Source organism: Dendrobates tinctorius, unplaced genomic scaffold (genome assembly GCF_039654945.1).
Source record: "Dendrobates tinctorius isolate UK_male_01 unplaced genomic scaffold, ASM3965494v1 ptg000013l, whole genome shotgun sequence".
Lineage (NCBI taxonomy): Eukaryota > Metazoa > Chordata > Amphibia > Anura > Dendrobatidae > Dendrobates > Dendrobates tinctorius.
Genome location: NW_027361681.1, coordinates 11,354,315 through 12,444,571, shown reverse-complemented (window position 1 = coordinate 12,444,571; position 1,090,257 = coordinate 11,354,315). Strand labels below are relative to the sequence as shown.

Genomic DNA, 1,090,257 nt, shown 5'->3' with positions numbered 1-1,090,257 from the left:
ACAGATCCCTGATCTCACATCATCCTGTCTGGGATCACATGTAGAATCTGAAGGATCTGGGGTAACTTCTACAAGATGTTTCAAGTAACCTTTTACTGCAGTTCCTTCAAAAAACTATGTGCAGGTGACCGAGAAGAAGTGATGAAAGTGACAGGCGGTTACCAAATACTGATGATGGAGGTGACGGACAGTCACCAGATGCTGATGATGGAGGTGACGGACAGTCACCAGATGCTGATGATGGAGGTGACGGACAGTCACCAGATGCTGATGATGGAGGTGATGGACAGTCACCAGATGTTGATGATGGAGGTGACTGACAGTCACCAGATGCTGATGATGGAGGTGACGGACAGTCACCAGATGCTGATGATGGAGGTGACGGACAGTCACCAGATGCTGATGATGGAGGTGACGGACAGTCACCAGATGCTGATGATGGAGGTGATGGACAGTCACCAGATGTTGATGATGGAGGTGACTGACAGTCACCAGATGCTGATGATGGAGGTGACGGACAGTCACCAGATGCTGATGATGGAGGTGACGGACAGTCACCAGATGCTGATGATGGAGGTGACGGACAGTCACCAGATGCTGATGATGGAGGTGACGGACAGTCACCAGATGCTGATGATGGAGGTGACGGACAGTCACCAGATGTTGATGATGGAGGTGACTGACAGTCACCAGATGCTGATGATGGAGGTGACGGACAGTCACCAGATGCTGATGATGGAGGTGACGGACAGTCACCAGATGCTGATGGAGGTGATGGACAGTCACCAGATGTTGATGATGGAGGTGACTGACAGTCACCAGATGCTGATGATGGAGGTGACGGACAGTCACCAGATGTGGATGAGATTTACATTTCTGTTTTGTTCATTCACTTTTTTTAATCAAACAAAATGCAAACTATTAACACTTCCAATTTGGAAGCTTCTTACTTTGCAGCATTTTTTTCAACACCTGTCTAGAACTTTTACTCAGAACTGTATAATCTTAAAAAGCTCATTAATATTAACCAGAAATTCTTCCATCTGCCCCCAAATTCTTACTAACCTACCAAATGTGTTCTACTGAGAAGTGGGGGACACAAAGGCTGGTGACCTCAGGATCAGACCCCGCCATCCACCCGTGCACTCACCGCTTTCTGTCTTGATGCAGAATCTTTGCTTGAATCCCTTGTGCGAGGGCGAGCAGGCGACGACTTCAGGGCTTGTGCAGCCTTTGTCTATGTATCGGGCCCCGGAGATGATGTTACAGCCGTAGCATTGCAGGCCCGAGGCTGCATGAGAAAGACAGAGAATGTATCAGTAAACATGCCCTAGTTGTGAAACCAATACACTTTCCTCCATCATCACAATGCAGTCTGTTGAACACCAATGTCAATGCACATCGCGCACAAGGGTGGCAGATTTAGTTAGATAATTGTAATATCTAAACAAGTCTCACCTAAAAGTGAACAAAAGCAATAAGCACTGGTCACAAACCAGAAAAAAAGTGTAAGACAAAAAATCAAAATATACAGAAGGAAAAAGATAATCTTGCAGTACTCAGTATGGCCAAAAGATGGCAGAACAGGACATTAGCTGCCATAATACACCGTGTAAGGGCTCCTACTCATCTACGTATAAATCGGACAAGCCCAATCCGATAAATCAGATTGTTCACTGACTCACTGCTCATGCTGCAATTGACCGTACATCGGACGAGACTCACCGGTGTAAGTCAATGGGTATAAGGAAAAAAATGGACGGCACTCGGACCATCCGTATGCAGTTTGATTTTTATGGATACATTACCATTTTGTAGCATAGAACACTGCAAATGATTGTAGAATAATAGCTGCAGAGAGAAAAAAAGCATTACATACAAATGTCATACAGATGCTATGTGAGAAAAAATAACATTGTACCTGCATGACACCTAGAAAAGGACGAGTGCTGCGGATCAATATCAGAGCTTTTTAAACGCAGATGGGTGCAAGCTCTTCGGGAGACAATTTGCCATCTTGTGGCTACAAATAGTACTGCAACAATGCACACTTTGTTTAACCCCATCCCGACATGTGCCGTCTATGTAAGGTGCTGCGGGAGCTGTGTACCCGTGAACCGCCATACACATCATCTCGAGCACGCAGGCTCATGCTGTGCGCCGCTGCGATTGAGTATGGGTGTCGGCTCTATATGAGAGTTGACACCTTGCAACAACATCTACGATCGGTGCTAACACAGTTCGTGGATGTTTAACCCCTCTGATGCCATTCTCAGTAGTGACAGTGACATCGAGGAGCATTGCAGAGGGAGTGAGCTCCCTGCTCTCAACGGCACAATGAGATGCCATCACATTGTGCTGATGGTCTCCATGGTGACTCCGGGCTGCAAGATGGCCACAGAGTCCTGCAGGGAAGGTGACTTGTGAGCGCCTGCTCAGAGCGACACCACGCCTCCTCCCCTGCCTGTCAGACACTGATCTTATGCTCTGCAGTGCAGAAGCATTATAGAGTATCAGAACAGTGTAAAGAGGATATCCTAACAAAATTTATTAAAAATTGTACAAATATTATTTGTATAATCATATGAACAAAAATAAAAAAAATACACATTCGGTATTGCCGCGTTCATAACGACCTGACCAATAACTGTCTCACTACTTACCTCTTATTATGATGTTCACTGAAGAAGTTAACAAACTATGCTTTATCATCATACCGCCGAACAAAAAGTGCTATCAAAAAGACCAATGTACACAAAAATTGTACAGCTGAAAAACAAGTCGCCATACAGCTTCGTCAGCAGAAAAAAAAAAAGTGGTAGGTCTCAGAATAAAGCGATGCAAAAATAATTGTTTCTATAAACTAGTTTTTGTGTAAAAGCACCAACATATACCCCCTTTATATAATTTTTGTATCTGTGGCGCCCCTGAGGCTCAGTCGCCACAGAGGTACTGCACCTTCTCCTAAGGTGTAGTGCCCCACCATCCAGGTAAGGTGGGAACTCCTTTCCACGCTCCAACACTCGCACCCCACACAATTGAATAATTCTGCACAACCACATTGCGGCTCAGTGCTTAGAGAGTAGCAGAGCACCTCTGGTGGTTCCCTGCTTGGAACACTGGATGTGCTGGGAGGTGGGTGGAGTTGAGATATATAAAAGAGTGGGAAAGTGTAGGATTAGGGGTTCAGTCTGACAGAAGGTCGGTGAGGAAGGAAGCCACTCGGGAGGAGTGGGGATCCCTGGAAGAAGGGATGGAGGAAGGAGTGCTGCAGCTGCCTCAGTGATCTGAGCCAGCTGGCAAGTGAAAGGAGAAAGACGTGGAACTGCAACCTAAGCTTCCATAAGAGAGAGAAGGATCAGTACGGAACGAAGAAGTAGGAGAACAGAGAGGAGACGTGGGTTGGAAGAGGAACCCTGCCTATAGGTTCTCAGCGCAAGGCCGGGGCCCCGTCCCCGAGGTTGTATGGACACTTATGGTTCTGCAGCAGACACCGGTGGAGTAGTTGGCTGTAAATGCGCTACTCCCATCTAAGACTTGGGGCACAACAGCAACACGGATAGAGAGCCAGGACCCAGGAGAAGGGAGTCCCCGAAGCAGGCTACAGCTGTCTGCCATACAAGTAGAGTTCTTGGGAACATCTGACAAGAGGAACTCCAGAGTACCACGGTACTGGAGATCTTCACACTTTAAGGCGCAATAGAGGAGTCGTTCAGGAAAGGTACATGTTGGCGGAGTGTTGGAGAGGAGATTTCCATCTGGCCTGGAGGTTGGCTGAGTCTCTGACCCGGAGGACACGGCCCGGAGGCAGGCACCCTTGTGTACAGCAGACTGTGAGTAAAGCTTAAGAACTGCAAGCCTCGGTGTCCTCCATTCATTCTTGCGCCAACCCACTCAGCACCGCTACATCTGGGTACCATCTTTTACACTGCCTGCGCCTTTCCACAACCATTACAACTACACTGCCCTAGGACATCAGCCCTGCCTGTGGAGGGCTGTACCATCACTGCTGCACCACACCATCTGTCCCAGAGGATCTGTCTGCAGCGTCAGCTTAACACTTCCCTTGCCGAGCACCACAGGTGGTGTCACAAACTATTCCATTCCATTAAATATATTTCCCCCATTACTTGGGCGCCCAGGGCCATGGACCGGGTCACCGCTGCTGTGACACACTCCCCTGACACCGGCCCGGTACCGAGTACCCCACAGCCCTGGGAAGGCGACCCATATCTCTGTAATCTTACTGACCCAAAGAATAAAGCTACCTTATCAAATTTACCACACGAGGAACGGATTATTAAATAAAAAATTCTGAATTGCTGGTTTTTGTTCATTCTGCCTCCCAAAAATCAGAAAAGAAAACAATAAAAAAATGTCCTGTGCCCGAAAATAAAAACGTCAACTTGTTCCGCAAAAAAGCAGCTGTCACATGACTGTCTGCCGAAATATGAAAAAATGATAGATGTCTAAATATGAGGATGCAAAAAGTAGGTTTTGCAATAAAAAGTGTCAGTGTGTGACAGCAGCCAAACATAAAAACACGATTTAAATCTGGTATTGCTGTAATTGCACCGACCAGAAGAATAAAGTAGTCTAATTACTTATACCGCACGAGGAACGGCGTAAAAAATAAAGCCAATTCTTCACCTGCTTTTGATTTGTTCATTCTGCCTCCCAAAGATCGCATTTATCCTGTGTTCTACGCTGAGCGCTTACACTGGGGTTTCTGTATAATTCCCTGAAATACATAATTCAGATGGAACCCCCAGAGAAAGATTCCCTATAATGAGGCAGATGGTGAACGCTATCTGACTTATGATCAGCTGGTGCCAGTTTTTTTTAGGCGTGCATAAAAGTGCCAACGGTCACGGTTTTGTGCACTTCTGAAAAGGACACCGCTGAACAGAGACCACAAGGAGTCCACAGTAACTGCTGCCTCATTATAGTGAATGGATCCATCAGGGGTTTCATATGATGTGTCACTTAGAGATTTAGGTGGAAACCCCAGAGTAAGTGGTCAGCGTAGAGCGCCAGATAATTGTGATCCCAAACGTTATGTAAAATGTTCCCAATAAAAGCTTCAACTCAATCCACAAAAAGTCCCCGCTCAGATCTGTCATCGCTCAATGGAAAGATAAGGGCTTCCAGATTACTGGTAGCACAAAGACTCTGGAAAAGCAAAATGGTTCCTCACCCTCAAAAATTCAGCAAATTCTGCGCTCCCAAATCCAAATGCCCCCCTCCCTTCTGAGACCCACAGTGTACCTAAACCACATATAACATCCTCATGTTTGGTATTTCTGTGGAGATGAGAGCCCGCCTAATTTACAGGTATGTGCCTCCAGAAGCACTGGCTTGTGACAACAGCGGACTGGTCACAACAGCAGTTTGCAATTTTCACTCAGAAACATCCACTGCTGCTTGTTTCTGGAAAACACCTATGGAGTCAAAATTGTCACCACATGTAGACGAATTCCACTAGAAGGAGGATTTGGCTTTTCTAGCACTTAGGGGCTCTGTATATGGAGTCCGCAAACTATTCCTGGAAAATCTGTGCTTGTGGAGGTAAATAGAGCTTTGTCCCTTGAGAGTCTTGATGTGTGGTTAAGCAGTACTGTACAGCCACATATGGGGTACTTCTACATTCAGCAGAAATTGTGGGACAAATTTTGGTGCCATTTTTACCCATTTCACATCATGAAAATATAAAATCTGGGGCTAACAAAATCTTTGTGGTAAAAACCAAATTTCTTCTTCACTGCCCAATGATATAAAATTCTGTGCCACACCCGTGGTGTCAGTATGATCACTACACCCCAAGATGAATTCATTGAGAGGTGTAGTTTGTAAAATGGGGTCACTTATAGGGAGGGTTCTACTGTTCTGGCACCTCATGTGACATGGCACCCTCAAACCAGTCCTACGAAATCTGAATTTCAATATGGCGCTTCTTTCCTTCTGAGCTTTACACTGTGCCTCAAAAGTAGTTTTCGTCCACATATGGGGTATCTGTACTCAAGAGAAATTGCACAACACATTTTGGGATCAATTTTCTCCTGTTTACCCTTGTGAAAATGCAAAATTTGGGGTAAAACATTTTTACTCTGTCGCCTCATTGGGGGACACAGAACCATGGGTGTTATGCTGCTGTCCACTAGGAGGCGACACTATGCATAATCTGAAAAAGATTAACTATGGCTCCTCCTCTGCAGTATACACCCCTGGACGGCGTCAGCCTTCTCATGTTTTTGCTTATTGCCGCTTAGGAGGCACACCTAAAGATTTTTTTCTCTTTTTATTTTTTTCCGTTTTTTTTTCCTGAAGGACTACAGATCAAGAAAAGTGGGTCTCCTGCGAGACCCCCGGCATGGCTCCTTCCTCGGCCCCTATTATAGGGTGCCCGGTTGAAGTTGAGGTGGCTATTCCCCATGTCGCTCCTTCCCCATTCCCTCGGGCACTGGTTCGAAGTCGAGACCCCCCTCCTTCCCCAATTCCCTTGGGTTCTGTGTTGAGGTCGAGGCAAGGATGAAGCCCCCTGATGGTGACAGCAGCACCCTCCCTTATCCCCCTCGGGGGGCATTAGGTTGAGACCCCTCAGGTAGGGCCTGTACAAGGCAGCATTCTGCGGCTCCAAAGCCAGGGACCTCCAGCCCAGCTGCGGGCTCCTGTAGGGGCCGAGGGAGAGTGCACGCAGGCATAACAGACACAGGGCTCCTGCCCCCCTGTCTCTGCGGCAGCGCCAGCTCCATAGCGCCTCAGGGGGACCCCTCACAGGGCCCCACTCCTGTTACTAGCCCCATCGCTATCCTGCCTTTAGATCCGGGGGGTCTGGTTCAGATCCGACCCCCTCCCAGATATCCGCGCCGCCTCCTCCCCGCCCCCCGGATGACAAATATGACACCTTACAGTGTCATAGAAGGGGCGGATCGAGACAGAAAGGGCGCGTTTTTACATAGCTCTGCGCGCCCTTTTCAGCTCTCCGCCCCCTTCCTCTTCCTCCTCGTCCTCTCAGCGGCCATTTCTGGGTCAGAATTGCTGCAGGAGAAGGCATTGTGACATCAGCAGCACGTCAGCCAGTCTCCGAGGGGCACAGCACTGTGAATCTACGGCGCTGGACCTAGGGGCACACTGGTGGGGTAAGATTACAGCTGGGTTTTCTTACTCTGCTGTGAATCCATATTCCCTATAAGGCTCCCCGATAGGTTTCCTCTGCATAGCCACCCCTGTAGGGCCCTCTGCATAGCCAGCCCTTCTGCACTCGGTGAACTATGCCGGGCTCAAGGTACAAGAGAACCAGGCAGGACTGCTTTTATGCATTCTGCACAACCTGCAAAACCACTCTCCCCAGTGGCAGCACGTACCCGCACTGCTGGGATTGTATCCAAAACACTGGGTCAGAACCCCAAGAGGCTCCTACCAATGCTTCAGCGTCTGCTACCACGCCGGAATGGGCTACTCAAATGTCGCAGTCTATGACGCAGTCCATAGATAACCTGACCTCCACATTACTTCAGGCTCTGCAGGGTCATGTCTCGGCTATGAGCATTACCCAGCAAAGGGACAGCTCCACTCAGGGACAGGCCGTTTCTGGCTCTCCCAGACGTAAGCGGACCCACAGGTTGCGTTCATCTGTGTCATCCCATAGCACACGGTCATCCCCCTCTAGGGAGAGACACCGTAGTTCCAGGTCACCTAGACCGTCCCCTACTAGGGACAGACAACGCAGATCTCCACAGCGACCCCCGACCACAGTAGTCCTCCGCCCCAGTTGGCCCCCCCCCCCAGTGAACGCCTCAGCGATACGCAGGATTCGGAAGGCATCTGTAACTCCGACTCAGACAACGAAGTGGAGAGGTCTCTGGTCCCCGGTACCCCTAGCAATGCAGCGCTAGTTGAGGACATTATCTCGTCCATCCATCGGGTGCAGGACATTTCTGATCCACCCCCGGAAGCCCCAGAACACAAGATTTGCTTTGAAGGTGTTCTGAAACCGCCTAAGGTCTTCTCTAATCACCCGGAATTTCAGGCAATACTTACTAAGCAGTTTTCGCAGCCCGAAAAGAAATTCACCAATCGCAAATATTTGGAGGCAAAGTACCCTTTCCCACAGAAGGACACCAAGGAGTGGACAGATCCGCCCTTAGTGGACCCTCCAGTCTCTAGGCTAGCAGCACAAACCCTCCTGTCACTGCCAGATAGCTCAACCCTTAGAGACGCAGCAGACCGGCAGGTAGAACGCATGGCTCGTTCAATTTTCGAAGCGGCAGGGGCCTCCCTGGCTCCCGCGTTCGCTTCAGTCTGGGCGGCCAAAGCCATTCTGGCTTGGGCCAGAAATTTGCAGGATGGCCTCCAAGCTTCCAATCCTGAGCTGTTGGACCAAGCGGTTCAAATAGCAGTGGTAGCAGATTACATGCTTCATGCAGCTCTGGATCCCGCAAGAGGTGTAGCGGGAATAGCATCAAACGCCATCACAATCCGGCGTATCCTTTGGCTACGGGAATGGAAAGTGGACGCAGCCTCGAAAAGGTCCCTCACACACCTCTCGTACCTCAGTGGGCGACTTTTCGGTGAAAAGTTGGACACAATGATATCCAATGCCACTGGGGGGAAGAGTACCTCTCTCCTTCACCTAAAACCTAAACGCACATTCAAAAGGCGTAACCAAACAAGATTCCAATCCTTTTGGAATTCTTCAGGCTAGTCTGTCTCGTGTCCAGCACAAAATCGTAACCGCTCTCCACGCAGGGACAACCCACGGGCGGCGCAGAGGCAAGACAGGACCTGGCAGCCGAAAACAGTCCAGGCAAAGCCCAAAGGAGGAAAACCTCAGACTTTCTCCTCATCATGACTCACGAACTCCAGAAGACACCCCACCCGTAGGCGGACGACTTTTACTGTTTCAGCAAGTCTGGCTGCCTATTACAGAAGACAGGTGGGTCAGGGAAATAGTGTCTTCCGGATACAAGATAGAGTTCACTTCCAGCCCACCGAACCAGTTCTTCCTCTCTGTTCCCCCAAAGCCGCCAGACAAGGCTCGTGCCTTCCGCCACGCGTTTTCCTCCCTCCTTCAAGCAGGAGTCATAGTACCGGTTCCCGCAACCCAGCGCTTCCCAGGGTTCTACTCCAATCTATTTGTAGTACCCAAAAAAGGAGGCAGCGTACGGCCCATACTGGACCTGAAACAACTCAACAAATATGTACGGGTTTGTCATTTCCGCATGGAGTCCCTTCGGTCCATCATTGCGTCCATGGAGCAGGAAGAATTTCTCGCCTCCATAGACATACAGGATGCATACCTGCACATACCGATTGCTCCCGCCCATCAGAGATTTCTCAGGTTCGCTATCGACCACGATCACTACCAGTTCGTGGCTCTCCCGTTCTGACTCGCCACGGCTCCCAGGACGTTTACAAAAATCATGGCAGCCACCATGGACGTTCTACACTCCAGAGGCATAGTAATCGTTCCATACCTGGACGACCTTCTTATCAAGGCTCCCACCTTCAAGGACTGCGAGGTCAGCGTCTCAATCACAATCAACACTCTGAGTCGCCTGGGTTGGTTAGTCAACTTGCAAAAGTCATCGACTACCCCGAGTCAGTCTCTGACATTCTTGGGGATGCTATTCGACACCTCCAGGGGTCTGGTGCTCCTTCCCAGGGACAAGGCACTGGCTCTCCGTCTCGGAGTTCGCATACTCCTCCGCAATTCCCCCCGATCTCTCCGGTTTGCCATGAGAGTCCTCGGCAGGATGGCAGCAGCAATGGAGGCGGTACCATTTGCCCAGTTTCACCTCAGACCCTTCCAACTAGCCATCCTCAAGTCCTGGGACAGGAATCCTTTTTCCCTCGACACAGAGTTTCGGCTAACATCGAAAACCAGGAGGTCACTGCACTGGTGGCTCAAGCCAACCTCGCTTGCAAGGGGGAGATCCTTTCTCTCAGGTCAATGGAAGGTTCTGACTACCGACTCAAGCCTGACAGGTTGGGGTGCGGTGCACCTACATCACAGGGCACAAGGCAAGTGGTCAACACTGGAAGCGACCATGCCCATCAACGTTCTGGAGATTCGGGCCATCTTCCTGGCACTGAGAGCCTTTCATCACTTGCTGGCAGCCTCTCATATCAGAATACAGTCGGACAATGCCATGGCGGTGGCATATGTGAATCACCAAGGCGGAACCCGCAGTACCCAGGCGATGAGGGAAGTGGCACATATCCTCCACTGGGCGGAAGACACGAGGTCGGTACTCTCTGTAGTCCACATTCCGGGTGTGGACAACTGGGAAGCCGACTTCCTCAGCAGACAAGGAATGGACTCGGGGGAGTGGTCTCTCCATCCCGAAATTTTTCACCAGATCTGCCGTCGCTGGGGGACCCCGGACGTGGACGTAATGGCATCCCATCTCAATGCCAAGGTCTCCAACTTCATGGCCAGGACACGTGATCAGCGGTCGCTCAGAGCAGATGCCCTGGTTCAGGATTGGACCCAGTTCCAGCTTCTGTACATTTTTCCACCCCTCCCTCTGATCTCCAGAGTCGTGAGGAAGATCAAACAAGAGGGAGGTCCAACCATCCTGATCGCGTCAGACTGGCCCAGACGTACATGGTACGCCGACATCGTACAACTTACAGCAGACGCTCCCTGGCGTCTCCCCGACCGTCCCGATCTTGTCACAAGGCCTGTTCTACCACCAGAACTCAGGGGCTCTCAATTTGACGGTGTGGCCCTTGAGACCTGGGTTCTAACCCAAGCAGGGCTCTCACAGGACGTCATTAAGACCATGATCAGTGCACGGAAGCCAGCCTCCGCCAAGATTAATTACCGTACCTGGAGAACTTTCTTCATCTGGTGCGAATCTCGCGGACAGATTCCATTCCCTTATTCCCTCCCGAAAGTACTTGGTTTTCTCCAATCGGGTCTGGACGCCAGGCTATCCCTGGGCTCGCTCAAGAGCCAGGTGTCGGCACTCTCGGTGCTTTTTCAGAAGCGCATTGCTAAGGCTAGTTTCACACTAGCGTTTAAACGACGCGCGCACGGCGCCGCTAAGCCACGCCCCCTGCCGGCTCCCTGCCCGCCCCTTCCTGTCAGCGCCTCCTCCGAGCGCACAGGGCTGCATGCGTTATGCGCACCCTATCTTTAACATAGGGTGCTCAGGCCGTGCGCAACTATGAATGTAGCGTGCGCTGCGCATTTTTGAATGTGCGCCGTGCGTGCCAAAATGCAACATGCTGCGTTCGGCGCGCACGGCGCACATTCAAAAATGCGCAGCGCACGCTACATTCATAGTTGCGCACGGCCTGCGCACCCTATGCTAAAGATAGGGTGCGCATAACGCATGCAGCCCTGTGCGCTCGGAGGAGGCGCTGACAGGAAGGGGCGGGCAGGGAGCCGGCAGGGGGCGTGGCTTTGCGGCGCCGTGCGCGCGTCGTTTAAACGCTAGTGTGAAACTAGCCTAACAAGCCGCAAGTAAGGACTTTTCTCCAGGGAGTTTCCCGATTGGTTCCTCCTTACAGACGTCCACTGCAAACGTGGGACCTCAACTTGGTTCTGACAGCATTGCAAGGACCACCTTTCGAACCTCTTAAGGAAGTCCCACTCCGCATTCTATCACAGAAGGTGGTATTTCTGGTGGCAATCACTTCGCTATGCAGGGTGGCGGAACTGTCAGCACTCTCCTGCAGACGGCCCTTCCTGGCTTTTCACCAGGACAAGGTGGTTCTCCATACAGTCCCATCCTTCCTTCCGAAGGTTGTGTCCAACTTCCACCTCAATGAGGAAATTTCACTGCCATCCCTTTGCCCGGTTCCAGTTCATAGAGTGGAGAAGGCTCTGCATACGCTTGACCTCGTTAGGGCATTGCGTATATACATTTCCAGGACTGCACCCTTCCGGAAGTCTGATTCGCTTTTCCTTCTTCCGGAAGGCGTTCGCAAGGGTCTGCTGGCTTCCAAAGCTACCTTTGCCAGGTAGATCAAGTCCACCATACAAGAGGCTTACCGCCTTAACAATTCTCCTCTACTGGCCGGTATCACGGCACACTCTACGAGGGTAGTATGGGCCTCCTGGGCCATTCGGCACCAGGCTTCGGCACAACAAGTGTGTACGGCGGCCACTTGGACTAGCCTACACATGTTTACGAAACACTACAGAGTTCATACCCAGTCCTCAGCAGACGCGAGCCTGGGTAGACGGGTTCTGCAGGCGGCAGTGCCACAAGTTTAGGTACCTGTCTGCACAATATTCGTCCATTGCTTCCCACCCAATGACTGCTTTGGGACGTCCTATGGTTCTGTGTCCCCCAATGAGGCGACAGAGTAAAGATTTTTGTGTACTCACCGTAAAATCTCTTTCTCTTAGCCTCTAATTGGGGGACACAGCTCCCACCCTGTTGCCCTTACGGGCCGTTGTTATGGTTGAGTTCTCATATTGTTCTTTGAGCTCGTACATAGTGGCCTTCTTACAGGCATGGTTATGTTGTTTCTGTTATGTTCCTCCTAATGCTTTTGTACAAAACTGGAGAAGGCTGAAGCCGCCCAGGGGTGTATACTGAAGAGGAGGAGCCATAGTTAATCTTTTTCAGATTATGCATAGTGTCGCCTCCTAGTGGACAGCAGCATAAAACCCATGGTTCTGTGTCCCCCAATTAGAGGCTAAGAGAAAGAGATTTTACGGTGAGTACACATAAATCTCCTTTTTTGTATGAAAAATTTGATTTTTTTATTTTCACAACTCAATGTTATAAACTTATGTGAAGCACCTGGCGATTTAAGGTGCTCAATACACGTCTAGATAAGTTCCCTGAGGGGTCTAGTTTCCCAAATGGTGTCACTTGGGGATATCCACTGTTTAGGCATACAGGGGCTCTCCAAATGCGACATGGCATCCGCTAATCCAGCAAATTTTACACTCGAAAAGTCGAATGGCGCTCCTTCCCTTCCGAGCCCTGCCGTGCGCCCAAACAGTGGTTTTCCCCCGCATATGAGGTATCGGTGTGCTCAGGAGAAATTGCACAACAAATTTTGGGGTCCATTTTCTCCTGTTACCCTTGTGAAATAAAAAAAAATTGGGTCTAAATGAAAATTTTTGTGAAAAAAAAGAAAGTTAAGTTTATTTTTTCCTTCCACATGCCATTAATTCCTGTGAAGCACCTTAAGGGTTGATAAACTTCTTGAATGTTGTTTTGAGCACCTTCAGGGGTGCAGTTTTTAGAATGGTGTCACTTTTGGATATTTTCTATCATATAGACCCCTCAAAGTGACTTCAAATGTGATGTCCCTAAAAAAGTGGTGTAAAAATTGCTGGTCAACTTTTAACCCTTCTAACTTCCTAACAAAACAAAAAAGTTATGTTTCAAAAATTGTGCTGACGTAAAGTAGACATTTTGGATATGTTATTTATTAACCATTTTCTGTGACATAACGCTCTGATTTAAGAGCATAAAAATAAAAAAAATTGAAAATTGCAAAATTTTCCGCCAAATTTCGATTTTTTTCATAAATAAATAAGTCATATGAAAGAAATGTTACCACTATCATGAAGTACAATATGTCACAACAAAACAGTCTCAATCACCGGGATCCGTGGAAGTGTTCTAGAGTTATGACCCCATAAAGTGACAGTGGTCAGAAGGGTTAAGTATTGTAAAAGATATTGTGCGTCATCTTGTGGCAATAGTGTGCATTTATAATTATACATTTTTATATAACCGGCCAACATATCCTGCAGTGCTTAAAATTTGTGCATTACATTTGGGGAAGTAAAAAATAAAGGGACAGAGGTCTCTAATGTAAACGGTTACGATCTTAAAAACCCTGTCATTTACAAAAACAGTTGTATAGAACTGAAGGTCCCACCAAGGGGCAGTACAGTCAAACAGGGCAGAAAATAAAATAGCTGAAATTGAATGTTCTAGTACCAGCTACAGCCATTAGATGGGGAGTCTCATATAGCGCTTTTTTGCCATCTTATGGTCAAAATTAGTAGTACTATGTTACATGCTTTTTTCTTGCCCAGTTGAGAAGACAAAATATTGCCTGGATACATATACAGTGGGGCAAAAAAGTATTTAGTCAGTCAGCAATAGTGCAAGTTCCACCACTTAAAAAGATGAGAGGCGTCTGTAATTTACATCATAGGTAGACCTCAACTATGGGAGACAAACTGAGAAAAAAAAATCCAGAAAATCACATTGTCTGTTTTTTTTCATTTTATTTGCATATTATGGTGGAAAATAAGTATTTGGTCAGAAACAAAATTTCATCTCAATACTTTGTGATATATCCTTTGTTGGCAATGACAGAGGTCAAACGTTTTCTGTAAGTTTTCACAAGGTTGCCACACACTGTTGTTGGTATGTTGGCCCATTCCTCCATGCAGATCTCCTCTAGAGCAGTGATGTTTTTGGCTTTTCGCTTGGCAACACGGACTTTCAACTCCCTCCAAAGGTTTTCTATAGGGTTGAGATCTGGAGACTGGCTAGGCTGCTCCAGGACCTTGAAATGCTTCTTACGAAGCCACTCCTTCGTTGCCCTGGCAGTGTGCTTTGGATCATTGTCATGTTGAAAGACCCAGCCACGTTTCATCATCAATGCCCTTGCTGATGGAAGGAGGTTTGCACTCAAAATCTCACGATACATGGCCCCATTCATTCTTTCATGTACCCGGATCAGTCGTCCTGGCCCCTTTGCAGAGAAACAGCCCCAAAGCATGATGTTTCCACCACCATGCTTTACAGTAGGTATGGTGTTTGATGGATGCAACTCAGTATTCTTTTTCCTCCAAACACGACAAGTTGTGTTTCTACCAAACAGTTCCAGTTTGGTTTCATCAGACCATAGGACATTCTCCCAAAACTCCTCAGGATCATCCAAATGCTCTCTAGCAAACTTCAGACGGGCCCGGACATGTACAGGCTTAAGCAGTGGGACACGTCTGGCACTGCAGGATCTGAGTCCATGGTGGCGTAGTGTGTTACTTATGGTAGGCCTTGTTACATTGGTCCCAGCTCTCTGCAGTTCATTCACTAGGTCCCCCCGCGTGGTTCTGGGATTTTTGCTCACCGTTCTTGTGATCATTCTGACCCCACGGGGTGGGATTTTGCGTGGAGCACCAGATCGAGGGAGATTATCAGTGGTCTTGTATGTCTTCCATTTTCTAATTATTGCTCCCACAGTTGATTTCTTCACTCCAAGCTGGTTGGCTATTGCAGATTCAGTCTTCCCAGCCTGGTGCAGGGCTACAATTTTGTTTCTGGTGTCCTTTGACAGCTCTTTGGTCTTCACCATAGTGGAGTTTGGAGTCAGACTGTTTGAGGGTGTGCACAGGTGTCTTTTTATACTGATAACAAGTTTAAACAGGTGCCATTACTACAGGTAATGAGTGGAGGAAAGAGGAGACTCCTAAAGAAGAAGTTACAGGTCTGTGAGAGCCAGAAATCTTGATTGCTTGTTTCTGACCAAATACTTATTTTCCACCATAATATGCAAATAAAATGGAAAAAAAACAGACAATGTGATTTTCTGGATTTTTTTTCTCAGTTTGTCTCCCATAGTTGAGGTCTACCTATGATGTAAATTACAGACGCCTCTCATCTTTTTAAGTGGTGGAACTTGCACTATTGCTGACTGACTAAATACTTTTTTGCCCCACTGTATATATATACTCCATTATATTTGTACATTTTTTATAACGCTTTTCCGTTCCAATTCTGGCCACAAGGTGGCAGAGCAGTTAAGTCATATATATACTATAACATGGTCAATCCTTCTATGAATGTACTCCGCCACCCTGTCTCCATCACTTGTGCTACAACCTTTTATTTTTACTCTTTGGTTTATGTGTTTTCAGAAACCTTCTTTGCCCTTCATTTGTCTTCAGATTTTTCCTGGTCATTTAACTGTGATTGGCGTTTTCACAATAGGGACTATTGTATGTCAAAAAGTAAAATCTTCAGTGTGGTCATAAACATGCACACAGACACGAGGTAGAAACATGGCATATGTCAGAGGTCTTGGACCTTGTATCTTTTATTATGATTAAATTATGGTCAGAATATGGCGCACAAAACTCGGTACCATTGCAATACTAATTATCGCCACTAGATGACAACAAATCCATTTCATGATATACGGCACGTCAATAACATATTCTATGTATTTGCCATCTTGTGGCCATAACTGGTGATATAAAGTTGTATTCTGCATGTTATATATTTTTTGGTTTATGGTACCATTTTGTATGTTGGCATTTTCTGTATGATTTTCTTTCATTATCAGACATGCAGGCCAAGTTCTAAAGAGCTCAGAATTTATAAAATGGTAGATCATGTTTTTTATTCAAGTATCTAAATAACTTTTCCGAGGAAATATATTTTATTCACTTGTTTTTTTTCTTCAAAACATTCACAATTTGCTTAAACTTTGACTAGCGAAGATAAATTACCAAAAAATCTGCAATTAAAAATATAAAACATTGCAGTAACTGTTCTAGCCACAAGATGGCAGTGAATGATCGTTTATAGTATGTCATTCCATATTATTTTAATCTTCCAGTCTGGAGTCTACATTATTAATAGCACCTGTGACATCTTTTTACATGTTAAACTGTCCAGATCATGATACAAGGGCCGGGAGGAGAAAAAAGCTGTGCATCATTACATATACCACTCAGCATCTATCACAGATATAGGCAGGGTCGGACTGGCCCGGCGGGACACCGGACAATGTTTCGGTGGGCCCCCAAGCAGAACGTACAAGGGGTCTACCAGTGACTGGACTGTGATAGTTAAAATGGCCGCTGGCCTATCGGAGGCTTGCAGCTGAGGTCTCTTTGTTGATGTGGGACATATTGGCCCAGGATGGAAAGCATTATTACAAGAAGGGGCCCAGGTCGAAGGACATTTAATGTCTCCCATTCTGTAATAAAGGGGCCCTGGGTCATGGATATAATTAAATAAAGCAGCCAGGATGAGGGATATTATTAACATTTTGCAGGCTAAGGGACATTATTAAATAAAAAAAAGACTACAGAGAGTGGGAGACATTATTGCCGGATGTGTCCACAATAGGGACATTATTACAGGATGGGTGACAATTACTGTATGGGATCAGAATGAGGAACTTACATTATTAGTTTGTGGTGGCAAGTGGGTGACAATTAATGTAGGGGCCAAATAGGGGACATTATTATGGCTGTAATATATTTTACTTTTGAGGATATAGTTTTCCATGGGGGGGCAAGAGGAAGGTCCTGTTACTCTGGAGGGTGGCAATATGTTGCTTTTATTCTTCATCTCCCTCAGTCAGAGGACGAGGAGGTGTGTTAGTAAGGAACGTGCTCATGAAGCAATCAGCTATAGATGATGTTATTTTATGTGGAGACTAGTCCTAGCTGGAAGAAGTGATGGCGGTCTGTGCCGGATGAAGAAAAAAAAGCAAAGATGAATTACTTCACCTAGAGATGTCACTGGTGATAACTGTATTACCTGTACACTGACACTATATACAAAGCTCCTGTGTATAATATCACTGGTGATCACTGTATTACCTATACACTGTATATTATATACAGAGCTCTTATGTATAATATCACTGGTGATCACTGTATTACCGGTACGCTGACACTATATACAGAGCTCCTGTGTATAATGTCACCAGTGGTCACTGTATACCTTGTACACTATACTACTACTTGTACACTATACAATTAACATTGCAATACAATTTAATTACAGGCCATCAAAGCATTGTAAATGTCCCAAACAATATCAATAAAAACATCTGCTCAATGTGCAAATAAAATAAGCCTTCACCCTGCCCCAGATCCCATAAAATTGAGACACTACAGGTCTCGGAAAATGGTAACATCAACAAATTATTTTCTCTTACAGATTTGGATTCTATTTTTACCACCTAAATAATAAAAAAAGAACCGATACATGATTGGTATCTGCGCAATCATACTGACCTGAGAAATCATAATGGCAGGCGAACTTTACCATTTAGTAAATGTGGAAAATAACCCATACACCCCCTCCCCCCCCAAAAAAAAAAAAATTGTGGACTTTTTTTTTTCCATTTTTCTATCACATTATACGGTAAAATCAATGGTGTTGATCAAAAGTACTTGTCCCGAAAAAAGAAGCTCTCACATCGCTATATTGATACAAAAGTTATGGCTCTGGGAAGAAAAAAAGGAAGGTGCAAAACAAAGGAAAATTGTTAAGTCATGAAGAGGTTAATGCAAACTGCCTTAATAGTACATCACAGTTATGGTATGTACACAGTAGATGTGCAGGAACCACCTGTATTATACAGTAGACGCTCCACTATAACGGGGATGACAGCTAACCGGTATTTGTATATAGCTGTAATGCAGGCCCCAAGGGTCAATTCCGCCTGTGGGCCCCAGACACCCCAGTTCAACCCTGGATATCGGGGAATATTGCCCCAGTACTTGGAATAGATGCAGAGCGGTGTATGTAACACTCTGCAGCTCTGATCTCACAGCACTGACAATGTTTGGGGAGGAGAGCAGAGCTGTGCATTATTACAAACACCGCTCTGCATCCATCACAGACATAGCTCTGCTCTCCACCCGGCACTTGCAATCACAGATACCGGCAGTGAGATGTGTATGACCTTGTTTGACACATCAATCTTACCATATCACACAGAGTACTGGGTCTGAGCTCTGGGGGCATTTCTTTTCCCACTGCTTGGTGCCTCCTGCCTGTGATTGGGCAGAGTCATGTATGGAGAAAAAGTAGCCACCATCTCCCTACAGAGAAATCTCTGCGTAACGCCCCCTTGGAAATCAGTGTATAATCTTACAAGCTGACAGAGATTTCATATAAAAACTCAGATTTAATCAGTTTTTCGGCCACGTCATTTTGATCTGGACAGTTTCATGTAAAAAATCCTGCAAGCTCCGTGCATTACATAGATAAGATACCATTGTCACAAACCTTCAGCTGCGAGCAGGAATAGCATTCTACAGAGGGAAAGTAAGTGTTCTCAATGAGTTACAGCAATCAAATATCTGGAAACACGGCAGAATACATGGCGGTGGCGACATCCCAAACCCGGATTTATCGTTCTCGTCCTGACATTTTTAGAGAGAAGAGCGTGCAGGTAATTACCGCAGTGCTGATCAGCGCAGTTATAGCACGAAGCACCACCACCGCAAACCCAACTTTACCCATTACTCACCCGCCGAGGAGAAGAGCAGGACCAGGAGCAGCAGTCGCGGCGGCCCCATGGGCTCCTCAGTGGGTGCAGCTCATGTGGTGTGCGGGCTCCAGCATCACACTGATCCGGCTCCGCTGGAAGGTCACATAAACCTTCTTAGAAAGACGCCCAGATTAGGTCGCAGTGAGCAGTAATCTGTAATAACCTCATTTCCCTCCCGGTTTTGTCGATTTGTGGAAATTTCTCCAATTCCGTAATGACAGGTGGTCACCGCACAGAAACGCGACAGTACAAAAAAAACACCAAACAGATAAACAAATTCCCCCATGAGGCTGCAGCACCACTCCCCCACCCCAGATCTCCTCCGTATACATTGCTGCGTATACAGAAAACTGCAGCTTCACAGCGGAAATCCAACAGATATCACTGCTTATTCAGTATCTGCACTGGGCAAAATCCCTGAGACATACGCAGCCATTGCTCCCGGTTATCAGCCATATTACTGCTCAACCACACACATAACTCAGCACAGATAACAGATGGGATATATACAGTGATGGCCGAAAGTGTTAGCACCCTTGAAATTGTTCCAGAAAGTGAAGTATTTCTCCCAGAAAATTATTGCCACTACACGTTTAGTTATACACGTTTATTTCCTTTGTGTGCATTAGAACACAACAAAATATTTTACACAAAAACCCAAAAACGGAAAGGACAAAATTGTTGGCATACTCAATATTTGAATTAAAAAAAATAGATCCAAAAATAGCTTGTGCTATATAGAAATCTAAAGCCAATTACTGCCACTCCACACTCTACTACAAGAGAAGGAGTGAACTTCCCGAGGAAGTGTGACGAAACGCGCGTCGGGGAAAGGAACACGGCTGGGACATCACACGCTAGGTGAGACATCCTTTGTTAAGGGCCCGTTACACATAGCGATATTGCTAGCAATATCGCTGAAACGTCACTGGTTTTGTGACAGCGATATTGCTAGCGATATCGCTGTGTGTTATACTTACCTCCGACCGGCTCCCCCGCTGGTTATCGCTGATCGCGTGAGAACGTCCTGGGCCGTTTCTCGTCGGGCGCTTCCTGCTGGGCTTCCTGTGGTGCCGACGAGCGACGTGTGGACGCGGGCAGGAGGACGCAGGATCGCCTAGTGTGACAGGTAAGTAGCGACCCCCGACCCTGCGATGTCGCTGGTGAGATCTGCCTATGTGGCAGGTCACTAACGACCACTTAGCGATGCACCAGCGATCCATATCGTTGTCGGGATCGCTGGTGCATCGCTTAGTGTAACGGTGCCCTTACATTGTGTCAGTGAAGCGATTGCATTAGCGACTGAATTAGCCGCATGGTTCGGGTTAATAGAGACCTGTTTATTGAATACTAAAAAAAAAGTGTGATTTTTTTTTTACTGGCGCTTTGTATTAGAGTTTTCAAAAGAGCTTTCAGGTATATTATGGGCATATTAATTGATATGAAAAGGTGCGTTTAAAATGTCCTATAGCCATTAGTGATCCGTTTAATTATTATGGCATTGTAGAAATATATATATTTTTATTGTTATATATTAATAAAATTGCAATTTATTATTATAATTTTTTGGTTCTTGTGCTTTATCTGTTCACTCCTCTTGTAGTAGAGTGTGGGGTGGCAGTAATTGGTTTTATACTCAATATTTGGTTGCACATCCTATGCAATAAACAACTGCAATCAATCACTTAATCAATGGGCAGCACGGTGGCTCAGTGGTTAGCTGCAGCCTTGCAGCGCTGGATTCCTGGGTTCGAATCCCACCTAGGACAACATCTGCAAGGAGTTTGTATGTTCTCCCCGTGTTTGCGTGGGTTTCCTCCGGGCACTCCGGTTTCCTCCCACATTCTAAAAACATACTGATAGGGAATTTAGATTGTGAGCCCCATCGGGGACAGTGATGAAAATGTGTGCAAACTGTAAAGCGCTGCGGAATATGTTAGCGCTATATAAAAATAAAGATTATTATTATTATTAATCACTTACTATAACCATCAACAAGCTTCTCACACCTCCGCCACATGGACATAATAAACCTGTGAAGAATTAAAGAGACCGTGTCACTGCCCCGACCTCTGGGCACAGCTGATTGAGCCAATCTACCAAAACACAAAGGAAATATAATGTGTACAACAAAATGCAGAACTGCAATCATTTTCTGGAACAATTTCAACAGTGCCAACACTTTCGGCCATGACTGCTACCGTGAACCAGACTTAAGGCCCTGTTACAATTAGCGATGCACCAGCGATGCCGACAACGATACAACCCGGTCAGGATCGCTAAATGGTCGCTAGTGAGCTGCCAAACAGGCAAATCTCACCAGCGATGCAGCAGCGGTCATTACTTACCTTTCAGACGCAGCGAGGGTGACCGTCTTTCGCTCGCGTCCATGGAGTCGCTCGTCGGCACCAGCAGGAAGCCTACGACGAGAAATGGACCATCCCATTCTCGCGCGATCAGCGATATCCAGCGGGGAGCCGGGTCGGAGATAAATGTTACATCTAGTGAGATCGCTATGTGTGAAGGGGGATTTAGACTAGTAGCTATAATGGTCGCCGACAATTCGCACTGTGACCCCAAAATACAGATATCACAGCCTCCCAACCTCAGGTCTCCATAGATCAGTAGATGAGATTTATATTATCCAGAAATGACATCAGCGTGATATTACACAGCAGTGACATCACCGCTCTCCAGATATCAGTGATATTATACAGGAGTGACATCATCGCTCTCCAGATATCAGTTATATTATACAGGAGTGACATCACCGCTCTCCAGATATCAGTGATATTATACAGCAGTGACATCACCGCTCTCCAGATATTAGTGATATTACACAGCAGTGACATCACCGCTCTCCAGATATCAGTGATATTATACAGCAGTGACATCACCGCTCTCCAGATATCAGTGATATTATACAGGAGTGACACCACCGCTCTCCAGATATCAGTGATATTATACAGCAGTGACATCACCGCTCTCCAGATATCAGTGATATTATATAGGAGTGACATCATCGCTCTCCAGATATCAGTTATATTATACAGGAGTGACATCACCGCTCTCCAGATATCAGTGATATTATACAGCAGAGACATCACCGCTCTCCAGATATCAGTGATATTATACAGGAGTGACATCATCGCTCTCCAGATATCAGTGATATTATACAGGAGTGACATCACCGCTCTCCAGATATCAGTGATATTATACAGCAGAGACATCACCGCTCTCCAGATATCAGTGATATTATACAGGAGTGACATCATCGCTCTCCAGATATCAGTGATATTATACAGGAGTGACATCACCGCTCTCCAGATATCAGTGATATTATACAGCAGTGACATCACCGCTCTCTAGATATCAGTGATATTATACAGGAGTGACATCACCGCTCTCCAGATATCAGTGATATTATACAGCAGTGACATCATCGCTCTCCAGATATCAGTTATATTATACAGGAGTGACATCACCGCTCTCCAGATATCAGTGATATTATACAGCAGAGACATCACCGCTCTCCAGATATCAGTGATATTATACAGGAGTGACATCATCGCTCTCCAGATATCAGTGATATTATACAGGAGTGACATCACCGCTCTCCAGATATCAGTGATATTATACAGCAGTGACATCACCGCTCTCCAGATATCAGTGATATTATACAGGAGTGACATCATCGCTCTCCAGATATCAGTGATATTATACAGGAGTGACATCACCGCTCTCCAGATATCAGTGATATTATACAGCAGTGACATCACCGCTCTCCAGATATCAGTGATATTATACAGCAGTGACATCACCGCTCTCCAGATATCAGTGATATTATACAGCAGTGACATCACCGCTCTCCAGATATCAGTGATATTATACAGCAGTGACATCACCGCTCTCCAGATATCAGTGACATTATACAGCAGTGACATCACCGCTCTCCAGATATCAGTGATATTATACAGCAGTGACATCACCGCTCTCCAGATATCAGTGATATTATACAGCAGTGACATCACCGCTCTCCAGATATCAGTGATATTATACAGGAGTGACATCATCGCTCTCCAGATATCAGTTATATTATACAGGAGTGACATCACCGCTCTCCAGATATCAGTGATATTATACAGCAGAGACATCACCGCTCTCCAGATATCAGTGATATTATACAGGAGTGACATCACCGCTCTCCAGATATCAGTGATATTATACAGCAGAGACATCACCGCTCTCCAGATATCAGTGATATTATACAGGAGTGACATCATCGCTCTCCAGATATCAGTGATATTATACAGGAGTGACATCACCGCTCTCCAGATATCAGTGATATTATACAGCAGTGACATCACCGCTCTCCAGATATCAGTGATATTATACAGCAGTGACATCACCGCTCTCCAGATATCAGTGATATTATACAGCAGTGACATCACCGCTCTCGATATCAGTGGTATTACACAGCAGTAACATCACCACTCTCCAGATATCAGTGATATTATACAGCAGTGACATCACCGCTCTCCAGATATCAGTGATATTATACAGGAGTGACATCATCGCTCTCCAGATATCAGTGATATTATACAGGAGTGACATCACCGCTCTCCAGATATCAGTGATATTATACAGCAGTGACATCACCGCTCTCCAGATATCAGTGATATTATACAGCAGTGACATCACCGCTCTCCAGATATCAGTGATATTATACAGCAGTGACATCACCGCTCTCCAGATATCAGTGATATTATACAGCAGAGACATCACCGCTCTCCAGATATCAGTGATATTATACAGGAGTGACATCACCGCTCTCCAGATATCAGTGATATTATACAGCAGAGACATCACCGCTCTCCAGATATCAGTGATATTATACAGGAGTGACATCATCGCTCTCCAGATATCAGTGATATTATACAGGAGTGACATCACCGCTCTCCAGATATCAGTGATATTATACAGCAGTGACATCACCGCTCTCCAGATATCAGTGATATTATACAGCAGTGACATCACCGCTCTCCAGATATCAGTGATATTATACAGCAGTGACATCACCGCTCTCGATATCAGTGGTATTACACAGCAGTAACATCACCACTCTCCAGATATCAGTGATATTATACAGCAGTGACATCACCGCTCTCCAGATATCAGTGATATTATACAGGAGTGACATCATCGCTCTCCAGATATCAGTGATATTATACAGGAGTGACATCACCGCTCTCCAGATATCAGTGATATTATACAGCAGTGACATCACCGCTCTCCAGATATCAGTGATATTATACAGCAGTGACATCACCGCTCTCCAGATATCAGTGATATTATACAGCAGTGACATCACCGCTCTCCAGATATCAGTGACATTATACAGCAGTGACATCACCGCTCTCCAGATATCAGTGATATTATACAGCAGTGACATCACCGCTCTCCAGATATCAGTGATATTATACAGCAGTGACATCACCGCTCTCCAGATATCAGTGATATTATACAGCAGTGACATTACCGCTCTCCAGATATCAGTGATATTATACAGCAGTGACATCACCGCTCTCCAGATATCAGTGATATTATACAGCAGTGACATGACCGCTCTCCAGATATCAGTGATATTATACAGCAGTGACATCACCGCTCTCCAGATATCAGTGATATTACACAGCAGTGACATCACCGCTCTCCAGATATCAGTGATATTATACAGCAGTGACATTACCGCTCTCCAGATATCAGTGATATTATACAGCAGTGACATCACCGCTCTCCAGATATCAGTGATATTACACAGCAGTGACATCACCGCTCTCCAGATATCAGTGATATTATACAGCAGTGACATCACTACTCTCCAGATATCAGTGATAATATACAGCAGTGACATCACCGCTCTCCAGATATCAGTGACATTATACAGCAGTGACACCACCGCTCTCCAGATATCAGTGATGATATACAGCAGTGACATCACCGCTCTCCAGATATCAGTGACATTATACAGCAGTGACATCACCGCTCTCCAGATATAAGTGATATTATACAGCAGTGTCATCACCGCTCTCCAGATATCAATGATATTATACAGCGGTGACATCACCGCTCTCCAGATATCAGTGACATTATACAGCAGTGACACCACCGCTCTCCAGATATCAGTGATATTATACAGCAGTGACATCACCGCTCTCCAGATATCAGTGATATTATACAGCAGTGACATCACCGCTCTCCAGATATCAGTGATATTATACAGGAGTGACATCATCGCTCTCCAGATATCAGTGATATTATACAGCAGTGACATCACCGCTCTCCAGATATCAGTGATATTACACAGCAGTGACATCACCGCTCTCCATATATCAGTGATATTATACAGCAGTGACATCACCGCTCTCCAGATATCAGTGATATTATACAGCAGTAACATCACCGCTCTCCAGATATCAGTGACATTATACAGCAGTGACATCACCACTCTCCAGATATCAGTGATATTATACAGCAGTGACATCACCGCTCTCCAGATATCAGTGATATTATACAGCAGTGACATCACCGCTCTCCAGATATCAGTGACATTATACAGCAGTGACATCATCACTCTCCAGATATCAGTGATATTATACAGCAGTGACATCACCGCTCTCCATATATCAGTGATATTATACAGCAGTGACACCACCGCTCTCCAGATATCAGTGATATTATACAGCAGTGACATCACCACTCTCCATATATCAGTGATATTATACAGCAGTGACATCATCGCTCTCCAGATATCAGTGATATTATACAGCAGTGACATCACCACTCTCCAGATATCAGTGATATTACACAGCAGTGACATCACCGCTCTCCAGATATCAGTGATATTATACAGCAGTCACATCACCACTCTCCAGATATCAGTGATATTACACAGCAGTGACATCACCGCTCTCCAGATATCAGTGACATTATATAGCAGTGACATCACCGCTCTCCAGATATCAGTGATATTATACAGCAGTGACATCACCGCTCTCCAGATATCAGTGATATTACACAGCAGTGACATCACCGCTCTCCAGATATCAGTGATATTATACAGCAGTGACACCACCGCTCTCCAGATATCAGTGATATTATACAGCAGTGACATCACCGCTCTCCAGATATCAGTGATATTATACAGAAGTGACATCACCGCTCTCCAGATATCAGTGACATTATACAGCAGTGACATCACCGCTCTCCAGATATCAGTGATATTATACAGCACTGACACCACCGCTCCCCAGATATCAGTTATATTATACAGCAGTGACATCACCCCTCTCCAGATATCAGTGATATTATACAGAAGTGACATCACCGCTCTCCAGATATCAGTGACATTATACAGCAGTGACATCATCGCTCTCCAGATATCAGTGATATTATACAGGAGTGACATCACCGCTCTCCAGATATCAGTGATATTATACAGCAGTGACATCACCGCTCTCCAGATATCAGTGATATTATACAGCAGTGACATCACCGCTCTCCAGATATCAGTGATATTATACAGCAGTGACATCACCGCTCTCCAGATATCAGTGATATTATACAGCAGTGACATCACCGCTCTCCAGATATCAGTGACATTATACAGCAGTGACATCACCGCTCTCCAGATATCAGTGATATTATACAGCAGTGACATCACCGCTCTCCAGATATCAGTGATATTATACAGCAGTGACATCACCGCTCTCCAGATATCAGTGATATTATACAGCAGTGACATTACCGCTCTCCAGATATCAGTGATATTATACAGCAGTGACATCACCGCTCTCCAGATATCAGTGATATTATACAGCAGTGACATGACCGCTCTCCAGATATCAGTGATATTATACAGCAGTGACATCACCGCTCTCCAGATATCAGTGATATTACACAGCAGTGACATCACCGCTCTCCAGATATCAGTGATATTATACAGCAGTGACATTACCGCTCTCCAGATATCAGTGATATTATACAGCAGTGACATCACCGCTCTCCAGATATCAGTGATATTATATAGCAGTGACATCACCGCTCTCCAGATATCAGTGATATTATACAGCAGTGACATCACTACTCTCCAGATATCAGTGATAATATACAGCAGTGACATCACCGCTCTCCAGATATCAGTGACATTATACAGCAGTGACACCACCGCTCTCCAGATATCAGTGATGATATACAGCAGTGACATCACCGCTCTCCAGATATCAGTGACATTATACAGCAGTGACATCACCGCTCTCCAGATATAAGTGATATTATACAGCAGTGTCATCACCGCTCTCCAGATATCAATGATATTATACAGCGGTGACATCACCGCTCTCCAGATATCAGTGACATTATACAGCAGTGACACCACCGCTCTCCAGATATCAGTGATATTATACAGCAGTGACATCACCGCTCTCCAGATATCAGTGATATTATACAGGAGTGACATCATCGCTCTCCAGATATCAGTGATATTATACAGCAGTGACATCACCGCTCTCCAGATATCAGTGATATTACACAGCAGTGACATCACCGCTCTCCATATATCAGTGATATTATACAGCAGTGACATCACCGCTCTCCAGATATCAGTGATATTATACAGCAGTAACATCACCACTCTCCAGATATCAGTGACATTATACAGCAGTGACATCACCACTCTCCAGATATCAGTGATATTATACAGCAGTGACATCACCGCTCTCCAGATATCAGTGATATTATACAGCAGTGACATCACCGCTCTCCAGATATCAGTGACATTATACAGCAGTGACATCATCACTCTCCAGATATCAGTGATATTATACAGCAGTGACATCACCACTCTCCAGATATCAGTGATATTACACAGCAGTGACATCACCGCTCTCCAGATATCAGTGATATTATACAGCAGTCACATCACCACTCTCCAGATATCAGTGATATTACACAGCAGTGACATCACCGCTCTCCAGATATCAGTGACATTATATAGCAGTGACATCACCGCTCTCCAGATATCAGTGATATTATACAGCAGTGACATCACCGCTCTCCAGATATCAGTGATATTACACAGCAGTGACATCACCGCTCTCCAGATATCAGTGATATTATACAGCAGTGACACCACCGCTCTCCAGATATCAGTGATATTATACAGCAGTGACATCACCGCTCTCCAGATATCAGTGATATTATACAGAAGTGACATCACCGCTCTCCAGATATCAGTGACATTATACAGCAGTGACATCACCGCTCTCCAGATATCAGTGATATTATACAGCACTGACACCACCGCTCCCCAGATATCAGTTATATTATACAGCAGTGACATCACCCCTCTCCAGATATCAGTGATATTATACAGAAGTGACATCACCGCTCTCCAGATATCAGTGACATTATACAGCAGTGACATCACCGCTCTCCAGATATCAGTGATATTATACAGCACTGACACCACCGCTCCCCAGATATCAGTTATATTATACAGCAGTGACATCACCCCTCTCCAGATATCAGTGATATTATACAGTACTGACACCACCGCTCTCCAGATATCAGTGATATTATACAGCAGTGACATCACCGCTCTCCAGATATCAGTGATATTACACAGCAGTGACATCACCGCTCTCCAGATATCAGTGATATTATACAGCAGTGACATCACCGCTCTCCAGATATCAGTGATATTATACAGCAGTAACATCACCACTCTCCAGATATCAGTGACATTATACAGCAGTGACATCACCACTCTCCAGATATCAGTGATATTATACAGCAGTGACATCACCGCTCTCCAGATATCAGTGATATTATACAGCAGTGACATCACCACTCTCCAGATATCAGTGACATTATACAGCAGTGACATCATCACTCTCCAGATATCAGTGATATTATACAGCAGTGACATCACCACTCTCCAGATATCAGTGATATTACACAGCAGTGACATCACCGCTCTCCAGATATCAGTGATATTATACAGCAGTCACATCACCACTCTCCAGATATCAGTGATATTACACAGCAGTGACATCACCGCTCTCCAGATATCAGTGACATTATATAGCAGTGACATCACCGCTCTCCAGATATCAGTGATATTATACAGCAGTGACATCACCGCTCTCCAGATATCAGTGATATTACACAGCAGTGACATCACCGCTCTCCAGATATCAGTGATATTATACAGCAGTGACACCACCGCTCTCCAGATATCAGTGATATTATACAGCAGTGACATCACCGCTCTCCAGATATCAGTGATATTATACAGAAGTGACATCACCGCTCTCCAGATATCAGTGACATTATACAGCAGTGACATCACCGCTCTCCAGATATCAGTGATATTATACAGCACTGACACCACCGCTCCCCAGATATCAGTTATATTATACAGCAGTGACATCACCCCTCTCCAGATATCAGTGATATTATACAGAAGTGACATCACCGCTCTCCAGATATCAGTGACATTATACAGCAGTGACATCACCGCTCTCCAGATATCAGTGATATTATACAGGAGTGACATCACCACTCTCCAGATATCAGTGATATTATACAGCAGTGACATCACCGCTCTCCAGATAGCAGTGATATTATACAGCAGTGACATCACCACTCTCCAGATATCAGTGATATTATACAGCAGTGACATCACCGCTCTCCAGATATCAGTTATATTATACAGCAGTGACATCACCCCTCTCCAGATATCAGTGATATTATACAGCAGTGACATCACCGCTCTCCAGATATCAGTGATATTATACAGCAGAGACATCACCGCTCTCCAGATATCAGTGATATTATACAGCACTGACACCACCGCTCCCCAGATATCAGTTATATTATACAGCAGTGACATCACCCCTCTCCAGATATCAGTGATATTATACAGCAGTGACATCACCGCTCTCCAGATATCAGTGATATTATACAGCAGAGACATCACCGCTCTCCAGATATCAGTGATATTATACAGCACTGACACCACCGCTCCCCAGATATCAGTGATATTATACAGCAGTCACATCACCACTCTCCAGATATCAGTGATATTACACAGCAGTGACATCACCGCTCTCCAGATATCAGTGATATTATACAGCAGTCACATCACCACTCTCCAGATATCAGTGATATTACACAGCAGTGACATCACCGCTCTCCAGATATCAGTGATATTATACAGCAGTGACATCACCGCTCCCCAGATATCAGTTATATTATACAGCAGTGACATCACCCCTCTCCAGATATCAGTGATATTATACAGCAGTGACATCACCGCTCTCCAGATATCAGTGATATTATACAGCAGAGACATCACCGCTCTCCAGATATCAGTGATATTATACAGCAGTGACATCACCGCTCTCCAGATATCAGTGATATTATACAGCAGTCACATCACCACTCTCCAGATATCAGTGATATTACACAGCAGAGACATCACCGCTCTCCAGATATCAGTGATATTATACAGCAGTGACATCACCGCTCTCCAGATATCAGTGATATTATACAGCAGTGACATCACCGCTCTCCAGATATCAGTGATATTATACAGCAGTGACATCACCACTCTCCAGATATCAGTGATATTACACAGCAGTGACATCACCGCTCTCCATATATCAGTGATATTATACAGCAGTGACATCACCGCTCTCCAGATATCAGTGATATTATACAGCAGTGACATCACCGCTCTCCAGATATCAGTGATATTATACAGCAGTGACATCACCGCTCTCCATATATCAGTGATATTATACAGCAGTGACATCATCGCTCTCCAGATATCAGTGATATTATACAGCAGTGACATCACCGCTCTCCATATATCAGTGATATTATACAGCAGTGACACCACCGCTCTCCAGATATCAGTGATATTATACAGCAGTGACATCACCACTCTCCATATATCAGTGATATTATACAGCAGTGACATCATCGCTCTCCAGATATCAGTGATATTATACAGCAGTGACATCACCACTCTCCAGATATCAGTGATATTACACAGCAGTGACATCACCGCTCTCCAGATATCAGTGATATTATACAGCAGTGACATCACCGCTCTCCAGATATCAGTGATATTATACAGCAGTGACATCACCGCTCTCCAGATATCAGTGATATTACACAGCAGTGACATCACCGCTCTCCAGATATCAGTGATATTATACAGCAGTGACATCACCGCTCTCCAGATATCAGTGATATTACACAGCAGTGACATCACCGCTCTCCAGATATCAGTGATATTATACAGCAGTGACATCACCGCTCTCCAGATATCAGTGATATTATACAGCAGTGACATCACCACTCTCCAGATATCAGTGATATTACACAGCAGTGACATCACCGCTCTCCAGATATCAGTGACATTATATAGCAGTGACATCACCGCTCTCCAGATATCAGTGATATTATACAGCAGTGACATCACCGCTCTCCAGATATCAGTGATATTACACAGCAGTGACATCACCGCTCTCCAGATATCAGTGATATTATACAGCAGTGACACCACCGCTCTCCAGATATCAGTGATATTATACAGCCGTGACATCACCGCTCTCCAGATATCAGTGATATTATACAGAAGTGACATCACCGCTCTCCAGATATCAGTGACATTATACAGCAGTGACATCACCGCTCTCCAGATATCAGTGATATTATACAGCACTGACACCACCGCTCCCCAGATATCAGTTATATTATACAGCAGTGACATCACCCCTCTCCAGATATCAGTGATATTATACAGAAGTGACATCACCGCTCTCCAGATATCAGTGACATTATACAGCAGTGACATCACCGCTCTCCAGATATCAGTGATATTATACAGCACTGACACCACCGCTCCCCAGATATCAGTTATATTATACAGCAGTGACATCACCCCTCTCCAGATATCAGTGATATTATACAGCACTGACACCACCGCTCTCCAGATATCAGTGATATTATACAGCAGTGACATTACCGCTCTCCAGATATCAGTGATATTATACAGCAGTGACATCACCGCTCTCCAGATATCAGTGATATTATACAGCAGTGACATCACCGCTCTCCAGATATCAGTGATAATATACAGCAGTGACATCACCGCTCTCCAGATATCAGTGACATTATACAGCAGTGACACCACCGCTCTCCAGATATCAGTGATGATATACAGCAGTGACATCACCGCTCTCCAGATATCAGTGACATTATACAGCAGTGACATCACCGCTCTCCAGATATAAGTGATATTATACAGCAGTGTCATCACCGCTCTCCAGATATCAATGATATTATACAGCGGTGACATCACCGCCCTCCAGATATCAGTGACATTATACAGCAGTGACACCACCGCTCTCCAGATATCAGTGATATTATACAGCAGTGACATCACCGCTCTCCAGATATCAGTGATATTATACAGGAGTGACATCATCGCTCTCCAGATATCAGTGATATTATACAGCAGTGACATCACCGCTCTCCAGATATCAGTGATATTACACAGCAGTGACATCACCACTCTCCAGATATCAGTGATATTACACAGCAGTGACATCACCGCTCTCCAGATATCAGTGACATTATACAGCAGTGACATCACCGCTCTCCAGATATCAGTGATATTATACAGCACTGACACCACCGCTCCCCAGATATCAGTTATATTATACAGCAGTGACATCACCCCTCTCCAGATATCAGTGATATTATACAGCACTGACACCACCGCTCTCCAGATATCAGTGATATTATACAGCAGTGACATTACCGCTCTCCAGATATCAGTGATATTATACAGCAGTGACATCACCGCTCTCCAGATATCAGTGATATTATACAGCAGTGACATCACCGCTCTCCAGATATCAGTGATATTATACAGCAGTGACATCACCACTCTCCAGATATCAGTGATATTACACAGCAGTGACATCACCGCTCTCCAGATATCAGTGATATTATACAGCAGTGACATCACCGCTCTCCAGATATCAGTGATATTATACAGCAGTGACATCACTACTCTCCAGATATCAGTGATAATATACAGCAGTGACATCACCGCTCTCCAGATATCAGTGACATTATACAGCAGTGACACAACCGCTCTCCAGATATCAGTGATGATATACAGCAGTGACATCACCGCTCTCCAGATATCAGTGACATTATACAGCAGTGACATCACCGCTCTCCAGATATAAGTGATATTATACAGCAGTGTCATCACCGCTCTCCAGATATCAATGATATTATACAGCGGTGACATCACCGCTCTCCAGATATCAGTGACATTATACAGCAGTGACACCACCGCTCTCCAGATATCAGTGATATTATACAGCAGTGACATCACCGCTCTCCAGATATCAGTGATATTATACAGGAGTGACATCATCGCTCTCCAGATATCAGTGATATTATACAGCAGTGACATCACCGCTCTCCAGATATCAGTGATATTACACAGCAGTGACATCACCGCTCTCCATATATCAGTGATATTATAAAGCAGTGACATCACCGCTCTCCAGATATCAGTGATATTATACAGCAGTAACATCACCGCTCTCCAGATATCAGTGACATTATACAGCAGTGACATCACCACTCTCCAGATATCAGTGATATTATACAGCAGTGACATCACCGCTCTCCAGATATCAGTGATATTATACAGCAGTGACATCACCGCTCTCCAGATATCAGTGACATTATACAGCAGTGACATCACCGCTCTCCATATATCAGTGACATTATACAGCAGTGACATCATCACTCTCCAGATATCAGTGATATTATACAGCAGTGACATCACCACTCTCCAGATATCAGTGATATTACACAGCAGTGACATCACCGCTCTCCAGATATCAGTGATATTATACAGCAGTCACATCACCACTCTCCAGATATCAGTGATATTACACAGCAGTGACATCACCGCTCTCCAGATATCAGTGACATTATACAGCAGTGACATCACCGCTCTCCAGATATCAGTGATATTATACAGCAGTGACATCACCGCTCTCCAGATATCAGTGATATTACACAGCAGTGACATCACCGCTCTCCAGATATCAGTGATATTATACAGCAGTGACACCACCGCTCTCCAGATATCAGTGATATTATACAGCAGTGACATCACCACTCTCCAGATATCAGTGATATTATACAGAAGTGACATCACCGCTCTCCAGATATCAGTGACATTATACAGCAGTGACATCACCGCTCTCCAGATATCAGTGATATTATACAGCACTGACACCACCGCTCCCCAGATATCAGTTATATTATACAGCAGTGACATCACCCCTCTCCAGATATCAGTGATATTATACAGCACTGACACCACCGCTCTCCAGATATCAGTGATATTATACAGCAGTGACATTACTACTCTCTAGATATCAGTGATATTATACAGCAGTGACATCACCACTCTCCAGATATCAGTGATATTATACAGAAGTGACATCACCGCTCTCCAGATATCAGTGATATTATACAGCAGTGACATCACCACTCTCCAGATATCAGTGATATTATACAGGTGTGACATCACTGCTCTCCAGATATCAGTTATATTATGCAGCAGTGACATCACCACTCTCCAATATATTGTTGAGGGAGCTATTAAGGGAGGATCAAGTGACCCTTCACGGTTGACCAAGTGATTTCCAAATTAATCCACAAGGCATTGCTAGCAACTGAGAATGACCAGATGGAGACGTGTGTCTCTGTATGGGAGGATCAATGCAGATCGCTAACCCCGTTTTTTATGTCACCTCTTTTATAGTATTTTGCCTAATTATGCAAAGTACACAGCTACCAATAGCATCGTCGTACCACATTTACTTTATAAGCCAATAGTATTGCAAGAAAACCGGAAACTACATATATGTCCCTAGTTACGTGACGTAGAAAGGAGTACAATAGCACATTCTTCAGCTCATATCTGGCTGGAACAATCTGGTTTCATAACAACCGCGAACTTTACCCTAGTTAAGTTACAGAATTTATCTCAAAACAACAAAATGGAGGTCTGGAGAACAAGATGTCCCGTACATCTGAATACTGTACTTCACAATCCTCCCAGATAAATTTTGTTAACTAATATACAGCATCAGAGGTGCTATCCCAAGCCATTAGCTTGAGGGGTACTGGTCTTCACATAGCTGATGCCGTGCTATCAGTCATGGCTGTTGCGGCGCACTCATCCCCCCTGTATACTACAATTTACAAATAACAATTTTTGATAACAGTGGTGAAGACCTTTTGAAGGTAGCCATGCGCTTGGCTTCAACATCTTCATCGAATAACCTTTTGAGATTGGTGTAGAGAACAGCAGGGGTTACGACGCCTTTGGTATCATCATTAGCCGTCCTAGCGCAGAATTTCCTAATACATACAGAAATACACCAAAGAACAAGTTTTAGTATCACATATACAACAAGGGGATACAGGCAGCATTATGCCACAAGCTTTGTAAGATCCCAGCTATCCAGCCCCCAATTCCCTTAAACCAATTGGCTGGATTGAGAAAGGGGAAGGTGTCTGACCACCAACTGTCCTTAGTACGATCATTGTCTTTATCATATTGATCTCTGAGTCTTTAACCCCTTTCTGACATCAGACATACTATCCCCATCCATGGGACCCGGGCCCCTATGCCCATGCAAGGGATAGTACGTCTAGCGCGATCAGCTGCGCTCACGGGGGGAGCGCAGCTGATCGCGGCCGGGTGTCAGCTGATTATCACAGCTGACACCCGGCACTATGTGTCAGGGCCCCGACACATTAACCCCTGGCACACTGCGATCAAACACAATTGCAGTGTACCAGGGGTTTAGGGAAGCATCGGGAGGGAGGGGGCTCCCTCCGTGCTTCCCTGAGCCCCCCGCAGCAGCGCAATGTGCAGCGCTGCTGCGGGGGCCTCCTTCCTTGTAGGTCCCCGGATCCAATATGGCATCGGGGACCTTCGGGGGCTTGCAAGGGAGGCGTCTTCCTCATGCCTGCTGAGTGCAGGCATGAGGAAGTCTGCTGCAGTGCCTGTGACAGATCGCTGATCTGTCACAGTGATCTGTGATGTGACAGATCAGCGATCTGTCACATGACAGTGATGTTCCCCCCTGGGACATTGTAATAAAATTTAAAAAAAAAGTGTAAAAATAATTTATAAAAAATCGCTAAATAAATTAAAAGAAAAAAAAAATTCCCTAATAAAGTCATTTTTTTTGAAATAATAAAAAAAAAACCAATAAAAGTACACATATTTGGTATCGCTGCGTCTGTAACGACCTGCCCTATAAAACTGTCCCACTAGTTAACCCCTTTAGTGAACCCCTTAAAAAATAAAAAAAAGCAAAAAATAATGATTTATTTATCATACCGCCGAACAAAAAGTGCAATAACGCGCGATCATAAAGACGGATATAAATATTCATGGTACCGCTGAAAACGTCATCTTGTCCCGCAAAAAACGAGCTGCCATACAGCATCATCAGCGAAAAAATAAAAAAAGTTATAGCTCGCAGAATAAAGCGATGCAAAAATAATAATTTTTTATATAAAATTGTTTTCATTGCATAAAAGCGCCAAAACATTAAAAAACGACATAAATAAGGTATCGCTGTAATCGTACTGACACGAAGAATAAAACCGCTTTATCAATTTTACTGCACGCGGAACGGTGTAAACGCACCCGCCAAAAGAAATTCTTGAAATGCTGGCTTTTGTTCATTCTGCGTATCAAAAATCGGAATAAAAAGCGAACAAAAAATGTCACGCTCCCGAAAATGGTACCAGTAAAAACGTCAACTCGTCCCGCAAAAAATAAGACCTCACATGACTCTGTGGGTCAAAATATGGAAAAATTATAGCTCTCAAAATGTGGTGATGCAAAAACTATTTTTACAATAAAAAGTGTCTTTTAGCGTGCGACAGCTGCCAAACATAAAAACCGCCATAGATAGTAAATCAAACCCCCCGTTATCACCCCCTTAGTTAGGGAAAAATAATAACATTAAAAAAATGTATTTATTTCCATTTTCCCATTAGGGTTAGGGTTAGGGCTAGAGTTAGGGCTGAGATTAGGGTTAGGGGTGTGTTGGGGTTAGGGCTAGGGTTAGGGCTGAGATTAGGGTTAGGGGTGTGTTGGGGTTAGGGTTGGAGTAAGAATTGGGGGTTTACACTGTTTGGGCACATCAGGTGCTCTCCAAATGCAACATGGCGTCTGATCTCAATTCCAGCCAATTCTGCATTGAAAAAGACAAATGGTGCTCCTTCCCTTCCAAGCTCTGCCATGCGCCCACACAGTGGTTTACCCCCACATATGGGGTATCAGCCTACTCAGGACAAATTGCAAAACAACTTTTGGGGTCCAATTTCTCCTGATACCCTTAGGAAAATAAAAAATTGGGGGCAAAACTATCATTTTTGTGGAAAAAAAATATTTTTTTATTTTCACGCCCGGACGTTATAAACTTCTGTGAAGCACTTGGGGGTTCAAAGTGCTCATCACACATCTAGATAAGTTCCGTGGGGGGGTCTAGTTTCCAAAATGGGGTCACTTGTGGGGAGTTTCAACAGTTTAGGCACATCAGAGGCTCTCCAAACGCGACATGACACCCACAAACCATTCCATCAAAGTCTGCATTCCAAAATGTCACTACTTCCCTTCCGAGCCCCAACGTGTGCCCATACAGTAGTTTTCTCCCACATATGGGGTATCAGCGTACTCAGGACAAATTGGACAACAACTCTTGGGGTCCAATTTCTCCTGTTACCCTTGGGAAAATAAAAAAATTGGGAACTAAAAGATCATGTTTGTGGAAAAAATGTTTTTTTTATTTTCACGCCCAGGCGTTATAAACTTATGTGAAGCACTGGGGGGTTCAAAGTGCTCACCACACATCTAGATAAGTTCCTTAGGTGGTCTAGTTTCCAAAATGGGGTACTTGTGGGGGGTTTCCACTGTTTAGGTACATCAGGAGCTCTCCAAAGGCAACATGACACCAGCAGACCATTCCATCAAAGTCTGCATTCCAAAACGTCACTACTTCCCTTCCGAGCCCCTACGTGTGCCCATACAGTGGTTTTCTCCCACATATGGGGTATCAGGGTACTCAGGACAAATTGGACAACAACTTTTGGAGTCCAATTTCTCCTGTTACCCTTGGGAAAATAAAAAAATTGGGGACTAAAAGATCATGTTTGTGGAAAAACTATGATTTTTTTATTTTCATGCCTGGGCGTTATAAGCTTCTATGAAGCACTGGGGGGTTCAAAGTACTCACCACACATCTAGATAAGTTCCTTAGGGGGTCTAGTTTCCAAAATGGTGTCACTTGTGGGGGGTTTCCACTGTTTAGGCACATCAGGGGCTTTCCAAACGCGGCATGGCGTCCAACCCAATTCCAGCCAAAAAAGTCAAATGGCGCTGCTTCCCTTCCGAGCTCTTCCATGCGCCCAAATAGTCGTTTACACCCACATGTGGGGTATCAGCGTACTCAGGAAAAATTGCACAATAACTTTTAGGGTCCTGTTACCCTTGGGAAAATAAAACTTGGGGGTGAAAAGATCATTTTTGTGGAAAAAATATGATTTTTCAATTGTACGGCTGTATGTTATAATCTTCTGTGAAGCCCTTGTGGGTTCAAAGTTCTCACCACATATCTAGATAAGTTCCTTGGGGGGTCTAGTTTCCAAAATGTGGTCACTTGTGGAGGGTTTCCACTGTTTAGGTACATCAGGGGCTCTCCAAACGTGACATGGCGTCCGATCTCAATTCCAGCCATTGAAAAAGTGCATTGAAAAAGTTAAACGGCGCTCCTTCCATTCTGAGCTCTGCCATGCGCCGAAACAGTCGTTCATCCCAACATATCAGGTATCAGCGTACTCAGGACAAATTGCACAATAACTTTTGCAGTCTAATTTCTCCTGTTACCCTTGGTAAAATAAAAAAAATTGGACGTGAAGTAATTTTTTTTGTGAAAAAAAGTTAAATGTTCACTTTTTTTAAACATTAAAAAAATTCCTGTGAAGCACCTGAAGGGTTAATAAACGTCTTGAATGTGGTTTTGAGCACCGTAAGGGGTGCAGTTTTTAGAATGGTGTCACTTTTGGGGATTTTCTATCATATAGACCCCTCAAAGTGACTTCAAATGTGATGTGGTCCGTAAAAATAAAATGGTGTTGCAAAGATGAGAAATCACTGGTCAACTTTTAACCCTTATAATTTCCTAACAAAAAAAAATTTTGGTTCCAAAATTGTGCTGATGTAAAGTAAACATGTGGGAAATGTTACTTATTAAGTATTTTGTGTGCCATATCTCTGTGATTTAAGGGCATAAAAATTAAAATTTACGTTTTTTTCACAAATAAATGCAAGTTATTTGAATGAAATTTTACCACTAACATGAAGTACAATATGTCACGAGAAAACAATGTCAGAATCACCGGGATCCATGGAAGCGTTCCAGAGTTATGATCTCATAAAGGGACAGTGGTCAGAATTTTAAAAACTGGCCTGGTCATTAACGTGCAAACCACCCTTGGGGGTGAAGGGGTTAAATGTCTTCTAACTTTAACTTCTACCAATAATAATATGGAAAATGTGGAAAACCAAAACATTATGCCCCTTTATTTGCTATTGGCTTGTTGGGTGATGAGGAGAACTTCATAGGGACCGTCATACAAGGGTTCTAGTCCGTTCCTCCTGACATGCCTCTTCACGACTACCAAATCACCAGGCTTCAGGTTATGACAGGTGTCGGTTTCTGCTGAATCTGGAAAAGAAGAAGAAACTAGAGCATGGGTGTTAGCAAGATTTTTACTAAGCTGAATAGCATATTGAACAGCACGGTCAGTTTCTTCTGATAATTGCTGGGGCTGGAAATTTGCAACTGGGGGCTAGCACCAAACAATATCTCGTATGGGGACAGGCCATGCTTTGCAATAGGGGTAGTACAGATATGGTATAGTACAATGGGTAGGAGCTCTGGCCATGGAGCCATAGTCTTCTGCATCATTTTGGTCAATTGTCCCTTCATTGATGTTATACAGCAGTGACATCACCGCTCTCCAGATATCAGTGATATTATACAGCAGTGACATCACCGCTCTCCATATATCAGTGACATTATACAGCAGTGACATCACCGCTCTCCAGATATCAGTGACATTATACAGCAGTGACATCACCGCTCTCCAGATATCAGTGACATTATACAGCAGTGACATCACCGCTCTCCAGATATCAGTGACATTATACAGCAGTGACATCACCGCTCTCCAGATATCAGTGACATTATACAGCAGTGACATCACCGCTCTCCAGATATCAGTGATATTATACAGCAGTGACATCACCGCTCTCCAGATATCAGTGATATTATACAGCAGTGACATCACCGCTCTCCAGATATCAGTGACATTATACAGCAGTGACATCACTGCTCTCCAGATATCAGTGACATTATACAGCAGTGAGATCACCGCTCTCCAGATATCAGTGACATTATACAGCAGTGACATCACCGCTCTCCAGATATCAGTGATATTATACAGCAGTGACATCACCGCTCTCCAGATATCAGTGACATTATACAGCAGTGACATCACCGCTCTCCAAATATCAGTGACATTATACAGCAGTGACATCACCGCTCTCCAGATATCAGTGACATTATACAGCAGTGACATCACCGCTCTCCAGATATCAGTGACATTATACAGCAGTGACATCACCCCTCTCCAGATATCAATGATATTATACAGCAGTGACATCACCACTCTCCAGATATCAATGATATTATACAGCAGTGACATCACCACTCTCCAGATATCAGTGATATTATACAGCAGTAACATCACCACTCTCCAGATATCAGTGATATTATACAGCAGCGACATCACCGCTCTCGATATCAGTGGTATTACACAGCAGTGACATCACCGCTCTCCAGATATCAGTGATATTATAGAGCTGTGACATCACCGCTCTCCAGTTATCAGTGATATTATACAGGAGTGACATCACCGCTCTCCAGATATCAGTGATATTATAGAGCTGTGACATCACCGCTCTCCAGATATCAGTGATATTATACAGGAGTGACATCACCGCTCTCCAGATATCAGTGATATTATACAGCAGTGACATCACCACTCTCCAGATATCAGTGATATTATACAGCAGTGACATCACCACTCTCCAGATATCAGTGATATTACACAGCAGTGACATCACCGCTCTCCAGATATCAATGATATTATACAGCAGTGGCATCACCGCTCCAGATATCTGTGATATTATACAGCAGTGACATCACCGCTCTACAGATATCAGTGATATTACAGCAGTGACATCACCGCTCTACAGATATCAGTGATATTACACAGCAGTGACATCACCACTCTCCAGATATCAGTGATATTACACAGCAGTGACATCACCGCTCTCCAGATATCAGTGATATTATACAGCAGTGGCATCACCGCTCCAGATATCTGTGATATTATACAGCAGTGACATCACCGCTCTACAGATATCAGTGATATTACAGCAGTGACATCACCACTCTCCAGATATCAGTGATATTATACAGCAGTGACATCACCGCTCTCCAGATATCAGTGATATTACAGCAGTGACATCACCGCTCTCCAGATATCAGTGATATTACACAGCAGTGACATCACCGCTCTCCAGATATCAGTGATATTACACAGCAGTGACATCACTACTCTCCAGATATCAGTGATATTATACAGCAGTGACATCACCGCTCTCCAGATATCAGTGATATTATACAGCAGTAACATCACTACTCTCCAGATATCAGTGATATTATACAGCAGTGACATCAACGCTCTCCAGATATCAGTGATATTACACAGCAGTGACATCACTACTCTCCAGATATCAGTGATATTATACAGCAGTGACATCACCGCTCTCCAGATATCAGTGATATTATACAGGAGTGACATCACCTCTCTCCAGATATCAGTGATATTATAGAGCTGTGACATCACCGCTCTCCAGATATCAGTGATATTATACAGCAGTGACATCACCGCTCTTCAGATATCAGTGATATTATACAGCAGTGGCATCACCGCTCCAGATATCTGTGATATTATACAGCAATGACATCACCACTCTCCAGATATCAGTGATATTACACAGCAGTGACATCACCGCTCTCCAGATATCAGTGATATTATACAGCAGTGGCATCACCGCTCCAGATATCTGTGATATTATACAGCAGTGACATCACCGCTCTACAGATATCAGTGATATTACAGCAGTGACATCACCGCTCTCCAGATATCAGTGATATTATACAGCAGTGACATCACCACTCTCCAGATATCAGTGATATTACACAGCAGTGACATCACCGCTCTCCAGATATCAGTGATATTATACAGCAGTGACATCACCGCTCTCGATATCAGTGATATTATACAGCAGTGATATCACCGCTCTCCAGATATCAGTGATATTATACAGGAGCGACATCACCACTCTCCAGATATCAGTGGTATTACACAGCAGTGACATCACCGCTCTCCAAATATCAGTGATATTATAGAGCTGTGACATCACCGCTCTCCAGATATCAGTGATATTATAGAGCTGTGACATCACCGCTCTCCAGTTATCAGTGATATTATACAGGAGTGACATCACCGCTCTCCAGATATCAGTGATATTATACAGCAGTGACATCACCACTCTCCAGATATCAGTGATATTATACAGCAGTGACATCACCACTCTCCAGATATCAGTGATATTACACAGCAGTGACATCACCGCTCTCCAGATATCAATGATATTATACAGCAGTGGCATCACCGCTCCAGATATCTGTGATATTATACAGCAGTGACATCACCGCTCTACAGATATCAGTGATATTACAGCAGTGACATCACCGCTCTCCAGATATCAGTGATATTACACAGCAGTGACATCACCACTCTCCAGATATCAGTGATATTACACAGCAGTGACATCACCGCTCTCCAGATATCAGTGATATTATACAGCAGTGGCATCACCGCTCCAGATATCTGTGATATTATACAGCAGTGACATCACCGCTCTACAGATATCAGTGATATTACAGCAGTGACATCACCACTCTCCAGATATCAGTGATATTATACAGCAGTGACATCACCGCTCTCCAGATATCAGTGATATTACAGCAGTGACATCACCGCTCTCCAGATATCAGTGATATTACACAGCAGTGACATCACCGCTCTCCAGATATCAGTGATATTACACAGCAGTGACATCACTACTCTCCAGATATCAGTGATATTATACAGCAGTGACATCACCGCTCTCCAGATATCAGTGATATTATACAGCAGTAACATCACTACTCTCCAGATATCAGTGATATTATACAGCAGTGACATCACCGCTCTCCAGATATCAGTGATATTACACAGCAGTGACATCACTACTCTCCAGATATCAGTGATATTATACAGCAGTGACATCACCGCCCTCCAGATATCAGTGATATTATACAGGAGTGACATCACCTCTCTCCAGATATCAGTGATATTATAGAGCTGTGACATCACCGCTCTCCAGATATCAGTGATATTATACAGCAGTGACATCACCGCTCTTCAGATATCAGTGATATTATACAGCAGTGGCATCACCGCTCCAGATATCTGTGATATTATACAGCAATGACATCACCACTCTCCAGATATCAGTGATATTACACAGCAGTGACATCACCGCTCTCCAGATATCAGTGATATTATACAGCAGTGACATCACCGCTCTACAGATATCAGTGATATTACAGCAGTGACATCACCGCTCTCCAGATATCAGTGATATTATACAGCAGTGACATCACCACTCTCCAGATATCAGTGATATTACACAGCAGTGACATCACCGCTCTCCAGATATCAGTGATATTATACAGCAGTGGCATCACCGCTCCAGATATCTGTGATATTATACAGCAGTGACATCACCACTCTCCAGATATCAGTGATATTACACAGCAGTGACATCACCGCTCTCCAGATATCAGTGATATTATACAGCAGTGGCATCACCGCTCCAGATATCTGTGATATTATACAGCAGTGACATCACCGCTCTACAGATATCAGTGATATTACAGCAGTGACATCACCACTCTCCAGATATCAGTGATATTACACAGCAGTGACATCACTACTCTCCAGATATCAGTGATATTATACAGCAGTGACATCACCGCTCTCCAGATATCAGTGATATTACACAGCAGTAACATCACTACTCTCCAGATATCAGTGATATTACACAGCAGTGACATCACCACTCTCCAGATATCAGTGATATTATACAGCAGTGACATCACCGCTCTCCAGGTATCAGTGATATTACACAGCAGTGACATCACCGCTCTCCAGATATCAGTGATATTATACAGCAGTGGCATCACCGCTCCAGATATCTGTGATATTATACAGCAGTGACATCACCACTCTCCAGATATCAGTGATATTACACAGCAGTGACATCACCGCTCTCCAGATATCAGTGATATTATACAGCAGTGGCATCACCGCTCCAGATATCTGTGATATTATACAGCAGTGACATCACCGCTCTACAGATATCAGTGATATTACAGCAGTGACATCACCACTCTCCAGATATCAGTGATATTACACAGCAGTGACATCACTACTCTCCAGATATCAGTGATATTATACAGCAGTGACATCACCGCTCTCCAGATATCAGTGATATTACACAGCAGTAACATCACTACTCTCCAGATATCAGTGATATTACACAGCAGTGACATCACCACTCTCCAGATATCAGTGATATTATACAGCAGTGACATCACCGCTCTCCAGGTATCAGTGATATTACACAGCAGTGACATCACCGCTATCGATATCAGAGATATTATACAGCAGTAACATCACCGCTCTCCAGATATCAGTGATATTATACAGCAGTAACATCACTACTCTCCAGATATCAGTGATATTACACAGCAGTGACATCACCGCTCTCCAGATATCAGTGATATTATACAGCAGTGACATCACCGCTCTCGATATCAGTGATATTATAGAGCTGTGACATCACCGCTCTCCAGATATCAGTGATATTATACAGCAGTGACATCACCGCTCTCCAGATATCAGTGATATTATACAGCAGTGAGATAACCGCTCTCCAGATATCAGTGATATTATAGAGCTGTGACATCACCGCTCTCCAGATATCAGTGATATTATACAGCAGTGACATCACCGCTCTCCAGATATCTGTGATATTATACAGCAGTGACATCACCGCTCTCCAGATATCAGTGATATTATACAGCAGTGACATCACCGCTCTCCAGATATCAGTTATATTATACAGCAGTAACATCACCGCTCTCCAGATATCAGTGATATTATACAGCAGTGACATCACCGCTCTCCAGATATCAGTGATATTATACAGGAGTGACATCACCACTCTCCAGACATCAGTGATATTATACAGCAGTGACATCACCGCTCTCCAGATATCAGTGATATTATACAGGAGTGACATCACCACTCTCCAGATATCAGTGATATTATACAGCAGTGACATCACCACTCTCCAGATAGCAGTGATATTATACAGCAGTGACATCACCACTCTCCAGATATCAGTGATATTATACAGCAGTGACATCACCGCTCTCCAGATATCAGTGATATTATACAGCAGTGACATCACCGCTCTCCAGATATCAGTGATATTATACAGGAGTGACATCACCGCTCTCCAGATATCAGTGATATTATACAGGAGTGACATCACCGCTCTCCAGATATCAGTGATATTATAGAGCTGTGACATCACCGCTCTCCAGATATCAGTGATATTATAGAGCTGTGACATCACCGCTCTCCAGATATCAGTGATATTATAGAGCTGTGACATCACCGCTCTCCAGATATACATATATAAATGTTCTTCCACTCATTCTGGGATCTTCACACAAGGTTTGCATACATTTTGCCTCCCAGTGCCCAGTGGAGGTTGCAGAGGATGAAGCCTCTTCTGGCCAGGTCTGATCCTGTAAATCCCTCTTACTGTTCTGCACAAGTCTCAGCCGCAGCTGTAAGCCAATTTTTAATCTGCTTCTCTGCTCAGTGATCCCTGCAAAGATTTCTGTGAGCCTCTAATTCGTCTGAACCCAGATATGCTGCGCATCTAATCTGCAGAGATGTCACAGCCCAGAGGATCAGGGGTGCCAGGCACTGCTTATTAACCAGCTCAATGCCCACTGTCCGGTGGACAGGATTTTATGAGGGCTCTGAAATCACACAGCTCTGATGACATTACACTTACAGGTCTGATGACATCACACTTACGGCTCACTCTTCACCACTTTATGGAAGCTGTAGCTCAAAACTGGATTTCAGCTTCAAATTGTAACCCAGATATATTCACGGACAGCAAGCAGAGATTAAGATGATACACTTTGTAAGGAACAGAAGATTTATAGAACGTTTAAAGCTGCACCGAACATTATCGAACGCCATTCAGCTCAAGGATAGGTAAAAACTCATGCACAAGACCTTATAATGGCCTCAAATGCAGCCATAATACATCAAATGAGTGACAGACACCAGGAAAGTGGCCTCAATTCACCCACAGTACAAATTGTAGCATAGCACTGCAGCAATGAGCCAGACATGAGGTATCAGGGTCTGGGACAGCATTTACAGCTTTCAATTGAACGTCACAGTAAGATGAGGTGGGTGAAGGATCGGTGTAGGCCTCCTTGCTAGGAGCCCTGATACCACATGCAACACCTCTATCTGCTTTCATGCTGAGCCACACTCAGGTGGCACAAATATCAGTTTTCTAGACTACCATTGTCAGAAAAATATAAGGATAGTAACACGAGTAGTTGAGTCCAAGGAAGTGGAGGCCTGATGGTTTCAGAGGCCTACTGCTACAGGCAACACGCATGAAGGAGACCGAACCAGGAGTGTTCACATTTCCAAAAATTATTGGTAGACACCAACAAAGTGTCATCAATTTCACCACAGTAGAAATAGTATAATAGGGACCAACAAGTCTTCCACTACACCCAATCCAGTAGATGGACACCCAACAAGGAGTGTTCACATCTAAACAAATGAGGGCCTTAGGACAAAAATAATTCCTCATAATCAAATATATATTTATACCTTCGCAACAAGACAAGTATATACCAACAGCAAAACAACGAAGAAGCAATCAATAACCAAATTAGGATAATAATAAATGTTATTATAACAATAGTCTAAAAACAATTGACAAAACAGTCATAAACCACAGGACTATGTATAAAGTGGGACACATGAACAGATAGCTAAAAGCAGACACCGCACTTATAAAGACAAATCTGTATAGCTTCTACAATATATCAAGGTAAAATACCAAAATACACGACAGATAGGTCCCAAAATTAAACCCCAATGCCCAGTAGAAAATAGTAAAGTGAAAAATTGGAACACCTCACTCATGCATAATATATCTAAATCAACTAGAAAAAACAACCTAAAAGAAATATCCTATTTAATTGATATGCATATATTTAATTATCATGACGTGTGTTCTGCCCTCTGAATAGGGCAAAGAATGTTTGTATTATATCCTGGGTTAGTTATAGCACCATCTATTGGTGGCTGAATTTATAGCAGTGTCTTTGATAGAATTTACAGTCTGTGACTTTAACAGAAGCAATGCACATGGGATTGAAGCAATGCTTTGTGGGAAGGAAGCAATGTATTCTGGGACAAAGAAGGGCCATTTTGATTCTGCGTGTATCATAGGATGCATGTGTTTACCTGTCCTCCATCATAAAGGTACTGTCACACTTAGCGATGCACCAGCGATCCTGACAACGATATGGATCGCTGGTGCATCGCTAAGTGGTCGCTAGTGAGCTGCCACACAGGCAGATCTCACCAGTGACATAGCAGCGGTCGGGGGTCGCTTCTTACCTGTCAGACGAGGCGATCCTGACGTCCTCCCGCCCGCATCCACGCGTCGCTCGTCGGCGCCATAGGAAGCCCAGCAGGAAGCTGACGACGAGAAACGGCCCAGGCCGTTCTCGCGCGATCAGCGATAATCAGCGGGGGAGCCGGTTGGAGGTAAGTATCACACACAGCGATATCGCTAGCAATATCGCTGCTACATAACAAAGCAAGTGACATTACAGCGATTTTGCTAGCGATATCGCTTAGTGTGACGGGGCCTTTACTCTCCAACTTGAGTTCATTATCCGGGTAAAGCATATCTGGTAAGCTTAATCTTTCTTACAATGCAGTGTGTGCAGAGAGTTTATCAGAGATGTAATTAGACACCTGTGTTTTCTATGTAGGTTGCATCACACTGAATGCTTCTGCATTTGTGTTAGCTGTGATCATCTGCCCAATACTTATGCATGTCATTTGTATTCTTTACAGTTTTACCGCATGTTCTATACTCTTCACGAATAAACAAGTTAGACTACAGAGAACAGTCTGCTTATTTTGGAAGACAGAGCTGTGGTTTATGCTGTATGCTGGAGTGCACAACGTGTCAACGTGCCTGAAGGCAGAACAGTAAAACTGCGATAGTGAATTCAGGCTGTAAGGGACCGCTATTACCCAGACTGCTCCGCATACGGGTACTACAGCAGCCGCCATACAGCCGCAGGAGACAAGTCCAGGGCCCAGTAAAACAGATGCTAGACGCCTGCGATAATGAATAAGACTTAAGGAGCCGCTGGTCGCAAGCGGTTGTTACCCAGGCTATACGGCACCGCTATCACCCAGACTGCTTCACATACGAGTACTACAGCAGCCGCCACACAGCCACAGAGACAAGAGCCCAGGGCTCAGTAAAAGACCGCCGATCGTACGTGGTGATTGCATAGACTGTACACTCACACTGCTCCGCATACGGGTATCACAGCAGCCGCCAAACAGCCGCAGAATGCTACTGCAGCCGCCAAGATGTGCTACATCTTTCCCGCCACGCAGAAGCCCACGATACATAGACTGTTTCCCGCCAATATACTAAGCAGTACTCAGCTAAACGCACAATGTCTCAGAAAAGTACATCCTCACTCAAAACAAGGTCACGAGCAAGCTCCAGCAGGTCGTCCTTAGCAGAGTTATCTGCTGTCGCTCGTGCCGAGGCTGAGGCAGCCAAAGCGAGATCCTCCTTCGCCGAATGAGAGATGCATCTAACGCTGAGACAAGCAGATCAAGAGGTGGAAGCTGCACGTCTGCAGGCAGAGAGAGAGGCGGAAGCTGCACGCCTGCAAGCTGAAGTTGTATGTTTGCGGGCAGAGAGAGAAGTGGAAACTGCATGTTTGCAAGCAGAGCTAGAAAGACTTGCTGCAGACAAAGAGACAGCAGCTGCAATAGCTAAAGCAGAGTATTTGGAAGCTATGAATGAAAGATCCTGATTATGAAAGGCGCAGCAACATTCTCGGACCAGATCTAGAGCATCAAGATCCAGCGCAACGCGTCGCAGAGTACGTCCGTCAACATTCCGGTGTAGATGACAGCCCTGGACCATCATATCGATCAGCCCATGCCAATTACCAGCGATCCAACCCCGAGCTTCACTATCATAAGTGAGGAGACGTCCAGCACAAAGATGTCGACTACAGCTACCGTTCCACTGAAAAGAAGGTTCAGCTCCCATCCCGCCTTAAAGAGACACCTTCTTCTCCAACTAGGTACCGCACAGACTATCCAGAGTCACAAGCGTCTTACAGGTATGGTGATGCCCCACACACACTAGACATGACTATTACACACCGGCTCGTGCCAGTACTGACGGAGCCATCAAGGACCTTGCAAAGTTCCTTGCCCGCCAAGAACTGGTTACAGAGGGACTTGTAAAGTTCATTGACAAACCCGAGAACTATCGGTCATGGCGAGCCTCGTTCCGGAATGCCATTCATGTGTAGTGAGGAGTTAGATCTCCTGGTAAAGTGGCTCAGTAGTGAGTCAGTCGAGCATGCCAAAAGACTGAGAGACATTAATGTAAAGCATCAACGCACAGCCCTACATAAACTGTGGGAAAGACTCGATGAATGCTATGGGTCAGTAGAAGTCATAGAGAATGCTTTATATAAAAGAATTGAGGATTTTCCTAAGATAGGACCTAAAGGTTATCTAAAGCTTAGAGAACTGAGAGATTTAGTGAATGAGTTGCAGGTTGCTCAGCAGGAAGGAGACTTGCCCGGATTGGCATTCTTAGACACCGCTAGGGGTGTCAATCCGATAGTACAGAAACTTCCTTACAACCTACAAGAAAAGTGGATTACATGTGGTTCAGAGTATAAACACAATCATAATGTATAATTTCCTCCTTTCACTGTATTTGTTAATTTTGTCACCATACAATCTAGGATTAGAAATGACCCTAGTTTTGATTTTACTCTGTCGTGTTCCACTGCCACTGGTGTCAAATCTGGTAAGACACCCGTGGCAGTCCCCAAAACTAACATTGATTTCACAGGCCCTCCTCACAAGGTGAATAAACCCCCTCCAGACGACAGCAAACCTCAGGATGTCAGTAAATATCGTCCGCTACACAAGAAACCACATCCTCAACTAAAATGCAGAGCCTTCAGGGAGAAGTCTTTAGAGGATCGCAAAAGTTTCCTCAAGGAGAACAACATCTGCTTCAAATGTTGTGCCGCAACCTCTAACTTCGCCAGGAACTGTGAAGCTAGCGTGAAATGTGCAGAATGCAGCAGCACGGATCACAATACAGCCTTGCACCCTGGATCACCTCCACGAGTGTTGTCGCAAGCAGAGGAGCATAATGGGAAGCAGAAGGACACTGATAAAGACACCCCTGAGGTCAGCTCTAAATGTACTGAGTGAGATCTGTAGAGGACTCACAGGAGGAAGGTCCTGTTCAAAAATCTGCCTTGTCCGAGTCTATCCTGCAGGCCGCAAGGACAAAGCCTTCAAGATTTATGCAATCCTGGATGACCAAATTAACAGGTCTCTAGCTAGGTCCATCTTCTTTGACAACTTCAGCACTGTAGGCCCTGGTTCTCCCTACATCCTGAGGACGTGTTCAGGTACTGTTGAGATGGCGGGGAGAAAAGCAACCGGATACAAAGTGGAGTCCATAGATGGCCAGATCTGCCTATCATTACCGACCATCCTGGAGTGCATCCAGATTCCTGACAACAGGTCAGAAATACCTTCATGGAAGGTGTCGAGACATCACCCCCATCTAAAGCGTATAGCCACCTGATACCTGAGATGGATCCAGGAACCCCAATAGCTCTACTTCTGGGAAGAGATATACTACAAGTCCACAAGGCTAGAGAATGTATAAACGGCTCCAGGAACGCTCCGTACGCACAGAGGCACGACCTTGGATGGGTCATTGTAGGAGATGTCTGCCTAGGAGGAGCACACAAGCCGGCCTTAGTCGACAGCATGCTTACCAATACTCTTGAAAATAGATGTCCGTCTCTCTTCCAGCCATGTAAGAGTAGTTTCCTGGTAAAAGAGTTGCCACACAATGCTCCTCTACCTTGTCCATTAGCTGATCCTTCCTGTGAAGACCACACATGTAACGGCGACCAAGATCACATAGGGTGCACAGTTTTCCACAAAACAAGAGAGGACAACAAGTTAGCAATGTCCATAGAAGACAGACTGTTTTTGGACATCATGGATCAAGAGATGGTAAGAGATGACTCAAAGAGTTGGATGGCCCCTCTACCATTTAAACCCCAGAGGCAACACTTACCCAACAACACAGAACCTGCCTACGGTCGATTTGTCTCTCTCAAACGCAAATTTCAGAAGGAACCTGAAATGAGAGAGCATTTCTTTGCCTTCATGGAGAAAATACCTCAGAATTACCATGCAGAAATTGCACCTGTACTTCAAGATTCCAAGGAATATTGGTATCTACCCATTTTTGGCGTGTATCATCCTAAGAAACCTGGTCAGATAAGAGTAGTATCTGACTCAAGCGCCAGATATGAAGGTGTCTCAATAAACAACGATGTCTTTTTGTCTTGCCCAGACCTCAATAACAGACTTCTAGGAGTACTTCTTCGCTTCCGCAAAGATGCAGTGGCATTCATGGCTGACATACAACAGATGTTTCATTGCTTCCTTGTCAAAAAAGAACATAGAAACTATTTGAGGTTTTTCTGGTACCGCGATAATGACCCCTACAAAGATATCGTGGAATATCGGATGAAAGTACACATTTTCGGGAATGGCCCTTACCCTGCTGTCGCCATCTATGGTCTTAGACATTCAGCCAGAGAGGGCGAGGCAAATTACGGATCGGATGTTAGATCGTTTGTGGAAAAGGATTTCTACGTGGACGACTGCTTGAAATCCACACCCACAGATGAATCGGCGGTCAGTCTCCTAAAGAGGACACAGGAAATGCTCACTTTGTCTAACTTGAGGCTGCACAAAATTGCTTCCAACAGCCAAAGAATGATGGCAGCTTTTCCCTCTCAAGATTACTCAACTGATTTAAAAGACTTGGATTTGGACACGGACTCCCTTCCCATGCAACGGAGCCTTGGTTTGCTCTGGGATTTGAAGAGAGATGCATTTACCTTTCGGATTAACGAAGAAGAAAAACCTTTCACACGCAGAGGCATCCTATCCATGATAAACAGCCTGTATGATCCTCTAGGATTTGTAACCCCTGTAACTATCCAAGGTAAAATTATGTTGAGAGACTTCACCCAAGAAATGTCTGAATGGGATGATCCACTTCCCATGGAGAAGAGAGATCTTTGGGTAAGATGGAAGAAATCTTTAGAAGCTTTGTCAGATCTTTACATGGCACGACCATACGCTTCAGTGCCATCAACAGAAGTCAAGAATCAAAAGCTCTGTATCTATCTTCTGCGATGCCTCAACCAAAGCGATTGCAGCAGTAGCATATCTGAAAGCTACTGACATCAGGGATAAATGCCATGTAAGGCTTGTTATGAGCCGGACAAAACTAGCGCCAGTCCAGGAGCACACAATACCCAGACTAGAACTCTGTGCGGCTGTGCTAGCAGAAGAGTTAGCTGAACTTATCTCGATAGAAATTGAACTGGAAATCAAGGATGTTGAGTTCTACTCAGACAGCAAGGTAGTTCCCATAGAACACCTGTGGAGAGATCTAAAAATGGCAGTTTGGAGAAGGCACCCTTCAAATATCAGGGACCTGGAGCAGTTTGCCAAAGAAGAATGGTCTAAAATTCCAGCAGAGCATTGTAAGAAACTCATTGATGGTTACCGGAAGCGGATGGTCGCAGTTATTTTGGCTAAAGGTTGTGCAACCAAGTATTAGGCTGAGGGTGCCAATACTTTTGTCTGGCCCATTTTTGGAGTTTTGTGTGAAATGATCAATGTTTTGCTTTTTGCTTCATTCTCTTTTGTGTTTTTTCATTTAAGACAAATTAAATGAAGATAATAATACCAAAGAATTTGTGTTTGTAATCATTTTCAGGAAGAAACTGAGTATTATCTGACAGAATTGCAGGGGTGTCAATACTTTTGGCCACAACTGTATGCCGTTAAATGTCTTACAGTGACGAATCAGACACCTTTGAACTGGTAGATCCAGATGCAGAAATCCGCCCTCAGGTATCCAGTCTAAGTACGGTGACTTCAGACAATCACCTTAAATCCCACTATTTCAGCAGGTTTTCAACCTGGACCTCGCTTGTTCGTGCCATTGCTTGTTTAATTCATGTGGCTCAGTCTTACAAGTCAACATCACCCACCAGTCAGAAGTCTTGTAAAGGTTGGCACCACTGCAAGCACGCCTTTACCGCTCCAAACCAGGAAAATGAAGTGGCATTAGTTAATGCCAAGCGGGGAGTGTTCTGCCCTCTGAATAGGGCAAAGAATATTTGTATTATATGCTGGGTTAGTTATAGCACCATCTAGTGGTGGCTGAATTTATAGCAGTGTCTTTGATAGAATTTACAGTTTGTGGCTTTAACAGAAGCAATGCACATGGGATTGAAGCAATGCATTGTGGGAAGGAAGCAATGTATTCTGGGACAAAGAAGGGCCATTTTGCTACTGTGTATATCATAGGATGCATGTGTTTACCTGTCCTCCAACTTAACTCTCCAACTTGAGTTCATTATCCGGGTAAAGCATATCTGGTAAGCTTAATCTTTCTTACAATGAAAACGAAAATAAGTCAGAACAAGCATAAATTAACTAAAATAAGTGCTGAAGAAATAACTTCACTCCAAAGAATGAGGCATAATGCCTAACAACAAATGAAAAAAATGGAAATGCTCCCATTAGAATGATATACATAGACGAAACGGAGCAGAGAAACACAATCCAATAAAAAAATTATATTTTATTAATTCAAATTGTTTTGAAAATATACAAAATGTACATACCAATATTAAGGCTTTTACAATAAAAAGGAAAGAAGGAGTACTACGGCCAATACAGGGGTACACATGGTGATACAGCGACCAAGAGTTATACAATATGCATATCAGTAATACAGTACAACAGGATAAATCCCAAGCAAAGTATCCATACAGAAACATGAGCAAATATAAACAACATTGTCCGGAACAACTGACAAATCAATGTGCCCATCTGTATCAAAATAAATATCACTTACCCATAATCACCAGTACACCAATGTGCCCTCCTGTGACCCCGACGCGCGTTTCGCGTTGATGCTTTTTCAAAAGGGGTGCAAAGAGATGCCATATCTCTGTAGTTATATAATGGTGCCAATCAATGCCGGTGTGCTGGGCGCACGCGCCGATGACATCACACGCCAGGAATGTTTCCTCCCACCTCCGTGGCCGTCAGTAAGCGGCGCGCATGTAGGTGGAAATCCACCTGCTGACGTCATAAACATGCGCGCCAGGCTAATATAGATAGCCACAGAGGAAAGTAGGAGGGGCGTGGAGCAAAGTGCGCGTGCGCACCTCAACCGTCATTGCAAAGAAGACCATAGCGGCAGCCATCTTGAAGAGGATGAAAATCGGCCGATATAAAATACATATAGTGTTAATGCAGCCCGAATTATAAGAGGGTTGCAGTGATCAAGTGCTCAATTAAACACAAAAAGAACAACAAGACATTAATAATATCTAAGATAGCGATATATGACATACTGCGTCACGGCTTGTTGCTGCCGCCATAGTCGCTGCAACATGTGCAGAGTGGAATTCTACCGTGTCAGCACATCGCATATCTGGCATGGACAAAGACTTCTTTATCGATGCAAGTTGATGACCACAGGGGTGCGAACAGCGGAAATGAGCATACAGCTTTTTGGAGCAGCTAACCCAGGTCAGGATAGTGACATTAAAGGGAATCTGTCACCCCCCAGGGCGTTTTTCAGTTAAAAAGCCACCTTCAGCAGCACTAAGGCTGCATTCTGACCCCCAGTAATGCCAAAATATTGACTTTTATAATTAGCTCCTCATACCGGTAATGTGTCCCATGGGTATGTTGTGTCCCCCAGATCCCGCCCTGCAGTGTGTTATGATGTATTCACACTGCGGGGCTAGGGCCTCCGCAACACGCAGGCGCAATAGCCTGATGGTTCTCGGGCAGCGCGCACTGCGCATGCCCGAGAACACTTGTTACAGCGCCGGCCCCCTTATTCATATCAAGAGGAGGCAGCGACGCACAGGGCATCATGATGGACAGATCGTGGGCGGTGCCAAGGCACCGGACAGGTATGATTGACGGATGGTAGGCGGCTGATACTGGGGGACACAACATACCCGTGGGGCATATTACAGGTATGAGGAGCTAATTATAAAAGTCAATATTTTGGCATTACTAGGGGTCAGAAAAAGGTGAGCCACCTTCACAGAATGCAGCCTTAGTGCTGCTGAAGGTGGCTCTTTAACTGAAAACCGCCCTGGGGGGGTGACAGGTTCCCTTTAATGCATCACAGAAGTGTCATAAATTTTCTCACAGTAGACAGGTCTTCCACTACACCGAATCCAGCAGATGGACACCCAACCAGGAGTGTTCACATTTTAAAAAATGAGAGTCTGGCACCACTGAATAGGAATAACTGTCACGAGAATAGAAATAGTATAATTGGGACCAACACGTCTTTCACTACTGCTAACCCAGTAGATGTAGACCAACCATGACTGTTCACATTTCCAAAAATTTGTGATAACAGCAGCAGCAGCCGCCACAGCAGGCACAGAAGCCACACTAACTATCACAGAGTGCTGTTACGTGACATTAATGCATCACAGAAAAAAATGCAATATCACCTAGTCTGTACAGTCTGCAATTGGGGTGGGGGTGCAAAAGTCCAGGAGATCCATGACTTGTTCATCTTAATGAAAGTTAGGCGGTCTACACTTTCAGGGGACAGTCGGCTGCGCTTATCCATCAGAACACCACCAGCAGCGCTGAACACATGTTCTGAGAGAACGCTGACTGCAGGGTATGACAAAACCCCAAGGTGTGTGAGGCGAGATCAGGCCACTCATCCATTTTGGAAGACCAAAATGTCAAAGGGTCCAAACCCTCCCTGATAGTATTTATATTCAGTTCTAGATACTCCTGCACCATCCTCTCCATTTGTTCACCAAATGTAAGACTTGGACTCTTGTGCTGGTGCACGAGTTGGTCTAAAAAAGTGTCAAGGAACTCACAGAAGCTGCTTCTTCCACTTCCACCGCTGCTGCTGCTGCTAATATTTAGGCATTGAGGAATTGACGTGCTGGAGGTTGGAAGTGTAGAGATGCGATGCGAACTATGTGCTTCACAGCTGTCTTAGGGAAAAACGTGTCTTGATACGCCAGCATTTGTGGGTCCCTTTCTAGGGAGGGAATCATCTGGCAAAACTTGATTTATAACGTGGATCTAACAGAGTGGCGACCCAGTAGTCAGCATTATTCCTAATCATAACTATACGGGGATCATGTTGCAGATAATGCAGCAAGAAGACACTCATATGTTGGGCTCTACCATGAGGTTCAAGCTGTGTTGGTGGCTGGGTAACAATGAGGCTCATTTCCTCCATCCCCTCCGCCAACCATGAACAACAGAGAGGGTAGGATTATCCTCTTCATCTGCCAGTTGCTCGCCCATCACCTCTTCCTCCTCCATTTGTTCCTCGGATCTTGCACCTTCGATAACAGTTTGCCTATTATCACCAGCCCCCCTCGATCACAGTAATCCTTGGCACCCGCCTGTGTGACAACAGTCTTGAACATAGAGACAATGTTATCCCTTCCGCATCCTCCTCTGCTTCTGGGACCACCATCTCCTCCCGCAGGCTAGTCAAAGTCTGCTCCAGCATATAGATGACCGGAATAGTGATGCTGATGATGGCTTTGTCAGTGCTAACCATCTTAGTAGCCATTTTGAATCTGTGCAGAAGGGTGCAGAGGTCCTTAATCTGTGCCTACTCTGTAAACGTGATGTGCATCACGTAAGTACTGCGTTGGCACAGAGTATATGACATGACATACTGCATCAGGGCTCGTTGCTGCTGCCACAGTCACTGCAACATGTGCAGAGTGGAATTCTACCATGTCGGCACATCGCATAGGTTCAACCTGTTAAACTGGCATGGACAAAGACCTCTGTATCGATGCAAGTTGATGACCACAGGGCTGCGAACAGCGGAAATAAGCACACAGCTTTCTGGAGCATCTCACCCAGGTCAGGATAGTGGTGGAGAAAACACTGTACCATCAGGTTGAGAACGTGAGCCATGCAAAGCACGTGTGTGAGCTTGCCTCCCCGTAGTGCCGCCACCAGCGTCGCACCGTTATCGAACACAGCCTTCCCTAGATGCAGGTTCAGCGGACACAGCTATTGACCAAACTCATCCTGGAGAGCTGTCCACAACTCTTCATCTGTATGACTGCGATATCCAAGGCATATCAATTTTAATACTGCCTGATTGCGGTGAGCCCTAGCTGGGCAGTATGGAGGTGGTGGGGATTCACTCTGCACTGTTGGAACATGTGTCTCGTTAAGGCAGAGATTCAGGGTGCAGGTGGAGGCCCTAGAGGAGATAGAGGAGGCAGAAGCAATGAAGGAAGTGATAAATGTAGAGGATTGTCCTGCAAGCCTTGGGGATTCCCAGATTTGTGGAGCAGCGCCTGTCCCCACAGCCAACAGAGTCACCCAGTGCCCAGTCAGGGAGATGTAACGCCCTTGGCCATGCTTACTCGTCCAAGTGTCTGTGGAGAAATACATCCTGGCAGACAGAGATTTTGTCAAGGAACGGGTGATGTCTGCGACATGCAGGTGTAGCGCAGGCACAGCTTTCTTAGAAAATTAATGACAACTGGGTAATTGGTACTGGGGGACTGCGACGGCCATCAGCTTTCGGAAACCGTCTGTATCTACCAGTCGGAAAGGCAGCATTTCCGTGGCCAACAGATTGGAGATGGTGGAGTTCAACCTCTTAGCTTTGTCATGCATAGGAGGAAACAACTTTTTACGTGACCACAACTGCGGAACCATGGACTGGCTGCAGTGCTGAGAGGGGGCGGAGTACGGAGATGTTATGGTGGATCGAGAAACTTGTGGTGTGCTCGTTCTCTGAGATCGGTCAAAAACAGCATGCCTGCTTCCTTTACAGCTTTAGACGGGCTCTTAGTCAGCGTGACTTGAGTGGGTAAAAAACCCAAGGCTTTCTGTCGAAGACCTGCGTTTCAATAGTTGGCACGGTAGCAGAGGAGGTAGAAGAAGCAGTAGATGCGATTGATGGGGCGGATAATGGTTATTGTGGTTTGCTGGTCTGCATTTTTGAGCACTGGGATTCCCACATTAAAGCATGTTGATTGCGCATGTGAAGGTTCATACATGTAGTAGTCAAATTATTGCACTTTTTTGCAAAGATTGCAGATTATGTGAGTTGGCTCATCCTTTGCGGTGTCAAAAAAGGCCCAGGCTAGGTAACCCTTGCCACCCCTGCGAGCTGCAGACCCGCGGACGCTGCTGGTCACAGGCACAGTTGAGGCTGAGAATGCATTGCTCGCTGTGGCTGCATCAATACGTGTCTGCGACGTACAATACCGTTCAAAAGTTTGGGGTCACCCAGACAATTTTGTGTTTTCCATGAAACTCATACTTTTATTAATCAAATGAGCTGCCAAATGCATTTAAAATCTAGTCCAGACATTCACAAGGTTCGAAAAAAAGATTTTTATTTCAAATAATAATTTTCTCCTTCAAACTTTGTGTTCGTCAAAGAATGCTCCCTTTGCAGAAATTACAGCATTGCACGCCTTTGGCATTCTAGCAGTTAATTTGCTGAGGTAATCTGGAGAAATTTTACCCCAAGCTTCCAGAAGCCCCTCCCACAAGTTGGTTTGGCTTGATGGGCACTTTTTGCATACCACACGGTCAAGCTGCTCCCACAACAGCTCAATGGGGTTGAGATCTGGTGACTGTGCTGGCCACTCTACTACAGATAGAATACCAGCTGCCTGCTTCTTCCCTAAATAGTTCTTGCATAATTTGGTGGTGTGCTTTTGGGTCATTGACCTGTTGTAGGATGAAATTGGCTCCAATCAAGCGCTGTCAACAGGGTATAGCATGGTGTTGCAAAATGGAGTGCTAGCCTTCCTTATTCAAAATCCGTTTTACCTTGTACAAATCTCCCACTTTACCAGCACCAAGGCAACCCCAGACCATCACATTACCTCCACCATGCTTGACAGATGGCGTCAGGCACTCTTCCAGCATCTTTTCAGTTGTTCTGCGTCTCACAAATGTTCTTCTGTGTGATCCAAACACCTCAAACTTGGATTAGTCTGTCCATAACACTTTTTTCCAATCTTCCTCTGTCCAATGTCTGTGTTCTTTTGCCCATATTAAACTTTTCCTTTTATTAGCCAGTCTCAAATATGGCTTTATCTTTGCCACTCAGCCCTTAAAGCCAGCATCCCGGAGTCGTCTCTTCACTGTAGTTGTTGACACTGGAGTTTTGCGTGTACTATTTAATGAAGCTGCCAGTTGAGGACCTATGAGGTGTCGATTTCTCAAACTACAGACTCTAATGTATTTGTCTTGTTGCTCAGTTGTGCAGCGGGGCCTCCCACTTCTCTTTCTACTGTGGTTAGAGCCTGTTTTTGCTCTCCTCTGAAGGGAGTAGTACAAACTTCAGTTTCTTGGCAATTTCTCGTATGGCATAGCCTTCATTTCTAAGAAAAAGAATAGACTGTTGAGTTTCACATGAAAGTTATTTTTCTCTGGCCATTTTGAGAGTTTAATGGAACCAACAAATGTAATGCTCCAGATTCTCAACTAGCTCAAAGGAAGGTCAGGTTTATAGCTTCTCTAATCAGTCAAACTGTTTTCAGCTGTGATGACATACTTGCACAAGGGTTTTCAAGGGTATTCTAACCATCCATTAGCCTTATTACACAGTTAGCAAACACAAAGTACCATAAGAACACTGGAGTGATAGTTGTTGGAAATGGGCCTCTATACACCTATGAAGATATTACATTACAAACCAGACGTTTGCAGCTAGAATAGTCATTTACAACATTAACACTGTATAGAGTGTATTTCTGAATCATTTAATATTAGCTTAATTGGAAAAAACTGTGCTTTTCTTTCAAAAATAAGGACATTTCTAAGTGACCCTAAACTTTTGAAAGATAGAGTACAGCACAACGTAACCTCCTTGTCTTCCTACTCTGATGACCTACTCAGCTGTGTGCCTTTATGTTCATGCCAACTAGGATCTTACACCTCATTATGATCATGCTCTGTGTTATCACATTCCTTGCCCTTGGAGTCACCCTCTTCCTCTTCTTGCCCTGACAGCACAGTATAGACCACGTGAGCCACAGATATCTGAGTCTCATAAGGATCACATCCGGCCCAGGAGTTAACGTCTGATGACGAGGGTCAGGATGCTGTTTGGACTGTACTTCGTCCTGCCCCGGATCCAAGCAAAAAAAATTTGGTGCATCGGTGCAGATTTCCTCCTCTTGACTCGGCGAAGCTTTTGAGTACACTTCTGATGAACATGACATACAATGTGTGAACAGCTCTTCAGAATCATCCATCTGTGGTTCCGTACAGTCAGCTCAACGGTTGGATAGTTGGGACGAGGGGGAGAAACGAGGGGGAGAAGCAAGAGGAATTTGGGTGCCACCTCTGTGGACTGAACTGAGTGTGATAGTGAGGTGGAGGAAGAGGAGGAGAGGCTTCTTGAAGCTGCGCTTGCCATCCACTCGAGTACATGCTCTTGCTGGGCATCATCGACAAGGCGTACCGCTGTGCATCTGCCAAAGAAAGGTAGTGGTGTAGCCTGTCCAGTAAAATAAGTTGTCAGTTGTCTTTGCATAGGACATGACGTTGCTTCACTAGTGCTTTCACAAACATTACCACCTACGTCATGTACACCTTGAACACCAAGCCTAACTCCCCTTCCACCACAGCCTCGCTTTTTCCCAGTCATGTTGCTCAGATAGTGTGGTAGGAGCACAGTATTGGCAACAAAAAATTAGATTTTAAACTCTGCACCACCTCTACAAACAGATGAATTTCAGCGACAGTAAATTCCAAGTTGAAATATGGCATGCTGTATCGTGTTAGTCACAGAAAAAAGGTTTGTTTGAGTGTGAATAAGGCCTGAATGACAAAGAAGTTATGCCACAAACAATTTGAAAGTCAGGTCCCCTAATGTATGACACTAGGAACAGAAGAATTTTTGTGGTCTATGGATCAGGCCTCTATAACACATTAAATGCTACAAACTATTTTAAAGTCAGGTCCCTTACTGTATGACACTAGGAGCAGAAGAATTTTTTGTGGCCTATGGATTAGGCCTCTACAGCTTAATTTCATCCCAACCAAATGACAAACTGTGATACGGTGGGTTGTCTAACTTTTTGCAACTGAAAAATTATATTTTTTTTAAATGTGCCTTAGGTCTGCAGACAGGTTCATATCACCACCACAAAATGACGTGTGCTACAGCAGATTGTTTCAGATTTAGCAGCATAAGAAAATTATTACTTTTTTTTAACCACTTCACGACCCAGCCTATTTTGACCTTAATGACCTGACCATTTTTTGCAATTCTGACCAGTGTCCCTTTATGAGGTAATAACTCAGGAATGCTTCAACGCATCCTAGCGATTCTGAGATTGTTTTTTCGTGACATATTGGGCTTCATGTCAGTGGTAAATTTAGGTCGATAATTTTTGCGTTTATTTGTGAAAAAAACGGAAATTTGGCGAAAATTTAGAAAATTTCGCAATTTTCAAATTTTGAATTTTTATTCTGTTAAACCAGAGAGTTATGTGACACAAAATAGTTAATAAATAACATTTCCCACATGTCTACTTTACATCAGCACAAGTTTTGAATCAAATTCTTTTTTTGTTAGGAAGTTATAAGGGTTAAAACTTGACCATCGATTTCTCATTTTTACAACAAAATTTACCAAACCATTTTTTTAGGGACCATCTCACATTTTAAGTCTCTTTGAGGGGTCTATATGGCAGAAAATACCCAAAAGTGACACCATTCTAAAAACTTCACCCCTCAAGCTACTCAAAACTACATTCAAGAAGACTATTAACCCTTCAGGTGCTTCACAGGGACATTTTTATTTTTCCAACAAAAAAATTTTTTTAGCATCAATTTTTTCATTTTCACATGGGTAACAGGATAAAATGGATCCTAAAATTTGTTGGGCAATTTCTCCTGAGTATACCGATACCTCATATGTGGTCATAAACCACTGTTTGGGCACATGGCAGGGCTCAGAAGGGAAGGAGCGCCATTTGACTTTTTGAATGGAAAATATGCTGGAATATTTAGCGGTTGCCATGTCGCGTTTGAAGAGTCCCTGTGTGCCTAAACATTGGAGCTCCCCCACAAGTGACCCCATTTTGGAAACTAGACCCTCCAAGGAACTTATCTAGATGCATAGTGATCACTTTGAACCCTCATGTGCTTCACAAATTGATCCATAAAAAAAAAAAGTATTTTTTTTTCACAAAAATTTCCTTTTAGCCTCAGTTTTTTCATTTTCACATTGACAACAGGGTAAATGGATCCTAAAATTTGATGGGTAATTTCTCCTGAGTACACCGATACCTAATATGTGGTCATAAACCACTGTTATGGCAAGGCTCAGAAGGGAAGGAACGCCATTTGACTTTTTGAATGGAAAATATGCTGGAATATTTAGCGGTTGCCATGTCGCGTTTGGAGAGTCCCTGTGTGCCTAAACATTGGAGCTCCCCCACAAGTGACCCCATTTTGTAAATTAGACCCTCCAAGGAACTTATCTAGATGCATAGTGAGCACTTTGAACCCCCGATGCTTCACAAATTGATCTGTGAAAAAAAAAGTACTTTTTTTTCACAAAAATTTTCTTTTAGCCTCAGTTTTTGATTTTCACATGGGCAACAGGGTAAAATGGATCCTAAAATTTGTTGGGCAATTTCTCCTGAGTACACCGATACCTCATATGTGGTCATAAACCACTGTTTGGGCGCACGGCAGGGCCCAGAAGTGAAGGAGCGCCATTTGACTTTTTGAATGGAAAATTAGCTCCAATCGTTAGCGGACATCATGTCGCGTATGGAGAGCCCCGGTGTGCCTAAACATTGGAGCTCCCCCACAAGTGACCCCATTTTGGAAACTAGACCCCCGAAGGAACTTATCTAAATGCATAGTGAGCACTTTGAACCCCCAGGTGCTTCACAGAAGTATATAACGGAGAGCCGTAAAAATAAAAATATTTTTTTTTCCTCAAAAAATGATTTTTTAGCCCACTAATTTTTATTTTCACAATGGTAACAGGAGAAATTGGACCCCTAAAGTTGTCCAGTTTCTCCTGAGTACGCTGGTACCCCAGATGTGGGGGAACCAATGTTTGGGCACACGTCGGGGCTCGGAAGGGAAGTAGTGACGTTTTGAAATGCCGACTTGATGGAATGGTCTGGGGGCGTCATGTTACATTTGCAGTGCCCCTGATGTGCCTAAACAGTAGAAACCCCCCACAAGTGACCCCATTTTGGAAAATAGACCCCCCAAGGAACTTTTCTAGATGAATAGTGAGCTCTTTGAACCTCCAAGTGCTTCACAGAAGTTTATAACGCTGAGCCGTGAAAATAAAAAATCATTTTTTTCCTCAAGAAATTATTTTTTAGCCCACAATTTTTTATTTTCACAAGAGTAACAGGAGAAATTGGACCCCAAAAGTTGTTGTCCAGTTTGTCCTGAGTACGCTGGTACCCCATATGTGGGGGGGAACCACTGTTTGGGCACACTTCGGGGAAGGGAAGTAGTGACATTTTGAAATGCCGACTTGAGGGAATGGTCTGCGGGCGTCATGTTACGTTTGTAGTGCCCCTGATGCGCCTACAGTGGAAACCCCCCACAAGTGACCCCATTTTGGAAACTAGACCACCCAAGGTACTAATATAGATGTGTGGTGAGCACTTTGAACCCCCAAGTGCTTCACAAATGTTTATAACGCAGAGCCGTGAAAATAAAAAAATAATTTTTTTCCCACAAAAATAATTATTTTAGCCCCCAATTTTTTATTTTCCCAAGGGTAACAGGAGAAATTAGACCCCAAAAGTTGTTGTGCAATTTTTCCTGAGTACGCTGATACCCCATATGTGGGGGTAAACCACAGTTTGGGCACACGTTGGGGCTCGGAATGGAGGGACTACTGTTTGACTTTTTGAACGCAAAATTGGCTGGAATAAATGGTGGCGCCATGTCGCGTTTGGAGACCCCCTGATGTACCGAAACAGTGGAAGCCCCTAAATTCTAACTCCAACCCTAACCCCAACACACCTCTAACCCTAATTCCAACCCTAATCATAACCCTAACCACAACCCTCACCCCAACACACCCCTAACCCTAATTCCAACTCTAACCCTAACCACAAGCCTAACCGTAATCTTAACCCTAATTCCAACCCTATCCCTAATTCCAACCCCAACCCTAATTCCAACCCTAACCCTAATTCTAAACCTAACCCTATTTCTAACCTTAACCCTATTTCTACCCCTAACCCTAACCCTAATGGAAAAATAAAAATATTTTATTTTATTATTTGTGCCTGCCTATGGGGGTGATAAAGGGAGGATGTATTTACTTTTTTTTATTTTGATCACTGTGAGAGTTTATCACAGTGATCAAAATAAATGAATGAATCTGCCGGTCGGCATATTCCGGCAGGCGCACTGCGCATGCGCCTGCCATTTTCCAAGATGGCGGCACCCATGAACCGGGACACCGGGACGGCCAGAGGGACAGGAGGTACCGGGGAGGGTGAGGGGATCGGAAGGGTGGAGGGAGCGGAGGGAAGGGGGAAGGGAGGTGATGATGCCATCGGCGACCAATCGCTGCCGTCAGTCGGTGGCGGCAGCCGATCGGCACCGTCAGCCGGTGGGGGGTGTCTGATCGGTGTTTCCAGCCATGGCCGATGCAATTGCAGCATCGGCCATGGCTGAATTGTAATATTTCATCAAATTCATTGGTGAAATATTACAATCGCACTGCGCATGCGCCCGCCATTTTCTAAGATGGCAGCGCCCATGATCCGGGACGGCGGGACACCGGGAGCCAGAGTGGGACTCGGAGGCACCGTGGAGGGTGAGTGGGAGGTGATCGGACTGCGGGGGGGAGCGGAGGGAAGGGGAGGGGGGAGCATATTGTGACGTGGCGTGCAATCGCTGCTGTTAGTCCGTGGCGGGGGCCGATCGCCCCTGCCAGCCGGTGTGGGGGGGGCAGATCAGTGTCTCCAGCCATGTCCGATGCCACTGCAGCATTGGCCATGGCTGGATTGCAATATTTCATCAAATTTCATTCATGAAATATTACTATCGCTCTGATTGGCTGTTGAAAGTGAAACTGCCTATCAGAGAGATCGCAGCCACGTGGGGGCTAAGCCACCCCCCCCCCGTGGGGAAGCACAAAGGGTCCTGTGTGTGCGCGCGCGCGCGGGTCGGGTGACCTTTCATTGACCCTGGTCACCCGACCCACAGGAGAATGATTTATAGCATGACGCCTACGGGGGCGTCATGGGTCGTTTGGGCACGACTTTTCATGACGCCTACATAGGCGTCATGGGTCGGGATGGGGGTAATGTGCCTTAGGTTTGCAGACAGTTTTATATCACCACAGCACTAAATGACAAGGTGGGATACAGCAGGCAGTTTCACACTTAGCTAGTGAAAAATATTATTTAGAATGCTATACTCGTGCATGGAGCACAACAGAAGCAGTGCACAACACACTTGTAGGACACGTGCCCTTCTGACTTTCCTTGTGGACCTCAGTAATGTCAAAAAAAGAAAAAAAGGGCTGGAAGGTAAACTGAACATCCACAGTGGACAGTAGCTAGCTGCACTATCTGACTGATAGGAGCAGCCTCTCTGTGCTGTTACAGTGTCAAAATGGCGCTAAAACAAGATGTCCGCTATGTATATGGAGAGACATGTGATTTCAGCAGCCAATGACACAAGCTGTTGTGTCAGGATATTGTGAATGTTTCCTGCGTCCTGATTGGCTAGCCGCAATGTGCACACATAAAGATAGGGGAAAAAATGACTGTCTACAAGAACGCTGCGCCTCTGAGCTCTGCAAACCCCCTCCCCTCATCAAACACGTGCCAAACGCTCATGATGCACCGCCATTATCGTTGTTAAAGTGCTGATTATAAAATTTTGCTCGTGTTTCCAATCACGAATCCGAATGTGCCATATTCGTGCTGAATTTATGTTTGGCAATCGTTTTCCAAACAAATTCGCTCATCACTAGTTATGATGAGTCATCACTGGGGAAGGTGACTGTAGGACAATATATAACTGCATGAACTACTACAGATGACCACCAGAGGGCAGACGTAATACAACGGTACTACCAGCCAAAAGTTTCCTAACCGCCTGCACTGCTACACATGACCACCTCATGGCAGACGTGTCTCGTCTCGTAGTAGTACTTGTGTACTGCTAGACATCTTACTGCGCAAACTACTACAGATGGCCACTATAGGGCAGAAGAAATACACGTGTACTTTGTTTTTATTTTTTTTACAGCCTTTGACTCAATCTTGAGCCATGATGATCTGTAGGAAGATTGATCCTGTAGAAACTTAGATGGGTCCAGCAGGTCTGTGCCATTATATTCATAGTATCAAGCCATCAGGTTGCTGGTCTTCCTCTTCGTCTCATTTCGTCTATTCTTCTGACCATGGTGTCCTTCTCCAGTGATTGCTCTCTCTGTATGATGAGGTAAGTCGTAGCTTGGTGAACCTTGCGTCGAATGACATGTCAGGTTTGATTTGTCCTTCTTGCCGTCCATGATATTGATAACATCCTTCTCCATCACCACATTTCGAAGGCGTCAATTCTTCTTCTGTCTTGCTTCTTTATCATCTAGGTTCTGCATACATATGTTACTACAGAAAAGACCAGACTATGTACAAGCCGTGTTTTCATCGTCAGTAAAATGTTCTTCGATTTGAAGACCTCATCCAGTGACTTCATTGTTGATTTGTCCATAGCTAATCTCATATTAACTTCCAGTGTTGTTGCTGCATTTTGGGTGATCACTGATCCAAGTAGCTTGAAGTCCTTCACAATCTTCAGTTCATCACCGTCCTTCTCAAATGTGTCCCGGTCATACCTGGCGGTAGTCAATATCTTTATAGAAAGGAGAAAAGAGTCAGCTCGCCACTTCAGTAGTCCAGCGCACGGAAGCCTGCAGTGCCCCAGGGAGGAGAAGAAAGAAATAATCCAGCGGCCGAATCTTCCATTAAAATAAAAAACTTTATTGTAAAAGTTTAAGATCCATAAATAATAAAAATCACAGCCATGTATGTGAGGTTAGATATATATTGCCCATACATCTAACCCCATGCACATGGCTGCGACTTTTATTATCTATGGATCTTTCACTTTTACAATAAAATTTTTTATTTTATGGAAGATTCGGCCGCTGGATTATTTCTATTTCTTTCTAGTCATTATCTTTGTCTGCTTTGTGTTGAGTAGCTGTCCCATGTTCGAATTTCCCATTCTGACGCTCCATAATAAGTCCTTCATCCCATCTACACATGTTGGTATCAATGTTGTATTGTCTGCGTATTTAAAGGGGACCTGTCAACCGAGAAAAAAAAACGCTATTAACCCGAAGATATGGGCTTAATCTGCAGGTAAACAACGTTACTAACCTGCACGGGGCTGAACACTGTGGGAAGAAAATCAACTTTGCTCCCCCGGGCAGCATTTGGGTTGTCATTAATAGCGGTTTTGTCTGGTGACAGGTTCCTCTTAAGATTGTTGAGGCTTTGCCCGGTGATTTTGGTTTCTTTTTCGGCAAGTCCAATTCTCCTGAAAATAGCTTCTGCATATAGACTGAAGAGAAATGATGACAGGATGCAGCCTTGGCTGACACTTCGCTATACTTTGAACCCTGTTGTGTCATCAGGTTCCGTTCGGACTGTTGCTTCTGGGTCAATGTAAAGGTTGCTGATGAGGATAATCAGATGGTTCGGCACAGCCATATCCTTCATGGTATTCCAAAGTTGCTGGTATCAGCACTGCTGAAGGCTTTGCTGTAGCTGATGAAGCAAAACTAGATCTCTTTTGTTGTATTCTTTGGCCTTTTCTATAATCCATCTACAATTACATCTCTCCAGTAGTATTTTGCTGCCATGATGTATGAGTTCAGTAGTCCGATAGTTTCCACAGTCGGTAGCATCTCCCTTTTTCGGAGTAGGAATAAACACCGATCTTGTCCAGTCCTTGCGCCATTTATCAGTTGCCTAAATCTGTTGACACAGGTGGGTGTTGACATCCACTGCTGTTTCCTGATTATTAGCTCCGTTGGAGAAATTAATCTAATAAATTTAATAAATCGAAGAATGTATTAGTTCTATTGGAATATTGTCACATCCAGGCTCTTTTTTGTTTGACAGGGGCTTTATTGCAGCAACGACTTCGGCTCTCTATCATTTCCAGTCGTTCTCGGAGAGGTACTCCGTGTATTCTTTCCATCTTTCCTTGAACTTTTCTGGCCAGTTAGTTTCTTCCAGTTGGTTTCTTTCAATATTTCGTTCAAATCTTGATTGAAACTTTCATTGTATCTCTTTGATCTTTTGCTATGCCTTCCTGGTCTTGCCCCTCCGATGTTCGCTTCGATCTATGTACTTATATTTTGGTAATAAAGTTCTTTGTCTGCTGGAGTGACTGTCTTTAGACTTTTACTAATGTTGTCTGTGTCCTACTAGCTACCTTTTGCTATTAGTCTTTCTTCATGATCTTTAGGGTCTCTTCTGCTAACCATAGGTTCTCCTGTGCTTTTGTTTATTGCCACAAGTCTCATTACTGCCTGCACTACTATGAATGACCACCAGAAGCTAGATGTGCTAGACTGGTACTACCACTATGTGATACACCAGAATTACCACCAGCCAATTATCTTTACTACATGCATTACTAGAGAGGACCACCAGAGGGCAGACATCAGTACCACTACCAGCCACAAGTATGCACTACTACTGATGGCCACCAGAGGATACTAGCAACAAGTCACCTTAGGCCAGGTGCATATTGCGTTAATCTGCCCGTTCAACACATAGCATTGATGGGCTGCGTTAACGGTATAGCATAACACGATCGCGTTATGCTATACCCTCAGTGACGGAGCCTCAGACGCTGTATCCCGCGTCCAAGGCTCCGTCATTGAATTACAGCACATCGCGAACGCATGCCGCTTTACGACATGCGTCGTGATGCGCCCAGTAAGGGGGTCAATAGCAGCGTTAACGGACTGCCATAACGTAATGTGACCCCAGCCTACTACGTGCATTACTACAGATGACCATGAGAGGGCAGATGTGATACATCAGTACAAGTACTATCAGCTAAAAGTCTCTTTAATGCATGCAGTTCTACATTTGGCCACCAGAAGACAGACATTATTCATGAGTACTGCTACGGGTATGTGTACACGCCGCGGATCCGCTGCGGATTTGGCCCTGTGGATCCGCAGCAGTTCCGCAGGCATTGTACAGTACAATGTTAGGCAATGGGATTTCAAATTTTCCATGCGGATTTGCTGCGGTTTTAAATCCGCAGCATGTCAATTCTTTCTGCGGATTCCGCAACGGTTTGCCACCTGTTCCATTGTCCAGGCGTCAATCCGCAGGGGAAAATCGCTGGCAAATCTGCAGGAAAACCGCAGGTCACTTTACCTGGGGATCCGCACGGAAAAATCCGCAGGTGAATCCGCAGCGTGTGCACATACCCTACCAGTCACAAGTCTCCGTACTACCTGCACTACTAGAAACCAAAACACAGTCCTATATAGCAAAGTCTACTAAGATTACTCCCTTAAACAAAACTTCTGTGAAAAACAATCTTATTTATGTGTATATATTATGTGATAACACCTTAACTTTTGAATGTGTACGTATGCACTGTCACTTTATTTGTTAATATTGAATATAATAGTTATAATCTAATATTTACTAGTATGTGCCTTCCTAACCAGTTTTATATCATCTGTTGTATTTGGGGATAATTAGCATTACTTGCCACTAGGTGGAGACCTTGCACTATATAAAAGTCCTCTATGACATAGGAATGTGATTTTTATACTTTTTCCATATGGGCTTACCAGGTGTTATGATTGAGATATATATACAGTATATACGCTGCTGGCCTAAAGAGGAGATGGAGGATGCAGATGTGAAGACATGACAGTTCCTCGCAATGCATGGAGGTCTTCTCCCTAAGTCTAAGAAAGCAACATCAGAAAGAAGGAATATGAGAAGCTGGAGAAATACCATGGCCTCAAAGGAGAAGATGTAGAAGGTGAAGGCAACAGTGATTCCAGTGGTGATAGGAGCAGTGACCCCTAAGTTGGAAGAATGGCTACAACAGATCCCAGGAGCAACATCTGAACTCTCTGTCCAGAAAAGCGCAATGCTGGGAACAACTAGGATCCTGCGCAGAACCCTCACACTCCCAGGCCTCTGGTAGAGGACCCGAGAATGAGAAAGGACAACAAAAACCACCCCCAGTGGGGAGTGAGAAGGAAGTTATATATATAATAATTACTCGAAACTATGCTGTGAGAGAGAGTGTAATATATTTTGTAAAGTTACCCGATTTTTGTTCTCTGCATGACTTCATTTAATGTTTTTGCGCGTCCGTTGATTGCTGTTTCAATATAGTTTTTTTTACTGAATTTTTGTTTATAGGAGTAATCTTTGTAGGCTTACCTGCACTACTACCAATGGCCACCAGAAGCCAAATGTGATAAACCAGTACTACTACCACCTGCCACAAGGTTTTGATATAGAATTTTCCTGCACTACTACAGATGGCCACAGGAGGGCAGATGTGATACACCGGTACTATTGTACTAAAATCCAGTCTTACTGCCGGCACTACTACAGATGGCCACAAGAGGGCAGATGTGAGCCACTAGAATTACAGCTAGCCAATTATTTACGACGTGCATTACTAAAGATGGCCACCAGAGAGCAGACATCAAGAACTATCAACCACAAGTCTGCACTACTAAAGATGACCGCCAGAGGGCAGGAATGACATAATTCCCAACCACAATGTGGCGGAGACGCTTCCAGGCTATATACCGTTTTCCTGGTCAAATGCGCGAGTTCTCATCTTTTCTTTCTCGTTGTACAGTCACTGCTCCGTCTAATCACGTGATCTACAACGCACCATGAGGTCAGAGATAGGACATTCACTTCCGGGTACGGCGCAGACACGCCCCTCGTAGCTATTGGTTGGAATTTTGCATATGTAATTCGCGCACTCCTGAGTCAGTTTGGTGATAGTTTAGAGCTGAATGAGCGGAGATTTCTCTCTGAGGATGATGAAGGTGATGATCCACAGCGGTATGAGCCGGAATATACCGAGGTCTGAGGGTCGCCATAATATGGCAGTACTGGGGCCAGGCGTGCTATATATACCGCGCAGGAGGCCGTGTCTGTTGTGTTGTATGAAAGGAGAGAAGGTTAGCACTCCCCTAGACAAGGATGGAAGAGGCCGCACGGCCTTCAACACATGTACGGTTACGGCATCGCCACCTCTGTGGCATCTATAACCAATGTTTTCCTTCCGCCATGATGGACTGTGGGGATGGAGTTCTTTTGTTCAATATTTAATACGCTATGAATCTTACATTTACACGTAATGTACCAGTAAAAGAAACTGCTTTTCTAGCTGTCACCCTTCTCGCCTTCCTGGTGGCACTAATATTTCAATATGACCTTATCCACTAATTCTACCCTTTCGGCAACCTCGTGTCCTTCCAAACACGTAATAAAACCCATCCTGTAGGAGAATTTATTTGCACATAAAGGAATATTACATTAGAGTGTAAACGAGAAGCGTTAATAACAAGTAATAGCGAGAACGCAAATGTCCTAAATGGCTGCGAGCAAATGATGTCGCTGATGACAGGCCAAGGTCACAAAATGTATTACAGAAAACAAAAGGAAGGCAAAAGTCTAATCAGCTCACTGTCACTCCTCACTACAGCCCACAGCTTCCGATCAGAAAAAGAACAGGATAAAAAACCCTTATCGAGGCAGCAACCACCACAGGGAACCACCTAACCGAAAAACACCATCTAATAAATCCTTACAGATCAATTTCCTATCCCTACCATTGCTTACTAGGTTTTGAAAGTTTTTTTCATACAACTTTTCAGCTGGATTTTATTATGTACTAGCTGAAGAGCCCGGCGCTGCCCGGGCATAGTAACTAACTGTGGTTAGTTATAGCAAATTATAATTATCCTCCATCCCATAGCCCCGTGCCCATATACCCATCACACATCCTCCATCCCATAGTCCCATGCCCATATACTCATCATACATATCCTCCTTCCCATAGTCCCGTGCCCATATACCCATCATACATAACCACGATCCCATAGGTCCGTGCCCATATACCCATCGTACATCCTCCATCCCATAGTCCCATGCCCATATACCCATCATACATATCCTCCATCCCATAGTCCCGTGCCCTTATACCCTTCATACATATCCTCCATCCCAGAGGCCCGTGCCCATATACCCATCATACATATCCTCCATCCCATAGTCCCATGCCCATATACCCATCATACATATCCTCCATCCCATAGTCCCGTGCCCATATACCCATCACACATCCTCCATCCCATAGTCCCATGCCCATATACCCATCATACATATCCTCCATCCCAGAGGCCCGTGCCCATATACCCATCATACATATTCGCCATCCCATAGTCCGTGCCCATATACCCATCATACATATCCTCCAATCCCTTAGTCCCGTGCCCATATACCCATCATACATATCCTCCATCCCATAGTCCCGTGCCCATATACCCATCACACATCCTCCATCCCATAGTCCCATGCCCATATACCCATCATACATATTCTCCATCCCATAGTCCAGTGCCCATATACCCATCACACATCCTCCATCCCATAGTTCCATGCCCATATACCCGTCATACATATCCTCCATCCCATAGTCCAGTGCCCATATACCCATCATACATCCTTCATCTCATAGTCCCGTGCCCATATACCTATCATACATATCCGCCATTCCATAGTCCCGTGCCCATATACCCGTCATACATATCCTCCATCCCATAGTCCAGTGCCCATATACCCATCACACATCCTCCATTCCATAGTCAACCATTATGACATCATAATGAACGGCGGGGCTTGCAACCTATGATGAATCAGTGTCACCATGGCAACCATTATGACTGTTACAGAACCACTCAGCACCCAGAATATGTTGTGCAGTTATATGTATATATAATAGGTTCCATGTGAGATGCATGTCCTTAATGTATCAGCAGTGTCCGCCCTCCCCCTACCTTTGTAATTCCCACAGTAAACATACGCAGGCTCCGGCCACCTGCTGCTTTTGTAATGCATGTCTTGCCTGCCGCTTTTCTATTGGCCTGCCCTCTGTATCTGTGTGATATATTCTGTGTCCTGTGAGTAAAGTGTTGTCAGACTGGAAATACATGGAGAAGTAGTGATCTTTTATATGTGCCCATGCACTCAGAGGAATTCCAGCCAGCGTCCTTCATTCAGACTCCAGCCAACGCAGAGCGGACCTCCGAAAACACGGGGTGGTACTGAAAGAGGTACCCCAGCTTGGAAGACCCTGTTACACTGGTGGCAGCAGAGGGATTTGATACCCCTTCTACAGGAGGAAAGGAATGAATGGAAAATAATTACCAGAAGTTAAGGAGGACTACATTAAAAGACCTGGTGGAAGCCCGAGGGTTGATCGCCAGCAACAAAACAAAAGCGGATTTGATAGCAGCCATCATGGAACACGACAGTGCAGCGCCCCCCAATGTGAATGTGGAGGAGACCGAATTCCAGAGGGAGGTAAAGAACAGACTGGCGTTCTATGGCCCAAACCCTGCAGTAGAGATCATACTAGAGGTGATGGCTGATGTGCGTACTGATCTGAAGGAAAAGATGGCCGAGCAGACCAGAATAGAGCTAGCCAAGATGGAGATGGCAGAGCGGACCAAAATGGAGCTGGCCAAGATGGAGATGGCAAGGCGGAGAGAGGAGAGTCAGCGAGCAGGGGGAGCTCTGGCCTTCGACCAGGTACCTTCAACAGTAAGGCTGAGTTCACACGTGGCGTTTTTTTCGCGTTTCCGCGGCGGTTTTAACCGCGCGATTTTGCCGCGAAAACGCGAAAAATAAGCATCCCATGCATTCCTATGGGATTCCGCAATGCTGTGCTAATGCTGCGGTTTTTACCGCGGCGGAATCGCTTTGCGGTAAAAAACGCAGCATGCTCGTTATTTTGCGGAATCGCGGCGATCCCGCACCCATAGGAATGCATTGTTCCGCTTACTTCCCGCATGAGGCTGTGCACACCATGCGGAAAGTAAGCAGAACAATTGCGGATGGTACCCACGGTCCGGAGGAGAGGAGACTGTCCTCCGGGCTTTGGGTACCATATCCCTGTAAAAAATAGAATTATAAAATAAAAAATATTGTTATTCTCACCCTCCGGCGTCCCGCGCAGCATTCTCGCTTCTCTCCACGCTCCGGTCCCAGTAATCCTTTGCGAAAATGCCCGCGATGGCGTCCGATCTCGCGGGATCGCGAAGTCTCGCGGTCATTCGCGCGACGTCATCGCGAATTACCGCGAGACGTCGCGATCCCGCGAGAACGGACGTCATCGCGGGCATTTTCGCAAAGGATTACTGGGAACGGCTGCGCGGGACGTCGGAAGGTAAGAATAACAGTATTTTTTATTTTTTTTTTACATTCTGTCTTTTACTATTGATGCCGCGTAGGCGGCCTCAGTAGTAAAAAGTTGGTCACACTTGTCAAACACTATGTTAGACGAGTGTGACCAACCTGTCAATCAGTTCTCCAAGCGATGCTACAGATCGCTTGGAAAACGCTAGCATTTTGCAAGCTAAATACGCTTGCAAAATGGTAGTTTTTCCGCGGGAAAATCGCGGGAATTTAAAATGCGATTTTCCCGCGGACTGGAATTCCGGAATTCTCGCGGTAATTTCCGCGAGAGTTCCGGTACGTGTGCACTTAGCCTAAGCCACAAAAAGATCCAGTACAATGCCTTCCGACAGTTGGGGGAGGCAGAGGAAGACATTGATTGCTTTCTGCAGGACTTTGAGCGGCAGTGTGCTCTTCATCAAGTAAAGCCGGAGGAACGGGTACAGATTCTGGCCAGCAAGCTGACAGGCCGGGCAGCGGACGCCTAGCGCACGGTACCTGATGAGGACTGTATGGACTATGAGCGGATCAAAGAAGTGATCTTGGCCCGGTATGCGCTGACACCAGAGGCCTACCGCCAAAAGTTCCGCGGACTTATAAAACGCGTAACCGATACCCACGCTGAATGGGCCTGTAAATTACAGCGGTCACTGCTACAGTGGGTACAAGGGAGCCAAGCAACCACTAAGGAGGACGTCCTCCAGCTCTTCCTGTTAGAATGATTCTTTAATGGACTATACCCCGAGACACAGGAATGGCTTCGGGACAGGCGGCCAACGACTCTTGAGGAAGCCGCTCGTCTGGCCGATTAACATCATGATGCCAGGAGGCCGCAGTTGTCCGGATCAAAGGTGGTCACTAGGGGCCCGCCCATGAACCTGGAGGGCCCCAAACCACCGAAGATTGTAGGGGGACCAGCTAGAAACCCGGCCTACAACAGTCCCCCTGGGGCGCGATGCCACACCTGTCGTCAGCTGGGCCACCTGCAAAGACAATGCCCCAACCGGACTCAGCATACCCAGTGGCCAAAGGCGGGAACAGCTACCTTCAGCCGAGCTGCTGTACACTGCTACCAAGGTAAAGCTGACCCGGCATTGGGGGCTACGATTAACCAAGGGGTGGAAGAGATGGAGGAAGTGCTGCATGAAGTAGACCCCTTGCAGGCAGCCCGGGCTGATAATCGACAACAGCATCGACAAGTCGTGTGGGTTAATGGGAAACGTATGCAGGGACTAAGAGATTCCAGGGCAACTTTGACCCTTGTGAAGCCTTATCTCGTCCGGGACCAAGAGAAGACGGACCGGACAGTGGCAGTCCGTGTAGCAGGGGGAGCCATACATCGACTACCCACTGCCAGGATTCACCTGAACTGGGGAGTCGGGGATGGCCTTGTTGAGGTCGGCTTGATGGAGGATTTGCCTGCAGACGTCTTGCTGGGAAATGACTTGGGGCCCATGTTGTCTGCATTCTCGGTGGCCCCTCTGGCTGAGACATGTCCTGTGACCACCCGGAGACAAGCTCGAGCTGCGGAGGCGGAATCACACTCGAGGCCCAGGTAAGACATTCCAGCCCTACACGTATTCCCATAGCCAGACACATTTCTTGGGCCACCCCAGATGAATTTAAGAGGGAGTTACTTGAGGATCCTTCATTAGAGGGATATCGTGGGAAGGCACAGGAGGGGAGAGGGGTACTGGAAGGGGAACAGTTTGTATGGAAGCAGGGACTCCTCTACCGGATCACAGAGCAGCACCACACAGGGACGAGCCCCACTATAAAACAACAGCTGGTAGTTCCCAAGAAGTATAGGCAGGAGTTACTGCGAATCTCTCATGATATACCCTTGGCCGGGCACTTCGGCGTCAGTCGCACCAGGCATCGTCTGACACAAAACTTCTTTTGGCCGGGGGTAACCTATGATGTTCGTCAGTACTGCCAGACCTGTGACAGTTGTCAGCGCATTGGCAAGAGGTTGGATCGATGCAAGGCCAGATTACGCCCCCTCCCCATTGTGGAGGAACCATTTAGCCGAGTAGCGGTCGATCTGATAGGGCCGTTAGCCAAACCCAGTCCGTCCGGGAAAAAATATATATTGACAGTGGTAGATTATGCCACACGGTATCCAGAGGCGGTTGCGTTACCTAACATACTGGCAGAGACGGTGGCGGCCGCCCTGCTCCAGGTTTTCTCACGGGTTGGATTTCCCCGGGAGATTATCTCGGACCAGGGTACCCAGTTTACAGCAGAGGTGACCAACCAACTGTGGAAGCTGTGCGGCGTAAAGTCCTTTAGAAGCGCCCCATACCACCCGCAAACCAATGGGTTGTGTGAACGCTTTAATGGGACATTAAAACAGCTCATTGGGTCTTTTACCAGGACCTACAGGGACTGGGAGAAATTCTTGCCACACCTCCTGTTTGCCTATCGGGAGGTGCCCCAAGAATCCACGGGGTTCTCCCCGTTCGAGCTTGTATACGGGAGACGGGTAAGGGGACCCCTAGACTTAGTGCTGGAACACTGTGAAGGGGAGGGCCTCATAGAAGGGGTACCTATTGTACCCTATGTGCTGGAATTCCGGGACCGCCTACAGGAGCTGACCCAGGTTGTACGTGAGAACCTGCAGGCGACACAGCGGCGCCAGTGCTTATGGTACGATCGGAGGGCCAGAGAGCGCACTTTGGAAATAGGACAGAAGGTCCTGGTGTTAGAGCCTACTATGCAGAATAAGTTTCAAGCTGCATGGCAGGGGCCCTACCAGGTAGTGTGGAAAATAGCCGACACAACCTATAATGTCGCCGATTGTAACGACCCCAGGGTTATCCGCATGTTCCACGTGAATATGCTGAAGCCCTACCGGGAGCACCCTGAAGAGGTAGTGGCCATCTGTGCACCTGAATCAGAGGATTTAGCCGGACTTCCCTTGCCAGATGTCTTAGGGGAAAGGACTCAGTCTAAAACATGGGACCAGGTACACTTGGGCGAAGACCTAGGCCCCTGGGAGAGACAGCAGGCGGAGGCGTTGTTGAGGCTGTGACAGAGGATGTTTTCAGAGAGGCCGGGGTACACTCGCCTGGCACAACGCAAGGTTGAGACCCAGGATCAGACCCCCCTGCGACAAAACCCCTTCCGCGTCCCTGAGTCTGTACGAGAGGGGATGCGACAAGAGATTCAAGAGATGCTGCGTTTAGGGGTCATTGAAGAGTCAGATAGTCCCTGGGCATCCCCCGTAGTGTTAGTGCCCAAGAAGGATGGGACTACACGGTTTTGTGTAGACTATCGTAAGCTCAATGAGAAAACAGTGACGGATGCATTTCCCATGCCGCGTGTGGATGAGTTGTTAGACCGGCTGGCGGGGGCAAAGTATTTGACCACCATCGATCTATGCAAAGGCTACTGGCAGATTCCCCTTAGTCCTGACGCTATTCCCAAGTCGGCATTTGTCACCCCGTTCGGCTTATTCCAGTTTCGAGTTATGCCATTCGGGATGAAGAATGCCCTGGCGACCTTCCAAAGGCTGGCTGACCGGCTTCAGGATGGTCTCTAGGACTATGCTTGTGCCTATCTGGACGACATCGCCATCTACAGTGCGACATGGGAAGAGCATCTAAATCACCTAGAGACAGTATTGGACAGGATCCACCAGGCCGGAATCACCCTGAACCCAAACAAGTGTCACGTGGGCAAAGCAGAGGTTCAGTATTTAAGGCATTGGGTGGGAAGTGGGAAACAGGGACCAGAACCAGCCAAGATTGAGGCCATAGCCAAATGGCCCATCCCACGCACTAAAACCTAGGTCATGGCGTTTCTAGGGGTATTACAGGAAATTCGTTCCCAATTACAGCAGTGTAGCCAAGCCCCTCACTGATCTGACCCGTAATAACCAACCCCGCCAGGTAACCTGGACCTCAGAGTGTGAGGAAGCCTTCCGCCAACTAAAGGACGCCCTCACCAATACCCCTGTATTGGCCGCACCCGTTCCAACTAAAAGTTTCCTGGTTCACACAGACGCTTCTATGTTTGGATTGGGGGCAGTACTGAGCCAAGTCGGGCCGGACGGCCAAGAACACCCGGTAGCTTACCTGAGTCGGAAACTACTGCCCCGTGAAGTAAGCTATGCGACCATCGAGAAGGAGTGCCTGGCGGTAGTATGGGCACTCAAGAAGTTGCAACCATATTTGTATGGACGACAGTTTTCCCTCCTAACGGACCATAATCCCCTAGTCTGGCTTAATCGGGTCTCCGGAGACGCCAGATTGCTGCGGTGGAGTTTAGCCCTACAACCTCTGGACTTCACCATCCACTACAGACCCGGCAAACAAAACGGTAACGCCGATGGACTAAGTCGACAAGCGGAACTTGTACCAACCCCATAAACTTCGGTCATCCCCAAACCGATCCGTTGAGGATCAGACTGTGTATACCGATCGCATCGCTGAAAAGGGGGAGCCGTGTTACAGAACAACTCAGCACCCAGAATATGTTGTGCAGTTATATGTATATAGGTTCCATGTGAGATGCATGTCCGTAATGTATCAGCAGTGTCCGCCCTCCCCCTACCTTTGTAATTCCCACAGTAAACATACGCAGGCTCCGGCCACCTGCTGCTTTTGTAATGCATTTCTGGCCTGACGCTTGTCTATTGGCCGGCCCTCTGTATCTGTGTGATATATTCTGTGTCCTGCGAGTAAAGTGTTGTCAGACTGGAAATACATGGAGAAGCAGTGATCTTTTATATGCGCCCATGCACTCAGAGGAATTCCAGCCAGCGTCCTTCATTCAGACTCCAGCCAACGCAGAGCGGACCTCCGAAAGCACGGGGTGGTACTGAAAGAGGTACCCCAGCTTGGAAGACCCCGTTACAATGACATCATAATGAGGGGCGAGGCTTGATACGCACACACTTTTTCCCCATTATGTAGATAGGGGCAAAATTGTTTGGTGAATTGGAACGCGCGGGGTTAAAATTTCGCCTCACAACATAGCCTATGACGCTCTCGGGGTCCAGACGTGTGACTGTGCCAAATTTTGTGGCTGTAGCTGCGACGGTGCAGATGCCAATCCTGGACATACACACCTACATACATACACACATACATACATACATACACACATTGAGCTTTACATATTAGACTAGATGAAGAGCCCGGCGTTGCCCGGGCATAGTAACTAACTGTGGCTAGCTATAACAAATTATAATGATTATCCTCAATCACATAGTCCCGTGCCCATATACCCATCATACATATCCTCCATCCCATAGTCCAGTGCCCATATACCCATCACACATCCTCCATCCCATAATTCAGTGCCCATATACCCATCACACATCCTCCATCTCATAGTCCAGTGCCCATATACCCATCATACTTATCCTCCATTCTATAGTCCCGTGCCCATATACCCATCATACTTATCCTCCATTCTATAGTCCCGTGCCCATATACCCATCATACATATCGTCCATCCAATAGTCCAGTGCCCATATACCCATCACACATCCTCCATCCCATAGTCCAGTGCCCATATACACATCATACTTATCCTCCATTCTATAGTCCCGTGCCCATATACCCATCATACTTATCCTCCATTCTATAGTCCCGTGCCCATATACCCATCATACTTATCCTCCATCTCATAGTCCCATGCCCATATACCCATCATACATATCCTCCATCCCATAGTCCCGTACCCATATGCCCATCATACATATTCTCCATCCCATAGTCCCGTGCCCATATACCCATCACACATCCTCCATCCCATAGTCCCGTGCCCATATACCCATCATACATATCCTCTATCCCATAGTCCTGTGCCCATATACTCATCATACATATCCACCATCCCATAGTCCCATGACCATATACCCATCACACATCCTCCATCCCATAGTCTAGTGCCCATATACCCATCACACATCCTCTATCCCATAGTCCAGTGCCCATATACCCATCATACATATCCTCCATCCCATAGTCCCGTACCCATATGCCCATCATACATATTCTCCATCCCATAGTCCCGTGCCCATACACCCAAAACACATCCTCTATCCCATAGTCCCGTGCCCATATACCCATCATACAAATCCTCTATCCCATAGTCCTGTGCCCATATACTCATCATACATATCCACCATCCCATAGTCCCATGACCATATACCCATCACACATCCTCCATCCCATAGTCTAGTGCCCATATACCCATCACACATCCTCTATCCCATAGTCCAGTGCCCATATACCCATCATACATATCCTCCATACCATAGTCCAGTGCCCATATAGCTATCATACATATCCTCCATCCCATAGTCCAGTGCCCATATAGCTATCATACATATCCTCCATCCCATAGTCCCGTGCCAATATACCCATCATACATATCCTCCATCCCAGTCCCATGACCATATACCCATCACACACATCCTCTATCCCATAGTCCAGTACCCATGTACCCATCATACATATCCTCCATCCCATAGTCCAGTGCCCATATACCCATCATACATATCCTCCATCCCATAGTCCCGTGCCCATATACCCATCATACATATCGTCCATCCAATAGTCCAGTGCCCATATACCCATCACACATCCTCCATCCCATAGTCCAGTGCCCATATACGCATCATACTTATCCTCCATTCTATAGTCCCGTGCCCATATACCCATCATATTTATCCTCCATTCTATAGTCCCGTGCCCATATACCCATCATACTTATCCTCCATCTCATAGTCCCATGCCCATATACCCATCATACATATCATCCATCCCATAGTCCCGTACCCATATGCCCATCATACATATTCTCCATCCCATAGTCCCGTGCCCATATACCCATCACACATCCTCCATCCCATAGTCCCGTGCCCATATACCCATCATACATATCTTCTATCCCATAGTCCTGTGCCCATATACTCATCATACATATCCACCATCCCATAGTCCCATGACCATATACCCATCACTCATCCTCCATCCCATAGTCTAGTGCCCATATACCCATCACACATCCGCTATCCCATAGTCCAGTGCCCATATACCCATCATACATATCCTCCATCCCATAGTCCCGTACCCATATGCCCATCATACATATTCTCCATCCCATAGTCCCGTGCCCATACACCCAAAACACATCCTCTATCCCATAGTCCCGTGCCCATATACCCATCATACAAATCCTCTATCCCATAGTCCTGTGCCCATTTACTCATCATACATATCCACCATCCCATAGTCCCATGACCATATACCCATCACACATCCTCCATCCCATAGTCTAGTGCCCATATACCCATCACACATCCTCTATCCCATAGTCCAGTGCCCATATACCCATCATACATATCCTCCATCCCATAGTCCAGTGCCCATATACCCATCATACATATTCTCCATCCCATAGTCCCGTGCCCATATAGCTATCATACATATCCTCCATCCCATAGTCCAGTGCCCATATAGCTATCATACATATCCTCCATCCCATAGTCCTGTGCCAATATACCCATCATACATATCCTCCATCCCAGTCCCATGACCATATACCCATCACACACATCCTCTATCCCATAGTCCAGTACCCATGTACCCATCATACATATCCTCCATCCCATAGTCCAGTGCCCATATACCCATCATACATATCCTCCATCCCATAGTCCCGTGCCCATATACCCATCATACATATCCTCCATCCCATAGTCCCGTGCCCATAGACTCAAAATACATCCTCTATCCCATAGTCCCATGCCCATATACCCATCATACAAATCCTCTATCCCATAGGCCTGTGCCCATATACTCATCATACATATCCACCATCCCATATTCCCATGACCATATACCCATCACACATCCTCCATCCCATAGTCCAGTGCCCATATACCCATCATACATATCCTCCATCCCATAGTCCCCTGCCCATACACCCAAAACACATCTTCCATCCCATAGTCCAGTGCCCATATACCCATCATACATATCATCCATCCCATAGTCGAGTGCCCATATACCCATCGGACATCCTGCATCCCATAGTCCCGTTCCCATACACCCAAAACACATCCTCCATCCTGTAGTCCAGTGCACATATACCCATCATACATATCCTCCATCCCAGAGTCCTATGCCAGTATACCCATCACATATCCTCCATCCCAGTCCCATGACCATATACACATCATACATATCCGCCATCCCATAGTCTCGTGCCCATATACCCATCATACATATCCTCCATCCCATAGTCCCGCGCCCATGTACCCATCACACATATCCTCCATCCCATAGTCCCGTGCCCATATACTCATCATACATATCCACCATCCCATAGTCCCATGCCCATGTACCCATCACAAATCCTCTATCCCATAGTCCCGTGCCCATGTACCCATCACACATATCCTCCATCCCATAGTCCCATGCGCATGTACCCATCACACATATCCTCCATCCCATAGTCCCGTGCCCATATACCCATCATACATATCCTCCTTCCTATAGTCCCGTGCCCATGTACCCATCACACATCCTCTATCCCATAGTCCCCTGCCCATATACCCATCACACAAATCCTCCATCCCATAGTCCCGTGCCCATATACTCATCATACATATCCACCATCCCATAGTCCCGTGCCCATACACCCAAAACACATCCTCCATCCCATAGTCCAGTGCCCATATACCCATCATACATATCCTCCATCCCATAGTCCACTGCCCATATAGCCATCATACATATCCTTCATCCCATAGTCCCGTGCCAATATACCCATCACATATCCTCCATCCCAGTCCCATGACCATATACCCATCATACATATTCTCCATCCCATAGTCCTGTGCTAATATACCCATCACATATCCTCCATCCCATAGTCCAGTGCCCATATACCCATCATACATATCCTCCATCCCATAGTCCCGTGCCCATATACCCATCATACAAATCCTCCATCCCATAGTCCCGTGCCCATATACTCATCATACATATCCACCATCCCATAGTCCCATGACTATATACCCATCATAGAATCATAGAGTAGGAAGGGACCTCCTGGGCCATCTGGTCCAACCCCCTGCTCAAAGCAGGATTCGCTAAATCATCCCAGACAGATGTCTGTTCAGCCTCTGTTTGAAGACTTCTATTGAAGGAGAACTCACCACCTCTCGTGGCAGCCTATTCCACTCATTGATCACTCTAACTGTGAAAAAGTTTTTTCTAATATCTAATCTGTGTCTCCTCCCATTCAGTTTCATCCCATTGCTTCAAGTCTTTCCTTGTGCAAATGAGACTAAAGATGATCCTTCTACAATGTGACAGCCCTTGAGATATTTGTAGACAGCTATTAAGTCTCCTCTCAGTCTTCTCTTCTGCAAGCTAAACATTCCCAAATCCTGCAACCTTTCCTCATAAGACAGGGTTTGCAGACCGGTCACCATTCTGGACGCTCTTCTCTGAACTTGCTCCAGTTTGTTGAGGTCTTTTTTAAAATGTGGCGCCCAAAACTGGACACAGTATTCCAGATGAGGTCTGACCAAAGAGGAGTAGAGGGCAATAATGACTTCACGTGATCTAGACTGTATGCTTCTGTTAATACATCCTAGAATTGCATTTGCCTTTTTTGCTGCTGCATCACACTGTTGACTCATATTCAGTCTGTGATCTATTAGTATACCCAAGTCTTTTTCACATGTGCTGTTGCATAGCCCTATTCCTCCCTTTCTGTATATGCTTTTTTCATTTTTATTGCCCACATGTAGTATTTTGCATTTTTCCCTGTTAAAAACCATTCTGTTAGTTGCTGCCCACTGTTCCAGTTTATTTATATCTTTTTGAATCCTCTCTCTCTCTCCTCTAGTATTAGCTATCCCTCCTAGCTTTGTGTCATCAGCAAATTTAATCAGTTTACCCTCAATTCCTTCATCTAAATCATTGATAAAGATGTTGAACAATACAGGGCCCAGGACAGAGCCCTGTGGTACCCCACTTGAGACATTCTTCCAACTGGATGTGCAGCCATTTACGACCACTCTTTGGGTCCAATCACTAAGCCAGTTATGAATACACCTAACAGTTGCCTTGTCCATTCCATACTTAGCCATTTTTTCAATAAGGATTGTGTGAGATACTTTGTCAAATACTTTGCTGAAGTCAAGATATACTATATCTACAGCATTTCCCTGGTCCACCCAATCAGTGATTCTGTCATAGAAGGAAATTAAGTTAGTCTGACATGACTTATCGTTTACAAACCCATGCTGACTCTGTTTAATCACTTCATTCTTATCGAGGTACTTACATACAGTTGTGGCCAAAAGTATTGACACCCCTGCAATTCTGTCAGATAATACTCAGTTTCTTCCTGAAAATGATTGCAAACACAAATTCTTTGGTATTATTATCTTCATTTAATTTGCCTTAAATGAAAAAACACAAAAGAGAATGACGCAAAAAGCAAAACATTGATCATTTCACACAAAACTCCAAAAATGGGCCAGACAAAAGTATTAGCACCCTCAGCCTAATACTTGGTTGCACAACCTTTAGCCAAAATAACTGCGACCAACCGCTTCCGGTAACCATCAATGAGTTTCTTACACTGCTCTGCTGGAATTTTTGACCATTCTTCTTTGGCAAACTGCTCCAGGTCCCTGATATTTGAAGGGTGCCTTCTCCAAACTGCCATTTTTAGATCTCTCCACAGGTGTTCTATGGGATTCAGGTCTGGACTCATTGCTGGCCACCTTAGAAGTCTCCAGTGCTTTCTCTCAAACCATTTTCTAGTGCTTTTTGAAGTGTGTTTTGGGTCATTGTCCTGCTGGAAGACCCATGACCTCTGAGGGAGACCCAGCTTTCTCACACTGGGCCCTACATTATGCTGCAAAATTTGTTGGTAGTCTTCAGACTTCATAATGCCATGCACACAGTCAAGCAGTCCAGTGCCAGAGGCAGCAAAGCAACCCTAAAACATCAGGGAACCTCTGCTGTTATGATGAGTCACCGAAGGAGGAAAAAACAAAATACCAGCTAAGTCCAGAAAAACCAGAGAGGTTGGCAGCTATCGGATTGCAGACCCCTGGACCTATCCACAACAACTAGCAGTAGCCGTGGGGGGTTCCTACGGTGCCCTAGACCCCTCGATCACAGCCGGAGAACTACATAGCCTAAAGACAGAAAGGGGAAAAACTAAACTGCCCCAGAGCAGACCCCAAAGCAATAGGCAGCCCCCAACATATAATGACGGTGAAGCAAGATGAAAACACTAACACAGATAGAAAGATAGGTTGAGCAATTGATGGGGCCCAAGCTAACTACATAGGTCAGGATAGGAAAGCTGCTGTCTGCCATCCGCAAAAACCCTATCAAAATGAGCCAACCGACTGATAGGAAAAACAGGCCCTGAAGTCGCTAGGCTTCAAAAGACTATATCAGCATTCAGGTATATTCTGAAGACAGAGCAAAAGATCAACAGATCAGAGACAAAAATGGAATTCAGCTCACCCCCGGCCGGGGATGGCAGAACTCCCAAAAAACAAGGCAAAACAAAAACAAAACTGAAGAGTACAAAGCAGAGCAGAAAAACTTAGCTTTGAGATGCAGGAATCAGACTGGTCTCCAAGAATCCAGCAGGAAAATCACCAGCCAGGAAGAAGGGCGTCGGCAGCCTTATATCCAGTCCTCAATTCCAGCCACCCAGTCATCATCTAGCTGCCCAGGTGTTTGGCAATCAGCCTCACTACCTTCCTTCACCAGAGGAGGAAGTTCATCAGACCTCAATGGTGAAGGGAAAAATGAACTCACAACAGTACCTCCCCCTTGAGGAGGGGTCACCGAACCCTCATCCATGCCACCAGGGCGAACCGGGTGAGCCCGATGAAAGGCACGCACCAATCTTTCGGCATGAATATCAGAGGCAGAGACCCAGGAATTATCCTCCTGACCATAACCCTTCCACTTAACCAAATACTGGAGTCTCCGTCTAGCCAGACGGGAATCCAGTATCTTCTCTACCTCATATTCCATGTTACCTTCAACCAATATAGGGTCAGGAGGTGCCACCACAGGAACTACTGGTTCAACAAATCTCTTCAACAAGGACTTATGAAACACATTATGAACTTTAAATGTGACAGGAAGAGCCAACCGAAAAGAGACCGGATTAATAATCTCCAAAATCTTGTAAGGTCCAATAAATCTAGGCTTAAACTTAGGAGAAGCCACCTTCATAGCGATATTTTTTGATGACAACCAAACCATATCACCCACCTTAAACTGGGGACCAACGGTCCTACGCCGGTTGGAAAACCGCTGGGCCTTTTCCTGGGAGAGAGACAACTTATCCACTACTTGGTCCCAGATCTGGTGCATTCTCTCCACCACAGTGTCAACACCTGGGCAGGCAGAAGGCTCCACCTGCCCTGAAGAAAATCGAGGGTGAAAACCAAAGTTAAAAAAAAAGGTGACATCAAAGTGGCAGAACTAGCTCTATTATTTAAAGCAAATTCGGCCAAGGGCAAAAATGAAACCCAATCATCCTGATCGGCAGAAATAAAACATCTCAAATACGACTCCAAAGTCTGGTTTGTTCTCTCCGTCTGCCCATTGGTCTGAGGGTGAAACGCAGAGAAGGACAACTGAATTCCCAGCTTAGAACAGAAAGTCCTCCAAAATCTAGAAACAAACTGAACTCCTCTGTCAGATACAATGTTCTCAGGAATCCTGTGCAAGCGAACCACCTGTTGCAAAAACAAGGGCACCAACTCAGAGGAAGATGGCAACTTAGGGAGTGGTACAAGATGGACCATCTTAGAGAATCTATCACAAATCACCCAAATAACAGTCATTCTCTGAGAGACAGGCATATCAGAGATAAAATCCATTGAAATATGGGTCCATGGCCTCCTGGGCACCGGCAAAGGCATCAACAAGCCACTAGAGCGAGAACAAGGTTTAGACTGGGAGCAAGTCCCACAGGACTGCACAAAATTCCAGCCACCCAGTCATCATCTAGCTGCCCAGGTGTTTGGCAATCAGCCTCACTACCTTCCTTCACCAGAGGAGGAAGTTCATCAGACCTCAATGGTGAAGGGAAAAATGAACTCACAACAGTAGGAAAGCTGCTGTCTGCCATCCGCAAAAACTATCAAAATGAGGCAACCGACTGATAGGAAAAACAGGCCCTGAAGTCGCTTGGCTTCAAAAGACTATATCAGCACTCAGGTATATTCTGAAGACAGAGCAAAAGATCAACAGATCAGAGACAAAAATGGAATTCAGCTCACCCCCGGCCGGGGATGGCAGAACTCCCAAAAAACAAGGCAAAACAAAAACAAAACTGAAGAGTACAAAGCAGAGCAGAAAAACTTAGCTTTGAGATGCAGGAATCAGACTGGTCTCCAAGAATCCAGCAGGAAAATCACCAGCCAGGAAGAAGGGCGTTGGCAGCCTTATATCCAGTCCTCAATTCCAGCCACCCAGTCATCATCTAGCTGCCCAGGTGTTTGGCAATCAGCCTCACTACCTTCCTTCACCAGAGGAGGAAGTTCATCAGACCTCAATGGTGAAGGGAAAAATGAACTCACAACACTCTGCCTTGTTTGACTGTAGGGACCGTGTTCTTTTCTTTGAATGCCTCTTTTTTTCTCCTGTAAACTCTATGTTGATGCCTTTGCCCAAAAAGCTCTACTTTTGTCTCATCTGACCAGAGAACATTCTTCCAAAACGTTTTAGGCTTTTTCAGGTAAGTTTTGGCAAACTCCAGCCTGGCTTTTTTATGTCTCGGGGTAAGAAGTGGGGTCTTCCTGGGTCTCCTACCGTACAGTCCCTTTTCATTCAGACGCCGACGGATAGTATGGGTTGACACTGTTGTACCCTCGGACTGCAGGGCAGCTTGAACTTGTTTGGATGTTAGTCGAGGTTCTTTATCCAACATCCGCACAATACTGCGTTGAAATCTCTTGTCAATTTTTCTTTTCCGTCCACATCTAGGGAGGTTAGCCACAGTCCCATGGGCTTTAAACTTCTTGATGACACGGCGCACGGTAGACACAGGAACATTCAGGTCTTTGGAGATGGACTTGTAGCCTTGAGATTGCTCATGCTTCCTCACAATTTGGTTTCTCAAGTCTTCAGACAGTTCTTTGGTCTTCTTTCTTTTCTCCATGCTCAATGTGGTACCCACAAGGACACAGGTTGAGTCAACTTTAATCCATGTCAACTGGCTGCAAGTGTGATTTAGTTATTGCCAACACCTGTTAGGTGCCACAGGTAAGTTACAGGTGCTGTTAATTACACAAATTAGAGAAGCATCACATGATTTTTCGAACAGTGCCAATACTTTTGTCCACCCTCTTTTTTATGTTTGGTGTGGAATTATATCCAATTTGGCTTTAGGACAATTCTTTTTGTGTTTTTTTCATTTAAGACAAATTAAATGAAGATAATAATACCAAAGAATTTGTGTTTGCAATCATTTTCAGGAAGAAACTGAGTATTATCTGACAGAATTGCAGGAGTGTCAATACTTTTGGCCACAACTGTACTTCCTCTATCCCATAGTCCCGTGCCCATATACCCATCATACATATCCTCATCCCACAGTCCTGTGCGCATAGACCCTTCATACATACCCTTCACTCCATTCAATGTTAGCAAGCAGTGTGAATGGTAATCATGTTATTCAACTTCTTTGCTATAATTCAACTCTTACATTGTTCTCAGGACTTAGGGCCCCGTCACACATAGCGACTCACCAGCGATCCCGATAACGATATCAACGTGTCAGAATCGCTGGTGTGTCGCTACATGATCGCTGGTGAGCTGCCAAACAGGCAGCTTCACCAGCGATCAGCACCAGTGACAGGAGGGTAACAAGCGACGCACGTCGCTTAGTTACCCACTGTGTACCTTAGTTACCAGCGCGCTGGTGCAGGGAGCTGGTAACCAAGGTGCACATCGGGTTTCTAAGCAGCGCGCGGCACTTAGAAACCCGATGTGTCCCTTGGTTACCAGCTCCCTGCACCAGTGCGCTGGTAACTAAGGTACACATCGGGCTTCTAAGCGCTGCGCGCCGCTTAGAAACCCGTTTACTTTAGTTACCAGCGCGCTGATCATCGCTGGTCTCCCGCCTGCCACACGCAGCGATGCATGCTGGCCAGCGGGAGACTAGCGATCAAAAAAATGTCCTGGCCATTCCAGGACGATCAGCGATACCCGGCAGGGGGGCTGGTCGCTGGTCAGTGTCACACACAGCGATCTCGCTGGTGAGATCGCTGTTGCGTCACAAAACTTGTGACTCAGCAGCAATCTCGCTAGCAAGATCGCTATGTATGACCGGGGGGAGGGGGGGGGCTTTACTGTTGTATATCCAAGTGGAGGAATCACTGGAGATGTTATCTCTAGAGAGGTGTTTTAGCATAGAGATGGAATCAGGACTGTCTCTTTGATCATCTTTTGCACACCATGAGGTGTTGAACAGCTGTTGCTAATTTATAACTAAGCAGCTCCCACAATCCCTCCCTCCTGGCCCTGTATTGAGGTGTATAAATGTAGACTAACTCTAAGGGGCACGCAAGTGAGGGGTCAGCACTCATTAAGCAAAGCATCGCATTAGGTAAGCATCCAACAAAAGACAGTTACTCCATGACAGTTAGTCAGAACAGGAGTCAGGTAAATCACACTTTGCTGTATTTTTAGCCATGTGCTTTATTTCTATCCTCCTGTGTTCCCTTGCCATCCACATTCACCGCCCCATCCCTCCCCCATCAGCACTCATACACATCAGCCCCTCTATACTTTCCTCTCCCATGTACAGCTCCCATGCACTTCTCACCTTCCTGAAAAACCTCAGCCCATCTTGCCCAAACACATTCAACAAAAAAACTGCTAAAACTTCAAATAACTACTTGCTCTTTATGTTCTTACTCCTACTGATTGCAGGGGACATCTCCCCCAACTCTGGTCCACCATCCTCCAACCTCAACCCCTACCCTACTCCATATCAAAACCAAAATAATCTAATTAATATTACTTGCACTCCTTCAACTCCTTCTTTCAATTGTGCCCTCTGGAATCCACTGTCTGTATGTAACAACCTTCCTTTCCTGCATAACTACTTTCTGAACAACTCTCTTAATCTGTTGGCCCTCACTGAAACCTGGATTCAGGATTCGAACACTGTCTCTCCTGCTGCCATTTCCTATGGTGGCTTACAATTCACTCATTCCCTGAGACCCACAAACAGACCTGGTGGTGGAGTCGGCATACTCCTGTCCACACAATGCACTTTCCAGGTCACCCCCCCCAGTTCCATCACTCTCATTCCCCTCTTTTGAGGTCCACACCATCAGGCTCTTCCGTCCCCTCTCCCTCAGAGTAGAGGTCATATACTGGCCCCCAGGCTCACCCACCCACTTCCTTGACCACTTCTCTGCCTGGCTTCCGCACTTCATGTCCTCAGAACTACCAACTCTTATCCTGGGAGACTTCAACATCCCCATTAACAGCCCTACTACCACATCTGCATACCAGCTTCTATCACTAACCACTTCTCTCGGCCTCTCACAGCTCTCAACCTCTGAGACACACAAAGACCGTAACACCCTTGACCTGGTCTTTGTCCGGCTTTGCTCAATCTCCTACCTAAATAACTCGCTGCTTCCCCTCTCTGACCACAACATTCTCTCCTTCACGCTCACAAATCCTCGCCCACCCCAGCACACTCCTACCTATCACACATTCAGAAATCTGCAATCCATTAACCCTCAGACACTTTCAGATTCCCTACAATCTTCCCTGTCCCCAATCTCCTCTTTTTCCTGTCCTAATCTGGCTGTTCATCACTACAACAACACTCTTAGAAGCACCCTTGACCAGGTAGCGCCCCTCACCCCTCACACTCAGAACCTCCAAACACAGAGTAAAACAGCCCTGGCTCACATTGCAAACTCAATTTCTCCAGCGATGCTCTAGGAGTGCTGAACGCCGATGGAGAAAAACCCGCACACCAGAAGACTTCATCTCCTCACTAGCCAACAACCCCAAGAAACTTTCACTCCCTCCTCAGGCCAAAAGCACAAGCTCTTATCTCAGACATTTGTGCAGATGACCTAGCCTCCCATTTTATAGAGAAAATAGATAATATCTGTCAGGAAATCCACTCCCAACCACCAAGTGCTGTTACTCCCATACCTACCTGCATTTCCCCTTGCTCACTTTCCACATTTGATCCCATCACAGAAGTCTCCAGACTCCTTTCTTCTTCTCGTCCGACTACATGCACTACCGACCCCATTCCCTCACAACTCCTCCAGTCTCTCTCTCCAGTCGTCACAACTCACCTAACTACAATCCTTAATCTTTCCCTCTCCTGGGGCATTTTCCCATCCTCCTTCAAACACTCTATCATTACTCCATTATTAAAGAAACCTGCTCTCGACCTATCCTGCACAAACAACTACAGACCAGTCTCCAATCCCCCCTTCATCTCTAAACTCTTGGAGCACCTAGTCTACTGCCACCTTACCCGTTACCTCTCCACTCACTCCCTCCTAGACCCTTCACAGTCTGGCTTCCGACCCCTACATTCGACTGAAACTGCACTCATCAAAGATACCAATGACCTTCTGACAGCAAAATGTAACCCTTCTGACAGCAAACTGTAATGGTGAACACTCTCTGCTCATTCTTCTCGACCTTTCTGCAGCTTTCGACACTGTTGACCACCATCTCCTACTCCATAGGCTCCAGTCACTAGGCATTAAGGACATCGCTCTCTCCTGGTTCTCTTCCTATCTCTCTGACCGCTCCTTCAGTGTTTTGTTCTCTGGCTCCACGTCATCTCCTCTTCCTCTCGCTGTCGGGGTACCGCAGGGCTCAGTCCTTGGGCCCCTTCTCTTCTCTCTCTACACGGCCCCAATTAGACAGACCATCAGCAGATTTGGCTTTCATTACCATCTTTATGCTGATGACACAACTATGCACGTCTTCCCCCGACCTTACCCCTGCTATACTACAGAACGCCAGTGACTGTCTGTCCGCAGTCTCCAACGTCATGTCCGCTCTCTATCTGAAACTTAACCTCTCAAAAACTGAACTTCTTCTGCTCCCGCCGTCTACTAACCTCCCTAAATCTGACATTTCCCTTTCCGTGGGTGGCACCATAATAACACCCCGGCAGCAGGCGCGCTGTCTGGGTGTTATGTTTGACACCAAGCTCTCCTTCACATCCCATATACAATGTCTTGCCCGCTCTTGCCGCTTACACCTAAAGAACATCTTCAGAATTCGCCCTTTTCTCACCATGGAAACAACAAAAACCCTCACTGTCGCATTGATCCACTCCCGCCTGGATTACTGCAACGCTCTATTAATTGGCCTCCCCGTTACTCGACTTTCCCCTCTCCAGTCCATACTTAATGCAGCAGCCAGGGTCATCCATATGGCTAATCGGTACTCGGACGCGTCTGCTCTTCGCCAGTCCTTACATTGGCTGCCCATTCATTATAGGATCCAATTCAAAGTACTTGTTCTCACCCAGAAAGTTCTCCACAGTGCGGCACCCCCCTACATCTCCTCCCTCATTTCTGTCTATCAGCCTAGCCGACCGCTGCGCTCTGCAAAAGGCTTTCGACTAACCTCTGCACTAATCCGCACCTCCCACTCCCGACTGCAAGACTTCTCCCGCCCTGCGCCAATCCTCTGGAATGCTCTACCCCAAGAAATTAGGACTATCCACAATTTGCACAGTTTTAGGCGCTCTCTCAAAACACATCTGTTCAGAGCGGCCTATCACGTTCACTAATCAAAGTCATTTTATGTGTAAGTGTGCGTATGTAGCCCATTCACTATCTCTATCCCTCACCTTCTCAAGATGGCTGGACCATCATTGTAAATACATCACTGTAAATACACACCTGTACTTTGTATCTCCCTCACCTCATTGTAGATTGTAAGCTCTCACGAGCAGGGTCGTCTTATTTTACTTTAATTACTGTATTGTTAACGTTGTTACTTATGACTTGTGTTTTGAAAGTGTTAAACTGTAAAGCCCTGCAGAATATGTTGGCGCTATATAAATAAAGATAATTATTATTATTACATATTCGCCTTTCCTTATTTCCGTGCCCATATACCGATAATGACATCATCTTCGCTATGGCAACCTATTATGACATAATCGTCACCATGGCAACCATTATGACATCACTGTCACCATTACAACCTATTATGACCATTATCGCCACGACAACCATTATGACATCATAATGAGGGACGGGGATTGATACACACATACACTCGTCTTTATATCTAACTAGCTGAAGAGCCCGGCGCTGCCCGGGCATAGTAACTAACTGTGGTTATAGTAAATTATAATTATCCTCATCCCATAGACCCATGCCCATATACCCATCATTCATATCCACGATCCCATAGGCCCGTGCCCATATACCCATCATACATATCCTCCATCCCATAGTCGAGTGCCAATATCCCCATCACACATCCTCCATCCCATAGTCCCATGCCCATATCCCCATCATACATATTCAACATCCCATAGTCCCATGCCCATATACCCATCATACATATTTGCCATCCCATAGTCGAGTGCCCATATACCATCACACATCCTTCATCTCACAGTCCCATACCCATATACCCATCATACATATCCTCCATCCCATAGTCCCGTGCCCATATACCCATCATACATATCCTTCATCCCATAGTCCCATGCCCATATACCCATCATACATATCCTCCATCCCATAGTCCCGTGCCCATATACCCATCATACATGTCCTCCATCCCATAGTCCCATGCCCTTATACCCGTCATACATATCGTCCATCCCATAGTCCAGTGCCGATATACTCATCACACATCCTCCATCCGATAGTCCTGTGCCCATATACCCATTATGACATCATCATCACCATGGCAACCGTTATGACATAACCATCACCATTGCAACTTATGATGAATCAGCGTCACCCATATACCCATCATACATATCCTCCATCCCATAGTCCCGTGCCCGTATACCCATCATACATATCCTCCATCCCATAGTCCCGTGTCCATATACCCATCATACATATCCGCCATCCCATAGCCCCGTGCCCATATACCCGTCATACATATCCTCCATCCCATAGTCCCGTGCCATGTACCCATCATACATATCCTCCATCCCATAGTCCAGTGCCCATATACCCATCATACATATCCGCCATCCCATAGTTCCATGCCCATATACTCGTCATACATATCCTCCATCCCATAGTCCAGTGCCCATATACCCATCACACATCCTCCATCCCATGGTCAACCATTATGACATAATGAGCGGCGGGGCTTGCCACCTATGACATCAGCGTTGCCATGGCAAACATTGTGACATCATAATGAGGGGCGGGGCTTAATACGCACACACTGCTTCCCCAGTATGCAAATAGGGGCATTATGACATCATAATGAGGGGCGGGGCTTGACGCGCAGACACTTTTTCCCCAGTATGTAGATAGGGGCAAAATTGTTTGGTGAATTGGAACGCGCGGGGGTTAAAATTTCGCCTCACAACATAGCCTAGGACGCTCTCGGGGTCCAGACGTGTGACTGTGCAAAATTTTGTGGCTGTAGCTGCGACGGTGCGGATGCCAATCGCGGACATACACACACACATACACACACACTTTGAGCTTTATATATTAGATTTATAAAGCTCAAGTGTGTGTATGTATGTATTATGTGTGTGTGTATGTCCGCGATTGGCATCCGCACCGTCGCAGCTACAGCCACAAAATTTTGCACAGTCACACGTCTGGACCCCGAGAGCGTCCTAGGCTATGTTGTGAGGCGAAATTTTAACCCCGCACGTTCCAATTCACCAATTTTGCCCCTATCTACATAATGGGGAAAAAGTGTGTGTGTGTATCAAACCCCCCTCATTATGATGTCATAATGGTTGCCATGGCGACGCTGATGTCATCATAGGTTGCAAGCCCCGCCACTTACTATGATGTCATAATGATTGACTATGGGATGGAGGATATGTGATGGGTATATGAGCACTGGACTATGGGATGGAGGATATGTATGACGGGTATATGGGTACGGGACTATGGGATGGAGGATGGGTATATGGGCACGGGACTATGGGATGGAGGATATGTATGACGGGTATATGGGCATGGGACTATGAGATGAAGGATGTGTGATGGGTATATGGGCACTCGACTATGGGATGGCGAATATGTACAGTATGATGGGTATATGGGCATGGGACTATGGGATGGAGGATGTGTGATGGGTATATGGGCACTCAACTATGGGATGGAGGCTGTGTGATGGGTATATGGGCATGGGACTATGGGATGGAGGATATGTATGACGGGTATATGGGCACGGGACTATGGGATGGAGGATGGGTATATGGGCACGGGACTATGGGATGGCGGATATCTATGATGGGTATATGGGCATGGGACTATGAGATGAAGGATGTGTGATGGGTATATGGGCACTCGACTATGGGATGGCGAATATGTACAGTATGATGGGTATATGGGCATGGGACTATGGGATGGAGGATGTGTGATGGGTATATGGGCATGGGACTATGGGATGGAGGATGTGTGATGGGTATATGAGCACTCGACTATGGGATGGAGGATATGTATGATGGGTATATGGGCACGGGCCTATGGGATCGTGGATATATATGATGGGTATATGGGCACAGGACTATGGGATGGAGGATAATTATAATTTGCTATAACTAACCATAGTTAGTTACTATGCCCACGCAGCGCCGGGCTCTTCAGCTAGTGTGTGTGTGTGTGTGTATATATACATATATATATATATATATATACATATATATATATATATATATACTGTATAAAGCTCAAGTGTGTGTATGTCCGGGATTGACATCTGCACCGTCGCAGCTACAGCCACAAAATTTGGCACAGTCACACGTCTGGACCCCGAGAGTGTCCTACACTATGTTGTGAGGCGAAATTTTAACCCCGCGCATTCCAATTCACCAAACAATTTTGCCCCTATCTACATAATGGGGAAAGAGTGTGTATCAAGCCCCGCCGCTCATTATGATGTCATAATGGTTGCCATGGCAACGCTGATGTCATCATAGGTTGCAAGCCCCGACACTCACTCTGATGTCATAATGATTGACTATGGGATGGAGGATGTGTGATAGGTATATGGGCACTTGACTATGGGATGGAGGATATGTATGACGGGTATATGGGCACGGGACTATGGGATGGAGGATGTGTGACGGGTATATGGGCACTGGACTATGGGATGGAGGATATGTATGACGGGTATATGGGCACGGGACTATGGGATGGCGGATATGTATGATGGGTATATGGGCACGGGACTATGGGATGGAGGATATGTATGATGGGTATATGGGCATGGGACTATGTGATGAAGGATGTGTGATGGGTATATGGGCACTCGACTATGGGATGGCGAATATGTATGATGGGTATATGGGCATGGGACTATGGGATGGAGGATGTGTGATGGGTATATGAGCACTCGACTATGGGATGGAGGATATGTATGATGGGTATTATGGGCATGGGCCTATGGGATTGTGGATATATATGATGGGTATATGGGCACAGGACTATGGGATGGAGGATATGTATGATGGGTATATGGGCATGGGACTATGTGATGAAGGATGTGTGATGGGTATATGGGCACGGGCCTATGGGATCGTGGATATATATGATGGGTATATGGTCACGGGACCATGGGATGGAGGATATGTATGATGGGTATATGGGCATGGGACTATGTGATGAAGGATGTGTGATGGGTATATGGGCACTCGACTATGGGATGGCGAATATGTATGATGGGTATATGGGCATGGGACTATGGGATGGAGGATGTGTGATGGGTATATGAGCACTCGACTATGGGATGGAGGATATGTATGATGGGTATATGGGCATGGGACTATGTGATGAAGGATGTGTGATGGGTATATGGGCACTCGACTATGGGATGGCGAATATGTATGATGGGTATATGGGCATGGGACTATGGGATGGAGGATGTGTGATGGGTATATGAGCACTCGACTATGGGATGGGGGATATGTATGATGGGTATATGGGCATGGGCCTATGGGATCGTGGATATATATGATGGGTATATGGGCACAGGACTATGGGATGGAGGATATGTATGATGGGTATATGGGCATGGGACTATGTGATGAAGGATGTGTGATGGGTATATGGGCACGGGCCTATGGGATCGTGGATATATATGATGGGTATATGGTCACGGGACCATGGGATGGAGGATATGTATGATGGGTATATGGGCATGGGACTATGTGATGAAGGATGTGTGATGGGTATATGGGCACTCGACTATGGGATGGCGAATATGTATGATGGGTATATGGGCATGGGACGAAGGATGTGTGATGGGTATATGGGCACTCGACTATGGGATGGAGGATATTTATGATGGGTATATGGGCACGGGCCTATGGGATGGAGGATAATTATAATTTGCTATAACTAACCACAGTTCGTTATTATGCTCGGGCAGCGCCGGGCTCTTCAGCTAGTGTGTGTGTGTGTGTGTGTATATATATATATATATAGAGAGAGAGAGAGAGAGAGAGAGAGAAAAAAAAAAAAATTGGGGAATCTCGTCATGTGCCTAACATGGTGCAACAGAGAACGCCATAGTATTTGCATTTTTGGCAAGCAATGAATAAGGCTCTCTGTCCGAAACACATTTGCCCGTAAGTCCCCGCTGCGGTTGTGACATTGGATTCTCCATTTTCTGCTTCTCTACTAGTAAAAGTTTCCATTTTACTGACGGCCACTACAGCGGATTGCTCCTCCTTCCTGAACATGTTTCCACATGGCACTACTGGTATCCGTGCCATGGTCTCCAGATGGGCGAGTGACTTTTCCCCTTTTTTTTTCCATAGAATAACATTGGGCCGAGTGCTGTCCTATAAAACCTCATGTTATACGGCAGTGTGAGCGTGGCCTCACGTATAATGGATGGTGGCGTAATCTAGGGACACCACTACTCTGACCGCAGTTTTATCTCATCACCAGTAATACTACTGCTAGTTATACTGATGACTCCTAGTGCCGAGGATGACACCGCTCTGCAGTGTAAAGATGGAGGATACTGGGTATAATACTAATGACATCTATAGGGGGATATCTGTCACAGGCAGCAGCGGACCCCGGGACCAGCCTATCCTCGCATGTAGCTTGGTCCCCACTGGCTTCTATGGTCAGTTTTTCTCTGAGTCGGACAGCAAACGAACACATCAGCTGTCAAGGTCCCTTTAAATGCTGATGGTTTCATACATATTTTTCACGGCCTGAGCACTTACTGTGATGTCCAGACCGACCACCATCTCTTACTATTAGGGCTCGTACTCGCTTGCGAGAAATAGAAAAATTGGAGTGCACTCTGACCAACGTTATTCAATAGGTGACATCTCATTTGCGAGTTTTTCCTCAGCCAAAATCGGACTAAAAAAAATTGCAGCATGCTGAGACTCGCCAATGCAAGTCAATGGGTGCAAGAAAAAAAATCACACAGTACTCGCACCATGCGAGTGCTATCAGACCAATAGTATGAAAGGGTTAAAAAAAAAAACAACAGACATTAACAATAGTCTTTTAATGAAATAAAAACCACACAGGTTTGCCATCTTTATTAATCTCCCTATACAAACGAATCCCTCGTTCACCTATAAAAAATAAAAAACAATATCCCATACCTGTCTGCCGTACAGTCATGTACCACGCTGCAATCCATCTCAAGGGGTTAAATAGTTTACAACTGGGAGCGGTGCTAATGCTACCGGCCTGGCTGTAAACCACTGCGGAATGAATGAAAACATGCCTGCACAGTCTCCCCACCTGACTGGACATGAACTCTGTAGCGTGGGAAAGTTTCTGAACATTTTCCCACGCTGCCGAGTTCACCTCAGGTCCGGCGGGGAGGCTGTGCAACCTCAGTGATGTCAGCGCTAGTCACTGAGAATGTCCAGAGGCCCTGCCTGACCGGATTCCACAGCTCCTCTTCTACCAGGACCCTGACGGTCTCTGTACATCCTATATTGACATGTGAAGTATTGGCAGAGACTGGCAGGAGCCAAGCAATGTTAGAGGAAAGGGCCTGGACACTGGCGGGAGCTGGTCGGCAGATTGAGTGAATATTTCTTTTCTTAAGGCAAAATAAGACACCAGGAGGTACCAAAATAACAGCATATTGGTGTAATGTGAACAGGCGCCAGCTTCATTGCAGATGGCGCCTTCAAACTTGTATGGGAGAAAGCTGAACCGTCCCACTCAAGTGTAAAAATTGTAGATTCTGCAAGTCCATTACAATTGTGAATACAGCCAGGTCATGGTCAGTGTCTGCAGCCACAAATGTTCCGCATTTGTAGAATCTACGTTTTAATGCACTTGGAAGGGTCATTTTTTTCATCACAGAGTCAGATTATAAAGTACATTTATCAGCAGAGATTACAACAGGAGAAACGACAACTGAGTTTATATTGTACAGAGCCGAAAAAAAAAAAGCTTGCACACCTTTAGTATTAATGTCCAGGTGCACAAAACCGCTATGTGGCCGATATATATACACAGTGCGTCCACACACTGGGACTGATACATGACCTCCAATATTACTGTAAATGTGAGGCAAGACCTGGTTTGGCACCTGGAGAAGTATGATATTAGTGACAGGGACCGTCCATATTTAGATGCACCTTGATGTGGTTGGAGGCTTTTGCGCTCTTTGACCAAAAAATGCTAAGTACCTTACGTTTTCATGGTTTTCAGCAGTATTGGAGTTCACATATTCATTAGTCGCAGTGTGCGGCTACCTCGTGTAGGTACAGAGATCAGTCATCATTTTGCTTCAGTGCATTACGTGGCATTAAATGTGGAATCAGTTTCAATAAACCCCTTTTTCAGGCAGTTTTTTTTTATCTTTATAAAAAAATAACCCTCCCAACCTGCATGTCTCTTCCTTTCCCCAGGTCCAGCCCGGAGTCTCTACTACCGCTCCTGGTGTTGGTAACTGCAGCGCTGATTATTGTGCTGCAGACAATGGCTTGAGCCCAAATAGAGCTGCCACATTGATCAGATGAACTTACCAATTGGATACAGCGATACCAATGTGACATCAGCGCTGTAGACACATTGCTAGACCCAGGGAGAGCACGTAAAGAAGTTTGCTAAAAAATAAAAAAAATCTGCAGCTGGGGACAAAGGTTTTTAAAAACTGGAAAACCCCCCCCATAATTTTCTGCAAGTTTTGCCCAATTCTTGGCTGGGTCCATGATGGAATAGAGTGGCCATAGTCTGATACTAGTGGTGACCGTAGGCCGGATATCTGCACCGGAGGTTGGGGGTGATTGTCCGGTCTAGTGCAGGCACACGAGGGATAGGTTGCTTAGCTTTTGTCTGTTGGGACCACTCGCTTCCCCAGAGGGTTGCACACAGCAGACGGCAGCAGGAAGGACACAGCACGCCGCGTTCACGTAAAAACCCACCTCTTTATTACAGCTTATGGTTCTGTATGCGATCAGGAAAAAAATTAAACGAAAAAAAAAAACTGACAAAAATATATATATATATAAAAAAAAAAAAAAAATCTGAAGTAAAAACAGACTGATGCCATAAGCAATACAATTCCATGAATTTCCAAAATACAAAAACTGCAACTGTTTTATTATTTTTTCTTTTTTACAGTTGATGGTTGCCCTATCGCCCGACCGTTCTCATCTTCAATCCAGCAAAAGTGGATAAAGGAAAAGGGAAGAGCCGCAGAGACTGAAGGGATAAAGGTCGGCCTGATGTGATGGTAGCGTAATCGGCCGCTCATTTAATTCTTCAGGAAAGATCTCTGCTTGCTGCTTTCAATACTTGGAAACATTCTTGCTAAACGCAGAGGCAGACAAGCACTCAGACCTAGTCCTGATAAACAGCTGAGGGATTGTTACAGTGTGCATGGAGCAAATAGCTAAGCTGATACACTGTAACAAACCCTCAGCTGTGCGCAGGAATAAATCAGGGCTGGTATAAGAATACTGTGATGACCGCTGGGGACTGGAGAGAGCTGCAGATTTTCCCAGTGGTCGGATCCTACAGAACACAGGTAAACACAGAACTATACAGCCATAAGCAGGAGGGGAATCTGCGATGGCGAGGAGGAGATCTGGGCGTTCGCCCCTCGTTTTGGTCACAAATGAAATGATCATAAAACTGATATAAAAAAAGCGTAAACTGAGGAGGAAAACGGCAAGATGCTCACAGCCTCAATCGTCGCAGAGTGGAGGGGACGTGACCCCCAATAACAGCTGAGGATTACAGGTGATGACTAGGCGCAGCTGCACAGCACACAATGGTAATCTGTCGTATAATGCCCAGAAACTGCGCTAACGACAATATTCTAACTTATACTCTATTCACATCCAAAGCTGCAGTCACAAAGCGATAGCTGGGGGAGCACACTGAGGTCCCCTGCTGGGTCAGTGTCTGCACTGCTGTAGTGTTAATACCTGGGCCTGTCCAGACATCTCACTGCTCCTAGGAGGATCTGATCCAGTAAGCGCTACGGCTGGTACGACCATGGCGATGGCTGGGAGCGCAGCTGTGGCTGGTGCAGAAGACAAGTTAGGCCTTGGGGGCATTATACAGATTGTACCTCGGTGTACACAAGAGCTGCATGCACAGATGTGAGCCAATACAGGAAAACAACCAAGAAAATGATATTTTTGGGCAGGGTGGGGGCCTTCACATTGCATCTTCATTGTTTTTAATGTGACACGAAACTGGGGGGAAAAAAAAAAAAAAACATCCGGTGAATTACCACCAAGGGGGGCAAGAAGAAAAAAAAAAACAAAACACAGATCTGAGGCTGTGAAGTCTGTAAGATCATCATCATTGTTCGTGGTGCTGAAGGATAAAACGTTCTCCCTCCGGTGAACCCCCTAATGACACAGTCTAACAACATGGGGGGCTTAGCAGTCGCTCTTCCACAGTTTGATAGTCTTGTCGTTCTCTAGCGCTGCAGACGCGATGATGTTTTCTGTTGGGTGGCAGGCGGTGGAAATGACGACATCTGAAAGACAGAAGGAAAAGTAATTACTGAGCTAACTGCCATCACCAGAACAAAACCTGTGCACAGAGGATAACTCCCATCATTCCTGACCATTGGAACCCAGTCAATACCCAACACAATCAAAATCTGATCCTAGGGGCTGACAATCTAATATCATTATTACATTGGTCCCCAAGGTTAGGATGAGTCTAGTAATAAAATTGCTTCTATTCGTTTACACCAAGCAGAGGTGAGGAAAGACATGGCCGGTATTACCACAGCGCAGGTATTTACCACCAGTCTAAGAAAGATACTTGGATCAATCAGCACCAAATTAAGAGGTTCACAGCTTTAATAACTCTGCATCTTTAACAGCGGGGCAGGCGGACATTTGAGCCAAACTCTGCTAGTTTCAGGCTTTTTTTCCCCCCCATTAAAGGGAATCTGTCATCTATTTTTTGGTATATAAGCTGCGGCCACCGCCATCAGGGGCTTATCTACAGCATTACAGAATGCTGTAGATAAGCCCCCAATGTAACCTGAGTGAGAAGAAAAACGAGTTAGGTTATACTCACCCAGGGGCGGTCTGGGTCCGGAGGGTGTCGCGGTCCGGCGCCTCCCATCTTGCAGTGCGCAGGCGCCGGAAGAGGTCCAGCGCCTGCACACTGCAGTACTCTGCTCTGCCCTCAACAGGGCAGAGCAGTGCGCCTGTGCCAGAGCAGCGACAAGAAGCAAAGAAGAGGACGTCATTGCTACAAGATGGGAGGCGCCGGACCGCGACACCCTCCGGACCCAGACCGCCCCTGGGTGAGTATAACCTAACTCGTTTTTCTTCTTTCAGGTTACATTGGGGGCTTATCTACAGCATTCTGTAATGCTGTAGATAAGCCCCTGATGGCGGTGGCAGATTCCCTTTAATGTCAATAAAACTGGAAGACCACAACCATAATTATTTTTTTTTTTTTAATACTGTCAACATTTAATTAGAAAAGTTACAATTTTCTTTGTGCACAGCGTAAATCCATTATTTTGTTACAATTTACGCCACAGTCAAGTATCCCAGCTTAATAAATGTGGGAGGTCTGATACAAAGTTTTAGCTTTTTGTCCCGGCGCGGGGTCAATGACATTGTCATCTTTCCCTCCCACATTGTGGCACCCCTTACCCGTGTGTCCCTGTAATTTCTGCACAATCTCCTTGGTTTGAAGGTTCCAGATATACACCAGATTATCTTCTGACCCAGACACAATCCACTGGAACACAAAACAGCAAAGTAAATATAAATGTACAAGCAGTCGTCTGAAATCACAATAAAACGTCGATTTGGTTAGTGCCGGACATACCTTGCCGCCGGTCACGGAGAAATTGGCGAAGATGCAGTACTTCTCGTTCTTGTGACACGTGTACGTTTTCAGGCACTGAGGGTGATAAGGACATTGCAGTTAGTGACACTGAATGGAAAACAGTTCCAGATGGCAGCAGTGACAAATAGGGAAAACACGTAGATGGGAAGAGAGGCACAAGCCGGGTCAGGTAATTCAGCTAGTACTTGGGCCACAAAAAGCAGTGGCTAAACGTGACTTCACACAACCACCCAGGGCTGTGGAGTCGGTAAGCCAAACCTGCGACTCCGACTCCTCAATTTCCCATCCACCGACTCCAACATATATTGCTTATATTTAAGTGAAAAATTTATTGTAGTACAATGTGAACATCAGACATTTAATCATGTTTATGATACAATAATCAAGACATTTAGATAGAACATAATATATATTTATTGGAATACAACTTTAGAACACAAAACTAATAAATTGTAAATATGTAATACACTATGTAATATCGAATATATATATATATATATATATATATATATATATATATATATATACACACACTCACTGGCCACTTTATTAGGTACACCTGTCCAACTGTGTGTTAAGACTTAATTTCTAATCAGCCAATCACATGGCGGCAACTCAGTGCATTTAGGCATGTAGACATGGTCAAGACAATCTCCTGCAGTTCAAACCGAGCATCAGTATGGGGAAGAAAGGTGATTTGAGTGCCTTTGAACGTGGCATGATTGTTGGTGCCAGAAGGGCTGGTCTGAGAATTTCAGAAACTGCTGATCTACTGGGATTTTCACGCACAACCATCTCTAGGGTTTACAGAGAATGGTCCGAAAAAGAAAAAAAATCCAGTGAGCGGCAGTTCTGTGGCCGGAAATGCCATGTTGATGCCAGAGGTCAGAGGAGAATGGGCAGACTGGTTCGAGCTGATAGAAAGGCAACAGTGACTCAAATTGCCACCCGTTACAACCAAGGTAGGCAGAAGAGCATCTCTGAACGCACAGTGCGTCGAACTTTGAGGCAGATGGGCTACAGCAGCAGAAGACCACACTGGGTACCACTCCTCTCAGCTAAGAACAGGAAACTGAGGCTAAAATTTGCACAAGCTCATCGAAATTGGACAGTAGAAGATTGGAAAAACGTTGCCTGGTCTGATGAGTCTCGATTTCTGCTGCGACATTCGGATGGTAGGGTCAGAATTTGGCGTAAACAACATGAAAGCATGGATCCATCCTGCCTTGTATCAACGGTTCAGGCTGGTGGTGGTGGTGTCATGGTGTGGGGAATTTTTTCTGGGCACTCTTTGGGCCCCTTGGTACCAATTGAGCATCGTTGCAACGCCACAGCCTACCTGAGTATTGTTGCTGACCATGTCCATCCCTTTATGACCACAATGTACCCAACATCTGATGGCTACTTTCAGCAGGATAATGCGCCATGTCATAAAGCTCGAATCATCTCAGATTGGTTTCTTGAACATGACAATGAGTTTACTGTACTCAAATGGCCTCCTCAGTCACCAGATCTCAATCCAATAGAGCATCTTTGGGATGTGGTGGAACGGGAGATTCGCATCAGGGATGTGCAGCCGACAAATCTGCGCCAACTGTGTGATGCCATCATGTCAATATGGTCCAAAATCTCTGAGGAATGCTTCCAGCACCTTGTTGAATCTCTGCCACGAAGAATTGAGGCAGTTCTGAAGGCAAAAGGGGGTCCAACCCCTTACTAGCATGGTGTACCTAATAAAGTGGCCAGTGAGTGTATATATACATACATACACACACATATATGCACAGTGTATATATGTGTGTGTGTGTATATATATATATATATATATATATATATATATATATATATATATATATATATACACATCACTATGTAGGTGGCAAAAAACAGTTCAACAAAAACGTACTAAAACAGGATTTTTGGGTTGCTTACCGTAAAATCTGTTTCTCGGAGCCTTCATTGGGGGACACAGAGACCATGGGTGTATGCTGCTGCCACTAGGAGGCTGACACTATGCACAGAAAAAGGTTAGCTCCTCCTCCGCAGTATACACCCCACCGACCGGCACTAATTTCTTCAGTTAGTGAGAAAGCAGTAGAAGTAACAAAAAAGATTGCAACAGAACAGACAACTCAACTGTAAGTAACAAACATAAGAACAGGAGTTGCAGAACATGGGAGGGTGCTGTGTCCCCCAATGAAGGCTCCGAGAAACAGATTTTACGGTAAGCAACCCAAAAATCATGTTTTCTCGTTCGCCTTATTGGGGGACACAGAGACCATGGGATGTCCCAAAGCAGTCCCTGGGGAGGGAAAGCAAACTTCCATCAGGCCAGCAGACTCACCACCGCTGTCTGCAGGATCCTTCTTCCTAGGCTGGCATCCGCCGAAGCGTAGGTGTGGACCCTGTAGAATTTCACAAACGTGTGAACAGATGACCAGGTTGCAGCTTTGCAAAGCTGCAGCGCGGAAGCTCTGTGGTGCACTGTCCAGGAGGCACCCACTGCCCGGGTAGAGTGAGCTCTAATTCCAGGAGGGGGCCACTCGATGCTTGACCCAGTAGGGTTCTAAAATTGCTGATCTGATCCAGCGAGGAATAGTAGCCTTGGAGGCCGGCTGACCTTTCCGCGCACCATCTGGAATGATGAAGAGAGAGTCTGTCTTCTGCAAGGAAGTCATCCTAGCCAGGTAGACCTTCATCGCCCTGACCAGGTCTAACTTGTTCAAGGAGCGCTCAAGAGGGCGAGTTGGACCCGGACAAAAGGACGGGAGAACAATATCCTCATTCAAGTGGAAAGTGGACACCACCTTAGGAAGGAAAGAGGGCGGAGGCCGCAGGACCACCTTATCCTGGTGGAGCACCAAGAAAGGGGAGCGACAGGAAAAGGCCGCCAATTCTGACACGCGCCGGATGGAGGTGATGGCCACCAGGAAGGCTACGTTCCAGGAGAGAAGGGATAGGGAAACTTCCGAGAGGTTCGAAGGGTGGACCTTGTAGAACATCGAGAACCAGATTAAGATCCCATGGATCCACCGGCGCACGGTACGGAAGTGCAGCATGAGCCACTCCCTGAAGAAAGGTCTTGACCTGCGGACGGGAGGCCAACGTCTTCTGGAACAAAATGGAAAGCGCCAAGACTTGCCCCTTTAAAGAGCTGAGGGCAAGGCCGCATCAAGGCCTGTCTGGAGGAACGCCAGGACAGAAGGGAGTCAAAAAAGGACATGGGCGGAATGTTATTGGCCTCGCACTAAGCGAAATAGGCCTTCCACGCACGACAATAAATTTTGGAAGACGAAGGCTTTCTAGCCCGGATCATGGTGCGAATAACCCGATCCGAAAAACCTCACCGTTGCAGAATCGCGGTCTCAACAGCCACGCCGTTAAATTGAGTGGCCGAGAATTGGGGTGGCAAATCGGACCCTGAGACAGCAGATCCGCTCTGTCTGGAAGCTTCCAGGGGGCGTCCGCGAACAGGTTGACGACGTCCGCGAACCAAGATCTTCTGGGCCAATCCGTAGCGATGTGGATCACCGGAACCCCTTCCCCTTGATTTTCTTCAACAGCTTGGGAAGAGGAGGAAGGGGAGGGAACAGGTAGGGGAGCTTGAACTGAGACCAGGGAATGGTCAGAGAATCGGTGCCCACTGCGAGAGGATCTCGGGCTCTGGACACTTACTGTGGGACCTTCCTGTTCATGCGAGACGCCAGCAGATCTACGTCCGGAGTCACCCAACGACGGCAAAGCTGATGGAAGACGTCCAGATGTAAGGACCACTCTCCCGCCGCGAGACCCTCGCGGCTGAGAAAATTGGCAGCCCAGTTGTCCACTCCGGGAATGTGCACCACGGATATCGCTGGGACTGAGACCACTGCCCAGTGAAGAATCTTGGACACCTCCGCTAGAGCTGAGGAACTCAGAGTCCCCCCTTGGTGGTTGACATATGCCACCGCTGTGGCATTGTCTGTCTGAATCCGGATTGGCAGACCCCTGAGAAGCCTTTCCCAGTGAATGAGACACAGATAAATCGCCCGTATCTCGAGGACAGTGATAGGCAGAGTTGTCTTGAGTCGACCACCGACCCTGAACAGTCTGATTGCGAAACACTGCACCCCAGCCGAGAAGGCTGGCATCCGTTGTCACAATCTGCCAGTGAATCGGAAGGAATGACCGGCCTAGAGAAATAAAAGGAGACGTCAGCCACCAATTGAGGGACTGTTTGACCCGGGGCGAAAGGCGAGTTGGACGGTCCAGGGAAAGGACAGACTTGTTCCACCGAGACAGGATGGCCTGTTGAAGTGGTCTTGAGTGAAATTGGGCAAAGGGACCGTTTCGGCCGTCGCCACCATCTTTCCCAAGACTTTCATGGCTGACCGGAGAGATGAGAGCCGTGTGGTCTGCTGTGATCGTACATCTCGCCGCAGAGAGATCAACTTCTCTTCCGGGAGAAAGACCCTCGATCGGTGGGTGTCAAACAATAGGACTAGAAACACAAGACATTGTGTCGGAACAAGGCAGGACTTTTGTGTTGACGGACGACCCGAAATTGGACAGGGTATCGAGAACAATTGAAAGACATTGGCGAGTCTGGTGAAAAGACGGAGCTTTGATTAGAATGTCGTCGAGGTACGGAAAAAGGACGAGACCTCTGATCCTCAACAAGGCCATCAACGCAGCCATGATCTTTGTAAATACTCTGGGTGCGGTGGCGAGACCGAACGGCAGGGCGACAAACTGGTAGTGGTTCTGGTGAATCGCGAAACGCAGGAATTTCTGATGTCCGTTAAAGATAGGAACATGCAAATAGGCATCTTGAATGTCTATTGAGCGCCTGAATTCCTGCGCCTCCATGGAAGCGATTACTGAACGAAGAGACTCCATCCTGAAATGCCGTAGGCGGACTCTCCTGTTCAGTAACTTGAGGTCCAGGATGGGCCGGACCGCGCCGCCTTTTTTCGGTACTACAAACAGGTTTGAATAAAACCCTGTGAAACATTCTGACTCGGGAACGGGCACGATCACCCTGGAACTGAGGAGGGAGGCGATGGATGCAAAGAAACCGGGAACTAAGGCAGGGTCTTTGAAGGTCGGGACTCGAAGAAACGATCCCGGGGCCGAGAAGCGAACTCTATCTTGTATCCTAAGGATACAACCTCCCTGACCCATGCGTCCTCCACTGAGGCAAGCCAGACGTCTCTGAAGAAAAGGAGTCGACCGACCAGTTGGGAAGGCGCCTCGGGGTTTCGTTGATAGTCATGCTGATGTGGACCGTCCAAGATCTGGATGATCTGCCCTGGGAGGAGTGAGACCTCCAGGAGGGAGTGGGCTTAAAGGAGACCTTCTCCCTATCCTGGCGTGCTTGCAGCCTTTGTTGGTTGGAAAAGATTTCTGCCATCGCGAAGCGGTGGAAGACCGAAAGGGCCGAAACTGACGCCTTGGAGGAGGTCTACGAGACTTGGACTGGGGGAGAAGAGAGCTTGTACCTCCAGTGGCGTCTTTAATAATCTCATCCAGCTGGGTTCCGAAAAGACGCGCTCCCTGAAAAGGCAGATTGGTAAGGGACTTTCTTGAAGACCAATCCGCCTGCCAAGCCTTGAGCCAAATTGTACGCCGGATTGCAACAACGTTGCTAGACGCTTGAGCTGCGCAAGACGCGGCATCCAAGGAGGCCGAGACCAGATAATCCCCTGCATGGGAGATCTCGTTGGCTAGCTCGGCCAATCGCTCTGGTTGGGCCCTATCCAGAATGCCCTGGCGGAGATCCTTCGCCCAAGTAGCTATGGCCTTTGCTACCCAAGTGGAAGCGAAGGCTGGGCTTAGCACCGTCGCAGCCGCTTCGAATGCTGACTTTGCTAAAGATTCTATGATCCTGCCGTTAGAATCTATCAGAGACGCCACACCTGAAATTGGGAGGACCGTGTGGTTAGATAGTCTGGACACGGGAGCGTCAACACAGGGGGAAGCTGACGTGGTCGGTGAGCTCTTGAGAAAATGGATACAGTACGCCGAGGCGCTTCCCTCTTTGAAAGCGCCTGGTCGGATTTTCTCTTTCCCTGGTAAGAAGCTTGCCAAACTCAGAGTGCGAAGCGAAGACTCTGGAAGGTGTTTCTGCCCGTCTGAACGAAACCTCCTGATCTGAGGATTTCGCAGTGGAGTCTGTGATTTCGAGGTGTGGTTAATCGCTGCAATGAGGTTCTGAACTGTAACCTTCATGTCCGCGTCATGGTCCGAATCCAGCTATAAAATGTCTTCGGATGGCGCATCCGAGAACGCTTCGCCTGACTTGGGTGAGGAGGCACGGGAAGGAGACTTTTGGGAAGGACTATGTGTTGAGATAGGACAAGGGGAGGATTCCGGCTGGAGATCCTGCCTGGGTCTTTTGCGGCTCATGCTGGCTGGCTCAGAAGGAGCCTCTTGCAACCTGCTGGATACTGAAGAAGTGTCCAGGGGCAACGTATCAAGAACGGCCACTAGGGACTGAGACACTTTAGTAAGATCCGCCACTGACTGTGATAGCAGGGGATCGAACAAGATCAGGCTTAGAGGTACACATAATGAGGGACAGCCACTGAAGGAGTGTCGGAAGGTTGGGGGACAGAGAGGAGGGTGTCAGTCTGCAGAAGCAGAGCTACTCACGGTCTGTTGTCCTGTGGATAACCCCAGTACGCGATGCTGCACAGCTCGTCTGGATTTGCAGGGCCGCAGCAGAGTGCAGTGTCCAGACAGGAGAGAAAATGGCGGCCGCCTGAGGAGCACGAGAAAGAAGCGCGCTTTTCCTGAGAGGATGGGCGGAGCTAACCACCGACGCTGAACATGACACCGCCCGCTGACAATGGTGGGCTGATCGCCGCCTCAGGGCGCCTGGGAGCAGGAGGGGAGGCGGTGGGCGGGCTTAGAATGGGCGTGAGGAAAAGCCGCCTGAGAATGAAGGCGGGGGGCGTGGCCGCCACGCTTGACTAGGCCAAAACTGAAGCCGGGGCCTAAATTAACTGCGGCGGCCGCCTGTCAGCGCGGGGCGGCGCGGCGGTATCGCAGCCCAAACGCTGCTGTCTGAAGCCTGGTCGAGGTGAAGATACGGGCTGTGGGGCACATGCGGCGGCAGCCTGGGAGCGCGGGGCGGCCGCGGGGGCCTCGCAGCACCGCCGCAGCGACCGCTCCTGAAGGATGTCTGCTGATGGAGGATGCGACTGGGGGCCCTATACTTACCCTGTCGTCGGACCGTTCTGTGGAAAACTTGTTGGAAAAAAGGTACCTTGAACGTCCTGTAGAAGTATGTCCGCGCCTCATCCAAACCGACAGGCTCTGGTAGGCGAGTGGGTGGGAGACGAGGACCATCTGGATCGCTGACACGTACCCGTGCTGGCGGCCGCCTGAGAAGGCTGTTGGTCCTGCATCGGAGAGCTGTGAGGATACGGGGTGGCAGTACACGCCGTACTCACAGTCTCATAGTGGGACTACAGATGTGACTGTTCACTCTGTATCCCTCCGAAAGATCTGAAAAGAATACGACGCACACTGAGGTAGATATGGGTCTATGAAAGACCCGTGTCCACCTCCTACTGACACTAAGCTAAACAAAAGAAATTAGTGCCGGTCGGTGGGGTGTATACTGCGGAGGAGGAGCTAACCTTTTTCTGTGCATAGTGTCAGCCTCCTAATGGCAGCAGCATACACCCATGGTCTCTGTGTCCCCCAATAAGGCGAACGAGAAATAACATTTGTGCAGTCTATGAATTTGTTCTAAGAAATAGAATTGCCTCCATCAGATCCTCCTTCATAGATGACTTAAAATCTGACCTAATAATTTTAAGGCCAGAGAACAACCTCTCTACACTAACTTGGGTTGGAGGCAAAGCCGTAACCACATGGGCAACATCTCTAACAATTTCCGGGTATAAAGGAATTGCCTCATGCACAGTCAGTTTTGATGAACAGTTGAATTTTTCTATTTCTTTGAGAGCAAGTGAAACATTTTGCTGGAATATGGTCAGCTTGCTTGCTATAGGAGACGGAGTGAAATCTTTTTCCTTGCAGCAACGCTTTGCCTGCTCCATGTCATACAAATACTTGTCAAAGTCAAACTCCTCATCTGATGAGGATGAAGATATGGCAGCAGTAGCACTGTCAGGACCCGAGTCCTCTTGCGCCTGGCAGTCCTCCTGTAGGCCACTCATCCTAACTGCTACCTCAGTCAGAGCTTCTTTTCCTTTAGTAAGCTGTTGATCATCAAGCAATATACGATGACTTGGGTCCACATAAACAGCTGCCAGAAAAATTTTATTTTCCATTAGCTGTGTCTCTCTCCGTTTCATTGAAGCAGAAATGCCATCTGTGATTAAATCTCCTCTTTGGGGCAGGCAAAATAGCAAGTTCTTCCATCCTTATGAAAATGCCAGGAGTGAAATGCTCAGCTTGTAAGTTTTTTAGTCACGGTAAATAGGTGATTAAGCAATTCCTTCAATTCAGCCACCTGTGTCCATTGACCTTCATTCAGGGTTACCTCAGGGTTCGCCATATCTATAAGAAACTATAAGAACCTCATACTGTTCCGCAGAATCTCATACTGCACACCTCAGCTGCTGCAGAACCTTATACTGCACATCCCTACACTTGAAAATAAAGCCTGCACCTTAAGATGTGGTGAATGCAGTCTATTTATTCCAACTATCAATTGATGTTGATGTGTTACTGAAGACGAGCAATGCCTGTCCTGGGCGTCCTTTTGGGCAGCTATGAGGTTACCTGACTGGTGCTAAAAAAAAGGAGTGTTAGTCTGTGTGCTACCCGGCTTTCATTCTTTTTGGTACAGATAAGATATGGATAGACAGATATAGATAAATGGATAGAGCAGATTTCTAATCTGCTTTTGCTATTGAAAAACATTATCTATGAGCTCAAAAACCTTTCAGGTGATGCGGTTTTTTAAAAAGCTGATCTGCTTTTGCAGCTGAAAAACGTATCCTCAAAAAACGTAGCAAAAACGCTGTGTGTGAATGTAGCCTTAGATCAGGAATAGAACAGCAATTTATAGGACATTTCATAACTTTCCCAAATTCCTATGAAAACGTATTCAGCACATTCTGCATTGAACTACTGTACCCAATTTATTATATATTTTAGGAGTCGGACCATTTTATACCGACTCCACAGCCCTGCAACCACCCCCATTATCCACATACAGGGGTGGTAGACCAACATTGCCATAGACTTTGCTGGCAATAATGTATCAGTCTTGGTAAAAGAGGACGCTCACAAGAGGCCACACTGCAGACAATCATCCTGCGCTTTTACTATAACAGGCTGGCTTATTACGGAGTCTACAAGAAAGGTCCGCTCTGCTAATTAGCGTGTAATTAGGGGTGCAAGACTGATGAACGGTATCAATAGCTGCTCCGCAGAGGAAAGGAGATACCTGGAGAATAGCAGATTAATCAGTGCGTGTGTTAATCAGCACAGGTTACAATACAAGGACGTTAATTGATGGTGCACTAAGCAGACGGGGAAGCGGTGTAGTTAAACAAAGCAGATGAGGCCGAATAAACAGCAAAGACAGCTTATATGTGACGTGAAATTATGGAGAACCTACCTTCCCTTTACTGTAATCCCACAACTTCAGCGTGCTGCAAACAAGAAAACACAAAGCGTCAGAGCAGCGCTGGGAATAGTCCTGAGACATTCATGTGACAAATGGAGGGGCACCGGCCAGGAATCAAGAGGCGACTGTACAGCAGCACAGAAATGGTTGGACCCCAAAATGCATCTATGTGCACAAGATAGATTATTCCCGAATTCACAGTTGAGGGTTTGTCACAGTGAATCAGTGCAGACAAGGCAGAACAATTTTCTTTCCTGTCCAGATTTCCTCCACTAAAATCAGTTGTTCCATTCACAGATAGCAAACAGATCTTGTGAAGAAAAAAAAAAAAACTGTAGAAAAACTATTACATGTCTGTACTCACTTGTCTAAAGTGGCCGCTAGGATGTATTTGCCGTTTGGAGAAAACTTCACGAAAGACACAGGAGGGTTATCATCATCTGCAGGATGACAGAAGACACGAGCTGTGACCACCCTGTCCACATTACACAATGCTCCACAATGTGACCAGGAGCAACCACTGAATGAGCAGGCAGGCGTGCCCGAGTGCAGAGGAGCAATTGATAGAGCGGTAAATGCCAGCAATGTCTAAGGCTAGTTTCACACTAGCATATGGACGAGCTGCAGACGTCTGCGGGCTTCCTCCGTGAAGCTCCGCCCCCGGCCGAACCTTCTCCGGTCAGCGCACCAAAATACAACATGCTGTGTTTGGCGCAGGTCGCCGCACCGTCAAAAAGACACACGCGGAGGCATTTGCATTCATCGGCACGGCCTGCGTACCCAATGCTAAAGATAGGGTAAGCAGGCCGCATACCGACCAAGGCGGAGCTGACCGGAGGAGGGCGGCCAGAGTTGGAGCTTCACGGAGGAAGCCCGCAGCTGTCTGCAGTTCCTCCATGCGCTAGTGTGAAACTAGCCTAAGGAAGATTCACTAGGACTTACCAATCAGTGTTTTTAGGCACTGGCCTGATGCAGTATCCCAAATGCGGCTAAAAGAAAAAAAAAAAAAAGTGTAAAAATGATTAATGACAGCTCTTAGAATTAGCCCTGTGTTATCCCCTGGGGTGGGGTTCTTGATACTTAGCAATGTCAGAGTTCAGTTTTTAGGAACGCTTTATTACACCGTTCAGCTCTTTCCCAGACTCCAGAGAAATCTCATATAGGCCAGGCTGTCTGGCTATAGTCGCATGGAGGGTTGTTTGCATCCCTTAGATTGGAGCAGATTCCACCAGGATCAGTCTCTTAGGGGTAACATGCACTTTTTTCCACAACCAACAATTTTTCTTAACTTTTTTTTTTTTTTATTAGGAGTAAAAAAAAAAGTTCTCCATATAAAAAGGTGGAATTCATATAAGAATAAATTGGGAGTATTATCAAGGTGTTTGAGTATTTTGGAGCAGATTAGCTCAAAAGAAGCCATGAGAACAAAGCCTTACGTTATTCACTCAGCAGATTTAGGCTGTGTGCACACGATGCAGAATTCCTGCGGATCCGCAGCGGATTTTACAGTGCAGAAATGCTGCGGATCCGCAGTGTGATTTACAGTAGCATGTAATTCAATGTAAAAAACAAAAACAAACTGTTGTGCAGACGCTGCGGGTTTTTCCGCGTGGTTTTCCTGCGGTACAAAATCCGCAGCATGTCACTTCTTTTGTGCGGTTTTCCATCTCCCCTGTCTCCAAATCCGCAGAGGGAAAACCACAGTGGAAAACCGCACAAAAACCGCAAGAAAACCGCATTAAAAATGGAAGAAATCCGCAGGAAAAATGCAGGTCATTTGACCTGCGGATTTCTTCAATTCTGCGCGGAAAAATCCGCAGGGCAAAAAAGTACGTGTGCAATTAGCCTTATGCTTCAGGAATCTGTGACATCCGAGTTACCCGAATCATAGAATCATAAACCTGCCCTGTAATAGGTGGGATGTATCACTACAGAACCAAGCAGACGAACACTGCAGGAGCCTGGGAAAGCTACAGCTGCATTCACACACATCCACCGCCCTGGCATTAACTCTCTACACTCCATCCACATTGGCCCCTCGCTTCTTTCCTCTCCTATGTATAGCACTCATGCTCTTTTCACGTTGTTAAACTGCACAGATCCAGTCAGTCCCACCATTCAACACCAGAGACGCTCTCACAAATCACTTAACCATCTGCTCACTCTTTCTATCCTCCTTCTCCTAGTCGCAGGAGACATTGCTCCCAACCCTGGTCCCCCATGTTATAGAAAGTCAAACCTCCCGACTGCTACACTCAGAAACCCCTCTAATCTTATTAATATTCCCTGCATGCCATCTGTCTCTCTTAATTGTGCACTTTGGAATTCTCGCTCAGTGTGTAACAAACTCTCCTTCATTCATGACTTTTTCCATTCTAATTCTCTTAACCTCCTGGCTCTTACTGAAACCTGGATCCAGCAGTCAGACACTACCGCTGCTGCTGCTCTTTCATACGGGGGGCTTCACTTCTCTCATACCCCAAGATCAGACAATAGAGCTGGTGGAGGCGTTGGTCTGCTCCTATCACCAAAATGTACCTTTCAGGTTATCCCTCAAGTACCCTCACTTGTCTTCCCTTCTTTTGAGGTCCATGCCGTCAGACTCTACACCCCCTTCTCCATGCAAGTGGCGGTGGTGTATCGTCCTCCCGGCCCCTCCCATCAGTTCCTGGATCATTTTGCCACTTGGCTTCCACATTTTCTCTCCTGTGACATCCCTACCCTCATCATGGGTGATTTCAACATCCCCATTGCTCTTCCCCTCTCACCATCTGCTACTCACCTTTTATCTCTAACCTCCTCATTTGGCCTTTCGCAGCTTACTAATTCTCCAACGCATGAAGACGGAAACTCCCTCGACTTGGTCTTCTCTCGGCTTTGTGCAGTGGATGATTTTGCAAACTCCCCTCTCCCGCTCTCTGACCACAATCTTCTTTCATTCTCTATCAAGAACTGCCATGCTGCTCAGGTCACCCCCACTGTCCATACTTATAGAAACATACAGGCCATTAACACCCAGAAACTTATGAAGAACTTGCAGTCTTCATTGGCCCCTATCTCCTCCCTCTCCTGTCCTGATTCTGCATTGAAGCATTACAATGAAACACTTCAAAGTGCCCTGGATGAATTTGCACCCCCTATAAATAGAACACCACAACGCAGACGGCGACAACCCTGGCACACGGTGCAAACACGTTTCCTGCAGCGGTGCTCCAGGTGCGCCGAACGTCTGTGGAGAAAATCCAATCTACCCGAAGATTTCATCCGTTTTAAGTTTATGCTTAGAACATACAACACTGCCCTTCACCTCTCCAAACAAACCTATTTCAACACCCTCATCACCTCACTGTCCAATAACCCGAAACGTCTCTGACACTTTTCATTCTCTACTCAATCCAAGAGTACAGGCCCCAACCACGGAGCTCCGAGCTGACGATCTGGCCAATTACTTCAAAGAAAAAATTGACCAGATCCGACAGGAAATTATCTCCCAATCACCTCATACCATGCACTGTCCTCCCTCCCCCACTGCATCGAACTCACTCTCTGATTTTGAACCAGTCACAGAAGAAGAAGTAAGCAGGCTCCTTGCATCTTCTCGCCCAACTACTTGCACCAGTGACCCATTTCCGTCACAGCTCCTTCAGTCCCTTTCCCCTGCTGTCACCCCTCACCTAACTAAAATATTTAACCTCTCTCTCTATTCTGGTATTTTTCCCTTCTCATTTAAGCATGCCATCATACATCCACTACTTAAAAAACCATCCCTCGACCAAAACTGTGCCGCTAACTATAGACCTGTCTCTAATCTTCCCTTCATCTCTAAACTCCTGGAACGCCTGGTCCACTCCAGTCTTATCCGCTATCTCTCAGAAAACTCTCTTCTCGACCCTCTCCAATCCGGTTTCCGCTCTTTACACTCCACTGAAACTGCCCTCACTAAAGTCTCTAATGATCTGCTAACAGCTAAATCAAATGGTCACTACTCCATGCTAATTCTCTTGGATCTCTCTGCAGCATTTGACACTGTGGATCATCAGCTCCTCCTCACTATGCTCCGTTCCATTGGCCTCAAGGATACCGTTCTCTCCTGGTTCTCCTCCTATCTCTCCGACCGCTCCTTTACTGTATCTTTTGCCAGTTCCTCCTCTCATCTTCCCCTTACTGTTGGGGTCCCCCAAGGATCGGTTCTAGGTCCCCTCCTCTTCTCCTTGTACACTGCCCCTATTGGTCAAACAATCAGATTTGATTTCCAGTACCATCTCTATGCTGATGACACCCAATTATACGCTTCTTCTCCTGACATCACGCCAGCCTTTCTAGAAAACACCGGCGATTGTCTAAACGCTGTGTCTAATATGTCCTCACTATATCTGAAACTGAACCTGTCAAAGACTGAACTCCTGGTGTTTCCTCCCTCTACTAATGTACCTATACCCGACATTGCCATTTCTGTGTGTGGTTCCACTATTACTCCCCAGCAACAGGCCCGCTGTCTTGGGGTCATACTTGATTCCAAGCTTTCCTTTGCCCCCCACAATCGATCACTGGCTCGCTCTTGTCATCTGCACCTCAAAAACATTTCTAGAATTCGACCTTTTCTTACCTTTGACTCTGCAAAAACTCTTACTGTTTCTCTTATTCATTCTCGTCTCGACTATTGTAACTCTCTTCTAATCGGTCTCCCTCTTACCAAACTCTCCCCCCTCCAGTCTGTCTTGAATGCTGCAGCCAGGATCATATTCCTCACCAATCGTTACACCGATGCCTCTACCTTGTGCCAGTCATTACACTGGCTACCCATCCACTCCAGAATTCAGTATAAACTTATTACCCTCACTCACAAAGCCCTCCATGGCTCAGCACCACCCTACATCTCCTCCCTTGTTTCAGTATACCACCCTACCCGCGCCCTCCGTTCGGCTGATGACCTGAGATTAGCATCCTCAATAGTCAGAACCTCCCACTCCCGTCTCCAAGACTTTACACGTGCCGCGCCAATTCTTTGGAATGCACTTCCCAGGTCAATACGATTAGTCCCCAATCCCCACAATTTTAAGCGTGTCCTGAAAACGCATTTATTCAGACTGGCCTACCACCCCAACACATTAACCTAATCTATCCCTGTGTGGCAGAGCCAAAAGTTTTACCATAACCAGGTTCCCCGCATCATGTTCCCACATGCTTTATGCCTCCATTAGCCCTCTGTGTCTCTACTGTTACACACTTAACATTATGACTGGTCCATACAATCAGGGTAACTGTTACCACCCACCTTTCGTGTCTCCCTCTTTCCTCATAGACTGTAAGCTTGCGAGCAGGGCCCTCTTTCCTCTTGGTATTTGTTATAATCTACTGTATGTGATTATTGTTATGCTGTAATGTCTATTGTCTGTACAAATCCCCTCTGAAATGTAAAGTGCTGCGGAATATGTCGGCGCTATAAAAATAAAATTTATTATTATTATTATTACAGTTGTGGCCAAAAGTATTAACACCCCTGCAATTTTGTCAGATAATACTCAGTTTCTTCCTGAAAATGATTGCAAACACATTCTTTGGTATTATCTTCATTTAATTTGTCTTAAATGAAAAAACACAAAGAATTGTCCTAAAGCCAAATTGGATATAATTCCACACCAAACATAAAAAAGAGGGTGGACAAAAGTATTGGCACTGTTCGAAAAATCATGTGATGCTTCTCTAATTTGTGTAATTAACAGCACCTGTAACTTACTTGTGGCACCTAACAGGTGTTGGCAATAACTAAATCACACTTGCAGCCAGTTGACATGGATTAAAGTTGACTCAACCTCTGTCCTGTGTCCTTGTGTGTACCACATTGAGCATGGAGAAAAGAAAGAAGACCAAAGAACTATCTGAGGACTTGAGAAACCAAATTGTGAGGAAGCATGAGCAATCTCAAGGCTACAAGTCCATCTCCAAAGACCTGAATGTTCCTGTGTCTACCGTGCGCAGTGTCATCAAGAAGTTTAAAGCCCATGGCACTGTGGCTAACCTCCCTAGATGTGGACGGAAAAGAAAAATTGACAAGAGATTTCAACGCAAGATTGTGCGGATGTTGGATAAAGAACCTCGACTAACATCCAAACAAGTTCAAGCTTCCCTGCAGTCCGAGGGTACAACAGTGTCAACCCATACTATCCGTCGGCGTCTGAATGAAAAGGGACTGTACGGTAGGAGACCCAGGAAGACCCCACTTCTTACCCCGAGACATAAAAAAGCCAGGCTGGAGTTTGCCAAAACTTGCCTGAAAAAGCCTAAAATGTTTTGGAAGAATGTTCTCTGGTCAGATGAGACAAAAGTAGAGCTTTTTGGGCAAAGGCATCAACATAGAGTTTACAGGAGAAAAAAAAAAGGCATTCAAAGAAAAGGAGATTTTTATGTACTCACCGTAAATTCTCTCTCTCTTAGCCTTTAATTGGGGGGACACAGAACCGTGGGTGTTATGCTGCTGTCCATTAGGAGGCGACACTATGCATAATCTAAAAAAGATTAACTTTGGCTCCCCCTCTGCAGTATACACCCCTGGACGGCGTCAGCCTTCTCCAGTTTTGTGCAAAAGCATTAGGATGAATATACCAGAAACATAACCATGCCTGTAAAAAAGGTTACTATAAACAGGCTCAAACAACAATATGACAACCCAACCGTAACAACGGCCCGCAAGGGCAACAGGGTTGGAGCTGTGTCCCCCAATTAAAGGCTAAGAGAAAGAGATTTTACGGTGAGTACACAAAAATCTCCTTTACTCTGTCGCCTTATTGAGGGACACAGAACCGTGGGACGTCCCAAAGCAGTTCCTGGGTGGGAAGCAGTGGACGAATCTTGTGCTGACAGTCCCCTAGACTTGGGGTACTGCCGCCTGCAGGACCCGTCTACCCAGGCTCGCATCAGCTGAGGACTGGGTATGCACTCTGTAGTGTTTTGTAAATGTGTGCAGGCTAGTCCAAGTGGCTGCCTTACACACTTGATGTGCCGAGGCTTGATGCCGAATGGCCCAAGAGGCCCCTACCGCCCGCGTAGAGTCTGCCGTGATACCGGCCGGAAGGGGAGAATTGTTGAGGCGGTAAGCCTCTTGAATGGTGGACTTGATCCACTTAGCAAGGGTGGCTTTGGAAGCCGGTAGGCCCTTGCGAACGCCTTCTGGAAGAAGGAAAAGTGAATCAGACTTCCGGAAGGGAGCAGTCCTAGACACGTAAATACGCAATGCCCTGACAAGGTCAAGCGTATGCAGAGCCTTCTCTACCCTATGAACGGGAGTCGGGAAAAGAGGCGGTAGTGATATTTCCTCTTTAAGGTGGAAGCTGGACACGACCTTCTGAAGGAAGGATGGTACTGTACGGAGAACCACCTTGTCCTGATGAAAAACCAGGAAGGGATGTCTGCAGGAAAGAGCTGAAAGTTCAGACACCCTGTGTAGCGAGGTGATTGCCACCAGGAAAACCACTTTCTGTGATAGAAAGCGGAGTGAGATCACCCTAAAGGGTTCAAAAGGAGGTGACTGTAGTGCTGTCAAGACCAGGTTGAGGTCCCACGTGTCCAACGGACGTTTGTAGGGGGGAACCAATCGGGAAACCCCTTGGAGAAAAGTCTTCACTTGCGGCTTGTTAGCAATACACCTCTGAAAGAGCACTGAACGCGCTGACACCTGGCTCTTCAGCGAGCCCAGGGATAGCCCGGCGTCCAGGCCTGACTGAAGGAAACCGAGGACCTTTGGAAGAGAATAGGGAAGTGGGATCTGCCCACGGGATTCGCACCATGTGAAGAAAGCCTTCCAGGTACGATAGTAAATCCTGGCTGAAGTTGGCTTTCGAGCCCTGATCATGGTTTTAACAACGTCCAGTGAAAAACCTGCTTGGGTCAAAACCCAGGTCTCAATGGCCACGCCGTCAAATTTAGAGCCCCTGAGTTCTGGTGGAAGAACGGGCCTTGTGACAGGAGGTCGGGACGTGTGGGGAGACGCCAGGGAGCGTCTGCTGTGAGTTGCACGACGTCGGCGTACCATGTACGCCTGGGCCAGTCTGGAGCGATCAGAATGGTGGGAACACCCTCTTGTTTGATCTTCCTCAGGACTCTGGAGATCAGGGGGAGGAGTGGAAAAATGTACAGAAGCTGGAACTGGGTCCAGTCCTGAACCAGGGCATCTGCTCCGAGCGACCGAGGATCGCACGTCCTGGCCATGAAGTTGGGAACCTTGGCATTGAGATGAGATGCCATCAGATCCACGTACGGGGTCCCCCAACGATGACAGATCTAACAGAAGACTTCGGGATGGAGAGACCATTCCCCCGAGTCCATTCCTTGTCAGCTGAGATAGTCGGCTTCCTAGTTGTCCACACCCGGAATGTGGACCGCAGAGAGTACCGACCTTGCAGCCTCCGCCCATTGTAGGATACGTGTTACTTCGGTCATCGCCTGGATGCTGCAGGTGCCGCCTTGATGGTTCACGTATGCCACTGCCGTGGCATTGTCCGACTGTACTCTGATATGAGAGTCTGCTAGCAAGTGATGGAAGGCTTTCAACGCCAGGAAGATGGCCCGAATTTCCAGGATGTTGATAGGCATGGTCGATTCCCTTGGTGACCACCTGCCTTGCGTTCTGTGATGCAGGTGCACCGCGCCCCAACCCATAAGGCTTGCGTCGGTGGTCAAAACCTTCCATTGACTGGAGAGAAAGGATTTTCCCCTTGCAAGCGAGGTTGGTTTGAGCCACCAGTGCAGGGACCTCCTGGTGTTTGCTGATAACCGGAACTCCCTGTTGAGGGAGAACGGATTCCTGTCCCAGGAATTGAGGATGGCCAGTTGAAGGGGTCTGAGGTGAAACTGGGCAAATGGTACCGCCTCCATTGCTGCTGCCATCCTGCCAAGTACTCTCATGGCATACCGGAGAGATCTGGGGGACTTGCGGAGGAGTGTGTGAACTCCCAGACGGAGAGCCAGTGCCTTGTCCCTGGGGAGGATCACCAGACCCTTGGAGGTGTCAAATAGCATCCCCAGGAAGGTCAGAGACTGACTCGGGGTAGTCGAGGACTTCTGTAAATTGACTAACCATCCCAGGCGCCTCAGAGTGTCGATCGTGATCGAGATGTTGACCTTGCAGTCCTTGAGGGTGTGGGCCTTGATGAGGTCGTCCAGGTATGGAACGACTACTATGCCTCTGGAGTGCAGAACGTCAATGGTAGCTGCCATGACCTTTGTAAATGTTCTGGGAGCCGTGGCGAGACGAACGGGAGGGCCACAAACTGGTAATGGTCTTGGTTGATTGCGAATCTGAGAAACCTCTGATGGGCGGGAGCAATCGGTATATGCAGGTATGCGTCCTGTATGTCTATGGAGGCAAGATATTCTCCTTTTTCCATAGACGCAACGATTGACCGGAGGGATTCCATGCGGAAGTGACGAACTTGAACGTACTTGTTGAGTTGCTTGAGGTCTAGTATGGGTCGGACGCTGCCTCCCTTCTTGGGCACCACGAACAGGTTGGAGTAGAACCCTCGGAAGCGCTCTTCTGCTGGGACTGGCACTATGACTCCTGCTCGCAGGAGGGAAGAAACCGCTTGACGGAAGGCCTGAGCTTTGAGCGGGGATTTTGGAGGGACAGAGGGAAAAAAACCTGTGCGGTGGGCTGGTAGTAAACTCTATTTTGTATCCTGAAGACACTATTTCCTTGTCCCACTTGTCTTCTGTAATAGGCAGCCAGACCTGCTGAAAGAGTAGCAGTTGTCCGCCTACAAGTGGGGTGTCTTCCAGAGGGCATGAGTCAGGATGAGGGAAAAGTCTGAGGTTTTCCTCCTTTAGGTTTTGCCTGGCTTGCCTTTGATTGCCAGTTCCTGTCCGGCCTCTGTGCCGCATGTGTGTTGTCCCTGCGGGGGGAACGATTACGGTTTTGTGCTGGGCGTGAGACGGACCCGCCTGAAGAACTCTGAAAGGATCGGAAACTAGATTGATTACGCCTTTTAAACGTGCGTTTTAAACGGTCTTAGTTGAGGGAGGGAAGTACTTTTGCCCCCGGTAGCATTGGATATCATTGTATCCAGCTTTTCACCGAAAAGACGGCCACTGAAGTACGGGAGATTTGTTAGGGACTTTTTTGAGGCCGCATCCGCTTTCCATTCTCTTAGCCAGAGAATACACCGGATTGTGATGGCGTTTGATGCTATTACCGCTATCCCTCTTGCAGAGTACAACGCTGCATGGACCATGTAATCTGCCACTACTGCAATTTGCACCGCCTGGTCCGCCAGCTGAGGATTTGAAGCTTGAAGGCCCTTTTGCAATAGATCAGCCCAAGCCATGATGGCCTTGGCATACCAAACTGAAACAAATGCGGGAGCCAGAGAGGCACCTGCCGCTTCAAAGATTGAACGAGCCATGCGTTCTACTTGTCTGTCTGCAGTGTCCTTGAGGGTTAAACTGTCCGGCAGCGAGAGAAGCATTTGTGCTGCTAGTCTAGAGACTGGAGGGTCCACTTCAGGCGGATCTGTCCAATCCTTGGTGTCTTTCTGTGGAAAGGGGTATTTTGCTTCCAAATACTTGCGATTGGCAAATTTTTTCTCAGGCTGCGAAAAATGCTTAGAAAGGATTTTTTGAAATTCCGGGTGATTAGGGAAGACCTTCGATGGTTTCTGAACACTTTCAAAGGAAATCTTGTGTTCTGGTGCTTCCGGGGTTGGATCTGAAATGTCCAGCACCCGAAGGATGGAAGAGACGATATCCTCAACTATCGCAGTATTGCTAGGGAGACAAAGGAGCAAAGCCTTCTCTGTTTCGTTATCCGAATTGGAGTCACATATGCCCTCTGAGTCTTGCGCATCGCTAAGGAGCTCCCTAGCGGACGAACTAGAGCGGAGGTTTCCCATGGTCTGGGATCGTTGTGGAGATCCGCATTGTCCTTCTCTATCAGGGGACGGCCCCGGTGACCTGAGGCCACTGTGTCTTTCCCTGGAGGGGGAAGACCTATTGCTATGTGAGGACGCAGATGAACGCGACCTGTGGGTCCGCTTACGCCTCGAACTGTCGGAAGCACCCTGATCATGAGACCGGACGTCCCTTTGCTGGGTAACGTTCATAGCAGAGACATGACCCTGCAGAGCCTGCAGTAATGTGGAGGTCAGGTTATCTATAGACTGTGTCATAGACTGCGACATCTGAGTCGCCCATTCCGGCGCAGTAGCGGTCGCAGAAGCGTTGGTAGGGACTTCTTGGGGTTCTGATCCTGTTTTTTTGGGTACAATCCCGGCAGTGCGGGTACGTGCTGCCGCTGGGGAGAGTGGCCTTGCAGGCTGTGCAGACTGCATAAAATCAGTCTTGCCTGGTTCTTTTCCTTGAGCCCGACATAGTACCTAGGCTGATTAGTGGAGGCCCTACAGGGGTATCTACGCAGAGGAAAGGAGTAGGAGAGCGCTATAGGTTATAGCAATTCACAGCTAAGTACCAAGGACCCAGCTGTGATCTTACCCCGCCGGTACTCCCCCTTAGGTCCAGCGCTGATAAGTCCCACGTCCTGTGCCCCCGGAGACTGCTGTGCTGCTTTCCTCCAGGTGCAGCAAGATGGCCACCGGATTCTGAGGTGGAGAGGGCAGGGGGCGGAGAGCTGAAAAAGGGCGCGCTGGGCCATGTAAAAGCGCTCCCTTCCTGCCTCGATCCGCCCCTTCTATGACACTACAGTGTCATTTTCGCCATCCGGGGGGCGGGAATGGGGCGGCGACTTTGGCTAGGCCGAAGCCGCGGCCTAAATTTGAGGTCTCCTGCCCAGCAGGGCTCCAGGACGGCGCGGTCGTCTGGGGGGGGGGGGGGGGGGGTCGGGTCGGAATTAAACCAGACTCCCCCAGAATGAAAGGAGGGCTGGCGGTGGAGCCATGCGTGCGACTGGGGCCCTGTGGAGGGTCCCTTGGGGCGCCATTGCTGCAGAGCCCGGTCTCTGATAAGTGCCGTGCCTCTCTGCACCTCCCCCGGTCCCAAAAGGAGCCCACAGGTGGACTGGGGTCCCTGGTACAGCCCCTACCTGCGGTGTCTTAACCTAATACACCCAGAGGGGGATTAGGGAGGGTGCTGCTGTCACCGTCAGGGGGCTTCCTCGTCGCCTCGACCTCGACCCAGACGGAACTGAGGAAGGAGGGGGGTCTCGACCTCAAACCAGTACCCGAGGGACTGGTGAGGGAGCGACATGGGGAATAGCCACCTCGACCTCAACCGGGTACCCCTAATGGGGGACCGAGGAGGGAGCCATGCCGGGAGTCTCGCTGGAGACCCTCTTTTCTTCATCTGTAGTCCTTTGGAAAAAAAATCCAGGAAAAAGACGGAGTAAAAAAAAAAAATCTTAGGTGTGCCTCCTGCGACACTAAGCAAAAACTGGAGAAGGCTGACGCCGTCCAGGGGTGTATACTGCAGAGGAGGAGCCAAAGTTAATCTTTTTTAGATTATGCATAGTGTCGCCTCCTAGTGGACAGCAGCATAACACCCACGGTTCTGTGTCCCCCAATAAGGCGACAGAGTAAAAAACACGGTCCCTACAGTCAAACATGGCGGAGGTTCCCTGACATTTTGGGGTTGCTTTACTGCCTCTTGCACTGGACTGCTTGACCTTGTGCATGGCATTATGAAGTCTGAAGACTACCAACAAATTTTGCAGCATAATGTAGGGCCCAGTGTGAGAAAGCTGGGTCTCCCTCAGAGGTCATTGGTCTTCCAGCAGGACAATGACCCAAAACACACTTCAAAAAGCACTAGAAAATGGTTTGAGAGAAAGCACTGGAGACTTCTAAGGTGGCCAGCAATGAGTCCAGACCTGAATCCCATAAAACACCTGTGGAGAGATCTAAAAATGGCAGTTTGGAGAAGGCACCCTTCAAATATCAGGGACCTGGAGCAGTTTGCCAAAGAAGAATGGTCAAAAATTCCAGCTGAGCATTGTAAGAAACTCATTGACGGCTACCGGAAGCGGTTGGTCGCAGTTATTTTGGCTAAAGGTTGTGTAACCATTAGGCTGAGGGTGCCAATACTTTTGTCTGGCCCATTTTTGGAGTTTTGTGTGAAATGATCAATGTTTTGCCTTTTGCTTCATTCTCTTTTGTGTTTTTTCATTTAAGACAAATTAAATGAAGATAATAATACCAAAGAATTTGTGTTTGCAATCATTTTCAGGAAGAAACTGAGTATTATCTGACAAAATTGCAGGGGTGTCAATACTTTTGGCCACAACTGTAGGTCACCGTCCCTAGGGGGAGTATGTAGCCACTGCTAAGTAACTATACCTTATGCCCACAGAATGCAGAACGTTCACTCACCAAAGGCCGTCATAACTACTGGAGACGATCAGGGAACCGTCACGATTGAAATGTACCTGAAGAGGTAAAAATAAAAACGTGACAGATGTCAATTGTTACCTGGGTATTCTCAGCGGACAACTACCCCCCCAGAGAGAAGGAAATCTGATACCTGCTATTATAATGGAGTGCAAAATAACCAGAAACCAGGAGAGGCGCTCATTACCTGACACTTACTACTGCTCCAATAAGGAGGTCATCACTATCAGGGGCAGGGATGATAGGAGTGATATATTATAGATGGAGAGTGTCCTTGAGGGTAGATTAGATGTATTTCCTGAGGCTGATGGGAGTGACATTGTTTAAGGGGGTTTCCAGCAGTGAAAGATGCCGGTGGTTTCCTTAAGATCATCTCTGAGAATCATGGTAACACAATTTATTAAATCTTACAGCAGACACAGGGTCAGAGTGCGCAGGCAACGTCTTGAGACATTTCCCGGTCTTTACGTCCCATATTCTGACACTTTCATCAAACTGGAGGAAAATAAAATAAAAGATCACATGATCAGAAGATGCAGACAATGTGGATTCCTCACCTCCATCTACTGAAAAACTACAGTAGAACAAAACAAAGACCCTCAAAACGCATTTCAATTCATACTGTGCAAGTGCACAAAAATGCCCCAAACAAAGTAAAAGGGATAGGAACGACTCACAAAGACTGAGGAAAAAAAAGGAGAGAAACTGAGTCCAGAGCTACATGAAAAATGACAGCTTTAATTTTTCAGCAAGACAATACAGGGAGCAGAACAAGTGAAGGCACTAATAAAATCTGATGAACAATGTCATTTATAACCGGATACAAAAAAGGAACCTGAGCAGTGTAGTCAATGGCACATAAGGGTAAGTTACATGAAAGTCACCCATTTAAGGCTGGCAAAAATAGTGTGAGAGAAAAAAACATCCAGGGAGACCCCAACGCACGTTTTGCGGTACACCCGCTTCTTCGGGGGGATCCCCCGGATAGCGGTGTTTTCAGTGGCTGACATGCTGGGTATGTCTTAACCTTATTTATGATTATTACATCAGGCTATGTGTATTAGGTGATTAGACAGTTTTTTTTCTCTCTATCACTCCGCTCTGACTATTCAGGCGTACTATATCGCCATATGGTTTTATTAATTGGAGTCTAGAGAGTTTTGTTATTATACTATACACTATTTTTGCCAGCCTTAAATGGGTGACTTTCATGTAACTTACCCTTATGTGCCATTGACTACACTGCTCAGGTTCCTTTTTTGTATCCGGTTATAAATGACATTGTTCTTCTTCATCAGATTTTATTAGTGCCTTCACTTGTTCTGCTCCCTGTCTTGTCTTGCTGAAAAAAATAAAGCTGTCATTTTTCATGTAGCTCTGGACTCAGTTTCTCTCCTTTTTTTCTCTGAAAAACTAGTGTCCAGCAGTCACTGGGAGAGTTGGAGAAATCTCATCTAAGTAATCTTCAATATCTGACTGCAGACACAGAGATCCATCCTCAGACAACAGGCGATGTGTCCGACCTCTGCAGCAAAAACATCCCTGAACACTGACATCTGTATATTATAGGGCTTGCCCACAACTTGCACAGCACCTCAGATGCAATTGGTGAATATGGAAAATATAAACCATCACCCTCGCACCGTCCCAGTAACGTAGATACTGGGCCTCCACAAGCATTATGACCAGCGGCTGCAGATGGGACGATTTGCTGAAACTTTCAGGTTTCTTCTGAGGGAGGTGTGAACACTACTGCAACTCATCACTGTGACGCCATGTAAGCGCAGCAGCCAATGTCACATGAGAGCCGTGAGACCCAGCACCATCATCAATGGAACAGCAACAATGCAGGAGGCCAGAAGGTTTTATTTTTTTTTTTACATATTGTGCAAATCATGGACCGGACCTTTAACCCCTTCACCCCCAAGGGTGGTTTGCACGTTCATGACCGGGCCAATTTTTACAATTCTGACCACTGTACCTTTATGAGGTCATAACTCTCGAACGCTTCCATGGATCCCGGTGATTCTGACATTGTTTTCTCGTGACATATTGTACTTCATGTTAGTGGTAAAATTTCATTCAAATAACTTGCGTTTATTTGTGAGAAAAACGGAAATTTGGCGAAAATTTTGAAAATTTCGCAATTTTCCAACTTTGAATTTTTATGCCCTTAAATCACAGAGATAAGGCACACAAAAAACTTGATAACTAACATTTCCCACATGTTTACTTTACATCAGCACAATTTTGGAACCAAAATTTTTTTTTGTTAGGAAGTTATAAGGGTTAAAAGTTGACCAGCGATTTCTCATTTTTACAACACCATTTTATTTTTAGGACCACATCACATTTGAAGCCACTTTGAGGGGTCTATATGATAGAAAATACACAAAAGTGACACCATTCTAAAAACTGCACCCCTTAAGGTGCTCAAAACCACATTCAAGAAGTTTATTAACCCTTTAGGTGCGTCACAGGAATTTTTTTGAATATTTAAAAAAAAATGAACATCTAACTTTTTTTCATAAAAAAAATACTTCAGGTTCAATTTTTTTTATTTTACCAAGGGTAACAGGAGAAATTGAACTGCAAAAGTTATTGTGCAATTTGTCCTGAGTACGCAGATACCTGATATGTGGGGGGGAACGACTGTTTCGGCGCATGGCAGAGCTCAGAATGGAAGGAGCGCCGTTTGACTTTTTCAATGCAAAATTGGCTGGAATTCAGATTGGACGCCATGTCACGTTTGGAGAGTCCCTGATGTACCTAAACAGTGGAAACCCCCTACAAGTGACCCCATTTTGGAAACTAGACCCCCCAAGGAACTTATCTAGATATGTGGTGAGAACTTTGAACCCACAAGGGCTTTACAGAAGTTTATAACGTACAGCGGTACAATTAAAAAATCATATTTTTTCCACAAAAACGATCTTTTCACCCCAATTTTTATTTTCCCAAGGGTAACAGGACCCTAAAAGTTATTGTGCAATTTGTCCTGAGTACGCTGATACCCCACATGTGGGGGTAAACCACTATTTGGGCGCATGGCAGAGCTCGGAAGGGAAGCAGCGCCATTTGACGTTTTTGGCTGGAATTGAGATCGGACACCATGTCGCGTTTGGAAAACCCCTGATGTACCAAAACAGTGGAAACCCCCCACAAATGACACCATTTTGGAAACTAGACCCCCTAAGGAACTTATCTAGATGTGTGGTGAGAACTTTGAACCCCCATGGGCTTCACAGAAGTTTATAACATAAAGCCATACAATTAAAAAATCATATTTTTTAAACAAAAATGATCTTTTCACCCTCAATTCTTATTTTTCCAAGGGTAACAGGACCCTAAAAGTTATTGTGCAATTTGTCCTGAGTACGCTGATACCCCACATGTGGGGGTAAACCACTATTTGGGCGCATGGCAGAGCTCGGAAGGGAAGCAGCGCCATTTGACGTTTTTGGCTGGAATTGAGATCGGACACCATGTCGCGTTTGGAAAACCCCTGATGTACCAAAACAGTGGAAACCCCCCACAAATGACACCATTTTGGAAACTAGACACCCTAAGGAACTTATCTAGATGTGTGGTGAGAACTTTGAACCCCCATGGGCTTCACAGAAGTTTATAACATAAAGCCATACAATTAAAAAATCATATTTTTTCCACAAAAATGATCTTTTCACCCTCAATTCTTATTTTTCCAAGGGTAACAGGACCCTAAAAGTTATTGTGCAATTTGTCCTGAGTACGCTGATACCCCACATGTGGGGGTAAACCACTATTTGGGGGCATGGCAGAGCTCGGAAGGGAAGCAGCGCCATTTGACGTTTTTGGCTGGAATTGAGATCGGACACCATGTCGCGTTTGGAAAACTCCTGATGTACCAAAACAGTGGAACCCCCCACAAATGACACCATTTTGGAAACTAGACCCCCTAAGGAACTTATCTAGATGTGTGGTGAGCACTTTGACCCCCCCAGTGCTTCACAGAAGTTTACAACGCCCGGGCGTGAAAATAAAAAATTCGTATTTTTTCCACAAACATGATCTTTTAGTCACCATTTTTTTATTTTCCCAAGGGTACCAGGAGAAATTGGACCCCAAAAGTTGTTGTCCAATTTGTCCTGAGTATGCTGATACCCCATATGTGGGAGAAAACTACTGTATGGGCACACGTCGGGGCTCGGAAGGGAAGTAGTGACGTTTTGGAATGCAGACTTTGATGGAATGGTCTGCGGGTGTGATATTGCCTTTGGAGAGCCCCTAATGTACCTAAACAGTGGAAACCCCCCACAAATGACACCATTTTGTAAACTAGACCCCCCAAGGAACTTATCTAGATGTGTGGTGAGCACTTTGACCCCCCCAGTGCTTCACAGAAGTTTACAACGCCCGGGCGTGAAAATAAAAAATTCGTATTTTTTCCACAAACATGATCTTTTAGTCACCATTTTTTTATTTTCCCAAGGGTACCAGGAGAAATTGGACCCCAAAAGTTGTTTTCCAATTTGTCCTGAGTACGCTGCTACCCCATATGTGGGAGAAAACTACTGTATGGGCACACGTCAGGGCTCGGAAGGGAAGTAGTGACGTTTTGGAATGCAGACTTTGATGGAATGGTCTGCGGGTGTCATGTTGCCTTTGGAGAGCCCCTAATGTACCTAAACAGTGGAAACCCCCCACAAATGACACCATTTTGTAAACTAGACCCCCCAAGGAACTTATCTAGATGTGTGGTGAGCACTTTGACCCCCCCAGTGCTTCACAGAAGTTTACAACGCCCGGGCGTGAAAATAAAAAATTCGTATTTTTTCCACAAACATGATCTTTTAGTCACCATTTTTTTTATTTTCCCAAGGGTACCAGGAGAAATTGGACCCCAAAAGTTGTTTTCCAATTTGTCCTGAGTACGCTGCTACCCCATATGTGGGAGAAAACTACTGTATGTGCACACGTCAGGGCTCGGAAGGGAAGTAGTGACGTTTTGGAATGCAGACTTTGATGGAATGGTCTGCGGGTGTCATGTTGCCTTTGGAGAGCCCCTAATGTACCTAAACAGTGGAAACCCCCCACAAATGACACCATTTTGTAAACTAGACCCCCCAAGGAACTTATCTAGATGTGTGGTGAGCACTTTGACCCCCCCAGTGCTTCACAGAAGTTTACAACGCCCGGGCGTGAAAATAAAAAATTCGTATTTTTTCCACAAACATGATCTTTTAGTCACCATTTTTTTTATTTTCCCAAGTGTACCAGGAGAAATTGGACCCCAAAAGTTGTTGTCCAATTTGTCCTGAGTACGCTGACACCCCATATGTGGGAGAAAACTACTGTATGGACACACGTCGGGGCTCGGAAGGGAAGCAGTGACGTTTTGGAACGCAGACTTTGATGGAATGGTCTGCGGTTGTCATGTGCGTTTGGAGAGCCCCTGATGTACCTAAACTATTGAAACTCCCCACAAGTGACCCCATTTTGGACACTAGACCCCCCACGGAACTTATCTAGATGTGTGGTGAGCACTTTGAACCCCCAAGTGCTTCACAGAAGTTTATAACACTCGGACGTGAAAATAGAAAAATCATTTTTTTTCCACAAAAATGATATTTTTGCCCCCAATTTTTTATTTTCCTAAGGGTAACAGGAGAAATTGGACCCCAAAAATTGTTTTGCAATTTGTCCTGAGTAGGCTGATACCCTACATGAGGGGGTAAAACACTGTTTGGGCGCATAGCAGAGCTTGGAAGGGAAGGAGCACCATTTGACTTTTTCAACTCAGAATTGGCTGGAATTGAGATCAGACGCCATGTTGCATTTGGAGAGCCCCTGATGTGCCCAAACAGTGGAAACCCCCAATTCTAACTCCAACCCGAACCCCAACACGCCCCTAACCCTAGCCCTAACCCTAGCCCTAACCCTAGCCCTAACCCTAGCCCTAACCCTAGCCCTAGCCCTAACCCTAACCCTAGCCCTAACCCTAACCTAACCCTACCCCAACACACCCCTAGCCCTAACCCTAGCCCTAACCCTAATGGAAAAATGGAAATAAATACATTTTTTTTATTTTATTATTTTTCCCTAACTAAAGGGGTGATAACGGGGGGTTTGATTTACTATTTATGGCGGTTTTTATGTTTGGCGGCTGTCGCACGCTAAAAGACGCTTTTTATTGTAAAAATAGTTTTTGCATCACCACATATTGAGAGCTATAATTTTTCCGTATTTTGACCCACCGAGTCATGTGAGGTCTTATTTTTTGCGGGACGAGTTGACGTTTTTATTGGTACCATTTTCGGGCACGTGAAATTTTTTGATCGCTTTTTATTCCGATTTTTGGGACGCAGAATGAACAAAAACCAGCGTTTCATGAATTTCTTTTGGGGGGGGTGCGTTTACACCGTTCCGCGTACGGTAAAATTGATAAAGCGCTTTTATTCTTCGGGTCAGTACGGTTACAGCGATACCTCATTTAGGTCTTTTTTTATGTTTTTGTCGGTTTTATGCAATGAAAACTATTTTATATAAAAAATAATTATTTTTGCATCGCTTTATTCTGCGAGTTATAACTTTTTTATTTTTTTGCTGATGATGCTGTGTGGCGGCTTGTTTTTTGCGGGACAAGATGACGTTTTCAGCGGTACCATGGATATTTATATGCGTCTTTTTGATCTCGCGTTATTGCACTTTTTGTTTGGCGGTATGATAATAAATCATTATTTTTTGCTTCGTTTTTTATTTTTATTTTTTAAGGGGTTCGCTAAAGGGGTTAACTAATGGGACAGTTTTATAGGGCAGGTCGTTACGGACGCGGCGATACCTAATATGTGTACATTTATTGTTTTTTTTTTTTATTATTTTAAAAAAATGAATTTATTGGGGAATATTTTTTTTTTTTTTTACTAATTTATTTGGCGATTTTTTTTAATTTATTTTTACACTTTTTTTTTAATTTTTTTTTACTTTATTACATAGTCCCAGGTGGGACATCACTGTCCTGTGACAGATCGCTGATCTGTCACATCACAGATCACTGTGACAGATCAGCAATCTGTCACAGGCAGTGCACAAGGCTTCCTCATGCCTGCGCTTTGCAGGCACTGAGGAAGCCAGCTTCCCCAGGCCCCCGAAGGCCCCCGTCGCCATCTTGGATTCGGGGGCCTGGAGGATAGGAGTCCCCCGCAGCAGCGCTGCACATTGCGCTGCCGTGGGGGGCTCAGGGAAGCACGGAGGGAGCCCCCTCCCTGCCGATGCTTCCCTTTAACTCCCGGTACACCGCGATCGCGTTTGATCGCGTGTGCAAGGGGTTAATGTGTCGGGGGCGGTCCGTGACCGCCCCTGACACATTGTGCCGGGTGTCAGCTGTGATAATCAGCTGACACCCGGCCGCGATCAGCGGCGCTCACCACGTGGGCGCCGCTGATCGCGGTAGACGTACTATCCCGTCCCCGGTCATACGGGCCCGGGTACCGTGGACGGGATAGTACGTCTCATGTCAGGAAGGGGTTAAAGGAAAACAATGACATGCACAATCCTTTGTAGTAACACCAGGATGACAGGAGCACCTGAGAGTAATTGCTGGAAAGCACCATGTTGTACTGACCACAGCCATACATATTGCAGTCTCAAACGGAGGGATCCAAACATCGTAGCGACAATGCACCAACATAATAAATCAATGGTAGCACTTACTGATCCAGACACTATGAGGTTGGACTGTGGGTTAAAATTGCAGCAGAACACGTAGTTACTGTGACCCTTTAACGTCTTCAGACATTTACCCTAAAAAAAAGAAGGGGATGAATTAACGTGGTGCGGAAAATCATAGAAAACGGATCCCACATAAATAGGAATGTGGCAAAGAAAAATGTACTGACAGCACAGAAAGGAAACAATCGTGCAGCCACCAGAACGTAGCCCAACTGAGCGCAATGACCCGGACACAACTTACGGCGGATCCATCTATTTTACTATACAAGTGTTAAATGTCACCTGCTGGGATTAAACCCCAGTGCAGGTTGTAATGGCGGAACGTTTTGTAGTCTACCAGCAACCTCTTAAAGGATTGTCCGGTTCCAAAAAAAAGCTTTAGATTTATTATAATGAAGAACACATTACATAAATTTATTCCAACGATTTCTTTACCTAAAGATCTCAGGATCAGTCACTCCTGGCACTGTGCTGTGAGAAGTTCCTGTGACGGCATATCACCAGAGTTGCTTGTGAAAGGGATCGGCTGAACGCTTATTTCAATAGCCAAGCCAGCCCCCTATCAGCCATCAGGATAGATGAAGGATGCTTGCTAAGCAACTGAAATGACCCAGTCAGCCAGCCCCCTGTACATACAGCTCAAATGACGTGCTAACGCTGGGAACGCTTTTCTGTGTTAAGCACAAACTGACAGGGGAGCTGATAGTACCCAAGATCAGATCGGAAATCTTCAGATCAGGAGGGGGTTGTTTAGTGGGGATAAGTTAACGCATATTGACAACATAGGCGAGAACCTGAGGTAGTGCAAATCAATCTGAACACCCCAGTACATTAGCCACGACAGTGGTCGCTGTGCAGGAGCAGGAAAACCGCCTTTTACCTGACGGCATCCGCGGCTCTACTTTTAATTTGCTGGCATGGCACGATGTCATCATTGCAGAGTGACGCACGTGATGTTGCTTTCAGGCCTGATAATCAATAGATGAGCCGCAGATAATGTCAGGTGATAAGCTCGCTTCTGTTCAGCAATCACTCACCACTATTGAGCCCAATGGACTGAGATGAGTAAATCAATTTGCACCAACTCTTGTGACAATTCAGATTGGGGGTATGACCACTGGGACTTAGACCAGATCAGTAAAGGGGCCCACTTTTGTCCCATTAGAATAGAACAGTAGATGTCAGACCGCTGCTATATTCATTATATACAAGGTTGCTGGGGAAAAGCAAGCCAATTGCAACGCTCGGCAGCCGCATAGGTAATGAACAGAGGGAGCGACATATGTATGAGCCGCTGGTGATAACTAGGAAACAAATACATATCCTTCATTGCCCAGAATACAAAGCAGGAACGCACCGAGCTGACATCCCAAATCTTCAGAGTTTTGTCATCCGAGGCAGAGACTAGGAGATTGGAGTCGGAGGACCAAGCAACATCTGAGATTCCCTGCAAGAGACACAGACATGTCAGATGGGATAATGGCACAAGTCAGTCTCATGAAAAAGCTAAGTCATGGAGTCCCCCGTGAAATGGAGCCTGTAATTGTGTGTCTGGAAAAAAAACAAGAGGCCAATCACATGATGTCTGAGTATATGAAAGGGGCCCTTGGGACACCGGATTCTAGAAACCTATGTAAAATGGTAAGTGATGTGATCACAGGAATAGACGAGAAGGAAGGACACCTACCAGCTTGTGTCCGGATATCGTCTTCTCAAATTTGCCGTCATACGCACCCCAGATCTTAATCAATTTATCAGCCGCTAAATGGGAGAAATAAACAGAAAATCAGGGAAGATCGGAGTCCCAGAGGATCAGATCACAAGATAGTGATATGCCCTCATTACTATATCGTGTGCTACCCCTGCTCTATGGTTTCAGTGGGATCGGGCAGGGACACGTAAAACCTCTGGGACTCCTCCACCTGTCGATCTATAGGCCAAACAACATTCAATGAGAAATCCTGCTTCTCCATTGTGAGCAACAGCTTTACTGTGCTTTCACTTTCCAAAATGCTTCTGAAAAATGGAATCTGATTGTTCCTCTGACAAAGGGATAAGTCCAGCTGTACCGAGCCTCCACACCACATCCTTACATGAACTCGCCAGCCACTCTCCATTGGGACTGAACTTCACAGACGACACGGCCTTGGTGTGACCTGCGAGCGTGAACTTCAGAGTATAATTCGGCTTCACAGGAGCGGGCTGAAACAACAACAAAAAAAAAAGTTAAGATGTGAGATTACAAGAATCAAGCGAGAGTAAAATCATGGGATTTGGTAATGTTTACACACACGACTCCAATCTAATGTGTACATTGCACAAAATTATGACGTACATATGAAAACAAAGAGGGATAAAACATGTGTTTCACCTCAGATTCACCACAGTATTCCACACCCTCCTCCCGGTTATTCTAATGGCCACTGTACCCTCCCTCGTCATTCTCTCTGGCAGCTTCAAGTCATCATCTAGAATGGCTCTAGCTGTCCTGCAGGATTTCCAGGAGATGCTGAGCGATTGTTGGCAGCTTTGTCGTCACTCTGTGTCCAGCTCATCCCAGACCAGCTCTATTGGTCTGAGGATGATGATTGTGGAGGCTGTGTCATCTGACGCAGGCTCCATTCTCTTTCTCTTGGTCATATCACCTGGTGGGGCTTGGTGGTCTTAGTCCTGTTACATAAATATGATGGACCCACTAAATGCAGAGCACATGAGTGTCGGTCGCTGCAAAACGCTGTGGTCGCCATGCTGGGTAATGTTCCATAAATTTGTAATAAATCACCACCAGTATCACTGGCCAACCCCTACCATCATTCTTTTTCTTATCTAACAAAGACATGACTGCTGGTACTAAAAAAAAAATCTCACATTCTGACTCCTGAGAGCACAATGCAGATTTCCACTTATCTAATGTCCAGTCCTTGTGTTCCTTAGTCCATAAAATCTTGGTCACTGTTGAGGAGCTAGTTATCAAACCAAACACCAAATGGCATGTTAGCTAAAAATTAATTTTTATTAAACTTTAAAAAACAAAAATTACACAAAGAAAAAGTATTGGAAAAAATAATGAATGAGGGACATACACCACAGGAATCCACCAAATACAATAACCAGATAATAGTCTACAATGGGCTGATAAGGAACTGGATTTACTGCTGAGTAAGGGAACCGTTAGGCTGTGTTCACACACAGCATTTTTTTTAGCGGTTTTTACCACGGTTTTCACTATAAAACCGCTAAAAATAAGCTTCCCAGTCATTTCTATGCATTGTGCACATTGATGCGTTTTTTACCGCGAAAAAAACGCATCGCGGTTAAAAACGCAGCATGCTCATTAATTTTGCGGATTTTTCCGCGGTTTTGGCTTCTTCCATGCGGTTTGAAACCGCTGCGGAAAAAAACGCATCAAAACCGCGCAAAAACCACCGTGGAAGAATCGTTGCAGTTTCTGGGAAGGGATTCAGGTTTTTGAGCAGAAATTTTCTGCAACGTGTGCACTTAGCCTTACACGTAGCAATGCACCAGCGATCCCGACAACGATATGGATCGCTGGTACATCGCTAAGTGGTCGCTAGTGAGCTGCCACACAGGCAGATCTCACCAGCGACATCGCTGGGGTCGCTACTTACCTGTCAGACGTAGCGATCCTGACGTCCTCCCGCGTCCACGCGTCGCTCGTCGGCGCCACAGGAAGCCCAGCAGGAAACGCCCGACGAGAAATGATCCAGGACCTTCTCGCGCGACCAGTGATAATCAGCGGGGGAGCCGGTCGGAGGTATCACATGTAGCGGTATCGCTAGCAATATCGCTGCTACGTCACAAAATCGGTGACGCTACAGCGATATCGCAGTGTGTAACGGGGGCTTTACGATTAGTATACCTGCAACCCTGAATATTAATAAGTTGCTGCTTAAGTGCTCCATTATGTTCAGGATATATTGCAGCTTAATCCCCTTAATGAGACAACAGCATAATTGATGTAAATACATACAGTTCAGATAATAAAGCCAAAATCAGCATACCAAAGATCAGGTTGGTGGAGTTCCCCAGACGTCCCTCTGCCCCGACGCGCGTTTCGCATTGCTTCTTCGGGAGGCGTGTCAGGGAAGGGGGAGATCCGGTTTAAATAAAGCAGCCACCAATATCATTTGATATCGCTAACGAACTTCAGCTGTTACAATGAGAAGACGCTAACCTGCAAGCCTATTACAGCTTCTGCACAAGGCAGGAAGTGCCGCCTGGATATAAACAACTCTCCGAACATGTGAGAGCATAAGTCATCCTCCACGTGGGTAATGTAAACACAGCACCGGTGCTCAGCAAATGGCAATCCTCATATAAGGTCACATGACCACCCCTTCACAAGGTCCTACTCGGATCAAGTTTTATTTATATTCCAGAGCCAATAGGAAACTAGGACTATGGTCACATGACCACTTACTCAAGGTCCTAAATCCAGCATGATTCTTAATAAATATCTATGCTAGTTTACAAATACCTCGTTTAAGATCATAATAGAAGTTATTAACAAAGAATTTCTTATAAAATAGTTATTCATACCATAAAGGCACTTAAAAAAGGGGAAAAATATTTAATAAGCATTTTCGGCGCATACATAACATGAAGGGCCGCAATAAATAGGAAAGGCATCATGCGATCACACAACCTAAACAGTCTCCGGATTAATAAAGTCCGGAAACCGCAGGTGGCTCTAGATCACGTTTTGCCAACCCGCAGACCCTCATGGAACGTACAGTGGGGCAAAAAAGTATTTAGTCAGTCAGCAATAGTGCAAGTTCCACCACTTAAAAAGATGAGAGGCGTCTGTAATTTACATCATAGGTAGACCTCAACTATGGGAGACAAACTGAGAAAAAAAAATCCAGAAAATCACATTGTCTGTTTTTTTTTTCATTTTATTTGCATATTATGGTGGAAAATAAGTATTTGGTCAGAAACAAGCAATCAAGATTTCTGCCTCTCACAGACCTGTAACTTCTTCTTTAAGAGTCTCCTCTTTCCTCCACTCATTACCTGTAGTAATGGCACCTGTTTAAACTTGTTATCAGTATAAAGAGACACCTGTGCACACCCTCAAACAGTCTGACTCCAAACTCCACTATGGTGAAGACCAAAGCTGTCAAAGGACACCAGAAACAAAATTGTAGCCCTGCACCAGGCTGGGAAGACTGAATCTGCAATAGCCAACCAGCTTGGAGTGAAGAAATCAACTGTGGGAGCAATAATTAGAAAATGGAAGACATACAAGACCACTGATAATCTCCCTCGATCTGGTGCTCCACGCAAAATCCCACCCCGTGGGGTCAGAATGATCACAAGAACGGGGAGCAAAAATCCCAGAACCACGCGGGGGGACCTAGTGAATGAACTGCAGAGAGCTGGGACCAATGTAACAAGGCCTACCATAAGTAACACACTACGCCACCATGGACTCAGATCCTGCAGTGCCAGACGTGTCCCACTGCTTAAGCCTGTACATGTCCGGGCCCGTCTGAAGTTTGCTAGAGAGCATTTGGATGATCCAGAGGAGTTTTGGGAGAATGTCCTATGGTCTGATGAAACCAAACTGGAACTGTTTGGTAGAAACACAACTTGTCGTGTTTGGAGGAAAAAGAATACTGAGTTGCATCCATCAAACACCATACCTACTGTAAAGCATGGTGATGGAAACATCATGCTTTGGGGCTGTTTCTCTGCAAAGGGGCCAGGACGACGGATCCGGGTACATGAAAGAATGAATGGGGCCATGTATCGTGAGATTTTGAGTGCAAACCTCCTTCCAACAGCAAGGGCATTGAAGATGAAACGTGGCTGGGTCTTTCAACATGACAATGATCCAAAGCACACCGCCAGGGCAACGAAGGAGTGGCTTCGTAAGAAGCATTTCAAGGTCCTGGAGTGGCCTAGCCAGTCTCCAGATCTCAACCCTATAGAAAACTTTGGAGGGAGTTGAAAGTCCGTGTTGCCAAGCGAAAAGCCAAAAACATCACTGCTCTAGAGGAGATCGGCATGGAGGAATGGGCCAACATACCAACAACAGTGTGTGGCAACCTTGTGAAGACTTACAGAAAACGTTTTACCTCTGTCATTGCCAACAAAGGATATATCACAAAGTATTGAGATGAAATTTTGTTTCTGACCAAATACTTATTTGCCACCATAATATGCAAATAAAATGAAAAAAAAAACCAGACAATGTGATTTTCTGGATTTTTTTTTTCTCAGTTTGTCTCCCATAGTTGAGGTCTACCTATGATGTAAATTACAGACGCCTCTCATCTTTTTAAGTGGTGGAACTTGCACTATTGCTGACTGACTAAATACTTTTTTGCCCCACTGTATGTGCACTGCCCTCAAACCCTAGTAATAATGCAATTTATGCAAAGTATGCTGGATTTAGGACCTTGAGTAAGTGGTCATGTGACCATAGTCCTCGTTTCCTATTGGCTCTGGAATATAAATAAAACTTGATCCGAGTAGGACCTTGTGAAGGGGTGGTTATGTGACCTTATATGAGGATTGCCATTTGCTGAGCACCGGTGCTGTGTTTACATTGCCCACGTGGAGGATGACTTATGCTCTCACATGGAGGGTTGTTTATATCCAGGCGGCACTTCCTGCCTTGTGCAGAAGCTGTAATAGGCTTGCGGGTTAGCGTCTTCTCATTGTAACAGCTGAAGTTCGTTAGCGATATCAAATGATATCGGTGGCTGCTTTATTTAAACCGGATCTCCCCCTTCCCTGACACGCCTCCCGAAGAAGCAGTGCGAAACGCGCGTCGGGGCAGAGGGACGTCTGGGGAACTCCACCAACCTGATCTTTGGTATGCTGATTTTGGCTTTATTATCTGAACTGTATGTATTTACATCAATTATGCTGTTGTCTCATTAAGGGGATTAAGCTGCAATATATCCTGAACATAGTGGAGCACTTTAGCAGCAACTTATTAATATTCAGGGTTGCAGGTATACTAATTGTTACTCAGCAGTAAATCCAGTTCCTTATCAGCCCATTGTAGACTATTATCTGGTTATTGTATTTGGTGGATTCCTATGGTGTATGTCCCTCATTCATTATTTTTTCCAGTACTTTTTCTGTGTAATTTTTGTTTTTTAATGTTTTTAATAAAAATTAATTTTTAGCTAACATGACATTTGGTGGTGTTTGGTTTGATAACTAGCTCCACAACAGTGACCAAATTATAGCTGTGGCATGATTTCTCATGGTATACATGATGGCATGATTCTTTTTGGGGCAATGTTCTTGTGACTTAAGTCCATAAAATCTTATTGTTTCTGGTCCTTGGTAGCAGCTTCTTTGCACCAATTTGACCATAAAGGTCACTTCTTGCAGACTCCTCTGGACAGTTGGTGATGAAATGTGTCTGCGACTTGATATCTCTGCATCATTTATTAGCTGTTATCCAAGGTGCTGTCAGTGGTTTCTGAAGCTGGTACCTGATGAACCTATCCTCTGCAGCAGAGATAATTCTTGGTCTTTCTTACCTGGGGCAGTTCTCATGAGAGCCGGCTTTACCACAGTGACTTGATGGTTTTCATGACTGCACTTGAAGATATCTTCAAGGTTCTAGCAGTGTCCCAGACCAGATTACTGACCTTCAGATCTTAACATAATTATGTAATCTGGTTCCTCTTAGTTGCTTGCTTCTTGCCATATTCTGACTTAGATCAATTGTGGAATATGACTGTATGGATCTGTACACCATCACTGCCTCTCTGAAACACCTGATGGTCACACTTTCAAATGAACTCTTGATGAGACCTGTTCATCGGAGCAGTTCCAGGTGACAAACTGATGAAGCTGCTGCACAGAATGACGAGTGGAAAGGTGACATTGGTAATAGGAGGTACGGGAGGAATCTGAGTTATCACATGTGTTTCTTTACTCTTCGTTTCCATATGTTCTCTTTTGTGGTTTTGCTGCCTTCAGTTTGAATCTACTGTGTGCACATTCCATTAAGAACAAGGAAAAGCACTGCATTAACAGGTGTTCCAGACTTCACTGGTACAGTATTTGTGTAAATCACATGTACACCGAGTATAGCTTTATTCTGCACACACACATTCGTCATGTCACTTCTCATTTCCACTGATAACCAAAGGTTAATAAAGCAACTGTACACTATTTGGAAAACCCTGAAATGCCACAGCCTCCATGTAATATAAAACAGGATTTACAGGATTTTTAGTTGCTTATCGTAAAATGTGTTTCTCTGAGCCTTCATTGGGGGACATAGGAAACCATGGGGTGTATGCTGCTGCCACTAGGAGGCTGACACTACGCAAAAAAAAGTTAGCTCCTCCTCCACAGTGTACACCCTACCGACAGGAAGTAGGATGTTCAGTTAGTGAGAAAGCAGTAGAAGTAATCTGTAGATGAGAAAAAAAACACAGAAAACACAAATCCACACTGTAACAATATTATGCAGTAACCGAGAGCTGTTCAACTTGGGAGGGTGTTGTGTCCCCCAATGAAGGCTCAGAGAAACAGATTTTACGGTAAGCAACTAAAAATCCTGTTATCTCCATCGCTTCATTGGGGGACACAGGAAACCATGGGACGTCCCAAAGCAGTCCCCAAGGGGAGGGAACAGCAAACAACTCCAATCAGGATGAGGAAGTCACCCTCGTCACCTGCAAGGTCACCTGCGAGGTCTTTTACCCCAACCGGCACTTGCCGAAGCTAGGCATGGGCTCTGAAGAAAACCTCATGGACCTGTGGAGGACATATCATCGCACTGCAGAGGTGCCAGTCGAAGGCCCAAAGAGTACCGCTAGGAGGATACACTGCCCGGGCAGAGTGCATCATACTCAAAAGAACGCAGTCCTTTCTGAGCCGGCAACCCTACTAATGCCGACCAGATTCCGCAAGCAGACGCTGACCTGGAGGCCAGAGGACCTGTACACTTCAAGCTGGAGCTTGATAAGTACTGTTGCGATGGCAAGGTAGCCTGATGCGAGAGCGTCACGAAGTAAAATTTCGAGGTTGACGAAAGAAAGGGAATTCAGAATAATGGAGAGTGGACCCTTGATCCACAGGAAGTGCACCATGGCTGCTACAGGCTCTGTGAGACCCCAAGGGTGGTTGAGAGTCTGAAAGGACAGGCTACCAACTGGAAGGAAAAGGAACCCGTCCATTGCAAGCGCAGATATCGCCAAAGTCCTGAAGAAATCAGGACCTGGATAAGAGCTTCATGGAACAAGGGAAAATCATGCGATTAACAGGAGGCAAATGCTGAACGAAGAAAATTTCTTCCTGAGAAAACCAAGTATGGACTCAAACCTAGATCTCCAAAGTCACGCTGAGGAAAAAAGCGCTGAAGAATGACGAGGTTAGCCTGAGGAAGGAAAGCGCTTGTCCTTCCGGTGACCTCATCAATGATTTGGCCTATTGGAGCCACATGGAAAGATCGGAAAGTTGGTGAGGGACTTCTTTGGGGATAATTTCGCTCGTGAAACCGAAAGCCAAATGGAACCTTAGATAGGAACGATAGGCGAAAACCCATGTCTCCATGCAAGAAAAAATTATTGAACAGTGAGGACGGTCAAATCTTTCGACTGGTGTCCAGAAAGAATGCTCTGATAAGCAAGCTAGGCCACGCGGCAATAGAATTTTGCCAACTACTGTGTGAATTTGCCGCTGGCATCTCTGAGGGATGCACTTCTGGGAGAGGAAGGACCATAGTGGTGGAAAACTTGGAACCGGAGGGTTTGCAGCCACAGAAGTAGTCCAATTTTGCGAAGCACTTGGGAGAAAAGAGATATACAGAGGCACCCCCTTGTTTGGAAACGGCTGAAGTCCGTTCTGTGAGAAAATGACAGGACCTGAGAGCAGGCCACTGGGAACCTGCTGAAGAGTCGAACACTGGAAACGTACTGAATGGCACCTGGGAATAACCTGGATCTTATCGTCGCGATGTAGGCTCAGGATGGCTATGAAGAGACAACAGATTGCTCGACTAGGCAGGTAGAACGAACGCTACTGGATTACTTTGAGATCAAAGGGAAGATAAACCCATCATTCAGGGATGAGGGTGGATATGAAAAAAATAGTCCAGCCGGACTTAGACAAGAGATTAGTCCATCAAGGAAGTCCAACTATGTCAACTGTAAGGAAAGTTGGTTCTAGGTAGATAAAATAGACCCCAGAGGACAACTAGGCTGACGAAAGGCAGGTCAATCCGTATGACGATGTAAACGACCAAATCCATCCTGGACCCTCTGGAGCAGGGAGGGGATTGCGGTGAGTAGACCCGCTTACCTAAGTCTAAGACAACACGCCCGAGGGTAACAGGCAAAAGATACAATTCTAGCTGAAGGAAGAAACGCATTATCACCAGACTCATCCTTTGATCCCAGACTGGAGCAGCATTCTACCCTGGTCGATGCTTGCGCAGAGTCAGATTCCACTCTTGTCTGAGGTGGGATACATTTTCTAGTCACGGTCAGAAGTTACCTGTCTGAGCTGCTGGAGGATTTACCCGGTGTCTGTTAAGAAAGAATAAGGCTGGAGTCACACATAGCGACTCACCAGCGATCCTGACAACGATATCAATGTGTCAGGATCGCTGGTGAGCTGTCAAACAGACAGCTTCACCAGCGTCGCTGTGCACGTTAGTAACCAGCGCGTTGATGCAGGAAGCTGGTAACTAACATACACATCGGGTATCCAAGGGACACACGTCCCTTGGATACCCGATGTGTACATTAGTTACCAGCAGATCGCTGGTCTCCCGCCTGTCACACGCAGCAATGCGTGGTGGCCAGCGGGAGACCAGCGACCAAAAAAAAGTCCTGGCCTTCCCTGCAGCGATCAGCGATACCGGCGGGGGGGGCGGTCGCTGACACACAGCGCGATCTCGCTGGTGAGATCGCTGTTGTGTCACAAAAATTGTGACTCAGCAGCGATCTCGCTAGCGAGATCACTATGTGTGACGGGGCCTTAAGTTCCGAAAGATAAGGAGCTTAGGCATTGTGGTAGCTCGAAGGCCCTTAGGACAAACTAGAACTTATAAACTACTATTGGCCAAACATTAAAGATAGAAGTAACACCTGCAGTAAAGATAGCCTGTGGACAGTACTGTAAACTGATCAGAAGGTGTGGCAAAAACTCCTGTGGGGCAACTCGCACATAGGGTCCAGAGCATGCCGCAGTAAAACCGCGACCATCCGTACCTGACACAAGAGTGTCTGACCCACCTGAGGGTGGAGAATCAAGTTATGTTGCTACCGAGATCCGCTCTGTGGTACAGAGATCCACTCCGTTTGGACATGGTAGTGCTTACGTTTAACTGTTAAACCACAGATGTTATTAACAATGAAATATGCATCTGAAAGGTGTGTTTGACTCACCTGGACGCGGCCTGTAACCGCAGCTGCAGTCCGTCAGGAGCAATAAATGCCAGCACTTCACCACGAGTGGTGATTAGACGGGAGCTTAGGAAAAGCTGCAAAAGACCCAGATGAACGCAAAAGAGGACGCTCCTGACTCACCTGAAATGGGACAGTAGAGCCGGATCGGTGTAGTAGATGGACCTCGGGAACGTTTGAGTCACCAGAAAGACGGCATGTATTGACTAAACATGTCTGGTAGAGGTCTATCCAAGTGCTCGATAAGAGATATAATAATGCTGCAATAGAGCGCGAGGAATCTGAAGGCGAGAGCATCTAACTCACCTGGATACGGTACAGAACACCAGTACCACTGAAGCAGTCAACCCCAGACACGTCTCCACAGTAATACAGACGTTTGAACTACTGTACCTGGAATGTGGTGCTTCCGAAGCCTGTATAGCGGATATAGCACAGCTGCCATCAGCTCTAAGTATCCTGTGAACAAATCAGCGTGGAGAGAACCCGGAGAAGGGAATAGGAGACAGCCATTTCTGTGTTGCAGTGCAGTCTGGGTCTGGAAACCTGATGACATTAGGTAGAATAACGGCTTCTGTGTAGCGGTCAAGGTCTGATTACCTGACGGCATTAGGCCGAATAACGGCTTCTGTGTAGCGGTCTAGGTCTGAATACCTGACGGTATTAGGCAGAATAATGGCTTCTGTGTTGCGGTCAAGGACTGGGTACCTGACGGCATTAGACCGAATAACAGCTTCTGTGTAGCAGTCTAGGTCTGGACACCTGACGACATTAGGTAGAATAACGGCTTCACGTGTAGTAAGCCGTACTACGAAGACTGTAGTAAAGTAGATTCTGACCAGTAACTTCTTCTGACGGTAGAACATTAGGCCTGGGATCAGAAAGAGACTAACTGCACTCTCTGTTGTGTGCTATGGTTCCAACCTCTGGACCAGCGAGTTGTGGTCAGCTTCTTTATCCACTGAACCACAGTAGACAATTGCCAGGTAGCACGAACTTCTATCCAGCTGGAAGACCGGCCCAAACACTGCAGACGTGAAGAGATAGAAGCCGCACATTATTCTACTTAGAGCAGTATGAAGCTGGCGTCCGGAGGGGGCTGCAGAAAAAAGGAAGGGCGAGTGCCTGTGAGCAGTAGATATGGGAGCAGATGCTATGCCAGGGATCAAGCACCTTTATGTGTGAAGCAATGGTTGAGTGTTGCTCTGCTGAAATCAAGGCACATATCTGCAATGGCCGAAAACACAACAGCCGTGTGACAAAATCAGATCTCCGATGAAAAAAATGTGCGAGTGAAACCCCCTACCAGGCCAATGACATGCGGCGAATACAGAAGACAGCAGCGTGGCTCTCCAAGCCTCAGTGTGCTATGCCAGACATACTGATGCACTAGAGACTGTGCAGCAGAAGATTACATTTATGCCAGGAAAATACACGATTCTAGAGTACTATTACGTCAGTGACTGTACAGTTCAAGAGTACAATTACTTCAGAGACTGTACGGTTCCAGAAAACCATTACGTTAGTGACTGTACAACTATAGCGCATTTCACATGAGACGCAATAGCCAAGATGGATCCTCTATCCATCACTGGACCTGTGGAAAGTGTGGCCCTGCTTAATTTTACTATGAGGGGCTTATACTCCGCATTGTATCTGATTCGGCTGAGGGGAGATAGGCAGGGAACAGCTGATCCTGTCCGGTGAAGGCACCAACCGTGTCCCACGCTGGCAGAATACGACCGCTGTGGTGGATGCCGACGCAGGGAGGATGTCGAGGTCCAGGAAGACATATCTCATTTTGCAAGTGAGAGAAGAGGAGCAAAACTGAGCGGTGACTAGGACCGCGCTGCCCGCAGGCAGGACAGAGTCATTACCGGTGTGCTCACACCAATATGACCGCTCAGGGCCCCCACCTACCAGCCTTAGACAAGGGCGCGCTGTGCACAACTCCACTCTGCAGAGCCTGAACAGGGAGGCTGGAGCTTGTGCTGGGTGCAGGGAGCGGCTGAGGGAAGACGGGCGGGAAAAAAGCCCGCCCGAAACGAGAGGACGGGGGGGGCGGGACTGCCGAGGACTAGGCCGCAATAGAATCCGGGGCCTAGATTAGACCCAGGAGACCTTATCACCTGGATCCTACCAGAAAGGTAGTCATGTGCGGGGGGAAGCAGTGGGGCGGAGACCCGCGCTGAGGAGAGCAGGCTGCTGCCGACCTTCGCCTATTCTGCTGAATAGGGTACCAGCTGGGGGAAACCTGAAACACACAGCACTCGGCGAGCGGTGGTGAGGGCTTTGCCGACCTCGGCAGGGAATGAGCTCCCCACATGTGTGGCAGGAGAGCGGCTAGGGAGAAGGGAGGACTCGGCCCGATATAAGCCGGGCCTAGACTACTGGAACCTAGGGGATTTCCTCTTCTTTACCCATCTTCTTATGCGGTGTTTACCTCTACTCCCTGTTGTGTTAGACGTTCGGAAACATGTTGCAGGACGTCACATCTCATCCAACTAACAGGCTCTGGTGGGCGAGTAGTTGGGAGACGAAGGGCCAAGACCAGGTCTGGATCACCTAAGCACGCTTCTGTGCTAGGGGTCTGGGTCCTGCCAGCTACACGTATGAGGATACGGGGTGGCAGTACACACCGTACTCAGTCTCCTTGTGGGAGTACAGTTGTGACCTTTCACACTGTATCCCTCCTGGTACATGAAAAGGAACGACGCACATTGAGGTAGATAAGGGTCTAATGAAAGACCCGTGTCCACCTCCTACTGACACTAAGCTAAACTGAACATACTACTTCCTGTCGGTAGGGTGTACACTGCGGAGGAGCTAACTTTTTTTGCATAGTGTCAGCAGCATACACCCCATGGTTTCCTGTGTCCCCCAATGAAGCGATAGAGAAAAGCAACATTCTCACCTCCCATAAGGGTGCGGTGTCTCCCGACATTATGTTATGCCTTCCCTGAAGTGACTGCTGATCATTCTGTCATGCCGTCAGACAGAGGAGACAGCAGCAGGCCGGGAAGAGAGCACATGCCACTTAATTTTGATGGGGCCAAGTTGCACTTAAGCAGGTGATGTCAAAACAGCAAGAATCCTTTTACAAATTGACCAAAGTTGCAAGCAAGATATCAGCAGATCCAGCTGTCACTAATGCTTTAAAAGGGCAGGGGACTGGAAACATATTACATATTTTAATCATATTCTAAACTTCCTTTATTTTTTTTAAAGTCAGGAGTTGGACAATCTCTATTTTTTTACCCCTCACATTGGTTTATGGTCATCACCTCAGACGTCACACTGAGGAAAACCTGAATACAACAAATGTCACTGCAAGGAAAGTAAGAAACATGGTGCCCTGCAGTGTAAGTTCTAGCGACTGACTGCTGGGAAGAGACAGGAGGCGGGTGACGATTTCCCATATAAGCTGCACCTGAGTGCCATCATTAGTCACCCAAAACATCTGCGCCATCTGTATCCCCCATATATAGCTAGTGTGGGTCTGATGTACAAAAAAGGGGCAGCTGACCTTGCTCTGGTTGCTGGAGGATGATGGAGTAGATTGTGTCTTAGACGCTTCAGTCTCTGGCTTCTTCTCCTCTGTGGCCATGATGGATTTTCTGGACGTGGGTCACGTGATGCAGACGTCGGCCCTGTCCGTGCAGACTGCTGTGATACAGAAGGACAATAAGCCATCAGCAGCACAAACCCCAGAAAATGTTTGTATACACTTCCCCCTGAAGACCCAGAACAGTAGAAAGGTGACAAAGGCAGGATAGAGTCTTAGGGCTTGTTCACAACCTTCATTTTTGCGGAGATTTTTTTTTCCAGCATAAAAACACATTTTGCTGTCCCAGCAAAATGAATGAGCTGTCTCAGATCTTAGGCACAGTCCGCTTATTTTTTATTTGCAGATTTTAAACTATAAAGCGCTTTTTTAAGACTGTAGCCCGGAGGTCAGAGTACATGACACCCCCCCGCCGGAGGGCCACAGTACAGGACACACCCCACACCAACGAGAGGGGCACGGTGCAGGACACCCACACGCCCGACCGGGGGGCACGGTGCAGGACACCCACCAACGGGGGGTTTGCATGGTACAGGACACACCCACACAGCCAAACGGGGGGGCACGGTACAGGACACACACCAACCGGGGACAGGGGGCACAGTACAGAATACGCACAGAACACACGGACACCAACGGGGGGGGGGGGGCACGGTACAGGACACACACCCCGAACAGGGGGGGGCACGGTACAGGACACACACCAACCGGGGACAGGGGGCACCGTACAGAATACGCACAGAACACACGGACACCAGCCCCAAACAGGGGGGGCACGGTACAGGACACACACCAACTGGGGACAGGGGGCACAGTACAGAATACGCACAGGACACACGGACACCAACGGGGGGGGGCCACGGTACAGGACATACCCCAAACAGGGGGGGGCACGGTACAGGACACACACAACAACCGGGGGGGGGGGGCCGGGCACGGTACAGGACACACACAACAACCGGGGGGCACGGGGCAGGACACACACACACCAACCGGGGGGGCACGGTACAGGACACACACAACAATCGTGGGGGGCCAGGCACGGTACAGGACACACACCAACCGGGGGGGGCGGGCACGGTACAGGACACACACCAACCGGGGGGGGCGGGGCAGGACACACACAACCCAGGTGACACAGTACAGGACACACACAACCCAGGTGACACAGTACAGGACACACACAACCCAGGTGACACAGTACAGGACACACACACACCAACCGGGGGGGGGGGCCGGGCACGGTACAGGACACACACAACAACCGGGGGGGGGGGCCGGGCACGGTACAGGACACACACAACAACCGGGGGGCACGGGGCAGGACACACACACACACCAACCGGGGGGCACGGTGCAGGACACACACACACACCAACCGGGGGGCACGGTACAGGACACACACACACACCAACCGGGGGGCACGGTACAGGACACACACACACACCAACCGGGGGGCACGGTACAGGACACACACACACCAACCGGGGGGCACGGTACAGGACACACACACACCAACCGGGGGGCACGGTACAGGACACACACACACCAACCGGGGGGCACGGTACAGGACACACACACACCAACCGGGGGGCACGGTACAGGACACACACACACCAACCGGGGGGCACGGTACAGGACACACACACACCAACCGGGGGGCACGGTACAGGACACACACAACAATCGGGGGGGGGCGGGCACGGTACAGGACACACACCAACCGGGGGGCGGGCACGGGGCAGGACACACACCAACCGGGGGGCACGGGGCAGGACACACACAACAATCGGGGGGGGCCGGGCACGGTACAGGACACACACAACAATCGGGGGGGGGGCGGGCACGGTACAGGACACACACCAACCGGGGGGCACGGGGCAGGACACACACACACCAACCGGGGGGCACGGTACAGGACACACACAACCCAGGTGACACAGTACAGGACACACACAACCCAGGTGACACAGTACAGGACACACACACCTAGGCCCGGGGCTACAGCTCTGGACCTTTGTGCCATTACACCGGCAGAGGACGACGAAGATTTCAGCTTTACTACTCGAGGCCGCAGGATACATGGGAAGGACCTGTCCTGGCTTACAGCGGTACACAGAGCTGTAACCGGGCTCACCCCATGGCAGACCTCCCACGTTTCTCGCTCCGTTTTCCCCGTTTACCTGGTTATTCGCCCTCAGCTCATTGACGCCGTGCACGCTGAAAACGAGGAGGCTGCGCGCCAGGCCAGGAACGGAGCACCAGACACGCATGCGCAGTACGACACTCAGCCACAAAGCGCAGGCGTGAGATCTGTCGTAATGCCCCCATGCGCAGACGCAGAGCGCAGGCGGAAGATCAACGCATGAGCGGGATGAACTTCGACGAGCGCGACAGAAGATACTGCGCCTGCTCTTCGTTCAGGTGAGGAGTTCGTGTGAATGGGTAACGGTTTCTGCGCATGCGTCCTTTCAGTTGCTCATTATTTTCGGAGACTGCGTTGGGCGGGTAAAATATGTTAATAAGGTCCTTGGAAGACACGCCCCATAGGCGTCAGTTTACCCAATTCTGCTTGTGGTTCTCTCATATCAACCAATCACAGCGCAGCTACCACTTCTAAATCTGCTTTGGCACGTGAAAGCTACTTTGTGATTCGTTGTTATGGGACAATTAGAGGAATGGTCCTGTCAGGAAAATAGCAGCACAGAGCCTCAGAGATGCTGCTGCCTCCAATAAAGGAGCGTCGATTCTCCAAAGTGCTGACTACCTGTGGAAGTACAGCGGTAAGTATTAATCCCCTGCAGCAGGAAATGGCCATTACTGATTTTGTGATGTGGCGATCGGTTTCCCAGGCAGCTGCAGACCTTTGATAGGTCGCTGTGGGACAGAGGCAGCAGATACGTGTTTGCTGCCTGGCAAGAAGGGGTATAATGAACCTCAGACAATGACTGCTGGCGCTCACTGGGCTTTCTGCGGATTTAAGCGCTTTTTCATAAATTTCTGTATGAAAAAAAGTCTGAAAATAAAACCACCACCAAAAAAAAACCAAGTATGTAAAAGAAAAAAACCTGAAGTAACAGTGTGTAAAAAAGCCGATCCACAGAATTAGTGACACCTCCATGACGGCCAGACTGTGAAGTGTGAGACCAACTGAAAAAGCCACAGAGAAAAAGTTCCGCAATGTTTCCTGTTCGCTGGTAGCCCAGAACTGAGGTCCAAGGAGCAAAAAGTAATACACCAACCAGACGAACAAGGTAATACGTACAGGGATAAAAGAAAATACCAGTCATACAAATATACACACACAACTAACAGAGGTAAACACCGGGGAGTGGAGGATGGGGTTAAACCAAAAGTAGGAGAAGTAAGGAAATCACACCCTCAAAACTTAGCAACAGTCACAGATAAATCCACCAAATGTCTTTCTCCAATAACCTCCAGCCACACAGCATAAGCTAACTCTGACAATGAGTCTTAGCTAGGGTACAGTTTATATAGGCGATCGGAATGGCTAACAGTGAACAGCTGAGCCTTAAAGGGAACCTGTCACCTCGTTTTTCCACAATAAGCTGCAGCCACTGCCTTTCGGAGCTTATCTACAGCATTCTTTAATGCTGTAGATAAGCCCCCGATCTAACCTGAAAAAGAAGAAAAACAAGTTTTATTATACTCACCCAGAGGCGGTCTGGTCCGATGGGCGTCTCAGGTCCGGGTTCGGCACCTCCAATCTTCTTTCGTCGCCGCCTTGCTGCTTGCTTCATCACTCCGGGGCCATAGCCAAATCAGATGCTACGGTCTTCTGGATTCTCTCTGTCTCAGTAACCCCGTGACAGTACCACTTTTCTACGATGGACCTCAGAACCAGGTTTATCAGGGTGTACCACATTAAAAAACTGGATTAGCTTGGCCGCAAGGACATCAGATGCTGGTACCCACATCCTTTCTTCAGTACCGTATCCCTTCCAGTGTACCAGATACTGAATCGACCAATGAACTAAGCGGGAATCAACGATCTAGACTATTTAAAATTCCAAATTTCCATCCACAATGACTGGAGATGGTGGTAGTGGTGATGGTACAGAGGATGCAACATATTTTTTGAGTAGAGATCGATGAAACACATTATGGGTCCTAAAAGCGGGTGTCAAGGCGGAATGCTACGGGATTGATGACGGTCACAATCTTATAAGGACCGATGAATCTGTGACCCAGTTTCCAAGAGGGAACCTTCAACTTAATGTTCTTTGACGACAACCACACCAAGTCACCAACACACAGGTCCGGACCCACCAAACGTCTCCAATCAGCCACGCGCTTATATATGGACCCCATCTTCCTCAAATTATCAATAACCCCCTGCCACACAGACGTATTTGATGATGAAAATTGTTCTTCTTCAGGTGTTCCAGAAGAACGATTCCTATTAAATGAGCTGAACTGAGGATGAAACCTGTATGCCCCAAAAAATGGGGACTTACCTTTAGACTTATGATGATTATTTACCACAAATTCAGCTAGTGGTAAGTAGGTAACCCAATCCTCCTGATTCTCAGACAAAAAAACACCTAAGGTAAGTCTCAAGATTCTAGTTAACTCGTTCAGTTTGTCCATTAGAATGCTTGTGAAATGCTGAAGAGAATGACAAGTGGATCCCCAAATGAGTGCAAAACGCCCTCCAAAATTTGGAAATAAACTGCACCCCCCAGTCAGAAACAGTATTGGTAGGGACCCCATGTAATTTTACAATCTCACTGATGAAAATTTGTGCCAAGGTCTTGGCTTTACGTAAAGCAGGTGGCGCAAAAAAAATGGGACATTACTGAATCTGTCCACCATCACCAAAATTACAGTATTACCTCCCAACACAGGTAGATCAGTGATAAAATCGACCGATGAATGAGTCCAAGGTCTAGTGGGAATCATCAATGGTTGGCGAGACTCAGATGGACGAATATGAGAGGGTTTAGAACGCGCACTCACACAGCAGGCGGCTACATACTCCCAGACATCCTGATGTACCCCTGACCACCAAAAACGCAGAGTAAGGAGATCTGTGGTGGCTGTATTACTGGGATGTCTGACCAAGGCCGAATCATGATGTGCACTAAGAACTCTTAGATGGAGATTCACAGGTATAAACAGTTTCCCTAACTGACAGGCATCAGAGGACTTCCCCTGAGCCTCAACAACCTCTTTCTCAAGATTAGAGCATATAGATGCAATAACCATCCCTATTTCTAGTATAGAAACTGGTTCACTATTATCTCCACCTCACGATAGCAATGAGATAAGGCATCCGCTTTAATGTTCTTGCTCCACGGTCTATATGCAACGAAAAAAAGTTAAACCTGGTGAAGAACAGTGTCCATATTGTCTGTTGAGGCATTAGATGTTTCACAGACTCAAATCCTAGCAATAAATCCATCCACCAAACTCAATCTCCAATACCAACACCCTACAGCCATGCAGCATAAGCTACTCTGACAATGACTGCTAGCCAGGACCCAGTTTATAGAGGAGATGGGAGTATCTAACAGTGCACAGCTGAGAGCCATAATGCAAGAAACCTTCCAGGAGCTCTCATCGGAGCAGATTAATCCCTGCACTGCTAAAAAAAATTTACACTGTTTAATATGAAGGTGAAGTGCTTCTAATCAGTGCAGATGTAGGAGAAATCAGACGCTGCGGTCTTCTGGCTCCTCTCTGTCACGGTAACCCTGTGACAGCAACTCGAGCAGCTGAGCCATGCTCCAAGACATGGAAGCAAAAGTGACATTTTGAGGAGAATTTTCCTAATTTCAATGAGACCGTTAGGGGGTTAATAACAATACTTCATCAGCTGATAACTCAGATGTATTAAAGGGGTTGTCCGGGCTTTTCACAATCTCAGTACATATCTGGGCTGCAGAATATTGACAATAAGTAATTTACTTTCTGTCACTAGTTTGCACGGTTTTCTAGATATTCTGAACAGAATGTCCAAGGGGGGGGTGTGTTATGGCATTGAAATGAGAACTAGTCGTAACCTCCTATTCTACTCCAAACATGCCCTCTATAGCAACAACCCCACCCTCCATAGCTACAGGCCCTCCCCGTCCACATGAAGCAGCCCTCATCACACAGTAACAAATCCTCCCCCTCTAGCAGCCTCAGTGCAGAGAGCTGCTCCTCCCCCAGACACACACTGAACAGTGTTCTATGGAAAGTGAAACTAGTGAGGAGTGAGGAGGGAAAATCGTCCTGTATTCTGGGCCACTCCATGATTACAATACATAACTCATTATCAGTAATTCCTTCCCTTCACAAATTGTATTCACAAATACAGGATCACTGCTGTGTTCTTTCCAATGCTGGAATGATGATAAAGATGAGTGCTGGTGCAGTTTACTGCCAGCCAATGAGTGGGCAGTGGGTGGTGCTGGTCACTGGCGCTTGCTGGGAGTTTGGTGGAGCTTCGCACATACACTGCACCAAATCTGCTGCTGTGTGAAGACATCAGTGACACAGAGCTGTCTCATTCACACAGCAGAGGCTTTGTCACACAACAGATTACATCAGTGACTGCCATTCCCTGTGCAGATTAGAAGCTGCAGACCCCCATCACTGGCCATCACACAGTCTGTTCTCACTGCTGCCAGCAGCCTGGGACAGTGAGGGAAGGAATTACTGATAATGAGTTATGTATTGTAGTAATCATTTCACTTTCCATAGATAACTGTTCAGTGTGTGTCTGGGGGAGGAGCAGCTCTCTGCTCTCTGCACTGAGGCTGCTAGACGGGGAGGATTTGTTACGGTGTGATGAGGGCTTCTTTATGTGGACGGGGAGGGCCTGTAGCTATGGAGGGTGGGGTTGTTGCTAAAGAGGGCATGCTTGGAGTAGAGTAGAAGGTTACGACTCGTTCTCATTTCAAAGCCATAACACCCCCCCCTTGGACGTTCTGTTCAGAATATCTAGAAAACCGTGTAAGGCTGGTTTCACATTCGCGTTAAAACAACGCTGCGTACTGCGTCGTTAAGCCCCGCCCCTGATCCGGCTCCCTGCCCGCCCCACCTGGGATCACCGCCTACTTTCGCATTTGCACGCATGCGATCGGCGCACCCTATCTTTAGCATAGGGTGCGCAGATCATGCGCTGCCAGTGTGAAAGTAGCGTGCTGCGCACTTTTGACGGTGCGCCGTGCGCGCCGAAATGCAGCATGTTGCATTTCGGCGCGCACGGCGCACCGTCAAAAGTGCGCAGCACGCTACTTTCACACTGGCAGCGCATGATCTGCGCACCCTATGCTAAAGATAGGGTGCGCCGATCGCATGCTTGCAAATGCGAAAGTAGGCGGTGATCCCGGATGGGGCGGGCAGGGAGCCGGATCGGGGCGGGGCTTAACGACGCAGTGCGCAGCGTTGTTTTAACGCGAATGTGAAACCAGCCTAAACTAGTGACAGAAAGTAAATTACTCATTGTCATAATTCTGCAGCCCAGATATGTACTGAGATTATGTGAAAAGCTCGGACAACCCCTTTAACCCTTAATGCATGGAGAAAGTGGCAGGTGTAAGATTAATCCACTCATACAATCCACCGCCCCATGCAGTCCAATCCTCATATAGTCCATCCCTCATACAACCCACCGTTAATACAGTGCATCCCTCGTACAACCCACCACTCATACAGTATGTCCCCCATACAGTTTATCCTATAGGTCCCTCCTCATACAGCCCATCCTATAGTAGACAGTCCATTCCTCATACAGGCCACTAATATACAGTGGTGTGAAAAAGTTTTTGCCCCCCCTCCTGATTTCCTGGTATTTTGCATGTTTGTCACACTAAGGTTATGTGCACACGTATGCAGAAAATTTCTGCATAAAAACAGGACTCCTTCCCAGAAAACGTGTTTTTTTTCCCGCGTGTTTTCTGCGTTTTTTTCCACACGTACCCAGACACATAGAACATAGCAAGAAATGCGGAATTTTCCGCGAAATTAATGAGCATGCTGCATTTTTTTCGCGGAAAAAAACGCATCAATATGCACAGAAATTGCGGAATTCATTAAAATGAATGGGAAGCTTCTTTTAAGCGTTTTATTTGGTAAAAATGCAACGTGTGAACACAGCCTTAAATGTTTCAGATCACCAAACAAATGTAAATATTAGACAAAGATAACACAAGTAAACACAAAATGCAGTTTTTAAATGAAGGTCTTTATTATTAAATAGGTTGTCCACTACAATGTGTAGTGGGCAGATCGATTAAAACGTTGGAACAAATACTTTCTTTAACTACTTTGCGATTTAAATTCCCTGTGAGCGGCACATTTGCTGTCTGTTCATCCCCATCACATGACCTTCGGCTGCAGCTGCCCCTGATGTCGGGCGATGTCACGTCAACTCCCGGAACTGGAAGCTGACCCGGCATCACTGAGGCGGGACCCAATCTCCCTGAGTGACTGGGCTGTGTGCGGAGTTTCACCACACCTTCTCTCTTTAGGGGTACTTCACACTAAGGCCTGTTTCACATTTCCGTTGTCAGCGGTCAGCTGAAATCCGCCAAAGGTAAAAAAAACACCTGATCCGCCTCCGTTTAGTGACATACGGATGTCAGCGGACCACTTTTTAGGACGGATCCGTGGAAGATGTAAAGTGCCATAATTTAAAGCGACCGCGGCCAGGAAGGGGGAGAGAGACAAAGCATCCGGGCATGCGCACTTAAAAAATAGCGGACCGTCAATCCCAAAAACGCTAAAATTTTCACGGATCCGTCAAAAACAGTCAGTCAACATCCGCCACTAATGCAAGTCTATGGGGGAAAAAAGAGGATCTGCCAAAAAGGGGCAGATCCGTTTTTTTCACAAACTGGCGGATTTTGACTGACGTCAAAAAACGGAAATGTGAAAAAGGCCTAAGCGACATCGCTAGGGAGATCGCTGAAGCGTCACCGATTTTGTGACACAACAGCGACCTCGCCAGCGATCTCGTTACGTGTGGCACTTAGCAGCGATGTCAGTGATCGTGCTCGAATGTCCTAGGCCATTTTTTGATCGCTAGTGTCCCACTGGCCAACATGCATTGCTGTGTATGACGCTGACGAGCGACCTCGTTAGCGACTCAGAAATCATGGACGCAGGCGGGAGTCGTCAGAATAGCTGCTGTGTGACAAGGTCCCAACGACCGCCGAGATCGTTGCTCCGTCGTTGGGTAAATCTGACTGTTTGACAGTTACTAGCGATCATTTAGCTACGTACCAGCGATCCTTACCAGGTCATATCGTTGTCGGGATCGCTGGTGCTTCGCTTAGTGTAACGGGACCCTTACAGTGCACCCCTCATACAGCAGTCCATCCCTAATACAGTTCATCCTTTCTCTTCCAGTCCATCTTATAGACAGCCCACTCCTCTTAAAGTCCACTCTTTTTAGACAATCAACCCTTTAAAGAGTCCATCCCTCATACAGTCAACCCAATACAGTCCACCCCCATATAGTTCATCCTATAGACCGCCCATGCCTCAGGTCACTTCTCATATAGTCTATCTTATAGACCAGTGGTGGGGAACCTCCATTTACGGCCCTCGACGACCTTTTCTCTGGTCCCCAGGCAGAATCCTAGTGCTTGTGCCGGCAGTTGTGTTTTGATGGCCTCTTGTCTTTTAATTTCTTCTTGCTCTGTGAGCACACGCATGCAGCGTGCACTACTGATCACTGAGGTGCATGCAATGAAAGATTACATCCTGACTCAGTACCAGTGTCAAGACTTACTTTGTGTACTGAGTTAGTGTACAATTTGTATGGCCCCCGAAGGATGGCTTAAGTATCCAAATGGCCATTGGCAGAAAGAAGGTTCCTCACCCCTGATATAGACAGTCCACCCCTCACATAGGCCATAATAATAATAATAAATTTTATTTTTATAGCGCCGACATATTCCGCAGCACTTTACATTTCAGAGGGGATTTGTACAGACAATAGACATTACAGCATAACAATAATCACATACAGTAGATTATAGCAAATACCAAGAGGAATGAGGGCCCTGCTCGCAAGCTTACAGTCTATGAGGAAAGAGGTAGACACGAAAGGTGGGTGGTAACAGTTGCCCTGATTGTATGGACCAGCCATAATGTTAGGTGTGTGACAGTACGGACACAGAGGGCTAATGGATGCATAAAGCATGTGGGAGAATGATGCGGGGAACCTGGTTATGGTAAAACTTTTGGCTCTGCCACACAGGGATAGATTAGGTTAATGTGTTGAGGCGATAGGCCAGTCTGAATAAATGCGTTTTCAGGACACGCTTAAAATTGTGGGGATTGGGGACTAATCGTATTGACCTGGGAAGTGCATTCCAAAGAATTGGCGCAGCACGTGTAAAGTCTTGGAGACGGGAGTGGGAGGTTCTGACTATTGAGGATGCTAACCTCAGGTCATCAGCAGAACGGAGGGCGCGGGTAGGGTGGTATACTGAAACAAGGGAGGAGATGTAGGGTGGTGCTGAGCCATGGAGGGCTTTGTGAGTGAGGGTAATAAGTTTATACTGAATTCTGGAGTGGATGTGTAGCCAGTGTAATGACTGGCACAAGGTAGAGGCATCGGTGTAACGATTGGTGAGGAATATGATCCTGGCTGCAGCATTCAAGACAGATTGGAGAGGGGAGAGTTTGGTAAGAGGGAGACCGATTAGAAGAGACTTACAATAGTCGAGACGAGAATGAATAAGAGAAACAGTAAGAGTTTTTGCAGAGTCAAAGGTAAGAAAAGGTTGAATTCTAGAAATGTTTTTGAGGTGCAGATGACAAGAGCGAGCCAGTGATCGAATGTGGGGGGCAAAGGAAAGCTCGGAATCAAGTATGACCCCAAGACAGCGGGCATGTTGCTGGGGAGTAATAGTGGAACCACACACAGAAATGGCAATGTCGGGTATAGGTACATTAGTAGAGGGAGGAAACACCAGGAGTTCAGTCTTTGACAGGTTCAGTTTCAGATATAGTGAGGACATGATATTAGACACAGCGTTTAGACAATCGCCGGTGTTTTCTAAAAAGGCTGGCGTGATGTCAGGAGAAGAAGCGTATAATTGGGTGTCATCAGCATAGAGATGGTACTGGAAACCAAATCTACTGATTGTTTGACCAATAGGGGCAGTGTACAAGGAGAAGAGGAGGGGGCCTAGAACCGATCCTTCATACAGCACACTCCTCATATATTCCACCACTCATACAATACATCCCTCATACAGCCCACCACTAACACAGTATATCCCTCATACTGCCCACTCCCCTCATACAGTCCATTCCTCATTCATCCCATCCAACATACAGAAAATCCCTCATAAAGTTCACTCCTCATACAGCCAGTCCCTCAGACATGCCATCCCTCAGTACATCCTTCATAAACCCACCACTCACACAGTCCACCCCCCCCATAAAGTCCATTCTATAGGTTACTCATCATACAGTCCATCCTACAGACAGACCACTTTCATACAGCCCATCCCTTTGACAAACTCACTCCAAATTTTGTACTATTAAAATATAACCTTTACTTAATATAAAAAGATAAACATATACAAAATACTAACACCAATTACATATAAAAACCTAAGGGGACAATGTCTATCCCTGTTTAAACTCTGACTCTTTTCCTGCCATGCCTCGGAGGTTGGCACACTAGACCTGCGCAGTTAGCTCCCCCGCTAACCGATGGCTGGCCTTTCTTGCCCTGTTGTAACCCTGTATGTGGGGTGGGGGGGGGGATACCAAGAGGATAATTCAAAAAGTGCTAGTGAAGTTCATTTGAGAAAAAATGCATTCTGTTTCCATACAAATAGTATCAAAGAACCACAAATACACTGTGTAGCATCTTAGTGGAAAGAGCGATGCTTTTCTGCTATTTTGAAACTTTTAAAGAAGGGAGCTAATGGAAGGCTTGCTCTGTTTGTGTAGCAAAAACATAGTTTTGGTACCGTATTGGGCTACATCAAAATCACATTCCCCCCCATGCAGAATGAAATCTACACAGGTCAAAGAGGATGCCTGCAACACTCCCCTATAAAAAAACCCCAAAACAATAGGTGATGTTCACAGCTCACATCCTTATCTTCCCTGCACAAATTATAGAGCATGCCCACAACACTCCCCCATAGAAGTAAATTGGTGATGTTCACAGCGCACCACCTCCTCCCTGCACAGATTACAGAGCATGTTCACAACACTCTTCCATAGAAGTAAATTGGTGATGTTCACAGCACACCGCCTCCTCCCTGCACAGATTACAGAGCATGTTCACAACACTCTCCCATAGAAGTAAATCGGTGATGTTCACAGCGCACTGCCTCCTCCCTGCACAGATTACAGAGCATGTTCACAACACTCTCCCATAGAAGTAAATCGGTGATGTTCACAGCACACCGCCTCCTCCCTGCATAGATTACAGAGCATGTTCACAACACTCTCCCGTAGAAGTAAATTGGTGATGTTCACAGCTCACCTCATCATCCATCCTGCACAACACTCTTCTACAAATGCCAATGGACATCTCCAGGTTATCCCTATCTCTGATTTATGTGCCTGCTGCAAAGCATAGCAGAAGTCTAGGCAAAATTTCTGCCCCATAATCATACATTGAAATTAAAATTTTAAAAAATCTACCATGAAATTAAAACAGATTAGGAAAAATACCAATATGTTTATATTTCCTTTAAGTGGAACAGTCTATAAGACTACAGCAATTCTGGTCAGTGCTGTGTCCTAGTAGAACTCTGAAGGGGGAAGAATGTGCCACTGAAAGAATGAATAGAAATGTCATATGGTTTCTGCTCTGTGTCAGTGAATGGAAACATTTCAGAAAATGCTTATAAAGTCCCCAGTACAGACAATGAGTGGCTCAGTCCTGGAGAGGAATGATGCAGATGCCCAGTGGTTGTCACTTCGGCTCTCGTTATATACTGTAATATATATTAGTAATATGGGCTGGATGTTGCCTTTGCGCTCTGATATACAGTACTATGCCCATATACAGACTGTTCAGCTTGGCAGTTACCACCATGCTGGTATTACTAGGGTGAGTATTATGTGACTGTGTTTAGTTCAAGTGTGGTGTGAACGTAGCCTTAGTTACAATATTATGCATGCTGTGTGTTCTGTTTGAGCGCTGTATTGTGGTATAGCACTAATTATTGCTTTTGGATGCCTGTATTATACAGTTTGAGTCTATAGCACTCTTGTTGCTATAGTATAGGTAGCATTATATGTGTATTGAAAGGCCTTGTTACGTAGGCTGTGTGTGATGCTATTACGTTGGTTTTGCTAGCACATTAGAACAATTTTTTTATGTTTATTTTACATTTTTTGTAAGGCTAGGTTCACAATGCGATAGGTCAATCTGTTTAACGGATCCATTAACCCCTTCACTACCAAGGGTGGTTTGCACGTTAACTACCGGGCCAATTTTTACAATTCTGACCACTGTCCCTTTATGAGGTAATAACTCTGAAACGCTTCCATGGATCCCGGTGATTCTGACATTGTTTTCTCGTGACATATTGTACTTCATGTTAGTGGTAAAATTTCATTCATATAACTTGCGTTTATTTGTGAGAAAAATGGAAATTTGGCGAAAATTTTGAAAATTCCGCAATTTTCCAACTTTGAATTTTTATGCCCTTAAATCACAGAGATATGGCACACAAAAAAGTTAATAAGTAATATTTGCCACATGTTTACTTTACATCAGCACAATTTTGGAACCAAAATTTTTATTTGTTAGTAAGATATAAGGGTTAAAAGTTGACCAGCGATCTCTCATTTTTGCAACACCATTTTATTTTTACGGACCACATCACATTTGAAGCCACTTTGAGGGGTCTATATGATAGAAAATACCCAAAAGTGACACCATTCTAAAAACTTCACCCCTTAAGGTGCTTAAAACCACATTCAAGGAGTTTATTAACCCTTCAGGTGCGTCACAGGAATTTTTTGAATATTTAAAAAAAATTAACATTTAACTTTTTTTTCACAAAAAAAATTACTTCAGGTTCAATTTTTTTTATTTTACCAAGTGTAACAGGAGAAATTGGACTGCAAAAATTATTGTGCAATTTGTCCTGAGCACGCTGATACCTGATATGTGGGGGGGAACCACTGTTTCGGCGCATGGCAGAGCTCAGAAGGGAAGGAGCGCCGTTTGACTTTTTCAATGCAAAATTGGCTGGAATTCTGATCGGACGCCATGTCGCGTTTGGAGAGCCCCTGATGTACCTAAACAGTGGAAACCCCCCACAAGTGACCCCATTTTTGAAACTAGACCCCCTAAGGAACTTATCTAGATATGTGGTGAGAACTTTGAACCCACAAGGGCTTCACAGAAGTTTATAATGTACAGCGGTACAATTAAAAAATCATATTTTTTCCACAAAATGATCTTTTCACCCCCAATTTTTATTTTCCCAAGGGTAACAGGACCCTAAAAGTTATTGTGCCATTTGTCCTGAGTACGCTGATACCCCATATGTGGGTGTAAATGACTATTTGGGCACATGGCAGAGCTCGGAAGGCAAGCAGCGCCATTTGACTTTTTTGGCTGGAATTGAGATCGGACACCATGTCGCGTTTGGAAAGCCCCTGATGTACCAAAACAGTGGAAACCCCCCACAAATGACCCCATTTTGGAAACTAGACCCCCCAACGAACTTATCTAGATGTGTGGTGAGAACTTTGAACCCCCAAGTGCTTCACAGAGGTTTATAACGCCCAGGCGTGAAAATAACAAAAAATTTTTTTTCCACAAAAATGATATTTTTGCCCCAAAATTTTTATTTTCCTAAGGGCAACAGGAGAAATAGGACCCCAAAAGTTGTTTTGCAAATTGTCCTGAGTAGGCTGATACCCCATATGAGGGGGTAAAACACTGTTTGGGTGCATGGCAGAGCTTGGAAGGGAAGGAGCACCATTTGACTTTTTCAACGCAGAATTGGCTGGAATTGAGATCAGACGCCATGTTGCGTTTGGAGAGCACCTGATGTGCGCAAATAGTGGAAACCCCCAATTCTAACTCCAACCCTAACCCCAACACACCCCTAACCCTAATCTCAGCCCTAACCCTAACCCTAGCCCTAACCGTAGCCCTAGCCCTAACCCTAATGGGAAAATGGAAATAAATACATTTTTTTAGTTTTATTATTTTTCCCTAACTAAGGGGGTTTGATTTACTATTTTAGCGGGTTTTTATGTTTGTCAGCTGTCATACGCTAAAAGACGCTTTTTATTGTAAAAATAGTTTTTGCATCACCACATATTGAGAGCTATAATTTTTCCATATTTTGACCCACCGAGTCATGTGAGGTCTTATTTTTTGCGGGACGAGTTGACGCTTTTATTGGTATCATGTTCGGGCATGTGACATTTTTTGATCGCTTTTTATTTTGTTTTTTGGGATGCAAAATGAACAAAAACCAGCGTTTCATGAATCTCTCTTGGGTGGTGCGTTTACGCTGTTCCGGGTGCGGTAAAATTTATAAGGCGGTTTTATTCTTCGGGTCAGTACGGTTACAGCGATACCTCATTTAGGTCGTTTTTTTATGTTTTGGCGCTTTTATGCAATGAAAACAATTTTATATAAAAAATAATTATTTTTGCATCACTTTATTCTGCGAGCTATAACTTTTTTATTTTTTCGCTGATGATGGTGTATGTCGGCTCGTTTTTTGCGGAACAAGATGACGTTTTCAGCAGTACCATGGATATTTATATGCGTCTTTTTGATCGCGCGTTATTGCACTTTTTGTTCGGCGGTATGATAATAAATCATTATTTTTTGCTTCGTTTTTTATTTTTATTTTTTATAGGGCGGGTCGTTACGGACGCGGCGATACCAAATATGTGTACCTTTTTTTTGTTTTTTTTTATTTCCAAAAAATGAATTTATTGGGGAATATTTTTTTTTTTTTTTTTTTAATTATTTTTACACTTTTTTATTTTTTTTTAACTTTATTACAATGTCCCAGGGGGGACATAACTGTCCTGTGACAGATCGCTGATCTGTCACATCACAGATCACTGTGACAGATCAGCAATCTGTCACAGGCACTGCACAGGCTTCCTCATGCCTGCACTTTGCAGGCACTGAGGAAGCCAGCTTCCTGCAGGCCCCCGGAGGTCCCCGTCGCCATATTGGATCCGGGGACCTGCAGGAAAGGAGCCCCCGGCAGCAGCGCTGCACATTGCGCTGCCGTGGGGGGCTTAGGGAAGCACGGAGGGAGCCCCCTCCCTGCCGATGCTTCCCTTTAACCCCCTGTACACCGCGATCGTGTTTGATCGCGGTGTGCAAGGGGTTAACGTGTCGGGGGCGGTCCGTGACCGCCCCTGACACATTGTGCCGGGTGTCAGCTATGATAATTAGCTGACACTCGGCCATGATCAGCGGCGCTCACCACGACGTAATATTCCGTCCATGGTAATTAGGTCCATGGTCACATGGACGGAATATTACGTCAATTGTAGGTAAGGGGTTAATTGGATACGCTAAAAATGAGCCAAAATTGTCTTTTTGTGGTGTATTTTTTGCCATCGCGTTAACGCATGTGGCTGCGTTAGGTCATTATGCGTCTGCCTGCGTTTGCAATAGAGTTCTATGGCAGAACGAACGCTTCCATTCACTGTGCGTTCGTCGTTCCGGACTCGAAAATGTGGTAGTCCGCGTTGCAAGGTGCGTCACAAACTAACGGACCATTGCAAACGCATGCCGATTTTGACATGCGTTAGGATCCGTCACACTAATGGAAGTCTATGGGTGCGTTAACATGTCTGTTACGTTGCGTTAGTGCTGCTTACAAACACATCCGTTAAACGGATTGCCCTAACGCAATGTGAACCCAGCCTAAGACTTCTACACCACATGTATCTATGCCAGCAAAACCAGTACACCAAGGGCACTGATCTAACTGGGTATTTTCTGTATATGATTTTGCAACGTGTTCAACTCTTTATATGACAATATTATTGGATTCCGGTATGCTATATGATTTAGGTCCATTATGGTACTACTTTTTCATGCACAGTCTAGCAACATCATGTATAAAAGTTTTAATCATGTGCAATGTTTTCCATTTTTAAGTTAAGCTCCCATGATGAGTTTTTGGTGAGTTTCATAAAAAAGGATGGGATTTGCCCACTGGGCTTTTTTAATGCTGCGTAAACTGACCTGCAGTGTGTTTTTCAATTTCTCTTGCAGGTACTTTGGTTTTATGTGCAGATTTTACCCATAGAATTGCACTAGATGAAAAATTTCTGCAGGTGAGAAATGACTATGCTCTCAAATTGCACTAAAAATGTATGTAATCCACACACATTAATAAGATTTTGTTCCAGCCAAATGTCAAGAAATGTCAAAGAAAAAGCAGCTTCATTTAAATCATGACAAACCAAAAACATGATAAAAAAAAATGCAATAAAAAAAAAAACGAAGTAACCTAATGTAGCGAATAGGTGGGGAAATAACGCAGAAAGTCTGCAACACGTAAAAAACACCACGCAACGGCCAAATCGGCTACAAAGCAGCACCCAGAACAGAATATACACTAATCTACTGCTCAAAAAAATAAAGGGAACACTATTCCATTTGCAACAGGCTGTTTGTGTTCCCTTTATTTCTTTGAGCGGGATATATACACTACTCACAAAAAGTTAATGTTTGACTTTCGGGTCAAATTTCCAGATGATCCTAAAATGCTCTCTAAAGGCCCCTTTACATTTAGAGATACACCAGCGATCCCGACCACGATATGACCTGGTAAGGATCGCTGGTGCATTGCTAAATGATCGCTAGTAAGCTGCGACACAGGCAGATCTCAGCAGTGATGTAGCGATGCTCGGCGGTCGTACTTACCTTTCAGACGAAGCGATGACCGCCGTCTTCCGCCCGCGTACATAGCTTGCTCGTCGGCGCCAGAAGGAAGCAGACGACGAGAAGTGGACGATCTCGCGCGATTAGCAATAGCCAGCGGGGGAGCCGGTCGGAGGTAAGTATCACATGTAGCAATATCGCTGCTGCGTCACAAAATCGATATTGCTATGTGTAAATCCCCCTTAAAGGGAATCTGTCACCCCTTTTTTGCAATATCATATAATGATATCATTCAATTGTGTCTCACATAAGGATTCTCTTAGTACTTTTGCTTCCCCCTGACCACACACTTTTTATGCATAAATGCCTTTTATATATCGATTCAGATGTATGTAAACTGCCACGGTCCGGTCCAATGGGCGTGGCTTATTCAACTGCTCCCCCCCGTCTTGCTCTACGCAAGAAGAAATGCGTAGAGCAAGACAGGAAGGGGGGAGCAGTTGAATAAGCCCCGCCCAGCGGACAGCGGCAGTTTACATACATCTGAATCGATATAAAAAAGGTATTTATGCAAGGTGCGGGGTCAGGGGGAAGCAAAAGTACTAAGAGAATCCTTATGTGACACACAATTGAATGATATCATTATATGATCTAAAAAAAAAAGGGGGTGACTGATTCCGTTTAACCGTTTCTAGTGAACTTAATGTGAGGCCTCTAAGCTTTTGAATACACAGGTCCAACTGTTCAATGTTTCAGTACGTTTTGCACAACCTGCTGTTCTCTAGCAAGGAGCTTAATGACAAAATTCACAACAAGTGTTTGATCCATGAATCGGCCAATACATTTCATGGTTCAGTTAGAATTGGTATTAAACAGTCCTCCTCATCACGCTGTTCACATCATGAGACCAAGATGACACCTAACAATTGATTAGCAGGACATGGCCATTGAGAGGCTTCAAGCAGGATGTTCTCAGATGGAAGAGGCCACTGAGCCTAGAGAGTCACAGAGTCATCAGCAGGTTGTAGCAGATACAGAGGGACTAGAAGAATCACAGAGAGCCAGAGAGGTGGAAGTCCTTTGGCCACATCCTACAATGATGACCACTTCTTCGTGAACAATGCCATTTGGAGCTGGATGATGAATGGCACACAACTCCAGGCACATTTAAAGGGAGTCTGTCACCCTTTTTAGCCCCTATTAGCTGCTGGCATACATATCGGGGGCTTATCTACAGCATTCTGTAATGCTGTAGATAAGCCCCCGATGTAACCTGAAAGGGAAGAAAAAACACGTTATATTATACTCACCGAGGTGGGCGGTCCGGTCCGATGGGTGTCGCCATCCCGTCCGGCGCCTCCCTTCTTCATGCGGTGACGTCCTCTTCTCCCGTCCTGAAATGGCTCTGGCGCATTGCTCTGCCCTGTTGAGGGCAGAGCAGAATTCTGCAGTGCGCAGGCGCCAGACCTCTCCCGACGCCTGCGCACTGCAGGACTCTGCTCTGCCCTCAACAGGGTAGAGCAGTGTGCTTGCGCCGGAGCCATTTCAGGACATTTCAGAATGCTGTAGATAAGCCCCCGATGTTTATGCCGGCAGCTGCAAGGCCAAAAAAGGGTGACAGATTCCCTTTAAGGGATGTGAGAGGCACCCAAAAGTCACTTCAGACCATTCAAATCCGTTTACATCAGCGTGGTATGCGTGCTGGACGACCTGCAAGGGTACAGGGTATCTGACCCCACCACCAGGCACAGGCGTCATTGTTTTGCATGGGCCAGTGAGCATCTAGGCTGGACGAGGGACCTGTGCACCTCAGTGGTGTTCACCAAGTATACACAGTAAATGGAGGGCACCACCAGAAAAATTTATATTTATGTGTAAGAGCAAGAGGTCTCACCAGGGTATGCAAGTAGACATGTAATAGAGCAAGAAAAAGTCAAACCCATAAAAGGGAGCACCTCAATTGCATGAGATAGAGAGAGATAGAGAGATACAGTGGGGAAAAAAAGTATTTAGTCAGTCAGCAATAGTGCAAGTTCCACCACTTAAAAAGATGAGAGGCGTCTGTAATTTACATCATAGGTAGACCTCAACTATGGTAGACAAACTGAGAAAAAAAAATCCAGAAAATCACATTGTCTGTTTTTTTTTTTCATTTTATTTGCATATTATGGTGGAAAATAAGTATTTGGTCAGAAACAAGCAATCAAGATTTCTGGCTCTCACAGACCTGTAACTTCTTCTTTAAGAGTCTCCTCTTTCCTCCACTCATTACCTGTAGTAATGGCACCTGTTTAAACTTGTTATCAGTACAAAAAAACACCTGTGGACACCCTCAAACAGTCTGACTCCAAACTCCACTATGGTGAAGACCAAAGAGCTGTCAAAGGACACCAGAAACAAAATTGTAGCCCTGCACCAGGCTGGGAAGACTGAATCTGCAATAGCCAACCAGCTTGGAGTGAAGAAATCAACTGTGGGAGCAATAATTAGAAAATGGAAGACATACAAGACCACTGATAATCTCCCTCGATCTGGTGCTCCACGCAAAATCCCACCCCGTGGGGTCAGAATGATCACAAGAACGGTGAACAAAAATCCCAGAACCACGCGGGGGGACCTAGTGAATGAACTGCAGAGAGCTGGGACCAATGTAACAAGGCCAACCATAAGTAACACACTACGCCACCATGGACTCAGATCCTGCAGTGCCAGACGTGTCCCACTGCTTAAGCCTGTACATGTCCGGGCCCGTCTGAAGTTTGCTAGAGAGCATTTGGATGATCCAGAGGAGTTTTGGGAGAATGTCCTATGGTCTGATGAAACCAAACTGGAACTGTTTGGTAGAAACACAACTTGTCGTGTTTGGAGGAAAAAGAATACTGAGTTGCATCCATCAAACACCATACCTACTGTAAAGAATGGTGGTGGAAACATCATGCTTTGGGGCTGTTTCACTGCAAAGGGGCCAGGACGACTGATCCGGGTACATGAAAGAATGAATGGGGCCATGTATCGTGAGATTTTGAGTGCAAACCTCCTTCCATCAGCAAGGGCATTGAAGATGAAACGTGGCTGGGTCTTTCAACATGACAATGATCCAAAGCACACTGCCAGGGCAACGAAGGAGTGGCTTCGTAAGAAGCATTTCAAGGTCCTGGAGTGGCCTAGCCAGTCTCCAGATCTCAACCCTATAGAAAACCTTTGGAGGGAGTTGAAAGTCCGTGTTGCCAAGCGAAAAGCCAAAAACATCACTGCTCTAGTGGAGATCTGCATGGAGGAATGGGCCAACATACCAACAACAGTGTGTGGCAACCTTGTGAAGACTTACAGAAAACGTTTGACCTCTGTCATTGCCAACAAAGGATATATCACAAAGTATTGAGATGAAATTTTGTTTCTGACCAAATACTTATTTTCCACCATAATATGCAAATAAAATGAAAAAAAAACAGACAATGTGATTTTCTGGATTTTTTTTTCTCAGTTTATCTCCCATAGTTGAGGTCTACCTATGATGTAAATTACAGACGCCTCTCATCTTTTTAAGTGGTGGAACTTGCACTATTGCTGACTGACTAAATACTTTTTTTCCCCACTGTATATATATACACACACCCCCCAAATATGTGTAATACAAAATTTGAATTTTTATTCACCAAAAAAAAAAAACAGAGACAGAACAAAACACATAGTATAAAAACAATTAAAATTGTATCTGTGTGCAAAGGAGGCTCAAGACCTAATGCCACACCTCAGTATAAAGGCAATGGCAAACCACAGCAGGCTCCCATAAAAGGTGCTGAATGAATAAATATATCTGGCTTTAGAAATGTATGCCTACAAATGTACAAGCATGTATCACAGAAAACTTATATAAATATAATATGTGCAAAGAAAATTGCATATATAGAGAGCGACAAATGACAAAATGTAGCAATGAGTATACAATACCAAAAGAGGGTCCAACAGCATTTGTGATCAAAAATTGGTTTGAAAAAATATCCAGTTGCTAATATGAAACAATGGTAACCCATCAAAAGGGGGGAATTTTATCACTGACTCAAATGTGAAGGACATATAACAAAGACAAATGTCCAAGAGATGGTAAGACTGAATAAGGCTGGTTTCACATTAGCGCATTTTCAGCGCGCGCACGGCCGGGGGTAGCTCCGCCCCCGATCCGGCTCTCTGCCCGGCGTGCCCGCCCCTTCCTTGTAGCGCCGCCTCCTAGCGGACAGCGGCGCCTGCGATCGGCGCACCCTATCTTTAGCATAGGGTGCGCCGATCGTGCGCAGGCCGTGCGCTAGTTGCGCTTTGACCTGCGCTGCGCACTTTTGACGGTGCGCCGTGCGCGCCAAAATCCGAAAAGTTTGATTTTGGCGCGCACGGCGCACCGTCAAAAGTGCGCAACGCAGGTCAAAGCGCAACTAGCGCACGGCCTGCGCACGATCGGCGCACCCTATGCTAAAGATAGGGTGCGCCGATCGCAGGCGCCGCTGTCCGCTAGGAGGCGGCGCTACAAGGAAGGGGCGGGCACGCCGGGCAGAGAGCCGGATCGGGGGCGGAGCTACCCCCGGCCGTGCGCGCGCTGAAAATGCGCTAATGTGAAACCAGCCTAAGTGTGTAAAAACACATTAAAGGCTCATTCACATGTCAGTATTTGGTCAGTATTTTGCATCAGTGTTGTATGCCAAAGCCAGGAATGGAACTTACCAAAAAAAAAAATATAATTGAAAGACTGACTCCTGGTTTTGGCATACAAATACTGATGAAATACTGATCAAAAATACTGATGTGTGAAAGAGGCCTAAGGTGCAGAGAAGCTGAGAATCGGGGCAATGGTATGTCCCAGAAACATGAAAAGTGGCATTTAACATTCAACGCATGTACTTCCTAAACAAAATCTATGTGTGGAGCAATCCCTTTAACACCTTTGCCTGCCTTTGATTGAACAAAATGGTGACCTACATTGTAATCTTTCATATATGGCAAAATTTGCACATATACTGCACTGTTTGTTTGTGTCCTTAGAGCTCTACATTTTAGGCAGTAATATATTTCCATCAAGATGTGGCTTGTATGATCTCATAAAGCTCTATGGGGATTTTTTAGAGGAAATTTTTTTTTGAAAAAAAGTTTTCAGAGGGTTTTTAAAAAAAAAAAAAAAAAAATTTCAGGAAATTCTTAAGTTTCTCCCTTGCGCTTATGTGGTATTTAACATTCAATACATGTACTTCCTAAACAAAATCTATGTGTGGAGTAATCCCTTTAACACCTTTACCTGCCTTTGATTGAACACAATTCCGCCGGATATATATAAGACCACGTTTATGGACGTTAGCGCCTTTGTGCACACATTGCAAAACAGCACTATGCGATAATATATGACTGAACAATTGACACATGCGCAGCGATAAATGTCTCTGTTGTTTTGCGGCCATTATCATTTTTTGATGTCTGTATCTCTATGTACACATTGCAACTTTATTTCAATCATCTCCCTATGCACCAGATGGCTGCGGTCATTCTCCTGCATATGTGCTATTGTGCACCTTGAACGCCGACTCTCTCCAACTCCTCACTGGTGAGCCATGTGCTAATTATACAGAAGAAAGTATATATGGCCTCAGAACGTTAAACACACCATGCGATTTTTCCCTGAGGAAGCCACCTCTTGTGTGGCGATACGTGTGGGCTCTCCTCCCACACACTGGCTCCCCTTATCCCTGGTGGCGCTGCTGGCTTTTTTCATGTTTCTGGGACATACCATTGCCCTGATTCTCAGCTTCTCTGCACCTTAGGCCTCTTTCACACATCAGTATTTTTGATCAGTATTTCATCAGTATTTGTATGCCAAAACCAGGAGTGTCTCCAAAATAAGTAACAGGAGTCAGTCTTTCAATTATATTTTTTTTTTCTTGGTAAGTTCTATTCCTGCTTTTGGCATACAACACTGATGCAAAATACTGACCAAATACTGACATGTGAATGTGTTTTTACACACTTATTCAGTCTTACCATCTCTTGGACATTTGTCTTTGTTATATGTCCTTCACATTTGAGTCAGTAATAAAATTCCCCCCTTTTGATGGGTTACCATTGTTTCATATTAGCAACTGGATATTTTTTCAAACCAATTTTTGATCACAAATGCTGTTGGACCCTCTTTTGGTATTGTATACTCATTGCTACATTTTGTCATTTGTCGCTCTCTATATATGCAATTTTCTTTGCACATATTATATTTATATAAGTTTTCTGTGATACATGCTTGTACATTTGTAGGCATACATTTCTAAAGCCAGATATATTTATTCATTCAGCACCTTTTATGGGAGCCTGCTGTGGTTTGCCATTGCCTTTATACTGAGGTGTGGCATTAGGTCTTGAGTCTCCTTTGCACACAGATACAATTTTAATTGTTTTTATACTATGTGTTTTTTTTCTGTCTCTGTATTTTTTTTGTTGAATAATAAAAATTCAAGTTTTGTATTACACATATTTGGTGTGTGTGTGTATGTGTGTATATATATATATATATATATATATATATATATATATATATATATATTATAAATAATTTCTTATGCAATTGAGGTGCTCCCTTTTATGGGTTTGACTTTTTCTTGCTCTATTTCAGTGGTGTTCACTGATGAAAGTGGCCGCCAACAATGTTGGAGATATCAAGGTGAGCGCCATGCATTAGCCACTGTTGTCACCAGATGAGTCTTTGGTGGTGGTGGGGTTACAGTGTGGGCAGGTGGTCTAGTCAATACTGAACTGCCCTACTTTTTGTGAATGGTACCGTCACAAGCACCTACTACTTGAATAGCATCACTAATCCAGTCATTGTGCCTCTGCGCGAACAACACAGGCTTAATTACTACTTCATTGGCGATATTGCTCCAGCTCATCAAGGTGGCATCATTAGGGAATGGCTGCTGGAGACTGGGTAACTTCTAATGGAGTGTCCTGCACTTTCTCCAGACCTGAATCCCATAGAAAACCTATGGGATCAGCTGAGTTGCCATGTAGAGGCTTGTGATGCTGTAACACAGACCCTCAATGACCTGAGAGCTGTCCTTCAAGAAGATTGGGATTCCATGCCTAAGCAGACAAGGCCACTTATGAACAGCATGAGATGACGTTGTCAACTTGTATTTGATGCTCAAGGCAGCATGACAAGTTATTGACACATTGACATTTTTGGGGGGTATACCCCCAGTGTCGTTGACTTTTGTTTCAAAAATTGTTTGAGATTAGGAAATCACTATTGCATGCTTCTACTTAAATGTCCGACTTTCATGATAAAATATCACTGTAGCGTGAACATTTTATATTTTCCATAAATTTCACCCGAAATCCAAATATCCCTAACTTTTTGAGAGTAGTGTAGATAAATGCGGGCTCCTAAAATAATGACGTATGTGACATATAAAAAGGGATAGAGAAATCCAGGTACAAGGAGCAGAAAAATCAGCAAAAGACTAGTGCGTCTGGAGAAACAGCAGAGCTCCACATAGAAGAAATAAACAAAAAAACATACAGGATCATAAAAAAGTAAAAAACAAACAGATGAACTGCTAATGTGATAAAATACTGGGCCTAGAGGGGACGTGCTATCACAGGGTGACTGCTGGTTGGCAGATTTAGCACATCTTTGCTGCATTTTAAGACTCATTTTTATACCACCTCTTAGGCATATTAGGAAGATTATCTGGTGGAAAAAAGGTTATCAGTTATTCACAAGATAACTTATTGATTATGCAGGTCTGACCAATGGGACATGTACTGATCGGTGGAATGGGTGAGCGCTGCACATGCCCGCCAGCCACTCCATTCATTCTCTGTGGGGCTGCCAAAAAAAGCTGAGTGTAGTGCCATAGAGAGTGAGTGGAGCAGTGTTCACATGTACACTGCTGCTCCATTCTAACAGGGAGGGAGAGAAGTGTCTTACTTTCCTGATTGGTGCAGGTCCCAGTTGTCAGACCCCCACCATCAGTAACAGACTGCACTGATCAATTAGGTCTCACCTATCAAGTGGGTACATGATAACTTGTTTTCACCAGACAGCCCTATTAAACAAAAGGTACAACTCAGTAATAAATCTAGGGCATTTTGCGACTTGTCAGATCTAGTCCCACTTTTCTAGACACTTGAAGACCTAAGCCCCCGTTACACACTGCGATATCGCTAGCAATATCGCTGTAAAGTCACCGATTTTGTGACGTTGCAGCGATATTGCTAGCGATATCGCTGTGTCTGATACTTACCTCCGACCGGCTCCCCCGCTGATTATTGCTGATCGCGCGAGAAGCTGCTGGACCATTCCTCGTCGGTCACTTCCTGTGGCACCGACGAGCAACGCGTGCACGCGGGCGTGAGGACGTCAGGATCGCCACGTCTGACAGGTAAGTAGCGATCCCCGTCCCCAGCGATGTCGCTAGTGAGATCTGCATGAGTGGCAGCTCACTAGCGACGCACCAGCGATCCTGACCGCGTCATATCGCTGGTCGGGATCGCTGGTGAGTCGCTAGGTGTAACGGTACCCCTAGTTGCAAACATCTTTTTTGGTATTTATCATTTAGATTGTTTAAAGTTGTTTTTATTTATTTTAATAAAATTTGCAAATAATATAGTTTCAATAAATAGAAATGGGAGAATATATCAAGATCAAATGAGTTACACATTAAAGGGAATCTGTCACCTCGTTTTTCAGCTATAAGATGCGGCCACTGCCTTTCGGGGCTTTTCAACAGCATTCTAGAATGCTGTAGATAAGCCCCCGGTCCAACCTGAAAGATAAGAAAAATAAGTTTTATTATACTCACCCGGGGGCGGTCCGATGGGTGTTGCCAGGGCTGGTTTTATGCAAAGTGTGGTCCTAGGCAAAGTTTAAAATGGGGTCCCAAATGCTAACATATTGCACATCACACAGACGCATTTCGGTTGTAGTTACATGCGCTGAGTTCAGGCCGAGTGTGATCAACATTATTTAAATCGTACTTGTTTCCCGGCCTCTTTCCACCGTCTGAGAAAGAATGATGGGGACAGAACAATCACTAATGGATCAATCTGTCCCCATACCGTATCATGTTATCAGCACATCTGCAGTTTACAACGGAGATGTGCTGCTGATCCAATCACTCGATGAATATGCAGCATTTTCCTGTTTAGTATAATACACCCCATAGCTCTCCATATATTATAATGTGCACCACAGTCCTCCATATTGTAAAATGCACAAACCATAGTCCTCCATGTAATAAAATGTGCCACATAGTCCTCCATATAGTATAATACACTCTTCAGTCCTCCATATAGTATAATACAGCCCTCATAGTCATCCATATATTAACATACACTGCTCAGTCCTCCACATAGTATAATACACTCCTCATAGTGCTCCATTTAGTATAATGCACCACCATTGTCATCCATGTAGTACAATTCACTTCCCATAGTTCTTCATATAGTATAATGTATTCCCCATAGTCCTCGATACAGTATAATGCAGCCCACATATAGTATAATGCTGCCACCCCACAGAGTATAATGCAACCACCCCAGAGTATAATGTAACCCCCTCATAAAGTATGATGCAATCATCCCGCATAGAATATAATAAATATAATACAGCTCCCCATAGAATATAATGTAGCCCCGAATAGAATATAATACAGCCCACCTCCCTATAGAATATAATGTCCCATCAAAGAGTATGATGCAATCCTCCCTCATAAAATCTAATACAGCCCCCTATAGAATATAATGTAGCCATCCATAGAATATAATATACCCCCCATAGTATATAACACAGCCTCCCCATATGATATAATATACCCCCTAATAGTATATAACACAGCCCACATGGTATATCGCACATCCTCCTAATATATAACATAGCCCACATATAGTATATAGCACCTCCCCTACATAGTGGTGATGGAATTTTAGCATCAGAGATAACCCCAAGTTCTCTCACCGGAGCAATACTGAGGGAACCCTGATGTGTAAGGATGTGTGCGGATTGCCCTGCGGATTTTTCCTCGCAGATTTGCCTAAATCTGCAGGTAAATCCACAGGTCAAATGACCTGCGTTTTGCTTGCGGGTTTTCCCTGTGTTTTGACACCTGCGGATTTCTATAATGGAATAGGTGTCAAACCGCTGCGGATTCCCCACAAAGAATTGACATGCTGCGGATTTCAATCCGCAGCTAATCCGTGTGGAAAAATCTGCAGCATGTGCACTGCGTTTTCATTTGCCATTGACTTTAATGTTACTGTACATCGCAGTAAAATCCGCTGTGGATCTGCAACAGAATCCGCAACGTGTGCACACCCCCTCAGGCGATGCTCCCACCACAAGCTTTTGGTCAGTTTTTGATGTTGCAGATTTTTTACACCTGTTATGTAAATCATGTTACTTGTGATTTTTTTTTTTTCAATGCGTTACCATTTTTTTGATGCTACAGTTTTTGTCTCTTGTTGGTTTGTCATGTTTTATACAAAGTTGCTTTGTTTTTGATACTTCCTGGTATTTGGCTTTCACAAGACTTGAATGATACAGTCCTGTAAGGATTACATGAGTTTTTTCTTACTTTGGATTTTCTGCATCTAATGCAGGACTATGGGTAAAATCTGCACTTAATTTCCCTTCCTAGTATGCAGGGTTTTTGACACACAGACCACAGTTCAGTTGATGCTGAGTATAGAAACACAGTTGGTGTGTAATTTCTATAAATCCAATCTTGCTAGAAATGTAAGACACTGCGATTTTGACTCATCGTGTGCACACAGCCTTAGGGGCCATCCGGACTGGTGCGAGGAACACTGCTGTAACCCACCGTCCTACAGTAAGAACTACAGAAGACGGTGTGGAGAGCGGCATTGGCTGAGCACTACCTCTTCCATAAACCTGAGAACTGTATATATGTTCTGATGCTGCCTGCGGGTCACAGAGATCTGGACAGTCCTGCTGGGAATCTGTGACCGGGTCTCGGGGGGTGACATGGCGAAACAGTGCGAGCAGCGATTCTCTATGGCGGAGCGGTCCGGTTAGTTTGGCATTAGTGATGAAGTCGTTCATTATGGCCAAACATACAAATCTCTACAGGGGTCCGCAGAGCAGCCTTAGGCTAAGTGCAGACGTACTTTTTTGCCCTGCGGATTTTTCCGCGCAGAACTGAAGAAATCCGCAGGTCAAATGACCTGCATTTTTCCTGCGGATTTCTTCCTTTTTTCTTGTGGTTTTTGTGCGGTTTTCCCCCTGCGGATTTGGAGACTGGGGAGGTGGAAAACCGCACAAAAGTAGTAACATGCTGCAGATTTTGTACCGCAGGAAAACCACGTGGAAAAATCCGCAGCGTCTGCACAGCAGTTTTTTTTTTTTCATTGACTTACATGCTACTGTACATCACAATGCGCATATGCAACGTTTCTGTGCGGTAAAATCCGCTGCGGATCCGCTGGATGTCTGCATGGTGTGCACACAGCCTTACTGGGGGGAGCGCCAGCTTCCTACTGCCACCAGCTCTACCTCCAGTGAGTGGCGCTAGTGAGCTCTGCGTCTTCCTTCTGGATGGGAGCTAATTTGCATAGTTGTCTTCCCAGGGATCACTGCCTGATTTCAGTCTACATCAGCTGGTGGCCCCTACAAGGAGTGATCGTACCCTGAGCCTTCAAGGGTCTGGGAATGAGGTGGGCCACATCTAACACCGGGGCGACACCCCCCTCCCCCCATGTCCTGCACGGGGGGCACCTAGGAGCCTCCACTGCAGGGCAGAGGATATAAATAGAGGCCGCCGGACAATGAGTTGCGCCGACGACTAGAATAGAGGGAAGTCATGGAGGAGGAGGGATCCTGGGGCCTCCCCCTGCCCAGTCACACCGGAGGCCGCCTGCAGTGCCAGTCTCAGACGTGCCCACACAGGAAACAGTGGCCATCCCAGGCTAGCACTAGTCCAAAACGGGGCTCACATCAAGCCGCTGATCGTGTTATTACCCCCGCACTAGCTTTTCTCTCCCATTCCCGGCCACTCCATGGAGGGGGAAGGGAAGGAAACACCAGGGCGGTGCTGGGAGTTGTAGTCTGTTCGGACAGCTCACTTTCATTTCCTGCAGTAGCGACGCATGCGGCCCATAGACTACAAATCCCGATGGGCTGTGCGAGTTTGGCGCATGCGCGCTGCTCACTTCGAACTCGTCTATTATGCTGCCTTGGTGAGGATAAAAAGAAGAGGCGCTGGAGGTGCTGTGCGGGGAACGTTACGGAGCGGCGGGGGCGAAGTAATGTTCGGAGCTAGCACTTCTCTTCCTGTGTCTGTGGCTCTGTGTACGGAAGGTGGGGTGCGGGCCCGCCGCCGAGGGAGGGGGGAGAACAGCCGTGGACCTGGGGCTCCCCCTCCCCCGCCGCTCTGTGGTAGCGGCCGCTCAGGACGAGCCTTTGTGATACATTGTAAAACAAAAGCTTCCGCGCGGAGCGCCCTGATACATTGTGGCCGCCGGGAACGGACGGGCGGGGAGCTGGAGCGCCGCTGCCTGCCCGGGGGCTGCCGGAGGTACACCCAACCCGGGGAGCAGGGGACATCTTCCCTGCCCGCCATCTTTTAAAGGGGAGATATTCAGGGAGGGGGAGCAGGAGGCGGATCCGGACAGCGGCCAGGCTGAGAGTGTGAGACTGGCCGGGGCCTTCATCAGTGCGGTACCGGAGGACCCAGCAGGTAGAGGCGGCTGTAGTGTCCGGGCCGGGTGATGTCTGATGAGCCGCGATTGCCTGTGTCTGAACTTATCACTGCTGGCCCTGTATGTGACAGGTCATCTGCCTGTGGACAGCTGCGACCTGTGCAGGGATGAGGCGGATGGTGGCTAGAGCAGCAGCAGTGCTGGTGTCTGTGGCGGATGGTGGCCGGAGCAGTGACGTGTCTGTGGCAGAGGGTGGCCGGAGCAGTGACGTGTCTGTGGCGGATGGTGGCTGGAGCAGTGGCGGAGGGTGGCCGGAGCAGTGACGTGTCTGTGGCGGATGGTGGCTGGAGCAGTGGCGTGTGTGTCTGTGGCGGAGGGTGGCCGGAGCAGTGACGTGTCTGTGGCGGATGGTGGCTGGAGCAGTGGCGGAGGGTGGCCGGAGCAGTGACGTGTCTGTGGCGGATGGTGGCTGGAGCAGTGGCGTGTGTGTCTGTGGCGGAGGGTGGCCGGAGCAATGACGTGTCTGTGGCGGATGGTGGCTGGAGCAGTGGCGTGTGTGTCTGTGGCGGAGGGTGGCCGGAGCAGTGGCGCCTGTGTGTGTGTCTGTGGCGGAGGGTGGCCGGAGGAGTGGCGCCTGTGTGTGTGTCTGTGGCGGAGGGTGGCCGGAGGAGTGGCGCCTGTGTGTGTGTCTGTGGCAGAGGGTGGCCGGAGCAATGGTGCCTGTGTCTGGCGGATGGTGGCTGGAGCAGTGACGGATGGTGGCCGGAGTAGTGGCATCTGTGTCGGATGGTGGCTGTAGCAGTGGTGCCTGTGTCTGGCGGATGGTGGCCGGAGCAGTGGTGGCCGGAGTAGTGGCATCTGTGTCGGATGGTGGCTGTAGCAGTGGTGCCTGTGTCTGGCGGATGGTGGCCGGAGCAGTGGTGGCTGGAGCAGTGACGGATGGTGGCTGGAGTAGTGGCATCTGTGTCGGATGGTGGCTGGAGTAGTGGCATCTGTGTCGGGTAGTGGCATCTGTGTCGGATGGTGGCTGGAGTAGTGGCATCTGTGTCGGATGGTGGCCGGAGTAGTGGCATCTGTGTCGGATGGTGGCCGGAGTAGTGGCGCCTGTGTCTGGCGGATGGTGGCCGGAGCAGTGGTGGCTGGAGCAGTGATGGATGGTGGCCGGAGTAGTGGCATCTGTGACGGATGGTGGCCGTAGCAGTGGTGCCTGTGTCTGGCGGATGGTGGCCGTAGCAGTGGTGCCTGTGTCTGGCGGATGGTGGCCGGAGCAGTGGTGCCTGTGTCTAGCGGATGGTGGCTGGAGCAGTGACGGATGGTGGCCGGAGTAGTGGCATCTGTGTCGGATGGTGGCCGGAGTAGTGGCATCTGTGTCGGATGGTGGCCGTAGCAGTGGTGCCTGTGTCTGGCGGATGGTGGCCGTAGCAGTGTTGCCTGTGTCTGGCGGATGGTGGCTGGAGCAGTGACGGATGGTGGCCGGAGTAGTGGCATCTGTGGCGGATGGTGGCCGTAGCAGTGGTGCCTGTGTCTGGCGGATGGTGGCCGTAGCAGTGGTGCCTGTGTCTGGCGGATGGTGGCCGTAGCAGTGGTGCCTGTGTCTGGCGGATGGTGGCCGTAGCAGTGGTGCCTGTGTCTGGCGGATGGTGGCCGTAGCAGTGGTGCCTGTGTCTGGCGGATGGTGGCCGTAGCAGTGGTGCCTGTGTCTGGCGGATGGTGGCCGTAGCAGTGGTGCCTGTGTCTGGCGGATGGTGGCCGTAGCAGTGGTGCCTGTGTCTGGCGGATGGTGGCCGTAGCAGTGGTGCCTGTGTCTGGCGGATGGTGGCCGGAGCAGTGGTGCCTGTGTCTGGCGGATGGTGGCCGGAGCAGTGGTGCCTGTGTCTGGCGGATGGTGGCCGGAGCAGTGGTGCCTGTGTCTGGCGGATGGTGGCCGGAGCATGTTGAGCCTGTGTCTGGCGGATGGTGGCCGGAGCAGTGGCGCCTGTGTCTGGCGGATGGTGGCCGGAGCAGTGGCGCCTGTGTCTGGCGGATGGTGGCCGGAGCAGTGGCGCCTGTGTCTGGCGGATGGTGGCCGGAGCAGTGGCGCCTGTGTCTGGCGGATGGTGGCCGGAGCAGTGGCGCCTGTGTCTGGCGGATGGTGGCCGGAGCAGTGGCGCCTGTGTCTGGCGGATGGTGGCTGGAGCAGTGACGGATGGTGGCTGGAGTAGTGACGGATGGTGGCCGGAGTAGTGGCATCTGTGGCGGATGGTGGCCGTAGCAGTGGTGCCTGTGTCTGGCGGATGGTGGCCGGAGCAGTGGCGCCTGTGTCTGGCGGATGGTGGCCGGAGCAGTGGCGCCTGTGTCTGGCGGATGGTGGCTGGAGCAGTGACGGATGGTGGCTGGAGTAGTGACGGATGGTGGCCGGAGTAGTGGCATCTGTGGCGGATGGTGGCCGTAGCAGTGGTGCCTGTGTCTGGCGGATGGTGGCCGTAGCAGTGGTGCCTGTGTCTGGCGGATGGTGGCCGTAGCAGTGGCGCCTGTGTCTGGCGGATGGTGGCCGGAGCAGTGGCGCCTGTGTCTGGCGGATGGTGGCCGGAGCAGTGGCGCCTGTGTCTGGCGGATGGTGGCCGGAGCAGTGGCGCCTGTGTCTGGCGGATGGTGGCCGGAGCAGTGGCGCCTGTGTCTGGCGGATGGTGGCTGGAGCAGTGACGGATGGTGGCTGGAGCAGTGACGGATGGTGGCCGGAGTAGTGGCATCTGTGGCGGATGGTGGCCGTAGCAGTGGTGCCTGTGTCTGGCGGATGGTGGCCGTAGCAGTGGTGCCTGTGTCTGGCGGATGGTGGCCGTAGCAGTGGTGCCTGTGTCTGGCGGATGGTGGCCGTAGCAGTGGTGCCTGTGTCTGGCGGATGGTGGCCGTAGCAGTGGTGCCTGTGTCTGGCGGATGGTGGCCGGAGCAGTGGTGCCTGTGTCTGGCGGATGGTGGCCGGAGCAGTGGTGCCTGTGTCTGGCGGATGGTGGCCGGAGCAGTGGTGCCTGTGTCTGGCGGATGGTGGCCGGAGCAGTGGTGCCTGTGTCTGGCGGATGGTGGCCGGAGCAGTGGTGCCTGTGTCTGGCGGATGGTGGCCGGAGCAGTGGTGCCTGTGTCTGGCGGATGGTGGCCGGAGCAGTGGTGCCTGTGTCTGGCGGATGGTGGCCGGAGCAGTGGTGCCTGTGTCTGGCGGATGGTGGCCGGAGCATGTTGAGCCTGTGTCTGGCGGATGGTGGCCGGAGCATGTTGAGCCTGTGTCTGGCGGATGGTGGCCGGAGCAGTGGCGCCTGTGTCTGGCGGATGGTGGCCGGAGCAGTGGCGCCTGTGTCTGGCGGATGGTGGCCGGAGCAGTGGCGCCTGTGTCTGGCGGATGGTGGCCGGAGCAGTGGCGCCTGTGTCTGGCGGATGGTGGCCGGAGCAGTGGCGCCTGTGTCTGGCGGATGGTGGCCGGAGCAGTGGCGCCTGTGTCTGGCGGATGGTGGCCGGAGCAGTGGCGCCTGTGTCTGGCGGATGGTGGCCGGAGCAGTGGCGCCTGTGTCTGGCGGATGGTGGCCGGAGCAGTGGCGCCTGTGTCTGGCGGATGGTGGCCGGAGCAGTGGCGCCTGTGTCTGGCGGATGGTGGCCGGAGCAGTGGCGCCTGTGTCTGGCGGATGGTGGCCGGAGCAGTGGCGCCTGTGTCTGGCGGATGGTGGCCGGAGCAGTGGCGCCTGTGTCTGGCGGATGGTGGCCGGAGCAGTGGCGCCTGTGTCTGGCGGATGGTGGCCGGAGCAGTGGCGCCTGTGTCTGGCGGATGGTGGCCGGAGCAGTGGCGCCTGTGTCTGGCGGATGGTGGCCGGAGCAGTGGCGCCTGTGTCTGGCGGATGGTGGCCGGAGCAGTGGCGCCTGTGTCTGGCGGATGGTGGCCGGAGCAGTGGCGCCTGTGTCTGGCGGATGGTGGCCGGAGCAGTGGCGCCTGTGTCTGGCGGATGGTGGCCGGAGCAGTGGCGCCTGTGTCTGGCGGATGGTGGCTGGAGCAGTGACGGATGGTGGCCGGAGCAGTGGCGCCTGTGTCTGGCGGATGGTGGCCGGAGCAGTGGCGCCTGTGTCTGGCGGATGGTGGCCGGAGCAGTGGCGCCTGTGTCTGGCGGATGGTGGCCGGAGCAGTGGCGCCTGTGTCTGGCGGATGGTGGCCGGAGCAGTGGCGCCTGTGTCTGGCGGATGGTGGCCGGAGCAGTGACGGATGGTGGCTGGAGTAGTGGTGCCTGTGTCTGGCGGATGGTGGCTGGAGTAGTGGCATCTGTGTCGGATGGTGGCCGTAGCAGTGGTGCCTGTGTCTGGCGGATGGTGGCCGGAGCAGTGACGGATGGTGGCCGGAGCAGTGGTGCCTGTGTCTGGCGGATGGTGGCCGGAGCAGTGGCGTCTGTGTCGGATGGTGGCTGAAGCATTGTATTGTGAGATTTCTTCTGTTGCTCCAGGGGTCTGTACATGGCTCTATGTGCTGTGCCCCCATTTTCCCCCGTTCGTAGTGCTGACCCCTTGGTTGTCTCCCACCTGGCATGGCCTCGGATGTGATCATGTAGGTGGCCGACGGTCACGTCTCCTCTCTATTTTCTTTGTGTGATTTGTATATGTCTGTGTTCTAGTAAAGTTTCATCTGCGCCTCTCCAGCTGTTGTGAAACTACAACTCTCAGCATGAATAGAGCATCGTGCTCTTAAGAGATGATGGGAGTCTGCTGTCCTAGATGTTTGTTGTGTCTGCCACAGCTGGAGAGCTGTGACAGTGTAGTAGGGAGGGGGCCTGTCCTGTGTCTGTGGTGTTACTCAATATTCCTTAAGGGCAACTGATTAGCGGCTTCTGCTCCATGGGATCAGGTATACTGTCTTTTGGGGAATAACTTGATGCTTTTGTTTGTCTGTGGTTAGTAGACACTGGTTTTCCACCCTCTTGTGTTTGTCTTTGCTGAATTAGACTAGGTTTCCTCCTGCCTCTGGGATGGCAGCGTGATAACCCTGCAGTCACTCAGGGGCAGTTGCTCTGCTGCCGTAGAATCAGAAATGCATGGGTACAATTGGACTGAATGTAGTGTAGTAGTTAGGCCATACTAGGAGTTGTGATGTCTCCTACAGCAGAGGTAGGAGCCAATGTGCGCAAAATCTCCCTTATTCTCTTAGGAATGTGCCCCGTGTCGAGAGCATTTTGCCCAGATCTCGTATTCTGACACTGGGTACACCATGTTTGCCCTTTATATCTGCAGACTTCGCCCCTTTGGCGTCCTGCACCCTTTGGCAGCAGTGTCTGCTCTGGACCCGGGGTGTATGACATGCATTGCCGCCCTGGTCTTACTTGCAGACAAACTTTGTTATTGTTCTCTACAAGATCTTCTGCGAATACGCTACATTGTCACCTAGCTAAAAGATGGAAGTTTCCATTTTGGTTGCCATGGCTACATCCTGTTTTGTATATGCCGTGTGTATGGACTTCTTTTATTGCAGCTTATTAAACGTCACACATGGATGTAGCTGTGACAAATGAACACTGAGATTTCTGTTCTCTATACTGCAGCCTGGATCCACAGACCTGTAGAACCAGCCAAGCCTCTTCTATATCCACACTGATTCTGCAGAAATCCCATAGAATCCCGTTTCAGAATGGATGCAGCGTGACCCTTTATTCTATGACTGAAGACCCTGTAACATCTGTGCTCCTTTCTTATGATCTAAGGATGTAGTGGTCTGATCAAGCAGCTCGTATTAAATTAACCCTGCATCTTGTGGAAGTCTCAGTTATTAGGCAGTGTTCAGAATGAACCTGGAATATGGTCTTGTGACCTCAAATGGCAGCGTGGACATCAGAGGGTCTCCGTCACAGCTCCCGTTCACATGTGGCGGTTGTGCTGTTGATTTGCTGGCAGAAGCTCTGCACCTATCACAGTAACAGCAGAGTGGACATAATTTTACCAAATTTGATCCACAACGTGTCACATTCTGCTGCTTATTCTCATTGCTGATTTTCCACTTGTAATGTCTGCAACAAATCGGCTCTTAACATGTTCAGCGAAAAACGTGAATGTGTGACTGCACCCTGAAAGTGTAAGGCTTGCAAGACACCGGGGTTCTGTCAGTGGCAGTCGCCAATGTTTCTTTCATTTATTTTTTATTTTTTGATTGAGCCTGGACTAGATGGGCTTGCTAGGCCACAATGTGACTACAGGGGCAGAAGTGTCTGTCATTGATCCTGACTTCCTATCGGCGTTTGTGTATTCCGGATGATGGGAGAGAAGTGTGTGAGACGATTGACGTATCAGCTTGGGCTGTGGAGTCTGTGTCCATTTTGCTGGAGTTGGCATAAAATGGACAGACTCTTGATTCCTAAAATATATACTATATTGAGTACGTAGTACAATGCAGGGTGTGCTGTAAATGTTTTCCTAATAATTTGGGAAAGTTATAAAATGTCCTATAAATGTTTGTTCTGTTCCTGATCTAAGGATCTGGGCTTTTAGATGAGATGAATCTGCTGCCCTTTATGTACATGCTCAGTAGTGACCAGTGCTGTGTGGTCGTAGATGAGATGAATCTGTGCTGCTCTTTATGTACATGCTCAGTAGTGACCAGTGCTGTGGAGTCGTAGATGAGATGATTCTGTGCTGCCCTTTATGTACATGCTCAGTAGTGACCAGTGCTGTGTGGTCGTAGATGAGATGAATCTGTGCTGCCCTTTATGTACATGCTCAGTAGTGACCAGTGCTGTGGGGTCGTAGATGAGATGTATCTGTTCTGCACTTTATGTACATGCTCAGTAGTGACCAGTGGTGTGGGGTCGTAGATGAGATGAGTCTGTGCTGCCCTTTATGTACATGCTCAGTAGTGACCAGTGGTGTGGGGTCGTAGATGAGATGAATCTGTGTTGCCCTTTATGTACATGTCAGTAGTGACCAGTGCTGTGGGGTCGTAGATGGGATGAATCTGTGTTGCCCTTTATGTACATGTCAGTAGTGACCAGTGCTGTGGGGTTGTAGATGAGATGAATATGTGCTGCCCTTTATATACATGCTCAGTAGTGACCAGTGCTGTGGGGTCGTAGATGAGATGAATCTGTGCTGCCCTTTATGTACATGCTCAGTAGTGACCAGTGCTGTGGAGTTGTAGATGAGATGAATCTGTGCTGCACTTCATGTACATGTCAGTAGTGACCAGTGCTGTGGGGTCGTAGATGAGATGAATCTGTGCTGCCCTTTATGTACATGCTCGGTGGTGACCAGTGCTGTGGGGTCGTAGATGAGATGAATCTGTGCTGCCCTTTATGTACATGCTCAGTAGTGACCAGTGCTGTGGGGTCATAGATGAGATGAATCTGTGCTGCCCTTTATGTACACGCTCAGTAGTGACCAGTGCTGTGGAGTTGTAGATGAGATGAATCTGTGCTGCACTTCATGTACATGCTCGGTGGTGACCAGTGCTGTGGGGTCTGAGATTTGGCTTACCGACTTCACAGCCCTGCTTGTGGCGCATGTAGTGTAGCCTCCCAGCGTTGGTAACTAAGAGTGGCAGAAGTTGGATCCCTTGTTCTCAGTTATTGGCAATTTGTGCAGTAATTGGGGCCTATACATTAATCGGTTCCATGTATGAGAGCAGCTCCCGTGGGGATCAGACCGATCTCTGACCATTAGTCACTGATACAGGAAAGATATATATCTTTGTACCGTGTTAGGCTAGTTTCACACTAGCGTTTATGAGCGCAGCGACGGCCTGCGCACGGCCGCCGCTAAGCCCCGCCCCTGCCGCGCCTCCGCCGGTAGCTCCGCCCACCAGCGCATGATGCTGCATGCGCCCTGCGTCCCCTATCTTTATCACAGGGGGCGCAGGCCGTGCGCAGTATGCGTTTGGCGGCGCATGCGTCCTTTTGACGGTGCGCCGACCTGCGCCAAACGCAACCTGCTGCAGTTTGGTTGCGTCGGCGCACCGTCAAAAAGGCGCATGCGCCGCCAAACGCATACTGCGCCCCCTGTGATAAAGATAGGGGACGCAGGGCGCATGCAGCGTCATGCGCCGGTGGGCGGAGCTACCGGCGGAGGCGTGGCAGGGGGCGGGGCTTAGCGGCGGCCGTGCGCAGGCCATCGCTGCGCTCATAAACGCTAGTGTGAAACTAGCCTTAGCCAGTATGTGTAGCCTGATGGAGTCACCTGCGTAGTCTCGAAAGCGCGCAATGTGTTACCATCTTTTCAGTTAGCCATTAAAAGGTATCAACTACTGAGGATTCTCAATTCTAAATATTCTTCATTAGTCACTTCAAAACACTTTTGTGTGAGGGTCTGTGTGTGGAGCGGTTGCTTTGCTTTGTCCCAGTCCTGGATGATTTGGTGTGCAGCATGTGCCCATGGTCCCATACCGGCCTCGTCTGAACAAAAACACTGTGCATTAATTATTTTTATGGTTTCTCGTTTATATTACATCAGATTTGTCACTTTGTGGTGCAGCATCCTCATGTTGTACCTCCTTGTAGTGTCAGCACTGCTGTCTGCATAACATGAAGCCTTCTTCTGTTCCCTGGATGTTTGGCTGGGACGCAGTTCAGATGACAGTCTGTCGATTCTCTGCTTTGCCGCTTTATTTTCCTTCTTGGATGCAGAAAGTGTCGGATATTTTTGCCATCAGGTTTCCAAACTAGTTTGTCAATCAGCTCTTCTGGTCCTGTAAAAGTGTACACGGCATTGATCCAGAAATACATGAAAGTAATGCAGCCAGGGATCTCGTTGTTTCAGGTCTGATATAACAGCAAAGTTCATCTGTGATGTCAGGAATAGTCCTAAAAGGAGGAACAGTTGGCACAGTACAGAGTATTTCAGGACAGGAGGGTGCTGATATTGTAGGTGGTTTTAGATGGTCAAATAGGAGGGGTAGGGCTTCATAGCAGCATATTGTATTTCTGGAGAGACGTGTGGTGATTGGGGAGGTGCCTCTGTAAACTAGATGTGACATGTTATAAAGGGGGAGGGGATTCACTGCCATCTTTGCAGTCCTGCTACCCCCCCCCCCCCCCCCGCTGTGTATGTGATCGCTGTGGGGATTCCTCACTGGGCGTTTTGCTTATTTGGGAATATCATTAATTTGCTGATTTTTACACTGCAGTCTTGAACCTTTTCTTGGTGTTTCTGAGGAAGTAGAACGACAGCCGGTGAGAAATCTAAATGCTGAACTATAGGTCCTCTTGAGAATGGCCTCCTGATCCACGATGGCAGCCTCCTGACCTCTGCACAAGAGCGTAAGAGCACCCCATTTTATCTCTCGTAACCGTGAGTCACTCAGGGCTGCATATGTTGCCCGTCTGAAGCTTGCAGTTGGCTCTCGGGAGCAGACCTTTGAGTTTCTTGGATCTTTCCTGGTGCCCTGAAACCTTTTCTGTTTCTAGTTTGGATGTAAGTGGCACAGACACCGTGAGTTGCGTTGTAATGGTTCTTCCTGACGCTGTTTTCTTCCTGCCTTGTAGGTTCTATGGTCGGACTCCTGAGATGGGATGTCCTTCCTCGGCGAGGGCCATAAAAGTAGAGATTGTGTTGCAGATTTACTATGAAAGGAAGTGACCCAGAGAAGACCAACATGTCTGCCGTCACAGTTGCTGCTCAGGCCCCTCAGGGGCCCGTGAACCCACCGCCCCCAGAAATCACAAACTCCAACAAGCCAGGCCGCAAAACCAACCAGCTACAGTACATGCAGAATGTGGTGGTGAAGACGCTGTGGAAGCATCAGTTCGCCTGGCCCTTCTACCAACCCGTGGACTGCATCAAGCTGAACCTGCCCGTGAGTCTTCTCAGCGTTGAGGTCCCAAGTTCTTCAGCTTTATACTATCAGTTTCTCGCCAGTTTAAACATCTCTGCTTGTTGTCAGGGGCTAAAAAACTTAATTTACAACCAGAGACTGAAGACCTATTCTGGTCTCATTTTGCTCACACATCTGTTGGTTTGCTGCCGTTTCTTCCAGTCCAGATTAACCTCTGTAAGCTAGACGTGCAAATATCCTACTCACACGGACACATTATGACAAATGGCCAGATCTTGTGTTCCAGCTGCTCATGGAGTAACATTGTAGCAAACACTCTGCTCACAGTCAGTGGAAACAAAAACAGCAGCTATGTGCCTACTTACTGACAGAAAGCAGAGATCTTAACCTGTGAGCTGTACTTCCTCCGCATTAGACATCTGCTTGCTGTGAAGCCTCTGAGCCTTTTCTTTTTCTGTAACTATAGATTTGCAGTGAAGATGTTGAGCAGCTGCAGCTCAGTGTGATCCGCTTTACTGTCACACATCGGCCTCTGACGTTTGCTCACGATGTGACTTTTACTTTCAGGACTATCACAAGATAATTAAGAACCCGATGGATATGGGGACGATAAAGAAGAGACTTGAGAATAATTACTATTGGAGTGCCAACGAATGCATGCAAGACTTCAACACAATGTTCACAAACTGTTACATCTACAACAAGGTAGGCGCTGGATCAGGATAGCGGGGGGAGATTGCTGTGTTGTCTTGGTGAGCAGCCATAAGTCTCGGCTCAGGTCTGGAGAGATGGTGCACTGCTGGACTACAACCACATGCACAGCAGCTCTGCTGTGAGGGGGTCCGGTCTCCCCCCCCGTGTGTCACAGCAGGTGCCGAGTTGCCACTAGAATGACTGTTGTCTGCTGCGTGGAGTCTGGTTTCTTGTTCTGCGCTTAATGTCTGGTTTTCTTCCTTAGTCCACAGATGACATTGTCTTGATGGCTCAAGCCTTGGAAAAGATTTTCCTTCAAAAAGTAGCACAGATGCCACAGGAAGAGGTGGAGCTATTGCCTCCTGTCCCAAAAGGCAAGGGGAAAAAGCAGCCGCCCCCTCCGTCCACGCAGACACCAGGTACCCACATAGATTATCTATCTCCTGACCAACTCTGCAGCTTGACCAGAGGGGCACCTGTCTCCAGAGGATCTCTGCACGTGGTTCAAAGACCTGCTCCGAATACAGCCTCTATCAACCTACAGAAGGCAGTCAGTCACAATCGTTCGTTTTGATAATGGCGTCCTCGTAACCAGATTTTTTTTCTTCAGTAATCACAGAACCAGAGCCACCTGTTGTTGAGAAAGCCGCTCCATCTCCCAAACCGGTGGCTGTGGAGCGCAGCCCTCCCAAAGCACCTGTAGTGGAGCGCAGCCCCCCCAAGCCTGCTGTAGTGGAACGCAGCTCTGGAAGACGAGCCGAGCCACCTGTGGAGAGGCGCCGGGAAAGATTTAAAGGTCTCCTGTAGTTTTGTGTAATAACTTGAGACCCAGGCTTGGTGTAATGACTGCATGGATCACTACCACAAATGCAGCACCATTGTGTCCCGTGTAGACGAGACTTGCAAGATTGGTCCTGCCAGCACAAACCTTTTCTGCATGTCTTGCACTTGCCTCTGTTCTGTAGCTGATCCTCCAGTCTGGAATCTCGCCTGTGTTCTGTGGGGTGGATGATGGCGGGCGTAACTGGGTGGTTTCCATATTGGATGCTAGCAACAGTGATCTTGCTCATCCGTTACATTTGTCCGTGTTGTCTCCTTCCAGCCGCAGCCCCGGCCTCCAGCATCTCCACAGTCAATCCCACAGTGCAGCTCACCAACATCGCTCCTCTAGTGTCCCAGACGCCAGTCATCGCTGCCACTCCTGTGCCAACTATCATTGCTAATGTAACGGTACCAGTTGCCACCGCTGCTCCTCAGCCGCCTCCAGCCGCCCCAGTCCCAGTAGCACCAGTTCCTCCGGCTGCCCCAGTTGTTAAGGTAACGGAGAATATTTGTTGTTTTAGAAACGTTTTTTTACCCCCTCAGAGGCTCAAGGTGCTTTGGTCAACCAACCCTTCTTTTGTCCCAAATGCTTTACACTGCTTTTGCAACACACTTTTAGCAGGTAGTCAATACACAGATGAATGATAAACTACAAGTAGCTAGATGATCATCACGGTCTACACCATGAAAAAGACCCCAATAATTAAGAACCTCGTATAGGGGTGCACTCAAATAACCACCCAGCCATAAAGCAGCTGTATGTTTGTGCAGCTCCAGTTTTATCATTATGACCTCCTGGCCATGCAGAAGTGCTGAGCCCCTCATTTTTCAGGAGATTTGTTTAATTTAAGCTGCCCTTTAACCCCTTCCTTATTTCTGCCGTACATGTACCGCTCAGCGGGAAGTGCGTACCTGGAAGCTGTCGTACTTGTATAACAAGATTTTCCCAGCTCATTAGCAGAACTGTTAAATCATCATTGGGCATCAGCTGTTCCTCATATTGGGCACTGCTGTAACGTTTACAGTCCGTGGTAGCTCTGATCATGGCAATTTAACCTTTCAGGTTTTGCTGTCAATACGGATAGCGGCATCTGCATGTATATCTGATGGAGGGGTCTCCATTGGCACCCCGCGATTGCTATGTTTCTATGGTAGCCATAATGACCACAGTCTGAATAATTGCTCTGGGTCACCCAGCTAGAGTAGCATGTAAAAGTTTGGGCATCCTTGGTCAAAATTAATACTGTTGTGAACAGTTAAGTTGAAGATGAAATGATCTCGAAAAGGCCTAAAGTTAAAGATGACACATTTCTGTTATAATATATTTTTTGCCTAAAAGACATATTTTCATCTTTCACATTTAAAAAAAAACAAACTGCAAAAGTTTGCGCACCCTGCATGGGTAGTACCTAATAGCACCCCCTTTTGAAAGTCTCTCAGCTTGTAAACGCTTTTTGTAACCAGCCAAGAGTCTTTCAGTTCTCCTTTGAGGGATTTTCATCTATTCTTCTTTGGAAAATTCTTTCAGTTCTGTGAGATTCCTGGGTTGTCTTGCATGCTCTGCTATTTTGAGGTCTAGCAACAGATTTTCAATGATGCTCAGATCAGGGGACTATGAGGGTCATTGTAAAACTTCCAGCTTGCGCTTTTTGAGGTAGTGTATTGTGGATTTTGACGTGTTAGGATCATTATCCATTTGTAGAAGCCATCCTCTTCTCAACTTCAGCTTTTTCAGATGGTGTTGCGTTTGCATCAAGAATTTGTCGAAGCTTAATTGAATCCATTCTTCCTTCTACCTGAGAAATGTTCCCCGTGCTATCGGCTGCAACACAACCCCAAAGCATGACTCATCCCCATGCTTAATGGCTGGCGTGGTGTTTTTTTATTTTTTTTATTTTTTTTTTTTTCTTCTCCACACACATACAGTTGAAACCAGAAGTTTACATACACTATATAAACACACATATGAATGTTTTTCTCAATATCTGACATGAAATTTATTTATATAGCACCATTGATTCCATGGTGCTGTACATGAGAAGGGGTTACATCAAAATCCAAATGGGCAGCACGGTGGCTCAGTGGATTACACTGCAGCCTTGCAGCGCTGGGGTCCTGAGTTGAAATCCCACCAAGGACAACATCTGCAAGGAGTTTGTATGTTCTCCCCGTGTTTGTGTGGGTTTCCTCCGGGTACTCCGATTTCCTCCCACATTCCAAAGACAGGGAATGTAGATTGTGATCCACATCGGGGACCGCGATGATAATGCGTGCAAACTAAAGAGCTGCAGAATATATTAGCGCTATAAAAAATTAAAGATTATTATTTTTATTATAAAAAAAATACCTCTTACAGTAAACTAACAATGACAGACTGGTACAGAGGGAAGAGGACCCTTCCCTTGCGGGCTTACATTCTAAAGGATTATGGGGAAGGAGACAGTAGGTCAGGGGTTGTGGTAGAAATGAGAATAAACCTTTCCAGTTTTAGGTCAATTATGATTACCATAATTAACATTTGCCAAATACCAGAATAATTAAAGAGCGAATGTTTGTTTTTTAAGGCATTTTTGTTACTGCAAAATCAAAATGTGTCATATATTTCATTAGTATTTGGTACTATTGCCCTTAAACTGAATTACATGGGACAAACGTTTGGGATATCCTTCCACAAGCTTCTCACAATAGTTGGATGGCATTTGGGCCCATTCCTCCTGACAAAACTGGTGTAACTGATCCAGGTTTATAGGTCACCTTGCTCGCACCTGCCTTTTCAGCTTTGGCCATAAATTTTCAATAGAATCGAGATCAGGGCTTTGTGATGGCCGCTCCAAAACATTGACTTTGTTATCCTGAAGCCACTTTACCATTTTGGCAGTATGCTTAAGGTCATTGTCCATTTGGAAGACCTATTTCTGCCCAAGCTTTAAAGACCGGGCCAATTTTTACAATTCTGTCCACTCTCACTTTATGAAGTTATAACTCTGGAACGCTTTAATAGATCCTGTTGATTTCGGAGATTTTTTTCATGACATATTGTACTTCATGTTAGTGGTAAAGTTCCTTCGATACGACTTGCGTTTATTTATGGGGAAAAAAAGGGAAATATGGTGAACATTTTTAAGATTTTGCAATTTTTAAACTTAAATCCGAAAAATATGTCACACAAAATACTTAATAAATAACATTTCCCACGTATCGTAAAACGAATATATTCAGCTCCCCTTTTTTATTTGTCACGTTGGAGGCAGTTCTTTGAAGGTGCTAGGAAATGTCACAAGCTGACATAAATGCAAAGATCCAAATATTCCAGCCCATCTTCTTAAAAATTGAATCTTTATTGAGAAATCTTCATTAAAAATCCAAAAGCAGGATACACGTTAAACCATGGTAAATACAGGCATTTATGTGTTTCAACTCAACAGAGTCTTACTCATAAAGTTATGAGTAAGACTCTGAGTTGAAACGTGTAAATGCCTGTCTTTACCATGGTTTTTTAACCTGTATCCTGCTTTTGGCTTTTTAATGAAGATTTCCCACATGTCATGTCTACTTTACATCAGCACAATTTTGGAAACTAATTTTTTTTCTTAGTTAGGAACTTATAAGGGTTGACCAGCGATTTGTCATTTCTTTATCGCCTTATTGGGGGACACAGATAACCATGGGTGTATGCTGCTGCTAGGAGGCTGACACTATGCAAAACAAGAAAATTAGCTCCTCCCCGGCATTGCACTCCCACCGACAGGCACCAAGCACCTCAGTTTGTGCTTAGTGTCTGTAGGAGGCGGACCGGGATCTCCCCAGATCCGCATTTAATGAAGCCTTTTTTCCTTTCAGGTTTTTAGTTGTGTTTATTAATGTTTTCACTTTATTTTTCAGATACAGCATCAGGAAACTGGATGTGAGTTCATCCTGCTTTTCCTTTTCAGGCGGCTGAGCGAGCAGTGTGGTATTTCCCACACCGCAACCGCAGGCAGGACCTTCCCCTATGACCCTCAGGTGCTATGAGCTTATAATGGTGGCCGGTCCTAGCAGAGTACCCTCCTCACCCCTCTCCCGGGACAGGGCTGAGAGGAAGACTGCGGTCGCCAGTGGTGACGTTTCCCCTACCAGCATGAGTTGGAGCCGTCTTCTGCACCATACGGACAGAGTGCGGGTACTGAGGATTGTTTCTCCCAGCGGCCTGCTGGCTATCGTGGGCCCCTGCGGTCATCCTCCTCAGGGACGTCAGGTAAGCTGATCCGGATGTCCCCTCCAGCCCTGCAGCCGTTACAGCCAGTACTGCGCTATTTTAAAATACCGCCCTGCAACACGCTATCAGGATCAGTACCTCTTCTCCTTTTTGAATTTCCCGCCAATTTTCCTCCAAGTGCTGTCAGACGCGCGCTTATCATCGGGGGGTTCAGCGGTGGCTTCCACGGGCAGCATCCTACCCGGTGGCTGCCCTGTCCCTGTGGCCTCCCGGTCTCTGTGATTCCTGTCCCTGTGGCTTCTTTGCTCCGGGCGCGCCGTCGCTCGTGAGGGCAGAGGGAGCGCTTTCACTTTCATTTTGCAAAGGAAGTTAAAGAAGCTTCTCCCCTCTCCCTGCGCGCGCTTTCTTCACACTCTTTTTACAGCCTATCACAGGGCTGCTTTCACTTCAGCCCTGTCAGTGGGACATTTACCGCGCCCCCTCCTCGGTCCTCTTCCAATCGTGGCTTGGCGATTAAGCCCCGCCCACTGCTAGCATCTCTTCCTGCCCTTGCTGGATATCATTCTCCCTCTTCACAGGATTTCTTCCTGGGGGACACTACGCTGGTTTTTCTGCATCTGAACCTCGGTAGGCTCGGCGCTGCTTCAGCTGACGCTAGAATTAGCTGCCCTCCGCAGTTCCACATCAGGCAGTATTTCTACCGCTTTGACATATGCCCAACCCTGCAGGGGCTCTCTGCTCTAGACCCACCGCTATTCACTACGCCTGCGCGCGCTGTAAAAAGAAGAGGGCATCAGGTCAGTCGTCTCCCTTCTGCCCGTCCTGCAGCCCTTCCTCCTTGTCTGCCCCTCAGGAGAACTCCGAGCCCCGGGGTGAGAGTACCCCACCCCTTGAGTGGGCCGTTGCAATGTCTCAGTCGGTCTCTGATTTGACTAAAGTGTCTGTCTCTGGTCCAGGTCTTAGGGTACCGTTACACCTAGCGACTCACCAGCAATCCCGACCAGCGATATGACGTGGTCAGGATCGCTGGTGAATCGCTGGGTGTTCGCTAGTGAGCTGCCACTCAGGCAGATCTCACCAGCGACATCGCAGGGGACGGGGATCGCTACTTACCTGTCAGACGCGGCGATCCTGCGTCCTCCCGCCCGGCTCCACGCGTCGCTCGTCGTCACAGCAGGAAGCGCCGCAGGAAGTGGACGACGAGGAATGGTCCAGCAGCTTCTCGCGTGATCAGCGATAACCAGCGGGGGAGCCGGTCGGAGGTAAGTATCACATGCAGCGATATCGCTAGTAATATCGCTGTAACGTCACAAAATCGGTGACTTTACAGCGATATTGCTAGCGATATCGCAGTGTGTAACGGGGGCTTTAGAGCGGTTACCCCAGCTGTCTACAGCCACCTGTGCGATGACTGCCCCTCACGGTGAGTCTCCAGCACCTGACAGTGACCCTCAGATGGACAGGCCGGGTAGGGGCTCTAGGAAGCGGGCCCTGTCTCTCGGATGCCACTGGTGGTAAGAGTACTTCTCTTCCTCAGTCCCGGCCTAGAAGGTTTTTTAACAGGAAGGCTTCTCAGCCGTTTAGGTCCTTTCGCCCCTTCTCTCCCGCAGAAGGCTCATCTCAGCAGGACCGGCCCGGCCCTCGGCTTCCAGAGACCGGAGAAAACCATCTTATAAACCTGCTCCCCGCTGGAGAACAAGTGGTCAGCCCTCCAGGTCCTCAGGCCCCCGATCTGGCAGATTTTCATCCAAGTGACTGGTCACCCCCACCTGGAAATCTTTCCAGGGTGGGAGGCAGACTTTTCTCTTTCAAGGACGCATGGCTATCCGTTGTGGACGACGCTTGGGTCAGGGAAATCATCACACCCGGATACAAAATCAAATTTTCTTCCCTCCCAAACAGTCGCTTCTTCCTGTCTCGACCCCCCCCCCCCCCCCCCCCCCCAAGACAGGGGTCCCAAATTCCAGGGTTCCTTCAGGCCGTCTCCTCCCTCCTTTCCGCCGGGGTTATCATTCCCGTTCCTTCAAATGAATGTTTTTCAGGGTTCTACTCGGATCTCTTCGTAGTCCCGAAAAAGGACTGCTCACCGATTTTGGACCTCAAGTTGCTCAAACTCCACGTGAGAATCCGCCACTTCAAGATGGAGTCTCTGCGCTCGGTAATAGCCTCGATGGAACCCGGAGAGTTCCTCTGCTCTGTGGACATACAGGATGCCTACCTCCACATCCCCATCTCTTTGCGGCATCAGAGATATCTCCGTTTTGCGATTCGGGACAATCACTATCAGTTCACGGCCCTTCCCTTTGGCCTAGCCTCCGCTCCCCGCGTCTTTACAAAGGTGAAGGCAACAGTTATGGCCATCCTTCTGTCCAGGGGGATTCTTATCATTCCTTACCTGGACAATCTCCTGATAAATGGCTCGTCCCACCAGGACTGCCTTCAGAGTCTTCAGATAACCCTGGATGCTCTCGGATGGATAATCGACAAGGAGAAGTCCATCCTACACCCTACCCAACGTCTGACCTTTTTGGGCATGGAATTCGACACAAATCTAGCCCGGGTATTCCTACCGAGGGACAATTTTTCAACTCTTTGCAAGGGGATCCAGTCTCTAAAACGCTCAAGGATCATGTCCCTTCGGTCCTGCATGAGGGTCCTGGGGAAAATGGTAGCTTCCATGGAAGCAGTGCCCTTCCCACAATTTCACACTCTCCCTCTCCAGCTGTTCCTCCTTTCAGTCTGGGACAAGACCTCGTTTTCTCTGGATCACCCCATTCTTCTTCCGCTCAGTCAGACAATCACTGACTTGGTGAACTTTGCCGGCGTCTGTTCTCCAGGGAAGGTCTCTTCCGCTTCAGTGGCAATTCATCACCACCGATGCCAGTCTTCTAGGATGGGGGGCAGTATACCATCGGAAAATGGCCCAGGGGCGCTGGAACGACCAAGAGACTCTTCTTCCCATCAATCTTCTGGAGATCAGAGCAATCTTCCTTGCTCTCCTTCGTTGGCAGCCTCTCCTCGTAGGCAAGCCAGTCCGCATTCAGTCAGACAACGCCACGGCTGGGGCATACATAAACCACCAGGGCGGTACTCACAGCAGGCAGGTGATGTCAGAAGTGGCAAAGATTCTGCGTTGGGCGGAGCGTCACGTTCCGGTGATCTCCGCCGTTCACATTCCAGGGGTGGAAAATTGGGCAGCCGTCTTCTTAAGTTGCCAGGGTCTAGCGTCAGGCGAATGGTCACTTCATCCCACAGTCTTCAGTCAGATATGCCAGCGTTGGGGCACCCCGGACGTCGATCTCATGGTGTCTCGGATGAACAACAAAGTTCCGCACTTTGTAGCCAGGTCCAGGGATCCTCTAGCTGTCGGTTGCGACGCCCTGGTGATTCCGTGGTCCCAGTTTCAACTGCCTTACCTGTTTCCTCCTCTTGCCCGAATACCAAGAGTGGTCAAAAAGATAAAGTCAGAGGGCATCCTGGTCATTATAGTGGCCCCAGACTGGCCGAGACGTCCGTGGTACGCGGAGTTGGTGAACATGCTCGCGGACGTACCCTGGAGGCTTCCAGACCGTCCAGATCTCCTCTCACAAGGCCCCCTTTACCACCAGAATTCTCAGTCTCTGAGTTTAATGGCATGGCTGTTGAGGCCGCGATTCTGAGAGAATCAGGTTTTTCCAACCCGGTCATTCAGACTATGATCAGAGCTAGGAAGCCAGCCTCCTCCCGCATTTACCATAGCTACTGGAAGGCGTTTTTCCATTGGTGCGATAACGAGGTTTTCCTTTGTCATTCTCCATTCCAGCCATACTTGGCTTCCTCCAGTCCGGTTTGGATACGGGCCTGTCCTTCAGTTCTCTCAAAGGCCAGGTTTCTGCCCTGGCAATCCTCTTCCAGAAGGATCTAGCTTCCTTGCCGCAGGTGAAGACTTTTCTCCAAGGAGTCGCCCATGTGGCTCCTCCTCATCATTCTCCGATAGATCCATGGGTTTTCAATCTCTTTCTTGGCGCTCTCCAAAAGGCGCCGTTCGAACCAATCCAGGACATCCCTCTGTCTTTCATGGAAGGTGGCTTTTCTAATCGCCATTACATCCATCAGGAGAGTTTCTGAGCTGGGGGCTTTATCCTGTCGTTCCCCGTACCTTATCCTCCACAAGATAAGGTCGTTATCAGGCCAGTTCCTTCCTTCCAAAAGTGGTATCTCCCTTTCACATTAACGAAGATATCGTTCTTCCATCGTTTTGTCCTGCGCCTGCTCATCCTCTGGAAAAGTCGCTCCACAAACTGGATGTAGTGAGAGCCTTGCGTGTTTACCTCGCCAGGACCGCTTCTTTTTGCCAATCTGATTCCCTGCTTGTCATTTCTGAAGGTCGCCGGAAAGGGCTTCCGGCTTCCAAATCCACAATTGCTCGCTGGATTTGGTCTACCATCCTGGAAGCCTACCGACTTCAGGAAAAACGGCCCCCTCTGGGAGTGAAAGCCCACTCCACCCGGGCTGTAGGGGCTTCTTGGGCTGTGCGACACCAGGCTTCGGCCTTACAACTTTGCAGAGCCGCGACCTGGTCGTCTTTGCACACCTTTGCGAGGTTCTACAGGGTTCATACCCAGGCCTCGTCTGATGCAGCTCTTGGTAGGAAGGTTCTGCAGGCTGCGGTCGCACATCGGCCGACCTAAGCCCTTCCTTCTGTCGTTCCTTTATTGCTATTCCCACCCTCGGGACTGCTTTGGAACGTCCCATGGTTATCTGTGTCCCCCAATAAGGCGACGAGTGATTTTGGGTTCTTACCGTAAAATCTTTCTTGGAGCCTTCATGGGGGGGACACAGCACCCTCCCTGTTTAAGTTGTACCGTGTTGGGTCTTCGAGTCCCTTGTTGGGTTGGTACATATGTTCATGGTTTTGTTGCTTCTCCTACTGCTTTCTCACCAACTGAGGTGCTTGGTGCCTGTCGGTGGGTGTATACTGCCGGGGAGGAGCGAATTTTCTTGTTTTGCATAGTGTCAGCCTCCTAGCAGCAGCATACACCCATGGTTATCTGTGTCCCCCAGTGAAGGCTCCAAGAAAAAGATTTAACGGTAAGAACCCAAAATCACTCTTTACAACAAAATTTACAAAATTTTTTTTTTTTTTTTATTTATTTTTGGGACCACATTTAAAATCACTTTGAGGGGTGTATCCCTCAAGGTGATCAAAACCACATTCAAGAAGTTTATTAACCCTTTACGTGCTTCACAGGAACTGAAGCAATGTGGAAGGAAAAAAATTAACATTTAAGTTTTTTTTTTTTTAACAAACATTTTAACCCCTTCACCCCCAAGGGTGGTTTGCACGTTCATGACCGGGCCAATTTTTACAATTCTGACCACTGTACCTTTGAGGTCATAACTCTGGAACGCTTCCATTGATCCCGGTGATTCTGACATTTTCTCGTGACATATTGTACTTCATGTTAGTGGTAAAATTTCATTCAAATAACTTGCGTTTATTTGTGAAAAAAATGGAAATTTGGCAAAAATTTTGAAAATTTCGCAATTTTCCAACTTTGAATTTTTATGCCCTTAAATCACAGAGATACGGCACACAAAAAACTTGATAAGTAACATTTCCCACATGTTTACTTTACATCAGCACAATTTTGGAACCAAAATTTTTTTTTGTTAGGAAGTTATAAGGGTTAAAAGTTGACCAGCGATTTCTCATTTTTACAACACCATTTTATTTTTAGGACCACATCACATTTGAAGCCACTTTGAGGGGTCTATATGATAGAAAATACCCAAAAGTGACACCATTCTAAAAACTGAACCCCTTAAGGTGCTCAAAACCACATTCAAGAAGTTTATTAACCCATTAGGTGCGTCACAGGAATTTTTTTGAATATTTAAAAAGAAATGAACATCTAACTTTTTTTCACAAATAAAATACTTCAGGTTCAATTTTTTTTATTTTACCAAGGGTAACAGGAGAAATTGGACTGCAAAAGTTATTGTGCAATTTGTCCTGAGTACGCTGATACCTGATTTGTGGGGGGGAACGACTGTTTCGGCGCATGGCAGAGCTCAGAATGGAAGGAGCGCCGTTTGACTTTTTCAATGCAAAATTGGCTGGAATTGAGATCGGACACCATGTCGCGTTTGGAAAACCCCTGATGTACCAAAACAGTGGAAACCCCCCCACAAATGACACCATTTTGGAAACTAGACCCCCTAACGAACTTATCTAGATGTGTGGTGAGAACTTTGAACCCCCATGGGCTTCACAGAAGTTTATAATGCCCGGGCGTGAAAATAAATAATTCGTATTTTTTCCACAAACATGATCTTTTAGTCACCATTTTTTTATTTTCCCAAGGGTACCAGGAGAAATTGGACCCCAAAAGTTGTTGTCCAATTTGTCCTGAGTATGCTGATACCCCATATGTGGGTGAAAACTACTGTATGGGCACACGTCGGGGCTCGGAAGGGAAGTAGTGACGTTTTGGTATGCAGACTTTGATGGAATGGTCTGCGGGTGTCATGTTGCCTTTGGAGAGCCCCTAATGTACCTAAACAGTGGAAACCCCCCACAAATTACCCCATTTTGAAAACTAGACCCACTAAGGAACTTATCTAGATGTGAGTTGAGCACTTTGAACCCCCAAGTGCTTCACAGAAGTTTATAATGCCAGGGCATGAAAATAAAAAAATCGTATTTTTTCCAGAAACATGATCAATTAGTCCCCAATTTTTTCATTTTCCCAAGGGTAACAGGAGAAATTGGACCCCAAAAGTTGTTGTCCAATTTGGCCTGAGTACGCTGACACCCCATATGTGGGAGAAAACTACTGTATGGACACACGTCGGGGCTCGGAAGGGAAGCAGTGACGTTTTGGAATGCAGACTTTGATGGAATGGTCTGCGGGTGTCATGTGCGTTTGGAGAGCCCCTGATGTACCTAAACTATTGAAACTCCCCACAAGTGACCCCATTTTGGACACTAGACCCCCCACGGAACTTATCTAGATGTGTGGTGAGCACTTTGAACCCCCAAGTGCTTCACAGAAGTTTATAACACTCGGACGTGAAAATAAAAAAATCATTTTTTTCCACAAAAATGATATTTTTGCCCCCAATTTTTTATTTTCCTAAGGGTAACAGGAGAAATTGGACCCCAAAAATTGTTTTGCAATTTGTCCTGAGTAGGCTGATACCCTACATGTGGGGGTAAAACACTGTTTGGGCGCATGGCAGAGCTTGGAAGGGAAGGAGCACCATTTGACTTTTTCAACTCAGAATTGGCTGGAATTGAGATCAGACGCCATGTTGCATTTGGAGAGCCCCTGATGTGCCCAAACAGTGGAAACCCCCAATTATAACTCCAATCCTAACCCCAACACACCCCTAACCCTAATCTGAGCCCTAGCCCTAACCCTAGCCCTAACCCTAGCCCTAACCCTAGCCCTAACCCTAGCCCTAACCCTAGCCCTAACCCTAGCCCTAGCCCTAAGGCTGTGTGCACACGCTGCGGATTTTGCTGCGGTTCCGCAGCGGTTTTGGCTGCTGCGGACCCCAGTACCATGATTCCCTATGGGAATCAAAAACCGCAGTGCAGACGGTGCGGAATTTTCCGCGCGGATTATCTGCGGTTTTCAATCCGCAGAAAGAATTGACATGTCAATTCTTTCTGCGGATTCTCCTGCGGTTTGCCATCTCCTCTATTGAGGAGATGAAAAACCGCAGGACAAAACCGCAGAGCAATCTGCAGGTAAAACCGCAGGTCTTTTGACCTGCGGTTTCACCTGCGGATTTTACAAAATCCGCGCGGATGAATCCGCACCTAATCCGCAGCGTGTGCACACGGCCTTACCCTAACGGGAAAATGGAGATAAATACTTTTTTTTTAGTTTTATTATTTTTCCCTAACTAAGGGGGTGATAACGGGGGGTTTGATTTACTATTTATGGCGGTTTTTATTTTTGGCAGCTGTCACACGCTAAAAGACGCTTTTTATTGTAAAATAGTTTTTGCATCACCACATTTTGAGAGCTATAATTTTTCCGTATTTTGACCCACCGAGTCATGTGAGGTCTTATTCTTTGCGGGACGAGTTGATGTTTTTATTGGTACCATTTTCGGGCACGTGACATTTTTTGATCGCTTTTTATTCCTATTTTTGGGACGCAGAATGAACAAAAACCACCGTTTCATGAATTTCTTTTGGGGGGGTGCGTTTACACCGTTCCGCGTGCGGTAAAATTGATAAAGCGGTTTTATTCTTCGGGTCAGTACGGTTACAGCGATACCTCATTTAGGTCGTTTTTTTATGTTTTTGTCGGTTTTATGCAATGAAAACTATTTTATATAAAAAATAATTATTTTTGCATCGCTTTATTCTGTGAGCTATAACTTTTTTATTTTTTCGCTGATGATGCTGTGTGGCGGCTCGTTTTTTGCGGGACAAGATGACGTTTTCAGCGGTACCATGGATATTTATATGCGGCTTTTTGATTGCGCGTTATTACACTTTTTGTTTGGTGGTATGATAATAAATCATTATTTTTTGCTTCGTTTTTTATTTTTATTTTTTAAGGGGTTCGCTAAAAGGGTTAACTAATGGGACAGTTTTATAGGGCGGGTCATTACGGACGCGGCGATACCTAATATGTGTACTTTTATTTTTATTTTTTTATTATTATTTTCAAAAAATGAATTTATTGGGGAATATTTTTTTTTTTTTTTTTTTTACTAATTTATTTGGCGTGTTTTTTTTTTTTTTTTTATTTATTTTTACATTTTTTTTTACTTTTTTTTTTTTTACTTTATTACATAGTCCCAGGTGGGACATCACTGTCCTGTGACAGATCGCTGATCTGTCACATCACAGATCACTGTGACAGATCAGCAATCTGTCACAGGCATTGAAGCAGACTTCCTCTTGCCTGCGCTTTGCAGGCACTGAGGAAGCCAGCTTCCTCAGGTCCCCGAAGGCCCCCGTCGCCATCTTGGATTCGGGGGGCCTGGAGGATAGAAGCCCCCCGCAGCAGCGCTGCACATTGCGCTGCCGTGGGGGGCTCAGGGAAGCACGGAGGGAGCCCCCTCCCTGCCGATGCTTCCCTTTAACTCCCGGTACACCGCGATCATGTTTGATCGCGGTGTGCAAGGGGTTAACGTGTCGGGGGCGGTCCGTGACCGCCCCTGACACATAGTGCCGGGTGTCAGCTGTGATAATCAGCTGACACCCGGCCGCGATCAGCGGCGCTCACCACGTGGGCGCCGCTAATCGCGCCGACGTACTATCCCGTCCCCGGTCATACGGGCCCGGGTACCGTGGACGGGATAGTACGTCGGATGGCAGGAAGGGGTTAAATCAGAACCAATTTTTTATTTTCAGAAGAGTAAAAAGAGAAAATGAACCACAAAATTTGTTGTGCAATTTCTCATGAAAACGCTGATACCCCATATGTGCAGGTAAACCACTGTTTGGGCGCACGGCAGAGCCCAGAAGGGAAGGAGCGCTGTTTGACTTTTTCAATGCAGAATTGGCTGGAATTGAGATTGGACACCATGTTGCGTTTGGAGAGCCCCTGATGTGCCTAAACAGTGGAAAGCCCACACAAGTGACACCATTTTGGAAACTAGACCCCCCCCCCCCCCCCAAGAAACTTATCTAGATGTGTGGTGAGTACTTTGAACCCCCAAGTGCTTCACAGAAGTTTATAACGCAGAGCCGTGAAAATAAAAAAACAACTTTTTTTTTTCATCAAAAATTATTTTTTTTTAGCCCACAATTTATTTTCACAAGGGTAACAGGAGAAATTGCACAACAAGTTTTTGGGACCAATTTGTCCTGAGTACTCTAAAGCCCCATATGTGGGGGGGAAACCACTGTTTGGGTGCATGGCAGAGCTCGGAAGGGAAGGAGCGCTGTTTTGGAATGCAGACTTTGTTTGCTGGAATGGTCTGCGGGCGTCATGTTGCATTTGCAGAGCCCCTGATGTGCCAAACAGTAGAAACCCCCCACAAATGACCCCAATTTGGAAACTAGACACCCCCCCCCCCCCCCCCCCCCCCCAAGTAACTTATCTAGGTGTGTGGCTAGCACTTTGAACCCCCAAAGTTTATAATGCAGAGCTGTGGAAAAAAAAATTTTTTCCACAAAAATATTTTTTTTTTTTTTGTCCTAGCCCCCAATTATTTTTTTCCCCAAGGGTAACAGGAGAAATTAGACCCCAAAGTTGTTGTGCATTTTGTCCTGAGTATGCTGATGCGGGGACCACTGTTTGGGCGCACGACAGAGCTCAGAAGGGAAGGAGCACCGTTTGACTTTTTGAACGCAAAATTTTCTGGAATCGGTGGTAGCGCCATGTCACGTTTGGAGACCCCCTGGTGTACCTAAACAGTGGAAACCCCCCCAAGTCTAACTCCAACCCTAATACCAACCCTAACGGTAAAATGGAAATATATTTTCTTTTTCTTTATTTTTCCTCTAACTGAGGGGGGTGATAAAGTGGTGGGGGTTTACTTACTATTTTTTTTTTTTTTTGATCACTGTGATAGGGTCTATTACAGTGACCAAAATGAACCAATAGGAAAAATCTTCCTATTGGTGCCGGCCGGCAGATCTCGGCGGGCGCACTGCGCATGTGCCCATCATTTTGTTACCAGAATAAGACACCAGCGGCCGTGGGGGGAAGCCAGGAGTCCCAGGGACATCGGGGGATGACCAGGGACCCTATTTCTCTCTCCTCTGATGTGCGATCACATCAGAGGAGAGAGAAATTAAATGGCACATCGGACTTTTTTTTTTGTTTTTTTTGTTTTTGCGGTCGCCGTTATACGGTTAATAACGGCGATTGCAACACCGGGGTTGGTAAAAACTGACCTGAATCATGTTCTCTGGGGTCTCTGATACCCCCGGCAGCCGAGACCCCAGAGAAAATCCGACTCTATGGGGCGCAATACACTTAAACCTTAGTGCCGTTAAAAAGCGGCCTTGTGGTTTAAGTACCCTTAACTGCCACTGAGAAAAGGTGTATCAGCGGTCGTCATGGGGTAAAATTTATATCTGGTTGATGAAATTCATATTGTAGTTGTTTAACCCCTTTCTGACATCAGGCGTACTATCCCATCCACAGTACCTGAGCCCGTATGACCGGGGACGGGATAGTACGTCCAAGCGACCAGCTGCGCTCCCTGAGGGGTGGGGGGGGGTGGAGCACCGCTGATCGTGGCCGGGTGTCAGCTCTTTATCACAGCTGACACCCGGCACTATGTGTCAGGGGCGGTCACGGACCACCCCCGGCACGTTAACCCCTGGTACACTGCGATCAAACATGATCGCAGTGTACCGGGGGATTAGGGAAGTATCGGCAGGCACTGCGTGCTTCCCTGGACCCTCAGAACAGCGCAATGTGATTGCGCTGTTCCGAGGGCCTCCCTCCCTGCAGGCCCCTGGATCCAAGATGGCCTTGAGGGGCCTTTGAGGTCCTGCAGGGAGGTGTCTTTCTCAGTGCCTGTTGAGTGCAGGCTCTGAGAGAGCCTGCAGCAGCGCCTGTCAGATCGCTGATCTGACAGAGTGCTGTGCAAACTATGTGCACACGTCTGGAATTTCCGCGGAAATTCTATGCCACGGGAAATATGCGAGAAATCCGCATTTTAAATTCCCGCCTATTTCCCGCGGAAAAACTAGCGTTTTGCAAGCGTAATTAGCTTGCAAAATGCTAGCGTTTCCCAGCGATCTGTAGCATCACTTGGAAAACTGAGGACAGGTTGGTCCACTTGTCAAACATGGTGTTCGACAAGTGTGACCAACTTTTTACTATTGAGGCTGCCTATGCAGCATCAGTAGTAAAAAGATATAAAGTTTAAAATAATAAAAAAAATCGTGTTCTTCTCACCTTCTGGCGTCCCACGCAGCGTTCCAGATCCTCGTGATGCTCCCGGCAAGTCCCGTTCCCAGGGATGCCTTGCGACAATGACCTTTGAAGTCGCGGTCTCGCGAGACCACGACGTCATCAAAGGTCATTGTCGCAAGGCATCCCTAGGAATGGGACTTGCCGGGAGCATCGCTGAGGCCTGGTGACGCTGCGAGGGACGCCGGAAGGTGAGAAAATCACAATTTTTTTTATTTTAATTGTATTTTTTACAGGGATATGGTACCCAGAGCCTGGAGGAGAATCTCCTCTCCTCCAGACCGTGGGTACCATCTGCAAATTTTCCGCTTACTTTTCACATGGTGGGCATAGCCACATCCGCAAAGTAAGCGGAACAATGCATACATGTTCCCGGAGGCCACCGCAACATGGCGGCGGCCAGCAAGGGGTGTGCGGGGGGCCTCCGGGCTTTGAGGAAATGCCGGCGGAGCCGCTGCCCCTGCATCGGAGCACAGCCCGCTGCCACCATCGCATTAGAGCCCCACGGCACCCGCCTCCGGAGGTTAGTATATTTCGACCATAAGACGCACTCCCCACTTTCCCCCCAAATTTTTTTGGGAAAAAAGTGCATCTTATGGTCCGAAAAACACGGTAAGTTCCTTGGGGGGGGGGGGGGGGGGGTCTAGTTTCCAAAATGGGGTCTCTTGTGGGGGGTTTCCACTGTTTAGGCACATCAGGGGCTCTCCAAAGGCAACATGACACCCATAGACCATTCCATCAAAGTCTGCATTCTAAAACGTCACTGCTTCCCTTCCGAGCCCCGACGTGTGCCCATACAGTAGTTTTCTCCCAGATACGGGATGTCCACGTACTCGGGACAAAATGGACAACAACTTTTGGGGTCCAATTTCTCCTGTTACTCTTGGGAAAATAAAAAAATTGGGGACTAAAAGATCATTTTTGTGGAAAAAATTATTTTTTAATTTTACGGCTGTACCATATAAACTTCTGTGACGCCCTTGGGGGTTCAAAGTTCTCACCACATATCTAGATAAGTTCCTTGAGGGGTCTAGTTTCAAAATGGTGTCATTTGTGGGGGGTTTCCACTGTTTTGGCAAATCAGGGGATCTCCAAACGTGACATGGCATCCGATCTGAATTCCAGCCAATTTTGCGTTAAAGTCAAACGGCACTCCTTCCCTTCTGAGCTCTGCCATGCGCCCAAACAGTGGTTTCCCCCCCCCCCCCCACATATCAGGTATCAGCGTACTCAGGACAAATTTCACAATAACTTTTGCAGTCCAATTTCTCCTGTTACCCTCGGTAAAATAAAAAAAATTGGACCTGAAGTAATTTTTTTGTGGAAAAAAAAGTCCTTTTTTTTTTTTTTTTTTTTTAAACCGTTCAAAAAATTCCTGTGAAGCACCTGAAGGGTTAATAAACTTCTTGAATGTGGTTTTGAGCACCTTGAGGGGTGTAGTTTTTAGAATGGTGTCACTTTTGGGTATTTTCTATCATATAGACCCCTCAAAGTGACTTCAAATGTGAGGTGGTCCCTAAAAAAAAAAAAAAAAATTTGTTAATTTTGTTGTAAAAAATAGAAATTGCTGGTCAACTTTTAACCCTTAACTTCCTAACCAAAAAAATGTTGGTTCCCAAATGTGGGAAATGTTACTTATTAAGTTTTTTTCTTGGGTGCCGTATCTCTGTGATTTAAGGGCATAAAAATTCAAAGTTGGAAAATTGCAAAAATTTTCACCAACTTTCCATTTTTTTCACAAACACAAGTTATACCAATGAAATTTTACTACTAACATGAAGTGCAATATGTCACGAGAAAACAATGTCAGAATCACCGGGATCCATGGAAGCGTTAGAGTTATTACCTCATAAAGGGACAGTGGTCAGAATTGTAAAAATTGGCCCTGTAATGAACGTGCAAATCACCCTTGGGGGTAAAGGGGTTAAACTTTATTTTCAGTATTGAGTTAATGAGATTCTTGTTCTTTGGGGCGGGACTGTAGGGGGAGGGTTCATGATGTGGTGCTTTGCTTAGGTATTCATATTAAAGTCTGCTGACAGGTTAGGCTGGTTTCACATTCGCGCTTTTTAAGCGCACGCACGGCCGGGGGTAGCTCCGCCCCCGAGCCGGCTCTCTGCCCGGCGTGCCCGCCCCTTCCTTGTAGCGCCGCCTCCTAGCGCACAGCGGCGCCTGCGATCGGAGCACCTTATCTTTAGCATAGGGTGCGCAGATCGTGCGCAGGCCGTGCGCTAGTTGCGCTTTGACCTGCGCTGCGCACTTTTGACGGTGCGCCGTGCGCGCCAAAATCAAACTTTTCGGATTTTGGCGCGCACGGCGCACCGTCAAAAGTGCGCAGCGCAGGTCAAAGCGCAACTAGCGCACGGCCTGCGCACGATCTGCGCACCCTATGCTAAAAATAGGGTGCGCCGATCGCAGGCGCCGCTGTGCGCTAGGAGGCGGCGCTACAAGGAAGGGGCGGGCACGCCGGGCAGAGAGCCGGCTCGGGGGCGGAGCTACCCCCGGCCGTGCGTGCGCTTAAAAAGCGCGAATGTGAAACCAGCCTTACTGATCCCTCAGTGACCTACCCCCTTAGTTTACATAATAAATATACAGGTTAGTCCAAAAGTAGGTCGACAGTATGTGTAATAGAGTTATGAAGGGGGAGATTTATCAAACATGGTGTTAAGTGAAACTGACTCAGTTGCCCTTAGCAACCAATCACATTCCACTTTTCATTCTTCAGACTCTTTGGAAAATGAAAGGTGGAATCTGATTGGTTGCTAAGGGCAACTGAGTCAGTTTCACAGATCCAGTTTTCACAGATAAATCTCCCCTAAATCTGTTTTCTTTTCAGATAACCCATAATGGCAAATAATTTAAATACGGATCAAAAGGTACTGTCACACTAAGCGATATCGCTATCAATATCCCTATAACTTGTGACGTTATAGAGATATTGCTAGCGATATCGCTGTGTCTAATACTTACCAGCGACCGGCTCTCCCCCGCTGGTTATCGCTGATCGCGCGAGAACGTCCTGGACTGTTTCTCAAATCAAATCAAATCAATCAAATCAAATTTATTATCGCCAAGTACATATTACATATATACAAGGAATTCTTTGTGGCAAAGAGGCAACATAATATATAACAACAGATACAAGTAACATCTAACAAGACAGATACAGTATATAGTCTACACATGACGATTTAATTGTTGAACAGAGAGTGGATAGAAGCTGTTCATATGGCGGTTGGTGCTGCATTTGGGGACTCTGAAGTGACGTCCTGAAGGGAGTAGTTGGAATGAGGAGTGTCTCGGGTGAGAGGGATCGGATGAAATTTTCAATGCGTGGGATCGAATACTCTTATCATAAAGATCCTGGATTTTAGGCAGGGGGGAGCCTATAATTCTCTCTGCTGTTCTGAAAGTCCTTTGTAAGCGGAGTTTGTCATGCGCAGTGGCTCCCCCATACCAGACTATCAGAGAGGAACAAATCACAGATCTGATGACAGCATTAAAGAATAAGATCAGCAGATTCTTAGACAAACCATATCTTTTCAGCTGACGCAGGAAGAACATCCTCTGTTGTGCTTTTCTTATAACAGCATCCACGTTTTTCCCCCATTTAAGATCATGAGAGATGATAACACCAAGGAATTTGGTCTCTGTGACCCTAAGAACCACTTTGTCATGGATGTAGATTGGAAGTATCTCATGTTGATCTTTCCTAAAATCCACAACCATCTCAGCAGTTTTTTTAGTGTTGAGTACAAGATTATTGGCTTTACACCAGTCACATATTCTTTCCACCTCACTCCGATACAAGTCTTCAGCATTTCCCCTGATGAGACCAATCAGTGTCATATCATCGGCAAATTTCAAGATTTTTACTGAGTCTGCTGAAGAGATGCAATCATTCGTATAGAGAGAAAACAGTAACGGGGACAAAACACACCCCTGAGGTGCCCCGATGTTTGTGACCAAGGTGTCCGAAGTGAATTGTCCAACTTTTACACTCTGTATCCTGGCTGTCAGGAAATTATAAATCCACAAGCAATAAGTTAAGAGGGACTCCAAGAGCTACCATTTTCTTATGAAGTAAATTCGGATCAATGGTATTGAACGCTGAGCTAAAGTCCATGAAAAGAATCCGGACATATGAGTGCAGTTCATCTGTATGATCCAAAATGTACTTCAGTGCCAGATTGACAGTGTCGTTTGCCGAACGATTCTCCTTATAGGCAAACTGAAGCGGGTCCCATAGCTTCTGCGTGAATTTTATCAGGTGGGACATCATAATTCTTTCGAAGACTTTCATAGCTACAGATGTGAGTGCTACTGGTCTATAGTCGTTCAACTCGGAGGATCCCACTTTCTTGGGGACAGGGATAATTGTGGAATTTTTCCAACACTGAGGTACAACGCACTCTTTCAGTGACACATTGTATATATTTGTCAGTATAGGGGCAAGCTGGGTAGCACATACTTTCAGACACATTGGAGATACACCATCAGGGCCAGGTGCCTTTTTGACCTTAAAGGGAAGGTGCCATCCAAAAAATTTTTTTTCAGCAATTGAAAAAATGTAAAGAATTAATGTTTACATTTTCTTAAAAAATATTATCGTTTGTTTTTAATTTTGCAAAATATGAAAAATAATTTTTAAAAGTTTGGCATTTCCACTTGTTAACACTAGGGGGAGCAGCTACTGAAATCTGGCACAAAAACCTATGACATCTATAGACACAGTGAGCAGCCATTTTGATGGGGCTTGCAAAGTTACTGACTGTCTTTGCATGTAAAGTCTGGATCAGAACAGGCCATCAATCAGCAGACATGTTTCCTGGATTTCTGTGGAGCAGACAAGCAGACAGTCCATCCATGTGTATAAAACACAGCGCTCTTTGTACAATCCCTGGCACCGAACAGGGCACCCCCATAGACCAGCACACTGCTCTCCTGAAATACTCTGTGCTGCTGTCGCCCTGCTCCTTCCACCATATATCAGGCCCCTGTCCCCTCGGTTTCACACATCGCCAGGACGGGATCTGAGGAGAGGAATGGGGTCTTCGGTCACCGAGGATGGCAGGCAGCAAGGATTCTGGGAGCAGAGTGACAGCAGCACAGAGTATTTCAGGAGAGCAGTATCACACGGGATAGGATTAGATACACGGCTCAGCAGGCAGCATCACACAGGAGAGGATTAGATACACGGCTCAGAATACAGTATCACACAGGATAGGATTAGATACACATGGCTCAGCAGTCAGTATCACACAGGATAGGATTACATACATGGCTCAGCAGTCAGTATCACACAGGAGAGGATTAGATACACGGCTCAGCAGGCAGTATCACACAGAAGAGGATTAGATGCACGGCTCAGCAGGCAGTATCACACAGAAGAGGATTAGATGCACGGCTCAGCAGGCAGTATCACACAGGAGGATTAGATACACGGCTCAGAATACAGTATCACACAGGATAGGATTAGATACACGGCTCAGCAGTCAGTATCACACAGGATAGGATTACATACATGGCTCAGCAGTCAGTATCACACAGGAGAGGATTAGATACACGGCTCAGCAGTCAGTATCACACAGGAGAGGATTAGATACACGGCTCAGCAGGCAGTATCACACAGGAGAGGATTAGATGCACGGCTCAGCAGGCAGTATCACACAGGATAGGGTTAGATGCACGGCTCAGCAGGCAGTATCACACAGAAGAGGATTAGATGCACGGCTCAGCAGGCAGTATCACACAGGAGAGGATTAGATGCACGGCTCAGCAGGCAGTATCACACAGGAGGATTAGATACACGGCTCAGAATACAGTATCACACAGGATAGGATTAGATACACGGCTCAGCAGTCAGTATCACACAGGAGAGGATTAGATACACGGCTCAGCAGTCAGTATCGCACAGGAGAGGATTAGATACACGGCTCAGCAGGCAGTATCACACAGGAGAGGATTAGATGCACGGCTCAGCAGGCAGTATCACACAGGATAGGGTTAGATGCACGGCTCAGCAGGCAGTATCACACAGAAGAGGATTAGATGCACGGCTCAGCAGGCAGTATCACACAGGAGAGGATTAGATACACGGCTCAGCAGGCAGTATCACACAGGAGAGGATTAGATACACGGCTCAGCAGGCAGTATCACACAGGAGAGGATTAGATACACGGCTCAGCAGACAGTATTACACAGGAGAGGATTAGATGCACGGCTCAGCAGGCAGTATCACACAGGAGAGGATTAGATGCACGGCTCAGCAGGCAGTATCACACAGGAGAGGATTAGATACACGGCTCAGCAGACAGTATTACAGATATGCCCACACTGGTGAAACTTCCAGCCCCCCCCAATTATACACAAGACTATGGGCTGTATAAGTCACTGTCCTCCTCAGACAGCCATAAAAGCAAAGGTGTCAGATTACCGGAGATCACTGGGGCTGTGAGTGAGGAGGCGGAGACAGAGCAGGAGGACGCTGGAGCAGGAAGCACAGGGCTGAGCCTGGAGTAAGCAGGACAGAGGAGCATAGATGAAAGTCACCCGCACTCACCACTCTCCATCCTCCGGCTCCAGTGAGCGCTTCTCTCCTCTGCTGACCACCTTCTCCTTATCTTCAGCCTCTCCTCACAACACAGGAACCGTTATGCCACAAGTGGTCCTGTGATAGAGGGTAAGTGGAGCTCAGCAGATAGCACTGGGCTACAGTAAAATGGCGCCCAGCCACACCTACAGCAGTGAATGGTGCAGCCCACAGGGGCGTGCCCAGTTCTCTGCTACTGAGGCTGCAATGTGCGGTCGGAAGCCGACCGCAGTTTCCTATGTGCAGGGACGGCCATATTTGCAGACTGTATGAGTCCTCCACAGATCAGCAAATCAAGATGGCAGCGCCCAGTGGCTACATGAAAACATTATTACAAACAAACCATAAATCCTAGTTAGTACAACATTTGCTGAAACAACATGTTTTGTAACTTACTGTTTTTTTGCAAATTATATAAAATTGCGGCACCTTCCCTTTAAGTCCCTTTAGGATGCGTATCACTTCTGCCTCGGAGATCACTACTTGGGTGTTGCACAATGAATGATCTTTATATGAACATACTGAGGAGCTTAGAGATGAATAGCCACTGTGTGTAGAGCTTGCCTCAAATCTGCAGTAGAATTCATTTAACTCTGCTGCCAGACTTCTGCTGGGGTTCCCTATAGTGGGGTGGCTTTTATAATTGGTGACCTCTCTTAATCCTCTCCATGCAGATCTATTATCTTTTGATGAGAACCTTTCCTCCAGAATCTTTGCATACTCGTGTTTGGCTAACTTGATCTCTTTAGATAGCGAGTTAGCTTCCTGCGGCGCTTCCTGTGGAGCCGGGCGGGAGGACGCAGGATCGCCTAGTGTGACAGGTAAGTAGCGACCCCCGTCCCCAGCGATGTCGCTGGTGAGATCTGCCTGTGTGGCAGCTCACTAGCGACCACTTAGCGATCTACCAGCGATCCTGACCGCGTCATATCGCTGGTCGGGATCGCTGGTACATCGCTAAGTGTGACAGTACCTAAAGAAAATGGATTTTAAAAGCGTATTGGAAATCTCAAAATGCTGAAACAGTTCGAGCAAATTGAAACAAAAACCAGCAAATAATTCCAGCGGATGCTTCCTACTTGGCCATAAAATCCATTTTATTTTTATCTTTTAAAATAGCTCCATGTGGCAGAAACCCAAATATATACAGGGGGTCAGAAGAAAAAAGGGCACACTGCTGCTTTATGCGTGCAGACTACGCGTTTCGACCTTACTAGGTCGTCTTCTAGGTCTTAAGTGTGAGCAGTGTTCAAGATAGTAATATACCCTGCTTCCAGGAACTTGATCCAATTACAAAATTTGACTTAATTAAAATAGGGTGTATACCCTTACACAGGGATAAAACTTTGTTAAATACAAAATGTACTACATATTTAAAGCATATCGCTGCAAAGTGCCCTTATTTGTCATCGGTTTATACCCTTCGATACCATTTAATGTAGCAATGGCAAGTTTACATTACTATTTGGAAATCTATAGTAATTATAGGAAAAAGAGAAAAGATTTTTTGTTGGATGGAGTTAAGTTTTTATTGGAACATAATTATTTCAGATTTTGTGACAGATACTTTCTCCAAACAAAAGGAGTATGGGTGCGAAATTCTCACCATCCCTGGCTAATTTAGTCATGGGAAGAAACACGCCTATATAATGAACAAAATCCTTTTAAAAATCGCATCATTTGGATGGGGCGTTATATAGATGACCTGTTGTTTGTATGGAATGGGGATAAAAAATCATTAGATGATTTCAACGAATATATTAACTGTAATGAATTTAATTTAAAATTTACTTGTGTTTATGATAGTCATAAAATAGATTTTTTAGATATCACTCTTTCAGGAAATGCAGAAACTAAGAAAGTAGATATTGCTCCATTTAGAAAACAGACTGCATCAAATACAATTTTACATGCTGATTCATGTCATCCAGCACACACTATCAAAAATATACCAGTGGGAGAACTAATTAGAATACATAGAAATAGATCAAATAAGCAGATTTATAAAAGTGAAAAAGTTAAAACATGTCAGAGATTACATGGTAGACATTATCCAGATTGGAGTTTAGCAAGAGCAATATCAATAGTGCATTATGTGGATAGGAAAAAATTATTGCAAAATAAAAGTAAAAATAAGAATAAAAAATTTTCTAATAGAAATAGTGAACAAAATATTACTTTTATTACTGAATATACACCACAATATACAGATATAATTAAAATAATAAAGAAATATCTACCTATCCTAAAACAAGACAAAGATTTGGATAAAATTTTAGAAAGAAATAAAATCAGATTTGTCGCTAAAAAAGCGCGTTCGATTCAGTCTATTTTGTCACCTAGTGAATATAACATTGTTGACCAACAAAAATCTCATACTTGGCTTGATTTAAAGGGCTTTTTATAAATGTGGAGCAAAAAAATGTAAATGTTGCAGATTTGTAAATAAAACAGAAAAAATAGTTTCAGTAAAAAATGGTAAAGAATATAATAATAGTTTTATCAATTGCAATACTACTAATGTAGTTTATTCTGTTGTATGTAATAGTTGTAAATTACAATATATTGGATGTACTACGGGCTCTTTGAAAAAAAGAATCTGTAGACATTTATCTGATGCAGTAAAAGAGAATATGATAGGAGGCTCTGCAGTTTCAAGACATTTCTGGTATGAACATAAAGGAAATTTGAATGATTTGTCCTTTTATGGTTTAGAGAAAGTTAAAGAAATCCTTACGGGGAGGTAATAATAGTAGGACTTTATTAAATCGTGAAAGTTATTGGATTTTTACACTGGAAAGCCGTATACTTAATGGACTGAATAATAGGTTAGAGTTAATCAGTCAATTCTAAATGGCAGGTTTTCCAGTGGTAAAATATATATATATATATATTCACTTGAATTTTCCTTCCTTTCCCCTTTTTTCTTCCCTTTATTTTTTTTTTTGTTCATATGGTAAACTTTGTGATATCTAAGAACAAATATAAGATGTGAATAATAATGTATTAGATAAAAATAAGGGCACTTTGCAGCGATATGCTTTAAATATGTAGTACATCTTGTATTTAACAGTTTTATCCCTGTGTAAGGGTATACACCCTATTTTAATTAAGTCAAATTTTGTAATTGGATCAAGTTCCTGGAAGCAGGGGTATATTACTATCTTGAACACTGCTCACACTTAAGACCTAGAAGAAGATCTAGTAAGGGCGAAACGCGTAGTCTGCACGCATAAAGCAACAGTGTGCCCTTTTTTCTTCTGACCCCCTGTATATATTTGGGTTTCTGCCACATGGAACTATTTTAAAAGATAAAAATAAAATGGATTTTATGGCCAAATAGGAAGCATCCGCTGGAATTATTTGCTGGTTTTTGTTTCTATTGCAACATGGGTGTGCCTCTCCCATTACAACTCCGTGCGGCTTCCTGGCAGTGAGCAGAACCACTAAGGACGTCTAACTGGGTGAGCTGGCTATAATTTTTCTTGTTTGAGTTAGAGCAAATTGGGTTGAAACATTTGGTACTCAAGCCTCAGAGACAAACCCTTTACCGCATTCGTGACAAATTTGATGCCACTGGCTCAATCTGTAATGCTCCAAAAACTGGTCGACCCAAAACAGCCTGTACAGAAAATAAGAAACAACTTGTTGCTGAAACATTTGTTCAGAGTCCAAAAAAGTCCACCAGAAGAGTCTCTTTAGAATTGGGAATTTCACGAGCTTCCATCATGCGAATCCTGAAATCTATTGGGTGGAAAGCCTATCGTCCATGTCTAATTCATGGTTTATCGGAGGATGATCCAGACAGGCGGCTGCAATGTAGTGAGATTATGCCTAATGAAATTTGAAGAAAATCCAGTAATTTTAGATAACATGAAGTGATGAAACTTTTTTCAAATTATCTGGCCATATTTACAGACATAATTATATTTACTGGTATAATGAGAACATGCTTTTAACATTAGAGCAACAACTAAATGAGCCTGGTGTCAATGTTTGGGGTGGTATTTCAAGTTTTGGTGTTTTTGGACTTTTTTTTTTCCTCTTCTTCCTTTTATGGAACAGTCACAGGAGATAAGTACCTCGAAATTCTAATGAATAAAGTTGTTCCACAGTTACAGCAACAGCCTACCGTATATACCTGTCAATAAGCCGAGATTTTCAGCCCATTTTTTTGGGCTGAATGTCCCCCTCTCGGCTTATACATGAGTCATATACCTGGGGGTCGGCGGGGGAGGGGGAACGGGGGTGTAAGATCATACTTGCCCCCCCGGCGCGGTCTCTGCAGCCCCCCCCCCCCCCCCCTTCTCCACGGTATGCCTCCAGCTGTCACGTGGCACCGCTCATTAAACTCATGAATATGCGCATATTCATGAGTGTAATGAGCGGTGCCACGAGACCGTGGAGAAGCGGAGGGGGGGGCTGCAGAGACCGCATCAGGAGGGGGTAAGTATAGAGATATTCACCTGTCCGGGGTCCATCGCTGCTCACTGCTGTGCTGTCAGTGACGTTTAGGCAGCAGAGGGCACGGTGACGTGGTTAGTGTGCGCTGCGCCCTCTGCTGGCTGAACAGTCACGGACACAGCGGTGAGCAGCGATGTACCCCAGACAGGTGAATAGCTCAGGTGCTGGGTCATATGAGCAGGAGAGGTGAGTATGGTTTTTTTTTTTTTTTTTTTTTTTTTGCAGCAGCATATGGAGGCATAATATATGGAGCATATTATTCTATGGGGCAGCATACGGGGGCATATTATTCTATGGGGCAGCATACGGGGCCCATCGTGAACTGTATGGATATTCAAAAACATTTAACCTACTGATGTCTCAATTAATTTTACTTTTATTGGTATCTATTTTTATTTTTGAAATTTACCAGTAGCTGCTGCATTTTCCACCCTAGGCTTATACGCAAGTCAATAAGTTTTCCCAGTTTTTTGTGGCAAAATTAGGGGGGGTCGGCTTATACATGAGTATATACAGTAATTCAAATGACCTTTATTTCCAACAAGATGGGGCCCCTCCACATTATTCAAGAGTAGTCCGCGAGTATCTTGATGAAACATTTCCTAATAAATGGATTGGCCGGCACGTTCACCAGACTTGATCCCAATGGATTTTTTCTTTTGGGGAGTACTCAAGGACAAAGTTTAAAGTCGAAAACCAGAAAGTGTCAGTGATTTGAAAAATTACATAAGAGATGCATTCCAAGAAATGAATACCCAAAGAGACTTGTGCAAAAATGTTTGTCGAAGCGCGAGGCCGGGGTCACCCTAACCGACGCAAAATACGGTCTGTAGTTTACAGGCGTAATATGGATGAATGACCCCTAAATAGTGCTCCGTATGTCATCCGTAAGCAAGGTGTGGTCGCGTATTTTGCGCATGTAAGCATCCGTGTGCTGAGATTTTCTCGCAGACTTGCAAAATGGACATATAATGGAGCCCTATGACAGGTTTTATAACACAGACCAAAGAATAGATATAGACACATAGAAATCATTCCAGACAGAGGTCTGTCCAGCCTCTGTTTGAAGACGTCTATTGAAGGAGATCTCACCACCTCTCGTGGCAGCCTGTTCCACTCATGAATCACTCTTAACTGTCAAAAAGTTTTTCCTAATACAGTTGTGGCCAAAAGTATTGACACCCCTGCAATTTTGTCAGATAATACTCAGTTTCTTCCTGAAAATGATTGCAAACACAAATTCTTTGGTATTATTATCTTCATTTAATTTGTCTTAAATGAAAAAACACAAAAGAGAATGAAGCAAAAAGCAAAACATTGATCATTTCACACAAAACTCCAAAAATGGGCCAGACAAAAGTATTGACACCCTCAGCCTAATACCTGGTTGCACAACCTTTAGCCAAAAGGTTCAATCTCTGTGCAGATGCACGCATTTCTAACATACAATGCGACACCTCCTCCTCGTTTATCAAGTCTGTTTCTTGCAAATAAGTTTTATCCTTCTAGCCTTGTATTGTCCCACCAAGTTTCAGTGATTCCAATGACATCCTATTTCTTTTCCTGTGTTAGTAGTTCCAGTTCTCCTTGTTTGTTGCCCATGCTTTGTGCATTAGTATAGAAATATTTTAGTTTGTGATTGGTTTCTCTTTCTCCAATATTTTTATTTAGATTCTTCTAATAGCAGAATTAACACAACTCTGGTGGGACTCGAACCCACAACATTACACTAGAAGTCCAATGCGCTATCCATTGCGCCACAGAGCCAGCTGTTGATAGAGTACTGGTTTCGCTGTGGATATTGACACAATCTTACCAGGTTCCACCATCATTTTCACAAGATCTCCTTCCTGAGCAGTATGATGGCTGGACAATCCCATCTTGTTTGTACTTGTGTATAATTTTTTGTACATATGAAGAGGCAACTTCAGGTATCTTAACCCATTAACTCCTGGAGCTTTTTCCGTTTTTCGCTCCCCTTCTTTCCAGAGCCATAACTTTTTTTTATTTTTCCGTCAGTATGGCCATGTGAGGGCTTATTTTTTGCTGGACGAGTTTTACTTTTGAACGACACTATTGGTTTTACCATGTCTTGTACTCAAACGGGAAAAAAATTCCCAAGTGCGGTGAAATTGCAAAAAAGTGCAATCCCACACTTGTTTTTTTGCTTGGATTTTTTGCTAGATTCACTAAATGCTAAAACTATCCTGCCATTATGATTCTCCAGGTTATTACGAGTTCATAGACACCAAATATGTCTAGGTTCTCTTATCTAAGTGGTGCTAAAAAAAAAAAAATTGTGCAATTTTGAGACCCGTTGAGTCTCCATTTTTCGTGATCTGGGGTCGGGTGAGGGCTTATTTTTTGCGTGCCAAACTGACATTTTTAATGATGCCACTTTTGTGCAAATACGGTCTTTTGATCGCCCGTTATTGTATTTTAATGCAATGTCGCGGCAACCAAAAAAATTTAATTCTGGCGTTATTTTTTTTTTTTTTCTCTCGCTATGCCATTTAGCGATTGGGTTAATGCTTTTTTAATTGATCGGGGAATTCTGAATACGGCGATACCTAATGTGTATGCGTGATTTTTTTTTTTTATTATTTTGATTGGTGCGAAAGGGGGGTGATCGCCCATATGTAGCAGATTTACTGCATTGCTTTGAGCGCCGGCCACCGGCTGAGACCTCTGGTTGTCAAGGCAGTCATGCCAATATTGAGAAAAACATGTCTTTTCTATAGTATATGCAAACTTGTGGTTTCAACTGTACCTTTTGATCATTGAGGCCAAAGAGTTCTATTTTAACCTCCCCATTCCATGGGACTTGTTTCCAAAATGTATCGGGCTTGTTTAGATGTTCTTTTGCATACTTCTGACCAGGGCTGTGGAGTCGGTAAGCCACAGTTGCGACTCCGACTCCTGGATTTTATCAGACTCCGGCTCCGACTCCGACTCCTTCATAAATGGCCAATTCATAACAACAAATTTACTGTTGTAAAATATTAAACATCGTGCTTATTCAGTTTCTCACCATCATATAAGTAATCAGACCACTTGGAGCAAAAACTACATTTATTAGAATACAATTAGAATATAGCAAATAACTTTTATAAACTTTTCTAAACTGTAAGTAAATATGCAATAAACACTTTTATGCAGTTAATAAGAAGAAATCTATAAATTTGTCCTCAGAAAAAGTATTGCCTCTGTCAGATCCTCCTTCATGGATGCCCTCAAATCTGATCTAATTATTTTGAGAGCAGAGAACAACCTCTCTACACTAACTTGTGTTGGTGGCAAAGCAATAACCACTCGGGCAACATCTCTGACAATGTCAGGATACAGAGGAATCGCTTGTTGCACTGTTATTTTTGATGAACGGTCAAATTTCTCAATTTCTTTTAGTGCACATGAAAAATTCTGCTGAAATGTACTGGCTGTGTTCCTTGATGGGGATGACTCTTCTTCTATGCGGGAACGCTTTGCACGGTCCTTGTGATCCAAATATTTTTCGAAATTAAATTCTTCATCAGTTGATGATGAGGGTGAAGATGTGGCAGGACGACCAAATTCTTCTTGTTCCTCCTGACTGTTCTGCAACCCTTTCATCCTTACTGCTATTTCAAACAGAGCTTCTTTTCCTTTACTTAGCTGTTGATCATCTAGAAGAATCCGATGCATTGGGTCTACATAAACAGCTGCCAAAAGAATGTTATTTTGTAATAGTAGCTCCTCTCTCCGTTTCATTGATGTAGCAATGCCACTTGCAATTAACCCTCCTCTTTGGGACAGGCGAAACATCAGGTTCTTCCACTCCTTTAAGAAAATACCTGGAGTTAAGTCCTCTGCTTGTAATTTTTTAGTCACTGTAAATGGGTGCTCTAGCAATTTTTCCAGCTCAGTCACCTGATTCCACTGACTTTCATTTAGCGTCAGTTGAGGGTTAGCCATGTCTACAAGAAAGGTTTTCAGTTCAACCAAGCGCTGAATCATTAAGTAAGTACTGCCCCATCATGTGGCTTGATCAATAATTGCCCCTTTTCCAGCACGTCTCTTCAAAATTGAGTCAACTTTAGGGGTTCTGGCAACAGTAGCCAATTTTCTCACCTTGCCAATCAGTGCAGCAGCATGTCCTTCTTGCAGACTGTCTCTTATAGCCAGCTGTAGCGTATGCACAACACAGCGCATGTGATGAATGAAAGAACATATTGACACAGTTTCAACAAGATCATCTAAACTATCATGTTGCTGTTCCTCTGAAGCAACTTCAGTTTGCTCCTCAGTTACAATACTGTGTTCCTCTATTTCAAACATTTCTGTGTCTGTGGACCCAGAATGTTCTTCTAGCTGCTGGTCACCATCATTACTCTCATTAGCTTAATAGTACTTATCATATTTGAAGCATTGTCAGTTACGACAGAAAGAACTTGCTCTTTTTTAAGTTCATAGTCTTGCAGAACCTTTTCCACCAAGACCTGGAGAAACTCACTGGTGTGATGAGCTTTGGTGTCTTTTACTGCCAATGTCTTGGTAACTATTTCATTTTTGTCACAAACAAATCGGACATTGATGGCAAAATAGTTCACTCTGTGACGTGTGCAGGCATCCATTTTAAGAAACAGAAAGCGTCCCTTGAGAGTTTTTTTTAAGTTCTTCCTTTTGTTTAAAAGCTTCTTCGATTACTAATTTTCTAATACTCTCTCTCTCCAGAGAAACGCCAAGCTTGCGGGCCATTTCCCCATTCAGACACATAAAAGCTGGTCGTGAAAATAATGAAATAGGCACACTATCCTTTACAACAAGCTCTATAATCTGTTTTTTAAATGTATCTACTGTCATTGTCACAGTAACTTTGTCACTGACAAAATATCTTGCAACTGATGGCTGCAAAGTTCTCTGCTCCTTTGTTTGGCTGGAAGAGCTGGGCACTGGTTCATTGGTTTGGATGCAGTCTCTCTCATCCACTGCTTTCAGTACTTCTGGATGAAAGCGCTGTAAATGTCTCTTTAGATTAGAAGCTCTGGTAGGAGCATTTTTATCTTTGCCTGAATATGCACTCATCTTGGCTTCACAGCATTTGTTTTCGTCTGGATCATTTGTCATACACTGACAGACATAATGTTTTCTATCTTGAGTGATGGTGAAATGTTCAAATACAGCTGATTTAATGTGATGCTTCTTTGACATTCTCAGGTTTTTAATTCTGCATTCACAATCCAAATGACAATTGTTTTTCCTAAAAACAATTGTGCAAAATTATTGCCAGGTCGTACAACTGATATAGTGGTCAGTAATACTGTTATTATTCCTCATGTACTCACAGTTAACTGATGCAAAGTTTGTTGAAAGGATAATACTTCTTACAGTCTTCCTCTTCTGAGTAGCAGGCAGCTGTGAGATGCTTGGAAGACGCACACCTAGTATGATCTAGTCTAGAGGAGGAGCTTTACTACTAAGAATTTGCAACACATTTTCAGTTTCATACATTGTAAGTAGGGGGGTTGGGGCAGCATGAGGTTAACCAAGTATAAGATTAGATAAGGGCAGTGGAGAACAGTGACACACAAGAAGTAAGAAATGTCTCTATCTCCAGCAGAACTGCTTATCACTGTTGTTCATAGTTTGATAGAACATATATATTTGAGTAACATTTATAAAATTCATATGAAAGTTCAATTATGAAATATTAATACATTTTTTTTTTTTTTTTAAAGCTGGAGTCGGTACATTTCTACCGACTCCGACTCCAACCAAAACTAACTCCGACTCCACAGCCCTGCTTCTGACACTGACTTTCATGGTGAGGACGCAGGAGAGGTTTGCTTCTGATGACTCTTCAATGAAGGCCATATTTGTACGGGTGTCTCTGAATAGCAGAAAGAGTCTGCTAAATCTTTCTGAAGGATTTTTGCAGTCAAGCGAGGTTTCTGATTTGCCTCTAGGAATCTTAAGATCAAGCAGAATTTCAGCGAGTGCTGATCTTCCAAACCTTATCTTGACCTCCAGTGTTCTTGTTATCTGCCATTTTTTTTTATTACATTTTGAAATGAGGAAAGGACAACTTGAAAACTCTTAGCCATCTTCTTATAGCCTTCTGCTTTGTGAGCCTCCATCATTTTCAGAATGCTAGGCAGCTGCTTAGAACATGACTGCTCATTTTTGGCACAAGGTTAGGAGGCTGGGTTTTTATAAAGCTGGGAAATTTGCATCACCTGGACTTTCCTAAAGATTATGATGATGATGAACAAGCTGTAACCCTAGCGGGCCAATTAAAGTCTGAAACCTTGATCAGTTATCTGAGCACCTAAAGCTCCAAGATTGCCCAAACTTTTGCATTGGCAAATAAACTATTTTCTTTCCTAAAATACAAAGGAAACGTGTAATCTTTAACTTTAGGCGTTATAGAGATCATGTCATCTTCCACTTGCTTAACTGTTCAGAATAACAGTAATTTTGACCAGGGTAGCCCAAACATTTACGTGCCACTATACAAAACCTACAGTATGCAAAATGAACACAAACTCTGCTGCAACTAAATAAGCAAAAGTGTATTTAAACAACTCGGGGTTCTTATTAACAATGGTTTTGATTAAAAATAGCATAAAAGCCATCCCACTGTCTGCAAGGTAACCCTGCTCCGTATGGTCCTACACTGTCTAATATTAAGAACTTACTATGAGTCTGAGTTGACCTTATTGTGTGAATAAGGGCAGACAAAGGACTGGGTCCCAAACTGTGCACACAAGCCTTTGGAAGCTTTTAAATCCCAGCTCAAGGAAGGGAAACCATGCCCTGGCTTGCATAAAGTGCAAAAATACAAAGAAAAAAAAAAAACACAAAAATTGACCTTGGTTTAAGTTGTTATACATGCAGCTACAAAATTTTGCACAGTCACACGTCTGGACCCCAAGAGCGTCATAGGCTTTGTTGTGAGGCAAAATTGTAACCCGCGCGTTCCAATTCACCAAACAATTTTGCCCCTATCTACATAATGGGGGGAAAAAGTGAAAGGAAAAGTGTTGGAGGCAAATTGACAGCTGCCAGATGTGAACAAGGGGGACTGAAAGAATGAGAGCGATGGCGCCATAGAGTATATACCGTACAGTTGCTAATGTGGGGCCCTGACATGGGATACTCGCCACACACTGGGATATGAACACACACACAAAATGTGCCACACACTACCACGTGCTTCACCACATATACCACCCTCAGCACACATTTCACCACACTTACACCAACCTCGCCACATAAAAGGCGAAACACAAAAGTCGCCACTAAAAACTCGCCACGCTGTCCTAGAGCTGTTTAAAAGATGAAAAATGAGCTGTGATTGGTTGCTATCAGCAACCGTTTTCTTTGTAGACAGTTGTGGTAACTGAGGCCTATTATTCTTATCATTTCTATGGTGTTATCGTCCTTCTGTAAAGCTGGAAATAACACAATTTATTACCGTGCCAACACAGACCACCCTCTGACACAGACTGCAGGGGGAGCCCAGTATCACACAGGATAGGATTAGATACACGGCTCAGCAGTCAGTATCACACAGGATAGGATTAGATATGCAGCTCAGCACACAGTATCACACAGAATAGGATTAGATACACGGCTCAGCAGACAGTATCACACAGAATAGGATTAGATACGCGGCTCAGCACACAGTATCACACAGAATAGGATTAGATACACGGCTCAGCAGACAGTATCACACAGAATAGGATTAGATACACAGCTCAGCAGTCAGTATCACACAGGATAGGATTAGATACGCAGCTCAGCAGTCAGTATCACACAGTATAGGATAAGATACACAGCTCAGCAGTCAGTATCACACAGGATAGGGTTAGATACACGGCTCAGCAGTCAGTATCACACAGGATAGGTTTAGATACACGGCTCAGCACACAGTATCTCACAGGATAGGATTAGATACACGGCTCAGCAGACAGTATCACACAGAATAGGCTTAGATACACGGTTTTTATGTGCAATATAATCATTATAATTTGTTATAACTAACCACAGTTGGTTATTATGCCCAGGCAGCGCCAGGCTCTTCAGCTAGTTGGCCATAAAGCATACTGTACAGTGGCCTGTAAGTTCCTACCATAAGCAGGACCCAACCATGCTCCTGTGAGTGTAAGAATAATCATCATCGCATCTACCAAACAGTGAGCAGTGTTTATACCAAACAGTGAGCAGTGTTTAAACCCCCTGACTCTTCCTGATTTGCTGCTTATTTATTTGTTCTGTTTCACAAAAATAAAAAAACTAAGATTAAAAAAGGTTACAGGGGCCCCCAAATGGCACCGATAAATGTATGGGTGGGCTGCTGCTGTATTCAGCCCATACATCACTTAAGTGGGCTTTGCTGGAGCAGTTTTCAGCTGAATGTGGAAATGACATTCTCCCAATCTTGTGTCGAGATGTCATTATTAGATTTCAGGACCACCCACCAACTTATGGGGTGCTTTTCTGCAGAGGCAAAAGCCGTACACTAAAATGTCAACCTCCACTGCGCACTTATATTATTTTTGGAAAACGCCAGTGAGATAAATAGTCCCTACACTCACCGATGATTCTCTGAGTGTAACTTGCAAATTGGGGATTTCTGATGTTTTGGCAGCTTGGATGGGGGGTGGCGGGTCTGCAGATGGCACCAAGATGCTGTTTCAGGAAACTCTGGGCCCCAAAAGCAACTGGTGCTCCTGAGCCTGACTGTGTCAAAATAACTGACTACATATGGGGCATTGCCGTACTTGGACAAATGGAGTAATGAATTGGGGGGTACCATTCCCTTCTTTGTCCTGGCAAATATGAAACAAAATCATCCAAGTCTAATCATTATTGTAACAAAAGTAATTTTTCATTTTCCCAGCATCCTATGTTGTGAATCTGTGGGGTATAACTGCTCATAACCCCTAGATGAATACTGAGGGGTATAGTTTCCAAAATGTCACTTTGGGGTTTTTCTACTATTCTGGCACCTTGGGGGCTTTACAATTGGTGACCGCAGCTACCTCAGACAAATATATTTTGACTGTGGGCCAAAATATGGAAAAATTATAGCTGTCTAAATATGGGGATGCAATAAAAAGCGTCTTAGTGTGTGACTGCAGCCAAACATAAAAACCCGATATAAATCTGGAATCGCTGTAATCACACCGACCCTAAGAATGAAGTCGCCTAATCACTTATACCACACGAGGAATGGTGAAAAATAAATAAATAAAACCAATTCTTCTCCTGCTGTGTTTTTTTTTTTTTTTTTTTTTTTATTTGTGAAAGTTAAATATTTTTTTCCTTCCACATTCCATTAATTCCTGTGAAGCACCTGAAGGGTTAATAAACTTCTTGAATGTAGTTCTTAGCACCTTGAGGGGTGCGGTTTAGAATTGTCATTTTTTTTTTTGTGGTATTTTCAATCAGACCCCTCAAAATCACTTCAAATGTGATGTGGTCCCTAAAAATAAAATGGTTTTGTAAATTTTGTTGGAAAATTGAGAAATCGCTGGTCAACTTCTATATCTTCTTATAACGTCCTAACAAAGTTTAATAAAAATTGTGCTGATGTACAGTAGACATGTGGAAAATGTTTGTTAACTATTTTGTGACACAATTTTTATGCCCTTAAATCAGCGTTAAGTTTGAAAATTGCAAAGTTTTCGCCAAATTTCCAATATTTTCACAAATAAACGCAAGTCCTAGCAATAGCACATGTGAAAAAGACTTGGGAATACTAATAGATCACAGACTGAACATGAGTCAACAGTGTGATGCAGCAGCAAAAAAGGCAAATACAATTCTAGGATGTAGTAACAGAAGCATACAGTCTAGATCACGTGAAGTCATTATTGCCCTCTACTCCTCTTTGGTCAGACCTCATCTGGAATACTGTGTCCAGTTTTGGGCGCCACATTTTAAAAAAGACATCAACAAACTGGAGTAAGCTCAGAGAAGAGCGACCAGAATGGTGACCGGTCTGCAAACCGTGTCCTATGACGAACGGTTACAGGATGACGAACGGTTTAGCTTGCAAAAAAGAAGACAGAGGGAGACTTAATAGCTGTCAACAAATATCTCAAGGGCTGTCACATTGTAGAAGGAATATCTTTCTTCTCATTGGCACAAGGAAAGACTAGAAGCAATGGAATGAAACTGAATGGGAGGAGATACTGATTAGATATTAGAAAAACCTTTTTGACTGTGAGGGTGAGCAATGAGTGGAACAGGCTGTCACAAGAGGTGGTGAGTTCTCCTTCAATGGAAGTCTTCAGACAGAGGCTGGACAGACATCAGTCAGGGATGATTAAGTGAATCCTGCTTTGAGCAGGGGGTTGGACCAGATGACGCAGGAGCTCCCTTCCAACTCTACCATTCTATGATGCAAAGAAATTTTACCACTATCAAGTACAATACATCACGAGAAAAGAGTCTGAGAATCGGTGTGATCTGTTGAATCCTTCTAGAGTTTTTACCACATAGTGGTCAGAATTGTAAAATGGGTTGAAAAGAAATTTATTTATTTATTTTTTTTTTGAAGAACTAAAAACTGCTACTTATATAGTGACATAGTTAGCAAGGCAGTAAAGACATTTGTCCATCCAGTTCAGCCTGTATTCTGCCAGAATAAATCGCCAGTTCTGCGTCCTTCTAAAGAACCTAATTACTGTAAGATACAATAGTGTTACGCTCAAGGAAGACATCCAGGCCTCTCTTGAACCCCTTGACTGAGTTCGCCATCACCACCACCTCAGGCAAGGATTTCCAGATTCTCACTGCCCTAACAGTAAAGAATCCTCTTCGATGTTGGTGGAAAAACCTTCTCTCCTCCAGACACAGAGAATGCCCCCTTGTGACCTTCACCTTCCTTGGTATAAACAGATCCTCTGAGAGATATTTGTATTGTCCCCTTATATACTTATACATGGTTATTAGATTGCCCCTCAGTCTTCTTTTTTTTTTCTAGACTAAATAATCCTAACTTTGCTAATCTCCCTGGGTATTAATTTTGTTGCCCTCCTTTATAATTGCTCTAGTTCAATTATATCCTTCCTGAGCACCGGTGCCCAAAACTGTACACAGTACTCCATGTGCGGTCTAACCAGGGATTTGTACAGAGGCAGTATAATGCTCTCATCCTGTGTATCCAGACCTCTTTTTAATGCACCCAATGACGGTTTAACTTTTCTAAGAATGCTAACAAAATAAAAGAGGTGTTTAAAACATGCAGCCAACGTAAAGACGACACCTGGGAAAAGTGATTTATGAAGTTTTTATTTTGTAGTCTATCATCTGAAGTTAAGTTAGAAAATTGCAATTTTTTTTTTTTTTTTTTTAAAAGTCACTATTACCAATATTTTCATAAGTTTTATTGCCCTAAATTTACCACTATCATGAAGTACAAGGTGAGTCGCTGGGAACTGCGGGAGCGCCAGAGTTATTACCACATATTGTCAGATCTGCTACAATGGGGCTCAGTCAGGACATGAAAATTGGCTTTAGCGGTGGGGGGGGGGGGGGGGAGTTAATGAACGCAGCAGATGTAGCTTGGAGCTCCTGATGTTTGTAACACATGTATCAGATGCTTCTTGTGGCTCCTGCACAGACTGTCCCTACTCTTCTTTTTAAATTAGAAAAAAGGTGTAAAAAGAAAAGCTGACACGACCACCCCCACCACCTCTGCCATAACTGCCAGCCGCAGTGAGTCGCCCGTGCCCATCGCTGATCCAAAACAAGCTAAAGTGGCAAACAGGAGAGAGAGCACCGGGCGCCCCATCAAACCACCAAAGAAGGATCTGGAGGATGGGGAGATCCCGCAGCATGCTGGCAAGAAGGGCAAACTAACCGAGCATCTGAAATACTGCGACAGTATCCTGAAGGAGATGCTCTCCAAGAAGCACGCCGCCTACGCCTGGCCCTTCTACAAACCGGTGGATGCCGAGGCCCTGGAGCTGCACGACTACCACGACATCATCAAGCATCCCATGGACCTCAGCTCTGTAAAGGTTCGTCCTTTCCTCACATTTTGCTGTCACTTTGTACACATTTGACACTTACAGTGCCTACAAGTAGTATTCAACCCCCTGCAGATTTAGCAGGTTTACACATTCGGAATTAACTTGGCATTGTGACATTTGGACTGTAGATCAGCCTGGAAGTGTGAAATGCACTGCAGCAAAAAAGAATGTTATTTCTTTGTTTAATTTTTTTTTAAATTGTGAAAAGTTTATTCAGAGGGTCATTTATTATTCAACCCCTCAAACCACCAGAATTCTGTTTGGTTCCCCTAAAGTATTAAGAAGTATTTCAGGCACAAAGAACAATGAGCTTCACATGTTTGGATTAATTATCTCTTTTTCCAGCCTTTTCTGACTATTTAAGACCCTCCCCAAACTTGTGAACAGCACTCATACATGGTCAACATGGGAAAGACAAAGGAGCATTCCAAGGCCATCAGAGACAAGATCGTGGAGGGTCACAAGGCTGGCAAGGGGTACAAAACCCTTTCCAAGGAGTTGGGCCTACCTGTCTCCACTGTTGGGAGCATCATCCGGAAGTGGAAGGCTTATGGAACTACTGTTAGCCTTCCACGGCCTGGACAGCCTTTGAAAGTTTCCTCCCGTGCCGAGGCCAGGCTTGTCCGAAGAGTCAAGGCTAACCCAAGGACAACAAGGAAGGAGCTCCGGGAAGATCTCATGGCAGTGGGGACATTGGTTTCAGTCAATACCATAAGTAACGTACTCCACTGCAATGGTCTCCGTTCCAGACGAGCCCGTAAGGTACCTTTACTTTCAAAGCGTCATGTCAAGGCTCGTCTACAGTTTGCTCATGATCACTTGGAGGACTCTGAGACAGACTGGTTCAAGGTTCTCTGGTCTGATGAGACCAAGATCGAGATCTTTGGTGCCAACCACACACGTGACGTTTGGAGACTGGATGGCACTGCATACGACCCCAAGTATACCATCCCTACAGTCATGGTGGTGGCAGCATCATGCTGTGGGGCTGTTTCTCAGCCAAGGGGCCTGGCCATCTGGTCCGCATCCATGGGAAGATGGATAGCACGGCCTACCTGGAGATTTTGGCCAAGAACCTCCGCTCCTCCATCAAGGATCTTAAGATGGGTCGTCATTTCATCTTCCAACAAGACAACGACCCAAAGCACACAGCCAAGAAAACCAAGGCCTGGTTCAAGAGGCAAAAAATCAAGGTGTTGGAGTGGCCTAGTCAGTCTCCTGACCTTAACCCAATTGAAAACTTGTGGAAGGAGCTCAAGATTAAAGTCCACATGAGACACCCAAAGAACCTAGATAACTTGGAGAAGATCTGCATGGAGGAGTGGGCCAAGATAACTCCAGAGACCTGTGCCGCCCTGATCAGGTCTTATAAAAGACGATTATTAGCTGTAATTGCAAACAAGGGTTATTCCACAAAATATTAAACCTAGGGGTTGAATAATAATTGACCCACACTTGTATGTTTAAAATTTATTAAAATTTAACTGAGCAACATAACTTTTTGGTTTGTAAGATTTATGCATCTGTTAATAAATCCTGCTCTTGTGTGAAGTTTGAAGGCTCTAACTTATTTGCATCTTATCAAACCTGCTAAATCTGCAGGGGGTTGAATACTACTTGTAGGCACTGTAGTCTTGGACAGAGACTAACTGGGTTTACAGTGTTTGGTTAAGCTCAGCTAAAAATAAGTAAGCCCCTCTGCTGTCCAATGAATGATAACATTTGTCTGCAGACTGGGATCCCAAACAGAGTGGCAGCAGTAATATCTCCTGTGTCACTGCTCTCCCCTTACTGGTACTTTGCAACACAACCTCAGCTTTGGTGTAGAGTAATTTAGAAATGACAGGATTTCAGCAACTGGATTTAAACGAAGTTTGAGTCACTGATGCAGAGCTTGCAACTTGTGATCTATGAACACCGAGTCCCTGTATTCATCAGTGCAACAATGGGAGAACTGCAGTAAGAAACGCCACACTATGTGCCAGCTTGTAGCAGAGCAATCATTCTGCCAGGGAGGTGGCAACATGTTGCCCTCACAGCTTGGTCTGTAGTGGGAGCCCAGGCTATCATGCAGCTTCTCTCTGGGTCATTGGCCTGGATCCGTTCAGCTGTTTCCTTCGATTCCTCCTTACACCTCCCCCTCTTTCATTACAGAAGAAGATGGACGGTCGGGAGTACCAGGACGCGCAGGCTTTTGCAGCTGATATACGGTTAATGTTCTCAAACTGTTACAAGTACAATCCCCCTGATCATGAGGTGGTCGCCATGGCCAGAAAGCTCCAGGTACAGTGCAGCTCCTGAGTGTTGGGCCTGGGTCTGTTTATATTAACTGTACGCTGTGTTCCCACACCATAACGATTAATGGTGCATCCCAATATGGTAACCTTTGAATAAGCCCCCACTGTAGATGTGAACCCCACTCACCTATGTCGTTACCAGTGACTCTCCCATGTGACATGAGTTACTCGTCTTGACTAAAATTTATCTCTATTTCTTGCTCATGCCCTGCGCGTGTTTGTAAAAGATACTTGGCACTCATTAACTGTGTTCAACAGGAGGAGTTTATTCTAAGTGGTGGATGCCGCAGACTTCCCTTCAGCGCTGCTGTTTGCAGTTTCTCATGATCGAGAGGACTGATGGAGGTCTTGTTGACCGAAACGTCTTAGCTTATTCTTTTCTGGAGATTACCCTTTTAGTAAAATACTCCTGTTGAACATGGCTAACGAATGCCAAGTATCTTTCATACCATCAACGGATCAGGATCCTATTTGTGCATCGTTGTATCCAGAAGTGCTGTGCTTTTCTTCACTGCGCGTTTTTGTGACATGATCTCTTTCCACAGGATGTTTTTGAGATGAGATTCGCCAAGATGCCAGATGAGCCGGTGGAGCCTCCCGCCCCTCTCCCAGCAGCGGCCCCGGTGGTCAGTAAGAGCATGGAGAGTAGTCACACCAGCGAGGAGAGCTCCTCCCAGTCCGATAGTTCAGACTCTGAAGAGGAGCGCGCCACGCGTTTGGCCGAGCTACAGGAGCAGGTGAGACATGGATAATGGACGTGTCCCCCCTCCTCCACTGAGATCCGGCATCCCCAGCAAGAAATGTAGGCTATTTCAAGATATCTGCTTGCTGTCATGTGCTTTTTTTTTTTTTTTTTTTTTATTATTATTATTATTATTATTATTATTATGCATCCATGGGCTAAAAACTTGTCCAGCTGGGGGTTCCTTTACATTTGTGTTCAGTCTGGCATGATTGTCTCTGCAGCTAAAGGCCGTACACGAGCAGCTGGCTGCGTTATCACAGGCGCCAGTCAATAAACCAAAGAAGAAGAAAGAGAAAAAGGAAAAAGAGAAGGAGAAGAAAAAAAAGGACAAGGAGAAAGAGAAGGAAAAAGAAAAGCACAAGATGAAAACTGAGGAAGAGAAAAAGATAAAGGCTGTGCAGCCAGCAAAGCCGCTGCCTCCGAAAAAGGCTCCAGCCAAGAAGCCAAACAGCACGACAGCGACCACTACATCCAGCACACCTGCCCCGACTGCCAACAGGTGCGCACACAACCCACCATATGTATTCCATTCAGGTGTCATGACTTCTGCCCAGGATCCTAATGCCTGGTATCACTGCATTATTCTTCCACTGTTTATTTAGGCTATGTCTTGTCACCCACAGCAAACAGCCGAAGAAAGGTGGAAAGCAGCCTCCATCTGCAAACTACTACTCCGAGGAGGAGGAGGAAGGTCTGCCCATGACGTACGATGAGAAGAGGCAGCTCAGCCTGGACATTAACAGGCTCCCGGGGGAGAAACTGGGCCGTGTGGTTCAAATTATTCAATCCCGAGAGCCTTCCCTAAGAGATTCCAACCCTGACGAAATAGAAATTGACTTTGAAACTTTGAAACCAACGACCCTGCGGGAGCTGGAGCGATATGTCAAGTCTTGTCTACAGAAGAAGCAGCGGAAGCCTTTCTGTGAGTAACTGGAGGCCTACAGGCACATTCTCACTGGTCATTAGTAGGGCTGAATCCCACTGTTGACACCATAGCTGCCCCTCCTTCCTTGTTAATAGTGGGCTCTGTAGATGTTGAGATTTGGATACCACATCACTATCACTTTTCTGATGCCCTTTTTGGCCAAGAGTCGCATCCAGGGTAATTCATGTCCTTTACAGCCAAAACATTGTGCTTGTAATGACACCTTTATATAATGTTTGAGGAAGATCCCTGAGATTATTTTCCCTGCTCATGGGTGCACATTAACCTTTGTGTAAGGAGCCCTGATGACCTGCATACCTGTGTCTTCTCACTCCATATTTCAGACTTCCCTTCAGCATCTCCATTTCCATCACTTTCCTGCAGAGTTTTGGGTAGCTGTGCACCTGCCATCGTAGATTACATATAGCTGTCCTATAGATTGTCACCATCTGTTGCTTTCACACGTGAGCTCTTGCATCCAAACTTTTCACAATTTGTTTCTCGTTGAGAACATTTCTGCTCAGACGTCCCTTTTGGATTGCTAAGCCCGATCACTGCATGGACGCAGGTGGGTCACTCTCTGTTTTGCTCATGTCTGTTGAGCCCTGCGCTCAAGCAATGATTAAGCTTAAAATTTGGCCTGTTGGGAGTCCTGCAAAGTTCCCTCGAGCCCTCCAGAGCAGTGTTTTCCAACTCTCATCCTCGAGCCCCCCCAACAGGTCAGGTTTTGAGGATAATCCTATGTCCTGGCAGGTGCTGGTGAGCTGCGTGTTGCCGCTTACCTGTCTGTACAGAGGGTATCCTTACAACCTGTCATGGCGGGGCTTGAGGAGCAGAGTTGGCAAACACTGCTCTAGAGGTTGTTCTATGAACCTCTGTCTGTTGGCATCTGGCTGATTGCTTCACTTTCCCAGCAGCGTCGGGGAAGAAGCAAGGTGTAAAGTCCAAGGAGGAGTTGGCTCAGGAAAAGAAAAAGGAGCTGGAGAGGAGACTCCAGGATGTGAGCGGCCAATTAAATAACAAGAAACCCACGAAAAAAGGTACCGTTATAGTGGAACCCCTCCCCCAAAGAGTTATGGGAGGGGCACAGTGTTATGTGCAGAACTGGAGATTCGCTTCCAGTCACTGAGAAGCTGCAGTTACTGCAGACATTATCCACTGGCCTCTGTGCAGAGCAGCACAAAGTACTTCAACTCCCAGCTCTATCAGTGCTGCTCTACTCTGTAGTTGCCATTGTCAGCGCAGGCTTTAGCTGTGGTCTCATTGAGGATGGGGCATGTCCAGGGTCAAAATTCAGATGGGCTAATTGTCTGGGGTGATTATTGACACAGCAGGGACTGTCAGTTTAGGCTCTGGTTGCTGGTGGAAAATATGATATGGTAAGTGCCATCCATCATGCAGGAAATGAGCTCCATGTGGCTAGTTAATGCAGCATGAAGCAGTCATCCATTCTTTTTTCAGGGATCAGTGGCCCTTACAGCCGCTGCCTTCATTCCCTCCCCTGCAGATGCTTCCTTCACCTCTGGCTGCTGCTCTCCCTGAGGGTTTACTGACCAGACTTCTCATATCTGTGCATTCTCTCTAATGGGGCCATATTTAGTTTCTATCTTTGTGTTTTGCACATTCCCTCCTGATATTCTCATGTTCTCCACAGAGAAGTCCAGCTCGGGGGCGGCAGGAGGACCCTCTCGGCTCAGCAGTAGTAGTAGTTCATCAGAATCCGGCAGCAGTAGCTCCAGTGGATCCAGTTCAGACAGCAGTGACTCTGAGTAAAATCCCTCCGCGAGACGGCACTGTGGACGTCGCGCTGTCCTCCCCGCTCTTCCTGTCTGCAGGCTCCTGTAAACACTTTTGGTGTGTGGTTTAAAGAAAATGAAGAGGAAAAGAGGAGAAAAAAAAAATTTTAAAACACAAATTCCCCAAATGGAAACTGGAGGCTACAAACTATTATTTTTAAAAACTACACAATGGTAAATTCTGCAGTCTGGGGGCGACGTGTCAGCAATAACCAGCCAGAGGAGCCTCCTGGGAGATCATGAAGGTTTGCTATATATTAATAAAGAAGTTTTAATTCTGTTTTTAATTTCTTTTCCCCTCTTGTTTGGTGTCTCTGGGATGAGAGGGGACTGTGCCGGACTGAGTCCCCCCGTGCTGGTGGCAGCTCCTGTGACGGTACGCCCCCCGGAGGACTCTGCCTTGTAATTACATAGATGTCTGCCTCGTGTAGTTCGTAGATGACTGATCACACGTTTACAGCTTCTGCTTTTTGCCTGGATTCGCTTTTATTTTTTTTCTGTCTTTGGATCATGGACACGGTGTGCACCAAGCACTTGTAGCTTGTAGCGGATCTATGGGGGATCTACTCTTGTGGTCGGGATATATATTTTTAATGTATTTTCTTATTTACCTCAGAACAAAATATACAGACGCAGACATTATTTTTTAACTGGCTAAGATTTTTTTTTTTCTTTGCATGGTCCAGAATAGTCTGTGCCCCCCTCCTCCGCAGCGACACATTCCATTAGCTTCCGTACTCCATTTTGTATGTACATAGAAACACATTATTTATTAACCATATATTATCCTGATTTTTTTTTTTTTTCTTTTAAAATAAATTGCAAAAAAAAAAAAAAAGTGAAGAGGGATTTTCTGTTGATACTGGGGAGGGGGGCGTCGGAGGCTCGGCGTCCATGTTTACCCTGTAGAGACATGAGTGCCGCTGCATTTGCTGTTGGGAGTGGGACAATCTCCATGTTGTGCTGTGTATATATATATATTCTCATGACATCCATGTTTTATATATTGGGGATCTTTTGGGGTTTAATGACAAATATATATAAATCATTTTTTTATGCTGAAAAGTGGCGGTGGACGGTTGTTTCCGCACGGTATGAACAGAACGCTTTGTCGCTCCTTCTTGCATGAATTCGGACTTTTGCTTTTTCCTGATGTTAACCTTTCTGGAGGGACTTGGTGTAAATTCCAGAACTGACTTGAACTATAGAGCTCATGGTCATCCTGGAACTCTCTGAATTTAAAGACTTTTTAGTTTTGTGTTTTGTTTTTTTTTCTGTATAGTTTTTACTTCAAACCTTCGGCTCCAGGATAATTTTATAACACCTTGTCCTGGTTCTGGGATTTTTTTTTTTTTCCATATTGTGTTTTTCAGAGTTTAGGCCATTTTTGTTTCATTTCATTTTTAGCAGCTACCAAAAAAAACAGAAACCAACATGGCAGCTGTGCCTGCCGTAGCTCACTGTTCATACTGGCGCATTTTAAGGGGTTTGTGAACAATAAAAGTAGTTGTCTATTTTTACCTGTGTGATTTCTCTGTGTCTCTTATAAGAGCAGTCGCTGGGCCATCGCTAGTGCTAATAAATATGGATTTTGTTATTTTGGATTTCTCTGGGTTTCATGCATGACGGGGGGGATAACTTGTCCTTTATATTGGGGTCCTGAGTTCCTGTCCTTTGCAGTAATATCTCAGCATTGTGCAATTGTTGATGAAGGGAAATAGTTGTGTGCGAATCCAGAAAGTTCTGCAAGTGTTAGCCACAACTTTATCTCCATAGAAAAGCATTGAGGCTGCAGTGTCGTTCCGGTTGTCCCTGAGAGAAACCATCGCTCACATTCAGCCGTTCTACAACTGATCTGTAGAAGCACTTAACGACACGACTGGTTTTGGATTCTGTATAAATTCCAGGTCCGATTCAGTTCTACGACTCCTGTAACATGGATGAACTTGTTGGCTTCTGCCTCTTGCATATTCTTCAGGTCTCCTCCACGTTCACAAGTCTGCATCACGGTTTAAACTTTGACTTGATGTCCCTCCTGTGCAAGTGTATTGTTAGGGCCCGTGTAGGGCCATGAGGGTAACAGCCAAGAATGACTGAAGTGACTTGAGATTGTAACACACCCAAAACAAAAGTCTGCAGGGCGCCCTAACTTTTCAGAAAACCTTGTTCTTGCCTTAAATATCCTAACATGACATTTGCTTTGCTGTGGGAGAAATCCGTGGCTGTATTAAAAAAAAAAAAAAAAAGTGAGGATTTTCTTCTGGACGTGGCCAGTAATCCTGCTGTTCTCCATCTTTTCCGTCACACAGCACTGTAATACTTGATACAAACTGCAAGGATAATTCTCCACCTTTTGTGATCCAGTGTCCTTTATGGAGTGGATATTCCATGCTTGGTGGCTTTATACTCTGTGTGGTTTGCAAGTGTCATACATTGTAGACCTTCCAGGTGGACAATGCCGTACAGACTTCACCTGCTAAGCAGATGTTGTTTGCACCCTGTGAGCGCTTGCCTGGTGCCATCTGCTATTCACTTTTTTTTCTTCTGAAGCGCCAGGTGTTGCCCTTTCAGGTGATCAGCCGTTCAGGGTACAGCTAGAGGCAGCGGAGGTGGCCACACTGCAGTCAGCATGGTGCCCTTTATCATTTGTGTGGTTACCAGCTGCTACATGTGGCCTATGTACACATTGGGGGTTTGATCAGGTTATTTATATGCAGCTTCTAACCTGGAAAAAGGCTGGTTTTACACCTCGGATAACAGCCCGTAATGTATGGTTTAGACAAACAGTCGCATGTGCCTGTGAGGACCAGGGAGCCATGGCCGCTTTTGCCATTACGGCTCATATTCACAGTGGGAGTCGGACTCATTTTCAGCTTACTAGTGCACAGGGGCTATTTGTCACTGACCTGAAGTCCCATTCAGGAACCAGACTTGAACATGTGGAAAAATTGCCCAAATTTGAAGACAACAATCTGATTTAAGCCTTAGAGACAGTCTGAGCCAGGCTTAGGACACAGTAAGCCAGAGCATCACGATCTACAACAGGTATAGATTTGCTGATCCCCCTGCTGTTTGTTCTGTTTCTTGCTGTTATTGGAAATGATAGGTGTAGTATATTATTTTGAGAAATACAGGGGTGGGGGCAATTAGTTTGACTACATGCTATAAAGGAATTTCCCTGAGTAAAAACCCTGAAGCAGCCTCCGTGCAGACATTGAAGAAGCATGGGATGTTAGAAGATTTCAGATTTGAAGAAATGTGTTTACAGTGAAGACGAGCAGCAAATTTATTCTGAATACAGCAAGAATCCACAATACAATGACACTAATGAGGAAAATGCCACCACAACTGCCACTGCTCCAGCAATCCCCTCCACGACAAGGGATCATGGCTTATCTGATGCCGTCTAGATTATCCAGCCATGAGCTCCAGGTATCGGTTCTTTTCACATGAATCCCTGGTTAGCAGGTATTTTTTATATTAGGGGATTGCATGTGTCACTTTAGCCCTTGCAGAACAGGGAAGTTATGCACTGCATGATACAGGATTCATCTGCATGACATCACAAATGGAGGAAGGAAAATTAACCCCATATTATGTATCACTACCTTTGAGTACAGTCCAGGGTTACATGCCCTTTGTGTAAATGTACATTATTCTCTCCCACCATCACTTTCCCTTTCAGGTTGCTCTATTAACGCTAACCTCAGTCGTGCCATACGTGTCGTCGTTGGATGACAGGTCTTCATGATAACAGCAATAGAAGAAAGGGGGCACCGCCGTGTATAAGGGAGAGGCCACAGTATAACATAGATGGGTGCTCAATGCATAAATGAGGTGCTAATAAATCACGTGATTACAAGCTGCGTAACACTGGATCACATGACTACACAGAACTTGGACTGGCCCGTGTCCCGGGAAATACTGTTCTTATCTCGGACCAGTATGGACTGGTTTCCATACTGGGAGTACCACATACTCTGACTTCGGCTCAGGTAGGTGCCGGGAGGAGCGGCCTCCAGCTTCTGCTGCTGCTGCTGCCAGATAAGTAGTGAGGTATCTCGGTATCTCAGCCTGGCATATCCCTCCGACATGGCCTTTTCTGCCAGTGGTATGCACCCTGTGGTCATTCTGGATCAGCACTTCTGTGTACCTTCTAGCAACTTCTGTGCATCACCCCAAAACTGTGAAACCAGTGCCATTTTGAACTTTGAGACCCCGATAACAGCAGGGGATCGAAACAACCACCCGATGAAGCGCATCAACTTGAATCACATGACCTGCGAGAGAAAGTTACCCGAAATAAGTGTCACATCACACCCCAGATATTAACACCATTATAACGTATAACGTCAGCATCGTTATTCTGTACCCAGAGTGTCAGCGACATTATGCCATACCTGAGTATCAGTGCCATTATTCTGGACCAAGAGTGTCAGCGTAACTATCTCATACCAAAGGTTTCAGCGTCATTACCCCGTGTGTCAGCAACATTATCTTGTACCCTTAGGGTGTGTGCACACGCTGCGGATTGTCCTGCGGATTTGTCAAAAACTGCAGGTCAAAATACCTGTGGTTTATCTGCAGTTTTTCTGCAGTTTGACACCTGCCATGGAGCAGGTGCCAAACCGCAGCAGAATCCACACGGAAAAATCTGCACTGTCTGCACTGCGGTTTTCATTTTCCATTGATTTTAATGGTACTGTACACCACAGCAGAAACTGCTGCGGATCCACAGGACCAAAACCGCTGCGGATCCGCAGCAGAATCCGCAGCGTGTGCACACACCCTTAGTGTCAGCGACATTATCCCATACCCCAAATGTCAACATCATTATACCGTCCCTGAAATGCTAGTGTCATTATCCCGTACCCCGAGTGTCAGTGACATTATACCTGAGTATCAGTGTCGTTAGCCCTTTCCCCTAGTCTGTGTCATTATCCCGTGTCAGCATCATCAGCCCTCACCCCAAGTATCAGCGCCACTATCCCGTATACAGTTTACCCCTACGTCGAGTGTCTGCGTCATTATTCTCATTATCCCATACCCCGAGTGTCAGCATCGTTATTGTCATTATCCCGTACCCTGAGAGGCAGTGTCATTATTCCTTAACCAGAAAGGCAGCATCATTATCCTGTACCCTGAGTGTCAGCGTCATTATCCCGTACCCTGAGAGGCAGTGTCATTATCCTGTACCCTGAGCGTTGGTGTCATTATTCCTTAACCAGAGAGGCAGCGTCATTATCCTGTACCCGAGTCTCAGCATCATTATCCAATACCGAGAGTGTTGGCGTCATTATTCCGTACCCGAGTGTCAGTGTCGTTATCCCTTATTCAGAGTGTTGGCGTCATTATCCCGTACCAGAGTGTTGAACAAGAAAATTAAAGGAGAGAGGAAGCGCAAATAGGGTCTTATCCAACAATTTCAGAATCTGTTATTCAAAAAATTGTTCACCTGGTACCCCTTCGATAAGGCATATAACGGTCAGCTGCTGCAGATCCACGGGTCAGAAATGCCGATATCAGGAACCATACAGGGGATTTTTGTGGATATTTTGTCCGTGCTGCTGAACAAATAGAAATCCGGACGTATTGATGAAAAGGAATGGTGGCTTTATTCAACGCATTTCAAAGTCTATATATGACTCCTTCCTCAGGAAATACCACATACATATATCCCGTATCCCAAGTGTCAGCGTCATTATCCCACACCCAGAGTGTCAGTGACATTATTCAATACCCAGAGTGTCGGTGTCATTATCCTGTACCCAGAGTGTCAGCGTCATTATCCTGTACCCTGTGTGTCAGTGTAATTATCCCTGTACCCCAAGTGTCAGCATCATTATCCTGTACATTCACTGTCAGCACCGTTATCCTGTACCCGTGTGTCAGTGTAATTATCCCTGTACCCCAAGTGTCAGCATCATTATCCTGTACCCCGAGTGTCAGCATCGTTATCCTGTACATTCACTGTCAGCACCGTTATCCTGTACTCCAAGTGTCAGCACTATTATCCTGTACCCCAAGTGTCAGCGTCATTATCCTGTACCCAGAGTGTCAGCATCATTATCCTGTACCCAGAGTGTCAGCATCATTATCCTGTACCCGAGTATCAGCGTCATTATCCTGTACCCGAGTATCAGCGTCATTATCCTGCACCCCGAGTGTCAGCGTCATTATCCTGTACCCCGAGTGTCAGCGTCATTATCCTGTACCCAGAGTGTCAGCATCATTATCCTGTTCCCCGAGTGTCAGCATCATTATCCTGTACATTCACTGTCAGCACCGTTATCCTGTACTCGAGTGTCATTATCCTGTACCCCGAGTGTCAGCATCATTATCCTGTACATTCACTGTCAGCACCGTTATCCTGTACCCGAGTGTCATTATCCTGTACCCCGAGTGTCAGCATCATTATCCTGTACATTCACTGTCAGCACCGTTATCCTGTACCCGAGTGTCAGCATCATTATCCTGTACCCCGAATGCCAGCATCATTATCCTGTACCCCAAGTGTCAGCATCATTATCCTGTACCCCAAGTGTGAGCGTCATTATCCTGTACCCCAAGTGTCAGCGTCATTATCCTGTACCCCGACTGTCAGCATCATTATCCTGTACCCCGAGTGTCAGCATCATTATCCTGTACATTCACTGTCAGCACCGTTATCCTGTACCCGAGTGTCAGTGTCATTATCCTGTACCCCGAGTGTCAGCATCATTATCCTGTACCCCAAGTGTCAGCGTCATTATCCTGTACCCCAAGTGTGAGCGTCATTATCCTGTACCCCAAGTGTCAGCGTCATTATCCTGTACCCCGACTGTCAGCATCATTATCCTGTACCCCGAGTGCCAGCATCATTATCCTGTACCCCAAGTGTGAGCGTCATTATCCTGTACCCCGAGTGTCAGCGTCATTATCCTGTACCCCGACTGTCAGCATCATTATCCTGTACCCCGAGTGTCAGCATCATTATCCTGTACCCCAAGTGTGAGCGTCATTATCCTGTACCCCAAGTGTCAGCGTCATTATCCTGTACCCCGACTGTCAGCATCATTATCCTGTACCCCAAGTGTCAGCGTCATTATCCTGTATCCCGAGTGTCAGCGTCATTATCCTGTACCCCGAGTGTCAGCATCATTATCCTGTACCCCGAGTGTCAGCGTCATTATCCTGTACCCCGAGTGTCAGCGTCATTATCCTGTACCCCGAGTGTCAGCGTCATTATCCTGTACCCCGAGTGTCAGCGTCATTATCCTGTACCCCGAGTGTCAGCGTCATTATCCTGTATCCCGAGTGTCAGCGTCATTATCCTGTACCCCGAGTGTCAGCATCATTATCCTGTACCCCGAGTGTCAGCGTCATTATCCCATCCCTCGTGCCCTCTGCAGCCCTCGGGGGTGTTGGGGGGTCACTGAACATATTCGGTTCCTCTCTCGTGGATCCGGTTGGGGTCCCTCTTTCCCTGACACCCAGGGCTCACCTGCCAATCACCGGGGCTCCTGCAACCATGGTAACCGAGCTCCTACTGAGACGTGTGCTAACAAACACTTCCCCCAGACACTAGAATAGAACTCCAAGGTTCCGCCCTGAGTCCTGCCCGGCCCCGCGGTGGACGCGCCTCCTCTGCTCAGTGCACCAAGTGATGGAGGAAAGACTGAGACACACGGAAGGAGGTAAATTATAAAAGAACATCAGACTTCCTGTGTGTACTGAGCGTGTCACAGGAAAGATTAGGTACAGTGGCCACGCGGCACACTACTGCAGTGTGTTGATGTGCGGCTGCGATACAGTGTATCTGAGCTGTCGCTGAGTGATGCACTCACCATGGGGCATGGATTCTATCACTATGGAGAAATCATTCGTCATTTTCTGTGCCTGTTTCCGTGGTCCCTGATATTCGTCCCCCCGTTATATTGTACCCTGGATATAATAAGTCTGCACCCCCTGTTATCTGTTGGAACAGAAGCCTTTTCTTCCACAGAAAGGCATCCAAGCCCGGCTGTGTGTTACCAAGTCCTCCATTACGCCTGCCAAAAGGTTGTGTGGAACGTGTTATGTCTGATGAGACTGAGGTGGAACTATTTGGCCATAATCCCAAAAGACACAAAGCTGACACCGTACATCACCAGAAGACCACCATCCCCACAGTCAAGCATGGTGGAGGTAGAATTGCGCTTTGGGGCTGGTTTTTGCCAGCTGGAACTGGAGCTTTACTCAAGGTGGAGGGAATTAGGAACAGTCCGAATATCAGTAGGTTTTGCATCAAAACTTCAACCTCTGCTAAAAAGTTGAAGGTGAATTTCACCTTTCAGCACGAGATCGCCCCTAAGGCCTCTTTCACACTTCCGTTTTTTACAATCAGTCACAATCCGCCAGGTTTTGAAAAAAAACGGATCCTCAAATTTTTTTTGAGGATCCGTTTTTTTCCCATTGACTTGCATTAATGGCGGATTGTGACGGATTGCTGTCCGTTGCATCCGTTTTTTGTGAGGATCCGCCAAAAGTTGCTGTCCGTCACCATCCTCAAAAATTTCAAAACGGAGCTTGTAACGTTTTTTTCTCTGGCGGATCCTGCAAACACTGATTTAACCCGAATTTCTTTCTGGGTGCCGGACAAAAAAAAAAAAATCTCTCTCTCTCTCTCTCTCTCTCTCTCTCTCTCCTTCCCGGCCAGCGATTCCTTTAAATTTCTTCATTTTCAGGATCCGTCTGAAAACGGATCCTGTGCCATCCGTTCACATCAGTTGAGAACGGATCCGCTTGTCCGCCTTTTTGGCGGATTATAACTGATGCAAAAAACTGAAGTGTGAAAGAGGCCTTAGCAACCTCCAAATCACCAAAAGAAGTTCTGGAATGGCCAAGCCCAGACCAGAACCCAAGTGACAATCTATGGTGACCCGAAGAGGGCGCTGTACACAGGACATGCCCCCACAATCTGACATGTGGAGCTACTGCATGGAAGAGCAGGCAAAGATCACCAATTCTAGATGTTCTGCTCTGACAGACCCCAACCTAAAAAGACTGCTACCGGAAATTCACAGGGGACTGCAAAAAAGTATTAGGGTACGTACACACGCTGCGGATTAGTCTGCGCATTGATCCGCGCGGATTTTCTTTCTGCGGATTACCCTGCGGTTTCACCATCTCCACAATGGAGGAGATAGGAATCCGCGCGTAAAATTCCGCAGCGTCTGCACTGCGGTTTTCATTTCCCATAGGGAATAATGGTACTGTACACCGCAGCTGAAACTTCTGTGGATCCGCAGGGCCAAAACCGCTGCGGGTCTGCAGCGTGTGCACACACCCTTAGTGTAAGGGTGTGCAGATTTACGCAATTAATTTTTTTTTTATTTTTCCACCTGGAAAGAGAATTTTTTTTCAATACATTTTTACAGATTAGGGGCGACATTACAACATCTGGTATTTTGACAAGGGCGAGAAGACCTTATCCACTGCGTAGAGCAGATTTATTATCTGGTAATCGCTGAGTTTCTCGCCAAAGGAGACATCTGGAAGAGAAATGTCAATAGGTTGATGGGTGAATGCAGAATGTTTGCCTTGTAAGGTTGCCTGATGGGAGTTGTAGTTTAAAGGATGATCTCTTTTCCCATCAAGCAGGAGGTCAGAGAGATGTCGCTATTCATGTTAATGGTACATTTCCATGATACCGGGCGCCTCCATACAGGGACGCCCACCCTCTATTGATCAGGTCGCGCAGCGCTGCATGCAGACAGGCCGCCATCTTTCGTCCTGCCGGCGGTGGTTGATTGCTGCTCGTGCTGGATAGTATTCAGCTTTTTATATACTCGTTACTTCTGAGCTGTTGTCATCTTTGTGTTCGCCAATAACCTGAAGTTCATCAATGTTGTAAACCCACCAGCATCACGTGGTCAGAGGATCTTTGCACCCGCAGTGGACGCCTCTGCATTTTCGTGTTTACATGTACATTGCATTTTCATCAGATTTGCACATTTATTCCACTTGTTGGAAGGTGCTGAAGGACTCTGCCTTCTATGTGTTTGTCTCTGTGGCCATTATGCTACTTACGGCCCCTGGCAATGAATGGGCATGGCAGCTTGTCAGAGTTACCACCATTTTTTCCATTAGATGACAGCAAATAAATACTTTGGATGGATCGAGTAGTTACAGAATTATTAAAGTGCAATCCTCCATTTGTTATGGAAGTACAACTCCCATCATGCTCTGTGAACTGGCATTTGGCTTTGTGAATTAACATTGAGCCCCTCTGCAAAGAATGGACATGCATAAGCTTGGTGGTACCTTGACTGCATTTTGCCACTAGATGGCAGCAAATAGCTAGCGTTTTGCCTGATGCGGAATCTACCAGCTGTGCTGCACACCTGTCGGGGCATGCTGGGAGTTGTAGTTTTGCAACAGCTGTAGTGGCTCAGGTGGGACAGAACTGGTGTATGGTGTAAATGATTCTGGGACATTTACCTTTGGAGATTTCCCACTTCTTCTGCCATTACTAGTGGGAAACAACTCAGTTTATGATTTTAAGCTCCTGGGATATGACTTGGTCCTCAGAAATCACTGATCCAAACATGATGTTTCCATAATATATGGCCTATGAGTTGCTTGCAGTATGGTTGCAGCACTAAGGATGAAAGCGTCTTGTGCCGGCTGTTAAAAATGAGCACATTTTCTTCAGACAAGCGCTATTTGATCGAGCAGAGCTGCAGTCTCAAGTATTGTGAAGGAACGGGGCGAGCCTGAGCCTCTGATGAAGGATGAGATGGATTTCAGGCCTTATTAGTAGGTGGAACCAAAGTGGACCCAGTGATCCTAGTTATGTCTTCATAGAGCAGTGCTGCAGTGTAAAGCATGGTGAGGACTGTCATCACGAGACAGGAGACCAATATCAGATTACCTTTGGAGCTGTGTGATAATAGAGCAGAGCTGCAGTGTAAAGCATGTGCAGCCTCTGATGACTCAGGAGATGTTTTGCAGACCACCTCTGAGTCCTATAGAGTATACACAATACTCCAGAGCTAAAGTCATCCAGGGTAGCTCAGCAGTGGTCGTTTGTGAGACATTCAGGGTGACGTGTCCACGGCAGGAGGCTCCTGGGGTCCTCATCACTCTAACATGTACAATACATGGATCTGGGTCCCCCACTCCTCCTTCGTTAGCCGAGTAGTGAGTGTAAATGTCATTACCTTCTGACGCAGTATTTCTTATTATGTCCCGTTCACCATGAGGCTGATATTATCCCACCTGGGAGGTTATCGTGGGAGGTCACCACGATGGTGGGGCAGATCACACGCACGTCCGGCGGTCCGGTCATGTGATGCTGTGCAGCTCATAGATGAAATGCAGCGGGGCCCATAGCTACCCAAAATGCGTTGTCTTATTGGTTGGCGACTGGAAGGTGGAGTCATGTGACTTGTGCTGCAGCTGGAAGTATTACTGGGGCCCCTGCGGTACCTGAGGGCAGGCCCAGACTAGCCCATAGGAGAATCCTCCAGTAGGCGTACTAATGAGTAGTGCTATTACACTTAATTCACAATTTGCAGAAAAAGGTATAATCTAATCATTCATTAACCCCTTAATGACCAGGCCACTTTTTTTTTTTTTTTTTTTTAAATCTGACCACTGTCTTTTTATGAGGTAATAAATCGGGAACGCTTCAACGGACCCCGGCGATTCTGACATTGTTTTCTCGTGACATATTGTGCTTCATAATGGTGTCAAAATTTGTTCGATATGACTTGCGTTTATTTATGAAAACATTGGAGATTTTGCGAAAGTTAAAAAAGTCACAATTTTTACACTTTCAATTCTTATGCCCTTAAGTCAGAGAGCTATGTTACACAAAATAGTTAATAAATAACATTTCCCACTTGTCTACTTTACATCTGTGTAATTTTTTAAACATTTTTTTTTGTAAGGAAGGTTAAAAGTTGACCAGCGTCTTCGCATTTTTTTCACCAAAATTTACAAAACCATTTTTTAGGCACCACCTCACATTTGAAGTGATTTTGAGGGACCTATATGACAGAAAGTACCCAAAAGTGTCACCATTCTAAAAACTGCACCCCTGAGTGTACTCTAAACCACACTGAGGAATTTTATTAACCCTTCAAGTGCATCACAGGAACTAAAGCAATGTTGAAGGAAAAAATTAACATTTAACTTTTTTTTCACAAAATTTTTATTTGAGCCCCAAACTTATTTTCTCAAGGGTGACAGGGGAAAATGGACCCTAAAATTTGTTGTGCAATTTCTCCTGAGTATGCCGATACCCCATATGTGGGGGAAACCCACTGTTTGGGCGCACGGCCGGTCTCAGAAGGGAAGTAGCTCTGTATGACTTTTTGAATGCAAAAATGTCTGAAATCGAGAGCAGATGCCATGTTGCATTTGGAGAGACCCGATGTGTCTAAACAGTAGAAACCCCCCACAAGTGACCCCATTTTGGAAAGTAGACCTCTCAAGGAATGTATCTAAATGTGTGGTGAGTATCTTGAACCCACAGGTGCTTCACAGAAGTTTAGAACATAGACTTGTGAACATAAAAAAAATCACATTTTACTTCAAAAATGTACATTTAGCCCCAATTTTTTTATTTTTTACAAGGGCAACAGGTGAAAATGGACCCCAAAACTTGTTGCGCAATTTCTCCTGAATACGCTAATACCCCATATGTGGAGGAAATCCACTGTTTGGGCGCACGCCAGGGTTCGGTAGGAAGGAAGGAGTGACGTTTTGGATTGCAGACTTTGATGGAATGGTCTGCGGCTGTCTTGTCGCATTTGGAGAGCCCCTGATGTGCCTAAACAGTGGAAAAAAAACCATAAGTGACCCCATTTTGAAAACTACAGTCTCACGGATTTTATCCAGGGGTACAGTGAGCATTTTGAACCCACAAGTACTACCCAGAATCTGATAACGTTAGGTAGTCATATTGAAAATTTTAATTTTTTTCACGAAAATGTTGCTTTAGTCCGAAATTTGTAATTTTCACAATGCATAATAGGAGAAAACGGACCCAATAATTTATTGCACAATTTGTCCCGAACGCAACTATATCCCATATGTGGTCAAAAACTTCTGGGCATATGGCAGGGACTGGAAAAGAAAGAGTGCTATTTGACTGGGATAGATTGTGAATGCTATGTTGCATTTGAAGAGCCCCTGACATGTGAAAACAGCAGAAACCGCCCACAAGTAATGGCATTTTGGAAACTAGACTCCTCAAGCAATTCATGTAGGGGTTTAGTGAGTATTTTAAACCCTTAGGTGCCTCACAGAATTTTATGACATTTAGATGCGGAAATATAAGATTTTAGTGGTAAAAATGTAATTTTTATATTTGCTGAATATTTGTCAGGTACACAAGGGTTAATAGCTGAAACTAGACAATTTATTGTGCAATTTTTCAAGAACGCGATGTTGTCTGAAATTACTGTTAGGCCACACGTCAGGGCTGGAAAGGAAAGAGCGCTATATGGCTTTTGGAGCACAAATTTTGCTAGAATAGTTTGCGGGCGACATTTGTGGAGCCTCGAAGCTATCAGAACAGCAGAAAACCCCCCAAAGTGACCCCATTGTAGAATCTGCACCTCTCAATGAATTCATCTATGGCTTGTGACGCTAGTCACTTCTCACGGCCAAGCTATGAGTCAGAGTGTTTAGGGAGTCCAAGGTCAGAAGCCAGGAAGGTACATCAAACAGAAGGAAGAGACAAAAGCGTAGTCAGGTAACGTACTGAGGTCAGAGCACCGGGAGGTTAACAGATCAGAACTGAAGGGGTTAAACAGGTGGATGGTCAGAACGAAGTCCAAAGTCAGGCAACAGATCAAGCATATAGAACTCAAGGCACAGGGAGCATGGAGTACAATCCTCGCAAGATGAATGTACGTCTGGCATTGGTCTGGGAGAAGCTGCTCAATTAAGTAGGCATGGCCATTACCCAGGATAGTGAACACCTGAGACAGCCAACGCCTCCCAGTCACAGATTGGCTAGTCGAGCTGTCAATCAGCACACTGACAGCTCAGCACGCCCCTGAACCAGATTGGATGGCCAAGCTGTCATTCAAAGTACTGACAGCTTCAGCACGCCCCTGAACCAGATTGGATGGCCAAGCTGTCATTCAAAGTACTGACAGCTTCAGCATGCCTTTGTACAGTATTGGACGGCCGAGCTGTCAGTAACCGCTTCCCAGACATACCGTGACACGGCTGCAATGACTATTTTGTAACATCCATGATAGGCTTTTTTCTGGAGAATTGCAAATCTGCCAGTCTAGTGCCCATACTTTATGTCCCCAAACACTGTACAGCGCCCATACATTGTTCCCACCTTGTGTTTCTGGCGACACATACCCTGTAAATTAAGTTCTCTCTCACCATTACCATAATGCCAAACCATAATGGCCACTTATTGTGGTTTAGGCACAGTGGGGCTCAGATGGAGGGGGGGGGGGCATTGGATTTGGGAGCGCAGAATTCACTGGATTTTATCAGAGGGGGTGGGAGCCATGTTGCTTTTCCAGAGTCTTTTTTTTTCTACCTGTAACGTGGGAACCCCCTATCGTTCCAGTGACAGATGATGGACCTGAGTGGCGGCTGGTTTTGTGCAAGATTAATTAGGAATTTAATTGCTAACGTTTTAGGGTACATAATATTTTTCGATCACTTCCAGTATAAGGCGGGATTACATTCTTGTATTCTACGCTGATCACTTATGTGAGATATGGGAAAATTATATCTAAATTATATCATTTTGATTTCTGATGGAATTCCCCATCAAGATACAGTTTGGCCCAAAAATACTTGCTTCATACCACTCAGCCCCCCTCACTTGGCATTCAATCCACAGGATCGTTGTTTTTCTTTAATAAATCTCCAGAAACAAGCCCTTTGAAGCTCTGGTCCCCACCAATTATCACAAGGGTGTGAACTCTCTGCAGGCACAACCAAATTGGATTCCTTAGTCTAACTCAAGCACCACAGGTCACAGCAAGGCTCTGAGGTATTGAATCTGGAGTATGACCTATAATAACAGAATGCACTATCTCTGAGCTTAGCTGAGCACATTCTCGGAACCGGCATTCCTTCACCCACACTCCCGTGCCCGGCAGTCACCTGTAGACCCCTGTTTTATGGAGTTATGAAGCATAGCTATCAGGAGTTAAATACAGTAGTTGTATTTGGTTTCCCTGCACAGATAAAATCCAGCGGAACCCAATGGCGGCGCCACCGCCAACCCATTTGGAGCTACAGGTGGAAAGTTATGGGCTATCCACGGTTCTGCCTGGAAAATCATGCTTTCAGGTATGGGAGGAGGAAGGCAGCCCAGGGGTGGGCGCAGAATGTGGGAGGAAGCGGCCTAGGAGATAAGTAGCAGCTCCTCATTTTGAGCTTAGTTCTTCTACTGGCAGGAGGTCCGTTACCTGTTGCGGCCAAGGCAACCACGTAACTAAGATTTGGACCTGTGATCCATCAGCGCCTCCCTGTGGTCACCCTACCCTGGTACTACACTCTTGACTGTATACCTGTATATTGTTCTGTAAATATGTGCCTGTTTATTCCTAGTGCGCCTTTCGGCAATCTAATATATAAAGCTCAAGTGTGTGTATGTACGTATGTATGTATGTGTGTGTGTATGTATGTGTGTGTATGTCCGGGATTGGCATCCGCACCGTCGCAGCTACAGCCAAAAAATATGGCACAGTCACACGTCTGGACCCCGAGAGTGTCCTAAGCGAAATTTTAACCCCGCGCGTTCCAATTCACCAAACAATTTTGCCCCTGTCTACATAATGGGGGAAAAGTGTGTGCGCATCAAGCCCCGCCCCTCATTATGATGTCATAATGGTTGCCATGGCGACGCTGATGTCATCATAGGTTGCAAGCCCCGCCGCTCATTATGATGCAGGATGTGTGGTGGGTATATGGGCACTGGACTATGGGATGGAGGATATGTATGACGGGTATATGGGCACTGGACTATGGGATGGCGGATATGTATGATGGGTATATGGGCACGGGACTATGGGATGGCGGATATGTATGATGGGTATATGGGCACAGGACTATGGGATGGAGGATATGTATATGGGCACGGAACTATGGGATGGAGGATGTGTGATGGGTAATGGGCACTGGACTATGGGATGGTGAATATGTATGACGGGTATATGGGCACTCGACTATGGGATGGCGAATATGTATGATGGGTATATGGGCATGGGACTATGGGATGGAGAATATGTATGATGGGTATATGGGCACGGGACTATGGGATGGAGAATATGTATGATGGGTATATGGGCACGGGACTATGGGATGGAGGATATGTATGATGGGTATGTGGGCATGGGACTATGGGATGGAGGATATGTATGATGGGTATGTGGGCATGGGACTATGGGATGGAGGATGTGTGATGGGTTATTGGGCACGGGACTATGGGATGGAGGATAATTATAATTTGTTATAACTAACCACGGTTAGTTACTATGCCTGGGCAGCGCCGGGCTCTTCAGCTAGTGAAATATAAAATTAATCTTGGGCTGCTCTTTTATCTTGATACACAAATCCCCATGTCTGCACGCTCCGTTGGTTATTATATGCTACCCGGGTTGGTTTCTGACCTGTTATAAGCCTGCTGACGGAAGAGGAACTGATGGCAGCAGACTGTACTGTTTTAGTGAGAAACTCTTGCAGCGACTGCCAGGAGGTGTATATATATATATATATATATATCTCCAGCCTGGACTGGTGATATTTATCCCTCCTCACTGGGAGCGCCTCAATAACTCGTACCTATAAGGGAAGCTGTGCGGAATCGCCGCGATTCCGCAAAATTAATGAGCATGCTGCGTATTTTTCCGCAATGCGATTCCGCCGCGGAAAAATCTGCAGCATTAGCACAGCATTGAGGAATCCCATAGGATTGCATGGGATGCTTTTTTTTGCGTTTTCGCGGCAAAATCACGTGTTTAAAAACGCCGCGAAAACGCAAAAAAAAGCTACGTGTGAACACAGCCTTGTTCTGATTTTTCGAAGGTAGAATGAACAAATATACAGTAGTGCAAGAATAGTTCTTATTTTTATTTTTGTGCAGTTCACCGTGCGGTATAAGTTATAAGGCAGATTTATTCTTCAGGTCGGTGCGATTACAGCGATACCAGAATTATATATATATAAATGGGTTTTTTTTTTGTAGGTTTTGCTGCTATGACATAATTTTTTTAATAAAAGTAATTATTTTTTTTGTCGTCATATTCTGAGAGCTGTAACTTTTAATTATTTTTTGGTGAACAGAGCTGTATGCGGGCTTATATTTTGCGGGGCGAGTTGCTGATTTTTTTGGTACCATTTTGGGGTATATAATATTTTTTGATCGCTTTATATTCAGATTTTTCAAAAACAGAATGAACAAAAAACAGCAATTCAGATATTGTTTTTATTTTTTGCGCCGATCACCATGCGGTAAAAGTGATAAGACCGATCTGTTTGTGGGGTCGGTACGATTACAGCAATACCAGATTTATATTGTTGTTTTATGCTTTGGTCTTTTTACACACTAAAAACAATATTTTAGCAAAATCAATTTGTTTTTGCATCAAGCTGTACCTTTTTCATTTTTTTGTCGAATAGGCCATATTAGGGCTTGTTTTTTGCTGGACAGTTGGGCGTTTTCATTTATACCATTTTTTTTTTTACATACGACTTTTTGATCGCTTTCTATTCACTTTTTTGTCAGTCACTATGATGAAAAATTGACATTTTTGGCGTGTTTTCTAGTTATTTATTTTACAGTGTTTGCCATACTGAATAAATAACGTCCCAGTTTCATAGAGTGGGTTGTTCCAGATGCGGCAATACTAATAATGTGTACTTTTTTTTTTTTAATTTTTGTTTTATCACAAGTGCTGCATTTTGAGTGGTGAAACAGATTTTCATGACTTGTGTGCCTTTTTTTTTATTACTTTTTTCACTATGAGACGTATAATTTTTATTTTGATCACCTGTCTCACACATTTCTGTACTCGTGTACAGCAGTGCATGAGAACAGTCAGTGTCTCACTGACACAGCCTGTGAGACCCAGCTTATTGCCGGATCTCAAAGGACACCGTACCCTGTAATCATCACATGACCCCAGGGTACCATAGTAACCATCAGGACCCACGATTCTCATCGCTGGGGTCCTATGGTTACTAAGGTAGTCTTTTGACCCCTTTGTAATAACTTAAATACCACTGTTGCGATTGACAGCGGTATTTAAAGGGTTAATCGTCCCCGATCGGTTGCAAAACTATCGGGCCAATATAGCAGGGTGTCAGCTATCATATACTGCTGACACCAGTGGTAATCGGCGGCGCTATGCGCTTATTCCTCTGCGCCGTTAAAGGGAATCTGCCACCCATATATTTTGGTATATAAGATGCGGCCACCCCATCAGGGGATTATCTACAGCATTACAGAATGCTGTAGATAAGCCCCCGATGTAACCTGAAACAGAAGAAAAATGAGTTATATTATACTCACCCAGGGGCGGTCCGGGTCCGGAGGGTGTCGCGGTCCGGTCTGGCGCCTCCCATCTTCTAGCGATGACGTCCTCTTCTTTGCTTCCCGTCGTGGCTCCGGCATAACAGGGCAGAGCAGTGCTGCTGTAATGCTGTAGATAAGCCCCTGATGGCGGTGGCCGCATCTTATATACCAAAAAATATGTCGGGCACTCAGACCATCCTCATGGAGTCGGTTTCTAACTGTGCAGACACATGCACATTTGTGGCCTGCTAGAGGTCATTTTGCAGGGCTCTGGCAGTGATCCTCCTGTTTCTCCTTCCACAAAGGCTGAGGTAGCGAACCTGCTTCTGGGTTGTTGCCCTCCTACGGCTCCCTCCACCTCTCCTGGTGTACTGGCCTGTCTCCTGGTAGTGCCTCCAGCCTCTGGACACTACGCTGACAGACACAACAAACCTTCTTGCCACAACTTGCATTGATGTGCCATCCTGGATGAGCTGCACTACCTGAGCCACTTGTGTGGGTTGTAGAGTCCGTCTCATGCTACCACGAGTGTGAAAGCACAACCAACATTCAAAAGTGATGAAAACATCAGCCAGAAAGCATTGGTACTGAGATGTGGTCTGTGGTCCCCACCTGCAGAACCACTCCTTTATTGAGGGTGTCTTGATAATTGCCAATAATTTCCATCTGTTTTCTATTCCATTTGCACAACAGCATGTGAAATTGATTGTCAGTGTTGCTTCCTAAGTGGACAGTTTGATTTCACAGAAGTTTGATTTACTTGGAGTTATATTCTGTTGTTTAAGTGTTCCCTTTATTTTTTGAGCAGTGTATAGTGGTATATATAGGTAACCAGGCTGAAGGGAAGGAGGAAAGGAACCTATCCGACCGCTTATGTGAGGTGCTGGTATGGACAAAATCTTCAAGGTTATTATAACTGCTGATATGTGGCACCTGTGTAAGAGAGATGCTATGTGAGATACACAGTGTGTTGGTGTGAGGATGTCAGATAGAGTAATGACCCACCTATTAATAAGGACAGCCAGGGGAAAATATAAGACCTCGGTCCTAAAGTAAAAGGAACCAACAATGCATAAGTAGAAGGATAAGTTATCATGTTAGGACTTGGGGAAAATACCAGACCTACCTAGGTCTACGGCATATAGCAGAGTTACTGCTGTATTTCAAATGGACCCAGTATCCACTGGAAGTCATCTGACTGGGGAGAGAATAAATGTAAATGAGTGTCTGTAAAAGGTGGTGTGGGAAGAGGGAAAGGAGTCCCTTACCAGTGGTGTCCAGAGGGGAAGCGTGTCCCTGCGGCCGCGGTTTCCGTGGTTTTCAGGCTATACATTGCGCTGACCTGCTATGGTTTAAATGAGAAGTGGGCGGATTAAGCGTGCCTGCAGTGGAACCGGAAGTGGCGTTCCGATGCGTTCCACCGTCAGGGAGTTCAGTTGTGCGTTCCATGCCCATTCAGATGCGCTCCACCGGCAGAAAGCTAAGTTTATATGCGTACCAGGTCCATAGTGACATGTAGGAGTACGTGCCACTGACAGGAAAGCCACCAATATGAGCCTATTGTGATACTGACTGCACTGTACAGACTTGTGGGTACTGTATAATGAAAGGCGCTGTAAATGTGACACCCATGTCATTACTACCTGAAGTGGAAAACGCCATGGAGGAAGAGAATATACCTGAAAGTGAACAGGTCTATGTAATAGATGCTGAAAAGATAGAGATTATCTAAACCCATCTGTTCCACCAGTAGTGCAAATTACCCAGAAACAGAAAACGCACTATACACATGAAAATTAAAACACATATTTTATTAAGACAATTTAAAATCACAAACTGATGAAAACCTCTGTTGTCAGACAAAAATGCTGAATTCATCCAAATTCATAAACAGTTTTAAGGAGTCAAGATAATGCTTTGAGAATAATTAAATAAGTGATATCAAGCATAAGCCAAACTAACAATTTTTTACATATAGCCTGAAAAAATCATGGCAAAAAAACAAAAGGAAGAAAGGCTTCTCTTGAAACTATTGCATAATTAGCTCTCACTAACTCACTCTGCAATTATCAGTGACCGCTGGGTAATAATCATTGCAACCAAATATGCGGTGAATGCCCTGACAAAATCCATAGTCTATAAGCACTGCTTAATTAAGGCATATATGTGCCATAAGTATGAAAACCAGCGATCAAACAACAAACCACTTATATGACTCACATGGATGTGTACAGCTACATGTCTCACTCCCCGACGCGCGTTTCGTCCTGAGTACTTAAGTTGGGAAACATTGTGTCCACCAGAATGAAAATGCAGAGGTAAAGGTAATAGTCGATTTGTGTTTCGAAATTCGATCATTAATACATTGTGTTGTCTCACCAACGTACAAGAGACCGCAAGAGCATTTAATTAGGCAAACTACAAAACTTGTGTCACAAGTAGCGTAATCCCTTATTGTGTATTTTTTACCAGAGTGCGGATGAAAAAAGGAATTGCACTTCAGGACATTATTGCACTGGTGACACTGCAGGCCTGGGTAGGTGCCAGTTTTCGAGGTTTGTAGGAACCGCTGTGTTGATGTGCGACCCGATGTGCCAATATTGGCCCTGATTAGGGTATCACGGATATTGGGGGCCCGCTTGAAGCAGGGTAAGAATGGGTTCTGAAACTCCGGAATGTTAAGATGTGCTGTCCTTAGAATATTCCAATGGTGTCTGATAGTCTGGTGCATAATATACGCATAGGGATGGAAAGTGTGGACAAAAGGAATATGTTTGCTCGTCTTTGAGTGTGTTCGTGGTGAAGGATTGATAGAATTGTCAAGTAGGCTTGATGAATATCCTTGTTCCTCAAATTTGGAACGCATTTCCTCAAGTCTCTGCTTGCGTCTTGTGGTGTCTGATATGATCCTGTGTACCTGTTGAAATTGAGACATAGGGATAGATCCCTTCGTGAATGAAGAGTGTGAACGCTAGTAATGTATCAAGCTATTGTGGTCTGTGGGTTTCGTATAGAGGTCGGTAGATAAGATTCCTTTGTTATCCTTTAGTTCCAAGGTGTCCAAAAAATTAACCTCATGTTCGTCCCATGTCATAATGAATCTGAGTCCCTCCCAATCAGAGTCAAGGTTCTGGAAGAATAGATCTAAAGTCTCTAGTGTGCATGTCCAAATACCAAAGATGTTGTCAATGTAGCATTTCCATAGTATGGCATATGATTGAAATAAGAAGTTGGAATATACAATTTTATCTACAAAAGCCGCCATATAGCTATTTGCGTAGGGGAGGGGTACATTGGAACCCTTTACAGTCCCTTTTACATGGAGAAAAAAGGAATCTTCAAACATAAAGTAGTTCCTGGTAAGGACTATTGTAAGTAATTGGATGACAAGATCAAATTCAATGAAGCTTTATTGGCAGGACTAAATACACATTAGTTTTGCCAAAGCAAGTGTACAAAAGGGAATAGGGATAGGGACTGTAGGGATATTGGGTAGGGGCTGTAGGAAAGGTGGATGGGGGCAGATCCAGGATGGGGCTATAGAAGTCCATGGCATAGGGAAGGTGGATGGGGGGATGGGGCAGATCCAGGGTGGGGCTATAGAAGTCCATGGCATAGGGAAGGTGGATGGGTGGCATGGGGCAGATCCAGGGTGGGGGCCATAGAAGTCCATGGCATATCATAGTTCTCTTTCTCGCAGTCTATGGCATGCGCTCACATATTGTGCTGCTATCTCCACTGCTCTCTCTTCTTCCCCCAGCAGGATATATGTTTTCTCTTCCTCCTTCATGGTGATGAAATCCAGGAAGAAATGTGAGAGTCTCCTGAAGTGAGTGTCCCTCACTGCTGAGTATTTGGGGCAGTGTAGCAGGAAGTGGGTCTCATCCTCCAGGGCCTCCTGGTCACAGTGTAGGCACAGTCTTTCCTCCCTGGGCTTGTAGCTCTGCCTGTGTCGGCCGGATTCGATGGCCAAACTGTGGCCACTGAGTCTATATCGGCTCAGGATCTTGCTGTCTCTGGGGTCTGGGAGTTTCTCCAGGTATGGGGCCAGTCTGTAGTCTCTCTGTAGACTCCGGTACATGGTCAGTTTCTGTGAGCTGATGATGTCGTTCTTCCAGTCACTTACGTACCTCTCCTGGCCTTCGTCTACCATCTTCCTGATTCTGGCTTTTGTCGGGTTGTTGTGATTGGTGTTCTGGTCAGGTTGGGTTTGGGTGAGCTGTTCCAAGGGTCCTGGTTTTTCTGTTTCACCTACATGTGTCAGGGCTTTATGGTGATGGGAGCTTGGATTGCTCCTACGTAGGTGAGCCCGGAATGACAGTGCCCTCTTTAGAACCGTTAGGTGTAGAGGGAATCTGCACAGCTCGGCCCGGCAAGCACTGTTGGAGGTGCTCCGATGGACTTGGAGAAGGTGCTTGCAGAATTCTAGGTGGAATATTTCTGTTGCGCTGGAATCCCACCTTGACCAGTCTGGGTGTGAGGACCCCAGACTTCGCTGCCATACAGGAGGATTGGGGCGATGATAGAATCGAAGATTTTTAACCAGACCCTCACTTGTGGCTTCAGATGGTAGAGTTTCCTTCGGATGGCATAGAAGGTTTTGCATGCTTTGTCTTTCAGGGTCTCTATGGCTTGTTTGAAGCTCCCTGACCGTTGAATCTCTAGGCCCAGGTAGGTATATTTGTCCGTTCCTGTAATGGCGCAGTTGTTGAGGACAAATGAAGGGTGCTGGTCTGATTTTCTCTTTCTCTTCTGGAACACCATGATGTTGGTTTTCTTCTGGTTGACCGGTAGTGCCCAGGTGGAGCTGAATTTCTCTAAAGCCCCCGTTACACACTGCGATATCGCTAGCAATATCGCTGTAAAGTCACCGATTTTGTGACGTAGCAGCGATATTGCTAGCGATATCGCTACATGTGATACTTACCTCCGACCGGCTCCCCCGCTGATTATAGCTGGTCGCGCGAGAAGATCCTGGATCATTTCTCGTCGGGCGCTTCCTGCTGGGCTTTCTGTGGCAGCGACGCTTGCACGCGGGCGTGAGGACGTCAGGATCGCCACGTCTGACAGGTAAGTAGCGACCCCCGACCCCAGCGATGTCGCTGGTGAGATCTGCCTGTGTGGCAGCTCACTAGTGACCACTTAGCGATGCACCAGCGATCCATATCGTTGTCGGGATCGCTGGTGCATCGCTAAGTGTAATGGTACCCTAAGATTTTCAGGTTGTTTTTTACTGCGATGCGGTTTTTTCGCGGTAAAAAACGCATCAATATGCACAAAAAGTGCAAAATGCATAGAAATGAATGGGAAGCTTATTTTTAGCGGTTTTATTGGAAAAAACGCTAAAAATACCGCTAAAAAAACGCTGTGTGTGAACACAGCCGGCCTGCTGCTAGGAAGAATTTAGGTTAGAAGGAAAGCGAACTAAGACAACCTGATTAGCGCAATACCTATATATACCACGGTTAAAAATTCCAAGAAAAAATAATAGGATAAAAATGCCGTAAATAAAATGTATCAACCGTGTTATATAGTAGCTAAAATGACAATGGTAGACCATTCGAGAATTAAATAGTACCGAACCACAAGACCTCGAATTTTACGGTCAAATATAAAATCATATTAAAAATAAAGGCAATGCAATATAATTAAAATACCTTTATTAGATAATAGTGGTAAATGGTAACACTATAAAAGCATTGTGTGCTTATTAAATATATAATATATCTTTTTATATAATAATAATTTATAGAAAACACGGCGACCACTTAGCGATGCACCAGCGATCCATATCGTTGTTGGGATCGTTGGTGCATCGCTAAGTGTAACGGTACCCTAAGATTTTCAGGTTGTCTTGGAGGCCTTTCTCGGTTGGTGACAGATCAATCCCGTCCTGGTGTATGTCAGTCCCTATCAGGAGTTGGCGTACGCAATCAATGCCCAAGGAATGTGGGATTGAGGTGTAGAGGTCCTTATCATCAAAGGAAACCAGGAAAGCCCCTGTGGGGACAGTTCCCAATTCACGAATAGTATTAAGAAAATCGCCTGTGTCTAGTAGGTAAGAGCGTATTTTCTGTATTAGGGGAGAAAGAATCTTCTCAAGATACATTGAGAATGAGCTAAGATTGACTCTGTTGACGCCACGATAGGGCGGCCAGGGGGGTGTTCTAAGTTTTTGTGAATTTTGCGTAATATGTAGAACACGGGTATGATGGGATAGCTCTTGGTGAGGTACTCACAAGTTTTAGAATCCAGTACACCACTATTAAGGAAGTCAGTGAGGACTTCCGTGATGAAGTCTCTGGTCTGACTGGTTGGATCACCCGGTAACCTTGTGTAGATGGAGGTATCTCCTAATTGACGGTATATTTCCTGTAGATAATCCACATGATTCATTATCACAATTGCTCAGTCTTTAGCTGCAGGTTTTATGATAAACACATTATCATTTTTCAATGACTGCTAAGTGCACACGTAGCAGAAAATTTCTGCTGAAAAACCTGACTCCCTTCCCAGAAACCGCGCGGTTTTTATGCGTTTTTTTCCGTGCGTTTTCAAAACGCATAGTACTAGAGAGAAACGTGTAAAAATCCACGAAATTAATGAGCATGCTGTGTTTTTTACTGCGATGCGTTTTTTTTGCGGTAAAAAACACATCAATATGCACAAAAAGTGCAAAATGCATAGAAATGAATGGGAAGCTTATTTTTAGCGGTTTTATTGGAAAAAACGCTAAAAATACCGCTAAAAAAACGCTGTGTGTGAACACAGCCGGCCTGCTGGTAGGAAGAGTTTAGGTTAGAAGGAAAGCGAACTAAGACAACCTGATTAGAGCAATACCTATATATACCACGGTTAAAAATTCCAAGAAAAAATAATAGGATAAAAATGCCGTAAATAAAATGTATCAACCGTGTTATATAGTAGCTAAAATGACAATGGTAGACCATTCGAGAATTAAATAGTTCCGAACCACAAGACCTCAAATTTTACGGTCAAATATAAAATCATATTAAAAATAATAAAGGCAATGCAATATAATTAAAATACCTTTATTAGATAATAGTGGTAAATGGTAACACTATAAAAGCATTGTGTGCTTATTAAATATATCTTTTTATATAATAATTTATAGAAAACACGGCAAAAGAAAACATTATTTTTAATATGATTTTATATTTGACCGTAAAATTCGAGGTCTTAGGAGGAAAGTGTAGTTTGCCACGCTTGGTGTCCTGCCTTCATTTGTGGAAGGGTTATATGTGTGAGTATATACCTGCTATATATGTTTTACTTGGATCACTGTAATTTTCATTGGTGACATTTACTTTATACCTGATGCCATTACTAACTCTGAACATTGTCTTTACAGAGTCGATTATATTGATATCATCAGGCAATCTACAGCTGCAGGGCTCCTTCCCTTGGACCTTCTTTCCCCCTGCTCGACTGCTACATAATCTCTATCTTTTCAGCATCTATTACATAGACCTGTTCCCTTTCAGGTATATTCTCTTCCTCCATGGTGTTTTCCACTTTTCAGGTACATATACAGTGGGGAAAAAAGTATTTAGTCAGCCACCAATTGTGCAAATTCTCCCTCTTAAAAAAATGAGAGAGGCCTGTAATTGACATCATAGGTAGACCAAAACTATGAGAGTCAAAATGAGAAAACAAATCCAGAAAATCACCTTCTCTGATTTGGCAAGATTTATTTTTCAAATTATGGTGGAAAATAAATATTTGGTCATTAACAAAAGTTCATCTCAATATTTTGTTATATATCCTTTGTTGGCAATGACAGCGGTCAAACTTTTTCTGTAAGTCTTCACAAGGTTGGCACACACTGTTGGTGGTATGCATTCCTCCATGCAGATCTCCTCTAGAGCAGTGATGTTTTGGGCCTGTCCCTGGGCAACACGAACTTTCAATCCCTCCAAAGGTTTTCTATGGAGTTGAGATCTGGAGACTGGCTAGGCCACTCCAGGACCTTCATCTGCTTCTTACGAAGCCACTGCTTCATTGCCCTGGCGGTGTGCTTGGGATCACTATCATGCTGAAAGACCGATCCACGTTTCATCTTCAATGCCCTTGCTGATGGAAGGAGGTTTGCACTCAAAATCTCACAATACATGGCCCCATTCATTCTTTCATGTACACAGATCAGTCATCCTGGTCCCTTTGCAGAGAAACAGCCCCAAAGTATGATGTTGCCACCTCCATGCTTCACAGTAGGTATGGTGTTCTTTGGATGCAACTCAGGATTCTGTCTCCTCCAAAAGGATGAGTTTTGTTTCTACCAAACAGTTCTACTTTGGTTTCATCAGACCATATGACATTCTCCCAATACTCTTCTGGATAATCCAAATGCTCTCTAGTAAACTTTAGATGGCCCTGGACAAGTACTGGTTACGCAGGGGGACATGTCTGGCACTGTAGGATCTGAGTCCCTCGTGGTGTAGTGTGTTACTGATGGTAGCCTTTGTTACAGTGGTCCCAGCTCTATGCAGGTCATTCACTAGGTCCCCCCGTGTGGTTCTGGGATTTTTGTTCACCGTTGTTGTGATCATTTTGACCTCTCGGGGTGAGATCTTGTGTGAAGCCCCAGATCGAGGGAGATTATCAGTGGTCTTGTATGTTTTCCATTTTCTTATTATTGCTCCCACAGTTGATTTCATCACACCAAGCTGCTTGCCTATTGCAGATTCAGTCTTTCCAGCCTGGTGCAGGGCTACGATTTTGTTTATGGTGTCCTTCGACAGCTCTTTGGTCTTCACCATAGTGGAGTTTGGAGTGTTACTGTTTGTGGTTGTAGACATGTGTCTTTTATACTGAGAACAAGTTCAAATAGGTGCCAAAACTACAGGTAATAAGTGGAGCACAGAGGAGCCTCTTAACCCCTTTGTTACATTAGACGTACTAGTCCATCCATGTGACCTGGGACTTAAGTCCCATGGACGGAATAGTTCGTCATTCCCTTTAATGCGACATCGCGACTTAAGTCGCGGTGATCGCATTCAAATTCCAACGCCATCTTACCTGTAGGAAGATGGTGTCGGGATCCCGGGCTGTCTCTTTCCTGGACTGGCCCCCCGAGCGCTGTGATTGGTTGTTCAATTCTGAACAGCCAGTCACAGCCAATGAGAGCGGCTGACACAATGAGGTCACAGGCTAGGATCGAGTACCGATGTAGTTGATCCTAGGCCGGTGCCTGGAAAAACGCCAGGCATCGTCAAAAAGCCCCTGGATTGGCGCAATTGCCGATCGCATAGATTGCGCCAATCGCAGGGCACAGCAGGGGTATTACCGCGCTGTGCCCTGCCAGTACCGGCCATCGGTGCTATAATAGCACCGATCCTAGGCCAGAGCCTAGGATAGGCCCAGTAGGGCCTGCAGGAGCTGATTGGCGCGATCAATGTCATCGTCGATAGCGCCAATCACAGGGCATAGCTGCGGTCACTCTGTGATCGCGCTGTGCCCTTCTGGTGACCATCCGGTGACCTGTCTAGGAATCGAAGCTGTGAGCTCCGATCCTAGGCTGTTGCCAGGGTTACCAGGGAAAGCTGTGATTGGTGGGATTGATGTAATCATTCGATCCCACCAGTGACAGGTCACATCAGCAGTGTGACCGCTCTGTGATCTGTCTCTAACCTGCATGTGACCTGTGTGAGCACACTGCAGGGGTCCTCAAACATAGCTGAGGATTCCTGCAGAGCGGTCACACTCTGCCAGAGCTCCTCCTGTGCTGGGACTTGTGGTGCCACAGCAGACTGTGACACCACAATCCCTGCTGAAGAAAGAAAAAAGAAGAGACACTACAACTGTGTTACCTGATCCCTGTGCAATATATCTTTACCCCCCTCCACTACCCCCTTTGCGCCACCTCCGTGTGCACATTTAGCAGCCGCCGAGCATTGATTGGTGACACAGTTCACCGATCAACACTTTTGCTCGCTTTTTTCCTCAGCCTTCTTTGCGCCAACTCAGTACACACATCACGCAGCCGCCAAACTTTGATAAGTGATGCAGTTCACTCATCAGAGCTTGTGCCTGCCGTTTTCTATTTTTTCGCCCCTCCTAACTACAACCCTAACTGTTGATCCCTGCCCGATCTCTCTACATCCACCCTCGAGTCCTGCGGAACCGCCACGTAGACATCCCAGGACAGAAGATGAGGCAGCGCCCACCATTCCCGCAACTGAACCAGCGGACCCCGTATGTTAGGAGTTGGATTTCTGCGTTTACTCAGCAGCGATCCAGATCCTCACATTCTGCACTCTCCTCCTATTTATCCACTGCAGAGGAGATTGCTTTGCAGCAAATCTCTCCTGAGGCTAAGTCTTTCTGTCCTCTTACTGGGCATGCTCATGGGACGATCTCCCATTGGAGATCGGGAGTCATGTGCTCAGGTCCCGCTCCAGTTCTCATTGGTCCATCTCAGAGATCTGGAAGCATGCAGAAGGTCCCGGCTGCTATAAAAGGCACGCATGGCTGTTCCGCCATGCGCTAGTATAGACTTACTTGCTGCTGTGTGTATGAGGACGGATGCATGATTCTGGTGACTGACTCATTTGAAACCCCTTCCCTCTGATAATACGCATGTGGATAGGGACTGAGTTAGAATCAGCGCCAGTGCTCCTCTGCTGCAACATCCACAGCTGCTAGCGTCCGACATTGCGCTTGCGTCATAGCATTGTCGTTAAGGCCTGTTTCACTCTTCAGTTTTTTTGTGTCAGTTAAAATCCACCAAAATGGCGGAAAGCGGATCCATTGCTAACTGATGTGAACAGATGCCACCGGACCGTTTTTTTGACGGATCCGATGAATGAAGGATTTTAAAGGAACCGCAGCCCGGGGAGGAAAGAGAGAGAGAGAGAGAGAGAGAGAGTTTTTTCCGTCTGCCAGAAATGATTTCAGGGTTAAATTTCCAGCTGACTTCTTTCCTCCGTGCATGCGCTCTCTAAAATGCGGATCCTGCAGGGAAAAAAATGTTGCATGGTCCGTCCGGGCATGACGGCGGACGCTAAAAATTTGGCGGATCCGCAAAAAAACGGATCCAACGGATGGCCATCCGTTAAGATCCGCCGGTAATGCATCTCAATGGGGAAAAAAACGGATCCACCAAAAAAAATGGCGGATCTGTTTTTTTTGAAAAACGGCCGATTTTGACTGATGGTCAAAAACGGAAGTGTGAAACAGGCCTTAGCGGCAGTGTCCACGCCGCGCTGCAGTGGCAGCCTCCTTTGCGTTCGCAGTTGCAACGCCGCGCACACGGTAGGTCTAGACGGACGTAGTGCCGCCGTCTTGGGCTACTCCTGTGACCGTATACCGTGTGTGTGTTTTTTACTGAGTACTCTGACTACAACAGGCTCATTCTTTTATGTTTGTACTTTTTGGCATCTCCGTGAGGTAACTGAGATTGCTCTGCGCACCTGGGTGACGTTTAACCCTGTGTGCAGTTCCGCCATATTGCTCCTGCCACCACTTAGCAGCGTTATATCACCTACTGCACGGTGGACCCCGAGCGGCGAACGCACTTTATTATTATTTTTATTTAGTGCGTTCCGCCGTTCCTAACTCCGTATGGACCTCGCCCCCCCAAAATTATGAACCTCTGATTCCTGATTTTGTGGCAGAATCAGGAATCGAGTTTGACACCACCGGCCTCACAGAAATTGACTTTTTCAAAGTCTTTTTCTCTGAGGATTTTGCTAACCTCTTGGTGGAGCAAACTAATTTGTACGCTCGTCAGTTTTTGAAACAAAACCCGCGTTCATCATTTTCTAACTGGTCTCCTGTAGACGCAGTTGAAATTATGCAGTTTTGGGGCCTGGCCCTCCACATGGGGATCCTGAAGAAGTCAGTACTTCTTCAATATTGGAGTGTTGATATTTCATATAACACTCCAGTGTTCCAAATGGTCATGGTCCAGACGTGTTTTCAGGCCATCCACAAATTCCTGCATTATACCAATAATACACAGTGTCCCCCGTGAGATGACCCCAACTTTGACCGTCTGTTCAAAGTTCGGCCGGTCATCGAACAGTTCAACAAAAAGTTTGCTGAAGTGTACGTGCCCCAAAGGGACATCTGCATGGATGAGTCCTTAGTCCATTTTAAGGGAAGGCTCAGATTCCATCAGTACCTGCCCAGCAAGAGGGCCAGGTACGGAATCAAACTCTACAAACTTTGTGAGAGTACCTCAGGGTACACCCACAGGTTTAGAGTGTACGAAGGAAAGTCACCAGGATTGAACCCCCTGAGTGTCCTCCTGTCCTGGGAGTGAGTGGGAAAATTGTGTGGGATTTGGTGCACCCGCTGCTGGATAAAGGTTATCACCGCTACACTGATAACTTTATACACAAGAAAGCACAGAATGACAAATTTGCAAAAATACCCTGCAGTAACAAATATGACAATAATCAGCAAGTACTGGATAGCAAATACAGGGTATTTAGTCGATACGTTTTTTGCAAAAAATATATACCAAGCTGCTCCACCTCGTCACGGTAACCCTTAACGGAGCAGTCCCTATCTAATGTATTTAAAACCTGAACATATGAAAAGTGTCTAAATGGACAGGATTCAGATAGGCGCTTCCTAGTATGGGCTCGTGGTGTAAGACAGCTCTTTATGTGCATGTCACACAAGAGAGGGGTGGGGTCTCCCAAACCATGCTAAGCAAGGAAAAAACGGATTAAAAACACATGTGACACGCACAAATGTGAACAAGTCAGTAGGACAGTGTTCACACCACCCACTGACTGAAACACAACAAGAAAGCACAGAATTACAAATTTGCAAAAATACTCTGCAGTAATAAATATGACAATAATCAGCAAGTGCTGGATAACAAATACAGGGTATTTAGTCGATACATTTTTTGAAAAAAATGTATGCCAAGCTGCTCCACCTCGTCACGGTAACCCTTAACGGAGCAGTCCCTATCTAATGTATTTAAAACCTGAACATATGAACAGTGTCTAAATGGACAGGATTCAGATAGGCGCTTCCTAGTATATGACTTTTTCATGACTTTTTCCTTTCTAATTCTCTTAACCTCCTGGCTCTTACTGAAACCTGGATCCAGCAGTCAGACACTACCGCTGCTGCTGCTCTTTCATACGGGGGACTACACTTCTCTCATACCCCAAGATCAGACAATAGAGCAGGTGGAGGCGTTGGTCTGCTCCTATCACCAAAATGTACCTGTAAGGTTATCCCTCAACTACCCTCACTTATCTTCCCTTCTTTTGAGGTCCATGCCGTCAGACTCTACACCCCCTTCTCCATGCGAGTGGCGGTGGTATATCATCCTCCCGGCCACTCCCATCAGTTCCTGGATCATTTTGCCACTTGGCTTAAACATTTTCTCTCCTGTGACATCCCTACCCTCATCATGGGAGATTTCAACATCCCATTTGCTCTTTCCCTCTCCCCATCTGCTACTCACCTTTTATCTCTAACCTCCTTGTTTGGCCTTTCACAGCTTACTAATTCTACAACGCATGAAGACGGAAACTCCTCAACTTGGTCTTCCCTCGGCTTTGTGCAGTGGATGATTTTGCAAACTCCCCTCTCCCGCTCTCTGACCACAACCTTCTTTCATTCTCTATCAAGAACTGCCAGGCCGCTCAGGTCACCCCTACTGTCCATACTTATAGAAACATACATGCCATTAACACCCAGAAACTTATGAAGAACTTGCAGTCTTCACTGGCCCCTATCTCCTCCCTCTCCTGTCCTGATTCTGCATTGAAGCATTACAATGAAACACTTCAAAGTGCCCTGGATGAATTTGCTCCTCCTATACATAGAACACCACAACACAGACAGCGACAACCCTGGCACACCCTGCAAACACGTTTCCTGCAGAGGTGCTCCAGGTGCGCCGAACGTCTGTGGAGAAAATCCAATCTAAACGAAGATTTCATCCATTATAAGTTTATGCTTAGAACATACAACACTGCCCTTCACCTCTCAAAACAAACCTATTTCAACACCCTCATCACCTCACTGTCCAATAACCCGAAACGTCTCTTTGACACTTTTCATTCTCTACTCAACCCAAAAGTACAGGCCCCAACCATGGAGCTTCGAGCTGACGATCTGGCCAATTACTTCAAAGAAAAAATTGACCAGATCCGACAGGAAATTATCTCCCAATCACCTCATACCATGCACTGTCTTCCCTCCCCCACTGCATCTAGCTCACTCTCTGATTTTGAACCAGTCACAGAAGATGTAGTAAGCAGGCTCCTTGCATCTTCTCGCCCAACCACTTGCACGAGTTACCCATTTCCGTCACATCTCCTCCAGTCCCTTTCCCCTGCTGTCACCCCTCACCTAACTAAAATATTTAACCTCTCTTCTGGTATCATTCCCTTGTCATTTAAGCATGCCATCATACATCCACTACTTAAAAAACCATCCCTCGACCAAAACTGTGCCGCTAACTATAGACCTTCTCTAATCTTCCCTTCATCTCTAAACTCCTGGAACGCCTGGTCTACGCCCGTCTTATCTGCTATCTCTTTGATAACTCTCTTCTTGACCCTCTCCAATCCGGTTTCTGCTCTTTACACTCTACTGAAACTGCCCTCAATAAAGTCTCTAATGATCTACTAACAGCTAAATCAAATGGTAATTACTCCATGCTAATTCTCTTGGATCTCTCTGCAGCATTTGACACTGTGGATCATCAGCTCCTCCTCACTATGCTCCGCTCCATTGGCCTCAAGGACACCGTTCTCTCCAGGTTCTCCTCCTATATCTCTGACCGCTCCGTTACTGTATCTTTTGCTGGTTCCTCCTCATCTTCCCCTTACTGTTGGGGTTCCTCAAGGATCGGTTCTAGGCCCCCTCCTCTTCTCCTTGTACACTGCCCCTATTGGTCAAACAATCAGTAGATTTGGTTTCCAGTACCATCTCTATGCTGATGACACCCAATTGTACTCTTCTTCTCCTGACATCACGCCAGCCTTTCTAGAAAACACCGGCGACTGTCTAAACGCTGTGTCTAACATCATGTCCTCACTATATCTGAAACTGAACCTGTCAAAGACTGAGCTCCTTGTGTTTCCTCCCTCTACTAATGTACCTATACCCGACATTGCCATTTCCGTGTGTGGTTCCACTATTACTCCCCAGCAACATGCCTGTTGTCTTGGGGTCATACTTGACTCCGAGCTTTCCTTTGCCCCCCACATTCGATCACTGGCTCGCTCTTGTCATCTGCACCTCAAAAACATTTCTAGAATTCGACCTTTTCTTACTTTTGACTCTGCAAAAACTCTTACTGTTTCTCTTATTCATTCTCGTCTCGACTATTGTAACTCTCTTCTAATCGGTCTCCCTCTTACCAAACTCTCCCCTCTCCAATCTGTCTTGAATGCTGCAGCCAGGATCATATTCCTCGCCAATCGTTACACCGATGCCTCTACCTTGTGCCAGTCATTACACTGGCTACCCATCCACTCCAGAGTTCAGTATAAACTTATTACCCTCACCCACAAAGCCCTCAATGGCTCAGCACCACCCTACATCTCCTCCCTTGTTTCAGTATACCACCCTACCCACGCCCTCCGTTCTGCTGATGACCTGAGGTTAGCATCCTCAATAATCAGAACCTCCCACTCCCATCTCCATGACTATACACGTGCTGCGCCAATTCTTTGGAATGTACTTCCCAGGTCAATACGATTAATCCCCAATCCCCACAATTTTAAGCGTGCCCTGAAAACGCATTTATTCAGACTGGCCTATCGCCTCAACACATTAACCTAACCTATCCCTGTGTGGCAGAGCCAAAAGTTTTACCATGACCAGGTTCCCAGCATCATGTTCCCACATGCTTTATGCATCCATTAGCCCTCTGTGTCTGTACTGTTACACACTTAACATTATGGCTGGTCCATACAATCAGGGCAACTGTTACCACCCACCTTTCGTGTCTACCTCTTTCCTCATAGACTGTAAGCTTGCGAGCAGGGCCCTCACTCCTCTTGGTATTTGTTATAATCTACTGTATGTGATTATTGTTATGCTGTAATGTCTATTGTCTGTACAAATCCCCTCTGAAATGTAAAGTGCTGCGGAATATGTCGGCGCTATAGAAATAAAATGTATTATTATTTCCAATAATTCTTTTGATCATTATCATATAGTAATTCATGTACAGTACACTGAAGAAAGTCAAGATACAACGGAAACGTTTGTGAAATTGATGTACTGATCACGGACAAGTGAACCATGTGCGTGCCAGGTTTCATTACACCGTCTCTCCTGATATGACAGGAGTTGCTGTGAACTCTAAAATGTTGATAGGTACAGTCAAAATTATCTGTATACGTTTCTTCAGTCTCCAAAAAAAAAAAAAAAAATCGCCGACACCACATTTTTTTTTTTTTTGTATGAACGGCAAAAAAACCCCCATTCTTGCAGACTGTCCTGGCATTTGTGGCCGGTTGGCGGCTCGGTCTCTTGGCCTCTTCTCCTCCCGATCTCCTGGCTCCTCCTCCTGCACTGACCGTTCAGCTCTGGCCCCGCCCATCTAGTTCTCCCCGCCCTTTTCTCAGTGTGCGCGCTCCTGGCCTGTCCGCGAGGTCGCGCATTGAATCAGAGCTGAGAGCTCCGGTAGAGAAGAGCCGGGACGGGCTGCCGTACTGTGCAGACAATGCGGGAACCGGGAGCAGAGTCCTGCCGGCAATAGAAGACCGTGAGCCGACACCAAGGGAGCCAAGGACCCCGGAACACCGACAGTACAGCCCGACACCCAGGATACACCCTGACACCCGGGGTAGCGTGGCCCTGACGCTCTGCGCCCGTGGTGGCGTGCCCCTGACACCCTGCGCCCGTGGTAGCGTGCCCCTGACACCCTGCGCCCGTGGTAGCGTGCCCCTGACACCCTGCGCCCGTGGTAGCGTGCCCCTGACACCCTGCGCCCGTGGTAGCGTGCCCCTGACACCCTGCGCCCGTGGTAGCGTGCCCCTGACACCCTGCGCCCGTGGTAGCGTGCCCCTGACACCCTGCGCCCGTGGTGGCGTGCCCCTGACACCCTGCGCCCGTGGTGGCGTGCCCCTGACACCCTGCGCCCGTGGTGGCGTGCCCCTGACACCCTGCGCCCGTGGTGGCGTGCCCCTGACACCCTGCGCCCGTGGTGGCGTGCCCCTGACACCCTGCGCCCGTGGTGGCGTGCCCCTGACACCCTGCGCCCGTGGTGGCGTGCCCCTGACACCCTGCGCCCGTGGTGGCGTGCCCCTGCGCCCGTGGTGGCGTGCCCCTGCGCCCGTGGTGGCGTGCCCCTGACACCCTGCGCCCGTGGTGGCGTGCCCCTGACACCCTGCGCCCGTGGTGGCGTGCCCCTGACACCCTGCGCCCGTGGTGGCGTGCCCCTGCGCCTGGGGTAGCGTGCCCCCCCCGACAGCCTGCGCCCGGGGTAGCGTGCCCCCTGACACCAAATATACAATTTCCTCTAATTTACTAAGTGCTCATAATACACCCCCAGCTACACAGTGCCCCCCGTGCATAGACTGCATCCTGACCATGCAGTGTCTGTTTGTGTGATCTAGCCCTGGAGGTATTGTGCTGGCAGAATGGAAGAGTGGCGGCAGTGCGGCCGCTGGCTCATAGACTGTAAAGTGTTGCCTCCGGACCACCGGGTGGTGTGGCCCTCTGCGGTGGTCTTTGACTTGGCTCAAGCTCTTCGGGATGGCGTCCTTCTGTGCCAGCTACTCCATAACCTGTCACCGGGATCCATTGACCTCAAGGATATCAATTTCAGGCCTCAGATGTCTCAGGTATGGGAGGTGGGTGGGGGGCCTCCTCTTTGTGTCTTCGGCCTCATGGTTGCTGCAGAATCCTGTGTCTTGTCTATTTGACATAATTGGTCTCCTGTATAATAGTGATGTACGGGGCAGAGACTCTAAAGGTTAGTGCACACGTTGCGGATTCTGCTGCGGATCCGGCCCTACAGTACCATAATATCCTATGGAAAATGGAAACCGCAGTGCAGATGCTGCAGAATTTTCCTTGCGGATTTGCTGCGGTTTCTAATCCGCAGAAAGAATTGACATGTCATTCTTTCTGCGGATTCCGCTGCGGTTTACCATCTCCTCCATTGTAGAGGTGATAAACTGCAGGGTAATCCGCAGATAAACAGCAGGTCTTTTGACCTGCGGATTTACCTGCAGATTTTGCAAAATCCGCGCGGATCAATCCGCAGCGTGTGCACACACCCTTATTATCCAGGGATAAATGGGTTAATTCCAATGCACGGGACAGCGACACTTATTGTCTGGGGATAAATGGGTAAATAGTGATGGACACGGCCATGGCGCTTATCATCAGGAGATAAATGGGTTAAATAGTAATGGACGGGACAAACACACTCATCACTTGGGGATAAATGGCCTAATGGACAGGACAGAGAGGCTTATCATCTGGGGATTAACAGGTCAATAGTGATGGACACTGCTATGGCGCTTATCATCCGGAGATAAATGGGTTAATAGTGATGGACGGGGACTGCAACACTTATCCAGGGATAAATGGGTTAATGGTAATGGACGAAAGCTACACTTATCATCTGGGGGTAAACAGCGATGGATAGGACTCTGGCATTTATCATCCAGGGATAGATGGGTTAACTGTAATGGACAGGACCGCAATGCTTATCTGGGGATAAATGGGTTAACTGTAATGGACAGGAGCGCAATGCTTATCTGGGGATAAATGGGTTAATAGTGATGAATGGACCCTCGAAGAGCTGGGTGACTGCCCCAGGAGTCCCAATAATGGTGGCTATGATGGGGGAGGGTTCGTGGTTCGCCCGCTTTCCTCACCCACCTGTCACTTGATGCAAATCGTTCTCACTTCTGTATTTGTGATCCTGGTGATGGCAGTGAGTGAACTGTGTCATCGCCGCCGCCGCGTCCCTGGAGACATTACCAGAGCGGCCTCGTTGAACCATGTGGGCAGTACAGCCGGTGGCTCCTCTGGCTGCCATATTGGATTTGCTCTCCCTCGTGTTGTGACTTTCGGCTGAACCTGACATTCTTGTTTTGGTGGTATTAGTTCACCATCCCCACAAAATTCCTGCTCCTCCACGCCGGGGGTCTCCAGCATAGTGGCATTAGGGGAGGAGCTCTATAGTAACAGGTGATGGAGCTTTATCTGTAGTGGGGCTGGAACCCGCCATATTGGTGCTAATCCAGAACCAGTATACCGCCAGACACTGGTGACTGATCGACAGTCATGTGAGTGCCCAAACGCATCCACAAAATATGGCGTATCTTTATCTTTGTGGGTTCTGGTTCTCATTGAGGAGACACAATACCCCATGGGAAGTGTGCTAATGAACCCTTATTCTACCTAAGGATTGTTACAGTGTACGCAGTTTACACCTGATATAAGCATCTTGGACTCCTAAGTGATACATTGTGACAAACCATCAGGATGGAATCATTTAGTGCTGATGCACGTCTTACACAGATGCAGTGAAACAAACCCTTAGTTATGAGGTGGCAAAGTAAGGAAGGTTTCTTCCTCTTATTTGTTCATTGATGACAAGTGGAGACATGGAGAATGGTAATGACTCATAACAGTGTTATATCGGGGTCCCCATATAGAGGTATCCCCCCCCCCCCCACTGCTCATTTCATCATGGAGGTCTTTGATTCTGCAGCGGATGTTGATCCACTGATGGGCGCCGCTGATTTTTTTGCTTGTTCCCCTCAGGAGATCTCGTCACTTAGAGATGATCACTAGAAGAGGTTGTCCGGTATCAAAGCCTCGCTCTTCGCCACTGCTCTTTTCTCCCGCGGTTTCCAGCAGATGGTCGCAGTCTCCGCACATTCTCTGTGATTTGTTGCAGACGTTCCACCGTCCTTATTTTTATTTTTTTTCTGCTTCAATGCGAAAAACTCAACGAAGCAACAAATGTAAATGTCATGTACCTGTCACCTCGCCGCTGAGCGATCATCAACCTGCGATCTTGGCAAGCTCACCGAGGCGGGAGGCAGATACAAGCTCGTCAGCGGAAATGGGTTCCTTTGTGTTTAATGGAGCGTGAGCTGCTGCTCTCTGGTATCAGCCATTACTCTGACAATGGTGGTGTGGGAAAGCGCTGCTGCTTCACTGGGGTACAGGCTTCCCCCACTTTGTGCCGTTTCTGGGTTGTCAGATTTGTCGGCCACTGTGGGTTCAGGTCTGGCCCATGTTTTTGGCGTTGTAAGGTGCAGCCAGATGCTGTCGCCATGGAGACAGTCTCGGCACGGCGCCAGTGAGTGCTGCCATGTGTAGCAGTTGGTGCAGCTGCCAGGCTTGGGTTGGCATAGTCAGTGTTGTATTATGGGATGTGGGTGCCGCGCTATGATTTCCTTGCTGTAACACCCGGGATGCTTCATGCTGTCAGGTCAGAATCACACAGGCTGCCAGCCATTTATTTGCCATTTATGTGTGTGTCTTTCCAGAAATAAGGGAAAGTGACACAACTTCTGGACAGAATCTGCCACTTGCGGGTCAGGACGGGCGATCGGACGGGTAATTACTGCTCACAGCAATATCTGGGGCTGGGAAAGCGGCTTACACTGGACATCGATATGGGGAAAGTCATTAACCGCTCATGTCATGTGGAATTAGGCCCAAATCCGATAAACTGCGGCTCGTAGTCCTGCGGGCGGGAGAGGGGGAGCAGCTTTGTATTTTACCCTTTGCCTTGTCCACGTCACTTTGGTTTTCTGCTTTTAACAGTAAGAAAATGGTGGACATAAGTGATGAGCTGTGTTCAACCTGAGCAGCCTGGTTCATGAAAAGATGCTAGAACTGCCATTGATGGACACACTTGTCCCCTATTCTTCACCCTGCAGGTACAGTCCCTGACTTGGCGCAGATCCATAGTGAAGAATGGAGCTGCCATGTTTTCTGTCGCCCCCTGTCCCCAGGGAGTTGGTCACTGCATGTTGTTAGTGTCTGCGTATAATGATGGTGTGTGGCATTGCACGTCAGTAGATTCACGCCGCTGACTGTCACTTTTAATTGCTGAGACAAGAAATGATCGATTCCAGAGATAGTTATAGAAAGGCTTGTAGGTGTGACACTGCCGATCATGCGCCATCTTTACACCACAGATCGTCTCGCACGCAAAATTTCTCGGATACGTCAGCAACAACACGGGAAGAAATCCAGAGAAAAGGCACCTCATGTGGCTGTATATGGTGTCATTGTGGTGGGGCGAGGACGCTGCTGATTATGAGGTTCTCTGCTGCCAAATTGTACAATTCTGGACTCTGTCAGCAGGTGGCTGCTAGCTCATATTTTCCACTATCACAGTAATGATCTGTGGCCTTAACATACAATAGGTTTACTGGGCACAGATGATGTTCCTTTTCATTGTGGACTGCGGGCAGCTGGCATCCTCTGGCCTGGCTCCGTGCCCTCTGATGGACTCAGTGTGTGGGGTGCCGGTTACAGTAATGTTTCGTCCAGCTGTGTATGGTGGCTCCGTTGTCCTGTGCTCCACAGCCTTGTACATCTACCATCCGGCCATGCACCTCTTTGGGTCTGCAGCTCTGACGATATAGTGTGTGACCTCCCACCTTTCCCTCCATCAGTACCCAGTCCTCGTACAGTCGCCCTTTTAGTACCTGACTCTCCTACAGTCACTCCATTGTACAGGGTGGGCCATTCCCTAAGCAAAATGGAAATGGTTGGTGATATCAACTTCCTGTTTGTGGCAACTTAGTATATGGGAGGGGGAAAAAGTTTTAAAGATGAGTGGTGACCATGACGGTCATTATGAAGTTGCCATTTTGGATCCAACTTTATTTTTTCCATTGGGAAGAGGGTCATGTGACACATCAAACTTTTTGAGAACGTCACAAGAAAAACAGTGGTGTGCTTGGGTTTTAACGTAATTTTATTCTTTCATGAGTTATTTACAAGTTTCTCTTTGTTTACAGCCATTGACATGTCGCAGAGGTTAACACGTGACGAGCGGATAGAAATTGTGTTGATGTCTGGTGAACGCAGTACCCGGGTCTTTGCAGCAGATTTCAGTTCAAGACACCCTACGCAAGAAAACTCTCACCATTCCCATTTTATTTAGGTGTATCCATATAAATGGCCCACCCAAAAAAAGTTTGCCTCATCACTGAACATAATGTTCTGTGTAAACTGAGGGTCCTGTTCCAATTTTTGTTTTGCCCATTCTGCAAATTCAGTGTGCCGATATGGGTCACCAACCATTCCCATTTTATTTAGGTGTATCCATATAAATGGCCCACCCTGTATGTCTTCCCCAGTACCCGGTCCTTGTACAGTCACCTTCTCAGTACCTGAGCCCTCCTACAGTCACTCCATTGCATGTCTTCCTCAGTACCCGGTCCTTGTACAGTCACCCTCTCAGTACCTGAGCCTCCTACTTTCGCTTCATTGTATGTCCACCCCAGTACCCGGTCCTCGTGCAGTCACCCTCTCAGTACCTGACCCTCCTACAGTCGCTCCATTGTATGTCCACCCTAGTACCCAGTCCTCATACAGTCACCCTCTCAGTACCTGAGCCTCCTACATTCGCTTCATTGTATGTCCACCCCAGTACCCGGTCCTCGTGCAGTCACCCTCTCAGTACCTGACCCTCCTACAGTCGCTCCATTGTATGTCCACCCTAGTACCCAGTCCTCATAGTCACCCTCTCAGTACCTGAGCCTCCTACATTCGCTTCATTGTATGTCCACCCCAGTACCCGGTCCTCGTGCAGTCACCCTCTCAGTACCTGACCCTCCTACAGTCGCTCCATTGTATGTCCACCCTAGTACCCAGTCCTCATGTAGTGACCCTCTCAGTACCTGAGCATCCTACATTCGCTTCATTGTATGTCCACCCCAGTACCCGGTCCTCGTGCAGTCACCCTCTCAGAACCTGACCCTCCTACAGTCGCTCCATTGTATGTCTTCCCCAGTACCCGGTCCTCATACAGTCACCCTCGTACAGTTGCCCCTTTGTGTGTCCCTCGTATGTCCCCATAGTACTTGGCCATCGTACAGTCACCCTCTCAGTACCTGTGCCAGAATGTGATGATGAACGGCACCATCATTGTCTCCTGTTACACATTTTGCAGGATTTAATGTCTCCATTGTGCAAAGGTGTTTCATGCCTTTTGGGCTGGGTGTGGTGGTGTTTTCATACAATGGCCACCTCGTCGCTGCAATCAGAATATTCTCCAGCTTTCTCTGACCACTGAATGATGCTGAGGACAAGGATGTGTGGCCCTCAGTCTGGTAAAGCAGGTGATGCCCATGTGGTCGATGTGATATTATCCCCCAGCTTCCCTGAACCTGTCCAGGGGTCGTACCCCGATGTAGCATCAAAATTTACAAACTGGAGTTGTCCTACTGCTGACCAGAGATTGGTGCATGCAGGGGGAAATATTACTTCTGTGAATGATCACCCTGAGGAAGAGCCATGTGCTCGATGCTCAGTAGTATGGGGTGCTCAAGGTTCGAGAGTATGATAGGAAAAACTACAACTCCCAGCATGTAAAAAAAATCAGTTATCAAGAACTGCCCTGTTACTCATAGCATCCAATCACCATGCAACTGCTGAGGTAAAGTGAATGCTGTGCTTTGATTGGTTGATCTTGGTAACCACTTAACGATGCTGTTGAGGCTCATGATCCAAAGTTACCAGCGGGGAAGTTGTCGTGGCGCAAATCCATCAGCATGGCGTCTGCGGTATGAACGATTATCAGTACTCGCCACGGACGATATCTGCTTCTTTTCTTGACACCTTGACCACCATAGGTTTAAACATGTACCATTTGTGAATTGTAATGGTTTTGCCTCTGGTAGACCGTGTTCCTTACATCATCTGTGCTGCTGTTCAAAAGCTTTAGGATTGGCGAACGTTTACTCCATGTCTCTGGCGTTTTCCCGCTTTAAAGCATAGTTTTGGTGCTGTGGGCGGTTGGATCATGGACATCGTTGATGGTAGCGGATGAGTTCCTGCCTCATTGTCACGGGCAGTAAATGTCTGATAACCACCGAGTGAGCCATGCGCAGCCCCCCAGTCAGATTGTGACCATTTCCTCTCTATGCCGCTTGTGTGTTCCTGGATGGCCGGATGATGGGAGTGGTCAGGTCATTTTGGTGTGGCTCCTGGTCTGAGCCGAGTCTGTCGAGAGGATACTCGGTGGTTGGGGATCGTTTTCTTCAGTAATGAAGTCATATGTGGAGCCGATGTGTTGCGGATTTCCGTCCTGTGACCCGCTGGCACGGATTGATAAGTTGGCACCTATCTAGGGGGCAAGGGTCACACGCGAATTCTAGGGTGGTTATCGTGTCTCCCCCCAATTGTCAGTAGTCCTCTTATCTATATGTAGGACAACCAACTGACTGCCATAATCATTACTATTACTGCCCCTCCAGCAGTTGTCAGAGGCCATCTTGGCTCCTATCTGTGTGCTGATAGTCGTGCGTTTATCCCATTGGTCGGGTCAGGAATGTTTCTGTTCCACTTCCGCAGCTCCGCCACTGTTTCCAAGCAACCAGCGCTGCTCCGTGGCGTTACTGATGGTGTCGGAAGCAGGATGACGGTGACTGATCTGCTGATGACTGCAGCTTTGGGCAGTCAGCCAGGAAACGTGGATCCCGGCCAAGTCTGCTGTGTGGGCCTTCCCGAAAACCCCGCCGTCCAGGAAGCGGAGGATCAGCGGGCTGAATTGTCCCAAATATCCTCTCGGCTGCCTGGAATTCCCGGGATTTCTTATTAGCGCGTGCCGTTTTGACAAGCGCTTGCAGTGTGCCGCATATCTCTTCACATGGGTAATTGTTCGAAGATGGCAGATGATCATCTGTAGAAATGGTGCAGGATTTATCGCTTTTTTGCATATGGCGGTGTAAACTCACATTTCTGTCATGACTGTTTTGAGCATGGTAATGTCGGTCGAGTATGCATGCGACGTCCCTCGTTTATACTGATTGCTCAGGATAAATGTGTCCTATCGGCGAGGGACAGATATCGCCTTTCGGGGCCCGGGTAGAGGTCTCCTGTCATGGAGGCCACTGCCTGCGTCCTATCGGCGAGGGACAGATATCGCCTTTTTGGCGTAGGGTAAAGGTCTCCCATCATGGAGGCTGCTGCCTGCGTCCTATCGGCGGGGGACCGATATCGCCTTTGTGGCGCAGGGTAAAGGTCTCCTGTCATGGAGGCCACTGCCTGCGTCCTATCGGCGAGGGACAGATCGCCTTTTTGGCGCAGGGTAAAGGTCTCCCATCATGGAGGCTGCTGCCTGCGTCCTATCGGCGAGGGACAGATATCGCCTTTGTGGCGCAGGGTAAAGGTCTCCTGTCATGGAGGCTGCTGCCTGCGTCCTATCGGCGACGGACAGATATCGCCTTTGTGGCGCAGGGTAAAGGTCTCCTGTCATGGAGGCCGCTGCCTGCGTCCTATCGGCGAAGGACAGATATCGCCTTTCTGGCGTAGGATAAAGGTCTCCCATCATGGAGACCGCTGCCTGCGTCCTATCGGCGAGGGACAGATATCGCCTTTGTGGCGTAGGGTAAAGGTCTCCCATCATGGAGACCGCTGCCTGCGTCCTATCGGCGAGGGACAGATATCGCCTTTGTGGCGCAGGGTAAAGGTCTCCTGTCATGGAGGCCGCTGCCTGCGTCCTATCGGCGAAGGACAGATATCGCCTTTCTGGCGTAGGATAAAGGTCTCCCATCATGGAGACCGCTGCCTGCGTCCTATCGGCGAGGGACAGATATCGCCTTTGTGGCGTAGGGTAAAGGTCTCCCATCATGGAGACCGCTGCCTGCGTCCTATCGGCGAGGGACAGATATCGCCTTTGTGGCGCAGGGTAAAGGTCTCCTGTCATGGAGGCCGCTTGCCACTTGCTCACATGTTGTGTTTTTTTTTTTTGTTTTTTTTAAGCTTTTCCTGCTCAACTGGTTACAGGGAAGATTTCTCTGATGTCAGTCTTCTCCTGGGCAAAGTTCACAGTTTCTGTCTCTGCAGCGATTTTCCTCATATTTCCTGGTCTGAAGAGTGAGAAGCTCATCGCAAAGGTCACTGAGAGCCTCCGGAAGTTCAGCGCAGTTCTCTCCTGAAATGCTCTGTGCTGCTGGACACCCTTCTTGTTCCACTAAACATCTCCTTACATAATCAGCACACTTCTACTAAAATCCTCTGTGTGCCTGGGGATCCTGCCCAATTTGCTTCATGTATCTGTTACCTTCTTAGGCTGAGTGCACACGTACTTTTTGGCCCTGCGGATTTTTCTGCGCAGAATGGAAAAAATCCGCAGGTCAAATGACCTGCATTTTTCCTGCGGATTTATTCCATTTTTCATGCGGGTTTTCTTGCAGTTTTCCCAGTGCAGATTTGGTGACAGGGGAGATGGAAAACCGCACAAAAGAAGTAACATGCTGCGGATTTTGTACCGCAGGAAAACCGCGCGGAAAAATCTGCAGCGTCTGCACAGCGTTTTTTTTTTTTTTTTTTTCATTGATTTTAAGGCTACTGTACATCACAATGCGGATATGCAACGTTTCTGTGCGGTAAAATCCGCTGCGGATCCGCTGCAAATCTGCATCGTGTGCACACAGCCTTACTGTTTGATCTGCACCCGTCTCTCCTGAAATCCTCTGTGCTTCAGTCTGCATATACAGATATTGTGGAGCTCAGTAAGCGGGGCTTGTTGTTTATCTCGTTATATTCAGCCCCCCCCCCCCCCCCCCGCACTGTGAGAATAACAGGTTTATAATGATCCTGTCCTTCCCATAATGCACTGCTCCCCACTCATTAGCAAGGCCTTGTGGATACAGTGGGACTAATCTCGTACTCTGCAGTTAATGCACCCCCTGCGCAGCGCTGGAGATTAGCGGATTAGAGGCCTCCACTTTTCCGCTCTCTGTGATTTTCCCAGATTTTGTTGTGAATTAATTCAAGGACAAAAAGATTAAAAAAAAGCTTTCATTGGTCCTGCAGCAGGAGGCCGCAGTGTCTGTACGGTTGCTAGCGCCACTTGCTGACGGAAAATGTTATTAACTTCCTCAAAATGTTACTTTTGTAACTTTGTAGCGTAGTTTTCAACATATCTGCTAGCTGTCAGTGACTGCAAACAGTAAATTCTGTCCTTATCCTAGTCCTTCTCTCACAACTGCGGGGTAGATTTTAGTAGCTATATAGGAAAGGGTTCTTTACAGTTACAGCAGTCAGACTGTGGAATGCCGACCACAAGAGGTAGTAACGGCAGACACTATGACAGCTTTGAAAAAAGGGCTGGATGATTTCCTCAGTACACTTAACATTGCGGGTTATAGATAATTTAGTGACAAAAGGTACAGTTGGTGGAGAAAGGTTGATCTTGCTGGACCTAGGTCTTTATTCAACCTAAGTGACTATAAAGTATGTTGGATAGTGGACGGTAGCGGATGATGGGGGTTGTGCCTGCGGGAGGAGGATTAGAAACTCCACCAGTGATTAGGACGAGGTGATGGAGAAGGTGAGAAATCAGGAGCGCATGGAAGGTTGATTTCCAGAGCTGAGACCCATCGTGCAGAGGTATATCTGCGCCCGACATGTTGGTTTCAGTACTCCTCAGTCATTCTGCCCTCTGAACAGCAAGATCGATATTTATATTTGTCTTCATTTAACTCGATTGATTATATCAGAGGACGAGCACCAGAAAATGAACACCTTACACCCTGAACTAACAAGAGACCTCTGTGGATGGGTGCATTGTGCTCCAGGCACACCCAGAGCTCTTTACAGTGGGGTGCAGTGTGAGGTATGTGCCCGCTGTATGTAGTGAGGCTCCCAGTGGCCGGAGCGTTATACATTAATACATCTTGGGTGCACATGTTTGCGATCAGTCCCGCTGTCTCTCCAGATTTGGATTCTGCAGCATCTCTGCATCTCTCGGGGCAGAACAGCTGTAAACTGTCAGATCTGTAATCCACTTCTAATAAGAAGATAATACGGTGCAGGGGAATAGTTAATTCATCGGTCACAGTGTCTGCCTTCACCCGGACTCTTGTCCTGTGCTTTGCTGGGAGTTGTAGTTCATTGGTTGTAATAATAGGACGGTGACCTGCATCTTCTTTGCCTGACCCCGGTGACCTGTGTCTCACCTCGTACCGTGTGCTTCATATTTCCGTGAATTTTTCTTTTCCGTGTATGTAAATCAGCCTGATCTTGTGAGATGTGACCGCCACACTGCCCCTGACATCACTTCTGCTCAGTGACCTTTGAACCTCCCACTTGTTTCTCTGTAACACATCTTTTTCAGGATCTCTGCTTCCTGTAGGTGAATGCAAACATAATAATAATAATAATAATAATATTATTGCACCATTTTTTCCATGGCGCTTTACTTGTGAGGAGGAGTATACATAATACATACAAGTACAATAATGTTAAACAATACAAGTCACGACTGGTACAGGAGGAGAGAGGACCCTGCCTGCGAGGGCTCACAATCTACAAGGGATGGGTGATAATACAGTAGGCGAGGGTAGAGCTGGTCATGCAGCGGTTTGGTCGATCGGTGGTTACTGCAGGTTGTAGGCTTGTCGGAAGAAGTAGGTCTTCAGGTTCTTTTTGAAGGTTTCCATGGTAGGCGACAGTCTGATATGTTGTGGTAGAGAGTTCCAGAGAAGGGGGATGCGTGGGAGAAATCTTGTATGCGGTTGTGGGAAGAGGAGATAAGAGGGGAGTACAGAAGGAGATCTTGTGAGGATCAGAGGTTTCGTGCAGGTAAGTACCGGGAGACGAGGTCACAGATGTACGGAGGACTCAGGTTGTGGATGGCTTTGTATGTCATGGTTAGGGTTTTGAACTGGAGTCTTTGGGTAATGGGGAGCCAGTGCAGGGATTGACAGAGGGGAGAGGCTGGGGAATAGCGGGGGGACAGGTGGATTAGTCGGGCAGCAATGTTTAGAATATATTGGAGGTGTGTTAGAGGGGAGGCCACTGAGCAGGAGATTGCAGTAGTCAAGGCAGGAGATGATGAGGGCATGGACTAGGGTTTTTGCAGATTCTTGGTTGAGGAATGTATTGATGTGTGAAATATTTTTGACTTTAAGTCGGCAGGAAGTGGAAAGGGCTTGGATATGTGGTTTGAAAGAGAGATCAGTGTCAAGGATAACCCCGAGGCAGCGAGCTTGTGGGACTGGGGAGAGTGGGCAGCCATTTACTGTAATGGATAGGTTCGTTGGGGGGGTCACGTGAGATGGGGGAAAGATGATTAATTCTGTTTTGTCCATATTAAGTTTTAGAAATCTAGCGGAGAAGAAGGATGAAATAGCAGACAGACAGTGTGGGATTCTGGTTAGTAGGGACGTGATATCTGGTCCAGAGATGTAGATCTGTGTGTCATTGGCATAGAGGTGATACTGATAATAATAAATTTTATTTCTATAGCGCCGACATATTCCGCAGCACTTTACATTTCAGAGACATTGGTTCACATGTAAAGCGCCATGGAATAAATGGTGCTATATAAATGCATAATAATAATTAGTTACATCTAAAGGCTGAGTATGTCCTGTAGTGACTGCTGAGGATCTGCTGCAGTGTATCAGCGCAGGAGTCCAGACTGGATACAACTGCAGCAGATCCTCAGCTGTTCCATGTAATTGCAGCCCTTTGTCCTGTACCACACTCTGTATCAGTGAATAATTAATGAGGCTGAGTGCTTCCAGGGATATTGACAAGGGGCCAAGGCCACTGCTCTGATTGGGACAGTAAGAATGCTGTACTCCCATGTGTCACCATGTAGCCTGGCTTTAATATTCTCTGCTTGCTGTTAGTGAATAAAAACATCCTTGTGAAATCCCATCCCAACATGATGCTTCTCAGAGCGGAGGCTTTGTTGCCCTCTTCTCCAGCTCTGCAGACTGCACTGACACCTAGTAACAAGCCACCCCTGCAATTTATTTATTTTACTCATTTATATAGCGCTATCTTATTCCACAGCAAGTACAGACATTATTGGCACTGTCCCAGATGGGGCTCACAATCTAAATTCCTTATCTGTATGTCTTTGGAGTGTGGGAGGAAACCCACGGAAACACGGGAAGAACATACAAACTCCTAGCGATGTAAAGATTCCTATGTCCTTGGTCCTGTTGGTGCTGAGTGTTTGGATCCTGGCATCTGGTTCCCCTGACACTGGTGCGCTCCCTACTTCTCCACTACAAATAGACAATTTGAGGTCACCTGCTGGTCATCCGCTGAATTATTCATGGAGCGCAGTTCTGAGGCCAACACATTCTGTGGGAACGCGCCCCTCCCTCGCTGGTCAGCTGACCACACATTGCTTAAATGTGCCCCCTCTGAATCTCCTTGGATCATTTGCATTTTCATCTTAAACCTGGAGGAAATCTTCACTTCCTGTAAACTTAACCCTGTGCAGTCTGAGCCGCTCATAAATTATCACCAATAGATGGACACTCGGCTGGTTACAACTCTGGGGGTACAACTACTCCCTGCAGTGCAGCACTGACTAGTGCTGACTTCAGGTCTTATTGTGGATGGTAAAGCTATACCTAGCAGGTGCCAGTTTAGTAGCAATATGGTGGGTTTATAGCTTCTCCCATAGGCACCCTAATGTCCTACAGCATGCTTCTCCACCTCTGGACCCCGACACATTACGGATGAGCTGCACCCCGTGATAATATCACTGCCCTGGCAGGTGTTATGCGGAAACAGGCGCATTGCTATTATGTTGTGGTATTTCTTCTCCAGTGACACTGGAATGATGGTGGCAATGGTGAGTGATGAAAGCCCATGCTAGGTGGTTTTCTCTTGGTGCTATCAGTGCTTATTGCTGGCTGTTGTAGTTTCAGTGCTGTACATAATGTTAGTCATCAGTTTCCTGATGTGGCGGCCCTCCGCTGGCTGTCGCGGCCTCTGTGACGGCCCTCCGCTGGCCGTCGAGGTCTCTGTGGTGGCCCTCCGCTGGCCGTTGCGACCTCAATGCTGTAGATAGAGTATTAGTTATGTTTCCTGATGGGGGGGGGGGTGAAGTCTCTTGGTCCTGCCGGGTGTTGTAGCCCTCTAACCTCTGTCTTCTTCTCCCGCAGTTCCTCTGTCTGAAGAACATCCGCACATTTCTGAAGGTTTGCCACGATAAGTTCGGATTACGAAACTGTGACCTCTTTGACCCCTTCGATCTTTTCGATGTCCGGGACTTTGGGAAGGTAAGTGACTGCTGCCACCTGTCCGATCCTGTTCTCTGATGAGTAGTGGGTTAATTGGAATGTCTGCAGTGTAAGACAGGATGGGCACCTTGGGCCTACTGTGTGGCATGGAGGCCATGTCTGTACACCCCCTCACTGATATCCAAGTACACAACACTGATGTTAACCCTTTCATGTGTAATGTGTTTTTTGTTTTGTCAAAGCTTCATCATTGCAATAACAAGTTCTGCAACTTTCAGACACAATTTTTGTGCGAAACGCATAGCCGTAGATGCAGACTGCGCTGAATATGTTGGTGGAAGAGAGGCCGCCTGCCATTTCTTCCACCATTCAGCATGTGAGAGAGTCAGTGCATCGGAGATGGGAGGAGAGGCAGGGGAATGGGAGTGACACGAGTATGTGGGGACTCTTGCTGTTGTATATAGGGGGCTGTGTGGAGGCTCATGTGGTGTATATGGGGGCTGTGTGGGGGCTTGTTCAGTATATAGGGGAGGCCGTGTGGGAGCTCGTGTGGTATATAGGGTAGGCCGCGTGGAAGCTTGTGCAGTACATAGGGGAGGCCGTGTTAGGGCTCGTGCTGTATACAGGGGTGCCGTGTGCTGGCTTGTGTGGCATAAAAGGGGTCCTTGTGCGGGCTCGTGCGACATATAGGGGGACCGTGTGCGGGCTCGTGCAGCATGTAGGGGGGGTATCTGTGGCATATAGGGGAGCCGTATGTGGGCTCGTGCGGCATATAGGCGGGCTGTGTGCGTCATTATACGGGGGCCGTGTGCGCGCTCGTGCGGCATATAGGGGGACAGTGTTCGCGCTCGTGCGGTGTATATAGCCCCAGTAGTGCGAAGGAAGAAGTTAGATAAGAGCTGTGAGAGTGAAGTGTATGATGGTTTGGAGCGGCATTTATCAGGAATGTGCCGGTAGCGTGTCCAGCATGTCCTTCCTTGTATGAGACCATGTATGCTCGTTGGCGGTCGGGAAAGGTAAGCTGTTAAACCTATAGATAATTCCTGAAAATATCAAGCCCTGCCCTCCTGAATCCTCTTTTGTGTGTCCCTCCTTCTGCTTGTATTTTATCAGATGTAGTCCGCATTATAGCGAAAAATCCTGACCACCAGAACCACCACCTTCAGAGACGGCAGGATTTCTTGCTGACTTGTCAGGCGGAGGTTCTGTTGACGTCAAGATTTCCCCGTGGGTGCTGCAGGCAAAGGTTCTGGTGACATCATGATTTCCCGTGATTGCTTCGGGCAAAGGTTTTGGTGACGTGATGATTTCGCGTGGTTGCTTCAGGAAAAATGTTTCTTGTAACGTTAGGATTTCCCTTGGTTGCTTTAAGCGGAGGTTCTGGTGACATCAGGATTTCCCCTGGACTTTTCAGGTGGAGTTTGTTGTGATGTTAGGATTTCCCGTGGGTGCTGCAGGCGAAGGTTCTGGTGATGTCAGGATTTCCCTTGATTTCTTCAGGTGGAGGTTGTTGTGACATCAGGTTTTCCCATGGATTTTTCAGGTGGAGGTTGTTGTGACATCAGGATTTCCCATGGATTTTTCAGGTGGAGGTTGTTGTGACATCAGGATTTCCCCTGGTTGCTTTAGGCGTAGATTCTGGTGACGTCAGGATTTCCCTTGGTTGCTTCAGGCGGAGTTTCTGGTGACATCAGGATTTCCCATGGACTTTTCAGATGGAGGTTGTTGTAATGTCAGGATATCTCGTGGTTGCTGCAGGTGGAGATTCTGATTAAGTTAGGATTTCTCTTTGTCGCTGCAGGCGAGGGCTCTGGTGACGTCAGGATTTCCCAATGACTTTTCAGGTGGAGATTGTTGTGATGTCAGGATTTCCGTGGTTGCTACAGGTGAAGATTATGGTAATGTCAGGTTTTCCTTCTGTTGCTTCAGGCGAAGGTTCAGGTGATGTGAGGATTTCCCGCTGACGCTTAGGCTGTGTGCCCACAGTAGCGTTTTTTAAGCGTTTTAAGGGGTCAAATCGCTTCATAAACGCTTAAAAAAAGCTTCACAATCATTTTTATGCTTTTTTGCCTTTGTGCCAATGGATGCGTTTTTTACCGCTAAGGAAACGCTTAGCGGCTAAAAATGCAGCATGTTCATTAATTTTGCGGCTTAGTCCGCGGTTTTAGCTATTTCCTATGGTCCAGAAGACGCGCGGAAAAAAACGCATCAAAAACTCGCGGTTCTTTTAGCAAAAAAACGCTCGGTAAAAAATGCGCGTTTTCTGGGAAGGAGTCCAGTTTTGTGTCAGGTTTAAAACGCTACTGTGGGCACATAGCCTTAAGGCGCTGAGTCTGGTAACATCAGGATTTCCCACAGGCAGAGGTTCTAATAATGGCAGGATTTCCCATGGTCGCTGCTGGTTGAGGTTTTTCTCTTTTGCCGTCTTAAATTGACAGTGAATTTTAAGTAAAAAGGAAAATGAGAGAAATTCTTAAGGCCCTTTTACATTTAGCGATGCACCAGCGATCCGACCAGCGATACGACCCGGTCAGGATAGCTGGTGCATCGCTAAATGATCGCTAGTGAGCTGTCACACAGGCAGATCTCACAACGATGCAGCAGCGCACGATACTCAGCTTTCACACACAGCGATCCTGACGTCCTCCCGCCCGTGTCCAGCATCGCTCGTCTCACACAGCAGGAAGCGCCCGACGAGAAATGGAGCCGCTCGATCTCGCGCGATCAGCGATGGACAGCGGGGGAGCCGGTCGGAGGTAAGTATCACACATAGCGATATCGCTAGCAATATCACTATAACGTCACAAAACCGGTGACGTGCTAGCGATATCGCTATGTGTAAAACCCCCTTTAGACTGCAATTGGATGTGACATGTTTGTCGTTATATTGTCTCCCCTGTGGACCTCTGTGGGGGAAGGGGCTTCTATGATGACCTCTCCTGCTTTCGCTGATCCTCGTTGTCGGGCCTGTAGATTCCAGCAGGATCTTCATGACCTTAATGTTAATTCTTTCACTCCATGAGACTCATGCTGCCCCCAGGTGCCTCTGCCTTTGTGTGGTGGTATGAGGGGGAAGTCATCCAGATAAGTATTATATTATAGGGGGGTGCGGTTCTGTTGTGTCTGCGCCAGGATCACGTGTAGTTGTGACTAGCAGGGTCACTGGGAAAGTGTGTGACAATGTGCGCAGCCTCCATATTCCATCAGGTACATGTTGTAGATGGGCCTGTTTGCACATTGTGAGGTCGGGGGTCTCATGTTGAGTACTGCTTTTATGTTTAATTGCGCCGCCGTTCTGGTCAGTACTATTTTGGGACAGTGATGCTGGTCAGAGCTATTGAACGAACTCCTGATCTGTATGTCTGCGGCATCCTGTGCCGTTTATCTCTGGCTGCTATTAGTCTGCTTTTATTCTACTTCTGCGGGGAAAAAAAATCATTCATAAAGCCTGGAATAAGTCAGTCTTGGACTGCGCAAAATTAGCCTCCAGTAGATGTTGTGACGGCCCCCCAGTGTGAGGAGCGAGAATTTACATGGAATTAATGAGAATTGCCACAGATATTAGTATCTTCTCTGGTATCAATCAGAACGTAAAGTGATGCTGGATGTGTTGCCATTCATGCACATAGACACTGTCATGACAGAATGGAAATCTGCCGTCAGATGGAGGATGACCCCCCCCCCCCCCCCCCCCTACAAGCACTGTAATGGCGGTCATGTCAGATATGTCAATATATTACCACCTGACTGTCAGGTACTGTAAATTAGGGATGTTGACAGCTGTTATTCAGGGGCTCAGTCATGGATGACGGTTGGGCACTGTTTTTCGAGGGGCCCCAATCATGATGTCACGGTTGGGCACTGTTATTTAAGGGGCCCCAATCATGATGTCACGGTTGGGCACTGTTATTTAAGGGGCCCCAATCATGGTGTCACAGTTGAGCACGGTGACGATCGTACACTGTTATTCGGGGGCCCTGTAATGTGATTGTTGGGCACTGTGTTATTCAGGTGGGGCCCAGTCATGCAGTCATGGGTTGACTGAGTGCTGTGTTATTCAGGGAGCTCAGTCGTGGGATTGCAGTCGGGCGCTGTGTCATTTAGGGAGGCCCCAGTCATGGGATGATTGTTGGGCACTGTGTTATTTGGGCCCAGTCATGGTATGAGGATTATACACTGTTATTCGGGTGGGGCCCAGTAATGGGGTGACAGGTGAGTGCTGTGTTAGTCAAGGAGCTCAGTCGTGGGATGGCGGTCAGGCGCTGTGTCGGGTGATTTTTGAGCACTGTGTTATTCGGGTGGGGCCCAATAATGGGGTGACAGGTGAGTTCTGTGTTGTCCAGGGAGCTCAGTCGTGGGATGGCGGTCGGGCGCTGTGTCGGGTGATTTTTGAGCACTGTGTTATTCGGGTGGGGCCCAGTAATGGGGTGATAGGTGAGTGCTGTGTTATTCAGGGAGCTCAGTCGTGGGATGGCGGTCGGGCGCTGTGTCATTTAGGGGGTCCCCAGTCATGGGATGACTGTTGGGCACTGTTATTTGGGCACAGTCATGGGATGAGGATTATTCACTGTTGTTCGGGTGGGGCCCAGTAATGGGGTGACCGGTGAGTGCTGTGTTATTCAGGGAGCTCAGTCGTGGGATGGCGGTCGGGCGCTGTTATTCAGGGAGCTCAGTCGTGGGATGGCGGTCGGACGCTGTGTTGTTTAGGGGGGCCCCAGTCATGGGATGACTGTTGGGCACTGTTATTTGGGCCCAGTCATGGTGTGACGATTATACACTGTTATTCAGGTGGGGCCCAGTAATGGGGTGATTGCTGAGCACTGTGTTATTCGGGTGGGGCCCAGTAATGGGGTGACAGGTGAGTGCTGTGTTATTCAGGGAGCTCAGTCGTGGGATGGCGGTCGGGCGCTGTGTTGTTCAGGGGGGCCCCAGTCATGGTGTGACGGTCGGGCACTGTTATTTTGGGGGGATTCAGTTCTTATCTTTTGATCCTGTCACCACGGCTGCTCATTATCCTCACAATGCAGCCAGCATTTATCAGGCAATGCCCTGTTATCTCTGATAATAACCGCTCTGTAATATTATACGTCTCATTGTGCAGAGATGACAGGAAATGAGTGCGATGGCATAATACAACACCTGAGCGGAGAGGGTCTCGTCCTGTTCATAGTGACTGCTGACAATAGAGGATCCACCTGCATCTGCTGCTTGCCAGTGTGCCTGCTGTGTCCGTATAGTGCCACATGCCTACACTAATGGCTGATAACAGGGAACACTAGATTGGTCAGTGTTTTAAGTCAAGATGGTGGGATATAACTGTCCGCTGCATATAATGATTAGACCTTCCATATGGCTCCAGGAGGAGTGTGGTATATTGCAAATCATTCCTTGTAGTGGGGGTGGCAGCTCTGCACGGCCTCAATAACTGATTTTTATCTTAGCCATTTGCAAACAGTTTTATGAATAAAGTGTTTGGCATCATGGAGTGAAGTCAGAGTAACCCCATCCTCACCACAGCGACACAGAGCCGGTACCCATCCTCACCGCACCGTATCGACACAGATCCCAATGCCCGACTGTCTCAGCTAATGATACTTTCTCTTGACCTGTACTAAAGCAGGTCTCACGGCAGATTTCACAGCTCTTTTATACAGAGCTCTCTGTTATCCTTTATAATAAACCAGTAACATTATAGGGTGTGGATGGAGATCTGAAGAGAAGTTATATGTCCCCTTCACCAACCCCCCTCATTCTTCTGTGTACCCCCGGGGATGAGTCTTCCCCTCCCGGTCACTCACCCCGAACACTGCGCTCTTTCATTATCGCTGAGGGAATGGAAGTATCTGCTCAATAGAGACTTTGACCCGAATCGCTCCCATAATGCCTTGGAAAAAGGGTCACTGTATAGAGAGAGGTGACTGATAGATGTTGACAAAGGGTTAATCACAAATGTGCCCATGACTTCCACATTATCTGCACCCCCTTTAGGTGTGAGAGGCTGAAGACATGGCCATGGGGGTGGTGGGTGCCAGCGATTATTCAGGGGTCCTCAGGATGCGTTTTCTCACGGTGCTTTGGGTTTTCATGGCTGTGGCGCACATGCCAGCTGTCGGATTCTCTGGTAATGGTGGGTGCGTCCCCTGCAGTCCCAGATGTCCGTGCAGCTTTCTCACTCTGCAGTTGATATCTCCCTCCCGGCTGCAATACTTCCAGATCATAATCGAAAGAGACAGATGTGACGATTCTGCGTCTCCACAGCTGATGAGGAGATGCACAGAAACAGGTGGCGCTCCAGTGATGGCCAGAATATCGCGTGGAAGCGACAACCGGACTGTGCCCAGACATCGCTTCGAGGCATACTCTAACTCTAGACTGCACCTGGGGGGTGTCCTCCAAGATCAAACAACCCTGAGACTATGTCCCCACATTAGCGTTTTTAAACGCTGAGGAAACAGGTCTCCTTCCCAGAAAACGTGCGTTTTTTACTGCGTTTTTTTGCCCAAAAAACGCGCGTTTTTGATGCATTTTTTTCCGCGCGTCTTCTGGACTATAGGAAATAGCCAAAAACGCGGACCTAAGTGGAAATTAATGAACATGCTGCGTTTTTTTACCGCTAAGCGTTTCCTTAGCGGCAAAAACCGCATCCATTGGCACAAAAAGGCCAAAATGCATTAAAATGAATGGGATGCTTCTTTTAAGCGTTTATGCGATTTTACGCCGGAAAACGCATCAAAAACGCTTAAAAAAAGCAACGTGGGCACACAGCCTTATGTGGCATCCGCCAACTATGGTCCAACACCACTGGGCATCCACCAACTCTAGACCACCGTCACGTGGCATCCTCCAGCTCTGGACCACTGCCATGGGGCATCCTCCAAGACCAGACCACCGCAGCAGATTATTTTCTAAGTTTAGTCCTTGCTTTAGGGCGTCCCCAAAGTCTAGATCTCCTCTGCAGAGTGTCCACCATGTCTATACCACCTCCTCAGGGTATCCTCGATGCCTAGGCCACTGCCGCAGTGCCTTCTCCATGTCGAAACTGCAACCATGGAACTTCCTCCAAGACCAGACCACTGCCACAGGGCGTCCTCCATGTCAAGACTTCGTCACAGTGTGTCCTCCAACTCTAGACCTCCACTACGGGATGTCTTCCAAGCCTAGCCTCTGCGGGGTGTCCTCCGTGTCTAGACCTCCACCGCGGGCAGTCCTCAAACTCGAGACCTCTGCCGTGAAGTTTCCTCCAATTTTAGCCTCTGCCGTGGGGTGTCCTCTTTGTCCACACCACTGGAGCAATCACTAATTGATGGGAATCTGTTCTAATGCATGATGCGGTATATGGAGAAGCCATGACCGCATGTGGGACCCCCAATACAATGCAGCGAGGCCTCTATTGTCTGTAGCTCCCACTTTGCTTTCTGGTCTGTGATTGTCAAGATTGGTAGTTAGCTTTTCATCTTGAGGACACACTCTAACGAGCCACCCTCATCTGTATGTGAACCTGCACCCACACTTAATATAGCTCCACCTGTTCTTTCAGATGGTGGTGGCTAGGGACCGTGTCGCCGGTGCTCTCCGTACTACAACACTTGTCACCTCATTACATAGGAATAAAGGGGCTCAGCTGCTGCTACGTCCGGTGGACGCTTCACACAATGAGCCTCGAGGGCAATGGTTTGTTGGACGTGAGCGCGCTGCTGATGACACAGCATATGTCCCAGGTCTGCCACATTCTGTTTTAAAGGGGGCATTGACCTCCCCCTCATGTATGGTGGCTGCAGGTTATTGGCTCCATCACTCCCTGGTTCAAGTCCACCACCACCTCCTCTTCCACAGGATGATGGGTACAGACTCCTCTGTATCTCCTGATTGTACGATGGGTGTGCATGTCATATTGAGAATTAAAGGATGACAGCCCCCATCAGCTATGGCCCCCTGAGTTTATCAAGCAGGCAACATTTTCAGTGAGCTGCTTCCTAGTGATAGTGCATACAAGGAGCTAGTGACTGAATGTTACCTCACCTTGGAGATAAGCTGCATCAACCCCCACATACCTATCTATGAATTCTCCCAGGCGAGAAGGGGTCCATGGGCCCTGTGACCTTGGCACAATAGACCGGAATCTGGGGCCCTGTGACCTTGGCGCAATAGACCGGAATCTCGGGCCCTGTGACCTTGGCGCAATAGACCGGAATCTGGGGCCCTGTGACCTTGGCGCAATAGACTGGGATCACGGGCTACATGGATCGCTCACAATGGGGACGGAATTTCAGGCTCCTACACACTTATCTATTAATTCTCCCATGTAAGAAGGGGTTAACATCCAAATTTGCAAATTCTCTGTACCCCAGGTGATGATAGGACCCGCAGCAAGGATTGGCACAGCTTGTTTCCAAAGAAACATCTTGGATTCTGTCTCTTAGTGTTTGGGTGGTGAATCTGAATGGGTGCTGCTCCCTCCAGTGCTTGCTGTTTCATGGCTGAGGGCAAGCAGGGTGGCATGGAGGGTAGTGCAAAATAAAGCAATATTCTTCTGCCATCCCGCTGGTGCCAATTTCCAGCCCTCATCACATGTAAATCTGCGTAATCAGTACAGATAGATGGCGAATGGTGCTGCTGTATCGTGATGTGCTGCCTCTTTCACAACCCCTGTTGGTGTGCTGCATCCTGCATGTACCCACTTGGTGCTCTGCCTCGTGCGCACTCTCCCTCTCCTGGTGGGCCGCCTTGTGCGCGCTCCCCCCCCCTTCCTGGTGGGCTGCCTTGTGCGCGCTCCCCCCCCCCCCCTTCCTGGTGGGCCACCTTGTGCGCGCTCCCCCCCCCCCCCCCCTTACTGGTGGGCCGCCTTGTGCGCGCTCCCCCCCCCCCTCCTGGTGGGCCGCCTTGTGCGCGCTCCCCCCTCCTGGTGGGCCGCCCTGTGCGCGCTCCCCCCCCCCCCCCTCCTGGTGGGCCGCCTTGTGCGCGCTCCCCCCCCCCCCCCCTGGTGGGCCGCCTTGTGCGCGCTCCCCCCCCTCCTGGTGGGCCGCCTTGTGCGCTCCCCCCCCCCCTCCTGGTGGGCCGCCTCGTGCGCGCTCCCCCCCCCCCCGGTGGGCCGCCTCGTGACTGCACCTCGGAATGTTGCCGCGCTGAACGTCATGATATCATATGCAGCATCCATGTTGTTTGATGTGCGGAGCCGGCGTCTGGGGTCCTTTAGATGATGGACGCTCCCGGCTATGAGCTTACTGTCCTGGAGGACGCTGGCACATGGAGGGTAGTGCAAAATAAAGCAATATTCTTCTGCCATCCCGCTGGTGCCAATTTCCAGCCCTCATCACATGTAAATCTGCGTAATCAGTACAGATAGATGGCGACTGGTGCTGCTGTATCGTGATGTGCTGCCTCTTTCACAACCCCTGTTGGTGCGCTGCATCCTGCGTGCACCCACTTGGTGCTCTGCCTCGTGCGCACTCTCCCTCTCCTGGTGGGCCGCCTTGTGCGCGCTCCCCCCCCCCCCCTCCTGGTGGGCCGCCTTGTGCGCGCTCCCCCCCCCCCCTTCCTGGTGGGCCGCCTTGTGCGCGCTCCCCCCCTTCCTGGTGGGCCGCCTTGTGCGCGCTCCCCCCCCTTCCTGGTGGGCCGCCTTGTGCGCGCTCCCCCCCCCCCCCCCCCCTCCTGGTGGGCCGCCTTGTGCGCGCTCCCCCCCCCCCCTCCTGGTGGGCCGCCTTGTGCGCGCTCCCCCCCCCCCTCCTGGTGGGCCGCCTTGTGCGCGCTCCCCCCCCCCCCCCCCCCTCCTGGTGGGCCGCCTTGTGCGCGCTCCCCCCCCCCCCCCTCCTGGTGGGCCGCCTTGTGCGCGCTCCCCCCCCCTCCTGGTGGGCCGCCTTGTGCGCGCTCCCCCCCCCCTCCTGGTGGGCCGCCTTGTGCGCGCTCCCCCCCTCCTGGTGGGCCGCCTCGTGCGCGCTCCCCCCCTCCCCCCGGTGGGCCGCCTCGTGACTGCACCTCGGAATGTTGCCGCACTGAACGTCATGATATCATATGCAGCATCCATGTTGTTTGATGTGCGGAGCCGGGGTCCTTTAGATGACGGACGCTCCCGGCTATGAGCTTACTGTCCTGGAGGACGCTGGCACAGTGTCATTATCCAGATTCCCGTCTGGCAGCTCATTTTCCTCCAGATATTATGTCTCTGCAGAAAGATGTCCCCGGAGTTGTGGCGTCAGGTGACTTTAACACTGTCCCGACCCACCTGACAACCTTTATTTCTTTGTGTCGTTGAGCACAGTAAAGCGAAAAAGACGAAAATTCTTAAGGCATTGTATTAACGGCGCTGATGTCTTTGCAATGACGAATGTGCTGTTCAGTAAACTACGTCTGAGTTCTCCTCACGTCTTCCTTCGTTAGCTCATCGTGAGACATCATCTGGTTGGTGGGAGATCAGTCTCGTCTCTTTCACGTATCATTAGATGCAATCATTAGCTCCTGAGCGAGCGCCCGAGCGTGGCAAGTGAATGATACAGAACTTGATGGCGAGTGGACCGCTGTAATCCTGCAGGGGCAACGTACTGTGGTTGCTAAATGTCACCATCCTCGCTTATGGAGCGTCGTATAGGTCACAGAGAATTGATCTGTCCATATGACAGCCCACAGCCGACTTGTGAGCAGTGATCCCACTTACTGGGGTGATCTTTTCCTGGGTCATGTGACAGGGGGTACCTACTTTTTTACGCCACCACTGTCCCCTGCACACGTTGCCCAGTAATGGCGAATGGTGGTCGTTAACCCTTTCAGAGGCTACGCATCACGTCCTGGTTCTTGTCTCTTTTCCTTGGGTGTTTTAACCCCACAGGTGCTGTATCTCCTTCTGTACGTGTGTGGGGTGGGGTGCTGCGCTGTGTGAACGACTTACCCCGGGGTGTTAGCCCATAGACGAGAGTTATTTCTGGATTTCCCCTTCCTGTCCTCGCTCGGGGATCAGCGTTATTCTTGGCAGCCGGTGTCCTCTCTCTCTCCTGCGCCTCCTCTATATTCCCCTTTGTTACTGTCCTGGACGCTTCACGTGCTTCATCACAACGGACAGATGAGCGGCGCACGCCAGCAGATCCGGATGGAAACGCTGAATGTTTCCGTTTTTCATCAGGGGGGTGTTTAGCCGGAGCCTTCTGGTGTATGAGTATCGTGCCAGCGAGTGAGATGTTAGGGCTCAGCTGCCTCTTTCCTGTTATGTCATCACTTTCTGGGGTCCCCGTTCCCCACATCCTTCTTCAGTCTCTGTAATGATGTTTTGTATCTCTGCTCAGATTAATACAATGTATTCCTCACCATCCTGCACTGCTGCATCCTCAGTGAGGCTTTATCACCTCCATGCTCCGAGCGATTAGAAATATGGAGCAGTGATGTAACATCCCACGACTCCTCACATGCGTGAGGGCAGAGACTGAGGTCTTGGGGTCCCATCCTGTGCCCTTCCCTTTTTTTTTTTTTTTTTTTTTTTTTTTTTTAAACTGTTCTTGCAGCTGTCACTGCATCGCCTCCAGTCACAATCAGATGAGCGGATATGCATTGATCAGTCATTTTATAATGCGCCGCTCCCTGTTATTCTGCATGGCGTTCACTCCATTCCCCACATCTTGATCTCCCCTGTAATTACACTGCTGAGGTGAAGAGAACGGATTTAATTTCCTGGAAATTTCCGTAATTTTCCCGTCACCCTAAAGAGAATAGAGTAAATTAACCCCCCGCTTATTGTTCACATTGTTACCGCCCCTTCAGTTATGAGGCACAGTCTATAGAGAAGTGAACTGTAATGATCGGGGAGTGCCACATGGTACTATAATTACCAGCATGCAGGTTTCACAGCTTTTGCCTTCCAGCAGTATATGCCTGTGGTAGAACTAAAAGTCCCAGTGTTTCTTCTTGTGTGTGCGACTCGCATGTTCTCTGTAATGTGATTCGATGCCGCAGAGCTTTGAATAATTAATCTGATGACAGAACTGATGGGAGTGTATGAAGAAAAGTAGGCAATACGAACAGACTGGCAGTGTAAAGTACAGTGGTCGGTGCTTTTCAGACATACACAATACAGCTTGGCTGCAGTCAGTTATCACAGATGTGTTGCAATTGAGCAGACCCACAGTATAAAGCAAGGAGGAGGGACATCACTGATGTATAAACTTCACCAGATTTGGATGTAACCTAATGAGAGAAAAGAACCTCTGAATCACCTGTTTCCTTTTAGTGGTTTCCAGCTGTGACCTGTCCACATGAGCTCCCATGTATGGGCTGATCTGACCAGAACCTTTATCCTATTATACTGATTGGAAACTTGTCATTATCCTTGATCCCCTAATGAGCCGAGTGCTGGAGGACACAAACTCAGTCACCTGCTTTTAATGAGCCGAGTGCACACTCACTCTCCCCACAACTAGGTCTCTGGTTCTTATCACTGCTTGTCAGGGATGAAGCAGAGTCCTTGCAGAAAATAGGGTTTTATCAGGGGGAAAGAGAGACTGGGGATAATATTTTACAGTTTGATACATTAAGTATGGAGAACATGGATATTTTTAGTTATTTGATTTCATATTTGACTGATGTGTTTTAGTTTCTTGGGTCGTGACCTCTGTCCTCAGCACAGTAGACTGGGGTCCTGGCCCATGACCTCAGCACAGTAGAGTGCAAACTGGGATCTGGGGCCCTGTGACCTCAGTGCAGTAAACTGGGATGTTGGGTCACATGACCTTGGTGAAATAGACTGGAGTCTCGGGCCCTGTGACCTTGGCGCAGTAGACTGGGGTCCTGGAACTTGCTCTTCTCCAATGTCCTGGATGGTGGCGCCGCCATCTTGGTTCCAGACGGTAATTGTCGCTTCCATCGGACTTGTGCTGTAATTGAAGATCTGGTCATTCTCACTCGACAGTGCTGATTTCTTTTAGGGAAGCAATTTCTTGATGATCGGTGGTAGGCGTTGCTCATATCAGCGACCGCACATGGAGCCGGTATGGGTATAGGAATGAATATTTCATGGATATCCGTAAGCATAGGCAGCACGAGGGAGGAGACGACGCTGATGATACGAGACATCGCATAACTTTAAGGGAAAATTCTCATAGTTTATTTATAACGACCACGCAAATTCCTCCGGAGCAGAAGATTCCTGCACGAAACTCAAGGAGCTGTGTATGTTCATGTGTGGCACCTTATGTGCAGGGCGAGCTGTCTGATTGTTCAGTGTCTGTGCTGTTACTTTGTAACTCTAATAAATGGCATTGCTAGGAGCCTTGCGGCTGAGCGCTGCTTCCATCTGCTCAAAGTCTGTGATGGCGTTTACAGTCACAAGATAAACGATCCTTGATGTGTGTCCCCAATAATGACTGTGGTGCACCCACCCCTGCTGACGGCTCTGTTCTCCCTACACCCAATGGCTCTTCGCTTTCCCCAGCCCCCTGCTGATGGCTCTGTGCTCTCTATGACGACTCTGCTTCCCCCCCCCCCCGGCCCCCGCTAGCAGCACTGTGATTCCCCACAGCCCCCGACAACTGATCTGTGCATTTCCCCTGGCCCTCCCTGAACGCTCTGGGCTCCAGCCTGCGCCACCTCACTCTACAGGGGTTCTTCCCCTTTTCCCATCTCCATCCATGAAGTCATTGTGTTTTTGCCCCCTCTCTGCCAGGAATCAATTCATATCGTTACTCGCTGGCAGCTGCCAAACCCATCTCCTCTCTGCCGAACCCGTGCAGCCGCCTCACAGCTCACACTTCACTCTCATTGCCTTTGTTTTCTTTATTTATTGAATATCAGATCCTCGCTACAATCATCTGATGTTTACTGTTACAGGAGCTCGTCTCAGGGTGGGTTTCTGCCTAAAAGCTTGCTGAATGTTTCCATGACCTCCTCCCTTTGATGGCTGAAAACTGATGACCGATGACATCAGACATCATTATCCCACTTCACCCTGGACTTCGTGTGACCCTATTGCCCCCAGGGCTGCACTCGGACCCTTGCTTTATTACTGCATTTAATTTTACTGCTGGTGCCTCATGACAAGCCTAGCACGTTGAGCAGTCATCGTTCACACAGCGTCCCATTCCGAAAAAAGCATGAAAAAAGATGAGTGGTTGGACCGTGCGTTCTTCCCTCCTGTGTCCTCATGTATTATGCATGTCCGTTTCTGCATTGTGGTCAGCTAGTTGCGTCCCTCTGTGACTTCCCGCTGCATCGCTGCCTTTTATGTCGTCTACTTATTGTGCGGAGATCTTGACAGGTGATGGAATCATAATGGTAGCGGACGTCCTGACACATGGGGACTAGTCACGCTGTATTGTGCTGATGCCGCAAACGATGTCTCTGTAATGATCCATCCATACCCCAAGATCAGACAATAGAGCAGGTGGAGGCGTTGGTCTGCTGCTATCACCAAAATGTACCTTTCAGGTTATCCCTCAACTACCCTCACTTGTCTTGCCTTCTTTTGAGGTCCATGCCGTCAGACTCTACACCCCCTTCTCCATGCGAGTGGCGGTGGTGTATCGTCCTCCCGGCCCTTGTCAACAGTTCCTGGATCATTTTGCCACTTGGCTTCCACATTTTCTCTCCTGTGACATCCCTACCCTCATCATGGGAGATTTCAACATCCCCATTGCTCTTCCCCTCTCCCCATCTGCTACTCACCTTTTATCTCTAACCTCCTCGTTTGACCTTTCGCAGCTTACTAATTCTACAACGCATGAAGACGGAAACTCCCTCGACTTGGTCTTCTCTCGGCTTTGTGCAGTGGATGATTTTGCAAACTCCCCTCTCCTGTTCTCTGACCACAATCTTCTTTCATTCTCTATCAAGAACTGCCAGGCCGCTCAGGTCACCCCTACTGTCCATACTTATAGAAATATACATGCCATTATCACCCAGAAACTTATGAAGAACTTGCAGTCTTCATTGGCCCCTATCTCCTCCCTCTCATGTCCTGATTCTGCATTGAAGCATTACAGTGAAACACTTCAAAGTGCCCTGGATGAATTTGCACCCCTTATAAATAGAACACCACAACACTGACGGCGACAACCCTGGCACACCCTGCAAACACATTTCCTGCAGCGGTGCTCCAGGTGTGCTCAACGTCTGTGGAGAAAATCCAATCTACACAAAGATTTCATCCATTATAAGTTTATGCTTAGAACATACAACTCTGCCCTTCACCTCTCCAAACAAACCTATTGCAACACCCTCATCACCTCACTGTCCAATAACCCTAAACGTCTCTTTGACACTTTTCATTCTCTACTCAACCCGAGTACAGGCCTCAACCACGGAGCTCCGAGCTGACGATCAGGCCAATTACAAAGAAAAAATTGACCAGATCCGACAGGAAATTATCTCCCAATCACCTCATACCATGTACTGTCCTCCCTCCCCCACTGCATCTAGCTCACTCTGATTTTGAACCAGTTACAGAAGAAGTAAGCAGGCTCCTTGCATCTTCTCGCCAACCACTTGCACCAGTGACCCATTTCAGTCACATCTCCACCAGTCCCTTTCCCCTGCTGTCACCCCTCACCTAACTAAAATATTTAACCTCTCTCTTCTGGTATCTTTCCCTCCTCATTTAAGCATGACATCATACATCCACTGCTTAAAAAAAATCCCTCGACCAAAACTGTGCCGTTAACTATAGACCTGTCTCTAATCTTCCCTTCATCTCTAAACTCCTGGAACGCCTGGTCCACTCCCGTCTTATCCGCTGTCTCTTTGATAACTCTTCTCGACCCTCCAATCCGGTTTCTGCTCTTTACACTCTACTGAAACTGCCCTCAGTAAAGTCTCTAATGATCTGCTAACAGCTAAATCAAATGGTTATTACTCCATGCTAATTCTCTTGGATGTCTCTGCAGCATTCGACACTGTGGATCATCAGCTCCTCCTCACTATGCTCCGTTCCATTGGCCTCAAGGACACCGTTCTCTTTTGGTTCTCCTATCTCTCTGACCGCTCCTTTACTGTATCTTGTGCCGGTTCCTCCTCCTCTCACCTTCACTTTACTGTTGGGGTTCCTCAAGGATCGGTTCTAGGGCCCCCCTCCTCTTCTCCTTGTACACTGCCACTATTGGTCAAACAATCAGTAGATTTGGTTTCCAGTACCAGCTCTATGCTGATGACACCCAATTGTACGTTTCTTCTCCTGACATCACGCCAGCATTTCTAGAAAACACCAGCGATTGTCTAAACGCTGTGTGTATACCCGACATTGCCATTTCCGTGTGTGGTTCCACTATTACTCCCCAGCAACATGCCCGCTGTCTTGGGGTCATACTTGACTCCGAGCTTTCCTTTGCCCCCCACATTCGATCACTGGCTCGCTCTTGTCATCTGCACCTCAAAAACATTTCTAGAACTCGACCTTTTCTTACTTTTGACTCCGCAAAAACTCTTACTGTTTCTCTTATTCATTCTCGTCTCGACTATTGTAACTCTCTTCTAATCGGTCTCCCTCTTACCAAACTCTCCCCTCTCCAGTCTGTCTTGAATGCTGCAGCCAGGATCATATTCCTCACCAATCGTTACACCGATGCCTCTACCTTGTGCCAGTCATTACACTGGCTACCCATCCACTTCAGAATCCAGTACAAACTTATTACCCTCACCCACAAAGCCCTCCATGGCTCAGCACCACCCTACATCTCCTCCCTTGTGTCAGTATACCACCCTACCCGCACCCTCCGTTCTGTTGATGACCTGAGGTTAGCATCCTCAATAATCAGAACCTCCCACTCCCGTCTCCAAGACTTTACACGTGCTGTGCCAATTCTTTGGAATGCACTTCCCAGGTCAATACGATTAGTCCCCAATCCCCACAATTTTAAGTGTGCCCTGAAAACGCATTTATTCAGACTGGCCTACCGCCTCAACACATTAACCTAATCTATCCCTGCGTGGCACAGTCAAAAGTTTTACCATAACCAGGTTCCCCGCATCATGTTCCCACATGCTTTATGCATCCATTAGCCCTCTGTGTCTGTACTGTTACACACTTAACATTATGGCTGGTCCAAACAATCAGGGCAACTGTTACCACCCACCTTTCGTGTCTACCTCTTTCCTCATAGACTGTAAGCTTGTGAGCAGGGCCCTCATTCCTCTTGGTATTTGTTATAATTTATGTGATTATTGTTATGCTGTATTGTCTATTGTCTGTACAAATCCCATCTGAAATGTAAAGTGCTGCGGAAGATGTCGGCGCTATAGAAATAAAATGTATTATTATCCATCATGTTACATAGGAGGTTGTTATTACTGATGCTGCTATGTTGGAAGGTTAGGGTCCAATTACCAAAATGAGCCTAACCACACAGACCCCTCAGCGGCTGGTCAGAAGAATGAACCTCCAGAGCTGTAGTCACTCTTCAGCTGGTTGGAAACCGTCTGTAAGCATGTGGACAGTCACCCATATAATGAGCACTGTATTATTGGGGGCAATTACGCTGCACTTCCCAGAATGCAGTTCACCAAAGCAAGTTGTAAGAAGACTGGATTTCAGCTCTGAGGCTGCCGAACTGAAAATGAACGTGACGTTTTATCTCTGTGTAAGGAGCCTACCCCAGCTGGAAGGGTCCAGCTTATGAGGCCCCAAGACCAGGAGAAACGATTCCTACTGTATTCAGACCAAACATGTTTGCCATGTCATGTCGTGCTGAAGAGCATAGTCTCCCCCTCCGGTCAGGCTGCAGGGCTGCGTCGCCTCTCCCTCCGGTCAGGCTGCAGGGCTGCGTCGCCTCTCCCTCCGGTCAGGCTGCAGGGCTGCGTCGCCTCTCCCTCCGGTCAGGCTGCAGGGCTGCGTCGCCTCTCCCTCGGTCAGGCTGCAGGGCTGCGTCGCCTCTCCCTCGGTCGGGCTGCAGGGCTGCGTCGCCTCTCCCTCGGTCGGGCTGCAGGGCTGCGTCGCCTCTCCCTCGGTCGGGCTGCAGGGCTGCGTCGCCTCTCCCTCGGTCGGGCTGCAGGGCTGCGTCGCCTCTCCCTCGGTCGGGCTGCAGGGCTGCGTCGCCTCTCCCTCGGTCGGGCTGCAGGGCTGCGTCGCCTCTCCCTCGGTCGGGCTGCAGGGCTGCATCGCCTCTCCCTCGGTCGGGCTGCAGGGCTGCGTCGCCTCTCCCTCGGTCGGGCTGCAGGGCTGCGTCGCCTCTCCCTCGGTCGGGCTGCAGGGCTGCGTCGCCTCTCCCTCGGTCGGGCTGCAGGGCTGCGTCGCCTCTCCCTCGGTCGGGCTGCAGGGCTGCGTCGCCGTCAGCTTGTCCTTCCCATAGTGTGCACAGATGAAGGGGCTGTCTCCTGCCTGCCTTACACCAGTATTGTGTCTGGCTGTCTCCTGCCTGCCATACACCAGTCTCATGTATTGTAAGCTTGTGAGCAGTAGAACCCTCACTCCTCCTGGTATCTGCTTTGTGTTATTCTGTAATGTCTTTATTGTCGTTATAAGTCTCCTCTAAAATGTGAAGTTCTGCCGAATATGTTTTTGCTATAGAAATACTTATTATCATGAGTGTTGTAGGCAGTGAGGGGTCCATGCAGGGTCAGCCTCTGAAATTTGTGTGACTACCTGCATGGCGACCGGGGAGAGTCAGCCAACTTCTCGCCTGAACCACATCTGCCATGTTACGCCGCAATTCATGCCATACAAATGTGGGAAAGTTGGAAGAATGTTTCCACTTATTGACTGCAAAAATTTTGAAAACTGAACTTGCAGAACTGCTGAAGCTTTATTTACATAGGACTGCAGCAACACGCGGAATCATGATGAAATGATAAATGTGTTAGTGGGGTGACTGGTGGGCTCGGGGTCAGAGGGGTTTGCAGACTCACTGAGCATGTCTCCATTTTTCTTGCAGGTCATCTCTGCGCTGTCAAAGATCTCATATCACGTTATTGCCCAGAACAAAGGGATACGGTAATTATAACTATATAATGTGTCTGTAGCCAATCAGCAGAGTCTCACGGGTCCCCCAATAGCTGAGGCTGGCGGTCCTTTTGATGTCACTGATATCTTCTGCCCTATGTGTAACCCGCCGTCCTCTCTTAGGACTATTGGGATCACCATGACAATTGTCTCCTTCGCAGCCGCGGCTCTGGTGACATTTGATTTTCTTGTGTAACGCTATTATCACGCTCTGCTCACACTCAGCCGCCATGGTTTTGCACAGGATCGTCTCATCTTTTGTTACTCCGCCTGTCACCCAGCATTGTGTGCTGCTGGTTACACCTGTGATTGTGAAGTGACCTTGATACTGGGCCCTTGGCGGTAGCGGTCGGACACCCTCATGTTGTACATGGCCCAGCCAGTCACCCATTTAAAAACCCACGTGGCCTAGGATTCATCATAATGTAGATAGCGGGGTCTAGTCAACCCAGGTGAGATCCACAACGTCACCCAACTTTCCACAGACCCTAAATGGCATCTGAAGCTGTATTGTATAAAGTTAAATCCCACTGTCCTTTTCAATGTTCTTCCTGTCAGTGTTCACTGCTTGTTTTGGCATTGTATTCACCATCCAGATACAGGGATATAACAGAAACTGCCTGTGAACCAAGATGATCAGTGCGGTCCGGTGTTACTGTGTTCCCAATTATTATGCAAAAAATATTTTCTCTAAATTGCCTATATGAATTGCAGTCATTGTTATTTTCCAGTCATCTAATATTCTAGTATAATTGCAATGTTTTTGAACAAACTGCCTATGAAAACTGTATATTTTTAAAAATAAGAAACACTCAAAATGCATGTTCCAAATTATTATGCACAGCAGAGTTTCCAACCTTTTTATTTTTATTTTGAACAAAACAATGGTCAATTGTGAAGTTATAAGCATTATCAGCTTATTACAAAATGAAATCAAACAGTTTTCAAGTCAAAACTTTATTCTAGGTGATGTTACATTTGCACATAGGACCCCTTGTTGGAAAGAAGCTTCTGAACTCTCTCGTCCATTTTGTCAGTTTTTGGATGGTTTGTGCTTCAATTGTTTTGCATGTGGACAGAATACCCTCCCAGAGCTGTTGCTTACATGTGAACTGCCTCCCGCCATCATAGACACTCCTTTTGATGATGCTCCAGAGGTTCTCAATGGGGTTGAGGTCAGGGGAAGATGGTGACCACACCATAGGTTTGTCCTCTTTTATGCCCATAGCAGCCAGAGATGCAGATGTGTTATTTGCAGCATGAGACGGTGCATTATCATGCATGAAAATGATCTTGGTGCGGAAAGCACGCTTCTTCCTCTTGAACCATGGCAGGAAGTGCTGTTTTAGAAACTCCACCTAGATTATGGAGTTCATCTTTACCCCTTCAGGGTTCCTAAAGGGGCCGACAATCTCTCTCCCCATGATTACAGCCCAAAAACATTACTCCACCTCCTCCTTGTTGGTGCCTTAGCCATGTTTTCAAGGGGTGTCCATCAACCAGCCATCCTCCACTCCATCCATCTGGACCATCGAGCGTTGCACGGCACTCATCGGTGAACAAAACAGTTTGGAAGTCAGTCTTCGTGTATCGTTTGGCCCACTTGAGCCGTTTCTGCTTGTGTGCAGTGGATAGAGGTGGTCGACAGGATGGCTTACGCACAGCTGCAAACCTCTGAAGGACCCTGCATCTTGTTGTTTGGGGGACGTTGGAGGCACCAGCAGCTTCAAAAACTTGTCTGCTGCTATAAGGCATTTTTGCAGCTGCTCTTTTAACCTGACACAATTGCCTGTTGGAAAGAGTCCTCAATTTTTCCTTATCAGCACGCACTCGTGTGTGCTGGGAATCAGCTACATACTTCTTGATTGTGCGATGATCACGATGAAGTGTCTTGGCAATGTTGATTGTAGTCATGCCTTGACCTAAATACTCCACAATTTGTTGCTTCTCAGCAGCCGACGCATCCTTTTTCTTTCCCATTTTGGCAAAAAATGTAGGCTGCTTAATAATGTGGAACAGCCTTCTTAAGTAGTCATGCCTTTATTTGGACACACCTGCCAAACTAATTTGCACAGGTATCTGCAATTGCTTTCAGTGATATAAAGAGCCCTGACACACATCACCATCAATGAGTTTAAATGGCAAACAAAGAAATTCTAACCTTATCACTCCTAAACTCTTTTTGCATAATAATTTGGAACACAGTTTAGATTGTTTAGTGATGTTATTGTCTGACGACTTTTGGAGCAGCCACACCTCGCAGGAGATGATGGCAGTTGTGTAACGCAGCGGCGAATTAAAGGTGTGAACTCGGGGAGCACCCGCTGCATCATGTGTCACTGGACCCCTTACACAGTGTCACCTGACACTGGTCTCAGTATGGGGTCTGTGCGTTCTACCTGCAGTCGCTGGCGCCATTATTGCTCCGCCCCTTTCTTCCTCTGTGTCTGTCTCCTCTGCTTGCTCGATCTGTTCTGATGCATCAGTTGTTTGCAGTCATAACAGTCACAACTCCATATGTGATGAGCAAGCGGGCAGCTCCATCTGCAATTTGTGGGGGTCTCCCGATAGCATGCCCCTCCCCCCACACCACTGCTAGCGATCCTACCTAATAGACCAAGTCATCTGGTTACAAGATCTTTGCTTGCAGTCACAGAATGGACTGTATGCCCTCATCTGCACCTAAAGGGCTCATTCACACGGCAGTGATTCGTCATCAGAGTTTAGTCTGAATTTCATTGTTTTTTCTCGGGTGGGAAAAAAACTTTCTCACTGTGCCCTAGACTTACACCAACACTCTGATTAATATCAACGAGTGTCTGTGCTTGTGTGCGACCATTCAGTCCGAGGAAAAAATCAGACATGCCAACTACCATAGACTATCATAGGTATGCGTGCTATCTATGAAAACCTGACATGTGAGCGAGGGCTGAGAGCCGGACGCAGGATTTCTCCTATTTGTGCTCTCAAATTAGCTACGTTGTCTCAGGCTGCTGCTCTATTCTCCATACTTTACACAGCCGCTGTTGGTTGCGCTGCCTGGATTACTGAGCAAGGTAACAAAGGCTCTGCGCTGACTCTGGTCCCCCCGGAGGTGATTGATCACCCCGATCAGCCGGTTTTAGTCTCAGGCTCGTGGTGCCGGCAAACGCATTATATGAAATGCAGATTTCATGTTTAACATGGGGGCGCATGGTCTAGCATTTGCACGCGCACGTATGCGTTTTCGTTCACATGCTTTTTTTTGTAGTGTGCGCCTAGGCACGCCCAACGCAACCTGTTGTATTTTTGGGTCCGTCCAACGGCGTAAAAAATACGCATGCACACGCTAGCGCTCGGAATGCGCAAAAAGAACACATTACAGTCTATGGGAACGCAGGTGTGCGCATGGACATGCGTTTGAAATCGCATGTGTTTTAAGAGTTAACATGGCTACGAACTGGTTAAAAGGCATGCGCCTAAAAAAAACGCATGCAAAACGCATAATGCATTTTTTTTGCATGCGTTTCTATTGCGCACGAAGCACAGCACTAAAAAACGCTAATGTGAAACTAGCCTTAGTGTGAGACACAGCCTCAGGGAGTCGTGATCATCTGTCACCAGGCTGATAACAGGGAACAGTAGCTGGTGATTACTGAGCAGGTTTAACCCCCTCCTGTCTGGACAGACCTCCATGGATAATTTGTCATTTCTTCTCCTTTCAGATCGTTCCCCTCTGAAGACACGACCGAGAACGATGATGACGTGTACCGCAGTCTGGAGGAGCTTGCCGAGTGAGTATTGTAATGACAAAGGCAACAACGAGGAGCAGGGACAACCTGCGCCGATCATGTGACAGCCCAGGCGCTGGTTGATAACTGAGAACACTACCCCTCTGGGGGTTATTACCCAGGGCTGATGTAGAGTAAACCATTGTGTGGCACCCCCTTCCCTTATACATCTACTTAGCTGTGGCCATATTGTCCTATTATGTCATGTGATCAGCTCCTCAGCATAATGGGCAGAGGCTGAATAGACTCCACTAGTTAGATCACTGTGTTAATCCCAAGAACAGCATCACCTGCAGAGCTTTACCTAGTGAGAGATCACGTCCAAGCTCCGGTGAGAAAGGAAAGCAACCTTTATTCTGCCATAAACAACGTTTCAACCTATCAGAAGGGTCTTTAGGAAGCACTTTACCCAGACCTTGTTGTCAAAATGTTGTTACCTTTTATATGGCAGAATTAATTGTTTTACTTTTTCTCCTGGGACATGGACGCTGTCTCTCATTACTTACTGGATTATCTTCAAGTGACTTCCTTGGAGCGTTTAACTTTGTGTCCCTTGATAGAGTGCTGCTGGTTGCTTTCTTCATTCCTGTGACCTCCAGAGCTTTAGTCTATATTCTTTTACATCAGGTCTTATCCTCCAGTCGCATCCAGAGCTGCAGTTGCTATTCTGCTGTTATATTGTGTCTTATCCCACAGTCACCTTCAGAGCTGCAGTCACTATTCTGCTGTTATATTGTGTTTTATCCCGCAGTCACCTCCAGAGCTGCAGTCACTATTCTGCTGTTATATTGTCTTATCCCGCAGTCACCTTCAGAGCTGCAGTTGCCATTCTGATGTTATATTGTGTCTTATTCCTCAGTCACCTCCAGAGCTGCAGTCACTATTCTGCTGTTATATTGTGTCTTATCCCGCAGTCACCTCCAGAGCTGCAGTCACTATTCTGCTGTTATATTGTCTTATCCCGCAGTCACTTTCAGAGCTGCAGTTGCCATTCTGATGTTATATTGTGTCTTATCCCACAGTCACCTGTAGAGCTGCAGTCACTATTCTGCTGTTATATTGTGTCTTATCCCGCAGTCACCTTCAGAGCTGCAGTCACTATTCTGCTGTTATATTGTCTTATCCCACAGTCACCTCCAGAGCAACAGTCACTATTCTGCTTTTATATTGTGTCTTATCCCACAGTCACCTTCAGTCAATATTCTGCTGTTACATTGTGTCTTGCACTGCAGCCGCCTCCAGAGCTGTAGTCGCTATTCTGCAGGTTTTGTGCTCTGGTTTGTGGTTTCCCCTCCACTCCTGCGCCACTTCCAGCTCGCACAGATTTATTCCGCACGCGGTTTCCTAACATGATTCCCCCTCCGGACTGCGAGGTTCACGGCTCCTGATTGCCGCCTGAGGCAAAAAGTAGCAGCCGGCTGAGCTGTGCTGACAACCTGTGCTGAGACAGAAGCGCACGCTCCACCGGCCGCCTAGAGGGAAAAATCACCAGCGATTAACCTCGTCACACCCGCAGCACTGCAGATCCTCTCCGGGCAATGGCCGCAGCGATGGATCACTTTGATTATGGGGAGTGGTTAAGAAAATGTGTATTTGGATTTTCCAGAGATGATGAGTGAACCATAAATACTCCAAATAAATGTGAAGGTCATCTTTGGGTTAATTGTGTGAGACGAAATTTTTCCGATTTTTATCAGAAGCTCTCCATAAATAAGAAAATGACACAAATTTCAGAAAACCGCGCTATCCACAGCAGAGAATGAGGTCAGGCGCACATAAACCTCAATGTGGACATTGCAGATTATTCCTGGGAAGGCCGGGCTACAGGGACGCAGTGTGGCAGAGCAGGTGTACACCATGCTGACAGCCCCCCACGCCATAGTCCACTGTTTATAAGGACCTCTCTGGGGGCTGTTAGCCCCTCGCTGCATCATTTTTGCCCCTTTTGGTCTATGACTAGTGTTCCCGGCGCTCTTCATGTGACTGCAGCTGCAGCGTCTCGTGGGATATTGCATCATTAGTCACACAGATGGCGATCGGTGGAGAAGCGAAGTCAACAGATGGAGCAGACGACGGTGATGAGTGGTCACTTGATATATCAGACAACCACCGACGATGGAGCCGCCATATTGGCATCTAATGACTGATGGGGTCCCGAGATCTTGGGGCATTCCTGCCATCTGCCAGTCTATGGACCTCGGCTTGCTCATAGCAGAGGATTTGTTGCAGTGTATCAGTGCATCCAATATTCCATATTTGTTGTCAGTGGAGACTGGATACATTGTAACAAACCCTCAGCTGTGAGCAGTATCGAGTCAGGATGGTGTTCACTGTCTGGATGTCAGCGAGAATTAGCCGCAAGCAGAGATCTTGGCAACGGTGAGGACGTGTCATGTGTTTTTCAGGTTGCAGTCACTCCTGGTGTCGGGGAAACAGAAAACCCAGGGTTCTCCATAGTGAATGGTGGATCCTGCGGGGGAGGGATGACCTTCCCGTGTGCAAGGCTCCGAGCAGTTGTTAGGGTTTAGAATAAATGTAATTAAGGTCCTGGCGTGGCGCTCGCTGTAATGTGTCCCTGCTGCTTCGGGCCCTAACCAAAAGCTGTGTGCGCCCCTGGCGGATTTTACAGGACGGGGGAGTGGGCAACAGATTTCCCTGAATAGTTATGTAGGATGAATAAAGCTCCTGTCTACGGCCCCGGCCTTCACCAGATCTACAGTCTGTCACTGGTTATCACCCACAGTGCAGATATACTGTAAAGGGGGTTTTACACTAAGCGATATCGCTAGCAATATCGCTAAAACGTCACCGGTTTTGTGACGTTATAGCGATATTGCTAGCGATATCGCTATGTGTGATACTTACCAACGACCGGCTCCCCCGCTGTCCATCGCTGATCGCGCGAGAATGTCCGGCTCCATTTCTCGTCGGGCGCTTCCTGCTGAGACTTCCTGCTGTGACGACGAGAGACGCTGGACGCGGGCGGGAGGACACCAGGATCGCTGTGTGTGAAAGGTAAGTATCGTGCGCTGCGTCGCTGCTGAATCGCTGTGAGGTCTTTCTGTATGAAAGCTCACTAGCGATCATTTAGCGATGCACCAGCGATCCTGACCGCGTCGGATCGCTCGTCGGATCGCTGATGCATCGCTAAATGTAAAAGGGCCTTAACTGCCTCTTGTGGTCCTCATCCCACTGTCTGACTGCTTTAACTGGAAAGAATCCTTTCTTATATACCTGTCGGAACTATACAATAAATGTTTAGTGTGAAACATATGGAAAATGTGGGGGTGGGAGAGCTCCCAGGGACAGGGATGATGGGGGGTTATACATTGTGAGACAGATGCCATTTGATGAGGAATTATTTGTATGTGTCTGGTGGAGGAGTTGCTGATAAGTGTTGTTGCATGTGAAGTTGCCATGTATCCAGTCGCGCTGATGCTTTTTTTTTTTTTTCCACTGCAGTGAACATGACTTGGGGGAGAATGACACATACGATGTTCCTTGGGAGGAGGACGACATTTACGAAGACATCATCAAAGTGGAAAATCAGCAGCCGATGGTGAGAAACTGTGACACCAGCATCACCATCCTGTGCTGCGACCACTCTGTGCTACTGTATAGGACTCTTGTCCTTGTCTTGCGCCCCCCCCCCCTCTTATCCTTGTCTTGGGGGGGGCCACTTTCTTGTCCTTGTCTTGCCCCCATCTACTTGTGATCCCCTGGCATCTATCTTGTCCCCCCACCTCTGGCCACTGTCTTATGCTGATCTGGCCCCGTCCCCCCTTTCCCCGGCATCCATCTCACCCCATCCCCCTCAGGCCCTTTTTGGCCTCTGTCTTGCCCCCCACTGGCATCTGTCTTTCTCCACTCTGCTCTGTCCCCCATCTTGCGCTCATCTGGCCCCGTTTGGCGCTGAACGAAGTAGAGGTGTTGAATGTAGAATAGTCCCAGCTGTGTAACTACATAGCACTGGGGAACTACAACCCCCAGCTATTGTCTGCTATTGTATTGTCACATGTAGAAAATGAGCCCCAGTGTGACAGGATCCTTCTTCTCACTGTTTTGTCATCTCTCTCACATGCGGCAGATTCGGTACATGCAGGTAAGGCCGGCTCTGTGTGGTTAGCATGTAGCATGTTCTCTGTTTTCATTCGGTCAGGAGGGGTCATCATTCCGTTCTGGGAGATAATGAGGATTATTAATGATGCAACCATACGCGCCAATTACCATCCATCCTCTCCATATACAGAATGTCCGACCAACTCCCATTATTTCATTGTGGGATTTCTGGGCAGATTCCAACCTTTGGGCTTTGCTTCATCGCCATTTTCAGGAAGTCTGCTTTTTGCCTGTGAATGGAAACATTAAATGACCTCTCATGGCAGAAACTTGTCCTCACCTAGATCTGGTCAAAGCTGAAGGTTTGTTACAATCTATCCAGTCTAGAGGGGACCACCCTGGACCCCACACTCATACATGTGACCTGCCCTGATATATTGTAACAGAGGAGAGGGTTTGCGTGTTTCTGTTCATTGAGTGCAAGCAGAAGTCCTGCAGGACTGTTGATATTACTCTTCTGTATCTGAGGGTTTATCGCCTTTCTCTCTCAGAAGATGGGTATGACTGAAGACGACAAAAGGAACTGCTGCCTGCAGGAGATCCGCGACACCGAGGATCGCTACTGCCGCACGCTGGAGGAGATCCACAAAGTGAGTGCTGCCTGCCATGAATCATTTATGAGCCCTGAAGGACGCGGTGCCTGCAGCCCCCCATCACAGTATTGGGGGGAGATCATAGACCCCCCCCCCCAATACATAAAGGTCCGAGAGATTAGACACCCCCCCCCCCCCCCCCCAATACTTAGAGGTTAGGGTGAGGAGCGGCCCCCCTGAGATCAGCGACCACCAATACGTAGAGGTCAAGGAGAGGAGGGCCAGAGATCAGAGAACCCCAATATATAGGGGTCCAGGAAAGGAGTGGCCCCTGGAGATCGAAGACACCCAATTCATATTGGCCCAGGAGAGTAGAGACCTCCAGATATCGGAGATCCCCAATACATAGAGGACCAAGAGAGGATGGGCTCAGAGATCCCCAATACATAGAGATCCAGGAGAGGCGGGCTCCCAGACATTAGAGACCCCCCCAATGAATAAAAGTTCAGGAGATGTGTGGACCCCAGAGATCAAAAACCCCAATACATAGAGATCCAGAAGAGGATTGGCCCCTGGAGATCAGAGACCCTCCCCCCCCCCCCCTCCCCAATACATAGAGGTTAGGGAGAGGGTAGCTTCCCCTGGAGAGCAGAGCCCCCCCCCCAATACATAGACATCTGGGAGAGGAGGGGCCCCGTAGATCAGACCACATCATGCAGTGTGGGGTTCTTGTCCCGCTGTCACGTGACCACATGTATGTGCACTGCAGTGCAATAAGTGTGTGACCTGCACTAATCTTGTATCTACCCCCCAGAATTACATGGTGCCCCTCAAGCAGATCCTGACCCCAGCCGAGATCACAGTCATCTTCATCAATCTGGAGGTGAGTCAGGATACAATATGGCTGCCGGCCCTGCTCTGGATTGTGGGTAATGGCCGCAGGTTTATTACAGGCGTAGATTGCGAGTTCTGCTGTCCAGCTGTGTTGTCTGTCATGTCCATCGCTCGTGATCACGTGACCTAGTGTTATATTCTCTGCTCCCCAGGAACTCATTAAAGTTCATGTCAACTTCCTGAAAACCATCCTGTCTGGGGGCAGCAGCATCGGCCAGGTTTTCCTGGACTACAAGGAGAAGTGAGTTATAATCGCCAGGACAATGTGTATGACATACGTACAGACGGAGCAGTGCGGTGTAGACACCTGCAGACGGGGAGGGGGGTTCTGTGCGACATAGACGCCTGCCGACGGGGAGGAGGCGTTGTGTGGCAAAAACGCCTGCAGACGGTGGAGGGCGCTCTGCAGTGTAGACACCTGCAGACGGTGGAGGGCGCTGTGCAGCATAGATGCCTGCAGAAGGTGGGGGTGCTGTTTGGCGTTGACGCCTGCAGATGGGGGGGGGGGGGGGGGCGGCGGCGGCGCTGCTATCTGGCATACATACCTGCAGGTAGGCCTGCAGGTAGGGGGCACTGTGCACTTATTTCTCGTGTTCTGTCCTGAGCACTGTTACCTACATCATTGTCGCCATCTAGTGGAAAGTAGAATGTCTGTAGTTCCGGCCAGCAAGAGCATTTTTTCTTTTCTGCCCTCCTGCCTGCAGCCCCTGGTTGACTGGTACCTGCACAGCATAGATACAGCCAGCTTTTCTGAACAGGACCTGCATATACGGACCCTGCACATGCACAATACCGCTCCACCTGTATATGCAGACCCCGCACAGTAACACTCCTGCTGTATATGCGGACCCCACACAGTAACGCTCCTGCTGTATATGCGGACCCTGCACAGTAGCTCCTGCTGTATATGCGGACCTTGCACAGTAACGCTCTTGCTGTATATGCGGACCCTGCACAGTAACTCTCCTGCTGCATATGCGGACCCTGCACAGTAACTCTCCTGCTGCATATGCGGAACCTGCACAGTACAGCTGCTGCATATACAGAGCCTGCACAGTACCGCTGCTGCATATACGGAGCCTGCACAGCACCGCTGCTGCATATACGGAGCGATTCACCATACCACCCTTGTATACACTAGGGTGACCGCAAAAAATCTGTCGGAATTTTGTCCGTCTGGACCCCACAAAACGATTCCCCTTTCCAGATATTGAGATAGCCAAAATTTGAGCTCGATCAAACGACGTTAATCTGTGCCGCTCGTCGCTCAAAAGTTTGAAAAAATCCAAATTGAGGTATTTTAAGATTTAGGTATTTTGCATAGTCTGTTAGACTATAAAGAATGTGACAACAACATTGCAGAAATAGCCCTGACCAAATTTTCGAACCATTTGTGGTATTTGAATGCAGAGTTGGTGGGATTATCGTTTTTTGATCCCACCATTACAGACAATGAAAAGTTGTTAATGGCTAATAAATTGCTCAGTAGCACAGATGAACCATCAGAGCACGCTAGGGTTGTAAATCCAAAAGTTAGGAAAGAAAAATTAAAAAGTAGGAAGTAACCGACTTTAACGACCTTCTGACAAAAGATGAAGAACAAAAGCAATATGTCCTGCAAGTTGTAAGCAAATGCCGAGCATTATATTCTGACGTTTCAAAAACTACTTTAACAAAAGCTCTAGAATAGATTAGATAACTATGTAAAATTATCAACTCATGTAGGTTAGCGTGCTCTGATGGTTCATCTGTGCTACTGAGCAATTTATTAGCCATTAACAACTTTTCATTGTCTGTAATGGTGGGATCAAAAAACGATAATCCCACCAACTCTGCATTCAAATACCACAAATGGTTCGAAAATTTGGTCAGGGCTATTTCTGCAATGTTGTTGTCACATTCTTTATAGTCTAACAGACTATGCAAAATACCTAAATCTTAAAAAACCTCAATTTGGATTTTTTCAAACTTTGAGCGACGAGCGGCACGGGTTAACGTCGTTTGATCGAGCTCAAATTTTGGCTATCTCAATATCTGGAAAGGGGAATCGTTTTGTGGGGTCCAGACGAACAAGATTCTGACATTCTCCCCCCCCCCCCCCCCATATGAGATCTGGTCACCCTAGTATACACAGACACTGCAGTGCCGCTCCTTCTGCATATGACCCTGCACAGTACAGCTAGTGCGAATACGGAGCCTGCACAGCTACTGCGTATGTGGACCCTGCACAGTACCGCTCTTCCTGTATATGCGGACCCGGCACAGTACCGCTCCTCCAGTATATATGCGGACCCGGCACAGTACCGCTCTTCCTGTATATGCGGACCCGGCACAGTACCGCTCTTCCTGTATATGCGGACCCGGCACAGTACCGCTCTTCCTGTATATGCGGACCCGGCACAGTACCGCTCCTCCTGTATATGCGGACCCGGCACAGTACCGCTCCTCCTGTATATATGACCCTGCACACTACCACCCCTTTTGAGCGGATCCTGTACCGTACAGCTGCTGCCTGTGTGGAGTCCGTGCAGCACAGCTGCTCCTGTATGTATGACTCTGCACAATAAAAAAAAAAAAAAAAAAGTTGCACTCTGTAGTGTTAAAGCATGTCAATGTGAAATATATGAAATATGAATAGCAATACAGCTTCTGAATAACAGGAGAAAATGAGACACTTGGCACATAATTTGGCCAATCCATGCATGCCCAGCAGCCAACAACAAGGTGGTCTCAAAACTGATGGGTCCTAACGTGTCTAATGTGAATACCTCTCTAAGACTGAAATCTGAATTCCTGGGTAGATGTGAATACCTCTCTTCCAACTCTGATTTTATGGGTAGGTAGGACCCTGCTGCAAGTAAAATCCACCACATGCTGAAGGGCGGAGTGCTCAGTCAGAGGGCTAATATAAAATGACAAAGACTGACTGGCATTCCAAGCTAAAGTGAACAAGTGGTAACTAGGAGGTGTTCACATTAGACACGTAGGACCCATCAGTTTTGAGACCACCTTGTCGTTGGCTGCTGGGCTTGCATGAATTGGCCAAATTATGTGCTAAGCGTCTCATTTTTTCCTAGTATCGAGAAACTGTATTGCTGTTCCTATTTCATATATTCCTTGTATACATGCTTTAGCACTACAGAGTGCAACTGTTTTGTTTATTGTATATGGAGATGGCTGCTCCTAGTTGTCACCTGTTGACATTAGCTTGGAATGCCAGTCAGTCTTTTTGTCATTGTCATATGACTCTGCACAGTACTATCTTTCCTTTATATATGACCCTGCAAAGTAACGCCTGTCCTGTATACACTGTGTTCTAAATTATTATGCAAAAAATATTGCCTCATATTTTCTCTAAATTACCTATATGAATTGCAGTCATTGTTATTTTCCAGTCATCTAATATTCTAGTATAATTGCAATGTTTTTGAACAAACTACCTATGAAAACAGTATATTTTTAAAAATAAGAAACACTCAAAATGCATGTTCCAAATTATTATGCACAGCAGAGTTTTCAACCTTTTTATTTTGAACAAAACAATGGTCAATTGTGAAATTATAAGCATTATCAGCTTATTACAAAATGAAATCAAACCGTTTTCAAGTCAAAACTTTATTCTAGGTGATGTTACATTTGCACATAGGACCCCTTGTTGGAAAGAAGCTTCTGAACTCTCTCGTCCATTGAATTTGTCAGTTTTTGGATGGTTTGTGCTTCAATTGTTTTGCATGTGGACAGAATACCCTCCCAGAGCTGTTGCTTACATGTGAACTGCCTCCCGCCATCATAGACACTCCTTTTGATGATGCTCCAGAGGTTCTCAATGGGGTTGAGGTCAGGGGAAGATGGTGGTCACACCATAAGTTTGTCCTCCCATAGCAGCCAGAGATGTAGAGGTGTTATTTGCAGCATGAGACGGTGCATTATCATGCATGAAAATGATCTTGCTGCGGAAAGCACGGTTCTTCATCTTGAACCATGGCAGGAAGTGCTGTTTTAGAAACTCCACCTAGATTATGGAGTTCATCTTTACCCCTTCAGGGATCCTAAAGGGGCCGACAATCTCCCTCCCATGATTCCAGCCCAAAACATTACTCCACCTCCTCCTTGTTGGCGCCTTAGCCGTGTTTTCATGGGGTGTCCATCAACCAGCCATCCTCCACTCCATCCATCTGGACCATCGAGCGTTGCACGGCACTCATCGGTGAACAAAACAGTTTGGAAGTCAGTCTTCGTGTATCGTTTGGCCCACTGGAGCCGTTTCTGCTTGTGTGCAGTGGATAGAGGTGGTCGACAGGATGGCTTACGCACAGCTGCAAACCTCTGAAGGACCCTGCATCTTGTTGTTTGGGGGACGTTGGAGGCACCAGCAGCTTCAAAAACTTGTCTGCTGCTATGACAAGGCATTTTTGCAGCTGCTCTTTTAACCTGACGCAATTGCCTGTTGGAAAGAGTCCTCAATTTTTCCTTTTCAGCACGCACACGTGTGTGCTGGGAATCAGCTACATACTTCTTGATTGTGCGATGATCACGGTGAAGTGTTTTGGCAATGTTGATTGTAGTCATGCCTTGACCTAAATACTCCACAATTTGTTGCTTCTCAGCAGCCGACACATCCTTTTTCTTTCCCATTTTGGCAAAAAATGTAGGCTGCTTAATAATGTGGAACAGCCTTCTTAAGTAGTCTTGCCTTTATTTGGACACACCTGCCAAACTAATTTGCACAGGTATCTGCAATTGCTTTCAGTGATATAAAGAGCCCTGACACACATCACCATCAATGAGTTTAAATGGCAAACAAAAAAATTCTAACCTTATCACTCCTAAACTCTTTTTGCATAATAATTTGGAACACAGTTTATATGGATGCTGCACAGTGCCACTTCAGTATGATTAACCCGGAACTCCTGCAGGCTGTTGCTTTATGGCGAGTACTGCAGTCACATTGAATATTCTCAGAAGACACTGGACCAGCTGATGGACACCCGGGATGAAGTCCGGACAAAAATTGAGGTGCGTGTCTCTCTTCTGGGAGTTGTATAACTACAGTGTAGGGATTCCCCCCCCTCCCTCCTTCCTGAGTTCTAGCTGTCTGACCTTGTCTTGACTTAAAGGAATGTTCCATGAAGGTTCAGGATGGGAAGTTCAAGCTGCAGGACCTGATGGTGATCCCCATGCAGAGAGTCCTGAAGTATCACCTTCTGCTAAAGGTACAGCTGGGGGTTCGCCATCCAGAGAATGGCCTCCTTCATATATGGGGTTACATTCCTCTGTTGCCTAGGGGATATGAATACCTGCAGTGCAGTCGTCTGTGGGGAAGCGGATTGGCAACATGGCCTATGGCACGGGCGGTGTTGGGGTGTGGATACCTGCAGCATGGTGCGGTGGTGCATGGATACATGCGGCATTGTGCGGTGGTGGGTTGCGTGGATACATGCGGCATGGTGCGGTGGTGGGGTGCGTGGATACTTGCAGCATGGTGCGGTGGTGCATGGATACATGCAGCATTGTGCGGTGGTGGGTTGCGTGGATACATGCGGCATGGTGCGGTGGTGGGTTGCGTGGATACATGCGGCATGGTGCGGTGGTGGGTTGCGTGGATACATGCGGCATGGTGCGGTGGTGGGTTGCGTGGATACCTGCGGCATTGTGCTGTGATGGTGCACGGATACATGCGGCATCGTGTGGTGATGTGGTGCGCGGATACCTGTGGCATTGTGCGGTGGTGGGGTGCGCAGATACCTGCTACATGGTGGGTTGCAGATACCTGCAGCATGGGGGAGTGGGTTGCGGATACCTGCAGCAAAAATGGGCCAGGGGTATGGTTTCCTGCAGCATAGCGTGATGGTGGGGTGCGATTACCTGCTGCATGGGACAGAGGGCGAGTCTGGTCAATGTCATGTGTGCTAGTGGAGCAGGTTTTATTGTCATGTATGTTGTGTGTGCAGGAATTGCTGAGCCACACGGCGGAGTGCCCAGAGCGACTCACCTTGAAGGAAGCGCTGGAAGCCATGCAGGTGGGTGTGACCTATGTGCGGCAGTGAACACTCCTCCACTTTGCAGAGTTCAGAGGACAGATGCTCCATTGTTCTGGTCCTCTGTAACTCCTCTTGGAAATGTATTGACAGTTGTACTTTACTGTCCAGCATAGTCCAGAGCTGGGTGCTCATATCGCCTGATACCATCAGACTTCAGTGGGATAATGCCTACTGATGCCCAGGTGTCATTGGATTTATAATTCCAGGAGGAGTAACACAGGAGCCAAACAACACAGACTTTCAATAAAACATGATCCAGAATCCTCATCTAGCTTATGGCTCCTAAAACTGTTAATGAAAAGTTTTGCAGGTTTTGATTACAGTATTTGTTCTTCTTTTTGTTCATTTTTAAGATCTCTGCTTGCTGTCAGTGAATGAGGGCCTTGCATGTTTACATCCAGGGGCTGCAGTGAAGTCTTCTCTGAAAGATTGGTGTGAACAATGAGGATTTCCTTTTACTGACAGCATGCCGAGGTCCTGATAGTGTTGTGTGTTTGATAATCCTTGTATAATGAGCCTGGGTGTCCTGTGATCTAATCTGATGAGGCGAGTTGTTCTACAATCACCCCAATATCAACATCCCAGACATTGAGGCCGCTCCCCTCCTCTCTGTGGAGACTGCCACGCTCCGCATTCCTGCACAGCTGGATCCATCAGGCCAGCACAGCCAAGATCTCCCATCATCCCTCTGTGCTGACCTCTGACCCCCAGGCTTCTCTTTCAGGATTTAGCCATGTACATTAATGAAGTGAAAAGGGATAAAGAAACTCTGAAGAAGATCAGCGAGTTCCAGAACTCCATCGAGAACCTGGTGAGTCAGCGCAAAACTGGGCCGAACCGCGCATTAATGTGACATCCGCAGCAAATAGACACAACTAGGTCACTGCAGGTGCTGGGCTGTATCCACTCCAGTCACCTCCAGAGCTGCAGTCAATATTCTGCTGTTACATCATGTCTTATCCGTCAGTCACCTCCAGAGCTGCACTCACTATTCTGCTGTTACATCATGTCTTATCCCACAGTCACCTCCAGAGCTGCAGTTGCTATTCTGCTCTTATATTGTCTTATCCCACAGTCACCTCCAGAGCTGCAGTCACTATTCTGCTGTTATATTGTCTTATCCCACAGTCACCTCCAGAGCTGCAGTCTCTATTCTGCTGTTATATTGTCTTATCCCACAGTCACCTCCAGAGCAACAGTCACTATTCTGCTGTTTATTTATTGTGTCTTATCCCACAGTCACCTCTAGAACTGCAGTCACTATTCTGCTGTTATTGTCTTATCCCGCAGTCACCTGCAGAGCTGCAGTCACTATTCTGCTGTTATATTGTGTCTTATCCCACAGTCACCTCCAGAGCTGCAGTCACTATTCTGCTGATATATTGTGTCTTATCCCACAGTCACCTGCATAGCTGCAGTCACTATTCTGATGTTATATTGTCTTATCCCACAGTCACCTCCAGAGCTGCAGTCACTATTCTGCTGTTATATTGTCTTATCCCACAGTCACCTCCAGAGCTGCAGTCACTATTCTGCTGTTATATTGTCTTATCCCACAGTCCCCTACAGAGCTGCAGTCACTATTCTGCTGTTATATTGTGTCTTATCCCACAGTCACCTACAGAGCTTCAGTCACTATTCTGCTGTGACATCATGTTTTATCCGTCAGTCACCTGCAGAGCTGCAGTCACTGTTCTGCTGTTGTTTAGTGTATTATACTGCACAGCGGTCACCTGCAATCAGGAAATAGAATGGCGGGTGTTTCTTTGGCACTTTGTCAGGGGACAATGGCAGGGGTGTGGTTTCTTTGGGTCTGGGATCTCATGCAGTCCGGGGTGAGAATGTTCATTTCTCTAGATCAGGGGCCTCTTGCAGTCAAGGGGAATCCCTTGTAGTTTGGAGGTGTCTCCTGTGGTTTGGGGCTCGGTCATGCCTCCTCTCCCTGTATTACAGCAGGTGAATCTGGAGGAGTTTGGGCGGCCGAAGATCGATGGTGAGCTGAAGGTGCGATCGATAGTGAACCAGGCAAAGCAGGACAGGTGAGTGAGGGCGACCATTCACTGCGAATGCAGATTAGAGCCATCCAGACCTTCCTGCAGGGGGCATGGCCCAGCGCTCTATGCCCCTCTCCCCGCATCCGCTAATGATGTCACCGGCGCCCCCACAGGTATCTCTTCCTGTTTGATAAAGTCGTCATCGTATGTAAACGGAAAGGTTATAGCTACGAACTGAAGGAAATGATTGAACTGCTATACCACAAGATGTCTGACGACCCCACCTACAACAAGGACATCAAGAAGGTGAGAAGACAGTGTGGGAACCGGAGGGGAGAGGGTGATACGATGTGCTTGTGGGGAGGGGGAGAGTGGGACTTGGTGTGGGGACCAAGGAAGAGAAGTTGTGACGTGTGTGTGGACTGAGGGAGGGTGAGATGCACACTGTATATGTGGACATGGGGGGGGGGGCAGGGACAGATCCAGTGTGTGTTTCTGGACCAGGGAAGAGTGCAACAAGGTGTGTGTGGATTGGAGGAGATGTGTAGGTGGGGGGTGCTCAGTATGTATTGGGACCTCCGGTTCTTTAGGTTTGGATACCTCTCCCCTGGTACGGCGGTTTTGCGCTGCACGCCATGGCGTCCTTAGAAGACCCGTTTCCAGAGCAGTGACTGTCTTTGGTACTGCCTAGAACCCTGTTGTTGCTGGTATGAGGTGTCATTACTTTGTTGCCTCGTGTTTCACAATCACTTTCTCTGGTTCCTTTATGCTGGCGACAGTCACATGGCAAAATGGTAAGACACCATAATCCAGCTATAAATGTTTACACCCATCCCCAAAACATTGCGCCAATATGGTGGCCAGCACTTACCTCCTGCTCTCCCCGCAGTGGTCGTATGGATTCTACCTCATCCATCTCCAGGGGAAGCAGGGATTCCAGTTCTTCTGTAAGACTGAGGAGATGAAGCGGAAGTGGATGGAGCAGTTTGAGATGGCGATGTAGGTAGCAGCAGCCTGACGGTCAGTGTTGTCATAGGGCCATTCTGGGGCATCAGCTTCTCGATCTATTCTTTGAGTTACAGGTTATGGCCCATGTGATTGCGGCTTATCATGTGTCTGGCGCTGCTGATCTCATCTTTGTATTCTCAGTTCCAACATCAAACCAGACAAAGCGACTGCGAATCACCACAACTTCCAGATGTTCACATTCGACAGAACCACCAGCTGTAAAGCCTGCAAGATGTTCCTCAGGTAGGAGCGGCGCAGTGTGAATAGGGTGGGTGGGCTGGGAGACATTCTAGGTGAGCAAGGCATTGTCAAAAGTGGGAGGCACAGTGGGCAAGATGGGCAGTGATTAATTGGGCATGGCTCCGGTGGTCCCAAGATGAATGATGGGTTGGGCTCTGGTGGCTCTAGAGAGGCCGTGGTCGTGTGGCCCTCGCATTTACTTCTCCGCTGACACTTCTTTCTCTTCCAGGGGAATCTTTTATCAGGGATACTACTGCACCAAGTGTTCGGTTGGGGTCCACAAGGAGTGCCTGGAAAAGATTTCCTCGTGCAGAATTGGTGCGTCCCCCTCTTATTGTTTTTGGTATAAATTATATTACCACTTGTCAGACAATTTACCAATTGGCGCAGTAGATTCTAAGAAAACCAACAGACCCCCGCATTCATGTTCTGCAGGTTTTGGAGTCTCTGTATTAGAATAATTAATTGTAAGGGGTTGTGTTCACAATAATAGCAATGTGGAGATCAATCAGTGAGGTCAGTCATTCTGTGAAGAAACAGGTGTGAATCAGGTGGCCCTTATGTAAGGGTGAAGACAAGACATGTTGTACATGCATTTCTCCTTGAAAGCCTGAGAAATATGGGTTGTTCGAGACATTATTCAGAAGAACAGTGTACTGTAATTATAGAGTTTATTGGAGAAGGTAAACCTTATTAAGAAGTGCAGATAATGATCGGCTGTTCAGCTAAAATGATCTCGAGTGCTTGAAAATGGAAAGCCAAACCAGAAAGAGGTGGAAGAAAATGGAAGACTACCATTCAAATGGATGGAAGAATAGCCAGAATGGCAAAGGCTCAGCCAGTGATCAGCTCCAGGATGATCACAGACAGCCTCAAGTTACCTGTGAGTACTGTGACAGATGACGCCTGTGTGACGCTAATCTCTTAGTAAGAAGTCCCTCTGTTAAAAAAAAACAAAAAAAACACATGTACTGAAGTGGATACAATTTGCCAAAGAACACATCAACTGGCCTAAAGAGAAATGGAGAAACAAATTGTGGACTCATGAAAGTAAAATTGTTCTTTCTCCATCGCTTCATTGGGGGACACAGAAACCATGGGTGTATGCTGCTGCCACTAGGAGGCTGACACTATGTACAGAAAAAGGTTAGCTCCTCCTCCGCAGTATACACCCCACCGACTGGCACCAATTTCCTCAGTTTAGCTTAGTGTCAGTCGGAGGTGGACACGGGTCTTTCAATAGACCCTTATCTACCTCAGTGTGTGTCGTTTCTTTGCAGGTACCTGAGGGATGCGGAGTGAACAGTCACATCCGTACTCCCACAAAGAGACTATGAGTACGGCGTGTACTGCCACCCCGTATCCTCATAGCTCTCCACGGCAGGACCAAGAGCCCGAGCACAGATGTGTATCAGGCGATCCAGCTGGTCCTCACCCCCCCGTCTCCCACCCACTCGCCCACCAGAGCCTGTTGTCTGGAAGAGACGTGGACCTTCTTTTACAAAGAGACAGGATCATGATAAGGTACATTGCTGAGGGGTAAGTATGGGACCCCGGAGTATCAAGCCCTTCCTCACCCCGCCTTTTTCCTTAGGCGGGCTTCTCTCCCGCCCGTTCTAAGACCGCCCATCGCTCGCTCCCTCCCATTCTAGGCTGCCCTCTTCTCTCCCTCCACCTCTGCGCTCCAGGGGTGGCGCTCAGTCTCCTAGCCTGCCTATCAGCAGCGGGTGGTGCAATCCTTGGCTGCAGTTAGCCCCGCCCTCCTCCCTGTCTCCACAAGGAAGCGTGCCTTTTTTTCTACCGGGCTCCCCTCAGGCGGCCGCCATTTTCCCCAGCCTGTCAGCCAGACTCCATCGCCTCTTCTGTGGCCCTGCAGATACGAACGAGCCTTGCAGCAGCGCTCGCTGGAAGCATCCACAGGACACCGGACCGTGAGTAGCTCTGCAACTGCAGACTGACACCCTCCTCTGCCTCCTGTCCCCCAACCTTCCGGCACTGCTTCAGTGACTTTCTCTCATTATGTCTAACTCTAAGCCTGATCGTGCTCTCCCTCCGGCTTCTACCTGCACCTTAGTCAAGTTTTTTGCATGCTCTTCTTGCAAACGCAAACTTCCCTCAGGTCAGCCCACTCCCCAATGCACTGACTGCAGCAACCCCATCCAGTCCGCCGCCCAGGAGCCCCCTATTGCTCCGCGTGAGAGCGAATCCCCCCATTCCGGACTGGGCTTCTTCTCTATCTCAATCAGTGGCGGATCTCACCAGGGTGTCTCAGACCCTAGTGGCCGTTCTTGAAAAGTTGCCCCTGGACACCTCTGCAGGACCCAGCAGGTCACAAGAGGTTCCATCTGAACCAGCCAGCATGAGCCGCAAAAGACCCAGGCAGGATCTCCGGCCGGAATCCTCCCCTCGCCCCATCTCGCTGCATAGTCCTTCCCAGCAGTCTCCTTCCCATGCCTCCTCACCTGAGTCAGGCGAAGCGTTCTCAGATGCGCCATCCGAGGAGATTTTAGAGCTGGATTCGGACCATACCGCGGACATGAAGGTTACGGTACAGAACCTCATTGCAGCGATTAACCACACTTTTGAGATCACTCCTCTGCGAAAACCTCAGATCAGGAGGTTTCGTTCAGACGGGCAGAAACACCTTCCAGGGTCTTCGCTCCTCAATCTGAGTTTGCCAAGCTCCTCACAAGGGAAAGGGAAAATCTGACCAGGCGCTTTCAAAGAGGAACAGACAAAAAATACAATCCTTAAGTCCAAGTTTAGTATGAAAAATTTATAAAAAATCCTTTATTTATATGAAAGCATAGAGGCAAAGTTGAAACACCACATAGTGAAAACAGCAAAGAAAGCTGATAACGCTGACAAATCACACTGACACCTCATACATATACTATAATATAGCTTGTCATAAATAATCACCCCTGAAGAAGGAGCAGGTGCTCCGAAATGTGCGTCGGGGAAACGCTTGGACACTGAACGCTGATGCCTCTTGCCCCCTGGTGTTGGTCGCCCAATTAGGTAGGACGGTTTCTCCATCTGAGTTGCTATTGCCATGTTGGTGTCCTCTGGTGCAGGTGATTATCCATGTGCTGGCGGATACGGACTCTAATCAATTGTTTGGTATCTGATATTGGGAAGTAACTCAGGCTACCAGAATGATTTATGACATTGAGCTTAACACATGGGTGATTATTTATGATAAGCTATATTATAGTATATGTATGAGGTGTCAGTGTGATTTGTCAGCGTTATCAGCTTTCTTTGCTGTTTTCACTATGTGGTGTTTCAACTTTACTTGTATGCTGTCATATAAATAAAGGATTTTTTATAAAATTTTTCATACTAAATTTGGACTTAAGGATCGTATTTTTTGTCTGTTTCTGTGTTCCACATAGCGATCAGTCCATATTTTGGTCCATGATTTTTGTACCATATATATTGGGACTTGTTACATCTATATATATTATCTGATTATGACCTTGGTACTTATGTTGAACTGTTTGCTTGCTTTCAAAGAGGGAAGCGCCTCGGCGTGTTGTATCCTTTCTCTCAAGAGCTCACCGACAACTGGTCGGCTTCTCCCTCTGTAGACGCCCCTGTGTCCAGACTATCTAACAGCACGGTCCTTCCGATTTCAGGTGTGGCGGCTTTGAAGGATTCTAATGACAGGATCATAGAATCCTTAGCAAAGTCAGCATTCGAAGCGGCTGCGACGGTGCTAAGCCCAGCTTTTGCGTCCACTTGGGTAGCAAAGGCCATAGCTACTTGGGCGGATGATCTCCGCCAAGGCATTCTTGATGGAGCCCAACCAGAGCGACTGGCCGAGCTAGCCAACCAGATCTCCCAGGCAGGGGAGTATTTGGTCTCCGCCTCCCTAGATGCCGCCTCTTGCGCAGCTCAAGCGTCCAGCAACTTAGTTGCAATCGAGCCTACAATTTGGCTCAAGGTTTGGCAGGTGGATTTGTCTTCGAAAAGGTCCCTTACCAATCTGCCCTTTCAGGGTGCGCATCTCTTCGGATCCCAGCTGGACCAGATTATCAAGGACGCCACTGGGGGCACAAGCTCTCTTCTCCCTCAGTCCAAGCCTCGTAGACCCCTCCAAGGCGTCAGTTTCGGCCCTTTCTGTCCGCCGCGTCGCGATGGCAGAGCCTTTTTCCAACCAACAAAGGCCACAAGCACGCCAAGATAGGAAGAAGGTCTCCTTTAGGCCCACTCCATCCTGGCGATCTCACTCCTCCCAGGGCAGATCCTCCAGGTCCAGAACTGGAAGGTCCACCTCGACATGACTATCTACAGTGTCCCGAGGCGCCTTTTCAACTGGGTGGCCGACTCCTTTTCTTCAGGGATGTCTGACTGGCCTCGGTGGAAGACGCTTGGGTCAGGGAAGTTGTATCCTCAGGATACAAGATAGAGTTTGTTTCTCGGCCCCGGGATCGCTTCTTCGAGTCCCGTCCTCCAAAAGACCCCGCCTTTAGTTCCGGGCTTCTTTGCATCCATCGACTCTCTTCTCAGTTCCGGGGTGATTGTACCCGTTCCTGAAGCAGAGCGATTCACAGGGTTCTACTCAAACCTGTTTGTAGTGCCCAAAAAAGGCGCGGTTCGGCCCATTCTGGACCTCAAACTGCTGAACAAGAGGGTCTGCCTGCGTCATTTTAGAATGGAGTCCCTTTGTTCAGTAATCGCTTCCATGGAAGCGCAGGAATTCATGTGTTCAATAGACATTCAAGATGCCTATCTGCATGTCCCAATCTTTCACGGGCATCAGAAATTTCTGCGTTTTGCGATTCATCAGGACCACTACCAGTTTGTCGCCCTGCCGTTCCGTCTCGCCACCGCGCCCAGAGTGTTTACAAAGATCATGGCGGCGTTGATGGCCCTGTTGAGGATCAGAGGTCTTGTACTCTTCGCGTACCTCGACGACATTCTGTTCAAAGCGCCGTCTTTTCACCAGACTCTCCAAAGCCTTACCATCGTTCTCGACACCCTGTCCAGTTTCGGGTGGCCCGTAAACAAGAGGAAGTCCTGCCTTGTTCCGACTCAACGTCTTGTGTTCCTAGGCTTATTGTTTGACACCCGTCGATCGAAGGTCTTTCTCCCGGAAGAGAAGTTGATCTCTCTGCGGCGAGATGTTCGATCGCTGCAGAGCCCGAAGCTTCCATCTTTCCGGTCAGCCATGAAAGTCTTGGGAAAGATGGTGGCGACGACCGAAGCGATCCCCTTTGCTCAGTTTCACGCTTCAACAGGCCATTCTGTCTCGTTGGAACAGGTCCGTTCTCTCCCTGGATCGTCCAATTCGTCTCTCGTTCTGGGTCAAACAGTCCCTCAATTGGTGGCTGACGTCACCCCTCATTTCCCTGGGCCGATCATTCCTTCCGATTCACTGGCAGATTGTGACAACGGACGCCAGCCTTCTCGGCTGGGGAGCTGTGATTCGCAGTCAAGACGGTTCAGGGTCGGTGGTCGACTCAAGAGACAACTCTGCCGATCAACGTCCTCAAGATACAGGCGATTTTATCTGTCCCTCATTCACTGGGAAAGGCTTCTCAGGGGTCTGCCGATCCGCATTCAGACAATGCCACGGCGGTGGCATATGTCAACCACCAAGGGGGGACACGGAGCTCCTCGGCTCTAGCGGAAGTGTCCATGATTCTCCACTGGGCAGAGGTCCCAGCGATATCCGCAGTGCACATTCCCGGTGTGGAAAACTGGGGCGCCGATTTTCTCTGCCGCGATGGTCTCGCGGCGGGAGAGTCGTCCTTACATCCAGACGTCTTTCATCAGCTTTGCCATCGTTGGGGGACTCCGGACGTGGACCTGCTGGCATCTCGCCTGAACAGGATGGTCCCACAGTTCGTATCCAGGGCCCGAGATCCTCTTGCAGTGGGCGCCGATGCTCTGACCATTCCCTGGTCGCAGTTCAAGCTCCTTTATCTGTTCCCTCCCCTTCCTCTTCTTCCCAAGCTGTTGAAGAAAATCAAGGCGGAAGGGCTACCAGTCATACTCATCGCTCCGGATTGGCCCAGAAGGGCTTGGTTTGCGGACATCGTCAACCTTCTCGCGGACGCCCCCTGGAAGCTTCCAGACAGGGCAGATCTACTGTCTCAAGGTCCGATCTGCCACCCCAATTCACTGCCGCTCAATTTAACGGCGTGGCTGTTGAAACCGCGGTTCTGAAACGGTCAGGTTTTTCAGATCGGGTTATTCACACCATTATCCGGGCTAGAAAACTATCGTCTTCGAGAATTTATTATCGTACGTGGAAGGCCTATTTCACTTGGTGCGAGGCCAATGACGTTCCGCCCATGTCCTTTTCTCTTCCTTCTATTCTGGCGTTCCTCCAGGCAGGCCTAGATGCAGGCCTTGCCCTCAGTTCTTTGAAGGGTCAAGTTTCGGCGCTCTCCATTCTTTTTCAGAAGACGTTGGCCTCCCGTCCGCAGGTCAAAACCTTTCTTCAAGGAGTGGCTCATACGGCACCTCCATACCGCACTCCCGTGGATCCATGGGATCTCAATCTGGTTCTGGGGGCTCTTCAACGGTCTCCCTTTGAACCTCTAGGGAAGTCTCCCTGTCCCTTCTCTCCTGGAAAGTGGCATTTCTGGTGGCCATCACCTCCATCGGCGCGTGCCGGAAATGGCGGGTTTTTCTTGTCGCCCCCCCCCCCTCTTTCCTGGTGTTCCATCAGGACAAGGTGGTCCTGTGGCCTCCGCCTTCCTTCCTAAGGTGGTGTCCACTTTCCACCGAAATGAGGACATTGTTCTCCCGTCCTTTTGTCCGGGTTCAATCCACCCTCTGGAGCGCTCCTTGAACAAGTTAGACCTGATCAGGGCCATGAAGGTCTACTTGGCTAGGACGTCACCCTTGCGGAAGACAGACTCTTTTCATCATTCCAGATGGTGCGCGGAAAGGTCAGCCAGCCTCCAAGACTACCGTTGCTCGCTGGATCAGATCGGCAATTTTGGAAGCCTACCGGGTCAAGTATCGAGTGCCCCCTCCTGGAATTAGAGCTCACTCTACCCGGGCAGTGGGTGCCTCCTGGGCGGTGCACCACAGAGCTTCTGCGCAGCAGCTCTGCAGAGCGGCAACCTGGTCTTCGATCCACACGTTTGCCAAATTTTACAAGGTCCACACCTACGCTTCGGCGGACGCCAGCCTAGGCAGAAGGATCCTGCAGGCGGCGGTGGTGAGTCCGCTGACCTGATGGAAGTTTGTTTCCCACCCCAGGGACTGCTTTGGGACGTCCCATAATTTCTGTGTCCCCCAATGAAGCGATGGAGAAAACAGGATTTTTGGTTGCTTACCGTAAAATCTGTTTCTCGGAGCCTTCATTGGGGGCACAGCACCCTCCCATATTCTGCAACTCCTGTTCTTATCTTTGTTTGTTGATTACAGTTGAGTTGTCAGTTATGTTTTCGTTCTGTTTTGTTACTTCTCCTACTGCTTTCTCATTAACTGAGGAAATTAGTGCCGGTCGGTGGGGTGTATACTGCGGAGGAGGCGCTAACCTTTTTCTGTACATAGTGTCAGCCTCCTAGTGGCAGCAGCATACACCCATGGTTTCTGTGTCCCCCAATGAAGGCTCTGAGAAACAGATTTTACGGTAAGCAACCAAAAATCCTGTTTTTTGGGTCCAAGGGCCGAACACAGTTCATCAGACGATCCCTAAACTCTGAAGACAGTGAAGCATGGTGGTACAAGCATCACAATATGGGCAGGTTTCTCTTACTATGGTGCCGAACCTATTTACACCATACCAGGGATCATGGACCAGTTTCCATATATTAAAATACTTGAAGAGGTCACAGAAGAGGATATGTCCTTGAAATGGGCGTTTCAGCAAGACAACGACCCTAAAGACACCAGTAAACGAGCAAAATCTTGGTTCCAGTCCAACAAAATTGAGGTTTTGGCGTGGCCAGCCCAATCCCCGGACCTTAATCCGATGGAGCACTTGTGAGGTGACATTAAATATGCCATTTCTGAGGCAAAGCCAAGTAATGCCAAAAATGATGGGATGTACAACTAAATATTAGGTTAATGAGTCACAGGAATGCTAAATCCACTAATAAAAAGTACATATTGGGAGTTTGTAAAGAGAAATGCAGACACTATTTTTTTTTTTTTTTAAAACAACCATTCAATGTTCATTTTGTGTTATAATCTCTAAAGTAGTCAAAAGTTATATACATTTCTCTCCATGTTTTGAATTAGAAAACCTTGTGCAATGTTCCCAGTGCTGGAAATAAAAACTAGTATAAAGATTTTGTGATTACCTCATGTTTTTGATCACACTGCTATTATTTTGAACACTACTGTACCTGTGGTTCTTTCTGCACTCGATGTCCTGATGTATTAATGGTGTGAGTTTTTTTCTGCTTTTGTTCTAGGCCCTGCTGAAAACGTGGTAAGAGACTCCTTATTCTCCCTGATTTTACCCCAGTCTGCATTATGGGCATCACTAATATCATCCATTGTGCACTGAGATATCGCTGTGGGCGGGGCTCATTTGATTACAACTGGAGGACTCCTCCCCATTGTAGATTACTTGCTGTGATAAGATTGTCATGGTTCCAGAACTGCCATAGTAAATGAATGATTGTCCCTGTATTACAGCTCCCAGCATCCCCCTCCAAGAGCAGAGCATGATGGGCCGTGCTGCTGATAACCAGTGTTTTTTCTCTTGCAGGATCTCCACATCACAGTGTCAGGTGAGACCATGGCGGCCGCTGATCTCCGCTCACATGGAACTGCAAATTTTACACACTTGTAGTATTCTATGAAAACTGACAAATGGTTAAGAAGCTGCGCAGACACTTTGCGGAATCTGGGGCTCCCATTTCCTCACTGTTTTCAAGATCTCTTCCAGCTGTCGGTGTATGACAACATTGAGATGCTGAATCCCTGGACAGACAGAACCTGCCACAGCTGAGGATTTGTTACACTGTATCTTCCTTCTCTCCTACATGATACATTGTGGTAAAACCCTCCACCTGTAGCAGGACTTGGTGAGTCCAGCATCTGGATGAAAGGAAGACTTTTCCTTGTGATTGACAGCAAGTAGAGATCTTGGAAATGAAATAAATGTTGTTGGTGTTCTTCTGCAGAATTTCTGGAACAGTCTCTGCATCTTGGGCTGTGCTTGCTCTGTTTTCCTGTTAGTACTCAGGCGGCGAGAGCTGAATTCTGGCAGAACAGCTCAGTCCTCCTCTGAATTGTGACTGCAGCTCTTGAGGTGACTGGAGTAGGAGACAACTTGTAGCTGAGAACCAGCACAGGACCATAGCAGGATCTGCTGGCATATAGACCTAATGCAAGGCGACCATGATTATTATTCCTTCTGTCCGTCACTGCCTCCAGGGCCCAAGATGCAGGCTGTCCAGAACTACCATGGGAACCCTGCGCCCCCTGGGAAGCCAGTCCTGACCTTCCAGACAGGAGAAGTGATTGAACTGCTCAGAGGTGACCCCGATTCCCAGTGGTGGGAGGTGAGTGACCCCAGTATTAGGGCAGCCGATACCTGGGTGCAGTGTAACTGACTGTGCTCTTCTCTTTCCGCAGGGCCGGTTACTGCTCAATAGGAAATCCGGCTATTTCCCCAGCTCCTCGGTGAAGCCCTGTCCTGTGGTAAGTGACACCTCCAATACTGATGTGACCTGAACCCCGAACCGATGGTAATGTAGCCACCATTAAAGGGACAGGATTCAATGATGGGAGGTAGCAGCCCCCTATGTTGGAGGTCCTGACCTTACATGAGTGGCCTGTGCTGCCAGTGACAGCAGTGATCTGACACCTAGAGGCTTAAAACCACCATCTCATCTACTAATGTAACGTTTGTGTCTGTTGCAGCAGCCGGTGAACCGCACCGATTACAACAGATACCCCTGGTAGGTGCCCACCTTGCTCGAGTACTGAGGTCTTGATGGCGCCTCGCTTCTCATACGTTGTACATTTTTGCATCTTCCAGGTTTGCAGGGAACGTGGAGCGGCCACAAGCTGACAACCTCCTAAAGTCCCATCTGAGCGGAACATACCTCATCCGGGAGCGGCCGGCAGAAGCTGAGCGATTCGCCATCAGCATCAAGTACAAAGCTCAGTATAATTTTGGGGGGTGTCGGTTGTCCTAAGGCATCAGTCCCAAGAACAAGGCGGCAGTGGACAAGAGGGGTCGCTTATGTGCCGTGCCACATCTACCTGACACACAGCCCTTTCTGCAGCCGCCACTAGGGGCACGCCACTCTTTCTGCAGCCCCTGAGGTTGCAGATCTGCCAATATTTGGTTGGATTGAGTAAATCTTTGTGACCTCGGAGTTGGCCTATGGATGATTGTGGTGGTAGTCTCTTTCATTTCTTCTATTTTGCTTTTTCAGATTCAATGAAGAAGTAAAACACATAAAGGTGGTGGAGAAGGACAGCTGGATCCACATCACTGAAGCCAAGAAGTTTGAGAGTTTACTGGTACGTGTTGCCCTTCCCCCAGGACAGTGAGCAGGATAGTGATGGCTGCAGTGATTGTGGGGGATCCGTAGCTGACCTGTGCTAATGTTTTGTAGGAACTGGTGGAGTATTACCAGACGCATTCACTAAAGGAAAGCTTCAAGCAGCTGGACACCACCTTAAAGTATCCATACAAACTGCAGAAAATGCGCAGCTCCCCCAGATCCCCAGGTGAGAGCGGCGCTCTCCCTTCAGGTACTTATGACGTAGCCACAGTATTTACCAACAGAACAAACCTATGTGTGGGCCACAACATTCACTTCTATGGGAGCCTGCTTGACCTGCAGTTTTCAGAACTCCCATTGAAGGGAATGGAGAGGACAGATTCCATTTCTGAGACCCCCATCTGACATTGAGGGGGTTAGGACTTGTGGATAATCCCAAGTCTGGGTGAAAGATGGGGTCCGCTGGTTGTCAGTCTTATGTTAACCCTTTGCCTGATGCACCACACAGATCTCATCTGTCAGGTTCTGACCCTAATGTAGGACAAGTCCCAGTAGCCTGGTCAGGTGCTTTTTATTTGCTCTGATTTGTAATTTGCCCTCCCTGCAATTAACCCTTCCTGCTCTGACATGTCTTCTCTTTTTCTCTTGCTCTCCTACCTTCACGTTTTCTCTGACCTCTCTGCAGCCTCCTGTGCTTCCTACAACTTTTCTTTTCTCAGTCCTCAGGGTCTCAACTTTCCCTGTCAGAACCCGTCCACACCCTTCTGGTCAGGTACTGCTGCCATATACTGCACCCAGCCACAGCGCCACCTGCTGCATGACATAGCGTGTGACGTCTCGCACTGAATTCTGCTTAAAGGGCTGGCACAGATTTCTGTACACAACACTTTATCACTGTGTAGTGACAAGTGGAGCACTCACCAGTAGCAACAAATCAGATCCTCACTCTGAAGTCCTGCTCAGAACATAAGACCTATTCTGATTGGCTACTATGTTTATAGCCAGAGGTTACAAGAAAATAAGTCTTGCTTACACAGCTTATGGTTTGTCACTGTGCAGAAGTAGAGACGATCTTCCATGTTCCAAACCTTTTCATTACACAGTAAAGATTATTACATGAGCCCTTTGATCCCAGTGGCTGCAGACTGAACAGACATCATGGCGGCCTCTGCTGAGTTGATTGGTGCCCAGGCATTTGTCAAAGCAGCTGCTGCCGTCATTTTTTTTTTTTTTTTATAGGGTTATTTAGTCTGTAGTGTTCATGGCTCTGAAGGGAATAATGGCGCCATCTGCAGGGTATGGAGTTACCAAAGTGGAGTAGTGCAGCCACATCGGCTGTTTCTGTAGCTGTGGCAGCCAGTTTTTGCAGCTCGGCCATGAACACCATTGGTAGAGTATCTGCTCCATCATCATCGCGCCCTCCATAGCTATGTGTAAGACGACTCTGGCTCACATTTTGCTGCATGAAGGGTAATGGATTGGGGGTGCATGTTTGGTCGCCTCACCTCCACCCAGCTCACCGCGCTCCTCTTCATTGTCCCTTCTTAGTTACAGTCCCCCAGGACAACAGACATGGGCGAATTTACTTGCAGTGTGGGGGAGGGGACAACACCAGAATCGTCTGCTGAGCATCTCGCCAGGAATCTGCCATTTTCCATAGTTTTCCTCCTCGCCTATCATTCATCTTCCATAAGCTCATGCCCACCATCTTGTTAGCTGGTCACGAGGTTCAGTCTAATCAGGTTTGGTCTCTGGTCTTTTTGGGGTGTCTTGTCCTTGTAGTAACTCCACCCCTTTTTCTCTTCTGCACAGTTTTCACGCCACGTCCTGTAGGAACCGCTGTTGCCAGGTACAACTTTGCAGCCAGAGACATGAGGGAGCTCTCTTTGCGGGAAGGAGATGTGGTGAAAATCTACAGCCGGATAGGAGGGGATCAAGGATGGTGGAAAGGCGAGACAAACGGAAAAGTGCGTATTCTGCTCCTCCAGGGCCGTGTTGTGTGGACACAGAATGAATTAGATTTCTGTAAAGTGCTGCGTGAACGCCAGGACACAGATCTGCCCCAGGAACTTACAGGGGGTTTCCATCACAACACACTGATGACCTTGAAGGAATTGAGGGTAAACTGATTAAATTTGCTGATGACACAAAGCTAGGAGGGATAGCTAATACTAGAGAAGAGAGAGAGAGGATTCAAAAAGATTTAAATAAACTGGAGAAGTGGGCAGCAACTAACAGAATGGTTTTTAACAGGGAGAAATGCAAAGTACTACATCTGGGCAATAAAAATGAAAAAAGCAGATACAGAATGGGAGGAATAGGGCTAAGTGACAGCACATGTGAAAAAGACTTGGGTATTCTAATAGATCACAGACTGAATATGAGTCAACAGTGTGATGCAGCAGCAAAAAAGGCAAATGCAATTCTAGGATGTATTAACAGAAGCATACAGTCTAGATCACGTGAAGTCATTATTTCCCTCTACTCCTCTTTGGTCAGACCTCATCTGGAATATTGTGTCCAGTTTTGGGCACCACATTTTAAAAAAGACATCAACAAACTGGAGCAAGTTCAGAAAAGAGCGACCAGAATGGTGACCGGTCTGCAAACCCTGTCTTATGAGGAAAGGTTGCAGGATTTGGGAATGTTTAGTTTGCAAAAGAGAAGACTGAGAGGAGACTTAATAGCTGTCTACAAATATCTAAAGGGCTGTCACATTGTAGAAGGATCAACTTTATTCTCATTTGCACAAGGAAAGACTAGAAGCAATGGGATGAAACTGAATGGGAGGAGACACAGATTAGATATTAGAAAAAACTTTTTGACAGAGTGATCAATGAGTGGAACAGGCTGCCACGAGAAGTGGTGAGTTCTCCTTCAATGTAAGTCTTCAAACAGAGCCTGAACAGACATCTGTCTGGGATGATTTAGCGAATCCTGCTTTGAGCAGGGGGTTGGACCAGATGGCCCAGGAGGTCCCTTCCAACTCTACGATTCTATGATTCTATGACCTATCCATCGCATAGGTCACAACTGTCAGATCAGGGGTCTAGTGCCTCTAGTTGCTACAACTCATGGAACGGAGCTCCAGAGCGCTACTCCACACAGTGGACAATGGGGGTCTCTGCAGAGCCCAACTTCATCCAGTGCACAGGGGATGATGCAGGGCCCTACAGAGCCCATCTCCATGCAGTGGACGATGTGGTTTCCTGCAGGGCCCAACTCCATCCAGTGCGCAGCATCTGAAACAGGGCTCTGCAGAGCTCAACTCCAGCCAGTGCGCAGCATCTGAAGCAGGTCTCTGCAGAGCTCAACGCCATCCAGTGCGCGACGGATAATGCAGTGCCCTACAGAGCTCAACTCCATGCAGTGGACAACGTGGGTCCCTGCAGGGCCCAACTCCAGCCAGTGCGCAGCAGCTAATGCGGAGCCCTACAGCGCCCACCTGCATGCAGCACCCAACACTCTGTTCTGCAGAGCCCAAGACCATCCAGTGCACACCGGCTGACGTGGTACCCAACTCAAGCCAGTGTGCAGCTGCCGATGTAGAGCCGCTTTTAGCTAACACTTCTTCTGCCATCATAATCATTAAGATGCTGAAAACCAGCAAAAGTCTCCTTATTAAAGATCCTCTCCATCTGCTGGAGCAGCGACTTCTCAAGTCTATACTTCACGGTTTGTGTATGCAGTCTGTCAATGGTGGCTGGTTTCCTAGGAAAGCAGCGCCTGCATGGTGTTTGCTGTGTCTGGCTGGTCTCGTTGCCCCTGTACTACTTCCGTGCAGCTGCCCTGAGCTGTAAATCTATAGGAGTAGACTGTTCTCCCGGTGTCAGAGGAACAGAGCGACTGTGGGCACTCCCCTTTAATAACCAGGAATTTTTGTTTTATCTTTTATTTTTCTGTGGCTCTGGTCCCATGAGGACAGTGATGACAGCATACGATGGACTGTTTTCTGTGGGAGGGGGGGTTTGGATGGCGTCAATTTTGCTATAAAAGTGATCTGGAATCTCTATTCTTCAGGTCGTTCTAGCGAAACCAAACTTGTCCAGATGTTTGTTGCAATTTTTAAGAGCTAGAACCTTTTTCATTTGTCTGTCCTTGTAGCGGCACGGGCTATTAATTCTTGTGGTACATACAACATTTTGATCGACTTGAGCAGTAACTGAGAAATGGCAATGTCAGTGTTCCGATTTTTTTTTTTTTTTTTTTTCTTCATTTTATGGCATTTAAAATATTTGTTTTATAAAATGTTTTTAATTTTTTTTATTTCAATATGATAAAAATAGGCAAATTTATACTGTTGATATTTGACATAAGCCTCACAGGCGGTCCAAGATGGCGACCCATGGACTCCCCACAATCCTCTCTCTGGAAGCCGATGGGCAAAGCAGCAATGTGGCATCATTTATATGCAGTGTTCAGATATTGACAGCCGAATTTAAATGGTTAAACTGCGCCAATTACATCAAGCCTCCCTCGCTGAAGTTCAGGCAGACGTTGTAGGACAGATGGCACCTCACTGTTATGTAGTGGGCTTTGCTTCTCAGCAACCCATTAAAAAACTGTACATCATAGGCCTTAAAGGGTTTTTCAGTTTTCATAAAAATCTGTGTACCCAGGCAGTTTGTTATAAGATTGTGCTTGACTTCACCCGGAGTGCAGCACGGAGTCTCCGCAACAGCCCCAATGACTGTTATTGGCAACAGCACTGCAGTTACTGAGCTGCTCACACCGTATACACAGACAGGGCCACCGAGCTCACAGATTACTATCTGCAGCCAGACGCTGTGGGAGACTCAGCGCTGCAGACGATAAGAGGCTGAGGTAGCTAGGGAAGACTCGATTCTGCAGACAATAGGCTCTGATAGCAGGAGAGAGTTGGCACTACCGACTATAAAAGGCCTGAGCATCAAGCAGGAGACTTGGCGCTGTAGACGATAAGAGACCAGGGCAGCGGGGGACTCTGCACTGCAGATGACAATAGAGGCCAGGGCAGCGGGGTCTCGGCACTGCAGATGACCATAGAGGCCAGGGCAGCGGGGGACTCTGCACTGCAGATGACCATAGAGGCCAGGGCAGCGGGGTCTCGGCACTGCAGATGACCATAGAGGCCAGGGCAGCGGGGGACTCTGCACTGCAGATGATCATAGAGGTCAGGGCAGCGGGTTCTTGGCACTGCAGGTGACCATAGAGGCCAGGGCAGTGGGGAAATCTCAGTGCTGCAGAAGATGGGAGACTTGTCAGTGCAGAGAGAGGCCAGGGCAGTGGGAAAGACTGCACTGCAAATCACAACAGATGGTGGGACCGGGGTAGACTTTGCGCTTTAGACAATGACAGAGGTGGGGGCAATCTGGGAGATTTGGCGCTGCAGACCATAACGGAGGCCAGGGAGTTGGTGCTGGACTGGGGGGGGGGGGGGGGGGGAGTTTAAAAATGTGCTTGGGTCCAAGGGTTTTCTGAGAAGGGAAAACTTCCTTGATGGGTGAGTCCTACATTAGTGTGATTTTTTTCCCACCTTATCTCAAATCAGGCATGGAAAGATGCCACAGTGCCAGTGCACCCACTTGACACCAAGCATGGCATCAGTTGGTTCCAGTTCCAATGTTTGGACACCCCTGTCAGCCCCTTGTATCGGGTAAATATGTTTTTACCTGTAGTTGAAGTTAATAGGGCCTGTGCTGTTCCATGTAAGGGAAAAACAACTTTGGTTTAGTTATAGTTTCTCTTATCCAATGTCTGCTTGCTGTCATTGAATAAGAAAATGTATCAGGGCTGATGTGTTTGTCAGTGCAAGCATAAGGCTGCAGAGCTGGACAGATGTGTCTACTTCACACTGATACAGTATAGCAAGCCTTCAGCTGTGGCTCCTCTAACTCATGGTTCTGTGTCTCTGCAGATCGGCTGGTTCCCCTCCACCTACGTCGAAGAAGAAGGGGTTCAGTGACCCTGGCAGCTTCAGATGAAACTTTGCTTCCTTCAGATGTTTGCACAGCAAGGACATTATTCCTGTGACGATTCCTCCCGGCGTCTCCATAGCCCCGGCCCACACACCCAGGGCGGGGGTCTTCCTCGCTGGTATTACTTGTATATAAGATTTATAATTCTGATGAGCGGCAATGGAAATAAGAGGGACTGTACGAGGAGGGTGAGGGGCTGCGGCTCGAAAAGGGAATTAAAGTCATTGCATTTCTGACCTCTGTCTCCTACTTCAGCATTGGTACTGTTCTGTCTGCGCTGAGGATCTCACCTCTCCACTGGTCTCCAGGGGTGCTGCATTTTGAGATGTAGTGTTTGCTGCACTTAACTGAACCCATAGGTACCACTACTCCCACCATCCTAGCTAGGTCAGAGTCTGAACCAAATACCGACACAATGGGAAGCTTTATCGGTCAGAGTGCCAGAAATCTGGTTTAAGCTTTTTGGGGCACAAACTCTTTCCCAAATCGCTCCCTATTTAGGTTTGTGCTTTAGATATTTTCTGTGTCACATCCAAGAGGGGACGAAGCCCAATATCAGTGATCCGTCACATGTTCGTGCCCATTGATAAATCTGCCTAATCGGAAGGTTCATGATCTGTCCAGCAATATACCCCACAATGCATCAGGGGACCTGTGTGCAGCTCTAGATGTGACTAGCGCACATGACATTTTATGGACAGTATCAGGTAACTGCTAGCTAATAGTGAAACCAGGAGTTAAAGGGGTTTATGGGGCTGAAGCCTGTGATTGGCTGCAGTGGTCATGCTAACAGCCACATGACTGCTGACAGAACAGTGAGTTTGGTGCTGTATGATAAATGAGGGTAGGAAGCACCAGTCAATATTGCTGTTACTGACTGAGGCTAGCTGCAAGAGATCAGCACTGCAAGAATCAAACATGGCTGCCACCTACAGTGACATTAAATATTGGAGAGAGGATGATGACGGCAGGATTGGAACCCAGAGATGATGACAAAGCAAGGGGCTGATGTGTCTTGTGGGAGCAGCAGGACTGTCCCCCAAGATGAGCAGACCCTGCAGCTTCCCAGCACGCCTTTGTTTGAACTCTACCTGGTCCAAATGTACATTTACTAAAGCTGAGCAAATTCCACTTGAATCCCCCCCGCAAAGTTGTGTGATGTCATCGGACACTACAGGTCCACAACCCCCTGGAGTATCTGTGCACTCTGTGGGATGCATACTTCACAGCACAGGGCAGAGAATGACAGCACAACCACCCACAGGAGGACAGTCCTACTATAAGAAGTGTGACCCTGCTCCTGGGCACTGGGAGACGTCTTACAGCGCTGAACAAACTTTACTGGAGATCATGTGCACACGTTGCATTTATTCAGTGCAAATTTGACACAAAACCTGAAGGGTTTCCTGATGCCAGCAAATAGAATGAGAATCCCAAAGTGTCATGCACATGTTGCTTATTTTGACTTGCAGATTTAAATCTGTAGCATATCCATTCTTTCAGCGTTTTTGCTGCATATTTCACCTATACTAATGAAGGGGAGAAAAATCTGCAGCAAAAAAGCGCACTTTTGCCACTGCATTTTTACTGCCAAGAGATGCATACATTTCTGCACCAACTATTTAACGTGTGCCCATACCCTAAGAATCGTTTTGTTTTACCTCTGAGAAAATTGTGCTGGCTCTGGGGTTGCCATGGTAACGTGGAAAGATTAATTTCATCGACTCCCTATTTTCTTTCTGTAAAATGTCTCAGCAGCTTTGTGGGCCAAACTGCCTCATCTGGTAGCCAGAGAGCGCACAGTTTGTATTCATGGTGCGCGATCATTCACTTTCAGTCTTCAGGCGCACACAACCCTCTTCAAGACAGGAAACCAAGAGCCGAGAGTTTTTAATTCTCAGTTTGTTATAAATGCATCCGTAAGAGAAAATATAAACCAACTCACAGTAAACCCTTACATATATAATTAAACCAACAATCTTTGTCTAATATTAAAAAGAGTACCAATTATTAGACCCTTCACAGTCCGGCTTCCGCCGCATGCATTCGACTGAAACTGCACTCATCAAAGTTACCAATGACCTTCTGACAGCAAAACGCAACGGTGACCACTCTCTGCTCATTCTTCTCGACCTTTCTGCAGCTTTTGACACTGTTGACCACCATCTCCTACTCCATAAGCTCCAGTCACTAGGCATTAAGGACACTGCTCTCTCCTGGTTCTCTTCCTATCTCTCTGACCGCTCCTTCAGTGTTTTGTTCGCTGGCTCCACGTCATCTCCTCTTCCTCTCACTGTTGGGGTACCTCAGGGCTCAGTCCTTGGCCCCCATCTCTTCTCTCTCTACACGGCCCCAATTGGACAGACCATCAGCAGATTTGGCTTTCAGTACCATCTTTATGCTGATGACACACAACTACAGTTGTGGCCAAAAGTATTGACACCCCTGCAATTTTGTCGCCTGAAAATGATTGCAAACACAAATTCTTTGGTATTATCATCTTCATTTAATTTGTCTTAAATGAAAAAACCCAAAAATAATTGTCCTAAAGCCAAATTGAATATAATTCCACACCAAACATAAAAAAGAGGGTGGACAAAAGTATTGGCACTGTTCGAAAAATCATGTGATGCTTCTCTAATTTGTGTAATTAACAGCACCTGTAACTTACCTGTGGCACCTAACAGGTGTTGGCAATAACTAAATCACACTTGCAGCCAGTTGACATGGATTAAAGTTGACTCAACCTCTGTCCTGTGTCCTTGTGTGTACCGCATGGAGAAAAGAAAGAAGACCAAAGAACTGTCTGAGGACTTGAGAAACCAAATTGTGAGGAAGCATGAGCAATCTCAAGGCTACAAGTCCATCTCCAAAGACCAGAATGTTCCTGTGTCTACCGTGCGCAGTGTCATCAAGAAGTTTAAAGCCCATGGCACTGTGGCTAACCTCCCTAGATGTGGACGGAAAAGAAAAATTGACAAGAGATTTCAACGCAAGATTGTGCGGATGTTGGATAAAGAACCTCGACTAACATGCAAACAAGTTCAAGCTGCCCTGCAGTCCGAGAGTACAACAGTGTCAACCCGTACTATCCGTCGGCATCTGAATGAAAAAGGACTGTATGGTAGGAGACCCAGGAAGACTCCACTTCTTACCCCGAGACATAAAAAATAGCCAGGCTGGAGTTTGCCAAAACTTACCTGAAAAAGCCTAAAACGTTTTGGAAGAATGTTCTCTGGTCAGATGAGACAAAAGTAGAGCTTTTTGGGCAAAGGCATCAACATAGAGTTTACAGGAGAAAAAAAAGAGACTTTCAAAGAAAAAAACACGGTCCCTACAGTCAAACATGGCGGAGGTTCCCTGATGTTTTGGGGTTGCTTTGCTGCCTCTGGCACTGGACTGCTTGACTGTGTGCATGGCATTATGAAGTCTGAAGACTACCAACAAATTTTGCAGCATAATGTAGGGCCCAGTGTGAAAGCTGGGTCTCCCTCAGAGGTCATGGGTCTTTCAGCAGGACAATGACCCAAAACACACTTCAAAAAGCACTAGAAAATGGTTTGAGAGAAAGCACTGGAGACTTCTAAGGTGGCCAGCAATGAGTCCAGACCTGAATCCCATAGAACACCTGTGGAGAGATCTAAAAAATGGCAGTTTGGAGAAGGCACCCTTCTAATATCAGGGACCTGGAGCAGTTTGCCAAAGAAGAATGGTCTAAAATTCCAGCAGAGCATTGTACGAAACTCATTGATGGTTACCGGAAGCAATTGGTCGCAGTTATTTTGGCTAAAGGTTGTGCAACCAAGTATTAGGCTGAGGGTGCCAATACTTTTGTCTGGCCCATTTTTGGAGTTTTGTGTGAAATGATCAATGTTTTGCTTTTTGCTTCATTCTCTTTTGTGTTTTTTTCATTTAAGACAAATTAAATGAAGATAATACCAAAGAATTTGTGTTTGCAATCATTTTCAGGAAGAAACTGAGTATTATCTGACAGAATTGCAGGGGTGTCAATACTTTTGGCCACAACTGTATATACGTCTTCCCCCGACCTTACCCCTGCTGTACTACAGAATGCCAGTGACTGTCTGTCCGCAGTCTCCAACATCATGTCCGCTCTCTATCTGAAACGCAACCTCTCCAAAACTGAACTTCTGCTCCCGCCGTCTACTAACCTCCCTAAATCTGACATTTCCCTCTCCGTGGGTGGTTTCACAATAACACCCCGGCAGAAGGCGCGCTGTCTGGGTGTTATATTTGACACCAATCTCTCATTCACATCCCATATCCAATCTCTTGCCCGCTCTTGCCGCTTACACCTAAAGAACATCTGTAGAATCCGCCCTTTTCTCACCATGGAAACAACAAAAACCCTCACCGTAGCATTGATCCACTCCCGCCTGGATTACTGCAACACTCTGTTAATTGGCCTCCCCGTTACTCGACTATCCCCTCTCCAGTCCATACTTAATGCAGCAGCCCGGGTCATCTATCTGGCTAATCGGTACTCGGACGCATCTGCTCTTCGCCAGTCCTTACACTGACTGCCCATTCATTCTAGGATCCAATTCAAAGCACTTGTTCTCACCCACAAAGCTCTCCACAGTGCGGCACCCCATTACATCTCCTCCCTCATTTCTGTCTATCGGCCTAACTGACCGCTGCGCTCTGCAAACAACTTTCGACTAACCTCTGCACTAATCCGTACCTCCGACTCCAAGACTTCTCCCGCGCTGCGCCAATCCTCTGGAATGCTCTACCCCAAGAAATTAGGACTATCCACAATTTGCATAGTTTTAGGCGCTCCCTCAAAACACATTTGTTCAGAGCGGCCTATCACGTTCACTAATCAAAATCATTCCATGTGTAAGTGTGCATGAGTATCCCATTCACTGTCTCCATCCATCCCGCACTCCCTCAAGATGGCTGGACCATCATTGTAAATATACAGTTGTAAATACACACCTGTACTTTGTATCTCCCCCACCTCATTGTAGATTGTAAGCTCTCACGAGCAGGGTCATCTTATTTTGCTTTAATTATTGTACTGTTAGCGTTGTTACTTATGACTTGTGTTTTGAAACTGTTAAACTGTAAAGCGCTGCGGAATATGTTGGTGCTATATAAATAAAGATTATTATTATTACCAACACTGCATCATACCACCACAAAAAAATAGAAATTATCACTATAGGAAGTTGCCTACCCCTATTCTGGCCTATTTGTCCCTACCGGACAACAGAGGTTAGCACCCTATAACCTGCACAGTGGTGCCCCCGCTCCACGACGCCTCTCCCTGCTCACCCTATAGGGCCCTATTGTGGCAGGGTGTGAATAGAGGTTAAACAGGTAGGTGAGAAAGTAAAGAGGTACATCATACCGGGAAGGGGACTATCCCTGGATATCTAATATCATCTTTTACACCACATGCATATTAGGACGACGACAAGCTGAGTGCTCTATGGTTTTACCTTACTCCTGATGAACCTTGGAAGAGGGGAAACTGCAGTGTTGGTAATAATAATTGATACTCTCGTTTTTAATATTTGACAATAAAGAGCCGATAGTACCATGCTCCTGCAAGACCATCTTCAGACAACACTGCAAGGAACAAAGTTCTCTTAACAGGTAAATACATGCTATTGGTTTGTTCATGTTACTATGACACCCACAGAGTAAGCGCACCATTACTATGACTACAGCCATGAGAATAAAAAAAAATGCTACAATCTAATTCTTAAAGACAAATTTACAGTAACATTAATATTTACAGGCCAGAGACCACTATAATCACTTAAACAACACAATGTAACTCCAAGTCAATCACACTTCTGTGAAATTAACCTGTCCAGTTATGAAGTAACAATGATTGTGAATCAATTTCTCCTGCGGTTGTGCAAATGGAACAGACAACATGTAGAAATGATAGGCAATTAGCAAGACAGACCATTTCTCTGTTCTAATCCTTTTTGCTGTTGTTTTGGTCACTTTTGCATTTTCTCTTTGTTCTCACCCCTAGAGGTACAGTAGCATGAGGCAGTGTCTACAACCCAAAGAAGTTGCTCATGTAGTGCAACTCATCCAGGATGGCACATCAATGCGAGCTGTGGCAAGAAAGGTAGCTGTGTCTGTCAGCACAGTGTACATGGCATAGGGCAATTACCAGGAGACGTGGAGGGGGCCGTAGGAAGGCAACTACCCTGCAGCAGAATGTCTACCTCCTTCTTTTGCACTGAAGAGCAGTGCAAGAGCCCTCTAAAATGACCTAGAGCAGGCCATTAACATGTGTCTGGTCAAACTGTCCGAAACAGACTCCATGAGTGTGGTATGAGGACCTGACATCCACAAGTGGTTATAGTGATTACAGCCCAACACCATGCAGGTGCATTGGCAGTTGCCTGAGAACACCAAGATTGGTAAATTCGACTGCCTGTGCTCTTTATGGTTGAGAGCAGGTTCACACTGAGCACATGTGACAGAGTCTGGAGCCACTGTGGAGAATGTTCTGCTGCCTGCAACATCCTCCAGCATGACTGGTTTGGCAGTGGGTCAAAGGCCGCACAACCCTATGTGCTAGCCAGAAGTACAGGGATGAGAGCCTCAGACTAGTGATGAGCAAGTATACTCGTTGCTCAGGTAGTCTCTCAGTATTTGGAAGTGCTCGCAGATTTAGTTTCTGTCACCGCAGGCGGCTACTTGGCAGCCTGAATACATGTGGAGATTGCCTGTTTGTTATGGAATTCCTACATGTGTTCAGGCTGTCAAAAGTAGCTGCAAATTATGCAGCTGCGGCAATAGAAACTAAATCTCTGAGCACTTCCAAATACTTGATCACCTGAGCATGCTCGCTCATCACTACCTCAGACCCATTGTGAGACGATAAGCAGGTGCATTGAGCCTTGGGTTTCTTCTGATGCCTGACAATGCTAGTACTTATGTGGCTGACGTGTGTCATCAGTTCCTACATGAGGAAGGCATTGATACTATGGGCTGGCCTGTCCATTCGCAAGACCTGAATCCAGTTGAGCACATCTGGGACATCATGTCTCGTATCATCCATCAATGCCACGTTGCACCAGTCTGTCCAGTAGTTGACTGATGCTTTAATTCAAGTCTGGGAGAAGATCCCTCAGGAGAACATCATCACTTCATCGAGAGCATACCCATGCTTTATGGGGAGGTCATATAGGCACGTAGAGGCCACACACACACTACTTAGCATCATTTCCTTGTCTTGAGGCATTTCCACTGAAGTTAGATCAGCCTGTAATTTGATTTTTCACTTTGATTTTGAGTATCATTCCAAATCCAGACATCCATGGGATATTCTTTTTGATTTACATTGATCATTTTTATGTTTTATTGTTCTCAATGCATTCCACTATGTAATGAATAAATACAGTATATGCAACTGAATTATTTCATTCATTAATTTCTTTAGGATGTAGTATTTTAGTGTTCCCTGTGAAACACACAAACCCACACACTCCTGGCTTGTGGAGTTTTATCACATACTCAGACCATCCAGGCTGTTTCACATCCATCGGCTCCTGTCCCAGTGTCTGGTTACTGCTGTTAGGTCAGGTGCAGACGGATCAGGTTCTGCAGTAACTTTACCATGTGAGCAGCGGAAAAGACAAATTCACCCAAAGGAAATAAGAGTGAAGGAGGCGGCAGCGCAAGGAGCAGTTGTGTCACCAGCACTATGCAGGTGAGCTCCCATCTTCCTAGTCACTGGCCTCGCCCACTGCAAGTATACCCCCCTCCTTACATGACTTCACTCTCTTCAAGTGTCCCCTCATCCCGCCTCACTCTCTGCAGGTGTTTCTCCTGCTCACACGGCCATTCCCCCTTGCAGGTGTTTCTCCTTTCCCTAACTCGTCTACAGGTGTCCGCCCTCTGCAGGTGTCTCCGCTCCTTGCCCCGGCCTCGTTCGCTTCAGCTGTCTCTGCTTCTCCCCCAGCCTTGCTCTCTGCAGGAGCCCCCTCACCTGGCCTCTTTCTATGCAGGTGTACCCTTACCTGCTGCCCTCTCCTCACTATCTAAAGGTGTCCGCTCCCCCTCACCTGACCTCACTTTCAGAGGGTAGCCACTTCACACAGCCTAAATCTCTGCTGGTGTTCTGCCGCTGCTCTGTTTGCCTCATCACCAGACCTCATTCTCTCCATGTCCCCCTCACTGCCCTCTTGTTATCTTACCTCAATTTCTGAAGAATCCCTGTGCTATTCCCATTTGTAACTCCTGGCATCGCTCCACCTCAGATCATCCATAGTTGTCTTATTCTCACACTACCTTCATCTTCACAGGTGTCCCTCTGCCGGCTTCGCACCCATCAGTACTGCTTCATCCTCCTCGTCCTCTTCCACGCGCTGCTGTTTGGTGCGGATTTGATGGAGGAATACTTACTTCGCTTAGCCCCAATCACTTACAAGGATGGAAAGTTCATGGCGCTCCAGGACCAAGCACTGAGACTAAATCTGAGTCTGCAGAGTGAGAACATTTCCAGGTCCTATGTCATCAGCTGCTCAAGGCGCTGCACGGATCAGAATGTCTTCCTGCTCATGGTCATCTTCAGTTCACCCGAAAACAGGATGAGACGGGAAAGAATCCGACAGACCTGGGGGAAGGCAACATCGCTGCGGGGTCTCCGGGTAACGCAGATCTTTATGCTAGGTAGGCCGCAGATACAGGCCACTCAGTACGGCCTCCTAAATGAATCTCATCTCCACCAGGACTTGGTGCAAGGGACTTTCCTGGATCCTTCCAATAACACTCTGAAGGCAGCGATGATGATGGAGTGGGTTGTGACCTTCTGCCCCAACGCCAGGTTCATCCTCAAAGCCGATGACTATATGTTTGTCAATGTTGAGAGCCTGAGTAGTTATCTACTGAGTCTGGAGATCCGCACCAATGACATATATACGGGAAGAGTTATACACCATGCCCGGCCAGACAGAGACCCTCACAGTCTAAGCTTCGTCCCTCTGACATCTTACTCCGAGACCTTCTATCCCGACTACTGCAGCGGCTCGGCCATGGTCATCTCCCAGGGGGTCACTAGGAAGATGTACCTGGTGTCCGCCCGAGTGACAGTGGCCGTGCCCTCTGAGGTCTTCATCGGTCTCTGTGCCCAGCAGGCCGGAGCCCTCCCGCTCCATAGCTCCCGGTTTTCTGGGCCTCTGCACATTCGATATAACCGATGCTGTTATAGGATCATCTTCTCATCGTCCGGGATCGGAAACAACGAGATGTCTGAAGTGTGGACCGATTTGAGTGAGGGCCATGGCTGCTCCAAGCTGGAGACGTACTACGGCCTGGTGGTCTGCAGGGTCTGGTCCTACCTGGACAGAATCAAGTATCGCAACTCTGAGAATGGCAGAATTTGATCTAGAGCTTGCAGCCCCCCACACGAGGTGTGATAAAGTGGTGGAGCCGCACTGTGGACAATGGAGAAATTATGTGTGCTCGATACCAGCTGGTGTGGCTCCTAAAAGATCTCCACTAGTGATGAGCGAGTATACTCGTTGCTCGGGTGTCCTCCAGGTATTTTGACGTGCTCGGAGATTTAGTTTTCGTCGTCTCAGCAGCATGATTTGTGGCTGCTGGCCGGCCTGAATACATGTGGAGATTCCCTAACAAACAGGCATTCCTCACATGTATTCAGCCTGTCCAGCAGCCACAAATCATGCAGCTGAGACGAAAACTCAATCTCCGAGCACGCCAAAATACTTGGAGGACAACCGAGTAACGAGTATACTCGCTCATCACTAATCTCCACTCATCTACTGCTCAGGGCGCCCCGCATCACATCCAGAGCTGCAATTCATCACCTCTCCGATTGCATTCAGAGTTGCAACTCATCACATTTTATACTCCATTCACAACCAGAGCTGCAATCATATCTGACACTACACTAAAGATAAGGCATAATGTAACTGCTTTAGTACAACAAAAGAAAGATGTCCTGCCTGTCCCTGGGTGCGGTGGATATTTTGGGTACAGGTTGGCACTCTCTGTGTTCTGGTGCGAGGTAAATGTGATAATTGGGGCAATCATTATTTATAATGCCGGGGCAGCTTCATTCCCCAGAATAAGTAATTAATGGTGGAGTCTCCCAGGATGAGATCATGAACCGGCAGATAAGCATCAACTATACACATGAATTATAGAGCTGTATCACTATACTGTGCGGCGCTGGTGACTGCCTCATCCTCAAAGATTTCACTCTTTTTAGTACAATTTGTTGTCATAATATCAGGCCATGGAAAAGAGTGATCTATAATAAATACCGTCATATCTCATATTAAACTCTTCACGATGTAACAGCAGGTTAGTGTATACAGCTTTGGAGATGACGGGAGGATAAGAAATGATGTAATAGCAGATTATTGCCTGGAGCTCTGAAGGATAAGATAATTGTTGCAATACAACAAAAGAAAGATTTACATAATTAGTTTTAGATGGAGATTTGGTGTTCTCTATGTGAGTTTCTATAGTATACCGCTATACACTACTCATGTTGATGTCAATAAATAAATGCTGAGCTGATAATTTGACAATAAAACTCATCTGAAGGCACAGGGGGTGTACATAATGGAGGGATCTAGGAAAAGTGGCAATCTAAGTGAATACAGTTATATTTACCAAATGTAATGCTTCCAAAAATATAACTACTATAATACAGCCACTGTGTACAAGAATATAACTACTAAAATCCTGCTCCTGTATACAAGAATATAACTACTATAATACTGCTCCTATGTACAAGAATATAACTACTATAATACTGCCCCTATGTACAAGAATATAGCTACTATAATACTGTCCCCTATGTACAAGAATATAACTACTATAATACTGCCCCTATGTACAAGAATATAACTACTATAATACTGCTCCAATGTACAAGAATATAACTACTATAATACTGCCCCTATGTACAAGAACATAACTACTATAATACTGCCCCTATGTACAAGAACATAACTACTATAATACTGCCCCTATGTACAAGAACATAACTACTATAATACTGCTCCTATGTACAAGAATATAACTACTATAATACTGGCCCTATGTACAAGAATATAACTACTATAATACTGCTCCCAATGTACAAGAATATATCTACTATAATACTGCCCACTATGTACAAGAATAAAGCTAATATAATACTGTTCCTATGTTCAAGAATATAACTACTAAAATACTGTCCCCTATGTACAGCAACAAACGAAAATGTAACTAGTATAACACTGCCCCTATGTACAAGAATATAAGTACTATAATACTGCCCCATGTACAAGAATATAACTACTATAATACTGCCCCCTATGTACAAGAATATAACTATTATAGTACTGCTCCCTATATATAAAAATATAGCTACTGTAATACTGCCCCTTATATATAAGAACTACTATATCTCCCATATGTACAAAAATATAACTACGATAATACTGCTCCTATATACAAGAATATAACTATTATAACCATGCAAAGAGAAAAGGTCGCACTCATCGAGACGGAAGTTTCACTGGTTTATTGACATATCATGAACATGTCAAGTCGGGGGAGTGACATAAGGAGTGCACTCCTTATGTCACTCCCCCGACTTGACATGTTCATGATATGTCAATAAACCAGTGAAACTTCCGTCTCGATGAGTGCGACCTTTTCTCTTTGCATGGATTCCCAGGATTGACTGTTTCCAGGTCTGGCACCCGAGATTCCCAGCTGTTGGGCTTCTGCATGCCGCACATCATTTGAAGATACACGGTAACAGCGGTGCCGTCCGCTTTTTATCTTGAGTTTTGTGGTAACTATTATAACAATGCACGAGAATATAAATAATAAAACACTGTCCCTATGTACAAGAATATAACTAGTATAATACTGCAACAATGTACAAGAATATAACTACTATAATACTGTCCCCTATATACAAGAATATAACTAGAATAATACTGCAACAATGTACAAGAATAACTACTATGTTACTGCACCAATGTACAAGAATATGAATATTGCTCCATACATAACAAGAATATCACTATTACAATACAGCCCCTATGTACAAGAATATAACTATTATAATACTACCCTAATGTACAAGAAATAACTACTATAACTGCCCCCTATGTACAAGAAATAACTACTATAATACTGCCCTAATGTACAAGAATATAACTACTATAATACGGCCCCCTATGTACAAGAATATAACTACTATAATACGGCCCCCTATGTACAAGAAAATAACTACTATAATACTGCTCCTGTGTACAAGAATATAACTACTATAATACTGCTCCTTTATACAATATAACTACTATAATACTTCCCCTATGTACAAGAATATAACTACTATAATACTGCTGCCATGTACAAGAATATAACTACTATAATACTGCCACCTATGTACAAGAATATAACTACTATAATACTGCCCCCTATGTACAAGAATATAACTACTATAATACGGCCCCCTATGTGTACAAGAATATAAATACTATAATATTGCACCAATGTACAAAATATAACTAATAGAATACTGCCCCTATATACAATATAACTATTATAATACTGTTCCCTATAAACAAGAATATAACTACTATAATACTGACAGTATGTACAAAAAATAACTATTATAATAATGCTTCCTATGTACAAGAATATAACTATGATAATACTGCCCCCTGTGTACAGGAATATAACTACTATATTCCGGCCCTTAGGTACAAGAATATAGCTACTGCTCTCATGTACAAGAATATATCTATTATAATACTGCCCCTGTGTACAAGAATATATCTATTATAATACTGTCCCCTACGTACAAGAATATAACTACTGCCTCTACATACAAGAATAGATCTATTGTAACACTGTCCCCATGTACAAGAATATAACTGCTACAATACTGCTCCTATATATAAGACATAATTGCTATAATACTGTCACGACTCTGTTGCCAGGTGTCCTGAGACCCAGGGGGCTCCTTCCTTGTTCCTAATGCTAGGGGCGCCCTAGGTCTCCTTGTTCCCCAGGTTACTTCTGATGGTAAAGATGCCAGGACCACATACCTTGCCTTAGCTCCTGAATCCGCACTCATTCTGTGCCCTTCCCCACCCAGGGAAGAGGGGAGTACTAGTTTATCACAGTACACCAACCAGACTAACAAACCAAAGCAGGAGAACAAAGGAAATTATCACACACTCAAAACCTAGCAATAGTCACACATAAACCCACCAACCGCCTTCTCCTTTAAAACAACCACCTCCGGCCATGCAGCATAAGCTAGCTCTGACAATATGTTCTAGCCAATACTCCGTTTCTATAGGAGATGTGAGTAGCCTACAATGCACAGCTGAGAGCCTTAGCTCCAGAAGCTCTCAACAGAACAGATTAACCCCTGCACTGCCAAAACTTACAACATTTAACCTCTTCAAGACCCTGCCCTTTTTCGTGTTTGAATTTCTCTTTTTGCACCCCTTCTTCCGAGAGCCATAACTTTTTTTTTTTTTTTTTCCATCAATATGGCCATGTTAGGGCTTGCTTTTTGCGGGACAAGTTGTACTTTTGAACACCACCATTGGTTTTACCATATCCTGTATACAAAAATGGGGAAAAAATGCCAAGTTCAGTGAAATTGCAAAAAAAAAGTGCAATTCCACAACTTTTTTTGGATTTTTTTTTTACCACGTTCACCAAATGCTAAAACTGACCTGCTATTATGATTTTCCAGGTCACTACAAGTTCATAGACACCAAACATGTCTAGGTTCTTTTTATTTAGGTGGTAAAAAAAAAATCAAAAGTTTGTTAAAAAAAAATAAAAATTGCGCCACTTTCCGATACCCGTAGCGTTTCAATTTTTCATGATCTCGGGTTGGGTGAGGGCTTATTTTTTGCAAGCTGAGCTGATGTTTTTATTGATACCATTTTGGTGCAGATATGATCTTTTGATCGCCCTTTATTGCATTTTAATGCAATGTTGCGGCGACCAAAAAAATATAATTCTGACGTTTTGACTTTTTTTCTCACTATGCCATTTTGCGATCAAGTTAATCCTTTTCTTTATTGATAGATCTGGGGATTCTGAACACGGCGATACCAAATATGTGTATGTTTTTTATATTTTTATTGTCTTATTTTCAAGGGGCGAAAGGGGGTGATTTGAACTTTTATAATTTTGTATATTTTTATTTTTTTTATATTTTTTAATTTTTTTTAACTTGCTTTTTAGCATGCTTCAATAGTCTTCCTGGGAGACTAGAAGCTGCCATAGCCCGATCGGCTCTGCTACATACAGGCAATGATCACCTCGCCTCTATGTAGTATATTTACTCACTTGCTATGAGCGCCGACCACTGGTGAACCGCGATTACGTGACGGGGGCCACCGGAGCGTGGATTTCAGTCCCGATGGCCGGAAGCGTGCGTTAAATGCCGCTGTCAATACTATACTAGTATGGCGGAGGTCATAAAGGGGTTAATATGAAGGTGAAGTGTTCTAATCTGTGCAGGAGTAGGAGAAATCTGACACTGTGCACTCCTTGCTCCTCTCTGTCACACACACACACACACACACACACACACACACACACACACGAGGGACCTCGGGAACCTCAGAACCAGGTTTATCAGGATGCGCCATGTGAAAAGATCAGCTTGGCCGCATAGACGTCAGGATATCCATATCCTCTCTTCATGGCCGTATCCCTTCCAGTGTACCAGATACTGAAGTGACCGACAAACTAAGCGGGAATCAACGATCTTTGCTATTTGAAATTCCAAATTACCATCCATAATGACAGTGAAGATGGCAGTAGTGGTGAAGGTACAGAGGACGCAATGTATTTTTTGAGTAGAGATTGATGAAACACATTAAGGATCCTAAATGTGAGCAGCAAAGCAAGGCGGAATGCTATGAGATTGACGAAGGCAACAATCTTATGATGACCGGTGAACCTGGTACCCAGTTTCCAAGAGGAAACCTTCAACTACATGTTACTTGAACACAATCACACCAAGTCACCAACACACAGGTCTGGACCCACCAAACGTCTCCTAATAGCCACACGCTTATACTTGGACTCCATCTTCCTCAAATTATCAATAACCCCCTGCCACACAGACGTATTTGATGATGAAAATCGCTTTTCAGGTATTCAAGTAGAACGATTCCTATTAAATGAGCTGAACTGAGGATGAAACCCGTATGTCCTGAAAATCGGGGACTCATGACAATTATTTACCGCAAATTCAGCTATAGGTTAGTAGGTAACCCAATCCTCCTGGTTCTCAGACACAAAACACCTAAGATAAAACGTTATAAAGAGAAAGCCCTTGGTTTGATGCCAAATTAAATTTGTCACAAACGGGATAGAGAGACATCTAAACGTGTCCCATTTGTATCGACTTTTTGCCCAATAAGTAGTAGAAATGGGGGGATTTTAAATAAACACTGGAACCTCTTACAAAGGGGTTTACCACAGATTAGTGAGTTTGCCAGTAGACCAATTCTCTCTTATAGACGGGGCTACAATCTGAAGGACAAGCTTGTAAAAGGTGATGTGGGCTCTGCCAAAATCTCAATACAAAAATGTTGTGTCCATCAAAATTTGGTAATTTCCCATGTTTGGGATGTGCGAGCTGTGGGAACATGATTAAAGGTGATAGCTTTAATCATCCACAAACGGGTAAAAAGTTCCTCATAAAAGAAAGATATACATGTTCTTCAAGTTTTGTTATCTGTTTGATCACTTGCCCGTGTGGGCTCATGTATGTAGGTGAGACGACCATGGAGATTAGAGCGCGAATTAGCAAGCATAAAAGCACTATTAGGACCAAACTTCTAGATTTACCAGTGCCAAAGCATTTTTTTGATTGCAATCTCTCTGTCAACCAATTGCGATTTAGAGTCATTGATGGAGTCCCTATTTTGAGACGGGGCGGTGATAGGGTCAAATTATTGAAAAGGAAAGAATTAAGATGGATTTCCACATTAGACACATTGCAGCCGAAGGGCTTGAATGTGGATTGTAATCTACATATTTGTACTGGTTGAATCCCCCCCTCTATGTGCAATAGCATTCTCTGTTAATGTCAATTGTATATATCAATGCTTTTATCAAGTTTTAATTTTTCTATTTTTTTTTTGTGTTACAGGTGGCATTTGGGAACGACTGGAGGACATGGGGACTGGATAGTCCTGAACTAATTTTTTTTTTTGTTTTTTTTGTGATGTTCGATCCCCGTGCCCTCTTTTCTTCCTCATATGCTACTATTGTATTATTGTTATGCAATAAAGATTGTAATGTAGTTCTAACGGGATGGTGGTCCTATATTGCTATATAACAATTGGTTTATTTTTAATCACAATATGGTACGGATATTGCTGCCTGGTTAATGCCATGGATTTGGTAGTAATAGACCTAGGACTCTGGTTTAGTGAGGTTTGCTGGCGTCCTGTCAGTGGCGGTGGGTTTGTTTACATGACTTGTCATGTGACGGCCCCTATGATCTGACAAGCGCTTGCGGCCTGATGTACATGAGTCTTTGGTCTGGCTCATGTTGAGATGATGGGGTCTTGTGCGTGTGCACGGTCACGGGTGGATGGAGCGGGGCGGACTCTTGTTGATTGCGTCCTGTCTGGGACACCGCGCATGCGTGGTGCCTCTGATGTGGTTGCATCGCGAGATTTCGCCCTTGGTTCAGTTCTGTCTGCGGCTGCGGCATTGCACGCCATCCAGGAGCTGGTGCTATAGTTAATGGAGGCAGTGTTCCTGTTCCCTGCCACATGTGTGAGTATCTGCTATAGGCTGCCTGTTTGGCGCCAACGCCTAGAGGCGCTTTCATTGCTTGAGGAGAGCAGATATGTATGCTGCAAGGAGATTGGTGTTTTATCACCATAGTGACCGCTATGCTGTATGGTGATTGGGGGATCATTTCTTGAACACTGTTTACTAAGATATTGTACTACTGTCTGTGATAATTTTGAAACTTCCATGTCTGTGAAATGTATATTGTATTTTGCACTGATGGTTTCATTCACCTGAGGTATTATATGATGTGATTTATATATATATTGACCAAGGGGCGTTTACCTGAAAGGTGATTGGTTTGTCCACACCATATAAGGTTGCTCCAGGTGTTATTTGATGTACTTGAAAAAGACCATGCTGTGGTCGAAACGTTGTACTGATGGCAGAATAAAGCAATTGAATTTTTCACCTGGATCGGATGCTGCTCCTCCTTCATGTTTCTTGTGAGCTATTGATCCTGTTGGGTCCCGGGATTTTTGGAGCGTGCCATTCCATTTACCTATCTGTGTGCTGTTGGCTGCATCTACGTGTTACAAAACACCTAAGATAAGTCTCAGAATTCTGGCAAACCCATTCAGTTTGCCCATGAGACTTTGGGTGAAATGCTAAAGAGTATGAGAGGTGGATCCCCAAAAAAGTGTAAAATTCTCTCCAAAATTTGGAAATAAACTGTACCCCCCAGTCAGAAACAGTATCGGTAGGGATCCTGTAACAACCCTGCCGGCATCACTGCATGGCCTCCTATCCCCCACTCATCAACTTACTGCTCCAGGCCATACTGTGTTCTGTCTTCTGCCAGCTCCATGCTGTGTCTCTTGCTTCCTGCTCTCTGCATGCTTCCTGGCTGTGTGCATAGGGGGGGCGGCGCCGGCACTTCTCTGTAGGCTTGACTCCTAGTCCTGTATCTGTGCCTGTCTGCTCTGCCCTCCAGGAGGCAGAATATCCTGGCCTCTGTGTCTTTGTTCTAGCCTTGTCTTGTACCTGTCTTGCCGCCCTCCAGGAGGCAGAATATCCTCGTCCCTGTGCAATTGCTCCTTGCCTTTTCTTGTACCTGTCCTCTCCGTCCACCAGGAGGCAGAATATCCTGGTCCCTGTGTCTTTGTACCTTGTCTTGTACTGTTACCTTTCTGAACTCAGCTCTACCTCTGTCTCTTGGTCTCCTTGTCTGTGGCTCCTTTCCCTGCTGTGTCTATCCTTGGTATCCTCTTTCCTCTTCGTCTGCTTGTGCTCCGCACCCTTGCGGCTCTGCCGGTGCTCCGCATTCTTGCGGTTCTGCTTTGTTATGCTTCTGCTGCTGCAGAACCTCTTGCTGCTAACTGCAGCTCCTCTCAGCAGCCTTGCAGTTCTTCTCCAGTGTGAACAGGTCCAAACCTGTTCCTTCATACCCATCTATATTTCCATCCTTCCCTTACCAGTACCTGCTCCTCCTGTGTGAACAGGTCTCTACCTATTCCATACTCCGCTCCTTCCTGTTTGTGTCCCTGTGTCTTCCCAGTCAGCCGTGCTCGCCTGCCAGAGTACCAGCCGTGCTCACCTGCCTGTCTGTCAGTTGCATCTGTCCTAGCATTCTGTTCCCCAGTGGGATCAGCAGCCACAGCCAGACACCACCCTGGAGTGGCACCTGGCAGCTACCTGCCGCACAAGCCTGACCTCACTATCAGAGGCTCCAGTGAAGACCAAGGTAGCTTTACATTTAGTTATGCCCCTTCCAGGGTAGTCTGGTTTGTGGCACAGTGGGTCCACAACCCCCTCGCTCGCGCCAATCTGCCAAGGCGCGAGCGTGACAGATCCCATATAATGTTACTATCTCACTGATGAAAATTTGCGCCAGCGTCTTGGCGCTATGCAAAGTGGGAAGCGCAATAAAATGTAGCATCTTATTGAATCTGTCCACCACCACCAAAATTACAGTATTACCTGCCAACATAGCTAGATCAGTGATAAAAATCGACCGATAAATGAGTTCAAGGTCTACTGGGAAGCACCAATGGTTGGAGAGACCCAGATGGACGAGTGTGAGATATTTCAAAATGAGCAAACACACTGCAAGCAGCCACATACTCCCAGACATCCTGATGTACCCCTGACCACCAAAAACGCTGAGTAAGAAGATCATTGGTGGCTTTATTACCATGATGTCCTGCCAAGACTGAATCATGATGTTCACCAAGAACTCCCAGAAGGAGATTTACAGGTACAAACAGTTTACCTAAGGGACAGGCAGCAGGGGCGTCAGCCTGAGCCTCACCAACCTCTTTTTCAAGATCAGAGCATATAGACGCAATAACCATCCCTTTTCATAGCATAGGAACCAGTTCACAATTATCTCTACTCCCAGGAAAACGAGATAAGGCATCCACCTTAATGTTCTTGTTCCTCGGCCTATATGTAACAAAAAAGTTAAACCTGATGAAGAACAATGCCCATCTTGCCGGTCGAGGCGTTAGATGTTTTGCAGACTCTAGGTATACGAGATTCTTATGATCCGTGATTACCGTAACTGGAAGAACTGCCCTCTCCAGAAAATGACACACTCTTCACTGACCAACTTGATTGCCAAGTGTTCCCTGTTACCAATATCATAATTTCTCACCGCAGGTTACGTTTTGTTTTTTTTTGTTTTTTTTTAGAAAAGTATGCACATGGACGCCATTTACCAGCAGACGCACCCAGCGACAATACAGCCCCCACTTCAGATGCATCAACTTCTATAGTAAAAGGGTAAGTGACATCAGGCTGTATGAGAATCGGCGCAGATGCAAAACACGAATTCAAGGTATCATATGCCTCCCTGGCTGGACTGAACCACTTGGAAAAGTCTGTCCCTTTCCTGGTCATATCAGTCAGATGTTTGGACACCACTGAAAAGATTTTGATGAACTTACGGTAGTAGTTGGCGAAATCCAAAAACCTTTGTAACGCCTTCAAATCCTCATGACGATCACAATACAATACCGCCCGGACTTTCGCAGGATCCATGCGAAAACTGATTGACGATAACACATATCCTAAAAAAAGGATCTCCTCAACTGAGAACATACATTTCTCTGGTTGACAATAATTTATTGTCTCTGAGTATCTGTAAGGCCTGCCTGACATGTACCCGATGTGACTCAAGGTCAGGTGAATAAATTATGTCATCGAGATAGGTAGATTTATTGCAATCTACCAGGTAACTAAAGATGTCATTTACCAAGTGCTGAAAGGCGGCAGGAGCATTAGTCAACCCAAATGTCATCACAAGGTTCTCATAGTGTCCCTCAGGTGTATTGAAAGTGGTTTTCCACTCATCCGCCTCTTTAATCTGAATGAGATTATAAGCCCCCCTGAGATCCAGTTTAGAAAAACATTTTGCTCCTACAATCTAAAGAAGTACGGGATGAGAGGGAGCAGATACGAAACCCGGACCGTGAGCTGATTGAATTCGCGGAAATCTAGGCAGGGGTGTAACCCCCCATCTTTCTTCTTTGCAAAGAAAAACCCTGCAGCAATGCGGGATGAGGATGGTCTGATATGACCCTTTGCCAAACTTTTCATGATATAGTCCTTCATTGCCTGTCTCTTTGGACCAGAGATATTATTGTTGAATCTATTTTTATTGAAAAAAAAAAACAAGTAGACAAGGAAAAACATACAAGATAGCAAAGGTTATACACCAAACTGTACAATATCACAGTATAGATAATCTCGTATAGAGTCAGCATATCTCCTGTGCTTCTCGGTAGAGTGAGTGTTGGTTTATATACAAATAACACAACCATTTACAAGACTCAGACCGAGTAGCTAGTATTATAGATTGGTCAACTCAATTATATAAACATTCATTATACATTCCTTGCTTATATGCATTAAAGCAGACTGAAGAGTTGTCTTCCTCTCCTACTATCTTTCGATACATTAGTAATATAGATGAGCAGGTGCAATAAACAATAATTGCAAACATTCAAAACGCTCTCTTTATATGCATCAGCAGAGGTGTATTTCAGGAAAAGAAGAAAAAGGAATACAAGAAAGGAAGGGGAAAAGAAAGAAAGGGAAAAAAGGGGGGGAGAGAGGGAAGGGGGAAAAAAGAAAAACGGGCACTAGACCCCCGAGCCAGCCCCTAAGAGGCCTCCTCAACCAGCTGAGACAGTCCAGTAGTTTCCTTGAATAATATCCAAGGGTGCCACACACGGATCAAACGAGTGTTGTCTCCTGCCATTTCAGCCAACAATTCCTCCATGCGGAAGATATCTGCGAATTCCGACACCCATTACACCATTGTTGGCGGTATTGTTGTGCGCCAATGGCGTGGAATTACCATACGTGCCGCGGTCATACAGAACCTAAGAAGGCTCCGTTTCTGAGTGGATATGGGACCTGGAAGAATCGAAAGGATGGCAATTTGTGGGGAGGTGGGAACATAATCTCCAGAGATTCTATGGTAAGCCAAGAACACCCTCTTCCAGAAGGATTGTATAGCAGGGCACTGCCACCAAATATGAAATAATGTGCCTCTCTCGGTTCCACACCGCCAACATGTATCATCTACTGATGGAAAAATAGACTTTAGTCTAACGGGGGATAGATAGCATCTGGTCAATATCCTGACATTTTTCTCCTGTGCGCCCCCAGCCGGGGACATTTTGTGTGTGAAAATGTAAGCTTTGTCAAGGTCCTCAGCAGAGAATTTACATCCCATCTCCTCTTCCCATGCCCGGATGTAACTCGGGATCATTTCCGAGCGCCCATCGTGGAATTCTTTGTATAAAAGAGAAATCAGATGAGAGGGAGAGTCCTGCTGCTGTAATAAATTTTCCAGTCTTGTCATGGGGGGGCGAGAAGTGTGGTCAACCATATGACCCCGAATAAACGACCTCAAGAGCCTCCCAGTGGGAAACTGTTCTTGCAGGGCCTCCAAAAATGGGATATCTCCTCCCACCAGTTCCTGTCCCAAGCGTAAGTCAGAACTGATATGCCAACCCAAAAATTGATCCCTGAACCGACCAGGAGGAATATCTGGGTTACCAAAAATTGGTGTCAACGGATTCAGGACACTAATCAACGTCTTTTTAATTTTAATACGATTCCAGAGTCATAATGTCTCACGTACCAGAAAGCCCGTGGATCCTTCAGAGTCGTTTGCAGTAAGGTCATAGCATCGAATCCAAGGAAGATGTCGTAAAGGAGTGTTGAAGGATGTCTGTTCCAATTGAACCCATTGTTTGGAATGATGGCCAAATTGCCAGTCAAATAGACGTGTTAGTAAGGAGGCTCTATGGTAAAGCTCCAGGTCAGGAAGGCCCGCACCGCCTTTGGACTTCGGGGTAGTCAGAATGGAGTACTTTAAACGGGGTTTGGAAGTCTGCCAAATAAATCGAGTTAGGGCAGATCTGATGGTCTGGAAGAATGCCTTCGGCGGTACAATCGGGACCGCCTGAAACAGGTATAAAAACCTGGGAAGAACGTCCATCTTAAAGGAGTTCATCCTTCCAAACCACAAGATATTCTTACGGGATCAGAAATATTATATAGTCTGCTCTTTGGCAGCTTGGCCCCAGGGACAAGATTTACGGCGCAGTCATAACGACAATGGGAATTTAGTTCTAGGCACCCAGGCTCTGAAAACACATCCCCAAAGTCCGATGGGTATTTAGACACAGACTGTGTATGCACCCTTGCAAGCAGGGTGCCCAAGCAGTGTCTGACAATACTCACTCTACTTTACCACCTCCCAAGTCTGCCAATCTACCATAGGGTTGTGCAGAGTGAGCTAAGGAAGTCCAAAAACCACAGGAGGGGGCAGACCCTTTAGCACATAACAGTCAATAATGTCTGAGTGCATGGCCCCTACCTGAAGATGAACAGATTGAATAAAATATCCATCTCAAGGGTGCAGAATCAATGGCGATTATGGTTATAGGTCTGGACAGTGTATGTGGTTTGAGGCCCTTGACCTGGACGAACCTAGCGTCAATCAAGTTAAACCCTGCCCCACTGTCCAGAAATGCAGAAATAAACACCTTATTTTTGACCAGATGGATTTCAGCAGGCAGAAAAAATTGTGTCCTACCTACCAAGGAGATACATTCACCTGGGTTGCTAACCTCCCAGCAACACGGGCTCTTTAGTTTTCTGGCGGCTGTTTACAGTGAGATAGGGAAGGACACGTGCCCACAAAATGGCCCTTTCTACCACAGCATAGATACACTCCCTTTGCACCAAACAGGCTGCATTCCAGAACGAGTTGCCCCACGCAACTGTATGGGTTCCTCAAATGACTCAGACGAGGTTTCCCTTGTACCCATACCTCTCCCACATTGGTGTGTTACTTAATGTCTCTGGCGAAGACGGCAATCCACCCGGATAGCCAGAGACATAGCCGCCTCAAGAGAAACTGGAGTATGTTGTGAACACTTTTGACCTGGCTTCTGAGTTTGGGCTCCCTCTGGTAGTTGTTGCTGGTAATGGAGCTGGTCTGGCTGACAGAAGTCAATCACCTGAGGAGGATGATTGGAAGTCAGGTGTTAGGCTATGTGCACACGTTGCGGATTCCGCTGCGGGTTTTTCCACGCGGAAACGCAGGTAAAACCGCAGGTAAAGTGACCTGGGTTTTGGTCTGAGGTTTTGCCCTGCGGTTTCACACCTCTACTATGTTAAATGTGTGAAACCGCTGCGGAAACCACCCGAACAATTGACATGCTGCAGAAAAAACCGCAGCGTGAGCACAGCGTTTTTGAAAACCCATAGGCTTTCATTGTACTGTACCATGTCAGCGGAACTGCTGCGTTTCCGCAGGGCCAAAACTGCTGCGGAAAGGCAGCAGAATCCGCAACGTGTGCACATAGCCTTACAGACTGGAGAAATTTAAATGAGCAACTTTCCCTCAGTGGTTGCCGGTGATTTGGTTTTCTTCCTGAGCATTTTGGATGTTTGCTTGTCTCCTGCTTTGTCCTGCATCTTTCAGATAAGTTATTTGTCTGCTTGAATCTTTTTGCACTTGATCCATTTTTTGAATTCCTCTGATTTCTGCTTTGTTGGTGTGAGTTCAGCCTTGTTCCCTGCTGGGACCTGTGCTGGGCTCTGTTCCATATGCCACAGCTCATGTCAGTCTTTTCAGTATTTCTGTTATAGCAGTATCTTTTGTTTTGCGTCCAGTTCACACCAGAGTTCTGATTTAGTGGGGGACAGGTCATGTGGCCTCAGTATTTTTGCATATCAGACGTGTTGGATTTTTTCTTAGGGTTTTTTGCGTGATTGCAGACAGTATCCTTTCCTGTCCTATCTAGACAGTTTGGGCGCCATCATTTGCTTACTCTATTTTCTGCCTGTGTTTTGTGCCTCATCTTGTCTCACTGGCAATATACAGTATGTTCAGGGGCTATCTATTCCATTGGGGTTCTACTCCGGGGCAGTTTAGCTTTTCCTTTTCTCTCTTTAGGCTTAGTTAATTCTTTGGCTGTGCTGAGGCGTCTAGGGCATCGTAGGTACGTCCCACAGCTAATTCTAGTTGTGTTGTCAGTTTAGGGGTCTGCAATCCACTAAGTTACCAACCTCTCTGGTTATCTGGTTGCCTAGTCTATTCCCCTGCTATCCTCCTCGGTTACCTAGTCATAACAGGAGTCTCATAGAGGAGCATCCTTCACCCATACTGATAGCCCTTCGCAGAACTGGCTAGGGAGCGTTGGGTCATTCCACTTACTCTCAGTGGACCACCATCGAAACTCGGAGCAATACTCCTCCTCCAGCCAGTCTCCCTTCTGAAGCTGACATAGTGTGGACTCAGCCAGTGAGATGTGGTCGGCATGTCGTACATATGAGCCAGATCCAGAGTGTTATTCATAAACCTATTTAGTGGTGTAGCAATATTGATGCTGTGCTGTCCCCCCTCTTTCGGGCACTCTTTTAATTTTAATGTTATTGTGGAGGACAGGATCTGTTCCTCCCATGTCACCAATGTGACGTAACTACACAGGCACAGCTCTCCGGCGCCCCCTTTGTCTCTCAGGTCAGTAAGGGAACTGCACCTAGAGCAAATGGCCGCTGGGGAGGATGTCCTGTTAGGCCTCTTTCACACTTCCGTTTTTGACAATCAGTCAAGATCCGCCGATTTGGGAAAAAAACGGATCCGCCATTTTTCTTTGCGGATCCGTTTTTTTTCCCCATTGACTTTCATTATTGGCGGATCTTGACGGATTGCATGCGTTGCATCCGTTTTTGTGCGGATCCGCCAAAATGTTGCTGTCCGTCAACATCCTCAAAGACTTCCAAACGGAGCTTGCAACGTTTTTTTGCCCAGCGGATCCTCCAGACACTGATTTAACCCGAAATTCTATCTGGCTGCTGGACAAAAAAAAAAATTATCATTCTCTCTCTCTCGGCTGCGATTCCTTTAACATTCTTCATTTGGCGGATCCGTAAAAAAAAAACGGACGGGTGGCATCCATTGTCATCACTACTAAAACGGATCCGCTATCCATCCTTTTGGCGGATTTTAACTGACACAAAAAACTGAAGTGTGAAAGAAGCCTTACCCGCTGGGTATTCTAAGATTCGTAATCAGAGTAAAAGCATCAGCCCAAGATTAATTTTATGCTTTAATTGCCTTAAGGGCGCACTAGATAATTACAGAAATATACAGTAAGCTATACAATGGAATTACAGTGGATTTGCAGTCAGAGTAAAATATAACAATAAGGGTAGAAGACTTAGAGATATTAAGCTGGAGGTCAATTTACTAGATTGTTTGTTGCATGTGGATGTCGGGAGCTCTGCAGTCCACAGGTACAAGAATCTTAGTTGCCAGACAGACTCCAAAGCGTGGGCCGCTGCTCCCCTTGGCAGATCTGTCCCCAGTTACTTCTTAGATTATCATCATCTGGTTCTTCTGTGAGAGTGTCTCTGCCATGTGCTGCTGTTCTTAAGCATGCTGGGTCCCTCCCCCTGTGTCAGAGGGTGGGCTAATAATCTCCACCCTTTAGCTCCCTGCAGAACTTATTCCCAATATCTAAGAAAGGGGGTAACTTTCTACAGCATGATCGGATCAGGACACAAGAGGTACCAGTGAATGCGGTTTGTTTTGCCTGTCGTGTGGAGAGCAAACACGGCCCCATTGGGTCACTGTGGAGGGACAATCTCTATATCTCAGGTCCCAGAGCCCTCACTGACTCAGGAGTCGCACTGCCAGATGCGCGATTTCCTCAGGGTCACGCGGATATTTTTTATGAGTCTATAACTCGAAAGGTGTGCTCATAATCCATGATCCTAGGATGGAGCCGGAGAGGCTGGGAGAGACAATGGATGTGTATTTCTGTGTCTAGCTGACAGGTATATTCTAATTGAGGCCCCCAGGCACCTTCCTGCCCCATGCTGATGTGGCTCCTACTCAAGCTTTGAAGTTCTGCTTTGGCCTTATCTCATTATCATACTTAAAGACCTTGCTATTCAACATTGGAGCTCTAAATCCTGTTTTCTTCAATATGCTTACAGGTGCTGGGGGGTAGGAGCAGTTAACTCCTTCATCACAGTTATTATTTAACTTTATTTTTCAATAAAAAGTGGATTTTATTTGTATCTTATGGCTCTCTTCTTTATTCTGGATATGGATTTTGGATCTAGAATACGTGTTCATATTCTTGTTTGAAGTGGCATTCACATTATAATTGGACAATTTTTTGATAATATATTACTCCTCACACCAGTCCAGCACACAGCAGCATATGCTGAGCTCAGGAAAAAAAAACAGCTAGCAGTGTGGTCAAGGATAGCTATTACTGCTATATGAACTCAAAAAGTTATCACTGTGTGATAGTGTGGGTGGGGTATCATTCTGTCTATGTTCACATTTTTACTGATTTTAGGAGTGTTGTCTTGTTGCTCTGTATCATTCTGTGTATTCCCTGTCTTGTCTAGAGTCTTAATTACCTTAAAAAAGGTTGTATAATAGAATTAGTTCAGCTGCCATCTACAGCCTGAATGTGTCCATGCCTCTTGATGAACCTGCTGACATTTCCCCTGCTGGAGCCCATGGAAGTCAACTGGGTTTCCTCATTGCCACTATTTCATATGGGCCTTCCAGCCTTCCCCATAATTTCCAATTGGCAACCGTGTCATTCATTCCTTTTCGTACAACCCCAGTGAACAAAGACTTTCCCGCTGTCCCAGCCAATTAGGTTTTGGTTAATGAAACAAGTACTCTAATAGATCTATCCCCAAATTTGTCAAGTTATCTAATATATAAAGCTCAAAGTGTGTATGGTGTGTGTGTGTGTGCATCCGCACCGTCGCAGCTACAGCCACAAAATTTGGCACAGTCACACGTCTGGACCCCGAGAGCATCCTAAGCTATGCTGTGAGGCGAAATTTTAACCCCGCGCGTTCCAATTCACCAAACAATTTTGCCCCTATCTACATACTGGGGAAAAAATGTGCGCGCGTCAAGCCCCGCCCCTCAGTGATGTCATAATGCCCCTATTTGCATACTGGGGAAGCAGTGTGTGCGTATCAAGCCCCGCCCCTCATTATGATGTCACAATGGTTGCCATGGCGACACTGATGTCATCAAAGGTTGCAAGCCCTGCCGCCGTTCATTATGATGTCATAATGGTTGACTATGGGGCACTGGACTATGGGATGGAGGATATGTATATGGGCACGGGACTATGGGATGGAGGATGTGTGATGGGTATATGGGCACTGGACTATGGGATAGAGGATATGTTTGATGGGTATATGGGCACGGGACTATGGGATGGCGGATATGTATATGGGCATGGGACTATGGGATGGAGGATGTGTGATGGGTATATGGGCACAGGACTATGGGATGGAGGATATGTATGACGGGTATATGGGCATGGGACTATGGGATGGCGGATATGTATATGGGCACGGGACTATGGGATGGAGGATGTGTGATGGGTACTGGACTATGGGATGGAGGATATGTATGACGGGTATATGGGCACGGGACTATGAGATGGCGGATGTGTACGATGGGTATATGGGCACGGGACTATGGGATGGAGGATATGTATGATGGGTATATGGGCACTCGACTATGGGATGGCGAATATGTATGATGGGTATATGGGCATGGAACTATGGGATGGAGAATATGTATGATGGGTATATGGGCATGGGACTATGAGATGGAGAATATGTATGATGGGTATATGGGCACGGGACTATCGGATGGAGGATATGTATGATGGGTATATGGCAGGGCATGGGACTATGAGGTGAAGGATGTGTGATGGGTATATGGGCACTCGACTATGGGATGGCGAATATGTATAATGGGTATATGGGCATGGAACTATGGGATGGAGAATATGTATGATGGGTATATGGGCATGGGACTATGGGATGGAGAATATGTATGATGGGTATATGGGCATGGGACTATGGGATAGAGGATGTGTGATGGGTATATGGGCACTCGACTATGGGATGGAGGATATGTATGATGGGTATATGGGCATGGGCCTATGGGATCGTGGATATGTATGATGGGTATATGGGCACGGGACTATGGGATGGAGGATAATTATAATTTTCTATAACTAACCACAGTTAGTTACTATGCTCGGGCAGCGCCGGGCTCTTCAGCTAGTCCTCAATAAAAGTGTATTTTGAGTTTATGTAAAGTATTAGTAGCCAGAGGAACAACAAAGTTAGGATTTACTTGGGGTTTGAACATCTGGCATTTTGCACTATCAATGCAGTGGTGACTTGGAAATGCCGACTGCATCGCTCTGCAAAGTGCCAATCACTTACCAAAACAAAAGATGACAACATAGTCCAAGAACCAACAGAAACATTGTCATAACTCCTGCCCTCAAAAAGCAGAAGCAAAATGAGAGGAGCAGTAAGTGCTACTGCTCGCAACGTGATGGGAAAGGTGTTTGGTAATGATGTATCGGCCCATATGCCGAGACCATCTCTTACGAGAAGCCTTGCCCGTCATAGAACAGAGGGTAATTTGCCTAACTCAAAAACTATACTTTCCCGGAATATAAAAATGTATAGTAAACGGACACTTCATGATTCAGGAAAGGAAGATGGAAACAGAATTCTGATTTTAGGCGATGATCTTATGCTTGAAAAGAACAAAGATCCCACCATCACTGGCTATGGAACCTTTGATAAAGTGCCCAATGTGTTTTACAAATCGTACACTTGGCATGCCAAGGTGGGTAACTCATATCCGCCATGTTTGTACATTTTACTACAAAGGATATGAACACGTATAAATGAACGTTTGAAATAATTAAGCTATTGATTCCAAATCTAGCACCTCCAAAGGCTCTAGTCGATTTTGAGGAGGCTTGTATGGCTGCAGTAAGGATTGCCTTTCCACATGCTGAGGTCAAAGAGTGTTATTTTCATCTGTGTCAGAGTCTCATCAGAAAAAAAAAAACATGTTGGTTTGAAGACCGAATATGAATCTAATATCAACATTAGGGCACGTTCACACAAGCCTTTTTATCACTGCAGCAAAACCTGATCTCTTGGCAGGAAAGGTTTTACTTGCGTATTTTTGCTGCGGTTTCGGCATGCTAGATTTGTCTCTTGTGCATGCAGATAATGTTTAGTGTTAGAAAAAAAAATCCTATTCCATAGAATCAGATTTTGGCATAAAAAAGAAAAAAAAAAAAAAAAAAAAATCAGTAAAAACGAATAAGTGCGTTTTTGCTGCATTTTTTTCACCACCCATTCATTTCAATGGGTGAAAAATGCTGACAAAATGCTGAAAGTGACAAAATCCTGATGACAAAGAAAAAAAACAATGTACGTGAGATTTCTGAAGTCTTACACTTTGCTCGTACTGTCAAACGCAGCTGAAAATTTGCATTAAAAAAAAAAGCTGCAAAAATGTCTAGTGTGAACTTAGCCTAAAAAGACACTGAAGTCTCTTGCTGCATTAGCCTTTGTGCCAATTGAAGATGTGAGATGTGTTTTTGATAAGCGTGTTCCCACAGCCCAGGATGAAGAATGCTATAATGAGGTGCTCACATACAGGTTTTCTACATACATTGAGGGTGCAACTGGTAGAGATCCTCAATTTCCTATAAGAATATAGAATCACTATGATGCAGCCCTGGAACAGTCACTAAAAACGATAAACTGCTGTGAGGGATTTCACAATGCACTTCATTCCCTGACCCACCACAGCCATCCCGTGTGGTCTCTCTTTTATGGATCACAGGGGGTCCTGGCTCCCCAGAATTTAACCCTTGCTAATTTATAGGCCTTGAGATAAGAAAGGAAGCATGAGGCATGGAGTCACACGGCTGCCACATCTGTACAGGACTATCACCAGGTGAAAGATAAACAAAGGGGGTTTCCCACAAACAATGTTGATTTTAATCAATAGATCTTGGAATAATAATGATTTCCACAATTGGATGTGTTTATATAAAATGTTCCTGTGCTGAGATAATCTTATAGATGTGTCCCTGCTGTGTACTGTGTGATGGCTGTGTCTGACCGTGCAGGAACATGGTCTGATCATACTACAGCTCCTGGGCAGGGGAGGAAGCAAAAAAGAGTATACAGACATTACAGTACGGGATGGCAAATGATTCTTTCAGGTAAAATATTTTTTAAAAACAGGCAGGGAAATGTTTTACCTCACAAATCAGCTGCCTGCATTCCCGCACTGTAATGCTTGTATACTCTCTTGCTTTCCCCCCTGCCCAGGAGCTGTAGTGTAATCACACCAAGCCCCCATACAGCTAATCAGAGGAGAAAAAAAAAAAAAGTTATAGCTCTCAGAATAAAGCGATGCAAAAATAATTATTTTTTCTATTAAACAGTTTTTATTGCGTAAAAGCACCAATACATAAAAAAGTTATGTGCCAGAAAATGGTACCAATAAAAACGTCAACTCATCTCGCAAAAAAAACAAGCTGTCACAAGACAGAAATATGGAAAATTATAGCGCTCAAAATATGTTGATGCAAAAACTTGTTTTTGTTAAGTGTTTGACAACAGCTAAACATAAAAAAAAATATATAAATCTGGTATCAATGTAACCGAACCGACCTGAAGAATAAAGTAGTGTAATCACTGATACTATACAAGGAATGGCATAATAAAATAAAACTAATTCTTCACCTGCTTTAGATTTGTTCATTCTGCCTCCCAAAGATTACAGTAAGGCTCGGCTTACATTTAAAACAAAAATCCATAAGGAGAAAAAATGCAGCACTCTTCAACTCCGTTAAAAAACCAAAGTCCTTTATTGGATCAGTTGGACAAGCTTAACATAGTGCTAGGTACACGAACAAAATGCAGAGAAAGAACAAGACTACAACTGTTTCGCGTTATACTGTACATGCTTCAACAGGTCCAGAGTGCTGCATTTTTTCTCCTTCTGGATTTTTGTTTTGATACTACATGTGGTTTCATGCAAGCACCAGAGCAACTGGTTTGAAAATCACCCAGACGTCTGGAATTCAGATATCTATATCTCCACCAGTGAGAAGAACCTGCAGTGCTTAGTGCCGTTTTGCTGTTTCTTATTGTATGCTGTCGGCTTACATTTATCCTGCACTTTGCGCTGAGCATTTACATTGGGTTTTCCATGTAAATCTCTGAAATATATAATTCAGACGGAACCCCCAGAGGAAGATTCACTATAATGAGGCAGATGAAGGCATTGTGGACACCGTCTGGCCTATGATCCGGCGGTGTGTCACAGGTGTGTCAGATGCTAGACAGTCGCACTGCATCTGGCTGTAGAAGGTCTCTGTGTTTGGCATTGCAGACACCTTCTTAATCCTTCTGACTTTTGGACCCAGTGGCAACCTCCCTCCTGCTCTAATTGACACACCTGGACCTGGTTGTTTATAGACTGAAGCAGGGAGTTGAAGATGATAATCACATTTTCCCCTTGTGAAAGCTTCATGCTTTAGTAATTGGCTTACTTCCTCTCTGGTGCTATTGGAGGACATTTGGTGTTCTCTCTGGAGTCTGCTCAAGTTAAGTTTCTTCCCCTTGTTTGTCTCCCTTCTTATATTTAGTGCTCAGTGGAGACTGACCAGTGCTCATCCCCTTCCCCTCCCTATCCAGGGCCTAGCTTTAGCGATATAAAGGGCTTAGGTTCCTGGTGTGTGATTGGTGTGAAATCAATATAGGGACGGTAGGGAGGACCGGATGCTATTAGATCTACCTAGGGGTCTCCACTCAGCCCCTTTCCCTACCATTTGGGCTTCCTGCCCCTCTTGTTGCACATAGTCTTCTCACACTGTGCGTGACACGGTGTCAGTCTTTTTAGGCATGCGTAAAAGCGCAGTCTGCCACAGTTTTGCGCACTTCTGAAAAGAAGGACAATGCTGAAAATAGGCCAAAGTCCAGAGTAACTCTGCCACATTATAGTGAATGGATCACTCAGGGGTTTCATCTGAATCACGTCAGATATATATATGTAAAACCCCGATGTAAGTGCACAAAAAAAAAAAAATCTCAGGACCATCATGGGGTTCTGAGCCCCAGTGTGCCTAAATCACATATAGCGTCCACATGTTTGGCATTTCTGTACTGATGAGAGCCGCCTAATTTACAGGTGCGTTTCTCCAGAAGCATGAGCTGGGCATAATGTACTGGTCACTACAACAGCAGTTTGCAATCTTCATTCAGCAGCATCCACTACTGCCTGTTTCTGGAAAACACCCATGGAGTCAAAATCGTCACTACATCTGTCGATAAATTCCCAAAGGGGTATAATTTCCCAAAATGGTTTCTTTAGAGGGGGTTCTGCTTTTCCATCCCTCCAAAGTCTCTCCGTATGGTTAAGTAGTACTGTACAGCCACATATGGGGTGTTTCCACATTCAGGAAAAATTGTGGGACAAATTTTGGTGCCATTTTTTAACCATTTCCCAGTGTGCAAATGTAAAATCTGGGGCTAAAACAACATTTTTGTGGTAAAAATGTATTTTTTTTATTACAGCCCACCTGTAGAGTCAATATGAGCACTGTACCTGTAGATGAATTGAGAGATGTGTGATGGACTCAGCTTCCGCTGAGCCGATTTTTTTTTAGTGGACCCTCTGGGCCGTGGCACCCACCCACCTAGGGAGAGCTGACCTAGTGAGAATCCACCCCCTATACAGGGAGCGTCAGGGGCAAGACCAAGGGGGTGAGCCACCACGACTGCTGGGACCAGACGGCCGGCTTGGGGAGACACTAGTGAGTGTCTGGCAGCAGGACGAGCAGGGTGCAAAACATAAAGCGAGGTCACTGGGTTTCTTCAATAAACGTGGTTTCAAGCTTTAATCAGGTGCAAGGCATAAACAGTGAAACACAGCAAAGTGCGTGCAAGGGCACGCCAAATGTTCAAGGCATAACATGTGCTAGAAAACAAACCAGGGTCCAAGGCAGGGTACGTGCTAGGAGACACAACAGGGTTTCAAGAGAGGATGCGTGCTAGGAGACACGCCAGAGTCCAAGACAGGGTGCGTGCTAGGAGACACGCCAGGGTCCAAGGCGGGGTGCGATGGCATCGGACTCCGGACTACTGGCAACGACCGACAGGATCCAGGCATCAGGCTGCGGAAATAAGCTCCGGATATCAGGCCGCAGTCATCTGGTTCCAGACCTCTGGCAGCGGTCGTCAGGTTTCGGGAATCCGGCAGGCAAGCCAGGATTCAAGGCAGGGTGCGTGCTAGGAGCCACGCCAGGGTTCGAGGCAGGGTGCGTGCTAGGAGCCACGCCAGGGTTCGAGGCAGGGTGCGTGCTAGGAGCCACGCCAGGGTTCGAGGCAGGGTGCGTGCTAGGAGCCACGCCAGGGTTCGAGGCAGGGTGCGTGCTAGGAGCCACGCCAGGGTTCGAGGCAGGGTGCGTGCTAGAGGGCACACCAGGGTAAAGGCTAGGACCTGTACGTGCAAGAGGGAACGACAGGGTACATGGCAAGACCTGCACGTACTTTAGAGAAGCACTGGGAGGAATGCCAAGAAGCAGGCTAGGGCCTGCGCGTGCTTTAGAGAGCACGCAAAGCACAGTGCACAGACAGCGTGGGTGCAAGGAAGCACAAAGGGCACGGCTGGGGCACTGGCTAGCTGGTCGGGCTGCGGCACAGACAGATGGGCAAGACTGAGGCGAACCCGGCTGAGGCATAACAGGCGACACAACTGTCACTGGCCAACGAGCACTGCTGAGGCACAAGCAGGCGGGCACGGCTGAGGCACAAACAGGAGGCTAGGAAGGCCAGGAGCGTGCAAAGGGCACGCGAAGAAACAAGGCGAGGCAAGGCGAGAAGCAAAGCAAGGCAAGACAAGGTACAGAGCAAGGAGCGGAACGTAGGCAGAAACACAGTGTCAGGTCATAGCAAGTATAGCGCTAGCAGCGGAGCGTAGGCCGAAGCCCAGAGCCGGGTCAAGGCAGAGCCTTGAGACTAGCCTGGAAATGTGCAAGAGAGCACCATAGGTCAGAGAGCAGAGATGGTGCGTGTGCCAGGAGGACCAGGCAGAGAACAGGACTAGCAGCGGAGCGTAGGCATGACATGAGAGCCGGGTCAAGGAAGAACCTTGAGACTAGCCTGGAAATGTGCTTGAGAAGCAGCATAGGTCAGAGAGCAGAGGAATGGTGCATGTGCCAGGAGGCACAGCAGAGCACCATAGGTAAGAGAGGAGGAATGGTGCGTGTGCTAGGAGGCACAACAGAGCACCCCAGGTCAGGGAGCAGAGGAATGGTGCGTGTGCCATGAGGCACAACAGAGCACCATAGGTAAAAGAGGAATTGTGCGTGTACCAGGAGGCACAACAGAGCACCCTAGGTCAGAACAAGGAAGACCAAGCAGAAACAGGGAATCGGAAGCAGTACAAGGAAAGCATAGCATAGACAAAACATGGCAAAGCAGGCAAAGGCAAAGAACACGGGAAGGACTACAAGTCCAAGCATGACAGAGACAAAACATGGCACAAAGGACAACACAAGATATGGCACAGGACAAGAAGCAGAGTACAAGCAAAGAGCGTGTGCAGATACGCATGACAGGGCAAAGTGAAGGGGCACAGAATGCGGGGAGCGACCGAGCAGCAGACCAAGCAGCCATGCAGGGAAGCAACACGATACTCAGGCCCCGACCATAGGAAGGGGCAGTCTGATATAGCATCATAGCACCTGCACTTCCGGGTCGGAACCAGGGAAGGACTTCCGGTTCAGATCCTCCAGGATCATAGAGAGCATTGCTAGATCAGACTGGGCTGGAACATAGAGGTCACATGATCAGGGGCTCCAGAATCACTGAGAGGTTAGCTGGGTCAGACAGTGCTGGAACAGAGGTAAGGTCACATGATCAGGGGCAGGACCACAGAGACAACCACAGCAGGCAGAGCAGAGACGGGCGCGCACACAGCAACGGCATGCAGCCAAGAGGTACGCGTGCGCCTACACACTGCTCCAAGAGTCACGCAGTCCAGCAGTCATGAGGTGCGCAGGCACACTGCTCCAGGCATCTTGCAGCATAGCAGACATGAGGTGCGCATGCACACTGCTCCGGGAATCTTGCAACATAGCAGACATGAGGTGCACGTGCACACTGCTCCGGGAATCTTGCAACATAGCAGACATGAGGTGCGCATGCACACTGCTCCGGGAATCTTGCAACATAGCAGACATGAGGTGCACGTGCACACTGCTCCGGGGATCTTGCTGCATAGCAGACATGAGGTGCGCATGCACACTGCTCCAGGGATCCTGCAGCATAACAGACATGAGGTGCGTGTGCACACTGCTTCAGGGATCTTGCAGCATAGCAGACATAGCGGGCATGACAAGATGTAGTTTGTAAAGTGGGGTCTCTATGGCGGTTCTGCTTTTCTGTCAGCTTAGGGGCTCTGCCAATGTGACATGGCACCCTCAGACTAGTCCAGCAAGGCTGGGAATTTACCGTACTCATAAATAAGTGAATGCTGGTTTGGAGGGCATAGGAGACTCGACAGGTTCCTTTTAAATAGTAATGAGATTGGCTATTTTACAGATGTGCAATGACTGTCTAATAAACTGCTATGTCCATGTGGGCAATTTTCTGTGTGGGCAGTCATTGCTGTGGGCCTTTATCTTACCACCGTACAAGAATATAACTGCTATAATACGGCCCCCCTATGTACAAGAATATAACAACTATAATACTGTCTTCTATGTACAAGAATATAACTACTACAATACTGTCCCCTATGTACAAGAATATAACTACTATAATACTGCTCCTATGTACAAGGATATAACTACTATAATACTGTCCCTGTGTACAAGAATATAACTACTATAATACTGTCCCCTATGTACAAGAATATAACTACTATAATACTGCCACCTATGTACAAGAATATAACTACTATAATACTGCTCCTATGTACAAGGATATAACTACTATAATACTGCCCCCTATGTACAAGAATATAACTACTATAATACTGCCCCCTATGTATAAGAATATAGTTGGGACATTATTTCTTGCACTGTTGTACAGATTTCCAGAGTGTCCCTGGGTGCGGTGGATATTTTGGGTACAGGTTGGCACTCTCTGTGTTCTGGTGCGAGGTAAATGTGATAATTGGGGCAATCATTATTTATAATGCCGGGGCAGCTTCATTCCCCAGAATGAGTAATTAATGGTGGAGTCTCCCAGGATGAGATCATGAACCGGCAGATAAGCATCAACTATACACATGAATTATAGAGCTGTATCACTATACCGTGCGGCGCTGGTGACTGCCTCATTACCTGAGATTTTGCACTTTTAGTACAATGTGTTATCATATTATCAGACCATGGAGAAGAGTGATCTATAATAAATAACATCAGCATATTAAAGTCATCCTTTCATGACGTTACAGCAGAATGTTGCAGAATATTGACTGCAGCTCTGGAGGTGACTAGAGAATAAGACACGACACAGCAGGACAGATGCTTTGGATACCCCCTTCCATAGTTACTAATGTATCACACTGGGTCCTGGGCAGAGATACTATATGCCTCCCTCATATTAGATAACCTATATGTCTCTGGATGTAGCACCAACACTATCCAGAGCGCTGCACCGCCCTCTATGCTGCAGGCGTCCATTTAGAAGCTGAAGAACAATGTCCAGGAATTCAAGCAGAGCGCAGCTCCTGAAGACACAAGACTCCTAGCAACCAGTGCAAGACGAGGAGACAGAGCACAAGCATCAGAAAGAAGACCCAGGAACCAGAGCAAGGTCAGAGGGGAGCAGAATGATGGGGATCATAAGGAGGATGGGAATGACAATGATGAGGGCGATAACTGGGAAGACTATTATAATGATAGGGATGATAGTTGTCGAACTCCTGTCAGCATGAATTGTGTTTCTCTACATTATTTCTAGCCAATTCTACAGCTACAGCTCCAACTATTGAGACACTACAACTCCCATTTCCAGACAGTAGTGCTCTGTATCACTAATCATCGTCCCAGAAGCTATCTTCACCCAATAATTTGTGTCCTGACCCCACATTGAACTGATCACCCCAAGCATCGAAACACTGTGTCCTATTATTACACTACAGGAATTATAACAATCCAGTAATAAAAGGAGGCAATGCCAGAAAGGAGGCGGCATGGACGCGGGGGGGACCAGGCCCACTTATATCATGTCAGTGTAATGTACAGACATGCCAGCCCCCTGAGCCCCATCTACAGTAATGGGGCAGTATTAGATTCAGACAAAACACAGGGGTTCACAGTGCGGAGGAGCAGCTGTTACAATGCATCAGTGAAACGTCATGGCGGTAGAATACAAAGATTTATTATGACACATTTGTTCAGATCATCATTTATGGGAAACACACCAAGGTATTTGAGAAGCATTTAATTAAGTTTTCTTCACACTCAGGATGCATGAAAATGTAACGGTGAACAGCTCCATCATCTATAATTCAGAGCATATTAGTGTCTTGTAGGTGAGCGCAGTACCATGCGTAAGGTCAGGTGTCACCCTCTGCCAGGGTCAGGTGTTACCTAGACATTAACCCTAGTACAATGGAAGAATGCAGATCATGACACAGACAAGAGTGGAACCGCCATGGGGTCTCCACACACCAACCCCGAGATATAAAAACCAGGCTGAGTTATAAAAAGAGCCCGTGGTACTGTGCCATATACTATAAAGAAAAAAGAATAGGACCCCTTATCTTAATTATTTAATCCTGGTTTCTCTTTCGGCTCCATTACCCTCTGGTGTATGACATCCAGCATATCACCTCAAACTGCAGTATATATGATGTCCAGCTCCCTCACCACCCCCTCCCGGTGTATAAACTCCAGTTCCATCGCCCCCATCCCCTAAGTGTTTAACCTTTAGCCCCAATGTCAACAGTGTATAACATTTCTTCGTCCCAAATCTTACACCATAACTTGTAAGTGATATTATTGAGAAGTGGAAGGAACTGCAAAAACTCAACCACCAAATGGAGACCCTTCTAACGTTACAGAGTGGGGGTGGGGGACACAGTGCTGAGGTGCAGAAATGTCACCAGTGCCCAGCTGACCCCATAACTGCAAGGCCCATACCTCCTCTGGCATTAACATCAGCACAAATATGGCGACCTGCCAAAAGTTACATGGTCAAGCAGCTGTACGTCACCAAGCAGGAGTCCTCAGGAGCGAGAAGCATTATCAATGAAAGGAGGAGCATTAACAGTGTTTTTACTGCAGTTTTTTCCCCAATGAGATACAAATAGCAGGAAAAAAATGCACCAAAAAAAACGAACAAACATCAGAAATCCACTAAAAAAGCACTTCATATCCACAGCAGTTTTCTGGCATTAGTCTGTGATTTTCATGCAAAAACAGTCCATTGGTACAGGCATCTTTCTTGGTCATTTTCAGATGTTCACAAGGCTGGAGTATTTGGTGGGCACAGACCCGGGGGTCATGACTCGGTTACCAAGCATATACCTGAAATGTACTTCTATGATCATGGACACCATGAACTACAGCATCAACTACGCTGCGTCCCTCACCTCTGAGGTGCAGCACCGATCCCATAATCATGTAGTAACGCAGCAGGCTGTGCGGGTAACATCTCCATCGCTACAGACCTCCACAGCAGACCAGGTGAGAACCCGCCAATTTGGACCGTCATGTATAATGATAAGGGAAAATAAGCCGTGATTACTCAGAGGTCTGGCTGTAGTCAGATTATAGATGGGGTCATTATACATCAATCATTGCTCCAGGTTTCTCTATCCGGCCGTGACTCTGATAAGATATTACGTCAGAAGGTACAAAAGTGCTCGGAAGTGAAGATGGGGCTGCAGTATCTGGGGACCGGCTTCTCCGTGACCAATGAGATCATAAACCCCAAGGACGAGCTCAGCATGTTCCAGCAAATCTGCGGAGGAGAGAGCATCTGTATATACAAGGGCTACCTGAGCCCAGGGGGTAAGCTGTCGGTGAGGGCGAATCGAGGGGCAGGTAAGTGCTCCTTGAGGATGAGTATGGGGAGTAAGCGCTCCACATGGGTGGGCTCAGGAATAGACCCAGAGAATATGGGCACCACAATATAATTAAATGGGTTAAGTGCTGCACAAGTCCAGTCTTTCAGGGCCTACTAGGAGTTGTAGTTTTGCACCTTGTGAGATGTTGGAGGTGCAGTAACATTATTCTCTCCTCAGACCCATTTCACATCATCTCTCGCCGTCACTACGGATTTCCGTTCAGTGCCAGCATTTACATCAATGGGCTCATTGCGGCACGGATAAGCTGGTGCTGTGAATATCGCCAGCATGTGGGGTTCCAGCAAGGAAGACGTGGCTGCTTCCGAATCACCCAGCTGAGCGGGGGGCAGCCTTGTTACAGGTACAACGGGAGAACATGCTGGCCCTCAAATACATACCAGTATTCGATGTGTGCAATCATTGCCGTGTGTATGAGGGCATATAAGAGGGATGGGTCACCTGCTTTGTTCTCTCCAGGTGTGTGCAGCACTACAAGAAATATCAGATAAAAGCGGGAAGGAAACAGTCAGCAGGCAGCACCTGTGAGGGCGACATCAGCAGCAAGCAGAAAGGTATGAAATGTATATACTGGGGTCACGTGGGAGAATGGGGGATCTAGGACCCCTGCTGTCATCATGGGAACAGTAACAAGGTGCATCTTCTACTGATGGATATTGCAGCCACAAATGAGGAGGAGATGATGGGGAACTTGGAGACAAACACATGGGAACCCCACAACCTGCACTCCACTGCCCCTAACACGCGCTCCATCCACCCAGAGAGGAGGAGGAGGAGAAGGACAAAAAAGAAGCCTCTGAAAGAAGAGGACTCAGACTCCGAACAAGAGAATCAACACCGGAGACCCCGAAGGAGGAAAGGTAAGACCTAGCCCAGAACTACTACATACGTTATCTGCTTCACTAAAGACGATTCACAAACCAAACACTTCACAATTGGAACAGCCCACGCGGGCCTGTGAAATAAAGAAATCCACAGTAATAATGGGGTCCTCTCCAGTCTGCTTCTCCTCCTGATGACAACCAGTATAGTATGGCACATATTTCCGCTCCCTCCATGGTTGTTGTTGCACTTTACATGGCTCCCGATTGGTAAATCTTCCTGGTCCCTAAATTGCTGATAACTGGGTACCTTAGCCCATCACAAAAGCAGCTTTGGGTGTGACTAGAACAGAACTGACCCAGAGGGTATAGTCAACTGCCTGTCCTAAATTTTGGATCTTGCTGGTTACCCAGTGACCAGCAGATGGCACAAGATGGCGCATGGTGCAATATTATCACCGTTAGTGACAGGGCCTTTTTTTTTTTTTTTTTTTTTTAAATCTGACCACTTTATGTTGTAATAACTCTGGAACGCTTCAACACATCCCAGTGATTTTGACAATGTTTTTTCATGGCACATTATAATTTCTGATAATGGTAGACTTAGGTCGATAGTTTTCTAAATAAACACAAAACATCAGAAACTTGACAAAAATGTTAAACAAATAGCAATTTTCAAACTCTGAATGATTATCTTTTTTTTAATCAGATAAATTTTTATTAAATAATAACAATTATAACATATATGACATCAAGCAGTCAGTTGTTCACATATAATCATATTTTTTATATGAACAAATCCCCCCCCCATCCGAGACCCCTTCAGTGTCTTCCTCATTTCTATTCCGATACTCTTTCCCACCTCCATATATACTTGTTTATTATGAACATCATCTATATCCTAATACATCCTCCCCACAAATCTAACTCCATTCTACCCATGGCTGCCATATCTTATGAAATACATCAAGTTTATTTCTCTTAGTATAAATACTTTTTTCCAATGAAATTATATGCTCCACCTGCGTAAGAAAGTCTCGTCTAGTCGGAGGCTCTTCTCTGATCCAGAACCGAGCGATCAACTTCCTTGCAATGAACAACAGTCTAGCAATCGCCAGTTTGACCATGGATACCGCTACTAATTCTTCTACATACCCTAATATACAGACCAAAGGGTCTCTGGGGACTGCACAACTATATATCAATTCAATCCGACTCAATACGACTGTCCAGTACATAGACAATCTAGGGCAATGCCACAGCATGTGCAGCATGTCTGCCCGTTCCTGCGAACATCGTGGACACTCGGAATCGGACCTCAAACCTATCTTGAACAGTCTATCGGGAGTTCTGTAAGCTCTATGAATTACGTATAACTGAGACATCCTCCCAGGTTCGCTCATAGAAATCTTAGGCACATATTCTAAAATAGATTCCCATCTATCGTCATTTATCTCTCCCAATTCAGCTTCCCATTTCACTCTAGACTTGATGGGATGTTTGACTAGAAAAGTGAATAATAAGTCTCTATACACCTCCGAGATTGCCCCCTTTGTCACACTGTTCTCCAAAATGGAGGCCAGCGTGACATCAAACTGGATCTCAATAAGTTTCCTCCGACATTGCGCCCGATACACATGCTGAATTCTTTTATAATGAAACAAATTTGAATGCGGTAACTGGAATTCTGTTTGCAGCTCCACAAATGACTTAAGTCTCCCCTGACCCATAAGCTGTCCCAACCTACTGATTCCTGCCTCTCTCCAGGGCCCAAATCCTTCGATTTGCTCAAATTCTTTCAAATTTATATTATCCCATACAGGAGAGTATTTGGTAAAGCCCGTGACACCCCTTATCTGTTTAACTTTTTCCCATACCTTATGAATTAGGAGAACAGGAAACCGAGAGCCTAATTTTAAAAACTGCCCCCCTTCCAAACTCTCTCCCAGAGGCCATTTTCCAAACAAATATCTCAAACTACTAGGCGACTGTCCCCGTCCCGTCTCCACCCCCCATCAATGATTATCTCTTTAACCTTCTCGTGCCAGAGCCTGTTTTTGTCTTCGTGACCAGGCCAATTTTTTCAATTCTGACCAATGTCACTTTATGATGTCATAACTTTTGAATGCTTCATCGGATCCTGGTGATTCTGACATTGTTTTCTCGTGCCATTTTATTTCAGGATAGTGGTAAAATTTCTTTGATATGTCTGGCGTTTATTTGTTAAAAAAAATGGAAATTTGGCAAAAATTTCATAATTTTTAAACTTTTAATTTTTATGCCCTTAAATCAAAGAGTCATATCACACAAAATAGTTAATATATAACATTTCCCACATGTCTACTTTACATTTGCACAATTTTGGAAACAACATTTTTTTTGTTAGGAAGTTTATAAGGGTTAAAAGTTGACCAGCGATTTCTCATTTTTACAACAAAATTTACAAAACCATTTTTTTTTTTAGGGACCACCTCACATTTGAGAGTTTGGGGGGTCAATATGACAGAAAATACCCAAAAGAGAAACCATTCTAAAAACTGCACCCCTCAAGGTGCTCAAAACTACATTCAAGAAGTTTATTAACCCTTCAGGTGCTTCACATGAAAGAATGGAATGTGGAAGGAAAAAATAAACATTTAACTTTTGTTCAAACATTTTACTTCAGAACCAATTTTTTTTATTTTCACAAGTGTAAAAAAGAAACATGAACCACAAAATTTTTTGTGCAATTTCTCCTGAATACGCCGATACCCCATATGTGGGGGTAAAACGACTGTTTGGGGGCACAGCAGAGCTCGGAAAGGAAGGAGGGCAGTTTGACCTTTTCAATGCAGAATTGCCTGGAATTGAGATCGGTCGCCATGTCGCGTTTGGAGAGCCCCTGATGCACCTAAACAGTGGAAACCCCCCACAAGTGACTCCATTTTGGAAACTAGACCACCCAAGGAACTTATCTAGATGTGTAGTGAGCACTTTGAACCCCCAAGGGTTTCACTAAAGTTTATAATGTAGAGCTGTGAAAATAAAAAAAAATCATTTTTTTTTCCACAAAAATGATCTTTTAGCCCCCAATTTATTATTTTCACAAGGGTAACAGGAGAAATTGGACCCCAAAAGTTGTTGTACAATTTGTCCCGAGTATGCTGGAACCCCATATGTGGGAGAAAACTACTATTTGGGCACATGGTGGGGCTCGGAAGGGAAGTAGTGACATTCTGGAATGCAGACTGATGGAATGGTCGGCCGGCGTCATGTTGCGTTTGACCCTGATGTGCCTAAACAGTGGAAACCCCCCAATTCTAATTCCAACCCTAACCCCAACACACCTCTAACCCTAATCCCAACCCTAACCATAACCACAAACCTAACACCAACACACCCCTAACCCTAAATCCAACCCTAGCCCCAACTCTAACCCTAATTTTAGCTTCAATCCTAACCCAAGCTTTAGCCCCAACCCTAACTTTTGTCTAACACTAGCCCTAACTTTAGCCTAACCCTAACTTTAAATACAAACACATGGGCCATGCACACAGTGAACAAGTCTGTAGGACAGTGTTCACACCACCAAAAGACAAACACAGAAAAACACAATAAAACGTGTAAAAATACTCTATTGTAAAAAAGTAACAGTAAACAGCAAGTGCCAACAAGAAGATGATAAAAAACAGGGTATTTGGTTGATACGTTTTTCTGCAAAAAATGTATACTAAGCCGCTCTACCAAACGTCAAGGTAACCCATATCAGAGCAGTCCCTAACTGATGTATTTAAAAACCTAATCATGTGTATAGTACCTATATGAGAAGGATTCAGATAGGTAATGTTCGATGTGGACAGGCTGCAGAGAACGGCTTATATGTGCATGGCCAACAAGGTAGGGGTGGAAAACCTCCCTAATCTTGTAAAAACAAGAAACCAATTAAATACAAACACTTACTATACATTTTTTGCAAAAAGACATATCAACCAAATAACCTGTTTTATCATTTTTTTTTACTAGCACTTGCTGTTTACTGTTACAGTAATTTTTTACAACAGAGTATTTTTACACGTATTGTGTTTTTCTGTGTTTCAGTCTATTAGTGGTGTGAACACTGTCCTACAGAATTGTTCACTGTGTGCATGGCCCATGTGTTTGTATTTAATTGGTTTCTTGTTTTTACAAGATTAGGGAGGTTTCCACCCCTCCCTTGTGGGCCATGCACATATAAGCTGTTCTCTGCAGCATGTCCACATTGGACATTACCTTTCTGAATCCTGCTCATATAAGTACTATACACATGATCAGGCTTTTAAATACATCAGTTAGGGACTGCTCCGATATGGGTTAACTTGACGTTTGGTAGAGCAACCAAATACCCTGTTTTTAACATCTTTTTATTAGCACTTGCTGTTTACTGTTACTTTTTTACAACAGAGTATCTTTACACATTTTATTGTTTTTCTGTGTTTCTAACCCTAACTTTAGCCTAACAATAACCCTAACTTTAGCCCTAATCTTAACCCTAACAGTAAAACTAACCCTATCAGTAACCCTAACAGTAACCCTAACCGTAACCCTAACACTAACTATAGCACCAACCCTAACCATAGCACTAGCCCTAACCTGCGCACTTGCTATTTTTACTGTGTGACAAGATCGCTGCTTGGCACAGCTGTTGCCAGCAGCGCTTGTCACACTGTTTCTCCTCTGATCTCGCACTGACAGGAGATCAGAAGTGAAACAGCGTTACTGTGAGGCAGATCGCCGGGAAAGCTCGTTGCTACAACATGCTTTCCCATCGATCTCATTGGCTGCTGTGATGCTGAAGTCATCAGGACCAGAACCAATCAGGTCTCGATGAGGTCGGGGGTCACAGCAAGCATTGTGTGCAGGGATCCCCGCGTTATAAGGTACGTGGGGGTCCCAGGGGCACAAAACCGCCAACAGTAGGCAAACATCGGCGCTGCACAAAGCCCAGCAAGCGCCGACGTTTATCTACCGTCGGCGATCGGGAAGCTGTTAATCCAGATAGTCAAACCACAGAAAAAATATTAATAACATTTCCCTCATGTCTGCTTTACATCAGCACCATCTGTAAGGCTAGTTCCACACTAGCGTTTTGAAACGCAGCGCATGCTTGCCGTGAAGCTCCGCCCCCTTCCGCGCCTCCTCCGGTCAGCTTCGCCTATGGGCGCATGATGCTGCATGCGACCTGGGTACCCTATCTTTAGCATTGGGCGCGCAGGCCGTGTGCAGGTATGCTTTTGCCGGTGCATGCGTCCTTTTGATGGTGCACTGACCTGTGCCAAACGCATTGTGTTGCATTTTGGTGCGGCCGGCGCACCGTCAAAAGGACGCATGCGCCGGCAAAAGCATACCTGGGTACGGCCTGCGCACCCAATGCTAAAGACAGGGTACGCAGGTCGCATGCAGCGTCATGCGCCCATAGGCGGAGCTGACCGGAGGAGGCGCGGCAGGGGGTGGAGCTTCACGGCAAGCATGCGCTGCGCGTCAAAACGCTAGTTTGAAACTAACCTAAAATGTTACTTTATTTTGGTAGCATTTTAGGAGGTTTAAAAAATGTAGCAGTAATTTTTCATTTTTTCAAGGAAATTTATAAAATGTATTTTTTATGGATCCAGGTTTGAAGCGACTTTGGGGGTCCTATATATTGGAAAACCCCCAAAAGTGATACCATTTTAAAAACAGACCCCACCCCATATTGAAAACTGCTGTCAGGTAGTTTATTAACCCTTCAGGTGATTTTCAGGAATTAAAGCAAAGTGCTATGCTCTTATATCTCAGGTCAGTAAAAAGACACATTGGAGTTAAAAGTCCACTCCAGTGGGTTTTCTGTATTGCCCTCACTGTTAACAATCAGCAATGTGTGTAATGATTGCCTTATAATACTTATCGGTTGGCGTCTTTCGCGCCTCTGCTGCATCACGTGACATTTATGACCTGCAGCTTCTGTGTGGTCTGGAGGTCACCTACTCAATGTAAGACTTTGTGATTCAGAACCAGGCTCTAATAAGGAACTAACAGTCTAAAGGGGGGCCAGCAAAAAAGAGCTACAGTCACATGGTGGGGACCGACGCAGAGCTGCAAACGGCAGAAGACAGCGAATGATGATTACAATAATACACACCCTGCACACACAATACTCATTACTAACAGAGGGGACAATAAAAAACAACATGCCGGAGCGCTCCTATAATGGGACAATGACTGTGCACTACTAGACATTGCTCCTATAACATTCCCACAGGCTCTAGAGCGAGCAGCAAGATGCGCTTATTCAGAGAACACGACCAGATGGAGCCAGCGGAAGGAAACCCTGAAGAGATCAGAGATTCACCTGTACACAGAAGAGCAGGAGCCATTCATACACTCAAGCGGAATAAAGGGTCTACAGATCAAGGAGATCAGGAAGCAGCGGACACATCACAGACGCAGGGCCCAGAGAACAGCAGTCAGCACGTGGAAGAGAAGGATACAGGTAAGGACGGTGAACGACTACTGAACTATTGTCCTCCTGACAACCAACTACATATGTTCGATATACTCGTATACAGAGATACATAATAAGGTCCTGCTTACAATCACCACTAGGTGGCGCTCCCTGTATACAGAGATATGTGATAAGATTCTGTCTGCAGTCACCACTAGGGGGAGCTCTCTGTATACAGAGATACATAATAAGGTCCTGCCTGCAGTCTCCACTAGGGGGAGCTCCTTATATAAAGAGATACATGATAAGATCCTGTCTGCAGCCCCCACTAGGGGAGCTCCCTCTATACAGGAGATACATGATTAGATTCTGTCTGCAGCCACCACTAGAGAAAGTTCCCTGTATACAGAGATATATGATTCGATCCTGTCTGCAGCCACCACTAGGGGTAACTCTCTGTATATAGAAATACATGATGATAGTCTGTTTTCAGCCTCCCAATAGGGGGAGCTCCTTTTTTAGAGATATATGATAAAGTCCTGTGTGCAGCCACCACTAGGGGGTGCTCCCAGCATACAGATACCTGAAAAGATCATGTCTGCAGCCACCACTAAGGGGAGTTCCCTATACACAGAAATACACGATAAGATCCTATCAGCAGCCACCACTAGGGGGAGCTCCCTGTATACAGAGATACATGATAAGATCCTGTCTGCAGCCACCACTAGGTGGAGCTACTTGTATGGAGATATATGATAGAGTCCTGTCTGCAGCCTCCACTAAGGAGAGTTCCCTATATACAGAGATACACTAAGATGTATCAGGTTGATGATCGAGAACAAACTTGACCGAACTTTATGCTGTAATTTATGGGCTCTATTATGTGTAACGGACTGGGTGGTGGAACTACTCTGCCGTGTTTAGAGGAAAACCTGGATGGGCGTGACTAGGTGCAATGCCAAGTCCAACCTTAGATGCACGGCTACAGGCAATACCACAATCCAAGCAGGGACGAGGGTGCCTGAACCACGTGCTACACCAGGACTGTCCTCAAGTAGATGGCACCTAACCACCAAGGGACAGAGGAGGTAGGAACGGCCAATAATTGTAGATTTAGCAAGTACTGGCTGGCACAGTGACTGGCATGACAGACACAAAGGCAGGCAGATACTGATGAGCAAGACTGGTATCCTGGTATGTGGGCACGGCTAAAAGACAGGCAGGCGGGCTGACGTGCAGGACAGGTATACTGGGATAGGAGCACCAGGTGCTGAGAACTAGCAAGCGTGTTAGAAACAAACTACAATGCAGGTGGAGGTGCCTTAAATAGTACTTGTCTCCCATCCATTGGCTGGGGACACTTTAGAGCAGTGCACGCGTTGCTCCTTCCAGGAGAGAGCTTGAACGTGCCCCGAAGCACAGCGCCCGAGGATCTGTGTGCTGTGCACGTACCCCGAATATCAGCAGCAGGTGAGGAGGGAGTAAGTGCGGGACCGCGACGGTGAGTGAGTCGGTGTCTCTGCTGGGGAATGGAGGCAGAGGGCAGAGACGCCGGCGCTACATTATGCTCTGGGTGAAGTTGCTGTTCGTAGTGGCTGGAGGAGATCTCCAGAATGTGAAACAGCTTAGAAATATAATAATGTACCAGACTACGATAAGTCTTAGCATGTAATAATCATATCTCACCACTATGTTCAGGGCAGACAATTCACATAAGACTCGTGAAAGCAATCAGCGAGTGGAGCGCACACTCAGAGGTGGAGCTGAGTGATTCCAGCGAGAGCAATGACATCCCTGCCAACGTCACAGGTACGTCACCATCCTAAAAAAATATCCACATGTCCATACAAGAACAAGTGACATCACCGGTCTCCAGATATCAGGTATATTATACAGCAGTGACATTATTACGATATATACTAGTGTTCAAAATAATAGCAGTCCAATATGACTAACCAGATTAATCACTATTTTTGGTATAAATTATATTACCAGTTGGTGCAGTAGATTCTAAGAAAACCAACAGACTCCACATTCATGATCTGCAGGTTTTGGAGTCTCTGTATTAGAATAATTGAGAGGGGGTAGTGTTCACAATAATAGCAATGTGGAGATCAATCAGTGAGGTCCGTCATTCTGTGAAGAAACAGGTGTGAATCAGGTGGCCCTTATGTAAGGGTGAAGCCAGGACATGTTGTACATGCATTTCTCCTTGAAAGCCGGAGAAATATGGGTCGTTCGAGATATTATTCAGAACAGCATAGATTAAAAAGTTGATTGGAGAGGGTAAAACTTATAAAGAAGTGCAGACAACGATCGGTTGTTCAGCTACAATGATCTCCAGTGCTTCAAAATGGAAAGCCAAACCAGAGAGAGGTGGAAGAAAACAGAAGACTACCCTTCAAATGGATGGAAGAATAGCCAGAATGGCAAAGGCTCAGCCAGTGATCAGCTCCAGGATGATCACAGACAGCCTCATGTTACCTGTGAGTACTGTGACAGAAGATGCCTGTGTGACGCTAATCTCTTAGCAAGAAGTCCCCGCAAAGTCCCACTGTTAAAAAGACATGTACTGAAGCGGATACAATTTGCCAAACTGGCCTAAAGAGAAATGGAGAAACATTTTGTGGACTGATGAAAGTAAAATTGTTCTCTTTGGGTCCAAAGGCTGTACAGTTTGTTAGACGACCCCCAAATGCTGCATTCAAGCCACAGTACACACTGAAGACAGTGAAGCATGGTGGTGCAAGCATCATGATATGGGCAGGTTTCTCTTACTATGGTGCCGAACCTATTTACTGCATACCCGGGATCATGGACCAGTTTCCATATATTAAAATACTTGAAGAGGTCATGTTGCCTTACGCTGAAGAGGATGTGCCCTTGAAATAGGTGTTTCAACAAGACAACGACCCTAAACCCAGCAGTAAATGAGCAAAATCTCAGTTCCAGTTCAACAAAATTGAGTTTATGGAGTGGCCAGCCCAATCCCCGGACCATAATTCGATAGAACACTTGTGAGGTGATATTAAAAATGCCATTTCTTAGGATGGGCCGATACCAGTCATCAGAATGTTTACGGTGCCACTCTCCAGACGCAGATTTTATTCATATGGTGTGGCAATGTCCCACTGTCCTGCATTACTGGAGAGAGGTGACATCATTACTGTCATCCCTAGTACAAGCCCCGGTCCCTCTGGAGCCACTGGTCTGCTTGTTTGGGGTATGGGATGAGGAGATCTGGGATCGATATGATGGGGTCTTCCTGCGCGAGACGTTATTTATGGTACGGAAGGTACTGGCATTACGGTGGATGGGAACTTTGTCCCCCTCTCTTAGAATTTGGATTGACTTGGTGAATTCGATTGTTCCATACGAGCGCACATTATACCAAAATAGGGGATGCCCGGGTAAATTTGAAAAGATTTGGGGGAGGTGGAACTCCTCCCGCCTTACCCTGCAAGGTTGAGACATCACATACGAGATAGTATGCTGTAGGATACTAGGCTGCGAAATAGTAGATATAGGTTGATGTGGTAGTCGTAGTTTAGTAATTTCTGATTAGATTTCCTTATCCGAATAATATGTTAAAGGCCTATGTGATTTGTTCGATATACATGTTTTATGATATATAACCAACTATCCTTTGCGCATACTGAGAAGGTTATGTACAATACTACCGTGTTCTTTTTAAAAAAAAATAGTGTGTAAATTCTTGGCTTTATATTTTAATAATGGATGGAAACATGTATGCGCTGTGGAAAATGTTTATCAACATGGGCCAATTGTATGTTGTACATTTTTTATGTCCTGAAGTTCAATAAATGAATTTAAAAAAACAAAAAACAAAATGCCATTTCGGAGGCAAAGCCAACAAATGCCAAAATTTATGGGATGCAGTCCCAGCATCCTGGGCTGGAATAACAGGTGACAGGTAACAGAAGTTGGTTGACTCTATGTAACATGAATGTGAAGCAGTACTAAAAAAAACTGGGTAACAACTAAATATTAGGTTAATGAGTCACAGGAATGCTAAATCCACTAATAAAAAGTACATATTGGGAGTTTGTAAAGAGAAATGCAGACACTGCTATTTTTTAGAAGAGCCCAATGTTCATTTTTTGTAAAGAGTTATATACATTTCTCTTCATGTTTTGAAGTAGAAAACCGTGTGCAATGCTGGAAATAAAAACTAGTATAAAGATTTTGTGATTACCTCATTGAACACACTGTTATTATTTTGAACACTGCTGTACAATGCGTTTCACTTTCAGCTCTGGAGCAGGTGGCAGCCGAGGGTCAGGAGCAGGTATCAGAAGTGGGTGCTGCAGAGGAGGAGGGTCTTGTCTGTCAGGTGAGATAAATCATATGGATCGGATTACAAGCGATGTATTTTTTTTTTTTTTTTGGGGGGTGGGGCAGAGTTGTAGGATGTGGATCTGCGGTTATTGAACAGTCCCGCTCATTTATCTGGTGTAATGACGGACTCCATAAAGTAGGGAAAGGGGGGAGGGGGAGGTGGAAGTGTAAGTAGAATTAAACTTTATTATAAATTCTTAATTAAGATTATAGTATCAAATTTCAGATTAAATAATCATACATCATAGATGTATATTGGATCACAGTGTGTGATTGATTATGTTATATTCACCACTGTGATCCACTAAATCCCAAATGGCTCAACCTCAGAAATGAAGGATTTATGTGAAATGGAATCCCAGTGTCACGATATGTAACAACCCAACGGGGCGGGGCGGTCGGCGGACGGCACAACACACACACACACACACAACACGGGATGGAAATGGGGAGAGGAAGGCCCTTCTGACAGGGAAATGAGGGATGGAAACCTCCTGCTCAAACCTGAGCCTACATTCCCAAAACGCCCTAAGTGGGTCCTTCCCCCCAATGCCGTCAGGAACCTCGTCCCTCGCTGTCACCTAGTACCCGGGCTGTGGAGTCGGAGGGTAGAATTGTGGGCTGTCTTATTTATACAGAATTATAACATTCTAATGGATTAAATATGTAGGATGACAGTAATATAAATGGTGTTTAACCCCTTTCTACCATATGACGTACTATCCCGTCTATGTGCCCTGGGACTTAATTCCCAAGGACGGGATAGTACGTCATAGCGATCAGCGGCGCCCCCGGGGGGAGCGCGGCTGATCGCGGCCTGGTATCAGCTGATTATCACAGCTGACACCCGGCACTGTGTGTCAGAGGCGGTCACGGACCATCCCCTACACATTAACCCCTGGCACACTGCGATCAAACATGATCGCAGTGTACCGGGGGCATAGGAGAGAAGCGCGCAGGGAGGGGGCTCCCTCCGTGCTTCCCTGCGACCCCTGAAGAAATGCAATGTGCTGCGCTGCTCCGAGGGTCCTCCTCCGGCTTCCTCCCTGCCTGCTGTAAGCAGGCATGAGGAAGCCTTGTGCAGCGCCTGTCAGATCGTCGATCTGACAGAGTGCTGTCTAAACTGTCAGATCGGCGATCTGACATCTTATAGTGATGTTCCCCCCTGGGACAATGTAATAAAGTTAAAAAAAAAGTGTAAAAATAATTTATAAAAAAACTAGCTACATAAATTAAAAAAAAAAATATTCCCCAATAAATTCATTTTTTTGGAAATAAAAAAACCCAAAACAATAAAAGTACACATATTTAGTATCGCTGCGTCCGTAACGACCTGCCTTATAACACTGTCCCACTAGTTAACCTCTTAAGTTAACCCCTTACAAAAAAAAGAAGCAAAAAACAATTCTTTATCATCATACCGCCGAACAAAAAGTGCAATAACGCGCAATCAAAAATACGGAAATAAGTAACCATGGTACCGCTGAAAACGTCATCTTGTCCCGCAAAAAACGAGCCGCCATACAGCATCATCAGCGAAAAAATAAAAAAGTTATAGCACGCAGAATAAAGCGATGCAAAAATAATTATTTTTTATATAAAATTGTTTTCATTGCATAAAAGCACCAAAACATAAAAGAAAGACCTAAATGAGGTATCGCTGTAATCGTACTGAACCGAAGAATAAAACCGCTTTATCAATTTTACCGCACGCGGAACAGTGTAAACGCACCCCCCCAAAAGAAATTTATGAAATGCTGGTTTTTGTTCATTCTGCGTCCCAAAAATCGGAATAAAAAGCGATCAAAAAAATGTCACGTGCCCGAAAATGGTACCAATAAAAACGTCAACTCGTCCCGCAAAAAATAAGACCTCACATAACTAGGTGGGTCAAAATATGGAAAAATTATAGCTCTCAAAATTTGATGATGCAAAAACTATTTTTACAATAATAAGCGTCTTTTAGCGTGCGACAGCTGCCAAACATAAAAACTCGCTATAAATAGTAAATCAAACCCCCTTTATCACCCCCTTAGCTAGGGAAAAATAATAAAATTAAAAGAAAATGTATTTATTTCCATTTTCCCATTAGGGATAGGGCTAGGGTTAGGGCTGAGATTAGGGTTAGGGGTGTGTTGGGGTTAGGGTTGGAGTTAGAATTGGGGGGTTTCCACTGTTTTGGCACATCAGGGGCTCTCCAAACGCGACATGGCGTCCAATCTCAATTCCAGCCCAAAAAGTCAAATGGCGCTGCTTCCCTTCTGAGCTCTGCTATGTGCCCAAATAGTCGTTTACACCCACATATGGGGTATCAGCATACTCAGGACAAATTACACAATAACTTTTGCAGTCCAATTTCTCCTGTTACCCTTTGTGAGGTGCCAAGGGGAGAGGTACTAGAAAACAGGTATATTCCTCCCCGGTTCATTTCATATGTCTCCCTGTACTGATGATGAAGCCAGTTTATTTCACTGTAATCCAGTCCTGGTTTCCTTAGTGATCAGCATGGAAAGGACTGGTAGTTCCCCCTCCACTTATCCAATCCAGGTTTTGGTTTCCTGACTGGTCCAGCTGATATAATCAGCTGGAGGAGCTGGGATCTCTCAGTCTATCTCGTCTGCTGAGCTGGGACCTGACACAGTAAGATTACATGGACTTGTTTGCCGTTATATAGGTTTATTTTGTAGTTAGCCTGCTATTGTTAGTTAGTGGCCAGACGGCCTTAGATGTTTTATTTCATGTTTGGCATGTGTAACATTGAATAACAAGTGTGCACAATAAATATGCCGTGTCAATATCCATGTGGAACTTGCTAGTCTGCTGAAGTGACTTCATAGCCACACGCTTGTGCCAAAGCAAAGATCCCAGCTGAGCTATCTATTCCCCACAAATGGTGTTTCGAATGCGGGTACTTGTGGCTGCTGGACTGTGACTGCAGAGAAAACGCTGTGTATGTCCTGGCTGAAAGCTTTTGCGCTTTTGAAGAGCCAAGAGTCCAGTAATATGGAGGAACTAGTGAAGCAGTTATTGCAAGCAAATGTGCAGCAACAGCAGACTAATACTTGCTTCCAGAAGGCTCTGGAGCAGCAACACCAGATGCAGCAAGAGCAGTTGGAGGCAATAAAACAGGCCTTGGTTCGGCAACCCCGAGATGAGGGAGATCGTGCACAAAGCGCTGCTAGTGCGCAGAAAGCCGTACAGAAGACTTTGCTTAAAATGACCGCAGACGATGATGTGGAAGCATACCTCACCGTGTTTGAACGTATTGCTGAACGTGAGCACTTACCACTGGACAGGTGGGCTGAGGTAGTTGCTCCATTTCTAAGCCGAGATCCACAAAAGGCCTATTACGATCTGAGTGGAGCGGATGCTATGGACTATATCAAACTCAAAGGCGAAATCCTGGCAAGGCTGGGAGTAAACACGTATGTATGCGCACAGATGGTGCATTTATGGAATTTTGTGGAGCATCAGCCAGCCCGCTCACAAATGCATGATCTCATCCATCTAGTAAAAAAATGGCTGCAACCAGAGGCTTTGATGTCCGCACAGATGGTGGAGCGTGTTGTTCTAGACAAGTACCTGCGGTCCTTACCTGCTAAGATCTAGAGGTGGGTTGGACAGGGTGACCCAACTACCGCTGACCAGTTGGTGAATATGGTCGAACGCTACAATGCTTCTGAAAGCCTACTCCAAGGGACGTTAGCACCCCACTGGCTCCCCAAGAAATCGTTGGAGAGTCCTGCGAAACCTACTTCATCTTCAAAAGAAGAGAACGTCACAAGGAAGGGTAGCAGACCTACAAAGGACTATGGAGGTGGTACGGGCTCACATCAAGCCAGCAGACCTCGTCTGGGATCTCCATCGAGGAGGCAAGGGCCTATACAATGTTGGCGATGTCGCGGGCTTGGCCATGTAGCAGCTAACTGCCCAATGACTACAGAGCCAATGGACTGTAACGCTATGAGGCGTCTTTCGTTATATGTGCAGTCAGTCTGTGTGGCGGAGACCCTCATGGGAAATGAACAACACGTGTGCCACGTCGAGGTTGACGGTTATAGTGTGAATGCCGTCTTGGATTCCGGGAGTCAAGTAACTTTGGTACATGCCAGTTTGGTGGACTCTAGCGCCCTAACGAACTTAACCGTGGGCATTAGTTGCATCCATGGGGATACTAAGAACTACCCCACTGCCTGGGTTACTCTTGCCACGCCAGTAGGGACCAAAAGACATCAGGCGGCAGTCATAAAGTCTATGGGACACAGTGTAATCCTGGGGAGAGACTTTCCCTTATTTTGGGACTTGTGGAACTTCAAAAGTGGCATGAACCCTCTAGTTGAAGACGGTACTCCGGAGCTAGCCCCTGAACCATTGCAGCAAGACGACGGAGAACCCATCTCAGAGAAAGTACTAGAATCTGCAGACTCTCCTCTGGCTGTGTATGCAGGCGAGGCAGACCAGCTAGAGGATGTTTTAGAAATGCCTGATCTTGAGGTGGCCCGTGGTAAGTTCGGGACCGCTCAGCACCAGGATCCTACTCTAGCAAGGGCGTGGGAAAACATAAAGGTCTCCGAGGGAAGACCATTGTACCCAGGGGCTCAAAACGAGTTCCCACACGTGGCGGTGCAGCAGGATATGTTGTATCACATAGACAAGGTGCGAGGGGTGGTGGTAGAACAACTAGTGGTACCTAAGTCCTTTCGCCAGGTAGTTTTGGAGTTGGCACAAACATCCCTTGGGAGGACACCTGGCGGTAGAAAAGACAAAACACCGTATCCTGCAACGTTTCTTTTGGCCGGGTCTAGTGGGAGACGTGACCCAGTATTGTCGGTCATGTCCTACGTGTCAATTGACAGCACCTACAGTCATGGCCAAAAGTATTGACACCCCTGCAATTCTGTCAGATAATATTCAGTTTCTTCCTGAAAATGATTGCAAACACAAATTCTTTGGTATTATTATCTTCATTTAATTTGTCTTAAATGAAAAAACACAAAAGAGAATGAAGCAAAAAGCAAAACATTGATCATTTCACACAAAACTCCAAAAATGGGCCGGACAAAAGTATTGGCACCCTCAGCCTAATACTTGGTTGCACAACCTTTAGCCAAAATAACTGCGACCAACCGCTTCCGGTAACCATCAATGAGTTTCTTACAATGCTCTGCTGGAATTTTAGACCATTCTTCTTTGGCAAACTGCTCCAGGTCCCTGATATTTGAAGGGTGCCTTCTCCAAACTGCCATTTTTAGATCTCTCCACAGGTGTTCTATGGGATTCAGGTCTGGACTCATTGCTGGCCACCTTAGAAGTCTCCAATGCTTTCTCTCAAACCATTTTCTAGTGCTTTTTGAAGTGTGTTTTGGGTTATTGTCCTGCTGGAAGACCCATGACCTCTGAGGTAGACCCAGCTTTCTCACACTAGGCCCTAAATTATGCTGCAAAATTTGTTGGTAGTCTTCTGACTTCATAATGCCATGCACACGGTCAAGCAGTCCAGTGCCAGAGGCAGCAAAGCAACCCCAAAACATCAGGGAACCTCCGCCATGTTTGACTGTAGGGACCGTGTACTTTTCTTTGAATGCCTCTTTTTTCTCCTGTAAACTCTATGTTGATGCTTTTGCCCTAAAAGCACTACTTTTGTCTCATCTGACCAGAGAACATTCTTCCAAAATGTTTTAGGCTTTTTCAGGTAAGTTTTGGCAAACTCCAGCCTGGCTTTTTTATGTCTCGGGGTAAGAAGTGGAGTCTTCCTGGGTCTCCTACCATACAGTCCCTTTTCATTCAGATGCCGACGGATAGTACGGATTGACACTGTTGTACCCTCAGACTGCAGGGCAGCTTGAACTTGTTTGGATGTTCGTGGAGGTTCTTTATCCAACATCCGCACAATCTTGCGTTGAAATCTCTTGTCAATTTTTCTTTTCCGGCCACATCTAGGGAGGCTAGCCACAGTGCCATGGGCTTCAAACTTCTCGATGACACTGCACACGGTAGACACAGGAACATTCAGATCTTTGGAGATGGACTTGTAGCCTTGAGATGGCTCATGCTTCCTCACAATTTGGTTTCTCAAGTCCTCAGACAGTTCTTTGGTCTTCTTTCTTTTCTCCGTGCTCAATGTGGTACACACAAGGACACAGGACAGAGGTTGAGTCAACTTTAATCCATGTCAACTGGCTGCAAGTGTGATTTAGTTATTGCCAACACCTGTTAGGTGCCACAGGTAAGTTATAGGTGCTGTTAATTACACAAATTAGAGAAGCATCACATGATTTTTCGAACAGTGCCAATACTTTTGTCCACCCTCTTTGATATGTTTGGTGTGGAATTATATCCAATTTGGCTTTAGGACAATTCTTTTTGTGTTTTTTCATTTAAGACAAATTAAATGAAGATAATAATACCAAAGAATTTATGTTTGCAATCATTTTCAGGAAGAAACTGAGTATTATCTGACAGAATTGCAGGGGTGTCAATACTTTTGGCCATGACTGTATGTCACATTTTAGAAGCCCCTTAGTGCCCTTACCAATAATAGTAGAGGTGCCCTTCGAGAGGATAGCAATGGATATAGTCGGTCCATTAGTTAAATCTGCCAGGGGTCATCAGTACATTTTGGTAGTATTGGATTACGCCACACATTATCCTGAAGCAGTGCCCTTGCGGAATGCCAATGCGAAATCAATTTCAAAAGAGCTGGTTAATATGTTTTCCCGCACCGGCATTCCGAAAGAGATACTTACGGATCAAGGGACCCCCTTTATGTCTCGTATACTTAAGGATTTATGTAAACTACTAAAAATCTCCCATTTGCATACCTCAGTATATCACCCTCAGACTGACGGTTTGGTGGAGCGCTTTAACAAAACCTTAAAGGGAATGTTGAAAAGGGTGGTGGATAAGGACAGGAGAGATTGGGATGCCCTACTGCCATACCTCCTGTTCGCTATACGTGAGGTACCCCAATCCTCCACAGGCTTTTCACCTTTTGAGTTGGTTTATGGGCGGTGTCTTAGAGGCCTGTTGGATATTGCCAAGGAGACTTGGGAACAAGAGGTGACTCCTTATCGCAGTGTAATTGAACACATAACACTTATGCAGGACCGAATTGCAGCAGTTATGCCAATAGTTAAAGAGTGTTTAGCGTGCACAACATGCCCAAAGCACGGTATACAACCGAGCAGCAAAAACACGAGTCTTTCAGCCCGGAGACAGGGTGTTGGTATTGGTGCCTACCGTAGAGAATAAATTTCTTGCGAAATGGCAGGGACCATACGAAGTGCTGGAACGAATAGGTGAAGTAAATTATAAGATACACCAACCAGACAAGAGAAAGCCCGAACAAATATACCACATAAACTTGCTTAAGGCCTGGCGGGACAGGGAGAGTCTGGTGGCAGGAGCTGCCCTTGAGGATGGGCCTCGAGGGGCACCACCTTCTAAGGTAAAGGACCCCCAGGTAGCTCCGCCAGAAGTGGGTATTGCAGACACGCTATCCGAAAGCCAAAAACGAGAGACCAGGGAGTTCATACAGAAGAACGCAGATATTTTCTCGGAACTTCCTGGCCGAACTCACCTAATTAAACATGACATTATTACTGATCCACAGGCGCGGGTACGGCTAAAACCATATCGAATTCCGGAGGCTCGGAGACAAGCCATTGCCCGGGAAGTGAAGATGTTAGAGCTCGGGGTCATTGTGGAGTCCCGGAGTGATTGGGCTAGCCCTATCGTACTGGTGCCCAAACCCGATGGGACTATCCGATTTTGTAACGATTTTCGGAAAGTAAATGAAGTATCGAAATTCGATGCCTACCCGATGCCAAGAGTCGATGAACTGATAGAGAGACTGGGTTCGGCCAGGTACATATCCACTACTGACTTAACAAAAGGTTATTGGCAGATTCCCCTCACGGAATCAGCCAAAGAGAAAACTGCCTTTGTTACGCCCCAGGGATTATTCCAGTACCGAGATATGCCATTTGGGTTGCATGGTGCCGCAGCCACCTTCCGTCTAATGGATATTGTCCTAAAACCCCATGGCCAGTATGCATCCGCGTACTTGGACGACATCATTATCTTTAGCGATGACTGGGACACGCATTTGTGAAAAGTACAAGCCGTCTTAGACTCCCTAAAAACAGCTGGGTTGACTGCCAATCCCAAGAAATGTATGTTGGGATTGGAAGAGGCTCGCTATCTGGGATATAGCATAGGGAGAGGCGTCGTGAAGCCTCAAGCCAATAAAGTGGACGCTATTCAAAATTGGCCACGACCGATAACCAAAAAACAGGTTGCAGCTTTTTTAGGGATCGTTGGTTATTATAGGCGGTTCATCAAACATTTTGCGACCATCGCAGCTCCTCTCACAGATCTTACTAAGGGGTCGAAATCTGTCACAATAAAGTGGAACGCAGAAGCAGAGGAGGCCTTTCAGCGATTGAAAACAGTCCTCTGTGACCAACCAGTGTTGGTTGCACCAGACTTTAAGCGGGAGTTTATTGTCCAAACGGACGCCTCTGGGATGGGCCTCGGCGCGGTTTTGTCTCAAGAAGTAAATGGCGAGGAACACCCAGTGGCCTATCTAAGCAGAAAGCTTACGAGAGCAGAAAAGAACTACAGTGTAGTTGAGTGGGAAGCCCTGGCTGTGAAATGGGCCCTGTGCACCTTGCGCTATTATTTACTAGGTCGCCAGTTTAGACTAGTGACGGACCATTCGCCCCTAACGTGGATGTCCCGGGCAAAAGAAGGTAATGCGCGGGTGACACGCTGGTTCTTAGCATTACAAGGGTTTAAATTTTCCGTTGAGCACAGGGCGGGCACAGCGCACAGAAATGCAGATGCGTTGTCTAGAACGCACTGCTTGGTGACTCGTCGTGTCCGACCCCACGGGCTCGAACAGAGGAGGGGGGTGTGTGAGGTGCCAAGGGGAGAGGTACTAGAAAACAGGTATATTTCTCCCCGTTTAATTTCATATGTCTCCCTGTACTGATGATGAAGCCAGTTTATTTCACTGTAATCCAGTCCTGGTTTCCTTAGTGATCAGCATGGAAAGGACTGGTAGTTCCCCCTCCACTTATTCAATCCAGGTTTTGGTTTCCTGACTGATCCAGCTGATATAATCAGGAGGAGCTGGGATCTCTCAGTCTATCTCGTCTGCTGAGCTGGGAGCTGACACAGTAAGATTACATGGACTTGTTTGCTGTTATATAGGTTTATTTTGTAGTTAGCCTGCTATTGTTAGTTAGTGGCCAGACGGCCTTAGATGTTTTATTTCATGTTTGGCATGTGTAACATTGAATAACAAGTGTGCACAATAAATATGCCGTGTCAATATCCATGTGGAACTTGCTAGTCTGCTGAAGTGACTTCATAGCCACACGCTTGTGCCAAAGCAAAGATCCCAGCTGAGCTATCTATTCCCCACACCTTGGTAAAATAAAAAAAATTGGACCTGAAGCATTTTTTTGTGAAAAAAAGTTAAATGTTCATTTTTTTTTTAAACAATCAAAAAAAATTCCTGTGAAGCACCTGAAGGGTTAATAAACTTCTTGAATGTGGTTTTGAGCACCTTGAGGGGTGCAGTTTTAGAATGGTGTCACTTTTGGGTATTTTCTATCATATAGACCCCTCAAAGTGATTTCAAATGTGATGTGGTCCGTAAAAATAAAATCGTGTTGCAAAAATGAGAAATTGCTGGTCAACTTTTAACCCTTATAACTTCCTAACAAGAAAAAAATTTTAGCTCCAAAATTGTGCTGATGTAAAGTAAACAGGTGGGAAATGTTATTTATTAAGTTTTTTGTGTGCCGTATCTCTGCGATTTAAGGGCATAAAAATTCAAAGTTGGAAAATTGCGAAATTTTCAAAATTTTCGCCAAATTTCCATTTTTTTCACAAATAAACGCAAGTTATATGAATGAAATTTTACCACTTAACATGAAGTACAATATGTCACGAGAAAACAATGTCAGAATCACCGGGATCCATGGAAGCGTTTCAGAGTTATTACCTCATAAAGGGACAGTGGCCAGAATTGTAAAAATTGGCCCGGTCATGAATGTGCAAACCACCCTTGGGGGTAAAGGGGTTAACACCCCAACATTTTTTGATTAACAAACAGAGATCATCAGTGAGATTGGAATCCAGCCTTTAATTTTAGGGTCAGTGGCTGGGATTCCATTTCACATTAATCATTCATTTCTGAGGGCGAATCACTTGGGATTTAGTGGATTACAGTGGTAAATATAACAATCATAATTAAGAATTTATAATCACGTTTAATTTTATTCCCAATTCCACCCTCCCCCCTCTACTAGTATGAATTGGTGGTGTCCACCTTCTGAATTCTGTCCTATGAGTTCGGACTCTTTCCCGGCCTCTATAAAGGGAGACAGGTGGACCCCATTCATGTCAGTGGGGTGCGATAACAACGGATTAATCCCTCCCATGGGCTAAGCGAAACCCAATACCGTTGTGGTGTGCTCCCAGCCTCATATAATGGCTCTGTGATTACCACAGTGCTGTCTCTAGGTTCTAGACCGGCTTACTGACATCCACGTCTCTCCTCCAGATCGTAGACCTCATGGCGGTTCTCCAGGAGTGCGATGAGGTGGATCATCTTGTCCTGAGGAACATCGGCCTAACAGACGCTCTACTTCATCGTCTTGTCCCAGCGATCAGCGCCAGCAAGTCCGAGGTAGAAAACATCAACCTGAACCTGAACAAGATCGGCCCTGAGGGAGCAAAGACCATCGTCCATCTGCTGGGGGACAAGCCATGTGTAAAAAGCCTCCTGTGAGTAAGCGGTATACACTCAAGGTCACCCCACCCATGGAAAATAACAATTCTCATTAACACATAGGGAAAGCTCACTTCAAACCACCCCTGTGCACCCTAAGGGATCATCCAAAAAGATTACTAAAAACCCATTTAAAAGGGGCAGGTGCAAATAGTCTTTGAAAACAAAAGCTTCCCACTATAGGGGCAGTCAGCCCTGGCCAATAGTGTGTGGGGAGATATTTCAAAGCAAAGTCTACCCAAACCCTCCAAATATACTCTAAACACTCCATAACAGCACACAAGGTTAGCCTCCACCAAATAAATAACCCCCCCCCCCCCCCGGTAATCAGTCGATTGGGGTAGGGGGTGATCATAGGTGGCCTCTTTACTATTGCAGACAGAAGTAATGGAGAGCCCCCTCCAATTTGTCTCATTGACTTGCAGTCTTGGGGGTCTCTCACATTGAAAGTGTTTTGTTTGCTTCCTCCCTGCAGGTTATACGGGAACCAGCTGGGTGCAGTTGGCATTCGGACCATCATGGACGGTCTCTCTGATTTATGGTGTTCAGTCAATGGAGCACCAAGGGTCTCATCAACCAATTTATGCAACTTTCACCTATCAGAACTGGACATAGGAGGGAATCAAATGGACAGTGAGGGTCTCAGAAGTGTTGCTTCCTTCCTTAAGCTTAACCCACCACTCAGACAACTCTGCCTGGCACAGAGCTCTGTGGCTGCTATAGAAGCCTGGGCAGAACTGTTCAATGCAATGAAGGTGAACACAGAAGTCATCCACCTGTTGCTGGATGAGAACAGCTTGGGGGACCCCGGGGCCAAACTGCTGAGTGAGGTTATCCAGGTGAACCAGAGTCTTCAGAGTCTGGACCTAGATGGTAATAAAATCGGGGAAGAGGGCGGGCATGCCATATCACAAAGCCTGCATTCAAGCAGTGCTTGCCCCCTCACAAACATCAGTCTAGAGAACAATTCCATCAGTGCTGGGACCATGGAAGCCATAAATCGGTCACTGATTACCAGAGCAACCAGATGCGGGTGATCGCATCACTCATAAGTGTATCCGAATCATCTGGGAGTCCAAGTTGTAATATCATACCCTATAAAAAAAATGTTGACCCCCCAGCAAACTGCCTACAAGACTTGCAGAGATCTGAAGAGAGAATATCAGCCCTGCGACTCACAGGAGCCGACACACATCCCAGGATACAGCAGAGACATGCATGATAATCTCAGCTGGGAATCACATCATGGCTTTATGGCATCTCTTAAAGGGAACTTCACACAGGAGAACCACTTTTTGATTTTCCGCATCTTCGCTCCTTGAAGCGACCCTCTTGGTTTTCACTTACTACTGGTACCCCTAAATGGCACCATATACACTGGTATACAGCTAACAGTGAAAATGAGCAGAGCTCCTAATGTCTGCAGAGGGGTGCTGAGATTTTACACACAGAGACACTTAAGTCAATACATAAATACCTTGTTTTTCTGTCTTCCTGGTGTCCTGGTCTGAACTGCGCCGAACAAGAATTTGCTATAGAAGGAATAATATTCCCAGAACAATACATGCATCTAATCCTGACTCAGGTGTATTCTTTTCCTATGAGATCAGAAGGGGTGTAAAAGTAATGTGGTACTATACATAGGAATATATATCATAATGTGGCCTCTATGTTATCCCACATTAAAAGGGAAAAGAACCTTCATAATTAACCACTTAAACAATTTTATATATAAAAACTATATATTTTTATTAGACACTTACTAAAATTGATCAAACGAAATTATAGTAAGGACCACACCACAAACAGTGTGTATGTATATGTGTATATAATATATTACATACAATGTATATATAAAGCTCAAGTGTGTGTATATGTCCAGGATTGGCATCCGCACCGTCGTAGCTACAGCCACAAAATTTGGCACAGTCACACGTCTGGACCCCGAGAGCGTCATAGGCTATGTTGTGAGGCGAAATTTTAACCCTGCGCGTTCCAATTCACCAAACAATTTTGCCCCTATCTACATAATGGGGGAAAAAGTGAAAGGAAAAGTGTTGGCGGCAAATTGACAGCTGCCAGATGTGAACAAGGGGGACTGAAAGAATGAGAGCGATGGCGCCAAAGAGTATATACCGTACAGTTGCCAAGGTGGGGCCCTGACATGGGATACTCGCCACACACATGGATATGAACACACACACAAAATGCGCCACACACTACCACGTGCTTCAACACATATACCACCCTCAGCACACATTTCACCACACATACACCAACCTCACCACATAAAAGGCGAAACACAAAAGTCGCCACTCAAAACTCGCCACGCTGTCCTAGAGCTGTTTAAAAGATGAAAAATGAGCTGTGATTGGTTGCTATCAGCAACAGTTTTCTTTGTAGACAGTTGTGGTAACTGAGACCTATTATTCTTATCATTTCTATGGTGTTATCGTCCTTCTGTAAAGCTGGAAATAACACAATTTATTACCGTGCCAACACAGACCACCCTCTGACACAGACTGCAGGGGGAGCCCAGTATCACACAGGATAGGATTAGACACATGGCTCAGCAGGCAGTATCACACAGGATAGGATTAGATACACAGCTCAGCAGTCAGTATCACACAGGATAGGATTAGATACACAGCTCAGCAGTCAGTATCACACAGGAGAGGATTAGATACACAGCTCAGCAGTCAGTATCACACAGGAGAGGATTAGACACACGGCTCAGCAGGCAGTATCACACAGGATAGGATTAGATACACAGCTCAGCAGTCAGTATCACACAGAATAGGATTAGATACACGGCTCAGCAGTCAGTATTACAAGGATAGGATTAGACACATGGCTCAGCAGACGGTATCACACAAGATAGGATGATACACAGCTCAGCAGTCAGTATCACACAGGATAGGATTAGATACGCAGCTCAGCACACAGTATCACACAGAATAGTATAAGATACACGGCTCAGCAGACAGTATCACACAGGATAGGATTAGATACACAGCTCTGCAGTCAGTATCACACAGAATAGGATTAGATACACGGCTCAGCAGTCAGTATTACAAGGATAGGATTAGACACATGGCTCAGCAGACGGTATCACACAAGATAGGATGATACACAGCTCAGCAGTCAGTATCACACAGGATAGGATTAGATACGCAGCTCAGCACACAGTATCACAGAGAATAGTATAAGATACACGGCTCAGCAGACAGTATCACACAGGATAGGATTAGATACACAGCTCAGCAGTCAGTATCACACAGAATAGGATTAGATACATGGCTCAGCAGTCAGTATTACAAGGATAAGACACATGGCTCAGCAGACGGTATCACACAAGATAGGATGATACACAGCTCAGCAGACAGTATCACACAGGATAGAACTAGATGCATGGTTTTTATGTGCAATATAATCCTTATAATTTGTTATAACTAACCACAGTTGGTTATTATGCCCAGGCAGCGCCGGGCTCTTCAGCTAACTTTAATCCATGTCAACTGGCTGCAAGTGTGATTTAGTTATTGCCAACACCTGTTAGGTGCCACAGGTAAGTTACAGGTGCTGTTAATTACACAAATTAGAGAAGCATCACATGATTTTTCGAACAGTGCCAATACTTTTGTCCACCCTCTTTTTTATGTTTGGTGTGGAATTATATCCAATTTGGATTTAGGACAATTCTTTGTGTTTTTTCATTTAAGACAAATTAAATGAAGATAATAATACCAAAGAATTTGTGTTTGCAATCATTTTCAGGAAGAAACTGAGTATTATCTGACAGAATTGCAGGGGTGTCAATACTTTTTGCCACAACTATATATATATATACACACACATATATATATATATACATATACGGTATATATTACACACACATACTTTTTTTTAATCAATTTTTATGTTTACAAAGAAATCATGAATTCAACAGTCAAAATATATATTAACTATGTAGAAGTACCCAGTTGCATACGGCAGGAAGCACAGTCAGACCCAGGTGCAACTCACCGAATATTCATCGCTCTTGACATTAATAAGTAAAATGTTTCATACTTGGCTATTTATGTGAATTCAGTCACTTGCACACAAACCAAATAGAGGCCACTTGGCTTCCATTAAATGGAATCTGTCACCTATTTTTAGCCCTATGAGCTGCTGCCACCCCATCAGGGACTTATCTGCAGCATTCTGGAATGCTGCAGATAAGCCCCAGATGTAACCCAAAAGATAAGAAAAACAAGCTAGGTTATACTCACCCTGACACCCGGTTCGGCGCCTCCCATCTTCTAGCGATGCGGTCCTTCTTATTTCTGCAGTGGCTCCTGCGCCGGCGTAGTTTCTCTGCCCTGGTAAGGGCAGAGTAAACTACTGCACTGCACAGGCGCCGGACCTCTCGGACCTTTCCCGGCGCCTGCGCACTGCAGTACTTTACTCTGCCCTCAACAGGGCAGATAAACTACGCCTGCGCAGGAGCAGCTACAGAAGTGAGGAGGACGTCATCACTAGAAGATGGGAGGCCAGGATCGGACCGCGACACCCACCGCACCCGACCGCGCCCCCCGGTAAGTATAATCTAACTTGTTTTTCTTATTTTTCAGGTTACATCGAGGGGCTTATCTACCTGATGGCGGTGCTGGCAGCTGATAGGGCTAAAAATAGGTGACAGATTCCCTTTAAGAGGTATATACAAACCTACTTTTCTCTATGCACTTGCACCTTTATAGAAAAGCACATGGTTCTGCCATATGCAACTAGGTTCTCCTATATATAATTCCTATACTGCCTGTTGAATTTCTAATTTCTTTGTAAACATAAAAATTGATAGAAAAAAAATTCAACCTATATATATTTAAAAGCTGCTTGCGGTATAGTCCTTCACACAAGAGGCACCCGATTGTCGTATTAATATCATTTTGTTTGGTCTAATTCAGTAAATGTGTTTAATAAACTGTATGGCTTTTATACATAAAATTGATTGAGTGGTTAATTATGTAGGTCCTTTTCCCTGGGATAAAATAGAGGCCACATTATATTTATTCTTTCCTTAGAACAATAACTCACACCGATCATAACCTATGAGATTAGAAGAAGAGGTATGAGTTCATGTCCAGAATTTGCACCAATCGCTGCATCTATCTGGCATTAACAAAAGCGGGGACGAGCTGCAATACCAAATATCATTGCATAATAAAAATATTGTTTTCATTATACAATGATTAGAGAGAAAGTTCAACTGTATCCATCCTCTGACAAGTCAGGAGAGGTCATCGGGGGTAAGTGCTAGGAGACCACGGCTGAGATCTTCACAGGCCAAATCCTCTATTGCCATCCTCGCCCCCATACCCAGAAAAAAAAACAGCACAGCCCGGCTCTAAGAAAGTTGTATATTTCCCATAGAAAAGTACACAAGTGCTAGAGAGTGTGGCGATTGCCGACACCAGTGTCTGTTCCTCCCGATCATTTCTTTCCACTCTTGCCCCGGGTGCCAGCAACGCCCTGAGAAGACTAGTCTGTAACCTACTCTGCTCCTTCCACGGCCACAGTAGACACAGCTTTCACGTAGTAGGGGCCCTCCCTGTGATAAGCGCGCAGTCTCAGGTAATGCTGATTCCCGAACACTTCAGCCGTGGTCTTGGCACCAATCAGAGCTTTTACAAGTTCATACTTGGCATCTTTAGAGTCTTTGTCTGGGTCAACTGTTCGATCCACAATGTACTCCATAAATCCGGGATTGTCTATCATCATCCTCTGTGCCCAGGGCTGGTTGGCGATGGCCTATAAGGAGACGGCAAACAACTCCCATCAGGACACAATCATTTAGTTGTTTTTAATCTTTCCTGTTTCTGGGAAAGCTGGGTAACAATATAGCTTACACAACTGCCCTCAGGAGGTTTCTACCCAGCTTTCCCAGGTCTCTTAATTATGAGCTTGATGTGCTCCGCAGTCAAGTCTCCTATGGCTTAAGTTGTGTGAACTGTACAGGAGACTCAGCTGTTAAAGGGAAACTCACAGTGAAAACCTTCAGAGCTCCGCAGTGCAGTTCGGGAAACGGCTGGGAGGCAATGCTGCGAAACATCTCCATCGGCTGGTTGGACAAGCACCCGAACCACGATTCAGACATGGCGAGAAGATCATCAGTATGATTATCTGGCTGAAGATCATCACATAAGAAATGAGAACAGTATGACCACGGGGCAGGAGGGAGCATGAGACATCATTGACACTGTACAACACCTACCGGTAAGAACACAATGGAGGAAATGGCATCCAAACATCGCACCCTTAGCTCTGTGGGGGCATTTTTCGCATGGTGTCCGATTCTCCTGAAAACTTCAATAAATCTGCTTCCTGAAAAAATAAGTGGTGAGATATAAAAATTAGAACAGTGGTTAGTTAAAATTATTAGCAGAGTGAGCGAGCCAGAGAGGGAGGGAGAGAGATCGAGTGAACCAACCAGGGATGGAGAGAGAAGCGAAGAAACAAGAGAGCGAAGAGCACAAGAGAGCGAAGAGAGAGTGAGAGAGGGCAGAGAGAAAGAGAAAGCGAGATGAAAAAAAAAAAAAAAATGGCGAGAGAGTGAGCAAACTAATGAATGAATGAACCATGTAGAGAAAGAGCGAGCAAACACACCAGGGTGGGAAGAAGAGCAAACAAAGCGAGGGGGGGGGCGAGAGAGCAAACCAGCCAGGGAGATAGGAAGGAAGGGGAAGCGAGCAAACCAGGGAGGGAGGGTGAGCAGGGAGGTGGGCAGGGAGAGTAAACCAGAGAGGGAGAATAAGTGAACCAGTGAGGAAGGGAGAGAGAGAGCGAGCGAGCGAGCAAGCGAACCAGGAATGGAGGGAGGGAGAGCAAGCGAACCAGGAAGGGAGGGAGGGAGGGACAGCAAGCGAACCAGGAAGGGAGGGAGGGAGAGCAAGCGAACCAGGAAGGGAGGGAGGGAGAGCAAGTAAACCAGGAATGGAGGGAGGGAGAGCAAGCAAACCACCAGGAATGGAGGGAGAGCAAGTGAACCAGGAATGGAGGGAGGGAGAGCAAGCAAATGACCAGGAATGGTGGGAGGGAGAGCAAGCAAACCACCAAGAAAGGAGGGAGGGAGAGCAAGCAAACCAGGAATGGAGGGAGAGCAAGTGAACCAGGAATGGAAGGAGGGAGAGCAAGCAAGCAAACCAGAGAGGAAGGGAGGAAGAGCAAGCAAGAGAACCAGAGAGAAAGGAAGAGAAAAAGAGCAAGCAATCGAACCAGGGAGGAAGGGACAGCGAAACCTAAAGGGAAAGTGAACATAAAGAGATAGAAATTGTAAAAAAAGAGAGGGACAGCAAAAAAACACATAGGGGGAAAAGAGCAGGGAGTGGTACAAAGATGGAGGGAAATATGGCCATGCACACGTAGCTCAACTCCCATACAGATGAATGCAGAATTTACCAGTTTTCTGTAAAACTTGTTTTCCTTCCAGGTTAGAACCCAATACCCCAAGTGTGTCCACTGCTACGCCAATCATGGTGGTCTCATGACCTTCTGTCATATCAAACATTTTTTGCAGAAAAGCAGGGTAATGTTCACAGATCTGCTGTGGACTCTCCATGATTGCTAGATTTCCAAAGAATTTGACCAATCCTATGAACCACAAATTGTATAATGAGACTGAGGAGCAGAAAATAAAGCAAAAAATAAACAGAACTTGAGACTGTCACCTGGCAAGTAGAAGCCCGAGAACGGATCAGAGTCTGCTCCAACTATCAAATTTGAAATCTTGTCAATGACTCCTTGTTGGGAAAGATACTGGCGCCCATGCAGTGTGCCCACTAGCGCAGTGACCATCTGTACACAGGTTACCCTGCAGAACCAGACACAGGTTACACATCAAGCAATCAGTTTACAGGCCCATGAATATATACACAAAGGGATCAGCACTCACCGGACCAGGACATCGTCCCCTGTGAGCTCCTCCAGTAACTGGGGCAGAATGCCGCTATTGGCACAGAAGCTCAGAGACTCAGCAGACATAGACGAGATCTCCACCACCAGCTACGATGAGAGGAAGGAGACATTAATAATCACCACCCCAGGGCAGCCATATTTTTTTCCAAAACTGTTATTAGGGTTTTATATAACAATAGGAAGGGGAGGGAAAAAAGTGGGGCAGGGAGGGGAAAGACAGAAAGGAAAAAAGGGACCATATGGTCCTTGAAACCCAAAGGATAGGAAACAAATTAACTGTTACAAACAAGGGCAGCCATATTGTAAGGTCAGAAATGCTCCCCCAAAAATAATGAAACAAATTTCAATATATGCAGCAGATATAAGTAGGAAGGACACGTCTCAGCAGAGGGTGACATTCAGTTAAAAGAAAATCCTGTGCACCCACCTCGTATACGCGGTAACGAACAACGTCACTGACGCCCATCACTGATCTCAAGTCTGCTAACAAGTTACTCCCGAACAGCAGCTGTAACCCAGGCAAGCAGCGAGCGATCCTTGAGAGGGACGTAATGGCCTGAAGAGCAAAGACACAGCAGGGATCATAGAACGATATAGACTCAGAAATGGGAGAATGTCGGCTGAAAAATCGGAAATAGAAATCTGATTATTAGTTTTCCAAGTAATCCGTTAATAAGCAAATCTCTTGTCCACCTCTTCTAGGTCACAGCGCTCACCTCCTTCGCCACCGCGATCTTGTCTTCTCCAAGGCACAAAATCATTTGTTTCAGTAGTTCCAGATTATTAAGGATTTCTGTAATCGCCTCAGAGCTTTCCACAATCTTCCCGACCTACAAAGAAAAAGTTACAGAGTATAACCACGATTTGTCAGGACCTCCGCTGCTCACCTGTCACACATTCTTCCCTCCCCCATCAATCAGCTGTGATATAATCTAGACCCCTGTGTAAGAGAATGGTCAGCCATAATATACTGAGCGGCCATGTTGTCTCTAGAAGCCATCTTGTCGAAAGTTAGAGAAGATTCAACTTTTACAAAAGAACTAATAAAATGTACTAAATGGAGGATGGAAAATGAGATCACGTCTCTTACCAACTTCAGCAGATGTGCATAGAGGAAGATTGGATCAATCAATAGGGCCACAGGTCACCAAATATATGGTCAATATGTGTATACGTGATAGTGTGGTAGCGAAAAGTAAAGTAATTAGAATGTCAGGATGTAAGAATTTATGGACATAGATTGGAGACAATGATAAGATTTTAGGACAGTAGTCATAGATACCAATGACTTATGGGTTTTAGTGTTGCTTGGAGAAATGTTAATTAATATCTTCGTATTATGTCATTATATTTTCTGTTCTAAACCACATTTCTGTAGATTACCATGAAAACGCCTTAGAATTATAATGTCAACGCCCTCTGCGGCAAAATGCAGCTTTCTTGTTCTGATAATGTATAAGAAGCTCTTGTTACTGTTGCTTGTTGCCATTCCATCGCCATCATGCCACTGTGCCTCACCATGGCCAGGGCACAGAGCCTTATCACCGCTAGACCTCCTAGCAAATCTCTGCCTGTCTGAATTCCTGTTTTTGCCCGCATATTCCGACTCCTCTGTTATTCTGTATCTGTTTGCCGTGTATCTCCGAATAAACTTCAACCTCAGCTTCTGCAGTTTTATCCGGCTCTTCCAACTCTCCCGATAAGAACATTTTCTTACAAGTGGCGAGCCAGCCAGGAGGAGCAGCTCCGGAGAGCGGCCTCCAGAAGAACCTTTGTGGAAGAAGTTGCAGATGAGAGTTTGAGGTTGGAAGAGTGAAGAAAAAAATAAAAGAAACGCGTCTGGCCACACGTGAAACCGATCAAAGGAAGCCAGCCTGAAGGAGAACCTCTCGTGATCGCTCCGAGACCGCCTGCCCGATTTTTTATAAGAAAACCACGGACAAAGAAAAAGACTATAAAAAGAGGAGTAACTAAGAAGAAGCTATCTACAAGGACGTGGAGAATTTTTTTGTGCCGGTAGCAAGAAGCTTTAAAAGGGCGTAGGGAGATGCCTGGCAAGCTAACGAGTGAGGCTGGAATCACGGCTGCATCTCTTTTTGATATCTGGTCGACCCCAAAATAGCTGCAGCGAGGTCTTCCATCTGAGAGAGGTGTGAGTATCTAACTTTGCTTAAATAGCATTTGTTGATACTAGAACAGAGTAAAACTCGTCCTTGTAGACCACTGTAAATATGGAGTGGTTACGGAAGCAGGCAGAGAAATATGCTGGCACACCCCAGCTGGAGGGGGTTAATGTGGAAACCACGTGGCTAAATTGTATGCAATTGTTTACTACAGAGAACAGGGAACTAGATAGAAAGAGTTAGCTAGGGAAAGCTAATAGCCATGTAGCGGTTTTGTGTAAGACCGTCATAACTTTTGATCAGGCTCTTGATAGGCAGTCTACACAACAATATGTTAACATGATCACCCGGGGAGCGGCAGCGTATAAGGAGAGATCAGAAAAGCTGAGCTAGATGCTGGAGCTAGCACGGAAGCACAGAGAGGAGGGGTGCGAGCAGCAGCAGCTGAGAGCAGTTATGTCACAGATGGACATTGCAGCTTCGAAACACAGTGCTGATGTAAATACACTTGTAGACTGGAGAAGAGAGTTAGGAGAATGAGTGAAGTAGTACATAACAAGATATAGTGTCCCAACAGCTCCAGCTTATGCAGACACAGTTGAGGAAAGATATATTGTCCCAACAGCTCCAGCTTATGCAGACACAGTTGAGGAAAGATATATTGTCCCAACAGCTCCAGCACATGCAGACCCTAGGTTAGGTGTGATGCTGCTTCAACCCCGAGAAAAATGTCCCTGATCCATCTTAAACTTATTAAAAATTTGCCTAATTGGGAGGAAGGTAAGGGAGTGTTTTGCTAGGACGATGCAGTCCGAGGTGAAGGGTGATGAGTCCAATGTTTTTGCATGCCATTTACGTCGGGGGTGTATCTGTTGATTCGGGGAGGCCAGGAGTTCCGGGGGGCTATGCGCAACTGCCGAGAATGGGAAAGTCCCGTTCGGCAGAGCCCCCCAGGGATCCCATGCGAGGTCCTCCCTTGTGTTATTTTTGCGGACAGCTAGGACACTTTAGACGTTTTTGTCCTAATTATGTGCCAGGGACTATACCCCAAGAACCCCGGGAGCCATTTAACTCCCAACGTCCCCGGGAGTTCTCTAGACCACCTTTCGCAGTTAGACCTCCATATCCAGCAGTGAATGACCCTAGGCAGTATCAGCAGTACAACAGTCTTCAAATGGTTAACCCAGTCTCACAGGAGCCTTCTGCTCCTGCTCCTTCCCCAATAGCTTTCACTCATCCGCACCCGGAGATCCAGGCTATTCAGGGAGGGGTCACTCCTCCTCGACCCTATGCTCCCCTGATCAAGGAGCTGCGGGAACATGAGGACCGGACCCTGACTAAGGATTTTGGAGCGGAGGTGGCAGCTGTTGGACGGAAGCCGTGCCCAGATGGGGATGATGGATTTTTCGGGCTTCCCACCGCAGGTAACACTGATTGATGGAGTGCTCCCCCTGTTCCCCTCACCCTCCTTGCCCCTCTTTCCCTGGGCAGGGACGGTAGACCTTATGTCAGAGGGAGAATAGAGGGGCTGCCTTGGGAAGACATCCTCATCGATACAGGAGCCTCAGTTTCAATAACACGACACAAATTGCAGTCACCCCCTGGACTGACTGAGACTACCACGTTGGTAGGATTTGAGGTAGTAAAAAGTCGTCCAGTAAACCTGAGATTTCAGGACACAGGGGGATCGAAGCAAAGGGGTCTTCGATGCGCTTTTTGGGTAAACCCACAGTTACGGTACACTATTTTGGGAACTGATGTTTTGGGAGCAATGGGAATTGTTGTTGATTTATGTAACAAAGTTCTGTGGCGGAACAAAGAAGCCACTATCTGTTCTGTAATTGTCCATGTGGAGGAAGATCAGGAGAGTCATAAATTACCCATTGCTAGTTTCGGAGCATGTACTGGTGAAAATGTTGAAAATGCTGACAATGATGCTTTAAAGAATGAATTGAAGCAAAAGTTCCCTGAATTGTGGATCTCAAAGAAAACTGATTGTGGGTTAATGCAAACTCAGGTTAAAATTGATGGTGAAAAACTGCCACCTTTCCAGCGTCAGTACCGTATTCCTGAGGACGCAATCCCTTACATAAGGGTTGCAGTCAGTGAATTGGAGAAGCAAGGTGTTGTTGTGAAAGGAAATTCTCCATGTAATAGTCCTATTCTACCTGTAAAAAAGGAAGATGGCAGTTTTCGAATGGTAGTAGACCTGCGACTTGTAAATAAGTACACTCCCTCAGCTGCTCACCTTGTTGTATCTGTCCCTGAAGTTATGTCACAGCTGAGGAGTGATTGTAAAGTGTTTTCTTGTTTAGACATTGCAAATGGCTTTTTCTCAGTACCCCTAACACCTGAATCTGCCCTCCGCTTCGCATTCACTTTTGAGAATGTGCAATACTTGTTCACGCGGTTGCCCATGGGATTTCACAGTTCTCCTGTGTATTTCCATCGGGCATTGGCTCAAGTGTTAGAACCCCTTGGCTACGGAGACAAAGTCTTACAGTATGTGTAGGATTTATTGATTCAAACTGTCGATGAATGTGAACACATAGAAACCCTTGAAAATGTTTGTCAGGCTTTACAAGATGCAGGACTCAAAATGAGTCTAGACAAAGTACAATTGATGAAATCAGAGGTTAAATTTCTTGGTGTGTGTCTCAGCAGAAGGAAAGAAACCCAGGCATGACAGGGTTAAAGCTATTCAGGCTGTCCCCATACCAATTAATATTACTGAACTCAGAAAATTTTGGGGTCTTATTAATTTTTCCAGAGAATTTATTGAAGATTTTGCTTATTTGGCTAAACCACTGTATGATTTATAGAAAAATGCTGACGATGACTTTACCCTTGTAACTGTAGAAGGAGCAGCCTTACAGGCTTTTGAGGGATTGAAGCGCGCCCTTACAGCAGCTGCTGCATTGATTAACCCTGACCCTTCCCAGCCTTTTTACATTCAGACTCACACTGGGGATATCTCTATTTCTTTGGTGCTTCTACAAAAATGGCCCAAAGAAAGCCCAGAAGTGTCTAGTCAGTTGTATGCCCTAGGTTACTACGGCCTCTTTCACACTTCAGTTTTTTAGCATCAGTTCAAATCCGCCAAAAAGTCAGACAAGCGGATCCGTTCTCAACTGATGCGAACGGATGGCACAGGATCCGTTTTGAGACGGATCTTGAAAGTGAGGAAATATAATGGGAGAGAGAGAGAGAATTTTTTTATTTTTCATTTTGTCCGGCACCCAGAAAGAATTTCGGGTTAAATAAGTGTCTGGAGAATCCGCCAGAGAAAAAAACGTTGCAAGCTCCGTTTTGAAATCTTGGAGGATGGTGACGGACAGTAACTTTTGGCGGATCCTCAAAAAAAACGGATGCAACGGACAGCAATCCGTCACAATCCGCCATTAATGCAAGTCAATGGGGAAAAAAAACGGATCCTCAAAAGAAAATTGAGGATCCGTTTTTTTCAAAACCTGGCGGATTGTGACTGATTGTAAAAAACTGAAGTGTGAAAGAGGCCTTACCCCCGTGGAGAAAGGATTCACATTGTGCATGAATCAACTACTGGGCGTGCACTGGACTATGAATCAAGTGAGACATATAGTGGGATTTGCTCCTTTAATTTTACAAACTCCGCATGTCACTTTAAAAACTTTGCTGAAAGGAAAAGCTTCAGGTATTAATTCACAGAGAATGGCTCAATGGATCATTGATTTTGAGGCTAGAGACTTACAAGTTGAAGTAGGTGAGAAATATCACTTAGCCCAGATGATGCAATATGCAGGAAAAAGCCACGATTGTCAAATTGAACAGGCTAATGTTACTCCCTCTCCCTTCCGAGCAGATTTTCAAGAGGGAATCCCTTGTGCCTATATCGACGGAGCTCGATGTTGGCATGAGGGGCATTACGTCACAGGCTTCGCTGTGTGGTTCCCAGCTAAGCCACTCCTGCTGCAGTATAAACTCCCAGGTCATTTCTCCACTCAAAGAGCTGAATTGGAAGCAGCTTTACAGGTCATTCTCGTTGTACAGAGCCAATGAATATCTTCAGTGATAGTGCATATGTTGTTTCACTCACTCTGTATCTTAATGTATGGGCCCTGAGGGGGATGGTTGATTCTCAGAACAAGCCCTTGCAGCATGCAGAAATTCTTAAACAAATTGAGCAGCGGGGCAAAGAATTCCCAAAATTATGGTCCTTCTGTAAAATTAAAGGGCACCAGAGGCTAATTCCTGATCCCCACATCCTTGGCAATGCATATGTAGACCACACAGCCAAGGAAGCTGCACTCACGGGCGATGACAAATATCCCCAAGAAGTCATCGCTGCAGTCACTAAAAAACCCAGAGAGCCCCCCCTTGTTTTTTCTCCTCTTCAGAATCTTGTAAAAGCACAGGAGAAGGATGGAGACTCATCTCTGTTCAATTCCCTTGAGTCCCTGCCCATTGAAGGGGACGGGCTAGCGCCTTACATCCCAACAACAATGATTAAGTCTTTGCTCAAATTTTCAAGCTACAAAGGTGATTAAAATGGTTCATATCAATCAGTGTAGACTTCTTAATTATTTTACTGAGATTTCTGGTAAGGATTGATACTCCACTCTTTTTTTCTATTTTCTCCAGGTCCGTTGAAGATTTTCATATTCGACTCCTGGGACCATGAACCTATTGGATGATCAGGAGAAGATGTTTCACACTATACAGTGGGACTCTGATAGTGCGAGAGGGGGAGAAGATCAGGAAAATCCAGAAGACAAAGAATGAGAAGAAAAAGACCAAAAGACTTGACTATTGTGCAACTTATTTTTTTCGGGACTATTTGAACTATTTTTTTTATTATGTGTTTGTGCCATTTTTAGGGACTTACACACACACACGTGCATAAAGTGCTGAATTACCTCAATATTCTTATTTTCAGTAATTCACCCATGAATATTACAGTACTGTATGTTGTACTCTGGATAGAGTACAAGAGGGGGACTTGTAAGAGAATGGTCAGCCATAATATACCAATGACTTATGGGTTTTAGTGTTGCTTGGAGAAATGTTAATTAATATCTTCGTATTATGTCATTATATTTTCTGTTCTAAACCACATTTCTGTAGATTACCATGAAAACGCCTTAGAATTATAATGTTAACGCCCTCTGCGGCAAAATGCAGCTTTCTTGTTCTGATAATGTATAAGAAGCTCCTGTTACTGTTGCTTGTTGCCATTCCATCGCCATCATGCCACTGTGCCTCACCATGGCCAGGGCACAGAGCCTTATCACCGCTAGACCTCCTAGCAAATCTCTGCCTGTCTGAATTCCTGTTTTTGCCCGCATATTCCGACTCCTCTGTTATTCTGTATCTGTTTTGCTGTGTATCTCCGAATAAACTTCAACCTCAGCTTCGAGAAGAATTGTCTGCAGTTTTATCCGGCTCTTCCAACTCTCCCGATAAGAACATTTTCTTACACCTGCGGCTCATGTATCACACATCCTGGCCCCTGCCAATCGCCTGTGATATAGCCAGGACCCATGCTAATCATCTGATATAGCCCTGGACGCTAGCCAGTCAGCTCTGATAGAGCCATTACCCACGCCAATAACATGCGAAAAAGCCAATCACCTGTGATAAAGTGCCCGCCAATAACCAGTGATATAGCCCTGGACACCAGCCAGTCAGCTGTGATATAGCCAGGACCCACGTCAATCAGTTGTAATATAGCCCAGACCCCGCCAACCATCTGTGATATAGCCCTGAAGGGCAGCCAGCCATTCAACTGTGCTATATATAGCTAGGATCCACGACAATCACCTGTGATATAGCCCAGTCCCTGCCAATAACCTGTGATAAAGCCCTGGATGCCAAAAAATCAAATGTGATATAGCCAGGAACCATGCCAATAACCTGTGACATAGCCCTGGACGCCAGCCAGTCAGCTGTGATATAGCCCAGACCCCGCCAATCATCTGTGATATAGCCCCAGACGTCAGCCAGCCAATTAGCTGTGTTATAGCCAGAACCTGTCACAATCCATTTTTGGATTTGTGGCAGCTCGGTTCCACTCAGTTTAAAACCGTTTTCTTTTTGGATCATAGGGGGTTAATGTCAGTTTTTTCCCCACTGGCAATATGGTGTAATTGCTGTGCTGCTGGGTCGCTGATGTGGATGGTGACCACTCCCACCATCCTATAAATGGTCACCTGATGCATCAGCTGACTGTCAGTGATAGAGAAATCTACAGTGACCAAGCAGGAGTAAGGAGCTCTCTGGGCGCAGTGGTGCTTCTGCTGAGTTTGCTTTCTTGGTGCCTTTTTTCTGCTGTGCAGTGCTTTGCAGCAGAGAAAGCTAAATGTGGTGTTTATTTTCCTTGTTCCTTACTAACTATCCCGTGTGTATGATCTGTAGTGGCTAGGATAGCGCCCTATGTTGGCAGTACACTAGCCAAGGCTGTGTTAGGTGACAGTGAGGGACGAGGTATCCTGACAGCGGCAGGGGGAAAGACCCGCATAGGGCGTTAGGCGAGTGCAGGGACAGGCTCAGGTTGGAGCTCAGGTGGTGACCATCCCTCATTCCCTATTGGTAGGGCCTTACTCTCTCCTATTCCATCCCCGTTGTATGTGTTGTGCAGTTAGCTAACCGACCATCTGTTGGGTCGTGTCACACCGTTACAGTCACCTCGTGACAGAACCCATGCCAATCACCAGTGATATAGCCCAGACCCCGCCAATAACCTGTGATGTATCCCCGGAAGGGAATCAGCTGTAATATAGTCAGGACCCATGCCACTCAGCTATGATATAGGAGCAGACGCCAGCCAATCAGCAGTGCTATAGCCAGGACCCATGGCAATCACCTGTGATATAGCCAAGAGCCCGCCAATAACCTGTGATACAGCCCTGGACGCCAGTCAATCAGCTGTGATATAGTCAGGATTCACGCCAATCACCTGTGATACAGGAAGGATCCCCACCGCTCATTTGTTATACATCCTGACTTCCGCCAATCACCTATAATATAGCCCGGATCCCCGTTAATCACCTGTGATATAGCCAGGAACCCAGCAGCTCATCTATCACACATCCTGTCCTCCGTCAAACAGCTGTGATATAGCCCGGACCTCCGACGCTTGTCAGTTACACATCCTGGCCACCGCCAATCACCTGTGAAATAGCCCAGATCCCTGCCAATCACCTGTGATACAGCCAACAGCCGCACAATGTCCTCCGGGTGGTACAGGCCCCTGTGAAGTTCTTCCTTGTAATTCCGGGCGATCTGAAGCGGATCAGAGGCTTGTAGGAATCTTTCCAGAATCGCAACACACAAAGCGACCTGCTCCCTGGGGAAAGTGGAAACACCAGGATCATGAGGAGAATCATAAGGCTATGTGCCTACTACCAGAAATATAAGCGTTTTGGACCTAGCGTATTTTCAATGCTTCCAAAACGCTGAATTCTATTCAAGCAGTTAAATTTGCATGTGCTCATTAAACCATGAGGATTTAACACATCAAGTGAATGTCTATGGGTGAAACGACGCAGCGGGGATTAGGGTCTCCACTGTAGAATATTGACTTGCTGCGGCTCGTAAATGTGCACAGCGGGTGAGTTTACAGAGAATTAAACAGAAGCACAGTGGGCATGGGATTTCTATAAATCCCATCCACTGTGCTTCTAATACATAATGCAGCTTTTTGGACGCACCGCAAGTTAGCTATGTCCAAAACGTTGCCATCCTGATCGTGTGCACATAGTCTAAAAAGACATACACGCTGATAAGCAAAAGGGTAATAACAATGTTTTGAACTTTAGACTTTCAGGCTCTGTATCTCACCATCCACTACTGCTTTCATCATGAGACTACCATCAATTTATAGACAATCATCTTGGCTATCTCATACATAAAGTTGACTTGCAGCTATTTAGCATATGATTAGTTTGTCATGTCACCGCATTGTTGCGGCTTTGCTCCTGGTGGTGGAAAAATCTTTTTTCTTCCTGTATACTACAAAATACAACCTGTTCTCACATTCCTCATTAGCTCAGTGTATTATTGTTTTTTTCCCAAGTTTAAGGTCATTAGTTCGAATTGAGGAGCAGCGATGAAGATCTCCCAAGAAACAGCATCATCCAGCTCATTGACAGCGGTCTCTCAGCCAAAATTTTTTTACCAAACTGCATCATGTGAGTGCCATGACAGTTGGAAGAATGCGAAATAAGTCAGTTCATCCATTTAAAAACTAAGAGGTGGACAACCAGGCAAAATATCAGAGTCAACAAGTCAGCTCATCACAAGGTCTATCAGTTCTGGAGCCACAAATGCAGCAGTGGAGGTGGCTCGTAAGCTTCGTAATAGTGAGATCACAGACACTACCCTGACGAAGGTACTCACCGAGACACACGTCGAGGTGAGTGACACTCTATGCTGGAACCTCTACTGGTATAAGTTTTTACTACATCTTGTCACGTTATCCCAGTATCTGACATAGCACCATAGGTTCATATGGGCTACCACTATACATTTGGGTGGCACGGTGGCTCAGTGGATAGTCTTCCAGCGTCCTGGGTTCAAATCCCACCAAGGACAACATCTGCAAGGAGTTTGTAATGTTCTCCCCGTGTTTGCGGGTACTTTCTGGACTACCCTTTCTGATTACAACTGCTGGGTGTTACATGGATTTTTTAATTATTTGAGCTATTTCTACCCTGTTTTATTAGCGCCAATAGCAGCATTATTATATTCTGTATATATTTTATTATTGTCATAATTTTAGAACCACATTACAATAAAGGTATCTTATTCACATTATTTTATGCTTTGACCATTATTTTAGGTTTCTTTTCATATTAGTTTTGTTCTCTTACGATTGGTCTATCCAATTTATCCAGCAGGTATAAAATTTAATATGGTCACTTACCTTCAATCACTAGGCTCCAATATATATATTGGGGTACATTGTGCATATGTATATAAACACGCGCTAAGGCTCCACTGTATATTGGGGTACATTGTGCATATGTATATATACACACACGCTCACTCAGGTTCCACTGTATATTGGGGTACATTGTGCATATGTATATATACACACGCTCACTCAGGTTCCACTGTATATTGGGGTACATTGTGCATATGTATATATACACACACACGCGCTCAGGCTCCACTGTACATTGGGGTACATTGTGCATATGGATATACAGTATACACGCGCTCAGGCTTCACTGTAAATTGGGGTACATTGTGCATTTGTATACATACACACACACAATGCTCAGAAAATAAAGCGAACACTTAAACAACACAATGTAACTCCAAATCCATCACACTTCTGTGAAATCAACGTGTTGAGTAATGAAGCAACACTGACTGTGAATTAATTTCTCCTGCTGGGTGAAGTTCAAATGGAACAGAAACCAGGTAGAAATGATAAGCAATTAGCAAGACAACCCCTATGGATGAGTGGTTCTGCAGGGGGTGACCACAGACCATTTCTCTGTTCTAATCCTTTTTGTCGTTGTTTTGGTCACTTTTGCATTTTCTCATTGCTCTCACCCCTAGAGTTACAGTAGCATGAGGTGGTGTCTACAACCCACAGAAGTTGCTCAGGTAGTGCAGCTCATCCCAGATGGCACATCAATGTGAACTGTGGCAAGAAGGGTAGCTGTGTCTGTCAGCAGTGTCCAGAGCATGAAGCAGATATCAGGACACAGGCCAGTACATAAGGAGAGGTGAAGGGTGCGGTAGGAGAGTAACAACCCAGCAGAACTGCCATTTACGCCTTTGTGCAAGGAGGAACAGGAGGAGCAGTGCCAGAACCCTGCAAAATTACCTCAAACAGGACACTAACATCCATGTGTCTGCACAAACTGTCAAAAACAGACTCCATGAGGGTGGTATGAGGGCCCAACGTCCACAAGTGGGTGTTGGGCTTATAGCCCAACACCTTCCACAGTGTTTGGCATTTTCCAGAGAATACCAAAATTGGTAAATTCGACATTGGCACCCTGTGTTCTTCAAAGATGAGAGTACAGTGGGTAAGGAAAGTATTCAGACCCCTTTACATTTTTCACTCTGTTTCATTGCAGTCATTTGGCAAATTCAAAAAAGTTCATTTTTTCCTCATTAACGCCTTCATGACCCAGCCTATTTTGACCTTAATGACCTGGCTATTTTTTGCATTTCTGACCAGTGTCCCTTTATGAGGTAATAACTCAGGAACGCTTCAACGCATCCTAGCGATTCCGAGACTGTTTTTTCGTGACATATTGGGCTTCATGTTAGCGGTAAATTGAGGTCGATAATTTTTGCGTTTATTTGTGAAAAAAATGGAAATTTGGCAAAAATTTTGAAAATTTCACAATTTTCAAATTTTGAATTTTTATTGTTAAACCAGAGAGTTATGTGACACAAAATAGTTAATAAATAACATTTCCCACATGTCTACATTACATCAGCACAATTTTGGAAACAAAATTTTTTTTGTTAGGAAGTTATAAGGGTTAAAAGTTGACCAGCGATTTCTCATTTTTACAACAAAATTTACAAAACCATTTTTTTTAGGGACCACCTCACATTTGAAGTCACTTTGAGGGGTCTATACGGCAGAAAATACCCAAAAGTGACACCATTCTAAAAACTGCACCCCTCAAGCTACTCAAAACTACATTCAAGAAGATTATTAACCCTTCAGGTACTTCACAGGGACTAAAGCAACATGGAAGTAAAAAATGGACATTTTAATTTTTCCAACAAAAATTTTATTTTAGCCTCAGGTTTTTCATTTTCACATGAGCAACAGGGTAAAATGGATCCTAAAATTTGTTGGGAAATTTCTCCTGAGTACACCGATACCTCATATGTGGTCATAAACCACTGTTTAGGCGCACGGCAGGGCTCAGAAGGGAAGGAGAACCATTTGACTTTTTGAATGGAAAATATGCTGGAATATTTAGCGGTGCCATGTCGCGTTTGGAGAGTCTCTGTGTGCCTAAACATTAGAGCTCCCCCACAAGTGACCCCATTTTGGAAACTAGACCCTCCAGGGAACTTATCTAGATGCATAGTGAGTACTTTGAACCCCCAGGTGCTTCACAAATTGATCCTTAAAAAAAAAAAAGTACTTTTTTTCACATAAATTTTCTTTTAGACTCAGTTTTTTCATTTTCACATGGGCAACAGGGTAAAATGGATCATAAAATTTGTTGGGCAATTTCTCCTGTGTACACCGATACCTCAAATGTGGTCATAAACCACTGTTTGGACGCACCGCAGGGCCCGGAAGGGAAGGAGCGCCATTTGACTTTCTGAATGGAAAATTAGCTCCAATCGTTACCGGACACCATGTCACGTTTGGAGAGCCCCTGTGTGCCTAAACATTGGAGCTCCCCCACAAGTGACCCCATTTTGGAAACTAGACCCCGAAGGAACTTATCTAGATTTGTGGTGAGCACTTTGAACCCCCAAGTGCTTCACAGAAGATTATAATGCAGAGCAGAGAAAATAAAATAAATATTTTTTTTCCTCAAAAATGATATTTTAGCCCGCTATTTATTTTCACAAGGCTAACAGGAGAAATTGGACCCCAAAAGTTGTTGTCCAGTTTGTCCTGAGTATGCTGGTACCCCATATGTGGGGGTAAACCACTGTTTGGGCGCACGGCAGGGCTCAGAAGGGAAGGAGCGCCATTTGACTTTTTGAATGAAAAATTAGCTCCAATCGTTAGCGGACACCATGTCGTGTTTGGAGAGCCCCTGTGTGCCTAAACTTTGGAGCTCCCCCACAAATGCCCCCATTTTGGAAACTAGACCCCCCATGGAACTTATCTAGATGCATAGTGAGCACTTTGAACCCTCAGGTGCTTCACAGAAGTTTATAACACAGAGCCGTGAAAATAAAAATATTTTTTTCCCTCAAAAAATGATTTTTTAGCCCGCTAATTTTTATTTTCACAAAGGTAACAGGAGAAATTGGACTCCTAAAGTTGTTGTCCAGTTTCTCCTGAGTACGCTGGTACCCCATATGTGGGGGGCAACCACTGTATGGGCACACGTCGGGGCTCGGAAGGGAAGTAGTGACGTTTTAAAATGCCGACTTCATGGAATGGTCTGCAGGCATCATGTTACGTTTGCAGAGCCCCTGATGTGCCTAAACAGTAGAAACCCCCCACAAGTGACCCCATTTTGGAAACTAGACCCCCCCAAGGAACTTATCTAGATGTCTGGTGAGCACTTCGAACCCCCAAGTGCTTCACAGAAGTTTATAACGCAGAGCCATGAAAATAAAAAATCTTTTTTTCCACAAAAATAATTATTTAAGCCCCCAATTTTTATTTTCCCAAGGGTAACAGGAGAAATTAGACCCCAAAAGTTGTTGTGCAATTTTTCCTGAGTACGCTGATACCCCATATGTGGGGGTAAACCACTGTTTGGGCACATGTCGGGGCTCGGAATGGAAGGAGCACTGTTTGACTTTTTAAACGCAAAATTGGCTAGAATAAATGGTGGCGCCATGTCGCGTTTGGAGACCCCCTGATGTGCCTTAAGCAGTGGAAACCACTCAATTCTAACTTCAACCCTAATCCCAACACACTCCTAACCCTAATCCCAACTCTAACCCTAACTACAAGCCTAACCCTAATCCCAACCCACCCCTAACCCTAATTCCAACCCTAACCCTAATTCCAACCATAACCCTAATTCCAGCCCTAACCCTAATTCTAACCCTAACCCTAATTCCAACCCTAACCCTAAATGGAAAAATAAAAATATTTTATTTTATTATATGTCTCTACCTATGGGGGTGTTAAAGGGGGGGGGGTTATTTACTTTTTTTTTATTTTGATCACTATGAGTTTCTCACAGTGATCAAAATAAATGAATGAATCTGCAGCCAGTGCACTGCCCATGCGCCCGCCATTTTCCAAGATGGCGGCTCCCGTGATGCAGGACACCGGGACGGCCAGAGGGACAGGAGGTGCCGGGGCCGGTGGGGGGGGGGAAATCGGAAGGCTGGGGGGAGCGGAGGGAAGGGGGAGGGGATCTGATGACTGTGGCGTCCGATCGCTGCCGTCAGTCGGTGGCGGCAGTCGATCGGCACCATCAGTCGGTGGGTGAGGGGTCTGATTGCTGTCTCCAGACATGGCCGATGCTATTGCAGCATCGGCCATGGACTGATTGTAATATTTCACCAAATTTAATTGGTGAAATATTACAATCGTACTGCACATGGATGGCGGAGCCCATGCAGGAGGTACGGCGGGACACCGGGAGCGGGATGTGACAGGTACCGGGGAGGGTGAGGGGGGGATCGGACTGCGGGGGGGGGGGGGATCGGAGGGAAGGGGAGGGGGGCAGATCGTGACAGTAGCGGCCCATCGCTGCTGTCAGTCCGTGGCGGGGGCCGATCGCCCCCGCCAGCCGGTGTGGGGGGGATAAATTAGTGTCTCCAGCCATGTCCGATGCTACTGCAGCATCGGCCATGGCTGGATTGTAATATTTCATCAAATTTCATTGATGAAATATTACTATCGCTCTGATTGGCTGTTTCACTTCCAACAGCCAATCAGAGCGATCGTAGCCACGTGGGGGCTAAGCCACCCCCCCTGTGGTGAAGCATAAAGGGTCCTTTGTGTGTGGGTCGGGTGACCTTTCATTGACCCCGGTCACCCGACACGCAGGAGCGCTATTTATAGCATGACGCCTACGGGGGCGTCATGGGTCGTTTGGGCACAACTTTTCATGACGCCTACATAGGCGTCATGGGTCGGGAAGGGGTTAATGTACACTCTGCACCCCATCTTGACTGAACAGAAATGTAAAAATTTTAGCAAATTTATTAAAAAAAAAAAAAAAATGAAACATCAACATCAGACCCTTTGCTCAGTATTGAGTAGAAGCACTCTTTTGAGCTAGTACAGCAATGAGTCTTCTTGAGAATGATGCAACAAGTTTTTCACACCTGGATTTGGGGATCCTCTGCCATTCTTCCTTGCAGATCCTCTCCAGTTCCGTCAGGTTGGATGGTGAACGTTGGTGGACAGCCATTTTCCGGTCTCTACAGAGATGCTCAATTGGGTTTAGGTGTGGGCTCTGGCTGGGCCAGTGAAGAATGGTCACAGAGTTGCTCTGAAGCCACTCCTTTGTTATTTTAACTGTGTGCATAGGGTCATTGTCTTGTTGGAAGGTGAACATTCAGCCAAGTCTGAGGTCCAGAGCACTCTGGAAGAAGTTTTCATCTAGGATAGCTCTGTACTTGGCTGCATTCATGTTTCCTTCAATTGCAACCAGTCATCCTGTCCCTACAGCTGAAAAACACCCCCACAGTATGATGCTGCCACCCCCATGTTTCACTACTGGGATTGCATTGAGCAGGTGATGAGCAGTGCCTGGTTTTCTCCACACACACCGCTTAGAATTATCACCAAGAAGTTCTATCTTCGTCTAATCAGACCAGAGAATCTTATTTCTCATAGTCGGAGTCCTTTTTTTTTTTTTTAGCAAACTCTATGCGAGCTTTCATATGTCTGGCACTGAGAGGCTTCCATCAGGCCACTCTGCCATAAAGACTGTCCAGGAGTTGACTGCTGCTTTAATCCAGGTCTGGGAGGAGATCCCTTAAAAGAACACCCGCCGCCTCATCAGGACCATGCCCAGGCGCTGTAGGAGGTCATACAGGCACGTGGAGGCCACACACATAATGGAGCATAATTTCCTTTTCTTGACGCATTTCCGCTGAAGTTAGATCAGCCTGTAATTTGACTGGACTTTTTGAGGATCATTCCAAATCCAGACCTCCATGGAATATTAATTTACATTGATTATTTTTATGTTTTATTGTTCTCAACGCATTCCACTATGTAATGAATAAATATATGCAACTGGATCATTTCATTCAGTGACATCTAAGTGGTATTTTAGTGTTCCCTTTATGTTGTTGAGCAGTGTGTGTGTGTGTGTGTGTGTGTGTGTGTGTGTGTGTGTGTGTGTGTGTGTGTGTGTGTGTGTGTATGTATACAGCTCTGCTGTATATTGGGGTACACTGTATATTAATGGTATATATTCTCACATACGCAGGCTTTGCTGTATATTGGGGGGCACTGTATACACGGAATATACACAAGCTCTGCTGTATACTGGGGTACACTGTATATCCACAGCATATATACACAGGCTCTGCCGTATATTGGGGTACACTGTACATACACACAGGCTCTGCTGTATATTGGGGTACTCTATATATACACACACACAGGCTCTGCTGTATATTGAGGTACACTGTATATACACGGTATATATACACACAGGCTTTGCTGTATATTGGGGTACACTGTATATACACAGCTCTGGCAAAAATTAAGAGAACACTGCTAAATTTTCAGTTTGTCTGATTTTTCTCTTTTTAGGTATATTTTTGAGTAAAATGTAAATTGTTCTTTCATTTTATAAACTACTGACAACATGTCTTTGAATTTCCAAGTACTAAATTTTGTATTTATTCTCAGAAAATGAGAAATGGTCAAAATAACAAAAAAAATGCAGTGCTTGCGGACCTCAAATAATGCTAAGAAAACAAGTTTGTAATCTTTTAGAAACAACAATACTAATGTTTTAACTCAGGAAGATTTTTAATCACAGCTTTCCTGTGTGACAGCCATTCCATTCCAGTGTCAGTTGAATTCTAACCAGAGTACACCTCATTCTACTTAATGTGCTTCTGATTAGGTGATCATCTGAACCAAATCTTATTTAACGAAGGAAAGTATAAGAAACCCTGCTCTGGGGTTCACAATACTCTTGCAATAGGACAAGCTGGATGGCAAAACAAGTGCTAGTAATATTCCAAAAGTAACTGGAATTAAAAAAAAACTTTTAACCAAGCCAAAGGAGTTGAAAAGAAAACTCTTGAGTGAGGAAAAGAAGGGCTCAATTCTGGCTTCACTAAAAGAGGGATACAGTGAGCGTCATGTTGCTTCCATCCTTAAAATTTCTAAGATGGCAGTCCAGTACAACAAGGTAAAGCAACAGACATTGGGGACAACAAAGCTACAGACCGGCAGAAGGCGAAAACGACTCCACTGACCGGGATGACAGTCATCTTAATTGAATGTCACTCAGCAACCGCAGAATGACATCAAGGGGCCTACAAAAGGAATAGCAAATGGCAGCTGGGGTGAAGTGCACTGCAAGAACAGTTCGTAGCAGACTCCTTAGAGGCAGGGCTCAAGTCATGTAAAGGTAGAAAAAAGCCTTTCATCAATGACAAGCAAAGGAGAGCAAGGCTGAAGTTTGCCAAAGACTATAAGGATTGGACCATAGATGACTGGAGTAAGGTAATCTTCTCTGATGAGCCTAATTTTCAGCTTTGCCCAACACCTGGTCGTCTAATGGTTAGACCTGGAGAGGCGTACAAGCCACAGTGTCTTGCACCCACTGTGAAATTTGGTGGAGGATCGGTGATGATCTGGGGATGCTTCAGCAAGGCTGGAATTAGGCAGGTTAATCTTTGTGAAGGATGTATGAATGAGGCCGCATACAAGGTTATCCTGGAAAAACAGTTGATTCCTTCTGCTCAGGCAATGTTCCCCAACTCTGAGGACTGTTTTTTTCCAGCAGGACAATGCACCGTGCCACACAGCTAAGTCAATCAATGTGTGGATGAAGGACGACCACATCAAATCCCCGGTCATGGCCAGCCCAATCTCCAGAACTGAACTCCATTGAAAACCTCTGGAATATAATCAAGAGGAAGATGGATAGTCACAAGCCATCAAAGATCTGCTTAGGCTAGTTTCACACTAGCGTGCTATCGGGCGCACGAGCAATGTTCCACTATCTGTAACATGGTGGTCGCAGGGTCTTGTGATTGCACGCGCTTATCAGCGTTTAGTGTGCGCTGCGCATTTTACAGGTGTGCGCCCAGATGCGCCGTACGCTACATGTTGTATTCTTTGTTCCGCCTACATCGTTAAAAAAATTGCATGCACACGTGTGCGCGCAAAAATAGCATTACAGTATTAAGGGGTCTTGAGGGCCAGACCAATACTCTACAGACAGCCTTGCAGAGACCAGACAAGAACATAGAAAAGCCTTCCAACTGTGGATTCAAGCTTCAGCAGCCAAAATGTGAGTATTCTTCAACATAATGTGTGTGTGTCCTGTACAATTTATTATGTACTAATGTATTTTTTGTTTAAATTTCAGCATGTCTTCTTCTTGATCGGTCTATTCGCCATCTCGGCAAGAACTGGCCCAAGCTGATCGTGAGGTGAGGATGTTGCTGCCTATGGGTAAGTTTAGCTGCCTCTAGAAATGTGTAATAATTTTTTTTCTTTACAGACATCGGACATGGGCGGTGAAGTGCAGGAGCAGTCTGAGCGGGAGCAGTCTGAGCGGGAGCAGCGTAGCCAAGTCGTGGCGAGGAGACGCAATGTTAGTATATACTCTGTCCTTTTTTTTTTTTTTTTGTTCTGTCATTTTCATCTTCTTGCTTCTTCTCCGTTTCTTTTTCTATCTTTTTCATTCTCCAAAATGACAAAGATTCTAATTTTCTGTTTTTCTAGGTTCCACAACGGGATGACGAAGACGTTTACATTGACAACGAGCACCTCATCCGCCTTGTTGACGAGCGTATCCCGTTGTGGGACAGCCGTGACCAGCAGTACAAAGACACGGTGGTGACCCGGCAGCTCTGGAATGAGGTGACCGCAGCGATGATGGATGGCTGGGACAGCGCCTCTCCAACTTCAAAAAGGGCGTTCAGTAAGTATAAAGATGCTCTGTAATGCTGTGATTTTTGGTCCAGATGGTACAGGTGTGTTTGTGGCAAGATATATTCTTGCATCAAACACACCAATGCCTTCTGGAAAACAGTGATTGCTTTGTGTATTGAACTGTTGTCTTGAAGCTCCATTGATTTTTGGTCCAGGTGTATTTGTGGCAAGATATATTCTTGCATCAAACACACCAATGCCTTCTGGAAAACAGTGATTGCTTTGTGTATTGAACTGCTGTCTTGAAGCTGCATTGATTTTTGGTCCAGATGGTACAGGTGTGTTTGTGGCAAGATATATTCTTGCATCAAACACACCAATGCCTTCTGGAAAACAGTGATTGCTTTGTGTATTGAACTGTTGTCTTGAAGCTCCATTGATTTTTGGTCCAGGTGTATTTGTGGCAAGATATATTCTTGCATCAAACACACCAATGCCTTCTGGAAAACAGTGATTGCTTTGTGTATTGAACTGCTGTCTTGAAGCTGCATTGATTTTTGGTCCAGATGGTACAGGTGTGTTTGTGGCAAGATATATTCTTGCATCAAACACACCAATGCCTTCTGTAAAACAGTGATTGCTTTGTGTATTGAACTGCTGTCTTGATCCTGTTTTCACTCTTGCTCCTGATGATACTGTTGTTTTGGCTGCTACATATCTTCTAACAGGAAACATAACAGTGTCCTCAGGATCAACAGTGACTGCATTGTGTATAGAATTATTTTGTGCTGCCGCATTGACTGTTTGCAAAGTTCTATCAGGTGTGTGTGCTGATAATTATGTTGCCTTCAGTGCATTGCGTAACGTTTTTTCTTTTTTTTTTTTTTCCCTACAGTGAACAAAGTCCGCACACATTGGCACTCGATGAAGGACCACTTCAACACTGATGTTCGTGCTGAGGGACAGGTTCGCAGTGGTTCAGCGGCAAGGCGCAGAAGAAAGTACCGCTATCATTGCGAGTTGGCTTTCCTGAGACCGGTCCTTGCCAGTAGAGCGCAAGTATTTTTTTTTTTTTATTACTATGTGCTTTTCTATTCCACAGCTGATGCTTCTTATTAATGCATGATAGTAATATTTTCGCCTTCTTTCCACCAGGGCTGTGGAGTCGGTAAGCCAAACCTGCGACTCCGACTCCTCAATTTCCCTTACACCGACTCCGACATATATTGCTTATATTTAAGTGAAAAATTTATTCTAGTACAATGTGAATATCAGACATTAAATCATTTTTATGATACAATAATCAAGATATTTAGATAGAACATAATATTTATTGGAATACAACTTTAGAACACAAAAAAACTAATAAATTGTAAACAGGTAATACACTATGTAATATCGATTACATATATATTTATATATATAACACTATGTAATAAACTATCAGTGGCAAAAAACAGTTTTCAACAAAAACATACTAAATAACATTTGTGCAGTCTATGAATTTGTTCTAAGAAATAGAATTGCCTCCATCAGATCCTCCTTCATAGATGACCTCAAATCTGACCTAATAATTTTAAGGCTAGAGAACAACCTCTCTACAGTAACTTGGGTTGGAGGCAAAGCCGTAACCACATGGGCAACATCTCTAACAATTTCCGGGTATAAAGGAATTGCCTCATGCACAGTTAGTTTTGATGAACGGTTGAATTTTTCTATTTCTTTGAGAACAAGTGAAACATTTTGCTGAAATATGGTCAATCTGCTTGCTATAGGAGACAGTGAAATCTTTTTCCTTGCAGCAACGCTTTGCCTGCTCCATGTCATACAAATACTTGTCAAAGTCAAACTCCTCATCTGATGAGGATGAAGATATGGCAGCAGTAGCACTGTCAGGACCCGAGTCCTCTTGTGCCTGGCAGTCCTCCTGTAGGCCACTCTTCCTAACTGCTACCTCAGTCACAGCTTCTTTTCCTTTAGTAAGCTGTTGATCATCAAGCAATATACGATGACTTGGGTCCACATAAACAGCTGCCAGAAAAATTTTATTTTCCAATAGCTGTGTCTCTCTCCGTTTCATTGAAGCAGAAATGCCATCTGTGATTAAACAGCAAAATAGCAAGTTCTTCCACTCCCTCATGAAGATGCCAGGAGTTAAATCCTCAGCTTGTAATTTTTTAGTCACAGTAAATGGGTGATTAAGCAATTCCTTCAATTCAGCCACCTGTGTCCATTGACCTTCATTTAGGGTTACCTGAGGGTTCGCCATATCTATAAGAAACGGTTTTAGTTGATCAACAATTGCCCTTTTCCAGCAAGTCTATTCAAGATGGAATCTGGCGGCAATAGCCAATTTCCTCACTTTTCCAATCAGATTTCCAGCATGTCCCTCTTGCAGACTATCTCTTATTGCCAGCTGCAGCATGTGCACAACACAGCGCATGTGATGAATAGGAAAGTGTTTTGAAGCAGCTTCAACATCATCTATTTCTACAGTATAATTTTGCTGTTCTTCTGTAGTAATATTATTATTATTATTATTATTTATTGTTATAGCGCCATTTATTCCATGGAGCTTTACATGTGAGGAGGGGTATACATAAAAACAAGTACAATAATCTTAAACAATACAAGTCATAACTGGTACAGGAGGAGAGAGGACCCTGCCCGCGAGGGCTCACAATCTTCAAGGGATGGGTGATAATACAGTAGGCGAGGGTAGAGCTGGTCGTGCAGCGGTTTGGTCGATCGGTGGTTACTGCAGGTTATAGGCTACATAACCTAATATCTGTTTGTTCCTCAGTTACATGAACAGCACTGTGGCCTTCCATCTCAAACATACTGAATCCTAAATGTTCCTCTAGCTGTTGTTCATTACTCTCATTCATCAGTGTAATTGTACTTATGTTTGAGGCATTGTCCGTTACAATAGCAAGAACCTGTTCTTTTTTGAGTTTGTAATCTTGCAGAACTTTTTCCACTAAGGTCTGGAGAAACTGGCTGCTGTGATGAGCTTTAGTATCTTTTACTGCCAACGTGTTGGTAACAATTTTTGTTGTCACAAACATATCGAACATTGATGGCAAAATAGTTCACTCTGTGACGTGTGCAGGCATCCATTTTAAGAAACATGAAGCGTCTTTTGAGAGTCTTTTTAAGATCTTCCTTTTGTTTAAGGGCTTCTTCAATCACTAATTTTCTAATACTTTCTCTTTCCAGAGAAACACCAAGTTTGGGGGCCATTTCTCCATTAAGAGCTGTAAAAGCTGGTCGTGCAAATAATGTTAATGGTACACCGTCCTTCACAACAAGCTCTATGAGTTGTCTTTAAGACATATCTGCTGTCATTGTTACAGTAACTTTGTCACTTACAAAATATCTTGTTAATGATGATTGAGACGCTCTTTCCTCCTCCTTTGCCTGGCAGGAAGTGTTAGTCTGTGCTACCCAGCTTTCTTTCTTTTTGGTACAGATAAGATATGGAGACAGATATGGATAAATGGAAGCATATTAGAAATCTGCTCTGCTATTGAAAACATTATCTATGAGCTCAAAAACCTTTCAGGTGATGCGGTTTTTTAAAAATCTGATCGGCTTTTGCAGCTGAAAAACGTATCCACAAAAAACGCAGCAAAAATGCTGTGTGTGAATGTAGCCTTAGATAAGGAATAGAACAGCCATTTATAGGGCATTTCATAACTTTCCCAAATTCCTATGAAAAAATATTCAGCACATTCTGCATTGAACTACTGTACCCAATTTATTATATATTTTAGGAGTCGGAGTCGGTCCATTTTATACCGACTCCAACTCCACCAAAATGAGCACCGACTCCGACTCCACAGCCCTGCTTTCCACAGCACTTGGAGCAGCACCCTGCAACCTGTCCCTGGAGCGGTCCTTCATCGGACCTCGGACCCGTCCCAGCCGTCCGACAGCCAAGAAGCATCTTGCAGGTCAGCAACACAGACAGCTGGTGACCAGGAAGCTGGTCCATCAGGTGTTCCCCTGTCCCAAGTCTCCGTCACTGGTTATGCGGGCACTACCCGCCAGCGGAAGAGGGCCTCGGACAGGCCTGTCATGCCCGAGTTCATGCACTTGAGCAAGGCCTTTCAGGCCAGCCTCAAGGCGCTGTCCGCCGGAGTGGAAAGCGTTTTTTCCCTGATGGAACGCGGTTTTAACCACATGGAACACCGCTTCCACTCTGTGGACCAGCGCCTTGACGGTCTGGAGGCCGACCTCAACAGACCAACGCACCATTTTTTCAGTGAAATTGAACAGGGCATGGCGGAACACCCTAGTCCTGAGCAACAGCTGAGTGTGTTACAGGCCTGCAACACTGCTTACTTGCAGGCTATGCAGCAGAATCGGTATGTGCAGGAGTCAGTGGGGTCATTTCCAACAGTGCCACCGCTGACTTGCTACACCTACCTACCGACTTTTGCTACATACCACTGCACGGCCACCTGCATTCCCAGCCAAGCCGGACACCACTACACCACCCCAAGTCTGAGTGCTGCTGGACACTCCTCCGCCACCACCACTATGGCAAGCGCTGCTCCTGTATGGAGCACCACCACCATCACTGCACCACCTGCTTGGAGCAACACCACCACAGAACCTGCTTGGGCCACCGACACCACCAGTCAACATCAAAGGAGCACCGCCAGGACTCCTCATCAAATGAGCACCGCCACCACTCCTCATCAAAGGAGCACCGCCACCACTCCTCATCAAAGGAGCACCGCCACCACTCCTCATCAAAGGAGCACCGCCAGAACTTCTGCTCAGATCACCGACACGCAGCCTCCTTCTAGGAGCACCAACATGACTTTGTCTCCAAGGATCACCGCCACCGCCACTTCTTTGAGCACCGACACGAGTTTGTCTCCTCGTATCACCTCCACCGCCGCCAGTTCTATGAGCACCGACACAACTTTGTCTCCTTCTAGGAGCACCGCCACTGCCACCACAGAGCAGCAGAATGGTGACGCACATTCCATCTTTTACAGGTCAGCCACGGTCCAAGCGGTCGAGCAAAGTAATGCGGTCACACAGTGGAAGTCGGGCCAGTCAGGATACTCCTGCGCCAAAGAAAAAAAACAAAAAAACTGTTCGTCCATCCACCCTCTCCTCCTAATGTGTCTCAACCTGCCTCCATGTCCATTCCAGAGCTCCCTTCCCCCAGTACTTTCGTCGCCCCTTCTCCTAGAACCCCTTCCTCAACCTCCAGCCGTTCCTCGTCTCTCCACACCCCCAAAGTATCCCAATCTTCCCCCAAACGTCATTCCTAATAAAATCTTTTTTTTTTTTTTTAAATAAATGTGCAATTCTGCTTTGAAAAAATTTGGTTTGGTGAATGTGTCAATCGCCGACTACACACACTGCGCCGTACACTTTGCGTTTTTTGCCACCAGATATCTCCATGTGTCTGTTTTGGAGATATGTGTTGTCAAAAAAAACAATCTATATGACTTGTATTTTCCACACCAGTCTCTACATTCTTGTAATATTGCACAGACTGGATCCAGCAGGGTTCCCCGACTCCAGTCCTCAAGGTCCACCAACAGATCATGTTGAAAGGAATTCCTTTTTTTTTTTGCTCATGTGAAGCAGTTCTCAATGGAGCAATGGAATTCCTTACAACATGATCTGTTGGTGGTCACTGAGGACTGGAGTTGGGGAACCCTGCTGAATTCAGTCTGTGCAATATTACAAGAATGTAGAGACTGGTGTGGAAAAGACAAGTCATAGATTGACACAAGAAACATCAGTAATGGAGATAACTGGTGTCAAAAAAACAAATCTACTTGTATTTTCAGAAACAGTCTCTTCAGTTATATAATATTGCACAGACTGAATTGAGCAGGGTTCCCCAACTCCAGTCTTCAAGGCCAACAAACAAATCATGTTTTAAGTAATTCCATTACTCCGGTGATAACTGCATCACCTGAGCCAAAAAAATGAAATCCTTAAAACATGATCTGTTGGTGAACATTTAGTACTACATTTTGGAAACCCTGGCATAGAGGATGGTGTTGACTGCAAGGCATATCTATTACCTTGCCTTTTTTTGTAATATTTTAGAGACAAGGCAAGGGACTGTAGATATACCTTGTAATTAACCACATACTCTATTCAGTGTGTGTTGAAGAAACTGATGACATGATGCTGAAAATAAATGTTATGTATACTTCACAAATACCCTGACCTTGTATCATCATCACTATCACACCTGGGCAGGTGAATACACATGAGTTTTAACCTGCAGCGTTGCTTAACTCTCCATATATTTGAAGAAGAGTGTAGTGATGCTGCAGTTTAATGTGTATTCTCCTGCCCATTTGTGATAACTTTGTGAAGTATTCGTCACTTCAGCATGACACCAGGCCTGGGTATTGTAGAAGTTGTATAAACTTTATTATGTCACCAGTGTGCTTTCAAAATCCAAGCCACAGTGGTGATCCTACAAATAATATTTATAGTCACGTTTCGGTGTCATAAAAAGTGAAGTATTCCAGTGCATCCACAAATCACTATTTGTAAAATCGGCCCATGTGACACAAATATTAGTTGTATTATCTCCACCGTCACTGTTAATTGAACACACTGTAGAGATTATAAAGGTAATACAACTTGTGTGTGTGTATGTATAGTTACCTACTCAGGAGTATTAGTGAATTCATGATGCACAAAACACAGCATCATAAATTCACTGAGACACCTGGATACTTGCTAATAGTATTGGGAGTGTAAAAACACAGAATGCAATCAGTACAGGTATCAAAACAGTGTTTTTTATTAACATACCAACAAGAAAATTTTTTTACACCATTTGATCTTGCCATTCCACCCGTCCTACATCTGAGTTGAAGTAGGCCGCAAATTGGTCCCTCATTTGGCCATCTTCAACGGATGACCTGAGAGGGTGCTGAGTAAATTCAGGTAATGGGTTAGGAGCAACATCATCAAGATCTAAGTTCGGGTGCTCTCTAGCAATTACAAAATTATGTAGAATGACACAGGCCTTCACCACCTCATCCACCATTTCCAGTTTCAGATTAATGGCTGTGCCAAGAATGCGCCATCTAGATACAAGTATACCAAATGCACACTCTACTGTTCTTCTGGCCCTGGTCAGCCTGTAATTAAAAATTCTTTTGTTGTGGTCCAAGTCCCGGCTGGAGTAGGGTTTGAGCAGATTTTGGCACATCTGGAACGCTTCATCACCAACCATTACAAAGGGCTGTGGGGGACCTTCGGTGTTTGGAAGAAGCCGTGGCATGGGGAAATTGAAGTGGTTGCCATACAACTTCTGGCCCATGTCCGAGTTCTTAAAAGCCTGGGAGTCATTCCCACGGCCAAATGCACCAATGTCCACTGCAATAAACATACAGTCTGCATCCGCAACGTCCATGAGTACAGTTGAAAAGTAGTTTTTAGGCTGGGTTCACACATGGCGTTTTTTTCGCGTGTCCGCGGCGGTTTTTACCGCGCGATTTTGCAGCGAAAAATGAGCATCCCATGCATTCCTATGGGATTCCGCAATGCTGTGCTAATGCTGCGGTTTTTACCGCGGCGGAATTGCTTCGCGGTAAAAAAACGCAGCATGCTCATTAATTTTGCGGAATCGCGGCGATCCCACACCCATAGGAATGCATTGTTCTGCTTACTTTCCGCATGTGGCTGTGCACACCATGCGAAAAGTAAGCAGAACATTTGCGGATGGTATCCACGGTCCGGAGGAGAGGAGACTGCCCTCCGGGCTTTGGGTACCATATCCCTGTAAAAAATAGAATTTAAAATAAAAAATATTGTTATTCTCACCTTCCGGCATCCCGCGCAGCCTCTCTCCACGCTCCCGGTCCAGGTCCCAGTAAGCCTCTGCGAGCGATGACGTCCGTTCTCGCGGGATCGCGACGTCTCGCGGTCATCGCGAATGACCGCGAGACGTCGCGATCCCGCGAGAACGGACGTCATCGTGGTAATTGTCGCAAAGGATTACTGGGACCGGGAGCGTGGAGAGAGGCGGGAAGGCTGCGCGGGACGTCAGAAGGTGAGAATAATAATATGTTATTTATCATTATTTACATTCTATCTTTTACTATTGATGCCGCACAGGCGGCCTCAATAGTAAAAAGTTGGTCACACTCGTCAAACACTATGTCAATCAGTTCTCCAAGCGATGCTACAGATCGCCTGGAAAACGCTAGCAATTCTGCAAGCTAATTACGCTTGCAAAATGCTAGTTTTTCTGCGGGAATTTAAAATGCGATTTTCCCGCGGAATGGAATTCCGGAACTCTCGCGGTAATTTCCGCAAGAGTTCCGCTACGTGTGAACCCAGCCTTATAGTTGTAGTACTCCGATCCAGTTCTTTTGGGCTTGATAATCCAGATGTGTTTCCCCATCAACAGCTCCCAAACAGTTAGGGAAATTGCATACTGTCCAGAATCTGTCGGCGATTTCCAACCACTTTTCTGCGGTGGACAGGGGCATGAATTCTGGACAGAGAACATTCCACAATGCCCGGCAGATGTCCGCTACAATTCCAGACAACGTGGAAATTCCAATACGGTACTGGAAGTGCAGTGTAGAGAGGGTCTCTCCAGTAGCCAGGAATCTGTGACACAAAGAAAAAAAACAAAAATTAATATTTGTGTATAGGGATTTTACACACCTAAAATTCAATTAAAAGAAACATAAAAATACATCTGCAGCCTTTTGTTCAATACATGCCATAAAAAAATTACCGCAGCCTTTTGTTAACTACAAGGCAGAACTATAATTCTGCCAGATTTGGAAGAGTACATGTCACAACAAAGAAAATTCTGCAGGCATTGCTTTTGCAATACTACGTACCGTAATGTGACCAGGAGCCATTCCTCAGGAGTAATCGCACGCCGGAGCTGCGTGTCCCGTCTCCGGAAGACTTCTTGGACACGACCAAGCAAATCGTTAAAGCTTTGTTGGGACATCCGGGTATAATCTGTAAATTTCTCCGGGTTTGCCTGGAGCACACTGTAGAGGGTGTGGTACGCTCCACGGCTCTCCCGAAGTTCAATAATGGGATGTATCCACAAACGCCGCCGCTGCAGTCTTCGCTGCCTCTCTCTCTCCCTCTGTTCATGGCAAGCAACTGCATAAGCCTGAGCCATCCTCATGTCCAGATCCAAGTCAAAGTCAAAGCTCTTCCAGCGCAGATCCATGTTTATCAAGTCAAATGTAAGCAAATGTGAAGAATTCAGCTGTAAACAGGGGCTATATAAAGAATTTCCATAAGATACGCCCACTGATGTCCCATTGGTGGAGTCTGTTGCAAGAATTTTTCAAGGATTTTTTCTCCTGTGAAGTGACACCATTGCGCATAAAAAATGCAAACGCATAAAAACGCTGCAATTTTTTGTCATAATGCGCACAATTAATGCTAAAAAACCCCGCAGCGTTTACAAGCGTTTGCATGCGCCTTTGACATGCGTTTGACATGCGCATGCGCGTTTGACATGCGCAAAAAGGCGCAAGTGTGAAACTAGCCTTAAATGTTTGTACCAGGAGTGGCATAAGGTCACCCAAAAGCAGTGTGAAAGACTGGTGGAAAGCATGCCAAGACGCATGACAGCTGTGATTAAAAATCATGGTTATTCCACAAAATATTGATTTCTGAAATATTCCTGAGTTAAAACATTAGTATTGTTGTTTCTAAATGATTATGAAATTGTTTTCTTTGCATTATTTGAGGTCTACAAGCACTGCATTTTTTGTTATTTTGACCATTTCTCATTTTCTGAAAATAAAAGGAGATTTTTGTGTACTCACCGTAAAATCTCTTTCTCTTAGCCTTTAATTGGGGGACACAGAACCGTGGGTGTTATGCTGCTGTCCACTAGGAGGCAACACTATGCATAATCTGAAAAAGATTAACTTTGGCTCCTCCTCTGCAGTATACACCCCTGGACGGCGTCAGCCTTCTCCAGTTTTGTGCAAAAGCATTAGGAGGAATATACCAGAAACATAACCATGCCTGTAAGAAGGCTACCATAAATGAGCTCAAACAATATGAGAACCCAGCTCAAACAATATGAGAACCCAAACGTAACAACGGCCCGCAAGGGCAACAGGGTGGGAGCTGTGTCCCCCAATTAAAGGCTAAGAGAAAGAGATTTTACGGTGAGTACACAAAAATCTCCTTTACTCTGTCGCCTTATTGGGGGACACAGAACCGTGGGACGTCCCAAAGCAGTCCCTGGGTGGGAAGCAGTGGACGAATATTGTACTGACAGTTCCCTAAATTTGGGGTACTGCCGCCTGCAGGACCCGTCTACCCAGGCTCGCATACGCTGAGGACTGGGTATGCACTCTGTAGTGTTTTGTAAATGTGTGCAGGCTAGTCCAAGTGGCTGCCTTACACACTTGATGTGCCGAGGCTTGATGCTGAATGGCCCAAGAGGCCCCTACCGCCCGCGTAGAGTGAGCCGTGATACCGGCCGGAAGAGCAGAATTGTTAAAGGCGGTAAGCTTCTTGAATGGTGGACTTGATCCACCTAGCAAGGGTGGCGTTGAAAGCCGGTAGGCCCTTGCGAACGCCTTCTGGAAGAAGGAAAAGCGAATTAGACTTCCGGAAGGGAGCAGTCCTAGACACGTAAATACGCAATGCCCTGACAAAGTCTAGCGTATGCAGAGCCTTCTCCACTCTATGAACGGGAACCGGGCAATGAGATGGTAATGAGATTTTCTCATTGAGGTGGAAGGTGGACACAACCTTCGGAAGGAAGGATGGCACTGTACGGAGAACCACCTTGTCCTGATGAAAAACCAGGAAGGGTTGTCTGCAGGAAAGAGCTGAAAGTTCGGACACCCTGCGTAGCGAGGTGATTGCCACCAGGAAAAACCACTTCCTGTGATAGAAAGCGGAGTGAGACCTCCTTTAGGGGTTCAAAAGGAGGTGACTGTAGTGCTGTCAAGACCAGGTTGAGGTCCCACGTCTCCGACGGATGTTTGTAGGGGGGAACCAATCGAGAAACCCCTTGGAGAAAAGTCTTCACTTGCGGCTTGTTAGCAAAATGCCTCTGAAAGAGCACTGAAAGTGCTGACACCTGGTTCTTAAGCGAGCCCAGGGATAGCCCGGCGTCCAGGCCTGACTGAAGGAAACCGAGGACCTTTGGAAGAGAATAGGGGAGTGGGATGTGCCCACGAAATTCGCACCATGTGAAGAAAGCCTTCCAGGTACGATAGTAAGTTTTGGCTGAAGTTGGCTTTCGAGCCCTGATCATGGTTTTAACAACGTCCGATGAAAAAAACCTGCTTGGGTCAAAAACCAGGTCTCAATGGCCACACCGTCAAATTGAGAGCCCCTGATTTCTGGTGGAAGAACAGGCCTTGTGACAGAAGTTCGGGACGTGTGGAGAGACGCCAGGGAGCGTCTGCTGTGAGTTGCACTACGTCGGCGTACCATGTACGCCTGAGCCAGTCTGGAGCGAATAGGATGGTGGGGAACACCCTCTTGTTTGATCTTCCTCAGGACTCTGGAAATCAGGGGAAGGGGTGGAAAAAAGTACAGAAGCTGGAACTGGGTCCAGTCCTGAACCAGGGCATCTGCTCCGAGCGACTGCGGATTGCGCGTCCTGGCGATGAAATTGGGAACTTTGGCATTGAGATGGGATGCCATCAGAACCACGTCCGGGGTCCCCCAACGATGGCAGATCTGATGGAAAACTTCGGGATGGAGAGACCACTCCCCCGAGTCCATTCCTTGACGGCTGAGATAGTCGGCTTCCCAGTTGTCCACACCCGGAATGTGGACCGCAGAGAGTACCGACCTCGCATCCTCCTCCCAGTGTAGGATACGTGTTACTTCGTTCATCGCCTGGATGCTGCGGATGCCGCCTTGATGGTTCACGTATGCCACCGCCTTGGCATTGTCCGACTGCACTCTGATATGAGAGTCTGCTAGCAAGTGATGGAAGGCTTTCAATGCCAGGAAGATGGCCCGAATTTCCAGGATGTTGATAAGCATGGTCACTTCCACTGGTGACCACTTGCCTTGCGCTCCAACCCGTAAGGCTTGCGCCGGTGGTCAAAACCTTTCAGTGACCGGAGAGAAAAGGATTTTCCCATTGCAAGCGAGGTTGGCTGGAGCCACCAGTGCAGGAACCTCCTGGTTTTCGCTGATAACCGGAACTCTCTCTTGAGGGAGAACAGATTCCTGTCCCAGGACTTGAGGATGGGGTCTGAGGTGAATCTGGGCAAATGGTACCGCCTCCATTGCCGCTGCCATCCTGCCCAGTCCGCTCATGGCATACCGGAGAGATCGGGGGAAACCGCGGAGGAGAGTGTGAACTCCCAAACGGAGGGCCAGTGCCTTGTCCCTGGGGAGGATCACCAGACCCCTGTCAAATAGCATCCCCAGGAAGGTCAGAGACTGACTTGGGGTAGTCGAGGACTTCTGTAAATTGACTAACCATCCCAGGCGACTCAGAGTGTCGATCGTGATTGAGACTTTGACCTCGCAGTCCTTGAAGGTGGGGTCCTTGATGAAGAGGTCGTCCAGGTATGGAACAACTACTATGCCTCTGGAGTGCAGAACGTCCATGGTAGCTGCCATGTCCTTTGTAAATGTTCTGGGAGCCGTGGCGAGACCAAACGGGAGGGCCACAAACTGGTAATGGTCTTGGTTGATTGCGAGTTTGAGAAATCTCTGATGGGCGAAGCAATCGGTATATGCAGGTATGCGTCCTGTATGTCTATGGAGGCGAGATATTCTCCTTCCTCCATGGACGCAACGATTGACCGGAGGGATTCCATACGAAGGTGACGAACTCGAACATACTTATTCAGTTGCTTGAGGTCTAGTATGGGTCGGACGCTGCCTCCCTTTTTGGGCACCACGAACAGGTTGGAGTAGAACCCTCGTAAGCGCTCGTCTGCTGGAACCGGTATTATGACTCCTGCTTGCAGGAGGGATGAAACCGCTTGATGGAAGGCTCGAGCTTTGAGTGGAGGTTTTGGAGGGACAGAGAGAAAAAACCTGTGCGGTGGGCTGGTAGTAAACTCGATTTTGTATCCTGAAGACACTATTTCCTTGACCCACCTGTCTTCTGTAATAGGCAGCCAGACCTGCTGAAAGATTAGCAGTCGTCCGCCTACAAGTGGGGTGTTTTCCGGAGGGGATGAGTAATGATGAATGAAAAGTCTGAGCTTTCCCTCCCTTGGATTTTGCCTGGCTTTCCTTTGACTGCCAGTTTCTGTCCGGCCTCTGTGCCGCCCGTGTGTTGTCCCTGAGAGGGGAACTGTTATGACTAGCCTGAAGAATTCCGAAAGGAACGGAAATGAGATTGATTACGTCTTTTAAACGTGCGTTTTGTTTTCAGCTGAGGGAGGGAAGTACTTTTACCCCCGGTAGCATTGGATATCATTGTATCCAGCTTTTCACCGAAAGGACGGCCCCTGAAGTACGGGAGATTTGTTAGGGAATTTTTAAGGCCGCATCCGCCTTCCATTGTCTTAGCCAGAGAATATGCCGGATTGTGATGGCATTTGATGCTATTTCCGCTACCCCTCTTGCAGAATCCAACGCTGCATGGACCATGTAATCTGTCACTACTGCAATTTGCACCGCCTGGTCCGCCAGCTGAGGATTTGAAGCTTGGAGGCCCTGTTGTAATAGATCAGCCCAGGCCATAATGGCCTTGGCTGCCAAAACTGAAGCAAATGCAGGAGCTAAAGAGGCACCTGCCGCCTCGAAGATTGAACGAGCCATGCGTTCTACCTGTCTGTCTGCTGCGTCCTTGAGGGTTGAGCTGTCAGGCAGCGAGAGAAGCGTTTGTGCTGTCAGCCTAGAGACTGGAGGATCCACTTTAGGCGGATCTGTCCAATCCTTAGTGTCCTTTTGTGGGAAGGGGTACTTTGCTTTCAAGTATTTGCGATTGGCGTTTTCTCAGGCTGCGAAAAATGCTTAGAAAGTATTTTTTTTTTTTTTTTTTTGAAATTCCGGGTGATCAAGGAAGACCTCAGATGGTTTCTGAACACTTTGAAAGGAAATCTTGTGTTCTGGTACTTCAGGGGTTGGATCAGAAAAGTCTAGCACCCGAAGGATGGAAGAGATTATATCCTCAACTAGCGCAGCATTGCTAGGGGGACAAGGGAGCAGAGCGTTCCTTGTTTCGTTATCTGAGTTGGAGTCACATATGCCCTCTGAGTCTTGTGTGGTCTGGGATCGTTGTGGAGATCCACATTGTCTCTCTCTATCAGGGGACGGTCTCGGTGACCTGTAGCCACTGTCTCTCCCTGGAGGGGGACGACCTAGTGCTATGTGAGGACGCAGATGAACGCGACTTGTGGGTCCGCTTACGTCTCGAACTGTCGTAAGCGGCCTGTTCCTGATACCGGACGTCCCTTTGCTGGGTAACGTTCATAGTCGAGACATGACCCTGCAGAGCCTGCAGTAGTGAGGAGGTCAGGTTATCTATAGACTTTGTTATAGACTGCGACATCTGAGTCGCCCATTCTGGCGCAGTAGCGGCCGCAGAAGCGTTGCTGTTCTTTGGGTACAGTCCCAGCAGTGCGGGTACGTGCTGCCGCTGGGGAGAGTGGCCTTGTAGGCTGTGCAGACTGCGTAAAAGCAGTCTTGCCTGGTCCTTTTTTGAGCCCGACATAGTAACTATTCGCAGAGGCCCTACAGGTCGCAGAGGAAAGGAGGAGTAGGGGAGCGTTATAGGTTACAGGAACTCACAGCTGAGTACAAAGAACCCAGCTGTGATCTTACCCCACCGGTGCTCCCACTAGGTCCAGCGCTGATAAATCCTCTTGTGCCCCCCAGAGACTGCTGTGCTGCCTTCAGTTTCTTCAGGTGCAGCAAGATGGCCACCGGATTCTGAGGTGGAGGGGGAAGGGGGCGGAGAGCTGAAAAGGGCGCGCAGAGCTATGTAAAAGCACGCCCTTCCTGTCTCGATCCGCCCCTTCTATGACACTGTAGTGTCATTTTTCGTCATCCGGGAGCGGGCCGGGGGGCGGGCCCGGGGGGCGGGAATAAGGCGGCGACTTCGGCTAGGTCGAAGCCGCGGCCTAAATTTGATAGCTCATGCCCAGAAGGGCTCCAGGACGGCGCGGTTGTCCGGGGGAGGGTCGGATTCCAACCAGACCCCCCCGGATTGAACGGTAGGCTAGCGGTGGGGACATGAGCGCCACCTGGGCCCTGTGGGGGGTCCCTTTGAGGCGCTATGCAGCTGGTGCTGCCGCAGAGACAGGGGTGCCGGGAGCCCTGTCTCTGACAAGTGCCATGCCTGCCTGCACCTCCCCCGGTCCAAACAGGAGCCCGCAGCTGGGCTGGGGTCCCTGGACATGTAAGTGGCCGAATGGTGCCTGGTACAGGCCCTACCTGCGGTGTCTCGACCTAATGCCCCCAGAGGGGGATTAGGGAGGGTGCTGCTGTCACCGTCAGGGGGCTTCGTCCTACCCTCGACCTCAACCCAGAGCCCAAGGAAACTGGGGAAGGAGGGGGGGTTCTCGACTTCGAACCAGTACCCGAGAGACTGGGGAAGGAGCGACATGGGGAAGAGTCATCTTGACCTCAACCGGGTACCCCTTAATAGGGGACCGAGGAGGGAGCCATGCCGGGGGTCTCACTGGAGACCCGCTTTTCTTCATCTGTAATCCGTTGAAAAAAATTAAGGAAAAAAACGGAAGAGAGAAAAAAATCTTAGGTGTGCCTCCTTGCGACACTAAGCAAAAACTGGAGAAGGCTGACGCCGTATACTGCAGAGGAGGAGCCAAAGTTAATCTTTTTCAGATTATGCATAGTGTCGCCTCCTAGTGGACAGCAGCATAACAACCACGGTTCTGTGTCCCCCAATAAGGCGACAGAGTAATACAAAATTTAGTGCTTGGAAATCCGGAGCCATGTTGTCAGTAGTTCATAGAATAAAAGAGCATTTTACTCAAAAATATACCTATAAAGAGAAAAATCAGACAAACTGAACATTTTGCAGTGGTCTCTTATTTTTTTTTTGCCAGAGCTGTATATACACACACAGACTCTGCTGTATATTGGGATAGACTGTACATACACAGGCTCTGCTGTATATCAGGGTTTAAGGCATACACACACAGGCTCTGCTGTATATCGGGGTACACTGTATATACATCACACAGGCTCTGCTGTATATCGGGGTACACTGTATATACATCACACACAGGCTCTGCTGTATATCGGGGTACACTGTATATACATCACACACAGGCTCTGCTGTATATCGGGGTACACTGTACATACATCACACACAGGCCCTGCTGTATATCGGGGTACACTGTACATACATCACACACAGGCCCTGCTGTATATCGGGGTACACTGTATATACATTACACACAGGCCCTGCTGTATATCGGGGTACACTGTATATACATCACACACAGGCTCTGCTGTATATCGGGGTACACTGTATATACATCACACACAGGCTCTGCTGTATATCAGGGTTTAAGGCATACACACACAGGCTCTGCTGTATATCGGGGTACACTGTACATACATCACACACAGGCTCTGCTGTATATCGGGGTACACTGTATATACATCACACACAGGCTCTGCTGTATATCGGGGTACACTGTATATACATCACACACAGGCTCTGCTGTATATCGGGGTACACTGTACATACATCACACACAGGCCCTGCTGTATATCGGGGTACACTGTACATACATCACACACAGGCCCTGCTGTATATCGGGGTACACTGTATATACATTACACACAGGCCCTGCTGTATATCGGGGTACACTGTATATACATCACACACAGGCTCTGCTGTATATCGGGGTACACTGTACATACATCATACACAGGCCCTGCTGTATATCGGGGTACACTGTATATACATCACACACAGGCTCTGCTGTATATCGGGGTACACTGTACATACATCATACACAGGCCCTGCTGTATATTGGGGTACACTGTATATACATCACACACAGGCTCTGCTGTATATCGGGGTACACTGTATATACATCACACACAGGCTCTGCTGTATATCGGGGTACACTGTATATACATTACACACAGGCCCTGCTGTATATCGGGGTACACTGTATATACATCACACACAGGCTCTGCTGTATATCGGGGTACACTGTACATACATCATACACAGGCCCTGCTGTATATTGGGGTACACTGTACATACATCATACACAGGCCCTGCTGTATATTGGGGTACACTGTGGATGTGTGTTTATATATAACTGGGCTCCGCTCCTCACCTGTCGTTGCCCTCCATAATGGAGAAGACGACCCCCAAGTGCAACTCCGGGACCCTCTCTCTCAGGGCGCTCAGGGGAAGGGCCAGCGCCGCCGTCTTCAGGCTCCTCAGCGCCTCTGTGGGATCGGAGGGTCCCGTCAGAGCAGACAGCAGCTCCTCTATGGACGCCGCCATATTTGGCTGAAAGCAAACTCCGCGAGAATGCAGCGGTTACTGCAGCAACGGGAAGAGAAACTAGCTCCGCCCCCTCCCGTGACGTCAGTGAGTCCGAGCGATTCAGACTTTTGTAGTGAAGAGAATGCGAATCTCATGTATCCACCAGCTGATACCTGTAGTCCTCCACAGCAGCCGCCGGTGGAGCGCTGCACACATCCGCAGACATGGGCGTCACTGGACACTGACTCCCAAATTCTGTGACTGCATTTTCCCCTGCCTGATTAGCTCCTCCTCCGCCGCCCGACACAGTCTCCTGCTTTCAGTATATGCTGAACCAGCAGTACAGTGAAGTCAGACAGGGCTCCCCTAGCTGTCAGCTCCCGCAGGTTCTCACTGACTCCCAGAGCAGGCCAGGAAAGTCAGGAGAGCAAGAGAGATCAACAAGAGAGCCAGGGGCAGGAGGAGAGCCAGTAGAGGAGCCAAGAGGAAGAGAGCCAGGAGCAGGTGAGCAAGGAGCAGGTGAGGCAGAAGTAGGAGAGCCACTGGAGCAGGAGAGCAAGGAGCAGGTGAGGCAGAAGTAGGAGAGCCACTGGAGCAAGAGAGCCAGGAGCAGGTGAGGCAGAAGTAGGAGAGCCACTGGAGCAGGAGAGCAAGGAGCAGGTGAGGCAGAAGTAGGAGAGCCACTGGAGCAGGAGAGCAAGGAGCAGGTGAGGCAGAAGTAGGAGAGCCACTGGAGCAGGAGAGCAAGGAGCAGGTGAGGCAGAAGTAGGAGAGCCACTGGAGCAAGAGAGCCAGGAGCAGGTGAGGCAGAAGTAGGAGAGCCACTGGAGCAGGAGAGCAAGGAGCAGGTGAGGCAGAAGTAGGAGAGCCACTGGAGCAGGAGAGCAAGGAGCAGGTGAGGCAGAAGTAGGAGAGCCACTGGAGCAGGAGAGCAAGGAGCAGGTGAGGCAGAAGTAGGAGAGCCACTGGAGCAAGAGAGCCAGGAGCAGGTGAGGCAGAAGTAGGAGAGCCACTGGAGCAGGAGAGCAAGGAGCAGGTGAGGCAGAAGTAGGAAAGCCACTGGAGCAAGAGAGCCAGGAGCAGGTGAGGCAGAAGTAGGAGAGCCACTGGAGCAAGAGAGCCAAGAGCAGGAGAGCCAGGAGCAGGTGAGGCAGAAGTAGGAGAGCCAGGAGCAGGAGAGGCAGGTGAGGCAGAAGTAGGAGAGGCAGGTGCAGGTGAGGCAGAAGTAGGAAAGCCAGGAGCAAGAGAGCCAGGAGCAGGTGAGGCAGAAGTAGGAGAGCCACTGGAGCAAGAGAGCCAAGAGCAGGAGAGCCAGGAGCAGGTGAGGCAGAAGTAGGAGAGCCAGGAGCAGGAGAGGCAGGTGAGGCAGAAGTAGGAGAGGCAGGTGCAGGTGAGGCAGAAGTAGGAAAGCCAGGAGCAAGAGAGCCAGGAGCAGGTGAGGCAGAAGTAGGAGAGCCAGGAGCAGGTGAGGCAGCAGTAGGAGAGCCACTGGAGCAAGAGAGCCAAGAGCAGGAGAGCCAGGAGCAGGTGAGGCAGAAGTAGGAGAGCCAGGAGCAGGAGAGGCAGGTGCAGGTGAGGCAGAAGTAGGAAAGCCAGGAGCAGGTGAGGCAGGAGTAAGAGAGTCAAGAGCAGGTGAGGCAGAAGTAGGAGAGCCACTGGAGCAAGAGAGCCAAGAGCAGGAGAGCCAGGAGCAGGTGAGGCATAAGTAGGAGAGCCAGGAGCAGGTGAGGCAGAAGTAGGAAAGCCAGGAGCAGGTGAGGCAGGAGTAAGAGAGTCAAGAGCAGGAGAGCAAGGAGCAGGTGAGGCAGAAGTAGGAGAGCCAGGAGCAGGAAAGGCAGGTGCAGGTGAGGCAGAAGTAGGAAAGCCAGGAGCAGGTGAGGCAGGAGTAAGAGAGTCAAGAGCAGGAGAGCAAGGAGCAGGTGAGGCAGAAGTAGGAGAGCCACTGGAGCAAGAGAGCCAAGAGCAGGAGAGCCAGGAGCAGGTGAGGCATAAGTAGGAGAGCCAGGAGCAGGAGAGGCAGAAGTAGGAAAGCCAGGAGCAAGAGAGCCAGGAGCAGGTGAGGCAGAAGTAGGAGAGCCAGGAGCAGGTGAGGCAGAAGTAGGAGAGCCACTGGAGCAAGAGAGCCAAGAGCCAGAAGAAGGAGAGCCAGGAGCAAGAGAGCCAAGAGCAGGTGAGGCAGAAGTAGGAGAGCCAGGAGCAGGAGAGGCAGAAGTAGGAAAGCCAGGAGCAAGAGAGCCAGGAGCAGGTGAGGCAGAAGTAGGAGAGCCAGGAGCAGGTGAGGCAGAAGTAGGAGAGCCACTGGAGCAAGAGAGCCAGGAGCAAGAGAGCCAAGAGCAGGTGAGGCAGAAGTAGGAGAGCAAGAGAGCCAAGAGCAGGTGAGGCAGAAGTAGGAGAGCCAGGAGCAGGTGAGACAGAAGTAGGAGAGCCAGGAGCAGGTGAGACAGAAGTAGGAGAGCCAGGAGAAGGTGAGCCAAGAGAAGGTGAGGCAGAAGTAGGAGAGCCGGGCTCCTTGGTTTTCCTGCGGCTGTTTACCGTGATATAGGGAAGGCCACGTACCCACAAAATGGCCCTTTCTACCACAATAAAAATATACTGAAATTCCTCCAGGGCACGTCTCAAATCGGGTGAGATGGCGGAAAGAACTACCCCCTCATTTAGAATGGTAGTAGGCTCGGTCACATCAAGAGAATCAGCAAAGAAACTCCTAGAAAGGGCGTCCGCCTTAACATTCTTAGTGCCCGGAAGAAAAGAGACCACAAAATTAAAACGTGTGAAAAACAAGGCCCACCTAGCCTGTCTAGGATTCAAGCGTTTGGATGATTCAAGATAAATCAAATTCTTGTGGTCGGTGAGGACCACAACTTGATGTCTAGCTCCCTCCAACCAATGTCTCCACTCTTCAAATGCCCATTTCATGGCCAACAATTCCCCACGTCATAATTACGTTCAGATGGGGAAAATTTTCGAGAAAAGAAGGCACAGGGATTCATCTTAGAAGTCACCGGATCTCTTTGGGACAAAACGACTCCTGTACCAATCTCAGAAGCATCTACCTCCACCTGAAATAGGAGTGAGACATCAGATTGCCGTAGAACCGGAGCAGAAGTGAATCTCGGCTTATGCTCCTGAAATGCCGAGACTGCCTCTGGAGACCAATTCACCACATCAACGCCCTTTTTGGTCAAATCAGTCAGTGGTTTAACAATACCAGAAAAATTACTCAAATTTACGGTAGAAATTAGCAAAACCCAAAAACTTCTGGAGAGCCTTCAAAGAAGTGGGCTGAACCCAATCATAAATGGCCTGTATCTTGGCCGGGTCCATTTCAGTAGCAGACGGGGAAAAAATGAATCCCAAAAATGAAATCCTCTCTACATCAAAGAGGCACTTCGATCCCTTAACATACAGAGAATTTTCCCTCAAAATCTGGAACACAGTCCGGACATGTTCCACATGAGAATCCCAATCACTGGAAAATATCAAAATATCATCCAGATAAATTATCAAAAACTTATCCACAAAGTCCCGGAAAATATCGTTCATAAAAGACTGGAAGACAGGGGCATTAGTGAGCCCAAAAGGCATCACCAGGTACTTAAAATGTCCCTCCGGAGTATTAAACGCCGTCTTCCATTCATCCCCGTGCTTGATGCGAATAAGATTATACGCCCCCCTGAGGTCAAGCTTGGTAAACCAACAGGCACTTTTAACTCTGGAAAATAAATCAGAAATCAGGGGTGACTGGTACTGATATTTAACAGTTATTTTGTTAAGGGAATGATAGTCAATACATGGCCTTAATGAACCACCTTTCTTGGCCACAAAAAAAAAAACCCAGCACCTAAAGGAGAAGAGGATGGTCTAATGTGACCCTTCTCCAACGACTCCTTGATATAAGATCGCATAGCATCATGTTCAGGTACCGATAAGTTGAAAAGCCGACCCTTGGGAAATTTACACCCGGGGATTAACTCAATTGCACAGTCATAACTCCTATGAGGAGGCAAAGACGCAGACTTACTCTCACTGAATGCATCAGAAAAATCAGCCAAATAAATCAGAAATATCATGAGACTGAGGAGAGGTGGAGAAACAGGAGTGTCACTAAGAACACATTGACAACCCCAACTCACCACAGACACAGATTTCCAATCTAAAACAGGATTATGAGTTTGCAACCAAGGGAAACCCAGAACAATAGTATCATGCAAATTGTGCAATACCACAAATTTACAATTTTCTTGGTGGTCCGTGGCGAGCCGCATTATCACCTGGGTCCAAAACTGGGGTTTATTCTCCGCCAAAGGAGTAGCATCAATACCCCTCAAAGGGATAGGCGTCCGCAGGGGTATCATGGGAAAACCACAACGTTTAGCAAAGTCCAAATCCATCAGATACAAAGCTGCTCCTGAATCTACAAAAGCCTTAGTGGAAAATGTAGACAAGGAGCAGATCAGGGTAATCGCCAAAAGGAACTTAGGCTGTACACTGCCCAACGCAAATGTGTGAGCAAAACGCTTTTCTCGTTTAGGGCAGACAGCAATAGTATGAGAGGCGTTCCAACAGAAAAAACACAACTTATTACGCCTTCTAAACTCCTGACATTGTGCCCTAGACAAAACCCTATCGCATTGCATGGGTTCAGAAGTTCGTTCGAAATGCGGCAACGCCTCTCGTGTAGTTTTACGTTCACGTAAACGCCGATCAATTTGAATGGCCAATGACAGAGTCATCAAGACCAGAGGGAACAGGAAATCCCACCATAACATCTTTTATGGTTTCTGCCAAACCCTTCCAAAAGAGAGCTGCTAGGGCATCATCATTCCATGTGGTAAGGACCGCCCACTTTCGGAATTTTTGACAATATAACTGTGCAGAATCCTGATCCTGGTTCAATGCCAATAAGGTTTTCTCAGCTTGATCAATATCATTAGGTTCATCATACAACAACCCCAAGGCTTGAAAAACGCATCCACATTAGCCAGAAAAGGATCTCTGGGTGTCAAAGAAAAGGCCCAATCCTGGGGATCGCCACGCAGCAAGGAGATGACAATTTAACCTGCTGCACAGAGCTCCCCGATGAGTTAGGTTTCAAAGCAAAAAATAGTTTACAATTATTCTTAAAATTTAAAAATTTAGACCGATCCCCAAAAAATATCAGGAGTAGGGATTTTTGGTTCAACAGCAGAATATTGAGCGAGATAGGCAAAAATTCCCCGCACTTCAGCAGCGAGCTGCTCAACACGAGCAGACAATTGCTTAGTCTCCATTTAGACAAAAAATATCCTCCTACAGCCCCAAAGAGAGATCGGAGGTCACATGTTCAGGTCCTTCTCCAGCTCGGATTGGACCATTGGGAGGGTCCCGGAAGGACGCTGCTATAAAAGGTTCGCATGGCCGCCCCGCCATGCGCTATGATAGACATAGAGTCTTTTGCTTTAGTGGTGTGTCTGATGATGGATGTATGATTCTGGTGACTGACTCATTAAGATCCCCCTCCTCGGTTGTGTATGAGTTAGGGCCTTAGAGTTAGTCTCTGCATCTAGTTACTGCTTAGCGCCACAGTGCAGTTAGCTCTGGTTCCATTTGTGCCAGTGGGCGCCAGACAGTTCAGACACCACAACTCAGCAGTTACCGCAGCAGCTATCCGTGCGGCGCCGTGCGCAGTTACTAGCGCTTTCCAGCACTGTTCTCACTCTGGTTAGTGGCGACCGCCAGGGTAGTCGTAGCATCCGCTCTGTACGGTGTACTACTCCCAGTTGTGTCCTGTGAAGCTTAACAGGGCACAGTTATATGCCGGCTAGTGCGGACTCCGTGAGGCAACAGAGTCCGCTCTTGCAAGCACCGGGTCAGTGGTTACCCATCGGTGCCCGGCTTCCACCTGTTATACCGTATCCGTCATTGTCTAGCAGCAGTTTCCATCGCTGCACGGTGGACCCCAGGCTGCGAACGCACCTCATTAGCATCTTTATTATTTGGTGCGTTCCGCCAGCCTAACATACGAACAGGGATAATGAAAAATACCAAACATATATACACTCACACATATAACAGAGGTATGCATTGTGGAGGATGGGGTTAAACCAAAGTAGGATAAGAAAGGAAATTAATCACATACTCAAAACTAAGCAACAGTCACAGATAAATCCACCAAACGCCTACTCAAATCACCACCAATAACAACCTCCAAGCCATGCAGTAAAAGCTATCTCTGACAATGTGTGTTAGTCAGGGCCCAGATTATACAGGGGATGGGAGTGGCTAACAGTGCACAGCTGAGAGCCTTAGCGCCAAGAGCTCACAACAGAGCAGATTAACCCCTACACTGCTAAAAGAAATTTACACCATTTAATATGAAGGTGAAGTGCTTCTATTCAGCGCAGGAGTAGGAGAAATCATATGCTGCAGTTTTCTGGCTCTTCTCTGTCTCGGTAAATCCGTGAAAGCTAAGGTCACAACTCTGTCAGGTGTTTCAGGACCAGAGGCTCCTTCCCTGTCCCTGCTGCTAGGGGTGCCCTAGCTGGCCCTGCCCCCTGGATTACTTCTGATGATGAAGATTCCAGGGCCACGTACCTTGCCTTAGCTCCTGAATCCACCAACAGTCTGTACCCTTCCCCCATCCAGGGAAGAGGGGACTAGTTGTGTGCCGTAAAACACCAACCAGACTAATAAGGTAATAGGGATAAAGGAAAATACCAATCATACAAATATACACACACAAACCACACAGGTTATCACACACGCAAAACCTAGCAACGGTCACAGATAAATCCACCAAACGCTTTCTCCAATAACAACCTCCAGCCATGCAGCATAAGCTACCTTTGACAATGACTGCTAGCCAGGACCCAGTTTAATTAGAAGATGGGAGTGGCTAACAGTGCACAGCTGAGAGCCATAAACAGGAAAGCTCTCAACTGAGCAGATTAACCTGTCACCGTGACAGTATGGAGCCAGAAGACCGCAGCATCTGATTGCTCCTGCTGCGGCACTGAAAAGAAGCACTTCTTTTCAAATGTGTTTATTTCTTATGGCACAACAGGGGGTAATCGGCCATTTTGGAAATCCCTGTGTTTATAGCTGAGCTCGGTTAGCCACTCCTTTCCCCTTTATAATCTGGTCTCTGTTATAAATCCTGGTCAAAGCAAGCCTTTGCTGCATGGCTAACATGGGAGAGGAGTACATATGAGAAGGAGAGTTGGAGGAGTTATCTGTAACTGTTGTTTGGTTTGTATGTGTGATAATTCCCTATTCTTCTCTACTTTGGTTTATTCCCCTATCCTCACACCCCAGTGCATTCCTCTGTTATATGTGAGTGAATATTTTGTATGCCTGAAGTTTTCTGCTAACCCTTGTCTGTGTTGCATTGTTTCTCGGGTTGATGTACTATGGTGCACAGTGTATGTGCACACGTTGCAGATTTGCCTGCAGAAGTTTCTGCACAGAATCTGCACCTCTTGGCAGAAAACACAGGTAAAAAATCAGCGCGTTTTTGATGCGGATTTTCATGCATTTTTTTTCATGCGGATTGTATGCGTTTTTGTAAGCTAAATAAAGATATGTTATTTAACAAAAAAAAAAGATTTGTGATGTCATTTCTGCCCAACCTCCTCTTTAACATTTGTCCAACCTACACTCCATTACACACACAGATAGATAAATAAATAGAAAAAAAATATGCTAATTTTTGTATATTGGTAAATTGAAGATATATGTATAAAAAGTGCACTATTCTATGGTAACACTGTGCTTGACAAAGACCGTGCTGTGAGGTCGAAACGTTGCACCACTTGGCGCTGGATTAAATTCCACAAGTTTCCCTTTAACTGGAGTGCTGCCTGATTTTTTTCTATTTATATTTTTGCGTTGGACAACCGCATTATTCAGGACTATTGCACCCAAAATCTGCTCAAGTTTGTGCTGCTGTTTTCTCTATTTAGCTATTTTTGTCGATTGATAGCTTGCACTAAATAAGCTATTTTGTTTGAGATATATATATATATATATATATATCTATATCTATCTATCTTTTGTCTGTGGACTATGGATATGGATCCAGATGAGCCTGTGGTTTTTTTTCCTACAGTGTGGAGGACAAGGAGAGGATCATAGGGACTATAGGTGGTTCTGCTGCATTTTTGGAAAACCCTTCTGTGTGAGAAACAAAGGAGATATGAGAATGACCTGAAGCGGTTAACTACAATTGAGCTGTGTTTATTGACTCTGGGTAAATACTATAAGGCGGAAACCATACCAAGAGGCTTACGCTCCAATGTGAGGCCGAATTTAATGATGAATTCTCCAGAATTTTGTGCAAGGGTCTGTAAGATTTCTTACAAAATTGGAACTAAAACTAAAAGGATGTATGTCGGACACTGATTGGAAGAATTTTTCTGAGAACGTTTCTTCACATGTTTCAAAGTTATGTGATGAACTTGAGGAAAATAAGTGTAAAATGATGGCCTTAATGTTGATTTTAAGATTCATTCTCTGTCTTAACATGCAATACATGTGTTAATTGATATTGATGGATTTTTTTGAAAAAGTTATCCTTTTTAAAAAAAAAATATTTTTTTCCGTATAAACCCTTATAGATCTCTCTTCTTGTATTGTACTCTGATATGAGTTTATTTGTATTTATTTGAGCCAATTTTTGGTTCATTATTTTTTGTTTTTTTAATAATGACTAAATGCTTTTTTTTATTTTAAAAGTTGAATCCCTGGATAGAAACTCTTCCCAATGATTGTTGTATGTTCCTTTTGTATATTGAATAAAGTATACGAGATAAATTTATCCTAAGGCCCGAATTTTGCTAGTGACATCTGGCACCCAGTTTATATGGTAAATGTTTGCTGGCATGTGTATTTAGCCCATAGTGCATAGCGGTGACGCAGGGGGTTAATCCCCTCTGTGATTGCTGGCTGTGTGCTGGTACTCCGCCTCTGTCCTCTAGGGGGCATGTGGCGTAGTGCTTGTGGCTTATGCACAGCCATTGGTTTGAATGTTTTGGGTGTCCAGTTCATCACTTAATACGATCACTACAAGTGCTCCATTCCATTTAAGTATTGAGATTTATCTCTTGTGAACAAATGCTGTTTTTTCTTATGAAATACTGTGTGGGCATAGTTGCCAGCACTTGTAATGGTGGAGCAGGGCGTGGAAATGCCTAGTGAGCTTGTGCGTTGATATCATTGTCGAGGGGCCAATTTGGAGTATCTAATTACTGACATGCTCAGTTGTGCTCTGAGAATGCTGTTATGTTGGAACTACAACATTGGTCTGAGTGTTCCAGGTGATTTATAATGTTTATGCATTTTAAATATCACATAGGTGTTTCACATCTTTTAATCATTGTTAATCTAGCAGTATCAATGATTGTAGGTACGGTTGGATATAATTTTTTGCACTCTAATATGCACCTTATATATGTAAACACTATGATGGCTCTCATATTTACTGCAATGTAATTTTCATACACTTTGATTATGATTTATATTTAACACTAGCTGAAGAGCCCGGCACTGCCCAGGCATAGTAACTAACTGTGGTTAGTTATAGCAAATTATAATTATCCTCCATCCCATAGTCCCGTGCTCATATACCCATCATGCATATCCTCCATCCCATAGTCCCATGCCCAAATACCCATCACACATCCTCCATCCCATAGTCCCATGCCCATATACCCATCATACATATCCTCCATCCCATAGTCCAGTGCCCATATACCCATCATACATATCCTCCATCCCATAGTCGAGTGCCCATATACCCATCACACATCCTCCATCCCATAGTCCCATCATACATATCCTCCATCCCATAGTCCAGTGCCCATATACCCATCACACATATCCGCCATCCCATAGTCCCATGCCCATATACCCATCATACATATCCTCCATCCCATAGTCCAGTGCCCATATACCCATCATACACATCCTCCATCCCATAGGCCCATGCCCATATACCCATCATACATATCCTCCATCCCATAGTCCAGTGCCCATATACCCATCACACATATCCGCCATCCCATAGTCCCATGCCCATATACCCATCATACATATCCTCCATCCCATAGTCCCGTGCCCATATACCCATCATACATATCCGCCATCCCATATACCCATCATACATATCCTCCATCCCATAGTCGAGTGCCCATATACCCACACATCCTCCATCCCATAGTCCCATGCCCATATACCCATCATACATATCCTCCATCCCATAGTCCAGTGCCCATATACCCATCACACATATCCGCCATCCCATAGTCCCATGCCCATATACCCATCATACATATCCTCCATCCCATAGTCCCGTGCCCATATACCCATCATACATATCCGCCATCCCATATACCCATCATACATATCCTCCATCCCATAGTCGAGTGCCCATATACCCACACATCCTCCATCCCATAGTCCCGTGCCCATATACCCGTCATACATATCCTCCATCCCATAGTCCAGTGCCCATATACCCATCACACATCCTCCATCCCATAGTCAACCATTATGACCTCATAATGAGCGGCGGGGCTTGCAACCTATGACGACATCAGCGTCACCATGGCAACCATTGACATCATAATGAGGGGCGGGGCTTGATACACATTTTTTCCCAATTATGTAGATAGGGGAAAAATTGTTTGGGGAATTGGAACGCGCGGGGTTAAAATTTTGCCTCACAACATAGCCTAGGACACTCTCGGGGTCCAGACGTGTGACTGTGCCAAGTTTTGTGGCTGTAGCTGCGACGGTACGGATGCTAATCTCGGACATACATACACACACTTGAGCTTTATATATTAGATTAGCTGAAGAGCCCGGCGCTGCCCGGGCATAGTAACTAACTGTGATTAGTTATAACAAATTATAGTTATCCTTCATCCCATAGTCCCGTGCCCATATACCCATCATACATATCCACGATCCCATAGGCCCGTGCCCATATACCCATCATACATCCTCCATCCCATAGTCCCATGCCCATATACCCATCATACATATTCGCCATCCCATAGTCGAGTGCCCATATACCCATCACACATCCTTCATCCCATAGTCCCATGCCCACATACCCGCCATACATATCCTCCATCCCATAGTCCAGTGCCCATATACCCATCACACATCCTCCATCCCATAGTCAACCATTATGACATCATAATGAGCGGCGGGGCTTGCAACCTGTGATGACATCAGCGTCGCCATGGCAACCATTATGACATCATAATGAGCGGCGGGGCTTGCAACCTGTGATGACATCAGCGTCGCCATGGCAACCATTATGACATCATAATGAGGGGCGGGGCTTGATACACACTTTTTCCCCAGTATGTAGATGGGGCAAAATTGTATGGTGAATTGGAACGCGCGGGGTTAAAATTTCGCCTCACAACATAGCCTAGGACACTCTCGGTGTCCAGACGTATGACTGTGCCAAATTTTGTGGCTGTAGCTGCGACGGTGCGGATGCCTATCCCAGACATACACACACTTACATACATACATACATACTGTAGGGATTCGACTCGCTTAGGTGCAGCGGGAGACAATCATGAGGCAGGTTCTTCCCAAAGTTCATGAGGTTTATTTGCATCATAAACCCACAAGGCAGCACATTACCAAAATAGCCTCTAGCTTAGGCCAAAGAACACAAATGTCCATGGTTGGAGACTGGGACTGAGAGTCTCAGCACATGCTGGGAGGTGTAGTCCTCCCCATATACAACTTTCTGTAGTGTCCCACCTGGACACATGGAAGTCTGTCCACACTCTGACAGACTCTCTCATACTCTCTCACATGTGCCAAACACCTCAATTACATAGCCCTGTAACCACACCCACAGGTGATCACATGTCTATGACATCACTAAAGGTTGTATTGCACATAGACACACACAGGCTTCCCTGAGACAGTGTAACAGAAATATCAGCAGTACCTCTGCTGATCAATACACCCTGGAGCCTGCATCCCAAGGCCACCCACCTTGAGACCCATAGTTGTCATTAAGGACCCTGCTCCTGTTACCACACTGAATGTGCCAGTACACCCGTCCTGGGACACCCACACAGCGCCCCCTAGCTGACAGTGGTCACTACACCACATACCTCCCCCTCTGTTCAAACTTGTGGGGTTGAACACATGACATCACCCAGGGATCTTGAAACCTGGCACCCATGTCACCATGCCCTACAAGTCGAGAGGACCATCTCCGTCTGTTTCGGTAGTCATGCTGCATCATATTTACGTTAGGCCTGCCCCAGCGGTCAGTATCTTGGCCTTGGGCTTTGGCCTTCCCGTCAAAGTCCGTCAGAGTGACCAGGCACTCTTTAGTCTCCATCTGTCTGCAGTGCGCTCCATCACCCGACCTCTCACTAGCTGGCTCTCCAGGTTCGTACGGTCATGAGTCCCATGTCCACATGGGCTAACTGGCTGGTCTGAGTCTGACCCTCTGTCGCTACGTCCACCACCGGGTCTCGTGCCTATGCTACTAAGATTAGAACTGCCACTTGCGGACTCTCGACGTTCTTGTCTTCGACTACCTGTCCTTTCATTCTTTGGAGGATCCCTTCGGGTCCTTACACCTTGGGTTGGAGGTGGACGCCACCTGACGTTCTGTATCTGCTTATTCATCTGCAGTCGATCCTGTCTTAGCTGCTCTATCTCCTTCAGGTACGCTACCCGATATTCCAGGAGCATGCGGAGGTTCCCAATGCTTTCCACCGAACCAACCACAATGACAGGAATCATGTCATCTTCAACAGTGATTTGGTTTTCACCAGCAGGTGGGATCCTCACTCTCTTCACACTGGATCGATTCACCATCACCTTTCCAAGTCTGCCAACGACTTTCCCCACCAGATTTCTGGTTACCGGAATTATGTCTTCCACAAAACCCAGACGACTTTGAGCTTCCCTTGCAAGCTCCAGACGTCGAGCGGCTTCCTATTACCCTCCACGAGCATCTGTTTCGTGCGGAGACATTGTAGGTGCATCTCCTTCAGGACAGCCACCCTTCTCTCTGTGTCTTCCGTTTCTGCCAGTATCACCAACTGGTCTGTTTTTGGTGCCCAGCTCACATTATAGGCCTTTACTGCCTTTTTAAAGGTCTCATGCACAACTTCGCTGGCACACGCTTCTCGCACGTCTTCGGGTACCTCCATCACACACTTGAAGGTCATGGACCTGCTCTCACCCTGGACAGATGGCTCTGGGTTCCCCACGGACACTTCCCTCAAGGTATCTGCCAAGACCGGGTGACTGTCTTGTGCAGCTCTTGGCTCACCATCTTCCTGAGATTTACAGTTTTCAGGACCCTTTTCCAAGATGGCCTTTGGCAGTTCTGCCTTGCTATCAGTCGGGCACGGCCGCTGTACGTCTTCGCCCATCCACTTCTTCTGCAGAAGACCTTTTACTACTCCACTGAGTTCTTGCAGAACTTTATCTCGCTCCTCTGCCAGGTAGCGACGCTCATCCTCTCTCCTGAGAATCTCCTGTTGATGCTTCTCTTGGGCCTCTCTGAGCACCTAAAGCAATGAGGGTAATATTCTAATGCTTAATGATGGAATAATAAATAAAAAAGATCCACAGCCCCTCTAGAAATATGGATGGCAGACCATCCGGTGAAAGAACCTAATACCACAGAGTATGGTGGAAGATGATGCCGACAGGGTATCAGATAAAAATAATATATGCAGAACACGTGAAGATAGATAAAAACACCTTTATTAAAATATAAATGGGTGTACGCTTAAAATAAATACAATGAATAAAAAGGCATCCCAAATATATGCATAGTGTTGAATTATAGTAAACTTCAACAAGGGGTTAAATAAATACCCATATCAAACAGGCTCAATACTAGTCAGAAAAAATAACTAAACACTTCTTGACGCCCCCAAACAATAGTGTATACAATGTGCAATAACACCAAATTGTGCAAAAAAGAAGAATACAATAATAACAACAAATATATAATGACCACTGCTGTGCATACAAAGTGCAATAAAACGAAATAGTGCAATAAAAAATGAATAATAAAAATAATAAATGGATGATGTGCACGAATGAAGGATGACACTGCTGCGGTGCCACCAATTGTGGAAGAAGAGAAGTGGGAGCTAAGAGTGGGCAAAGAAATACCTAATGAGCCGATAATGAGTGCCTGGGAATGCCTAAGAACGCGCCCCGACGCGCGTTCTTAGGCATTCCCAGGCACTCATTATCGGCTCATTAGGTATTTCTTTGCCCACTCTTAGCTCCCACTTCTCTTCTTCCACAATTGGTGGCACCGCAGCAGTGTCATCCTTCATTCGTGCACATCATCCATTTATTATTTTTATTATTCATTTTTTATTGCACTATTTCGTTTTATTGCACTTTGTATGCACAGCAGTGGTCATTATATATTTGTTGTTATTATTGTATTCTTCTTTTTTGCACAATTTGGTGTTATTGCACATTGTATACACTATTGTTTGGGGGCGTCAAGAAGTGTTTAGTTATTTTTTCTGTGTAGTATTGAGCCTGTTTGATATGGGTATTTATTTAACCCCTTGTTGAAGTTTACTATAATTCAACACTATGCATATATTTGGGATGCCTTTTTATTCATTGTATTTATTTTAAGTGTACACCCATTTATATTTTAATAAAGGTGTTTTTATCTATCTTCACGTGTTCTGCATATATTATTTTTATCTGATACCCTGTCAGCATCATCTTCCACCATACTCTGTGGTATTAGGTTCTCTCTGAGCACCTCCATATCTTCCAACAGGGTCTTGTTCATGGTTTTACATGCTGACAGGTGACCTCTGAGCTCAGAGACTTCCTTCTCCAGCTCATCCACTCTGTGCTCAGCTGCTTGCCTTAGGACTCTTTCCCGTTCGACATGTTCTGTTACAGTCTCCTTTATCAGCTGTATCTCACGATCTTGTTCTCTTTTGGCCAGCACGTGTCTCACCACTACCTCTTTAATTATATCATCAAAGGGTACCACTAGGTCAGTCACACCAGTCGAGTGAACCCTCCAGTTACCGTCCAGCACCAATGTGTCTAGTCCAGCCGTCTCATCTCCCAGCCAGGGCTGTGGAGTCGGTAAGCCACAGTTGCGACTCCGACTCCTGGATTTTATCAGGCTCCGACTCCAGCTCCGGCTCCTTCATAAATGGCCAATTCATAACAACAAATTTACTGTTGTAAAATATTAAACATCGTGCTTATTCAGTTTCTCACCATCATATAAGTAATCAGACCACTTAGAGCAAAAACTACATTTATTAGAATACAATTAGAATATAGCAAATAACTTTTATAAACTTTTCTAAACTGTAAGTAAATATGCAATAAACACTTTTATGCAGTTAATAAGAAGAAATCTATAAATTTGTCCTCAGAAAAAGTATTGCCTCTGTCAGATCCTCCTTCATGGATGCCCTCAAATCTGATCTAATTATTTTGAGAGCAAAGAACAACCTCTCTACACTAACTTGTGTTCGCGGCAAAGCAGTAACCACTCGGGCAACATCTTTGACAATGTCAGGATACAGAGGAATCGCTTGTTGCACTGCTATTTTTGATGAACGGTCAAATTTCTCAATTTCTTTTAGTGCACATGAAAAATTCTGCTGAAATGTACTGGCTGTGTTCCTTGATGGGGATGACTCTTCTTCTATGCGGGAACGCTTTGCACGGTCCTTGTGATCCAAATATTTTTCGAAATTAAATTCTTCATCAGTTGATGATGAGGGTGAAGATGTGGCAGGACGACCAAATTCTTCTTGTTCCTCCTGACTGTTCTGCAAGCCTTTCATCCATACTGCTATTTCAAACAGAGCTTCTTTTCCTTTACTTAGCTGTTGATCATCTAGAAGAATCCGATGCATTGGGTCTACATAAACAGCTGCCAAAAGAATGTTATTTTGTAATAGTAGCTCCTCTCAACGTTTCATTGATGTAGCAATGCCACTTGCAATTAACCCTCCTCTTTGGGACAGGCAAAACATCAGGTTCTTCCACTCCTTTAAGAAAATACCTGGAGTTAAGTCCTCTGCTTGTAATTTTTTAGTCACTGTAAATGGGTGCTCTAGCAATTTTTTCAGCTCAGTCACCTGATTCCACTGACTTTCATTTAGCGTCAGTTGAGGGTTAGCCATGTCTACAAGAAAGGTTTTCAGTTCAACCAAGCGCTGAATCATTAAGTAAGTACTGCCCCATCGTGTGTATTGATCAATAATTGCCCCTTTTCCAGCACGTCTCTTCAAAATTGAGTCAACTTTAGGGGTTCTGGCAACAGTAGCCAATTTTCTCACCTTGCCAATCAGTGCAGCAGCATGTCCTTCTTGCAGACTGTCTCTTATAGCCAGCTGTAGCGTATGCACAACACAGCGCATGTGATGAATGAAAGAACATATTGACACAGTTTCAACAAGATCATCTAAACTATCATGTTGCTGTTCATCTGAAGCAACTTCAGTTTGCTCCTCAGTTACAATACTGTGTTCCTCTATTTCAAACATTTCTGTGTCTGTGGACCCAGAATGTTCTTCTAGCTGCTGGTCACCATCATTACTCTCATTAGCTTAATAGTACTTATCATATTTGAAGCATTGTCAGTTACGACAGAAAGAACTTGCTCTTTTTTAAGTTCATAGTCTTGCAGAACCTTTTCCACCAAGACCTGGAGAAACTCACTGGTGTGATGAGCTTTGGTGTCTTTTACTGCCAATGTCTTGGTAACTATTTCATTTTTGTCACAAACAAATCGGACATTGATGGCAAAATAGTTCACTCTGTGACGTGTGCAGGCATCCATTTTAAGAAACAGAAAGCGTCCCTTGAGAGTTTTTTTTTTAAGTTCTTCCTTTTGTTTAAAAGCTTCTTCGATTACTAATTTTCTAATACTCTCTCTCTCCAGAGAAACACCAAGCTTGCGGGCCATTTCCCCATTCAGACACATAAAAGCTGGTCGTGAAAATAATGAAATAGGCACACTATCCTTTACAACAAGCTCTATGATCTGTTTTTTAAATGTATCTACTGTCATTGTCACAGTAACTTTGTCACTGACAAAATATCTTGCAACTGATGGCTGCAAAGTTCTTTGCTCCTTTGTTTGGCTGGAAGAGCTGGGCACTGGTTCATTGGTTTGGATGCAGTCTCTCTCATCCACTGCTTTCAGTACTTCTGGATGAAAGCGCTGTAAATGTCTCTTTAGATTAGAAGCTCTGGTAGGAGCATTTTTATCTTTGCCTGAATATGCACTCATCTTGGCTTCACAGCATTTGTTTTCGTCTGGATCATTTGTCATACACTGACAGACATAATGTTTTCTATCTTGAGTGATGGTGAAATGTTCAAATACAGCTGATTTAATGTGATGCTTCTTTGACATTCTCAGGTTTTTAATTCTGCATTCACAATCCAAATGACAATTGTTTTTCCTAAAAACAATTGTACAAAATTATTGCCAGGTCGTACAACTGATATAGTGGTCAGTAATACTGTTATTATTCCTCATGTACTCACAGTTAACTGATGCAAAGTTTGTTGAAAGGATAATACTTCTTACAGTCTTCCTCTTCTGAGTAGCAGGCAGCTGTGAGATGCTTGGAAGACGCACACCTAGTATGATCTAGCCTAGAGGAGGAGCTTTACTACTAAGAATTTGCAACACATTTTCACTTTCAGTTTCATACTGTCACGTCGCCATCAGACTCGGGGCCCGCTGTTCCGCCCTCAGCCACTAGGAGGCGACGGACTGTCACGCCGCCCTCGGGCTCGGGGCCTGCTGTCCAGGCCTCGGCCACCAGGAGACGCCGGACTGACATGTCGTCGTCGATCTCGGGGCCTGCTGTTCCGCCCTCAACCACTAGGAGGCGCCGTGGCTCGCGCCCGAGTGAGGGCGGCAACAATGAAAGGGCTTCTGCGCAGGCGTCTACTGGATGCAGACTCCGCTCCTCTGTCAGTCATGAAGGGGCTGGTGCATCATCATCAGGTCTGGTCCTGGGGGCGGTCCTGATGACATCACCAGCCCGGGAGCCTGTGAGGGACGACCTGATCCCTCAAATACCTTGGGACTGGGCTTGCAAGCCGCCGGATATATTCTTGGTTCCTGAACTTCTGACTACTCTGTTGCCTGCCGTTTTTGTACCTTGCATTTCTCCTGATTACTGACGCTGACCTTGGCCTGGATTCCTGACCCCCTCTACTGCCTGACGATTTTGTACCTCCGCTACTCTCCCGGTTTTTGACCTCTGCCTGGACTCTCGACTCTGCCTCTGCCTGCCGTTTCTGTACCTCCACTGCTCGCCTGGTTTCCGACTCCATTTTTGGCTCCCTTCCTGCTTTTCTATTGCGACCGTTCTGCTCTGGCACTCTGCCCCTGTTCAGACAGCGCTTCCTGGGCTCTGCAGTAAATCCAGATCCCTGTATAGGGGTAAAGGGTGTCGGTGCTACTCGGGGCGCTGTCTGTCTGCAGCCCAGACTTGCAGACGGACGCGACATTATATCCGGCCCAAATAAAACTGTCTCTTGTGTGTATATATATATATCACACCTATATAAAGACAGTTTCTCTGAATTTTTTTTTCCTTTCCTCTCTTGCCTGAGCTGATTGTTGGCCTAAAACAGATGTTACTAAGCCTCAGTATACAGCCTGGAGGATCAGTCTCACCTTCCTGCTCGAGCATGCTGCAGTTAGGAGACTCCAGGGACAAAGCTGAACGTCAGAGATCCGTACCCCGGGAACATCAGCCTCTGAGCAGCTCTGGCTATGGTTGCGCAGAGGCTCAGGTATTGCCCGCAGATGCGGCCAAAGTTTTACTACCTATTTCGTTGTATTTTGGTCAGGATTCTCTGTGTTTAAAAGCCTATGTCGATAGCGGGTCTGAAGGGAATTTTATGGACTCTTTTGCTGCTAAAAAACTTGGTGTCCCACTACTGAAACTTAATATTCCAATTAAAACCACGGCTATTAATGGCACATCCATTATTCAGGAGGGGGTTAAATTTGTTACTGCTAAGATAACTATGTCAGTAGGAGCACTACATACTGAGCTTATTTCCTTTTTTGTGTTGGACAATCTATCTTCTGCAGTCATTTTGGGAATGCCGTGGCTACGTCAACATAACCCTGTCATTGACTGGCACCTGGGTGATGTGGTGCGCTGGAGTTCGCAATGCCAGGATAATTGCATGTCTGTAGCAGTAAATCAAACCAAGCTAAAAAACAAACACCCCTTCATACCGTTTGCTCTCAGGGATTATGGAGATGTCTTTTCCGTTATAGAGTCTGAGAAACTACCGCCCCACAGAGAGTATGATTGTCCTATAAACCTAATTCCAGATGCCCGTCTTCCAAAAGGGAGAATATTTAATCTCTCTGGTCCAGAGCGTCAGGCCATGAATGAGTACATAGCGGATAGCTTAAGAAAGGGGTTCATTAGACCATCTATTTCACCAGTTGGAGCTGGGTTCTTCTTTGTAGAGAAGAAAGATGGTGGTCTCAGACCCTGCATTGACTACCGGGAATTAAACGCAATCACTATAAAGAACCAGTACCCGCTTCCACTCATCCCTGATCTTTTTAATCAGCTAATTGGAGCCCGTTGGTTTACTAAACTTGACCTCCGGGGGGCATACAATCTAATCCGCATAAGAGACGGCGATGAGTGGAAGACAGCGTTTAATACACCTCTTGGTCACTTTGAGTACCTAGTAATGCCTTTCGGACTCAGCAATGCTCCTGCAGTGTTTCAGCACTTTGTTAACGATATTTTCAGGGACATCTGTGGTGTGTATGTCGTTGTGTACTTGGATGACATTTTGATTTACTCCACTGACCCTGTGACACATGCTCAACATGTCCGTTCAGTACTGCAGAGACTGCGGGAGAACTCCTTGTTTGCTAAGTTGGAGAAATGTGTCTTTTTCGCTGAGGAGGTACAATTTATGGGGTACATGGTCTCAGGCAGGGGTTTCCGCATGGATCCTGCCAAGATCCAACCTATTAAGGCGTGGGTGCAACCCAAATCGCTGAAAGCACTGCAGCGATTTTTGGGATTTGCCAATTACTACCGTAAGTTTATCAGGAGTTTTTCTGAGATTGCCAAGCCACTCACGGATCTAACCCGGAAGGGGGCGGACGTGGCCAACTGCAATCCCGAGGCTATTCAAGCATTTTCTACGTTAAAGGAATGCTTTGTGGCCAACCCGGTTTTAGTACAACCTGACTTAGACCGCCCATTTATTGTGGAGGCGGATGCCTCCGAAGTCGGAGTGGGAGCAGTGCTATCGCAAGGCACTGCAGCCCTCACTCAGCTGCGCCCATGTGCTTTTTTTTCCCGAAAGTTCTCTGCCACAGAGAAGAACTATGATATTGGGAATCGGGAATTACTAGCAATCAAATGGGCCTTCGAGGAATGGCGTCACTTTCTCGAAGGCACCAAACACAAGGTCACCGTCATTACAGACCACAAAAACCTGACCTACCTGGAGTCAGCTAAAAGACTGAATTCCAGGCAGGCCAGGTGGGCCTTGTTCTTTTCAAGGTTCGATTTTTTAATCACCTTTCGCCCTGGCACGAAAAATGTGAGGGCCGATGCCATCTCTCGCAGTTTTTGCCCCACACAAGCCGAAGACTGTGAACCCGTTCCGATATTAGTCAATGGGATCGTCGTGTCGGCAGTTTCCTTGGACCTTCTGGAGGAGATCCGTAGGTCTCCGGAACGAGCTCCTGACACTACACCCCCCCAAAAATTGTTTGTTCCGAATTCCTTTCGCCTTCAAGTTCTTAAAGAGTCACATGACTCTGTTCTGGCAGGTCATCCTGGGCTCAATAATACCACCAGGTTGGTAACTAGGAACTTTTGGTGGCCGACGGTGGTCAAGGACTGTAAGAACTATGTTTCAGCATGTGAAGTCTGTGCCCGCGCCAAATCCACCCATAATCGCCCTGCTGGCTGGCTTCAGTCCTTGCCCACCCCTGAGAGTCCATGGACCCACATCTCCATGGACTTCATCACAGACCTGCCGACCTCAGATGGGAAAACATGTATCTGGGTGGTGGTAGACAGGTTCAGCAAACAGTGCCATTTTATTCCCCTGTCTGGCTTACCTAACTCCGAAACCTTGAGCAAATTGTTCCTTGTGCACATTGTACGTCTTCATGGTGTTCCGTCAAATATTGTGTCCGACAGAGGTACCCAGTTCGTCTCAAAATTCTGGAGGGCGTTCTGTAAACGCATCGGTGTTGAGTTATCCTTCTCCTCGGCCTACCACCCCGAAACCTATGGGCAAACCGAACGTGCTAATCAAGCTCTGGAGCAATACCTCCGTTGTTACGTGTCAGGACACCAGTCCGATTGGGTAGAACATCTGCCATTGGCTGAGTTTGCCTTAAATAATCGCTACCAGGACTCCATTAAAACTACCCCTTTTTTTTGTAACCTTGGATTGCATCCGCGCTTTGGGTCGTTCTCGGCTAGGATGTCGGAGCTCCCTGGGGTAGAGAAAAACATACATCGCTTGAAAACAATATGGTCTGAAGTAAATATGAATTTGAAAGGGGCTCAAGTTAGACAGGCTTCAGCTGCAAACAAACGACGGTCCAAGGGGCCACACTTGGGGGTTGGGGACAAGGTTTGGCTTTCTACTAAAAACATCAAACTGAAAGTACCGTCTGCCAAACTGGGTCCCAGATTTATCGGCCCATATGAAATTATAGAAGTGGTTAACCCGGTAGCCTTCCGTTTGAAACTTCCGCAGTCATTTAAATTACCTAACGTGTTCCACAAGTCTCTCCTCAAACTGTATCGCTCCCCAATTCACCCTGTCCAGTCCCCTCCTCCTCCTGTTTCGGTCGGAGGGTCCTTGGAGTATGAAGTCCAGGGAATCCTTGACTCCCGCCTTGTGAGAGACTCCATACAGTATCTTGTACACTGGAAGGGCTACGGCCCGGAGGAGAGGTCCTGGGTCCCCGCAAGGAACATCCATGCTAAGGCATTAATTAGGAGATTTCATCTCCTTCACCCTGACAAACCGGGTTTTGAGGGTCCGGAGGCCCCTCCTGGAGAGGGGGGTACTGTCACGTCGCCATCAGACTCGGGGCCCGCTGTTCCGCCCTCAGCCACTAGGAGGCGACGGACTGTCACGCCGCCCTCGGGCTCGGGGCCTGCTGTCCAGGCCTTGGCCACCAGGAGACGCCGGACTGACATGTCGTCGTCGATCTCGGGGGCCTGCTGTTCCGCCCTCAACCACTAGGAGGCGCCGTGGCTCGCGCCCGAGTGAGGGCGGCAACAATGAAAGGGCTTCTGCGCAGGCGTCTACTGTATGCAGACTCCGCTCCTCTGTCAGTCATGAAGGGGCTGGTGCATCATCATCAGGTCTGGTCCTGGGGGCGGTCCTGATGACATCACCAGCCCGGGAGCCTGTGAGGGACGACCTGATCCCTCAAATACCTTGGGACTGGGCTTGCAAGCCGCCGGATATATTCTTGGTTCCCCTATGTGTTGCTTGTGATTGCCTATCGTTAACTCCGACCTCAGCCTGAACTTCTGACTACTCTGTTGCCTGCCGTTTTTGTACCTTGCATTTCTCCTGATTACTGACGCTGACCTTGGCCTGGATTCCTGACCCCCTCTACTGCCTGACGATTTTGTACCTCCGCTACTCTCCCGGTTTTTGACCTCTGCCTGGACTCTCGACTCTGCCTCTGCCTGCCGTTTCTGTACCTCCACTGCTCGCCTGGTTTCCGACTCCATTTTTGGCTCCCTTCCTGCTTTTCTATTGCGACCGTTCTGCTCTGGCACTCTGCCCCTGTTCAGACAGCGCTTCCTGGGCTCTGCAGTAAATCCAGATCCCTGTATAGGGGTAAAGGTTGTCGGTGCTACTCGGGGCGCTGTCTGCAGCCCAGACTTGCAGACGGACGCGACACATACATTGTAAGCAGGGGGGTTGGGGCAGCATGAGGTTAACCAAGTATAAGATTAGATAAGGGCAGTGGAGAACAGTGACACACAAGAAGTAAGAAATGTCTCTATCTCCAGCAGAACTGCTTATCACTGTTGTTCATAGTTTGATAGAACATATATATTTGAGTAACATTTATAAAATTCATATGAAAGTTCAATTATGAAATCTTAATACTTTTTTTTAAAGCTGGAGTCGGAGTCGGTACATTTCTACCGACTCTGACTCCAACCAAAACTAACTCCGACTCCACAGCCCTGCTCCCAGTCCACCATCTGTCTTATCACGAGACGTCAAGTCCGTCAGTTGGGCAGATGTACTTCTTCCTCTGGTCAGTTCTATCTCTGACCTGTCCATGTCAGGAGCCATCAATGTCTCAGTGTCTGCTTGCCCCACAGTCGAAGCATCTCCATCGTCCGACCAAACGTCATCAAACAAAAGAAAGTCCCGGCCCCTCTCCCAGGCATAGACTAAGTCCCGTGGTATTCCTCCCCCTTGGCAGTCACCACCTTTGGTCCCCTCAAACACTACTCTGTCTACTGGGTAGTTCACCGTGACCCCGTGTTTACAGCGAACCCTGACGCTTTTCTCAGTCAGAGAGAAAACGAGAGGAGTTCCTGTCAGAGTCACCTGACTCTCCTGAGTCCAGCCGACCAAAGGCTCCTTCCCGATGCAGCATCACTGTACACATCTGTGGCCCGTCATTACTACCCGGAAAGGATATTCCACATTCTGAAAAAGACCTGCACATACACTGTGGTACTCCAGACATACCCACTGAGTCACCCAGTGCTGTCATTTCTTCAAACTTGGCCCCTTTCGGGACCATCACCCCGCTTTGGGTGGCCGCCCCCTCCCGGGACTCCACCCCTTTTTGGGTTACCACCCCAATTTGGGTCACCGCCCCCTTTTGGGACTCCACCCCTTTTGGGCTACCACCTCGATTTGGGCCACCGCCCCCTTTTGGGACTCCACCCCTTTTTGGAATCTCCCCATGTCTGTCCTGCAGAACTTCTTAGGCCACAGATCACACAGTACAGTTTATGCCTTTTTCTGGTACTGGCCCTTAAAGCACAACACCACTTCCTTCTGGCACTGCCTCAGCTCCTGCTGTCACAAACCACCGGCACCTCTGGCTGCCGTTCACACACACACAGCGGCTGGTGTCACTGCAGTTCCTGCTGTGCCGTCTTCGTGGACCCTCCGATCCACCAGAAGCCGCTTGTCACCTTCAAAGATAAAAAAAACAAAAAAAACAAAACAAAAAAAAACACAAAAGTGCGCCCATAGGGCCTTACCAGTGCAGGTATAATGGGTTATGAAGCAATAATACAGGGTACTCACCCTTAATAGTTGTGTAAAGCCACAACTACTGTATCGGCTTAGTCAATAAAGCTGCAGCAGGATGGTGTAGACAGACAGCGTCTGCTACCAATGCTCCCAGGGCAGATCCCAAAAAGAAAACACCAGGTCCCTGTGCTACGAGACCTTCGTGACCCCACTGAGCCACAGCAAGCACCTTCAGGTTTTGTAGAGGAAAAAAAAAACAAAAAAAAAACACATGCACAGTCTCTCATGTGTCCTGTTCGTGTGCCACTCAGGACGTACCGTCTCCACCTGAGAACGTCCAACATACAGGGCACACCGAGTGCTATTCAGTGAGCCGACCCTCCTCCCAGGGTCTCCCAACACACCAGCCTCACCAGGTCCAGGGGCTCAGCGGGTGCTCTTCAGGACATCCGTCTCCACCTGAGACTGCCCAACGCACGCCTCACCAGGTCCAAGGTCATATCACGTGTTCCAGGGATCCGATTCCTCTCCCAGAACCTCCCAACACTGACCCTCCAGGACCTTGCTCACTGACCCCTCCAGGAACACAGTCTCTCACTGACCCTGGTCAGTGCAACACAGACTCCTGTCTGTTACCTGTGTCGGCCACACGTTCTCGGATGCCTCTTCTCCTCAGAGGTATTCCACAAATATTAGCACAGTCCCTTTCTCTGACCTCGGTCAGTATTACGGTTGTCAGACCCTCTGCTCTCCTGGCTCAGAATCGCCAGCACTGCCACACGTGCTTCTGGGAGTCGCTGCCCGCAGTCTGTCACCAATTGTAGGGATTCGACTCGCTTAGGTGCAGCGGGAGACAATCATGAGGCAGGTTCTTCCCAAAGTTCATGAGGTTTATTTGCATCATAAACCCACAAGGCAGCACATTACCAAAATAGCCTCTAGCTTAGGCCAAAGAACACAAATGTCCATGGTTGGAGACTCGGACCGAGAGTCTCAGCACATGCTGGGAGGTGTAGTCCTCCCCATATACAACTTTCTGTAGTGTCCCACCTGGACACATGGAAGTCTGTCCACACTCTGACAGACTCTCTCACATGTGCCAAACACCTCAATTACATAGCCCTGTAACCACACCCACAGGTGATCACATGGCTATGACATCACTAAAGGTTGTATTGCACATAGACACACACAGGCTTCCCTGACAAAGTGTAACAGAAATATCAGCAGTACCTCTGCTGATCAATACACCCTGGAGCCTGCATCCCAAGGCCACCCACCTTGAGACCCATAATGGTCATTAAGGACCCTGCTCCTGTTACCACACTGAATGTGCCTGTACACCCGTCCTGGGACACCCACACAGCGCCCCCTAGCTGACATAGTGGTCACTACACCACAATACATACACACCCACATTGAGCTTTATATATTAGATATGCTAATTTTTGTATATTGGTAAATTGAAGATATATGTATAAAAAGTGCACTATTCTATGGTAACACTGTGCTTGACAAAGACCGTGCTGTGAGGTCGAAACGTTGCACCACTTGGCACTGGATTAAAGTCCACAATTTTCCCTTTAACTGGAGTGCTGCCTGTTTTTTTTCTAATTAGATAGATATATCCATAGATGCGGGCAGGTATTTGTAGCCAGGGGGTGGGGGTGGACCTTCCTAGGCTCTAAATATCAGCCCACAGCTGTCTGCATAGCCTTTACTATTAAAATTGGGGGACCCCCAAAAAAAATTACTTGGGGTCCCCATATATTTTATAGCCAGAAAGGCTATGCAGACAGCTGCGGGCTGATATTCATAGCCTAGAAAGGGGCCATGGATATTGGGCCCCCCCCGGCTACAAATATCAGCCCGCAGCCACCCCAGAAATGGCGCATCTGTACGATGTGCCAATTCTGGCACTTAGCCCCTCTCTTCCCACTGCTATGTAGCAGTGGCATATGGAATAATAAGGGGTTAATGTCACCTTGCTATTGTAAGGTGACATTAAGCCCGGTTAATAATGGAGAGGCGTCAATAAGACACCTATCCATTATTAATCTTATAGTAAGAAAGGGTTTAAAAAACACACACACATGAAAATAAAGTATTTTAATTAAATAAAACACGAGTTTTTCATTATTTTTATTGTCCACCTAAATCCATTGGAAGCCATCGTCTTCTGTAAAAAATTTAAAAAAATAAATAATATACTCCCTGTCCGACGTAATCCCATTAATAACGATTGTCCCACAACTATCTCCCCTATAAAGCTGTCACATCAGCAGATGTGACCACTCTATAGGCCTCCTATGACACACTGACAGGAGATAACCCTCCGGTAGTGTGTCATCGGAGATAAGCCTCTCGCTTTACGGCACTACAGCGTGAGAAAATTCTCACGCTGTAGTGCCGCAAAATGACAGTTGAACTCCGGTAACTTGTCGGCAGCGGAGTTATATAATGCAGAGGATTATCTCCGTCATTGTTTCACTGGAGTGGTCGCATCATCTGATGTGATAGCTCTCCACGGGAGATCGTCATGGGACTATCATATTAGTTGGATTACATTGGACACAGGGAGTATATTGTTTATTTATTATTTTAAATTTTTTTCAGATGAGCTAGGGCTTTGGGGATTAGGTGTAGATGGTAAGTATGTACTATATGTGTGTGTATGTTTTTTTTTTTAATCAACACATTAGTCGGATGATGGCACTACTACTGTCCCATCATTGGCTAATGTGTCAATCACTGTCAGTGTAGCAGGCATAGTCCCATCGGACGATGCCTGCCTACACACACACACACAACCCCGCCAGACCCCCGCACAGCCCCGAAGAACCCTGGACAGCATTGCAGACCCCTGCACAGCCCCGCCAGACTCCCCATACAGCCCCACCAGATCATCGCACAGCCCCTCCAGACCACAGCCAGACCACCGCACAGCCCCGGCACAACCCCACACACACAATACATGCACACAGTCACCGCCCACACACTATACATGCACACAGTCACTGCCCACACTCTACCCACACTCTTCCCTCCTCCCGATCTGCAGCATTTCATACTCAGCAAAACCGCAGGTCTTTTTTTATACCTGCGGTTTTGCTGCGGAAGTGCACGACTCAATGTAAGTCAATGGGTGCAGAAAAGCTGCAGATCCGCACAAAGAATTGACATGCTGCGGAAAATAAAACGCTGCGAATTTGCATTTTTTCCCACAGCATTTTTGATTTTCCCATTCACTAACATTGTGCGCACAACGCACTGCCAATTTTAGGCAATTCCGCGTGTCCAAAAACAGCGGAAACGCATCAAAACCGCAACGTGTGCACATACCCTAATGCCCCTCTTCCCTGGGTTAAGGAAGGGTACATACAGATGGCTAACTGAGGAGATAAGGCAAGGGCGGAAGCCCCCACATCTTCACCTTCAGAAGTATCCCGGGGAGTAGGGTGAGCTAGGGCACCCCCTAGTGTTAGGGACAGGGAAGGAGCCCTTGGTCTTGGGTCACCCGACAGCTGTCATGACATTTGCTCTGACTGTAAACATTTTTTCTGATCCATTATGGATCCAAACGCTACTCTGACAGGGCAACTGCGACAGCTCTATCTGGAGATGGCGGATTTACACATGGCGGTTTTGCAGCACCCTGATACATCTGGTGTGGGACTCCCATCTCCCCAACAAACCATAGAAGAGCCCAAGATCGCTTTGCCTGACAGGTTTTCTAGGGGGCGTGACAAGTTTGCTGTGTGACGGGAGGCCTGTAAACTGTACTTTAGGTTATGTCCTATTTCCTCAGGTACAGAGGAGCAATGGGTGGGGATTGTAATCTTGCTCCCCCAGGGGGACCCCCAAGCGTGGGCATTATCTCTCTCGTCTGACTTAGTCGCTTCAGATGGTGGAGGGATTTTCTCTGGCACTGGGCCTTATATATGATGACCCTGATTGTGGCTCCTTAACTGAATCCATACTTCGCCAACTTTACCAAAGAGACCGGCCAGCGGAAGAATATTGCTCTGAGTTCCGGAGGTGGGCCACGGACACCAAGTGAAATCACATTGCACTCTGTAGTCAGTTCTGTGAGGGGCTCACAGTAAAGGCCCTTTTACATTTAGCGATGCACCAGCGATCCGACCAGCTATCCGACCCAGTCAGGATCGCTGGTGCATCGCTAAATGATCGCTAGTGAGCTGTCACACAGGCAGACCTCACAGCGATGCAGCAGCGACGCAGCACACGATACTCAGCTTTCACACACAGCGATCCTGGTGTCCTCCCGCCCGCCTCCACGCGTCGCTCGTCGTCACAGCAGGAAGCTGACGACGAGAAATGGAGCCGGACATTCTTGCGCGATCAGTGATGGACAGCGGGGGAGCCGGTCGGAGGTAAGTATCACACATAGCGATATCACTAGCGATATCGCTATAACGTCACAAAATCGGTGACATTATAGCGATAGCGCTATGTGTAAAACCCCCTTAAGGGTGAAGGATGCCTTAGCTGTGTATAAGACTCCTGGCTCCCTTCAGGCAGTCATGTCTCTGGAGATCCAGGTTAATCACCGTCTTCACGAGAGACATAGGGAGTCACCTCTGTGTGTGGGAGGTCCAGGGTCAAGGGAGGTCAGCACTGAGCCTACTGTAGAACCCATGCAGGTGTTTGTGTGGTGCCCCTGAGGCTTCAGTCGCCACAGAGGTACTGCACCTTCTCCTAAGGTGTAGTGCCCCACCATCCAGGTAGGGTGGGAACTCCTGACCACGCTCCACACCTGCATTCCACACATAGGATAGTTCAGTGGGGCCACCTAACAGCTTCAGGCTGGGGGTTAGCAGAGCACCCCTCGTGGAACCCTGCTTCGTAACACCAGATGTGCTGGGAGGCAGGTGGAGAGAGATGATACAAAAGAGTGGGAATAGTGAAAGTTAGTGGTTAGTTGGTTAGAGGAGAGAGAAGAGAGAAGATGGGTGTCTGAGGGACGTGCTGCAGCAGGTCCCAGTGATCTGGACTGCTGGCACGAGAAAGACCAGAGAAAGAGACTGATAAGATTGATAACCTAACCTTTCATAAGAGAGAGAGAGAACAGATCGGAACAAAGGAGAATAGAAGGACAGTGGGAAGCAGGTTGAGAAAGAGAGAGAACCCTTCCAGTCCAGAGAGCGCAAAGGCTGGGGCCCGGTCCCCGAGGTTGATTGGATTTTTATGTCCGGCAACAGACACCGGAGGAGTAGTGAGCCGCTAACGCCTTGCTCCCATCATAGACTTGGGACACAACAGCAACTGAATAGAGAGCCGGGACACAGAGTGGCGTCTCCGAAGCAGGCTACAGCTGTCTGTCATACAAGTAAAGACTAGGAACACCTAGAGAGAGGCATTCCACGGTAACTAAGTACTGGAGTGCTTCGCACCTAAAGGCGCATTGGAGGAGTCGTTCAGTAAGGTACATGTTGGCGGAGTGTGGAAGGGAGAATCCTATCCTGCCTGGAGGTTGGCTGGAGCCCTGACCTGGAGAACACAGTACGGAGGCAGGCAGTTGTGTGAACTGCAAACCGTGAGTAAAGCTTTGGAACCGCATACTCTGGTGTCCTCCAGTTATTCCAGCACCGCTACACCTGAGTAACAACATCTATACCATTCTGCGCCTCTCCTCATCCATTGCACCTACACTGCCCTGAGACTACAGCTCCACCTGTGGGGAGCTATACCATCTCTGCTGCACCACACCATCAGTCCCGGCGGATCTGCATGCAGCGTTGGCTCAACACCTTACTTGCCAAACACCACGGGTGGCGTCACAAACTATTCTACCATTAACTATATCACCGCCATTGATATTGGGCGCCCAGGGCCATGGACCGGGTCACCGCTGCTGTGACACATTCCCGCCTTGACACCAGCCCGGTACCGAGTACCCCGCTGCCCTGGGTGTGCGAGGGCGACCCATTTGCGGCACCTCACTTGGGTAAACTACTTTTTGTCCGGCTTAAAGGACGCATGTGTGAAGAAACCAGACTGTATCTTAATTTCCCAGACAACCATGTTTTTGAAAACCAACAAGAATTGACTTGCAAGCTGATATACCATATAACATACTGTGTAAGCCTGTAACAGTGACTTGCAAGCTGATATACCATATACCATAGTGTGTGTTTATCTTTGACTATTAATGTCTGCTGATATGCTAATTGTCATGGTCTGCCTGGAATTTCTGTTACAGTCCTTCTAGGGTTAATCCTATGTGGCCTCCCTTTGGTTTGGGGAGGGCTTTAAGTAAATGCACTGATGCTATGCTCGTTGTGATACGTCCAATCCTGGCTGAGTAGCTGACCCTTGTATACCTGTGTATATTGCCTGCATCTGTACGATTGCTCTGTGTATGACCCGATCTGCTTCCCGTTTGATATTCGTCTGCTGAGTCTGTACTTTCTGTGTTACTCTTGGTTCGACCCCGGCTATGTCCCTGACTTCCCGTCCGCTTGTTCCCCTGGTACTGCGTTGCGCTCTCTGGCTTCTGATTCCCGGCTTGCTTCTTAGCACTCTATTCATGTTACCCGCTTGTTACTGTGCTGCCCTCTGATCTGACCTCGGCTTTACTGACTATTCTCCCGGCTCTGCTGGGTCCCACTATCTCTGCTAGGAGTTTGGGACCTAGCTCCGCCACCAGTCACTCCCCCAGTGGTCCCGTGTTGCAGGTCCTGTTCCTCCTGCAGCACCCTTTCAGCCGTGTTCACATTCCACTGCAGGAGTCCTCGGGTTTCCCCAGCACATCTAAGGGACACGCATACAGTCTGTGGTGGTGGGTCTGATATGGTGTCCATCACACTAATTGTGCATTGTATTCTGGGACCAGTTTGTTGACTTTGAAAGTAGATAGGGAAAGGCTGAGAGAGTGGACTGAACGACACTTTGTAAATCTAAAAATAGATCACATGCCTCGGGTATAAAAGAGACCTTTTTTTTTTCTTCTGGTTGGTGTCACTGTTCTACCTCCGACACTTAATTCATAATCTTTGATTGTCTATCTGATAATATTACTGGTGAATATCCAGAATGTTCAGTTTCTTCAATAGACTTTAATGATTTCATTGTTTTTGGCTCCATCTAGTGACCAGAGTCATAACCGCAGTGTTATTGTGTGTTGTACTTCCTGAATCTTTCCCTCCGTTCACAATGTATTCTGGGAAGGTTGCAAGGCACCCTGGTAAGTTTTGCAAAGGATTATGGTTAGTCCAGCCCCCATTTTCCCTCCAGTTCTCCATTTTCTCTGAGCCTGCATCCTGGAAGCATCTAATTTCTCTTCCCCCTTCGCAACTGCATCGCTGGTATGCAAACACGCTTCCTGCAACTAATTTCTGTCCCATATTAGCCTGCCTAGTTAGTTTTCCCCTCCTCAGCTAGTAGAGCAGATGTTGATTCTTAATGTACTATGTATGATATGTATCCCTGATGTACCCTGTATTGACTCAGTGTATATATATCTTTTGTTTGTAGTTTCACCGCATCAATATACCACCACATTCAATAAAACATAGATTCAACCTACAGTCTCCTTATTGGACCCCGGTATAGCGGTTTAGCTGCCTGTATAAGCTACCTGAAGTCTGCTTAATTTAGTGAGGACAGAACAGTGAAACAGCGGCTGTCCAGCTAGTGGGAATACAGAGAGGAGAGCCTTCCATCTTGCAGGACCGCAGTGAAACAGCGGGTGTCCAGCTAGTGGGAATACATAGAGGAGTGCCTTCCATCTTGCAAGACCACAGTGAAACAGCGGCAGTCCAGCTAGTGGGAATACAGAGAGAGCCTTCCATCTTGCAGGACCGCAGTGAAACAGCGGCTTCCAGCTAGTGGGAACTCAGAGATAGAAGAGTCTTCCATCCACCAGAGGTCAGTTACACAGCGCCATGCAGCTAGTGCAATTCAGGGAAAAGACAGCCCTTCATCCAGCTTGCAGGAACTAGTGAAACTGCAGAAATCCATCTAGTGTGATTCAAGTCACCGGCTACACAGAGACTAATACAGCTAGAGCAATCTCTGCACAGCAAAGCATCCCTCCAAGACACCATGTCCCACAAATCACACAGGAAAAAATCCGCTACATCCGTCTCCTCAAAGACTATCCATCAGCAGCGCGGTCGCCATTGCCCGCGCAAATGCTGAAGCCGCCAAAATGCGAGCAAGCTATGCTGAAGAGATGCAACTTAAATTAGAGAAAGCACGCCTAGAAGATCAAGAGAGAAGGTCATGCATAGAGAGAGAGGATCAAGAGAGAGGGTTATGTTTAGAAAGAGATGATCAAGATAGAAAGACACAGTTAGAGAAGGCACATGTGGATGCCACCTTAGAGAGCCTAGCAGTAAAAAGAGAGGCTGCTGCAGTATTAGCCGAAGCAGAATTACTATAAGTCGCGCACAACCCTGAGCTGCATAGCCGAAGCAGTGCATCAAGTCTGAAGTTGCCACTGCAAGATCCACCACAACGCACATCTCGGTATGTAAATGAACTTCCTGATCCAAACTATAACCAAGATCACGACACATCCAGTGAAGCAAGTGAGAGTCATCATGAGGCTCAGCTCCAGGAAGACGTGGAGCAAAACAACTCTGCTAATGTCTACCTTGCCCCTCGCCAGGTAACCAACGTGAATCACCTTGCTGACACACCGCAGCAATATGACACCGGCTGGCACCACCCTGAGGATACTAACAGGTATGAACGCACCTCACATCACTATCAGGGTGACCCATCACCAGTATACTCTTTGGACAACTGGTTCACAACAGAATTTGCTAAGTTCTTCACACAATGTGATCTGGTTGCCAAGGGACTCATGAAATTCACTGATCACGCTGAAGGTTACAGAGCTTGGAAAGCTTCCTTCCAAAATGTCACTAGAGACTTGGGGCTACAACACAGGGAAGAGATAGACCTCTTAGTTAAATACCTAGAAGAGTCAGTCAAACACGGAGTAAGGATCAGAGACATTAATATAAATCACCCTCAAGTTGGCCTCAAAGAGATCTGTAAGAGGCTTGATGAGTGTTACAGCTCAGCAGTGGTAATAGAGAGAACCTTGTTCAAAAGAATCGATGACTTTCCTAAAATATTTAACAAAGGTCTCCAGAAACTTAGAGAACTAGGTGACCTGCTAAAAGAGGTCCTAGTTGCTAAATGTGATGGTGACCTACAAGGACTTGCATTCCTTGACACAGCCAAAGGTGTTAACCCTATAGTCCAAAAGTTGCCCTACAATCTACAGGAGAGGTGGCTCACACATGGTTCCACGTATAAATACAAACATTGTTCCCAGAGAATTTTGGCTAATTATTTAACATGGCTCCCAGGAAGATGCTTGACCTGGGGCCTCCCCCAACTGCTTGGTCTGCCGCCTCCGCGCCATTGTGCGTCATCCTGCCGACTACGCCACTTGTAATAACCTGCATGTACGGAGGATGTCGCCACGGATCCGAGACAGACCAAGAGTTAAAGGTTTATTTACAGGGATTTTCTCTCCACACAGGGAGGAGCAGTAGGGGGTTAAATATGACAGAGTAAAATAGTAAAGCAGAACAATGGCGCTGAAGAAAACAGTTAAACGGTTATGCAGCGTTAAAACGGTTAAACTATGATAATTATCACTTATCAGTCCGGGGAAAGCTTGATTGAAGGGTCTACTTCTCCCACGTCGGCACCGGCAACAGTCTCTAGAATCTCTGCTCAAGTTGAAGTTATAACCTCCAGGGGTTAAAGCTGGGAGCTGATGAGGAACCCGGGTCTCCCGGCTCTGAGTCTCTGTGTAATACCCCGCCTGTCTAACTGCAGGAGCGATGCTGCGCACGCTGTTAAGTCTCTTCACCACAATCGGGGCTACGGCTCGTCATTGCGGTCCCTGGGAATACGCGCTCACGTCTCTGTCTCTCTCTGGGTGCACAGTGTAACAGCCTGCTCTCTGTCCTGTGCGCACTCCTTTCCTGCCCTGACGCTGCACAGTTTCCTGTCCATCCTCTCTTCTTCCTGGTCACTGCCCTCCACGGTCACATGGTCCGGTCGGTCCAAGTCAGAAAGTCTTCCCCCCGGCAACCCTGCTGTTTGACTAGGTGGTTCTGGACACGGAGCAGGAAAGGTAACCCCTTTTGCGCTCTCCTTCCTCTTCACCCCCTTACACCTATACACAGTATGGTGGGCCCACAGCTCCCGTATATACAATATGATGTCCCCACAGTTCCCCTGTACACAGTATAATCAGATAACTGCTCCCTTATACACAGTATAATGTCCCTACAGCTCCCCTATACACAGTATGGTAGGCCCACAGCTCCCTTATATACAGTATGATGGGCCCACAGCTCCCGTACATACAGTATGATGTCCCCCAGAGTTCCCCTATACATAGAATGATGTCCCCACTGCTCCTCCAAAACACAGTATAATAGATAATAGTGTTCTGTGAGTTCCACTGCCAAGAGGAAATTAACTTTATTTCTCCCGGCAGCCTCACTCTTCCAGACATAGGGGCAGTGTCAGCACGGTTTCAGTCACTGCTCTGTGTATAGAGAGCAGCAGCTGTAACTGCACCCTGGCACTGACTGACGCCTGGCTCAGCACCCTCTTCCACACGGGAGCTTTGCTAATGGTGCCCCTATAAGTAATAATGCTTCTTAAGTGCCCACTTGACATTTAATAACGTTCCCTGAGTCCCCTCATGTACGGTAACAATGGCCCCAGCTTCGTTGATGTCAGCAGGCAGTCATGTGACGACTCTTTTGGCTTCTCTCAATTCTCTTCTATTGAGAGAAACCAAACGTTTCTAGTTGACACAAGCATATAGCAGATGCAGTTGCGTGACCATTTGATAACGCCAGTGATATAAGGGGCTCATGCAGCAGGCGCCTCCTGTTATGATTTGGCAGTCTGCTTATCATTCAATTATTAAAGCACCACTCTAGCGGGGGTTCAACGTTTCAGTGGTGCTTTAAGCGCAAGTCCCCTGCCCCGGTCCCCTGTCCCGGTCAACTGCATTTGCAGCAACAAAAAAGGCAAATGCAATTCTAGGATGTATTAACAGAAGCATTCAGTCTAGATCACGTGAAGTCATTATTTCCCTCTACTCCTCTTTGGTCAGACCTCATTTGGAATACTGTGTCCAGTTTTGGGCGCCACATTTTAAAAAAAGACATCAACAAACTGGAGCAAGTTCAGAAAAGAGCGACCAGAATGGTGACCGGTCTGCAAACCCTGTCTTATGAGGAAAGGTTGCAGGATGTGGGAATGTTTAACCTGCAAAAGAGAAGACTGGGAGGAGACTTAATAACGGTCTACAAATATCTCAAGGGCTGTCACATTGCAGAAGGATCATCTTTTTCTCATTTGCACAAGGAAAGACTAGAAGCAATGAGATGAAACTGAATGGGAGGAGACACAGATTAGATATCAGAGGAAACTTTTTGACAGTTAGAGTGATCAATGAGTGGAACAGGCTGCCACGAGAGGTGGTGAGTTCTCCTTCAATAGAAGTCTTTAAACAGAGGCTGGACAGATATCTGTCTGGGATGATTTAGCGAATCCTGCTTAGAGCAGGGGGTTGGACAAGAGGGCCCAGGAGGTCCCTTCCAACTCTACGATTCTGTTCTATTCTATGTACTCATCCTCCGGCGTATTCACCATTTTTTGGCACCGCTCCAGTCCCACGGCTCAATCTTCTGAGTGCAGCTTCTGATTGGCCAGAAGTTAGAAACTACGTCACAACTGCTCGATGTAAGTCTAAGAGGGCCAGAACGAGGCGAGAAAGAGGTCAGAATGAGGCTCTCATAGACTTAAATTGATTAGTGACCTCCTCAACACTCCACGAAACATGGAGCAGCGGAAGGTCACAAACTGCAGAAGATGGACCCAAGCGGTGTGGTGGCGAAAACAGATGAAAACGCCGGAAAGTGAATATCAGACAGTTGGTCTTGGATTTAAAGTGCCACTCCAGCAGTGAAATAAAAAAAATGCTGGAGTGGTGCTTTAAATGTGATGCAGCTCATGGCTTACTCAGCTGGTAAGGATAAAATGCCCCCTACCTCCCCTTCCCAGAGAATAACTATTACATGTGATGGAGTGCATATAATCTCATAACAAAACCGTATAATCAGCCCCCCAGTGCCGTCGCCCCTCCCCCACCTCAGCCCTTACAATACCCTTGTCCTCTCACATTCATCCCCCAGTGCCCTGTCCCCCTCCTCACAATACCTCCATCTTCACATTCACCCTTCCAGTGCCGTCGACCCTCCCCCACCTCAGCACTCACAATACCCTCATCCTCTCACATTCACCCCCCCAGTCCCTGTCGAACCTCCCCCACCTCAGTCCCCACAATACTCTCATCCTCTCATATTCACCCCCCCCAGTGCCCTGTTGACCCTCCCCCACCTCAGCCCCTACAATACCCTCATCCTCTCACATTCACCCCCCAGTGCCCTCTCTACCCTCCCCCACTTCAGCCCCACAATACCCTCATCCTCACATTCACCCCCCAGTGCCCTGTCAACCCTCCCCCACCTCAGCCCCCACAATACCCTTATCTTCTCACATTCACCACCCTAGTGCCCTGTCGACCATCCCCCACCTCAGCACCCACAATACCCCCATCCTCTCACACTCCCCCTCCTGTGCCCCCACAATACCACCATTCTCGCACATTCACACCCCAATGCCCTGTCCCCCTCCCCCACCTCAGCCTCCACAACACCGCATCCTTTCAAATTCACCCCCCAGTGCCCTGTCGATGATCCCCCACCTCAGCCCCCACAATACCCTCATCCTTTCACATTCACCCCCTAGTGCCCTGTCCCCCTCCCCCACAATATCCTCATCCAAGCACATAATGTTTCTTTTTTTATAGTCTTCCGATTCTGGGGCTCGGCGTAGATGTCCTCAAAGCGCCTCCCAGGGTCGTCGGCGTTAGCGTCGGGGAGATCAGCAGAGAGTAAGTACCTTTTTTTAAAAAAAAAATTTTTTTTGTATTTTTCAACTTCATGTGGATGATTTGAGTGTAATGTTTTTGTTTTTTGTCTTTTTTAACAGGCTTCTCAGCATGCTCCCGACTCCTGACCATGAGTAGGTAGGTCTAGACATCGACCTCCTTATTGATCTAGTCCGAGAGCGGGAGCTGCTGTGGAACATGGGGGGTCGCCGCCACGCTGATGTTGTTGTGACCCATCGGCTCTGGGAGGAAGTGTGCAATGAAGTTGTTGAAGATTGGGAGGACCTTGATGCTCGGGGTCAGAATCAAGCACGTAAGTATTTACAGTTCAGTAAGTTATGTTGCAGGATGTAATGTGTTGTATACTAACCAATTTGTGCTTTCACTTTACAGGGAACAGAGTTATCAAGCAGTGGCGGTCACTCAGGGATCGCTTCAAGAGGGAGTTCAACAAAGAGATGCAGGCCCCGTGTGGATCGGGAGGACGCAGGAACTTGAAGTATAAGTATGCTAGAGCCCTGTCGTTCCTCCGGTCAACTATGGTGAGCAGAAGGTAAATATTCCCCACCCCATTTACTAAGTAAAAATGTTTACATGTGTAACCTTTTTTTTTTGTTTCAGCCAGGGCCAAGCAATAGCAATATATTAATTACATTTTTTTTCTTTGTACCACAGCACCGTCTGCAGCACTCGGGAGTCTGCAGAGTTGAACCCTTCTGGAGCGATCCCACAGGAGTCCACCATTGGGGACCACTTCGACAGACCCGACCCATCTGCAACTTCCCTGCCTTCCCTCACATCTGGTCCCTCGGTCCCATCCACCAGCGCTGGAGCATCTTGGCAGACTTTGTTACATGAAGCTGCTGGTGACGAGGTAGCTTTTCCTTTATCCCACCCCTCTGACACTGCTGCCACCTATAGAACACCTTTGGGTTCTGGGCGGCAGCACCAGAGGGGTCAGGAAAAGAACTATGCGCCCAAGTTCTTGCATCTAAATGCATCCTACCAGAACTCGCTGAAACTGTTGTCCGAGCAAATGAGTGCTAGATTCAACCTCATGCACAACAGCATGCTTGAATTGAGCACACGTCTGGATAGGATCATTTAGATGTAAGTAAATCGCCCAATCATTCCTTTTTTCAGGCAGTAGTTGTCATGTCGGACGCTGTTCACACCACAGCGTCCGGCAGGCAGCGGTAGTTCCATCTCCGTCCACTATAGCCTCAGTGGCGCCGGCTTGATTTTACTCAGGTTATCTGGGGTTAATCTAGCTGGAAATCAGGTGGGATGTTTGGTCACGCCCACGGTCTTTAAATAGTCGTGCTGGCCTGTGGGCGTCGCCGATTATAGCTTGTGTTTTGTGCCAAGTGGTTCCGGTCTGGAGTGGAGGTGTTGGAGAGAGAAATTCATATCTGGTGTCATATGATCCGTTGTTACCTTTTCGCCTTCCTATATTTGTGCTTTGTTTTGCCCTGTTCACATTATAGTATTGTCCTGTGTGGTTGCGGCGCGGTGTGGTTTGAGTTCTCCCTGTCTGTCATTACTGTGTGGGTTTTGGTGGTTGGACAACTCACTGGGTGGAGGGTGGAGGGTTCAGCTTAGGGCTGAGCAGGAGATAAGGAGAGGCTGGAGGCTCAGGCATTTGCACCTTTAGCAAAAACCCTGGGTTGAGGGTCAGACAGGGTTTTCCCTAGTTTGAGGGACTCCGCAGGGGCCCCGGGTATTTCAGCCTCCTTTGACCTAAGCCCCGCATAACATTATAATCGGCCTAACATTTTTCCATGGATTCCATGACTTCCATAAACTGCCAGTTGGCGGCGCTGTCCGTACAGGTCACCGAGTTGAAGGGGGCAGTTCAGCAGCAGGGCCTGGTTGTAGCTAATGTACAAGCGGCTTCTGCTGGTGCAGAGCCTAAGATTCCGCTGCCTGAACGATTTTCTGGGGAACGCAGCAAATTTGTCATCTTTCGGGAGGCCTGCAAGTTATACGTTCGCATGCGCCCGGTCTCCTCAGGTAATGAGGCTCAGTGGGTGGGTCTGGTGTTATCATTACTGAGTGGGGACCCCCAAGCATGGGCGTTTTCCTTACCAGCCGACTCTGCTACGTTTCATTCGGTTGAGAATGTTTTTTCAGCACTCGGGCTCATTTATGATGACCCCGACAGATTGGCTTTAGCAGAATCTAAAATCCGCGCCCTCTGTCAGGGGGAACGTATGGCGGAAGACTATTGTCCAGAATTTGGCCGTTGGGCAGTAGACACACAGTGGAACAACCCAGCGCTGCGGAGTCAGTTTATTCATGGGGTCTCAGAAAGAGTTAAACAGGCCCTCCTGATGTATGAGACTCCTGCATCGTTAGAATCTGCCATGAGTTTGGTTATTCGTATTGATCGCCGTTTGCGTCAAGGGGCGCAGGAGACGCTGCCTCTGGGGGAAAGCAGGGGTGCCAGTGTGGTTGCTGCAGATGAGCCCACGGAACCTATGCAAATCGCTGGGGTATCACATGTGCAGCGTCGCGTTCCTGGGTTCAGGAAGCATGGAGCATGTTTTTACTGTGGTAAAAGAGATCATTATGTAAATGCTTGTCCTGTGCTACCAAAGAAAGTCGCACCGGCGGAAAACTGGTAAGCTCAGAGGGTATGGAGGAGGCCCAACTGAGCGTATGCATATCCTCCATGATGGTATCTCAATGTATGCTCCCTGCCAGGGTTATTATTGCGGGCAGAGAGCTACCAATATCAGTGTTTGTGGATAGCGGTTCAGCCACCAATCTCATGGATGAGGAGTTTGCACGCATGGCAGGTTTCAAGATCGAAAAACTCCCTCATCCTATTCGCGTGGTTACCATTAATGCCGCTCCCCTCCCACAGGGGGAGATTACTGAGTTTGTAGCTGAGGTTAAACTCCACATTGGGGTCCTACATTCTGAGTGGGTTACATGTAAGGTACTCAATAATCTCCCAGCACAAATAGTCCTGGGTTTCCCATGGTTGTCTAAGCACAACCCGGTGATTGACTGGAGAACCCAGGACATAGTCCAGTGGAGCAGTTTCTGCCAGGAAAATTGCTTGGCCACATGTGTGTCCGCCGTGAAGTCCAGCCTTCCGGAGGCATTGCTGGATTTTGCGGACGTATTGTCTGAGAGGGGTTGCTCAGAACTACCTCCACATCGAGCCTATGACTGTCAAATTAGGTTAAAACCCGGGGCTAAATTGCCAAAGGCGAGGATGTTTAGTATTTCTGGTCCGGAGAGACAAGCTCTTAAGGACTACATTGCGGAGAGTTTAAGTAAAGGGCACATCCGGCCTTCATCCTCACCTGTAGCAGCGGGGTTTATCTTCATTAAGAAAAAAGATGGGGGGTTACGCCCGTGTCTGGATTTCCGGGAGTTAAACCTGATTACGGTTCGTGATCCCTACCCGATGCCTCTGATCCCTGATTTTTTCAACCAGGTGGCTGGTGCGAAGTGGTTTTCCAAACTTGACCTCAGGGGGGCATATAACCTCATAAGGGTCCGTCAGGGGGATGAGTGGAAGACGGCATTTAATACCCCTGAGGGTCATTTTGAAAGCCTAGTTATGCCATTTGGGTTGACAACCGCGCCTGCTGTGTTCCAGCATTTCATAAATGATGTATTTGCTCATGTGCTGGGGAAATTTGTGATTGTGTACCTGGATGATATCCTTATTTATTCGAGCGACCAGGACACTCATTTAGAGCATGTCAGGCAGGTGTTACAGCTGCTCCGTGAGAATAAGCTCTATGCTAAGCTTGAAAAATGCGTGTTTTTTCTTCAAGAGTTGCCTTTTTTGGGATATATTGTGTCCGCCGCAGGGTTTAAAATGGATGCCGCGAAGGTGCAAGCGGTGCTGCGATGGGAACGGCCTGGTAATCTAAAAGCGCTCCAGCGGTTCCTTGGGTTTGCCAACTATTATAGGAAGTTTATTAAGAATTTCTCTACTATAGCCAAACCGCTCACGGACATGACGAAAAAAGGTACCAATCTCGCTATCTGGTCTGAGGATGCGGTGCGTGCATTTGAGCTTCTGAAGAACCGTTTTGCTTCAGCCCCCATTCTGGTGCAACCGGACGTATCTAAACCTTTTACGGTGGAGGTCGATGCGTCTGAGGTGGGAGTGGGGGCAGTACTGTCACAGGGCTCGTCCTTAAGCAATTTGCGTCCATGCGCCTACTTCTCCAAGAAGCTGTCGCCGGCCGAACGGAATTACGACATCGGCAACAGGGAGTTGTTGGCCATCAAATTGGCTTTTGAGGAATGGCGACACTTCTTGGAGGGGGCGGCCCACCAGGTCACAGTCATCACCGACCATAAAAACCTGCTCTATCTGGAGTCGGCCAAGCGTCTGTCTCCCAGGCAGGCTCGCTGGGCATTGTTTTTTACACGTTTTAACTTTCTGGTGACTTACCGTCCTGGGGCGAAAAACAACAAGGCGGATGCCTTGTCCAGGTGTTTTCCGGGGGGAGAACCTCGGGATGAGCCGGTACCCATCCTCCAGGAAGGTGTAGTGGTTTCGGCTCTCACGACTGAGGTAGAGGCGGAGATTGCCGAGGCCCAGGAGGAGGTACCACCAGGACTTCCCGCTAATAAGTCGTTCGTACCCCTTCATCTTCGTCTTAAAGTGTTGGGGGAACACCACGACTCGGTCCTGGCCGGTCATCCAGGGGTTAGGGGCACCTTGGAACTGGTATCGCGCCGCTTCTGGTGGCCAAAAATCCGTCAGGATGTGGTTTCGTACGTGACAGCTTGCATCACGTGCGCCAGGGCCGTCGCCCAGAACCCGTCCTGCTGGCACTCTACAGCCTCTGGGGATACCTAGTAGGCCATGGACAGAAATCTCCATGGACTTTATCACAGACTTGCCTGCCTCGGCGGGGAACACGGTCATCCTGGTGGTGGTTGATCGATTTTCGAAGATGGCGCATTTTGTGTCGTTGCCTTCCTTGCCCAACGCGAAGACGTTGGCTCAGGTCTTTGTGCAGGAGGTGGTCAGACTGCACGGAGTTCCATCGGACATAGTGTCTGATAGGGGTACCCAGTTTGTGGCGAAGTTTTGGAAAGCTTTTTGCTCAGGATTGGGGATCAAGTTGTCTCATTCGTCGGCGTTTCATCCGCAGTCAAATGGTCAAACTGAGCGCATGAACCAAAATCTGGAGCAGTATTTGCGATGTTTTGTGTCTGACAACCAAGAGGAGTGGTCGACGTTCCTTCCCTTGGCCGAGTTCGCATTAAATAATCACCGCCAAGAATCATCGGGAGAGTCTCCGTTCTTTTGTGTTTATGGGCACCATCCTCAATTTTGTACCTTGCGTCTGGGGGCGTCCCAGAGGAGGACCGGTTAGGAGTTCAACTATCATCGGTCTGGAGGAGTGTGAAACAGCGATTGCTGAGCATGAGTGCAAGATACAAACGTGTGGCTGACTCTAGACGCGTGCCAGGTCCGGACCTGTGTGTGGGTGATTGGGTGTGGTTAGCTACTAAAAACATAAAACTCAAAATTCCATCATTGAAATTGGGTCCAAGGTTTATTGGCCCTTTTAAGATTGCTGCCATCATAAACCCGGTTGCTTATCGGTTGGAGCTTCCTGCGGTATACAAGATACACAACGTGTTTCACAGGTCTTTATTGAAAAAGGTGGTAGGCTCTGTGGACACGACGCCGATGCCACCTCCAGTCATGGTGGATGGCGATTTAGAGTTTGAAGTCTCCAAGGTGGTGGACTCTCGAGTACTGCGCCGTACTCTTCAGTATTTGGTGCACTGGCGGGGGTATGGTCCGGAGGAGAGGTCTTGGGTACCAGCCTCGGACATACATGCGGATCGGCTGGTCAGTTCCTTTCACCGCCGTCATCCGGACAAGCCGGGTCCTATGAGTCTTGAGGGCCCTGGGGTCCCTCGTAGAAGACGGGGTACTGTCATGTCGGACGCTGTTCACACCACAGCGTCCGGCAGGCAGCGGTAGTTCCATCTCCGTCCACTATAGCCTCAGTGGCGCCGGCTTGATTTTACTCAGGTTATCTGGGGTTAATCTAGCTGGAAATCAGGTGGGATGTTTGGTCACGCCCACGGTCTTTAAATAGTCGTGCTGGCCTGTGGGCGTCGCCGATTATAGCTTGTGTTTTGTGCCAAGTGGTTCCGGTCTGGAGTGGAGGTGTTGGAGAGAGAAATTCATATCTGGTGTCGTATGATCCGTTGTTACCTTTTCGCCTTCCTATATTTGTGCTTTGTTTTGCCCTGTTCACATTATAGTATTGTCCTGTGTGGTTGCGGCGCGGTGTGGTTTGAGTTCTCCCTGTCTGTCATTACTGTGTGGGTTTTGGTGGTTTAACAACTCACTGGGTGGAGGGTGGAGGGTTCAGCTTAGGGCTGAGCAGGAGATAAGGAGAGGCTGGAGGCTCAGGCATTTGCACCTTTAGCAAAAACCCTGGGTTGAGGGTCAGACAGGGTTTTCCCTAGTTTGAGGGACTCCGCAGGGACCCCGGGTATTTCAGCCTCCTTTGACCTAAGCCCCGCATAACAGTAGTTGAGCACATAGACAAGCTATCTCCTGACCAGCAGATGAATGTAATGCAAGCCTGCCAGTTTGCTCTAGCGCAGGTTAGTTCCCAAGCCCATCCACCCGCCCCGGTAGTTCCACCCGCACCTCCAGCCACTGTCCCTCCTCCCTCTCCTGTACAATACCAGCTTCCTGCCCCATACCAGTTTCTAACCAGAGCATCTGTGCCTCCACTCCCTGCCCAACCTGTACTCCCTTCTCAACCTGTACTCCCTGCCCAACCTGTACTTCCTGCCCACTACCACCAGTCTCCTTCCACACCCATCATGCCCCAAATACAGCCCTCTTCTCCACCTACCACCTCTTCTGTCTCCCAATCCCTCCACTCCACCCCTCAAACCTTACCAAATCCCATCCCTATTCCCATTTTTTGTCCACCCATCTTCTTGGTTTCTGCACCCCTTCGCCTTCTGCTTTACCTTCTGATCCGTCACCACCACAATCCGCTCTCCATACTCCCACTGTCGAAGTGGTCCGATCTGTCAGCCCCTCCAGTACTATCTCCACCCCAAACTATTTTAATTTATAATTATTTAATAATTTTTCTTTTTTTCTAAAAAGCTTTATTATCTTTCATTTATTTAATGATAAGGTACAATAATTTGGTTAATAGAAAAAATTCATGGTGTAATCACAAATATGAAAACTGCAATAAGTTTGGTACTCCAATATACATTATATCAAAAGACAAAGATATCTAACCATTTAATTCTGCCATTCTACTCTTCCGTGAGGTGAAATAAAGTACTCTGCAAATTTGTCCCTCATTTTTTAAACTGCCACAAGACTTTGAAAAGTAATATTCTGATAATCATACAAGGAGGTTTCTACCAAATTGTCATCCATGGCAATCTGTTACTTGCATATTAGGAAATTGTGCAGGACCACACAAGCTTTCACCACCTCATCCACAGTGTGAGTCTTCAGGTTAATAGCAGTCATCAGAACTCGCCATTTGGATGTGAAAATGCCAAAAGCACACTCAACCATTCTTTTCGCTCGTGTTAAGCGATAATTAAACACTCTTTTCGTTGGTGTCAAGCCACTACTTGCGTATGGCTTCAGAAGGTGTTGCGAGAGTTGGAACGCTTCATCTCCAACATATATAAACGGCATTGGTGGCCCAGAGGTTTCAGGAAGCAGTCTTGGTGGTGGAAATTAGAAGGTGTTTCCATATAAATGACGCCCCATTGCATACAATATAAAAACTTGAGAGTCATTGGAGCAGCCGTAGGCCCCAATATCGACCGCTATGAACTTGTATTGTGCGTCTGCAATGGCCATAAGTACGATGGAGAAATATTTCTTATAATTAAAATATTCAGAGACGATCCGAATATGCTTACCGTCCACTGCACCCAAGCAATTGGGAAACTGACAAATCTTTTGAAAGTTTTCAGCAATGTCCAGCCAACTCTCCGTTGTGGGATGTGGGATATATTCCTCATGTAAACAGTCCCACAATGCGCGGCAGGTGTGTTTTACAATCCCCGATATGGTGGAAATCCCGAGTTGGAATCGGAAATGAAGTGATGAAAGGGATTTGCTAGTTGCAAGGAATCTGTTGAAAAAGGCAAGGCAATAATTACTACAAACTACCAGCAACAACAGAAGTAATCCAGGGAACAGGGTAATATAGGGTTCCCCTAGTGTTAGGGACAAGGAAGGAGCCGCTGGTCCCAGGACACCCAACAACAGAGTTGTGACAGGTGCCTTGTATAAAGAAATCTGTGCAGTCTCTCAATAAATTAGTTTGGGAACATTTTTATTTGCACTCAATAGGTTGAAAAATGTCCTATCATTTCACATATCACAGCTGAGGGATTGTTACAAAGTATCAGTGCAGACATCAGCAGCAAGCCTCTCTCCTGTTATAGTATATCAGTGCAAATGACGTATCATTCTGGTGTTCGGCCTATCTATGAGGCTGAGGTATAAAAACAGAGGATTTACTGACAACAAGTCAGATGAAAATCGCTCTTCTTTTCTGGAAGAACAATTTTTTATATGCTGGTGTGAACTTAGCCTAATATGAGGACTGTAACTCATCTTTTGCGGAAGCAGAAATCCTGAATATGAGGAGGAATTGAAACAGTAAGAAAGTTACAGAAGTTTTTACTATTGGTTGATTATTATCAAGTTCTTAAACTGGTCTCAGTATGAAAATCAGCAGACTTGCAAGTGACTTTCTTATACTATATGATTTCATTCTCTGGCTACCAGAGCTTTTTATCTTAAATAGTGTATAGCATATTGCTAGAAAGGTGAAAAAGCGCAGTAATTACATCCCAGACTAAGCAGTTAGAGACACCAGTTGACTCTCCCCAGCCCATTAGATTCTATTAAGCAGTCAGCTCCTCATGGAACTGCTGTTCTCAGTACTGCAAAATCAGGGGCACCAGCATCCAGTAATCATAGTCACTTCTCACTAGAACTTGCTCAAATACAGTGATAACTCTATAATAGGCTCCAAACAAGCAGTGACAGACCATAAATGTGTCACACCAGCAGGAGGATACTACTGAACCAGAACTGCTGTCAAGGAGGCGCAGCCCAGCACCAAGATGGTGAAGAGACTGGAAAGTGTTTTACTGCTCAAGATACAACTTCAGAATAAATTAACAATTTGATCATAACACCGATGATCATGCCCAGACCTGCACCTCCAATCGCCCAGAGATCACCCAAGATTCATGTCCCAATCATGTCCAGATCCAAGTCCCAATCACCCCCAAAAATACGCCCCATCACCCTGAGATCCACACTCCAATCATGCCCAGATTTGCATACCAATCATGCCAAGATCTGTGCCCTGGTCATCCCCAGATATGCACCCCAATCACCCCAAGATCCACATCCCAGTCACACCAAGATTCACGTCCCAACCATATCCAGATCCAAGTTCTGATCAACCCCAGATCTGTGCTCTGATCACTCCAAGATCCCAACTCCAGTCAGTTTCAGATCTGCATCCTGATCATATCAAGATCCATGTCCAAGAAATGGCCACATCTGAACCTTGATCATCCATAGAGATATGCTTCTATCACCACAAGATCTGTACCCCTATCACTCCCAGATCCATGTCCTGATGACACTAAGATCCACATCACAACTATGCCCAGATGCACCCCACTCATCCCCAGATCTGCACATCTTCACATCCAGACCATGATTACCCACAAATTCAAGCACAGGTACGTGACAGAATCACACCTAGATACATTGACGATCAAGCCCAGGTCAATGTCCTAGTCACCCCGTATCCTTGCCCCATCTCATGGCATTGTGAAGAGCAGAAATGAGAGCTGATAACAGAGACTTTAAGAACAGGCATTGCAGTGCACAGGTGGCGGATGTGCCAAAGATGAGAACCATCTATTGTCCCCGTTTCACCCCAAGAAGCAGCGTGAATCTGGTTTTCTAGGATTTGTACAGTTCTAGAGGCTGAGCATCACGGGGTGACCCTGACTGGCACCTCGTGGGCACAGCGCCTGCTGCGTAGTGAATGGAGACTCTCAGTGCAGAAGCTCTTGTGAATGCTGCTCTGTCTCTGCACAGCTCAATGCCACCTTTATACTGGGGTGAAGCAGCAGAGACACAAGCGTCACTGATTACCTGCAGCCTCCGCATTTGGCTCCAGAGCAAACAGCAGCAAAGAGGAAATATCACACGTGGTGAACACAAGTGGAGCACAGACAGGGCCGTCACCGTCTCTCCACATAATGTGCTGGAATACATTGTGCTACTGCTTCGCTGATGGGGGGTGCTGAAGGCAATATACTCATGAACAAGGGAAAGCAGGATTAACTGCATCAAACGGTACTCACAGATCCAGTCTATTACACCCAGTTATCAGTCATTACTAGGGGGAGATGACTGTAGGATAGGTCACTACAATCTATTACTTCCTGTTATCAGCCATTACTGGGGAGAGGAGACTGTAGGACAGGAGAGGACAATCTATTACTCCCTACTAGGAATAGCACCTGCCTCATGAGCTCCAGAACTTCCAGGAGGAGGACCATATTCTGTCTCTCTTATCTTCTCCCCAGGGAGAGGCAGGCTTCCGGGGCGGCTAGCATGGTTTCCCAGGCTTCTATGCTGGTGGGGGACAGAGAGCAACAGAAAACGGCCCAGGAGGGAGTGAGGAAAAACGCATCTATCTACCTACTCCAAGCCTGACGGTTCATCATCCGTCCAGAGAGTGAGACGGGGAACCCAGGAAGAAGAGCCTAGGAAAATCCTGGAGGGGAGATGAGCTCCGGTGAGTCCACAAGTTCCTTCTGCTCCCAAGTGGTCGTCATGTTGCGGGAGTATAGGAAACCGCAGGAACGCAGGATGCAGTAACGGATTGGAGGTAGAGCAAGGGTTAAAGGGGGTTTAATAGTACAGTGGATACTCCACGCAGGGAGAAGTGGGGGAAAAGGCACCTAAGAAGGAAAGACCCGTGACCTCCCAGCGGATTAAAGCCCTTATATACAAGGTTGTCAGGTTAGTGCTCCTCCAGGAGGGGATTGTGAAAAGCACAGGTTCCTTCCTGGAGAGGTTTAAAAACCAGTAGTGGTTTTTCGAATGAAGGGGTTAAATACTTCAGGAGAACTGCCAGCCAGCATCCTAAGCGAAGAGGAGGAGGATGTGACTAGCGTCCCACTTGCTTGAACAAGCCTGGAGACTGAGGGGCAGAACCGACAAGAGAACACAGACAAACCTAAAGGCACAGGCTCTGAAGTGGCTCCAAGGCATAAGCAGAGTGGGGAGAGGAGGTTGTCCGGCGATGCTGCCATCTGTGTGGGCAACAGTGCAGGCTTTGGAAGTACTCACGGTGCCAAACAGAGAAAATCCTGTGGAGTTTCCCCCCTGACAGGGGCACAGTGCGCCTCAACGAAGGAGAAAAGGCGCGTTGCTGGGACAGGGGAGCTGCATGCCATGAATGTTGCAGCAGACAAGCAGCATGAAAACAAAAAATCTGCTAGGAACACTGGGCACACTGCTACGATAGAGGAGCAGTGTGCCCCGGCGCCAAAACAGGTCATTAAGGCCCCGAAGTCTGTGGATACAGGGCGGGCGGCTGACAAACAGTCTGCCTTGGATAATAAGGAGCAAACTGCTGCAGTAGGGGAGCAGAGTGCTCCAAGAGCACAGCAGAGAGTCAGCACTGATCCAAAGTAAACGGATGTGGTGCAGCCTGGAAAAGAGTCTCTGAAAATGTATCCGTCCCTAAATCCAGCAGGTATAAGCGTAAATGTAAGGGTCGGTCAGGACTATAGTGTCCTGGCCTTCCCTCACAGAAAATTGCAATCCAATTCCATAGCCGCCATCTTGGTCACAGTAATGGTGTCAGACTTTCTCATCAAATAAGCCAAGTCCAACTCCGTGGTAAAGTCCAGTGTTGTCACAGAATCTTTAGTAGGCAAATCCAGTGTTTCGTCCATTTCCCCAAAATCTTCTCCAGATCCAGTGACTACTTGCTCCTTTTTCTGGTCATTTTCCAGGTCATTATCCGGTCATTTTCTATTTTCCACAGCAGTCACACACACATCATCATCAGCTCTTTTTTTTGCGGGTTCTCCGCATTGCGAGTTAGTCACATCCTGCCGACTACGCTAAATGTAAGGGTCGGCCAGGACTATAGTCATGGCAAGAGACACTAAAGCATCAGTGTCCCGGCCGTCCCTCACAGAAAATTGCAATCCACTGTTCGGCATACCTGTGTCTCTAGGTTCGGGTCCCCCTGGGCACTTCCCAAGTGGCTATGGCCCCTCTCCGAGGCAACTCCCAGTAACTGAGACACGGTCCATGGTAACCTGAATGGTTTCTTTACTGATAACTTCACACAATATATCCACAGTTGGCACATCGTAGATAACACATTCGTCTTTACTTGCTTCCTCAGCTCTAACTACTTTGCTGCTGCTTTTATACAGCACGTTCCCGGACCGGACCATCTTAGACTGCTTCCCAGCTTCTTCCTGGCCTAACCTCGCCATGATGACAATTCCTTCCGCCTGTTTAGCCCCAGACTTGAAATCATCCGCCACCTGGTTTGGTTGCCTCTGGAAAAGCATCTGACCTGTCTGTACCGCTCCCTGCGAAGCTACAGCATCCATTGTTCCTCACTCCATCCAACTCCCGCCCTAAGAGCGTTCACACAGGCTACGAGTCTCCACATCTTCTCTACTGCTTTGGGCCACTAAACTGATGTCCAATGGACTTGGATAAATTGGACTGACGCTGCTTAACGTTGTGTGACTGCCATGCCATCCTGGGCCTATAGCCCATGTGGACACCTCGGGCACCCTGGCCCCGTCTGAACTAACTTCCTTCTCATCTAACCTTAACTCCCGGAAGCCCCTCCTACACTTAACCCTATACTACTAAGAGTTCTATATACTAGAGTGCCCGCTCTAGTGTCCAAAGGGTGTACTACGCTTTCCCTATACTGTAAATGGCAAACCTTGAAATGCAGTCAATATTATCACAAACTATGTGAAAATAAAAGCAACAACAATAAAACATAAATACAAACAATGGTAATACCCAGAAAGGTGTAGCAGTACCATTCCATATGTGTGGTAATACATGTGAACATGTAGCAGTACCATTTAGCAATGAGTAATAAATACAACGTTGAACAACTTACTTAACCCTCTTTACACTGAGATGCCAGACACAAGGGAATTACAAATGGATGTGACTGTGGAAGGTGTAAAGAACAGTGGAATGAATGGTGAAGGTGGTGAGAATTGTGGTAATGGGATCACTGAAGATGGCGGTATGAGTGGTAACGGGGTGACAGAAGGTGGCAGTGTGAGTTGTAATGGGGTGACAGAAGGTGGCAGTAATGGTATGACAAGTAAGGGGAATGAAAGCGGAGCAGCAAATGACAGGAGTAGTAGTGGAGTGAATAATGGGAGTAGTGGTGCAGCAAATGATGGGAGCAGTAGTGGAGTGAATGAGGAGAGCAGCACTGGTTTTGGTAAGAAGGAAGTAGATACTGATCCCGCTGTCCCAGTAGCAGTGGTGGTGGCTTCAGCCTAAAGCTATTCAGGAGCTGTCAGTGCTAGGGATAGCAGTGCATCCTTGTCTGGTGGCCCTACGGACGGTGATTTACAACAGTGCCTCTCAGACGCCCTGAGGAAAGTGGAGAGTTCCATCAATGTAGAGGGGAGGGAGGTTGTTCTGTCTTCTTTCAGCCTTCCAAAATAGAGGGGCAGAGACTGTCTGTCTGGTTTCTGGCGACAAGTGGGCAGAGGAGTAACCGTTGGAACGTAGCCCATCTTTAGTGGGCAAGCAGGAATGCCTGTCCTGATAGGTTGAGGGTTTTTGAGCTTCTGCCGGGGATGGGCTTTGCGGCATATGAGAAATTTGCCTTCATCTATCAATATGGGACCTCTTACTTTGATGTCAGCTCCGTGGGACCGGAGGGCCTTGAGCTTTTCTGGTCTCTCCATGAGCTGGCTCAGAGTCGCCCCGAATGACAGGGTTTCTATCCTTGGGCAATAACCCTATAAAAATGACTCAACAAGAAAAGTAGTACCATTATAAATGATTAATAGTTAGAAAGTCATATTATAAATCATGGTACACAGATTAATGGACTGAATAAAGGACTGATCGCCAATATTTATAAATCCCAAAAAGAAACAAAAAAACAAACAAACGATCAAATAGCCCAAAAGTAATGAAAAAATACAAATGCTTTATTCATATTCAATATAAAAGAACAGGTAGAGAATGGGAAAACCACAAAGTGCATATGTGCAGTATACAAAAACGAGACAGAGTTTGCTGGAAAAGGATCACTATAAATTATCCTAATTATTGTTGGCTAGTGGCCATACTCAATGCAAAAACAATATAGACCATATAACCCAATCACTTGGTGATCACAAAGCCATCTGAGGCATGCAAAGGAAGCACAGCAGTATTTATAAATAGAAAAGTGTATCAGATATATAAGATAATGTAGTTATAATAAGCATACCTCACGTAAACACCATCATGGGAGAGAAGCAGGGGGGCACAGCAGCACACACGTCGCCCCGATGCGTGTTTCGGCGATGCCTTCATCAGGGGTCTGTTGAGGGCAGAGCAGAATACTGCAGTGCGCAGGCGCTGGACCTCTCTGATCTCTCCCGGCGCCTGCTCACTGCAGGACTCTGCAGTGCGCCTGCGCCGAAGCCACGACAGGAAGGGAAGAAGAGGACGGCAACGTATGAAGATGGGAGGCGCCGGACCGGACTGCGACACTCATCGGACTGGACCTCCCCCCAGGTGAGTATAATCTAACTCTTTTTTTCTTATCTTTCAGGTTACATCGGGGGCTTATCTACAGCATTACAGAATGCTGTAGATAAGCCCCTGATGTCGATGCCGGTAGCTCTTAGGCCATAAAGAGGGTGACAGATTCCCTTTAAAGGAGAACACATACTCTATCGCCCTGGGCCCACAGAAACCTGGAGCTAGCCCTGGCCATACAGACAGGGAGTAATGTCCCTAAACTCTGACCCAAGTACTTCACTTGCAGCTGAGGATCTTAATTACAGTGAATTGAGTGAGGAAATCAAGAGACTTGAAAGGGAGGAGTAAGAGGATGCCATGTCTTCCCAGGAACCTTCATGTGGTGACAGTCTTGATGAGGTAGAAGGGGTGTGGTCAGAGAAAAAGAAAAAAGGTAGCAGGAAAACAACCAGGTGTAGGAGTGGGTCTAGGTCTCGAGCTTCTTCTTTCAAGTGCGACCCCTCTAACTATCTAGCCATGATCCAGGTGCGTGCAAAAGGAAAGTCCAGCCTCCCTCCCTCTGGTGAATCTCTCCAGCTGGTTCCAGGCACTCCAAGACTCCCCTCCAGAGAGGGAGGACAGGGACCTGGGGCTGGAGGTTGCGGACAAGGTGGTGAGGGCTCAGCAGGACACTAGGTCTTCTCATGGGGCAAATAAATGGCCCTCTGGGGAAGGGAGGGAGACTAACCATCAGGACTATCAAACAAGGGTCACAGTGTATGTAAGGAGAGAATGGATTAGTCTTTTTGTCTCAAGTGCACTAAAAACTCATCCTTATCAGAGGAAGCGGGTAGGACAAAAAAGACTATCTAATTTAATTAATCATGATGGCGGCACCCACACCATTGACACTGGCAACCGTTAATGTTTCCAGCATAAACTCAGATGCGGCAAGGTATATGGCCTTTCCTTTTCTTGGCCAACTCGACGCCAACATTTTTTTTTTTTTTGCCGGAGACCAAGTTGATTGACATATCAACCTTGCATAAAGCAAGGCAGGAATGGAGGCTTGGGCCCTCCTACTGGTCTCTTGACCCAAGCCATATAGTGAAGTGGCGGTCCTTTTTAAGACTGCAGTGGTTGAATGCAGGCAAATCGAATTAGAAATGGGGAGATGCTTGATCATAGATGTCTTCATGGGGAGACAGGAGCTTTGGCTCATTAACATCTATGGTCCCCAGTCCAAGTGGGACCACAAATGTCTCTTCATATACATCAAACCTTTTTTATTTTTCGTGTTGGGAGGTGGTCTTTGGAGGAGATTTCAACAATGTCACGAGATCCTGAGATAGAGGAGGTTCCGGAGACCATCTGGCTTATGATTGTATCATGCTAAACAGAATAGTGAGGCACGCCTGGTGGATGTCCACGTCCGGCACAACCCAGGCCACACGGGATTCCCTTTTTTTTTTTTTTTTTCTTAAAGTGATAGTCAGTCCAGGTCTAGGACAGACAGGTTTTATTTGAAGGAGAAGGCCATCTCTATGCCAGTCAGTTGTGGAGGTGAAATTATCCGATCACTGTTTGATTGGTTTCTCTGAATGTTAGAGACTTCTCAGATGGGAAGAGGTTATTGGAAGCTGAATTCGTCAGTCCTTGAGGAAGAATAAGTAAGAAGGTCTTCTGAGGAATTTCTTCAGAGCCAGGTACTGTTGCTGGGCCTAAGTAACACTAAGTCAGAGTGGTGGGAGATGTTCAAACATTCGGTGGCGAGATTCTTCCTACAACTCTGGAATCTCAGATGCCTGAACGGGGATTGCTTGTATCAGAGCCTGAGGAGGAAACTCAAGCATCTTGTCTCGACTGGAGGAAGCCACAAGAAGATCTCTAGTGTGAAGTCCTTGCTGAAGAGGTGTCTGTACGATAGGCACTCATCTTTGGTTTTTGAGAGGGACTATGGGAAGTACTACTCGCCCGACCCTTACACAAGCTGTAAGATGTCTGTGAATAGTAAGATAGTGACAAGGCAGATAGACATCACGGGATCAATGAGAAGGTCCAGATCAGGGATCTTGGAGGCCATCAGTTCATACTTCTCGCACCTCTTGGGAAGGAGGAAACTGGATCCTGATAGGATATCGGCTTTCCTGGCTGAAGCTGTTCCTGAGCCAGGGGCAGACCTCTCGCTGTGTGGTTTGGCAGAAGCGATCAAAGGAGAGGAAATGAGACTGGCGATCGATGGGCTCAGGCCCTAAAAAATAAAATCGCCAAATACGGATGGCTTAACTTCCAAGTTCTTTAGGACCTCTAGGGACTCCTTAGTCCCCCTCTTGACTCAGGTGTTTAATGAGTGTCTTTCCTCGTGCACTCTGATGAGATAAATAAGGAGGACAGCTTTGATCATTTTGTCAAAGGGTAATGATCCGTAATGCATTGAGAATTGGCGTCCCTTAGCACTTCTCAATGTGGATAGGAAGGTTTTAGCTAAGATACTTTTCAACAAGCTGGTGAAGTTTGTTCCTTTCGGAGGCTCAGCATTGTTGCGTTCCTGGCCATAGCACTTTCAGTGCTGTTTTAAGTGTCCGAGAGGCCGTGGAGTAAGGCAGGGCGGGCTTTTGGAAGGGTTCTTGCTGACCCTGGATCCTGCAAAAATCTTTGATCAGGTCGACCTCAAATACCTCTGGTCTACTCTTTTGAGGTCTTCCTGGAGGATTTGTGGACTGGCTTAAAGGGAATCTGTCACCCTTTTTTTGCCCTATTAGCTGCCGGCATAGACATCGGGGGCTTATCTACAGCATTCTGTAATGCTGTAGATAAGCCCCCGATGTAACCTGAAAGATAAGAAAAAAGAGTTATATTATACTCACCGAGGTGGGCGGTCCGGTCCGGTGGGTGTTGCGGTCCGGTCCGACGCCTCCCTTCTTCAAGCGCTGACGTCCTCTTCTCCCGTCCTGAAATGGCTCTGGCGCAGGCGCATTGCTTTGCCCTGTTGAGGGCAGAGCAGAATTCTGCAGTGCGCAGGCGCCAAACCTCTCCCGACGCCTGCGCACTGCAGGACTCTGCTCTGCCCTTAACAGGGCAGAGCAGTGCGCTTGCGCCGGAGCCATTACAGGACGGGAGAAGAGGACGTCATCGCATAAAGAAGGGAGGCGCCAGACGGGACGGCGACACCCATCGGACCGGACCGCCCACCTCCGTGAGTATAATATAACGTGTTTTTCTTCTCTTTCAGTTTACATCGGAGGCTTATCTACAGCATTACAGAATGCTGTAGATAAGCCCCCGATGTCTATGCCGGCAGCTGAAAGGCCAAAAAAAGGGTGACAGATTCCCTTTAAGACCTTGTATGCAGGGGCTGAACTTTCTCTCTGGTAAACAGGTGAATTGGACCTTTCAGGGTAGGATCTGGTGTCCACCAGGGCTCAAACAAAAGAGAACATTCAGCTCACTCTGAGATGTAATTCCAAGCACAAGAAGGAGCACGGGTTCCTCACTGCTGCACAGCGTCCAAGGCAATAGGAAAAATAGAAGTGGATCCAGCTCACTCACAGGGCTTATTTAAAAATTAGAAATTTTTTATTGGATGATCCTTAAAAAATTCAAAATGACAAAACAGACATCTCAGATGGCACAGCAATGACAGGGGGTGATGTGTAATAAGACTACGCGTTTCAAGCAACACGGCTCTTGAACACTGGTTACCGATGCCATCTGAGATGTCTGTTTTGTCATTTTGAATTTTTTAAGGATCATCCAATAAAAATGTTCTAATTTTTAAATAAGCCCTGTGAGTGAGCTGGATCCACTTCTATTTTTCCGTCCACTAGGGCTGCCTTTTTAGCCCTTTGATTTACGTGTTTGAGATTGATCCCTTCCTCAGAAGGGTCGATTGTGGACTATTGGCAAGGGTGAGGATGGGCAGGGTGGTGCCAGACGCTATCCTGAAGATAGTGGCAAACGCAGAGGATGTCACCATTTTTGTTCCTTCGAAAGAGGAGGCGAGGGTGGTGATGTCAAAAGTGGAGAGCTCCTCAGAGGCATCTGGATCCTAGGTCAACCAGGACAAGTGTGAGAATCTCTGGCTGGGAGGCGGGGATACCGTGTTTGATCTTCCAGACACCTTTTCTGAACCCCAAGAACATGCCAAAGTCCTGAGCATTGAATTTGGTCAGGGTGATTACCCCACGAAAAACTGGGGAGGTAGAATCAAATGTGTCGCCCACAGAGTGGACAAACGTAAGGGTTGGCGTTTGACCCTGAGGGAAAGGGTTGGCCTGTGCAAAGCTTTTCTGCTCCCCCTGCTAATTTACCTGAGCAGTGTCTGTGTCTTGCCAGAGCCTCTCTGGACACATGTCTACAGTCTGTTCTTCCAGATTTTATGGGGGAATAGACTGAACCCAGTCAAGCAGTAGGTCACTTGCCACACAAGGAGACTAGGATTGAATATCATGAACCCGTGGTGTTCCCATTGAACACCTTTTTGAAAGTTAACGAGGCAAAGCTCTGGAAGGAGAGGGCGCCTCTGTGGGTATTCTCCTGCAAGGGATGGTTTCAGCCTTTCTTCCAGGAATGGGATAGAAGGGGAAGATTGAAGGATGTTCACACACCGCATGTGCATTTCCCGGCTTATGTTACCCCAGTTCTGAAGATGATGGGCTCTGGGAACGTGAGCGGTGAGGTCCCTGCTGAAGAAACTCCTCGATATGTGGGTCTTGCTTTCCCATTTTCAGAGACCATTGGTCCTCAAGGATTGCCCAAGTTGGAATCTAGAGGTTGAGTTGAGTTTGTTAAATTCTAGCAGGATCCCCAAGAAGTACTGGGACTTAACTTGGCGCTGCTTCCAAGGTAATTGGTATGTGAAGGACAATTTGAAGTACAGGAGTTCCGAGGACAGGAATAGCCCCCGTGAGACTTGTTCTAACATGCTGGAACGCATGGAGCACTTCCTGCTTCGTTGTCCCTTTAATACAGAGGCGTACAAGTGTGGGAGCTTCCATTGGTTGGCTGGCTACTCAATCCTATGCTGAGTGGGCCTATGGAGCATTCAGAGACCTTGGGAGAAGGGACTGAGCCACTTTATTCATAGTCAGTGCAGTGGTCAGGAACTTCACATGGAACACACAAGTTTTAGTTTTGACTAAAATTCTCTGTGTTGACGAAGTTTGTAGCACCATCCTAAGCGCCCTGGTGAAAGTACGCTCTTTGGAGTGTGTAAAACTGGGTGCCCGAAGAGTGACCCATCTCTGGAGGGGTTTCTCCTTTGGGGTGCCTTAGTCCGTTAGTACTCCTAATCCTGTATTTCTGTTTCCTGAAATAGGAAGTTTGCAGGCATCGAACTTGAGCCTCCTATATCCTGGTGGTGGGCTGATGTCTTTGCGCCCTAGATTTTTGTTTTATATTTCTGTCTTCTGAAATAGGAGGTTTGCAGGCATCGACCTTTAGCCTTTGGTGGTGAGTATGCAGGTTGTGTTCTGTAATGTTGGTTTTCTTTATACAGTATGTATTGTATATATTGTGTATAATAGAGGGTCTTAGGTTGGGTGGGGGGATTTGGGGGAGGGGGGTTCAACAGCGGTCATAAGAGACTGAGCTGGCCTTGCCCTGCTTGGGGAAAAACTTTGGAACCTGAACCTAGCTCGGAGAATTCCCGAGCTTTGTGGCCAGAGCTGGATCAGCGGTGGCGGAATAGTTAGTATAGGTGTATGTTTTATATATTGGAAAAAAAATTAAAAAAAAAATATGAAAATTTATTTTTTATAATTTTGTATATTGTGTTGCATTTAGTTTTGTTGTAGTGTGAATATGGTGATATAAGGGGTGACTGTAAGGTAAGAGTGGGATCGGTAGGTATTTGTTCTGTCTGAGGTGTCTTGTATAATATATCGGTTTAGTGTAATGTGTTTATAATGTTTATATTGTATTTAACCCCTTTGCGACCCAGCCTATTTTCACCTTTCTGACCTGGCCAATTTTTACAATTCTGACCTTGTCACTTTATGAGGTAATAACACTGGAATGCTTCAACGGATCCCGCTGATTCTGAGAATGTTTTCTCGTGACATATTGTAGTTTATGATAGCAGTAAAATTTCTTCGACATAACTTGCGTCTTTTGTGAAAAAAAAAACGGAAATTTGGGGAACTTTTAATTTTTATGCCCTTAAATCAGAGTCATATCGCACAAAATAGTTAATAAATAACATTTCCCACATGTCTACTTTACGTCAGCATAATTTTGGAACCCAATTTTTTTTATTAAAAGTTGACCAGTGATTTCTAATTTTTTTCAACAAATTTTACAAAATGATTTTTTTAGAGACCACATCACATTTGAAGTGACTTTGAGAGGTTTATATGATAGAAAATACCTAAAAGTGACACCATTCTAAAAACTGCACCCCTCAAGGTACTCAAAACCACATTCAAGAAGTTTATTAACCCTTCAGGTGCTTCATAGGAATTTTTGGAATGTTTTAAAAAAAAATGAACATTTAACTTTTTTTCACAAAAAATTTACTTCAGATCCAATTTGTTTTATTTTACGAAGGGTAACAGGAGAAATTGGACCCCAAAACGTTGTTGCACAATTTGTCCTGAGTATGCTTATATATGCAGGTAAACCACTGTTTGGGCGCATGGCAGAGCTCGGAAGAGGAGTGCCGTTTGACTTTTTCAATGCAAAATTGTCTGGAATTGAGATCGGATGCCATGTCGCGTTTGGAGAGACCATGATGTGCCTAAACAGTGGAAACTCCCCAATTCTATCTCCAACCCTAACCCCAACACACCCCTAACACTAATCCCAACCCTAACCACAAACCTAACCCTAATCCCAACCCTAACCCTAACTTTAGTCCCAACTATAACCCTAACTTTAGCCTCAACCCTATTGGGAAAATAGAAATAAATACATGTTTTTAACTTTATTATTCTTCCTTAAATAAGGGGGTGATAAAGGGGGTGTTTGATTTACTATTTATACTGGGTTTTTATAACGGGTTTTGATGTTTGGCAGCTGTCGCACACTAAAAGACGCTTTTTATTGCAAAAAAATAGTTTTTGCATCACATTTTAAGAGCTATAATTTTTCCATATTTTGACCCACAGAGTCACGTGAGGTCTTGTTTTTTTGTGAGATGAGTTGATGTTTTTATTGGTACTATTTTGGGGCACATGACTTTTTTGTTCACTTTTTATTCCGATTTTTGGGAGGCAGAATGAACAAAAACCAGCAAGTTTTATTTTCTTCATCATTTTATTTCTTTAATTTTATTCTAATTTTTCATCTTTTTCCCTTTAGTAGGTCGAGAACTTTCCTCTATTTTGTTTCCATTTCTGGTTTATTTGTGATTTGTGTCTGATTTTGTCATCTTGTTGTCCGATTGGAGCTTTTTTCTTATGTTTTGTTCTGTTGTGTCTGATCCTGTAATGTATCGTAGTTGTGTTATATGATGTATTTCTATATAATAAAAAAGACCTATTACTCCCTGTTATCAGTCATTACTGGAGATAGGCGACTATAGGACAGGTGACTATTGAGTTGCGATGGCTGCATGTCTCACGGCTGCTTGACGGCTGCAACACATGCTGGCAAACAGGCAATCTCTGCATGTATTGCAGCTGTCAAACAGCGGCGAGACATGCAGCCACAGCGTCTCGAACATAGTATTATGGTACTCCGCAGATACTTTATTAGCACTGGAGCATGCGCAATCATTACTAGCGACTAATCATTTAACTACACTTTGCAACCTCCGCCCTTCTTTAACTCTGAAGCCAGAGCTGTCAATCAAAGAAGGAGGGGGGTGCAAGAAGGTGGAAGGTGCACTTAAGTTTGTGGCTGCGCCATGATACACCTAGCTCCTGTACTTGGTTTGAACAGTCATTCTGTGCTGAGTCCCTTTAGTTACAAAATGTAGGCAGCTCTGGGGTAGTACTTGGTGCATTAACCCTTGCAGCTGGTGACGTGAGGAGGAGGGTGACATCTGGAGGGGGTTAGGGTTGAGCACTGGGAAGCAGCAGGGGATTTGCTGGGTGCTGGAGAGGGAGGGATAGAGACTGACAACTTAGTCCTCAGGGCAGAAGCAACAAGTGAGAAGAGCGACGCACAGCAAGCCAAGCTCAGTACATCTATGGATATCAGGGAAGGTGGGGTGCCAGGCAGCCGGTGAATATGGGGTGTCAGCCGCCCCCTCAGAACTGGCTGCGCTCAGGTTGGATGACTGCGGTGCTGGTGAGCCTCTTTTCTTGTTCTCCTGGGATGGAGGTAGCCGCTCAGCGTGTGGAATGTGCAGGGTTATTATCAAATATTCTTGGCAGCTGGTGTCCTGGCACAATGCCTACAATGCATTCCACAGAGCTGGCAATAGAGGGGTTATTATTAACAACAGTCCAATGTCCCCCCCAAGTTATTGATTAACTGCACTTGTGATTCATTTCTGGAGTTCAAAAACTGATTGTAATAATAACACCCAATGAATAACCTGCATATTTGAAACTAGAACTCCCCAAATGACACCGTGTACAAAGTCCGCACATGGGGTTCAAAGAGAACGTCGTCGTGTACAGGGTCCTCATCAAGGGTCTTCATATAGAGCACTCTCATAGAGTGTCCTCCTGTTCAGCATCAGTAGATCGCACTCCTACAGAGCATTAGTAGAGTGTCATCATGTAGAGGGTCCTCTTAGAGTGCCCTCCTGTAGAACATTAGTAGTGTCCTGCTGTGGAGCGTCAGAGTGTCCTCCTGTAGAGCATCCTCCTGTAGAGCACTAATAGTGTCTAAAGAGCGTGTTCTTATGGAGTGGGATAGAATGTCCTCATGTTGATCGTCAGTAGTGTGTTCTTGTGCAAAGCATTCTTGTGCAAGAGCGTACTCTTGTAAAGCGTCATTCTGTAGATTTCAGTAGAGCATCCTTGGGAAAAGTGTCCTCATAAAGTAACTTTGTATAGGATCATCCTCATAGAGCATCCTCCTGTATAGAGTCAGTAGATCGTCCTCCTGTATAGCGTAAGTAGATCATTCCCCTGTTGAGCATTAGTAGAGTGTCCTCTTGTGGACCGTCAGTAGAGTGTTTTCTTGTAGAGCGTCCTCCTGTCTGTAGACACCATATTTGCAGGGTCCCAGTTGCGAATAACTCTACCATTTGCCTTTCGTGATCAGGGTGTGTAGCGTTTAATCGCGATACAGATTCTGCCGGTGTCAGTGCTCCGGTCAGGATGGTTGTAATGTATCTGAGCGCAGCAGTGGCGGAAGTCTCTGGTCCAGTGACATTGGAGCTGCGTTCTGATAACAGAGTTTCCACAGCGCCTTTGTCAGAAAAGAACCCATTATCCACATCACGTACAGGGGAGGATCAAAGCGCCCACTGCCCCTGTGTTAGGGACGTCATATGATCTGAGTTTTCTAATTTAATTGCTTGAGTTCTTTATCCATTTCATCATCTCTGCCCCATGTCAGTGAATGGTAACATTCTAAGTTACAACCATAAGTTAAAGTATCATGAACTGAAGTTAAACTGATCTGATTTACATGACCCTGAAGATGTGATCACAACTGTGTTTCAGGTGATGGTCGGATCGTCTCTTCTGCACCCCGTTCTGTGGAGAGCGTATTGGCAGCTTCACGGAGCAATTACTGGATGCTACATCTCCGGATCGCACTCCATTGCCCTCATCAACTGCCCCAACGAGCAGATAGCCCACGAGATTGCCAGGTAGCATGTATGCATAAGTGACAAGATAGAGATCGGTGGTGACATCACTGAGAATGCCCCTATCACTAGAAATCACTGGTGACATCACTGAGAATGCCACCTATCCTTCACTGAAGAACAGTGGTGACATCTCTGAGAATGATGCCTATCCATCACTAGAGATCAGCGGTGACATCACTGAGAATGCCCCTATCTATCATTAGAGAACAGCGGTGACATCACTGAGAATGCCACCTATCCATCACTAGAGATCAGCGGTGACATCACTGAGAATGCCGCCTATCCATCACTAGAGATCACTGGTGACATCACTGAGAATGCTGCCTATCACTGAAGATCAGCGGTGACATCTCTGAGAATGACGCCTATCCATCACTAGAGATCAGCGGTGACATCACTGAGAATGCCGCATATCAATCACTAGAGATCAGCAGTGACATCACTGAGAATGCCCCCTATCCATCACTAGAGATCAGCGGTGACATCACTGAGAATGCCACATATCCATCACTAGAGATCAGCAGTGACATCACTGAGAATGCCCCCTATCCATCACTAGAGATCAGCAGTGACATCAATGAGAATGTCGCCTATCCATCACTACAGATCAGCAGTGACATCACTGAGAATGCTGCCTATCCATCACTAGAGATCACAGATGCCATCACTGAGAATGCCTCCTATCCATCACTAGAGATCAGCAGTGACATCACTGAGAATGCCACATATCCATCACTAGAGATCAGCAGTGACATCACTGAGAATGCCACCTATCCATCACTAGAGATCACTGGTGACATCACTGAGAATGCTGCCTATCCATCACTAGAGATCAGCGGTGACATCACTGAGAATGCCCCTATCTATCATTAGAGAACAGCGGTGACATCACTGAGAATGCCACCTATCCATCACTAGAGATCACTGGTGACATCACTGAGAATGCTGCCTATCACTGAAGATCAGCGGTGACATCTCTGAGAATGACGCCTATCCATCACTAGAGATCAGCGGTGACATCAATGAGAATGCCGCCTATCCATCACTAGAGATCAGTGGTGACATCACTGAGAATGCCGCCTATCCATCACTAGAGATCAGCAGTGACATCACTGAGAATGCCGCCTATCCATCACTAGAGATCAGCGGTGACATCACTGAGAATGCCGCCTATCCATCACTAGAGATCAGTGGTGACATCACTGAGAATGCCGCCTATCCATCACTAGAGATCAGCGGTGACATCACTGAGAATGCCGCCTATCCATCACTAGAGATCAGTGGTGACATCACTGAGAATGCCGCATAACCATCACTAGAGATCAGTGGTGACATCACTGAGAATGCTGCATATCCATCACTAGAGATCAGCAGTGACATCACTGAGAATACCGCCTATCCATCACTAGAGATCAGCGATGACATCACAGAGAATGCCACCTATCCATCACTAAAGATCAGCAGTGACATCACTGAGAATGCCGCCTATCCATCACTAGAGATCAGCGGTGACATCACTGAGAATGCCGCCTATCCATCACTAGAGATCAGAGGTGACATCACAGAGAATGCCACCTATCCATCACTAGAGATCAGCAGTGACATCACTGAGAATGCCACCTATCCATCACTAGAGATCAGCAGTGACATCACTGAGAATACCACCTATCCATCACTAGACATCACTGGTGACATCACTGAGAAAGCCACCTATCCATCACTAGAGATCACTGGTGACATCACTGAGAATGCTGCCTATCACTGAAGATCAGCGGTGACATCTCTGAGAATGACGCCTATCCATCACTAGAGATCAGCGGTGACATCACTGAGAATGCCGCATATCAATCACTAGAGATCAGCAGTGACATCACTGAGAATGCCCCCTATCCATCACTAGAGATCAGCGGTGACATCACTGAGAATGCCACATATCCATCACTAGAGATCAGCAGTGACATCACGGAGAATGCCCCCTATCCATCACTAGAGATCAGCAGTGACATCAATGAGAATGTCGCCTATCCATCACTACAGATCAGCAGTGACATCACTGAGAATGCTGCCTATCCATCACTAGAGATCACAGGTGCCATCACTGAGAATGCCTCCTATCCATCACTAGAGATCAGCAGTGACATCACTGAGAATGCCACATATCCATCACTAGAGATCAGCAGTGACATCACTGAGAATGCCACCTATCCATCACTAGAGATCACTGGTGACATCACTGAGAATGCTGCCTATCCATCACTAGAGATCAGCGGTGACATCACTGAGAATGCCCCTATCTATCATTAGAGAACAGCGGTGACATCACTGAGAATGCCACCTATCCATCACTAGAGATCACTGGTGACATCACTGAGAATGCTGCCTATCACTGAAGATCAGCGGTGACATCTCTGAGAATGACGCCTATCCATCACTAGAGATCAGCGGTGACATCACTGAGAATGCCGCATATCAATCACTAGAGATCAGCAGTGACATCACTGAGAATGCCCCCTATCCATCACTAGAGATCAGCGGTGACATCACTGAGAATGCCGCATATCCATCACTAGAGATCAGCGGTGACATCACTGAGAATGCCGCCTATCCATCACTAGAGATCAGAGGTGACATCACAGAGAATGCCACCTATCCATCACTAGAGATCAGCAGTGACATCACATCACTAGAGATCAGCAGTGACATCACTGAGAATACCACCTATCCATCACTAGACATCACTGGTGACATCACTGAGAAAGCCACCTATCCATCAGTAGAGATCAGCGTTGTCATCACTGAGAATGTCTCTGTCATTAGTCATTTATACATGTAGTGAGACCTCCAGTTCAGGACAGTTACTAGGGTGCGTGGTGCAGATTCTTGCTTTAACTCCTTCATGTCTGTTTTTTTTCTGTTTCCCTAGGGGCATACTGGAGAAAAAGTTGGCTGCTAGTGTGAACATTATGCCAAAAAGCTCATCACTGTAAGTACAGCCATGAATTATTCACCCTGAGCCCTTCTGTGAGAGAGAGCTCCTAATATATATCCCCCAGGATAATCATAACTTCCTGAGTAAGGGGTGGGGCTGACAACCTCTAACGCATGATATACAGGTTGGTTGTCAGCAGTAATACAGTGCATAAAAAAATCTACAAGTCTCTGTTAAAATTCCAGATGTATGTCATGCATAAGAATACTTTTACAATCTCCCCCATATTCTGATCAAATTCACTGAGAAAATACTGAAATCTTTTCAGGTGGAAAAAAGTAAAATCTGCACACCCATACACTGATAATTTGTTGCAGTTCCCTGTGACATTCTGGCAGCATTCAGTCTCTTTGGCCGGGATCACACATGCGAGAAACACTGCCGAGTCTTGCATGTTAATACCCGGCACTGCCGCCGACACTCGGGAGCGTAGCGTGCGGCTGCATGTATTGCTATGTGGCCGCACACTCCGATCTGAGTGCCGGCGGCAGTGCCGGGTATTAACATGCGAGACTCGGCCATGTTTCTCGCATGTGTGATTGCAGCCTTTGGGTTAGAGTAGCACATCTAGAATTTATTATCTTTGCCTGCTCCTCCTTGCAGTAGCTACACAATTTTTCAGATTGCCTCTTTAGGTCCCCACAGATTGTCACCCGGTTCAGGTCTGGGCTCGGCCTTTCCAGTACTTTCATCTTCAGCTGCTGAAGTCGTTCTTTTGGTGATTTGAGGTTGCTTAGAGTCCTTGCCGTGTTGAAAGGTGAAATTACTCCACAGCTTTTTGGCAGAGGTCTGATGGGTTTGATGTAAAATTGTCTGATATTCAGACTGTTCGTAATTCCCTCCACCTTGACTAAAGCTCCAGTTTCAGCTGCCGAAAAACAGCCCCAAAACACAATGCTGCCTCCTCCATGCCTGACTTTGGGGATGGTGGTCTTCTGGTGATGTATGGTGTAAGCTTAGAGCCATTTGGGTTTATGGCTGAATAGTTCCACCTCGGTCTCATCAGACATAACACATTTCCCACGACCTTCTGGCAGATGTAATGAAGGTTGTGGTAAGACACAGTCGGGCTTGGATGTTTCCTTCCCCCAACCCACAGGCTGAAGAATACAGGAAATTGTTGTCACAAGCAGGGAAAAAGAAAAAAGGTCCAGCTTTGCAAATTCAAGTCCAATTTATTGTTAAAAACAAGTCCAAAACAGAGCAAAAAATGGTGTGTTCACATGAGTAACAAGTAGTAGATTACGCGTTTCGAACAATAGCTTGTTCTTTCTCAAAACAGTTTTGAGAAAGAACAAGCTATTGTTCGAAACGCGTAATCTACTACTTGTTACTCATGTGAACACACCATTTCTTGCTCTGTTTTGGACTTGTTTTTAACAATAAATTGGACTTGAATTTGCAAAGCTGGACCTTTTTTCTTTTTCCTTGGTTACTGCGTGAAGACTGCACGTGGTCCGGGCTATCCACTACACATGCCTTCAGGTGAGCTGGCTTCTTTTTCTCTTTTTGAGTGCACAACCAGGACAGAAATTCCTCAGCTTCTTTAACGTTGCTTTTGACCTATTGGCAGCCTCCAGGACCAAATTCTCTTCTCATCAATTTTTGATGGGCATCCAGTTCTTGGTAAAATCACTCTTGTACTAAATTTAAGCCATTTCTCAATGACATCTTGACAGTGTCTAAGATAGATCTAATGCCTGGCAAATGTTTCTGTACATTCATCTAACTCACTACTTTGCACAATGAGATCCTTTGCTGTGTTGACAGCTGTTTAAGGACTAGAAAATGTCAGGACAATCCTTCTAGAACAGTTACACTTTCTGTGAGGTTTTAATCAAAATTGAGGTAAATAACAGCAGCCGCGTACTGACTACTATGTAGCATGAGGGGGAAATGTGATCGGCTGATACTGAGCACAACCATAATCCCAATTTTAAGAGGGTACTCCTACTGATACAACCATAGTATTGTAGCTTTCTTGCTTTTTTTTCTCTCTTTAAAATAATGTCAGTTTGTTCCTCAATGGATTTGAACAGATTATGAGACATTAAAGGGAAACTGTCAGCAGGATTGTGCACAGTTAACCTACAGACATTGTCAGGTCGGCGCCGTTATACTGATTAAAATGATGTATTGGTTGATGAAATCTGTTTTATGGTTGTTCTTTAACCCCTTTACCTCCAAGGGTGGTTTGCATGTTAATGACCAGGTGTCATGGTATGCTTCGAGTCTTGGGTAGGTAGTGTAGGAGTTAATGTTGGGAGCCTCTCTGTGGATCTGGGGAGGGATCTTATAGCATCAGGGGAGAGCCGTCCCCTGTCGTTTATACTCCTATCTGAGTGTGCCCGACCCTGCTCTGTCCATGCTTCACGCCAATCATTGTCTGTCTGGCTGGTATTTTGATCCTGCTCTGTTACGGTTTACGTCTTTGGTTTGCTGACTTTGTACCTGCTTTGCCCGTGCTGTGTATGATCTTTGGCTTTGTCTGACCTCCCTTCTGAATACCCCTCCGGTACCGCGTCTGCCCGTGTTGTGTATGACCCTTGGCTTTATCTGACCTCCCTTCTGAATACCCCTCCAGTACCGCGCCTGCCCGTGTTGTGTATGACCCTTGGCTTTGTCTGACCACTCTGTGATTCTCCCGTGTCGCTAGTTACAGTAGCGCTTTGGGAGCGCAGCGATAGCTCTGCCCCCTCCCTCTGACGCGCGCTCACGTGACTGCAGGTCCTGCGGGCTTTGAGCGCTTCCATACCGCTCTGCCCTTCCCGCAGGTCCTGGACCCGGGTTGTCTGCACCCACGTGGTGCCCCTGCCTCCCTCTGCGAGGTAAGACGCTGTGTATCAGTCCACCACCCTGTGCTAGCCCCTTGAGCTGTCGGGCAGGAACCCGGTCCCAGACTTGAAGTCTGACACCAGGCCAATTTTACAATTTTGACCACTATCCCTTTATGAAGTAATGAAGTAATAACTATGCAATGCTTCCATGGATCCCGGTGATTCTGACATTGTTTTCTCGTGACATATTGTACTTCATGATAGTGGTAAAATTTCTTTGATATTACTTGCGCTTATTTGTGAAAAAAATGGAAATTTGGTGAAAATTTCGTAATTTTCCAACTTTGAATTTTCATGCCCTTAAATCACAGAGATATGTTGCACAAAAAATACATAATAAGTAACATTTCCCACATGTCTGCTTTACATCAGCACAATTGTGGAACCAAATTTTTTTTGTTAGGAAGTTATAAGGGTTAAAAGTTAAACAGTAATTTCCCATTTTTACAACACCATTTATTTTTCAGGGACCACATCACATTTGAAGTCACTTTGAGGGGATCTATATGATAGAAAATACCCAAAAGTGACACCATTCTAAAAACTGCCCCCCTCGAGGTGCTCAAAACCACATTCAAGATGTTTATTAACTCTTCAGGTGCTTCACAGGAATTTTTGGAATGAACATTTAACTTTTTTTCACGAAAAATTTACTTCAGTTCCAATTTTTTTTATTGCACCAAGGGTAACAGGAGAAATTGGACGCCAAAAGTTGTTGTACAACTTTTCCTGAATATGCAGATACCCCATGTGCAGGAAAACCACTGTTTGGGTGCATGGCAGAGCTCGGAAGGGAAGGAGCGATGTTTGACTTTTCAATGCAAAATTGTTTGGAATTGAGATCGGACGCCATGTCATGTTTGGAGAACCCCTGATGTGACTAAACAGTGGAATCCCCCCAATTCTAACTCCAACCCTAACCTCAACATACCCCTAACCCTAATCCCAACCATAACCACAAACCTAACCCTTACACACCACTAACTCTAATCCCAACCCTAACCTTAATCCCAACCGTAACCGTAATCCAAACCCTAACCCCCAACCCTAATTTTAGCCCCAATTCTAACTCTAACTTCACCCCAAACCTAATCCTAACTCTAGCCCCATCCCTATACCTAACTTTAGCCCTAACCCTAACCCAAACTTTAGCCCATCTCACTTTAGTCCAACTCTAACCCTAATGGGGAAAATGGAAATAAATACATTTTTTATTTTATTATTTTTCCCTAACTAAGGGGGTGATAAAGGGGGTTTGATTTACTATTTTTCTTTCTATTTTGATCACTGTGATAGGGTCTATCACAGTGATGAAAATGAACCAAAAGGAAAAAATCTTCTATTGTTGCCAGGTGCCGGCCGGCAGATATCGGCGGCGCCCGCCATTTTCTACTGGAAGAAGCAGCCAATGGCCCGGGGGGCCTGCAGGGACAATGGAGGTACCGGGGGGGTGTGTGATTGAGGGACCCTATTTCTCTCTCCTCTGATGTGCGATCACATCAGAGGAAAGAGAAATTAAATGGAAAATCTGACTTTTTTTTTGCGGTCGCCGTTATACTGTTAATAACGGCAATCGCAACACCTGGGTCGGTAAAAACCGACTGAATCATGTTCTCTGGGTTGGTTTTTACCCTGGAGAAATTCCAATGCTGGGAGGCGCTATAACCTTAAATACATTAGATAGGGACTGCTCCATTAAGGGTTACCTTGATGAGGTGGAGTGGCTTGGTATACACTTTTTTGCAAAAAAAGTATCGACTAAATACCCTGTATTTGATGTCATCTTTTGACCAGCACTTGCTGATTATTGTCATATTTTTTACTGCAGGGTATTTTTGCACATTTGTTATTCTGTGCTTTCTTTTTGTGTTTCAGTCAGCGGGTGGTGTGAACACTGTCCGACCGACTTGTTCACATTTGTGCATGTCACATGTGTTTTTAACCTTAAACCTCAGCGCTGTTAAAAAACGGCGCTGTGGTTTAAGTGCCCTCATCTGCCGCTGTTAAAAGGCGTATCAGCAGTCGTTAAGGAATTAAATGTAACTCTCATCATTCTCCCCTGCTTGCGCTGATCGCCAGCAGAGCAGGGGAGAATGATGAGAGCCATGTTCAGCACCTGGCGCTGGGGAACAGTGCTTACTGTAACGTTTCTTCCCTGCTGTCACACGCTAAAAGACAATTTTTATTGCAAAAAATAGTTTTTGCATCACCACGTTTTGAGAGCTATAATTTTTCCATATTTTGGCCCACAGAATCATGTGAGGTCTTGTTTTTTGCGGGACGAGTAGACGTTTTTATTGATACCATTTTTGGGCACATGACTTTTTTGATCACTTTCTATTCCGATTTTTGGGAGACAAAATGAGTAAAATCCAGCAATTCATTAATTGTTTTTTTTTTTGGGGGGGGGGGGTTACACCGTTCCACGTGTGGCAAAATTGATAAGGCAGTTTTATTTTTCGGGTCAGTACGATTACAGCGATAACTCATTTATGTTTTGGCGCTTTTATATAATAAAAACTATTTTATAGAAAAAATAATTGTTTTTACATCACTTTATTCTGACAGCTATAACTTTTTTAGTTTTTCGCTGATGACACTGTATGGTGGCTCATTTTTTGCGGAGCAAGATGACATTTTCAGCAGTACCATGTTTATTTATATCCATCTATTTGATTGCATGTTATTCCTCTTTTTGTTCGACGGTATGATGATAAAGCATTGGTTTTTGCCTTGTTTTTTATGGTCTTCACTAAAGGGGTTAACTAGTGGGACAATTTTGTAGGTCGGGTCGTTATGGACACGGCAATACCAAATATGTGTCCTTTTATTGTTTAGATTATTTTTTACTCAAATATTTATTTAGTGATAGAATATTGATTTTTTTTATTATTATCTTTAAAAAATATTTTTACAATTATGTACAATTTTTTTTTTTTTTTTGCTTCATTCTAATTTTTACACTTAGTCCCACTATGGGACAATTATTTTGTGCAGGCTAATCACTTCTATATCATGCAGATGAAGCAGCATGTGCATGCTATAGAAGCAGTTAGTGCTGCGCTTTCTGCACACTGACCTGAGAGACTTCCTGACATGCACTGCACATGACAGGAAGTTTCTCAGCTCTGGTAACTCGGATGTCGTCATGACGACAACAGGTTACCATAGCAGCGATCGGGACCCCGCATCACGCCGTGGGTCTCCAATCCAAAGGCAGTGGGGCTGTCAGCCCTCTGCCTGCTCCAGGAATGCTGCGATCATGTTCAATTGCAGTATTCCAGGGATGAAAGTGCCGGGGGCGGTCTGTGACCACTCCTGGCACTTAGTGTCGGGTGTCAGCTGTGAGAATCAGCTGACACCTGGCTGCGATCGGCCGAACACCACCCATGTGTGCGGCTGATCGCGGAGACGTACTATACCGTCCATGGTCATTCGGGCTCAGGGCACATGGACGGTATAGTATGTCTCATGTCAGAAAAGGGTTAATCTTTATTTTCAGTTTTGAGTTAATGATATGCCCGGGGCGGCCTGTGGAGGGGTCTGCATGTGGTGCTCTAATAGCTATTCATACTGACGGTTTTTGACAGGTCAATGATCCCTCAGTAACCTGACCCTGATTTTGCATCTAATATATAAAGCTCAAAGTGTGTATGTATGTATCTGTGTATGTGTGTGTGTGTGTGTGTGTGTGTCCGGGTTAGACATCCGCACCGTCGCAGCTACAGCCACAAAATTTGGCACAGTCACACGTCTGGACCTCGAGAGCGTCCTAATCTATGTTGTGAGACGCAATTTTAACCCCGTGCGTTCCAATTCACCAAACAATTTTGCCCCACCCCTCATTATGATGTCACAATGGTTGCCATGGTGACGCTGATGTCATCATAGGTTGCAAGCCCTGCCGCTCATTATGATGTCATAATGGTTGACTATGAGATGGAGGATGTGTGATGGGTATATGGGCACTGGACTATATGTATGATGGGTATATGGGCACGGGACTATGGGATGGAGGATGTGTGATGGGTATATGGGCATGGGACTATGGGATGGAGGATATGTATGACGGGTATATGGGCAAGGGACTATGGGATGGAGGATATGTATGATGGGTATATGGGCATGGGACTATGGGATGGAGGATGTGTGATGGGAATATGGGCACTCGACTATGGGATGGAGGATATGTATGATGGGTATATGGGCACGGGCCTATGGGATGGAGGATATGTATGATGGGTATATGGGCACGGGCCTATGGGATAGTTGATATGTATGATGGGTATATGGGCACGGAACTATGGGATGGAGGATAATTATAATTTGTTATAACTATCCACAGTTAGTTACTATGCCCGAGCAGCGCCGGCCTCTTCAGCTAGTACTGAATATAATATGAATTGAAAAAAAATCATACTTACCAGGTAGGCGCCTCCGCTGTAGCATGATCACATTTACAATATGCATTAAATTATTGTATTTAGTGGTATACATTTATTCTGGGGAAAAAAAAAAACTTTCTCAAAATGGAGCCGGAGCTGCAGCATGATCGCATCTATAATGTGCATTAAATTGTTTAAGTCAGTCATATACACTTATTCTGAAAAAAAAAAAAAATCCTTTCTCAAAATGGCGCCGACCGCACCTGCGTGGTAGCTTCTATCGGCAATCCGATAGATGCTACTGCACATGCGACTGCTATTTTGATAGAGGGAAAATAATTGTCTCCACCAAGACGGCAGCAGTAGAGCCTGCGCGATAGCATCTATCGGAGATCCGATAGATGCTAATGCGCAGGCACCATCTTGGTGGAGACAATTTTTTGTTCCCTTGCAAAATGGCAACAGCGGCGCCTGTGCAGTAGCATCTATCAGATCGCCGATAGATGCTACTGTGCAGGCGGTGCCATTTTGAGAAAGCTTTTTTTTTTTCAGAATAAAAGTATATGACTGAAAACAATTTAATGCACATTATAGATGCGATCATGCTGCAGCACAAGCGCGGACTGTCTGCTGAATTTGATCTAAAAAAAAACAAAAAAACATTGTATTCAGTATGTAAATCAACGGGCAGGTCACTGAGAGATCGATCAGTCTTTGAGACCACCTTGACGATGGTTGATGGGCAGATATAATTTGGCCAAATTTTATGTTAAGCGTCTCATTTTTTTTCCTAATATTCAAAAGCCGTATTGCTATTCATATTTCATATATTTCACATTGATATGCTTTAGCACGATAGAGTGCATCCTTGTTCCTTGTTTTTTGTACACTGAGGGATCAGTGACCTGTGATAAGCCATACAGATGAATGCAGAGCACCACATAAAGCCCCGCCCACAGGCCGCCTCGAATCACGAGAATCTCATTAAGGCCGGGATCACAGATGCGAGAAACTCAGATGAGTCTCGCATCTTAATCCCTGGCACTGCCACCAGCACTCGGGAGTTGAGCATGCGGCTGCACGTATTTCTATTAAGATGCGAGACTCGTCCGAGTTTCTTGCATCTGTGATTCTGGCCTAACTGAAAACTACAAATTAAGATTAAACCCTTTCTGACATTTGTTCCAATAATACGTTCCTGTGCCCTGTGCCTATATAACCAGGGACGTATTATTACTGCATAACAATCACCCTCGCACATGGGCTGTGCGTGGTCAATTGCTGCAGGAAGTCAGCTCATTCTGACAGCTGACACCCGTCACTAAGTTTCAGGTGCGTTCATGCACCACTCCCAGCATTTTAACTACCCAAATGCTGTGATTGAAAGCGATTGCAGCACCTCTGCCTTTGGATTGGAGACCCCGCAGTGTGACGCGGGTACCGATCACTGCCATTGTGACCTGATGTCGTCATGATGACATTGGGGTCAGCTAGGAAAGTTGCCTAATAATGTGCAGTGTAAACATTTTTTTTTTTAAATAATTGTAAAAGTATTAAAAAATATATAAAAATAATTAAAAAACTTAAGATATTGTATCTATATATATATATATATATATATATATATATATATATATATATATATATATATTAGTATGAAAAAAATATAAACAATAAAAGTACACATATTTGGTATTGCCGAGTCCTCAATGACCCAACCTATAAAACTGCCCCGCTAGTTAACCCCTTTAGTGAACACCATAAAAATAAATAAAAAAACAAGGCGAAAATCAATGCTTTATCATCATACTGCCGAACAAAAAGTGGAATAAAACATGATCAAAAAGACGGATGAAAATAAACATGGTACTGCTGAAAACATCATCTTGTCCTGCAGAAAACAAGCCACCATACAGCATCATCAGCAGAAAAATAAAAAGTTATAACTCTCAAAATAAAGCGATGCAAATATAATTATTTTTTTCTATAAAAAAGTTTTTATTGTGTAAAACACACGGAATGGCATAAATCCCCCCCCTCCCCAAAAAAAAAAAAAATATTCCTGAATTGCTGGTTTATAATCATTCTGCCTCCAAAAAATCAGAATTGAAAGCGATCAAAAAATGTCATGTATCTGAAAATGGTATCAATAAAAAGTCAACTCATCCCACAAAAAAACAAGCCCTCACGTGACTGTGGGCAAAAATATGGAAAAATTATAGCTCTCAAAATGTGGTGATTGCAAAAACTATTTTTTTGCAATAAAAAGTGTCTTTAGCAGCCAAACATAAAAAACAGATACAATTCTGGCATCGCTGTAATCGCATTGACCCGATGAATAAAGGCGCCTAGTCACTTATACCGCACGAGGAACTGCGTAAACAATAGATGAAACCAATTCTTCACCTGCTGTTGATTTTTTCATTCTGCCTCCCAAAGGTCACAGTAAGGCTCTGCGCACCTTTAACCAGTGCTCTGCGCTTACCCTGGGGTTTCCACGTAAATCTCTGAAATATGTGATTCAGACAGAACCCCAGGCGGAAAATTCCCTATAATGAGGCAGATAGCGGCACTGTGGATGCCGTGTGACCTGTGATTCGGCGGTGTCTGTCTTTTTAGGATTGAATAAAAGTGCCATCTGCCACAGTTTCGTGCACTTCTCGCATCACACACGGTAGTGTGATCCCGGCATTAAAACCCCAAAGTAAACGCTCAGCGTAGAGCGCCGGATAAACGTGATCCCAAACGTTATGTAAAATGTTCCCAATAAAAGCTTTAACTCAATCCACAAAAAAAAGCAAGTCCCCACTTAGGGTCCATCATCTGTTAACAGACATTTAGGGGGCTTCCATGTTACTGGTAGCACAAATGCTCTAGAAAAGCGAAATGGCTCCTCACCCGCCAAAATAAGGCTATTTTCAGACTTGCGTTATGAGGCGCAGCGCAGGGCCGCCACTAAGCTCTGCCCCCGGCCGCTCCTCCTCTGGTCAGCTCCTTCTATGGGCGCATGACGCTGCATGCGACCGGCGTACCCTATATTTAGCGTTGGGTACGCTGGCCGTGCGCTGGTATGTTTTTGCCGGCGCATGCACCCTTTTTGCGCTGCGCCGAGTGCACAAAAATGCAACACGGTACATCACACGCCCATAGGAGCTGACCGGAGGAGGTGCGGCCGGGGGTGGAGCTTAGCGGCGGCCCTGTGCTGCGCCTCATAACGCAAGTCTGAAAGGAGCCTAAATTCACCAAATTCTATGCTGCCAAATCCAAATGCCCCCTCCCTTCTGAGCCCCACAGTGTACCTAAACCACATATTGCATCCGCGTTTGGCATTTCTGAAGCGATGAGAGCCCGTCTAATTTACAGGTGCGTGTCTCCAGAAGCACGCCCTGGGCATAATGTACTGGTGACTGAAACATACTGGTGACTGCAACGTACTGGTCACTACAACGGCAGTTTGCAATTTTCACTGCAACATTCATTGCTGTTTGTTTCTGGAAAATACCCATGGAGTCAACATCGTCACTACATCTGTAGATAAATTCCCCAAGGGGTATAGTTTCCAAAATGGAATCGGTTGAGGGGAGATGGGGATTCTGCTCTTCTAGTAATTAGGGTCTCTGTATATGGAGCCTGCAAACTGTTCTATGAAAATCTGCGCTCCAGGAGGCAAATAGTGCTCCCTTCCTCCCGAGTCTCTCTGTATGGCTAAGTAGTACTGTACAGCCACATATGGGGTATTGCCACATTCAGTAGAAATTGTGGGACAAATTTTTGTTCCATTTTTATCCACTTCTTGTGTGAATATGTAAAATCTGGGGCTAAAACAAAATTTTTGTGGTAAAATTGTACTTATTTTTTCTTCATTGCCCAATGGTATAAAATTCTGTGACACACCTTTAGTGTCAATATGAATACATGGGTCATGGCACCTGCAAATCATAACAGTAGAATCTGGTGCTCCTTGCCTTCTGAGCTTTGCACTTTACATGTAATCGAGAAATATTTTTTAGGCAGAGTATTGGCGCACTCAGGAAAAAATGGACCTCAGTTTGTTGTAAAAAAAAATCCTATTAGCCCTTAGAAAAAATAAAAACTTGGGGCTAAAACATTTTAGTGTTAAAAATGTAATTTATTCTTTCTTCACTGCTAAGTTGTATAAAATTCTGTGAGGCACATGTGCTGTCAATATGATCACTGCACCCCTAGATGAATATGAGTTCATATATAGAGGGTTTCAGTTGTTCTGGCACCTCAAGGGCTCTGCCAATGTGGCATGGCACCCTCAAACTATTCCAGCAAAATCTGAACTCCGTTATGGCGCCGCTTCCCTTCTGAGCTTTGCATTGTGCTTCAAAAGTAGTATTTCCCCACATATGGGGTATCGGAGTACTCGTATGGTGCAATTTCTCCTGTTACCCTTGTGAAAAATTGCGGCTAAAATAACATTTTTGTAAGGAAAATGTGATTTTATTATTTTCACGGCTCAACGTTATAAACTTCTGTGAAGCACCTGAGGGTTCAATGTGCTCACCACACATCTAGATCAGTTCCCTGTGGGGTCTAGTTTCCAAAATGGTATCATTTGTGTTTTTTTTTTTACTGTTTAGGCCAGGGCGGTGGAGTCGGTATAAAATGGACCGAATCCTAAAATATATAATTGGGTACAGTAGTTCAATGCAGAATGTGCTGAATATTTTTTCATAGGAATTTGGGAAAGTTATGAAAGGTCCTATAAATGGCTGTTCTATTCCTGATCTAAGGCTACATTCACACACAGCGTTTTTGCTGCATTTTTTGAGGATACGTTTTTCAGCTGCAAAAGCAGATCAGCTTTTTAAAAAACCGTATCACCTGAAAGGTTTTTGAGCTCATAATGTTTTCAATAGCAAAAGCAGATTAGAAATCTGCTCCATCCATTTATCCATATCTGTCTGTCCACATCTTATCTGTACCAAAAACAATGAAAGCCGGATAGCACAGAGACTAGCACTCTTTTTTTTTTTTTTTTTTTGCAGCATCAGTCAGGTAACCTCATAGCTGCCCAAAAAGACGCCCAGGACAGGCATTGCTCGTCTTCAGTAACATCAATTGATAGTTGGAATAAATAGACTGCATTCACCACATCTTCTTAAGGTGCAGGCTTTATTTTCAAGTGTAGGGGTGTGCAGTATGAGGTTCTGCAGCAGCTGAGGTGTCAGTGCTCTGAACTCCAGCACCAGTGAAGCTCCTCCTCTACAGGAAAGGGTACAACAGACAAGTAAACATATTCAGAAAGAAGGAAGGCACTTATCTCAGAAGAATTGCTAGAGTGAACAGGATAACAAGATTAAGGTAATTACTTCTTAAAACATATTTAAACTTTCAATAAACTGTGCATAAATCAATAGTCCAGTATACTGTATGTTCTCTCTGTATGCTTGTTTGTTTTTTCTTTGAGCTCATATACTTTTGGGAAGCTAGCTTTTATACACTATACATACAATATACAGGGAAAATACAGCAACAGGATTGATGAGGACCTATATGAGGACTTGTATAGGTATAGAAGCCAAAACATCAAGTTATTAGCTGTGTTATCAGTTTCTTTGTTCCTGGAGTCTGATACACAACAAACTTGCTCCCTCCCTCCTCCCCTCTTCATAGACTGTGAAGCATTTAGTGAGCTGTACCCCAATAAGAAAAGCCTTGGAAATTCAAAGTAAAGCTATCTAATAACATATTTTACAAACTTTATATTTGTCATCTGTACTATTGATTTATGCAAAGTTTGTTTCATTTCTATCTAAAATTATACAGTGGGGAAAGTATGTATTTGATACACTGTCGATTCCCACCTACAAAGAATGGAGAGGTCTGAAATTTTTAATCATCGGTACACTTCAACTGAGAGAAACAGAATCTACAGGAAATGTCTGACCTCTGTAATTGCAAACAAAGGTTTCTGTACCAAATATCAAGTTCTGTTTTTCTATTGTATTAAATACGTATTTCATTCAATAAAATGCATATTATTTAAATCATACAAAGGCAAGCCCGGACGCCTGCCCCAAAGGGGCTACAGGGAGGGCGCACATGACTAAGGAGGGATGCTAGGCCTGAGGGTTAGTGATGGGTAAGGTGTAGTGCTTTTGTGTTTGTGGGGAAGGTGTGGGTTGGAGCTATGGGGCTTATGGTGCAATGTGAGTTGGCAGGGAGTGGTCAGTAGTGCTTTGTGCTTGTGGGGGAAGGTGTGGGTTGGAGCTATGGGGCTTATTGTGCAATGTGAGTTGGCAGGGAGTGGTCAGTAGTGGGATGGATATATAGGGCAGAACTGTGGGGGGATGGTCATTCCTTACCTTGCAGACGTCCGGAATCGTCCCGCCCTCCCGCCCTAATTTTAGGATCTTCTGGAGATCGACATGGTGAAGAGAAGAAGAGGTTTGACGTTGTCGCAGCAGTCGGCGGAAAGGAGGGGGGTATTTGAAGTCGGTGGATTGCACAAAGAGCGGGAGGGTGAACCCAGTGCAGGAGCGGGTTACCCCTGGTGGTGCAATGGTATACTTGGTTAAGGTGGGTCCCAGCTGTGCTGGGTCACAGCGGGACATGTTAACGTGGGACCCTGCTGTGCTCGGTCACAGCGGGGCATGTTAACGTGGGTCCCTGCTGGGCTGGGTCCCAGCAGGACATTGGTTGGGCAACACTCGGCTGGGTGTCCTCGAGCCGGTGTGGTGCGGCTGAGGGCACGTGGTGGAGCTGGTGTTGCAATCATGTACAATGGGTTTTGCAACACTCGGCTGGGTGTCCTCGAGCCGGTGTGGTGCGGCTGAGGGCACGTGGTGGAGCTGGTGTTGCAATCATGTACAATGGACTCTTCATTTACCCCCCCTCCTTTTGCTGGTGGTTATGTTTATGGAATATTTCTACGTTTATGGATAAAATGTTATTGCTTGTTTGGTGTTAATAAACGGGGCTGCTGTGGCCTTTTACATCCAATGTCACGCAGTCGTGTCTTATTTAAGTTAAGAAGGGGTAAGTGTGGGTTTTGGGAGGGGTCATTACAGTGAAGCCGTCAGTCAGACTTTCCTAAGTCATGTGATTTTCTGGATTTTTTTAGTCTGTCTCTCACAGGTGAAGTGTACAATTGTAGACCTCTCCATTCTTTGTACAGTTGTGGCCAAAAGTATTGACACCCCTGCAATTCTGTCAGATACCCAAAGGTGACACCATTCTAAAAACTGCACCCCTCATGGTGCTCAAAACCGCATTCAAGAAGTTTATTAACCCTTCAGGTGCTACACAGGATTTTTTTTGGAATGAGGAAAATAAATTGAACATTTAACTTTTTTTCACAAAAAAATTTCTTCAGATCATATTTTTTTTATTTTGATAAGGGTAACAGGAAAAAAATGGATCCAAAAATTTGTTGTGTAATTTCTCCGATACGGTATCGGTAGGACGATGCCTCATATGGGGGAGAAAACCACTGTTTGGGCGCATGGCATACCTCACAAGGGAAAGAGCACCGTTTGACTCTTTGAATGCAAAGTTTACTGGAACAATTGGCGGACATAATGTTGCATTTGGAGAGCCTCTGATGTGCCTAAACAGTGAAAATCCCCCACAAGTGACACCATTTTGGAAACTAGACCTTCAGGGAGCTGATGTACAGTTATGGCCAAAAGTATTGACACGCCTGCAATTCTGTCAGATAATACTCAGTTTCTTCCTGAAAATGATTGCAAACACAAATTCTTCGGTATTATTATCTTATTTAATTTGTCTTAAATGAAAAAACACAAAAGAGAATGAAGCAAAACATTGATCATTTCACACAAAACTCCAAAAATGGGCTAAACACAAGTATTGGCACCCTCAGCCTAATACTTGGTTGCACAACCTTTAGCCAAAATAACTGCGACCAACCGCTTCCAGTAACCATCAATGAGTTTCTTACAATGCTCTGCTGGAATTTTAGACCATTCTTCTTTGGCAAACTGCTCCAGGTCCCTGATATTTGAAGGGTGCCTTCTCCAAACTGCCATTTTTTATCTCTCCACAGGTGTTCTATGGGATTCAGGTCTGGACTCATTGCTGGCCACCTTAGAAGTCTCCAGTGCTTTCTCTCAAACCATTTTCTAGTGCTTTTTGAAGTGTGTTTTGGGTCATTGTCCTGCTGGAAGACTCATGACCTCTGAGGGAGACCCAGCTTTCTCACACTGGGCCCTACATTATGCTGCAAGATTTGTTGGTAGTCTTCAGACTTCATAATGCCATGCACACGGTCAAGCAGTCCAGTGCCAGAGGCAGCAAAGCAACCCCAAAACATCAGGGAACCTCTGCCATGCTTGACTGTAGGGACCGTGTTCTTTTCTTTGAATGCCTCTTTTTTTCTCCTGTAAACTCTATGTTGATGCCTTTGCCCAAAAAGCTCTACTTTTGTCTCATCTGACCAGAGAACATTCTTCCAAAACGTTTTAGGCTTTTTCAGGTAAGTTTTGGCAAACTCCAGCCTGGCTTTTTTATGTCTCGGGGTAAGAAGTGGGGTCTTCCTGGGTCTCCTACCATACAGTCCCTTTTCATTCAGACGCCGACGAATAGTACGGGTTGACACTGTTGTGCCCTCGGACTGCAGGGCAGCTTGAACTTGTTTGGATGTTAGTCGAGGTTCTTTATCCAACATCCGCACAATCTTGCGTTGAAATCTCTTGTCAATTTTTCTTTTCCGTCCACATCTAGGGAGGTTAGCCACAGTGCCATTGGATTTAAACTTCTTGATGACACTGCGCACAGTAGACACAGGAACATTCAGGTCTTTGGAGATGGACTTGTAGCCTTGAGATTGCTCATGCTTCCTCACAATTTGGTTTCTCAAGTCTTCAGACAGTTCTTTGGTCTTCTTTCTTTTCTCCATGCCCAATGTGGTACACACAAGGACCCAGGACAGAGGTTGAGTCAACTTTAATCCATGTCAACTGGCTGCAAGTGTGATTTAGTTATTGCCAACACCTATTAGGTGCCACAGGTAAGTTACAGGTGCTGTTAATTACACAAACTAGAGAAGCATCACATGATTTTTCGAACAGTGCCAATACTTTTGTCCACCCTCTTTTTTATGTTTGGTGTGGAATTATATCCAATTTGGCTTTAGGACAATTCTTTTTTTGTTTTTTCATTTAAGACAAATTAAATGAAGATAATAATACCAAAGAATTTGTGTTTGCAATCATTTTCAGGAAGAAACTGAGTATTATCTGACAGATTTGCAGGGGTGTCAATACTTTTTGCCACAACTGTAAGTGGGAAAACATGCAAAATTGTCAGTGTATCAAATTCTTATTTTCCCCACTGTACATGGTTCCCTGTTCTTGCTGGAATTATAATATACATTATTTTATTTTATAGGACAAAATTATTTTGAGAGTGAATTTATATGATTACAAAATGTCTAAGAAGCTCCCCATGAAGTCAGCTGTATGTGAGCATTTCACAGTGACTCAAGATGAAAAATATTTTGTGTGTCAATGTATGACAAGTGACCCAGAGGAAAACAAATGCTGTGATGCCAAAATCAGCGCATACTCAGGCAGTGATAAAAATGCTCCTACAAGAGCTTCCAATCTAAAAAGACATTTACAACGCTTCCACCCAGAAGTTTTCAAAGCTGTGACTGAGAAACATAACAGCAGCACCAAGAAACCTGCGCCAATCACTTCCTGCCAGGCAAATGAGGAAAGAGCATCTCAAACATCATTAACAAGATATTTTGCAAGGGACAAAGTTACTGTAACAATGACAGCAGATATGTTTAAAAGACAGCTCATACAGCTTGTTGCGAAGGACTGTGTACCATTATTACTATTTGCACGACCAGCTTTTACAGCTCTTAATGGAGAAATGGCCCGCAAACTTGGTGTTTCTCTGGAAAGAGAAAGTATTAGAAAATTAGTGATTGAAAAAGCCCTTAAACAAAAGGAAGATCTTAAAAAGACTCTCAAAAGACGCTTCATGTTTCTTAAAATGGATGCCTGCACACGTCACAGAGTGAACTATTTTGCCATCAATGTTCGATATGTTTGTGACAACAAAGAAATTGTTACCAAGACATTAGCAGTAAAAGATACTAAAGCTCATCACAGCAGCCAGTTTCTCCAGGCCTTAGTGGAAAAAGTCCTGCAAGATTACGAACTCAGAAAAGAACAGGTTCTTGCTATTGTAACGGACAATGCTTCAAACATGATAAGTACAATTAAACTGATGAGAGCAATGTACAACAGCTAGAAGAAAATTTAGGATTCAGTATGTTTGAGATGGAAGGCCACAATGCTGTTCATGTAACTGAGGAACAAACAGATATTACTACAGAAGAACAGTAAAATTATACTGTAGAAATAGATGATCTTGTTGAAGCTGCTTCAAAACACTTTCCTATTCATCACATGCGTTGTGTACACGCTGCAGCTGGCAATAAGAGAGAGTCTGCAAGAGGGACATGCTGGAAATCTGATTGGAAAAGTGAGGAAATTGGCTATTGCCACCAGAACCCCTAAAATTGATTCCATCTTGAAGAGACGTGCTGGGAAAGGGGCAATTGTTGATCAAGCCACTTGGTGGGGCAGCACTTATTTAATGATTGAGCGATTGCTTGAACTAAAACCGTTTCTTACAGATATGGCGAACCCTCAGGTAACCCTAAATGAAGGTCAATGGACACAGGTGGCTGAATTGAAGGAATTGCTTAACCACCCATTTACCGTGACTAAAAAATTACAAGCTGAGGATTTAACTCCTGGCATTTTCATAAGGGAGTGGAAGAACTTGCTATTTTGCTTGTCCCAAAGAGGTGGTTTAACCGCAGATGGCATTTCTGCTTCAATGAAATGGAGAGAGACACAGATATTGGAAAATAAAATTTTTCTGGCAGCTGTTTATGTGGACCCAAGTCATCATATACTGCTTGATGATCAACAGCTTACTAAAGGAAAAGAAGCTCTGACTGAGGTAGCAGTTAGGATGAGTGGCCTACAGGAGGACTGCCAGGTGCAAGAGGACATGGGTCCTGACAGTGCTACTGCTGCCATATCTTCATGCTCATCAGATGAGGAGTTTGACTTTGACAAGTATCTGGATGACATGGAGCAGGCAAAGCGTTGCCGCAAGGAAAAAGACTTCACTCTGTCTCCTATAGCAAGCAGATTAACCATATTTCAGCAAAATGTTTCACTTGCTCTCAAAGAAATAGAAAAATTCAATCGTTCATCAAAACTGACTGTGCATGAGGCAATTCCTTTATACCCGGAAATTGTTAGAGATGCTGCCCATGTGGTTACGGCTTTGCCTCCAACCCAAGTTAGTGTAGAGAGGTTGTTCTCTGGCCTTAAAATTATTAGGTCAGATTTGAGGTCATCTATGAAGGAGGATCTGATGGAGGCAATTCTATTTCTTAGGACAAATTCATAGACTGCACAAATGTTATTTAGTATGTTTTTGTTGAAAACTGTTTTTTGCCACTTACATAGTTTATTACACAGTGTTATATATGTAATCGATATTAGTGTATTAGATATTTACAATTTATTACAGTTTTTTGTGTTCTAAAGTTGTATTCCAATAAATATATATTATGTTCTATCTAAATATCTTGATTATTGTATCATAAAAATGATTAAGTGTCTGATGTTCACATTGTACTACAATAAATTTTTCACTTGAATATAAGCAATATATGTGGGAGTCGGAGTCAGAGTCGTGGAGTCTGAGTCGGTGTAAGGGAAACTGAGGAGTCGGAGTCGCAGGTTTGGCTTACCGACTCCACAGCCCTGGTTTAGGCACACGAGAGGCTCTCCAAACATATGGTGTTCGCCAATTGTTCCAGGAAATTTTACATTCAAAAAGTCAAATGGCGCTCCTTCTCTTCCGAGCTCTGCCGTGCACCCAAACAGTGGTTTTCTCCCTCATATTGTGTATCGGCATTTTCAGGAGAAATTAAACAAATTTTGTTGTTTTTTTTTTCAAAAAATTTGGATCTGAAGTAAATTTTTTGTGAAAAAAAAGTTAAATGTTCATTTTTTTTTTCACATTCCAAAAATTCCTGTGAAGCACCTGAAGGGTTAATAAACTCTTGAATGTGTTTTTGCACACCTTGAGGGGTGCAGTTTTTAGAATGGTGTCACTTTTAGGTATTATCTATCATATAGACCCCCTCAAGGTGACTTTAAATGTTGTCCCTAAAAAATGGTTTTGTAAATTTTGTTGTAAAAATGAGAAATCGCTGGTCAACTTTTAACCCTTATAACTTCCTTACTAAAAAAAAAATTGTTCCAAAATTGTGCTGATGTAAAGTAGACATCTGGGAAATGTTACTTATTAACTATTTTGTGTGACAAATCTCTGTGATTTAGGGGCATGAAAATTCAAAGTTGGAAAATCACGAAATTTTCAAAAGTTTTGCCAAATTTCCATTTTTTTTCCACAAATAAACGCAAGTCATATTGAATAAATTTTACCGCTATCATGAAGTACAATATGCCAAGAAAAAATATCAGAATCACCGGGATCCGTTGAAGCGTACTAGAGTTAGAACCACATAAAGTGACGGTGGACAGAATTGTCAAAATTGGCCTGGTCATTAATGTGCAAACCACCTTTGGGGGGTAAAAGGGTTAGACAACAACCATAAGACGGATTTCATCACCCAGGTATCATTTTAAATCAGTATAACTGCGCCAACCTGACGCTGCCTGTAGGTTACTCAGCACAATCCTGCTGACAGGTTCCCTTTAAAGCTAAGTGCACACGTACCAGAAAATTTCTGCTGGAAAAACTGACTCCATTCCCAGAAACTGCGCGTTTTTTTCTGCGCAGAAAACGCGTGGTTTTTATGCGTTTTTTCCACGCGTTTTCAAAACGCATAGAAATAGCCAGAAACGTGGAAAAATCTGCGAAATTAATGAGCATGCTGCGTTTTTACCGCGATGCATTTTTTCACGGTAAAAAACGCATCAATATGCACAAAAAGTGCAAAATGCATAGAAATGAATGGGAAGCTTATTTTTAGCGGTTTTATTGGAAAAAACGCTAAAAATACCGCTAAAAAAACGCTGTGTGAACACAGCCTAAAGGGGGAAAAGTCCTGAAATGATTGTTCTTGGATTGATTTTTTACCGTACATGGCAAAAACTTTGCATTTTACCATATTTTATATGCGCTGTATGTGAGCAGCTGGTGTTGTTGTAGTATAAGGAGTGTAGTCTGATCACATAATCAGTGATGTCATCATGAGGGGGAGGGGCTGACAACCTCTCACAGATAGCATACAGTCTAGTTATCAGCAGTACACATCAGTAATGCAGAGTGGTGGTATATCTGTAGCTTTATGCTCTTGTGGTCATGGGGGTGACTTCAGCACCCACACTCATATGTGTGGTCATGTTGCGGTGATAGTTGTCGGACGCCATTTCTTTGGGGTTGTCATTAATGTTCTCTTGCTCCTCAGATACATCTGGAAGGGGGAGATTGAGGAGTCCAGTGAGGTGCTGCTGGTGAGTCTGTCACTGACGGTCATCCCTATGTTATACATGTTGCGACAGGTCTCCTCCACGCCCATCTCCCTCCCATGCTGTAATAACAAGAACGTAATCTACATTGTGATTGTAATCCTGTGGGTTAACGAGGCTCAGGAATGTAATAGTCACCAACAAAAAGGGCGCCTCATATAAAGCTGCGTCGTTTCCAGCCCCTCCCAAGGGCTGATCTCTGCTCCGTCACATACATTTTATATCACGTCCCTCTCTGTGTCTATATTTATATATAATGAGCTGGGGGTCACATAATATGGCAGTAAAGACAATGAATGGCTCTCTGGGCACAACTTCCTCTTAAGATGCAGCGACATGCCGTCTTAGTATAAGCCGATTATAGTTTGACCCTGTAAATATTTTACATTTTTCAGATTGTTAAGACCCGGACAGCGCGGTTACACGAGTTATCTGGATACGTGCGGTACGTTCCTTATACCATTATCTGTACATATCTATAGGGTTTACTTACTTAGGTAAAACTGAGGCACCTCCAGCTAACAGATGTGACATCCATAGTCTCTGAAATAGGAAAAAACACAACAACGCTCTGTAACACTTCACTTACCAAAAATAATTCAATTTGTAACTGGAAACCATCAGCATGCAGGTTATCTGCACACAAGAAAGTAGATAATCTCAGGACCAATCATTCAGGAAGTCTGATTAGTTTTCAGTACACCGCGTCCATATAGTGAATGCCACAAGTGGAGAGCACCAGCAGTCAGGCTCCGTCACCAGCAGCAGATTTTATATTTTTTAGACAAAATTTATACACTTTTCTATGTATGTTTGATAATCCTGCACAGTCCGGCCCAGTTGGTTCCTTTAACTTTACTATGTACAGAGTACAGGCAGAATAACACATCTCTCATCAGCAGCTGATGGTTTCCAGATGACAATAAAATGATTTGTCTACGATAATAATATCTTCCCATTTCCAGGTTCATTCATCCCTTTGCAGCTCCAGACTTTATGACAATGTCCATCGATCAGGAGGACCTGGACTATTCGAGATACATTGAGGAGGTGACAGTGAAAAAATGACCCTGCACGTCTGACAGTGAAGCATGGTTGCAGGTCATGGCTGAAGTCAAATAATGTAGGTCCTGAACCCACAGAGCACCTTCCTATACTTGGACTGATGGAAGGAGACTAAGAACAGTGCCCCCCCTGCACTCCACAGCAGGGGGCCCATGTAATGTGACTGCATTCACCATCTGCTCTGCCATCAGCGAATGAGCGCTGACTCTTAGGCTACTTTCACACATCCGGCTTTTTGAATCCGGCACGATGCGGTGAAATTTGTAACAACCAGATCCGGTTTTGTCCCATGGAGTTGTATTGTCGCTGCACCGTGCCGGATGGGTATGCGGCGCATCCGGTTTTTGCCGGATACGGCAAGAAGTAGCCGTCCGGCGTCTGCAAAAAACGTTCGCTGCAACGTTTTTTGACAGCGCCGGACCGGTTTTTCTCACAGCACATGCGCGGAGACTGTGAGTCATGCGCTGCTTTTAAAGGTGGGCGCCACCGTATCCGGCCACGCAGGCATCCGGTGTCTCCGGCACATCCTGGATCCGCCCCTACGGCTTTTCACCGCACGGAGCCGGAGTCACAAAGCCGGATGTGTGAAAGTAGCCTTAGGGGTTCATTCATACGGTGTTGTGACCTGCTATACCCTAGTGTAGTAATAAAGTCACCCAAAAACTTCACTCTTAAGTTATAATTTTTCAGCCAAGGGAAGTGCACTCCCATCTCTGCTCCATGTGCTCTCTGGTATCAGCCATTTCAGGTTTGAGTGGGGTATACTAGGATACCGGTAAGTGCAGATTGAGGCTGTGCGAAGAGGAGCTTTTTGGGGCCAGACAAGTGGAAACTAAATCAGCGCTATCCATTCTTTGGGAAGTTTTTGGAGAAGTACTTTGTCTTCTGAAGCGGTTTGGATATGTACACACTGTCTTTTTCTCACATTTTTTCAAGGGTTACACTCAAAGATGTCGAAAAAAGTGCTAGAAAGAATATCTCCATTCATTTGTTTTGAAGAACAAAGCTTCCGCTTCTAAAGACACCAAAAGAAGGGACATCTGTCCATCTGGCGTTTCCGCTGGGAAGATGCTCAAAACTTTACAACAGAAGTCAATGGAAAGGTTAAAGGGAACCTGTCACCTCATATTGCCACTATAAGATGTGGCCACTGCCTTTTGCAGAGCAGAGTACTGCAGTGCGCAGGGCCTCTCTGACCTTTCCCAGCGCCTGCGCACTGCAGTTCTTTGCTCTGCCCTCAACAGGGCAGAGAAGTACGCCTGCGCAGCAGGAAGCAAGGAGGAGGACAACATCGCATGAAGATGGAAGGCACCGGACCAGGACCTGCAACACCCATCGGACTGCCCCCGGGTGAGTATAATAAAACTTGTTTTTCTTCTCTTTCAGGTGGGACGGGGGCTTATCTACAGCATTATAGAATGCTGTAGATAAGCCCCAAAAGGCAGTGGCCGCATCTTATAGCGGCAAAACAAGGTGACAGGTTCCCTTTAAAGAAACCCTGGGCTTTTTTTTTGTTGAGAACTTTGTAGGCATTTTCTTAATTTATTTATGGATCTAGAAAAAATTGTAGGAAAACACCAACATGTTAGGGCAGGTTAGGATAGGATATGGGTTGAACTAGATGGACTTAAAGTCTGCCTTCAACCTTAATAACTATGTTACCAGAGACTCAAAAAATGCTGCAAAAAAATGGTGGTGGAAAATCTTCAGTAAATAACCAAAATGATGCAAAAAGACATTTCAGCTTTACAAAACTCCAGAGAAAATGACATGATCCTCTGCTCATAATAAACAGCTTTTTTGACTGCCAGAAAAAAAAAAGTGTGATCATCCCTATAGGAGTTTTTGCCGCCGTCTGATTGGACGGCGCCGAGCGTGCATCAGATTCCATCAGGAGCCCCTGCAGAGATGCAAGCAGCACTTGCCGTCATCCCACCAGGCAACTTTCAAAGTCAGAAGTGGGAAAAAAAACCTCTGGCCATACGATCAAGTTTTTTAGGCTCTTGTTATGAGTGGAAACCTCCAAAAAACTCAAATCTGAACATGTCCTAAATATTTACTTGCAAACAATCACAAAATAGCTGCACCTGACGGCACACGGGTAAGTCATGATAAGCACCACGGCATGCAGGGAATTCTTCATCATTGACGGCATGAGGAGGGTTCTTCATCAGTGACTGCACACTGAGGATTCTTCATCAGTGACGGCATGCGGACGGTTCTTCGTCAGTGACGGCATGCGGACGGTTCTTCGTCAGTGACGGCACGCTTAGGGTTCTTCGTCAGTGACAGCATGCAGGGAATTCTTCGTCATTGACGGCATGAGGAGGGTTCTTCATCAGTGACGGCACACTGAGGATTCTTCATCAGTGACGGCATGCGGACGGTTCTTCGTCAGTGACGGCACGCTTAGGGTTCTTCGTCAGTGACAGCATGCAGGGAATTCTTCGTCATTGACAGCATGAGGAGGGTTCTTCATCAGTGACGGCACACTGAGGATTCTTCATCAGTGACGGCATGCGGACGGTTCTTCGTCAGTGACGGCACGCGGAGGGTTCGTCGTCTCTGGAAAATGTCATCTTGTAGATGAATAAACCACCCACTAACATCACACTATACGTTACAGCAAATCTGTCATGTTTCACCTCTCCTTAAAGGGCAGCTCCAGTCTAATAACAGGAGCCATGATAGGTGACACAGGGATGTTATGAATCTCAGGGTGGGGCAGATTGTGCCCCCTGCTGAATAAGACCATGTGCACATGTTCACTATTAGGTCAGTATTTTATATTAGTATTTGTAATCCAAAACTAGGAGTGGTAATACAGAAGTGGTGATGTGTTTCTATTATACTTTCCCTCTGATTGTCCCACTCCTGGTTTTGACTTACAAATACTGAGGTAAAATACTGACCAAATAGTAAAAATGTACACTCTGTATGAAGGGTGGAGTGGGGGTAGGGAAGTGACTATAGCTCGGAGCACATTTCATTGCTTGCCCTGACAAATCAGGTGCAAGAGAGGAGCCAGGGAAGGAAGCTGCTACCCTGGTACGCCATACTGGTGTGCATGGTGAGATGGTTTTAATCATCCGCATCCCCACTGTCCCCTCGTGAGCTTCCATCCATCAAACAGTCTCACCCGAGGAAGGGGTGTGCACCTGACAGCCCACAAGCAGCTGGGAAGCTGTGACCTGCTGTGTAACATGAGGCAATGGAGGATATAGCATACTTTATTGTGAGCCGGGGACATCACAATCAGATATACCACTTTCTACAATTCAGTAAGTTTGTATAAATCTTTGAGCAGTAAAATAAAATATATGACCCGTGTCTATACCCGGAGTCGACGAGGACTGACGGCGATTGTCTGACGGGGTCGCACTCCAGAGACAACGTGAGGAGATGATTATTAGCAGCAGATGATACATACAATCTATAAGATACAATCATTACTCGGCCTCTACAATAAACATCTGTATATTAATGAGAAATACTAACGAGCAGATATACATGTATATACCACGCGAACAAGTGCAGCGGTCACCTGGTACACACAGAGCAGGCCGCCATATTGTAAGAAGTGTGAAGCGATAGAGGGGCAAACACGGAGTCGGATGGTCACCAACGCCAAGAAGTCTGGTTCTGCTTACCACCAGGTCCTAAGAGATCACATCATGCCTCTCTGAGCTTCTGAATGGCCGAGGATATGGCACGTGCTGTCTTCTTAGATTATAGGGGTCCATTGTAGGCACACATTGGATATAAATATCAAATGAGATGTCAGAAAAGTGTCAAATGTGACATACAAAGTGACCACCTGACACATTTCTGATCTGAGATATATATTTTTTTTTAAATCTTATTTTGCAACAGATTCCTGATGTTTGACAACTGGTCACACACCTGTGATTTACTTGGATTTTTGCAGCGCTATAATATTTGCATGTCAGAATGAATTTGGTGGCACGACTCGTCTAAGACTTGCTGAAAAGACGAGTACTGACTGGTGGCTGCTGGATGGAGCCACGCAGGATAACTGCTCCATCACACTACATGTGGGGGAGGTGCCGTTTTTAAGTGATAATTACTTTGATGGGACATAATGTTCGGCTGTGCTTACTGCAGAAATTGGGTTACAAGGAGTCCCCCGCTCGCAGCACCTCACACCGAACGTCCTCTGCAAATAACACAGATTTATCAGTAACACAACTGACCTCTGCGCACACAATACCAATATTCTCGGCAGCACGTGTTGCACATGTTGAAGTGCTGATGATCATTACAAATTATCGCACTTGATGACCGAACATTTCACTCGTATGTTGGGGAACTACCAGCCTGACAGTCACAAGTAACTTTTCATCCCAATCACCAGCCTGGAAGCAGCATAAATGCTCATGTTCTACATGAAGAGGCTGTCAGGGATGTAAGACTTCAATGAAAAATACAACAAATATCCAATAAAGGAGCTGTCCAATTTTGCAATGCTCCAGTTTCCTGCAAGCTCCTGAAGAGTGACAAATGGGACCAGCGGCATGTCAGGTCCAGCAATCCAGACAGCTTCAGAGTTGAAATCATTTGCTCTGCGCTCATTGCCTATGAGACAAGCCACTTCTGATAGACTGCAGTTAGCCAGTAACCTAGGCAATGATAGAATTAAAAATCCCTGTTATTGATAACAGAGATTTTTAATAAGAGGTAAACTGCAAAGTTGAGGCAACCCATTTAACATATAAGTGCCCCATACAGGCAGAACAGATATACTCCATGCCAAATTAGGTTTGACCCCTCCATATAGAGCAATCTACATGATGCCCCCTCCACATGAAGCCATCAGTCACGTGCAGTCTCCAGTCACAAACAATTTCCTTTTTGTTCATCGGCGCCATCTTACTGGTTACAACACCAATAATTCTACTTATCTAATGCCAATCCAAGAGGTGCAGCAGAGGCACAGGGCTGCTGCACTGCCCGCCTAGCACCAAGCCTCATATACCAGGAACATCGGCCACAGCACGCCCTGCCCAGCTCCTGTCGATATCACTCATCTGTGCATTTATGCTCTACTACTCTCTGTTAACAGTCAGTATTAGGAGCCATTGAAATAAGGTGCGAAAAATAAAAAGGAGGTTGAGGAAGCATGCTGCCCACCGCTATATAAAGTGGGCAAAATAAGTACTGAACATGTCACTAATTTTCTAAGTAAATATATTTCCAAAGGCACTCTTGACATGAAATTCTCACCAGATGTCAGTAGCAACCATCCAATCCACACAGGCAAAGAAATCAAACTATAGATGTCCACAAATTATGTGTAATAATGAAAAATGACACAGGAAAAAAAGTAATGAACACAAGAAGAAATGTGCAAACTGCCATGGAAAGTCAAAACACCCACTGAAATCACTAATTAGAATAATCCTGCCACTTAATGAAAAATAATGAGAAATACCACATGGAAAAACTATTGACCACTCTTACTGAAATGTATTTAATACTTCGTACAAAAGTCTTTGTTGGTGATGACCAGGTACAGACTGGGGTTGAAATTCAGCCCTGACATTTGAAATCACACAGGCCTATGCTCTGTACGTCCCCAAGCACCAGATGGGATACATTACTACTAATATTACCCTGGATGGAGGAACGGAAGATTTACTACAAGACCAATATTTCTAATTATACCCGTGGCCTGCTGGGGTAAGTGACGGAGTCAGTGACTTTGTGCTCTGTCACAACTCTTAACAGTATGGGTGTCTTGAGACCAGTGATTCTGTTAACATAGGAGACAAGGCGGCCCACAACCAGACAGGACCTTCTGGCATGTCAGAATTGCCAGCCCGGCCCTGGTGAGGACAGCTTCAAGACTCCTCCTGTATGGAGAAACTAGACGCATGCATTGCTCAGGTGTGATTTTAGCCCATTTTCCACACAAACTCTTCATATCATGAAGGTCTTGTGGGTTCCTTCTATGGACTCTGAGCTTGTTCCTTCCACACATGGATTGAGGTCTGGTGATTGGCTGGGCCATTCTAGCAGTGTTAAGAGTTTCCTTGGCTGTGTGTTTGGGATCATTGTCTTGCTTAAATGTCCACCCTCGTTTTCTCTTCATCATCCTAGTAGATAACTGCAGATTTTTATCAAGAATGTCTCGGTACATTTGTACATTCATCTTTCAATTATATGAAGTTTGATAGTGTTGTATACAGAAAAACAGCCCCACACCATGATATTCCCACCTACAAACTTCACTGTTGATATGGTGTTTTGAGGATGATATGCAGTGCCTTTTGACCTCCAAACATTGGTGTGTATTATGGCAGTCAATTTTGGTCTCATCTGACCAGACTATATTCTCACCATATTTCACAGGTTTGTATAAATGTTGTTGAGCAAACAGTATGCTTTTTGTTCAGCAATGGAGTCTTGCATGGTGAGCGTGCATACAGGCCATGGAGGTTGAGTTCATTACTTACAGTTTTCTTTGAAACAATTGTATCTGTTATTTGGATCCTTGGTTCTTGGACAACTTTTCTAACTCTTTCACTCCTGTCTGTAATCTGGCGGATAGCACCTGGTCGTGGCCAGTTTATAGTGAAATAATGTTCTTTCCACTTCCAGGTTATGGCCCCAACAGTGTTCACTAGAACCTTCAGTGGTTTAGAAATTCTTCTGTAACCAATGTCATCAGTATTTTTACAACAATAATGTTGTGAAGGTCTTGAGTCAGCTCACTAGTTTAAACTATCATTATATATGTTTTGTGTGGTATCATGGTAGGGAGACAACCTTTTTATATGCCATCAGTTGAATGATAAGATATTATTTTTCATTAAGTGGCAGGGTTATTCTAATTAGTGATTTCAGTGGGTGTTTTGACTTTCCATGGCAGTTTGCACCTTTCTTCTTGTGTTCATTACTTTTTTTCCTGTGTCATTTTTCATTATTACACATCATTTTTTGGACATCTATGGTTTGATTTCATTGGTTGTGTGGATTGGATGGGTTGTTACCAACATCTGGTGAGAATTTCATGTCAATAGCATCTTTAGAAATACAGTATATTTACTAAGAAAATTGGTGACGTATTCAATACTTATGTCACCCGCTGTATACTGCCCCAGATGCCGGGTGCACGCAGTGTGACCGCTCCTCCGCTATATCATTTACCGGCCTCTCAGATTATATCTGATTGGCCCACCTATTAGAAGCAAGGACACAATCAGTGTCAATCACCTACATAGCAGCCATTGTTTTCATGGAGTGCCCTGAATGCCATTGCCCATCTCCAGGGACCCTCTCCAAAAAAGACCCCGTACACATTAAAGCTGTCTGAACCGGCCAGTTATGTGCCTGAGGGCCTCTGGATTGTCCCCCAACAGGTGATGTCAGTGTATACATGATCAAGACTGTTACATTTCTTACCTGATCCCCTTGTTCTTGGCATTACATGTATGCCAGGGTAGGAATAGCTGTCAGTGGAAAAGTTTATGGGTCCTTCCATGGGTGTATGAGTTGGTGATGGCAGTCACAGTCTCCCCCCATTCTGCTGTCATCTTTGGAGCTCCCCCAACTCAACTCATCCCGAGAGCTCCCTAAACAACCCCCTGACGTCCCAGGAGCACCCCCCAACTCAGCTGAGGTCCCAGGATCACCCCACCACCCCGGTGAAGTCCCGGAAGCTCCCTTCACCCAGCCGACATCACGGAAGCACACCTCACCCAAATGTCATCATGGGAGCTCCCTCCACCCAGCTGTCATTGTGGGAGCTCCCCTCATCCAGCTGAGGACCTGGAAGCACCCTCCTCCCAGCTGACGTTCCAGAATCTTCCCTCTACCCAGCTGTCATCGCGGGAACTCCCTTCACCCAGCTATTGTCATAGGAACTACCCACCCATTCTGATGAAGGTCGAGGGAGCTCCCCCACCCCACTGACGTTTTGGGTTCTCCCCCCACCCTGCTGACGTTTCAGTAACTTTCTCCACCCTGCTGACATTCTGCAAGCTCCCCCACCAAGATGTCATCAGAGGAGCTCCTCACATTCAGCTGAAGACCCAGGAGCTCCCACCACCCCACTAACGACCTGAAAAATGCTCCCACCTGGCTGATGTTTGGGTAGCTACCCCCATCCCGCTCACGTCCCGGAAGTGTTGCCATCGGACTGTTACTGCATGTGATAAAGCGTTTTGGACCCTGCAAGAGGAGAAGAATAGGCTTACAATGACCCCAGTATATACAGTGATAGTGACAGCTCCCCGATCTATTGCCGATCACATTGCATGGACATGAAAATTATGTGTTGCAACTTATAACTATAGTTTGCATTTCAATGTCTCATCATTTCAAGATTTCTGCTTGTTGTCAGTGAACTGGAACTTGTTTATTTTTTTCCCTCCTGGAGCTGTACCTGTCCATGTCAAAATACTCCTCACAGCTGGAGGTTTGTGACAACTGTGTACAGCTGAAACAATCCTCTGTGAGCAAATATAGCAGCATGCACCTTTCTTCTGCCGTTTAGTTACAATTTCAGTCTGTAGCCCAGACATTGCAGCTCACAGAGGATTGATTAGACAGAATGCAACTGTAACAAGTCCTTAGCTGTGCACAGAACTGTTTTCATTCACTGGCTGGAAGCAGAGATGGAAGTGACAAAGATGGAAAGTTGTAGAGGTCTTGATGTGGTGGTGCTGAAGTGTTCACATCTGTGGTGTCAGTCATGCCTGTACTATAGTTGGCGGCTGTATTACTGTTCCATTCACTGTATATAACACCACAATCATTACCTCATTGTCAGTACTAACTGATCAGGAGGCCGCTGGCCTTGTACCCTGCATTAAGTGCTTTCTTTATAATTATAATTGCAGCGAGTTAATAAGTCTCTGACACCAGCACAGAGTCCGAGTAGGCAGCAAAAGCCTTGCTAGTGCCATCGCCTGCTGCCTGCAGACCCCAGCTTTGGTTATTGGACTAACATACATGATATATACTTAGGTTATTGATTGATCTCTCAGTAAGGAGTTGTGCCGTCCCACTCCACCAGGTACTGAACTTTGCCCTCTGGGGTTATTCTTCGTGCCAGGACCTGGTACTTCTCTCCACATGCCAATCTGCCCGCAGCGCCAAAGTAATTAGTGATCGAGGTCTTGAGGTGCGGTAGCGACACGTCTTCCTTGCTGATGCTTTTGTAGGTGTGGCCGTCGATGCCATTGTCTGGGAAGTCGGATGCCCTGGTATACTCTATGAAGTCGCTGGTGCAGGTGTTCTGCTGGTCGGAGTGGGTCACCACCTGCCTCCTTGATTCAATGGGCGGATACATCTTTGATGTCAACTTTCTCTTCCTGCTCCCTACGTGGCCCCTGCAAACAGATGCAAAATAAGAAAAGTGCAACTATTCCATCTTTTGTAGCTCCAATATCTTAGATTGGTGTCAGTAAATAGAAACAGCAACCTAAACAAGGACCTGTAAGGAAAAAAAATGGAATCCAGCACTCTAGTAATTCTGACTTATTCTCTCTAAGAATTGTATATAAACACATTTTTGACATTTCGTCTCAATAACCTTCATCAGATATCAATAAACACAGTTAAATAACAAATAAACAATGTGTCATAATAACAAATAAAGGAAAAAGAAAACATACAAAAGCAGTTTAGGAGATATTTACATAAATGAATGCAATTCATACACTCACTGGCCACTTTATTAGGTACACCTGTCCAACTGTGTGTTTAGACTTAATTTCTAATCAGCCAATCACCTGGCGGCAACTCAGTGCATTTAGGCATGTAGACATGGTCAAGACAATCTCCTGCAGTTCAAACCGAGCATCAGTATGGGGAAGAAAGGTGATTTGAGTGCCTTTGAACGTGGCATGATTGTTGGTGACAGAAGGGCTGCTCTGAGTATTTCAGAAACTGCTGATCTACTGGGATTTTCACGCACAACCATCTCTAGGGTTTACAGAGAATGGTCCGAAAAAGAAAAAAAATCCAGTGAGCGGCAGTTCTGTGGCCGGAAATGCCATGTTGATGCCAGAGGTCAGAGGAGAATGGGCAGACTGGTTCGAGCTGATAGAAAGGCAACAGTGACTCAAATTGCCACCCGTTACAACCAAGGTAGGCAGAAGAGCATCTCTGAACGCACAGTGCGTCGAACTTTGAGGCAGATGGGCTACAGCAGCAGAAGACCACACTGGGTACCACTCCTCTCAGCTAAGAACAGGAAACTGAGGCTACAATTTGCACAAGCTCATCGAAATTGGACAGTAGAAGATTGGAAAAACGTTGCCTGGTCTGATGAGTCTCGATTTCTGCTGCGACATTCGGATGGTAGGGTCAGAATTTGGCGTAAACAACATGAAAGCATGGATCCATCCAGCCTTGTATCAACGGTTCAGGCTGGTGGTGGTGGTGTCATGGTGTGGGGAATTTTTTCTTGGCACTCTTTGGGCCCCTTGGTACCAATTGAGCATCGTTGCAACGCCACAGCCTACCTGAGTATTGTTGCTGACCATGTCCATCCCTTTATGACCACAATGTACCCAACATCTGATGGCTACTTTCAGCAGGATAATGCGCCATGTCATAAAGCTCGAATCATCTCAGATTGGTTTCTTGACCATGACAATGAGTTCACTGTACTCAAATGGCCTCCTCAGTCACCAGATCTCAATCCAATAGAGCATCTTTGGGATGTGGTGGAACGGGAGATTCGCATCAGGGATGTGCAGCCGACAAATCTGCGCCAACTGTGTGATGCCATCATGTCAATATGGTCCAAAATCTCTGAGGAATGCTTCCAGCACCTTGTTGAATCTCTGCCACGAAGAATTGAGGCAGTTCTGAAGGCAAAAGGGGGTCCAACCCGTTACTAGCATGGTGTACCTAATAAAGTGGCCAGTGAGTGTATACATTCAATCTGGCTCTTTAAATTTCATATACTGTTCAAAATTTATATCATAGCCTGTCATGTAAAGTATTCACCCACCCCAACCTTGGCTTTTTTACCTATTTTGTTACATTACAACCTGTGCTTGAATGTTTGTAATCATTTGCACAAGGAAAGACTAGAAGCAATGGGATGAAACTGAATGGGAGGAGACACAGATTAGATATTAGAAAAAACTTTTTGACAGTTAGAGTGATCAGTGAGTGGAACAGGCTGCCACGAGAGGTGTGAGTTCTCCTTCAATAGAAGTCTTCAAACAGAGGCTGGACAGACATCTGTCTGGGATGATTCAGCGAATCCTGCTTTGAGCAGGGGGTTGGACCAGATGGCCCAGGAGGTCCCTTCCAACTCTACGATTCTATGATTTGTGTGCGATTCATCAGCACTAAATAGTCTAAGTTGGTGAAGTGAGAAAAATATAGGCATAAGTTCAATTTATGAGTTTAAGTGACTTAAAATTGTCATGTGCATATGTATTCAGCCCTTTTACTATGAAGACCCTAGACATTTTGGCATGCTTAGGGACAGGACATCCACCTGTGTGTGCAATCTAAAGCCCCCGTTACACACTGCGATATCACTAGCAATATCGCTGTAAAGTCACCGATTTTGTGACGTTACAGCGATATTACTAGCGATATCGCTGCATGTGATCCTTACCTCCGACCGGCCCCCCCGCTGGTTATCTCTGATCGCGCGAGAAGCTGCTGGACCATTCCTCGTCGGCCACTTCCTGCGGCGCTTCCTGTGGCGCTTCCTGTGGCGCCGACGAGCGACGCCGGGTGGGAGGACGCAGGATCGCCGTGTCTGACAGGTAAGTAGCGACCCCCGACCCCTGTGATGTCGCTGGTGAGATCTGCCTGAGTGGCAGCTCACTAGCGACCACCTAGCGATTCACCAGCGATCCTGACCGCGTCATATCGCTGGTCGGGATCGCTGGTGAGTTGCTAGGTGTAACGGTACCCTTAGTGTCACAAGTCTGTCAGTATATACACACTTTACCTTTTCTGAAAGGCCACAGAGGCTGAATCACCATTAAGCAAGAGGCACCACTAACCAAACATCATGAAGACTAAGGAGATCTACAAACAAGTCAGGGACAACGTTGTTGAGAAGTACAAGTCAGGGTTGTGTTATAAAAAACATCCCCATCTCTGATAATCACCCGGAGCACCATATCCATTATCATAAAATGGAAAGAACATAATACCACAACAAGCCTGCCAAGAGAGGGCCGCCCACCAAAACTCTCAGTCCGGGAAGGAGGGTATTAATCAGAGAGGCAGCACAGAGACCAAAGGTACCCTGAAGGATCAGCAGAGTTTTTAAGCAGAAACTGGAGTATCTGTCTATACGCACAATAAGCCGTACACTCCATAGAGGTGGCCATTATGGAAGAGTGGGCAGAAAAAAGCCTTTACTTACACACAAACATTGAAAGGCTCATTTTGAGTTTTCCAAAAGAAATGTGGGAGACTCCCCAAGTGTATGGAGGAAGGTGCTGTGGTCACGAGACAAAAATGGAACTTTTAGGCCGCAAAGGTAAATGCTATGTCTGGAGCCAAACCAACACATCTCATCACACCAAGAACAACCCCTCAGTGAAACATGGTGGTGGCAGCATCATCTTGTGGGGATGTTTTTCAGCAGCAGGGACAGGGAAAATGCATAGTGCGAAATACAGGGATATTCTTTAGCAAAACCAGTTTCAGTCTGTCAGTAAATTGAGACTGGGATGGAGGTTCTCCTTTCAACAAGATAATGATCCAATGCATACTGAAGTGGTTTAAGGGGAAATTTGTAAATGTTTAGAAGTGGTCAAGTCAAAGCCCAGACTAATCCAATTGAGAATCTGTGGTCAGAGTGTTCACCAGAGGAAAGTATCTAACTTGAAGGAGCAGGGGCAGTTTTACCTTAAGGCAGGGGTGGGAACGTCCGGCCCGCCATATCATTTAATCAGGCCCGCAGCCGCTCCAGAGCCGCGATCGGGTACCTTGTTGCAGGAGCCAGAGGAGCACTCTTGCTCTGCCTCCTAGTCCCGCCCGCTGGATACCGCGCACTGATACGCGCACGCACTGATGGGGACTGAGCACACCCCGCTGGACCCCAGCGGCCCCCGCGCACTGATACTAATGAAGAGGACGAGTAACCGCGCGCCAGAGTGTGAGCTGCGCTGGACTGGTCTGCGGCCTGCCTTCTTCATCACCCCAGCCTGCCATCTTCATCACCCCGGTCACCGGTGCGGTGGTGACCGTGTGCTGCTGTGTGTGCGGTGCGGGGCCTGGGGGCCATCCAGGAGTCACTGTGTTCAACACCAGGTCAGTATGTGCTGCCTAATAGGGACTTGTGCTGCTTAATGGGGACATGTGCTGCCTAATGGGGACATGTGCTGCCTAATGGGGACCTGTGCTGCCTAATGGGGACATTTTCCTGCCTATTGGGGACCTATGCTGCCTAATGGGGACCTGTGCTGCCTAATGGGGACATGTGCTGCCTAATGGGGACATTTGCCTGCCTATTGGGGATCTATGCTGCCTAATGGGGACCTGTGCTGCCTAATGGGGACATTTGCCTGCCTATTGGGGACCAATGCTGCCTAGTGGGGACCTGTGCTGCCTAATGGGGACCTGTTCTGCCTAATGGGGACATTTGCCAGCCTATTGGGGGACCTATGCTGCCTAATGGGGACCTGTGCTGCCTAATGGGAACATTTGCCTGCCTATTGGGGACATTTGCCTGCCTATTGGGGACCTATGCTACCTAATGGGGACAGTTACCTGCCTATTGGGGACCTGTGCTGCCTATTGGGGACCTATACTGTCTAATGGGGACCTGTGCTGCCTAATGGTGACATTTTCCTGCCTATTGGGGACAGTTACCTGCCTATTGGGGGACCTATGCTGCCTATTGGGGACCTGTGCTGCCTAATAGTGACATTTGCCTGCCTATTGGGAACCTCGGAGATTTAGTTTTCGTCGCCTCAGCTGCATGATTTATGGCTGCTGGACAGCCTGAATACATGTGAGGAATGCCTGTTTGTTAAGGAATCCCCATGTTTTCAGGCTGACCAGCAGCTGCAAATCATGCAAATGTGTCGACAGAAACTAAATCTCCGAGCACGCCAAAATACTCAGAGGACACCCGAGCATGCTCGGAAAAACCCGAGCAACGAGTATACTCGCTCATCATTATTAATAATTTTATGTGGCCCCCGAACGCTATTATAAAATTCCAAATGGCCCTCGGCAGAAAAAAGGTTCCCCACCCCTGCCTTAAGGAATGGGCAAAAATCCCAGTGGCAAGTTGTGGAAAACTCAGAGACTAATCCAAAGTGATTTGCATTTGTGATTGATGCAAAAAAGGCTCTACAAAGTGCTGACTTTAGGGGGGTGACTAGTTATGCACACTGAAATTTTCAGTTATTTTGTCCTATTTGTTGTTCGCTTCACAATGAATAGAAAACCAAATGTTCACAGTTGCAGGGATGTTCTTTACATGAGTTATTACTATATGTCCCAAAATATAGCACTTTAATTACATATGAAAAACCATAAGTCTGCGATATAAAATATCCAGACAAAGAAGAGATCTATGACTATAATATAAGTTAAGCATCTTATTTAAATTGCATATTAACCCCTTTCCGACATCAGGCGTAATAGTATGCCAATGTCAGACTCCCTCCCTTTGATGTGGGCTCCGGCGGTGACGCCACATCTTTCTAGGCACGTCAGCTGTTTTGAACTCCTGCAGACCTCTTTGGTTGTCAATGCCGGATTGCTATGAGTGCTGCCCGGTGGCCGGCGCTCATAGCAAGTGAGCAATTCGGTTACATACAGGCTGTTAGCCGCAGGTTTCTGCGTTTGCTCTGCGGGAATCCAGACCCTTACATTCTGCGGTATCTTGCTGTTTATCTACCGCAGAGGAGATTGCCTTGCAGCAAATCTCTCCAGGGGCCAAGTCCCTCTGTCCTCCTACTGAGCATGCTCATGAGACGATTTCCCAATGGAGATCGGGAGTCATGTGCTCAGGTCCTGCTCCAGATCTCATTGGTCCATCTCGGAGATCTGGAGGCTTCCGGAAGGTCCCGGCTGCTATAAAATGCGCGCATGGCCGTTCCACCATGCGCTAGTATAGTCTCTAGTTGCTACTGTGTGAATGATGATGGATGTATGATTCTGGTGAATGACTCATTTGAAACCCCTTCCCTCTGATATTACGTATGTGGACAGAGACTAAGCTTAGAGTCAACGCCAGCGTGCCACTACTACATCATCCAGTTGCTAGCGTCCGACATTGCGCTTGTGTACTAGCTTTGTCGTCTAGCGGCAGTGTCCTACGCCGTGCTGCAGTTGCAGCCCTCCTTGGCGTCCGCAGTTGCGACGTCGCATGCACGGTAGGTCTAGACGGACGCAGTTCCGCTGTCTTTGGCTCTGCTCCTGTGACCAGATAACGTGTGTGCATTTACTCTGAGTACTGTGACTCCAACAGGCTCAGCCTTATTGTATTTGTCTTAGTTGGCACCTCTGTGACTTAACAGAGATTGCTCTGTGCACCTGGGTGACGTTTAACCCACATGCGCATTTCCGCCATATTGCTTGCCTGCCACCACTTAGCAGCAGTCATATCATCTACTGCACGGTGGACCCCGAGCGGCAAACGCACTTTATTATTTTTATTTAGTGCGTTCCACCATTCCTAACACAGGCGATGTGTATGTAGCAGATCTGATCGGGTTATGGCAGCTTCTAGTCTCCCATGAAGACTATTGAAGTATGTCAAAAGTAAAAAAATGTTTTTAAAAATATTATAAAAATATAAAATGTTCAAATCACCCTGCTTTCGCCCCTTTCAAAATAAAAAAAATCAAAACCTACTACACATATTTGGTATCGCTGCGTTCAGAATCGCAATATAAAAAAAGAATTAACCCGATCGCTAAATGGCGTAAAGAGAAAAAAAATTAAAAACACAAGAATTAAGTTTTTTTTGGTCACAGCAACATTGCATTAAAATGCAATAACAGGCGATCAAAAGATTGTATCTGCACCAAAATGGTATCAATAAAAATGTTGGCCCACAAAAAATAATCCCTCACACAACCCGAGGTCATGAAAAAGGGAGACGCTACGGGTATCGGAAAATGGCACAATTTTCTTTTTATTAACAAAATTTGGATTTTTTTTCACTACTTAAATAAAAAAGAACCTAGACATTTTTGGTGTCTGTGAACTCGTAATGACCTGAAGAATCATAATATCATGTTTGTCATAGTATTTATTGAACATGGTGAAAAGAAAACCCACAAAAACAACTGTGGGATTGCACTTTTTTTTGCAATTTCACTGCACTTGTAATTTTTTTCCCGTTTGATTACATGACATGGTAAAACCAAGGGTGTTGTTCAAAAGTACAAGTCGTCCCGCAAAAAACAAGCCCTCACACGGCCATATTGACAGAAAAATAGAAAAGTTATGGCTCTGGGAAGGGGAGCAAAAAATGAAAATGCAAAGCCAAAAATACCTATGGTCGTTAAGGGGTTAAAAAGTGACAATAAAATCATTAAGAAACAAGGATACCTCAAGTAGATGCAGACCATTTAGTTTTTAGCTTTATCAGACTAGTAGTACATGAAAATATATGTAAAATAGGAAAAATTAATAATTAGTGCTAGAGCAGTAAACCTCATATTTAACAATATCCACAATTTACATGTCTAAAATCCTTTTCACTCCTCCTATTGTCCGCAGTTTACACACCTTTTATAATCCTTCTCTAGTGAACTTGAATAACATAAGGGATAGTAAGTCTATTGTAGACTTTTACATGGGTAAGAGGAATGTACTGTTCACAATATGGTTGATACAGCTTGGTTGATACAGCCTAGTTGGTCTGGTCTGTCACCTTTCCCCCGACGTGCGTTTTGTCGCTCTGGCTTCTTCCTGGGGGCATGTCTTAAGTGGGGAGCATGGCCGGGTTAACTATATCGCTGTACCAATCAGATATGTAATTGCTCTATTAACCAACAAAGGATGGCATCTCACATCATTGAGTGGATGGTATAGTAGGCGCATTACATTCCTGTCCCGCCCCATAAGGAAGTGAATACGCTGGCGGTTGCTATGATAAAGCACTGAGTGAGATCCATGACGTTCACAACAGACGCATGCGCACTACCACCCCTATTGGTATATAAATGCTTCTCAAGGCTTTTTCTTTGGTTTATATGTATTATTTGCCGAGAATATCTATATTCTATATTGTACTTACAGCATTATGCATTATAATCAGATTCTACTAAGGATACCATGCATTGTAATCAAATTGGTTTGAATAAAGAATATTATTGTGGCATGTTACTTGCAATGAACCAAATTAAATAATTTTATTTTTAATTTATTTGTAATGTATTTTTTTTGGTTAATTGTAATTATTATTCTCCAGTTCATTTTCCCCTCTTGGTTCATTATTTTCCTTCTTCACAACCCCTTTTTCTATGTTTTGCTTTATATAATTTGTTAATTTCGTTACTGCCATCCAAAACATGACATTGGCCACTCTTATCAATGGAACATGAGGTACGTTCGGTACCATGTGGAACCAACAAGTCCGGTCACCTGACGCCTCAAGTATGACGTATACCAGCTAGCATTGTCAACTAACAAGTATTACCTATAACCGACTAACTGAAAAAAACCCTATTAAAATATAACTTTTATTAAGTACAAAAATAACAATATAAAATTGCACAGATGTCCCCTATTATAAAGCCTAGTAAAAAACGGGCTAATGTATTGCTGGAAAGAGATAAGGTATAGCAGTCAAACCAAATCTAACCAGCTGAATCTGCCAATCCAATCATGTGGTCAGAAAAACCTGAATCATAGCAGTTAAAAACTGCACAATACTATTATAGCCCAAAAAAAGGGGAAATGGACATAAAGAAGATGTATAAAAATTGATAATACGTGCTACCATCTGATAACAATTTCACTCAGCCGATGTGAAGAAAAGAGTAACCTGGCCCCATACAAAATGACTATCTGAACACCTACCTAGGTGCGGAGGTTGGCACCCTAAGAAATACGAGAATGGCGCCCCCGCTCGTGCAATGGCTATCCCTAATCTCCTATATCATCCTATAAGACGACAGATTAGAAATAGAGGGCCAGACGGCCTGTATCCATTTGCTTAGAATATCTTCATGAATGCAGTAAAGTAGATTTATACAATCATATATGCATGTGAGGAAAGGTAGAAAGTCCAGACAGTCTGAATAGATGCATAACACTCACACAAAGTAGAACCAGTTACATATAAATTTGTAGAAAGTTATGCCCTTTCCCAAAACCAATATGCTATGTATATATAAAAATTGTCACATCAAGTACCCAGATAAAAAACTGCCCACTAGACACAATGATGAATCAATAGTAGGTAAATAGGAACGGCTTATCTAATAAACAAAATTGTCAGAAAGCATGAAAGCAAACAAAGACACCACTGAATGTACCAGATTTTCAAGTCTCAGTGTAAATTAGTAGGGGTGCTACAGCCACTCCAGATATCAGATATATATCGTACCCCTAGGTTAAATCACCAGATACTGACAACATTAAGCCCATTCATGGGGAAAAAAAAAAAACAAAAAAGCAAAACAGTACTTATCTGTGAATATATACTCCTTCATAATGATATCCATAAGGTCCATGATAACATCATTCCTCAGATATAGTTCGCACACATTCAACGCGTATCCCCCTACTGCGGGTTCATCAGGAGAGATGCATATTGGTCAGAGCGGTCTGGCAGTGGAGACTAATCCAATTGATGAGGCTAATTTTTTACTAGGCTTTATAATAGGGGACATCTGTGTAATTTTAGATTGTTATTTTTGTACTTAATAAAACTTATATTTTAATAGGGTTTTTTTCAGTTAGTCAGCTAGCATTGTCTCCTCATTGCAACTAGCGACGCGCCACTTCTGGTATCAGGACCGGTGTCATTATCCTGGATCTGATCCCTTGAGCTTGTGGTCAGCTTCTCCTTCTGCCACAGGAGACACACCTTTTCTCTAGGTGTTTGGGTTCTGCTATTCTGGCTGCAGTCTGTCTAGCTTAACATACAGTGAGTATGTAAAGTATTCAGACCCCTTTAAATTTTTCACTTTGTTTCGTTGTAGTCATTTGATAAATTAAAAAAAAGTTCATTTTTTTTCCTTATTAATACACTCTGCACCCCATCTTGACTGAAAAACCCCCCCTGAAATGTATTTAAAAAGAAAAATGGAAATATCATATGGTCATAAGTATTCAGTCCCTTTGCTGAGTATTGAGTAGAAGCACCCTTTTGAGCTAGTACAGCCATGAATCTTCTTAGGAATGACGCAACAAGTTTTTCACACCTGGATTTGGGGATCTTCTGCCATTCTTCCTTGCAGATCCTCTCCAGTTTCGCCAGGTTAGATGGTGAATGTTGGTGGACAGCCATTTTCAGGTCTCTCCAGAGATGCGCAATTGGGTTTAGGTCAGGACTCTGGCTGGGCCAGTCAAAAATAGTCAAAGTTGTTCTGAAGCCATTCCTTTGTTATTTTAGCTGTGTGCTTAGGGTCATTGAAGAGGTTTTCATCCAGGAAATCTCTGTACTTGGCCGCATTCATGTTTCCTTCAATTGCAACCAGCCGTCATGTCCCTGCAGCTGAAAAACACCCCCATAGAATGATGCTGCCACCACGTTTTACTGTTGGGATTGTATTGGGCAGATGATAGCAGTGCCTGGTTTTCTCCACAAATATCGCTTAGAATTATCAACAAAAAGGTCTATCTTTATCTCATCAGACCAGAGAATCTTATTTCTCATAGTCTGGGAGTCCTTCATGTGTTTTTTAGCAAACTCTATGCGGGCTTTCATTGCACTGAGGTTTTGGTAACCTACTTGAGCACCTCACGGTAGTGCCACGCTATACTTCACATTGCACTGAGGAAATGTTTCTGTTCGGCCACTCTGCCATAAAGGCCCGACCGGCGGAGCACTGCAGTGATATTTATTTAGTGAAAATATACATAAGAACAAACACATTTCCCATGTCCATAAACAGGAGTACACTTTGTTATTACATTGGTTTACAAAATTAAAAGCTACAATGTATGAATTAGTAGTGTTCATTCCCATGTCTGGTCACTAACTGTCCTGCAATGTTACAATGTGATGTAGTAATTCCTGTTACAGCTAGGGGGCGCTGTTTGGGCTCCCCAGGACATGCATGCAGGCGTTTCTTTTATTGTGATGGGGAAACAGTGATCGGCAGGGTTGTAAATCGCCGATATGTATCACAGGGGTGGGTGGCACTGTGATGGAAGCCTAGGTGTGTTTTGCTCAGGAGATCTACTGCTGAGGGTTTTTGCTAGACATGGGTAGGTCCAGTCACCTACATACCCACCCAAGGGGGTGTGTATGAACACCCAAGATGAAGCCTGTGTGTGTGTGGCTGTGTGTTCAAGGACCTGCAGTGAGGTCATGACCATGTGACCAGCCCATGTGATCTATACCTCACCTGTGGGTGTCGTTACGAGATATATAATGTGACCAGGGTGGGTCTCATGAGAGAGAGTGCATGGACTTGATTGGTTCGTGTGGAAGGTCCGAAAAGGCCTATATGTTGGAAAGCGTGCTACCTTCCTGAAGAGCACATGGTAAGGCTTTGGACCTGGTGGTCTGTGTGTTGGACAGTTCCAAGTGGGGACAAACGTCCTGAACAGCACACGGAGAGGCAGTGTTTGCAGAGTCAGTGACGGCTCTGCGTGGGGAAGCTACCGCCCGGCTGTGGATCTGGAACTGTTAGGCGGCCTGGTGAGCAAGGCGTTGTCAGGGACGGTGATCCCAGTTCGGCAGCTTCCCTGATAAATGTGCGTGAGAGAGTGAAGCTCTACTATGGATATTAAGGATTCGTCTGTCTGATGCAAGACTCTTTGCCTTGTGTTCCTGTGACATTGGTTTATGAAGGAAATAAACCACAGACTATTTAAGCGAAGGTGTTCCTGTGTGCCTTAAATCTTGCAGCCAAGTGAATGTCCCCCAAAACAAACAGTACATATGGTGGAGAATGCGGGCAACGGTGCAAGAAGCACGTGTGATGTGTTTGATGTTGCTCAGGGGGGTCATCAAGGTGACAAGTGTCTGGCTGTAACTCGGGTTATGAAGTTGCTGTGGATCGGCGGGTCCACGAAGACGGCGCAGCGGAAGAGTGCAGGGCCTTGTGGCAGCAGGAGCAAGTTGCAGCAAGAGGTTCTGCAGCAGCAGGAGCTGCAGTGGTAGCAGCAACGGATTGGAAGCGGCAGCTGGAGGTGCCAGCGGTTTGTGGCTACAGCAGGAGCTGTGGCAGTGCCAGCAGGAGCTGGTGGGGTGTCATAAAAGAACATCAGAGGTCCAGTGCGGGGACAATCTCTTAAAGGGCTAGTACAAGCCCGAGACATGTTCTGTGTGAACTGTACCTGAGAGTACCGTGCAGAGTCCATGGGTTGTACCCCAGGGAGGGGGTAGTGTCCCAAAGGGAGGCGGTAATTTAAACAATGATGGTTGCCAAAAAAGGGGTGGAGTCCCCAAAAGGGGGCGGCATCCCTAAAGGGAGTAGTTGCCCAAAAAGGGGTGGAGTCCCGGGGAATGGTAGTTACACAAAAGGGGGCAGAGCATCCCAAAGTTAAAGGGGTGGCGCAGACAGACTGTTGCCAGGGGCAAGTGTACTATGTGTGTCCAGTCTGCTATATGAACTACCCACCTGGCAAGAGGCTACATGGGTGTGCCCTGCAGATGAACAAGAAGGGAATGTGTGGACTAGTCGATTCTGGGAGCTCAGTGGCGCCCCAGGGATTTGTAATACCCAATAGGAAGCTCGGGGTCACTTGCGTTCATGGGAGCACTAAGGACTATGCAGTGGCCAGGGTGATCCTCGAGATGGTCTGTGGCAGTACAGGACGTCGCTATACTCCCGAATTTATCTTGTCCAGTAATCATAGGCCAGGACTCTAAGCTGTTCTCAGACGTGTGGGAGAATGTAATTCCTTACTGCGGGAGGAGTGAACACTTATTCCTGATGGAGCTGCGTACATGAAGCCAGTAACATCTTCCAACATTGACGGGTCAGACGTCGGGATGACCAGAGGGAAGGGTGCATCGGCCCAACTTACGGACATGATGTCACCTGACGTGTACCACAGTGTAACTGATAATGATGTGGTAGAAAAAAAGAATGGAGCTGACACTTGAACAGAGAGCAACTTGAGCGTTTACCATACTGTGGGGTGTGACACAGGCACCGAGAGTGACTGTGACGTGTTATTGCTGTTAGCAACCACTAGGGCTGAGAACAATGTTTGGCAGACAGAAGCTCAGACGCAGTGGAATGACAGTGCTCCACAAGGTGAAGTCAGGATGACGCTGGAAGTCATACCAGAATGTGTGACCGTTGAAGACGGGGAAGCTCCGGGAGTGGGGTCCAACACCGTTAGAAATGGGGACCGCTGCTTACAGGATGACCGACCGGGTGGTGGTGACTCCCATTCAGACAGTGACGACAGTGGAAAGGAGTGCAGTAAGACTAACTCGGGTATAAATGGCAAGACTTCCTCCCATCGCCGGAAACGTAAAGGGCGAAAAGGGGCTGAACAAATGGCACCCTCTGAGAAGATAAATAAAGAGAAGCTGTCCAATTCGATCGCTATCACCCGACAACTAGAGGGTGAAATTGACAAACTGACCAAGGAAATGTGCACGTGGTAAAAGCGAGCCGACAGTTTTCACCAGGTAGAAACGCACGTACAAAACTTGGAGAGCGCGAAGAGATCTGTCAACAGTTGGCGAAGGACTGTTTGAAGGTGGCGAGTATGGAAGTCGCCAACTCCGCGCAGTTGGAGCGGCTGCGTCACCTGGAGTCCGAGCTTTCGGCAGTCAAGGCTCGGTTTGAAGAGAAGGAAGCACAGGAGTTCCAGGACCTCGCTAAAAAGTGGTCTTGTGAGAAGCATATGTATCACCGGGGTGGGTGGCACTGTGATGGAAGCCTGGGTGTGTTTTGCTCAGCAGATCTACTGCTGAGGGTTTTTTGCTATACATTGAGAGGCTTCCAGGTGGTTTGGAGAGATGGGTGCGTCCAGTCACCAATAAACCCACCCAAGGTTGTGTGTCTGAACACCCAAGATGAACCCAGTGTGTGTGGCTGTGTGTTCAAGGATTATTAATTGAGATGTAGGGGCTGTATACAACATGCGTACCTATTTGGTCAATTTAGGACCTAATGCATATTTCTGGAGGCATGCGAACAAGAAGGGCCACTCCACCGAGTCAAAAGCCTTAGCTGCATCAAATGATGCCAAGGCCCACTCATTATCTTGTATCAGTGAGCTATATTGTACAATGGTCTGCACCCTTTTAATATTAAATGTGATATTTTTTCCTGGCATGAATCCAGTCTCATCTGGATGTATAACTTTGAGGATGACTATTAAGTCTAGTGGCTAGGATTTTTGTGAATATCTTATACTGTAATCTACATTTAGTCATTGTGGAACTTTCTCCCATCTCCCTACTGCATCTGTGGAGCTCCGCCACAGTGATCTTGGAATTCTTCTTTACCTCTCTCACGATTGCTCAGTTTGGCTAGACGGCCAGGTTTAGGAAGATTTCTGGTGGTCCCAAACTTCTTCCAATTAAGGATTATGGAGGCCACTATGCTCTTAGGAACCTTGAGTACTGCAGAAATTATTCTGTAACCTTGGCCAGATCTGTGTCTTGCCACAATTCTGTCTCTGAGCTTCTTGGCCAGTTCCTTTGACCTCATGATACTCATTTGGTCTGACATGCACTGTGAGCTGTGATGTCTTATATAGACAGGTATGTGCCTTTCCAAATCCAGTCCTACCAGTTTAATTAAACACAATGAAGGAGTAGAAAAATCCCAAGGAGGATCACAAGGAAATAGCATGTGACTTAAAAGGGTCTGAATACTTATGACCATGTGATATTTCGATTTTTCTTTTTTAATAAATTTGCTAAAATTTCTACATTTCAGTTTTTTTCAGTCAAAATGGGCCCCCTGATGAAGGAGTAACCCTCCGAAACGATCGTTGGGGTGGATTGCTGACTGCTGGAGCCTCTGCCTGCCATTTCATTAGGTAATTTATGCTTCCTCTCTTATTACTATGCTTCTTAGGCATCATATATCTGTCTAACCATGGTGAATGGTCACCTGCTACCTGATAATGATCTGTGTATCTAGCTGTTTACTTGATGGATGGAGCTGGTATAGAGATATATATCTACATATACAGTTTGGCGGTCTATTCTTAATTGCCATACATTGCCATGCACTATATGCACTCTGTGATAATTTAGTAACTTTATGTATGCCTTGTTACTGCATAGGTTCTGGTTGGACAGCAATCCTTTTTTATCCATGCGGTTTCGCACTTTATTGCCCACTCCCCCCAATTTGTATCTGGATGTGTCTTAATTAAAATAAAAACTTTTTTGACTTTACTCTGGACTTATAGTTGCTTTTTTGGAGCTCTGATCAGTTTTATCCTCACTAAGATGCAAGGGAGGGACAAAGCAGACTACTCTGGCGATGTAATTAATGTCCTAACGCTTATCTAATACTGGGATCCTACATTCATATACGTGGAGGGTAAGTATTGAATACTTCCCCCTTCTATCGGATTTAGCTTTGATTCGCACTCCATGTTGCGCTGCTGAATATATTTATTAACATTATTGTAAGGTCCGATCATATGTTGGGTACGAGACCTATACTAGGTATTATATATCATGTATCCCCATATATAAATTATGTCTGTAGACTTGCTTCATATTCTTTAAAACAGTGAGGGTGATAACCTGGATAAATTTAATAATTAATAAAGCAATATAATAAAGTATAATAAAATACAAATTGGAACCACCCCTCTGAAACAGTGGATGGCAGACCATCCGGGAAAAGTGACTATGCACACTGAATATGGGGGAAAAGACCGGCAAGGTGACAAATGGATGTAAATAAAATATATGCAACAACACGCAAAAATAATTAAAATACCCTTTATTAAAATATGGGTGTACACATTAGACAATAAAAAAGAAAGGCATCACAAATGTATACATGGTATAATAATGTGATATGCTATAGCATAGAGCTTAATAAATAACCATGTAAAAACAGGCTCAATAATAAACAGGTAATAGTTGTATATTTGTATAGAAACCCCCAAAGAATTGAATAAAGTGGTAAAGAGAAAAAGAAAAAATAAAAATAATTAAAAAAGGTGAAAAATAATAAAAAATATGAAAAATATTTAATAATGCACAAATGATGTGACAAAAAATGTCAATGCATGGCAAAAATATGTGGAAAAACGAGTGCACAATGGATAAGGAATGCCGAAATGTGTCCAACAGAGACCACACTGGATGCGTGGAAACCACAAAGTGAGGATCAGGGAATAAAACAACTACCTGGTGAGCCGTTAATGGTGCCTGTAACGCGCCCCGACGCGCGTTTCGGAATAAGTTCCCCCTGACGAAGGAAACTTATTCCGAAACGCTCGTCGGGGCGCGTTACAGGCACCATTAACGGCTCTCCAGGTAGTTGTTTTATTCCCTGATCCTCACTTTGTGGTTTCCACGCATCCAGTGTGGTCTCTGTTGGACACATTTGGCATTCCTTATCCATTGTGCACTCGTTTTTGCACATATTTTGTCATGCATTGACATTTTTTGTCACATCATTTGTGCATTATTAAATATTTTTCATATTTTTTATTATTTTTCACCTTTTTTAATTATTTTTATTTTTTCTTTTTCTCTTTACCACTTTATTCAATTCTTTGGGGGTTTCTATACAAATATACAACTATTACCTGTTTATTATTGAGCCTGTTTTTACATGGTTATTTATTAAGCTCTATGCTATAGCATATCACATTATTATACCATGTATACATTTGTGATGCCTTTCTTTTTTATTGTCTAATGTGTACACCCATATTTTAATAAAGGGTATTTTAATTATTTTTGCGTGTTGTTGCATATATTTTATTTACATCCATTTGTCACCTTGCCGGTTTTTTCCCCCATATTCAGTGTGCATAGTTACTTGCTTCATATTCTGATGATCTCATATTTTTTCCTTCTAACAAGCTTCGATATAAATTTTGAACAGTATATGAAATTTAAAGAGCCAGATTGAATTTATATGAATTGCATTCATGTAAATATCTGCTAAACTGCATTGTATTTTTTCTTTTTCCTTTCTTTATTTGCTATGACACATTACTTATATATATATATATATATATATATATATATATATATATATATATATATATATATATACACACACACACACACTTTATATATCTGTTTTTAGTGTATATATGATGGTCAATGAGACCGAAATGTGAAAATGCTTAGCTGCTTACCGGTAGCAGTGTTTTACGGAGCCCATGACAGCACCACGAGAGAGGGGATCCACCCCTCAGGGACAGGAAACCGACAGACATTAAAGGGCAGCACCTCTCTCCCGCATCACTTGGACTACAGAGCATTAGAGGACCTCCCGAATTAGTAGCAAAAATATACATTTTAAACTAAGTACAATTTTCACACGTGCTTAAGCTTCAAGCCCAGAAGAGTGCTCACTCACACGTGAAAGGGAGGGAATGTAACTGTGCTGTCATGGGCTCCGAAAAACACCACTACCGGTAAGTAGCTAAGCATCTATTCGGTCTCCCATGATAGCACCACGAGAGAATTACAGAGATGTAAAGAATCTAGGGAGGGACTACTGCCTCAAGCACCCTTCTCCTAAATGTGAGATCAGAAGAGCCACCCAAATCCAGTCTATCATGTTTGAAAAACGTGGATGGAGAAGACCATGTGGCCGCCTTAGATATGTCCTCAATCGACACCTCCGACCTCTCCGCCCAAGATGTCGCCACAGCTCGGGTGGGTGGAGTGGGCCTTTAAGCCCTTCGGAACTGCAGGGCCGCTTGCTGTGTATGCCAAGGAAATTGCCTCCCTAATCCACCTGGCTAAAGTATTTTTGGAGATTCTAAGCCCCATCCTAACCCCCTGAAAAGACACAAATGAAGAGTTTTCCTTCTTCCAAGGGTCGGTTACTGAAATATAAGTAAGAAGACACCACCTAACATCTAATGAATGGAGTTTTCTTTCCTTTTGATTGGCCGGGTTACAGAAAAAGGAAGGAAGGACTATTTCCTGCAGTCTGTGGAATTTGGAAGCAACTTTTGGCAGATCCAGCTTCAACACAACTCTATCGTCCCTAAACTGGGTATATGGAGGCTGTCTAGATAGGGCCTGCATAGCGCTAAACCTCCGAGCCAATGTCAGCGCAACCAAAAGGGCTGCCTTGAGAGATAGAATTTTTATCGTGGCTACCTCAATAGGTTCGAATGGAGCCTCCGTCAATGCTGTCAGCACTAGGTTCAAATCCCATGGTACCAAGCTCTGCTTAAGGATGGGCCTAGATCTAGTTACTGCTCTAATAAACCTGGATACCCAGTACTTGCCTGCTAGATCACACTTATACAGGTCTCCTAATCAGGGCTGTGGAGTCGGTAAGACACAGTTGCGACTCCGACTCCTGGATTTTATCAGGCTCTGACTCCGACTCCGGCTCCGATTCCGGCTCCGACTCCTTCATAAATGGCCAATTCATAACAACAAATTTACTGTTGTAAAATATTAAACATCGTGCTTATTCAGTTTCTCACCATCATATAAGTAATCAGACCACTTAGAGCAAAAACTACATTTATTAGAATACAATTAGAATATAGCAAATAACTTTTATAAACTTTTCTAAACTGTAAGTAAATATGCAATAAACACTTTTATGCAGTTAATAAGAAGAAATCTATAAATTTGTCCTCAGAAAAAGTATTGCCTCTGTCAGATCCTCCTTCATGGATGCCCTCAAATCTGATCTAATTATTTTGAGAGCAGAGAACAACCTCTCTACACTAACTTGTGTTGGTGGCAAAGCAGTAACCACTCGGGCAACATCTCTGACAATGTCAGGATACAGAGGAATCGCTTGTTGCACTGTTATTTTTGATGAACGGTCAAATTTCTCAATTTCTTTTAGTGCACATGAAAAATTCTGCTGAAATGTACTGGCTGTGTTCCTTGATGGGGATGACTCTTCTTCTATGCGGGAATGCTTTGCACGGTCCTTGTGATCCAAATATTTTTCGAAATTAAATTCTTCATTAGTTGATGATGAGGGTGAAGATGTGGCAGGACGACCAAATTCTTCTTGTTCCTCCTGACTGTTCTGCAACCCTTTCATCCTTACTGCTATTTCAAACAGAGCTTCTTTTCCTTTACTTAGCTGTTGATCATCTAGAAGAATCCGATGCATTGGGTCTACATAAACAGCTGCCAAAAGAATGTTATTTTGTAATAGTAGCTCCTCTCTCCGTTTCATTGATGTAGCAATGCCACTTGCAATTAACCCTCCTCTTTGGGACAGGCGAAACATCAGGTTCTTCCACTCCTTTAAGAAAATACCTGGAGTTAAGTCCTCTGCTTGTAATTTTTTAGTCACTGTAAATGGGTGCTCTAGCAATTTTTCCAGCTCAGTCACCTGATTCCACTGACTTTCATTTAGCGTCAGTTGAGGGTTAGCCATGTCTACAAGAAAGGTTTTCAGTTCAACCAAGCGCTGAATCATTAAGTAAGTACTGCCCCATCGTGTGGCTTGATCAATAATTGCCCCTTTTCCAGCACGTCTCTTCAAAATTGAGTCAACTTTAGGGGTTCTGACAACAGTAGCCAATTTTCTCACCTTGCCAATCAGTGCAGCAGCATGTCCTTCTTGCAGACTGTCTCTTATAGCCAGCTGTAGCGTATGCACAACACAGCACATGTGATGAATGAAAGAACATATTGACACAGTTTCAACAAGATCATCTAAACTATCATGTTGCTGTTCATCTGAAGCAACTACAGTTTGCTCCTCAGTTACAATACTGTGTTCCTCTATTTCAAACATTTCTGTGTCTGTGGACCCAGAATGTTCTTCTAGCTGCTGGTCACCATCATTACTCTCATTAGCTTAATAGTACTTATCATATTTGAAGCATTGTCAGTTACGACAGAAAGAACTTGCTCTTTTTTAAGTTCATAGTCTTGCAGAACCTTTTCCACCAAGACCTGGAGAAACTCACTGGTGTGATGAGCTTTGGTGTCTTTTACTGCCAATGTCTTGGTAACTATTTCATTTTTGTCACAAACAAATCGGACATTGATGGCAAAATAGTTCACTCTGTGACGTGTGCAGGCATCCATTTTAAGAAACAGAAAGCGTCCCTTGAGAGTTTTTTTTAAGTTCTTCCTTTTGTTTAAAAGCTTCTTCGATTACTAATTTTCTAATACTCTCTCTCTCCAGAGAAACACCAAGCTTGCGGGCCATTTCCCCATTCAGACACATAAAAGCTGGTCGTGAAAATAATGAAATAGGCACACTATCCTTTACAACAAGCTCTATGATCTGTTTTTTAAATGTGTCTACTGTCATTGTCACAGTAACTTTGTTACTGACAAAATATCTTGCAACTGATGGCTGCAAAGTTCTCTGCTCCTTTGTTTGGCTGGAAGAGCTGGGCACTGGTTCATTGGTTTGGATGCAGTCTTTCTCATCCACTGCTTTCAGTACTTCTGGATGAAAGCGCTGTAAATGTCTCTTTAGATTAGAACCTCTGGTAGGAGCATTTTTATCTTTGCCTGAATATGCACTCATCTTGGCTTCACAGCATTTGTTTTCGTCTGGATCATTTGTCATACACTGACAGACATAATGTTTTCTATCTTGAGTGATGGTGAAATGTTCAAATACAGCTGATTTAATGTGATGCTTCTTTGACATTCTCAGGTTTTTAATTCTGCATTCACAATCCAAATGACAATTGTTTTTCCTAAAAACAATTGTACAAAATTATTGCCAGGTCGTACAACTGATATAGTGGTCAGTAATACTGTTATTATTCCTCATGTACTCACAGTTAACTGATGCAAAGTTTGTTGAAAGGATAATACTTCTTACAGTCTTCCTCTTCTGAGTAGCAGGCAGCTGTGAGATGCTTGGAAGACGCACACCTAGTATGATCTAGTCTAGAGGAGGAGCTTTACTACTAAGAATTTGCAACACATTTTCACTTTCAGTTTCATACATTGTAAGTAAGGGGGTTGGGGCAGCATGAGGTTAACCAAGTATAAGATTAGATAAGGGCAGTGGAGAACAGTGACACACAAGAAGTAAGAAATGTCTCTATCTCCAGCAGAACTGCTTATCACTGTTGTTCATAGTTTGATAGAACATATATATTTGAGTAACATTTATAAAATTCATATGAAAGTTCAATTATGAAATATTAATACTTTTTTTTAAAGCTGGAGTCGGAGTCGGTACATTTCTACCGACTCCAACCAAAACTAACTTCGACTCTGACTCCGACTCCACAGCCCTGCTCCTAATGTGGGCCATCTATAGGGATACACCTAAATAAAATGGAAATGGTTGGTGATATCAACTTCCTGTTTATGGCACATTAGTATATGGGAGGGGGTAACTTTTAAAGATGGGTGGTGACCATGGCGGCCATTTGGAATCCAGCTTTATTTTTTTCAATGGGAAGAGGGTCATGTGACACATTAAACTTATTGAGAATATCACAAGAAAACCAATGATGTGCTTGATTTTAACATAACTTTATTCTTTCATGGGTTATTTACAAGTTTATGACCACTTATAAAATGTGTTCAAAGTGCTGCCCATTGTATTGGATTGTCAATGCAACCCTCTGCTCCCACTCTTGACAAACTGATGGCAACACCGCAGAAGAAATGCTAGCACAGGCTTCCAGTATCCGTTGTTTCAGATGCTGCACATCTCGTATCTTTACAGCAAAGATAATTGCCTTCAGATGACCCCAAACATAAAAAAGTCTAAGGGGGTTAGATCAGGAGACCTTGGTGGCCATTCAACTGGCTCACGACGATCAATCCACTTTCCAGGTAACTGTTCATGTAGGAATGCTCGGACCGGACACCCATAATTGATGGTATGGTGTGGCATATGGGGTAAAAAGATAGTGGGGCCATTCTTCATCAATAGAAACCTCAATGCCACTGGAGATCTGAAATTGCTAAATGATGATGTGTTGCCCTCTTTATGCACTGAAGATGGCATGTTCCCAGAGATCTTTTAGCAAGATGGTGCACCACCACATTATAGGTGTCAGGTCCGAGCATCCCTACAAGGAATCTGACCCCCTTAGACTAGCATTTCTTTTGCGGTGTTGCCATCAATGTGTCAAGAGTGGGAGAAGAGGGTTGCAGTGACAATCCAACACAATGAACAGCACTTTGAACTCATTTTATAAGGGGTCATAAACTTGTAAATAACTCATGATAAAATAAAGTTATGTTAAAACCAAGCACACCATTGTTTTTCTTGTGAAATTCTCAATAAGTTTGATGTGTCACATGACCCTCTTCCCATTGGAAAAAATAAAGTTGGATCCAAAATGGCCGCCATGGTCACCACCCATCTTGAGAAATTTTCCCCCTCCCATATACTAATGTGCTACAAACAGGAAGTTGATATCACCAACCATTCCCATTTTATTTCTGTGTATCCATATAAATGGCCCACCCTGTAGACACCTGAACTTTAAGAGTGCTCGTGGCCAGACTCATCTCCTCTGTAGGAATTGCAACACCTGGTTTATCTTAACTTTTCCCCCAATCTCCGCCCCCGAGACTGACAGGAACTTTTTCCAGGTTCTGGCCTATATTCTAATTGTGGATGCCTTCCTACTTTTTTTTTAGCAAAGTTTGTACTAAGCTCCCCGAAAACTCTTTCTCCCTTAGCAGTGCCCTCTCAAACTCCATGCCGTCAGAAGTAGGTTGGACACTTGTGGATGGAAGATCAGTCCCTGTGATAGGAGATCTGGGAGCTCCGGGAGAACCCATGGGATGGTGACGGACATCTTTCTCAGCCAGGGAAACCATGGTCTTCTGGGCCAGAATGGAGCTATCAGAATCACAGATGCCTTGTCTTCCCATATCTTCCTCAGAACTAAAGGAAGGCCAACAGGGGGGAATCCTGGAACCCTGCAAGTATGGGAATGTGATAGTAGGCGTCCTTGAGATCTAATACTACCATGAAGCAATCTTTAACCCCTTCATGACCCAGCCTATATTGACCCTAATGACATGGCCATTTTTTGCAATTCTGACCAGTGTCCCTTTATGAGGTAATAACTCTGGAACGCTTCAACGGATCCTAGCGATTCTGAGATTGCTTTTTCATGACATATGGGGCTTCACGTTAGTGGTAAATTTAGGTCGATAATTTTTGCGTTTATTTGTGAGAAAAAATGGAAAATTGGCAAAAAATTAGAAAATTTCGCAATTTTCACATTTCGAATTTTTATTCTGTTAAACCAGAGAGTTATGTGACACAAAATAGTTAATAAATAACATTTCCCATATGTCTACTTTACATCAGCACAATTTTGGAAACAAAAACATTTATTTTAGGGACCACCTCACATTTGAAGTCATTTTGAGGGGTCTATATGGCGGAAAATACCCAGAAGTGACACCATTCTAAATACTGCACCCCTCAAGCTACTCAAAACTACATTCACGAAGATTATTAACCCTTCAGGTGCTTCACAGGGACTAAAGCAACGTGGAAGGAAAAAAATGGACATTTTAATTTTTCCAACAAAAATTTTCTTTTAGCATCAATTTTTTCATTTTCACATGGGCAACAGGATAAAATGGATCCTAAAATTTGTTGGGCAATTTCTCCTGAGTACACCGATACCTCATATGTGGTCATAAACCACTGTTTGGGCACACGGCAGGGCCCGGAAGGGAAGGAGCACCATTTGACTTTTTCAATGGAAAATTAGCTCCAATCGTTAGCGGACACCATGTCGTGTTTGGAGAGCCCCTGTGTAGCTAAACATTGGAGCTCCCCCACAAGTGACCCCATTTTGGAAACTAGACCCCCCCAAGGAACTTATCTAGATGTGTGGTGGGAACTCTGAACCCCCAAGTGCTTCACAGAAGTTTATAAAGCAGAGCAGTGAAAATAAAAAAATCATTTTTTTTCCTCAAAAATCATTTTTTAGCCTGCTATTTTTCATTTTTACAAGGCTAACAGGAGAAATTGGAGTACAAAAGTTGTTGTGCAATTTGTCCTGAGTACACCGATACCCCATATGTGGGGGAGAACCACTGTTTGGGCGCATGGGAGAGCTCAGAAGTGAAGGAGCACGATTTTGGAATGCAGACTCTGATGGAATGTTCTGCGGGCATCATGTTGCATTTGCAGAGCCCCTGATGTGCCTAAACGGTAGAAACCCCCCACAAGTGACCCCATTTTGGAAACTAGACCCCCCAAGGAACTTCTCTAGATGTGTGGTGAGCACTTTGAACCCCCAAGTGCTTCACAGAAGTTTATAAACGCAGAGCCATGAAAATAAAAAAATCATTTTTTTCCCTCAAAAATGATTTTTTAGCCCGCTATTTTGTATGTTCACAAGGGTAACAGGATAAATTGGACACCTAAAGTTGTTGTTCAGTTTGTCCTGAGTACACTGGTACCTCATATGTGGGGGGAACCACTGTTTGGGCGCACGGCAGGGCTCAGAAGGGAAGGAGCGCCATTTGACTTTTTGAATGGAAAATTAGCTCCAATCGTTAGCGGACACCATGTCGTGTTTGGAGAGCCCCTGTGTGCCTAAACTTTGGAGCTCCCCCACAAATGACCCCATTTTGGAAACTAGACCCTCTAAGGAACTTATCTAAATGCATAGTGAGCACTTTGAACCCCCAGGTGCTTCACAGAAGTGTATAACGCAGAGCTGTGAAAATAAAAAATCATTTTTTCCATCAAAAAATCATTTTTTTAGCCCACAATATATTTTTCAAGGGTAACAGGATAAATTGGACCCCAAAAGTTGTTGTACAGTTTGTCCTGAGCATGCTGGTACCCCATGTGTGGGGGGGAACCACTGTTCGGGCACACGTTGGGGCTCGGAAGGGAAGTAGTGACATTTTGAAATATTGATGGAATGGTCTGCGGGCGTCATGTTACGTTTTGCAGAACCTCTGATGTGCCTAAACAGTGGAAACCCCCCACAAGTGACCCCATTTTGGAAACTAGACCACCCAAGGAACTTATCTAAATGCATAGTGAGCACTTTGAACCCCCAGGTGCTTCACAGAAGTGTATAACGCAGAGCTGTGAAAATAAAAAATCATTTTTTCCATCAAAAAATCATTTTTTTAGCCCACAATATATTTTTCAAGGGTAACAGGATAAATTGGACCCCAAAAGTTGTTGTACAGTTTGTCCTGAGCATGCTGGTACCCCATATGTGGGGGGGAACCACTGTTCGGGCACACGTTGGGGCTCGGAAGGGAAGTAGTGACATTTTGAAATATTGATGGAATGGTCTGCGGGCGTCATGTTACGTTTTGCAGAACCTCTGATGTGCCTAAACAGTGGAAACCCCCCACAAGTGACCCAATTTTGGAAAATAGACCACCCAAGGAACTTATCTAAATGCATAGTGAGCACTTTGAACCCCCAGGTGCTTCACAGAAGTGTATAACGCAGAGCTGTGAAAATAAAAAATCATTTTTTCCATCAAAAAATCATTTTTTTAGCCCACAATATATTTTTCAAGGGTAACAGGATAAATTGGACCCCAAAAGTTGTTGTACAGTTTGTCCTGAGCATGCTGGTACCCCATATGTGGGGGGGAACCACTGTTCGGGCACACGTTGGGGCTCGGAAGGGAAGTAGTGACATTTTGAAATATTGATGGAATGGTCTGCGGGCGTCATGTTACGTTTTGCAGAACCTCTGATGTGCCTAAACAGTGGAAACCCCCCACAAGTGACCCCATTTTGGAAACTAGACCACCCAAGGAACTTATCTAGATGTGTGGTGAGCACTTTGAACCCCCAAGTGCTTCACAGAAGTTTATAACGCAGAGTAGTGAAAATAAAAAATGATTTTTTTTTCCACAAAAATCATTTTTTTTTAGCCCCCAATTTTTTATTTTCTCAAGGGTAACAGGAGAAATTAGACCCCCAAAGTTGTTGTGCAATTTTTCCTGAGTACGCCGATACCCCATATGTTGGGGTAAACCACTGTTTGCGCACACGTCGGGGCACGAAATGGAGGGAGCGCTGTTTGACTTTTTGAACGCAAAATTGGCTGGAATAAATCGTGGTGCCATGTCGCGTTCGGAGACCCCGTGATGTGCCTAAACAATCGAAACCCCTCAATTCTAACTCCAACCCTAACCACAACCCCAACACACTCCTAACCCTAATCCCAACTCTAACCCTAACCACAAGCCTAAACCTAATCCCAACCCACCCCTAACCCTAATCTTAACTCTAATTCCAACCCTAACCCTAATTCTAACCCTATTTCTAACCCTAATTCCAACCCTAACCCTAATTCCAACCCTATTTCTAACCCTAATTCCAACCCTAATTCTAACCCTAATGGAAAAATAAAAATATATTTTTTTTTTATTTTATTATGTGTGCTTACCTATGGGGTGACAAACGGGGGGGTGTATTTACCTTTTTTTTCCATTTTGATCACTGTGAGAGTTTATCACAGTGATCAAAATGAAAAATGAATAGGCAGCCGGCAAATTTCCAAGATGGCGGCGCCCATGATCCGGGACGGCGGGACCCCGGAAGCCACAGCAGGACACCGGAGGTACTGGGGGGGGTCAGGGGGGTGATCGGAAGGTGGGGGGGAGCTGAGGGAAGCAGAGGGGGATCAGATGATGACGGTGGCGACCGATCGCCCCCATCTGTCGGTGGCCCATCGCCCCCGCCAGTCGGTGTGGGGTGGGGGTGGGGGGTCGGGTTTCACTTTTAACAGCCAATCAGAGCGATCGTAGGCACGTGGGGGCTAAGCCACGCCCCCTGGGGTAAACTCTAAGGTGTCCTCTGTGTGCGGGTCGGGTGACCTTTCAGTGACCCCGGTCACCTGTCCCGCAGGGGGGCAATCAATTCATGACGCCACATAGGAGTCATGGGTCGTATTGGCACGACTTTTCATGACGCCTATGTGGCGTCAAAGGTCGGGAAGGGGTTAAAGAGTAGTTTTATTACTGACCTCACCGACTCCATTTTAAAGGATCGGACCAAAAGGAATGTCTGGTTTCTTAATCAGGAAGAGGGAGGAATAGATCCCCTTACCTCTCTCTGACGCAGGAACGTCTATCAAGACTGCTTCCTGTCGTAGATCCTGGACCTTGGTATCACGAAGTGACTGTCCTAGCGTGATACGATTGGTCGGTCACCAAAGGGCAAAACATACAAAGGAACACCAGGGACACAAAAGCAGCGGTAGGCCCTGTCGATAGGGAATGGACACCTCCTGCACAAACCCAAAGATGTGCCCTGATCTCCCTATCGTTCCTAGAAAGCCTCTTTCACCCTGCTGCCGACCAGGATACCTAAACCCTCACTTGCTCTGCCCCTATCCCTAAGTAGAATATTGGCGGGTGGGAACACTGGTCCCACTGCTGCACTAAGACAACACAAGGTAAGGTAAGACAGACACCAAAAGGGACAGAGTAATAAAAATACAACACTCAGCTTTCTCTGCTGCAATGCACCGCACAGCAGAGTAAAGCAGCAGATCACAGCATTCAGCTGAAACACCTCTGCACCAAAAAGCTCATGTCTCCAGCTTGGTTGGTCTCCACAAGGACCTGTATAACCAACAGTCAACTGATGCATCAGGTGACCTTTTAAGGATGGTGGGAGTGGTCACCATATCAGCAGAACTAGCAGCAGTGCAATTACACCAGCAGGCCAGCGGTGGGGGGAACTGACATTAACGCCCAATGGCCTGAAAGAAAAAAGTTTTAGCATGAAAAGCCACATCTGCCACAGATCCAAAAATGGATCGTGACACTCGGACTCCAACGCCTGTTGTTCTGCTGATGAAGAACGAGTGGAAATTAACATAAATTTGTTGTGAGGTTTTTCTCGGAGCTCAAACTTAAGACCTGTGCTGATGACATCATGTATTCACACACTGTCCGAAATTTCTGACCAGGCCGGGTAGAAAGCTGAAAGCCTCCCCCCCTCACCTGGGCGGGCAGTCATTGGGGTGGTTTCCTGCAATCCTGGGAGTAGCCGAACATATAACCTCTACCTTTCTTTTTGTTGCTGTCCCATCTAGTTTTATCCCTAGATGACCTCCTATGGCTGGACCACCTCCTACTAAAGTCACGCCTGTGTGAAGGACCCGTTAAACTAGGGAACTTTTTCTTGCTGTCCCTTGCTTGTCTATGAGAGTGCTCCATACTCGACTGTCACTGTTGGTGCTTTAAAGTTTGAATGGAGGGTGAGCGGACAAGTGAGACTGACGATCTATTTAATCATAGGACAGAAGTCCCCGATTCTGGTGATCAGTGGGCGTCTCAGCTGTGAGACCCTCATCAATCTGGTAGTTATCGCCTATTCTATGAGGAAGCAATAACTTACAGTTTAAAGTTTGTCAACATTGCATAAAATTGTATCAAACCCTCAGCTCTGAGATGTGCTAGGTCTGTGTAGTGTGTAGATGTCAGCAGCGTGGCACAATATCCTTTACAATTTTGGACACAAGGACCTATTCTCCCAAACCAAATGCCTGGCACCACTTACTGCGACTCAAAGGAAAGACTGGTAGAGGCCGATCCGGATGAGCTGCCGGCATCAATAGAGTCCAGATCCGACGGGAAATTCTGTCCAGAACTGGTGCTAAAACGAAAAATTATCACTAGGAAGTGGAGAGCCTGAAAATGCATCACAAGGTAGAGAGGAGTGTGGCGCAGGATAGGCAGTGAGATACGTTGAAGGACACATGTGTTGGCACCAACTGACCAATTCCAGCAGAATAGTGACTGCAGCTGAGGAGGTGACTACAGGATAAGACCTGTTGTAACAACAGAATGGTGACTGCAGCTCTGAAGGTGACTGGAGCTAGGCATGTCATGTATCTGCTTCACTACTCGCCATTATATATCTAGATATAACGTATTAGCAAAGACTGTGTGTACCTGCGGTAACATGCGGCTGGATGTGGCTCCTCATCACTAGCCAAATATGAGAACATATCCATCAGTACATTCCCTATTAGGCTGCAGTCACACTTGCGAGAAACTTGCACGAGTGTCGCATCTCAATACCCGACACAGCCACCGGCACTCGGACCGGAGAGCTCAGCTGCATAGAAATACATGCAGAAGCAAACTCCGGTCCCGACTGCTGGCAGCAGTGCCGTGTATTGAGACGTGAGACTCGTGCGAGGTTCTCACAAGTGTGACCCCGGCCTCAGTGATATTCTCTGATGCTCAGGACAAGGACACTGAATTTACCTCTTCAAGCTTTGAATCTCGTCCAGCGTAAAATCAAAAATGCTTGCCAAATGGTGGTTGGTACTCCAGGCTGAGGTGAAGTCACTCTGTAATGTCAGGAGGGAAAGGATTCTCATCATAAAGGCAATATGAGTAGGACGATATGGAGGGACAGGCAGCAATGATTAAGTAAGGATAACAAGGTAATAATGATGAGAGGAACGGTCTCTCAAAGTGCGCCATTGCATAAAATTACTGACACTGGGAATGGCATCTTCCAGGAGGAACTGGGCCTGTTTCCTGCGGATTCCTCTTCTCTTCTGTCGCTCTCGGGGCAGGAGGCTGCAGGAGACAAGGTGATGGATGGGTAATACAAGAGACGATGGTGCTGCCATGATGACACCACACATTGTGATCATGTTCACAGTCATACCTGTCTTTGTACTTGCTTCGACCCTTCTTCTTGATATCCCCCCCTGATCGGTTCTCTGTCTGACAAAGAAGTTTGTCTGGTAGGAGCTTGCTAGGAGGACTTGGCGGCACACGGATACGTAAACGGAAGATGCATTTTTTTCGCTTTATTTCTTTGCCACAAAGAAACCTGAAATATAAAAAAAATAATTAAGAACTGTACAGGAGAAATCCTGAAACAATTAAGGGGCAGCATCTCCCGTGAGGAGAGAGCTGCCACCCAAGTCCCTGCTGTTCCTCCAAAGCAAGAAGCAATTCAGTGAATACAACATAATAATCTCTAGGAGGGGAGAGAAGAGTCTGCAGAGGTCTCAGACATCAGATGCCACTGGGAAGCATTTTCTGGATGTTGTCCTACATTGCGATCATGCTTCCTTTTCTCACATTATTATGCTCGTTATTAATCTTAGCAGTAAAATAAAAATTTCGCACTTTCCACATCTGACTAATGGACGCATAGAGAAAAATACTTCCTATTAATTAAGACGTCCTGATGGTCTAAGGAAGTAGAGGGTTAAAGTCATTAACTCAGCATCAGTCACAGAGCAGGAAGGCGGCAGCTGCTCCGAAGGTTTTGTCCAATATCTTGTGATGTAGAAAATATATCAAACTAAAACTGGATTTATTTTAACTTTTTCCTTTTTTATTTGAGTATTAAGTGGTTAGTGTCTCCACGGAGTTTGAGGCTAACAGTCCACACTACAAGCAGACAGCAGTGCTGCAGTGACAGTAGCTTCACAACATCAGAAGCGCCCCAGCGATAGTAGCTCTCTAGCGTCAGCAACGCCCCAGCGACAGTGGCTCCAAAGTGATGCCCCAGTGAAAGCAGCTCCACAGCGACAGTGGGGCCCCAGCGAATGTAGCTCCACAGCGACAGCGGCGCCTCAGCGAAAGCAGCTCCACAGCAACAGCGGCGCCTCAGCGAAAGCAGCTCCACAGCGACAGCGGCGCCTCAGCGAAAGCAGCTCCACAGCGACAGCGGCGCCTCAGCGAAAGCAGCTCCAGAGCGACACCTCAGCGAAAGCAGTGCCTCAGCGAAAGCAGCTCCACAGCGACAGCAGCTCCTCAGCGAAAGCAACTCCACAGCGACAGCGGCGCCTCAGCGAAAGCAACTCTACAGCGACAGCGGCACCCCAGAGAAAGCAGCTCTCCAGCGACAGCGGTACCCCAGCGACAGCAGCTCCACAGCGACAGTGGCAAAAAAAGCGAAAGCAGCTCCACAGTGACAGAGGCGCCCCAGCGAATGCAGCTCCACAGCGACGCCTCAGCGAAAGCAGCTCCACAGCGACAGCAGCGCCTCAGCGAAAGCAGCTCCACAGCGACGCCTCAACGAAAGCAGCTCCACAGCGACAGCAGCGCCTCAGCGAAAGCAGCTCCACAGCGACGCCTCAGCGAAAGCAGCTCCACAGCGACAGCGGCGCCTCAGCGAAAGCAGCTCCAGAGCGACACCTCAGCGAAAGCAGCGCCTCAGCGAAAGCAGCTCCACAGCGACAGCAGCTCCTCAGCGAAAGCAACTCCACAGCGACAGCGGCGCCTCAGCGAAAGCAACTCTACAGCGACAGCGGCACCCCAGAGAAAGCAGCTCTCCAGCGACAGCGGTACCCCAGAGAAAGCAGCTCCACAGCGACAGTGGCAAAAAAAGCGAAAGCAGCTCCACAGTGACAGAGGCGCCCCAGCGAATGCAGCTCCACAGCGACGCCTCAGCGAAAGCAGCTCCACAGCGACAGCAGCGCCTCAGCGAAAGCAGCTCCACAGCGACGCCTCAACGAAAGCAGCTCCACAGCGACAGCAGCGCCTCAGCGAAAGCAGCTCCACAGCGACGCCTCAGCGAAAGCAGCTCCACAGCGACAGCGGCGCCTCAGCGAAAGCAGCTCCACAGCGACAGCGGCGCCTCAGTGAAAGCAGCTCCACAGCGACAGCAGCGCCTCAGCAAAAGCAACTCCACAGCAACAGCGGTGCCTCAGCGAAAGCAACTCTACAGCGACCGCGGCACCCCAGAGAAAGCAGCTCTACAGCGACAGCTGCGCCCCAGCGACAGCAGCTCCACAGCGACAGTGGCAAAAAAAGCGAAAGCAGCTCCACAGTGACAGTAGCGCCCCAGGGAAAGCAGCTCCACAGTGACAGTGGCACCCCAGAGAAAGCAGCTCCACAGTGACAGCGACGTCTTGACTTGCATGCACTGGGCACACTCACTTGTCTACATACACCTTGGTAGTTACACAGAGCACCCCATCCTTGAGATAACTGTAGGGGGTCAGTTACCTGGTAAAATCAGGCTGTAGTTACAGAACAGAAGTTACAGCCCAAGTGCAGGCTCCACACAGGTGCACTGTGTCTTCTTGTAGCCACCTGCACCTGATGGAAGTCGCCAGCACAAAGTACATCTCTGATGGCAGTCGCCAGCACACAATATGTCTCTGCTTAAAGTCACCAGCACTCACCTGCTTTTGTAGCTGTTTAACGCTTCTAGAAGGTGCTGCTCTCGCTCCTCCACAGGAAAGACTGACAGCTGGAAGTGACACGATTGACAGGTAAGAGCATAGAAATAAATGAGCACATAAAGAGAAGGGAAAAATCGACAAACGGGAACATATAGACAGTCAGACGGCAACATAGACGAGACATAGATACAGACTGGACATAGGGACAGATCGGCTCATAGACAGGTAGCTACAAAGTGTTGCACTGTAATTCTAAAGCAACAATTTACAGAAATGACCTGGGGATCCCATGGTGAGATACCCGGGCAGCAGCCGCAGGTCACAACCTGATTATTTCTGCTTTTTCCTGGGAAATTTATCACAATTCTTGTTTGCTAGAAAAATTTCTTTGGTTTACAGACGGTGAGAATTTACTGATGATTCAAAGAAGTAATTCCTGACATATTCGCTAGGTGGCAGCAAAGCCCAATGAAACAGGGCAGCATCTGTACTGTGCCTTTCTGGGACTGAGTAACACAGGGTAGCATTAGATACAGTATACAGCTCAGCAGCCACTGTCAAACATGATCGGATTAGATACATGGCTCAGCAGACCATATCACACATTATAGGATTAGATACACAGCTGAGCACAGTATGAGAGACTACAAAAAAAAGTTAGATGTGTTGCGCTTCCAGGCTGGGTGGTTTTCCATTATTTTACAACTTTCCGATTACTAAGGAAGTTCCCTTCATTACTGTACAATATGCCGTGCGTGATCTCTGCGCCCGTCATTCCTGGCAGCCCAAACCCCCCCCCCCCCCCCGTACAGTATATGAAAAGCACACCGCCTCTTTCCCACTTCCCAGAACCAGCAGGGGATGGAGATAAGTTGGCGGAGCTGTGCCCCTACAAATGATGAGCAGATGGGATACAGTGTACACAGCATTCAGTTATCTCTACATAAACCCTTGTAGTACCTTTGTCTATTAAAATGTTTTTACTGAGCCGTGTACTGCAAAGAGGAACAAAAGATGCAATAACTTATTCGGATCTCTACAGATATAGACCATCAACTCTTCTATGGCTGAGACCTTTACTGTCAAAGTCATGACAGCATCCAGGAGAACAGAACAGACACAACTATACTATATGCAGAATGGACACAACATCTACCGTATTTTTCGGATTAGAAGACGCACCTCAAATTTTGAGGAGAAAAATGATTTTTTTTTTTTTAAATAAAATGATGGTGCTTCTTATAATCCATGCATCTTATTGCTTACCGAGGGTGGTGGCTGCGGTGAAGCGGGGTCCTAGGGTTGCTGCTGGAGGAGGCAGGAGTGGGGTGATGCCGCAAGCTGGGATGAGGGGCTGTTCCGATGTGCGGCACGCAGCTGTGGGTGTCTGATGCTGCTGAGGAGGCTCTGCCAACATTTTGTGAAAGGCCAGAGACCCCTGCAGTTCCATGAGATTTCAGTGCGGAGATCTCATCTCCCGAGATCTTGGTGCCGAGATCTCCATCTGTGCATGCGCCGCCCTTGGCGGCCATTTTCCCGGAGTCCATCATATAGGAAACCATGGAACTGCGGGGGCTCTGGCCTTTCACAAAATGTTGGTAGAGCCCCTGCAGCACCGGACACCCGCAGCACCGCCGGGCACCCCCACATCTCAGCCTGCAGCAACGGTACCGGTAAGGTATATCCGCACTATAAGATGCATCCCCATATTTCCCCCAAATTTGGGGGAAAAACATGGATTTTTGTGATAACTCACCGTAAAATCCTTTTCTCCGAGACTGTGGGTGTATGCTTCTGCCGCTTGGAGGCTGACATTAAGTGAAAAAAAGAGGCTAGCTCCTCCTCCGTCGTATACACCCTCGCCCCTATTGCGGGCGGAACTCAGTTTGGTGCCAAAGCAGTAGGAGGACAACAAAATCAGCCTTAATACAGGTACAACATGTCTAGAAAAAAAAAACACCCTTATATCACATAAATAAATGCGTATTAACTAAACAGAACCAACTGGCTAATAGGGTGGGTGCTGTGTCCCCCAATGAGCGTCTCGGAGAAAAGGATTTTACGGTGAGTTTATCACAAAAAACCATGTTTCTCCTTCGCCTCATTGGGGGACACAGATACTGTGGGACGTCCTAAAGCAGTCCCTGGGTGGGAGATTGACTCACCGATCCAAGCTACATGCACCTCTTGTTCAACAGGTACACCACCGCTGCTTGGAGAATCCTTCTACCCAGGCTCGCATCCACTGAGGCCTGAGCATGGATATTGTAATGTTTGGCAAATGTGTGCAGGCTGGACCAGGTTGCTGCCTTGCAAACCTGTTCCGTCAAAGCCTGGTGCCGAAGAGCCCAAAAGGCACCCCCTGCCCGGGTAGAGTGCGCTCCGATCCCTGCTGGAATCGGTGTGCCTGTAACGCGGTAGGACTCCTGAATCGTCCAACGAATCCATCTAGCTATGGTCGATTTAGAGGCAGCGAGTTCCTTCCTGCGCCCTTCGGGGAGCACGAACAGCGTGTCCGTCTGACGAAAGGGTGCCATCCGCGACACATACCTCCGGAGGGCTTTTACCAGGACTAACGTGTGAAGAGCCTTTTCCACATGACGCACAAAATGAAGGCAAAACAACATCTTCATTAATGTGAAAAGAGGACATGACTTTCGGCCGAAAAGGAAGGGCTGGTCTGAGGACCACCTATCCCTATGGAAAGTGAGGAACGGAGCTCGGCAGGATAGGGCCGCCAGCTCTGAACCCCGCCTGATGGAAGTGATGGCCACTAGGAACACCACTTCCCAGGTAAGGTACCTCAAAGAGATATTCTGAAGCGATTCAAATGGAGCTTCCTGCAGAACACTTAGGACCATGTTAAGGTCCCAGGCGTCCATAGGCGCCTTCTAAAGGAGGTACCAAGTGGGAGACTCCCTGAATGAAAAGTCTCCACCTGCAAATTAGTAGCAATTCTGCGCTGGAACAGGACGGATAAGGTCTCCTGAGGGAGCCTGGGGCAAAGCCCGAGTCTAATGCTCTACCGACTGAGCTATCCGGGCTCTCTAAGCCCGACTGGAGAAAAGCCAAGATGTTGGGGATCGAGAATCACAGCGGGGAAACACCGCGGTGTCAACACCAAGCAAAGAACACCTTCCAGGTGTGGTGGTAAATTCGTGCTGAAGCAGGCTTCTGGGCGCCAATCATTGTAGCGACCACCTCGCTCCCAAACCCTGCCTGGGTTAGAATCCAAGATTCAACGGCCATGCCGTCAAACACAGGGTCCCTGAGTTGGGGTGGCAAATCGGCCCTTGAGACAGTAGATCTGGGCGCTCTGGCAGGCGCCAAGGAACGTCGGCGAGCAGCTGCATTAGATCTGCGTCCCACGCTCGACGGGGCCAGCAGGATCGCCGGCACCCCTTCTGCCTTGATCTTTTTGATGACTCTCGGAAGTAGTGGCAGTGGGGGAAATAGATATGGGAGGCGAAACTGGTTCCATGGCCGAACCCACGCGTCCACCGCGAATGCCCGCGGGTCCCTGGCCTGAGCGACATGTGGGCACCTTGGCATTCACTCTGGAAGCCATCAGGTCCACATCTGGAGCTTCCCACAGTTGACAAATCTGCTGAAAAACTGAGATGTAGAGACGACTATCCGGATGCAAGACCCTGCCGGCTGAGAAAGTCTGCCGCCCAATTTTCCACGCCCCGGCATGTGGACTGCCGAAATCACCGAGTGGTTTTCTTCGGCGCACTGAAGAACGGTTGCTCTGCTGCGGGTGCCGCCTTGATGATTTATGTAAGCCACCGCCGTGGCGTTGTCCGATTGAATCCAGACAGGGCGGCCTGCAAGAAAGTGAATAAACTTCTGCAGCGCCAGCCGAATTGCTCGTATCTCCAATAAGTTGATCGGGAGGCGTGCCTCCTGTGGCGACCACCGTCCCTGGGCTGTGTGGTGGCGAAACACCGCTCCCCCACCGAGGAGACTGGCGTCGGTTGTCATTACCAGCCAATGATCTGGGCGGAAAGGTTTCCCCTGGGCCAGAGAGGAACTGGTTATCCACCATCCGAGCGACTGCCTGACTTGAGAGGATAGTCGGCACCGCCGATCGAGCGTGAAAGGATTCTTGTCCCAGGCTGACAAGAGGGCGTGCTGCAGGGGCGAAGGTGGAACTGGGCGACAGGTATCGCATCCATTGCTGCCTCCATTTTCCCTAGAATTCTCATCCCGGATCGAATGGTATGAGGGACTGGTTGGCGAAGTGTCCAGACTCCCTGCCGGAGAGCTAGCGCCTTTTCCTGAGGGAGAATTACCAACCCTCGGCAAGTGTCGAAGATCATTCCTAGGAAGGAGATCCTCTGAGCTGGCACAAGGGATGACTTCTTTGCATTGCCAGCCATCCCAAGCGGGCAAGAGTAATTAAGTGTGATGTTGACCTTTTCCTCACATGCCCATATTGACGGGCCCTTGACCAAGAGGTCGTCCAGATAAGGCAAGACGACTATGCCTCGAGAATGGAGTGTGGCCATGGCAACTGCCATAACCTTTGTGAACACTCTGGGAGCCGTGGCTAGCCCGAAGGGTAGCACTACGAACTGAAAATGTTGATCGCCGATGGTGAAGCGTAGAAACCTCTGATGAGGAGGAAAAATGGGAATATGCAGATATGCGTCCTGGATGTCTATTGAGGCCAAGTATCCTCAGTGATCCATGGCCGATATGACTGAACGGAGAGACTCCATCCGAAAATGTCTGATCCTGATGAATTTGTTCAGAAGCTTCAGGTCCAAAACAGGCCTGACAGACCGTCCTTTTCGGGAACCTCAAAAAGGTTGGAATAGAACCCCTGAGCTCTTTCGTGTTCCGGCACTGGAGCAATGACTACGTTGTGCTGGAGCGATTTGATGGCTCCCAATAGAGCCCTTGCCTGGGTATCCACCCTGGGAAGCCGGGAAGAAAAAACCGTGTTGGAGGATATCTGACAAATTCTATTCTGTAACCCGAGGCCACCGATTCCTTTCCCTATGCGTTGTGAGCGACATTGACCCAGACGTAGTGAAACCAGAGTAGGCGGCCGCCCACCTTGCCGGTGTCGTCTGGTAAAGGCCTCGAGCCATTCGGCCGACGGTCTTTGGGATCTGGATCCCCTCGATCTGAACTGCTGAGTATATATTTTCCCCAATGGGTTGGCTCTATATGAGACCTGCCGCTCCCTATCCTGGTTGGGGCGGTCTCAGGCGGCGGAATTGGCCGCTGTAGTCCACCCGGGGTTGCGAAAGGCCCAAAAACGTGCCTGAAAACGGGTGACGAAAAAGCGTTTTGCCCTTTTGTCGAGGGAGAAACCCGTTCTTTCTTCCTGTGGAGTCGGAGATAAGTTGATCCAACTCCTCTCCAAATAGGTGGCTGCACTGATAAGGCAAGGAAGTCAAGGACTTCTTAGAAGTAGGATCGGCTCGCCATATCCTTAACCATAGAGCTCTTCTGACAGAAATTGCATTAGCGACAGAAATTGCATTAGCGGCAGCAAGTGCCGAGCAATTGTCCGCATCCCAAAACGCATTGACTACATAGTCTCCGGTCACCGCCATCTGACCTCCGAAATCTCTGCAGGTAGATCCTGCGCGACCTTGTTTAATGTTTCTGACCATGATATCATAGCCTTGGCTACCCAACTTGCTGCGAATGAGGTAACGAGCGCTGACCCTGACGCCTCATATACTGAGCGAGCTAAGCTCTCTATAAAGCGATCCGTGGGATCCTTAATTGAGGAAACCCTAGGGACGGATAGCAGGGTCTTAGTGGCTAAGCGCGAAACCGGAGGATCCCCAACGGGGATTCCATCCATTTTTTACGGAGGTCCGGAGCAAACGGATACCTTGTTTCGAGTGCCTTTTGACCCGAGAAACGCCTGTCTGGACGTTCTCTGTGCCGCTGCACTATGTCCTCAAACTCCGGGTGAGAGGAAAAAATTCTGTGCGGGCGCTTTACTTGCTTAAATGCCACTTTATGCCCCGTAGCCTCTGCAGGATCATCCTCAATCCCCAGGGTCTGATTGACGGCTTCTATGAGGCTGGCCACTGTTTCACGTGACCATGGAGTGTCCAGGTCAAGGGGCTCGTCTGAGTCGCAATCTGAGGTCTGCTCGCTATCAACCACTGGTGATGGGGAGCGAGAAGCAGAGCTTACAAATGCCAAGGCACCGGATGGACTGGTCAACACTGTGTGGATTTGTTTCCTCCGGGTCTGCCTGGAGTGAGAGCGGCATCTGCAGGCCGGAGGCTTTTATGAGGTGGAGGTTCCCTCTAAGGCTGGCGAGCCACCGTCCCTGCCCCTATCTGGGGCACGAAGGGACTCTATTGCTCTCGTAAGCGACACCATGGACTGTGGCAGAAATAGGGCCCACTCCGGGGACACATTGGCTACAGTCGCAGGGGAGGGCTCCTGGGCGCGTTCAGAGTCACAGGCTTCTGGCTCTGTGCTCGTGGCAACCTAACCCCACAAGAAATGCATGCGGCATAAAGGAACGTGTGCGATACACTTACCCCGTCCTGTGTCCCCACATGTTCCTGCCGCTGCCTCTGCGCTCCGCTGCCCAGCGTTCCTTTCCTCTGGGTAGGCCGGGACATTCCTCTCCCGGTCGCGGCCTACCCTGCGATGAAGCCGGGGGCTCAATTTGCTCGGTGTCCGCCCTAGCCCCGGGGGGTGGCGTCGGAAATGACGTCACGCTGGGGGCGGGACTTCCGTCTGTGGCCTAGTCACGGCCGAAGCCGCGGGCTAAATTTTGCATGCCCGCCTTGGGGCGCGCTGGCAGCCTCTGCCTTTTCCCCCTGCGATCCGCCGCCGGAACCCGGCGTCCCTGCCTGGCGGAAGGAGGCAGGAGGCCCTAAGATGCCTGGAGCTTCCCCGGAACGCTGCCGCAGGGCCCTCCCCAGCCCTCCATACCTGACTCCGGATCTAGCAGACCAGGTAGAGGGGATGGGGCTAAATTCTGGACGGTGCAGGCACCCTAGCTCCGTCTAACCCCTTCAGGGGGTGAGGAGAGGGACCGTCCGCCGCCTTGCAGCACCGCCGTCTAGCGTTGGTGGAGCAGTGGGGGCCGCACAGACTAGTCTTGGCCTCTGTGCAAGCCCATGGTTTCTATACCTACGGGTGGACAGGGCTAAGTCCGGCATCATGTCCCACGTCGCGGGAGTGGATACGTGGAGGGACACTCGCACGTGCTCGCCCGTTGTTGGTTTGGGGAAATCGGACCCTTTCAATAGGATCCGCTGCCCCTGTCTTATCTTCATAAAATAATAAACAAAAAATAGAAGTCTGGGGAAAAAGGCCCAGATATGTCCCTCGGTGCGGGAAAGGATACGTGGAGACGATACGCAACACATGCTCCCCTGTTGATGGTTTGGGGAGATCGGACCCTTTCAATAGGATCCGTCTCCCTTGTCTTATCTTCATGGAAAAAAGAAGTCTGGAGAAACCCAGACACGTGTGCCTCCAAAGACACTAAACAAAAAACGGAGTTCCGCCCGCAATGGGGGCAAGAGTATATACGACGGAGGAGGAGCTAACCTCTTTTTTTCACTTAGTGTCAGCCTCCAAGAGGCAGAAGCATACACCCACAGTATCTGTGTCCCCCAATGAGGCGAAGGAGAAAAAGTGCGTCTTATAAGCCGAAAAATACGGTACTCGTGGCCGGGGCTGATGAGTGCAGCGAGAACACACACAATGACAGAGGATGGACACAACATCTACTCATGGTCGGGGCTGATGCACCACGTTCTACTGGAGCCAAGATATGCTCCTGTCTCCCCACAGAGTATGTCTAATACTTTGGGTTCATATAGCTGTATACATGCAGACATACACTACATACAGTGGGTACGGAAAATATTCACTCATTTAAATTTTTCACTCTTTGTTTCATTGCAACCTTTTCGTAAATTCAAAAAAGTTATTTTTTTTCTCATTAATGTACACTCTGCACCTCATCTTGAGTGAAAAAAAACTAAATTTTTACAAATTTATTAAAAAAGAAAAACTGAAATATCACATGATCATAAGTAATCAGACGCTTTGCTCAGACACTCATATTTAAGTCACATGTTGTCCGTTTCCTTGTGATCCTCCTTGAGATGGTTCTACTCCTACACTGGCGTCCAGTTGTGTTTAATGAAACTGATAGGACTTGATTTGTAAAGGGACACACCTGTCTATATAAGACCTCACAGCTCACAGTGCATGTCAGACCAAATGAGAATCATGAGGTCAAAAAAACTGGCCAAGGAGCTCAGAGACAGAATTGCGGCAAGGCACACATCTGGCCAAGGTTACAAAAGAATTTCTGCAGTACTCAAGGCTCCTAAAAGCACAGTGGCCTCCATAATCCTTAAATAGAAGAAGTTTGGGACCACCAGAAGTCTTCCTAGACCTGGCCATCCAGTCAAACTGGAGAAGAGCCTTGGTGGGAGAGGTAAAGAAGAACCCCAAGATCACTGTAGCTGAGCTCCACAGATGCAGTAGGTAGATGGGAGAAAGTTCCACAAAGTCAACTATCACTGCAGCCCTTCACCAGTCAGGCTTTTATGGCAGAGTGGCCCGACGGAAATCTCTCCTCAGTGCCAGATATATGAAAGCCCGCATAGAGTTTGCTAAAAAAAACACATGAAGGACTCCCAGACTATGAGAAATAAGATTCTCTGGGCTGATGAGACGAAGATAGAAGTTTTTGGTGATAATTGTGAGCGGTATGTGTGGAGAAAACCAGGCACTGCTCATCACCTGCCCAATACAATCCCAACAGTGAAACATGGTGGTGGCAGCATCATGCTATTGGGGTGTTTTTCAGCTGCAGGGACAGGACGACTTCGTTGCAATTGAAGGAAACATGAATGCGGCCAAATACAGAGCTATCCTGGACCTCAGACTTGGCTGAAGGTTCACCTTCCAACAAGACAATGACCCTAAGCACACAGCTAAAATTACAAAAGAGTGGCTCCAGAACAACTCTTTTATTTAACAACTATTTATAACTGGCCCAGCCAGAGCCATGACCTAAACCCAATTGACCATCTCTGGAGAGACCGGAAAATGGCTGTCCACCAACGTTCACCATCCAGCCTGACGGAACGGGAGAGGAATACTTATGACCATGTAATATTTCAGTTTTTCTACATTTCTAGTTTTTTTTCAGTCAAGATGGGGTGCAGAGTGTACATGAATGAGAAAAAAAATGAATTTACCAAATGACTGCAATGAAACAAAGAGTGAAAAATTTAAAAGGGGTCTGAATACTTTCCGTACCCACTGTATATCTGTGCATTATATGCTAGACAACTCGCACAACCCTGCACAGTTGCAACTCACCTTCCCGAGCTGCAGGTGCTCCCACTTTTCATTGACAAAAGTTAGGATCTCGTCAAAATCAAAGTATTTCTTCTTACTAAGGACCCCAAGGTTGTAGAGAGTGAGGTGCACAACATCCACCCTACAATCATCAATAGTAAGAAGATGATCAGAATTAGAAATCAGGCAAATGGAACACATTCATCCAAGTTACAAATGTAAATCGTGCTTGTGGGTAACTTGGGTGCTGGGATTCTTATGTCACCGTGTGGTTGGCAGAACTATACAATAATCACTTACACCCAAAACTGGGGCACTTTACCACTTCTCTCAGAAAAAGCCCCTTATCTCGCTACTTTTCCACTGTCAGGATCATGTAATGAGTCTCAAAAACATCTAATAAGTGTTGTACAAATCAGTTGGCCCATTATTAGGGTGCACTTGTGACATATCTGATGTGTTCCTACCATCGCAGTGGCAGCCGTCGGATGAACTCCACCCCGTGATTGCAGACAGAGCAGAAGAATATGAAAAACCTGCAGAGAAACACAGGGTTAGATGGGATACATGTGTGAGGTGAATAGCAGGGTCTGTCCTGCTGCTGGAACAGCGCAGGGTCAGTTTCTCCATCACTATAGCAAGAAAGCCGAGTATCACAGGCCACGACGACGAGCCCTTAGTAGTGATGGGTACTGCTCATTGGACTGGGGTCAGCCATGTTTCTGGAAGAGTTAATGTAGTGAATGTGTTTGCTGGTAGCGCAGGGCAGGGCGGGACCGTGTGAAGGGGAGGCCCAGTCTTAGGAATGTACAGAATTCATGTTAAAAGTCAGCACTTCAGGCTGACTGCGCCCCTGCACAATGCATAGCGGAAGGAGGTGAAATCCAGCCCACGCTATGAGGCCCACAACAACTGTGGAGTTACCTCCATGTCAGGGTGTCAGTGTTGTAGTATGGGAACTGAAGCCAATCAGAGTGCATTGCATTCAGTGAAGTCACAGCTCAGGTAGAAATTTATATAGATATTTCTGTAGGTAATTACAAATGTATTACATTATAGCTGGTAAGAATAATGAAAGCAATTGCTCCCATCTACCTTTCGTGGCTCCCCTATTTCCTCATAGATTGTAAGCTTGTGAGTAGGGCCCTCTTTCCTTTTGGTATCTGCTGATTTAAGGGATTGTTATGCTGCAATGTCTTTTATTGTCTGTACAAGTCCCCTCTAAAATGTAGTGCTGCGGAATATATTGGCGCTATAGAAATAAAATTATTATTACAGAATGAGGGCAGCTTATTTGTTGTATGTGATAGTCACTGCTGCACAATTTACTGCACATTAATGGCTGGTGAAGCCCTTTGATAACAGCCCTCCATGGCAAAAGAGCAGGGAGATGCCGATTCTACCTGTCTCCAAACAGCATGGCCTCATTCAGGCACTGGATACAAGCCTCGTGGAACCACTGTCGACAGCGACAACACTGGATCATCTTCAGGTACCACCTGCGATCAGAGGACAGGATGAATGGTGAAACCAGAGAATGTCGATGACTTACAAGATGATGAATCAGAGCCAATTTAGATCTTCTTATAATTGCAGCTATTTATTTAACGTTACATTTAATGGAACAAATCATGAACAGCCCATAGACATGACTGCATTCGCGCGGGGGAGACTTTCCAATCTGGGAGCATATCAAATTATAGCTATAAATGGTCACAAGGCACATGTCTGTACGCACGAGGGCATCTTCAGGAAACAATAAGTGTGACTTATCCCCTGTCCACAGGATAGACGATAACTCACTGAACACTGGGGGTCTGATTGCTAGGAAGTGTACCGATCATGAGATCCAGGCTCTACAGAGCCACATCTGAATGGGGCAAGTATACACCAGCCCCAAATCTATTGTCTAAGGGACTGCCGGATACAGTACTGCACTCTGCTATTTTCAGCAATGCCATACATAACGGATGGATGGAGCAGTGGTTTACATGCTCAAACCCAGCTGCATTCACACAAGGCCCATTCTTGAGGAACGGTGGGCTTTCCAGTGATCGGACACCCAACAATATGTATGTTATCTCCTATACTACAGATAAGGGATAACCCTTGATTCCCTAGTGACATATCCACATATAATTTGGTTCAAAAATATTTGGCCAGTGACAATCTCCAGATTTGGACTCTGCAGGCCACCATTTTGGCTGTAAAACGAAACAACTGATATATAAAACGTGTAGACGATCAGTTTTAATTAAAGGGGTTGAACAAAAGAATTCTGTAAAACATTTAGGAATTGCAACCATTTTTCTACAAAGCATCCTCATTTCAGGGGCTCAAAAGTAATTGGACAATGTAACTTTACCATAAATAAAATGCTCATTTTTAATACTTTGTGGAGAGTCCTTTGCAGGTAATGACGGCCTGAAGTCTAAGCCATGGACATCACCAAACGCTGGGTTTCCTTTGAAATGCTTGCCGCCTTTACTGCAGCTGACTTCAGTTGTTGCTTGTTTGTGGGTTTTTCTGCCTTAAGTTTTGTCCTAAGCATGTGAAATACTGCTCGATGGGGTTGAGATCTGGTGATGACTCGGCCATTGCAGAATATTTCACTTCTTTGCCTTAAACTGCTGGGTTACTTTTGCAGTATGTTTTGGGTCATTGTCCATCTGTCCTGTGAAGCGCCGTCCAATCAATGTTGCTGCATTTGGTTGAATCTGAGCAGAGTATCGCCCTGTACACACAGGATTCATCCGGCTGCTTCTGTCTTCAGTCACATCATCAATAAACAATAGTGATCCAGCGCCATTGGAAGCCATGCATGCCTGCGCCATCACACTGCCTCCACCATGTGTTACAGAGGATGTGCTGTGCTATGGATCATGCGATGTTCCAAATTTTCTCCATACTTTTTTTCTTGCCATCATTCTGGTACAGATCTTCGTTTCACCTGTCCACACAATACATTTCTAGGACTGGGCTGCTTCTTTAGATGTTTTTGTGCAAAGTCGAATGTGGCCTTTCGTATTTTATGTTTCGACCTGTCCCGGGTTATTTTCATATGTGGCTTTAATCACAAGGATAGGGTGTACAGCGTAGCATGCGCTCCAATGTTGGTGCGCATGCTGTGCAGTACACCGTATCTTTGTGATTAAAGCAACGTTTGAAAAAAATCCCAGGACAGGTCAAAACAAAATACGACATGTCGTACTATATTCTTCTATCCAGCACTTTGGTGGAATATCGTAATGTACCTAAATAAATACAAACTATTATCACAGTGGAAGTGCGGCTAATTTCCTGTTATTTGACTTAGTTTGGATTTTCCAGTTAAGCCTGCACCCACCCCTCTCAACCCAACGCTGAGTGCGTACCTGCGATCATCCACCACTGTTGTCTTTTGTGGACGTCCAGGTCTTTTTGGAATTCCCAAACTCATGAGTGTATTTTTTGTTTTGCAGAGTGTACCAAACTGTTGATTTGGCCACTTCTAACATTTCTGCTATTTCTCTCATGTAGTTCTTCAGCCTAACGACGGTCTGTTTTTCTTCCATTGAGAGCTCCTCTGACTATGTTGTGAGTTCACAGCAACAGCTTTGAAAGAAAAATGCCACATCTGGAATCTGCTCCAGACCTTTACCTGCTTAATTGATGAGGGATCAAAAATGAGATAGCCCATTGGAGTCCATTAAATATATTTTGAGATAATTGTCTAATTACTTTTAGTCCCTTGAAAAAGAGGCAGCTACATATTAAAGAGCCGTATTTGCTAAACCCTTACTCCAATTAGGATGTGAATACCCTCAAATTAAAGCTGAGAATCTGCACTTTAAGCCACTATTGATTATATTACTGTATTTTGAATATGTTTTGGTAAACAGCGAAAATGACAAAACTGCTGTCACTGTCCAAATATCTGTGGACCTATACTGCCATAACTAGGCTGATCTGCTACACAGGAGCCATAGGTGAGCCCTGTGATTGTATGAAGATGAAAGGATGCACATAGCAGAGCCCGTCTCTTACTCTCCAGGGCCCCCGCAGTAACAGTAACACTGCTGCTGGTTGGTTCTGTGAGACGAGTCCCAGTCCAGGTCCTCAGGACAGTATGTCAGGAACATTTTCACAGCCTGGAGGGTCTTTGCAATCGGACCCTTCTTTAGGGCACCTCCTTTCTGCAAAAAAGAAAAAAAGTAATATAAGAAATCATTTATCTCCGAGTCGCTTTCCAGTCACTAGGCACCAAAACCTGTGCAATTCTTGGTTTTCTGCTCTGTCATGAGGCCACAGTTTGCAATTTTGATGCAATTCGTTTATTAGATCTAATGAAGACTAGCAGGACAGTGTGGAAACGCTGAGGGGCTTTTTTGCAGATGTCTGTTTGCATTTTGTATTGGAGAAACAATGTGATTCTGCACTTAAAAAGAATCTGCAGAAGGAACATTTTAACATGCCAGACACAAAACAGAGCCTCTTATAGATGTAAAATGTTTCAAAAAGTTGCCTGCAGCTGAGGGTTAGCCACAACCTATCATTGAAGCGAATGCTCTGTAAGGTAGACAACAGCACAGTCTCTCTTCCTAATAGTCTGTTATAATGTATCAGTGACATAGAATGCATCAGGCCACAGTCTAGTTCCAGCCTGGGGTTAGCTCACAGTGGAGGTATAGCAACACCTAAAGGCTCCCAAGGGGCATTTTTTTCCTCCTGAACAGCCTACAGACATTTCTTAGGGATAACTCCACTCTGTGACTGGATAATGTCACTCAGACTTGACTAGATGAATAGTGGCTTAATATTTAATGGTGTCCAGCACATGCCACAGCACCAGTACTAAACTTACTGTGATGAGGCTTTCCAAATCAGGGGAGAGAGGAAACGAAGGCCGGGCATGATCTGTTCATTGACCGGTGTAGAGGACACTACGCCATTGTGAATCAGACTAGGATTTTATTCATCTGAAGCAGACGAGTGAAGGTTAATCAGCCGACATCATGTAGCAACGGCTGCAGCATGACCATGACCGTTCTGTTCTGACAGCCACATACCTGACCAATGATGACAACAGTTGCCTGGGAGCTGCAGTCGATTGAATACTGGTGATTAACACATAATGGAGATGATGTGGCTAAACAGGGCTCGAGAACTCACTAAGTTTTACTAAAGACTATGAGGAGATTTTGTATCTTTTGAGAAATCTCATCCCTCATTCTTCTGTGTCAGGTTTATACACATACTACTAAGGTACATTATTAGATTATGAGCACTAAAGCAGCCACTACAACCGCATAAGGACAGTCTTCCAGATTTCTGTCCTATCCTTCGCACCTGTATCACTGCATACTGTGAACCTGGGGGACAACCAATATGGCAACCATCATGAAAAGGACTGTTACCCAGCTTTCCTAGACTTCTGCTTAGTTATGCAATTACTGTCCTCAACATGGAAAACTGTAGCACCAAGGAGAAGTAGTCAATGAAGGAAATCCCAGGGTGGAGATGGTACTGATCTGCAAGAATAGAGATAACATTATCACGATCTCTGGCTGCATCCAGTCTGAGCCCAGAAATCTCAACAGCAACAGCCTCAGCAGCTATCACGGAGGTTATTAATGGTCAACTGAGGAATGTTCTGCCACTTAGTGCACTTAGTCAAGCCATCAGGATCCGCTGCTAGCTGCCTCCTGTGCAATCATCGACCAATGACGGCCCCAACGTGCTCAAATGAGACAAGTCTGGAGACTCTGAAGCCATGCGAGCAGGTTTAGGCCACGAGCTGCGAGAAGAGAGCAGGGTCGCGGGACGAGATCGCGGGGGCCAACAAAAATGGCGGATCCGTTTTTTTTGCAAAACGGCGGCTTTTGACTGATGGTGAAAGACGGATTTGTGAAAGAGGCCTAAGTGGGTAGAGATACTCACATCTGTCAGGGAGCAGGTGCGAAGAAGGTAGAAAAGGAATGACTCATGTTTGGGGGTTGTGGTCTGTGCTGTGTCTTGTGGAGGGTGAGGATCTGCTGCTGAGGCCAGATCCTGGTGCCACTGCTTGGACTATCAGAGACTGGGGATCATCTGCCACATACTACTGTCACCCACTTGGTTTACCCTGCTGGATTAGAGGAATAATTCTAAAGACCAGTGTGTAATTTTTATTGATGTTGGATTTGTTCCTGTTATAGACTGGGGAATTATATCAATGTTTGGTGGAATATTCTCCAAGTGACGCAATAAATGTTGTTTAGCTGTTCACCAGTCTGCTCTCCCTGCGTGGTCAGTCACACACCCCATCGCACATGCGGCCTGGGGTTGTCATCCTCCTGGGATATGCGGCTCATACTCCAGACTGGATAAAGCCAGACATTTTGAAAAAAGTTTTGTTAATTTCTTGATAATTTGATAATGTTATTATCCATCCTGCGATTTCATAATTTCATGACGTTTCCTTCCTGGTATTGTAATGCCAATATTAAAGATAAGTACATAAATTAGATAAGCATTGGGTATGTATTTACTTATATAGCACCATCATATTCCACAATGCTTTACAGAGATCCCAAAAGGAGGCGTTCACCCAGCTTTCCTATAGTCTGCCAGCGATTCAGTGCTCAAGGAGTGGTGGACCCCTACGGGCTCGCTCACACTACAAAAGATGCAGAGCGACTGATCAGCGGTCATTTATTAACCTGTTCAGTCTGGGCGACTGCGCTCATGATATTCACAGGACAATTAGTAATATGCTCTTCTAGATTATACATTAGTAATAGATAGTCTGTTACACACTTCAATGTCCCAGCGATCCCACCAACGATCCGACATGGATGGGATCGCTGGGACATAGTTAGCTGATCGCTGCTGAGCTGTCACATAGACAGCCCCTCCAGCAATCAGGACCAGCGAGCAAGCTGGTATCCAAGGTAAACAGTGGGTATCTAAAAACCGCGCGGCTCTTAGATACCAGCTGTTTACCTTGGATATCAGCTCCCAGCGTCGCTGATCGTTGGTCTCTCACTGTCGCACGCAGCGATGCGTGCTGGCTAGTGGGAGAGCAACGATCAAAAAATAGCCCAGGACGTTCCTGCACGATCAGCGATAACCGGCGGGGGCGGTCGCTGATGCGTGTCACACACAGCGATGTTGCTGGCGAGCTCGCTGTGACGTCACAAAATCAGCGATCTCGCTATGTGTGACGGGGCCTTTAAGATCATGAATTGACAAAGAAGCATGTTGCGCATTTACCGTGTGATCGGCAGTCAGTTTACACTGAAGGTTTATCAGGAAATGAGCATTTTAATAGCTGTGCAGTATAAATGTCCCTAATTCTACACTTTGGAAGATATTACAGCTGGAGTCAGGTCGGCCATTGATAACCTTATGTTCTTACCCTAACAGCCAGGACAAAGATACAGCGTCTGCAGAACCACGGCTCTAGAGTCCCGTCCTCTCCACTCTCCACCGCTGGGATGTGACACTTTTGATGATATCCTAAAATATTAGAAGCTGGAGATGCAATGACCATTTCCCACACAGGTGTAACCGCTCGTCCGTGTGTTACTGGTCATGATGAAGGGACAGGCCATAGGTCTTCTGACCTGAGCTTGAAAAGGTTACACAGTGCCTAGAAAAAGTTTTCATACCCAGTGAACTTTTCAACACTTTTTCCCATTACACCCACAAACTGAAAAGAATTCTATTGGGATTTTATGTGATATACCAAACACAAAGTAGCAAGTATTTGTGAAGTGTAACGGAAATAATACATGGTATTATACATATTTTAAAAACATAAATTAAAAATTGCGAGTTGCATTTATATTTAGCCCATTTGAGTCAATATTTTGTAGGACCATCTTTCACTGCAATTACTGCTGCAAGTCCTTTGGTGTCTGTTTCTACCAGCTCTGCACATCTGGAGGTGACATTTTTTCCCATTCTTCTTTGCACACTCACTCACGGTCAGTGAGATTGGATGGAGATGTCTGTGAACAGCAATTTCCGTGTCTTGTCACAAATTCTCAATGGGATTTCGGTCTGGACTGTGACGGGGCCATTCACACACATTAATATGCTTTGCTCTAAACCATCCATTGTAATTCTCGCAGGATGCTTAGGGTCGTCTTCCTGGAAGGTGAACCTACGCCCCAGTCTCAAGTCTTTTGTAACCTTTAACAGGTTTTCCTCCAGGACCGCCCTGTATTTAGCTCCGTCCATCTTCCCGTCAATTTTGATTAGTTTCCCTGTCCCTGCTGAAGAAAAGCCTCCCCACAGCATGATGTTGACACCACCATGTGTGACGTGGGGGTGGTGTTTTCAGGGTGATGTGCAGAGTTAGTTTTCTGAGTAAAGAACTAGACCACCACCGCAAATAAATGAAGGTTCTGTGCCATACATCAAAAACAAGACTGTAGAGGAAAGGGGAAAGAAGGTGTACAGAGGGCACCAGTAACCCTAAATAAAATGTAAAGAAACTTGCAAAAATGGAAGGTGACCAAATAGCTTTTATTAAATGATCTAAGTGCACACAAAAGACAAAAACTATTAAAAACAAAAAAAATTAGAGGAAATATAAGCTCTCCTTCACTACTCCCCTCTTATCTCCTCTTCCCAAAATCACATACAAGATTTCTCCTGTGCATCCCCTCTATTCTGGAGCTCTCTAGCACAATATATCAGACTCTCGACTACCATGGAAACCTTCAAAAGGAACCTGAAGACCTACCTCTTCCGACAAGCCTACAACCTGCAGTAACCACCAAACCGCTGCACGACCAGCTCTATCCTCTCCTACTATATCCTCACCCATTCCTTATAGATTGTGAGCCCTCGCGGGCAGGGTCTTCTCTCCTTTTGTACTAGTCGTCACTTGTACTGTTTAAGATTACAGTACTTGTTTTTTATTATGTATACCCCTCTTCACATGTAACGCGCCATGGAATAAATGGCGCTATAATAATAATAACTAATCCAAAAACAAGGGTATTACTTACCTGGTAATGTGTTTTTTTGTAATCCATAACAGCACTAAGAGAGGGGATCCGCCCTACAAGGACAGGAAACCTTCAAGATAAAAAGGGCGGCTCCTCTCTCCGCATCAGTTGTTTTCCAGAGCATGAGAGGAACTCCGCCGATTAGTGTACACTCAAAAAAAAACTTATCCAACTATATATTCAAAGAGAGGAAGTAGGTGAGCCTCCCTCCCTGGGATAAGAAGTCATTGGGGAGGCTTTTTGGACTCTCTGGTAGGCTTCCCAAAAAGGAAACCTCTCCCACCTTTGGACTGTCTGACTCTTGGACGGCGACCTCTTCGAAAGGATCGCCGAAAGGACGGAAAGGGGGGCTTCGGAAACCTTTTCTATCTAGTGGTTCTTTCAATGATCCCAGGTCTTCAAATAGGAGAGAAAATTTCCTTGAGATTTTAGAGACCGCTACGTCCAATTTTGGGGCTTTATCCCAGGAAGAGGACGCATCTTCATCAAAAGGGTATTTTCTCTTAAGAGCTGTAACTCCCTGCGTTTTCCTATCTGGTCTCTCCCATTCTTTCTTAATGAGACCATGCAACTGCTCATTCACAGGGAAACTTCTACATTTTTTTCTTTTGTAGTCCTCCAAACATAAGGTCCTGTGCCGACCGCTTAGCTTTCTCATCTACTAGCCCCATAGTGGACCGTACTGCCTTTTTCAGTTTATCCGTTGCTTCTGCTGGGAAATGCAACTCTTCTTCTGAGCTGCTAAAGGATAGATCCGACTGATCTGAGTAACCTGGCTCTGATACTGTAGATTCGGCATGCAATGAAGGAGATGGGCTGGATCTATCCCTTCCCCTACCGCCACTGACTGTCGGGGCCTGCATCATGCTAACTGATTTACGCACTTCCGACTCGATCAAGGATCTTAGGCTGGTCGAAAATTTAGGGGTTTCTTCAGAAATAGTATGTTCCATACACCTCTGGCATAACTTTTTTGGTCCATGCAGATTCTAGTTGGTGTTTATATAGAGGGCATATCCAATTTTTCAATTTCATTTTACTTTTCTTAGGGACCCTCTACTCTCCATTCCACCCATAACGAGAGAGAGAGAGAGAGAGAGAGACGGGAGAAGGACAGCAAAAGAGAAAGAAACAGACATTAGTATACTGTGTCACGCTCGCGCCTTGGCTGATGAACGTGAGCCGGGGGGTTGTGGCCCCACTGTGCCACAGACCAGACTACCCTGGAAGGGGCGTGACTACAACAGCTACCTCGGTCTTCACTGGAGCCTCTGATGGTGAGGTCAGGCTTGTGCGGCAGGTAGCTGCCGGGTGCCACTCCAGGGTGGCGTCTGGCTGTGGCTGCTGATCCCACTCGGGGACAGGCCATCTGGTCAGGTGCAAGTGACAGATAGGCTGAGACGCAGGGCAAGCAGGCACAGCTTGGAGACACAGGACAGGCAGGCACGGCTTTGAGACACAGGACAGGCGGGCACAGCTTGGAGACACCGAGCAGGCTGGCGTGGTATGAGAAGAAACAGGTAGGGGCCTGTTCACACAGCAGGTGAAGGTATCGGTATAGACAGGAAGGAGTGGAATATGAAGGAACAGGTTTTGGACCTGTTCACACAGAAGGTGTAGGTATGGATACAGGCAGGAGTGCGGAGTAGGCGGAGCCGCAGGAATGCAGAGCCACAGGAATGACAGAGACAAACAGAGCGGCAAGGGTGCAGAGGCACAGACAGCGCGGCAAGGGTGCAGAGGCACAGACAGCGCGGCAAGGGTGCAGAGGCACAGACAGCGCGGCAAGGGTGCAGAGGCACAGACAGCGCGGCAAGGGTGCAGAGGCACAGACAGCGCGGCAAGGGTGCAGAGGCACAGACAGCGCGGCAAGGGTGCAGAGGCACAGACAGCGCGGCAAGGGTGCAGAGGCACAGACAGCGCGGCAAGGGTGCAGAGGCACAGACAGCGCGGCAAGGGTGCAGAGGCACAGACAGCGCGGCAAGGGTGCAGAGGCACAGACAGCGCGGCAAGGGTGCAGAGGCACAGACAGCGCGGCAAGGGTGCAGAGGCACAGACAGCGCGGCAAGGGTGCAGAGGCACAGACAGCGCGGCAAGGGTGCAGAGGCTCAGACAGCGCGGCAAGGGTGCAGAGGCTCAGACAGAGCGGCAAGGGTGCAGAGACTCAGACAGAGCGGCAAGGGTGCAGAGGCTCAGACAGAGCGGCAAGGGTGCAGAGGCTCAGACAGAGCGGCAAGGGTGCAGAGGCTCAGACAGAGCGGCAAGGGTGCAGAGGCTCAGACAGAGCGGCAAGGGTGCAGAGGCTCAGACAGAGCGGCAAGGGTGCAGAGGCTCAGACAGAGCGGCAAGGGTGCAGAGGCTCAGACAGAGCGGCAAGGGTGCAGAGGCTCAGACAGAGCGGCAAGGGTGCAGAGGCTCAGACAGAGCGGCAAGGGTGCAGAGGCTCAGACAGAGCGGCAAGGGTGCAGAGGCTCAGACAGAGCGGCAAGGGTGCAGAGGCTCAGACAGAGCGGCAAGGGTGCAGAGGCTCAGACAGAGCGGCAAGGGTGCAGAGGCTCAGACAGAGCGGCAAGGGTGCAGAGGCTCAGACAGAGCGGCAAGGGTGCAGAGGCTCAGACAGAGCGGCAAGGGTGCAGAGGCTCAGACAGAGCGGCAAGGGTGCAGAGGCTCAGAGCGGCAAGGGTGCAGAGGCTCAGACAGAGCGGCAAGGGTGCAGAGGCTCAGACAGAGCGGCAAGGGTGCAGAGGCTCAGACAGAGCTTGCAAAGGTGCAGAGCACAGACAGGGAGGACACAAGGAAAGACACAGAAGGGAAGGAAGCCACAGACAAGGAGACAGTATAAGACAAAGTACAAGGACAAAGACTCAAGGACCAGGATATTCTGCCTCCTGGCAGGTGGAAGGACAAGTAAACACAAAGCTAGGACCAAGACACAGAGACCAGGATATGCAGCCTTCTGGAGGGCAGACAAAGAATACAAAGCAAGGCTAGGAGTATTCCTCCAGAGAAGGAGATACACAGAACAGAGCCTGGCTTCCTCAGCAGCAAAACACTGAGTTTTAGACATTGAACAGGCAATGTTCAGTGGGTGTGGCGAATCTAAATAGTCGAGAGCTCTAGGTAATTGGTTCTTATGCAGTCAGGGTGCACCTGTTCAATCTGTCCCTGACCAGAGAGTTCTGGCGCTGCCCCCCTATACACACATAGCCAGGAAGCATACAGGAGAACAGTGCACAGAGCATAGGACTGGCAGCAAACAGAATTCACAGAATGACCGGGAGCAGTGAGTAAGTTGGTGTGCGGGGGAAGGGAGGCCATGCAGTGATGCCAACAGGGTTGTTACATACTGTACTTTCTCGTAGATCACTCACCACTCGGACGCCTTATACGGGTATTGGATCCAAAGGATGAATGACATCAGAAATGTTTTGAGGCAATGCTTGTTGCTCCTGTTCCCGCTGTAGCCGTTCTGTTGACAGAGATTCCATATTGCCAGCTTTGCTGCACCCGCGCCATTCCACTAAAATGATTTTGAAATCACTGCCGGAGTCAGGATAGGCCCTGCCCCTCCCCTCTAGCCTTGTGCGTCATCAGTATGCGACTTTCGATGCGCGCCACCCGGCTTGCCTCCATGTTGCTGGCTGACTTCCGGTGCATATACTCCCCAGCGTCCCCCGGACCGCACTCACTGCTGGACATCGTGAGGAAGCAGTGTTGCCACTCCGTTGCTTCCGGTGCACGCGCCCGCCGAAATACCGCTATGCTCCCAAGAAAGCAGGAGGGGAAAGTGAGTGAATCCTCTGTACTGCACTTCACAGCCCAGCTCCTGTGTCCTCTTACACCACTCAGGGAGGGCCGACCATCCAGCCTTCGTGGTGCTCCGCAGCTCTGGCCCCAGTAGACTAACTCTGCCTCATACCGACCACCCCAGGCCCGGGTCCAACCCTGCACCAATGTGCTCTTGGGCTGTTGTTTCTGGCACAGAGCATTTCCCCTATACTCGCTCAGGGAGAGCAGGCAATCTGTGGCTTCCGAGACGCTACCAGCACCTGGTAACAGATTCAGTAGCCCAGCTGCCAAACCCCATCTGTCCCAGGCATCCTCTTCTGGCTGACTTCACCTGGGCACCGATGTGTCCCTGGGCTCGCTCAGGGAGGGCATGAAAAATGTGTCCTCCGAGGCGCCACCGGTACCTGGCGACAGATGTAGCAGACCTCTGCTATATTATACTACTCAATATACAAACTGAAACAGTGGCAATGAGTAGTTATGTATAAAAGAATATACACACCTGATAATAGGAAATAACCTAAAAAGACCCAGTGAGACTTGGAAAAGGCGTTTTGTCACGTTTCATTCTTGCAAGTGTCTTTACGCTTTATTTAGGGTTACTGGTACCCTCTATACACCTTCTTTCCCCCTTCCACTAGTCTTGTTTTTGAAGTATCGCAGTCTTCACATTTTTTGCTTATTTATGGTTACTGGTACCCTCTATACACCTTCTTTCCCCCTTCCACTACAGTCTTGTTTCTGATGTATGGCAGTCTTCACATGTTTTGCTTATTTAGGGTTACTGGTGCCCTCTATACACCTTCTTTCCCCCTTCCACTACAGTCTTGTTTTTGATGTATGGCAGTCTTCACATGTTTTGCTTATTTAGGGTTACTGGTGCCTTTTGTACACTTTATTTTATTTTCCCCTACATTGTTTTCTGCCACACATAATGTTTTGCATTTAGCCCCAAAAATTCTCCTTTGGTCTAATCTGACCAGAACACTTACTTCCACATGATCGTTGTGTCCCCTGCATGGCTTTTTGCAAACTGCAAACAGGACGTCTTATGGCTTGCTTTTAAGAATGGTTCCTTCTTGCCACTCTTCCATAAAAGGCCAGTTTTGTGGAGTATACGGCTACTGGTTGTCCTGTGGACATATCCTCCCATCTGAGCTGTGGATCTTGGGAGTTCCTCCAGACTGATAAAGGTTCCCTTGGCTGCTTCCCTAAATAGTGCTCTCCTTGCTTAAGATGTCAGTTTAGGTGCACGGCCATGTCTTGGTAGGTTTGCAGTTGTGCCATATTCCGTCTAGTTTTGGATGATGAATTGAACAGAGCTTCAAGAGATGTTCAGAGCTTGGGCTTTTTTTTTTTTTTAAACCCAAGCCTGCTTAAGGGCCCTGTTACATTTAGCGATGCACCAGTGATCCCGACCACGATATGACCCGGTCAGGATTGCTAGTGCATCGCTAAATGGTCGCTAGTGAGCTGCCAAACAGGCATATCTCAGCAGCGACGCAGCAGCGGTCGTTACTTACCTGTCAGACGCAGCGATGATGATGACGTCCACGCGTCGCTCGTCGGCGCCAGCAGGAAGCCGCCGCCGAGAAATGTACCAGGCCAATCTCGCGCGATCAGCGATAACCAGCGGGGGAGCCGGTCGGAGGTGAGTATCACATTTAGCGATATCGCTAGCAATATCGCTGCTGCGTCACAAAATCGGTGACGCTTTAGCGATATCGCTATGTGTAAAGCCCCCTTTACTCTTTGCCACAACTTTATCCCTGACATGTCAGGTGTGTTCATTGGCTTTCACGATTCTGTTTGATCCCTAATGTTTTCAAACAAACCTCTGAGGTCTTCCCAGAACAGCTCTAGTTATGTGACTTCTGGAGGCAAATGGTCACTCAGGATTTTATTTAGGGGTATCAGACTACAGGGGGCTGAATATAACTGAATGTCCCAATTTTCAAATTTTTAAAATAATTAGAAAACCATGTATCATTTCCTTTACACTTCACAAATACTTGCTTACTTTGTATGTCACATAAAATCCCAATACAATGCATTTAAGTTTCTGGGTGCAACATGAGAAAAAAAAATATAGAAAAGTTCACGGGGTGTGAATATTGAATTCAAGTCCATGCATCACAGTCAATGATAAGCATATGTGTGAATGCAGCCTACATTGGTTGGACTACTACAACGGCCGTAAAAAAATAAACTCTAACCAACTTCATTATCTGTGAGCAGACCCTCTTGTCATCATCCTCATGTAGCCCGAGGCTGCAGCCTCAGGCTCTGAGCAACATCACAGCATACACAGATAGTAAAGGGGTTATGCCTGCACAGGGGCAACACATCTGACAACCTTTTTCCAGTGAATACTGAGGAAGCGCTCACATGTGTACATCAGCAGACAGTACACAGAACGTAACAATTAGGCATCCATTTTGCTTATGTGACAGATTTCTGTAGAAAGAGCAACGAATAATCCACATTCCCCAAATAGTAATTTGCATCTTTCCCAGTAAAATGTGTCACATTCCCCGTAATATTCTGGTCCAGTATTACAGGATATTATGTAAGGAAATGACAACAGAATTCACTAAGAGAACAATGAATTTATCAAAAGCTGTGCCACTGATCATAACGGTTATAACCACATTGTGTGGCTGTAACTGTTAGGGAGTTGCCATCCTGTATCCACAGTGGCAGTGTCATTACCCTATGCTCCCAGTGGCAGTGCCATTATCCCGTGCTTCCAGTGGCAGCGCCATTACCCCGTACCCAGAGTGTCAGCGCCATTACCCCATACCCAGAGTGGCAGCGTCATTATCCCGTACCCACAGTGGCAGTATCCTTGTCCTGTACACAGAGTGGTAGTGTCATTACCCCGTACCCGGAGTGGCAGCGTGTCATCGCTGTGCACCCAAATAGTCTCATTCACAGCTGCACTCACCCAGTCCGCACTTTCCACATAGGAGGATGTCGTTCTGCGCGGCTTTTGTCTTCCCCATGCAGATATTACACTTTGGTTCCTCGCCGGGCACACCGGCTATGAGTACATCAAGGGATTAGGGAAACAACAGAAGATTATGGAGGTGACATTTTCTACAAATAGTGAATTATATTATAATGCTGTTCCTTGCTCAGCAATAGTAACCAGCCTCTACATGACATGGTGTTATATTCCCAGCATGGATGCAGCTGTGCAAATAATATAATTTCTGCCTCATTACACCATATAGTATCAACCACATAGACATGGCAGAAGCAGAGCCCCTACATGTGAGGACCATGGAGGACTGGTTCATTCTGAGGTTATTCCTCTACATATAAAGGTAAAACCAACATGTATGATTGGTTGTGGCCCCCAGGTGCCCAAAAACAGCTCACAGACAGAGCAGGTGTGTGACATGACCCAGCTGATGCCTGATGATACCACCGCTCCTTGCCCCATCTTGTTAATCTAGATTGCCATACTGTGTCGTTACCATTGTGGACCTTTTTTCCCATCCATGAACACAGGGTCTAATTTATGATATCAAGGCAGCAGCCTCCTTCATTGCCCTCCTCCCCCATACGTGGGGCACAAAAGTGAGGGAGAATTCAGAAATTATGTGTTGTAGGGAGAGTGACAACTCCATAGGAGAGCTGTAATAAGGAGGAGAGGAAACCTTGCTGATAAGCAAAATTGTGAGGCATTTTCTGCAATGAGTTCTCCTCTATATTCCACAAGACGCCCTCCTTACTGGGTAAATGACCTTTGAGTAGATCCCAATGGGGGCATCTTCTGATCGGGCACCAGCTCTCCAGTCTGATGCTTTACATATGGCTGCATCGTTCCAAATACATACTGATAGGTAACTTAGATTGTGAGCCCCATAGGGAACAGTGCCGATAATGTCTGTAAAGCACTGTGGAATAATAGTGCTATATAAATGAGTAAAATAAATAAATCACTTAACATGTGATGAATTAAAGCTGCAGTTTGATTTCAGCTCTGACCTGTTTCTTTGCATAAACATATCTCCTCATATCTAATCCTCGCACACATGAGATTGTGGGAGTATAATCTGGAGTTAATAGGAATCTGACTTGCGTTGGGTTGGACCATGAACAACCTGCAATTGCTCGTCCTCATGGTTCCCATTTACAGTGGCATGTAAAAGTTTGGGCACCCCTAGTCAAAATTACTGTTATTGTGACCAGTTAAGCAAGTTGAAGATGGAATGATCTCTAAAAGGGCTAAAGTTAAAGATGACACATTTTCTCTGTATTTTTGGCCAAAAAAATTATATATTGTCATTTTAAAAATTACAATAAGGAAAATAGGCCAATGCAAAAGTTTGGGCACCCTGCATAGTTAGTACCTAGTAGCACTCCCTTTTAAAAATATCACAGCTTGTAAACGCTTTTAGTAGCCAGCCAAGAGTCTTTCAATTCTTGTTTGATGGATTTTCATCCATTCTTCCTTGGAAAATTCTTCCATTTCTGTGAGATTCCTGGGTCGTCTTGCATGCACTGTAATTTTGAGGGCTAGCCACAGATTTTCAATGATGATCGAATTGGGGGACTGTGAGGGCCATTGAAAAACCTTTAGCTATCGCCTTTTGAGGTAGTCTATTGTGAATTTTGATGTGCGTGATCATTATCCATTTGTAGAAGCCATCCTGTTTTCAAATTCAGCTTTTTTACACATGGTGTTATGTTTGCATCAAGAATTTGTTGAAATTTCATTGAATCCATTCTTCCCTCTACCTGTGAAATGTTCCCTGTGCCATTGTCTGCAACACAACTCCAAAGCATGATTGATCCATCCCCATGCTTAATGGTTGGAGAGATGTTCTTTTCCTGAAATTCTATGCAATTTTTTCTCTGCACATACCTTTGATCATTGCGACCAAAGAGTTTTATTTTAACTTCGATTCACAGGACTTGTTTCTAAAATGCATTGGGCTTGTTTAGATGTTCTTTTGCATACCTCTGATGCTGAATTTTATGGTGAGGGTGCAGGAGAGGTTTTCTTCTGATGACTCTTCCATGAAGGCCATATTTGATAAGGTGTCTCTGAACAGTACAACAATTACCACAACTCCAGAATCTGCTAAATCTTTCTGAAGGTCTTTTGCAGTCAAGTGGGGGTTCTGATATGCCTTTCTAGCAATCCTACAAGCAGCTCTCTCTGAAATTTTGCTTGGCCTTCCAGACCTTATCTTGACCTCCACTGTTTCTGTAAACTGCTATTTCTGAATTACATATTGAACTGAGGAAAGGACAACTTGAAAATGCTTTGCTATCTTCTTATAGCCTTCTCCTGCTTTGTGGGCCTCCACCATTTTCATTTTCAGAGTGCTAGGCAGCTGCTTAAAAGAACCCATGGTGGCTGTTTTTTCGCACAAGGTTAGAGGAGGCTATGTCTTTCTAAACCTGTGGAATCTGCATCAGCTGGCCTTTCCTAACATTGAGGGTGAACAAGCCATTATCCTTAGGGTGTGTGCAGACGCTGCGGAATCCGCTGCGGATTAATCCGCACGGATTTTGCAAAAACCGCAGGTCAAAAGACCTGCGGATTATCTGCGGTTTAGCCTGCGGTTTGGTCCTGCGGATTCACCATCTCCACAATGGTGGAGATAGGAACCCGCTGCGGATTCCGCAGAAAGAATTGACATGTCAATTCTTTCTGCGGTCTCAAAACCGCAGGAAATCCGCGCGGATTTTTCCGCACCGTCTACACAGCGGTTTTTGTTTACCATTCATTTGAATGGTACTGTACACCGCAGCTAAAACTGCTGCGGGTCCGCAGCGGCCGGAACCGCAGCGGAATCCGCAGCGTGTGCACATACCCTTACAGGCTAATTAAGGTCTGAAACCTTGGTCAAAGTTATCTCACACAAATCTCCAAAGGTGCCCAAACTTTAGCATCGGACCATTTTTCTTTTTGTAATTTTTAAAATGTGAAAAAATTACAATGTGTATTACTTTTTAGCCTAAAATACAAAACAAATGTGTCATCTTTAGGCCTTTTAGAGATCATTTTATCTTCAACTTGCTTAACTGTTCACAATAACAGTAATTTTGACCAGGGGTGCCTAAACTTTTGCATGCCACTGTAGAACAGTCTACATACCGGCGTCACAAGCAGAGACAAGAAAAACACTATTTATTTTGGACCAGAATTACAACATTGCACTTCTGAACAATAAATGGAATATCCAGATTATTATGAGAATGATTGCCTCTGACCAACAGAGATGGAGGGATGCCTGGGATCTGATATGTTCTATGTCCTCATTTATAAGGGGACTTACAGCATTCTGAGACGTACTGCAACTTTCTAATTGGCTTCAATTATGATGCCTGACTCCTGCTAGCAGCCAGTGAATGGAAATAACTAAAGAATTGTCCTGACGGAATCAGCTGAGGGTTTGCTACAAATGTATAAATTAGAGGTAATATTCTGTGTCCAGGCTGATACATTTACCTTCCCTACATTGTAACAAACGATCAGTAGAGGAAAGTGGAATGTTCTACTGTTGTGAAGAACTCAAAATGGGGAAGTGTTAAACTGTGATGAAAGCAGGGGCTAAGAACGTGTCTGAATATTGTTATGTGATATTACATTCAGCAGGAAGAACTTACCTGTAATAACGTCACTCCTGCCCCCCACACCTGCCTGTGATAACGTCACACTGCCCCCACACCTGGCTGTAATAACGTCATCCTAACCCCCACATTTGCCTGTAATAACGTCACACTGCCCCCCACACCTGCCTGTAATGACATCACACTGCCCCCTACACTGTAATAAAATCACACTGCCCCCACACCTGCCTATAACGTCATAGTGCCCCCACACCTACCTGTAATAACATCACACTGCCCCCACACATGCCTGTAATAACGTTACACTGCTCCCCATAGTAGTGAGCAAATGGATCTAGCGCTTACCGTGCTGAATGTCTTTCCACAGCACCCAGTATTTGGAGTTGTCCTCAAACGTCACGAGGCAGCTTTGCTTTGTGCTGCTTACCTACGTGGCAGAACACGGGACGTTACATTATATATATATATATATATATATATATATTTTTATCTACACCGATAGTGAGGGCTCAGCCATTAATTACTGTACCTACTGGTGCAGCTCTATAAGTACAACAATAATGAGATGGGTGTTATTGTGATCTGATGTACCAGCGTAGAGAAATTGAGCTTTTAAGCCTCATGCAAATCAGCCTGGAAGAGCATTGGGGTGTGCCCATGCAGTTAGAGCGTATTGACACGCTGGTAAAGCACTTTCAGGCTAATGTGCATGAGGTTTCGAGGCTTAAAGAGGTATTGCCATTTCCAAGATCCTATCCCAATATTTAGTAGGTATAAAATATTAACAAATATAATGGATAAATCCATAAATTAATGGATACCGAACATGCAATACAGTGCACATAGGTCAGGCAACCTAGCGAATGAGAAGAACTATGCTACATTTTTAATTGGAAGTATTTGCTAATATTATTATAACATCTTCTACATATTGCAATAAGATCTTGGAGATAAGGAATACCCCTTTAATGTCTCAGCGCTAGCACACCAGATCACTAAGACAAAGGTGTGATTTTTACTGTTCTACTAGACAGCCAGAAAAATGGATTACAAAAAAACAAAAATGAGAAAAAAAAAAAAGCTCCTCAAATAGCAATGGCAGTGCCGACTCCGTGTCACCCCACGAACACCTTCTGGGTGTAAGAGGGGAGCCCTCCTTACTACTGGCATACAAGTAACCAAAGCCAGCCTCTGTGAGGACATATGGGATCTACGGGCCTCTGTCACCGCATTGTACACCAAATGCATCACTCCCATGATCCCCATCTCCATCCATCCAATTTCTCAGTTACACATAAAGTATCACTACAAACATCCCTGACCCTAGGACCACCTAACTATTTCACACTTACCCTCTTAATTTTCCCCAGGTAGTAGAGTCCGTCTGTCCACCGGCAGAGCACGTATTGACCTTCCTCTTGGCTGACCAACAGCTCTGAACAGCTGTGTCCATTCTTTGTAGATGTTTCCATGGATGAGCGGTGCTGATGCTGGCAGGACATGTAGCCATCTCGCAGTGCTGGCTCAAGGTTTCTCTCTTCCATGTCTGCCGGACAGACCACATGACAAAGAATAACTGCATCTTCTACTCAATGAATGTGAGATAACAGACAAGTTCGTACAACACAATATTTTCCACTCTTTCCTACCTCAGAATGCAGGATGTACAGCAGTATATTACTACTGAATGCACCTCTGGAGACTAAGAGTATTTAGGTTCATTTGTTTGTAGATTCTACACATGCATACATCAGGCACACGATGCTGCTCTGAGCATAAAACAGTGAATGAGATCCATAGTTGGTAGCAAGTCACAGCATCTGTTAGAATATTTCTTATTATGAGTCAGTAGTAGTTTCCTTTTCCTGTGTCACCCAGAGACAGGCTCAGTGTAAATGAAATGATGCACAGCAAAAAAATGATCGATTTCACGTCAAAACGCACCACACAGAGCTGAATGCATTGCCCACAGAGCTTATGATCTACATATACACAATACTTGCACATCCAAATACTGCCCCCTAGTGGACAGAAGACCCAGTGCTCACCACAGAGCTCACAGTGATGGTGGGTCCTCTCTCTTCAGCCGTCACCTACACTGTGCCAGTGATCCTGTGCTCCTCTACTCACAATGTAAGCGTACACTGGAGTTTATTCTACAGCGGAAATCTTCAGTGTAATTTGTATTTCCTGTTTTCTAATAATGTAAAACCTCAAAAAGGCTCGTCCCCCTCTCCACCTCAGGGAGACGATGTGCACAGCTCTGCAGCACATACTGTGGGATATCTCCTGGTTTCAGCACCGGCTGCTTTCAGAACTTGTCAGATTTGTCAAAAGGGGAACTCTAAGCTCAACATATATCCATGAAATAATCAAATGACATGCAAAACCCTGCTACTGACAGATCAGATGTAGAAAAGTCTCATCGCAAAGCTCGAGGGAGGTCTCGAAACTGCCCAAAATATATCATCCTGCTACATGATAAATGTATATCATTTTTACACTATTAGGTGGATTACTATGCACCAAAAATGTATTTGGCGCCATGCCTCCCTCTCATCTAACATTACATTTAGATTGTTTTTGAACCCAGGAACAATTGTTTTTAGGATGAGCTTTCTCCATGCAGTCTCTTCTGAAATTCACCAAAAATCTGAAGAATCAGCTAAAAAAGCATCCAAAACTGCATGGGACAGTGGAAAATGCTCATCTCTATACACACAGTATTAAGCATGGATTTTGTGTGCTTAAAATGTCTCAACGGTCAAATGTCTGAGAGCTGTCACTTGTCCTGCTAATCAGTCAGTAACTGATTAAAGAAATGGCGCAGGAGTAGACGTGATTAGCGATGGGCGAACCCGAACACTAAAGTTCGGCGTCCGTACCGAACACCTTACTGTTCTGGCACGGACACCGAACACGGACTTCACCAGGCAGAAACTCTGTGTTACTGTTCGGGTTCGGCTGCCCGAACACTGGGTGTTTGTCGCGCTGTCATGTGCATGGTGGTTAGCAAAAATACAGGGGAACCCATGCAGTGTTTTTTCTTAAATTATTTTTTTTTTTTACAGCGCAGGAGCGGCTAATGATAACTCCCATCTGCCACTCCTGCTCTCACTGTAATTAGCGGTAGCAGGTGTCAGATGATGGGAGCTGTAGTCTCATCAGCTGACACCAGTGACCGAAGGTAAAGTTTATACCTCCGATCACAGCGGAGCGCTCCAATTGTCTTTTGACAGCGTGGGAACCGCGGCTCTCTGACCGGCGGGGATGATTTCTCCGCTGATCAGAAGCAGTGTTGGCCGCTCTGTCATGCACATTACAGCGCAGCAAACACTGGATGTTCGGGCTCCCCATTCAAGTGAATGGGGACCGGGTACTGTTCTGGTACCCAAACTTTTTGTAACTGTTCGGTTGAACCCGCCGGACCTGAACATCCAGGTGTCCGCCCATTTCTAGAAGAGATTAATAATCTGAAGTACCATGACCGCACTTCTCAAACCACAAATAAGTTTTACTCTGCTTGAACTCAAGTTGTCAAAAGGTGACAACAGCAAAAGGTGACACAAAAGGAGCACACAACCATTTATTCCCGGGAAAGCTGACTACAGCCATAGACTGTACACACGTTCCCAGTGTGCAGCCACTTCATGAAGTTCTTCACAGCTGTCATCTAAGGATTAACAGCCAGTGTTCAGGTAGTGCTTATGGCTGTGTGTAACCTCAACGTGAAGCTATGGTGGCAGAGTCATGGCACGGCAGTAGTTGACAAATGGGTTAGTTCTAAATAAAAAAAAACTCCAAGCGAATGTGGCGCTAATCACCTTAGGATTTCTTGAATACATCCATTTCCAGAGAAAATCTATTCTAGAAGTTAATTTATTTTCTCAAAAAAAAGTTTTTAAATATTTTTAAAAACAACATGCAAAAGCACTATCAAGTGGTGTAACAACCTCAAAGCTTTCTTATTTATGAAGGTTCCTAGAAGGGATAAGTAGGGCGGCACCCGAAATCTGTCGGGTTCTCCTCCCTGCCAAATATCTACATGGTAGCATCTAAAGAGACAGTTTTCTTATATATAAAATAATATAACAATATAGTACTTAGATTCTAATGAGCTTTTAAATACACGGTGTTACATTGTTGTGAACAATCATAAAAATATTTAAAAGTAAAAACATAAATATGATTATAAATATAATTCACTCGAATACATTATCAAAAACACTACTATCATCTCTACATGAATCAAAAATATTCAGGATTGAGAGTCCTCAGTAGTTGATACCTTTTAATGGCTAACTGAAAAGATGGTAATACATTGCAAGCTTTCGAGACTACTCAGGTCTCTTCATCAGGCTAGACTAATACAAAATCTGAAGTCACATATTTATGCACAATACAGCCTAGAAAAAATGCAATAGATAAGACAAGTGACGTGAATCAATTCACTCCATTAACACCTTCCCGTCCCATGGCGCCTGCGATAGTAATATTTAATCAATGAAATTTGATGAAATATTACAATCCAGCCATGACCGATGCTGAAATAGCATCGGGCATGGCTGGAGACATCGATCCGACCCCCCCCCCCCCCCCCCCCATCAGACTGACGGGGGCGATCGACACCCTCCACTGACTGACGGCTATCTGCCACCGCCGTCATCATCTGCTCCCCCTTCCCTTCGTTCATCCCCCTCCTCGGTACCCTCCGAGTCCCGCTGTGGCTCCCGATGTTCCGCCTTCCCGGATCATGGGCCATCTTCCAAAATGGCGGGCGCATGCGCAGCGCACCCGTCGAATCTGCCAAACGGCAGATTCCATTCATTCATTTTGATCACTGCAATAGATCCTATCACAGTGATCAAAATAAAAAAAAATAGTAGATCACCGCCCCCTTATCACCCCCATAGGTAGGGACAAATAAAATAAATAAAATATTTTTATTTTTCTATTAGGGTTAGAATTAGGGTCGGAATTAGGGTTAGGGTTGGAAGTAGGGTTAAGATTAGGGTAAGGGGTGTGTTGGGATTAGGGTTAGGCTGGTGGTTAGGGTTATGGTTAGGGTTGGGTTTAGGGTTAGGGGTGTGTTGGGGTTAGGGTTGGAGTTAGAATTGAGGGGTTTCCACTGTTTAGGCACATCAGGGGGTCTCCAAACGCGACATGGCGATACAATTGATTCCAGCCAATTTTGCATTCAAAAAGTCAAACGGTGCTCCCTCCCTTCCAAGCCCCGACGTGTGCCCAAACAGTGGTTTACCCCAACATATGGGGTATCAGCATACTCAGGAAAAATTGCACAACAACTTTGGGGGTCTAATTTCTCCTGTTACCCTTGGGAAAATAAAAAATTGGGGGCTAAAAAATTATTTTTGTGGAAAAAAAAATTATTTTTTATTTTCACGGCTCTGCGTTATAAACTTCTGTGAAGCACTTGGGGGTTGAAAGTGCTCACCAGACATCTAGAAGTTCCTTGGGGGGTCTAGTTTCCAAAATGGGGTCACTTGTCGGGGGTTTCCACAGTTTAGGCACATCAGGGGCTCTCCAAAGGCAACATGACACCCGCAGACCATTCCATCAAAGTCTGCATTTCAAAACGTCACTACTTCCATTCCGAGCCCCGACGTGTGCCCAAACAATGGTTCACCCCCCACATATGGGGTACCAGTGTACTCAGGACAAACTGGACAACAACTTTTGAGGTCCAATTTCTCCTGTTACTCTTATGAAAATAAAAAACTTCGTGCTAAAAAATCATTTTGGAGGAAAAAAAGATTTTTTATTTTCACTGCTCTGCGTTATAAACTTCTGTGAATCACTTGGGGGTTCAAAGTGCTCACTATGCATCTAGATAAGTTCCTTAAGGGGAATAGTTTCCAAAATGGTGTCAATTGTGGGATTTTTTCACTGTTTAGGCACACAGGGGCTCTCCAAACGTGACATGGTGTCCACTAACGATTGGAGCTAATTTTCCATTCAAAAAGTCAAATTGCGCTCCTTCCCTTCCGGGCCTTGCCGTGCGCCCAAACAGTAGTTTATGAGGTATCGGTGTACTCAGAAGAAATTGCCCAACAAATTTTAGGATCCCTTTTATCCTGTGAAATTCAAAAAAAACTGAGGCTAAAAGAAAATTTTTGTTGGAAAAATTATAATGTCCATTTTTTCCTTCCACGTTGCTTTAGTTACTATGAAGCACCTGAAGGGTTAATAATCTTCTTGAATGTAGTTTTGAGTAGCTTGAGGGGTGCAGTTTTTAGAATGGTGTCACTTTTGGGTATTTTCTGTCATATAGACCCCTCAAAGTGACTTCAAATGTGAGGTGGTCCCTAAAAAAAATGGTTTTGTAAATTTTTTGTAAAAATGAGAAATCACTGGTCAAACTTTAACCCTTATAACTTCCTAACAAAAAAAATGTTGTTTCCAAAATTGTGCTGATGTAAATTAGACATGTGGGAAATGTTATTTATTAACTACTTTGTGTCACATAACTCTCTGGTTTAACAGAATAAAAAAAATCAAAATGTGAAAATTGCAAAATTTTCGCCACATTTCGTTTTTTCACAAATAAATGCGAAAATTATCGACCTAAATTTACCACTAACATGAAGCCCAATATGTCACGAAAAAACAAGCTCAGAATCGCTAGGATGCGTTGAAGCATTCCTGATTTATTACCTCATAAAGGGACACTGGTCAGAATTGCAAAAAATGGCCAGGTCACTAAGGTCAAAATAGTCTGGGTCATGAAGGGGTTAAAAAGCAAGCAATGTCATGGTGCTTGCGGGGATCTCACCGCAGTTCAACGCGGCTGGGAACAGAGCTCAGTGACCGAAGGTAACCTCTATAACGTCACTCCCGGTTACTGACGCTGTGTTCACAGCAGCTCATTCACCAGTGGTTTTCAGCCGGGACGGTCGCATCTTAGCACAGTCCCGGTTGAAAACTAATTATCCCCCAGACATGGATTACGACGTGGGAGAGAATGATGAACAGGTATGGTATAATGTTGCTTTTTTATTTTATTTTTATTACAGGAGATTGAGGAGTTCGCTGGGATTAGGCGATGCAGTATGTATGATTTAATTGAGATTAACCCCTTTCTGACATCAGACGTACTATCCCGTCCATGGGACCCGGGCCCCTATGCCCATGGACGGGATAGTACGTCTAGCGCAATCAGTGGCGCTCACCACGTGATTGCGGCCGGGTGTCAGCTGATTATCACAGCTGACACCCGGCACAATGTGTCAGGGGCGGTCACGGACCGCCCCGACACGTTAACCCCTTGCACACAGCGATCAAACACGATCGCGGTGTATCGGGCGTTAAAGGGAAGCATCGGCAGGGAGGGGGGCTCCCTCCGTGCTTCCCTGAGCCCCCCACAGATTTTCAATGTGCAGCGCTGCTGCGGGGGTGTCCATCCCTGCAGGTCCCCAAATCCAAGATGGCGACGGGAAGCTTCGGGGTGCTGCAGGGAGCTGGCTTCCTCAGTGCCTGCAAAGCGCAGGCACGAGGAAGCCTTGTGCGGTGCCTGTGACAGATCACTGATCTGTCACAGATCAGAGATCTGTCACAGGGCAGTGATGTCCCACCTGGGACAATGTAATAAGGTTAAAAAAAAGAAAAAAGTGTAAAAATAATTTAAAAAAAAAATAAATCGCTAAATAAATTAATAAAAAAAAAAAAAATATTCCCTAATAAATTCATTTTTTGGAAATAAAAAAAAACAATAAAAGTACACATTTGATATCGCCGCATCCGTAACGACCCGCCCTATAAAACTGTCCCATTAGTTAACCCCTTTAGCGAACCCCTTAAAAAATAAAAAACGAAGCAAAAAATAATGATTTATTATCATACCGCCAAACAAAAAGTGCAATAATGCACGATCAAAAAGACGCATATTAATATCCATGGTACCGCTGAAAACGTCATCTTGTCTTGCAAAAAACGAGCCACCACACAGCGTCATCAGAGAAAAAATAAAAAAGTTATAGCTCACAGAATGAAGCGATGCAAAAATAATTATTTTATACATAAAATTGTTTTCATTGCATAAAAGCGCCAAAACATAAAAAAAAGACATAAATGAAGTATCGCTGTAACCGTACTGACCCGAAGAATAGAACTGCTTTATCAATTTTACCGCAGGCGGAACGGTGTAAACGCACCCCTCAAAAGAAATTCATGAAACGCTGTTTTTTGTTCATTCTGCGTCCCAAAAATCAGAATAAAAAGCGATCAAAAAAGTCACGTGCCCGAAAATGCTACCAATAAAAACGTCAACTCGTCCCGCAAAAAATAAGACCTCACATGACCCTGTGGGTCAAAATATGGAAAAATTATAGCTCTCAATATGTGGTGATGCAAAAACTATTTTTACAATAAAAAGCGTCTTTTAGCATGTGACAGCTGCCAAATATAAAAACCTGCCATAAATAGTAAATCAAACCCCCCCGTTATCACCCCCTTAGTTAGGGAAAAATAATAAAATTAAAAGAAAATATTTATTTCCATTTTCCCAATAGGGCTAGGGTTAGGGCTGAGATTAGGGTTAGGGGTGTGTTGGGGTTAGGGTTGGAGTTAGAATTGGGGGGTTTCCACTGTTTGGGCACATCAGGTGCTCTCCAAATGCAACATGGCGTCTGATCTCCATTCCAGCCAATTCTGCGTTGAAAAAGTCAAATGGTGCTCCTTCCCTTCCAAGCTCTGCCATGCACCCAAACAGTGTTTTACCCCCACATATAGGGTATCAGCCTACTCAGGACAAATTGCAAAACAACTTTTGGGGTCCAATTTCTCCTGTTACCCTTAGGAAAATAAAAAATTGGGGGCAAAAATATCATTTTTGTGGAAAAAAATGATTTTTTTTATTTTCAAGCCTGGGCGTTATAAACTTCTGTGAAGCAATGGGGGGGGTTAAGTGCTCACCACACAGCTAGATAAGTTTTGTGGGGGGTCTAGTTTCCAAAATGGGGTCACTTGTGGGGAGTTTCAATAGCTTAGGTACATCAGGGGTACACCTGCAGACCATTCTATCAAAGTCTGCATTCCAAAACGTCACTACTTCCCTTCCGAGCCCCGACGTGTGCCCATACAGTAGTTTTCTCCCACATACAGTTGTGGCCAAAAGTATTGACACCCCTGCAATTCTGTCAGATAATACTCAGTTTCTTCCTGAAAATGATTGCAAACACAAATTCTTTGGTATTATTATCTTCATTTAATTTGTCTTAGGTACATCAGGGGCTCTCCAAAAGCAACATGACACCCGCAGACCATTCCATCAAAGTCTGCATTCCAAAACGTCACTACTTCCCTTCCGAGCCCCGACGTGTGCCCATACAGTAGTTTTCTCCCACATATGGGGTATCAGCGTACACAGGACAAATTGGACAACAACTTTTGGGGTCCAATTTCTCCTGTTACCCTTGGGAAAATAAAAAAATGGGGACTAAAAGATCATGTTTGTTGAAAAAATACGATTTTTTTTATTTTCATGCCCGGTTGTTATAAACTTCTGTGAAGCACTGGGGGGTTCAAAGTGCTCACCACACATCTAGTTAAGTTCCTTGGGGGGGTCTAGTTTCCAAAATGGTGTCATTTGTGGGGGGTTTCCACTGTTTTGGTACATCAGGGGCTTTCCAAATGCGACATGGTATCCGATCTCAATTCCAGCCAAAAACGTCAAATGGCGCTGCTTCCCTTCCGAGCTCTGCCATGCGCCCAAATAGTGGTTTACTCCCACATGTGGGGTATCAGCGTACTCAGGACAAATTGCACAATAACTTTTAGGGTCCTGTTACCCTTGGAAAAATAAGAATTGAGGGTGAAAAGATCATTTTTGTGGAAAAAATATGATTTTTTAATTGTAAGGCTGTACGTTATAAAATTCTGTGAAGCCCTTGGGGGTTCATAGTTCTCACCACATAACTAGATAAGTTCCTTGTGGGGTCTAGTTTCCAAAATAGGGTCACTTGTGGGTGGTTTCCACTGTTTAGGTATATCAGGGGCTCTCCAAACGCGACATGGCGTCCGATCTGAATTCCAGCCAATTTTGCATTGAAAAAATCAAACGGCGCTCCTTCCCTTCTGAGCTCTGCCATGCGCCAAAACAGTGGTTTCCCCCCCCCCCACATATCAGGTGTCAGCGTACTCAGGAAAAATTGCACAATAACTTTTGCAGTCCAATTTCTCCTGTTACCCTTGGTAAAATAAAGAAAATTGAACCTGAAGTATTTTTTTGGTGAAAAAAAGTTAAATGTTCATTTTTTTTAAATATTCAAAAAATTCCTGTGACGTACCTGAAGGGTTAATAAACTTCTTGAATGTGGTTTTGAGCACCTTAAGGGGTGCAGTTTTTAGAACGGTGTCACTTTTGGGTATTTTCTATAATATAGACCCCTCAAAGTGGCTTGAAATGTGATGTGGTCCGTAAAAATAAAATGGTGTTGCAAAAATGAGAAATCGCTGGTCAACTTTTAACCCTTATAGCTTCCTAATAAAAAAAAAAATTTTGTTCCAAAATTGTGCTGATGTAAAGTAAACATGTGGAAAATGCTACTGATTAAGTTTTTTGTGTACAATATCTCTGTGATTTAAGGGCATAAAGATTCAAAATTGGAAAATTGCGAAATTTTCAAAATTTTCGCCAAATTTCCGTTTTTTTCACAAATAAATGCAAGTTATTTGAATGAAATTTTATCACTAACATGAAGTACAATATGTCACGAGAAAACAATGTCAGAATCACCGGGATCCATGGAAACGTTCCAGAGTTATTACCTCATAAAGGGACAGTGGTCAGAATTATAAAAATTGGCCCGGTCATGAACGTGCAAAACACCCTTGGGGGTGAAGGGGTTAATAAAGGAGTCGGTCATTTTTTCAGATAAAGGAGTCCTAATTTACTCCGTTTTGTGGAGGAGAGAGAGAGAGAGAGATTAACCCCTTTTGGTATATGTTCCAGGCAGTGTTGTGACCGTGATGCAGAAGCATTTTTTGTGCTTCAGCATAAGATGACGGGACAGACTATGATTAATCTGCCCGTTCTTTGCATTATAGCAGTGATTATTCATCCGGGCACTCAATTCCTGGGAAGTTCGTCCCACGTATTCAAGCCCGCATTTGCAAGTCACTATGCAGATGACAAAATTCGCTCTACATGTGAGTCTCTGTTTTATTTTAATTGTTTCCTCAGTAGTATTGGATCGAATACTCCTTGCTCCATGGTCAATGATCTTACAACATTTACATTTGCTTGAAGAGCATCTGTATACTCCTGTATTTACCTTCCCCTCCATTCACATTGGTTTTGGTATTGTTTCCTATCATATTTTTAATTTTTGTAACCTCTTAATTTACCGTACTCCGAGCTACAATATTTTTCACTGTTGCCCCTCGCCTAAAAGTTATTCCTGGTACATACAGAAGCATTTTCCTAAGAATCACATTTTTTTTTTTTTTTTAAATATACTAATATTTTTTTAAAATTCTTATCAATACATTCTCTTTATTATAAGTTGTTATAAAATTAAACTTCCAAAAGTTGGAAGTTTGCGAGCGGGTGCGAGCAAACCAGGATGCGTGTAAAGGAGCACGTCAGAGTACAGAGTTAGGCAGAAGGTGTGCCAGGAGGCACAAAAGAGTACAGGAACAGAACGTGTGCCAGGAGGCACAACAGAGCACAAGGCAGAATACAGGATCAGAGTGTGTGCCAGGAGGCACAACAGAGCACAAGACTGAGGATCCGAATACAGCACACAGCCAGGCAAGGACAAGGCAGACCAAGCCAGGAAGCACAACAATAATCAGGCACCTCCCATAGGAAGAGGTAGCCTAATACAGCACATGATGACTAGGACTTCCGGGTCAAGTCCTCCAATACCATAGAGAGGACAGGCCCGGAGGCAGAGCAGAGAAGAGCGCGCATGCGCACAAAGAACATGTTGCAAACACGAAACTAAGTATGAGAGGTGCGCACCTGACGGGACCCCCTGAGCGGCCGTGGCTCAAGAGGTGACAGCGGCGTGACAACCATACTGTGTGTATGTAATATATATATACTGAGTCACCTTAGACGCTATCACGTAGTATTTGTCAGGGAGGAGAACACGAGTGACAGATTTCGAGTCCCGCCCTACTAATCCCTTCTAGGAACCTTCATAAATAAGAAACCTTTGAGGTTGTAACATCACTTTATAGTGCTTTTGCATGTATGTTTTTTGTTACTTGATGAAGGTTGCACTGTAAAAATAGCAGCCTGAATGTGTTGTACTGTATTTTAAAAATATTTAAAAAAATTATTTGAGAAAATAAATAACTTTTAGTAATAGATTGTCACTGGAAATGGATGTATTCAAGAAATCCTAAGGTGATTAGCACCACATTTGCATGGAGTTTCTTTTTACTTAGAATTCACCACTTATGTAGATCCGAAGTAGGATCAACACATAGTGCTCCAAAGTGAGCTGCACACCTTATTGGATTATAGAAGACACGGAGGACAGGTGCCTAAGGAATTGATTCCTTGAGAATCTCATCGTGCATTTCTTACTGACTGAAGGTGAGCATAACCACAACCAAAAGAATTTTTTTTACTGTTGGTAAAAAAGTATTACTATCAGAGGAAGTGTCGCTTTTTTTTCCCTCTCTCCCTATTTCTAAAGAGAAATGGATTAGAACAGACCTGAGCAGAGTGCGGCCCGCGGCCACATACAGGCCCTGGCTGTCTCAGTTCGGCCGGCAAACCGAGACAGTCAAGGGGCTGGAAAACAGAGGCCATGGGTCACACTGTGCTCGCCCACAGCCTCCATCTGAGCTGACTTCATTGGTGGAGGAGGGGCCTCCGGCCACTTCCTCCACCAGTCAGCGTGTGCAACAGATGACGCGATGACGTCATTTCATTGTGTCAGCTGTGTACTGCTGAGAGTCAGCGCACTAGAGACACAGACAGAAATAGAGCGTTGGGGGAACAGGACTGAGGCGCGCATGTAGTGTTTTTTTTTTTTTTCATGTGTATGTGATGTTTGGATGGACGTCATGCTGCACATGGGGAGGCTATGGGGGGACGTCATGCTGCACATGGGGAGGCTGTGGGGGTGTCATGCAGTATACAGTATGGGGATTCTGTGTGGGGGCTCATGCAGTAAATATAGGGAGGCTGTATGGGGCTCATGCTGTGTGTATATATAGGGAGGCTGTGTGGGGGCTCATGCTGTGTATATATAGGGAGGCTGTGTGGGGGGCTCATGCTGTGTATATATAGGGAGGCTGTGTGGGGGCTCATGCTGTGTATATATAGGGAGGCTGTGGGGGGCTCATGCTGTGTATATACAGTATAGGGAGGCTGTGGGGGATGCAATGTATATATAGAGAGGCTGTGTGGGGGATCATTCAGTGTATATATATAGGGAGGCTGCATTGGGGCTCATGCAGTACATATAGGGAGGCTGCCTGGGGTTCCTGCAGTACACATAGGGAGGCTGCGTGGGGGCTCCTGCCATGTATATACAAGGGAGGCTCTGTGGGGGCTCCTGCCATGTATATACAAGGGAGGCTGTGTAGGGGCTCCTGCCATGTATATACAGGGAGGCTGTGTAGGGGCTCCTGCCATGTATATACAAGGGAGGCTGCGTAGGGGCTCATGCAGTACATATAGGGAGGATGCCTGGGGTTCCTGCAGTACACATAGGAAAGCTGCGTGGGGGCTCCTGCCATGTATATACAAGGGAGGCTGTGTAGGGGCTCCTGCCATGTATATACAAGGGAGGCTGTGTAGGGGCTCCTGCCATGTATATATAGGGAGGCTGTGTAGGGGCTCCTGCCATGTATATACAAGGGAGGCTGTGTAGGGGCTCCTGCCATGTATATACAAGGGAGGCTGTGTAGGGGCTCCTGCCATGTATATACAAGGGAGGCTGCGTGGGGGCTCATGCAGTACATATAGGGAGGCTGCCTGGGGTTCCTGCAGTACACATAGGGAGGCTGCGTGGGGGCTCCTGCCATGTATATACAGGGAGGCTGTGTGGGGCTCATGCAGTACATATAGAGAGGCTGCTTGGGGGCTCATGCCATGTATATATAGGGAGGCTGCGTGGGGGCTCATGCAGTACATATAGGGAGGCTGCCTGGGGTTCCTGCAGTACACATAGGGAGGCTGCGTGGGGGCTCCTGCCATGTATATACAAGGGAGGCTGCGTGGGGGCTCCTGCCATGTATATACAGGGAGGCTGTGTGGGGGCTCCTGCCATGTATATACAGGGAGGCTGTGTGGGGGCTCCTGCCATGTATATACAGGGAGGCTGTGTGGGGGCTCCTGCCATGTATATACAGGGAGGCTGTGTGGGGGCTCCTGCCATGTATATACAGGGAGGCTGTGTGGGGGCTCCTGCCATGTATATACAGGGAGGCTGTGTGGGGGCTCCTGCCATGTATATACAGGGAGGCTGTGTGGGGGCTCCTGCCATGTATATACAGGGAGGCTGTGTTGTTGGGCTCATGCCATGTATATACAGGGAGGCTGTGTTGTTGGGCTCATGCCATGTATATACAGGGAGGCTGTGTGGGGGCTCCTGCCATGTATATACAGGGAGGATGTGTGGGGGCTCATGCCATGTATATACAGGGAGGCTGTGTGGGGGCTCCTGCCATGTATATACAGGGAGGCTGTGTGGGGGCTCCTGCCATGTATATACAGGGAGGCTGTGTGGGGGCTCCTGCCATGTATATACAAGGGAGGCTGCGTGGGGGCTCATGCAGTACATATAGGGAGGCTGCCTGGGGTTCCTGCAGTACACAAAGGGAGGCTGCGTGGGGGCTCCTGCCATGTATATACAGGGAGGCTGTGTGGGGCTCATGCAGTACATATAGAGAGGCTGCTTGGGGGCTCATGCCATGTATATATAGGGAGGCTGCGTGGGGGCTCATGCAGTACATATAGGGAGGCTGCCTGGGGTTCCTGCAGTACAAATAGGGAGGCTGCGTGGGGGCTCCTGCCATGTATATACAAGGGAGGCTGTGTGGGGGCTCCTGCCATGTATATACAGGGAGGCTGTGTGGGGGCTCCTGCCATGTATATACAGGGAGGCTGTGTGGGGGCTCCTGCCATGTATATACAGGGAGGCTGTGTGGGGGCTCCTGCCATGTATATACAGGGAGGCTGTGTGGGGGCTCCTGCCATGTATATACAGGGAGGCTGTGTGGGGGCTCCTGCCATGTATATACAGGGAGGCTGTGTGGGGGCTCCTGCCATGTATATACAGGGAGGCTGTGTGGGGGCTCCTGCCATGTATATACAGGGAGGCTGTGTGGGGGCTCCTGCCATGTATATACAGGGAGGCTGTGTGGGGGCTCCTGCCATGTATATACAGGGAGGCTGTGTGGGGGCTCCTGCCATGTATATACAGGGAGGCTGTGTGGGGGCTCCTGCCATGTATATACAGGGAGGCTGTGTGGGGGCTCCTGCCATGTATATACAGGGAGGCTGTGTGGGGGCTCCTGCCATGTATATACAGGGAGGCTGTGTGGGGGCTCCTGCCATGTATATACAGGGAGGCTGTGTGGGGGCTCCTGCCATGTATATACAGGGAGGCTGTGTTGTTGGGCTCATGCCATGTATATACAGGGAGGCTGTGTTGTTGGGCTCATGCCATGTATATACAGGGAGGCTGTGTTGTTAGGCTCATGCCATGTATATACAGGGAGGCTGTGTTGTTAGGCTCATGCCATGTATATACAGGGAGGCTGTGTGGGGGCTCCTGCCATGAATATACAGGGAGGCTGTGTGGGGGCTCCTGCCATGTATATACAGGGAGGCTGTGTGGGGGCTCCTGCCATGTATATACAGGGAGGCTGTGTGGGGGCTCCTGCCATGTATATACAGGGAGGCTATGTGGGGGCTCCTGCCATGTATATACAGGGAGGCTGTGTGGGGGCTCATGCCATGTATATACAGGGAGGCTGTGTGGGGGCTCCTGCCATGTATATACAGGGAGGCTGTATGGGGGCTCATGCCATGTATATACAGGGAGGCTGCGTGGGGGCTCATGCAGTACACATAGGGAGGCTGCCTGGGAGCTCCTGCCATGTATATATAGGGAGGCTGTGTTGTTGGGCTCCTGCCATGTATATACAGGGAGGCTGTGTTGTTGGGCTCCTGCCATGTATATACAGGGAGGCTGTGTTGTTGGGCTCATGCCATGTATATACAGGGAGGCTGTGTTGTTGGGCTCATGCCATGTATATACAGGGAGGCTGTGTGGGGGCTCCTGCCATGTTTATACAGGGAGGATGTGTGGGGGCTCCTGCCATGTATATACAGGGAGGCTGTGTGGGGGCTCCAGCCATGTATATACAGGGAGGCTGTGTTGTTGGGCTCATGCATGTATATACAGGGAGGCTGCGTGGGGGCTCTTGCCATGTATATACAGGGAGGCTGTGTGGGGCTCATGCATGTATATATAGAGAGGCGGCTTGGGGGCTCATGCCATGTATATATAAGGAGACTGCGTGGGGGCTCATGCAGTACATATAGGGAGGCTGCCTGGGGTTCCTGCAGTACACATAGGGAGGCTGCGTGGGGGCTCCTGCCATGTATATACAAGGGAGGCTGTGTGGGGGCTCCTGCCATGTATATACAGGGAGGCTGTGTTGTTGGGCTCATGCCATGTATATACAGGGAGGCTGTGTTGTTGGGCTCATGCCATGTATATACAGGGAGGCTGTGTTGTTAGGCTCATGCCATGTATATACAGGGAGGCTGTGTTGTTAGGCTCATGCCATGTATATACAGGGAGGCTGTGTGGGGGCTCCTGCCATGTATATACAGGGAGGCTGTGTGGGGGCTCCTGCCATGAATATACAGGGAGGCTGTGTGGGGGCTCCTGCCATGAATATACAGGGAGGCTGTGTGGGGGCTCCTGCCATGTATATACAGGGAGGCTGTGTGGGGGCTCCTGCCATGTATATACAGGGAGGCTGTGTGGGGGCTCCTGCCATGTATATACAGGGAGGCTGTGTGGGGGCTCCTGCCATGTATATACAGGGAGGCTGTGTGGGGGCTCCTGCCATGTATATACAGGGAGGCTGTGTGGGGGCTCCTGCCATGTATATACAGGGAGGCTGTATGGGGGCTCATGCCATGTATATACAGGGAGGCTGCGTGGGGGCTCATGCAGTACACATAGGGAGGCTGCCTGGGAGCTCCTGCCATGTATATATAGGGAGGCTGTGTTGTTGGGCTCCTGCCATGTATATACAGGGAGGCTGTGTTGTTGGGCTCCTGCCATGTATATACAGGGAGGCTGTGTTGTTGGGCTCATGCCATGTATATACAGGGAGGCTGTGTTGTTGGGCTCATGCCATGTATATACAGGGAGGCTGTGTGGGGGCTCCTGCCATGTTTATACAGGGAGGATGTGTGGGGGCTCCTGCCATGTATATACAGGGAGGCTGTGTGGGGGCTCCAGCCATGTATATACAGGGAGGCTGTGTTGTTGGGCTCATGCATGTATATACAGGGAGGCTGCGTGGGGGCTCCTGCCATGTATATACAGGGAGGCTGTGTGGGGCTCATGCATGTATATATAGAGAGGCGGCTTGGGGGCTCATGCCATGTATATATAAGGAGGCTGCGTGGGGGCTCATGCAGTACATATAGGGAGGCTGCCTGGGGTTCCTGCAGTACACATAGGGAGGCTGCGTGGGGGCTCCTGCCATGTATATACAAGGGAGGCTGTGTGGGGGCTCCTGCCATGTATATACAAGGGAGGCTGTGTGGGGGCTCCTGCCATGTATATACAAGGGAGGCTGTGTGGGGGCTCCTGCCATGTATATACAAGGGAGGCTGTGTGGGGGCTCCTGCCATGTATATACAAGGGAGGCTGTGTGGGGGCTCCTGCCATGTATATACAGGCAGGCTGTGTGGGGGCTCCTGCCATGTATATACAAGGAGGTTGTGTTGTTGGGGTCATGCCATGTATATACAGGGAGGCTGTGTTGTTGGGCTCATGCCATGTATATACAGGGAGGCTGTGTGGGGGCTCCTGCCATGAATATACAGGGAGGCTGTGTGGGGGCTCCTGCCATGTATATACAGGGAGGCTGTGTGGGGGCTCCTGCCATGTATATACAGGGAGGCTGTGTGGGGGCTCCTGCCATGTATATACAGGGAGGCTGTGTGGGGGCTCCTGCCATGTATATACAGGGAGGCTGTGTGGGGGCTCATGCCATGCATATACAGGGAGGCTGTGTGGGGGCTCATGCCATGCATATACAGGGAGGCTGTGTGGGGGCTCCTGCCATGTATATACAGGGAGGCTGTGTTGTTGGGGTCATGCCATGTATATACAGGGAGGCTGTATGGGGGCTCATGCCATATATATACAGGGAGGCTGCGTGGGGGCTCATGCAGTACACATAGGGAGGCTGCCTGGGAGCTCCTGCCATGTATATACAGGGAGGCTGTGTGGGGGCTCCTGCCATGTATATACAGGGAGGCTGTGTTGTTGGGCTTCTGCCATGTATATACAGGGAGGCTGTGTTGTTGGGCTCATGCCATGTATATACAGGGAGGCTGTGTGGGGGCTTCTGCCATGTATATACAGGGAGGCTGTGTGGGGGCTCCTGCCATGTATATACAGGGAGGCTGTGTGGGGGCTCCTGCCATGTATATACAGGGAGGCTGTGTTGTTGGGCTCATGCATGTATATACAGGGAGGCTGCGTGGGGGCTCCTGCCATGTATATACAGGGAGGCTGTGTGGGGCTCATGCATGTATATATAGAGAGGCTGCTTGGGGGATCATGCCATGTATATATAGGGAGGCTGCGTGGGGGCTCATGCAGTACATATAGGGAGGCTGCCTGGGGTTCCTGCAGTACACATAGCGAGGCTTCGTGGGGGCTCCTGCCATGTATATACAAGGGAGGCTGTGTGGGGGATCCTGCCATGTATATACAAGGGAGGCTGTGTGGGGGCTCCTGCCATGTATATACAGGGAGGCTGTGTGGGGGCTCCTGCCATGTATATACAGGGAGGCTGTGTTGTTGAGGTCATGCCATGTATATACAGGGAGGCTGTATGGGGGCTCATGCCATGTATATACAGGGAGGCTGCGTGGGGGCTCATGCAGTACACATAGGCAGGCTGCCTGGGAGCTCCTGCCATGTATATACAGGGAGGCTGTGTGGGGGCTCCTGCCATGTATATACAGGGAGGCTGTGTTGTTGGGCTCATGCCATGTATATACAGGGAGGCTGTGTTGTTGGGCTCATGCCATGTATATACAGGGAGGCTGTGTGGGGGCTCCTGCCATGAATATACAGGGAGGCTGTGTGGGGGCTCCTGCCATGTATATACAGGGAGGCTGTGTGGGGGCTCCTGCCATGTATATACAGGGAGGCTGTGTGGGGGCTCCTGCCATGTATATACAGGGAGGCTGTGTGGGGGCTACTGCCATGTATATACAGGGAGGCTGTGTGGGGGCTCCTGCCATGTATATACAAGGAGGCTGTGTTGTTGGGGTCATGCCATGTATATACAGGGAGGCTGCGTGGGGGCTCATGCAGTACACATAGGGAGGCTGCCTGGGAGCTCCTGCCATGTATATACAGGGAGGCTGTGTGGGGGCTCCTGCCATGTATATACAGGGAGGCTGTGTTGTTGGGCTTCTGCCATGTATATACAGGGAGGCTGTGTTGTTGGGCTCATGCCATGTATATACAGGGAGGCTGTGTGGGGGCTTCTGCCATGTATATACAGGGAGGCTGTGTGGGGGCTCCTGCCATGTATATACAGGGAGGCTGTGTGGGGGCTCCTGCCATGTATATACAGGGAGGCTGTGTTGTTGGGCTCATGCATGTATATACAGGGAGGCTGCGTGGGGGCTCCTGCCATGTATATACAGGGAGGCTGTGTGGGGCTCATGCATGTATATATAGAGAGGCTGCTTGGGGGCTCATGCCATGTATATATAGGGAGGCTGCGTGGGGGCTCATGCAGTACATATAGGGAGGCTGCCTGGGGTTCCTGCAGTACACATAGCGAGGCTTCGTGGGGGCTCCTGCCATGTATATACAAGGGAGGCTGTGTGGGGGATCCTGCCATGTATATACAAGGGAGGCTGTGTGGGGGCTCCTGCCATGTATATACAGGGAGGCTGTGTGGGGGCTCCTGCCATGTATATACAGGGAGGCTGTGTTGTTGAGGTCATGCCATGTATATACAGGGAGGCTGTATGGGGGCTCATGCCATGTATATACAGGGAGGCTGCGTGGGGGCTCATGCAGTACACATAGGCAGGCTGCCTGGGAGCTCCTGCCATGTATATACAGGGAGGCTGTGTGGGGGCTCCTGCCATGTATATACAGGGAGGCTGTGTTGTTGGGCTCATGCCATGTATATACAGGGAGGCTGTGTTGTTGGGCTCATGCCATGTATATACAGGGAGGCTGTGTGGGGGCTCCTGCCATGAATATACAGGGAGGCTGTGTGGGGGCTCCTGCCATGAATATACAGGGAGGCTGTGTGGGGGCTCCTGCCATGTATATACAGGGAGGCTGTGTGGGGGCTCCTGCCATGTATATACAGGGAGGCTGTGTGGGGGCTCCTGCCATGTATATACAGGGAGGCTGTGTGGGGGCTACTGCCATGTATATACAGGGAGGCTGTGTGGGGGCTCCTGCCATGTATATACAAGGAGGCTGTGTTGTTGGGGTCATGCCATGTATATACAGGGAGGCTGTATGGGGGCTCATGCCATGTATATACAGGGAGGCTGCGTGGGGGCTCATGCAGTACACATAGGGAGGCTGCCTGGAAGCTCCTGCCATGTATATACAGGGAGGCTGTGTGGGGGCTCCTGCCATGTATATACAGGGAGGCTGTGTTGTTGGGCTCCTGCCATGTATATACAGGGAGGCTGTGTTGTTGGGCTCATGCCATGTATATACAGGGAGGCTGTGTTGTTGGGCTCATGCCATGTATATACAGGGAGGCTGTGTGGGGGCTTCTGCCATGAATATACAGGGAGGCTGTGTGGGGGCTTCTGCCATGTACATACAGGGAGGCTGTGTGGGAGCTCCTGCCATGTACATACAGGGAGGCTGTGTGGGGGCTCCTGCCATGTACATACAGGGAGGCTGTGTTGTTGGGCTCATGCATGTATATACAGGGAGGCTGCGTGGGGGCTCCTGCCATGTATATACAGGGAGGCTGTGTGGGGCTCATGCATGTATATATAGAGAGGCTGCTTGGGGGCTCATGTCATGTATATATAGGGAGGCTGCATGGGGGCTCATGCAGTACATATAGGGAGGCTGCCTGGGGTTCCTGCAGTACACATAGGGAGGCTGCGTGGGGGCTCCTGCCATGTATATACAAGGGAGGCTGTGTGGGGGCTCCTGCCATGTATATACAGGGAGGCTGTGTGGGGGCTCCTGCCATGTATATATAGGGAGCAGGTTCGGACTGGGGCTGAAATTCAGTCCTGGCATTTGAAATCACACAGGGCCATGTTGTCCTCGTCCCCATGATCCATATGGCATATAATACTAATATTACCCTGGATGGAGGAAAGGAAGATTTTCTACAAGACCAATATTTCTAATGGTATCCTTGGCCTGCTGGGGTAAGTGACGGAGTCAGCGACTTTGTGCTCCATCACAACAGTATGGGTGTCTTCAGAACACCGATTCTGTAAACGTAGCAGAAAAGGCAGCCCATGTCCAGACAGGCCCTTCTGTCTTTTGCCAGAATTGCCAGATGGCCAGGCCCCCCCTGATAGGGAGGCTGTGTGGCGGGTGCATGGTGGTCCTGACATGGGAGAGGAGGTTACTTCGCTATATGGTCAGCGTGGGGTCCTTATTTGTGTGTACCTCACTATATGGTCACTGTGGAGGTCCTGACGTAGGGGGGGGGTATGTCAGTACATGATCAGTGCGGGGGATTCCTGACAGGTGGGTCAGGAGTTACCTCACTTTATGGTCAATGTGGGGTTCCTCACGTGTGTGTGGATCTTGACATGTGGGAGGGCGTACCTCACTACATGGTCAGTGTAGGGGTCCTGATATGGGAGGGGTTTACTTCACTTTATGGTCTGGTCAGTGTGGGGGTCCCGACATCAATATATGGTCAGTGTGGCAGTCCTGACATATGAGTGGGGAGGTTACCTCATTATATGGTCAGTGTGGGGGTCCTGACATACACGGGCGTCACTTCAGTATATGCTCAGTGTGGAAGTTACTGACATATAGGGGAGGTAGGCGGGGGCTACCTTACTATATGGCCAATGTGAGGTCCTGTCGTGGGGGGTCACTTCACTATATGGAAAGTATGGGGTCCTGATGTTTGTATACGTGGGTGTGGGGTGCTGACATGTGGTAGGGGAGGTTACCTCACTATATGGTCAGTGTGGGGGTCCTAACATGTGTTGGTGGGGGTACCTCACTATATAGTCAGTGTGGGGGTCCTAACATGTGTTGGTACCTCACTATATGGTCCATGTGGAGGCCATGAAATGTGGGAGCGTGGGTTACCTGACAATATGGTCTGGTCAGTGTGGGGGTCTTGACGTGGAAGGGCTGGTTAACCACACTATATGGTCAGTGTGGGGGTCATCTCACTATTTGGTCAGTGTATGATCAGTGTGGAGTCCTGACATGTGAGGGGGGGGTTACCTAAGTACATGATCAGTGCTCCTGACATGCAGGGTCCTCTCACCTCAGGCTGCATCCGTTCCCCGGGCTCCTCCGCTTTGCTCCATATTCAGCCGCCGTCAGTTTTCCCGCGGATTCTTGACGTTTGTGTTATGTAATGAGGAGACTCCCCGCAGCCATCATTGGCCGTACAGACCCCGAGCTCCAGCCCCGGGGCCGCACCACCGAGACCGGGAGCAGAGCCTGGAGTACCGTGAACATTACAAGTCATGTATGTCCTAGGGTATCTTGTGTACGTATTGCGTGTCCCGGGCTGTATACTCTGCCAGTCCCGGGCTGTATGTGCTGTATACTCTGCCTGTCCCGGGCTATATGTGCTGTATACTCTGCCTGTTCCGGGCTATATGTGCTGTATACTCTGCCTGTCCCGGGCTGTATGTGCTGTATACTCTGCCTGTTCCGGGCTATATGTGCTGTATACTCTGCCTGTCCCGGGCTGTATGTGCTGTATACTCTGCCTGTTCCGGGCTGTATGTGCTGTATACTCTGCCTGTCCCGGGCTATATGTGCTGTATACTCTGCCTGTTCCGGGCTATATGTGCTGTATACTCTGCCTGTCCCGGGCTGTATGTGCTGTATACTCTGCCTGTTCCGGGCTGTATGTGCTGTATACTCTGCCTGTCCCGGGCTGTATGTGCTGTATACTCTGCCTGTCCCGGGCTATATGTGCTGTATACTCTGCCTGTCCCGGGCTGTATGGGCTGTATACTCTGCCTGTCCCGGGCTGTACGGGCTGTATAATCTGCCCGTCCCGGGCTATATGTGCTGTATACTCTGCCTGTCCCGGGCTGTATGTGCTGTATAATCTGCCCGTCCCGGGCTGTATGTGCTGTATACTCTGCCTGTCCCGGGCTGTATGTGCTGTATGTGCTGTATACTCTGCCTGTCCCGGGCTGTATGTGCTGTATACTCTGCCTGTCCCGGGCTGTATGTGCTGTATAATCTGCCCGTCCCGGGCTGTATGTGCTGCCTGTCCCGGGCTGTATGTGCTGTATAATCTGCCCGTCCCGGGCTGTATGTGCTGTATATGCTGCCTGTCCCGAGCTATGTGTGCTGTATGTGCTGCCTGTCCCGGGCTTTATGTGCTGTATACTCTGCCTGTCCCGGGCTATATGTGCTGTATACTCTGCCTGTCCCGGGCTATATGTGCTGTATACTCTGCCTGTCCCGGGCTATATGTGCTGTATACTCTGCCTGTTCCGGGCTATATGTGCTGTATACTCTGCCTGTCCCGGGCTGTATGTGCTGTATACTCTGCCTGTTCCGGGCTATATGTGCTGTATACTCTGCCTGTCCCGGGCTGTATGTGCTGTATACTCTGCCTGTCCCGGGCTATATGTGCTGTATACTCTGCCTGTCCCGGGCTATATGTGCTGTATACTCTGCCTGTTCCGGGCTATATGTGCTGTATACTCTGCCTGTCCCGGGCTGTATGTGCTGTATACTCTGCCTGTTCCGGGCTATATGTGCTGTATACTCTGCCTGTCCCGGGCTGTATGTGCTGCCTGTCCCGGGCTGTATGTGCTGTATAATCTGCCCGTCCCGGGCTGTATGTGCTGTATATGCTGCCTGTCCCGGGATATATGTGCTGTATACTCTGCCTGTCCCGGGCTATATGTGCTGTATACTCTGCCTGTTCCGGGCTATATGTGCTGTATACTCTGCCTGTCCCGGGCTATATGTGCTGTATACTCTGCCTGTTCCGGGCTATATGTGCTGTATACTCTGCCTGTTCCGGGCTATATGTGCTGTATACTCTGCCTGTTCCGGGCTATATGTGCTGTATACTCTGCCTGTTCCGGGCTATATGTGCTGTATACTCTGCCTGTCCCGGGCTATATGTGCTGTATACTCTGCCTGTTCCGGGCTATATGTGCTGTATACTCTGCCTGTCCCGGGCTGTATGTGCTGTATACTCTGCCTGTCCCGGGCTGTATGTGCTGTATAATCTGCCCGTCCCGGGCTGTATGTGCTGTATACTCTGCCTGTTCCGGGCTGTATGTGCTGTATACTCTGCCTGTCCCGGGCTGTATGTGCTGTATAATCTGCCCGTTCCGGGCTGTATATGTGCTGCCTGTCCCGGGCTGTATGTGCTGTATACTCTGCCCGTCCCGGGCTGTATGTGCTGTATATGCTGCCTGTCCCGGGCTATATGTGCTGTATACTCTGCCTGTCCCGGGCTGTATGTGCTGTATACTCTGCCTTTTCCGGGCTGTATGTGCTGCCTGTCCCGGGCTGTATGTGCTGTATAATCTGCCCGTCCCGGGCTGTATGTGCTGTATATGCTGCCTGTCCCGGGCTATATGTGCTGTATACTCTGCCTGTTCCGGGCTATATGTGCTGTATACTCTGCCTGTTCCGGGCTATATGTGCTGTATACTCTGCCTGTTCCGGGCTATATGTGCTGTATGCTCTGCCTGTCCCGGGCTGTATGTGCTGTATGCTCTGCCCGTCCCGGACTGTATGTGCTGTATACTCTGCCCGTCCCGGGCTGTATGTGCTGTATGCTCTGCCCGTCCCGGACTGTATGTGCTGTATACTCTGCCTGTCCCGGGCTGTATGTGCTGTATACTCTGCCCGTCCCGGGCTGTATGTGCTGTATACTCTGCCCGTCCCGGGCTGTATGTGCTGTATACTCTGCCTGTTCCGGGCTATATGTGCTGTATACTCTGCCTGTCCCGGGCTATATGTGCTGTATAATCTGCCCGTCCCGGGCTGTATGTGCTGCCTGTCCCGGGCTGTATGTGCTGTATACTCTGCCCGTCCCGGGCTGTATGTGCTGTATAATCTGCCCGTCCCGGGCTGTATGTACTGTATATGCTGCCTGTCCCGAGCTATGTGTGTTGTATGTGCTGCCTGTCCCGGGCTGTATGTGCTGTATACTCTGCCTGTCCCGGGCTATATGTGCTGTATACTCTGCCTGTCCCGGGCTATATGTGCTGTATACTCTGCCTGTTCCGGACTATATGTGCTGTATACTCTGCCTGTCCCGGGCTATATGTGCTGTATACTCTGCCTGTCCCGGGCTATATGTGCTGTATACTCTGCCTGTCCCGGGCTATATGTGCTGTATACTCTGCCTGTCCCGGGCTATATGTGCTGTATACTCTGCCTGTCCCGGGCTATATGTGCTGTATACTCTGCCTGTCCCGGGCTATATGTGCTGTATACTCTGCCTGTCCCGGGCTATATGTGCTGTATACTCTGCCTGTTCCGGGCTATATGTGCTGTATACTCTGCCTGTCTCGGGCTATATGTGCTGTATACTCTGCCTGTTCCGGGCTATATGTGCTGTATACTCTGCCTGTTCCGGGCTATATGTGCTGTATACTCTGCCTGTCCCGGGCTGTACGTGCTGTATAATCTGCCCGTCCCGGGCTGTATGTGCTGCCTGTCCCGGGCTGTATGTGCTGTATACTCTGCCCGTCCCGGGCTATATGTGCTGTATACTCTGCCCGTCCCGGGCTATATGTGCTGTATACTCTGCCTGTCCCGGGCTATATGTGCTGTATACTCTGCCTGTCCCGGGCTATATGTGCTGTATACTCTGCCTGTTCCGGGCTATATGTGCTGTATACTCTGCCTGTCTCGGGCTATATGTGCTGTATACTCTGCCTGTTCCGGGCTATATGTGCTGTATACTCTGCCTGTCCCGGGCTGTATGTGCTGCCTGTCCCGGGCTGTATGTGCTGCCTGTCCCGGGCTGTATGTGCTGTATACTCTGCCCGTCCCGGGCTGTATGTGCTGTATACTCTGCCCGTCCCGGGCTGTATGTGCTCCCTGTCCCGGGCTGTATGTGCTGTACAATCTGCCCGTCCCGGGCTGTATGTGCTGTATAATCTGCCCGTCCCGGGCTGTATGTGCTGTATAATCTGCCCGTCCCGGGCTGTATGTGCTGTATAATCTGCCCGTCCCGGGCTGTATGTGCTGTATAATCTGCCCGTCCCGGGCTGTATGTGCTGTATATGCTGCCTGTCCCGAGCTATGTGTGCTGTATGTGCTGTATACTCTGCCTGTCCCGGGCTATATGTGCTGTATACTCTGCCTGTCCCGGGCTATATGTGCTGTATACTCTGCCTGTTCCGGGCTGTATGTGCTGTATACTCTGCCTGTCCCGGGCTGTATGTGCTGTATACTCTGCCTGTCCCGGGCTGTATGTGCTGTATACTCTGCCTGTCCCGGGCTGTATGTGCTGTATAATCTGCCCGTCCCGGGCTGTATGTGCTGCCTGTCCCGGGCTGTATGTGCTGTATACTCTGCCCGTCCCGGGCTGTATGTGCTGTATACTCTGCCTGTCCCGGGCTGTATGTGCTGTATAATCTGCCCGTCCCGGGCTGTATAATCTGCCCGTCCCGGGCTGTATGTGCTGTATAATCTGCCCGTCCCGGGCTGTATGTGCTGTATATGCTGCCTGTCCCGAGCTATGTGTGCTGTATGTGCTGCCTGTCCCGGGCTGTATGTGCTGTATACTCTGCCTGTCCCGGGCTGTATGTGCTGTATAATCTGCCCGTCCCGGGCTGTATGTGCTGTATAATCTGCCCGTCCCGGGCTGTATGTGCTGTATATGCTGCCTGTCCCGAGCTATGTGTGCTGTATGTGCTGCCTGTCCCGGGCTGTATGTGCTGTATACTCTGCCTGTCCCGGGCTGTATGTGCTGTATAATCTGCCCGTTCCGGGCTGTATATGTGCTGCCTGTCCCGGGCTGTATGTGCTGTATACTCTGCCCGTCCCGGGCTGTATGTGCTGTATATGCTGCCTGTCCCGGGCTATATGTGCTGTATACTCTGCCTGTCCCGGGCTGTATGTGCTGTATACTCTGCCTTTTCCGGGCTGTATGTGCTGCCTGTCCCGGGCTGTATGTGCTGTATAATCTGCCCGTCCCGGGCTGTATGTGCTGTATATGCTGCCTGTCCCGGGCTATATGTGCTGTATACTCTGCCTGTTCCGGGCTATATGTGCTGTATACTCTGCCTGTTCCGGGCTATATGTGCTGTATACTCTGCCTGTTCCGGGCTATATGTGCTGTATACTCTGCCTGTCCCGGGCTGTATGTGCTGTATGCTCTGCCCGTCCCGGACTGTATGTGCTGTATACTCTGCCTGTCCCGGGCTGTATGTGCTGTATACTCTGCCTGTCCCGGGCTGTATGTGCTGTATAATCTGCTCGTCCCGGGCTGTATGTGCTGCCTGTCCCGGGCTGTATGTGCTGTATACTCTGCCCGTCCCGGGCTGTATGTGCTGTATACTCTGCCCGTCCCGGGCTGTATGTGCTGTATACTCTGCCTGTTCCGGGCTATATGTGCTGTATACTCTGCCTGTCCCGGGCTATATGTGCTGTATACTCTGCCTGTTCCGGGCTATATGTGCTGTATTCTCTGCCTGTCCCGGGCTATATGTGCTGTATACTCTGCCTGTTCCGGGCTATATGTGCTGTATACTCTGCCTGTCCCGGGCTGTATGTGCTGTATACTCTGCCTGTCTCGGGCTGTATGTGCTGTATAATCTGCCCGTCCCGGGCTGTATGTGCTGCCTGTCCCGGGCTGTATGTGCTGTATACTCTGCCCGTCCCGGGCTGTATGTGCTGTATAATCTGCCCGTCCCGGGCTGTATGTACTGTATATGCTGCCTGTCCCGAGCTATGTGTGTTGTATGTGCTGCCTGTCCCGGGCTGTATGTGCTGTATACTCTGCCTGTCCCGGGCTATATGTGCTGTATACTCTGCCTGTCCCGGGCTATATGTGCTGTATACTCTGCCTGTTCCGGACTATATGTGCTGTATACTCTGCCTGTCCCGGGATATATGTGCTGTATACTCTGCCTGTCCCGGGCTATATGTGCTGTATACTCTGCCTGTCCCGGGCTATATGTGCTGTATACTCTGCCTGTCCCGGGCTATATGTGCTGTATACTCTGCCTGTCCCGGGCTATATGTGCTGTATACTCTGCCTGTTCCGGGCTATATGTGCTGTATACTCTGCCTGTCTCGGGCTATATGTGCTGTATACTCTGCCTGTTCCGGGATATATGTGCTGTATACTCTGCCTGTCCCGGGCTGTACGTGCTGTATAATCTGCCCGTCCCGGGCTGTATGTGCTGCCTGTCCCGGGCTGTATGTGCTGTATACTCTGCCGTCCCGGGCTATATGTGCTGTATACTCTGCCCGTCCCGGGCTATATGTGCTGTATACTCTGCCTGTCCCGGGCTATATGTGCTGTATACTCTGCCTGTCCCGGGCTATATGTGCTGTATACTCTGCCTGTTCCGGGCTATATGTGCTGTATACTCTGCCTGTCTCGGGCTATATGTGCTGTATACTCTGCCTGTTCCGGGCTATATGTGCTGTATACTCTGCCTGTCCCGGGCTGTATGTGCTGCCTGTCCCGGGCTGTATGTGCTGTATACTCTGCCCGTCCCGGGCTGTATGTGCTGTATACTCTGCCCGTCCCGGGCTGTATGTGCTGTATACTCTGCCCGTCCCGGGCTGTATGTGCTCCCTGTCCCGGGCTGTATGTGCTGTACAATCTGCCCGTCCCGGGCTGTATGTGCTGTATAATCTGCCCGTCCCGGGCTGTATGTGCTGTATAATCTGCCCGTCCCGGGCTGTATGTGCTGTATACTCTGCCTGTCCCGGGCTATATGTGCTGTATACTCTGCCTGTTCCGGGCTATATGTGCTGTATACTCTGCCTGTTCCGGGCTGTATGTGCTGTATACTCTGCCTGTCCCGGGCTGTATGTGCTGTATACTCTGCCTGTCCCGGGCTGTATGTGCTGTATACTCTGCCTGTCCCGGGCTGTATGTGCTGTATACTCTGCCTGTCCCGGGCTGTATGTGCTGTATAATCTGCCCGTCCCGGGCTGTATGTGCTGCCTGTCCCGGGCTGTATGTGCTGTATACTCTGCCCGTCCCGGGCTGTATGTGCTGTATACTCTGCCCGTCCCGGGCTGTATGTGCTGTATACTCTGCCTGTCCCGGGCTGTATGTGCTGTATAATCTGCCCGTCCCGGGTTGTATGTGCTGTATAATCTGCCCGTCCCGGGCTGTATGTGCTGTATAATCTGCCCGTCCCGGGCTGTATGTGCTGTATATGCTGCCTGTCCCGAGCTATGTGTGCTGTATGTGCTGCCTGTCCCGGGCTGTATGTGCTGTATGTGCTGCCTGTCCCGGGCTGTATGTGCTGTATACTCTGCCTGTCCCGGGCTATATGTGCTGTATACTCTGCCTGTCCCGGGCTATATGTGCTGTATACTCTGCCTATTCCGGGCTATATGTGCTGTATACTCTGCCTGTCGCGGGCTGTATGTGCTGTATACTCTGCCTGTCCCGGGCTGTATGTGCTGTATACTCTGCCTGTCCCGGGCTGTATGTGCTGTATAATCTGCCCGTCCCGGGCTGTATGTACTGTATAATCTGCCCGTCCCGGGCTGTATGTGCTGCCTGTCCCGGGCTGTATGTGCTGTATAATCTGCCCGTCCCGGGCTGTATGTACTGTATATGCTGCCTGTCCCTAGCTATGTGTGCTGTATGTGCTGCCTGTCCCGGGCTGTATGTGCTGTATACTCTGCCTGTCCCGGGCTATATGTGCTGTATACTCTGCCTGTCCCGGGCTATATGTGCTGTATACTCTGCCTGTTCCGGGCTATATGTGCTGTATACTCTGCCTGTCTCGGGCTATATGTGCTGTATACTCTGCCTGTCCCGGGCTGTATGTGCTGTATACGCTGCCTGTCCCGGGCTGTATGTGCTGTATACTCTGCCTGTCCCGGGCTATATGTGCTGTATACTCTGCCTGTCCCGGGCTATATGTGCTGTATACTCTGCCTGTCCCGGGCTATATGTGCTGTATACTCTGCCTGTCCCGGGCTATATGTGCTGTATACTCTGCCTGTTCCGGGCTATATGTGCTGTATACTCTGCCTGTCCCGGGCTGTATGTGCTGTATACGCTGCCTGTCCCGGGCTGTATGTGCTGTATACTCTGCCTTTCCCGGGCTATATGTGCTGTATACTCTGCCTGTTCCGGGCTATATGTGCTGTATACTCTGCCTGTTCCGGGCTATATGTGCTGTATACTCTGCCTGTCCCGGGCTATATGTGCTGTATACTCTGCCTGTCCCGGGCTATATGTGCTGTGTACGCTTCCATGCCCAGGGCTATATGTCCTGTGTATGCTGCTTTTCCCGGGCTTTATGTGCTGTATACTATACCTGTCCCGGGCTATATGTACTGTATATGCTGCCTGTCCCGAGCTATGTGTGCTGTATGTGCTGCCTTTCCCGGGCTGTATGTGCTGTATAATCTGCCTGTCCCGGGCTATATGTGCTGTATAATCTGCCTGTCCCGGGCTATATGTGCTGTATACTCTACCTGTCCCGGGCTATATGTGCTGTGTATGCTGCCTGTCCTGAGCTATGTGTGCTGCCTTTCCCGGGCTATATGTGCTGTATACTCTGCCTGTCCCGGGCTATATGTGCTGTATACTCTGCCTGTCCCGGGCTTTATGTGCTGTATACTATACCTGTCCCGGGCTATATGTACTGTATATGCTGCCTGTCCCGAGCTATGTGTGCTGTATGTGCTGCCTTTCCCGGGCTGTATGTGCTGTATAATCTGCCTGTCCCGGGCTATATGTGCTGTATAATCTGCCCGTCCCGGGCTATATGTGCTGTGTATGCTGCCTGTCCTGAGCTATGTGTGCTGCCTTTCCCAAGCTGTATGTGCTGTATACTCTGCCTGTCCCGGGCTATATGTTCTGTATACTCTGCCTGTTCCGGGCTATATGTGCTGTATACTCTGCCTGTCCCGGGCTATATGTGCTGTATACTCTGCCTATTCCGGGCTATATGTGCTGTATACTCTGCCTGTCGCGGGCTGTATGTGCTGTATACTCTGCCTGTCCCGGGCTGTATGTGCTGTATACTCTGCCCGTCCCGGGCTGTATGTGCTGTATAATCTGCCCGTCCCGGGCTGTATGTGCTGTATAATCTGCCCGTCCCGGGCTGTATGTGCTGCCTGTCCCGGGCTGTATGTGCTGTATAATCTGCCCGTCCCGGGCTGTATGTACTGTATATGCTGCCTGTCCCTAGCTATGTGTGCTGTATGTGCTGCCTGTCGCGGGCTGTATGTGCTGTATACTCTGCCTGTCCCGGGCTGTATGTGCTGTATACTCTGCCTGTCCCGGGCTGTATGTGCTGTATAATCTGCCCGTCCCGGGCTGTATGTACTGTATAATCTGCCCGTCCCGGGCTGTATGTGCTGCCTGTCCCGGGCTGTATGTGCTGTATAATCTGCCCGTCCCGGGCTGTATGTACTGTATATGCTGCCTGTCCCTAGCTATGTGTGCTGTATGTGCTGCCTGTCCCGGGCTGTATGTGCTGTATACTCTGCCTGTCCCGGGCTATATGTGCTGTATACTCTGCCTGTCCCGGGCTATATGTGCTGTATACTCTGCCTGTTCCGGGCTATATGTGCTGTATACTCTGCCTGTCTCGGGCTATATGTGCTGTATACGCTGCCTGTCCCGGGCTGTATGTGCTGTATACGCTGCCTGTCCCGGGCTGTATGTGCTGTATACTCTGCCTGTCCCGGGCTGTATGTGCTGTATACTCTGCCTGTCCCGGGCTATATGTGCTGTATACTCTGCCTGTCCCGGGCTATATGTGCTGTATACTCTGCCTGTCCCGGGCTATATGTGCTGTATACTCTGCCTGTCCCGGGCTATATGTGCTGTATACTCTGCCTGTCCCGGGCTATATGTGCTGTATACTCTGCCTGTCCCGGGCTATATGTGCTGTATACTCTGCCTGTCCCGGGCTATATGTGCTGTATACTCTGCCTGTCCCGGGCTGTATGTGCTGTATACGCTGCCTGTCCCGGGCTGTATGTGCTGTATACTCTGCCTGTCCCGGGCTATATGTGCTGTATACTCTGCCTGTTCCGGGCTATATGTGCTGTATACTCTGCCTGTTCCGGGCTATATGTGCTGTATACTCTGCCTGTCCCGGGCTATATGTGCTGTATACTCTGCCTGTCCCGGGCTATATGTGCTGTGTACGCTTCCATGCCCAGGGCTATATGTCCTGTGTATGCTGCTTTTCCCGGGCTTTATGTGCTGTATACTATACCTGTCCCGGGCTATATGTACTGTATATGCTGCCTGTCCCGAGCTGTGTGTGCTGTATGTGCTGCCTTTCCCGGGCTGTATGTGCTGTATAATCTGCCTGTCCCGGGCTATATGTGCTGTATAATCTGCCTGTCCCGGGCTATATGTGCTGTATACTCTACCTGTCCCGGGCTATATGTGCTGTGTATGCTGCCTGTCCTGAGCTATGTGTGCTGCCTGTCCCGGGCTATATGTGCTGTATACTCTGCCTGTCCCGGGCTATATGTGCTGTATACTCTGCCTGTCCCGGGCTTTATGTGCTGTATACTATACCTGTCCCGGGCTATATGTACTGTATATGCTGCCTGTCCCGAGCTATGTGTGCTGTATGTGCTGCCTTTCCCGGGCTGTATGTGCTGTATAATCTGCCTGTCCCGGGCTATATGTGCTGTATAATCTGCCCGTCCCGGGCTATATGTGCTGTGTATGCTGCCTGTCCTGAGCTATGTGTGCTGCCTTTCCCAAGCTGTATGTGCTGTATAATCTGCCTGTCCCGGGCTATATGTGCTGTATACTCTACCTGTACCGGGCTATATGTGCTGTATATTCTACCTGTCCCGGGCTATATGTGCTGTATACTCTACCTGTCCCGGGCTATATGTGCTGTGTACGCTTCCATACCCAAGGCTATATGTCCTGTGTATGCTGCCTTTCCCGGGCTTTATGTGCTGTATATGCTGTCTGCCTAGGGCTATATGTGCTGTGTATGCTGCCTCTCCCGAGCTATGTGTGCTGCATGCGCTGCCTTTCCCGGGCTGTATATGCTGTCTGTCCCGGACTATATGTACTGTATATGCTGCCTGTCCCGAGCTATGTGTGCTGTATGCGCTGCCTTTCCCGGGCTGTATGTGCTGTATACGCTGCCTGTCCCGGGCTATAGGTGCTGTGTACTCTACCTGTCCCGGGCTATATGTGCTGTGTACTCTACCTGTCCGGGGCTATATGTGCTGTGTATGCTGCCTGTCCCGGACTATATGTACTGTATATGCTGCCTGTCCCGAGCTATTTGTGCTGTATGCGCTGCCTTTCCCGGGCTGTATGTGCTGTATACGCTACCTGTCCCGAGCTATGTGTGCTGTATGCGCTGCCTTTCCCGGGCTGTATGTGCTGTATACGCTGCCTGTCCCGGGCTATATGTGCTGTGTACTCTACCTGTCCCGGGCTATATGTGCTGTGTACTCTACCTGTCCGGGGCTATATGTACTGTATATGCTGCCTGTCCCGAGCTACAGTGGGGCAGAAAAGTATTTAGTCAGTCAGCAATAGTGCAAGTTCCACCACTTAAAAAGATGAGAGGTGTCTGTAATTTACATCATAGGTAGACCTCAACTATGGGAGACAAACTGAGAAAAAAAAATCCAGAAAATCACATTGTATGTTTTTTTTTCATTTTATTTGCATATTATGGTGGAAAATAAGTATTTGGTCAGAAACAAGCAATCAAGATTTCTGGCTCTCACAGACCTGTAACTTCTTTAAGAGTCTCCTCTTTCCTCCACTCAATACCTGTAGTAATGGCACCTGTTTAAACTTGTTATCAGTATAAAAAGACACCTGTGCACACCCTTCAAACAGTCTGACTCCAAACTCCACTATGGTGAAGACCAAAGAGCTGTCAAAGGACACCAGAAACAAAATTGTAGCCCTGCACCAGGCTGGGAAGACTGAATCTGCAATAGCCAACCAGCTTGGAGTGAAGAAATCAACTGTGGGAGCAATAATTAGAAAATGGAAGACATACAAGACCACTGATAATCTCCCTCGATCTGGTGCTCCACGCAAAATCCCACCCCGTGGGGTCAGAATGATCACAAGAACGGTGAGCAAGAATCCCAGAACCACGCGGGGGGACCTAGTGAAGGAACTGCAGAGAGCTGGGACCAATGTAACAAGGCCTACCATAAGTAACACACTACGCCACCATGGACTCAGATCCTGCAGTGCCAGACGTGTCCCACTGCTTAAGCCTGTACATGTCCGGGCCCGTCTGAAGTTTGCTAGAGAGCATTTGGATGATCCAGAGGAGTTTTGGGAGAATGTCCTATGGTCTGATGAAACCAAACTGGAACTGTTTGGTAGAAACACAACTTGTCGTGTTTGGAGGAAAAAGAATACTGAGTTGCATCCATCAAACACCATAGCTACTGTAAAGCACGGTGGTGGAAACATCATGCTTTGGGGCTGTTTCTCTGCAAAGGGGCCAGGACGACTGATCCGGGTACATGAAAGAATGAATGGGGCCATGTATCGTGAGATTTTGAGTGCAAACCTCCTTCCATCAGCAAGGGCATTGAAGATGAAACGTGGCTGGGTCTTTCAACATGACAATGATCCAAAGCACACCGCCAGGGCAACGAAGGAGTGGCTTCGTAAGAAGCATTTCAAGGTCCTGGAGTGGCCTAGCCAGTCTCCAGATCTCAACCCTATAGAAAACCTTTGGAGGGAGTTGAAAGTCCATGTTGCCAAGCGAATAGCCAAAAACATCACTGCTCTAGAGGAGATCTGCATGGAGGAATGGGCCAACATACCAACAACAGTGTGTGGCAACCTTGTGAAGACTTACAGAAAACGTTTGACCTCTGTCATTGCCAACAAAGGATATATCACAAAGTATTGAGATGAAATTTTGTTTCTGACCAAATACTTATTTTCCACCATAATATGCAAATAAAATGAAAAAAAAAGACAATGTGATTTTCTGGATTTTTTTTTTCTCAGTTTGTCTCCCATAGTTGAGGTCTACCTATGATGTAAATTACAGACGCCTCTCATCTTTTTAAGTGGTGGAACTTGCACTATTGCTGACTGACTAAATACTTTTTTGCCCCACTGTATGTGTGCTGTATGCGCTGCCTTTCCCGGGCTGTATATGCTGTCTCTCCGTGGCTGTATGTGCTGTGTATGCTGCCTGTCCCAAGCTAGGTGTGCTGTATGTGCTGCCTTTCCCGGGCTGTATGTGCTGTATATGCTGTCTGTCCCGGACTATATGTACTGTATATGCTGCCTGTCCCAAGGTACGTGTGCTGTATACGCTGCCTGTCCCGAGCTATGTGTGCTGTATGCGCTGCCTTTCCCGGGCTGTATGTGCTGTATACGCTGCCTGTCCCTCGGACTATATGTGCTGTATACGCTGCCTGTCCTGGGCTTTACAGTGGGGGAAATAATTATTTGATCCCTTACTGATTTTGTAAGTTTGTCCACTGACAAAGTCATGAACAGTCTATAATTTTAAGGGTAGGCTAATTTTAACATTGAGAGATAGAATTTCAAAAATAAAATCCAGAAAAAATCCAGAAAATCACATTGTATAAATTTAAATAAATGTATTTTCATTTTGCAGTGAGAAATAAGTATTTGATCCCTCTGACAAACAAGGCTTAATACTTGGTGGCAAACCCCTTATTGGCAAGCACAGCAGTCAGACGTTTTTGTAGTTGATGAGGTTTGTGCACATGTCAGGAGGAATTTTGGTCCACTCCTCTTTGCAGATCATCTCTAAATCATTAATATTTTGAGGCTGTCGCTTGGCAACTCGGAGCTTCAATTCCCTCCATAAGTTTTCTATGGGATTAAGGTCTGGAGCCTGGCTAGACCACTCCATGACCTTAATTTGCTTCTTTTTGAGCCACTCCTTTGTTGCCTTGGCTCTATGTGTTGGGTCATTGTATTACTGAAAGACCCAGCCACGACCCGTTTTTAACCCCTTTCTGCCATATGACGTACTATCCCGTCCATGTGACCTGGGACTTAATTCCCAAGGACGGGATAGTACGTCATGGCATTTAATGCGACTTAAGTTGCGGTGATCGCATTAAAATTCCGACACCATCTTACCTTATTGTAGATGGCCTCGGCATCCCGGGGTCTGTCGCCGCCCTCCCTTCCTCCCGAGCGCTGTGATTGGCTGTTGAAATCGAAACAGCCATTCACAGCGCTTCTCATTGTTTCAATCAATCAGAGCGGCTGAAACAATGAGGTCCTAGGCTAGGATCGAGTACCGATGTATTCGATCCTAGGCCCGGTGTCTGGCAACGCCAGGCACCAGCAAAACCCCCACGGATTGGCCCGATCGCGCTAATCGCAGGGCACAGCGGCGGTATAGCGCCGCTGTGCCCTGCCCAGTACCGGTTCGGATCGGTGCTGTATTAGGCTGTGTTCACACACAGCGGTTTTTTTTAGCGGTTTTCACTATAAAACCGCAAAAAATAAGCTTCCCAGTCATTTCTATGCATTTTGCACTTTTTGTGCACATTGATGCATTTTTTACCGCGAAAAACCACATCGCGGTAAAAAACACAGCATGCTCATTAATTTTGCGGATTTTTCCGCGTTTTTGGCTTGTTCCATGCGTTTTGAAACTGCTGCGTAAAAAAAACGCATCAAAAACGCGCAAAAAACGCCGCGGGAAAAAAAGGTGCGGTTTCTGGGAAGGAAGTCAGGTTTTTGAGCAGAAATTTTCTGCTACGTGTGCACCTAGCCTTAGCACGGATCCTATGCCGGGACCTGGTACTGGCCCAGCAGGGCCTGCAGAAGTTGGTTGGCGCGATTGATTAGATCGGCGACCGCGCCAACCACAGGGCACAGCTGCTGTCATGCTGTGACCGCTCTGTGCCCTGCTGGTGACCTTGCCATGACATCGGAGCTGTGAGCTCCGATCCTAGGCGGTTGCCATGGTCACCAGGCAGAGCAGGAATTGGTGGATCGATGTTATCATTCTATCCCACCAATGACAGGACACAGCAGTGATATGATCGCTCTGTGACCTGTCCCTGACCTGCCTGTGACCTGTAAGACATCTCTGCAGGGGGTCGTCACACTAGCTGAGGATTCCCTAGAGAGCGGTCATACGTCTGGATCTCCTGTTGCGCTGGGTATTGTGGTGCCACAGCAGCTTGTAGCATCACAATACCTGCTAAAGAAAGAAGAAAGAAAAACCCTACAACTGTAAGTATTGCCTGATCTCCAATCCCTGCCCAATCTAGCTTCACCCCCCTAGTCTAGCTTCATTCCCCCTCCCCCCTCCACCCCCCTTTGCGCCACTTCCACGCGCACATTTAGCAGCCGCCGAGTGTTGATTGGTGACGCAGTTCACCGATCAACACTCGTGCTTGCTTTTTTTCCTCAGCCCCCTTTGCGCCAGCTCCGTATTCACATCCCACAGCCGCCAAACTTTGATAAGTGACACAGTTCACTTACAAGAGCTTGTGCCTGCTGATTTCCTTTTTTTTTCACCCCCCTTTGCGCCACCTGACTACAAGCGTAAGTGCTAATCCCTGTCCGATCTCTCTTCATCCCCCCTTCCCCCTTTTTTTACCCCCCTCCATCCCCCTTTGCGCCGCTTCCATGCGCACATTTAGCAGCCCCCTTTGTGCCAACTCCGTATTCGCATCCCACAGCCGCCAAACTGTGATAAGTGACATAGTTCACTTACCAGAGCTTGTGCCTGCTGATTTCCTCTTTTTTTCACCCCCCCCCCTTTGCACCACCTAACTACAAGCGTAAGTGCTAATCCCTGATCCCCGTCCGGTCTCTCTTCATCCCCCCCCATTCCCCCTCTTTTTACCCCCTCCATCCCCCTTTGCACCGCCTCTGCTCTGTGCGCACATTTAGCAGCCCCCTTTGCGCCAACTCCGTATTCGCATCCCACAGCCGCCAAGCTTTGATAAGTGACATAGTTCACTTACCAGAGCTTGTGCCTGCTGATTTCTTTTTTTTCCACCCCCCTTGCACCACACCTGTACGCACACCCAGCAGCCGCCGACACTGAACTTTGATAAGTGACGCCGTTCACTTTTCTGAGCTAGGGCCTGCTGTTTTAGACTTTTCTTTTCACAGGTATTTTTCTCCCCATTTCCTTTTTTCTTTTAGCTTTATCTTTACAGAATAGTGTGCACCAATCACTAGCCACCCCCCCACACATACACATAGTTATAAATAAAGTACACCCAAGCACCACTTTCACAAAAAATGTCCCGCCCTTCGCGTTCGTCCCAACAGCGCTATTCAATGGAGGAGGCATATTCTTACCTCACCTGCGACACTGATAGCGAGGAGGAGGATCCCACTTTCCTTTATTTTTCGCATTTTTCATCCTCTTCCCGCTCCTCATCTTCCTCCTTGGGTCCTTCGGAACCGCCACGCAGATGCTCCAGGACAGAAGATGAGGCAGCGCCCACCATACCCGAAGCTGATTCAGTAGACCCTGTATGGACCTCGCCCCCTGAAAATTACGAGCCACTGATTCCTGATTTTGTGGCAAAATCAGGATTCAAGTTTGACACCACCGGCCTCACAGAAATAGACTTTTTCAAAGTCTTTTTCTCTGAGGATTTTGTTAACCTCATGGTGGAGCAAACTAATTTGTATGCTCGTCAATTTTTGGCGCAAAACCCGCGTTCATCATATTCCAACTGGTCTCCTGTGGGCGCAGTTGAAATGATGCAGTTTTGGGGCCTGGTCCTCCACATAGTGATACTGAAGAAGCCGGAAATTAGGCAATATTAGAGTGTTGATATTTTAAACAACACTCAAGTGTTCCTAATGGTCATGGTCCGGACGCGTTTTGAGGCCATCCACAAGTTTCTGCATTATACCGATAATGCACAGTGTCCCGCACGAGATGACCCCAACTTTGACCGTATGTTCAAAGTTCAGCCGGTCATCGAACACTTCAACAAAAGTTTGCTGACGTGTACGTGCCCCAAAGGGAGATCAGCGTGGATGAGTCCTTGGTCCATTTCATGGGAAGGCTCGGATTCCGTCAATACCTGCCCAGTAAGAGGGCCAGGTACGGAATCAAACTCTACAAACTTTGTGAGAGTACCTCAGGTTACACTCACAGGTTTAGCGTGTATGACGGAATGGACACCAGGATTGAACCCCCTGAGTGTCCTCCTGTCCTGGGAGTGAGTGGGAAAATTGTGTGGGATTTGGTTCACCCACTGCTGGATAAAGGTTATCACCGCTACACTGATAACTTTTATACCAGCATCCCACTGTACAAATACCTCTCTGCACGAGGTACCGCAGCCTGTGGTACCGTCCACAAAAATGAGAGAGGCCTTCTGAAGACGCTACTTGGGCAGATGCTCAGAAAAGGTGAGAGCAGAGCCCAATGTAGACCCCACCTACTGGTGGTCAAGTACAAGGACAAGAGGGATGTCCATCTCTTGACCACCATACACGGTGATGGCAGCACCCTCTGCACTGTATGGGGTACCTCCACACAGGTCAGCAAACCGACCTGTGTAGTGGGGTACAACAAAAACTCTCCGATCAATACCTCCAACCATACAATGCTCTCAGAAAGGCCAAGGCGTGGTACAAAAAGCTGGCCGTGCACATCGTACATATGGCAATGCTCAACGCATTCCTGCTGTCACAAAATGCACGCCACACCGATACGTCGTATCTTCATTTCCAGGAGGTGGTGGTTAAGGCCTTGATGTTTGGCACTCCAGAAGTACTTCCGGAACTGAAGGTGCTCGTATCGTACCAGGTCAGCATTTTCCGGGGGTGGTCCCACCAACTGGTAAAAAAAGGTAAGCCGGAAAAAAGTTGCCGAGGGTGTTACAAAAGGGGAATACGCAAGGACACCATTTACCAATGCGACACCTGCCCCGAAAAACCTGGCCTGTGTATGAAGGATTGCTTCAAATTGTACCACACCTTCTATGCACTACTAATTTACATTAGTTTAGTTAGGGGCACATCTAGATTTGTTCCTTAGGGGTCTAGTATCCAAAATGTCATATCTGGGTTTTTTCCTGTTTAGGCACATCAGGGGCTCTGCAAACGGAACATGACGCAAGCAGACCATCAAAGTCTGCATTCCAAAACGTAACTACTTGCCTTTCAAGCTCCGACGTGTGCCTAAACAGTTTTTCCCCACATGTAGGGTACCAGCGTACTCAGGACAAATTGGACAACTTCTTTTGGGATCCACTTTCTCCTGTTACCCTTTGGGAAAAATTAAAAATTGGGGACTAAAAGATCATTTATGTGGGAACAAAATAGGATTTTATATTTTCACGTCCGGGCATTATAATCTTTAGTGAAACACTTGGGAGTTCAAAGTGCTCACCACGCATCTAGATAAGTTCCTTAGGGTGTCTAGTTTCCAAAATGGGGTCACTTGTGGGGGGTTTCCACTGTTTAGGTACATCAGGGGCTCTGCAAACGGAACATGACGCTCGCAGACCATTCCATCAAAGTCTGCATTCCAAAACGTCATTACTTCCCGTTCGAGCCCTGACGTGTGCCCAAACAGTAGTTTTCTCGCACATGTGGGGTATCAGCGTACTCAGGACAAATTGGACAACAACTTCTGGGGTCCAATTTCTCCTGTTACCCTTGGGAAAATAACAAATTGGGGACTAAACGATCATGTTTGTGGAAAAAATATGATTTTTTATTTTTACGCCCGGGCATTATAAACTTCTGTGAAGCCCTTGGGGGTTCAAAGTGCTCACCACATATCTAGATAAGTTCCTTAGGGGGTCTAGTTTCCAAAATGGGGTCACTTCTGGGGGGTTTCCACTGTTTAGGTACATCATGGGCTCTCCAAATGGAACATGGCATCCGATTTCAATTTCAGGCAATTTTTGGTTGAAAATGTCAAACGGCGCTCTTTCCCTTCTGAGCCCTGCCATGTGCCCAAACAGTGGTTCCTCCCCACATATGGGGTATCAGCGTACTCAGGATAAATTGTAGAACAACTTTTGGGGTTCAATTTCTCCTCTTACCCTTGGGAAAATAAAAAAAATAGTTGCTAAAAGATCATTTTTGTGACTAAAAAGTTAAATGTTCGTTTTTTCCTTCCAAGTTGATTCTGCTCCAGTGAAACACCTGAAGGGTTAATAATCTTCTTGAATGTAGTTTTGAGTAGCTTGAGGGGTGCAGTTTTTAGAATGGTGTCACTTTTGGGTATTGTCTGCCATATATAGACCCCTCAAAGTGACTTTGAATGTGAGGTGGTCCCTAAAAAAAAAAAAAAAAAAAAATGGTTTTGTAAATTGTTATAAAAATGAAAAATTGCTGGTCAACTTTTAACCCTTATAACTTCCTAATAAAAAAAAAATTTGTTTCCAAAATTGTGCTGATGTAAAGTAGACATGTGGGAAATGTTATTTAGTAACTATTTTGTGTCACATATATCTTTGTTTTAAGGGCATAAAAATTCAGAGTTTGAAAATTGCAAAATTTTCGCCATATTTGTTTTGTTTCATAAATAAACAAAAGTTACAGCGAAAAATTTTTTACAACTAAAGTGAAGTACTATATGTCATGAGAAAACAATCTCAGAATCGCCTAGATCCGTTGAAGCGTTCCAGAGTTATGACCTCATAAAGGGACAGTGGTCAGATTTGTAAAATATGGCCGGGTCATTAACGTGCAAACCACCCTTGGGGGGTAAAGGGGTTAATGTCCTGGTGGAGGGAAGGAGGTTATCACTCAGGATTTTACAGTACATGGCTTCATCCATTCTCCCATTGATGCGGTGAAGTAGTCCTGTGCCCTTAGCCGAGAAACACCCCCAAAACAATGTTTCCACCTCCATGCTTGACAGTGGGGATGGTGTTCTTTGGGTCATAGGCAGTATTTCTCTTCCTCCAAACACGGCGAGTTGAGTTAATGCCAAAGAGCTTAATTTTTGTCTCATCTGACCACAGCACCTTCTCCCAATCACTCACAGGATCATCCAGGTGTTCTTTGGCAAATTTCAGATGGACCTGCACATGTGCCTTCTTGAGAAGGAGGACCATGCGGGCACTGCAGGATTTTAAAAGGAATCTGTCACCGGAAGTTGGCGGCCTATGTAAATGGCCTGTGTCTGATGCGATGGGAGGTGTTTCTTCTTTTTTTTTTTTTTTTTTTTTTTCTCCACCCCATCCGTGGCCCCCATCCGCGAACTTTTGCAGAATTCTAGTAGTTCTACTCCATAGTTCACACGTGCGCAAAGCAATCTTACTTTGCGCACGCGCAGTATGCTTTGCCCAACTGCAGGCAAAGCCGAAAATCATTACTGCGCATGCGCCGGTACACTATGTCCCGGAACACAGCAAAATACTTCTGGATTGTGAGCCATGGGGAAAGCAACAGAATTGTCAACGGATCAAAGGGAAAAGGTAGTTGAACTGTATAAAACAGGAAAGGGATATAAAAAGATATCCAAGGAATTGATAATGCCAGTCAGCAGCATTAAAACTTTGATTAACAAATGGAAAATCAGGGGCTCTGTAAAAGCAAAACCATGGTCAGGTAGAACAACAAATAATTTTGTCCACAGCTGCAAAGAAAATTGTTTAGGATGCAAAGAAGACCCCACAAATAACATCAGATGAAATACTGGACTCTCTGAAAACTAGCAGCTGTTTCAAGATGCACAATCAGGAGGCTGTAGCCGGCTGGGTGGTGGCACCACTGTGCCAAAGCCCATTGAAGACCTGGAGGGGTTTGACTAGGAGCCTCACCCAATCCGTCCACGGACACACAACAGCTAACGACACCGCAGCCCGTGGAGAGACAAGGGAGGTGATCCAGGTGCTACTCCAGGACTGGCCTTGGGTAGATGGCTCTGACCCCTAGAAGCGGATAGCTGGAATGGCCCGGGGGAATGTCTAATAGATGCAGGCATATAGAGAAGATGACAGAAACCGCAGGTGCAGATAGTACTGTCTGACGGAGAGATGAGCACTGGCGGGTGTAGCTGGCTCTGCTGCTGTTGAGGTGAGCACTGGCGGGTGCAGCTGGCTGAGATGCTAGTACAGGAACCTGAGAACTGACAAGCGTGTTAGGAACAAACTCAACATTGCACAGGCACCTCCATGATGGAGGAAGCGGTTTAAATAGTAAGAGACCTCCAGCTATTGGCTGGGGACACTTTAGAGGAACGCGCGCGGCCCCATTCAGAAAGAGGAAGTGTGCGCTCGCTCGCTCTAAGCACAGTGCCTGGAGACCTGCTAGGAGTGTGTGCACCCCGGGCAGCAGCAGACCCAGAAGGAGCAGGATGGGAGCCTTGTCTGTGAGTACGCTGATGTGTTTGCAGGGAGTGAGGGACTTCAGGCAGAGATGTGGGCGCTACAGAGGCACTTGAAGAAAAATGGGCTGCATGGTCGAATCGCCAGAAGAAAGCCATTACTATACAAATGACACAAATTATCTCGTCTATAATACGCAAAACAGCACAGAGACAAGCCTCAAAACTTCTGGAGCTAGGTAATTTGGAGTGATGAGACCAAAATTGAACTTTTTGGCCACAATCATAAACGATACATTTGGAGAGAGGTCAACAAGGCCTATGATGAAAAGAACCCCATTCCTACTGTAAAGCATGGAGGTAGCTCGCTGACGTTTTGTGGATGTGTGATCTACAAAGGCACAGGAAACTTGGTCAAAGTTGAAGGAAAGATGATTGCAGCACGTTATCAGCAAATACTGGAGGCAAATTTGCAATCATCTCAGTCCGATAGCTGCGCATGGGACGTACTTGAATGTTCCAACATGTCAACGATCCAAAACACAAGGCCAAGTCGACCTGTCATTAGCTACAGCAGAACAATGTGAAGGTTCTGGAATGGCCATCTCAGTCTCCTGACCTCGCTATCATTGAACTATTCTCAAGCGTGCAATTCATGCTAGACAGTCCAGGAATTTAAAGGAACTGGAGGCTTTTTGTGAAGAAGAGTGGGCAGCCTTACCATCTGAGAAAATAAAGAACCTCATCCACAACTACCACAAAAGACTTCAAGCTGTCCTTGATGTTAGAGGGGCCAGTACACGGTATGTAGAAATGGGGTATGTGAACTTTTGATCAGGGTCATTTGGATGTTTTTGGTTGTCATTATGATTTTAAAAAGAGAAAACACAATAGTTTGACAATAAATGGCTTCACCCAACCACTAACCATGAGTGGAGAAAAAGTTTTGGTGTTAACTAACATCCATATTCTCTGAAAAAAGGCCAAGAAAGCAAAAATTCTGCCGGTGTATGTAAACTTTTGAGCACAACTGTATGTGCTGTATACTCTGTCCCGGGCCATATGTGCTGTATACGCTGCCTGTCCCGGGCCATATGTGCTGTATATGCTGCCTGTCCAGGGCTATGTCTGGTATACTCTGCTTGTCTTGGACTATACGTGCTGTATAAGCTGCCTGTCACGGGCTCTATGTGCAGTATTGTATATTCTGCCTGTCCCGGGCTATATGTACTGTATACGCTGCCTGTCCCGGGCTATATGTACTGTATACGCTGCCTGTCTCGGGCTGTATACGCTGCCTGTCCAGGGTTAAATGGGCTGTGTATGCTACCTGTCCTGGGCCATTTGTGCTGTATATGCTGCCTGTCCTGGGCCATATGTGCTTTATATGCTCCCTGTCCCGGGCCATATGTGCTATATATGCTGCCTGTCATGGGCCATATGTGCTGTATACTCTGCCTCTTCTGGGCCATATGTGCTGTATACTCTGCCTGTCCTGGGCCATATGTGCTTTATCCGCTCCCTGTCTGGGGCCATATGTGCTGTATACGCTGCCTGTCACGGGCTATATGTACTGTATATGGTGCCTGTCCCAGGCCGTATACGCTGCCTGTCCAGGGCTAAATGGGCTTGTGAGGGACGACAGAGATGTCTCTCCACTCCTGATATGTGCCCCACGCTTGGAATTCCACAGAATCATTGTTTCTTTAACTGAACTCAAGGAACAATCCCTTTGAAGCTCTGTGACTAGCAATTAGCACAAGGGTGTGAGCTGTAGTGCAGCTACATCCAAACTGGATTCCTTTGTCTAACTCGAGCACCACAGGTCACAGCAAGGCTCTGAGGTATTGAATCTGGAAAATGACCTATAATAAGAGAATGCAATATCTCTGAGCCTAGCCGAGCACATTCTCGGACCTGGCATTCCTTCCCACACACGCCCCTGCCCGACAGCCACCTGTAGACCCCTGTGTTATGGAGTTATGAAGCATAGCTACCAGGTATTACATATGGTAGGCATATTTGGTTTCCCTGCACTGATAAAATCCAGCAGAATCCAGTGGCATCGCTGCTGTTCCATTCAGAGCTTCGGGTGGAAAGTTATGAAACTCCACGGTTCTGGACAGAAAAGCATACTCTCAGATATGGGAGGGGAGAGGCTGCACAAGCCCAGGGGTGGGTGCAGTGTGTGGGAGGGAACAGCCTAGGAGATAAGAGGCAGCTCCTCATTTTGAGCTTAGTATTCTACTGGCAGGATGATTAGCTGACGCAGCCAGGAAAGCTCGTAACTAAGATTTGGACCTGTGATCCATCAGACCTCCCTGTGGTCACGTGCTACATAACACAGTAATTGCAACCTATCTGTACCCTATGTTTGTGCTACACTCTTGACTGTATACTTGTATATTGTTCTGGAAATATATGCCTGTATATTTCTAGTGCGCCTTCTGGCGATTAACCCCTTAATGACCAGAGCTTTTTTCGTTTTTCGCCCCTTTCTTTCCAGAGCCATAACTTTTATATTTTTCCGTCAATGTGGCCATGTGAGGGCTTATTTTTTGCAGGACCAGTTGTACTTTTGAACGACACCATTGTTTTTACCATGTCATGTACTCTAAAATGGGAAAAAATTCCATGTGTGGTGAAATTGCAAAATAAAGTGCAATCCCACACTGCTTTTTTGTTAGGCATTTTTCTACTTTCACTAAATGCTAAAACTGACCACCATTATGATTCTTCAGGTTATTATGATTTCATAGATCCCAAACATGTCTAGGTTCTCTTTTTGATGAAAAAAAATTTGATGAAAATTTAATGAAAAAAAAATTCCAAAAATTTGCTAAAAAAAAAAATTGTGCCATTTTCAGAGACCCGTAGCGTCTCCATTTTTCGTGATCTCGTGTTGGGTGAGGGCTTATTTTATGCGTGTCGAGCTGACGTTTTTAATGATACCACTTTTGTGCAGATATGTTCTTTTGATCGCCCGTTGTTGTATTTTAGTGCAATGTCTCAGCGACCAAAAAAAACGTAATTCTGGCGTTTTGATTTTTTTTCTCGCTACACCGATTAGCGATCAGGTTAGTCCTTTTTTCTCCAGTTACCTTCTACGACAGCAACATCGGAGGATTTCTCCCCGCCATAATAGGGGACAGGAACACAAAGAGGTTAAATACCCCTCCCCTTCCTATAACCACCAGTGTTTTTCCTGTCCCCTATGGGATCATGAAGAGATCTCTGACGGTGCTGCCGATCATGCCTGGCGATCTGGGGCACCCCACGTTACTTTCACAAATGCCGTGCAGCCGAGGTCGGGGGCTCCGCTCTCTTCCTCTGGTGGCTGTTCCTGTCTCCGTGCGCCCTGCGGGACTCGGGACCTTCCCGCCTCTCCTGCGCTCCCTCGGGGGGAAAAGTGGGGCGGTGATGTGCTGCTGGGGTCCTCCTGTAGCTCCCTGGCATCCTTCTCCCCTGTGCTGCTGATTCCGGGGAGTTCGCCCACATTAGAAGTGACGCGACCGAACTTCCGGTTCAGCTCCTGTTCATTCCACTCTGGAACTCGTGTAAGCCAGCAGGAGCCGCCAGGTGCCTGCATTCTTGGGATCGGCAGTCATTCTATGGGGCGTGCCTTAGGGGTTTCCACCCCCACCGGGGGGGGGGGGAGAGCACAGAATTAAGCTGGAACCTCGATTTCTTCAAATCCTGGTAGAAGGAGCCGCCAGGTAAAACATTGTGTGACGCAGTGATTGTGGACACACTGACATGGACGGCGATAAACCTTCCCTTTCTGCGTCTGCAGAGCCCAGCGTTCCCCCCTCCTACTGTAAGTAGCAGGTGATAATCCCTTGCTTTCCAGGTTAATAGGTGACTTAGCATACCTTCTCTCTCTCTTGCTAGGGAGAAAAGGTCCCAGCCGCAAATGTAGGATATGCGCTTTCAGGCTCCCCTCCACATACAAGAAAAAGCTTTGTCAGTCTTGCACGGGTTCCACTTCTGCCCTCAAATCAGAAAACAAAAAAAATTACTTTTCTTCCGAAGACATGGAAGAACTGATTAGCATGGTGAGAAGCACCATGAGGGTTGAGGAAGAGGAAGTAAGATACTCAGCAGGACGAACTGTTTGGGGGGCTGAAACCCAAAGATCAGAAAGGGTTTCCCATACACAAAAACGTACAGAACCTTATCCTTCATGAGTGTGGCCTCTCTGAAAAAGGTCTTAGCGTCCCTTCAGAGCTAAAAAATTGATTCCCCCTGGACGGTGATAGTTCCTTATGGGAAATCCCTAAGGTGGATGTACAGGTGTCCAGAGTAGCCAAAAAACAGCTCTTCCCTTTTGAGGATTCATCCCAGCTCAAAGATCCTATGGATCGAAAAATTGAGAGCTTGTAAAGGAAATCCTGGGACACCTCCACCAATCTGATTAGAACGAATGTGGCCTCAACGTGCGTCGCCATGGGGGGGGGGCGACTTTACGTCCAAATCCAAACTATGCTCTATTCCTTTTCAGGGTCACTATGTGTTCGGTCCAGTCCTGGATGATATCCTAAATAAGGCTACGGATAACAATAAATCTCTTCCCAAGCAGAAAAATCCTAAGAAACGTTTTTTTTCGTCCCCCCTGTGACCAGCCCTCTGAGTTTAGAGGAAAGGGAAAAACAGGGCGATGGAGTTATCCCAAGGGAGGCAAGGGCAAGAACATTCTTTTCCCACACCACCAACAAACCCCAAACAAACAATGACTGCGCTCCGGTCGAGGGTTGACTCTAGCGCTTAATCACCCAGTGGCAATCCATCTCCACAAACCAATGGGTTCTCCTTACTATATGGGACAAACAGGTTAGAATTTGAGAGTCCTCCCCCTCAATGCCTGTAAGTCACCTACCGTAAGTCATCACATCTCCAAAATTCACTGCCAAAAGATCTACAGGATCTACTTCGTACAAAGGTGATCTCTCAAGTACCACAACAGGAGATAGGAAGAGGCCATTATTCTCATCTGTTTTTGATAACAAAACCCTCGGGGAAGCACAGGGTCATCATAAATCTGAAACCCCTAAACCAGGTGGTCTGATACAGACAACTCAAAATGGAATCATTCAAGTCAGCAATCCCTCTCATTGGACAGAATTGGGTAATGGCTACAGTAGATCTGAAGGATGCATATTATCATGTGCCAATTCATCCAGACCCCAGGAAATTCCTCAGATTTGCAGTTTCCCACGGTCATCGGGTCGGCCATTTTCAGTTCAATGTCCTGCCCTTCTGCATTTCATCGGCACCGCAGGTGTTTACTAAAATCATGGCGGAAGCAGTAATCTTCATCCGACACCAGGGAGTGTGCATTATCCCATATCTGGACGACTTTCTTATCGTCGCACCGTCTATCCCTCGTCTGAACAAAGATGTGGCAAAGACCTTGGAATTACTGAAATCCCTGGGCTGGATCCCGAACTTAGAAAAATCAGATCTTCATCCTTCCACAAGGAAGATGTTTCTGGGGATTCTTTTGGTTTCAGGGAAGAGGACATCCTTCCTACCCAGGGATTGTCAAATTGACCTTGTCCACAGGATCACCAGATTGAGACCAGAGGTCACCAACCTTAAGAGAGTCAATGTCTGTCCTGGGATCCCTGACTGCATGTATCCAGGCGGCCTCCTGGGCTTAAGCCTATACACGAGTTCTACAAACTCATGTGCTTCTATACCGAAGAAGACCTCAGAGTCCATTGACCAAGAAAATTCCACTTCCCGGTCATGTGAAATCGGCCCTGCTGTGGTGGCTGGACTACCGAAACCTTCAGAGAGGGGTCAGCTGGGATCAGCTTCCCCTGAAGATACTCCTTTCAGATGCAAGTCGGAGAGATTGGGGTGCAGTAGTAGAGGGATCTTACTTCCAGGGGCCACAGCCATCAGCACCAGCTCCTCAAATTTGAGACTGCTGAAATCAGTGGAGGAAGCATTAAAAGCCGCATCAGCCCTGATCCAAGATCACCATGTGCCTACCTCCGACACCAGGGGGGCACGAAATACACCGGTCTAAAATTAATCTTGGAAAGGATTTTTTTCTTCGGCAGAAAAACATCTGTTATCCATTGTGGCAGTACATCTGAAAGGATCAGACAATATCCAGGCAGACTTCCTCAGCAGGAAAGACATCCTTCCGGGGGAGTGGTGCCTGGACCAAGCGGTCTTCTTTGTCTCTGACTTCAAGATAGGGGAGTCCCAACGTAGACCTATTTGCCAATGGATAAAATACTAAAGTGAAGACTTTCTTCTCCCTCTGTCAGGCAGATGGCACACAAGGAATAGATGCCTTCTCCCATCCTTGGAACTTCAACCTGGCATATGCATTCCCACCCATACCAATGCTGGCGAGAACACTACAAAAAATTCGAACAGACCGAGTCCCCACAATCTTAATTGCTTCCATGTGGCCAGGGAGAAGCTGGTACTGTGCCCTACTGGACATGGCTCAGGAAGGCCCCTTGCTTCTAGCTCAGAAGATCGACCTCCTCCAAGGTCCCCTACTATATACAGACCTAAGCAGATTGAACCTGGCGGCCTGGTTACTGAAGCCGGAATCTTGAAAGCTAAAGGGCTCTCTGATAAAGTAATCCAAACCCTCCAGAAAAGTAGAAAGCCAGTAACTAATGCCATCTATGCCAAAGTCTGGAATAGGTTTTCATCTTGGTGTTCCCCAAACACCCCTGATCCTTTTCATCCCAATATAGCGCAGATTTTAGACTTTCTGCAAAAGGGTTTGGAGATGGGGCTTACACCCAGTACACTAAAGTTGCATATATCAGCCCTTAGTGCTTTCTTTGATCAAGACTTAGCCGGCCACCGCTGGATTAAACGCTTTATGACTTCTGCAGCTAGGCTTCGTCCTAGGCTTCTTAGTCAGGTTTCCCCCCGGGATTTGAATACAGTCCTTAATAGTCTAACTCGAGATCCATTCGAACCTCTAACATCCATGACCCTAAAGAGCATGACCCTGAAAACCATCTTTTTAGTTGCGATTACTACAGCCAGGCGCATGGGAGAGTTACAGGCCCTGTCAGTAAAGGAACCTTATCTAACTATCACTTCAGACAGTATTATCCTTAAGTTAGATCCCTCCTTTATGACTAAGGTAGTCTCAGACTTTCACAGAGATCAGGATATTGTGCTACCCTCATTCTGCCCAAATACTTTCAGCTCTAAGGAAGAAGTCTTTCACACCCTTGACATCCGCAGGGTGGTTCTCTTTTACCTACAACAGACTGAAGATTGGTCGATCTGACAAAATCTATTCATCCAGTTCGCGGGACGGAATAAAGGCAAGAAGGCGGCAAAGAATATGATTGCTAACTGGATCAAGCAAGTTATCTGTCCTGGCGTATGCATCACAGAATCTGTCTCCTCCTGCCTCACTGAAAGCTCACTCTACCCGTGCAGTTTCTACATCATGGGCAGAGAAAGTGAACTCATCTTCTGAGCAGAGATGCAGAGCCGCCACCTGGTCGTCTGTCCACACGTTAACCAGACACTACAGACTAAGTTTCAATAGGGATTTAACATTTGGCACAAGTTCTGCAGGCTGTGGTCCCTCACTAAAGAAATTAGCTGTTGTTATTACTCCGATGCTGCTGTTGTGGAAGGTGACTGGACAAAATAGAATTAGTCTTAGTAAGATTAAAATTGACATCACCAGGCCCTGATGGCATTCACCCTCGGGTATTAAGGGAGTTAAGTAATGTGATAGACAGGCCTCTATTCCTTATATTTAAAGACTCTATAGAAACAGGGTCTGTTCCTTTTGATTGGCGGGAACCTGGAAACTATAGGCCAGTAAGCTTAACATCTGTTAAATTTTTGAAGGGTTTCTAAGGGATACCATTATGGAATATCTCAATGTTAATAAATGTTTGACTCCATATCAACATGGATTTATGAAGGATCGCTCCTGTCAAACTAACCTGATCAGCTTCTATGAGGATGTAAGCTCTCAAATGGACCAAGGAGAATCATTGGATGTCATTTATCTCTACTTCTCTAAAGCATTTGACACTGTCCCACATAAAAGATTGGTAAGTAAGATGAGAAAGCTTGGGCTAGGGGAAAATGTGTGTAGATGGGTAGGTAGCTGGCTTAGTGATAGAAAGCAAAGAGTGGTTATTAATGGTGCATACTCAGATTGGGCCAGGGTTACTAGTGGGGTACCACAGGGTTCTGTATTGGGCCCCCTACTATTTAATATATTTATTAATGATCTAGTGGATGGCTTACACAGTAAAATATCAGTAATTGCAGATGATACAAAACTATGTAAGGTAGTTAACACAAAGGAGGACAGTTTGCAACTACAGACAGATTTGAGTAAATTGGAGAATTGGGCTGAAAAATGGCAAATGAGGTTTAACACAGATAAGTGTAAGGTTATGCACATGGGAAGGAGAAACAGATGCTATAATTACTTACTAAATGGGAAACTGCTGGGAAATCAGACATGGAAAAAGACCTAGGCATCTTAGTCAATAAGAAGCTAAATTGGAGTGCCCAGTGTCAGGCAGCTGCCACCAAAGCAAATAGGGTCATGGGATGCATTAGAAGAGGTCTGGGGACACGAGATGAAAACATAATTCTCCCTCTGTACAAATCACTCGTCAGACCACACTTGGAGTATTATGTGCAATTTTGGACACCGGTGCTCAAGAAAGACATTACTGAACTTGAAAGGGTTCATAGGTGGGCTATTAAAGTGATAAATGGAGTTGGTTCACTACAATACCCAGAAAGGTTATCAAAATTAGGTCTATTTACTCTAGAAAAGAGAAGACTTAGGGGAGACTTAATATATATGTACAAGTATATCAGAGGGCAATACAGAGATCTCTCCAATGAACTGTTTGTACCAAGGACTGTGACAAGAACAAGGGGGCATTCTCTTAGTTTGGAGGAAAGACAATTTCTGCACCAGCATAGAAGAGGGTTCTTCACGGTAAGAGCAGTGAGGCTCTGGAATTCTCTTCTTTTTTTTTTTTTTCTCAATTATTTTTATTGAGGTTGAACAAGAAAACAAGTCAAAACAATGACAACCATAGTTACAATCACTATATATATATGAAACTAGGGGAACGAGGAGAGAAAATAAGGAGCAGGAAGTGGGGACCGACAAATGAAAAACAGGAAAGGAGGGGGGGGAGGGGTGAGGGGAGGAACAGGCATTAGTGGCATCTATAGAACTATGTGTAACAGCAAGTACACATAATAAGTCTCAGTGTTCTGCAGTACAGTAATATATTCCAAAAAGGAAAGAAAACAAACAACATCCAATATCTAATATCCGGCATCTTAATTAAATACGGCTAAGCAGGCTGGAGCGGGGCAACCGTGGAGTGTCTACTATGTATCCAGGGGTGCCAAATGTTCTGTTTTTTTATTATGGCGGTCATCGAGTGAGCTAGTGCTAGTTCAAGCTGGCAGTGAGTGTTAATTCTATCAATTAGTCCTGCAAACTCTGGGGGGGTGGGATCTTTCCATCTAGCCGCTGTCAACACTCTAGCAGCTATCAAAATATGTGACAGCCTACCTCTAAGAATATGAGGAATTTCGTTCAGGCCAATGTGTAAAATGGCCTGGCTTGGGGTCAGAGTCATCTGGATACCCAAGACTTGTGAGATCAATAAATCAACACCAGACAGGACCACCAAGTATGCTCAAGAGTACCCCTCATCCCACACCCTCTCCAGCATTCACCAGACCCACCAGCTCCAAAATGTGCCGTTCGGACCGGGAACTGGTACCATCTCAGGTGCGTCTTTTTCAATTGCTCCAGATGGTTCACACATGAAGTGACCCGTACAACTTCACACAATCCTTCCTCCCAGTCAACAGGTTCGGAGAGAAAACCCAGATCCCGCTCCCACCTGATCATATAGGGCAGTTTTGTATTATCCGGCGGGTCATTCAGGGCTCTATATAATAATGAGATACCTCTCGGGCCAGAATCAGGCAGCAGAAAATAACCGTTAACTGTGTTATTTAGTTGTGAATTGAAAAAACCGAGTCCGGTGAATTATGCAACATATGACGTATTTGTAGGTATTGGTAAAAACACCTCCGGGTGGCCGGAAACTCAGCAGCCAGTTGGTCAAGCGGGATTAATCCACCACTCCCCACTAGGTCTCCCAGACTCACAATTCCAGCAGCAACCCATGACTGAAGATTAAGGTATGGAATATGCATCTCAAGGGCCTTTAACGATATGGAGTGGCGTGATAGTTTAAAAAGAGAAGGGACCACTGTCCTCCAATGATGTAGCGCAGCTTTCATAGTTGGCAAAAGTGGGGAATAGTTAGTCGTTTTAATAGCTTCAGCCTCCAAAATATATCGGGTAGACTTGGCGGTATGTCATATGTCATCCCCTGAGGAAGACGTGGTATACACTTTGAAACGCGTTGGGAAATAAAACAGTTAATCTTTTCTCATAACCTGGGTTCGTGAATTTGTCAAGCAGCGCACTGAAGTCCATGAATTTATTCCATAAAAATCTGAAGTTCTGGCGGTCACGGAGCTGACCTTTGGACGTGCAGCAAGCTGACTACGGATCTTACATGCCTGAACCTCTCCTGGAAAGGGTGAGTGAATTTTCATTTATTTGTTTAATTATAACTCGGGTAAGACCCTATTGCGCTTTCTGTTCCTATAGTTTATTTGCATTAATGCCCAAATATGGAAAACCCTCTCTCATCCACTTAAACGGAAAAATGGCCTCCAGCCTTGTCTTTGCCGCACAAGGAACCGCCACCGGAAACAACAGGGATTTTGTGGGGTTCAGTTTATAGTATGAGACCTTGCTAAATTCCCCAAGTTCACAAATAATCGCAGAAAACGAAGATTCTAAATTTACACAGGATAGAATGACCTCATCGGCGTATAGACCGACTTTGTGCTCCACCTGTCCAACCCTAATCCCAGAAATGCCCGCCGACATTCTAATGCGCTCAGCAAGCGGCTCCATGCACAGCGCAAAAATAACAGGCGAGAGCGGGCACCCCTGTCTCGTACCGTTCGTGATCTGAAACGGGCCGGACAAGAAGCCAGACGTCAAAACCCTGGCGCAGGGGGTCGAGTACATGGCACAGATTGCGGATAATATAGGGCCCAACAGTCCAAATTTCTTCAGGACTGCTCTTAAATATCCCCAGTGCACCCTGTCAAAAGCTTTTTCAGCATCAAGTGACAGGAATGCACTGGGTTGGCCAGACAGCTCAGATATTTTAATCAAATTCAACATACGTCGTATGCCATCCTTCGTCTCCCGTCCTGCAACAAAGCCCACCTGATCTGGTGACACTATAGTCGGTATAATTAGTTTGTCTAGATGCTATGATTTTAGTAAACAGTTTGACATCTGAATTTAACAAAGCAATGGGTCTGAAATCTCCGGGATGTGTGAGTGATTTACCTGGTTTTGGTATAGTGGAAATAGTGGCCTCTAAATTAGGGGCCATCACAGTACCAGCGTCTCTCCAGTGTGTGAACAGACGCTGTAGATATGGTGTTAATTGCTGAGAAAAGGTCCTATAATAATCATTCGTTAAGCCATCCGGGCCTGGGGCTTAATGAAGTTTAGTCTGTTTAATCGCCTGCTGAATTTCTGCAGCCGCGAAGGGGGCGTTTTAAATAATTTAATTGGTCCATGGTAATACATGGCAAATTAACAGAATCTAAGTATGCATCAATAGATGTTTGGTCAGGTTGAGGGGTGGAGGCATCATCTTTTAAATTATAGTGCAAGCCTTTGCTCAATAGTACATTGCCCTCTATGTCCCATGGGTTCCTAAGGGCTCTACCTTGCTCATCCAATATGTGGTCAATTCGTGACATGACCTCCCGTTTACGAACTCTGCGAGCTAGAAGCGCTCCCGCCCTGTCCCCGGTAGCATATAAGTTTGTTTTAAGTTTCCTCATATTGTATGCATATTTGTATAGGAAATTTTCCCTTAATTTAAATCTAATTTGGGAGATCTCCTCAGAGACGGAGGGCGTATGTGCAGCCTTATTAATAGCATCTAAATAATGTAAACGGGAGAGCAGAGCCTCTCTACTGGCTTCTCTTCTTTAAATATGAAGCTTGTTGTAGGAGAACCCCCCCCCTAACCACCACTTTGTGAGCAGACCAAAGGGTCTCATCAGAGACCTCCCCATTATCGTTTATTTGAAAGTAGCCCTCCAGCTCCGAGGAAACCCTATCAACCACCTCCCACCTCAGCAGCAATGAGTCATGAAGACGCCACCTGAACGCAGGGTCAGCCTGGTGGGCAAGAGCAAGGGTCAGAGAGACAGGAGCGTGGTCAGACCAGGCGATTAGGCCAATAGTGGCATTTAGACACCTGCTTAGGGTCGCACTATCTATTAAGAAATAGTCGATACGGGAGTATGTGGAGTGCCTAGGAGAATAAAAAGTATAATCTCTTTCCGATGCGTGTGAGTATCTCCAAAAATCATGCAGGTGAAATTCATGGGATAGGAGGTTCAAACCCCTCCTAGTTCTCTTCCTTCCTGAAGAGCAGTCAAGGTCTGCATTCATGGGGAGATTGAAATCCCCACATATGATATTGCTACCCTTCGCTTTTAAAGAGATATCATTAAAGGTAGTTCTCAAAAATTTGTGTTGGCCTTCATTGGAAGCATATACATTTGTCAACGTGTGCACCTCTCCATTTAGCAGGCAAGTGACTAATAATAATAATAATAAATTTTATTTTTATAGCGCCGACATATTCCGCAGCACTTTACATTTCAGAGGGGATTTGTACAGACAATAGACATTACAGCATAACAATAATCACATACAGTAGATTATAACAAATACCAAGAGGAATGAGGGCCCTGCTCGCAAGCTTACAGTCTATGAGGAAAGAGGTAGACACGAAAGGTGGGTGGTAACAGTTGCCCTGATTGTATGGACCAGCCATAATGTTAAGTGTGTAACAGTACAGACACAGAGGGCTAATGGATGCATAAAGCATGTGGGAACATGATGCTGGGAACCTGGTTATGGTAAAACTTTTGGCTCTGCCACACAGGGATAGGTTAGGTTAATGTGTTGAGGCGATAGGCCAGTCTGAATAAATGCGTTTTCAGGACACGCTTAAAATTGTGGGGATTGGGGACTAATCGTATTGACCTGGGAAGTGCATTCCAAAGAATTGGCGCGGCACGTGTAAAGTCTTGGAGACGGGAGTGGGAGGTTCTGACTATTGAGGATACTAACCTCAGGTCATCAGCAGAACGGAGGGCGCGGGTAGGGTGGTATACTGAAACAAGGGAGGAGATGGAGGGTGGTGCTGAGCCATGGAGGGCTTTGTGGGTGAGGGTAATAAGTTTATACTGAATTCTGGAGTGGATGGGTAGCCAGTGTAATGACTGGCACAAGGTAGAGGCATCGGTGTAACGATTGGTGAGGAATATGATCCTGGCTGCAGCATTCAAGACAGATTGGAGAGGGGAGAGTTTGGTAAGAGGGAGACCGATTAGAAGAGAGTTACAATAGTCGAGACGAGAATGAATAAGAGAAACAGTAAGAGTTTTTGCAGAGTCAAAAGTAAGAAAAGGTCGAATTCTAGAAATGTTTTTGAGGTGCAGATGACAAGAGCGAGCCAGTGATCGAATGTGGGGGGCAAAGGAAAGCTCGGAATCAAGTATGACCCCAAGACAGCGGGCATGTTGCTGGGGAGTAATAGTGGAACCACAGACGGAAATGGCAATGTCGGATGTAGGTACATTAGTAGCGGGAGGAAACACAAGGAGTTCAGTCTTTGACAGGTTCAGTTTCAGATATAGTGAGGACATGATATTAGACACAGCGTTTAGACAATCGCCAGTGTTTTCTAACTATCAAGCATCTACCTACGGAGTCAGCATATTGTGATAACAATTGAAATGCTATTGTACGTTTCACCATAATGCACACACCAGCCTTTTTGGTCTGACCATTAGCAAAAAACGTGGAGGAAGTGAGGGTGTCGAAGCCTGAAATTATCGGCTTCCAATAGATGTGTTTCTTGAAGGCAGACAACATCCGCCCGTGACCTCCCCACCTTCCTCCACATCCTAGAGCGTTTTTCAGGGGAATTTAGGCCCCTAACATTCAATGATAAGATTTGTATACTCATAATACTGATACGAGAAGTTCACAGTGCTGCCGGCAGAATGGAACTGCACACTTAATATAGTCACATATAGCATGTTAGAACCAACACGTCTACAAATACACTGAGAGTCCATTGTAGCACATAGATGCCTGGGTATTTGGGAGGAAAAAACCTGGAAGAAAAAATGGGAGCAGATATACTTACAGACGGGCCAGAGTATTGACCCGAAAGGATGCCAAAAAGAAAATAAAAAAAGAGAACAGACAAAGAAAGTAAAAAAGATGAGAAACCAAAACATAGTCAAATATACGAGAGCCACTCGTATAAACGTCCAGAACAGTTCCGACGATCCGCAGATCAAGGATCTACGAGGGGGGTGGAAGTGAAAAGTTCACGAACCAAGGCCCACTAGGAAGCGTAGCAGGAGAGTCCAGTTATCCAGACTCATACCATGCAGTACAGTCAAGCCATAGACCACTCCGAAGCCACCTTCCGACCCGTGTCAGCTTGTCTCGGTGAAAAAAGGATCTTCCAGCTCGTGAGCTTCTCCGCTTGCTTAGGAGAGGAACAGACGACTGTACTTCCGTCATGAGTGATGAAGAGCCTCACAGGATTGAAACCCCACCGATATTTCACGGAGACCTCCCTCAAGGCTCTGCAGACATGGGCATATTCCCGCCTCTTAGCGTAGCAGCCGACAGATCTGGGAAAACTTGCAGTGCCGGAAGCTCAGGACGATTTGTTATTTGTCTCAGAAAGGTCTCTCTAGGAGTATACAGGTGTATCCTTGCAAGAATGTCCCTGGGGAGAGACGAATCCAAGTGCTTGGGTTTGGGCGTCCTGTGGACCCTGTCAACTAACAGGTCCCTTGGGGAGAGCGATGGCAGGACAGCTTGCATATAGTTTTGGAGGAAGGGGGCCAGATCTTTATCTCCTATAGTCTCTGGGATGCCTCCTTTACGAAGATTATTTCTTCTAGATCTGTCCTCCAGATCGTGTATTTTATCAAATGCCCCTGCCAATCTACCTTTCATGGCTTGATTCTCATCCACAAGAGCGTTGATAACAGAAACATACTCAGACATCTTGTTTTCTAAGTGGTCTGTACGTACTCCTAAAGAGTTAACCTCTCCTCTTATCTCCTTTAACATGTCCTGCATGTCCTCCCTTAAAGAAGTGCGTATAGATGCCAGGAAATCCCTCATGTCTCCCCTAGTCATAGGTGCAGAGTTACTGTGATGTGTATCTGCTGAGGTCTCACCTCTCTCTGAGCCCTGGGAGCCGTGGGAGGAACCTGATGATCCTGAGGGAGGGGAAGCTGCTGCCATTTTCCCTGCTGCATGTGCAGTCTGAGTCCTCAGAAAGAAGTCAGGCAGGTGCGGAGGAGCAGCCTTTCTCTGTGTTCTACCACGGGTCATCATGTGCCCGGGGGTGTTAGGAAGTCGGCGGTGCACTGCACGGCGGTCGAGGAAGCCGCTGAATGCCGATATGAGCCGATGTAAGTCTGGAGTCACTGGAGCTCTGGAATCACACTCCCTCCATCTTCAGCTCGCAGACCCCGCCCCCCTGGAATTCTCTTCCTGAGGAAGTGGTGATGGCCAACTCACTGAATGAATTTAAGAAAGGAATGGATGCTTTTCTTGTGAGTAACAGTATAGAAGGTTACGAATAACAGAATATTATAGGTAGATGGTTGACCCAGCTTAGGGGAAGGAATTTTTTTCCCTATGGAGAAAATTTGCTTCTACTCTGTGGGTTTTTTGCCTTCCCCAGGATCAACAATGCAGAACAGCTGCACTAAAAATAGGCTGAACTAGATGGACATAAGGTCTTCCTTCAAAACTATGTTACTATGTCTTTCCGGTAATTTTGTTTCTAGGAACCTTCCACGACAGCACTAATTTCCCTCCCTACCTGATTTTTATGGATGATTCCTACCCTTTCTTGGTAACTATACATACTAATGTGTCCAGAAAAACACTGGTGGTTATAGGAAGGGGAGGGGTATTTAACCTCTTTGTGTTCCTATCCCCTATTAGGGCGGGGAGATATCCTCCAATGTTGCTGTCGTGGAAGGTTCCTAGAAACCGAATTACCGGCAAGACTAATTCTATTTTTTATTGATAGATCGGGTGATTCTGAACTCAGTGATACCAAATATGTGTAGGTTTGATTTTCTTTTTTTATTGTGTTATTTTGATTGGGGCGAAATGGGGGTGATTTAAACTTTTAGTTTTTTTAAATTTTTAAACTTTTTTTTTAACTTTTGGCATGCTTCAATAGCCTCCATAGGAGGCTAGAAGCATCTCATACTTGATCGGCTCTGCTACATATAGATCGCCTATACGTAGCAGAAATACAGCATTGCTATGAGCGCTGACCACCGGGTGGCGCTCATAGCAATCTGCCATCAACAACCATAGAGGTCTCGAGGAGACCTCTGGTTGTCATGGCAACGCGTCGCTGACCCCCGATCACGTGATGGAGGTCGGCGATGCCCTCATTTCCGGCTGCGCGCTGGAAGTTCTAGTTAAATGCCCGTTGTCAGCGTTTGACAGTGGGATTTAACTAGTTAATAGGTGTGGGTGAATCACGATTCTGCTCGCGCCTATTGTGGGCACATGTCAGCTGTTAATAACAACTGACATGTCGTGGCTTTGAGGTGGGCTCACCGCCGGAGTCCACCTCAAAGCAAGGGATACTGACTGCTGACGAACTATCCCGTCAACGGTCAGTAAGGGGTTAAATATAAAATTAATATTGGGCTGCTCTTTTATCTCGATACACGAATCCCCAAGTCCGCACGCTCCGTTGGTTATTATACGATACATGGGTTGGTTTCTGATCTGATATAAGCCTGCGGACGGACGGCGCTTATTTCGAACGAGGAACTGGTGGCAGCAAACCGTACTGGTTTAGTGAGGAACTCTGGCACTGACGGCTATGAGGTTTTATGTGGGCCATATGTGCTATATGCACCACCTGTCCTGGGCTATGTGTGCTAAATGCACCACCTGTCCTGGGCTATGTGTGCTAAATGCACCACCTGTCCTGGGCTATGTGTGCTAAATGCACCACCTGTCCTGGGCTATGTGTGCTAAATGCACCACCTGTCCTATGTGTGCTATATGCACCACCTGTCCTGGTCTACATGCACCACCTGTCCTGGGCTACATGTGCTATATGCACCACCTGTCCTGGGCTACATGTGCTATATGCACCACCTGTCCTGGGCTACATGTGCTATATGCACCACCTGTCCTGGGCTACATGTGCTGTATACTCTGTCTTTCCCGGGACATATGTGTTAGGCGTCGGGTTCTTGCCTCAGCACAGGAGGAATCCAGAGCCTTGCCGTCTGCGGTCTCCCATTCCTCTCCAGCCACAGAGGAGCCTGATCAGCAAAGGCGTCGTTCCAGGCGTCTTGCGCAGTCTACTACTGTTGGCTTGGTTACTGCTGTTTATGAGAGTTCCGCTATAGTAACCTGCAATAGCCAGCAGCGAGCAGCTCCTGGGACTAAGTCCTTCTTTCGGTCCACTGAGCATGCCCTTGGGAAGTCCTCTCTTTGGAGGTCTGGGGTCACATGCTCAGGTCCTATTGCTGCTCCCATAGGACCACTAGGAAGGTCCCTGAAGGACGCTGCTATAAAAGAGTCGCATGGCCGCACGGTCATGCGCTAGTATAGACTTTTATGCTTATTTGTGTGTATGATGATGGATGCATGTATGTATCTGATACAGGGAAGATGTATATCTTTGTACCGTGTTAGCCAGTAGATAGAAAAATATTCAGGATTGAGAGTCCTCAGTAGTTGATACCTTTTAATGGCTAACTGAAAAGATGGTAACACATTGCAAGCTTTCGAGACTACTCAGGTCTCTTCATCAGGCTAGACTAATACAAAATCTGAAGAGTCACATATTTATGCACAATACAGCCTAGAAAAAATGCAATAGATAAGACAAGTGACGTGAAGCAGAACTATCAATATGGGAGAGGGAGAAACATAAATATAAACATTGGACCAGTTCATAGATAAGGAGTCCGGATGTTTTATGGTCCTCTGATTGGGGTCTAGTTCTGTGTTGTGATGCCCCCACACGGTTTTAAAAGGAAATTCCTTAATTGATGTAAAAAGACATAAATCCATGCGACACATTCATTCCAGCACTGAGAGTGTCAAAGTTCGTCATAAATTTGTACTCCCAAACTCGTCTCTCTCTCTGAGAATTGAAGTTACCTTTCAATACCAGTAATTTCATATCCACGCTGCTGTGATCAGGGATACAGAAATGTTTTGCCACAGGTAGATCCATTCTTTTTTCTCTTATTGTGTGACGATGAGCATTCATCCTTGTTCTAAGCTTTTGCCCTGTCTCCCCCACATACAGACCCCCAGTTGGACATTTAGTACAAATAATTAAGTACACCACATTAGATGTAATGCAGCTGAAAGTACCTGCGATCTTGTAGTCCTGATGTGAGTTGGGGATCTTTATCTTGTCCGTGGTCATTATAAATGGACAGGTTTTACATTTTTTCTGGTTGCAAGGAAAGGTTCCTGCAGTTGTTGTAGAGGACAGGGAGCTTCTGACAATGATGCTTCTTAAATTTGGGGGCTGCCTAAAACACAGCAGTGGGGGGTCTGGAAAAATGGATTTCAATCGGGCATCTTTTTGTAGTAAAGGTTGTAATTTCCGTGCAGCTCCCCTTAGCACCTCCAGATTTGGGTTGTAGGTGACTACTAGAGGCACTCGGTTATTTTCTTCTTTAGCTTTGTAATTTAGCAGGTGATTCCTTGACAATCTGGTGGCTCTTGTAATTTGGTTTTCAATTGTTCTTGGATGGTAACCTTGATTCAAAAAGGTCTTTTTGAGGCGACCAAGGTGTTTGTCTCTGTCCATGGGGTTGGAACATATACGATTGTATCTGATGGCTTGGCTATAGATAATAGAGTTCTTTATGTGTTTTGGATAGAAACTGTCCCATTTAAGGTAGGTTGGACGGTCGATTGGCTTCTGATACAGGGATGTCTCTATTTCATTGTTTTTTAGCTTAATGATGGTGTTTAAAAACCAACAAAGAAATCATCATTAAACCTGCTGACAAGGGAGGTGCAATAGTCATGATGAATACGTCAGACTACATGAAGGAAGCAAACAGGCAACTTATGGACACACGCTACTATAGAAAATTGGAGTCGGATCCTACACAGGACTATTACAAGGAACTAAACAAGTTGGTTTCTTGTCTGCCTGACCAGTCCATAAGAGCTGGCGATGACCTGATACCAGAGACTCCAAGAATAGGGACATTCTACATGCTTCCCAAAATCCACAAATCTGGAAATCCAGGAAGACCAATTATTTCATGTGTGGGCACCCTCACTGAGCAGGTATCTGGATGGGTAGAGGGTATTCTTAAACCACTGGTGAAGCATACATCCAGCTACATTCAGGACACAACTGACCTATTGAATAAACTAGCAGCAATAGGTCCTCTACCAGAAGGAACCATCCTGGCCACCATGGATGTGGAATCTTTGTACTCTAATATCCCACACCAAGATGGTTTAAATGCCTGCAAATTCTTCATGGAAAACACAGGGACTGATGCTGATGCTGTGGTGAAACTTATAAAATTCATCCTCACCCACAATTACTTTGAATTTGACAACAGGATCTATCTACAGGAGACTGGCACAGCTATGGGAAGTAAAATGGCTCCACAGTATGCAAATCTTTTCATGGCAAAGCTTGAAAGCGACTTTTTGTCCTCATGCCCCATCAGGCCCCTGGCCTACTACCGCTTCATTGATGATATTTTAATCATCTGGACGGAGTCTGAGCAACAGCTAAAGACGTTCCACGAACAGTTTAATCAATTTCATCCCACCATCAATTTAACACTCAACTACTCCAGTACTGAGATTAATTTTTTGGACACCATCATTAAGCTAAAAAACAATGAAATAGAGACATCCATGTATCAGAAGCCAATCGACCGTCCAACATACCTTAAATGGGACAGTTTCCATCCAAAACACATAAAGAACTCTATTATCTATAGCCAAGCCATCAGATACAATCGTATATGTTCCAACCCCATGGACAGAGACAAACACCTTGGTCGCCTCAAAAAGACCTTTTTGAATCAAGGTTACCATCCAAGAACAATTGAAAACCAAATTACAAGAGCCACCAGATTGTCAAGGAATCACCTGCTAAATTACAAAGCTAAAGAAGAAAATAACCGAGTGCCTCTAGTAGTCACCTACAACCCAAGTCTGGAGGTGCTAAGGGGAGCTGCACGGAAATTACAACCTTTACTACAAAAAGATGCCCGATTGAAATCCATTTTTCCAGACCCCCCACTGCTGTGTTTTAGGCAGCCCCCAAATTTAAGAAGCATCATTGTCAGAAGCTCCCTGTCCTCTACAACAACTGCAGGAACCTTTCCTTGCAACCAGAAAAAATGTAAAACCTGTCCATTTATAATGACCACGGACAAGATAAAGATCCCCAACTCACATCAGGACTACAAGATCGCAGGTACTTTCAGCTGCATTACATCTAATGTGGTGTACTTAATTATTTGTACTAAATGTCCAACTGGGGGTATGTATGTGGGGGAGACAGGGCAAAAGCTTAGAACAAGGATGAATGCTCATCGTCACACAATAAGAGAAAAAAGAATGGATCTACCTGTGGCAAAACATTTCTGTATCCCTGATCACAGCAGCGTGGATATGAAATTACTTGTATTGAACGGTAACTTCAATTCTCAGAGAGAGAGACGAGTTTGGGAGTACAAATTTATGACGAACTTTGACACTCTCAGTGCTGGAATGAATGTGTCGCATGGATTTATGTCTTTTTACATCAATTAAGGAATTTCCTTTTTAAAACCGTGTGGGGGCATCACAACACAGAACTAGACCCCAATCAGAGGACCATAAAACATCCGGACTCCTTATCTATGAACTGGTCCAATGTTTATATTTATGTTTCTCCCTCTCCCATATTGATAGTTCTGCTTCACGTCACTTGTCTTATCTATTGCATTTTTTCTAGGCTGTATTGTGCATAAATATGTGACTCTTCAGATTTTGTATTAGTCTAGCCTGATGAAGAGACCTGAGTAGTCTCGAAAGCTTGCAATGTGTTACCATCTTTTCAGTTAGCCATTAAAAGGTATCAACTACTGAGGACTCTCAATCCTGTATGTATCTGGTGACTGACTCATTATAACTCCCCTCCCTTGGATATGCATGTTGGTTAGGGATTCAGAGTTAGAGTCAGCGCCAATGGGTGGCTATGCTCACGCCACTGTGCTCCTAGTACTCTGCACACACTAGCGTCCGATGGTGTCACCCTCTGCAGGGCACTATCGTACCGCGGCAGGTGGCAGCTACCACCTGTTCAGCGCCTTGCGCAACCTGTGCGCTTATCTGGCCCAACCCTGGGCGATTGCAGGCGTCTGTGCACACCTGCACGCTTATCTGGGATTGTTATCCCGTGCTGGCACCGCTGCAGCGGTGCCGAGCGCTAATGGACTAGAAGGACTCTAATCCCGTGTCCTTGGGACAGAGTCCTGTGTCCGTACTCTAGCGCTCATCTGGCCGAGTCCTGTGAGCTTAACAGGTTTCGGCATTTACTTTGTTTGGCACCACGGTTCTGTGAAGTAACAGAACTCGCTTCTGTACACACCGGGTTCAATACAAATTTCAAAAACTGACCGTCACATCCAAGCATAAGCAAAGTGTGAACAGGTGCTTAACCTAGAGTCACCAACTCGTATACATTCAAGCAAAAAAGGAAGCACACTGTAGCGCCAATCCAAGCAAACATGAAAAATGAATTGCATTACTGCATTAGAAATATGAAAAATTGAGAAAGTTTAGCGCATAAAATGGCCAAGTTATGTGTACCTGGAAGCCACGTTAAGGCATTTCTCGTTTTCCAGGTCCCTATTCTATGCCAATCCTCACTAAGACTGTAGTCTCCATCTGAATGGGAACCTATGAAGAAGCCTCTGTTAGGACTGAAGTCTATATCTCTGTGGAGGGAAAATGGCCCTGGTTTGATTAAAAACGCCTGCAGCTAACAGGTAGAGTGCTCAGTCAGAAGGTTAATGAATACGAACAGAGGATTTTTCATAGGTTCCCATTCAGATGGAGACTACAGTCTTAGTGAGGATTGGCATAGAATAGGGACCTGGAAAACGAGAAATGCTTTAACGTGGCTTCCAGGTACACATAACTTGGCCATTTTATGCGCTAAACTTTCTCAATTTTTCATACTTGTAATGCAATTCATTATTCATTTTCCATGTTTGCTTGGTTTGGCGCTACAGTGTGTAATAACCTTCGCCATTACCAAGCAGCAGTTTACCATCTCTGCACGGTTGACCCCAGGCTGCGAACGCACCTATTCCATCTTTATTACTTGGTGCGTTCCGCTAGCCCATAACATTATGTGCTTTATATGATACCTGTCCAGGGCTATGCAATGGGGGGAAAAAAGTATTTAGTCAGCCACCAATTGTGCAAGTTCTCACACTCGGGCTATGTGCACACGCTGTGGATTGGTCTGCGGATTTTTCCATGCGGATTTTGCAAAATCCGCAGGTCAAAAGACCTGTGGTTTACCTGCGGATTAGCCTGCGGTTTAGCCCTGCGGTTTCACACCTGTACAATGGAGCAGGTGTGAAACTGCTGCGGATTGTGCACAAAGAATTGACATGTTGCAGATTTGAAACCGCGGCAAATCCGCAGCAGGTGCACAGCGTTTTTTTTGTTTTTCATAAATTATAATGGTACTGTACAATGCAGCAGAAACTGCTGCGGATCAGCAGGGCCAAATCCACAGCGGATCCGCAGCAGAATCCGCAGCGTGTGCACATACCCTTAAAAAGATGAGAGAAGCCTGTAATTGACATCATAGGTAGACCTCAACTATGAGAGTTAAAATGAGAAAACAAATCCAGAAAATCACCTTGTCTGATTTGGCAAATTATGGTGGAAAATGAGTATTTGGTCACCTAAAAACATGCACGAGTAGTCTGAGTACTCTTCGATGCGCCGTTTCTGGGGCGGCTGTGAGCTAGTGTTTTTAGCTTGGGGGCAATATCCATGGTCCCTTCCTAGGCTATTAACATCAGCCCGCAGCTGTCTGCATAGCCTTTTCTGGCTATTAATTATAGGGGACCCCCACGCCTTTTTTTTTTTTTTTTTTTTTTTTTTTTTTGAGGGGGGGCTCCCCTATTTTAATAGCCAGTAAAGACTATGCAGGCAGCTGCAGGCTGATATTAATAGCCTGGGAAGATTCATGGATTTTACCCCCTTCCAAGGCTATAAACATCGGCCCCCAGTCGCTGGCTTTCCCTGTTCTGGTTTTGAAAATTGCCCGAGAGCCCACGCCTTTTTTTTTCATGTTTTTTTAAAATTAAACAAATATTGGGTTTAAGGCCAGGGTCACACTTGCGAGAAACTTGCACAAGTCTCGCACCTCAATACCGGGCACCGTGACCAGAGTGTGCGGCTGCATGTATTTCTATGCAGCTGAACACTCCGGTCCGAGTGCCGGCAGCAGTGCCTGGTATTGAGGTGCGAGACTCGTGCAAGTTTCTCGCAAGTGTGACCCCGGCCTAACGCAGATTTTTTCTATCTATATCTATCTTTAGGTCTATCTGAGAAGATCTTGTTGCCTTTACCTAAGAGAGTCGGGCAAGTCATGGATGTGATTAACAAGGTTGTACACCTGTTTTATTATTACCAATTGATATTTAAATGCATATTTTTCAATGCCTTCTCTATATTTATGCACTGCACTTTGTGTTGAATAATTCCCGTATCACTGTATGCACTTTATGCCTGTTATGCACAGATCTATCTATAGATCTATAGCTATTCACTTATTTGTTTTTTTGTGTGTAAACATTTTTGAACATGGTATGTGATGATATTATGGTCTTCAATGGAGTATGTAAAAGAAGAGGTTGGACAAAGAAATGGCATAAGCCCCCGATGTAACCTGAAAGATAAGAAAACCGAGTTAGATTATACTCACCCGGGGATCTGATCCAGTCCGATGGGTGTCGCGGTCCGGTTCAGCGCCTCCCATCTTCTAGAGATGACGTCCTCCTTCTTACTTCTGCTGCGGTTCCTGCGCAGGCGTACTTTATCTGCCCTGTTGAGGACAGTGTAAAGTACTGCAGTGCGCAGGCGCCGACCTTTCTGACCTTTCCCAGCGCCTGTGCACTGCAGTACTTTACTCTGCCCTCAACAGGGCAGAGAAAGTACGCCTGCGCAGGAGCAGCGGCAGAAGTAAGGAGGAGGACGTCCTCTCTAAAAGATGGGAGGCATCGGACTGGACTGCGACGCCCACTGCACCCACCCCCGCCCCCCGGTGAGTATAATCTAACTTGTTTTTCTTCTCTTTCAGGTTATATCGGGGACTTATCTACAGCATTACAGAATCCTGTAGATAAGCCCCTGATGGCGGTGGCTGCAGCTTATAGGCCGAAAATGGGGTGACAGATTCCCTTTAAATAGATCTTTATTTAGCTTACAAAGGCGCATACAAATCCACATGAAAAACTCATCAAATCCGTGTGGATTTTTACCTGCGTTTTCTACCAAGAGAGGAATAATGTGTGCAGAAAATTCCACAGGCAAATCCGCCACGTGTGCACATACCCTTATTGAGTCCTCTTTTTGCTGCTTAGTGATAGTGTGATGACCCGTGAATTGGGTTGCGAGCTTGCATATTTTGGCCATAATATCAACTAATACCTCACTTATTTTTGTAAGTGTTTTTTGCACTTTATTTTTCAGGGTGCAGTTGGGCCCATTTGGCTCTGTAAACTGTGGTGTCTGTTCACATGGGATACAGGAAAGATATATATCTTTTTGTACCATGTTAGCCAGTAGATAGAAAAATATTTAGAATTGAGATTCCTCAGTGGTTGATACCTTTTAATGGCTTATCTATTGCATTCTTTCTTTCTGTGCTGTGTTGTGCATAAATATGTGATTCTTCTGATTTTGCTTTATTCTGTGCCTGATGAAGAGACCTGAGTAGTCTTGAAAGCTTGCAGTTTACCATCTTTTCATTTACCCATTAAAAGGTATCAACCAATGAGGACTCTCCGTTCTAAATAATGTTCACATGGGATGCATTTTGGATAGCACTGGGCAACCCGCCTAATCTAATAGTATGGGCGCCACCAATTGACTGTAAGCCAGATGCTCTGCAACGCCTGTGTGTGAACAGCTCCACATACAGACCTTTTTGTTCATTAATATTCCAAACAACCACCTCCTCCATGGATTGGCAGGCTGTGAGTGGTTGTCTCATCTGCATTTTTGCACCTGTGCTAAGTGGGTTCACTGCATCCTGTTAGTACATTTGTTTAGAGGCCTGGGCAGGTAAACATCTCTGCCTTTTTTCTGCTGATGTCTCCTTTTACACCGCTGATCGCCCCTCACCTTAGGGGGTCTCCTCTTTACACCGCCGATGGTCCCTCACCTTAGGGGGTCTCCTCTTTACACCGATGATAGCCCCACACCTTAGGGGTCTCCTCTCGCAGGGCCACAACCTGCTGCAAAACCAGCTCTCACATTCTCTGCAGTTGCTGATGCAGTATAGTAGCTCCTGCTGCAACTGCAGCGCCTCTTGCTGCTGCTGCTGCTGCTGAAACTGCAGCGCCTCTTGCTACTGCCACTGGAACTGCAGCTCCTGCTGCTGAATGAGGACCACCTGTTTAAAAAGCTCCTCCATTTTTCTAACCGGCTTGCTCACCGATATGCATCACGCTTTGGGGTATGCCTCATTTCACACTGCCCGCATTCTCCAATCATATGCAGTGCAGCGGTATCCACACTGAGCAGTGATGAAGCAATGACCCAGCAAAGTTCCAAACAAAAGTCTATTTAATGCTTACTCACAGCAAAACACAGAACTCGATATCCTCCAGATCGCAGCCTGGAAACAGAACAGTCCACCTCCAGACTGCAGCCGGGCACCAGACAGTCCACCTCCAGACTGCAGCCGGGCACCAGACAGTCCACCTCCGGTTCGCAGCCACACACATATCCTCCAGATTATAATCACTAAACACGCCAGTCCACCTCCATGACCTGTTGCCGTGGGCGACTGCACCGCCATGTACGCTGTGGGTTCCGGGCCTTTTGGCTCCGCTTGCCTGTGTTGCCTCACACAGAAAGAGCTTTGCAGAGCCTCCTGCTCTGCATGCTTGCAAGACAAGACTAACACACCCAAACCCTTTACTGCAGGGCTTTTAACTGGAATCTGTGGCTATGGGCCACATGGAAAACCCAGGCCAGGAATGAAACAGACTGCACCACTACCATGCTGTAGTGCGTTTCAAAGCACAAAATCCCACAGTAGGTTTTCCCTAAATCTGCCTTGGACAAACTAGCATGTCCAAGACACAGCTACGCCTATGACTGCAATGCACTCTCATGGAATCAATATGCCTCCCTTCGCATCCTGGGGGGAACACACAGCGACCCCTACATGTAACATCGGTCACTGCCTCACATTGCATACGCTGCCTGTCTCGGGCTGTATACTCTGCCTGCCCAGGGCTAAATGTGTGCTTTATACTCTGCCTGTCTCAGGCGGTGTATGCTGCCTGTCCTGAGATATATGTACTGTGTACTCTGCCTGTCCCGGGGCATATGTGCTGTATACCTTGCCTGTTTTGGGCTGTATTTGCTGCATGTCTTGGGCTGTATATGGAGTTGTATGCGTGCCTGCATCTCAGTACTGCACAGGATGGGCTTGGATTCGTGCTTTCAGCTCAGTACTGCACAGGATGTACCTGGATGCGCTTTTGCAGCTGCTCAGTACCGCACAGGATGTTCTTGGATGTGTTTGCAGCTCAGTACCACACAGGATAGGCTTGGAAACACATTTGCAGCTCAGTACCGCACATGATGAGTGTGGATGCAGTCTTGCAGCTTAGTAACGCAGAGGATGGGGTTGGACACACGCTTGCCGCTCAGTACCACACAGGATGGGCTTGGACGCATGCTTGCCGCTCAGTACCGCACAGGATGGGATGGACGCACGCTTGCCGCTCAGTACCGCACAGGATGGGCTTGGACCCGTGCTTGCAGCTCAGTACCGCACAGGATTGGCTTGGACGCGCGCTTGCAGCTCAGTACCGCACAGGATGGGCTTGGACCCGCTTGCAGCTCAGTACGGCACAGGATGGGCTTGGACGCGTGCTTGCAGCTCAGTACCGCACAGGATGGGCTTGGATACGTGCTTGCAGGTCAGTACCGCACAGGATGGATTTGGATTTGCCTGCACAGCAGCTCCTGTTACATTATTTGGGACAATCTATCTTTTTGCTGAAGGTGAATATTACACCACAGGTCTGAGGCTTTGGAGTCTCCGTTCTGTATGCTATTACATTGTATAATGCTGCTGACACAGTGACCCATTCACCCTGGAGATACGGCTGCCATCTTGTCTGCTACCTTTATTGATAACCCAGCTGTCAAGAGATCCGGTCACAGAGAGAGCAGTTCCCTTGTGCCTTGGACCTGTGCATGTTTTCATTCTCAAACAGCAAGCAGAAATTCTAAGTCTGTTAGAACATTCCAGGGACCTGGTGATGTTTTACCTGACAGCTGAAGTTCCTCCCTCTCTGTCCCTGGACATGTCGCCTCCTGTTGCAGGACTCGCTTTTTGGATTATTATACAGCCGAATACAATTTAAAAACAACTGCAGAATCAAGGTCATGACGTTCTCCCAGGCCTCGCTTATCGCCATATCTGGATGTGGGATCATTGGACAACATGTTTCACACAGGAAGATAAATTCTTTGTGTTAACGCTTTATCACCTGACATATTACACAGGAGAACATGCATAGAGATGTGAAACCCAAAGTTCCTGTTAGAGAAGAGCTGCTTTTCCTAACATACATTATATTATATCCAGGCAGAGCTGCTAACATTCTGATACTGCAGCCACCACTAGGGGGAGCTCCCTGTATAGAGATGCATGAATAGATTGTCTTCCAACACCTGTGGGAGCTCCCTTTATTCAGAGATACATGATAAGGTTCTAGCTTCAGGAAGAGGAAAGGATGGCACTCTGACTCGCGTAGTATCTTATATAAACTTTTATTCTTACAGCACTTCAGGACAACGGCCGTTTCACACTGCATTAGTCCACCAAAGACTTGTTTTCTTCGGCTGGAGCACCTGTACACTACGATACTAGCAAGCAGCTATCAAGTCTCCGCTGAATACTTCTCAAGGTATGAATTGTGCGGTTTTTATTGCTTTTCTTTGTGTGCATACATAAGATCCTGTATGCAGCCACCACTACAGAGAGCTCTCTGTATACAGAGATACATAATAAGGTCCTGTCTGCAGCCACCACTAGGGGGAGCACCCTATATACACAGATACATAAGATTCTGTCTACCGCCCCCACTAGTGAGAGCTCCCTGTATACAGAGATCAATGATAAGGTTCTGCATGCAGCAACCACTAGTGAGAGCTCCCTGTATACAGAGATACATAATAAGGTCCTGTCTGCAGCCACCACTGGGGGGAGTTCCCTGTATACACAGATACATAAGATTCTTTCTGCAGCCACCACTAGGGGGAGCTCTCTGTTTATAGAGATACATGATAAGGTTCTAGCTTCAGGAAGAGGAAAGGATGGCACTCTGTCTCATGTATGTACCTTATATAAACTTTAATTCTTACACCACTTGATACAGCATGTAGCCGGAGACAGTATTATTTCAAGGATGGCTGCCATTTCACGCTTCACTAGTGCTTCAACGGATCCACCAAAGACTTGTTTTCTTCAGATGGAGCACTTTTATACCACTATACTAGCAAGCAGCTATGGCTATCAAGTCTCAGAATAGTGCCTTTTTTTTGCTTTTCTTTGTGTGCATGCATAAGATCCTGTCTGCAGCCACCACTAGGTGTAGCTTCCTGTATACAGAGATATGTGAAAAGGTTCTGTCACAACTAGTGGGAGCTCTGTATACAGAGATATGTGAAAAGAAGATCCTGTCTGCAGCCACCACTAGGGGGAGCCCCTGTATACAGAGATACATGATAAGATTCTGTCTGCAATCACCACTGGGGGAGCTCCCTGTATATAGAGATACATACGATTTTGTCTGCAGCCAACACTAGTGGGAGCTCTGTATACAGAGATATGTGATAAGATCCTGTCTGCAGTCACCACTAGGGGGAGCTCCCTATATACAGACACATAAGGTCCTGTCTGCAGTCACCACTAGGGGGAGCGCCTGTATACAAAGAGAGATGCGTGATAAGATCCTGTCTGCAGTCACCACTAGGGGGAGCTGCATGTATACAGAGATACCTGATGAGATGGAATTATCATATCTGTAGGTGGAACTGCGGATTTGGTTGGTTGATCTGGTCATTCGTCACCAGGTCACCATCCTTCCCCAATCTGATTCTTAGTCTTGATTTGAGGATTCAGTTTTTCTGTTAAGTTATATTTGCTATTTCATAATGTATTTAATGGCAGTGAAGAAATCCCTTTCAGCTTTTCTGTGGCTCACAGGTAAGAAGTTTGATAAAATGTACCGCCGTGGACGATTCTTTGTGATCTGAATACCCCACAAATCTCTTCTTGGCTAATACATAGAAACAAACCCTTAGCTGTGGAAACTGGTCAAAATTGGAAGTTTTTAGGGGGCGCATGCGCGAGACTCGGTGGTGACAGACGTGCGCTGCAGTGCTCCGCCTCCGAGCAGGCTATTAGTAGCCCTTATAAGCACCCGGACCACGGCGATTTGGATACCGGTGGGGTCTTTGCTTGCTGGAGACCGCCTGGGTGTGATGCCGAGGAGGAGAGGCCCTGCACAGCCGGTGACCTGTCCGATATCTGCACACTTTGCAGGAGGCAGAGCACCAAAGATGGCCGCTGCTCCCGCGGCTTCTCCTCCTGCTTCCTCAGTCGCAGGTAAACTCTGCTGCCAGCGTGGATGATTTCTCCCCTCAGGGGGACACTGCAGTGCACACAGCGGAACTAATTAAGGCACTGCAGGAAACTTTTAAGGCTGAACTAGCCTCGGCTATGCAGACTGTTACTTTAACCCCTTTACCCCCAAGGGTGGTTTCGACGTTTATGACCGGGCCAATTTTTACAATTCTGACTACTGTCCCTTTATGAGGTAATAACTCTGGAACGCTTCCATGGATACCGGTGATTCTGACATGGTTTTCTCGTGACATATTGTACTTCATGTTAGTGGTAAAATTTTCCAACTTTCCAGTAACACTGGAAGGAGCCAGTAAGTTTTGAGCTTAGATCGCGAAGCACCCTTATCCCCTGAGGACACAAGAACAGGACCTGGGTAAGCTGTACTGCGCCTCAGCAGGTGACATTAACCCCTTCTCTGCAAGTGCTATACACTTTGTCTGCAATATGTGGCAACATATTCTGCCTACAGCCTCTATGGGTACACTATGTCTCAAGTCCAAAAAGGCTAACAAAAGACACAGTGCTTATACTACAGCCTTGCTCCGGGCTCACAATACTCCATTTTACATGGATTGGGAAACAGAATCTGCCCAAAGGTGCCCGCCACCGATTCCGCTGTCTAGTCCGCCTGAGTGGCCTGTGTACCTGTTACGGTCTATGGATTCCATGACCGAAGCAATACACTCCCTCCAGGGCTTCTCTTTAAGTCAGGAAACCGCGGTGGGCTCTGGCAACTGTCGGGAACCGTCCGTCAGCAGGGGTCATACTCTGCCAAGAGATGCTCAGGTTTTCTAGACAAAATTACCCATGACGCGTCACCCGATCATGCTCACGCTTCGGCGTCTGCAGGTTCCATCTCTCCTTCTCCCTCTCCTGACGTTCGCATTGAATATGACCCTGAATGCAAGGCTGACACGTTATTGGCCAATGATCCCCAGAATAATCAAGAGACACTTCATTCTTGTATAGGGTTGGTCAACAAGACACTGAGGGTGGACGAGGAAAATATTTCCGCTCCAGAACACGTAGTGTCTTTTAACAAGACTACACATGTTCACAAAGTATTTGCCTTTCATCCTGAGTCTAAGGACATTGTCCAGAGACATAGGGACCGGCCAGACTCGCAGGTGAACAGCCTATTGCGTCTAAATAGCCTTTTGCTCAAGTTGTAATGAAGGATTGGCTATTGTCCCCTTCGGTGATTTTTGCCTTGCATCCAAAACGCTCCTATCCCTATATGACGGTTCCTCAGTCAGACCCACTGACCGTCAAATTGACTACCTTGCTCGCTCAGCCGTCTAGGCTTCTGGAGCGGCGCGCTTTCCATCTGTTGCCGTGACTTGGGTGGCTAAAGCTATGGTCGCCTGGGCAGAGGTGTTGACTAGGCCGGGGACAACCATTCAGGATAGCAATCTTTCCCCGGAGGCAGCCAACCTCGCTAGTCAGATAGCTCATGCCGGGGACTTCGTAGTTAACGCTTTTTTGGAGGTGGCCAATTGCGCTCCACAGGTAGCTGCAGATGCAGTCTCCATCAGATGGGCCCTATGGCTCCAAGATTGGCGAGCAGATTCCGCTTCCAAGAGATCGTTAACTTCTCTGCCTTACCAGATGGGTCGCATATCTGATGCTACCTTAGGGAATAGTAAATTCCCTCCTCAACAAAGGCCGCATAGCCTTTTTGGAATCCATAATAGACCTCTTGACAATTCCAGTTGGTCTTCTACAACCTTCTCTTCTGGGTCAGGACGGTCCCCGCGTGGGAACAGAGGTTCCCAGATCTCATACAGCCCTGGCCGCACCTGGAAATCCAGGCCAGGGACATCTGGGTCTAAGGGAGCCAAATCCCTTAAATCCTCTACACAATGACTTGTTGCGGCATCCGGGGGCACCGACAAATTAGGCGGACGTTTATGTTCGTTCCGTCGTGCCTGGCTCTCGGTCGTACATGACGAGTAGGTCAGAGAGCTGGGGTCCTCTAGATACAAACTAGAGATTTTCTTCCTCTTCCCCGACAGCGGTCCATACTGGACCTAAAGCTGTTAAACACGTTTTGCCAAGCCTAATGCTGTTAAGCACGTTTTGCTAAGGTACGACGCTTCAGAATGGATTCTCTCCGCCACCTCCATGGAAAAAGGTGAGTTTTCTGGCGTCCATCGGCATCAGGGATGCTTATCTTCACATCCCAATCTTTCCTCCCCATCAACAGTTTCCTACGCTTCGTAGTTCGCGGGGGAACATTTCTAGTTCGTTGCTTTGCCCTTCGGCCTTGCCACCGCCACCAGAGTCTTCACCAGGGTCATGTCTGCTGTCATAGCCATTCTTCACGCTCGGGGAGTGGTGGTACTTCCGTATCCGGATGACCTATTGATCAAAGGGCCGTCCCTTCCAGCCCGCGAGGAGTCTGTAAGTATCACGGTGGATACACCTGCTCACCTGGGCTGGAAAATAGACTTAAAAAGTCTACTCCATCACTGGCTCAGCAGATTTCCTTCTTGGAAATGGTCCGGGACACTTCCTGCGGATTGGTCATTCTCCCTCCAGAAAAGGCCTTGGCCTTACAACAGGGAGCACGGATTCTTTTACATCCGATTACTCACTCCATATGTTTCTTGATGGGAATTCACGGGAAAATGGTAGCGGCGATGGAAGCGGTTCCGTTCGCACAATTCCATTTCCGCTCTTTGCAACATGTGCTGCAGTTGGCTTGGGACAGGAACCCGTTCTCGACCGTCGGTTCCGTATGTCTCTGCGGGTCAGGCAGACCCTCAGGTGGTGGACGCTCTTTGAACCAAGGAAAGTCTTTTCTCCCAGTGCGTTGGTTAGTGGACCACCGACGCCAGTCATCTTGGCTGGGGTGTAGTTTTTTCGCCACCACACAGCATAGGGGCGTTGGTCCATTCAAGTGTTGCGTCTCTCCATCAGCAGTTTGCAGATGTGGGTGGCCAGGCTGACCCTACCGAGTTTTCATCATCTCGCAGGTCACCCCATCAGGATCCAATCCGATAACGCCACGGCTGTGGCGTATATCAACCGTCAAGGGGGTACCCGCAGCTAGTTGGCCAGACACGAAGTGGGTCAAATCCTCCGTTGGGCCGAGAGCCTCCATTCAGCCATCTTGGCGATTCACATCCCGGGCGTAGTGAATTGGGCAGCTGACTTTTTTCTCAGTCGCCAGAGCCTCGCCTTGGGAGGATGGTCTCTTCATCCGGAAGTCTTTCAGCAGATTTGTCGTCGCTGGGGGACTCCGGTTGCGGATCTCATGGCCTCAAGGCTAAACAACAAGGTTCCCCAGTGCATTGCCCGATCACATGATCTACGCGCCATCGGAGCAGACGCTCTGGTTCTTCCGTGGCTCGGTTTCGGTTCCCGTACATATTTCCCCCTCTTACTTTACTCCCAAAGGTCATCAAGAGCATTGGAACAAAGGGGGGTACCAGTGTTCCTAGTTGCGCTGGACTGACCGCGACGGGCATGGTACGCGGAACTAGTTCAACTTGTCGCCGATGTTCCCTGGCGTCTACTAGATCGCATGGATCTGATACTTTTGCAGGGTTACCACCAGAACTCCGGGGCCCTGTCTTTGAGGGCGGGGCCATTGAATCCTAGTTTTTAGCCCAAGCTGGATTCTCTCAGTAATCTCCACCATGATTAGTCCTAGGCAACCGTGTCCATGCGCAGTTCTCATCGCACCTGGAGAACCTTCTTTTCATGGAACAAAGGCCCATAGATGATCTCCTCTGGTGTTCTCCATCACTGGCACTTTTATGCAATGAAAACTGTTTTATATAAAAAATAATTATTTTTGCATCGCTTCATTCTGCGATCTAGCTATAACCTTTATAATTTTTCGCTGATGACGCTGTATGGCGGCTCGTTTTTTGCGGGACAAGATGACGTTTTCAGCGGTACCATGTTTATTTATATGCGTCTTTTTGATCGCATGTTATTGCACTTTTTGTTCGGCGGTATGGTGGTAATAAAGCACTGTTTTTTTGCTTTGTTTTTTATTTTTATTTTTTAAGCGGTTCACTAAAGGGGTTAACTAGTGGGTCAGTTTTATAGGGTAGACTGTGAGCCCTCACGGGCAGGGTCCTCTCTCCTTCTTGCACATGGCGCTATATAAATGTATAATAATAATAATAATAATAATAATAATACGGTGGGTCGTTAAGGACGCGGCGATACTAAATATGGGTACTTTTATTGTTTTGGGGTTTTTTTATTTCCAAAAAATGAATTTATTAGGGATTTTTCTTTTCAATTTATTTAGGAATTTTTTTATAAATTATTTTTACACTTTTTTTTTTTTTTTTACTTTATTTTATTGTCCCGGGGGGACATCACTGTCTAGTGTCAGATCGCTGATCTGACACTTTGCACAGCACTGTGTCAGATCAGCGATCTGACAGGCGCTGCTGCAGGCTTTCTCAGAGCCTGCTCTCAGCAGGCACTGAGGAAACCACCTTCCTGCAGGCCCCAGAAAGCCCCCATAGCCATCTTGGATCCGGGAGCCTGCAGGGAAGGAGACCCTCGGAGCAGCGCAGCGGTGCTCCGGGGGTCTCAGGGAAGCACGCAGGGAGCGATCATGTTTGATCGCAGTGTGCCAGGGGTTAATGTGCCGGGGTGGTCCGTGACCGCCACTGACACATAGTGCCGGGTGTCAGCTGTGATAATCAGCTGACACCCGGCCGCGATCAGTGGCGCTCCCCCTGGGGGCGCCGCTGATTGCACTGACGTACTATCCCGTCCCCGGTCATACGGGCCCGGGTACCGTGGACGGGATAGTACGTCTGATGTCAGAAAGAGGTAAAAGTTGCAGGGCATTGCACGGCGACATCTACATTAGAGAAAAAAATAGAAGCTGTGGCTGACTTATTAGAGGAGGATCAGGGGGCTCTTAAACAGCACATGGAGCGAATCACTGAATTAGAATTAAAATGTAAAGATATTGAAAACACAGGTAATTTCCGCATACGAGGACCCAGCTCTGCTAAATATCACCAGAAGTCACAGAGCTATGGGGAAGCCAAGTTCAGATAAAATCCCTAGAGACATCTTCCTTAAATTGCCTCATGAAGAAGCTCAAGACTTAATCCTATCGGTGACAAGAGGTCTTCACACATTGCCTGGTCTACCAAGCACAGTTCATGTTTTTGCAGATATAGCACCTGCTACTCGCAAGAAGGAGAAACCTGAGACCAATAACTGCCGCCTTACAAGTAGCTCAAATTAAATACCGATGGGGCTTCCCCTTTGGATTATTTTTTTCTGCACACAATAAAACCTATATTTGTAGGTCATTAGAAGAAGGTAAACTGGCATTAGGTCAAGCCGGCGTTTCAGATTTGGATGCCGTAGATTGGACCGCCAGCACTCGAACGTCACTTGACTTTCAGCAATCTGCATGTATCTTTTGTTGGGGTGCAGACCCTATCTCTTTGAGCTGGGGGGTTTTCTGTTGGCTGGACGTAGCCTACTGGAACCGGTTACCTCCGCTGGTCGACTCAGATTTTCATTAGTTCCAGCTGTTTTGATCCGTTTATAACAATATTTGTCAATTGTTTGATTTTTTTCTGTTCGAATAAGTTGGTTTCAATTGGCATAGAAAATTTATATTAGCAAGGACTATGCTTGCGGCGATATTTCATGTTGCCCAATTTTAGTGATTTTTGGATTGCCCTTGATAATAAGGGGCACCAGATCACTATGCGAATTGGACTTGCAGTCCATTTATTGCTAATTGATCGTCCAGTGTCTTTGTCTACCTCCCCTCTTGTCTTTCCCATTTGTTTCCCACTGGAATGTTTATATCTATTGTGCTTACCATCATCAGGGTCTTTGCGTGGATGCTGGTTCAGGTTTTCAGCTCCACCCATACGGGAGAGTGTGCGGGATAATTTATTGTTTAGCATTACAAATCTAGTTCAATATGTGTAGGGTCTTATCACATAATGTTAGGGGTTTCAGTTCTCCCTTAAAACGCAGGAAGGCCTTTTTGGACTACTGAAAAAACAGTCCTGATATTATTGGCCTCCAGGAGACACATTTCTCCAATTCTTCATGCCCGAAGTATTCCGATTCTGAATATTCTCGCTTTTTTGTATCCACCTGGGACCATAAGACGAGAGGTGTAGCTATCTTAAGAATAGTTTCCCATTAGAACCCGTTATCACTTATGCAGACCAGGAGGGTAGATTTTTTTTTTATCCTTCATGGAACGTTACAGGGACAAAATATCTGTATTGTAATTAGTTATCTTCCAGCATCAGCCCAACTTTCAGTTTTTAAGTTAATATTATCCAAACTCAACACGCTATCCTTCCATCATTTAGTCTGGTGTGGCGACTTTAATTTTACTATTAATCCTTCCTTGGATAGTAGTGCCACAAAACGTTTCGATGTAGCTAAGGTAGAGTGGAAAAAAATTCTTCCACTTTAAATCATTTAGAGGACCTCTGGAGGGAAATTAATGGGATGACAAGTGGCTACACTTATTTTTCGCTAGCACATAAGACCTACTCTAGAGTAGACCTCCATTTGACTACAGCTACCTCGCTTCCAACTGTACTTTATACGCATCATATACCCTCCTCATGGTCAGACCATGATGCGGTTATTTCAGGTTTTAATTTTAATATAACCACATCCAGGCTGTATATAGATGGAGATTAAACGAATCTTTACTAGTTGACCTTGTTAATGTCACTGCTATTAAAGAGGATTTAGCAAATTTCTTTGAAGTTAATACAACGGAGGAGTCCCCACTTGGAACAGTATGGCTGACGCACAAAATAAAAATATATTGCCGACTCCTTAATTAAGCCAGCAGCCAATAGAAAAAAAGAAAGGACTAAGTTAGACTAGATTGGAAAATAAACTGCTAAAATTAGAATTTGCCAATTAGCTCTTTACATCTATATATTTAACTAAACAAATCCAAGATAGGAAATTACAACTGGATGTTATTCTCACTACCAAGACGGAGAGAGCTCTTACATGGACGAAAGCTACATTTTATAAACATGCCAATAAACCTAATAAGATGCTAGCTTGTAGGCTCAGAATGAGAGAGTGACTTAATGTTATACTTCCATAAAAGATTCTAAAGGACAGATTTCAGCCCACCCTGACACCTTCTATAATGCTTTTTATGCGTATTACCAAAGTTAGAGACTGCGGGGCAGAACACATCCTCCTTCAATATTGGAGTCATTCCTCCACAAACTTCACCTACCCAAAATGACCGAGTCCACGGCACAACAACTCCAATTGGATATTTCAGAAGAAGAAATAGTCTCAACAATTAAAAAGTTAAAAAAGGAAAGGCACCTGGACTGGACGGTCTTACGGTATTATATTACAAAAAATTTAGCGAGATACTTGTACCTCTTATAAAAAGCTTCTGTAACTCGCTTTTAAATGTTTCACAGGTGCCTCCCGCGTTTTATGTGGCGCATGTAACTGTGATCCCCAAACACAAGAGAGATCATCTCCATACAAAAAAATATAGACCTATATCTCTTTTAAGCATTGACCAGAAAATCCTTACATCTATAATAACTGATAGGATCAATAAAATTGTTCATTATCTCCTTCATCGGGATCAGGCTGGCTTAGTACCAACGAGACAGGCCCCGGATAATATAAGGAGGGCATTAAATATCATTCACACAACTAATCTCCATCGACAGCGACTCCTTCTACTAGCTCTAGATATCGAAAAAGCTTTCGATTCGGTGTCCTGGACTTATCTTTTCACAGTCCTGTCTGAATTTGGGTTCACTCCAAAACTTATAACGTGCCTTAAATTGTTATATGACAGCCCCATTGCTTATTTAAAACTTCCGACGACACACCCCATTCCAATTAATATTCAGAGAGGTACTAGGCAAGGCTGTCCTCTATCCCCAGCCTTCTTTGCACTTGCAATCGAGCCTGTGGCAGAGGCTTTAAGGAGAGACCAAAATATACTGGTCCCTGAAAATCTGGGAGAACAATATAAAGTTAGCCTCTTGGCAGATGACCTCCTTTTAACGTTAACTAGCCCTCATACTACACTCCCTCACCTATTTTCCCTACTCCGTGAATTTGAGACAATTTCGGGTTTAAAGATAAATATTGATAAATCCGAAGCATTATTCGTAAATTTCCCAATGATGGAGCAAAATAACATAGCATTGCAATTTGGGTTTATATGCAAAAAATATTATCTAACCTATCTTGGTATCAACTTAACAGTTAATAGGTCAACTCTGTTTAGGTGGAACTATACCCCACTGATTCAGAGTTTTCAGGCAGACTTGAATAGATGGTCTTCCACGAAGTTGTCTTGGCAGAATACACGCATTGAAAATGGTGTCACTACTCTGCTTCTTGTATCTATTCAGATCCCTCCTGATTATGGTACCAACCAGAACGTTTACCCATTTACACTCTATGATGTCTAAGTTTCTTTTGCTGGGCAAAAAACCCTTCTCTGGGAGAAGGGGTAGCACATTCACCACTATGGGGATGAAGGCACTTTTGACCAGAACCTGACACTTGGTGAGACCGTTCCTTTTATATGCCACAGGGTCTGTTTCTATATCATGCTAAGTAACCCGTTATCAGTAGAATGACCTTGAATAAGAGTATGCATGACTATGATAAGTCTCATATAGAATCATGACCTGTATGTTTATGTGCAATTCTTAAAATCCCCTAGGAACCATGAGCTGATGACTGCGGCTCAATTAGGGGTTAAACTGGTTGTGCTAGTGTTAAACAGTGCACTAGACGTATTTATGCATAGACCCATGTTATAGTTACTGCACATTTTTACAATAAGTATTTGGATGTATTATGCAGTTCTGAGTTAAAAAAGACTGGGCAAAATACTGTGCTATATATATACTTGGCTATCTGTAATGGATTTTTATGATGCAATATCCCATTATTAGAGTTTGCTACTATACTAAGACTGATGGGTATATGTGGACAGGTGCAATGAACTGTGATAATAGAATTGCTGTTATACCAATGCCAATAGGCCTGTGTGGGCAGTTGCAATAGAATTTACCTGTGTGGGCATTCTGCAATAAATTTATACGCACCAATATACAGTAATTGAAGGGCATTATTAGGTGCAATATTATACCTGTAGTTTTGCCTTATAAGACGTTATAATTGGTGGTAGAGATTATATGCCATCCTGTCGATTTTTTTTTTTTTCTTTATACCCTAGCTACAGGCGGTTGCCCTAATAGCAGTAGGTTTTTCCTATACCCTATCTATAGGCGTTTGCCTAAGAAGCATTGGGATTTGCATACTAGCACACCAGTTTTCTTTTATGTGTTGTTTGTTTCGAGCACCTTGCACTTTGTATCTTATTTGCGAATTAAAAGTTATGTTTTAATCCTTCTCCAGTTGCTACAATACATTTATATAGGAGTGGATTTACTACTGCTGTATTTTGAAGTTGAAAGGAATTCATGTACTTAAACATCTATGCTTCCTATTTAATATCCTACTTAACAGACAGGAATTTGTTCAAAAATATGATCCCCCTGTCAGAGAGATTATGCATATGAATCAGATTTTCCATTTCGTAAAACATATCCTCCCAAGTGGAACCCCTCTCAAGGCAACGAGCTTTGAAAATAAATGTTTAAGTGATCCTTTGGGAAAGGGAACGATCTCATTGTGTTAGGGCTGGCGGAACGCACGATATTATTAAATAGTAGTGGGTTCGTTCGCAGCCCGGGGTCCACCGTGCAGTGGTGGTACAGTGCTGATAGGAAATGGCGGAAGAATAGAGCGGCGTGAAAACAGTCACACGTGGGTTACGTCACCCAGTGTGAACAGGAGCGGACTGTTACTTCACAGAACCACACAGCCGCAGAACGTGGATGCCGGAGCCTGTTTAGCTCACAGAGCCCGGCCAAAGAGCGCACAGCAAACTGCCACAGAACTCTACCCCAAGGACACGGGGTTAGAGTCCCTCTAGGCCACTGAGCGCGCAGCGTCGCTGCCACGAACGCCGCTATAGACGCTGGCTAAGGAGTGTGGAGCACTTGCACTGAGGCGTGCCGAGTCACTGATGATGACTAATGCCTGACTCGGACTCTGACCTACCTGCGCCTAAGGCTGGGCGCTAGCAGGCTAGGCTGCACAACACATACGTACCAAGGGTAGGGGTTTCATAATGAGTCAGTCACCAGAGACATTCATACGTGCATACATCACACACTCCTTATAGTCTGAAAATACAGTCTATCCTAACGCATGGCCGAGCGGCCATGCGAACCTTTTATAGCCGGGAGCGTCCGGGACCTTCCTGACTTCTCGGATGGGCCAATCCGAACAGGAGCAGGACCTGAGCATGTGACCTTCGATCTCCAATGGGAGATCACTCCATGGGCATGCTCAGTGGCCCGACATGGGGACTTAGTCCCTGGAGAATCTCGCTGCTGAGCAGCATGTACTGCCATAGCTGTGCCAGAGGTGGCAGCAGCAAGCAAACCCACGGAGCTGGTCTGGGCAGAGCGCCGGGACCGACGAGTTTGCTGAGCAACCTCCTCTGCGGCCAGAGAGGAATGGGAGACCGCCGGAAGCGAGGCTCGGGATTCCCGCTGTGCAGCAACAGGAACCCGACGCCTAACATTACTCCCCCTCCTAGGGCCCCCTCGTCTCTGAGCCTTGCTCCGCTCAAGTTCCGCAATGAGAAGAGGAGCGTGGATGTTCTCCACCGGCTCCCAGGTCCAAGCCTCTGGACCATGACCCTTCCAATCCACCAAGTAAAACTTTTTGCCCCGCATCTCCTTGCATCCCACGATGGCATTGACCTCAAAATCGTCAGACGACAGGTCTCATGTCCCGGCAGATGGCTCAGAAAACCGGGACATGTGAACAGGCTTAAGGAGAGACACATGAAACGTGTCCGAGATGGCCAAGTGTGGTGGAAGAGCCAGGCGATAGACCAGAGGGTTGATCTGCTCGAGGACCTTGAAAGGACCATTATAGCGCGATGCGAACTTAGCGGATTCCACCCGCAACCTGATGTTTCGAGCGGAGAGCCACACCAAGTCACCAGGGGCGAAGGTCAGAGCTGGGCGCCGGCGAGTGTCAGCGGAGGATCTCATTCTCTCCTTGGAGGCCCAGATAGCATTCTGCGTGCGATCCCAAATGTCACGTGCCTCCACTGCCCAGTCTGCCACCCTAGAGTCGGTGGATGACACAGGCATGGGCACGGGGACTCGCGGATGCTGGCCGTAGTTTAAGAAGAAAGGGGTCTGACCGGTGGAGTCGGCCACAGCGTTGTTCAAGGCGAACTCCGCCCACGGCAGCAAGGGTGCCCAATCATCCTGCCTAGCTGAGACAAAATGTCGCAGATATGTCACCAGGGTCTGGTTGGCTCTCTCCACCAACCCGTTCGTCTCGGGATGATAGGCCGAGGAGAGATTTAACTCAATGCTGAGCAGAGAACAGAGCTCTCTCCAGAACCGAGATGCAAACTGAGGACCCCGGTCACTGACAATCTTATCCGGCATGCCGTGCAGGTGGAAAGCATGTTTAATAAACAACGCTGCCAGACCCCGTGACGATGGTAGCCGAGAGAGTGGTACCAGATGCACCATCTTGGAAAAATGATCGGTGATCACCCAAATGACAGTGCTGCCGCTGGACTTGGGCAGACCCACCAAAAGGTCCATACCGCCCATCTCCCAGGGCCTGTCCGCAACCGGCAGAGGATAGAGTAACCCAGCGGGCTGCTGCCGAGAGGACCGATTCCGGGCGCAAGAGACGCACGCCCGAATATAGTCCCTGACGTCACGGGCCATATGCGGCCACCAGTACGTCCTCGCCAGGAGTTCAGAGGTCCGTTTGATCCCGAAATGGCCACCCACCCTGGACGAATGGGCCCAAGAAGGACCTCCGGTCACAGATGGGCAGGGACCAAAGTCTTGCCCGGAGGTACAGACTCGAGAGCAACCGGAGCCACGGTCCTCAGGCTCTCTGATGGGACTATCAACCGAGGCTCCTCCGATGACACCACGGAGCGGGAAAGAGCATCGGCCCGGACGTTCTTCTCCCCGGAGAGAAAATGCAGTGTGAAATGGAAGCGGGAGAAGAACAAGGACCATCTGGCCTGGCGAGAATTCAGCCGCTGGGCTGTCTGTAAATAGACCAAATTTTTGTGGTCGGTGAACACCTGGAATGGGTGGCGAGCCCCCTCCAGGAGGTGTCTCCACTCTGAGAAGGCCAGCTTCATTGCTAGCAACTCCCTGTCCCCGATGGAATAATTCCTCTCCGCCGGTGTGAAGGTCTTAGAGAAGAAAAGCATGGGTGCTTCCGACCTTGAGAGTCCTTCTGAAAAAGGACTGCTTCACCTCCAGGATGAAGGGCTTATCTACATCAGGGCGATGTAGAATGGGAGCGCTAGCGAAGTGGGACTTAATGGAGGCGAAGGCATTGGCGACAGTCTCCGACCACAGTTTGGCATTTGCACCCTTCTTGGTGAGGGCTACCAAGGGCGCGACTAAAGTTGAGAAATGGGGAATGAATTGGCGATAGTAATTTATGAACCCCATAAACCGCTGCACCGCTTTGAGAGAATGGGGTTCCTGCCAATCCATCACTGCCTGTAGCTTGGCAGGATCCATGGCCAAACCCTTGGCTGAGAAGATGTAGCCCAGGAAAGGCAAGGACTCCTGCTCAAACACACATTTATCCAATTTGGCATAAAGAGATTTGGCCCGCAAGAGATCGAAAACTTTGCGAACATCTCTCCGGTGGGAGTCAATATCTGGAGAATAAATGAGAATATCGTCCAGATAGACTACTACCGAGGTGGTAAGCATATCCCGGAAGATGTCGTTCACAAAGTCTTGGAAGACGGCTGGAGCGTTACATATCCCGAAGGGCCTCACCAGGTACTCATAGTGCCCGTCTCTGGTGTTAAAAGCCATCTTCCATTCGTCCCCCTCACGGATGCGAATCAGGTTATAGGCTCCCCGCAGATTGAGCTTAGTAAACACTCTCGCTCCCCGTAGCCTATCAAACAGTTCCGATATCAGGGGCAGAGGATACTAGTTCTTAACGGTTATGGCGTTAAGACCCCTGTAATCAATGCATGGACGTAATTCCCCATTCTTTTGGACAAAGAAGAATCCCGCTCCTGCCGGTGGCACCGACTTCCTAATGAATCCTCTTGCCAGATTCTCCCTGATATACTGAGACATGGCCTCTGTCTCTGGAAGAGATAGGGGATATACTCGACCCCGGGGAGGCTCCGCATCAGGCAAGAGGTCAATAGGACAGTCGTAAGGGCAGTGCAGCGGAAGGGTCTCTGCCGCCTTCTTGGAGAACACGTCTGCATACTGCTGATATGGCTTGGGAAGCGAGGAGAGATCTGCAGGAACCTCAGAAGTACCGACCTGTACGCAGTGCCTCAGACACCTACCCTCGCAGGACTTGCTCCAACCGAGGATTTTCCCCAAAGACCACTATGTGGGGAGAATGAGATCGTAACCAGGGAACCCCTAGGAGGACCTGGTCGATCCCTTCGGGCATAACAAGGAGAGACAGCATCTCCTGATGAGAAGGAGATAAAGAGCGTCTCAGTGGAGCCGTCTGGTCGGTGATTTGGGACGGGAGTGTCACCCCATTCACCACTCTGCTGGTGACTGGTTGAGGTGGTAAGACCAGGGGGACTGCGTGTTGTTGATCGAAGACAGATGACATGAAATTGCCCTCCGCCCCAGAGTCCATACAAACCTCCACCATCAGAGTGGAGGAATTAAACTCTAACGCCCCTTTAAACAGGAGCTTAGAGGAGAAAGTCGCGGTGTCTAGTAGGCCCCCTCCGATAACCACTAGACGGGAGCGTTTCCCGAGCGCTGTGGGCACTGGTTAGCAAGATGCCCAGTCTGCCGACAGCGGAAGCAGACTGGAGGTACCCACGCGGACCGGGTCCTGGACCCCGTGCGGGACACCTCCATGGCCTCTGGAGGCTCGGGAGGCTGACCGGGAGGTTCCAGTGGCCTAGCAAAATTTGGAGCCAACCTATAATGTTGGCGGGACCTGGAGCGCTCCATCCCTCGCTCCGTGAAGCGAATGTCAATTCGGGTAGAGTCCGTGATGAGCTCCTCTAAAGTGGTGGGCACCTCCCTGGTGGCCAGGGTGTCTTTGACATGATCAGCGAGGCCTCTCCAGAATATAGGTATGAGAACCTTATCTGACCACTCCAACTCCGAGGCCAGAGTTCTGAAGAGGATGGCATACTGGCTGACAAGAGACGCACCCTGGGTCAAAGCCAGCAACTGAAGTGCGGTATCGTGTGTGACCCGAGGACCCAGGAACACCTGCTACAGAGTGACCAGGAAATGGGTGGCATTCTGTACCAGGAGATCCCCACGCTCCCACAGTGGGGTGGCCCACTCCAGGGCCCTGCCCGACAGGAGATGATAAACCCCACCTTGGCCCGCTCGGAGGGAAATCGTGTGGCCAGCAACTTCAGGTGAATGGAGCACTGACTCACGAAACCCCTGCATGAAGCACCATCACCCGAGAACTTCTCGGGCAACGGGAGGCGGGACAAGGTCGGGGCAGGACTGGCTGTGGAGACACAGGCAACAGCCTCTGTAGCTGCTTGGACGGCGACCGAAATAACATCCGCAGCTGAGGTGGAACACTCTAGCGCTGCCAACCTACCCTCCAGCTGCTGGATGTACCTATGCAGTCGCTGTTCGTTCGCCATTGCTAGGATAATGTTAGGGCTGGTGGAACGCACCAGATTATTAAATAGTGGGTGCGTTCGCAGCCTGGGGTCCACCGTGCAGAGGTGGTACACTGCTGCTAGGAAATGGCGGAAGAATAGAGCGGCGTGAAAACAGTCACACGTGGGTTACGTCACCCAGTGTGAACAGGAGCGGACTCTGTTACTTCACAGAACTGCACAGCCGCAGAACGTGGATGTCGGAGCCTGTTTAGCTCACAGAGCCCGGCCAAAGAGCGCACAGCAAACGGCCACAGAACTCTACCCCAAGGACACGAGGTTAGAGTCCCTCTAGGCCACTGAGCGTGCGGCGTCGCTGCCACGAACGCCGCTATAGACGCTGGCTAAGGAGTGTGGAGCACTTGCACTGAGGCGTGCCGATTCACTGATGATGACTAATGCCTGACTCACTCTGACCTACCTGCGCCTAAGCCTGGGCGCTAGCAGGCTAGGCTGCACAACACATACGTACCAAGGGTAGGGGTTTCATAATGAGTCAGTCACCAGACATTCATACGTGCATACATCACACACTCCTTATAGTCTGAAAATACAGTCTATCCTAGTGCATGGCCGAGCGGCCATGCAAACCTTTTATAGCCGGGAGCGTCCGGGACCTTCCTGGCTTCTTGGATGGGCCAATCCGAACAGGAGCAGGACCTGAGCACGTGACCTTCGATCTCCAATGGGAGATCACTCCACGGGCATGCTCAGTGGCCCGACATGGGGACTTAGTCCCTGGAGAATCTCGCTGCTGAGCAGCATGTACTGCCATAGCTGTGCCAGAGGTGGCAGCAGCAAGCAAACCCACGGAGCTGGTCTGGGCAGAGCGCCGACACCGACGAGTTTGCTGAGCAACCTCCTCTGCGGCCAGAGAGGAATGGGAGACCGCCGGAAGCGAGGCTCGGGATTCCCGCTGTGCAGCGACAGGAACCCGAAGCCTAACGCATTGATCTACTCTGCCATGGGCTCACCGCAAGATTATAGAAAATTAAAATACATGTTGCAATGGGAGGAGGATCTAGGATTTGATAAGTCAATTGATGAATGGTGCCCCAGTTGTGATACGTTATCAAAAGGTAGTCATCAAACTTCTCTTATAGAGACTTCCCTGAAAGTTCTATACAGAGCCTATTATGCACCGGAAAAAAATCCATAGCATTTATCCTATTGTCTCGGGCAAATGTTTTAGGGGTTGCTAGGTGTTGAGTGACATGAAACACATCTGGTGGTCTTGTTTGGTTGTTTCTGAACTTTGGAAAGAGGTGAAGCGTCTAGTGGAACAAATGTTTGGTGAATTGGTAGATATGGATCCTTCTGCCCTCTTGCTGGGAATCAGGCCTCCGCAATGTCCAAAAAGTTTCCACAAACTTGTAAATTATTTATGTATGGCCACTAAGATCCACATTGCGGCAAGGTGGAAAAGCCTTCATTATCAATATCCCTGGTAAAGGAAAAAATGAATACTATTATGTTAAATGAAAGAATAGAAGCAACCAGAACTAACATGTGGGACTCTTTCTTCAAGGTTTGGCACCCCTGGATTGGACTACAATCAAATGCGCAACTGGACTGGGCCCTGCGGCTCTCTCCATAGTTAGGTTGAGCCTGAGTCCATATACTGTATGTCTCTAATGTTGTTGGTCACATATTTGTAATGGATGCCCCGAGCCGATTAATAATGATACTATTGTAAATATTTAAATCTTCTACAAATAGATTCCTTGTGTCTCACCCCACCCTCGTCTGTCCTGTCTCCCCTTTTATAAATCTGAAATTACTAAATGTTTGTTATAATGATAATATATGCTCCCTTGCACGGGAGAGAAAATTTTGAAGTTGAATTTTATATTTCAAAATAAAATTATTGAAACTAAAATTGGAAGTTTTTAGAGTCTTTAATCCCCTAATGACCAGCAGTACTTCTTTTTACTGACCTGAGATATAAGTGAACAGCATTCCCAGACAGGTGAATATCCAGCAGCTGTACAGTATAGCTGACACCCTGATGCATCAGTCACGATCAGTGTTGGTTTCGACGATGGCAGCTTAACTCCTTAGATGACTACAGCGTCTAAATGTTTATCAGAGTGTGGGGCTTCCTCTTTAACCCCATCGGTATCCTGTGATCATGATTGTGTGGTCCTGATGGTTGCCATGGCGATTCACAACCATAAAGTCTGCCATCGATAGGGATATGTTCAGGTGTTAGCAACATTTAGATGGTAAAAATATTTTTTTCATTCCTGTCATGCCACTCTGCATTAATTCCTGAAATATGAGGGAAATGCTATTTTTTAATGTTCTTGTGTGGTATAACTATCGGGATTAACCCCTTAAGTACTAAGCCCATTTTGATCTTAACCCCTTTACCCCCCCAAAGGTGGTTTGCACGTTAATGACCAGGCCAATTTTTACAATTCTGACCACTGTCAATTTATGAAGTAATAACTCTGGAACGCGTTAATGGATCCCGGTGATTCTAAGATTGTTTGTTTTTTTTCGTGACATATTGTATATCATAAGATAGTGGTAAAATTTCTTTGATATGACTTGCGTTTATTTGTGAAAAAAAAGGAAATTTGGCAAATTCTTCGCAATTTTCCAACTTTAAATTTTCATGCCCTTAAATTATAGAGATATGTCACGCAAAATACTTAAAAGAAACCTGTCAGCAGGATTGTGCACAGTAACCTACAGACAGTGTCAGGTCGGCCCCGTTATACTCAATAAAATGATACCATGGTTGATGAAATCCATCTTGTGGTTGTTTAATCTTTTGTTTCTCTAGTCACCTTCCATGACAGCCATATCGGAGGATGTCTCCCCCTGAGGAAGGGGTCCTTTGGCTCCGAAACGCGCGTCGGGGACTGGACCGACCCCACTGCCACCACTGCTTCCAGGTATAACAATATTACCTTTTGCTTTTGTTCCTGATGCTTTACATAGCATCAGTTATGGATGTTATGTGTCCTTCACGGGCAGGGTAGTGTGCCATCTAATAGGATATTATCCTTTGGCTATGTGGTGATGCTTTTGTACACTCCTTGCCATAACAATATTTGCCATTCTTTCCCTGTCCGATTATTGTCATTTTGTTTACTTTAACACGTTAACTCCTGGTGCGATGCTTGCAGTGTGGCTGGTCCCCCTTTTTTGACCATTATGCTGTTTATTCCTGTTTTCCCTACCATACACCGTATGTCCTTATTTAACATTTTACATTATTTAATAAAATTTGGCTTTTATGGATTTTTGACTGCTTTTTCTCCTTGGGTAGTTTCTATTGAATGTGCAGTGTCCTTTTCATTGGATAGTCCTAATATGTGGATCATGATATACAATATATATTATTGATCATAATTTATGGCCGTTTAGTCATACACTTTCCGGCCTCCACATTATTATGTCTTCTCCCTACTCATTTTATCATCTTCTCTCTCTCTTGTAGGGAGACAAGGCCTCTGACCCTAAAAAGAATAAACCAGGTGTGGTTCCAGGCTTCCCTCTTCATATAGGAGAAGCTTTGTCAGCCCTGCACGGACGATGTATTACGTACAGAGCAGCCCTCCCTACTGGACAGTATAAAACATCTCATCGGACAAGAAGTCCAATCTTCTATGACGACATTTTTCCAGCCACAGCCCCCTCCTGCTTGGAGGAAATCGGCACCTTTGGAATCTGATTGACTCGGGTGAATTTGATACCTCTAACTCAGAGGATGCTTGGGGAAATGAGGGTTCCACTTCCACCCTCAAATCTGGGAATACTATTTCTCTTCCAAAGGTGCCTCCGGCCATTCTAGGGTGAGCGTGACTACATTCGTCACGGCCGCTAAGCAGCTTGAGGCTGGGCCGGGACCGGAATGAGAGACCAGATTAGTTAGTACGGGAGGAAGTGGAGTTCTCTATATAGGATGAGATGTTTGGAGGGGCTGAAGCCTAAAGCCCCAAAGAGGTTTCCCATTCACGGCTGGTAATGGGCCCCTCCCGAGAGAGACTTAGTGTCACCTCAAAATTGAGGAATCAGTTTTTCCCTTGGACGGAGATGGCTCCGTATGGGAAGTCCCTAAAGTGGACGTGCAGGAGAGCGGGTCTTCCATTTAAGGGCAACTCTCAATTGCAAGCTTGCTCAGGAAATCCTGGGACACCTCCACAACTCTGTGTCAGGTGGCCTCTGCTAAGCAGCTTGAGCCTGGGCCGGGACCCGAATGGGAGACCAGCCTGCAATCGCAGGTCACGGGTCATGCATTTACCTCTCCAACTCTGGGGAACTCTATGGCTGAAAGCTTGGGGAGGAGATTTTATGTCAAATGTCTATACATTTCCCTTTCAGGGAAATTATTATGTGGCCCAGTTCTGGATGATATCCTAGAGAAAGCCACTGATAAAAAGACTTCCGGAACCTAGGAAACGATTTTTTCGTCTCCCTCCCCGTGACCAGTCCTCCCAGAATTCACGGTTCTCCGGTCGGGGGCAGACCCTTGAATTTCATAGTGTTGCAATCCATAACCTCAAACCAATGGGTTATTCGCACCTTTCACGATGGACTGAGATTGAGGTTCGAGAGTCCTCCCCCTTAATGCCTAAGAGTGACGTCCTTGCAAGCGTACCTCCAAAAATCATTGCTGTCAGACATAGACAATTCTTCAAGGCGATCTACCCAGTTCCACGCTGTGCGTGACTGCTCCCGTCGGGTCTCAATGGCTAGGCAGCTTGGAGCAGGTCCGGGACCAGAATGGGAGACCAGCGGGCAAATCGAGAGGAGATAGGCATAGGCCACTACTCTCGCCTCTTCGTAATTGTAAAACCCTCTGGAAAGCAGGATTATAATAAACTTTAAGTGGTAAAGTACAGATGATTCAGGATGGAGTCGGTTAAGTCGGCACTCCTCCTCATAGGACAAATTGGGTGTTGGCCACAATAGACCTGAGGGACGCTTACTATCATGTCCCGATTCATCCAGACCACAGGGAATTCCTCAGGTTTGCGGTTTTCCAGGGTCCCCGGGTCAACCACTACCAGTTCAATGTCCTGCAGTTTGGGGTGTCATCAGCCCCTCGAGTGTTTACCAAGATAATGGCAGAGGCAATGATCTTCATTTGCCAGCAGGGGATTTGCATTGTGCGATACCTAGACGACCTTCTAATAAGGGCTCCATCCACGTCTCGCCTGAACCAGGACGTAGGAAAGTCCCTGGAGATTTTACAGTCCTTGGGTTGGATCCCCAACCTAGAGAAATCAGACCTTCTTTCGTCAGGGAGGAAGTTCTTAGGGATACTCCTGGACTCAGGAAGGCGAACATCTTTCTTACCCAGGGAACGACAACTTGACCTTGTTCAGAGGTCCTCCAGGTTCGAGACCAGAGAGCACCAACCCTGAGACTCAATGTCCATCCTAGGTTCGTTTACAGCGTGCGTCCAAACTGTTTCCTGGGCTCAAGCCCATACTCTGTTCCTTCGGTCCTATGTACTCCGGTGTTCGAAGAAGTATCGGAATGCTCTGACCAAGAGAACCCCTCTTCCTGGTCATGTAAAGGCGTCTCTCCTATGGTGGCTGGACTACCAGAACCTCCAGCGGGGCATCAGCTGGGATCAGCTCTCCCTGAAAATTGTCACCACAGACGCCAGTCAGAGAGTCTGGGGTGCTATAGTGGAGAAATCACACTTCCAGGGGGTATGGCCCCAGACGTCAGAGCCAGCTCCTCAAATCTGAGAGAACTGAAAACTGTGGAGGAAGCGTTGAAAGCAGCATCAACCCTTGTCCAAATCATCATGTACGTGTCTGCCCAGACAATGCGACTACAGTGTCCTACATCAGACACCAAGGAGGCACGAAATTCTTCAACCAAAAAATTGGTAGCTGCAAGAAATTTTTCTTGAGCAGAGAAACGTCTGTTGTCCATATCAGCAGGCGAACTTCCTCAGCAGGAAGGACGTTCATTCCGGGGAATGGAGCCTAGACCAAAGAGTATTTTTGCCTCCGGTGTCAAGGTGGGGAAATCCCGATGTGGACCCTTTTTGCCAGCAGTCAAAACGCGAAGGTGGAAACTTTTTTCCCTCAGTCCCACCGACGGAGCGTGGGGAGTAGATGTCTTCTCCCATCCGTGGCAATTCAATCTGGCTTACACTTTCCCTCCGATTCCCACGGTAGCGAGAACACTGCAGAAGATACGGGCAGAACAAGTCCTAGTGGTTCCCTTGTGGCCAGGGAAAAGCTGGTACGGAACCCTACGTATCATGGCTCAGGAAGTCTCCTTTACTAAGACCCTCTACTGCACCCAGACCCGCACAGAATGAATCTTGCGGCCTGGCTACTGAAGCCGGAATTCTAATGGCTTAAGGCCTTTCCAAGGAAGTGATCCAAACTCTACAGGGCCACCGGCCATTCTAGGCTGAGCATGACTAACGCCATTTACGGGAAGGTTTGGAAGATGTTCTCATCTTGGTGTTCCCTAAGTGCCCTGGACTCCTTCCATCCTAATATCACACAAATCTTAGAATTTCTTCAAGACGGCTTAGTTCTAGGGCTCACTCCTAGTACACTAAAGGTACAGGTGTCAGCTCTTAGTTCATTTTACAATCAAGATCTGGCAAGCCATCGATGGATCAAGCGATTCATAACCTCAGCAACTAGAATCCGTCCCAGACTCCGTAGTCAGTTTCTCCATGGGACTTGAACCTAGTTCTCAAAGGCTTGACCAGGGAACCATTTGAGCCACTGTCTTCCACGGCTCGGGAAAGCTTAATACTAAAAACTGTGTTTTTGGTAGCAATTACTACCGCAAGGCGCATAGGAGAATTACAGGCCCTTTCAATACAGGAGCCATACTTGACCATCACAGAAGATAGCATCTTCCTAAGGTTAAATCCCTCCTTTATGCCTAAGGTAGTCTCAGACTTTCATAGGTTCCAGGACATTGTATTACCTTCCTTCTGTACAAACCCCTCCAACACGAAAGAAGCCTTTCACACCCTCGACGTCTGTAGAGTTGTTCTCTTCTACCTCCAACAGATGGAGAGCTGGAGGATTGACCAGATTTTATTTATTCAAATTTCCGGTCGGAATAAAGGCAAAAAGTTGGCAAAAATTACAATCATGAATTGGATCAGGCAAGCTATCAGCCTCACCTACTCGTAACAGATCGTTCCTCCTCCTACATCTCTGAAAGCCCACTCAACTCGTCAGTATCATCATCATGGGCAGGAAGAGGGGACGCATCTTCTGAGCAGATATGCAGAGCCACCACTGAATTCTTCACATTTGCTTGCATTTGACTTGAGAAACATGGCTCCGCGCTGGAAGAGTTTTTACTTTGATTTCGATCTGGACATCAGGATGGCTCAGTCTTATGCAGTTGCTTGCCATGAACAGAGGGAGAGAGAGAGGCAGCGAATACGGCAGCGGCGTCGTTTGTGGATACATCCCATTATTGAACTCCGGGAGAGCCGTGGAGCGTACCACACCCTCTACAGTGAGCTACAGGCAAACCTGGAGAAATTTACAGATTATACCCGGATGTCCCAACAAAGCTTTAACTATTTGCTTGGTCGGGTCCAAGAAGCCATCCGGAGACCGGACACGCAGCTCCGGCGTGCGATTACTCCTGAGGAACGGCTACTGGTTACATTACGGTACGTAGTATTGCAAAACCAATGCCTGCAGAATTTTCTTTGTTGTGACATGTACTATTACAAATCTGGCAGAATTATAGTTCTGCCATGTATTTGACAAAAAGCTGCAGTTTTTTTTTTTATGGCATGTAATTTACAAAAGGCTGCAGATGTATTTTTATAAACTTTTTTTTTAATTTAATTTATTGTTGGTGTTTTTAAAATCCATATACAGAAGTAATATTTGTTGTTTTTGCTTTGTTTCCCAGATTCCTGGCAACTGGAGAAACACTCTCTTCACTCCACTTCCAGTACCATATTGGAATCTCCACGTTGTCTGGAATTGTAGCGGACACCTGCCGGGCTTTGTGGAATGTTCTCAGTCCAGAATTCATGGCCCTGCCCACCGCAGAAAAGTGGTTGGAAATCGCCGAAAAATTCTGGACAGTATGCAATTTCCCCAACTGTTTGGGAGTGGTGGATGGGAAACACATCCGGATTATCAAGCCAAAAAGAACTGGATCGGAGTACTACAACTATAAAAAGCACTTTTCTACAGTACTCATGGCCATTTCAGATGCAGACTGTATGTTTGTAGCAGTGGACATTGGGGCATTTGGCCGTGGAAATGACTCCCAGGCCTTTAAGAATTCGGACATGGGCCGGAGATTGTATGGCAGCCAATTTAATTTTCCCATGCCACGGCCTCTTCCCAACACCGAAGCTCCCCCACAGCCCTTTGTAATGGTTGTGGATGAGGCATTCCAGATCTGCCAAAACATGCTCAAGCCCTACTCCAGCCGGGACTTGGACCACACAAAAAGAATTTTTAATTACAGGCTGACCAGGGCCAGAAGAACTGTTGAGTGCCTTCGGTATTCTTGTATCCAGATGGCACATTCTCGGCACAGCCATAAATCTAAAACTGGAAACAGTGGATGAGGTGGTGAAGGCCTGTGTGGTTCTACATAATTTTGGCATGGCTAGAGAGCATCCAAACTTACATCTTGATGATATTGCTCCTAACCCATTGCCTGAATTTACTCAGCACCCTCTCAGGTCATCGGTTGAAGTCGGCCAAATGAGGGACCAATTTGCGGCCTACTTCATCTCGGATGTAGGCCGGGTGGAATGGCAAGATCAAATGGTGTAAAAAAAATTTCTTGTTGTTGGGTTAATAAAACAATGTTTTCATACCTGTACTGAGTGCATTTTGTATTTTTACACTCCCAATAGTATTATCAACTCGCCAGGTGTACCAGTGGTTTTTTTGACAACACATATCTCCAAGAGTGACACAAGAAACATGTCTTAGTAATGGTGATATCTGGTGTCAAAAACAATAATTTGTATGACTTGTATTTTCCACACCAGTCTCTACATTCCTGTAATATTGCACAGACTGAATTCAGCAGGGTTCCCCAACTCCAGTCCTCAAGGACCACCAACAAATAATGTTGTAAGTAATTCCATTGCTCCGTTGAGAACTGCTTCACATGAGCAAAAAAAATGGAATTCCTTACAACATGATCTGTTGGTGGACCTTGAGGACTGGAGTTGGGGAACCCTGCTGGATCCAGTCTGTGCAATATTAGAAGAATGTAGAGACTGGTGTGGAAAATACAAGTCATATAGATTGTCAAAAAAACCAACACATATCTCCAAGACTGACACAAGAAACATGTCTCAGTAATTGAGATATCTGGTGTCAAAAACGCTAAGTGTACGGCGCAGTGTGTGTACCGCGCAGTGTGTGTAGTCGGCGATTGACACTGTAATCAATCCAAATTTTTTGAAAGCAGAATTGCACATTTATTTTTCCACAAAAAAATAATTTTTTATTAGGAATGACATTTGGGGGAAGATTGGGATACTTTGGGGGTGTGGAGAGACGAGGAATGGCTGGAGGTTGAGGAAGGGGTTCTAGGAGAAGGGGCGACGAAAGTACTGGGGGAAGGGAGCTCTGGAATGGACATGGAGGCAGGTTGAGACACATTAGGAGGAGAGGGTGGATGGACAAACAGTTTTACAGTTTTTTGTTTTTTTTTCTTTGGCGCAGAAGTATCCTGCCTGGCCCGACTTCCACCATGTGACCGCCTTACTTTGCTCGACCGCTTGGAGACGGTGGACCGTGGCGTTGACCTGTAAAAGATGGAATGTGGGTCACCATTCTGCTGCTCTGTGGTGGCGGTGCTTCTAGAAGGAGACTGCGTGTCGGTGATCCGAGCAGAAGTTCTGGAGGAACTCCTAGAAGGAGAATTGGTGGCGGTGCTCCTTTGATGAGGAGTGCTGGCGGTGCTCCTTTGATGAGGAGTGCTGGCGGTGCTCCTTTGATGATGTTGACTAGTGGTGTCAGTGGTCCAAGCAGGTGGTGCAGTGGCGGTGGTGGTGCTCCATACAGGAGCAGCGCTTGCCATAGTGGTGGTGGCGGAGGAGTGTCCAGCAGCACTCGGACTTGGGGTGGTGTCCGACTTGGCTTGGAATGCAGGTGGCCGTGCAGTGGTATGCAGCAGAAGTCGGTAGGGAGGTGAAGCAAGTCAGCGGTGGCACTGTTGGAAATGACACCACTGACTGCTGCACATACCGATTCTGCTGCATAGCCTGCAAGTAAGCAGTGTTGCAGGCCTGTAACACACTCAGCTGTTGCTCAGGACTAAGGGGTTCCGCCATGCCCTGTTCAATTTTACTGAAAAAATGGTGTGATGGTCTGTTGAGGTCGGCCTCCAGACGGTCAAGGCGCTGGTCGACAGAGTGGAAGTGGTGTTCCATGTGGTTAAAACCGCGTTCCATCAGGGAAAAACCGCTTTCCACTCTGCCGGACAGCGCCTTGAGACTGGCCTGAAAGGCCTCGCTCCACTGCATGAACTCGGTCATGACAGGCCTGTCCAAGGCCCTCTGCCGCTGGCGGGTAGTGCCTGCATAACCAGTGGCAGAGACCTGGGACAGGGGAACACCCGATTGACCAGTTTCCTGGTCACCAGCTGTCTGTATTGCTGACCTGCAAGATGATACTTGGCTGTAGGATGCCTGGGACTGGTCCGAGGTCGTCCGATGAAGGACCGCTCCAGGGACAGGTTGCTGCTCCAAGTGCTGTGGAAAGAAAGGGAAAACATTACTATCATGCATTAACAAGAAGCATCAGCTGTGGTATAGAAAATCACATAGTAATAAAAAAAAAAAAAAAATAATAATAATACTTACGCTCTGCTGGCAAGGACCGGTCTCAAGAAAGCCAACTCGCGATGATAGCGGTACTTTCTTCTGCGCCTTGCCGCTGAACCACTGCGAACCTGTCCCTCAGCACGAACATCAGTGTTGAAGCGGTCCTTCATCGAGAGCCAACATGTGCAGACTTTGTTCACTGTTAGAAAAACAAAGAAAAAACATTAGACAATGCACTGAAGGCAACATAATTATCAGCACACACATCTGATAGAACTTTGCAAACAGTCAATGCGGCAGCACAAAATAATTCTATAAACAATGCCGTCACTGTTGATCCTGAGGACACTGTTATGTTTCCTGCTAGAATATATGTAGCAGCAAACACAACAGTATCATCAGGAGCAAGAGTGAAAGCAGGATCAATACTGCAGTTCAATACACAAAGCAATCACTGTTTTCCAGAAGGCATTGGTGTGTTTGATGCAAGACTACAGTATATCTTGCCACAAACACACCTGTACCATCTGGACCCAAAAATCCAATGCAGCGTCAAGACAGCAGTTCAATACACAAAGCAATCACTGTTTTCCAGAAGGCATTGTTGTGTTTGATGCAAGAATATATCTTGCCTCAAACACACCTGTACCATCAGGACCAAAAAATGCAGCTTCAAAACAGCATTTCAATACACAAAGCAATCACTATTGATCATGAGGGGACTGATGTGTTTGATGCAGGAATATATCTTGCAGCAAACACACCTGTACCTTCAAGACCAAGAGTCAATGCAGCATCACAGAGCCGCTTTATACTTACTGAACGCCTTTTTTGAAGTTGGAGAGGCGCTGTCCCAGCCATCCATCATCGCTGCGGCCACCTCATTCCAGAGCTGCAGGGTCACCACTGTGTCTTTGTACTGCTGGTCACGGCTGTCCCACAACGGGATACGCTCCTCAACAAGGCAGAGCAGGTGCTCGTTGTCGATGTAAAATTCTTCGTCATCCCGTTGTGGTACCTAGAGAAAAAAAAAAAATTAGAATCTTTGTAATTTTGGAGAATGAAAAAGATAGATAAAGAAACAGAGAAGAAGATGAAAATAAAGACAGAAAAAAAAAGGAAAGACTATATACTAATATTGCGTCTCCTCGCCACGACTTGGCTACGCTGCTCCCGCTCCGACTGCTCCCGCACTTTACCTTCACTGGCCATGTCCGATGTCTGTAAAGAAAAAAAAAAAATTACACATTTCTAGAGGCAGCAGCTAAACTTACCCAAAGGCAGCAATATCCTCACCTCACGATCAGCTTGGGCCAGTTCTTGCCGAGATGGCGAATAGACCGATCCAGAAGAAGACATGCTGAAATTTAAACAAAAAATACATTAGTACATAATAAATTGTACAGGACACACACACATTATGTTGAAAAATACTCACATTTTGGCTGCTGAAGCCTGAATCCAAGGCTTTTGTCTGGTCTTCGATTCAAGGCTGTCTGTAGCTGCTCTTCTCCTGCTCTCTGTAGCTGCTCTTATCTTCAAGGCTGTAGTGGTGTGTCCCTGAAGACACCTTCTTTTATCAACTCTCCTCCCAAACAATGTTGCTTGTTTAGGGGGAGGTTTAAACAACTGTCTAGACATTGTTTACTCAAATCGCATGCGCACACAAAGCGCTGACATGCGCGCATCCAAGCGCACGCCAGCGACCCCATAGACTGTAATGCTATTTTTGGGCGCACACGTGCTCACGCGCTTTTTTTAACGATGTAGGCGGAACAAAAAATGCAACATGTAGCGTACGACGCGTCTGGGTGCACACCTGGAAAATGCACAGCGCACACTAAACACTGATGAGCGCATGCAATCGCAAGACCCTGCGACCACCATCTTACAGATAAAACGCTAGTGTGAAACCAGCCTTAAGTTTTTTTTTTGTGTGCCATATCTCTGATTTAAGGGCATAAAAATTCAAAGTTGAAAAATTGCGAAATGTTCGCCAAATTTCCGTTTTTTTTCACAAATAAACGCAAGTTATATCAATTAAATTTTAGCACTAACATGAAGTACAATATGCCACAAGAAAACAGTGTCAGAATCACCAGGATCCATGGAAGTATTCCAGAGTTATGACCTCATAAAGGGACAGTAGTCAGAATTGTAAAAATTGACCCGGTCATTAACGTGCAAACCACCCTTGGGGGTTAAACATGCAATTATGCTGCAGAGCAGGTGCCACGCTGATACCTGCCTGCAGAAGGGTTTTCTTTTTTCTTCAGTATGTACATATATTCATTATGCAAACTAGGGGGCACATTAGTGAGGGATCAGTGTACTGTCAGCAGTCTGCATTATGAATACCTAATCAGAGCACCACATGAAGCCCCCCCACAGGCCGCCCCGGAGCACGAGCATATCATTAACTCAAAACTGAAAATAAAGACGGATTTCATCAACCAAGGTATCATTTTAATTAGTATAACGGCGCCGAACTGACACTGTCTGTAGGTTACTGTGCACAAATCTGCTGATAGGTTCCCTTTACCCCCCCAAGTGTGAATTGCATGTTAATGACCAGGCCAATTTTTACAATTCTGACCACTGTCACTTTATGAGGTAATAACTCTGGAATGCTTCCAAGGATCCCGGTGATTCTAACATTGTTTTCATGTGACATATTGTATTTCATGTTAGTGGTAAAATTTCTTTGATATGACTTGAGTTTATTTGTGAAAAAAATGGAAATTTTGGTGAAAATTTTAAAAATTTTGCAATTTTCCAACTTTGAATTTTTATGCCCTTAAAGGGAATCTGTCACCCTTTTTTTGATCTATGGGCTGCCGGCATCGACATCAGGGGCTTATCTACAGCATTCTGTAATGCTGTAGTTAAGCCTGCGATGTAACCTGAAAGATAAGAAAAAAAAGTTGATTATACTCACTGGGGGGGGGGGGAGGTCCGGTCCGATGGGTGTCGCCGTCCGGTCCGGTGCCTCCCATCTTCATACGATGCCGTCCTCCTCTTCCCTTCCTGTCGTGGCTCCTGCGCAGGCGCACTGCTCTGCCCTGTTGAGGGTAGAGCAGTGTCCTGCAGTGCGCAGGCGCTCTCAACAGGGCAGAGCAGTGCGCCTGCACCGGAGCCACGACAGGAAGGAAAGAAGATGGCATCGCTGCAAGATGGGAGGCACCGGACCACAACAACAACGCAGAATTGGCTGGAATTGAGATCGGACGCCATGTTGCGTTTGGAAGAGCCCATGAGGTGCCTAAACAGTGGAAACCCCCAATTCTAACTCCAACCCAAACCCCAACACACCCCTAACCCTAATCCCAACCCTAACTTTATCCCCAACCCTAACTTTAGCCCAAACCCTAATCCCAACTCTAGCCCCAACCTTAACCTAACTTAGGCCCAACTCTAACCCCAATGGGAGAATAAAAAATACTTTTTTTTATTTTATCATTTTTCACTAACTGAGGGGGTGATAAAGCGGGGTTTGATTTATTTTTTTTATCTTGATCACTGTGATAGACCCAAAATGAACCAATAGGAAAAAAATCTCTTGTTGCTGGGTGCCAACCGGAAGATCTCGGCGGACGCACTGCGTTTGCGCCCGCCATTTTCTCCCAGAAGAAGAAGCCGGGGGACTTCAGGTGGGCCTGCAGGGACAATGGAAGGGACCAGGGGACCCTATTTCTCTCTCCTCTGATGTGCGATTTCATCAGAGGAAAGAGAAATTAAATGGAAAACCAGACTTTTTTTTTTCTTTGCTGTCACCGTTATACCATTAATAACGGCGATCGCAACACCGAGGTCAGTAAAATCCAACCCAAATCATGTTCTCTGGGGTCTCGGCTACCTCCGGCAACTGAGACCCCGGAGAAATTCAGACGCTCGGGGGCGCTATAACCTTAAACATCAGCGCCGTTAAAAAGCAGCGCTGTGGTTTAAGTACCCTTAACTGCCACCGTTAAAAGGTGTAACGGCGGTCGTTAAGGGGTTAAATGTAACTCCTCATTTTCCCCTGCTCGCGCCGATAGCTGGCAGAGTAAGGGAGAATAACAAGAGCCTTGTTCAGCACCCGGCGCCGGGGAGCAGCTTACTGCAACGCCTCTTCCCTGGCGCCCGTCCGTGTGGTACTGATGCGGCACACACATGCCACACGTGTGCCACAAGTATTGCACACACGGACACTGACCTCTCCAGTACCGGAATTGTCAGGACGTGTGAAAGTGGCATTATAGCGGGTTTTTATGTTTGGCAGCTGTCACACGCTAAAGATGCTTTTTATGGCAAAAAATAGTTTTTGCATCACCACATTTTGAGAGCTATAAATTTTCCATATCTTGGCTCACAGAGTCATGTGAGGTCTTATTTTTTGAGGGATGAGTTGATGTTTTTATTGGCATAATTTTCGGGCACGACATTTTTTGATCACTTTCTATTCATTAATTTCTTTTGAAGGTGGTGGGGGGGTTTACACCGTTCCGCATGTGGTAAAATTGATAAAGCAGTTTTATTCTTCGGGTCCGTTTGATTACAGCGATGCCTCATTTATATCGTTTTTTTATGTTTTGGCGCTCTTATATAATAAAAACCATTTTATAGAAAAAATAATTGTTTGCATCACTTTATTCTGACAGCTATAACTTTTTAATTTTCTCAGGCTGTATGATGGCTCGTTTTTTTCTGCGGGACAAGATGATGTTTTGAGGGGTACCACGTGTATATCTGTCTTTTTGATCGTGTGTTATTCCACTTTTTGTTCGGCAGTATGATGATAAAGCATTTTTTTTGCCTTTTTTTATGGTGTTCACTAAAGGGGTTAACTAGTGGGACAGTTTTATAGGTTGGGTCATTATGGACGCGGCCATACCAAATATGTGTACTTTTATTGTTTAGATTTTTTTATTCAAATATTGATTTAATGATAGAATAAATTATTTTTTTACTATTTTTTTTTTTTATATTTTTACAATTATTTAAAAAAAAATTATATTTCATTCTTACTTTTACACGTAGTCCTACTATGGATCACTTATTTTGTGCAGGCTGATCGCTTCTATAGCATGCAGAGCTGCATGCTACAGAAGCTGTCAGCACTGCACTCTATGCACACTGACCTGAGAGACTTCCTGACATACACTATGCATGACAGGAAGTTTCTCAGCTCTGGTAACCCAGATGTCATTAAGACGACATTGAGTTACCATGGGAGCGATCGGGACCCCGCGTCATGCCGCGGGGCCTCCAATCCAAAGGCAGAGGGTCTGTTAGCCCTCTGCCTGCTCCTGGAATGCTGTGATCGTGTTCGATCGCAGTATTCTGGGGGCCAAAGTGTCGGGAGCGGTGTGTTACCGCTCCTATCACTTACAGTAGTGTCAGCTGTGAGAATCAGCTGACACCCGGCCGCGATCGGACGCACACCCCCCGTGTGCACGGCGATCACTAATGACGTACTATTCCGTCCATGGGAGTAAAGCCCAGGTCACATGGACGGAATAGTACATCTAATATCAGAGAAGGGTTAATATGTAACATTTCCCTCACGTATACCTTATATCAGCACAATTTTGGAACCAAACTTTTTTTGTTAGGAATTTATAACTGTTAAAAGTTGACCAGCGATTTCTCCTTTTTCACAACAAAATTTACAAATCCATTTTTTAGAGACCACCTCACATTTGAATTGACTTTGAGGGGTCTATAGAAGATACCCAAAAGTGACACCATTCTAAAAACTGCACCCATCAAGGTGCTCAAAACTGCATTCAAGAAGTTTATTAACCCTTCAGGTGCTACATAGGATTTTTTGTAATGTGGAAAATAATTTGAACATTTAACTTTTTTTCACAAAAAAAATTTCAGATCATATTTTTTTTATTTTGATAAGGGTAACAGGAAAAAAATGGACCCAAAAATTTGTTGTGTAATTTCTCCGATATGGTATCTGTACGCCGATGCCTCATATGGGGGAGAAAACAACTGTTTGGGCGCATGGCATAGCTCACAAGGGAAAGAGCACCGTTTGACTATTTGAATGCAAAGTTTACTGGAACAATTGGCGGACGCCATGTCACGTTTGGAGAGCCCCTGATGTGCCTAAACAGTGAAAATCCCCCACAAGTGACACCATTTTGGAAACTAGACCTTCAGGGAGCTGATGTAGATGTGCGGTGAGCACATTGTACCCTGAGGTGCTTCACAGAAGTTTATAAAGTTGAGCTGTAAAAATAAAAAAAAAAAAAGATTTTCCCCACAATTCTGTTTTTAGTACAAAATATTGCATTTTCATAAGGGTAACAGGTGAAATTGCACGATACAATTTGTTGTGCAATTTCTCCTGAGTACGCCGATACCCAATATGAGGGAGAAAACTACTGTTTGGGCGCACGGCAGGGCTCAGAAGGGAAGGAGCGTCATTTGACTTTTTAAATGTAAAATTTTCTGGAATTATTAGCAGACATCATGTCCCATTTGGAAAGCCCCTGAGGTGCCTAAACAGTGGAAACCCCCAACAATTGCCCCATTTTGGAAATTAGACCCCTCAAGGAATTTATTTAGATGCGTGGTGAGCACCTTGAAAATAAAAAATGACATTTTTCCCCACAGAAATTTTATTTTGGGCTCAAATTTTGCAATTTCATAAAGGTAACAGGAAAAATTGCACCATAGTTTGCAAGCTCAGAAGGGAAGAGGCGCCATATTGGAGTTCAGATTTTGCTGGAATGGTTTGAGGGTGCCATGTCATATTGGCAGAGCCCTTGAGATGCCAGAACAACAGAAACCTATTATAGGGAATCTTCCGGCAGAGTTTCCGTCTGAATCACGCATTTCAGAGATTTACATGGAATTCCCGGTGCAAGCACTCAGTGCGGAACGCACGATAAATGTGCGCTGAGCCTTACTGCGATCTTTGGGAGGCAGAATGAACAAATCAACAGCAGGTGAAAAATTGGTTTTATTTATTTTTTTATGCCGTTCCTCATGCGGTATAAGTGATTAGGTGACTTTATTCTTCGGGTCGATGCAATTACAGCGATACCAGATTTATATCGGGTTTTTATGATTAGTTGCAGTCACACACAAAAAGATGCTTTTTATTGCAAAAAATAGTTTTTGCATCACCACATTTTGAGAGCTATAATTTTTCTATATTTTGGCACACAGAGTCATGATGTTGCTTGTTTTTTGCGTGACGAGTTGATGTTTTTATTGTTACCATTTTTGGGCACATGATATTTTTCTATCACCTTGTATTCTGATTTTTGGGAGGCAGAATGAACAAAAACCAGCAATTCAGGATTTTTCTTTGGCGTGGCGGGGGGTTATGCCATTCTGTGTGTCGTAAATTTGATAAGGCAGTTTTATTCTTCAGTTCAGTATTATTAGGCTGTGTGCACACTCTGCGGATTTTGCTGCGGTTCCGCAGCGGTTTTGGCCGCAGCAGTTTTTGCTGCATTGTACAGTAGCATGATTCCCTATGGGAATCAAAAACCGCAATGCAGACGGTGCGGAATTTTCCGCGCGCATTATCTGCGGTTTTCAATCCGCAGAAAGAATTGACATGTCAATTCTTTCTGCGGATTCCCCTGCGGTTTGCCATCTCCTCCATTGAGGAGATGAAAAGCCGCAGGGCAAAACCGCAGAGCAATCCGCAGGTAAAACCTCAGATCTTTTGACCTGCGGTTTCACCTGCGGATTTTACAAAATCCGCGCTGATGAATCCGCACCTAATCCGCGTGTGCACACAGCCTCACAGCGATACCTCATTTACAGTATGTAATTTTTTATGTTCTGGCGCTTTTAAACAATAAAACTTTTATAGAAAAATAGTTTTTTGCACAGAAGAAAAGGGATTGAAGGATTCACTCCAACCTGGTTTAAATATCAAAAACTTTATTTAAGGCAGCCATGTTTAAAACTGTAAAACAAAAAAAAACAGCTGCCGCGTTTCAGGCGCATTGACTGCGCCTTTAGTCATAGGATATGTGCAATAAAGCAAAAGAAGCCTTAAATACATACAAAGCACCAATCAGCGGCATACAGATAATTGCATTGGTATACAACTGGTGTTACAATTGCAGAATATTGGAAACAACCAGAGAACATCTGAGGAATCAATTAAATTGTGACCTAAAATAAAAAGTCCATTAATATAAAATAAATCGTTCCTGAAATTCATACCATTTGGATATCTCATATCCAATTTTAATATCCAAAATGCCTCTCTTGTAGATAGAAACTTCTGTCTGTTGCCTCCCCTGACAGGATGAACCTTTTCAAAACCAAAAAAGTTATTTTTGCATCGCTTTATTCTGAGAAATATAACTTAATTTTTCTGCTGATGGAGCTGTATCGGGGCTTGTTTTTTTCCAGGACAAGATGACGTTTTCAGTGGTACCATGTTTATTTATATCCATCTTGTTGATCGTGTTTTATTTCACTTTTTGTTTGGCGGTATAAGGCATTTTTTTTGCCTTGTTTTTATTTATTTTTTTATGGTGTTCACTAATGGTGTTAACTACTGGGACAGTTCGTTGCGTTCGTATTGATATCCAAATGTGTTCTTTTTTTCATATAAATATTTATTTATAGATACAATGTTTAGATTTTTGTAATTTTTTTATTTTAAATTAAAAAAACAATTGTACTTTTTTTTTTTACTTAGTCTCACTATGAGACAATCATTTTCTTTTACGGGCTGATCGCTTGTACAGCATGGGGATGCAGCATCCCTGTGCTGTATAAACTGTCACTTCTGCACTGACAGAGAAAATTGCTGGTCGTGCACTGCGCATGATCAGCAAGTTTCCGAGCTCTGGTGACCCAAGTCACCATGGCAATGATTGAGACCCTGCATCATGCTGCAGGGTCTCCGATCCAAAGGTAGAAGGGCTGTCAGCCCTCTGCCTGCTCTCGGAATGCTGCAATCGCATTCGATCGCAGTATTTCGGGGATTAACCCCTTCACGACCAAAACTGGTACCAATCTGACCAGTGACGCCTATGTGGCGTCATGACTTTAAAGCCCCCCTGCGGGTCGGGTGACCTAGGTAACTGAAAGGCCACCCGACTCGCAGATACAGGGGGCTTACTTCACCATGGGGGGGGTGGCTTCGCTCCCACGTGGCTACGATCGCTCTGATTGGCTGTTAAAAGTGAAACAGCCAATCAGAGCGATTAATAATATTTCATCAAAGAAAATTGATGAAATATTACAATCCAGCCATGTCCGACGCTGCTGTAGCATCGGACATGGCTGGTGACACTGATCCGACCCCCCCACGGTTAACGGGGGCAATCTGCCCCCCGACACTGAATGACAGCGGCGATGTGCCGCCGCTGTCATCATCTGCCCCCCTCCCGCCCTCCCTCCGCTCCCCCCGCCTTCCGATCGCCCCCCCCCTCCCACCCCCCGGTACTCACCGAGTGCCGTTATGGCTCCCAGTGTCCCGCAGTCCCGGACCATGGGCGCCGCCATATTGGAAAATGGCGGGCGCATGCGCAGTGCGCCCGCCGGCTGCAATTTCCTTTCATTCATTTTGATCACTGTGATAAACTCTCACAGTGATCAAAATAGAATGAAAAGTAAATAAACCGCCCGTTTATCACCCCCATAGGCAGGAACAACTAATAAAATGAAATTATTTTTATTTTTCCATTAGGGTTAGGGTTGGAATTAGGGTTAGAATGAGGGTTAGGCTTGTGGTTAGGGTTGGAATTAGGGTTAGGGGTGTGTTGGGGTTAGGGTTATGGTTGGGGTTAGGGCTGTGGTTAGGGGTGTGTTGGGGTTAGGGTTGAAGTTAGAATTGAGGGGTTTTCACTGTTTAGGCACATCACGGGGGTCTCCAAACGCGACATGGTGCAACCATTGATTCCAGCCAATTTTACATTCAAAAAGTCAAACGGTGCTCCCTCCCTTCCAAGCCCCGACGTGTGCCCAAACAGTGGTTTACCCCAACATATGGGGTATCAGCGTACTCAGGAAAAAATGCACAACAACTTTGGCGGTCTAATTTCTCCTAGTACCCTTGGGAAAATAAAAAAATTGGGGGCTAAAATATTATTTTTGTGGAAATTTTTTTATTTTCACGTCTCTGCGTTATAAACTTCTGTGAAGCACTTGGGGGTTCAAAGTGCTCACAAGGCATCTAGATAAGTTCCTTGGGGGGTTCTAGTTTACAAAATGGGGTCACTTGTGGGGGGTTTCTATTGTTTAGGCACATCAGGGGCTCTGCAAATGTAACATGATGCCCGCAGACCATTCCATCAAAGTCAGCATTTCATAATGTCACTACTTCCCTTCTGGGCCCCGACGTGTACCCAAACAGTGGTCCCCACCCACATATGGGGTACCAGCGTACTCAGGACAAACTGGGCAACAACTTTTGGGGTCCAATTTATCCTGGTACCCTTGTGAAAATAAAAAATTGCACACTAAAAAAATTTTTGAGGAAAAAAAATATTTTTTATTTTCACGCCTCTGCGTTATAAACTTTTGTGAAGCACTTGGGGGTTCAAAGTGCTCACTATGAATCTAGATAAGTTCCTTAGAGGGTCTAGTTTCCAAAATGGGGTTATTTGTGGGGGAGCTCCAGTGTTTAGGTACACAGGGGCTCTCCAAACACGACATGGTGTCTGCTAACGATTAGAAGTAATTTGCATTTCAAAAAGTCAAATGGCGCTCCTACCCTTCTGAGCCCTGCCGTGCGCCCAAACAGTGGTTTCCCCCCCACATATGGGGTGCCAGCGTACTCAGGACAAACTGAACAACAACTTTTGTGGTCCAATTTCTCCTGTTAGCCTTGTGAAAATTAAAAATAGCGTGCTAAAAAATCATTTTTGAGGAAAAAAAATTATTTTTTATTTTCACTGCTCTGTATTATAAACTTTTGTGAAGCACTTGGGGGTTCAAAGTGCTCACTACACATCTAGATAAGTTCCATAAGGGGTCTAGTTTCCAAAATAGGGTCACTTGTGGGGGAGCTCCAATGTTTATGTGCACAGGGCCTCTCCAAACGCGACATGGTGTTCGATAACGATTTGGAGCTAATTTTCCATTCAAAAAGTCAAATGGTGCTCCTTCCCTTCCGGACCCTGCCATGCGCCCAGTGATTTATGACCACAAATGAGGTATCGGTGTACTCAGGAGAAATTTCTCAACAAATTTTATGATCCATTTTATCCTGTTGCCCATGTGAAAATGAAAAAACTGAGGCTAAAAGAAAATTTATGAAAAAAAAGTTTTTTTTTTTGTTTTTTTTGTTTTTTTACAGATCAATTTGTGAAGCACCTGGGGGTTCAAAGTGATCAACATTCATCTAGATAAGTTCCTTGGGGGGGTCTAGTTTCCAAAATGGGGTCACTTGTGGGGGAGCTCCAATGTTTAGGCACACAGGGGCTCTCCAAACGCGACATGGCAACCGCTAAATATTCCAGCATATTTTCCATTCAAAAAGTCAAATGGCGCTCCTTCCCTTCTGAGCCCTGCCGTGCGCCCAAACAGTGGTTTATGACCACATATGAGGTATCGGTGTACTCAGGAGAAATTACCCAACAAATTTCAGGATCCATTTTATCCTGTTGCCCATGTGAAAATGAAAAAATTGATGCTAAAAGAAAATTTTTGTTGGAAAAATTAAAATGTCCATTTTTTCTTTCCACGTCGCTTTAGTTCCTGTGAAATACCTGAAGGGTTAATAATCTTCTTGAATGTAGTTTTGAGTAGCTTGAGGGGTGCAGTTTTTAGAATGGTGTCACTTTTGGGTATTTTCTGCCATATAGACCCCTCAAAGTGACTTCAAATGTGAGGTGGTCCCTAAAAAAAATGGTTTTGTAAATTTTGTTGTAAAAATGAGAAATCGCTGGTCAACTTTTAACCCTTATAACTTCCTAACAAAAAAATATTTTGTTTCCAAAATTGTGCTGATGTAAAGTAGACATGTGGGAAATGTTATTTAGTAACTAGTTTGTGTCACATAACTCTCTGGTTTAACAGAATAAAAATTCAAAATTTGAAAATTGCAACATTTTCTAAGTTTTCACCAAATTTCTGATTTTTTCACAAATAAACGCAAAAATTATCGACCTAAATTTACCACTAACATGATGCCCAATATGTCACAAAAAAACTCTCAGAATCGCTAGGATCCGTTGAAGCGTTCCCGAGTTATTACCTCATAAACGGACACTGGTCAGAATTGCAAAAAATGGCCAGGTCATTAAGGTCAAAATAGGCTGGGTCATGAAGGGGTTAGAGTGTTGGGAGCGGTGTGTTACTGCTCCTGGCACTTATTGCCAGGTGTCAGCTGTCAGATTCGGATGACACCCAGTGGCGATCGCCTGTGCACCACCCGTGTGCGCTGGCAATCGAAATGATGTAATAATTCGTCCCTGGTCATATAGACCCAGGGCACATAGACGGATTATTATGTCAGAAAGGGGCGAATGACCACTGTCCTTTTATGAGGTAATATTTTTGTGACATATTGTACTTCATGTTAGTGGTCAAATTTCTTTGATATGACTTGAATTTATTTATGAAAAAATGGAAATTTGGCAAAAAGTTTGAAGTGACTTTGAGGGTCCTATATGACAGAAAATACCCAAAAGTGACACCATTCTAAAATCTGTACCCCTCAAGGTGCTCAAAACCACATGCAAGAAGTTTATTAACCCTTCAGGTGCTTCACGAGAACTGAACAACGTAGGAGAAAATAAACATTTACCCTTTTTCACCAAAAATTTCCTTTAATCCCAAACTTTTTTTATTTTCACAAGAGTACCAGGAAAAAGTGGACCACAAAATTTGTTGTGCAATTTCTTCTGAATATGCCGATATCCCATATGTGGGGAAAAACCACTGTTTGGGCATACGGCATGGCTGACAAGGAGCGCCATTTGACTTTTTGAATGCAAAATTGGCTGGAATCGAGAGCGGACGCCATGTCGCGTTTGGAGAGCCCCTGATATGCATAAACTGTGGAAACCTCCCACAAGTGACCCCATTTTGGAAACCACACTCTCAAGGATTATATCCAGGGGTATAGCGAGCATTTTGAACACAGAGGAACGACACAGAATTTGATATTAGGTCATCATATTGAACATGTCCTCATTAGTGTTAAGCTACTGCAGTTTGCATTGGGTGCTCTGGCATCCACCGAATGTCGCAGGTGCTCGAGTGACATGCTAGAGTCCCTTTCCCGCATGTTTTTTGGCTGTTAGACACCCAAAAAGAACCATACTGGGATCAGCGATACTCCGTGAATACCCAAGCACCCGATGCAACTCGAGTAGCGAGCAGCTGCGCTCAACACTAGCCATCATATCGACACCATTTTTATTTATTTTTTATCTCTTGAAAAAAAAACCATTTCTATTCCTAACCCCAACACTAACTGAAAAGAATGGAAAAAAATTACACTTTTTATATTTTATAATTTTTGCTGTGATTGCTTTGTATGTGTACATTTTTGTTCATCCTGTGCCATCTGTTTCTTGAGTAGAAAACACTAACACCTCACGCCAGTAATGACTGACTGTACAGGATGGAATTGCCACAGCATCCACACCTATAGATGAGCCGAGGATGACTGTGACCACTGGTCAAAACACGCCACCGCCTTCACACAACGCAGCATCCTCACACCCCATCCTGATCCGAACAACCTCCTGACCTGCACCCCACCCTGCTCTATGCCCCATTCCGTCTGTGCGCTTCAGCCTCCACGTGCTCCATCCATGCTCCCCACCTGGACCTGCTCTGCCTGGTCATGCTATCAGTTTTTTAATCCTCTCCATATACAGGAGCGGATGTGCAGCTGTCAGTAAATCTGTATTTTTGCCTGCACATGTAGGTTATGTCTGCAGCATGTAACTGTAGCATCAGTATAGAGAGATTACAGCTGCGCACCAACAGCAGATAACAGGAGCAGCAGCTGGTGGTGGAGATCGGTTACTTGGTAATATAACGTATCTACATCCATGGATTACATGTCCTGCAAACCTACAGCTCCGATCTCTGATCATGTGATTAGGAGAAACTGGGATTGGGATCTCCTGTAATATACCTGGGAACAGGCAGAGGCGCTGCTTATCACATTCTACCCTCAGTGGAGGCTTGGACTGAGCAGGATATAGCAGGGGCTTATGGGAGATTACTATTATACGTATGGCAGATTTATAACACTGTTCTCTGCAGAGCTGCACATATAATATCCCTATAATAACTTAACACAGATGGCGCCACACATACTGGGGAATGGCAGATAACGGAGGACACTGGCCTGACGTCTTCCGGTGCCATTCTCCTTAAATCCCACTGTTTGGATGTGCGGTAGTAGAGGTTCAGTTGCGGCTCCACAGCGGTCGGGGACTACGGGCCGGCTTCTATTATGCAGCGAATAAACATGGTGTTGTCCTTAACGTACGCGCTACTTGTGGACTGCAGCTTGGAGAGCGGGCAGAAGAGCGGGCAGCCGCTGGCTACATTCATGTCGGTCACCGGGCGCTGGAAGGAGACAGACATGGGATCAGGACGGAAGGCGTCAATGACGTGCTCATGGTTACTCTGGTCCAGAAGCATGAAGGTCACCTGCAAGCAAAGAACAGGGGAAAGTCAGAGCTCAGAAAACAGCGTATACCGGTGGGAGAACCCCCCACATTAATGAGGTAGCCCCAGAATTGATTTTGAGTGATCGCCAAGCAACATGAGACCGGCAACAGTGCCACAGATTCTGCAAGTGTCAGCACAACTCGACTCCATGATGAGACACCATTTATAAAAGGGCGGCGCAGGGCTCACCTTGTGCCTGAATGGCCAGGGCAGCAGGACATCGTAGTCACCCTTCATGATGGCAAAGAACAGGGAGATGTGCGATCCCTTCCCAGTGCCGTCTCCGTTCAGATAAATGCGCAGACACACCTTGTAGCCATACCTCGCCGTGTAGAAAGCTGCAACCAAAGGGAAGATCCAATGTTATGTGACATTGTGCTGCTGGACTTGCTGTGGTGAAACTGCCCAGTGCGGGGAGGGTCTCTGCACCGTGCAGGGTCCGGACTCCTATACACATCTCAGGACTTCCAACATGGACAAGTCTGGATATACTCAGTGCACAGATTTTGTATTCTAGCACCACTGATCTCGCAGATTACATGTACAGAGTAGTGACCACAGCTCTGGAGGATAAGACACCATGTAACAGTAGGAAAGTGACTTCAGCTCTGGAGGTGAGTGGATTATACATATTTCCTTACTGACCTAACATGAGGTAAGCCCACGACCGACCGGTGGAGGTTCTTACCCGGGGAGTAGAGGCTGATGGCCCTTCCTTCACTGGCAACCTGACATTTTCTCGTGAAGTCGGAGATTTTCCACAGAAAGATTCCATCATACGATGTCTGCTCCAGAGTGGCCATCTGCGCATGTAACTTGTTTATCTCAATGTCGTTCCTGGCGATTGCGCAGTGAAAATCTGAGATCTAGAGGCGATAAAAACATGTAAGCAGCTGTGAGGATCGGGAACAATGACGACTCGGCGGCATGCCCACCTACTTCACAATGAGCATGGGCGCTACAGATGGGAGACAGTGCCATGGGGCAGAGACTGCCTATAACCTCTGACAGCATGAGTTCGCCATTTCTCACCTTCACCTCGCAGGCCTGCACTTTGCGGTACTGCTGCTCTATTTCCTCCAAAGCTGCGCTCAGTTTGGTGCTGGTCACGTCAATCTCTCTGTTCATCACCATGATGATGTTTTCTGCCACCTGTATCCGGGCTTCCAGTGCACAGATCCTGGCCATCAGGTTACACCCGGTCGCTGAGCTGTCATGGTCTCCGCAATCCGTGGAGATCCCTTTGTGTGCAGACTTTCCATTATGGATCTTTATGGCTAATTTCTGGACTTCTCTATTGTCACTGTATCCATTTTCTGTCACCACAGCAGCTGAGGGATCATTCTGTATCTGCAGTAACACCGGTAAAACCAGAGCAATGTGTGCCACTGCAGCCGACTGCTCGTGTCCTGCCATCTTGTCTTTGCTTCCCTTGAAAGTGGTAAACCGAAAAGAGAATGATGGGATGACCCTTCGCTGTAGAGTTCAGGACAATAATTTTAATAAATAGTTAATTGTAATATTCCTAGAGACCTAGGATAGTGAAGGAGTCAATAGTGGAGCTCTCAAAGGAGGAGTGTGCATCAAAAATGTCCTGCTTGATGCAGAATTTTGAGTCTGAATCCTTCATATTGTGAGGAGCCCCCTTTAGTAGTGACTATATATACACATCAGTACGTGTAGAGCTCCCTCTAGTGGTGATATTTATCACCGCAGGCGTTTACAGGGTTCTCCCCATTTGAGCTATTGTATGGCAGGCTCCCGAGGGGACTGCTGGATGTAGCCAAAGAGACGTGGTAACAGGAGCCCACCCCACATAAGAGTGTAATTGAGTATGCGGCAAATATTCAGGATCGTATTGCGGTCGTGCGGCCCATAGTAAAGGAGCATCTGTTGGATGCCTAGGCCGCTCAGAGCCACACGTATAATAAAAGGGCCATGGTCAGGACCTTTTAAAGAAGGAGACCGGGTGTTGGTACTAGTACCCACCCCAGAGAGGAAACTAATGGCCAAGTGGCAAGGGCATTATGAGATATGGGGGAAAGTGGGGGAAGTGAATTATAAAGTGTACCAACCCGGGAAAAGGAAACCCGAGCAACTGTACCATGTAAACCTGCTAAATGCCTGGAAGGCGACTCCGGTCATACAAACGGGGGTCCCTCTGGCACTGGCCAAGGACACATCCGGGTGTGAGGTAAAAGTAAATGACGCCCTCACAAAACAGCAGCAATGGGAGGCTCGAGCATTGGTGCAGCAGTATACAGATGTATTCTCAGAGCTGCTGGGCTGGACCTCGGTGATCCAGCATGACATTGTCACCGAGCCCCAGGTAAGGGTTCGGATGAAACCATACCGAGTGCCAAAAGCCCGGAGGCAAGCAATAGCGGCTGAAGTGAAGTAAATGCTTCAATTGGGAGTCATTGAAGAATCCTGGAGTGAGTGGGCTAGCCCCATTGTGTTAATACCTAAACTAGACTGGTGGTTACGCTTCTGTAATGACTTCAGGAAGTTAAATGAGGTGTCAAAATTTGACCTCTATCCAATGCCTCGGGTGGATGATCTAATTGAAAGAATGGGGAAGGCCCAGTACTTCACCATGCTCAATCTCACCAAAGGGTACTGGCAGGTTCCCCTGACAGAATCGGCTAAAGAGAAGACCGCATTTATTACGCCAGAGGGTCTGTTTCACTATGTCGTCTTGCCCGTTGGGTTACATGGGGCTCCGCCCACGTCCGAGAGGCTGATGGACATAGTGTTAGAACCGCATCTTTAGTACCAACTGGGAGACCCCCCCCGACCCAGGTACAAGTCGTGCTAGAGTCGCTCAGAATCGCAGGGTTCACAGCAAACCCAAAGAAATGCATGATAGGGCTCAAGGAAGCTCGGTGCTTAGGTTATGTGATTGGCCACTTGGTGATCAAACCCCAAGTAAACAAGCTCGAGGCCATACAAAAATGGCCCAAGCCCTTAAATACCAGGTGAGGGCATTCCTTGGCATCATTGAGTATACTCAATTTTGTGAGGAAAGCCACATCTTTAACGGACCTGTTAAAAGGTAAGACAGTGATGGTCCGATTGGAATCCTCAGGCGGAGGAAGCATTCCAGTCCCTGAAGTCGGCGTTGTGTGGACAACCGGTCCTCATCAAGGTCTTGAAGTCAAGACCTTTATTGTATAAACCAATGCCTCGGAGGTAGGCCTAGGAGTGGTGCTGTCGCAAGAAGTGAACGGGGATGAGCATCCAGTCACCTACTTGAGCAGGAAACTGACCCCGGCAGAGAAAAATTATAGCATAGTGGATAGAAGAATATTTAGAACAAGCTAAGAGCCCGGTGCTGCCCGGGCATAGTAACTAACTACGGTTAGTTATAACAAATTATAAGGATTAAATCTATATATGTAAAGCTGAGTGTAGAGCCCCGCCCACTCCACATAGTCACATTCACTATAATATCCCACATCGTCCCATCAGCCAGAGCCACCGGACTACTACCACTAATATCCCACATCATCCTGTCAGCCTGGGGTCAGAACCAGAGTGCTGAGTGGAACAGTCCTAACTTCCATACCGGGCATCCCTTTAAGAGAGGCCTGGTGTCAGAACCAGAGCGCTGAGTGGATTTTCCCTCACTTCCATACCAATGATCCCTTTAATAGAAGCCTGGGGTGAGAATCAGAGCGCTGAGGGATTTACCCTAACTTCCATACCGGAGATACCTTTAAGAGAGGCCTGGGGTCATTACCAAAGCGCAGAGTGGATTTTCCCTCACTTCCATACCGGGAATCCCTTTAAGAGAGACCGGGCTCAGAACCAGAGCGCTGAGTGGATTTGCCGTGACTTGCATACCAATGATCCCTTTAATAGAACCCTGGGGTCAGAATCAGAGCGTTGAGATACTTGCCCTAACTTCCATAAGGAGATCCCTTTAAAAGAGCCTGTGGTCAGAACCAAAGCGCTGGATGGATTTGCCCTGACTTCCATACCAGAGATCCCTTTAAGAAAGGCCTGGTTGTTATGAATGGGTCACCGAGAAGGATGGCAGGAACAGGCTAGGTCACCAGAAGACCAGAGAGGTTGGTAAGTAAGCGGATTGCAGACCCCTGATCCTATCCGCACAACTAGCAGTAGCCGTGGAGCGTTCCTACGATGCCCTAGACGCCTCGTCACAGCCAGAGGACTAACTAAGCCTAAAGACAGAAAGATGAAATCTAAACTGCCCCGAAGCAGATCCCCAAAGGAATAGACAGCCCCCAAACAGATGAAACACAAACACAGGCAGAGAACAGACTGAGCAAACGGTCGGGCCCAAGCTGTCTAGACAGGAGAGGATAGAAAAGATACTGTCTGCAATCACGCACAAAAGCCCTGAAAAAGTCCAACACTACTGATATACAAAAAAACCTGAGATCACACGATCTCACCCCCGATAGATCACCACTCTGGTATAAACTGGCAGCAAGCAAAAAGATACTAACATAAGAGGGGACTGAACAAGCTGCCACATATGAAGCAGGGCCCAGCACTGCCCCCAGCAGGGAGCACGCTGAACCCTAGCAGCAAAACAGAAAGCAAAAACAAAACACAACCAGATTAGATGCAAAGGATTAGCAAAAGAATACGTGGCTGAACCATGCAGATCAGGCAGGGGACAAAAGAGCTCCAAATGCACACTGAGGAAATCACCAGCAAACTCCAAGAGCAGCCAGCTCAATTATATGCTCCCAGCCAGTAATCCCAGGTTTCCAATTATCTTCATCAGGTGGGGAACTTCCATCCACCTGGTCAGCTCCACTACTTTCAGCAACCACCAGAGGGAGCTTCAGCTCAGAACTCCGAGCAAGAGAATTCACAACACCTGGGGTCAGTACCAAAGCGCAGAGTTGATTTGCACTAACTTCCATACCAATGATCCCTTTAAGAGACCCTGGGGTCAGAACCACAGAGCTGAGTGGGAACGGTCCTAACTTCCATACCAGGGATCCCTTTAAGAGAGGCCTGGGGTCAAAACCAAAGCCCTGGATGGATTTGCTCTGACTTCCATACCAATGATCCCTTTAAGAGGGAAGATGTGCCTATGGGACGGAGGATGTGTGATGGGGATATGGGCAGGGAGGTGGGATTCATTTCTGTCATGTTCTCTCTGCTCCTTTCAGGGGGTAGACAATGGCTGGGAGCTTATGTTCCTGGGGATGCTAGATTTCTCCCACCATGTCAGTGTCTGCTGAGGTGTTGAGCTCAGCTACTTTTAACCAGCTGTGGTGAAATGAGAGACGCTTAGTGATTGGTTGCAAGGAAAACTGTTGCTCATAGCAACCAATCATAGCTCAGCTTCTTTTGAACAGCTCTGGTGAAATGAAAGATGCTTTGTGATTGGTTGGTGATACACACACACACACACACACACACACACACACACACACACACACACATTCACTTTTATATATAGAGATTGAGAGTCCCTCAGTGGTTGATACCTTTTAATGGCTAACTGAAAAGATGGTAACACATTGACAAGCTTTCGAGACTACTCAGGTCTCTTCATCAGGCTAGACTAATACAACGCCTGAAGAATCACATATTTATACACAAAACAGCACAGAAATAATGCAATAGACAAGTGACATGAAGCAGAATTGTCATTATGCGAGAGGGATAAATGTTGGAACAGTTAATAGATAAGGAGTGTGAAAGTTTTATTGCCCTCTGATTGGGGTCCGGTTCTGTGTTGTGTGATGACCCCAGAAGGTCTGAAGAGCAAATTCCTTAATTGATGTAAAAAGACATAAATCCATGCGACACATTCATTCCTGCACTGTATGTGTCAAAAGTTGTCATAAATTTATACTCCCAGACTCTTCTGTCTCTGAGACTTGAAGTTACCTTTTAGTACAAGTAATTTAATGTCAATCATGCTATGACCGGGGATACAAAAATGTGTTGCCACAGGTAGATCCTTTCTTTTTTCTCTTATTGTGTGACGGTGAGAATTCAACCTTGTTCTAAGCTTTTGCCCTGTCTCCCCCACATACAGACCCCCAGTTGGACATTTAGTACAAATGATTAGGTTCGCCACATTAGATGTGATGCAGCTGAAAGTAACTGGGATCTTGTAGTCCTGATGTGAGTTGGGGATATTTATCTTGTCCATGGTCATTATAAATGGACAGGTTTTACATTTTTTCTGGTTGTAAGGAAATGTTACTGCAGCTGTTAGGGAGGACAGGGAGCTTCTGACAATGATGCTTCTTAAATTTGGGGGCTGCCTAAAACACAGCAGTGGGGGGGTCTGGAAATATGGATTGTAATCGGGCATCTTTTTGTAGTAAAGCACTGAGGACTCTCAATTCTAAATATTTTTCTATCTACTGGCTAACACAGTACAAAGATATATATCTTTCCTGTAGCATAGTGGATAAGGAGTGCTTGGCGATTAAATGTGCCTTGCAGTCCCTACGCTACTATTTGCTCGGGCGTCAGTTTAGTTTGGTAACGGACCATTCACCCCTCATCTGGATGAGAAACTCTAAAGAGAGGAATGCCTGAGTCACCAGATCGTTCCTGTCCCTACAAAGCTTTAGTTTTTCAGTGGAACATTGGGCAGGGAAATGCGGATGCCTTGCCACAGGCCCCTCTGTATGATGCCCAATGTTCAACCCCACAAGTTTGAAGGGGGGGGGGGGGGGTGAGGGTCACTATGTGTCCCTTAGGATGCTCTCAGAAGCATATTAGATCCGCTGGAGCCTCGTGTGGTCACAGGAGGGTGCCTGTGAGTCACAAGGCATAATAAAGGTAAGTTTGAACCTGGTCAAGTTATTTTGACCAAGGAGCTTGTTCAGGAAAACCCGGTATGGGCCTTTATTTTTTAAACGGACTGCAGGAAGGTAGTGGGGTGCGGTCCGTTTCCTCCAGCCCAGATCTTAAAAGTAGCCTATGGCCAAAGAGTGGAGTGAAGGGGAAAAAACCCTGCAGGAAGAGTTTGGGTGTGTCAGTTTTGGTCTTGCAAGCAGACAGAGCAGTTGGTCTGCGGAGCACTCCCTGTGTGAGGCAACACAGGGCCAAGCGGAGCCAAAGGGTCTGGCGCCCCTGCGTACATGGCAGTGCGGTCGCTCACGGCAACCGATCCCAGACTTTTTTGTTTTCCCGGCTGCGATCCGGAGGATACAGCGTGCTGTGCACTGTATGAGTTTTTGGACATTAAACACGTTTATGTATGTATATGTGTGTATATGTATATCTGTGTGTGTGTATATGTATGTATATGTGTTTGTATGTATATGTGTGTATTTGTATGTACGTGTGTGTGTGTGTATAAATCTCATCTCTCGAGATCTCAGTTCCGAGATCGCCATGTGCGCATGCGCCGCCCCTGGCGGCGGCCGCCATTTTGCCGGAGTCCATCACACAGAGGGAACCGAGCATGTGCCTTGGGGCTCTGGCATGTCGCAAAGTGACGGCAGAGACACCGCTGGGCACCAGAGACACCGCTGGGCCCCGGAGACACCCACAGCAGCAGCCAGCACTGCCGGGCACCCGGAGACACCCGGCAGCAGCACAAGACCCCCTGGCAGCGCGCTGCACATCAGAGCACCCCCTCATCCCTTCCTGCGGCCTGCAGCATCACCCCACTCTTGCCTCCTCCAGCAGTGACCCTGAGACCCCGCTTCACTGCAGCCACCATCCCCGGTAAGCAATAAGACTCATGGATTATAAGTGCCACCATTTTATTAAAAAAAATATTTTTTTCTTATTTTTCTCCTCAAAATTTGGGGTGCGTCTTATAATCTGGAGCGTCTTATAAAGCGAAAAATACGTAGTGTGTATATATATATATATATATATATATATATATATATATATATATATATATATATATACACATACACACACTGCTCAAAAAAATAAAGGGAACACTTAAACAGAATATAACTCCAAGTAAGGCTGAGTTCACACGTTGCATTTTTTTTGCGTTTCCGCAGCGGTTTTAACCGCGCGATTTTGCCGCGAAAACGTGAAAAATAAGCATTCCATGCATTCCTATGGGATTCCGCAATGCTGTGCTAATGCTGCGCCTTTTACCGCGGCGGAATCGCTTCGCGGTAAAAACCGCAGCATGCTCATTAATTTTGCGGAATCGCGGCGATCCCGCACCCATAGGAATGCATTGTTCCGCTTACTTCCCGCACGTGGCTGTGCACACCATGCGGAAAGTAAGCAGAACATTTGCGGATGGTACCCACGGTCCGGAGGAGAGGAGACTGTCCTCCGGGCTTTGGGCACCATATCCCTGTAAAAAATAGAATTTAAAAAAAAATATTGTTATTCTCACCTTCCGACATCCCGCGCAGCCTTCCTACCTCTCTCCACGCTCTCGTTCCCAGTAATCCTTTGCGAAAATGCCCGCGATGGCGTCCGTTCTCGCGGGATCGCGAAGTCTCGCGGTCATCGTGAATCACCGCGAGACGTCACGATCCCGCGAGAACGTACGTCATCGCGGGCATTTTCGCAAAGGATTACTGGGAACGGCTGCGCGGGACGTCGGACGGTAAGAATAACACCTTTTTTTTTTTTTTTTTTTTTTTTTTTTTTACATTTTATCTTTTACTACTGATGCTGCATAGGCGGCCTTAGTAGTAAAAAGTTGGTCACACTTGTCAAACACTATGTTTGACGAGTGTGACCAACCTGTCAATCAGTTCTCCAAGCGATGCTACAGATCGCTTGGAAAACGCTAGCATTTTGCAAGCTAATTACGCTTGCAAAATGCTAGTTTTTCCGTGGGAAAATCGCGGGAATTTAAAATGCGATTTTCCCGCGGAATAGAATTCCGGACTTCTCGTGGTAATTTCCGCGAGAGTTCCGCTACGTGTGAACTTAGCCTTAATCAAACTTCTGTGAAATCAAACTGTCCACTTAGGAAGCAGCACTGATTGACAATCAATTTCACATGTTGTTGTGCACATGGAATAGACAACAGATAGAAATTATTGGCAATTATCAAGACACCTTCAAGGAGTGGTTCTGCAGGTGTGGACCACAGACCACATCTCAGTACCAATGCTTTCAGGATGATGTTTTGGTCACTTTTGAATGTTGGTTGTACTTTCACACTCGTGGTAGCATGAGACGGACTCTACAACTCACACAAGTCGCTCAGATAGTGCAGCTCATCCAGGATGGCACATCAATGCCAGCTGTGGCAAGAAGGTTTGCTGTGTCTGTCAGTGTAGTGTCCAGAGGCTGGGGGCGCTACCAGAAGACAGGCCAATACACCAGGAGACGTGGAGGGGGCCATAGGAGGGCAACAGCCCAGCAGCAGGACCGCTACCTCCGCCTTTGTGCAAGGAGGAGCACTGCCAAAGCCCTGCAAAATGACCTCCAGCATGTGTCTGCACAAACGGTTAGAAACCGACTCCATGAGGATTGTCATGAACTCATTTTCTGCTCCACCAGTTGAGAGTTCCCCTTCCGTTCTCCCTCTGGTGGTGACAGGAGGTAGTGAGGTTGGTTTAAGTGGTAGTGATCTGCCACCTGATGAGGAAGATAACGATTGGATCTCTGGAGTATCAGACTGGATATAAGACAGCCGACTCCCTATCCTGGTGCTGGTGATTCAGTCTGCTTCTCAGGTCCTGGACTTCAGCTCTCTTCCAGTCTTCTCAAGTTAAGTTTGTTTTTGCTATTGTTCTCCCTTGCGCTTGTTGGTCAATTCAGTTTTTTGTGTAATCAGCCTGCCCCTGCTGGGGCTATGCTGAATTCCCACTGCTATTTATCAGTATTTGCCAATCTGCTTTTTGTCCCTTATTAGATTGGACTCTTTTTTGCTCTGTCTCAGAATATTTCAGAGTGCTGATATAGGTTTTGAAGTCTAGTGACTTCAGGGTTAATTTTGCTATCAGAAGTGTTGGACAATATTTTTGTAGGTTTTTTTTGGCAGATTGCAGAGAGTGTCTTTCCTTTCCTGTCCTTTTTAGTTAGCCGGGCCCCATCGTTTGCTCAGCCTATTTTCCTGCCTTTGTTTGTATTTTCATCTTGTTTCACCGTCAATACATGTGGGGGGCTGTCTTTCCTTTGGGATCTGCTCTGGGGCAGTTAGTTTTCCTCTTTTCCTGCTTTAGGCTTCTGTAGCTCTCCGGTTGTGACGAGGCGTCTAGGACCATCGTAGGAACGCTCCACGACTGCTGCTAGTTGTGCGGTTAAGATCAGGGATCTGCAATCTGCATAGTTACCAACTTCTCTGGTTTTCTGAGACTTAACTTGTTGTCTTTTTTTCCCTCCTCGGTTACCCATTCATAACAGAGGATGGTCTGAGGGCCTGACGTCCACAGATGGGGGTTGTGCTCACAGCCCAACACTGTGCAGGACGCTTGGCATTTGCCACAGAACACCAGGATTGGCAAATTTGTCACTGGCACCCTGTGCTCTTCACAGATGAAAGCAGGTTCACACTGAGCACATGTGACAGTCTGGAGACGCCGTGGAGAGCGATCTGCTGCCTGCAACATCCTTAAGCATGACCAGTTTGGCAGTGGATCAGTAATGGTGTGGGGTGGCATTTCTTTGGAGGGCCGCACAACCCTCCATGTGCTCACTAGAGGTAGCCTGACTGCCATTAGGTACTGAGATGAGATCCTCAGATCTCTTGTGAGACCATATGCTGGTGTGGTTGACCCTGGGTTCCTCCTAATGCAAGACAATGCCAGACCTCATGTGGCTGGAGTGTGTCAGCAGTTCCTGCAAGATGAAGGCACTGAAGATATGGACTGTCCCGCCCGTTCCCCAGACCTGAATCCGATTGAGCACATCTGGGACATCATGTCTCGCTCCATCCACCAACTTACACCACAGACCCGGAGTTGGCGCATGCGTTAGTCCAGGTCTGGGAGGAGGTCCCTCAGGAGACCATCCGCCACCTCATCAGGAGCATGCCCAGGCGTTGTACAGTAGGGAGGTCATACAGGCACGTGGAGGCCACAAACAATACTGAGCATCTTTTCCTTGTCATCAGGCATCTCCACTGAAGTTGGATCAGCCTGTAATTTGATTTTCCACTTTGATTTTGAGTATCATTCAAAATCCAGACCTCCATGGGATATTCATTTTGATTTACATCATATTTGGACAGAGACAACATTTTTCTAATTTTGGTTCATTACCACAATGAATTTTAAACAAAACAATTCAGATGCAGTTGAAGTTCAGACTTTCATTTGAGGGTATCCTCATTAAAATTGGATGAAGGGTTTAGGAGTTTCAGCTCCTTAACGTGCCACCCTGTTTTTAAAGGGACCAAAAGTAATTGGATAATTGACTCCAAGGCTATTTCATGGACGGGTGTGGGCAATTCCTTCGTTATGTCATTCTCAATTAAGCAGATAAAAGGCCTGGAGTTGATTTGAGGTGTGGTGCTTGCATTTGGAAGGCTTTGCTGTGAAGGAAACATGCGGTCAAAAGAGCTCTCCATGCAGGTGAAACAAGCCATCCTTAAGCTGCAAAAACAGAAAAAACCCATCCGAGAAATTGCTACAACATTAGGAGTGGCAAAATCTACAGTTTGGTACATTATGAGAAAGAAAGAAAGCACTGGTGAACTCATCAATGCAATAAGACCTGGGCACCCACGGAAGACAACAGTGGTGGATCATCGCAGAATAATCTCCATGGTGAAGAGAAACCCCTTCACAACAGCAAACCAAGTGAACAACACTCTCCAGGAGGTAGGCTTATCAATATTCAAATCTACCATAAAGAGAAGACTGCATGAAAGTAAATACAGAGGTACCCTGTATTTACACTGCACGGTGCAAGCCACTCATAAGCATCAAGAATAAAAGGGCTAGACTGGACTTTGCTAAAAAAAATCTAAAAAAAAGCCAGCACAGTTCTGGAAGAACATTCTTTGGACAGATGTAACCAAGATCAACCTCTACCAGAATGAAGGAAAGAGAATCGTATGGCGAAGGCGTGGTACAGCTCATGATCCAAAGCATACCACATCATCTGTAGAACACGGCGGAGGCAGTGTGATGGCTTGGGCATGCATGGCTGCCAGTGGCACTGGTTCACTAGTGTTTATTGATGATGTAACACAGGACAGAAGCAGCCGGATGAATTCTGAGGTATTCAGAGCCATACTGTGTGCTCAGATCCAGCCAAATGCAGCCAAATTGATTGGTCGTCATTTCATACTACAGATGGACAATGACCCAAAACATAAAGCCAAAGCAAACCAGGAGTTTATTAAAGCAAAGAAGTGGAATATTCTTGAATGGCCAAGTCATTCACCTGATCTCAACCCAATTGAGCATGCATTTCACTTGTTAAAGACTAAACGTCAGACAGAAAGGCCCACAAACAAACAGCAACTGAAAACCACCGCAGTGAAGGCCTGGCAGAGCATCAAAAAGGAGGAAACACAGCGTCTGGTGATGTCCATGAGTTCAAGACTTCAGGCAGTCATTGCCAACAAAGGGTTTTCAACCAAGTACTAGAAATGAACATTTTATTTACAATTATTTAATGTGTCCAATTACTTTTGGTCCCTTTAAAAACAGGGTGGCACATGTTAAGGAGCGGAAACTCCTAAACCCTTCATCCAATTTTAATGTGGATATCCTCCAATGAAAGCTGAAAGTCTGAACTTCAACTGCATCTGAATTGTTTTGTTTAAAATTCATTGTGGTAATGTCTAGAACCAAAATTAGAAAAATGTTGTCTCTGTCCAAATATATATATGGACCTAACTGTGTGTGTGTGTGTGTGTGTGTGTGTGTATATATATATATATATATATATATATATATATATATGTGTGTGTGTATATGTGTGTGTGTGTGTATATACAGCTCTGGCAAAAATTAAGAGACCACTGCAAAATTTTCAGTTTTTTGTAAATTGCTCTTTTATTCTATAAACTACTGACAACATGTCTTCGATAACAAAAAAATGCAGTGCTTGCAGACCTCAAATAATGCTAAGAAAACAAGTTCATAATAATTTAGAAACAACAATACTAATGTTTTAACTCAGGAAGAGTTCAGAAATCAATATTTTGTGGAATAACCATGATTTTTAATCACAGCTTTCATGCATCTTGGCATGCTTCCACCAGTCTTTCACACTGCTTTTGGGTGACCTTAGGCCACTCCTGGTACAAAAAGCAGTTCTTTTTTGTTTGACGGCTTGTGACTATCCATCTTCCTCTTGATTACATTCCAGAGGTTTTCAATGGGGTTCAGTTCTGGAGACTGGGCTGGCCATGACAGGGACTGGATGTGGTGGTCCTTGAGCCACACATTGATTGACCTAGCTGTGTGGCATGGCGCATTGTCCTGCTGGAAAAAACAGTCCTCAGAGTTGGGGAACATTGCCTGAGTAGAAGGAATTAACTGTTTTTCCTAGATAACCTTGGATGCGGCTTGATTAATACGTCCTTCACAAAGATTAACCTGCCCAATTCCAGCCTTGCTGAAGCATCCTCAGATCATCACCGATCCTCCACCAAATTTCACAGTAGGTGCAAGACACTGTGGCTTGTGCACCTCTCCAGGTCTCCGTCTAACCATTAGACGACCAGGTGTTGGGCAAAGCTGAAAATTAGACTCATCAGAGAAGATTACCTTACTCCAGTCCTCTATGGTCCAATCCTTATGGTCTTTGGCAAACTTCAGCCTGGCTCTCCTTTGCTTGTCATTGATGAAAGGCTTTTTTCTAGCTTTACATGACTTGAGCCCTGCTTCTAGGAGCCTGTTATGAACTGTTCTTGCCGTGCTGTTCACCCCAGCTGCCATTTTCCATTCCTTTTGTAGGTCACTTGATGTCATCCTGCAGTTGCTGAGTGACATTCGAATAAGATGACGGCCATCCTGGTCAGTGGAGTCGTTTTCGCCCTCTGCCGCTGTGGCTTTGTTGTCCCCAATATCTGCTGCTTTACCTTGTTGTAATGAACTGCCGCCTTGGCAATTTTAAGGATGGAGGCAACAAGACGCTCACTGTATACTTCTGCTAGTAAAGCCAGAATTGAGCCCTTCTTTTCCTCAATGAAGACTTTTCTTTTCGACTCGTTTGGCATGGTTAAAAGTCATTTTTTTTTCATTCCTATTACTTTTGGGATATTTCTAGCACTTGTTTTGGCATCCAGCTTGTCCTATTGCAAGAGGATTGTGAACAACACTGCAGGGTTTTTTATACTTTCCGTCGTTAAATAAGATTTGGTTCCGGTGATCACCTAATCAGAAGCACATTAAGTAGAATGAGGTGTACTCTGGTTGGAATTCAACTGACACTGGAATGGAATAGCTGTCAGACATGTAGAGAAGCTGATTTTTATAAAAGTGTGCAGTGGTCTCTTAATTTTTGCCAGAGCTGTGTGTATGTGTATATATTTGACAAAAAATTAAGAGACCACCACATCAAAACCCTGTCATGGGCAGCCCTTTCTCCAGACCTGAACCCTATTGGAAACCTATAGAATGTAATCAAGAGGATGATGGATAGTCACAACTCATCAAACAAAGAAGAACTGCTTAAATTTTTGCGCCAGAAGCAGTGTGAAAGACTAGTGGAAAGCATGCCAAGACACATGAAAGCTGTTTTTAAAAATCATGAATATTCCACAAAATAGTGATTTCTGAACTCTTCCTGAGTTAAAACATTAGTATTGTTGTTTCTAAATGATTATGAACTTGTTTTCTTAGCATTATTTGAGGTCTGAAAGCACTGTTGTTTTTTTTTTTTCATTTTTAACTATTTCTCCTATTCAGAAAAAACCCAAAAGTGATTGCTTGGAAATTTGGAGACATGTTGTCAGAAGTTTGTAGACTAAAAGAAAAATTTACATTTTACTCAAAAATATACCTATAAAGAGAAAATTCAGACACACTGAACATTTGGAAATGGTCTCTTAATATTTGCCAGAGCTGTAATATATATATGTGTATGTATATAACTTTATATTTATTTGTGGTAGAGCAGCTCACTCATCTGGACACAGAGATAGAAACGGAACACTGTCTCTTTAAGAATGTGCTTGGTTTATTAAAGGCAGCATAAGCTAAAGTGGGAAAAATAAACACTGCCCTCTGGGTAAAACGGCAAAAGAAAACACAGTCCTTCTCCTAGCGGGGATCAACCCCCTCAAGGTTAGTAATGTCCACAGTTCAGGTCCTTTAACACTGGCACAAACACTTTCCTGGAGTGCTTCCTCTCCAGACACTGAACCCTGCTGCCTTTGCAAGCCAGCTACTTAAGCCCTAAACCATGTGACACCTCCCCCCATGTGACTGATCACATGACTGACACCGCAAAGCTCCTGTCGGAATACGGCGTTGCTGACTCTGGAGGTGGAGATAAGGTGGACATCCTCCCACCCACTCTATGGATGTCCACATAACAGCCAGCATTATGCAACTTAGCTTAACCCTAACCCTTACAACAGTTAGTGTGCTGGAGGAAAAACTTTGGGTTTTATATCACTGACGCAATTAGACATAGTGAAACATATGTCCCCTCCAGCATTTTACCAGTGACTTTGTCACATATCGCTCCTTCTGCCCAAAGCCGGGAGTTTTGGCACCTTTACTGGCTAAGCAGGGGCCTCTGGACAGGGCATCTGTGTTCCCATGCAACTTCCCTGGCCTGTGCACCACATGAAAAGTAAAGTCTTCCTTAGTTTATTATGTGCAGCATAAACCAAGCTGAACCAAAAAGCAAACACCTTCTGGGCAAAAACAAAGTGGTATCACACAGCACAGTCCTTGTGGCAGCTGGGACCAACCCGCTCAGGGTTAGCAAGACCCTCTTTTAAGGTTTATGCAGAAATACGCACACTTCTCTGGAGTGTTTTCCGGACACTGAACACCCACTGCCCCTGGAGCCCAGCTATTTAAGCCCAAAACCACACCCTGGGATGGAGATAAGGTGGACAACCTCCCAGCCGCTCAGTGGTTGTCCACAAAAAAAACAGCCCTTTAAACAAATTGGCTGTTAACCCCTTGTAGAACTTAATGTGTTGGAGGAAAACTTCTGGGTTTTGCATCACTGAAGCTATAGCGAAACATCTGCCCTCCAGCACCTTACCACTGACTTTGTCACACTGCATATACACACACACACACGCACATTTATGTGTGATGCGCTCCCTCTGGTGGTGACTGTATACACACGCACATTTGTGTGTGATGAGTTCCCTCTGGTGGTGACTGTGCATACACACACATTTAATATATGTGATAAGCTTCTTCTGATGGTGACTGTATTCACACGCACATTTGTGTGTGATGCGCTCCCTCTTGCAGTGACTGTGTGTAGTTATAGTGTCATCATATAAGTCCTAGTTATTAGGAAACTACTCTAGTAAAGTGTACTAATAAGAATTCACAGTGCACCCAACAGTACATAGCATTTCAGGATAGGATTATAGTAAATCTTGTTAAAGGGTACAGACTGGGAGCTACATAGTGGAATGAACAGTCTTGAGAACTTTAGTTTTCCACAAGTACAGCACACTCCCCTCCTGAAATTCCTTGTGCTGCTGTGGGCTGTTCCTTCCACTATGTCGATGACCTTTATAAAATTAGCTCACTCCTCTATTTGGGTCCTCCTGCTGGTATTGTGGGGGGGGGTCACACCGTGATGTTCTACAGCAGCACAGAGGCTCCATTTCACAGTTCTCCTTTTTTACTTACTCTGAAAGTGCATCCTAAAGGGGCAAAGGGACAGTCCGCCGGGCTGCTATGGTTGTTCTGTAGGGAGAATGACATTTTATCCAGGCAGGTTATATATATATATATATATATATATATATATATATAGGGCGTCCCCACATTTACATCACTTTGACTGTTAACCCTTTCTAGACCAGAGACTTCCTTACTTTGGCTTTAGCTTGAAAATCTAATTTTCTGGAACCTGGATCCTTGGAGAAAGTCTTCTCACAATTGTGTTTCTGAAAAGAAACAGAAATACACAACATGAGAGAAGCTCCAGGTTACTGCACAGTGGGTGACTCCCCCTACTTTCACCATGAATTCACTATACTACACCTTACTGTTCATATCTTACTTGGCCCTGTTTTTTTCGGATCCTCCTGGAGCAATGCTGACACACAGAAGTGCTGCTGGGGCATTCATGGTCCAAGTGCTCGGCCAGAAACTTCCTCTGAAGAGTTTCCCCACAGCCGGTGTGACAGTGAATCTCTACAAAATCACAGACACTCTGGTGATCCTGCGACAGAAAAGAAGATGAGTATACGACTCTGTGATGTCACCGCTAACCTCTAGTGATGGATAGGTGGCATTCTCAGGGATGTCACTGCTGATCTCTAGTGATGGATAGGTGGCATTCTCAGTGATGTCACCACTGATCACTAGTGACCGATAGGTGGCATTCTCAGTGATGTCACTGCTGATCACTAGTGATGGATAGGTGGCATTCTCAGTGATGTCGCCGCTGATCTCTAGTGATGGATAGGTGGCATTCTCAGTGATGACACTGCTGATCTCTGGTGATAGATATTTTATACTCGCCTCATAGTCTCTGAGAACCCCACTCCAGTTGCACCCCAGTATCTCACAATGAACTCTTAGTTCTGAGATTTCTTTATTGATGGCTGTGTCATTGAAAGCCTGGAATAGAAACATGAAATGTTATTGACTGGAAATCTGGATGCCGCTGCCATCATCATCCCTGCATCACATGATTGATTGTTGGAATCCCTGCTGCTGTAAGCCAGACCTGGTTAGCTTTGCTTTTTTTCCCCTCCTGTCTGGAATTAGTGACTTGGAAAAAGTATTTCCACATTGCACTTAAAAACATAAATATATTTTATTGGGATTTTATTTGATATACTAGCACAATGTATTTGAGACGTTTAAAAGAAATGATATATGGTTTTCTACTTAATTTTCAGATTTATATTGCTAAATTATGTACATATGTATTCAGTCCCCTGCAGTCTGATATCCCTAAATAAAATCCTGAGTGACCATTTGCCACCAAAAGTCACATAATTAGTAAATTGAGTTCACCTGTGTGTTATTTATTCAGTATAACTACAGCTGTTCTATGAAGGCCTCAGAGGTTTGTATGAGAACATTAGGTATCAAAAAGCATCATGAAAACCAAGGAACACACCAGACAGGTCAGGGATAAAGTTGTGGAGAAGAGTAAAGCAGAGTTAGGTTATGAAAAAATAGCCCAAGCTCTGAACATCTCATGGAGCACTGTTCAGTCCATCAAAAAAAATGGAAGGAGTATGGCACAACTGCAAACCTATCAAGATATGGCCGTCCACCTAAACTGACACCCCAAGGAAGGAGAGCATGAATTATAGAAGCAGCCAGGAGGGCCATGGTCATTCTGGAGGAACTGCTGAGATCCACAGCTCAAGTGGGAAAATCTTTTCATAGGACAAATATTAGTCGTATGCTCCACAAATCTGGACTTTATGGAAGAGTGGCAAGAACGAGCCATTCTTGAAAGCAAGTCATAAGATGTCCTGTTTTCAAAAAGCCAAGTAGGGGACTTAGTGAGCATGTGGAAGAAAGCGCTTTGGTTAGATGAGACCAAAGGAGAACTTTTTGTGCTAAATGCAAAACACTGTGTGATGGAAAACTAACACAACACATCACGATGAAAACACCATTCGCGCTGTCACACATAGTGGCAGCATCATGCTGTGTGGAAGCTTTTCTTCATTAGGGACAGGGAGGATGGATGGAGCTAAATACAGGGCAATCCAGGAGGAAAACCTGTTAGAGGATGAAAAAGACTTGAGACTGGGGTGTAGGTTCACCTTCCAGCAGGACAATGACCCTAACCATCCTGCCAGAGCTATACTGGATGGTTTAGATCAAAGCATATTCATGTGTGAGAATGCCCCAGTCACTGTCCAGACCGAAATCCCATTGAGAATCTGTGACCAGACATAGAAATTACTGTTCCGACATCTCCATCCAATCTCACTGAGCATGAGTGGGCAAAGAAGAACGGGCAAATGTCACCTCCAGATGTGTAAAGCTGGTAGAGACAGACTCCAAAAGACTTGCAGCAGTAATGTGGTAATAGCAGGTGCGCAGGATGCAGTGACGAGACACGAGACTGATTTGTGCTTTAGATAATGACTTTTATAAATGGAAGCCGCTAGGGCTATCCTAAGCAACCAAATAAAGTAACAGCAATTGTCCTCACAGGGACTCAGCACAAACACTATTAAGGTGAACACGACTACCCCGGCAAAGGCCAGTTACTATAGGGCCACGATATGGCAAACTACGGGTCCTTAGTTCTATTGTATCACTTATCCGTCCTGACGTCCCTCAGGTGTCTCGGATGATGTATCTGCGGCGTCACAGCCGCTGGGCCCAGCTGCTGAAGATCTGGCGTAGTCTTCGGGCACCCCAGCGCCCAAGAGGGGTTGGGGCACAACAGGCCCTTGTTGAGTCCTTTGATGAGATGACCCCCTGTAAAGACAGCGGGGTTCCGCTCGTAAGCGGGTTCAGGGAGACTCCAGTCCCCAAGCAGGGGTGTGTCGCAGTTACTAGGAGTGGCGGTTGGTAGGCCGCGTGCATGCCCTGGGGCTGGGCAAAGAGTTTCTCTGTTGGAGAGGAGCAGGCCCCAACTGCCGACTGCAGCGGGGTGATGGCGGCTGCGGGCGGTGATGGACAGGCCACAGCTGTGGGCTGAAGCGGGGTGGCAGCGAGCAGGCTGCAACCGCAGGCTGGAGTGGAGCGGCAGCTGCAGCGAGAGGCAGCGGGCAGGCCTCAACGGGATATAGCACAGCGGCAATGTCCGCAACGGGCTGTAGCACAGCGGCAACGGCCGCGGATTGGAGTGAAGCGGCAGTCTCTGGTCGGTAAACTCGGCGCCTCATCCCCGAAGGCCACTGTAAATCTCCCCTCTGTTGCTAGTCTCCTCTCTGGTCACGGTTTGTCGCTATGGCTCTCTCACGCCCCCACAGTCTCTTGCTCCGTGTCTGACGTTCTGCCAACTGCCTCCCTTGCGCTCTCCCTGCCCCTTTTATACTCGCCCCTCCCCTTGCTGTCCTGTCACTCTCAGCCGTCCACCTTCCTCCTCCGTTCCCCGGGTACAGTTCCATTAGTAACCTAAATGGCGGCCCCCTTGGTTCCGGCCCGGACACTCTGCGGGGGCCCTCCTATCTACAGTAACTGCAGTGAAAGGTGGTCCTACAAAGTGTTGACTTGGGACTGAATACAAATGCACCTCACAATTTTCATATTTATATTTTTTAAATAATTAGACAACCATGTATCATTTCCTTTACACTTCACAAATACTTGCTACTTTTGTGTTTCATATCACATAAAATCCCAATAAAATACATTTAGGTTTATGGGTATAACAGGAAAATGTGGAAATGTTCACGAGATATAAAGACTTTTTCAAGGCTCTGTTCATTCTAAGTTCCTGGGGTACCCACCTTATCTTGTGCGAGGTAGCTGTCCTCACTCGGGGAGCTCCGCTCCTCCTCACACTTCAGGCAGATGGCAGATTGATTTCTGTGCAGGAAATAAAGAAATGGATGCAGAATGTGTGGTGATCGGAGGACCTCACAAATGTCTGGAGAGATCAGGGGAAAATTCTCCACTAACAATCGGCTCTGGAGGTGACGGGAGGATAGAAGCTAACATTAAGCAACCATCACACATAGCAATCTCGCTAGCGAGATCGCTGCTGAGTCACAAGTTTTGTGACGCAACAGCGATCTCACCAGCGAGATCGCTATGTGTGACACTTCTCATCGACCGCCCCCCTGCCAGGTATCGCTGATCGTCCTGGAATGGCCAGGACATTTTTTTGATTGCTGGTCTCCCGCTGGCCACCACGCATCGCTGCATGTGACAGGCGGGAGACCAGCGATCAGCGAGCTGCCGCTGGTAACTAAGGCAAACATCGGGTTTCTAAGCAGCGCGCAGCGCTTAGAAACCCGATGTATACCTTAGTTACCAGCACGCTGGTGCAGGGAGCTGGTAACCAAGGTTCACATCGGGTTTCTAAGTGCCGCTCACAGCTTAGAAACCCGATGTGTACCTTGGTTACCAGCTCCCTGCACCAGCGTGCTGGTAACTAAGGTACACAGTGGGTAACTAAGCGACGTGCGTTGCTTGTTACCCACGTGTCGCTGGTGCTGATCGCTGGTGAAGCTGCCTGTTTGGCAGCTCACCAGCGATCCTGACAAGGTAATATCGTTTTCGGGATCGCTGGTGCGTCACTACGTGTGACGGGGCCGTTACACATGGCTACTTCCCCTTCTGTGTGGGCAGAATTTCCCACTTCCCCATGTGACAGTTCTGTTGGTGTGGGACTTCTCTGTGCTGATAGAGGGGCTCTCCAGGTGATTAGGTCACAGGAGCTGCGATGAACAGAGTTACAGCTGCTCCCTTTGTTCTGTGAATCCCCATGATATTTTGGACCTCCAGGCTGGTATCGTATCAGCCAGAATACGCTATGTTTCCATCTGCACCGTCACCTCAGGCTCCTATTCATCAGGCGGAGGACAGTGGTGCCCCCATCTGGCAATTTTTTGGTAGCACACCACTGGCTTTCCTGTGTTGGTAAGGCCTGCAGACAGTGCTCAGACATGGCATGCACTTGGCCTCATATATCTGGCTGGTGTCCAAAATGCTTCTCTCACACAGGATTATCTAGTTTGGATACATTGCGACAAACCCTCAGCTGTGAAATAGGTTTTCAGCCTCTGGATGTTAGGGTATGTGCACACGATCAGTAAACACTGTGGGTTGGATACTGTGTACTTTTGAAGTGTCCAACCTGCAGCATCCAGTTGTTACAGCATAGTGAATGAAATTTCAAGAAATCCTATACCCACTATGCGTGCACAGATACCCGCAGATCACCTGCAGAGACAGACGTGTCTCTCCAGACCGCACCATGTCTATCTTGTGGAGACGCAAGCTTCTGTAAGAGAAATTTTACCCGTTGTGGTAGATCGGCTCACTTAGCTTCACATGTGGGTAGACACGGGTACACTGCGGCTTTAAAAAATTCCTTTGGTTTATTATAGGCAGCATAAATCAAGGTATAATAAAGCAAATACAGCCCTCTGGGCAAAAACAGAAAACAAAACAATATGGTGGCAGAAAAAACACTGTTCTGCTGGCCGTGAGCGGGAGGAACCCAGCTCTCAGAAGGACTAACACGATTCAGGTTTTTAGCATACACTTTCCTAGAATGCTTCCCCTCCAGGCACACACTGAAACTTTGGCAACCTGCCGTTTAACCCCTTCACGACATACTAGTACTGCGCATGTCATGTATCCCCCTTTGATGTGGGCTCCGGCACTGAGCCCACATCTTTTCCAACACGTCAGCTGTTTTGAACAGCTGACGTACCTGGTACAGCCATGGATGGAATCGCGATCCACCTGCAGCTGTTAACCTGTTTCCGACAATCGCGCCAAAATTCCCACCCATTGGCGACCCCGTCACATGATCGTGTGTCACAGATGGGTTGGCATTACAACCAAAGGTCTCCAGGAGACCTCGATGGTTCTCAATGCTGGATTGCTATGAGCACCGCCCGGTGGTCTGCGCTCATAGCAAGTCAGCAATTCTGCTACATACAGGTGATCTGATCATTGCCTGTATGTAGCAGAACCAATTTGGTTATGGCAGCTTCTAGTCTTCCATAGAGACTATTAAAGCATGCCAAAGGTAAGAAAAAAAAAAAGTTTTAAAAATATAAAAAAAATAAAAGATCAATTCACCCCCTTTTCGCCCCAATACAAAATAAAACAATAAAAGAAATCAAACATACACATATTTCAGAATCACCCGATCTATCGATATAAAAAAAAGAATTAACCCGATCGGTAAACGGCATAACAAGAAAAAAATTCAAAACGCTAGAATTACGTTTTTTTGTCGCCACAACATTGCATTAAAATGCAATAACGGGTGATAAAAAGATCGTATCTGCACAAAAATGGTATAATTAAAAACATCAGTTCAGCACGAGATCACGAAAAATGGAGATGCTACAGGTCTCGGAAAATGACAATTTTTTTTTTCTCCTTTTTAACAAACTTTGGATTCTTTCACCTCTTAAATAAAAAAAGAACCTAGACATGTTTGGTGTCAGTGAACTCGTAATGACCTGGAGAATCATAATGGCAGGTCAGTTTTGGCATTTGATGAACATGGTAAAAAAATCCAAAAAACAGTTGTAGAATTGCACTTTTTTTGCAATTTCACTGCACTTGGAATTTTTTTTCCCATTTTTGAGTACACAATATAGAAAAACCAATGGTGTCATTCAAAAGTACAACTCGTTCCGCAAAAAACAAGCCCTTTCATGGCCATATTGATGGAAAAATAAAAAAAAGTTATGGCTCTGGGAGAAAGGGGAGCGAAAATCAGAAATACAAAAACGAAAAAGGGCACTGTCATGAAGGGTTTAAGCCCCACTGATCACATGGTTGTGACATCACAAAGGTTCTTTTAGCACGTGCTTGGCTCTGTAGGTGGAGATAAGGTGGACATTCTTTCAATTTCACTATGAATGTCCACATAAAAATCAGCCCATAATATAACTTTAACCTTCACAACACTGAGTGTGCTGGTGGAAATTACTCTGGTTTCACATCACTGACTCCATTATGCGCAGTGACACATATCTCCCCTCCATCACTCTGTCACACTGTACAATGTACTGGACGTCGTGAATCCACACGGTTCAGTGAACACATGCGGATTCAACTGCGTTCAATAGACGGCAGCGCTTTATATGCAATGAACATGTGCTTTGTCCAAAGCGCTGCCAATTCCTGAACGTGTGCACATACCCTAAGGGTATGTGCACACGTTGCGGATTTGCCGCTGTGGATTCACTGCAGATCCGCAAGTGATTTACAGTACAATGTTATTCTATGGGGGGAAAAAAATCCGCTGTACACATGCTGCAGAAAAATCCGTGAGGAAATGCAGCGGTTTTTTTTCCGCAGCATGTCAATTCTTTGTGCGGATTCCGCAGCGTTTTTACACCCATTCCATGATAGGAATCCGCAGGTGTAAAACGCATCCGAAATCCGCATAAACGCGCTGATTTTGACCTGCGGATTCTGTCAAGAGATGCAGATTCAGCGCAGAAAATTCCGCACAGCAATCCGCAATGTGTGCGCATACCCTAAAGGTGAATATTTCAGACACTGACAGCAAGGAGAGATCATGAAAATAGTGAGGAATTGAAAGATTGGTTCTTTCTGTGAAGAGTTTGTCACTGACCTGATGATCCAGGTAAGGCACGGGGCGCAGTAGCGGTGGCCACACAGCGTCTGCTGCGCTTTCTTCAAGATGTTGTGACAGTTGCAGCAGAGATACTTGCTACCAGGGATGTGGTCACAGATGCTGGCTGGATACCCAGACACAAACTCATTCTCACGGGGAGCAGAGTCAGGGCTGCTCCTCTCCTGCGCCATCACTGAACCTACTGAGCTATGTTCACTCAGCTTTATCTGTAGGAAATGCTGTGGAGATCCCCGGATGACATAATCAGCTGCGGGGCTTCCCCAGCACAGACGGGAAGTCAGAGCCTCCCCCAAATGTCTCTGAAATTCGCCCTCCCCACACAAAGCATTATGCAGCAACCATTACATACGGGACATTAAACCTATACATGGGACTGCAATATTTTACCAGTTGTTATCAGCCATTCTTGGGGAGAGTTGACTGTAGGACAGGAGAGTACAATCAGTTACTCCCTTCTAGACCCTTCCAAGAGCAGTCTTCCTCTCCTCTTCCCAGGGAGAGGCAGGCTTCCTGGGAGCTTAGCATGACTTCCCAGGCTTCTTGTTTTTTGAAACAAGCCGGGAGAGTGGGGCAGAGCTGTCAACATCGAAGTGGCCTCCCTGCAAGGTAGAGGCCTCCAACAGCAGAGCCTGGAGTATCGGAGGAGGAGTGTGGACTGCTGAGGGACATCCGAGAGCTCGGGTCTTCTGTGGATCATTTTGACTAGTAACAAGTCACTTTCCTGTATGGGCATCGCCACCTGGGTGGGTCGATATGGCGACATCGTTGATGTTCCTGAGAAGACCCTCCATTACCATGGTATCTGGTCGGGCCTGGACCTTCATGGTGAAATTGAAGGTTTCAGGAAACACTGTTACTCCTATCCCTTCCTCAACATTTTTGGGGACGGACAGAATCTTGTTAACGATATCTATAACTTTGTATGTAACCCCCCCTTCTCATGTACAGCACCATGGAATTAATGGTGCTATGTAAATAAATAATCATCTTGATTTTCTACCGAGGGCAGCCTAATGTTTGTGCGGCAGCCCCACACACTTAAGTGCGCAGTGTACCACCAAGGAATGCGCAGTGTGGGGACCTTGGTCATCTCGCTGCTACCTGTGGCAGGAATAGGTGTAACTTGTGTGGTGACCTCGGTCACCCATTCAGTCGCTGTCCCCGTTCCTTTGCCAGTGCGGTCCTGAAAGCAGCGCGTGCCGGACAGGCGAAAGTCAGGAGGAAACTTGCTGGTAAAGGGACCAGTAGGGGCGGGGGAGGCAGGGAACCAGTAAAGGAGCAACCTGCCGCCATCCAAAATGAGGCGACAGGATCAGCGCTTGGCGGGGAGTAATGTTCCTAAACGCTGATCTAGGTACTTCACTTGCAGCTGAGGATCCTAAAGACAGTGAATTGAGCAAGGAAGTCAAGAGACTTGAAAGGGAGGAGAAAGAGGATGCCCTGTCATCCCAGAAACCTTCATCCGGTGACATTCTTGATTAGGGAGAGGGGGAGTGGTCACATGGTCACAGAAAATTAAAAAGTAACAGGAAAACCAGGGGTTAGAGGGGTCCCCCTCTGACTTTCTATTCCTGATCCAGGTGCCTCCAACCGGTTCCAGGACTCCCCTTCAGAGGGGGAGGATGGGGATCCAGGGCTGGAGGTTGCGGACAAGGTGGTTGGGGCTCAGGAGGTCGCTGGGTCTTCTCGGGGGGGGGGGGGGGCAAATATAAGGCCCTCTAGTGGGAGGGACTAACTGAGGACCATCAGACAAGGGCCATAGTGTACAGATGCATCTCACAAAATTAGAATATCATCAAAAAGTTAATTTCAGTTCTTCAATACAAAAAGTGAAACTCATACTAGATATTCATTGCAAACAGAGTGATGTATTTCAAGTGTCACGTCGTTCTTTCTGTACCTGGTTGTCGGTGTGACAATGCATGTCTTTGCTTTAACCCCTTGCTCCTTTCCCCCTAATTAAGCTGGGATACTGTTGGCTGTTACCTGTATGGAGCCTGCTCAGCTGCATAGCCGTGCATGTGTTGTTAGGTCTTTGCTCTGCTGCATGACTATCCGCATTTGCGGTCCCTGGTTGCCACTGTGGAAGCTGTCTGCGGGTTACGAGGTCATTTGCAGCTGGTGCATGACTTTCCACGTGTGTCTGGCCGTGCAGCCGCTGCCAGGTGCCCTGAGCTTCAGTTCCTGCACTGATTGTGCTGTAATGGTTTCTGTTTGTGCTTAGGTCGTGCGTGGCCTCACCTCCCCTTCTTTTATCAGGGTTAGTGTGTGTACTTGAAATGCTGTCCCCAGCCTATTGCTTAGGGGCAGCTCCTATATAAACTTCCCCTTCCCTGCTGGGCAGTCCTTGCCTTGATTCCTGTTTTGCCCTGTTCCTGTGCCCTGCCCTGGAGGTGGTATATCCAGGCCTGGATCCTTGATCCTGTACCTGACCCTGTCTGAACAGTGTCTGATGTGTTATGTTTCTGGAATCCCTCTGTGTCTGGAGCGTCGCACCCAGTGACTCTGAGTCTCTTGTAACCAGTGTTTCAGCTGAGCTACGATGCGGTGCTAGCTCCATGCAGGCTCAGCAATACTGCGGTTTTAGCACCATCACGCTTGAGTTCCTTCCTAGGTCCTATGCCCGGCGCCTGACAACTGCAGTCTGGAACCTGATGACTGCAGTGGTGCCTGTAGGTCGTGTCGGATGTCCGGAACTGAACGACTCCTATTTGATGTCTGCCGGTGACTCTAATGTCCTGATGTTCTACCTGTGTCCTGGTGTCCAGCCTGTGTCCTGGTGTCCAGCCTGTGTCCTGGTGTCCTTATGTACCCTTATGTCCTGCCTGTGTCCCGATGTCCCGCCTATGTGTGCCTCGGTGATCCGTTGGTGTCTTGGGGTCCACTGGGTGGTACCCTTCTGGGAGGTGTGGAATTGGGAGCCTGACATAGCCCTGTTTCGTCTATGTACTGATTGTGGAATCTTCACTCTAGACCTCAAGCAGCTTGGATTGTCTGTCTCTCCACTCTTCCTCCAGATTCTGGGACTTTGATTTCCAAGATCTAGTGTGAAGTATCCACAATCAATAATGGTTTCGGGAGCCATGTTATCTGCTTGTGTAGGTCCACTGTGTTTTAGTAAGGCCAAAGTCAGTGCAGCTGTCTACCAGGAAATTTTAGAGGACTTCATGCTTCTCTCTGCCGACAAGATTATTGGAGATGGAAATTTCATTCTCCACACTGCCAAAAGTACTAATTCCTGGTTTAAAAACAACAGTATTACTGTGCTTGATTGGCCAACAAACTCGTCTGACCTTAACTCCATAGAGAATGTATGGGTTATTGTCAAAAGGAAGATGAGAGACACCAGACACAACAATGCAGCTGAGCTGAAGGCTGCCATCAAAGCAACCTGGGCTTCCTTAACACCTCAGCAGTGCCACAGGATGATCGCCTCCATGTCATGCCGCATTGATGCAGTAATTGATGCCAAAGGAGCCCTGACCAAGTATTGAGTGCAGTTACTGAACATACATTTCCGTAGGCCAACATTTCAGATTTTAAAATAATTTTTGGGTTTTCATTGGCTGTATGCCATAGTCATTAACATTAACAGAAATAAACACTTGAGATACATCACTAGGTGTGTAATGACTATCTAATATATGAGTTTCACTTTTTGTATTGAAGAACTGAAATAAATGAACTTCTTGATGATGATCTAATTTTGTGAGATACACCTGTATGTAAGGAGAGAATGGATTAGTCCGTTTGTCTTAAGTGCACTAAAAACTCATCATTATCAGAGGAAGAGGGTGAGACTGTTGGGAGTGGGAAAGAAAAGGCTATCTAATTCAATCATGATAGCGGCACCCATCCCATTATTCTGGAAATATTAATGGTTGCCAGCATCAAAGTCGAAAGCGGCAAGGCATACGGCCTTTTGTTTTCTCGGCCAACATGAAGCCGACACCCGCTTGGTTGACCTATCAACTCTGCATAAAGCAAGGCGGGAGTGGAAGCATGAGCCCTCCTACAGGTCTCTTGTGGCGAGCTGTATAGCTGGTTGGAGGTCCTTTTTAAGAGCGCAGCGGTTGAATGCAGACAATTAATACATTCGAAATGGGCAGGTGCTTGATCTTGTCTCCATTAACATCTATAGTCCCCAGTCCAAGTGGGACTGCAAATGTCTCTTCTTGAAGATCAAACTTTTTTTATTTTTGAATCAGCAGGTGGTCTTTGGAGGGGATTTTAACAATGTCATGAGACAGTGTGTGGAGGAGGTTCTGGAAATCGCTTGGCTTACGATTACATCGCGCTAAACAGGATCGTAAGTGAGGCACGCCTGATGGATGTCCACATCCGGCACAACACAGGCCACATGGAATTCACCATTTATAGAAGTAACCAGTGCAGGTCTTGGATAGACAGGTTTTATTTGAAAGAGCAGGCAGTCTCTTCAGCGTTTTTGGTTGTGGAGTTGGAGTTTTCTGATCACTGTTTGAATATTTTTTGAATATTACAGAGACTCCTTAGATGGGAAGAGGTTATTGGAAGCTGAATTCGTCACTCTTTGAGGAATAAGCTGGAAGATGGTCTTTTGAGGAATTTCTTCAGAGCCAGGTACCATTGCTGACTCTAAGTCAGAGTGGTGGGAGATGTTCAAACATCGGGTGACAAAATTCTTGTGGCAACTCTAGAACCTCAGAAACCTGAACAGGGGTCACCTGTATCAGAGCCTGAGAAGGAAACTATAGCACCTTGTCTCGAATTGAGGCAGACGTGAGGATATCTCCAGAGTGAATTCCTTGCTTAAGAGGTGTCAGTACGATAGGCACGCATCTTTGTTTTTTGAGAGGGGCAACGGGAAGTACTACTCGCCTGACCCTTACAGAAGCTGTAAGATGTCAGGGAATAGTAAGATAGTGATGGTGCTGATAGTATGGCATCCCTTAGAAGGTCCAGATCAGGGATCTTGGAGATTGTCAGTTCATACTACTTGCACCTCTTGGGAAGGAGGGAGCTGGATCGTGATAGGATGTCTGCTGTTCCTGAGCCAGGGTTTGACCTTTCGCTGGGCAGTTTGGCAGAAGCGATCAAAGAAGAGGAAGTGAGACTGGCAATCGATGGGATCAGACCCAAAAAATTTCCAGGTCCAAATGGCTTAACATCTGAGTTCTTTTAGGACCTTTAGGGACTCCTTGGTCCCCCTCTTGACTCAGATGTTAAATGATTGTCTCCCCTGAGACACTCTGCCGAGATCATTAAGGAGGTTAGCCTTGATCATTTTGTCAAAGGGTAAGGATCCGTCACGCATTGAGAATTGGCGTCCCATAGGACTTATCAATGTGGACAGGAAGATTTTGCCTAAGATGCTTTTCAACAGGTGAAGTTTGCACCACGGCTCCTTTCGGAGGCTCCGCGTTATTGCATTCCTGGCTGTAGCACTTTCAATGCTGTTCTGGGTGACCGAGAGGCCATGGAGCAAGGCAGGGCGGGCCTTTGGAAGGGGTTCTTTCTGACCCTGGACCGGGCAAAAGCCTTTGATCGAGTCCATCACAAGTACCTCTGGACCGCTCTTTTGAAGTATGGTCTGCCTGGAGGGTTTGTGGCCTGGCTTAAGACCTTGTATGCAAGGGCTGAGACTTTCCCTCTGGTAAACGGGTGGATTGGACAACCCTTCGGGGTAGGCTCAGGTGTCCCGCAGGGCTGCCCTCTTAGCCCTTTGCTTAATGCATTTGTGATTGATCCCTTCTTCAGAAGGGTCGATTGTGGAGGCTATCCTGAGGGTAGTGATCTACGCAGACGATGTCACCGTCTTTGTTTCTTCACAAGAGGAGGCAATGGTGGTGATGTCAGAAGTGAAGAGCTATTCGGAAGTATCCGGTTCCAAGGTCAACCAGGACAAGTCTCTGGCTGGGAGGCAGAGATCCCGGGTTTGATCTTCCGGACACCCTCCCTGAACCCCAAGAACATGCCAAAGTCCTGAGCATCAAATTTGGTCTGGCCACACTGATTACCCCACAAAAAACTGGGAAGGCAGAATCAAAGGTGTCACCCGAAGAGTGAACCAATGGAAAGGTTGGTGTTTGACCCTGAGGGAAAGGGTTGGCCTTTGCAAAGCATTCCTGCTTCCCTTGCTAATCTATCTGGACAGCGTCTGTGTCTTGCCAGAGCCTCTCTGGACACGGGTCTACAGTCTGTTCTTCCAGATGTTATGGGGAATAGACTGAATCTATTCAAGTGGAAGGTCACTTACCACATGAGGAGACTAAGGGGGTCGAATATGGTGAACCCCCTGGTCTTCCTAGTGAATGCCTTTTTGAAAGTTAATGTGGAAAACTTCTGGAAAGTGAGGGCTCCTCTCTATGTATTCTCCTGCAAGGGATGATTTCGTCCTTTCTGCCAGGAATGGGAGACGGGGAAGATTGAAGGACCTTCGTACACTGTGTGGGCATTTCCCGGCTTATGTTATCCCGGTTCTGAAAATGATCCGCTGGTGGAGTCTGGGAATGTGGGAGGTGAGGTCCCTCCCGAGCAAACTTCTCGACATGCAGGCCTTGCTTTCGCATTTTCAGAGACTATTTGTCCTCAAGGACTGCCCAAGTCAGGATGTAGAGGTTGGGTTGAGTTTGTTAAATTTTAGAACCCCAAGAAGTACTTGGACTTGACTAGTCGCTGCTTCCAAGGTAAGTTGTTTATTAGGGACAATTTGAAGTACAGGAGCGCCAAAGAACTGAATTGTCCCCGGGAAGCTTGTGCTAACATGCTTGAAAGCATGGAGCACTTTCTGCTTCATTGTCCCTTTAATACAGAGGTGTAAAACAGGGTGAGCGCTTCCATTGGTTGGCCGCGGCTGGCTACTCTGTCCTATGCCAAGTGGGCCTGTGGAGCATTCAGAGACATTGGGAGAAGGGACCGAGCCACTTTATTCAAAGTAAGTGCAGTGGTCAGGTACTTCACGTTGAGCACACAAGTTTTAGTTTTCACGCAGAGTAAAATCGTCCGTGTCGACGAAGTTTGTAGCAGCATCCTAGGTGCCATAGTGAAGGTATATTCTTTGGAGCACGAAAGACTGAGAGCCCGGAGCGTGGCTAATCTCTGGAGACGTTTTTCCTTCAGGGTGCCTTAATCCACTAGTACTCCTATATCCTGGTGGTGGGCTGATGTCTTTGCACCCTAGATTTTTTTTTTTTGCATTTCTGTCTCCTGAAATAGGATATATAGTATATTGAGTAATGTAAATATTGTATATTATGAATAATAGAGGGTTCAACAGCAGCGGTGATAAGAGACTGATCTGGCCTGGCCCATGCCCAGCCTGGGGAAATACTTTGGGGCCTGATCCTAGCTCAGAGAGTCCTGAACTTTGTGGTCAGAGCTGGATCAGGGGTGGCATAATAGTTAGTGTAGGTGTGTGTTCAGACTCGGTTTGGCCTGGCGGGGTACCGGGGAAATGCCCGGTATGCCCTGATGAGATGGAAAATAGGTCACTGGGCCCTTTAAAAATGCGGCCCCTTTAAAAGCATGGGCCCTTTAAGAGCGCGTCCCAGACGTTGCAGAGTCGCGTGTGCACACATGCCATCTCTCTGACGCAGCATCGGGCGACTCTGACTGGCTCCACTCCACGGAAGGCCCTTGCATTCTGCCGTTCTTTGTGGGCGGTGACACCCCACGCTCTCCTTTCCTGTTCTGCTGCTGGCTGCCTGGCAGGTTAATCGTTTGACTCCTCAGCTATCCTGGCTGCTTCCAGCCTCCCACTCTGTACTGCTGGATTCGGCTGTGTGGTGAGTAGTGTAGTCTGTGTCCTGTCCGTGACCTCGGGCTCAGTTCTGCTCTGCTGGCTCCTGCTGTCCTGCCGGCTGTGTGGTGTGATGAGTGAGTGTGACACAGTCTCACTCTCTTCTCTCCAGGCTCCCTCTGTCCTGCGGCCTACCCTGTATACCATGGGGCAGTGCTGTATATCACTTGGTGGCTGGATGAGGTGAAGTTTCTGTGTGGGGACAGGAGGGGTTTACAGTGTGGATGTAGCAGAGCCGCCTATGTGTACGAGGCGTACGGAGCGGAGCCGCGTGTGTACGGAGCGTAGCCGCGTGTGTACGAGGTGAGCAGAGATGTGCGTGTGCAAGGTGTGCGGAGCAGAGATGTGCATGGGTGGGCCCCATTTGAAAGATCGCACCGGGGCCCATAACTTTGTAGTTACGCCACTGCATGTGCTGTATACCATGTGGGGCTGTATAGCATGTGGTGCTGTGCTGTATACCATGTGGTGCTGTGCTGTATACCATGTGGGGCTGTGCTGTATACCATGTGGGGCTGTGCTGTATACAATGTGGGATTGGGCTGTATACCATGGTGTTTTTCTGTATACCATGGTGCTGTGCTGTATACCAACGTGGGGCTGTGCTGTATACCATGGTGCTGTGCTATATACCATGTTGGGCTGTGTTATATACTATGTGGCTGTGTTATATACCATGGGGGGCACATTATACTGTATGGGGGAGGCTGAGTTATATAATATGGGGGCTAAATTATATTGTGGGGAGGTGGGCTGTATTATATTCTATTTGGGGCTACATTATATTCTATGGGGGGGCTGTATTATATTCTATTCTATGGGGGGTGATCGCATCATACTCTATGAAGGGGCTACATTATACTATATGAAGGGGCTACATTATACTATATGAGGAGGCTACATTGTATTTTTTGGGAGGCTAGATTATATTGTATGGGGGCTTTATTATACTTTATGAGGGGGCTACATTATATTCTATTGGGGCTGCATTATACTATATGAGGAGGGCTACATTGTATTCTATGGAGGGGCTACACTACTATATAAGGGGCTGCCATATATTCTATGGGGGGTTACATTGTATTCTGTGGGGTGGCTACATTATGCTCTAAGGGGTGGCTGCATTATACTATAAGAGGGGGCTGCATTATATTCTATGGGGGTTACTTTATATTTTATGGTGGGGCTGCATTATACTTTGTAGGGTGGCTGCATTATGCTCTATGGGGTGGTTGCATTATACTATATGTGGGCTGCATTATACTGTATCGAGGACTATGGGGAATACATTATACTATATGAAGAACTATGGGGTGCATTATAGTATGGGAAGTGAATTGTACTACATGGATGACTGGCGGTGTATTATACTATATGGAGCACTATGAGGAGTGTATTATACTATATGGAGGACTGAGCAGTGTATTTTAATATATGGAGGAGTGTATTATATTATATGGAGGACTGAGTGTATTTTGATATATGGAGGGCTATGAGGAGTGTATTATAATATATGGAGGACTATGGGGCACATTATATTATATAGAGGACTATGGGGTGTAAACTGTAGATGTGCTGCTGATAACATGATACGGTATGGGGACAGATTGATCCACTAGTATTCATTCTGTCCCCATCAGTCTTTCTCAGACGGTGGAAAGAGGCCAGGAAACAAGTGTTGAACAACTTCAATATTGTCGATCACACTCATTTAGTGTCCTGAACTCAGCGCATGTAAATACAACCGAAATGCTTCTGTGTGATGTGCAATAAGTTAGCATTTGGGGCCCCATTGTAAACTTTGCCTAGGGTCCCACTTTGCCTAAAATCGGCCCTGCTCATACACATGACATGATGCAGCATCACAGAACACAATCTCTGCCAGTGCCTCTTATATATGATACACACACACCACACTCTTATATGGCCTAATATGTCATATGAGGCCTGTATACCGACTGTGCAGACCACACTATCATCCTCCTGTATGCCGTACATAGGTAGAGAGTGCGGTCTGTACAGTATCTAAGAGGGCGACAGTCTGTATGTCTTATAGGAGGCCGACCCTCTGTATGTCTTAGGGGGCCTAATAGGAAGCCCACACTCAGTATATGTTATAGGAAGCCGACAGTCTGTATGTCTCATTGGAGGCTTAATAGGAGGCCAACAGTCTGTATGTCTTATAGGAGGCCGACAGTCTGTATGTCTCAAAGGAGGCCTAATAGGAGGCCGACAGTCTGTATGTCTCACAGGAGGCCTAATAGGAGGCCGACAATCTGTATGTCTCATAGGAGGCCTAATAGGAGGCCAACAGTCTGCATGTCTCATAGGAGGCTTAATAGAAGGCCGACAGTCTGTATGTCTTATAGGGGGCCTAATAGTAGGCTGACAGTCTGTATGTCTCATAGGAGACCGACAGTCTGTATGTCTCATAGGAGGCCGACAGTCTGTATTTCTTATAGGGGGCCTAATAGGAGGCCGACAGTCTGTATGTCTCATAGGAGGCCTAATAGGAGGCCGACAGCCTGTATGTCATATACGAGGCCAATATGCAGTACATACCACAATATCGGCATCCTATATACTGTACATACCACACTCAGCCTTTTATAGAAAGTATCTGCTATAGGAGGCTGAGAGTGCAGTCTGTACGATATAGAGAGTGCGGTCTGTACGATATAAAGGAGGCTGAGAGCGTTCTCTTTGCACACGTTTTAGTGGGAGAGGCCAAAAAATGAACACGTAATAAAACCGTTTATGGTAGCCATAGGGTGGGCCCCTAGAGTCAATTCCCCTGGTGGGCCCTAGGCACCCCAGTCCGACCCTGTGTGTGTTTATATATAGGGAAAAAACAAATTCCGGTAATCTTGTATGTTATGTTGTATTTAAGTTTGTTGTAGTGTGAATGTGGTGATGTAAGGGGGTGACTGTAAAATAAGGCACTGGGACCAGTAAGTATTTGTTCTGTTTGATCTTATGTGTGTCTATTGTATAATATTTCAGTTTATGTAATGCGTTTATAGTGTTTATGATTGTATATAGGATGGTGTGAATGTAATTTGGGTTTGTATATTGTACAGTCATGGCCAAAAGTTTTGAGAATGACACAAATATTATATTTTCACATGATCTGCTGGCCTCTGGTTTTTATGTGTGTTTATCAGATGTTTTTATCACATACAGAAACATAATTGCAATCATATTATGAGTAGCAAAAGGTTATATTGACAGTTAGAATGAGTTAATGCAGCAAGTCAATATTTGCAGTGTTGACCCTTCTTCTTCAGGACCTCAGCAATTCTCCCTGGCATGCTCTCAATCAACTTCTGGATCAAATCCTGACTGATAGCAGTCCATTCTTGCAAAATCAATGCTTTTATTTTGTCTGAATTTGAAGGTTTTTGTTTGTCCACCCGTCTCTTGATGATTGACCACAAGTTCTCAATGGGATTAAGATCTGGGGAGTTTCCAGGCCATGGTCCCAAAATCTCTGTTTTGTTCCCTGAGCCATTTAGTTATCAGCTTTGCTTTATGGCAAGGTGCTCCATCATGTTGAAAAAGGCATTGTTGATCGCCAAACTGCTCTTGGACGGTTGGGAGAAGTTGCTCTTGGAGGACATTCTGGTACCATTCTTTATTCATGGCTGTGTTTTTAGGCAAGACTGAGAGAGAGCCCATTCCCTTGGCTGAGAAGCAACCCCACACATGAATGGTTTCAGGATGCTTGACAGTTGGCATGAGACAAGACTGGTGGTAGGACTCACCTGGTCTTCTCCGAATAAGCCGTTATCCAGATGTCCCAAACAATCGAAAAGGGGATTCATCAGAGAAAATTACTTTACCCCAGTCCTCAGCAGTGCACTCCCTTTACCTCTTGCAGAATATCAGTCTGTCCATGATGTTTTTCCTGGAGAGAAGTGGCTTCTTTGCTGCCCTCCTTGAGACCAGGCCTTGCTCCAAGAGTCTCCGCCTCACAGTGTGTGCAGATGCACTCACACCTGCCTGCTGCCATTCCTGAGCAAGCTCTGCACTGCTGGTAGCCCAATCCCGCAGCTGAAACACTTTTAAGAGACGGTCCTGGCGCTTGCTGGTCTTTCTTGGGCGCCCTGGAGCCTTTTTGGCAACAAGGGAACCTCTCTCCTTGAAGTTCTTGATGATGCGATAGATTGTTGACTGAGGTGCTATCTTTCTAGCTGCGATACTCTTCCCTGTTAGGCCATTTTTGTGCAGTGCAATGATGACTGCATGTGTTTCTTTAGAGATAACCATGGTTAACAGAAGAGAAACAATGATGCCAAGCACCAGCCTCCTTTTAAAGTGTCCAGTGCTGTCATTCTTACTTAATCATGACAGATTGATCTCCAGCCCTGTCCTCATCAACACCCACACCTGTGTTAATGGAGCAATCACTGAAACGATGTTAGCTGGTCCTTTTAAGGCAGGGCTGCAATGATGTTGAAATGTGTTTTGGGGGATAAAGTTAATTTTCTAGGCAAATATTGACTTTGCAAGTAATTGCTGTTAAGCTGATCACTCTTTATAACATTCTGGAGTATATGCAAATTGCCATTAGAAAAAATGAAGCAGTAGATTTTGTAAAAATTAATATTTGTGTCATTCTCAAAACTTTTGGCCATGACTGTAGTGTGAATGAAGCTGGGCCGGGGTGTTTAACATGATTTTCTACTATTTATTATTTTACTGGGGTTATTCATGTAGATATAGTTATTTTGTTTCTTCACTTATAGTTTTTTCCCTGTTTAGTAGGTTGAGATCTTTCCTTTATTTTGTTTCCATGTCTGGTTTATTTATTTGTGCCTGATTTTATGTCGTCTTGTTGTCTGATTGAAGCTTTGTTCTTGTTTTGTTCTGTTGTATCTGATCCTGTAATGTATCGTAGTTGTGTCATGTGATGTATTGCTATATAATAAAAGACCTATTACTCCCTGTTATCATCCATTACTGGGGAGAGGCGACTGTAGGATAGGCGAGTACACTAAACCTCTAGTCACATCTAGAGCTGCTGGCTGACACTAGAAATCAGCCGGATGTGAGAGATAACCGGAGACTCCCTGAATACATAGACACATCATAGGATGATAAAATAAAAATTCCCCCTCCTCCATATTGTAACATTGTGTGACATTAGACAGGCACTGGTTTGGTAAAGGAGGTCACAATGGTTTCAGGGGAGGATTCTTAAATTTCCCAGTGGCTCCAGATTGGAGGCGGATAGACAGGGCCGGACTAGCCATCTGGCAACTTTGGCAAATGCCAGAAGGGCCTGTCTGGTCGTGGGCTGCCTTGTCTGCTACATTACAAAACAATCACTGACCTCAGGGAGACCAGTCAAAGAAAACACTGCGGCAGCCTGCAAAGGCGCTCAATCAGTGAAATCCTAGGTGCATTGCTCCCTGGGAAATACGAATATGCAAATAAAGTCCGTGGAGCCTCATTTAAGAGTCTCAAACACGGGACTAGCCAGATCTTCCTCCAGGGAATGTCTGCTGCATTGTTAACAGTATGGGTGTCCTGATCACATTAATTCTGTTAGGGTATGTTGGCATGGTCAGTAAATGCTGGGGGTTGGACGCTGCATACATCCACAGCGTCCAACCCGCAGCGGCCAGATGTTACAGCATAATGGATGGGATTTCATGAAATTCCACGTCCACTATGCATGCAGGGACGCCTCCCGCTTCCCTGTGTACATGCACACGTGACGTGTCTTTCCAGGCTGCAGCATGTCTATATCTCGCGGAGATGCTCATTCTCCGCAAGATAAAGTCACCCATACAATGTATAGGACACGGTGATTCCGCACGGTTCAGTTATAACACATGCAGAATCACCTGCTTTCAAAAGCCGGCAGCACTTTGGACTGAGCAGACATGTGCTGTGTCCAAAGTGCTGCCTAATACTGACCGTGGGAACATACCCTTAGGTTCCCAGAAAGTTTTATTTCTGCACGTTTTCCACGCGGTTTTTGCTTAAAAACTGCGTTTTTGATGCGTTTTTTTTCCGCGCATTTTCTGACTCATAGAAAATAGCAAGACTTTTCCGCAAAATTAATGAGCATAGAATTTAATAGAGAATATCATGCCTATATTTGATCAAAGATGGACTTGAGTCCAAAGAAAAAAACGGGCAACTCAGTACTAAAGCATACAACAGAGACACAATTGAGTTCAGAAAACGCCCAATGAATGAGAGCTACATAGTTCAATATGAAATACACACAGAGTAATGTCTTGTGCAAAGAATATAAATATTTTATTAAGCTATTAAATCACTTAAAATATCAGTAATTACAAAATATGAGTCAGTACATGGTGAAAGACAACATGGCCAGAACACACAGTAAAATTATTGTAATCAGGTGAATATAGGCTAACAGAAGGGGATTATAGGAGAAATGGGTATCCCCAAGTCCTTAATTAGGCACATAGTCAAAGACTATATATCAATGTAAATACATGTAATGCCCTGACTGGGGTAAATACCTTTATGTGCCATTACACGACTCAGTAGCCAACCTATATATCCCACAACGTATTCCTGAACTCCTAATATTCAGCCGTCATTGCAAATCACGAGAAAATTTGTCTCTTACCCATAGTGGTAGTACCGGGGGTCCCGCCACCGCCCCTACGCGTTTCGCACACAAAGGGCTTCCTCGGGGGGCCGTCAATATACATACCCTTAGGTTCCCAGAAAGTTTTATTTCTGCGCGTTTTCCACGCGGTTTTTGCTTAAAAACTGCGTTTTTGATGCGTTTTTTTCCGCGCATTTTCTGACTCATAGAAAATAGCAAGACTTTTCCGCAAAATTAATGAGCATGCTGCGTTTTTAACCGCTAAGCGTTTCCTTTGCAGAAAAAGGCACATCAATTGGCACAAAAAGGGCAAAATGTATTAAAATGAATGGGATGCTTATTTTAAGCGTTTGTGAAGCGTTTTGACCGGGACAAACGCTTCAAAAACGCTTACGTGGGCACACAGCCTTAAGAGTTGTGATGAAGCACAAAGTTGCTGACTCCGTCACTTGCCTCAGTAGGCCACAGGTATCATTAGACATATCGGTCTTTGTAGTAAATCTTGCTTTCCTCCATCCAGTTTAATATTAGTACTATATCCCATGTGGTGCTTGGGGACAGTGACACTATGGGCCTGTGTGATTTCAAATGCCGGGACTGAATTTTGGTCTCAGTCCGTACCTGCGGATAGATATAGGGGGACATGACTGGGGCAGTGCTAGGACTATTAAGGATTAAAGGGAACATGACAGCAAACACAGCTGCATGTGTCAGTCCGTGTGTGATCTAAGACACGTCGTCTCACTTTCAGACGCTGTGGCATTTCACAGAAAAAGCCTCCAGGGACATAGTCACATTGGTGACTAGTCCAACAGGTGGATCCCCAGTGGCTTCTCCCCGCCCGTTTTTGTGAAGTCTCATTTCGTGTGTGTATAAGAGTGGTGCATTGTGCTATCGCATTCCTGCCCTTGAAGACACCAATCACATTGTGTGCATTATGTTGTGCGTCTTTTGTATATATTAAGTAGCGTGAATTGTAATGTATTGTGTATAGAGTGTGATAAGTATTGTTGGTATATTGTACCATATGATAATGTAAGTGTGATGACTCCTGGAGTGGACCCTCTGGGTCATGGCACCAACCCTCCTAGGGCGAGCTGACCTAGTGAGGACCACCCCCTATACAGGGAGTATCAGGGGCAAGCCCAAGGGGGTAAAGCACAACGACTGCTGGCACCAGGTGGCCGGCTCACAGGAGACATGAGTGAATCTGCAGGAATGTGCAAAGCGTGGACACAGGGACACTCTGTACAGGGCAAGTGTATGGAGGCACTTAGAGTACAGGACAATACAAGGCGTGTACACGGGAGTGCGCTAGATACAGGATAGTGCAAGGCAGGTACACGAGAGCACGTATGGCGTGCACAGACAAGCACGCCCGGGTGCGAGCAAAACAGGGCGCGTGCTAAGGAGCACGCCTGAGTACAGAGTTAGAGCGCGTGCAGAGAAGCACGCCAGAGTGCATGGCTAGGCAGAAGGTGTGCCAGGAGGCACAACTGAGCATAGAGCAGAACACAGTGCAGGAACAGAACTTTTGCCAGGAGGCACAACAGAGCACCAGGCAGAGTTCAAGGGCAGAGCATGTGCCAGGAGGCACAACAGAGCACAAGGCAGAGGACCTGAATACAGCGCACAGCCAGGCAAGGACAAAGCAGACCAAGCCAGGAAGCACAACACTAATCAGGCACCTCCCAATGGAAGAGGTAGCCTGATATAGCACATGAGCACTAGGACTTCCGAGTCAGGTCCTCCAATACCATAGAGAGGACACAACCGGAGGCAGAGCAGAGAAGAGCGCTCGTGTGCACAAAGAACCTTGTGCAGACATGGAACTAAGAATGAGAAGTGCGCATGCGCACCCGACGGGTCCCTCGGAGCGGCTGCGACACTGGAAGAGGTGAAGTCGGGCCCGAGGTCCCGCCCCCAGGTGAGAGCGACGTGACAGTAAGGTGTTATAGGATAGGTACTGACATTAGGACGAGTTAGAGTTCATGTTTGGGAACTGGCCCACAGAGTTAATGTTAGGGCAAGTGATTGGTTCCTGCTAGTTAGGGAGTTTGAGTTTAAAGTGCATAGTGAGCAGTGCTGCTGAATGGGTGATACATAGTAAAAGGAGACTAAAGGCTAGGGATAGTGAGATTCTGAAGAGACATTACCGACGAGCCAGAGTGGCCATCCGGAAAAGGGTCCTTGGAGAGGACGCCGAGTCATGAACCCCAGAGCTTGTAACCCCGAAGGCAACAGGCCTAAACAGCACTGAGTAAGTGGGACTACTGGGGGTCCCGAGCAGGAGATTCAGGGTGCCAGTAGTGGAAGAAATAGGATGCAAGGCTGCTGAGTGAGTAAGGAGAATTGCTAATCAGAACTATAGCGTTAAAGCTAAGCTGTGACGAGGTAGGGTGAAACAGTGTGCTCCACCGGCCCTGGAGTAGACTACAGACGAAAATGCTTCATACTGTAAAGGAAACGTCCATAAGACCTTGTACCCATTATCCCTTGTATATAACCTTTACCAAGTTACCCTTATGTAAAGACTGGGTTAAACTGAAACGAGTGGTCCTGGTCAGTCCCCAACACCATCTACATGCGGCCCGCTAGGGCATAAGGCCCTCACATCACAGATCCAGCCAGGACCCACACTTTCATGTGTGCATTTGTATAGATAAAGACCTGTCAGTCCCTGGCAGCGGATGGGAAGAAGCCTGGGACTAGCCTGCCCGACTAGTCTCTTCTAAAGTTATAGGTTTCTGCTTACGTGGGAGTGTTCGGGGTAGTCTTGTAATAGAAGGGTGGGGTGTTCTCTTCGTTGCTGTGTCTTCTGGGCTGTGAGATGTCTCTCCTGAAGCTGCTGCTAAAGAAAATAGGGGTTGCACTAGATTGGCATAATGTCAGCTGTGAGATGTGGTTGTTCCAGGCTCTTTTAACAGAAAGGAATGTAGATTTTGCTGGATGAGGTCCCTGGGTGAACTCAGCGGAAAGACCCTGGTGCCCTGGAGTGACACGCGGCCGAGGTTAATGATGGGTTGGCGTTACCTCACTATGCTGGGCTCGGAATCACATAATATTTTTATCAATGTTTTGTTACTTTTTATGTGAATAAGGGCGAGTGCACACGCTGCGTATTCACCTGCGTATTTGCAGGTAAAACCACAGGTAAAGTGACCTGCGGTTTTCCCCTGCGGATTGACTCCTGGACAATGGAACAGTTGTCAAACCGCTGCGGAATCCGAAGAATTGACATGGTGCGGATTTAAAACCGCAGAAAATCTGCACGGAAAAATCCGCAGCATGTGCACTGCGGATTTGAAATCCCATTGGCTAACATTGTACTGTACAATGTCTGCGGAATTGCTGTGGATCCGCAGGGCCAAATCCGCTGCGGATCCGCAGCAGAATCCGCAGTGTGTGCACATACCCTAAAAGCTGCTGTGGCCAAACGTTCACCAACATCAGTGTTGTTTTATATACTGCTGCACATGTCTGTGGTCCCCCGGTCCGGAGCATGAACAGGGTACTAGATGGCGAGATCTGACTTCTATGTCCACATCTGTTCAGCATGGGAAAGCACACATAAAACACTGGGCCAGACCCCAAACCTTCAGAATGTGCCGACGTTTATTCTATAATTGTCAGGTATTAACGTATTCAGCTACCAAACCAGAGTTTGGGGCATGAGAAAAATGTGCCACAAAGAACAACGTGATAGTATGCTTCCTCTATCCACCAGTAGGGAGAGCGCTTTTTGCCTGTACTCACCACTAGGTAAGACCTGCTTAATCATATTACAGTATGTATCTCTGTATACTGGGAGCTCCCCCTAGTGGTGACTGCAGGCTGAATGTTATCATGTATCTTTCTATACAGGGAGTTCCCCCAGCAGAGGCATATTGACTGCGGTCACAGTGTTTGCCGCAATGATAGGTCCCGTGAGGAGCCCGCCGATGCCAGCCCCTACTTCAGCTGGATGTGCGTCCAAGGATGCACATCCAGCTGAAGTGTATTGCAGTGTACGAACTCGTCGGGTCCATGTGCTGAGGTACACACTGCTGGAAAATCAGAGGCCAGCAGCTGACATCAGGGTGCACCAGGCACATGGTAGTGACGTCATAATGCTTCCGTCACTTGGACGCTGAAGTCAGCCGCCGACTTTAGAATAAAGCGCCGCTCAGCGGGGGAGTGGAAGGAAGGTGAGTCGCAGCAGTTATGGTTTTTTTCTCTGCACTGAACAACAGCGCCATCGGCAGATTGAAGGACATATACCAGGATGGAGGACACATACCGGGATAAGGGACATATTCCAGGATGGAGGACACAAATACCAGAATAAGAGACTGAGGTAGCGCTATTATTCAGTTAGGGGATCCTCGCTAGGCAGCGAACAAAACACATCCGGCACCGTGTTTTCCATAAATCATAACATAGTCCTTGCGGTTTATTCCTCCATCATAAACCCACAGAAGCAACATATATGGCATATAACAGCATAGCGTCCATTCAGAGTTTCCCTCTGTTAGCAATGTCCAGCATATACAGGCTCTTCAGCCTCATAATTATCTCACCCACGTCAGGGTTCTCTCATGGCTGTTGTTTCACGCTGCAAACATCCACTCTCTCCTCTGGAACTCTCAGATGCTGACAGACATTACAAACAGCCACACACAGGCTGTTAGCCAGGCGACAACTCTCCTCATGGGACCTTCCGCTCTGGACCAACCAGATCCCTGCATTCACCCATGTGACCTACCCTGGCCACATTATATGGTCCATAGCCACGCCCACCGGGTCACATGACTATGACCTCATCACAGGTCCTTCAACCACACACTCTTTACAACAGCGTTAATAAACACCCCCCGGGTGGGTTTGTAGGTAACTAGTTCCTGACACATTGAACCAGCACCTCAGCAGTATCACTGCTGATTAACACACACACAAATCACCTTCTCAAGGCCACCCACCTTGAGATACATGATGGTCATTCAGTATCTTGCCATTCATCCACTCTCCTGGGACATCCATACAGCGCCCCCTAGTGGACACAGTGGTCACTACACCACAAGACATATACCAGGATATGGGGGTTATATATATATATACCAGGAAGGGGACATGATGGGGGGCATATATACAGGAAGAGACCCAGGATGACATTACTACATAATGGTGGAGGGGAGGAGCAACTTGTATATCCTTATAGGAATTAGAACAGTACAGGGGCCCATATATCTGACTAACCTGCAAAGGGGAGAGCAGGTCCAAATTTTTCACCGGGGGTCATTGAACTCTAGTTATATACTGCCCCCTTGTGATGGCTACAGACAGAACCTTATCGTGTATCTCTCTCTGTATACAGGAAGCTTCCTCTAGTGGAGACTGCAGACAGGACCTTATCATGTATCTCTCCCTGTATACAGGGAGCTCCCCATGGGCAGACATACCGCCGGTTCAACCAGTGCGACTGCAGAGGGGCCCAGAGCCTCCAGGGGGCCCTGCAAGGCGGCTAATGATGAGGGAAATCTGGCCGGTTTCTCCGGGCCCGAGGCTCCGCGGGCCCCTGGCCAAGTTGCCCTCATGTGCAGCGGCCAGCAGGGAGCGATCCAAGCAGCTCCACTGCCTGCAAAAGAAAATTGCAGGAGCGGAGCTGCAAGGATCCATCCTGCTTCCTGCCCGCCGCCCACGCTTCCTGTCTGACACAGAGAGGAGCGTACCGATGAATGACGTCATCATTCAGCGGCCGCTGCTGTGTCACAGCGAGGAAGCGCGGGCGATGCTGCGGACAGGTGAGAGAGGTTGTGTGTGTCAGTGTGTGTGTGTAGTTGGAGCCTGGCCCTGGAGGAGATGGGGACATGAGGAGAAGGCCGTGATGGGGAGCGAAGGCCTTGATGCCTAGGGTGATGGGAGAAGGCCATGAGGGGGCAATGGGAGAAGGCCATGATGGGGGTGATGGAGAGAAGGCATTGATGGGATCATGGGAGTGATGGTGAGAAGGCAGTGATGGCGTGATGGAGAAGGCAGTGATGGGAATGATGGGGAGAAGGCAGTGATGGGGAGAATGCAATGATGGGAGTAATGGGGAGAAGGCAATGATGGGAGTGATGGGAGAAGGCAATGATGGGAATTATGGGGAGAAGGCAATGATGGGAGTGATGGAGCAGGCAATGATGGGAGTGATGGGGAGAAGGCAATGATGGGAGTGATGCAGAATGTAATGATGGGAGTGATGGGGAGAAGGCAATGATGGGGTGATGGGGAGAAGGCGATGATGGGAGTGATGGGGAGAAGGCAATGATGGGAGTGATGGGGTGATGGAGCAGGCAATGATGGGGAGAAGGCAATGATGGGGTGATGGAGCAGGCAATGATGAGAGTAATGGGGAGAAGGCAATGATGGGGTGATGGAAAAGGCAATGATGGGGTGATGGGGAGAAGGCAATGATGGGGTGGTGAGGGAAAAAGAAATGATGATGACCCCATGGTGGGGGAGAATGCAATGATGCTGGTGGTGGAAAGGGCAATAATGGGGTGGTGGAGGAGGAGGAAATGGTGGAGGTGTTGGAATGGGCAATGATGGGAGTGGTGGGGGAGAAAGCAAAGATAGTGGTGGGGAGAAGAAAATGATGGAGGTGGTGAAGAGGGCAATGATGGGGTGGGGGAGAGGACAATAATGGGATGTGAGGGGAGGAGGATAATGAGGGGTGTGGGGGCTTGGTATGGGAGGAAGGGGGACTTATAATTGCCTTAGGAACAGGGGGAGGTGGAGGAAGACATTATTATCGCTTATTATGTCTAACACAGTCCCTTAATATATAGTGTACTCACTAATTCTGTATAACACCATCCTTAGTTACATAGTTTCCTCTTTTATCATGTATAACACTGTCCCTTATTACGTACCATCCTTTCTAGTTATATATGGTGCCGTCCCTTATTATATACAGTTGTGGCCAAATATCAGGGACCTGGAGCAGTTTGCCAAAGAAGAATGGTCTAAAATTCCAGCAGAGCATTGTAAGAAACTCATTGATGGTTACCGGAAGCGGTTGGTCGCAGTTATTTTGGCTAAAGGTTGTGCAACCAAGTATTAGGCTGAGGGTGCCAATACTTTTGTCTGGCCCATTTTTGGAGTTTTGTGTGAAATAATCAATGTTTTGCTTTTTGCTTCATTCTCTTTTGTGTTTTTTAATTTAAGATAAATTAAATGAAAATAATAATACCAAAGAATTTGTGTTTGCAATCATTTTCAGGAAGAAACTGAGTATTATCTGACAGAATTGCAGGGGTGTCAATACTTTTGGCCACAACTGTAGCTTCCTCTGCTGTTATGTATAGTGCTCTTCCATAGTGTATTCTTGTTAATTTTGTTATTCACAGCGCCCTCTTTTATTACATAGTCCCCTCTCTTTTTAGGTCTAAAATGACTGCTGATCGAGGAGTCGGTGACCAAACTACCAGTCCATCAGCTCCTCCATTAGAAAGAAAGCTTTCCCATGCTCCATCAGCCATCATTGCATTATACAGCTAACAAGATAGGACGGTATGTAATAAAAAACATGGCTCTATATAATTCAGTATGCAAGGGAGGGTACTGTACATATCAAGAAAGGGCACTGTGTAAGGGACAGCAATATACATAATAAAGGAGACTAATATATATACATGCATGTGTGTGTGTGGCTATATAATATCATATATATATATATATACACTCACTGGCCACTTTATTAGGTACACCTGTCCAACTGTGTGTTAAGACTTAATTTCTAATCAGCCAATCACATGGCGGCAACTCAGTGCATTTAGGCATGTAGACATGGTCAAGACAATCTCCTGCAGTTCAAACCGAGCATCAGTATGGGGAAGAAAGGTGATTTGAGTGCCTTTGAACGTGGCATGATTGTTGGTGCCAGAAGGGCTGGTCTGAGTATTTCAGAAACTGCTGATCTACTGGGATTTTCACGCACAACCATCTCTAGGGTTTACAGAGAATGGTCCGAAAAAGAAAAAAAATCCAGTGAGCGGCAGTTCTGTGGCCGGAAATGCCTTGTTGATGCCAGAGGTCAGAGGAGAATGGGCATACTGGTTCGAGCTGATAGAAAGGCAATAGTGACTCAAATTGCCACCCGTTACAACCAAGGTAGGCAGAAGAGCATCTCTGAACGCACAGTGCGTCGAACTTTGAGGCAGATGGGCTACAGCAGCAGAAGACCACACTGGGTACCACTCCTCTCAGCTAAGAACAGGAAACTGAGGCTACAATTTGCACAAGCTCATCGAAATTGGACAGTAGAAGATTGGAAAAACGTTGCCTGGTCTGATGAGTCTCGATTTCTGCTGCGACATTCGGATGGTAGGGTCAGAATTTGGCGTAAACAACATGAAAGCATGGATCCATCCAGCCTTGTATCAACGGTTCAGGCTGGTGGTGGTGGTGTCATGGTGTGGGGAATTTTTTCTTGGCACTCTTTGGGCCCCTTGGTACCAATTGAGCATCGTTGCAACGCCACAGCCTACCTGAGTATTGTTGCTGACCATGTCCATCCCTTTATGACCACAATGTACCCAACATCTGATGGCTACTTTCAGCAGGATAATGCGCCATGTCATAAAGCTCGAATCATCTCAGATTGGTTTCTTGAACATGACAATGAGTTCACTGTACTCAAATGGCCTCCTCAGTCACCAGATCTCAATCCAATAGAGCATCTTTGGGATGTGGTGGAACGGGAGATTCGCATCAGGGATGTGCAGCCGACAAATCTGCGCCAACTGTGTGATGCCATCATGTCAATATGGTCCAAAATCTCTGAGGAATGCTTCCAGCACCTTGTTGAATCTCTGCCACGAAGAATTGAGGCAGTTCTGAAGGCAAAAGGGGGTCCAACCCGTTACTAGCATGGTGTACCTAATAAAGTGGCCAGTGAGTGTATATATACACACATGTAGCTTTGATGCCATAAAAGGAGGGGGGCCCAGACACATTTCTTGCACAGGGGCCCCAAGCTGTCAGTGTCCGCCCCTGGAGCTCCCCCTAGTGGAGGCTGCAGACAGAACCTTACTATGTATCTCTGTATACAGGAAGCTCCCTCTAGTGGAGGATGCAGACAGAACAGAATGTTATCTTGTATCTTCACAATGGAGCTGACATAAATCTTCTATATTTTGTGACTTGCTTTGTGTTCTTGGCTACACCATCTTGCTCTTTTTGGTTTTTGATCAGCATCAGTCTTTGAAAAATGACAATGTAGGTACAGTGTTACAGCTCTGGATGTGATTGAAGGATAAGACATGATGTAACAGCAGAATAGTGACTGCATATCTGGAGGTGACTGGAGGATAAGACTTATATAGACGCTTACAATTCATTACCAGGCTGTAGTATGGTGGCTGTCTCTATATTTCTGGATTATAGGATATGTCTCATTTTCTATGGCTCAGTTCTCTCTTTGTTAACAGCGCAGCCTCCCTGTCATGGCTGTGTCAGGTACTGCAGCTTAGCCCCATTGACGTGAGCACCACACACCTGAACATTAGGGGGCGCTGTTACTATTGGTGAAGCTCATGCTACACTAGGGTGAGTCAAGTGACCTGGCGATCGCACTGTTACATTGTGTCAGTTGATCTGCAATTTTTCCTATTTCCGGGTTCCTGCTGACTTGTGACAGCCATCATAGGCTGCAATGAAAGTCGTTAAACCTCCGGTGCTGCGTCCAGATGCAACCTCTGCAGAGTATTCGGCCATGGGATTAGAGGTAATCGATTTTATTTATACAACTTTTCTAATTTTTTGGGAATATAAAATAAGACAGGAGACTTTACAGACACACTGTAACAGATCTACAGCGAGCCGACTATGACTGACAACCTTCCAGTAAAAAGTTTTCTGAGAATTCATCCAGGATGGAGATGAAATGTCCACAGGATGGATCCCTGCAGGACGACAACTCCGGCCACCACTCCACCCACACACTGGAGTCCAGCGGATACTCGTACCTGCATGGAAGGAAACGGCAGCACTATTACACTAATCCCATGACCTGCCACAACTAATGGTCTGACAGCTGGGGCACTGATGACCTCATGAGAGAAGCTCCTGCCAGTATATTGGCTGCTGCCAGTGACTGCTACTGCACCTCCCGTACCTGTCACAGGACTAAATTTGTCCTCCTGTTCCAAACATTTAGGCTGCGTTCACACGTTCAGGTTTTTTCGCGGCAGTTTTTACCACGCAATTTTGCCGTGAAAACGCAAAAAAACAGCATCCCATGCATTCCTATGGGATTCTGCAATGCGCTAATGCTGCGGATTTTCCTGTGGTGGAATCGCATCGCGGAAAAATCCGCAGCATGCTCATTAATTTGCGAAATCGCGGAGATTTCGCCCACATAGGAATGCATTGTCCTGCTTACTTTCCGCATGTGGCTGTGCCCACCATGCGCAAAGTAAGCGGAAAATGTGCGGATGGAACCCACGGTCCGCAGGAGAGGAGACTGTCCTCCAGGCTGTGTGTACCATATCCCTGTAAAAAATAGAATTACAATTAAAAAATCGGGTTATATTCACCTTCCGACGACCCGCGCAGCGTTCCCAGGCTTCAGCGATACACGTGGCAGCTCGCGATGCTGTAGAGGTCTCGCGAGACCGCGACGTCATCAAAGGTCTTTGCCGCAATGCATCACTGGGAACGGGACCTGTCGAGCATCGCGGAGGCCAGGGCACGCTGCGCGGGACGTCGGAGGGTGAATTATTTTTTTATTATTTTTAACATTAGATTTTTTTACTACTGATGCTGCATAGGCAGCCTCAATAATAAAAAGGTGGTCACACTAGTCAAACACTATGTTTGATGAGTGTGACCAACCTGTCAATCAGTTCTCCAAGTGATGCTACAGATCGCTTGGAAAACGCTAGCATTCTGCAAGCTAATTACGCTTGCAAATCGCTAGTTTTGCCACGGGTAAATCACGGGAATTTAAAATGCGATTTTCCCGCGGAATGGAATTCCGGAATTCTCGCGGTAACTTCTGCGGGAATTCCGCTACGTGTGAACTTAGCTTTAATATTATTCACCCTCTTCCTCCCCTGGCACTTACTGATATTCGTCCTACTCCTCCTCTGGGATGGATCGATATTCGCCCTACTCCTCCCCTGGCACTTACCGATGTTCATCCCCACTCACCTCTATGTGGCACTGGCTAATATTTGCCCTCCCCCTCTGGAGGCACTTACTGATATTTGATCTCCCAGACACTGCACTTAATGATATTTGCCCCCTCCCGTCTCCATGGCTCTGGCTAATATTTTCTCTCCCTCAGCAGCACTTACTGATATTTGCTCTCCACATCACTTACTGATTGTCGCCCTTTTCATCACTTACTAATATTGGCCCTCCACGACACTTATATTCAACCTCTGCAACACTTACTGATATTTACTCCCGCCCCATCCTCCCCGTCTCCCATCCGCGGCGTTGGCTAATACTTGCCCTCCCCCTAAGCAGCACTTACTGATATACGCGCTCCCCGCGGATCTGCAGTCCATCCTTCCCCATGATCAAATACTGCTCTCCGCTCTGCAGGATGAACGCTTCGCACGTCTTCTTTTTGATGAGCCGAATTTGTTTATTAGCCTTCACGGAGGCAGATCCTGAGGGCGGGAGAGGAAATGCAGGGTGAGCGCTGGACTTAGCTGCCATCATTATCACCATGTTCTGAATTTACCTTTATTAACCCCTTCATGACCAAGCCTATTTTGACCTTAATGAGCAGGCCATTTTTTTGCAATTCTGACCAGTGTCCCTTTATTAGGTTATAACTCAGGAACGCTTCAATGGATCCTAGCGATTCTGAGACTGTTTTTTCGTGACATATTGGGCTTCATGTTAGTGATAAATTTAGGTCGATAATTTTTGTGTTTATTTGTGAAAAAGTCAGAAATTTGGCGAAAATTTCGCAATTTTCAAATTTTGAATTTTTATTCTGTTAAACCAGAGAGTTATGTGACACAAAATAGTTAATAAATAACATTTCCCACATGTCTACTTTACATCAGCACAATTTTGGAAACAAAATATTTTTTTGTTAGGAAGATGTAAGGGTTAAAAGTTGACCAGCGATTTCTCATTTTTACAGCAAAATTTACAAAACCATTTTTTTGTAGGGACCACCTCACATTTGAAGTCACTTTGAGGGGTCTATATGACAGAAAATACCCAAAAGTGACACCATTCTAAAAACTGCACCCCTGAAGGTGCTCAAAACCACATTCAAGAAGATTATTAACCCTTCAGGTGTTTCACAGGAACTAAAGCAACGTGGAAGGAAAAAATGGACATTTTAATTTTTCCAACAAAAATTTTCTTTTAGCATCAATTTTTTCATTTTCACATGGGCAACAGGATAAAATGGATCATAAAATTTGTTGGGCAATTTCTCCTGAGTACATGGATACCTCATATGTGGTCATAAACCACTGTTTGGGCGCACGGCAGGGCTCAGAAGGGAAGGAGCGACATTTGACTTTTTGAATGGAAAATATGCTGGAATATTTAGCGGTTGCCATGTCACGTTTGGAGAGCCCCTGTGCGCCTAAACATTGGAGCTCCCCCACAAGTGACCTCATTTTGGAAACTAGACCCCCCAAGGAACTTATCTAGATGCATAATGAACCCCCAGGTGCTTCACAAATTGATCTGTAAAAAAAAAAAAAGTACTTTTTTTTTCACAAAAGTTTTCTTTTAGCCTCAGTTTTTTCATTTTCACATGGGTAACAGGATAAAATGGATCATAAAATTTGTTGAGCAATTTCTCCTGAGTACACCGATACCTCATATGTGGTCATAAATCACTGGGCGCACGGCAGGGCCCGGAAGGGAAGGAGCGCCATTTGACTTTTTGAATGGAAATTTAGCTCCAATCGTTATCGGACACCATGTCGCGTTTGGAGAGCCCCTGTGCACCTAAACATTGGAGCTCCCCCACAAGTGACCCCATTTTGGAAACTAGACCCCTTATGGAACTTATCTATATGTGTAGTGAGCACTTTGAACCCCCAAGTACTTCAGAAAAGTTTATAACACAGAGCAGTGAAAATAAAAAATATTTTTTTTCCTCAAAAATGATATTTAGCACGCTATTTTTAATTTTCACAAGGCTAACAGGAGAAATTGGACCACAAAAGTTGTTGTCCAGTTTGTCCTGAGTACGCTGGTACCCCATATGTGGGGGGGGAACCACTGTTTGGGCACACGGCAGGGCTCAGAAGGGAAGGAGCGCCATTTGACTTTTTGAAATGCAAATTACTTCTAATCGTTAGCGGACACCATGTCGTGTTTGAAGAGCCCCTGTGTGCCTAAACATTGGAGCTCCCCCACAACTGACCCCATTTTGGAAACTAGACCCCCCAAGGAACTTATCTAGATGCATAGTGAGCACTTTGAACCCCCAAGTGCTTCACAAAAGTTTATAAAGCAGAGCCATGAAAATAAAAAATATTTTTTTTCCTCAAAAAATTATTTTTTAGTGCGCAATTTTTTATTTTCACAAGGGTACCAGGATAAATTGGACCCCAAAAGTTGTTGTTCAGTTTGTCCTGAGTACGCTGGTACCCCATATGTGGGTGGGGACCACTGTTTAGGCACACATCGGGGCTCGGAAGAGAAGTAGTGACATTTTGAAATGCTGACTTTGATGGAATGGTCTGCAGGCATCATGTTACATTTGCAGAGCCCCTGATGTACCTAAACTGTGGAACCCCCCCCACAAGTGACCCCATTTTGGAAACTAGACCCCCCAAGGAACTTATCTAGATGTGTGGTGAGCACCTTGAAGCCCTAAGCGCTTCACAGAAGTTTATAACGCAGAGACATGAAAATAAAATTTTTTTTTTTTTCCTCAAAAAATTATTTTTTAGTGCGCAATTTTTTTATTTTCACAAGGGTAGCAGGATAAATTGGACTCCAAAAGTTGTTGTCCAGTTTGTCCTGAGTACGCTGGTACCCCATATGTGGGTGGGGACCACTGTTTGGGTACACATTGGGGCTCGGAAGGGAAGTTGTGACGTTTTGAAATGCAGACTTTGATGGAATGGTCTGCGGTCGTCGTTACGTTTGCAGAGCCCCTGATGTGCCTAAACAATAGAAACCCCCTACAAGTGACCCCATTTTGGAAACTAGCCCCCAAAGAAACTTATGTAGATGCCTGGTGAGCACTTTGAACCCCCAAGTGCTTCACAGAAGTTTATAACGCAGAGACATGAAAATAAAAATAAAAAATTTTTCCACAAAAATAATTTTTTAGCCCCAAATGTTTTATTTTCCCAAGGGTAGCAGGAGAAATTAGACCCCCAAAGTTGTGCAATTTTTCCTGAGCACACTGATACCCCATATGTTGGGGTAAACCACTGTTTGGGCACACGTCAGGGCTTGGAAGGGAAGGAGCGCTGTTTGACTTTTTGAACGCAAAATTGGCTGGAATCAATGGTTGCACCATGTCGCGTTTTGAGACCCCCTGATGTGCCTAAACAGTGGAGACCCCTAACCACAGCCCTAACCCCAACACATCCCTAACCCTAATCTCAACCCTAACCATAACCCTAACCCCAACACACCCCTAATCCTAACCCTAACCATAACCCTAATTCCCACCCTAATTCCAACCCTAACCCTAATTCCAACCCTAACCCTAATTCCAACCCTAACCCTAATTCCACCCTAACCCTCTTTCCAACCCTAACCCTAATGGGGAAAAAAATAAAGGTAATTTCTTTATTTTATTGTTTGTTCCTGCCTATAGGGGTGATAAAGGGGGGGTTTATTTAGTTTTCATTCTATTTTGATCACTGTGAGAGTTTATCACAGTAATCAAAATGAATGAATGGAAATTGCAGCCGGCGGGCGCACTGCGCATGCGCCCGCCATTTTCCAATATGGCGGCGCCCATGGTCCGGGACCGCAGGAAACCAGGAGCCATAGCTGCACTCGGTGAGTACCGGGGGGTGGGAGGGGAGGGCAATCGGGAGCGGAGGGAAGACGGGGGGCAGATTGCCCCCGTTAACCGGTGGGGGGGGTCGGTTCGGTGTCACCAGCCATGTCCGATGCTACAGCAGCGTCGGACATGGCTGGATTGTAATATTTCATCAATTTCCATTGATGAAATATTACTATCGCTCTGATTGGCTGTTAAAAGTGAAACAGCCAAACAGAGCGATCGTAGCCACGTGGGGGCGAAGCCACGCCTCCCGTGGTGAAGTACAGAGCCCCCTGTATCTGCGGGTCGGGTGACCTTTCAGTGACTTAGGTCACCCGACCCGCAGGGGGGCTTTAAAGTCATGACGCCACATAGGCGTCACTGGTCATAATGGGACCAGTTTTCATGATGCCTATGTGGAGTCATTGGTCGTGAAGGGGTTAAATACATCCACTATGGTCACCGTGTATTTCAGGAAATCCCCCTCTTCTTCGGACGAGATGATTTTAACTTTATATGCTATGGAATGTGAAAAGAAAATGAAGTTTTCTGTCTGGGTGTTATGTTCGACTCCGATCTCTCCTTCACCTCCCATATACAATCTCTTGCCCGCTCATGCCGCTTACACCTAAAGAACATCTCTAGAATCCGCCCTTTTCTCACCATGGAAACAACAAAAACTCTCACTGTCGCCCTGATCCACTCCCGCCTGGACTACTGTAATGCTCTATTAATTGGCCTCCCTCTCACTCGACTCTCCCCTCTCCAGTCTATCCTTAATGCAGCAGCCAGGGTTGTCCATCTGGCTAATCGTTACTCAGACGCGTCCGCTCTTCGCCAGTCGTTACACTGGCTGCCAATTCATTACAGGGTACAATTCAAAGTACTTGTTCTCACCCACAAAGCTCTCCACAGTGCGGCACCCCCTTACATCTCCTCCCTCATTTCTGTCTATCGGCCTAACCGACCGCTGCGCTCTGCAAATGACTTTCGACTAACCTCTGCCCTAATCCGTACCTCCCACTCCCGACTCCAAGACTTCTCCCGTGCTGCGCCAATCCTCTGGAATGCTCTACCCCAAGATATTAGGACCATCCACAATTTGCATAGTTTTAGGCGCTCGCTCAAAACACATTTGTTTAGAGCGGCCTATCACATTCAGTAATCAAAGTCATGTTATGTTTGTGTGTGTGTAGCCCATTCACTATCTCCATCTAACCCCCACCCCCTGAAGATGGCTGGACCGTCATTGTAAATACAAACCTGTGCTTTGTATCTCCCCCACCTCATTGTAGATTGTAAGCTCCACGAGCAGGGTCGTCTTATTTCGCTTTAATTATTGTATTGTTAACGTTGTTACTTATGACTGTTGTGTTTGAAACTGTTCAACTGTAAAGCGCTGCGGAATATGTTGGCGCTATATAAATAAAGATTATTATTATTATTATTAAGTTATGCATCTCTGCTTACTGTCACTGGGTGGGATGCTATTTGCAGTGGATTACCAGCTTACAACTGGTATTTCTTATAGCTTAGGATATTAGCATCTCATCTGTCAGCTTGGAAAGTGAAAGTAAAATGTGCTCCAGCTACACACACAGTGAGGAGGAACTTCCAGGTTTCTTTTTTTGAAACAGTGTATTATTGTATTAAGAGAAAAACACTTTATGAATGGTAAATCCATGAACGAAATAAGACAGAAAATCCACAAAATTACATAAACATGTTACATAGAGAGAAAAGCATACTGATGTTATAATACAATCCTAATAATGAAACATGATTTCATTGCCTCTGTTTAAACCATTTGCAAACATGGTGCCTAGGTTATAGATCCAATTGGCTTCACAAGTAAGCAAGCAGCATCTGATATTTCCACCCCGCAAAGGCTTAGTAACCGGTTCTAAACCACACACTTGAAGAGAGGTAATGCTTCTTGAATGATGGAGAATAAAATGTTTAGCGACTGATGAGATGTTGCAATTAGCATTATTCTTGGTAACATTAGAAATCTATAATATAACCGTGGTAGCGTCACTCTGAAGCCTTTATAGACTGTGCAAGCGTGACGCGCCTGCGCAGTCTGGCTCCAGGCAGAATGAGGCATCCAGCGGTAAGAGAAGTGTGTATGGCGCCGGACATGGCGGTACGCGTACACACTGCATACCACTATCTCCGGTGCCATACTTACCTGACTTGGGGGAGCGTTGCCACGGCGCTTCTCTTCGACCGGGGCCGGAGTGCACGTGGGAATCGCACATGCGCATAGCGCTATCCGGCGCCATTTTACTGAAGACACATTTGCAGTGTGTCTTCAGCAATATAGCGCCGGGCAGCGCGGTATGGGCATGCGCGTAATCCGGCGCCAGACTCCTCCCCCCGGGCTCCGGCAGAACGGGACCGCGCTGGACACAGGGAAGAAAGGGGAGTAATGAGTATAATTTTTTTTTTGTATGTGTGCAGTTTAATAGTGGTCAGTTGGACCATGCATACCAGGATAGGGGGTGAGGGGACCATGCATACCAGGATAGGGGGTGAGGGGACCATGCATACCAGGAAAGGGGGGTGAGGGGGACCATGCATACCAGGAAAGGGGGGTGAGGGGGACCATGCATACCAGGAAAGGGGGGTGAGGGGACCATGCATACCAGGAAAGGGGGGTGAGGGGGACCATGCATACCAGGAAAGGGGGAGTGAGGGGACCATGCATATCACGAAAGGGGGAGTGAGGGGACCATGCACACCACGAAAGGGGGGTGAGGGGACCATGCATACCACGAAAGTGGGGGTGAGGGGACCATGCATACCACGAAAGGGGGGGGGTGAGAGGACCATGCATACCAGGATTGGGGGGTGAGAGGACCATGCATACCAGGATTGGGGGGTGAGGGGTAGCATGCATACCAGGATTGGGGGGGGGTGAGGGCACCATGCATACCAGGATTGGGGAGTGAGGGGTAGCATGCATACCAGGATTGCGGGGTGAGAGGACCATGCATACCAGGATTGGGGAGTGAGAGGACCATGCATTCCAGGATTGGGGAGTGAGAGGGCCATGCATACCAGGATTGGGGGATGAGAGGACCATGCGTACCAGGATTGGGGGGTGAGAGGACCATGCGTACCAGAATTGGGGGGTGAGGGGACCATGCATACCAGGATTGGGGGGTGAGGGAACCATGCATACCAGGATTGGGGAGTGAGAGGACCATACATACCAGGATAGGGATGAGGGGGCACCATGCATACCAGGATACGGATGAGGGGGTACCATGCATAACAGGATTAGAGGGTGAAGGGACCTTGCATACCAGGATGAGAAATGGGGTGCCATGCATACCAGGATTGGGATCAGGGGTACCATACATACCAGGATAGGGATGAGGGGTGCCATGCATATCAGGATAGGGATCAGGGGTACCATGCATACCAAGATAGGGATGAGGGATGCCATGCATACCAGGACAGGATGGGGGCAGCACATACCAGGATGGGAGACCATATACCAATAAAAATGCTCGCCAACCAGGAGAAGAACGGGTTCATAGCTAGTATCATATAAATGCTAGGCAATGTGTGTTTTTAATTTTCTGGACGTGCATCCAACATAAGCTTTGTTACATGTGATGCAATCTATTTTATGAATGACGTAACATGTATTGCACTTAACAAGTTATTTTATATTAAATTTATGTGTATTATCATGATTGTTAGACTTTTACATTAGTTATTTGTTTGCAGGTTTTACAGTTGGTGGTGCCGCATTTACAGCAACCTTTGATATCAAGCCATGTTTTTTGAGGTGTTTTAGATAAAAACACTTGGGAATAACATATTCCTCAGAGTGGACTCTTCTTGCTACTATATTGCAATATTGGGGAATGAAGAGGTTTGTCCTGATGAAGTGGTCCTGCGTGACCTCGAAATGCGTTGACTTTTAAACCTGTTTAAATAAATGTTTTATCTTCACCGATATTTTGATATCAGCAGCACATGAGATACCTCCGTCTTCTCTCTGAATTGCAATATTGGCGTCTGTATTACAACTAGGATGCAAAATGCTTTTATATCTGTAATTCATATGTCTTTGTAATATGTCTATATACTTTTGTGTTTATATAATTTTGTGGATGTTGTCTGTCTTATTTCGTTCATGCATTTACCAGGACCTTATGGACCATGTGACATGTCTTTGACGATTGGTTTTTGGTTTCTTTAAAACACTTCTGTTTCTATGTTTCTTAGGTGTAGTAGCTTTGATAAAGATCGCTATAGCGATCAAAACACATCTCTCTTTGTCCCCATGTGCATCATAGTGCAGTCTAGGAGCATATCATGTTTTAACAATTTGGAATAAACTTGAAGAATTTTACCTAAAGGACCTGGAGCATCAAGTGTGTTTTTCTCATCATTCATTCACGTCTCATCAGGATGGCATTCCGTGCACCTTTTAACCCCTTCATGACCCAGCCTATTTTGACCTTATTGACCTCCCCATTTTTTGCAATTCTGACCAGTGTCCCTTTATGAGGTAACTAGCTGCTGGCCCGATTCTAAAGCATCGGGTACTCTAGAATATGGCCAGCGGCAGATTAAAATAAAAAATGTGATATATTTACCATCCGACGGCCCCCGAACTCTGTCCCTCCTCTCCAAACTGCCGGCATCTTCCATTCCCAGTATTGCTTTGTGCCAAAGACCGCTGCTGACGTCACTCTCGCGAGAGCGCGACGTCATCAGCGGTATTTCGCGCAAAGCATTACTGGGGACGGAAGATGCCGAAAGCGTGGAGAGGAGGGACAGAGTTCGGGGGCCGTCGGATGGGGAGTATGTTTGTGTTTTTGTTACCCATGGCCACCTTCCGACGGCCTCCGATGTCCTTTCCACGCTCCCGGCCTCGCATTCCCAGTAATGCTTTGCGGCTTATACCGCTGATAACTTCGTGGGTCTAAGTCGCAAAGCCTTCCTGGGACCGCGAGGCCGGGCGGGTGGAAAGGACATCGGAGGCCGTCGGTGATACTAATTTTTAAAAAATCTTTTTACTAATAATCCCTGGCGGCCGCGACCAATCAGCGACAGGCGCAGCTTACTGTTACAAACAGCTGCGCCAGTCGCTGATTGGTTGCGGCCTGGCGGCCGCGACCAATCTGCGGCCCACGATTTCGGTTACAGACAGACACGATAAGCCGTATATATATATATATAACTCAGGAAGGCTTCAACGGATCCTAGAGATTCTGAGACTGTTTTTTCGTGACATATTGGGCTTCACGTTAGTGGTAAATTTAGGTCGATAACTTTTGCGTTTATTTGTGAAAAAAAATGGAAGTTTGGTGAAAATTTTGAAAACTTCGCAATTTTCAAATTTTGAATTTTTATTCTGTTAAACCAGAGAGTTATGTGACACAAAAGAGTTAATAAATAACATTTCCCACATGTCTACTTTACATCAGCACAATTTTGGAATTTTTTTTTTTATTAGGAAGTTATAAGGGTTAAAAGTTGACCAGCGATTTCTCATTTTTACAACAAAATTTACAAAACCATTTTTTTTAGGGACCACCTCACATTTGAAGTCACTTTGAGGGGTCTATATGGCAGAAAATACCCAAAAGTGACACCATTCTAAAAACTGCACACCTCAAGCTACTCAAAACTACATTCAAGAAGATTATTAACCCTTCAGGTGCTTCACAGGAACTAAAGCAACGTAGAAGGAAAAAATGGACATTTTAATTTTTCCAACAAAAATATTCCTTTAGCATCAATTTTTTCATTCTCACATGGGCAACAGGATAAAATGGATCCTAAAATTTGTTGGGCAATTTCTCCTGAGTACACCAATACCTCATATGTGGTCATAAACCACTGTTTGGGCGCACGGCAGGGCCAGGAAGGGAAGGAGCGCCATTTCACTTTTTGAATGGAAAATTAGCTCCAATTGTTAGCAGACACCATGTCGCTTTTGGAGAGCCCCTGTGTGCCTAAACAGTGAAAAAAAACACAAGTGACACCATTTTTGGAACTAGACCCCTTAAGGAACTTATCTAGATTTGTGGTGAGCACTTTGAACCCCCAAGTGCTTCACAGAAGTTTAAAACACAGAGTAGTGAAAATAAAAAATCATTTTTTTTCCTCAAAAATGATTTTTTTAGTCCGCTATATTTTCTTTTCACAAGGCTAACAGGAGAAATTCGACCCCAAAAGTTGTTGTGCAATTTGTCCTAAGTCCACCGATATCCTATATGAGGGGAGGAACCATTGTTTGGGAACATGTGAGAGCTCAGAAGGGAAGTAGCACCATTTTGGAATGCAGACTTTGATGGAATGTTCTGCAGACGTCATGTTGCATTTGCAGAGCCCCTGATGTGCCTAAACAGAGAAACCCCCAACAAGTGACCCCATTTTGGAAACTAGACCCCCCAAGGAGCTTATTTAGATGTGTAGTGAGAACTTTGAACCCCCAAGTGCTTTACAGAAGTTTAGAAACGCAAAGCAGTGAAAATAAAAAATCATTGTTTTCCCTCAAAAATGATTTTTTAGCCCCCTATTTTTTATTTTCCCAAGGGTAACAGGAGAAATTGGACCCCAAAAGTTGTTGTGCAATTTTTCCTGAGTACAGTGATACCCCATATGTTGGGGTAAACCACTGTTTGGGCACACGATGGGGCTTGGAAGGGAGGGAGCACAGTTTGACTTTTTTTAACGCAAAATTGTCTGGAATCAATGGTGGCGCCATGTCGCGTTTGGAGACCCCCTGATCTACCTAAACAATGGAAACCCCTCAATTCTAACTCCAACCCTAACCCCAACACATCCTTAATCCCAACCATAACCCTAACCCCAACACACCCCTAACCCTAATCCCAACCCTAACCATAACCCTAACCACAAGCTTAACCCTAACTCCAACACACCTCCAACCCTAATCTTAACCCTAAACATAACCCTAATTCCAATCCTAACACTAATTCCAACCGTAATTCTAACCCTAATTCTAACCCTAACCCTAATAGAAAAATAAAAATATTTTATTATTTGTCCCTACCTATGGGGCTGATAAGGGGGTGGGTGATTTACTATTTTGTTTATTGAGTAAATGGAATCTGCCGTTTGGCAGATTCGACGGACGCACTGCACATGTGCCAGCCATTTTGGATGATGGCGGCGCCCATGATCTGGAATGGCGGGACTTGGAGGGTACCGTGGGGGGAGGGGGGTGATCGGAAGACAGGGGGGAGGGAAGGGGAGCAGATGAGGGAAGGGGAGCAGATGATGACAGCGGCGGCGGCAGATCGCCACTGTCACTTGGTGGCGGGGGCCGATTGCCCCTGTCAGCCGGTGGTAGTGGTGGTGGGGGGGGATCGGTGTCTTCAGCCATGCCCGATGCTATTTCAGCATCGGCCATGGCTGGATTGTAATATTTCATCAAATTTCATTGATGAAATATTACTATCGCTCTGATTAGCTGTTTCACTTTCAACAGCCAATCAGAGCGATCATAGCCACGGGGGGACGAAGCCACCCCCCCTGGGGTGAAGCACAAAGCCTCCTGTATCTGCGGGTCAGGTGACCATTCAGTGACCCCGGTCACCCGACCCGCTGGGGGGCTATCAATTCATGACGCCACATAGGCGTTGTGGGTCGGATTGGCACCGACTTTCATGACGCCTACGTGGCTTCAAAGGTTGAGAAGGGGTTAAGGATCGGTAAGCTGGCTTTTCTTTTCTACTTTGATTATTGTATTAAATCATCCCTCGACCAAAACTGTGCTGCTAGCTATAGACCTGTCACTAATCTTCCATTCATCTCTAAACTTCTGGTATGCTTGGTCCACTCCCGTGTAATCCACTATCTCTCAGATAACTCTCATCGTGACTCTCTACAGTCCAGTTTCCTCTCTTTATACTCTACTGAAACTGCCCTCACTAAAGTTTCTAATGATCTACTAACAGTTAAATCTAATGGTCACTATTCCATGCTAATTCTCCTAGATCTCTCTGCAGCATTTTACACTGGATCATCAGCTCCTCCTCACTATGCTCCGCTCTATCGGCCTCAAGGACACCGTTCTCTCCTGGTTCTCCTCTGACCGCTCCTTCACTGTATCTTTTGCTGGATCTTCCTCCTCTTCCCCTTAGGGTCCCGTTTCACTTAGAGACACACCAGCGATCCCGACAACGATACGACCTGGTAAGGATCGCTAGTGCGTCGCTTAATGGTCGCTAGTAAGCTGCCAAACAGGCAGATCTCTTCAGCGATGCAGCAACGATTCAGCGATCCATATAACGACCTCGGCGGTCGTTGGTACCTTGTCACACAGCAGCTTTTCTGACGATTCCCACCTGCGCCAACGAGGTCGCTCGTCGGCGTCAAGCACAGCGATGCATGCTGGCCAACGATGAAAAAATGGCCCAGGACATTCGAGCACGATCAGCGATATCCAGCGGGGGGGGCCGGTCGCTGCTGCGTGTCACACAAAACGAGATCGCTGACACCAACCCGTACCGCTCCAATCCCTGTGAGCATGATCAGTCACCGGTGTCTTGTCTTGTTCTGCTCATTAGTCTCCAACTGCACACCCCGTGTGATGAGCTGTAGTTCCACCTTCTGCCTCTGGAGGCAGTGCAGTAATATTGGAAGGTTCCAGACGTAGTGAATGATGCAGGCCTGGATTGGCAATATAACCAACCAGGCATTTTCCCGCTGGGCCGCTGTCACGTGGGCCGCGGGCATCTGGCCGCTTGCCAGCTGCTGCGGCCACTGTTGCTCCTGCCGCCGGCCCTCTGCGGCACGGCGGTGATAGTTTCAAGTTCCTCCCGCACTGCAGGGAGATAAGCTGCCACGCCGTAGCATGAGACCCCCCGCCCCGCCCCGCCCCGCCCCTCACAGCGTCGCACTCGCTTGCCTGCTCGCTCTGTTCGCAGGACCTGTGATGAGGTCACAGGAGGGGATGAGTCAAGGGGGGTCACATGATCAGGAGCCTTTGTCCAGACCCCCGTTCATGTCACCCCTGACTCCACCCCTCCTGTGACCTCATAACAGGTCCTGTGCGCTCAGCCTTGCCTCTACCGTCTGCAAGACTCTGCTTTGCTGTTGTCATGGTGCTGGTTGAGGTAAGTATGTGTGGGGTCAGGATTTACAGTGTGGATGTAGCAGAGCTGTGTGTGTACGAGGTGTACGGAGCGGAGCCGTGTGTACGAGGTGTACGGAGCGGAGCCGTGTGTACGAGGTGTACGGAGAGGAGCCGCGTGTGTACGTGGTGTACGGTGCGGAGCCGTGTGTACGAGGTGTACGGAGCGGAGCCATGTGTACGAGGTGTACGGAGAGGAGCCGCGTGTGTACGTGGTGTACGGTGCGGAGCCGTGTGTACGTGGTGAACGGTGCGGAGCCGTGTGTATGTGATGTACGGAGCGGAGCCGCGTGTGTACGAGGTGTACGGAGCGGAGCCGCACGTGTACGAGGTGTACGGAGCGGAGCCGCACGTGTACGAGGTGTATGGAGCGGAGCCGCACGTGTACGAGGTGTACGGAGAGGAGCCGCACGTGTACGAGGTGTATGGAGCGGAGCCGTGTGTATGAGGTGTACGGAGCGGAGCCACGTGTGTACGAGGTGTACGGAGAGGAGCCGCACGTGTACGAGGTCTACTGAGCGGAGCCGTGTGTGTACGAGGTGTACGGAGCGGAGCCGCGCGTGTACGAGGTGTAAGGAGCGGAGCCATGTGTGCACGAGGTGTACGGAGAGGAGCCGCGTGTGTACGAAGAGGAGCCACGCGTGTACGGAGAGGAGCCGTGTGTACAAGGTGTACGGAGAGGAGCCACGCGTGTACGAGGTGTACGGAGAGGAGCCGCGTGTGTACGAGGTGTACGGAGAGCAGCCACGCGTGTACGAGGTGTACGGAGCGGAGCCGCACGTGTACGAGGTGTACGGAGCGGAGCCACGTGTGTACGGAGAGGAGCCGCACGTGTACGAGGTGTACGGAGCGGAGCCGTGTGTGTACGAGGTGTACGGAGAGGAGCCACGCATGTACGAGGTGTACGGAGAGGAGCCACGCGTGTACAAAACATACAAAGCGTGCTTTTCCCATGGACACAGGAGTATACGGCAGAGCCCCGAGGAGCATTTTAAAACACACACATGACGTTCCACCGGAAGTGACGTGCTGGAAGCTGACCGGAAATGAGATAATTTCTTGAGGAGATTGTGACGGAACCAGGAATGCTTCAGATCCATCACCGTGTCCTCCTCCGACAGCGCAGACAGCAGGATCGCCTTGGAATCGGGGATGCCGGCCATGTGAGCGGATCATGATAGGTCCTGCACCGGGAGGCTCAGGTGGGCACTACAATGGGAGCCGGGCTGCTATAGTATCTTTATAGAATCTTTCTTTATTTCTTTCTCTCTTTTTCGTTCTTTCTCTGTTCTTTCATTCTCTGTTCTGTCTTTCCCTCATTTTCTTTCTCTCTCTGTTCTTTCTTTCTCTCTAATCTTTCTTTTTTCTCTCTCTGTTCTTTCTTCCCCTCTTTCTTTCTTTTTCTTTCCTCTCTTTCTCGCTGTTCTTTCTTTCTTTTCTTTACTTCTTTCTTTCTCTCTCTGTTCTTTCTCTGTCTCTCTGTTCTTTCTTTCCCCTCTTTCTTTCTCTCTCTGTTCTTTCTCTGTCTCTCACTGTTCTTTCTTTGTCTCTCACTGTTCTTTCTTTCTTTCCCCTTTCTTTCTCGCTCTCTGTTTTCTTTTTTCTCTCTCTGTTTTCTCTCTTCCTTAGTGCCAGTCAGTGTGCCCATAATGCCAGCCACTGTGCCCTCAGTACCAGTCAGTGTGATCAGCAGTGCTAAATGGGTGCGATTAGGTGTGGACATGGGTGTGACTAGTTGTGAAATGGGTGTGGCTGGGCGTTGCCAAAATTTACAGCGGCAGTCTTTGTCCATCTTTCCCTTCTTCAAAAGTTGGGAGGTATGATCGGGGCGGCTATGACCAGGGGGTCTGGTTGCCCAATAGAGAGTAGTTCTGCCAGGAATTCTGTAATCATGCATACAAAAGGGGACAGAGATTTGGGAGGAGTACTGTACCTAAAAGCAATAAATAGGACTGAGCTGAAATACTGGGCACAGCTGTGACTGCATGTTATATAGTCGTGTTAATCTTCTCTCACTTCTTGTAAACTATAAGTGTACAAAGATATTATATAGTCACCATGTGACTAGTGGGCCTGTGTAACTTCAAATGCCAGGGCTGAATTTTAGTCCCAGTCCGGCCCTGGAATGATGGCACTGTATAAGGGGACGCACAGGTTGTTCCAGCATGGATAATAATCTCTTGTTTCTTCTCTTCTGCTTGACCTTCCAGTGGACGTTACAAGTCGCTTTGATGAAGTTTTCTGGTTCGGTGACTTTAACTTCCGATTGAACAAGGATCGTTCAGGAGTGAACTCCATTTTACAACGTAAACCGGAGTTAGACATGTCACGGCTGCTGCAGTACGATCAGCTGATCAAAGAGATGAACGAAGGTAATGGTGGATTGGACGCTAACTTATTATTTCACATTTTTTGCTTCTTCACAGGTGAAAGTTCAGATGAGTGAGAATAGCGGCTGCGGAGCATTAACTTTGTTACAAATGTACAATAACAGATTAGTTTGTATGTTCTCCCCGTGTTTGCGTGGGTTTCCTCCGGGTTCTCCGGTTACTTCCCACACGCCAAAGACATACTGATAGGGAATTTAGATTGTGATCACCACCGGGGGCAGTGCCAATAATGTCTGTAAAGCGCTGTGGAATTAATGGCGCTATATAAATGAGTAAAATCAATAAATACATAGTATATACTGCAGTGCAGCCCCCCCCCCCCCCCCCCCGCTGCAGACAGACATAGGATTTAGGGGCGTCTCACAAAGCCGTTATGCCGTCAGCAAAAGTCGTGGATTAGGAAAGAGGAGACTGAGGTGCAGGTGAACAAATCTGAGCTGGAAAATGAGCACAGACCGCCATCTGCTCCAGCCTCTGATTACTGGGAGACTCTAAGGGTATGTGCACACGCTGCAGATTCCGCTGCGTTTCCGCAGCGGTTTTGGCCGCTGCGGACCCGCAGCAGTTTTAGCTGCGGTGTACAGTACCATTCAAATGAATGGTCTAAAAAAAACGCTGTGTAGACATTGCGGAAAAATCCGCGCGGATTTGCTGCGGTTTTGAATCCGCAGAAAGAATTGACATGTCAATTCTTTCTGCGGAAACCGCTGCGGGTTCCTATCGCCACCATTGTGGAGATGGTGAATCCGCAGGACCAAACCGCAGGCAAAACCGCAGATAATCCGCAGGTCTTTTGACCTGCGGTTTATCTGCGGTTTTTGCAAAATCCGTGCGGATTAATCTGCAGCGGATTCCGCAGCGTCTGCACACACCCTTAATGTTGCTCCTGCGCACTCTCATAAGCTTATTATTTCTTTTTCTCTCCAGGGTCCATATTTAAGGGATTTGAAGAGGCTGCTATTCAGTTTCTCCCCACATATAAGTTTCACAAAACAATCACTGACCTCAGGGAGACCAGTCAAAGAAAACACTGCGGCAGCCAGCAAAGGCGGTCAATCAGTGAAATCCTAGGTGCATTGCTCCCTGGGAAATACGAATATGCAAATAAAGTCCGTGGAGCCGCATTTAAGAGTCTCAAACACGGGACTAGCCAGATCTTCCTCCAAACAGTGATTGTTTTGTGATGTTGGTCTACTAGGCATTGCTCCCACCTAGCCAGAATCCTACTCCACACTGATGAGGGGCAACACCCCAAAACAACTGTTTGTGGATGGATACCTGGCCTTGGTATTTCCCTTGTCATATCTGTAAACTCGTAAAGAGCTGGATATTGACTTAAAGGGCCGCTTAATATGGTGGTAATGGTGGTTTCCGAAAGGAGCCACTCCTTGGTTGGGTCCTTCCCTGGAGGTAGATCTGGCTAGTCCTGTATTTGAGACTCTTAAATGAGGCTCCACGGACTTTATTTGCATACACATATAAGTTTGACATTGGCTGTGACGAATATGACAGCACATTGAAGCAGAGAACGCCTCCTATACGGTGAGAGAAAAGCTGGGGGGGACCTGAACCTCTTATGTGTGTCATATGTGAAAGCTGTGAACTTGGTATCAATAGACGTCTTTGACTAGGAGGGCTTGCTCTAACAGAAGCCATAGCTTTAGAAATCCGCTGGATAGAACATTTTCTTTGTTTATATGCAAATGAGGTGTATGGATCACTGTGGGCCGAGACATACAATCCAGAGCCTTTTCTCTGGCAGTTACACTGGCTAGCTCCTCCCCCACTGCAATACTTCACAGTACTGGGCCAGTGAAGGTGTTGGAGAGCAGGTGCTGCTCTGCATCGGGTAGCCCCACCTGTGGAGCTCCAAGCATTTCATTTGCATATAGATTTTTCTCCCAAACTATCCAGTGGATTTTTAAACTACAGCTTACTGCTCCTCTCCCTCCCCCCCACCCCCCATCACTGCAGCCAGTTTTTCTTTTTACAACTTACATTTTTTCTTCCTAATTCTAGAGCCATAGCATCGTTTTTCTGTCGATGGCGATATAAATGCTTGTTTTTGGGGGGAATAGTTGCAGTTTTGAATGACAACATTCATTTTACCACATAATGTACAAAAAATTCCAAGTGGGATGAAATGTTTAAAAAAAAAATGCATGTCTAACACTGTTTTGTTTTTCTGGCGTTCATTCTATGACAAGAATAGGACTAAAAGTGGTTAATCGGCCATGACAGTTTGATTATGAGCAGCTGAAGTGTTGGGAGAGACGGCTGCTCACCGTATCTCCATCCCTGAATGTGGTTCACTGTGTAGAATGAGAACTGTTTGTCTCTCACATGTCTGTGTGTATGGAGGTGTGCAGACCTCCTGGATTGAGTGCTTTTTCTAAAGGACTAAGAAGCTGGACTCTCGTGCTGGTTAGCCAGCCTGACTTATTGTACGGACTTTTTGCTTTATGTTTTACTTTATACTTTACTAAGGCTGTATTTCAGTTTCCTACGATGTGGTTTATTAGGAATGAAATAAACCAGCCGGACTAGAAATGGTTCCTGTGATGCCTTAGATCGCTCCCAAATGAGTTGCATTGTTACAACAGATACATGGAAACTTAGGAAAACTATTATATAGTGCGTGACCACATGTGGACTCCTGGGAAAAGCAGCTCTGTCATCACCTTATACTAGATTGTGCACCCAGGTTTCCTCCAACTCAGTGTCATATCTAGATTACACACCTTTTTTGTTTGCAAAAAAAATATAACCTTACACCCTGCCCCCCCCCCCTCCAGTGGAGATATTGCCGTTACCTGGTGGTTACAGTGCCCTGTGCCGTTCTTTAGATCCCCTTTTGCATGGTCCTCCACGTGACCAGCTCTGGTGGGTCGCACATGTCTGGTCACTTCGTCCCACCAACTAGCAATACTTGTATATGGACTCCGTTTGAAAAATGCTCCTAATGGACAAAACTGCTGTTTTCCAGAAGGGGATACATATGGTGAAAGGGTCATAGCCTCTCACAATGCTCAAGTTGCCCCTTCAAACGAGGTAATGGAGGTGGCCGCACATAGCAAGCCTCTTATATAACCACCGTTACCCTCAGGAACTGGTGTGCTGCAGTATTGGGGGGGACTACAAGGCTGCACGCCGCACACTAATCTCTGGATCTCTGCAGGATCGGGTGGTGTACAAGAGTCGGAGTAAGGGCGATATCCGCGTCCTGAAGTACGCCTCCTGCTCCCTGGTGAAGACCTCCGACCACAGGCCTGTATTCGGATTATTTCAAGTGAGGATCAGACCCGGCAGAGACAAGTAAGTAATAATTGGTGCCCGCGGGGTCTGTGCTGTGATATCTGGTTCTCAGTGGACAACCGTCCAACGCTTATCCACAGGGTCGGCGTGGGGGTCTGACCCCTGTAAGTGGCAGAATGAGGTACTCCTGTCCCCACTAGTGTATCAGTGTATGTGCTCGACCGACGTTCTGTATATTCTCTGTCACTTCCTGAAAAACCAAGCGCAGCACCATAATGAACCGAGCGGTGGTGGGGACAGATATGCCTTGTTCCGCCACTCGGTGCGGGGCCCAATGGTTGGATCCACACCGATCTGCAAATTAAATGATTGAAAGAAGTTGTCCCCTTGGAACTAGTTTATGCCACTGGGTGGACCCATAAGAAATAGCATTACTAACATCCAGAGGCTGAGAACGTCCTGCTCACTGAGCTGCATGGCTCAGTATGAGACCGTGCTGATACAGTGCAACAAATTATGCTCCCGTGTCTGCTGGGGAGGATCCGGACCAGATTCAGCTCTTGGAGGGTAAAGAAGATTTCCATGAGGTCAGTGGCTATACATCAATCTGTGTCTGGGCCCCCAATGATATGACCATGGGGTCCACGCGCCCTGTTATTTGCAGTAACCCTTCCTTGTAAGAAATGCAGAGAATGGGGACTCCAGCTCCTCAGTCTTGCAGTATAATGCTCCTACAGGTGTACAGCCACATTAGCTTATCAGATTTTAACGGTGAAGAGATATCTGGCTCTACGTGAATAAATCTAATTTATTTCAGGAACATAAATATAGACAGGACAGCTCAGTCAACAAAACCCAACGCGTTCTGACCAGAAAGACCATCATTCAGACCTTCTGATCAAAACGCATTGGTTTTGCTGACTGAGCTGTCCTGTCTATATTTATGTTCCTGAAATAAATTAGATTTTAGTCCACTCACTGTGTGCAACGTATCTTTTCACCGTTATGTTCCCTGTAAAATAAGTATACGCAACGGCACGCATCTGATTTCTCCCGCATCTGCGTCCCTATTACCTGTCTTTCAGTATTGGCGTTTGCACAGTGTAAAGTTGCCCTTGTGTTCTTCCTCGCAGCATCCCCTTGGCGGCCGGACTGTTTGACTGCGAGTTGTATCTACTGGGCATCAAGAGGAGAATCTCCCGAGAGCTGCAGAAACAGCACGCAATGAAAAACCCAAAAAACAGCACCGTCTGTCTAGATTGGCGTAATGTCATCTATGAGATGTGGTTGTTTCAGGCTCCTTAAACACAGAGAAATGAAGATTTTGCTGGACGGGGTCCCTGGGTGAACTCAGCGGAAAGACCCTGGTGCCCTGGAGTGATGTGTGATAGGTTGGTGTTACGTCACTTTTCTGGGCTCCAAATGAGAATCACATAATATTTTTATTAATGTTTTTTGTTACTTTTTATGTGAATAAAAGCTACTGTGGTCAAATGTTCACCCACATCAGTGTTGTTTTATATACTGACGCACATGTCTTCGGTCCCCTGGTCCGGAGCGTGACCAGGGTACTAGATGGCAAGATCTGACTTCTATGTCAACATCTGTTCAGCACAGGGATGCACACACAAATACTGGAACAGACCCCAAACCTTCAGAATGTGCCGACATTTATTCTATAATTGTCAGGTATTAACGTATTCAGCTATCAAACCAGAGTTTGGGGCATGAGAAAAATGTGCCCCAAAGAACAACATGGTGATAGTATGCTTCCTCTATCCTCCAGTAGGAAGAGCGCTTTTTGCCTGTACCCACCACTAGGTAAGACCTGCTTAATCATATTATGTATCTCTGTATACTGGGGGCTCCCCCTAGTGGTGACTGCAGGCTGAATGTTATCATATATCTTTCTATACAGGGAGTTCCCCCAGCAGAGGCATAATGATCGCGGTCACTGTGTTTGCCGCAGCGACTAGTCCCGTGACAAGCCCGACAATGCCAGCCCCTACTTCAGCTGCATGTGCGTCCGAGAATGCACATCCAGCTGAAGTGTATTGCAGTGTACGAAATCGCCGAGTCCATGTGCTGCAGTACACGCTGCTGGAAAATCGGAGGCCAGCAGCTGACGTCAGGGTGCACCAGGCACATGGTAGTGATATCATAATGCAAAGTATCTCTTTCTGAATACAGGGAGCCCCCTCTAATGGTGGCTGCAGACAGAATGTTAGCTTGTATCTTCACAATGGAGCTGACATAAATCTTCCATGTTTTGTGACTTGCTTTGTGTCCTTGGCTCCACCATCTTGTTCTTTATGTTTCTGATTAGCATCAGTCTTTGAAAAATGACAATGTAGGTACAGTGTTACAGCTCTGGATGTGATTGAAGGATAAGACATGATGTAACAGCAGAATAGTGTCTGCATATCTGGAGGTGACTGGAGGATAAGACTTTATAGACGCCTACAATTCATTACCAGGCTGTAGGATGGTGGCTGTCTCTATATTTCTGGATTATAGGATATGTCTCATTTTCTATGGCTCAGTTCTCTCTTTGTTAACAGCGCAGCCTCCCTGTCATGGCTGTGTCAGGTACTGCAGCTTAGCCCCATTGACATGAGCACCACACACCTGGACATTAGGGGGCGCTGTTACTATTGGTGAAGCTCATGCTACACTAGGGTGAGTTAAGTGACCTGGCGATCGCACTGTTACATTGTGTCAGCTGATCTGCAATTTTTCCTATTTCTGGGTTTCTGCTGACTTGTGACAGCCATCATAGGCTGCAATGAAAGTCATTAACCCTCCGGTGCTGCGTCCAGATGCGACCTCCGCAGAGTATTCGGCCATGGGATTCGAGGTAATCGATTTTATTTATACAACTTTTCTAATTTTTTGGGAATATAAAATAAGACAGGAGACTTTACAGACACACTGTAACAGATCTACAGCGAGCCAACTATGATTGACAACCCTCCAGTAAAAAGTTTTCTGAGAATTCATCCAGGATGGAGATGAAATGTCCACAGGATGGATCCCTGCAGGACGACAACTCCGGCCACCACTCCACCCACACACTGGAGTCCAGCGGATACTCGTACCTGCATGGAAGGAAACGGCAGCACTATTACACTAATCCCATGACCTGCCACAACTAATGGTCTGACAGCTGGGGCACTGATGACCTCATGAGAGAAGCTCCTGCCAGTATATTGGCTGCTGCCAGTGACTGCTACTGCACCTCCCGTACCTGTCACAGGACTAAATTTGTCCTCCTGTTCCAAACATTTAGGCTGCATTCACACATTCAGGTTTTTTCGCGGCGGTTTTTACCACGCGATTTTGCCGCGAAAACGCAAAAAAACCACCCCATGCATTCCTATGGGATTCTGCAATGTGCTAATGCTGCGGATTTTCCTGTGGTGGAATCGCATCGCGGAAAAATCCGCAGCATGCTCATTAATTTGCGAAATCGCGGCGATTTCACCCACATAGGAATGCATTGTCCTGCTTACTTTCCGCATGTGGCTGTGCCCACCATGCGCAAAGTAAGCGGAAAATGTGCGGATGGAACCCACGGTCCGCAGGAGAGGAGACTGTCCTCCAGGCTGTGTGTACCATATCCCTGTAAAAAATAGAATTAAAATAAAAAAATCGGGTTATATTCACCTTCTGACGTCCCGCGCAGCGTCCCCAGGCTTCAGCGATACACGTGGCAGCTGACGATACTGTAGCGGTCTCGTGAGACCGTGACGTCATCAAAGGTCATTACCGCAATGCATCACTGGGAACGGGACCTGCCGGAGCATCGCGGAGGCCTGGGGACGCTGCGCGGGACGTCAGAGGGTGAATTATTTTTTTTATTATTTTTAACATTAGATCTTTTTACTACTGATGCTGCATAGGCAGCGTCAATAGTAAAATGTTGGTCATACTAGTCAAACACTATGTTTGACGAGTGTGACCATCCTGTCAATCAGTTCTCCAAGTGATGCTACAGATCGCTTGGAAAACGCTAGCATTCTGCAAGCTAATTACGCTTGCAAATCGCTAGTTTTTCCACGGGTAAATCACGGGAATTTAAAATGCGATTTTCCCGTGGAATGGAATTCCGGAATTCTCGCGGTAACTTCCGCGGGAATTCCGCTACGTGTGAACTTAGCTTTAATATTATTCACCCTCTTCCTCCCCTGGCACTTACTGATATTCGTCCTACTCCTCCTCTGGGATGGATCGATATTCGCCCTACTCCTCCCCTGGCACTTACCGATGTTCACCCCCACTCACCTCTATGTGGCACTGGCTAATATTTGCCCTCCCCCTCTGGAGGCACTTACTGATATTTGATCTCCCAGACACTGCACTTAATGATATTTGCCCCCTCCCGTCTCCATGGCTCTGGCTAATATTTTCTCTCCCTCAGCAGCACTTACTGATATTTGCTCTCCACATCACTTACTGATTGTCGCCCTTTTCATCACTTACTAATATTGGCCCTCCACGACACTTATATTCAACCTCTGCAACACTTACTGATATTTACTCCCGCCCCATCCTCCCCGTCTCCCATCCGCGGCGTTGGCTAATACTTGCCCTCCCCCTAAGCAGCACTTACTGATATTCGCGCTCCCCGCGGATCTGCAGTCCATCCTTCCCCATGATCAAATACTGCTCTCCGCTCTGCAGGATGAACGCTTCGCACGTCTTCTTTTTGATGAGCCGAATTTGTTTATTAGCCTTCACGGAGGCAGATCCTGAGGGCGGGAGAGGAAATGCAGGGTGAGCGCTGGACTTAGCTGCCATCATTATCACCATGTTCTGAATTTACCTTTATTAAATACATCCACTATGGTCACCGTGTATTTCAGGAAATCCCCCTCTTCTTCGGACGAGATGACTTTAACTTTATACGCTATGGAATGTGAAAACAAAATGAAGTTATGCATCTCTGCTTACTGTCACTGGGTTGGGTGCTATTTGCAGTGGATTACCAGCTTACAACTGGTATTTCTTATAGCTTAGGATCTTAGCATCTCGTCTGTCAGCTTGCAAAGTGAAAGTAAAATGTGCTCCAGCTACACACACAGTGAGGAGGAACTTCCAGGTTTCTTTTTTTGAAACAGTGTATTATTGTATTAAGAGAAAAACACTTTATGAATGGTAAATCCATGAACGAAATCAGACAGAAAATCCACAAAATTACATAAACATGTTACATAGAGAGAAAAGCATACTGATGTTATAATACAATCCTAATAATGAAACATGATTTCATTGCCTCTGTTTAAACCATTTGCAAACATGGTGCCTAGGTTATAGATCCAATTGGCTTCACAAGTAAGCAAGCAGCATCTGATATTTCCACCCCGCAAAGGCTTAGTAACCGGTTCTAAACCACACACCTGAAGAGAGGTAATGCTTCTTGAATGATGGAGAATAAAATGTTTAGCGACTGATGAGATGTTGCAATTAGCATTATTCTTGGTAACATTAGAAATCTATAATCTATCAATAACCGTAAAATAGAAAAAACACGGCACTCAGTGTGGAGGGAGGTGCACAAGTCGGGTATCCAGCCAACTAACAATGTAGTACAAAAACTTGGCACTCATACAATTGACCTTCATCAGAAACAGAATTTTTTCACAGTTGGTTTTATCTGAGAGGAACTGGGTATATTCATTAATAATGTGGAGAAACAGACGTCTGGGAAGCAGCAGCTACTGAGGATGAAAGGACACCATTCATGAACGCGCTGTTCAGGAGAAGCACTGAAGGTGCAGAGGAATAGCGCTTAGTCTGTGGCTGGACGCATGTATTGCTGGTATGAGAGACGTCTCTCATACCAGCAGCACATGCGTCCAGCGCGTTCACTCTCCCTGTGACACACTTGCCTCCCTGGGCAGGACATACCATTTGGAGAATCACAGCACCCAGTTGTGAACATACACGCCTGTCACAAACAATACAGGATAATTTCCTGAATATATTGCAGTACAAATTTCTGGACACCCACACCAATTATTGGATCTACCGGTCCCTGTATAACCCAAGGTGTCAAACCCGTGGGTCTGGTGATTTCCTACATGAATGGTGTCCTTTCATCCTCAGTAGCTGCTGCTTCCCAGACGTCTGTTTCTCCACATTATTAATGAATATACCCAGTTCCTCTCAGTTAAAACCAACTGTGAAAAAATTCTGTTTCTGATGAAGGTCAATTGTATGAGTGCCAAGTTTTTGTACTACACTATCAATAACCGTGGCAGCGTCACTCTGAAGCCTATCTCCGGCGCCATACTTACCTGACTTGGGGGAGCGTTGCCACGGCGCTTCTCTTCGACCGGGGCCGGAGTGCGCGTGGGAATCGCACATGCGCATAGCGCTATCCGGCGTCATTTTACTGAAGACACATTTGCAGTGTGTCTTCAGCAATATGGCGCCGGACAGCGCGGTATGGGCATGCGCGTAATCCGGCGAAAGACTCCTCCCCCCGGCCTCCGGCAGAACGGGACCGCGCTGGACACAGGGAAGAAAGGTGAGTAATGAGTATAATTTTTTTTTTGTATGTGTGCAGTTTAATAGGGGTCAGGGGGACCATGCATACCAGGAAAGGGGGGTGAGAGGACCATGCATACCAGGATAGGGGGTGAGGGGGACCATGCATATCAGGATAGGGGGGTGAGGGGACCAGGTATACCAGGATAGGGGGATGAGGGGACCATGTATACCAGGAAAGGGGGGGTAAGGGGACCGTGCATATCAGGAAAGGGGGTGAGGGGACCATGCATACCAGGAAAGGGGGGTGAGGGGGACCATGCATACCAGGAAAGGGGGAGTGAGGGCACCATGCATATCACGAAAGGGGGAGTGAGGGGACTATGCATACCACGAAAGGGGGGTGAGGGGACCATGCATACCAGGAAAGGGGGGTGAGGGGACCATGCATACCACGAAAGGGGGAGTGAGGGGACCATGCATACCACGAAAGGGGGGTGAGGGGGACCATGCATACCACGAAAGGAGGGTGAGGGGACCATGTATACCGGGAAAGGGGGAGTGAGGGCACCATGCATATCACGAAAGGGGGAGTGAGGGGACCATGCATACCACGAAAGGGGGGTGAGGGGACCATGCATACCACGAAAGGGGGGTGAGGGGACCATGCATACCACGAAAGGGGGGGTGAGAGGACCATGCATACCAGGATTGGGGGGTGAGAGGACCATGCATACCAGGATGGGGGGGTGAGGTGTAGCATGCATATCAGGATTGGGGGGTGAGGGCACCATGCATACCAGGATTGGGGGGTGAGAGGACCATGCATACCAGGATTGGGGGGTGAGGAGACAATGCATACCAGGATTGGAGAGTGAGAAACCATGCACAACAGGATTGGGGGGTGAGAGGACCATGCATACCAGGAGTGGAGGGTGAGGCGACCATGCATACCAGGATTGGGGAGTGAGAGGACCATACATACCAGGATAGGGATGAGGGGGCACCATGCATACCAGGATACGGATGAGGGGGTACCATGCATACCAGGATTAAAGGGTGAAGGGACCTTGCATACCAGGATGAGGAATGGGGTGCCATGCATACCAGAATTGGGATCAGGGGTACCATACATACCAGGATAGGGATGAGGGATGCCATGCATACCAGGACAGGATGGGGGCAGCACATACCAGGATGGGAGACCATATACCAATAAAAATGCTCGCCACCCAGGAGAAGAACGGGTTCATAGCTAGTATCATATAAATGCTAGGCAATGTGTGTTTTTAATTTTCTGGACGTGCATCCAACATAAGCTTTGTTACATGTGATGCAATCTATTTTATGAATGACGTAACATGTATTGCACTTAACAAGTTATTTTATATTAAATTTAAGTGTACTATCATAATTGTTAGACTTTTACATTAGTTATTTGTTTGCAGGTTTTACAGTTGGTGGTGCCGCATTTACAGCAATCTTTGATATCAAGCCATGTTTTTTGAGGTGTTTTAGATAAAAACACTTGGGAATAACATATTCCCCAGAGTGGGCTCTTCTTGCTACTATATTGCAATATTGCGGAATGAAGAGGTTTGTCCTGATGAAGTGGTCCTGTGTGACCTCGAAACGCATTGACTATTAAACCTGTTTAAATAAATGTTTTATCTTCACCGATATTTTGATATCAGCAGCACATGAGATACCTCCGTCTTCTCTCTGAATTGCAATATTGGCGTCTGTATTACAACAAGGATGCAAAATGCTTTTATATCTGTAATTCATATGTCTTTGTAATATGTCTATATACTTTTGTGTTTATATAATTTTGTGGATGTTGTCTGTCTTATTTCGTTCATGCATTTACCAGGACCTTATGGACCATGTGACATGTCTTTGACGATTGGTTTTTGGTTTCTTTAAAACACTTCTGTTTCTATGTTTCTTAGGTGTAGTAGCTTTGATAAAGATCGCTATAGCGATCAAAACACATCTCTCTTTGTCCCCATGTGCATCATAGTGCAGTCTAGGAGCATATCATGTTTTAACAATTTGGAATAAACTTGAAGAATTTTACCTAAAGGAGCTGGAACATCAAGTGTGTTTTTTTCATCATTCATTCACGTCTCATCAGGATGGCGTTCCATGCACCTTCATGACCCAGCCTATTTTGACCTTAATGACCTGCCCATTTTTTGCAATTCTGACCAGTGTCCCTTTATGAGGTAACTAGCTGCTGGCCCGATTCTAAAGCATCGGGTACTCTAGAATATGGCCAGCGGCAGATTAAAATAAAAAATGTGATATACTTACCATCCGACGGCCCCCGGACTCTGTCCCTCCTCTCCACACTGCCGGCATCTTCTGTTCCCAGTACTGCTTTGCGCCAAAGACCGCTGCTGACGTCACTCTCGCGAGAGCGCGACGTCATCAGCGGTATTTCACGCAAAGCTGCCCCCGACTGCGCTGGCTGCGACCGTTACAAACAGCTGCGCCTGTCGCTGATTGGTTGCGGACTGGCGGGGGCCTGGCGGCCGCGACCAATCACCGGCCCGCGATTTTGGTTACAGACAGACACGATAAGGCGTTTATATATATATATATAGATAACTCTGGAATGCTTCAATGCATCCTAGTGATTCTGAGATTGTTTTTTGTGACATTGGGCTTCATGTTAGTGGTAAATTTAGGTTGTTAATTTTTGCGTTTATTTGTGAAAAAAAAGGAAATTTGGTGAAAATTTTGAAAATTTCGCCATTTTCAAATTTTGAATTTTTATTCTGTTAAACCAGAGAGTTATGTGACACAAAGTAGTTAATAAATAACATTTCCCACATGTCTACTTTACATCAGCACAATTTTGAAACAATTTTTTTTTTATTAGGAAGATATAAGGGTTAAAGAGTTGACCAGTGATTTCTCATTTTTACAACAAAATTTACAAAACCATTTTTTTTTTTAGGGACCACCTCACATAAGAAGTCACTTTGAGGGGTCTATATGACAGAAAATACCCAAAAGTGACACCATTCTAAAAACTGCACATCTCAAGCTACTCAAAACTACATTCAAGAAGATTATTAACCCTTCAGGTGCTTCACAGGAACTAAAGCAACGTAGAAGGAAAAAATGGACATTTTAATTTTTCCAACAAAAATTTTCTTTTAGCATCAATTTTTTCATTTTCACATGGGCAACAGGATAAATTGGATCCTAAAATTTGTTGAGCAATTTCTCCTGAGTACACAGATACCTCATATGTGGTCATAAACCACTGTTTGGCCGCACAGCAGGGCCAGGAAGGGAAGGAGTTCCATTTCACTTTTTGAATGGAAAATTAGCTCCAATTGTTAGCAGACACCATGTCGCGTTTGGAGAGCCCCTGTGTGCCTAAACAGTGAAAAAAATCATAAGTGACACCATTTTTGGAACTAGATCCCTTAAGGAACTTATCTAGATTTGTGGTGAACACTTTGAACTCCCAAGTGCTTCACAGAAGTTTATAACGCAGAGCAGTGAAAATAAAAAATCATTTTTTTTTCCTCAAAAATGATTTTTTTAGCCCGCTATATTTTCTTTTCACAAGGCTAACAGGAGAAATTGGACCCCAAAAGTTGTTGTGCAATTTGTCCTAAGTCCACCGATATCCTATATGTGGGGAGGAACCACTGTTTGGGCGCATGGGAGAGCTCGGAAGGGAAGTAGTGACATTTTGGAATGCAGACTTTGATGGAATGTTCTGCAGACGTCATGTTGCATTTGCAGAGCCCCTGATGTGCCTAAACAGAGAAACCCCGAACAAGTGACCCCATTTTGGAAACTAGACCCCCCAAGGAGCTTATTTAGATGTGTAGTGAGAACTTTGAACCCCCAAGTGCTTTACAGAAGTTTATAAACGCAGAGCAGTTAAAATAAAAAATCATTTTTTTTTCCCTCAAAAATGATTTTTTAGCCCCCTATTTTTTATTTTCCCAAGGGTAACAGGAGAAATTGGACCCTAAAAGTTGTTGTGCAATTTTTCCTGAGTACGGTGATACCCCATATGTTGGGGTGAACCACGGTTTGGGCACATGTTGGGGCTTGGAAGGGAGGAGCACCGTTTGACTTTTTTTAACGCAAAATTGGCTGGAATCAATGGTGGCACCATGTCACGTTTGGAGACCCCCTGATCTACCTAAACAATGGAAACCCCTCAATTCTAGCTCCAACCCTAACCCCAACACACCCCTAACCCCAACACACCCCTAACCCCAACCATAACCCTAACCCCAACACACCCCTAACCCTAATCCCAACCCTAACCACAAGCCTAACCTTAATCCCAACTCTAACTCCAACACACCCCCAACCCTAATCTTAACCCAAACCATAACCCTATTTCCAACTTTAACCCTAATTCCAATCCTAACCCTAATTCCCATCTTAACCCTAATTCCAATCCTAACACTAATTCCAACCGTAATTCTAACCCTAAAATAAAAATAAAAATATTTTATTACTTGTCCCTACCTATGGGGCTGATAAGGGGGTGGGTGATTTACTATTTTGTTTATTGAGTGAATGGAATCTGCTGTTTGGCAGATTCGACGGACGCACTGCACATGTGCCAGCCATTTTAGAAGATGGCGGCGCCCATGATCTGGAACAGCGGGACTTGGAGGGTACCGTGGGGGGAGGGGGGGGTGATCGGAAGATGGGGGAGCGGAGGGAAGGGGAGCAGATGATGACAGCGGCGGCAGATCGCCGCTGTCACTCGGTGGCGGAGGCCGATTGCCCCTGTCAGCCGGTGGTGGTGGGGGGGGGCGGATCGGTGTCTCCAGCCATGCCCGATGATATTTCAGCATCGGCCATGGCTGGATTGTAATATTTCATCAAATTTCATTGATGAAATATTACTATCGCTCTGATTAGCTGTTTCACTTTCAACAGCCAATCAGAGCGATCATAGCCACAGGGGGACAAAGCCACCCCCCCCGGGGTGAAGCACAAAGCCTCCTGTATCTGCGGGTTAGATGACCATTCAGTGACCCCGATTACCCGACCCGCTGGGGGGCTATCAATTCATGACGCCACATAGGCGTCGTGGGTCGGATTGTCACCAACTTTCATGACGCCTACATGGCTTCAAAGGTCGGGAAGGGGTTAAGGATCGGTAAGCTGGCTTTTCTTTGTACTTTGATTATTGTATTAAATCATCCCTCGACCAAAACTATGCTGCTAACTATAGACCTGTCACTAATCTTCCATTCATCTCTAAACTCCTGGTATGCTTGGTCCACTCCCGTGTAATCCACTATCTCTCAGATAACTCTTATCGTGACTCTTTACAGTCCAGTTTACGCTCTTTATACTCTACTGAAACTGCCCTCACTAAAGTCTCTAATGATCTACTAACAGTTAAATCTAATGGTCACTATTCCATGCTAATTCTCCTAGATCTCTCTGCAGCATTTTACATTGTGGATCATCAGCTCCTCCTTACTATGCTCCGCTCTATCGGCCTCAAGGACACCGTTCTCTCGTGGTTCTCCTCCTACCTCTCTGACCGCTCCTTCACTGTATCTTTTGCTGGATCTTCCTCCTCTTCCCCTTAGGGTCCCGTTTCACTTAGAGACGCACCAGGGATCCCGACAACGATACGACCTGGTAAGGATCGCTAGTGCGTCGCTAAATGGTCGCTAGTAAGCTGCCATGCAGCAACGATCCGGCGATCCATATAACGACCTCGGCGGTCGTTGGTACCTTGTCACACAGCAGCTTTTCTGACGATTCCCACCTGCAGCAACGAGGTCGCTCGTCGGCGTCAAACACAGCAATGCATGCTGCCCAGCAATGAAAAAATGGCCAAGGACATTCGAGCACGATCAGCGATATCCAGCGGGGGGGGGGGGGGGGGGCGGTCGCTGCTGCGTGTCACACAAAACGAGATCGCTAGCGAGATCGCTGTTGCGTCACAAAATCGGTGACGCTTCAGCCATCTCGCTATGTGAGATGGGGGCTTTAGGGCTCATACTGACTTGCGAGAGACTCTTACGATGGTCGTGCGAATCTCTTGCATTAAAACCTGGCACAGCTGTTGGCACTTGGACCGGAGCGTGCGGCTGTATAGAAGTACATGCAGCTGCACGCTCCGATCCGAGTGCCGGCGGCTGTGCCAGGTTTTCATGCGAGAGACTCGGGGAGAATTGTGAGAGTCTCTCGCAAGTGAGTATGAGCCCTTATTGTCAGGGTCCCTCAAGGATCAGTCTTAGGCCCCCTCCTCTTCTACTTGCATACTGACCTCTATTGAGCAACCTGTCAGTAGATTTGGTTTTCAGTACCATCTCTATGCTGATAACACCCAGTTATACAGTAGTTGTTCAAAATGATAGCAGTGTTGTCAAAAACATTAATCACAAAATCTTTATACTAGTTTTTATTTCCAGCACTGGGAACATTGCACAGTTTTCTAATTCAAAACATGGAGAGAAATGTATATAATTTTTAACTACTTTTCAGAAAATAACAAAAAATGAACATTGAGCTGTTCTAAAAATAGCAGTGTCTGCATTTATCTTTATAAACTCATAATATGTACTTTTTTTTGTGTATTTAGAGCATTCCTGAGAATCACTGACCTAATGTTTAATTGTTACCCACAGTTTTTAGAACTGCTTCACATCTATGTTGTCTTGTCATCTGTTATTCCAGCCTAGGATTCTTGGACTACATCCCACAATTTTTTGGCATTTGTTGTCTTTGCCTCAGAAACCGCATTTTTTCATGTCAAGTGTTCCATCGGATTAAGGTCCGGGGATTGGGCTGCCATTCCATAACCTCAATTTTGATGGACTGGAACCAAGATTTTGCTCGTTTACTGGTGTGTTTAGGGTCGTTGTTGTTGTAACAACCATTTCAAGGGCACATCTTCTTGAGTGTAAGGCAACATGACCTCTTCAAGTTTTTTAATATATGCAAACAGGTCCATGATCCCTGGTATGCGGTAAATAGGTTCAGCACCATAGTAAGAGAAACCTGCCCTTATCATGATGACTGCACCACCATGCTTCATTGTCTTCAGTGTTTGGGGGTTGTCTGATGAACTGTGTGCGGCACTTGGACCCAAAAAGAACGATTTTACTTTCATAGCCACAAAATGTTTCTCCATAGGCCATTTGATGTGTTCTTTGGCAAATTGTATCCGCTTCAGTACATGTCTTTTTATAACAGTGGGACTTTGCAGGGACTTCTTGCTAAGAGATTAGCATCACACAGGCGTCTTCTGTCACAGTACTCACAGGTAACTTGAGGCTGTCTGTGATCATCCTGGAGCTGATCACTGGCTGAGCCTTTGCCATTCTGGCTATTCTTCCATCCATTTGAAGGGTAGTCGTCTGTTTTCTTCCACCTCTCTCTGGTTTGGCTTTCCATTTTAAAGCACTGGAGATCATTTTAGCTGAACAGCCGATCATTGTCTGCACTTCTTTGTAAGTTTTATCCTCTCCAATCAACTTTATAATCAAAGTATGCTGTTCTTCTGAACAATGTCTTGAATGACCCATATTTCTCAGGCTTTCAAGGAGAGATGCATGTACAACATGGCCTGGCTTCACCCTTAAATAAGAGCACCTGACTCACATCTGTTTCTTCAAAGAATGACGGACCTCTCTGATTGATCTCCACATTGCTATTATTTTGAACACAACCTCTTTCAATTAATTATTCTAATACACAGACTTAGTCTGTTTGTTTTCTTAGAATTTACTGCACCAACTAGCAAATTGTTTAACATGTGGTAATATAATGTATACCAAAACCAGTGATTAATCTGGTTAGTCATATTGGTCTGCTATTATTTTGAACACTACTGTACACCTCTACTCCTGACATCACGCCTGCATTATTACATAACACCAGTGATTGTCTTTATGTTGTCTATAACATGTCCTCCCTCTATCTGAAACTGAATCTGTCAACAACTGAACTCCTTGTATTTCCTCCCTCCACTAACCTACCTACGCCCGACATTGACATTTCTGTGTGTGGTTCTACCATTACTCCCGAGCAACATTGCCACTGTCTTGGGGGTCATATTTGATTCAGATCTTTCATTCACTCCCTACATCTGATCACTAGCTCATGTCAGCTACTCTTCAAAAACATTTCTATAATTCCACCTTTTCGTACCTTTGACTCTGCAAAAACTCTTACTGTAGCTCTTATTCATTCTCATCTGGACTATTTCAACTCTCTACTATCTGTCTCCCTCTTACTAAACACTCCCTTCCCCAATCCGTCCTGAATGCAGCAGCCAGGATCATATTCTTCACCAACCGTTACACCGATGCCTCTACCTTGTGCCAGTCGTTGCACTGGTTACCCATCCACTCCAGAGTTCAATATAAACTTATGACTCTCACCCACAAAGTGCTCCACGGTTCAGCACCTACCTACATCTCCTCCCGCGTCTGTCTACCACCCTACCCGTGCCCTCCATTCTGCTAATGGACTAAGATTGACATCCTCAGTAATCCAAACCTCCCACTCCCGTCTCAAAGACTTCTCGCGTACTATGCCAATTCTTTGGAATGCACTACCCAGGACAATTCAATTAATCCCCAATATCAACAGTTTTAAGCATGCCAGAGGCTAAAAGCATATCTTAACGGCTGAGGGTTTGTTGCAATGTATCAATGTAGATTAGAGCCATCAGCCTGGAGTCTAGAAAAAAAGATTACAGTGCCTCTGATGAATGTCACTGATCATTGTTCACCCTTGTGTTCTGGTCCTTCGAGGCCCAAGGTAAGGACGTAACCTGCTTACTACAGATCTCCACTGATACAATATCATGCTGCGCTGTTGCAGAATGTCAGTGGTAGAGACATTGTGAGAAATTCCTCCTCACCGTACGTCATGTCTGGCTTGCACGCCGCCTCCCTTCGCTGATCTGCTGTCGTAGTGCTGTCCAGTCTGTCCCTCGTTTTGGGGCATTCACCTAAAGACATAATATATTTACTATTATTATGGATGTATAATGATGTTGGAGATTAAGGGGGAACGTCTCGTTTTGTGGAGATCGCTGAGCCAGTGTAAGGAGACTTGTAGATCTTGCATTCCTCCTCTGTGAAATTAAATATCCAAATAACGTCCTAATATTGGAACACGACATGAACTCTAGCGCCACCTATTGGGGGTAGCAATCCTAAAAGTCACTATCAACCCTTTAAAGAGCCTTGTCACATTACCTAGGATAGGAAGCCAAACCAGACACTTCAGGAGAAGTGATTATTTGGCTGAGTGAGAGGCCTCACAAGGGCTATGAGAGTCATAGGCCTCTCACCCAGCCAAATCAGATCTTCTGCTTTGTGCTGTAAGGCAAACACCCTGAAACTTGTGTCTGCAAATGGATGGTCTGGTATGGGTTCTTATCCTTAGTCATGTGCCAAGTCACGTTAAAGTGTCTATATTAAGTTTTCAGGATTGAGAGTCCTCAGTAGTTGATACCTTTTAATGGCTAACTGAAAAGATGGTAACACATTGCAAGCTTTCGAGACTACTCAGGTCTCTTCATCAGGCATTGACTAATACAAAATCTGAAGTCACATATTTATGCACAATACAGCCTAGAAAAAATGCAATAGATAAGACAAGTGACGTGAAGCAGAACTATCAATATGGGAGAGGGAGAAACATAAATATAAACATTGGACCAGTTCATAGATAAGGAGTCCGGATGTTTTATGGTCCTCTGATTGGGGTCTAGTTCTGTGTTGTGATGCCCCAACAAGGTTTTAAAAGGAAGTTCCTTAATTGATGTAAAAAGACATAAATCCATGCGACACATTCATTCCAGCACTGAGAGTGTCAAAGTTCGTCATAAATTTATACTCCCAAACTCGTCTCTCTCTCTGAGAATTGAAGTTACCTTTCAATACCAGTAATTTCATATCCACGCTGCTGTGATCAGGGATACAGAAATGTTTTGCCACAGGTAGATCCATTCTTTTTTCTCTTATTGTGTGACGATAAGCTGCACGGAAATTACAACCTTTACTACAAAAAGATGCCCGATTACAATCCATATTTCCAGACCCCCCCCACTGCTGTGTTTTAGGCAGACCCCAAATTTAAGAAGCATCATTGTCAGAAGCTCCCTGTCCTCTCCAACAGCTGCAGGAACCTTTCCTTGCAACCAGAAAAAATGTAAAACCTGTCCATTTATAATGACCACGGACAAGATAAAGATCCCCAACTCACATCAGGACTACAAGATCGCAGGTACTTTCACCTGCATTACATCTAATGTGGTGTACTTAACTATTTGTACTAAATGTCCAACTGGGGGTCTGTATGTGGGGGAGACAGGGCAAAAGCTTAGAACAAGGATGAATTCTCATCATCACACAATAAGAGAAAAAAGAATGGATCTACCTGTGGCAAAACATTTCTGTATCCCTGATCACAGCAGCGTGGATATGAAATTACTGGTATTGAAAGGTAACTTCAATTCTCAGAGAGAGAGAGACGAGTTTGGGAGTACAAATTTATGACGAACTTTGACACTCTCAGTGCTGGAATGAATGTGTCGCATGGATTTATGTCTTTTTACATCAATTAAGGAATTTCCTTTTAAAACTAGACCCCAATCAGAGGACCATAAAACATCCGGACTCCTTATCTATGAACTGGTCCAATGTTTATATTTATGTTTCTCCCTCTTCCATATTGATAGTTCTGCTTCACGTCACTTGTCTTATCTATTGCGTTATTTCTGTGCTGTATTGCGCATAAATATGTGACTTCAGATTTTGTATTAGTCTAGCCTGATGAAGAGACCTGAGTAGTCTGGAAAGCTTGCAATGCGTTACCATCTTTTCAGTTAGCCATTAAAAGGTATCAACTACTGAGGACTCTCAATCCTGAATATTTTTCTATTTACTGGCTAACACGGTACAAAGATATACATCTTTCCTGTATATTAAGTTTTAGGATTGCTACATCCAATAGGAAGCACTAGAGGTCCAGCTATCTTCCTCTTTGAAGAGGATATTTTCATGATGATGGTAGTTGTACTTGTGCCCCATAATCAAATTTTCAGGTGATCACTTAAAGTGGAGATTTCACTGAGGATGGTTGCGATCAGAGTGGTAAGCGTGAGGTGGAGAAGTTGGTGTGGATCGTCCGCGATCAATGCAGTGCGTGGAAGGCGGAAAAGTAGCCTAGGATCATTTATGATCCTCAGCAGTGCGTTCGAAGCAGAGATGTTGATGAGTATCATCCATGATCAGTGCAGTGCATTGCATGCAAAGATGTTACTGAGGATCATCCATGATCAGTGCAATGCGTGCGTGGCGGAAACACTGAGCATCGTCTACAATCAGTGTGAGGCGGAACAGTCACTGAGAATCATCCATGATCAATAAAGTGGAGACTTCACTGATGATGATCTGTGATCAGTTCGGTAAATGCGAGTGGGATACATTGCAGAGGATTGGTCATGATCCATGCAATGCGTAAGAGGCAGGGACGTCACTCAGGATCATATGCAATCAGTGCGAGGCGGAAATATTGCTGAGGATCATCGATGATCAGTGTGGTGCATGCAAGGCAGAGACATTGCTGAGGATCATCCATGACCAGTGCGGTGGGGAGATGTCATTAATGATCATCTGCAATCATTGTGGGAAGAGCTGTTTCTGAGAATCATCTATGATCAGTGCAGTGCGTGCAAAGCAGAGATATCGCTGAGGATGGTCCGTGATCAGTGTTGTTAATGCAAGTCTGATAAATCGCTAAGGATCGTTCATGATTGATTTGGTGCATGCCAGGTGGAGACAGTTCTGACATTCATCCACAATCAGTGTTGTGTGAGCGAGGTTGTATGACATTGAGCATTTCATCTGTGATGTCATTACACCGCAGTAACCTGAAGAGAAGCCTCTAGGTTTTGGACAGTATTTCAGGAACCCCGTGTCAGGATTATGGTGGGGTCCATGTTGCAGCCTGGCACAGTTTTTGATGGTGGTTGGTTTACCTTCGATACATTTGCAGTCGTCTCCGAAGCACACTCTCTGCAGGTTGTCGTCCAGGTGGGGGTTGTAGTACATGGTGCACTCCTGTTCTGTAGGGGAAGACGAAACTAATAAATAGTGCTAGCAGTGACATTTATACACTATACAGCGCTATACATGTATGACTTTGCACGGGGTAAGGTGGAAGGGGCAGCTGCGGAGAGAAACCTCACCTGGAGCATGGAACTCATAGACCTTGAATATCCCAGGACTCCTAAATGACACCTTAAATATGTTCCTGACGTATAATGGAGCGCAGATGTAATCATCATCCGAGATCTGCATCAAGAAGCAAAGTCACAATGCAACCAATGACAGTGACGTCACAACCAATCCTATACAGCAGGACAGTCCAGAATATTTGGCGCTGACTCAGGAGGTTGGAGGTATGTCCGCAGGGGGCATGGTAAAATGTGTGGGGGAATGTACTGTATGGACATCACTGTATGTAGGGGAATGTACTGTTGGGACATGTTAAATATTAATTAATGGTTATTCTTATTACACTTAATTCTGTACTCAGCACATTGCATTGTGGAAGGTTTTTTTTTTTTTTAAATCAAATCATTTTTATTGAAACAATTTTTTTATCATTTAGTTTTGTTACAAACATCATTAGCAACCTTCACATAAAGAACTACATTTATATATATAATCGTCTTATCATGTCTGTCTGTAACCGAAATCGCCGGTTGCCGACTGGTCGCGGCCGCCAGGCCCTCGCCAGGCCGCAACCAATCAGCGACAGGCGCAGCTGTTTGTAACGGTAAGGCGCAGTCGGGCGCAGGCCTTAATCTGTAAAAAAGAGAATTAAAATTTTAAAAAAAGGTTATTCTCACCTTCCGACGGCCTCCTGTCTTCTTTCCACGCGCCCAGCCTCGCGTTCCCAGTAATGCTTTGCGGCTTAGACCGCTGATGACGTCACACTCGCGAGAGTGAGAAAGAATACCGACGTCACTCTCGCGAGAGCGAGAGAGAAGACCGACGTCATCAGCGGTCTAATCCGCAAAGCATTACTGGGAACGCGAGGCCGGGCACGTGGAAAGAAGGAGGCCGTCGGAAGGTGAGAATAACTTTTTTTCATTTTTTAATATTTTTTTTTTTACATGCTAGAGGGCCGCGGCAATGATTGGTCTCGGCTACAGGGCCGCGTTGCTGATTGGTTGCGGAGAGAGGGATGCGACGCTAATTGGTCGCGGCTACACGGAAAGGGGGGTGAGGGGACCATGCATACCAGGATTGGGGGGGTGAGAGGACCACGCATACCAGGAAAGGGGGGTGATGGTGAGCATACATACCAGGATTGGGGTGTGAGAGGACCATGCATACCAGCAAAGGGGGGTGCGGAGACCATGCATACCAATAAAGGGGGGTGAGGGGACCATGCATACCCGGATTGGGGGCTGAGAGGACCATGCATACCAGGATTGGGGGGTGAGGGGACCATGCATACCCCGAAAGGGGGGTAAGAGGACCATGCATACCAGGAGAGAGGGGTGAGAGGACCATGCATACCAGGATTGGGGGGTGAGAGGACCATGCATACCAGGATTGGGGGGTGAGGGGACCATGCATACCCCGAAAGGGGAGTAAGAGGACCATGCATACCCGGATTGGGGGGGTGAGAGGACCATGCATTCCAGGATTGGGGGGTCAGGGGATCATGCATACCAGGATAGGGGGTTGAGGGGTAGCATGCATATCAGGATTGGGGGTGAGAGAACCATACATATCAGGATTGGGGGGTGCATTGTTGCATTATTATTAAATCTTCAAAAATAAACTGCATACATATTCTAGAATACCCGATGAGTTAGAATCGGGCCACTATCTAGTACAAACATAATAACCTAAGGGTAACAAACATACATTATTTCAGTATAGCTAGTCTCGTGGAAGGTTTAGTTGACATTACATGAGTTATGCCTGTACTTGGCTCAGGGGAGATAGTAACACCATATAGAGAGAACGCGTGCTATGTAGGACGTATATAACACATGACCCACAGGAAGGGGGGCACAAACTTTACACAGACACCATGTTATACCGACAGCTGACGTGAGTTAGCCACGTGTTTTTTTTATTCAGCCATGCTTTTGACAGAGACAGACGCAATCTACCATTCAGGATCCCTGGAAAGATAAGGAACAAACTTTGATATGGACAAATGGACAATTTCTTTGTAACTATTTGTAACGATTTCACCTATTTTATATTTTGCTGCAATAATGTTTTTTGGTGGACAATCCTATAAACCACTACATTTTTTTTTATAAACATTCTTTAGAATATCACATCTGATAAAGAGTCCTGAATAAATAAATATACAAAGTAAAGCCCCCGTCACACATAGCGATCTCGCTAGCGAGATCGCTGCTGAGTCACAAGTTTTGTGACGCAACAGCGATCTCACCAGCAAGATCGCTGTGTGTGACACCTATCAGCGACCACCTCCCCGTCGGTATCGCTGATTGTTGTTGGAAAGCCCTGGACATTTATTTGATCGCTGATCTCCCGCTGGCCAGCACGCATCGCTGCGTGTGACAGGCGGGAGACCAGCGATCAGCTGGTAACTAAGGTAAACGCAGGGTTTCTAAGCACAGCGCTGTGCTTAGAAACCTTCTGTGTACCTTAGTTACCAGCGCACTGATGCAGGGAGCTGGTAACCAAGGTACACATCGGTTTTCTAAGTGATGCGCGCTGCTTAGAAACCTGATGTGTACCTTAGTTACCAGCTCCCTGCACCAGCGCGCTGGTAACTAACGTACACAGCGACGCTGCGCACTCGGTGTCGCTGGTGCTGATCGCTGGTGAAGCTGCCTGTTTGACAGCTCACCAGCGATCATGTAGCGACTCACCAGCGATCATGACAAGTTGATGTCGTTGTCGGGATCGCTGGTGAGTCGCTATGTGTGATGGGGCCCTAAGTATATTTAACCCCTTAACCCCCAAGGGTGGTTTGCACATTCATGACCAATTCTGACTACTGTCCCTTTATGAGGCAATAACTCTGAAACGCTTCTATGGATCCTGGTGATTCTGACATTGTTTTCTCGTGACATAGTGTACTTCATGTTAGTGGTAAAATTTCATTCAAATAACTTGCGTTTATTTGTGAAAAAAACTGAAATTTGGCGAAAATTTTTAAAATTTTGCAATTTTCAAACTTTGAATTTTTATACCCTTAAATCACAGAGATGCAGCACACAAAAACCTTAATAAGTAACATTTCCCATATGTTTACTTTACATCAGCACAATTTTGGAACCAAAATTTTTTTTTGTTAGGAAGTTATAAGGGTTAAAAGTTGACCAGCGATTTCTCATTTTTGCAACACCATTTTATTTTTACGGACCACATCACATTTGAAGCCACTTTGAGGGGTCTATATGATAGAAAATACCCAAAAGTGACACCATTCTAAAAACTGCACCCCTTAACGTGCTCAAAACCACATTCAAGAAGTTTATTAACTCTTCAGGTGCGTCACAGGAATTTTTTGAATATTTTAAAAAAATGAACATTTAACTTTTTTTCACAAAAAAAATATTTCAGGTTCAATTTTTTTTACTTTACCAAGGGTAACAGGAGAAATTGGACTGCAAAAGTTATTGTGCAGTTTGTAATGAGTACGCTGATACCTGATATGTGGGGGGGAACCACTGTTTCGGCGCATGGCATAGCTCAGAAGGGAAGGAGCGCTGTTTGACTTTTTGCAAAATTGGCTGGAATTCAGATCGGATGCCATGTCACGTTTGGAGAGCCCCTGATGTACCTAAACAGTGGAAACCCCCCACAAGTGACCCCATTTTGGAAACTAGACCCCACAAGGAACTTATCTAGACATGTGGTGAGAACTTTGAACCCACAAGGGCTTCACAGAAGTTTATAACGTACAGCGGTACAATTAAAAAATCATATTTTTTCCACAAAAATGATCTTTTCACCCCCAATTTTTATTTTTCCAAGGGTAACAAGACCCTAAAAGCTATTGTGCAATTTGTCCTGAGTACGCTGATACCCCATATGTGGGTGTAAACGACTATTTGGGCGCATGGCAGAGCTCAGAAGGGAAGCAACGCCATTTGACTTTTTTGACTGGAATTGAGATCGGACACCATGTCGCGATTGGAAAACCCCTGGTGTACCAAAACAGTGGAAACCCCCACAAATGACACCATTTTGGAAACTAGACCCCCAAAGAACTTATCTAGATGTGTGGTGAGCACTTTGAACCCCCCCCCGTGCTTCACAGAAGTTTGTAACGCCCGGGCGTGAAAAAAAAAAAAGTCGTATTTTTTCCACAAATATAATCTTTTAGTCACCAATTTTTTTATTTTCCTAAGGGTACCAGGAGAAATTGGGGGGCATTGATGAAATGTTGCAGGTAGTTTCCCAGGACCTGGTTGACATGCTCCACTTGCCCATTGGACTGAGGAAGTCCAAGACGATATCCAGATGTTTACAAAGACCTTGTTGCTAGAATCTGGAAGTGAACTGCGAACCTCGATCGGACACAATGTGACGAGGAAATCCGTGCAGGCAAAAAATATGTTTGATGTAGCTGTCAGCCAGTTCAGGAACAGACGGAAGAGCAGACAACGGGGTAAAATGCTCCATTTTGGAGAAGCGATCCACGACTACCTAGATGACAGTGCAACCCTCGGATACTGGCAAATCTGTAATGGAGTCCATTGCTGCTATATGCTGCCGTGGACCAGCTGGCATAGGTAACATCAGGAGAGAACCAGTAGGAAGTCATCTTTGCACCTTATTGCGGGCATAAATCGGCAGGCAGCCATGTAAGCATAGATCTGCCTCCTCATGGATGGCCACCAGTAGTGGTGAGAAATCAATTGCAGTGTCTTCCTTTGTCCCTCGTGACCAGCCACCTTGAAGGAGTGGCCCCATGACAAAACTCGCTCCTTCTCGGATTCAACCATAAAGATGTTTCCTGGGGGAACTCGTGAAAGGCTGACTGGACTGACCGTAACCATCTTGGACGGTTTGATGATAAATTGAGGGTCCTCCTCTTGGTCCCCAGACAGAAATGAGCGAGAGAGGGCTTCAGCTCTGATATTCTTGTCACTGGACCTGAAATGTAATAAAAAATTAAAGCAGGCAAAAAACAAAGACCACCTGGCTTGGCGTGGATTAAGTCTGAGCGGACTGAAGGTACGCCAGGTTCTTGTGGTCGATGTAGATGACCACTGGATAGACTGCGCCCTCCAGCTGGTATCGCCACTCCAAAGCCATCTTAATGGCGAGTAACTCCCGGTCACCAATGGAGTAGTTACGCTCTGGAGCAGAGAAGGCCTTTGAGAAGAAACCGCAGTTCACGCGGTGACCTGAGGAAGATTTCTGAGTGAGCACAGCTCCAGCCCCTAATGAGGATGCGTTCACCTCTAGGAAGAACTATTTGTTCAAATCTGGATGAAGCAAAATGGGAGCGGTCGATAAGGACCGTTTAAGAGAGCGGAAGGCTTCCTCAGCCTCGGAGGACCAGTTTTTTGGATCGACTCCTTTTCAGGTCATAGCAAAGATGGGAGCGGTTAGACTGGAGAAGTGAGGAATGAATTGCCGATAATAGTTAGCAAAGCCAAGGAATCTCTGTATTGCTTTGACTCCAACGGGCGTCACTTAAGGATGGAAAGCTGCCATTTAAGGATGGAAGAGACTTTTTCAGGATCCATCCTGACTCCAGTATCTGAGATAATGTAACCCAAGAAGGGAAGGGTGGACTGTTAAAAAACGCATTTCTCATACTTGGCGTAGAGTCGATTCTCCCTAAGATGCTGAAGAACTTGCCAAACTGCTCATCTGTGGAAGACAAGATCAAGGGAAAATACCAAAATATCATCCAGATACACAACAACGCAGGAATAAAAGCAGGTCCCGGAAGATATCATTGACGAACTCTTGAAAAACTGCAGGTGCATTACTGAGACCGAAGGGCATCAATCGGTATTCATAATGTCCGTCCCTGGTGTTGAAAGCCGTCTTCCATTCGTCTCCCTGGCGAATGCGGATTAGGTTATAGGCGCCCCTTAAATCTAATTTGGTGAAGATCCTGGCACCTCTTAATCGATCAAACAACTCCAGGGATCAATGAGATAGAGTATTTATTTTTCACCGTGATCTGGTTGAGACCCCCATAGTCTATACAGGGTCGGAGTGATCCGTATTTTTAACTAAGAAAAACTCGGCTCCAGCAGGAGAAGAAGACTTCTGAAAACCCCCTGGTCAAATTCTCCTGAATGTAGTATGATATAACTTGAGTCTCAGCTGGTGACAGAGGGTAAATTTGACTTCTGGGGGTTGTAGATCTGGTAATTAAGTCGATAGGGCTTCCATACGGCCTGTGGGGCGGCAAAGTCTGCTTCCTTTTTATCGAATATGGGTCGCCCTCCCAGGGCCGTGGGGTACTCGGTACCGGGCCGGTATCAGTGGGATGTGTCACAGTGGCGGTGACCCGGACCGTGGCCCTGGGCGCCCAAGTAATAGGGAGATGTGAATGGTGGAATGTAGTTAATGGAATAGTTCGTGACGCCACCTGTGGTGTTCGGCAAGGGAGGTGTTAAGCCGACGCTGCAGAGAGATCCTCTGGGACAGATGGTGTGGTGCAGCAATGGTGGTATAGCCCTCCACAGGCAGGGCTGTTGTCCCAGGGCAGTGTAGATGTGGAGACACTTAGATGGTATAGTGTCCGGCGCAGGGGATGTAGCAGTGCTAGGCGGACGGACGCAGGAAGGAATGGAGGACACCAGGGCATGTAGTTCCAACGCTTTACTCACAGTCTGTAGTGCCCGCTTCTGTGCCGTGTCCTCTGGGTCAGGGACTCAGTCAACCCCCAGGCAAGATGGAATGCTCCCTTCCACGCTCCGCCAACTTATGTGCCTTTTCTGAACGTCTCCGCTATAGCGCCTTAAAGTGTGAAGATCTCCTAGTACTGAATTACACTGGAGTTCCTCCTAACAGATGTTCCCAAGAACTCTACTTGCACGGCAGACAGCTGTAGCCTGCTTCGGGGACTCTCTACTCCTAAGTCCCGGTTCTCTATCCGTATTGCTGTTGTGCCCTCAAGTCTTAGATGGGAGTAGTGCATTTACAGCCTACTACTCCACCAGTGTCTGCTGCAGAACCATTAGTGTCCATACAACCTCGGGGACCGGGCCCCGGCCTTGTGCTTAGAACTTCTAGGCAGGGTTCTTCCTCTAACCCACGTCCTCTGTGTTCCCTTTCTCCTACGTTCCGTACTTGTCTTTCTCTCTTATGGAAGCTCAGGCTTAAGCTCAACGTCTTTCTCCTTTCCTTTCCCATGCCAGCTGGCTCAGGTCACTGAGGCAGCTGCAGCACTCCTTCCTCCATCCCTTCTTCCAGGGATCCCCACTTCTCTCCGAGTGGCCTCCTCTCTCTCACTCTCCCTCTGACTGACTTAAATCCTAAAACATCCCGCTCTTCTATGTGTTCTCAACTCCACCCACCTCCCAGCACGTTTAGTGTTTCAAGCAGGGAACCACCAAAGGTGCCTCTGCCTCTCACTAGGCAAAGAGCCGCAATGTGGTTATGCTGAACTACTCTATTGTGTGGGGTGCGAGTGTTGGAGCGTGGTCAGGAGCTCCCAACTTACCTGGATGGTGGGGCACCACACTTTAGGAGAAGGTGCAGTACCTCTGTGGCGACCAAGCCTCAGGGGCGCCACAAATACATCGGCAAAGGACTGATATGCAGACAGCAAACCGGGCAGCCATGCTGGAGAAGATGAGACCTTAACCGGACGTACTGGAGCCAGACACTTCTCATGACAGGAATGTCCCCAGCGGAACACCTCTCCAGTTGCCCAGTCCAACACAGGTTCGTGCTATCGTAGCCATGGTAGACCTAAGAGAAAGGCGTAAAACATGTGGGAAAGAACATAGAAGGCTATCTTCTCAGTATGACGCATCCCAATAAGGACCTCAAGTGGCTCAGCCAGACAAACTGTCTGCCGAAGAGTTCTCCCATTGACAGATGTTATAGCCAGAGGGTTTTGGAGCGGACAAACTGAGATTTGAAAGCGATCCACAAAAGCCTGGAGGATAAAATTTCCTGCTGCCCCAGATTTCAAATACGCTGTCTCAAACTGGGATTCACTGATTGTCATGGCCACAGTAAGAGAGGGGTAGAGAGGTATCTTTTCCGTCTAGGGAGGACTCTCCTACTGACCCTAGACGCTGGAGTTTTCCGGCTTCACTGGACAGGCACAAATGAAGTGGCCTATGTCTCCACAATACAGGCACTGGCCTTTTAGCATGGCGATCCCTCTGTCGCTGACTGGCGAGGGCAAAGTGGTCGACCTGCTTGGGTTCCGGTGAGGCCTCGACAAGGAAGAGTGGAGGAACAAGCGGTCTTTGAAAGGACGGAGCCAGGCATTACGATCCTCTTTCACGTGTCACCTCACGAGCACGCTGTTGGAAACTAAGGTCTATACAGATGGCGAGGGAGACCAGGTCGTCGAAGGTAGTTGGTAAGTCTCCACCAGCTAGCTCATCCTTAATGTTTCCGGAAAGCCCCTCCCAGAAGGTCTCCACCAAAGCTTCATTATTCCATTCAAGTTCAGACGCCAGTGTACGGAAGTGTACCGCATATTGTCCCACAGATAAGTTGGACTGATGTAAACGGAGAAGTGCGGAAGCTGAAGAGGTGGTTCGCCCGGATTCATTGAATACTTTGCGAAAAGCCTCCTAGAATACAGCCAAATTCGAGATGATAGGGTCCTCTCTTCCATAATGGGTTCAACCACACCAGGGCCTCACCTACAAGGTGCAACATAAGGAATGCTACCTTTGTTCGGTCTGACGGGAAGTGATGAGGAAGAAGTTCAAAATGTAGCCGGCACTGATTGATGAACCCGCGGCAGAGCTTCGGATTGTCGTCAAAGCGTGGTGGAGCTGCTAGTCAAGGAACTGTAGCTCGAACTAAGCAAAGAGACTGAGAAGTCTCCAGAGAAGACACGGCTGATTGAAAGTGAGGAGACTTTGGAGAGATGTTTAAGGCCTCCAGCTTGATAGTCAGGGACTGCAACTGCTTCGACAACTTCTCCTGCATGCTTTTCTGTCAACAGAACTCTTAGTATATGGTCTGATCAGGCAGGATCCAGTGGGATCTATGGCCTGAGCACACTGTCATGGACGTGGCTTGTGGAACCACTGTGCCTCGGACCGCTGAAAGCCTGGAGGGGCGTGACTAAGCGAGCACTGGACTGTTCACTAGAACCTCTGATGGTGAGGTTAGACTTGGCTCCCGATGAACGCTAGATGCCACTCCAGGAAAGACCAACGGACGTCCATCAGCTGGACCTAGAAGGACAGCCAGGATGGTGCAGCAGGCAGGATCTGCACCAGAGTGCATTAAGGATTGGTACGCAGCCTGTGAGGAGGAAGCAATATATACATAATGCCCCACAGCTATTGACTAGGGAGGAAATGGCAAGTGCATGCGCTGGCCCTTTAAGAGGGTTGGAGTGCACGCTCGCATGCTCTAAGGACATGGCTGGAGGCCTGGCTGGAAACTGCTGGAAGCATGCAGAGCATGGGGAAGGGAAGAACCAACCACAGTGCTGGTGAGTGAAGTGACACGCTGGAGACCCTGCCTATCAGAGTAGGGATCCGGCGTGGTGCTAACAGGACATCGTACCATGTGTGGGGAGAATGTACTGTGGGTACATCATACTGTGTGGGGAGAATGTACTGTGGGTACATCATACTGTGTGGGGTGTAATGTACTGTGGAGACATTATACTGTGTGTAGGGGGAATTAGAGGGTTTTTGCACTTTGTGGAAACACTGATGGGCTTCACTAGCAAAAAAATTCTCAGTGGGCACATATAAAGAACAGAGTAAAGTTTGTGAAGGTGCTTAGTGTAAAATAAGAATTGCCGCTGCAAAGTATGTGAACTTCAGTGGCATGTAAAAGCTTGGGCACCCCTGGTCAAAATTACTGTTATTGTGAGCAGATAAGCAAGTTGAAGATGCATTGTTCTCTTCAAGGCCTAACAATAATACATTTCCTTTGTATTTTAGACAAGAAAAAAGTCATTTTTTACATTTAAAAAATTCCATGGTTAGTACCTAGTAGCACCCCCTTTTGCAAGTATCACAACTTTTAAACATTTTTTAGAGCCAGATAAGAGCCTTTCAATTCTTGTTTGGGATTTTCATCCATTCTTCCTTGGAAAATTCTTCCAGTTCTGTGAGATTCTTGGGTTGTCTTGCATGCTCTGCTATTTTGAGGTCTAGCCACAGATTTTGAATGATGCTCAGATCAGGGGACTGTGAGGGCCATTGTAAAGCCTCCAGCTTGTGCCTTTTGAGGCATTCTATTTTGGATTTTGGCATGTGTTTAGGATCATTATCCATTTGTAGTAGCCATCCTCTTTTCAACTTCAGCTTTTTTTTTTTACTGATGGTGTTATGTTTCCATCAAGGATTTTTTGAAATTTAATTGAATTCATTCTTCCCTCTACCCGTGAAATGTTTCCAGTGCCATTGGCTGAAACACAACCCCAAAGCATGATTGATCCACCCCTAAGCTTAATGGTTGGTGTGATGTTCTTTTTTCAAAATTCTGTGCCCAGTTATCTCAACACATAGGAGACTGGGTTTTTATAAAGCAGGGAAATTTGCATCACCTGGCCTTTCCTAACGATGATGGTGAATAAGACATAACCCTAACAGGCTAATTAAAGTCTGAAGCCTTGGTCAAAGTTAACTGAGCACACAAATCTCCAAGGGTGCGCAAACTTTTGCATCAGCCCATTTTCCTTTTTTGCAATTTTTAAAATGTATAAAATAGTTTTTCTCCTAAAATACAATCTTAGGGGATCTTTAGCTCTATTAGAGACTATTTCATCTTCAACTTCCTTAACTGTTCACAATAACAGTAATTTTGACCAAGGGGGTACCTAAATTTTTACATGCCACTGTATTTCCTATCTTTCATAGTTGTAAAGGTGTGGAAGGCGGAGCCCTGGTAACTACCCAGAGGAGTCAGGTGTTTAGACTCTTACCCAATCAAAATAGAGGATGACTTTTCCATCTTCTATGCTGTAGTCTGTCACAAACTGATCAACTCTGTTCTTGAGCTAAAAATGGAGACGAACAATAACCAGTCAGTTCAATCATTTCCTGGTAACAGCCCGGGGTGGTGACCTCTGACTGCCAGTCTGGGGTGGTGAACTTTAACAGTAGCCTCTGCTTATTGGTAGTGATCGCAGTACTGCGCCTTTGGTATTTTCAGGGGCAGGACATAGACATTGTGTGACCTCTATACTTGCGGACCCGTGTTGGTCCATTACCTTGTTTAGTTGCTTCTCATCGGCCTGCAACCCGGTCAGCAGTGTTATTTCCATGACAGCCTGGCCCGATGTGGGAATTTCATCTTTTTGGGGTTTGTATCTGCAATACAGCAGACAGATCGTGTGTAAAAAAAAAAAATATATATATATATATATATATGTGTGTGAAAAAAGAGGAAAAGCAGCACAAAAAATAAACAGACAATGCGGGTGCAAGCCTTCCAGGCATATACCAAACCTCAAAAATAGTCCTCAAGATGAAAGCAGCACACCAAAAGAATTCCAGTCAAAGTGCTATTTATTAGCCCATCCGGCTAGTTGCCCATACAGCGACGTTTCGGCCCTGGGAGTTGTGGAGCTTGAGAACTTTGACTGGAACTCTTTTGGTGTGCTGCTTTCATCTTGAGGACTATATAATATGTATATATATACAGTATATATATATATATACACATACATATATATATCAGCCCGAGCAACATTGTAACTTCTTGATGGGGCTGTGATCCAATCATGGTGTCCTCTGGATAGCGCCATGAACTAATCATGTGTCTGCTGCATGGTGCCATGATCCAAACGTGTCCACTGGATGGCGCCATGATCCAATCATTTGTCTGCTGGAATGTTGCCATGATCCATTTATATTTATAACTCTATGATTTGGGTGGTCTAACGCGCATCATGGCTTTATTGTGAGACATCCATTGGATGCGGACAATTATCTGTATAAGTTTGGATGAAGTACAGCCCAGCATTATATGCAATTTGCAAGGGGAAAAAAAAATTATTCCTGTATAGTAGCTCCATGAGGCGGCAAGCCGTGCAGATAAGTTTTTAATATTGACCTCTTGGGGTATTTATGGGCCCCAAGTGATTCCAAGTATGACTGACCATATAACAAGGGGCAAAATGAACAGCGCCACCCATTGCTCACACAAGGGACTGGAGAACTGCGTCTCCCGCTGCACCCACTGGCTGGAGAACAGCGCCACCCGCTGAACCCACTAGGGGCTCGAGAACAGCGCCACCCACTGCACCCACTATGGGCTGGAGAACAGCGCCACCCGCTGCACCCACTAGGGGCTGGAGAGCAGCGCCACCCGCAGCACCTACTAGGGGCTGGAGAGCAGCACCACCCGCTGCACCTACTAGGGGCTAGAGAACAGCGCCACCAGCTGCACACACTAGGGGCTGGAAAACTGCGCCACTCGCTACACACAAAGGGGCTGGAAAAAAGCGCCACTCGCTGCACACACTAGGGTGCTGGAAAACAGCGCCAGCCGCTGCACACACTAGGGGCTGGAAAACAGCACCAGACGCTGCACACACTAGGGGCTGGAAAACAGCGCCAGCCGCTGCACACACTAGGGGCTGGAAAACAGCACCAGACGCTGCACACACTAGGGGCTGGAAAACAGCGCCAGACGCTGCACACACTAGGGGCTGGAAAACAGCGCCAGACGCTAAACACACAAGGGGCTGGAAAACAGCGCCAGCCACTGCACACACTAGGGGCTGGAAAACAGTGTCACCCGCTGCACACACTAGGTGCTGGAAAACAGCGTCAGCCACTGCACACACTAGGGGCTGGAAAACAGCACCAGCCGCTGCACACACTAGGGGCTGGAAAACATCGCCAGCCGCTGCACACACTAGGGGCTGGAAAACAGTGCCACCCGCTGCACACACTAGGGGTCGGAGAACAGCGCCACCCACCGCTCACCACGGGACCGGAGAACAGTGCCACCCGCTGGTCACATGCCTAGATCCAAACTATCCAGTCACTGAGGGGGCAGCGGGATGCGTGCATTCATAGGTCATACCTGGCGCAGACTTCTAGGAGCAGCATCTGAGACGTGTCATCATCAAATATGGACTGTGCTAAAGAGCAAACGACACAGAGGAGGAGTGTCAGACAAATGAAGGATTAATAAATCACCACGTCATGTACTGTTCTGCTGCTTTCTCATCTTCTCTATTCTCGTGCCTTAAGTATCTCCTATTGTCCACATGTCCAACCTGTTGAGCTCGGTGATTAGAGGAGCAGAGATGATTCAGGAAAACTTGCAGTTTATTTATTTAGATACATGTGTATAGATGAGTCCAGTGGGTGGTCCTGTTATTCTTGATCGCTATCTCTGCATGCAGACACACAGGGAAGAGAGTAGAGCCACCCACTGGGCTCCTGCATACAAATACTAGGGCTTTAAGCCCTTAGTGACAGAACCAATTTGGTACTTAATGGCCAAGCCAGTTTTTACAATTCTGACCTCTGTCAGTTTATGAGGTTATAGCTCTGGAACGCTTCAACGTATCCCACTGATTCTGAGACTGTTTTTTCATGACATATTGTACTTCTTGTTAGTGGTAAAATTGCTTCGATATAACTTGCGTTTAGTTATGAAATAAAACGGAAATTTGGCAAAAATTTTAATTTTTGTACCCTTAAATCAGAGTGTTATCACACAAAGCTGAATAATAAAAAACAATTCTTCTTTATTTCACACCATCATAAAAATGTGTAGATATATCCAGAAATAGATAAAAACAGATTCACATTCTTACACGTTTCTGGCTATCAGCGCTTTTTATGACTAAGGACTGACAGCCAGAAACGCATAAGTATGTGACTGTTTTTATCTATTTCTGGATATATCTACACATTTTTATGATGGTGTGAAATAAAGAAGAATTGTTTTTGATTATTCAGCTGTGTGATCCGACAACTTTTTTCTTCCTCTCACTGTGATCTGACGATCAGACAGAATTTTTTGGATCGCTGCTGGCAAATTCAAGGCTACCAGGCACATTGACACGGTGAGGCATTCCGTTTTTCTCTGTATTTTTTCTGTTGTTATCACACAAAATAGTTAATAAATAACATTTCCCACATGTCTACTTTACATCAGCACAATTTTGGAAACATAATTTTTTTTTTTGTTAGGACGTTATAAGGGTTAAAAGTTGACCAGCGATTTCTCATTTTTTGAACAAAATTTACAAAAACATTTTTTTAGGGACCACCTCACATTTGAATTGAGTTTGGGGGTCAATATAACACAAAATACCCAAAAGTGACACCATTCTAAAAACTGCACCGCTCAAGGTACTCAAAACCACATTCAAGAAGTTTATTAACCCTTCAGGTACTTCACAAGAACTAAAGCAATGTGGAACTTTTCACAAAAAGTTTACTTTGGAACTAAATTTTTTTTATTTTCACAAGGCTATCAGGAGAAAATGGACCACAAAATTTGTTGTGCAATTTCTCCTGAGTTCACCAATATTCCGTATGTGGGGGAAAGCCACTGTTTGGGCGCATGGCAGGGCTCAGAAGGCATCTGAGCACCGTTTGACTTTTGAACGCAAAATTGGCTGGAATCAATGGTGGCACCATGTCGCGTTTGGAGACCCCCTGATGTACCCAATTTTTTATTTTCCTAAGGGTAACAGGAGAAATTGGACCCCAAAAGTTGTTTTGCAATTTGTCCTGAGTATGCTGATACCCTATATGTGGGGGTAAAACACTGTTTGGGCGCATGGCAGAGCTTGGAAGGGAAGGAGCACCATTTGACTTTTTCAACGCAGAATTGGCTGGAATTGAGATCAGACGCCATGTTGCATTTGGAGAGCACCTGATGTGCCCAAACAGTGGAAACCCCCCAATTTTAACTCCAACCCTAACCCCAACACACCCCTAACTTTAGCCCAACCCTAACCCTTATTTTTACCTAATTAAGGGGGTGATAAAGGGGGTTTGATTTACTATTTTTTTATTTTGATCACTGTGATAGACCCTATCATTTCCTATTGCTGCAGGGTGCTGACTGGCAGATTATGCGCCCGCCATTTTTTTCCCAGAAGACGCCGGGGGGATGCAGGACGGTCCAGGGACACCGGGGGAAATAGGGGGACCCCATTTCTCTCTCTGATGTGCGATCACATCAGAGGAGAGAGAAATTAAATGGGAAATTGACTTTTTTTTATTTTTGCAGTCACCGTTAATAACTATGATCGCAACACTGGGGTCATGTTCTCTGGGGTCTCAGCTACCCCCGGGAGCACTATACACTTATCTCTCAGCGCTGTTAAAAAGTGGCGCTGAGGCATAAGTACCCTTAACTCCAGCCATTAAAAGGCGTATTGGCGGTCGTTAAGGAGTTAAATTAATAAACTATAACTTTTACTGAACCTTTTCCTACACACAACTATCAATCTGATCAGCTCTTCCTGCCCCGTAACATCCTCACTGCAGGTCAGACACCATGTTCAACAAGACAGGAGCCTGTTTGTAGGGCTCTACATGCATGTGTTATGAATGTCACACAGCCTCGACACATGCAGCTGTGGCACTGAACAGCTGATTATCGGAAGCGCTCCAAGTATCCAGGTTAAAGAGGCAGCTATTCGGTAAGTACTATAGCTATTCGGATAAGTGCTTATCCAAAGCTATTCGATCAACCCTACTGGTTATTAAAAAGGGGGGACACCAAAAAAGATTTGGAGTTCCCCTATTTTTAATAACCATCAAAGGCTAAGCAGACAGCTGTGGGCTGATATTAATAGGCTGGGAAGGAGCCATGGATATTGGCCCCCTCCCAGACTAATAACACCAGCCACCCCAGAAATAGCGCACCCATTTAATGTGCCAATTTCAAGTGCTTAGCCTTGCCTCTTCCCACTTGCCCTGGTGAGTTTGCATGGTTTTGGGGTTGATGTTAGCTGACATCAAACCCAGAGGTTAGTAATGGAGAGGCGTCGATAAAAGACACCCCCATTACTAACCCCATGAATTTAAAGCAAAAAACACACGGAGAAAAGTCCTTTAGTTGTACAAAGCACTCCCCAACACTTTTACACATTTATTAACTTTAAAGGGCACCTGTCACCCCCCCAGGGCGTTTTTAACTAAAAGAGCCACCTTCAGCAGCACTAAGGCTGCATTCTGTGAAGGTTGGCTCTTCTGTTTCTGACCCCCATTAACGGCAAAATATTGACTTTTATAACTAGGTCCTCATACCTGGATTCAGTCACAGAGGTATGGTGTGTCCCTCCCTTTAAGCCGCCTCCCAGCTGTCCATAATTGCTGTGTTGCGTCCATGCCCCGCCTCCTCCTGTATTGTTGTTTGCTTTACATGCCGGAGAGTGCTTGCGTTGTTTCAAAAGTTCTCGTGCATACGCAGTGCGGCTGCCCGGGAACTGACATCAGGCTATTAAGCCTGCGTGTTTTGGAGTCCCCTGATCCCTCCCCGCAGTGTGTTATGAAGTATTCTCACTCTGTGAGCAGTGACATCAGTAAGGCTACCGCAGTTCATAGCCAGTGACCTCCGGTCATCTTTCTGACATCAGCGCTCATCACGGCAGGCAAATTCTCTCGCTACTGTCAGTGTGTTCCAACTGGTGTGCTGAGTGGTCGCTCATGTCATGGCTCAACACACCATCCGGATGTAACAGAGTTGGAGATCGTCATGGGTCGTGGGATGGATTTACGGCAGACTCCTTTCAATATTTTATTTGTTAAAGTTAATAAATGGGTAACAGAAGGTCGGAGAGTGTTTTGTACAGTTTTTTTGGTTTAAACTTACCGGGTTAGTAATCGGGGTGTCTTAGACGCCTCTCCATTGCTGACCCCTGGGCTTGATATCAGCTGACATTACAAAGCTGACATCAACCACAAAGCCATTACCCGGCTTGCCAATGCACCAGGACAGGTGTGAAGAGCTGAGGCTAAGTGCCAGAAATGGTGCATCTAATGGATGTGCCATTTCTGTGGTGGTGAGGGCTGTTGTTATTAGCCTGGTGGGGGCCAATATCCGTGGCCCTTTCCCAGCCTATTAATAACAGCCTGCAGCTGTCTGTTTAACCTTTGCTGATTATTAAAAATAACAGGGAGCCCCCACTTTTTTGCATCCCCCTTTTTAATAACCAGCAAAGGCTACACAGACTGCTTTAAACTGTTATTAAAAAGCTGGGAAGATCCATGGATTTTGGCCCCTTTTCAGACTATTAAGACCATCGCAGCTGACTGCTTTCCTTCAGCTGGTTAATAAAAATAACGGAGACCCCACACAATTTTTTTTTCTGCATTTATTTACTATAAACATGCACTGCACTAATTACAGTATATATCTCACTGACTTCTTTCTATCCGTTCTGATAGTTCACGATTAGAATTTATTGTACTTGGCTGATGAAATGTTGGGTTTCCTATGAGATGGGTGTGTAAAATTTGGATGGCACACGGAATTTTTTTCTCGCAGCCATTGACTTGCATTGGCGAGTCTCGTCCGATACACACGACCACGTGCAGCATGCTGCGATTTTTTTTAATCTCAGTCCAATCATCTATGATTTTGTTTCTCAGCTTTGAACACCTAATTATTCAATAACAGTCGTCAGAGTTCAATTCAATTTTTTATCGGACTCCACTTGTCTGATTTAAACGCAGATGAATATGAGCACTAAGATCTGTTTTCAGGTAATGTAAAGAATTACAACTGCAGGTTTGTTACAATTTCATCCAGTCCGGACAATCCTTGGTTCTTATACATCCTGACTGATTAATAAACCAAACACTCGGGGGAAAGGTTAGTGCAGCGGTGGCCAGTACAGTCCCAGCAGTGATTGTGTTATGCTGCCCCCGCAGGCAGAGAGCAGTATTGCAGGGAGGGAGTAGTCCACGTACAACATACGTGACACAATGTGGCTGTCACACATGTTGATACTTACATGGGTCTTTCTTCTGAATGCGCAGGTCAAATTTGCATTTGTCCTGTCGGGGAGTAATGATGTGGAACACAGTCTGCACCTGCAAAGCACACAATATAGGACAACATTACTAGTATCACTGCTCTGCGAGGGAGGAGCTGGCAGAATCACATGACAGTATGCTAAGAGGGGAGGAGCTCTGATAATGCATCTTCCTGTCTTAGTCATCTCCTGCAGCAGGAGATGCTACGCCATGTCAAGCCCAGCGATGCATTGAAGCCTCATAGACACCATTACTGACTGAATACAAGATGATGTCATAAGTAAATGCCCCCTCCTGCCATACATACACTTCCTGTAGCGATGCCTCGGACACTCCTTGTACTGACTGTAAGATCTTCTAAAATTGGAACCTGTCAAAAAAAGTAAAAGGGTCAATGTCAGAAATGTGCAATGGCGCCTCCTGTGCACACACAGCACTAGTAGGGAGGATCACTGATTGCTATTCATCATGAAGAGGAAACATCTCTCCATCTCCCCAAATGCAACACAGCAGTGACCGCAGCTCTGGAGGATAAGACGTGATGTAACAGAATAGTGACCACAGCTCTGGATTTGCCTGGAGGATAATACACCATGTAATAGCAGAATAGTGATTGCAGCTCTGAAGCTCACTGGAGTATAAGGCTGTGTTCACACACAGCGGTTTTTTTTTGCGGTTTTTCCCGCGGATTTGCCAAAAAATCCGCGGGAAAAACACGAAAAAGAAGCTTCCCATTCATTTCTATGCATTTTGCACTTTTTGTGCACATTGATGTGTATTTTTACCGCGAAAAAAAACGCATCGCGGTAAAAAAAGTGCAGCATGCTCATTAATTTCGCATTTTTTTCCGCATTTCTGGATTTTTCCATGTGTCTAGAAACCGCACGGAAAAAACGCAAAAAAACCGCGCAAAAATCGTGGTAAAATGCGCGGAAAATGCACAGAAAAAAACGCGCGGTTTCTGGGAAGGGAGTCCTGTTTTTCAGCAGAAAATTTCTGGTACGTGTGCACTTAGCCTTAGACATAATGTAAGCAACATAGTGACTGCAGCTCTTTATGTGACTGGAGAAGAACATGAGGTAATGTAAAGACACACATACATTGTGTGTCTTTCTAGCAGTTGCTGCACGTGAGACACAGGACAGTCAGGGGACGCATGGACACCGGAGTGCGTGAGGTGCACGGAGCAGAACCTGGTAGATCACGTGACAGCCAGGGGCGGAGTCAAGCTCCGTGAACGGACAAGAGCAGACAGCTGGATGAGCGCCGAGTACATAGTCAAGCTGAGGTCAGGAGCCGGGAAGACTAGTAGTAGCCAGGGACGAGACAGAAGGATGGTGGGGGACAAGCCGAAGTCGGTAGCCAGACGGGAGCGCGGGTCCAAAAGGCAAGACAGAGTGGTCAGGGACAGAGCCAGGAATCAGAACCAATTCAGGAGGATAAGATATGAGGTAACAGCAGTATAATGACTGATTCTCTGGAGGATAAAGCCCCTGTTCAGCAGACCTGTGGCATGGTGCGTGTTACCTCCACAGGCCTGGTGAAGGGCTGCCGCTCGGTCAGACGGTAATTCTGGAAGTCGCCGGATTTCTTGTATGAGACTTTGACGTCCATGTTGAGGGTCAGTTTCTCATCAAGGATTGCAACTTCTGTCAGGGCGTCTAGCGCTATGATCGTGTCCTGGAAATAGAGGGTTAGATGGTGTCAGTTTTGGGAATACAGTGGAGTGACTGCACAGCTCAGGGTGATGCCATCACCTGGGTGGAGAAGAATCCACCGCCATATCTCTGTTGTTCCTTCAGCCAGCGTAGCACTGGCTGGGCGTACTCCTTATCACCGGTTTTCAGGATGGTCAGTAGCGCGTAGGCCGTTGTCTCCACCATCTTCGCTGTCTCGGCACTCGGCTCAGTCATGTCAAATTTCTTCATTGTATCTTTCCAATATCGATAAACCGGAGAACCTGCGAGAAGATCCAACCGTCGCATAACTAAACCCTGAAGGGCCACAGGACAGCACCAAGGCGGTGCCCGGAACAGTTCTGACAGGTCATCAGTCTAATACCCCCGATAGACTTTTTACAATATCTCTGCTTGCTGTTAGTAACTGGACAAGAGACATGGGCTTCTGCTGAGCTCACAGAGGATTGTCTGCACTGACACACACCATCTATCAGGACAGGAGACATGGGCTGCTGCTGAGCTCACAGAGGATTGTCTGCACTGACACACACCATCTATCAGGACAGGAGACATGGGCTGCTGCTGAGCTCACAGAGGATTGTCTGCACTGACACACACCATCTATCAGAACAGGAGACATGGGCTGCTGCTGAGCTCACAGAGGATTGTCTGCACTGACACATACCAATTATCAGGACAGGAAACATCGGCTGCTGCTGAGCTCACAGAGGATTGTCTGCACTGACACACACCATCTATCAGGACGGGAGACATGGGCTGCTGCTGAGCTCACAGAGGATTGTCTGCACTGACACACACCATCTATCAGAACAGGAGACATGGGCTGCTGCTGAGCTCACAGAGGATTGTCTACACTGACACACACCATCTATCAGGACAGGAGACATGGGCTGCTGCTGAGCTCACAGAGGATTGTCTACACTGATACACACCATCTATCAGGACAGGAGACATGGGCTGCTGCTGAGCTCACAGAGGATTGTCTGCACTGACACACACCATGTATCAGGACAGGAAACATGGGCTGCTACTGAGCTCACAGAGGATTGTCAGCACTGACACATACCAACTATCAGGACAGGAAACATGGGCTGCTGCCGAGCTCACAGAGGATTGTCAGCACTGACACACACCATCTATCAGGACAGGAGACATGGGCTGCTGCTGAGCTCACAGAGGATTGTCAGCACTGACACACACCAACTATCAGGACAGGAAACATGGGCTGCTGCTGAGCTCACAGAGGATTGTCTGCACTGACACACACCAACTATCAGGACAGGAAACATGGGCTGCTGCTGAGCTCACAGTGGATTGTCTGCACTGACACATACCATCTATCAGGACAGGAGACATGGGCTGCTGCTGAGCTCACAGAGGATTGTCTACACTGACACACACCATCTATCAGGACAGGAAACATGGGCTGCTGCTGAGCTTACAGAGGATTGTCTGCACTGACACACACCAACTATCAGGACAGGAAACATGGTCTGCTGCTGAGCTCACAGAGGATTGTCTGCACTGACACACAACTATCAGGACAGGAAACATGGGCTGCTGCTGAGCTCACAGAGGATTGTCAGCACTGACACATACCAATTATCAGGACAGGAAACATCGGCTGCTGCTGAGCTCACAGAGGATTGTCTGCACTGACACACAACTATCAGGACAGGAAACATGGGCTGCTGCTGAGCTCACAGAGGATTGTCAGCACTGACACATACCAATTATCAGGACAGGAAACATCGGCTGCTGCTGAGCTCACAGAGGATTGTCTACACTGACACACACCATCTATCAAGACAGGAGACATGGGCTGCTGCTGAGCTCACAGAGGATTGTCAGCACTGACACACACCATCTATCAGAACAGGAAACATGGGCTGCTGCTGAGCTCACAGAGGATTGTCAGCACTGATACACACCAACTATCAGGACAGGAAACATGGTCTGCTGCTGAGCTCACAGAGGATTGTCAGCACTGAGACATACCAACTATCATGACAGGAAACATGGGCTGCTGCTGAGCTCACAGAGGATTGTCTGCACTGACACACCAACTATCAGGACAGGAAACATGGGCTGCTGCTGAGCTCACAGAGGATTGTCTGCACTGACACACACCAACTATCAGGACAGGAAACATGGGCTGCTGCTGAGCTCACAGAGGATTGTCAGCACTGATACACACCAACTATCAGGACAGGAAACATGGGCTGCTGCTGAGCTCACAGAGGATTGTCTGCACTGACACACACCAACTATCAGGACAGGAAACATGGGCTGCTGCTGAGCTCACAGAGGATTGTCAGCACTGATACACACCAACTATCAGGACAGGAAACATGGGCTGCTGCTGAGCTCACAGAGGATTGTCTGCACTGACACACACCAACTATCAGGACAGGAAACATGGGCTGCTGCTGAGCTCACAGAGGATTGTCTGCACTGACACACACCAACAATCAGGACAGGAAATATGAGCTGAGCTTACAGAGGATTGTCTGGACTGACACACACCAACTATCAGGACAGGAAACATGGGCTGCTGCTGAGCTTACAGAGGATTGTCAGCACTGACACACCAACTATCAGGACAGGAAACATGGGCTGCTGCTGAGCTTACAGAGGATTGTCAGCACTGACACACCAACTATCAGGACAGGAAACATGGGCTGCTGCTGAGCTCACAGAGGATTGTTTGCACTGACACACCAACTATCAGGACAGGAAACATGGGCTGCTGCTGAGCTTACAGAGGATTGTTTGCACTGACACACCAACTATCAGAACAGGAAACATGGGCTGCTGCTGAGCTCACAGAGGATTGTCTGCACTGACACACCAACTATCAGGACAGGAAACATGGGTGTTATGAATGGGTTACCGAGGAGGAAAAAACCTAAACATGCTAAGCCCAGAAAAACCAGAGAGGTTGGTAACTATGCAGATTGCAGATCCCTGATCCTATCACACAACTAGCAGCAGCCGTGGAGCGTGCCTACGATGAACCTAGACGCCTCGTCACGGCCGGAGGACTAAATAAGCCTAAAGCAAGAAAATGGAAAACTAACTGCCCCAGAGCAGACCCCAAAGGAATAGACAGCGCCCACACATGTATTGATGGTGAAACAAGATGAACACAAACACAGGTAGGAAAATAGGCTGAGCAAACGATGGGGCCCAAACTAACTAGAAAGGAGAGGAAAGGAAAGACACTGTCTGCAAAAAACCCTAAAAAAAAATGTCCAACACTTCTGATAGCAGAATTAACCCTGAAGTCACTAGACTTCTCCCACTATATCAGCACTCTGAAATATTCTGAGACAGAGCAAAAAGAGGTCAATCTAATAAGGGACAAAAAGCAAATTGGCAAATACAGATAAATAGGAGTGGAAATTCAGCACAGCCCAAGCGGGGGCTGGCTGACCACAAAAAACTGAATAGACCAACAAAATCAAGTGTGAACATTTACAGAGAAACTTAGCTAGAACTGACTGTAACAGAGCTGAGAACCAAGACCTGACAAGCAGAAGGAATCACCAGCAACTGAATAGGGCGTCGGCTGTCTTAAATCCAATCTGAGACTCCTGAAGTCCAATCGTCATCCTCATTCTCAGGTGGCAGATCTCCACCGATCAAATCAGCCTCACTACCTCCTGTTACCACCAGAGGGAGTCTGGAAGGAGAACTCACAACTGGTGAACCAGAGAATGAACTCACAACACATGGGCTGCTGCTGAGCTTACAGACGATTGTCTGCACTGACACACACCAACTATCAGGACAGGAAACATCGGCTGCTGCTGAGCTCACAGTGGATTGTCTGCACTGACACCAACTATCAGGACAGGAAACATGGGCTGCTGCTGAGCTCATAGAGGATTGTCTGCACTGACACACACCAACTCTCAGGACAGGACACATGGGCTGCTGCTGAGCTCACAGAGGATTGTCTACACTGACACACACCAACTATCAAGACAGGAGACATGGGCTGCTGCGAGCTCACAGAGGATTGTCTGCACTGACATCAACTATCAAGACAGGAGACATTGGCTGCTGAGCTCACAGAGGATTGTCTGCACGATAAACTGTAACAAGTAGAGATATGCTAGGCCTTCTTCGTTGCTGCAGAGTGCACACTTGCGTCTTTTTGTATATCTGCATTCAAGTTCATATAGAAGGGAGAGAAACAGCTTCAGGACAGGCCTGGTAGCTGCTGATCACCTTGACAGAATAAACTATGAAAAATGGCTACATTTCTCCTGCCCGATCCTACTAACCTCTGAAGTCCAGATAGTAATCACACAGAAAGCAGAGCGCCCCCTTCAAACCACCCTTCACTTACCGACCCCTTTACTGTACGCTTCACTCTTCAATTTTCCAAGAGTGTAACTTTTACTCTGATGTGTGGCCTCGGATATGGCTAGGGCATAGGTGGTGACCGCCAGCGTGAAGGTGCTCTGCGCATTACTTGCATGTTTGGATAGATAGTCTATGGCGAGGTTCAACTTGTTTTCCACTTTCTGTGCAACAGAGAAGACAGTGTGTTCAGTGCAAATAACGAGTAAATAGTGGATACAGTGTATGTAGCGGGTATATACAGTTGTGGCCAAAAGTATTGACACCCCTGCAATTCTGTCAGATAATACTCAGTTTCTTCCAGAAAATGATTGCAAACACAAATTCTTTGGTATTATTATCTTCATTTAATTTGTCTTAAATGAAAAAACTCCAGTGCTTTCTCTCAAACCATTTTCTAGTGCTTTTTGAAGTGTGTTTTGGGTCATTGTCCTGCTGAAAGACTCATGACCTCTGAGGGAGACCCAGCTTTCTCACACTGGGCCCTACATTATGCTGCAAAATTTGTTGGTAGTCTTCAGACTTCATAATGCCATGCACACGGTCAAGCAGTCCAGTGCCAGAGGCAGCAAAGCAACCCCAAAACATCAGGGAACCTCCGCCATGTTTGACTGTAGGGACCGTGTTCTTTTCTTTGAATGCCTCTTTTTTTCTCCTGTAAACTCTATGTTGATGCCTTTGCCCAAAAAGCTCTACTTTTGTCTCATCTGACCAGAGAACATTCTTCCAAAACGTTTTAAGCTTTTTCAGGTAAGTTTTGGCAAACTCCAGCCTGGCTTTTTTATGTCTCGGGGTAAGAAGTGGGGTCTTCCTGGGTCTCCTACCATACAGTCCCTTTTCATTCAGATGCCGACGGATAGTACGGGTTGACACTGTTGTACCCTCGGACTGCAGGGTAGCTTGAACTTGTTTGGATGTTAGTCGAGGTTCTTTATCCAACATCCGCACAATCTTGCGTTGAAATCTCTTGTCAATTTTCTTTTCCGTCCACATCTAGGGAGGTTAGCCACAGTGCCATGGGCTTTAAACTTCTTGATGACACTGCGCACGGTAGACACAGGAACATTCAGGTCTTTGGAGATGGACTTGTAGCCTTGAGATTGCTCATGCTTCCTCACAATTTGGTTTCTCAAGTCCTCAGACAGTTCTTTGGTCTTCTTTCTTTTCTCCATGCTCAATGTGGTACACACAAGGACACAGGACAGAGGTTGAGTCAACTTTAATCCATGTCAACTGGCTGCAAGTGTGATTTAGTTATTGCCAACACCTGTTAGGTGCCACAGGTAAGTTACAGGTGCTGTTAATTACACAAATTAGAGAAGCATCACATGATTTTTCGAACAGTGCCAATACGTTTGTCCACCCTCTTTTTTATGTTTGGTGTGGAATTATATCCAATTTGGCTTTAGGACAATTCTTTTTGTGTTTTTTCATTTAAGACAAATTAAATGAAGACAATAATAACAAAGAATTTGTGTTTGCAATCATTTTCAGGAAGAAACTGAGTATTATCTGACAGAATTGCAGGGGTGTCAATACTTTTGGCCACAACTGTAGTACAGTGTATAAAGCATGTACAGTATATATATAGTGTGTATAGAGCATTTAGACAGTGTACATAGCTTGTGTGCTGTGTTTATACAGTAGTGTACAGTGTATATAATAGTGAGTACTGTGTATATAAGTGTGTACAGTGTACACTCACTGGCCACTTTATTAGGTACACCTGTCCAACTGTGTGTTAAGACTTAATTTCTAATCTGCCAATCACATGGCGGCAACTCAGTGCATTTAGGCATGTAGACATGGTCAAGACAATCTCCTGCAGTTCAAACCGAGCATCAGTATGGGGAAGAAAGGTGATTTGAGTGCCTTTGAACGTGGCATGATTGTTGGTGCCAGAAGGGCTGGTCTGAGTATTTCAGAAACTGCTGATCTACTGGGATTTTCACGCACAACCATCTCTAGGGTTTACAGAGAATGGTCCGAAAAAGAAAAAAAATCCAGTGAGCGGCAGTTCTGTGGCCGGAAATGCCTTGTTGATGCCAGAGGTCAGAGGAGAATGGGCAGACTGGTTCGAGCTGATAGAAAGGCAACAGTGACTCAAATTGCCACCCGTTACAACCAAGGTAGGCAGAAGAGCATCTCTGAACGCACAGTGCGTCGAACTTTGAGGCAGATGGGCTACAGCAGCAGAAGACCACACCGGGTACCACTCCTCTCAGCTAAGAACAGGAAACTGAGGCTACAATTTGCACAAGCTCATCGAAATTGGACAGTAGAAGATTGGAAAAACGTTGCCTGGTCTGATGAGTCTCGATTTCTGCTGCGACATTCGGATGGTAGGGTCAGAATTTGGCGTAAACAACATGAAAGCATGGATCCATCCTGCCTTGTATCAACGGTTCAGGCTGGTGGTGGTGGTGTCATGGTGTGGGGAATTTTTTCTTGGCACTCTTTGGGCCCCTTGGTACCAATTGAGCATCGTTGCAACGCCACAGCCTACCTGAGTATTGTTGCTGACCATGTCCATCCCTTTATGACCACAATGTACCCAACATCTGATGGCTACTTTCAGCAGGATAATGCGCCATGTCATAAAGCTCGAATCATCTCAGATTGGTTTCTTGAACATGACAATGAGTTCACTGTACTCAAATGGCCTCCTCAGTCACCAGATCTCAATCCAATAGAGCATCTTTGGGATGTGGTGGAACGGGAGATTCGCATCAGGGATGTGCAGCCGACAAATCTGCGCCAACTGTGTGATGCCTTCATGTCAATATGGTCCAAAATCTCTGAGGAATGCTTCCAGCACCTTGTTGAATCTCTGCCACGAAGAATTGAGGCAGTTCTGAAGGCAAAAGGGGGTCCAACCCGTTACTAGCATGGTGTACCTAATAAAGTGGCCAGTGAGTGTATATGGTGTGTAAAATGTACAGTAATGGCCAAAAGTGTTTGCACTCTTGAAATTGTTCCAGAAAATGAAGTGTTTCTCCCAGAAACTTTTTGTAATCACACATGTTTCATTATACACATAATTATTTCCATCGTGTGTATTGGAACAGCATCAATAAAGCATAAGACAATGTCTGTCAAAAATTGACATACCGTAAATAAGATCTCACCCACAACAAATAGATATGGATAAAGCAATAGGTGAAAAATAAAACATAACTTTTAATCCGTCAATTAAAAACTACTAACATGTGTCACCCAAATGTGAAATAAGATGCATAAAAAATGCCAATCTAATGGGTGGGCCCTAAAAAAAGGGAGAACCACCTAGATGCATTAAGGATATAAATTGTCACCTAATAATCTGTTATACAGGTGAACAAAATATCTAGAGGGTACAGCAAACGATTCCACTCATGGATGCCATAACCTAATTGCATATATACACTCACTGGCCACTTTATTAGGTACACCTGTCCAACTGTGTGTTAAGACTTAATTTCTAATCAGCCAATCACATGGCGGCAACTCAGTGCATTTAGGCATGTAGACATGGTCAAGACAATCTCCTGCAGTTCAAACCGAGCATCAGTATGGGGAAGAAAGGTGATTTGAGTGCCTTTGAACGTGGCATGATTGTTGGTGCCAGAAGGGCTGGTCTGAGTATTTCAGAAACTGCTGATCTACTGGGATTTTCACGCACAACCATCTCTAGGGTTTACAGAGAATGGTCCGAAAAAGAAAAAAAATCCAGTGAGCGGCAGTTCTGTGGCCGGAAATGCCTTGTTGATGCCAGAGGTCAGAGGAGAATGGGCATACTGGTTCGAGCTGATAGAAAGGCAACAGTGACTCAAATTGCCACCCGTTACAACCAAGGTAGGCAGAAGAGCATCTCTGAACGCACAGTGCGTCGAACTTTGAGGCAGATGGGCTACAGCAGCAGAAGACCACACTGGGTACCACTCCTCTCAGCTAAGAACAGGCATCTGATGGCTACTTTCAGCAGGATAATGCGCCATGTCATAAAGCTCGAATCATCTCAGATTGGTTTCTTGAACATGACAATGAGTTCACTGTACTCAAATGGCCTCCTCAGTCACCAGATCTCAATCCAATAGAGCATCTTTGGGATGTGGTGGAACGGGAGATTCGCATCAGGGATGTGCAGCCGACAAATCTGCGCCAACTGTGTGATGCCATCATGTCAATATGGTCCAAAATCTCTGAGGAATGCTTCCAGCACCTTGTTGAATCTCTGCCACGAAGAATTGAGGCAGTTCTGAAGGCAAAAGGGGGTCCAACCCGTTACTAGCATGGTGTACCTAATAAAGTGGCCAGTGAGTGTATAAATACAATGCAAAAATGCCAAAGGGGTCTCTCAGGACCTTATGGATACACAAACAGATGAGACAATAATATAAAAGGAACAATCTCACCAAGTAAGATGATGGGTCGGGAGTCTCCATGGATCCTCTGTTCGGTCCGAATGGAGGACAAAATAGGGGAAGACAACACCCTGTCACATCCCTAACCATCAGAGCACGCTAGGGTTGTAAATCCAAAAGTTAGGAAAGAAAAATTAAAAGAGGTAGAAAGTAACCGACTTTAACGACCTTCTGACAAAAGATGAAGAACAAAGCAATATGTCCTGCAAGTTGTAAGCAAATGCCGAGCATTATATTCTGACGTTTCAAAAACTACTTTAACAAAAGCTCTAGAATAGATTAGATAACTATGTAAAATTATCAACTCATGTAGGTTAGCGTGCTCTGATGGTTCATCTGTGCTACTGAGCAATTTATTAGCCATTAACAACTTTTCATTGTCTGTAATGGTGGGATCAAAAAACGATAATCCCTCCAACTCTGCATTCAAATACCACAAATGGTTCGAAAATTTGGTCAGGGCTATTTCTGCAATGTTGTTGTCACATTCTTTATAGTCTAACAGACTATGCAAAATACCTAAATCTTAAAATACCTCAATTTGGATTTTTTCAAACTTTGAGCGACGAGCGGCACGGGTTAACGTCGTTTGATCGAGCTGAAATTTTGGCTATCTCAATATCTGGAAAGGGGAATCGTTTTGTGGGGTCCAGACGAACAAGATTCCGACATTTCCCCCCCCCATATGAGATCCGGTCACCCTAATGTGCACTATGGATGTGCCTAGAAATCGGGGTGTCCCTCTTGTGTAACACATAGCCCACATGCTCACCAATTCTCCTCTTAAATTCACGGATGGTTTTACCCACATATTCTAGTCCACAAGTGCAAGTCGCTTTATAGATAACGTCTTTGGTGCTACAATTCACAAAATGTTTAATGGGATAACCTTCCCCCGTTACGTTACTCACAAAGCTCCTACCCACCCCAATATGTTGACAAGCCACACAATGGCCGCATTTGTGGCAACCCACAACATCACTGTTGAGCCATGTTTTAATAATTTGGGTGGAAAAATGACTATGCACAATCTATCATTGAGGGACCTAGTTTTCTTATAGGTGATTTGAGGATGGTTACTTAAATGAGGAGAAATATCATTGTCCATCTGTAAGATAGACCAGTGTTTTTTAATGATGTTCCTCACTGGGATCGCCCGATTGTCATATGTTGTGATGAACCTTAGAGTGTCATTCTCCAAACCTTTTTTATTGTTGTTGGTGTTCAATAATTCAACCCGCTCACAGCCCTTAGCCCTCTGATAGGCCTCTTTTAGTACATTCCGGGGATAACCCCTATCTAGAAATCTATCCCTCAAATCTCTAGCCTGGGTTTCAAAGGTCAAGGTATCTGAACAGTTTCTTCGAACCCTAAGATAATGTCCCTTAGGGATAGCTCTTTTCAGATGTTGCGGGTGGTGGCTGCCCCAATGTAATAAGAAGTTAGTGGACGTTGGCTTCCTGTATGTGGAAGTCACCAAATCTCCTTTTCGTTTTTCTCAATAAGAATGTCAAGAAAGCGCAATCTCGAGGTCTCAATTACTGATGTAAAAAATAATCCTATATCGTTGCAATTGAGCTTAGCCACAAATTCACCAAACACCTCAGCTGAGTTATTCCAGACGATGAATATATCATCTATGCACCGTGTCCATATTTCAGGGACACGGCACATAGACGAACCATCCAGCTGGTCACTCCCAAACACCACCGTCTCCTCCCACCAGCCGAGGAGGAGATTTGCATAAGCTGGTGCACAGGGGCTCCCCATGGCGGTCCCCCTCAGCTGGTGGTAGAACTTACGGTTAAATGTAAAAAATTGTGTGTTAGACAAAATAGAAGGAAATTTAATACAAAATGATTATGTTCTCAGTACTGACACCCTCTCATGTTCAAAATATATTTGACCGCTTCCAGACCATGCACATGAGGTATAGACGAATACAGAGCCTCAACATCTATATTTGCCAAGTATGACTGAGGATCAATGGTAAGTCCTTCCAACCGGCAAAGAAGTTCAGGTGTATCTTTAACAAAAGATTGAAGAGAGGAAACAAACGGAGATAAAATCCGGTCCAAATAAATTCCAGCATTCTGACAAAGACTGCCTATTCCTGATACAATTGGCCTGCCTTTAAGAGGACTAAGCCCCTTGTGGACCTTTGGCAGGCAATAGAATGTGGCAATAACTGGATGACTGGGAAAAATAAAGTCAAATTCAGTCTTACTAATGATTTTGTTTGATAATGCCTCCAATAATATTTGTCATAATTCCTCACGATACACATTCATGGGATTAGATGACAAAATCTCATAAGTATCTCCATCAGCAAGAATTGAGTCACATAGCTGTTGATAATGATCGACTCCCAGGATGACAACATTGCCACCCTTTAGCATTTTTGCATTGTATTTATACATTTGCAATTAGGTTATGGCATCCATGAGTGAATCGTTTGCTGTACCCTCTAGATATTTTGTTCACCTGTATAACAGATTATTAGGTAACAATTTATATCCTTAATGCATCTAGGTGGTTCTCCCTTTTTTTAGGGCCCACCCATTAGATTGGCATTTTTATGCATCTTATTTCACATTTGGGTGACACATGTTAGTAGTCTTTTAATTGACGGATTAAAAGTTATGTTGTATTGGAACAGCACAACAAAAAAGAGAACAAAGGGCAAACAGGACATACAGTGGGGGAAATAATTATTTGAACCCTTTACTGATTTTGTGAGATTTCCCACTGACAAAGACGAACAGTCTATAATTTTAAGTATAGGTTAATTTTAACATTGAGAGATAGAATATCAAAAATAAAATCCAGAAAATCACATTGTATAAATTATAAAAATTTCTTTGCATTTTGCAGTGATAAATAAGTATTTGATCCCTCTGGCAAACAAGACTTAATACTTGGTAGCAAAACCCTTGTTGGCAAGCACAGAAGTCAGACGTTTTTGTAGTTGATGATGAGGTATGTGCACGTCAGGAGGAATTTTGGTCCCCTCCTCTTTGTAGATCATCTCTAAATCATTAAGATTTTGAGGCTGTCTCTTGGCAGCTCGGAGCTTCAACTCCCTCTGGAAGTTTTCTATGGGATTAAGGTCTGGAGACTGACTAAGTCACTCCGTGACCTTAATGTGCTTGTTTTTTAGCCACACTTTTGTTGCCTTCTCTGTATGTTTTGCGTCATTATCTTTCTGGAAGACCCAGCCACAATCCATTTTAATGTTCTGGCAGAGGGAAGGAGGTTGTCACTCAGGATTTTACGGTACATGGCTCCATCTATTCTCCCATTGATGTTATGAAGTAGTCCTGTGCCCTTAGCAGAGAAACACCCAAAAAACAATGTTTCCACCTCCATGCTTGTCAGTGGGGACGGTGTTCTTTGGGTCATTGTCAGCAGAGCTCAATTTTTGTCTCATCAGACCACAGCACCTTCTCCCAATCACTCACAGAATCATTCAGGTGTTCATTGGCAAACTTCAGATGGGCCTGCACATGTGCCTTCTTGAGCAGGAAGACCTTATGGGCACTGAAGGATTTTAAACCTTGAGGCTATGTGCCCACGTATGCAGAAAATTTCTGCATGGAAACCGGACTCCTTCCCAGAAAACGCGCGTTTTCCGCACAAAAATCGCGCGTTTTTTATGCGCTTTTTTTCCGCACGTCCCCAGTCTCATAGAAAATAGCTAGAAACATGGATTTTTCCACCAAATTAATGAGCATGCTGTGTTTTTTACCGCGATGCGTTTTTTTTTCGCGGAAAAAAACGCATCAATATGCACAAAAAGTGCAGAATGCGTTAAAATGAATGGGATGCTTCTTGTAAGCATTTTTTTAAGCGTTTTTGCTGGTAAAAACGCGAAAAAACGCTTACGTGTGAACACAGTCTTAAGGCGTAATGTGTTACCAATGGTTTTCTTGGTGACCGTGGTCCCAGCTGCCTTGAGATCATTAACAAGTTCCCCCCGTGTAATTTTAGGATGATCTCTTACCTTCATGACCAAGGATACCCCACGAGGTGAGATTTTGCATGGTGCCCAAGATCGATGTCGACAGTCATTTTGTATTTCTTCCATTTTCTTACTATTGCACCAACAGTTATCTCCTTCTCACCTAGCGCTTTATGTATGGTTTTGTAGCCCATTCCAGATTTGTGCAGGTCTTTGATCTTGTCCCTGACATCCTGATAAAGCTCTTTGGTATAGGCCATGTTGTAGAGGTTAAAGTCTGAATTATTAATTGAGTCTGTGGACAGGAGTCTTTCATAAAGGTGACTATTAGAGTTGAGCGACTTTGGTCGGATCGGGTTTCATGAAGCAAAATTTGTTTCAGATGAAACTGGTCCGACTTGGGCAATAAAAGTCGGAGTTTCGTCCGAAACCCGACCCCAATGCAAGTTAATGGGAAATAAAAGTCGGCATTGAGCAGATGACATTCATCCACTCAATGCCGACTTTTATTCCCCATTGACTTGCATTGGGGTCGGGTTTCGGACGAAACTCCGACTTTTTTTGCCCTAGTCAGACCAGTTTCATCTGAAACAAATTTTGTTTCATGAAACCCGATCCGACCAAAGTCGCTCAACTCTAGTGACTATGTAAGACAGCTGTCTTTAATGCAGGTACCGAGTTGATTAGGAGAGCCTAACTGGTCTGTAGGAGCCAGAACTCTTAATGGTTGGTAGGGTATCAAATACTTATTTCTCACTGCAAAATGCAAATGTATATAATTTATACAATGTGATTTTCTGGATTTTATTTTTGATATTCTATATCTCAATGTTAAAATTAACCTACCCTTAAAATTATAGACTGTTCATGTCTTTGTCAGTGGGCAAACTTACAAAATCAGTAAGGGATCAAATAATTATTTCTCCGACCCCCACTGTAAAGCCCAGGACAGGCAGCGTATACAGCACATATAGCCTGGGGGACAGGCAGTGTATACAGCACAATATCAGCAAGGGATCAAATACATATTTCCAACACTGTAATTTCACACGAAATCCCAAAAATGAAGCAGACAAAATTGTTGGCACCCCCAACTTAATATTTGATTGCACACCCTTTGTAATAAGTAACTGCAATCAATCCCTTTCTATAACCATCAACCTCTCAACTGGAATTTTGGACCTCTCTTCTTTTGCAAGCTGTTCCAGATCTCTCATATTCCCCAGACAGCAATTTTAATAACTCTCCACTTCAGAACTCTCCAGCGCTTTGTTTTCATCCATTTCTGGGTGCTTCTTGAAGTATGCTTAGGGTCATTGTCCTGCTGGAAAACCCATGATCTAGGATGCACACCCAGCTTTCTGACACTGGACACTACATTACGACCCAAAATCCGATGGTATTCAGATTTCATGATTATTATTATTTGTTTATAAAGCACCATTGGTTCCAAACTAACAATCACAGACTGATATAGAGGGGCCTGCCCTTGCGGGCTTACATTCTACAGGATGGTGGGGAAGGAGACAATAGGTTTGGGGATTGCAGCAGCTCCAGTGATGGTGAGGCGGTTGCTCCAGTAGTGATGAGGAGGCAGAGGGGATCATTGCAGGCTGTAAGCTTTCCTGAAGAGATGGGTTGCCTTGCACACAGTCAAGCACCCAGTGCCAGAGGCAGCAAAGCGACCCAAAAACATCTTTGAACATCCACCATATTTGATTGTAAGTACTGTGTTCTTTTCCTTTAGAGGCCCCGTTCCATTTTAGATAAACAGTAGAATGATGTTGTCACGTCCGTCATGTCTAGAATCCCGGATCATGTGTTCTTCCTAGGATCCTGCACTGGTTGGTTCGGTGATCATCTCGTCATGTCTGAAACCCTGATCATGTGACGTTTCCTAAGATCCTGCACTGTCTGGTTCTGCTATCATCTCGTCATGTCTAGAATCCCGGAAATGCTCCCCTGGTCCTGACCTGGAGGAGGAGGTGCTATGCCCTATATCAGGCCGCCTCTTCCTATGCTCAGGGCCTGATTATTGTGTTGCTTCCCTGCAAGGCTTTAGGTCTGTGGGGTTGCTCCCTCTATTCTGTGCCCTTGCACTTTGCTCTGTAGTGCGTCTCTGCACACGCTCCGTGCTCGTATTCCGCCTCTTGTCTTGTGTTGTCTCTCGTGCCATGTTTGTCTTTGCCTTGCTTTGCCTTGTAGTCCTTCTGCTGTTCTTTGTCTTAGTCTGTTTTGCTATGTCTCGCCTTAGCTATGCTTTGACTTGTAGTCCTTCCTTTGTTCTCTGCCTCGCCTGTTTTGCCATGTCTTGCTTTTGCTATGCTTTGACTTGTAGTCCTCCCTGTGTTCTCTGCCTTGCTATTCCTTGCTTTGTGTTCCTCCCTATGGTCTCAGTCTTTGCTTGCTCTGCCTCGCTCTCTCCTATGGTGCTCTGTAGTGCTCCCTGGCACACGCACCATTTCTCCTCTCCTTAGTGCTCGTTTCTTTGTCTAGTCCCAAGGTCTTCCCTTGGCCCGGCTCTGGGCTTCTGCCTACGCTCCGCTGCTAGACTCTGTCCTCGCTCTGACCTGGCTCTGTTTCTGCTTGTGTTCCTTGCCTTGTTCCCTGCCTTGTCCTTGCATTGAACCCCGGTGTGGGTTCCCCTTGGCCGTCTCCTGTGCCGTGGCAAGTGCCACGTGTTTGTGTACAGCCGTGTGTACTGGCCAGTGTGGCGTGCCCCCTGCGTGGCTCCTAGCACGCAGCCCTTCCTTGTGCCCTGGCGTGGCTCCTAGCATGCACCCTGCCTTGAACCCTGGCGTGGCTCCTAGCACGCACCCTGCCTTGAACCCTGGCGTGGCTCCTAGCACGCACCCTGCCCTGAACCTGGCGTGGCTCCTAGCACGAAGGTTCCTTTGCCCCCTCCTGTGCCTTAGTCGTGCCTCGTGCTGGCGTTACAGCCGTGTGCATTGGCCAGTGAGGTGTGCGTCCCTGCGTAGCTCCTAGCACGCAGCCCTGCTCTGAACCCTGGCGTGTCTCTACACGCACTCTGTCTTGTGCCTTGGCGTGTCTCTACACGCACTCTGTCTTGTGCCTTGGCGTGTCTCTACACGCACTCTGTCTTGTGCCTTGGCGTGTCTCTACACGCACTCTGTCTTGTGCCTTGGCGTGTCTCTACACGCACTCTGTCTTGTACCTTGGCGTGTCTCTACACGCACTCTGTCTTGTACCTTGGCGTGTCTCTACACGCACTCTGTCTTGTACCTTGGCGTGTCTCTACACGCACTCTGTCTTGTACCTTGGCGTGTCTCTACACGCACTCTGTCTTGTACCTTGAACCTTGGCGTGTCTCTACACGCACTCTGTCTTGTACCTTGAACCTTGGCGTGTCTCTACACGCACTCTGTCTTATACCTTGTACCTTGGCGTGTCTCTACACGCACTGTCTTATTCTATGCTTTGGCGTGGCTACACACGCACCCTGTCTCGTTTGCGAACCTTGGCGTGTCCCCTACACACGCACCTCGCTTTGAACCCTGGCGTGTCCCCTACACACGCACCTTGCCTTGCACCTAGTCTTGAACCCTGGCGTGTCCCCTACACACGCACCTAGCCTTGGACCCTGGCGTGTCCCCTACACACGCACCTAGCCTTGGACCTTGGTGTGTTCCCTAAACACGCACCCTGCTTGGATATCTGTCGTGCCTCCTTGCCTGAACCCTGGTTTGCCTGCCGGATGCCCGGAACCTGCCGACCGTTGCCAGAGGTCCGGAACCAGATGACTGCGGCCTGATGTCCGGAGCTGACGTCCGCAGCCTGATCCCTGGACCCTGTCGGTTTGCCAGCAGTCCGGAGTCCGATGCCATCATGCCATTACCTGTGCCTAGGCGTGCCATCTGGCACGTACCATGTTATGGACCTTGGCGTGCCCACGCGCGCACCTTGCACGTTTTGCTTGTTTTCCCTGTATGTGATCTTGTGTTATTCTAATGAAGATACCTTGCACCTACGTCTAGTCTCGTCTTGCTTCCTGCTCGTCCTTGTCGTCAGACACTCGTCTAGTGTCCCCTGAGCCGGCCGTCTGGTCCCAGCAGTCGTGGTGGCTCACCCCCTTGGTCTTGCCCCTGACACTCCCTGTATAGGGGGTGGATTCTCACAAGGTCAGCTCGCCCTCGGTGGGTGGGTGCCACGACCCAGAGGGTCCACTCAAAAAATGGGCTCAGCAGGAGCTGAGTCCGTCACAGTTAATCAGGCCATGGACTCCGCTGGTACCTCGGCTACCCGTCTGTTATAGAATCTGATCTGCTCTGTCTCCTGGACTCTCCTGAATATGGCGGTACCCCGGCCACTCTTCTGATGTAAATCAGACCTGGCCCTTGACCTCTGGACTCATTTGGAAATGATGGCAGCCAGAGTAAGAAGACTTGCTTGTCTAACCGCAGTCCTCCCCACTGGATCTTCATGTCTCGTTAGCGGCTCCTGTGTCTTGACCGGTGCAGGTGTCCGTTTCAGATGTCGGATCAACATTGTTGGAGTGGTTTGTACTAAACTCTGGTTTCTGCCGAAGAAAATTTTTTTTTTCTTCTTTCCAGCCCCGGTGAGAGGGGGCTTAAAGAGGGGGGTACTGTCACGTCCGTCATGTCTAGAATCCCGGATCATGTGTTCTTCCTAGGATCCTGCACTGGTTGGTTCGGTGATCATCTCGTCATGTCTGAAACCCTGATCATGTGACGTTTCCTAAGATCCTGCACTGTCTGGTTCTGCTATCATCTCGTCATGTCTAGAATCCCGGAAGTGCTCCCCTGGTCCTGACCTGGAGGAGGAGGTGCTATGCCCTATATCAGGCCGCCTCTTCCTATGCTCAGGGCCTGATTATTGTGTTGCTTCCCTGCAAGGCTTTAGGTCTGTGGGGTTGCTCCCTCTATTCTGTGCCCTTGCACTTTGCTCTGTAGTGCGTCTCTGCACACGCTCCGTGCTCGTATTCCGCCTCTTGTCTTGTGTTGTCTCTCGTGCCATGTTTGTCTTTGCCTTGCTTTGCCTTGTAGTCCTTCTGCTGTTCTTTGTCTTAGTCTGTTTTGCTATGTCTCGCCTTAGCTATGCTTTGACTTGTAGTCCTTCCTTTGTTCTCTGCCTCGCCTGTTTTGCCATGTCTTGCTTTTGCTATGCTTTGACTTGTAGTCCTCCCTGTGTTCTCTGCCTTGCTATTCCTTGCTTTGTGTTCCTCCCTATGGTCTCAGTCTTTGCTTGCTCTGCCTCGCTCTCTCCTATGGTGCTCTGTAGTGCTCCCTGGCACACGCACCATTTCTCCTCTCCTTAGTGCTCGTTTCTTTGTCTAGTCCCAAGGTCTTCCCTTGGCCCGGCTCTGGGCTTCTGCCTACGCTCCGCTGCTAGACTCTGTCCTCGCTCTGACCTGGCTCTGTTTCTGCTTGTGTTCCTTGCCTTGTTCCCTGCCTTGTCCTTGCATTGAACCCCGGCGTGGGTTCCCCTTGGCCGTCTCCTGTGCCGTGGCAAGTGCCACGTGTTTGTGTACAGCCGTGTGTACTGGCCAGTGTGGCGTGCCCCCTGCGTGGCTCCTAGCACGCAGCCCTTCCTTGTGCCCTGGCGTGGCTCCTAGCACGCACCCTGCCTTGAACCCTGGCGTGGCTCCTAGCACGCACCCTGCCTTGAACCCTGGCGTGGCTCCTAGCACGCACCCTGCCCTGAACCTGGCGTGGCTCCTAGCACGAAGGTTCCTTTGCCCCCTCCTGTGCCTTAGTCGTGCCTCGTGCTGGCGTTACAGCCGTGTGCATTGGCCAGTGAGGTGTGCGTCCCTGCGTAGCTCCTAGCACGCAGCCCTGCTCTGAACCCTGGCGTGTCTCTACACGCACTCTGTCTTGTGCCTTGGCGTGTCTCTACACGCACTCTGTCTTGTGCCTTGGCGTGTCTCTACACGCACTCTGTCTTGTGCCTTGGCGTGTCTCTACACGCACTCTGTCTTGTGCCTTGGCGTGTCTCTACACGCACTCTGTCTTGTACCTTGGCGTGTCTCTACACGCACTCTGTCTTGTACCTTGGCGTGTCTCTACACGCACTCTGTCTTGTACCTTGGCGTGTCTCTACACGCACTCTGTCTTGTACCTTGGCGTGTCTCTACACGCACTCTGTCTTGTACCTTGAACCTTGGCGTGTCTCTACACGCACTCTGTCTTGTACCTTGAACCTTGGCGTGTCTCTACACGCACTCTGTCTTATACCTTGTACCTTGGCGTGTCTCTACACGCACTGTCTTATTCTATGCTTTGGCGTGGCTACACACGCACCCTGTCTCGTTTGCGAACCTTGGCGTGTCCCCTACACACGCACCTCGCTTTGAACCCTGGCGTGTCCCCTACACACGCACCTTGCCTTGCACCTAGTCTTGAACCCTGGCGTGTCCCCTACACACGCACCTAGCCTTGGACCCTGGCGTGTCCCCTACACACGCACCTAGCCTTGGACCTTGGTGTGTTCCCTAAACACGCACCCTGCTTGGATATCTGTCGTGCCTCCTTGCCTGAACCCTGGTTTGCCTGCCGGATGCCCGGAACCTGCCGACCGTTGCCAGAGGTCCGGAACCAGATGACTGCGGCCTGATGTCCGGAGCTGACGTCCGCAGCCTGATCCCTGGACCCTGTCGGTTTGCCAGCAGTCCGGAGTCCGATGCCATCATGCCATTACCTGTGCCTAGGCGTGCCATCTGGCACGTACCATGTTATGGACCTTGGCGTGCCCACGCGCGCACCTTGCACGTTTTGCTTGTTTTCCCTGTATGTGATCTTGTGTTATTCTAATGAAGATACCTTGCACCTACGTCTAGTCTCGTCTTGCTTCCTGCTCGTCCTTGTCGTCAGACACTCGTCTAGTGTCCCCTGAGCCGGCCGTCTGGTCCCAGCAGTCGTGGTGGCTCACCCCCTTGGTCTTGCCCCTGACACTCCCTGTATAGGGGGTGGATTCTCACAAGGTCAGCTCGCCCTCGGTGGGTGGGTGCCACGACCCAGAGGGTCCACTCAAAAAATGGGCTCAGCAGGAGCTGAGTCCGTCACAGATGTGCTTTACCACAAAGCTCTATCTTGGTCTCATCTGTCTCTAAAATGCTTTCCCAGAAGGATTTTGGCTTACCCACATACATTTTGGCAAACTACAGTCTAACTTTCTTATGTCTCTGTGTCAGCAGTGGGGTCCTCCTGGGTCTCCTGCCATAGCGTTTAATTTCATCCAAATGTTGACAAATAGTTTGCGCTGACACTGATGCACCCTGAGCCTGCAGGACAGCTTGAATTTCTTTGGAACTTGATTGGGGCTGCTAAGCCACTATCCGGACTATCTTTGTGTTGCAACCTTTCATTAATTTTTTTCTGCCATCCACGTCCAGGGAGATTAGCTACAGTGTTATGGGTTGTAAACTTCTTGATTATATTGCGCACCGTAGACAAAAGGAACATCAAGATTTCTGGAGATGGACCTGTAACCTTGAGATTGTTGATATTTTTCAACAATTTTGGTTCTCAAGTCCTCAGACAGTTCTCTTCTCCTCTTTATGTTCTCCATGCTTAGTGTGGCACACACAGACACACAATGCAAACATTGAGTCAACTTTTCCCCTTTTTATCTGGTTTCAGGTGTGATTTTCATATTGCCAACACCTGTTACTTGCCACAGGTGAGTTTGAACGAACATCACATGCCGAAAACAAAGTTGTTTAGCCACAATTTTGGAAAGGTGGAAACAATTTTTGTCTCGCGCATTTTTTGGGGTTTTGTGTGAAATTACAGTATGTCCAATTTACATTTGTTTCTCTCTTTTTTATGTGTTGTTCCAATACACACAAAGGAAATAAATACGTGTATAACAAAACATGAATAATTGCAATAATTTTCTGGGGGAAATTCTTCATTTTCTGGGACACGTTCAAGGGTGACAACACTTTCTGTCATGATTGTAATAGTGTGTATATACTGGGTGTACAGTGTTAGCAGCAGACATACAAGGTGTATATACAGGTACTCACGATGACTGGACACATGTGGAAAGCTTTCTGGATGGCGATGACCGTGTACGCGGTGAGGTAGAGGGTCTTCTCTGATGCTTCTCTGGGAATCGTGCCCTAGAGGTGCAGAATGAACGGTCAGCGGGAGGCATCCAGGACAGCTTCCATATAGCAGCATCATGCCCTCCCTAAACCCTACACATATACTGACCTCACACCCCACAGTCCTTACAACGAAGCAAATAGGGCTTCAATAGAGAATGATGTTAAAAGGGCATGAAAGTTGTTTAACACCTTCACGACATCACCCTTTGATGTGTGCTCCGGCGCTGAACCCGCATTTTTCTCGGTACATGTCAGCTGTTTTGAACAGCAGACCTGTGCCCGGAAAGTTTTTAAGAATATTAAATAAAAAAAAAATAAAAAGTTCAAATCGCTCTCCTTTCACCTCAAAAACAATATAAAAAATAAAAACCTACACATATTTGGTATTACCGCGCTCAGAAACGATCTATCTTTGCAAGACTAAGAAAAAGAGGGCACCGCTAATTCATAATTGAACATTTTCCCTGAAGAAACCACGGATGTAGCTGGCGATACGCGTGGGGTCTGCTCCTCCACAAATTTTCTACTGGCAAAAATGGCTTCAAATAGGAATTTTAGATCTTAATACCCCAATACCAGCAGGTTTGAACCCTGATATTTTTTCACAAATATTTTTGATTTGCTAGCAAGGTTTTCTTGCTCTTAATAGTTTTTCCATTTTTTTGGTTCCTATTCTCCCTTATGTATTTTCTTTAGTTATAATCACTTTACGGGTCAAACCTTCTGGTAGTCCACAACCAGCTACATTTTTAGTGTTTCAGTCACAGTTGCTATCCCTTAAATACTGGCATGGTGTTATGAATAGGGTTATTTAGCTTTTTACTGTCTTCATATTGTGCATGTTTTTTGTGCGCATCTATGGGTTAATGGGTTTAACCATTTAGTAAGAGTACATATCAATGTTCTGCTTTCTCATGAATCTTTGTTCATATGAAATTATTCTGCTGGTATTATACACTAATATACTGCCATTTGGATTTTTGTGAATTTCTGTGGCGGTAGGTTATTGCCATATCAAGGGCATAACCAGCTATTGAACCTGTCTTTGGTTTTTTTAATTGTTTTAATGAGTCTGTCTTGTTGTAAGTGATTTGTTGTTATTTATATTAATAAAGTTCAAATTTTATACATTTTTTCTGGGAGTTCCCTATTTTTTAGCATGCATCTTTTTCCCTTCTATTTTCTCCAAAATTGATCTATCAATATAAAAAAAGGATTAACCTGATATCTAAACGGCGTAATGAGAAAAAAATTCAAAGCGCCAGAATTGCGTTTTTTTGGTCGTCGCCACATTGCATTAAAATGCAATAACGGGCGATCAAAAGATCGTATCTGCACCAAAATGGTATCATAAAAAACGTCAGCTCGGCGAGCAAAATAAGCCCTCACCCGACCCGAGATCACAAAAAATGGAGACGCTACGGATATCGGAAAATGGCGTTTTTTTTAAAAAAACAAACTTTGGATTTTTTTTCAACACTTAAAAAAGAACCTAGACATATTTGATGTCTATGAACTCGTAATGACCTGGAGAATCGTAATGGCAGGTCAGTTTTAGAATTTGGTGAACATGGTATAAAAAAATCCTGAAGACAGTTGTGGAATTGCACTTTTTTGCAATTTCACCGCACTTGGATTTTTTTCCCCGTTTTTGAGTACACAATATGGTAAAACCAATGGTGTCGTTCAAAAGCACAACTTGTCCCACAAAAACCAGCCCTCACATGGCCATATCGACGGAAAAATAAAAAAGTTATGGCTCTGGGAAGAACGGGAGCGAAAAACAGAAAAGCAAAAATGAAAAAGGGGTCAGTCATGAAGGGGTTAAAGTTACCCAGACAGCAGTTCCTGGGGCTCCATGTATCAGGCACTGTGTCATCATACTCATGATGGCCAACTAGTCAGACAGGTCCTCGGTGGCTTCTTGTCACTCACTGCCCTTGAGTACACCGAAGTTTGGCGTGCACAAACTTGATGTGGATGAGGTGCTACTGAGACACGAGTGGGATCCCAGAATACTGTAAAAAATACTCACTGCACACTACAGAGAAGCCTCAGAGGTCGTGGTGTCCTTATGGGGCACCTCTGAGGCTCCTCTATAACAACAGGTTGAAAAAGAATGTTTAAATTGAAACGTCACCTCCACAGTCGCAGCCAAGAAGCACTGTAGTGTCGACTGGAATAAACTCTACACTTCTGCATGAATATTTCTACACGCTGCACTGGAGTGACAGGTCTCTGTGTGTGTATAAGGAGAAACCTGTCAGTCAAGAGCAGCGGGCGGGGAGAAGCTGAGGACCTGTTGAACTAGTCTCCAGCATCTTTTAAAATCAGCTCTTCCCTGAAACAACGCAACGTCCGAGTTGGGCATGATGACGCAGATCACACAGTGCCTGACATGTGCAGCCCATAGACCAGCAGCTACTATCCGCTGTCAGGGTCCCTTTGATGGGCTGGCGTCCAGTCTTCTTTTGTGGGTGTTCGCCCCGTTTTACTCACCTGTAGTTTTACGGGCGAAGAGGTTGACTTCTCCTGGAAGGATCCGTCTTGGACCTGGCAGTTGTCGATCAGCCACAGTAGAGTGGTGCATACGGACATCTGATCAATGGCGACATATTGATTTACGTCTCCGAAGATACGCAGAGCAAAAGCCGTCATCCTGCAGAGAGACCATGCCATCACCCAACTGAGGGGGTATCCACCACACCACCATAATTACAGATTTGTTCCACTCCCTGTTCCACATGAGTGTCAGTTCTTACTGCACAACTGGAAATGTTTTCATGAAACAGCTAGATCACAATGAGCAAAGATCTAGGCTCTACCCAGAAAGGATGGAGCCGGGGAGCAGAGGATTGTAGGAGGACCACCATTGTGTCTCAGTACGTACCAGGTGCTGGGCTGACTGTCCCTCCACAGACTGTAGGAGTAATCTCTGTTCCTGAATGCCAATACGCTGCTAATCCCTAAAAGATATGAGAGGGACACATAATGAGAGGGAATGGGGGATACACAGCGAGGGGCCTGGGCATATATCTAGGGATGATGCATAACAAGGGGCCCGGGCACAGATAAGGGGAGCCTCAGGGGTGGCATTCACCTTCTTTTAGCTTCCGCTTCATGTTTAGCTGGGCAGAGAGGATGTTGGCCTCCAGGAGGCTCCACTGCTGCTTAGTCTCCAGGTAGTGATAGACGTAGAATATGGGAGCCACTCTCGCCAGCTCCATCTCTGCATTCCCTTTTGGCATGCTGACCAGATACTTCACCCCGTCCGAATTAAGGACTGAGTCAATCACCTCCCCCATAATATTCCCTGATTACAGAAGGAGGGAAAGATGATCCACATCAGAAACCTGCACACTTCCAGAGCTGAATTCATAATACTGCTGTCACTTCATATCTTATCCTCCAGTCACATCCAGAGCTGCATTTATAATAGCGCTGTTACATCATGTCTTATCATCCAGAGCTGCGGTCACTATTCTGCTGTTACATCATTTCTTATCCTCCAGACACCTCTAGAGCTGTGGTCACTATTCTGCTGTTAGATTGTGATGTTTACTCCAGTTCCCTCCAGAGCTGCGGTCACTATTCTGCAGTTACATCATTTCTTATCCTTCAGACAACTCTAGAGCTGTAGTCACTATTCTGCAGTTACATCATATCTTATCCTCTAGACACCTCCATAGCTGTGATCACTATTCTGTTTTTACATCATGTCTTATTATTTGATCATATCTGCTCCAAAGCACTGTAGTAGTGTTTAGCACAATAGCGTAGCTACCGGTGTGGCCCCGGACCCCGCGCTCTCAGAGGGCCCACCCGGAACAACGCTACAGTTACATTGCGCGGCAGAGCAGGGAGAATCAATCTCCCTGCTCTGCCGCCCGGCCACTATGGGGCCCCTGAGCAGGCGGGGGGCCTGGTGCCAGCAGTGGCCCCCCCACCCGTCATCGCAGGTTCAGCTGTATCGGTTACATGCCGATACAGCTGACCACATTGATGAGAGAAGGAACGAGCGCTCCTCCCATCATCCCCCTGTCAGTGTCTGACGTCGCCGACACTGACAGTGGGCGTGATGACGTCAGTACTTGGCGCCTGCAGTCGGAGATAAGTGGGAGCAGTGCAGGAACCAGGAGGAAGAGAGGTGAGTATTTAGTTTATGGGAGAGGGCTGCATTATACTACAGAAGATGGCTATTGGGGTGCATATACAGAGGATGGTGTGTGGCGCCCCTGATGGTTCAGTCGCCACAGAGGTACTGCACCTCCTCCTGAGGTGTGGTACCCCAACATCCAGGTAAGGTGGAGACACCTGACCACACTCCAACACCTGCACCCCACACCACAAAGTAGTGTAGCAAAGCACCTTTGGCGGCTCCCTGCTTGGAGTGTAGCATAGCACCCCTTGGTGGCTCCCTGCTTGGAACACGAAACGTGCTGGGAGGTGGGTGGAGTTTAATTTACATAAAAGAGCGGGAAGAGTTGAGTCAGTCAGTCAGTCATGCATTCAGTCAGTGAGTGAGGATGTAGAAAGACAAGAGAGTGAGACAGAGAAGATCCCCGGGAGAGGGATGGAAGAAGGAAGTGCTGCAGCAGGCCACAGTGATCTGGGTCTGCTGGCACAGGAAAGAGACAGAGAAAGGAAACTTGACTCTCCATTGGGAAGAAGGATTAGCACGGAACGTAAGGAGAATAGGAGGACTAAGGATCAGAGTTGGAAGAGAGAACCCTTCCCAAGTACACAGCGCAAGGCCGGGGTCCGGTCCCCGGGGTTGTATGGATACTAATGGTCCTGCAGCAGACACCGGAGGAATAGAAGTAGTGACCACTTTATTCCCACACCAGACTTGGGGGCACAACAGCAACGTGTGTGAGCCGGGACTAGGTAGAAGGAGTCCCCGAAGTAGGCTACAGCTGTCTGCCGTACAAGTAGAGTTCATAGGAACATCTGACAGGATGAACTCCAGTGTAACTCAGTACTAGAAGTACTTCATTCAATGGAGCTATAAGAGAAGGCGTTCAGAAAAGGCACATATGTTGGCGGAGTGTTGGAAAGGAGTACTTCATCTTGCCTGGAAATTGGCTGAGCTCCTGACCCGGAGGACACGGCACGGATGCAGGCACCTGTACCTGCAACAGACTGTGAGTAAAGCTTTGGAACTAAATGCCCTCGTGTCCTCCACTTATTCCCGCGCCAACCCGGCCAGCACTGCTACATCCCTTATGCCCGACACTACACCATCTAAGTGTCACTTCACCTACACTGCCCTGGGACTACAGCCCTGCCTGTGAAGGGCTATAACATCATTGCTGCACCACACCATCTGTCCCAGAGGATCTGTCTGCAGCGTCGGCTTACATCTCCATTGCCGAACACCACAGGTGGCGTCACGAATCACTTATAAACTTTCCCCTTTTTACAATGGGCGCCCAGGGCCACGGGCTGGGTCCCAGCTGCCGTGACATCTCCGACTGAAGCTCATCGGGACCGGTACCGAGTACCCCACAGCCCTGGGAGGGCGACCCAGGTGCATATACAGAGGATGGCTATGGGGGTGCATTATACTACAGAGGGTGACTATGGGGGTGCATATACAGAGGGTGGCTATGGGGGTGCATATACTACAGAGGATGGCTATGGGGGTGCATATACAGAGGGTGGCTATGGGGTTGCATATACTACAGAGGATGGCTATGGGGGTGCATATACTACAGAGGATGGCTATGGGGGTGCATACACTACAAAGGATGGCTATGGGGTGCATATACAGAGGGTGGCTGTGGGGGTTCATAAACAGAGGGTGGCTATGGGGGTGCATATACTACAGAGGATGGCTATGGTGGTGCATATACAGAGGATGGCTATGGGGGTGCATATACAGAGGATGGCTATGGGGGTGCATTATACTACAGAGGGTGGCTATGGGGTGCATTATACTACAGAGGGTGGCTATAGGGGTGCATTATACTACAGAGGGTGGCTATGGGGGTGCATTACATTATAGAGGCTGCCTATGGGGGTGCATTACACTACAGAGGCTGTATATGGGAGTGCATTATACTACAGAGGCTGCCTATAGGGGTGCATTACACTATAGAGTCTACCTATGTGGATTATACTATAAAGTCTGCCTATGGGGAGTGCATTATATACAGTATAGAGTCTGCCTATGGGGAGTGCATTATATACAGTATAGAGTCTGCCTATGGGGAGTGCATTATACAATATAGAGTCTGCCTATGAAGAGTGCATTATACTATATGGAGAGCTATGGGGAGTGCATTATACTATATTGGGCCCCATGGGGAGTGTATTATACTATATGACGGACTATGGGGAGTGCATTATACGATATGGAATTGGTGGACCTATGGGGAGTGCATTATACAATATGGAAACCTATGGGGAGTGCATTATACTATGTGGAGGCCTATGGGGAGTACATTATACTATATGGAGACCTATGAGGAGTGCATTACACTATATTGAGAACTATCTGGTGTATTATGCTATATGGAGGCTATATAGGGGGCCATCATACAGTGTGGGAATCATAGTGACGGGGCTATCATACAGTGTTGGAGCCATTAAATAGTTGGGGATATTAACGGGTCAGTATATATATACAGTGAGGGGGCATTATGCTGTGTATAAGAGAGCATCATACTGTGAATAGGGGAGGTGTACAGGGGGGAGACTCGGGACATTATTAAATGTAAAGTGGGCACTTATTGTTATAGGGAAACTTAGGTTACTGTGACTGTCATATGGGCACACAGAGGGCATTATTACATTCTAGGGGACAAAATGTGGGCACTGTTTTCTAGGGCACTTGCACCCGGCCTTAGTATTTTCTAGAGGGTTGCTTTAAAATTTAGAGGTCACACAGGGCCACACAGCAGGTGCAGTAATAGGGACACATACGGCAGCAGCGGATCAGCAGGATGAGGAGTTTGTGCAGGTTGGGAATAGTCCCATTTTGGACAGTGCTGAAAATCTGAGAAGTAAAACGTATCTTTGTTGCATTCTCTGTAGCCGAGTCCTGGCTGGAGGAGTTGTCATGTTGGTCTGGGCCAGATGGAAAAGACATGAAAAGTGAACGATTCTTTCAGAAAGAATGCCAGCGGTAAGTCATCTGTAGCTGTGCTGTGATCTCTTATACAGTATGTTCTGTAGATCTGGTATCTACCACTGACCATATGGAGGTAATATCAATGTTGGTCTTTATATTGCGATTATTTTCAGTAACAGCGCGGTCATCTGCTGAGGTTCTCCTCCACTATTAGGGTGCGTCACCCAGTTATAATCAAGGTTACCTGGTTAGGGGCCCACTCAGAAGTTTCGCCCCCTTGAACCAAAACCCTAGCCACACCTCTGGTTTAGCATGTCCTGTTTGAACATTTACCACAATGCAATGCTCCAGTGCATGCTGGGACTTTTAGTTACTCACCGTTGATGGAGAAGATGCGGTTGATCCCGGACTTGGGCACGGTGTTGGCGGGTATCCGGTAGGGTAGATCCTGCTGCCTCTTTGTCACTCCTTACATGAACAGATGATGAGGATGTTAGGGGCAAAGAGCTGACAGTCGGTGCCCAGCACACAGTGTCTGTCTACGCTGCCCATAAAGACAGTACACCAATGGTGGCGGCATACAGCGATCATCACGTCCATTTGAGTCTGAGCTGCTATCTACTTTACGTTGTGTTTCAGTCCTGCACCAATCTCTCAATCTCTGCTTGCTGTCAGTGAATAGCATTCAGACCCATCTTGGCCTGCGCACAGCTGATGGTTTGTCTCAATGTAGCGCATGGAGTTCAGGCTGATACATTATAAGAACCTATCAGCTGTGTGAGCAGGACTATGTCAGCACAGGTTTCCATTCATCAAATGCAAGCAGATCTTGAAGATGTGATTAATTGAAAACACAAAGCAACCTGATGACGCCTCATTGACATACAACCTGCTCTAGCTTTGCCCCCACCGGCACGTACCGCGGAGCCCCAGCGGATCCAGCGTAAATCCCACACTCTGCTCCATTTTAATGCCCTCTGACTGGAAAACAAGCAGTTTCACATGATCATAGTGTTGCCACTTAAAGAGACACTACTCAGGAGCCACTGCTGCATACTGCCACTTACCACAACACGCAGCATTTTCACTACTTTCTCGCTGTTGAATTGCACGTTCAGAGTAAAGTTGATGGGGTGCAGGCCGAGTGCCAGGGGAAGAATGTTGTAGGTGAATACCCTGGGCATCTCCGGCTTGAACTCCTCGCTGCAGTCTTTGGATTTCCCACGATGCCCAATCTTCACTTCACTCACCAGACAGATTTCTTTACTCACAGACACAGAGATGCAACCCTTAGAGGCAACAGTGACGCAGCAATGAGGGGTGTACATTAGACATATTTCCCAAAGATATCAGATCCAGCAGGGCCACCACAAATGGTATATTGTAACATTCCCTGAATCCTTAGGATCATTTGGGGATGACCTACCTTGACCTTGGAGTTCTGGTAGTTGTAGACAGTAACTTGGATCTCCACTTGTTCTCCTCGGATAACAGAGTACGGCAGCTGCACGTCGATGAACAGGTCTTTAGATACAATTATCTGTGCTGGATCTGCCACACACAGGCCTGCAAAACCAGAACCAGCAATGTCAGGGACATAAAGGCCACTAGGGGGCTCTGTGCTATCACCAATAGCTTCTCCTGACCATCAGATTCTTTATTACCGTTACCTTTTCTTGACCACTGGGGGGCTCTTTTCTAACACCATTACCTTCTCCTGACCATTAGGGGGCATTGTTCTATTGCCATTACCTTCTCCTGACCACTAGGGGGCTCTGTTCTATAACCATTACCTTTTCCTGACCACTAGCGGGCTCAGCGCTATGACCATTACCTTCTCCTGACCACTAGGGGGCACTGCTCTATCGCCATTACCTTCTCCTGGCCACTAGGGTGCTCTGTTCTATCATCATTAACCCCCACAAACACTGGGGGCTCTCATCTTGGTGGTGTGGTCTGGGTTCTGTGTCGCACTCTGTAAGCACAGTCTCTGTTCGCACCTTGGTCAGACATGCTGATCCCCTGGATCTCCCAGGTGGTCAGAGAATCAGGGAGAGTCAGGCCAATCTCTTTAAAGCTTCTTCTATGGAGAGAGTAGAGAATTATATATCAGTGCTGCAGACTCCGCCTGTGAGGAGTGGACCCTCGCCCCACCCATGTAAGCACCTGTCGGAGATTGAGAGCTCCTCCCACAACCAGCTCTCAGGGAAGTAACTGCGGATCTCCGGCTCATCCAGATCAAACACCGTTCTGATGACTGGAAGATGACGCAACCCGGTTATTTCCTCTGCTCCTCCGGGGCGCTGACAGCGGCCGGCTCTGTGAATACTCACACATTCTGCCCATATCCAGGTCTTTCTGGGCCAGCTGCTGGTCTTTCTTTTGGACCACCTCGCAGCAAGCCGTGAAGGCGTTCACGCAGGGCTGTCCTTTGTCCTTCTTGATACGCGCTATTCCCGCCGCGCACTGGTGGTCCTCCGTGAAGGCCCGGCCCCCGGCCTCGCAGCACTGTCGGAGACGCTTGTCCGTATACTTGCTGACTGAGAAAGAGCGATTGTTACAAGACAAGTCCATTACCTGCGGTCATATTGAGAGCGGCAACGCTGGGTCAAGCATCATGTGACTGCGATGATGGCGGGCTTGTCACTCCAATACTGAATCGTGCACCCTTTTAGTCATCATATAATGTGACCATCGGCAGCTTTAATAGGCACTGTGCTCCAGTTCCCCTGCACCTAAGATCTCTGCTTCTTGTCAGTAAATGACATCCCGCTCTGACGCAGTTGAATTTGGTCTGGACACTCAGGAGTGGAGAGATGTGCTACTGCAGAGGATAGGATACATTCTATCACACCCTCAGCTGAAAGAAGCACATGTAGCTGGTGCTGTGACTGCTGAAACTACTACCCCCATCAAACCATGGCAGTCATGATTATTGTGCTGCTCACTTGTATTTAGACTATCACACCCATCAGAAAATGATCTGGATGTAAAGCTGCCCAGACATGATGGAGCCTCCTCACCCTCTGCTCCCCCCACAGAGCAGAAGGAACATGGGTAACATAAGGGGAGAGGACACTTACCTGCTTTTAGGATTTCGTCCCCCAGTGTATTGGATCGTTTGCTCCTTATTATTTCATTGCAGGTTAATGCTAAAAAGTGAAATGGACATTGTAAATAAAAAACACAGCACTATGTTTTCAAGGGCAGCATGGGCAGGGCTACAAGGACTGCAGGGGTGGGGTTACTAGGCTGCGGGGTGGGGCTACAAGGACTGTGAGCATGGGGCCAGGGCTACAAGAACTGCAGGGGCGGGGCTACCAGGGATGTGAAGACGAGGCTACTAGGATTGAGGGGCTACCAGGACTGTAGTAATGTGACTACCAGGACTGCGAGGGTGAAGCTACAAGATCTCTGTGGGGGGGCTACCCAAAATAATGGGATACCAGGGCTGCGAGGGTGCGTCTACCAGGGCCTTGGGGCTGGGTTACCTGGATTGAGGAGCTACCAGACGTGTGAGCCACGATGGCTACCAGTAACTTGGGCGTGGCTACCAAAACCATGGTGGTGAAGCTACCAGGATATTGTGACTTGGCTACCAGGCCCGTGGGGTGACCAGTGGCACAATGTGGAAACATCTATTGCAGCCAAAGCTGCAGCAACAGCTGGACTCTGATTGGCTGCTTTACCAATGACGCCTCTATGTAACCCCCATTATCTGCACACAGAACAATCCCTGAACACAATAGCACAATAGGACAAAACACTGACACGATAACTACAGTGTATCCTTAATGTCATGGTGCACTTTGACCAGTCACTGGAAAGCAACAAAAGACAATAGAAATGTGAAATGTACTCCAAATAAAAGAAAAACTCTCCCAGTTTTGTAAGAAGATAAGCTGGGACAGAGTCAGCGGTTTCCGGTGCACTTTGGAGCCGTAACTGTCGGGACTGTCAACACTGTTGCCGGGGGAAGGTTCTTCTGGGAGGGGAGGACCTTTGCCCTGGATGGCAGGGGGTGTGGGGGAGATAAAAGGGACTGAGCGCAGGAACGAGAGAGATTTGGCGGGAAGGGGACAGGAGAACAAGGAGAAGGTTCACTCCCTCCCCACTGCTCCGACTGCCAACTCCACATCATTCATGCCCCAGCGTTCTGACTTGCAAACTGACTGTGTCCCTCCTGAGCTGTCATTGCCGGACGGCTCCTTCCCGCCCTCAGTGAGAGACAATCTGACTTGTTCCGTTCCTAGAGACTACTTCAGAGGATCACATGCGGCCTGCGAGCGTGCATGCGGTTTGTATTCAACGTCATTCCAGAGGAATGTAGAGGACTGTATCTACTTTCCAGCGCGCTCAAGCCAAGTGGGACCGGAAACATCGGCATGGTCGGCAGACTATGCTTTTCGTTCCTCCGTAACAGAGCCAGAGACATTGTCCATGACTTACGACGCCGGCAGGAGATATTCCAGCCTTTCCCCAACAAGAACTGCAAGCGATAAGTTATCTTTTTCGTACACCTTCTCAAATATTGTGTTTGTATGTGTGGCGTCCCCAGGAGTATGGTCGCCACACTGACTTTGCCTTCCTCCAGGGGAGGGTAATGCCAGGCTTGGAGGCAATGATGGGTCTCTCTCGCAGTCAATCTAAGCATACAACACAGTTCCACTCCAGGCCAGCAGGGGGAACGCTGAACTGGGATTAAGGGGAGGGGTGCTCTCTGAGGGCCAAGAGGAAGGAGTGGTCAGTTAGTCTGCAGAGGGTGAAGTGTGCAGACTTGTAGAGAGAAGCTGGAGGTTGAGCTAGGAAAGGAGAGCTCCCTCACAGTGAGAGCACATGAACTGGAGCCTGGTCTCCACGGTTGTACGGTTACTAACGGTCCTGCAACAGATACCAGAGGAGTAGGAGGCTGTAAATGCCCTACTCCCATCTAAGACTTGAGGGCACAACAGCAGCTTGGATAGTGAGCCAGGACTCAGGAGAGAGGAGTCCCCGAGAAAGGCTACAGCTGTCTGCCGTGCAAGCAAGATCCTGGGGAACATCTGACAGGAGGAACTTCAGTGTAACTCAGTACTTGGAGTACTTCACTCAAACAAGCACTAGGAAGGAGACTGCACAGCCCATCTGCTGAGAGAGAATCCCTGAATTGCTTCCAGGCTAGCCTGCTCTGTTACCATCTGTAATCAGGACCCTGGACTGCAGTTATCAAGTAAAGGTACAGAAATTGCACCGCTGTGTCTTGTCTGCTTCCTACCTTAGCAGCACTGCTACATCCCCGTGCCAACCACTTCTACACTGCCCTGGGACTACATCTTCACCTGTGGGGAGCTTTTACACCTTTGCTGCACCCTACCATCTGTCCCAGAGGATCTGTCTGCAGCGTCGGCTTAACACCTCCCTTGCCGAACACCACAGGTGACGTCACGAACTATTCATCTGACTACACTCCACCATTCACATCTCCCTATTACTTGGGCGCCCAGGGCCACGGTCCGGGTCACCGCTGCTGTGACACATCCCACTGATACCGGCCCGGTACCGAGTACCCCACAACCCTGGGAGGGCGACCCATATGCAAATCCTGTTGTTGCAGTTACTGATCTTGCCTCCCTGTGTGGAGTATTCCTTGTATGTTAATAACCTGTTCTAGTAAATACTGTTAACCACATCTTTGCCTCCGGCTCTTCACTGCGTCCAACTAATCTTGCTCCCAGTACTTCTTTTACAGTTTCATACCTATTCAGTGCAGTTCGATGTGGGCTCAATTTGTTGCCCTACACACATCCAAACGATAGTGAAGTGCTTGCCACACACGGGTAAGGACGTCTGGTGTAACGGAGTGAATAACGTCTGTGATTCTCTGTTTTAAGTGATCAACGCTGTTGATAAGTTCAATGTACACATGTTGCTTCACCTAACCCCAAAAGTAAAAGTCTAAGGGAGTCAGATCCGGGGATCGTGGTGTCCATGGCTTGACAGAACCCCTGCCAAAACCCGGGTGAAAAGTGCACCATGACTTTACGGACACTGTATTACATTGTCCGGGGGTTACAGTAGCCTGTAACCATGGAAGCACATTGCTCTGCATAGTAGTTGTAGACAGTAAACAAGAGGACACTTAACATCAATGTTATTTGCAAAATGCTTCATTATGTAAAATGCATTCAGAATTTAAAATGGTTGTAAAAGTATCAGTACCCCTGGAGGGAAATCTATCTGTGCCCTGAGTAACAAAACACTCGCCCCAGGGTAAATGTATACACGACCGGGTACAACTTCCCACCACTCAGGCAGTATCCGCGCACTGGTCGCACTTAGGCTACACAGGGTGAGACCTACAGACCATAGCTCGCCTTTCAGGGAACACAATTCACAACCATACTGGTGTTCCCTAACATGTAACTATAACCCCCAGCATTCGCTACCTGTCGTCTGTGATGCCCGGATGTTGGCATTAGTAATGAAGGTCAGTCCGGCCAATTCGAACACATCCTTGTTATCCTTCCCGGCTCCAGCGCCGCAACCCAGATCGCTCTCCTCGATCCTTCGGAGAACCTGAGAATGACATCCACAGGCTGAACCCACACAGGGCAAGGACTTCTCACAGCTGAGGGCTTGTTACAGTGTGACAGTGCAAACAATTTGTCAGGACTTCAGGCTATTTACCATACAGAGAATTTTCTGGACCGGATACATTGTTACAGAACCTCAGCTGTGAGAAGGAATAGTGTCTCTACAAAGGGAAGACTAACATTCCCAGATCCTGGACGGCAGCTCTTACTCTATCCATGGGTCTCTGCGTCTTCTTGGTGACATCATAGACAGAGACGTCTACAGCGGACAAAGCAACAATGGATCCAGTCTGCGCCTGGACGGTCAGCGGCACCGAAGCCTTGGGCTGGAACACTCTTTTCCTGGTTGACAGCTGCACCTGAAAAAGAGAAAGACCCCAGATATCAGCACGCACAGTGCCCGAGGGATACTGGAGACTTTCCTCTGACCACAACACAGCTCACTGGACACTGGGGACTCTCCTCTGACCACAGGAGGAGGTGCAGTACCTCTGTGGCGACTGAACCCTCGGGTGCCACATATAATCATGTTACTTAACTCACGAGCACTCGCATGGGCTAATTCGCTTATCGAGACTCGTGACCCCTGTTTGAAAAACTTAGATGATTTTCTAGCTGCAATGTCTATGATGTTTGATGATCCTAATCGTCGCACTACTGCTAAAACTGCATTGTTACCGTTACATCAGGGTAAGCGCTCTGTTATCGAATACGCTACGGAATTTAGACGGCAGGCGGTGGATACGGTTTGGGACTGTTATGCTCAATTACCCATTTTTAGGTGAGGATTTTCTAGTATGGTTAAGGATGAGTTAGCCCATGCAGAGGCTCCTTAAGAGTTAGAGGCATTCATACAGCATTGCGTGCACATTGACATACATATTACTGAACGTAGACAGGAGAAATTTGCAGCCTCTAATCACTAACGCTCCCCTTTCTCCTAAAGGACCTGCAGGCAAATCCTCATGGAAAGTGGAACTGGTTCCCATGCAAGTGGATGCTTTACAGAGGCGTGAGAGTAATGAGCGCAGGAAGCATCGTTTTCGTGAGAGTTTGTGTTTCTACTGCAGTCAATCAGATCATTTCCTGATTAACTGTCCCAAGCGGCCTCACAAGGTACTAGCCGCGGAAGGGGAGTATGAGGATCAGGATGCTGAATCTGTTGTTTCTGGGTCCAGTTCTTCTTTGAATGCTGTCTTTCATTCTCTGTCAGTGACTGTCTCTCCTAAAGTATGGAAGGATAACGATATGCATTGCTTCCTCCCCATTAAGATCTTGTTGTTGGGAAAATGGATCTCTTGTGCAGCCATGGTAGACTCGGGGGCGGGAGGTAACTTTATTGACCTAACCTTTGCCAAAGAACATGGCATACAGATTCAGCAGAGAACCACCCCAGTAACCATGGAAACAGTGGATGGTTCCCCTCTAGTTTCAGGACTGGTGGATCAGAAGACAGTACCTCTGGAGACTTTCATAGAACCCAATCATCGGGAAGTGCTTTCCTTTATGTTAATTTCTTTGCCACATTGCCCTTTAATTCTAGGAATTCCCTGGCCGCAGTCGTAAAATCCCATCATCAACTGGGAGACCAAGGAGATCACTTTTCCACCAAAGGACACACCAGCAACAAGTCAGGCAAGTTCTCTGGATACAGAATGTACCACTAAGGTATTTATGTTTCCATCTATTTACAATGAATTTTCTGATCTTTGTGATAAGAAAATGGCAGATCAGCTCCCTCCTCACAGACATTATGATTGTCCTGAAAGAGAATCATCTCTACATCAAGCATGAGAAATGTGAGTTCTATCGCACAGAGATTCAATTTCTGGGTTATGTCATCTCGTTACAGGGACTTAACATGGAGGCAAGTAAGATCCAGGCTATGCTTGATTGTCCGCACCTAACAATGTCAAAGAGTTACAACGTTTTATCGGATTTGCTAAATTTTATAGGCTATTTATTCGTAATTTCTCTGAGATAGTTCAACCTCTTACGCAACTAACTAAGAAGGAAAAGACTTTCTTGTGGTCTTCACAAGCTCAAGAGGCTTTTAATTGTCTTAAGTCCCTTTTCACTTCTGCACCTGTATTGATTCATCCTAACCCTGCACATCCTTTCATCGTGGAAGTGGACGCTTCGGATTGTGCTCTGGGGGCCATTCACTCGGAGAGAAAGGTCTGTTACATACGTGCGCCTTTTTCTCTCGTAGACTTTCTGCTGTGGAGTAGAATTATGATGTGGGAGATAAAGAGCTTCTAGCCATTATCACTGCATTTAAGGAATGGAGGCATCATAGAATCAGAATCGTAGAGTTGGAAGGGACCTCCTGGGTCATCTGGTCCAACCCCCTGCTCAAAGCAGGATTCGCTAAATCATCCCAGACAGATGTCTGTCCAGCCTCTGTTTGAAGACTTCTATTGAAGGAGAACTCACCACCTCTTGTGGCAGCCTGTTCCACTCACTGATCACTCTAACTGTCAAAAAGTTTTTTCTAATATCTAATCTGTGTCTCCTCCCATTCAGTTTCATCTCATTGCTTCTAGTCTTTCCTTGTGCAAATGAGAATAAAGATGATCCTTCTACAATGTGACAGCCCTTGAGATATTTGTAGACAGTTATTAAGTCTCCTCTCAGTCTTCTCTTTTGCAAGCTAAACATTCCCAGATCCTGCAGCCTTTTCTCATAAGTCAGGGTTTGCAGATGGGTCACCATTCTGGTCGCTCTTTTCTGAACTTGCTCCAGTTTGTTGATGTCTTTTAATGTGGCGCCCAAAACTGGACACAGTATTCCAGATGAGGTCTGACCAAAGAGAAGCAGAGGGCAATAATGACTTCACGTGATCTAGACTGTATACTTCTGTCAATACATCCTAGAATTGCATTTGCCTTTTTTGCTGCTGCATCACACTGTTGACTCATATTCAGTCTGTGATCTATTAGTATACCCAAGTCTTTTTTCAACCATCTGCAGGGGGCAGCACAACATGTCATTGTGCTCATGGATCATCACAATCTGGAATTTCTTAGATCTGCTAGATGTCTTTATCCATGTCAGGCTTGTTGGAGTTTATTTTTGAATCAATTTAATTTTTTCATTTCGTACCGCCCAGGTTCACGTAATGGTAAAGCGGATGCCTTGTCCCAAATTCATGCCATGGATTCCGTACCTGGGGCCCCATCCAAAACCATTTTGTCTGATGACAACTTTGTCGGAGTCATCCAAGAATAAGGACTTGTGGAAGACTATTAAGGAGGCCTACGACACTGACCCATTTCTTGCTAACCCAACTGATGATGTGAGCTTGGTTCTCAAGAACGGTATGTTGGTCCGGGATCGACATTTATACGTTCCAGAGGTCGTAAAGTTGCAAGTTCTCAAGTTTGTCCATGACTCCAATTTGGCTGGTCATGGGGGGGTACAAAAGACACAGGAGTTCCTGAGCCGTTTCTTTTGGTGGCCTACCTGTCTGAAGGACATTTAAGGCTACTCGTGTATCACCTACTGGATTGCTGCAGCCACTACCTGTTCCTTCTCGTCCTTAGGGGTCTATTTCTATGGACTTTATAGTGGAATTGCCCACCTCTGGGGAAAGAATTCTATCCTGGTTGTAAAAGATCATCTTACTAAAGCTGCCCACTTCATTTCTTGTACTGGTCTTCCCTCAGCTAAGGAGACGGTAGATCTGATCATTCAGAATGTGTTCCGACTGTATGGAGTTCCAGTTGAAATCATCTCTGATCGGGGAGTGCAGTTTACCTCCAGATTGTGGAAGGGATGTTGTATCAATGTCTGTCTGTCTTCAGCATGTCATTCTCAGAATAATGGGTGAACGGAGCAGACTAATCAGACTCTGGAGCAGTATCTTTCGTGCTATATCAGCTGCTCGCAGGATGACTGGTTGGAGTTACTTCCTCTTGCAGAGTTCTCTTACAATAACTAGCAGAGTGGATCTACTAAGGTAACACCCTTCTTTGCCAAACTGGGTTATCATCCTAGTATTATCTACTGCACATGAGAGATACAAAAATTCAGCCGATAGGTTACGGAGACCTGGACTTCCATGACAAATGCCGGCTTCACTGTTTGCATATTTCAGGACTACCACGTATAAGTCCAGGTTGCACTCTTGCCGCAGATAATTTCTGGACTTGCTTGTGTTAGCGGTCATGCTCCACTAGCATAGCTGTTGAACCTAGCATAGCTGCTGAACATTTCTGTTTTGTGCTGTTTTGCACTTCGCTGTATTTTCAGTAATTCCTCTATTAGTTTTTTACTTTTGATTTGTTAATACAGTTTGTTTGTCTCAACTTTGTTCTCAGATTTGTTTATCCCACACAATCTGATTCCATAGTACCTTCATAAATGTGGCGCCCCCAGGAGTATGGTCGCCTCAGTGGCTTTGCCATCCTCCAGGGAGGGTAATGCCAGGCTTGGAAGCAGTGAAGGGTCTCTCTCGCAGTTAGCCTATACATGCAACGCAGTCAGTTAGTCTGCGGAGGGTGAAGTGTGCAGACGTGTAGAGAGAAGCTGGAGGTTGAGCCGAGAAAAGAGAGCTCCCTCACAGCGAGAGCGCATGAACTGGAGCCTGGTCTCCACGGTTGTATGGATACTAATGGTCCTGCAACAGACACCAGAGGAGTAGGAGGCTGTAAATGCCCTACCCCCATTTAAGACTCGGATGCACAACAGCACTGAGTGAGCCAAGAGAGTAATAGCGGCTACAGCTGTCTGCCATACGAGGAGTGCTAATAGAAGAGAATTAGGAGGAACTTCAGTGTAACTCAGTACTAGGAGTACTTCACTCAAATAAGCGCTAGGGAAGGAGACTGCACAGACCATCTGCTGAGAAAGAATCCCTGAGCTGCTTCCAGGCTAGCCTGCTCCAGTACCATCTGTAATCAGGACCCTGGACTGCATTTATCAAGTAAAGGTACAGAAATTGCACCCCGCTGTGTCTTTGCCTGCTTCCTACCCTTCCGGCACTGCTACATCCCCGTGCCAACCACATCCACACTGCCCTGGGACTTCAGCTTCACCTGTGGGGAGCTTTTACATCTTTGCTGCACCATACCATCAGTCCCAGTGGATCTGCATGCAGCGTCGGCTTAACATCTCACTTGCCGATCACCACAGGTGGCGTCACGAACTATTCTATTAACTACATTCCACCATTCAATCTTCCCTAATACTTGGGTGCCCAGGGCCACGGACCGGGTCACCGCTGCTGTGACACATCCCGCTGACCCTGGCCCGGTACCGAGTGTCCCACAGCCCTAGGAGGGCGACCCATATATATTACACACAGCCCGCCGGACACTGGAGACTCTCCTCTGTCCACAGCACAGCCCCCCCGACACCGGGAACTCTCCTTTGTACACAATATAGCCCCCCGGACACTGCGGATTCTCCTCTGTCCATAACACAGCCCTGGACACTGGTGACTCTCCTCTGTCCACAACACAGCCCCCCCCCCCCCCCCCGACATTGGGGACTCTCCTCTGTCCATAATATAGCCCCCAGGACACTGGGGATTCTCCTCTGTCCACAACACAGCCCTCCACCCTCCCGGACACTGGGGACTCTCCCCTGTCCACAATATAGCCCCCCGGACACTGGGGATTCTCCTCTATCCACCACACAGCCCGCCAGACTCTGGGGTCCCTCTGTCCACAACACAGCCCGCCGGATACTGGGGTCTCTCCTCTGTCCACAACACAGCCCCCCCGGAGACTGGGGACTCTCCTCTGTCCACAACACAGCCCCCCCCGGACACTGGGGACTCTCCTCCGTCCACAACACAGCCCCCTACCCGACACTGTGGACTCTCCTCTGTCCACAACACAGCCCCCCGGACACTGGAGACTCTCCTCTATCCACAACACAGCCCCTCCGGACACTAGGGGCTCTCCTGTGTCCACAACACAGCCCCCCCGGTCACTGGGGACTCTCTTCTTTCCACAATACAGCCCCCGATACACTGGGGACTCTGCTCTGACTGCAACACAGTGTGCCCCAGACCTTGAGGACTCCCCTCTGACTGCAGTACAGGACCCCCTTGACACTGGGGACTCTTCTCTGACCACAGCACAGCACTCTCCCCATAGACACTGAGGACTCTCCTCTGACCACAACACAGCACCCCCCCGACACTGGGGACTCTCTTCTGTCCACAATATAGCCTCCCGGACTCTGGGGAATCCTCTGTCCACTGGACAGCCCTCTGGACACTGTGGACTCTCCTCTGTCCACAATATAGCCTCCCGGACTTTGGGGACTCCTCTGTCCACAACACAGCCCTCAGGACACTGGTGACTCTCTTCTGTCCACAATATAGCCCCCTGGACTCTGGGGACTCTTCTGTCCAGAACACAGCCCCCCGGACACTGGGGACTCTCCTCTGACTGAAACACAGTGTGCCACGGACATTGGGGACTGCCCTCTGACTGTAGTACAGGACCCCTTGAACACTGGGGAACTCTCCTCTGAACACAGCACAGCACTCCCCCCACGGACACTGGGGACTCTCCTTCTGTCCACAATACAGCCCTCCCCCCATCCCAACACTGGGGACTCTCCTTCTGTCCACAATAGAGCCCTCCCCCCATCCCAACACTGGGGACTTTCCTCTGTCCACAACACAGCCTGCCGGATTCTGGGATCTCTCCTCTGACCACAACACAGACCCCCCCCCCCGACACTGGGGACTCTCCTCTGTCCACAATATTGCCCCCCAGATTCTGGGGACTCATCTGTCCACACCACATAGCCCCCAGGACACTTGGGACTCCACTTTGACCGCAGCAGTGTGCCCCTCCGGACACTGGGGACTCTCCACTGACCACAGCACAGAGACCCTCGGACATTCGGGACTCCCCACTGACTGCACCACAAACCCCATGGTTACTCAGAACTTCCCCCTGACCACAGCACAGAGTCAACTGGCATTCGGGACTCACGTATGACCGCAGCACAGCACTACCTGTACATTGGGGACTCCCCTTTGACCGCAGCACAGAAAGGAGTCAGAAGACTGAGTTCTACTACTCCTGAACTGATTAGAAGCACTACACCTTCATATTAAACAGTGTAAATTTCTTTTGGCAGTGCAGGGGTTAATCTGCTCCTGGAGCTAAGGCTCTCAGCTGTTCATTGTCAGCCACTCCCATCTCCTATATAAACTGGGCCCTGGCTAGTACTCATTGTCAGAGTGGCTTATGCTGCATGACTTGTTGCTTGCTATAGGGGAAGGCATTTGGTGGATTTATCTGTGACTGTTGCTAGGTTTTGAGTGTGTGATAATTCCCTTTCTTCTTCTACGTTAGTTTTACCCCATCCTCCACTCCCCGGTGCATTCCTCTGTGTTATATGTGCGAGTATATTTGGTATTTTTCTCTATCCCTGTTCGTATTACCTTGTTAGTCTGGTTGGTGTATTACTGTACACTACTACTCCCCTCTTCCTCGGGTGAAGGAAGGGTACAGACTGAGAGCAGATTCAGGAGCTAAGGCAAGGTATGTGTTGCCCCAGCATCTTTACCATCAGAAGTAACCTGGGGAACAGGGCAAGCTAGGGCACCCCTAGCATAGGTAATAGGGTAGGAGCCCCTGGTCCAGGGACACTTGATAACAGCGTTGTGACACCATGGACATTCGGGACTCCCCTCTGAACGCAGCACAGCACTCCGTGTATACGGCGAACTCCCCTCTGACTGCAGCACAGTGCCCGCGGACACTCGTGATCTTCTCTGACCACAGCACTGACCTCCTTTACACTGGGGACTCTTCTCTGACTGCTGTGCATATGTGGCCCCAGAGCTGGTTACAATGGTACGTGGGCCTCATTCTCCGTCTCTCGGCCTCCTCTCACCTCCTGATTATTGATGCATTTCTCTCTTACATCCACCCAGATGGAATCAGCCACAACCTCGGCGGTGGAGTCTCCGGTGATAATGTAATAAACCAGGAGGCGGATGGAGGGCACCATGGCCGCTGTTATCTGGATGTTCAGGTTCTGGGAAGTTGAGTCGTGGACCCTCTGAACTGTATCATATGTCAAAATCTTCCCCTTAGAGATGACCTGGAGGAGAAACCAAATAAAGATGGAGGCGTGCAAGACTCCCAAATAAGGAATAACCTCTCTGTGCACAATAACATCCACTCCCCCAGCGAGGCACAGTCCCGGCCCCCCCAGCGAGGCACAGTCCCGGACCCTCCCAGCGAGGCACAGTCCCAGACCCTCCCAGCAAGGCACAGTCCCGGACCCTCCCAGCGAGGCACAGTCCCAGGCTCCCAGGAGATGCACAATCCCAGGCTCTGCATCAAGGCACAGTCCTGGGCCCCCCCCAACACAGTTGTGGCCCAACAACACTCACCAGGTAGCTGTAGTGGGTCAGTTTGGCCATATAGGGGCTTTTGGGCACCACCTGGACATTGAGGTAGCCCCCGACGTGCAGCACTTCGCTCTCCCGTGCCCAGTTTATGTACAGGTAGCTCTTAGTTGGTGACTTGTAGGCTGTCGCTGTGTATGTTTCACTCGCCTGATTTTCGTCTTGCAGGTTCTTGTCGGCTATCTTTATCTAATAGAGACACAAATCTGGTGAAACAATCACTCCTGTAACCGGCATCAGGGCCTGTGCCAGACAGAGACTCACTGTAAATTCCAGGGTGGTGACATCGGCCGGGATGTTCACCACAAACTCAGCGATTCCTTTACTATCAGTCAGCTGTGAGTGGTGAGATCCCAGGGGGCTGACTTCTCCGCCATCCTGCACCATCACTCCAGTGAGCGACAGTCGGATCCTGGGCACCGCCTTGTCCAACGTGTCCTTCACCTGAACCTGCACCAATCATGTGACATTATCAGTTACATACAGTGCAGGGGTGGGAGAAGGGTGTCACTGTGGAGGTAATGGGGCATCACTGTGGGTGGGTGATGGCCTGTGATGTGTAGGGTGGCACTGTTGAGGTGATGGCCTGCATTAGCAACAGCGTGTGCTGTAGATGGGGTGGCACAGCAGGGGGGGTGATGGCCTGCGCTGTAGAGGGGGCAACACTGTAGAAGGTAACAGCTTGCACTGTACGGGGCAGCACAATGGGAAGGGTTTCCTGCGCTGCAGAGGGGACAGGACTGTGGGGGAGGTGACAGACTGCACTGTAGAGGAGACAGCATTATGGGGGCTGACATCCTGCACTGTAGAGGGGTTTACACTGTGGAGGTGACAGCCTGTGCTCTAGTGGGAAGGCACCGTTGGGTTGTGACAGCCTGCACCATAGAGGAGTGTCACTGCGAGGGGTGATGACCTGCCCTGCACTATTGAGGGGGCAGCACTCTGAGAGGTGACTGTCAGTGTGGCGCCCCAAGGGGTATGGTCGCCACAGTGGCTTTGCCTTCCTCCAGGGGAGGGTAATGCCAGGCTTGGAGGCAATGATGGGTCTCTCTTGCAGTCAATCTATGCATGCAACACAGTTCCACTCCAGGCCAGCAGGGGGAACTCTGAACCGGGATTAAGGGGAGGAGTGCTCTCTGAGGGCCAAGAGGAAGGGGTGGTTAGTTAGTTAGTCTGTGGAGGGTGAAGTGTGCAGACGTGTGGAAGGAGCGCTGAGATGGAGCGGAGAGGACGAGCTCATCTCTGGAGAGAGCGCATGAATTGGAGCCTGGTCTCCATGGTTGTACGGATACTAACGGTCCTGCAACAGACACCAGAGGAGTAGGAGGCTGTAAATGCCCTACCCCCATCTAAAGGATAATATAAATGGTTAGCACTCGGCCTGAAGGTTTGAGTTTGCGGTGCTAGTGAAAAGGAACGGATAGTCCCCAAATTGTATAGACAATATAGAGTCACTGCACACGCTGGTTATGCTTATTATGAAATAAGTTTATTGCTTGACGGTGAAGAAGCTTCTTCACCGTCAAGCAATAAATTTATTTCACAATAAGCATAACCAGCGTGTGCAGTGACTCTATATTGTCTACACCCATCTAAGACTTGAGGGCACAACAGCAGCTTGGATAGTGAGCCGGGACTCAGTAGAGAGGAGTCCCCGAGATAGGCTACAGCTGTCTGCCGTGCAAGTGAGGTTCTTGAGAACATCTGACAGGAGGAACTTCAGTGTAACTTGGTACTGGAGATCCCGCAAATACGCGCTAGTAAGGAGACTGCACAGCCCGTCTGCTGAGAGAGAATCCCTGAATTGCTTCCAGGCTAGCCTGCTCCAATACCATCTGTAATCAGGACCCTGGACTGCAGTTATCAAGTAAAGGTACAGAAATTGCACCCTGCTGTGTCTTTGTCTTCTTCCTACCCTTCCGGCACTGCTACATCCCCGTGCCAACCACTTCTACACTGCCCTGGGACTACAGCTTCACCTGTGGGGAGCTTTTACATCTTTGCTGCACCATACCATCAGTCCCAGCGGATCTGCATGCAGCGTCGGCTTAACACCTCCCTTGCCGAGCACCACAGGTGGCGTCACGAACTATTCATCTAACTACATTCCACCATTCACATCTTCCTATTACTTGGGCGCCCAGGGCCACGGTCCGGGTTACCGCTGCTGTGACACATCCCACTGATACCGGCCCGGTACCGAGTACCCCACAGCCCTGGGAGGGCGACCCACCTGTGCTGTAGAAGGGGTGACAGTCTGCGCTGTAGAGATGGTGGCACAGCATGTGGGGGTGATGGCCTGTGCTGTAGAGTGGTCAGCACCATGAGGGTTACAGCCTGCTCTGTATACGGGGCAGCACTGTGGATGGTGACAGCCTGCGCTGTAGAGAGGGCGGCACATCACACGTGGGGGTAAGGGGTGGATAATGGCCTGCACGTTTCCCACTCTACAGTGCAGGCCCTGTAGAATGGACAACACTATGTAGGTGCAGAATGGACAACACTATGGAGGTGACAGCCTGCACTGTACAAGGGTGGCACTGTGGTGGTCATAGCCTGTGCTGTAGAGGGGGTGACAGCCTGCGCTGTACAGGGGCAGCACTGTGGTGGTCATAGCCTGTGCTGTAGAGGGGGCAGCACTCTCGGGGGTTGACAGCCTTCGCTATACAGGGGTGGAACTGTGGGGTGATGGCCTGTGCTGTAGAGTGGTCAGCACCATGGGGGTTACAGCCTGCTCTGTACATGGGGCAGCACTGTGGATGGTGACAGCCTGCGCTGTAGAGAGGGCGGCACATCACACGTGGGGGTAAGGGGTGGATAATGGCCTGCACGTTTCCCACTCTACAGTGCAGGGCCTGCACTGTAGAGTGGGAAACGCTGCAGAATGGGCAACACTATGGAGGTGACAGCCTGCGCTGTACAGGGGCGGCACTGTGGTGGTCATAGCCTGTGCTGTAGAGGGGGCAGCACTCTGAGGGAGTGACATCCTGCGCTGTACAGGGGCGGCTCTGTGGGGGGTCATAGCCTGCGCTGTAGAGGGGGCGGCACTCTGCGAGGTGACAGCCTGAACTGTACAGGGGCGACACTGTGGGGGTCATAGCCTGTGCTGTAGAGGGGGCGGCACTCTGAGGGAGTGACATCCTGCGCTGTACAGGGGCGGCTCTGTGGGGGGTCATAGCCTGTGCTGTAGAGGGGGCGGCACTCTGCGAGGTGACAGCCTGAACTGTACAGGGGCGACACTGTGGGGGTCATAGCATGTGCTGTAGAGGGGGCAGCACTGCAGTGGTGATCCTATCAACATCTATCAGTAGTACAGCCTCAGGATGTGGTCTGCATCTTCTGACCACAGAGTTCTGCTCTGGAAGTGAATGCTGAGGGTCTCCAAGGGCAGGACGCAGAGCACTAACCTTCACATAGTACGGCAGCGTGGGCTTCACATACAACGGCGTCCCAATCAGTTTCAGGGTGTACGGGGTGATGACGTACCTGACGTCTGCGTTTTCGCTTTCTTCGGATTGTGACCCTGAAAATGAAAAGATGACGCAATCGTAATCACCTGTGAGACTGCCTTGTAGATCTCCGCCCCGAGCAGACACCTGTTACATGATGTCTCTTTTAAATTGTCTGAGAGGAGCTTAGTTGTCACCCTGCCATTGGCCGGACCTTTTCAGCAAAGGTCTTACTGCTTGCCACAGCTCCCAGCGATGCTCCGTTACCTGCCGTCTCCTCCACGGAGGTCGTCATATACAGGTAGGATCCATCCAGCTCTTCCAACTGTGAAAACCCAAGCTCGTCCACCGCCCGCCGGCTGTTGAAGTGGAACACGGCTTCTCCACCACTCATCTGCAGGAAGAAGCAAAACCTCTTGAACCGTGCACACAAATGATGAGGTGGTCCCAACCTGGACAGCGGCCCCTGTTACCGTCAGCACATCGATGGATTTCGTCATCATCCTTCTCTCACCACCCTGTATGATTCCATAGCGGATGAAGACTTTCGCCTGCTCCAGCTTCTTCCCGTAGTAATAACTGTGAACAAAGAATCAGGAAATCTACTGTTTAGTTGTGTCAAAATCTCTGCTTTCTGTCAGTGAATGGAAATATTATCATGTACATATAGAGGCTGACCTTACTCTGCTCCCAGCTGATGGTCTGTTACAATTTATCCAACCTGGACTCCAGATGGAAATACTGTAACAAACTATCAGGACATATACAGAATAGGCCTTATACTGTAGGGGGATTTTCTCAAATTATATCTCTGGCCACCAGGGGGAGCGTCCTTCACGTAGATCAGGGGTGGGGAATCTTTTTTCGCCAAGGGCCATTTGGATATTTATACTATCCTTCGGGGGCGTACAAACCCCACCCACAAAGTATATTCTGACTCTGGCACTGGTGTCAGGACATAATCTTTCACTGAATGCCCTTCAATGTTCAGCAGCGAACACTGCGTGGTGTGCTCACAGAGCAAGAAGAAATTAATGAGCTGGTGGCAATCAAAATACAGCTCCCTGCCAAAGCACTGCGGTCCCTGAGAATCTGCACAGGGGGTGGATAAAAGGTCATCGAGGGCCGTAAATGGCACGGGGGCCTGAAGTTTCCCACCCGTGACGTAGATGTATATACAGCATCTTACACATGGACGTATATACATCAACTACTCGGAGAAACTCCCTGCACATAGATGTATATACAGCCATCACTAGGGGGCTCCCTGCACATACAGTGCCTTGCGAAAGTATTCGGCTCCCCGTAACTTTTCAACCTTTTCCCACATATCATGCTTCAAACATAAAGATACCAATGTAAATTTTTGGTGAAGAATCAACAACAAGTGGGACACAATTGTGAATTTGAACGAAATTTATTGGTTATTTTAAATTTTTGTGGAAATTCAAAAACTGAAAAGTAGGGCATGCAATATTATTCGGCCCCTTTAACATAATACTTTGTTGCGCCACCTTTTGCTGCGATTACAGCTGCAAGTCGCTTGGGGTATGTCTCTATCAGTTTTGTACATCGAGAGACGGAAATTCTTGCCCATTCTTCCTTGGCAAACAGCTCGAGCTCAGTGAGGTTTGATGGAGATTGTTTGTGAACAGCAGTTTTCAGCTCTTTCCACAGATTCTCGATTGGATTCAGGTCTGGACTTTGACTTGGCCATTCTAACACCTGGATACGTTTATTTGTGAACCATTCCATTGTAAATTTTGCTTTATGTTTGGGATCATTGTCTTGTTGGAAGACAAATCTCCGTCACAGTATCAGGTCTTTTTCAGACTCCAACAGGTTTTCTTCAAGAATGGTCCTGTATTTGGCTCCATCCATCTTCCCATGAATTTTAACCATCTTCCCTGTCCCTGCTGAAGAAAAGCAGCCCCAAACCATGATGCTGCCACCACCATGTTTGACAGTGGGGATGGTGTGTTCAGGGTGATGAGCTGTATTGCCTTTACACCAAACATATCGTTTGGCATTGTTGCCAAAAAGTTCGATTTTGGTTTAATTTGATCAGAGCACCTTCTTCCACATGTTTGGTGTGTCTCCCAGGTGGCTTGTTGCAAACTTTAAACAACACTTTTTATGGATATCTTTGAGAAGTGGCTTTCTTCTTGCCACTCTTCCATAAAGGTCAGATTTGTGCAGTGTACGACTGATTGTTGTCCTATGGACAGACTGTCCCACCTCAGCTGTAGATCTCTGCAGTTCATCCAGAGTGATCATGGGCCTCTTGGCTGCATCTCTGATCAGTCTTCTCCTTGTTTGAGATGAAAGTTTAGAGGGACGGCCAGGTCTTGGTAGATTTGCAGTGGTATGATACGCCTTCCATTTCAATATGATCGCTTGCACAGTGCTCCTTGGGATGTTTAAAGTTTTGGAAATCATTTTGTATCCAAATCCGGCTTTAAACTTCTCCACAACAGTATCACCGACATGCCTGCTTTGTTCTTTGGTCTTCATGATGCTCTCTGTGCTTCAAACAGAACCCTGAGACTATCACAGAGCAGGTGCATTTATACGGAGACTTTATTACACACAGGTGGATTATATTTATCATCATTAGTCATTTAGGACAAGATTGGATCATTCAGAGATCCACAATGAACTTCAGGAGTGAGTTTGCTGCACTGAAAGTAAAGGGGCCTAATAATATTGCACGCCCCACTTTTCAGTTTTTGAATTTCCACATGCAAATTGCCTCTTCAGAGAAAAAGAGGACTTGAACTCTATAGCGCCACCTGTTGGTAGTAGTGATCTTACAAGTCACAATCAACCCTTTAACGAGTCTTGTAATATGACTTAGGATAAAAGCTTTGGCTTTGATTTGGCTTTTATCCTAAGTCATATTACAAGACTCGTTAAAGGGTTGATTGTGACTTGTAGGATCGCTACTACCAACAGGTGGCGCTATAAAGTTCAAGTCCTCTTTTTCTCTGAAGAGGCAATTTGCATATTATTTTCCCAGAGGAGCACTGCACGGCGAATAAGCCTCCTTACCTTGACAAGCCAGAGCTGGCATGTCACGCTCCACAAGGAGAAACCTTACCCCTTGAATTTCCACAAAAATTTAAAATAACCAATAAATTTTGTTCAACTTCACAACTGTGTTCCACTTGTTGTTGATTCTTCACCAAAAATTTACATTTGGTATCTTTATGTTTGAAGCATGATATGTGGGAAAAGGATGAAAAGTTCCAGGGAGCCGAATACTTTCGCAATGCACTGTAGATGTGTATATAGCCACAACTAAAGGGAGCTCCCTGCACATGGATGTAAATACAGCCATCACCAGGAGGAGTGCTCTGCACATGGAAGTACATACAGCCACAACCAGGAGGAGCTCTCTGCACCATACACATGGACGTATACACATTAACCATTCGGAGAAACTCTGTTCATGGATGTATATACAGCCATCACTAGGGGAGCTCCCTGCACATGGAAGTATATGCAGCCTCCATTAGGGGAATGTCCTGCACATGGATGTACAGTGGCTTGTGAAAGGATTTACCAAACCTTCCAACTTTTGAAGAAGGGAAAGAGGGAAAATTTAAAGCCATGCCCCGACCACACCCATTTCACAACTAGTCACACCCATGTCCACGCCCAATCACACCCATTTAGCACTGCTGATCACACTGACTGGTACTGAGGCCACAGTCACTGGCATTTTGGGCACAGTGGCTGGTACTGTGGGCACACTGACTGGTACTGAGGAAAAGAAAGAAAGAAAACAGAGAGAGAAAAAAGAAAACAGAGAGAGAAAGAAAGGAGAATGAGAGAGAGAAAGAACAGAGAGAGAAGAAAGAACAGAGAGATAAAGAACAGAGAAAGAAGAAAGAACAGAGAGAGAAAGAATAAAGAACAGAGAGCGAAAGAAAGGGGAAAGAAAGAACAGAGAGCGAAAGAAAGAACAGAGAGAGAGAAAGAAAGAGGAAAGAAAGAACAGAGAAAAATAAAGAGGGGAAAGAAAGAAAGAAAGAAAGAACAGAGAAAAAGAAAGAAAGAAAGAGAAAGAAAAGAACACAGAGAAAGAGGGGACAGAAGAAAAGAACAGAGAGAGAAAGAAAGAACAGAGAGAGAGAGAAAGAAAGAGGGGAGAGAAAGAACAGATAGAAAGAAAGAAAAGAGAGAGAAAGAAAGAACAAAGAGAGAAAGAGAAAGGAAGAACAGATAGAGATAGAAATAAAGATGGGAAAGAACAGAGCAAAAGAAAGAACAGAGAGAGGAGAAAAGAAAGAAAGAAAGAAAGAAAGAAAGAGGAAAGTAAAAAAGAAAGAAGAGAGAGAAAGAAAGAACAGAGAGAAAAATAAAAAGGGGAAAGAAAGAACAGAGAGAGAAAGAGAAAGGAAGAACAGATAGAGATAGAAATAAAGATGGGAAAGAAAAGAGCAAAAGAAAGAACAGAGAGAGGAGAAAAGAAAGAAAGAGGAAAGTAAAAAAGAAAGAGAGAAAGAAAGAAAGAAAGAACAAAGAGAAAAATAAAAAGGGGAAAGAAAGAACAGATAGAAAAAGAAAGAGGGGACAGAAAAAAAGAAAAGAGGGAGAGCGAAAGAAAGAACAGAGAGAGAAAGAAAGAGGAGAAAGAAAGAACAGAGAGAGAGAAAGAAATAAAGAAAGAAAGAGAAAGAACAGAGGGAGAGCGCAAGAAAGAGGGGAAAGAAAGACCAGAGAGAAAAAAAGAAAGCGGGGAAAGAAATAGAAAGAGGGGAAAGAAAGAACAGATAGAGAGAAAGAACAGAGAGAAAGAAAAAAGAAAGATTACAGAAAAAGAACAGAGAGAGAGAAAGAAAGGGGAAAGAAAGTACAGAAAGAAAGAAAGAGGGGAAAGAAAGAACAGAGAAAAAGAAAGAGAAAGAAAGAACAGAGAGAAAGAAAAAGGGGACAGAAAAAAGAACAGAGAGAGAGGGAGAAAGAACAGAGAGAGAAAGAAAGAGGGGAAAGAAAGAACAAAGAGATAACAGATAGAAAGAAAGAACAGAGAGAGAAAGAAATAAAGAGGGGAAAGAAACAAAGAACAGAGAGTGATAGAAAGAACTGAGAGAGAGAAAGAAAGGGGAAAGAAAGAACAGAGAAAGAAAGAGGGGAAAGAAAAAAAGAAAACAGAGAGAAAGAACAGAGAGAGAGAAAGAGGGGAAAGAAAGAACAGAGAGAGAAAGAAAGAGGGGACAGAAAAAAAGAACAGAGGGAGAGCGAAAGAAAGAGGGGAAAGAAAGAACAGAGAGAAAGAAAGAGGGTAAAGAAAGAATAGAGAGAGAGAAAAAAAGAAAGAAAAAAAGAAAAGAAAGAAAGAAATAAAGAACAGAGCGATAGAGAGAAAGAAAGAGGGGAAAGAAAGAACAGAGAGAGATAGAGAAAGAAAGAGAAAAAGAAAGAAAGAACAGAGAGAGAAAGAAAGAGGGGAAAGAAAGAGAGACAGAGAAAGAACAGAGAGGGAAAGAAGTAAAGAAAGAGATAGAACAGCGAGAAAGAAAGAAAAAGAGGAAAGAAAAAGAAAGAAAGAAAGTAAGAAAGAAAGAAAGAAAGAAAGAAAGAGGGGAAAGAAAGAACAGAGAGAGAAAGAACAAAAAAATTAGAGAAAGAAAGAACAGACAGAGAGAAAGAAAAAAGAGAGGGAAAGACAGAACAGAGAATGAGAAAGAATCAGAAAGAAAAAAAGAAAGATTCTATAAACATACTATAGCAGCCCAGCTCGCATTGTAATGCACACCTGAGCCTCCGGTGCAGGACATATCATGATCCACTCACAAAGTGATCCCGCTGTCTGCACTGTTGGAGGAGGACATGGTGATGGATCTGAAGCATTCCCTGAAGTGCCTCCATGGTTCCGTCACAATCTCCTCATGAAATTACCTCATTTCCGGTCAGCGTCCAGCACATCACTTCCGGTGGGCTGTCATATGCGAGTTTTAAAGTGCTCTTCAGGGCTCCACCATGTACTCCTGTGTCCGTGGGAAAAGCCCGCTTTGTATGTCTCGTACACACTTGGCGCCGCTCCGTACACACATGGCTCCACTCCGTACACACACGGCTCTGCTCCGCATATCCCATACACACGCGGCTCCGCTCCGTACACACACGACTCCACTCCGTACACGTGCGGCTCCGCTCTGTACGCCCCGTACACCTCATACACACGAGGCTTTGTACACATCATACACGCGTGGCTTTGCTCCATACACCTTGTACATGCGTGGCTCCGCTCCGTACACCTCGTACACACACAGCTCTGCTACATCCACCCTGTAAACCCCTCCTGACCCCACACAGAAATTTCACCTCATCCAGCACCATGACAACCAGCACAGCAGAGTCCTACAGACAGACAGGAGGCCCCTGATCATGTGACCCCTGACTCCTCCCCTCCTGTGACCTCATCCCAGGTCCTGTGCGCACAGCCACAGAACAGTGCAGCCACATCATTGCAGGTTGCTGTGGCTCAGCCTCTCTGGGAGGGCGAGGATGGGTCGGTGCATGGGGGGTGTGGCGGCTCAGTGCAATGCGGGAAAAATAGCATCCCGGGCGGGACGCGGGTGAGGGGTGTCAAAGACGGGACTGTCCTGCGAGAATCGGGACTGTTGGAAGCTATGGATTTACCCCCTCAGCATTTTTCGTATTTTGCTACCTCACAACCTGGAATTTCACGTTTTTCTTTTTGAGGGTTTGCATAAGTCCATGTAAAGAACATCCCTACAACTGTGAACATTTGGCTTTCATTTTATTGTGAAGCAAACAACAAATAGTACAAAATAACTGAAAACTTCAGTGTGCATAACTGCTCAGCCCCCTAAAGTCAGTACTGTGTCGTGTCTCCTTTTGCGGCAATTACAGCTGCAAGTTGCTTTGGATAATCTCTGTGATCTTTCCACATCTTGCAAAATTGCTCCAGCTCCTCCAAGTTAGATGGTTTCCTCAGCTGAGCAATAATCTTCAAGTCTGACCACAGATTCTCAATTGGATTAAGGTCTAGACTTTGACTAGACCATGATAAAAGATTTACACGTTTCCTCTTAAACCACTCGAGTGTTGCTTTAGTCCCAGACTCAAATCACTGACAGACTGAAACAGGTTTTGCTCAATAATATCCTTGTATTTTGCACCATCCATCTTCCCCTTGTCTCGGACCATTTTCCATGCACCTGCTGCCAAAAACATCCCCACAGCATGATGCTGCCACCACCATATTTCACTGTGGAGGTGGTGTTCTTATGAGCTGTGTTGATTTGGCTCCAGATCTAGTGCATAACTTGGTGGCCAAAAAGTTCAATTTTGGTCTCATCTGACCACAGCACCTTCCTCCATATATTTGGCGGTGTCTCCTACATGTCTTTTTGCAAACTCAAAACAAGCCTTGCAATGTTTGTGTGTAAGAAAATGCTTTTTCCTCCCCACTCTTCCATAAAGGCCACCTCTATGGAGTGTACGACTTATTGTGGTCGTATGGACAGATACTCCAGTCTCTGCTTGGGAACTCTGCTGATCCTTCAGGGTTACCTTTGGTCTCTGTGCTGCCTCTCTGATTAATACCCTCCTTCCGGGGCTGAGAGTTTTGGTGGGCGGCCCTTTCTTGGCAGGCTTGTTGTGGTACCATGTTCTTTCCATTTAGTGATAATGGATTTGATGGAGCTCCGGGTGATTATCAGAGATGGGGATATTTTTTATAACACAACCCTGACTTGTACTTCTCAACAACGTTGTCCCTGACTTGTTTGTAGATCTCCTTAGTCTTCATGATGTTTGGTTAGTGGTGCCTCTTGCTTAATGGTGATTCAGCCTCTGTGGCCTTTCAGAAAAGGTAAAGTGTGTATATACTGACAGACTTGTGACACTTAGATTGCACACACAGGTGGACGTCCTGTCACTAAGCATGGGACTTATAAAGGGAACTGCTTGCACCAGTCATTTTTTAGGGGCTTCATAGCTGAAGGGGTGAATACATATGCACATAACAATTTTTAGTTATTTGATCCCATAAATTGAATTTATGCCTATAGTTTCTCACTTTGCTTCACCAACTTAGTCTATTTAGTGCTGATGAATCACACACAAATCGGATAACAAAAATATTTAAACACAGGTTGTAAAGTAACAAAATAGACAAAAAGTCAAGGGGGTGAATACTTTCGCTAGCCACTGTATATGTAGCCACCACTAGGGGGAGGTCCCTGGACATGGATGTATATACTGTACAGCCACCACTAGGGGAGCTCCCTGCATATGGACATATCTAGAGCCACCACAAGAGGGAGCACCTTACACATGGATGTATGTACAGCCACCACTAGTGATGCGTCGGTCGCGAACGATCCGACAAAAAGAGCCGGCTCCCTGCTGTGAACTATGGGAGCCGGCACCCCAGTGAGAGCCACTAAAATCCCTGAATGGCTCTCACTGGGCCTAAAATCCCTATGTTCGGCAGATGTAACTCCGCCTACCCGGACAAAACTCCGCCCACTCAGCAAACTAATTGGTTCATACAAAGTGGGCGGGGTTTACAAAGTAGGTGGGCGGAGTTTAGGACGCCCGCACATGTAAGCAATAGGGATCCATTTAGGATCCAAAAAGAGCCGAAGCCATGAGAGCCAGATCACCAAAAAGAGCCGGACTGCCCATCACTAGCCACCACTAGGGGGAGTTCCCTGCACATGGGAGTCCGCCTAGTGGTGGCAGCTGGTAGTACAAGGTCATCATTTATCTCTATGGCTGTATATAGTAGAGCTGGGGGTTTGTAGCTCTATATCAGGAAAACACTACTCTGGGTCTGTACAGAATGATATTAATGTGAACGTTCCTTCCCAAGAACCCCAATATAAATGCCATTACCACATATGCTCTAGTACGCCTATTATAACCTGCGCCTGCTTGCCTTGCAGTCGGGGGTCACTTACTTTGCTTTCACGGTGATCGTGAATTTGTCAAACGTGTCATACGATATGAAGTTCTGTGTCGGTACGATGGTGACAAAGAATCTAGGCAGCACTGAAATGTAGAAATGGTGGTGATTCCCTGCTGGCCGCGCACATCGCATGTAATGGAGAATGATAAATACCGTATTCCTTCACGTCAAATGCCGCCATTGTAGATGTTGTGTAATCAGCGCTGTACACGGCTTCAATCTTCCACGTCCCGAATCTGAAGACAACAATGGAGAATTATGCTCAAGAATTAGAAGCACAAAGAGACATTTAAAGGGTCAGTCCATCACCATGTCAGAGTCCAGCTTGCTATCTGTGAATAGGACCTTTATTTCCATCCTGAAAGCTCAGAGCTGGTCCAGCTCACACAGCTGCATGACTCATCACCACAACAAGCGGCAGCCAATCACTGATAACAACCAGAGATTTGGAGAAACTTTAGGCTGCACCGGCCCTTTAAGAGTCTGATTGTGAATTCAAGATGGCAGCAATCAGAAATCAGATGGAGTCAGTGAACCACATACTTGGGGTTGGCAGGGATTTTGAAGTCAGGGAAGGAGATGATGCCGGTGGCATCCTGCTGTGTTATCACGTCCATCTTCACCTCATCCGGATCCTTCATAGACAACAGAAGAACAAGTCTAGGGTCAACGACCAAACCAGACCCCCCCAAACTGAGCTCAACCTGGTCCCTGTGGTCTTATGTTACATCAGGTCTTATCCCCATGTCAACTCTATAGCTGCAGTCACTATTCTGCTGTTACATCAGGTCTTATACTCCAGTTACTTCCAGAGCTGCAGTCACTATTCTGCTGTTACATCATGTCTCATCCTCCAGTCACCTCCAGAGCTGCAGTCACTATTCTGCTGTTACATCAGGTATTATTCTCCAGTTACTTCCAGAGCTGCATTCACTATTCTGCTGTTATATAATGTCTTATCCTCCAGTAACTTCCAGAGCTGTGATCACTATTGAATTAGAGGAATTGTCCAGGGTGGGCTGGATCCTTTAGCCCCATATGTGTCATGGACAATTCCTTTAAGTTTAGAGCTTCTGCCCGCCTGGCTGACATTGCACTCACTGGGGCAGAGTTTGGAGGTGACCATTACTGACCTTGAAGGTGACAGTGACCGCTCTGCGCGCCGGTCTCAGTTCTTCGTCCATGGAGTAGATCCGAACCTTCACTGTGGAGAGAAGGCGATGAGATGAGGAGCAGAGCGCAGGCGGGTGATCACTTGTAATTAGGGGGGACGACATTACCGGACTGGTCGGGGGTGTACACTGGCTTATCGCTCTGGATGAACAGGAAACCATTGTGATATGAGACGGGAACGCGCTCCTCCTTGGTGAATGAACTGGTCTGAGCCTGCAAATACACGAAATGCGTGGCGCTGTCCTTCCGCGGGAAATCATTGGGATGTATCTATGGGAAGAGTCACAAGAGATGTGAGCGCTGCGCAGCCTTCAAGCTTATATCACCCGTCATGGAGGCACAAGGCCCAAATCAATAGACAATGAAGAGCTAACCAAAATACAGACACTGACAAATTTACTGTATATAATAACCGGCGATATTTTGTAAGGGTCACCATATACAAATGGCAATAATAAATCTTTAACAACCATCAAGAATTCATCAATAAGTAATTAATGTTACTTTTAAAAGAACCAAATCCAGCCATCAACTATACTACGAGGGAGAGCGGTGGGGAGGGCTGCACATTTCTGACTTGCTGCCCATGGACTGCCCAGAGTGCGCAGGTGTCACAGACATGGTTTGTGGAACCACTGTGCCATGGACTGTGGAGAGCCTGGAGGGGTGTGACTAAGTGAACACCTGACTGTTCACTAGAGCCTCTGATGATGAAGTTAAACTTGGCTCCTGATGATCGCCAGGTGCCATTCCAGGATGTGCAGCAGGTGGACCCAAAGGGCAGACAGGAGGGAGCAGCTGGCAGGGTTTGTATTAGAATGCAACAGACAGTTCACATCTGAGTGCAGCAGACAGAGTTCGCACCTAAGTGCAGCGGTCAGGGTTTGTATCAGAGTGCAGCAGGCAGTGATTGTATCAGAATGCAGCAGGCAGTGTTTGTATCAAAGTGCAGCAGGCAGGATCAGCATCAGAGTGCAGCAGGCAGGATCTGCAGTTGAGTTCAGCAGGCAGGGACTGCATTAGAGTGCAGAAGGCATGATCTGCAGTAGAATGCAGCAAGCAGTGTTTGTATCAGAGTGCAGCAGGCAGGATCTACATCAGAGTGCAGCAGGCAGGGTCTACAGTTGAGTGCAGCGGGGACTGGTATGCAACTTTACACAACTTAGACTGCGAAAAAGGAAGGTTGCTCAGGCACCTCCCCAGTGAGTAGGACGCAATGTATACATAATGTCCCACAGATATTGGCTGGGGAGGAAATAGCAAGTGCACGCGCTGACTCTTTAAGAGGGCGGAAGTACACGCGCGCGTGCCCTAAGGACATGGCTAGAGGATTAGCTGGAAGCATGCATAGCATGGGGAAGGGAAGAACTGACTGCAGCATGGGTGAGTGAAGAGACACGCCGGGGACCCTGCCTGTCAGAGCAGGACTCCAGCGTGGTGCTAACAGTACCCCCTTTGCTCCCCCTTCTCTTCAGGTCATTGAGGAATTTCTGGAGGAGAATCGGAACGTGAATGTTTGTTCTTCTTCGGTTACCAGGATCTCTCTTCGGGACCAAATCCCTTCCAGTCAACGAGGAAGAAGGTCTTGCTTCTTACCCTCTTCATAGCCAAGATGTTCTCCACTTCAAAAAAATCATCCAAGGCCGTTGACATGGGCATTGTAGCGGAATCTTTGAAGAAGGGACTCAGGATGACCTTTTTCAGTAGAGATATATGGAAGGAATTTGGAATCCATAAAGAAGGAGGCAGCTTCAATTTATAGGAGACCTTATTGATCCGCTTCAACACCCTGAAAGGCCCGATAAAACGAGGATCCATCTTGTAAGACGGGACCTTCAGCCGGACGTACCTGGACGAAAGCGATACCTTGTCATCAGGATGGAAGCACGGAGGATCCAGATGCCTTCTGTTTGCATGTCTCTTCATACGGGCAGAGGATGCTTTTAAAGTGGCTTTGGTGTCCTCCTAAAGTGGCTTTGGTGTCCTCCCTCAACTTCACAAAATCCTTGGAGAGGACATCTGCTGCAGTGACATCAGAAGGAACCGTCACCAGGAGGGGTTGCCGACCGAATGCAATGTAGAGCGGAGATTCTCCCGAGGCTTCACCAATGTGATTGCTGTGCGAGAACTCATCCCAGGGAAGCAATTTCACCCAATCATTATGGTGGGCATTGACAAAGTGTCGCAAGTAATTGCCCAGGACCTGGCTGACACGCTCCACTTGTCCTTTGGACTGAGGGTGATAGACCAGAGAGAAATCCAAAGCGATATCCAGATGCTTACAGAGAGCTCGCCAGAATCTGGAAGTGAACTGCGAACCTCGATCAGACACAATTTGACGAGGAAATCCGTGCAGGAGGAAAATATGATGAAACTGTCAGCTAGTTCAGGAGCGAACGGTAGAGCAGACAACGGGGTAAAGTGCGCCATTTTGGAGAAGCGATCCACGACTATCCAGATGACGGTGCAACCCTCGGATACTGGCAAATCCTTAATGAAGTCCATAGCTATGTGCTGCCATGGACCAGATGGTACAGGTAATGGCAGGAGAAAACTGCAGGAAGTCGTCTGGGGACTTTATTGCGGGCACAAATCGGACAGGCAGCCACGTAAGCATGGATCTCTCTCCTCATGGATGGCCACCATTAGTTGTGAGAAATGAACTGTAGAGTCTTCCTTTGTCCCGCGTGACAAGCCACCTTGGACGAGTGGCCCCAAGACAAAACTCACTCCTTCTCAAATCCAGCCACAAGGGTCTTCCCAGGAGGAATTCATGACAGACTGACTTGAGCGACAGTGACCATCCTAGATGGTTTAATGATAAATTGTGGATACTTCTCTTGATCTTCGAACAGAAAAGAGCGAGAGAGGGCATCGGCTCTGACATTCTTGTCACCGAACCAGAAATGCAAAAGAAATTTAAAGCGGGCAAAAAACAAAGACCACCTAGCTTGGCATGGATTAAGTCTCTGGGCGGACTAGAGATACGCCAGGTTCTTATGGTCCGTGTAGATGACCACTAGATAGACGGCGCCCTCCAGCAGGTGACGCCACTACTCCAGAGCTATCTTAATGGCGAGTAACTCTCGGTCCCCGATAGAGTAGTTGCGCTCAGGAGTGGAGAAGGCCTTAGAAAAGAAACTGCAGGACACACAGCCACTCGAGGAGGACTTCTGGGTGAGCACAGCTCCAGCCCCTAACAAGGATGCGTCTACCTCTAGGAAGAACTGTTTGTACAAATCCGGGTGATGCAGAATGGGAGCGGTGGAGAAGGACCGTTTAAGAGAGCGGAAGGCCTCTTCAGCTTCAAAGGACCAGTTCTTTTCGGATCGGCTCCCTTTCGGGTCATAGCAGAGATAGGAGCGGTCAACGTGGAGAAATGAGGAATGAATTGCCGATAGTAATTAGCAAAGCCAAGGAATCGCTGAATTGCTTTGACCCCCATGAGCAGCGGCCAATTAAGGATGGAAGAGACTTTCTCAGGATCCATCCTGAGTCCGGTATCCAAGATAACGTAACCCAAGAAGGGACGAGAGGACTGTTTGAAAATGCATTTCTCATACTTGGCGTAGACGCTGAAGAACCTGCCGAACTACTCGTCTGTAGGAGGCCAGATCCGAGAGGAAAATACCAGAATATCGCCTAGATGCATGACTACGCAGGAATAAAGCAGGTCCCGGAAGATGTCGTTGACGAATTCTTGAAAATCTGCCGATGCATTACGGTGACTGAAGGGCATCACTCGGTATTCATAATGTCCGTCCCTGCCTGTGGGGAAGTAAAGTCTCTGCTTCCTGCTTGTCAAAAACATGGGCAAAGGACAAATAGGCAGACGGCAAACCAGCAGCAATGCCGGACAAGACGGGGCCTTAACCGGACGTACTGAAGATAGATACTTCTCATAACAGGAATGTTCCCAGCGGAGCACCTCTCCAGTTCTCCAGTCCAACACAGGTTTGCGCTGCCATAGCCATGGTAGGCCTAAGAGAAAGGCGTGAGATATGTGGGAAAGAACATAAAAGGCAATCTTCTCAGTATGAAGCATCCCAATACTGACCTCAAGCGGCTCAGTAGCAAGACGAACAGTCTCCCGAAAAGTTCTCCCATCGACAGATGTTATTGCCAGGGGGTTCTTGAGTGGATGAACTGGGATTTGGAACAGAACCACTACAGCCTGGAGGATAAAATTTCCGGCTACCCTGGAATCCAAATACACCAACTCAACAAACTGGGATTCACCGGTTGTCACGGCCACAGTAAGGGTCAGGGGTAGGGAGATGTCCTTTCCGTCTAGGGAGGCCTCTCCTACCGCCCCTAGATACCGGAGCTTCTCCTATCTCACCGGGCAAACTTGAATGGAGTGACCCATAACCACAATACAAGCACTGGCCTTTAGCACAACGATCCCTCAATTGCTGTCTAGCAAGTGCAAGGTGGTCGATCTGCATGGGTCCCAATGAGTCCTCGGCAAGGGAGGGCGAAGGAACAGGTGGTCCTTGAAAAGAGGGAGCCAGGCGCCGCGGTTCTCTTTCACGTGCCACCTCACTAGCACGCTCACTGAAGCGGAGGTCTTTATGGATGGCTTTATGGATTAGGTCGTTGAGGGTAGTGGATAGGTCTCGATGGCAAGCTCATCCTTTTTTTTCAAATAAGATAATTTTTATTCAACAGATAAATCAAGTACAACTTATACCCAATAACATATATGGAAATTAGGCATTTAACAGATTTTGTTTCCCCCCCACTCCTCCCCAGTAGACAGCAATCACATTTTCCACTTCCCTTTGGGAACCAAACAATCCAGATTTTACAATACATACATCACTCTGTAATATGCCGCTGGAACAGGACACTCACACAGGAGCCTTTATGCAACCTCTAATATATCTTAAATGTCCATTGACCTCCCTACATTATATCCATCCATGATGCCTAAATTTGTTCAAACTTATTACCAGCATTCCTTCTCTGATATATACTGTATAATCCACTTGCTGAATATATTCCTTTCTAGAGGGCAGTTCAGCCTTCACCCAATATCTGGCAATTCATTTCCTGGCCATGTAAGTAGCCTCGCCAAGGCCAACTTCTTCGAGATATTAATTCCCATTTCTTCCACGTACCCCAACACACACACTAATGGAGTCCTAGGCACTACACATTCATACCTCCCTCAATCAGACAAATCAGCACAATCCAGAAAGCTTGCAAATGCAGACATTCCCATAACATATGCAAAATACCTGCGTCCTTATTCATACATCTCGGACACTCAGAGGTGCTTCTTACACCAACCCTATGCAGAAACTCAGGGGATCTGAATGATAAATAATTGCGACAAATGACCAGGCTCACTAAGTGATAATTTCTGAGTATATTCTCGTCTCCAAGACTTTACACGTGCTGCACCAATTCTTTGGAATGCACTTCCCAGGTCAATACGATTAGTCCCCAATCCCCACAATTTTAAGCGTGCCCTGAAAACGCATTTATTCAGACTGGCCTATCGCCTCAACACATTAACCTAATCTATCCCTGTGTGGCACAGCCAAAAGTTTTACCATAACCAGGTTCCCCGCATCATGTTCCCACATGCTTTATGCATCCATTGGCCACCTGTGTCTGTACTGTTACACACTTAACATTATGGCTGGTCCATACAATCAGGGCAACTGTTACCACCCACCTTTCGTCTCTACCTCTTTCCTCATAGACTGTAAGCTTGCGAGCAGGGCCCTCTTTCCTCTTGGTATTTGTTATGATCTATGTGATTATTGTTATGCTGTAATGTCTATTTTCTGTACTATAGAAATAAAATTTATTATTATTATTATTATTATTATTATTAACCCCTTTCTGACATCCGACGTACTATCCCGTCCATGGGACCCGGGCCCCTATGCCCATGGGCGGGATAGTACGTCTACCGCGATCAGCGGTGCCCACGTGGTGAGCGCCGCTGATCGCGGCCGGGTGTCAGCTGATTATCACAGCTGACACCCGGCACAATGTGTCAGGGGTGGTCACGGACCACCCCCAACACGTTAACCCCTTGCACACCGCGATCAAACATGATCGCGGTGTACCGGGGGTTAAAGGGAAGCATCGGCAGGGAGGGGGCTCCCTCCGTGCTTCTCTGAGCCCCCAACGGCAGCGCAATGTGCAGCGCTGCTGCAGGGGGCTCCTTTCCTGCAGGCCCCCGAATCCAAGATGGCGACGGGGGCCTTCGGGGCCTGCAGGAAGCTGGCTTCCTCAGTGCCTGCAAAGCGCAGGCAAGAGGAAGCCTTCGGCACTGCCTGTGACAGATCGCTGATCTGTCACAGTGATCTATGATGTGAAAGATCAGCGATCTGCCACAGGACAGTGATGTCCCACCTGGGACTATTTAATAAAGTTAAAAAAAAAATAAAAAAAAGTGTTAAAATAATGAAAAAAAAAAATCGCCAAATAAATTAGAAAAAAAAAAAAAAATTCCCCCAAATAAATCCATTTTTTGGAAATAAAAAAAAACAAAACAATAAAAGTACACATATTAGGTATCGCCGCGTCCGTAACAACCCGCCCTATAAAACTGTCCCATTAGTTAACCCCTTTAGCGAACCCCTTAAAAAATAAAAATAAAAAACGAAGCAAAAAATAATGATTTATTATCATACCGCCAAACAAAAAGTGTAATAACGTGCGATCAAAAAGACGCATATAAATATCCATGGTACCGCTGAAAACGTCATCTTGTCCCGCAAAAAACGAGCCACCACACAGCATCATCAGCGAAAAAATAAAAAAGTTATAGCTCGCAGAATAAAGCAATGCAAAAATAATTATTTTTTATATAAAATAGTTTTCATTGCATAAAACCGACAGAACATAAAAAAATGACCTAAATGAGGTATCGCTGTAACCGTACTGACCCGAAGAATAAAACCGCTTTATCAATTTTACCGCACGCGGAACGGTGTAAACACACTCCCCCAAAAGAAATTCATGAAACGCTGGTTTTTGTTCATTCTGCGTCCCAAAAATCGGAATAAAAAGCGATCAAAAAATGTCACGTGCCCGAAAATGGTACCAATAAAAACGTCAACTCGTCCCGCAAAAAATAAGACCTCACATGACTCGGTGGGTCAAAATACGGAAAAATTATAGCTCTCAATATGTGGTGATGCAAAAACTATTTTTACAATAAAAAGCGTCTTTTAGCGTGCGACAGCTGCCAAACATAAAAACCGCCATAAATAGCAAATCAAACCCCCCGTTATCACCCCCTTAGTTAGAGAAAAATAATAAAATAAAAAAAATGTATTTATTTCCATTTTTCCATTAGGGTTAGGGTTAGGGCTAGGGTTAGGGCTAGGGTTAGGGTGGGGTTAGGGCTAGGGTTAGGGTTAGGGCTAGGGCTGAGATTAGGGTTAGGGGTGTGTTGGGGTTCGGGTTGGAGTTAGAATTGGGGGTTTCCACTGTTTGGGCACATCAGGGGCTCTCCAAATGCAACATGGCAGCTGATCTCAATTCCAGCCAATTCTGAGTTGAAAAAGTCAAATGGTGCTCCTTCCCTTCCAAGCTCTGCCATGCGCCCAAACAGTGTTTTACCCCCACATGTAGGGCATCAGCCTACTCAGGACAAATTGCAAAACAATTTTTGGGGTCCAATTTCTCCTGTTACCCATAGGAAAATAAAAAATTGGGGGCAAAAATATCATTTTTGTGGAAAAAAATGATTTTTTTATTTTCACGTCCGAGCGTTATAAACTTCTGTGAAGCACTTGGGGGTTCAAAGTGCTCACCACACATCTAGATAAGTTCCGTGGGGGGTCTAGTGTCCAAAATGGGGTCACTTGTGGGGAGTTTCAATAGTTTAGGTACATCAGGGGCTCTCCAAACGCACATGACACCCGCAGACCATTTCATCAAAGTCTGCATTCCAAAACGTCACTGCTTCCCTTCCGAGCCCCGACGTGTGTCCATACAGTAGTTTTCTCCCACATATGGGGTGTCAGCGTACTCATGACAAATTGGACAACAACTTTTGGGGTCCAATTTCTCCTGTTACCCTTGGGAAAATGAAAAAATTGGGGACTAATTGATCATGTTTGTGGAAAAAATACGATTTTTTTATTTTCATGCCCGGGCATTATAAACTTCTGTGAAGCCCTTGGGGGTTCAAAGTGCTCACCACACATCTAGATAAGTTCCTTAGGGGGTGTCGTTTCCAAAATGGAGTCATTTGTGGGGGTTTCCACTGTTTAGGTACATTAAGGGCTCTCCAAAGGCAACATGACACCCGCAGAACATTCCCTCAAAGTCTGCATTCCAAAACGTCACTACTTCCCTTCCGAGCCCCGACGTGTGTCCATACAGTAGTTTTCTCCCACATATGGAGCGTCAGCGTACTCAGGACAAATTGGACAACAACTTTTGGGGTTCAATTTCTCATGTTACCCTTGGGAAAATAAAAAAATTGGGGACTAATTGATCATGTTTGTGGAAAAAATTCGATTTTTTTATTTTCATGCCCGGGCATTATAAACTTCTGTGAAGCCCTTGGGGGTTCAAAGTGCTCACCTCACATCTAGATAAGTTCCTTAGGGGGTGTCGTTTCCAAAATGGGGTCATTTGTGGGGGTTTCCACTGTTTAGGTACATTAGGGGCTCTCCAAAGGCAACATGACACCCGCAGACCATTCCATCAATGTCTGCATTCCAAAACGTCACTACTTCCCTTCCGAGCCCTGACGTGTGTCCATACAGTAGTTTTCTCCCACATATGGGGTGTCAGCATACTCAGGACAAATTGGACAACAACTTTGGGGTTCAATTTCTCCTGTTACCCTTGGGAAAATAAAAAAATTGGGGACTAATTGATCATGTTTGTGGAAAAAATACGATTTTTTTATTTTCATGCCCGGGCATTATAAACTTCTATGAAGCCCTTGGGGGTTCAAAGTGCTCACCTCACATCTAGATAAGTTCCTAAGGGGATCTACTTTTCAAAATGGGGTAATTTGTGGGGGGTTTCCACTGTTTAGGTACATTAGGGGCTCTCCAAAGGCAACATGACACCCGCAGGCCATTCCATCAATGTCTGCATTCCAAAACGTCACTACTTCCCTTCCGAGCCCCGACGTGTGCCCATACAGTAGTTTTCTCCCACATATGGGGTTTCAGAATACTCAGGACAAATTGGACAACAACTTTTGGGGTCCAATTTCTCCTGTTACCCTTGGGAAAATAAAAAAATGGTGACTGAAAGATCATGTTTGTGGAAAAAATACGAATTTTTTATTTTCACGCCCGGGCGTTATAAACTTCTGTGAAGCACTGGGGGGTTCAAAGTGCTCACCACACATCTAGATAAGTTCCTTGGGGGGACTAGATTACAAAATGGTGTCATTTGTGGGGGGTTTCCACTGTTTAGGTACATCAGGGGTTTTCCAATCGCGACATGGTGTCCGATCTCAATTCCAGCCAAAAACGTCAAATGGCGCTGCTTCCCTTCCGAGCTCTGCCATGCACCCAAATAGTGGTTTAACCCCACATGTGGGGTATCAGCGTACTCAGGACAAATTGCACAATAACTTTTAGGGTGCCGTTACCCTTGGAAAAATAAGAATTGAGGGTGAAAAGATCATTTTTGTGGAAAAAATATGATTTTTTAATTGTACGGCTTTATGTTATAAACTTCTGTGAAGCCCTTGGGGGTTCAAAGTTCTCACCACACATCTAGATAAGTTCCTTAGGGGGTCTAGTTTCCAAAATGGTGTCATTTGTGGGGGGTTTCCACTGTTTTGGTACATCAGGGGTTTTCCAATCGCGACATGGTGTCCGATCTCAATTCCAGCCAAAAACGTCAAATGGCGCTGCTTCCCTTCCGAGCTCTGCCATGCGCCCAAATAGTGGTTTACCCCCACATGTGGGGTATCAGCGTACTCAGGACAAATTGCACAATAACTTTTAGGGTCCTGTTACCCTTGGAAAAATAAGAATTGAGGGTGAAAAGATCATTTTTGTGGAAAAAATATGATTTTTTAATTGTACGGCTGTATGTTATAAACTTCTGTGAAGCCCTTGGGGGTTCAAAGTTCTCACCACACATCTAGATAAGTTCCTTAGGGGGTTTAGTTTCCAAAATGGTGTCATTTGTGGGGGGTTTCCACTGTTTAGGTACATCAGGGACTCTCCAAACGTGACATGGCGTCCGATCTGAATTCCAGCCAATTTTGCATTGAAAAAGTCAAACGGCGCTCCTTCCATTCTGAGCTCTGCCATGCGCCGAAACAGTCGTTCCCCCCCACATATCAGGTATCAGCGTACTCAGGACAAATTGCACAATAACTTTTACAGTCCAATTTCTCCTGTTACCCTTGGTAAAATAAAAAAAATTGAACCTGAAGTATTTTTTTTGTGAAAAAAAGTTAGATGTTCATTTTTTTTTAAATATTCAAAAAAATTCCTGTGACGCACCTAAAGGGTTAATAAACTTCTTGAATGTGGTTTTGAGCACCTTAAGGGGTGCAGTTTTTAGAATGGTGTCACTTTTGGGTATTTTCTATCATATAGACCCCTCAAAGTGGCTTCAAATGTGATGTGGTCCTAAAAATAAAATGGTGTTGTAAAAATGAGAAATCGCTGGTCAACTTTTAACCCTTATAACTTCCTAACAAAAAAAATTTTGGTTCCAAAATTGTGCTGATGTAAAGTAAACATGTGGGAAATGTTAGTTATCAAGTTTTTTGTGTGCCGTATCTCTGTGATTTAAGGGCATAAAAATTCAAAGTTGGAAAATTGCGAAATTTTCAAAATTTTCGCCAAATTTCCGTTTTTCTCACAAATAAACGCAAGTTATTTGAATGAAATTTTACCACTAACATGAAGTACAATATGTCACGAGAAAACAATGTCAGAATCACCGGGATCCATGGAAGCGTTCCAGAGTTATGACCTCATAAAGGTACAGTGGTCAGAATTGTAAAAATTGGCCCGGTCATGAACGTGCAAACCACCCTTGGGGGTGAAGGGGTTAAAATAGACTCCCAAACTTCATCATCAAATACTCCCAATTCTTCCTCCCATTTATCCCATGCTCTAACAGGGTGCCACAACAAATAGGTGTGTAACAGGTCTTCATAGATCGTGGATATAACCCTTCTCGTGGACCCTTCCATACAAAAATAATCTAACAAAATATCTTTCTGGACTCCAAAACTGCAAACCCGCCTCTGCAACCTATAGGCATGTTGAACCTTTATATAACGAAACCAATCCGTATCTGGCACCTGAAATTCTTCTTGTAAGGTCTTAAATGACCCTAACTCCTGATTCACCTATAGCTGTGATATATCCCCTTACACGACCAGGCTTTCTGTTCACTCAATTTATGGAATTCGCCCAAATTTTCATTCAACCAGACGGGAGTGTAGATCGTCATTTCAGAAATCTCTCTAATCTTTTTGATCCTGGACCATGTATTCTGCACCAGATCCAGAGTGGGGAAACTCTTACTCAACCGCCCAAAACTCCCATCCTCAAGCTCTTGCACCAAAGGGACCCCTGATAACCAACCTCTAATATGTTGGCCTTGCGACGCCAGGAAGTATATACACGGGTTTGGCAGAGCCAGTCACCCCATCCTTGGGTCTCTGCAAGATCTCTAGTTTTATCCTGGGTTGACATCCACCCCAAACCAAGTTTCAAAATATGGAATTAAGTCTCTGGAATAAACCCCACAGGAGCCAGATCGACGAATCATAAAGTACATATAGGAGCTTTGGCATAAGTATCATTTTAGACAGGTTCGTCCTACCCACCACTGAAAGACGCAGCTTGCACCAAGTCTGGGCCTTATCTTTAAATCTAGCCAGGAGTGGAAGCACATTCAACCTAGTATATTCCTTGATTGGCAGAGCAAGCTGTATTCCCAGATATTTAAATTAGTCAACAACTCTGAGTTTAGTACATCCCATCTCTCCCAGCTCTCCCACTCTATCCCTGTCTATTGTCATAAGATTGGATTTGTCCCAATTTATCTTCAAACTCGACATAACCCCAATCTGCTCGACAATGACTCGAGGGATCCTGCAAAAACAGAAAAACATCATCTGCATAAAGTGCAATCTTTTCCTCCACCGGGTCATACTTAAAGCCTTTAACTCCAGCTGCTCTCCGAATATGAGCAGCAAGTGACTCAATCGGGAGGGCGAACAATAATGGAGAGAGAGGACATCCCTGCCTAGTCCCTCTGGTAAGATCAAATTTATCCGATCTCCCTCCGTTCACCCTTATTCTAGCCACCTGGGAGGAATAGAGCAGCCTTCCCCAAGTAATGAAAATCGGCCTAAAACCAATTTGCCCATGTACCATCCAAAAATACTCCCACTCTACACAATCAAACCCCTTATGGGCATCCAAAGAAGCCACCGCTCTGTAACCCGCATTATCCGCAGGCAGTTGAATATTTAAGAATAGCCTCCTCAGATTGATGGCTGTTGACTTATTAGGCATAAACCCAGACTGATCCGGGTGAATCACACCAGTAACCACCCTCGCCAGCCTGCCTGCCGGGACTTTTGCCAATAATTTGTATACGAATCCGATCTCCGAGCATCTTTCCCTTCTTTAGGCAAAACCACAATCGTTGCCTCCGTTATAGACTCCGGCAGCCATCACTCCCCTAGGGCTCCCTTAAATACATCAGATAATCTAGGTAACAACATATCCTTAAGATGTTCATATACTTCAACAGGTAGGCCACCTTCCCTAGAAGCCTAATCGTTTGCCATGGAGACCAAAGCCTCCTCCAGCTCTTCTACTGTTAAGGGTTTTTCCAAACTATCCCTATCCTCCGCACTGAGCTGTAACAGGCCCGCACCCTCCAGAAAACTTAAAATCTCTTCCCTAGAAGCCGAAAGCTTAGAACTGTACAACTCTCCATAAAACCTCCCAAATCCACCCAAAATATCCCTTGTCTCCACCACCAGCCTATCTTCCTCATCATAGACTATACACATAAGACGATTTCCTCTGAGCAGCCGCTATCAATGACAGGAATTTACCCACTTTTTCACCGTCTTCATAAAATGAAACCCTCTGAAACTCCTGCCTCTTTTTTTGCATTTTTTAAATGGATCTTGTCCAGTGCCTCTTGTGTTCCCTTTAGGCGCCCAGCGTCTCTGGGGTGGGCTGACTCACCGCCTCCCTCTCTGCACTCCTCAAGTCTTCCAACGCCTATTGCGCCTCCCGCCTAGATTCATTCTTACACCTGGAAATGTCCCTAATGAACAGGCCTCTAAGAAAGGCCTTCATGGCATCCCACACAGTTCCCTCATGCGCACTCTTTTCATTTTCCTGGAAAAATAATTCCACCTCCCCCCTAAATTTCTCCACATCAATAGATTTTAACAAGGCTCTTCCCATCCCAATCTGTATTACCACCTTCACCGGTTTATAGTCAGAGGCCACTCTAGGTAAATAGTCCACCTTCCTAACCCACGCATCTAAAAGTCTGTCTCCAAATGCCATATCTATTCTAGATATAGTGTTATACGAAGCCGAAAAGCACAAGTAACATTTCACATTTACATTCCTAACTCTCCACAAATCCACCAAACCAACTTCTTTTATATGTTTTGCAAAGGATGTTTCAACGTGCTGTGCATCTCATGCCGCCCCCTTGTCTATCCAGCTCCCAGTTCAAAATATTATTCATATCTCCAACTATCAACAACAATATCCCCCCTCTGTGCCTCATGGGATCCAGAATCTCATGCAATTTCGTATCCATGTATAGTGGCGGGAAATACACTGCAGCCAGACACAACATGTACCCATACACACAACACACTACATACACATACTGTCCATCTTTATCCAATCGCACTTCCACCTCCTCATAAGGCACAGAAGTATGAACGTATGAACCAAGACCGAGACCCCCCCCTTGCATAGTTAGAGTACTTAGAGTGATATGAATGACGAATCCACCTTCAGGCCAAAACCCCAATCTTGTCCCTGACCAGATGTGGTTCCATCAGACACAAAATAGATGGTTTAAAAGAAAGAGCATGTCTCAGTATAGCCGCTCTCTTACTCCTGTCAGCAAGGCCCCGAATGTTCCAGCCAATAACCCTTACTCTATCTAGCCATATCACACTGAAAACATTTATCTCCAGCATTAGAACCCAAAAGAGCTCCAATTATCGCAATCTACCCTCCCACCCCCTTCATTCTCCACCACCTTTTTCCTCCCCGGCCCACCGCCCTCCAAATAATCCCCCCCTACCAGCTTATACTATCAACTCCAAACCCCTTTCACCTTCCAAAGATTAGCATCTCTCTATCTGAGAGTGGGTAAAAGCGCCCAACCCAAGCGGTGATGCACTTTAGTTTCTTTGGTTTAATGTGCACATAATTATAAAACAGGTGTGATGCTCTATAAATGAGTGTCAGGTGTGTTTGATCACTGTTGGTGATATTGTGAGTTAGTCATTCTCAAGGAAGCCTGGGTGAAAGCAGGAGCTGAATGAGAGTCCTGGGCAGCCCAGCCAGAGGGGTTGAGTCAGCTATGGAGTCTGCATGGAGGGCTGGAGTCGCAGTTTATGGTGTCAGCAGGAGGTGCTTGCATGGCTTGGTGGAGTGGCGACGATGGTGAGAGTTGCACTCAGCATGCTGGACTTGGTGGCTGAAAACTGGACTCAAGCATACTGGACTTTTTGGCAGAAGCTGGACTCATCTTTGGGACTCTGTTTACTGGGCAGCTGCAACTGGTGGTGGACTCTGCTCCAAGGCTGCACTATGGTGATGGATCCGGTTATGGTGATGGATCCGGGTGGAGGAGAAGATGCACGCAGGTGGTGGGCTCTGTTGCTAGGAGCGTACGCAACAGAGCAAAGCTAAGTGGTGTTCCCCCTGTATTGTCATTTTCCCTTGTGTGTGTTTAGTGCAGTGGTGGGATTAGTTTCCGCAGCGACCAATTCCCTAGTGAGGGTTTAGGGTCAGGGCAAGTCAGGGTTTTAAGGTTTCTGTGCGTCGCCCGGTGCGGAACTGGCATAGGGAACGTGAGGAGTGCAGGGACTCTTGCTCAGGGGAGTGCAGGAGGTCTCCTTGTCCCTATTCCCTATCGCAGGGCCCACCATTGTTAATGTTACCCATGTTCCCCTTTATTATTTAAATTCGCCTTACTGGAGGCGGGGTTTCCAGACTATTGTATAAATACGTGTAATACCTAAATTCGCCAGTTGGAGGCGGTGTATCCAGCTGCACGTGTTATTATTTAAATTCGCCCAACTGGAGGCGGTGTATCCAGGGTCACGTGTGTCATATGGGTTCGCCTTGCGATACTCGCTGCGTCCAGACACACGTGACCGTGACAGGAAGGAGTTCAAAATGTAGCCGGCACTGATTGATTAACCCGCAGCAGAGCTTCGGATTGCCATCAAAACATGGTGGGGCTGCGAGTTGGGCACCTGGATCTTGAACTAAGCAAACTGTCTGGTAAGTCTCTGGAGAAGACACGGCTGCTTCAACATGCTGGAACTCTGGAGGGATGTTTAAGGCCTCCAACTTAGTGGTTAAAGACTGCAACTGTATGGACAGCTCTTCTTGTGCGTCTTTCTGTCGGCAAAGCTCCTGGTACATGGTCCGAACAGGCAGGATCCGGGGTGCATGGCCTGATCAAACTGTCACGGACGTGGTTTGTGGAACCACTGTGACACGGACAATAGAGATCCTGGAGGGATGTGACTAAGCAAACACCTGACTATTCACTAGAGCCTCTGATGTGGAGGTTAGACTTGGCTCCCAATGAACTCCAGGTGCCACTCCAGGATAGACCAATGGAAATGCAGCAGCTGGATCCAGAGGACAGACTGGAGGGAGCGGCTGGCAGGGTTTGTATTAGAAAGCAACAGACAGTTCGTATCCAAGTGCAGCAGACAGAGTTCGCATCAGAGTGCAGCAGGCAGAGTTCGCACCTGAGTGCAGCGGTCCCGGTTTGTATCAGAGTACAGCAGGTAGTGATTGTATCAGAGTGCAGCAGGCAGTGTTTATATCAGAGTGCAGCAGGTAGGATCTGCAGTTGAGTGCAGCAGGCAGGATCTACAGTAGAGTGCAGCAGGATCTGCATCAGAGTGCAGCAGGCAGGATCTGCAGTTGAGTGCAGAAGGCAGGATCTGCATTAGGGTGCAGCAGGCAGTATCTGCAGTAGAGTGCAGCAGGCAGGATCTGCATCAGAGTGCAGCAGGCAGAATCTGCAGTTGTGTGCAGCAGGGACTAGTATGCAACTTTGTACTGCGTGACGGTCTAGGTTTTGACTCGGCTTGTTTGACTTTTCTGCTGCCACATGGTGGTAGCTTCGCTGCAGCACTGTAGGTCTGCCCTTGCTGACTTGTTACTATCCTTCCACTCTATTGCCACCTAGTGGAGGTTGCAGTTACCTGCATAGCTGCAGCGTGACAAGGCACCTCCTCAGTGGGGAGGAAGCAAAATATACATAAAGTCCCACAGCTATTGGCTGGGCAGGAAATAGCAAGTGCACGCGCTGATACTTTAAGAGGGAGCGAGTGCACACGCGTGTGCCCTAAGGACATGGCTAGAGGACCGACTGGAAGCATGCAGAGCATGGGGAAGGGAAGAACTGACCGCAGCACGGGTAAGTAAAGAGACACGCTGGGGACCCTGCCTGCCAGAGCAGGACTTCGGCATGGTGCTAACAGCAGGGAAGGGTCTTATAATGGTAAGTTCACACCAGGCGTTTTTTCGCCAATTTTCTTTCTACAGTAAAACCTGATCTCTTGACAGGAAAGAAGCTGCAGAAGAAAAGCATGTTGTCCTTGTTTTTTTGGGCGTTTTTGTAGCAGTTTTGGTAAGCTAGATTTGTCTGTTGTGCATGCTGATAAAGTTTAGTGTTAAAAAAAAAACCTATTCAATAGAATCAGGTTTTGGCACAAAAAACGCAGCAAAACCTGATACCTGCATTTTTAGAGCTTTTTTTAGCGTTTGTTCACCACCCATTCAAGTCAATGGGTGAAAAATGCTGCAAGAAGTGACATACTCTATGTCCAAAAAACCATGCAAAGCACAAAATACTCATGAAAAAAACAATGTGAGTGCATGAGATTTCTGAAATCTTATAAGCTTTGCTGGTTCTGAAAAACGCAGCTGAAAATTTGCTTTAAAAAAACGCATAAAAAAATGCAGCAAAAACGCCCAGTGTGAACTTAGCCTAAACCTTTCATCTTCCCGCCCCTTTCAGTATTGGGCCAATCAAATCAAAACCTTTTCCTGCTCTAACCAATGGCCGCATCTTTCCGCATTTATTCCTGGCAGATACTGGTGACATATAGATGACTTTGTGGCGCCCCTGAGGCTTCAGTCGCCACAGAGGTACTGCACCTTCTCCTAAGGTGTAGTGCCCCACCATCCAGGTAAGGTGGGAACTCCTGACCACGCTCCACACCTGCATTCCACACACAGGATAGTTCAGTGGGGCCAACTAACAGCTTCAGGCTGGGGGTTAGCAGAGCACCCCTCGTAGAACCCTGCTTCGTAACATGAGATGTGCTGGGAGGCGGGTGGAGTGAGATGATATAAAAGAGTGGGAAGAGTGAGAGTTAGGGGTTAGTTGGTTGGTTAGTTGGAGAGAGAAGAGAGAAGATGGGTGTCTGAAGGACGTGCTGCAGCAGGTCCCAGTGATCTGGGCTGCTGGCACGAGAAAGACCAGAGAAAGAGACTGATAAGATTGATAACCTAACCTTCCATAAGAGAGATAGAACAGATCGGAACGAAGGAGAAGAGAAGGATGGTGGGAAGCTGGTTGAAGAAAGATAGAGAACCCTTCCAGTCCAGAGAGCACAAAGGCCGGGGCCCGGTCCCCGAGGTTGATTGGATCTTTATGTCCGGCAACAGACACCGGAGGAGTAGTGAGCCGCTAACGCCTTGCTCCCATCATAGACTTGGGACACAACAGCAACTGAATAGAGAGCCGGGACGCAGTGAGGAGTACCCGAAGCAGGCTACAGCTGTCTGTCATACAAGTAAAGACTAGGAACACCTAGAGAGAGGCATTCCAGGGTAACTAAGTACTGGAGTGCTTCGCACCTAAAGGCGCATTGGAGGAGTCGTTCAGTAAGGTACATGTTGGTGGAGTGTGGAAGGGATAATCCGATCCTGCCTGGAGGTTGGCTGGAGCCCTGACCTGGAGAACACAGTACGGAGGCAGGCAGTTGTGTGAACTGCAAACAGTGAGTAAAGCTTTGGAACCGCATACTCTGGTGTCCTCCAGTTATTTCCGCACCACTACACCTGGGTACCAGGCTCCATACCATTCTGTGCCTCTCCTCATCCATTGCACCTACACTGCCCTGGGACTACAGCTCCACCTGTGGGGAGCTACACCATCTTTGCTGCATCACACCATCAGTCCCAGCGGATCTGTATGCAGCGTACGGCTTAACATCTTACTTGCCAAACAACACGGGTGGCGTCACGAACTATTCTAATAAACTGTAACACCATTTACATCACCGCCATTGATATTGGGCGCCACGGACCGGGTCACCGCTGCTGTGACACATTCCCACCTTGACACCGGCCCGGTACTGAGTACCCCGCTGCCCTGGGTGTGCGAGGGCGACCCAACTTCAAGTACCACTAAGAACTAATCACAAAAAAGAAAAGGGGGTACAAAAGCAACAACAGACTTTAATACTATAATGAATGCGCCTACACCCCCATATGTTCCCAAAGCTAAGCATTTCAAGGAACCTTGACAATAGCCACAACTGGACACAGTGGTATGCTTTGTTAAACAGGTTTTTCAAGAGTGGATGTCACTACCCAGAACTGCACTCCAGGGAGCAACACATATCAAGCTGAGGGGACACTTAATTTACAGGTATCCTCCATATTAAATCCCCTTGTGATGGAATATGATAACATGAGGAGCTGCGTAATGCTCCTCCCCCATGATCACTGATAGGGTCCTTTGTACATCACCCCTCCCTGTGCTCTGCTTCTCACCCATGCTCACCTTTGTTCTACCACTGCTTCCTGCTCACCTGTGCTCAGCCCATGTCCTGTTCTCATCTGCACTCAGCCCCTTTTCCACGCTCATCTGTGCTCAGCCCCTCCCCAGATCTCACCTGAGCTCAGCCCCTCCTCCACACTCACCTGTGCTCAACCCCTCCCCCCCGCTCTCACCTGTGTTCTGCCTCTCACCTATGCTTCTCTCCTGTACTCACCTGTGCTCAGCTCTTCCCCTGGGCTGACCTGTGCTCCACCCCTACCCTACATTCATCTGCTCTCCACCCAGTGGCATACCGCCAATGGCTGCAGACCACACGGTCGCTATGGGGCCTGTGAGTCAGAGGGGCCCGGTGTCAGCACCGACACCAGCCCCCCCACCCAGCATCACACTTTCAGCTGTATCAGCTTTGCGGATGTCGATACAGTTGAAAACAATGATGAAAGAGGGAGCAGAGCACTCCATTATTATCCCTTGCGTATAAGAAGTAACAGTGAAGATACAGCTTCAGAACGTTCCCTATAGAGACTTAAGCAGCAGAGGACCAAGGACAGGTAAGTAATTTTTAAAATCAGTGAGTACACGGTGGCCATACTACTACATAGATAACTATGGGCTGTGCATCATATTATATGAAGTTTATGGGCTGTGCATTATACTAACATAGAGGACTATGGGCTGTGCATTATATATGGCGGTGCATTATACTATATGGAGGAATATGGGGGTTAATTATATATGGAGGACTATGGAGTGTATTATACTATATGTAGGACTATGGAGAGTGCATTATATTATATGGAGGACTATGGTGGGGCATCATACTATATGGGGGACCTATGGGGAGTGCATTATACTATATGAAGGATTATGGGGAGAGCATTATACTATATAGAAGATTATGGAGGTGCATTATACTATATGGAGGACTATCGGGGCATCATACTATATGGAAGACTATAGAGAGTTCATTATACTATATGGAGGACTATGTGGAGCCCATTACACTATATGGAGGACTATGGGGGATGGCAATGTCCGGGCCATTATACTATACTAGATTATGGCCCGATGCTATCGCATCAGGAGGATGCGATAGCATCACACCTCTTGCCATGTTAACCCTCAACACACACACTCCTCTCACCTTTCACCATCTCCACTCACTCTTTCACTCCACATACGACCCCTTCTCTCACTCCGTCACAGCAATCCATGCAGTTTAATGGCCCCTCATCGTGAAATACCGAAGAACATGTCGCCGGCGTGGACGACGTCGGGATCCAAAATGGCGTCGGCGAAATCTCGCGAGTTTTTGCCGACGCCATTTTGGATCCCGACGTCGTCCTCGCCGGCGACATGTTCTTGCGGCGACGCCATCTTGAGTATCGCGGGATTTCGCCGATCCAAAATAGCGTCGCTGCAGGAACATGTCGCCGGCGTTAATGCCGTCGGGATCCAAAATGGCATCGGCGAAATCTCGCGAGATTTCGCCGACGCCATTTTGGATCCCGACGTCCTCCACGCCGGCGACACTCAAGATGGCATCGCCGCAAGAACGTGTCACCGGCGTGGAGGACGTCTGGATCCAGTATGGCGCCGGCGGAAGATGTCGGGGATCGTGGATCAGCGGCGATGACGGCGTGAGTATGAGAGACGGAGTGAGAGAAACGGTCGTATGTGGAGTGAAAGAGTGAGTGGACGTGAGTGGAGATGGTGAAAGGTGAGAGGAGTGTGTGTGTTGAGGAGGAGTGGTGTGTTGAGGGTTAACATGGAAAGAGGTGTGCGTTGACGTCACCGGTTACAACTGGACGGAAACTGTTACAACCAGAAGCTGCTTAGGGCATTTATTATTATAGATGGAAAGCTATGTGGGGGCCATTATAATATTTGTAAAGCTATGTGGAGGTCATTGTAATATTTGGTGGGCTGTGAAGGCCATTATACTATATGAAGGGCTATGTGGGGGGCCATTATAATATTTGGAGGGCTATGAGGGAGCCTTTTTACTTTATGTATGGCTATTTGAGGTGTGAAGGACTGTGTGGGGTCCACTATACTGTTTGGAGAGCTAGTAGGAGCCTTTATACAGTGTAGAGATTTGGGGGGCCATTAAACTGCATGGATTGCTGTGTGGGGCTCACAGTTGAGATTTATATTGTGTTGGGGTCATTATACTTTGCTGGGGTAGTTGAGGGGGGTACAATGGGGTTATCATACTGTGTATGGAGGATACTGTGAAGGAATTCACCCTGGAACTTTCATACAGACAGTGTTTGTGTGGCACTTTTGTTATCATACTTTATTGGTGCAATAAAAGATGAATTTAGTGGCTTCAATAGGAGAATTATTTTTTGTTGTGGGGGGCAGTTAGAGCTTCTGCTATGGGACCCCATGCCTTCTGTGTAGGCCCCCGGCACCGCTCCGCTCCTCCCTCGCGTTCACCTGTGTTCCTCCCCTACGCTTAGCCCCTCCCCGTGCTCACCTGTGCTTCGCCCCTCCCCAGTGTCCACCTGTGCTCCTCTCCTGCGCTCACTTGTGCTCCTCCCCTCTGCTTAGCCCGTCCCCCACGCTCACCTGCAGGGTCACCCGTCCCTGGAAGTTGTTGCTACTGTTCAACTGCAGGTTCTTGATGGAGAATGTTTTCTGTTTATCGGGATAAGTATGTAATGAGATTGTGATGGGGAGATTCTCCTTGTATCCGAAGGCCTGGATAAGCACCGTCTCCTGTGCGCCGACCCGCCACACTCGGGGACCCATCACCAGGTACCTGCAAGACACCACAAAAGCTAAACACTGATACATTGTAACAAACCCTTAGCTGTGAAGAATCTGATCAATACTCAAAGCCATGAGAAGCTTGGTCCGGATGTCTGATGATCCTTTGTCCAATCCAATCTAAGCATATGACCAGAAGCGACCAGAGTGGGATCACAGATATCTGTGCAATCTCTGCTCCAATTGCTCATCAGATGCTGATTGATTGTACAATCCTTATCTGATCAGACTCCGTCCCTGTCTGACTGCCCCCGCTGCCAGGATGACCACCTCCTGGTAGCATTCTGTGGCACTCAGCTGGTGCTATAGAGGAACCCTGGTGGGGAACATAACCCTCCACACCATCCAAAGCACTGACACATTGTGACAGAACAGGGATCAGTGCTGCTGCGGTTAGTTCCCAGAGGATGTCTACACCGATACACTGTAGCAAAATTCCAATTCCAAGAGATTAAGGTCTGGACAGCTGTCCCGCCTTTGGACCGAAATTAGAACATTGCTACTTACCGACAGCAAGCAGAGATCCTGAAGATGGTGAAAATAAGAAAAACAAAGACTACAGAGAATATCAGATCGTTCTGAGATTTACATAGGACTGCAGGGTTCTGTGACTCACGTCTGCTCCTGGCTAAAGCCACGTCCATAAAGAGTGAGGAGTACAGCTATGTAGAGAAGGATCATGGTAGTCGATCACTGGGCTGCAGGGATGTGATCGCTGGAGGGTCCGCAGCCTCTGGACTGCTGACTGCAAACTGTAGTACTTTGACCCAGGTCTTAGTATTTCTCTGCCCAGGTCACATGACTGGTCAGTCGTCAGTGACGGGAAAGGGGCTGATCAGTGATGAAATGGTCCTGACACAGTGTAACGTATGCACAGCGCAACTGGCGTACACATCATGAACATAAAACACCAGACTATAATTAACCACAATAATCACAAATATATTGACTCAAAAATGCCATATACCAAAAAAGGGAGAACACGAGTCACCATATATTAAAGATATGGCAATTTTATTAATACAAAATGTATCCAACAAATGTCAATTGCAAAAACATTAAAAAGTTGGTAATATAAAGGAAGAGAAATGTGATCCACAAGAAACGGAAAGTAAGGAGCTGCAAATTAGGAACAGGCTAGCATATCGAAACAGCAGCAACCACATGGAAAAGAGTTAAGATGGATCAAACCACCCACCCACATGGATTGTGACGGATTGAATGAATCCACCTAAGCTAAACCATGTATCCAAAACAGACTTGTGTTTGTCACAAATAAAGCTGTCATTAAAAGGTATGCAGTAACAATAAATAGAAAAAAATAGAGTTAATTACCCATAAGAAAAATAACTTCTGTTCCTAGGTGCGGCCACAATATCCAGTGTCTCTATGATAACCACTACGTCCACAGTGCCTCCATAAGTGTCATCCACAGTGCCCCCAAAAGTAACAGCGATATCCACAGTACTCCATAATAGTGTCATCTACATTGCCCCCACAATAACAGCGATATCCACAGTGCTGTGATAACAGCGACATCAACAGTGCCCAATAATAAGTGTCATCCACAGTGTCCTCATAAGTTTCATTCACAGTACCCCCATAATAACAACAACATTCGTAGTGCCCCCATTACAACCGTGACATCCACAGTTCCCCTATAACAGTGATCTCCACAGTGCCCCCATAATAACAGTGACCTCCACAGTGCCCCCCATAATAGTGACATCCACAGTGCCCCTATAATAAAAGCGATACCACAGTGTCCCCATAATAACAGTGATATCCACAGTGCCCCATAACAGTGACGTCCACAGTGCCCCATAACAGTGACGTCCACAGTGCCCCATAACTGTGATGTCCACAGTGTCCCCATAATAACAGTGACATCCACAGTGTCCCCATAATAACAGTAACGTCCACAGTGTCCCCATAATAAGTGACATCCACAGTGCCCCCTAATAACAGTGTCGTCCATAGTGTCCCCATAACTGTGATGTCCACAGTGTCCCCATAATAACAGTGACATCCACAGTGTCCCCATAATAACAGTGACATCCACAGTGTCCCCATAATAACAGTGACGTCCACAGTGCCCCATAACAGTGACGTCCACAGTGCCCCATAACAGTGACGTCCACAGTGCCCCATAACTGTGATGTCCACAGTGTCCCCATAATAACAGTGACATCCACAGTGTCCCCATAATAACAGTAACGTCCACAGTGTCCCCATAATAAGTGACATCCACAGTGCCCCCTAATAACAGTGTCGTCCATAGTGTCCCCATAACTGTGATGTCCACAGTGTCCCCATAATAACAGTGACATCCACAGTGTCCCCATAATAACAGTAACGTCCACAGTGTCCCCATAATAAGTGACATCCACAGTGCCCCCTAATAACAGTGTCGTCCATAGTGTCCCCATAACTGTGATGTCCACAGTGTCCCCATAATAACAGTGACATCCACAGTGTCCCCATAATAACAGTGACATCCACAGTGTCCCCATAATAACAGTGACGTCCACAGTGCCCCATAACAGTGACGTCCACAGTGCCCCATAACAGTGACGTCCACAGTGCCCCATAACTGTGATGTCCACAGTGTCCCCATAATAACAGTGACATCCACAGTGTCCCCATAATAACAGTAACGTCCACAGTGTCCCCATAATAAGTGACATCCACAGTGCCCCCTAATAACAGTGTCGTCCATAGTGTCCCCATAATAACAGTGACATCCACAGTGCCCCCATAATAAGTGACATCCACAGTGTCCCATAATAACAGTGACATCCACAATGCCCCAATAATAACAGTGATACAGTGTGTTTTTCATCTGCCACTTTTGCGGGTATTTTCACCCCATCAGTGGACCTAAATTGAACCACGTGACTTTCCTGTCCGGCTCTTCTACTTTGGTGGCGAATGTGGAGTTATCGGTAGTCAGCTATTCCATGGGGGTGAGGTCCTCTTCTCTGTCCTGATACACATACACAATCCTGAGGGGCAAATCCTTGAATCTGAGAGTAAACACTTTGTGCAATCAGGACAGAGTCCAGACAAGCTGAAACTATACACAGGTGCCCAATACTGGAACCACACGAAAACCTGTAACTGCTTCATGTCTGCAGACAAGGATGATACAGTAGAAAAGTGTCTTTATTGCATGTGTGATATTATACAGATGAGTGTCTGTATAACATGTGTGATATTGTATGGGAGGAATTTCTGTATTACACGTGTGATATTATACGGGGAAAAGTCTGTATTACGCGTGTGATATTATACGGGGGAGTGTCTGTATTACATGTGTGATATTATACGGGGGAGTGTCTGTATTATATGGGAGGAATATCTGTATTATACGTGTGACATACAGGGGAGTGTCTGTATTTGACGTGTGATATTATACAGGAGTGTCTGTATTACATGTGTGATATTATACAGATGAGTGTCTGTATAACATGTGTGATATTGTATGGGAGGAATTTCTGTATTACATGTGTGATATTATACGGGGGGAGTATCTATATTACATGTGTGATATTATAGGAGGGAGTGTCTATTACATGTGTGATATTATATGGGAGGAACGTCTGTATTATATGAGAGGAATGTCTGTATTACACGTGTGATATACGGGGGAGTGTCTGTATTACATGTGTGATATACGGGGGAGTGTCTGTATTCTATGGGAGGAATGTCTATTACACGTGTGATATTATACAGGAGAGTGTCTGTATTAGATGTGTGATATTATACAGGAGTGTCTGTATTACATGTGTGATATACAGGGGAGTGTCTGTATTACATGTGTGATATTATACAGGGGAGTGTCTGTATTACATGTGTGCTCATATACAGGGGTTTGTCTGTATTACATGTGATATACTGGGAGTGTCTGTATTATATGTGTGATATTATACAGGGGGAGTGTCTGTATTACATGTGTGATATTATACGGGGGGAGTGTCTATATTACATGTGTGCTAATATACAGGGAAGTGTCTGTATTATATTACATCCATGATATTACACGAGGAGTGTCTGTATTACATGTGTGCTAATATACAGTGGAGTGTCTGTATTACACTACATCTATGATATTACACTGGGAGTGCCTGTATTAGGGCTCACGCACACTGGCGAGTAGCATTCTATGACTCTCACATAAGAGAATCCATATACCTAATTTGGACATGTGTAACAACCCTGCTGGCATCACTGCATGGCCTCCCATCCCCGCACACCACCTTACTTTCTGCTTCAAGCCATGCTGTGAATTCTGTCTGTTGCCAGCCCTGAGATCCATGTGCTATGCCTCTTGTTTTCCTGCTTGCTCTCCATGTTTCCTGACTGTGTGTGTAGGGTGGGCGGCGCCTGAACTCTCTGGTTCTTATGCAGTCTGGGTGCACCTGGCTAATGGGTCCCTGACCAATCACCTAGAGCCCTGGGCTATTTTACCCTGCCACACCCACTGGAACATTGCCTGTGGCTGTGTGCAATGTCTAAACTCAGTTAGCTCCTTGCTGCTGAGCTAGCCAGGCCCTGTCCTATGTCTTGCCTTCTCTGAAGGCTCTTAATCCGTATTCCTGTCTCTTGGAACCTTGTCTAGCATTTCCCTGTCTGCCTGCCAGGAGGCAGAATATCCTGGCCCTTGAGTCTTGTTCCCAGTGCCTTGTCTGTTCTCTGTCTGCCTGCCAGGAGGCAGAATATCCTGGCCCTTGAATCTTGTTCCCAGTGCCTTGTCTGTTCTCTGTCCGCCTGCCAGGAGGCAGAATATCCTGGTCCTTGTGTCTTCGTTCCTTTGTCTCTGTCTGAACTCAGTCTTACGTCTGTCTGTCTCCTTGTCTGTGGTTCCTTCTCTGCTGTGTCTCTCCTTGTGTCCTCCCTATCTGTGCGTCTGCACCCTAGCCGCTCTGCCTGCACGGCTCCTTAGCCGCTCTGCCTGCACGGCTCTCTTTCCGCCCAGCCTACTCCACACTCCTGATAATATCCATACCTGCACCTCCTGTGTGAACAGGTCCAAATCCTGTTCCATCATACACCACTCCCTCCTGCCTACACCTGCTGTGTGAACAGGTCCCTACCTGCCCCTTCTCATACCACGCCCGCCTGTCCTGTGTCTCCAAGCCGTGCCCGCCTGTCCTGTGTCTCCAAGCCGTGCCCGCCTGTCCTGTGTCTCCAAGCCGTGCCCGCCTGTCCTGTGTCTCCAAGCCGTGCCGGCTTGCCCTGTGTCTCAGCCTGCTTGCCACTCGCACCTGGCCAGGTGTCCTGTTCCCGAGTGGGATCAGCAGCCACAGCCAGACACCACCCTGGAGTGGCACCCAGCAGCTACCTGCCGCACAAGCCTGACCTCACCATCAGAAGCTCCAGTGAAGACCAAGGTAGCTGCCGTAGTTACGCCCCTTCCAGGGTAGTCTGGTTTGTGGCACAGTGGGGCCACAACCCCCCCGGCTCGCGCCATTCAGCCAAGGCGCGAGCGTGACAACATGTCTGTGTGTCTGTGTACAATGAGTCATCCACAGCCCAACTGTCTGTCTGTGCGCAATGACTCATCCACAGCTCAACAGTAAGGGTACTGTTACACCTAGCGATGCACCAGCGATCCCGACCAGCGATATGACGCGGTCAGGATCGCTGGTGCATCGCTAGGTGGTCGCTAGTGAGCTGCCACACAGGCAGATCTCACCAGCGACATAGCGGTGGTCGGGGATCGCTACTTACCTGTCAGACGCGGCGATCCTGCGCCCTCCCGCCCGGCTCCACGCGCCGCTCGTCAGCGCCACAGGAAGCGCCGCAGGAAGTGACCGACGAGGAATGATCCAGGAGCTTCTCGCGCGATCAGCGATAACCAGCGGGGGAGCCGGTCGGAGGTAAGTATCACATGCAGCGATATCGCTAGCAATATCGCTGCAACGTCACAAAATCGGTGACTTTACAGCGATATTGCTAGCGATATCTCAGTGTGTAATGGGGGCTTTACTTAAGGGGGTTTTACACATAGCGATATCACTAGCAATATCGCTAAAATGTCACTGATTTTGTGACGTTGCAGCGATATTGCTAGCGATATCGCTATGTGTGATACTTACCTCCGACCGGCTCCCCCGCTGTCTGTCGCTCATCGTGCGAGATCGGGCGGCTCCATTTCTCGTCATCTGCTTCCTGTTGGGCTTCCTGCTGTGTGAGAAGAGCGACACTGGACGCGGGCAGGAGGACGTCTGGATCGCTGTGTCTGAAAGGTAAGTATCGTCCGCTGTATCGCTGCTGCATCGCTGTGAGATCTTCCTGTGTGGAAGCCCGCTAGCGATCATTTAGCGATGCACCAGTGATCCTGACCGGGTCGTATCGCTGGTGCATCGCTAAATGTAAAAGGGCCTTAAGGTATCAATAGTTACTACCACCATCAGCTAACTGACTATATGCGTGGGCGTAACCATGGATACCTAAGTACTGTAAGACCCTGTATAGGAGTAAAGTGACATCTAATAAGGAGAGGAGCTATCCCTGTTGACGAGTTAAGGCATAAGCCTTTTTTGAATGTTAGCCTGTGAGGCAATACTGTGTGGCAACACTCAGGCAGCAGTGTGAGGCAACATTGTAAAGATGGATCAAATTGAGCGCGCTGCTGCACGTAAAGAAGCGAATCCCAGACAAATGCGTAACCTGCGTCTTAATGAATCAGAAGACGAACAAAATTGTTGAAGAACTGCTGATGCAGCCCGACAGAGAGCGGCCAGAGCAATAGAAACGAATGAAGTAACTGAATCGCGTAGAACATCTAATGCTGCACGACAACGAGCAACACGCAATGCATAAAGTGATACACAAATTTCACAAAGACAAGAACAAGATAGAAGACGTGTCCAAAATGCAAGAGCCACTTGATGACGGCAAGTTACATTTGCCGCTAGAGGGCTTCTTAATCAAATTGATGAGACACGTATTGAAGAGCACTATGCTGGCGAACTGACATTTCGATGTCAGTTCTGCCAATCTAAAAATTTCAAAGACAAAATGGCGCAGGACAAAACATTCCCTTCCTGCTGCAAGAGAGGGCGCATCCAATTACATCCCATTTGTATGGATGATCAATTAGTCAAGTTGATGAAAGGAGAGCATCAGCAGTCCAATAACTTTATGGCTAATATAAGGCAATACAATAGCTCTCTTGCTTTGGCATCAATGGAAGCACAAGTAGCGCCACCTCCTGGGCATGGCCCATACTGTTTTCGAATTCATGGACAAATTTACCACAGAACTGCCCCATTGCATCCCGCTGTGGGTAGTATTCCCAAGTATGCCCAGATTTATATCTTGGACAGTGAAGAAGCATTAACAACAAGAAGTCAAGCAAATAAAAAGTGCCTCCCAGCACTGCTGTCATCTCTTGGAGAGAAAATGAAAGCAATTAACTCACTTGCAAGAGCCTTCACAATGATGAGGGAATTTGAAAGAGAGGAAGAGAGGATTGCTGAATTAGAAAATCGCAATCCACTCGAAATAACAATGTCAATTATAAATGACTACAATGATGACCAGAGGTGCTACAATGCATCAAGGTGCAATGAAGTAGCTATAATTTATCAAAATGCTTTGGGTGAACCCCCATTTAATAGAGACATCAGAGTTCACTTGAAAAGTGAAAACCAAACGGTTCAAATCAGCTTTCTTCACAGAAAGTGTGATGCAATGACATATCCACTTCTATTCCCATATGGGGACAGTGGATGGACAATAAATTTGACAACTCCAATTGCCCTAAGTGTGTAACATCAAGGAATTGGTGACATAGATCTCCCATCCATACCAGTGTATCAAGATCGATAAGACAAAATCACTCTGTTGCAGTACTATGCATACAGGCTTGCCATTCGTGACGAGTTCAATCCCTTTTTAAATCCCCGCGCGCGCCCGAGGGGTGCGCAATCACTCGTTGTATACAATATGGAAATGACACTCGGCACAAACGCTGCTGCGAGTGTGAGCCAAGTGTCATTTTACTGTGCTCCGATTCGATTGCATGAGAATTGCAGCACACATGCGGAGGAGACAGAGTGAGTCATTTCCCCATCTTCTCCATTGCTGGCGTCCGAGGTAATCAGACTTCACCCGAATGACATCCAAGTGCAGTCTGATGTTTCAGACGAACCCATAGACTTGTATAAATGGCTGATTGCGATCCAATTCTCGGATGCACTCATAGCATGCTGCTTAATCAGCATTGAGAAACTAATCGCTGATCTTCACGGCCCCCCATAGTATAACATTTGGCCAAGTGCTATGCAATAAGACATCAGATAGCACTCAACCGTGTTATACGCCAGTGTAAGTGAGCCTGTTGTGAATTCTCTTTCAGGGCTCCATCTGGTGGTTACTGGAGGTAGTGGAGCTGGCCAGATTGACAGAGGTCTGCCACCTGATGATGATGATAAAGATTGGAGATCTGGGGTTACTGATTGGAGTATTTAAGTCAGCAGACTTCCTTCAATCCCTGCTGGTGATTTCTTTCCTGTGCATAATGAGATCTGATGTCTCCTGCTCTGATCCTGCATTGTTCAGCTAAGTGGTTCTTTTGCTAATCCTTTGCATCTGATCTGGTTTTGTCTATCTCTGCTTGTTGTGCGGGTTCAGCTTGCTCCTGCTGGGTCTGTGCCGGACCACCGCTCCATATGTTGCTGCTTGTGTCAGTTTGTTCAGTCCCCTGTTATATTAGTCTCTTTTGCTTTGCTTCCAGCTTATACCGGACTGCTGATATAGTGGGGGCGAAATCGTGTGACTTCAGTGTTTTTTTGTACATCAGATGTGTTGGATTTTTCAGGTTTTTTTTGCGTGATTGTAGACAGTGTCTTTCCTTTCCTATCCTATCTAGTCCGTTTGGGCCCCATCATTTGCTCAGTCTATTTTTCTGCCTGCGTTTGTGTTTCATCTTGTCTCACCGACAATATATGTTTGGGGCTATATATTCCTTTGGGGTCTGCTCCGGGGCAGTATAGATTTCACCTTTCTTGCTTTAGGCTTAGTTAGCTCTCCAGCTGTGCTGAGGCATCTAGGGCATCGTAGGTACGCTCCACGGCTACTGCTAGTTGTGTTGATAGGATCAGCGGTCTGCAATCCACTTAGTTACCAACCTCTCTGGTTTTCTGGTGGCTTAGCATGTTCCTGCCATCCTCCTCGGTGACCCATTCATAACATGAGCCCTTACATGTGTGAAATTACACAGTGGGGGGAGGGAATGTTTGTATTACACAGGGGGAGTGTCACGTGGACCCGTCCCGTGTGACGCGACCAGCAGGCCGGTAACTAAAACAACAAGACGCGGCGCGTGATACTGTCCTGTGTGACACGGCTCTCAGGCCGGTAACTAAAACAACAAGACAAGGGGAAGGGACAACAGTTTCAACAGTGGGCCCAGCGATAGGGAAAGGGGATGTGGAGACCTCCTGCACTCCCCTGAGTCATTGTCCCTAATGCTCCTAACGTTCCCTATGCCGGTTCCGCACCGGGCGCCGATCAGGAACCTGTCGCCCTAGCACACCCTACACCTCTCCCTTGCTAGGGAGCTGGGTGGCGCAGGCACTGGCCCCACCGCTGTACTAATACATACTAAGGAAAAACACAAACGGGGAAACACAACTTAGCTTTACTCTGTTGCACTTGCTCCTGGCAACAGAGTCCACCTCCAGAATGCAGCTCTCCTCCTGAATCGCTGCCACCAAGCTGTGTCAGAGCTACAAGGAAATCCCCTATGACTCTTTCCACACCAGGGCTAAGACAGTGCTGCAAGGAACGCTCTCCAGCTCCTTCCTCCACCAAGGATGGTTGAAATGAACGCTATCACCAACACTGATTGCAACACCTGTGACTCTTTTATAGCAGAGCCAGTAATCACACCTGTATTATAATCATGTGCACTTAACTAAAGAAACTAGCGTGCAATGATGCTCCCCACCACCGGAGGCAAACTTAGAACAAACGACACCATAGTGCAATAATCCTAAAGGCCACCGGGGGCAAAAAACAAACTTAAGCACAGCTTAGGAAAAGAAAAGTTACCTGTGCTTTTTATCAGTCCTGATCCAGCATGGATCATGACAGTACCCTCCCCTTAATGAGGGGCCTCTGGACCCTCAAGGCCGCTCCCCATCAGGGAGCCACCTACAGCGGGGACGCCCAGACCCAGAGTTCACCCCAGTAACTACCTGCATGTCAGGTTGATGAGAAACGAGCCCGCTGGTATTGGCAACGTATGATCTGGAGGCAACACACATCTCCGAAGCGCTGACCTGGGGAACGGGTTGTGTATGTTTGGTATGAGCTGGTAACACTCCACAACACACGTCAATTGGATGATTTTTGGTGGCCACCCATACACGCTCATTCACACACAGGTCCGGACCTGAATGTTTATTGTCACTCGTTCGTTTGTCACCACTTGGAGAACTCTTTCTGGGATTGACAACAGAGGTGTTCCCCTGTGTCATCACACTCACACCCCCGCACCTCACCAAGGGGTACACCACCCTCCAACTACTTCCTCCACGAGGTCTGCGCCTCCCAGGATTGGCCAATGGCGAGGGTTGAGACTTGACCCTACTCTCCTGCAGCACATCTGCTGCCCTCACCGGAGAGGAAGGGGTCCGTTGAAGAGAGACAGCAGAGACAGTAGTTCCTAGGCAGCAGCCCTCACACGAGTGCCCCCAGCTGACCACTTCCCTCGCCCGCCAATCTATTACTGGGTTGTGTCTCTTCAGCCAAGGGAGGCCTAAAACAATAGGTACTGGCATTCCCTCCAAGACGTAGCATGACAAGGACTCCTCATGATGTCCTATACGCAGATGGATATTCTCTATGACCTTGGTCAAGCTCCCCTGGCTCAGTGGAACAGAGTTTATGGCCTGGACGCTTATAGGCTGGGCTAGCGTCCTACACCTTAGACCATGAGTCTGGACAAAGCGAGCATCTACCAGACTGACTCCTGCTCCGCTGTCCACAAACACCGCTATCACCTCCGGTACCCCGCCAGCCAAGACCTCTGCTGACATGGTACCTTGGGAGGGCAAAATGGAGGCAATGTATACTCCCTGGTCGCCTCCCTCCAAGCGACCAGGGGAATGCGGCTTCTCAGATGGCACAGATAATTTGGCACGCAATGGGCAAGCCTTCAGGACATGATCAGTCTGCCCACAGTACAAACATGCCAACACCACTCCACGAACTGTAGGCAGCTCCGAAAACAAACAAGCTCCTCCTACTTGCATAGGTTCAACAGGAGACTTGGCATGAACTGGGCAGGCTCTCATAAAATGGCCAGGCTTCCCTAAAACAACAAGACGCGGCACGTGATACTGTCCTATGTGACACGGCTCGCAGGCCGGTAACTAAAACATCAAGACAAGGGGAAGGGACAACAGTTACAACGGTGGGCCCTGCGATGGGGAAAGGGGACGTGGAGACCTCCTGCACTCCCCTGAGTCAGTGTCCCTAACGCTCCTAACGTTCCCTATGCCGGTTCAGCACCGGGCGCCGATCAGGAACCTGTCGCCCTAGCACACCCTACACCTATCCCTTGCTAGGGAGCTGGGTGGCGCAGGCACTGGCCCCACCGCTGTACTAATACACACTAAGGAAAAACACAAACGGGGAAACACAACTTAGCTTTACTCTGTTGCACTTGCTCCTGGCAACAGAGTCCACCACCAGAATGCAGCTCTCCTCCTGAATCGCTGCCACCAAGCTGTGTCAGAGCTACAAGGAAATCCCCTATGGCTCCTTCCACACCAGGGCTAAGACAGTGCTGCAAGGAACGCTCTCCAGCTCCTTCCTCCACCAAGGATGGTTGAAATGAACACTATCACCAACACTGATTGCAACACCTGTGACTCTTTTATAGCAGAGCCAGCAATCACACCTGCATTATAATCAAGTGCACTTAACTAAAGAAACTAGCGTGCAATGACGCTCACCACCACCGGGGGTAAACTTAGAACAAACGACACCACAGTGTAATAATCCTAATGGCCACCGGGGGCAAAAAGCAAACTTAAGCACAGCTTAGGAAAAAAAAAGGTTACCTGTGCTTTTTATCAGTCTAGATCCAGCATGGATCATGACAAGGAGAATCTGTATTACATGGGAAGAGTGTCTGTATTACACTTGTAATCTTATGTAAGGAAATGGTCATACTGCCCACGTTCCCCCTTAAAGAACAAGTGTAATGTTATATTGTGTAATGTGAATAGTGATATGTAATGATGTATGTGATTTGTATTTTGACTGAAGAATCAGTATTCTGCCCAGCAACAGGTAGTTAACAGGGACAGTTAGTTAAGTTTGAGACTGGCTCAGAGTGGGAAGGGATAAGCTGTAGGGACACAAGCAGGTTCCTGTCAGAAAAGGGCCTATTGGGTGTCTGGGCTACATGAGCCATGAGTCATCATGGGTGACGTGTTTTCTGTTGCTTAGCATGCTTTTGTTAGCATAGTGCACCTTATATAGCACTAGGCACTTCCACTATTACAGCTTTGGTTAGGAATAGTCTATAAGCGTTTTTTCATTTTCATATATGGCTATAATAACCTTATAAGCGTCTTTATATGCCTGCTGTAGGCTATTCTTGTTTATATTGTTGGATAACTTGTTACATCTGGCTACAGCCAGGGCCGGGGTTAGGTGCAAGCAGACTAGGCAGCTGCCTAGGGCCCCTTCTTCCTCAGGGGCACCCAGCCAGTGGCAGGCCACTAATAGCAGAACACCATGCGGCCTCTATGGGACTCGTGAGTCAGGGGAGCCCCAAATTTGCCTCCAGTATTTGCTGATAACATGCTGCATTCATCTTTCCTTCAACTTTGACCAAGTTTCCTGTGCTTTTGTAGCTCACACATCCCCAAAACATCAGCGATCCACCTCCGTGCTTTACAGTAGGAATGGTGTTCATTTCATCATAGGCCTTGTTGACCTGTCTCCAAATGTAACATTTATGGTTGTGGCCAGAAAGTTGAATTTGGTCTCATCACTCCAAATTACCTTGTTCCAGAAGTTTTGAGGCTTGTCTCTGTGCTGTTTTGCATATTGTAGGTGAGATGATTTGTGGTATTTGCATAGTAATGGCTTTCTTCTGGCGACTCGACCTGGCCACCCATTTATCTTCAAGTGCCTCCTTATTGTGCATATTGAAATAGCCACACCTTTTCTTTGCATTCTGAACAATTTTCCTGGCAGTTGTAGATGAAATTTTTGTTGGTTTACCTGACCGTGGTTTTGTTTTTGCAGAGCCCCTGATTTTCCATTTCTTAATCACAGTTTGAACTCTGTTAACTGGCATTATCTATTATTTGGATATCTTTTTGTATTCCTTTCCTGTTTTATACAGTTCAACTACCTTTTCCCGTAGATCTGTTGATAATTCTTTTGCTTTCCCCATGATTCACAATCCAGAAACGTTAGTGGCTGGATGAAAGATGCAAGAGTCTGTCTGGATCCCAGAAACTTACTCAGCTTTTATACACACACATTGATTACAAGCAACTTGGTCAAAGATGAGGATGTTACCTTTATTATTATTATTATTTATTTATATAGCGCCATTAATTCCATGGTGCTGTACATGAGAAGGGGGGGTTACATGCAAAGTTATAGATATCGTTAACAGTAAACAAGTTTCCACAACAAATTTACAATGACAGACTGGTACAGAGGGGAGAGGACCCTGTCCTTGCGGACTTACATTCAATGAGATAGCGGGGAAAAGACAGAAGGTCGGGGGTGCAGCAGCTCTGGTGGTGATGAGGCTGCAGCTCAGGCGGTGGTGAGGCGGCAGAATGGTTATTGCAGTCTGTAAGCTTTCCTGAAAAGATGGGTTTTTTTAGGTTCCGTTTGAAGGATCCGAGGGTGGTGGATAATCGGATGTGTTGAGGCATGGCATTCCAGAGGATAGGGGATATTCGGGAGAAATCTTGGAGGTGGTTGTGTGAGGAACGAATAAGTGTGGAGGAGAGTAGGAGGTCTTGGGAGGATCAAAGAGTACGTGAGGGAAGATATTGGGAGATAAGTTCAGAGATATAGGGAGGGGAAAGGTTGTGGATGGCTTTGTAGGTCAGTGTTAGTAGTTTGAACTGGATTCATTGGGGAATTGGGAGCCAATGGAGGGATTTGCAGAGGGGAGAGACAGGGGAGTAGCGAGGAGAGAGGTGGTTTAGTCAGGCAGCAAAATTGAGGACAGACTGGAGTGGTGCAAGAGAGTTATCAGGGAGGCCACAGAGGAGGGTGTTGCAGTAGTCAAGGCGGGAGATGATAAGGGCATGTACAAGAGTTTTAGTAGATTGAGGACTGAGGAAGGGACGGATTCTGGAAACATTTTTGAGTTGGAGGTGACAGGAGGTGGCAATAGATTGGACGTGCGGTTTGAAGGACAGGGCAGAGTCGAGACTTACTCCAAGGCAGCGGATTTCAGGTGCAGGAGAGAGCATGATGCCATTTACCATAATAGATACATAGCAACATACATAGTTTTGAAGGCTGAAGGAAGACCTTATGTCCATCTAGTTCAGCCTATTTTTAGTGCAGCTGTTCTGCATTGTTGATCCTGGAGAAGACAAAAAACCCACAGAGTAGAAGCCAATTTTCTCCATAGGGAAAAAAATTCCTTCCCCTAAGCATCTACCTCAGTAGCGTAGCTACCGGGGGGGGGGGCAGAGGGGGCGGTGGCCCCGGGCCCCGCGCTCTGATGGGGCCCACCCAAGCTATGCTATGTAACTATATCGGCGTGCAGATTGCGCCGATACAATTACATGGTGCAGCAGGGAGTGAGTCATGTGACCAATCTTCTGCAGTCTGTGGAGTGTGGAGGAGAGGGGGAGGGGAGGTCACTCACCTAATCCTGGCTGAGAGCGCTCTCCTTGAAAGTTCCCTGCTGCAGAGAAGTCATCAGCTCCAGCAGCAGCTCTGCCTGTGAGCTGAGTTTACTGTCTGCTCTGCACTTGATTGCTTCTGACTGAGAGGAGTCTGACAGCTGAGGAGCGTGCTGCTCCAGGACCAGTGGACACTGCACACAGCATGGGAATTGATGAGTATCTATGTTAATTACTATATGAAGTGTCTAATCTGTTGCTTTGGATATATACATACAACTTACTGCTATTTGGGTGTAATATTCATTACATGATGCTCTCCTTATGTGTTACATAGTTTCCAGGCACTTTGCAGCGGTCACTGATGCGCTATATGGCGATGCTTTGTCTTGGCCTGGGAATTTACTGCACTTTGGGACTGCGAGAAAACCAGGAAAAGTGCAAACTAGAGATCACACTGCTGGCTGCAGTCATTGAGCTGTGCAGAGAAAGCGGCGCATCCTCCCTGGCGGGCAGAGGGAGGGTTAAACCAGTGTATCGATCGCCTTATATCTCGGCTGTTTGTGCTGGTGTGTAATTATTAACCTACCCGTTACCAGGCTGACAGCGAGTCCTAGAGGATTAGGGTATGTGCACACGTTGTGGATTACTCTGCGGATTTTTCCGTGCGGATTTGGCCAAATCCACAGGTAAATCCGCAGGTTAAATGACCTGCGTTTTACCTGCGGATTTAGTGCAGATTTTGTGCGGATTTCTCCTGCGTTTTTACACCTGCGGATTCCTATAATGGAGCAGGTATCAAAATGCTGTGGATTCCGCACAAAGAATTGACAATCCGCAGCATGTGCACTGTGTTTTTCATTTCTCATAGACTGTACTGTACAACGCCGCTGAAACTGCTGCGGATCCGCAGGACCAAATCCACTGTGGATCCGCAGCAGAATCCGCAACGTGTGCACACACCCTAACTACTGTTTGCTGCTCCCAGAGTGCTCCTACAAGGAAGTTAAGTCGGGCACTTGTAGTGCCACAGCAGCAGTTAGTGCTTGATGACAAATAGCTGTGGAATAGTATTTTTCTATACAGCGATTGTTAGTGGCATGGACATTTTACTAGTGTGATATAATATATTAGTATCAGTAATGCGGGTGACTTATTGTTGGAGTGAATCCTACAATGTGGTGAACTACAGGGGGAGGGAGGTCACCCCGGGACCAGCGCTTTGAGGGGACCCACCCACAGCACGCCGATAGTGTTACATTCTGCGGCAGATCAGACAGAATCGATCTCCCTGATCTGCCACCCAGCCGCTATGGGGCCCCTGAGCAGGCACAGGGGCCCTGCGCCAGCAGTGGGTCCCCACCTGTCATTGCAAAATCAACTGTGTTGGCTGGATGCCATTTCAGCTGACTACATTGATGAGAGAAAGAGCATTACGCTCCCTCTCCCATCATCCCCCTCTCATCAGCTTCTGATGTCACTAACGCCAACACTGACAGGGGGTCGCAATGACGTCACTACTCGGAGCCTACAGTCCGGAGATGTGCGGGAGCTCGCAGCAGTGAAGAAGCCAGGTAGAAAGGTGAGTTTTGGATTTATTTTTTATGAGGCTGCATTATATAAAGGGCTGCATTATTCTATAGGGTCTGCCTCTGGGGAGTGCATTATACTATATTGAGGACTATAGAGAACTTGTCTGGCACATTATACTATATGGAGGCTATCTAGCGGGCCATCATACAGTGTGGAGATTACAGTGTTGGAGCTATCAAACAATTTGGGGAATACTAAGCGGTCAGTGTATATACAGTGAGGGGGGATTAGACTGTGTATAAGAGAGCATCATACTGTGTATAGGCGAGCATCATACAGTGTATAGGGGAGCTGTACAGGGGGGAGACTCATGAAATTATTAAATGTAAAGTGGGCACTTATTGTTATAGAGAACTCAGGTAACTGTGACTGTCAAAGGGGCACAAATGGCGCTATTACTTTCTAGGGGACAAAATATGGGCACTGTTTTCGAGAGTTGCTTTAGAATTTAGAGGGCACAGAGAACAACACAGCAGGTACAGTTAAAGGGACACATACAGCAGCAGCGACTCAGCATTGGGGTATCAGCAGGGTAAGGAGTTTGTGCAGGTAGGGAGTAGTCCCATTGGTGACAGTGCTGAAAATATGAGACATGAAATGTATCTTTGTTGTAATCTCTGCAGACGAGTCCCGGCTGGAAGAAGTTGTCATGTTGGTCTGGGCCAGATGGAAAAGTGAACGATTCCATCAGAAAGAACGTCAGCTGTAAGTTACCATCTGTAACTGTGCTGTGATCTCTTATACGGTATGTTGTGTAGGACGGGTATCTACCACTCACTATATGGCGGTAATATCAATATTGGTCTTTATTTAGAAATTATATTCAGCAACAGCGCGGTCCTCTGCTGAGGTTCTCCTACGCTATTATTGCTCGTCACCGAGTTGTAATCAAAGTTACCTGGTTGGGGGCCCACTCAGAAGTTTCGCCCCCACTGAACCAAAACCCTAGCTACGCCTCTGATCTACCTATAATATTCTGTTATTCGTAACCTTCTATACTGTTACTCACAAGAAAAGCATCCATTCCTTTCTTAAATTCATTCAATGAGTTGGCCATCACCACTTCCTCAGGAAGAGAATTCCAGAGCCTCACTGCTCTTACCGTGAAGAACCCTCTTCTATGCTGGTGCAGAAATTGTCTTTCCTCCAACCGAAGAGAATGCCCCTTGTTCTTGTCACAGTCCTTGGTACAAACAGTTCATTGGAGAGATCTCTGTATTGTCCTCTGATATACTTGTACAAATATATTAAGTCAGGGAAGGGAAGATACGTGAGATGGAGGAAAGATAATGAGTTCAGTTTTGTCTATGTTGAGTTTTAGGAAGCTAGAGGAGAAGAAGGAGGATATGGCTGATAGGCACTCTGGGTTTCTGGACAGCAGAGAGGTGACATCTGGGCCAGAGAGGTAGATCTGAGTGTCATCTGCATACAGGTGGTCCTGGAAGCCATGGGACTTTATGAGTTGGCCTAGGCCAAGAGTATAGATGGAAAAAAGTAGGGGCCCCAGGACAGAGCCTTGGGGCACTCCAACAGAGAGGGGGCGGGATGACAAGGTAGTGTGGGAGTGGGAAACGCTGAATGTGCGGTCAGAAAGGTATGAGGAAATCCAGGACAGGGCAAGGTCTTTTATGCCAAGGAAAGAAAGAATCTGTAGCAGTAGGCAGTGGTCAACTGTGTCAAAGGCAGAGGACAGGTCAAGAAGGAGGAGGATGGAGAACTGTCTGTTAGCTTTGGCTGTAAGTCATTAGTAATTTTGGTCAGGGCAGTTTCAGTGAAGTGGTGGGGGCGGAAGCCAGATTGCAGGATATCAAGGAGGGAGTTAGATGAGAGGTGGGAGGAAAGTTGAGCATGGACATGCTGTTCAAGGAGTTTGGAAGCAAACGGGAGCAGTGATATGGGGCGATAGCTGGGCAGAGCTGTTGGGTCAAGGTTTGATTTTTTTGAGGATGGGTGTTATGGTGGCATGTTTGAAGGCAGAGGGGAAGGTACCAGAAGTTAGGGATAGGTTGAAGAGATGGGTTAGGGCTGGAATGATCATGTTAGTGAGGTTGGGGAGCAGGTGGGAAGGGATGGGGTCAAGTGCACAGGTTGTGAGGCGTGATTTGGAATGGAGATGAGTAAGCTCTCCTTCAGTGATGTTGGAGAGGGAGGTTATTAGGGAAGGGCAGAGGTCTGGTATGTGGAGCGGTTGGGGTGGTGGAACTGTAAAGGTTTGCCTTGTTTGGTCAATCTTGTTTTTGAAGTAGAGATGAGGGGAGTTGGAGGTGGCAGTGGTGGGCGGAGGAGAGAGTTGAATGTGCTGAACAGTTGTTTTGGGTTGTGGGATAGTGAAGATACAAGGTTTGTGAAATAGGTCTGTTTAGCAGAGGTGAGGGCTGATTTAAAGGCAAGTGTAGCTTGTTTGAAAGCAGTGAAGTTGTCTGGCAGGCGTGTTTTCCTCCAACGCCGCTCTGCGACCCTGGATGCTTGTCGAAGTTTTTTGGTGAGGTTGTTGTGCCAGGGTTGCCTATTGGTTTGTCACACTTTGCCATGTATGAGAGGGGCGACTGGGTCTATGGCTGATGTGAGGGTGGCATTGTAGAAAGCGGTGGCACTGTCCGTGTGGTGGAGTGAAGATATGGAGGACAGAGGTAGAAGAGAGTCTGAGAGTCTGTGAATGTCTAGGTGTGCAAGGTTTCTGCGAGGATGTGCTAGTGGCTGGACATGGGAGGCAGGTGAAAAGGACAAGGATGAGAAGGTGAGTAGATGGTGGTCAGATAGGAGGAAGGGAGAGGTTGTGAGATTAGATAGGGAACAGAGGCGGGTGAAGATGAGGTCTAATGTATGTCCATCTGTGTGGGTGGCTGTGGAGGACCACTGAGTAAGTCCAAAGGATGAGGTAAGTGACAGGAGTTTGAAGGCTGCTGGCTGGTGGGTGTCAATGGGGATGTTGAAGTCCCCCATGATGATGGTGGGGATGTCAGCAGAGAGAAAGTGGAGGAGCCAGGTGGAAAATTGGTCAATGAAGGTAGTGGCTGAGCCCGGTGGTCGGTATATGACAGCCATTTGGAGATTAGAGGGAGAGTAGATACGGACAGAGTGAACCTCGAAAGAAGGGAGGATAAAGGGAGGGTGGGGGTTGGATAGGGTTGAAGGAGCAGTTTTTAGAAAGGAGGAAACCCACTCCTCCACCATGTCTGTTGCCAGGGCGAGGAGTGTGGGTAAAGTGGAGGCCACCATAACTCAGTGCAGCTGGGGAGGCCATGTCAGGGGGGTGTCAGCCAGGTCTCAGTGAGCGCCAGGAAGGAAAGGTTGCGGGAGGTAAAGAGGTTGTGGATCACGTGGAGCTTGTTGCAGATGGAGCGAGCATTCCAAATTGCTCCAGAAAGAGGGTGTGAGAGGGAGGGGGTCAGTGGCACGGGTTTTAAGTGTGAGGGATTGCAGTAGTTTCTCTTAGTGTGAGAAAGATAGGGGTGAGGATTAGTGGGATGTATGAGGCAGGGGGGGCTGGGATTAGCCATTCAAACCTATTTGTGTCAACTTCTGTGCATGATATCAGGCCAACATCACCAGGGTATGTGAACTTTTGATCAGGGTCATTTGCATGTTTTGGGTTGTCATTGTGTTTTAAAAAGAGAAAACACAGTAGTTTGACATTAAATGGCTTCACCCAACCACTAACCATGAGTGGAGAAAAGTTTTGGTATTATCATTCATATTCTCTGAAAAAAGGCTAAGAAAGCAAAAATTCTGCCGGGGTATGTAAACTTTTGAGCACAACTGTATATATCATTGAATGAGTACGTGGTGGCCATTATACTGTAGGACTGCATTATTTTCTATAGGGGGCTACATTATATTCTATGAGGGGGGCTCCATTTCAATGGGGAATAAAAGTATTTAGTCAGCCACCAATTGTACAAGTTCTCCCACTTAAAAAGATGAGAGAGGCCTGTAATTAACATCATAGGTAGACCACAACTATGAGAGTCAAAATGAGAAAACAAATCCAGAAAATCACCTTGTCTGATATGGCAAGATTTATTTTTCAAATTATGGTGGAAAATAAGTATTTGGTCATTAACAAAAGTTCATCTCAATATTTTGTTATATATCCTTTGTTGGCAATGACAGAGGTGAAACATTTTCTGTAAGTCTTCACAAGGTTAGCACACACTGCTGGTGGTATGTTGGCCCTTTCCTCCATGCAGATCTCCTCTAGAACAGTGACGTATTGGGCCTGTCGCTGGGCAACACGGACTTTCAAATCCCTCCAAAGGTTTTCTATGGGGTTGAGATCTAGAGACTAATTAGGCTACTCCAGGACATTCATATGCGTCTTATGAAGCCACTCCTTCGTTGTCCTGGCAGTGTGTTTGGGATCATTATCATGCTGAAAGACTAGAGTTGAGCGACTTTTGGTTTTTTAGGGTCGCGTTTCGTTTCGTGAAACCCGACTTTTCCAAAAGTCGGGTCGAGCAAGATCGTCCGATTATAGGGAAAAGTCGGGGTCGTCCCGAAACACGAAACCCAATGTAAGTCAATGGGGAATAAAAGTCGGCAGTGAGAGGAGGACAGGAAACACACCTACAGTGCCCATTTGAATGCCAAAAGCATCAATTCTTCTTACTTAAGCTTGTCAACCTTAATTAACTTCATAATACAAGTTACGCACTGAAAAATGGGGGTTATTTGGCTAAAGTTGTGGGGGGGGAGGGCTGGCTGCAGGTTTTCATGTGCCCTGGGCGAAAGAGCGCCCCTTTAACACATACCACAACTCATCATGCTCCGATACGGCAGAGAAATAGCGGTATAGTACAATGAAAAATACCTCACTTTTTACATCTCATGACGAGGCCCATCTATTTCTCCATACAGAATCATTGGTCCCATATAATGTTTGAAACAGTATATGATGAGCTCCACATAATGCTACAGTATATGTTGGTCCCCATGGATGAAGCTCCACTGTCTTATGGGCCCAAATAATGCTCCAAACATAATGGGCCCCATTTCTAATGCTCTAGTGTATAATGGGCCCTGTAAATGCTGCTCCAGTGTCTGATGTCCACCTTTGGAATGTTCCAGTGTATGGTGGGCCCCATCTATCATTCTCCAGAGTATAGTGCTCCCCAAAAATTGCTGTCCCAACATTGAAAACAATCAAATAAGTCTCCTCGCTAGGGAATCCCTGGACTAGTCTGGACTCCTCGTCGTCCCCATCTTCCATCTCACTGCACAGTATTTCAACCTTGCAAGTGCTGTGATCCTGAGCAAGCAGGGGGGGCCCACTCGTTGGCGACGGCACTGGCACAGGGCCCCTGATAGTACGGTGGTGTGTCTGATGGCGGGTGGGCCGAACCTGCACTTTCATCTGCAGCTTCCTCTTTGTCACCGTGTAAGATGGAACTGTATATGGGAAGGGTAACCTGAGTTTCATCAGGGTCAGATTCAGGCCGTGTAGCGTGAGAGGGGAATGTAGTGGTCTGGGTCAATGTACCAGCAGATTCATCGAGCAGTCGCTAGGCATCAGTGCACTTGTGTCGCCCCCAGGAGTACGGTCGCCACAGTGGCATTACCTTCCTCCTAGGGAGTGTGATGTCATGCTTGGGAGCAACGAAGGATCTCTCTAGCAGGTTAACTGATTGGGCGGCGTTATTCCCACGAGTCATGACCCTCCAAACAGTGTTCATGAAGGCAAAGTGTTTGTTTTACGTGGGCAGTATGGTTGCAAAGCTGAACCTTAAAGGAATGTCCAGAAGGGCACCACCAGGAGTGGAGCCTACGGTTAAATTCGACTCCACCTGGGAAACCTCAACCATGCCAGCTACAGAACAGATGCACACATTGCAAGCTTAATTCCGTTAACGAACGAGACTCCGTCATGCCCCGCGGTCCGAGTCCGGCTTACTAGAGGGACACGTGAGGCTCTGGAACATGAGATTGGCCAATAACTGGTGTGTCATGCCCTTACATGTCCGTGGCTGCATGTGCGCTACACTGAAAAGGCCAGCGTTTGTCGCTTACAGGTGCAGATAACCCGCTGAACAACGTTAGTGATGGGGATCACTGAGTGATTACAATTATTACCCGCGAACAATGATTTCCCAGTAAGTGCAGGTCAACTGCAGTTCCGGAATTAGGCCTAACCGTCATTCCTGAAAAAATGAAAAACTTACATGTGCAAACCACAGGTGCTGTAGCTTGCCAGCCGTTCTCACGCCCAGTATGGATTACACGTGATTGCACAAAGGTTAGAAAGGGTACCGTATCCCCAGATAACATGTATGGATAGCGTACACATTCAAAATATATGTCTCAGGAGGCAGGCTCAGACGGTGTTAGGCCCAGTATGGATTGCACGTGATTGCACAAAGGTTAGAAAGGGTACCGTATCCCCGGATAACATGTATGGATAGCGTACACATTCAAAATATATGTCTCAGGAGGCAGGCTCAGACGGTGTCAGGCCCAGTATGGATTGCACGTGATTGCACAAAGGTTAGAAAGGGTACCGTATCCCCGGATAACATGTATGGATAGCGTACACATTCAAAATATATGTCTCAGGAGGCAGGCTCAGACGGTGTCAGGCCCAGTATGGATTGCACGTGATTGCACAAAGGTTAGAAAGGGTACCGTATCCCCGGATAACATGTATGGATAGCGTACACATTCAAAATATATGTCTCAGGAGGCAGGCTCAGACGGTGTCAGGCCCAGTATGGATTGCACGTGATTGCACAAAGGTTAGAAAGGGTACCGTATCCCCGGATAACATGTATGGATAGCGTACACATTCAAAATATATGTCTCAGGAGGCAGGCTCAGACGGTGTCAGGCCCAGTATGGATTGCACGTGATTGCACAAAGGTTAGAAAGGGTACCGTATCCCCGGATAACATGTATGGATAGCATACACATTCAAAATATATGTCTCAGGAGGCAGGCTCAGACGGTGTCAGGCCCAGTATGGATTGCACGTGATTGCACAAAGGTTAGAAAGGGTACCGTATCCCCGGATAACATGTATGGATAGCGTACACATTCAAAATATATGTCTCAGGAGGCAGGCTCAGACGGTGTCAGGCCCAGTATGGATTGCACGTGATTGCACAAAGGTTAGAAAGGGTACCGTATCCCCGGATAACATGTATGGATAGCGTACACATTCAAAATATATGTCTCAGGAGGCAGGCTCAGACGGTGTCAGGCCCAGTATGGATTGCACGTGATTGCACAAAGGTTAGAAAGGGTACCGTATCCCCGGATAACATGTATGGATAGCGTACACATTCAAAATATATGTCTCAGGAGGCAGGCTCAGACGGTGTCAGGCACAGTATGGATTGCACGTGATTGCACAAAGGTTAGAAAGGGTACCGTATCCCCGGATAACATGTATGGATAGCGTACACATTCAAAATATATGTCTCAGGAGACAGGCTCAGACGGTGTCAGGCACAGTATGGATTTGACGGCCCAGATTACACAGCGGAGGAGCAGGGAGAAGTAAAGATTGCAAATGCTGGGGCCCTGCCCAAGCAAGGGGGGCCCACTCGTGGGCGTCGGTACTGGCACTGGGCCCCTCATAGTACAGCGGTGTGTCTGACGGCGGGTGTGCACCACCACCGTCAGAGACACTTGATTGCACTATGAGGGACCCTGTGCCAGTGCCCGCGCCCAAGATTCGGCCTACCCACCTGTCCAGGGCAACGGCACTCGCACGGTGTCGTGCGCTAGGTGGTGACCCCGGCCATAGGGGGGGGGGAGGCAGCACAGTTAGGGAGTTTTAGAAAGTGGCATATGTTGATGTTGGACATTCAGCTGATGCAAAAGGCGAAATAGGTGAAGTCCCAGGAAGAGGTGGACCAAAGCAAGCCATTTTTCTGTCACCCTATGTGTCATCAGGGGAAGGTGGGACAAAATCCTTGGAAACCCATGCATGGTTCATTTTAATGAAGGTTAGATCATCCACATTTTGGGTTGACAGACGGGTCCTTTTTTCTGTCAGGATTGATCCAGCTGCACTGAAGACTCTTTCCGATAGCACACTTGCAGCTGGGCAAGCGAGCTCCTGTAAGGCATATTGTGCCAATTCAGGCCAGGTGTCCAGTTTAGCGGCCCAATAGTCAAAGGGGAATGACCTGTGTGGGAGAACATCGATATGGGAGGAAAAGTAGTTTGTAACCATGGTTGACAACTGCTGTCTCCTGTCACTTTCCATCGATGCAGTATTACCAGTTGTGTGAGTGGTATTTGAAAAATCAGTCCACAACATTGTCATGAAACCCCTGTCTCCAACGCCACTTCTGCTGTGTGCACCACGAACACCTCTGCCAAGCTGCCCCCGGCCCGTACGGCTCGTGTGAGAACCATCACCGCTGCTGTGTGCTGGGAATGCCTCAAGCAACCGATTTACCAGAGTTGCTTGTTTATTAGCCAATATTAGGTCAAGGTTCTCCTGTGGCATGATGTTTTGTAATTTGCCTTTATAGCGTGGATCCAGGATGCTGGCCAACCAGTAGTCGTCATCGTTCATCATTTTGGCAATGCGGGGGTCCCTTTTTAGGATCCGCAAGGCATAATCTGACATGTGGGCCAATGTTCCCGGTGTCAATGATGCACTGCGAGTGCTGGTTGGAGGAGCACTTTCTGGCAAATCCACATCCCTCCAGTCACGCACAAACCCTGTACCAGACCTTGCCACGCCAACATTTTCACTTGCCCCACGAGATGCATCCTCCTCCCCTAAGTAATCATCCCCATCATCATCCTCCTCCTCCTCTTCTTCCTCCACCTCGTCCAGGAGAGGTCCCTGAGCAGACAATGGCTGAATGTCATCAAGGATTCCCTCCTCCTCTTCCTCCTCATCAACATTGGCTGCAGACGCCTGCTCCTTAAGGTGCGTCAAAGTTTGCATGAGCAGACGCATAAGTGGGATGCTCATGCTTAGGATGGCGTCGTCTGCGCTTACCAGCCGTGTGCATTCCTCAAAACACTGAAGGACTTTACAGAGGTCTTTCAGCTTCGACCACTGCACACCTGTCAACTCCATGTCTGCTCTCAAAGTGCCTGGCCGTGTATCCTCCCACAAATGCATTATGGCCTGCCTCTGCTCGCACAGCCGCTCCACCATGTGCAGGGTGGAGTTCCACCTTGTTGCAATGTCGATAATGAGGCGGTGGTTGGGAAGGTTGAGCAATCGCTGCAGCTTCTGCATACGAACGGAGTGTACAGGCGACCGGCGGATGTGCGCGCACAGTCTTCGCACCTTCTGGAGCAGGGCTGTTAACTCCGGATAATTTTTGAGGAAGCACTGCACCACCAGGTTCAAGGTGTGAGCCAAGCAAGGTATGTGGCTGAGTTTTGAAAGGGCTATGGCTGCCACAAAATTACGGCCGTTATCACTAACTACCTTGCCTGCTTCAAGATGTACACTGCCCAGCCATGACTCAGTTTGTCGCTTCAAGTACTCGGCCAGCACCTCGGCGGTATGTCTGTCGCCCAAACACATCATCTGCAACACAGCCTGCTGACGCTTTCCACTAGCTGCTCGATAGGGGGACACATCGTGTGCAACAGTGGCAGCTGCAGATGGAGTGCTCGTACGACTGCGCTCTGTGGACGAGCTTTCGCTTCTGGAGGAGGAGGAGGAGGAGGAGGAGGGTGGAACGCCTACAGCCAACTGTTTCCTATACCGTGGGCTAGGCAGCACTGTCCCACCACCGCTGTCCCCTGTGGACCCTGCATCCACCACATTAACCCAGTGCGCAGTGATGGACACGTAATGGCCCTGGCCATGCCGACTGGACCATGCATCAGTTGTGAGGTGCACCTTTCCGCTCACTGACTGCTTGAGTGCATGGACAATGCGGTCTTTCACATGATGGTGGAGGGCTGGGATGGCTTTGCGAGAGAAGAAGTGGCGACTGGGTAGGTCATAGCATGGTACTGCATAGGCCATGAGTTCGCGGAAAGCTGTGCTTTCCACCAACCGAAAGGGCATCATCTCAAACGAGATTAGTTTGGCAATGTGGGCGTTCAAACCCAGTGTACGCGGATGAGAGACTGAATACTTTCTTGACCTACTCATAGTGTCTGGGAGGGTGAGCTGGACTTGAGAGCTGCATATGGTGCAAGTAGCGGTGGACAGGGCGGACTGAGAGAGGGTTGATGATGGTGATGGAGTTGGTGTTCTTTCTGATGGCCTAGAATCAGTCTTTCGTTGATATAACAGTGGGATTCCCTGACTGCTGTGGCCTTGCAACGACACCTCAACATTTGCTGCTGTGCTAACCGGTGGGCTTACAGAGGGGGGAAACAATGTAGCGTTGCTGACTACCTTCGTTGTGATCAGTTGCACATGTGGCACTTGAGGTTTGGTGTTGTGTCCACGCTTGCAAGTGCATGCTGGTTAAATGTCTAAGCATGCAACTGGTATTCAAATTTTTCAGATTTTTCCCTCGGCTAAAGGTCTTTGCGCACTTCTTACAGATAACCTTGGCCTGATCATGAGGATTTTGTTCAAAAAAGTGCCACACTGCACTCTTCCTACTTTGGCAGACATTTTGCGGCCTAGCACGCTGTGATCTTTTGACCCTCTGGACAAGCTGTCCAGCAACTATTTTGATGTTTGGAACCTGTCTTTGGAGTGCTCCGGGCCTGCCAGATAACAGCTGTTGCGATGTCGATGTCTGCTGTGGATGCTCCTCATCTGAGCTATTGGAAGCAGCACCCTCTTCCCCCAATGGATGCCAATCTGGGTCAACAACTGGGTCATCCATCACCTCCTCTTCTATGTCATGTGCACCTTCCTCTGTGTCACCGTGTATGGTGGTATAGTGTGCGGGAAGGGGCACCTGAGTCTCATCAGGGTCAGAATCTGGCTCTGTACACTGCGAGGACAATGTAGTGCTCTGAGTGAATGTACCAGCAGAATCATCCATCAGCGGCTGTGCATCAGTGCACTCCATGTCAGATTCATCTTGGCCTGGGTAATTCACCATTTCACTTGATAATCCAGGCATGGTATGTGAAAACAGCTCCATGGAGTAATCAGTAGTATGGCCTGCGTCATCCTTCAATCTTGGTTGGGGTGAAGGACACAAGGAAAGGTGTGGTTCATGAACATGAGCCTCCAATGACGACTCAGTGCTTTTACTTTTTACAACTGAAGAAGAGGAGGCGATAGAGCTGGAGGCTGAGTCAGCAATGTAAAACAAAACTTTTTCCTGATGCTCTGGCTTTAAAAGCGGTTTGCCAACTCCTAGAAAACTAAGCGTTCGAGGCCTTATGTAGCCTAACGATGACGCAGGCTCAACACCTCCTGCATTCGGTCCTATTTTGCTCTTGCCACTACCATCAGATCCACCACCAACACCATCATTACCAGCTGCCAACCCCCGCCCAATTCCACGGCCTCTTCCACCAGCCTTCCTCATTTTTGGTAGAAATGTAGACAAAATCCAACAAACTATATAGTATGTAAAACAAGGTGTCTATAGGACAGGGGAGATTTTGAATTTCTGCACACACTTTTGGACACTGGACACTTTTGGATTGTGTGAGGCCCACTGATATCTGAGCGCTATGTGACAGGCTCGATGGCACAGCTGTGACCTAAGTGACTAGAGAATAAGTGAGATTTTGAATCTCTGCACACACTTTTGGACACTGGACACTTTTGGATTGTGTGAGGCCCACTGATATCTGAGCGCTATGTGACAAGCTCGATGGCACAGCTGTGACCTAAGTGACTAGAGGATAAGTGAGAGTTTGAATCTCTGCACACACTTTTGGACACTGGACACTTTTGGATTGTGTGAGGCCCAATGAATATCTGAGCGCTATGTGACAAGCTCGATGGCACAGCTGTGACCTAAGTGACTAGAGAATAAGTGAGATTTTGAATCTCTGCACACACTTTTGGACACTGGACACTTTTGGATTGTGTGAGGCCCACTGATATCTGAGCGCTATGTGACAGGCTCGATGGCACAGCTGTGACCTAAGTGACTAGAGAATAAGTGAGATTTTGAATCTCTGCACACACTTTTGGACACTGGACACTTTTGGATTGTGTGATGCCCACTGATATCTGAGCGCTATGTGACAAGCTCGATGGCACAGCTGTGACCTAAGTGACTAGAGGATAAGTGAGAGTTTGAATCTCTGCACACACTTTTGGACACTGGACACTTTTGGATTGTGTGAGGCCCAATGAATATCTGAGCGCTATGTGACAAGCTCGATGGCACAGCTGTGACCTAAGTGACTAGAGAATAAGTGAGATTTTGAATCTCTGCACACACTTTTGGACACTGGACACTTTTGGATTGTGTGAGGCCCACTGATATCTGAGCGCTATGTGACAGGCTCGATGGCACAGCTGTGACCTAAGTGACTAGAGAATAAGTGAGATTTTGAATCTCTGCACACACTTTTGGACACTGGACACTTTTGGATTGTGTGAGGCCCACTGATATCTGAGCGCTATGTGACAGGCTCGATGGCACAGCTGTGACCTAAGTGACTAGAGAATAAGTGAGATTTTGAATCTCTGCACACACTTTTGGACACTGGACACTTTTGGATTGTGTGAGGCCCACTGATATCTGAGCGCTATGTGACAAGCTCGATGGCACAGCTGTGACCTAAGTGACTAGAGGATAAGTGAGAGTTTGAATCTCTGCACACACTTTTGGACACTGGACACTTTTGGATTGTGTGAGGCCCAATGAATATCTGAGCGCTATGTGACAAGCTCGATGGCACAGCTGTGACCTAAGTGACTAGAGGATAAGTGAGAGTTTGAATCTCTGCACACACTTTTGGACACTGGACACTTTTGGATTGTGTGAGGCCCAATGAATATCTGAGCGCTATGTGACAAGCTCGATGGCACAGCTGTGACCTAAGTGACTAGAGAATAAGTGAGATTTTGAATCTCTGCACACACTTTTGGACACTGGACACTTTTGGATTGTGTGAGGCCCACTGATATCTGAGCGCTATGTGACAGGCTCGATGGCACAGCTGTGACCTAAGTGACTAGAGAATAAGTGAGATTTTGAATCTCTGCACACACTTTTGGACACTGGACACTTTTGGATTGTGTGAGGCCCACTGATATCTGAGCGCTATGTGACAGGCTCGATGGCACAGCTGTGACCTAAGTGACTAGAGAATAAGTGAGATTTTGAATCTCTGCACACACTTTTGGACACTGGACACTTTTGGATTGTGTGAGGCCCACTGATATCTGAGCGCTATGTGACAAGCTCGATGGCACAGCTGTGACCTAAGTGACTAGAGGATAAGTGAGAGTTTGAATCTCTGCACACACTTTTGGACACTGGACACTTTTGGATTGTGTGAGGCCCAATGAATATCTGAGCGCTATGTGACAAGCTCGATGGCACAGCTGTGACCTAAGTGACTAGAGGATAAGTGAGAGTTTGAATCTCTGCACACACTTTTGGACACTGGACACTTTTGGATTGTGTGAGGCCCAATGAATATCTGAGCGCTATGTGACAGGCTCGATGGCACAGCTGTGACCTAAGTGACTAGAGGATAAGTGAGAGTTTGAATCTCTGCACACACTTTTGGACACTGGACACTTTTGGATTGTGTGAGGTCCAATGAATATCTGAGCGCTATGTGACAAGCTCGATGGCACAGCTGTGACCTAAGTGACTAGAGGATAAGTGAGAGTTTGAATCTCTGCACACACTTTTGGACACTGGACACTTTTGGATTGTGTGAGGCCCAATGAATATCTGAGCGCTATGTGACAAGCTCGATGGCACAGCTGTGACCTAAGTGACTAGAGGATAAGTGAGAGTTTGAATCTCTGCACACACTTTTGGACACTGGACACTTTTGGATTGTGTGAGGCCCAATGAATATCTGAGCGCTATGTGACAAGCTCGATGGCACAGCTGTGACCTAAGTGACTAGAGGATAAGTGAGAGTTTGAATCTCTGCACACACTTTTGGACACTGGACACTTTTGGATTGTGTGAGGCCCAATGAATATCTGAGCGCTATGTGACAAGCTCGATGGCACAGCTGTGACCTAAGTGACTAGAGAATAAGTGAGATTTTGAATCTCTGCACACACTTTTGGACACTGGACACTTTTGGATTGTGTGAGGCCCACTGATATCTGAGCGCTATGTGACAGGCTCGATGGCACAGCTGTGACCTAAGTGACTAGAGAATAAGTGAGATTTTGAATCTCTGCACACACTTTTGGACACTGGACACTTTTGGATTGTGTGAGGCCCACTGATATCTGAGCGCTATGTGACAAGCTCGATGGCACAGCTGTGACCTAAGTGACTAGAGGATAAGTGAGAGTTTGAATCTCTGCACACACTTTTGGACACTGGACACTTTTGGATTGTGTGAGGCCCAATGAATATCTGAGCGCTATGTGACAAGCTCGATGGCACAGCTGTGACCTAAGTGACTAGAGGATAAGTGAGAGTTTGAATCTCTGCACACACTTTTGGACACTGGACACTTTTGGATTGTGTGAGGCCCAATGAATATCTGAGCGCTATGTGACAAGCTCGATGGCACAGCTGTGACCTAAGTGACTAGAGGATAAGTGAGAGTTTGAACTCTGCACACACTTTTGGACACTGGACACTTTTGGATTGTGTGAGGCCCAATGAATATCTGAGCGCTATGTGACAAGCTCGATGGCACAGCTGTGACCTAAGTGACTAGAGGATAAGTGAGAGTTTGAATCTCTGCACACACTTTTGGACACTGGACACTTTTGGATTGTGTGAGGCCCAATGAATATCTGAGCGCTATGTGACAAGCTCGATGGCACAGCTGTGACCTAAGTGACTAGAGGATAAGTGAGAGTTTGAATCTCTGCACACACTTTTGGACACTGGACACTTTTGGATTGTGTGAGGCCCAATGAATATCTGAGCGCTATGTGACAAGCTCGATGGCACAGCTGTGACCTAAGTGACTAGAGGATAAGTGAGAGTTTGAATCTCTGCACACACTTTTGGACACTGGACACTTTTGGATTGTGTGAGGCCCAATGAATATCTGAGCGCTATGTGACAGGCTCGATGGCACAGCTGTGACCTAAGTGACTAGAGGATAAGTGAGAGTTTGAATCTCTGCACACACTTTTGGACACTGGACACTTTTGGATTGTGTGAGGCCCAATGAATATCTGAGCGCTATGTGACAAGCTCGATGGCACAGCTGTGACCTAAGTGACTAGAGGATAAGTGAGAGTTTGAATCTCTGCACACACTTTTGGACACTGGACACTTTTGGATTGTGTGAGGCCCAATGAATATCTGAGCGCTATGTGACAAGCTCGATGGCACAGCTGTGACCTAAGTGACTAGAGGATAAGTGAGATTGGATTGCTTTTAAAAAAGCAGTTTGCGGAGCAGTGGGTAAACAGCAATGCCAGCCTGTCAGGAAGCCTTAGAAGGCAGCCCAACAACCAACACCACTGATACACCACTATATAGCCTCCCCTTGCACTGCACACACAGTGACTGGTGTGTTGTGCAGGCCAAATCGCTAGCAGCAGAAGCAGTTTTTTGGTCTTCTTCCCTGCCTAACGCTCTCCCTACAGAATCAGCAGCAACCTCTCCCTATGCTAAGATCGGCAGAAGTAAGATGGCGGTCGGCGTGCACGCCATTTTATACCCCCTGTGAAGCCCACCAAAGTAAGCCAATCACTTGCATGCCCTTCTGAAAGATGGTGGTGAACCGTGCCTATGTCATCACGTTGCCCACAGTGTCCGTGGATCCTGATTGGCTGAAAAAGAGCGCAAAACAAACTTTTGAAACGCGACTTTGGCGCGTAAGTTGCCGACCTCATCCTAGGGTCGGGTTTCGTTTCCTGAAACCCGACTTTGCCAAAAGTCGGCGACTTTTGAATTTTTTCGACCCGTTTCGCTCAACTCTATGAAAGACCCATCCATGTTTCATTTTCAATGCCCTTGCTGATGGAAGGAAGTTTGCACTCAAAATCTCACGATACATGGCCCCATTCATTCTTTCATGTACATGGATCAGTAGTCTTGGTCCCTTTGCAGAGAAACAGCTCCAAAGCACGATGTTGCCACCCCCATGCTTCACAGTAGGTATGGTGTTCTTCGGATGCAACTCAACATTCTGTCTCCTCCAAACACGATGAGTTTTGCTTCTAATTGTCACAATCTCCACTCTGTCTTTTTGTTACTTTGTGTCGGGACTGTCAGACTGTGCTGGGTCTGTGCTGCAATCACCTGTGTTCATTTTCCTTAATCATTTTTCTACTTAAGCATGCTAGTTCCTTCCCCCAGTGTCAGTCGTACATTTGCTGTTGCCTGTGTAACATTGATCCCTCTGCGCTCTGTGCCTGACCCAGCTTCACTTGATTCTCTTCCCGGGATCAGACCCTTTGCTTACGACCTGACTTCGCTTGTGCTTGCTCCCTGTATACTGTTTTGCCTCTCTGCTTTCCTGACCTCGGCTTGTGGATTGGACATCGTCTCTGACTTCCCTTTTTTGTGCTGCGCCATTTCCTGGACCTGGCCTCGGATTGTTTGGCATCCCTTTACTTACAGTAAGCAGTATATATATTTACGATAGTGACTCTTGTCACATTATGATTGACCGTTAAAAAATTTTCAGTTTCCCACCTATGGATCCGTTACATACTTTGTGTGATCAGGTGGCAAATCTGACTCAGTTAGGCTACTTTCACACTTGTGTTTTTTTGCACTGCGTGCGCAGTGCAAACGCACATGAAAACGCATCATGTGTTTTTTAATGCCTTTTCTTGTTTTTTGCTCATGGTTTTTGCAAAAAAACCATGCTTTTTTTGCGCTGACGTGCACATGACCATGCGCACGTCAGCACTCCCAAAGACTTTGATGGGTTTTGGGTGAATTTCGTGCGCACTGCGTGCGCATGCGTTTTTTGAGGCAGGTCGGATGCACAAAAAATGCAACAGGATGCATTTTGTGCGTCCAGGCGCACACTACAAAAAAATGCATGCGCATACAAACGCGTACAAACGCATGACAATGCGCACCCATGTTAAGTATAGGAAAAAAACCGCATGCGCATGTATGCGCAAAAACGCAGCGCAAAAAAAACCCAAGTGTGAGAGTAGCCTTAGTCCAAGATTTGGCGCCTTGGAACAACACAAACTGGCATCCTCACATGCTCAGTTACAAGGCCAGATTTCTGGTACTTTTGCGGCCCCTCAGAATCCCTCTCCTCAGACCGCTGTTATGACTTCTGTACCATCTGACGTATCGTTAAGCCCCCTTGAACCTGTTATAGCACTCCCTGACAAATTTTCAGGAGAAAAGGACCAGTTCAAAATTTTTAAAGAGAGTTGCAAATTATTGTTTACCTTGCACCCCCGGTCATCAGGGAATGAGTCACAGCCGGTGGGTATTATAATGTCACTTTTGCGGGGGGGGGGCATTTTCCCTACCCTCTCTTGCTCCTAAACGTCTTTTGGTGGACGCCTTTTTTTTTTTTTGAATCAGATCTTTTTTATTAAACATTCAGGAATCAATACAGAAAGAATATGACATCTTATATAGCTAGTAAAATTTACATTGAGAGCAAATATTATTTAAAGGGTAAAACTCTTCCTGTGTAAGAATAAATAAAAAGAAGAAATCTCAAAACACAGATATTTGCATAAAATTGAGCCTATAAACAACATGGCTCCACAAATAAACAAAAATCAAAATTATACATCAGTGCCTCATTTCAGCGGGAAAACCATCCCCGCCAGCCGCGCCACTCCGCATCATATTTCGCCCCCCCCGCCCCCCACGGATATCAGGTCCAATCCACCCCAGCTCCCTCCCACCGCGCCACTCAAAATCTACTTCGCCACAAAGGGCACTAGACTTTATTTTCACCCCCCAAGCATCCCCTCATCGCAAGCACAACAGCAACTGGTCCAACATCGCATCCCGTACCAGTGCGCCCGAGGGGAGACCCGGTGACTCCATCCATGGCTGCCAAATTTTGTAAAACTTTCTTAATGCATTTCTTTTTAAATAAGCCCCCCTTTCCAATCTGATGACATTATTTAGTTTATTTTTAAGCTCTGACAATGTTGGTGGCATAGGATCCAACCAATGATATGCAAGTATCTTTCTTGCCTGATACAGGATGCGTGCTATTCCCAGGGCCACTGCAGAGTCCGGGTCAACCCCCTCCTCCCACAAATTCAACAAACATAGACGAGGTGACGGTCGTATTGTGATATGGTATACTTGGGCTATGAGTCCCAGGGTCTGCCTCCAGAAATCCCCAATGTGCCCGCACTCCCACATAACATGCATCAAGTGGGCATCATCCTGCCCACACCTAACACATTGTGTATTGGGCCTAAGTCCCATTTTAAATAATAAGCTGGGTGTTTTATATACCCTGTGAATGAGATATATTTGCGAAAGCCGCTGGCACTCAGAAACCGCCATTTTAGGGACCTGTTCTAGAATATCGGACCACTGGTCCTCCGTCAGGGGGCCAACGTCCCGTTCCCACTTATTCTTAGCAGCAGTCAGTGGATATGTCTCCAGATGGGCAGGCAATAATCTTTTATATAATTCAGAGATAAGTCCCCTAGAAGACTCAGATGTAAGTAGCATATGTAGTGTTTGATTATGTGTCACTATCACCGGATTTGTCCTTCTCTGTTTTTCCAATGCATGTCTTAGCTGTAAGTACTGATAAAAGAAGACGTACGGGAGGTGAAATTCTGTTCTCAATTGTTCAAAACTCTTAAGAGTATTATTTTGCAAAATTTGTGGCACCAGATAAATCCCTTTATCTTCCCATCTTCCGAACCCCACCAGCTTTTTGATCTCTTGCAAATCCGGATTTCGCCACAATGGCCACAATTCCGTAGGCCCATTTATCTTCAAAAGAGACTTACCCCTATCCCACACCTTGAAAATCATAGCCAACGTGGGGTATCGTGCCCCATTTATCTGCCGTCTTCCCACCTCCAACCGGCACCCTGGATATTTCCATACCGATCCTTCCCTCACAATATCACCACCATTGTCACACGCCCCGTCTCTACCCCAACCCTTAAGATGTTGCATCTGGGAGGCTATAAAGTATATGAATGGGTTTGGCACCGCCAATCCTCCCTCCTCCTTCCCTCGCTGCAGTATCTCCAAGCGAATCCTAGCCTGTTTTTTCTTCCAAATTAATTCCCGGAATAATGTATTTATTTTTGCAAAAAAGTCCCTACAGATCCACACCGGAGAATTATGTATCAAATATAATAATTGTGGCATCATTACCATTTTGATTAAGTTAGATCTACCAATATTCGACAACGGCAGGCGACACCAAGTATGTACTTTTGCTCTAAATCGCTGCAACAGGGGCTCCAGATTCAGAGCCCGAAAATCCTTCGGGGCAGGACTAACAATTATACCCAGATACTTAAACCTCCGAACTACAGGGACCGGTATCTGCAAATCTGAGAAATCCGCCGGGAGAGGGTCTATCGGCATTAAAGCTGATTTGGACCAATTAATCCGAAGACCAGACCTCAGCCCAAATTCTCGAATGACCTCCATTGCCGGCAAAATCGAGGAATGTACCTTATCTAAATATAGAAGTAAATCATCCGCGTACAATGATATCCTCAACTCCACAGTTCCACATCTGAATCCCATTATTTCTCTGGACTTCCGAATTGCAACTGCCAATGGCTCCACCGCAGTAGCAAATAGCAAGGGCGAGAGCGGGCACCCCTGTCTAGTACCTCTCCCAAGAGGAAAAGACTCAGAGACCCTGCCATTAGCCCCAACCTTCGCCACCGGCGAGCCATACAACAGCCTCACCCAATTTATAAATCTGTGTCCAAAGCCCATTTTCCGAAGTACCGCCCACAAAAAACCCCACTCCAAACTATCGAACGCCTTAGCGGCGTCTAAGGACAAAATTGCTCTTCCCCCCAACTCCCCAGAACTATGTTGAATCCCCAAGTATAGTTTCCTAAGGTTCATAGATGTGGCTCTGCCTGGGATAAATCCCGTCTGATCCTTCTGTATAACAGATGAGATAACTCGGGACATCCTATTGGCGAGTACCTTGGCCAATAATTTAACATCTGTTGATAATAGGGAAATCGGGCGATATGAATCCGGAACCTCTGGATCCTTTCCGGGCTTTAATATTAAAACTATCAAAGCTTCCCTCATAGATGGCGGGAGGACCCTCTGCCTTTCAGCCTCTTCAAATACCTTAAGTAGCTTAGGTAGCAGTAAGGGTGCATAGGTTTTGTAAAACTCGCCAGGCAGGCCATCCATTCCTGGAGCCTTTTCATTTTGCATCTGACCAAGCGCCTCCTCCAACTCCTCCAACAGGATGTCCCGATCCAATGAATCCCTATCGCTATCAGCCAATGCAGGGAGAGAGAGAGCATCCAGGTACTGCTCAATCTCAGTCTCCGTGAGACTGCAATCTGATGTGTATAGTCGCATATAATACCTCCTTATCTCACTCACTATGTCCGCACTGTCTGTCACAGGACCACCCGAGTCCGTTTTTAGCCTATTGATATATGAAGATCCGTCCTGTGCTCTAATGACCGTGGCCAATAAATGTCCTACTCCCTCCCCCTCTATAAAATATTTTTGTTTGAGGAAATAACGTTTATTTGCTGCCGCCGACATGAGGTTTTCCCTGAGCGACCCCTGTGCCTTCTCCAAAGCTTTTTTAGTTTCCTCTGTCGGGTTGAGTATCACCGCAGCCTCCGCAACAGACACCTCCTGGATCAGACTCTGGGTGTAGCGTCTATTTTGGCTTTTCCGTGTGCATATTTCTCTAATATATAAGCCCCTGACATAGGCTTTCATGGAATCCCAGACTATGTGTGATGATGCAGAGTACTCATTAAGTTGAAAATATTCGAGAATGGCATCATGCAAAGATCCCCCTATAAGCTGGATCCAGAAGGGATTAAGCTTCCAGATAGGTCTAGATAGGGTGAGGGGGTGTCCCCATGAAAGTGTGACATGTAGCGGCGAGTGATCAGATACACTTCTAGGCAGGTAGGCCACCCCTCGTACATATGGGGTCATGAGTGTATTCCCAATGGCCAGGTCTATCCGTGACATAGCGTGGTGGGAGCTAGAGTAGCAGGAAAACTGTCTGGCTGTGGGGTTTCGGACACGCCAAAGATCTACCATACCCAGCTCCACTAACGTTCTAGCAAATGAGGTTGAGGCTGCATCCTCTGATATGTTTCCCGAATGCAACTTATCCAAATAGGGATGCAAATATGTATTAAAATCTCCTATTAGAAGAGTCGGCGCAGGGGGAAAGGAACCCAAAATAGACAAGATTCTTTTTACTGGTTCGACTGAATAGGGCGGGGGGATGTATATGGCAACCAAAATAAATTGTATACCGTATAACGTGCAAAGCAAACATACAAATCTGCCCCCAGGGTCAACCACTGATTTAGTACATGAGAAGGGGATGGACCTGTGCACCAGCACACTGACACCCCGCGCATGGGTCGAGTACGTGGAATGATATTCATGTGAAACCCATCCCTTTCTTAGCCAATGAATATTATCTTTCACCATGTGGGTCTCAGACATACACAGGATAGCCGGGAGAAATTTCTGCATATTAGTAAATATAGCACATCTCTTATTTGCATCCCCGAGCCCCCTAACATTCCACGCTACAATATTAAGTGATATCGCCATAAGAGCAGACTAAAAAATGAGAAATCGGAACATACTCCACTCCCGAGGGAGAGAGGCAATCTCCACCATCCCTCAGTACAATGAATTGGGCGACACGGCTGACGCACATCACATCCCACAGAACAATTAGGGAATACAACAACAAACGAAAAAAACAAAGGAGGGAGAGGGAGCACTGCACACCAGTGCACAGCGCCCCTACCCCCAAACACAAGTGTAACTTGCACATTTCTCTCAAATAGAGAGAATCAGGGCTAGAAAACTCGCCCAGAGTCCATGCAGGGAGAAGGGTCCACAGCTTGTCACTGTAACGAGTGTCCACAGCAATCCGGTCAGCTCCCGCCCTGAATCCGAAATGGAATGAACAGTAGTAATTATACCAGCATAGCGTCCTAGACAAAAAGGAGTAACAACACCTGGTGGTGAAAAAAGGGAGAACTTCAAGTATTCTTCCTCCTCATGGACCTCTCATTAATATCCAGCCAGGACAGCGCCATTCCCGCCGTATCAAAAAAGTGCGTTTCTCCATTCACATCAATCCGCAGTCTAGCAGGGTACATCATGGAATATGTCACCTGTAAGTCACGTAGGCGTTTTTTAATCTCAATAAATTGCGCCCTTTTACGCTGCACCTCCAGGGAAAAATCAGGGAAAATGGAGACTTTCCTCCCATTAATAGCAAGTTCCTTAATGTCTCTGGATCTGCGCAGGATAGCATCTCTATCTTTAAAGTGTAGGAGCTTGAGCAAGATGGGACGCGGGGGTGCTCCAGGCGGGGGGGGGGCACGCGTAGGGACCCTGTGTGCTCTCTCAATAGTAAAGAATGGGGACAAAACATCTTTACCAAAGGTGTCCATTAGCCATTTTTCAAAAAAGCCAAGTGAGTCAGTCCCCTCCGTCCTCTCCGGAACCCCCACCAGTCGCAGATTACTTCTACGGGAGCGGTTCTCTAAATCATCCACCTTGTTCAGCAGTATTGTAATATTTTGCGTGGCTTTTCCCAGCTCCCGTGTTATTGGTGGCAATTTATCCTCTGTCGCACCAACACGCTCCTCCAGTTCCCCCACCCTGGCAGTCACCCCTCGCAGCTCTTGTTTAATACAGGCCATGTCCTTGGTGACAATCTCCATTTGATTACTTAGAGTGGCCAGTGTGGTATTGCAGGAGTTAATTGCTGCGAGGATTTCTCCCAGTGTGGGCTCAGCAGTCACAGACTCCGGCTGCTCCCCATCCCCCACTCCTTCCTCCTCCAGCACAGGCCCCTGTGTCTGCACATGTTGGGCTGAAGGGGGGCCCAGTTTACTCACTGTTCCCTCCCTGGAGAGATGATCCTCCAGCTCCACGCTGCATCCAGCGTCTGCCTCAGTCTGTGCACTGGGCGATCGAGCAGCAGCAGGAGGCACCCTTGCATATCGTTCCAGCCTGCCAGCAGCTCCCATCGCTCCACTACCAGCCGACTTGTTGTTTGCTGGTGCCATCCTGGATGTAGCAGAGGCGCGCCCCGGCGTCTCCTTATCTTTTTTACTGCTGCGGTTCGACATGGCCCAAGGTTCCTCCGCTGTCTAAACGCCCAGGGAGATATTGCAGCCCTCCAGGTCAGTGGGACTCGTCAGCAGTGCCGGTAATCAGGATTTATTGTCGGATCCGGGCAGGAGCTCTCTCACTCCACGTCCTCCCTACATGAGGTCCAGGCCACGCCCCAGATCGTGGACGCCTTTTTTGATGCTTTAGGACAGATCTATGACGAACCTGACAGGGTCAAGGTGGCAGAGACAAGGATCATGAACCTAACACAGGGGAACCACACAGCAGAAAACTATTGTACTGAGTTTTTTCAGTGGTCATCTGAGGTCCTGTAGAGTGACGCAGCTCTCAGATGACAATTCCTCAGGGGTCTTTCGGAGTCTCTAATGGAAGCTCTGGCTCTACATGCTCCACCTGGCTGTTTGGTGGAGGCCATGACTCAGGCTATCCGCATGAATCGGAGGATGCAGAAGAGATGCGAGGTGCAAAAAGAGGCTCCATTTTGTCCAACTGGCACGGTTTGTGCACCTGAGGTGGAACCTATGGAGGTTGGTGCCGCCAGCTCAAGGATTAAGGAGAGGACACACCATCGGGAACTTGGACTTTGTCTCCATTGTGGCCAAGCTGGACATTTCTTAAAGGATTGCTTGGCACGACCTGCAGCAAACAAGCTCTCGGGAAATGCCTAAGTCTGGGTGATTGTCGAGGAGGTCACTCAGATTTACAGGCACCCTTTTACTCCTCTGATAAGGTGTTGTTGAATGCTGAACTTATTTCTCAAGATCAATGTCTGTTCACAATGGCCTTTAGTGACTCATAGATGCGGGACTGGTTCTGAAGTTAGGATTAGGGACAGTTAGGCTAGAAAACCCTATTCAAATCGTGGCCATTGACAGAACACTGTTGCTCAAAAATCTGATTCGGTTAGTTACGATGGAGTTCACACTCAAGGTGGGGACTCTTCATACAGAATTAATCTCCTGTTATGTTTTGGACAATTTACCTGCTGGAGTTGTGTTGGGTATTCCTTGCTTACATATGCATAATCCGATTATTGACAGGAATCGGAGAGATACTATCAAATGGGGTCCTTATTGTATTGAAAAATGTCTTAAACCTGTGCATGTTTGTTCCGTTAGTTTGGAGCGTCTTCCAGAATACCTGAAAGACTTCGGAGATGTTTTTTCGGAAAAAGAGTCTGAGATATTACCTCCTCACCGCCCCTATGACTGTGCAATTAATCTCATTTCTTATGCCAAAATACCTAAGGCTCGCTTGTATAACTTGTCTGGCCCTGAGCGGTTAGTCATGAAAGTGTATATTAGCGAGCGTTTACGAAAAGGTCATATTCGCCCTTCCTTATCGCCAGTAGCTGCTAGATTCTTTTTTGTTGAAAAGAAAGATGAGGTCTTCGTCCCTGCCTCCATTTCCGAGAATTAAACAAAATAACAGTTAAAAATACTTATTCGCGGGGCGGGGCCTTGCTCTTGATGTGAGAAGTCGGGTGGCTGTGCTTCTGTGCCACAATTAGCCTCAATTATCCTGCACAGAGCCCGAACCAGCTAATTCCTTTACCAGGATCAGATGTCTGAAGGTCCCAGGAGTCAGGGGCGAGCTTCTGCCAGACTCAGAGAGACAGACATGGGCCGCAAAAGGCAGAAAGATGCCGGAGCCTGCAGCTGTGCCCCAGTCCAAGATGGTGCTGAGAGAGAGGAGGAGGCGGGAAGAAGAAACAAAGCCTATGCACAGAGGCTGGAAGTCTCAGCCTGGCTGAACAGGTATGTGAGGGGCATAGAGACAGATGAAGAAGGAAATGGAGGGAGTGAGAAGCACAGAGATGAGGAGGAAGACGATGAGGAGATGCCTGTGCTGAATGCAGAGCTGGAGCAGGAGGAAGAGGGGGATGGTGACACTGTGCAGTTAGCTGAAAGTGCAGATGTAGCAGAGCCCACCCTGCAGGATGTATTCCAAGCTGTCTTATACTGCAAGACTACCTTAACTGCTCTGACAAAGCAGGTGAATTGCCTGAAAGAAGAAATGGGAGGCATAAAAACATCTATGCAGAAAGTTACAGCCAGATTAACTGAGGTGGAGGACAGAGTTGGTGTAACAGAAGATCACTTAACCTCAGTGCAAAAGACACAACAACAGCACACTCAGAGGATCACGGTAGTAGCCAATAAAAATGATGACCTGGAAAACCGGTCACGTAAGAACAATTTGCGCATTGTGGGCATCCCTGAGAGAGCTGAGGGTGCTGACCCCACAGCCTTTATTGAAACCTGGCTGCTGGACAAGTTTGGTGCTGATAACTTGTCGAGAGTGTTTGCGGTGGAGCGTGCCCATCGCGTACCCATGAGACCCCCAGTGCCAGGAGATGGACCTCGCACGATGCTAGCCAGAGTCCTGAATTGCAGAGACAGGGACACTATCTTACGAAAGGCTGGAAAGTTGACAGATCTTAACCTGGAGGGCAAACAAATCGAAATATACCCGGATTACTCAGCCGAGGTGCAAAAGTTGCGACTGCGGTATGGCGAAGTGAAGAAACAGCTCCGCTCTTTGCATTTGAAATACTCTACAATTTATCCTGCTAAATTAAGAGTGGAAGCTTTTGGAAAGGTAATTTTTTTCCCATCACCGGTTGAGGCTGCTTCGTGGTTGGAGCGCAACCGGAGCAAATTGAGAGAAGATAATGGCAATATGACCACATGACCCTGCTAGACTGATCACTGGACAGGGTCGTGGCGCTGCTTTACTCTGCGAAATAGGAGCACAGAGGAGGGGGAGAACTCCCCACTGGGATCTACGTATTATGGTTAATTGTTTGACTAATGGTTCGGGACTATGCATACTGTTGACAATATGGCGGAGAGGCTGCCAATGATGGAGGAGGACACGACGCATGTTGAAGTGCGGAATACTGAGAAGTTGCTCAGGTTCTTTGAGCTCCCACTCTCACGTTGGGGAGAGAGTGACAACTGCAAAAGGGGAAGGGTGGGGTGAGGGGAAGCGGAGAGGGATGGGGGGAGGTGGGTGGGGCGGATTTGTAGGGAGATGGGGGTTTTCATGCTGTTTGACCGGGTATGATTGGGACCACAATGTAATGATGTTACTTGATGATGATGGATTGTTCTTTCTAATGCACAATGAGTAACCGTACTGTTCGGATGTTAAGTTGGAATGTACGTGGTATATCTGATAAGGTTAAGAGGGCGGCTGTTCTGAATCATATCAAATCCTGTGAACCTATGATCGCGTGCTTGCAGGAGACACATCTCACTAGAGACACTATGCACTGGTTGTCAAGAGCCTGGATGCTAAAGACATATCATTCTACTTATTCCTCGTACTCCAGGGGGGTGTCAGTCCTAATACACAAAACACACATTATGAAGAGCTGGAAGTGCATGTAGACAGTGAAGGGCAGTATGTATGGATTGCTTGCAGATTGTTCGGACACAAAATGATTTTAGTGGTTTTATATATCCCTCCACCTTACTCTAAAAAGAAACTACAAGCAGTACTGGAACTGACGGGCAGATGGGGGGAGACTCCGTTGTTGATTATGGGAGATGATAACAACACTATGAATGATTATTGGGATAAAGTAAGACCGGCAGGTACGGAAGCTGGACAGGACAGGATGACTGCCTTTGGCAAGTATGTAGGGGAACTTGGGCTGGTAGATCTGTGGAGAGTACGAAATGAGGGTAAGAGGACTTTTTCATGTAATTCGGCAACACATGGAACACTGTCGAGGATAGACCTGGCTTTGGGGGATACCGCTATGGACGGGATGGTGGGGGAGGTGGAATACCTACAGAGGACTCTCTCGGATCATGGTCCTATGGTGGTCACGCTTCTGGTGAGATCTGCTCAGGGTCAGAGGGGAGGTTGGCGTCTTCACCCGACGTGGCTTAAAGTGGTGGACATGGGTGGCATAACCAAAGAGCTAGAGCACTTCTTCCAAATGAACGAAGGGAGTACTGAGGCCACAACGGTATGGGATGCCATGAAGGCGTTTACGAGGGGACTTTTTATAAGTGAGATTGCGAGGTGTAAGACCAAAACTAAATTGGCAGATCAACAAATAAAGGATGACCTGACAAGAGCGGAGGCAGACATGATTTTGGCGCCAACGAGTGAAGCTCACAATAGACTAAAATTGGCTCAGGAGGCAGTTGATAAACTGCACATGATGCAAGCTGAGAGGAAAAGGGCATTTCAGCAAGCCCAATTCTTTGAAGAAGGAGAGAGAGTAGGTCACTTGTTGGCGGTGATATCTGCGGCACAGAGGGAGTCTTCCAGGGTGTATAAACTGAGAGATCAAACAGGGGCGACTCTGACAGACACAAAGGACATACTGGAGGTCTTCAAGGCATATTACATGGCACTGTACACTTCGAGAGCACGGGACACAGAGGGGGATGTGGAGAATTTTTTGGAAGGCATTTCACTACCTAAATTGTCTGAGGAAGATAGGTTGAGGTTGGAAGAACCTGTGAGTGTGGAGGAGGTGGAATGTGCAATACTGTCTATGCCCAATAACAAATCACCGGGAGCTGATGGTCTACCTGGGGAGGTGTACAGGGAGTTAGTGGAACTGCTGGCTCCGAAATTGAAATCTGTGTTTGATGAGACTTTAGTGATGGGGGCACTGCCAAGATCAATGGAGGAAGCGGTGATAGTAGTTCTGCCGAAGGAGGGAAAAGATCCCATGGATGCGGAGTCGTACAGGCCCATTTCGTTGTTGACAACGGATGTCAAAATACTCGCTAAGATCCTGGCCACCCGGCTCACCGGGGTTGCGCATACCATTATACACGAGGACCAGTCGGGCTTTATGCCTAACAGCTCCACGGCTGTTAACTTAAGAAGATTATTTCTTAATATGCAACTGCCTGCTGATAATGGTGGCAGGAGAATAGTGATGTCATTGGACGCTAGGAAAGCATTTGATAGCGTGGAATGGCAATACTTATGGAAAATCATGGAACTGATGGGATTCGGCCCCGCGTTCATGACCTGGGTGACGTTATTGTACTCATCCCCAAAGGCGGTAGTTAAGGTGAATGGAGAACAGTCCGGGATGTTTGACTTGCATAGGGGCACAAGGCAGGGGTGTCCGCTGTCCCCGCTATTGTTCGCGGTGGCAGTGGAGCCCCTGGCGGCCAAGATCAGAGCTGAGAGGGGAGTGGTCGGATTTAAATTTGGGAAGCTGGAAGAAAAAATATCATTGTATGCCGACGACATCCTGTTGTTTTTGGAAAGTGCAGGAGAGACACTGGGGTGCACGATGGATGTAATTAAACAATTTGGGAGCATTTCAGGACTGGAGATAAATTGGCACAAGTCTTATGTCATGGCTGTGGATAAAGCAATAGAAGCGGAGGAGATAGATGAGAGGGGGAAACAACTCCAGCTAGTTTCACAGTTTAAATACCTAGGGATATGGGTAGCTCTTCCACTGTCCCGATTCACGGGTCTGAATTTGGTTCCTCTGCTAGAGAAATTTAAAGGGAAAATAGGTGCATGGTGCAAATTGGCTTTAACGGTAACGGGTAGAACTAACCTGATTAAGATGGTCCTTATGCCACAACTAATGTACGTTTTGCACAATTCGCCGATATGGCTACCAAAAAAACCGGTTTCGGGGCATTGATTCTATCTTCAGATCCTTGATATGGGGCAAGAAGCAGGCACGGATTAAATTTGGAACTCTGCAAAAAGGAAAGGAAGAGGGAGGACTGGCCGCACCAAATCCATGGGTCTATTTCTTGGCAGTACAGGGCCAGCATGTCAGGGGATGGAGAGAGCTCGATTATGGAGGAGCAGCTCACCGGGTGCTGGTACATGTGACAGGGACACGCCTACTTATCCAGGGTCTAGAGGATGGTACCTTTAAGAAACTGGGAGCACCATATCCTACCATAGACATGATTCAGAAGGTATGGGCCATCATTAAAAGGATCAGAGGGGTGGATGAGCTGACTAGGTACTCACCGGTGTGGGACAATGAGCATCTGCCGAAACTTAATAAGCTGCGTCAAATGGGCAATTGGAAGGCGAAAGGAGTGAGATATGTGTGCCAGCTGCAGAGTGGAACGGACCTGAAGACCTTTGAGACATTGAGAGAGGAATTTGATTTGCCTTCGGTATGGGGGTTTCAATACTATATGCTTCGACATGCTTGGAGGGCACAGTGTAGATTGGGAGCCATGACGGTTCAGGGCGACATTGTACTAGACTTTGTGTGTATGAAGGGAGGGACGAGGGGAGTTATATCGAGCATATATCATGATCTACTACACTCCTATCTGGGGGACAATCACCTCACTGCAAAGAGTAAATGGGAAAGGGAGGTGGGTACCCTCACAACAGAACAATGGGAGGCTATTCTTGAATATGTCCCGAAGATCTCTCTAAGCGGGCAGGCACGGCTCTCCCAATTATATGTAATACATAGAACATACAAAACACCGCTGGTCCTATTCAAGGCGGGCTTAAGGGGAGACTCTAGCTGCCCTAGATGTGGCACAGACCAGGCCGGACTGTTACATATGTTATGGTCGTGTCCGCGGCTGGTGGCATACTGGCTGGTCGTTATCAACAAAATTGAGAGAGCTTATGCATGTACGTTCGACAGGAATCCAGTGCTGTGTGTTTTGGGGGAGGTGGATGGGATACCTGTCTCAGAACATTACAAAGTGGCAATAGCGAGGTTGCTGTATGTGGCACGCAAACTAATAGCACGAAAAAGGAAGGATTCGGAACCCCCCACTAGGAGGGAATTTATTGCTCAGACAAGTACGGTAATGCATTTAGAGGAAAGCATTTACAGGCGAAGGCATGGTGAAAGAACTTTCGAAAAAATATGGTCCGCCTGGATGGCGGTGATATGATTGCTAAGACTCTCAATTATACCCGGCATAAGGAGTATTGGGGGAGGGGGGGATGGCTTTGATTGTATTACTACAAGATATGTGAATTGTTACATGTATATTGATGTCCACTGTTTATTGTTTAAAATCTTTTGAAACCTAAATAAAAATAACTGGTTTAAAAAAAAATACTTATTCGCTTCCACTTATCCTCAATCTATATAATCAACTTTCCGGTGCCAAATGGTTTTCCAAACTGGATCTTAAGAGGGGCATATAATTTGATACGGATTTGTGAGGGTGATGAGTGGAAGACTGCATTTTTAACGTCTGAAAGTCTCTTTGAAAATCTCGTCAGGCCTTTTGGTCTAACAAATGCACCTGCAGTTTTTCAAAATTTTATGAATTATATATTTTCTGATTATATTGGGAGATTTATTGTGGTTTAATTGGATGACATGATTTTTCTCACCTGACCTGGATTCACATTATAAACATATGTGGCACCCCTGAGGCTCAGTCGCCACAGAGGTACTGCACCTTCTCCTAAGGTGTGGTGCCCCACCATCCAGGTAAGTTGGAGGCTCCTGACCACGCTCCAACACTCGCACCCCACACAGTAGAGTAGTTCAGCAAAACCACATTGCGGCTCCTTGCTTAGAGAGAAGCAGAGCACCTTTGGTGGTTCCCTGCTTGGAACACTAGACGTGCTGGGAGGTGGGTGGAGTTCAGAATATATAAGAGCGGGACAGTTCCAGGATAGAGTTCAGTTGAGTCAGAAGGAGAGAGGAAGCCACTTGGGAGGAGTGGGGATCCCTGGAAGAGGGATGGAGGAAGGAGTGCTGCAGCTGCCTCAGTGACCTGAGCCAGCTGGCACGGGAAAGGAAAGAAGGAGAAGGACATTGAACTGAAGCCTGAGCTTCCATAGGAGAGAAAGACAAGTATGGAACATAGGAGTAAAAGGGAACACAGAGGACGTGGGTTAGAGGAAGAACCCTGCCTAGAAGTTCTAAGCGCAAGGCCGGGGCCCGGTCCCCGAGGTTGTATGGACACTAATGGTTCTGCAGCAGACACCGGTGGAGTAGTGGGCTGTAAATGCACTACTCCCATCTAAGACTTAAGGGCACAACAGCAACATGGATAGAGAGCCGGGACTTAGGAGTAGAGAGTCCCCGAAGCAGGCTACAGCTGTCTGCCGTGCAAGTAGAGTTCTTGGGAACATCTGTCAGCAGGAACTCCAGTGTAACACAGTACTAGGAGACGTTAAAGGTGCTATAGAGGAGACATTCTGGAAAGGCACATATGTTGGCGGAGTGTGAAAGGGAGCATTCCATCTTGCCTGGAGGTTGACTGAGTCCCTGGCCCGGAGGACACGGCACAGAAGCGGGCACTACAGACTGTGAGTAAAACTTTGGAACTACATGCCCTGGTGTCCTCCATTCCTTCCTGCGTCCGTCCGCCTGGCACTGCTACATCCCCTACGCCGGACACTACACCATCTAAAGTAAGTGTCTCCACATCTACACTGCCCTGGGACAACAGCCCTGCCTGTGGAGGGCTATACCATCCTTGCTGCACCACACCATCTGTCCCAGAGGATCTGTCTGCAGCATGAGCTTAACACCTCAATTGCCGAACACCACAGGTGACGTCACGAGCTATTCATTTAACTACATTCCACCATTCACAACATCTTCCCATTAGTTGGGCGCCCAGGGCCAAGGTCCGGGTCACCGCCGCTGTGACACATCCCACTGATACCGGCCCGGTACCGAGTACCCCACAGCCCTGGGAGGGCGACCCACATGTCTGTTTGGTTTTGCAAAGGTTGAGGGATAATTGATTGATCGCTGAAATTGAAAAATGTACCTTTTCTGTTCAAGAAATATCATTTTTGGGTTTCATTGTGTCAGCCTCCGTGTTTAAGATGGATCCGGGGGGGGCGTGGCTTGCTTATGGCGGGATAGGAAGCAGGGAGAAAGAGCTCCGGCGTGTACCCAGCATTATCACCCCTCAGAGACATCCAACTGACCCCAAACAACACAGCATGGTGCGGGGGAAGAGATCGTCATCAGCCTCAGCACATCTGAACAGAGAGGGAGGCGAAATCACCCGTTTCCTGGAACAATCTCTGCGCCAGCAGACCGGGGACACAGCTTCCAAGATGGCTCCGGCTGGCATCTCACACACGCGGCAGGAGAAGGGGAAGAAAGGCCTCAACAACAGAGGGGCTGCAGGTACCGGGCAGAGGAGAGAGGGGGGTGCCACGGGAGGACATACTGCCCAGGAAAATACCCCACCCCGACCAGCAGAAAGAGCCCGGCAATCAGGCTCTTACCCGGAGCACTCACCTGTCTCATTATCCCCTCATGCTGTTTCCCCGGGGGGCAGATCGGTCTCAGAGGAATACTGGGACTGGAAAGCGCACATTTGAGCCATCCCGATGCTTATCAGGAGATGGATGCCCTGCTGAGCAAACTGGAGGCGTCGCATAAACAAGATATGGGTTCTCTCAGAACAGAGATCCAGCAAGTGGGTCATCGGATCGCTAATATAGAGGCCACGCAAGACCAGATCTATCAGCATATACGCTCAAATCATCAGACCCTTCAGGATCACTCAGCACAGATAAATTATATCCTTACTCATCTATATGACATTGAAAACAGGCACAGACGAAATAACCTGCGCATACGTGGTCTCAGTGAAGAAGTGGAGCATGCACATTTGGAAAAGTGGGCCCAAAAACTCTTTGGTGACATCTTGCAAAATGAAGCACAAAAGAATGTTGAAATCGATCGCATACATCGGGCCCTGGGACCAAAACCTGCTGACCCAACCAGACCCAGGGACGTTATTTGTAGGGTCCACTTTTATAAAGAAAAGGAGGCAATCCTGAAAGGGATACGAGAGAAAGGTTCTCTATCATACAATGATACCCCCCTCATCGTGCTACCGGACTTGTCCCGTAGAACTCTGCAGCTTCGTCGGGCCCTGAAGCCTCTGTTAAACGTGCTCAAGGATAACGGGATCCAGTACCGTTGGGGTTACCCTTTTCAACTAATTGCCAAAAAGGGGGGGAAGACAGTGGTTTTCCGCCACCTGGGAGACCTTCCAAAGTTCGTTGAAGTGCTGGAGATTCCTGAAATGAGGCTGCCAGATTGGCCAGTGTCAAATAGCCTGGAACCATTACCCACCAGAGAGCAGTGGCGCACAGCTTCTACAAAGTCAAGACAAGCAGGGAAGAGCCGTCCGTCAACAGTTCCATGAGAGGAAAAGGAACTTTTCGGAGATCTGTGTGTAACCTGACGGGGGATGCCTTCGCTGAGAGGGATTGAGAGTGGGCAAGGATTGTAATGAATCCAAATGTTCTGATTATATGGGGGATGACAAGTTGGGGGAAGTATAAATGTTTTATTAATGTTTTATCCAAAAGTCACAAAGGCTTATATGATATACGCGTATTAGGTTAAGTCTCTGTATTTTAGAGGACCTGAGGGGTCTCAGTTTTGCATGCTAGGTCGTGGGGAGCTCGCCATCCGCCATACGCGACCTCGTTACCTCACTTAGGGACCACAGCGTTAATGCTGTTTTAGACACTTGTCTTTATTAGAATCTTTATTGGGGTTGTTACTCTAGGATAACGTTTTGTGTTACCTTTCCTTTTCTTTCTTCTCTTTTTCTTCCGTGTTTCCCTTCTGTTCTCTGTCGTTTCTCTCTTCTTTGCTTTTTCCCCTTTTTCCTTTTTTTTATTCTTTCTGTATACACTTATTGTATTATTTTTCTTGGGTGTCGGGATTAACATTTTGTACATATAATGCTAGGGGTCTGAACAAAACTGAAAAAAGGAGACAGGTGCTGTACCGGTTTCATAGGAAGAAAATAAAGATAGTTATGCTCCGGGAGACACACTTTGTGGCCGTCAATAAACCCAAATGTGTATCTAGATATTACCCGGTCTGGTATCACTGTCCTCATCCCTCCCGTAAGGCATGCGGGGTCTCTATAGCTTTTCACAAGTCATTTCAACCTGGGATCGTTGATATGAAGGTGGATTTAGAGGGAAGATATACCTTTCTTAAGGTTACTGTGCTCGATTCTGTATTTACATTGGCTAACATATATTTCCCAAACCAGGGACAGGTGAACTTCGGATCCGGGGTTCTGCGGATGCTGGCAGACTTCGCAGATGGCTCACACATCATACTGGGCGGAGACTTTAACCTTGCCTTGGACCCCTCGATGGATTCGTCGTCGGGTAGGTCTTCCACCTCCCACTCAGCACTGCGTGAGTTGAAGAAGGAGTTGCTGGCCCTCAAATTGGTGGACATGTGGCGATTGCTACACCCGGGTGTCAGGGACTATAGCCATCACTCAGTGGTACATAACAGTTATGCCAGGCTAGATCACTTGTTCATCTCGCATGATTTGCTAGACCACGATCCCGGTTGTTCAATAGACACTATCTTATGGTCAGACCACGCGCCAGTATATGGGGAACTGGGGATACAAAGGAGGGGAGGTATAGGGGGTTATACGTGGATGTCACGCTCACCTCCTCCCCGGCACCTGGCACGCTAACCTCCCCGGCTCTGGTCCGCTCTGCGGCGTCTGCGGTCACTGTCCCGACCGCTGCTGTCCCTGCTACCTCTGCCCGGGCTCCTGTCACTGCCGCTCCATCAGCCGATGCCGCGGCTCCACCACTTGCGGCGTCTTCGGTCCCCGCCGCCTCCCGTGCCTTCACACCGCCTGGGGCTCTCTGGCGCGTCTGGTCCTCTCGGTCCGCCCCCTCAGCTGGCACTGCAGTCTCTGCAGCCATCCCTGTGGCCGTCGCCATCTCCCATCTGGTCGCCTGCACCCTCCTGCCTGCATACTCTCCCTGTTGTTCCCAGGTATCAGCTTCCGCGGCGATAGTCTCCCTTGGGTCTGCCCCTAACGCTCCCTGTATAGGGGGTGGTCCACCTGGTCAGCTCGCCCGAGGGAGGTTCGTCGTCGCGGTCCTGAGGGTTCACTTCCGGAGGTCCCCAGTCTCACAGTGGAGGCTCAATGATAACCTCATGAAAGATGAAATCTGCATGTCAGATATTAAGAGGGCAATCAATTCCTTCCCAACAGATCATGCGGGAGACCCCACGTTGGATCCCATTAAATGGGAGGCGCTTAAATGTGTATTAAGGGGAGTTTTCATAGCTCATGGGGCTAGGCTAAAGAGAGAAAGGGCCCAAAAATTAACAGGCATTCTTACGCTACTGGGCACTAAAGAGAAGGCCAGCAAAGCAGCCTCATGCGACATACTCAAAGCTGAAATTTCGTCCCTAAAACAACAAGCTTTATCTATACTGGAACAAAAATCCCTGTGTATAAGAGATAAAATACGTAAACACTATTTTGAATTTGGGGATAAAAGCGGACGTTTATTGGCGAGAACGTTGCATCCTAGGTTCGCACAGACACTGATATTAAGTATAAATTCCTCAGCTGGGACCCTGGTGCATTCCACCTCTGAAATACTGGAAGAGTTTAGAAAGTATTATGCCAATTTATATAATTTAGCCCAACAAGAGAACACTTTATTGGCACCAAGACAACATATAGTGGAATACTTGGAGAAATACTCTCCGGGAACCTTGCCAGTGGAAACGATAGATTATTTGGAACAGGATTTTTCAGAAATAAAACTCAAGGAAGCCATTCAAAGTCTAAAAGTAGGAAAAAGTCTGGGACTGGACGGATTCACACCCAGATTCTATAAAACATGTCAGGAGCTGTGTTCCCCACTCATGTTGAAAGCTTTCAGTAATATATCGCAGATGTGCCACTTTCCATTTCATTCTACGCAAGCAATCATTACCGTGCTACCCAAAGAAGGCAAGGATCACTCGATTTGTTCTAATTTCCGCCCGATAGCTCTGATTAATATGGATATTAAATTATACTCTAAAATGATAGCGCTCAGACTCAACCCACATATCCTACATTTAATACATAGAGAGCAAGTGGGCTTTGTCCCGGGTAGGGAGGCACGAGACAACACCATCAAGACGGTGCCACTGATTGCAGGGGCTCGAGCGGGGAGAACTCCCTTATGCTTATTGTCGGTGGATGCCAAAAAGGCTTTTGATAGGGTACATTGGGGTTTTCTGGAAGCTATGTTGGAGAGGATAGGCATGCGGCAGAGGATGAAGAACTGGATTATGGCCTTATACCATGACCCGTCCGCTAGAGTACGAATAAATGGACAGCTCTCGGCGCCGTTTGCAGTAAAAAATGGAACGCGAAAAGGCTGCCCGTTATCTCCCTACCTATACATCTTAGTTATGGAGGCATTGGCAAATGCACTTAGACAAAATCAATCTATTCAGGGGATTCGGGTAGGTCGCACGGAACACAAACTAGCTTTATTTGCGGATGACCTCTTACTATTTGTCTTCCCCCAGAACAGGCCTACCATCCATGTTAAAGGAATTTGAAAGATTCAGTAGGTTGAGTAACTTTAAGGTCAATTTACAGAAATCAGAGCTACTTAATATAACATTATCGGATCGGGAGGTGGAGCAACTTAGGTCCAGTTTCCCTTTTCGCTGGAGTAAACATTCAATTAAATACTTGGGTATCCGTATCCCGGCGGACCCCCAGAAATTATTCGAACTCAATTTTCTCCCGCTTAGGTGTTCAGTGGAGAAGGAGATAGGGGCTTGGCAGCGCCTACCTTTGTCGTGGCTTGGGAGAATAAATGCCCTTAAGATGGATATTCTGCCGAAAATATTATACTTTTTTCAGACCATTCCATGGGACATAGAACGATCCTTTTTTGGGGGGGTTACATAAAATGATGAGAAAATTTGTCTGGCATAATGGTAGCCCATGTATAAGTTACGCCCAATTGATTAGGCTTAAAGAAGATGGAGGGACAGGCTTACCGGATTTACGGGCATATCATGCTTCAACTATTGGGAACTGTGTTCTAGTCTTATTCCATAATAGGGCATCTAAACTCTGGGTGGACATTGAACATGAGCTGTCTCCGAACCTCTCTAGGGGAGTATTCTGGCTTCCATACAATGTTAACTTAGGGAAGATGTCTATTTCCTATACACTATGTAACGGAGTCTACCCAGGCTGGGGTACCTCTTTCAGTACCACCCCGTGTTTTTGGAGGTCCGCTCTGTGTTGGCTGGAATCTGAGTGAATAACGCTGGCTGGAATGCCTTGGTTACATGGGCGCATATAAAAGATCACTGCTTCTCCACGTATTTCCAGTCTGACAAAACTTTACTCACAGGACACAGAATATATCACACAGATACAGAGGGCAGGCCAATAGGAAAGCGGCAGGCCAGACATGCATTACAAAAGCCGCAGGTGGCCGGAGCCTGCCGATGTTTACTGTGGGAATTACAAAGGTGGGGGGAGGGCGGACAAAAGGAGAATATCGTGTCCCCTCTGTCCAGCGGCGCAGCCTGTGGGCTGATGCATTAGGGACATGCATCTCACATAGAACCTATTATACATACATATATCTGCACAACATATTCTGGGTGCTAAGTGGTTCTGTAACACGTAACACGGCACCCCTTTTCAGCGACGCGATCGGCATACACAGTCTGATCCTCAACGGATCGGTTTGGGGATGACCGAAGTTTATGGGGTTGGTACAAGTTCCGTTTGTCGACTTAGTCCATCGGCGTTACCATTTTGTTTGCCGGGTCTGTGGTGGATGGTGAAGTCCAGAGGTTGTAGGGCTAAACTCCACCGCAGCAATCTGGCGTTGTCTCCAGAGACCCGATTAAGCCAGACTAGGGGATTATGGTCCGTTAGGAGGGAAAACTGTCGTCCATACAAATATGGTTGCAACTTCTTGAGTGCCCATACTACCGCCAGGCACTCCTTCTCGATGGCCGCATAGCTTACTTCACGGGGCAGTAGTTTCCGACTCAGGTAAGCTACCAGGTGTTCTTGGCCGTCCGGCCTGACTTGGCTCAGTACTGCCCCCAATCCAAACATAGAAGCGTCTGTGTGAACAAGGAAACGTTTAGTTGGATCGGGTGCGGCCAATACAGGGGTATTGGTGAGGACGTCCTTTAGTTGGCGGAAGGCTTCCTCACACTCTGAGGTCCAGGTTACCTGGCGGGGTTGGTTCTTACGGGTCAAATCAGTGAGGGGCTTGGCTACGCTGCTGTAATTGGGAACGAATTTCTTGTAATACCCCGCTGTCCCTAGAAACGCCATGACCTGGGTTTTAGTGCGTGGGATGGGCCATTTGGCTATGGCCTCAATCTTGGCTGGTTCTGGTCGCTGTTTCCCACTTCCCACCCAATGCCCTAAATACTGAACCTCTGCTTTGCCCACGTGACACTTGTTTGGGTTCAGGGTGATTCCGGCCTGGTGGATCCTGTCCAATACTGTCTCTAGGTGATTTAGATGCTCTTCCCATGTCGCACTGTAGATGGCGATGTCGTCCAGGTAGGCACAAGCATAGTCCTGGAGACCATCCAGAAGCCAGTCAGCCAGCCTTTGGAAGGTCGCCGGGGCATTCTTCATCCCGAATGGCATAACTCGAAACTGGAATAAGCCGAATGGGGTGACAAATGCCGACTTGGGAATAGCGTCAGGACTAAGGGGAATCTGCCAGTAGCCTTTGCATAGATCGATGGTGGTCAAATACTTTGCCCCCGCCAGCCGGTCTAACAACTCATCCACATGCGGCATGGGGTATGCATCCGTCACTGTTTTCTCATTGAGCTTACGATAGTCTACGCAAAACCGTGTAGTCCCAACCTTCTTGGGCACTAACAATACGGGGGATGCCCAGGGACTATCTGACTCTTCAATGACCCCTAAACGCAACATCTCTTGTATCTCTTGTCGCATCCCCTCTCGTACAGACTCAGGGATGTGGAAGGGGTTTTGTCGCAGGGGGGTCTGATCCTGGGTCTCAACCTTGTGTTGTGCCAGGCGAGTGTACCCCGGTCTCTCTGAAAACATCCTCTGTCGCAGCCTCAACAACGCCTCCGCCTGCTGTCTCTCCCGGGGGCCTAGGTCTTCACCCAAGTGTACCTGGTCCCATGTTTTAGACTGAGTCCTTTCCCCTAAGACATCCGGCAAGGGAAGTCCAGCTAAATCCTCTGCTTCAGAAGCACAGATGGCCACTACCTCTTCAGGGCGCTCCCGGTAGGGCTTCAGCATATTCATGTGGAACATGCGGTGTGATAAAACACTCCGGGATCGCCTTTGCTGGGGTCAAAGGTCACGTGCGTTCAGCATGAAACTCAGGCGCAGAGCTGGGATTCGTGCATAACTGACCCTGGGTCAGGTTTATTAACGGTGAAAGCAATGCATAAAGAAATAAAACATAAAACAAATCCTTGCCTGTCCGGCACTAACTAAACAATGGACAACCTAACTACCAACTGGCGGGCTTCTCCCGTCCAGCCAAACCACAGTTGCAGTGGGCACTGCTTCCACTCACGTGTGTCTCTCACACAGACAGGCTCTCTGTGTTCCCAGGCTGAGACACTCACACAACCACCTTGCATCCTTTTATATCCACCTCCCATTATTCATTAGCAAGCAGGTGCGATACTGACCAGACTAGGCCACATAGGAAAGGAATCTGGGTGAGATATACCTGCCCTCATCCACTATTCCCACATGATTCTCACATATCCCCCCCCCTCTGCTCAGACCACTCCGGTCGAGCAATGACACCCGCCAAACAGTGCACTCGGGACAGGGCATCTGCATTTCCCATCTGTACCCCTGGGCGGTGCTCCACCGTAAAAGTGTAGGCCTGCAGGGCAAGGAACCACCGGGTCACGCGGCTATTCCGTTCCTTGTTCAAGTGCATCCACTTGAGAGGGGCATGGTCAGTGATCAGCCTGAACTTTCGGCCCACCAGGTAATATTTGAGGGCCTCTAGAGCCCACTTAATGGCGAGGCACTCTTTTTCTACGACTGCATACCTTTGCTCGTGTTTATTCAGCTTCCTTCGGAGATAGAGGACTGGGTGTTCCACTCCGTCCCTCACTTGTGAGAGTACGGCCCCGATACCGGTATCAGAGGCATCCGTTTGTACCACAAACTCGCTGCGGAAGTCCGGAGTCACCAGTACGGGTTGAGAGCAAAGTGCCCGTTTCAGGCTATGGAAGGCTTCTTCAGCCGCTAAACTCCATTTAATCATGACGGAGTCTTTCCCTTTTGTAAGATCCGTCAGGGGGGTAGCGATGGCTGCAAAATTGGGTATGAACCGGCGATAATAGCCGGCGATCCCCAGGAAGGCTTGCACCTGCTTCTTGTTGACAGGTTGCGGCCAGTCCTGAACTGCCTGAATCTTATCAACCTGGGGTTTAACAACACCCCTCCCAATTACATACCCCAAATACCGGGCTTCTTCTGACATTTCTTGGGGTTCGCAGTTAGACCTGCCTCCCACAGGTCGTCAATCACAGCTTGTACTTTCTGGAGATGAGTTTCCCAGTCCAAGCTGTAAATGACAATGTCGTCCAAATAGGCCGAAGCGTACCGCCTATGTGGCCTCAGGACTCGATCCATCAGTCTCTGGAAGGTCGCCGGTGCTCCGTGCAGTCCAAACGGCATATACACATACTGAAATAGACATTCTGGGGTAGCAAATGCCGTCTTTTCTCTGGCAGCCTCCGCCAGAGGGATCTGCCAATACCCCTTTGTTAGGTCTAGGGTCGTAATATACCGGGCTTTTCCTAACCGATCTATTAACTCGTCGACCCGGGGCATAGGGTAGGCATCAAATTTTGAGACCGCATTCAGTTTCCTGAAGTCATTGCAGAACCGGATGGTGCCGTCCGGTTTAGGAATTAGCACAATCGGGCTGGACCAAGCACTGTGCGATTCCTCAATGACACCTAACTCTAACATTGCCTTCACTTCTCGGGAAACAGCTTCACGGCACGCTTCCGGGATTCGGTAGGGCTTTACATGAACTGTGACACCAGGTTCCGTTACAATGTCATGTTTCATTAGCATAGTCTGCCCGGGTTTTTCTGAGAAAAACTTTTGGTTGTGAAGTAGAAACTGCCTGACCTCAGTCTTTTGCCGCTCCGAGAGAGTCTCTGCAACCCGTACCTCCGGTACGGTATGTGAGCAGACGGGACGGGCCAGCTCCGCTGACAAGGCAGACCGATCTTTCCAGGGTTTTATCAGATTTACATGATAAATCTGTTCAGGTTTCCGTTTACCTGCCTGGTATACTTTGTAGTTTACTTCACCAACTCTTTCCTTAATCTCAAAGGGGCCCTGCCACTTTGCCAGGAACTTACTGTCCACCGTGGGGACCAGGATCAACACCCTATCTCCGGGTGCAAACGTACGGATCTTGTCGCCCCTATCATAGATTCTTTTTTGGGCTCCTTGAGCCTGTATCATGTGTTCTTTGACAATAGGCATAACAGCCGCAATACGGTCCTGCATTTGTGTGACGTGATCTATCACTGTTTTAAACGGTGTGACCTGACCCTCCCAGGTTTCTTTTGCAACGTCTAACAGTCCGCGAGGACGTCGGGCGTACAATAACTCGAAAGGCGAGAATCCCGTGGAAGACTGGGGTACTTCCCTGATGGCAAAAAGCAAATACGGAAGTAAATAGTCCCAGTTCTTCCCATCCTTGTCTATCACCTTTCTCAGCATCTGCTTCAGAGTTTTATTGAACCGTTCGACCAACCCGTCTGTTTGAGGGTGATACACGGATGTGCGTAACGGTTCGATTTGTAACAATCGGCAGAGCTCCTTCATTACCCTGGACATAAAGGGGGTCCCCTGGTCGGTGAGTATCTGTTTTGGTATACCGACCCGACTAAACACATGCACCAGTTCCTTGGCAATCGTCTTGGTGGCCGTGTTACGCAAAGGGATGGCCTCCGGGTAACGAGTGGCATAATCCAAGATGACCAGGATATGTTGGTGTCCACGTGCAGACCGTGGAAGGGGCCCAACTAAATCCATCCCAATCCTCTCAAACGGGACTTCAATAATAGGTAGGGGTACCAAAGGGCTACAGAACCGGGGCTTAGGTGCAGAGGCTTGGCAGTCAGGACAAGACTCACAATATACACGAATATCGTGATGCATGCCTGGCCAAACAAAACAGTGTAATATCCTTTCGGTGGTTTTCTGGACTCCCAGGTGACCTCCCATCACATGTCCGTGGGCCAGGTCCAGCACCTGCCGCCGGTAGGGTTTTGGCACGACTAATAGTTGCACCGTATCTTCCCCCTTTTTCTCTATCTGATAGAGTAAATCATTCTCCAGAACCATGTAAGGATATGCCAGCCTAGAGCCAGGTTCTACGGGTACCCCATTTATCACTTTTACATTTGTCCTAGCCTGAGAAAGGGTAGGATCCTTTATTTGCTCGCTTTGGAAGTCATCCTTCTGAACTTCTAAATCCGGCAAACGGGGAGGTGGACGGCTGTCGGCCTCCTCCTCTTCCCCGGACTCCTCCGTATCACCCGCCATGACTGAAAACGGGAACTGCAGGTCATTTCCCGCAGACTCTTCCCCCGAGTCTTCCGGGGAGACATCTTCCAGGGGTTCGAGACCCCCACGCGCCCTGGGAGAAGAATCATGTACACTATTACCCGAGGGCATCAACTGATTCTCCCACAATTGCCAGAAGTGGGGAAAATACCGGCCCAGGATAACATCATGCAATAACGCCGGGACGAGTCCCACTTTATGTTGCACGGACCCATAGGAAGTAGTAATGCATACGACCGTGGTGAGGTACGAACAGGTGTCTCCATGCACACACGTTACAGAAAATTTGTCTGATGGTCCAGTCGGGGCTGACACCAAACTGGCCTTCACCAGAGTCACCACACTTCCCGAGTCTAACAATGCCACCACATTTTTGCCATCGACAGTTGAATCACACAAGTGTTTTTCCACATCCTTTTGACCGGCATTCACACTCACTACCCGTGCAACCATAGACATGCGGTTTTTAGAGTCTGTGACGTCGCACTGCATGGGTTCAGTAGTGACCGGACAGTTCGCAGCAATATGTCCCATCTCTTGGCAGCGGAAACACCTAACGGGCCCCTTGCTTAGACCATAGTTCGTTACCCTCGGCCTCGCAGTGCGGGCAGTCCCGTTTTCCTCCCCCACTGTCTTAGGGATTTTTCCATCTCCCCTACTCCCTGGAACAGTCTTACCGGTTCCACTTGGAGATGATGAAGAACGAGGTGGGGTAGCGTCGTCTCGGAGTCCTTCCGCCACGGAGTAACGTTCAACCAGATACACCAGTTGATCTGCCGTCGTAGGATTTCCATGGCTTACCCACTTCCTCAGGGCTGGCGGTAGAGCTCTCAGGTACTTGTCCATGACGACTCTTTGGATTATTTCTGGCGCTGTCAACACCTCGGGTTGTAGCCACTTCTTCGTCACGTGGATCAGGTCGAAGATCTGTAACCGCGGTGGTTTATCCGGCTGATAAGTCCATTGATGCACTCTCTGTGCACGGACAGCGGTCGTCACTCCCAGCCGGGCCAAGATCTTGGCTTTCAATTTGTCAAAGTCCTGCGCAGCTTCAGGCTCTAAGTCATAATAAGCCTTTTGGGCCTCACCGGAAAGAAACGGGGCAATCAGGCCGGCCCATCTTGCCTTCGGCCATTTTTCTCGCAACGCCGTCCGTTCAAACGTAGTCAGGTATGCCTCGACGTCATCTTCTGTCGTCATCTTCTGCCAGTACCGACTCACGTGAATCACTCTCGACTCAGCTTCCAGGTTAACCTCAGGTAAGCTTGCCAAGTGCTGCGCCACCTGCTGGAGAAGCGAACGATCGGTAACTGTCATGTCCACCAACTCCTTCAGCTGGGCCATCATCACCCGATTCGCTTCTTGCTGGACGGCGGTGGACTGTACCAGCGCTTTCACCACGTCCTCCATGCTCATGCTTGCAACGTGATGCCCGCGTTCTCCACCACAATGTGATAAAACACTCCAGGATCGCCTTTGCTGGGGTCAAAGGTCACGTGCGTTCAGCATGAAACTCAGGCGCAGAGCTGGGATTCGTGTATAACTGACCCTGGGTCAGGTTTATTAACAGTGAAAGCAATGCATAAAGAAATAAAACATAAAACAAATCCTTGCCTGTCCGGCACTAACTAAACAATGGACAACCTAACTACCAACTGGCGGGCTTCTCCCGTCCAGCCAAACCACAGTTGCAGTGGGCACTGCTTCCACTCATGTGTGTCTCTCACACAGACAGGCTCTCTGTGTTCCCAGGCTGAGACACTCACACAACCACCTTGCATCCTTTTATATCCACCTCCCATTATTCATTAGCAAGCAGGTGCGATACTGACCAGACTAGGCCACATAGGAAAGGAATCTGGGCGAGATATACCTGCCCTCATCCACTATTCCCACATGATTCTCACAGCGGATAACCCTGGGGTCGTCACAATCGGCGACATTATAGGTTGTGTCGGTTATTTTCCCCACTACCTGTTAGGGCCCCTGCCATGCAGCTTGAAACTTATTCTGCTTAGTGGGCTCTAACACCAGGACCTTCTGTCCTACTTCCAAAGTGCGCTCTCTGGCCCTCCGATCGTACCATACGCGCTGGCGCCGCTGTGTCGCCTGCAGGTTCTCACGTACAACCTGGGTCAGCTCCTGTAGGCGGTCCCGGAATTCCAGCACATAGGGTACAATAGGTACCCCTTCTATGAGGACCTCCCCTTCCCAGTGTTCCAGCACTAAGTCTGGGGTCCCCTTACGCGCCTCCCGTATTCCAGCTCGAACGGGGAGAACCCCGTGGATTCTTGGGGCACCTCCCGATAGACAAACAGGAGGTGTGGCAAGAATTTCTCCCAGTCCCTGTAGGTCCTGGTAAAAGTCCCAATGAGCTGTTTTAATGTCCCGTTAAAGCGTTCACACAACCCATTGGTTTGCGGGTGGTGCGGGGCGCTTCTAATGGACTTTACGCCGCACAGCTTCCACAGTTGGTCACCTCTGCTGTAAACTGGGTACCCTGGTCCGAGATAATCTCCCGGGGAAATCCAACTCGTGAGAAAACCTGGAGCAGGGCGGCCGCCACCGTCTCTGCCAGTATGTTAGGTAACGCAACCGCCTCTGGATAACGTGTGGCATAATCTACCACTGTCAATATTTACTTTTTCCCTGACGGACTGGGTTTTGCTAACGGCCCTATCAGATCGACCGCTACTTGGCTAAATGGTTCCTCCACAATGGGGAGGGGGCGTAATTTGGCCTTGCATCGATCCCTCCTCTTGCCAATGCGCTGACAACTGTCACAGGTCTGACAGTACTGACGAACATCATAGGTTACCCCCGGCCAAAAGAAGTTTTGTGTCAGACGATGCCTGGTGCGACTGACGTCAAAGTGCCTGGCCAAGGGTATATCATGAGAGATTCGCAGTAACTCCTGCCTATACTTCTTGGGAACTACCAGCTGTTGTTTTATAGTGGGGCTCGTCCCTGTGTGGTGCTGCTCTGTGATCCGGTAGAGGAGTCCCTGCTTCCATACAAACTGTTCCCCTTCCAGTACTCCTCTCCCCTCCTGTGCCTTCCCACGATATCCCTCTAATGAAGGATCCTCAAGTAACTCCCTCTTAAATTCATCTGGGGTGGCCCAAGAAATGTGTCTGGCTATGGGAATACATGCAGGGCTGGGATGTCTTACCTGGGCCTCCTCTGAGTGTGATTCCGCCTCCGCAGCTCAAGATTGTCTCCGGGTGGTCACAGGATAGGTCTCAGCCAGAGGGGCCACCGAGAATGCAGACAACATGGGCCCCAAGTCATTTCCCAGCAAGACGTCTGCAGGCAAATCCTCCATCAAGCCGACCTCAACAAGGCCATCCCCGACTCCCCAGTTCAGGTGAATCCTGGCAGTGGGTAGTCGATGTGTAGCTCCACCTGCTGCATGGACTGCCACTGTCCGGTCCGTCTTCTCTTGATCCCGGACGAGATGAGGCTTCACAAGGGTCAAAGTTACTCTGGAATCTCTTAGTCCCTGCATACGTTTCCCATTAACCCACACGACCTGTCGATGCTGTTGTCGATTATTTGCCCGGGCTTCCTGCACGGGGTCTACTTCATGCAGCACTTCCTCCATCTCTTCCACCCCTTGGTTAGTTGTAGCCCCAATGCCGGGTCAGCTTCGCCTTGGTAGCAATGTACAGCAGCCCGGCTGAAGGTAGCTGTTCCCGCCTTTGGCCACTGGGTATGCTGAGTCCGGTTGGGACATTGTCTTTGCAGGTGGCCCAGCTGACGACAGGGGTGGCATCGCGCCCCAGGGGGACTGTGGTAGGCCAGGTTTCCAGCTGGTCCCCCTACAATCTTCGGTGGTTTTAGGCCCTCCAGGTCCATGGGCGGGCCCCTAGTGACCACCTTTGATCCGGACAACTGCGGCCTCCAGGCATCATGATGTTCATCAGCCAGACGAGCGGCTTCCTCAAGAGTCGTTGGCCGCCTGTCCCGAAGCCATTCCTGTGTCTCGGGGTTTAGTCCATTAAAGAATCGTTCTAACAGGAAGAGCTGGAGGACGTCCTCCTTAGTGATTGCTTGGCTCCCTTGTACCCACTGTAGCAGTGACCGCCGTAATTTACAGGCCCATTCAGCATGGGTATCGGTTACGCGTTTTATAAGTCCACGGAACTTTTGGCGGTACGCCTCTGGTGTCAGCGCATACCGGGCCAAGATCACTTCTTTGATCCGCTCATAGTCCATACAGTCCTCATCAGGTACCGTGCGATAGGCGCCCGCTGCCCGGCCTGTCAGCTTGCTGGCCAGAATCTGAACCCGTTCCTCCAGCTTCACTTGATGAAGGGCACACTGCCGCTCAAAGTCCTGCAGAAAGCCATCAATGTCTTCCTCTGCCTCCCCCAACTGTCGGAAGGCATTATACTGGATCTTTTTGTGGCTTACTGTTGAAGGTACCTGGTCGAAGGCCAGAGCTCCCCCTGCTCACTGGCTCTCCTCTCTCCGCTCTGCCATCTCCATCTTGGCCAGCTCCACTTTGGTCCGCTCTGCCATCTCCATCTTGGCTAGCTCTATCCTGGTCCGCTCGGCCATCTTTTCCTTCAGATCAGTACGCAGATCAGCCATCACCTCTCGTATGATCTCTACTGCAGGATTTAGGCCATAGAACGTCAGTCTGTTCTTTACCCCCCTCTGGAATTCGGTCTCCTCCACATTCACATTGGGGGGCGCTGCACTGTCGTGTTCCATGATGGCTGCTATCAAATCCGCTTTTGTTTTGTTGCTGGCGATCAACCCTCGGGCTTCCACCAGATCTTTTAATGTAGTCCTCTTTAACTTCTGGTAGTTATTTTCCATTCATTCCTTTCTTCCTGTAGAAGGGGTATCAAATCCCGCTGTCTGTCACCAGTGTAACGGGGTCTACCCAGGCTGCGGTACCTCTTTCAGTACCACCCCGTGTTTTCGGAGGGCCGCTCTGCATTGGATGGAGTCTGAATGAATGACGCTGGCTGGAATTCCTTGGTTACATGGGTGCATATAAAAGATCACTGCTTCTCCACGTATTTCCAGTCTGACAACACTTTACTCACAGGACACAGAATATATCACACAGATACAGAGGGCAGGCCAATAGAAAAGCGGCAGGCAAGACATGCATTACAAAAGCCGCAGGTGGCCAGAGCCTGCCGATGTTTACTGTGGGAATTAGAAAGATGGGGGGAGGGCGGACAAAAGGAGAATATCGTGTCTCCTCTGTCCAGGGGCGCAGCCTGTGGGCTGATGCATTAGGGACATGCATCTCACATAGAACCTATTATATTTACATATAACTGCACAACATATTCTGGGTGCTAAGTGGTTCTGTAACACTTAACACACTATATACTATCGCGCGGGCCTGGAGGCGATTCGCGAATCGTTTCTCATTGGCAAATATACCGGGACCACTAACCCCCCTGGTTGGGAATCCTGGGCTCCCCACTGAATTGCAACATCCAATCTCTATAATTCCCTCGGCTACACAGGGGCCTGTTCCATGTATTAAAGACGTGACTAGTCAAACGGGCATCTTGTCTTTGGAAGACATTTTAGGAGATAGGAGACGGGCATCGGGGCATTGGATACAATTTCTACAGCTCCAGAGTTACATTAGGTCTTTAGATTTTGGGGGGGCTCGTACCACATGTCTACCTCTTTTGAGTGACTATGTTCTTTGCCACAGGGGCCGGCTCATGCAGTTTCTTTGATATACGGTATGATAGTGTCTGGGGGGGATGGGGGTTGGGCCTCTTAGATGTACGATCCAGTGGCAAAAGGAATTAAACAGAGAAATTACATCTCAAATGTGGACTAAGGCGTTCACCTCTGCACATAGGATGTCGGTGTCCTGCAGGATCCAGGAGCTGAACTAAAAGACACAATGGTACAGAACACCTGTTAAGTTGCACAGAATGTGTCCGACAGTCCAGGACTTATGTTGGAAGTGTAATGGGGAAGTGGGATCCATGTTACATATATGGTGGAGCTGCCAAGGTATCAGACCCGTATGGCATGAAATATTCGCACTCTATAATTATATTGCTAATAAGCAAGTGGAGGTGACTCCAGAGGTGGCATTGCTATCCATTTTCCCAGACTCACTATCCAACATTAAGAAGAGTATGCTGCCATATTTCATGACTGCAATGCGTCAAATTATACCTAGGCGGTGGAGGTCTTCGTTTGTGCCGGGGCGGATTGATTGGGTGGAGGCGGTGGATGTTCTGTGTCGGATGGAGGAGATGAGGGCTTTTGATGACAGGTCGGGTACCAGTTGGTTTGTGGTGTGGCAGCCTTGGGTTCAATTTAATTTTTCAGTCTTGGCTAACAAAAGGGACACTGCTTCATCCCCCATAGCAAATAAGCAATACTGGGGTGTCAGACCTCAGACATCTTATCAATATTTGTGTTTTGTCTCGTTTTTGGTTTTTCTTTTTCTCTTTTTTCTTCTTCTCTATACTTTCTTCTACTTTTTCTCTCTCTTTTCCTCTATTTAACTTAGACTGTCTCCCTCTTCTCTTGATCTAGCCATTTGAGAATGTATAATGATGTAAATGGGTTGGGGAATCTTAGTAGTGGTGATACTACTGATGGAGGGTGGGAGGGTTGAATATCCTTACTCTACTAATGAGCATTCAAAATTGTAATGTTTGTTAATATTACTTAACCTGTTTAATAAAAATATATTGAACAATAAGACGGATCCTGGGAAAGTTCAGGCCATCATTGATTGGGTTCAACCCAGCGACCTTAAGGCTTTTTAGGGTTCGCAAATTATTACAGAAAATTTATTAGATGATTTCCTCAGATCGTCAAGCCTCTTACGGACCTCACTCGTAAAGGAGCGGAGCTAAAGGTTTGGTCGCCGAAAGCGGTTGGGGCTTTTAAAAAATTGAAGAAATGTTTTTTGTCTGCTCCTGTTCTTGTGCAGTCAAACTTCCAGAGGCCGTTTCTTGTGGAGTTAGATGCTTCTGAGGTCAGGGTGGGGGCTTTATTGTATCAAGGTCCTGAGACTTTAACTAACCTGCGACCATGAGCCTTCTTCTCTAAAAAATCTTCTCCTGCTGAGAAAAACTATGATGTGGGTAATCGGGAGTTGCTTGCGGTCAAGTTGACTTTTGAAGAGTGAAGGCATTTTTTGGAGGGAGCTGTTCATCCAGTCAGCGTGGTGACGGATCACAAAAATCTTGCTTATATTGAATCTGCTAAGCGGTTGACACCTAGACAGGCCCGATGGTCTTTATTTTTTCACAATTTAATTTTTCTATTACGTTCAGACTAGGGCCTAAGAACATGAAGGCGGACGCCCTGTCTCATAGTTTTGATTTTGATTCTGTGTCTCTTCCAAAAAGCTCCTTCCTCCATTCTTCCTCAGGGTGTTGTTGAGGCCATGGTTTCCTCTGAGCTGGAAGCTGAAATCCGTACTGCTCAGTCCTTGGCTCCTTCCAATACCCCTGAATGCAAGCTGTTTGTCCCCGTGTATCTCATATTACGCCTCTTGCAGGAATTCCATTATTCTGTGCTGAGTGGTCATGCTGGGGTCACTGCCACCCAGAAGGCAGTTGCTAGACTCTTTTGGTAGTCCGCTATGCATAAGGATATTAGAGATTTTGTGTCTGCTTGTGAAACTTGTGCACGCGCCAAAGTACAACATTGCCGGCCGGCCGGAGAATTGGCTCCTTTGACAATTCCGGAGAGACCATGGACTCATATGTCCATGGATTTTATTTCAGATTTACCACGGTCAGGGGGGATGACTGCTATTTGGGTGGTAGTCCATTGCTTCAGCAAGCAAGCTCACTTCATCCCATTATCTGGGTTACCCAGTGCTGAAACTCTCCCCAAACTGTTTATTATTCATGTAGTACGATTGCATGGGATGCCTCTAAATATTATATCTGATAGGGGTGTACAATTCATCTCTAGATTTTGGAGGGCTTTCTGCAGAAAACCAGGGATTGATTTGTCCTTTTCCTCTACTTATCACCCTGAGAATAGCGGTTTAAGATGTTTTGTCGCCAATCAACAGGAGAATTGGTTATCGTTTCTTCCGCTGGCTGAGTTTGCCTTTAAGGGCTCATACTCACATGCGAGAAACTCGGACGAGTCTTGCACATCAATACCCGGCGAAAAAAAAGTTATAAAATAGCTCGCAGAATAAAGCGATGTAAAATAATTATTTTATATAAAATTGTTTTTATTATATAAAAGCGCCAAAACATAAAAAAATGATATAAATGAGGTATCGCTGTAATCGTACTCACCTGAAGAATAAAATCACTTTATCAATTTTACCACATGCGGAACGGTATAAAGGCCCCCCCAAAAGAAATTCATGAAATGCTGGTTTTTGTTCATTTTGTGTCCCAAAAATCGGAATAAAAAGCGATCAAAAAATGTCACGTGCCCGAAAATGGTACCAATAAAAACGTCAACTCATCTCACATAAAATAAGACCTCATATGACTCTTTGGCTCAAAATGTGGAAAAATTATAGCTCTCAAAATGTGGTGATGCAAAAACTATTTTTACAATAAAAAGCATTTTTTAGCGAGTGACAGCTCCCAAACATAAAAACCCACCATAGATAGTAAATCAAATCCCCCTTTATCACCCCCTTAGTTAGGGAAAAATAATAAAATATGTATTTACTTCCATTTTCCCATCAGGGTTAGGGCTAGGGTTAGGGGTGTGTTGGGGTTAGGGTTGGAGTTAGAATTGGGGGATTTCCACTGTTTAGGCATATCAGGGGCTTTCCAAACACAACATGGTGTCTGATCTCAATTCCAGCCAACTCTGCGTCGAAAAAGGTAAATGGTGCTCCCTCCCTTCCAAGCTCTGCCATGCGCCCAAAGTGGTTTACCTCCACATATGGGGTATCAGCGTACTCAGGACAAATTGCACAACAACTTTTTTTTACAGCAACTTTTGGGGTCCGATTTCTCCTGTTACCCTTGGGAAAATAAAAAAAATTGGGGACTAAAAGATCATTTTTGTGGAACAAATATGATTTTTTAATGTTACGGCTGTACGTTATAAACTTATGTGAAGCCCTTGGGGGTTAAAAATGCTCACCACACATCTAGATAAGTTCCTTTGGGTTCCAGTTTCCAAAATGGTGTCATTTGTGGGGGGTTTCCACTGTTTAGGCACATCAGGGGCTCTCCAAATGTCATATGGCGTCAAGCCAATTCTGCATTGAAAAAATCAAACAGCACTCATTCCCTTCCGAGCTCTGCCATGCGCCCAAACAGTGGTTTACCCCCATATATGGGGTATCAGCGTATTCAGGACAAATTGCACAAGAACTTTTGTGGTCCTGTTTCCCTTGGAAAAATAAAAATTGGGGGTGAAAAGATCATTTTTGTGGAAAAAATATGATTTTTTAATTGTATGGCTGTACCTTATAAACTTCTGTGAAGCCCTTGGGGGTTCAAAGTTCTCACCACAGCTCCTTGGGGGGGGGTCTAGTTTCCAAAATGGGGTCACTTGTGGGGGGTTTCCACTGTTTAGGCACATCAGCGGCTCTCCAAATGTGACATGGCATCCGATCTCAATTCCAGCCAATTTTGCGTTGAAAAAGTCAAACGGCGCTCCTTCCCTTCTGAGCTCTGTCATGCGCCGAAACAGTGGTTCCCCCCCACATATGGGGTATCAGCGTACTCAGGACAAATTGCACAATAACTTTTGCAGTCCAATTTTCCCTGTTACACTTGGTAAAATAAAAAAATTGGACCTGAAGTTTTTTTTTGTGAAAATGTTAAATGTTCTTTTTTTATCCCCTTCACGACCAATGACGCCACATAGGCGCCATGAAAACTGGAACCAATCTGACCAGTGACGCCTATGTGGCGTCATGACTTTAAAGCCCCCCCTGCGGGTCGGATGACCTAGCTCACTGAAAGGTCACCCGACCCGCAGATACAGGGGCTTTGTACTTCACCACGGGGGGCGTGGCTTCGCCCCCACATGGCTACGATCGCTCTGATTGGCTGTTAAAAGTGAAACAGCCAATCAGAGCAATAGTAATATTTCATCAATGAAAATTGATGAAATATTACAATCCAACCATGTCCAACGCTGCTGTAGCATCGAACATGCCTGGTGACAATGATCCGTGCCCCCCCACCGGTTAACAGGGGCGATCTGCCCCCCGCCACTGAATGACAGCGGCGATGTGCCGCCACTGTCATCATCTGCCCCCCGCCTTCCCTCCACTCCCCCCGCCTTCCGATTGCCCCCCCTCCCATCTCCCGGTACTCACCGAGTGACGCTATGGCTCCCGGTGTCCCGGACCATGGGCACCGCCATATTGGAAATTGGCGGGCGCATGCGCAGTGCGCCCGCCGGCTGCAATTTCCTTTCATTAATTTTGATCACTGTGATAAACTCTCACAGTGATCAAAATAGAATGAAAAGTAAATAAACCCCCTGTTTATCACTCCCATAGGAAGGAACATCTAATAAAATAAAGAAATTATTTTTATTTTTATTTTTCCGTTAGGGTTAGGGTTGGAAAGAGGGTTAGGGATGGAAAGAGGGTTAGGGTGGAATTAGGGTTAGGGTTGGAATTAGGGTTAGACTTGTGGTTAGGGTTATGGTTAGGGTTGGGATTAGGGTTAGGGATGTGTTGGGGTTAGGGTTATAGTTAGGGTTGGGATTAGGGTTAGGGATGTGTTGGGGTTAGGGCTGTGGTTAGGGGTGTGTTGGGGTTAGGGTTGAAGTTAGAATTGAGGGGTTTCCACTGTTTAGGCACATCAGCGGGTCTCCAAACGCGACATGGTGTAACCATAGATTCCAGCCAATTTTGCGTTCAAAAAGTCAAACGATGCTCCCTTCCTTCCAAGCCCCGACGTGTGCCCAAACAGTGATTTACCCCAACATATGGGGTATCAGCGTACTCAAGCAAAATTGCACAACAACTTTGGGAGTCTAATTTCTCCTGTTACCCTTGGGAAAATAAAAAATTGGGGGCTTAAAAATTATTTTTGTGGAAAAAATTTTTTTTTTTAATTTTCACGTCTCTGCGTTATAAACTTCTGTGAAGCACTTGGGGGTTCGAAGTGCTCACCAGGCATCTAGATAAGTTCCTTGCGGGGTCTAGTTTCCAAAATGGGGTCACTTGTGGGGGGTTTCTATTGTTTAGGCACATCAGGGGCTCTGCAAACGTAACGACGACCACAGACCATTCCATCAAAGTTTGCATTTCAAAACGTCACTACTTCCATTCCGAGCCCTTACGTGTGCCCAAACAATGGTTCCCCCCCATATATGGGGTACCAGCGTACTCAGGACAAACTGGACAACATCTTTTGGGGTCCAATTTATCCTGGTACCCTTGTTAAAAAAAAAATTGCTGGCTCAAAATCATTTTTTTGAGGCAAAAAAATTATTTTTTATTTTCACATCTCTGCATTATAAACTTCTGTGAAGCACTTGGGGGTTCAAGGTGCTTACCACACATCTAGATAAGTTCCTTAAGGGGTCTAGTTTCCAAAATGGGGTCACTTGTGGGGGGGTTCCACAGTTTAGGTACACCAGGGGCTCTGCAAATGTAACATGATGCCCGAAGACCATTCCATCAAAGTCAGCATTTCAAAATATCACTACTTCCCTTCCGAGCCCAAACAGTGTGCCCAAACAGTGGTCCCAACCCACATATGGGGTACCAGCGTACTCAGGACAATCTGGACAACAACTTTTGGGGTCCAATTTATCCTGCTACCCTTGTGAAAATAAAAAATTGCGCACTAAAAAATAATTTTTTGAGGAAAAAAAATATTTTTATTTTCACGGCACTGCGTTATAAACTTTTGTGAAGCACTTGGGGGTTCAAAGTGTTCACTATGTATCTAGATAAGTTCCTTAGGGGGTCTAGTTTCCAAAATGGGGTCATTTGTTTGGGAGCTCCAATGTTTAGGTACACAGGGGCTCTCCAAACACGACATGGTGTCCGCTAACGATTAGAAGTAATTTGCATTTCAAAAAGTCAAATGGCGCTCCTTCGCTTCTGAGCCCTGCCGTGCGCCCAAACAGTGGTTCCCTCCCACATATGGGGTACCAGCGTACTCAGGACAAACTGGACAACAACTTTTGGGGTCCAATTTCTCCTGTTAGCCTTGTGAAAATTAAAAATAGCGCGCTAAAAAATCATTTTTGAGGAAAAATAATTTTCACTGCTCTGTGTTATAAACTTTTGTGAAGCACTTGGGGGTTCAAAGTGCTCATCACACATCTAGATAAGTTCCATAAGGGGTCTAGTTTCCAAAATGGGGTCACTTGTGGGGGAGCTCCAATGTTTAGGTGCACAGGGGCTCTCCAAACGCGACATGGTGTCCGATAACGATTGGAGCTAATTTTCCATTCAAAAAGTCAAATGGTGCTCCTTCCCTTACGGACCCTGCCGTACGCACAAACAGTGGTTTATGACCACATATGAGGTATCGGTGCACTCAGGAGAAATTGCGCAACAAATTTTAGAATCTATTTTATCCTGTTCCCCAGGTGAAAATAAAAAACTGAGGCTAAAAGAAAATTTTTGTGAAAAAAAAGTACTTTTTTTTTACAGATCAATTTGTGAAGCACCTGGGGGTTCAAAGTGATCATTATGCATCTAGATAAGTTTCTTGGGGGTCTAGTTTCCAAAATGGGGTCACTTGTGGGGGAGCTCCAATGTTTAGACAAACAGGGGCTCTCCAAACACGACATGGCAACCGCTAAATATTCCAGCATATTTTCCATTCAGAAAGTCAAATGGCGCTCCTTCCCTGCTGAGCCCTGCCGTGCGCACAAACAGTGGTTTATGACCACATATGAGGTATCAGTGTACTCAGGAGAAATTGTCCAACAAATTTTAGGATCCATTTTATCCTGTTGCCCATGTGAAAATGGAAAAATTGATGCTAAAAGAAAATTTTTGTTGGAAAAATTAAAATGTCCATTTTTTCTTTCCACGTTGCTTTAGTTCCTGTGAAACACCTGAAGGGTTAATAATCTTCTTGAATGTAGTTTTGAGTAGCTTGAGGGGTGCAGTTTTTAGAATGGTGTCACTTTTGGGTATTTTCTGCCATATAGACCCCTCAAAGTGACTTCAAATGTGAGGTGGTCCCTAAAAAAAACGGTTTTGTAAATTTTGTTGTAAAAATGAGAAATCGCTGGTCAACTTTTAACCCTTATAACTTCCTAACAAAAAAATATTTTGTTTCCAAAATAGTGCTGATGTAAAGTAGACATGTGGGAAATGTTATTTAGCAACTATTTTGTGTCGCATATCTCTCTGGTTTAACAGAATAAAAATTCAAAATTTGAAAATTGCAAAATTTTCTAAATTTTTGCCAAATTTCTGATTTTTTCACAAATAAATGCAAAAATTATTGACCTAAATTTATGACTAACATGAAGCCCAATATGTCACGAAAAAACAGTCCCAGAATCGCTATGATCCGTTGAAGCGTTCCTAAGTTATTACCTCATAAAGGGACACTGGTCAGAGTTGCAAAAAATGGCCTGGTCATTAAGGTCAAAATAGGCTTGGTCATGAAGGGGTTAAACATAAAAAAAAAAAATCCTGTGAAGCACCTGAAGGGTTAATAAACTTCTTGAATGTGGTTTTGAGTACTGTCAGGGGTGCAGTTTTTAGAATGGTGTCACTTTGGGGTATTTTCTGTCATATAGACCCCTCAAAGTGACTTCAAATGTGATGTGGTCCCTAAAAAAAAAATGGTGTTGTAAAAATGAGAAATCAATGGTCAACTTTTAAACCTTATAACTTCCTACAAAAAAAAATTGGTTCCAAAATTGTGCTGATGTAAATTAGACATGTGGGAAATGTTACTTATTAAGTTTTTTGTGTGCCATATCTCTGTGATTTAGGGCATAAAAATCCAAAGTTGGAAAATTGCGACATTTTAAAAATTTTTGCAAAATTTCCATTTTTTTCACAAATAAACACAAGTTATATGAATGAAATTTTACCACTAACATGAAGTACAATATGTCACGAGAAAACTATGTCAGAATCACCAGGATCCATGGAAGCGTTCCAGAGTTATTACCTCATAAAAGGACAGTGGTCAGAATTGTAAAAACTGGCCCGGTCATTAACGTGCAAACCACCCTTGGAAGTAAAGGGGTTAATTTCCACCATAATTTGCAAAATAATTATTGCCAAATCAGACAAGGTGATATTCTGGATTTGTTTTCTAATTTTGACTCTCATAGTTGTGGTCTACCTATGATGTCAATTACAGGCTAGTGATGAGCGAGTATACTCGTTGCTCGGGTTTTCCTGAGCATGCTCAGGTGTCTTCCGAGTATTTTGGCGTGCTCGGAGATTTAGTTTTCGGCGTCTTATCTGCGTGATTTGCGACTTGTAGACAGGCTGAATACATGTGGGAATTCCATAACAAACAAGCATTCCACACATGTTTTCAAGCTGTCTAGCAGTCGCAAATCATGCAGATATGACAACGAAAACTAAATCTCCGAACACGCCAGAATACTCGAAGGACACCTGAGCGTGCTCGGAAAAACGAACAGCGAGTATACTCAATCATCACTATTACAGGCAGCTCTCATCTTTTTAAGAGGGAAAACTTGCACATTTGTTGGCTGACTAAATACTTTCTTTCCCAACTGTATGTGAGGCACCTGTGGGTTTAAAATACTCACTGCACACCTAGATTAATTAGTTGAGGGGTCTAGTTTCCAAACTGGGGTCACCTGTGGGGGGTTTCTGCTGTTTTCACATGTCAGGACTCTTCAAATGCGATATGACATTCACAATCTATCCCAGGCAAATAGCGCTTTTTCCTTTCTTAGCCCTGCCATGTGCCCAATGTGAGGCAGAGACAGGTGTTATATGCAAGGGTTGCTATGTTTCACCCAGGATGCGCATCGCATTTGGTGCTAAAAAACATTTTCATGAAAAATGTAAAAATTTTCAATATTCAAATTCTTTGTAGCACCTGTGGGTTTAAAATACTCACTATTCTCCTGGATAAAATCCATGAGGGGTGTAGTTTCAAACGCGACAAGACACCTGCAGACCATTCCATCAAAGTCTACGTTCCAAAACATCACTCTTTCCTTTCCAACCCTGTCGTTCGCCCAAACAGTAGTTTTACTCCACATATGGGGTATTGGCGTAGTCGGGAGAAATTGCACAACAAATTTTGGAGTCCATTTTCTCCTTTTACCCTTGTGAAAATAAAAAAATGGGGCTAAAAGTACATTTTGTGGGTAAAATGTGATTTTTTTATTTTCACTGCTCTAAGTTATAAGCTTCTGTGAAGCATCTGGGGATTCAAGGTGCTCACCACACAACTAGATATATTCGTTAATGGGTCTCGTTTCCAAAATGGGGTAAATTTTGGGAGTTTTCCCTGTTTAAGCACATCAGGGTTCTTCAAACGCAACATGGCGTCCCCTCTCGATTGCAGCCACTTTTGTGTTCAAAAAGTCCATGTAACAACCCTGCTGGCATCAATGCATGGCCTCCCATCCCCCACCTGCCTTACACACCAACTTACTCACTACTCCAGGCCATACTGTGAGTTATATCTTCTGCCGGCTCCATGCTGGGTGCCTTTTGTCTCCTGTCTGCTCTCTGCATACTTCCTGGCTGTGTGCATAGGGGGCAGCGCTGGCACTCCCTGGCTCTTATTGAGTCATTGTGCACCTTCCTAAGGTGTCCCCAGCCAATTGTCAAGAGGCCTCAGGTACTTAAGGCATCCCTGCCCATAGGAGGATGCCTGAGCAACTATTTCCCTCAGTCAGTGTCTTGCTGCTGAGGTGCAAGGTCCTGTCTTATTTCCGCCTTCTCTGGGGGCTGCATTCCCAGACCAGTTACTGTGCGCTTTGTGTCCTATGTTTCCGCCTCCCTGAGGGCAGCATACTCAGGCCTGTGTCCTTGTCCAGTATCTGCTCCCATGTCCGTCCTTGTCTGTACTGTGTCCTATTCCCGTATCTTATACTGTTCCTGTACCTAACCTTGTCTGAACTAAGTCCTAACCTCTGTCTGTTTGTGTCCTTGTCTATGCCTTCCTTTCCCTTCTGAGTATCCTCGTGTTCTCTCCGTCTGCCCTGCTCTTGTCCCTTGCTCCACTCCTTACGGTTCTGCCTTGCTCTGCTCCTTGCTGTTCTGCCTTGCTACACTTCTTGCAGTTCTGCCTAGCATCCGCTCCTTTCGGTTCAGCTCGCTGCACTGCAACCAGCCTCTCTGTTCTGCTTTCCGCTCCACAACCTTGCAGTCCTGCTCTACTTCCATTCTGCAGCCTGCGGGTCAGGTCCCTACCTGTCCCCATATACCCACCAGTCATAACAGGCCCCTACCTGTTCCCATATCCCCTTCAGTCTGAACAGGCCCTACCTGTTTCCATATACGTGCCGGTATTCCTGTCCCTACCAAGTACGTACCTGTCCTACCAGAGTGCCAGCCGTGCCTGCTTGTCCTGCCAGAGTGCCAGCCTGTCCTGCCAGTGTCTCAGCCGTGCCCGCCTGCCAGTGTCTCAGCCGTGTCTGTCAGTTGAGCCCGTTGTCTGCTCCTGTCCTAGCCTTCTGTCCCCCAGTGGGATCAGCAGCCACAGCCACACACCACCCTGGAGTGCTACCTGGCAGCTAACTGCCACACAAGCCTGACATCACCATCAGAGGCTCCAGTGAACACCAAGGTAGCTACTTAGTCACGCCCCTTTCCAAGGTAGTCTGGTTTGTGGCACAGTGGGGCCATACCCTCCACGCTCACGCCAACCTGTCAGGGTGCGAGCGTAACAGTTTGCTCAGGCCATGGTCCCCGCTGAGTCCCATGTCCTTTCACTCTCGGAGCAAGATTAACTTTTTCCTGGCCAGCATGAGCAATGGGATAATTTTTTTACCCGGTCTGAAATCTGGACCTTCACTGCACCACCCACAATCGTCGTCTCTAATGAGCTATTTGATTAACTTGAGGCTTGCGCTCCTAAAGTTGCATCCGTCCCTGCGGATCCGCCAAGGTACTATGGGGATCCAGAGCAGTGCAGTGTGTTCTTGAAGCAATTCTTGCAATACATCGAATGGTTTGCAAATCATTTCTCCTCAGATCGAGTCAAGGTGGAAGTCCTAATGTCCTACCTAGCAGGAGATGCCTTGAATTGGCTCAACCCCCTCTGGGAAGTACGGGATCCTGTCGTCACGGACCTAGAGGCCTTCCTGGTGGCCTTCTGTAAAGGCTTCGATGTGCCTAAACCAGTTTCTCCTGCAAAGTCTTCCCTGTCTAGATCCCAGAGGCGGTCCAGATGGGTGAAAGACGTGAAAAAACCGCCACGTCTGTCCACGACCGTCCAAAACTCTCCTGTTCCTCAACCTGTTAAATCAGCTCCCCAAGTAAAACCCAAGAAAACTGATCAAAGTAGGCTGGCAAAGTAGCAACTTGAATCCTGTCATGAAAAGGGAATGCGGTATCGCTGCGGTTGTGTGGAATATCCAAATGGTCTCTGCCCTGAAGAACTTTAACTCCAAAACCCTGGGTCAATAGGAGAGGCTGCCCTTGGTGAGAGTACCTCCTCTCCACTAAAGTCTGACTGTTCTGGTGCCTTGTGGGAGCTTCGGTCCAGCAGATGTATTAAAGCTGCAAGCCAGACAGAATCAGTGTGTGGTTCCTGTTCAACAGCTCCAGAATCCGTCAAGGGTGTTGTCTGGTGTTGGCCGAGCCCTACTTAAGAGCAGTCTAGTCTTGAAGGGGCTACTTCAGCTCCAAGTCGGAGCGTTATGCATGGAGAAACTCAGCTTCCACGTGCTGTCTGGTATGCCATGAGTCATTCAGAGCTGAGAACCCTACTGCCCGTTCTGGTCTGGAGACTCAGCCTGTTTTGTTTGGAACAACCAAATCACGAGAGGTGTCTAGTTCCAAAACATCAAGGTCAGTCAGCAGAGTCGTCACCTTCTCCACCTGATCTTCTGGTCGTCGAGTCTCAGTGTGCTGACGTCACCAAAGAGAAGGAAGCAGTGGTGTTCACTCCACACATCACTAACTGTAGTACCAGAGTTCAGTTCCAAGGAACATCCCTGCCTCTTGGATGTTTTCCTCTGGACCATGGGCAGAAGATGGATCCTGAGAGAATGCCTTCAGTTTCTACGTGGCTGGCGAATAGAGATGTTGAAACGGAAGCTTGCGTATCTCTTCTTTCCCTCAACCTGGAGGAAGAGGTCCAGTTCTCTCGAGATAATGGACAGAAGTTTGACCCAGTGAGGGTGTCTACGAATTCCAGGTGGCCGGTTGAGGTGGTTGTCAAAACGGATGGTCTCAAGTCTCTGTTTTCTACCAATCTGAAGGAAGAGGTCCAGGTTTTTGTATCTTCTGTGAAGGAAGCTGACCTCGTCGGGCACGGAGAGATTTGGCATTCTCAGATTCTTGAGGACACGCCTGCCTCAGTCTACCTGAGGGATGTCATGATTGCTTGGACTGTGTGTGGCCCTATTCTTCTTCTGCAGGTCATTCTGGCGGGCTTGAAGAAGAGGGGCGTAAAGGAGGGGGAGTACTGTAACAACCCTGCCGGCATCACTGCATGGCCTCCCATCCTCCACCTGCCTTACACACCAACTTACTCACTACTCCGGGCCATGCTGTGAGTTCTGTCTTCTGCCGGCTCAATGCTGGGTGTCTCGTCTCCTGCCTCCTCTCTGCATACTTCCTGGCTGTGTGCATAGGGTTCAGCGCCGGCACTCCCTGGCTCTTATTGAGTCAGTGTGCACCTTCCTAAGGTGTTTCCATCCAATTGTCAAGAGGCCTCAGGTGTTTAAGTTATCTCTGCCGATAGGAGGATGCCTGAGCAACTATTTCCCTCAGTCAGTGTCTTGCTGCTGAGGTGCCAGGTCCTGTCTTGTTTCGGCCTTCTCTGGGGGATGCATTCCCAGACCTGTTACCGTGCACTTTGTGTCCTATGTTTCTGCCTCTCTGAGGGCTGCATACTTAGGCCTGTGTCCTTGTCCAGTATCTGCTCCCATGTCCGTCATTGCCTGTACTGTGTCCTATTCCTGTATCTTATCCTGTTCCTGTACCTAACCTTGTCTGAACTCAGTACTAACCTCTGTCTGTTTGTCTCTTTGTCTGTGGCTTCCTTTCCCTGCTGAGTATCCTCGTGTTCTCATTGTCTGCCCTGCTCTCGTCCTTTGCTCCGCTCCCTGCAGTTCTGCCTTGCTCTGCTCCCTGCAGTTCTGCTTTGCTCCCCTTCTTGCGGTTCTGGCTTGCTTCGCTCCTTGTGGCTCTGCTTTGCATCCGCTCCTTGCGGTTCAGTTCACTGCACTGCAACCAGCGTCTCTGTTCTGCTCTCCGCTTCACAACCTTGTGGTCCTGCTCTACTTCCATTCTGCAACCTGCGGGTCAGGTCCCTACCTGTCCCCATATCCCCTCCAGTCTGAACAGGCCTCTACCTGTTCCCATATTGTCACGTGGACAAGTCCTGTGTGATGCGACCAGCAGGCCGGTAACTGAAACAACAAGACACGGCACGTGAAACTGTCCTGTGTGACACGGCCCGCAGGCCGGTAGCTAAAACAACAAGACACGGGGAAAGGGGAAACAGTTACAATGGTGGGCCCTGCGATAGGGAACGGGGACGTGGAGACCTGCTGCACTCCCCTGAGTCAGTGTCCCTCACACTCCTATCGTTCCCTAGGCCGGTTCCGGACCTGAACTTTTATTGCCACACATTCGTTTGTCACAATTCGGTGAACTCTTTCTGGGATTGACAACAAAGGCGTCCCCCTTGTCATGGTTTGAACAGGGTTCTTGCCCTGCACTCACAGGGTTAAGTGTTCGTGGCCTCTTTCTGGATCTGGGAGGGGTATTTATACTCACTCTTTACCAGGGTTCTCTGTCAGCTATACTGTTGTTCTGGTGTGTGTCTGACCCCTGGTGTGCGTGTATTCTGCGCTGCTTGTTTGCTTCCCGTGTATGACCCGGCCTGTTCCCTCACTCTGTACTTCGTCTCTCGCTTTGGTACTACTGTCTTCTCCGGTTCTGACCTCCTGGCTTGGCTATCGTTACTCCGTTACAGTTTGTCCCTATTGTACCGTCTATTGCCCGTTCTGGTTTTCTGACCTATTGCTACGTCCTGACTATCCTTTCTGTCTAAACCCCGTGGTACTGTATTGCTATCTGGTGCTTTGACCCTGGCTTCGTCTGGTTTCTGTCTCTGTCTATGCCCCTTGGTAACATTGCCCCGTAGTTACCTTTCTTTTTTTTTTTTTTAAACACAAATTTTTATTTCAAATTTTCAAATTTTCATAGACATTGCTTCATTTCACATAACAAGTCATATTTCCAATAAACAGACAATAACTTAGCCTATCATCCTCCCTTCCAACCCTCCCTTGAACAAACCCTCTTCCTCTTACATTTTCAGTGAACTCCCCTAGCAACTTCGCACACACGTTATGTCTAGACCACTTGTAAAACACAGATTGCAAGCATCGCCCCTGTAAAATATCACCACACATTTTTTCTTTTTAACTCCTGTCCCAACCAGGACCTTACACCTCACCTTCATTAGCCACCTTCAGTTTCCCCATATTGTTTTGGATGTCCTCCAATAGGTACCATTCTGTATATTTAAAGGGCCTTACTATTCTCCTTATTTCTTCTTCATCACACTGTATTACTATGAAATGCCTCCATTTTTTAAAAAATTTACCCGTCAAGCCCTCCTTGTTCCTTTCCGCCTCCAACTGTTCGATTCTGAGTAAAGATTTAATCTGTCCCATCACCTCTTCCTCCGACGGCACACTTCCCTCAAGCCATTTGGACAGTAGAGCCCTCTTGCCTATCATAGCCACCCCATGAAACAATTTTGGTAATTTGGGCCTCTGGTCCTCCCCTCCTATTACTACCTGTCCCTTGTTCCTATAATGAAAGATCCACAGCAATGGATCCATTTCAACTTCCACACTCCCCACTTTTTGCATAAATGTTTGCAGTCGCTTCCAGAATTTCTGTCTCTCTGGGCATTGCCAGATCCCATGGAATAGGTCTGTTTTTGGCAATTTACATTTGGGGCAATGGGTCACTCTGTTTATCTGTTGTGTATTTGGGATGTTAAAACCATAGATTGCTCTATGCATCAACCTATATTGTGTGTCCCTCCATCCTTCATTAATCACCTCCTTCCTCATCTTCATCCACCCCTGTAATATCTTATCCCCTGCTTCAGTGTCACCTAATTGTCTTGCCCATGCTCTCCAGACTTGTTCTGGGCATATTGGAATCAAAACCTCCCTCAAAGCTTTATATAATGCGGAGATAGAGTTCTCATGTCGGTCTTTCAGAATAATTCTGTCCATGTCATTCGTCACCTGTTCCATTCTAACATCCCTCAGTTGTGACATTAGCCCCTTTTCTATCTGTTTGTATTGGAGGATTTGAAATGTGGATAGCCCATATTTTGTCACGATTTCCTGGTATGTCAGCCATCTATTCTCCGTCTCATGTATTAGATCCGTCACCCTATTTATCCCCTTGTTCCTCCATTCTGAAAATAGTTTGTTGTCCCTTCCCGCTGGGAAATCTGGGAACCTCCATATATCAAGATGTTTGGATATTCTCCAGGACAACTTGAATTTTTTCCTCACTGCTTTCCAGGCCATCACCGTATCTCTACATACCAGTGAGTGTTTAATGTTCCTTGGTATGTTGGCCAATGACGTGTGCAATAGTGCCCCTAAATCCCAGGGTTTACAGAACTCACTCTCTAAACGTATGTCAGAATGCCCATTTGTCTTCCTCAACCAGTCTATGGCGTGTCTCATCAGGCATGCCAAATTATACCCTCTAATATTTGGCAGTTTAATGCCTCCTTGTTCCAAAGATTGCATCAATTTTTCCGTTTTGATTCTCGGTCTTTTCCCCCTCCATAGGAATGGCGCGGTCTGGCTGATCCAGTCACCCCTGCATTACCCTCCTTCCCGTTCGCTCCCCATGCGCGCGGCCCGTGTTCTCTCTTACAGGGCCCACTCTGTGCGCTCTTTCCACTCTGCATTTGTGTGTCAGGCCCAGCACCTTGGGAAGCTCTGCTTCACAAATGCTATCCAGCTGCCGCATGCTTATTGTTTCCGGTAACCCCACTAGCCTTAAGTTGCTTCTCCTGGAACGGTTTTCTAGATCTTCCAGTTTGTCTTTCATAGCCTGGGAACCCTCCTCCATCTCCTTCATCTTACCCTTTAACGTTATCACCTCATCCTCTGTGTTAGATAATCTTTGTTCCAGCTCTGCCACTCTGGCTCCCTGCTGTGTGACCTGTTCTTTAATAGGGCATAGCGCTACCCCCACCATGGCCTCCAGGGATTCCTTTATCTTGTCCGCCAGGTGTGCTGCCACTGCCCCTGCCAGTCGATCATAGTCTATGAGCACGTCCGTTAACTGACTGCTCTGTTGGGCTGCCGGCTGCTCATGTTGCCTCTTCCCCTCCTCCTCCGCCAGGCTCTGCTCACCTCCTTGCAGACCGCTGTTTCCCGCGTCCGCCGCGCCCGCCGCCATTTTGTGGTCTCGTGCTGTGTGATCTTCCCCAACAGCTCCTGGCTTTAAATGCTTGCCGCCGCTCCGGAGAAGGTACCGCTCCATATACCGGCGTCTCCTACTCCTTATCCCTCACTTCCCGCTGTCTCCCGCGGCCGTGGGGTGGTCTGTGTCGGTCTTTGTAGCTGAGGGGTGCGCGGAGCTCTGTCTCCTGCGTCCTCACATCACAGCGCCGGAACCGGAAGTCCTAGTTACCTTTCTAGGAGTTTCCCTGCAGCTCCTAGATCTGTGGAGCTTAGGCCACGCCCCCAGCAGTCATGTGCTTCAGGTCCTGATACTCTGAAGCACGCATCGTCACCGCTGCTGCCCTGCTCCACAGGTATCTGTGAGTACTGTCTTTGTACTCAGGACACCCGCACTGGCTCAGTGAGCAAGTGCAGTGCGGTGTTCCTGACACCCCTGTGTCACCACACTCACACCCCCGCAATTCACCACGGGGTACACCACCCTCCAACCCCTTCCACCACGAGGTCTGCGCCTCCCAGGGTTGGCTAATGGCGAGGGTTGAGACTTGCCCCTACTCTCCTGCAGCACATCTGCTGCTCTCACGGGAGAGAAAGGGGTCGGTTGAAGAGAGACGGCAGAGACAGTAGTCCCTAGGCAGCAGCCCTCACATGACTACCCCCAGCTGACTACTTCCCTCGCCCGCCAATCTATCACCTCCGGTACGCCGCCAGCCAACACCTCTGCTGATATAGTATATTGGGAGGGCAAAATGGAAGAAATATACACTCCCTGGTCGCCTCCCTCCAAGCAACCAGGGGAATACGGCTTCTCAGATGGCACAGATAATTTGGCACGGGTTGGGCAAGCCTTCAGGACATGACCAGTCTGCCCACAGTAAAAACATGCCGACACCACTCCCCGAACCGTAGGCAGCTCCATACACAAACTAGCTCCTCCTACTTGCATTCGTTCGTCTGGAGACTTGGCACGCACTGGGCAGGCACTCATCAAATGGCCCGGCTTCCCACAGGAAAAGCATACCCCCCCACCACGACGAGCCGCAGACACCCCCTTTTTTGTACCAACAACAGCGGGCTGTCTGGGTTCCTCCGTCCGCTCTGGTGGGTCCTCCTCCCTAGCGAGGACAACAGGGGGCACATTTTGTGTATGTCTCTCCCTAAGGCGTCTATCCACCCGGAATGGCAAGGGACATGGCGGCCTCCAGCGACCTGGGGGCAGCGTACTGCACCAGAGTATCCTGCAACTTTGGAGACAGACCCTGCACAAATTGACTCCTAAGTGCAGGGTCATTCCACTGAGTGTCAGTAGCCCACCTCTTAAACTCTGAGCAGTACTCCTCAGCAACCCGGGCTTCCTGTTTACACCTACGGAGTCGGGATTCCGCCAGGGTGACGCCATCAGGATCCTCATACACTAGCGCCAAAGCCGCAAAAAACTCGTCCACGGACTCTAATGATGGTGAATCGTCCGGCAGGGAGAAGGCCCAGGATTGGGGATCCCCTTTAAGAAGGGACATAATGATTCCCACCCGTTGCTCTTCACTCCCTGATGAACGAGGGCGCAGCCTGAAATATAATTTGCCAGCTTGCTGAAATACCAAGAATTGGTGTGATGCGACCAGCAGGCCGATAACTGAAACAACAAGACACGGCACGTGAAACTGTCCTGTGTGACACGGCCCGCAGGCCGGTAACTAAAACAACAAGACACGGGGAAACAGTTACAACGGTGGGCCCTGTGATAGGGAACGGGGACGTGGAGACCTCCTGCACTCCCCTGAGTCAGTGTCCCTCACACTCCTAACGTTCCTTAGGCCGGTTCCGCACCGGGCCCCGATCAGGATACCTGTCACCCTAGGACACCCTACACCTATCCCTTGCTAGGGAGCTGGGTGATGCAGGCACTGGCCCCACCGCTGTACTAATACACACCAGGGAAAAATGCAGACAGGGAAACACCGCTTAGCTTTGCACTGTTGCTCTTGCTCCCAGCAACAGAGTCCACCACCAGAATGCAGCTTTCCTCCTGAATAGCTGCCACCAAGATCAGTCAGAGCTGCAAGGAAATCCCCTCTGACTCCTTCCACAACAGGTCTCTGACTGAGTTGCCAGGACCTCTCTCTAGATCCTTCCTCCACCAAGGATGGTTGAAATGAACACTATCACCAACACTGATTGCAACACCTGACACTCTTTTATAGGTAAGAGCCAGCAATCACACCTGCTTTATATCACATGCACTAAACTAAAGAAAGAGTGCAATGACGCTCACCACCACCGGGGGGAAAATAGAACAAAAGACACCACTGTGTAATAATCCTAATGGCCACCGGGGGCAAAACCAAACTTAAGCACACAGCTGAAGGAAAAAAAAGGTTACATATGCTTTTATCTGTCATGATCCAGCATGGATCATGACACATATCCCCTCCAGTCTGAACAGGTCCCTACCTGTTCCCATATACCTGCCCGTATTCCTGTCCCTACCAAGTCAGTACCTGTCATGCCAGAGTGCCAGCCATGCCTGCCTGTCCAGCTAGCTGTGCCCGCCTGTCCTGCCTGTCCTGCCAGTGTCTCAGCCGTTCCCGCCTGCCAGTGTCTCAGCCGTGCCCACCTGCCATTGTCACAGCTGTGTCTGTCAGTCAAGTCCGTTGTCTACTCCTGTCCTAGCGTTCCGTCCCCCAATGGGAACAGCAGCCACAGCCAGACACCACCCTGGAGTGGTACCTGGCAGCTACCTGCCGCAAAAGCCTGACCTCACCATCAGAGGCTCCAGTGAACACCAAGGTAGCTGCTTAGTCATGCCCCTTCCAGAGCAGTCTGGTTTGTGGCACAGTGGGGCCACATCCTCCAAGCTCATGCCAACCTGTCAGGGTGCGAACGTAACAGTCAAACAGTGGTCCTTCCCTTTTCGAGACCTGCCGTGCACACAAACAGTAGATTTCCCCCAAATACGGGGTATCGGCATACTCAGGGGACATTGCACAAATTTTAGGGTCCATTTTCTCCTGTTATCCTTGTGAAAATAGCAAATTTGGAGCTAAAGTAAAATTTTTGTGAAAAAAAAATTAAATGTTAATTTTTTCCTTCCACATTGTTTTAGTGCCTGTGTAGCATCTGAAGGGTTGATAAATTTCTTGAATATGGTTTTGAGCACTTTGAGGGGTGCATTTTTTAGAATGCTGTCAATATAGGGTATTTTCTGTCACTTCAAATGTGATATGCTGAAAAAGAGGCTGGACCCCACCTCCAAAAGTCATACATTGATCTAATTCCACTACGCAAAAATATATATAACTGAACATGAGGTTCTTAGTTTAACATTCTGATCACACTGTATGAAGCCCATTGCCACTGCACGGCGAACCTCTTAGTGGGTCCCTATCGCCCTAACGGAGTGGAGCCGGGCGCTGACCACCACAACAGCGGCAATGCACCTACAGGACAGACGGCCTGGTGTCTCACAGCGCCCATGCTGCAAGACAAAGTCCCCATGACTCCAAACCGCATCGCCCCAGCGCCACAAACCCACAGCAACAATGGCTGTCATACAGGACCAACTCTAAATGAAAGGAGCAGTGAAACTCACCTTCCTCAAGCTCTCAAGTGAAAGCAAAAATAGGCTAGACCCTTTTCTTTGCAGTCTCCTGCTAATTTAAAATCACCTGTGCCAAATGGGAGGAGTGCACATCCAAAGAAAAAGGACAGATCATGCAATATGCTGAAAAAGAGAATAGACAATACCTCCAAAAATCATACATTGATCTAATGGCGCTAGGCAAAAATGTATATAACTGAGCATGAGGTTCTTAGTTTAAAATTCTGATCAGACTGTATGAAACCCACTGCCGCTTCTCCGTGAAACTCTTAGTGGGTCCCTATCGCCCAAACGGAGCTGAACCATGTGCCTACCACCGCCGCAGCGACAATGCACCAACAGGGAGGACAGCTTGGTGCCTCATAATGCCAATGCTGCAAAACAAAGTGCCCATGATAGTCTGATCAGAATGTTAAATTAAGAACCTCATGTTCAGTTATATATAATTTTACCTAGCGCCATTAGATCAGTGCATGATTTTAGGAGGTGCTGTCCATGCTCTTTTTCTGCATATCACTTCAAATGTGAGGTGGTCCCTAAAAAAATGGTTTTGTACATTTTGTTGGGAAAATGAGAAATCATTGGCCAACTTTTAACCCTTGTAACTTAGCAAAAAAAAGTTTGAAAAATGATGCAGATATAAAGTAGACATGTGGGAAATGTGATTTATTAACTATTTTGTGTAACATAACGTTCTAAACTAAAAGTTTGAAAATTGTGAAATTTTTGCAAAATTTCCGTTATTTTCACAAATAAACGCAAGTCATCGAACTAATTTTACCACTATCATGAAGTACAATATGTCACGAGAAAACAGTCTCAGAATCGCCGGGATCCGTTGAAACGTTCTAGAGTTATTACCACATAAAGTGACAGTGGTGAGATTTAAAAAAAATTGGCCTGATCATTAAGGGGTTAAAAGGGCTATGGCAAGTTTTTAAGTTATCGTCTAATGATTGGATAAGGGATAACTTCCTGATCCCTGGGAGACTGACCACTAGGACCCCCAACAATCCTGAGAACTGTGAAGTAAACAACCCCATCTGAATGGAGCGAGGTCGAGTGTTATGAATGAGTCACCGTAGGAGGCAAAAACAGAAATGCTAGCTAAGTCCAGAAAACCAGAGAAGTTGGCAGCTATCGGATTGCAGACCCCTGAACCTATCAACAACAACTAGCAGTAGCCGTGGGGGGTTCCTACGATGCCCTAGACCCCTCGATCACAGCTGGAGAACTGCCTAGCCTAAAGACAGAAAGGGAAATCTAAACTGCCCCAGAGCAGACCCCAAAGCAATAGGCAGCCCCCAACATATAATGACGGTGAAGCAAGAAGAAAAAACACTAACACAGATAGAAAGATAGACTGAGCAAATGATGGGGCCCAAGCTAACTAGATAGGACAGGATAGGAAGGCTGCTGTCTGCAATCCGCGAAAAACCCTATCAAAATAAGAGCCAACAGACTGACAGGGAAAAAGGCCCTGAAGACGCTAGGCTTCAAAAAGACTATGTCAGTACTCAGGTATTTTCTGAAGACAGAGCAAACCGTCAAAAAGGAATTCAGCTCACCCCAGCAGGGAATGGCAGAATCGAGAAAAGCAAGGCAAACTAAAACCAAAACACAAATGCAAAAAGGCAAAGCAGAAAACTTAGCTTTTGAGGAGCAGGAATCAGACTGGTCTCCTAGAATTCCACAGAGAAATCACCAGCGAGGCAGATGGGCGTCGGCTGCCTTATATCCAGTCAGAGATCCCCGTCACCCAGTCATCCTCTCCCAGCTCAGGTGCTTGGTAATCAGCCTCACTACCTTCCTTCACCAGAAGAGGGAGTTCATCAGACCTCAATGGTGAAGGGGAAAATGAACTCATAACAGTCGAGCATTCGCTCCATTCATAATGCCTCACCACCGCCTGAGCTGCCGCCTCATCACCACCAGAGCTGCTGCACCCCCGACCTTCTGTCTCCTCCCCACTATCCCATAGAATATAAGTCCGCAAGGACCGGGTCCTCTCACCTCTGTACCAGTCTGTCATTGTAAATTTGTTTACTGTTAACGATATCTATAACTTTGTATGTAACTCCCTTCCCATGTACAGCACCATGGAATGAATGGTGCTATATAAATAATAATAATAATGTGAGCGCCGGAGATAGCAAAGACCTTTATCTAAATTATCTATTTCGTTTTAATTAACTTTGTCTTTGGGTAAATGACCAAATAAAACAATTGGTTTAGCACCACGGATTATGCAGGGGTGATATTGTGTGTGGACTGCTGTGGGTTTGTATGCTAGGCAGTTCTTTAGGCCTGTCCGACCCTGAATTGTTCACATATGTGTTTTAGCTTTGCGTCTGTGTGTGATATGTTTGTAGCTGTGCGTCTGTGTGTGTGTGATATGTGTTTGTAGCTGTGCCTCCGAGTGTGTGATATGTTTGTAGCTGTGCGTCCGTGTGTGTGCGATATGTGTTTGTAGCTGTGCGTCCGTGATGTGTTTGTAGCTGTGCGTCCGTGTGTGTGTGATATGTGTTTGTAGCTGTGCGTCCGTGTGTGTGCGATATATGTTTGTAGCTGTGCGTCCGTGTGTGTGATGTGTTTGTAGCTGTGCGTCCGTGTGTGTGTGATATGTGTTTGTAGCTGTGCGTGTGTGTGTGGTATGTTTGCAGCTGTGCATCCGTGTGTGTGTGTGATATGTCCTTGTGATTTTTGTACTGTGAAAACCAGTACTGGTGAAATCCGTGGTCCGCGCATATATGTGACATCCGTGTGCTGTCAATGTGACAAGTATGGAATGAAATGCAGCATAGAACTTGAAGCATTTTATGTCTTAAACATGTTCAAAGATAGATAGATAGATAGATAGATAGATAGATAGATAGATAGATAGATAGATAGATAGATAGATAGTGATTGTCACGATCCATTTTTGGATCTGTGTCAGATTCTGGATTCTCTTATATAAACTTTTTTCCTTTCAGGCCATCGGGGGTTAATATTAGTTTTTCCCCCCAGTGGCCGCTGGTGTTACTTCATGCTTAGTTAGTCTGCTGGTGGTGACCACTCCCACCTTCCTATATAAGGTCACCTGAGGCATCAGCTGGTGTTCGTGATACTCTTCCTTTTGGATAACAACCGTGGTCAAGACAGAAGCTGGCTGAGAGCAGTGGTGCTTCTGCCGAATGTTGATCTGGTGCCTTACTCTTCTGCTCAGTGCATTGCAGCAAAGAAAGCTAAGTTTTGTTTTTTAGTCGATTTAACCCCCGAGGTGTCTGTCTTATCTTTCCTTTTGTTTTCTTTGGTGCAGTTCACTTTTTTCCCTGTCTCACCTCCTGGGGAGGGGGTTGGGGGTTTAGCTCAGGGCTAAACAGGAGATAGGGACAGGTCAAAGACTTGGGCCTCACTACCATCAAGTGTACCCCCAAGTTAAGGAAAGTCAGGGCACCTCCTTAGCCTGAGGGGCAGTTCAGGGGCCCAGGTTCCTCGTCCCCTGTTTTCCCACTACTGCCCCGTGACAGCAATGAGGAACATGATAGAAATATGTCAAAGTGATTTCTAATCAGTGATTTGGGTGCTTATTTTTCTCCATCTGTGAAAAACACTGATGACACCCTCATGGTGAGTGGACACACAGACCGTACACTAATGCAAAACACTGGTACCCTAAGTGTTAAAAATAGATGATGTCAATTAGGCCTTCGGGAATCCCATTTCTTTTTTTCTGTTTTAGGAACAGACAAATGGAATTAATGCACAAGGCCCATCTTTTGTATAACTGGCACTAATGGAAGCTGTGGTCTCCTCCATTTCGCACTTCAGTTTTACCAGTCTGTTTGTAAAATAGAAAACCCATTCTGATCTGGCTTTGGCCGAACAAGTAAAATTAATAATTACAAATCAGGTATTCAGAGGCACGACTGAGCCATGGACAGTGATGGTCAGACCTAGTACACACAAGATTATGTTTAATCCTCCTTATATACCACCTCCAGGTATATGTTTGGTCTTAAAAGTATTGTTAGAGGAGCATCTACCAAACTGCTAGAAAACCCAAATACCTGGCATAGACAGTAGGATGTAAGCATTATTGGTGGGATTGATTCGTCCACAGAGCGCTATCTTTGAAAACTTTTGTGTATTTTACCAAATATATTCACTTATTTGATGCTGTAACGTTGAAAACCCCTTATTCTACATTCAGACCACGCTATTCATTGGATTACAGGCTCTCATCATTTTATAGAACAGATTTTATACATTTTGGCACCCGGTATGATGTTCAGTTTATGGCGGCAGTGCAATGTCACTGATCTCCATCCGCAGGGGGCAGTGTCTGGAACGACACATTGATGTTCGTGTTGAACATTGTGCTCCTCAATTGTACGGAGACGTCCTGGGTGGGGTCGATCTTCACGGTAAATGTATTGGTGACTGCTCTCCTAGCGCTGCTCTGCGTCACCGTGATCAGGATTGTATCATCCACGTGTCTGCTGGTCGCAGGGACGTGCACGTACTCACTGATGACATGAGGGGCAGGAAATGGAGCGATTCCTGGACTTGCACCAATTGGCAGAACCTTGACCATTTGCCCCTCGCTGTAGTTGCAGCACTCTTCGTATGCCCGCTTACAGTGTGGTTTGCTGCGTTTTAGCGCATCGTTTTGTTCACTCTCACAGTTCTCATGCTTCATATAATAATTGGCGCCATTAAGACAGCACCGCAGGATATTGGGATTCTGGAATTTCTCCGCTGAGAACAGAAAAGTTACGCTGGTAAATGACAGAGAATGCAGAGTATGGGAGGCACGATATAATCAACCAATTTACACCCGCACCCACTACACCTGAATAGCGGCTCACAATCTGGGGACACAACGTGCAGTGTGGGGAGTGGAGAGCCACACGGTACAGTGACTCCAGCACCAGGGGTGCCACATGAGCCCACTGAGGAAAACTAAAAAAGAATCCAAAATCCTGTGACCCCCTCCTCTGAGCTGCCAGGATCTCACCTGTTAGCCACTTCGGACTCGCGACCACGCACAGGACTCGTAGCCATTTGGGATTTGTGACCCCACACCAGACTCATAGCCACTTGAGCTCATAACCACATATGACACTCACAGCCACTTTGTACACATGACACTCACAGCCACTTTGTACACATGACACTCACAGCCACTTTGTACACATGACACTCACAGCCACTTTGTACACATGACACTCACAGCCACTTTGTACACATGACACTCACAGCCACTTTGTACACATGACACTCACAGCCACTTTGTACACATGACACTCACAGCCACTTTGTAAACATGACACTCACAGCCACTTTGTACACATGACACTCACAGCCACTTTGTACACATGACACTCACAGCCACTTTGTACACATGACACTCACAGCCACTTTGTACACATGACACTCACAGCCACTTTGTACACATGACACTCACAGCCACTTTGTACACATGACACTCACAGCCACTTTGTACACATGACACTCACAGCCACTTTGTACACATGACACTCACAGCCACTTTGTACACATGACACTCACAGCCACTTTGTACACATGACACTCACAGCCACTTTGTACACATGACACTCACAGCCACTTTGTACACGACACTCATAGCCACTTTGTACACATGACACTCATAGCCACTTTGTACACATGACACTCACAGCCACTTTGTACACATGACACTCATAGCCACTTTGTACACATGACACTCACAGCCACTTTGTACACATGACACTCACAGCCACTTTGTACACATGACACTCACAGCCACTTTGTACACATGACACTCATAGCCACTTTGTACACATGACACTCATAGCCACTTTGTACACATGACACTCACAGCCACTTTGTATACATGACACTCATAGCCACTTTGACTCGTGACAGCGCACTATTCTTGTAGCCACGTGACAAGTGAACACACACCGGACTCGGTGGACTCTGGTTGCAAGGGCTAACAGTCTGCTATTTTCAGCATTATGGTGCAGTGGACACTACACATCACACAAGACCCCTATGATATGAGATGCAGCATACTCAAGTGTTGGATCTGTGTCGCAGTCAGGAGAGATTGTCGCCGTCTTCTCCGGGGAGTGGAAATATCTGGAATAAGAATTATTTTGCGTCAGAATGAAACATTTCTGCACATGATCTGCCCATCGGCACTCTGGACCCACCTCACTGACATGATTTATAGAGCTGCATGAGGTGGGACAGTGCCAAGAAGTAAAGGGAGGAGCGCACACAGTGACGGCAAGGTGCCCAGCAGCACATAGTATTTCAGGAAAGGAGAGCAGATATTGGGGGACATAGAAGAAGGAGCATTAGCACAGAGTATTTCAGGAGAGGAGATAATGGGGGACACAGGAAGGAGTAAAGTCCCCAGCAGCACAGGGTATTTCAGGATTTGAGTGTATGGTTTGCTTTTTGTATATGAACTTCATACATCTCACACAGCGGAGTGTCTGTTACAGTGTGTCAGTAAATAACACCACGCATGACATAAACACATGGTATATAAGAATGATCACAAATTCCACAGACCATGTGTTTATTTGGATTATCATCAACTACCACATAGCATCAAACAAAAAAAGATGAAGGGGCCCCTTGAGAAAGGAAGGTCCAAAACACGCGTCGGGGCAGACGCGCTTGTTCCAGGCCTCTTACTGCTGACACCCATTGGTAAATATTACATTGCATTGGGCATTGTTCCCTAATATTGTGGATGCTATGTTGAATGAGGGTAGTTGGTAGCTAGATGGCATGCATTTATGCATACATATTGTCCCAATTGAATGGTATTGGGGTATTAACCCCCGTTTTTGTAAATTATTTGTGGCTATGTACTGTATGTAATATTACAATGATTAAATGATCTGCCTTTAGATTTTATAATAATTATATATAAACAATATATTGTAGGTAGTTTTTTGAGTAGATATATGGTTTTTCCCTGGACCAGTGCGTCCTTTTTTTGTGTGTGAGCATGTGCCCAGTGAGTGTGTCTGTCTATCCTTTTAACCCAATTTTTGGTACTATGGATTTTAATAGGATTTTTTCATAATAAAATTGTATGTTGATATTTGAGCAATTGGCCTTGTGATCATCTTTTTTTGTTTGATGCTATAAAGTGTACCAGTGCAGACAATCCTCTGTGAGGTGAATACTGCAGCAGTCGTTTCTCCAGTCCGGATACAACCATAGAAGTGCGGCCATTACCAGGCTCATCCATGGTGGCGCGGGCGGCGTCAGTCACTGGGATTCTCCTATCTTCTCTGAACACCTTAGATTCCACCACCAGATACACAAACTCTCCAGGGGAATCCTCCGCCTTCACCTACGACACAGCAACCTGTTAGATGAAGCGCGAGCTCTGGATACCCCAAACATCCCCCACTCACCGACAGCATCACTGCCCCCCGGAAGCGGTTGTCAGGAGTCAGTGCCAGAAGCGCAGAGGAGAACGTCGTCTTCTTATCCGGGTAACTCACTAAGGAAACTGTCACCGGGAAACTTTCCAACTGCTGGGACGTCCGGACCAAAACCTTCTCCGTGACACCAAGTTGCCATGTTTCTGGAGCCGTGACATGGGGGCTGGGGAAGAACGAACAAATTACTTTACGACACGGGGACCTGCATCAACGAGACTGGACCCCAATACCAGGATATTCCTAGATCAATGCACTCTTCACCCCATCTACCTTGTGCTGCTGAGACGCCCTGCTCTATCCACTGTGTAACTCTGCTTGTTACCTGCTAAATGGCTAATACACTCATCCACTGATATACTCTGTACTCCTGGAGATCCTCATACTTCCATATGCAACTACTTATTCTAAGGCAAACCACTACTGCTGGCTAAGTCCTTGTGTAGTTTATAGCCAATTTACCCAACCCATGCTTTCAAACGATGCTGAAGTTGGTTTCTTATTCGTCAGTTTCTTATTCAGCAATTTTTTATTTTCTGCTTTTTATAGGTTTAACTAAAAAAATAAGCATCACAATAATTACATATAATGCAGCGAGGTGTCCTGATATGAATACACTTAACAACGCTACAAAAATTATAAAACTGGCACAAAAATAGGCATCAAAGTGGGCACCGAATGGCGTTAATGAAAGGGTTAAATGACTCTGGGCCACTGATATCACACTGCAGACACATAGAACAGGGAGCCCCATATAAAACCCAGGTCACTCCAGCCTAGCCCAGATGGGTTCTGGGCATCAGAATTGGCATCTAAGTAGGCAAACAGACCATTTTCACAAATTTGAATAAGTATCTGATGTTTTTAAGGGGTTAACTGATGTTGGGCCACTGATCTCACACTAAAAATAGATAGATACTGATGCCACGCATCAAACCCAGGACCCTCCAGCCTGGCCCAAATGGGTTTGTGGCATCAAAGTGGGCAAACAGCCCATTTTCACAGATATGAATAAGTAACTGATGTTTTTAAGGGGTTAAATGACTTTGGACCACTGATCTCACTCTAAAAATACACAGATATTGATCCCCTGCATCAGACCCAGGTCCTTACAGCCTGGCCCTAATGGGTTCTGGGCATCAGAATTGTCATCAAAGTGGGCAAACAGCCAATTTTAACCCATTAAAAACATCAGTTACTTATTCAAATCTGTGAAAATCGGCTGTGTGCCCACTTTGATGCCAGTTCTGATGCCCAGAACTCACTTGGGCCAGACTGGAGGGACATGGGTTTAATGAGGGGCATCACTTTGTGTGTATTTTTAGTGTGAGATCAGTGGCCCAAAGTCATTTAACACCTTAAAAACATCAGTTACTTATTCAAATCTGTGAAAAGTGGCTGTTTGACCACTTTGATGCCAGTCCTGATGCCTAGAACTCATTTGGGCCAGGCTGGAGGGACCTGAAATTGGTGATAAACATCAATATGCATGTAATAGACTATGAGATCAGTGGCCCAAAGTCATTTAACCCCTTAAAAACATCACTTACTTATTCAAACCTGTGAAAATCGGCTGTTTGCCCACTTTGATGCCAATTCTGATGCCCAGAACCCATTTGGGCCAGGCTGGAGGGACCTGGGTTTGATGTGGGGCTCCCTGTTCTATATGTCTGCAGTGTAATATTAGTGGCCCAAAGTCATTTAAGGCTTTAATTAACGCCCTTCGGTGCCCACTTTGATGCCCATTTTTGCGCCAGTTTAATAGTTTTTGTAGTTGCTGTTAAGTGTATTTGTGGCGCCCCCGGAGTATGGCCGCCACACTAGCTTTGCCTTCCTCCAGGGGAGGGTAATGCCAGGCTTGGAGGCAATGATGGGTCTCTCTCGCAGTCAATCTATGCATGCAACACAGTTCCACTCCAGGACAGCAGGGGGAACTCTGAACCGGGATTAAGGGGAGGAGTGCTCTCTGAGGGCCAAGAGGAAGGAGTGGTCAGTTAGTCTGCGGAGGGTGAAGTGTGCAGACGTGTAGAGAGAAGCTGGACGTTGAGCTAGGAAAGGAGAGCTCCCTCACAGTGAGCGCATGAACTGGAGCCTGGTCTCCATGACTGTACGGATACTAACGGTCCTACAACAGATACCAGAGGAGTAGGAGGCTGTAAATGCCCTACTCCCATCTAAGACTTGAGGCACAACAGCTGCTTGGATAGAGAGCCGGGACTCAGGAGAAAGGAGCCCCCGAGATAGGCTACAGCTGTCTGCCGTGCAAGTAAGGTTCTTGAGAACGTCTGGGAGGAGGAACTTCAGTGTAACTCAGTACTAGGAGTACTTCATTCAAACAAGCGCTAGGAAGGAGACTGCACAGCCCGTCTGCTGAGAGAGAATCCCTGAATTGCTTCCAGGCTAGCCTGCTCCGTTACCATCTGTAATCAGGACTCTGGACTGCCGTTATCAAGTAAAGGTACAGAAATTGCACCCCGCTGTGTCTTGTCTGCTTCCTACCCTTATGGCACTGCTACATCCCCATACCTACCACCTCTACTCTGCCCTGGGACTATAGCTTCACCTGTGGGGAACTTTTACATCCTTGCTGCACCCTACCATCAGTCCCAGCGGATCTGCATGCAGCGTCGGCTTAACACCTCCCTTGCCCAGCACCACAGGTGGCGTCACAAACTATTCCATTAACTACATTTCCCCATTACTTGGGCGCTCAGGGCCACGGACCGGGTCACCGCTGCTGTGACACGTCCCGCTGACACCGGCCCGGTACCGAGTACCCCACAGCCCTGGGAGGGCGACCCAATTTGGCGTCACAAACAGGATTACGGAGCCCGGTGCTTGGCACGCGCGGGAAGAAAGAAGCGGGCCTTCCTGGGCGGAGCCTGCCGCAGAGCGCGAAGTGCCGAGCGGGAAGAGAGGACAGTGTGCGAGAGAAGGAAGAGCTGAGGCCTACAGCCCGGAGCGTCGGGCCTGTGAAGCGGCCGCCGGTGAGCTCACGTAACCCCCGGCCCTGGCTAACGTTAACTAGGGAGGGAAGAGGATGTCCGCGCCAGACGGCAATGCAGCGGTAGGCGCCGTTGCCAACCCCGCAGCACCGCAAGGAGGAGCGCCCGCCGCAGCGGTCTCCATAATGCCGCTGTCCATGCCCTACATACCGGGAGCGGCCTGGCTACTGCAGTACTCGGGTGAGTCGCATACCCTGAGTGAATTTAAAGAGAGACTGTGCAGTCTGTTTAAAGTATACCCTGTCTGAAAGCCAGAAAGTGAATATCCTGATTGGACAGCTAACAGATGCAGCACAGAGAGAGGTGAAAGCCTGGCAGGACACTGATAAAGAGACTGTTGCAAAGATCCTGGCCAAGCTGAGAAGCACCTTTGACACCCGCACTGCAGCTGAAATGAAGATGAGGTTCTTTGGCTGTAAACAGAAGGTGCAGGACAGTATAAGGGACTATGCTCTCAATCTGCAGGAGGCGCTGTGAGCAGTTAAGCAAGTTGATACTGACAGTGTGAAGGAGGAGGATAAGCTGTTAAAGGAGCAGTTCATTGAAGGACTCCTATCCAGTACCCACAGAAGACAGTTGCGTATCATAACCTTGCAAGACCCTGATCTGGACTTTGCTGACTTTAAGGACAGGGCTATTCGGGGACTGCAGGAATCCACCGACAGCCGTCCAGCGCCCCCTAGGCGCCCAGCGATTACCTACCATCAGGAAGCAACATCTTTTCCTTCCATCCCTGTGGAGGATGATGCACAGACTCTGGATAAAGATCCAACTGAGGAGCTGCGTCTTCAGGTCCAGGAGTTGACCAAAGGGATGGCTGCACTTACGAAAACCGTGCAGTCCCTGCAAGTGTCCTCCAAAGAAAAGATTCAGCTTGCTTCCAGTCCAGAGGATGTCCCGTGGCTCCGGAGGAGGAGAACCCCGCCACTTCGAGGAAGGAACAACGATCGCTATGACCAGGACGGACGTCCCATCTGTCGTCGCTGCTACAAGGCACATCATCTTGCAAGATTTTGTTAAACGAGCAACCCCTGGGGCAGAGGGCCAACCCCCAGGAATAGGATCCTCAGGCCCAAGGAACTGGCGAGCCAAGTATGTGGGAGGGAGACCAATCCTTCCTGTGGTGATTGACGGCATTCCCATGAACGCTTTGCTGGACACTGGCTCCCAGGTGACCACTATGCTGTACATTCTTTATAAGAGGTATTGGGCTGATTCTGAACTCACCCGTGGCCCAACTGATGAGCTAACAGTAGTTGCCAGTAATGGTCAGTCTTTGCCGCAGATTGGATGAGAGATTACTCTTAAAGTGGGTCAGGTAGAGCTGAAATCTCAGGGCCTGATAGTTGTTGATATTGATCGACATGAATGTAATCCCATGATGACTCTTGGTACAAATGTAATTGAAAACTCTCTGTCCGAGGTCATTGTCTTGTTGCAACAGGTGGCTGAGACTGCTGGTTCCGGAGAACAACGAGTCCTGCAGAAGGAGATCCGATCCCTGATGCAAAGACAACAGGTAGAACTCTCCGGCGGCGAGATTGGCAGCGTCAGAGTGAGTGATGCTTTCCCCATTGCAATACCCCCCAGATGTGAAATGTTGGTTTGGTGTCGGGCAGCTATAGGTCTTAGAGGGAGAGATTACCAGGCATTGGTAGAACCAGTATACTCCGACAGCAGGCCCACTGTCCTGACAGCCAGAGGGGTGGGTGATGTCAGAAAAGGGAGAGTACCTGTACGCCTTCTGAATTGTGGGGAAGAAGAGGCCACAATACCTCGGTACGCCACAGTTGCTAAGCTGCTCACTGTTAATAACAACTCCTTGCAGGCAGCAGAACCCTTGGTTTCACCCGATCAGGCGGAGGACAATGGCTCTGAGAAGCAGCCAGAGGAGTGGTGTCAGCAACTGCAGGTGGGAACTGACTCTACACCTTCATACCAGAAAAATGGGGTTTACAGAGTGACACAAGAATATGAGCAGGTATTCAGCAAACACCCACTAGATTTTGGGCAGGCAAAAGGGGTTCAACATCATATCCCCACTGGAGACCATCAACCCATAAAGGAGAGGTACAGACCTATACCCCCAACACAATACCAATGTGCTAAGAGTATGTTGAGAGAGATGAAGGAAACTGGGGTTATCAGAGTCAGTTGTAGCCCTTGGGCAGCTCCAATAGTTTTTGTAAAGAAAAAGGATGGTACCATGAGAATGTGTGTTGATTACAAGAAAATTAACAGCATTACACATAAAGATGCCTACCCACTACCTAGAATTGAGGAATCATTAGCTGCACTTAAAACTGCTAATTACTTTTCCACCTTGGATCTCACCAGTGGGTATTGGCAGGTTCCCGTGGCAGAGGCAGATAAGGAGAAAACAGCATTTACCACTGCAATGGGTCTTTTTGAGTTCAGTTATATGCCATTTGGGCTCTGCACTGCCCCTGGAACATTTCAACGGCTGATGTAGTGCTGCATGGGACACATGAACTTTGAGACGGTCCTGTTGTACCTGGATGATGTCATTGTTTTCTCCAAAACCTATGAAGATCATCTGGAACACCTGGCTGAAGTGTTTGAAGCTCTGTCCAATTTTGGTCTGAAGGTGAAGCCTTTCAAATACCACCTCCTGAAGCCCAAGGTACAGTACCTCGGTCATGTGGTCAGTGCAGAAGGTGTGGCACCAGATCCTGACAAGGTCACAGTCATCCGGGACTGGCCAAAGCCCAGCAACCTTCATGAAGTACGCCAATTCCTTGGACTGGTAGGCTACTACCGAAGATTCATCAAAGGCTTTACCGAAATAGCCACCCCTATGCAAAACCTTCTGGTGGGGCAGTCCAAGAAGACCAAACAGAAAAATTCCACCTTTGAATAGACTGAAGAGTTGGAGAGATCCTTCACTCGGTTGAAGATGGCTCTCACCGTTGACGAAGTTCTGGCCTACCCAGATTATGACAAACCCTTTGTGCTGTACACTGATGCCAGGAATGTGGGACTAGGAGCAGTACTGTCGCAGGTACAGAATGGAAAGGAAAGAGTGATCTCCTACGCCAGCAGGAAGTTGCGTCCCACTGAAAGGAACCCTGACAACTACAGTTCTTTCAAGCTGGAGTTCCTTGCCATAGTCTGGGCTGTCACCGAAAGATTCAAACATTACCTAGCATCCGACAAGTTTACTATCTTCACGGACAACAATCCGTTGACTCACTTGGACACTGCTAAACTGGGTGCACTGGAGCAGTGATGGATGGCTCGGCTATCTAACTACGAGTTTACTATCAAGTACCGAGCAGGGCACAAGAATGCCAATGCTGATGCGCTGTCCAGGATGCCTAATCTGCCAGACGCAGGAGAAGACCCTGAGGCTCTTGAGGAAATAGAATTGCCTCCCTTCCACCGGCCACTTGCGGCCCAACGTGCTCAAGGAGTGAGAAACAGACGGTCTGGCTTAAAGGAGGTCACCCTGAATCCATTGCCCCATCATGACTGGGCAGAAACGCAAGATAGTGACCCTGCAGTCCACCTGGTGAAGGAGCTGCTGACACGAGCTGACTCACGTCCAGAGTCGGATGCTCCTGAAGAAACTCAGCAGTTGTGGAAGGAGAGAGGCCAGCTGTTCATTTATGAAGGGAAGCTGTGTCGGAGGAGTATCAATGCCCGCACTCATGAGCTGGTTTGGCAGGTGATAGTCCCAAAGAGAGAGGCATCAATGGTCCTGGAAGCATACCAAAATGGAGCTGGACACTTCAGATGGAAGAAGTTGGAAGCATTGCTCTGAGAGAGGTTCTACTGGGCTGGTATGAGGAAAGCCATTGAGAGGTGGTGCCGGGAGTGTGGACAATGTAACCTGCGCAGAAAGGATCGAGACAGCCAGAGAGCTCCTCTGCAGCCAATCATCACCAGACAGCCCCTTGAGTTGGTAGCCCTGGACCATGTGAAGCTGGTTCCAAGCCGGTCAGGCTACATCTATGCTCTTACCATTGTGGACCACTACTCAAGATTCCTGGTAGTTGTGCCTGTCAAAGATCAGACGGCCAGGACGGCAGCCCGAGCATTCCAACAGCACTGTTCCAAGAATTCTTTAACCTGTATGGTTGTAAGAAGATCCGGACAACACCATACCACCCACAGACCAATGGCATGTGCGAGAAGATGAACCCGGAAGTGATTGACCTCCTGAAGACTTTGCCCTTGGAGGAGTGGAATCTGTGGCCAGAGAAGTTGCCCTATCTGGTAGACCTCTGTAGACCTCTACAACCATATTCCAGTGAACTCTACCAACTGTACCTCAGCCTATTAAAATGAGAGCACGACCTGGTAAGCTGCCTATTGACTTAGACATGGGAGTCCTGACATCTGAAGTAGCATCACCAGATGCTGATTGGGACACGGAGAGGCAGCAACAGTACAGGAGAGTTCAAGAATGTGTGGAGAAGAGTCTAGCCCAGGCAAGACAAAAGCAGGAGAAGCTTTACAATCAAAATGCACCTGCCGTTCCTTTGTCACCAGGAGAGCAAGTCTTGAAAAGAAAGAGAAGATTGCACAAATTGGATGATCAGTGGGAAGCTGAACCTTATACCATTCTGCCCTCAAATTTTGATAATACTAAGGTATGCCTTGTTAGTAAAGATGGAGGAGAGACCTCAGCCGCGGTATCGAGAGATCATTTGAAGTTATGCCCTGACCAGTTAAAAGAAAGAAAAGAAGAACCAGATAAAATCCAACACATAGTGGAAGAAGAGAAGGTCAGCACAGTGCTTGGAGAATTCCCTGCGAATTGCACTAAAGTTAACGATGCTATAGTGGTGCCAGTGTTGACATTTCCCCAACTGGTAGTACAGGGAGAAGTGACTCAAGAGAATCAGGAAAATCGGGTAGCAGATGCCACAACAGCAGTGGAGCCAGAGAATCCTCGCCCTGCCAGTGGTGAACCTGTTGTGCCCCTGGTGAGTCTAAGAGTTCACAGACAATCTAGGATCCCTGTGCCATGCAGGACCCCCAGTAGTGTATCCAGTACATTACCCCCTACACCAGTCTTACGCAGGTCTACTTGCACTACGCAAGGGATACCACCCATCAGATATCGTATATAGATAAATGTAAATGTTGAAATTGTAAGTGTATATAGGTAACTGTTTTTCAAGTTTTGTGCCTACAGGTAACCTGTAAGAGTTTCCTTTGCAACTGTCAGTTTTGTTTTATGGACATTGAACCACAGGACTTGTGTGGTCAAAAAACTTTCCTTGTAAATATTTCACCATTTGCCCAGGAATGGACCATGGACATTGATGCCTGGACTTGTCATCATAGGACCATTTTTGAAGCACTTGGTTTTTGTAACTTTTTCATTTTTTTAAGTCTTGTACAATTATTATTGTGTTTATATGTCTCATGTTTTGTTCAGTCCAGGAGTGCTGACTTGCACTAGGGGGGAATGTGGCGCCCCCGGGAGTATGGCCACCACACTGGCTTTGCCTTCCTCCAGGTGAGGGTAATACCAGGCTTGGAGGCAATGATGGGTCTCTCTCGCAGTCAATCTATGAATGCAATACAGTTCCACTCCAGGCCAGCAGGGGGAACTCTGAACCGGGATTAAAGGGAGGAGTGCTCTCTGAGGGCCAAGAGGAAGGAGTGGTCAGATAGTCTGCGGAGGGTGAAGTGTGCAGACGTGTAGAGAGAAGCTGGAGGTTGAGCTAGGAAAGGAGAGCTCCCTCACAGTGAGCGCATGAACTGGAGCCTGGTCTCCACGGTTGTACGGATAATAACGGTCCTACAACAGATACCAGAGGAGTAGGAGGCTGTAAATGCCCTACTCCCATCTAAGACTTGAGGCACAACAGCTGCTTGGATAGAGAGCCGGGACTCAGGAGAAAGAAGCCCCCAAGATAGGCTACAGCTGTCTGCTGTGCAAGTAAGGTTCTTGAGAACGTCTGAGAGGAGGAACTACAGTGTAACTCAGTACTAGGAGTACTTCATTCAAACAAGTGTTAGGAAGGAGACTGCACAGCCCGTCTGCTGAGAGAGAATCCCTGAATTGCTTCCAGGCTAGCCTGCTCCGTTACCATCTGTAATCAGGACCCTGGACTGCAGTTATCAAGTAAAGGTACAGAAATTGCACCCCGCTGTGTCTTGTCTGCTTCCTACCCTTACGGCACTGCTACATCCTGGTACCTACCACCTCTACTCTGCCCTGGGACTATAGCTTCACCTGTGGGGAGCTTTTACATCCTTGCTTCACCCTACCATCAGTCCCAGCGGATCTGCATGCAGCGTCAGCTTAACACCTCCCTTGCCGAGCACCACAGGTGGCGTCACGAACTATTCTATTAACTACATTCCCCCATTACTTGGGTGCCCAGGGCCACAGACCGGGTCACCGCTGCTGTGACACATCCCACTGACACCGGCCCGGTACCGAGTACCCCACAGCCCTGGGAGGGCGACCCATATTCACATCAGGGCACCTCGCTGCATTGTATGTTATTATTGTGATGCTTTTTTTTGTTGTTAATCCTATAAAAAAACAGAAAAAAAATTGCCGAATAAGAAACTGAAAAATAAGAAACCAACTTCAGCACTGTTGCTTGTAAAAGGGAGAGGAAAATAAACTGTTGCCAGACTCTTCTGTCGACCTTCTACCTGCTGACTCCTTTGTGGACCTCCCCCTCCTCTTCTTTCCAGACTCATCTGATCCCCTCCTCCCTTCAGGCTCCTGTTGTCGTCTTCTTCCTCCTTCCATTCTGTCCTCCTCTTTCTAGACTCCTCTGTCCTTCTCCTCCCTACTCTACTGCCCCACTACCACCCTCTAGACTCCTCTGTCCTCCCTGTTTCTCCAGACACCTCTGTCCTCCTCACTCTTCTGTCTTCCTTGCCAATCCTCTGTCCCTCCTCCTCCCTGTAGATGCTGCTGTCCCTCCTCTTTCATTCTCCTCATCCCTGCATGTCCTCCTCCTTACCAGACTCCTCTTTCCCTCTGCTCCCTCTAGATTCCTGTATCCTCCCTGCTCCATTCAGACTCCTCAGTCTTCCTCCTCATCCCTGCTCTGTCCTCCTCCTTCCAGACTCCTATGTCCCCCTCCTCCCACCAGTCTCCTCTGTGCTCCCCCTCCTCTGTCTTCTATCACTCTCCAGACTGCTCTTTTTTCCTCCAGGCTCCTATGTTCCCCCTTCTCACTCCAGATGTCTCTGCTCCTCCTTCCAGACGCCTCTGTCCCCCCACTCCTTTGTCCACTTCGCTCCAGACTCCTGTCCACCTCCCTCCAGACACCTCTGATCACCTCCTCCCTCCAGACTCCCCAGTCCTAATCCTCCCTCCAGTCACCTCAGGCATCCTCCTCCCTCCAAATTCTTCTGTTCTCACTTGTCCCTCCAGACTCCTCTGACCCCCCTCCTTCCTCTCTCCAGATACTCCTCCCTCCAGACACCTTCCCCCATACTCCTCTTTCTGTCCTCCTCCCTCCAGTCTTTTCTCCTTTCTCCAGACTCCACTGTCGTCTTCCCTTCAAACTTTCCGAATTCTGCCTCCTCCTTTCAGACTCCTCTATCTTCCTCCTGCTCCAGACTCCTCTGTTGTCCCCCCTTCAGACTCATCTGTCCTCCTCATACCTTTCAGCATCCTTTAACCCCCTCCTTTATTGAGTTTCTCCTGTCCTCCTCCTCCCTCCAGACTCCTCTGTCCTCACCCATTTAGACACCTCTGTCCTCCTCCTCCCAAACTCCAGACTCCCTTGTCCTTCTCCATCCTATGTCCTCCTTTGTCCCCTTCCTCCTGTTCTCCTTTTTTGTCCCTTTCCTCCTATGTACCCCTCCTCCCTAATCTGTTCTCCTCCTTCCTCCGCTGCCCCCCTTTTCTCTCCTCTGCCCCTCTTCCTCCCTCATCTGTCCCCCCTTCCTCCCTCATCTGTTCCCCTCTTCCTCCCACCTCTGTCTCCCTCTTCCTCACTACTCTGTCCACTCCTCCTCCTCTGTCCCTTCTTCTTGTGTATTAAGCTCCTTTTTTATTCATGACTTTATGCATTTAATAGCCCTCTATGTCTGTACTTTTACATATTCTAGTTGGTTACCAGTTCATGCAGCATTTCATAAACACCCAATTTATTTCATTGATGGCTCGATCATACAATTAAAGCAATTGCTCCCACCCACCTTTCGTGTCTCCCCTATTTCCTCATATTTTGTAAGTTTGTGAGCAGGGCCCTCACTCCTCTTTTTATCTGTTGATTTATGTGATTATTGTTATGCTGTAATGTATTTTATTGTCTCTACAAGTGCCTTCTAAAATGTACTGCGCTGTGAAATATGTTGGCGCTATAGAAATAAAATTATACTTATGACTAATTTCTTACAAGCTCTCATGGCCTCACGTTCTCCCCAGTCCATGTCTTCTCCCCAGCTGTTTTATTCAGGGATGTTTGCACATTTCTTATGCCGTTCAATTGTGGTGGTCGGTGCAGATCTTTCTTCAAGTTGCAGGCTCCAAGTCTTCAGACAGGTTGCATTGGGCATAATCAGCCTCCAGCTTCCTGGATTTCTGCCCAACCTCCTCAGTATCATTTTGGGTGATTCCACATAGACAACGCCCATTGACAACGCCCAGACCATACTGCTTTCCAAACACTGGCAGCTCAGATGCAGAGGCATACCATCTTTGTCACCCTTTTCCTCCCATCGCTGTCTTCCTCCTCCCTCCAGACTCATCAGTCCCCTTATTGTCTTCCTCCTCCCACCAGACTCCTTTGTCCCCCTCCTCCCTTCACTGTCCCCCTATTTCACCCTCCAGACTCTTTTGTCCCTCTCCTTTTCCTCCCTCCAGACTCCTCTGTTCCTCTCTTCCTCCCTCCAGACTCCTCTGTCCTCCTCTGTCCCACTCCTCTTTCCATCTCCTCTTCCTCCTTCCAGACTCATCTGTCACCCTCTTCCTCGAGACTCCTGTCCCTCTTTTCCTCCCTCCAGACTCTTATGTCCCCCTCTACCCTCTCTTCCTCCTGTTAGACTCCTCTGTTCTTCTCCTCCCTCCTATATCCCTTTCTTCCATCCTCCAGACTCCTCTGTCCCCCTCCTCCTCTGCCTCCTATTCTTCCCTCCAGACTCCTCTGTTCCCCTACCCCTCTGCCTCCTATTCTTCCCTCCAGACTCCTCTGTCCCCCTACAAATCTGCCTCCTATTCTTCCCTCCAGACTCCTCTGTCCCCCTCCTCCTCTGCCTCCTATTCTTCCCTCCAGACTCCTCTGTCCCCCTCCTCCTCTGCCTCCTATTCTTCCCTCCAGACTCCTCTGTCCCCCTCCTCCTCTGCCTCCTATTCTTCCCTCCAGACTCCTCTGTCCCCCTCCTCCTCTGCCTCCTATTCTTCCCTCCAGACTCCTCTGTCCCCCTACAAATCTGCCTCCTATTCTTCCCTCCAGACTCCTCTGTCCCCCTACTCCTCTGCCTCCTATTCGTCCCTCCAGACTCCTCTGTCCCTCTCCTCCTTTTCTCTCCTCCATACTTTGTCCCCTTCTCTCTCCCCTTCCCCCTCCTTTGCCCTCTTCCTCCATCCTTCTCTTCCTCCATTCAGACTCTTCTGCCCCCTCCTCTGTTCCCTCCACCTTTATCCCCTCCTTTCCTCTGTGGGTAACTCCATATAGATGTCACCCAGTGACAACTCGCAGACACCTGAATCTGCTGTCCATGCTCCTACAGCCCAGGTGCAGAGACCAGGAGGTTACACCGTGAGAGAGAGTGAGCGTAGATTAGTGAACATGGAGTTGGATTAGAGCAAAATCTCTTATTGCTCTGATTTAATCTGATCCCGATCACTAATTGCCTTCCAACAATCTTCCCTTTCTGTACCTTGTTCTCTGTCCACAATGTAACTCTGTCTGTGACTATCCACCAGATCAGTAGATCTCTTGAAAAAATACTCTGTGCTGCTGTCAGACCTGGCACCTTCCACTATGTGCCATACATTCTTTGACTACCCATGATACCAATATCTCTCCTGAAATACTCTGTGCAGCTGTGCCACTCCTGCAGATTAGGGACTGGTCCCTGGTTCTATACTTACATCAGTCTGCGTCCTCGTCCTTCCCGGCAGAGCAGGAACAGCAGAGCGACCGGCAGCAGGATCATCTCCGGAGCTGTAATCAGTGAGATTGGGAGGGGTCACTTATTTATACAGCAGGGTGAGCCAATTATCACTTATGGAAGAAGTCATGTTACATAAGATTTCCTGAGAAGAGCAGCTCATCTCCCAGGATGTCAGAAGGGATGAGCTCACAGAGATAGAGGAGCCATGGCTCTGAAAGTGAAGAAAACTCAGTCACTACACACACCTGATCAACGTGCCCTCCCTCTAACCCACAGTGCCCGTGGCCTTCGGCATAACGAGCCCCCTCCTTGTACTTCACTTGTGACACAACCATTTGTACTAATCCCCCCCTTGTACCCACTCATGTTTCAGGACCCTCCATATACTTTAGCCACCTCCTTCCACCTCACGTGTTCTCGGACCATCCGTGTACCGAGCCCTTTCTGTGTACTGCTCGTGCCAGATCCCTCTGTGTACCAAGACCCCTTCTTGTACCTCATGTGCCAGGACCTTCCCTGTACTGAGCCCTCTCCTTGTACCTTAAGTGTACCAGGACCCTCATATACCGAACCCCCTATTTGTACCAATCATTTGCCAGGACCCTCCGTATACCGAGCCCTTTCTGTGTACCGCTCATGTGCCAGAACACTATGTGTACCAAGCTCCCTCCTTGTACCTCACATGTGCAAGGACCTACCCTGTACCAAGCCCCCTCCTTGTACTTTAAGTGTACTAGGACCCACATATACCGAACACCCAACCCGTATTCATCATGTGCCAGGACCCTCCGTGTACCAAGCTCTTTCTGTGTACCGCTCGAGCCAGAACACTCTGTGTTCCAAGTCCTCTTCTTGTACCTCACTTGTGCTACGACCCTCCGTATATGGAGCACCCTCCTTATACTTCACTTTGTAGACTGTGAGCCCTTGCTATAAAAATGAATAATAATGTACCATGACCCTCCCTGTACTGAACACCCTCATACCTCATGTGTGCCAGGACCCTCTCTGTACTCTCTCTTCTGTACTATGCCTCTCATTGGGCCCCTTGTGTGCCAGGACCCTCCGTTTGCCAAGCCCCATCCTTGTACTCCTCGTGTGCCAGGAACCCCTGTGGACAAAGCCCCCTTTTTATACTTCGCATGTGTCAGGACCCTCCGTGTACCGAGCTCCCTCCTTTTACCTCACGTGTGCTACGACCTTGTATCAGAATTAAAAAGTTAGCTCATCATGAGGTCTATCAGTTCTGGTGCGACAAACATGGCAGTAGAGGTGGCTCGTAAGCTTCATTATAGTGAGATCACAGACTTCCATGCAAGCACCCTGTGATGCACAATACACAAGTCTGGAATGGTGGCCCGAAAAAAGGTGGAGAAGTCTCAACTTCAATACCGTCATAAGAAACGTCGGCTCGAGTTTAAAAAAATTATGAAAAGTGGACAGCAGAAGCTTGGAAAAGGGTGATTTGGAGCAATGTTACGAAAGTTAATAGACCAGGCTCTGAAGGATTCAAATAGGTCTGGAAGAAATAAGGGAAAAAGGGGCTAACCGATCAAGAAATTGAAGGAACTGTCAAGTTCGGTGGAGGAAGCCTGATGATATGGGGTTGTTTCGCAGCCAAAGGCATTGCATACTTGACCAGGATCGATGGTGCTCTCAGTGCTGAGCTATATGTGAGTATCCTACAAGATGAGTTACTTCATACACTCGACTACTATGGGTAGGAAAAGGATGACATAGTGTTCCAGCAGGACAACAATCCAAAGCGTACATCGAGATTGGTAAAGAACTGGCTCAATGACCGTGAAGTAGAGGTGCTGGATTGGCCCCCACAGTCCCCACACCTCAACACTTGTGGGTAGAGTTGAAGGAGAAGCTGTATACATACCCAAGTGAGTCGACCAGAAGGCACCAACTTCGGGAACGTGTGGAAGAGACCTGGGATCAGAATTCTTTTGAAACATGCTTAAATCTGATAGTGAGAATGCCCTTAAAGAGTTAGGCATTGTGGAAAGCCAAAGGTGGATTTACAAAATACTAATAAAATAATACAAATTTACATTTTTAGGAGCAAAACAGTAACAATGCAGTGATGTGATAATCATCTGCATAACTAATCTTGCTAAATAGTTGCAAGTCAAATTTATGTATAACATATTCAAGATGATGTCTATAAAATGATAGTAGTCTCACGTTAGAAGCAGTAATGGATGGTGAAATATGGAGCCTGAAATTCAAAAGTTCATAACATTGTTACCCTTTTGTTCGCTAGTGTACCTCAAGTGTTCCAGGACCCCTCCTTGTACCTCACTTGCCCCAGGATCCTCCGTATAATGAGCCTCCTCCTCATACCTCACTTGTGGCAGGACCCTCTGTGTAACGAACCTCCCATGTACCTCACTTGTACTAGGACCCTCCGTGTACTGAGCTTCAGCTTCCCCTCCTTGTAAGTGTAAGGGAGAAATAGTTTGTCGGATGCAGTGAGTAACAGGAGACAGAGAAGGGGTTAACAAGAATTTACTGAACACTCAATAACAAGTGATACTCCACGCAGGGAGGTAAAGGCAAAAGAATATTCAAGAAAAATGGAACACTTATTGGTTGCAGTTCTGGCAAGGGGAAGGCTGGAATATCTCCCAGTGGCGTCTTAAATGATGCGCAGTCTCTGGCTCTGCTACGAAGAAATGAGGAACACTGCCGCCCGACAGTGCCAAAGGATTCAGTCCTCTTTGCTTTGGGTACGCTGGAATGTGGAAAGTCTTTTGTGTGAATGCCGGGCACGGGTCGCAAGCACGTGCACAAGCCGCAACAGTCGGTGGTCTTTCAGAGTAGTCTCTAAGCAGTTGTTCCGGTATGTCGGGTGAAGCAGGGGTAACAGTGCGGGTACAGACGGTAACTTTATAGCGTCAAGAGGAATCTCAAAGTCAGCACACAGAGGTCAGGAAGCAGAGGAGTCGTCAGCAAGGGCAGCGGAGAGGGAGTCAACCTTCTCGTCGCCTTCCCGCCATGTCTGCCCTGTTCTTGTGCTCAGGTCTCCTTTTGTACCCCATGCCCCCTGCTTTCCAACAGAAAGGTCTCTCCCTCTCAGAGGCCAATTCTCCCGCCAACAGTGGTGACATCCCCGATGGTTCCGGCCTTAAACGGCACCGCACGCAGCTGACTCTGTCTTGTCTCACCTTCTTACACCCCCCCCTCTTTTCACTCGCCATTCCATGGGCGAGACATCTGGAGCACAACTAGGGAGTTTATTTACAGGTTCAGCGGTTTGCTGCCAAATGAATTGGTCTTGATTGTACCAAATGGGGGGCTGGCCGGCCGTTGTTCGTTCGGAGCGACGTGGATTGGAAGGAATAGTGGAGTCTTCTTGTGGAGGCAAAACCGATCTTCATTCGCTGTAACACTTTCTTCAGGAGTCTCGGGATTCTGATGTGCAGACTGATAGGAACTGAAGGAGTTAAATTGAGTTCTGTCTATGTTGTATTTTCTTGTTTAGACTCATCTTACCTGTTCCCTTGAGAACTAAAACCAGATAGAATCATAGAATCATAGAATCGTAGAGTTGGAAGGGACCTCCTGGGCCATCTGGTCCAACCCCCTGTTCAAAGCAGGATTCGCTAAATCATCCCAGTCAGATGTCTGTCCAGCCTCTGTTTGAAGACTTCCATTGAAGGAGAACTCACCACTTCTCGTGGCAGCCTGTTCCACTCATTGATCACTCTAACTGTCAAAAAGTTTTTTCTAATATCTAATCTGTGTCTCCTCCCATTCAGTTTCATCCCATTGCTTCTAGTCTTTCCTTGTGCAAATGAGAATAAAGTTGATCCTTCTACAATGTGACAGCCCTTTAGATATTTGTAGACAGCTATTAAGTCTCCTCTCAGTCTTCTCTTTTGCAAACTAAACATTCCCAAATCCTGCAACCTTTCCTCATAAGACAGGGTTTGTAGACCAGTCACCATTCTGGTCGCTCTTTTCTGAACTTGCTCCAGTTTGTTGATGTCTTTTTTAAAATGTGGTGCTCAAAACTGGACACAATATTCTAGATGAGGTCTGACCAAAGAGGAGTAGAGGGAAATAATGACTTCACGTGATCTAGACTGTATGCTTCTGTTAATACATCCTAGAATTGCATTTGCCTTTTTTGCTGCTGCATCACACTGTTGACTCATATTCAGTCTGTGATCTATTAGTATACCCAAGTCTTTTTCACCTGTGCTGTCACTTAGCCCTATTCCTCCCATTCTATATATGCTTTTTCCATTTTTATTGCCCAGATGTAGTACTTTGCATTTCTCCCTGTTAAAAACCATTCTGTTTGTTGCTGCCCACTTCTCCAGTTTATTTAAATCTTTTTGAATCCTCTCTCTCTCTTCTCTAGTATTAGCTATCCCTCCTAGCTTTGTGTCATCAGCAAATTTAATCAGTTTACCCTCAATGCCTTCATCTAAATCGTTGATAAAGATGTTGAACAATACAGGGCCCAGGACAGAGCCCTGTGGTACCCCACTTGAGACATTCTTCCAACTGGATTTACGACCACTCTTTGGGTCCGATCACTAAGCCAGTTATGAATCCACCTAACAGTTGCCTTGTCCATTCCATACTTAATCATTTTTTCAATAAGGATTGTATGAGAGACTTTGTCAAATGCTTTGCTGAAGTCAAGATATACTATATCTACAGCATTTCCTTGATCCACCCAATCAGTGATACCGTCATAGAAGGAAATTAAGTTAGTCTGACATGACTTATTAGTTACAAACCCATGCTGACTCTGTTTAATCACTTCATTCTTATCCAGGTATTGACATACATGTTGTTTAATAATTTGTTCAAAGATCTTTCCTGGTATAGAAGTCAGACTCACCGGCCTATAGTTACCTGGGTCCACCTTCTTCCCCTTTTTGAAGATAGGAACAACATTTGCTCTTCTCCAGTCTTCTGGCACTTCTCCTGTTCTCCAAGAATTTTCAAAGATTATAGAGAGGGGTTCAAAAATTTCTTCTGCTATCTCCTTCAGTACTCTGGGGTGTAATTCATCTGGACCTGGAGACTTGAATTCATTTAGGCTAGCTAAGTGTTTCCTCACTATCTTTCTGTTTATAGATATCCTGGATTCTTCTATTCCCTTAATAGGACAGTGAATAACAGTTGATGTTACATTTCCTTTCTGAGAGAAAACAGATGCAAAATAGGAATTTAAAAGTTCAGCCTTCTCAACATCCTGTCTTACCATTTCATCATTTTCATCCTGTAAAAATCCTATAGCATCTTTGACTTTTCTTTTACTTTTGACATATCCCCAAAATCCTTTATTATTGCTTTTGACATCTCTTGCAAGCCTCAATTCATTTTCAGCTTTAGATAATCTGATTTGTGCCCTGCAGGTTCTGCAGACAGCATTATATTCTTCTTTAGATATGCCTCCCTCTTTCCATTTTATAAACATTTTTTTCTTCCTTTTTAGCATGTGCTTAAGTTCTGTGTTCATCCATCCTGGTTTCCTTAACTGCTTCCTATTCCCTCTTTTCGGAATTGTTAACAACTGTGCTTTGAGAATTTCATTTTTCAAGATTTCCCATCCTTCCTGGACATTTTTGTCTTTAAGGATATCCAGCCATTGGATCCCTCCAATTCTCTTTCTGAATCCCTTAAAATCTGCCTTTCTGAAATCTAACCTTGACGTCTGAGTCTTCACAGGTCTTCCGCCTCTAGTTATCCAAAATTCTAAAATAGCATGGTCGCTACCTCCTAGGGTCCCAGCCACTTTTACCTCCTCAACCATTTCCTCCCTGTTTATAAGGATTAGATCCAAGGTAGCAGTTCCCCTTGTTTTCTCCCTTACCTTTTGGAAGATAAAGTTGTCAGCAAGAGAGGATAAGAATTTCCTTGACCTGTTAGTTTTGCCTGAGAGAGATTCCCAACAAATGTCTGGATAGTTGAAATCTCCCATGACAACTATGTCATATTTTTTGGAGAACTTGGCCATTTGATGCATAAAGAGTTCATCCATAGCTTCAGCTTGCACAGGCGGCCTGTAGTAAATGCCTACAATGGTGTCCTTTCCATTGTTCTGTCCTTGTATTCTTACCCAAACAGTTTCCACAGAACTCCCAGTCTCTGAAGCCTCAATCTCTGTGCAGATATACGCGTTTCTAACATACAATGCGACACCTCCTCCTCGTTTATCAAGTCTGTTTCTTGCAAATAAGTTGTATCCTTCTAGTCTTGTATTCCAATCATGTGTATTGTCCCACCAAGTTTCAGTGATTCCAATGACATCATATTTCTTTTCCTGTGTTAGTAGTTCCAATTCTCCTTGTTTGTTGCCCATGCTTTGTGCATTAGTATAGAAACATTTTAGTTTGTGATTGGTTTCTCTTTCTCCAATATTTTTATTAATTAGATTCTTTCGTCTTTGTTCTTCCTTTCCACTTCTAATAGCAGAGTTCTCAATAGCATTTGTCAGGTGTATGGCTTTTTCTGGTCTTTTGCTTCCCTTCCCATGTTGTTCTAGTTTAAAGCTCTCCTTACAAGTGTAGCAAGGCGACTTCCAAATACATGCTTACCAGTCTTCGTAAGGTGCACCCCATCTCTAGCAAGTAGTCCATCGTATAAGTAGTTCACTCCGTGATCCAGAAATCCAAATCGTTGCTGACGGCACCATCGACGTAGCCAGTTGTTCACCTGCAGAATCTTATTCCACCTCCTTGTTCCATGGCCATCCACTGGGAGGATGGAAGAGAAGACCACCTGCGCTCCCAGTTCTTTTACTTTCTTACCTAAGTCTTCAAAGTCTCTGCAGATGGTTTCCAGGTCGTTTCTTGCAGTGTCATTTGTCCCCACATGTAGTAGCAGGAATGGGTAGTCATCTGTAGGTCTGAAGAGTCCTGATATCCTGTCAGACACATCTTTAATTTTTGCACCTGGAAGACAACACATTTCTCTTGAAGTTATATCCGGTCTGCAGATAGCGGCCTCAGTTCCTCTCAACAGGGAATCCCCCATGACCACCACTCTCCGTTTCTTCTTCACAACATTTTTCTTTCTCCATCCAGGAGGACTCTGAAGGCGTACAAGGTTGCTGCTTGTTGGCAAAGTCTTATCCTGATGTATTTCTTCATTGTTTTCCTGCGTGAGAGCCTGGTACTGGTTCCTGAGCAGTATGGGTGCTGACTGCCTCTTGATCCTCATGCTTCTCTGGGTCACATGTCTCCATTCCTCTGTTTCTTCAGGTGCACTTCGAATTTCTTCTCTTTCTGTAACATGAAGAGATAATTCTGCTCTGTCCAAGAACTCTTCACCTTCCTTAATGATCTTCAACGTAGCTAACCTCTCTTCGAGATTTTGCAACTTTTCCTCCAACAGGGACACAAGCTTGCATTTGTGGCATGTGAAGTTTGGCTTTTCCACTGGTAAGTCTGTGAACATGTAGCAAGAAATGCAGCTCACCAAATGGCTCCTGGCCTCTTCCATCTTGAGATTTCTTAAAAACAATGAAAGATGAGCCAAATTTCGCGCGTGGTTTTTCCGATTTCCTCTTTTCAGCTGCAACGGCCAAAACCCAGTGATCGTTGAGCTCGCGGAGACTCTTCACTTATCCCAGAAGGCACTGGGAATATGCAAATGATCTCCTCAAGACTCTTCCCCTGGTTAATCTGATAACATCTGATAACAGATGAATTCCTGTTTTTCAGCCTACGTGGCTTCCTCTGTCTTGTTGAAACCAGTTGTGAAATTGTTTTATACTACGCATGTCTGTAAATGTTTAACTTCTTTGCTATAAAGAATGGAAACCTAACTGATAAGCCAGAGGCGTCTCAGCAGGCTTCCCGAGTTGTACAATACAGCGTAAGTCTGTGTTATTCTTCTCGACGGAGCAATCAATTAGAGACATATGGTGTCTCACACCCAAGAACATCGGTCCTTCAGGTGAAAGAGGTACTCTGAGGGATCCCGACAGTTTCCTGACGCCCGAAACAGGGACCTGATATAGGCACCTCTCCAAGACTACCCGATCTACAGACCATTCCAGTTACTGATGAAATTGTGAACAGCAGACCTAAACACCTGGCCAGGTAAGAGATCAATTCTTCTCTTCTCTGCTCTTCATAATCTATCATTGTAACTAAGGTCCGTATAAAGGGGAATCTAGTAGAGGAGGGGGCCGTAGGATCAGGTCTATATAAGAACTCTGAGGAAATCGGGTGTGATACGCATATGTAATTTTTGCTCAAATGAGAGGTCATTGCAGATTCTGTCTGTGTACTGCTATCTTCAGGAGAAGAACTGATGCAAATCATAACGGGTATGGTGATTGGACATTTGCAGGAACAACCCCAGACACCAATATAAGAAAGTTTCATTATGCCAAAAAGGGAGATCAGTGGTGGATACTGTTAGCATTGAATACACATATCCCATTGAGTAATACGTTGAGAAGTCAGACATTACGGAATATAAGGCTAGGTGAACAGTTCATATTACAAAGCCCAGACGGACAAGTTTTCCACAATAGAAGATTCCATGTTAGGAATCAGGGAGGTTGTTGAGTGGCTGCTCTGAGTTGAAGGATTGTGGAAAGTAGAAAATAAGCTGCACAGCAGGTATTCGTTCAAAGAGTGGTGATATTGCCTAACTGGGTCATGTGACAGCGTCCTTTTGGGGAGGTCACCGCCTAAGCTTAAATCAACACCCTTTACGAATAAACCTTGTGACAGATAAGAGTGTGATTGAATGAGCACAGGATAACAATATAAGCCTGTGACAAGATATGACTGAAGAAACCCAGTGAATGGATGTCCTGTTCACATCCCTGTGTATCGTGGGAGTGCTTCTGTTTGCAGTGTATATAGCGTATAAGTATACGAAACATATAATACAAAGAGGAATAGAAACTCCATTCAGTCTGTTAGCACCTTAGGAAGAAGGTAACGAGGTATAGTAGAGCTGAGTCTTGAGCTTACCCAATACACCACCTAAGGCAGGGGACTAACAGAAGGGATAAGTGATACGGGACAAGAAAATGGGAAACAGTCAGGGGAAAACAGTGGTAGAAGGAAAATTGTTAAGTGAGATAATAAAGGACAGATGTGGAAGTAGTGCAGCAAAGGACCTAAAAGCAGTATTAAGAGAGTTTAAGTTAAAAGGTAAAGAAGCTCTAGATGAAGAAAAGTGGAAGGAGATAAAAGACATAAAATCAGGAAGAATTGCAGACAATGAGTGGGGGGAACAAGTGGAGGCATGCATTAAAGTATCACAGGTTGCTAAGCGAGAGAACTGGGCATATAATGAGAAAACAAAACGATGGATTCGTCCCAAAGAATTTAGCCCTGTGTCAGAGAAGCAGGAACCACCACCATATCCTGCCCCAGCCCGTATAACAACCCCACCTGCAGCACCGGTTATATCACTGCCCACCGGACTGTGCCCTGATGTACAATCACCATTACCTAGCAATGGCGATCTAGGATGGACTTGTAATAATTGTGGTCAACAAAATCCAGACTGGAGAGAGACGTGTCTAGCCTGTGGAGCACCCCGTTACCATCACCCTAGCAGATTAGCCCCCGTTAGGACCCAAACACGCCCTTTCAGGGAAACAGATGAACAGGGTGTTACCCGCACCAGACAGATTCAGACTACCCATTATACTCCATGGTCCGCTCCAGAATGTATGGCATTATTGTCTAATGCTCCAGATCCCACTACCTTTCCTATGGGGTTTGCCCGGTACATAAGACAAGTACTGACTGTACACAGAGGGACCTGGTTGGATGGGGAAGACTTATGCAGATTAAAACTACCAATAACTACCCAAGGGGAGTTTTCACAGATTGTTGGACCAAATAGATCCGCTGATAATGATCAAGAAGGTAATCCTCGAACTCAGGCTTCGAGAGAGCCCTTTTTAACTGCCCTTGACAATTTTATGCAGACGAAGCAGAGACAGAGAGGTAACATGACAGCCATACCGCAGAAACCGGGACAGTCAGTGACCGATTTCTTTCGGATATTGGAAACGGCGTTCCAAGATGAGGGTCTTGATACAAATAATGAGGGGGTATCACGACTATTGGCAAAAGCCTTTATGGAAGGGTTGCTCAAAGAAATACGAGATCCCCTGAAAATAAGCACCCCTGATTGGAGATCAGTACCTGATGTCCATGGATTAAGACAAAAAGCTATGGGCATTGAATTAGATTTGCAGGAAAGGAAGAATGCACCACCGGCCAAAACAAGAGTAGCGGTGACCCAATTTGACAACCAAGGACATCCAATCAATGAGGTTAGGAGGAGAACTTTTACATGTCATTACTGTAAAAAGCCAGGTCATTTCCAGAGAGATTGCCGTAAACGAAAAGCGGATAGAGAATCTCAGCCTAGGAGGGAGGAACCTACTAACTGACTAGGTGCAGTTAGAATGCAACTTGATTCTAGGGAACCAGTAGTTAAAATCAAAGTAAATGGAAAAAAGGTACCCATTCTAGTAGATACCGGAGCAACCTCTTGAGTGGTTAATGACAAAGTAATAACTCCAGATCTCCTTTCAGAAAACTCGACCTTTGTTTCAGGATTTAGTGGACAATCTAGCTTAATCCCTTTTAGCAAACCTCTGCCAGTTAAAGTAGGACCTAAAATGTTTCTGAATACATTTTTGTTTGTCAAAAAAGCACCAATTTGCCTATTGGGAGTAGATGTACTAAAGAAACTGCAGGCAGACATCAAATTTACTGAAGATGGTACAGTACATCTTACTATCCCAGATGAGGAAGGGGATGCTATTGAGGCTTGCATGATAATTCAAGCTCTCGAGTCACAAAATCATGATGACACCACATCACAACCATGGGACTCAGCCCTAGACAAATTACCTGATACCTTATGGGCAAAAGGGAATGCGGATATTGGCTTACTTCCCGTATCCCCAGTTGTGGTAGAGGTGCCCGCAGACACAAGATTGCCACAGCTGCGGCAGTACCCTATCAGTGCCCAACAAGAGGCTGCTATTGAGGCACAAGTCACTGATCTTGTAAACAATGGAGCATTGGTGTCAATTAAATCACAAGCTAATACGCCATTGTTTCCTGTCAAAAAGAAAGGAGGACCAGGTGATGCCCTGAAATATCGCATGGTACATGATCTGAGAGAGATAAATAAGGTCCTTGTTCCTTTGACACCAGTAGTACCTAACCCACACACGCTATTGGCAAAAATCCCTAGTCAATCGAAATGTTTTTCAGTGATTGATTTGTCAAACGCATTTTTCTCAGTGCCCCTCCACAAAAGCTGTTGGCATCTGTTCGCTTTTACATTTAAGGGCAAACAATATGCCTGGACCAGACTGCCACAGGGCATGCAGCATTCACCCACATTGTACACGCAGGCATTGCAATCTGTGTTGGCCGGCTGGCCACACCCACCTGATATTGTGCTCTTACAATATGTGGATGACCTGTTGCTTTGTGCACCTGATGAGGCTAACTGTAGAATCCATACACTTTCACTACTGATGTTTTTATCAGACAATGGATGTAAGGTCAACAGAGAAAAGTTACAGTTTTGCCAACCAAAAGTCATATTCTTAGGACATTGTCTATCACATGGTACCTGACACTTAACCAATGACAGAATCACAATTGTACAACAAATGAAGGAACCGACAACCCACAAGCAGTTGAGAGCATTTTTGGGTTTAGTTTCTTCTTGCCGCCAATGGGTCATACATGCTAGTGAACACATGCAGCCACTGTATGATTGCATCAACACAATACCTTTCCAACTGACTGACATTGCACGAGACTCATTCCAGTATCTGAAGAAGGCCATAGTGTCAGCCCCAGCATTAGGTATACCTAACTATGATATACCCTTTCAACTGATGGCCGCTGAAATTAGAGGGCATGCTACTGGCATTTTGACACAGAAACATGACCAAAAGAATAGACCCCTTGCATACTATTCTGCCAAACTAGACTCTGTAGCACAGGGACCACCATCCTGTGTTAGAGCAGTCTCTGCAATCGCATTACTACTTGACAAAGTTTCTGATATTGAACTGGATAACCCACTAACTGTCTGTACCACACATGATATATACGGTATTCTGAATCAGGTTTCTGCTAAACATATTTCTATGGCAAGACAACTCAGATTGCAATGTGCCTTGCTTATGCCTCCTAATGTTACGTTTACCAAAACTCAGAATCTGAATCTGGCTACATTGTTGCCAATTGCAGATTCTGAAAGGGGGGATATAGATGAGAACACATTATCGCTTTCTTTTGAGCCCCCACACGAGGTTGAACATGATTGCATAGAACTGATGCAGCAAGAAGTTGTTGGCTTGCCCAATGTCACAGACACACCATTGTCAAATCCAGACTTTATATTTTTTGTGGATGGCAGCAGATATGCCGATGAAAGTGGAAAATTCCACACAGGATATGCGGTAGTGTCACCACATGAGACTATTGTAGCAAAGGCACTTCCACCCCACATGTCCGCACAAGAGGCTGAGCTGACAGCTCTGAATGAGGCATTAAAACTTTCCAAAGGACAAACAGCAAATATCTACACTGACTCAAGATATACCTTTGGGATAGTACATGATTTGGGGGTTTTGTGGCGCACAAGGGGTTTCATGACAGCAGCAGGAACACCCATAAAACATGCCACACTGATCAGAGACATCCTCGAGAATGTGGCCCAGACACAGGGGGTGGCCGTTATGAGGGTGCCAGCACACACAAGAAAAGACAACATGGAAGCAAAAGGCAACGAAAAAGCAGACCAGGCGGCGAAGCAAGCTGCCTTGGGGACTCCAGAAAAAGTAAACATAGTGCACAAGGATGCATCAGAATTGTTTACAGACTTACAAAGGTTCCAAGAAGACTCCGCTCAGACGGACAAGGAAACTTGGGAAAAGATGGGAGCTGAGAAGACGAACGGAATGTGGAAGAAAGATCAGAAGTACTGCTTGCCTAGGGTTTTGTACCCAAGGATGGCAGAAGCAGTTCACCTTCCAACTCACATGTCCGCCAATGGAATGACGCGCCTAGTCACGAAGGTTTGGATTGCTCCTGGGTTTGGGAAGGTGGCGCAGCTACACTGTACCTCCTGTCCCATATGCCTAGCACACAATCCCGGACAGGTAGTGAAAACTCCACGGAAACACAGTCCTAGGCCGTTATATCCCTTCCAGAGACTACAGATCGACTACATTCAACTCCCCAGAAGTGGACCATATGAATATGTTCTGGTGTGTGTTGACATGTTCTCTGGATGGCCAGAGGCCTACCCGGTGAAAACGGCTACAGCTCGAGCCACTGCAAAGAAACTAGTGATGGAACTAGTACCACGATTCGGTGTCCCTGAAACAATTGAATCAGACAGAGGCACACATTTCACTGCTGAGGTAATGCAAAATGTAATGCAAATGATAGGTGTAGAACAAACATTTCATACACCCTACCACCCACAGAGTTCAGGGAAGGTAGAAAGAATGAATGGGACACTAAAATTAAAAATACAGAAAACCATGGAACAGACCCATAGACCATGGCCAGAGTGTCTCCCATTAGCATTATTCTCAGTAAGGTACACACCCACGGGGAAAACTAAACTGTCACCCTTCGAGATACTGTTTGGAAGACCACCAAACACAGGGTTGTACTACCCACAGGTCTTAACACTCAATGTGGATAATTTGACAAGTTATGTAATCCAGTTGCAAAAGCATTTAACTCAAATGCATTCTCTAGTTTTCTCTTCCATTCCAGATCCAGATAGTGTGGAAGGAACTCACTGTCTACAACCCGGTGATTACGTATATGTCAAGAAACACTCCAGAAAGACCCTTGAACCCCGATATCAAGGACCTTACCAAGTACTCCTAACAACGCCTACTTCTGTTAAGTTGGAAGGAAGACCAACCTGGATCCACGCATCGCATTGCAAACTAGCCACAGGAATTAACAAAGCATAAGAGTGCATAATGTTTTGGTTTGGTTTTGTTGCATTATCTGTAATAATGGTAGCTACGTGGGACAGTCTAAATTCTCCAATGTCCTTGAATAATAAGTTTATACAACATCATAAAAAATTACTGAATGATTGGTCAAATGACACTCAGTCTCCAGCAGATTGCTGGATCTGCACACATTCACCAGTATCAGCCACCAGTATTCCGTTCCTTGTTATTCCTGTGCCACCCAAGGAATTATTTGCCTGGACCAGTTGTTCTGATACACTTGCTAATAATGCCACAAATAATGTGAAGTTATGGAACACAACGGTTGGTATACCCATTGTGGGATGGGTAGGATATCCCTGGTGGCAAGGTAACCTTTCAGGAAGTAGTACTCACCTTCAATATCTGGCATATAAGGGGGGGGCTTGGGTACCTAGGAATAGAACCCGGTTAACCTACTTGGGACAAGTTCCAACGTATGGTTTACAAGTTAGCTTTAATGTAACTTCTCATTCTACTGATGCCTTCAAACCAATGTTGCTAGAAAGAAAGTTACATAATATGTCATGGGAGTACTCCAATTTATTTCCCCAGGGCACTAACGAAACTTGTATTAATATTCCTGGTAATATGCCTTGTAACGAGTCCTCGGAATATAAGAAGGGAACCTCCCCTTGTGGAAACCCTGATGCAGGTTATTGTAGTCCTTTAGGACAATTTTCACCTTGGTGCATGCTCCAGAATGCATCTGCGTTCATAGATTTAGTTCATAGACTGGTACTACAACATTCAGCCCTATGGGACCTACCTAGTGACATGTACTGGGTATGTGGAGACAATGCATATAAATGGTTGCCAGTAGGGGTAAAAGGTGCTTGTACTCTGGGTCGTTTGACTCCAGCTACCTTTGTTATTCCGAATGACCAGTTGAGTACTCAGGGTATACCTAAACACACGTTGTACAAAAGAACTGCTGATAATACACCTCGCCTCTCTGGAAGACCACACATAGTGCAGATGAGTGTGGCCAATAAAATTGTTAGCTCTATTTTTATCTACCCTATGATCACTCAAATGTGGGATAAATTAGTTAGAGCTACAGATTATTTAGATGACCAAATATGGGATATATTGGATATACTGAACACCACTGTTGCTGTTCAAAATCAGCTTATCATAGTCACTAATCAGCATACCATAGTATTAGATTATTTAACTGCAGCACAAGGAGGTATGTGTCAAGCCATCGGACCCGCTTGCTGTCATTATATAGATCCTGACAAAACTTTAAGATTAAAACTAAAATTAGAGGATGTTCAAAGACTCAGAGATCAGTATGATAAAGACAATGATCACAATAAAGATAGTTGGTGGTCAGATACCTTCTCCTTTTTGAATCCAGCCAATTGGTTTAAAGGTATAGGGGGTTGGATAGCTGGAATTATATTAAGCCTACTACGTATCTTTGTTTGTCTTTTCGTAATATATGTATTTTTAAAATTCGCTTTTTGGTGTTTAACTGTGTGTAAGAAAAGATACAGAAACAGATGAGAAAGATGAATTAATGACAGAACCCTTACCAAAGTTGATAATTGTTTCCTTTAAGTCTTAGGTTGACATCTCATTTCTGACATGAAGGAGCGTACTCTTGTGATGACAGACGTGGCCTTAGTAACTGGGGGATGGAGAGGGTAAAAGAAGATATCTGTCTCCCTCGGGCAACCCGTCGGCCTGGGATAGTACCTGGTGAATAGGACACTATCAGCTGTCATTACAGGATCCAGTGTTCCAGATTGTGAAGAATGAAGATGTCAAAGGGGGGACTGATAGGAACTGAAGGAGTTAAATTGAGTTCTGTCTATGTTGTATTTTCTTGTTTAGACTCATCTTACCTGTTCCCTTGAGAACTAAAACCAGATAACAGATGAATTCCTGTTTTTCAGCCTACGTGGCTTCCTCTGTCTTGTTGAAACCAGTTGTGAAATTGTTTTATACTACGCATGTCTGTAAATGTTTAACTTCTTTGCTATAAAGAATGGAAACCTAACTGATAAGCCAGAGGCGTCTCAGCAGGCTTCCCGAGTTGTACAATACAGCGTAAGTCTGTGTTATTCTTCTCGACGGAGCAATCAATTAGAGACATATGGTGTCTCACACCCAAGAACATCGGTCCTTCAGGTGAAAGAGGTACTCTGAGGGATCCCGACAAGACGTATCTCCAGATGATTGCTCGAGGTTTTCCTCCTCTTCCTCCGTAGTCACAGGAGGCACGTCTTCAGAAACTTTGGGGGTCCCCTCCCTCCGTATGGGATCTTCTGAGAGGCATGGCTGGAGCATATTCCTATGGACCACCCTGGTGGGCACATTCTCTTCTTCTGGAAAAACCTCATATACAGGTCCTTCTACACTGACTTGACGCTTCACTCTGTATGTCCTACTCTCCCATCGATTTTCCAGCTTGTCCCGCACCAACACTCGATCACCCACCCGCAAATCTGTCCCCCAGAGAGGAAGTTTCTCAACGTGCTCCAACTCCTGGAGCCATGTCAGTGTGGCGCCCCTGAGGCTCAGTCGCCACAGAGGTATTGCACCTCCTCCAGAGGTGTGGTGCCTCACCATCCAGGTAAGTTGGAGGCTCCTGACCACACTCCAACATCTGCATCCCACACAACACAGTAGTTCAGCAAAGCCACATTGCGGCTCCCTGCTTGGAGTGTAGCAGAGCACCTTTGGTGGCTCCGTGCTTGGAACACGAAACGTGCTGGGAGGCGGGTGGAGTTGGAATACATAAAAGAGCGGGGAGGTTGAGGATTTGAGGTCAGTTGGTCAGTCAGTCAGAGAGTCACTCAGAGAGGAGTGAGGAAAGAAGATCCCTGGGAGAGGGATGGAGGAAGGAGGTGCTGCAGCAGACCTCAGTGACCTGGGTCTGCTGGCACGGGAAAGGAAAGAAGGAGAAAGACATTGAACTGAAACCTGATCTTCCATGAGGAGAGATTAGTACGGAACGAAGCAGTAAAAGGGAACAGAGGACATGGGTTAGAGGAGAACCCTGCCTAGAAGTTCTAAGCGCAAGGCCGGGGCCCGGTCCCCGAGGTTGTATGGATGCTAATGGTCCTGCAGCAGACACCGGTGGAGTAGTGGGCTGTAAATGCACTACTCCCATCTAAGACTTGGGGGCACAACAGCAACTTGGATAATGAGCCGGGACTCAGGAGTAAGGAGTCCCCGAAGTACGCTGCAGCTGTCTGCCGTACAAGTAGAGTTCTTGGGAACATCTGTCAGGAGGCACTCCAGTGTAACTCAGTACTGGGAGTACTTCACACTTAAAGGCGCTATAAGAGGAGACGTTCAGAAAGGTACATGTTGGCGGAGCATTGGAAGGGAGCATTTCATCTGACCTGGAGGTTGGTTGAGCCTCTGACCCGGAGGACACAGTACGGAGGCAGGCACCTGTGTGTACTACAGACTGTGAGTAAAGCTTTGGAACTACAAGCCCTGGTGTCCTCCATTGATTCTTGCGTCAACACACCCAGCACTGCTACATCTGGGTACCAGCTACTACACCGCTTGTGCCTCTCCTCCACCCCTACATCTACACTGCCCTGGGGCTACAGCTTCGCCTGTGGGGAGCTTCACCATCTTGGCTGCAACACACCACCAGCCCCAGAGGATCTGCACTCAGCGTCGGCTTAACATCTCACTTGCCAAGCACCACAGGTGGCGTCACAAACTATTCCATTAACTATATTCCACCATTCAATCTCCCCTGTTAATTGGGCGCCCAGGGCCACGGACCGGGTCACCGCTGCTGTGACACAATCCCCTCTGAGAGACCAGCCCGGTACCGAGTACCCCACATCCCTGGGAGGGCGACCCAAACTTGGCGTCACGAACAGGATGACGAGACCCGATGCCATCGGGTTCTGCGTGCCTAAGACAAAGTTTTTGAAGATGTGCCGAAGACCCAATTTAATAGACTGTAAAATGAACATTAAAAATGGCCGCTGGCGTGGTGAAGAAGGGCGTGATGACATGGGAGGTCTTAAGAAAAGACCGCGAACTGTCCTGGGCCTCCCCTGCCTGAATTACTATGCAACGGCAACATGGCCCACCCCCGAGGGGTTCGTATACTGGCTTGGTATGGAGGAGCTACAAGAAGACGCCACCCCATGAAGGAGGAGCGGAAGCCAGTGGTGGGAAAAGAGCCGAGACAGGAAGAAGAACACCAGAACGCCATCTTGGAAGGAGAAGGGAGGAGGACTGCGGAGCACGAGGAGGTTATGCTGGACCTCCCCGGCGCCATGGCTGAAGGCTCCAACCCCGTGCCCGAGATGAACCGCCAGCAGCTGGAGGACGAAATCGCCCAGCTGACACGCCGCCTGCAGCTGAGGCAGGAAGCGCTATGGACTTTGAATCTGCAGCACGCCCAGGAGGGGCCTACACCACCGGTATCCGCTGCTGCACCGGAATCTTTCCAGGCAGACCTTGTGGAGCCTGCAACCGCTACCATACCACCGGTAGCGTGTAGTGTTCCCTCTCTGCCGCGCAGGTCCCTCCAGAGACCCCTGCAGGCCCGGAGCCGCCATTAGCTCCACCGCCGTCCCAGGCATCCCAGTGAACGGCGTCCACTGCCACCATGCCTGCACCGGAGCAGAGGCCGCACCACCAGAAAGCCCCAGGTATGTCTGAAGCCCCTACACTTGGGAAGGCCCTGGGGTGCACCGCGGTCGCGGCGGCCAGCCAGGTCGTGTTGGATCTGGTCTGGGACCGGGATATCTGTCCCTGGGGGGAACCATCTGAACCCCTGACGTTGGTGCAGCGGTACACCACGAGCCGGGATCGGTCTCGGGAGGAACGGGAGGAAGATAAGAACTGGGCTGGCTGCCAAGTGACCATCCGACAACTGGCAGCTGAACACCGAGGGAGCAGCGGAGATTAGCTGTACTGGGCCCTGATTTGGACCGGAAGGAGCAGGTCCGTGCCGGTCGCTATGGTCCCCGGGACGTAGCAGGTTGGGGGCACGTCCTGAATGTAAATCATGAGAGGGGGTTCGGCTTTATCCATGATCCTAGCCGAATTTCCGATCTGTTCTTTAATCGGCGGGACGTGGAACCCCACTTGAGAAAAGGGCACCCTGCCAGAAACCTGCATCCAGGAGATCATGTAACGTTTACGAGACATGAGAGATTGAGAGGCTGGTATGCAATGAACATCAGACGGGTCCCGGAGGATCTCATCAAGTCCTGCAGGCAGAAGCCGCCTACTGCCCCTTCATCCCCAGTGACCACTCCAACAGTGTTTGTACCTACCCACACGTGCCGAGCTGGATCAGCACCAGTCCCGCAGCCAAGCATACAGAGGATCTGCACGCAGCGTCAGCTTAACATCTCACTTGCCAAGCACCACAGTTGGCGTCACGAACTATTCCATTAACTATATTCCACCATTCAATCTCCCCTGTTAATTGGGCGCCCAGGGCCACGGACCGGGTCACCGCTGCTGTGACACAATCCCCTCTGAGAGACTGGCCCGGTACCGAGCACCCCACAGCCCTGGGAGGGCGACCCATCCGCACTAGACAATGTAAGGTGTGTAGACGGTGACGGTGTTCTCGGACCCAGGTAGACACCCCCGTCCATGGGTAGTCCTCCCCTGGATCCAATTCCAACTCCGTGACTTCCTTCCCTGTTGGGCCGAACAACAAGGAGTAAGGCGTGTGACCAGTGGTTTGATGGACCTGACTGTTATAGATCCACACAAGTTCAGAGACGTATTCTGGCCACCTAGCTTTTCTATCATCTTCAAGAGTTCTTAGCATCTGAATCAGGTTACGGTTGAATCGTTCACAGGCCCTGTTTCCCTGAGGATGATATGGTGTGGTATGTGACTTGTCGAATTGGTAGATTCGCTGCAACTCATCCATCACTTTGCTGTGGGCACCCATACACCTGAATAAAGTGTTTACCGATAGCATACGCAGCAGTCTCAGCCTTCTGATCTCGGGTGGGCGATAAAACCGCAAATTTTCGTGAAATAGTCTACCATCACTAGGCAGTGGTCATACCCTTGATGAGCGGGCCCGATCGTTAAATAGTCAACGGTCAATAGTTCCAGGGGCACGGAGGTTACTATTGTCTGCACAGGAGCTCGTTGTTCTGGGGACTTGGCCAACTCACAGGCCTGACAGAGTCTACAAGCTTTCTCGACCGCTGCCCTCAGCCGTGGGTGGTAAACGAACCATTGGATTCACTGAAACGTTTTCTCAAGGCCGAAGTGAGCCCCTTTCTCATGAGCTTCGGTGGCTAGTGTAGGCAGTACTGTCTCCGGTATCACCACCTGCCAGGAAGCTCTCAGTTCCCCCGAAATTGCACCTTCTGGTATAACAATCCGTTTCTCATCTGTAGACGCTCCCACTGTCAGAGGATCTTCAATTCTTCTGCGGTCAAAGCACTTTGCTGCTCTGGACTAGGCAGCTTCTCAACCATCACCCAGTGCCAGAATAAAGCGAGTTCATGGTCCTCCTGTTGGAACTGGACCCACTCATCCCGAGATCTTCCCAATACTCCTTCATGGCAGAGGATCTGTATTTGGCCCAGCTTGGCTGCCACGTCCCAGCGGTCCTTCGAAATTGGGGAACCTCTTCTCTTTCCAGCCATTCATCCCTACTCTTCCCTGGTGGTGCATGCCTTTCTCTAGACAGGGCGTCGGCATGCGTGTTCTCTGCTCCCCTCCTGTACGCAATTCGGTACCAGAACTTTGCCAATAAGGCCACCCAATGTTGTTCCAAGGTGCCTAGATTAGCGTTCTCCAAGTGCGCCAATGGGTTATTATCAGTATGTACTAGCACCTTCGAGCCAGACAGGTATTCTGCGAATCTCTCAGTCATAGCCCACACCAACGCCAGCAACTTCAGCTTGAAGGAGCTGTAATTGTTCGGGTTGCACTCGGTATCTTGGAGGGACCGACTAGCATAAGCGATCACCCTCTCCCTCCCGTCCTGCACCTGCGACAACACAGCTCCAAGTCTGAGCAAGCTGCCGTCAGTGTTAAGAATGAACGGTATAGAGAAGTCCGCATAAGCCAGTATCTGGGCCATGGTTAGTGCCTTTTTCAGCTCACAAAATGCCTTCTGCCTCTCTTCCCAGCGAATGGGTTGACCCTTGATGTTCTTCGGTACTCCCTTCAGGAGTTTGAGCAACAGTTGCACTACCTGAGTAAAGTTCTTCACGAAGCGACTGTTCTGCCCTCTGAATATAGGGCAAATATGTTTGTATTATGTGCTGGTTTAGTTATAGCACCATCTAGTGGTGGCTGAATTTATAGCTGTGTCTTTAATAGCATTTATAGCCTGTGCCTTTAATAGCAGACAGTGTTGCATGTGGGATTGAAACAATGTATTCTGGGATGAGGAAGATGCCGTTTTCTTCTGTGTACTTCATAGGACACACGTGTTTATTTGTCCTCTTGTAACTCCCCTATTTGAGTTTGTTATCCTGGTAAAGCATATCTGGTAAGATTAATATCTTTCTTCCAATGCAGTGTTGTACAGAGCTGTTATTAACTGTATAGCAGCCAGTGCACAGTAGATGTAATTAGAAACCTGTGTATTCCATGTAAAGTTTGCATCACACTGTATACTTCCTGTAATTGTGTTAGCTGTGTGATCATCTGCCCAATACTTACCTATGTTGTTTGTATTCTTTATCGTTTTACCGCATGTTCTATACTCTTCACCAATAAACAAGTTAGACTACAGAGAACGGTCTGCTTATTTTGGAAGATAGAAGATGGTTTATGCTGTATGCTAGATTGCACACCGTGTCAACGTGTATGAAGGCAGAACAGTAAAACAATTGCTAGATGCCTGAAGATAGTGAATACGACGTAAGGAGCCACTTGTACCCACACCGCACTGTCTGCGGATACTGCAGCGGCCGCCATACAGTCACAAGTACTGAGAGTGCAGCCCGCCAACAAGTGCTTCATCTTTCCCGCCACGCAGAAGCTTGCCACGCTTAGACTGTTTCCCACCAGTATACTCAGCAGTATGCAACTTAGTGCACAATGTCTCGAAACAGCACATCCTCACTCAAAACGAGGTCACGAGCAAGTTCTGGCAGGTCATCTATAGCAGAGATCGCTGCAGCCAAAGCAAGCAGCCAAAGCAAGATCCTCCTTTGCTGAACGAGAGATGCATCTAAAGCTGAGACAAGCAGAGCACGAAGCAGCCAAAGTATGTCTGCAGGCAGAGCAAGATGTAGAAACCACACGTTTGCAGGCAGTGAGAGAGCCGGAAACCGTACGTCTGTAAGCTGAAAGAGAGGCCGAAACCGCACACCTGCAGGCAGAGAGAGAAGCAGAAACTGCACATTTGCAAGCAGAGCTAGAAAAACTTGCGGCAGACAAAGAGACAGCAGCTGCAGTAGCTAAAGCAGAGTATTTGGAAGCAATGAAGAATTCTTATTCTGAGAGATGCAGCAACATTCTCGGACCAGATCTAGAGCAGCAAGATACAGCGCAGAGTACGTCCGTCAACATTCCGGTGTAGATGACAGCCCTGGCGCATCATATCGATCAGCCTATGCCGATTACCAGCGATCCAACCCCGAGCTTCACTACCATAGGCGAGGAGGCGTCCAGCACAGAGATGTCGACCACAGCTACAGTTCTACTGAAAAGAAGGTACAGCTCTCATCCCGCCTTAAAGAGCCACCAACTTCACCGAGAAGGTACTGCACAGACTATCCGGAGTCAGAAGCGTCTTCCAGGTATGGTGATACACCACACACTAGACATGACTTTAACACACCGGCTCGTACCAACACTGACGGAGCCACCATGGACTTTGCAAAGTTCTTTGCCCGCCGAGGACTGGTTACAAAAGGACTTGTAAAGTCCACTGACAAACCCGAGAACTATAGGTCATGGCAAGCCTCGTTCTGGAACGCCATTCATGGTCTGGACCTTTTTTGTAGTGAGGAGTTAGATCTCCTAGTAAAGTAGCTCGGAAGTGAGTCGGTCGAACATGCCAAAAGACTGAGAGACATTAATGCAAAGCATCCCCGCACAGGTCTATGTAAAGTGTGGGAAAGACTTGATGAATGCTATGGGACAGTAGAAGTCATAGAGAGTGCTTTATATAAAAGAATTGATGATTTTCCTAAGATAGGACCTAAAGGTTATCAAAAGCTTAGAGAACTCAGTGATTTATTGATTGAGTTACAGGTTGCCCAGGAGGAAGGAGACTTGCCTGGATTGGCATTCTTAGACACCGCTAAGGGTGTACAGAAACTTCCTTACAACCTACAAGAAAAGTGGATTATATGGGGTTCACAGTATAAGCAAAATCATAATGTATCATTCCCTCCTTTCATTGTATTTGTTGATTTTGTCACCTGGCAATCTAGGATTAGAAATTACCCTAGTTTTGACTTTACTCTGTCGTGTTCCACTGCCCCTGGTGTCAAACCCAGTAGGACACCCGTGTCAGTCCACAAAACTAACATTGTTTCCACAGGCCCTCCTCACAATGTGAATAAACCTCCTCTGGACAAGAGCAAGCCTCAGGATGTCAGTAAACATTGTCCTCTACACAAGAAACCACATCCTCTACTAAAATGCAGAGCCTTCAGGGAGAAGTCTTTAGAGGATCGCAAAGGTTTCAAGGAGAACAACATCTGCTTCAAATGTTGAGCCACAACCTCTCACTTCGCCAGGAACTGTGAAGCTAGCATGAAATGTGCAGAATGCAGCAGCATGGATCACAATACAGCCATGCACCCTGGATCAACTCCACGAGTGTTGTCACAAGCAGAGCAGCACGATGAGAAGCAGAAAGACACCAACGAAGACACCCCTGAGGTCAGCTCTAAATGTACGGAGATCTGTACTCACAGGAGGAAGGTCCTGTTCAAAAATCTGCCTTGTCTGAGTCTATCCTGCAGGCCGCAAGGACAAAACCCTCAAGATACACGCAATCCTGGATGACCAAAATAACAGGTCCTTAGCCAGGTCCATCTTCTTTGACAACTTCAGCATTGTAGGTCCTGGTTCTCCCTACACCCTGAGGACATGGTCAGGTACCGTTGAAATGCCGGGGAGAAAAGCAACCGGATACAAGGTGGAGTCCATAGATGGCCAAACAGGTCTATCGCTACCGACCATCCTGGAGTGCAACCAGATTCCTGACAACAGGTCAGAAATACCTTCACGGGAAGTGGCGACACATCACCCCCATCTAAAGCGTACAGCCCACCTGATACCTGAGATGGATCCAGGACCCCCAATAGCTCTACTTCTGGGAAGAGATATGCTACAAGTCCACAAGGCTAGAGAATGTATAAACGGCTCCAGGAATGCTCCGTACGCACAGAGGCCCGACCTTGGATGGGTCATCATAGGAGACGTCTGCCTAGGAGGAGCTCACAAGCCGGCCTTAGTCAACAGCATGCTTAAGATCGCTGATTTTGTGATGCCACAGCGATCTCGCCAGCGAGATCGCTGTGTGTGACGGGGATCAGCGACCGGCCAACCTGCCGAGTATCGCTGATCGCGCTTCATCGTCCTGGGCCGTTTTTTCATCACTGGTCTCCAGCTGGCCAGCGCACATCGCTGCTTGTGGCAGCAAGAGACCAGCGATCAGTGACGCTGGATGCTGGTTTCTAATGTAAACATCGGGTATCTAAGAACCGCACGGCTCTTAGATACCCGATGTTTACATTGGAAACCAGCTTGCTCTCTGGTCCTGATCGCTGGAGGGGCTGTCTATGTGACAGCTCACCAGCAATCAGCCTAACGATGTCCCAGCGATCCCATCCATGTTGGATCGTTGGTGGGATCGCTGGGACATCGTTACGTGTAACGGGGCCTTAACCAATACTCTTGAAAATGGACGTCCGTCTCTCTTCCAGCCATGTAAGAGTAGCTTCCTGGTAAAAGAGTTGCCACACAATGCTCCTCTACCTTGTCCGTTAGCTGATCCATCCTGTGAAGACCACACATGTGACGGCGACCAAGATCACATAGGGTGCACAGTTATCCACAGAACAAGAGAAGACAACAAGGTAGCACTGTCCATAGAAAACAGACTGTTTTTGGACATCATGGATCGAGAGATGGTAAGAGATGAGTCAAAGAGTTGGATGGCCCCTCTACCATTTAAACCCCAGAGGCGACGCTTACCCAACAACAGAGAACCTGTCTATGGTCGATTTGTCTCCCTCAAACATAAATTTCAGAAGGCACCTGAAATGAGAGAGCACCTCTTTGCCTTCATGGAGAAAATACTTCAGAATGGCCATGCAGAAATTGCACCTGTACTCCAAGATTCCGAGGAATCTTGGTACCTACCCATTTTTGGCGTGTATCATCCTAAGAAACCTGGTCAGATAAGAATAGTATTTGACTCAAGCACCAGATATGAAGGTGTCTCGCTAAACAATGTCTTTTTGTCTTGCCCAGACCTCAATAACAGACTTCTAGGAGTACTTCTTCGCTTCCGCAAAGATGCAGTGGCATTCGTGGCTGACATACAACAGACGTTTCATTGCTTCCTTGACAAAAAAGAACATAGGAACTATTTGGGGTTTTTCTGGTACCGCGATAATGACCCCTACAAAGACATCGTGGAGTATTGGATGAAAGTACACATCTTCGGGAACGGCCCTTCCCCTGCTGTCGCCATCTGTGGTCTTAGACATTCAGCCAGAGAGGGCGAATAAAAGTACGTGTCGGATGTTAGATCTTTTGTGGAGAAGAATTTCCACATGGATGACTGTTTGAAATCTACACCCACAGATGAATCGGCAGTTAGTCTCCTAAAGAGGACACAAGAAATGCTCGCTTTGTCCAATTTGAGGCTGCACAAAATTGCTTCCAACAGCCAAAAAATAATGGTAGCTTTTCCCTCTCAAGATTACTCAACTGATCTAAAAGACTTGGATTTAGACATGGACTCCCTTCCCATGCAACGGAGCCTTGGTTTGCTCTGGGATTTGAAGAGAGATGCATTTACCTTTCGGATCAACGATGAAGAAAAACCTTTCACGCGTAGAGGCGTCCTGTTCGTGATAAACAGCCTGTACAATCCTCTAGGATTTGTAACCCCTGTAACTATCCAAGGTAAAATGATGTTGAGAGGCTTCAACCAAAAGATGTATGAATGGGATGATCTGCTACCCATGGAAAAAGAGAGATTTGTGGGTAAGATGGAAGAAATCTTTAGAAGCCTTGTCAGATCTTTACGTGGCATGACCATACGCTTCCGTGCCAGCAACAGAAGTCAAGACGCAAAGGCTCTGTATCTTCTGCGATGCCTCAACCAAGGCGATTGCAGCAGTAGCATATCTGAAAACTACTGACATCAAGGAACAATGTCATGTAAGGCTTCTTGCGAGCTGTACAAAACTGGCACCAGTCTAGGAGCACACAATACCCAGGCTGGAACTCTGTGCAGCTGTGCTAGCAGTAGAGTTAGCTGAACTTATCTCAACTGAAATTGACCTGGAAATCAAGGACATTGAGTTCTACTCAGGCAGCAAGGTAGTGCTTGGGTATATTTGCAAAGAAACTCAATGGTTTGTTTATGTCAGCAATCGGGTGCTAAGGATCAGGAGATCCACTTGCCCTAAGCAGTGGCGCTATGTGTCCACACACCACAATCCTGCGGACCACGCAACTAGATCTGTTGAATTTAGACACCTTAATGACACAACCTGGTTTACGGACCCTGCATTCTTATACCGTTCAACGCTTTACAGTGACGAATCAGGCACCTTTGAACTAGTAGATCCAGGTGCAGATGAAGAAATCTGCCCTCAGGTATCCGTTCTAAGTACGGTGACTTCAGACAATTACCTCAAATCCCACCATTTCAGTAGGTTTTCAACCTGGAACTAGCTTGTTCGTGCCATTGCTTGTTTAATTCATGTGGCTCAGTCTTACAAGTCAACATCACCCACCAGTCAGAAGTCTTGTAAAGGTTGGCACCACTGCAAGCACGCCTTTACCGCTCCAAACCTGGAAAATGCCAAGAACACGATAATTTGTACCATACAGTGTGAGTGTTATGCCAAAGAAATAGACAACCTCAACAAAGGTCAACCCATTTCTAGAGAGTGTCTTGAAAAAGCTTGATCCAATCATTTACCAAAATCAGCTGTTAAGAATTGGAGGTCGTCTTCAAGAAGCCAAGGTGGAATTCGTGGAAAAACACCCTGTAATAATTCCAGGTCATCATCATGTGACTACTCTGCACCATCATGTTTTGGTGAAACATCACGGTCTAAGGTTTACCGAAGGGAATCTACGAACTACTGGACTATGGATAGTCGGAGCAAAGAGATGTGTGAGTAAACTCATCTTCAATTGTGTGACTTGCCGCAAACTCCGTGGCGCGACTCAAAACCCAAAGATGGCCAATCTCCCATCAGACAGATTTAGTATGGATCCTCCCTTTACCAACGTTGGACTGGATGTATTCGGGTCGTGGTCTGTGGTTTCATGGCACACCAGAAGAGCCCAAGCCAATGCAAAACGCTGGGCAATTATTTTTACCTGTATGTCCATCAGAACGGTCTACATCGAAATAATTGAATCCACGGACACCTCAAGTTTCATAAATGCATGCCGACGTTTCATTGCCATCAGAGGCACCATGAAACACATTCGCTCTGATAGAGGCACAGATTTCGTAGTAGCAGTGAAAGAACTTCAAATTCCTTCCAACCTAGACATTACCAGCATGGAAAGCTGGGGAGAGTAAACTATTCCTCAGACCAGTTGCGGAACTAGTTCTATTGCTTTCGCCAGAAGAGCCTGTAAATGGCATCAGTTGATGCCAAGTGGGGAGCGTTCTGCCCTCTGAACATAGGGCAAATATGTTTGTATTATGTGCTGATTTAGTTATAGCACCATCTAGTGGAGGCTGAATTTATAGCTGTGTCTTTAATAACATTTTTAGCCTGTGCCTTTAAAAGCAGACAGAGTGTTGCATTGTGGGATTGAAGAACTGTATCTGGGATGAGGAAGATGCCATTTTCTTCTGTGTACTTCATAGGACACATGTGTTTATTTGTCCTATTGTAACTCCCCTACTTGAGTTCGTTATCCTGGTAAAGCATATCTGTTAAGATTAATGTCTTTCTTGCAATGCAGTGTTGTACAGAGATGTTATTAACTGTATAGCAGCCAGTGCACAGTAGATGTAATTAGAAACCTGTGTATTCCATGTAAAGTTTGCATCACACTGTATACTTCCTGCATTTGTGTTACCTGTGTGATCATCTTCCCAATACTTACCCATGTCGTTTGTATTCTTTATAGTTTTACCGCATATTCTATACTCTTCACCAATAAACAAGTTAGACTACAGAGAACGGTCTTCTTATTTTGGAAGATAGAAGGTGGTTTATGCTGTATGCTAGATTGCACACCGTGTCAACGTGTATGAAGGCAGAACAGCAACGGTAGTATCCTGTTAGTCCTAGGAATGCACCTAAATCCTTCACGTTCTCTCCCTTGGCGGAAAAGATATGACCCAGGTACTTGATCTGAGTCCAAAACAGGTGACATTTTTTGGGTTTCACTTTCAGCCCATACTTCTGCAGACAGCTCAGCACCTGCTCTAGTCTCTGTAGATGGTCTTCAAACGAGGCATCATAAACAATGATGTCATCCAAGTAGATATGGGTGGCCTCAAAGTTTAAGTCGCCCAGACACCTCTCCATCAGCTGTTGGAACGTACCGGGGGCATTGGCCAAGTCGAACGGCATTCGGTTGAATTCAAAGAGGCCCATGGGAAGTATAAAAGCCATTTTCACCCGATCCTTTTCTGACGGGCATTTGCCAGTAGCCACTGGTGAGATCCAGCGTGGAGAAGAACTTGGCTTTCCCTAGTACAGACAGAGACTCCTCAATCCGGGGCAGAGGGTATGAATCACGTACAGTAAAGGCGTTAAGCTTATGGTAGTCCACACAGAACTTCAAGGTCCCATCCTTCTTCTGCACTAGTACAATCGGGGCTGCCGACTGACTCTGGCTTTCTCTAATGACACCCGCCTGCAACATTTGACAGAGCATTTCTCTTACTTCTTGATACAAGTAGGAATTTCGTGAGTAATTGCCGTGGTGCAGCTGAAGTCATCTTCGTGGCTCAAAAAAATGGATCGGTATCTCCCCAACAATGCCTCCACTTGATACACTTGAGTGGTTGTGAGCTTGGACAGTTCAGCCTGCATCTGTTCTAAGATGCGCCGACCCTCTTGGATGTATTGAGGGTCGGCTGTCAGATAGGTAGTGACCTTTACCAACCATGGGTCTTCTGGACTTACTGCTAGCTGTATGTCCTGGGGCAGTATGACTTCTTCAGGCATGCCCACTACTCGAGCTACTTCGCTTCTGCGTGGGACGACAATCTCCTGATCAGTGAGGTTCACACAATGCACCAGTACCGTTCCCTCTAGTGTAACGACCAGTGTCCGGGCCACCAATAGTCCCGCACGTAGTTGTTGTACCACCGGAGGTTCCAATTGGACTTCCACCCCCTCCAGTGGGGCATGGGCTCGGATGGGTAGAGTTAACACAGTCAGTCCCGGTGGTAGGGTGAGTTATGCGGACGCCGGTACCACCACTTTCCCCAGCATTTCCCCTTGACTGGAGACTTCCTGCACCTGGGCTGTACGAATCAACTGTTGAAACATCTGCCGCTGGGGGTGTGTGCGAACGCCACTGACTTAAAGACAAGTGCGAAGGCTCATCACTCAGCAACTTTCCAAACTCTTTCAGGATATTCATCCCTAAGTTTAAAGTGTGACCATTGCCAGCCTCTCCCTGAGTCAATACGCTACCCCTCCATCTGAGGTCCTTCCCACACAGGGAGACCTGCATCCATACCACCCCTGCGACCGGGATAGGCAGGTGATTTGCAGCCGTCAACTTTATTACTGGGCCCCACTCGGGTCTGAGGGTTTCTGGGAAGTGTTGACAGAAATATACTTTCGGTATCGTGGTCACTTGCAACCCGGTATCCACCAAGCAACGCACTGCCCGACTATCGAATTCAGCCCATACCAGCAGACATGTAGAAACTAGATTCGTGGGACTTTCACTACTCCTTCCTTTCCATTCTGGCTCCGGGTGACGTCCCCCAAACTCAGAGCCCTTTAGTTTAATTGGACGGGGCCCGACCCGTCACGGACCTTCCCTAGCCAAATGTCCTACTTCTCAGCAGTTATAGCATGCAAAAGACCTCAGGTGACGGACCTGTCATGATCCAGGATGGGGTTTCGCTTTGGCCCGTCCTAGTCAGACTGGGGGTTAATTGTTCTGCCTCTCTCTGACAGAGGGCGGCTATTTAATGCTCACTGGACCTAGGTCCGGTGTCAGTTATACTCCTGCCCTCGGCTGAGTTAGTTGACCTCTTGTATACCTCTTGTATACGTGTGCCTTGTGCCTGATAACTTGTTGCTTGTTTGGTTGTGATCCGGTTCTGTCCCTGTTACGAGTTCTGCCTGCCCTTCTTGTACCGCACCGCTCTCTCGTGTATGACTCTCTGCTTGTGACTCGACTGCTCTTTGCTCATCCCTTTGGTACCGCACCGCCCTCTTGTGTATGATCTTTGGCTTTGTCTGACCTCCCGTCTGTTTATCCCTCCTGTACCTCGTTTGCTCGTACTGTGTATGACCTCCGTTTTGACCAACTCTGAGTTTTCTACCTTCTCTGAAAGCAGGACGCTAAGCCCCGCTCCCTTGCAGTCACATGACCGTAGGTCCTGTGCCGGCTTGCTAATATTCAGCGTGCAGGTCCCGTGCATCTGTACTTTCCGGCTGTTCTTGTCCCCAGGGGTCCCTACAGTGCGGGTGAGTCCCTGCTCAGCGGAGGCTGTACGCCGGTGCTGTCAGGATCCTGATAGGACCCTTCGGCCCTCGTTACGGGCATTTGTCCCATCTTTACTTCCAGCCGTACCCTGGTCAGTCTAAACGTTCTCTTTTATTTGGGCCAGTTCCCCTTGAATATTCACCAGTTCTCGTCGCATCTCTTAGACCCATGGGGGTTCAACTGTCGATTGACCTTTCCTACCGGGACTGTGACCCCCTGCTCCTGTTCACGTGAGCGGGCCTCTCTCCCTATGTCAGCAAAAGTGATACGAGGGTCTTCCAGCACCCGTTCTCTCAAAGTCTCTTTGGTAAGGATGTCCGGTAGGCCAGTCAGCAACAAGTCACGTAGCATGATATCCGGCGGCCCTATCCCCATCCAAACTTTTATGACAATGGTGGTGAGTAGTTCTTGTAGGGCATTCATATATTGCATAACTGTCTCCCCCTCTCTTTGCATATGACTAAACAGGCGTGTCCTAAGTTCCCCTACGTCAGTGGGGTCCCCATGAGTCGCCTCTAAGATCTGGAGTACTTTAGCAAACGTGTCTCGGTCCTGGGGAGTATGCAACATCACAGAATCTCAGGCCTCTCTGTCTAAAGCCATAATGGCCACCTCTGCCTCGAGTGTGGGGGTCATCGGGTGCATCCTCATCATACCCCTCATACGCTCCATCCTATTCCACAAAATGGTATTAGACCCCGTAAACTTTGGTAAATTGCTCAGCATGGCCTCCAAAGAGATATTAGTACTGGGCCTCAACGCCAGACTGCATCCTGAAGACTAAGCCAAAATGTAAGGGAGAGACAGTTCGTCGGATGCAGTGAGTAACCGGAGACAAAGAAGGGATTAACAAGAATTTACTGAACAATCAATAACAAGTGAACTCCACGCAGGGAGCCTCATCTCAAACGATGCACAAAGTCTCTGGCTCTGCTACGAAGAAATGAGTAACACTGCCACCCGACAGTGCCAAAGGATTCAGTCCTCTTTGCCTTGGGTACGCTGGAACGTGGAAACAGTACTTTGCGTGAATGCCTCGGAAATGGCGCTGGGCACGGGTCGCAAGCACGTGTACAAGCCGCAACAGTCCGCTGTCTTTAAGAGTAGTCTCTAAGCAGTTGTTCCGGTATCTCGTGTGAAGCAGGGGTATTTAACGGTGCGGGTACAGACGGTAACTAAATAGCGTCAAGAGGAATCTCAAAGTCAGTACACAGAGGTATGGAAGCAGAGGAGTCGTCAGTAAGGGCAGCGGAGAGGGAGTCAACCGTCTCCTGTCGCCTTCCAGCCAAGTCTGCCCCATTCCCCCGCTTAGGTCTCCTTTTGTACCTTGCGCCCCCTGCTGTCTGACAGAAAGGTCTCTCCCTCTCAGAGGACAACTCCCCGCCAACAGTGGTGACAGCCCCGATAGTTCCGGCCTTAAAGGGCACCGCACATCGCTGACTCCGTCTTTGTCTCACCTTCTTACACCCGTCATGTATGCCACAACGCTCAGAGTACCGAGCCCTCTCCTTGCCAGGATCCTCCATATACTGTACATCTTCCTTGCACCTCACATGTGCTGGGACACTCCATGTGCTGAGCCCCCTATGTGTACCCCTCATATGCCAGGACCCTATGTGTACTGAGCCCCCTTCTTGTACCTCATGTGTGCCTGGACTCTCCATTTATCGAGCACCCTCCTTGGCCCTCACGTGTACCAGCACCCTCCGTATACTAAGCCTCTTACTTGTACCTCATGTGTACCATGACCCTCTGTGTACTGAGCCCCATTCTTGTTCCCCTAATTTGCCAGGACCCTCTGAGGACCAAGCCCCTTCCATTTACCTCACTTGTGTCACATCTCTCTGTGTACTAAGCCCCCTCCTTGTTTGCCTCATGTGCCAGGATCTTCCATATATTGATCCCCCTCCTTGTACCACACGTGTGCCAGGTTCTTCCGTGGATTGATCCCCCTCTTTATACCTCACTTGTGCCATGACACTCTGTGTACTGAGCCCCCTCCTTTTACCCCTTGTGTGCCAGGACCCTCCCTGCACCAAGTCCCCTCATTGTACCTCACTTTTGCCAGGACCCTCAGTGCACCGATCACCTTCTGTGTACCATATGTGTGCCACGACTCTCTACGTCCCGAGCCCCCTCCTTGTATACATCATGTGTCAAGACTCTACTTGAACCAAGCCCCCTTCCTGTAGCTCACAGGTGTCATGACCCTATGTGTACCAAGCCCCTTCCTTGTACTTCTCGTGTGCCAGGAACCTCTGTATACTGAGCCTCCTCCTTGTACCCCTCATGTGCCAGGACCCTCAGTTGACCGAGCCCCCTCCTTACACCTCACTGGTGCTAGTACTCTGTGTGCCAGGACCTCCTTGTACCTTATGTGTGCCAGGATCCTCCATGTATTGAGCCCCCTCCATGTACCTCACTTGTGCCAGGACCCTCTGTGAACTGAGCCCCTCCTTGTACTTCACACATGCCATGACCCTCAGTATATTGGACCCGTGCCTTGCACCTCATGTGTGATGGGACACTATGCGTACCATACCCCCTGTGTGCACCCTTCATGTTCAAGGACCCTTTGTGTACCAAGCCCCCTCTTTGTAACTGACATGTGCCAGGACCCTCTGTGTACAAAGCCCCATCCTTGTATCCCCCATGTGCCAAGACTCAGAACTAACTCCTTACACCTCACTTGTGCCAGGGACCTCTAGTACTGAGCCCTTTCCTTGTAACTTACACGTGTCAGGACCCTATCTGATGACACAGCATTTATTCTTAATTATGCCAGATACATTTTCTAGTATGTCAAGAGACATAGGCCATTGTTCATATGAGCCTGAATGTTGTCTCTTCAATTATTTGTTGCTGCTTATTGTGCTGCTATTCTTTGAGGACAAGGACACAGGGTCATTCAACGATCGATATTTGCTAATATGTTGATTACCAATTGTATCCGTCCATGCAGCTTGTTGACCTGGAAACATTGAAGTATAAACTATGCAGACTGAATACTCGAACAATGAGAGTTGACCTCATACCATCTTCCCCCTGACCTGTGGATGATGGCCTGAAGGACAGATGTGAGTATAAAAAGGGAACTCTATCCTTCTGTAAAGAGTCTCTACAGAATAGCAGCCAGGAAACCATGGCTCCAACCGGAGGAATACAGATTTAAGACTATACATCATAGAAGCCAAGGCACCATGGCTCTAACTGGAGGAATACAGATTCTAGACACTCTACAAGATTCAAGTTCAAGAGACCACAGCCCCAGCTGGAGGAATACAAATTTGATCCATTGACCATCATTGTATCCAAGGAGACGTTCAGAGAAGTCAGGTTGGTACAATCAGGTCACCTGGATATGTACCTGTCACGGCACACAAGGGTCAGTCCAGCGGACGGCACAACAAACACCAGCAATGGGATGGAAAAAGGGAGAGGAAGGTCCTAACAGTAGGGAAAGAGGGATGGGGCACCTTCTAACACAGCCTGTGCCTATCCCTAAGATCCCCTAACGCCCTATGCGGGTCCTTCCCCCACTGCCATCACATGCCTAGTTCCTAGCTATCACCTCATTAAACCATGGCTAGTGCACTGGCCAGCAAGGACGCTAGCGTCACCACTGCAGATGGTATAAACATGGGGTAGTAACAAGCACGAGACAGACAAGGAAGGAGAACAAGAAACTTAGCTCCAGCCACTGCCGCCAAGCAGAGGACACAAAATCAGGAAACCGAACTCCACAGAAGTAGCAGATAAACTGCTGACACCAGAGAGCTGCAAATTCCTAGGCTGGTCTTCATCGAATAACTATTACCAACAGTCAGCTGATGCATCATGTGACTATTTAACGGATGGTGGGATTGGTCAACGCTTACATCAGCTGACCTAGCAACAAAACAGCTTCCAGTAGGAAAACTGACATTAACCCTTGCTGGCACAAAAGCAAAAAACAATGTTATATTAAAGCAGAGCAAGAGCTGTCACAAATCCAAAAATGAATTAAGACAGTACGCCCTTTCAACGAGGGGCCTGTTAGGACTGGCGGAATGCACCAAATTCTAAAATAATAGTAGGTGCGTTCGCAGCCCGGGGTCCACCGTGCAGAGGTGGTACACTGCTGCTAGGTAATGGTGGAAGAATAGAGCGGCGTACAAACAGTCACACGTGGGTTACGTCACCCAATTTGAACAGGAGCGAACTCTGTTAATTCACAGAGCCGCACAGCCGCTGAACGTGGATGTCGGAGCCTGTTTAACTCACAGAGCCCGGCCAAAGAGCGCACAGCAAGCGGCCACAGAACTCTACCCCAAGGACACGGGGTTAGAGTCCTTCTAGGCCCACTGAGCGCGCGGCGTCGCTGCCTCGAGCGCCGCTATAGACGCTGACTATGGAGTGTGGAGCACGGGGCACTGAGGCGTGCCGAGTCACTGATGATGGCTGATGCCTGACTCAAACACTGACCTTCCTACGCCTAAGCCTGGGCGCTAGCAGGCTAGGCTGCACAACACATGCATACCAAGGGTGGGGGTTTCATAATGAGTCAGTCACCAGAGACATTCATACGTGCATACACCACTCACTCCTTATAGTCTGAAAATACAGGCTATCCTAGCGCATGGCCGAGCGGCCATGCAAACCTTTTATAGCCGCGAGCGTCTGGGACCTTCCTGGCTTCTCGGATGGGCCAATCCGAACACGAGCAGGACCTGAGCACGTGACCCTTGATCTACAATGGGAGATCACTCCACGGGCATGCTCAGTGGCCTGACATGGGGACTTAGTCCCTGGAGAATCTCGCTGCTGAGCAGCATGCATTGCCATAGCTGTGCCAGAGGTGGCAGCAGCAAGCAAACCCATGGAGCTGGTCTGGGCAGAGCGCCCTCCTCTGCGGCTGGAGAGGAATGGGAGACCGCCGAAAGTAAGGCTCGGGATTCCCGCTGTACAGCGACAGGAACCTGACACCTAACAGGGCCTCTGGACCCTTAACACCAGACCTCACCAGAAATGACATACAGTGAGGATGTAGGGTTGGTAGGCCGGGCTGGGGGGTGGTCCCTCTGTGTACCGCGCAGTGACGTACAGACATAAGATGGAGGCAAGTTTCGGGTGCAACAGGTCCAAGTTTATTCTCTCGCCAGCCTCACAGCACACCACAATTCTCTTTAAGGCTCTCCGGTTACAGAACACATCGACGTATCATACTTTTCACCTGGGACGTATATCTACGCACCGTCTCTTCGCACATAGTGACGCTCTGACAGCTCCGTCACTGTGGCTGCCTTAGAACTGAACACCAACAGTAATTTTACTGGTCAAACGTCGTTCCCTATACGATATCCTTCGCCCGTAGCCTCGTCTATACTGCGGTACTTCGTGTCAGGACCACCCCCCTGACTTCCTTTCTCCTCAGTCCCCTGGTTAGGTTCTCCTCACAGTGCACAAACTGTCACAGTCTTCCTGTCACTTGAGCTCCCCCTGGGGACTGGAACTTTCTGGAACCCTCCTCTCAAATTTATAGCTTTCCCGGTTCCCTGTGACTCCGCCCCCCATGACCAACGGTTTCTAAAGCCCTAAGCTGATGTCATGTCCTGAACTTACACTCCTCCCTGACATCTAGTGGTCAACCCAAGGTACTGCACATCACCTACACTTTCCTAGCTGTTTTCCTTTCTGAAATCTGACCAATCAGTCTGTCCGGCAGGTCACCTTCCCTACACTCCCCCTTCCTTTGTCTATTGTCGTCCCTGACAATCATCTTCCCCTACCAGATCATTGCCAGTGCCCACCTTCCTCTTTCTGGGGTGTCCGTGGTGTCGGAGACCTGACCTGGGACTACTAATGAAAAGAAGAAGAGCAGCATCCAATCCAGGTGAGAAATGTATAAATTTATTCAGCCATGAAGAAATGCATTTCTTCATGGCTGAATAAATTTATACATTTCTCACCTGGATTGGATGCTGCTCTTCTTCTTTTCATTGGGATTCCTGTTGTCCGACTGGGTCTTTGGACTGTGAGCGTGCATCTCCCTGATCCTGTAAGTGCTGTTTGCCATTTTTCTATTTATCTGACCTGGGACTACTGTCTGCTTCACATCTTCTATCTCTTTGTCTTTCTCTTGGTTACCAGTCATGGTCGGCGTCTCGGTCTCCCAGACCTTCTCAACTCATAGACCCCTTCAGTCTCATGTTTCCTTCGGTCACACAGACCTTCTCTTACCCGGACCTGATGCATTTTCTCATGCATAGTATACTTCAAAACAACTTTTTATAACATCACAAGTTCCCCATTTTTATATATTTTTTCTTTTGCTTTAAAACCATTACACAACAAAAACAATATAGCATAACAGATTTTTCTCCCCCTTCCTTTGACATGGACACTTCCTTTTTCATTACATCCCCGCTTTGCCAGGCATAATAAAAAAAACTTCAACTTTTATAATAACCCTTTTCGTTCACTTGGACGCAAACTGTCCTTGTGATCTGCACAACGGTGCAACGAAGTCTCAAAAGTTCAAGCCACTTCCTTGTGGCCGGCAGCGAGGGGCCCCACAGCCGTGGAGCTCCCGGGATGCAGGGAGTGTCCTATGAGTCTTTGCTACGGGGGCTTGCGGTCCTCTGGTTCGGCGAGCACGGCTACCGCATAATAGCCATGGGAGCAATACTCCTTATAATAGGACACCAAGTCCCCTTCTTGCAGAGCCCGGCCGTGGCGAATAGAGGTGACATTTAAATAAACTTTCTGGCCGTTAGCAAGTTCACGTATGAACCCATACCCCTTGGGCATATTCGTGTACATGAGCCGTCCCAGAGATCGTGTAGCCGCCATGCCAGCCTCTCCCTCCGCATGGAGCTGGTTCCACACTTCCTGCTCCCTGGCCTTTTTCTTCTTTATAACCTCTGCGACCCAAACGGAGGGTCTGGTGTAAGCCCTGGAGTCCAGTGGGCGGGACTTAGCCGAGGATGATTGTGAAAAATGAGGATGATTGACCTCATGGAGATCAACATCCAACACTGCGGAGACACCATCACGTGTTTCTCAACGCAGTGATTCTAGAGCACTGCCCCCATCCCTTATGGGAAATATGTAAAACATGCAAATCAGAAGCCGCGGAGACACCATCACATGTTTCTCAACGCAAGCAATGACTAGCCAGGTCTTTCACCGGGAAGGAACAACCACGGGAAGGGCAGTCTCCAATGAAGGAAACCACCTATGCCAAAACATGGTATCCATCCACAGACAGCTGTTTCGGGGTATTTGCCCCTCATCAGTGTGGAGTAGGAAACTGGCTAGTAGGAGCAATGCCTAGTAGAAGACTGTGAAAAATGAGGATGATTGACCTCATGGAGATCAACATCCAACACTGCGGAGACACCATCACGTGTTTCTCAACGCAGTGATTCTAGAGCACTGCCCCCATCCCTTATGGGAAATATGTAAAACATGCAAATCAGAAGCCGCGGAGACACCATCACATGTTTCTCAACGCAAGCAATGACTAGCCAGGTCTTTCACCGGGAAGGAACATCCACGGGAAGGGCAGTCTCCAATGAAGGAAACCACCTATGCCAAAACATGGTATCCATCCACAGACAGCTGTTTCGGGGTATTTGCCCCTCATCAGTGTGGAGTAGGAAACTGGCTAGTAGGAGCAATGCCTAGTAGAAGACTGTGAAAAATGAGGATGATTGACCTCATGGAGATCAACATCCAACACTGCGGAGACACCATCACGTGTTTCTCAACGCAGTGATTCTAGAGCACTGCCCCCATCCCTTATGGGAAATATGTAAAACATGCAAATCAGAAGCCGCGGAGACACCATCACATGTTTCTCAACGCAAGCAATGACTAGCCAGGTCTTTCACCGGGAAGGAACAACCACGGGAAGGGCAGTCTCCAATGAAGGAAACCACCTAAGCCAAAACATGGTATCCATCCACAGACAGCTGTTTCGGGGTGTTTGCCCCTCATCAGTGTGGAGTAGGAAACTGGCTAGTAGGAGCAATGCCTAGTAGAAGACTGTGAAAAATGAGGATGATAGACCTCATGGAGATCAACATCCAACACTGCGGAGACACCATCACGTGTTTCTCAACGCAGTGATTCTAGAGCACTGCCCCCATCCCTTATGGGAAATATGTAAAACATGCAAATCAGAAGCCGCGGAGACACCATCACATGTTTCTCAACGCAAGCAATGACTAGCCAAGTCTTTCACCGGGAAGGAACAACCACGGGAAGGGCAGTCTCCAATGAAGGAAACCACCTATGCCAAAACATGGTATCCATCCACAGACAGCTGTTTCGGGGTATTTGCCCCTCATCAGCTGGATGTTGACTTAAAGGGCCACTTAATATGGTGTTAGTGGTGGTTTCCGAAAAGAGCCACTCCTTGGCTGGGTCCTTCCCTGGAGGGAGATGTGGCTAGTCCCGTGTTTGAGACTCTTAAATGAGGCTCCATGGACTTTATTTGCATATTCGTATTTCCCAGGGAGCAATGCACCTAGGATTTCACTGAATGAGCGCCTTTGCCGGCTGCTGCTGTGTTTTCTTTGACTGGTCTCCCTGAGGTCAGTGATTGTTTCGTGACAGAAGAATCTTTAGCAGAAGGATTTTGGCTTAGTCACATACATTTTGGCAAACTGCAGTCTAGCTATTTTATGCCTCTTTATGTCACCAGTGGGGTCCTCATGGGTCTCCTGCCATAGCATTTCATTTCTTTCAAATGTCGATGGATAGTTCGCGCTTACACTGATGCACTCTGAGCCTGCAGGACAGCATGAATTTCTTAGGAACGTGATTAGGGCTCCTTATCCACTCTCCGGACTATCTTGCATTACAACCGTTCAACAATTTTTCTCTGACGTCTACATTCAGGGAGATTAGCTACAGAGCCATAGGTTGTAACTTCTTGATTATGTTGCACACCGTGGATAAAGGAACATCAAGATATCTGGAGATGGACTTGTAAACTTGAGATTGCTGATATTTTTCAATTTTGGTTCTGAAGTTCTCAGACAGTTCTCTTCTTTTCTTTCTGTTCTCCATGCTTAGTGTGGCACACACAGGCACACAATGCAAATATTGAGTCAGCTTCTCTCTTTTTATCTGATTTCAGGCCCACAACTGTTACTTGCTGCAGGTGAGTTTGAACTAGCATCACTTACTTGAAACAAAGTTGTTTACTCACAATTTTGGAAAGGTGCTAACAATTTTGTCCGGACCATTTTGGGTGTCTTGTGTTTCAGTACACACAAAGGAAATAAACATGTGTATAACAAGATTGCATAGATCATAACCTACGTTTGTTACAACGCTTAACTGAATCACTGACACACTGCTCTTTTGATGGACGGGACCGGCCACAACATTTGTTATTTCTGCTGGCATAACCAAAAACTTTAACCATTAAACTCGGTAACACCAAAATACGAAACAGTATGCCCCACTGGACTCCTGTTGTGAAAGGCCATCTTCACCTCCATCTACTTCATTTTGATAAATTCATCCCCAGCTGTGTATTTGCTTCATTCCACTATAATACAGAAAACCATATGAGTAACACAATCTCACATAATATCAAAACATATTAGTGGAGAGGGAGACGCTCATTCAGCTGGTGCCATTAAAGCGGGTGATAAAAACCTAGGCAATTAATTTTATACCCTGCGTCTACTAAATTTCACATTGGCCTGTGAGGGGCGGGAACGGGCAAGGCTATTTTTGAACAGCAGTCTGCACCCATGCCAGTGTGTGGGGACTTAAACATCAGAGATGAAAATACACTCTGAGGTCTCAGAGTGGATTGGACCACACTTTTACCCCTTGGCACTGTCACCACCAGGAAGAGGGGGGAAGCTGAAAAATGACAAGGAGGGACAAATACAGGGATGTTAAGCTTTCAAACGCCACAGGGCCTATGCAGTCAAGGACCACTTCCATAAATCGGCTTGTGGTCCACAGGACTGCATAGGTCACAAAACCAGGACCCAACTAATGTTAATACCCTTCTTTGTTTTTCTGAACCAAGGGCTGCCACTAGGAATTTCGGGGCCCCATACTGGCAAAATTTTCAGGGCCATTTTTAGACTCCGCCCAGGCTCCACCCCTCGAACTGTCCACAGTCCCACCGCTCTCTCTTGGAAAAACTCCACTTCTCATCTATCACACATTAACAGTTCCCATCACCAGATCACACATATAGCCATATATCACACATATAGTAACCTATTAGATATTTGTTAAAATATGCAATATAAATTAGGTATATTTTTTATTTATTTTACAATTTTTAGGCTATGTGCCCACGTAGCGATTCTTAAGCATATATTCCTGAGCAGAATCGCACACCCTGCTCCTGGGAAAATGCATGCGGTTTTTGATGCGCTTTTTTAAGCGTTTGTCAAGCGTTTTAGCATGCGTTTTCCTATGCGTTTTTGCCCATGCAATTGATGTTATGCGGAATTGCACGCGATTCCGCAAAATTAATGAACATGCTGCGTTTTTTACCGCTAAGCGATTCCACAGCGGTAAAAAACGCACCACTGGCACAACATGTGCGTTTTCAATTATGATTGAATGGAATGCTTTTCTTAATCTTAAGCGTTTCCGTGTCAGAATCGTGCATTTAAAATGCCACGGAAACGCTTAAAAAACGCTACGTGGGCACACAGCCTGAAAATGACCGATAATATCACATACAAGGAACAAATACCGCTACACCATGTCCAGACCATATATTACCATCACATAGTGACCTATAATACCACATACAAGGAACAAATACCACCACACGATGACCATACTGTCACGGCCCCCGGCCTTGCCATCACAGCCCCCGGTCCCCCTGTCAAGCTCCCAGCCCGACGTCCCAGTGCGCGCGGCTATACTTACCTCGCTCGGCAGCCGCGCTCCCTCCAGCCCCGGCGTCGGCGTCTCTCTCCGTCCGGCCCGCGGCTGGTGACGTCACCGCAGGCCTCGCGCATGCGCCGTAGGCCGTGGCCGGCTCTCCACAGCTGAGCTGGTCTCTGGCGGTGCCCTGCCCCGATTGCACCGCCGGACCAATGAGGGCACAACGGCAGCTATATCAGGCCGCCCTCCCCTAGTGGAGGCGCCTGACCGTGGTTGTTTCTTGCAGCACCTTAGGCCCTCTGTTCTCGCCTGGCATCAGGCTCCCTGCCTAATCTCTGTGTTTCCTTCCAGCTCTGCTCCTTGTGTCCGTGCCTGCTCCAGTCCCTGTGTCCGTGCCTGCTCCAGTCCCTGTGTCCATGCCTGCTCCAGTCCTTGTGTCCGTACCTGCTCCAAGTCCTGTGTCCGTGCCTGCTCCAGTCCTGTGTCTGTACCTGTTCCAGTCCTGCCTACCGGTGTCCGTACCTGCTCCAAGTCCTGTGTCCGTACCTGCTCCAAGTCCTGTGTCCGTACCTGCTCCAAGTCCTGTGTCCATACCTGCTCCAGTCCTGTGTCCGAGCCTGTTCCAGTCCTGTCTCCGTACCTGCTCCAGCTCTGCCTACCCGAGTCCGTACCTGCTGTCAGCCTCAAGCCTTGCCTACACGGGCCTCAACCTGCTGTCCTGTTCTAGTCTAGGCTACCAGTGTCTGTTCCAGCCGTCCTTACGCAGTCCTTCTTCCCGTCTGCAGCTCTGTGATCCATTCCGAGCCGCCCCTCTTAGTTCCGGCTGCCCTGGCATTCGAGTCTCTGGACTTGCACCAAACGGTCCCTGTATAGGGGTCGGCCACACCTGGTTGCTCGTCCGGGGCCCCTCGGGGCCACGGCCCAGAGGGTCCACTCCAGGGAATTCCGCCTTGCCGTGTGCGGTGCTAACACATACCACATATTACTACCATAGTGACAGAATAATATCACATACAAGGAACAAATACCACCGCACCATGACCATACCACATATTACCACCACAAAGTGACCAAATAATAGCACATACAAGGGACAAATACCACCGCACCATGCCCAGACCACATATTACCACCACATGGTGACTGAATACTACAATACTGATCATTAATAAAGAAACATAATACCTTAAGTGCCATTATACACAGTAGATCTGTACTTAGTATGCAGTGTCTGTGTAGAGGTAATATCGTGATCAATGAGATTATACACAGGAGCTCTGTATATAATGTACAGATAACACAGTGATCACTGGTGACATTATGCACAAGACCTCTGTATATAGTATACAGTGTATAGTGTCAGTGTATAGGTAACACACTAAATCAGTGGGACGTGCAATATTATTCGTCCCCTTTAACTTATTATTTTGTTGCGCCACCTTTTGCTGCAATTACAGCTGCAAGTCGCTTGGGGTATGTCTCTATCAGTTTTGTACATCGAGAGACTGAAATTCTTGCCCATTCTTCCTTGGCAAACAGCTCAAGCTCAGTGAGGTTTGATAGAGATCGTTTGTGAACAGCAGTTTTCAGCTCTTTCCACAGATTCTCCATTGGATTCAGGTCTGGATTTTGACTTGGCCATTCTAACACCTGGATACGTTTATTTGTGAACATTCCATTGTAGATTTTGCTTTATGTTTGGGATCATTGTTTTGTTGGAAGACAAATCTTTGTCCCAGTCTCAGGTCTTTTGCAGACTCCAACAGGTTTTCTTCAAGAATGGTCCTGTATTTGGCTCCATTCATCTTCCCATCAATTTTAACCATCTTCCCTGACCCTGCTGAAGAAAAGCAGGCCCAAACCATGATGCTGCCACCACCATGTTTGACAGTGGGGATGGTGTGTTCAGGGTGATGAGCTGTGTTGCCTTTATGCCAAACATATCATTTGGCATTGTTGCCAAAAAGTTCGATTTTGGTTTCATCTAACCAGAGCACATTCTTCCACATGTTTGATGTGTCTCCCAGGTGGCTTGTTGCAAACTTTAAACGACACTTTTATGGATATCTTTGAGAAATGGCTTTCTTCTTGCCACTCTTCCATAAAGGCCAGATTTGTGCAGTGTACGACTGACTGTTGTCCTATGGACAGACTGTCCCACCTCAGCTGTAGATCTCTGCAGTTCATCCAGAGTGATCATGGGCCTCTTGGCTGCATCTGTGATCAGTCTTCTCCTTGTTTGAGATGAAAATTTAGAGGGATGGCCGGGTCTTGGTAGATTTGCAGTGGTATGATACTCCTTCCATTTCAATATGATCGCTTGCACAGTGCTCCTTGGGATGTTTAAAGTTTTGGAAATCATTTTGTATCCAAATCCGGCTTTAAACTTCTCCACAACAGTATCACGGGCCTGCCTGTTGTGTTCCTTGGTCTTCATGATGCTCTCTGTGCATCAAACAGAACCCTGAGACAATCACGAGGCAAATGCATTTATGCGGACACTTGATTACACACAGGTGGATTATATTTATCATCATTAGTCATTTAGGACAACATTGGATCATTCAAAGATCCACAATGAACTTCTGGAGTGAGTTTGCTGCACTGAAAGTAAAGGGGCCGAATAATATTGCAGACCCCACTTTTCAGTTTTTGAATTTCCACAAAAATTTAAAATAACCAATAAATGTCATTCAATTTCACAATTGTGTCCCACTTGTTGATTCTTCATCAAAAAATTTAATTTGGTATCTTTATGTTTGAAGCATGATATGTGGGAAAAGGTTGAAAAGATCCAGGGAGCCGAATACTTTTGCAACGCACTGTATCTACTGTTTAGATCTATCTATAGATAGATCTATCTATACAGTGGGTGCGGAATGTATTCAGACCCCTTTAAATTTTTCACTCTTTGTTTCATTGCAACTATTTGGTAAATTCAAAAAAGTTCATTTTTTTTCTCATTAATGTACACTCTGCACTCCATCTTGACTGAAAAAAAAAGCAGAAATGTAGAAATAGACATATGACCCACGCTCAAGGACGCGACAAAATGCTGAAATTGGCTATGATAGCCTGAAAGCAAAATACTGGAAACTCCTAGGGGTATATGCTAATAACCAATGAGCAGTAGTAGACAAAACAATGCAATAGTAAAAGTGCTAAAGAACTTTGCTGAGTAGCATAAAATGCAAAAAGACTGTGAGAGTCACTTAAACAATGTAACTAGTATAGGGACTAGGGAGTCAAACAAGCTATAGAGTGCAGGTTCCCCCCTGCTCCTTTCCTGCATCACGCGCAGTTCTCCAGCAGGGCAAGCTGAAGCCGTCTCAGAGTGGAACCCGGCAACTGCACATGTTCTATTCCTCCTGTAGCCACCGCAGGTATTCCTCACAAACCCTACATCGGTGAGTGTCATGCCTATTTTGCTTGTTTATGCCACCGCACTTGTGGCTCTTGTCTAGTTTATGAAAGGTGGTTCATGTTTCCGTGTATGTTTATGGGGGAACCTACACTCTGTAGCTCCACAGTTTAACTCCCTAGTCCCTATACTGGTTGCATTGTTTAAGTGACTCTCACAGTCTTTTTGCATTTTATGCTACTCAGCAAAGTTCTTTAGCATTTTTACTATTGCATTGTTTTGTCTACTACTGCTCATTGGTTATTAGCATATACCCCTAGGGGGGTTCCAGTATCTTGCTTTCAGGCTAGCATAGACAATTTCAGTATTTTGTGGTGTCCTTGAGCGCGGGTCATATTTGTTTATTTTTGCCATTGTACCTCAAGGCCCCGTCACACATAGCGACTCACCAGCGATCCCGACAACGATATCAACGTGTCAGGATCGCTGGTGATTTGCTACATGATCGCTGGTGATTAAATCAGAAACCAAGATCCAACAAATGATTTAGAAGTGCCAAATATCCAATACTCAAACCCGTCTGTCCCACTAATAGTGTGAATTATCCAGGAACAGAAATAGCACTATACAAATTTATAATAAAACATAATTCCCTGCATTTAGTGTTTGTCCTGCAGTGGATTTTTTTACTAAAGTAGTTTCCAATGACATTGAGAAATTGGCGCTGACGAGACATAAAAAATTCAATCTTACTTTTGAGCAGCAGAAGGCTCTACAAGAGATGCAAGGGTGGAAAGATGTGGTCTTTAAGGCTGCGGATAAAGGGGGCAATTTGGTGATATGGCCAAACGAACTTTATGAATATCAGGCACAAAAATTGTTGAATGACCATAATTGTTATAGGAGACTGCCCTCTAATCTGTTATCAGCCTATCAGGAAGAATTAATCTCAATTCTTGAACAAGCAGTAATTACAGGTGTTATTCCCAAATTGGTATTGGAAACAATACAAAAACTGAATCCAAAACTTCCTACGTTTTATTTGATCCCTAAAATTCACAAAGACCCCTTAATCCTCCAGGAAGACCTATTGTGGCAGGAAATGAGGGGTTGTGTAAGATTATTTGTGATTTTTTGGATCATTATTTAAGACCTATTGTTGCCAGTTTGCCTTCGTATATTAGGGATACCACTTCTGCCTTACAGAGACTTGATAATATGTATCTTACAGAAAATATGGTGATGGTCACGGCAGACGTGGAATCCTTGTATACATCTATTAGACATAAAGATGGCTTAGCGGCTGTGTCTTGGTATTTGAAGACTAGCAATTTGGATACACATTTGGTTGATCTTATTTTGGTCTTATTAGAGTTCATCTTGACCCATAACTGTTTCATTTTTAATAAAAAATTCTTTTTACAAAAACAAGGGACAGCGATGGGTGCTTCCTGCGCACCTTCTTATGCAAATTTATTTTTGGGTGCGTGGGAAAGGGAGAGTTTCATCAGCAATCCGGTCCCCGGCATTGAAAACACACATCATTGGATGAGATACATCGATGATGTGTGGTTTCTGTGGGAGGGATCAAGATCTGATTTGGATTGTCTGATGGCCAGTTTAAACCAAAATGATCGCAATATCAAGTTAACCTACAAAGTGGGTAGGGAACTTGAATTTTTAGATATCCAAATTAAGACTTCTGAAAATGGTAGTCTAATGACAGAAATATATAGAAAGCCGACGGCGACAAATAGTCTTTTGCATGCGACTTCATCCCACCCCGTATCTACGATTAGAGGTATACCAACGGGTCAATTTTTAAGAGTAAGGCAAATCTGTTCAGATGACCATTCTTTTGAACAACAGTCTCGTGATTTGAGACAGAGATTTAATGAAAGGGGGTATAGTAAAAAAATGATTGCACAAGGTTATCATCGTGCTAGACATACCCCAAGAAATGAATTGTTATTTAAAAATATGATGAAAAAAGATGTGGATAATCAGGTTCTCCTTATCTCAACATACAGTAGTCAGTGGATGGAATTCAAAGAGATTATACAGAATCACTGGCCAATTCTGATGTCAGATCCCATTTTGAAGAAATGTTTGCCAAAAAAGCCCCTTATAACTGCACGTAGATCTAAAAACCTTAAGGACTTGCTAGTTCATAGTCACTATGAGTCACCATCTGTTGTCAATAATACCTGGCTTGAGATAAAAGGATTCTACCCATGTGGCCATTGTAAGGGATGTGACAATATGGTCAAATCTAAGGAATTCTCAAATGCGTCTGGAACTCGTAAATTCACTATTAAACAATTTATCACATGTTCCACTAAAGGAGTGGTATACAGTGCACAATGTCCCTGTGGTAAATTGTACATTGGTCTAACTACACGTGAATTACGGGTACGCATTAGAGAACATGTTAGGGATATTGAAAAGGGACGTACTGTGATTGATCCGTCCATGCTAAAGACAGTACCACGACATTTCCATAAATATCATAACAGTGATTCTAGTCTGTTTCTTGCCAAAGGAATTGATGTGCTTCAACTTGGACCTAGGGGTGGGGATTTGGGGAAAAACTTAGCCAAGTTAGAATGCAAATGGATATACAGGTTAGGTTCTCTGGTTCCAGAAGGACTCAATGAAAGTTTTGGCTTCGGTGCGTTTTTATAAATGGAATAGATGTATTATTGCTTTACTGCTGTTTTTAGGGTTTATGGATGGGTTTTATATGATTTTAATTATTTTGTTTTTTATTTAGTTGGAATCTGGTCTGTATGAAACTAATTCTCAATATGAGATACAGTCATATGTAAAAGTTTGGGCACCCCTATTAATGTTAACCTTTTTTCTTTATAACAATTTTGTTTTTTGCAACAGGTATTTCAGTTTCATATATCTAATAACTGATGGACTCAGTTATATTTCTGGATTCAAATGAGGTTTATTGTACTAACAGAAAATGTGCAATCTGCATTTAAACAAAATTTGACCGGTGCAAAAGTATGGGCACCCTTATCATTTTCTTGATTTGAACACTCCTAACTACTTTTTACTGACTTCCTGAAGCACTAAATTGGTTTTGTAACCTCATTGAGCTTTGAACTTCATAGCCAGGTGTATCAAATCATGAGAAAAGGTATTTAAAGTGGCCACTTGCAAGTAGTTCTCCTATTTGATTCTCCTATGAAGAGTGGCATCATGGGCTCCTCAAAACAACTCTCAAATGATCTAAAAACAAAGATTATTCAACATAGCTTTTCAGGGGAAGGATACAAAAAGTTGTCTCAGAGATTTAACCAGTCAGTTTCCACTGTGAGGAACATAGTAAGGAAATGGAAGAACACAGGTACAGTTCTTGTTAAGCCCAGAAGTGGCAGGCCAAGAAAAATATCAGAAAGGCAGAGAAGAAGAATGGTGAGAACAGTCAAGGACAATCCACAGACCACCTCCAAAGACCTGCAGCATCATCTTGCTGCAGATGGTGTCACTGTGCATCGGTCAACAATACAGCGCACTTTGCACAAGGAGAAGCTGTATGGGAGAGTGATGCGAAAGAAGCCGTTTCTGCAAGCACGCCACAAACAGAGTCGCCTGAGGTATGCAAAAGCACATTTGGACAAGCCAGTTACATTTTGGAAGAAGGTCCTGTGAACTGATGAAACAAAGATTGAGTTGTTTGGTCATACAAAAAGGCATTATGCATGCGCTGTATTTTTGACCGATGCACAGTGACACCATCTGCAGCAAGATGATGCTGCAGGTCTTTGGAGGTGGTCTGTGGATTGTCCTTGACTGTTCTCACCATTCTTCTTCTCTGCCTTTCTGATATTTTTCTTGGCCTGCCACTTCTGGGCTTAACAAGAACTGTACCTGTGTTCTTCCATTTCCTTACTATGTTCCTCACAGTGGAAACTGACAGGTTAAATCTCTGAGACAACTTTTTGTATCCTTCCCCTGAAAAGCTATGTTGAATAATCTTTGTTTTCAGATCATTTGAGAGTTGTTTTGAGGAGCCCATGATGCCACTCTTCATAGGAGAATCAAATAGGAGAACTACTTGCAAGTGGCCACTTTAAATACCTTTTCTCATGATTTGATACACCTGGCTATGAAGTTCAAAGCTCAATGAGGTTACAAAACCAATTTAGTGCTTCAGGAAGTCAGTAAAAAGTAGTTAGGAGTGTTCAAATCAAGAAAATGATAATGGTGCCCATACTTTTGCACCGGTCAAATTTTGTTTAAATGCAGATTGCACATTTTCTGTTAGTACAATAAACCTCATTTGAATCCAGAAATATAACTGAGTCCATCAGTTATTAGATATATGAAACTGAAATACCTGTTGCAAAAAACAAAATTGTTATAAAGAAAAAAAGGTTAACATTAATAGGGGTGCCCAAACTTTTACATATGACTGTATCAATGAAAAAACATTCTTGCGGTTTCAACATATCGAGATGAATGCTTCCATCAACATTCAGGCATAATTATATAATTATTTGTTTCTGTGCAAATAAATGCAATAAAATGTATGTTTTTATTATTATATTTGTGAATATATGTTGACATTACACTTGCTTTGTATAAATTTGATATACTGCACATACATGGTATATTTGGCACTCTATATATATTATAAATAATTGGTATGGTTATTTTTTGTAAAACTGTACATATTAGAAAATTATGTATATATATAATTTCTCTATTTTAGTACATTGGCACTTTACTTATATTCTAAATAATCTGTATAATTAACAATTGTAAGATTTTTAAACGAAAAATGTTTTTGTATAAAAAATATTGTCAAAATATTAGTTTATTTTATGCGGTTTTTGCACATGAATTTGCACTTGTTCACTATTGGTATTTTGCTGTTGCACAGAATCGGTTATATAATTACACTATGATCTCCAAGGAGCACGCCCGTTCTTTTAGCTTGCTGCATCGCTCTGATAATCTCCGGCGATATAGGGAATGGTAGACTAACACATGATCATTACTATGGTTACGATGTGGCTTCCATTTTTCTGACCGGGGATGATGAGTAATTTGTAAAGGCAGCGGCTTTATGACGTGGTGCGCTGCTGAGTGGTTGATCATCTGTGATTGATTTCGGCTTTTTTAGCCTAAGATTCGATTGGTGCTTGATGGTTTAAAAGACCCGGTTTTTCCTGTTTGTGACACACGCCCCCTGAGGAAGAGGACGAAACGCGCGTCGGGCAATAGGAGACGCGGCTTATTCTATTCATGCAAGCTATTTTGTTAGATTATTCAGTTCGCGGTTTTTGCTATTTATGATTCACACATGCTTCTTAAGCAGTGCTAATAGATTTCGCATGTAGTCATGCCTTTTTCATATTGGAGCAATAATGAATAACCTGCGATCTTTATTACTATGAAAATAGAGAGTGAGCATATGGTTAAATTTAGCTAATTGTCATGGGAGCTTAATTTTTTTGATTTTTTCAGCTATGAGTAATTCAAGCTATATGGCTATAATGTATTGTTAGGTGGTTTCCGATGGCATATTATTAATTATGCATATTTCATACGCATTTTTGTAAGGCACCATTTGTTCATTCTTATTTCATGTGATATATTATTATAAGCCATGTTTGTGTCTTTTCACAGAGGATTTATCAGTTTTTTGTTTTAATATGTTTTCAATAAAAATATGTTTTATTATAAATTTGTATAGTGCTATTTCTGTTCCTGGATAATTCACACTATCAGTGGGACAGACGGGTTTGATGATCGCTGGTGAGCTGTCAAACAGACAGCTTCACCAGCGATCAGCACAGCAACGCCGAGCGCGCGGCGTCGCTGTGTTCGTTAGTTACCAGCGCGCTGATGCAGGGAGCTGGTAACTAACGTACACATCGGGTATCCGAGGGACGCGCGTCCCTTAGATACCCGATGTGTACGTTAGTTACCAGCTCCCTGCATCAGCGCGCTGGTAACTAACGTACACATTGGGTTTCTAAGGGACGCACGTCCCTTGGATACCCGATGTGTACGTTAGTTACCAGCTGATCGCTGGTCTCCCGCCTGTCACACGCAGCGATGCGTGCTGGCCAGCGGGAGACCAGCGACCAAAGAAAAGTTCTGGGCTTTCCTACAGCGATCAGCAATACCGGTAGGGGGGCCGGTTGCTGATCGCTGTCACACACAGCGATCTCGCTGGTGAGATCGCTGTTGTGTCACAAAACTTGTGACTCAGCAGCGATCTTGCTAGCGAGATTGCTATGTGTAACGGGGCCCTCAGTCTGGGCTGACACCTACCCTCACTTGACCTCAGCAGCTGAGGATTTAACCCCATTTACTGCTAAGTAAGTGCTTGTGTGTTTTTTTATTATTTTAGAAATGTAGAAATTTTTGCACATTTATTAAAAAAGAGAACCTGAAATATCACATGGTCATAAGTATTCAGACCCTTTGTTCAGACACTCATATTTAAGTCACATGCTCTCCATTTCCTTGTGATCCTCCTTGAGATGGTTCTACTCCTTTATTGGAGTCCAGCTGTGTTTAATTAAACTGATAAGACTTGATTTGTAAAGGCACATACCTGTCTATATAAGACCTTACAGCGCATGTCAGACCAAATGAGAATCATGAGGTCAAAGGAACTGGCCAAGGAGCTCAGAGACAGAATTGTGGCAAGGCACAGAACTGGAAAAGGTTACAAAAGTTTTCTTCAGTACTCAAGCTTCCCAAGTGCACAGTGGCCTCCATAATTCTTAAATGGAAGAAGTTTGAGACCACCAGAAGTCTTTCTAGACCTGGCTGTCCAGCCAAACTGAGCAATCGTGGGAGAAGAGTGTTATGAATGGGTCACCAAGGAGGAAAAAACAAAACCAGCTAAGTCACAGAAAACCAGAGAGGTTGGTAACTATGCAGATTGCAGATCCCTGATCTTACCACACAACTAGCAGTAGCCGTGGAGCGTGCCTACGATGTTCCTAGACGCCTCGTCACGGCCGGAGGGCTAAATAAGCCTAAAGCAAGAAAAGGGAAAACTAACTGCCCCAGAGCAGACCCCAAAGGAATAAATAGCCCCCACACATCTATTGATGGTGAAACAAGATGAAGGCACAAACACAGGCAGGAAAATAGGCTGAGCAAACGATGGGGCCCAAACTAACTAGAGAGGAAAGGAAAGGAAAGACACTGTCTGCAACCTGCAAAAAACCCTACAAAAATAATGTCCAACACTTCTGATAGCAAAATTAACTCTGAAGTCACTAGACTTCTCCCACTATATCAGCACTCTGAAATATTCTGAGACAGAGCAAAAAGAGACCGAACTAGTAAGGGACCAAAAGCCAATTGGCAAAATACTGATAAATAAGAGTGGAAATTCAGCACAGCCCCCAGCCGGGGCTGGCTGACCACACAAAAAACTGAGCAGACCAACAAAATCAAGTGTGAACATTAGCAGAAAAACTTAGCTTTAGATGACTGGAACAGAGGTGAAAACCAAGAGCTGACAAGCCAGAAGGAATCACCAGCAACTGAATAGGGCATCGACAGTCTTAAATCCAATCTGAGAATCCCGAGGTCCAATCGTCATCCTCATTCTCAGGTGGCAGACCTCCACAGATCAAACCAGCCTCACCACCTCCTGTCACCACCAGAGGGAGTCTGGAAGGGGAGCTCACAACTGGTGAACCAGAGAATGAACTCACAACAGTACCCCCCCTTGAGGAGGGGTCACCGAAACCTCATCCACACCACCAGGCCGATCAGGATGGGCCTGGTGAAAAGCACGAATCAATCTATTGGCATGAATCTCGGAGGCAGAGACCCAAGAATTATCCTCCTGACCATAACCTGTTGTGAGTTCATTTTCCCCTTCACCATTAAATAATAGAGCTAGTTCTGCCACTTTGATGTCACCTTTTTTTTGTAACTTTGGGTTTCATCCTCGATTTTCTTCAAGGCAGGTGGAGCCTTCTGCCTGCCCAGGTGTTGACACCATGGTGGAGAGAATGCACCAGATCTGGGACCAAGTGGTGGATAAGTTATCTCTCTCCCAGGAAAAGGCCCAGCGGTTTTCCAACCGACATAGGACCATTGGTCCCCAGTTTAAGGTTGGTGATATGGTTTGGCTATCATCAAAAAATATCGCTATGAAGGTGGCTTTTCCTAAGTGTAAGCCTAGATTTATTGGACCTTACAAGATTTTGGAGATTATTAATCTGGTCTCTTTTCGTTTGGCTCTTCCTGACACATTTAAAATTCATAATGTGTTTCATAAGTCCATGTTGAAGAGGTTTGTTGAACCAGTTGTTCCTGGGGTGGCACCTCTGGACCCTGTATTAGTTGAAGGTAACATGGAATATGAGGTAGAGAAGATACTGGATACCCATCTGGCTAGACGGAGACTCCAGTATTTGGTTAAGTGGAAGGGTTATGGTCAGGAGGATAATTCCTGGGTCTCTGCCTCTGATATTCATGCCAAAAGATTGGTGCGTGCCTTTCATCGGGCTCACCCTGATCGCCCTGGTGGCATGGATGAGGGTTCGGTGACCCCTCCTCAAGGGGGAGGTACTGTTGTGAGTTCATTTTCCCCTTCACCATTGAGGTCTGATGAACTCCCTCTTCTGGTGAAGGAAGGTAGTGAGGCTGATTACAAAGCACCTGAGCAGAATGATGATGACTGAGTGACTGGGATTGCTGACTGGATATAAGGCAGCCGACGCCCTTCTGCCTTGCGGGTGATTACTCTGAGGGATTCTTGGAGACCAGTCTGATTCCTGCTCCTCAAAAGCTAAGTTTTCTGCTCTACTTTTTGCATTTGTGTTTTGGTTTTGTTTTGCCTTGTTTTTCTGGATTTTTGCCTTTCCCTGCTGGGTGAGCTGATTTCCTTTTTGCTCTGTCTTCAGATAATACCTGAGTACTGATATAGTCTTTTTGAAGCCTAGCGTCTTCAGGGCTTTTTTCCCTATCAGTCTGTTGGCTCTTGTTTTTGAGAGGGTTTTGGCTGATTGCAGACAGCAGCTTTTCTATTCTGTCCTATTTAGTTAGCTTGGGCCCCATCATTTGCTCAGCCTATCTTTCTATCTGTGTGAGTGTTTTTTCATCTTGCTTCACCATCATTATATGTTGGGGGCTTTTCTCGATTCTGCCATTCCCTGCTGGGGTGAGCTGAATTCCTTTTTGTCGGTTTGCTCTGTCTTCAGAAAATACCTGAGTACTGACATAGTCTTTTTGAAGCCTAGCGTCTTCAGGGCCTTTTTCCCTGTCAGTCTGTTGGCTCTTATTTTGATAGGGTTTTTCGCGGATTGCAGACAGCAGCCTTCCTATCCTGTCCTATCTAGTTAGCTTGGGCCCCATCATTTGCTCAGTCTATCTTTCTATCTGTGTTAGTGTTTTTTCTTCTTGCTTCACCGTCATTATATGTTGGGGGCTGCCTATTGCTTTGGGGTCTGCTCTGGGGCAGTTTAGATTTCCCTTTCTGTCTTTAGGCTATGTAGTTCTCCGGCTGTGATCGAGGGGTCTAGGGCACCGTAGGAACCCCCCACGGCTACGGCTAGTTGTTGTTGTTAGGTTCAGGTGTCTGCAATCCGATAGCTGCCAACTTCTCTGGTTTTCTGGACTTAGCTAGTATTTCTTTTTTTGCCTCCTACGGTGACTCATTCATAACAGAATCACCCACCATACCGCAGATCCTAGGGTACTCAATAGCAGGAAAGAATTGTAAAAAAAAAAATGTGTATATTTTTTCCTCTATATCTCTGAGGCCGTTGGGGAATTTTTTATCTCTCACTGGAGATAACGCAATTGTCTGATCGTGTGGAGCAGCTCGCTGCGGAAGTGCAGGGAATTTCCGCCTACCTTGCTCATTCACATGCTGCTGAACCAAAGATCCCTACTCCTGATGTGTTTTTTGGGGATCGGTCTAAATTTTTGAATTTCAAAAATAATTGTAAATTATTTTTTGCCTTGAAGCCTAACTCGTCAGGGAGCTCCGCACAGCAGGTTAAAATTGTCATCTCTTTGCTGCGTGGCGATCCCCAGGATTGGGCGTTTTCTTTGAAACCAGATGATCCTATTCTGACTAATGTGAACACATTTTTTCAAGCCTTGGGGTTGTTGTATGACGAACCTAATGCTATTGATCAGGCTGAAAAGACCCTGTTGGCATTGAGCCAGGGTCGAGATTCTGCAGAATTGTACTGTCAAAAATTCCGAAAGTGGGGGGTCCTAACTACCTGGAATGATAATGCCTTGGCAGCTCTCTTTCGGAAGGGTTTGTCAGAAGCCGTAAAAGATACTATGGTGGGATTTCCTGTTCTCTCTGGTCTTGACGATTCTATGTCATTAGCCATTCAGGTTGATTGGCGTTTACGTGAACGCAGGACTGCACGAGAACCTATGCAATGTGATAGAGTTTTGTCCAGGGAGCAACGTCAGGAGTTCAGAAGGCGTAATAAGCTGTGTTTTTTTTTGTGGAGATGCCTCGCATATTATTTCTGTTTGTCCTAAACGAGAGAAACGTTTTGCACACACGTTTTCTGTGGGTGGTGTTCAACCTAAGTTTCTTCTGGCAATTACTCTGATCTGCTCCCTGTCCACATTTTCCGCCAAGGCTTTTGTGGATTCGGGAGCAGCCCTGAATCTAATGGACTTAGATTTTGCTAAACGTTGTGGATTTCCGATGACACCTCTGCAGACGCCTATCCCTTTGAGGGGGATTGATGCTACTCCTTTGGCGAAAAATAAACCTCAGTTTTGGACCCAGGTGGTAATGCGGGTCGCCCCAGACCATCAAGAAAATTGCAGATTTTTGGTGTTGCATAATTTGCATGATACCATTGTTCTGGGGTTTCTCTGGTTGCAAATTCATAATCCAGTTTTGGATTGGAAATCTGTGTCTGTGGTGAGTTGGGGTTGTCGGAGTGCCCTTAGTGAGGCTCCGTTTTTTTACACCTCTCCTCAGTCGCATGATGTTCCTGACTATTTGGCGGACTTTTATGATGTATTTAGTGAGAATGAGTCTGCGCCTTTGCCTCCTCATAGGAGTTATGACTGTGCAATTGAACTGAGCCCGGGGTGTAAATTTCCTAAGGGTCGGCTCTTCAATTTATCTGTACCCGAGCACGAGGCTATGCGATCCTATATTAAGGAGGCGTTGGAGAAGGGTCATATTAGACCATCCTCTTCACCCTTAGGTGCCGTTTTTTTTTTCGTGGCCAAACAGGATGGTTCATTAAGGCCTTGTATTGATTATCGTGCCCTCAACAAAATTACTATTAAATATCAGTATCCGTTACCCCTGATTTCGGATCTATTCTCCAGAGTTAAAGGTGCTTGCTGGTTTACCAAGCTTGACCTCAGTGGGGCGTATAATCTTATCCGCATTAAGCACGGGGATGAATGGAAGACGGCGTTTAATACTCTGGAGGGACATTTTGAGTACCTGGTGATGCCTTTTGGGCTCACTAATGCCCCTTCTGTCTTCCAGTGCTTCATAAACGACATTTTCTGAGACTTTGTGGATAAATTTTTGATTATCTATCTGGATGATATTTTGATCTTCTCCAAGGATTGGAATTCTCATGTGGAACATGTTCGGACTGTGTTCCGGATCTTGAGGGAGAATTCCCTGTATGTCAAAGGATCGAAATGCCTTTTTGGGGTACAGAGGATTTCATTTTTGGGATTTATTTTGTCTCCGTCAACTATTGAAATGGACCTGGCCAAGGTACAGGCCATTTATGATTGGGTTCAGCCCACTTCTTTGAAGGTCCTCCAGAAGTTTTTGGGTTTTGCTAATTTTTATCGGAAATTTATAGCAAAATTTTCTAGTATTGCCAAGCCATTGACTGATCTGACTGAAAAGGGTGCTGATGTGTTGAATTGGTCTCCGGAGGATGTTTCTTCCTTTCAGGAGCTGAAGCGAAGATTCACTTCTGCCCCGGTTTTGCGGCAACCTGATGTCTCACTCCCGTTCCAGGTAGAGGTGGACGCTTCTGAGATTGGTGCAGGAGCTGTTTTGTCCCAAAAGGATCCTGTAACATCTAAAATGAATCCCTGTGCTTTCTTTTCCCGAAAGTTCTCTCCATCTGAATGTAACTATGATGTGGGGAATCAGGAACTGTTAGCCATGAAATGGGCATTTGAGGAGTGGAGACATTGGTTGGAGGGAGCTAAACACCAAGTCGTGGTCCTCACTGACCACAAGAATTTGATTACCTGGAGTCGGCCAAATGCTTGAACCCTAGACAGGCTAGGGGGGCCTTGTTTTTTACATGTTTTGATTTTGTGGTCTCTTTTCTTCCTGGCACTAAGAATGTCAAGGCATACGTCCTCTCTAGGAGCTTCTTTGCTGATTCTCCTGTGGTGACCAAGCCTGCTACCATCTTAGGCGAAGGGGTAGTTCTTTCTGCCATCTTGCCCGATTTGAGACGTGCTCTGGAAGAGTTCCAGGAGGACAAACCTGAGCGTTGTCCCAGTGGAAAGTTGTATGTTCCTGACCAGTGGAAGAAGACAGTGATGTCTGAAGTTCATTGCTCTGCATTGGCTGGTCATCCAGATATTTTTGGTACTAGAGATCTGGTGAGTCGGTCTTTTTGGTGGCCTGCCTTGTCTCGTGATGTCAGGAATTTTGTGCAGTCCTGTGGGACTTGCTCCCGGTCTAAACCTTGATCTCGCTCTAGTGGGTTGTTGATGCCTTTGCCGGTCCCCAGGAGGCCATGGACCCATATTTCAATGGATTTCATCTCTGATATGCCTGTCTCTCAGAGAATGACTGTTATTTGGGTGATTTGTGATAGGTTTTCTAAGGCCTCTTTCACACATCAGGTTTTCGCCGTCAGGCGCGATCCGGCACTTTTGACAAAAACCGGATCCGGCGAAATGCAATGCCGGATCCGGTTTCCCCCCCATTGACTTGCATTAGCGCCGGATCGGGCCGGATGGCCATGCGTTTCATCTGGTTTTCGCCGGATCCGGCAATGTGTCGCAATCCGGCGTCTGGAAAAAACAGCTACTGTAACGTTTTTTGTCTCCGGCAAAAAAGCCGGACACGCCGTATCCGGCGTGTCCGGCTTTTTTACACAATGAAAGCCTATGAGCGCCGCAATGCGCCGGATCCGTTTTTTTGGGTCTGAGCATGCTCAGTAGCTCTGCCCACAAGACACATATATAAAAGCATGACAGTGGGACCCTCAGCCACACCCAACATGCCACCCAAGACAGCAACCAGGCGCAGGAGAAGGCAGGAGACCACTGCAGCACCATCAGCACCACCACCACCCCAAATGGAGCAGCATGCTGAACAACGGGAGGGGAGTACAGCAGCAGATGAGAGATGGTAATTATCAAATCCCCCATTCCTCAAAACTAGGGCCGTGGAATATCAAGATATTCATTGGCCCTTTGTTTCTCTTTATTCAACAGCCGCCCAAGAGATGCAGCAGCAGCAGCGGCAGCACTGGCAGCACTGGCAGCAGCAACAGCACCACCCACAGCTATGGAGTCTGGCCAGCAAGAGGACAGCACATCTTCTTCCGGGAGCCCTCCCTCGCATCGTCAGCGTTTGACGGTAAGATTTTATTTCCAGAATCCATCATCTCTGTAATATATGTCTATTCATTGCCTTTTATTCCAAAACAGGAATCACAAGCTGAAGAGGAGCTCCCAGAAGAAGAAGAAGGAAGGGGTGGACAGACACCTGGAGTGGGCTCACAAGTTTTTTGCATCAAACGCAGAAACACAACATCACACTACACACAACACATAGAAAACAATGTTCTGCAGACCACACACAGCAAACAAATGCCAACATCCAAACACATAATTTTTTTTCTTTTCTTCTCTAGTCTTCCCAATCTGGTGCTCGGCCAAGAGGTCCTCGCAGTGCCTCCCAGGGTCGTCGGCAACAGCAACGCAGCGGTCACCAGCGTGTAAGTATAATATTTAAGTGAAATTTTGGTACACTTTTTATTTCATGTCTTAAGTGTGGTGACTAATTTTGCTATTTTTCACTTTTACTTTAACAGCCTTCACAGCGTGCTCCCGACTCAGACGGTGAGGATGGAGGAATTGATGTTGACCACCTCATCGATCTCGTCAGAGAAAGGGAGCCGCTATGGAATATGGCTGACCGCCGCCATGCTGACCTGATCGTTACCCGACGACTCTGGGAGGAAATCTGTTCACTCCTTGTGGCCCGCTGGGAGGACCTCGATGCTCGGGCCCAGATTAAAGAGCGTAAGTATATACAGTACCGGTTGCTTGATGTAAACCAGTGTTTCCCGAACTCCAGTCCTCGTGGTCCCCACGGATCATGTGTTCAGGATTTCTATTTACTATGGAAATCCTGAAAACATGACCCCTGGGGACCATGAGGACTGGAGTTTGGGAAACACTGATGTTGTATACTAACCACTTTGTCCTTTCTCGTTTCAGGGGACAGAATTGTGAAGCGGTGGCGGTCTGTGAGGGATCGTTTCAAGAAGGAGTTCAATAAAGAGACGCGGGCCCCGAGTGGATCTGGAGGACGCAGGAGCAAGTACAAGTACGCACGAGCCCTGTCGTTCCTCCGGGATACAATGGTCACCAGAAAGTAAATATTACACACCACATGTGAAAAAAAAATGTTTAGATGTAACAATTTTTTTTCAGCCAGGGCCATGCCATGTCACTATTTTAATTGCTTTTTTTCTCTTTATTCCACAGCACGGTGAGCAGCACTCGGGAGCCTGCACGATTGGACCCTTCTGAGGCGATCCCTGAGGAGACCGGCTCCGAGGGACACTTCGACCGCCCCGGTACATCTGCACCTACCCACACATTCGACTCATCTGTCCCATCCACCAGCACAGGAGCATCGTGGCCGCCTACATTACATGAAGCTGCTGGTGAGGAGATCGCTTTCCCTTTACCCCACCCTTCTGCCCCTGCCACCTCTAGTACACCTGCGGGTACTGGGCGGCAGCGGCAGAGGGGTCAGGAAAAGACTTATGCGCCAGAGTTCTTGCATCTGAATGCATCTTTCCAGAACTGTCTAAAAGTCTTGTCAGAGCAAATCTCCGCAGGCTTTCAGCAGATCAACTCCAGCATTCTGAAGGTGAAGACACTTCTGCAAACCATGCATTCAGAAGCAAGATCTTCGCCTAACCACATCTTTTTCAGGTCTGTTGTGGAGCGCATGGCAACGCTCTCTCCTACCCAGCAGATGCATGTAATGCATTCATGCCACGGTGCTCTCCAGCACGTTACCTCCCAACCTCCTCCTCCCACCCCAGTAGTTCCTCCACCTGCACCCCCTCCAGCCACTTTCCATCCTCCCCCTCCTATTACATACCAGCCACCTCCCCAGTACCAGCAACCTCCCCAGTACCAGCAACCTCCCCAGTACCAGCAACTTCCCCAGTACCAGACATCTCCCCACTTCCAGCAACCTGCCCCGTACCAAACTCCTTCCCCGTACCAAACTCCTTCCCCATACAACTTTCCATCAACATCATCTGCTCCTACAGTCCCTGCCCAACCCTCTACTCCACCGCCCACCACCTCTTCTGCCTCCCACATGTCCACCCATTCTGTGGCTTTTTCCACACCTGCACCTCTAACTGTTCCTTCCCCACCACGATCCCAGTCCTCTCTCCACACTCCCAGTGTCGAAGTGTCCCGCAGCCCCTCCAGCAGTATTTCCACCCCACACTACACAGATTTGTAATGTGTGTTTTTTAATAAAAATGCCCATTGGGTTTAAAACCTTTATTAAAAAAGTTTTTTGCACTTTAAAAACATTTTACAAAAAAAAAATATTTTAAATAAAAGTTAAATTATCGTTTTACAATGGTTGTCTGTCATTTCTTTCTGCGGCGAAATATGTTTAAAAAAAAGGTTAAATACAGGGTATTTCAAAGGTAAAAAGGTTTTCAAAACCAGGTATATAACTGTGGGTAAATTTTAGCTTTTTGCCACAGTTGTGTTCCTGGTTGTGTTTGAAGCAAAGTATTTCACCTAAAAAGTTGTGTTTAGTGTTGGTGATTTCCTAACAATGTACACAACTTTTGTTAAAAGGTGAAATACTTTGCATAAAACACAACCAGGTACACACCTGTGGCCTAAAGGTAAAAATAGTAAGACCATGACAAGATAGCCAACTTTGGTTGGCAAAGGTATATACTGTTGGTACAGAAGGTACACAAGTTTGGTTAAGGGCACAAATCTTTCACACTGTGTCATCCTGCCAGTGTACTCTGCCTTGAGGTGACATAAAGTATAGTGCAAAATTGTCCCTCATTACTGAAACCGTCACAGAACTTCTAGTGGTAATGTCATGGTAATCTTGCAAGGTGGTTTCTTCAGAGGTGTCCTCAATGGAAATGGGTTCCTTGCAGATAACAAAATTGTGGAGTACCACGCAAGCTTTGATCACCTCGTCCACAGTTTCTGTCTTGAGGTTGATCGCAGGCAATAGGACCCGCCATTTGGCTGTCAGAATACCAAAGGTACATTCAACCATTCTTCTTGCTCTTGTGAGGCGGTAATTAAAAATGCGTTTTGTTCTTGACAATCCTCTGCTACCGTACGGTTTCAAAAGGTGTTCTGACACCTGGAAGGCTTCATCCCCTACACAGACAAATGGCATAGGTGGACCAGATGTTTGCGGCAGCGGTCTAGGGGGTGGGAACTGGAAGGTGTTTCCATACAGTTTACGCCCCGTGGCAGACAGTTTGAAAACTTGAGAGTCATTGGAGCGGCCATAGGCCCCAATATCAACAGCAATAAATTTGTATTCTGCGTCAGCGATGGCCATGAGGACAATTGAAAAATATTTCTTGTAATTGAAATATTCCGATCCCGATCTGGCTGGCTTTACAATGCGGATATGTTTCCCATCCACAGCGCCCAAGCAGTTCGGAAACTGACATATCTGTTGAAACTTTTCTGAAATTTCAATCCACCTCTCTGTTGTGGGCTCTTGTAAAAACTCTTCAGCTAAGGAGTCCCACAGTGCACGGCGTGTGTACTTCACTATTCCAGATATGGTGGAAATCCCGAGTCTGTACTGGAAATGCAGTGACGAAAGGGATTCTCCAGTTGCAAGAAATCTGTGGGGAATTAAAAAACAATCAATTAGTTTAAAATCACAGCATTACATACCAAAAGTCAGCTATAACACTTGGAGCTGCAAACTACCACCAACAAGATTGCAGTGAAAGTGTGCTCTGATGCGAGCATATCCAATAAATGTGACTTACCTTAAAGTCACCATCAGACGCTCTGCGGGTGAAACAGAGAAGCGGCAATAGGTGTCCGATTTTCTTATGTGGTGTGCAATGCGATCCACCAAGTAATCAAAATTCTCCATTTTCATCCGAACATATCCCAAAAATGTATCCGGGTCTCGTCTAAGGTCCATGCAGAGTGTAGAATAGACCCCACGCGTCATTCTCTTGGCTGTAATGGGGTGGATCCACAAACGTCGTCTACGATGCCTGATGCGCTGCTGTCTCGCTCTCTCCTTCTCCAGAACAATCACCCTCAAACGATTCGCCTACGCTGTAAAATCCGCCAAATTCTTCAAAATATTTCCAATCACAACATCCATCTTCGCCAGTAACTTGCTCTTCTCTCCAACCTGCACTTTCTCCTTTACAACCTGTCAAAGAAGGGCTGTAGGAACACGCTATATATAGGTTTTCAGTAGCCAATCCCTTTCGGAAGGCCACAAGGGGCGATTTTAAAAACCGGATCCGGCGTAATCCGTCGAAAAACAGATCGAAAACCGGATGAACCGGATGAGACGGATGCGGTTTTGGCTGTCAAGAGCAAGACGGATCCGGCAGAAAACCGGATCGTCACATCCGGTTTTACTAAACATTTGCCGGATCCGGCGCTCCGGCACGACGCCGGAACGCGCCTGACGCCGAAAACCTGATGTGTGAAAGTAGCCTAAGATGGTTCATCTTGTACCACTCCCTAAGTTGCCATCTTCCTCTGAGTTGGTGCCCCTGTTTTTGCAACAGGTGGTTCGCTTGTACGGGATTCCTGAGAACATTGTATCTGACAGAGGAGTTCAATTTGTGTCTAGATTTTGGAGGACTTTCTGTTCCAAGCTGGGAATTCAGTTCAGTCCTTCTCCTCTGCTTTTCACCCTCAGACCAATGGGCAGACGGAGAGAACAAACCAGACCTTGGAGTCGTATTTGAGATGTTTTATTTCCGCTGATCAGGATGATTGGGTTTCATTTTTGCCCTTGGCCGAATTTGCTTTAAATAATAGAGCTAGTTCTGCCACTTTGATGTCACCTTTTTTTTGTAACTTTGGGTTTCATCCTCGATTTTCTTCAGGGCAGGTGGAGCCTTCTGCCTGCCCAGGTGTTGACACCATGGTGGAGAGAATGCACCAGATCTGGGACCAAGTGGTGGATAAGTTATCTCTCTCCCAGGAAAAGGCCCAGCGGTTTTCCAACCGACATAGGACCATTGGTCCCCAGTTTAAGGTTGGTGATATGGTTTGGTTATCATCAAAAAATATCGCTTAGAAGGTGGCTTCTCTTAAGTTTAAGCCTAGATTTATTGGACCTTACAAGATTTTGGAGATTATTAATCTGGTCTCTTTTCGTTTGGCTCTTCCTGTCACATTTAAAATTCATAATGTGTTTCATAAGTCCTTGTTGAAGAGGTTTGTTGAACCAGTTGTTCCTGGGGTGGCACCTCTGGACCCTGTATTAGTTGAAGGTAACATGGAATATGAGGTAGAGAAGATACTGGATACCCGTCTGGCTAGACGGAGACTCCAGTATTTGGTTAAGTGGAAGGGTTATGGTCAGGAGGATAATTCCTGGGTCTCTGCCTCTGATATTCATGCCAAAAGATTGGTGCGTGCCTTTCATCGGGCTCACCCTGATCGCCCTGGTGGCATGGATGAGGGTTCGGTGACCCCTCCTCAAGGGGGAGGTACTGTTGTGAGTTCATTTTCCCCTTCACCATTGAGGTCTGATGAACTCCCTCTTCTGGTGAAGGAAGGTAGTGAGGCTGATTACAAAGCACCTGAGCAGAATGATGATGACTGGGTGACTGGGATTGCTGACTGGATATAAGGCAGCCGACGCCCTTCTGCCTTGCGGGTGATTACTCTGAGGGATTCTTGGAGACCAGTCTGATTCCTGCTCCTCAAAAGCTAAGTTTTCTGCTCTACTTTTTGCATTTGTGTTTTGGTTTTGTTTTGCCTTGTTTTTCTGGATTTTTGCCTTTCCCTGCTGGGTGAGCTGATTTCCTTTTTGCTCTGTCTTCAGATAATACCTGAGTACTGATATAGTCTTTTTGAAGCCTAGCGTCTTCAGGGCTTTTTTCCCTATCAGTCTGTTGGCTCTTGTTTTTGAGAGGGTTTTGACGAATTGCAGACAGCAGCTTTTCTATTCTGTCCTATTTAGTTAGCTTGGGCCCCATCATTTGCTCAGCCTATCTTTCTATCTGTGTGAGTGTTTTTTCATCTTGCTTCACCGTCATTATATGTTGGGGGCTGCCTATTGCTTTGGGGTCTGCTCTGGGGCAGTTTAGATTTCCCTGTCTTTAGGCAATGTAGTTCTCCGGCTGTGATCGAGGGGTCTAGGGCACCGTAGGAACCCCCCACGGCTACTGCTAGTTGTTGTTGTTAGGTTCAGGGGTCTGCAATCCGATAGCTGCCAACTTCTCTGGTTTTCTGGACTTAGCTAGTATTTCTGTTTTTGCCTCCTACGGTGACTCATTCTTAACAATAACCCTTCCATTTGACCAAATACTGGAGTCTCCGTCTAACCAAACGAGAATCCAATATTTTCTCTACCTCATATTCCAAATTGCCTTCGACCAACACAGGGTCAGGAGGTGCTGCCACAGGAACCACTGGCTCAACAAACCTTTTCAACAGAGATTTGTGAAATACGTTATGGATCTTGAACGTAACTGGAAGAGCCAATCGAAACGAAACAGGATTAAGAATTTCCAAAATCTTATAAGGACCAATAAATCTTGGCTTAAATTTAGGAGATGCAACGTTCATAGGAATATTCTTAGACGACAACCAAACCATATCACCCACTTTAAACCGGGGACCAATGGTCCTATGTCGGTTGGAAAATCGCTGGGCCTTTTCCTGAGAGAGTGACAACTTATCCACCACTTGGTCCCATATCTGCTGCATTCTCTTAACCACAGTGTCCACACCTGGGCAGGACGAAGATTCCACTTGCCCTGAAGAGAATCGAGGATGAAACCCAAAATTACAGAAAAAGGGTGATATCAAAGTGGCAGAACTAGCTCTAGTGTTCAGTGCGAATTCGGCCAAGGGCAAAAATGAGACCCAATCATCCTGATCAGCAGATATAAAACATCTCAAATAAGACTCCAAGGTCTGGTTTGTTCTCTCAGGCTGTCCATTGGTCTGGGGATGAAACACGGAGGAGAAGGATAACTGAATTCCCAGATTGGAACAAAAGGCTTTCCAGAATCTGGAAACAAACTGGACTCATCTGTTGGACACAATGTTCTCAGGAATCCCATGTAACCGAACCACCTGTTGTAAAAACAAGGGGACCAACTCAGCGGAAGATGGCAACTTTGGGAGTGGTACAAGATGGACCATCTTCGAAAATCTATCACAAATCACCCAGATAACAGTCATTCTCTGAGAGACAGGAAGATCAGAAATAAAATCCATTGAGATATGGGTCCATGGCCTCTTGGGCACCGGCAAGGGCATCAGCAACCCACTAGTACGAGAACAGGGTTTAGACCGAGAACAAGTCCCACAGGTCTGTACAAAATTCCTGACATCACGAGATAAGGCAGGCCACCAAAAGGACCGACTCACCAAATTTCTGATACCAAAAATGCCTGGATGACCAGCCAATGCAGAGCAATGAATTTCAGACATCACTCTCTTTCTCCACTGGTCAGGAACATACAATTTTCCCATAGGGCAACACTCAGGTTTATCCTCCTGAAATTCCTCCAGGGCGCGTCTCAAATCGGGCGAAATGGCAGAAAGCACTACCCCCTCACCTAGGATGGTAGTAGTCTCGGTCACACTAAGAGAATCGGCAAAGAAACTCCTAGAAAGGGCGTCAGCCTTAACATTCTTAGTGCCCGGAAGAAAAGAGCCCACAAAATTAAAACGCGTGAAAAACAAGGCCCATCTAGCCTGTCTAGGATTCAAGCATTTGGCCGACTCCAGATAAATCAAATTCTTGTGATCAGTGAGGACCACAACTTGATGTCTAGCTCCCTCCAACCAATGTCTCCACTCCTCAAATGCCCACTTCATGGCCAACAATTCCCGATTCCCCACGTCATAGTTTCGTTCAGATGGGGAGAACTTTCGAGAAAAGAAGGCACAGGGATTCATCTTAGAAGTCACAGGGTCTTTTTGGGACAAAATAGCTCCTGCACCAATCTCAGAAGCATCTACCTCCACCTGAAATGGAAGTGAGACATCAGGTTGCCGTAAAACTGGAGCTGAAGTAAATCTCTGCTTAAGCTCCTGAAATGCTGAGATAGCCTCAGGAGACCAATTCAGCACATCAGCGCCCTTCTTGGTCAGATCAGTCAGTGGTTTGACAATACCAGAAAAATTACCTATAAATTTACGATAGAAATTAGCAAAACCCAAAAACTTCTGGAGGGCCTTCAAAGAAGTAGGCTGAACCCAATCATAAATGGCCAGTACCTTGGCCGGGTCCATTTCAATAGTCGATGGAGATAAGATAAATCCCACAAATGAAATCCTCTGTACACCAAAGAGACATTTCGATCCCTTAACAAACAGGGAATTATCCCTCAAAATCCGGAACACAGTCCGGACGTGTTCCACATGAGAATCCCAATCACTAGAAAAGATCAAAATATCATCCAGATAGACTTATCCACAAAGTCACGGAAAATATCATTAATAAAGGACTGGAAGACAGAAGGGGCATTAGTGAGCCCAAAAGGCATCACCAGGTACTCAAAATGTCCCTCCGGAGTATTAAAAGCCGTCTTCCATTCATCCCCGTGCTTGATGCGAATAAGATTATACGCCCCTCTGAGGTCAAGCTTAGTAAACCAGCAGGCACTCTTAACTCTGGAGAATAAATCAGACATCAGAGGTAACGGGTGCTGATATTTAACCGTCATCTTGTTAAGGGAACGATAATCAATACACGGTCTTAATGAACCATCTTTCTTGGCCACAAAAAAAACCCCAGCACCTAAAGGTGACGAGGATGGTCTAATATGACCCTTCTCCAATGACTCCTTAATATAGGATCGCATAGCATCATGTTCGGGTACTGATAAGTTGAAAAGCCGACCCTTGGGAAATTTACACCCAGGCATCAACTCAATTGCACAGTCATAACTCCTATGAGGAGGCAAAGACGCAGACTTGCTCTCACTAAATACATCAGAAAAATCGGCTAGATAATCAGGAATATCATGAGACTGAGGAGAGGTGGAGAAAACAGGAGTGTCCCTAAGAACACACTGACAACCCCAACTCACCACAGACCCAGATTTCCAATCCAAAACTGGATTATGAGTTTGCAACCAAGGAAAACCCAGAACAATAGTATCATGCAAATTATGCAGCACCAAAAATTTACAATTTTCTTTGTGGTCTGGGGCAACTCGCATTGTCACCTGGATCCAGAACTGAGGTTTATTCTCCGCCAAAGGAGTAGCATCAATACCCCTCAAAGGAATAGGCGTCTGCAGAGGCGTCATGGAAAAACCACAACGTTTAGCAAAGTCGAAATCCATTAGATTCAAGGCTGCTCCTGAATCCACAAAAGCCTTTGTGGAAAATGTGGATAAGGAGCAGATCAGAGTAATTGCCAAAAGAAACTTAGGTTGTATACTGCCCACAGCAAATGTGTGTGTAAAACGTTTCTCTCGTTTTGGGCAGACAGAAATAGTATGAGAGACGTCTCCACAGAAAAAACACAGCTTATTACGCCTTCTAAACTCCTGACGTTGCGCCCCAGACAAAACCCCATCACACTGCATAGGTTCAGACGTTTGTTCAAAAGGTGGCAGCGCCTCCCATGTAGTTTTACGTTCATGTAAACGCCGATCAACTTGAATGGCTAATGACATAGAATCATCCAGACCAGAGGGAACAGGAAATCCCACCATAACATCTTTTAAGGTCTCTGATAAACCCTTCCGAAAGAGAGCTGCCAATGCACTATCATTCCATGTAGTAAGGACCGACCACTTTTGGAATTTTTGACAGTATAACTCTGCAGAATCCTGACCCTGGTTTAATGCCAACAAGGTTCTCTCAGCTTGAACAACAGCATTAGGTTCATCATACAACAACCCCAAGGCTTGAAAAAATGCATCCACATTAGTCAGAATAGGATTTTCAGGTGTCAGAGAAAAAGCCCAATCCTGGGGATCGCCGCGCAGCAAGCAGATGACAATTTTAACCTGCTGCACAGAGTTCCCTGATGAGTTAGGCTTCAAGGCCAGAAATAATTTACAATTATTCTTAAAATTCAGAAATTTAGACCGATCCCCAGAAAACAAATCAGGAGTAGGGATCTTAGGTTCAGCAGCATGTAACTGAATGAGGTAGGTGGAAATTCCCTGCACTTCAGCAGCCAGCTGCTCCACAAGATCAGACAATTGCTTAATCTCCATTAGGAAAAAGAAAAAAAAATCCTCCAACGGCTCCAGAGAAAAAAGAGGAAAGAATATATAAAAAAAAAATTCTGACACTTTTTTTTTCTTCTCTTATTTTTTTTTAAACAACTCCTTCCTGCTTTTGAGTACCCTAGAATCTGCGGTATGGCTGGTGATTCTGTTATGAATGGGTCACCGAGGAGGAAAAAACAAAACCAGCTAAGTCACAGAAAACCAGAGAGGTTGGTAACTATGCAGATTGCAGATCCCTGATCTTACCACACAACTAGCAGTAGCCGTGGAGCGTGCCTACGATGTTCCTAGACGCCTCGTCACGGCCGGAGGGCTAAATAAGCCTAAAGCAAGAAAAGGGAAAACTAACTGCCCCAGAGCAGACCCCAAAGAAGGAATAGATAGCCCCCACACATGTATTGACGGTGAAACAAGATGAAGGCGCAAACACAGGCAGGAAAATAGGCTGAGCAAGCGATGAGGCCCAAACTAGCTAGAGAGGAAAGGAAAGGAAAGACACTGTCTGCAACCTGCAAAAAACCCTACAAAAATAATGTCCAACACTTCTGATAGCAAAATTAACCATGAAGTCACTAGACTTCTCCCACTGTATCAGCACTCTGAAATATTCTGCGACAGAGCAAAAAGAGACCGAACTAGTAAGGGACAAAAAGCCAATTGGCAAAATACTGATAAATAAGAGTGGAAATTCAGCACAGCCCCCAGCCGGGGCTGGCTGACCACACAAAAAACTGAACAGACCAACAAAATCAAGTGTGAACATTAGCAGAAAAACTTAGCTTTAGAAGACTGGAACAGAGGTGAAAACCAAGAGCTGACAAGCCAGAAGGAATCACCAGCAACTGAATAGGGCATCGGCAGTCTTAAATCCAATCTGAGAATCCCGAGGTCCAATCGTCATCCTCATTCTCAGGTGGCAGACCTCCACTGATCAAACCAGCCTCACCACCTCCTGTCACCACCAGAGGGAGTCTGGAAGGGGAACTCACAACTGGTGAACCAGAGAATGAACTCACAACAGAAGAGTCTTGGCGAGAGAGGTAAAGAAGAACCCCAAGATCACTGTGGCTGAGCTCCACAGATGCCGTAAGGAGATGGGAGAAAGTTCCACAAAGTCAACTATCACTGCAGCCCTCCACCAGTAGGGCCTTTATGGCAGAGTGGCCTGACGGAAGCCTCTCCTCAGTGCAAGACATATGAAAGCCCACACAGAGTTTGCTAAAAAAACACATGAAGTACTCCCAGACTATGAGAAATAAGAGTCTCTTGTCTGATGAGACGAAGATAAATCTTTTTGGTGATAATTCTAAGCGGTATGTGTGGAGAAAACCAGGCACTGCTCATCACCTGCCCAATACAATTCCAACAATGAAACATGGTGGTGGCAGCATCATGCTATGGTGGTGTTTTTCAACTGCAGGGATAGGACGACTGGTTGCAATTGAAGGAAACATGAATGCGGCCAAGTACAGAGATATCCTGAATGAAAACCTCTTCCAGAGAGCTCTGGACCTCAGATTTGGCCAAAGGTTCACCTTCCAACAAGACAAGGACCCTAAGCACACCGCTAAAATAACAAAGGAGTGGCTTCAGAACAACTATGTGACCATTCTTGACTGGCCCAGCCAGAGTCCTGACCTAAACCCTATTGAGCATCTCTGAAGAGCCCTGAAAATGGCTGTCCATCAACATTCAAAATCCAACCTGATGGAACTGGAGAGGATCTGCAAGGAAGAATGGCAGAGGATCCCCAAATCCAGGGGTGAAAAACTTGTTGCATGATTCCCAAGAAGACTCATGGCTGTACTCAGGGCTGCCACTAGGAATTTTGGGGCCCCATGCTGGCAAAATTTTTTGGGACCCCTTGAGACTCCACCCAGGCTCCACCCCAGCCCAGTCCCCACTCCTCGAACTGTCCACAGTCCCACTTCTCTCTTGGAAAACTCCACTTCTCACCAATTTCACATTAACAGTTCCCATCACCAGATCACACACATAGCCAGCAGCTCTTGTTTTGGCCAAAAGATTTTTCATCATCTGCCACCACAAGGTAGACTCCTCTGACCGAGCTCTACTCTACTCTAACCTATTAAAATTTGTTAAAAAATGCAATACAATTTAGGTATATTTTTATTTATTTTTCAATTTTTAAAATGACCAATAATATCACATACAAGGGACAAATACCATGACACCATGACCAGATACCATATTACCACCACATAGAGGTCAAATAGCACTTACAAGGAACAAATACCACCACACCATGTGCAGACCACATATTACCACCACATAGTGACCAAATAATACCACATACAAGGAACAAATGCCACCACACCATGTCCAGACCACATATTACCACCACATAATGACCTATAATACCACATACAAGGAACAAATATAGCCACACCATGACCAGACATCATATTACCACCAGATACAAGGAACAAATACTTCCACACCATGACCAGACACCATATTACCACCACAGTGACCAAATAATAGCACATACAAGGGACAAATACCACCACACCATGACCAGACCACATATTACCACCACATAGTGACTGAATACTACAATTCTGATCATTAATAAAAAAAACACAATACTATCACCATAACTGCCATTATACACAGGAGATCTGTACTTAGTATGCAGTGTCTGTGTACAGGTAATACAGTGATCACCAGTGACATTATACACAGGAGCTCTGTATATAGTGTAAGGGAGGGACAGGACTGTGGTCGTGACCTAAATTACAGCAACATCTATGTCCAGTCCTTCCCCTACAGAAAACTGTACTCTTCTCTTCAGCGTACCTGTATCTCCAAATTCAGCTTGCTCTGGGCACTTCCCAGATGATGATGGTCCCTATTCCAGGTGACCCCCAGCAATGGAGACACAGCCCAAGATAACTTTATAATTTTCTTTACTGAATACTTCACACGTTACATCCACAGTTGGTACATCGTGACATTTACTTGTTTCCTCATCTTTCACTTTCTGGCTGTCGCATCTGTGCAGTACATGCCCAGACCGAACCGTCCTAGACTACTCCCCAGTTCCTTCCTGGCCTGACCTTGCCATGATGACAATTCCTTCTGCCCGGTTAACCACAGACTCGAAATCATCAGTCACAAGGTTTGGTTGCCTCTGGTAAAGCATCCAACCCATCTGTACTGATCTTGTCGAAGCTCCAACTTCCTTCATCTCTTCAGTTCAACCGACTCCTGCCCTAAAAGTATCTGCCCAGATGATAAGTCGCTACATCTTTCCTTTCCTGTTCTGGCCCACTGCTATGACACACAGTGGCCATGGGTAACGTGGGCTGCAGTGCTTTAACGTTGCGTGGCTGCCAAGCTGTCCGGGCCTATAGCCCATGTGGATACTAGGGCACCCTGGCCCTGTCAGACTTAACTTCCTAAAAACTTCTCTTACTACCCGGCAGCCCCTCTCACAATTAACCCTCTATAAACATCCTATCAGCTATACCTATAAGGCCCACTAGTATGCCCCCATCTATTGGTGCACAACAGAACTACACTTACCCTATGTATAAGCACTATCTACTAAAATGCCCTCCTCTAATGTCCCCCAAAAAGGATGCACTGACTTACCCTAAACTGTACATAAACATCAATGTACATTACTTTACAATATATACAGTGTGAAATTAAGAAGCACAGTCTCAAAAGCATGTTAACACATATACAAATGTGGCAGTACCAGTAAAGTGAGCGGTAATACATCTTCATATGCAGCAGTACCGCAAGCATTCAACATATACATTATCAATATTAGCAATATGTAAACATTAACAAATCAAAGGCAATTAGAGGAAGGGAATTAAGAGGGACATTATATTTCACCCCCATACAATAGTGTCAGTGTACAGGTAATACAGTTATCACCAGTGAAATTATACACAGGAGCTCTGTATATAGTGTCAGTGTAAAGGTAATACAGTGATCACTGGTGACATTGTACACAGGAACTCTGTACATAGTGTATAGTGTCAGTGTGTCATGGTTAGGACATGGTTAATGTCCTGTTCTCACAGGGTTAACTTTTGCCGGCCTCTCTTTGGATCTGGGAGGGGTATTTATACTCAGACTAGCATTCTCTGTCAGCTATACTGTTATTCTGGCTCTGTGTCTGACCGACCGCCCTGGTGTGCGTGTACTGCATTGCTTGTTTGATTCCCGTGTATGATCAGGCCTGTCCCTTCACTCTGAACTCCGTCTCACGTTTTAGGTACTATTGTCTTCTCTGGTTCTGACCTCCTGGCTTGGCTATTGTTACTCCGCTACCGTTTGCCCCTATTGTACCGTCTATTGCCCGTTCTGGTTTTCTGATCTATTGCTATGTCCTGACTATCAGCTCTGTCTAACCCTTTGGTACTGTCCTGCTATCTCGTGCATTGACCCCAGCTTGATCTGGTTTCCGCCCCTGTCTATGCCCCTTGGTAACTTGTCCCGTAGTTACCTTTGTAGGAGTTTCCCTGCAGCTCCTAGCTATGTGGCGCTTAGGCCACGCCCCCAGCAGTCACATGCTTCAGGTCCTGATAGTTTGAAGCACGCATTGTCACTGCTGCTGCCCTGCTCCACAGGTATCTTTGAGCATGGTTTTTTTGTACTCAGGACATGCGCACTGGCTCAGTGAGTGAGTGTAGTGCGGTGTTCCTGACACAGTGTACAGGTAACACTGACTCTCCAGGGACATCTCTAGGTGAAGTCCTTTATCTTCGCTTTTCATCTTTCATCCAGCACAGTCCGCCATCACTTCCAGCCAGGGCTCGTCTCTGCAGGAAATAAGGTATCTAGAGCACCGCTTGCAGAACACATTACTTAATTTTTTTCCCAACTTCTACACTACACCAGATGAAGAATGAAAGGCAACATAGTGTCGCTCTGCACAGTAATTGGACTGCCCCCCCACTTAAAACAGTTTTCTCTGAAATAAAAATATCACTGCAGTAATAATATCCCTTAATTAGCCTCTATGGTAATAATATCCCCCATCCTGGCCACGTGTATCTCATTCCTGGCTCCAGCCATATGGCCTCCCATCCTGCTCTCATGAGTATCCATTCTGCCCCGTATGATCACCACATCCTACCCCATCTGTCCCATGCTCCTGCCCTATCTGTCCCATTATCCTGCCCCATCACTCCCAAGATCCTGACCCATCTGTCTCCATCGTATCCATCCTGCCCCATGATCCTGCCCCATCTGTCTCCATCCTGCCCCATGATCCTGCCCCATCTGTCTCCACATCCTGCCCCATGATCCTACCCATCTGTCTCAACATTCTGCCCCATCTGTCTCTACATTCTGCACCATGATCCTGCCTCATCTGTCTCCACATTCTGCACCATAATCCTGCCCCATCTGTCTCCACATTCTGCACCATGACCCTGCCCCATCTGTCTCCCCATCCTGCCCCATCTGTCTCCACATCTTGCCCCATCTGTCTCCACATTCTACACCATGATACTGCCCATCTGTCTCCACATTCTGCCCCATCTGTCTCCACATTCTGCCGCATCTGACTCCACATCCTGCCCCATCTGACTCCACATCCTGCCCCATCTGTCTCCACATCCTGCCCCATCTGTCTCCACATCCTGCCCCATCTGAATCCACATCCTGCCTCATCTGTCTCCACATCCTGCCCCATCTGACTCCACATTCTGCCTCATCTGTCTCCACATCCTGCCCCATCTGACTGCACATCCTTCCCCATCTGACTGCACATCCTGCCCCATCTGACTGCACATCCTGCCTCATCTGTCTCCACATCCTGCCCCATCTGTCTCCACGTCCTGCCCCATCTGTCTCCACGTCCTGCCCCATCTGTCTCCACATTCTGCCTCATCTGTCTCCACATTCTGCCCCATCTGTCTCCCATCCTGCCCCCATGTCTCCACATCCTGCTCCATCTGTCTCCACGTTCTGGCCATCTGTCTCCACGTCCTGCCCCATTGGTCTCCACATCCTGCCCCATCTGTCTCCACATTCTGCCCCATCTGTTTCCACATCCTACCCAATCTGTCTCCACATTCTGCCCCATCTGCCTCCACATCCTGCCCCATCTGTCTCCACATCCTGCCCCATCTGTCTCCACATTCTGCCCCATCTGTCTCCACATTCTGCCCCATCTGTTTCCACATTCTGCCTCATCTGTCTCCACATTCTGCCCCATCTGTCTCCCATCCTGCCCCATCTGTTTCCACATTCTGCCTCATCTGTCTCCACATTCTGCCCCATCTGTCTCCACATTCTGCCCCATCTGTTTCCACATTCTGCCTCATCTGTCTCCACATCCTGCCCCATCTGTCTCCACATTCTGCCCCATCTGTTTCCACATTCTGCCTCATCTGTCTCCACATTCTGCCCCATCTGTCTCCCATCCTGCCCCCATGTATCCACATCCTGCCAGCTTGCCACTTTCAATAAAATTTAAAAAAAAATCTTTCTCCTTACCTGGCTGCGGTCCAGCACCGACATCCACCCCAGGCATATCAGCGTGGACTCCCCGGCGAATGACAATGACGCCATACGCCAGCAACGTGCGTGCTGATGTCAGCTGCTAGCCTCCAATTGGTTGGCAGCTTTTAACTATTGCCGTGCAGGCCTGCACGGCAAGAGTTTAACGGAACCTGCGTCTCGGACGCAAGTTCAGTTTCTGCACCAGCAGAAACCTGCCGCTGGGGCCCAATTACCAGAAGAAATGGGGTTCGATGCGGGCCCCCTCTAGTCATCGGGCCCCATACGCCAGTCAGGGCAGTAATGCTCTGATGGTGGCCCTGGATGTACTAGCTCAAAAGGGTGCTTCTACTCTATACTAAGCAAAGTGTCTGAATACTTATGACCATATGATATTTGTTTTTCTTTTTTAATAAATTTGCAAAAATGTCTACATTTCTGTTTTTTTTTCAATCAAGATGGGGTGCAGAGTGTATATTAATGAGAAAAAAATGAACTTTTTTTGAATTTACCAAATGGCTGCAATGAAGCAAAGAGTGAAAAATTTAAAGGGGTTTGAATACTTTCAATACCCACTGTAGAAAAATCTATCTATAGATATATCTATCTATCCCCTTATAATTAATAGCCAGAAAAAGCTATGCAGACAGCTGCGGGCTGATATTAATAGCCTAGGAAGGGGCCATGGATATTGCCCCCCCAACTACAAACACCAGCTCACAGCTGCCCCAGAAATGGCTTATCTCTAAGATGCGCCAATTCCGGCACTTAGTGTCAAGATCCATTTTTGGATCTGTGGAAGATTTGGCTTTTCATATTAAAACATTTTTCCTTTCAAGCCATCGGGGGTTAATGTCAGTTCCCCCCCCGTTGGCCTGCTGGTGTAATTACATTGCTGCTGGGTTTGCTGATGTCTGTGGTGACCACTCCCACCTTCCTTCAAAAGGTCACCTGATGCATCAGCTGACTGTTGGTGATACAGGTTCTTTCTGGAGACCAACCAAGCAGGAGCAGCTCTCTTGTGTACAGCCAAGTCTGGTGTACTGGAGTCCTGTTGCTGTGCTATCTGTGGTGTGGAGTTTGCAGCGGTGCTTAAGCTAAGTGCTATACTTTTGTTACCTCGCCCTTTCTGTGTCTGTTCCCCTCCCCTTGTGTTTCTTAGCAGTAGTGGCTAGTCTAGCATCCTAATCCGGCCAGTGCACTAGCAAGGGCAGTTTGAGGTGACAGTTTAGGAATGAGGTATCCTGACGTCAGCAGTGGTAAGGACCTTCATAGGGCGATAGGTGAGAGCAGGGACAGGCTCAGGATGGAGCTCAGGAAATGACCGTCCCTGGTTCCCTATTGTCAGGACCTTCCTCTCCCCTATTCCGTTGGCGATGAGTTGCTGTATTTTTTGGCTTAACTGGACCAGTCACTCCGTGACTTTATCACCAGCCAACACATTTTTTCTGGTGAGCCATGGCCCAAAAGCAGGCCTTTGCCCAACTGCTCCAGACTCTCACCACTGAGCTTAAGGAGCTGTGTGGTGAGATAGTGCAGCCGCTACAGCAGTTGATGGGGTTCTGGGCCTCGGCTCAGATACAGGCTCAATCAGAACCCAAGATATCTCTCCCTGACAGGTTCTCTGGAGGGAGAGATACATTTTTGGTTTTTAAGGAGGCCTGCAAGCTATACTTCAGGCTCCGCCCTCGTTCATCAGGGAGTGAGCAACAACGGGTGGGAATCATTTCCCTTCTTAAGGGTGATCCCCAATCCTTCTCCCTGCCGACCGGTTCTTCATCTCTATGGTCAGTGAATTAGTTTTTTGCGTCTCTGGCGCTGGTGTATGGAGATCCTGATGGCGTCTCCCTGGCGGAATCCCGACTCTGTAAAATCAAGCAGGGGGGTCGGCCGGCTGAGGAGTACTGCTCGGAGTTCAGGAGGTGGGCCACTGACACACAGTGGAATGACCCTGCCCTTAGGAGCCAGTTTATGCAGGGTCTGTCCCCAAGGTTGCAGGATACCCTTGTGCAGTACGCCGTCCCCAGGTCGTTGGAGACCACCATGTCCCTTGCCATCCGGGTGGATAGATTCTTGAGGGAGAGGCATACACCAAATGTGCCCCTGTAGTCCTTACTAGGGGGGAGGAAACACCTGAGCAGGCAGACGAACCCATGCAGGTGGGAGGAGTTGGTTCCCAAACAGGGTTGCCTGCGGTTCGCCATGGTGGGGGAGCATGTTTTTACTGTGGGCAGACTGGTCATTTCATCGGTGTTTGACCAGCTCGCGCCAAAATACCAGTACCAGGTAAAAAGCCGCGCGTCCCCCTGGTCGTGTGGAGGGAAGCGACCAGGGAGTGTATATTTCTTCCATTTTTTCCCCTCAGTGTACCTTGTTTGCTGAAGTGGTGGTTGGCGGGGTATAACAGAGTGTATACCGGTGTTGTTGGACAGTGGATCAGGTGTCAATCTGGTGAATGCTCACTTCGTTCAGACCCATGGCCTGAGGTGTAGGACGCTGGCAAAACCCCTAAGCGTCCAGGCCATTGACTCTGTCCCACTCAGCCAGGGGAGGGTGACTCAAGTCGTAGATAATATACACCTGTGCATAGGGGCTTGTCATGAAGAGTCCCTGTCGTGCTGCGTCTTGGAGAGTATGCCAACTCCCATGGTCTTAGGACTCCCTTGATTAAAAAAACACAACCCAGTTATAGATTGGCGGTCCAGGGAAGTAGTCAGCTGGGACCAGTCGTGTGCTACAATCTCTGCTGTACTTCTACAACCTACCCCTTCTTCTCAGGTGGGGGAGCTGAGATGCTGCCAGGGAGTAGGGGCTAGACTCTACCCTCACTACAAGCCAACCCTGTGTGTCAGAGTCCTCTTAGGAGAAGGGGTCAGGGGAGGGTTGTGGTTCCCTCTGTGCAGAGTGGGGGTATGAGTGTGGTGACACAGGGGGACACCTCTGTTGTCGGTTCTGTAAAGAGTTCACCATCTTGTGGCAGACACATGCGTGGCAATAAACGTTCAGGTCCGGACCTATGTGTGAATGAGTACGTATGGGTGTCCACCAAAAACGTCCAGTGGAAGTGTGCTGCTGGGGCCTGGGGTTCTCGGGTGATCGGGCCGTATTGGGTATCGGCCATTCTCGGCCCAGGGACTTACCAGCTGGAGTTACCCCCAGTAATGCCCATACACAACTCATTCCCCAGGTCGGCGCTCTGGAGATTTGTGGCGCCTCCGGAGCATGCGTAGTTGTCACTTCCATCAGTCCACGTTTGCCATAAACCTGAGGGTCAGGTGACTGCCAACTTGAACTCTGGTGGATCGAGGCGTCCTCATCGTAGTTTGTTTTCTGGTGAGGTCCAGTGTTGAGGGTCCATAGGCCCCTCATTGAAAGGGGGTTGCTGTCACGATCCATTTTTGGATCTGTGGCAGATTTGGCTTTTCATATTAAAACTTTTTTCTTTTCAGGCCATCGGGGGTTAATGTCAATTCCCCCCCCCCCCTTGGCCTGCTGGTGTAATTATATTGCTGCTGGGTTTGCTGATGTGAAATTTTCAAAATTTTCACCAAACTTCCGTTTTCTCCACAAATAAATGCAAGTAATATCAAAGAAAATTTTACCTCTATCATGAAGTACAATATGTCATGAGAAAACAATGTCAGAATCACCAGGATCCATGGAAGCTTTCCAGAGTTATTACCTCATAAAGGGACAGTAGTCAGAATTGTAAAAATTTCCCTGGTCATTAACCTGCAAACCAACCAGAACAATGTGGGAAGGGAAGCAAAAGGCCAGAAAAAGCCATACACCTGACAAATACTATTGGCAACTCTGCTATTAGAAGTGGAAAGGAAGACCAAAGTCAAAAAAATCTAAATAATAAAAATATTGGAGAAAGAGAAATCAATCACAAACTAAGATGTTTCTGTACAAATGCTCAAAGCTTGGGCAACAAACAAGGAGATCTGGAACTACTAACGTAGGAAAATAAATATGAGGTCACTGGAATCACTGAAACTTGGTGGCACGATACACATATTTGGAATACAAGGTTAGAAGGATACAATAAATTATCAAGAAACACACTTTATAAACGAGGAGGAGGTGTCACATTGTATGTTAGAAATGCGTATTTCTACACATAGATCCAAGCTTCAGAGACTGGGAGTTCTATGGAAACTGGGTAAGAAGTAAGAATACAAGAAGAGAACAATGGAAAGTAAACCATTGTAGGAATTTACTACAGGCTGCCTCTGCAAGCTGAAGATATAGATGAACTCTTTATGCATCAAATGGCCCAATTCTCCAAAAAATATGACATAGTGGTCATGGGAGATTTCAACTATCCAGACATTTATTGGGAATCTTTCTCAGGCAAAACTGACAGGTCAAGCAAATTCTTATCCTCTCTTGCTGGCAAGAGAAAACAAGGGGATCTGCTACCTTGGATCTACTCCTTATAAAGAGGGAGGAAATAGTTGAGGAGGTAAGAGTGGCTGGGACCCAAGGAGGTAGCGACCAAGCTATTTTAAAATTTTGGATAACTAGAGGAGGAAGATCTGTAAAGACTCAGACTTCAAGGTGTTAGATTTCAGAAAGGCAGATTTTAAGGGACTCAGAAAGAGAATCGGAGGGATCCAATGGCTGAATATCGAGGATAAAAATGTTCAGGAAGGATGGGAAATCTTGAAAAATTAGATTCTCAAAGAACAATCGTTAACAATTCCAAAAAGAGGGAATAATAGGAAGCATTTAAGGAAACCAGGATGGTTGAACACACAACTTAAACACATGCTAAAAAAGGAAGAAAGAAATGTTTATCAAATGGAAAGAGGGAGGCATACCTAAAGTAAAATATATTGCAGTCTGGAGAATCTGCAGGGCACAAATCAGATTAGTAAAGCTGACAATGAATTAAGGCTTGCAAGAGACGTCAAAAGCAATAAAAAAGGATTTTGGGAATATGTCAAAAGTAAAAGAAAAGTCAAAGATGCCATAGGATTTTTACAGGATGAAAATGATGAAATGGTGAGAAAGGATGTTGAGAAGGCCAAACTTTTAAATTCCTATTTTGCATCTGTTTTCTCTCAGAAAGGAAATGCAACATAAACTGATCTTCTCTGTCCTATTAAAAGAATAGAAGAATCCAGGATATCTATAAACAGATAGTGAGGAAACACTCAGTTAACATAAATTAATTCAAGTCTCCAGGTCCAGATGAATTACACCTCAGAGTACTGACGGAAATATCAAACAAAATTTTTTAACCACTCTCTCTTTGAAAATTCTTGGAGAACAGGAGAAGTCCCAAAAGACTGGAGAAGAGCAAATGTTAACCCTATCTTCAAAAGAAAGGGAAGAAGGTGGATCCAGGGAACTATTGGCCGATGAGTCTGACTTCTATACCAGGAAAGATCTTTGAACAAATTATTAAACAACATGTATGTAAGTACCTGGATAAGAATGAAGTGATTAACCAGAGTCAGCATGGTCTTGTAACTAATAAGTCATGTCAGACTAACTTAACTGTTAGGCCCCTTTCACATATCCGTT

The 1,090,257-nt window shown here is 46.6% G+C and overlaps 16 protein-coding genes and 1 non-coding gene across 45 annotated transcripts; 9 read left to right on the top strand and 8 right to left on the bottom strand.

Moving 5' to 3' along the window:
* Window positions 1-72,420: 72,420 nt before the first annotated feature.
* Window positions 72,421-72,544, top strand: LOC141070308 (U6atac minor spliceosomal RNA). Its single transcript, XR_012226654.1, has one exon. It is a non-coding gene; the product is annotated as a U6atac minor spliceosomal RNA (small nuclear RNA).
* A 29,780-nt stretch (window positions 72,545-102,324) lies between these two features.
* On the bottom strand, window positions 102,325-153,294 carry WDR5 (WD repeat domain 5). Of its 2 annotated transcripts, none has more exons than XM_073559255.1 (14): window positions 153,045-153,294; window positions 150,823-150,962; window positions 137,979-138,087; window positions 137,573-137,646; window positions 137,243-137,332; window positions 135,868-135,957; window positions 128,587-128,670; window positions 128,158-128,213; window positions 115,790-115,836; window positions 115,212-115,287; window positions 114,839-114,872; window positions 105,235-105,309; window positions 105,057-105,144; window positions 102,325-103,912 (listed from the first exon to the last, which is right to left on the bottom strand). In XM_073559255.1, exons 2-14 carry the CDS (start codon window positions 150,901-150,903, stop codon window positions 103,812-103,814), a joined length of 1,005 nt encoding a protein of 334 aa, XP_073415356.1. In that variant the 5' UTR covers window positions 150,904-150,962; window positions 153,045-153,294; the 3' UTR covers window positions 102,325-103,811. The 2 variants fall into 2 exon arrangements, with proteins under 2 accessions (XP_073415356.1, XP_073415365.1); XM_073559264.1 differs by lacking the exon at window positions 153,045-153,294 and adding an exon at window positions 152,851-152,978.
* Window positions 153,295-180,370: 27,076 nt separating this feature from the next.
* On the top strand, window positions 180,371-239,086 carry BRD3 (bromodomain containing 3). Of its 11 annotated transcripts, none has more exons than XM_073559201.1 (14): window positions 180,371-180,391; window positions 190,485-190,617; window positions 190,843-191,153; window positions 191,700-191,837; window positions 192,091-192,244; window positions 192,436-192,621; window positions 192,928-193,142; window positions 231,420-231,791; window positions 233,958-234,086; window positions 234,646-234,837; window positions 235,067-235,344; window positions 235,448-235,767; window positions 236,685-236,810; window positions 237,425-239,086. In XM_073559201.1, the coding sequence occupies exons 3-14, from the start codon at window positions 190,923-190,925 to the stop codon at window positions 237,541-237,543; spliced, it is 2,460 nt and encodes an 819-aa protein (XP_073415302.1). In that variant the 5' UTR covers window positions 180,371-180,391; window positions 190,485-190,617; window positions 190,843-190,922; the 3' UTR covers window positions 237,544-239,086. The 11 variants fall into 11 exon arrangements, with proteins under 11 accessions (XP_073415302.1, XP_073415294.1, XP_073415286.1 ...); XM_073559193.1 differs by lacking the exon at window positions 180,371-180,391 and adding an exon at window positions 180,588-180,913; XM_073559185.1 differs by lacking the exon at window positions 180,371-180,391 and adding an exon at window positions 180,588-180,979.
* A 1,741-nt stretch (window positions 239,087-240,827) lies between these two features.
* Window positions 240,828-245,200, bottom strand: BRD3OS (BRD3 opposite strand). 3 transcript variants are annotated; one of them, XM_073559289.1, is made up of 3 exons: window positions 245,050-245,200; window positions 243,022-243,133; window positions 240,828-241,846 (listed from the first exon to the last, which is right to left on the bottom strand). In XM_073559289.1, the coding sequence occupies exon 3, from the start codon at window positions 241,694-241,696 to the stop codon at window positions 241,445-241,447; it is 252 nt and encodes an 83-aa protein (XP_073415390.1). In that variant the 5' UTR covers window positions 241,697-241,846; window positions 243,022-243,133; window positions 245,050-245,200; the 3' UTR covers window positions 240,828-241,444. The 3 variants fall into 3 exon arrangements, with proteins under 3 accessions (XP_073415390.1, XP_073415398.1, XP_073415405.1); XM_073559297.1 differs by having other exon boundaries at window positions 243,022-243,130; window positions 245,050-245,186; XM_073559304.1 differs by lacking the exon at window positions 243,022-243,133 and having other exon boundaries at window positions 245,050-245,182.
* A 27,467-nt stretch (window positions 245,201-272,667) lies between these two features.
* Window positions 272,668-341,390, top strand: VAV2 (vav guanine nucleotide exchange factor 2). 10 transcript variants are annotated; one of them, XM_073559094.1, is made up of 30 exons: window positions 272,668-273,893; window positions 287,181-287,297; window positions 306,092-306,150; window positions 309,864-309,932; window positions 313,392-313,488; window positions 314,017-314,031; window positions 314,540-314,638; window positions 315,396-315,464; window positions 315,628-315,716; window positions 320,392-320,491; window positions 320,593-320,688; window positions 321,427-321,495; window positions 322,241-322,327; window positions 323,470-323,555; window positions 323,684-323,816; window positions 324,290-324,304; window positions 324,400-324,509; window positions 324,660-324,761; window positions 324,988-325,076; window positions 333,146-333,162; window positions 333,445-333,466; window positions 334,116-334,243; window positions 334,317-334,382; window positions 334,608-334,642; window positions 334,723-334,839; window positions 335,126-335,213; window positions 335,309-335,423; window positions 335,883-335,969; window positions 337,010-337,164; window positions 341,094-341,390. In XM_073559094.1, the coding sequence occupies exons 1-30, from the start codon at window positions 273,690-273,692 to the stop codon at window positions 341,139-341,141; spliced, it is 2,583 nt and encodes an 860-aa protein (XP_073415195.1). In that variant the 5' UTR covers window positions 272,668-273,689; the 3' UTR covers window positions 341,142-341,390. The 10 variants fall into 10 exon arrangements, with proteins under 10 accessions (XP_073415195.1, XP_073415186.1, XP_073415177.1 ...); XM_073559085.1 differs by having other exon boundaries at window positions 272,669-273,893; window positions 314,543-314,638; window positions 334,605-334,642; XM_073559076.1 differs by having other exon boundaries at window positions 272,669-273,893; window positions 334,605-334,642.
* A 7,711-nt stretch (window positions 341,391-349,101) lies between these two features.
* Window positions 349,102-350,724, top strand: B3GALT9 (beta-1,3-galactosyltransferase 9). The gene has a single exon (XM_073559276.1). It carries the CDS (start codon window positions 349,542-349,544, stop codon window positions 350,535-350,537), a length of 996 nt encoding a protein of 331 aa, XP_073415377.1. The 5' UTR covers window positions 349,102-349,541; the 3' UTR covers window positions 350,538-350,724.
* Window positions 350,725-352,785: 2,061 nt separating this feature from the next.
* LOC141069480 (uncharacterized) lies at window positions 352,786-404,354 on the top strand. Of its 2 annotated transcripts, none has more exons than XM_073559063.1 (11): window positions 352,786-352,929; window positions 379,815-380,042; window positions 380,165-380,369; window positions 380,603-380,786; window positions 380,903-380,997; window positions 381,106-381,303; window positions 387,518-387,748; window positions 389,399-389,509; window positions 391,975-392,054; window positions 402,636-402,859; window positions 403,339-404,354. In XM_073559063.1, the coding sequence occupies exons 2-11, from the start codon at window positions 379,815-379,817 to the stop codon at window positions 403,898-403,900; spliced, it is 2,118 nt and encodes a 705-aa protein (XP_073415164.1). In that variant the 5' UTR covers window positions 352,786-352,929; the 3' UTR covers window positions 403,901-404,354. The 2 variants fall into 2 exon arrangements, with proteins under 2 accessions (XP_073415164.1, XP_073415170.1); XM_073559069.1 differs by lacking the exon at window positions 352,786-352,929 and adding an exon at window positions 378,020-378,165.
* Window positions 404,355-408,251: 3,897 nt separating this feature from the next.
* Window positions 408,252-448,493, bottom strand: PSMD5 (proteasome 26S subunit, non-ATPase 5). 2 transcript variants are annotated; one of them, XM_073559050.1, is made up of 10 exons: window positions 448,227-448,493; window positions 420,122-420,266; window positions 411,536-411,649; window positions 411,247-411,375; window positions 410,797-410,906; window positions 410,573-410,715; window positions 410,304-410,495; window positions 409,120-409,229; window positions 408,892-409,032; window positions 408,252-408,656 (listed from the first exon to the last, which is right to left on the bottom strand). In XM_073559050.1, the coding sequence occupies exons 1-10, from the start codon at window positions 448,277-448,279 to the stop codon at window positions 408,399-408,401; spliced, it is 1,395 nt and encodes a 464-aa protein (XP_073415151.1). In that variant the 5' UTR covers window positions 448,280-448,493; the 3' UTR covers window positions 408,252-408,398. The 2 variants fall into 2 exon arrangements, with proteins under 2 accessions (XP_073415151.1, XP_073415143.1); XM_073559042.1 differs by lacking the exon at window positions 448,227-448,493 and adding an exon at window positions 447,899-448,183.
* LOC141069465 (uncharacterized) lies at window positions 438,629-445,643 on the bottom strand. Its single transcript, XM_073559027.1, has 2 exons — window positions 439,499-445,643; window positions 438,629-439,259 (listed from the first exon to the last, which is right to left on the bottom strand). The coding sequence occupies exons 1-2, from the start codon at window positions 439,843-439,845 to the stop codon at window positions 438,986-438,988; spliced, it is 621 nt and encodes a 206-aa protein (XP_073415128.1). The 5' UTR covers window positions 439,846-445,643; the 3' UTR covers window positions 438,629-438,985.
* Window positions 448,494-457,294: 8,801 nt separating the features above from the next.
* LOC141069451 (protein CutA homolog) lies at window positions 457,295-535,284 on the top strand. Of its 2 annotated transcripts, none has more exons than XM_073559004.1 (6): window positions 457,295-457,346; window positions 509,660-509,808; window positions 512,732-512,791; window positions 533,491-533,536; window positions 533,947-533,996; window positions 534,517-535,284. In XM_073559004.1, exons 2-6 carry the CDS (start codon window positions 509,663-509,665, stop codon window positions 534,617-534,619), a joined length of 405 nt encoding a protein of 134 aa, XP_073415105.1. In that variant the 5' UTR covers window positions 457,295-457,346; window positions 509,660-509,662; the 3' UTR covers window positions 534,620-535,284. The 2 variants fall into 2 exon arrangements, with proteins under 2 accessions (XP_073415105.1, XP_073415099.1); XM_073558998.1 differs by lacking the exon at window positions 457,295-457,346 and adding an exon at window positions 508,162-508,328.
* PHF19 (PHD finger protein 19) lies at window positions 492,440-627,491 on the bottom strand. 3 transcript variants are annotated; one of them, XM_073558971.1, is made up of 16 exons: window positions 627,354-627,491; window positions 605,987-606,180; window positions 604,980-605,061; window positions 600,988-601,083; window positions 592,649-592,749; window positions 589,297-589,445; window positions 586,674-586,769; window positions 585,738-585,806; window positions 585,292-585,412; window positions 575,950-576,017; window positions 573,471-573,638; window positions 573,298-573,379; window positions 573,059-573,144; window positions 572,346-572,441; window positions 543,593-543,972; window positions 493,306-493,434 (listed from the first exon to the last, which is right to left on the bottom strand). In XM_073558971.1, the coding sequence occupies exons 2-15, from the start codon at window positions 606,176-606,178 to the stop codon at window positions 543,624-543,626; spliced, it is 1,755 nt and encodes a 584-aa protein (XP_073415072.1). In that variant the 5' UTR covers window positions 606,179-606,180; window positions 627,354-627,491; the 3' UTR covers window positions 493,306-493,434; window positions 543,593-543,623. The 3 variants fall into 3 exon arrangements, with proteins under 3 accessions (XP_073415060.1, XP_073415072.1, XP_073415063.1); XM_073558959.1 differs by lacking the exon at window positions 543,593-543,972 and having other exon boundaries at window positions 492,440-493,434; XM_073558962.1 differs by lacking the exon at window positions 493,306-493,434 and having other exon boundaries at window positions 537,831-543,972.
* On the top strand, window positions 525,007-531,729 carry LOC141069446 (uncharacterized). Its single transcript, XM_073558985.1, has 2 exons — window positions 525,007-525,350; window positions 529,401-531,729. Exon 2 carries the CDS (start codon window positions 530,391-530,393, stop codon window positions 531,453-531,455), a length of 1,065 nt encoding a protein of 354 aa, XP_073415086.1. The 5' UTR covers window positions 525,007-525,350; window positions 529,401-530,390; the 3' UTR covers window positions 531,456-531,729.
* Window positions 627,128-776,792, top strand: LOC141070185 (uncharacterized). Its single transcript, XM_073559484.1, has 6 exons — window positions 627,128-627,234; window positions 627,343-627,560; window positions 672,307-672,374; window positions 676,799-676,923; window positions 764,856-764,982; window positions 776,153-776,792. The coding sequence occupies exons 1-5, from the start codon at window positions 627,128-627,130 to the stop codon at window positions 764,968-764,970; spliced, it is 633 nt and encodes a 210-aa protein (XP_073415585.1). The 3' UTR covers window positions 764,971-764,982; window positions 776,153-776,792.
* TRAF1 (TNF receptor associated factor 1) lies at window positions 717,596-743,244 on the bottom strand. Its single transcript, XM_073559013.1, has 10 exons — window positions 743,051-743,244; window positions 739,227-739,305; window positions 736,315-736,413; window positions 735,851-736,012; window positions 735,663-735,734; window positions 735,475-735,531; window positions 719,825-720,223; window positions 719,481-719,658; window positions 718,982-719,130; window positions 717,596-718,771 (listed from the first exon to the last, which is right to left on the bottom strand). The coding sequence occupies exons 1-10, from the start codon at window positions 743,242-743,244 to the stop codon at window positions 718,553-718,555; spliced, it is 1,608 nt and encodes a 535-aa protein (XP_073415114.1). The 3' UTR covers window positions 717,596-718,552.
* A 2,995-nt stretch (window positions 776,793-779,787) lies between the features above and the next one.
* LOC141069420 (phosphatidylinositol polyphosphate 5-phosphatase type IV-like) lies at window positions 779,788-788,693 on the top strand. The gene is made up of 4 exons (XM_073558948.1): window positions 779,788-780,932; window positions 783,755-783,916; window positions 787,113-787,249; window positions 788,323-788,693. The coding sequence occupies exons 1-3, from the start codon at window positions 780,800-780,802 to the stop codon at window positions 787,139-787,141; spliced, it is 324 nt and encodes a 107-aa protein (XP_073415049.1). The 5' UTR covers window positions 779,788-780,799; the 3' UTR covers window positions 787,142-787,249; window positions 788,323-788,693.
* Window positions 788,694-790,040: 1,347 nt separating this feature from the next.
* C5 (complement C5) lies at window positions 790,041-904,509 on the bottom strand. 2 transcript variants are annotated; one of them, XM_073558927.1, is made up of 41 exons: window positions 904,361-904,509; window positions 903,544-903,736; window positions 882,060-882,222; window positions 881,913-881,983; window positions 881,323-881,414; window positions 880,933-881,015; window positions 880,772-880,862; window positions 872,303-872,408; window positions 872,097-872,223; window positions 871,788-871,903; window positions 868,645-868,830; window positions 868,366-868,569; window positions 867,861-868,070; window positions 860,201-860,350; window positions 859,845-859,974; window positions 856,503-856,571; window positions 855,753-855,959; window positions 855,586-855,676; window positions 855,420-855,502; window positions 854,846-854,985; window positions 854,487-854,708; window positions 854,340-854,400; window positions 853,798-853,887; window positions 849,445-849,657; window positions 849,235-849,310; window positions 848,844-849,003; window positions 846,261-846,356; window positions 829,878-830,055; window positions 825,578-825,780; window positions 825,348-825,500; window positions 824,128-824,190; window positions 823,799-823,877; window positions 818,893-818,950; window positions 817,070-817,169; window positions 816,782-816,856; window positions 805,908-806,013; window positions 805,698-805,784; window positions 802,569-802,658; window positions 792,015-792,098; window positions 791,802-791,940; window positions 790,041-790,287 (listed from the first exon to the last, which is right to left on the bottom strand). In XM_073558927.1, exons 1-41 carry the CDS (start codon window positions 904,423-904,425, stop codon window positions 790,146-790,148), a joined length of 5,052 nt encoding a protein of 1,683 aa, XP_073415028.1. In that variant the 5' UTR covers window positions 904,426-904,509; the 3' UTR covers window positions 790,041-790,145. The 2 variants fall into 2 exon arrangements, with proteins under 2 accessions (XP_073415028.1, XP_073415037.1); XM_073558936.1 differs by having other exon boundaries at window positions 855,420-855,499.
* An 88,665-nt stretch (window positions 904,510-993,174) lies between these two features.
* LOC141069399 (uncharacterized) lies at window positions 993,175-1,009,565 on the bottom strand. The gene is made up of 5 exons (XM_073558914.1): window positions 1,009,477-1,009,565; window positions 996,397-996,589; window positions 996,215-996,332; window positions 995,030-995,095; window positions 993,175-993,709 (listed from the first exon to the last, which is right to left on the bottom strand). Exons 1-5 carry the CDS (start codon window positions 1,009,539-1,009,541, stop codon window positions 993,264-993,266), a joined length of 888 nt encoding a protein of 295 aa, XP_073415015.1. The 5' UTR covers window positions 1,009,542-1,009,565; the 3' UTR covers window positions 993,175-993,263.
* Window positions 1,009,566-1,090,257: the final 80,692 nt, after the last annotated feature.

Coding starts and splice junctions, on each gene's coding strand:
- WDR5 (XM_073559255.1), bottom strand. CDS start 150,903: ATGGCCACAGAGGAGAAGAAGCCAGAGACTGAAGCGTCTAAGACACAA. Junction 137,333..137,572: donor CGATATCCGGACACAAGCTG/GTAGGTGTCCTT, acceptor TGTCTCTTGCAG/GGAATCTCAGATGTTGCTTG. Junction 103,913..105,056: donor GAAATTACAGGGACACACGG/GTAAGGGGTGCC, acceptor TCTGTCTTTCAG/ATGTCGTCATTTCCACCGCC.
- BRD3 (XM_073559201.1), top strand. CDS start 190,923: ATGAAAGGAAGTGACCCAGAGAAGACCAACATGTCTGCCGTCACAGTT. Junction 191,154..191,699: donor GCATCAAGCTGAACCTGCCC/GTGAGTCTTCTC, acceptor TTTTACTTTCAG/GACTATCACAAGATAATTAA. Junction 192,245..192,435: donor TCCGTCCACGCAGACACCAG/GTACCCACATAG, acceptor TTTTTTCTTCAG/TAATCACAGAACCAGAGCCA.
- BRD3OS (XM_073559289.1), bottom strand. CDS start 241,696: ATGACCACAGGGTGCATACCACTGGCAGAAAAGGCCATGTCGGAGGGA.
- VAV2 (XM_073559076.1), top strand. CDS start 273,690: ATGGAAGAGTGGCGGCAGTGCGGCCGCTGGCTCATAGACTGTAAAGTG. Junction 309,933..313,391: donor AGTCTGGAGGAGCTTGCCGA/GTGAGTATTGTA, acceptor TTTCCACTGCAG/TGAACATGACTTGGGGGAGA. Junction 334,383..334,604: donor CGGTGAAGCCCTGTCCTGTG/GTAAGTGACACC, acceptor TGTCTGTTGCAG/CAGCCGGTGAACCGCACCGA.
- B3GALT9 (XM_073559276.1), top strand. CDS start 349,542: ATGGAGGAATACTTACTTCGCTTAGCCCCAATCACTTACAAGGATGGA.
- LOC141069480 (XM_073559063.1), top strand. CDS start 379,815: ATGTTCACAAGGCTGGAGTATTTGGTGGGCACAGACCCGGGGGTCATG. Junction 380,043..380,164: donor AGACCTCCACAGCAGACCAG/GTGAGAACCCGC, acceptor TCATTGCTCCAG/GTTTCTCTATCCGGCCGTGA. Junction 381,304..387,517: donor GAGACCCCGAAGGAGGAAAG/GTAAGACCTAGC, acceptor ACATTCCCACAG/GCTCTAGAGCGAGCAGCAAG.
- LOC141069465 (XM_073559027.1), bottom strand. CDS start 439,845: ATGGATCTGCGCTGGAAGAGCTTTGACTTTGACTTGGATCTGGACATG. Junction 439,260..439,498: donor TGGCTCCTGGTCACATTACG/GTACGTAGTATT, acceptor TTTGTGTCACAG/ATTCCTGGCTACTGGAGAGA.
- PSMD5 (XM_073559042.1), bottom strand. CDS start 448,071: ATGGCGGCGTCCATAGAGGAGCTGCTGTCTGCTCTGACGGGACCCTCC. Junction 411,376..411,535: donor AGATCGCGGTGGCGAAGGAG/GTGAGCGCTGTG, acceptor TTTGCTCTTCAG/GCCATTACGTCCCTCTCAAG. Junction 410,907..411,246: donor TTCGTTACCGCGTATACGAG/GTGGGTGCACAG, acceptor CTCTCATCGTAG/CTGGTGGTGGAGATCTCGTC.
- LOC141069451 (XM_073558998.1), top strand. CDS start 508,269: ATGGGGTGTCAGCCGCCCCCTCAGAACTGGCTGCGCTCAGGTTGGATG. Junction 508,329..509,659: donor GTTGGATGACTGCGGTGCTG/GTGAGCCTCTTT, acceptor ACTGTGTTTCAG/GTGATGGTCGGATCGTCTCT. Junction 512,792..533,490: donor ATGCCAAAAAGCTCATCACT/GTAAGTACAGCC, acceptor CTTGCTCCTCAG/ATACATCTGGAAGGGGGAGA.
- LOC141069446 (XM_073558985.1), top strand. CDS start 530,391: ATGATCTTGTTGAAGCTGCTTCAAAACACTTTCCTATTCATCACATGC.
- PHF19 (XM_073558959.1), bottom strand. CDS start 606,178: ATGGAAGAGAGAAACCTTGAGCCAGCACTGCGAGATGGCTACATGTCC. Junction 573,380..573,470: donor CGAAGCAAGTACAAAGACAG/GTATGACTGTGA, acceptor TGTCTCCTGCAG/CCTCCTGCCCCGAGAGCGAC. Junction 572,442..573,058: donor GAGATTCAAAGCTTGAAGAG/GTAAATTCAGTG, acceptor TTTTCGTTTTAG/CACCAGTTCTGGACAGAATT.
- LOC141070185 (XM_073559484.1), top strand. CDS start 627,128: ATGGTCCATGTGGAGGCCATGAAATGTGGGAGCGTGGGTTACCTGACA. Junction 627,235..627,342: donor CTGGTTAACCACACTATATG/GTCAGTGTGGGG, acceptor CCTGACATGCAG/GGTCCTCTCACCTCAGGCTG. Junction 627,561..672,306: donor CCGTGAACATTACAAGTCAT/GTATGTCCTAGG, acceptor ATCTATCTTTAG/GTCTATCTGAGAAGATCTTG.
- TRAF1 (XM_073559013.1), bottom strand. CDS start 743,244: ATGGCGCAGGAGAGGAGCAGCCCTGACTCTGCTCCCCGTGAGAATGAG. Junction 739,306..743,050: donor TGCCTTACCTGGATCATCAG/GTCAGTGACAAA, acceptor TTTCCTGCACAG/AAATCAATCTGCCATCTGCC. Junction 735,735..735,850: donor TCCGAAAAAAACAGGGCCAA/GTAAGATATGAA, acceptor GTTTCTTTTCAG/AAACACAATTGTGAGAAGAC.
- LOC141069420 (XM_073558948.1), top strand. CDS start 780,800: ATGCTGGCCAACGATGAAAAAATGGCCCAGGACATTCGAGCACGATCA. Junction 780,933..783,754: donor CCCGTACCGCTCCAATCCCT/GTGAGCATGATC, acceptor TTGACCTTCCAG/TGGACGTTACAAGTCGCTTT. Junction 783,917..787,112: donor GATCAAAGAGATGAACGAAG/GTAATGGTGGAT, acceptor GGATCTCTGCAG/GATCGGGTGGTGTACAAGAG.
- C5 (XM_073558927.1), bottom strand. CDS start 904,425: ATGATCCTTCTCTACATAGCTGTACTCCTCACTCTTTATGGACGTGGC. Junction 792,099..802,568: donor CAAGCCAGACATGACGTACG/GTGAGGAGGAAT, acceptor CACATTCCATAG/CGTATAAAGTTAAAGTCATC. Junction 790,288..791,801: donor CGCGGGGAGCGCGAATATCA/GTAAGTGCTGCT, acceptor CCTTCCATGCAG/GTACGAGTATCCGCTGGACT.
- LOC141069399 (XM_073558914.1), bottom strand. CDS start 1,009,541: ATGATCCTGCTGCCGGTCGCTCTGCTGTTCCTGCTCTGCCGGGAAGGA. Junction 996,590..1,009,476: donor GGACGAGGACGCAGACTGAT/GTAAGTATAGAA, acceptor GTTCTTCCCCAG/CCCCCATGTCACGGCTCCAG. Junction 993,710..995,029: donor GACACAGATCCAACACTTGA/GTATGCTGCATC, acceptor TTCTGTTCTCAG/CGGAGAAATTCCAGAATCCC.